The sequence below is a fragment of the Anopheles coustani genome, chromosome 3 (genome assembly GCF_943734705.1).
Source record: "Anopheles coustani chromosome 3, idAnoCousDA_361_x.2, whole genome shotgun sequence".
Classification (NCBI taxonomy): Eukaryota; Metazoa; Arthropoda; class Insecta; order Diptera; family Culicidae; genus Anopheles; species Anopheles coustani.
In genome coordinates, this window is record NC_071288.1 from 33192061 (window position 1) to 34204577 (window position 1012517).

General features: G+C 45.6%; 89 protein-coding genes and 9 non-coding genes across 117 annotated transcripts; 45 read left to right on the forward strand and 53 right to left on the reverse strand.

Moving 5' to 3' along the window:
- Window positions 1-88175: 88175 nt before the first annotated feature.
- LOC131260855 (octopamine receptor beta-2R) lies at window positions 88176-91489 on the forward strand. The gene is made up of 6 exons (XM_058262691.1): window positions 88176-88708; window positions 89013-89111; window positions 89354-89452; window positions 89684-89805; window positions 90591-91023; window positions 91162-91489. The coding sequence occupies exons 1-6, from the start codon at window positions 88176-88178 to the stop codon at window positions 91487-91489; spliced, it is 1614 nt and encodes a 537-aa protein (XP_058118674.1).
- An 11059-nt stretch (window positions 91490-102548) lies between these two features.
- LOC131271456 (uncharacterized) lies at window positions 102549-142286 on the reverse strand. Its single transcript, XM_058272891.1, has 9 exons — window positions 141943-142286; window positions 127619-127717; window positions 126339-126437; window positions 124877-125152; window positions 124569-124800; window positions 117308-118991; window positions 112006-112539; window positions 107358-107469; window positions 102549-102768 (listed from the first exon to the last, which is right to left on the reverse strand). Exons 1-9 carry the CDS (start codon window positions 142185-142187, stop codon window positions 102549-102551), a joined length of 3501 nt encoding a protein of 1166 aa, XP_058128874.1. The 5' UTR covers window positions 142188-142286.
- Window positions 106424-539719, forward strand: LOC131271489 (vesicle transport protein GOT1B). Of its 2 annotated transcripts, none has more exons than XR_009180120.1 (5): window positions 106424-106436; window positions 537825-538135; window positions 538217-538308; window positions 538382-538740; window positions 539549-539719. XR_009180120.1 is itself a non-coding variant. In XM_058272933.1 (5 exons), exons 2-5 carry the CDS (start codon window positions 538111-538113, stop codon window positions 539567-539569), a joined length of 438 nt encoding a protein of 145 aa, XP_058128916.1. In that variant the 5' UTR covers window positions 106424-106436; window positions 537825-538110; the 3' UTR covers window positions 539570-539719. The 2 variants fall into 2 exon arrangements, 1 of the variants encoding a protein (XP_058128916.1); XM_058272933.1 differs by having other exon boundaries at window positions 538382-538681.
- On the forward strand, window positions 164523-164945 carry LOC131259609 (leucine-rich repeat and calponin homology domain-containing protein 2-like). The gene has a single exon (XM_058261151.1). The coding sequence runs from the start codon at window positions 164523-164525 to the stop codon at window positions 164943-164945; it is 423 nt and encodes a 140-aa protein (XP_058117134.1).
- Window positions 217547-218221, reverse strand: LOC131271490 (NADH dehydrogenase [ubiquinone] 1 subunit C2). Its single transcript, XM_058272935.1, has 3 exons — window positions 218030-218221; window positions 217788-217931; window positions 217547-217693 (listed from the first exon to the last, which is right to left on the reverse strand). Exons 1-3 carry the CDS (start codon window positions 218178-218180, stop codon window positions 217644-217646), a joined length of 345 nt encoding a protein of 114 aa, XP_058128918.1. The 5' UTR covers window positions 218181-218221; the 3' UTR covers window positions 217547-217643.
- On the forward strand, window positions 219619-222044 carry LOC131271471 (lipid storage droplets surface-binding protein 1). Of its 2 annotated transcripts, XM_058272913.1 has the most exons (5): window positions 219619-220021; window positions 220094-220298; window positions 220793-221349; window positions 221488-221553; window positions 221721-222044. In XM_058272913.1, the coding sequence occupies exons 1-5, from the start codon at window positions 219656-219658 to the stop codon at window positions 221850-221852; spliced, it is 1326 nt and encodes a 441-aa protein (XP_058128896.1). In that variant the 5' UTR covers window positions 219619-219655; the 3' UTR covers window positions 221853-222044. The 2 variants fall into 2 exon arrangements, with proteins under 2 accessions (XP_058128896.1, XP_058128897.1); XM_058272914.1 differs by lacking the exon at window positions 221488-221553.
- On the reverse strand, window positions 222044-229684 carry LOC131271454 (chloride channel protein 2). The gene is made up of 11 exons (XM_058272889.1): window positions 229450-229684; window positions 229229-229416; window positions 227498-227605; window positions 227115-227280; window positions 226410-227040; window positions 226233-226334; window positions 225932-226166; window positions 224230-225576; window positions 224064-224160; window positions 223152-223986; window positions 222044-222647 (listed from the first exon to the last, which is right to left on the reverse strand). The coding sequence occupies exons 1-10, from the start codon at window positions 229682-229684 to the stop codon at window positions 223712-223714; spliced, it is 3384 nt and encodes a 1127-aa protein (XP_058128872.1). The 3' UTR covers window positions 222044-222647; window positions 223152-223711.
- LOC131271462 (heterogeneous nuclear ribonucleoprotein H3) lies at window positions 249888-255670 on the reverse strand. 3 transcript variants are annotated; one of them, XM_058272903.1, is made up of 6 exons: window positions 255507-255670; window positions 254465-254960; window positions 253712-253856; window positions 252253-252383; window positions 251957-252190; window positions 249888-251818 (listed from the first exon to the last, which is right to left on the reverse strand). In XM_058272903.1, the coding sequence occupies exons 2-6, from the start codon at window positions 254865-254867 to the stop codon at window positions 251028-251030; spliced, it is 1704 nt and encodes a 567-aa protein (XP_058128886.1). In that variant the 5' UTR covers window positions 254868-254960; window positions 255507-255670; the 3' UTR covers window positions 249888-251027. The 3 variants fall into 3 exon arrangements, with proteins under 3 accessions (XP_058128886.1, XP_058128885.1, XP_058128884.1); XM_058272902.1 differs by having other exon boundaries at window positions 249888-251815; window positions 254465-254990; XM_058272901.1 differs by having other exon boundaries at window positions 254465-254990.
- On the reverse strand, window positions 256827-257556 carry LOC131271485 (small ribosomal subunit protein mS23). Its single transcript, XM_058272930.1, has 3 exons — window positions 257440-257556; window positions 257210-257371; window positions 256827-257145 (listed from the first exon to the last, which is right to left on the reverse strand). Exons 1-3 carry the CDS (start codon window positions 257481-257483, stop codon window positions 256863-256865), a joined length of 489 nt encoding a protein of 162 aa, XP_058128913.1. The 5' UTR covers window positions 257484-257556; the 3' UTR covers window positions 256827-256862.
- On the forward strand, window positions 259395-293148 carry LOC131271478 (allatostatin-A receptor-like). The gene is made up of 4 exons (XM_058272922.1): window positions 259395-259955; window positions 283310-283579; window positions 285198-285356; window positions 293047-293148. Exons 1-4 carry the CDS (start codon window positions 259395-259397, stop codon window positions 293146-293148), a joined length of 1092 nt encoding a protein of 363 aa, XP_058128905.1.
- On the forward strand, window positions 346763-347369 carry LOC131271492 (uncharacterized). The gene is made up of 2 exons (XM_058272937.1): window positions 346763-346960; window positions 347025-347369. The coding sequence occupies exons 1-2, from the start codon at window positions 346829-346831 to the stop codon at window positions 347226-347228; spliced, it is 336 nt and encodes a 111-aa protein (XP_058128920.1). The 5' UTR covers window positions 346763-346828; the 3' UTR covers window positions 347229-347369.
- LOC131271457 (protein suppressor of hairy wing-like) lies at window positions 347554-351007 on the reverse strand. Its single transcript, XM_058272892.1, has 5 exons — window positions 350720-351007; window positions 350296-350580; window positions 349169-350222; window positions 348946-349102; window positions 347554-348692 (listed from the first exon to the last, which is right to left on the reverse strand). The coding sequence occupies exons 2-5, from the start codon at window positions 350560-350562 to the stop codon at window positions 347612-347614; spliced, it is 2559 nt and encodes an 852-aa protein (XP_058128875.1). The 5' UTR covers window positions 350563-350580; window positions 350720-351007; the 3' UTR covers window positions 347554-347611.
- Trnai-aau (transfer RNA isoleucine (anticodon AAU)) lies at window positions 365953-366026 on the reverse strand. The gene has a single exon. It is a non-coding gene; the product is annotated as a tRNA-Ile (tRNA).
- Window positions 366167-369001, reverse strand: LOC131259619 (transcriptional adapter 2B). The gene is made up of 4 exons (XM_058261162.1): window positions 368995-369001; window positions 368808-368914; window positions 367745-368605; window positions 366167-367347 (listed from the first exon to the last, which is right to left on the reverse strand). Exons 1-4 carry the CDS (start codon window positions 368999-369001, stop codon window positions 366703-366705), a joined length of 1620 nt encoding a protein of 539 aa, XP_058117145.1. The 3' UTR covers window positions 366167-366702.
- LOC131271455 (fibroblast growth factor receptor homolog 1-like) lies at window positions 369312-397661 on the reverse strand. Its single transcript, XM_058272890.1, has 11 exons — window positions 396769-397661; window positions 388223-388627; window positions 376888-377014; window positions 372880-373922; window positions 372590-372771; window positions 371492-371872; window positions 371172-371412; window positions 370804-371102; window positions 370530-370723; window positions 370326-370466; window positions 369312-370255 (listed from the first exon to the last, which is right to left on the reverse strand). The coding sequence occupies exons 2-11, from the start codon at window positions 388347-388349 to the stop codon at window positions 369985-369987; spliced, it is 3006 nt and encodes a 1001-aa protein (XP_058128873.1). The 5' UTR covers window positions 388350-388627; window positions 396769-397661; the 3' UTR covers window positions 369312-369984.
- On the forward strand, window positions 415953-747837 carry LOC131271470 (adenylosuccinate lyase). Of its 2 annotated transcripts, none has more exons than XM_058272911.1 (3): window positions 415953-415961; window positions 746153-746315; window positions 746384-747837. In XM_058272911.1, the coding sequence occupies exons 2-3, from the start codon at window positions 746169-746171 to the stop codon at window positions 747686-747688; spliced, it is 1452 nt and encodes a 483-aa protein (XP_058128894.1). In that variant the 5' UTR covers window positions 415953-415961; window positions 746153-746168; the 3' UTR covers window positions 747689-747837. The 2 variants fall into 2 exon arrangements, with proteins under 2 accessions (XP_058128894.1, XP_058128893.1); XM_058272910.1 differs by lacking the exon at window positions 415953-415961 and adding an exon at window positions 745977-746040 and having other exon boundaries at window positions 746121-746315.
- Window positions 416677-416748, reverse strand: Trnae-cuc (transfer RNA glutamic acid (anticodon CUC)). Its single transcript has one exon. It is a non-coding gene; the product is annotated as a tRNA-Glu (tRNA).
- LOC131259629 (neprilysin-4) lies at window positions 417898-421464 on the forward strand. Its single transcript, XM_058261172.1, has one exon. It carries the CDS (start codon window positions 417898-417900, stop codon window positions 420754-420756), a length of 2859 nt encoding a protein of 952 aa, XP_058117155.1. The 3' UTR covers window positions 420757-421464.
- Trnam-cau (transfer RNA methionine (anticodon CAU)) lies at window positions 424691-424762 on the reverse strand. Its single transcript has one exon. It is a non-coding gene; the product is annotated as a tRNA-Met (tRNA).
- On the reverse strand, window positions 425290-425362 carry Trnak-cuu (transfer RNA lysine (anticodon CUU)). Its single transcript has one exon. It is a non-coding gene; the product is annotated as a tRNA-Lys (tRNA).
- Trnai-aau (transfer RNA isoleucine (anticodon AAU)) lies at window positions 425870-425943 on the forward strand. Its single transcript has one exon. It is a non-coding gene; the product is annotated as a tRNA-Ile (tRNA).
- Window positions 427507-427580, forward strand: Trnai-aau (transfer RNA isoleucine (anticodon AAU)). The gene has a single exon. It is a non-coding gene; the product is annotated as a tRNA-Ile (tRNA).
- Trnai-aau (transfer RNA isoleucine (anticodon AAU)) lies at window positions 428016-428089 on the forward strand. The gene has a single exon. It is a non-coding gene; the product is annotated as a tRNA-Ile (tRNA).
- LOC131259640 (putative hydroxypyruvate isomerase) lies at window positions 429467-430830 on the forward strand. Its single transcript, XM_058261184.1, has 4 exons — window positions 429467-429668; window positions 429753-429864; window positions 430139-430314; window positions 430382-430830. Exons 1-4 carry the CDS (start codon window positions 429467-429469, stop codon window positions 430693-430695), a joined length of 804 nt encoding a protein of 267 aa, XP_058117167.1. The 3' UTR covers window positions 430696-430830.
- Window positions 430027-430097, forward strand: Trnag-gcc (transfer RNA glycine (anticodon GCC)). The gene has a single exon. It is a non-coding gene; the product is annotated as a tRNA-Gly (tRNA).
- Window positions 430884-432314, forward strand: LOC131259651 (gustatory and odorant receptor 22-like). The gene is made up of 2 exons (XM_058261194.1): window positions 430884-432125; window positions 432198-432314. Exons 1-2 carry the CDS (start codon window positions 430884-430886, stop codon window positions 432312-432314), a joined length of 1359 nt encoding a protein of 452 aa, XP_058117177.1.
- LOC131259659 (L-dopachrome tautomerase yellow-f-like) lies at window positions 432898-433326 on the reverse strand. The gene has a single exon (XM_058261206.1). The coding sequence runs from the start codon at window positions 433324-433326 to the stop codon at window positions 432898-432900; it is 429 nt and encodes a 142-aa protein (XP_058117189.1).
- Window positions 433414-434321, reverse strand: LOC131259666 (L-dopachrome tautomerase yellow-f2-like). The gene is made up of 3 exons (XM_058261217.1): window positions 434195-434321; window positions 433880-434121; window positions 433414-433812 (listed from the first exon to the last, which is right to left on the reverse strand). The coding sequence occupies exons 1-3, from the start codon at window positions 434319-434321 to the stop codon at window positions 433414-433416; spliced, it is 768 nt and encodes a 255-aa protein (XP_058117200.1).
- On the reverse strand, window positions 434843-436917 carry LOC131259671 (L-dopachrome tautomerase yellow-f-like). The gene is made up of 5 exons (XM_058261232.1): window positions 436788-436917; window positions 436473-436726; window positions 435651-436229; window positions 435393-435584; window positions 434843-435301 (listed from the first exon to the last, which is right to left on the reverse strand). The coding sequence occupies exons 1-5, from the start codon at window positions 436915-436917 to the stop codon at window positions 435152-435154; spliced, it is 1305 nt and encodes a 434-aa protein (XP_058117215.1). The 3' UTR covers window positions 434843-435151.
- LOC131259680 (L-dopachrome tautomerase yellow-f2-like) lies at window positions 437160-439891 on the reverse strand. The gene is made up of 4 exons (XM_058261244.1): window positions 439574-439891; window positions 439361-439466; window positions 437627-438285; window positions 437160-437546 (listed from the first exon to the last, which is right to left on the reverse strand). Exons 1-4 carry the CDS (start codon window positions 439889-439891, stop codon window positions 437250-437252), a joined length of 1380 nt encoding a protein of 459 aa, XP_058117227.1. The 3' UTR covers window positions 437160-437249.
- On the forward strand, window positions 442324-454442 carry LOC131259685 (uncharacterized). The gene is made up of 8 exons (XM_058261257.1): window positions 442324-442447; window positions 442530-443307; window positions 443382-444293; window positions 444370-445686; window positions 445766-446738; window positions 447082-451758; window positions 452432-452948; window positions 453033-454442. The coding sequence occupies exons 2-8, from the start codon at window positions 442868-442870 to the stop codon at window positions 453635-453637; spliced, it is 9441 nt and encodes a 3146-aa protein (XP_058117240.1). The 5' UTR covers window positions 442324-442447; window positions 442530-442867; the 3' UTR covers window positions 453638-454442.
- LOC131259706 (uncharacterized) lies at window positions 457648-461682 on the reverse strand. The gene is made up of 5 exons (XM_058261280.1): window positions 461620-461682; window positions 461403-461545; window positions 458573-461132; window positions 458379-458482; window positions 457648-458308 (listed from the first exon to the last, which is right to left on the reverse strand). The coding sequence occupies exons 1-5, from the start codon at window positions 461680-461682 to the stop codon at window positions 457648-457650; spliced, it is 3531 nt and encodes a 1176-aa protein (XP_058117263.1).
- Window positions 464411-465973, forward strand: LOC131259716 (L-dopachrome tautomerase yellow-f2-like). The gene is made up of 4 exons (XM_058261292.1): window positions 464411-464531; window positions 464598-464836; window positions 464968-465744; window positions 465826-465973. The coding sequence occupies exons 1-4, from the start codon at window positions 464411-464413 to the stop codon at window positions 465964-465966; spliced, it is 1278 nt and encodes a 425-aa protein (XP_058117275.1). The 3' UTR covers window positions 465967-465973.
- On the reverse strand, window positions 466046-487575 carry LOC131271453 (uncharacterized). Of its 2 annotated transcripts, XM_058272887.1 has the most exons (8): window positions 487330-487575; window positions 486312-487063; window positions 476806-478108; window positions 473432-473696; window positions 468233-469943; window positions 467992-468150; window positions 467777-467911; window positions 466046-467699 (listed from the first exon to the last, which is right to left on the reverse strand). In XM_058272887.1, the coding sequence occupies exons 2-8, from the start codon at window positions 486558-486560 to the stop codon at window positions 467619-467621; spliced, it is 3903 nt and encodes a 1300-aa protein (XP_058128870.1). In that variant the 5' UTR covers window positions 486561-487063; window positions 487330-487575; the 3' UTR covers window positions 466046-467618. The 2 variants fall into 2 exon arrangements, with proteins under 2 accessions (XP_058128870.1, XP_058128869.1); XM_058272886.1 differs by having other exon boundaries at window positions 486312-487575.
- Window positions 487781-490049, forward strand: LOC131271461 (protein penguin). The gene is made up of 3 exons (XM_058272899.1): window positions 487781-489360; window positions 489422-489624; window positions 489699-490049. Exons 1-3 carry the CDS (start codon window positions 487842-487844, stop codon window positions 490047-490049), a joined length of 2073 nt encoding a protein of 690 aa, XP_058128882.1. The 5' UTR covers window positions 487781-487841.
- Window positions 489610-490942, reverse strand: LOC131271486 (putative peptidyl-prolyl cis-trans isomerase dodo). The gene is made up of 3 exons (XM_058272931.1): window positions 490749-490942; window positions 490593-490675; window positions 489610-490520 (listed from the first exon to the last, which is right to left on the reverse strand). The coding sequence occupies exons 1-3, from the start codon at window positions 490807-490809 to the stop codon at window positions 490179-490181; spliced, it is 486 nt and encodes a 161-aa protein (XP_058128914.1). The 5' UTR covers window positions 490810-490942; the 3' UTR covers window positions 489610-490178.
- LOC131271458 (ecotropic viral integration site 5 ortholog) lies at window positions 516556-524874 on the forward strand. 4 transcript variants are annotated; one of them, XM_058272894.1, is made up of 9 exons: window positions 516556-517339; window positions 517409-517768; window positions 517846-518004; window positions 518092-518328; window positions 518581-518604; window positions 519277-519450; window positions 519517-520107; window positions 520210-520308; window positions 521856-524874. In XM_058272894.1, the coding sequence occupies exons 1-9, from the start codon at window positions 516737-516739 to the stop codon at window positions 522015-522017; spliced, it is 2409 nt and encodes an 802-aa protein (XP_058128877.1). In that variant the 5' UTR covers window positions 516556-516736; the 3' UTR covers window positions 522018-524874. The 4 variants fall into 4 exon arrangements, with proteins under 4 accessions (XP_058128877.1, XP_058128879.1, XP_058128876.1 ...); XM_058272896.1 differs by lacking the exon at window positions 521856-524874 and adding an exon at window positions 520779-520832; XM_058272893.1 differs by lacking the exon at window positions 518581-518604.
- LOC131271474 (glutamine synthetase 2 cytoplasmic) lies at window positions 528470-534980 on the forward strand. 2 transcript variants are annotated; one of them, XM_058272917.1, is made up of 5 exons: window positions 528470-528698; window positions 533146-533327; window positions 533453-533985; window positions 534057-534300; window positions 534394-534980. In XM_058272917.1, exons 2-5 carry the CDS (start codon window positions 533147-533149, stop codon window positions 534540-534542), a joined length of 1107 nt encoding a protein of 368 aa, XP_058128900.1. In that variant the 5' UTR covers window positions 528470-528698; window position 533146; the 3' UTR covers window positions 534543-534980. The 2 variants fall into 2 exon arrangements, with proteins under 2 accessions (XP_058128900.1, XP_058128901.1); XM_058272918.1 differs by lacking the exon at window positions 528470-528698 and adding an exon at window positions 532746-532753.
- LOC131271477 (beta-parvin) lies at window positions 535617-537507 on the reverse strand. The gene is made up of 4 exons (XM_058272921.1): window positions 537353-537507; window positions 536637-536998; window positions 535835-536564; window positions 535617-535761 (listed from the first exon to the last, which is right to left on the reverse strand). Exons 1-3 carry the CDS (start codon window positions 537468-537470, stop codon window positions 535947-535949), a joined length of 1098 nt encoding a protein of 365 aa, XP_058128904.1. The 5' UTR covers window positions 537471-537507; the 3' UTR covers window positions 535617-535761; window positions 535835-535946.
- LOC131271481 (ADP,ATP carrier protein 2) lies at window positions 539843-546779 on the reverse strand. The gene is made up of 6 exons (XM_058272926.1): window positions 546467-546779; window positions 546196-546369; window positions 542765-543179; window positions 541137-541573; window positions 540913-541040; window positions 539843-540843 (listed from the first exon to the last, which is right to left on the reverse strand). The coding sequence occupies exons 4-6, from the start codon at window positions 541559-541561 to the stop codon at window positions 540494-540496; spliced, it is 903 nt and encodes a 300-aa protein (XP_058128909.1). The 5' UTR covers window positions 541562-541573; window positions 542765-543179; window positions 546196-546369; window positions 546467-546779; the 3' UTR covers window positions 539843-540493.
- On the forward strand, window positions 546852-550993 carry LOC131271473 (carbonic anhydrase 13-like). Its single transcript, XM_058272916.1, has 3 exons — window positions 546852-546956; window positions 549627-549704; window positions 549778-550993. The coding sequence occupies exons 2-3, from the start codon at window positions 549629-549631 to the stop codon at window positions 550842-550844; spliced, it is 1143 nt and encodes a 380-aa protein (XP_058128899.1). The 5' UTR covers window positions 546852-546956; window positions 549627-549628; the 3' UTR covers window positions 550845-550993.
- Window positions 552496-553433, forward strand: LOC131259725 (carbonic anhydrase 1-like). The gene is made up of 2 exons (XM_058261304.1): window positions 552496-552538; window positions 552646-553433. The coding sequence occupies exons 1-2, from the start codon at window positions 552496-552498 to the stop codon at window positions 553431-553433; spliced, it is 831 nt and encodes a 276-aa protein (XP_058117287.1).
- On the forward strand, window positions 555274-556298 carry LOC131271479 (carbonic anhydrase 7-like). Its single transcript, XM_058272923.1, has 2 exons — window positions 555274-555331; window positions 555373-556298. The coding sequence occupies exons 1-2, from the start codon at window positions 555274-555276 to the stop codon at window positions 556296-556298; spliced, it is 984 nt and encodes a 327-aa protein (XP_058128906.1).
- On the reverse strand, window positions 558049-572880 carry LOC131271483 (transmembrane protein 235). Its single transcript, XM_058272928.1, has 6 exons — window positions 572755-572880; window positions 567559-567679; window positions 559608-559758; window positions 559326-559524; window positions 558240-558405; window positions 558049-558155 (listed from the first exon to the last, which is right to left on the reverse strand). The coding sequence occupies exons 1-6, from the start codon at window positions 572878-572880 to the stop codon at window positions 558049-558051; spliced, it is 870 nt and encodes a 289-aa protein (XP_058128911.1).
- Window positions 578900-579497, reverse strand: LOC131271488 (transmembrane protein 203). Its single transcript, XM_058272932.1, has one exon. The coding sequence runs from the start codon at window positions 579495-579497 to the stop codon at window positions 579042-579044; it is 456 nt and encodes a 151-aa protein (XP_058128915.1). The 3' UTR covers window positions 578900-579041.
- On the reverse strand, window positions 579560-580289 carry LOC131271484 (ribonuclease P protein subunit p20). Its single transcript, XM_058272929.1, has 2 exons — window positions 579964-580289; window positions 579560-579892 (listed from the first exon to the last, which is right to left on the reverse strand). Exons 1-2 carry the CDS (start codon window positions 580180-580182, stop codon window positions 579560-579562), a joined length of 552 nt encoding a protein of 183 aa, XP_058128912.1. The 5' UTR covers window positions 580183-580289.
- On the reverse strand, window positions 580488-581910 carry LOC131271480 (thioredoxin domain-containing protein). Its single transcript, XM_058272925.1, has 5 exons — window positions 581654-581910; window positions 581269-581593; window positions 581036-581197; window positions 580836-580961; window positions 580488-580761 (listed from the first exon to the last, which is right to left on the reverse strand). Exons 1-5 carry the CDS (start codon window positions 581781-581783, stop codon window positions 580548-580550), a joined length of 957 nt encoding a protein of 318 aa, XP_058128908.1. The 5' UTR covers window positions 581784-581910; the 3' UTR covers window positions 580488-580547.
- LOC131271460 (MICOS complex subunit Mic60) lies at window positions 582080-585842 on the reverse strand. Of its 2 annotated transcripts, XM_058272897.1 has the most exons (6): window positions 585669-585842; window positions 585204-585355; window positions 584903-585102; window positions 583630-584835; window positions 583360-583380; window positions 582080-583217 (listed from the first exon to the last, which is right to left on the reverse strand). In XM_058272897.1, exons 1-6 carry the CDS (start codon window positions 585711-585713, stop codon window positions 582592-582594), a joined length of 2250 nt encoding a protein of 749 aa, XP_058128880.1. In that variant the 5' UTR covers window positions 585714-585842; the 3' UTR covers window positions 582080-582591. The 2 variants fall into 2 exon arrangements, with proteins under 2 accessions (XP_058128880.1, XP_058128881.1); XM_058272898.1 differs by lacking the exon at window positions 583360-583380.
- Window positions 586680-588970, reverse strand: LOC131259736 (uncharacterized). The gene is made up of 3 exons (XM_058261315.1): window positions 588941-588970; window positions 586826-588875; window positions 586680-586762 (listed from the first exon to the last, which is right to left on the reverse strand). Exons 1-3 carry the CDS (start codon window positions 588968-588970, stop codon window positions 586680-586682), a joined length of 2163 nt encoding a protein of 720 aa, XP_058117298.1.
- On the reverse strand, window positions 589210-594827 carry LOC131271482 (uncharacterized). Of its 3 annotated transcripts, none has more exons than XR_009180118.1 (3): window positions 594689-594827; window positions 592610-593919; window positions 589210-592537 (listed from the first exon to the last, which is right to left on the reverse strand). XR_009180118.1 is itself a non-coding variant. In XM_058272927.1 (2 exons), the coding sequence occupies exon 2, from the start codon at window positions 593842-593844 to the stop codon at window positions 592987-592989; it is 858 nt and encodes a 285-aa protein (XP_058128910.1). In that variant the 5' UTR covers window positions 593845-593919; window positions 594689-594827; the 3' UTR covers window positions 589210-592986. The 3 variants fall into 3 exon arrangements, 1 of the variants encoding a protein (XP_058128910.1); XR_009180119.1 differs by having other exon boundaries at window positions 592610-593916; window positions 594689-594818; XM_058272927.1 differs by having other exon boundaries at window positions 589210-593919.
- Window positions 603850-608611, forward strand: LOC131271464 (high-affinity choline transporter 1). Its single transcript, XM_058272905.1, has 9 exons — window positions 603850-604015; window positions 604831-604938; window positions 605009-605463; window positions 605529-605658; window positions 605737-606058; window positions 606635-606677; window positions 607726-607955; window positions 608034-608145; window positions 608381-608611. Exons 1-9 carry the CDS (start codon window positions 603850-603852, stop codon window positions 608609-608611), a joined length of 1797 nt encoding a protein of 598 aa, XP_058128888.1.
- LOC131259747 (pro-resilin) lies at window positions 615426-617243 on the reverse strand. The gene has a single exon (XM_058261327.1). The coding sequence runs from the start codon at window positions 617241-617243 to the stop codon at window positions 615426-615428; it is 1818 nt and encodes a 605-aa protein (XP_058117310.1).
- Trnas-gcu (transfer RNA serine (anticodon GCU)) lies at window positions 628733-628814 on the forward strand. Its single transcript has one exon. It is a non-coding gene; the product is annotated as a tRNA-Ser (tRNA).
- On the forward strand, window positions 644574-675675 carry LOC131271467 (choline O-acetyltransferase). The gene is made up of 9 exons (XM_058272908.1): window positions 644574-644633; window positions 672281-672360; window positions 672494-672852; window positions 672915-673092; window positions 673159-673811; window positions 674044-674166; window positions 674249-674474; window positions 674760-674960; window positions 675288-675675. The coding sequence occupies exons 3-9, from the start codon at window positions 672494-672496 to the stop codon at window positions 675480-675482; spliced, it is 1935 nt and encodes a 644-aa protein (XP_058128891.1). The 5' UTR covers window positions 644574-644633; window positions 672281-672360; the 3' UTR covers window positions 675483-675675.
- On the forward strand, window positions 656911-658671 carry LOC131271463 (vesicular acetylcholine transporter). The gene has a single exon (XM_058272904.1). It carries the CDS (start codon window positions 656911-656913, stop codon window positions 658669-658671), a length of 1761 nt encoding a protein of 586 aa, XP_058128887.1.
- Window positions 679431-688030, reverse strand: LOC131271452 (mitogen-activated protein kinase kinase kinase 4). Of its 2 annotated transcripts, none has more exons than XM_058272884.1 (8): window positions 687684-688030; window positions 685479-685673; window positions 683279-684850; window positions 680873-683123; window positions 680503-680791; window positions 680320-680426; window positions 680072-680251; window positions 679431-679998 (listed from the first exon to the last, which is right to left on the reverse strand). In XM_058272884.1, exons 1-8 carry the CDS (start codon window positions 687779-687781, stop codon window positions 679918-679920), a joined length of 4773 nt encoding a protein of 1590 aa, XP_058128867.1. In that variant the 5' UTR covers window positions 687782-688030; the 3' UTR covers window positions 679431-679917. The 2 variants fall into 2 exon arrangements, with proteins under 2 accessions (XP_058128867.1, XP_058128868.1); XM_058272885.1 differs by lacking the exon at window positions 687684-688030 and adding an exon at window positions 687067-687093.
- LOC131259757 (homeobox protein rough) lies at window positions 689226-695894 on the forward strand. Its single transcript, XM_058261338.1, has 3 exons — window positions 689226-689856; window positions 695276-695510; window positions 695588-695894. The coding sequence occupies exons 1-3, from the start codon at window positions 689226-689228 to the stop codon at window positions 695892-695894; spliced, it is 1173 nt and encodes a 390-aa protein (XP_058117321.1).
- On the reverse strand, window positions 696001-697760 carry LOC131271472 (26S proteasome regulatory subunit 6A-B-like). Its single transcript, XM_058272915.1, has 2 exons — window positions 697725-697760; window positions 696001-697654 (listed from the first exon to the last, which is right to left on the reverse strand). Exon 2 carries the CDS (start codon window positions 697437-697439, stop codon window positions 696153-696155), a length of 1287 nt encoding a protein of 428 aa, XP_058128898.1. The 5' UTR covers window positions 697440-697654; window positions 697725-697760; the 3' UTR covers window positions 696001-696152.
- On the reverse strand, window positions 722489-727999 carry LOC131271475 (heterogeneous nuclear ribonucleoprotein 87F). 2 transcript variants are annotated; one of them, XM_058272920.1, is made up of 6 exons: window positions 727750-727999; window positions 726440-726914; window positions 725838-726338; window positions 725666-725773; window positions 725324-725360; window positions 722489-724669 (listed from the first exon to the last, which is right to left on the reverse strand). In XM_058272920.1, the coding sequence occupies exons 1-4, from the start codon at window positions 727807-727809 to the stop codon at window positions 725712-725714; spliced, it is 1098 nt and encodes a 365-aa protein (XP_058128903.1). In that variant the 5' UTR covers window positions 727810-727999; the 3' UTR covers window positions 722489-724669; window positions 725324-725360; window positions 725666-725711. The 2 variants fall into 2 exon arrangements, with proteins under 2 accessions (XP_058128903.1, XP_058128902.1); XM_058272919.1 differs by having other exon boundaries at window positions 725324-725773.
- On the reverse strand, window positions 728831-729613 carry LOC131271491 (DNA-directed RNA polymerase I subunit RPA12). The gene is made up of 3 exons (XM_058272936.1): window positions 729398-729613; window positions 729117-729333; window positions 728831-729042 (listed from the first exon to the last, which is right to left on the reverse strand). Exons 1-3 carry the CDS (start codon window positions 729498-729500, stop codon window positions 729018-729020), a joined length of 345 nt encoding a protein of 114 aa, XP_058128919.1. The 5' UTR covers window positions 729501-729613; the 3' UTR covers window positions 728831-729017.
- On the reverse strand, window positions 730283-731906 carry LOC131271466 (uncharacterized). Its single transcript, XM_058272907.1, has 2 exons — window positions 730883-731906; window positions 730283-730815 (listed from the first exon to the last, which is right to left on the reverse strand). The coding sequence occupies exons 1-2, from the start codon at window positions 731904-731906 to the stop codon at window positions 730283-730285; spliced, it is 1557 nt and encodes a 518-aa protein (XP_058128890.1).
- Window positions 732312-735779, reverse strand: LOC131271465 (fatty-acid amide hydrolase 2-B-like). The gene is made up of 3 exons (XM_058272906.1): window positions 735044-735779; window positions 732970-733523; window positions 732312-732892 (listed from the first exon to the last, which is right to left on the reverse strand). Exons 1-3 carry the CDS (start codon window positions 735777-735779, stop codon window positions 732620-732622), a joined length of 1563 nt encoding a protein of 520 aa, XP_058128889.1. The 3' UTR covers window positions 732312-732619.
- Window positions 736603-742512, reverse strand: LOC131271469 (fatty-acid amide hydrolase 2-B-like). Its single transcript, XM_058272909.1, has 4 exons — window positions 742339-742512; window positions 738219-738762; window positions 737114-737682; window positions 736603-737051 (listed from the first exon to the last, which is right to left on the reverse strand). The coding sequence occupies exons 1-4, from the start codon at window positions 742510-742512 to the stop codon at window positions 736779-736781; spliced, it is 1560 nt and encodes a 519-aa protein (XP_058128892.1). The 3' UTR covers window positions 736603-736778.
- Window positions 747838-747988: 151 nt separating the features above from the next.
- Window positions 747989-790413, reverse strand: LOC131259767 (uncharacterized). The gene is made up of 4 exons (XM_058261350.1): window positions 790227-790413; window positions 749483-753690; window positions 748690-749414; window positions 747989-748620 (listed from the first exon to the last, which is right to left on the reverse strand). The coding sequence occupies exons 1-4, from the start codon at window positions 790411-790413 to the stop codon at window positions 748434-748436; spliced, it is 5307 nt and encodes a 1768-aa protein (XP_058117333.1). The 3' UTR covers window positions 747989-748433.
- A 756-nt stretch (window positions 790414-791169) lies between these two features.
- LOC131272890 (methionine--tRNA ligase, mitochondrial) lies at window positions 791170-793242 on the reverse strand. Its single transcript, XM_058274763.1, has 4 exons — window positions 793115-793242; window positions 791999-792973; window positions 791742-791936; window positions 791170-791677 (listed from the first exon to the last, which is right to left on the reverse strand). The coding sequence occupies exons 1-4, from the start codon at window positions 793200-793202 to the stop codon at window positions 791256-791258; spliced, it is 1680 nt and encodes a 559-aa protein (XP_058130746.1). The 5' UTR covers window positions 793203-793242; the 3' UTR covers window positions 791170-791255.
- Window positions 793243-793591: 349 nt separating this feature from the next.
- LOC131259774 (ADAM 17-like protease) lies at window positions 793592-796381 on the forward strand. The gene is made up of 6 exons (XM_058261363.1): window positions 793592-793664; window positions 793744-794510; window positions 794575-794769; window positions 794915-795053; window positions 795155-796060; window positions 796126-796381. The coding sequence occupies exons 1-6, from the start codon at window positions 793592-793594 to the stop codon at window positions 796320-796322; spliced, it is 2277 nt and encodes a 758-aa protein (XP_058117346.1). The 3' UTR covers window positions 796323-796381.
- A 136-nt stretch (window positions 796382-796517) lies between these two features.
- LOC131271993 (tRNA (guanine(10)-N2)-methyltransferase homolog) lies at window positions 796518-798316 on the reverse strand. Its single transcript, XM_058273593.1, has 4 exons — window positions 798193-798316; window positions 797274-798135; window positions 797011-797209; window positions 796518-796941 (listed from the first exon to the last, which is right to left on the reverse strand). The coding sequence occupies exons 1-4, from the start codon at window positions 798256-798258 to the stop codon at window positions 796608-796610; spliced, it is 1461 nt and encodes a 486-aa protein (XP_058129576.1). The 5' UTR covers window positions 798259-798316; the 3' UTR covers window positions 796518-796607.
- Window positions 798317-798404: 88 nt separating this feature from the next.
- LOC131258709 (trafficking protein particle complex subunit 6b) lies at window positions 798405-799127 on the reverse strand. Its single transcript, XM_058260079.1, has 3 exons — window positions 799002-799127; window positions 798662-798925; window positions 798405-798589 (listed from the first exon to the last, which is right to left on the reverse strand). Exons 1-3 carry the CDS (start codon window positions 799074-799076, stop codon window positions 798464-798466), a joined length of 465 nt encoding a protein of 154 aa, XP_058116062.1. The 5' UTR covers window positions 799077-799127; the 3' UTR covers window positions 798405-798463.
- A 292-nt stretch (window positions 799128-799419) lies between these two features.
- LOC131261006 (uncharacterized) lies at window positions 799420-804233 on the reverse strand. Its single transcript, XM_058262881.1, has 4 exons — window positions 801156-804233; window positions 800989-801091; window positions 800607-800899; window positions 799420-800542 (listed from the first exon to the last, which is right to left on the reverse strand). The coding sequence occupies exons 1-4, from the start codon at window positions 803969-803971 to the stop codon at window positions 800440-800442; spliced, it is 3315 nt and encodes a 1104-aa protein (XP_058118864.1). The 5' UTR covers window positions 803972-804233; the 3' UTR covers window positions 799420-800439.
- An 877-nt stretch (window positions 804234-805110) lies between these two features.
- LOC131271729 (prostatic acid phosphatase) lies at window positions 805111-807057 on the forward strand. Its single transcript, XM_058273242.1, has 3 exons — window positions 805111-805585; window positions 805655-805753; window positions 805815-807057. Exons 1-3 carry the CDS (start codon window positions 805439-805441, stop codon window positions 806883-806885), a joined length of 1317 nt encoding a protein of 438 aa, XP_058129225.1. The 5' UTR covers window positions 805111-805438; the 3' UTR covers window positions 806886-807057.
- LOC131271728 (endonuclease III-like protein 1) lies at window positions 807047-809432 on the reverse strand. The gene is made up of 4 exons (XM_058273241.1): window positions 809342-809432; window positions 808904-809282; window positions 808375-808838; window positions 807047-807577 (listed from the first exon to the last, which is right to left on the reverse strand). The coding sequence occupies exons 1-4, from the start codon at window positions 809384-809386 to the stop codon at window positions 807134-807136; spliced, it is 1332 nt and encodes a 443-aa protein (XP_058129224.1). The 5' UTR covers window positions 809387-809432; the 3' UTR covers window positions 807047-807133.
- On the forward strand, window positions 807669-808340 carry LOC131271730 (ubiquitin-like protein 4A-B). The gene is made up of 2 exons (XM_058273244.1): window positions 807669-807818; window positions 807884-808340. The coding sequence occupies exons 1-2, from the start codon at window positions 807771-807773 to the stop codon at window positions 808235-808237; spliced, it is 402 nt and encodes a 133-aa protein (XP_058129227.1). The 5' UTR covers window positions 807669-807770; the 3' UTR covers window positions 808238-808340.
- Window positions 809433-810280: 848 nt separating the features above from the next.
- Window positions 810281-812940, forward strand: LOC131271997 (heterogeneous nuclear ribonucleoprotein A3). 3 transcript variants are annotated; one of them, XM_058273599.1, is made up of 5 exons: window positions 810281-810465; window positions 810703-811124; window positions 811218-811496; window positions 811582-811695; window positions 811819-812940. In XM_058273599.1, exons 1-5 carry the CDS (start codon window positions 810457-810459, stop codon window positions 811862-811864), a joined length of 870 nt encoding a protein of 289 aa, XP_058129582.1. In that variant the 5' UTR covers window positions 810281-810456; the 3' UTR covers window positions 811865-812940. The 3 variants fall into 3 exon arrangements, with proteins under 3 accessions (XP_058129582.1, XP_058129580.1, XP_058129581.1); XM_058273597.1 differs by having other exon boundaries at window positions 811780-812939; XM_058273598.1 differs by having other exon boundaries at window positions 811224-811496; window positions 811780-812936.
- Window positions 812941-815196: 2256 nt separating this feature from the next.
- LOC131259974 (esterase B1) lies at window positions 815197-823914 on the forward strand. The gene is made up of 5 exons (XM_058261594.1): window positions 815197-815322; window positions 818127-819258; window positions 819322-819500; window positions 819578-819861; window positions 823725-823914. The coding sequence occupies exons 1-5, from the start codon at window positions 815197-815199 to the stop codon at window positions 823912-823914; spliced, it is 1911 nt and encodes a 636-aa protein (XP_058117577.1).
- Window positions 823915-824744: 830 nt separating this feature from the next.
- On the forward strand, window positions 824745-825997 carry LOC131271403 (TBC1 domain family member 7). The gene is made up of 4 exons (XM_058272819.1): window positions 824745-824951; window positions 825023-825207; window positions 825287-825691; window positions 825756-825997. The coding sequence occupies exons 1-4, from the start codon at window positions 824762-824764 to the stop codon at window positions 825867-825869; spliced, it is 894 nt and encodes a 297-aa protein (XP_058128802.1). The 5' UTR covers window positions 824745-824761; the 3' UTR covers window positions 825870-825997.
- LOC131271402 (GDP-fucose transporter 1) lies at window positions 825877-827260 on the reverse strand. The gene is made up of 2 exons (XM_058272818.1): window positions 827004-827260; window positions 825877-826926 (listed from the first exon to the last, which is right to left on the reverse strand). Exons 1-2 carry the CDS (start codon window positions 827114-827116, stop codon window positions 825999-826001), a joined length of 1041 nt encoding a protein of 346 aa, XP_058128801.1. The 5' UTR covers window positions 827117-827260; the 3' UTR covers window positions 825877-825998.
- An 88-nt stretch (window positions 827261-827348) lies between these two features.
- LOC131271377 (DNA-directed RNA polymerase III subunit RPC3) lies at window positions 827349-828990 on the forward strand. Its single transcript, XM_058272792.1, has 2 exons — window positions 827349-827537; window positions 827594-828990. Exons 1-2 carry the CDS (start codon window positions 827391-827393, stop codon window positions 828971-828973), a joined length of 1527 nt encoding a protein of 508 aa, XP_058128775.1. The 5' UTR covers window positions 827349-827390; the 3' UTR covers window positions 828974-828990.
- LOC131271386 (large ribosomal subunit protein uL16) lies at window positions 828984-829850 on the reverse strand. Its single transcript, XM_058272803.1, has one exon. The coding sequence runs from the start codon at window positions 829787-829789 to the stop codon at window positions 829130-829132; it is 660 nt and encodes a 219-aa protein (XP_058128786.1). The 5' UTR covers window positions 829790-829850; the 3' UTR covers window positions 828984-829129.
- Window positions 829851-830384: 534 nt separating this feature from the next.
- On the forward strand, window positions 830385-834115 carry LOC131272808 (dolichyl-diphosphooligosaccharide--protein glycosyltransferase subunit STT3B). 2 transcript variants are annotated; one of them, XM_058274669.1, is made up of 5 exons: window positions 830385-830921; window positions 831154-832337; window positions 832413-832593; window positions 832728-833198; window positions 833278-834115. In XM_058274669.1, exons 1-5 carry the CDS (start codon window positions 830767-830769, stop codon window positions 833543-833545), a joined length of 2259 nt encoding a protein of 752 aa, XP_058130652.1. In that variant the 5' UTR covers window positions 830385-830766; the 3' UTR covers window positions 833546-834115. The 2 variants fall into 2 exon arrangements, with proteins under 2 accessions (XP_058130652.1, XP_058130651.1); XM_058274668.1 differs by having other exon boundaries at window positions 831154-832593.
- Window positions 834116-837628: 3513 nt separating this feature from the next.
- Window positions 837629-840223, forward strand: LOC131258599 (L-asparaginase-like). Its single transcript, XM_058259952.1, has 4 exons — window positions 837629-837929; window positions 837991-838976; window positions 839047-839232; window positions 839306-840223. Exons 1-4 carry the CDS (start codon window positions 837629-837631, stop codon window positions 839891-839893), a joined length of 2061 nt encoding a protein of 686 aa, XP_058115935.1. The 3' UTR covers window positions 839894-840223.
- Window positions 840224-840829: 606 nt separating this feature from the next.
- Window positions 840830-843601, forward strand: LOC131259783 (uncharacterized). Its single transcript, XM_058261375.1, has 3 exons — window positions 840830-841035; window positions 841095-841838; window positions 841915-843601. The coding sequence occupies exons 1-3, from the start codon at window positions 840830-840832 to the stop codon at window positions 843599-843601; spliced, it is 2637 nt and encodes an 878-aa protein (XP_058117358.1).
- A 3938-nt stretch (window positions 843602-847539) lies between these two features.
- On the forward strand, window positions 847540-848865 carry LOC131259398 (uncharacterized). The gene is made up of 3 exons (XM_058260879.1): window positions 847540-847619; window positions 848187-848633; window positions 848700-848865. Exons 1-3 carry the CDS (start codon window positions 847540-847542, stop codon window positions 848863-848865), a joined length of 693 nt encoding a protein of 230 aa, XP_058116862.1.
- A 4662-nt stretch (window positions 848866-853527) lies between these two features.
- Window positions 853528-873466, forward strand: LOC131261561 (uncharacterized protein CG45076). Its single transcript, XM_058263628.1, has 10 exons — window positions 853528-853739; window positions 860244-860273; window positions 860981-861352; window positions 862228-862343; window positions 862466-862617; window positions 863390-863446; window positions 864348-864509; window positions 871198-871396; window positions 871476-871656; window positions 871763-873466. Exons 1-10 carry the CDS (start codon window positions 853656-853658, stop codon window positions 872426-872428), a joined length of 2019 nt encoding a protein of 672 aa, XP_058119611.1. The 5' UTR covers window positions 853528-853655; the 3' UTR covers window positions 872429-873466.
- A 757-nt stretch (window positions 873467-874223) lies between these two features.
- On the reverse strand, window positions 874224-875879 carry LOC131261562 (uncharacterized). The gene is made up of 4 exons (XM_058263629.1): window positions 875779-875879; window positions 875533-875697; window positions 875245-875399; window positions 874224-875155 (listed from the first exon to the last, which is right to left on the reverse strand). Exons 1-4 carry the CDS (start codon window positions 875877-875879, stop codon window positions 874224-874226), a joined length of 1353 nt encoding a protein of 450 aa, XP_058119612.1.
- Window positions 875880-876396: 517 nt separating this feature from the next.
- Window positions 876397-877923, reverse strand: LOC131272750 (large ribosomal subunit protein mL37). The gene is made up of 3 exons (XM_058274601.1): window positions 877304-877923; window positions 876938-877230; window positions 876397-876864 (listed from the first exon to the last, which is right to left on the reverse strand). The coding sequence occupies exons 1-3, from the start codon at window positions 877825-877827 to the stop codon at window positions 876449-876451; spliced, it is 1233 nt and encodes a 410-aa protein (XP_058130584.1). The 5' UTR covers window positions 877828-877923; the 3' UTR covers window positions 876397-876448.
- Window positions 877924-878527: 604 nt separating this feature from the next.
- On the forward strand, window positions 878528-882399 carry LOC131259991 (uncharacterized). Its single transcript, XM_058261658.1, has 5 exons — window positions 878528-878748; window positions 879113-879276; window positions 879353-880879; window positions 880954-881423; window positions 881507-882399. Exons 1-5 carry the CDS (start codon window positions 878581-878583, stop codon window positions 882085-882087), a joined length of 2910 nt encoding a protein of 969 aa, XP_058117641.1. The 5' UTR covers window positions 878528-878580; the 3' UTR covers window positions 882088-882399.
- Window positions 882400-883180: 781 nt separating this feature from the next.
- LOC131260994 (uncharacterized) lies at window positions 883181-893680 on the forward strand. Its single transcript, XM_058262868.1, has 6 exons — window positions 883181-883835; window positions 883916-885527; window positions 888232-888351; window positions 888610-888690; window positions 892321-892460; window positions 892522-893680. Exons 2-6 carry the CDS (start codon window positions 883983-883985, stop codon window positions 892733-892735), a joined length of 2100 nt encoding a protein of 699 aa, XP_058118851.1. The 5' UTR covers window positions 883181-883835; window positions 883916-883982; the 3' UTR covers window positions 892736-893680.
- An 882-nt stretch (window positions 893681-894562) lies between these two features.
- Window positions 894563-896503, reverse strand: LOC131272033 (cytochrome P450 9b2-like). 2 transcript variants are annotated; one of them, XM_058273643.1, is made up of 3 exons: window positions 896472-896503; window positions 896020-896404; window positions 894563-895957 (listed from the first exon to the last, which is right to left on the reverse strand). In XM_058273643.1, exons 2-3 carry the CDS (start codon window positions 896238-896240, stop codon window positions 894667-894669), a joined length of 1512 nt encoding a protein of 503 aa, XP_058129626.1. In that variant the 5' UTR covers window positions 896241-896404; window positions 896472-896503; the 3' UTR covers window positions 894563-894666. The 2 variants fall into 2 exon arrangements, with proteins under 2 accessions (XP_058129626.1, XP_058129627.1); XM_058273644.1 differs by having other exon boundaries at window positions 896479-896494.
- Window positions 896504-896763: 260 nt separating this feature from the next.
- LOC131259793 (uncharacterized) lies at window positions 896764-900107 on the reverse strand. The gene is made up of 3 exons (XM_058261386.1): window positions 899582-900107; window positions 899326-899515; window positions 896764-899263 (listed from the first exon to the last, which is right to left on the reverse strand). Exons 1-3 carry the CDS (start codon window positions 900105-900107, stop codon window positions 896764-896766), a joined length of 3216 nt encoding a protein of 1071 aa, XP_058117369.1.
- A 1636-nt stretch (window positions 900108-901743) lies between these two features.
- Window positions 901744-903208, forward strand: LOC131272350 (alpha-2-macroglobulin receptor-associated protein). The gene is made up of 2 exons (XM_058274058.1): window positions 901744-902027; window positions 902104-903208. The coding sequence occupies exons 1-2, from the start codon at window positions 901815-901817 to the stop codon at window positions 903013-903015; spliced, it is 1125 nt and encodes a 374-aa protein (XP_058130041.1). The 5' UTR covers window positions 901744-901814; the 3' UTR covers window positions 903016-903208.
- Window positions 903209-906825: 3617 nt separating this feature from the next.
- Window positions 906826-934198, reverse strand: LOC131259982 (ankyrin repeat and KH domain-containing protein mask). The gene is made up of 19 exons (XM_058261601.1): window positions 933050-934198; window positions 925810-925848; window positions 923653-923788; window positions 923468-923557; window positions 923301-923361; window positions 923066-923222; window positions 922695-922994; window positions 921850-922264; window positions 919953-921766; window positions 919807-919880; window positions 919199-919643; window positions 918015-919032; window positions 917803-917933; window positions 917031-917321; window positions 916688-916954; window positions 910332-916589; window positions 908143-909966; window positions 907522-907674; window positions 906826-907407 (listed from the first exon to the last, which is right to left on the reverse strand). Exons 1-19 carry the CDS (start codon window positions 934067-934069, stop codon window positions 907378-907380), a joined length of 14523 nt encoding a protein of 4840 aa, XP_058117584.1. The 5' UTR covers window positions 934070-934198; the 3' UTR covers window positions 906826-907377.
- Window positions 934199-935042: 844 nt separating this feature from the next.
- LOC131271727 (phenylalanine--tRNA ligase beta subunit) lies at window positions 935043-937124 on the forward strand. The gene is made up of 3 exons (XM_058273240.1): window positions 935043-935204; window positions 935297-935510; window positions 935570-937124. The coding sequence occupies exons 1-3, from the start codon at window positions 935147-935149 to the stop codon at window positions 937068-937070; spliced, it is 1773 nt and encodes a 590-aa protein (XP_058129223.1). The 5' UTR covers window positions 935043-935146; the 3' UTR covers window positions 937071-937124.
- Window positions 937125-938029: 905 nt separating this feature from the next.
- On the reverse strand, window positions 938030-939136 carry LOC131272522 (omega-amidase NIT2-like). The gene is made up of 2 exons (XM_058274278.1): window positions 939019-939136; window positions 938030-938944 (listed from the first exon to the last, which is right to left on the reverse strand). Exons 1-2 carry the CDS (start codon window positions 939032-939034, stop codon window positions 938106-938108), a joined length of 855 nt encoding a protein of 284 aa, XP_058130261.1. The 5' UTR covers window positions 939035-939136; the 3' UTR covers window positions 938030-938105.
- A 345-nt stretch (window positions 939137-939481) lies between these two features.
- LOC131272573 (omega-amidase NIT2-like) lies at window positions 939482-940788 on the reverse strand. The gene is made up of 2 exons (XM_058274350.1): window positions 940169-940788; window positions 939482-940081 (listed from the first exon to the last, which is right to left on the reverse strand). Exons 1-2 carry the CDS (start codon window positions 940505-940507, stop codon window positions 939587-939589), a joined length of 834 nt encoding a protein of 277 aa, XP_058130333.1. The 5' UTR covers window positions 940508-940788; the 3' UTR covers window positions 939482-939586.
- Window positions 940789-942176: 1388 nt separating this feature from the next.
- LOC131259195 (omega-amidase NIT2-like) lies at window positions 942177-943284 on the forward strand. The gene has a single exon (XM_058260635.1). The coding sequence runs from the start codon at window positions 942177-942179 to the stop codon at window positions 943005-943007; it is 831 nt and encodes a 276-aa protein (XP_058116618.1). The 3' UTR covers window positions 943008-943284.
- Window positions 943285-943321: 37 nt separating this feature from the next.
- LOC131272854 (phytanoyl-CoA dioxygenase domain-containing protein 1) lies at window positions 943322-947882 on the reverse strand. The gene is made up of 3 exons (XM_058274724.1): window positions 947805-947882; window positions 944207-944763; window positions 943322-944057 (listed from the first exon to the last, which is right to left on the reverse strand). The coding sequence occupies exons 1-3, from the start codon at window positions 947826-947828 to the stop codon at window positions 943775-943777; spliced, it is 864 nt and encodes a 287-aa protein (XP_058130707.1). The 5' UTR covers window positions 947829-947882; the 3' UTR covers window positions 943322-943774.
- A 6318-nt stretch (window positions 947883-954200) lies between these two features.
- Window positions 954201-967532, forward strand: LOC131259803 (protein Skeletor, isoforms B/C). Its single transcript, XM_058261396.1, has 8 exons — window positions 954201-954246; window positions 960578-960733; window positions 960828-961175; window positions 961347-961606; window positions 963911-964010; window positions 964089-964808; window positions 964872-965065; window positions 965202-967532. The coding sequence occupies exons 1-8, from the start codon at window positions 954201-954203 to the stop codon at window positions 967530-967532; spliced, it is 4155 nt and encodes a 1384-aa protein (XP_058117379.1).
- A 572-nt stretch (window positions 967533-968104) lies between these two features.
- On the reverse strand, window positions 968105-969016 carry LOC131259384 (putative ankyrin repeat protein RF_0381). The gene has a single exon (XM_058260865.1). The coding sequence runs from the start codon at window positions 969014-969016 to the stop codon at window positions 968105-968107; it is 912 nt and encodes a 303-aa protein (XP_058116848.1).
- Between the last annotated feature and the right edge of the window lie 43501 nt (window positions 969017-1012517).

Consider the following 1012517-nt stretch of genomic DNA (forward strand, 5'->3'; position numbering starts at 1 on the left):
GTGCCGTTACTCGCCGTTGAGTACACATCTTGAAGTAATTTTCCTTCTCCGCTTTAAATTACATTCGCCCAAGTGGCCAAATGGGGTGGAATTTTCCTTTTACCTCAACCCATCCGGTCAGATGACCCACGGAGTATCCATACATACGGACAGATTAAGATTAAGCTCCAAGGACACAGACATTGAACTGCACGCCATGAAGCAACTAGAGGGGAAAGACTTGGTTTGAAATTGTAATTAGAGTGTCCCAGGAACCTCCTGCATGTAAAGTTATCTTCCTGATGATTCTCTTTACAAAGTCCATGATCACTACACTCGAGGAAAACTGTCGCTGTTCGTGCCGTAATAAACATCGGTAATAATAACGCCGTCTTCCAGTTATCCCGGTGCCAGAGTCTGCGGTGTGGGAATTATCGTTCAAACCCACACAGATACACACTCGCAGTGCCCGAACAGCCGTGTGTTTGTGTGAACAAGGACGAGTGAAACAAGAGTGAAAAAGATAATGCAGAAGAAATAAACCAACTCCCTGCTGTTACGACGATCCGGAGCTTTATTTTCCGCTCATTGCCCGCCAGCTACTCGACGGGGAAAAATATCCTCACATTCTCATTCACCACATCTAGCCCCTATGTTCCCTGGTCTCACCGCCTACCGCCGTTAGTGTGCCCATTTTATGCATTCCTTCGTGCAGTGAAAAAGTGTGCCGTTTCGTACGTGCACCCGTATTGTGTCGTTTGCACCATAATGGAAAGGAAAAACCATATTAAGTCAAGCCAGGGTGCAGTGGCCGTGAAAATGGCAGCTTATTAGTACATCGGCAGGCCACCGTTTCGGCAGGATGAGTGCCGTCGCTCATGGCCGCTTCTTCCTGCGGTTCGGTATCGAAGGCAACCTTACTCGTTGGGAGTGTAAAAAAGCAAAGCGCTTCCAAAGACGAATCGAAGTGAAAATCAACACAAGCCCAAACCATTTGCCGTATCTACCCTTGGTAAACACTTGCGCATTTCAAGGACAAACACCGGGAGCAAGCATCATCCAGTGGTCCACCAATTAGCGGGATGGATTTTCCACTGTGGAGAAAATTGGCACAGCAGGCCGAGAAAAACATCGTTCCATCGGCGTCTTGCTAGCTTTTGCTTCTTGATAAGCTTATGTGCTGCTGATAAGCAACAGTCTCGGCACTCGATGGGGTTGTACGTCGGGTACATACCGGTGCTAGGGTTTGTTTTTCCATCCTCCATGCGAACGCTGCCTCTGTTGACTTTCACACACTAATTTTGTTTGAGCATGTTTTTCCCTTCAGTTTTTCGCATTCGGGTGTGTTTGTGTGCAATGTTGTTGTTTGGTGAAAATAAAATGGTTTGCAATTTAATTTAGATTACAATATTTTCTGCTCAGTTACTTTTCCGGTGTTGGTAGGTTGCTTTGTTTGTAATTTGTTTTCCGCAAGTGCACCAGGTGTATGGAATCCTATTAATAATTTGTTGTTTTTATTATGTCATGTAAACAGCAAAAGCCTGCAGTGTTTTCACCTGATATATAGCGGCCTGAAGATGATAAAGTTTCCTTTTTCCAGAAACTACTACCTGTAATCGATGCAACAATTTAAATATTTGTTCAATGAACGATTGTAAACCATGCCAACAGGATGTAATGAGCGGGATATTTTAATCAAATTATACTTCAACATTGAGCTGGAGGTTTTTCAATATTTCAATTCAATAAATAATTAAAAATACAGCAAACGGAGTATTCCACACCATCGATATAATCATCGCGTTCAGTTCCATTAACCTTTCAACCTTTGCATTTATCCTCCACGTTTTTCGTCGGCTTTCTTTCGACCGGCGGTATCCCCATTGTCCTTAATTTGATTTCAACCACAGTTGAAAGTGTGTCCACACCGAAAGTTTTTCCCTGATGAAATGCATTCGATCGATCTCCACCTCCCCCATCCCCTCTCCTCATCGCCAAATAATGGTCAATTTATTTCCTCTCCGAGTGGATCGTTCGATCCATTCAAAATACGCTCGTTATTCCACCCGAGTGCACTCGAACAAAGGATGGGTGCAATTTTTTCGATCTTCCATCCCGGAATGCAATCGTACTTTGGCTTGAGAGATCGTACTTGACTTTTTCGGTGAGAGGTCCCCCGTACGAGTGGCACGAAATATATCCCAAACCGTTGCTGCGCGGGCATCGGAAAAATTGCACATCAGCGCATTATTATTATTGCCATTTCGAGCAGAATGCATTCGGCGGGGGAAAAACACGGATGGTGAAACAAAGTAGATCTCGAGGGAAGCGTGATAGCGAGGAGCGTCCTGTATATCGCTTCCTACAATGTAGTGCACCGGGTGAATGATTTTAAATAAGCATCCGCACGCCACCGGAAACGAAAACGAAGGCGGAAATCGAGGTGGAAAGCTGGGGCAATGTATCAGTGTACCAGGTTCAAGCGCGAATCGAAATGCAAATTGGAAAACGATAGGCTCAGCATAATAAACAGAAAAATCAAAGCAGAGAATTCGTTCAGCAATTCGTGGAATGTTGCTTGGTTGAAAATACCGAGCTTTTACAAATATATTGAATTCATTTTTGCATTCCGGCGTTGTGGTCATTGTTTTTATCCACATGCGTGCAACGTGCGTGGGAAAATCCACCCCTTGGAATCATTTGCAAAGGGATGAAATATAGATCGATCGTAATTCAGCACCCGTTTCCCCGGCAGGGAAGTATTAACACGCTCTAAATTACACGCTCAGCTGGTGCTTTTTTCGTTTGGCTCCGTTTCGAGCTTTATCTTTTATTCTTTGCTCCCACCAACACGCTTGATGGTTACGGTTTGGTATTTTTCGGGCCGGGTGTTTAACCTTTCAAATTAACCACCGTGACACCAAAGGCCTGGAGTTGGAGGACGCGCGGCCGGGTGAAAGGAAAAACGGTGACATCCTCATCAGCATACGGTCCCCGCGAGGTGGGCTTTTCGGCGCAAATGACTTCATTAAAAAAACCGAAAATAGTACTAAAAGAAATCCTGCGGTGCGACAGAAGCGCCGAGAGCGTTAGAAAGGTGCGAACGGTGGAAGCACACAGAAGGAAGGAAAAATTGGCCTACACTCGGGAAAAATAGGACACCACGTAAAAAACAGCCCACATCCTTGTCGTAAATAGAAGGACGAAAATGTGATGAGTGCGAGCGAAACTCCGGAGTGAATTTGTTTATTAGCTAAGTGGTGGACCGGGCAGCCGTCCGTCGTTTTGGGAAGAGACAGTAAAAAACATCTAGTACTCTCTCTCTCTCTCTCACACACACACTAACACACAGTCTCACAATGTGAAATACAAACCACAAAAAAAACGTCAGTGTGAAAATGATGTTTCCACCCGGGACAGTTAAAATGCGGGAAATTATTTTCGGCTCATCTCTGGTGGAAAATTAGGTGCGTTAATTGAACCTGGTTTCCTGGACGTAGCCGCGCGTCAGGATTCTGGGAAATCCTGTTGACAAAAAAAAAAAAAATCGGATGAAACCCATGGTGATGGTGACGGATAAATAAAAATAATTTATGTGTAAAGTGTTTTCTAATTTAATCATTTAAATTTGTGCCGACGCCATTAAAGCGGAGCTATTTATTTTGGACTGTTGGAATACTAATCAGAACGATTGTTGATCGTGATTAAAGGCACGTGGTAACATTGGGGTATTTTAGTGTCCGTTAATATATATTTGCATGAATATTTACATGCTATTATAAAGTGGATAAGGTTAGAAAACATATAGCTTCATGTCTGCATTACGGTGTCGTATCGATAAAACTAGAATGTAGATTGACTCAATTGATTCGACAAATAAATAAATGCCAATAACAAACATTACATTGCAACTATTTCGGCACATCACCCCATTTAACATTTTATTAATTTCAAACGTGTTAATGCAGTATTTACAAATCTAAAAGTAAAAGTGAGGGAAGTTTTTTTAAATTTGGTTTTCAAAACTAATCCACCAAACAATCCTCCACGATAGTATCATTTTCCTACGAGATGGTAATTTTGTTAGATTAAAAGTGAGTCAATTATCGAAGCCGGGCGGAAAAATATGAACTTCCGTAGCACGCTATCGAAAGTAAAACCGCGCACGCACATGACGGTGTGCGTCATTTACGGGACACTTTTCTCTCTTCCACCCTCATCAACCCTGACTTCACACTACTACCATCTTTCTTGAACGACTTTGTTTTCCTCCAAATCATCACTCCCTCGAGCTGAAAGTCGCCCACCGGAGCGCTGAGTGGTGACAGAAAAGTCCAATTTTCCGGATGATATCATCAAGGAGCAGCATCTTGCACATGGGATGGGGAGGGGCTGCGCGGGGAAGTGATTTTTCCTATCCCCTCCGGGAACGGTATGTGCATGTCTTTAAGAATACCACCGAAGAGGTGGAAAATACCCTGGCGTGGAAACAAGTAAAGTTGTCCTTCCTACCATCGTAGTTTCGGACGCTGGCGGGAAAGCAAACGGCAAGGCGCCGTCCGTTGATTGTGTGGAAAACGGGGAAAAATGTAGGCGAAACCTTGAAACCGAATGCGGCTCTTTAATGCAACACGCAGCCCACTGGCGTGCGTCGTTTGTGTGTCCTTCTCGTTGGGTTTCCTTCGCCTTGGTGACTTTCTATGCTAAAAACATGCCTTTCGAGAGCCGAAAGTGGGACCTTGAGAATTTTCCATTCTGTTTGTGTTCCTCCTCCGTTGGCAGATCGGTACGGGATCGGGTTGAGGTATACTTCTAACGTAGGAGTAGAGATACAGACGCCAAAAGGCTTGCGGCGCTCATCAGCTTCCGTGGCATTGGTGAGTCAACGCTGCAGGGCCTCAGCCGCAAACGCTGGGTCTTGGTTGGGTTAACGGAAAAACCGGTCTTTTGCATCGCTGTGATGCTCAAAAGGCTTTTCACTCATAATTTCAAGCTTCGCGACTTCTTACATTTTTGCTAGCCCTACTGGGAAGCGTGCTTTAGTGCATTCTTTAAGCAGGATAGGCAGGTGTTTTCGACCTCGGGTTGCTTTTTGCACGTTTTCCTCGGAAAAGCAGCGAAGATACAGATGACGATGATGCAGATTTGTTGAAAGCGGGTTGGCGCAGCAATTAAATTTTCCAGGATTAGGATGTGCCACGGAGTGAGAGAAAAGGCAATTTAATCTTTATTGCTATCTTTTACCGACACTTATTCATCAACGATAACGCAGACAATCGTATTTAATTTCTTTTCAAATGGTTTACGGCAGGCGTATGTGCTTAAAGTGCACAACAATGTCATTTTTATACCAGCCCATCTCACGCCCTGTACTGACGTGTCAATCTACCACCTTGCGGGGTACACTTTTCCATTGTCGTGTCGCGAGATGTGAGTAATTTCTTTTCACTTTCACGACAGATTGCACGGTTTCCGGTGCCGCTCCGGAGTGCTGCCTTTCTGCCATTTTGCCGACGCTCTCGATTCGCGCCACGCTTCGACGGGACGAACATCGTGTCACTTTCTTTGATTTGATTGCATTTGTGCTGGGCGTGTTTTATTCATGCCGCGCGTTTGCCCAGCATCGCCGGAGCGGTTTCCACAAACGAAGGTTCAACTCCCGTACGGGAGCTCGGCTGGGGACTGGGAACCGCTGTACCGCGCAGTTCGGATGGGTCGATTCGAGAACCCAACCAAACTTGCCGGCGTACAAGTGTTGAAGTGGCCGGATATCGTACGCCGCACGCATCATACCAGCTGGCATTAGTTTACGAGCATGGAAAGTAGTAAAAGTTTTAGCACGAAGCACGCGCGGTGTGAGTTAGTGGTTCCCGGGTGCCGGATTTGGCAAGCTTTTGCGGGCAGGGCATCGTTGGGAAAAAGTTGCTCGCTTCATCCGGGCCGTTCCGAACCGTTCCGGAATCGGCGTTGCGCCGTGCCGCCTGCCAGTGCCCGTATGGTAGGTTCGGTTCGGTGTGGGAAATTCATCAAAGCGGAGGGTTGACCGGAATGCAGTCCCGATCGTCCCGAACGTGAAACGAACGGTGAGTATCGTAATTAATTAGAAGTGTTTAACTTTCTCCAGAAACCAGCTGCTGCTTCCGCTGCTCGGGTTAGTTATGTGGTAATGTTTGGGGTGTTCGCTTTCGGAAAAGCGTTTAAAGTGAGCAGCGGCAGCACGAAATGCAATCAAACTGATAGCGTCGTAAAGTTTAAAAGATTGTTTCGTATAACAAACAAGCAATTTCAGAAAAATATTAGTTAAACCAAAATGAGAATGAAGAGAAAGTTCACTTAACTTTTTGAGTTATTACAAATAAGTTAAAGAGTCTGTTTTAGAACTCAACAACACGGTTATAATTAAGAGAGACTAAAGTAAGATATTTCTTGCATTGATTGGAGTTCTTCAAGTCACGTTTTGTTTATATCTTAATAGGTTTAAATTCTAAATCAAATTAAAATAATCTTTGTACTCCCACAAGCTGGCTGCAGACAGATAAGTTGACTTCCGGTACTTGCCAGCACTGGCCCCTCGAGAAGTTGTGTGTGTACGGAGTCCCCGCTGGGAAAAGTTTAGCGCCCTGCACTGGCAAGAAGTGCATATTCCAGCGACGTACTGCAGTTGCGGTTCTGAGGTAAAAATTCCAATAGTTTACCGTTCCAGCAGGAAGGTTTCGGGCCGGCTTTTTTACCGTTCCTTCGCAGCTGAAGCGATACCAAGCGAGAGACAACTTTCTCGACGTTTGCCTTCTATCTTCTGGCTGGCGTCGCTGCTAAAGTGCTGACAAGAAACCGAATTAGCACATGATTAAGACGGCAAAAACGGAGGAACCGATGGAAGCATCCACAAAGGATATCCTAGGTTGGTTGCGCGGTGGGTGTGGGGGAGGGGATTTGTTGTTCATCTTGAGCCACGTTGGCTCATTAGTCTTTGCGCGAAGACGGCAATGGCAACGGCACCGATACGTGACACGCTGTGATGTGTATCGAACAATCGAATTTCCTTGCAGCTTCTCGCTAATGAACAGCTTCTGCAGATGCGTTCGTGTGCTTGTATGTGTGGTGTGTGGATAGTGTTGTGCTTCGTCGTACGGTGCCCAAAGTTTTGTACAGAAACAAGAAGTAACCTAATGATGGCTAATTGTTTTTGATACACTTTCGAAGCTCGTATGATGCTGAAGCGTATCTAGGTGTCATTAGTTGGGAGTACTATCACTTATGTGGAACGATGTTAACGTACATACGTGTAAAATATTCAATATTTTTATTTTTAAATAGATAAGGTTTCGTCGAAAGTCATTTAAAATATGAAATATTTATGACACTAACCTCCTGGTTTAGTTTTAATAAAATACAGATCCCACCATTTTATTTAAGGACTACATAGTGACTTATCAAAACGATTTCTTTCGTAATTGAAAAATCTCAAATACTTGACACCAGCGGCCACCAGTTCCAACGCCAAAGGACTCTCCCTCGGTTCCATCCAGGTGAGCTGAACCCAGTGTGGCACTCGGTCAATATGGCTCGCCGATGTCTTGATGGGTTTGTTATTTTTTCCAGCTCCAGGCATTCCTGAGTCCCGGGGTTTTGCTCAAGCCAGAATCCGCGGTGAACTCCTGGGCAGCATATCGTTGCATCGTCCGAGGCTCCCGGAACGGAGACGGCTTCATGACTCGGGACTGGCTCGGTCCCGGGCTTTGGCGATGTAGTACCGTCGACCAAACAGGGATGACCGCCAAAATCAGCTTGACCCGAGCGGTACTCTAGGAGAGAATGCGAGTGACTACACTCCACAAATTTTACTGATGAGAATTTCCAAAGGGCAGCATCCAGTGAGAGAACCGATCTACTAGTCGAAGCTCCCGAAGTATCAGTTGATGGCACCGGAGCAACATAACCAGCTGTTGTAGTGTCCTCTGCAGTTTTGCGTTGGCGTTCGCAGCATCGGTGAGCAAATACAGCTCTCGCTGTGAGTGCCAACAGCGGAGGAGAAGTTCGTGCTCGGTTCCGAGAACCGCGAGAAATCGCGCGTGGACCCGCGAGAGTGAGTGACCGAGTCGCGTCGGATCTCCGGCGACTGCGAGAAGCGGTACGAGACTCGACTCAGCCGATCGTAGTAGACGACCGTCTCGTGCAGTGGCGTGTACTAAATCTCGCCCGTGCCCGCTCCGTGCTCGCGTTCGTTATCGCCAGTTCTAGAGCCGATTTCCCGTTTCACGCGCTGGTCCGCACAGATTTTCCCCCCGTTGGCTTTCGTGCCTTGGCAAGGGGTTGGAAAACGACCCACCGTCCGAGTGTCGCTCAGTCTCGACGAACGGCGCGTTGCTCGTGGACGGGTTTTTCCGTGTAGGTTCTGTCGCTCGTTCGAACCCGGGTACGTGCGCTATCCGTTCTCGGTGCAGTGAAGAAGCGGTCGTGCTGCAAAAACCGTGCTGCCAGCCACGTCCGATCCCAGTGTTTCGGTGTGCTTATGTGTGCTGGTGTGTGTCGGTTGATACCGAAGGGCAGACCAATGTGACCGTCTGGAGCAGCATGTTTTTGAAGTGGGCCTAGCGAGGAAAGGATACTGGGTGGGAGTTGCGGAGAAGAATCCTTTCCCAGCCCTTCCAGCCGGAAGCTGGGAAAACAATCAGATGGTTCCGTGTGACATCGCAGACAGGGCGCACCGAAGTGCCACAGCTGCCCTCGCTATGTGAAGCGGTTTACGACGCTAAGCGCGCCAAATGTTGCTGCTGTAATAGATTTTCGGTTCGCAGTCGAGAAATAATCGTAGAGTTGAAGAGTGTGGAGAAAAACCGTGTGGGAAGGTAGTCAAAATTTCAGTACGGAAAAATTAAAACCTGTTCAGTGTTCTGTCAAAGAAGTTCAAAGGAAATAATACTAATTGAATACGCTAGTATAGAATAGTTCTGCCCAAGAATTTTACTACTAATGCAGCTCGCGAAATCCTAAGGTCAAAGGTCATTCTGCTGGAAGATATTTGTTGCCGCAGTTATCAACCACAGCAGTTGGTGCAGGTCTGTCCTACCAGGTCTCCCATTGCAAGGACACTAGCTAGCAGCCCCATTCGAAGCCTTTGTCGTCGTTGTTGTGGGTGCCATCGAAATACTTTCCAGTTTTGCGCGTTCGTCCGCAAGGCCAGGGATGCAGATAGTGTGGTAAAAATAACGTCGCACGGTGGTACCGATTCGGCGCGGAGGGTAGAAACGTGGTGGCAGGAAAATGTCAAACACGTCGTGTGTGCGCGAAGTCCTTCAGACGTCCACGCTGGTGGGTAACAATTAGAGGTTGACTCGAGTGAAAGGAAAGCCTGCGGCGGGTGGTTCGTGTGGTGGGCGCACATCGTAGTACGCGCGAGGAAAATAGAAGAAAATACAGGCTGGGAAAGTGTACGGTGACGCTAGATTTTTGTCATTTTCGCGCGAATGTGTCAGTTGTGCGCATTGTTAGCTCTTCGGTGCTGATCGATTGGAGGAAGAAGAAAGTTCACTGTTCACTGCACGGTGTAGTGTAAGTATTTGTGTACGTGTTTGTGCGGCTGTGTGCCTACGTGTTTGTGGGCGGTTGAGGCGGTGTCTAAGTGCGGCGCTACCGAAGGCGAAGGTGTTGGTGACGAGTGATTTTTCCTTGGGCCAAAAGATTACACCAGGCCTTTCTCGGGCCGTGCTCTGGTGAAGGAATGGTAAATTGGCATTTTTGGAGCGGGCGGTGCTAGTTATTTTCGGCCGGAAGAAAGCCAAGGAAGGAAGAGTAGGAGAAGAAGCCCCAACGCAAGCGACACCCAGGTTGGCGGTTCGACCAGTGTGCGCCGAGGGAAGCTGCTGTAGCCGAAAACACCCCGAAGGAAGCTTCAAAAATTAAACCGTTAGTATGCATGACCAGCGTATTTGTGTGTATGTGAGTGGGTTTTCGTAGGCGAGGGCTAGGAGAATGTTCACGCGTCCTTGGCAAACTGCTCCACTGCGTCCCCACCAAGGACACAATGTTGGAACATTATCATGTACCGTTAATAGTCACCGCTCGGGGAAGATTTAAAGACTTGGAGCATGCCTGCCTTTGACGTCTCGGATGCCTATTTAGGTTTGTTATGCTAAGGGGTTTGCTTTTCTAATGCTTTCGAGGGGGAGGACCTTTTTTTCCGTCGACCCAAAATGTGACCCACTCCGTTCCGAGCTGCCCGAGTGTTTAGAGTCACGTACCTGGAGCGTATTTCATTCATGGTGTCGGGTGAGGACATTTTAGTTTTATTATTTTCCTCACCGACAGCCGGAATGCATTGGGATGCCATGCGAGAAGACGGGGGGAGGTTGGGGGGGGGGAATGCGAATGGGGTGGCTGCTGGCGGAAATGGATGCCGTTCTCGACGAAGATGTCCTCCCAGAGCGACGGTGTTAGGTGGCGGGCCGATGGACTTGATTTGAATATTTAATGAAACAGATGCCAATAAGCGCTTGGATCGCCCGAAGGGCCATCACGGCCGGATGAGCGAGTTTATGACGGGTTTCATTGCGCTCTACGGCGAGTTTTCCGTGGTGTGACGATTCGATTCGCAAACGAACCGAAATTCGTAAAGTGATTCGACAGTGTGTCACGAACCGAACGAACGGCCAGCGTTTAAATTAATGATGCATTTTCGTGCGATACATCGGTGAACAGTATTGAAGGCAGTCATCGGTCGTTGCTTGCGTACGTTGCTGGCGAAGTTGGGATATCAACAAGTGTTTTATACCTTGTTTTTTTTGTGTGATGAAATAAAGCAAACGGGGGCGTGGAATGTGTTTGCATTCGTAGCCCGGTTGTTCACCCTATTTAAAACTAACGTAAAAATTGAGATCAATATTATTACACAATGCTCGTTTTTGATGTGTTTGTTGATACTTCATTCTTCCTAGGGGTAATGATCTTACAAATGTGCATCACATAGTACATCACTTTAACAATCTCGTGGCCTCATTCATTTATCAAAAACGATAATTTTTTAATCGTTTTGTCATGTTGCATAATCTGTTTTGTCATGTTGTAGGAATTTGTGTCTTAAGATACTAAGTTAATTGCTTCTGGAAAAGTCGGCTGAACAGCATCCTCACTTCTTTTTCTCAGATTTTATTCCATTTCCTTCCGTACGAAAAACGAAAAGATTATTTTTGCGAAATGGAGTTCATTAAGAACTATATAGGTACTTTTTATCATTAAGTACCTGCGTAAGGTTTTCGTTTAGTATTTTCGTGCTTAATTGAAGAAGCATTTCGCAGAAAGATGTGTCTATTCTCACAGTTTTGAACTTTTAAGAACGTGAAGATAGTGTTATGCTTTGTCAAAATGTGGGTTAAAAGTCTTTTAAGGCAAAATATTATAGCACTTTTGTATTTTTTTTACTACACAACAACGTTTTTGACGGACAGTGATGAACTAGTTTTGCGTACGGACTCCGTCAAATTTTATGAGGCACACTTTCTGTTAAAGTATCAGAAAATTAAACATGGGAAAAATACTCAAATTATTTACCCAGACGTCTGCCGGTTGTTTGGTTACAAAAAGGAGCTAATTTTTACTCACTTCAGTCCATGTAAAAGTCGACATTCCAACGCCGTGAACTAATACACCATCGGGCACAACGACTAGTGCTATGCTTGAACAACAATGTAGCATGACGAACACGCAGGCTAAAGCGTGCCCCAGCAGTCGGCCTTAAGCTCAAAGCGACCGTGGCCCGAAATCCGGCTTACATGTCAGCGAGCGACGAGCAACAAATTAGCTAAAGCACTGCTAATATTGACACAATCATAATGACTTTTCGCCTCCCTGCGCCGGTTGCCTGAAATGCGAGTAAAATGAAGGGGCGTCCAGCACGGCTTTCACCAGGGGGGGAAAACACTGGATAAACCTGCGAGAGTGTGCCTTGTTGGGTCGGTCAAACACCGAAGTAACTCCCGGGATCTGGTGGTTGGGAATAATTTTCCCCGTGAAAGCAACTCCAGCTAGCCGGCTGGGACGAGCCAACATCATCACGGACATCATCAGCATCGTCATCAACATGGTCGTTGTGAAGATTTGACACCATTTCCATTCGTTTTTCTTCCCATCGTTTTCCAGTCCGGGTTTCCTATTTCTTCGCGGCTTAAGAACACGAGCCCTTCCGACAAACGGGGAGCTTTTCCGTGCCTTTTTTCCCACCCAAAACGAGACACGAATGAGGGAGAAACAATGGAGCGAAAAATGTGAGCCATCCTGGTGTGTGTCCTAGTTTCGATTCAGTGGTTCCTTCGCCATTTGCGTTCTATCGCTCCGTATTTTTCTTCAAACCCATGGTGTGCTTGCTTCGGAGGCGTGAAGATATCGAGTTCACGGGACGACGAGCTTTACACGTTCACTTTGCTCCTCGTAGTCGTATGTAAAACGGTCTTACGATGGTGCTGGGAAAGAAATAGTGGACGAAAACAGCTTTTCCCTTTATTCAAATTACGTCAATTCATGTCGAGGAGCTCGGTTTGGAAGCGCGGATGTGGAAAAACGGGGAAAAACGGGTGTTCACTTTGTAAATCCATGTGAGAGGTACGCTCTAAAAGATAAATCTAACATCGAAATGAATACGGATCAAAAGAAAAGGCTCCAGAGGAGGCGGCTCCAGCTCTAGCATGTGCTCTATCGGGAGTGTTCAATGGCAGTCTGATGAGATTTGTTCCTTTGGCACCTCGCCGTATCCTCGTCGGTGGCTGTGGTTCGGATTTGAGACTTTCCCACACCCCGATCATTTCCAATTTTCCGCTCCGGTAGCAGCCGATAATCCTTATTGATGGTTTGACGCCACTTACTAGAAGAGACCACGTATCTTCGACTACCCGAGCCGGTGCAAGTTGCACAGTAACGCTCTTGGAACTTCCATCAGCTGGTTACTGGGGTAGGTTCAAGTGCTACCGAGAGTGTCAGAAAAACATTTACTTCAGTTAGGGCAGTGGAGTGGTGTGGCGTTGCTGCCACAAAGTTTCCCCCCCTTCGTCCAGGACGAAAGCCGCTGCAGGTAATTGTGTCTAAGTTGGGGTTCTTTTTTCCAGTCGTTCTTGTCCTTCGACCTGGTGGAAGATAAGAGCAGGATCGATGAAGCTATCGAGCGTGGGTAATAGTTAAGAATTTAATATGCCTCTCCAGCCAGCAAACGATCCCTTTGGGGCGTCAATATTTTATCGGAGGTACCAGATACCCGGCACCTGCTGCCAACGCATTAGCCGAGAGTCGACGGAGCAGTTGACGTAAGCATCGTTCGCAAACCTTACCGGAGCGTCCCGAATGGGGAAAGCAAGGAAAGTGTTGCCGAAGCAGAGAAGAGAAAGCTTGTGAACAGGATCATCTTTAACGGGACACGATAACCATCAAGCGACACCCTGGGGGGGGACGGGTGTACGGACGGACAGTAGCTGCTGGTTGCTCAAGCGTAGAGCTCTCCCGAAGAGAACCTGGTAGCGGCACCATTATTGGCAAGCGCGCTAACGTCGGAGGTATCTTTATGGTCGAAACAATTAATAATGGGAGAAGCCAAGAAATTGCTCCCGGCTATTATGGGATGCAGGTGAATCCTTTCTTCCGTTCTTGCAACCGTGTAGCCTGTACCGCAGAAGTGGACGATCGTTATGGACCGGTGTGGTTGTGGCGAACGTTCCAGATCCCAAGGCTAATCACTGCCTTCTCGACACTGGGGGGTTTTTTTTCCCCCCAGCAGGGATGGCAAAACGATGGCTAATGTGCAAAAGCCCGCAGCTGCTGGAAGCTGGATTTAAACTAAGAAAAGTGAAACCTTGTATCTGACGCATTGGTGGCATCAGGTGACTGGGTGGGAAGGCCATAAGAAAGAAACATCAGTTTCATCAAGCTGACGGCAACCTAAAGTGGCTGGACCAACCCTTCTTAAGCGCCATCCAGCCGAGGAGCTCATTTCGGACAGAGAAAAAACAGAAGGCACTACCGTTCGGTTTTCTAAGTGGACATCTTCTGGGAATCGAGACGTGCCGAGCGGAAAGAGGTGGTTCGATGCTAGGTTAGGAATCGACAGAGCGGTGGCCAGAGTGACACACTAGACTGACACGAGCCCCACGGTGGTGGGAAATTGTGTGGATCCGAGTGGAAAGCGCTGGTGGCCACCCGTATCGGGCCCGGCGTTGCTGTACTAATTAGTTTTAATTGGTTTACGTCTAATTAGCTACGGGCGAACCGTCGAAGACCGTGTCCTGTCGCTCTGGACATCGTTCACCACTGCGGTTGAGTGGTTTGGCCGATGGATGGATGGTTACATTCGGTTTGGCAGTTGATGCAATGGGAACGCCTACACAAAGATTTGGAAGGTGTAAATTATGGAGGCAAACACCGTTGGATCTTCGTTGGTGGAGCACGTGAGGTTGGAGAAAAAGGATCATGTATTGATCGTTTGTGCTAAAAAAGGAATAGAACGACGGTAAGTGAGGCGAACGAACCAAATCGATACACGACGCATCCTCGACCGATTCAGAAGGTGTTGCTTGTCGTTAGAAGTACAACCACCGAGTGAAGTGTGAACGGAATGTTTTCTTAGGATGAACTCGCTCCGGTTGTGAAAGGGAAGTTCTCGATTCGTTGATAAAAGTTGGCTACAAACCACATCGTTCTCGCACCGTGGAATCGAGCTTGTTTTGGAGCTTTTTTCTTCGTTTGTGCCCAGTCCAGCCGCATCAAAACGCAAAAGTGGGACAGCAAACCGATCTAGCCTTGCCCTTCCATCCAAGCCCTCGATTTGCTTCCGGTGGCTACAAAACGAGCTGCAAAATGCACAAAACGAGAACCGATCGATGCGCGGACTATTTTTAACCCAGCGAGCTGCTGAAGGCTGTGCAGAAAGTTGCTTTTCGAGGTCACAAGTTTTTGGACTGAATAGAAACGTTGCTGCTGCTTGTGTGCCAGCTCCGGTATTTTTGGCAAAAGGGTTGATTTTTTTTGGGGAAAAATAGACCACCGAAATCGGTGTCAGTTTTCCGGTTGAAATGAGGCGAAGTTGATGTTTGAAGCCGAACTTAGTTTGATGGATTGCGAAAAGCGAGAGGCGTGGGATTTTTGGATATTATTTTCAATTTATTAAAGAAAGAAATCAAAAGAGAATTACTCAATCATAACATATTATAATAACGAAATGTTATTTTAAAAATTTCATACATCGATCAAGTTTAATCTTTGAAAGCAAATTGGCATCAATTGATATTACATCTGATAAAGATGAATTTAACATACACCAAATTGAATATGATAATGGTGGCCGGTACAGATGAGTCGATGAATAAATTAACACTTGTTTACTCGGCATCGTTTATCGAACCTTATTGCAGCTTTATTTAATTTTGGCACTATCAAACGTTCAATCAAATCGAGAGCTTTAGCGAACGTTCTAGTGTCAAAGTGTTCGACCCCAAACGTGAACTTGTAGCCTCTCTACGAGCTGAGCCTATTGTCGAGCCTTAATTTTCAATCCATTGGCTCCGAGACAACGGGAGGGAAAGCACATCGGTTTGCCGGAAGGGAATCGACTCGAATGGCTCATGATTATTGGATCCGTTCTTCTGTGGTGCGAACCAGGCTCGGCTTTCCTTTCCGTCAGACTGGCGGGTTTGCTAGTGTTGGTTGGAATTCCTGGGGCCACCTGGGAGCGGCCCAAGCGGAGGAGAGACGCGACTCGAGCGTCAACGATCCGTCCGACGTTTGATCCTTCGGCTTGATTACTTCATTCAGTCTGGGAAGAAAAATGGCTTTCGTCAACGCTTGAATGGCAACGAATGATTTACGTTTGTGGAAGGTAGGAAATAAAACCCCTCTCGAGGGAGCGCTTTCCCGGGACCTCGAGGGGAAAGGTGGCTCGTGACGTAAGATTAGCATATTCGATTGATTGGAAAGAATCGTCGGTGAACGTTTCTTCTGTGCTCGGGTTGACTCCTTTGGATTGGGATCTTTTCTTGCTCGCGTGCAAAAGCGGTTTCGATAACGGAAGAAAAGTAGACGCTGGTTTTCCTTTCAAACATGGGAACATGTAAGAGTGAGAGGGAGAGAGCTTTTCCGTTCCCCAAATCGAGCTCGTCATGAGTCAATGAACGAACCGTTCTCAAGTTTTCGTAAGTCGTTGGAGAGTTGGGTTTTCCTGGTGGTAGGGCCAGAGGTTCGGGGTTGCAGCTGGAAAATTAATCGTATGGAAAAACTGTTCAGACAGCGAATGAAAATAGCTGCCCGCTACCAGCCAGCCCATCTGGCATGGAGAAGGCTTTCCCATCGATTTCCTTTCAGGTTGACTCGTTCCGATTGCGTTCCTCTTCAAGGATTTGAATGGTAAATAAATAAATAAATGAATTGGATGAACACGAGCGAATCATGCGTCGCGATGAGTGGCATTTTCATTATTTTCATTCCACACGATTTTCCCAGATCAAGTTATGTTTTTGTTAGCTTTTTTGCTTTCTTTCCGTGATTGTCTGGTTTGGGAAAAGTTTTAATCCACAACTTTTTTAATTCTATTTTTTGTGAATCAAAAAAAAATTGGATTTGAGTAGCTTTTCTGTATAAGCTAGTATCGTTTGAGATAAAGTATTTTTATTTCGGATTTGGATCTGATGTAACAAAATTGTCACATACAATACGAACCATTATTGCCACTTACAATTTCCCTTGCATCATTTTCTGTCGGCGCCACGTTTCCGCCATAAATCTGTCAATTGTCATTTCGCCCATTACCCTTAAAAGGTGCGAAAAAGCGAAAATGGTCAATTTACTCAATAAACATAACCTTTCTGGGATTCGCTACCCGCGCGCGGACGAATCGATTCATCACGTCCCGTTCGGGGTAGCATTTCCTGCGTAATGTTTCACGGTTACCGAAACGACCGGGGCACAGAAAAATCCGGCCCACCTGCTGGTAAGGTGTCGCCCTTTTGTCTCGGTTGGATTTTCCCCGGAATCGAGCTCGCCGGGCGGTCCATTTAGGTGCCGTTCGCACGTCTTCGCAGGTTTTGGCAGCCCGTAATCGATGTGCAGCGTGCGATTAAATTTATCAAACATTCAGTATCCTTCGGGGTACGGCTCAGGGTTACGTTTTTTCCTTCGTTTTTCCACCTGACGTTTTTCCTTTCTTTCAACTTTCTTTTTGCCCTTGCTCCCGAAATGGAATAAATAAGGGTCGCGAGGGCGCGGGATTCATCGCCCCAGGTGGGTGAGGCAGACACGTACCGGGCGGTGGCGGCCCGACGATTAAGCTTAAATGCTGATGGCAGCGTTTTGGCGATTCATAAATTGTTCCACTGACACAAGCGCCAAGTCGGATGGCGTTATGGGAATGGCGGTTTCTGCCTGGAGGCCCACAGGAAGAGGGCACACGGCGTGGGACCCGGTGGTGGGGATTTCATAAATTTTAAATTGAACCTTCTCCGCAACGAGCATAGTGCAAAATCCGCTTCGAGATTTCGTAGCACCGCTGCGTGCCGTCGAAAATTCTGGTCGGACGCTGAGATTTATCCTGCATCATATCTGGATGGAGCACGAATTCTTTTTCCCAGACCCGGCATATCTGTGCCGCTGTATTGACCTTACATTCAGCTGGACCCGTTTTCAGGGCCTGGTTTTGTTTTTCCACTTCGTTGTTTGCGAACGTTCACTTTGGTTCATCATCATCACCAAATGGCGCACGGCGTAAAACACGCCAACCCTCGGGCGATTCGGCCTCCGTTGTCTCGGTCCATTATGATTCGCTTTAATTCAATAACCTCCATCAGCAAAAGTGTACGATAATTTGATAATAAATTCGAGTATGTGATGCGATGGGTTCGCGAGCACCGACAAAACGGCATGCCGGAAGAGAAGGGTATAGCATTGGGAGGTAGCATTTGTTTGATGGGCACGGACATTGACATCGAGACAAGGACATTTGGGTTTTTGGGTTGGGATGGCCAAGCGTGCGATGTTTCATGATGGCTTCCGTGGATGCGCAATACGGTGTGAGTGTGTTTGTGGCCTGAAATGGTGACAAACTTAATAAACAGGATATTGAATAAGGGATTCCATTTTGCTTGATATCGTTCGTTAGTGTGTTTGGAAAACCGGGCGCACTTTAATGGAAAATGCAGAATTGAGCCTGTAATTTTCTTTTAAAATATAAGTCAAACAATACATTTGTTAAACTTCATCAGTGAATCTGTTTATTGGTTAAGATAATCTTTCGAATGATCTGAGATTCACCATAAAAAGATCAAACGATGTTAATGACAAATTGTACCATGTATGCACCGACAATTGAACCCTGTATTCGTTGCAGTCACCTTCACCACTGTGCACCAAAACAGCCACTTGTTTCGACCGCAAACAAGAACAAAGAAGGGCCGTAAAAAAAAGCACACGATAAATGGGAACACGTGCCGCTCGCGGACGTCGATGCACCGAAACAAAGTACAACACACGAGAGATGAAAACACAACCACACCTACGTTAAGGGAACCATTTTCATTATTTAATGCTCAACGAAAGTTAATTAAACAAACTGAAAGCCGTCCCACCGGTCTTGGTCGCTTTTCGTCCGCAATGGTCGCATGCAGGGAACTTTGGAGGAAAAAAATACTTGGACCGATTCGAAAAGTGGCGCGACAATACAAAGAACGTCTGCCATTTTGCGCTAAGCTATAAATTAAAATTGCACAATAATCGCTCGGGACAAACAATGCGACACTGGTGGATGTGGAATTGCTGTGTGGATGTGTGTGTAGCGTCGATTGTGTGCTAATGGCCCGTCGTTATTGCGACACTTGTTGTGTTCGAAAAAGTTTACCAAAAATGGTGTATAAATAAACACATAAAGAAAAAAGGCTTGGTGTGTGGTGCACTACTATTAATCATGTGTTTATTAATTTAATTTGAACAAACTCGCACATGTTTGCTTTGAATGAATATATTGAAACAAAAACTAAATTTGCTCAAAAGAGAAACATTTTAATGGAAGAAAAATGCATCCAAGTAATCTCAGATTTCAAAACGTACAGTTGTGTAACAAGCAGGTGAAGTAATGGTTTCAACGCACCGTTTGATTTCGTAATAAAATAGATTCAAGAGATATTTCAAGTCTTCATTGTGGTGTTTCAGTTTGATTGAAAATTTTTCACATTCCGCCGAGTGCCGGCGACAAATTATGAAATAATGAAAAGTCCTCGCCAGGACTCGGTTGTGATTCGAGCGCATTCCGACGGTAAAATGTGATCAAATTAAGTAAGAAGCTTTTCCAGACGCTGAGCAACGGTTTCGTGAGTCTTTGTTATTTTATTTTACTTCACCTTTTTTTATCTCCCACTCTCCCACCCCATCGGGGCTTCCTCGGAAATGCGCTCTCTCTATTTTAAACATCGCTTGGGTGAAACGGGGGAAACGAAATTTCCACTCGGTGCGATTTTTTTGCTATCTCCTTCGAGGACAGGGGCGGATATCTTTCGCTCCGTTTCACCGGTCCTGCAGCTGAAAGGGACTGCTCTGCGGTGAAGCTCCGATGAAAGGGCTCCCGGGCCGGCGGGTCGGGGGAAACTCTCTTTCCCCACGGACGGCCCTGCAGTGCGCTGAAGTACGCCACCGGGCATCGAAAGATAACGACCAGCGACTAAAATGGGGTTTTCACAAACTTGTAGAAAAAGCTGCTGGTGCTGGCTTTAAATTTTGCTGACATTTATTTTCCAACCCACACTCCACCCCGTCTCCGTGTTGGAGCTGAGCTGTCCCGTGCAGCAAAGGAAACGAAGGCTCAGACGGACCGCAGACCGCCGTGTGGAGCAAAAGTGTGGTGCCAAAGTGCAGAGAAAATAATGTCGGGATTCGTAGCCGTTTTCCATGAAATATTTTGCACTTTGCTTGCGCTTACGATGGATGCTTTCTCTATTTTTCCCGTCACTTGTCTCGCAGTGCATATTTCAAATTTGACGTTTCGTTTTTCCCTGACGCGGCACGTTTGTAATATTGTTGTGGAGTTGAATGATCGAGTAAAAGTTAAATATAGTGTTCAAATCTGTTCTGGAAATATTAAAAAAAAATTATCAAGTTTGATAATGTAATGTTTCGAATTTGACGAAACGTTGACCCTTGTTTAACTGATTGGATCTATTTTTTCCAAATCACATTTAATAAATGCCTAAGAACGGAAAAGATAACCTTGGCAGACCGATATTTGATAACGATTATTTGAAACGATAACGGAAGATTTACTGAGGTAAACGTACCGATACGAAACAGCAATCATGAAACAAATCTTAACAGGGATAGAAAATCGAATGACAGGACGCTTTAGTTCTGCTGTCATAAGATGAATCGGCCAGATGAGAAAAGTTTCCACTCCCGCATTCATTCTGGGCAGTGCGATTGGACATTTATTGGGAAAGTTTCGGGTACAGCTTAGCTGGTCAACCGCTTGCCATTTTCCCACCGGTGAAGCACCAGCAGACGGTTGCCTCGGTAGAAGGATACTAGATTAAGGTGATAGCGTTGCTTTGAGTTGCCGCCAGTCCCGGCCGTTAGCTTTCATTAACGGTCATTGCGGACCAAAAGTTACGACTGGCCGATCGTCCGGGAGGATCCTTTTTCGGGAAGACGAATGACTTGGGCTGACCCCTGGTTGGCCTTGGGTAGGAAAATAATGAGCCATGGATAATCTGTTTGCTCGGAAACAAAATGACCGCCGGTCGGTCTGATGGGGCTTGGAAAACCGGTCCGGCTCGCCATGGATTCCGGGCCGATCCTGCCGAATCATACCGGGTAAGTGTTTTTTGTTTGGTCCTCGTAAGATGTCCTAGGCGGATGAAATAACAATTAGTTTCGCTGCTTAATTGTCTGTTTTACGATAATTTTCAAAAGTTCCATCGTGAAATTGGGAAAAGCTGGAAAAAGATGTTTGCAGGGGAGATGTGTTTCAAACGACTAAAGGATGAAAGCTATAAAAATGATAACTACCTTTATCAAATCATCTCTTTTCATCTTGATGGTTGCATTATAACACATGTTTGGGAGATAATTGGCATGTTTTTGTTATGTTAATCATTCTAATGTCAAGTTTTTATACGGTTGAGCAAATTAATAGCAAGCATTTCCTATTAAAGCTGCGATTTCGGATGTTGTTTGGATATTTTCGTAAGCTAAACACGAAGAAAACTTTTTTGTGCACATTACTTTCACGCCATTTCTGTTTACTTTCTCAAGTTTCCAAAACGTTCGTTAAAAAACCCCAGTTGGAATGTAGCTTTGGTTCGTTCTAAAAAGAAAATTTGCTTTACGTGAATGTGTGTTTGCCATCTACTGCTTGTTTTTTTTATCCAACCGTAGCTTGCGGTTCCGTTACAAATACACTGCCTAAAACCTTATCCTGTGTTCCTCGAAGACTCCTACAGCTAACCGTCAACCCGAGGCCGAGGCGTCGCGAACACAATATTTACTTTGGAAAAAGCCTGTGCCTTACCGCTGGCAAACTTTCCCTCCCCAAACCCTTGACGCTTGGGTTTTTCGGCGAAATTCTGCTCAGCTCCCATGGGTTTGGGTGTGTTTGCCTTTCGGTGGCGAAAGTTTCTAATTCCAAAATCAATAGCCTCGCGATTGTACGATGCGCGATCGATGGACAGCTGGTTTTATATCGACCTTCCGGGAGCGAACTCGCTGGGAACGTAGCCAGCTGCCCACGGATGACATCAATTAAAACCTCCACCCGGTGGGTGGAATAGATTCACGGAAGTTTCAATACTTCTTTGCCAGGTCACGCTAATCGGCTTTTCGGTGAACGCGAGCGCGAAAAGATTGGAGCAGCCAGTTTTTCCCATTTGAGCAACGGTTTCGGTAAAAGTTGCGTGGGTTTGCTGTCGATTGCTGGCGAAATAATTATTCGCTTGCTGTCACGAGCTTTGTGGACATAATTTAAATAAACCTATCCCCATTGGGATGGCGGGGAATATTTGCGCGACTCATAGTGGCGTGGTTGAGTTTCGTTCCCATGACGACGGCTGCGTTATTATTGATATTAAGAAAGTTTTAATTAGGTTTTTCTTCCATAACCGATTCTTCCACAATTTTTTCTTGTCCACTTTACGCTGGATCTCCAGTGTAACGTTCCCTGATATCTTAACCTCCACGACCAAAACCCAGCGAAGCTCTAGAAAAAAAAACCACGGCGGAGGAAAAACATAAATTGCAACTGATAGAGGAAGTAAGTTTTCGTCGTTTAGTGTCTTTAATTCGCTTCCTGTTCGTGCGCAAGAAACTGCGTGGAAAGAAAACCCGCTGCTTATCTCAAAATGCTCCTGCCTTGGGCGGGTCTGAAAGTACGCTTGCACCGACACCAACGATGGGACGTCATACTTGCGCAACGGCAGTGGCCGGAAAACAATGCACGAATAGTTTTCCTGTGCAAGTTTGATGAAATATTTAAGAAAAACTCCAACCCCCGGCTGCTGGTGCAATTTTTCTCGGCAGGCAATATTAGTTGGTCGGGTATATGGAAAGTTTGTACGCCAGTGGCCCGTTCGGTCTGGTTATACGTTTCCTCATTTGCTGGTTTTGCTGCTTCTTTCCGGGGATGAGACGTGGTATGAATGGTTCTGCTGATTTTCTTGTAATTGAAGTGCAGATTTTGTTCGTTCCCTTTGTTTGTAACCCGTATCACCCCGGTCGCTCGTAGCAGAAAAAAGAAAGAGGAAAGTTTTCTCACAAGATCTTTAGAGCTTTCCTTTATGAAACAAGGTTCGCAATGTACCCCAGCACAATATCAATTAGATAAAACCGGTAGTTCGTTCACGGTACTGTTTTTTGGAATTTTTTAATACATATTCTCGAGGTTCCATTGAAACAGGATTCAAGTTCCATTGCAAAACAAAACCAGCATTTATTTATAACTGCTTTTGTTTGCCCAGGAAATCTTATTTTATATTGAATCTCGTTACAAAGCAATTGTACACAACTCAAATGAAAAAGTACCTGTTCGCAACGTAAATGAAACTCAAAACAGTTCAACAGAAGCTGTTAAAAGTGTTTGTTTATCTGTTTTTATAGTGGAATTTTCAACAAAACCGTATCACAAACAGGATAAAAAAAGGAAACCCATTGTTACATTTGTCGCTCGCGCTGACAATAAACACCATCGAAAAATAAATTGGCTTTATGTGAGTATAATTCGTGCAGCTTGTTTGGCGCTAGTTTTACCCACACTTTGCACCCACCCAAACGGCATTATCCTTAATCTCCTACCAAAGACCTACCCACCGGAATGCAAACGTCCTTCGCCCCAACGGTGAAAACCCCGTTAAGCTGGAGGGAAAAACGGTTGAAACCCAAGGGATGGGGCTGAAATTAGTTGCTTGGCGTTTCGGTTTTTCCACCACGAAATGAACACCCTTTTGCAGACGGGGTGAATATGGGGAGAGCTTTTTTTCTGGGTTGTAGGAAGGAGCCTCCCTCACCCTCCTCACCCCTTTGGCCCGAAGTTTTATTTACTTTTTGGGGGTATCAAAAACTTTGCGCACTGTAATTGTCGTCGAAGGCTCATCTCCGGCGGCGTCGACGTTCAATGTCGGCAACTGTTTAATCCAACGCTCTCGTACGCTTAAATGAGTCGCTTTCTGGTAGCGTTCTAGGAAGCTTAGTTGGCTGGTTGGTGTGTTTGTCGGTGGGATTCGTCTCACTTTTCCCGTCAGTCACTTGCACGAGCGAAAAGCCCCACACAAACACACAACTTCCGAACGGAAGCCCAGGGAGGCATCGGAGTAAAAGCAGCAGGCCACAGCAGCCCGTCGCAAGGCAAGGGAGCGGACGCATCCAGCAGCTCAGGGGAGCAAGAGGGAGAGAACTTTTGTGTTTTAAACTTTTTCCAGCTACTCACTTTCCCGGCCCCGGCACGAGATGCACTTGCACGGTTTGATGGAAAAAGGAAACACTTGCCGCACAAACCGGGAAGTGGCACTCCGGCACCTTGATGGAAGCGTGGCAGGCGGGGGAGGGAGGGGAGGGGAGGAGGTCGGTTCTAATGGTGTGGTTATGCTGATAAAAGCTGTACCATATTTTAGTAGGCCACTTATGTGCTGTGGCCGGGGAGCCATTGTTGGAGCCGACATTCGCAGCATGACATTCTCGTGCGCAGTGGAATGTTTTGGAATGTCTTGTTAAAAACTTTTCCCCCCCCGCTCTATTTTCGTGCACGCTTTTCCTTCCGCTCAGTTGCGCTGGGATGGGGTTTGTGGGTGGGAACATTAAAAAATCAATTTGATATGAGTACTTCGAAAGAAAGTGTGTTCGGAGCAACGTCTTGTGCTTAGGAAAACTGTGTTATGCATCTTTTACTGTCTAACAATAATCTTGATTTTACTGAAAAATCGAACGACTGATGAACTACTGATACAGAACGCAATAAATCTGTACGGCACTAAACCATCGGCGAACGATTAATAAATTCGATCAGCTTAACTCAACTTTATCCGGTCCACCCATGGAAAGAAATAGGCCAAACCCGCCAAGGTACGTTTTTTCCCCCATTCGACCTACAAAGTACCGAAAAACGGGACCTTTATGAATATGTCGATACAGTGGGAAGCTTCTTTCCACTGAAAATAATTCCACCGAGCGCAATTGCACTCGGGAAAACACATTTGCCGGCCCCGGACGGGGAACCTGCCTATAACTTAGCGCCTTTAAGCGCTGTTTATGGGGGTTCCGGTTTCGCTAAGCCTTCGCCGCATACACACCCGGGGCACACGTCCGGTTCGGGTTCTGCATCGCGCGTACCGGGCGGATTATGCTATGATATGTTTGCTGGGAGGATTAATATTTTATGCCCCGAACCGTAATACCTGTGCCCCGCGGGATTGGTGTAAGTTATTGGGGTTTTTTTGCTGGGTGCTTGGGATGTTCCTCCCTAAGAGGTCCTTTCGACTCGAAGTATTTATAAACTGGGTTGTGAAATGGAGAAAAAGAACTACCCAAACAAAATGGCGTTACTCAAGTGTGGATGGTTTGGGTTGTTAATTAAAAATAAACGACCGTTGCTGTTTGAATATAAATACTGTAAAAGTAATACTTTGTGATGAGCGACGTTTTAAAATTATAATGAAATCCCCGGTCTAAAACCTAACACATCGATGTCAAAAATGTATAGCTTGTAAATTAAATTGTGTATATTTCAAATCTGCTTCGTGGACGCAGTCCAATTCAATCAGTTTGACCCTAAATTTGGCACACCTCGAAAGTCTCCCTTGGCTCCATATGTTTCTCCATTCCACTCAGGACTGCACTCTACACGGTCGCATATTTTCCGGGAGCAAAATCGTGCGTGCCAGTCGTCTGTCAAGAGGGTCAGAGCAAAAACGAAAAAACAAAAACAAGAAAACAAGTTCCAATCCTAACTGTGCAGCGATTTTCCGGTCGTCCACAAACCAGTAGCACTACAGACGCCCCAGTGTCGGGTTGGAAAGTAATTAAATTTTTAGTACCGTTCGTTCGTGACCACCGCTCGACGGAGTGTTGGCGAAGGACCCGTGGCGGTTGGCGTGTCGTTGGCAAACGCGTAGACTCAACAGCAAACTTGCCTGCGACCACCCCGACTCCGATGATGGCGTGCTTGGGGGAGGGAGAAGGTTTGCTGGTGGAAAAAAGTAATACGTGGAAACGGAAAACCTTGGAGTGAAATAAAAAAGTGGCGAAAATGGCACACAAACGGATGGAACGGTGGGAACGGGAATAAAAGCTACACGAACCAATTTCGCCAAAAATAACACCATAAAACATCGACCCTGTGTCCCCTCCCCCTCGATCGGGGGGAGTTTATAAGACTCAATTACCGATCTGCTCCGACCGAGTTTCCTTCCGGTGGTTGGAGATTTCGGAACGAGAGAAAAAACCTGAAACCCCAACCCTCGGTTGGCCAAAGGTTCTCATAACAAGCCGTCCTGATGGTTCCCGGGGTTTTTATTAAATTAAACAACCATAACAACCGATCATAAAACATCGATTATTTCGTGCTCCCGTGTGCAGCTCCGATGAAGGGACGGGGCATGGTTACCAACCATGAACCCCCGGGTCCGTTGGCCAACTGGTGCCGTAATCATTCTGGAGACATTTTGCCCGGAGCGCAATATCCGCGTGTGCGGGGCGGTCATGGAACAAGTAGTGAATTCGGTGGTCTCACGTCTATGTCACGTTGCGAAGTCCACCCCGGTTCCGGCGGGTTCGCCAGTGACCTGGCGCCTTCCAGATGTCGCGACGTATGGATGGATGGCAGGTTCGTGAGTGGCAGTTATGATGGTGGTTTAATATCAATTGCGACTGACCCGGCATAGTCTCGGTTCGTCTCGTGTCACCAAATGACCTCACATGAACGTGGAAAATATGTCGGTTCAGATCAGTTGAAGTCTTGGGAGCAGTAAATATATCGTTGATTTATTAAAATAAAAATTAAAAAGTATTTTCAAGTTATTCTACAGTGCTGTTTGTATAATCGGTAACTCGGAAAATAAATAAAATCATGATGATCTCAATCAACTTTGTTTCAAAAGAAGGAATAGTGTTTAACACAGAAATTAGTTTTACTATTATTTTTCAGTATCAGCTTCTGCGTTCCTGTTAGTTGAAACTCATATTTTCCAGTAAGATTTCTATGTCAAATAAATATCATTCGTAAATTTGTTCAAAAATATTTAAATATCATTTGTACAAAAATATGCAAATTTATGTTTTTTTATGTTAACAACTGTCCAAAAAAGTTTATCCAAAAACTTTGTTGGAACTGGTGTAGATTTAGAAAATTCCAAATTTAAAAAAGAGTTAGAACATTGCTCTTCTACTTAGCACGGATTGGGTATGATAAATGTTTGTTTTCGGCACAACAATTTTTTAAAAATATTCCATTTGTACTACGCACAATTGTAATTTCTTGGTTGTTTTACAAAACCTGTGGTTTTAACTTGCAGCTGTGTTTTTATAAACTTTCTGACCTAAAGGCAACGAGATTCGCAGACGCTGACCGGCTGTTGTATGGCCTTTACTTATCGCGTATTCTCGTGTCTCGACGCATAGCCTTCCACCTTTCATCACGTTTTACGATGGCAAGTATAGTCACGTACCATCTGTGATGACTTGCTTACGAAATCGTTCGGCAAGTGGCATTCGGTCTCATGCGAACGTATTTCGTCAACGACGTGGTCGTCTTGAGATGAACGTGGACTATGCTTTAAGGCGATATTCCTGGAAGTTGTTCATTTAATGAACAGTAATAATAAAAGAAACAAGATGTTATGTTTCATGCAGGGAAAGGAAATCGAAAAGAGATTCGATTAGTTCTCAGCTGTAATTTTTTTTTCAATGGGCTATGCGTTACAGGTGTTGGTGAAACAGAATGGTTTTATAATGCGTTCCTAAAAGTTTAAAAAGTTCTCAAAAAACATTCATTTTACATTGACTTTAACAAATTAAAGCACTTCCAAATGCCAACACCAGGCTGACCCGTCGTTACTCATATCAGTGTTGCCCTCTCATGCAGAGATCAATGCCACTCGTGTCGCCTTCAACCAGATAAGTGCCGGTTCCGCCTTCTTCCTTCCACCCCTTTCCACCACCACATCTTGCCATGGATCGGGATCGATCTCCATCTCGAAGGCGACAGAAGGAAATTGACTACGGGCACCAATGGAGCATTCGGCGAAGCATAAGTGGACGGAGCTCGTCCGTTGACTAATGCTTCTTCGATGACATCATTGACCGCACACCCTCCGCACCGCTCCCCTTGCCTTCGCCTTTATTTCACCGGCTGGCGGAGAAAGAGGTGGAGATGACAGTGAACGATGAGATCGTGATTATGTTATGCCCTCATGTGCGCTCGATTGACGTCCGCCGTGGAGGTGATTGCGATTGGCCGGGGTCGGCGTTTGCTGGTGGGGAATTTCTCCGACTCCCGCGCGGCGCTAAATGGTGACAGGAAATAACCGTTCATTTGATCATCCGATTGACACACGCCGGGCCTGGCAGATAGTGGTGGGTCGGACGACACGAGTCGGACACCAACCAAGCTGAACCTCGGAGGACATTCGCTTGCCATTTCATTAGCAAATTAGACGGCGTTATCTCTGCCGTCTTGAACCCGTCCGTTTCGGTGGATTGGTTATCGAGTGTGCTGGGGTTATGTTTAGTCTCCACAGAAATTCTACCACATTCGCATGGAAGGTTTAGTGTGAATGTTTTATTATTAATGAAAAGATTGTGTGTAGCAGAAAAGGAATTTCTTGGAGAAACCAAACCAACTGACCTAAGGAACTGACGTTTTAATTTGACATTTGGGGCTTTTCCATAGTTTATCGAGAGATATTATAGTTCGAAATGTTTGCATCAACTGATTGATGCAGCTTAAATAAATCCATCTGATGAGTTTTTTGGCAAGAGCTTGACGGAACGACGAATTTGTTGACGACCGCTCCGAGAGGAGTTCCGTTCTTCAACTCGGCGATTAAAAGTTTCCCCACGACCTCAACGTGGCTTCGGAAGAAGTAGAAAAGGTCTCACAATCTTGACGACAGGCTCTTGGGCGGAAGGTTACCAAGGTCCGTACGTTGCATTCTAAGCCTTCCACTCTTCAATCTTCTCCCATCCACGCTGGCTGCGAAGTCCTGCGTCACTTCGCCTGCACTCGAGCTCGAGGATGTGCAAAGTTAGTTCCATCACGCGTTTGCTTGCATTGCATTCGGTGTACGGCGATCGTTTCAGCACTGTACGGATTCAATTTTCCCCGTAATGCCACTTGGACAAGTTTTCGGAGGACGTTGGGTAGAACTTTCGGTCCCCAATTGGCAACTTTGGTCTAGTGGTGGTGGTGGTGGTGGTGGTGTTGGTGCAACTTGCTTACGCTCTTAGACTTTAAGCCACCCAGCATTCAACTTACTTACTGCGGTGTGTGCAGGAAAAGTTTCATCCCGGGCCGAGGTTTGTTTGTTCCACGCACACGGACACACACACACACACCCAGCAGACTGGGGGATAAATGAAATCCCCTACCGTTCCAGCCCTTGAGTGCCTTTCAGGAAGCCAAGTAGCCAATTGTTCCGAAAAGCTGTAAAATCATCGAAAGTAGCATAAGAATGTAAGTAAAGCTTTTTTCCTTGTTGGTGATGATTTTACGGCCCGGATTGGAGTAATGGAACCTTACTTTGTTGCAAAGTGTGCGTTTTAAGTGGAAAAGTTTCATTTGAAGTGGTGCGTTGATGGAATTGAATTTAAAAACGACTAAAGAAAGTAATGCATTCTTGGTTTCGTCGAAGTTTCAATTTCAAATCAACATCGCTAAGTGAATTTGAACATTTTACGTTCGATTTCTACATCGTTAAATGAAGAATCAATGTCAGAAGATAAACGATTGGATTATTTGGGGGATTGGTTTACAACATTTGTTCAGGTTTCGTTTTTGAATGATGTTGTTTAGGATAACAGCGCTCATTTGGATGGAGCATTTTGTTTATAAACAGACTGATTACATACTTTAAAACTGAATAAATAAAAAGCCATAAACCATGTCCTACTGAAGTGTTTGTCTGTATGTAAATGTAAAGCAACTGGTTTAATTTAAATCTAAGTTCAAGAATTTACATTCATTTCGATTGTCAGGCGTCCTCACTATACCTGTTTGAAAGTATATCTCTATAATGAACGAGAAGTAAATGGAATCTGCCTGCCTAATAATTTCTTAAGTGTATTTCAATTTCCAAATAGTTGTTATACGGGAAAAAATAATAAAAGCTTTGCGGAAACGTGCAAAGCAAAAGATAAACAATGGCAACGACTCATCTGTGGCGCTTTCTTTCAGGATATCATTAATTTTTCCTGTACTATGCGCATTTAGCATGGTTTTGTTTCACTTCCTTTTTTATGGTGACGTGTAGGGTAAAGTATGGGGAAAAAAACTGTCTCCATATCCTTAACACACATCCCAATGCCCTTCAAGAATAGAAGGCATTAACTAACACATGGGGAGACGCATTGTGAGGCGCACTAAATGGATATCGTTTGCATGCGGAGACGAAGTGGAACAAAGTGAAACTCCTTGTAATACCGCAGTTGATTAATGGCCAAAGCGTCCACCCGAAAACCTCCGACCGGCAGCTGGGGTTTCTCCAAAAATGGTGAACTGTGTTGCATGCGAGTGTTCTTCATATGTCCCTCCGGATCCTCTTCGAAGTGATGTCGGCGTCACCTGCAGCAGACACGCAATGGAAAGCGAGAGAGACGGAGGAAAATGTGGACCCCAGAAGCGGGAACATTTGCTTACCCGGTGGAAGGAACTGTCTCTAACCTTGACGGAAATGTCACTTTGTGGTTTTCGTTGGTCGCTTGGTGAGGCGTAGCGTCTGGTCCGGTCTGCCGGTTCCGTCGGGTTGCCGTTCCGCCTGATAGTTGAGCGGAGGGAAGCGCCGTTTGCGAAAACGCGATGGGAAAACGCTTGGAATGGTTCCAAAAATCGCAATCAACGCAGAACCGTTGAACCGCTTTCACTTTACCATGGAATGGGGCCAACATTCTGGCGAATGTATTTGGGGGTATGGGAGGAGATTTGAATCGCTTAGAAATACGGCAGCAACATTGTAATGCGCTAAAGGATGAATTACATCCTGACACAAAGTCAGGATGGAAGTACATGCTTGTGCATGTTGGTAAAAAATGTGATGGCATTTTTCTTACGGTAAAAAATAAGTGTAGGGGCATATTTGTGTTCAAATGTTTGAATCGTTTAGTCAAGATGAAGTGGAAGTAAATCTGTTAAAGAGGATGAAGAAAAACAAAGACGAACTTTTAGTATATTGAGTACAAAACTGCCACAAATTAAGACAATCACAACAAATTTATCATAAAACGGTTCGCACATTGTATGTCACGAATGTCTGAAGTAAATGATTAGTAACATAATCAGCTTCTCGTTAATTATGTGTGGAGAAGGTAATTTGCCAATTGAGCGATTCGCTTCACTTGGCCTGCGGATTTGGGTTTAGCCGCGGTTTATTCAAATCGACATAACACATTACTTTTCTCTCCCAACCTGACAATGTGTCACCCTTGTCGGAGCTCATTAAACGTGTCTTAATTCGTCGCCTTCCCTTCCACCAGCACAATCATCAACACGAGCCTAGCGGAAGTCACCCTCAGCGAAAGAAATGATCAGGATCAGAAAAGTAAATAGGAAAGTGACGAGGGCAGGGTGCTTGGAATTGGCAAAAACAAAACACTAACAAGCGGGTCAACCTATCCCCCGTGTCCGGGGCCTCGCGGGCTGACCTTAGACACGCCGTGACAAGCTGTGATGGGCGTCTCGCCGCTAAGTGAGCGCGAGCTGGCAAGTGGCAAAATCAGCCGAAAATGAGGAACTCACCCGGGGAGGGAGAAAGACGCCCGGACGAGGGGACTATCGCCGCGACTGGTTTGAAGTGGTTGACAATTGGGGCAATTTAGATTTAAGAGACCGAGGCGCACTACCGGTGGGGTATGTGCGTGTGTGTGTGTGTAGATTATAGCCCGTCTCGGATTCGCTGCCCGTTCCATAACAACAACCGACCGCCGCTGGTCTTGAGGAATGAAGATTTATAGCACTCGAAGGATGCTCGTCCGCAGCTCGCGTGGAATTCCTGGCGGATGACAGCTCGCCGTGTAGTTGGCTAGCGATTTGTCGCCCTTAAGGTCGGCCGGCCCGAAGGTCGCGCTTTTGCAGCGCATGTCTGCGTGCGCTGAGGGCGTGAAATCACAGAACCGGAAGAAGCGCTTTCTTATGCTAATGGGTGCGCTGGGACGCTTGAATGTTATGCATCTACCAGCAGATGTAATGCACACCCACACACCTAAACACCGCACGCTTGTCAGTGGCAAAGGACGCCGCCGGAAGATTTATTGCACAATAAGACGACGAAACGGTTTATTGACGAAAAACAATGTGTCAATAAATTAGTGGCAGCCGGCAGGCTGGTGATGAAAAGTGTCATAAATTTTGACCAACGACAACCGTTTTATGCCGGCGGGCGAACTAACCCTCCACCTCGCCCGCCGTGTTCCCGCCCATACCCTCCAATGAAGCTGAACTGCGATGATCAACAGACGATTCCGATGCCGCAATGCGTGAGTGTTGTTCGGATGGGTTCAGTTCCAATCCTCCCGTTTCATTCGCGGGAAGGGAGGTACAGTGGTTTTGCAATAAAATCGCGGCAATGATCGTCAACATAAGGTGCGATTTGTGTTGGGGTTTGGGGAGGAGGTCAGGGGTTGTGGTCGAGCGTCGAGCTCATTATTGGCTCGGCGTAGCGCGAATGGCTAACCGCGACTCTGCGCGAAAGTAATCTACTAAGTATATTTAATAGATTGAATTTTATTCATTGGGACGACGGGTTGTTTTTTTGATGATGGGACTGTTGCTATCAAGTTTTGAGCATGAAGGAGGTGAACCGGCGGGGGAACGGTTTATTTGACGAGATAGTCTAAGCCGAGGAATGATGATGAGTGGTTTTTGGGTCAACACGGTCGGGTGGTCTGTTTAGTGCTTGAAGGCTCATAAATTGAATAATAATACAAACAGCAATCAAACACGTGAGTAGCGGCAGTTTCATGCAATCGGTCTTACAATGACGACATTGTGAAATAATTCCAATGTTGCATAACAAATTAAAATAAAAAAGTACTACCTTCAAATCATTAGAAGTTTGGTTTGGTCAAGTATGATGAATTTGTTTGGTTTGTCGTGGAGATGATGAATTCATATTCTTATAGTTCTGTTAGTTCTGTTAGTTTTTTTTTGCCGTATGCAGAAGCTGGTTTATTGAAGAGTATTAACCTTATTCTGGTATATGCACAACTTTTATCACTTATCATATAGGGTAACGGTACCAACAGTGGTGCACTTAGTAACGTAACTAACTGATGTAATTTATAAATGTTAAGAACACAATATTTTTCATATTTGAACCAATTATGATCGAAACACGACTTTTCTTCTGGAAAACATCTATTAAAAATACACGAAAAAGAGCGTATATTTCTTCCGAGTTGCTTGCTCATATAGTGGTTGCAGTACATGGAAATGACTGAATATATTTTGAATGTGACTTATTTTTAAAGCATATTTCAAACAGAATGGCCAAAATACTCATTGGCCAATGCATTGTATTTGTCATAGACCAATGCATTAGCCTTATTGACCTCTCGCAAACCAATGCATTTTGCAGCGATTTATAGCCTTAAGGAAATCATGGCATACCTGATCAATTCTTCAGAAATCCAGCATATTAGTACAACCTGTTCGGAAAATATTAATGTTGGAGCCTTATTTTATTACGGAATGAGAAGGTTCACCTTTTGGACACTTCGCAGAAGATCAAAGAACATTTCATAGAAGAACACATATTTCCACTGTATTTATTTCGTCGTAGAGCTAGAGTTTTATTACACTACATCCACTATTGGTACTAGCACCACTATAGGAGCATTTACACTAACGATAAAAAAGTTCAACTTGTTTCAAATGATGCCTGCCTTTCTTGAGTTTAGTATTTTGAATCAATTTTATTCATAGCACACACTGTCGCTCGTGATTCCTCTGTAGGCCATTTAAATTATACCAATTGTGCATTAATATTTTTCAAGTGGTGTATTTGTTTGCTATGGGTATTTTAAAGCTAATCTACTAATTCGTAGAAACGACACGACATGTGTAATCTAAAGATGTTCAGTGCGCGAACAACGCTCTAACACTCCCATAAAGAGTCGACAAAGTGCGTCCCATAATGTCAGACGCTCGTTTCGAAAGTAAACCTTGACATGCACGCTTTCACACCTATAAAATTCGTGCTACATCGACGCCGTCTTGAAAGACATTTTCGATCGAGGAGTGGCTGACAGAGAAGTAATGTTCTAACTCACCGCTACGGAGTTCATTGCGTGACCGGCGATGCTTAAAGAAGCACGAAAGCGTTAACCTACCGGTCTCCTAAAACTCCCACCAAATCTCTTTACTCTCTCGCGCTTTCATTTTCCTTCGCTTGTGGATCGTCACTAAGCAGGTTTAGCGGCGACCAGAACATGATCGGTGGTCTTCATTTCGCTAGCTAATAAGGAGAGGACATATACATAATCCTCCGTCGGTGCTCCTCATCATCGGTTTGGGTACCTTTTTCGGGCGAATGAAACACCAGTAAATAATCCCCACCCGGTTACTTTGGAGGAGGCTTGTATCTAATTATTACTGGTGGAATGTTTCGTCGAGGCTCACGAACGGTTGGAGTGGAATGCTTTTTTTCTTGTTGGAAAATTCCTCTCAACAGTGGGGCAAGCCGCGGAAAATGGTAAAAATTTCATTTGGGCCACCTTAATGAAGCCCAACATCGGGCCCGTCGAGTACCGAACCAAATGAATGGTCAGCCAGCCGTGGGGGGAAGTGGGGGGAAGGGTGTGCCACATTGCATTAGATTCAACTTCCGTTTGGTTTTGCCTTCGCGAGCGCGACCTTTCACGAGGCTCTTTGCCGGTGCTATTAAAAATCGTGGGTAAATCTTTTGGTTAGCCTTCACCGGCGGGACTTTCTTAATCCTAACCCCGGGGGGTGGGATGGCAAAAAGAAGTAAAGAGCGAAAGAGAAAGAGGCCAATGCTTTAATCGAAATAATGACCCGAAACTGAGCCGCCCGCAAACGGAGGATTTGTTTCCTGGCTCCGGCTTGAACCTGTGGTGGGCAATTTTTAATTAAAATCATTCCATTGTGCCGTGGCCCGATCGGGGGGTGAAGCTTGAGGGGTGGAACATGCCGGAACGGCATGCGGCTTAATTCGCTTGGCGAAGAAAAGCGTATCGAGGGTTCGGCGAATCGGGCAGCCCTTGGAGCAGGTGGAAATAATTAGCGATCGGCCTCGGCCCATCAGTTTTTGCCCGGTCGCACGAAAGGGCGCCAATGTTTCACTGCACCCACCGCACCTCACCCGTGGTGGTATCGTCCACTGTTTGTCCTTGAGACTGAGTGCCGGAGAAAATGGCGAAGATCGCGTTACTTTCACGCAGCAAAGCCGACTGACGGGGAACGGGGCGTGATCTTCTGCGGTCGATTTCCTCCCACCGTACGGCTGTCAACCGAACCGAAAACGGACCCGCAAGGGTTCGGGATGGCCACGGCGAGATGATGGATTTCCATCAATCACAACCCGTAACATCATCTTTTTCAATTAATAAACGTCAGTCGGCGCTGACTGACATCGGAATCTGGCTCAAATTTGTTTCGTGCCTGCGTAGGAGACATCCGAGAGGGTGGCAAGAGAGTAAAGTGATGGATAGAAAAAAGGAAGAGGGGAGGGGGGGGGGGGGAGTGATACACTGAGACCACTCTATCCATTCCGTGGCGAAAGAGTCGTCCCCGACGCCCCGAAAGACATTCCCTTTCAACATCTCAGTGAGGCGGCCCAGCAAAAACGAAAGGTTTTAATTTCTGAAGGGTTTCATCGATAAGAAACCCTTCTCCCCGGGGATGGTCCTTTGGGGTTTTTGCGGGGTCTTTGTTAGCCGCGCGGGATGTTTCAGATTTTTGTGGACCGAAACCACACGCCCATGGGAATAGAAGGGAACCGCTCCGGTTGACGTTTCAGCCCGAACTGGACGGGAAATGAAAAATGAAGACCATCAAGCAGGATGAAACAATTTGAAGTATTCCTTTTGGGGACCGCTTTTGTGAGGTGGGTGGAGAGAGTGGTGGTGTTTTCAATCCGTTTGGCTTTATTTTCAATGGTAAAGTTAACTCCGGGAATGTCACAGGAGTTGGTTGATTTTGATTTACTTCGTGGAATTCCGAAGCTCAAAGACATAAACTTTAGGAGAAATGTTCTAGGAATATGGTGTTTAATCTCATACTAATATAGATATTCAATCAGTTTGTATTTTTCAATAACACCAGTGAAACTCAATTTCAATCTGGCGAAAAATGTTAGGTACTTATTCTATTTGTGTTCCCTTCCATTAAGGTTAAAGTCCGGTTTGAAAAGCAAAATTAAAAGATTAGCGTTGTTACCAATTTCTTACGGGAACCATTTATTTCAACCACATAAATGGCGCACTTGTTGTGTTTTCATCCGACCAGCTTGTTTTTCTTATCCGATTCGAAGGACTTAGCGGCAAGTGGCCCTTTCGATCAACTTCATCTTGCGTTTCGCGAAAGGAGCTTAAATAACTTCTTTCCATGTTTTTTTGTTCTCGGGCTCGGTGCGGTGTTATTCTCCGTTTCGATTTTTGCTGTGTGAATTTAATACTCTTTATTTATGTTTAAGCTTCCAACAGAAGCAGAAAAGGTTCGGTTTATCTTTAAGGATTTTTTTCAAAGCATTAACATCGAAGCAGAGGGTCGAGTAGAAGCAACCGAAGTCGGTGCGAAAAGAAGATCAGAAAAGAAAAGGTAAAGAGCAGGAAAATAGAAGCCGAGTGTCTGCTAAGTGTCTTGTGGCATCAATGGGCTTTGGAAAACCACGGCATAAGCAACGGAAAAATCTCTTTTAATTAAACCAACCGGAATCTACCGGAAAGGAGGCTCTGGAGGGGTGATGGAAGAGAGGGTAGGTTTCTTTAAGTATTATTTTTTGTTCGCTTTGCGTGCCACCAATAATGAATAACATGCGAGGTCGTAAAAAACGGGAAAAAGAAACAGGCTTTTCACTTGAAAGCGTTTCTAGCGTGAGGGAGGGTAAAACAAAACGGAAATGAAAAACAACGGATATTTTCTTTTGTGTTGCAAGCTTCTTTGCTCCGCGAGTTGTTGAGGGAAACTTTTTGGCTTGATTTTTGGGCTCTCGACCTCAATCTGGACTCGGAACGGAAAAACCCGCATCACTGTGTCAAGGAGAGACGAACACTGATAAAGGTGCGGTTCACCATCGGTCACTTGTAGAGGTTTTTCCTTCCCTAAAAATGTTGAGGATCTATTTGTTTTTTGCCTGAGCTTTTCAATAAAGTAGCTTCCTCAATCAGAGTGTTTATAATAACGAGCAGAAAAAATCCCTCCGATGGCAACTTCCCATCGTTCGCAATCAATGCGAAGGTTTTTGCTAGCAAAACAAAAGCCCAGTAGATGAAGTGGAAAACAGTGCGCGCACACCATGGTTCGATGGTTTTGTTAATTACCCATTTGGCTAATTTAAGTTCATTTACCCTGCCTCTCCTGCCTACCGTCCCCAAACCAGTGGTTTCGCTTGGACAGTTTTGTTGGGAGTTGAAATGGAAAAACCGATGGGTGAAAAAGCTTTTAGAAAACCAATCAATCGCTGAAATCAATCGGCTGAATTTTGCCACCGCACTATGGAGCGAAAAGAGCAAATTGCCGGGATAAAATTCAGAATCAAATGTTTTGCAATTTTTTCATTGTAATATCGTGTAATACTATTATATTACACGAAATTATGATGTTTCGGGACAATCCCGCCAGGTGGCGCTGCAAAAACCTCATATTTTTGGAATTTTCTATGGGTGCATTATTTTTTAATTTTTTTTTTTATACTAACTTAAAGATTTTTTAAAGTTTGATATAAAACAAACTAAATTTACTACAAACTTCCATTCAAAATATTGTCATCTGGAATATAATTGATATTCAAAGCATCTAACGCGGACATAACGTCTCCTAACGAAGAGCTACTATCTGAATATTCTGAACTTGTACCATCATCTTCTTGGGTTTGAATTGGCAAGGGACTGTTACTATTTGAGGAGCTGTAATCTACGAAGAATGTTTTTACTGCGTCTGGGTATGGAATTTGTTTTTTATTTTTCAACGATTTAGCCAGAGATATTGTTGAAATGTATGGATCGGATGATTGTAATGCTCTCATAAAAATGTCTTTAATATTGAATTCTCGTGACATTTTACGGGCGTGTTCTCTTCTATCCCTTCTGTATATTTTATTTCTACCTTCTGCTGCTTCCTCTCCTAAGGATCCCAATGGAGCTGGGGCATTTACAATGATTTCACCTACATGCGCAAGAACTTTATGGACAGTGGAAGGCATTTTGTACCAATTGTAATGATGTATGTAAAACTTGTATGTATCTTTGCAATATAGACTAATAGTTTTTGGATTTAAAGGCTGTGAACAGTTGATGGCTATTAAAATATTTCGAAACCTTTCTATGAGTTCTGTTTCTATTTGCAAAATATCGCTCAATTTTTCTATGTTTGAAAAAGCCCGACGACAAACATTTCCCGTCGTACTATTTCCACCCATTTGCCTTGGTTCATCTACTTTTACACCAAATTCCTTGTACATCTTTTCCAATACAATTTTTTTTCGATCATTGTACATGCTTTTAAAATTTTTAGTAACCTTCCATTTTTTAAATTCAATTCTGTACGAAATGTGAAGCAAGCATTCGAAAAATCTGATCCAACAGTGCAGTGGAGATATTCCATAAGATAAATTCTCAGGAGTTGGAATAAATCCATTTTCTAAGTGCTCTACACTGTTCATTTCGGTTGGTTTTGCACCACATATACAACATGTTTGCATAGATAGAGTGTCGGTTAAATATGCCAAAATTTTTCCATCAATTAAACTCATGTAAAATGAATAGTTTACCGTCACATTACTTGTTTCATTTAGCTGAATTGTATAAGGAACTAACCTGGTTATTTGGCTTTTGATTTCGTCTACTGTTTGTAAAACTTTTTCTTTTGACTCTTTCGCAAACTCGATCACAATTGGCCTGCAAAACCTAACACTTTGAGGCATCAAGTTTATCCAGATGATATCTGAATCGTCACTGATGAACGAAAGACGGATAGGCGTTAATGCCGATACTAATAAATCACTGTCTGATGCAGTATTTTCTCCGGAACCATGAAGCGGTTGATTGTAAATGCTGTGTCCACTAGATCCGTCAATGCCCCACGAGCACAATAATACGACGCTTAGTGAATCACACAAAGAAGATGAAAGGTGTCGCAAGATTTCTGCCTTTTGTATTTCAATTATTCTACACGCAGTGTGATTAACCAACTCTTGTAGATTAACTTCAGCTTTTGTTTCACTAATAGAAATAAAATCTTCACTTGGTGCGCAGGTTTTTTTAAGTTTGTTGATTTGGTAATATGACGGAAAAACTTTTTTTGATACTTTATGCAAATCATTATACTGGGATTTTGAGAAACTATTGTCTATAAAACATGCCAACGCTTCTTCGGCAGATACTAAAACATCACTTTTGGTTGTCATTGGCATAACACTTGAAGGATTTTTCAAAAACATGTCTATCATACTCATCAGCCTTAACTGCTTTTCTTTAAAAGCTAACAACCTCACTGAGTATAATTCCTTTTCGAGATTGCCGTTGATATCTGTCTCTTTGGCCACACTTCGACGTTTATTCCTCACGCAGAGATCATTAAACTCTTTTTTTGGCCGTCCACGACTTTTGTTTTCCGTATAGGCACTAATGTCAAATGGTTTGTTCAACCAGATTTTCGAATCCTTTTGAAAATTCTTCGAGTTTCTAGCACATTTCTTCAATCTAGCCTTGAAACTTTTTTCCAGTATCATCAACTTATTAGTCACTTTCAATTTATCACACGGTTTGATGCTTACTTTACTTTCAATGAACTGTAAAGCATACCCAATGTTTTCCTTGCAAGAAGCATTGTTTTTCAAAACGTTTATGATATCATTGATTATAAAGGAACCCATCGTGAAATTATTAAATCAATCTCAGATAGATTATTTACTTGAAAACTAAAAAAACGTTGTTCGTTCTCCAAGGAGCTTTCTGACAATTGGTGTTTATGCTGTTCAAGGTAAAGCTTGAATGATGTTTTTATAAACGAACGTATGTTATATATGTATCTTTTCAAATGCATACCGCTATGGTATGCCGTTCGAAGGTCAAAATTTTAACATCTACCTTAGCTGTTACTGTATGGTTAGGGTATATTGTTTTCAAAAGCAAATATTATCAAATAGTTGTGTTCACTTCTATGAGTTATCCACCCACAATTAGCGGCGTTTTACCATTAGGGTAGAAAAAGAGTGACAGGTATATCTACCCAAAATTCACGGCTTTTACAGGTAAGGGTACAAACAGAACAAAGTGTTAGTGTAGGGTACATTTATTATTATTTATTATTTTAGTGTAGGGTACATTATTCCGAGGAATTTTGGGTATAAAAAAATGGGTTTGTGAGCTGTAGAACAAGTAAAAGCGACCTGATACATTCAAAGCAAACCAAACCAAGTTTCATTCTTTGCCAGTGACTTGGCTTGTCTTTCCCCTTTTATGTGATGTTCAATCACTACCCTGCTTCACATTTTTCATTGAATGAGAATTTCAAATTTGAATGCATTGAATGAGAATTCATATTTCTTACCACACATGATGCTGCATATGGCATGATGGAGGCGCCTAGTAGCTGATAAACTATAAGCTTCACATCTAAAGTACAGAATAACGTAAAGATGCGCGCGTATGCGCAAAAAAAACTATCATTTATTGTTACAAAACATTCTAGGCTATAAGTGGGTATGCATCATATTACAATCTTTCGCAATCCTTAGCGATGGCATAAGGTTAAAAACAGAAAATTGAAAAATTTTCCGGGAGTTTTGCGAAACAATGCTTAATATTTTGTGACATTCAATTTCAATTAGCTTAAACTGTCAATAATTTTAAAGCTTGATAATAAACCTTTCCAAAACTGTGCTTGGAATCCGATTCCGACCATTATTATAGGAGTTACAGACCTTCAAAGTTGATGGATTTTTTTCAATTTTTCACGCAATATTTTCACAAATCTTGACTTTGAGAGGCTGTTTCTCAGAACCTGGAAGAGCAGAGGCTCTAGTTTTTATGTCATTTCTTAGTTTCATCTTGTAGTTTAAGAAAACATGTCTCTTTTTTCTGAAATCCAAAAATGAATTTTTGATTTTTATCCCGGCTTCGCTCCATCGTGCACCGGTCGGTTGCCGCTCGGTTGATTCGATAAATATGGAATTAAAACTCGATGCCAGCGGGGGGATTTCCGGATTTCCACCGCGATGTGGTACGGATCGTTAGGCGCGAGAGTGACCGGAAAAAGCACCGGCAATGCATGGCTTGTGGTGCTATTTCATTACGAACGTCATGTTCGGATCATTATTGGTATTCCATTGGACTCAACCTTGTGATGACGTTCGTCCCTGGTTCGCATATGTTCGTATGGCTTTGATCCAGACGAGTGTCTATCTTCATGGCTCTCTCTACGTTGGTCGTTGCAAAATTCCAAATAATTAATTCCGCATTCTGGCTTGTCGGATGTCCCGTGGCGTCTGCGGGAAAAACGGGCAGATTCACGGGCAGGAAGGAGTGAAGGGTAATTTCAATGCAAGTGTGCAGTTGCAAATGTCAGCATGACGCTAAGCTCTTGCCTCAAGGCTCTGGGTATGTCCCAAGCAAATGCTTCATGCTGTGGAAAATGGGTGACCTTCGCTAGACCGTAGCTCGATACTGTGAAAATAATCAGTATCGATCCATGCCGACTGGAAGTAGTTGCTTTTCCTTACCACGCTCTGGTGAAGCATTGATCTGTGAAGTTTGTATTTGACGCCTATAGAATATAATAGAAAGACTATTTTTAATTATGTTTTGCGAAGAAAGTTGCGTGTATTTTCAAAGCCGGTCTGAATTTTCTCAAATATCATAGAATCTTACTAATTTTAAAATTGGAAAAATTGGATCGATAATTTTTACCCATCTGGTTTGATTGAATCTTTTAGATAATATGTTCAAACACCGTTTAACTAGTGAGTAATCACCATGACTTGGTCAGTTTGATTTTTCATTTTCGCTTTTTTTTCTGTGAACTACCAGGCGCCTCCATGGCCATCAATAAATAGCGTTTGGTGCAACGATCGACCGGTGATCAACATCAATCCAGCAAAAACGACAAATAAGCTCCTCACCAACTCCGGGATTCGTTCCCGAGGCTTAGCAAAACATATCCAAACGAACTTCCGACTTTGGCCAACGATCGCTGCAAACCCTCGTCCCGCTGGGAAATCAGAGAAAGTTCTCAACGCCGAGTCGGGGGAAAAGCAGTTTATTTTTCTCCCCTTCTCAGGTTGGCGGTATTGTCAGTTTTCGGTGGAGTGTTGAATTCGCGCACCCGAAGGTAAACGTCCCACTGTTTGCCCTTCGATTGTCTGTGGCGCATCCATTATTGGGTTTGCCGGTCGGTTCGGGAGCTAAGATAAAAGCCCGGAGGATAAAATGAAACTGTAAACGATTCGATTCGGCGTGGAGCGAAATATGATAACGTTAACTTGCGAGTGGGCCGCGCTAAGAACGAACTTGTGAAGGTTTATAGGGCACGAGCGCTACACTTCTTGGAAAATGGTTTCATTCTTGCACGCTGTATCATTAGAAGTTCACGGCCGAGTGGTTGGGGGGGTTGTGGGGGCGGGCGCACGGAGGAGTTGGGTGTGCCCATGGGAAGCATTGTATCATGTTGCCACCGGCCCAGCCTGATGCTACCGGCTCACCAGGGTTGGTGCCGTGCTATTATGTAGCAAATTGATGTCGTTACCGGGAACGATGGTTTTGACACTTCAGGCTGAAAATCATTTGTATGATTGAGGGGACATTTATCTCGAAACGATGTTTGACTTGCATGAGCGACGGGCGCTCGGTGGCGGCAGTTAACGTGTCCTCTACGGTTGCCAGCGGAGGTCAATTTGTCGCCTTTTTGATGCTGGCTCACGGAGGGATTCGCCCAAATCGTTTCCATTATTTGAGTGGCTCGTTTTGGGCCACTTTTCTTGGAAGCGGCGCGTAGGATGAAGTGATGAAAATTATGGGGCTATTGTTTTATTCATCGTTCACTATCGTTTGGTATACAAATAACGGGCTTTGATTTATGGCGAACGATTTATGTCAAAATTAATGAAATGTTGTGCTCCACCGAGCGAGAATGACAAGATTAAACGTGAAACTCAACATTAAACACAACGTGCAATAAATTTTTATTTTAAATCATAGCTTGATGTAAATAACCAATTTCTCCTTTTTCTGTTTTCAGGTAACTCTTTGAAGCAAAGGTATGTAGAGATTCAACTCGATTGCTACCTTAAAATTAGTCAGTCCGTTCCAAGAAAGATAACATTTCGTAAAGTGCTCCATTTCACAAACAAATGAATCAATGAACCGTTTTCCAAACCAAGCAAATCATTATATCCGCCCACTGATATTGTAATTGATTCATCTGCATTGCAACGATTTTTCCTACCCTAGAATTCGGATACAGCTATTTTGCATGCTTGCGAGTGAAGACCACCCGGCGAGGTGCGGGATGTAGCGATTTTTAAACCAACGCGGCCATTTTTGGACGCGAGATGTTTGTTTTTGCAAACGAAAAACAAATAAAAATTAGCCATTGAACCATGATTTAAGCCGAATGTAAAGAAACCCACGGTGTATTGTTTGTGGTTTAATCTTGTTTTTGTGTTTTTTACTGTAATGGTCATATTAATGACATTGTCGTTTCCCTTTTGTACGTTGCGAGGAACAACAGTTAATGCACGAGCAGCACGTTTTACGCAAACCAGCGTGATGTTCACGCGAATGGATCGTTGTATTTTTTCGTCAGCTCTGCAGTTTTTTTGCCGTCGACCGAGCGTTGTTAATGAACGGATACTTTTTCGCTTAAATTAATGTGCCGTGAAAGTGTCATCGAATGCAATTATCCATTTCATCCGAACCGCAATAAAATAAACAGTGAAGAGCAATGGCTGGTGCGGTGAAGAAAAGCCGGTAGGAATGAGAATAAATGGGGAAAAGAACAAGTTTTATAAGGCGTTAATCGGATTTGGTTAAATGTTTCACTCACCGAATGCAATTTGTGGTTGACCTCCGACCAATATTGATGGGGATTAATTGAAGTCTAAGAAGCTTAAAGTGATTTGAATGCGAAAGTGGCTCAACATATTCAATTAGTTTTCTAAACCACACTTTTTAAATTGGTAAGCAGACTTTTTGTCCATTCATTAATGTATGGCAACCTTTAGGCAGTAATTCCTCTGGATCAATGAAATAATGACCATCAATATTGCTTTAGAAACCAATTAAATTTGTTCAATTGGGCCCCATTTAAACTTATCTATTGGCATGCCACAGCTGTGTTCTCATTATCATTTTAATAGATCCTATTGGTTATTGCATTAGCATGGACGAAACACGAACTACCATACACTACATGAGGCTTTCATTGTTGCTGCCCATAAGTCTGTTTTTAATGATAGTGCTGGAAATGGTAGCATAACGTGTTTTTGATTTAATTAATCCCACCTCCGCTGGTATTGTACTCAATTGCGCTGTCACTAGCGGCAGGGCGGGAAACGGCGGGAAAGACGAATTATATGGGTCGTAAATCCCTCAGATGTATTTGCATAATTAAACAAAAACAGACTGATTCAATAGCTCCACTTAATATGATTAGCATTGTTAAATGAAATTGATGTTGGCCGCCATTGGGAATGGAAATGAATCCGGCAGAAATGGTTTAGTTTCACGCGGTGGAATAGTGTTACATTAGAATACATTGATGAGGTACTTTGTTTTCGTAGTTAGACTGGTTTTAAGTTTAGAAAAATGAGGATATGCTGTAAAATGATTTCAATTCAAACTTATGAGGCGGAAAATATACGATTGTCAAGTAATCAGGATATCATCATAACTTCGGCCTTACCTACTCTTCAGATTTAAATTTGTTCAAATGAAATAAACGAGACTTTTGCACCGCATCCGAGTTAAATTAGGATTCAATGCGATTAGTTTAAAACTTCTCAGCACATGTTGCTGAACAGCCGAACACCAATCATCGCTCATTAAACACTTTGCGTAACAAATTGGCTTTAGGGTTGCTTCCACTTCCACACCGGAACACCTGCCACAAACAAAGGGGAACAAAAGCATTAGTACGTAACGGGCATAAATCAACACCAGACGCAGTCAAACGAACCGGACGCCAAACCCGTTGCGACAAATGTTTGGTGGCTGTCGTCTAATTTCGGTTCGCCGGAAAATGGCCCAATGACGAATCTCCGGTTCGGTTCCGTTGATCAACCCGCCTTCTGGGTATCATAATGCTACTGAGGTATCCTTAACCATGTTGAGCGGTGTTGGGAAGGAGAGAGAGAAGGAAAGTTCGCACAGGATTCCCCAATCAACGACGGTAAAAGGGGACGAGAATGTAAAACAATAATCCACTTAATGATTTGGCCCGAGGAAGATGCAAGGAGAAGGGCCAAGCGTCGGTTTGGTTTCGTTTCCACATCCGGGCGTAAAACGTTCGACATCTTCCACCGAAGCTACGGTGTACGGTATCCAGTTGCCTTCGTGGAACCGTCTGCTTGGTGTTGGCAGCCAGTTCTCCCTCCAGGTATGCCAGGAGCCTTTGGAGCGTAGCCGGTGTTCGACTTTTGGTGTTCTGTCGGTGTTCCGCTTTTCCCCGACCAACCTCATGGGATAGGCGACCCTTGCCCAAGGCGGCCCTTTTCTGTGCTTAAACCCCCATGCCTGCCTAATGGGGGAAAAACCCTCTCGTGAAAGGTGTCCTTAGCCGATTTCCGGTCGGCGGACGGATGTCTGCTGGAGATGGGACTGCGTCCATCCATCCTGCCTCGAGTGGACGTATCGACCTTTTCTCGGTCCCGTTTTTTTACGACACCCAACGTTCCCTCTCGATTTTCTTTGCATATTCGTTTTGCTGAACCTTTAAAAAAATAGAAGGCATGGGAACACTGGGTGGAACTAATGGGAAATATCGAATATCAACGTATCGATGATGTTTGATCTTTCATCGTACGGAGTGTGTTGGATCTGAGGAATTTATATTTTCCCGTTGTTCATCTGAAGCGACGATAAACGGTGAAATGATGAATCCAGTGAAAGTTTAGTGACCCGAAAACCTGTTTCTGGTTCAAAAAGAGGAAAACTACATAAAACACAGGAAGGGAAAATGGTAAGATAAATAAATTTTTGGCTAATATCGTTGACAAAGAGCGAGAAAATAAGCCATTAATTTATCAGCCTATTAGTTTCTTGCGATTTTTCCAACAATCGATAAAGTAATGTAAGGTAATGCATTATGTCACATGCAAATATGCAGTTGATTGTGAAGCGATAGAATTGCTGTTTTAAAATGCAATCAACAGAACACTCACGGAAATAAATACGTCAAACCAATCCAGACGATCAACCCTCTCGTATGCCTCCGTGAACAAACTGTCATCTATTTATCTGCTAGCAATCAACCGTCGATGGAAATTGGCAAATTGCTACAGATAACACTGGGGCTTTTCCACTTAGCTGGCCAATCGATGTTTCCACGTCGAACCGGTCGATATGGGACCCGAAATCGGCTACGAACCTTACCAATTCAATCGCATTCGTTCACACGGAGCGCCACCAACAAACGATAAATCTGGCTCGCCGCAAACCGGCAAAACCAATGCCGGACGGTCGACGGTGATTTCGACGGTTTGCAAATGTTCGCAAGGTGTAATTGAATTGTGCCGGGTACGTGTACATTTCTCTGCCGGCCACCGTTCGATATGGTCGAACTTTGGCCACTTGCGGATCGGTTGGCCGGGCAAAACGATGCTGCCGATAATATTCTCGGGAAATTCACTACAGCATCTGGTGCAGGTTGTGTTGTTGCGCGTCCCGGGAAGCTTTTTCCAACTTTTCTACACTGGACAAGTAAAATGGCGAAAAAAAATTGAGGTCATGCTTAAAATAACACAAAACTCGATACTGGAATGGTATTATTTTTGCAGTTTGATTTTTTCTGTATCGGTAGGCAATAGAGTTCTGCCAAAGAATATCATTATGCAATTCGATTCATTCGACTGAAAACGTGGCGGAAGGCTTTGAAAATTGTTTTCCTTTTTGCATAGTTCAGTCTAGAAATTGATCACTGCACTGTGAGCTCTTTTGATCTAGTTGCATTTAACAGTAGGAGAGAAATAAGGGATACAAAAATACCATGAACGGTCGATAAAAGTACAGTAGCAAAAGACTTTTTTTGAATTTATCATTTCTACTAGGTTTTTGTGTTTGAATTTTTCAAGTATATTTTAACTTTAATCTTCTTAAAAACATATAGTTTGAATACGTTTTTACTGATATATTAATGAAAACGGAAATCGATGTTGCTGCATGCTGAAGGACTCTAATTTTAATATCATGCCCTACTGACCGCTACAAAGTGCGCTTAATGACGAAGCAGCTGATAAATTCGAAGCAAAATCAAATTGGCAACCGGTTACAGCGGGCGAAAACACGATTCGATAGTGTTAGAACGGAAATGCCAAAACAATCGAAAGAAAGACCTGACAGCCCGTTCCTCAAACAAGCCCCATTTCACCGAGAGAGGGCGCCAACGAGTACAAGGACATTCGCGCCACCAAGGGCAACACCGTCCTCGTCCGTTTTCGTGGAGGCGGGAGGAGGAAAGGTTCACAAAAAGACCGCCCAACAGCGGGGTGGAAAATCATAACCAAACAAACACAATAACAGCCACAGCGAAGCAGTGTGAAGCCGGAAAATCGAAACTCCCAAAGGGCGGGCAACGGCCCGGTGGAGGGGGCGAAAATACGACAACGAACGGCCTTGGGTGGACTGCGACTTGGTTGCGCGGGGAGGAAAAAACAGTTCCCGCTTCCCCCCCTCCGTTTCCCTCCGCTGCTGGGTTGAGTTTTATTTTTATTTCAAATTAATTAAGTAGCTCGTCGCCATGCGGGCTCGCTCGGGAAATGCTGAGAATTCGATGGAGGCGCCCGGTTTTTTCGTTCGGCCAAGCGTTACTTCGTTGACGACCGAACCGAACCGAACGAACTGGTTTGGGATGGAATAAAAGTTTAACGCACGCTTGAGTACGTAGCCATCGTCGTTGAGGGCCGACTTTTGCGGATCCGTTTCGTGCGCTTTGGGTGGTTATGAATTGAATGATTCAAGTATTGCATGAGAAACAAAAGTTTACCGAGGTACTTAAAGAGGTGTTCGTTCGAGGGTAAGAAGAATTCGACTGAAAAAAGAAACGCACTGAGGCACGAAGGATTTTGAGTTCGAAAATAATTAAAAGTTCTCATTTTCGTTCAAGACGCACTGAAATGAATTGATAGCAAATCATTAATATTACATCGAAATAGCGAAATAAAATGCGAAATGGCAACCAAGAAAACGGTGGAAGGAAAAAGGAAATAAAACAAACTTTTTTATCTGGCACGTAAATCCAATCGAAACATGAGCCACATTAAACCACGCACAACGCTCTTCCCACGGTGGGCTTTTTCCATCGGACTAGATTTATTAGACCTTTTTCTCCGTGCCAGTTTCGGAGGAACAGCGTGCGGTTTCATGGTGGATGGCGTTCCCGCATACCTAATGGCAGCAATTAGCAGCCCGAGACGGGGTCCGGTATCGATCGTTTCGACATTAAAAGTCACCCGGATCTTGCCGGAGGTCACGTAACAATGAACTTTCGCCCGAGTTCGGTTTCGTTTGCAATTTTCTCGCTACAACTTGTACCATTTTCCCCGCCACTTTCATTGGTTGCACGCCTTTCCTTTGCCTGCCGGTAGCAGCGGTAGTTAGTAGGGCAGCTGGAAATAGCATCTCGCCTCGTACGAGGTTCCATGGCCTGCCCTGACCTAGCCAGCCTCGTCTGCCTCACACAGCCCTGGGAGAAGGTCTTGCCGAAATCATCAAAGGGTCAAAAGGGGCGCCTAGACGGCCGACGGTAACACATGCGCCGGAGCAATAAAAACAAATCAAAACAGCTTCAGATGTAATCAGTGCCCGGACCGCGGTGCGTTCTGTGTGGTACAAATAATGAAGATTTATTGGTAACGTCATGACCAGGCGGGAGGAGAGATTGAGGGGGAAGAGGGAGCGTCTGGTGAGGTAAGTAAATTCACCGGACCTCGACGTGGTCCGGCAGTGGGACTGGAGTTTGGCTATTTGATTGGTTTATTTTTCGTTGGTTTTGTTCGTCGGTTTTGAGCTGAGGTTAAGGTCGTAAAGGCCACGCTCCGAGGGAAGTTTTAGGAAGTAGCCGGAAAAGTTTGGAAACCATTATTTTGGGAAGGCCGACAATTTATGCACTCGGTCCCGACGGTTGTTTGTTGCTTACTCCTTCGTGTGTATCTTCAGGCAAATTGACGTGGGGTGGATTGACAAGTTTCGTTGAATGTTCTTACATTCAAATGGGACTAGTTTTAGCATTTTCATTTTTAGATATTTAACTATGTCCTGCCAGGAACCAGTAACTGTTTGATTATTTATAGTTTCATTAGTCCATCGTTTAAATTTTGACCCCCAAATTTATGCCTTAGTATTTTTCGAAAATAATTCTATAGGGAATGTAAGAGAAACTCCAAAGTGGTTTCTCAAGATTAAAAAACAAAATACATAGACTCCTACAAAATTAGAACTTTTCCCTTCGGTAAACCAAACGTATCCCATTCCTTGCTTGATGTAAAAGGCGAACAGTTGACGGGTGAGTGAATGATTTACTGGATCCCTGAAAGCAGGAAAACCCGGCGTAGACTAAAAATAAGTTCATCCTTTGTCAAACACAACCGTTCGGCAAGCACCACAACCCGCCGTGGTCTTCATTCGGCTGTTGGGAGAAGAGTGCGAGAAGAAAAGAACATAAAGGTACGCGCTTCTGCCTTCGTCTTGCCGAAAAACCCCGACCTAATCGTTAGCTTGTTGACATAGGAAAAACTTTGCTGGCAGCCGCAACGTCAGAGGCGGCCCGGCCAGCCTGTTTGGAAAAAGGGAAGCATGTGTAAGACGAGTTCGGCCTGCGAGACAACAAACCGTTCGTCAGGGAGGATGCCATCCTTGCCGTCGGTCTTGGCCGGGGTTGCTTCGTTTAAATGGTGACAAATTTTCCATCCCAACGTCGCCGGAAAACGGATATGAAATTCACGACCCAGAAAGCAAACAAATGAATGAATAAAAAAAGTGTGCTGAAGAAAAGCTAGCAAAACCTGAAGCGAACTTTGAAGGGCTGCTTGGAATTTCGGAACCCGGGAGTGGAGTTGCTTGTCTCGGCAAAAGAGCTCATTCTTGTCCCGGAGAAAGTGCGTTCTTTTATTTACGCAGTTTCTTGCAAAGTCGTACGGGTGAGGAATGAACAGTGTTTCCGGTGAGCAAATGTTCGGAACACAGGTTGTACTACAAACAGGTCTAATAATTCATAACCCTTCCGGCGACTGTACAGCGAGATTGGACTCCTGTAAGCAGACTGTACCCTACCAGAATCCCGACCGGAACGTAGCTTATTTACTCTTTCGTTCTTGCTTTGCTTCCAATCCTTAGGGATATGAGTTTGTTCTGTAAGCTTGATGACATCGAGGTATCGAGAAATACGTGTCCGTTTGTGGGTGTGTGTGTGTGTGTGTGTCAAACACGGGTTTCTATGCGGTGGAAGGAAGCCCACGCCCAGCGGAAACTACACGTCCTGGACCGGACCGGATCTTCGCCATCAGTTCGTTCACACCCGTTCGTCGGTTGGGATTAGCGAAGGCGGCGCTGTCTGCTCCTCCGGGATCAATCCTAACGCCTCGAGGAAACATCAGTCCAAACAGCACCCGAAACCGGAAGGACACACCACCCGACGACAACCGGGTCCATCCGATGCGAGATTATCGAAGGCTTTACACTCTCGCCAGTGTCGCTTTTTACTTGGACAAGTCGAGCCATGAGGCGCTGTATTTGCGCTTACCGACGGCTTTGTGTGTAGCTGGTACATTTTTTCATGTTTTTCGACAAGCTTTGTGTTCGTACGAGCGCGCTTCGTGTGTGTGTTTTTTATGCTGCGTTTTCCTTTCACCAACCAAAAGCTATTTTACTGTTTGAAGAGGATTTTTGCGCCGAGGCGTCGACGGTTCGCTGTTCGGAATAGCGGGGTACGGCTATTCGAAGCTGATGTCATCTTTTGTGTGAAGGATTTTTCCTAATCTCTCCAGGACGAGAGTATCACAGTTTGGCAACAAAAAAGGAACATCCCCTCTACCTCGTCAGTGGAACAAAAGAAAAGGAAGGATGTGGTGGTTGTGTTACTTGAGAGGTTTTTTTTTGCCATTTGCTGACGAGAGCCTGTCAAAGGCTCGTCAAGTGTTTGGAACGTCTTGTTGAATGGCGTGTAGTTGGTAGTTGATAATATTGTTTGCTTGGGAGGAAGATTTTTTTTCACTGAACCAACCAATCAAATTGTTACCTAGGTTCAAAAGAACCATCCGAGAAAATTTAAGTTGGATGGTTTTGAATAGTGAAGAAAATTTACTCCTGATATAGGCGGGTATTTTCCTAAATTTAAACCGATTGAAAATAACCTTGGACTTGTGTCATTCACTGAGCATCATGTGTCTTTCCGTCACTTGTAAAAAATGTCATTTAAACTAACGAAATATAGTTGATTCAATACTTTTATTGAAGGGTTTTTGTCTAAGGGTGAAGAATTGTGTTTGTTTGAAATTCGAACTCAGGTTTGACAAGACGTAAAACTTTCTGGCATGACGAAGAAAACAAGAAGATCCGAATAAGAAACAATGTTCTAGTCGTTTTACAACTTTAATGGTCACTCATACAAAAATTGGGTTTATTCTTTATTAAACAAATTATGCTATCTACCTTCATCTCAGCATGGACTAAATAAAGAAAAATGAAACGATACGTGCACGATAAACAAAACGACTAAAGATGCATGCGTTACAACGAATGAATAACGGACATGGTGTGTTTCATAGTTTTGCCAAGGTGCATGATGCTCCCCCCTGCGTTGAGCGTTCAAATGGAGATGCCGTTGAAGTAGAAAACAATATGATAAAAGATAAAAATAATATAAACAGTTCCATGCACACATCACGCCACGCCACGAGCGGCATCCTCTGCAGTGCATTTCAGCTGATGATCGCGAAAAAAGCCGGCGCTCGAGGGAAGCGGTGGGGGCAGTGAGCGTTGCATTTTTTGTTCGGGGGTAACCATTCACTCTCGGCAGCTGCAACGATACATGAAGGTACTCAGTGGAGGGTTTTTTTTAAATTCCACCGTAGGAAACGTGCCTCCACGACCGGTAAAGTAGTCGTGCCACACACTACTCGTGGCGGATTGTTTTACAAATAAACAATAATAAGGGCCCGCGTCATGCGATCGGTGTGTTTGTGTGCACACCCCCTCGCCCGTTTGAATGGAAAGAGGGGTTGGTTTTGTTGTTGCCCATGCGCTGCCACCCATTGTGAAGTGTCTCCAGCAAACACCACCTGGCGCAGTAGTGTTTTGCTTTTCCCGCTGATGATGTGCCTTTTTTTTTATTTTAACCTATGTTGCTTCTTTTTTACACGCTTAGAACCAACAGACCACAAGGCCCGGCTAGTTACGGACAATGTTGCGGACAAATAGAGTCGTTGAATGGCAGTTGATTGCAGCTCGAGCTGGGTTCGAGGGTCCGCGAAGCATCAATTTGACGCACGAGATGCATCGATATGTTTGCTTCCCGCTGTTCGAAATCTGCGCTTTAATGCTCTTTAGCAGAAACAATAAAATAGACCGGGTTGAGTGAAGATCGTTAAGGTAGCATCTCTCCGGGTGATTGATGCAATTAATTAAAAGTAATCCCGTTGACAGAGATGGATGCACTGTGCGCCATCGAAGGCGGTATTTGCTGGATTCTGCTTTGAATGCTCCATCATCTGATGGAGGCACTAGCTTCTCGGAAAGTCCTCTTCCGGCCGAGAACATCTTCCTACGAAAGGGTACGGGTGATGCATTATAATTAAATTATTCCACCGGGCGGATTCCTCGGGAGGTAGCTCAGTGGTCACCAGTCTTGGCACATCCATCACGATGCATTCCGTTGTGACAGTTGGAAGCGGGTAGCCTCACCTTTTCTTGCCCTCACAACGCGATGATTTGACATCTATGGAATGCGATGGGCCTTTCCCTCAAGTCACCCAAGCACCCGCTGGTGCTTTAAGAGGTCTTTTCCTCATGTTATTCCAATGCGAATGGAAATAATTCTTCAAAACAATTTACCTACCGGTCGGAATTCGTTACGGGTTTCTTTCGATGAAGATTTCACCGGAATCGCTTCCGTGCCTAATCCCATTCCTCGAACGATGCTACCTCGGTTTGTCTTTATTGTATCGATATCAATTCCACTTGTACGCAACGACCCCCCTCCAAGCAGGGATGCAAAACATTCGTGCCCTTGGCAGGGCTTGTCGGAATGGAGTAAAAGAAAATAAACCATCCAAAATGGCCGGCACCTCGCATCAATTCGTCAGCTTTCCATCAATCAATCGTCGAGTTGCTCAATGGTACGCCGAGTCAATCATTGATTTATTCTATCCATCATTCACCGCGCTGGTGATTTATTGCAGCCGAAGGAAAAGATAACGGCGATCACATAAAGGGGGCGCCCCCGGTGACCCTTTTTGTGCGTGGGAGATGGAGAGGCAACAATGGGTTCCAGGATTGATGGAATTTAAATCGATTCGATAGAAATGGTAGTCGCGTACAAGAACCCTTTAAAATGTACCGTGCAATGAGTTCCGATGTGGGAGTCTATTCATGTAAATTCCAAGAAATAAAACCATTGAAATTATAATCTTATCGTACGAAAATAAACGAAAAGCTCCGAAGCAATTTGTATTTGTTTTGAAATTTAAAAATTTCATGTTCCAAGAAAGCTTGCCATTCAGTGGAAGGAGTAGGTTTGCGTTGGCTTTAACAACTCACCACAACCGGGATGATTCCAGTGAGCTGGAACTGCTTTTCACCATTTTCGATTTGCTGGTTCGTTGCGCACATTGAAGTTCCCCGACAGCGCTTGTAATGCGAAAGACAAATGTTATTCTTTCTCGATTCGACAAGCGAAAATCGTCACTGTTGTGTCTTTGCGTCGTCGCATTCTCGAGTGCCCCCGAGGCGCTGTTAGGAGTGTTTATTTGTTATTTCTGCATTATCAGCAGACTTAACTCAAACAAAATTGGGAGACATCCTGTACCTACGTTTCGTTTCGATGTGGTTGTTGGAGGGAGGAAGGTTGAAATTAGGGGGGAGGGGGGGGGGTGGTCTTGGGCGAATCGAATCTATCTTAACTTAATTAGCTTCAATCAACGCCGCTCGCGGACAAATTAAAGTGCGATAGAGCACAACAGGAGGGGTTGCGTTTGTGTCACGCACACACACACACATACAGACACACACTTCCGGAATGGCCCGGGGTTGGGGTCGAATTGAATTTATTCATCAGCCGCCCCGTTTTACCGGTTCCGAACGGCACGCGAACGCGAATGGCACCTCGTCCGGTTGTCAATTTGTCCCAATCAATCCCATCGGGGATGTCCCCGCCGGGAAGCATTCCTGGAATGCGGCCGAAAGAATGACGGGGTGTTTAGGGCACACACACACACACCGTTTGGTCCACCCACGTGGAGGGATGGAGTTCGGCGAATTGACAGGCAGCTCACGCCATCCCGGTGTGACGATACGTTCAAGTATCAATTTCAGATCTCGCGCGAACCGGCGCGAAATGTCATCCGGCGATTGATCGGACGACGAATGAAAATGATCGCCAATTAAGCGCGCCGACCGCAGAGTGTGAGTCCCGCGAGCGTGAGTGGTTTCGCGTTTGATCGCGAGCGCACGGTGAGAAAGTGAGTGAGAGAGAGAGAGGGAGAGAACGAGTGCGGCGCGCGTGCAAAGCCTTGAACTTTGTCGCATAAACGGTGCGGGTTGATGGCGCGAACGTGAGACATGCGGTCTGCCGACGGTTGGCGGCAATTAAACGTTTGCTCGTCTAACGCGCTGGCACAAACAAATCGAATTAGTTGGCGTCGGATGAATGCAGTGTTATGGAGTGGTAGGTTTTTTTTTTATTGAAATCACTTGCTTCCCTTCGATAAACAGTTAACATTCCTATGGATCATGGATGAGTCAATTAGTTTTGTAATCAACTCAGACACCCCTACTGAAATAATATTGATATGATTTTCATGAATTTAGTGTTCGATTATTTAAATGTGGTACAATTTCCATCGAACAACGGTGAAAGGTGCTATTTTTCTACCGGAAATCTCAACCGACTGTCATGGTCATCCGCAACGTGGACAATCCGTTTGCAACTTTCCGTCGACGGTGACGAATCGGTTCGGTGTGTGTTTCACGGCATTTCCCGGGGCCCCGGGTCTTACACCTTCTCCAACCTTCACCTTCCCACCCCGGAACGGGATGAGATGGCTGCGGCTCTCGGGTTGGCATTTCGTGTGGCGGTTCATTATCGACTCGTAAGCCACCGGAATCTGCAATGCAAATGTGCCCACCGGTGCCGTTTATCCGTTGCTCCATCTCAACCATGCATGCGTAGGTGTGTGTGTGTGTATGTGCATGCACCGAAGCGACCTGCTGCATATCATGCGCTATAAATAATGTCCATGGAATTATCACCGCCTGGGGTCCAATCAGTTTGCCCACGGATCTCCTTCGGTCCGGAGTGCGGACCAAGAAGAAGGGCGATGAGCATGAAAACGGAAAGCAGCTCCAGAAGGAACGGAACTGAACGGAACCGAACGGAGAGAACGGGGCCTCCATCCGGCACCACTTGGCGACGATTTGACAGACAGACTCGCCGCGGGAAAGTGATTGCTGCAGCCATTTGCATTCGTCGTCGGTGCAATTGTCCTCTCAGCTTTGCTGCAGCTCGTGCACCGTGAGACTGTCGGTGGGGTGTGCGAAACGAGGGGGGGAGACGGTTACTGCTAATCGCATCGAAACGTGGTCTCACGAAACGGTCTCGCCAAACAACCAAGAACATTTTAAAGAGCAGGAAACTGGTCGAGCATTCGACAAGGTTTACCTTTTCATGAAAAGTACAAAAAGTAAACTTATTGATTTTTGAAAATATTATTATTTGCCTTACTTTACCATTTGACCTCATAAAAAACATTTAAACAGTGTTTCTTTTTTTAAATATTAAATTATTTGCGGAAATGTAAAAGGTTTGAATTATTTAGGTGAAATATTATTATTATTTAATATTATATTATTTAACACTTGTTTTACAATGCTTTAGTAATGTTTAGTAAATGTAAAATGTTTTCATATTATTAGAACGTACAGCTGAGTATGTTTTTCATTAATAATGTATCTTTTTTTAAGTTGTTGGACAGTTGTTTTACTCTTCTTAAATTCCATTTTCCGGGAGTTCTCCGTGAATCAAGTGGCGTGGAATTGTTTTTTTTTCTGAGCTCGCACTCGTATATCAAATCCTCCGCTTATCATTATCCCTTTTTTCCAGGACAGTTTGACATTTGTGTCCACTTTTTCCCCGGTTTTCTTTTATCCCCTTGCGCGATTGCCATATGCGCTTCGGAATGGTGAATATATTGTTTTTCCGGGCTGCACCTGCACCGGCACGTCCGATAACGGTGGCAACTAAAGAACCGAAATGAATATCAACCCCAAACCCACCCCCCGCACCCTTTCCGTCCGCGTGCCGTCAGAGGTCAACTGAGTCGTCCGGTGTGTCCGGGTCGCTTATGGGTCATTCGTTCGCCGGCGCGAGTGTAAAATGTTCCGTTACATAATTCTGCGCATAGACAATATTTATCACCAGTGCATAGTTGCAGTGCCTGCCATCCCCCTCCCCCCACTTCCCTCGAAAAGACGACCGTTTTTCTGCTCGTTGTGCAACGGGATATAAATGCAGCTCGGTGTTGCACTCCGGCGGTGTACGGCGAAACAGAGAACTGCATTCAAATCCGCATGGCACACGGGCACGTTTTGTTCTTTTCTGCCTTTGAGACTGCCCAGCATTCATCAAATTTGCTGAACTGGCCGTGGATTAGTTGGGGTAGGTGGTTTTTGTTTAGCTTCGGTGGAATGAAATTAAATTTTGTTTTGCAAGCAATCAATTTCAAATTTCGCTCGTTGGTAGTGTAAAATTGTCCGCGTCAGGTTCGGGCACGTCCACCCCGACACACACACACACACACACACTCCCCCACACTGCAGTTGCATCACGTTCCGGCGGTTGCATGACACCATCGGACTAATGTCAGCGGCGTCCGACATTTACTCATTCATGCCAAAGCGTGTGCTTGCCGTTCGCACTCGCGCCCCATTGACGCTGGAAACGGATGTCATAAATTGATTGAAACTGCCTCGCTACATACTCGCACCGTAAGCCCTTGCCCCCTCACCCGCTCGCTGCAAACCCTCCCATTCGTTCCAGTAAATGTTAACATGCACATGGTTCTAACATTTAGTGCCGGTGTTAGTTATTAGCATGCGATCGGAAACGAACGGACGAAACAAATCCCCTTGGGTGTCGCTCGGTGCGATTCGTTCGATTTTATCAGCAAGCAGCAAAGCCAAGGCGAAGGCGGTGGCCAACAAGAAGAACGAAAAACCCAAAAGGAAACTCTACTTAGCCTTGTCGATTAGCGGGAGGTTTGCCGCCATTAAAGCAAATTGCCTGCAGTTATAGGGTCGTAAAAATGAATCCAATCCTCCCACAGACCGGGACGACGGGGTGGGTGGGGGTGGGAGCAGTGCAAACAAGCCTCACACCGGCGGGAGTGCAACAAAAATGAGGAACTGGAGGATGAAAGGAGCGTTGAATATCTTGAAGACGGGCGAGACGCTGGGAACTCGCCTGTAATCGCTTCATTACGGCGAAACCGTTCCGTTTCCGTTTAGTTGGACACGTGCGAAGTCGTCGAACCAACCACGCGGGGGGGTGGAATGGGAAAGGCTCGTACGAGAATTATGAAGCTCGCCGGTCGTAAAGATTCGTCCGATTTTCGCACCGTCTTACCGTCGTCGCTTGCGTTCCCTCCGGAGCGTCAACCGAACGCTCAAGTGTGGCGAACCATATGTGTTCTGGTCGCTCAACATCACACGTACCGCAACACGCAGCCATACATACATACAGCCACACCTTCTAAATAGGTGGGTGGGAATAAGTAGCGTTTCGATTGACAGCTCGTACCGCACCCGCGTTTGCAGTGCTGCAGCCCCCAAAAGGCACACCATTTTCCCAAGCAACAGGGGAAAATCTTAGCGAGCTCAACATCCTTTTCCCACTGGCTGTGTTGGGAGAGACCGAACGCCACGGGTGTCCACGGGCAAACCATAATTCTCGGTTACGATTTCGTCGGGAAAACCGGGCTGAACTTTGCGTGCGCTGTGGTCCTAGACGGAGGAAAATGGGAGATTTATTTCCCGCAATTTTCCCTTTCCCGGTGGGGAGAGAAGGTGGCCGGGTATGTATGTCAAGACACCGCAACGATCCGTCAAGATAGTGGTTGGCACCTGACATCCGTTTGTGCGTCTTCATTTGTGTCGAAGCAATCGAAACGTAAACATGGCCGAGACACTCTTGCATTTGGACGAGCATTATTTGTGAGTTAGTTTTGTTTATGTTTCGGACTGTCTTTAAATTGTTTACGACCGTAGGAAAGTGCATCAGCGGATGCAGCAACGATGCACCGAGCTGACGAAGTTAATTAGCGTTGCAAACAGTTGGTTCATGGCGAGTAGAAGGTAAATCGAACTGATTGTGTCGGAGTGAGTTGTGCGTATTTGAAAGGAGAAAATAAACACCCGGGGAGTTTTCTATTTGCCATTTGCATCAAATGGTGTTTCACGGCTGGCTTTTATTTAGAAACCGCGAGTTGATGTGCACACAAACCGATGTTTTCTATTCACCGATGTGCGCTCAACATCATTTACGATTGTTTGTTGATTGTAGAGCTTAATTATACAGAACACTAGCGTTGTGTTAAAACAAACTTTATATCATTTTCAAATAGTAGGATCAACAATCTGTACCTTAAAAAATTCAGCTTAAATAGAACCCTTAACGTGAATCGACTCTCACACAACAAGTATTGTATGATATTTTAACATACTTTTCAGTGATAAACCCCATTTAAACATTGTAAAGAAACACTTTAAGTCATATTTCTGTCTTAAAGCACACGGGGGTGTGTGTGAATGAATCATTTTTTTCCCCCTTTGAACAAAGTATCTCGCAATGTCGTAAAATGTACCTCAACGTGTTCGTGTTCTAAGGAAAAACATGGAAAAGCTCGTTTCACATGTGCTACTTCTAATAAAACATTCCTTTCGCTGCCATCGGCTCCAAATCCTTCCAGCTGCTACCAATAAGCGCACCATCGTTTGCAACTTCAGACACATTTTCCAACCAGAACCAGGAGAAAGCAGAACCCATCGGTTGGCTAGCGCTTCCACAAACGGAACTTTGTTTCGTAGCCTTCGAACACGGGCGCAGGATGTTGGAAGATGACAAAAATAACTCCACCGACAAGGAGCGACTCCAAACCCATCGGGCTGACTTTTAGCGGGTCAAGGACGAACCGTTCGGGGTGTTCCAAACGTTGCACTCCGTCCAAGGACAACCCTGGAACGGTGACATTTGCGCTGGGCTCGGGATTGGAGGGCGAATAAAATTTCCTTCACTTTTCCTTAGGCTGCAAATTGTTTTAGGTAGAATTTTTCTTGAAAACTTGTTTCAAAGCAGAAAAGAGAAGGAATGAACACCGTTGAGACATGGAAAAGGTAGAACCAGAGTTCGTGAAGGGTCCGGTCATGCAATCCACGTGCCGCACGAAACTGTCACTCGTCGCGATGACAGGAAAATCGTGCAATCGTGTCAAAAGGAGGTGGAGTTATTCGACTTGCCCTCCTCCAGAGCCCTATTTATAGCTTCCACCATCCGCAGAACGAGACAACGCCATTTCCGAGGGCGAACAAATGACAAAAGTTTTTCAATTAATTACCGATCGATCTCCGGGGAGTGTTTTTTCATTCTGGCGGCAAACAAAGAAGACCAAGAAGAAGAAGGAATGAAAAGGTGATTCTAGACGGTGGCCAAAAATCATCGACTTTCGATCACGTCCTATTGGAATAACCCCCAACAAGGTCATCGCTAATCCAAGCCCTGGTTCTACATTTCCATGAGCGGGAAAAAAGAACCGCTCGCACGGATAATTCGTTGGCCGTCTGCCAAGCCGTCGGGGATCAACCGATTGATCGGGTTCTGCTTAATTAAACCTATTTTCTGCACTCCATTACCTCTAATTAGTTCGGCCCCGTTCGCTGTAGCGCTTGCTGCAGGATAATCCTCGCACAACGGCTTCGATTGGCCAGTGAAAATGGGAAAAATCACTACGTACACATACATACACCCACAGACAAAATCGTCCCGGTGGGAAAATGTGAGCCCCCCAAAAACAATGGCACAATGACGAGCGCGAGTCTCGGAAACATCATCATCATCATCGTCGTCATCATCGACTTCATCGGTTTTCCTTCTCCATTTCCATCTTTACGTCTGCCGCATATTACGACCATCAATATCCTCATCATACGATCGCCGGTTGGCGGAGGGTGTGTGTGGAATGTGGGTGAGAAAAATCGTGGGGTACATTTTCGGCTTTAGGATTCGAAAAGGTAAAAAAAAGAATACGGTGAGAATACAGGCCTCCTTTTCGTCGAATTTGGGGAAAAGAAACCTTCGGTTCTTCTATTTATCAGCGACTCATGGTTGGGCTCTCGGGATCGGGCCTTCCTCTTTTTTCTATTCTGTTTAACCTGTCAAATTGAAGATGTGGGATCATTTCTTTCCGCCTTCCACTCTCCCACTTTAGTATCGGTGGAAAAAAATCACCCTACTAAAAAGTGTGATTTCGACCCTTCGCCGTAACGTTTAAGAACCGCAAAGCAATACCGTAGAACCTTTTTGCCCAAGACCCCGGCAAGGTTTTTCTTTTTTTTGTTTCATAAATTTATGTCTGCTTATTGAATGGAAATCGCTTACACCGCGTTCATGTGCGAAATTGACTGTCGCCCTTACAGTTTTCCCTCTATCCGGGGTGGGTCTTCAATATTTACTTTCGATTTTCCCATCAGTCGCGAGATTCTGGGAAATAGGGGGCTCGTATCGTGGCTAAGATGGTTGTGTTTATTTGTTTATGTTTCTTCGTTTCGGTGGTACGGTGTTTGAATTTCGTTTTGGTTCAATTTTGTTAGTGCTATGTATAACAAAAAAGGGATGTGATATAAGTATAGCAAAAAAAGGGATGTGCAAACATGACAGGCAAGCAATTTTAAACGTAATTTTTACAACAAGGCGTTAATACAAAACCAATATCATTTGAAATTTAAAAAGGATGATTTGAACCAAATGTTTTCTAATTGTAGAAACAAGGACAACTGTTTGTATCTATTTTCACATTTCAAATCCTTCCCGTACATATGAATAGGAAGTTTTGGTTGTGTAAAATATAAAACAAATAGATTCCACATGTTTCAATTCAATTCCGCGAAACATAAATCTCAATAGCTTTAATCTGCAATATTTTGTCCGAGAATCCCAGTGAATCGGAAAAATACCCAAATCTGTTCATCGCTCGAAAAAAGTTGTGTCCAATAGGGGAAAAAAGGTTTACCGTGCTTCAGCTTCACCTAGGCCCTTTCCAATCCGCGTTCGAACATCGACACAATATTTCCTTTTAAATAATGTTTGCACAATTATGGCGGTTTTGTAGTCTTTCGGAAGGAAGTTTACGATCCCCATCGATACCCGGCAAATGTATTTTTCCCTTCGGAGCGCCAGTGGGACGTACGTGGGTGGTACCGGCCAGCCAAGGGAAACGAGGTATGAGGGGTTGCAATTTTGAAATATGATTTTTATGAGTTCTTGCGATCAAACAGCACTGCCCTTCCGCACACCGGGTCAAAGCACACGTTGCTCGACACTTTGATGTTATTTTTCATTACACTTAGCAAACCGATGGAAACATTTGTGTGTGTGTATGTGCGCATGAGTGTTTGTGTGCAAGCAAATGTTTGCATTTGCCCCATGTTCGCTCCTATCAAGAGCATCTGGTTGCTGGACTCGTTGGAACATTCGTGCGGGGATGGAAAAGAATCCGATTCCATCAATACGATACCATTTTGGCAACAAACTTTTACATTTTGCTCCTCACGTGGTTTTATCCGTATGCACCACACAGACCCATGCACATGGGTATTGAAACTTTACCGGGGGTCTTGGCCCAAGTTATGATGATTGAGTTACAGCCCTCCGGTGGCTTTGGTTGCTTAGACCCCGGCGGGCAAAGGAAACCTACACCTGTGCCAAAGTTGAAGGAAATATAAATTGGTTAAAAAAGAATTTGAACCGATATTGATTTGAGTGAATCCTTTTTCCTCCCTTTACTTGCATCCCGTTAGCTGAATTCGAATTGAACAACTGGTCAGCTCTCAAGTCAGTCGCTAAGAGAATGTATTTTGCTGGAAAAAAGGCTTAACTAAAGTAAGAACCATCCACACACACATACACTCGTACAAATATATTTTCCAGCGAACCCTTTGCGTTGAACTTTTGCACTCGGGAAACTTTGTAATCCTATTACAACACACTCCGAGATTGGTTGGAAATGCTCCGGGGAAAAGCGCCCAGGGGCAGGGATATTCCACCCGGGAAAAGGCAGTAGCCGTTGCAAATCAAATTTGGTGTACGATCGTTCACGTCTTACGCGGACGGTCGTACTTTCCGAGTTGCCGAATCCCAACGCAAAAGTCTTATGCCATTGCTTTCGGTCTCGGGAGAAAAATGCGTTACTTTCTCAGTTGAAATAAAGGGGATTTTAATGCCGGAATGGCGTAGCTTAAGGTGAGTGGGCAACGGATGGCGTGTTCTTGAATTTATTTGCATACCATTGCATTTCCCTCTTAAAGTTAATCGTGTGAAAAGAAAAAAAAATCAAATCACGAGATATAGGAATCCCAGTAATATATTTTCTAAATTTGTTTCCATAAGTATGAGACAAGAGAAAGTTATGTTTGATAGGAGTACGAATGATTCAATTGTCCTTTCTATCTGCAGAATATAAGTTAATGACGAAACATCCGAAGAAATAGTAGAAAGTGATCAATTGAAAAACTATAAAAACAAAGTTTGTATTTGTTTTAGCCTTTTTCGGTCTTTCTTTTATAGATTTTAATTATTTTTCCTCCCTACCGAAAGACAATTATTTCTCTGAAAATCATCAAATCTTTCCTCCCTGTACCTAAAAATGACTGCTTCTGTTCCTCTAAACTGAATGAAAATAGACATTTGCGAGGGGTGTGCGATGAAAGAAACTTCCATTTTCTTTTCCCATTAAAATGAGAGGAAACCTCTTAAGGTTAGCTCCCTCATAGATGCCATTGTTGAGAGGTTTTATTTTCATTGCGACGTGTTCTTACATCGCTTGCACCACCGTCGAGAAGAGGAGAAATAGGCCACCTGGAAATATCTGTAAATGAAGTCAATTATGTTTTAATGCTTCCGGCCTCTTTCCACCGAGCAGCATTCGCAAACGCAAGAACCGAGGTTGAATTGAACCGGAAAAAGGTAGAAGGTAGTAAAAGTAGGAGTTTCTTTTTATAGCCGTTCAAAGTTCGTTGCGAAAATGTTTTTTACCTATACGTACAAAGTTTTTCAATTCAACAATATTTAAGAATGGCTCTTCCATTGTTCAAATTAAGGACTTTCGAAACATGACTCGTGTGACAAAAAAACCCAAAAGCGCTAAGAAACGATTTTTCTCGCGGTGTCAATCGTTAAAGGCATCGAAGATGGAGTTCTGTCACTCGTTCTGTGTACTATATTTTTAAAACTCTATTTTATCTCTTCCCCGCCCTGTTCATGCCATAACTGTGCAACAGATATAGCAATTCTTCTTACTCGAATAATGCCACCGGGGACACTTTGAGATTGTGTACTAAAACAGAGCGTTTCATCTCGGCAACCTCGAGCTATTTATTCTTCGTTTTTCTTCCCATCTCTTGAAGAAAAAAATCTCAACCCACGCCCGGGGCGGCTAGGGGTGGAAAAGTTTCGCGCACGAATCCGGAAAACGGCACCAAATCGATCGGGCAACGATTGCTCGATGACGCGAAATCGATTTAAGCTTTCCGTGGGCTTTCGGCGAAGGGGATTTGTAGGGTCTTTTATTTTTCGATTGTTTTATTTGTTGTTGAAAGTGATGTGAAGGGTGGGATGGCTGGTGAGGCCCACGATTTTCCGTCCCCGCCCCCTTGATCACTGCGATTAAATGGATTTGGGCAATGGATTTACCCGGATGAGTTCGTTCCGTGGTCGGAGTAGAATAAATGATCAAATCCTTTCTACTGCCGCCAGCGGAACGATTCATTCGCTTTCCACGGATTTGGAAGGGACGCGTCGAAATAAAGGGATTAGAAAGTGATCAAACTTTATAATACGCTGAGAAAGTTTTCGATTTATTCCGTCCGCTGCGCTGTGGCAGGAGGAAGGATAGTACAATCGCCAGGCTAATGTGCCTTTTCTTCCGCGGATTGGAAAATTCATCCTTCCGTCTGATGCCGTTTCTTTCGTTAGGTCGATTCTTCTTGGCTCGATGGAATTGTGATCGGCTGCGATTGTCTTTTGCTTCAACTTGGATCCTAATTTAACCACAGAGTTAACCATTTAAAGTTAATAATCGTTTTCCAATGCGATTTCGCATCCATTTAGCGCTCGTTAACGGGTTTTGGCGGTTCGAGAATGTAAACGGCTCGTCACGTTTGCAGCGCACCGATTTTGCAGCGCGGTCCCCCCGTCGGAGGTTTTTCCCTTGTTGGCAATCGTGTTCGCTGTCAAATTTAATTTACACGCCAATGTCCGCTTGCGTTTTCGCGACGCGTTGCGCCATAATGGCCGCATTTGCGTCCGTGTCGCTAAGGCGTCGGTTTTCACGGGCTAATTTGATTGTCACGTCGCGTATTAATACAGTAATTAGGCTGACTCACCATTGGCGGAGAGCTGTCTATTCCGTGGCGGGGCGGGGAAGTCCATCGGGGGAAAAATGACTAACCACGCCACCGATTTCCACGATTACGGTCGCATTACGCTTATCATTCCGAGCCCACCCGAGGCTCCAGGGAATGCACGTTGCTATTGTGCTCGTACCTGTGGTGCGAACGTACGGATTGGTGAAGCGATTAAATCTGCTTTAGTCGAAAAGGTTACCGCCGGGGGTTTCCTTTGGGATGAGAGCAGATCACGAAGATTTATTCTGACGCTCGGAGACTAATGTGTTGTGGGAAGTCAACGAGATCTAAAATTGTGAAAGAAGATTAACATGCTAGGTTTGTTTCTTTACAAATAATTACTTTATTTTTAAGGACATTGATTAGAGATGATTTGAGATTATAATAATACTAAAGACAAAGAGATATAGACTCATTTGAATTAGGTTAGTTTTGTAATAATACTTTATATTTTCCTGCTCTATTGTTATTGTATTTAAATAATTACATATGATGCTATTAGCTTCAAAATGTATTACATTAATTTGTAACTTTTTTGTTCGTTAAGATTGATTTAGTTGCTACCTTAACTGTTACAGTTCATACTACACAATAAGTACCGAAAAGATACGGTTGCGTTTTGACAAAAAGTTCAACAATTTTCGTTACCGCAATTTGAAGGTGGACTAGTTTAAGTAGTATTGTATGCATTCAGCAAGAATTGATGAATTCAAGAAATTTTATGATTGTAGGAGAGATTTGTAACCTAAATTCTGTTATGAATTAATACTTTTTTTTTTGCTGTTGTCTCATTTTTTGTTGGGATTCGAATTTCGGCTTAAGATTTAAATATTTGTTGGGATCAGTTACTCATTTTCTGTGTTTAATATCAACAGTTAGTATTTTAATCATCATGATGATTATTAAGGTCGATTTAAATCCCGAAAATGTGTTATGCTTCCCATCTCTGCTTTCAGTAACACCAGGCTGATATATAATACAGTTTTAACTTCTTAGCAGTGCATTGAAAACATACAACGCTACAGTATGTGGGATGTTAAGAAAGAAGCTAGCCGCAAACGTAGTGTTTCAATGGACAAATGGCGACGAAAATAAAACAAATGGCCTACCTAGCCGCGAAACGTGGAATGAAGCTGCAAACGAATACCGACATCAAATGGAGGTTTTTCGCGATACTTTTCCCGGGGAAAATCTTTTCTCGCCCTTCCCCATTCCGCCGCAACAGTGCGAGCGAGTTCGAAACCTTCCAAAGTCACGCTCATCCATCTCGGCGGCTGAAAATTGGACATTTATCTCCGTTCGTGTGATTTTGCACACGAAATGAAGATAAAACGGGTCGACATATTTCTTCAACCCCCTCTCTCGGTGCTGCGGGCTGGGATTGGGGGTTGGATTGTGTAGACCAGGGCACGCGAGGACCATCGAATGTCTCGTCAAACCATTCTACCATTTCTTCGCCACTCCAATGAGTTTACCCAGCGAGGAGTTACCCGGTGGCGATTTTTCATTGGGGGGTTTTTGTTCTACTGCTGCCCTCGTTGGATTTCCCAGCTGCGACGACAATGGCGATGGTGATGACGGTGATGATGATGATGATGTTGTCGATGATGATAGTAGAGGGCCATAAAGTGGCCGAGCCTCCCGCCTTCGGTTTCGTCACGTCGGGAAAGTTGTATCGCCTTTGGGATGGGGGACGATAAATTGTTTCATTACAGCCCTAACGAGTCTCCGTCAACGGTCGGGCGGTGGTCGTGATTTTCATAATAAATTTACACATTTTTTTTTCCGGGCGGATTTCGTTAGGGAGGCAAGTTTTCCGCCTCGAGGATGACCATTTCACTCATCGGCCCGGCGTGCGTTGCGTGTTGTATTGAAGATCATAATTTGTTTGCACTTAATTCCACTCGCATCAATCAAGGTTTCGGAAAAAAAACGCTCCAAGAAGCAATGAGAGAATGTTCTTTTATCTAGTGCTGATTGCTGGTGGTTGTACGAAACTATTCGAATGTTGACACAACTTGCACCTCGAAGCTACCGAAGCACCGGGTGCTTCAGAGGTGTTTCTTTTGGCATTTTCATCATTTTTCTTCTCCTCTTCTTCTCCTCCACAGCATTCTCACGAGGACTGCTTGGATGGAACGCGTCCAGCCATCGATGAGGTAAGTTCACTCCACCGGTTGGCCACTTTTTCGCCGGGCGAGACTCCATCGACCTGACAATGACAAATGGCACTTGGCGCCGAAACCGACGGCTGCCGAATATCCTTCTCGAGCCGTCCCGCCATTGTTCCGTCAAGTGGACGAAGCAGGACGTAATAAGCGCGCACCTCGGGCGCGTCAGGTTGGATCGGGCGGAAATTTGATACGCTCTCCATGGCACGCTCCGGGAGGGAAAATCACGTGCTGCTGGAGTTACCGGGAGGCGGGGAGGAAAATACATAAGCAGGGCAAAAAGGATAGGAAAATCCATAACACAAGATCCTCTTGACGTGCGCTCGCCCGACGTGTCATATGTTGATATTGTGTTTTAGTCCCATCCACGGTCCCCACTACCCCCTCGGTGTTCGGTCCCCGTGGAGGCGGAAAATTGGAAATGTGCTCCCCACGGCACCTTTCTCCAACCGGAGCCGAGGGTCTCATCTGGAGTCGGAACTCGCCCGAACCTTACGTGACACAATCCCATGTCGAAGCACTTCGGGGGACACTCAAGGCACTTTCTTTTCCCTCGGATCCAGCGTTTGTTTTCTCTTTCCCTCCCGTGGGAACCGGTATCGAAAAGAAGTCGACGGTCTACTACGTCTTCAATAGGATGCCGTGGGTAAATGTCTCAAGAGGCGTATTGTAGATAACGGACGGCAAACAGATTAGACCGTGTCCTAGGTTCCGGCCACGGAGACGCGTTCCGTTCTTGGGACCGATTTTTCTTTCTCCTTTTGTTGGTGCCGCAAGGCCGTTGTGCGTGTGTGTGTGTGTATATGAGGCTCCTGCGGGGAAAGATCCAGGCCCATGCCATTGTTTCCTGTGTATTGAGAAAATGAAAAATAACTAAGCTTATTGCCACGAGTTCCGGGCCGGCGCCAGCACAAATTGACTCGAAGTGTGTTGCTCGATGTTTGCGCAGTTACGGCTGAGGAAACATTTTAACAAGAAACTTGGGTCCCGCTCGCTCCACCCACCCGGTCCCGGGAGGACTGGCCTGCGGCCGGATGTTGCGTGGCCGGAAATATATATGTATAAATATGTGTGTGTCTCGTGACATTTGGGCATTCGTGGAAACGGACTGGCACAGGTATTGAATCGCCCGGCAGTGCATCAAATGTCTGTTAGATAGCAGGTTGATGGGCAGCTCGGGGTCTAATGAAATATATTAAATAAATAAGGTCCAATAAAATAAAACACGTGGGTAATGAATTGGATTACAAGTAGGAACCCGAGAAAAATGGCTTGGTGTGATGGATGAGTAACGAATGATAGGGCTTCATGCTTTCCTGCAACATTCCGAATTGAATAGCTTAAGTTACTTGAGGAAGCTTCTTCCTGTAAATATGTTTACCTAGCCGTGTTTAATTTTCCTTCCTTTCGTTCCATTTCTAAATGAACAATATTACAGGTTAATCGTTCTATTTTAGCTACCCCAGTTTACTTGCACGAACGAAACAGAAAGAATCTTAATGCGATCATTCAGTTCCCACCCGAACGAGCATTCGCAGGAAAATCCTGTTTTCAATCCGGCGCATGCTAGAAAAACGGCACATTTGTCACGCGCACAATTATATTAAAAAAGTTCCAAAAGCGGATAAGTAAATCAATGCCGGGTCCGGAAACATCCGAAGCCGGGTGGAAAAGCTTTTCGGGGAATGAGAACAAAAATATAAAGTACCGACTCGTTGGCGACGTTTTCATTTCACGCTGGGAAAACGGTTTGCATTTCGCTGCTCATTTCGGTTGCGGATTTTCTACTCGTTAATTTTCGCTTCTTCGGAAGGCGGCTAGGCTTCCGTTTGCTTTCACCTTCGCCAGAATTCTAGACTTTCCATGCTGCCAGCTCGGGGCTACACTTCAGTGGGAGGGATTTTCGCGATTGCGAGAGGGGAGTCGCGGAGGGACGGGGTCCAAAGGAGCTGCGGGGCATAACATGGTTCGAGGTAATCAGATGTACCGGAAAAGTTTCGTGTCGGCAAACAGGTGCACAGTGTATCCGTAGGTGGAACGAAGGATCATACGTGTGGGCGTGTGTATGTGTGCGTGTGTGTTTGTGTATGTGTGCGAGACAGGTTTCGTGGCCGAACGCGAAACGATAAAGCGGACCCCGGTAATGTGTGGCTTTAAAGTGTAGCTTTATAGCAATTCACTAGCCCACGCACTGCACACAATGGTGTAATCGTCGGAAAAGCGGGTTTTCCAAACGATCCGCCCGACGACCGATTTTGACGCGCGCGGGTGTTTTTATGCGGAAACCCATTACTTAATTAAAAGCCGTTTTTTGTTCCGCTTGTGTGCATTGAAATGGCGTCAAGGATAAAGCAAAAAAAAAACCTAATGCAAAATGGAAAATCCCTAATGAGCTGTATTCAAAGGAACTGTGGTTAACGTTTTTCAGCCCTTTCCTTAGAACCATTAATTGGCATTCATCTTAACAGCGGGAAGTATGTTGTTCGTTTCACACTTTCCTCGCTTTAATTACCTTCAAAGGAAAACTACTTAATATTAGCATTCTCGTTATATATTTTCATTTACACTGCATTCCACTTCTCTTACTTGTTGTGGTGCAGGAATGTTGCAAGTATTAAAACGGGTTTGAAGTTCTTTTTAAATCAACAAACGTTAATAACGTGTTCCACCTTACCGTTTTAAAAACACTTCTATGTTACTCCTATTTGGAAATTTCCCCCTCCAACATTAAGTGTCTGCTATTACTTTGTTCAATATCCCCGTGTGGTTCTATTTATTTTTTAAAACGCTCTCAAAAGTGGGTCCCTACAGGTTACGTACGAAAACCATGGAAACCCGTAATGGCGTCATATTCAATGAGCGTCAAGGACATTCAGGAGCAGCAGCATCCAGAATAAAACAATTGAAATACCACCGGGCTCCTTAAACCCCACTTCAAGCATCCTTAATTCATGCGGAGCTAGCAGGAAACCCTGGCCCCCTTCTCCTTCCTCCTTACGCTGTGAGGTGGCAAAGGAAATTGAATTTCAAACAGGTTTTCCTTCCGTTTCCTGTGTGTATGCCTGTCGCCGGTCGGTTTTTCATAAATAACTAATGAACCACCAAGGGTGAGGGGCGAGTGCCTTACGCGATCCCGAAAAAGGAAAGTTGCTAATGGAACTGGAACTTGTATGGTTGCCCCTCCGGGAAACCCGAACGTAACAACGGAACCGGATCGGAACAAGTTTTACAGCGGGCATCTTAGCTCTCGGTTGTCGGCAGGACAACGGAAGGAAAACCTATCGAAGATAACGGTTGTGCTGCAGGCTCGGGTTTTCTCCGCTCGTTATAATCAGAAAGATCAATAGCAAGTCTGCTGGCCGGTACAGAAATAAGGCCGGAAGCACCATGATGGCATAATTTCGGTCGCCCTATTTTTTGTCATTTTGCTAAAACTATTTGCTTTAAGGCCAGAATGGATAGGTGAAGGATTTTCTCGTGTCCTCGTTCCGTTTTGCTCGCCCTGCTTCTCGATCGAAAGGATGGAATCAACTAATTCAACTCGGTGCTCGTCGCACGTCCCGAGGATGATTTGTACCGAACCTTCCTTACAGGATAAAGTTTCTCCTCAGAACCCTGTTAGACGGCGAAGGTTTTTATCTCATATCCTGTTCGCTTCGTATCGATCCGCGGCAAAATATCGGAAGCTATCCCATTCTGTGGAGGTAGTTAGAAACATGAACCACATGCAGTACGGGTTTGCCACTGGAAAGGCATCACTGAAATGGTCACGAAGCACTGCAAAGGTTTCTTATCAAGAAGGATCTGCCTGAAGGCCCTGTAGTGCACAGGATGAGAAATGGCTAATATTATGAGAAGATAAAACTTAGTCCAGAAAAGTAGTTAAGCTTAATTTCAAAGCCACAAAAATATAACTCTAAAAAAGAAACCTTCGACGTCAAAGTAGTGAAAATTTGAACACATTTTACAAACCCATGAAACCAACCAAAATGGACAACAATAATTACACATCTGTTTGAACTCTTCAACTACAACCGGAGAGTTTCCCTAACGATCCTCTCGAACAGCCACTCATCTTCGGGCGTCCACAAAGATGCAACCACTTCCCAAAAATGTTAGTCATGTGCCCACTAAACTTGCCTTTGCCGCGTTCCATTCGCCCGGTGCCGATTGTTCTTGGTCAGAAAGTTTCTAATCAGTTCCTGTCAGCCATGCCCGAGGCGGTCGGTTTCCTCATTCCGGAGCCCGCCACAAGAAGCCACTTACTTACGAGGAGCCAGAGCCATAAATTAATTTCTCCCAACGGAGCACCGAACCACCGGTCCGTTCCGGGCTGTGGATCCGGTTTGTGGGCCGGGCTGCGTTTTTCCACCACCGCTCAGGTTAGTTTTCTCCACCCTTTCCCCCTCGGGAGGCGGAAAAGAAAACAAACAAAATGGAAAAGCTGCTGCAAAACAATTGTCTGCAAAATCGGAGTTGAAGGAGGGGGAGGGGGAGGCTACGAGGAAGGTATGGGTGAGGCAGGAGGGCGAGAAAATAAGCTGTCATTTTTAGTGCAATGGGAAACGGGCCGGGGAAAACAAACGGCCACGGCTGGCACTCGATGGGCTACCGGGAAAAACCGTCCTGAAGAGCGGTTTGCGCTTCGCTCATCGATGCGTGTTTGTGTCGTTGTGTGTGTGTGTAAGGATGGTTTGAGGCTTGTGAAATATGAAGCTCTCTGCGCGTTTTCCGACACGTGGTGCAGCCTGTGTTTTTCTGTTTTCTCTCCTTCGACCCAGCCTTGCCATGGTTCAATTTTTTTTCTCCCTTCCTTGAGCTTCTGCTTAAGATTTTATTTGCTTTATGACTGCGCCATGGGAAAATTAAGCCCCTAACTGTCGCACAACGGCGGCGGTCTTTCCTTGCTGTGGTTTTTCCTGCGAGAGTCGTGTCTACGGTTGGAAAATCCTCCCACTCAACCACCACCACCACGACCATCCGCTGGAAAGTGTTGAAAGCTCACACTGCGGTCATTCGGAGCGGTCTGGAGGAGGCAAAGCGGACAAGGACGTATAACTTTATTTTAGCTCCGACGACGACAACGACGAGGACAACTGGGCCACGTCAGCGGATGCGATGCGGCGGGTGTGAAAATCTAAAATTCCATTATGAATAATGGGACGATGTAATTATTTCACCGGAGAGTGTTGGAAAAAGGAGAACGCCGGCTGGTGGCGGTCCCGGGGAAAACCGTGGTGCATTCGGTCGGATGGAAGCGGGAAAGTTAAATTAATAAGCTTTGGGTTGTCCACTGCTACCGCCTGAGCCGTTCACGTCAGGGAAGCGTTTTTCTTGCAGTTTACCGGTGCAACCGTTTTTCCGACACTTGAAACTATTCTTCCAGAAGTAGTACTGATGTTGTAGAAAACAGCTTCGGACAATAGTATTGATAATTTATATCTTTGTTTTGGCTTATAACTACGAAAAGGATGTGTTGATATTGATAAGTTTTAATACGATTACGCTAGTCTTAAGAAATAGTAAAATTTCGAAATTGATGAAATTGTCGAAGGTTTAGAGTTCATGGACGTATTCACAACAATCATGTTCAAATTCTGTACAGTTCCATCGGCAAGGATTAAGAACAATTGTTTGATTCAAAAAGAAACGAAAAATTGAATGCTTGTGTTACTTCTCAAGTTCGATACTCTGCAGAAGAGTTTCGGAAACATTATTCAAGTGGCACTCAATATAAACTGTACCCATACAACAACAATAAGAAACTAATTAGCAATAAACTATGCCAAACAGCATCAAGTCGCTTCAACTCACCCCATTCACCATTGTGAAGGTCTTCGGTGCAGACTCTTCTTTCGGGCGAAAAAAAAAGATCATTATCATGCGGATTTTCAGCCAATGGAAATATGTTCCCGCAAGAAAATGGCCAGCAATTCAATAAACCATTATTGTCTCGTTCCAAGCCGGTAAGATTGGCCAGTTCCGGAAGTGAAGTGTTCGAGCCGGCAAGTCGGTACGAGGAAGGATATTATTTTTTATTGTTTTCCGAAGTCGCTTTTCTTTAGCAGACTTTCTTTTCTTTCTCTCTCTTGCTTCCTTGTTCACTTGAGCTCTTATTTGGCAAACCGTTTCGCGTTTCCACACGACTGAATACTTGATTGGTGCGCTGGATCGCAGCATCGTCTACCGCAGCATATTGCTTCCGGGCTTCGGAGCAACCGGTTGGATCCTTCCCGCCGAAGGAAACAGTTCATTACCGGCCATTTAGCATATGCTGCACGCATCCGCCACAATCGAGCCGGCCACGGCGTTGATTGGAAAGATGCAATGGTTTGGTTGAATGTTACGCGCGGTGACCAAAAATCGATGGCGAAACAATGTAGCTTATGAATATAGTAATGGTTAGTTCGTGGAATGTTTTGTTTGATAGATTTAAATGTTTCTTCAATATTTATTTGAACAGATCAGTGTTTCTCAACCCAGGCTAAGTTGGATCTAAGAACTGTGGCAAAATTGTTCAGCATACTTGCTCAACATAAAAAGGAAGAACCATAAAAGTTATAATCGTCAGAATCATACAAGCATTAACAGAACTTATGTACACGTTTGTTGATTTTTTGGAATGTTTTCGTGCACTTTTACGGCTTTTGTTACTTAGTTTTGCCTTTAACTCATCGTGATAAATTGAAATATAAATATAAAACCTTCAATATCGATATAAAACCTACAATATCTATAAAAAAAAACAAACAAATAATTAATGCAATGCATGTAACCTTTTGTTTCTGATTTGGCCTGCTGTGTACTGGCTTCTGTGGTGTAGTGTATATCATCAAGAATAACAACAACTGCCATTTTCCCTTGTCAGAGACAAAGCAGATAACTACGAGGCAAAAGTAGATGCGTTAGAGACAAAAGTTGAAGAGTTATTTCATGTGTATGCCTTGCATAAACATTGTAAAATCAGCGAAAGGAATATTTACTTACAGCATAAAGTTGTTTATGACAAAAAGTAAATTATCATTTTGCTTTCGAGAAATTTAAATGAATCATAATAAAGTTGAAAAAAGATTGTTAATTGTGTCAACCAAATTATCTTGTAATTACGAAACTAGGAACACCATGGCACGTGCAACAAATAATGTCTGATGTATGAAGCCTTCCCGCTGGGAGAAGATATGAGCTAGATACACGAAACAAAGACTAGTGTTTACAAAATCCCTTCGCATCCATGACTAAACGGTATGCATTGTAATAAATTTTAACGGGAAGCAAAATCTCACCTGCTGCAAACTGTCGCAAACGGCCATCACAAGATGATAAAACGCTTTTATCCCCTATCCTGCTCCCCGGACGCTACATCTGTCGCTGTCAGATGTGCGCCAAAATTAATGGATCTAAAACAATCGCACCGCCCGAGGGCCCCCACGGCAACTGGGGGTGCACCCTCGGGTGTGGAAAACTAGGTGACATTTCTTATATCCTCCGACTTGTCTTTTTTTTTTTGTTCATTTGATTGAGTCGGTTTTTTATTAAAGCGGAGTGTATCATGATTTCTATTATTTATTATCGTTTTCATCACGCCACGACCAGACGGGTGAGGTCCGGTCCCGCACAAGACGCTAGAAGGGTCGCCAACTCGAAAAGAAAATGAAAGACACTGCAGATAATTCTGTTGATCCGTTGCCACCGTCGGCTGAGTGGCGCGCTTCTGTTCCGCTACAAAGTGGCGACCTCATTCGGGAAAACGCAAACGGCTGGATGACGTTGTGCCGAGGTTTGTGGCTATGTGTGTTTGTGTGTCTGTGCGCGCGGAGTGGTTGGCGACGGACGGCGGTGACGATATTTGTCGCCGTACACGTTTTTCCGACTCCAAAAATAGATGCCCGCAGTGGCCGAAAATAAAATCGCTTCAAACGCGTCCACCCAAGTTCGCCCCCCTCCCCCTGCGAGGGCGCGCGCGCGCGCGAATGTTGAACATGCAGCAAATTTATCACCTTCGCGCATAACACCCCGCCGCTCACTCCAACCCCCTCGACGACCGTCGCTTTGGGAAGGCGAGTAGTGCGACGTTACCCTTGACGCGGCCACCATCGGCAGCGAAGCGCAATGCGAAGGACCTTATGGCGGCGACCATCGTGGCGGATTATCCTCATAAGTGGATATATATTTCAACGGTAATTACCACCGTCGCCCGCCACCACCACCAGCCGCACCCTGCCCTCCTTGCCCCGCCTTCCGGAATCATCGACGATGCGCGTTGATTTTTCCGGACGAAATAAACATTCGCGTCGAGATCATTTTTTGCTCGTCTTCATTTGCCCGCTTCTCAGTTTGTTTACTTTCCATTTGTTCCCCTCCCCCCGGGGGGACAGGTCGGGAGAGCATGATAAATGGGTGACTTCTGGCCACTTCTCACCGAGGCAACATTGCGCCACGATGCTGCGGGATTCGGTGGCGATTTGTTGTGCGACCGCAACTCATCAGCTTGGCCGCGTGTTTAAGGGCCAACAACTCTGTTCGTAACGTTTCGTTACAACTCTCCGCATGTTGAGGACCCTTGAGGGAAATTGTCGTTTGTTCATTGTCTCCTCTAACGCGCCATGTAAACAATTAACGGCGGCCATGATTCGTTGATATTTATCGCATCAAGATTCCTGCGAAAGGTAACTTTCCAATCAACCCTTTCGCAACATACGATGTAAACGACAAACCACTGAAATATAAGTACTTTTAAATCGTTCGCTATTCGTTTGCCCACTCACTCACAACGGAGTGTTGTGCTATGGACAAGCAGAGGCACTTCCAAGTGAAATTATCAACTCACCATATTTCATCAACTTTTGAAGAGTCCCGCGAGCCTGGAGTTTCCCCTCCAACCACTGCCGCTCGGAAGGTGTAGCTTGAAGGACTTTGCCTGGCGAAAAAAGTTGATGCACGGCTCGTTTACATGTTGATTGCCACAGCGGGTTGCGCGTGTACGCGTACAGCTAGGGATTTAATGCGCCAGCACAGGATGCAGCTGTTGCAGGCGCTGCCAAAGTGGCTGACATTTAGGGTGTAGATTTATTCCCCACTCCACCCCCGGGGGACAACTTGTTCGCGAAACGTGTTCATGCATGGTTAGATTGCGGGTTTCGTTTTTTTTTTCGAGGCGACATTTTCTCGCGCACTTTCTCCCAGCTCGTTGGTTGGATTGGCTTGGGTTGGGGATACAAGTGGGAATTGAAATATGCCATTACACCTGCTAAGCACCATCTCATCGCGTTGGAAGCGGTTTCCAGCAGAGCTCGAAAGCCGGAGTGGGATTCAAGTGACTCGAGGTGAATGATATTTCGGATATATTTTGCATTTAGATTGACTTACTTTTCCTTCCCTTGTTATGCAGAGTTACTTTAAAAGTGGATTGATGCTGTTGGAAATAGTAAACTCGATAAGAAAAGTAAATTTTCGCGTGGTATTCAACGAAAAATGCAGTTTATGTAAATGTTTGCAGATCAATTTGTTGGGAAAAGGTCAGCAGCTTTCTCGTCCCAAAATGATCCAGGAATTAAACTGCAACGCAAAACAAACCAACCGCACGGTCGATCGATCGGTTTGACGATGGATTACGTTTCCTCTCGGGAGCGTGTTCTGCTCGATGTTTTATTGATCCATAAATCTCTCCCGGATGCAGTTCTGGTGCAGCTGCATAGTTTGTATGCACGCAGTCGCTTCAGCCAACACGAGCTGGAATCGAAAAGCGGTTCGGCGCTGGATCATTACGATTCTACTGGACCGTTTTGGATCCTCCAACCGACCCGGGGAGAACCGGTGGGACGAGTGATTAATTGCAAGTTTTTCGACGTTCCAAAAAATCGCTTGGGGTTTTCCTTTGGTGGGTTATTTTTTTTTGCGCCAACCCCACCACTGAATGATGCACCGTTGCACCTGCTGCAAACATCCTTTCAGTTGGTTTTATGGCCATGAAAAAACATGTTCCCTCTCGTTGAGAGGGCGTTACGATGTGGTATTATTATATTCCGCACCATATCCATCAGCTTGTGGTGCAATTGCAAGCGTTGGTAGATATTTTTTTTGCCGGGTTTTTCCTTCCCCCTTGGCGCCTATTTATCGCGCCATAAATCTTCCTCCAGCGGAAGCCTTTTCCCCGGTTTCGGTGAAGCCGAACTCACACGCCCGCGATTTCCCGTGCTATCCGGGTCCGTGACGGTAGATGAATGTATCCGCACATTAACCTTCGCCGAAGATAATCGACTCGCCAACGGCTTTTGATGGCCGGCCGATGATCGATGTTGTTTGATGAAGAATCAATTCAGTGACTCGATCGATTGTGTTGATGAGTATGACACATTTGTTTCGATGAATGTGGGTGGAAAATGAAAATTAATTATGTTTGACACATTTTGCATTTTACTACTATCATTTTTCCTTTTCATTTAGACAGATTCTTCAAATGTATTTATGATGTTGTTGCCATTGGTTGCTTTCAACTTTCAACTGCTTTTATAAAGATTCTTTGGATGCAATTGAATTTGGTTTGCTTAGTTATTCTATTACCTAATTTTGTGGTTGCCAAATCGTTTTTCTCGTATAACGTTGTAGAAAATACATATGAAAAAAGGAAAATGTTTTTAATGTAAATCATCAACAGTTGTTTGCTCGGAAAAGCATCTTAAACAACCCCTATTTAGTTATCTAGGTAGTTTCCTTTTGAGAGAAAAATTAAATAATATCCCAAAACCCCTATTAATTCCATCTGACCTAAAGCACAAGCGGATCCACACCACTTGGGAAAAGAATGGTAAGAAAACCTAATAGCAAACGATTTTCCGTACATTCGATCCGTCGGACGCCGGCTGATCGATTGCTTCGATTCCGGCAATACGCGTGCTTTCCGTACGTGATGGGTCTTTTGCTCGCTTCCTTCCTTTTGCTCCTTTCTTTTCCCCATCGCTTTGGGTCCTTTGGCGGCAAAAAGTCAAACGGGAGCTGTCAAAAGCCAGCTCGATTTCGTCGATAAAAGAGCTTCGGCATGCGATGTGGTTGCCCGCTCAAGTTTTCCAATAAAACTTTCCCTGCCCGGCACTCACGGCTGCATTCAGAAGTCGTTGCACGCGAATGCTAAGTTCCTTGCTTTGCAGGCGCCTCGGGAAAACTGCGGGCTGACGTGGCTATTGATTTATCGAACCTGGATATGTGTGGGTGTGTACGCGTGTGTATGTGAGTCTAAGCCTTTTGAGACCTTACGCAAAGCTAACGGCGGAGGAAAAATCTAGCCAGTTTCAACTGGAGGACGGACAATCGAACACCATCACTTTTCCGGATGGACGAAATCTGCATCTTGTTTGGCTGCCGATAGTTTGTTCAACCATGATCCCTCACCAGCGCCACCTTATCCGACGATTTATGAGTCGTAGTCCAAGCAAAAGGATGGATGCATCTGATGCCCGATGCCAAGATGGCAGGATAAGCTGTGCGTTGCGGCTTTTCCGGGAGCAAAGGCTCGCTAGCGGCAGCGAAACGGAAAGCCGCATGTGGAATGTAGATAGACATTCCTGGACACTCCTCCGTTTGCTTCCCAGCAGCCACGTTTGTGTGCTTGCCTGTGGAAACTGAAGAGCACTCTCGGCCTCATTTACACTCATTCCCACGGCATTTCACTTGGAGGACAAGCCAGCCTCCAAGCAGGTGATTGAGGTCGATTGCGATCGATTTCCATTTCCAATCGAGTTCAATCGGGGAAGGCGTAGTTGATGCCGAGACCATTACCGAAGGCATGCAGCATTGGAATGTAATTATAGCATGACAAGCAACCTGTGGACTCCATAAAGTGTGTGTGTGTGTGTGTGTGTCTGCGAGAATAGGTGAGCTGTAGAGCGAGAGATAATTCTTGTTGAATTGTTCGCACGACATCATTACTTGAGTTTGTTAGAGAGACTCCACCAATTGGAGTGATGATGAAGATGAACATTTTTAATGGGGCCAACTTCTTCAGCATACACTTTCAACATGTATTTGAAGCATCAATCAATTCATCGTTGCACTTTGCTGACTAATGAAGTTTTCTTTGTATAGCCTTTGATTAATTTTGAGGCAACTGAAAAGATTTTTCAATTTTAGATAAACTTCTCACCAAAATCTAAATTCAATTCCTGTTCAACAATATTATGAAACTTTTGACCGTCATTGTTACTTAAAATGTGTGCTTTCCAACAGATTGTGACGTGCCAATTTATTCGTTTCGACTGACGCTCGGTCGACGGAAAACCTTTCGCCCATCACGGAAAACTCACGATTACCATACATGCCGAGGCCACGGCTATCAAGCCGGTGACAGCAATCAATTTCCTTTCCATCTTCGATGCCAAACCGCACCACCAAACGCAGCACCCCTCCCCTCCTTCCTTCCTTTCCCGAAAGGGGGCAGAAAGCGAGCCTTCAATCGAATCGGTCCTGGGAAATAAATTACTTTCAATCATCGTGACAAATAGAATAAAATCATCGTCACCGCAGAAGCAAGTGCTTTCCACCTATGTAGGTCTTTCGGTGCGTTCGGAGGACAGTTTGCTTACTAGAGAGATGTAGTGTTTTCGTTTTCTGGAACCACCTACATATGGCGAGTCCGACGTCAGACATTCGCTGTGAGTGGAAAATGGGTTGGGATTTATTTTTCCATTTTTTTCACTGCAGTCAATTATTACCACTCGCAACAGATGGCCGGGGATCGGGAAAGGCTGTCAGTAACATCGTAATGTAATAATGTTTTGGTTTTTCCTACTTAAGACCGTGCGCCAAACGCTGAAAAACGCCCGTTGAAATGTTTGCCGAATTTTTGCACGCACTTGACTTGAAATGCTTTTTATTTTCGCACAAGCGATGATTGAGGATGACGTCGATCGGGTTCACTCACATTGTGCTCGAGCACCCGGCGAGTGGGTGGTTGTGTTTTCCGCCCGAAAAAAAAAAAAAAACGGAAATCGTCCGACCGAGCGTGAATGCGAATCTTCCGATGCGATGAGTGATCTTGCACTTGAAACGAGGAAAAACCTGAAACCCCATCCCACCGATCGAGTGATGATCGAGTGTCGCCGCGAAAAGGAGGGGGTGGTGGTTGGTTGGCTGGTTGGACTTAAAAATAACCAAACACTTCAAGTTCGATCGGTTCGGTGGTCAATGAGAATAGATCACAGTTGCGAACTGGGGCGACTTTGAGTGCGATTGCGGATTTCGTTCGCTACGTTTTAAGATGGCAAGGGGAAATGGGAGCGTGCGGAGGAATTCTATGCTGCGGAAGGGAAGTTTCCACTCACGTGAGCCGGGCAACGGTGGGAGCAAAAGCTGCCGATGGGGGTGGTGTGGTGGGAGGGGCCGCGGGATCGTATTACCGTCCCATAATGTGTTCGTTTTAATTATGTACTAACGAGATCCACCATTAGTGTCTATTTCAGGGCGTGGTGGAAAAGGATGTTTGTGTCGCAGCGCAGGGAAAACTATTCATTGCGAAAGAGAATATTTGATGAATGGGTTTTAAATGTGCGGCCCCGTGTGAACTATATTTTTGGAAGTATTAGTTTTTGTGGCTTTCTAAAATAGAAATACGGGTTTGTCTTGTTTGATTGATAAGTTATGATTGATATTTTGAAATTTAGTACGTCCGTATTCCTTTACTTTTATACTTCCAAACAAAGTGAAAACTTCTTTCAGCTTGAATGTAAATTTTCCAATCGGGGATACAAATGGGGAAATAGAAAGGTAGCCTAGGTTGATCAAGAGATTTGCATCGTGCAAATCCAATAAGGCCTCAATAAAGCTGCACCTTCATCGGTTCGGTATTCATGCTGTTCATGCCACGGTCGAGCCCTTTTCCAAGTGCCCTTCCATCCATTTTCCCGCCCTATTTCCACTGGACCATCGGAGTGATCAGTGCCGTCCGTCAGGCGCAGTGACTTACACTCGAGGGCCATTCCGGTAGGGAACGGACCAACGCAAACGCTCGAGTGATGCTGCACCTGAAAGCCAATAAAACCCTTGTGGATCACATGCCTCCTGCACACATGCACACATACCAACACAAGCGACCTCCCATTGTCGAGTAGTCGTTTGGAGATCGCCGTTTTTACGGCGACCATTCCATCGCCACTTCGATTGCTTTCGGAGAGGACGTTTTGGGATTGAATTTTCATTCAACAAGCCCTCCATCCGTTTGCCTGTGGGAGGGGTGGGAAAACACCCGTCCCCTACGGGCGTGTGTTGAAAGGGACGTTCCCGTAAAGGGACAGCCAACCGCCCGGTCGAGAGTGTCTGTTTGCCAAATCCACCACTTTATCTACTTTTCGATTATCGAATCGACAAGTTGAAGTGTTCGGGAATCAGGCGATGCTTGTAAACTCAGCAGGTTCCGTTCCATTTCGTGCTCTATTTGGTTCTGTCTGCAGGTTTGTTGTTTGTCGTACTGCCTTTTGCTAGATTCCTATGTGGTCAATATGTTTATTTGAGCGACGGGATCGACAAAAAGAATCGAAAAATGCTAACCACACGTTAACAGGCACTAAAACAATTTAAGCAAGTGTTTTGAGTTAATGACTTCAAGTATCCAATGAAATTTGTTTGATTTATTCAACAATCAACACGTTGGATTTTTATGTGCATACCTGGGAGTTTTTTCGCGCGTTTCAGAAAAGAATTTTGTAACCGTTACACTTAAATTCCTGAAATAGCACCGTTTGCGACAACGAGACATTTTTCGTCACCTTTTGTGTCATCGCTATTCGGTCGAGTTTTTCTGAACGACTTCGATGGAAAATGCGCGAACTGAAATGTGTGTTGTTGTGTTAAGGGGGCACATTATTCGCGTGGCTTTGTTGTTGATTTATTTGTCACATTCGCCGACGGGAATCCCAAAACACACACACACACACGCCACACCCGAACAGGACATTCCGACCCCAAAGGGCGGCCCCCCGACGGTGGCCTCATTGTAAAAACATCCGTTTGCAAACGAGCAAACATCGTCAACAGTTTTGGGATAGTGTGGGCAGGGGCGAAAAGAAAAAAAGAACTCCGACAAGGTGCACGGCGTCTGATGATCTAATCTACCCGCCTTCGGCACCCCTACCCAACCCACCGTCTGCGTTGTCTATGCTCGCCGGGAATGGATGTACGAATTTGCTCGTGCGGTTCCATCCATTTTGTTCTCGGCCGTGTTTTCCATCAGTGTTTTATCTTTTTCCCGCCCTTCCATGTTTTGAAGGCTTACGTGGTTAGGTGGTTCCTTTTCGCCTCCCATGATGGTGTTTTCATGCATGCAGATTGAACGGAGCAACTTGTTTCGACCCAGCAGGAGGATAACCACAACAGCAACTAACAAACCGCAAACCATCGCGATTGGCTGGACTGGACTTTGTTGCATCCTTGAAGAGGAAAAGGGTGGCAAGTGGGAGAGCGCAAAAACATCCCCACCACCCTTTCCTACTTGTCTATGCCCCTTTCCGTAAGGTGGAATGATCGAAACGCGGTGGCAATCCTGTGCTGCACGAGATCGGCATCGATTTTCAGTGCGAACCGAGCTTCCGATATTTTTAGTGTCACTGTCAAACACCAAAGTCGACCAAGCCGCCTCCCCCCCCCTCTAACACCTGTGCCATGCATGTGGGGTGGCAGGGGTGGTTCCGTTTTTCAAATTGGTTTCTAATTTTAAAAACCCAACCACAACGCTTTTGTGTCTAGTTTGTGTTCGACGACTCTCGGCGACGACGTACGGGTTGCGTGTTTTCCATACGGTTGTTCGACCCCTTCCGTACCTACCTCCACCAGTTCATAGGAGTTGGATGGGTTAAGGAGGGGGCAGCATTGTCGCAAAACGGCTCGTTCCTCGGCGCGTCGTCGTTTTTCACTTGCAACACCTGTCTTCTTCTTTTTTCGTTGAGCGTTAAGGAGGGTGGCTATGCTGCACGAATTGAGATCGTTGAACGAAACGTTTCTATTCGATGGGACGACCGAAAGTGTACACAGCTGTGGCCCACTCGATGTAAGGTGGACGTTGCGTTCGATTGAACCGACGGCCAGCTGGTCGAACACCCTTTTGGCCCGCTCGGCACGTGTTGAAGTGTGGTCTTCGTGTGTTCGTGGCCTTTTCTAATTGCGGCTGGAAGACAGTTAACTCGCACCGTTTATTTATGTGATGCTGATTCCACTTTAAGTATGAAAATAAATTACTTTTGCGTAACCGCCCAGAAGGGCTCTCTCATATGGCGCACCATTTGTTATGAGGGTTTTAAATTGCGAATTATAAAACTACTAAAAACTTCTAGTTTATAAGGGCCAAGCTATTCACGCCGAGATCCATACCAATGTGCTGTGAAGTGTCATGATTGAGGATTATCAAAATCAATTTTAAATACTGGAGATGGATTACTTCGAACCATTGTAGGGATTAGTAAAAGTTGTATTGGGTTAACGCGATGGAGATGTGAAAATTACTTCCTTGATATAAAAACATTAGAACTTTGGCAACGAACACATCATGTGTTGTCATTCCCATGAACTAAAGCTTACACGTTAAAACCATTCCCAATTCTCGAGTTTCCTGGAAAACTCTAATAAGTTAAAAGGATAAAGATAATTCGGTACACTTCTTTTTTTAATACCGGTTTAAATGATTGGATGTGTTTAATCTCTTTTGGTTGGGAGAACAACATGATTTCCTAGTGTGGTGTTCAACTAAGTGTATTATGTTTCAGCAAAATTATTGTGATACTCGAAAGTTTTAAATTATTTGAAGGATATGCTTGTAGTAATTTTTCTTAAAAACAGTTTTGATTCTCATTCCTTTTGCTTTGTTTTGTTATCATTTCGTTTGCGAAATCTATTTCGTTGAAATGTGCTGATTTTGCATATAGTGTGATGCTAAATTCTTGTATTTCTAAAAGGCATTTGAATAAGTAAGGTGAAATACCAGTGAAGCACACAAAATGCCGTTGTAATTGTAACTAAAGAACGGTTGAAAATGAAGCCAGCAAAGTCCTGCTTGGAAACGGGACAAGGCTTTATCGCCTCCGATTTATCTCGCTCCGGGAGACACCTGGCCGGTGTCACTGTGCTTGTGCTCCATATTTGACACGTACGAACCCAAGTTCCGGTTTCCACACCGCACCGTGCCCCCGAAAACGAATCCATGGTGTTTCTCTTTCGACGTTTCCGGTGGGTACGAAAGCTTTCACCTTCTGTTTCCCGTTTCGTTTGGCTGTCATTCGAGGTGGAATTGTTTTTTCTTCGAATCTGCACCGTGATTCTCATCGTTCCGTTGCGACAAGAGCTCGGCCAGAAGGTCCTCCACCGTGTGCCTGGAGCACTTTAGGGGAGGTATATTTTAGCGAGCTTGGAAGGCGAAAGCACGTACGAACGCCGGAAGGATGAAAATTGTGGCATCGGTTTCGTTCTTAGGGGAGTTTTTTCTGCACTTCTTTGCCCCTCCCGAGGGTGACGGTGGCACCGGCACCAGCACCAGCTGGTCAAACAGAGTGCGAATGTGACAAGCATTTTTTAAAGGCCGGCACAGGTGCGAAGAAGTCTCGCCCGACCATCGCAGGAATGATCGCCCATTTTTCGTGTACGTGCGAAACGCTGAAAAGTAGATGGAATCGTTGCTTCGCTCGATGAATTTTCCCGCATCCCGCGCAGTCTTTTAAGAAAAATAAAATCAAAGGTAAAATGAAAGTTCAAGAGGCAAAAGAAGCACGTCCTGGCTGTCACACCTACACCGTCGCGGAGCTGAAGGAAAACAGGTTCTGATGTCTCGGAAGTTGAGGCGAGGAAAAGTGCTGAAACTTTGAAAATATATCAGATTTGAAGAAATACGCGAAGGAGGGAAAAGAGTGAGAGATTAATTTTTGTTGATCATCAAAAGATGTTTCAGTGCGAAAAAACATGTTTCTGAACGTTTAAGTTATTCTTTCCAGGCAGAATTTTGTTCAAATCATATTATTTTACTTTCATTTAATTTCTTGTATCAAAGTTAACGATGTGTTTACTGTTGTTGATCTTACTTCTTTAATTAAACTCCTCTGTACCATTAACCATGGAGATGGTGAGTTGTTTTTGACCATTTTCCTGCACGAATTAAACCTCTTTACGCTTGAGCTTGGAAATACATGTAATCTAATGGTTTCCATGGTGGAGGAAAACAAATTGAAAAACTGCCTGCTTTAAGACATAAGCAGCTTTACGTTTTTTTCTCCACAAGAATACTTGTGTAGAAGTAAAATCCGTACGGAAAAAATAGAACAAAATCGCTACCGCTTATATGTCTTGTTTTCGTGTTGCTACGTTTTCTATGGCAACAGCTACTTCTAAAGTCCGCATGATCGGGTCGAATGGATTTCTTTATTAAATTTTCTTCTCCTGCAAACTGCACGTACACACCACACATACTCGTGAAAGGATGCTTTTACGAGCACATTGCAAAACCGTATGCCAACCTTGCCATTTTCCAAAGCGACGCATCCCGTTTACCAGAGCCCGAACCGAGCTCGTCCCAGTGACCGGGGGAGAAATAAAATCGCTAATCCTACACCGCTCGCAAAGCACCCGCGGACGGTGTTTGACCTCGGCTTACCGGAGAGTATCATCATTAGCATGGTGAAGACTTTCCACTTTCCGTCACCACCACCCCGCGGTTCCTTGTTTGCTCCGTTGACACAGATCCAAAACGCCGAGAACATCGACCGTGTCCCCCAGAGGACGCTCGCCATTCCGGCAGGGGGAGGGAAAGGGACCGTGAGCGGCAGGGCACGGGCTAGAGGGTGGGAGATAGTGGCGCAGCTCGCTTAGAATGCTGAAATTATTGCGATTATCTGCATTGCAAATAATACGGTACCCGGGTGCCGCCATCTTGTCCGTGCGATTGCACACCACTCGGATGCTGCGCAGGGGTCGTGAACGCGAGTGGTGAATTATGGCGGCGAGGGTATTCATTATGCCGTCGTATGCTGCCGAGGTGAGCTTGCCGCGCTTGCACCGGAGGTGGAAAACGAGCCAGCAATTTGTTTTCCCCTACTGTGGCTGTATTCCTTTTTTTTCGAGTTGCAACCTGTTTTTTTCCTGCAGCGATGGAAAAAGCACATGTTTTCTTCGTCTCCGGTCTCTGAACGAGTGTATTCTACATGGATGACTTTAAGCTGTTCGTTTGGAACCATTTAAATATGATGGGATATCATGGTTTTAAGCTTTTCCTTTTGCTATGTTGACGTTACCAACCCATCGGAACACACCTTTGGGGGCTTTCCATTGGCCATTGGCAAATCGCTGCAAACGGAACAAGCGTTGACAATCCATCCCTGAAAAAACCACCAGGGATTGGATGTTGATCAGCTCGAATTTCTAGGAATTGTTTATGGTTACTTTTCGAAGGCTCAAGCGTTGAGGAAAGCAATCGAATTTTGCATCGATTTGAAATTCTGTAATGGAAATGGAAGTCGTACTCTGTTGCATTCCCGTTGGGCCAGTTTTTTTATTGGTGCAGAAACCAAACGGTCCAACGATTTGCTCGTTATATATTCACAATTCTTGGGAAGGAAAACGGGACCTGAGTGATGTTATTGAAATTTCTCAAACAGTTTTTTGAGTTCGTGATGATGAAAGTGTATGATTATACAAACTCGTTTGCACAGTTTTCATGCATATCGTTGCGTTTCTTTGAATAAACTTTAATGCACCATGCTCTTCACTCGAAATGCAGCCATGAGCTCTCCGGTTTTTCCGCACGATAAAAGTCCATTTCGTCGGTCAAAGAGGGCTGGTTGTTTTCCCGTTCCATGCGTTCATGTTTTGCAGCATCTTATTGTCCCATCAGCTCGCAACGAACCGTGTGCCGAACCCTTTGACCCAGTTCTGTAGCACCTGATGCCATCTTGGAAAACCCGCTCAACCCACTCCCCTCCGCCGCATCTGCATCCAAGGTTCGTGACCATCCTCTTTTCACTCACACTCAAACACCTGACGGACGTCCGGCGTTTGCGGGGCAGGGTTTTTGATAAAGTGTGTCGCTTCAAAGCGGAAACGTGCCCTGTCCCGGATGCGGATCTTGAAATCTCTCCATCGCACTCTCTCTTTCTCTGTGAAACAACATGAATGCACTTTCCCTCCCAGCAAAGGTGCCCCGGTTAAGAACCTACAGCAAGCAGCATCTGGGGTTCCCTGGTTCCGTTGTGAACGTGAGCGGGGTTCACGGAAGGCATACCAGGAAGTATCATTTTTTTTATGATACGATTTGTTTGACTGTGGTTCTGCAACGCAGTTTGTCATCGTCATTCGCTCGGCCAAGTGTTTCTGACAGCCCGTCAAAGCAAGTGAACCATTTGACTGTGCTTGAATATGTTAAACAAACCCGACCCGAGGGTTTGTGATTTCATTACGCTCGAGTGCTTTTAACGTATAAATGATGCCATAAGCCCTTGAGAGTATTTTCAAGATAAACCCTTGAGTGTATTTTCCAACTCTCGAAAGGTTTTCCCTTTGTACATGATTTTGTCAACTCTAATTTTGAATTTCAACATCCGCCGATAACTTTCACCCATTTTCCTTCGAAGCAGTTGTTAAATTCTGTTTGCTCGAAAGCCTTACACTTATGGATAGTCCTTGTAATTATCTCTAATTATTTCTCACTCTCCTTAATCTCGCTTCCAGATCGAACACGGATATTGCAACCCCGAGCGTCGGCGTCCCGGTTTCCACTGCACTCAATCAACGATGAGTTCGATGAAAGTATGCCGAACTAGCGGAAAATTAATGATCATTAAATCGAAGATGAAGTGTCATTGAAGCGTGTCCATTGGATCGAGTTTTGTGTTGGTGCGAGCGGGAAATAAGGCGAGTTCCTCTTCGGCAGTGTGGTGTCTGGGAAAATCGAAAAAGGAGTGAGGCGTGTGTGGGTGTGTGTGTGTATTGAAGTGTACGATCGTGCCACCGGGATCGCATGTGAGCAGTGCGGAAGCGGGAGTGCAGTGCCGGGAGGGAACCGGAACCGGGACTCCGGAGTGGTTTGCGTCCTGTGCGATGAATCCTCCCAAGGATGACTCGCCGAAGTACATGGTTTCGTCTCCGGCCTCCTCTTCCTCGTCGGCCGCGGCCCACCTCCAGTCGGTGGCGGTCGTGCTGGCGTCCTCGCTCGGGCTCGGTTCGATGGCAAGCGGGGCACCGGCGGGGCGCGGCGCTGGCGGTGGCCTCGGTGCCGGCGGGTTCTTCAACCAGAGCTACCACGAGCGGGACGGGGTCGGTGCGCTGGCGTCGGCCGCGGTGCCATCGATGGGCGGGGAGGCGGCAGCGGGATCGGCGGAAGGTAGCGGGGCCGAGACGCTGTCCATCTTCGACGCGTCCGGGGGCAGCATAATACTGCAGGGCTTCACCTCGACGTCGCCGATCGATGTGGTGGAGGTGGGCGGGACGGATGAGGCGATCGTGGCCGGGGGCGAGTGGATCGACGTGGTGCTGCTCGTGCTGAAGGCCTCCATCATGATGTTCATTATCGTAGCGGCCATCTTCGGCAACCTGCTTGTCATCATCTCCGTCAAGCGCCATCGGAAATTACGGTAACTTCCATCACGCCGGAAAAACTCCCCCCCCCCCAAGAGTGGAGAGGTGGTTGAGGGTGGTGGTCACGAATGGTAGAGGCTGATGAAAACATCATTAAGCAGTCGGAAATCCCCCTTCCCAACCTAGCCGAAACACTTGCACGAGCCTCCGTGACATCGGGCGTGTAAAACGTTTCCTATGTTTCAAAAAGCACACTCATTTTCCACCCGCTGCAATTTAATACCGAAAGCCCACCCCTCGCACCGCCGGCTCGTAATTTCTCACTTTTCTCACACTGGTTTTCTTCTTCCCCTTTCGCAGAGTGATTACGAATTACTTCGTCGTGTCGCTGGCCATGGCCGACATCATGGTGGCGATGATGGCCATGACATTCAACTTTAGCGTACAAATAACGGGAAGGTAAGAATTCGAACCCGGGATCTGCGAGCGATAAGGCACGCACCAACACTTTGATGAAAAAAAAAACCGGGGTGTGAAAATTAAATTGTCATCCCAAACCAATTCGGCTCATCACCACACTGGACACGTCAATCGACTTTGGTCGTGACGTTTGTTCCTTTCTTCCAAACAAAATGTCCAACCTCTTACCGGATGGGAATTGAAGAACGTCCTTTTATGCGTTTTTTTTTTGTTCCTTCCAGCTGGAAGTTTGGGTCGTTCATGTGCGACGTGTGGAACAGCCTAGATGTCTACTTCTCGACCGCCAGTATACTTCATCTTTGCTGTATTTCAGTGGATAGGTAAGTGCAGCTTCTTCCCAGCTCGATCGGCGACCAGGCGCCTCCATCGGGGACCGGTTTGATTTTTCCCTCGGTCCATGAGTCAACCTTTTTTTTTTTTACAATATCACTCTACTTTACTATAACACACTTTTTCCAACCCGATAAGACCCAATAAACTTCTCCTCCGATCAGCGAACGATCACTAACTCAATTCTCCTTCCCGTTCACGTTTCGTTCCAACGATTTCAGATATTATGCCATAGTGAAACCACTTAAGTATCCGATAAGCATGACGAAGCGTGTCGTCGCGATAATGTTATTAAATACTTGGATATCACCAGCGCTGTTGTCATTCGTGCCGATCTTTGCTGGTAAGTTGCGGAAGGCTCGGAACGACGGAGAGAAAAATAGAATAACAGGGTAGGGAAACGTAAAAGGACGAGAGCATGAATTGCATTATGGAAGCAAAAGATTGGAGTGAAAATTGGGCGTAAAGTCGTCATTACAGCAACAAAAGAAGGCCCAAAAGGGAAGCAGAATAATGACCGACCGAGTGTTTGCATTCAGCTCCAAACAGTTTAATAACAGCAATTAAGTTAACTGATTGAGCCGTAAATGTCAATTCTGATATAGCTTGATGGTCGACTCTCGAAGGGGTAATCATGGCACTTGAACATGTCTCAATTAATTGGATTTACAATTTGATGAAGGAAACTATCATGGATATTTTGTATTATAATGAGATTACTAACGATTAAACGTTCAATTCAACCATATAACTTTGGGTATCAAGGGATGGTACAAGGGAACATAAAATGTAAGAAAATTAAGGGTAGAGGAAACAAGTAGAAAATTAAATTACGGTATGTTAAAATGCAAGGAACAAATGGGAGTTTAAACTACAAAAATGAGGTAAAAGAAAAGCTAGAATTTAATAGTGAGAATATTGGCAGTCCAACGTAAACCAGTCAATCTTGAGGTTAGTTTTGTATTGAGAAGTTGTACATGTAAAGGAAAATAGAGAACGTCCGACGTAAAGTGCAACAGCATGTATTGAGAGGAAAATAGACAAAATAGTTGTAATCAAATACTTTTTTTTTAAACTGTAGAGGCTTTTATCATCAGCATTTAATTGAAATTTGATTATCTAACTCAGGTTGGTACACCACGGACAAGCACAAGCGGGACGTGCTGCTCAAGCAGAACAGCTGCCAGTTCATCGTGAACAAGCCGTATGCGGTCATCTCCAGCTCGGTGTCGTTCTTCATCCCGTGCACGATCATGGTGTTCACGTACTTCCAGATATTCCGCGAGGCCAATCGGCAGGAGAAGCAGCTGGCCCTCCGCCAAGGCACCGCCATGCTGATGCACCAGCAGCACGGCGGCGGCGGTGGCCGGGGAGGCACCAACGGGGAGGCACTCAGTGGCAGCGGGTCCTCCCGGACGCTCACCACACACGAGGTGGACGCGGAGCAGACGCCAACGCGCGATCGACATCTGATCAAGATGAAGCGCGAGCATAAGGCGGCCCGGACGCTCGGCATCATCATGGGCACGTTCATCCTCTGCTGGCTGCCCTTCTTCCTGTGGTAAGGATCGTTGGGATTACAGTAGATATATAAGAGGAACTCAACGAGGAGCATAGCAGATTTTCTAATTTCTAACACTTCACTCAAATCGCAGTCTATGTCTCTAGCTCTGATGACTTAACTCTCTCCTCATCGCAGGTACATCATCACGTCGCTCTGCGGCGACGAAGCGTGCCCCTGTCCGGACATCGTCGTCGCCCTGGTCTTCTGGATCGGGTACTTCAACTCGACGCTCAATCCGCTCATCTACGCCTACTTCAACCGAGACTTCCGGGAAGCGTTCCGGAACACGCTCGACTGCATGTTCTGCGCCTGGTGGCGCCGGGAAACGTCCCCGCTGGACATAAACGTGCGGCGGGCTAGTCTACGGTACGACTGCCGCGCCAAGAGCGTCTACTCCGAGAGCTATCTGCGGCCCTCGTCCCAAACGGACCGCTTCAACAGCGAGATCGGCGAGAGTCTGTAACGGCGGCACGCGCCAGAGGTGGTCACCGACGACGAGACCATCACCATCGCCACCACCACCACCACCGAGTGCACCCGGTTCCTCGAGTGAGCGTTCGACCCACTGAGTCCTCGTTCAGTTGCGACTTTCCAAACCAAAGATTAGAAGACTACGTTCCAACAGGCGGCCATCGCGCCCCCGGGAATCGGGGCAGAAGAAGCTCGTCACTAGTTGCTCGTTGCTGTACATTTCTAACTGTTATAGATCCGAACGCCCGGTTTGGGTTCTCTATTTATTCTAGTTCTAGTGCGATAGGTTATCGAAGCGCCCCCCGGTGCGCCCGTAAGTCTGGTTAAGTTCCCTAGAGACTAGCGTAAACGTAGCGGGCAGGTAGTCCGAGTCCGAGACGGTTGTTCCTGTTCGTCCTCTCTTGTTTGTTAAAGTTTTCTACGTATCTGTAGCAGGACGTTTGCTCTCCAGTCACCGACTAGCGATTGGCAGCTCGAAACGGTTCTGTTAGTTTAATGTTTTGCCGATAAGTTCATAGCTACGAATCCCTCATTTCCTCCTCCTTCCTTTGAAGCTCCCGTTTCGGTTCTTCCCCGCCGTTCGCTGGCAGAATCGGAGGATGCCACAAAAACCACCGCCGTGTGTAGAAAAAAAAACGAAGGTACACTTTTATTAATAGCACACACTGGCATACGCGGGGACGTCCTGCCCGGTGGGAAATGCCAGCTCCATCCAAGTGTGGCCAAGCGCTGGCCGAGGTGCATCCAGGCAGAACTAACCAAACGAACCGACTCCGAAACGGCGTTAGGCAACGGCTCCTGGCGCTGACCGTTGGCGTGTGGGTCGAAAGGTGTTGCGTGTGCAACGAATCTTGGTGTAAAACTAGCCATAAAAACATACACACACACTCACACACACATAGACGCGGACCCCACCATGATCGAATGTCGCACAAGGCGTTCCGCTGCAGTTACTGCAGTCCTCCAACGGGAAGTTGCATGAAAGTGGAAACCGAAACATATTACGTATTATTAATCAAATAAATAAGAAAAAAAACAGCATGAAAACACGGAACCAGTCACACACACACAAGAGGAAAACACCGTTCAATGCCATGTATGAAGGCGAAACACGTAACAGAGAAAACAGTCTCACACCACACAAGAAAGAACAACACATAACTATTCAATGCGGGTATTTGTCTGTAAGGAATCACATTGACCGTAAGGGGCAGCATATTGTGTAGCGTAATGAAAGTTCTAGCGAAACCTTTAAAAAACCTAAACAACAAATCAATACAGTAGCGCAAATTAATGAATGTTAATATTTAGCATGGAGTAAGTAGCGAAACTCAAACAAAAATCGAATGAAACAGTAGGTTTGCGTAGTGATATAATGAAAGGAGAGAAAGTATAATAAAAAGGTAGGAGGGAATTAATACGAAACTGTGAGAAACCATTATTCAATGATAAACGATTGCAGCATAATTGTTTACAACATGAACGCAAAGTGAGAAATAAAACGAAGGATTGTGTAGCAAAATGAAACTGTGTGAAACCTGAGACGGGGAAAAAAATCGAAAGAGAACTAAACACTAATTGTCCTGAACAGTGAAATCAAAAGATGAAAAGCTCATATAGAAGATCGTGAAAAGGAGATTGAAATCGGAAAAGTAGTGCGAAGAGAGTCGGATGACTTTCTATCGATACTGAAATGGAGAAATTGGGAAATCAATACCCAGGTGGACGCCGCAGCAAACGCGAACGAACTTAGTTTAATGACTTTCACGCCAAATTATCCAACACGTCACGGTCCGGTTGCGTTTCCCGGGTTGACTTTAGGAAACTCTCGCTCAATTGCCAGCCGGTGGCCGCGTGCCAAGAGGCGGTCTCGTCCGTTTCACCGACCAGCTGTATTTTGTTCAGAAGGATGGGGTGGAGGGGGGGAGCGGTTCCCACACTTCCACCACCCCGTCCGGTGCTCTTACCTAGATCGATGATTGATGATCGAACTGATTACGCCCACACGAGGTTCCCATCCAGTTAGCAGTTGGCTGGCGCTCGATGCACCTGCAGTTTGATGCAACAGATGGCTACACATGCCAAAACCCGCCCCAAACAGCTGCCCGGGCCAGACGGAAAATTGGGAATACGGGCGAGCTCGTGCGATGGAACGATCGACGATGAATTAATCGACAAACACGAAACCTCGGTTGCGAGTCGTGATGGAAACACGTTGTTTTTGTCGGCCGTTTTTGTGTGAAGGTAAGGAAAACTTTCCACGACCCGGAAAACACTCTGGCCTGGTTCCGGAGTGCAATCAATTTTCCATCGAGCTAGCGTACGGTTCACCCGCTTATTGGTTCTTCGTCGAATGAAACGGTAAGGTTTTGGGAATGTTGTTTTTCGACAGTTGATGCATTCCCGGCTGCAGTATACACACATCGAGTTTGTTTATTTTGCTTCCGGCGGAATACGAATCCGATGCCCGGAGTCCAGCGGAAGCAAACCGGATTATTTAGATTTGTGATGAATAGTTTTTAGGTAAATCACTTTTGGTTTGTAACAGTGAGGAAGGGTTGTTTTTCCACTTTGAGAAATTAATTGTTTCTCGTACGTCTTAAATACCAGATAAATGTTTTCCAATGATGGTTTTGTCTAAATGATTTGTTTTATTAAAGAAAACATTTCATACCTTATATTTACCATTGAATGCATATTCTTTAAACAAAATGGATGACATTCTACGATTCCTCGCGCAAAAATACAAAACAACAAAAAGCTACTTTACTGTGAAAGCTTCAGCCAGTGTAATATTTATTTGGTGTTCGATAACAATATCATTTAAATTTCTAATTCCGTTCATGTGGTTTTTTTTTTATTGTGGTAGTCATGTTCTACCTATACTAGAGCACCAAAGTTTTCCATCCCTGCCATTTGCCACTTGGTGCTCGGTTCAAACGGCACACTCTGTTAACCCACTCCTGCAGAAATGCTGCAGCCTTCGGGTTGTCTTTACCGATGGGATGAATTGCCGCGGGAAGATGTATCGTTCGAAAATTATCTGAACAGTGAATCACTCCACCTCTGGCGGGCAATCATTTGTCATTGTACTCATCTGTCCGGAGGTTTGCGTATCAGTTAGTTTTTCGGGGGATAGAACCGTACCGTTTCCGGTTTCCGGTTCGAAGTTGCACTCAACTTTTGTTTGGGCAAAATTGGTTTGGAAGAGTTTGCGAACGAGAAATGCCCACGAAGCAAATGAGCAGGCTGGTAAAGGATGTTGTTTTCTCGCTTTGTATACCGATCTCGTTTCGCAGTTGATGAAATTCACATACACAGAACCGGGTCGAACAGAACGGAGAAATCTGTTTTTCGCTCGAGGCTTCTGATGGTTGATGACATAAAGGGTAGGATGACATAAATCAATGAATATGGACAAGCGCTAAGGTTAAAATGGACATCACAAAAGATCAAAGCAAACGGAACCCTGGACATGAGAAAAAATAGAACTTCTGTTCTCTTGTTCCAAACCCGCAACGTACCGGCCATTGAAAGGAAACTATGATAAGAGAAAAGATGGTAATGAATCAAAAACAACGGAAAGGGAGGTAAAACGAAAGGAAAACAAACCACCGGCTAGAAAGACGATTCAATTCGCCAGCGAAACGAAAACTGCAGAAGGGTGAGGAGAAAGTTCGCCATCGGAGGCAAAAACTGAATAATATTGAAAAGCAATATTTAGCTTAAAAATGGAAAACCAATTGACACGGTCCGGGCCGCAGGTCTGGGCAAGTCTTGTGCGAATACCGTAGTTTCGTAAGGTCGTTAGGATTAGTAGAACCAATCTATCCGTACGTACTGTTCGTAGTATTGTCGTTTTTTCTTTCGGAACCTGCAGTGTAGAAGGAATGGTTCATCTCCAGCGTCCTTTTCATCCGAAACAAAAGCAAACACTCCCGAGACGACTTGCTCTTTGTAGGTTAAGTATTGGGAAAGAAGATCAAACGATATCGAGAGATAAGTGTTAAGGAAAACGAACAATAATTTGAAATTGCATTTGGTTTCTACACATTTTGTTCAGCGTACGAAATTGAGTTTTGTTGACTGTTGAACTGTTTTCCGCCCAGACCTTTTGATTGCGTTGGCAGTTTTGTGTTTTAGTCCATTATTTTTTAACCATCTTCTTCCATGTTCAAAAACTAAACCCATTACTCACTTGATATAGATGTTCGGAAAACATTTCTCCTACCTTCCCTCTGTAGAGCATGAGACTGTCGGGAAATGGCAATTTTTTAGCAATTTTTCGCTAGTATAAGGATGTGGATTGAGAAGAAACGTAAACCATACCAAGTAGTCACCATTTTGATAACGATTTGTAGCATACATACGAGGGAATGACGAGGGTTGTTCGCATCAACACGAGGACACTTTCGTACGATTTCGTTTGGGAGGCTTCCAAAATGTGATGCGTGTATTTTTGGGTTTCTTCATTTTGGTTTGTGATAATCGGTCCCATTTTTCACCAGCTACATTCACCTTTCTTACCGAGGTAGAATCGTCGTACTTCTAGAGTAGTTTAAGCCTAGCTGGAAACTTGTCGTGTTTAACGAAAAAAAAAAACAACAGAGATTAACTCAACCATTCACTCGTCGTTTGTAAATGTTTGGATGCATGTTTAACATAAAGCCGAAAGCCGACGAACTTCAATGCAAATCTTCAAAGTGTGCTGTTAACAGGTCTCCGATGCTTCCGCTATGAAATATGTGTATGTGTGTACGTGTTTGTGAATGTGTATGAAAGCGAATGTGTGCCAGGGTACTATAAGGGACGAGCAGAGGAAAGTGGAACAAGATGCGCATAAGAAAAGTGGTAAAATATGTTTAAAACTCCATGTAAATTTCAGGGGCTCTTCATTAAAATTTAACCAAGGAAAGTGGTTTATTATTCCACACGACAGTATAATCTATAACATGTGTTTAAATGAAATGTTGAAATCAAGTCACAACATTTTTAAATGGCGATTGCTCGCAATAATTATCCTATTGTTAATAATTTGAGAATTTTATCATCGTTTTATTATTTTTTGGTAAGAAAAGAGATGATATAGAAGCGAGGTGTGAACATTTGGGGTAGTTTTCTTGAATGGATAGCTAGAAATTAATGTTTTTTCGATTCAGTGTGCATCTTGGCTCACTTTACCTTACGAGTTTAGATTGATTGTGAATGAGTGGATGCAAATGGATAGGAGTGTATAAAATATATCATTACGAAAGCGGAAGAGCACATCTATAAAAATAATTGTTTAGATGAAATATTTCAATAAATTCTACAAATAACAACTATTGAACACATGTAAAAAACCTCCATCCCGGGGAACAGTCACCGACCTCCGGATTGAAGAACAAGCGGCAAAAACTCAAAACGAGGGTATGGAAAAATAACACAATGTGAGAAGATCACACTAAACGAGCCAACCCCAGATGGTAGTTCAATAAAGATACAATTTTGATAAAAAACCAGACAACTCCACACGCTGGAACAAACCCCGTTTTGCATGACGAAGAGCAAACATTGAAAATACGCAGCGCTGTATGTTATTTACAGCGGGAAGGGAAAATGTTTGCAAGGAACCTGATGGAAGGAACCTAAATCCAGTTTTCCAAGCGGAGAAAATAAACAATATCCACACGAGAGTTGGGGAAGGTAAATTTCCCGACACCACAAGCTGTTTGGCTTGGTGTATGATTGTGCGCGAGTGTGTGTATGTTTGTACGTGTGTGGGGGTGTGTGTGTCTCATGAATGAGTGCGTGAAAACACGGAGGGTAATGATGGACCGAGGGATAGCAGGCAATGCGTTTATTATTAACTTACCGCTCCTCCGTACCGACCATAGACGAATGTAACAAATCTGGCGTTCAACAATCAAAACTGTTTCCCCTTTTCCCATGAGCTAACAAAATGCTAACCAAAATACGATACATAAAGTCGAGCAACCCCCCCCCGAATCCGGCGTGGCGTTGGAGAGTACCCGTGAGGTAATTGGTCGGTTTGAGGAGCGAACGTAGACATTGTTTGTAGAGCATCTTAGGGAAATCATTTATAATACGAAAGAATGCACACGAAACGGGAGTGGTGGGGAAGAGAAAGCGAAGGAACACTGGCGCAGTCCGGAGGCGGAGGACGAAATGGTTGTGGTTGTGGGCGGGCAGCAGCATCGTAGCGAAGGGGGAAGGGAACAGTGAAGCGGAGAATAATTAGTGAAAAAGCAACATATACATATACACGTAAAGCGTTAATGGGTCTAGTTGTAAAATTGATGCTTAACAATAAATAACATTAAATGGTGTAAATGTTGACATTACCAATGTGAAACATACAATTACCGGAGTCCAGGAAAGGAGCCGAAGGAAAAACTAGCCGCGATTCAAAATGCACCGAGATTTAACCCCAAAATGATAAAGTCTATTTATAGTTTTAATTATTGTTCACGTTAGGTTCCTTATGACAGATATTAGTTCCAAACGCGGTGCACAAACGAACAAACGCAGAAGCTAACGTTAAGGAAAACTCGTATCGAAGCAATAAATTCGATGTAAACAGAGAGCAACACGCAAAACAAATCCTAAAAAGCTTTGAAGGTTGAAAATTCCGTGGGAGTTGAAAGTGAAGCTGAACAAAATCACACGATAATTAGCATACAATTCCTGCCGGTACGCAGTGATGGAAGCATTTATGAAGCAAGTATCATCCGAGTGCACAGGAAGAGGTTACCTTCTAGTGATGGCTTCCGGTCAGTGATAGTGAGAAACGATTCGTTGTTAGAGAATCTACAATATCGTCATCGATAGCCCTAGATGATAGTTTCGTTCGGTAGCTTATATTCTGTCCATTGAGGGGGTAGGAGAGTCTTTGTTTATTTATTCCTTGTTATTCTCCTCTCGAACTGATGGTGAATTGAGTCCATTTAAAGAAATAAAATCAAAATGATTGAAATGATGCAAGAAGATCGTTGACTTTCGTTTCATCGTTGTTCTCAATTTGAACTATTCCGAAAAACTGTTCCTTTCCTTTCGAAAATAAATAAAACGCTTTTATATCAAACTTGCATAAAACTGAAACAGAGATTTGACTGCATGCAAGATTCAAGATAGATTTCGAAACGCTACAAACCACCAGGCGCCTCCTTTCAAAAGCTTCCAAAAATAGCTTTTTTTAATGTTCCGACAGTGCTTTCAAAAATATGATGCGCCATCTACCGGAAAACTGCCACAGTGGCAGTGTTACCAACCTGACAGCGTTGCAGATTAACGTCGTTCCCGTTTACAAAACCAAATTCGATATTTTCATGTCTTGCCGTAGGTCAGAACGGTTGGTCTTAAAAGGAATCTGCAAAATTGTGCAAATTGGTATTCAGTTTATGGTTAAGGCTTTACATATCTGTCAATTCTGTTTTGTACATTATTTGTACAAGGCAGAGTTTGTTATAATAATTTCAAAGAGCTTAGACATTCATTTATACCTTCATGTACGATAGTTATGAGCTGGACAGCTTTGTTCTTTGAATTAAAAGGTCTCGGGTTTAAAACTACAAATCAAATATAACGGTAATAGAACATAAACAAGGGGTATTTAACGAGGGGCTCCTGCAAAAGAATTTTCTTTCAAATACAAATGTAATGATCCCTTAGCATGGTTACTTGTTTCTATTTTCGACAGTCTTTATTCAAGTTTTGTTAGTGTTACTGTGAGTGTATGCGTGGGCTTAGGTAGCTGTATTGGCTGGGTCGTTTATGATAAAGATTTCGACTATTTGCTTACTCTCGGTCACCGCCTTCCTAAACAGTAGATTTGGTTTTTTTCTTCATTAACAGCTACAACCCGAGCAGGTTTGTTAAATAGTTTTGTTTTTTGTTCTGCCTAGCGAGCACTCTAAATTACGTATAGCAATGACTTTCACACTGCTTTGATTTTGTTTAGCTTCTATTTGTTCATAGATTAAAGTGTTTCCAAATTGCAGTGAAAATAAATCCAAAAGCCTTCACGCTACGCAAGGGGTGGGGAATCTCTTACGCGTTGAATATCTCGTCCTACACACACTCACACACGAACACATACACCAAACAACGACACAGCATCCTTTCTAGTAAGGGAATCAGCATTCTTTCTCAGCTAGGTCGGCTAACTCTGGCCTCTGGGGATATGATTCTTTGCCGTTGCGCTACATAGTTCTGCCAGCTACTAGTGATTCTGTAATGTTTTCCCGAACATTTTCCTAAACAAAACACCGTCCATACAACGCCCTCTTGTGTTTTCATTTTCTTCGGACAGTAGCTTTTGGTACGGTAGAACAACCATTAGTTTTCATGTGCTTCACCTTTATCTCTACGATAGGTTTTTCTCAGCTATTCACTTACAAAATATTTCATACACTAACGATCAGCGATCCTACTGAATCAAACGCTGACTCTGTCTATTGATCTGTATATACCCGTCTCACTGATTAAGCTTGGATGTTTCTCACTTGAAGGTTTGGTTTAATTTCATTTTTCAATTTGTAGTTCTCTGATGACGATTATTAACTCTAGCCATGTATTTGTCGGCCAGCGTCTCTTCGTGCACCGTACGGTACCTATACTACCGGACTGCGAGATAGTGCCACGTTTTGTGGCAGCAGGAAAACTACTGTTCGTGGCAAAATAGTTTTAGCTAACACAGATTTCTATTTTCTTTACCCTATCGCTCGGCTCATCCCATACACTACGAGCATTTTAATACATTCCTAACACGTTTAAACACACACGTACCTTCGTTTATATCATTTAACAAAACATGTAGTAAGCGAAACGATCTTCAACGAATTACTTCGTTTGCTTTCCAACGCACTGGATTGTCCTTCTTCTATGTACATAGGTATACAAAATAATTTCGACAGAAGCAGTGATGACAATTTATTGGCTTTAAATTGCTTTAATTATTTTCGAACCTAAAGTAAATTAGGAGGTATTGAATAAATTGTGCGATTTCTTTTATTACATAAAACGATGTCTGCGAGCTTACGGGGCTACCTGAAGCTAAAATTAAAGAACAGATTAATTTATACCTTACACAAATGTTGACTCCGCTATTTCAAAGCATTTACCATCAAAATTAAGAATAAAATCGTGCATGAAAAGGAATAAACTAGTAAAGTAAAATCCAAAACACTAGATAACATAAGGACCACGTTATCGTAACGGAATAATGAAATCGTCAATTTTAACTATTACAGTTGTTTCCCAAACGACAAGCGAAATGTTTTGGAATGTTTTACAGAACGCAGGAACGTTGAGTTTATTAGCTATCTGTTGCTTGTCAGAGCTGATTATTTTACTGATGCACTACTACTTCTAGCTGATGAACACCTATTTAGGTTTGATGATGGGCAATACGATGCGGTTTGCTCTTGTGTTATGAACTGTATCGTTCACCACTATTTGATGCAACAGGAAAGCATGCGCTGCGTAAACACAGAAACATCGTTACATTCTTTTTTTAATACTATTCACTCCCACTTTTAACCATTTTTAATCACTCTCGATATAGCCTTTGTGTGTCGAAAAATAAAGCCTGCCATTGTGATGCACCTTTAAAGCAGTTTGCGCTGCTTTATGACCTTAACTGCTCGATGATGATGGGTTTGTGTGTTCCCTTCCAATAACAACTATTATTGCTACCTTTACAAACTATGTTTCCCGCGATCTAGGGACGAGCGTACGGGAGGGGGGGTGGCTACACTATCAGTTCAGTTTCGCTAGTTTCAAGGGTGGCTCTAGTTTCCTTCCGGTCGGTCCGGGTGATCGGACACCAGCGTAATCGCATGTTGTTCGCTCGAACGGAATGTTTATTTTCCGTGAACGAACGGAACGCCGGGGATCGGGTTTGACGAGGGTATGAAAGTAGGAAGGAGAGAAGAGATAAAGCTCCACCGCCCCATTGTTCACTGGAATGGCTTGACATCTTTTTTTTCCAGCACAATGTCAACGGAGTGTTGTGCGTATCGCTGTCGAGGAAGGAAGCAGCTCCATCGATTGTAGCGGGCATTTTGGTTTTTCGGTTTCACTCCCAAATCTGATTATTGCCAAATTTACTCTCACGCCGGCGATGGGGGCAAAGGGTGTCGAAGGTGGGGTTCACGCAAACAGGTAGCCAATTCCCCGCTGGGAAAAGCTGCTGGGTAAATACAGACCATCGCGCACCGGGTAGTCCTCACGGCACAAAATCGACAGTGTGTTTACCCAACACACTGGGGACATATGTGCGTTTGTGTGTGTGTGACGTGTGTCAAAAAGGAGCACCAAGGAAGCTGCTCGCTTCACTGCACCGCCGATGTTTGTCAATATTTGTCTCCGCCGTCGGGAGAGTGTCGCTTGAAAATTGATCAAAGCTGACACAAAGCTGCCGGCAGCAGGCGGTTTGGTGGTGGTGGTGGTGGTGGTTTGCAAACATTCGCACCGTTTTGTCCACTTCCCACCCCTTGGAGCTCCGCCATGCGTGCAGGAAAATATATCGATACCCGGAGACGCTCGGAACGAGTCAACGACGAAGGTGCCATTTGGACGGCCCGGTTCGAATGCGTGCACACACCGCTGTCTAATTCGATTTCGAATCGACCGCAGGCAAAAATGGCAGCCAAAGATTTTTAACACCTCAGCTGGTGGCACCCGAAATTGCTCAATTATGCAGCACAAAGTGTCAGGCACGATCAACAACGGTACCCCGTGGCGTGAAGCGAGGGCCCGCCAAAGGTTTCCCGCGCGGTGGGTGGAAAAAGCGTGATGAATTATTTTTCGGCGGGCGAGCAGCAGGTCGGAAAATACCTTACACCCGAAGAGACAGCGGTGTGATGGAGACATTTTGACGACCCCGGGAGATGTTTGGTGGAGAGATTATGGCCCTCGCTGTACTCTTCCTCCTGCCGTCTTCCTTTGTGCGTCTTCCAAACAAGCGGAAAGTAAACGAACAATCTTGAGGGCGTCGAAATCGAGCGATGGCCACCGTTGTTGGTCTACCGACGAGGGTGCGCTTAATACTACACGTAGTACACGCTGTGGCCGTACGGGCTGCGTCGAACGAAGCAGGGCAGCAGGGACTGGAGCGTGTTCCGGAACGCTTCCCGGAAGTCCCGGTTGAAGTAGGCGTAGATGAGCGGGTTGAGCGTTGAGTTGAAGTAACCGATCCAGAACAGCACCGTGATCACGACGTCCGGGCAGGGGCACGCCTGTTCACCGCAGAGCGTCGTGATGACGTACCTGGGAAGGAGGGGAAATTCGTCCGTTAAGTTATGGTTTACACTCAGAAAACGAATAATAAGAAATCAACCCGGCGCTTTTTTTTGTCAGGCCGTTCAGTCGCTGGAGTTGAAATGTTCCATGAATGAAAATAGAAAGGCTTACGAAAGGATTATGACCCATTTGTCGCATACTTGAAGCATACCAGACGACTTACAGTTGAGCTTAGAATACAATGTATTTATAGGAAAACCATAATCAACGGCTGCCCTGTCCCCAGAGAAAAAGAGAGGCATTTAGTTTCGGAGTGAAACCTTAACGTCACGAGAAATGGTGAATGAAGAAAATGATTGAAACATTCGTTTTTCGTTTTCTATTTGACGTGAAAAATAAAAGTTGTTAATTTTTCACCTAATCAGAATTTTTTGCAATCTCAATGCAATTTTAAGAAATGTTTCTATGCAAACAGCAGCATAAAGTAATGTAGTAGGGTTATTTTTGAAATGAAACCAAACTCTAATATTAATTCATGCAGAATGTGTAGAAGAAAACTTAAAAGGAATTACCTTATTATTGCGAGTATATCAACATTTTTTCAGCACCAAGTATTGTTTCAAAAAGTTTAAAAAGAGATGGTGCTCTATACAGTAATCAGTAATAATGCAATATTTTTACACCAAGTTCGGAATTTAATAAAGATTAAAGGTGGAACGGGATTCAATTTTCCATCTTGACTTTTTACTTTGCGCATTGAAAAAGCAAGAATGGGCTGTAATCCATTTTGAAAAACAAAAAAATCAAACATTGTAAAGTTGAAATTAAATAATCCTTGAAATTGTAGTACTTCTTAAAAATTAAATTTTAACTAAAACTGAAGTTATTTTATTTAATTTTTAGAGAGAAAACCCTTGTTCACAGCAAAACATTGCCTCAAAGGATGCTTACGGTGCTTTACGGTGTACAAAACCGACATAAAATCTTTAAACATCATATAGACTAGAGTTAAAACAACTATTAAACGATATCACAACTTTATTATTCTATCAATAATTAACAGCGTATAGGAAAAAAATGGAATAATTGGACTGTTTTGCCGAAATATTTTCCGTTGGTTCCAATCTATATGTCCAATGTAATCTGAACCATTTTTTGTGACATTTTCTTCGAAGAAATCTATCATAAATCAAAAAGAATGATCAGCAATCAGGATAACAACCTTTCTGTTTTTTGTCTTCTCACCGCGACCCTTATCTGAGAGTAGAAAGAAGCCCTGTGGGAAAAATATATCGCGACACGGGTAAAAGTAGTCCGTATAATTCTTAAAAGAAAATCCAACGATAAAGCAAGATGTATATTATTTTTTATTTCCAATGGAAACTCCTACACTTGAATTCGTTTAAAGTTTGAGTAGGTTTTGCTGTATGTTTCAATTTGCCACTCGTTGCATTCAGAAGCCTCCATTCGGTCAGGGTTGGCTTTATCCGAAGCACTTTATAGCCCGTAGTGGGTTGGCTGAATGTTTCGTTGTATAATCCAAAAATCGGCCACATTCCCACCGCCGGCTATCGACCCTTCCTCCCGTTGGAAAGTGGAGGGGCGAGTTCTGGTTTCTTTCGATGGACCAGAAAAATGGCTCCCGGTTGTAGGTTGTTTCCACGAACGAGTCTGATCATATTTCACGAGACATCGGTTGACGAACGTTGACAGAGTGGCCTGGCACACACACACACACACACACACACGCGCATACGTACACGGATACCCTTAATTTTCAGCACATATCCTTTTAAGGTCCATCATCATCATCATAATTCAGCAGCGTTTTTCATTTCTCCACCCATGCAAAAGTTTCCCTCCCGGGGCAAGGAAAGCCCAACAGAGGGAAGGAGGGTAGGAATGTTGCCATTCTTGGTAATTGTTGAACGATGTTGTGGCCCCTCACTTCTTCCGCTGCATGCTGAACTGACAAGCAGCCGGATAATCCCGGCTCAGTCTTGGTGGAAGTCACCGCCGGAAAACTCGTAAGCGCCTTGTAGCGCCAATCGCCGAGCTAGCACGGGCCCACAAAAATCTGCGATGCGTGTACAAAAGCCAAAATAAAAGCGACGAAAAGAAACAAAAACACGCCATGACAAACTCCCGTCCGGTCGACAGCTCCGATTTCAGCCACTTTTCACTTTTGATTCGCGGCAATCAAGTTCTAGCGGATAACGAGCCCGCTGAGTGGCCTGTTTGCCAATCATGGCCGTGTCGCGAGTGTGCCACTTGAGCAGACCCGAGCAAGCTGATCCGAGGAAAAGAGTGGGAGAAAAAAGGAAAATCTGCACCGGGCGAGTAAAATTTGTGCACTCCTTTGAAGCGCCAGCCTCCGCAAACACCAAGCGATCAGGATGACTGAGTGGGTTTTGCTTTGAATGTGATACCGTTTGGATGAGACAATCTTTAACACAAATATATAAAATACCATTATCTGATGAACAAATGACAAAGTGCACATAACAAAATTTAAGTTGTATCGATCATCTAGATTTACCATGTTTTGGCGATCCATTAGCAAGGATCAAAATAAAAATGTAACCAATTAAATCGAAAAAGGTGGTTGTTAAAAAAATAAACGCGCCTGGCAAAATTAAATGGATTCATAAGATTAAAAATACAATTTTTCCTTCTTCTTTAGACTTAATTTTTGATAATTTCATTAAAACGAACCGTCACACTTTCCAACAAAAGCACTAAACACCTTAATGCCGGTGTGCACTTAACGGAAGTAGGGATTATCTCGACAAATTAAATTTGTCTGTTGCAATTAATTGTTGCCCAAACCGAAACTTTCATCCCTTTCCGCCCCCCATCTGTTAACGGCGCCGAGTCGGAGGTAAAGGCTTGACATGTAAAAACGCGCGATAAAACGTTTAACGAACTCAACAAAATGAGTTTTCCCGCGAGATACGCAATTCGCAGTTGACAGTGAAATGAGTCTGTTATAAAAGATCCCTTTTCTCTCACACTTGATCCCTCTTTTTTTCTCGAAAAAAATGAGGGGTAAGTGTCCATCAACAGGTCACCGGATTCGTCGCGGTGGGTGTTTGTTCGAGTTAAAAGTTTTTCCTCTTCCCAAACCGTTCCACATCCGCGAACCGGTTGCACGTTGATGATGACCTAATTGATGAAATAAATTTCCATAGGCCTATCGGGTTGTGTTTGAAAATCCCCCGAACCGTCGGCACGCGAATGGTGAGGTGAAAGTTTGCGCGCATGGTTTAACGCAACGCATCATGGTTTAATCAGACGGAAAATCAGTCAATCAATTAACGCTCGGTGAGAAAGCGTGCGTGATGATTTGTGCCACCGGGGGAGGGCGATGATGTTTGCGATATTTGATTCCCCTTGCAATCGGACGCCATCAAACGGAATTTGTGGCGGTTTGTTTTCCCATCCACAAAGTCAAATGATAATTTTCATTTCGTTTATTAACGAGTTTTACCGCTTCGGGACGGTGGCTCATCCGTCGAGGGGACCAAAAAAACATACGGACAGTTTTAAACTCATTTGTGTTAATTATGAAAATGCATTGCGCGCGGTATGGTAGCGCTTAAATGATTACGCTTTCGCTCAAATGTAGTGCTAATTGCTAACAACCGGTTCGAGGCAAAGTCAGCGGTTGCCTTAGTGCAGTGTCATCGGTTCGGGTGGACACGTTTGGTGGCCATTGCAGACGAAAGCAATTCTAAACGCTGGTCGATATTAATTGCACCATTCCCAAATGCAGAACCGAACCATGGGGGATTTCAGATGCTACAACGACACTGTAATTGGTCCGAGCTGTTTTATTGCTCGCTTTACGAGGCTATGCGCTGCAGGGAATCGATATGAGTGTATCGTCAAATGAATGAACACTGAATTAAATGTAATTATATATCTGTTGCAAACAGTTTATGCAACACATGCAAGTGGTTGTGTTGGAAACGTTTCGGTCCAACGAAGCTGGCCCAACATAAACGTCGCCGCGACGGCGATGTTTTTAGAAAATATAAAAAAGGAACGAAGGATGCGCCTTTTTCAATACGGAAGACGGAAAAGCCAGACGATTTTTTGACACAACAAAACACAAAACGAAGATTAAGTGTAAAATAAATGTGTTAAAGATAAGGCAAAGAAAGCTGGTTGTCTTTCCTTTGATTTCGTCAATTAGAGCGCTGTTAAAGACCATCCGTCTTGAACAGGTTGATAAAAAGAAAGAGGTTATTAGACAACATGATTCAACTACGTCACATGAAAAGAAAAACAAGATTATCAGAGCAAATAGAGAAAACATAAGCGACGATTGAGAATATTTAAACGATACCAAGAAAGGAAATGATTGACATTTAATTAAATAATTTAAAACCAACGATTAAAAATAACAATAAACCAATGAAGTATCCAAGTGAGTATTGAATTATATCCCATGACACTGCAGCTGGGGGAAAAAATATTGTTCTCTAACGAAATTAGCATTAAACTGCCTTCTTGCTACCGCTCGAATGACTGATCGAAAAGCGAACGAGAATAGTCGATTCAAAACAGAAACATTTAAATGAAAACGAGTCCACTGTTCGTCATATACTCACCAGAGGAAGAACGGAAGCCAGCAAAGCAGAAACACTCCCATGATGATGCCGAGCGTCCTGGCCGCCTTATGCTCCGCTCGCCATCCTTTCGACTGGCGTGTCGAAGTGCCGCCTGCCATTCGGCGCGTCGTCAGCAAAAGAGAAGCGACCGTCGGGACGGGTTGGAGAAGTTTAATTAGGTTTCCACCGATGCCAGGCAACCGATGGGGCAGTTCCGGTGTTGTGCCAGTTTTCCCGAGCGGGACACCATCATTTCCATGCCGGATCGGGTGTCCGATGGCCGACGGTTTGATGTTTAGAAGCCGATGGGACGATGGCCGGTAGTTGATCGAAGAATTCGAATTGCGAAGGATAGGTAGGCACGTTCAGCATCGGCCGGGTAGGAAAACGAAGGGAAGGAAAAGAAACAGATCGAAGGTTGGTAAGTGGTAAGATAATTAAATCACGTATCGAGCACGCCGTACAAGAGCCATACACCGATAGCTGAGAGGCCGCATTGTAACGACACGGTGTAAAAGCTACGAATACACACACCAAAACTCTTCGTTCTACATGGTTCCGCAGTTAGTGCGCATACTTTTCCAATGCTTCTTTCTTTCGTAAACGTAAATTTTGCAACTTTTAAATTCCACCCAATTACCGCCCCAGGCTTAAGCTTCATTTAAGCGCCCGCTGCGTGAAGAACTTAAAGAACTCAACTTTTAATACTAGGAAAAGCCGGAACCGAACTGCTCGAAAGTAGCACCGCAACTTACAGCATCAGTCATTTCTGGAGAGGCGTGTTTTTCGTCCTCTTCTCTTGAACGCTTTTTCAAACTTTGATTTGGGTGTCAGGTTGCCGGAAACGGGCAACTTTCTTCGTCATGTTCCGCTTCGCCGGAGTTGCTAACTTCATTAAGAGCGATGCATTGCTGGCAAACATGCCAGCTTGCTTGCAAACCACGCCGAAAGTTGCTACAATCAAGCTGCACTCAAGTCACGCGTGTTAAAATAAAGAGTCGCAAAAAGCATACACCATACTTAATTGAAGTTGTTTATCGACGCGAGAAATACGGGTTTTCTATTAAAATTTAAATATTTATATAAATATAAATATAGGTAAATTTTAAATAATTAAAGTGTCATCGCCTACTATGAATCAATTACACACGTTACACAACAAATAAAGCAAAGGAACTAACTGCACCGCCATCATGCTGTAAAGTAGATTTATATGAAACAATGTGACGTTTAATTGCCCAACAGCTTCGCCCAATCAAAAGCATAGCGGACAGTTAAAACCTAGACGATTACCGTTTTATCAACCATGCACAAAGAGCAAAAATAATCGACTTAACACAACGGAATGGAAAAGTAAATATTGCCATAGGCTTGATGGTACCAGGTGGCTCTTCTTGGAAGATACAAATCCGATTAGAAAATGTATCGTGTTGGTCAACCTATAGCTTAGTCTTTGTTTCCTCAGGTGGTGGTTATATTGTTGTGGAATTGATGAATTTCTAGGAACCGAGGCAGGTTTTTAACGTTTTACTCCAGCTTTGACAACTAAACGTTTTGTATCAAACGTTTGATTCATATTTAAATAAAGCAAATACGTAAATTCATGTTTAGAACCTTTTTCATTGAAAATGAAGCACATGAACAAAAGAGGCTGAAATTGGCAGCATCTTCATTGAATTGTAAACAAAAATGCAAATTTGTTTCATAGTTCGTTGAACATAATTTCCTCTCTATGTATTTTTCTGTCCAGTTATGCTGTTTGATTCAATTTAAAAATAAGCCAACAGAGCCTGTCAAATGTTTTTTTGTTGCAAATTTTCATCAGAAACAACGCCGGACGAAAATTTTCATCACAAACACATAACGAAATACAACTGCAAACAGGTTTTCAGGTCAATTGATATTTAAAATCTGTGAAGCGAGAAAAGTTGCAATGCACACCTTGTCAACTAATTGCAATTGATTTTAATTCATGGGTGGAAAAAAAGTGTACAGTTTCAAGTACCGACTCAGCAGAAGTGTTTGCTTACAGGAGCTTTGTTCATAAATGCCTGAAAAATGAACAGTTTTATTCAATTTGTATGATGTCCATAAAAAAGGAAACAAGAACTGTATTGAAGCTATTACTCTAATTAAAGCTGAACTTTTTTAAATGTAACCAACTGGACAGAAAAACATGCTTCATTTGGATACATTTAGTGGTCTGTTGCAATTTGTTTTTGTTTTGGTAGCGAATTACTTTAATGAATTAAATTAAATTTCCCATCTAGAAGGACATCGTTTTTGTGCACTTTTTTGCGAACCTTCCCACGTCTAACCACAGCAACCCTGGCCGCAAACGATGCGGGCACAAAGGAAACTCACGCACCACTAGGAAGGGCCCCGCGGGCGATCAAAACGTCGGAACCAGGAAGCTTCGGTTGGCCGCGAAGAAAAACCACACCAAACCGGTCGCGGTTTCCAATGGCATCGGTGTCGGAGGAAAAGGCGTCAGGGGAAAAGCGTCCGGCGGGGCATTTGTTAGCATTCCGGCCGGACGAAGACGCAAATGCTAACGCTCATTCCCTTTTCCGAAAGGCGAACGCCCCGGCTCGAATTTCCCAGTCCACCGTACCGCGAACGTTGACCTTGGCACCGAGCTGAATGCGATGGATGCGGGGATTCTGGGCTCTCTTGTTAGCGATAACAACGGTCGACGAAAGGAAAAACTAGTCGTAATTGTTCGATGTCGCTTTTGACCGGATAGTCCCGGCCTGAAAATGATAGCGCCAGATGACGGCCGAACGCTTTATCCCGCTAAGGCGCTGGAAACCGACTCCCAGCATTCCAAACAGCAGAGGTGCAACACGAGCATCGCTTTAACCGGAATGGGATGGCCATTTTTTCCCTCTCACAGCCATGGAGTTTTCTTTTCCAGCCGCGAGGTTCGTGTGGTACCGTTTTCCGCACTCGAATACCGGAAATAAATTATCGCAAAAGGGAGAACTAGATCATTTATCTTTCTCCGCCTGTTCGCTTCTCGTAATCTCGAGGGGTAGCTGAGGACAACGTAAAAAGGCCAGCTGCGTCCATGGGGTGGTTATTATTGAACAGTTCTCTGCCCGAACTGAAAGCGGGAAGTTTGAGGACAATTTTCTGCATTCCGTTCTTCTCATTTTACGCGGGTGGTGATGGTCTCTGAACTGGATAATTTGCGTAGTTCTTTTATTCGCAAAACGAAGCGTGTTGATTGGTACAATCGATAAAATGAGTCGCACAAGCTTAAGCTGTGAGTAAAGGAAATAATAAAAATAGAACATGCACCATACTTTGTAACGTTAAACTGGTTTACGATCCATATTCTTGGTACACTTATAAATTTTCATTTACAACATTGCCGTTTCATGGAGGCTTCTTTTCCAAAGTTTTCAACTCTTTATCTTCATATTCTTAGACGACTTTAAACAATTATTAAAACTTGTTTGGAGCATCAAGCAAGCAACATAACATAATGCGGGTTCAGCATAGAAGCTTATATGGACTGTTGTAGTAAATATTTTTTTAATGTATTATATATGAATATGTTACATTTAAATTGGAAGTTGCATAACTTCATGTTTCTAATTTAAAACCGTATTTAACCGTATCATAGATTTAATTCCTTTCACATTTCAATTCTTCTGAACCTCTATTCTAATTTGTTTCGAACCTCTTACAACAGGGTATAGTATGCATAATATATTGCACATAAATTAACAACTTCGTTCCACGAAACGCATTAAAACCAATGACGCCACATGCAGGAAACTAGTCGGTAAGGCTGAATGTTGCTGCGAAGGCACGCATTAGCAATTTTAATCCACTGCAAGCCATAAAAGCGTAGCTATTCCAGCGTTGCGTTGAAAATTTCTCTCTAAAAGCTCCCGGCGCAACCCGTTTCGTGCGATCGATTGAAAGCTATGTTATCGCGTCATTAATTACTCATCGAGGTGTTACTCTCGGTGGCCAAGCAAGCCCCTAGGCCACGCATTAGGATGGTGTATTTTTAACAGCTTTCGCCTAGTTTCTGTTCCTTTTTTCCCCGCACTTGGAACTATGTGCTTATTTGGCCGTTGGCGGTCGGTCGAGCAGGTGAGCTAAAACCTAATCAGCCTAATCGAACGCGTCCAGAGTGGAATGAAATCAATTCGATAGACTGAAGCCGTCTAGTTGCGGCCGAAGGTGTCAGGTGCCGAGCTGAAACGGAAACCACTGCAAACGCTCTACACTATTTTAACAGAACGAACGTGTCTACGGTAGGCGGTAGGAAGCGTACGGGATAATGGGCATATCATTGATCCGGCAGCAAACCAGCAACACAAGTGGCAGGATTAAGCGGTTTAAGTGATTGTGAAACAGTTCGTAACAGCTAGCTAAGGGAGTGGTGTTTTGATGGGGGAAAAAAGCAGCTAATAGTGGAACACTTTAGTCTAGGTTCTGGATTGTTGATTATGTACATATATGCAATGTAATAACGTGCGGGGAAAGGGAGAAAAAGCAAGCAAGGAAGCGGAACGAGCAGAACGAACGGCCACTGCTGAAGCAGCGGGAGGCAGGCCTCGGAGGAGCAAGCAAGCGAACTGAACGAAAGCGAGCGAACATGCGCCGGAAAGTAGGCAATCGGACTGACCTTCTCCGCATCCGACGCTGGAGCAACGCGAATGTCGGCAGCCGGCGCCGGGCGGAAGCGGACTGGGCACGGTCAGCCGATTTCCGGTGGCGAAGGTGGCGGGCGCCCTGTTGCCCCCCGGGTCGTCCGCACCGCCACACCCCGCCGGGACACGACGCCACCCGTACCGCTTCAGGTGGTTCCAGAGGCACTTGATCTTGCGGAACTTGTGATGGCGGCAAGAGGCCGCACCGGAACCGTCGTCCTGGTGGCCGCCCGGGTAGCAACAGCTCGGCTGATGCGGATGGTGACCGTGGTGGTGGTGGTTGTGGTACTGTTGGTGCTGCTGTTGTTGCTGGTGGTGGCCGTAGGAGCCTTGGTCCTGGTCGTGTTGCTGGCCGCTGCCGCCGGCGCCATCGCAACCGGGCCAGCCGCACACGCTGCCGCCACACTCCGGCTCGTCCAGCTCCGTGTCGGTGTCGTTGGCGTTCACCACGTTGTCGTTGTTGATCACGATGCAGATGGCGCCACGGCGCTGATACTTCTGGCTCGAGTCTGCCGGCGAACGGCGTCGGTTTATCGTTTCCGTATTTTTGTTTGTTTGCCGTTGTTCGATTTGGTTTTTTTTCCATTTCAATGTTTATGTTTGTCCCACAGTTTGCCGCCAAATGCCGCCATTGCCCGCGGGTAGAAAAACACAGGTTGGTTGGAAAGAAAATTGTTGGAGAAAACTAATAATAAAAACAAAACTTACATACACACATACACACAGAAACACCCACACGTAAGGATTCGGTTTTTTGTTCTTGTTTCTTAAAGATACAATCAGGTAGAGAAACATACAAGGAGCAAACGGAGTAGAAACAAAATGTTTTCAAACAATCCTGTGACCTGCGACACAGAGCAAGGAATTAATGATCAAGAGGGAGTCAAAAAAGACAGAGAAATAAATGGCAAAGTGATAGAGAGTCAAAGAAGGAAATAGAGAGAGAGACAGAGAGAGAGACAGAGAGAGCAATGCAGGTGAAAAGCACAATAGTGAGAGAAGTGGAGGGATACATTTAATTACGAAACAGGATCAAAACCTCATGCCAGTCCCGTTGGCATGGTGTTGGCTTTCGACGCGATTGTCCATTTCCGTGCCGATAGATAGCGAAGTAAAAGCAACCCAGAAAGAAGATAATGGTGTAAGCAAAAGGTGCCGACGAGCCGAAGAGAGAGAGAGAGAGGGAGGAAAATTCCATGGAAAACCAGCGCACGCAAATGGGATCCATGACGCGTGTCAAGCCTCGCTGGCTAATGGCGTTTTCGTCGCTGAGTGTAAATCAATCAAAAGTCGAATCGACCTCCCACCCCCGGAAACCAAACACGCGGATCGATTTGGAAACGCGCAAGTGTTGCTTTTGACCGTGCGTGTGTGCGAGCTGTACAATTTTCTCTTAAAACTTTTCAACTTTTATTTCACCCGGATGACTTTCACCGAAAGGATGGGAAGCTGGATCCGGAAACGATCCATAACAAAGAAATTTGCAGCGCCATCGCGAGTTTCGGTTCAGCGTTGGATGTGTGTATGTGTGAGTGTGTGTTTGTTCTTGACGGATATGAAGATAAATTGTATCTTTGCATGAATAAAACGGGAGCTTTCAACTGCCAATGAATGAAGGATGGGAGCAAATTTCCACGACAACAAAAATATTCTTTCGTTCGACTATTCGAGGATGAACAAAGCGAAGAAGAAAGTACAAGTATCAGAGCAGTAATTAATACAATTTTAGAAAAGGTATTGTTTGTTATTCCAAGATCCTCCTTTATTAAAACCCTATTCTAACCAAACACAAAACAAATGCATGTTCACGTCCAGAAGGTATAAATCCAAAACGTAAACACTTATGGCCCTTGAGTAGGGATCGAAATCAATCAATTTTGTCAACATGTAAAATAAGTTTTGAGTTGCAAAATCGTGTCCGATTGCCGTTGGCTGACCGAGACAGCGCCTTGAAATGAACTTTCACGCCCACTGCCAGCTGCCCGTTTCGGCTCGCCGTTTGTTCATTGAACAAACACATCGTAATGGCGCAATGTTTATTTAACTTTCCAAAACCCACGAACGGGCCGCATTGGATGGCGAGTAAAAGCAGGCGCTCGAAGTTGACGAGGGACCGACAGCACTTAGAGACATTGAAAAGCAACATCATAAATCCATTTTTGCCGCTCGGAAAAGGTTTATGGGAGCCGGGAGCCTGTGTTTGCGCAGTGACACCCGGGGAGAAGTGCTTGAGTGCTCCCGAGAAGCGTAGGCTCTGGGAGGTTCCGGGGGGATGCGTATGGTAGACGAATAAATTAGGGTATGGACATCACACGTTAAACGGTCCATGGTTTCTAAACATAGTCTTTCTAGTGTGTGCGGAGTGTCTAGAGTCGTGCGGCTGAATCAGAGCATTCCGGGAATGTTTAGAATCAGACCAGAAACTGATGTATAGACATAACTTATATCGTGTGCTACAGACAAGATCTGGGTTCCGGAGCAACTGGTTCCTGGGAAATATTTTTAATAACTGCTCGTCACGGCTTGCAAGCGTTACTTGTCAGGATTAATTTTCCCCAAACCAGCAGGCAAAGTTGTTATTAAATTAATTTTTGATTAAAGTTTGCTCCCCACACAGGGAAAGAAAAACTCTTATGTAAACGTTTTCATCAATCGTGCAATCCTTAACCGCATGAACGGGGCGAATGAAAAGAAAATCCATGCTCAATACCCTTTAATTCCATTTAATCACTTTTGACTCATTTCCAACCGCGCTCAGTTCTTCGCCTTTCTCCGGGCGAAACTCCTGCTCGCACTCAGACTTTCTCGTCGAATCGCCAAAAAATGAAACATTGTACACGGGGTACGTGTCAAATGTACCGCACGCCCAGGTACACCGTTGTGGCGAGACGGTTTGGAGTTTGGATAACACCAATAAACTAGGTCCAAAAGTGGGCCAATGGTACACAAACACAGACACACACCCATACCGGTAGCGAACCGACCCCGGGCATGCGGTTCCTGCATAACGAACATCCATTAAATGCCGGCGATGATTTAATCCTCCCCGCCGTGGAGCAACTTTTTAATCAACTTTCTACAACTTCCACGAATGTTGGTGTGCTGACACCCAAACACAAACACACACACACACACACATACATAAACACCGGCGGGAAGGACAAAGGCATGGAAATGTAATGTACATCTTTTGCATAGGGCGAAACTCCGAGCCGGGCATGCTGGAACGATGGTCACTTCAATCAGCGATTTATTGTCGCTTTAAGGTGACGGAACGTCGGCGATGAAGATGAAGGTATAGGAAAACCCGGAGGAGAGGATAAAGTTTATTAAACGGAAAATATTTATCCTAAAAACCACTCCCGCTCCGCCTCCGCCGAACCATAACGACCGAAGTCGATGGAGGCGCCTGGTGATGGACGCGATTTGAAATTAACTCGAGTAAATTGAGTCCCCGGCCAAACGATGGACTTCGCAACTGCTTCGTTGGCATTTTCATCCGAGAAAAAACAACGGTATGAAACATAACGGAACGTTGTTCCAAAAAACAAAAATTCGTTAGTTTTTTACTTTTCATCTTTTCATTTTCCGTTACATGATGTTTCGTCAAAATTTTCAACTGATCTTGCGCTTCTCAGTTCATGTGAAATAATGGGAATTTTCTCCCTCTTATCTTTCCATTCAAACGCGCAGTTCGTAGTAATTTTTTCTCATTAAAATAGCAATATTCATTAATTCCTGCATCACCAAGCAGCCGACGTGCAAGAACGTTTTCCACGGAAATCAGCCGAAAAGAAATATACTTTGCATCCACCTGGTGACCGCCTAACGATGTGTAATTAAATCCTCCCTAACAGCGTTCTTGAGAGGGCAAAACTTGAGCTGCTCTTCCATTTTTTGACGCTCACTCGGAATGGTCGGGATTTGAGTTTTGCTGCTAAGCGTGGTTTTGTTGGCAGTTATTGGTTTTTCTTTTTGCACGTTCCCGAGTGAAGGCACGTCTGGGGAAAACTATCATTCCCACTCGGGATGCGACAATCTGCCAGACGGCACGAGAAGGTCAGCTGGCTTCCGTCGCGCCACTAAGAAACCAAACACCTGCAGGCTAGCTAAAAGGAAACACCAAACAATCACACACACACACGCACGCACACATACACCTGTACAGCCAGTTGGAGTGGAAACTTACGGACAAACAAGGTGACACAGAAGGGGTTAAATCGGTGCGATTTGGGGTTTTGACGGGAACAGGAGTTAAAAGGGGAGCAACGAAAAAGGGGAACGGAAAAACATCACACCGACACTCGCCCTAACAGACACTAAGGAAACCAATTAGAACACGAAGATGTGCGGCAGTGTAGTACAGGACTGAATATGGAATGGGATGGCCAGCAAAGCCCAAAGGGGAGAAAACAAGATTCTCATGTGGGAATGTTGTCTTTAAAAAAAAAAAAACCCCCGTATGGGAAGAGAACAACGACAAACCTTTTAAAAGCGAACAACGGGACAAAAAAGTTTCTAATGGAAGCAGTTTTCCATACTCGGTCTCGCACGAAAAGAGCAAAAGACGCACTTGTACCAATCTTCTTTCTGCCTCGGGAGGTCTCACAACCATGGAACGTACGTCGACTTTTCAACACATTTCTACATCAAACGATTGAATTTGAGGTATGACAAAAAAAGAAGGACACAGCACACACTCAAACCGTCACACACAAGATGAAAGGAATTGTTCATTTCAGAGGCAATAAACGTGACACACACACACACACACATACAGACCAGCTAAAACCAGCTCGCGTTGTGGTTTGCATGTTTCGGTGATGATAATGAAATTCTCGTTCGCACCGCAACATAGACGGTGTTTTAATAATGGTGATGGAATGTCGGCCCGCTAATCCACCGCGTGCGGTAATTTGCTTCAAACGAACAATTTAGAGCTTTCAGAATGTTCACGGACTGCTTGGGTTTTGTGAGGTTTTCAGCCGTCGCGGTTCTAAATGCTTTTGCTGTTGGTTTAGTTTTACTAGAGAAAGTTGTATAACCTTTTGCCAAAATGATTGAAATGCTGTGTTTCTTTCTTTTCCTCTTTAAAGTATTCATTTCTCGATGCCTGAACAACTTCAAAATGCAAACGAATTGGAATGGTTGGTGGAATATCAGAAACAACCTGAACTGAAGAGATCCTCAATCCCTTGATCTAAGATCTAGTGGGATTGACCGACTTTAGATCTACGACACAGACAACAGTTAACCCAATTATGGACTGGTACTCACTCGTTGAGCTGTTGGATCGTCCTCCGGCCGTTGCAGCCCCTCCACCACCAACACCCCCACCACTGCCGTTCCGGTTGTTCAGCTGGAAGCTAGAGTCGTCGTCCGGATTGTCGCCGGTCTGGAAGTTGATCACGTTGATGTTGTACGTCACGGTGGAGGACTGCCGTTTGCGACCGAGCCGGGGATGCTGCGGCGAGGGCGTCATGATGGAGGGCGCCCTCGATGGGGTGACGGTGCGCGAGGTGGGCGAAAGGGAGGCCGCCGTGTGGCTGTTGTCGATCACGATGTCCGGATTGGTGTCGGTCAGCATCAGCATCTCGCTCGCGATGTCGATCGTGGTGACGGTGGCGGGCGCCGACGTCGGTACGCGTGGCAACTTCTCCTTCGGGCTGGTCGCGACCAGATCCAGCGAGATGGTGGACGCCTCGCTGAGCTGGATGTTGACGGGACTGCAGCGTGCGTTCAGGGACGCGTTCAGTGCCGTCGACAGCTGGTTTACCGAGGCGATCTCCCGGTTCGGTACGGATCCCACGGACCGTAGGTCATCCACCGCCGACGGGGTGCTGTTGATCGTCGAGATCAGGTCGATCACGTTCCCCTCTAGAGGGACGTCGACGGTTGGAGGACCCGTTTGGACTGCAACTCCTTTTAGGCTGGAGGCCCGGATGGGCGCTCCTTCGTCCGCAAGCAACTCCTTCACAGTGGGACTGCTCACCGTTGGACGAGATCCGGTGAACCCATGGTCGAAGCATCCGATCAGAATATCCGGAGTGTCCATGGCCGCCGGAACACCCTCTCCCACGTCTCCACCATCGCCAGCCGCGGTGGGTACTTCTCCGCCGACAGTCTGAGCGCCAGATTCACCGTTCAGGACTATCTTGAAGATCGCACCATCCATACCACCCGCCCCCGGCGCACCCTGATCTACTCCCACCAGGTTCTTGAAGCATCGGCGGGCCGCTCCCTCATCCTGCTTCTGGAACGCGGCACCAAAGTCCGAATCGCTGAGCGCGTAAATCAGCTCCTTCTCGTCCTTGTTGCAGTTCTTCAGGCTGTGATTGTTCTTGCCCAGCTTCTGGCGCTGCTTCTCGATCATTGTGAGAAAGTCGGACTCGCTCGCCGCTATCTGGTGGCGCTTGTGCGTGTTCACCTCCTTCTCCGAGTCCTTGTTGAGCGAGGAGGCCACGTTGATCAGGTCGATGATGTTGTTGTTCGAGCGGTTGTCGTTGTTCTTGTTGTTGCGCTCCACCGAGCGGCTGTTGTTCAGGTTGCCGCTCGCCGTCCCCCCGACCGTGCCGCTGCCCTTCATGTACGTTTTGAGCAGCCCGTTGCGTGAGAAGAACGGCTGGAAAAAGTTCATCTGCCGGAAGCTGTCCTTGCGCGACGCTCGGCGCTGCTGCTGCTGCTCGACCTGCTGCTGTTGCTGCTGCTGCTGCTGCTGGAGGGCCAGCTGCTGGGCTTCCTTTATGTGGATCGGCTCCGAGCCCGAGTAGCGCAGGTTATTCTCGTAGTGCAGCGGAAAGATGGACGACACGCTGTCGGAGCCCTTGATTTTGCTCTCGTTCTTGTACTCGAGGTCGCGCAGGTCGATGCTGCTGCGGCTGAGGCGCCGGGGTGGCGAGGACGGAACCAGGAAATCGTCGTCCGTGTTGGCAACGACTGTTGGCACTATGGGCCCCTGCAACTGGTTGGGTGAAGGAGCGGAAAGAGTAAAAACAGAATTTAAGTGAGGTGTGAGAAACATTCCATAAAGTAGTATAATTTTATGGATTTGATATTCTCCAATATTTTCACATTTCATAATATACCGTAGACAAGATTATATTGTTTAACGTACCATAACTTTATAAAGATAAAGCTTGGTAAGAGAAGGGTTCATGTAGACAATTAATAAACTTAACATAGATATAAATAAACTCAATGAAACCAGTTTTACAACTCTTGTCGACCAATAAAAAGGAATGAAAGATTTTACAAATCAACCATTTTTAATACTAAATAAAAGTTAAAAAAAAACAAATTTGCCATTATTTTAGCTACTATTTCTTTGTACTAAATTTTATTCTTTGTGTAAATAATAGTTCCTTAGTGTAACTAACTAAACAAGGCTTATGGCAACTAAAGGGTGTCTATAGCATGCGTTGCTGTTTATTTTACATTTAATGGTTTAAATTGAATTGTTTGTAAAATTGTATGGTTTTCGTTTCTTTTGTATAATTATGGCCTCTTTTTTAAATATTCTTCTGATTAAAACTTTTCTAAGCTTCACAACAGTGTTTTGATACTCACAGTCTTCGAAGGACTAGAGTTTTGATTGATTTGATTGAATCAAAAAACTGTTACGGTTGATGAGGAATCAAATAAACATTATTTCTTCAGGAAAGTACACCAATGGTACCCTCTCAAAACATGTCTTGCCCATAATTAATTTCATTATGAAAACTCTCCCATACTAACGTAAGCACCAGCACACACTGTCACTGCAAAAGTAATTGGAAAAATCATTTTATGTCACCAGAATCGTTAACGGCAGTTTATGACCCTGGTCGCACTTGCGTGGGACGAAGCTTCGATAATGAAAACCACATTACTTATGCACATCCCAACCTACGGTGCCAGTAAAATGGCTTCCCGGTCCCGCATCGTTCACCCGTGGCTCATTGTTTACACCGTAAACATTAAACACACACAATTCTCCAGAGCGAAGAACGAGAAGCTTTCTGCTCCACGTTGAAAGGCGGATTTGCGTAGGTAAGCAAGTGCTGAAACATTTCCAACCGTCTCACGATGGCGCCAATGCTGGGTAGCTAATAATCATTTGGTCCCACGCAACAGGCGGAGCTTGTGATTAAAATAGAAACTGTTTGTGCACCGTTTGTGCTGGATCATCTCACCTTCAACGGCCCGGTTTCTTATAAAATTATTTAAATGCCTAAAGAAAAGCCGGGGCAACGGGATGCGGTGGACTAACACTTGCCCAATGTTTCGATTGCCAGCGTGAAGGTTAAAATTTGATGGAATACAATCGTTACCATCGCTTAGCGAGCTAAATAGACGGACGGAAAAGCAGGATCAAATCAGCCCCAGGGTTTAAAACAAGCAATATGCTTTCCCAAATCATTTCTTCGAGCAAATTGATCCCCCTCCCGCTTTTACCCGCGAGTCATCGGACCGATCGGGAAGCTTATCGAGTTCCCATGAAAAACACACCGTTAAACCCTCGGTCCCAAATGGCGCACTTCCCCCCTCACACGCCTTCCTCCCTCAACGCGCGTTTCACGAACGCTTATTGCCCGTAGCGGTGCTATTACGAAGATTACCCGTTATTGAATGGAAGAAATCGGATCTGCCGTTGCGTTTGGAGTTGTTGCAAAATCCCCGGACGGCGTCCTTTTCCGCTGGCACTGGCTGAGGGTTTCCTTATCCAGTAACCCGGAGGGCTACAAGAAGCAGATTGTTAATCTTTAGTAACGATTATTATCCACTGCGGGAATAATCGCCGGGCCAGAGATTGAGATCGCAGTGCCGATGGTTCGTGGGAAAATGTTCCGTGGAAGGTTGCGAACTATCTGGATGGGATTTTCACTTCATATCAACTGGCTGGAAAAGGGCACACGGTCGCTGGATGAGCTCGGCGGCTTAAGGAGTTACTGTAATGAACCGTTCGATGATCTTACGACCAGGTTGGTCGAGACGAGGGTGTGAAATGTGAGACGTTATTAATGAACGCGCTCGCCATTATCTGCACTGATCGAGGGATACGTTTGACGTGTGGTAGCTTTATGTAGCATTAAGTGATTTATTTTTTCTATTTTCCACATTTGTTTCTGGTTTATTAAATTTAGATTAACTTCTGATTGAACCAAACAAAACCACTACCGCGGTCGGCGAAGGTTTCATCGAAAAGAGATCGTCCATCAACGTCTCATGAATATTCAAACCGTTGCTTATCACACTCCGCAGTTGGCTCCGCCACGAACGGCATGCGAATATGCTTTGATTTAAAAATTTGTCTTCATCCAATAAATGACTCGCTGCCCGAAGCCCGGGCCATCAGCTTCCCACTTCAATCCGTCTACGCCACTGTTCCACGGCCTAGTAGAGATTCATCTTGTGCCGCTTGTCTTCTCCCTTTCGTCCTGCACGTGTCACAGTCATCAGCGGGAAAAACAGTGGCCTAACACACAACACACACACACACACACACACACATACATACATTAATACAACCGAACGGACGGAAGGAGATGGTGCGAGAGTAGTAATTTAAATTTTATCAGCCTCGGAATGATCATCGCTCGGTGAGCACCCGGAACGGCATCGGTGGTGATGGCACAGCAATCGTACGTGATTCTTGTTTATGGCTTCTCATTTATTTCCCCGTTTTCTCCATGCCATAGAGGCCTATCCTTTTCCCTTGCGTTGCGTCTCCCCGCTGGTGGAAGACAATCTCCGTCAGCACTCCGGGACGGCTCACGTTTCCGATCGGGCCACTCAGCGCTTCGCCCGTTGTTTCTTATCGCACGAGCCGCAGGTTTAGTGTTTGGGGTTTTCATTTCTTTCCCCTTCCGACACCAACCTGCTCCAAAACGGGAAATTAATGCGGAGCAAACACAGATTGTAGTGTTTGTGTACACAATTTTATGATTTCCTTATTTATTGCTGGCCTCCATTGGAACGTCTTAGTCAGATATTTCTATTTTATGTTTAACTATTTTTGTTTTATCTTCATCTAGAATGTTTCAACGAAAACGAAACATAGCACCGCCCTGCGGAGATCCCCAACAATCGTTGCATGTGCTGGTCGCAATCGGAAGCTCTATCAAAAGTAGATTAACTAAATTCATGTGACCGCGGCACAAATGACGTTAATGCTACCCTCCGCCGGGGCGATAGCTACTTTCCCCTTTCTGTACCGTTATTTACGGCGGAGCCGGACACAAATCGAGTGGTAATGTACTGCAAATGTGCCACCTATCGGCTTCCGCCTCCAAGAGCTCCCTTTCCCAAGCCGGGAGGCAGTAAACCAATCACAAAACGAAAACAAAAAAATCCCGCGCCACATAAATCAACCACACCGTTTTCTCCCCGCACCCACGCCGTTTTTTCTTGGTGCTAAAAATAGCACACGGGCGTCCAACGGCGGAACCCGGCGTCGTGTCCTTGTCTTGTGGCTAAAACCCGAACTCGGAGCGTTACATTGCGTGTCTTTCGCCTGCTGGAGTTCCATTCCGTTTCCATTCCGATTCCCACCTCCGGCATTGTTTCTCCGCTAGGATATGGTACTCGTTTTGTTTTTTTTTTTTCGGGTGTATTTTTATCAATCCTTCTCCAACCACCCACGAATCGGTCGTCCTTGTTTTCGGTGTTCCATTGCTGGTTGTTTCTTTACAACCCTGCCCAAGGCTACAGGGAATGTCGTCAATCGATTGCCTTCTTAAACGGTTCCCACCACGTGGCTCTCACCGGTCAGCACGGGTCGGAAAGTCAGGAATAGAGTGCCAGAAGCAGGAAACAAGCTACACACACACAAACACCGGGAAAGGAATGGAAATCGAATAAAAGGGAAAACGTCCTGCAAGCATGCAATCTGGTTCACGTCACTACACAGCCCACCCAACCCCCGAGGGCCAGTTTGTAAGGATCCATTTAACCGGAAAACCCGGCCACGTAGCTTCAGAAATAATCTGACCAACGGACCAACCCTCCAACTCGCCACTTTTCCCACCCAAAACCTTGTTCCGGCCAGCCTCGAGCGATACCCTCCGGCGAGACAGCTCGGTGTTGGATTGTTATTTTTCCAACCATCTTCCGCTTCAGCTCCCTCAGCGTTTGCTCGAGGTCAAAAGTTAAGCTTGGGTGGAATGCCCACGATTGAACGACCCGACCGGTCTTATCTATCACCGCCCAATCTCTCGCGCGGTCAGGCCACGATGGAGGCGCCTGGTGATTTGTGTGGCTCATTCAAATCTGTCGTCGGCGTTCTATTTCGGGGAGCACGAATTGCGTGATCGTTCGATTCGACACGGCTTTGGCAGGAAGCTCGCGTTCAGCGAGTGGATCTAATGAATTGGAGTACAAATTGTCGCTGGAGCAAATTACGAGAGTGCTGCGAGAGCTGTTTGATAAGCTTCACAACACGCGACACGCCATTGAAGACACTCAAGCGAAAAAAAACATCATGGCACGAGATCCAACCAGAGTAAAATTGAAGATTACCCTTTTTCCGGATGGACAGAGAACGGATCGAACTGCCATCGACTTCATAGGACAACGATGGTCAGGTATCGTCAACGGAGATCTTAGGAAATGCGTTACGAAAGCAAACAATCGATACCGTCTAAGGTTTCCCCGGGTTTTAAAACGCACAGGCGTTGAGATTCTATGTTAGGATATTGGATATTGCCCAGTTAATTTAATTAAACGACAGGAAATCCGTTCCCATCGTCCATTCCAGGGATGTTTTCCGTCGACAATGCGGCGTGGAGTTAATTCCATTTTCGTCAAAGGGCTCTGCAGGGTAGATATATTGTGTTTCAAGATTTTTCTCTCTAAAGTACGTCATTGTTGTTCTTTTATGGTTCACCACAAAATTATGTGTTGAGAGAGTTTAATTCCCTCGAAAAATAGGCTGATTCACAAGGTCATCCGCGCATCGTTCTCCATTGGGGAAATTAATTAATTGACAGAATGAATCGTTTCTTCCCGCCAATCAAAGTCCAATCTGTACCGTTCGCTCTCCATTGCCGCTTTCACAACTTTCTGAACGCTGATGGACAGCGTTCGCATTTCTCTTAGTCAATGAAGCAGTTTTTCAAACGGAACCGGCATCCCATTCTTTGTTGCGCTCCTACCGGCCCACGTGCTCATCAGCACGTCTAATGCCGTTAATAACGTTCATTTAAGAGCCCATTTGTTTCGTTTCCCTCCCGCCCCGTTCTCGCTGGTCCCTTTCCCCGCCCGGGCGGCTAATGAAACCGGTTGAGCCTTTTCGCATAATTTTCTCGTTATCGATAGCCTCCCGATGCCCGAAAATCTTACCCGACCCGCTCGACGATCAACAGGACGCATCGCCGGCCGGTTTCGATGGTTTCGGTCGGTTAGGGTTTAATTTGGTCATTAATTAGCCTGCCAGTCCCTCCCATCCCGGGGTGCTGCGTGTGGGCGTGCGGCAAAAAGCGCACGGCAGACAAAACAAAACACGAAACACTCCGTTCGCAATGGGATCGAAGGAAATAAACACTCCGTAAGTGACACTCACGTCGAGATCGCTCAGCTCGCTGTGCGTGTCGTGCTGGATGTCCTTCAGGTCGATGCCGAGATCGCAGTCGCTCGCCCGCAGGTGATGGTGCCGGTGGTGCAGATGCTGCTGGTGATGATGGTGGTGATGGTGGTTAGCGTGCAGCGTGTTGGACGCGTTGTTGATCTGCACGCTGTTCAGCAGGATGTTGGAGCTCGTCCGGCTGAGCGCCTTCCGCTGACGAACCGCTTCCCTTTCGGTGGAGGAAATCGAGACGGGACACGTTGAGCGTATGGGATTTAAAGCCCCGGGAGCGCTACCTTACTTACTTGTAGATTCGGTAGTACATCGTCAGCATCACGATGCCCGGTATCCAGAAGCTGATCGAGCTGGACACGATGGCGTACGACTTGTTGACGACGAATATGCACAGGTTCGGGTTCGTCCGCGCCGCCTTCAGGTGCTCGGCCGTCGTGTACCAGCCGAGGAAGATGGGCGTGAAGGAGATGAGTGCCGGCAGCACCCACACGTTCGCCAGCATGAAGAACACCGTGCGGTGCGTCATATACAGCGGGTACTCCAGCGGCCGGACGATGGCGAAGTATCTGTTCGAAACAAGAAATTACGGTGAACATTTTACTCGTAACGAAGCAAAGAATATAGACACTTGGAATTAAATGTAGCGGAAAAGCATTCGTAGAAATAAATTCACATCTTTTTTCCTTTGCTTCTAGTGAACCAAAAGGGAAGGCCTATTGAAAAATACTGTTTATAATTTTTTCGACGGTTTTCAACACCTCAAGTTTCAGTGTAATATGATTTCACGCTAGATTTTAGTACGGCCAAGTGCCATCTGAGTAAATGGAATGAGAAAAGCATACCTAAAACCATGAGACCGTTACCGTCCGTGACTCAGGAAAAATATTCGTAAAAAACTCTAACTAAAACAACCCTCGAATGGAGTACATTGCATTTAATACAGAAGTGAACTTGATGGTTGAAAACCATTTAGTACAGGCTTTCGCGTTTTTGTTGGTTCGTTCGTTTTTAATGTAATAACCTGCAAACGAAAAGAAATACATCGCAACATCAACGCGTTGTGACGACGTCTTTTTTTTCCCGGCTCCACTGGACATAACATAGGACAAACCCCCCCGCAGTGGGCGTACAACTGTCATTGCCTCGTTGGCTCGACAATTCATCATAATTTCCCATCCATCTTCGTTGCTCCGAACAAGTTGGGCATTCAGTTCGAAAATTATTATTTTCTCCATCGGCGCACGGTGCGGCGAGACGGAGCACGGATGTGTGTGTGTGTGTGTGAAGTGATACTCTTTTATTCGCCGTGTCAATGATATGGCACTTCGGCTTCCTCTGCACTTGGCCTCGTAATGTTGGGAATGGGGGAAAAAAATAAAGGTGGTATACACCGAGCAAGGGAAGAGAAGTGAAGGATAGGCGTAGGCAACAAAATTGCTGATACTGCAAGCAAAAAACGGCGAACACGACGAAGCTAATTAATAGTTGAGTCTTATCACCATCGGTCTTTCGACTTGGGGGCGTTTTTTGTGTGTGTCTCTTTTCCCCCCAGTCACATTATCCCCTCGTGTTGTGCACGAGAACAGAGAGCGAGGAAGAAAAATTACTCCCGGGAATGAGAAAACTTTTTCACCATCAACTGCTACCCTCGAGGCGCGAGGGCACGAGGTAGGGAAGAACATTAAGCAGTCGGCAAGAGCGAAGAGGGCAGAGGTTAGAAGCTAAGAGAAACTTAAGCCTGGTGGTACTTACCGGTCGACCGATATGCAGCAGAGGTGAAGTATGCTCGCCGTCGAGAAGTAGACGTCCAAACTGTTCCACACGTCGCACATGAACGATCCAAACAGCCATCTGGAGTTGTTTCGGTAGGAATGGAAAGGGAATTATTTTTCGAAGAAGGCTTTTCTGTTAGCTGAATAAAAGCATGGTTTATGAAATTGTTGAAAGTAATTTAGAATAATTTCTAGCAATTCAAACATATTGTCACCAATTTCTTCTAAGGACGACGTTTTTCTACTAAATGCTGAGCGCGTTTGTTCGTTATTTGTGTTGTTTACATCACGAGGCAATCTTTTTTAATTATTGAAATAAATTTTCTTCAGTGCTGATAATTTTTTAAAACCTTCCAGTAAAATTTAAAATATTGCTTCCCATCTTGTGCCCCATTTCAAGCTTCCGTTTTTCCACTCAAAAACGATAGCTAACGTGGATGGGTTTTTTCCTCTAATCTATGTTACACCGGTAATATATGTCCTCTGTGGTCTGTAAAAAAACCCCAACTCAGGCGACACCCTCACAATGGGTGACAGTTGTTCGCTACTATTTTCCGAATTTGTTTCAGTCACCGAACGGTGGAGTTTGTTTCATTTCACCACCGGCACGGCGAACGCTGAGCGGAAATTGAATTTTCCAACTGGTGAAAGCTTCGACACACCGGCGCTAAGTTGCGCAAGGGCAGCGAAACAGAAGCAAAAAACCAAAAACACCGACAGCGAACTCCAACTTTGACAGTTTTTCCGAACGTTCTGGATTTGGTGGAAGCGGAAAAATAAAAATAAAACACAAACTCCAAACAGAAATCCACTTCAGGGCGCAGCGAACGAAACTTATTCCCTCGAGCAAGGGAACCCAAAGTCGGGAAATGGGTTCGAAAAACGCATTTGGAAACACTGTCGTCCCCGCGTAACGGACCGCGCCAGGTGCTCTTGGGTGCAGTCGGAGGGAGGGAGGCGGCAACTTCGCTTGTAATTTCATTTTGAAAATTTAATGCTGATCGAAAGCATTCGATAATTAGATTGTTTTCGGCAACAAAGCTTTTAGAGAAAGGGCGTAGAGTGGTGGTAGTGAGCGAAAAACGCCGAGTTTATGTCCGTTTAGTGTCGGAAGCCTAAGGAGCTGAGGCCACGGAAATAGTTTCGGTAGTTCAGTATCCTCAGAAATTACTTAATAAATTAAGAAAAACGTAATTAAACACCTTTTGTGTAAAAAATCGTAAAATTAGTTCATGAATTATCAATCAAAATTCAACTTACCTTCCCGACAGCTCCACCGATGCATTAAAAGTCATCGCACAAAGTGCCACCAGCATGTCCGCCATTGCTAAAGATACTACAAAGTAGTTGGTTATTACTCTGCAAAGAGATACAAGAAAGGAAGGTGTCAAAAACAGCCCATTTTTATATAAACCACAAAGTAATGTGCTCACTCGACTGTGAATTAAAAGAATGAGTTTCATTTCAATGCGATCGAATCGACGGATATGATGAGGTGATGGATATGACTAACGCTAGCTGGAATTACATCCGTACGAAGCTCAACAAGTGGGGGACGCTCTTCAGAGCCAGATTCCATTCGCAAACCATTTATTTTCCAAAGAGATGATCTGTGCCGTAACACTTGGTCGCATTTCTTCGATTGCCGTGTAAGGTTCCCTCCGCCCGGAGGACGATGTTGGTTTACGGTAATTTTTTAAAACCCTTTTGCCTTCCCTCTCCCCCACCACCACCGCCTGCTAACGAAGGGCGATAAAGCGGTAATGGAGCGAGCGGTAGAAAATGGTAAAACTTCGTCCTTGATGCACACGCTCGCCGGTGCCGGATGTTGGCGTCTCCCAGCGCAGCAGGAAAATGCTTTCGGAAGGCGCTCGAAATCTAATCAAACAATTCCTATTCTTCAGCCACCCAAGCCACCCAAGTAGTAACGGAACGGGTCGACCAGTTGCTTCGTGCGAGTCCTTTCGCTGGGCAAATACGATCGTGGCATGTGGTACAAAGGTTGGTGGTCGGTTAGAAAGGACAAAAGGGGGAAAAAACACCGACGCTGGTGCATGCGAATGGCAGGGATAACAAGAAATAAGACCACCGACTGGCAGAAATGAGCAGTTTCCTGCGCTGAGAGGCTGCTCGAGGTCCGTACCGTAGAGCACGATGTCATCTTCAATCTGCTCAAGACAGAGCCGGTCGGTGGGGAGGGGAGCGAAAGAAAAACGAAAAATTACAACGTTGTCTGTCCGTCTTCCAACGATGACGTTCCACTGTGTTTCCTGTGCGAGGGAGTGGAAAATGAATGCCCTCCGGTTCAGGATGTCCGGTTCCTCGAACATGATTTCTAGATTGCTTATCGCTAACATTTATGGATTTACTTTAGAACCGTTGAGTCCTGTTGAATCACTCACTGATCAACTAACCGATCGGAAAACCTTGTCTCATTTCTGTTCATTAGCAGTTTATATTATCGAGTATGCGACGTTACTTACATTAGCACCACAGCCCATCACTCAAATGCAGTTTCATTCTTTCTTATGACTTTGTTTCACTCATCCCATGTTTCAGAGTAGGGGAATAAATTGCATTTACACTCCACCTCACAATTACGGTTTGCAAAACCGGCTAAGTGACTGGCAAAGGCTCATCCTCGAAAACTTTGCCACGCTCCGGATTGTGGAAGCTGCAATCTCATTATCCTGTGACGGACAGGCAGGAGAAATTCGCCGCATTAACCGCATTCGTTCGTTCGCTTCCGTCCTGAGTTGCTGAAACTAAGAAGGAGCCGGCACGAGGTGCCGTGTGCGAAGCGTAGCAGAGATTGACGGGAGAGTGTTATGAATAGATTACGAGGGAAGCGTGATTCGTGACCTTCTCACTTGCAAAGCTTTACTCGCCATTATTTAAACACGTCATAATGATGCAAGGATATGTTTCACATTCGTTGAAGTTTCCCTTTACCATATTTTATTCGATTATGAGAATATTGCTATTTTTTTTGGTATTTTATCATTGGCTCATTATGCGAACGCGACGTGAAAAAGTAGTACAAAACTGTTTGTTTATGTTCATCGTTATTCCATTATTCATTTTCAAATGTTTGAGTCAACAAACGACGAAGCTAATTGAAACATCTTTCATGCTTCAACATTAAACGATCAACAAATTTCCCCCGAAGGTGAAACCATTATCTACCGATTCCACCGTCGTCCACGACAAATGGCGTCACACGAAACTCCGTTCGTCGACTTCTATTTCTATTGCTACCCCGGGCTTCCCCGTCGATTTTCTGAGGCTCGTGGAAAAGCTCTGCCGGTTTGCGTAAAAGGATACCGCATCCATTTCCGTTTCCGTCACTGCGGAGAAGGTCTTTCGCCCCAAGCACCCCCACCCCTCTTTCTCTTGGAAGTGTGTTTGTCGCTTTTCATGTTGGATCTATCAGTGAGCCGGTTTTGGATATAGACAACATTCAATTTTCCACCTCCCAAACAAGTGGAAGGGGGTGAGAAATTTCACTCACAAGGGAAGGGACAGGTTGGGCTACATGATAAGACACGCGTTACACCACGAACGTGGTCTTCCTAGGCAAGGCAAGAACCAAGGGAAGCTCCGGACGTATGGAAAGTTTGTCTGCTTGTCCTCCTCCACAAAGCTTGCAGGAGGAAAACTAGACACCATCGAACGGCCGGACCAACCGGCAGGTCAATGAATAAGGCCGACCCGAACCCAACGGCTGGGTGGATGGGGTGAAAAAATAGAAATCACAATAACCTCATTCCATTGTTTACTTCCAGCGCCGAGTACACGAGCAAACATGCGAGGGATCGTTGGAAAGAAAGGACACCGCAGGGACATTTCCGTCGTAGCCTTCGTAGTGTCGCTTTCGGTGTAGCTTTCGTTTTTTTTCCCCCCACCGTGCACGATTTTCCCATCAAGCACACAGTAACCCACACTCCCGCCACAGCCCAACCCACTACCCACCCGGCGAGGCTTAATGTTGTCCCCAAGGAAGCACAACGCCACTTTTCCCGTCCCGATGTTATTGATTTTGCGATTTGATTCAATAAAATAAATATTATCCTCCGAGCGATTCCGATCGAATCAATGCGCTGGCCCATGTGTAAGAGTGTGTGTATGTGTAGCTACGTGTCCAACAGCGTCGGTTCTCTCTTTGTCCTTCCCTTCGGACGTTTCATGCTGGTCCGAGGCGCGGAAGGATTTTTTACAAATAAAAAAACACCCGAGCATCGTTGGCAATTTCAAGTAAAACACGGGCGCGGAAACCGTTTAAGGCAACATCCATCGATGGGTGGATAAATCCCTGCATTGTTGTAAAGAGAAAAACTGTCCTAGCCAACGCTTACTCGGCGGGTGAACAGGGGAGGATAGGCCAGCGAGGCAGAAAAGCAACAACGCTCCCAAATGGAACGATTTAAGGCTTATTCTTCCGGCATTAGTCCGGATATCGAGTCCGAATTCTCGAATCCTCCCCTTGGGAGAGATTTTAATTTTGCTTTAGCTTGTTCGTAGAAAGCTTACGCCGTGCCGGAAAATGGAAATAAATCGATAAACAATGCCAACGAGAAAGTCGAAAATGTGTAGGCTGGTCTGAGAAAATCTCAAACCCATTAAATAATCATTCTGGATGAGAAAAGCAACCAGGCTAGTTACTTAAATAGGCTGCTCAAATTAAAACTCAACCAATTTATTGTTTGGTTGAAGGAGAATAACTTTCAATATTTGTAACTTTAGTATAACTTCTATAAAATGCGTAATTTACTGCTCCAAATTTTCATCCAAACAGGTAAACGTTATTTTGTTTCTTAGATCAACATGTACGTGCAGTCTGCAAGCTTTAATCGTAAGAGTTAATTCATGCAAAGTCCGAAGCAAATAAATGGACCTAGCCACTATATAGTGAACTCAATCACTTATATATCGTTTGATTTTTCTTTCAACTTGTTTTAGTTAGATGAGAACTGAGCCATAACTTAAGTGACAAATAATTCCAATAATATACAAAGTTACTTTCTTTTGAGTAATTAATGATTAGTTAAGAGAAGATCAACAAAACTGGAACAGCCTTTATCCAAGCATGCTGGATTTGCCCTTGCTTATTCACACCAAAGCCAACGTCATCCGATATACACCGTAAGCAAAAATCCATTGTCGAGCGCTGTTTACACGCAATATTTACTCAAACAGAGTGAGCAAAGGATTTCTTGACCGGCAATTACTCAGCCCTCGTGGTCGACATGAGGAAACACTGGCGTGCCAGAAACGTGCCTGCCAACATAACACGGCGTACGTGTCCTGACCTTCGATGTGCGACAAACCGGCAGCCGGAAAACTTTTCCTTTCATTTCAAACCACCACACACCGGAAGGCGCAAAACCCCCCGGTGTAGGGCGACGATTGATGGAAAAATAAATACATCTGATTGGCGCTACCAATTGCCACCCTCCCGGGAGGGGATGGTGGCCGGAGGAGGGGGAAAAAGTCTCAGGGTGTTGAAACAATTGGGCAGCAAATGGGACGCAAGCATGAACGCCAACAAATGGTGCGCCCTTTCCGCCCGGGGTGCGACAAACGCACGCGTTGTATTTTTCATCCCTTCCGGTTGCAGTCGGTTGAGGCGAGTCGTTTTTCTCCGCCCGGGTCCTCCACGGGACGGGGGGTGGTATGTTTTTCTTCGCCTGGCTTGGACAATTTGTCGTGCTCCGTAACGTTAGTTGCACCCCGGAGGGTAACGCGCGTGGTTACGACGGTTTTATGTCGTGCCTGTAGCTTATTCCGTTCGTTGGAAATCTTCTCCGGACCAGGCGAACCGTTCGAGGGTACGAATAATCGTCCCAATGGCGTCGGTAATGACTTCCCCTCAACGGACGACGGAGAAGGCGATCGTGACGATTAACTCCGAGGACCATTCATCACGCTTTGTCGCGCAGAATAAATCCCGCGCGGAAGGTGAAGCAGTAGTTTCATCGCAAGCCGTGTCCTTCGATTCAAGTTTATCGCGGCGTTTTGGTTTTCCAGCAAATGGAATCAATTTACGCGCCCGACGAGGGAAGATGAAGTAAAGGTCACACAGACCGCTGCGACGCTTACGACCACTTGGGAGTTGTACGAGGGGTCCAATTCCACCACTTGCGTTCCCTTTTTTCGCCCAAACCGGAGCTAACTATTTCCATAGTTCAAGGACGTCCGACGGTTCTACTCTTTGCGAATTCACCCTGGGGCGCTTTTCCGAAGCGAATGTGCATGCATGGGTTAAATGGTAGGTGGGGGAAACAAAACCCCGACCAAATGATTACACAAGCCGACATGTTCGAAACAGAACTTGCGGTTTCAGAGTCGGTATGCCGCTTTTTGCGGATCGCTCCTTTCAAAGGGTCCGCTGCAATTAGTGCAAACAACGGTCCACTACCACACACGACCTTAAACGATAAAAAAGAGTGAGGGAGAGAGAGGGAGAGAACACCACCAGACAACAAATAGTACAACCGGGATTCGCCGGGGAAACGGTTGGCCTGGGAAAACCCGCTTTTCGTAACTCGACCGGCCGGACCGAGTGTACATGTATGGTGTAATGCGCGAATATTAATCTGCTCGCTGAGCCGCCTACAAATTGGACGGGATGCTAAACGGTTGCACGGAATGGTAAAACATTTTCCAACGTGTATGACCAGCTTGGGTGTTGTTTTTGTTCAATTCTCGAATCGTTCGTCTGATTAAAGGTAGGCGGGATGTTGGAAAGTGGCAAAAATGAGTGAAATAGCTTGGATTCAAACAAAGCTGAACAAGCTTGTTTCTAGAATGTAAACGATATTCCAATTTCAACAATGATTAAGAATTTTTCCATGTTAATGTGTTTATCACATTGACGTCAAAGGATGATCCTTAAAATTGTGAACACATCACTCAATGTGGAAAACACTTGAAATACGAAAACACGATTTGAAGACGATCAAATAAAGCAAAAGCTTTCTTCACTCAGCTAATCTTTTATTCAGAAAAAGCTACTGATTCAACCTAAATAAACACACAACTGAGCTTTAATCAGATTTAGGATTTTATTTACTTCAAGAGGATTTCGTCGTCACGACAATAAACACCTCAACGGTGTGATCGTTCTGAAACGTTTAAATTTAGTTTTTCTATAAAAATCGATGCTTCTTTCACGAAACTCAAATACTTTTTCCTACCCAATGTAAGTCATCCAAAAGTAAAAGGTAAAGGCCAAACCAGGAGAGAAAGTCAAGCTACTCAAACAGTGCCATAAACGACGCCCCGGCTTGTTTGGATAGGATCTGTTGAACTTTCCGATAACACACCGTTCAGCGTGTGTGTGTGTGAGTGTGTCGCTACGTATGTTTATTCACCTTCTACTGAGTATTTTCCGCTCATTATTTGCTGACGGTTCCACATTTTCCCATCCAAGACTCGAGACGCCGGACGGTGCGTTCTATTTACCCAAACGGGAAGCATATACCCGAGCTCATTTGCACACTCAAGAAGATTCCGGTTACTTCCGACGAACCGGCGTCCAACAATCCGACCTTGTGCCGTACAAGCGATCGATAGCAGAACGACATCCGTCGATCCGGATGAACCTGAAAGTGCTTGGAAATGCGATACTTTGCAAACCGTACGCTGCACTCGATCGCCCCGGAGTCCCGAGGCCGAAGCCGAGGCTCTTATCTGGTCGACTTGCGGTGACTTTTCGAGGGAGAGTGGGGGAATGGCCGGCCGCAGCGGCAGATGTTGTCTGGAACCAGGAATTAATCATCAAAAGCCATCTTCGTACTGCTCCTCCTTGAGAAGTTTGAACCTTCGTCGAACCAATACTGATAGGAAACACAACGGATCTCGTATCTCGTGCAAACAAGAAATCCTTGGCTTCACATGTTCGTCGTTCGAGTGAAGCTTAGTAAACGCGGCCAATGGGAAATCCCCACCGCTTTCCTTCGTCACCACGAGGGCTACGGGCAGTTTCTCGAGCCCAGCAAGTGTACAGCCCGATCGAATTTCATCAGACGTTCGGGTACGAAATTGACTTGAGAAAGCATTCTTAAGTTTTCCTGGATCGGAGGGAGGCTCAGCGGGAGGAATTCTAGAGGTGGAAAATTACCAAACAGCAATTTGATCGACTAACTCTCCCGAATGCCGGGGTTTGCCGAAACATCCACCACAGAGTTGGCTAACGAGCTTAAAGATGCTGGTAAGATGTGTTCAAAATAGAGCCAGCTTTAATGTGAAAAGTTTAGCAAGTTTTGCAAGCAAAACTGAAACAAATTTTTATAATCAAACAACTTACGTAATGATTTTATCTATCTTTTTTATAAACATATACTGGATTCCGTTTTGATCCACTTTTGTAATTTGATAACTTTCGCAATTCCTTATGTCATCTTCCACCATCGGTTATTTCGGGGAAAATCTAATTCTCGATCAATAACAAACCAATCAAATTAGGCTCAAACCTCTCGCAGTACGGTAAAAATATTCGTTTACCATTATGACATCTTCTAAGCCCTTTAGCTTGCTTTCACGGAAATGAATGCTCCTTCATTATCATGCCGAAGGAAAACCGGCGGCACAATCAAACGCCATTACAATTAATTAAAGGATTATTCGGAAAAGTAAGGCAGGTCGGCCCGGTTCAACGGTGCTCGGTGAGCCTTGGCATCGCGTGTGCCCGGTAGTGTGTGTGCGTGCCCCCGGGGGAAAGGCAAATGAAATCAATTTTTTCCACATCTTCATCGATTTCGACCGCTAGGGTGGGCGGGCGTTTTGGCAAACCCGTTCCACCACGCTTTCCACCAGACTTTCCACGTTTTCGTGGCCGGATGAAGCCATCCAGAGCGGAGTGCCAAAGAATCCAATCAACAGTCGAAGCAGGTCGATTTCACGGCCCTCGAAATTGAGTTATCTTTCGCTTTCACCGTAACCAATTTCACGACTTCTAAGCATCGAGAGGGAGGGCAGCTTTTCCTCTCGTCGCACGTAGATCTTTATTTATTTCAGGCCGTGCTGCGACACTGGCCGGCAAATTGCGCGCTATTGCATGGTATAGTCGATGGGACCCTTGGCATCCGCTATCGATCCACTTTACGGCTCAACAGATCGCCAACGTCGAAAGGGATAGGGATGTGTTTCAGAAATCGATGTCTAACTTTTTCAAATGCTTTAATGCGTGAAGCATTAGCAATTTGTTGTCAACAACCTTTTCTGTAGCAGACATACTATTGAAACAATTATTTTAATTGTATTTCAGAAGTTGAAAAAGAAAGTGAAACATTCAACAGAACAACGAAATGAGTCGAAAGAAAGTTATTTCGTCTCTGCGATACGAAAGAAAGTTTATGCGTCAAAACACTCGTTAGGGGCAAACACGAGGTTACGTCGCTTAATTAAATTCAAAATCCTCCTAACATGGAAACACGAACCACTTGAAACACGAGTTCGGGAATGTCTACCGCGTCGAGCACATCAAGGACAGAGAAAACTTATTCGCCGTCATCGACACCGGCTTAAAAAGCGTGGAGTCACATTTCCGAGTACCGGGAACATTCCACGTTCCGCAGAAACCACCACCGAATCCACAACCCTTCAGTCAGTCATCACGGTTCCTATCGACCCCTCGAGGGGGGAGGGGGGAGGGCAACACATAAGGGACGCAAAGATGGCGCACGGTGTTGCCTGTAAATTAATCACAGTTTCGCACACGTCAACGCGAAAGCGCGCTGTTTGTTGGATAACAGTCTTTAAGGCGCGTTCAACAGGCGTGTGCGTGTTTGTGTCTCGCCGTGGCAGAGGGGTATTGGGTGTGCCGAAAAACGAGGAAAATTTCCTTAGGTCTGGCGAACCTCGGAGCTTCCCAATATGCCTTCGTGTCTCTCGAGATGGTTGTCTGCCTCGGTCGATCTGCCTCAGCGGGCATTTTCTTATGTTCACGTTATTGTGTTGTGTACCGGAGATGTTTGCGACCTCATGATGAAGAAAAGTGGAACCACCTGGCGACAACAACTCAGACAAGAACTAATTAGTGTGTACGAACGACGCAAAACAAGCGGTTTTCCAAGACGGACAAGAGATGAGATTCAAGAAAAAAGATTAGAAGGCACCTTTTCCAACGGATCATAAAAACGAACCTTTTTGAGTGTTTGATAAAATTTACACAATCTTTCTGTTTCTTTTAGTCCTGTTTTCAAATTAATATCCAAAATTAGTATTTCACTGTTCAACAACTCGGAATAGATATTCTGTAGCGAGAGGTTGAGCAGGATATTCAATTAAACCTAACTTTCGGATCTTTCCGAGCCTGATTGGATAAGTACAAACAAATATTCAAGGTGTAAGCGTTTGACAAATCGTAATCTATATATACTGATATAGACGTGATAACGCATACAACTCTTCCGGCTAATGTCATAAACCTTTTGATGTATTCACACATCTCGGTCTTCCAATCGAGCGCATGTCGATAGTGGTCGAACTCGATGCCTTCCAACACCTTCCAGACATCGAAGTCCTGGTTGTTCGTTGCTTCCCAATAATCAACGTTTACCACAGGATATCTCGAGTCCAACGCAATCTTGCGGGCTCGACAGGGGCGTGAAGAACTGGTCCTCTTCCTTCTCCGAGTCGGTACAGCTCACATTTTCGTCCTCGCTCTAGTTACTTCGTTCTTCGCTTTTGGGGATCGTCTTCGTCGAGGATTGCAAACCTTGGAAGGCGCGATACGAGCGGAAAGGTGCTTGGAGGTCAGAATAGATCCAGCATCCACCATCAGTTGCTTCAACCCTTGATCACCCATGTTTTTTTTCTATCCGAGCTATGCCAGCTTGAGCGGCAGGTCATCACTCCTGTTTGCCAATTCCCTTTTAGCATCACCATCGGTACCTTCCGGTATCAGTAGCGCAGAGCGTTTCAGGCTTTGTTCCTTTTTCTTGCAGCTCGAAGGCATTCAGTAGAAATTCCTCGAAGAGCTGCAAGCCCTCTGAGCTGGTAAGATTGCAATATTTGCCCAGAAAGTTCCAGTACTCCTTCGGCCTACGGTTTCCAGACTCTGGGTGTATTGCCACAACGGTAACTAAAGTTGGTGTCACCATCAAACAACATCTCGGAGTCGATGAAGCTGTTGTAATGCACTTAACGGAATATTCCCTACCGGCGTCGAGGAGGGATGGTTCCGATTCAGCGAGTCAATCCAAAGTCGTGCCTTTATCAAGTCATCGGTGTAAGTGATTTCATTAGTCTTGCAGTTTGCAAACATCTGATGAGGCTGTATGTTTATCAGGCATAATTTTCCGATACTGTTTGGTTCAATCATCTTTCGAAAAGATATCACCAAGTGTCTGGTCGGTGCTACATGCTTTAATTTTTCCAGCGTGCTAGACGACGATGTTGTTCCGGCTTGAGCTGTATTAATCGTTGGGAACGGTCCTTTGAGGTTAAAATACATCGCATCCTCGTGCGTCAGGAATGCTTTCATCCGAGCTTGCTTGTTTCGCTTCAACACCGCCAATACTATCGTCTTGTCGATGTAGAAACTCATGATGGCAATATCTGGAATTTTCTCCGGGATACAAATGGCGTAGTACCTCATTGACTAGATTGGTTTGTCAGGCGACAGCACACCATATGGGTTCATCTCGATGAATTGCTTTGATTCCCCATTAGGAAATTGAAGGAAATTTTAGGCAATCAATCTTGATTTTTGTTTACGTTCATTGTATGTCAATTTTTATTATTTTCGTTAAAAAGCTGTTTCATTCAAGTGAACTCAAAGCAATTCATCGAGCTGAACTCACCTGATATGTTGAGCAACCTTGAGCTGTCACCCTTACTGAGAATGAACAGCAGACAGTAGTCTATCTAATGTCCGTTGATTGACCACTAAAAGCGGGTGTGAAAATACGGAGTTCAAGAGAGAGATTTTATCTTTCCTAACTGTTGGTGTTTAACCTTCCCAACTGTTGTTGTTTGACGTACGTCACAGAAAAGCATGGTGCGAAGTATCAATATTTGAGGTATTGTGTGCTACAGAGGATGGATTTCCATCCACCCTTCGTCTGATTTCCTTCCGAAAACCGAGAAACTAGTGCTGTTCACATTTTCAACGATGCACACCGAAATGGTTCGCTGGGGGATCGGCGTAATTTGTGCCCGAAATTATCATTTTAATATTCATCACACGCTCAACGTTGACTGCGGTATCCATCGATCCGGTCTAAGCGTTGAGCTGCTCCGATCGATCAAACTTTCAAACGAGCCATGTTTGACGAGTAGCATCACGGCGTACGGAGCCTCATTTTGCGCCGCTAGCAAACCGGTCGATTGCAGGACGTGCCTCCTACTAACAGCCTAGCACATTTCCAGCCGTGCCAGACCTCGCGATAATTCTTCTCCATACATTTTTTAGCATTTCCCTTGCGCAACAAATCGACTCTCACACTGCGCTAGTGCACCGTTTACGTGCTTTTTCCCAGGCTCCCTCGGGGGAGTCACGAAGCAATACACTAATTGAACCACAAGTCCAGCTCTGAGCACATTATTGATTTATGCTTCCACATCATGCTTCTGATGCAACACTTCTTTTGGCGATCGGGCTCAAGATGCTTGTGAAGCAACGATAAACTCGGTTTTGCCCAGCCGGCAACCGTTGGTTGAACCCGAAGGGATTCTGTTCTGATTTGGCTCATCGATTTTCCCTGAAGTTGCGCTGAATATTTGAAAGCCTGCCAGCGAGGAGGAAACACAAACACACAAACGCCCAACGTCGAGAAGGTTGGAGGCATTTTCTTCGTCGGTGAAATCCCGCGAAATTTTCGCCAATCGACGATCGAAACAATCGCAAAACCACAACGGAAGGCGTTCGCGTATTTATTTATTTACATTCCAACGTAGCATAAACACTCGAAATGAACGCATCAGCATACAACAGCCGGGCGGGAGTGGAGCATAATTGAAATGTGTTCCACCTCTTGAAGTTCCTATTTTTAACCGCCATTGCTGGGTGGCGAAAATGGCGCCGGAACTCTCTCCACCGGATTTCTTTGCGGCTCAATCAAGGGCAACAAAAGCGTTTGCGTTTGTGTCGGTTTTCGGGGCAGCACAAATGTCGAAGTCGCAAAATCCAAACCAATCGGTAATAACATATTGTGTGCTTCTTTTTCTTCCAGAAGGTGTGAGAAAAAAGCACTCTTGAAGAAAGTAACTGCGGGCAAGAGGTGGAACCCATAAATCAACGCGCCATTCTGTTTGATGTTTTCCCCATCCCGAGGCCCGTTCCGGGATGGATTGGTGTAACGCAGGTAAACGAAATAGGAAGAAAACTTCCCTTCACGTGCCCCTGAAGGGAAATTGTTTTTTTTTTCTGTTGCCCGTCTCGAAAGCGTATCCTGTCAAATTATTCACGCCTCGCCAAAAGGTGAGCCGGCTTAGGCTTACGCGTGTCAATTACCTGTCAAATGGTATTTGCCTCCAATTTGCGCCAGGTGGCCAACCTTGGTTGGCTCAACTTTGGACCAGTGTCCACTAAATTCACCACCCCCCCAGACGCTAACTCCACTTCATCCAACCCGGGGTCGCGTCGATTGATTTTTGGTTTCGCTCGAATATCAATTAAGCTGGTCGACATCGTTACACAATCTTTAGCCGGCCGTCAATCATGCCGGAGAGCCGCTGATTGTTTTTCCGCGTTATTAGGAGAGGCAGGAGGGGGCAGAGATTCGTTTCAGAACATGACTTCATTTCCCGCCGGGATTGATTTTCCCCCCTGGCGACGCGATGGAGGTCGATTGGGGGGAGACAGAAACAAGCTCACTTCATAGCCTCTAATAGTGACAGTTGGATGGAAAATATCGACATCGGTTACAAGATTGGCGCATAAATCGTGACATTGTATACTAAAACCAAGCGCAACGAATTAAGATCTCAACCTTTTCCCATCGCCGATAAAATGTACGCGTTTTTGACCTCTTTAAGGGTCCAAAGCTGACTCTTGAAACCGACAGGTCCATGCAAGTAAAGTCCATAAAACCGGCTACGTTTAGGAAATTGTTTTAACCCGATTTCCATAGCCCGCAGCCCTTTTCAGCCGTCAGGAAACAGGAGAAAATTAACTACGCTGTCAAGGCCAGCAGGGTTACCTTCGAGTATCCTTTTTATCTTTTTTCCCTCACTCTCTTTATCTCTCTCTCTCTTCAACCGGGTTGGGGTTCGTTGCAGAATGAAGTGCCACACAGTTTCCTGCGTATCGATCGACTTCGGAAAACATAGAAACGGGGTTAGTTTAGAGGGCGCAAAAGAACGCAAACAAGTTCGATGAGGTCCTTTGCGATGCCGCCTTCTCAAACCCGAACCCGCCGGGTTTCGTTTCATGCTAAATAATCGCCCAGCTCGTAAACCTACTCGTAAACCCCGTTGACTGAAGCTGCCACCCTGCTGGATCATGAATAGTAAAACATGTACCTACGTTTCTTTCCACTCTCAACAACCCACGACGCTGCAGAAGCAATCGAATAGCAATGAATGCAAATGAACGCACTGCAAACGAATATGCTTCTTCGCACAAATAAAGTAAATCGGACGCGGGCGTTTCGGAGGGCCATCGATCGCAACACCGGCAGCACACTCGAATGCGAGCCGAATGGAAATGAAACAGAACATTTTCACTTAAAGGACCCTTGGAGGGTGTGCTAACATTTTATTTTACCATAAGTCGATAGGCCCGGTTTCAGCGGGGAAGCCTAAATTTAGTGAGCACTTAAACCGCTGTAAACTAGGATGGCTCAATGAGCCCGCCTCCTCTACCAGACACGACTGCGACTGGGGGGGAAATTATGATAATCTGTCATTGCTCTCCGTTTAATCTTTTGGCTTCATTTTCTCCGACCCGTTGGCCACAAACGACAACAAAAAAAAAAAAACTGCTAAGTAATTTGTTTTCGCTCGCTCACCCGCTTTCCAGCGAATCGAAATCAACGAAACTTTTCGGAAGCTCTCCGTCAAGCAAGTGGGTTCATCAAAAGTGGAATAGCGAAAGGGAAGCGGGTAGAAAAAGAAAGCAGAAGTTTCAATATCAATTAAGCGAAGAGAAATGATGATGGAGAAAGTTTTCTTCGGCAAGTAAAACAAACGACGCTACTTAGCCGTACGTATGGAGCGCGGTTGGAGGATGCATGCATAACGAAGCCCCCCGAACCGGAGGAATGACTTGGGAGAGATTGTCTGCCCCAAAGTGGGAGGAAGCTGTTCTGGAACGTTCATTACTCGCGGGTGAAAGCTCGCGTCGGAGTCGAAATGGATAGTAAAACACAATTGCAAAATTGTGGGTTTTGTGCTCGTTTTCGGATGGTTGAATCCAATTGGGATATAATTTCATTAGATGAGCTAAGAAAACATTGCCCGTTTAGGGGAAGCGATCCTTTTCCAGGGTGTTTTCGTTTAAAAACAAAGTTGAAATGTACGCCATCCAACCAAAATGAGCAATCAAAACGGAGCAGGGATTTTCATTTAGAGACAAATATTTCCTTCCAAAATGAAATGTTGTAAGTAAACATCAACCATTTTTAAAAACATCTTACCTTAATTTCCTATTTTTGTGCACCGAAATGATAACGAGTGCATTGCCTAGCACAGCCCCGATGATGATCGATCCGAAGATGAGACTCTTCAAGCACAGCACCGTCAGCTCGACGAGCCGATCGGCCGGTTCTACGATTGTTGTCGACGCGGTGCGTTCGGTCGCGTTCACCGCCAGCAGCTCGGTGGTTCCGTTCCAGAACCCGAACCCACCGGGCTCCTCGCTGCCACCGGAAGTCGGTGCCATGGTGGGTAGTCCGGCTACGGGCCCGGCGGTGGTGGCGCTGGTGATGGTGGTGGTGATGGTCGGGGCCGCAATCGCCGACGCCACCGTCACGAGCGTTTCGTTGAGCAGGGCCGCGGTGGCGGCGGCCGGGCCGAACGGGGACGGGTATGAGCTCACTTCCGGTTTTTGCGTTGCCAACCGGGCGGCCATGGCTTGTTTTCAGCGAGTCGAGCGAAACCGCACCAGCCTCTAAGTCCTCCGTTCGTCGGCACTCATTTGTGGTACCGATTCACTCACTCACACACACACACACATAGTAACGGCGAAATCCTTTCCGGCACGTTCCCGAAGCGGAACCGTAATGGACGTCGCACAAGCCTCCAGGGTAGAGTGCGCAGGGGGGGGGAGACTTCCGGTGGAAGTCGTTACCGCGCATCACGTTCAGCACCGCCGGAGTTGGACAGGAACCCTTCCATCGTGGTGTGGCTTGTGGCCCGTCCGACTCACCCCTTCTAACACACACACACACACACACGTGCGCACTGCACTTTCACCTCTCTCCGGTTGGAAAAACGCACAGATTCTCGTACCTCGGTTGCTCGCCCTTGGGTGCGTTTATTGTTCGAAATTAATTAAGGTAAGTCTGTTGACCGAAACGCACTGCCGCACCAACACCTCTACGTTCGTTGCTCGGGGAGTGGGGGGATGGTGGTGTCTATTTGTTGGCTCGCAACCTGCAAACCGGTTGGGAAGTTCATTAGATCCTGCAAAGCGTAACGAAGTGAAAGAGAAAGAACGGCACACATGTTAACGACCGCCCGGAAACAATTAAGTGTTGGGGAAAAAAACACAGAATACCATCCACGTGGAACGCTAGGCAAATCGCGCACTTTATGTCCGTTTTCCCAGGGCATTTTCCATTTTGATGGTGAAACGATTAACTGTCAACCGCAAGTGTTACTCCGACCTGGGAGCTTAATTACTTCGCTAATCTATTACAAACCGACAGGGATTCAAAAGAATCAGAAGCCACATAAGGAAAAATGGAAACAAAAAACATTCTGGTAGAATCCACTCCGCATCAAGGGTAATAATTATCGTTTCACCAATCGAACTGCCATTCGTTCCGATCGTCATTCACAATCCGCTGGTTTTTCGAACGGTTTGACGTTAAAACCAATGCGTCCAAATGTATCACGGCTTTCATGTCGAACCGCGGACAACGAACAAACAAGCCGACCCCAAACGGAACCAACCATAGCTCACCGTTCGCATCGGGGAGAAAATTGAACCTCCTTTCCACCTTTTTCCCCATATAAAATGAAAATCCCACCATCATGGCGTTGACAAAGCATTACAAAAAAAAAACCAAACCCGGTCGGTCGTCGAACGGCGGGTGAAAACAAACAGCCCGTTTTTGATGTTTCATTCTGTGGCTTACAAAAACCGCGCTGAAAGTGACATATTTGTGTGGAACGGATGGAAAGTGAACGGAAGAAGGGCAAACAAAACGAGTCGGCCGTATTAAAAACAACACTGTTTGCACCGGAAGGACGGTGGTCGTGCAGTTTTTCACATTGACGGGGTGGGGGGTTTAGGGTTTTTTTAATACTAAAAGCCTTGTAGTGTGGAGGGCGTTGCAAAAGGAGGTGAATGTGTAACTGCGAGGGGAGCCAAAAGGAAACATAAAATACATCCTGCCCGGGAAGATCAAACGGTGCACGGTGGCATTCGTCAAATGTGGAAATCGGTTTACCAAACTCGCCGGTGGAATAGGTTTATGATTAAATCTATCAATTTCATTTCGAAATAATGAAGCGGATATGCAAAATAGAAAGGGATAAAAATGGAAAAACGAATTGAATAAATGCATGGAATATTAAAATCTATTCCACAAACAGTGCATTGTAATCACGAGTCAAATTTCAGTGCAGCGTTTTTATTTTCCTTTGACCTACATTGGTAGAAAAGGATATTGTTGAAGTTCATTTCCATGAAAGTGGAAAATATCACCCCTGTAATGCGAAGTAACACATTGGCAAACTCGCTTTATTCGTTGTAATAATCCTTTCTATTGAAAAATATCCAATCAGCTTCATCGTAGGTTAGTCGTTCCAGAGGGTAATTGAAATTTATTCCTCCGCTCAACACCGTTTTCACACAAATTTTATGAAAAGTAGTCGATTTACATTCTCCTGTCCGCCATCGCTACGAGCTATCATACTTGCACACCGTTCAGTGTGGTGGTTTGTGGCCAGAAACCTCACGGCGCGCACGATGCACCTAATTTAGGAGTGGCGCTTGCATCGAAGCGAACGTCTTCCCACCAAGTGCTCGGTTAAAATAGCTCAATCAATATTTAACATCATTACCGAAGTCACAGGGCGCTGCGCTGGGCCGTCGGTGACTCGCTGTCGACAGCACGTGAGCGCTTCTGCCCTTCCATGATGGCGTGCGCCACCGGAACATGTCACCGGGGTTGCGCGTTTTCCCGAAACAAACCTGCTTTCACCTGGCAGCGCGTTGTGCGGGGAAGCGGAAGGGTGGAAAAATAATACAAGAATGCACACGCGCTCAATGTATGCCGCGTGCTTGCACCGATGCCACTTGCCATCCGCGGTGTAACGTTTCGCTGTGCACTCGAAAGTGTCAGGTGCAGGTTGACGCTTTTCCAGTGCACTTGCCAGAGGGAGCTTCGAGGAAACCCCGGTAATCGGCGGCATTCTATATTTGTGCCTGCTCGGGTCGGCAGAACTAGGTCACCGGGACCCGCTAGAATGACACCACCCCGATCACCTCTTGCCGATGCATACAAACACCACGCCACGTTAGTGGAATGCGCGGAAAAGCCTTCGGGCGGGAATCGAGAGCAAAAATCCCACCACCGAATAGAAGCAATGTTGAAGATGCAAGTGAAAAGCATCTCATTTACTCTCCCTATTCTACTTTCATCCTCTCTATTCCTCTATTTCTCTCTTCCTCTATCCCAATCTTACCATTTGCGAAGGAAGGAAGTTCGTCTCACGTCACGATAGGGAAAAAATGCAAACAATTTAAAGCCTACTGCGTCCAAGTGCAGAAGAGCGACCCGGTTTATTTGGCTTTAGTACGCGAGACGAAAGCGGAAAACGAGTTTTCGGTTGATCCGGCGCGAGGCAACCACTTTCGGGCCACTGGTGTGACCCTGACGCAGCCACATCGACGTAGCGGGTGGCTAGCAATGCGGGAAAAGCCATAACTAAGGCGATAATGACCCGCTTCTTGCGCTGCCAATCCGATTCCGGATCGGTGCCCAATGAAACTCAATGTTGGATGGAACGGTGCCAAGTTCGTTATCGTAAGCGCACCGGACAAAAGAGAGGCACAGAGCGAGAGAGAAAGAGAAAGAGACTGGGGAAGTCCCAGAACGAAGGGGCAAAAAGGGTAAGCAGTGGGCAACCGTCTGCATCTAATGTCGTTTGGCAAGTAAATCATTTGCGAGTCCTTGGACCGCTACTTCTGTGGCCTTTTTTAAGTCCCGGGTTGAGAGGATAGCGGAGATTTCCATGTTGATCGATGCATTTCAACCGAATGGCAAAATGGAAAAAATATAAAAGAAACACTAAATGATCATAAATGATTTTAAGGGTTAAATATGTCGACGATAAACAACTTTAAAAGTTCAGTAGGGGTATAGGGATCCAATATTTGTCTATAACATAAAGCAGTTTTCCTCCGATGTTACGCTGGAGATTGTAAAATGGTGTCACTAACTTCCCAACTAAACTTTCAAGTAGAAATTATTTGAAAAAGATAAATATTTTGACTACGAATAAACATAAGAGTTTAAAACAATGTAGTTAAATGTCTACCAATTCAAAAAAGTCAAAGGAATTTGGTATCCTTTGAAATATAAGAAACGAAAATGTAATGCATCATAAAAGAAGAACTTTGTTAGAGGCTTACGAGAGGTATACGAAGCTTAAAAAATAAGAAAATCGAATGCTATTGAGCCGAAGATAATGAAATTCCGATCATTATAAAACTTAACCCCCCCTGAGAAGAGAAATTGTTACAATTCTCTAGACAAGGCTATAGGATACAAACATTAAAAAACTAATTAAATTTAATTCAATTCATTCTTCGTTGCATGCAACAACCGTCGTTAATGATTTTCGCTTGTTTTACTTTTTGCTTTTCTACCTATTTTTTTTTTAAGCTTCTCCTAACCTTCACCGGTCCTACGATTGATGATCAAGTTTTCCTTTCCATCATACCGCCATGATTACGCTGATCTACGCGCGCAAACCTTCAGCGACAATTTACGGCATAATTTTGACGATAAATAATATTCTTATCCCTTATCACGCGCGCGCCCGAGCAGCGGAATGGAAAACAGTGGCATCTTTTTACCTGCTTTGCGTTGCTAGGTACGAAGGTTTCTTGTTTCGTTTTTTGGTATTTCGCTAAGACAAAATCCTCGCTCGAGTACCACCTTGAAGAAAAATCAATATGCAGCCAGAAAATGGCTCCGGGACCGAAACATACCGGGAGGTACCTATTCAGAAACAAAAAGCAGCGAAAAGCAAAACGATGTCGTTTTACGGTGCGGAAACAAACGTTTCTCCACACGGGTTTGTCACGCTTTAGCAGCGGTTCTGGAGGTTTGTCCTGAGGCTCGGGGAAGAAAGACGCAGCACCTGACGAAGGTTCCGGAAGTCGGCGGGTAGTAATAAAAAGTAAAAGAAACAATCAGCAAGGAAAAGGCTGCCAACGAGGTAGCCGAATGGAAAAGATGGAAAAAAACACACTCACACAGAAGTGGTTGAAGAGAAGAAGGTTAAGTGGCGAAAGGATTTCTCATCCAAGCTTTTGCCCTACATTCAAAACGTATCCCAAGATGGTGGTCGTTTTATTTGATTTTCTTCACCAGCGACCGGTTCGTTCTTTCTTTTCGCACCGGTCTCATTTTCCCTTTGGTTTTCCGCTTGTCGAAAACACGCTCGTCACGCACCTTTTCCGGCGCACGGCAAGGGAAAACGAGTCCCGTTTTGGGATCGTCCGGCCCGGGGTTCCGATGAAGTAATAATAAAAAGGGATGAATCCTCCCAGGAACAAAGATCCTTTTGGCACCTTCGCGGAGACAGGTTGTCGAGTGGGTGGGCGGGCGGAATTTCATTTATTACAAATTAAGTATTGACATCACGGTTACGGATCGGGCTCCAAGTGGCTAACCGGTGGCACGCGAGAAATTTGCTGCAACAGCAGCCTGGAGGAGAAACCAGGCTGCCAGTGAAATTCCCGACGGAGAAGCGCCAGTGAGCGTTTTTCGCTTGGAAAGCGGACAGTTTTCCTTCGTCGCGGAAGCCGCAATATTATGCAAAAGCGGAAGCGCAACTAATACCTTTATACACTTAAAATATGACGATCTTGGGAATAATAATACAGACGTTAAAAATAATCGCACCGGTTAAAAGTAATGCCTCCGCCGACACCGCGTAGATCCTCCAACAGGTGTCACGTTACATTTTAAAGTGAAATGGCGGACGTTTGTAAAGAAACGAGCCTGTATGTGCACTTGTCCGGGGATTTTCCTTATTCATCGCCGCCATTGTATATGATCAACATTTTCAAGATTTATGATCGCACATTAACGGAGCTGATGGTGTGCTGATAAAGACACTCACGGTGGCGAAGGTCACGATGGCGTCTCGAATCGATTCGAAGCATCTTTCTTTATTTATCTTATCCAAGACGCTGCCTGTTTCCCTCCCAGCGTGAGTGGAAAAAGCCAAAGCCGAGCCGCAGTAAAATAAATAAATCCTCACGATCCAGACGAGGACCGATCGAGTGGAAGCCCCACGGAGGAGGATGGTTTTTTAACTTTGGAACGTTACAATGAAAAACGCTGGATAATGATGAATAAATCAGCCGCTTCGGTCTCCGCGGGTAGGGATGGGCGAGCCACGGAAACCATCTTCCGTCGCTGCTGAAGGATAAGAAGGATTATGTTGTGAGATATTCCGCCGCCGCGTCCGGAGCTAAACTATTCCGAAACGCTTTTCCTGCCCTCCTCCTCGAGCCGCCTTTCTGTGTGTGTGTACGTGTACCGCTTTGGCATGACTTGAAGTTTGTCTGCTAACGTTGGCCACATATGTGGAACAAGGGGGTTTTCGAATTTTCTCCACAAAAGAAAACGATAAGAAATACAAGTGAAACGCGCACTGGAAGGTTGGATGGAAATATGGCAAGATGTGCCAACCTATTAACGATAAATCACCACTTAAAGCGGGCCTCGGCTCACGGAGCTATGATTGATGAAACATTCTCTTCCGTTCTTCGACCTCGGAACCACACCGGCCCACACAAGGTCAAGAAGGATTTGGCAAGCAGAAGCTTTCCCCCTTCGATCGGTTTGTCGAGGTTTTCGGATCGATCGAAGCTTTGAAAGGTCGGTGGAAAACGGCTTCAAGCCTATTTTCTGGCAATGCGAAAAGAAATGTTTCCGGTAAAACGTCTCTACCATGAGGGCTGTGAAACGAAACCCAAAACCATCTCGCGCAGATAAAGCTGTGCAAATAAAACATGTATTTGTCCATGTGCGATCTGCCACGTGTTAGAGAAAAAAGCAGAAAGTGGTAACATTATTTTATTTATGAAATTTTTCTCGCGACCTCCGAAACGCGAAAGAAAATTCCGGCAGATGGCAATAACCACTAGTCGGAAAAAAAGAACAACGAAAAATGAACTCTTGTTCCTGATAAAAATAAAACCTACCCCGCTACATAAGCGGCTCCCCGATGGAATTTTCCGACTGAAAAAATTCAAACACAATATGCTCAACAGGGCCGTAGCGATAGCTGTTTGAATATTCCAGGCAAGCAGGTTTTCCGAACCCAACTCTTGTCCGGTATGTGTTCAGCTGTAAAGGCCTAAGGACTTATCCCGGGCCGATAAATACCGAAAGCGGCTCCGGCACAAGCACCCATCTACGCTCACTTGCTTGATTTCTATTCTTATTTTCCCAACGTTTCCCCTTTTTTCGACCTGCTACCGGGCACCGGACAAAGACTAGGAAAATTGCTTGTTGTTAAAAAAATTAAGCCCCAATCTTCCAACTCCACTCCCAATCGTCGAACGAATGTCAACTGGAGATTATCATAAGCTTCCCTTTTACTTGTGGCCAAGCGTGGGCCGCCGGGGGAAAAAAAGGGAAATAATCTTACCCGCTCGCCTTCATTTATTGACCGGAGAACCATAGACCAACGATGAGAGCAGCTCGATTCAGGGAAATTCAATCAACAAATCGATCAGACCAGGTCCGTTCGGAAAGCAGATTTTTCTTTCCGCCCTCGGGGCTTGGGATGAGAATTAGATTACTGCAGCCCTTAATAACGTTGTGCGGCCATTGTTTTGCATCGTTTTGCATGGAATGAGAGATGGAACGCAAGCTTTAGCTGCGCAAGAGGAACTTGGAGAACGGTTCGCAAATGTCGATATGCAAAAATTGATCTAGTTTTAGTGGAAAAGATAATTAATAAACGATCATGGTGCAGGGATTTAAGGATGAAGATCACATAAGCCGCTTATTTTTATCAACAAACTCGCCCTATGCGTATGAAAATCATCATCATTTGAGCGTACTTCACCATTGTCCATGATCTCAGTGAGGAATTATGCATCAGTGAGGAACTAAACAATACCCACTCGGCAAGCACACAGTTTTCCACGCAATCTTCCAGACCCAAGGGGCAGTAGAAACCGCAAAACGATAAAATAACAATCTTGCATCTGGCATTTAGGTCGATTATTGGGAAAATATGCGCTAACCAGTCTCGGGGAAAAATATTTTCCCATGATGCTGCTCCGCTGTTTGTGGAAGTAAATGAAAAAGAGCTTTCATACAATTCCTTCCCGTGCGGACAACAGACATGACACACGCACACACATAATACCGCTTTCCCATGATCCATCATTTCCATCTTGGTATCTAGGGCGGATGGAAATTATTTATCCCTACTTGTGAGCTCCCGCACCATGACAATGTAGTCCAAGGGGCGAACGAAACGTGGTGGAAAAACTGCAGGGAAGAAACAATAATATCGCAACCCCTCCACCGCGTAGCCCTCCGCACGGCAACTCCTTCCTCACGTCAATAATCATATTTACGCTGAGCGACGATCCCGGTGGACGTTGGTGGTGCCCAGGAAAAACTTTTCCCCGTACGTGCGATGATTTTCTTCCTTCGGTCCCGGCCCTGCTGGATCATAACAACACGTCCCATTGTACTATTGAAGTGGATTTGCCTTTTTCTCTCCCAGCGCTGGCTTTCCGTTCCTTGGAGCACAAAAAGCGTTACCGCGCGCGGCCAAGCATGGGAACAGTTTTCCAGCAAAAGCGTCGGCTCGGGCAAGAATGAAATCACATCGACCCGGAACGCGAGCTTTTCCTCACAAGTGCACGCGACCGAAGGGCGCGCTCGAGAGGCGAATTCGAGAAAGGTTCTCCAGAAAGGCCTTGGAGGAACCACTAGAAAGCCCCTTGCTGGCCCTCGGTCTTAAAGTCCAACCGACGGTCACGAAGGTTCCTTGAGATGTACTGGTGTCCTCAGGATCAAACCGGTTGTAAAAAAGTGGGTTGAGGAAAAAAATAAGTTCTGAACGGTGCACTGGGAATATAAAAGATGCAATGCTTTTCATCCAAACCATTTTCGTCAACGATTGATACCCGTGGGGTGTTGTGGAAAAGTTTGGAAGGATAAATGTGTACGAGGCAGGTGTGGTTTATTACGTGATTGGGCCCAATTTAAAACAAGTATTTCATAATTTTCAAAGAAACTAAATCGAAGAGATTTGTATTTCAACACACGCAGATAAAACATTCAACACAAACATGTATAAAGGCTAAAGAAACATATTATTGAAGATACAAAAGATGAAATAAAAGTGCACTTAAATTGATTAACGCTTTCATTTGAGGCTGTTTAAACCATTACTTTGGTTCGAAATACTAATCAGCTCTTCAATGCTGTTGTAGGATTAGTTGTCGATCGGTGTATTCATGCACAAGAACTGAGGGTACTGAGAATTGACCAACTAATCGGACTACCCACAGACTCATCTAATTCTATTCGACACATGAATAGGATCATCCCCGACCGACGCACATTTCTCATTTGGGCATGTTTGCCCGATCGAACGAGGCAAAGCACACTTCACCGCAATATGTCTGGCAGAAGTTTTTCCATTTTGCAAAATACACTTGCGCTGCCACTTCTCGCAAAGCTGGCCCGGCCTCACGGGGACTGGAGTAGAGCAAGTCCTTAAGGAGTACAGGGGAAAAAAGAACGCCCATTCATACACACATACGTATTCCCAAATGAACCGGCTGTCTATGAAGTCGGCTATGAACGTCTCTCGGTACCATGGTCTCGCTGCCAAGTGGAGGGAAGCAATCGACACATATGTGTGTCCGTATGTGCCTGAAGGCAAAAGTTTTATCAGCTCCAGCGCACTATATTTCAGAGGTGGTTTAATAGACTCACATCCAGCTGGACATTTTTCTCTTGTACGCTCTGAGGAGATTTCGTTTAATTTATTTGCTTCAGCACATTGACAATCACGCGTCCGGCTCCTTCCTGTGCCGAATTGAGCCCCGCGTTGTCTTTCGAGCTTAATGAACCGAAAACAAACAGTACGATAAATCTTACCGGAAACGTCCCGATTGCTTCGGGTAAGTGTTCAATTTTCGCTCACTTTCAAGCACCCCGAAAACGTCTCTTTAGGTGGATCACTGGATGTGGTCATATGTTGGAAAGTACTTTACCTCGGGAAAGCAATTCTCTGGAGGGTCTATAAAAAATTGCTCCTCAAGCTCCAATTAGGGTTCCAGCTGGTGTGATGTGATCGTTCCGCCAGCACATTTAATGACCGATTTTCCAGCTCCATCGCTTCAAGCATCCACTCGCTCGGATCGACCTCCCTGTTTAAATAACGATAGCCGAAGGTATTTAAACGAAGGCGTCTGTGAATGGCGCAACTCCTCCCCACTATTTGTGGTTTTGACCCATTTTTATTTCCATTTTCAACCATCCCTCAGGTACCACCGCAGTCGAGTGCATCAGTTTTCTTTTGTGCTGCTGCGGCGGATGCACCCGTAAACATGATCGGTCTATTCTAAAGTGTCTCGCTGGAAGGTTCCTGCCTTTTCCTTGGCGACCGACCGCCAGTCGTCAACAGTGTCCAGGATTTTACGTCCTTATACGAGTGGCGTTTGCTCAGCGAGCTGCCACGGAACAACTTGTTCGTACAACCGAACCCAGCGCCCGGCGCAGCGTTCAGCACACTTTGTCAGTTTTGATTATGTTTTATTATTTCCCTCCGCGACCGGTAAGCATCCCTTCACTCGCGCAAGCTGAGGACTCCCGACGTCGACCATATTCCTGACATGGAGCGCGTTTTCGTCCATGCACAAACAACACACTCGCGCGCACACACACACACCTAGACACAAACAACACACTGGAGCAAAGTGGAATTTGAAAATAGGAATAAAAGAAAACCGCCGCTCCGCTCGAGGCGAAACAAGGACGAAGGCGAAAGATTACGGATAAAAAGTTTACAAAACATTACGAGAGGCGTCCCGTGGTGCAAGGAAAACGTTGCTTGGAGATGTTTATTACTGTAAACTCCTGGCAATCATCCTCGCGCTATACACACACACACAGTTTCTTCTAGCAGTCGTGGATGAAAAGATTTTCCCGAGTCAAATGGTTTATTAAATTATTCTTGATCCGTGGAAGAACAGATTTGCTCAAGGCTAATAGTTTATTTAGCAAAATTTTGCTTCAATCAACGGCGATGTAAATGTTATCATCGTATCAAGAGTAAAGGAAGAAACATAAACTTTCTACTCTTTTGTTTACTCTAAAACAATTATTTAAATTGTTACATTGCAGACATTGAATAGTGTTATGTTTTCAATTCGCAGAGCCTTTCAAATAAAACAATCATTTTTCGACACGAGAAATACTTCCTACGCTTCACATTCGACAAACAAGCATAAAAACATTTTCCTTCAACCAACATAAAACACAACTGTTTAACCAGCGAACCACAAAAAAAAATAGGGATGAAAATACAAAACAATGCCATACAAATGGAATTAAAAGCACAAACGCGTTTCCTACCGGCAAATTTTCCGCGAAAAGCGGTTTATGGTTGTACTGGTTGGTTTTTTGTTTGTTTGCGCTTTTCTTTCGCGAAAGCACCAGCGGGATAGCGATGCTCGTTAAACAATGCGCCGTACGATCATAATTTACATAAACTTGTGTTTATCAAATCGGAGCATATTTCTTTCCTCGTTATGATACGCTGGTCAGTCTCCTGCCCGTAGGATGGACAGTGAGATGAGGTAAAAAGAAGTGTCACAAAACAGTTGGTGGTGCTTTTGATATAACTCTAATTGCGTTCGTTTTTTTTTTGGCGAAAGAGTGGTTTCTAGGACGCATCCTACGGGATAAAGTTTACTTAGAAAGAATTATAATCTATCTTGCGAGGCTATTTTGTTGTTAGAATTCCGAAAAAATATTGTTTTGTATCGTGTATACAATGTAGTTAACAACATGAAAATCGAAGTAAAACGCGTCCCAACAGAATTTAAACGATGTGTTTAACAGTTGTCAGTAAAAATAATTTCAATTGTTAGAGATGTGTCGACAAAAATAATTCCACCGGAAATAAAAATTCTCCACCAGACAAACCCTTCCAATCCACTGGAAACACAGTCTGCCGGCTTACCGAGCTTATCGATCGTGCGATTGGTTGTGATTCGCGTCGATACACGTCTAGAGGGCTTCAGCAGCAGCACAAAGTCCTTCGGTATTTTGCAACGCCAGGGAGTGCAAATTTTGGAACGAATAGAAAACCCGGCGAAAAATAAGCTTCTGCAGGGAAGCGATCGAAGCGGGCGACTTGTAATACGCTATTGAAAAGGTATTTCGAAACAATCTCGACGCCTTAAGCCAGCGAAGGAATCAATTTATGGGTGACAGGATTTTCCGCAAGCGCTAACTTCGGATCGCACCGAAGCCTGAGCCGCTGTGTGCTGGTGCTTCTCGCCTTTTTTTCCCCCAAGGATTGTTGGGTAAATAATATTGTGTTGAAGGAAAACTTGACATTCCAGTCTGGCGGAGTTATCTTCCGTGGCGTAATCAATGGTTCAATTTAAGAGGAATGTTCATGACGCATCCAGTCGTGGGGGGATGGCACGACAGGGAGCTTAGAGAAGCGTCAAAAGTATCTTAACAATCAACAATGGTTGGTTCCTGTGGGGAGATGCCGATAAATCAAGCTGAGGTGACGCAACATACATTGCGCTAACTTGGAAATATTTTCGCCGAAAATCAGGTAGCAAAAGATGGTTTACACCAATGTTTTCTAAGTACTTCAGGCACTGACCGAAATAGTATGACAGCAGCAGTTGATAATATGACCGTTACATAACTTTGAGTTCATCGGAATGTGCAAAATCTTTGAAAGCCAACATAACACAGGAACAAGGGATAAGGTTTTATATGCTACGGAAGTGAAGATAAGATTTTGTACGCTTTACACCTCATCACGTAATCTTCCGTGCATGAAGACAACAAATTGGCTTCTAATCGTACCAAGTGCCTTGCCGTTCTCTGCACATTACATTTTATTGCTCGCTTCAAGAACCTTCTCTGCTACTCCTCTCGCGTACGGTTCTGGTAGCTACAAGATTGGAAAATTGCTTTCGATGCACTCTACTGCACAGATTGCAGCCGAGCGAACCAATTTCAATTCCATTTGCTGACCGTTTCCCTGCCACTTTCCAGTGACCTAGTTAGGTTTGTTTATTTCTCTCACACTCAGCCTCAGTTCATATTCAAAACCATTCCTAGCAGCGATTCTGCATGGTTAGTGCCTACGACCGGAAGGATACTTCGGCAACGATTTCCTCCACTTTATCTACGGTACCATTCAGTTGCATAGAGACAGATACACACAAAACACACATACAGTTATTGACCCTTTAACTGGATCGGATCCTTCCGAGAAGTTTTTGGGTCCGTTTTCGGGTTGAACACAACCTTCGAACTATGGCCATAACCTTAAGAGGCTCTTTGTTTTATTTTACTCGGAGCTATCTTTGATGTTATTCTCGGGAAAAAAAAGAGATTGCTTGTACTTGCTCGGCCAATTTTCGTCCATTTTGTGAACAAAATCCGTTTCTTTCAGGCAATGCTAATGTTCAACAACTTTTCGAATGAACATAAAATACTCTCCCCCTTTTTCCTAGTACACGCTTTACACTTTCAATCAGGCGTTCAGGCAAATCGTCTAATCCGTACCGTTCGGCGCTACACTCGACCTCCGCTCGAAACCCAATCAGTGCCGACGCCATTAATTAGTGGATAGTGAACCGTTTCATCCAATTATTCATGAACAGCAAACGACTGGCGGAAAAACGAGTTGCGATTAACTCCCAGCCTGGGCCGCATTAAAGTTGAACGAGATTCCAAAGGGTCATTTTACAGCCTCCAGGTTCATTGAATGGTTTGTACTTTGTGTTTCCCCTCGCGAGTTGTTCGAAAAAGCCATCCTCTATGGACCCCGAAGGCGCTCAACACAGCATCGCGTCTGGCGTGTGCTTCACGTTGGAGTGTTAGCAGAGCACCCCGTTAATTAGAATAGCTTTTTTGAAAATTTCTCTCCCAACCCCCACCGAGCCGCACCGGAGATCGACGGCGAAGGAAAAGGTTGATCCAAGCAACCTTTGAAGAGCCCTTTACTCGCTGTGAAGGATGTTTTCAAACCGAACCTTCACGAACAGATCGTTCGTATGGATTCAAGATGGTTTGAAACACTCGAACCAAATTAAATACATTTTGGAGATATTTTGCTCTTTGTTTAATTTGACATACTTTCATTGTCGACAACCACCGGGCGTTCGGACGGAGTTCCCCCAAGGCCTTGCAAGGCCAGAAGGTATACGCACAAATAATGGAGGCGCCCAGTGTTTCATACGCAAATGAATAATTTATGAAGTGAAAGCTATCGAAATGGTCCACTTTTTCAACGAAAACCACCCTGACCGATGCGTTAGCATAAATTCGGTCTTCAAAAGGATTAATTATTCGACGAAGAGGATTATTTTCAATGAACTTTGCTGTGAATTTCATAAGTACGCAAAAGTTGGCTTCTTCTACTCGTATCAAGGGTACACTCAAATACAAAGCCGGGGGAACGGGCCGTTCCCCGTTGGCATCATACCATCAGTTATCGATTTTAAACCTACTTATACAAAAATATATTTTTATGTACTTATAAAAGTTAAAGAATAACAAGTTTCAAACACCTATTTATAAAATGTTCCTATCCCCAAAAACATGAGTGTACTAGAGTGTACGGTTTCGGTAAAGCTGTCGTTGTAGAACTAATGCTTGTGTCCCACGTTTACGTAATGCCGAAAAATTGCCTTCGCCTCCAAAACTGCTCGCACAAAAACGCCATTCAAGGCAAACGTGAAGGCGTACCGTTCTCTGCTCAACCAAACCACCTTACCTACCTCACCTGCCCACCGCAGAAGATGCATTCAACGGATGCACGTTGCAACGTTTCGCTGCACGCCCGCTTTCGCCGGCAGGGTCATGTGTTTGCAGTATTGATTTTCTACCCTTTGCGCTTCAGCTCCATTCATCTTCCAACCGCTTCCTGGCTAATGCAGAATTGCTCACTGAAGCATTACGAACTATGAAAAGCCCAATGGATCCACCTTCATAGGCTGTGCCACCCACCAACCTAGGCCTCCAGCCGCAACTGAAACTCCGAAACAAACCCTACCGGAACCGCTTTCCCTTTGCTCCGCAAACCTATGAAGTTTATGCAGATCGATAAGGGTGACTCTTTAGCTTTTTCAACCCTTTGCCGAGTGCACTTTATATGTGTGTCATTGAAGACGTGGTGTTTCTGCTCCGTGTTTGGACAAATCCAATATAATGCGGCAGGTCGAGAGCTGAACATGAAAATAGCTAACGGCAAGATAAAGTTGGACGTACAGTTTTGTAAGCCTAAATAGGGTCATCAATAAAACGCCTATCTTTGTCCGAGCAAGAACTATCCAACGCATGTTTTAGGATAGGACCAACATTTGATTGGAATGACTAGTTAAGTAAACGATGATTTAATAGTTTACAAACAAACAATGTCCAACGAAAGTGTTTATATCAACGTGTTTAAACAATTGTGTTTAACATAAATAAATAAATAAATAAATTGAAAGTTTCTCTATTGCTATTATGGCCTTGTAAATTTCCAACAGTGACTACAATTTCCCGTCACGTGTGCTTCGATTGTTCTAGTATTAAATTGCTCGAATTAAAACTGTACATGCAGTAGATACAAGACCAAGCACTGCATCGATTGACGTAAGTATCAGTGGTGGCAATTGTCGGTTTTGTTGCATATATCATAGCATGACTTGCCGATTGGAGCACGTTTCCCCATTACCATTCTGTTAAAGATGCACGCGGTACGCTTTTCTTGAAAGTACTGGGCGCCTCCATTCGGCCCTTCTGAGTTTAATGATAGGAATTTAATAACAATTTAAAAGATCAATTTTTCTCTATCTATGGCAATTTTAAAAGTAACTTTAGCACAAACACAATTTGAAGAGCATGAAATATTGGTCTTGAAATTGTTCTCTATTTTTTGCGTCAGAGATTCTGCTCCAGGGAAGTTTTCGGGCAACGTTCCTTGAACGCATAGAATTCCGTAGGAAAGGGATTCGCTTTTCGACAAAAGATGATGAAGTTCGTAAGGAGAACTTTATCGTTGGACGAACACGAGTTCTACATCTCCAAACCGGATGACCCGAAAACTAACTCAGTATTACCAAACACGAAGTATTCGTGCTGGTATTCCCTGCGTAGAAACAACCTTTTCCCGCTTTTCATTCACTCCCTCGGGCCACACTTCCCAGAATACCAGGTTTGCGTCGTGCACCAGCAACGCTTGGTGACCGTAATCCTTTTATGCTTCATCAATTTCAATAAACTTCCAAACACCTAGCGGAAAGACTTTCGAAGATCCGAGCGGGGGATGGCAATGGCGTAGGGAGAAGCGACGTCGGTGTTGGGTGAGAAAACACACGTGAGTTGCGTTTGTGTTTTGTCTAACTCCTTCGTCAACCCCAGGTTTCGAGAGCGTTCGTTGAAACCCAAGCCCGTACGGAGGTAGAACGATCCGGACCTTGGTCAGCTCCGAGCCTAGTCGAGTGCATTAACTGGCAACAATGCTTGCGGCTGACCTAAATTACCCCGCGTCAATGCAGGAGTGGTTGCTGCAGGACGAAAAGCACGCGTCGTGTGGGCAGGTGCATTGATGATTGATGGCCACAGCACACATCGGCAAGGGGTTGAAGCACGTGAGCGAAGTACACTCAAGGATACTTCACGTCAAAACCAACGTCAGCCCACAATGGGCATGGGAGATGCGTTGTATTCCCCGAAGTGGCCAATCTTCTTCCCTCGATGGACTAATTAGAAAATTCCTCGAAACATCCTCCTGCCATTGAACTCTCGATCTGAAGGATTGGTTGGAAATCAACAATCCTTCCCAGTTGGTAAAAGCAAGTAACAAACAAATGACGCTTTCACACGCCTTTTTCCTCCAAACCCGAAAGAGGGAAAGAAAAGAAAAATGGCTCTTTCGCAGTTTGTCTTGCTAAAATCAATCAATCGATCGACGGGTTCCAGACGGCGGTTGTTCGAGCTAGGCAAGCTCTATTTTTAGCCTATTGTAACCCATTCGCATGTTGGAGCGACAGGGCGTTACAAATACGACACGAAAACTTTGTTGTTTATGTTCTATTCCATGCACGGAAAACAATTTTTGAAGAAGCGTGAAAGTGTGAACATTTACCTAGCTGGGTTTTGTAGACGAAACTATTCTTAATCAAAATTACTCACAGAATTGGGATTCAAGTTTTATGCGCAATCACAAAGTTACGTTTTAATTCAGTTAAAAATTCAAGCCAACAGCTCCCAACTGGCTTTTTGTTAATGATAATATCTCTCCAAGGTTCATAAAATCCGTATGCAATAAAAATGAAATATCGGAAGTTCAGCGCCAGCATCAAAGTATGCAAAATAATCATAAAAATCGAAAATGTCCCTTCAGCTAAATTACAACGCCATCCCTCAGTTCGCCAGCGTCCGGACGGAACGAGATTATGTTTCCGTATCAAACATCTCGGTAATCAAAGGTCACACGGGAAAACAAGGAGCGAAAAGAGAGGGGAAAAAAGGTCACCCACCTCCCAAAGTCTTCCCATTCTACCTCCCCCCACCCAAATCGTTCATCGTCCCCTAGCTTCCGTTATCAGACAATTGATCAGCTTTGCCGCCGGGAGCAGCGTAAACTGGAACCGCACCGTATCGCCGACCCCAGCTCATCAAACTTTGCTTTTTGCTCCGAAAAGTTCCCCAAAACGGGATGAAATGGTCCCATAAAGTCTAATGAAAACACCCCACACCTCGGCTACACTCTCCGATCCCACCGATTACCTTCTCGTGCTGGCCTCCTCTTCTTCGGGATCCGCTTTTCCCAAAAACAGTATCATCCAGCAAACAAACAATAGGACACACGACCTTAAACAAGACAAATCAGCTAGGGACGTGTTTGGGGTGCCCTTCGAGCATTTTCTATTGCTCCGTTACACTAATGTTTCTTTGTCGAATTACCACCGAAAGAAAGGGAAGGGCACTGGCTCGTTTCGGGGTGATGAAATTTAACAAACGGCGAACAGCAAATGAAACCAAACCCTAGCAACTTACATCGGGCACAAAACGAACACGAACCGGGGCAGCACAGAGCTGTGTGCACAGCGTGTTACATCCCGTGACAGTCCGAAATCATCATAGACCAAATGGCCGACCGCCGACTTTCTTCCGTCACTTCCAAAAACTGTACCCACGTTCGTTTGGTGGTTTTGTTTTTGCCTCCCCTTTGCACGCGGCGGGACGCTAAACTTTGTGGAACTTTGCGGGAGACTCCCGGCCAACGGGACTTTATTGCACAGCATGAAATCACATCCTCATGGTTTATGTTTCGGCCGCGTTTTTGGTCTCGATTATGTTTTTTTTCGCAATGTTCACTTTTATCTGTGGAAAAGAACCCCCGCGTCGTTGCGAGATTTACGGGACAGTTTCTTGCGGTTTGTTTCCTTTCCTAAAAAGGCTCGCAGTGGTAGGTGGTAAAGATTAAAGTTGTTTGAAACAGGGGAAAGAAACACCGTGAAATAATAAATCAAAACCACTCGAGAGCATGCAAAGAAAACTAATTCGGAAAACTGCTGCAATAAATTTTTTTCACGAGCGTCCACATGGTTCACACCCGTTTGCAGTGCAGTGTCGATTGCATAAACAAAGGGGCACGCATGTTTGAACGGGGAACACTTTCTCACCGACGCGATTGGACGTTGCAGTACTATTGCTACTATCACTCGTACTAGCGACTCGCGACACACGCATTTCCACCGTCGGAAAACCGACCCCCTTAATTTTCCCCTCGCTCACCCCTTCGCTACAATCTGGTCCGAGCTGCGGTTGACCTACTGCTGCCAGCAACAGCAGCAACCTGGAACAGGGACTCGGGAAACACACACTGTCCACCTCCGAACTCTAGTTCCCTTCAAATCGTGAAAATTTCGCCCCCTCTCTCTCTCTCGTCTATCTCTATCTGTCTATTTGTATCATTCGATCCTTCCGTTCGCACTTTAAACACTTCCTTCGACTTGCTCCCTCTCTCTCGCATGCGGGACTGCGGGTTTCCCTGTTAAAAGCGTGCGCATCATTTCGGGCAGCCAGTCCGGGAGGCAGAAAAGTGTGCCACTGGTGTCACAGCCGGTGCGAGCCAGCAAATACACAACAGGCCGAACACCGAACACTCACTCGCCACAAAATCCCAGCTGTCTGCTGGTGCTTACTACTACGGCTGCTCCAGGCTACGGAAACCCCGGATGCGAATCGATGAGCAGCGTTTCTGCTCGAAGACGACCGACCTCCGCTCGGTACGCTCGCCACACTACAACTGGAGCACCCGAAGCCCGAGCGGAACCAGCTTTTCCACCCGGCATCCGTCCGGCAAGGATTCGGATTCGGTCCGAAGGCACCCCATTTGGAGTGGTTCATTTTACCGATGAACATACGACTTTGTTCGCCTGAAGCTTACGTTCCAAGTAAATGGAGATAAACATTATCATTTTAAGCATTTTTATTTCAAATTTATATTATTTGTATACACTAAACCTCGCAAGGACCTAATGTAAATATATGATTTTTAGGGCATATCCAATGTTTTTGTTTTTGGAACTAAATAAACATGACACAAATTAGTCCATGAACTAAATACATATTAAAGATTAAAAATTAAAAACCTTTCCAATCCTTGTTACAAATCCGGCTACACAAGCAATGTCTTTTTATCAAATACTTTTATATCTTCATACAAACTCCACTTAAAACCTGTCGAATTTGTAATGAATTCTCACACGACAGTCTAAAATGAACCCAACAGAAACTGATTCATGAATCCGAAGCGATGTTGTTTTCGGGTGCGAGCCTCGATCGCCATTTAGCACGTGTCATCAGTATCCTGATTTCCCGTTCCGTCATGTTTCCGTCCGGATTGAAAAACCTTCCATCTCCAATCCACTGTACACTCCACCGGACTCTTCTACCGCTAGGTTCTCCAAATTTACCGAATCCACACCGAGCGCACTTGCGCACACGTAACCATCCTCGTGTCGGAAGGGAGGATAACATAAAAAACATACTCCAGCTGGACAGATGATTCGACGGGCTCTTGCAGCAGTTCCACGGGATAGGGTTCCTACTACAGCCCTACGAGGTAAGCGACCCCATGTGGGACACACTTCCACGGTGCCTGGGTTCACGATGAATCCAGATTTCACACGGTTGGGGAAATTCATCATATCCTTTGGAAAGCGCCGACTGAGGCCGAGGTGAGACGGAGATGGGAAAACAACTCCATTTCCAGCACGGACGGACCGCGCGGAACTCTGGTAGGTTGATTTTCTTCACGCTCGAGATGTAAATGAGGTTAGAAACGTGATTTTCATTAATCTACCTCCGGTCGGTTCGTGGCACAACTCCCCGGTGCGCCGGAATCCAAACCCATTGATCTCGGAAGGCAACCAGCGCTCTCGCTCGCGGAAGAGGGAGGACATTCGCCCCCTTCAAGGTCGTTGATGTCAACGGTCGGACTTTGACTGTTGACCTGCACGCTTTCGGGCTGCCGTCAGCCAGTCTCGGACGCCCCGTTTGGGAGTTTGCTTCTTTTCTTTCTTTTCTGGTTTGCATTATCAGTGCCGAATAAGTTTCTCGCCTAACGAGGTCAAGGGGTGCAAGGGCTCAATCGATCTTGAACTGAGCTTGGGTATACGCTTAGTTGCATTTAAGGATGTTTTAAATTAAATTAAATGTCAATCACCATATGCTTACGGAATATTAATATTTCATGTTTATTATTTTCTTCAAATATCATGAATATATGTGTAATATACAAAATAAAATGGGCTTCCCTTGGTTAAGTACAACACAATTTTAATTTATTTATTTATTTATTTTTCAGAAGGAACGGCCTGGCCGTATTGCTTATAGTTATATCTTAATTTAAGGTGGATTAGCACGATGTTCTAATGGGACTTGCCATTAGCGGTTGGTGCTCTACTCTTCAACACAATTTCAATTACAACTCAAAAGCTGGTATTGAATATTATATTTTGTATTATGTAAGTTTAAAACATGATTACGAAACATTTTCATGCATAACGAAACATTTTCAATCAGTAAAAACAAACGTTTTCAATTATATATGCTCTATAAAAACAATATTTATAAGAGAAATAAAATACAAAATCAAGAAAGTTCGAGAGCATTTCTCGAGAGCATTCGAGAGCAAGTTCAAAAACGATAAAACGTGGCAAAGATTATAAAACCTAATCGACAGTAATCGTTGTACGACCATCTTTGTGCGTCACTGTAACGTACACGCCATTTTGAATTCATTCGCACAGCGACCTCTTTAGAGAAACATTAAAAGCTTTCTTATGCTATTCCTCAAAGCTCACCGGAAATAGCTTTTCTCGAATAACCGATTCGTTGACCTTGGCGCGAACAAAACCCCGCCTAATGATGTACCAATCCGGATCGCACTAGGTTCGTTCGCAGGTCCGGATCACTTTTCCACAACCCAACGGGATGGATAGAAACACAGAAAATAATAGAATTTGATAATTTTGTATAAAAGTTATATAATTTTGATGATTGAATTCCGAAGTAAAGTTATTTTCTCGTGTATTTCTCTGACATTTTTGCAACAAATAACATAAAAAAGTAAAAGTTCACGCTAGGGAACTTTGAATTCTGTCGCTACATAAAACCATCGCTCGGATCGCTCCGTGAGCTCATTCGCAGCGAGACAGTCGACAGAAGCGCACGTAACCGTGTCGGGGTTCGCCATAGCAGTTCGCGTTCGCGCGTCGTGAGCCACAGCATTTAAAGGGCAGAAGGGCAGAGTTGAAGAAAAAAGGAAGCAAGCGCATGATAAGACACAGGTGGGCGAGCAAATAGTTGTTGTGTGAAACTAGATAAGACACGGTCCGCAAACTGTCGGTCCGAATTGTGAAGGAAGTTCGGCAGTTTCTTGTGGCGTTCTTCTTCAACCAAAGATCGTCTTAATTGAACCGCAGTTGAGTGTTTTTGTGCATGTACGTAGGTGAATTGGTGCCAATCCGCTGATCGAAACCACTGCCCCCGCCCCGTGAGGCCCCGTGAAGCGCTGCCAGTGATCTCCCCGCGCACGTCGAGCCGAGCTGGTTGTGAAAAATTCTCTCCCGTGTGACACTATTCCAGGGGGTTTTTTCGAGCGAAGAAAATCTCTCCCACCGAAGAAATAATCTGTGTGATAGTAGCTGGATGTTGGGGTGAAAATTTTCGGAAAACATAATAGCGAGAGAGAGAGTGAGAGAGAGAGAGAGGCTGAGAAAAAATTGTGCCTTAAAGTGCCTTAGACGACGCATGATTAGAAGTCTCGTGTTGCACCGAGTGCTGTGATTGAGGCGTGTATGTGTGCCTTCCATCCGCTTTTCCACCGACGGCCCGTTCTTGATCTCGACTCGGCTGTGTGAAAGTGTTGGTTAATTAGACGAGAAAAATACCCCCACCGTCGCCTGGCGCGCATTAGAAGAAAACGCTGTGATTGCATCGAAGATCAAGTATTTTTCTAGGTGCTTGTGTGTGTGTGCATTGTCCGTTTCCGTGCACAAACGATGACCGTCGGAAGTGTGAAACACCCGAACATGTTGCCCCCGCCGGCCGCAGCCTCATCCACCCGCGTGCCCTCCTCCTTCGACTACAACGGTTCCGGAGCGGGTGGCAGAGTCGGTGGCGGCGTAGGCGGTGTGGGCGGCGGTGGCGGCGGCGGCGGCGTCGTTGGTGGCAACCTCCAGACGAGCGGTCGGATCAGCCCGAACGCCCCATCCACCATGACCGGCATGACGCGGTCCTCCACCAGGCGCTGCCTGCTCGGCAGGCCCGACCCGACCGAGACGAGGCGGATATACGACCAGAACATCCAGGACGAGCGGCAGCGGAGCATCGCGCGGTACGGGTTCGACACGCACACCAGCAAATTCGTCCCGTCCAGCCCGCCCTCGATTGCGTCCGCCGGGCTGCACCATCGCAACCTCTAACCCCTAAGCTAGGAGGTTCCTCCCATCCACCATCACACCGCACGGAGAGCAGAAAAGACGCGCCACCAAAAGAGTGCAATACCGCCAAACACTGTGGGCTGTGTAAAACAAAAGTAAAAAACAAACTAAGAAAACGAAAACAAAAAACCCCCAGAAACACCATGAGTTGGTAAACAAACGAGCAAAGTTGGTTAAAATTGTGTAAAACCGTCATTCCGTTCTTTCCGCTTGGTCCGGCTCGCAAGGAAACGAGAAAATGTTGGCAGGTTGCAAACGCAACAAGCACTCGGAAAGGAAACCAGAAAACCACCGTCCGACATGTTTCATAAAGGTAAGCAGAGGCGTTCCATTTTATTCCCCATCTGCACGTGAACCTTATCCCGAACAAATGTAAAAAGAAAAAACCTAACTAAACCACGTAGGAAAATCGAACCGGGAAAAAATCGGACCGGATTGATTCGGCGGGTTTGGGGAATTTTTCGCGCCAAAATATGTGTCACCGAGTTTTGGTTGAAACCGCCCTCGCGTATGCGCGCGCGCGCAAACCCAGGATCTGCCAGGTGCGCTTGTATGTTTTTGCGTATATGTGTGTATCTGTTAGTTACACGTACGTACGTACACCTGATGAAGCAGCGCGTGTGCGCCAGCGAAGAGGAAAAGAAAAAGGCGCTCAAATCCCATTTCATCGAGTTTTCCCCGTTGAACATTCCCATCGAAAATGGGAAAAGAGGATGAAGAGCAACGGGACTGTAAATAATAAACTTTCTTTGATCGATATTTTCCAACAAAGTGCCGAAAAGTTCGTGCTTGAGAAGAGTGGAAATTCCAACCCAATCCTTCACGTCTCAATGCGAATTGATCCGTTTTTCCATCTGCATGGCGAGGCACGAACGATGGCAAGCAAAAGGACCATTAAGATCGATCCCGGGCTAACCACCAATTGATGGCGTGGTACGTGTTCAAACGTTCCCGTTGCGCGCGCAAAGAAAAGCGCAGTAGAAAAAGGCGCGCTCGCCGTTTAGCGCAAGATTTGGAGAAACCCGGGAAGAATGTCTTGCCGCATGCGGCCTTCGCTTGACCCAGTGGCACGCCTACTTCTGCACCACCACCACCACCACCACCACCACCGCCATTTCTCCGCATGCTTCTATCGTCATATGGTTTTGCCAAACACGTCATGCCCTTTTTTACTTCCCCCGTTAGGTGTTCCTTTTTCGCATACCGGTCCGCCTGTAGCGTCGTGTGTGCGTGGCTGCAGGTTGCACGCCGACGCGGGTGTGTGCAAGAGACACCCTTCGGGTGGAGAAAGAAAAAAAAGGGCACAAAAATCGCGCCCAAATACTCGAACGGTGCAAGGATTCGCGCCAAAATCTTCCCGCACTTCTTGCGGATCATGTTCGAGATCAGATCGGTGGTGGTGATGGTGGTGGTGGTGGTGGTGCTCATGGTAGTGGCGGCGATCGTCGTCGTACCTGTACACCCTCTCTCTCTCCTTCTCCCTCTCCCTATCCCTAGCGTTAAGGGATGGTTTTTCGGCGCGAAAGGTGCACGCATTTCCCACAACGACAAGTTTCCCGCCAGCGAGACATGCACATGCATGATATCCCGCTATTTCCGCCGCTACCTGCCGGGAAGAGCAAAACGAAACAGAACAGGAGAAAGAGAGCGAAACAGGGAGAGGGATAGTGTGTGTGTGTGTATTTCTTCGCGAGCACGCGCCTTTTCTTGTGCCAAAATTCATCTGAGACCGCGCGCGCTTTTCGACATCCTCCGACATTTCCGCTGGTCATCATCCCCGCTCGCGCTCGCCTCGTTGTGTCCGCGAACTCACAACGCGATGTTTTTCGCGCACAGGTCGAGTGAATGCAGATTTATGCGAGAGTCTGCGTCAGTTTCGCTAGGCGGCAAGTTAGAGTACGGCGATCTTTCATCACACCCAAGAAGATCGACCGATCGTTTGAAGGAAGTTTGGTACAGATTTGCTTATTTTATTCAAGCAATACCACAACTCCAGTGTCTCTCTACCATGCATTGGGTTATGTTTCGAAGCTAATAACCTTTTTTCACCTTTCCTTACTGCCGGTTTTGTGGTGAGAAATATAACCCATTCGCCATGTCATAGTTGACGGGATTCAATTGAATCCATTTTGACAAAGTGGAACATCTCACGGAATTTTCTTTTTTAATAAAATCATTACTTGCTCATTAAATAAATTCCCTGAAGGGATAATGCGAATTGTGTTAGTTTAGCTATTTCATAGTTATAAAATAACAGATAACTATGCCATGAAAATCAAAACCTCTCTGTTTATCAGCACGTAATAATTCTTACTTGTACGTTGCATATTAGGTTTTTCCTGCCAGGTTATGTTACAGAAATTATTAGAAGCAGGAACGTGCAAATATAACAGCTCAAGAATTCAGTAAAAATAATTAAGATCTCGGAGCGTTTACATGAGCTAAATCCATCGAAAACACCTAACGTAACTTTGAAGTTCTCTTAACTTTTCTTCGCACAATCCATTCCATTTAACAACTTTCTTCGTACAACAACAAATGAAATTTGAATCGATGCTATTTAGAAACCGAACAATTTGGAGTGCCCATGTTTGTGGGTGTGTTTATGGTAGACAATATGTCTGCCTGGGCGCAAGTCTAGACGATGGATGGTCGCGTACATTGCACTATCGCTCTTATCTTCTTCATCTCTTCGACGCAGGGAAGCATCTTTTGCGCGCTACACGATCAATCAGAAAACAAAACCCGGTACAGTTTTGTGGCGGGAAAAACTGCCTCCTTTTCACGACAAAAACAGCGTCACCGAAGAACACCACTCTGGTGGCGTTTTCTAGCGTGGAAAGAAACGAACGCAAATATTGACGCAAATGTGCAGCCGGCTCGTAATACTTCCTTGCGCTCGTATTTCTTCACCCGCGCAAACCCCCAACACTCGATCTTCGCCGGGACGCGGAGGAAGTGGAGGATGTAAACAAAAATCGAAAACAATTATTTCCCTCTGTTTGACACTCTTGTCGTCGTTGGCGTTGAAGGTGGGTTGGCGTTTCCCGCCTCGCGTTTTCCCTTTTTTTTATCTTTACCCTCCCGCTCGTATTTGCCAATGGTGGCACCTTTTTCTTTTTTACAACCTCGTTCTTTTCCTCGCCCTCGCTCCCGGTGTCGGCCAAGGTGAAGGTCAGCGTTCGGTTCGGTTGGCCTTCATTGGCGGTTGGTGCGGTGCACATTAAAATGCAAGCAAAATCGTTTAATTTTACCACCAGTGGCCGGCGGGTCGCCGATTTGGTCGTCTGCTAATGGGTTAACGTGCGAGCAAGCGCAGTTTTCAGCTTTTCCAAATCCCCCTTTTTTCCCCCCGGGCGGGATGCAAATGGAGAAGATAATGAGCCACTTTGATGGCAATCAGTGCACACCTTTGCAGCAAAAACTGAACGTGAACTCATTTTGAAGCAGTTAAAATGTGATTTAAAAAATGCATTGTACTTTATTTTGCTCTAATATATTATTTTATTCATGGTTGAGTTGTTTATATCCGATTTCTTTCAATAGAGGAAATAGCAAGAGATCATAAAACATATGCCAAGTTTTTCATTTCAATAATTCATTTCGTTGCTTCTGTATTGTTTTTTTTTATCTTTATCTACACAGTTTAACGTCATCTTCTGCTTTAATCCAAATTGACAAATGTTGCAAACAAATCTTCAATTGAATTCAATGTTTCAACCGTTTCAAGTTAATTTAAAAACGAGTATTTTGATATCCAGTTGACATTTGGCAGCCATCAATTTAACCCAAACCAACCCAAACGCATCCTCTTCCCCTTTTTTTTTGCAATAAATGATTCCTTTTGTTTGCTTCACGGTCAGAAAACGCCTTAAATACAGGGCCTCAAAAAAAAAACAACCGGCACAATAAAAAAACTGCAACCCCTACTGGGGGGCGAGTGCAGTATCGTTTGAAAGGCTAATTGCAAAACCGCGTTCGGCAAACCCGTGACCTTCTCGCTACCTCCCCGGTCAATTCCGTCGAGTGAAAAAAGAAGTCAAACCAACGAAAAAAAAAATAATGCGCGAAACCTCCAAACAACGTTCGTCAAAGACATAAAACGGAATCACTTTTGCTGTGTCTCGATAGGGGTTGAAAATGGCATTTAATGGCCGAACGATTGCAGCTTCAACAGTGAAGCGAATTCGCAACACTGTGCCTTACTGAAGCTGCACACTGGTGGTTTTATTTCGCTGCACTCTGCGCTGCTGCCGGCGGATGGCAAGTTGATGATGACGATCGTAATGGCTTCCGAACGAACGGTTGAATTAAATACGCGAGCGAACCCCTCGAGAGCCCCCAAACACTTTAAGCGGTGGAGCTATAAAATAAATAAAAATAAATTAAAAAGCAATGTTAAAGTGCAGTTTGGAAGCGAAGCGGGTGTAAATGCAGCGCCTCGATCGTGGGGACGGAAAAGCACTTGACTCGAGAGGCAGAGTAAAGTGGAGGGAAACAAGGGGAAACGCCACATCGCGCCACTCGGGGCAGGACACAAAAACTCATCCTTGCGTGGCTGAGCGTTCGAAGGCACGGAACCGATCGTGCATTCCATCCGCACACCGCACAAACCAACCCGCTGCCCCGTCAGGCCGGCGCAATGTGGACAGAATGCGAACGGAATGAAGTCATGAAGTCGTCGGATGTTGGCCGGCCGTCTTCTATTTTTACCGACGCAAAGCAGGCAACGGGGGAAAAAAACCCGTGCCTCTGGCATACGAGATGCACTTCGGCGTTGCACTTAACTCCTCCCCCCCCTCCTCCCCTCTTTCGTTCATACCACCCCCAGGTCGACCGAAAGGTTCCGGGCAAGTGTGAAGTGGGTAAATTAATTTAAGACCGCGTTTCCCGGCGTCCGATCGCCGCCTGTTCGAATTTTGATCAATTATCGGCGCCATACTTGGCACACGGCGGCCGCATGGTTTTCCAAGCCCCGTGACGAACAGGTCCGAACAAAGAAGGGGTGGCGTTCGTCACGTTAGGGGGGCAGGTTTTCTTAACAATCGCTCGACGGGTGAAAGAAAGAAAAATAAAAAACCATCCGTATTGACTTATTTGCTAACTGTAAATATATTCTCCGATCCGGGTCCTACCGTGGCCTATCTTGGGCTGGAATGATGTTTAACTTTTTAACGTCGAAACCTTCATCACAACGGGTCGCGAAACACACAACGCCTGTGCTTTAAAATGTGACTCATGCGAGACAATTGTTCTGCTTATTTAAAGATAATCTAAAGAGAGTGTGCAAAAGTTATCTATCAGGAGGGTAGTTTGAAACTATTCTAAGAAATGTAACTTGATCAACAATATGGTGTTGACACAATGCTAGAAAATATTTTCCTTTGCTACGAAAGACACAAGCTGATATTGTAGTGACTTTCCAGTCGTTTCATCACCTTCCAGTTTGTGATGAAGCGGTTTCCTTTTTCTAAAGCACACGCTCAATTAATTTTAAACATTCCATGCTCCGCGCGCATAAACCTCACACTTTTAACGAAGCATAGATTTTTATGCGAAATTTATGTCCCTCACGCGAGCAAACTAATGAATGGAGCAATTTGTAGTCACCCACAGTCCACGGTTAGGTGAGCATAAAGCCACCTCTTTGGCTGTGCCGGCTACATTTACTAAAATTTCACTTACCGTAAATCTAGCAATAAAATAATCACCACAAATGTTGCTAACGAAGAGGAAGAAAAAGGGCAAAAAGGGTGGAAATTAAAAGCAAAACAGTGAAACAGTGCACCAGCTCCGGGGCAATTAGCTGCTACCGTACTCCGGTTTTTGTTGCCCTTTTCGTCGGGAACATTAATTATTCATTTTGGCAAACGCAAACGCAGCTCCCATTCATGCAGCACTTTTCACGCGGCACTGCTCAAAAAGAAGCATTATGTGGAACGGGCGGTGGAACTGAGTTTTACCCCGCTTTTGGAATTTAATGTTTGAAAGTTGGCGAACGGGAGGTCGAAGTCTACTCAGCAGGGCGTAAATGTGAATAGGACACGGCTTTCTATCCGAAAGATGCCGCCAAAGTATATGAGGAAACGATCGCTTTCGACGGTGAGTTATTGTATGACTTACCTGAACACACATGCGCACACACATTATTCGCGCAAGATTGACAGAGGATGGCAAAAAGGTGGCATCGCGATGAAGGCGAAATTAATGATCCCAACCACGCGAAGGTGTGCGACTTCTTGCATGGCGCGCCGTTTCGTCGCGCGGAACGCATCGTTCGGAGCGATTTGGAAACTGCATAATGCACGCATACAATTAAGGCGGAGGACTTCCGGGGCGAGCGAGTTTGCGAAGCGGAAGGTTAAATAGCGTGACGCAAGAGAAGGAAGTAAAGAAAAAAGAACACGGATCCCCAAATTTACGCCCCGAGTCCGACCGGAGTTTATACTTGCAAATTGTCGATTTTCGCTTACTCGGTTTGCTTGATTTTATTTCTCCACCGTATCTTACTTAAGTGACGCTTGTTGACATGCGGCACATTCCTCGTCCCGTGGCGCTCAAGCGCGCCCGTTATCTTGTTACGGAAATTGGAGGTACCGAATAAATCAACCGAGCATATTGTGATATTTAAATTAGTTCGACTTCCATGGAGGGAGTCATTCCATTCATTGTTTCACGCCCGATTTTAGTACCGTTTTAATGGTTGTTTTTTGGTATGACTTCTTCCGGTAATCAAGATTTGCGCGACCGGGCATCGGAACAGGTACAATCTGCTTTGTGGAAAATTTCCATCCTCGGAGTGCCGAGTGGAACGAACGTTTGGTCTTTCGAGCGTGAAGAAAAAAAGACGGAAAGGAAGATACGTTAAATGCAACCGTTAACCAAAACGGTGGTTCACCGACCCGAAATCCGTCCAGATAATCAACATCGCTCACCTTTTACACCTTGGGAGCAATAAAAATCCCACCTAGAAGAGGATTAGTCGATGAAACGCGTACTTTATACGGGGACCGAGGTTGAAAGCAATCGCAGCGCGAAGGGAACACATTCTTTCGAATTGCATCTGGGCCGTTTTTGTTTACAAGATGTTGCTTCCCGCCGTCTAACGAGCACGTATCTCGGCTCCGTGGAAGAGGTGCCAGTGCGCGCGAAGAAAACTTGAAGAAATCGCCAAACTCGCGCCTTCGCGAAACACAACACGCCCCTTCGCCGGCCGCGAGGAAACATCGATCGGCCTCCCACTGGTGGAAGGGGGGGGGAAGGGGGGGGGGTCCGTGTGGAAGGCCTCCCCTTGGACGAATGGCACGCCTTCTCTCCCCACCAGAACACACACACGCACACACATGCGTTTACAGGCGCACGAGGACATTTAATATACACACATCGTGTGCATCGTAAAAAAAGGCCTCGTCCAACTCCTGCGAGAGATAAAGTTCCGTGCATACAGAACCGCGGAACGGTCTGCCGATTGACTCAGGCCAGTGCCAGTGTTTGTGGGTTCGTATGTACCGCACACACTACCGTGTGCGATGCCGGCTCGAAAAACGCGCGCGCAGCCGACAACGGTGTTCAAGCTACGCAGAGGTTTTCTACTGTCGTTTTATTTATGCAGGTTTTTTTTTTCTTTCATTCGCCTCCATTTATGATAACAGACACCTTCACCATGTTAGGTGGTTATTCATATCCGCTAGACGTCACGAGAGGTAGACGGAGAAAGAGGTACAAACACGACATAAAGGAATGTCGAGAAAGAGAGAGAGGGAGATATAAAAAGGATTTCATTTTCGTTCGATATTCACAAGCAACAGGTATTTCGCTAAACATGCCAGAACGAAGACGCCGTCGGGTGGCTTCCGTTTTGTGTTTTGTTTTGTGAGGCGTTGAAAATGGCGCGAAAAATTGCGCACTTTTTACGCGCGAATTCGCGAAACGGTTGGGTTGAATGTCGATCGTTCGATCGACGCGGATAGACATTCTTTTAGACTCGACATTTGTTTTAACCTTTTACATGTATCTCCTTATGTTTGTTTGTTTGGCAAAATGTGTTCTAATTTGTATATGTTCATATCTTCTTCACAGGTCCTCTTACCAGCGGTCAAATAAAGCGATCAAGTCAGGCGGAAACAACGTAACATCACTTGACGTCGCTGCAAAACAACATCGATTGAAAGGAGCCGCCCGATGGACCAACGTCTCGGTACGAGGGAAGTAAATGTTACGCATTTTCATACACCTTTTTCCCGAGAAGGTTTCGTGAGGATGTTTGCCCGCAGTTCAACATGGAGAGCGTTCGAAGCGACGCATGGACCCGCGGGCCATGATTGGAAGGAAAACGAATGTTATTTAAATAAGTTGAAAGTTTAAAAAAAATAGAGCACCAATAGCAGATGGAAGATGAAAAGGAAACAAAACACAAAAACCGGCGGAATTGTGAGAAAGATGCAAGTGGGGGAAACAAAATAGTGGATGCGTGGAAGCAGTGGATGAGTAAATTACATCCAGAAAACCAGAGCAAGGAGTGCACAAAACAAAAGAAAAACCACAAAAAAAAACTATTAACGACCCCCCTAACTAGATCTCATGTGATATTTTCTAAGCGAGTAATATTGTTTTGTATTCTCGGTCCAAATGGGGAAAATGAGAGGGGAGCTGTGCAACCACAAATGCTTGCGAACGAACCATCACCAAAACTACAGTCCGGCAAAATTAAATCAAACATAAAACAGCAGTAAAACAAAACCCCCCCGACGGCTGACGGCTTTTAGCCGCGTTAGCGCAAAATGGCAGCATAATTTATGTTTTATTTTTGCAATTAACAATATATGTATAGTTTCGCAGCGAAACCCAGCAAACAATATTCTTCCCTTCACGTTTGTAACGCACCGGCGATCGGTAAAAAGCACAGCAAAAGCCAGGACGACGATGGTGGGCGTATCGGTGTTAGTTGTATAGTGAATAGCCTTTTATTTTGCTTAAACATTGTTTGTTAAATTTTCCACCATTTTTTTATCTCTCTCTCCCTCTCTCTCTTCCTCTGTCACTGCAAGTTTATTTTTCACGCATAGCTATATTCAGCTCGGAATCGACTTAGGCTAACCATGCGGCAGTGAAAAGCCGTTCTCAATACCTTTAAATGATAAGTGATTGCATAGTTAGTGTGCTTAGCTGTTCGGTCCGTGCCCGCCCGCCTGCCGCCGCTTCCCGACGGGAAGCCAAGCTTTCCACTGCGGGGGAAGGGAAATGGCCGACGCAATGCCCATTACCCGGCGCGGGCAGGAGGCTGGGCGGGGCACGGGATCCGGCTATCGTTAAATTATATGTTTATTTTGAACTCGTAGCTTGTTTAACACTTTATTGACTAATATTATTATTATTATTTTTTTGTTTGTTGTATCGCTGTAATCTGCACGATCTGAGGTTTTTTGGAGCCAGCCGAGGCGTTCCACACACCGAGGCCAGATTGTACAAAAAAATTGCAGTGAAGTGAAGGAAAAATTTATCAAAGTTGCGATCTCAATTTAATAATATTTTTTTTATGATAGCTTCCTCTCCTCTCCTTGTTACGAAAATAAAAAAAAATAAAAACTAGCTTAAAGTGCGTAGCTGTATAGGATTGCTTCGGTTCACTCTCGATCGGCACGGCGCTTGCGTACACAGTTTTAGCCTTCCCATTCAAATGCGAACCATTTCTTCCAGCTAGCTTCAGCAAACTTATAATGTTCCTTAGGACAAGGATAGATAATGAGGCGATTAGCTTTCGATGGGGGAAAAAAACATCACTTGTTTGAGAACATGTCATCGACACGAAGTAAAGGAAAAACTGTCTGCTGAAAAACTTAACTTAGTCTTCGCAAGAGGATCAGGTCACCCACTTCCTCCCCCCCACACCAAGATCGCGAAAATCGTCACCAGTGCGTGGGCCGTGTACCATATGATTGTGATCGAGCAAGGGTAGCGAGCCGAGGACAGGTGTTTAGTTTTTATTTTATTTGTTTGTTTATTTTCCCTGTGTGTCACAGCGTTGAGATTAGTTAAATTGAGTTATCAAATGCCATAGTGGAAGGCGGGCGATTAGAAAGGGTAAATTCATACATGCTAATTACATCCGCAATCCGCAATAGCAGCGCCAGCGCTGGTTAAGATTCATAATAATTTTTGTAGGATATCCATTTTACGTTCGCTTTTTTCTATAGTTTAACTACACATTTTTCCAGTTGTATCCGTGTGGAGGCTTTGCAGAAAAGATTGGCCTCCGTTGGAAGGAAGAAAACGGTCTTCGGCATGGAATGTCTAACAGACAACCCGTTGAAACCGGTAAATCACGCTCCGTGTAGGACCATTTCTGTGAAGCTCGATGGATTAGTTAATTATTTATCTTTCTACCAAAATGTTATTTCTGCTAGCTCGTAAGTTGATGCGCTGGGTCGTGGCTCACAGCGTAATAGTAGGCGTTGCGGGACCGTAGCGCAGTAGGCCTCTTTTTGTCGAATTTTCTTTACATTTCATTTTCCTTTTCGGTCAAATGCGAAACACTTGCGAAACAGAAGCTTTTGATGCACAAAGGCGAACGGTGAAGCATAGCATTTTCGTATATGCTTCTATAAATTGGTTAAATTCCTACTGTAAGCTAAACTCTAATGATTGTAAGCAGTGGACGGAGGATGCAGAAAATAATTGAAAACATTACCATCACCTTTTCCTTACAAGAAATAAAATATGCTATCGAATCTGATGATTTAAAAACGAAGTGTCGTTACGTAAATTTCTATTTCGGGGGCAATGTTTTGGGATTCGAAAGAAAATCCATTAGCTGCATATTTTTTTCTCCATTTCCAGCGGAGTATCTGTCTTCCAACGCCCGAAAGGGTTGTTCACTCCGTGGTAATATGGGAAGCCCTTTCCGCGATGCGACACGTGGACGCAAGCGCAATGTCATTGACACCGGTTCAATGTGTCTTGGAGCATGTAAGTCGGTCTGTAAGTGCTACCGCCAGCACTTGACAAGGTTAGAAAGCCGAAACCAACCCCATGCTATATACGCGCACGCGTAACTTCGAGTGTCCTCGCCTGTCGTCGTCGTCGTCGTCGCCTTCGGTGGGTCGTCTTATCTATTATTTCCCTCGCCCTTGTCTAGCCATTGCCCCGCCAGAAGCGAGCGGAAGTGACCCAAAGGTACCAGCAAGCGACATGAACCATGCGTAAGTGGTGACAATTGCTTCGATTCTATCTCCAGCAAAGGTCAGCAAAGGTACTTGATTTTCTCATTTAAATTTCCATTACGTAAGCGTCCGTATACGTCGTGGTGCCAGTGTTAGTTGAGGGGAAGGCAAGAGGGTAAGAATCCAAACATGGCAGCGGTGGAGGAGCATAATTTCATGAGCAAACTCCCGCTCCCGGCGGGCGATAACGTGACACACGCAAGTCGTGTTGTTTCGCTGGTGTTGGAGTACGCGCCGTAGAGGCAAGTGATATGCTGCCGGTGTTGAGCAAACACATTACCACACGAAGCGTCGACAATTAAACACATTCGGTGTCGTGATGGAGTCGGAAAACAAGATTTGACGAATCTGAGGACGTTATCTACACAATTATCTATTCGTATGTTACCCTTGGTCTTCGTAATTGTTTGCATACTTCGACATGTGTCTAATCTCCATTCCTACACTTGCCTTTATCGTAACAAATTTCATTAAGGAAAACATGAAACAGGTTGTCTGGCAAAGTGATTGTTTTGTAACATGGGATGGGTAACTCCTAACAATATTTATTGAATAACATAATATATTCTATGTACCACCTTGAGAACGCTCAAAAATTGAATTCGTGCACCTTAAAGACATTGACAATTCTACGAAGGATTTCTGAAATCATTTTACGGGTCAAATTTAACTCAAACCAAGCCGAACTTCTCTCTCAAGGACGCGGTCAGGACTGTTAGAAAAGCAGATAGGAGCCTAAGTTGACAACAAAAACACAAAATATAAAACCTCCACACAAACCGAGAAACAGTAAAAAAATCCTCCTTCAAAACCCGGTGGTGGTGCAAAAGTTTTGGCGCCAAAAATGGCAAAACGGGCCACGGGGCAAGGCCAAATTTGGCTGCCGCGAGCGGAACACCAACGGAACCAAGCAAAACAAGAAAAAAGATAAACACAAATGTAGAAATAAAAAAAAGTGCACACACACTCCCGTCCATTTGCGAGTCAAACGGTGACGACGTACATTAGAAGATGTTGACGATCGTAAACGATCGTATTGGAGGAATAGGGGGGGTTTCTTTTGGGTGGGAGGGCGGACGCCGAACAAACACCACCATGACAACAACATTCTTCTCCCAAGGGTTGAAACGACGGAAAGAAAAAGCAACACAACAACCACAACATTCATACAGTGAAACATTGACAAAAACCAACCGAGCACCGCGTGCTCCACCGCGTTATGGCGCGATAACGTTGGGCGACACACTGTGCGTTTGCAAGGAAGAAAGGGGGGAAGGGGGAAAAAAGGCATCAAGAAGGGCTAGGAGATCACTTGCCATCCCTGTCCGATCTCGATCGGCGTTAGAACCGACGGCGGACGTGACGGGAACGAGCAAACGAGTGCGAAAGTGCGCCGAGTTTGTACTTTGAACAAGACAACCAGGAAGCTGAGAATACGACGCGGAGTTTGAGACGGAGCTCGCCGTTTCGAAAAAGCGCGCGAAACATGCCATCATCGGTTGCGCAGACTCTTCGAGCCGTTGAGGAGGTGTAGTGGCAGGACTCGTAAGAGGCAGGCACGGTGCGGGAGGGGAGGGACCCAAAAAAACGACAAAAATAATTTCAAGGACTTATGCTAAAATAACAAACAAGCAAAAAGTCAAGCAGGTCCGATGGGGTGAATGGTGGGGTTGTGGGGAAAGGGGAACAGAAACGACACATTCCCAACACACGCACGTACACATTGATGGCGTACGCGGCTGTAGGTTGTTATGCAAGCAGCCGCAGCAACAGCATCAAGTGACGATTGACGAAGGAGGATCAACGGTGGCGGTGGTGCTGGAAGGGAAGCGGTTCCGAGCGGGGACCTGTCGATCGACATGGCGTGCACCAATGTTCATCGTCGTTTCTGCTAAGAGGCAGGCATTGTAAAACACACGGCAAAAGATGCATCATTTGGTTTTATCTTGATTGTTCGTAGCATGAAAACAGTTTAGATGATTTATGAACTTATAAACATGTGCAAAAAAAGGTCAATTCTAAAGAGAATAAGCTTAGAACAGGTAAAGTTTATAAAAACTGAACTGAATAATAAACATTTTATCCTTAATGTTTGCCAATTTAATTATACTACGAACGTGACTAACAAAAATGCGCGCCAAAATCGAACTCACGAAAGCAGCAGGTTGAAGGAGGAAAAACCCTGGAAGGCAGTGAAAAGAATTAAACCACTGCTGCAAGAAGTGAATCCAGCAAAAAAAAAACACGCGCAATCCATAGCGTTGGAAGCAAACGAGTGATAAGAAGGCGAAGAAATCCTTGAAAATTGACACTGCCCGAGAGCGGGATTATGTATCGACGACATAAATTAAGACCGGTAACTAAATCACCAAGTTATGCGAGAGGAAAATAGGAAAAGGAAAAGGAAGCGCGGATGATCAGTGAGAGTGAGAGAGCGAATGGTAAATGATTCGTGTCAAGTTCATTGGAAGAAAAATAAAAATCTCAGCACAGACAAACGAAATCGAGAAGCGCGCGTTGATAAGAAACCGCTGATTGCGAAACGCAGACGGAGCGCAGCATGCCATCGCGCTGATTTGTTGGTATTGGTGCGAACCTCTTCCTCTTCCTTTCACCCTGCCCCATTGGCAACCACCCCCGCGGCACTCGGGGGGAAGAAGAAATAAAATCCAGAGCATGGCCCCGCATGCCGATTTTGTTTGTTTCAATTTCAGCAACGTCACCGCCATCATCATCATCTTCATCGCCATCACCTCCTTCCCCATGGGGGGATGGCGTGGGTCTTCATTTTTCAGTCGGCCAACACAACCTTTATCAGACACCCATAAGCACCGCAGAACGAGACCGTGAAGCTGGCGAAGAAAAATGCGTTAAACGAAATCAAACCGACCGGTGGCTCGAGTCGGGGCGAACGCGCGAAACACACTCGCTTATCTTATCGCGGTGTTTAGCGACGTTTTAAAAACGTAATGGCCGCCGGCTGGAGCACATTTGCAGCCGCTGGTGCCTGGCTGTCTTAAGCAACCTCTGAGAAGTAGGGAGAAGGGATGGGATTTTAAACGCTTCCAACCCACGCAACCCTTGAAGTCCTACTTAGAAAGCCGGCAAAGAAGGCGGTGAACGGTGTCACTTGTTGTTTATCCAAAACGCAAGCCCGTCCATCGTCCAACTTCTAATCCAGTTCGCGGACCGAGGCGCGAAACTAATTGGCGCGAAATCGTACTCCATCGTGACGACGCTAATGGTGACGAGCGTTTGCGTTTGCGAAGCAAAGACGGTCCCACCAAGGCGGCCAAACATCCCGCTCTGTCTCGGCCGCGTGGTGGGATGGAGTTGTTGAAAATCCGAAATGGTGACGTGTGCAAACCGCCAGCACGGGGCAATAGACAATCATCTTTAAAGAGCCGTGCTCGACGCAGGGCGCGTTAGTGTGCGCCGAGGCGGGCTGTTATCGCTTCTGTTCGCATCGGAGCGGGAGTAATGCTCACAAATCAACCACCCCCTCGGTGGATGGGGGAGGGGGTGGCAGGGTTGTCGAGATCCACACCCCGCGCCCCATGCTTCCCTCCTTGTGACGGCTTTAGCAACTGGCAACACGGGCAGACAGAAGAAGCCGTAATCGTAGCCGTTTGTTTTGCTCCGATCTTCGGGCGATCTTGTTCCAGAACAGTAGCGATCCGCTCATCGGCGATGGGGTACAGTGTTTGGCGGAAGTAAAGCACCTGTTGAGGTTGAAATGGTGGTGAATTATTTAAATAAAAAGATGATGAACAGTTCCATTTCAAACTCGCAATACTGATCAAAGTTTTACAAATTTTTTGCAACATTTATGCTGCTTAGTCGAAAAAGTTTGCGTCGTATTTGCTCGATAGGTTATTAATATAACAACGAGTTTTGGATATCAACACGACTTTTAACAGTTGGTTTAACTAACAACTTCAAATAGGACATGTGTTACATGTCTTTTGAATAGAAGAAAGTGTAACCAAGGTAAAATTTCCAGTTTCGGCACAGTTTGAGAAGGATCCCCACGAATGAAATCTTTGCATTCATTGTGTCGACCATATAACGATAAATTTGATATGGTAATGTATTAAGTAATCTTTAAAATAATTCAGACACTGCTTTTAGTGAGATTAAATATTTAGTTTTATATTTTTATATCCGTTTTATTGCTCAATGATCGCATTTTCGTCTAGAAAGTTTCTGACATACAGCTGTCAGTGTCAGAATGCATAGAAATTTCGTTTCAGTAAAAATCAGATTTCCATGCCCACTTAAACATCGCAATTAAAATTATTTTTCGTACTCGAAAATTATTTTTCGAACTCAAGTAACGTTTTGACAATTCCAAAACCACTCATAGTCTAAGAAAAACATTACTTCCGATGGTTTTACGCGGTGGTTTCTTATATTTCAATGTGGGCAAACTATCTGCTTACGGCATGATGGGTTGAAGAAGCTGTTTGTACTTTGTAAAAATATTGAGTTTAGACCAGTTGATATAAACTTAGCACCAACCACTAGACACATATTTCGTCCTAGAAATGTATAAATAAGAGCGCAATAAATCAACTCTCTCTCTTGATCCTCGCACTTCGTTGTCACCGTTTGGGTAACTATTTGTCGCGTCCGAAACAGCAGCTCCAGCGAAGTAACAGCTTCGTAGATGTCAACGATTTTCTCGAAAAATACTGCTACAATCGCTTCCAAATTTGGAATTTTACTAGAATAAACAGATATCAACAGTAAAAAAAAAATTTAGGGCGTATTTTATATGAAATCAGTGTGATCATTGAACTCCTTTCTAGTGGACCAAAATGACATAAATGGGCCAAAACTTCCACACTAAATCTAGTTCATAAGCGATAACTTATGGTATACTTTTGGGTTTCGCATCTCTGAGATGATCGTGAAACTTTGCACAATACTGTTCTTTGGACCAACCGTTGCCCGATGCCAAGCGATCATGCGTTTCTTCCTTATTCGTTCCACTAACGTGCTCGTTCCACCTTCCCTCATCTCCACCCGTCTTCCCACTGCATCTCGTTGCTCGTGCTTCCATCAAACCCTTATCTCAACTGCTTTCCCGTAAACCACGCCAGGCTCCACACGTCCCTGCGTAGCCCCCGCGCCTTTGAACACCCTGTTCGTAACGCTCGACTAGCACCCATTTTACGGCTTTTCTCGGATCGTACTTGACCGAACTCATTTGGCTCACTTAAAAACGCTTCCACGTTGTGTGCCTCCAGTCACGCTGCCCTCCTCCATTCATATCTCACTGCCCACGCCCTCCCGATGCAACCGCCATGTTATCAGAAGCGAATCCCACTTCGGTTGCGTCTGCGTTGGGACGAATTATGCTGCCATTATTGTGGCATCCCGATCCCCATGCCACTCGGCAGAACGTCTCTTTCCCAAAAAAAAAAAAACTCTTTCGTCATAGCTTACAGCATCACATTAGGAACCGCAGCCCGAAATGCCACCGTACTGATTGGTAGGCTCTAGTAGTTAGGTTCTAACAAAGAGCTTTAAATTGGAGCAACAGAAAGATGGGTGCTACTTGTGTGTGATCTACAGATAACAATAGTACAAAACTAGTTCTAATCAAATGAATCGACAAATACACACAAATGCTCACACATCATTGTGTTCATCTATAGCATGATCCATTTAACAAAGAACACGTGCCATGATTGACTTTGCTGATTGAATGTTCTGTTTTATGGTGATGCTTTATGGAAACCAAAATATACATATTTATCTGTTGAAACTAACATTATATAACTTTAAAATATTAAAATTATCTAAAAAAATTAAAGTGAAAATTTACAACAAGCTTGAATCATCTTAATTCCGATCAAACACCGTACAACATGAGAAAACATATAAAATAAAAAGATCTCGTCATCATCGGTGGAGGAAAACGAAGATCCTTATAGGATCAATATCTTCCCAAAAAACCACAAAACCAAAACCCAAAACAGAAAAGATGCTACGAGTTACTCTATGGAAGAGAAGCAAGTAAAAAAAAAACCAACCCCTTTTCTCAAAGCTTATTTTTTCTCCCTCCGTTTTCGTTCGATCTAAAATGAACACGTGCATCCCTAAAAAGAAATCAAATATCATGTTTTTAATGCACTGGCCGCTTCTTCTCATCCCGTCGGAAGGGGTTTGTCTTGGGCGTGCTGCAGCTTCTTGCTGCCTACCTGTTTCTTCCGATCCTTTCTTTTCGCCTCTCATTTTCGGACGTGCTCCTTCCCGAATCCTTCACCTTCCGCCTGCCATGCAGGATCCGTTTTCCCCCGTGAGTAAAGTGCACTTGCCAAGTGCGTGTGTTATATCGTTTTTTTTTCATCGTACTTCTTTCGTTCTTCTTCGTTCTACTCAATATTGATCATTCTGTTTTGGTTTGTTCTTTTACAGCGAAGAGATTTAAAAGATGACGTGCTTTAAAGGTTTATTTTTGTATGTTGGTTGGATCTTTTAAAGCGAAGAGATTTAAAGGATGTTGTGTTTTAAATGTTTGTTTTTCGACTTGTACCATGTTTAATGTTTTAACAATTATGTTTAATTTTTACGTTTTTTTCTAAAACATAGAGTAAAAACACCATCATACTAGTAAAAGATATGAAATTGATTAATCGTGTAGGTGTTGTATTAGAATCGGACAGTTGCAAAAAAAAAAAGAAACCCCCAATGACTTCAATCGTCCTAAAGTGAAGGAAAGAAAATGTTAAATCCCAACACATGCACCCCGGACCATGGACACAACACAGTGGCAGAAAAAAAGGAAACCAAATAAGAAAAAAAAAAAAAAAATAACGCTGTCGGAGAAAGGGACGGCTGACAGAGGGACAAAAGGCGAGGATCGGGTGTCCGCGATCGTATCTCGGCTTTACTACGAGCGTAATACAGAGTTCTGCGATCACACCCCTTGTCGCAACCCCTCGAACCCTGCACCCCTGCATCCCGTCCAATCACCCTTTCCCTTTGCTCTCCTACTCTTTCTCTCGATACGCGGACACACTCACACACATCCACCCAAGCCGGCCATATTTACGTTTAACCTAACGCTTGTTTTGTGCCTTCATCGCCACGACGTCGTCGTCCTCCTCCCCTCCCACGGCCAGGAACCCGCTCCCATCGATTGTACAATGTGTACAGATATCCCGAGGATCGACGCGAGCCGCGTGCGGCATCAAGCCGTTCCCGTTTTTCAGCTTCTCAAAGTACCTCCGATTCCTCGCCATCGATGTTCAGCCTGCGCTACCCCGTGCCTGGCCCACAGGCCGTGCATTCATCTGCGCTCTCGCTCACCCCCGTTCGAGCGTCCGTTTGTAACCCGTTTGCTCATGTGTATATTCAAATATCACAACCGCGGGAACACGAAGAGCAATCGAAGAGCGAAAAGAAGATGCAAACGACGTCGACGACGACAACGACAACGTGAAGTCCCGGCTCTTTTTGGCGGTTCTCGCGCGCGCGCGCGCGCGCGGTCTTGCGCTCCTCGAGAAGGTGACCCGATCCGCGACTCGTCGCTCGAGATCGCAAAAAAGCGCGCCAACTTGGAGATCTTGCAAGATCCGTGGTCGTGGTACATTCGAGGAACAGGTTTCGCGTTCGCAACCCATCGACAGTAAGTGTGTGTGTGTCTGTTTACGTGCGAGTGGATGGGGATATGTTTTTCTGTTTGTTATGCTTTTTTTACCCCGTTAGTGGAGCTCTGTTTTTGGGGCCTTCCTTTTATTTTGTTTATTTCCTTCAAGCGTATGTCACGTTGCGTGGCAAGGATTTTATTTCTTCTCTTTTCACTTCTTGTTCGAGTTTTCGTTTGTCCCTCCATCACGCTTCTTAAGTGACTTTACTTCTAATGTTTTTCTTTTTCTATTGCAATATTGCATTTGATGATGGTTTTTAACATGCTCTTTTTTCGGTTCACTTGTTCAATCTCGGTGGTGGATTAATTCTTTTTTCGATCATTCCCTCAAACCCACTGCAAATTTTTCTATCTTTTCTTTCATCAAGTACTGATACTGCGCCATCTATTGAACCACATTGATCGTCCTATTTACCTCTTCAATTTACCAGCCAATCTCTGTATCTTTCCTTGTCGCATGACAATCTTCCTCAAAGACCGGACACCCATTTATTTATTTTTTTCTTGAGTGATCTTGAATTAAAAATTGGTTTTATTTTATTGTTAGCCTCTAACCTTCATTTTTTGTCATCCCCCATGCCCTGATGATCCCTATTATCTCTTACCCTTTTTCTTTATTTATTTTGTTATGCTTGAATGTTGCTCCTTCGACCCGTTCACGGTGCTTTGCCTTTTTTGCGAAAGCAATTTGTTCAGCTTTCGATCGCTGACGTAAAGAGAAACACAGCACTGGAAGAAGAAATGCCCCAAAAGCGACTCCCTCGAGAGATGACGTCCACTCGAGCCGGCAGCCGGGAAGCACACATACACACGCAAGTTTTAACAAAATAAACCACAAACTGCAGCTCGCGAATCCCGGGTGTCCACCGTTCCGCCTGAACTCCCGGGCCGTCCAACCCGCCGCGTCCTTTTCTTATTTGATCGCATATTTTTCAGCATGTCATGATTTGTAGCTGTTCTTTTTCTTTCCCCTCTTCGGGTGTCGTGGCGTCCCCTCCGTAAGGCGCTGTCCTTTCCGGATGATTCTTTTCTGACGCTCCCCCACGTTTCTTCCTCCCGGGCAGGATCCTCCTCACCATCGGCCTTTCCATTGGCCGTAAAGGTAGGTGATTTTGGCGCGCATTCGCGAACGTAGTTTCGGTTTCCTTGCGGTTCCCTTTCCCGCCGTTTGGGGCGAAACCATTTTGGCGCAAAAGTTTTGATTTTTGATTTCGTCTTTCGTGGCGCGCTTTTTGCAAATCCTTCCTTTCGAAGCCGGAGGATGAAGCGGGGTGGAGGAAACGGACACAACATTTCGCGAAAACCGGTTCAGCAGTTGAAATAAGAGAACGTGGCGTTGCTGACAGGCCAAGGCGGCTGTGGCCACGTGGAGGGTGGAGGAGTTGGCGGAGGGGGCCGTATTTCTTCCCTTTTTGATTTCTGCATTTCCAGTTCCTTTTTGCGCCGTGTGGTTGTTTTATTTTGCGGCCACTTTTGGGCCAGCACACGACCAGATGGACCGTCGAGGATGGCGATCGACCGCAGAAGGAAGAAAAACGTGCTCGCGGGTCCCCGGGGGGAGATATTTTTCCTCCCCGAAAACGAGACCCTACTGGCTGGGCGGGGACGCCAACGAGAAGGATGTGGAGCGCCCGATGCGGGGCGGGGAAGAAAGCGCACGAGTCGGTTTCGATCGGGTACGGTGGACGAAAGAGATGTCATGTAAATTGCCCAAATGCACAGCTCGAACACGTGCGCAAACCAACGCCGGCCGGGTGGAGGGAAAAAAGGGGTAGCAGAGCGGTTGGCAGAAAGCTGAAGCTGACCCCCAAAAAAGGCGGGAACGTGCGCAACAGGCTTGATTGTTTGCGCGAGAACGACGATCGGATTGTTATCGGCGGCCCAACGGTACCACCTTCGGACAGCTCGTGGGCTCGAATTGTGGTTCTTTTTTTTTTTGGTTCGTTCCTTTGCTTTTATTGCAACTGAAGACTGTTCCTCATATGTGGCTGTGTTGATATGCGCTGCAGTTGGAAGTTGTAATTTTCTTCATGCACTGCGACTTCTTGTATTTAACACGTCAATTGTACCCAAATCATACCTTTCTCATTTTTTACATCAAACTTTAAGTAAGATTCTACTATTGTAAAACAGAAATCAAAATGATGTTTTTTTTATGATAGATAGTTTAATGTTTTTATAATTGTGTTTATAGATTTTAATGTACAAGAAATTTTTTTCTTTTTTAAATTTGTCAAGCTATTTATTTTTAATTTTTTAGTTCATTTTCTTCCGGGTTATCCTATTTCTTACATACTGTGCTCAGCTTTTAGCTTTTTATCAAAAATTTTCTCCAACATACTTAAAAAAGAAATTCCCACAATGAATTGATTTGATTCCTTTATATCTTTCCCCCCCTTTTTTTACACTAATTCGAATTTAGTTTTATTTTATGCCTGTAACTGCTTACTGCTAATTTTCTAGTATTAATTTAAATGACGAAAAACACTTTTCGAACCCTCTCGCGCTTGAAATGCCCTTTACTTTAGCTATAGCTGAGCTGGATGTGTCTGTCCATATTATTATTTTAGGTATATTTCTGTAATTTCAATCGGCTCGTAGCGGTACGAAATGATTGCGTTTATTCTACATTATTATCCTGCATTAGCGCTAAATCCGTTTCGCTGGCAGCCCGGCTTGGGTTGAACAACCTCCGCAAACGGCCGAGCGAAAATCAGGGGGTTGAGGGAAAACGACCCTTTGGTAATATCATTATAATTGCACACCCCACTCGTTACAGACAAACGTCACAAACAACCTTCCCACCACCTCGAGAGACAATGTGTGCATCTGCAGTTGGGCCGGTGCAGTTTTATTTCCGGGTGTACGTACGGATCGTACGGCGACGTGCAGCGACACCTAAATTTCTCACACAACTGACCCCCCGGCCCGTCACGTCCTAGCACAGGCATGGGAAGGTGCCCAGACCTGGCGAACATCAAGCCACGCTCATAATCCGAGCATTCGGCAACGTTCGGAATTCATCATTTTCCATCGCTCGGCGAAAGGGATGCACCACCTACGATCTCAGCTCGCAGCACACTTCACCTTCGAGCCACCTGTGTGACTTTCAACTGCAATCGTTAAAATCCGTGCATTGTCTTATTTTTCTCCAATCGCACACCAAACGTTCGTCCTGTGGAGTCACGACGAATCAATTGGATGGCAGGCCGTTCGTTCGTACGCCATTTGTGCAACTGGCCTGCCGATGTTAAATCACGCCGTAAAATACTGAAGCACAAAACGCTTCACTTTTCGGTCCGCCCGGCCGCTCTTCAAACTCCTCGGCCAGACCAATCTCGGGATGAGCGACCATCTATATTTTTATGAGTAATAAAATTAACATTCTGGGCACCTCGATGGCGATGAGTTCGCTGCAAGCACAGGCGGGCTGTAAAAAAGCCACAATAAACGTATTATAATTGGCCCTTTAACGTGTAATTTATGGAGGTGTCGGAGTGGGAGCCTAAATGACCCTTTAACATTGTTCGCTGAATCCGAAAAAAAAAATCATACTACGCCTAGCAGTCGTTTGTTTTCCTTTCGCCGTCTGTTTTGAGCAAACACTGTTCGATCCCTAGGTTTTAAGTTAATAAATCATCTTCGGGCTATGAGAAAGAAGATTTCAATTGTAATCAAACAACTTGGCTTCCGTATTAAAAATATGTTTGAGTATTTTTCACAGCGATTTTACAGACGAAGCCAAATGTTACTTCTCCTCCAGATGTGCACCTTTTGGACACTCGCGTGCATGCGTACGGTACAGTCACGCCTTCCTTCGTTCTGGCGACCCGGTTGTACCCTGGCACGATCTCCCGAAATACGCCTCGTTCCTCGTTGGCATCGCGTCCACTTTCCGCAAAGCGTTGCCCGTTTTTGTTTTTTTCAGTGTCATTATTTTTCTCCACGTTTTTTCCCCGCTTCCAACGGCGGTGGAGAGGGGAAAAATCCAGGATACGAACGGACGAGACGTGAGAAAGAAAAAAAAACCCCACCCACCCCACGTTCACGTTCCGCCTTGACATTGCCCCGACTGCGGTCGGGCGTCGATGTCGATCCTCGCGGAGTCGAACGATCACGTGGAACGTCGGACGTTGTGGTGAACGGGCTCGGAACGGGAAGGTGTAATACGGTAAGTTGAATTTTATGATTCATAATGTTGTTATTCTTTGCGAGCATCCTTCTTCGCGTCGGCCACATCCTGACCTTCTCTTGCTGTTCCGTGGTCCGAATGCTCATTTTGGGGCTTTTGTTTTTTTTTTTTTTTGGCGGCCAGCTTTCATTTCCCAGCAGCATCAATCGTGAGCTTGGCGACGGATTTAAGGGAAAAACGGATTTAGCGAAAAGTGTTTTTATATTCAAAAACAAAATGGTACGGTGATGGTTTGGTTGGTTTGGCTAGTGAATAATTAACATAAATGTTGTGTTAATCTTGTGTAAATTAATATTTTTTAACTGTTTGGGATGTGTTTTGCAGGATTTAATCATTTTCATTCTTGTTTTGTTTTTCAACCGAAATTTCTTCTCAGGTTTTTCTGATTTATTTGGCATTCACGTTTCCTCTGCCTATGGTTGGGAGTACGGAAAAGTATGTACTTGAACACCACAACAGGCAGCATTTCCAACTCAAACGTCTTGCGAACAACATACCAGTCAAATTCGAAGAAAAACCTCCCCACCGTCCTCTTCGGGTTGTTTTGGTAGAGTTACGGAAACAATCGCCATTGGAAGACTCAACATTTCAACATCCCATCCATACGTCGAGCGAGCATCCAGTCCGTTGGTCGTGTCTGTTTCGATCTCCATCCGAGCAAAGGCAGCGTCCGCTCGTCTGCACAAGCGTCGCCTTCCCAACGTCTCATTCGAGGATGCACAGGAGTTTGGTGTCTAATGTTGCTGCTGCCTAATATTGACGGCCGTTGCGTTCGGAGGAGTGTGGTTAATGTTTTTTTTTTTTTTCGAAAACGCCCTACGAATTCTCCACCCCTTGCACCTCTGCCGCCAGTGTTTGATTTATAAACAGACCGAATCGAAATGACCCCCCGCTGTCGATTTATGTTAGGATCGTCCTCCGTTTGAGCAGGCGCGCATCCAATTTGCTTACTCGGTTGGAGCGGATGAAAATGCAACGAACAATAAATGGGGAATTGAAAAAAAAACAACCCATCCCAATTTGACTGACCTTTTTTCCCCGATTGCATGCCAACTTTGAGGGTAGCTCCCGCAATCCTCAAACCCGCCCCCGTTACGCTTCGAGTTGCATTTGGATGAGTTTCGTTTTCCCGACCCACGGGGTTCGCATTGCCGAACGTCGTATTTATCGTGCTGTCAACAATAAACTATCATGATTCGGGCCCCATCGACCCCCGTTTTGCATCCTTTTGCAACGCAACATTTGCGCTAAGTTTTATGAAAAAGCGCGCGAGAGCAAGAAATACAGCCCGTACCATCGACACAATCAAATTATAAGCTAACGAACTTGATTGATTGCCTTTGCTGGAAATGCATATTCGATTCGGGCGCATTTCGGTGGTTATTATTTGGTTGGCCGGCGATCGCTGAAGATCGCTGAAGACCAGAGGGTGAGTTTGCAAAACGCGCCGACCGGCCGGATGTCGAACGAGAAGGTTGGAGCTGGGCCGGCTGTCGACGATAGCCGTTCGATGCCGAGGGATGAATGGAGTAAAATGGAAAATCACCAAATCAAATCGATACTTTTGGGCTCTTTTGATGGCTGATGACACCGGTGGTATTTTGAGGCCACAACAGTTTTTTATTTGCTAAGCCATTATTCGCTCCGTTGGCGTAGTTTCATCGATTGATTTCGGGGGTTTTAAAATTGATAATTTTGGAACAAGCCAATATTACAATTTATTTATAAATATTCGTATACTGTTAAGAATTATTTTTCCTGCACATAAAAATAAATCCAAGAAGAAGAAGAATCCCCTAACGTAACACTATTCAATTTACCGTTACTTCTGGAAGAAATCAAAATTCCATCTTAACGTGCGAAAAATCTCGTTCGCTAACTACTTAGTTGCAACCACAAGCAAACGGCGGGTGTTAAAACGCCTTTAATGCTGTTTTCTGTAGCTCTTGCACCATCTCCATGCACGCCCCCTCACAACCTTTCTTCGGGGAAAAAGAGGCCCTTCAACCCCGATCGCTTGATCCCACTCTTCTCCAAGTGCAGCGAAAGGGATGAGATGGGCTTAATTTGTCATTCCCAATCCGGTTCCCGCACGGAGTGGGTCTGAATCTACACAGAACCGTGCGTCTTGTCCCCCGACAGTAACGGCTCTTGCGCTTTCCACGGCCCAGGGCTTTAAAGGTCCCATTATGGATGACATTCCCGGCGTACATTGTATCGTAAATCTCTGCAATCAGAGTTGCTTCAAAACGTTAAATCCATCACTCAATCAAAGCGCTCCCAAAGGAATCGCATGAAGCCGAACCCAAAGGGGGTGGAGGGACTCGCGACGGGAAGGAGGTCCGATGACATGTGGAGGCGCAAGTGGACACGATCACGATCCTCGACTCCGAAGGGGAAGAACATAAAAGGTGACCAGAGCACTTGGGCGAAGAACGCATACGTACGAAACCGTGATCCGCACGGCCTCGGCTAGCGAATGTGTGTCCCTGTGGTGTACGGGAACAATGATTCTTTCCCGTCCCTGCCATCGCCCAACCCGCCCCTTCGATGATGCGACAACGGAGGACTCCGTTCTTTTGCCCAGAACTGACCGAAGGCAAGCCGGGACGCGTCGCTCCGACGTTGATAACAGCAATAATGGCAATAAAAATAATGACAATAATAATAACAATAACGTGAAGCCATCATGTGGGCCGTAAACATTCACACGGATCATTTCCATTGGTCGACGTTTGCGAGGGTAGGACGGCGAGGCGAGGATGATCCTGAGACAAAGAAGGATGATTGTTGACGTCCGCGTCCGTGGACTGGACGCAATCGCGGTCTGTTGCACGACACGCTGCACGATACGTTGCCGGATGCTGTGAGTGAGCCACAACTGTGAGCTCGGTGAGCTGATGCGAGTGAGAAGGAGCAGTGAGCGCGAGTAGAAAGTACGCGGAGAAATGGCACACGATCGTGCTGCGATCGCGATCGATCCGCGAATCCCGTGTGCGGATGAGTTTCGAGTGAGCGTGAGCAGCGAATGGGAAGATGGCAACGAGCAAAACAAAAACAAAGAACAGAACGATCGGAGAGCCCGCGAACGGTCGGGCGCTGCCAGCGGGTGAACGACCGGTCAGGGTGGATGACTCTTTGTCAGGCGACCGCGCAGAACGACGCACCGTTTGAGGTCCCCGGTGCACCCTTCCCTTTCCTCACCCAACCGCTCGCCCTCTTCAACCACTCGATGAGACGATCGCGGAACTGTTGCGTGTCGCGATCGTTACGTTGCGATCATGCTCTACCTCGCGCTTCGTTTATATTTCTTCTGGCTCACCGCACCGCCAGAAGCCGCTATCTGTATGTGCGTGCGTGTGTGTGCATTTATGTGTGTGTATATGTTGGGGTGCAAATATAGATGGCTGCACTGCTTTTACTACCACCCTTTTTTTCCGTCACCCCACCAAGCAGCGGAAGGTTGACGGTTTACGGTGACAGTTTGGTTTCTTTAGGCTGCTCTATGCGATCTTTTGCAAAAAAAAGACAAATTACTTTCCCTCGTTGCCTTGTGTGAGTGTGTGTTTCCTTGAACACCCACACCCCCACTAACCCCCACTTCCCTGCCTTCGCTGCTACCCTTCCAACCACCCTTCGGACAAGGTTGAAGTTTTCTTACTTCGAACCACCACCTTTCGTCTTGTTAAAATGTTTTCTTTTCGTCGCGAACCAGAAGCGAGAAGACAATCAAGCGCGCACGCGTACCGGGCACACGTACAATCGCGTGCACACTACCGACTTTCTTCGTTCGGTTTGTTCTACAGTTGCGTTTGTTGTTTCGTCGACCGGAACGTGTTTACCTTTCTGACGCCGTCCACCGCGAAGCGATCTCATGCTTAGGTCTAAAACCCGCCTGTTGACTTTTCCTATATTTCCCTCCACTGATGAAAATCAAACAATATGCTGGGTTCTTACACTTTTTCTTTCTTTTTAGTGCGTCATTTGAATGTTTCCATCATTGAAACCTTCTACAAAAGTGCGTTCGTAAGATGATATTTTAAAAATTGGAGACCTTTTACAACTTTCTTGTTCAAATTTCTTTCGAGAGTAAAGTAATCGATGTTTGAATTCCGTTCCGTGAGAGTATCCTTTGTTCTGCCCATTTCTTCTACGACAAACACAAAACCTTCCCGTCCATCCATTTACCACTTTCAAGATTGTTGTTGTTCATTTCTCTTCCCCCGGCGGTTTCGCTAAAATCGAAACGCTTCCGATAGGCGGCAACCGTATGTAGGTTACGTTTTATGCAAATGGGCAAAAGACAACGAACCGTCGGCAGCGTCGAAAATTGTGCGTGAGCTTCGGTACTATACGAAGGAAAGTGTGTAAGGAGTGATAGAACAAATAAAAACCTAAAACACGAGAGCCGTCTTAAGATTGTCTTCAAATCAGTGCCGAATGAAAGCCGCAGAAGAAATACGCCACCGACGTCCGGGATAACTCCCGCGATCGTGCCCGAAAGTGGAAACCCATTTATGAGCTTTTATATGAGCAGGAAATTCGCGCGCCCCTAATCGCCGGGACCGACGTTCCCGACACGCAATGCTTAGTCTCGAATCGGGATCACCGGGACCACGGCGCACATGCGTAGTTTGCATAATTTTGTGCGTGCCATTAGTTGTGGCACGTTCGTAGCAATCGACGGCGGGAAGATTCGCAAACCCTCAGCCTTTTGTGGCCAGACGTTGATTAGCGATTCAGGAATGGCGCTGCAAATGATCTGCTTGGGCGTTGCAAATTGGCCAAACGATGGGGGAATACTAATTTCCCGCAAAATCGAATCTGGTTGGGGAATTTAGCGGATGGGATGTTTTGGCAATTAAAAGCATTTTGGGGCAGATTTTAATTTGCACCCGATAGCCAAACAGATTATTATTGCTAATTGATGGAGTGAGTAACTGTTTGTTTTCTGTATAAATGATACGATTCAGATAAAGTAAAACAATTTAACGTGAGAAGGAAGTCTGTTAGAAGAACTAAATTAACGATAATTTTCCCGTGTTTGGAAACCAATAAAATTCTAATCGAAACAACAAGCCCTCTAAGTTGAATTGAAATCTTCTTTCGCCAACGCAACTCTCGTTGTTCTACGCCACGAAACATAAGTCCGACATGAGCATTCGCATTATATTCCACAACATTACAGGCAAACGAACCGCGTCCTACAATCGATGGTACTAGAAGCAAGAGCGAATTATAAATTCATCGCTGAAACAGCAGGACATGTTTGCTTCTCCTGTACTCGGGTGAGGACGCGGGAGGCCCCGGCATCCCAGCACCTTCTAGCGAACCCACGAAGAGTAAGGTTCATTGGCCCTCCGTTCGGTCCGCGAGCGACCGCAAAAGGCGCGAAAGAGCGTTGGCCTACAATCGATGGAGAAATCTCCATCCTAGAAAGCCCTCCGGCGACGACGCCGTGCCGTGGAATTAATGCCGTTCTGCGAAACCTGGCGGCCGCGATGGGTGCGAGCGGAGGACGGGGAGAGGGAAAATTTAAAGCCCATTTTCTAGCCGTCCGCAGAGGGCTCTCCCTTCCTCGCCATCGCAGTCACCGGACAAACCAGCACTCGAGTCGTGAGCCACAGCATCACAGGATTGGATTTTCCTTGGCGTGATTCTGGCACAAAAGGGTTGGCTCTTTTTCTTTGCGACATCTCAGGGCTTCTTGCTGTCTCATTCCGTTGGCGGTTTGTTTTCTTGGAAGCCTACAGTAGACGCCAAGCACGATCGACGCTGGGTAGCTTGAAAAAGAAGCTTATGTTCAATTTAGAAAAATAAACAATGGAGATTATATAATATTTTGAGAACAACTAAGAGGCTAATTTAAGACTTCTTTTGGAAAGGTCGATACATTTTCAGTATATTTTTATATGAAAGCCGAGATTCAGAGGCTTTTACGGCTCTACGGAAGTCTAAAACAATCGAGCATAATTTTCCTCTCCGTTTTATCTCCCGAAATTAACTTCCGTCCATTCGTATATCCTTTCGCAAACCCGCCAAGTAAGAAAGCAAAACTAAAAGATCGTGCACGCGGCGTGCCAGATGTCATCTCGCATCATGATGCTGGAAGGAATTCGATCGCCATCGATACCGATGCGCATCGAATTTTGAAATCCAACCCAAAGTCCCGCGCAAAACCAGGATGGGGAAGTTCCACCCTGTCTTGAAGGAAACTGTACTGTGAAAAAAAAAGTCTAATCTTGCGCGTTATGTTGCCGTTTTTTTTTCCTTTCTCTCGTTTCGATTATCTTCTCTTCTATCGTGTTCCTTCTTTTCCTTCCTCTTCCTGCTACCATCCATTCTTCCATCGCCCCCACCATCCATTTGTGAAAGTTCGTTGACTTTTCTATGCTCGGACGGTGACGGGCACACATCCTTTGCCTAGCGAGATGTTTTATCTCGTCCAAAACGCTTATGCCCGGGAGTCTCGTTAACGTTCTCGCATCCGGACGCCGCCCGAACTCCAGCGTATCATGAAATGAGAAAATTACAGCCGAACGGCACGTCCCATTTTTTTTTTTTTTTGTGGCCGAAGATTTGCGATCTTTGGACTTAGGATTGTGAATTGATTCCAGCGGCCAGAGCCGAGGCAAGCGTGTGCCAATATGGTGACGTAACGCGCCATATTGCGGTTTGTGTTTCGATAGGTGCGCCGTTAGCCGCCTGTTTGTTTATGGGCACGTTACATTCAGGGTGAGTTTTAGTTTGTTTTTTTGTTTTTGCTGCCAAATCCAGACTTTCTATCGACCCAATCGACTCACACTGAACGGTGTTTGTTGAACGTTTGAACCCGTTTGGCAAAACGAGGGAAAAATAAATATCTATTAGCGCCATCCTCGCGCCCGGGAACTTCGCTTTCACCCGACGTAGACTAAATAGAGAGTGTTGGCGGGAGGATTAAAAATATTTTCAGCCCCGAGGACCACTTTCAACTCCAGGTGAGCCTTTGTCGATTATGGAGTGAATAATGTTTTATTTATGAGAGAAGCAAATTTCCAGAATCGATGTGAAATTGATTCAGGTTGTAGTTGAACAGCTCGGGTGGTCTTTTTGAAACCATATATTAAATAAATAAACACTGGGTGGTTACATAAAACGGAATGTGAGAAATGTAACAACAGATCATCAAGAAAAAAAATCCCAAATCCGAAGAATTTAAATTGATTTCGATTCTATGATGGTTTGCTTAAACAGAACCAGAGACCAAAACAGAGATTTTGATTCTACGATGGTTTGCTTAAACAGACCCACACGAAAAGTATAAACAGATTTTCTTTCGACTCAAAAAAGAACTCCCCAGTTGTGGCTTGGTTTGATCGTTTGCACAGTCACGTCTGTATAGACTTTTATTTACTCTATGTCTCCCTTGGCAGGAGCGACTAAAACGGGCGAACAAATCGATAAAACCATAAGCCCACCGAGAACCGTTATTGTGCAAATGTGCATTCTTGACCTTACGCCTTATCTAGCGGCCAACGATGCGCTGTTTGCATACGAACGTACTTTCCCTCGAGCATAAGACGAGTCAACCCTAGGGGGAAGGGTGGACAATCCATACTAAGAAAAAGAATAGATTGTATTCTTTACGCGTACCGTGTCGTACGTCAGCTCGGCAGCTCCTCTGTACTTTATTTTCCCCAAAGAGAGAGGAATGAAGTGATTTCAGCGTGATGCGGTTGCGGAGTTGGTCTATGCTGTGTGTGCAGCATAAAAACAAGACCAAACAAACGAACGCCACACAACGGATGGGAGCGTTTGTTTTTGCGCGCGGACGTCGCATCAATCGTGCACTTTGTGCATACGCAATTGCGCCGCCAGCTTTGTGCCAATTCTTGCCTTTCTAGAGAAGCGGCGCGCGCGCGTGTGTGTGTGCGATTTTTGTCTTACTTCACCACTTTTCCTACCACTTCAGCGAGTTTCTTCCCCGTCGTTCCGCTAAAAGAAAGCATCCAAGCGATGCAATGCAACACGGACGATTACAAACGACCGAAACCGCCAACATCCTTTTCCTTTGGTCGCGAATAAGCCGTGGCGAAACAGGCAAGCAAAAACAAAACTATGTTTCATGACCTTCTCAACCGGAGACTCCATGCACGGTCGTCGTGGCAAATCGCGGTACAACGAACCCGATCCCATCTTCCCCACGTACAGTGGGTTCCATCTTGTGCATCTGATGCCAAGGGTTTGAAAATTCAGCCCCGTAAAGTGCAACCCAACTACGCATGCGGGCTGTAAAACGCCGCAAAGCGTGTCGAAAACAAGACGGTAACGTTTTTATTTCCTTACACCGGTCTTACGCCACGTACGACTGCAGATCGGTATGAAATTATGGACGATACAACGTGTCGAACGTTTACGGTTATTTTCTGCAATTTGGGAACCCATAGAAAATGGTGTTATTATGAATTTTATAGTATGAGAGAGAGTTAGATCCAATATACTTTTCCGAACCTTGAGGAGAAATCCATCCCAAAGGGTCCATCCCATGTAAGCAACATTAAAACCATAGAAATTCGAACAAAATCCTTACTTTAAACTAAAAATTCAATCGAATAAAATTCTCAACTTTCTTTACGAAGATCTTCCTGGATGATCATTCAACCAACATGCACCTCGAAGGGTTGGATTGGTTTTGGTGAAAATATTACCAAATATTAAACAAAAATGTTGCGCAAATATTTGCCCCATCGTCTTGGCGAACACGGAAGACACAAGCAGCCATCAGTCGTTGTCGGATATAAGTGCTTTGACTCGTGCTGGACCGGTGCCATCTAACGGGAATTGCGCAAAGGTTCGAAGGTGCGAAGAGAATAAATGAATGCCGAGTACATTGGAAGCGGTAAAACTAATGAAGAGGTGATTAAATTCTTCATCCAACAAACCGTACGGGGCAGAAGAAACGTTAGTGACACAAACAAGGCGTCGCCGGCCCACTTCGGGCTGTGTTTGACGACGATGGAAAACATGCGCCCTGGAAAGTGTGGCCCCGAAAAAGCAAGAAAACCAACGAAGCAGGTTATTCTAGGAAGGGACGCGAGGCAAAACAAAAAGTGTCACCAAGGAAAAACATCCAAATGATGATGATGGTGGTGGTGGTGAGTCTGGAAGAGGGTGACGTGTGAGAAGCGAAAAAGAAAACTTCTCGTTCGAAAACAAGCTCGCGAAACACAATAATAATACGCATCACGATCGTCAAATCTTTCTCTCACATGCAAATGAAGGGAAAATAGTGGCAAACAAAAGCAAAACATTGGAAGAAAAAAAAAAGAAGGGAGGCAGCAGTTCAACATCCCGCAGGAGGTGTCCTGACACCCGTTGTGTTGTTCTTAGGAGGGCCTTCGGGAGACGCACGAACGAAAGGGCACAAAGGTGGCAAGACGAGGAAGGGAGGGGACCTGGATGATTCTGCTCCTGAAGTGGGGGAAGGGGGGTTTTCCAGATGGAAACATAAAGGACGGCTTCATCCCCCCGGGGTGTGTAAGAGGTGGAGTGGATTGGGTTGTAGTAAAACGCGAACACGCGATCACTTGCGAGCAGAAGAAGAAGAAGAACGCAAACGAAGCCCAAACAATAAACGAACGCTAGATAGAGAGCGAGAGAGACGAAAGAAAAAAAGATGCCAACAAACCGTGCGCAACCGGTCCAACGAAGAAGAGGCGAAAGAAGGAGCAAAACGTAAACATCACCCCAAACGCGTTACCCCCGTTACGAGAAAGGGCCCGGGGGAGTGCGCCCTCCCCCCATACTACGACGGGGCGATGGGGATGAAGAGGAACACTACACAACCGCCCGAGGACAAGATGACGAGCGTGATTGTGAGGATGCGGTTTTTTTTCTTCCTTAGTTTGCTGAAGAAGAAAGCTAAGCAGCCAAAGCAAACGGAGAAGAAAGTAGGCAACTAACGTAGAAAAGACCAACAAAAAGGAGGAATGGACGAACGAGACGAGGAGCAACGCAAAAATACAACCAAAAAAAACATCATTTGACAAGGGCGCAAGGGCGGCGGCGGCGGTAGAAGAAGATGATGCGAGGCGCAGAGAAACGTCAACAAATGCACAAAACGTACGCGGAGCGCAAGATAAGAGCGTACGAAGCAAGCATAGAAGGAGCAACCAACCCAAACGATGCCAACGCGACTCTGGCAGTGAAGTGGGAAGCTAAAGGGCCCATGCAAGAGGAAGATCGCGAGGGATCCGGCGGAGGGTAAGAAAACAAAAATCAAAACAACGCTCCACAAATCCGGGGGGACGGTAGGCAAAAGTTTCGCGGTTCTTTCGCGATCACTCTGGGCAAGGACCGGAGTTGCTGTCGAAGGATTTCAGAGGAGTTGTGAAGAAGGTCTTTGTTCGAGACACTGCAGGACAAGCACAAGATTGTTGGCCATCAAAGGGAACGTTTCAAATAGTTGTTAAAATTCGTAAAAAAAACAAATATAAAATGGGAAGTGTATTTAACTCAATGATTTTTGTTTAACCGTTCATCAAAGGGCTTAAAATAGAGATCAGCATACATCAACTAAGAAGTAAATCTAACATTATCATAAATTGTTCCTTGTCGAGACCATATTTAACTTAAAATGGTACTTAAATACTAATTTGATGCTTAAAATACAGAAAATTCTGCAATTCTATATGATGCAAATCCTTTCCTGAGAAGCATATTTGAATTTAAAAAAAATCATATAGTTTAGCTTAATTTTTAACTTTTTAAAAATTCTTAAATCATAATTCTATTACTTCATGACTCTAATACTATACTCATACTACAGTTAGTAAAATATACTTTGCTTGCCACAAGATTTACATAACGCGGGCAGTAGCGAAGTCGAATGAACATGTCACATTGATTAGTTTGAATAAAATAGAATCTCCCCAGATTCTATAGTATTCGTTTTGTAAAATTCAAAAACAATACATTTGCTTAGATGGGTGAAAACTCTAACAAGACATCATTAATAGCAGAAAATTACGTCCAGTTATGTCGAAAAGGTTAAGTAACAAAAACCCACAAAGTTCCCTCGTGATGCCCACTGTGCGAAGGCTCCAATTTTCGCAGGGGTGAAGAGAACGAATAAACAGGGATGAAACGGAACGCGACGCGAGACCTGCTCTTCCTTCCTTTCCACACACAACCCTTCCCTTCAACGCCACTGTAGGATCCAATCGTATCTCCCTCTCCCCTCAGGCTTCGCTCCCATTCTGAGCCTCGTTCCTGCGATCGTCCTTGCACGACACGTCGCCCGGCCGAGACGCTCCCGGAGAGCAGGTTTGTGTTTGTGCTGGGATTGTGTGGCGATTGGACGCGCGAAACCGACGCCAACCTTTGCTTCGTTTAACGGATAAAATTCAAATCTTCGACCCAAGCGACGCGCGTGCTCTGATGTGGACACAACTGAGTTTTGCGTTACCCGGTTTAGGTTTTCCCTGGCTTTGCTTGAAAGCAGTAGGTATTCGTTTTATACACAATCTGCTTCCGTTTGGAGAGAATTTTATATATTGCTTGGCAAGACTTTTTTTAATTTCATCATAAGATTTATGTTTTCATTCATCTTGTATGAAACCAACTTACTTAAACCTCTGTTACGACTCTCTTGGATGGATTATTTGTCATCCTATGCCCGTTTATTTTCCATCAAATCATCCGTCGGCCTCCACCGCAAAAACAACCGCCTTAGGGCAAGCCGCAAACGCAAACAGTTCCGCGTTGAAATGATCCACGAAAAAGAGGTCAACTCGCGCGAATACTACGCCATGCCTGCGGCAGCACGCCACTCCAGGGCCAAACCACGCCACGCCATCCGTATGGCACGCCATCTTCCACACACCCTCAGCCCCATCCCCACCGCACGGAACCCTTATCGCGTCACACTTCTTACAATCGTACGGTTTTCTCTGTTCCTTCCTTGCTCGCTGCCGTCATTCTTTGCCTCCCCCTTGGCGACATTTGAAGCGTCACATTTGCGCATTTACGCCATGTTCCAGTATGTTGCGCATCGTACACATATATCCCACACCCCCTCCCCCTGCCTTTATCTTTCCCTCCTCCGATACCACCCAATGTTTGTGGCACGCGGACAGAGTCGTCGCCGCCGCCGCCCGTCGGGTGAAGAAAATATTGTCTACATGAAGTTGTAACGCTACTACGCTCCGTACAATATTCTGTTGCAGCTTTACGACTGTTTGTGTCCTAACCACCTCATCATTCTGCTCCTCCTCGCGCCTCTCGTCCTAAACCGCCGGGTGCGAAGAGTGGAGCCAATTGAGGCCCGCTAATTGCACTCGACTGGGTGCATTACCAACCACGCTGCAGTTTCCCTCCCTGCTCGAGCCGGGATGGAGGGATTGTGTGGAGGGGATGAATTTATGATGGAATGATTTATTGTCCTACTTTCGACTTTGGCAGCAAAATAAAAAACCCCCACATGCAAATGGAAGCAAGGAGTGTCGAGCGTCTGATGTGAGCTGAACGGTCGAAAGGTTTCTATGAGCAAATCCACCCAACATGGTCCAAGTGGGATATTTATATTGATAAAATAAAGCACAAGTTGCAAAAAGTTACTTTTATTCTACATGGGATATCAGTAGAAAGGGCGATTATGTTGTCGGTAATCGGGTTTCTTTAAAAAATGTTCTCAACAATCGTGTTTACTTTATGCAAAAGAGGCACAAAACAAACATCATGGTGCAGCTGGGATTTCAATCGTAGAGTATACAATTCAGAGCAACAAAGCAAAACAAAAAAAAACAATGTGCTGCGTTAAGTGTGCTAAACATTGCTTGGAGCTACTTCACGCCTGTTTTGCGCCATAAACTGTGACGAATGATTCATAAGCTCGTTAGAGACATGCAAACAACAGTAGTCAAACGGAGATACCTCAAAGCCGTCTTCGAGCGAGTTCTTGGAATGAGCTCAATGTGATGTTGCTACAGTTGTTTTTCTTCTGATGTCGGGCACTTTTCGCCCGGCTGCAGCATATCTTGACGATGTTATGATTCATTTATATGAATTAAAACAGTTTCATGTTCAAGTTGTCAAGAATGTACAGCACACTTGTACTCCATTTCGTAATTTAATCACGACAACCCAGCTTCGATCAGCAAGATGCAAGACGGCCACGAAACTGTTCTTGACCTTCATCTTTGCAGACGCCTGATAGCGGGGACCACAACGTTAACCTTATCGTTCCGCCGGAGTACACAGCTGCACCGATACGGTTGTGTTTGTAATTGTGGTTGACCGTGCCCTGGCTGCAGCATATCAGCAATGTCCACCATAACAACGATGCCCTAATTTGTTTGTATATTTTCGTCCACCGCTTATCTCGAACAACCGACACGTTTGCATCTCTATTGGATCGATTGGAAGAGACAGTGATCAAGATAATTTTTAACGCTTGCGGGGAAACCTTGCGAACCGAAGCGTATCGGGATTAGAGCCCTGCCATTTAACGATCCTATGATTTGTGGTAAGTCGAAACGACGTTGCTTCTGGTGTTGAGCAGAAGCCTCCCAGACGAGTCGTTAAAACTGAAAGATCATTACTTTGACAGTTCGTTCGAGTAGGAAGAAGGGTTTTAGTGTGGTCCTAAACCTGCGTCTGTCTACCTAAATAACACACGGTGGCATTAAAACGAGGGCAGCTCAAGCCTAGATTCGTTAGACTTGTGGGTTCCTTCACTCCAATCCATCTTTTTCTTCACGTCAGCATCACCGACAGCTCCGGAAGAAATCGAGACAAGAACGGACCATGCAAAAGGAATGGTCGAAAAAGATGGTCGGGTGGTGATAAAAATTAGATACGCCTGATCCCTTTGCTCGCGGCTACCGGAATCCGCGGGAAACCCGGGGGCTTCCACGGGTTTTAACCCTTCCTTCTCCTCCTCCTCCCATAGAAAGAAGAAGGTGCGATCGGGCGAGACAAAAACAACGCAAAACAAATTCGCAACGCGCATCGCGTCGCAATCGGAAGCCGGCAGAGGATCTTTGTCGAGCTCGGAGGAAAGAAGAAGATCGCATCCTGGCGGAGAGGCTTAGGCTTTTTATTTTCCCCAGTCTTGTTCCGCTGCCCGCCTTCGAACAAATCCTTAAAAGGAAAAGCAATAAAGGAGACCTAAGACGGCCGAGAGCCAACCCACACCGTTGGACACGTTCGCGTACGCATTACGGAACTTCGCAGACGGAAAGCGTGTGGCGCGCGCGTCTTCATCGACAGTCGGGTGAGTTTTGGGGTTATGTTTTCCCTGGAGTTTACCCGGCCCTTCCCTTCCATTCCTCCCGAGTTTGCCGATCGGTCGAAAGTCAACATTCGAAACCGTTTCGTGATGTCGGTCCTACGCAAAACCAAACCGCAGACGCCGTTCTACCGGCCCTTCCTCCTCCTCAGTTCTGCACCATCAGTGATTACCGAATTTCAGCCCCTTTGACCCCCAATCCACTCGTGTCCCTCGTGCAGGCGTAACCCGTTTCGCTTAATGTATGAAGTGCTTGACAGTTTGAATGATTAGATTAATATTTAAATTTTTCTTCAACCCCTTCTTCGGTGGGGGGGGTCCTTCCGGCGAAAGGACGTAGGGAAAGGGACCCCGGGGGTAACCGATGTCAAATCACAAAAGGGCTCCAAAGCCGGGGCCGGGTAGTGCTCGGTGCTGAGCCCCAGCAGGAGGGACATCGATGCCGGAGAAGAACACTTTTAGCGGAGAAGTTATGGCCAGCCGTAGGTCGTATGTTGTCCCTTCTTTTCACAGCCGTTCCCGAAACTGAAAAGGAACCTAAGAAAAGACTGTACCTGTATGGTTTTGTTCCGCTGATCTGAGGTTCGGGGATTGGGATGGGATCAACTTTCCACGCGAGTCGATAAAACCCGAATCTTTCGCGCAGTTTGTGATGGATTGTTGTGGTGGACGGAGGATCAGCGATCTCCTGTCCTTTTCTTCCCGTTATTGGACGATTGCCTTCTTCACTAAACATGGCATGGAAAGGTATTGTGCTTGGAATTGTAAAAGTTTAGGTGACTGACAAATATTTGGTTCGAAAACATCCCATAGTAGATTAAACGGAAATAAATAAAAAGCTGCTGCAGGCAAACATATGAAAGGAAGAAAAACCTGTTAAAACAAAACAAATTGTGCAAGAAGTTTTAGGTCGTTTTCTTCGTTCGAGAAAATTATAAGAGAAAAATTGACGCCTGGATATATTGTAACAATTTGAATAAACAAACACCTTCATCCGTTTCGTACCCTTTCTGCACATAAATTAATGCATTAATCATTAATTCGAAACTCATTTTTAGCCTCTCGATCGTCTCGTGCACACCATTCTCACGACAATTTGTTTCTTCGAGGCAATAAACACTTTGCGATATTACATGGTTCGCTGACGATTCGCAAAAAAACCGGGTATTACACGAACGTTTGATAAGGAGCTTCAGCACCAGCAGACAATCTGAGTCGGTTACTGATCGATGGCAACACACGCACATGGCGGTCGTAAAGTTATTCATATTTTTCCACAAGATTAATGTATACGCCACCGCTTTCATGCTGTCGACCTTTCAGCGCACGAGGGGATCAATTTCATACCGGTCGGCAAAACCTTCGTAGCCACAAATAATGCCTGTTTGTACAGCATATTTGCCATTCCCCCCTGGCCCCGTGTTGGAGGAAGTGGCTATTATTTGCTCCGGTAGGCCCGACTTAGGAAGACTCTTTTCCTTTTTCCTACTAGGGCAAGCTTTCCCGACGATCTCCACCTCGTGGCGCATTTAAAAGGCGGCGTACGCAAGCGTGGCGGATCGTCCGGTGAGTTTGTGATGAGCATTAACCCAAAGAAGAAGCAATTCATCATGCAATAAAGCGCCTCCGAGCAAGATAATACCCTCGACCGCGGGTGAGGATAAGCCGGTGTGTGGCATTAGCCGGACGAGACTTTGTGGCCCGCACTCTATCATAAGTGTGAAGCGACGTGGAACGACCGTGTCTGGTGGAAGAAAACGCTTGCCTTTCAGCCTATGTACCTTTAAATGTGCCGAACGTTGGGGGTAGAAAACAAAATCGCATTAAATCCAACACGTGCACCACTTAAAAAAAGGTTAAAATATATATCTGTCCACACCGCAGGCCGGACTTTCACGAAGCCCGGAACGACTTGGCCAATTGCGGAAATGATCGGCAGCGTAACGCTCGGTGGGACACGAAAATTACCCACGATAGACCCAGCCTTATGTTATTAGCCCTCAATTACGGACGTGCTAACCCACCGTTCTGTGTTATTATCGTAAGGTTAAAGCGCTCGACAGACGGAAATACCATCCGAAAACTTCTCAGATTCCAAGAGAACTCGTACCTCTAGGGGATTATGGAGGGATCGGTGAGCTACCAGTGTCTCATGTTACGCGACAGTGTAAGACACAGAAACACACATCATGAACCCTTTGCCAAATCAACTTAGATCTACAGTGCTTTTGGGTGCGGTTTTTGGGTCGATCGGAGTTCCAGGATCTTCAGCATAACCTTTTCTGTTGTGCCTTTACTTGACAACATCAAACTTCCCGGAACATAACCCATAGATTGCCTTCTTTGCCATCGAAGTGTGGAAAGAGATGCAGCCGATTGTCTGCCGAGCAAAACCCTCTGAGTCACAGATGTCTCGACCAATCTCGCAGACTCGCGTGAGTCCGATATTGGATGCGTTGGGTCGTTCCGTTAGTCCACCCCTACGGTCTTCAACCCGCTTGGCCTCAACCCCGCTGGATGCCCGGTCCTGGAGTGTCGACGCAGCAGGAGCATAAATAACTAATGATACTTTGTTTAGCGAAACACCCAATTAATCATTGGGCTGTCGGGTTGCGTTTCGGACTCGGGAAGGGTTTGCTGCTGGCAAACGGCGAGGATATCCCTCGGTCGAGCCGAGTCGGGACTCGGTGACAGCCCAGACCCGATGGGATCCCAACGAGTGCAGACGAAGCCTTTTGCCTTCTTGTTGCCTTCCGTATATCTTAGCATCGGTAATGGTGGCTCTCCGGAGACGCTTTATTGCTCCTTCAAAAACCCACGACACATCCTCCGAACGATCTTGGCCCGTGATGGATCGCGTGGAGTTGGGTAGCGTCGCCTCCGAACGTGTTTCCAGAAGCCTTTTTCAGCGATCGTTATCTTCCGAGCGGAATGACAACATTGTTGCCCCACGTTGGAAGGAAGCAAAAGTGTGCTGAAGACGACAAATCGGGAACGCAAAATTGGCGCGAAACGAGGAGGTCGCGTGAAAAATGGTGAAGGCACATTTATTTGATTTCGGATTTCCATCATGCTGCTCCGCATGCTCCGGGGTTCCTTGGCAGTATATTGCTACTGTTCCGAGAAACAAATACATGGGAACAAAAGGGAAACATCCATTGTGTTCACAGGTGTACACAACTCCCAGGACCTGCGGACTCGGGGCAACAAATTTGTCTGGGATGCGATCGGATTGCGATTCCTTCAGCTCCGTCCTTCCGGGCGTGCCAGACAGCAGGAATTGCATATTGTGCGTTGGCGAGCGAATGCAGCAGCTAACGATCGCTCACCGGGAGAATGCACAAAATGCGTCTGCACTGAACGGCACGACCCAGGATCGTGCCAGCATAATGAGACGGCGATGCTGCCGGTCGGTGCCATTGTGAAGGTTGCATTCGGATGCACGGATTTGACGGATTTGAAAGGGAACTAGTTAGTATTTTAAATTAGGCGTTGGAAAGCAGGGTCAATTGTGAAATGAGTTTTGAAAAGAATATTTAAACGGTTCGTTACTGGACGATTTTTCGTAAGAAAAAGATTGAAGCTGTCAGCATGTTGATTCATTTGTATTATATTCTATATACAATACAAAATAATATGAGTAATATACTGAACTTTTCTTATACAAAATCTGGAAAGAAAAAATTTTAAAATAAATACAACCAAGTGTATAGAAATCTTTTTTTCCAAACATAATACACCTTTTGAAGCACTCTTTCTCGAAAGAAAATGAGGCAATCGAATTGGTTAATCGATGGAAATAGTGGAGGTGCTAAATTCAAATTAAGCTAATCTTTTTTCAGCACTTGAGAAAGGAAGTTTCGCGTTAGTTCAACCGACTAGGTTTCGCCCGGTTCCTCCAAATTTGATCTAGATGCGAAACATCCGGTATTATTACCGCATCATCCCGAGGCGATTTTCGATGCACTTCAAATTTCTATTACCGCACCACCGACCGATAGTTCCCAGAGTCAGGAAAGAGTGTTTTTGACCCCCCCTGAAGTCTAGAAGGTGAAAGAACTGGCCGGGACGGTGGGAGGAAGAAAAAATCTTGCAATTTCGCGCAAATTCGCGGTAGCCTTTCTCGCCGGCGATGCACGGAATTGTAAATTGCTACCCCATTCGGGCTATCGGCGGGAGCTTCTTTGCGGTTGGGTTACCCTCGAACTAATTTATTTTTTCTCGGTTACCCGGTTTCATCCACCCGGTCTTGATCGGCGGATAGTCGCGGACGTGAACGATCCGATCCGTTGGCCTTGGGACCCACCGGGTGACGATAGGAACGGAAGGAACTGCGGACGGTTTAAAACTAAAGAAAATGATTACGAAAATTCCCCAAGGAACAATCAAGCCAGTAAAAAAGAGAACGATTCTTTAGCAGGCGCGCTCGGCCTTGCTTTCTTGAGTCTTCGGTATGGTTTCGTTTAGGTGGGTTGAAGCAGAAAAGTAAAACCACCCAATGGAAAGGAGATCAGCTTCATCAGATTGTAATAAAAAGTTGTGAAGAGAGAAAGAACAATACCAAAACGTCACAAGGGGAGCCTTGAAGTTAGGAACAACAAATCAAACCAAACATTTCAACGAGATTAAAATAAGAAAAAATAACCTAAAACAAAAGTGTAAACACAAAAAAATCGTTCATCAACCGCCCTCCGGGTGAAACTTTCAAGGGTTAGAAGAAAACTAAAAATCATCCAGTGGAATGAAGCAACCTGGCTCTGGAAGATAATTATTTTCTCCCGGCAAGAGTCCCCGGTAAGAAAAACAAAAAAAAACGTAGGCTTTCTAAAGTCTCCCGGCAACTGGACGGCAGCAAACGGTCAGCCTGCCGAGGGAAGGGAAAATAAGAAGCTCGTCCCGAGCCCTCGGAGATAGTACGCGAGCACCCGTTTTTCGCGGCATTTGTGTGGCTGCAATTTTCGCCTGCCCCTATCGCTGAAACCCATTGTAGGGCGTTGATGGCCGGAGGGCAATGATAATCGAAGACGGCGTTTTTTTTTTGCGGCTTGGTTTTCTCCGTCCAGTTCTTCAATGCTGGATCATCTCATGGTCGATCAGTTTGGTCACTTGATCACCGCAGGTTGCCTTAAACTCGGGTGGCATGTTTTGGTTGCTTCCTACTTGGGAGCCACATTGGGTTGATGGAAAAGTTTATCATTTATTATGCTGTTTAAATCAGGTTTAAACTTTTTTTCTTTTTTTTTATTCATTTTGATATTAGAGTTATTCAAGAGTTGCCAATAACGTTAATTGACCAAATTTTACATAGAAACAGTCAAAACAAATGGTTAACGTAAGAAATATGGTTTACAGGTTAAAACAAACTGAAATATTCCTCACTAAACTGTGTTTGCAATAATAAAGATGTCAATAAAAAATGTGTGACAGAACTTATTTCCAAACCAAATCAATCTCCTGCCAGCCAAACCACCAATATGAAAGGTCTCCGCGACGGATTAGCAATTTTCTCTTCGGCAATCGCGTTGCTTCTGGTGTTTCATATTTGGCGTGCGGTTCTGACTTAAGCCACTTCGCCCGAACGCCCCGGATCAGATAATACCATGTAATGCCAACGCAAGAAAAAAAAAATACAGAAAAGAAACATGAAACCCTTTCGAGGGAAAGAAACCGGGGAGGAAAAGACGAAAAATAAACCCTCACGGAAAGGGCTGGAAACAATCGTCCAAGTCCAAGCCGCCGCTAACAACGCCGCTCAGGGTCACTGTACGGCTTGTGGCCTTCGAGATTTTCCTCTCCCGTTTTCCGGGCCCTTCCGAAAGGCTCTCGAAAGAGGGGGGTAGGGTTGCGTGGGGTGCACCGGGATGAAGTCTGCAACCTGTAACTTATGTGTTTCTGTGTTCCGTGGCTTTTTTCTCCCCGACTGCCACAGATAATCGAAGGGAGTGCGAACCCTTTCGAAGGGAGCGTTAGCGGGGTGGGCGAGGGGGAACTGAGGTGAGGGGTGCAAGGGCAGCAAATAATAGGCCGCGTAACGAACCTCGCAGCACCGCACAGCCCTTGAACGGCGGGACGACGCGGGGAAAATTGGGTGGGAAATGAGGTTTCTCAAATTGCCTTTTCGCTTTTCCGCTTTCCGCCTCCCTCCCGGAGGTTCCATCAGGCGGGAGGCAGCGGGCAGTGGTGGGCAAATGGGCAGCGTCGAACCGAAGCCCCAACCGGTGCCCTTCGAAAGCCCTTCCGGTCGCGGTGGAAGCGTGAGTTGCGGAAAGTGGAACCACCGGGCAGGTTCTCGGAGTCGGAGTTGTGGCCATCGCGTTGACAAACCATGCGCAAACCATGGCGTGACCAGGTGGGCAAATGTTTGCGAGTCACCCCAGGAGGAAACGGTGGGATGTTTCCCTCCCGGGGAAGGGAAGCGGAGGGGTTTGAGCTCAAAACCGGTAGCTTAATCGCTACCACCGGCTTAAGAGGCACGAAACGGAACGGAACGCAACGATTCGGCTCGAGCATGGCGTCGAATTTGTGTACAGTTTGTTGTTAATCTCCTTCCCGTTCGGAGCGACGACTCTTTCACGTCGCGTTCGAGTGTTATCCTGAAGGTACGGCAGCGAGAGGCAAGCAAAGTGAAGAGTCAGAAAGACGAGAGACAAAACGAGAGACAGAGGAAGAGAACAAAACCCTCCAAATGGAAGCGGAATCCTCGGCCTTGTCCTCGATGTCCTGTTCGCATCTTTGCATTTACAGTAGCCTTCAAGTTTGAAAACATTTTGGGATCAAACAAATCCAAGCTGTACATAAAATTATAGTTTATTTTTTATTCACTTACATAAAGTAATGATTCGTTCTCTAACTGTTTAGTTTGCCATATTGTTTTAAATCAATATAATATGGCTGATATTTCTTCTCCACTTTTGAACCACACTGTAGGTTCATGCAACGTAACGAATGGGATTTCGTCTCAAGATTTACGTTACTGCCAAACCAGTGCAATCAATGCTGGCTTATTGTAGTGTTGCGTTTCTCTCGCGCTGGCAATTTGAGCAATAAAAGAACGAAAAACATGCACATCGTGAAGGAGATCGGACTGTTACATATCATTCAACGGTGGAATTCGAATTCAAACCAGCGCCGTTGATTTGCAGAGGGAAGAATTGCTTGCGGGGGTTTTTTTTTTTGTTAACTTTTCCTTCTTCAACGCATACGAATTGCACCCTAACGACATAGAAATAAATCCTCGTCACAGGATCTGCCGCTTGCCCGACACGCGGGAAATGATTATGCAAATTCCTAATTTTATTGATTTCCGATCGTATTAGTTTACCCGCAAGTCGGTGGGGATCTACCGGGAGGTGGGGTTGGGGGGGTTGAAAGTTGATCCTCAAGGCTGCGCATATGTCCCATGGCACAAAAATACGTATCATTTAATCGTCCAGTCAAACCAGACAGAGGACTTATGAGGTACCTTTATGATCATGAAACGCCATTTAATGTGTTTGTCGTCTTCTTTGGTCAGATGGAAAACTGTCGGCTTTGGGGAGAAAAACATTTTCGTAAAAAACGGACACTACCAAAGCGAAAACGATATAATTTTAATAATGCTTTATTTATTTGATGATTATTCATGTATGATCGAATTCAATTTTAGACACATTCTTGTTTGAAATAAAAATTGTAATATCTTCGCAGACTTCTTCTACACTTATTTCTGACAAGATTTGAAAACAAACCCAGCTACAGTGACCGGCAGGAAAAAGTGCCCACTTCGAATTTTGTTGATTTTCGCTCAATATTTTTTTCTCAATCCAACTAAATATACTGCAAGTATTTTTAGTATATTGATTTACATATTTCATATAAGATCCACTAATGAGCAAGCGAAAACAAACATATTTTGATTTTGAGAAAAAAATAATAAAAAAAAGTATCTAAAAAAACAGTGACATGAAAAAGTGCCCACTTTGAAATTTCGAGTTTTGCATAAAGTTTTGCATTGAGGGCTAACCAATTTATTGCGTTTTAATATTTTTTAGGTTTGTTAGCACTATTTCTGACATTTATACACGTATGAACACGTTTTTAATTCATGTTTGGTTGTAAATATACAATTTGTTTATATTAGGTTTATCTCATTAATTTGAGTGTTACAAGAAATTAAATAGCATAAAATATGTTTTATGGCACTTATCTACATTAAAGTAACTTATTCAAAGCACGAAATCCACAACGCAGCGGTAGGAAAATTCATAGTTACATTTTAAACGCACCGATCGGTGGAGGATCGCCCTCGTAGAGGAGACAAGCGCAAAACAGATGCGCGCATGGACGCTAAGATCATTCGTGAGGTCAAGAAAAATTCAAAAGTAACTGTCAGGGAGATCTTGGAAATACTTCAGCCATCAGTTTTTGAAAGAATTATCCGTCGCCGGCTTGTTGCATACGAGTTCAAGAGCAGATTTGATAGGAGGCGCCCTTATATCAGCAAGGCCAATAAGGCCAAGCGTCTTAAGCTCGCTGAGGAACATGCTGCTGTGCCTCTAGACTACTGGATAACGGTTCTGTGGTCATACGAATCAAAATTTGAACTTTTTAATCGAAGATGGCATGAACGTATACAGTGCAGATCGAAGGAGGCAATGCTGCAGGTTCGCCACATCCAGGGCACAGTATGCCATGAAGGAGGCAATATGGTGGTGGAGTGGGGAGCCTTGGGAACATTAACGGTGTTAAGCTTACAGATTACAACATAAACATAAACATCCTGCAACAAAATCTGGAGATTTCACTGATCCTGACGGGCCTTGAAGAGAAGTTCGTTCTCCCGGCTGGGGCAAGTTCCACGCAGCCCGGCGGGGCCAAGTTCAACATACTGCCAAGAAGACGAAGTCTTTCTTCCCGTCTTGTCGGACAAAACTGTTGAAATGGTCTCCTCAGAGCCCGGAGATTAAGAATTTGTGGGCAGTTCTCGATGCCAGGGTGGACAAAACTGATGTATCGAATAAAAATGACAATTTTGAAGCTCTAATGCGCGCTTGAGAAGAATAAAGTCCCCAAAAACTAAAAATCCTAGTAGAAAGCATGCCAAAGCGCCTTCAGCAGGTTGTAAAAGCTAAAAGAGAACACATAAAATATCAAATTGCATTTATTATTTCTTATTTTTATGTATAATAATGAATAACTGAAGTGGGCACTTTTCCTTGTCACTGTTTTTTTAGATACTTTTTTTTATTATTTTTTTCTCAAAATCAAAATATGTTTGTTTTCGCTTACTCATTAGTGGATCTTATATGAAATATGTAAATCAATATACGAAAAATACTTGCAGTATATTTAGTTGGATTGAGAAAAAAATATTGAGCGAAAATCAACAAAATTCGAAGTGGGCACTTTTTCCTGCCGCTCACTGTATACCTGCTTTTGCTAAAACAGAGTTTAATAATTTAGCAAACATATTGATACCAAGTAATTTGTTCTACGCGTGATATGCGTGAAACGTATAAGCGTGTGATACGACAGGATGTTTGTTTTGTGATTCGATAATTATCAAGTACTTGGTGACCACATGGCTTAAGCTCCAGCCAACGGGGCCAACAACTAGGTCAAGGAAATTCCGCTCTGCTTTTCTCTCTCACCCCATCCATCTTCTAATCTACACACTCAGTGCAATTGGATTGATTCTGCAAATGATTCTCCTATTCCCCATTTTTCTGCCCCATCCATAGGTCAACAAACAAACACACTCCCTGGAAGCAATTAGCGATATTTCTTACACACATAACAGACACTAAGGAAACCCGAACCAACTTGATGTTTGAAGTTTGTTTATCGACCGCCACACGAAGTGAAAGTAGAACACGCGAACCCCAAAGGCGTCTTTCTTGGAGGTGGTTTTACTTTTACACGTTCGATTTTTTACCCATCCGCCTGCGCTGGCCGGAGGTTCTCATAGATTTTCCTAGGTTCCGACTCGTGCTAATTGGTTGCATACACACCCTGATAAACACATACATACACAGTATCAAGAGACCATGAGTCAATCAGTTGGTTTCCGGCGCATAGCTTGTGGCACACTTTCTCGAAACCCGTCCGTCAGATATACGACCATACATGCTGCCCAACGTAGATGAATGGGAGCGGAAAGGTTTGCACTGATTTGCATGCACGCCTGCTGCACGATTCGTCAAATGCACGAATTAGAATGTCCGTTGGCCTTGATTTGATGTTTCAACTCGTTTCGTTGATTATAAACAAAGGAAGAAAGGGAATAGTTTTGGTTACCAATCTCTTCCCATAACGTTCAAGACTTGGGAACATATTGAATTAATATCCCTGTAATGGGACAAGTTGTGTTAAACAAAAATGTGTTATATATGTAGGTGATTACGATCAGTCATAAACTTCTTAAGAGAAGTGTGATCATGGTGGGTGTTTGGAATTCGGAAACTTAACCAGCTCTAAGACATTACCTTTGGCTCCTATCTTAACATGTGGCAAACGATAGCTAAGTGTTTCTCAAACTATCTTTCTTGTGCTTCCATTGTGGCCATATAACATTTCTTATCTTAAAGTCCTGCCGCAAACGATCGCGCTTCATTTTTATGAAATGCCAAAATATCCGTTTTTATTAAACCTGCCTCACCTTCCCCGCCCGAGAGACACATTAAACGCGTCCTCCCGCGGACGTTACCATGAGGCTTATGTATTTCGGTAGCCAGCGACGTCTTAATGATCACATTCATTAGCACCGAATGGTGGGTCGTGGATCAAACCTGGCCCGTCTGCAACGAGCTGTGAAACCTTCACCCGCCAGACGGGGAATACCGAACGTAGGCGTCCTCTCGGAACCGCAGGAATAACACCACAACGCAGCCCCGAACCCAAAAGGGTACGCTAACGAAGGGGCAAGAAAACCTGTGCCCAGCTGCCAGAAGTCATACAGGCAGCGGAAAGAAAAGACAAAAAAAAAGTTACCAAAATTAAAACCCAGAAGCCAACGCCGAAAGACAGCACAACATCCCTAAGCCTCTTTCGGCGCGACTCGACGCTGAATTCCGGTAGCGTCAATAAATTAGCGGATTTCGCATTTGATCACCCCACGTACCCAACGACTCCACCCATCGTCCAACTCTCGACCCCCTAAATCCTGTTGGTTGCACGATTCGAGGATCCTCGCAATGGCCGTTTGAAAAGTTGTGCCTCATTTAGGTTAATTTGGTTTGGCCACCCGTCCATAGCCGGCATAACTTAAACGAAACACGGGTTTCGTCCAAGGTAGTTGCTAGTTTTGAGAAGATGTATTTAAATTTGGAGCTATCATTTTCGGGAGAAAAATTCGATCGTTAATATGATAAGTCCTGTAAATGATGTTAAAGATATTGGAGAAGTCGAAACCGACCGGTGCGTATATGATCCACTGCCCAACGAGACTGGTGAGTTAGGAAAGCCGCTTCTGAAGGTGTATTTTACAGAAAGTGAACCTCTGTGTTGATTCTCGATAACCTTCTAACCTTTAAAGAAACGGATATCAATTCCCCTTTATAAAACCAACATCAGAACCACGCTGAAATCCATTGTCCGTAGGTTGGTTGCTTCGATCCAGTCACGACGGAATCTGAGCCCCATTCCCTCTCGGCCAACCGTTTTCGAGGTTTCTACGAGGAATTTCTAGCCAACAGAGCCGACCTTTAGCCAGTCGCGAGCTGCAGAACTGACACGAACTCAGCTAGCAAGAGTCGATGATTGCAAAAAAAAACCGCATATGCTAGAAGCAAGACACGCCTGTAACCTTGAAGTTCGCGTTCCATCCACTACCGTGGGTGGTTGGAGGCTGAAAACGCGACGGCGAAGCCGAATGCATTCGTGTTTTATTTTTCCTGCATAAAAAATATGCACGCAAAAATTGCAGATAAACGGAGGGAAGAAACAGTATCATCTTGAGTCTATTTTTAGTTGCACGCGCGTGTGCGCAACAACAGCCCTGGATTCCTCGGGTCCCGACTAGTAGGGGTCAGAAGATGGCTGGAATTCTGCGGAGCGCGTGGGCCTCCCAGAGTTCTGGCGACTCCAGCTGAAGCCATTACCATGCTCGAATGGCTGCAATTGCAAATGGCACACACGTTGGATAGCCGACGGAACCAGAACCCGCGATCGGTGACAGTATTCGGATCATGAATAATGGAATCGTTGTCTCACGATCTCTTCAGCGCACCAGGCAGGCTCGTGTGAATTATGATGGCGTGAGGCCGACACCATAAATTAAGGAATTACTTCCTCGAGATCGGGATTAGACCGGGCCGGAGGGCGTTTGGAGCGTGCGATCGCGATGAAGGCGCCCGGTGCATGTGCACGTCAGCAAGCGTATCCATCAAGGTGCAGTGAAGCGCGGTAGACCCCCGAGCGGCGGCCAACGTAATCCGATACCGAAGTCGGAACCGGATCGAGAGCTGTCCGGCGTGTCGCTAATGATCCGTCAGCGATCGCCTATCGCTTACGTGCCTTCCGCGACCCGGTTTAAGGTTTCAGCGCTCGGAAGGCGACCGTTTGGTGGCGTTGTAATTTACTCCTAATGAACACCGCTTCACCATAACCGCAAGTGAAAATATGCCAGAACAATTTATTCCAGCCAACTAAATCATGTTACCCCCGTTTTTTGTCCGCTAAAACCACATGCAAGAAAATCTAAATCGTCCTTGCTATTCTGGCAGCAATCCATTGGACAATATATTTACGACCAAAGGTCACAACAGCCATAGCAATAAATTGATTAAGTGATGGCTGCATACGGTGCTTCTAAAAATATTCTAAAAATAAACCAGTTCCCTACGTTTCGAACCATTTACACGAGAAAATCAACGAATCCCCGGTTCAGATTCAGAGTCAGCGACATCCTCGCAGCATTTCGCCTGCGTTGCAACTTCTAGTGCCCAAGAAATGTGATGCATTTTTCATCACAACAGTGCCAATTCTCGGAGGGAGTTTCCTTTGGAGTTGGCCAGATCATCTGATGCTCGCTCCAGGGAAAAGATTGAGGGAGGTACTCGACACCCGCTGTGTTGAAGTCTGATGATGAATGCTCTCTAAGAAGAGCAGCGCGTTGAAGTGCGCACTAGGGAGTGTTGCCCTTTATGGCATCGATGCAAAAAGGGAAAAGGGGTTAATGCTGCCCGGGGGGATAGAGGTTGGGGTTTGATTTATTTTTAACCATTAACCCCACCGAGCTCATTTGGAGAGCTTATGTGCCATATCGTGCTCCACACACACACACACACACAGAAGGTTGTCTCGGAAGGGATTGGCAAGCAAAGGATTCGCGGTCTAAGAAGCGATACAGTTGGATGCAGTTGAATCTAGATAAACTGGCTCGTTTCCAGCGAGACCTTCGAACAAACTTCTTATTCGAGAATCCGCAGCTTTAAACGGGTTTATATAACAGCTGAACCAAAACGTAGCTATAGGTGGAACCAGTTCTAACGACGTCATTGTGTATTGATTGATAGTGTTTTTTTAAATAAATTAATTATAACCATATCCCTGTCGAACGAGCATAAATTATCCAAGGTAATTCAGAATTTAAGGTTAAAATTATGAAGTAAATAGTTTATCTGTCCAATAAACGCCACAATTGGTAAGAAGTCTAAATTTATGATAAGATTTAAAATCTAGGTTTATGATAAGTTTAGCAAACTGCTAAAAGCCTTTACTGCCAGAAGATAAGACGGACCAAAGTGGTTCACCTTGAAATTCTCGCTTTCTTCGCAAGATTAAACCCATAACTCCCGCTCGCACGCAACCGGCATCGATCGGTCGGTACGGGATGAAGTAAAAATAAAATAAACGTGCATGCAGCAGCAGCAGCATTTATGAGCCTGTCCAGTAATTCTATTTTATAGCGTTCGCGGAGGTTTTAAATTGTCGATCCACTGTGTACGATTTAATCGCACCGATGGATCCGATGGAGCAAGTAATCTGCTTCGTTTGATGTAAGAAGAGTCGATAATTGTTCCTTACTTCCACGTCCGTTAAATGAGACGGTTTGGCGAATGGATGTGGGGTTTTTAAAAAAGAAAAAATGACGCACATGATAGGTTTTAAATTTCAATTTCAACCAAGGATGTAAAGCTATAATTGTTGTGTGCCGTTCCCGCTAGGACCATCGTTCGTGGCGGCCGCACAATAAAACAGCATCATCTGGGTAGAAGGCAAAGACCGTGGGGGAGGGGGAGGGTTCCGCGGTCAGTAACATCTTTCGCGTTCGCTTCTACCCGCCGGCCGGGTTCATCAACCGGTGAGCGCGTTGGGCGATAAACTGGGAGGCTGGGTGGCGTCCCTGGTCCAGCTGGAACTAATCATGTGTACATCTTGCAAACGGGCTTGTGCGATCCGCGATCCAAACAGAGAGAATATGTTGAAGGAGCAGGAACGCGAAAGCACCTCTAAGCACCCCGAAGCTAAACGCACGTATGGTGGATATTCCAAGCAAACGGGGAAAGACGGGGTGCGAAAAGAGTGGGAGAAGGAACGAAACAAAAATCTGAAACACGCACCCGCGGGCGGTGAATTGTGCGTAGAGATCGCGAGATCGCGCACGCACCCGACGGACACTGGAGTGGGCCGTTGGAACGTGTCTTTTGCTAAGCGAAGACAGAATAAAAGTAACCGCGGATAAGAAGTCCCGTCCGGTCTTGCCAGCCCCTGTTGGTGACCTGATTGATTGGATAGAGTCCCCCGAGGCGAAAGAAAGCATTACGCATTGCGTTCCGCTAACCGAAAACGATCGTTCAAGCATTCCGGCAAAGCACACGACGCGTTCTATCCAATCGCCAGTCGGTGTTAATGATCACGTTTATGGTCCTCGTTATTATTGGTTTCAGGTCATTGCCTCTCACGTTTCTGTTTTTTGTTTGCTCCATGAGAAAAAAAATAAGAAATGCGATTTTTTTTAAACAAAACCGAGAAAAGCGTTCGTACGTTAGCGAATGGGAAGACGCCCTTCCACGAGGGGGGAAGGTTTTTAATTGTGTACTTCAGCAATTAGAACAATCACTTGCTTTCACGCGACCGTAGGCCGGCAAAAGCAATCGTTTGTGCCGTCAATCAAACCGAAAAGTTCTCCCGATCATACCCAGCAAGATCGTTATCGCGCGGTGGCAGCAATTTTTAATTTTTCTTTCCTCGACGGTTCTTTAATACGTAACTTCTACGCGGAGCGCAAAAGACGTTCTGGTCGACTTTACTTTTGATTTTTGTGTATTTTTTATTTACATTCACGCTACACAAAAGCCACCACCAGCACGACGGTGCGGTTCCATCGTTAACGGGCCAATGTAATGAGAAAGTTTACCTAACGAATCGGCTGCCAGTGTTCAAGCACATCAGCGAACTTTTTGCGTTCTGAAACAAACCAAGAAGAGAATAGTGGAAATTAAGTCACCATTTTAATGCGAAGAAAACCTCCTCTTTTTAACCCATAGGCCTCTTCACTAACCGGGCGTCGGGAAATCCTCGGGATGCAGTTGGATGTAGTGGCGGAGAGTAGCATCTTTTTCGGCAAAGTGGGCCTCGCGCCACTTGTCCACCATGGTGGCCGTCGCACCGACCGCTAGCGCGGCAAGAATATGCTTCTGGATACCTGCGGAACGGGGTAAGAATCGATAGTTTGATGCGAACTCTTTTCGAAACCTATGCGTTACATCACAGCCACAACAGCACGGTGTGTAAATACATTACCGCTCAATGGGGGACGACCGGTGCCATAGTTCACGTAGCAGGCGCCAAGGAATCCGAATACACTGCCGACGAGCGGTGCCCACTTATCGTGCAGCCAGGACTTGGAAAACGATCCCGACAGCAGCTCCTGGGGAGTTTTTCCGCCGTACATTTTTGTTTTTCTCGCGAACGATAAGCAATCCGGCGAATGAAAACACACGACTGACAAGCTGCCAAGCGATTGACAGCTGACCAGGCCGTGCTATAAACCGTGTTTAGAATGAAGAGTTGAGGTGTTACACGCAAGCGAAACACGAAAATCACGCGCAACACGTTCAACCCGTTTGAATCGACTGTTGAATTTTTAAGAAAATGTGATTGCCATTTATGAACTAAGATATAAAGAAACTAAATTAGTACTTGAATTTTTCTTTCTCAGACTGAGTTGATGTATTCAAAAAGTAAATATTTGTCAGTTTAATACACGAAAATACCAAACGAAAGTTTTCAATTATAAAATAAACTGAACATTGTCACCCCAGTTAAAAAGCCTTTTCAACAAAACTCTACCTTCGCTAGAAATTCAATACACTTTCTGAAGCCATTTGTTATGAGCTCATACAAAAATCACGGCAATGGTGTTTAAAACAACATATCTCAAACCTACATTATGTATTAAAATCAATCATCACCATCCGTCTTGCTGAATACTCCGTACAATGTTTTAGGTTTTTCATCCTATCAAAAACTCTGGCTGTAAAATGCATCTACTATCGGTCAGTATGTTGAAATAAAAATAAATCAAAACGTTTTACTTTTTTTCACCGACGGGAAAAGGAACTGAGATTGGACCTTGTAACCTCGCAGCTTTTCAGATTCGTTTCACTGCATTCCACTCGCGATGCAATTCCATCGTGTATAGACGGTGCTTATTTCCTATTGGTCACAAACAATCACCTACCAAGATTCCGATTTTCCACTGGAGTCGTAAAAAATAAATTTAAAAAAAAACAAGTGAATATTCTTTATCAACACGATTTGAGGAGATGCGCCGGTCGCTAATCTAGGGAGCGCACTCTACTCTCCACGATGGGGAATATCGTGGCACTTTGGACCCAAGTCAACCGACAAAGTGGTACTGATTCATGCCCAAGATTACCGCCGGCCCCACAGAATCCCCCTTGGATCGGTTCCGGAACTTGACCTTTCGGTACGGTCGCCCTTATAGAGGTTTTGTACATCCGTAAGTGGCCGCCGCTCAAATCGGCGCTTATCAATTTAATTAGGAGTAACTTCTGGAGGCCCGTTGCACGCGATAGTGGATGATCGTTTGCCATTGCTCTGGGATGCCAGTCGTTGTTGTGCATCGGTTACGATCGGTCGATTCTGAGGTTTCGTTTTCGTTTCGTGAAGTCGGCAGCTAGTGGCGCCCCTGAAGTAGTACAACGTTCCGATATTGTGGTGCCCTTCTTTGGGTTTCAAATTATTAGTCCAGTTGACGGGGGAGCAACCTCCTATAGTGTCTAGTGTAGTAGACAAAACATAAAAGCGGCTAGCTGTCAACATCCAGCCTCCGAGAGCGATGGGTCAGTCTGAAGGGTGGGGGGCAACAGCAGGTGCCATTCACGTGCACGTGCCCGTACCGTGATGGTGGTGATACGTAGTACGGTGTTCTTACTGTCGGTCAAATTCATCGTTTCAGTGCACCGTCAGCTGAAGCGGCAACACTCGGGGCTGCCCCAGATGGAGTCCCTGTCGCGGTTCAGCAGCATTCCGATGGTGGAGACCGGCATTAAGACCGCCGGCACGGTCTACAAGCGCGTGAAGACGAGCAACGGGCTGCTGACCTGGGGCTTCGAGACGGCCGAGTCGATCACTTACGCGCTGCTCGATTCACTTCGACCAGCCACCAAAATGATCGAGGGTCCACTGCACCAGCTGGACAGTATCATGTGCAAGAGCCTCGATCTTGTCGAGCAGAAGGTGCCTTCGATGTATCTCCCACCGGAAATGGTACGTACGATCATCGTACGATCATCATCCTACGTCGATCGCTATCATCCTATTCGCTTCACCGTTTTGTAGATGTTTTGGAACACGAAGGAGTACATGAACGATCATCTCATGAAACCGGTGCTTTCGAGGGCCAACTCTATGAAGAACCTGGGCCATGCCGTACTCGAGTCCCGTGTGTCGAACCGTGTGGCCGACCGGATCGACGGAGCTCTGGTCGTGTGCGACAAGTACGTCGAACGGTACCTTCCGACCGAACCGCAGGATCTGCCCGATTGTAAGTATTTTCGATGAACCGAGACTCTTGCTTCACCCATCACGATCCTCGCCTCGTTCGTGGCCCGTATACTTTCTCCCTTATCGCCGGTCTGTTGGCACGTCCCGGCCAGCACGCAATCATTCGATGTGCTGCCAGATCAAAGCACAAGCTTTATACCGGTGACCCTCGTGACCCCTGACGCGATGATTACGGGCACCGTACACCATCAATCAATACTGTGTGTTGATTGTCATGCAATCATTTTGGTCGCCGTGTTTCGACCAAACATTTTCATGACGAGTCTGATTATTAACAGATTTTGTTTGCTGTGTTTTCATTGCTTGTTTTTCCTTTTTTTTGCTGTCCGTTTTATTATTTTTTCTAATAAGTTTATGCATTCCATGCACTGGAACTTATATAATACGACGATCGTAGTCCTTATCTATATCAACATGACCAGAGAGACACTTTCGACTGACCAAACATCTATTTCTATCTGTCGAATATTTCAGCTGCAACCTGCACCCCCGCCCAGCCGAAAGACTCGAACGAAATGCACGTCGTGCAAACCTTCCATCGTGGTCAGCAATTTTCGCGCAAACTTAAACGTCGCCTTACGTTCCGCACACGCCAGGAACTGAGCGCCCTCAAGAAACAGAGTACCGAAGCGGTGCACGTCGTGGCGTACGCGGCCGAGCTGATCGCTACCAATCCCCGGCTCGCGATGCAGAAGGCGATCGAGCTATGGCGTTACCTCAGCAAAGACGAACCCGAAAACCAGGCCCGCCCACAAACGCTCGAACAGGTGGCCGTGCTGTTGACGCGCGAATCCGCCCGCAAGATGGTGCACCTGATCAACTTTGTCACCAACGGCGTGACCCGCGTCCCGAAGGCGGTCCGTGCGCAGACACGTGAGCTGGTGCACCATTTCCTGTTCGCGACGGAGCACCTGATGAAAACGGTCCATCTGGACAAGGCAAAGAACGCAACGCTTTCGGAGACGAGCGGTTTGGTGCATCGGATCCAGCATACGTACGACGATCTACAAAACCAGACGAACCTGGCGCTGGTAAGTGGAACCGATTCGTTTGAACTAACCAATAGTAGGTTCCTTCACTAATGCTTAACGATTTTTCATTCGAAATTTTAAACATACAAATGTTTCCCATCTTTTCTCACTTAAACACGAAACATTTTCCACCTTCAGCACGGTCAGCTTTCGCTGGCAAATATTGATCGGCATGATTTTATCCATTGGCTTTTGTTAAAAGTGGTAAGTAGCTCGAAATTAGCGGCAAAAGTAACAAATCTCTAGAAGTCTTACACTTAATACTAAACGGACTGAAATAAGTATAATTTAAATGAAAATTTATCCCATTACTCGATATGATAACTTTTTTGAAATACTATGTTCTTCCATCCTTTCCTTCTTTCTTCTAGGAACGCCTGGCTGTATTCCTCTCCGGACGTCTGGAGGCGGAAAAGATCACCACCAGCGGAAACCCTCGCCGACGCATACAACCTCGACCGAACAGCAATCCAATGAACTCGAACATAAACGGCGTTTGCTAGCAAACAGCTTGAGTTTGCGTGACTTTTAGTAAACCGAGAAGTTCTCAACTGATGTCACGCCTAGGCTTATAAAAATCCGAGAGCTGATCGGAAGTAGTTTCTTAAGTAAAGTGTTTTGTTTTTCACCCTACTTGTCCTGAATGTTTAAAACCGGCAAACGTACCGATAAAACCGAGTTTCTTTTTGTTTGAATGGTCGTAAAATATGTGTCTTTTATTTTGGTTCTCATTTTACAACTTCCTTATGGTTAATAGAATAAAATTACAATCGTTCACTAGACGACCATCGAATGGCCAACAAGGAAACCCACTTCCTTTTGCTTTTTCCTCATTTTTTGCTTACTAAACGCACAATTCTGCAGTTCTGCCAGATTATGGGAGAAGAGATATAATCAACATTGTTAACAAAAAGCAAACGAGATACGGAAGAACGGAAACTAGAGGAAAATGAATCCCATACAACGGCTTACAACTCTGATCCTGCAGCATCTTGCAATTTGCTCCCCTTTGGGTCACTGATTCTGACTAATTTTTGGCACTAGATTCACCACAACTCTGACTCGTATCGCTTTCGATAGGCTCTCGCTCACTTGGCCACCCGGAGCAATGGGAAAGCTCGATCCATGGCGTTCGATTATTTGATAATCCTGAACAGCACTACTTGTAACACTTAAAATATAATCACAATGAAAGAAATCTTAGCCCGAACTGCGATGCACCGACGACGGACGATCTGGTTGAGGTCACGGTGGATGGTGTTAGTTGGTCCTTTCCAATGCCATCACTAGAATCGATTCTTTTGGGAGGCAAATAAAGAAACAAACAGTTAAAATCAGTGTACGCTCTTTTTACACATAAAAAATACAAAGTGCTTTCAAACGTAAGCTGAAGACAAACGGTAATTTAGCGTTATGTGGGTTAACCAATGAAACACAATTAAAAATGACTATCAACCGTGCATTCGTCATTGTTGGGTACGTTCAAAGTTAAAAAACATACAATTTCGATGAGACTAAAGATAAATTGGTTTGGTGTTTTGGGTTTTCAAAGTTTTTAAAATTATTAATCTCTTTGCTAGTTTGTTCGAAAACAATCTTTCGTTGAGCTTTGAGCTCGCGTATTGCTGTTCCGAAAGGATTTGAATTATTTTTTTCTCTATTTTTTAACTTTGTAGTAACAGACCAGCATACACATTGTTCTACACAACGACAGATAAAAAAATAGATGAAACAAGCAAAACTAAACTCAATTTGCAGAGCTTTTAGAGAAGCGCGAGAGCAAAAACCAAGAAATGACCAACCTTCATATTGGGATTTTCTAATGACGCTGTTCGACATCCGACCCTCTCCGACTGTACTCCCAGTCGGAGTCGATGAAGAGAATTTTGCGTATATCCCCGGGGGTGCCAATTGTTATCCGGTGCTTGCAATAGAGTGCAACGTGGTGGTGGTGTGCGATGAAGGTAAGTGTGCAGTTGTTTAGTGGGACACTAACAAATCTTGCTGTGCAGAACTAGTAGAAAACACGTGCCCACGCGTGTACAAACCCCGATAGTGATGATCATGGTGAACATCCTTAGAGAATCGCACCGCTCGTAGACGTTTCTGTGTGTGTCTATGTGTGTGTATGTGCGCGTGTACATGCCCTATTTGAGCGAAAAGACACGTGACACTCGTTGGACACAAAACATTGCTTCCGGACTTCCCACGCTTTACGGCGTTCGAGCGTTGATAATAAAACAACGACTTATCACTCCAGCTTGGCTCATACTATTGCTACTACTCATACTACTACTGTTGCTACTGCTACTAGTGTTTCTTTTGGCCAATCTCTGTTCCTTATTCACAACCGTATCCGCCACTATTGCTGACGCTTTCCGGGATGATTGTTGCTGTGATGTTGCTTGTTAGTGGCAGTAATACTCGCAGCATTAGCAGTAGTAGTAGTTGTAGTACTAGTATCGCTTCGCTCGTTGTTCATATGGTCTAGTTCGATGTCGGAACAGTTGTCCGAGTTGGACAGTGCCGAGTCCATCGAGGTAATGGTATTATTTACTTTTTTGTCACTAAACGTGTCACCGGTTCGCTTCTGCAGCAGAGGATCTTCCGCCGAAATGCCATTATTGTTTTCCGTCTCTGCAGGGGAAAAATGAAATTTATTGTAGTTAGTTAATCGCCTGGATCGACTTTCATCCTCCTTTCCGATAACTTACCTTTCGCTGCTAGGGCACGTGCTTCTTCCTCCTGCTTAGCTTTCACGCTTTCCGGCGTCAATGTCCCACTGTTAACATTCTCGATTGCTGTACGAAGCTATGGGTATAAGGGTAAAAGTAATTAGTGCAAGTGATCAGTATCCGAACCTACCCTGCATCAACTTACCTCCTTCAGAGCGACCACTCCAACCAACCGGCCAACATTGGTCACGTACGCGTGGTTGATGCCGACCATCGAGAACAGCGAGTGTACCTTCAGGATGGACGTTCGCTCGACCAGCTGGAACGGTGCCGGATCGATATGCAGATGATCGACGTCGATCGACTTAGCCATCTCCTCCATCTCCCATGCCTTCTGGTCCTCCGGGGACATGTCGATCACACGTTCGCGCGGTAACTGAACCTTCTTCGAGATGCCGGGCGTAAGCGGTGGACCCTCGGAACCGACGATGCTCGGCGTTCCGATCGAACCGATCTCCGGGTCGGGCGTGACATCTTGCAGTGTGGCCGACTTGCGGAAGATGATATCGAACGCGGACCGTATGCGACTCTCCGTGCCGGTGATGGTCGTGTACGGTGTGTGCACCGGGCTGTGCGGTGACAGTGGGCTGAAGCCCTTCAGTGTGAACGAGTTCGTCTTCTTGAGGATCGACTTCTTCGGTTGCGTACCACCAAACACTGGTCCAACCGAAACGGACGAGTTCGATTCACGGCGAGCCAACGGTGGCAGCATCTCGTTGTTGGCACGCTCGCGAAGTTTCAGAATGTCCGGCGCGGGTACCACCTCGAAACGGGACGGACGACGCGTCTTCTGCGCCTCCTCTGCTTCGCGCTTCTGACGCTCCTGCTCTTCACGCGCCTTCTCCTCCGCTTCCTTCATCAACTTGGCGGCCACTTCGAGCCGCTTCTCGCGACCAATGTGCCTATCGATCATCTTAATCAGCTCGTAACGCTGCACGCTACCCAGCAGCACCCGATTGTCCGGACTGTCGACGATCGGCAGACTGCGCAGGCCTTTGTTGGCCTTCAGGATTTCCTTCAGCTGCTGGTACGAGATTCCCTTCCAGATGTAGCGCACGTCGCGCACCATAAAGTCCTCGACGTAGATGTTGTACATGCCGGAGCCGGACGGCAGCAGATCGGGCAGGTACGGAAGCTTCTTGATCAGGATGATACTGTCGTACATCGACGGCTGCAGCAAGGCGGCGACGGCGTTCGAGATCAACGCCGCTATCATGACCGGCACGATGTGCGTAATCTGACCCGTCATCTCGAACACGATCACGCCGACGGAGACGGTGTGCGTGACGGCGCCGGAGAACGCGGCCGCCCCGACCACCGAGTAGCCGCCGGGGATGATCGGGGCCAGCATGCCCCCGTAGCGGACGCCGTGCGGGAACGACAGGTGCATCGCTTCGCCGATTATTCGACCGAATGCGGCACCAATTTTGAACACTGGTATAAACATACCGGATGGCACGGGAATGGTTGAGGCAATGATCGACAAGAAGAACTGTGAGTTAAAAAAAGCAATCAAGGATTAGATATTTCATCGGTGAAGATAACAAACTTTGTTTAAAAATATTTCAATACAAAAATTAGGCATAAAAGTGACAAGATCTTGCTTTTTATTAGTTAGAAATGCCGTTCAAATTATTTTAATTTTACTCTTTACATAAAGTGTGTGGGAGTTGCTGCGAGTATGATAAGGAAACTGGTGATGATAACCGATTTCAAAATAATCTTACAGCACGTGCTTCAACGTAACAACCCCGGTATACTTGCAGTAAAGTGAAGTGACCGGAACAAGTACCCGAACCCGATTTAATGGCCCTCTCTCGACGATGTACAAACAGCTTGCCACTCACCGTGTACAGTAAATAAATAGTGAGGTTGGTAAACACGTTCGTGTCTACCGTGCGCCAGTTCGACACGATGGCCGCCTGCTCGACGGTCAGATCCTTCTGCGTCCAGGTGAAGTTCGAGAACAGCTGGTGCACCTGGTCGTGCGTGCTCAGCTCGCCGGCGATGTACTTGCCGAAGCCGTGTGGAAACGACAGCGTGGCCACAATCAGTGCCACAATGCCGGGATACAGGAAGCGGCTAGACGAAATGGAAAGGTGACGCTTTAGTGAATGGAAAAGAGGGATCCGCAAGTACAGTGCTTACTTTTTCTGAAGAAATTTGTTCATCTTTTTGTTGGAACGCATGAAGAGGACATACTTTCGGTGCACCCATACGTACAGCGCGCCACCGAGTCCACAGACGAGCCTGAGGAGCATCAATAAATCATCGGTTAGTAGTGGGATTTGTTTGGGAAAAAGGTTCCAAGCCCTCCGCACCTACCCAATGAGCGCAAACACAAACAGCTCCTGCGGATCGAACGGAAAGTCCGAGGTGAAGTTGGTCGAGAACATGGCGGTGACGGTGTCCGCCTTCTGGAACCAGACGGCCAGCAGCCGGAAGACGGTGGCGCCGCACACGGCCGCAAAGAAGCCGCGCCAGTAGTTGCGCACGGCGAAGTACGTCGTGGTGACCTCGATGCTGAACAGCACGCCACCGATCGGGGCCGCGAAGCAGGCGCCGACACCGACCGCACAGGCCGCCGCCAGCATCTCCGTGTTGCGCGACTCGTTCTCGTAGATCGATTGGAATGATGTTATGATCTTACTAAGCAGCTGCGATACTATACTAGCTATATGTACAAACGGGCCCTCCTTGCCGAGCGGCATGCCACTGCCGAGGGTCGCGGTCAGCCCGATCACCTTCGCGACCAGCGTCTTGAAGGTGAGGTACTCCTTCAGCGCGACGCCGCGCAGAATCGTCTTCATCTCCGGGATACCGGAACCGATGCTCTGCGGCGCGACCAGATGCACGAAGCCGGCCGAAAAGAGGATCAGGCACACCGGGAGCGACACCCAGGCCAGATACTGCGCCACCGGGTGGTTCGTGAGATCACGATACAGCCACACGCGTGCTGGAAGAAAATGGAGGACGTTCTAAATTAGTTTGGACCGGCCGGTATCCATTTGCCACAATTTGAGTACGTACAGTTTGTGCACATCGAGATGCCCTTGTCCATCACGTAGGATAGCAGCGCCATGATGATGCCCAGCAGGGCGAGGAACACCCAGTCCTCGCCGAGCCGGGCGAATGTGTTGCGCCACAGCCAGGATGCCCCCCGGAAGAACTTGTTGTCCCGCACGTCCAGCAGTTCCTGCAACGATTTCCATCTAGTTGTTTTATAATTTTTGAAATATTGTTCCATTCTCTGCCGCGTGTGGCACTGTTAAAGCGCTGGCGGCCATACATTGGCCGGTTCACTACCAGCAAGGTGTCAAAAAAAGGTGGGTGAGATACATTTCGTGCCTATTCGCTTTCTAAATCGCAAATCGGTTCTGTTTGCGACTGGACAGCGAACGGCGCGCAGTTACCTTGTTTCTTGCTTTATCGTCTTTTTTTCTTCGTCGTTCAAGAAGCCGGAGTCTTCGCGCTTCATCTTTGGCGTACTCTCCTAGGTCCTTCGTGTAGCGACCATACATCTGGGGAGCGGAAGTGAAACGGATTAATGTGGAAGCATAAAAAGGAGGACGCACTGATCCATCATGCCAGGCCATCATGCTGCGATACGTTTGGTTTTACTTTTTACAATTTTGTGACAAACAAGACATGCAACGGAAGCGGCAATTCATTACGAAAAAGATAACAAAAGAAGCGAAGAGAAAAACTTATGTACAAAAGAAAAACAGATTTAGTTAGTTTCTTTTCAACGTGAGGAAAATAGACATAAATTATAAAGCAATCGTTTATTTTATTGGTCAAATGAACAAGTAGTCGTGAGTAATGTAATGGACAGGACGCATTAGCGATGTTTCTTAAACTTAAAATAATCGTTCAGCAATCACCTTTCACACCTTACACTGTATTTCCCTTCAGCCTCACAATTACGCGAACCAGACGTGACCCGCATCATCGTCGCGTCTTAAATATCACCAGTAATATGACTGATGGCGGGTATCAGGCACCATTTAAGAATGGTGTCGCGCCTGGGAACTATTCGTCGGGTGGGTCAGTAGGCTAAGAATAGCATTAAAGAGCATCATTACGCCGGTGCTTTCTTTCATCGCGCCAGCATAGGCACATCGGTCGGTTCAGAAAAGGACAACCCAGCCTGACGGAAACCGAACCGATGTCCGTGGCGTAATCTTAGGGTTAGCGAATAATGTCAGACAGACGGGTGTGAACCGACGGCGTCCCTTTTTTCACCGATAATTAATTGTTACACATTGCCCTTGAATGTGTGGTGGTCACTAGTATACCGGCCGGTTTGAGGGACCGGCGAAGAGGTGGCGAGTGCATTCCTTTGGAACGAAGAATTCAAATTTTGTTGCAATTGACGTCAAACGCTGTTGGAGCGAAATTGGCATCGATTTGGTCACATGGTTTGATTTATTGTCTTACGAATATGTATTTAAATGGCCACAAAACAGATTAATTTAGTTTTTATTTGAAAATGTGCTGAGAATCGTGTTACCAAAAAACAGTAACTGTTCTAATAAATAAAAATAAAATGTTCTTAAAAAAATAAAAAATTGGGATGAAAAAGCAAAGAAAAATAACACAACAATTAGCATTTCAAAGAAAACTTATGGAGCAAATATGTAAATTGTACAGTCAATCAACACATGGAAGGCTGTCCGCGTAAGACAATCCCGAAAATTCGTAACCTTTTCCCGATATTGGGCGACAGACGTCACGAGGTCTGCCGTACTACGAAGAAGCATGTGTCGAAACATCGGAAGTCACCGACAGGACAAGGGTATACGAGACGAATGGCACATTTTGTTGTACCGAATGTTTCGGCTGACAAGTGTACGACGGGACAAACAAACATAGGAACGGCAGGGAAAAAGGAATGACGCGCAACGAAACAAGCAGGATAAATATTAGCTAATCGAAGCGAAAATAAACCGCCATTTTAGATTTGTTTCACACTCCATAAAAAGCCGTAAGCGGTCGGAAAGCTACATATGTTGGAAAATAATCTGAACGAAATTCTTGATTTTCATGTTGGAGTTCGCGGTGTGGTTCTTTGGGAAAAACTATTTGTTCGAGTGTATCTGTTTCTTGTGTGCGTGTCGGTTTTGCGATGATCTACGACTTACGTAGTAAAATTCTTCAATTTCGATGTCAACTACGCTACGCCGAATTTCCGCCTTATCCTCCGGACCGAGATCGTCCAGTGCGCTCCCGGGGGAACATTGATCGACCGGCGATCTGACCCACGATCGGGTGCTGAGAGCGATTGGCTCACACTCACCGCCACTTTGGGTCATTGCACCATCACCGCCACCTCCACAATCAACGCGAATACCACTAGTCTCACCTCCCCCGCAGTCCACCACGTCGGAAGAGGATCGCCGATCCTCGAGTGCACCGGAAATGGGCAGCGTTTTCGCCAGCACATGCAGGGTGCTCTGCTTGAGCCGCTTCCGGCGGCTGTTTAGGCGCTTCTTGTGATATTTTTCACGCTGGACGTCCAGCGAGTCCTTGCGACGCAGAATGATTTCCGGCTCGAACGAAAAGTCCCGCACGTACTCATCTTCGATCGGAATATTCATTGACGAGGAAAGGGTGCAGGGGTGGATCGTTCCACGGACGTTCGTTTTAAACTTGCTCGATTTCGTTGATTACTTATTTCTAACAGGGATACCTTGATGGTGAACAATTTTCCAAGATGGAAAAGTTATAATATTATCGATCGATCTGAAGAAACAATCCGTTATTTAAAGTTTGGCTATTTTTTAAATACAATTTCTTTAGCAATCGACGCGTTATAGTTAAAAAATGTCTACGTCACAAAGTGTGACTCACCGTTCATTCAAGTCTAAATCCTTATACCGGTTTCGCTCTCTTAGTCAACAAATGGTTCAAAACGATGCGATGGGTAATTTGAGTCCACCGCTTACACTCCTCCCCATGAAAACCCTTTCCAACCCAGTTTTCTGTAAAGCTTCCTTCAAGGAAAATGCACATTCAAGGACTTTCCTCAATGAAAACCCACGATATAATAACAAGCTGCACACGGATCCCACTCGTAACGCGCTAGTTTTTTAGTTTTCCCGATTGTTGCAAAATATGAAACAAACACGCGAAATACAAAAAGTAAAAACACCGCAGAAAAATGTCTCGCTGTGGAAAAGATGTTGAGCTCGGGCCAAAAACAAAATAAGACAAAACCAGATAAACGTTCTTCCTGTTTAGCTAAATTTTAACCGCACCGCAGCAGCCGCCGGGACTAGAGGTTTCCCGAGGTGACTCACGCGGATTAACGACCCGCGGAGGGCATTTTTATGTCCCAGCAACTGGTGGTGGCGAATGTGGCCAAACAATGCCATCATAAATATCTCAACGCTACAGGAAAGTCTGGATCGAAAAAATTTAAATCGCTACTACGATCTTCAACAAACCGATCAGCTAAAACGAAGCCAAGAAGCGTTTATTCAACAAAATCTATCTACGATGATTAGAGAGAAGAAGAAATCAGCTTCGAAAAAGGAAAATTACAAAAGTAAAATAAAATCTAAAACAAACTAAATAAGAACGCGAAAAAAAACGAATTTCAAATTGGTTAGATACTACATTGAGCAATGTTATTTTACAACTTAGTCAAACTGATGCGCCAACGTCGTGCAACTACTGTTTGTCATTTCCTGCAAGCAAGAAATTCTACGGTAAGTGTACGCGCCGAATAAAAACACGTTTAGGTTAGAAACATTACAGTGCTGTGCGCATTTTTCGCAAACAGCGGATCACAACGATCTGAAAATACAAACACACACAGACACACGCAAGTGCAGTGCGATGTCGTTTAGAGAAATCTAACTAATATGTCACCACGGCAAACACATGACAATTGGGAACACGGCGGACTCACATAAATCAATCGTTCGTCAGTTTGTTTTTTTTTTCGCGTGTTTACGATGGGTTGAGGATTTTTTCTAGATTCTTACACAAATCGTTGGCAAATTTTATTTCCACCAACCGTCGCCACCGCAGTGCGTGGGAACAATTAGGTTCCGTTTTGTTAAAACCTTTGATCTCCGCCCATTGCCATTTTGTTTTCTCACTCGATCACTTTCATTTCCCTAGACCGTTGCTAGAACGCTCTAATTTCCCAAACTAAAACACACACTTTTCCTTCCAATTATCAACTACGGAACCAATTTCGTCGTTTATATTGCACTAATTTTCATTTGGCACCATTTTTTGGTTTCCTATACCTCGTACAACGTGCTCTCGACAATCGCGATCGGTTGCAGTTTCCTGCCAAACAAATCATCCGGTGGATCGCTACCTGAAACAGCTCAATCTAAAAGCGAGAAGGAACACGAACATGAACACCATCACCATTGTGTTTTCACGATCATCTCGCCGTATGTCGTCACCACGGTCGATTATGTTCGTCCGATAGGAAGGGTATTACACTACAATTGTCGAATGGGTTACGGGGGGTTCGAGGGCGGATTATGATGTTCGAACGAAGGTTGCAGCTTTCGCTTTTCCGTCAATTCTTGGCAGACGACACACCTAAGGTGAAACACTGCCCTGTGAAGGGAAGGACTTCGGAGTTCGGTTCCATCAGAGCACCTTCCCCGACTGCCAACATTCTGCACATCACTGTTAACAGAGACACTGTCGATCCGACCATCTGGTGACTCGGGGACCGGTAGGGTACTGGGCAAGAAGCTCATCAACTCGAGTCCCTGAAATGTATGCTTGCTCGCCGGACGCGGTTTATTTTTACAGCGACACCCCGCATCCCCCGCACTCATCCGCTCGGGACACTACTACGGAACTGACCGAATGGCCCCAGGAAAATACTACGCGGTAATGATGTTTCAAGAGCGAGTCAGCGAGAGCCGGGTCTCGGGAAAAATTTCTTCGTACTCGAACGTCTCGAAGACGCTCGTTGGCGTGTATCTCAGTGTCTTGTTCGTACGCTTTTGTTTGCACTGGTTCATGGGCGCACCGTAGTGTCGAATTTCATCAAATTTTCCGCGTCCTTCATTTCCAACGGGCGGAAAAACCACTTCACGGTGCCACCCTGCCCTACGCCAAGATCAAGTTCACGTTCTAGCGGCCGAGGTCGAGACGATCGTTTTACGCTGACACATGGGGTTACTAGTGCATGAGGAGAGGATAAAGATTTCCCTTCCGTGCTATTGACCCTTGGCGAGGGGTTTTATGATGGATCGTGGAAAACTTCTGCTCTCACACCTGGCCATCATTACCTTGTAAGAATTCGCACCGGAAAGAAAGGGCAATCGCATACACACACTCGCACTTTCAAACCCGTTACATATTCGTTGCGAATTTGGCGCCTCGCGACGACGGCAACCGGAAGGGGGACGGGGGGGGTCCCGGGTGGCGTGTCCGACAATAGCGAATAATAGCCCCGGGAGAATCGCGCACAACGTACGTCCGTCGGGCGTACAACAGCAGCCCGGGATGACACTCGCGAACCGACTGACGGGAAAAAGTGTTTGAATTTTCCGACTGACCACAACCGACCGCCAGCGGACCTCCCCATCGGACTTCCGCCGGTACGCGAAACCCGCGCCCATTACAATACATCCGCCCACCGATCTCAGGGGCAAAAGGGGAGGAGGGAGGGGGACGGAAAAACGGTACGATGTTTCGCACCCAAAACAAACGTCCGTCCCCGAACCGGCGGGGTTCCGTCGTGTGTCGATCGTATGGCGTTTATTGCTTCACGAATTTTCACGAGAGCAGTGAAGGAAAAAAAATCCAAGAGGGATGGGAAGGGAAGGCTGAAAAGTCGGCAAGTTCACTGTCACTCACGTGTGGCGCGACGCGGAGGGGCACGACGCCAAAAAGCGAACGTCTCGCGCAACGGCGACACCGGCCATTGTTCGAAGGAACGCCGACGGTGACGACGGTTCTACGGTGAGGCCTGTTTCCCGCGGGTTTTCCTCGCGTGCACAGGTGTGCGCGGTTCGGACGTCATCGCAGGCGCTAGACAATTAGGCGGGAGGGACGGAAAGTGCCTAGGGATCTGTCTTTAAAGTTAAGTCACACCGAAAACTCGGTCTACTTTCTTATACTAACACTTGCACTTTAACTGCACAATTAAGACTTTCTCGGGAGTTTTCCCAATAATTCACATAAAATTACTTACTTAATAACTCACAAATAACCTTAAATAATTTCAAATTGTTTGAGTCGCACAATTGTAAATTATTTGTTAATAATTGGTTGTACTTCTTATGAGATATTTTTTTTTATTTAACTTGATCAAGTTATATGTTTCAAACGGAAAATGAATATTAATTTTAGGAGCAAACAATAACATAGAAAATTTAAACAGACCAAATCTAGGGTTTCATAAACTCAATCTAATACGTGTTTATAAGAGTTGTGTAATTTAGATTCAGATTCATGAATCTGAATGATTCTTTGTGTCTTAGAGATTCTTTCAATGAGAGATTCATGCATCCCAAAAAATCATCAACTGGTAAAAACTGATGAGAAAAAAGGGTAGAGTAACCCCCTGTTTTTTTTTGTCGCATGATCCAGGCCAATGATAGAATCATTGAGATTCGATAAAGATTGAAGCAAGATTCATAAACGTTTGAAGTTTCGAATCCCAAAACATTCATGAATACATCTGAATGAATCTTAGGTGAAAAATTCATATTAATGAATCTCGCCAAAAGATTCATAATTTTTGTTAACTAAAGTTTTTATTATTCTTAAAATTATATGTATCGTTTCTACTTATTTTCAAGTTCCGAATTTGTTCTCTCCGAAATGATATCAAAAAATTTAAATTAAATTTCACTTGGTTTTGAACAACCCCACCTCTTTATGGTTCACCCCCCCAAAAGAGCATGAAATGAGATAGTACGTAGTGACTGAGCAAAAAAACAGCGCAACAAATTACTACTTTTGACTTCAATTTAATTAACCGATACCTTACGGTTATGCACCATCAATACCCACGGTCTCCAACGGTCAATAAACGCCCTACGATCCGGGGGCGAGGGGCGCGGTAGAAGTTCCCATCTCCTCCATCACCACCCGCCCACAAGCAGCACGAACAGTTTACTACTTCCTGCCATTTTTGTGGACCGATTTATGCATCGAAAACCGGCCCGGGGCCGTTCCAACTCAATCCGAGCTCGCGGAATCTATCAATCATCAATCGCACTGCATCTGTTGCAACGCGGCGCAGCCCGGTGCTGGGACGGATGGATGCGATGGCCGGTTGCGGAACGGGAAGAGCACAGCCACACATACACACACATCCCTCCTCGGGGGACGGTGCCACTTTGGCTCATCAATTCGCAAGCATGTGTATATATACCCGCCGGGACCAGCTGATCCGCCCGAGTTTCGTTTTTGTTTATTTTTGTGCCAGCCTACATCCATCCAGACTGTTTACGGTCGATTTAAATGTGTTTGTTGTTCTTGCTCGTTTTTGCTTGTGTTTTGCTAGCTTTGACCAGGAAAATGATTTACGAGAGGACCGTTGGGAGCCGAGATGGGGGTTTTTTCCCCCCACACCGACTTGGAAGTCGGTTTGACATTCTTTATGACGAGTAGAAATAGCTCAGAATGAATTATACATAGCTTATAATTAGAAACGGCGAATAACAAATTGGAGAATGCAAATAAGTGCCGGATTGCATTTGTTATGTATTTAGGAATGAATAAGAAAACAGTATTAAGTAGTGTTTCATATGGAAAATAATTGGTTACAAAGATATTTATAAATAAAAAATATAGAATTTTGTATAAAACCAAATAGCTGAAACAAACACTACGTTCTTTTCTAAAAAGGACTAAAGATCTAGTTTTAGCAGTTAAGAAGATGATTTGTTTCAGACATGTGTATCTACGTCTACTCTTTACGGCATGCAAAAGAACATTCAAAGGTATAGTAACCATCATGCCCCCGGAATAATTGTTCCGCCAACATGGCAGACTTGACAGATGTTACCCCGGACAAACGATCTCGTTGTGATGATAAAAATGAACTATCTAGTGGTTGACAGATTGCAGAAAGCAACCACGCGACATGCTCGCGGTGCACGTGCACATGCAGCACCACTCGGCGGGAGTTCATAAAATGCGCGCTTACGAGTGTTCGAATGTAGCCATCCTCGTCCGTCTCGTACGCCTCGTCGCTGCTGCTGACGGAGCTGCTGTCCTGATCGTCGACCGTGTCGCTCATACTCGGCATCGGCATCGGGTAGAACGCCTGGGCACGCCGTCTGCGCGACGACTTCTTCTGCCGCGGCAGGTTGTCCATCGACGCGTTCAGCAGACGGCGCTGGCGGAACTCCCTTTGTTGTTACCGGACGGAAGAGGAAGCGCATCAAAATTCATCGTGGGATTTATTATGGCACACTTGGATAAGTCGACCCCACATATGGTATCCCGAAATACCAGATGTAACCTAACCCGAAAGTTCCAGGCGCCCAGTATTACCTCAGAACCCGCTCGAAGCTGGCCCATTCTTCGTCGACCAGCTCGACGTTTTCCTCGCCAAACTCTTCGTCGTGGAAGATCCGCTCGGTGTAGTCGGTGCTGTTGGCCCGCAAGCGCTCCAGCCCACCTTGCGTCGACAGGTTAGAGCCGCGGCCCTTACCGGTACGGGTCGTGCCCGCCTTTCGCCACATTTTGTCGTTCAATCTTGCAAACTCACAGACCGGTTCGCAATTCGTTACTTCGTATGACGTGTGAGGCACACAATTTTTCGCACAATATTCATCCACAAAATGATCTCCAGAGAGCGCACCAAACTCCGGAGCCCTGGTTTAAAACGTATCCCGCTGCACAAAGGACTCTGGCACCGGGCGAAGATTGAGTAAGATTAGTGATCGAGTAAACGAGTGACGTCGGTTGGCTATGAAGCCAAAGGCCGGCCCGTAAGCGACCCGTCGCTCGGCGATAAAAAAGCAGGAACTTATTTAATTCGGTACAATTTACTCTCAATTCACTGCGTCGTCTACATGGAGCAGTCACACAAACGGCGCAAGAGTCCAATGTCTTGACAGACTTCGTCTATCTCTCAAACTTCCTAAGTCGTCATCCGGTTAGGAGCTCAGATATAGGTCAACTCGCCAACAGGCGATTGATTCTTTGGTCAATCACAATTTAAAGTGATCTTAATTTTTGTCAAAAAGTTTGGAAACCCGGAACCGCCACTTAATGAAACTTTCTCTTCACAGATTCGATCTAACACACACTCGATTTGAAGATTTTAGGAACTCTTGGTATACAACTTCGTCCCAAAACTATACGAAAAATGCCATCGCCCGGCTGCACCGGAAGTGGCCACTTGCACTTGCTGCAAAAAAACTGCACGACACAGGTCACCGAAACCGTGGCGCATGCGCCCAGATCGCACGAAGTACGGCTCGAAACTGATCTCTCGAGTGTGACTTTCTTTGTCACCGGTTGGCACACTCTGGCAACGGCGGTCGGGGTCCGGTGGTAAGATTTAAATTGATGGATTTTAATGGGAAAATTAGCGGTGTCGGCCACGACGGAGGAACAGACACTTGAGGCCGGCAACGAACGGTGCGCATAAGAGGAAGTGGCTAGCGGGTTCAAGAGTTACCTCAACCGTAGAGTACTGGCTGTCCCAAAGCAGCGGATGGTGGCGTCTGGTGCGCTCTTTGCTGAGCGTTTCCGTGCGACCCATCGTGGCGTGGACTTCCCGGTTCCAGCGATGGTTCGCACCGGAACAGCTCCACGACGAGTGGTGAAAACTTAAATTTTGCAACCAATTCTAACTGCCCCTGCCGGGGGGTTTTTATAGACTTTGGCCACAGCCACGCCGGACGTAAGATGCGATCCACGACTCGATCTTATCGAAGATTCAATATTTGGGCTAAGCCGATTTTAATTAAACTTGCACGCGCACGGCCGGGATGTCCTCGGTCGCGCTAATTGCGTCATCTGAACGCACCGCGTGCGATATTTGGATAGGAAGGAAAGTCCACGATCGCAAAGAACCGTTATCATCTTTGGTCAATAACAGCATGCGTTTTGATTAAACATGGTTTAGAACAGGCAACACCGCTTTTCAATAATACATGGCTTGATTAGTATAGTTTTGTTAAAAAGATCGTAACATCATTTCATTCTATCGAACGATTGAAAGTGTTCAAAATGGACGTTAAAACCAGAAGTCTATCAAAAGTGAGAACTCAAACGAGAATTAATGAGACACAAAACAAGGTGTATGCACAACATTGACGAAACTACCACAAAAACATGTTATTATTTAATAAGGTAATTTAACAAAATGTTTAGTGATATATAACCACCTAGCATTTTATTAAAAATTACATTTTAATGATCTTCCAAAAGGCACAACCATAGACACGAAAACAGAACGATTATATCGTTAGATTGGGACATTGTACCGTATGAGTAATTTGCCCTGCCAGTTGTACAATAACCAAAGCGCGGCATGAGATATGAGTCCATTAAACAATTACAACAGAACCGTGGAAACGGTCACGAATACGAAATCGGGATGATCTCGTCTTGGCTGGCTGCGAGGCACGATCATCGCTTCCCTTCGGTTCGCGGCCTCATGGCCCGTCAACGGTGTTGTGGGTGGGTTTGACATGCAAATAAATTTCCCTTTCGTTCGCCTGCTGACGAACGTGGCCTAGGTCGGGTTCATCGTTTGGATGCACCATTGGGGTGTCCGGGCACGGGACGTATCATGTACTTGGGTACAAACGGATGTGCGATACCGATGTTTGCTAGGCCGGCAGTCTGCGTGGTATAGAGGTTCATTTTTGGCATCAGTTTCGTTGTTGTCGAACACGTCGTCATTGTAGCCGTACGTCTGGGGATTGATTTGGCAAGGCAGTCGAAAAGATCGCTGCATCATTGCGGGGCAATTATTACGAACCACATGACTTTTTAAAAGCAAGGTTTTCCGTTTTTTTTATCACTTTTCGTCGGTTTAAATGAGTCAGCGCAAGCAGTAGCAAATTGCAATTTTGTAATATTTAAAACATTGTCTACTTCAATTTATTTGTTCCGTTCTAAAATGTTGTGTAAATGTGTTATGTTGTACAAATTTCAAAAAAATGTAGACAACATTAACAAGATTCTACCTATCATCTGGTAACATGAGCAAAATTAGAGTTGTTAACGATTTTCACAAACATCGCCAAGCAATCAACTCTCGGACGATCACCACGAGGGCACGCGGAACGGATTTTAATGGTTCGCGAAGGCTAAGAAAAAATAAAAAAAAACCCAACCCCTCTTAATCCACGATAGGTTGGTTTAATTTTTCGCCAAACTGCTGATGAACTCGTAGCGCACGATTGCGAGCATGTGCGTGACCCTCGGGTTCCGTCCCGGTAGCACAAATCAAATCGGATGGATCACCATCTTCTGCCCGGGAAGACCTCCGCGGCAAAGGGGGCCATCCTGATAAGCGACCACCGAGCCCAGGCCACAGTGGGCTCGGTATCAAGACGTTAATACTTTTATTGACTTAATTAGTGAACGGACCTTAATCTCGGGCTTAGCGGGCACCTCTTCTTCGGTCGCGCGGTCAGGTTACCAAAACACACATTTATTGCCATGTTCGTAAATGCTCTGTTTGATATGGAGTCCCAACCTGCTGGACAGGTGTTTCACACACAAAAAGAAAATACATCAAACAAATGCACGAAATAGTAAAAGGAAACATATTTCAAATATTTTGCCACCGATTGATTGTAAGTGGAATGTACCAAGACGATAAAACATTGCAAACAACGGAGTTATTTATTGAACCACAAACAAGTAACTTTTCTTTGCTCGTCACCTGTCTCAGCAGCTTAAGGTGCCACCTGTTTGTCCAACCTTGAAAGGGCCCCATTCAAGAACCTAGATTGTGTACCGAGGGCCAGGGTCTATCATTTTTCAATGGCAATAAAAAACGTTTCACTAGTAAAAATGGATAAAAATAAGTGTAGAATGCAATGTTAAAATGTCTCGTAGGAATAACGTAAAAGGATAAGTAAGTTTTCACTTCTTAAGCAATATACACACTTATGTAAATTTATTGAATGAAACTCAACTTGAATCATATTTCAAAACAAGATTTTTTTTGTAACCCCATGTTATTGAAACTTATTCTTACGCTCAATGTAGACGAGTAAGCTTCCAATTTAGTCAACGTATCTAAATCGGTTTCTTACATCATGTCGTTTTAATTAAACAGCTTGTCGCTTATTTTTAATTCCATGAAGCAACACCTCAACCGAGGACGGCATTACAGGTGCGATATGGATTTGATCAAGGTGTCGTATCAATCGCAAGCCTTCAATCGGTTTTTGCACCGGATTGAGGCCATCAGCGTGAAGGCCATCGGACGGGCGCCGCCTAAACCGAGGACTGCCCGGAACCTTACGCGATACGCAAACGGCAATCGCAATGGCCCGGTGCAGCGCCGATGCACCGCGAGCTGCAGTGTTTGTGCGTGTACGACAAATCGTAAACACCTCCACACCAGCGCACATGGCGTCTTTTGCGGCGATGGTGGTGGTGGTGGCGTAGGAAACCGGTTGCAAAATCGTAACTCCAAGACGGATAGCATTTTTAATTCTTTATGCAACGATGCGACCGGAATGATCGCATGTGACAAACTCGTCCCGGGCGAGGAGGGGGAGGGGTGGGGCTGTTGCATATTTAAACGCGAGAATGCAGTCACGTGCCGGCGCTGGAATAAATCGCTTCCTTCCATGTCGCTATTAACATTTGGGCACTTCCCCGTTTCGTCACTCCAGCAACAAATCTGAACAGTTTCATTACACGCTTCGTTTAACAGAATTGCCGCCTTCCAGACGGTTTTCCCCAAACACACACACACGCAAACACTCTGCCTTACCGTGTTTTCGTTGCTGTCCTCGCCATCCCCGTGGCCCTTGTAGCCGATCTCGTGCAGCAAGGCCGTCGTGTACCGGTTCAGGCGCCTCGGATGATACTCCGGTTTGCCGTCGATTTTCATCGTGGCGTACTGTGTTCGCAAATTTTCCACCACAACCCGCTTTTCACCACCGTTCACAGGGAAACCAAAACCCACTCGGGAGGCAGCATAATTCCACCAGGGCCAGCGCACCGAACGTTACTGTAGTGACCGTGGGGCGAAAGTGAATTTCCATCGATAATTGATACTGGCCCTCGCAGGAGCCCGTAAGACACCGGACCCGCAAAATTTCGATAAAATCTAACCAACGCGCGGGGTAAAAGCTTTTCGATGCCCGCGGATGGGCGTGAGAAAAAAAAATGGAAGGAAAGATATCGCCCCACCGGTTCCGTTCGATAGCACGGGCATGATTTTTTCGGGAGGACTTCGGAGCCGATGACTCGATGCGGCAATCTGGGGCGGAAATCAGCAAAGGTTTCGGTCAGTGGCCACTTTCTTATCGACGGCGGCATCGCGTGTGATGGGAACGATCGTGCGATAGCGCACGAGAGTCGGCGTTATCCTGCCCTTGTCCCGGAGATTCCCGGTACGGGAAGCGATTGAAGTAACAGTCCAGTGTCAAGTTCAAGAGACGATGGCCGTCAGTGAGGAGAGGAACTTCCCAGAAGTGTGAAATAGGTGATTTCATCCTTTTCTGGAGAAGTGAGTTCATTTAAATCAGAATGTCAACAGGTAAGAAATAAAGCTAACTTTTATTTAATTTATATTTGAATAAGTTAATTTACACTACATTATAACGAATTTAAATTACGTACTTTCTTACGTATTAATCGGTGAACATAGAAAAAAATCACGTTAGACAAAGAAAACATGTTCAAACACACCCACGTACTAAGATCCTCGATAAACAAAACGAGGAAGTACAATAAAAATTCGACGTATTTTTTATGATTTCATTGTTAGTTTTCAGCGCTACCGTTTTGTGCGCAACAAGCCAATAAAACGGTGCTATGAACTTAGCCAGATAAGAAGCTTAGCGCGCTTGTCAATTCATTAGCAAAGCTGTGTTTTGACTAATTTCGGAACTGGTTGAAATCAGGACAAAGCGGTGAAGAAATGTGATAAGCGTTATCTTTTGCAAGATAGTCTCATCGCCGTGGTGGGATTATGTTTTATTTTCTTTTCCGCGGAACCGTGGCCATATTTTATCTACGCTTGACAACAGAGCTCACGTTTTTCGTTCCAGAAAGCATGCAGGTTTTGTTTTGCCTGGCCGCGTCTGTTTTGCAACAACACATAAATTTGGCCAGTGCCAAACCATAACAGGTTTTGCCGGTATTCAATTAAATCATACTTCCTATCGGCTTAAAAAAGCTGAAATCCATCCGCGAAGCAGAACGGTATCACAGGTGACCCGATTCGATGGACTGGCGGCGTCGTCGTACCGGTCCTATCGATATTCGCCAAACATCCAGCCAAACAGATAGCGACCCCGCGAGGCAAATATGAACCTGATACCCTTATCGACGATGCATGGCATGCGGCTGCGACGCGGCAGACTAGGGTTTCTATTTTTAAGTAAACCATTTACTCCCCCGTCATGATTGGCCGCGATATGTGACAACCTCAAATTTGGCAAGTCAAGTGCACGGTGAACCGTTTAGGAGCGGCAGGCTGGCGATGCATTTTCGGCCGGCCAAGGTTTGGAGCCAAGGAAAAATATATTACTAAAGGTATTGCCCTTTTTCAACAGAAAAGAAGCTTTTAATTTAATATAATATTTTGCAGCAAGGAATATGTTGTACTTTATGGAATAAGGAGAAAAATTTAAGTGAAGCACCTGCAGTCGAAAATTATGCCACCCAACGAATTAATACCAGTAACGCATATTAATAACTTTATCGAAGACACGGAGGCGCAAACGACGCGTGCGGCCACGTACGTGAAACCTTCGCCCAACACTTCGACCGACGCTGGTGGTTTTGGTTTGCCTCAAGCTTATAGTATTTGCTGGTCGCTGTTTGGTCACCTAAAGCTACCGTCAACAATGGGACAGCTTGTTCAAACGCATGTCGAGCCACTTAACGCATGGCGGGTCGAGCATGTTTGCTTGCGGCAGAAGTTAAAAGGAGCTGCTCCAGAAATTCTCCGCACCACGCGGTCTATCTTTTGTCGAACAAATAGTAAGCTTAAACCAAAAGCCAAATCGGGGACTGCCAAAAATATATCCGTGTCGCAGCATGATGGCATGGAGATGGGGTTACGGTTCGGGGCCGACCGAAGCGTATACTTACCAGCGTGTGTGTATAGCCGAGGCCCGGCTCCTCGTCGTCGATTTGCAGCTCCGCCAGCATTTGCTTGACCGGCGTGATCTTCGTCGGCACCGTCAGCAGATCCATCTCGGCGCCGACGCCCGCCATACCCAATTTCCTGTTCTTCATCATGCTCACAGTCACGATAGTTTACGTTATGGTTATTACTCCACGAATGTAGTGTTTTCGCTGTAAATCATTGAGGCTGGATATTTTTGCTACGGCGAACAATATGAGCACATCTGGCCCGCGACCGGACGACGTCTGCAACGGAATAGAAACAAATAAACAAGATATGAATAAGTAAAGAATGGAGAAGTACAAAAAAAACCGATTCTGTCAATCAGATCGGTCAATAATGAGCAACACGTGATGCAATCCGAATGCTGACGTCGCCTTGTATCAGATGATAACGGGTACATAGTTGGGTGATAATGAAATATTCAAGCCAGTACGTTTAGCGACCAAGTGCAATACATTTTGATATATTCTACCAATTAAACCCTCTGAAGTTATCAGCTATTAACTCACGAATTGCTGAATGCTTTGGAAAAAAAATCTTCCCATTCCATTTCTCGTGGTTCTGACATTTTGATTAATTTGATATCACGATTTTAAGACTCGAGAAAAAGTAATTAAAAATGCGTGATTTGTTAATAGTGTCAAATACAATTAACATAAAATCTACAACTTCCTATTTCAACGATTTCCCAGTTCTAACAAACCGGAACATGGAAGGCAAGAATATAGAATGATAATCGACCTCGATTGAGTGATAATTACCGCAAGATTAAGGACGTTAAAACTAGAGAGGATTCTAATGGCTCACGCAAACATGATTTAAATGTAATCATTTTAGGGAATCTAGTATCGTGATCAAAGCTCACCTCAAGCGTGATCCACGGAGGATTATGAAACCTAAAGCGGGTTTCGTTTCAAATGGCACGCGAGGGGGTTTTAATTTATCTCGGCGTCAGTTGATTGCCATCCGATTGCCGCATGTGAAAGGTTTGCAATTTGCTACCTTACTTAACGGTGGATTTATTTTCCTCCGGGAAAAATTCCCTCCATCTTGCTTAAAGGACTCCCTATTGCCTGCATGTGTCGTTTAGTTAAATGGTGGCGTGATTTTTAGTACGATTAAAAAAAATCACAGAGCGGCATTACAATTTTCCATTGCAAACAACTTTGAGGGAGTTTTGTTAAAATTACAATACGCTTAACATATTTAAGGCAAACTGAATTGAACTCTATGGTTAAGTACTTGTTCTTGTTTTTCTCTAGTTCTGTGTCCTACGGCCCTGTTCGGCCTTTGGCTAAACGTCTAGCGTTGTAGACGATGACAACATTTTGTAAATACCTTACTTAGTATTTAATATGCATCACACCCTTCATTGAATCTCTTCTTCTACAATCGCTTTAAGCATGGAGCCGCCCAGCTGGAGACACTCAGATAAAGTCGTTCGTGTGTGGCCTCCGACAAGGGCAACCATTGATTGCATATACCACCCGGCCGTGCACATCAGACCCGGCAAACACACAGCCTCGCATTCTCCGATAGTGCAACCCTTCACCAGTCCCCTTCGTGGACGCAGTCCACAGCCCAGAAAGGAAGGAAAAGCTTTTCTTCCGCACAATCGTTATGCGCACCCGCGTTCGCGTTCGCGTGCGTGCGTGCGTGCGTGCGCCCATCGTCCCCTCTTTACCCGCCGACCTTTACCCGTGTGTGGGGGCTGTTGGGTGGGCAGGAACAAAAACCCTATCTTCCACACCGCCTTTCCCTCCACGCCCCTCCAAAGTGTGCCACCGGTAGTGTATGGGTTAATTCCTAATAGCCGTGAATGGTCCGGGGCAATCGGTTTGACAGATAAGATACCGGCGTGGTCGGCTCGGAGGTTGTTCTATTGTGTGTCGGGCGTTTAATCTGTCACCCGTGCGTCGCCTACGGGGCGCAATGTGGTTTAACACCAGCCCATTCTTGTGTTTTTATTTATTTCTTATTGCTCTGTATCTGTGTGATTGATTGCACTATTTGACATCTTCCCGGTAGCGGTCCCGCCCAATGATCCCAATCGCCCAATGATAAATGTGCCTTTTTTTTGGTAATTTTACAATCGCATCAAAACACACCTTGAAACCGGTCGATCGCAGTAAGTTCCGGAACAAAATCTACAAAACAGTAGCAAATACCGTCGGGCAACAGTACTACGGTAACCTAGATACCAACGCTGGAACCGGAACACAAACACACACAAACACAAACACACACAAAATAACAATAACAAAAGAAACTTTCCAGCAGGAGCTTCAAAGGCGTCCGAGCGCGATAACAATATCGGGATGCACCGACGAAACTTTCACCCGCGCTCGATCAAACGTAAAGATCACCATCGACGGACGCAAAATAAAAGTAATGCACGCAAAATAAAAGTTCGCAGAAATCAACACAGGACGGTCGAAATAAATAAAACAAAAACACCACCACACCGAGTGGCTCGCGATCGCGGAAGATCGCACACCGGGCGACACACAACACCGGAAACCGCGAAGCCCGCGATGTTCTTCGAGATCTGCTCCACACGCCGTCAGCTGTTGTTGCGCGCTCCACCGACACCGATCGACGACTGACTGAATGCCTTGCCTGAATGCCGCCCGTCTGCCATGACGGATGGGACGGACGGACGAGTGACGAAGTGGCCGATTCCATCTGTTTACATCGTCGCCCTTGCCGCGGCCCCGCTGCGCCTCGAGCCCAAATAGCCCACGCATGGCACCGGGCCGTGACCGTGTGTGTATATTGGCAATTCCGCAAACTTCGGGATCAGCCCTTCGACCGTGCGCGTGCACCGTATCGGAAACCGCTTTCCAGCCGTGCTCACCAACACACGGGTTGGGCGGACGCGATACGCGAAACCCTGCGCGATCGGTCAACCCCAGGGGTGGCGCGGGGTGATACGGCGACGGAGTGTGATTAACACATTCTAATGACACACAGACGCATCATAGACACGGCCGCCCGTCCTTCCCAGCCTGCCCTCTTGTCTGCTCGCAAACAGACCAGAACGTACCACCGGTGAGGCTCACGAGCATCTGTACGGCGAGTTGCCTTTTAGGTTGACACAAGAGTTCATTATTCATGCAAATCATGTTACCGTTTAAATTCTTTAATCACTAAAATTCTGTCAACCCCCTTGATGTACTCGATATTTAAAAATGTGTTAAATAAACCTTCAACTCAGGCATAAATATGCGGGTTTATAAATTTAAACATTTCGCTTTAATTACCCTCGGTTAAACCTTTGTAAATCATTGGGATCGAATGCCTTTTTCGCACTTGTATCGAACGATAATCTGTACTTGGCTTACTTTGCCGGCAACTCAACGATCATCCGGAATCTAGCTAAAACCTTAGCTAGGTCAACACACACACACACTCGACCTCAGATGTGATAAGAAAAGCGAGAGAAATGAGATGAAGCCTTATCTGGCCAAAGGCACCGTAGACCTCTCTCGCTGAAGCAGTAGACAGACATTTAGAGCAGCCGCCGTTACGGTACCGTACCATGGACAAGGACACGTTTGTTTACCCTGAAAGATCCTTAACACTGCCGACATCGGCCTCGAGACCCACTCGGCATCTTCCGCCTAAAGACGTCTGTGGTAATGATCCGAAAAAGCATTGGCGAAGAAGTGTGAATATTCTTCTTCTTTCGGACCATTTCTCCCCGGCGCCAACGAACAGTGATTAGATGTCTTCGTGCGGGAAGGTTGCTGCTATGGGACGGTGGCTTATCTTTCGGCTTCGAGGATCACACATCATGCACATCTTCCAGCAGTAGGTCAGTAGTGGCAGCTCATCAAGACAGTTAAATACAATTACTTAATGTTTTTTTCGCTTCTCCAACAGTGGATTCCTTAGGAAGATCGAAACAAGAGATATCATCATTTTGGTGTTTGATTTCACGATCTTCGGCTTTACAACATTTTTGAGGTTGGGCCCGGCTTCTAACCGGTTTATTTGCCACCGAAAGCCGTTGTCCTTCCGATACGGACCGTCGGTGGACGGCCTGTTGGTATGGGTGAAATTTAATCATATCAACACCGGTTCGTCCTTTACGATGCGACCGCCCGAGCAATGGCCGACATTGGAGAGTGGAAGGACCACTTCTTTCGTCAACACCTACACAGCGTGAGAACTACGATTGACGTCATCGATGCGGTTTACAATACATTATTCGACCGGTATAATCCGGATTCGAGTCAGATTTTTTTGAAATTTTATATCCGCGACAAACCAGATTGGGCTAGATGAATGTGCAAAATACCGGATTGAGGAACGCTGAAGGAAGTATCGAAGAGGAAGGGCAGAGCCCACAGGTAAGGCTGGGTCAATCGTGGGGAATCACGTGATGCAAGCAAGAAGAATCAAAACACATGTAAACAACTGCCGATCCGGGGAAGTCCACTGAAGCTTGTTTTTCAAAAAACCATATCCAAGTGCAGTATCCAAACAGAGGTTTCAGTGGGTTTCACCAACAAGTAGGTAGCATAAAAGAGAAAATAATATAAAAATCCCCTCAAATTAATCCAGGCTATAAAGTTACGCACAAACTGTTCATATTTCATACTAATGATAATAAACAAGGGTGCTCGCTTAAGATACCCTATAACCCTAATGTGTATATAACTCGGAAGCTTCCTCTGTCTCGTTATCAACCTCGCAAAATTAAAGTCGTTAAAAACCAGACCGTTTTTTTCTTTTTGTTGCTTATTTTTCGGTATGAAATCAAGTGAAAATTGCTCGTTACGATTTGAGTAAACAACGCATGATAAGCGCATGTTTGCAAGAAGAGGAAAAAATCAAGCACACTAATTTTATTGCTCGTTACACTAACAAGTAAAACAACAGTTCTAAAGCATCGCACACAAAGTGTTACATCACTGTGGCTCACGTAATGATTACAAACGGGCGAGGTACAAATCGCCAGCCAATTACCGTAATCATCTTAATTTATCCACTATCATCTAAATCGAGCGATAAAATACGGCCAATTATAACGTTGCAAATCAATCGTGCATCAACTCTTTAAGCTACCCCGGCGCGTCTGATCTCACGCTATTTGCTAGATTATTTACTATCGTATACGTACTACATTATCTTGAAAAAGATAACAACGATGCGATCACGTTTATTTCGCGGCATAGAATGGTAGCATTTTTGAATTCCTTTTGCAATTCACATGGTGTTTGTGTAGTTACTAGTATTTTCCTTACAATGATCATATTGTGCAATCCGCCCGGAAGCTCGGCGCAATACTCGTGGGTTGCGAAACGGGGTGCGACCACGACTTATCGCCATCGACCAACCAAGTGCCAAGTAAGTGCTGGCAGATAAAGGCCGCCTTCGGATTGCGTTAGGCGCATTTGAAAACTATCGATATGGAAAGACTTACCTCGGTGGAATTAATAATAATCGCCAGCACGCCACCGCTAGACCCCGGCGGCCAGCGTTGCAAACTGTGACGCAATCCGCAATTCGCCAACAGCTCCAAGTCGACGACACTTCACTTCACGGGCGACGAGAACCGGACACTTTTCAAACCGCTGGCGCGAAAACGTTTTGGAGCGAAATGTAGGACCGACCACCAGTGGCCTCGCCGGCTGGGGGAGGGGGCGGAGATTGACAAGTTCAGTGTCACACGATCGCGCGGGTCGCAGACGGTGTCTAATTGCTCCGCACTCCGTCGAGGTGGAAGGGATGGGAGGGTTTTGAGGGAAGATAGTTAGCGATCCGGTTAACGGATATGCACGTTTGTGTGCCGGGCGCGGATGGGGATCGATGGAGAGGGGGGAAATGAGTGCGATTTTCGCTTATTTGCCAGTGGGATTGTTTCTATGTTTCTTCCTTCACGCCAGCTGACTGAATGTAACGAAGCGATCGTGTTCTGCAGGGCATGCGGTACAAACGGTAGAATTTTATTACCTGTTCCGGTTCACCTTTCCTTACTAACGCTCAAACAAACCCGAATCGTGCGGAACGTTTGATCACTTCACCTTTTTCGACGTTCTGTGTACAATATCCGGAAACGATCGTTTTAAGGAAACGAAAAAAAAACACACTTTTTGTATGATCTTCTACACAACTTCATCCTCCACAAACGACTCTCGCGGTAACGTGACTGGACATTTTCATCTACCCGGCAACGTACGAACCCGGCTACTGCGCGTTTGCACTGAACTACTTTCAGTTTGGCACGTCAGGAAAACTATTATTTGCAGCCGAAAAATTCCTTCACGACCAACGCGAAGAAACTCAAAACACACGAACGATGCGATGCGCACAACGTCACGCTGCAGGCCGTGTGATCGTTGAAAAGATCGAACAGCGTAAATCGCCCGGCTTCCTTCACCACCGAAGGAGACGAGGCGGGCTGCTAGCGGAACTCAGGTGTACCGGCGGCGATCAAGCGCACAAGCGGGACCCGCGCATTTTTGCACCGAAAAATCGGGAACGTTTGAGCAAATGCGATCGAACCGATCGAATCGAGGTGCAGCGGGCGACTGATTCTTGAATGATCGGCGCAAACCGTCTCCGGCACGTCATCGTCTTGAGGACGACTGGTGGTGGTGGAAGCGAGAGTGCGTGAAACCGTCGATCGTCATCGGTTCATGGGGACCCCCGGACAGGCGGTGGCAAACGCGTTAGGGAAACCGGAACGATGAAAGGCAGAAGCGACGTAAAAACGACACGACAAAAGAGACCAACCCATCGCGAGGTAAAAACGGTAGCAACGGTGTTAATATCTTTCTTTTTTTTCTCGACCCGGTGGCGCATCGGCACATCTCAACCGCGCAGACGAAGCGATGATCATTGGCGAAGATGAAAAATAAAAGAGGAACAACGAGATTCGGAAGAGATGATGGAACAAGAATAGCCGGGCTGGAAATCGGTGCTGACCGAATGCGAGGAAAAGGCACGCCCAGCGAGCGCTCCGTGCGGTTCTTCGTTGGCAAAACATGATTACATGTTTGCATGCCATAAAATGAAAGAAGAAAAAAGGTATAATTATGTTAATGAGATGTATAAAAGAATTTTTTAAATTATTCTACCAACTCAATGAAAATTGACAATGCAATTTGAACGTTTTTGATGAAAAATGTTAGTGTTAAAATATAATTGGAGTTGAACAATTTCGTTAGCAGCCCGGCCAAATAATTATATTATGAAACCAACATATAATAGTGATAAAAAATCATTCTCTAAAATGGTCAATACGAAGATCCGACTCAAACAAAAGTCCCTTCAAAAATACAACATTCCCTCGTCCATCAAAAAACGAAATCCAATCCACACCAGCCAACGACGGCAGGTTCAAATTGCAACCGCATGAGATGGACCGCCGGCAAAAACCATCCGACACACCTTGCTAAATAGTTCACACGTGTAGATTTCTTTCCCGGAAGAGGCACCAAAACCACCACCGGACCGTGGCGGAAGGTATTTTGTTTTGGAAAACGGAGACGGTGTTGTGTGTGTTTGTGTTTCAGCATATTTATTTCTGTCGTTTTATGTCAGCTTCATCTCGCCCTTCTCGTAGCTTTACAGAATCGTACCCGAATCTTGCGAAAATTGCGGACCAAACGGCCGAGTGTGGGAGCGTCGGTTGCATCTCATTAATATTATCATTGAACCATCATAAAAGAAAGTGTCTTATGTGGAGCGACGCGCAAAAACCGGAAGCTAGAATCGAACCACTTCTCTTTCGCATAACTTGCTGTGAGAAGGTCTCTTACCAATTAGTAAAAAAATGGTTAGTATATTTGTGTTTTCGTTTAGCTAGATTTTGTTTCGTTCGTCATTAAGTGTTTTATGTTTCTTTTTTCTTGCTTTCTCATTTTCTTTCGCTCTATCTTGTACTTATCCCATATGCTCTCTCTCTCTCTTTCCGATAGTAAATATGAGTTTTATATCGTGCCGTAATAATAATTGAGTTACTTTCTCTTAACCACGCTACTAGCAGCTACTATTACGATGCTCATGCTTCGGAAAAACATCCAGTCATCTCTCGGAGTACGTTGGATTTAAATCTCTCCCACCCACCACCACCACCACTGTTTATCGATTATCATTAGCCTAGCGGCCGCAAATGTTTCGCTTGCTCACCTATTAGTTAGAACAAAATGGGTTGCGAAACACTGCAAACCTAAACCAACCGCTTATCTTCAAATCCGAAAGTCAATATAGGGGTGTGTTTATTATGTTACAATTTTTCTCTGATTATCGCTTCAATATGCTGTGTCATAATGTGTTCATTTAAATTTAAGAAAGGAAAGAAAACGAGTGTTAAGAAAGGAATATGTATAGGAGGGCGCACCGAAAGCGAGATGCGCGTGCGTCAGTTCAGATTAAAAGGCTCAGAGTGAAGGGGTTCCTAACGCTAAATGGGTCCATGTTGTGCCCTTCCGCTAGTTGGCACACGAAGTCCAAAGGAGGGGAAAACATGGTTCAGACGGATCGTGGGCCCGGAAGTGCCCTTGCACGGGACGAAAGTAGCATGTGAGGTATTGTTGATGGATAGTGAACTTCGAAGACGAACTTAAATCTCTTGCTTGCGTGGTGCGTCTCCCTTCCGTGCCCGGGAATGGCCCCGGGAAAAGGGGATCGGCCGAAACTTAGTTGAAGTACTTCTTGGGGAACGAGTTGACGCTTCCACCGATGCTGCCGCCCATTCCGCTGCCACCGCCCCCGACGCCACCCGCCGCGAAGTTGCGCTGGCCGGCGAACAGCTCGATGTAGCGCGTGCCCATCTTCTCCTTGTCCTTGCGCATCGCCTTGATGGCTTCCTCCTTCGTCTCGAAGTACGCGTCACCCTCACCGGACGGGCGCTTGCGGGTGTTCAGCTGGATGACGCACTTGATCGGCCGGAGCGGCATGAAAAAGTCGTAGATATCCTGCTCGTCGCAGCTGAACGGCATACCGCGCAGGTGGACACAGTACAGATTCGGCTCGTCGCTCGAGAAGTCATTGTTGGAGTAGTTGTTCATGGAACCGTACCCACCGCCGCCGCCACCGCCGCCTCCCCCGACGCCGGAACCGTACCCGTAGCTGCTGTTGTACGAGCCCATGCCGGAGCTATTGCCACCCATACCACCGCCGCCCATGCCGCTGCCTCCACCGGACGAGTAGCTGTTGTAGCTGTTCGACATCGGCCCCGACGAACGGTAGCCACCACCACCTCCACCGTTGCCACCTCCACGGTCCATGTTCATCATCATGTCACCACCGCCAACGTTTCCGCCCGAGCTGTATCCGCCTCCGCCGGTGCTGTAACTGTTGATGCCCACGCTTGCACCACCGCTACCAACTCCACCACCACCACCGCCGCCGCCACCGCTGCTCATGCCCCCACCGGAAGGACTATCGCCACGGCCCGATCCATAGTTTGTGCCTCCACCTCGCTCTACTTGAGCAGAACGAAACCATAGCAATGGAAAACAATAAATCATCAACTCAATTTTCTCAAACCTTAGCCTTAAGCATAATCAAACTACTTTGCACGAACGACAAACGGCCAGGAATCGACTGAAATGGAAGTACTTACTTAGCTGATCCTGCAGCAGGCGCAAGATGTCGATGTTGCCCAAATTGTTCGACAGTCCCGAATTGTTCGGGCTGCCATTGTTGTTGGACGAGTACATCGGACCAACGCTGCCGGAACCGTTGTTCGACCCACCGTTGTACCCATTGCCACCATTGCCGTACCCACCGTCGGAGCGGTCGTTCCATCCACCACCCATTCCGCCACCGGATCCTCCCATCGGGCTATCGGAGTAGTCTAGAGAAGAACAGGTAAACATGAATAAACCAAACCTTGGGGCAAATTTATCAATCCCTTACCTTGACCATAGTTCTGCGAGTAGCCACCGCCGCTTGAGCTGCGATCGTTCCGTCCGTACGGGGTCATGCGTCTCATCCGTTTTTCCGCGCGCTTCATCTCGCGCGTGTTGCTGCGGAATATTTCGATGTATCTGCCGATGGAACCCGGCCATACATTGTTCACCACCAGGACGGGGAGGGGAAGGAATGGTCGCAAAAAGGAAACATAAATGTTGTGGGATATCACAACAACACACGGGACGGGTTGGTGAAGGAGAGGGAGAAAAGAGAATACAAATAAAATTAGACGATCCGACCAGTACAGCGTTTTTAAATCGTTTCCATGAGCGATGGGTTTATCATTAAATCCGTACAGATGTACTCCTGTCTTCAATAAAGTGAATCAATTTGTGGCGAAAGTGAACGGCGTTTTGCTGGCCCACGGAAGGAAAATGTTTGTTTCAGGTATCGGATAGCGTAATCTGCTTTACATTGCCTCCAAAATTAAAAGCGCGACTATTAGTGTCGATACGGTACTATATTGGCGGCACTAGACCCTCTGCAGTTTATTGTACCAGTTGCGAAGAGAGGAAAGAAAAGTGACGTTTCTTATAGAAAATTAATGCATGCAAATAAAGCCATTTGTTGATGGTAGTTGATGGAAAATCGCTCATTTTTATCTCGCTCGTACGCTGCGTGATGATTATATTGTGATGTGATATGTAAGTGAATTTTAATTGAAAATCGCACCGTCTAACAAAGCCAACCCGTGTTTCACCAGTGTTATTAATCACAAATTTCCACTCGATCGGTATCGACAGTTCCCTTATTAGGTTTTCCAACAAACAAACAAATCCAACGTTCCACCGACAATTGATGCCCACTTCCGACGAGCGCTAAGTGCGCACCCCGATCAGCAGCCCGATACCCGGTGGAAACCAGCAGCTGCAGCAAGCGAACCTTTTTCCCTCGGAACAGGAGAAATAAAAAAAACACCCGCGACACTGGCGTGTCCGGCATTGTAATGTAAGCAGTAAGTACCGGGAATCAAGGGGGTCGCGCAAGTGGAGCGCCTCAGTAATTATGCAGCGTTAAAATGTCGTTAAAGGGACGAAGGGAAAGAACGAAAATTTTGAGCACATTCGCCAGGGAAAAAACCGATAAATTACTTAAGGGTGTGCCAGGAAATTAGTACTCTCTTCCCAAGATGTTAAAAAAGATGAGAATTTAAAAGGATTCTGTTCTGTAGTAACGTAAAAAATGACCGCTAGTTGGTTAAGGCCGCGTTCGAAATGTAAACCCAGAGGGCACGGTATTTTCTTAATTATAAATTAAAAATTTTCGCAAGGACACTTATTTACTAACTACTTCCTTCAAGGGTTTGCTCAAAAGCCGGTATTGGTATTTGTTGTAACTTCATTTCTTTTCCTGTTGTTGTTTTGTTTCAATTGATAAAAAATAACAAAAACGAACCACCCACCTGTTCCCAATCTTCTCTTTGTGCTTGCCCATGGCCGTTTCAGCATCGGCCTCGGATGCAAACTCAACAATCGCCTCCCCAGATGCCCGTCCCAGGTTGTCCAGTAGTAAAAGTATCCCATTATAGCCATTCTTAATCGTCAACCCTGTTGGAGTGTGGTTAGTTTTTTTTTCACGTTGATTCTGTTTGTTCCATTCATATCTTGATAATTGTGTATATGGGATCTATTTTGGGTTCGGAAAGGATGTGATGATCGGGAGGGGCCAAAATTTCTGATTGTTTTTTTTTCGTTGCAGGAAAAGGGAATGGGATGAGGGACAGATGCTGGAACAGAGGAAGGAATCGTTCGGAAGGAGATGCCCAGATGTCCCTCCGGCAGACGAACCGATGCCCATGACAAAGCTCACGCTCATATGTGTGCGAGTCCACTTCGCAGCCTTATCCCACACCCACGAGCCCATCCACACCCTGGCCGCCGCCGACGCCGCCGAAAGCCGACGAGGCCCAAGAAAGACCCCGCGAATAGCCGGCAGTAGATGGGTGAAGGAGGTGGTAGTGAGAATGTTTTGGGTAGGGTGAGGACAACAGCGGACGACGTGTGTGTCACCTCCAGTCCTACGCCCATTTAATGGGGGGGGGGGAACGTAGTAGAGTGTGAACGGTGCATTTGTTGATGGGTGGAGGAAGGCCTTTGGTTGTCGGAGGGTTTCCGGTCGGTTTCGGGCGACACGCAGAGTGGCCCGCCATACTTACCGCAGAAGAACATCTTGATGTCATCCTTCGTGGCGGACCAGGGCAGGCCGCGCAGCTTCACCACCGGCCCACCGTCTTCGCCATCGTCCACCTCCTGCAGGGACATCTCGAACTGCTCCTCGGTGACGTTGAAGATCTCAATGTACCGGTGGCCAATGTTCTGCTTGTTGCGCGAGAACGTGTTGTTGCGATCCTGGACCGAGGCGACGCGGATGTACGCGTCCCCCGTTTGTCGCTTCGTCTGCGGGTTCACGCTGATGTGCACGTGCAGGATGTTGACACCGTGCAGAAAGCTGCGGATCTCCTCCTCCGTGATGCTCCACGGAAGCCCCCGAAGCCGCAGACAGCACGAACCATCCTCGTTCACGGGCGGGCCTCCTTGGCCTTGGTCGTAGCCGCTCATGTTGCCGACACCTGCTGCACTGCCTGAACCAGCGTCGTCGAGACCAGCACCACCGCCACAGTCACCGGCGTCGAAGCTGCTATTGTCCTGTTGCTGTAGATTAGCGATATCCGTCATTTTGTGCTGTGTGTGTAGATTGTAAACAGAAAACATTCAATCCCAAAATACAACCCCGCGACGACGCGCTTCCCGCGCCGACGACAACCGACGAAAACGGTGAGAAAAACAAAGCGACACTAGCGCCGCCAACGGTGGCCACGGGAAACTCTCGCCAGAGTCCCGCCTGCCGGTACTATGAAGAGGAAAGGAAAGAGAAACGTATACAAGCCGCTCTTTCGCGCTCTTTTTCGCCCACCGCTCGCCTACTAAAACAGGTAACCCTCGAATGGACGCCATATTGGCGCTGGCAAACGGCGAAGCCCATGACCTACGATTGTGAAAATTAAAGTTCTTCACAACAAGAGGAAACCATCGAGTTCAGATATTCTTCCAACATTCACTTTCTGCGCGTTTCGTGATGCTTGCGATCGCCTAAACACAAACCATAAATTCGAGGGGAAAGATGGACAGACAAGCAGGCGTACTTTTCCCTCGTCATGCCAAGCATCCGAAGATTCGGGGCACAATTGCAACACGTACCTTTCGGCGTCAAATCACAGATAACACGACACGTTTTCTTCACGCGGGACGCTTATGCCGTGGGTTAATCGAGTGTTCGTGGATTCGTGACGAAACTTTCACTTCAAACTACACAATAAGCGCACTTTCGCTCGGTCTAACGCGCTCCGACTTTGCAGTGAAGCAGTGAAGAAACCTGTGTGGGAAAGGGATAGCACCAAAGAATGAAGGGATCAGAACCAAGGTGTTATGGGAGAAGGTAAAGCCATCCCGTTACCATGGCAGCCATATTGAAATAAATTTTTGGGTAAAAGAGTAAATGAGGCCCCGGCCGCCATGTTTTCGATCGTGGGTACACCTCTTGTAGACGTTTAAACTGAATGTATGCAATTGGTGATACATTAATTCGTTAAATTCAACCTACGAGTATTTGAATCGTAGTGTGTACCGTTAATTTCGGCTACGCAATCAACCTACGGGTGCGGTATGAGGGGGGCCCACGGGCCCCCCTTATTTCTCAAAACTATAACAAACTCTCTTTTTCGGTAGACCTAGCGCAGTCCGCTCGCTTCGCTCGCTGCGGGCGCGCCGCCGTTTCCAAATCATTTCTTCGGCTAAACTCATTGTTTCATGCTGTCCATCATGTGTGGTATAGTTTAGTTACTAGTAACTTACAGTAACTTAACATGTAAAAGTATATTAACCCGCATTCAACCTCCACTGCGTGATTAGTTTAAACCGTTATGTTCTTTTAAGCGAACCGTTAGCGATCAAATATTTGAAAAGTATGCATGCGTCGTGCTTTGCATAGCTTCAGGCGCTTAATGTGAACCAGTAGGAAGAGGAGAATCTAGCCCGGGGCCTCATTTACTCTTTTACCAATTTTTGACTGTCACTTTTGATATCTTTTTTATTTGACCAAAGGAAGAGAATTGAACGATCTTTTATTTGATTGAATTTTATATTTCTCTAGTATGCATCATGCGTACCACGAAGATGAAACGCGCGATTTTTCATTGTCGATTCAGCATTCTTGATTAAGACTGAATCACTCTACCTCCCATTTAAATGAACTTTGACGAATGCGCATGGTTTTTGGTTTATAAGTTTTGGTTTGAAGTTTCAACTAAATGGCTTCAAACTAGATTGAAGCTGCTTGAGGCAGCTTCTTTAATCCCGCTCAAGCATCCAAAGGCACATTGTAAAATGTGGAACAATAAATCGAGATAGTTTTATCTCTAATTTTAGTAAATAAGAAGTTATTCTGAAATATTTTGATGAATGTAATAGCGTACGAAAGTAAAATGTTTCAGCGACAATAACCCTTTTCAACACAACCTGCCGTGAATAAGATAGAACTACGATTTATTCTTCGATTTAATCTTTAAAAATATCCTGCAATTTTACCGTATTATCCGTATCTGTTGGTGCAGTAGTTACAATAGGGTCTTGAGGTGTATTTTCTGCAGAACGTTTCTCTCTTTGTTGACGCATCTTGTCTTCCAGAAGGTCTAACGCCGTCTCGAACACCTTTTGTTCGTCCAGTGCACCCTGACTGGCCAGGCTTTGATAAATTTCAATGAACTGTTGAGTTGCCGAACGATTATTGTTATCCAACAGGTTTACAGCAAACAAGGCTTTGTTTGTTTTGTGAAACTTCCTACGAGGGGACAGCAAGATGATTAACACGTGAAGAACAATACATTCCTATTCCCAAAACTTACGCTCGGATAGTATCTTCTGCATAGAAAATTGGACGTACAGACACATTTGGAGCCGGACGATCGAACCGGGGTTCGTCTTTCGGAGGAAAAGCCGTCACAACATCATACCACAACGGCCGCTCGTCGAATTTCAATGCACCGGACTTTAGTAGACCCTGTGTTCTGTGGGCAGAAAACAATGATTAAGGTTGGTTTTAGACATCCTGTGTTAATGGAACGTTCATGTTTACCTAGTGATTATTGTTCCGATCTTTTCAAGCCTGCTGTTTGCCATTTTCGTTAATTTCTACACCGATGTTCAGCAGCACTGCTGTTTCAGCTCCCGGCGTATTGTGTTATGAAACCAGAATGACAACAACGTTGTTTTGGTTTTCCATTTGACGGACAATTTGGCTGACAGTTTATATAGTTGAGTTGAAGCGGAATTGAAACTCCAAGCAAGCTTTAATTTCTGACGGTAATTCAAAGTCCACCATCTAAATCAACATAGGGAATGGAGTTTAGTTCAAATTAAGTAAATTAAGTTTCTAAAAGCAAGGCAAAGTTTTGCCTGAAACAACTAACATATTGTTTCCCATTAGCTGAAACATAAATTTGACCAAAAACATCAAATATCCAGATGTTTAGGGTTGTTTCTGTATAATGTGAAAGGAAGTTGCAGCACCGATACATTACCAGCTAGTATTTGTAAAAAATGTTCCTTATATGCAAGTTCAGAAGAAGGAGCTATTGTCCCTGTAATGCTTGTTGTTGTGAGAATGACTATTAGAATTACTCAATAGCTTCCGTTCTGGGAACAGTACCTTAAGTTAAAGCTGCCTGAATGCCATATTTGCCGAGTACAAATGATACAAATCCTCAACTCTGTAGCTCTTTAAAGAAATAGAATGAAACTAAAACAAATACATGATCGTATTTTCATTACCCATACGGTCTGCAAAATGTTTTCCTCCAATTTATATTTTACCAAAACACTCCTTCAAACGATTTACTATTTCACAGAAGCCATCTTTTTTATTCAACAATTTATCTAAAATGACACACGTGGGCGATGGAGGCGCCCAGTACTTGTATCTTGTATGTTTTTATTTTGAGGTTTTTATCCATTCTATGTTCTCTAATGCGTTTTCTCTTTCTTCAGCTTAAATCCTTCAAGGACCTTATTATTATGTACCAAGAAAAAATGTAGCTTTCGGTTACTTTCGGAAATAATAGAAACCTCCTCTAATCACGTTCCCTAGCACGTGCGACCACGGTAACAGCATAAGTCAAACACACGTCCAAATAAGTGCGTGAGCGTTGGCTTCATTCATAACTCGGCCTCAACCATGAACGACAGCTACGCCGACAGGACACCCCCGCATTCTATCGAAGAAAAGAATACAAGCCAAACCAACCAGTTGATCCCTTCGAGCGTGTTTCCGTATTTTCCTCGGTAGAAGGAGCAAAAAAACACAGAAACTTGAACCTTCTCACTCACTGCCGGCCTATTCTCATCGCGCGTGCTCTCCATTTTCATCGTTCGCCTTCGGTTTCTCGATTTTCACTTTCCCATTTTCTCGCCCGAAAGCTGTTGCTTTCCTCCGGTCGGATCGCTGACCGTGCTGTCAGTTTACGTTCGGCATCCATCGAGAGTTGTGGTCGAGTTGAGTGCAAGTCCTATCGTTTAGTGTACCTGGACGCGTTAATTAAAATGGAGTGGTCTTACAGCAGCAGTGCGTACGGATTGGTCGAATCATGATAGTTCCGCGGCCGTTGTGAACCCTGGGCCGTGTGATGATCTATGAAGTGGTTCAGGATTCACGGTGAAAGGAGAAATGCCGACACTCGAGTGGAGTGGCGATATGAAGTTTTGAAGTGCGCACAATTTTCCCCTGTGAAACCTCTATGATGATTTACCTGTTCTGTTCCAACCTGTTGCTTCGGTGAAGAATGTCCCAGTTGTACCGAGGGAAAGGAAAAGCCTACCATAGTGGAATGTTTTTATTGAAACGTGAATAAATTACAAGCTCCCTGTAGAGGGAAAGATTAATTTTACGGCTCAACGATGGCGAACTGTGTAGCGTTAAGTCGTCTTGTGATAAGTGCAGATAAATTTGCTCGATAAATTCCCGAATCCTTGTGACTGGTGGTAGATTTGTGTTTTCCTAGTATCCAAATAATATAGCGTGTTAAAACAGCAGACATGGTTAGTGAACTGCAGAACTACACCCAGCAGCTGGTGGACATGGCGAGCAGGATCAACCTGACCGCGTCCACCACCGTCGCCGGGCCGACCCAATCGCAGGAGGAGGAACTGCAGACGGAGATGATGGTGTCGATCATCGTGGCCGTCTTCTTCGGTTTCATCGGCATCACGGGGCTGCTCGGGAACGCTCTGGTCGTGCTGGTCGTCCTCTCGAACCCGCAGATGCGCTCCACCACCAACCTGCTGATCATCAACCTGGCCGTCGCCGATCTGCTGTTTGTCGTCTTCTGCATCCCGTTCACGGCCACCGACTACGTGCTGGCGTCCTGGCCGTACGGTGACCTCTGGTGTAAGAGCGTGCAGTACCTGATCGTCGTGACGGCTCACGCCAGCATCTACACGCTCGTGCTGATGTCGCTCGATCGCTTCCTGGCGGTGGTGCATCCGATCGCCAGCATGGTCATACGGACGGAGAAAAACACCGTGCTCGCCATCACCATCCTGTGGATACTGATCATCACCACCGCGCTGCCCGTGTCCTTCTCTCACGGTATCAATGTAAGCAGGGGCCCACATAAAGCCATTGGGGAAAATGGGAAACCAATCGGGGGTCATCTGTCATTCGCTCTACTTCTAAATAAATAATTTGTTTGTATTTGGCCTCGGTGTCGAGATAAGGGATCGGAATTTTATTAGCCTGTAATTTCATCGTACCACTCGACGATGGCGATGGTGGAAGATGATAAGAATATCCTCGAAAAAAAACAACATTCACTCACATACATACAAACAATCGGGATAATCTTTCGTTACCATCATCGAAATCCGATCGACATGAATCGATGCCGAGCGCATGCCTTTCTAAGGGCTCTTGTGGCTGGATGTGTACATGTGTATGTGTAAGTTCGTATGTGGGTCGGACGGTTTGTCTGCCTATATTGCGTGTTAGTGCCGCTGTCCGGTCATCGGGCCGCTCCTTCCCGTTTCCTGAGTCCCGGAGGAGACTGGCAGCGCGTTTTGTTTTATTATTTCCTTTTTATTTTCCTAATGGCGCATCACTTCCCTCTACCCCCAGCGTGTCCACAATCATCCAGTCTGCTAATCTGCGGGCGTACAAGTGTTCCGTAACATCGTTTCGATGGCCAACCGTTCGCCCCGATGTTGGTTCGACAACAACAACAGCAAAAAAGGGAAATAAATAAAACCGCGAACATGATGCACGCGGGTGACGGCTATTCGCCATTGTGCCCGCCACCATCTGGCCGTTGTTTTGGGGATGCAATAAACCAACGGACGACGTTGCGGAGGACGCCGGTAGACCAGGAGTGGCAGGATCTTGTCATGGCGTGTATCGCTATCAATTCGCGTTGGAAAAGCGCTGGCATTCAAACCCCTCCGCTTTCGGGGTTTCTGTGGGTTGGGCTTGGTCCCAGTTGTTATTGTGCGCCTTTTGTGTTGCAAGTTTCGTGGAATGTAATCTCTGTGTAAAGCATAAACGAGGCAAGGGAAAAACATTGTACTACAATGCACGAAGCACTCCGCCGCTTGGAGATTGCAAGCTATTGATGATGGTGGCTTTATTTCGCACCTTCTATTGCGCGGAAAGCGACACGGGTGGTTTGGATTTTCCAAGAATTGTAATGGCTTTGTAGTTTTATTTTCAGATATGGCATTTCCATGTAGGGCATTGAAAACATGATATTAATCCAATTAAAACATGTTTTTAAGTTGTGGTGACACAGAATGCACCATGGATCAGATGCAAAACCAATTGTTTTAAGGGTGTTAATTAATCCACTATATCATGTTAGTGACACGAACGGTGTTAATTATTCAAACATCAATTGAATATTGATCAGGGTTCGAATTGCACATAAGTTCATTAGCGATGAACTTGTTTGTTTTAATTAAGGAGGAATAATGACACTCTGTCGATTGATATGGTGATTAAAATTCAATTGGTGCAAACATCAACTATAAATAAGTGAATATCAAATTAAAGTTTGATGTTTGTTTGAGTCTCGTTAACGTTAAAACGAGACAATGCAAATGAACCATCATATGCATGTGCTAATTTCATAACAAAACTGATGAATAAATTGGGACACGTAAACCAAGTATGAGTGTTATGGCAAGAAAATGCAAATTCGAGTTTTACTGATTCGATTAATGCACTTGATTTCCTTTGAATATGCGTTCGATTCAAATGGGAGCACGCATTGTAATTATGTTTAATAATTCGCTTTCATGTCATTCATGTTTTATTTGATACACGCGTTACCCTGTGGTGGTGTAAAAGGGTCGATATTGGGGCCTATAGAAAAATAAAAACAAAAAGAGGATCTCGTCCTCGACACGAAGAAAACTTGATTAACCGAAACAACTCTGATGCATAATATGACATAAAGCTAGCGAAAATGAAATGTAATTGTGACAACAGACACGCCAGGAAGCTCTAATTACGGACGACTCAATTACACTCTGCGTTATATTGAATTTGGTTCGTTACCGTGAGACGAGTCGTCAAGTTAACGCAGGAAATCAGGCTTTGATCTCTTCCACAGATTCACAGTGTTAAAGTTAAAGTACTCACACATGCACACAAATTGTACAATCAAGGGAATGTACTTTGGTAATGGTAAAAAGTTTTGTTTATTAAGGACTTTTTCGATACCCTGTGATAGAAGAGCATTGAAGTGTTGTCTGTGTTGTTCATTTTTGTGCAATTTTCAATGCAATAGGGATGTTGAAATTTCTTTAAATTATTTTTAACATTTTGTTTCAAATCAAAAATAACAAATAAATTTGTTAAGCTTGATTGAATGTGGGAATTATCATTCAAAGTAATGCAATTATTCACGACCGTAAATTACAGTTCGTTCATCAGGTATGTCTTATTTTATTTGCAGTTGTAAACCTATTCAGCCAATTGCAGCGTTTCGTTGAGCGAGGAATAGATAAATCGTGCGATCTGATACTCTGAAAAATCACAAACAGGTCATTAAGTCCCAATTTTTTTTTTTTTTTGTACGGCCACAGCAGGCTGGAAAGGAAAAGCGAATCGTCCAATTGATGCGTACCATTGGGAGAAGTGCGCATGAAAAAAGTCATTTTGATCGCATTAAAACGTTCCAGCGGAGATTCATCGGGCTGTTTAGCATTCTTGGAAAATATCGTACAAAATCCGTAAATAACCGAGAAAATTCAGCGGACGAACGTTTTCCCGCATCATTTACCTTCCGCCAGCTTGGGATTCCTTTTACTTCGAGGTAACCGTGGCCAGCATTTGCAGGCTTCGAAATTCGTTACGAATTTCGCTTTTCGCCCCAGCTTCGCTTTTCAAGGGCAAAGTTTTCCACGGTACGTAGGAAGCTTGTCGGAAGTAAGCGACGGAAAGGAAGCTGATGATAAAAAGTCCGGTTTTGAATTCATTTGACTTTTCCGGCGAGCGCACGGGGGCTGACTTTGTGTCGCTAATGCCAGCATATTCGCGAATTTTTCCTAAGCATCCGGGCGCTCCTTCCGGTTTGGTTCAACTGTGGCGATGTTTCTCTTGATCTCGCTGCCATGGCGTGTGTGTGCGTGCTTGTTTCTATTCCCCAGGGCATCAATCCAAGCTGGATTGGCTCTTAGAAAGAGGTCGGATGCAGAAAATATAAAAATTGTACGAGTACGCCGTACGAATGAAGAATGTTGAACATCTCAAATATGTTAAATGTAGCTAAAAATGTTGTATGCTCCTTTGCCTTATGCACCAACTGATGCCTCAACTAACAGAACTCCAGCAATGAATTAACTAAGGAATATTTGAAATAAATTCACACCACGTAAAATTGTGGTCAGGATTTGATTAAAAGTTCGGATGGACTTTTAAATACAAGACTGAATAATTCCCTCTACAACGGGCATAAATCTCTAAGGGATCCATGGTTGTTGCCATGTAAATGTCCGGTTTTACGTGGGCTAGAACCTGCGAAATGCTTCGATTAATTATCTCGCCATGCACAAGGGAGTTTTTGGGGGGAAGAACATTTTCCATCCATTTCTCTGTTCCACCCCTGGGTGGTATAAAATCTCACGGCTCCTACGAGCGCCGCTGTCGAGGGCAAATTTTTTTTATTCCGCGTCGAAAATTTCGCTCCGACTTGCGTACCGAGCTTCCGATTATAAAAGTTTTGCTGCGTCGCAGAGACAAGCATACAAATGTTGGGTCTTGTGTCCGGTAATTAGATAATTTTTCATTCCGTTTTCCTCCGGTTTTCGGTGCACCATTCTATCGTACCTGTGTGGATATTGCTCCAGAAAAAACGTGCAAACTTTTCGCGGGAAGGCAAACACTACGCCCGACAGGAAACAATTATCTTGAAGCTATTGCCTTTCGGGGGAGGATTTCGTACGAAGTTTGTCCCGTTTGTTGGTGAAAAGTTGGTGCTCGGTGCTTGGGGGTAATATCGCGCCGAACCTGAACTTACTGCAGGGCAATAGGAAATTAATAACATTTTGTACTAGAAATATTTACTCGACTTCATAAATGCTTGTGCTTCCTTAATTTCCACGTTCGACGGAAGCTGTTCTGTTTAAGGTTTCGAAAACCGGAACAAACTTAGCATTATTTTTTCCTTTCAAGGACATACTCGGTTGATGATGGCAAGGTATAAACGAGAGGAAGAATGGTCGAGAGATAAATTGTTGGCTTCTTAGTATTCGACTGGAAATCGATACCAAACACTTCTACCAGATCTCATATGAAGCATCCAAAAGTATGTCATTCATTCTCTTCCTCACCTTCCACTCCGTACAAACACACCTCCATGTTTCGCGAAACCTCCCCAAAACACTTTCGTTACCACCCCCTTCCGGGCTCCCGCGTGGCGGTGTATGTTAGAACAAATAATTTAATCAGCCCGAGCCGGAGCGTAGTGAGTGAGTTACTACTTGCTCCACATCCATAAATCTCCATTATTGCCGACGCTGGTTGTTTCGACGTTCCGCTGTTAGTTTTCCAATCGGTGTGATTTATTTGTTTCGACCAATGCATCTGACATACGGCGTTTCTTCTCAACGATGGAAGAAGGGGCAATAAGCAGAAAGTAATTCTCGTAAATTACAAGACAACGGCAACCGCACCGCTCAGGGGGAGCGAGGGGAGGAGGGGAATGGGTTTAGTCATTACTCGTAAATATTTCAAAATAAATACGATAATAAATTTTATATTAGATCAATCAACAAACAACAATCGAACGTTGAAGGTGTGCGGACAGCCGATGCATAAGTGGGTCAAGGATGGATGTAGAGACTCGATAAGACGAATTGCCGATGAACTTCATCATTCTATTTAATGCAATAAGATGTTAAAAATAGTTTTTCTTTAATGTGTATAAGTCAATCTTAAAAAAAGTGTTTTCGCGGTGTTATTTTCGAAAAGCTGTACAAAACACAGCAAAAACATGAAGAAACAGACCTTGTCAAAAACATTCAATCACAAGATAGAAAACATCACATTGGAATGTAAAACATGCTCGTCCGATGAGAGAAAAACCCAGAACTGCTCGTTTATCAAACCCAAACGACATGCCAGAAGACAGTTTTACGGTATTTCCTAACATTTTAATACATTTCCTACCCTTTTCAGCCAGAAAAAAATGTCAGACAAACAAAAAACCACTACTGAAATGCTTCTTGTCGTCGTGCGTTGCCAAGTGCGATATTGTTGAGCCTTTTCTATTTTATCTTGACGAAAGCTTCGAGACCTTATTTATATTCACTGTTGCCTTATGCCCGCGGCAGGGTTTTTATCTAGAAGCCAATGAACCGTTTCGATGAAGTGATTAACGTTCCCTGATAACGATGTTACTAGTTAACAGACTCTTTTTTAAACATCGACTTCAGTGTTGTCGCGAAGGATGGCACTGAAAAATGTTTATGCGGGCACAAGGAGCACAAGAAGCGCCGGAAAAAAAGCTAAACACCATGTTTTTACTTCCAGACCCCGAGGTGAAATCCAAGTCGAAGTTGTGCGGAATGTTTACAGTTTTTGGTCGAGTTCGAGTTCAGGTTTGCTAAGCCCTTTTCTAATTTCGCTCGCTCGCCGCTGGCACAATGCGCAGAACAGTATACTTAAATTTTAACGCAAATGAAAACGGAACCACCCCAGAAACGAAGCGAAACGCGGCTGGAGAGTAACGTGAAACCGTCGGATTAACCTAATTTTCGGATCGGGCTCTAACGGAGCGCAAAAGGGGTTAGCTTCTGGTTGCAAATTAGCCAACCGGGAACCGTAATCGACCCGAATCCGTGTTCCGCCGGGCTGTACCGGTTTGCGGCTGTGGAAATGCGCTTTTCCCAGCGGGCCTTTGTGTCGGAGCTTAATTCAGTCTGTAGGTTTTTATTTTCTCGCTCCCAACAAATATTAGATCACAACGCGCAGAACTTTGTTCACAGCTTCTACAGGGATCGCCTGGTACGAGTGATATATAATACATTTGCTTTCAACGGCGTGCTAACACCTTCTCGCCGATGTCGATGAAAAATGTTCGGGTGTTTTCTCCCCGCAGGGCGTAACGACGAGGGCTCGAACCCGGTCGAAAAAGGGTCCGCAGCCCGTCCGGCTGTTGACTAACTTTCCGGCTAAATCCCTTTTTTGCTCATGTGCGCCATTTAATTAGCTGCCGTTTGGAACGCTGTTTTCTTTCTCTTTTCATTAAAATTTTGCGTCCACTTGGAGTAGAAAAAAAAACAATTCCTTTCAGCAGAAAATAAGGGGTGAGTAAAAATTCCAGAGCAATTGTACCCGGCAGCAAAACGTGTTGATCTCCACGTGCCCCCCGAAGAGGAGTTGTTGTATGTGCGTGTGTGTGTTTACGATAATGCTTCCGCTTTTATGCTGTACTTTGTATGGCGCAACTCACGGCATGTTCGGCACATGGTGTTTGATGTGGAAACACGCGAACACTTGAGTTTACTTGCCCTGCAGCTAAGTTTGCTAATCACAATTACGGTTACAAAGTGATTCTTAGTTCCCATTGCCGCAACGCGCACTTGGATGGATTTTTCTCAACCCACGGAGAATGGTTTGCGGGCCATAACTTAACCCATGTTGTCAGACATTCTTAAAAGAGTTCTCCGAAGTATAACGCAACCTTTTCAAAAAGGTTCTCCACATCCGAGGGTTGCGGGCGTTGAAAATAAAATGAAACAATGTGGGTCTCTGGGAAGTAGCGTCGGGAGGATGTGTTTTTTTTTCGTTTCACTGTCAGGTTTCCTGCTCATGTTTCATGATTCATGCATCAGTACCCGCCACAAGAAAGAAGCTCTCACTTTAATTAAAATCTACGATCGACAGCACAAAATGAAGAATAAAACTTTGCGCCAATACTTATCGCCAGCGCGTATCATAACTTTACCATAAGTTATTCAGCCACCCGCGTGGTTCTCGCTCGTGCTCGTGGATGGCATAAATCTTTGTCTGCAATTTTAAGAGTGTGTAAAAAAAAGTGAAAACGATGGCTTCCGTGCGACAACACGAGATGTTCCTTCCCGATGGTGCTCGATCGAGCGGGGGTGGTGGATGAATTCGCTTTATTTTTCGCGTTAAACCCTGCCGTAAATCAAACCGGCTATAGAAAAGCGTGATGGTGGTGGCGAGTATAAAAGAATATTCTTTCAAACTTCCCCTCTGGTTTCCACCGGCGACGGAAGGGAGGGAAGTTTATCTGTTGCCGTGGTTTCCAGCTTTGCCACGGGCAAATGATAAATAAGTGGTGAGCTCGGGAAACGAAACGGATCACCATCAATCATGGACGCAAAGCTGAAAGTGATTTTTTAATTAGGCTAAATCATAGCGCTGATGCATGAGCGATTTGCAAACGCGATTTCGAGTGGGCTTCCGGTCAAAGTGGGTGTGATTTATTTTGCTTGCATTGTCACCTCTCCACCAAAGATGTCGACCACGTTTTGGGCGTGCAAAATTTGTTATGGAAATTGGTTCCTACAACACTCCAGACGTCGTCACGGAGCTGTTTCTACATGATGACTACATTTCCACGGCACTTTTTAACCACTGCAGTCCATAAATAAACCACAAGGGTGCTTGTGAACGAATTGCTTCACCACTTTTCAGCTTCGACGTCTAACACACAACGATCGCAACATTGAGTGTGTACTAGCTTGACAAACACTTTCCCATCCGTGTTGGGTCGTATCGACGGGATGTTCGGTAAAGAAACATGTTGATTTATGAAGTGACATTTGTCTGACTGAAGGGAAGCTCGGGAGAAGCCATAGATAGTTGATGGACAGACTTCAGGAGAAGTTTTCATTTACCGTTTGTAGAATTTGTTTACCCACTGGGACTTCAAACAATTTCTTTGAAAAAAGTTTTCAAATTTAATACTGTAAGCTTCTCCGAGCTAACAAATAGTTTGTTTAAATATTCCATGTCATAAATAATTTTCCCATCAAATAAACAAAAGAATATTCACAAAACTGTCCTAATGACGAAAAAGTTCGTGAATGCAAAAATTTGGTTTTATCAAAATGACCGCAAAAAGGAACGTCCATTCTGTCCCGCCACCTGAGAACGAATTGACAAACATCGCATTTTTCCATTATTAATGACTGGTCGGATGGAAAAAGTTTTTTCTCATTTCCGTCAGTATCCTGGACGTCTGGCGGGAAGTTTTGTGGATGGAAATAAATTATGCCCGTTCTGTTTCTGATGGTGTCCACTCCAAAAGTGTGCTTTTTATAGAATGTGGAGAGAGAACTGCAAACACTGAGCCCATCGATATGCCATCAATCATGCAACAAAAGACAACCGCAGTATCGCCTGATCCAAAAAACGCTCGGCGTATATTATTAAACACACGATAATAGCTTAATAGTGAAGCTAATTAATACCATTTCAGCGTGAAAAAAGAGTAAAAAAAGAAAATTAGGGGACCTAATGTAGTTCACAGTATTGTGTTTTTATAAACTGTAGAAAAACAATGCTCGTCCTTGTTCAAACATTTCTATTTTTGAGTATGTAACCACTTTGACATATTTCCATAAACATTACTTCTACTAAAGTTATGTTAACAAAATTTGAAAATATCGTATAAAATTCTCGTTTGTCTAGAAAATAGTGACTGTTTTTTCTTCTAGAAAATTTGATTACTATCCGATCGTTTTCAACATGGCGCCCTCAGTGAACTTGACTTTATTTTTTCTGGACCAAGTTTCATCAGCTAAATAGAATCGCTTTTTCTTTACCTTCCCTATGATGAGGACGTGTTTTGGGTGAAGTGAGCTTCTGTTAACCTTTCCGGTGGAATGGGAAAGCCTGGAGCATAGCAAAAACTCGAACCTTCAATACAACGCTCGATAGTTCAGCGGCAAAGTGGATGAAGCTAGGTTTCTGACCGTTTAATATTTCGTAGCCAATGGCACATGAAAGGGAAATATTTTGAGTGCGTTGGGGTTGAGTATTGCTGCGTTTATTTTGGGTATATTTTCGTAGTGCGTATTCAGAAGCATGGTCAACAGCAAGTTGGTATTCGTAATCGCTCCCGTTCCATCGACAGACGATGTTGTTTTTCTAACGAGTCGAACCAGCCGGCACACCTGAAGGGCAAAGTCAATATTGTTATAGGGCTACATTGACCAAAAGTGTAAGTGAAAGCCATGAAAAACTCTCCACCCGATGGTCTGCCGGACGAAACATAGTTGGCAAACATTAAGTTTCATTGAAATGAATATTCGGACATAGCCAAATGGTCGCAGCTTGGGCGCGTGTGATACAGATGAGCATTGATGAAGCCACCCTCGCGCGGTACATTTTCCAGGTGCGTTTAATTTCCGGGGAACCCACATAAAAACATTGTCGCGAGCCCAACTTCGACCCGCTTTTTATCATTAATGTGGTGTGCTGTGTTTCTCTTTGTTCGCATTTTGTTGCAAAACATTGTTTGAGGGCTTATGCGGTCAAATTTCAAGTCCATTTCACAAGTGAAGTCTTCATCGTTGGAGCTTGGATTGTATTGCTTCCATGGGAGCGATAACAACGCTTACAGTCATTAAACAGGATATGGGATAACTTCCAAGCTTATCACAATGTATCTAAACGATTTATTAAATTGAAATCCTTGAAATTATACTCGTTTTTAATTTCTTCCAGAAAATGAACTGTGTCCACTTTTCAAAATTGACTGCACAGTTCAAACAGATAATGATCAAAGGCATATTACAGGGTCTCTGTAATTGGAATATATGAAAAAAATCCAAGAGAGTGTTCCACTGTGCTTGAGTTGAAGATTTTTGATCGTTTATTTCAAATGCTCCATCATTTGACCAAATTGATTGCTTCCAAGCAAACGAGCTGCTAGCATGATTGCGACGAGTTATTTCAGTATAATGGCAAACAGTCGGGAGAGCCCTTTTGGATGAAATATTGAACGTCAAGTATTCGTGGAAACGAGTGCGTACCGGGCTGGCTCTTTCGTGCAAAAATGTCACAACATGGTAAACATATTTGAAATTCATGAATTGCCCACATCCTACATGAAATGTCAAAAGCCTGCTGAGCCGGCACGATTAAACCGGTGCCCATTGTAAATCGTCGCACAAGCTTCACAATGCGCAATGCGATGATGGAATCTGCAGCACGTGGCGATGGCAACGAAGGCTTCAGCTAGACAGATTTCGATTTAACGGATCAAAAACAAATCCCCTTTTTGAAACGCTTTGCATATAAGCTCGGCAAACATCAAAGCTATCTGATGGGATTCAAAATGAGTTCTGCTCAGGTCGTCCTGTGTGCTGTCAGGTTCATTTTTCGATATGATTTGTTTTCGTTTTTGTACCGGTTTTCCTTGCTTCCATCTCAGCCCACTCAGGAATCGAAATAAAATTCCTTCCTGCTTATCGTCGCAGTTGTTTGATAAAATGATATTTTTTCCAGCGAAACCTTCTATTATTGAACGACCACTTGGGGGTGGATGTTGTCGCTACCGAATAAGTCTTGTCGAAATTGGTTGCTTACATGAGATAAGATGTTTACTTGATGTGCTATCATCGTGGGATGGTTTGAATATGCACGAGTCTGGTTTTGAATATAAGTGAAAATATTCAATTCTCAGAATGTGAAACACGAAAGGGCCTCCACGAGAACATTTCTACCCTTTTTCTCATGTTTATCTTTATAATTAATGTTTATTTAAACCATTGGATCGTATTACATTCTTATGTTATACTGAACCGTGATTCCATGTGTATTAATTGAGACTCATTAAAAACACCGCCAGCAGACAGAGAATCTTCTAATCGCGTGTAATTAACATTAGTTTTATATTTGAAAATCACGCATTGTAAATACTAAAAAATAACAATAACGAAGATCTATTCGAAACACGACCGAACGCAAACAGAACTAAATTAATGTTGAAACTAGTTTAATTGAAACACATTCAAATTTAAATTAAAAAGGATGTTTGATTTGGGTTTGAATTTATATTTTAATATATTACGTGTGGTTGCGTTTTTAACTCTTATTGTCTCTCTCAGTAAAATTTCAGCAAATTTGGCTTGGGTTATTTTACTTAATTGAGCAACATTCATGCTAATATTAAATATGACAAGTACTACACCAATCAAGAAGAGTTGCATAAAAGGTGATCAATTTTGAATTTTGTTCTTATCAGAAATTATACCAACTTTGTAAATCATCAATTCACTGGTTGTGTGCGTGCTTGTGCGTGGTTTTTTTTTTCTTTTTCTTTGCTTCCTAAACGATGTTTCCGATCGTTAAAAAAAGTCGTAACCGTTACAAATCGTCATGCCGTGTGAAAGTAAAACCCATTTTGTTTGATTTATGGCTCGTTCGTTTTTTTTCCCTGTACGAAAAATATATGCAAGTGCGTAAAAGATATTTCCGAAAACATATTTGTCCTCCCTTTTCATACCCTGCATCCTGTTTATTTGCATCTGTAAAACACACACACAAACTCATACTCAAAAAACGTCCTGTACCAGATCGACAATCCCGAAAACAAGTGCTGACAAACAATGGCACCCAATTGGGATGTGATCAGTGTCGGACCGCGTAACCATCCCGTTATTTTCCTCCTACGTCCGGATAACTCATGCAGGAACAAGTTCCTCGAAAATGCCTTTTTCCGGCTCATGTGTCAGTTTACAGCCTCGGGGTGAATAGTTAAGCCTCCAGTATGTGTCTTGTTTTTTTTGCGTAACAGCCTGGAAATTCCCTTCGGCCCAGAGCTTTGCTTATAGAAAGATCTGTGATGTAAGAATAGGGCAATTTCGGTGATTGAAAAATTGAACCTCCGTGGAGAGGGGACGACAAGTGACGAGTGATGATAAATATTGTGTCGATGGTACGAAGGGATTTCCTCGGTTGTTTTGGGTCGACATTCTTTTTGAACTGTGACTTACAAGAATCCTTCAATCGGTCGTACACAGATGGCTAACCGTTGGACGATCTTTTCGTGGCATGCATGGGTGCTCCTTTTGGTGCGAAAAGGTAGTAATAAATGAAAAAAAGATAGCTATCAACCGAAACGGAAGGGATCCTTTTTCACGGGATCCTCTCAGCCGATATTTGCATGGCTCGTATCCGTGTATCTGTGCTCGTCGGTTGAGATAGATTGCAAGATAAAAATCCAAGCTTAGGAAACCCAATTTCTAAGAAGTCCTTCGCTCCACAGTAAATGTTAAAAAGTTTAGTTTGCCTCGTCCATTTACTTTGGGAGACCATTTCTACTAGGATTGAAATTATCTGATCTAAATGTACGCCCGACAAGGACGGTTGAATATAGAGAAAAAGATGCTGCAGATTTACAGAATAAACAACCTTTTGGCATTAAAATGATCTAGCTAGCATGTTTTCCCGTTTGAACAATTTTCTATGCAAAAGTGAAACAAAATTTATTTAAGCTTTTTGTTTCAATTTTTCAATATTATCTGCATCGGTAACGTCGCTTCCTTTCCGCATCGCAAGGCGGGAACGGATGACGGAAAGGTGAACATCACCTTCTGTTCCCACGTTCCGCTTGAGTGGCCGGGTGTTGAACCGCTATGTGGAGCGCGAATTTCATTTTCTGCCGATTTTCCGCTCACGCTCGAATACATTTCAATCGAAATTGATCCAAAGCCCCGGAACGGACACACCCGGCTCGTGTCGCCTGCTGTTTGCTGGGGCTGTTGGTGGAGTGTTTAAGGCGACACGGCAAGAATTGTTTTTTCTTTGCGTTCCCGAATGCGGGGACGAATACTTTAAGTAATCATTTCGAAGTGAAATGGCAAGTAAAGGACCTTCGTTTCTCTCCGTGAAGAGATTCCACGAAAAAACGGGAACTTGGGGGCGTGTGGCGGGTGTTGTTGTGTGTTTATATGTGTGTGTGGGAGCGTGTGTGTGTTGAACCTGTTAATTTTGACAGCTATGATGGCCGTGTTGGGTTTGGCACTGCTCAAGCCACCCCGAACCGTTTGTCCGGGAGGGCGTCGGATGATGATGTTGCAAAAGCCGGTGGCGTTCGAAATAGCAAAAACAAACAACATCAAATGATTTGCTCATCCGGCTGCTTCTGTTTCTGCCAGGACTGACTGTTGATGACCGTTTGTGAGTGTTTTTCCGCATCTTTCGGTGCAAAGCCCCAGCAGGCGGCAGGGATGTTTGCTTTGGCGTGGAAAGTGAGCATTATTTTTTCCATTTTCCGTAGCCATCAACGTCCGTGCAAAAGAAATGTAAATGGACATAATGTCACGCGAAGAGAGCAGAAGGTGGGATGGAAATGGCATGATGTCTGCAATGAAGCGTTTGATTGGAAGGTGGCAGACGGTGCGTTCCGTCGTTATCGGAGAAAGGACCGGGCGAAGGTTCGAAGGTGAACCGGTGATGGAGTGTGATAGAGAAGAATCAATTTGCTCAGCGGACTGGTAGAATAATGATGGTGTTCCGTTGCAGCAGGTCGAGTTTTTCCTCATGCCGATGTAAAAACGCCCCTTGGCACCCCACGGCGTCGGAGAGGTTTCACCAACGTGACTTCGGTACCGCTAACGGCGAAGATTGAGACATGAAGTAAGTCAAAAGATGGATAAGTTAGACAACCGAGGTGGAAAGCTTACGCTTCCTTCATTCCCACCAGCAAAACGTGCCCGAAATGCGATGGTGTGATATTCATAAATTCGTTTGCCCCAAACAGTATAAATATCCGACAGCTCATACTCATACCACCACAGGTCTGTGCCAGAAACTAATCAAAGCGAATCCATCAAAATCAAATTCACCCACTTGCAAACATAATGCACGCACTGGCATGCTGTGGGACGAACGGATCCATGCTCTTCCTCTGGTTTTTTTAATGGGAAAGATTATTTGAATTTGATTACAAACAAATCAGAAAGGAAACATTGATTGCAGAACGTTTCAATTTCAGCCGAGGACTGTAGAACGACTTGCCGAAAACATTTGCTGCTAATGGAATAGACTTCTTTATCTAATGGAATGTTGAATCGTCAATCAGGATCCTTAACTTTGGGCAAACGATGTTTGCAAAAGGTTTGAAGATGTACAAGGGACGATCAGTTGCTGACTCAATTAGGCTAAATAGAGCAAACTCATACATAATCGAATTTGCTGGGGTCCTGATTTTTGTGTTCTAAAGAGTGTTAAATGTGTTAAATTATATTTCAGAATCGTTTAAAATTGTAAAATTTCAATAGTTTCGAGTCGTAATAAGAGGCATATCTTCCGATACGGAATTTAATTTTGTACATTCTCGATTCGTGTGACCCAACGGTCTGTGGGTCTGTCATGTGGTTGCTATAAAAGGTATGTTTAGTGAAATACCAGGCGCCTCCATTAGTCCATGCTGGAGGAAAGAGTTTTAGCCTCGATGGTATTATTTCGTGGGGGCGAGAGTATAATTAAATTATTTAATAAATTTTTTAAAGTTTATTGATAAACATTAAAATAAAATAATCGAAATTTATATTTGTTTACAAAACACCTTACGGCCAATATTTTCCGAAAATGGAGGCGCATGGTACTTTAAACTAAATGAAACACAGTCAAGGTTGAAGACAATTATTTTTGTGTTTTTATCGAAAAGGACTACCTTTTCCAAGAATATGCTTCAAACTAATTCACCAATAAAGAACCATGTCGCCATCAAGCCATTAGTGGACCAAGGTCGTATTACGCACAATCACCACTGATTGATCATATCGCGTTGTACAATATGTAAATTAGACGTGCAGCTCGTTAAACTATTCCAATTTATGGGCACTTTTCATTCTTTACCGTACAGTCACGCCTTTTATGCTTGCGTGTTCGGTCATAGGTCAAAGGCTTAGATTTTAGCTTCTTAGATGCCATGATAATCTGTAACGCATTCCATACTACCTTTGTGAACTTCATAAGCTTGCTTCCCCCGTCCTTTTGCAGGTTGCAATAACTTTACCGGAGGTGCTCTTTTGTGGGATGGAAAATTTCAATAACAGTCAGTGCACGCAGGTAATGAAAGTTCTACTTCACACGGTGTTGCTTCATCTCCAGGAACCGTACGGTGGAAGATAAAAGAAGATACTTTCTAGTTGCTGGTCACACACATTCAGCTGCGGTTCAACTGTTGGCTGCTGTGGGATGATTTGAGCACTCCCATAGATTGTGTAATTTTATGTGGATGCAAAAGAACAAAAGTTGGGTTATGAAAAGTATTCCCCCTTCGGATCTTCCAAAAGGAAGGCAAGCTGTTTCATGTCCGGCCCAATGTGTGGATCGCGTTAATGTGCTCCGTTATACGCCGGCTCGCATGGACGTTTATTATGGAACGATCCAATTTACACCATCTGCCTCTTTTCACCATGACCAAGCAACGTTGGAACCCCTTTTTCCTCGTACGTTCGATAGGAAAAATAAACAACCGTAATACAGGTGCTGTCGTTTGGATTAAATTTGCAAATTTTCCTGCCGCCCAAGCGAACGCTTCTGCACAATCCCCCTCAAACACACACACGCACACGATGTCATGTGTATGAGCTCATGATGTGGACTATCCGATTTCTTGTGCAAGCGCATGCTTCAGCAAACATGCCGTGATTGTTTCGTTAGGAATGTGTACGGTTATGAACCGCTCCCCGGGTTTTCCTTCCCTTTGCTATACCGTTCCTGAGTGCATCGGTTGGGTAGTGGTGTTTGAAAAGTGTTCGGGCTTCTGTGCCTTTTTTGCCTCAAACCCACCATACTCAGAGCTTAAAAATTATGGAAATATTGCCCATACAAACGATTCGACAACGCTTCAGGAGCAGGTTGTGGAGCGTTGTCCGAAAAATGCGGCGTGTCGATAACATTTTCAGGAAAAACTAGTATGGCATGCATGTTGCAATATTTCTTCTTTCGAATATTTGTACAGTTGCGATGGTTTCCACCTGACCTGATGTGCATCGGACTCATGTTTCAAGCAAGCAGAACCTTTGTGTAACCAAACCTAGCACTACTTTTTCAATCTCGAACAGACGCATTTGTTAAAACTTATAAATCAAAGAGCTTAGCGATAAGGAAACGGTATCAGTGAAGAACGAAAAACAATGCTAGCGGTGTAATGGAGTTTTCCCTTTCCCATCTGGTTGAAACCCGTGCTTGTTTTGAGCATTGGAAAAAGTTAATTGCCAAGCTCGCTTTACGATGTCGCAATAAGAAACTGTAAACTGGTTTCCCCGTTAGCAGCAAAAAGGACAATGCATTTCTCCTCGTAAATAGGTCATGCTGAAAGCGTAAACACACACAATTTCCCACTGCTTGCCGTACATTAAAATCCAGCAAATTGAGCAAAACGCTGCAAGCGCTTTGTTTACCTTTGATCCCCGATGCACGATGGCTTGGTTACGTCGGAACTGCGGAAGCAGAGGCGAGCGGGACGAAATGAGGCCACAATGAGGCTAACCACAGGTGGTTTGTATTCCGGTGCATAATTGCAGTTTGTTTTGGGGTCGGATGTTTGCTGTTTTATTTCCGCTGTAATTTTCCGATTGGCATCACCGAGAGATGTAACTGACATTAATCGGGATATTTTACTACAGCTGCTCACATAACGGAAAGTTACGAATGTACCGCACATGCAATAATGTTTTGAACTACCAGAATACGTGTATATGAAAGAAAAATGTTGATTATTGTGAAACTGTTTTGGAAGATATAAAGTGATTGAATTTTATGATGTTTCCCGGATGTATTTCTCTACATTTGAAACCGCTTGGATTAAAAGAGTTACTTGCAGAAAATCCATTCCACAAATCGAACCCAATCATTCGAAGTATGTTTCACGAAGAAAACCAAAACAAATTCTCTCCCGGAAGCAGACAGCGTCGGCTAAGCGCTCACGTCGAGGTTCCAATACGTGTTTGGAATCCATCGGAAACCGAAGCAGAATGGATTTGGGTTGATGACCGTCCGAATGTCTGTAAACGCGTCCTTATGACGTCCGTAAATGCGTCTAATGAAAATCACCATTTTACGATCGTTAGCGATTGGCCACGTCGACAGATGGGGCAATCCGACGGTTCCGGTTTTTCCCACGGTTTGCCGCGATTCGCATCAATGCCGACAACGGCTCCCCGGGGACCGCTCACGATGGGTTTCGACCGATTATTGGCTCCACCGATACGACACCGGCATTAATCTTCCCAATCGGCGGTCCCCGTTTCCGGTTGGTATTCTGGGTCTGCGAGTAAAAAACAGAATTGCTATCTGTTTCTTCGTTCACTCGTTTTCATAAAAAAAAACTTGATCCTTTCCAAACGACCTGGCTAAGACACTGGCATGGCTCCCTTTCACGGCAGCCAAAGAGCACCGACCGTGGCATCGGGTTACCCGTGGGCAATAAAATTATAAATTACCCTACTTTACTTTACCGCGCTTATCCTTTTTTTGCCCTCCGATCCAACGACTCGGTGGGGTTTTTTTGTCTCTCGAACCTCCCTTTTCTATTGGCGCTATTGTTATGCTCCGTTTTCGAAAGTTAAAGTCACCATTTACGCTGCCTTTCAGTTTTTATGTGGCATGCAAATTGGGGCCACTGAGGCGAGCTTTTGAGTTTGGTACAGATTTTAAGCCCAACTTATTTCGCGATACGAAGAATATACCATTCGAATGTTGATCACGTATTTCGCTCCTGATAATAGAACTCTGCCAAGCAGATATGAAGCAAGGTTTGATAGCTTATTTACATGAACCTGTACGTTCATTGACTGTCTTTATATTAGTGAAATTTAAATGAGTTTTTTTTCAAAAGGGGTATACTTGTTCTGTTTCCAAATATATTTCTAAACTATCCCAAAATATGAAATGCTTCAAACAATATTTCTTCGGTCTTCGGTTCGGTTCGCTATTGAAGCTTCTTCTTATGGCTATTTTGGTTCGTAAAAATTATCCAACACTTTTTTCTACTTTTTGCACAACGCAAAACTTTCTCGACGATCCAAACTACCGCCATTTGTCGACAAAAATCGAGCGTGGCAATCGATAGCAAAATGGATGATTTACGATCGTAAATGATTATCACGTCATTCACCAATAATCATTGATTTTCTTTTTCGTTCGATTTGTTGTTTTATGCGGGCCGAAAACAATCGTCTCGAAGAAATTGTTCGAGCTTCCGGTTCATTTGATCCCGGTCTGGCGTGAAACTTTAATCTCGTAATCAGTAAAAAGATACTTACGTGCAGCATTCCGGGAATATAAGCAATTACTTGGTATGATTTGCGCAAAATGAGGTTTCTGTAGTATTTGTTAAAATGTCTAGTCTATTATCTATTGTTTCAAATAAGCTCGGTAGAAAAACCTGCGGAATTTCAAAGCGTGACTAATTACACCAGAAAAGACTTGATGGTTGGCACTTAAAGAGCTTCCCTTATGCGATGACTGAAACAGGACCGATTGTCAGCAGTGAAACAGGCTGGAAACGACATTCCACGCGGTTCCGATTGCGGTCCGCTCATTACAAAGCAATACATAATGAGTTTATCAAAAGGGTGGAGTTGGCAAATGGCGGACAAAACTGGGGTTTCCTTTGTTATCTACATTTGTGTTCCACCGTCTGTCTGTCGGTCTGGATGGCCATTCATCGAACAAGAGTTTGTTTACCGGAAGAGTCGCAAAGAAACGTACCTTGATTGAAATTCCATCCGACATGAAACCAGGGCGCCGTCACCGTTTCGAACGCGAAGATGTAAAACTTAAATGATTTTGATTAAATTAAACCCATTCCTCAATTACGACCGAGACTGCTTGCTGACGGACTGCTTTGGCTGCTGAGCGGCTTGGAAATGTTTTTCCAATCCAAATTATTTTCAATCGCCTTTTCTTATAAATGTAACAAGGTGTGCGAAAGACGAGTAATTTGAACAGATTTTATTAATGAGAGGTTTATTAATCTTCTGTCATTGAATGTGATGGGTTTACAGATTATCAGTATTGCCGTACCTTCAAGGTATTTTTATTTACCAGGACGAATATTTGAGAACGAAAATAACATCAATTTCGCAAAGCAAAAGAGCTTGCGAGTTCCATAGATTTCTACAATCTATAATTCATCAACTGGATTAAAATTGGAGATCACGCCGTAATCATGACCGTTGCTGGGTTTAAATGAAAACTAATGGAGAAAAACAGCACGGCTGCTGTTGGCTTAATGAATAGCCTTAATTTTCCTACACAAAAGGCTCGCTCCACTGGATACCATTGTGGGTCGAAATAAAACCCGCACGAGATAAATTAGGCACCATATAATCAAATTGTAGGTTTCGTTCAAACTTTTCCATTTACTCTTGCGGAAGTTCAGCATGCTGAAAGGAGAGTTGACGGACGGTGGTTTGGCAAAAACCAAACCCAAGAAAAAGGAATCGAAAAGGTTTACCAAGCGAACCGCAGTTCGTTCAGGAAAAATGGGTACGAAAGAGAGGATTAAAGAGGAGCAAGGGTGAAGACAATACACTTTTCCGTGAGTCGAAATGAAAATGGGAAAGCTGGCCCACGGTCGAGGGGTTTCGGTTGAGTAATGGGAGCATTAAACATCCATTTCGGCAGATCGGTTAGGAAAACAGATTAGCAAAACGGATCGGAACCCGAACCGCCGACAGTAAGCATTACTTTTACGAGTTAATTTTTGGGGTTCCGGACCATCTAAACCAGCTAAAGAGAGTCGACAACAGGTGTTTACCTATTGGTGAAAACCCTTCGAGAAGTTCCAAACCCATTATAAGTGGTCGCTGTCAGTGCGGTTTTCTTCCGGAACTGGTGGTTCTGGTTGGGGATAATCTTGAAGTTAATGCTCCACCGACAGGAAAGCACTTAAGGTGTGGCTGACAGGAAAAATTAGTTCGCTTTCTGCGCACTTTAAATTTTCAAATGCTTTCGAGCTTTTAAATTTGAAAAGTTAATTCAGGAAGCTCCTTGCTTAAGGCGTTTGTTGACACTAACGAAACTGAATAGATCAAAAAACAAACACCCGACTGGTTGGGCGCGGATGCTTTCTCACGGAAAGTGGGAAATACTTAAACTATTGCAAAGTGCGTGGGCCTTTATCTTCCGCTGTTCCGGAAATGAAGGGTGTTTGTTTTCCCAGTGCTCTAGCGCCCGAAGGCGCTCCGATGCTACAATGTTAATTCAACTTGAACGGTAGAGCTACTCAAGTCGGCATTGGTTGAATCGCTGATGGCATCGGAAATACCGGCTAGCTTTGCCATTTTGCCACAACTGCCCACGCCTAGCAGCTGCTGCAGAAGGCAATGAATGAAAGTCGTGCCACCGGAAGTAGGAAGCTTCCTGTTTGCTGGAAGGGTGGTCTACTTCCAGGATGTAGGGTGACATTAACAAAACAAGTGAGAGGAAGTGAGAGAGTATCATCTTGGCACTGACTGGAACCAATGACTTTCCCTTCGCAAATTAAACCATGGTGTTCGAGTGGAACGAATCATGTGGCGATGTCGGCTACAGGGAGCAGTTAATTAATTTTCATAAACCATAGAAGAGCTCTCCAAATATTCGCCACGAAACGGAGTGTTCGTACTTGGCTAGAGAGTGTGGACCTTTATCCTGTTCGGCAAGTGTTTGCACAGGCTTCAGCGTGTCCACACATTTCGTTAACGTTAATTAGTATCGATTGCTTTCGTATGGTCGACTAAAGTTTAGCTAACGCATATCGATCGCAGACGGTGAGGTGATTAGTGTCATCCTAGACCATCAATAGGGGTAGTCTAGACGAGTTTTCACAGAAAGCCAGCAGGGAAACTCGTCAAACATGTCCTTTGGTTAATTTCACATGAGCTCTTTCCGTCACCGCTCTCTGTCGTCAATTAGTGTGATAGCAATTTAATGGAAGTTAATAGCACTTCTGCTGTGTAGTGCTTGGAATGAGAAAATTTTTCATGGCTGAGTGTGGCGTGGTGGCAGTAGTACCATTTGTCAAAGAGACCTAAATATGCTAAGATTTTACTTTTTGTAGCAATTAGTGACATACGTGGAGCTTATAGCAGCATTTTACAACACCGTTGGCAAATTTTGCTGATAATTTGAACAAAAACTATTATAAGAACGGAGAAGTTCACATCACGAACTCTTACGATAGTAATTTTTAGTTGAGTTGGTGAAGTTTTGCTCCTTCACTGAAAGGTTCTTAATGTAGGCGTTACCCACGCTCATAAGATTCTATTAAAATATATGTAAGCCTCCAGCAACCCTCTGGTATGTGTGGTATGTGTGGTATGCTTGTTAAAAACACTACAGATGAAGCTTTAGATGATAATATTCTACAAGCCATAGGATTTATTCTTCCCCAAATGTAGTGATGCTAATCTGAATTGCTAATATTGCTACCATGTCTGGTTTTGCTTTTATGCAGTTTTCTTTATCCTTACGGGCACTTCGTATGACTCGAACACAACGAACACCAAGAGACGATAACGTGGAAGAGTTACTTCAGTCTCGTGTTGCGAAAGCGATCCATTGCATTTTCCCCAACATGAAGCCTACTTCATGTATTAGCATTCTCTTACACAATATGAAACCCTCGCTATGCTCATCGTGCCATTCACCCCGTTCACCTTTCCTTCGGTCAAAACCGCTTACTGCTGGATTGCGGAAGAATAGGCTCAGCGCTGAATTTGATAAAGATGCTCCGCATACATTAACCACTCGGAGCAGAAGTGATAGCGTCAAGTGCAGGGCCCTTTAACGTTGGTAAGCTGTTTCATTGAGAACTCTTGACTGCTTCATCTAGACTTCATTGTTAGCGAAATCTTGTCGCACTGGGAGGTTGAATAATTTATAGGTCACATTGATCCTATCATTGACTCTTTTGTGTTCGAATTACCTCTAGTTTGGTTTATTCAAGTTCTTACATTATTAAGAAGTTTATCTAATTTACTGTATTAAAACTTCTTTGCTTTTTAAAGATGAGGGCTGCTTAAAAGATTGGGCTTATTTACTTTATAAAAGCTTTCTGAAATTTGTTATTAAGACTTAACATGTTTTTTAAAGATCTTTCTTTGTGAAGACGTCAACGACATGAACACAATAGAGTGCTTTTTGCTTGAAATGAACTTTATATTCGCCGAACCACATGAGGAAAGCTTGGAGCAAAGAATTAGTTCAATGCGCTCTTCTGATTTCAAACTGATCCTGTTTTCCATGAAAAATGTGTCTAGCTGATGATGAATGGTGGGAAACCTCTCACAAGCATGTCCCTTAAAGTTCGTGACGTATACTTCTACACTGCGGTCGTTGTAGTAGAAACATCTTTTAGCAAATTATTTTACTTTCACTATGGGATTGACATTCAAGATTGTATCCCTTCAATCATGTATCTCGTTTATGAATCATCACTCCTTCGTTGAATTTACTCTGATTATCTTTTTATTTATTTTGTATCCCTGATGGTTTTCTGAAGCTCCATGTTTTGTATGTCTTGTTTCGGATTCGAACTTCTTTCCACTAATTAAATGAAATCTGATCCGGCTTGTTTGTTACATGTACGTTTAAGTTATCTACATACACTCTATCGTTTGCTTGGATATTTCTAAAACAAACTTTTCAACAATATCACATCCATTCATTCCATAAAAAGTTTTATTCTTTCTTTATTTTCTTACGTTAGGTCGCGTAAGTGGATTAAGTAAGAATCAAAGTTTTTACGTTCCCAGTTAAGTTACTCTTTCCGTTGGTGTATATAGACATAGCATGAGATGTTCTGATGAGACAGAAATCCATCATAACGACTCCGCCTGAGCCCCATTATGACCCCCAAAATTCTCACACACACAAACACATCCCTACGCTGAGATTCATGCGCCAGACGTCTTTAACCCCGGGGCTTAAATCAGGTTATTAAATGCAGCGTAAATTTACGACCCTTTTGATTTACGACCGAACGAGGTTCGTGGCATCCTGCAACCTAGCCGACATTCATCTTTCGGTATCAACGCCCGAACCCGAAGCGAAACGATAGCGAAGATGCGTTCAAGCGTTCGTAGGTAACGAAATTATTGCACCCGTAATTAAATATATTAAGTGTTGATTAATTAATTTACGCCCTCGGATGTCCTCGGTGCGAAAGGCGTTGTTGTGTACAAGATATATCGACGCGCACAAGGATGATGATGATGGTGATGATAATGATGATGGGCGAGTATCGCTGAACGGATGAGACTGTCGGTAGTAATATATCTGGTAGTCCGACACATGCGATCCCCTCTTGGATATCCAATTTTGCTTCACAATTTATCAGAACTGAACTAAACGCGGCGAATGGATAGAAATTATGACTACAATTTTGGAGCAATGTATTGTTTACCTTTTTTTTATATTTTACCATACCCAACCCTGAGACTGACGCAAAACGATTTGCATTTCTAATTTGCAGGTTTACAAGTACGGCGAGAGGGAAATCATAACATGCGGCTTCCTGGCGAACACGGACTTCTCCTGGGCAGCCTTCCACATCGCCTTCTTCCTCAGCTCGTACGTCGTGCCGCTGATACTGATCAGTGTCCTGTACATGTGGATGCTGTCGCGGTTGTGGCGAAGCTCGGTCGGCGGTCGCTCGGCCGAGTCGAAAAAGGGTAAGAAGCGTGTAACCCGGCTGGTGGTGATCGTGGTGGCGGCGTTCGCTTCGCTCTGGTTTCCCATACAGGTAGGTTGGACCAAGGGGGGGGGGGTTGGTTGTTTACAATTAGATGCGTAATGTGTGGGTTGACGCTCCAATTCACAACCTTCATTTGTTAAATGCAGTCAATTTAGTATACAGTGCAACAGAAACTGTAAAACAATATTTACAAAAAAGGTGGCTATTCATTACAAATACCGTTATTGTACAGGGTCTTTTTGCCATCGGTTACATTTTCCGGGAAATTTTTTTTAGCGGTCAACTGCACCAGACCGTAAACGCAGCGTTTGAATGCAAACCAAATAATGCCTTCTCTAACCATCAGCTAATGGTTGTTTGCTCAACCAGTGTGGAACGTTTCACTTTCCTCGTGGTCGAACAATTTAATCCGACAACCGTACCGTGTGCAATTTGCTAGCACTAAATTTCTCATTTGTTCCCCTACAGATATGATTAGGATCATTTGCAATTCCCGGGAACTCCCGGTCCTTCCGGGCAGTTGGGCTCAACCACTGGGAGAATTCGTTTGGTTTCACTGCGCAGCCCGTTTGGCCCAGTTTTCATCCCGGATGGTGTGAGGGTGAGGAAAGATTGCCCCTCGGGAGTTTAATAAATTGTAACAAATCAAATCACGGCCCAGATTGGACCGGCTTACATGACGGTGCGAATAGATTGGACGGTGATTGATTGATGGGCTGAAACGTTACGAAGCATTAGTTTCCCAAATGTGGGCGTCATTTCCGCCTTGATTGATATAATAGCCCGCTGTTAAAGCCACCAAGGTTTTTTTGTGTCTGCATTAAAGTGAACGGATATATTGTCTATGTGAAGGAACAATTAGTGGTAGACGAAATCCACTTAACGAATATCTGGATTACCCTGACTTCGCTTCGCATAATCGCTTTTATCATTATGCGTGCAGAGTAATTAATTTAAAATGTTTATTTCTGAGTTTGATGATGCAGTTAATCCTAGAAGCAATAAGCAAAGCAATGTACCAGTATGTTGGCGAAGAATGTTGGTCGTTCGTGCATAAAACGAATTTAGATACTTCCCGAAAAAGCATAAGCACTTTTAGCAGGGTTGCAATTAAACGAATACCCTTTTCCGTGGCTGTAAACCAACATGATAAACACTGCTGCTGTTGGGCAAAAGACCATTTGGGTTATCCTCCTAAAACAACCCACAACTCATGTGTAATCCAACTACCACCCGGTTTGACGAGCAGTTTTCATCAGAAATTCAATTTTATGCTCTAGGAAACTGGAACCTGTAAAACATTTCGCTACATGTTGGCTGTAATGGGGGTCTCATTAAAATGATAATTGCTTTGCTGACCGGCTGCTATATTTGGTTGCCTAAATGCATCAACTCCCTAAGCATGAAAGGATTCGGAGATGATGAAACTATGCTATAAATTGGAGTTTTAGGTGAACAACAAAAACTTTGATATTGGATTATTTCTTATAATTTTCTATGATGCATGAGTTTGGAGTTTTCGAAAATTTATTTATTAAATGTAAAAGCACTATCATTTCCACGCATCTAGATTGCAGATGAAAGTGTGTTTACACGATTTTAATGTATAGAAGAAATGTTAAATCCGATTCACCGATTTTAATCGACTTTGATATATTATTCACAGGTCATCCTGGTGCTGAAAAGTGTCAAAGTCTTCGTGCCGGACACACATTTCAAAATCTCGCTGCAAATAGTCTCCCACGTGCTCGCGTACACGAGCTCCTGCATCAATCCGCTGCTGTACGCGTTTCTTTCGGAAAACTTCCGGAAGGCGTTCCGCAAGGTAAGTTACATGGTAGGGAACTAAGGTACCCCTGGACGGTTCATGTGGACCCTTGTCACCACCCTTCAGAGACCTAATCGAACCAAAAAAGGGCAACTAATCGCCGGATCTCTTTTGGGATAGTTCTTTTCATCTCCGGTTTTTCGAAGTTATTTACGTTCTTTATATTCGCCATTGGAAGTCATTTGTCATTCCATTATGCCACTTGGATAGACTGCGTTGTGCGGGGGTGTGGGTTGTTTTTGTAAATGTGTATATGTAGGGCGAACTTAAAGGCATTTGCTGGAGGCGAGTCAGAAATCAGAGACGATGGTTTTCGACTCACACCATCAACAATACTTTATTCAAGTCAAAATGTTGTGGATTAGTTGTTACAATATTAAGCGTAATTATTTTAAACGAACTTTTGAGTGACTAAACTACATTCCTGCCTGCAAGCCTAGTGAAGAAAATATCTTCTTACTCTTAAAAACGTTATTACGCTTAAAAATCTCATCTTCAAGTCACGTAAGGTAACAGATGATGGTATATTCTTCAGCAGTAAAATGCTTTTAGTGCACCCGAAACGCTGATTTTGCATCATTGAAACGATGCCTTGCAAACGTGACTGATGACGCTTCCGGTTGACGTGAGCCGAAACACGAGTCTTGATGTCGATTCGGTTCGGCTAGCAACGAACTGTCCCTCTACGACGGTTCGATTTCTTTGTCACGTGAAACTCATTTACATTTGCACTTTTAGCACAGGAGTCCTTAGTAAACAGCATCAGGGTTTTGTGATGTGCTTTGTCTCGGAAGCCTATATTGTCGACGTGACCATTCGCTTGATGCCGAGGTGCTGAGACGAGCTCATGGACGCTGGATTAAATTTGTTTCGGAACAGTAAAAGCAGACCTTAGTCTCAGATTAACAAACGAGCAGATGTAGTCGACATGGAACAAAGGCAAATAGTGCTCTTGATGCCTTTATTAGCTTTGCTGGGGTTGCCTGTATCAATGAAAAATATTCCTATCCGAGAAAAGAAACAAAGAAACATCTTTCATCCCGTACAAGGTTTCCCCCGATGAAACATATGGTCACGGTAGCAGGAGCATCATATTGCTTTGAAAAGGTTCCAATTGGAAAGCCTTGTCACCAAATCTTAAGCGTTGCTTCCACAGAAAAATTATACGCCATGGATGTTGGTTGTACGATTGTGGTACGAACAATGGTACACATCGGACTTAGTAATTGTTGGCAAAGCATTATTTCAAACAGTACAAACGAAACCCTAATCCGTACGGACTGGATCCGTTTTGATTGCCATTGCTCAATGGGAAATGCATTACTGAAGAACTTCATTGTCAAACCAAACCTTCATTGCACAATCGAAAGCATTTATCAGCATAAGGTAGAAGCTCGGTGTTTTTCTCTTGAAATCTTGATTTGACTGTATGAATTCATAGACTAGAGTAATATTTTATCGCGTCTATGCAAACAATCGATAATAGACATTGTTATGTATCTGATTGCAGCTGGTGAACATGCTGAAAGTGGCCAGATAGTACATAAAACCAATATACTATGCTCAATCATGAATTTATGAATTTGAATTATAAAAACAAGTCTCACAAGCGGCATAAGCTCTATTCGATCTTCTATCAAACACAATTCCTTGAGCAACGATAAAATCGATGACTATGTAAGTAATTCTATGGAATGCGTCCAATTAATATTTATCTATAGGCAGTGCTTAGGTGGGAGTACAAAACATGCGCCCACGTGATATTGTATTCGTTTGCTTTCAAAACGGCTCCGAACTCGTATGTTCAAAATGTTGAGTAAGCCGGAAGAAGTGTTTAGGCAAAAAACAATCTAATTTTTCCACTCACTACAAAATAATCTGAGGAAAACCAGATTAGGAGCTACCAAAAGCAATCTGGATACTTTAAACTTCCAGTTATGCGATCGCACTGAATTTCAAGAGCTGTTTCATGTCAGTGACATTCCATTTGAAATCTCACTTATATACATCCTGTGGGTAAGCTGTGATTAAAAAAGGGAGAGAAAATCTCATGCTCGCTTTGTTCTAATTATGTGCTTGAAAGTAACCCCGAATAGGTGCATTTGCGAGTGTTTAATCCGTTCTATCAAACGACAGGGCAAACAGCGGATGACGGCTATTTTCCACCAGTTTTTGGCAAAACATTTCTGCTTCTTCATGCTCACTAAGTCATGCAATCTCGCGCATGGGAAAGTGGAATTCCGAGACTGAAGTTGTTTATTTAAAAATCTTCCAAACGACTGACGGCCGCTGGTGATGTGAGACCCGACGTTACCAAGCGCACTCCATCGGTGTTTGTTTACGCAAAACGAGTGCGTAAATAAGGCGGCAAGATCTGAACGTTGGTTTCAGATTAGATAACTTCCCTACATTTCTCAAAGGTAGTGAACACACGTATGGATTCGCATATTCGAGTATCTTTCGGTGTTTATCCGCCAAAAGAGTTTAATGTCTGACACAATGAACATTTATGGTCACATGTGCCATTCGTTGCATACATAGTTTATCGATGGAACATAGTTCTCTCCTTGCTGTGATTGATTGCATTGTACCATCTTATTCCAGCAAGTCGGTTTATACCGGTTGTTTCTGGGTCAGAGAATTCATCAACTGCACTCGTACATCGTACCCAGACAAAGGTGCAGACAAATTGCATTCGTTTTCCTCATTACATTTGCATGTCGACTGCAAGCAGTCCGCGGCGTCGGTGCAGATGTCATCATTACGACGATGGGACGAGTGCTCTGTTTCTGGGAAATGGATCTTGCGAACAGGAAACGAACCGTTCGCGACATCGCGCTGGCGAATCGCAATATATCCATCAACTTCCAAGGGACGATGTTGCATGGAAAGCTGGCGTACCTTGGAAACTGTCTGCATTACCGTACGACTTAATGTAGATACCCATTACAGGTTAATGTACGTGGTGGACAACTTACAGCACATGTTCATCGTATCTTCTTCTGCATTTTAATGAACCAATCTTGTGTAATGATACCCGACTGCAATTGCTGCATCATGTTGGGTGTAAAGGTTGTTCATAATGAGTTGAGTGTCGAGAGAATGGATTCTCCGGTCGGGTGTACATCGATGATCGATGTTGCGGGAATCGCAGGAAGAGTTTGGAAAACTAATCTACAGGTTCAATATTTACAGCCATAGCGTGTTTTCTCATTTGAGAAAACAATAGCAAGAAAATCCACCTCCTGCAAATATTATTGTTGCAATGTCAACGACAACGATGACAAGGATAAGTTATACACAACAGGATGGACTAAAAAAAGATAAACTAAACTTTGAGCGCTAAACTTTGATCAAACGTGTCAAACAAACTTTTGCAGGAAAAACTGCAAGCGGAAAAGCAATTTCAAAACCACCAACATGTTAAGCGCCGCCCTGGTTTGGTACGCTCGGGTTGTGATCGACCGAGAAAGCAAGTTAAATTTGAAGGAGCAATTTTAAACAGGCAGACGAAGGAACCCACAAAGGGACAGCTCGATAATGCCATCGCCAAAAAGGATGCGAAGCAATTGCAGGGACAGCTTAGTGTCGGTTCACCGAAAAAGGATCGTGCTTTTAACTCTTTACCGTAACTGTTGAATAATTTATGCCAAACCAAATCCGTGCACAGAGCTTTGCAGCAACGGAAAACAAAACAGCCTGGTGAATATATTTATGATAGATGGACTTACAAAATATTTTTCTGTTTTGTAACTTGTATGTTACACTGTTTTATGAATTGAATCTTAGTATTTCAGTCTTCCACTTAACACCATGGCTCACATTTGATGACGCACCACAAATTATGACAACAAACGTCGGAATTATTGGACAGTAACATAATTGGATTTGTTTCCGGAAGTCAACCATTTTCTTCCCATCCTGAAGACAAGAGCCGACCAAAGAAATCAGCGTTATTCATGTCTTATGACGTTGACCTACTTTTCCGCGAAGTTATGTCACATTCTCAAGCATCACTACCCTTCCTCCTTTGACGCTACAAAGGTATCTTTGCCATCTATTTCTGAATAAATAGAGGCCTGAGTGTCAAGGACACGCGTTTGGCAAATCCTAGGACACGCTTAACAGCTCCCAGCTCAAGGTAAACTGATGTTTAACGAGATAAATATTTAATACGTGAGCCGTTTTGGCTTCCCTAATGTTCTACCAGCTCTGTCTACTCCAACACAGGATGACAAAAGTGATATGACGTGTTAGAAAAGGAAGACAGGCGAAATAGTCTTAGCTACCGAGAATGAAAGTGACTTTCTAATACGCCTCAACCAAGCGCCGTCGTTAGTATCATCAAAGTCGAGCGCAATGTTTAGTAGCAGCTCGTGCACTGTCAAGAGGACACTTTTCCGCTAACTTTTTAAGATATTCTTTGTGATATCATGCTTTCTCTACAGCTGTTTGGTTAGGATTATTATTCTTAAAAGACTTTATGATTCCAAGAATGTTTGCGAGATATTATTTCCCACTAATTCTCCGATTTTAAAGGGAGGAAGTCATGATTCTCCCGTTATACAGTTTGTTTTTTGACACGGGAACGCTGCTTTGAGATGTTCAAACCAATGGGTCGGTTTATCATATCTTTCGCATCGTTGGAATAAGGAAAGTTGGACAGTTTTTGTTCAATTGGAAGACACAAAAGTGTCATGCCACTGATGTAAAAGCGAATGGCCTGGGCGATCGTCTTGGGAGATGTCATCCGTTGTTTTCTTGTACACTTGTTACAACTTCTGTTGTCACACCAACGCACGTTGCTCGAGAATTGGAGAGATTTTTTGTCCAAAAGTGAGCTGCAATATAGAAATAAAGTAAACAACAAGAAAGCTCGACTGTCAAACATTTCTCCCAGGATATTATGGGATCTTCTCAGCAGCTCGATACTAAAAGACACCAATTTATGGATTGCTTTTCGAAAAAGGTTTTGGTATCGATGGAAAAGTTTGCAAAGTATTAATAGATTTGTTAAAAAGGTAAGGTAAATTATAAACATACAATAAAATCTTTTTCATAGGTTTCATTCGTTTGTGTGATGAGATCTATTTATGGAAAGATCAAAGTTCGAAGTTTGCAAACAAGTTATTTGCGAACGTGGTTATGCAAACGATAGACGCTTTTAACCATCACCACATGTCACTGTAGAACAAGGATGAAGTTGACTCGTTGCTTCGTCACATTTCCGAAGAAAGTCAGGGTTCAGGTTATGGAACGGAATTTTAATCAGCTATGCCAAAGAGAAGAAGAGAGAGAGCGAGCCATAAACATAAAGAAGGACGCCGAGGGTAGTAGGAAACACGCTGATGAAACTACGCTCGTGCTCCAGTGAACTAATTGCAGATGCAGTTGTAATTGCCATCGGCTGGCGCATGCTACACGTGCACCAAGGAGAGAAAATGGAGTTCCTTTGTCACCGCAGTGGAATCTAACTGGAGCAACAACGTTGTTCCTACACGCATTCGCCAGAAGATGACTTTGGAAAACAAACCACCAAACAGTTACCGGAGCTCGGGTGGCATATGGCCACTGGTTGTAGCAAGGATATTTTCGAAGAGAGCTACCGTTTCACACAACGGCGCTTCGAGAAGCAATCGCGAACCAAATCGGGCCACGAGCAACCGAGCCACGATAGCATAATGCTGACATGTATTTAATGTACTTCGTTGCACACTCTTAATTGCACTTGTAGCATTATTGTGGCTTAAATGATATTAAGCGTGACATGGCATGCAATTGAATAAATGCCAGAGCGTAACTTCAAATAAATATAAACAGAGCATTTGTAGTGAACGACAAAGGTATAACTATTCAGCACAACGTGAAGAGCTTTTTAAGTGTTTCGTTGCGTTTTCGTGCTTTACACTATCAAAGAAATAAAGGTAACAAACCGTATGATGAATAAGCGGTAGCCAACCTTTGTAAGAAGCTACCGAATGCACCATACTTCACTATCTGCGTGTAACCTATGAAACAGCAGAAAAGAAATGGTGTGAAATGATTTATTGCATGATTTTCTCTTTCATTGAATCAACACAAGCGAAACTAATTTGAATGATAAATGACGGACTCTCTAGTGCATAAAGTGGATCAATAGATTTTACCGCTACTGCCTTTTTATTTTCCACTCTTAATGGATGGCTATATTTCCTTTTCGTTGTACATCTTCGCGTCCCTTACTCACATTTTACTTTGCTCTCTATAGTTCAGTGTTGAGATCAGCCCTTTCTCTTAACACCATTTTACCACAACAAATTGCATACATTCTGGTGTCACCGAGGGTCTGCGGCTCAACCTTTGGTTGTATGAGGAAAGAAAATTATGTTTTTCAATTCCATTTTTCCTGCTGACGTTCGTCGTGCGCTACCTAGCGAGATCCCAGAGCGGCCAGCATCAACAAGCAGCCAACATAATCTTATTCCGTCATCGTCGCGTCCTCGTCTACCATTGTTCCATTGTGGGGCTTTCGTTGTTTGTACAAAGTGCATAACGCAAGGGAATGGAATTGTGTTGATGGGATTTTTTTATCCACCAGCAAAAAGTCTTTCCTGTTCGCTGGATCGCTGATTGAAGCATCTGCCGGTACGTCCAAGATTAAAGCACAGATGCCCCCACGCCTTTGCTCTTCATCGGTCTCAAAAGGCGTTGACGAATGTGTGAGTGTACTTTGTGGATGCTACCTTCGAGATAAATATGATACTGCAATACCAAGTGAAGGTGTTTGTCGTTAGCCCTTCTGGGCGCTGCTTTTCACATCACGTTCCAAAGGAACAGTAGATGAGTTTATGATTTGCATGAAAAAGACACAGTATACCAATTCAAGGACGTACCATGATGACCTGAAGGGGAATTCGTGCAGTATGAAAAGAAAAACAAACATCAATCCCACCGGGAGGATATGAGCTAGTTTCAATTTTGCGGTGCATCCGGTGAATCGCATTCATCAACCAAACGAATCTGGTTTTTCCCTCACTGTTCAAATGATGGAACGAGTGTACAAAAATGTCAGAGTGTCTCCGGCAGCTACGAAATGTTAAGTTTTATTTGTAGCGATTGCAGCAATGTTAACGTAGAGTGGAGCTAGCGGTTATGCAAACAGAAATGGTGCATTTCAGGTGAATACCAAATGGACATTTTTTATACGTTTGATGAAGCGTTTGATTAAAACAGAATCCAATCATATCCAATATGCATATATCCAATATGTATATCCAATAAGAATTCTACAAGCATAATGATATCTCCCACAGAATAAGTAAAATAAATGTTCATGCTCGAAACGTTAACTACCATGATTTAAGTGCAGCCTGCTTCATTCGTAATTAATCCGTGTAACAACTGTTTATTTATCGTGATGCGCTATCCAATCAATGTTTTGTTCCTCCAAATAAAATAAACTAAATCACCGTCAGCAATTCCACCCTTGCCTGCAAGGTGTTGCTCGTATTTTAAGCTGAGATTATTGTAACAGTAATGAAGCTTCCAAATAAACAGCCTGTACCGAGCAGATTGCAATTCACTAGAGGAAGTTTTCTCCTAGGAAATCTGGTTTATGCACATCATGATTGCCGACAATCCTATCCCGGTTTCTTCTCGCCCATCGCAAAGTCTACAAATCGTTTCTCCATCCCGTTCTCTCTTGCAGATCGTTTACTGTGGTCCCGGAAGTCGCCGACAGGGCAGCCAACGTCACATGCCACTGCCAACGAAAACGACTCGCACCGGTAGCTGTCCGGACATTTTATAACCGGAAGGGGTTGAGGAAACGTCGGTCACATTTCTTTAAACAGCGTTCGTCATTAAGCCCCAAGCCAGGTCGTGTCCACATCATTTGGAATTAAGCAAAAACCAGAATGTACAGTGAATCAGAGTTCTACAAACGCCTATTTTCTCGACTGTTAGACAAATCAAGTGAATGCCCATGAAAGGTAGGATATTTGAACTCACTACATTTTAATCTAAAATCAAAACCGAATCTGGAAAGGTTGGGGAAATGTATTTATATATTTGTAGAGTCAATGCTTTTACTTAAACTAATAACAGAACCCAACGTTAATTGACTTTTGCCTTCTAAGCGCTTTCTCACATTTTTTAATCTTATGAATTGAATTAGTCAATAAGTAAACATTGGCGTCGGCACCAGGTAACAAGGAGAAGTTACAAAAAGTTCATCATAAGCCATTTCTGAAAACGTTAAATCCGATTTGGGTTACACTGTTTACGTTCTTTCAAATAAACCTCGTTTCGTGGAATAGAAATTACGTGGTTAAGGTTCTGTTGGTTTTGTGTCACGGTGATTACCCAAGGGTGAAGTTGTTGGGTACTTTTATGTTGACCATGGGTAAATGAATTTACACAGTTTTGGGTAAATGAAGTGATTGGCTTCGTATTTTAAGTTTCTATCCTGATACCGAAAATACGATTGGTTAGAAGCAACCATTAAAAGTTAAGTTATCCCTTGAGGCAACCAACACATTTGTCAATACGTTGTTTCACTTTGAACTTCATTTTATAACCAACCTTCAGGACATTCCACACCCCAGAAATGGTCCTTACATATCAGAAGAAATGATTCACTCAACCATCACAAACTATAAAGATGGAAAAAATAGCGAAAACATTTAGTCGTCAATTGTTTCCGCAAACCGTAAAGTTTACCGTGTGAAAAATTTCAATTTTGTCCAAATCATCTTGCCACAATCATTCCAAGCGGCTCTTTGATTTTTTGATACGTTTACAATTCGCGACTTCGTAATCGTTTTCCTCAAATATTTAACTTTTCAACCATATTATCCAGTAAAGAATTATTTTGCGATTACAGAATAGTAGATCAAATCTTCATCGGGTTGACATATAAAACACAGCAAACGAACTCCGTATTGGTGACCAGCACTTGCGATGTCTCTATCTTGTCGATTCATTTTCATTTACTTCGATTGCTCGTTGTGAGTTTTACTGCCAACGTATCACGAAACCGGATGCAACCCTCATAAACATCATAACCTGAGAGCAAAAATAAAATGTGTTGTCCGGTGGAAGTGGATAGAAGTTTATAGCAAAATAAAAATGCACAAACCCCATTGCTGGTGTAGACTCTTGCTGTAAGGTGAAGACTATCTATCCGAGTTAAGCTACTCCAAAGAATTCCGTATCCTGCGTGACACCCATGAAGGAACGGGCCTTTTTCAATCTTAGCTGAATCACAGAAAATGGAAGAAAAGTGAAAAAGAAAACATACCGAGTGCCTTTTCGTAATCATTGGCCCTTCGTAAAGGTCCGAACCAGCCTCGCTACGGTTGGTTCCATTTCCGCCCTGGATTAATATGGATGGATAACCTGGAATGGTTCGGACGAGAGCGAGATACTGGCAACATGGCACGTAAGTGAAATTGTGTGTACTTTTATCGAACTTTACGAGTCGACCGTGGATGGAATGATTTCGAAAAAAACTCATCCAACATGCCCCGCATGTAACATGTAATGTTTAGCGAGTCACGCTTTCTTCGGCCATCGTAAGAATTGTCTGTTGATATTTTTTCAACTTCAGAAAATTTTGAGCTTAACTATTGTTTTATTTCATTCGGTGAATCAACGGTCCCAGACTGTTTTGTGTTGTGTGATTCAGAACATTTTGGAAGTTACCAGCGCCATTATGTACAAATTTTCTGAAAAGTGTAAAATTTCAAGGTTCATTTAACATTAGCTGATTTAATCTTAGAGGAAATTGAAAAAGAGTGGAACGATTGATTCAACGATTGAATGGAAAGGAACAGCCTGGACTCTAATGGAGGCAAAAACTCATTAGACTGTGTGCCCTATGGTTTCTCTTCGAACTATTGGCCAGTCCGGATGTCCTCTTTCCGGGACCGGATGCTTTGTTCTTTGACGATTAACGTACGGTTTGTTATGACCACTTCAATCCTGCTGATGGAAAGATTGATCAATCGAGGTCATCACAGCCGAGTCAGGATAAAAACCCAATCAATCGCTGAAAGCTTTCAAAACTAGCCATGATAAAACATATCCTCGGCAAAAAATAAATTGTTTCATTGATGTTGCATCACCATTTCGATATAAAATGAACTGCTCTAGTTTTCATACGCATTACATACTTTAAAGTAGATGCAATGACCGAGTTTTAGTAAATTACTTTACTATGTCAAAGTACAAATATTTTCTATCCATTCTACAGGCAGTCGAACACCTATAAACTAAAACAATTTCCCCGAAAAGGGGTTATCTGGATAGCAGTAACTGAAGCAAATTAGGAATTCTGACGATCAACGAAACGCTCGACGTGGCAACAGTTGCCTGAAGATCATTAATTCCTCGCTTGCGTGACAGTAACCGTGACACAATCCAATCCTTTTACGCTCGACCACGCTTTCTTCGGGCGGTTTGTTAGTTGATTAAGGAAATGATTAATGAGGACCCAGTGGCACCATAACCAGTGAATCTTTATTATACATTCGCCGAATAGTTTTCCGTGCGATTTACAAGCGCTAGTGCTATTGTGCCCTAGTTTATCGGAACAAACAGTAGCTTCAAGTTCATTTGATGTAAATCACTAAACAACTATAATTTCTGGTTCAAGCCCTTGCAATTAATCTGTTTCAAATATCAATCACGCAAACTAAAGCTCGTTTATTTTGGCTTCCAATGCGCTGTGTTGTTTAGTACAGAAACTTGCTATAAAAAGGTATTGAACATTCAAATATCAATTTAAGTTTCTGAAGAATTGTCGTTGTAAATTCCAGGTAGTTTGCTGAATGCGTGTTTTCCATCATTCCCAAGTCTCATTCAAGTATAATAGACATAGAATATTATTGCCTCGCTGAACATCCGCAGTCCTCTCCACAGAGGTGATCTTGAGTATCTGACGCTGAACACCCAATTTCAGTGAAAAGTTTCTTGAAGTTCTAAACCGAAGAAGGAACTTTTACAAGAGGTACTTTCATTCAGTGGGATATGATCAAACAGCACAAATCTTAGTAAAGAGAGATTCTGAGGGCGGGCCGGAACTTGATGTCACTGAGACCGACGGGTTGAAGTATACCAAACTCTACCTTTTTCGTTCTCATCTATTCTGTGATGCTCCACTTGGTTGCCTTTTCCTCAATCGGATGCGGCATAAACTGCAGAAGTAGAAACACTATTTCCCGGGCTTTTGAAAGCTTTCTGCTAAACCCTTATCTGCTCCGTTCCCTTTTACTCGTTCTTTTCCAGTGAACAGAAATCCCGACCCAGAGAAACACCGTGTCCCAGTCTTTGTATCTTTCAATTGTGTCCAATTTTATGTTGCGTCCTTTTTTTCTTAATGCCAATTGCGCGGGATCCAGAGTCGGGTTGGCGTTAGTGAAAGTTAAACATTGCGCAGTAACACCGGGGATAAACTTGTCTTTTTATGCTTTTGAATGCATCGAGTCTCACTAGTTGTCGAGAATGTCGTTACTTTCCCTCGCACCAGGAAGTAAGTCGTTGATGTTATTCACAGTGACGTGCGTTTTAGCCGCGGAACGGCTTTCACTTGGAAAATTAAATCCATCCTGTTCATGCAACAAGAACGAAACTATTTTGGAAGTGTGGGATGAGGTATGTTTTTTGCCTTCCAGGCAGTTTCTTCGTGCCACGTGCCACTTTGTAACCACTGGTACTCCTAACTGGATATTACCTTGGAAAACCATAGATATGAGAGTAAACAATGAATTTCCGTTTTTGAAAATGTGTATGATACGTCATGAATTTAAGTTTGGATTTATTAAAAATACGGGGTTTCTTCGTAACTTGTACAAAATGTTTAGTCACTGACTAATAATCGCAAACAAGTGGCAAATTGAAAAATGTTCAAATATAGATGTATTAAACGCACAAATGTAGTATTTAGAAACGGTGTCAATTTAACATTTCAAGTTATAGTACGATATTTTGCAACCCTTGGTAATAGCAAAACTAATATTAGTGTGAAACTCTACCTGTGGCTTTTATGGTTTAATATTTGACTCATAATTATTTTAAAAAAGCAAATAACGAGATCGACTGTTTTTGAATGATTGACAATCAAAATACAAATTTGTTTTTTTTTTATTTTCTTATACACAGTGTTTATTCATGAAATTTCAACTAGTGGGTTTATTTGAAAATAAGAACAACTTAACGCACTTGCACTAATTAATCTATTTATTTTATGTTCTCCATTCTCGTTACAGTTTTTGCAGTTATGATCTGGAGTTTTATTATTGAATTGTTTTATTATTATTCAACGAATGTCACACTGGTTTAAACAACAATACTTTTTTTTTTAAACTTCCTTAACCACTCCCGAATTTGTTTATGCTTATGAACATCCCCCACTTAAGATCCTGAACTGTATTACGTTTCAGTGTATTCAACGCGCACAACGATTTCAAATTCGAGGATTTGAGTCTTCGAGGGACCCTTTTCCGTGGCTGTTGAAGTGCTGTTTTCGATACGGTAAGCGTCGGGGTGGATTTATTAAGAGTTTGAAATAATAATATAAATAATCATTTGCAGTGGTTCCGAGAGTAAAAAATGATAATAGATGATAATAAGCAGAAAAAGTGTAGAAAAAAAAAACTATGTTTCCTACATTTCCCAAAGCTGTACCTTTCATAAGCGCGAATTCCGGAAGTAGGTTTTTGCGGAAGAGAAACAATTTAATAGATAATTGATAGAGATTGGTTGTACAGAAGAAGTTAAAAAATAAACCTGAAAGGAACTAGAAATAATATAAACCAAGAAAACAATAATGATAATCGTCAACGAGTATCTCTTTGTTATTTAAAATAAATTAGGCAAGATAAGGCTAAACACGTTGGTTTCAAAATGTATTAATGTGCAAAAGAGATATATTGGGGTAATGAACGTTGCTTTTGTTGTGAAAAAGTTAACTTTCTGCGCAGCATAGACAAAATTGAGCCCCTTCGATTTCTCTGGAAGATCCAGCTACGCAACAACGGCCTTTAGTGGTGTTTGAAAAAGTGTTTATGTAACTAGCTTTTCCTTAAGTTATGAGAATGGCTGCGAAAGGAACAAACCCAGTACGTGGCATCAATCATGCCTGTCCTTATGACCTGATCCTTTAACATCTTGTTTCTCGCTTCATCAAACTCCGTCTAGCCTCCAATTCCATCTGCTCCCAGACTTCCTAAAGATCGCTACTGTTACGATAGATACGCTCATTGCATTCTTTATTTCGGGTGCTCTTCAATCTTATAAATTCGCGCTATGTTTTATGTTCTTGTTTACTGTTTGCATTGCGCGCAAACCCCGACAGTTCGCACGCACTGTGGCCAAACTGCCAAAAAACTGTTTCCATCATCATCATCAACACCGTCAGCATTGTCCTCTGCATTGCCATCAAGGGTGTCGTGCATGCGTTGACGGAGTGGATTTTTCACGGCTGCACAAAGTACACCAAAGAATGGCGTCGCGGGTAACGTGGTCGATCTGAGAAAATTTCAAATTTTTCGCATGCCGTCATGTAACGTGAATGTGTTTTATCCCAACTTGCACATAAATCACTCCTCGTTTTTACCACTCTGCTACCTTCTTTCCGCGATGGAAAGACATGGTTGAACGTGACAGAGCGAAGAAAAAGTTACCAACTGGCGTTGCAAAATTCTGCGTACATGTCATCCCGCAAGGATGTTGGTTTAATCCATTCATCACATCAACCAAACATCAGCTGGGCCTTACAAAGCTCGGTTTTATGCCGCTTGGTAATGAAATGTCCTTATTGATGTATTTATGAGTTTGCTTACTTGCTCGTGGAAAATCGCACATAGATAGTTAAACCCTCTATGCATATTTTGAATTTGGTGTTATTTGCCTCAAGCATTTGTCATACACATTTTCTACTGCCGTACTCATCTGCTGGAGAAATCGTCCAATAGTTGCTCAAGAAAGTGATTTTCATGGCAAAAGCAACAGAAGGGAACCAAATTTGAGTGAAAACTTTGAAAATGCAGCTGAACAAGAAAACATGCCTGTTTTTATAGGTAATTTAAAACATTTATCCACATCAAATACACCAGCGCGAAATAGTTGAACAGCAGAAACTGCATAACGTTGTTCATTAGATAGGGATGTGGTATGAAGTGATGGATGTTGGAAAATGCATCCTCTTAGAAGAAAATAATTACATATGTGTGTAACGGGAAAACGTTAGTATTAGAAAAAAAACATTGACAAAAATATCTTTGTTAGTCTAGTCGTACGTCAAAAGAGTTTAAGCAAATCCGATATCGATAAAAGTGATTGGATTAGATTAGAACGAAAAATATAATGGTTTAAGTTGATATCGTGACACAAATAAAGTATTGAAGATTCTAACGCATGGGAGGAACTTAGATCTTGTGCTTCAGAACTGTAACGCAAATAAATGAGCATACAAACTCATCAGTATGAGTGAAGAACTTATTAACGCCGTAAAAGTCTCAAAATTATGTAAGATAAGTAGTTTAAAGGTTGGCTCGGCATAGTTGCGCTCTAAATATATTTTGATCGGTGAAAGTAATATAACAGAGACTGCTGCATTTTGTTCGCTCACCTTTGGTTAAAAAGAGATAAACCGGGTAGGAAAGAAATTGTTTACTAAAGAAGGGTCTACTGCGCAAAGGCTCTAGTTGTTCCGAACAAAGCTGCTTCGGTAGTGTGAGTACCTTTTTCCGCAGGAGTGCCGCAGGAAGTGAGTACAATTCCTTAGCAATTGCAACATGTGGGTCATTGGATAGAAATCGTATCAATTTATCGTACAATTCAAGTGAGTCGAACTGTTTGCTGTTGGTTTCCGCTAGCGATATATTTACCTGAAACACACAGCACTCATTCTAGGTGGGTAGCATAGAAGCAATGTGCAAACAAATGAAACACACAAGAGTGGAAATTTTGCTATATGGTGCGTAAAATCGACCGATGGCTCCTTAAGTCTTGCAAACTGAAGCACAATTCAATGCAATGCATTTTCATCGAAACGTGGTGCCAACAAGAGTGGAAAATCAAATTAATCGTCGGATGATGCGAATAGATAAACAAAATACGTGTGAAAGAAAAGGAAATCCCATGTTGAAGCGTTGTTTCGTAGAATAACGTATTAGCAGGTGACCTACCTGGAGCTAGAAAACACATCAAAGAAGTACGCTGCTTGAAAATTAAGCATCAAAAGATTGAAAATCTCTATTGTTTCCACATCAAAAGAATAACAAATCGAAATTCAATTCATCGAGTAGTAACAAATTTATCCTCCATCAACTACGCCAATGGGTAATAGTGATTGTAAAGAGTTTAAAGAACGATTGTACTGTACAGTTTGTAGCATCATTCACTTTAACAAACGAAAACCACTTTTTTACCTGCAGAATAATCAATAAACGATCCACACACAAATAAACTACTTAAACTAACACGCTACAGTATGCTGTCATGTAAAATCGTAAAATTGACAAACACTGAAAAAAAACCGTTAAAGATGAAGTGGTAAAACAATTTAACAAATGCAACCGAACAGGGTTTTATGGAAAAAATACGTTTCGATAGAAGCACTTTTTAGCAAGTCCATCAAATTATTAGCTCAGCCAACGGCAGACGATTTCTAAACACGCAAATTCGTAGGGTTTTTAAATCTTACAGTTGAAATAAATTCTCCCCCCAAAAGCACACAGGCTCGCGTTTGGTACTTTCATTGAATGCAATCCGAATTTATTTCACCCGAAAACTGTTCACATGAAAGGCTTAATTGTTGCGTAGAGGTAAGTTTTTGCATCTATAATTAAGTAAATGTTATTTTTTCTAAGCATAAAGGTGAATTTGTTTATAAACTATGCAACATGGAGCACTTTGTAGAAAGAGCTTGTGGAAATTTACTTTAAAATTTTTATTTTTGCTTGAAGGTAACCTAATATTATTCTACTCCTACGATTAAGCCTGTACATCACGATGAGGCGAATAAAGAATCAAGGAGGCTTGAAAGAAAGATGAAAATAAAATCTTTCGTTTTCTTCTTTGTGCGCCGTAACAAAAACGAAACGAAAATTGTCTCTCGATCATGAGAAATAGGTCTTCGCGCATGGGTTGATTCAATAAATATTACTTCAATGCACTGCTGGAAAATTATCGCCTTTGCATAGACTATGCAATACAATGGTATTTTTGTGTTTTTGTGTGTTTTGAAGAAAATCGCCTGGACACAATTTTCAACGCTACACCACGAAATGAAGGTATGCTGTATAAAACAGCGCACCATTCATTGCTATACATTGTTGTACAGTGTAATAAAGTGAAATATGAAAAGTTTTGTAAATTACTCACGCTTCACGCTTTGAGTTTCATTGGTAGCAAACAGCATTTCAAAGAATCAAGTCGACCCTTCCTCATCATATCATGCGAACCACCGACGGTGCCTCTTATTTTACTCGCTCAAAGTTGTGCTACACTGCACAAGAAAACTGCAGCGTCAGCTGAATCAATTCAATATGACATCGAACTTTCATCTCGCCGTGAACGATGAAGACGCACGGTACCATGGCCTTGGAAGACATTGAAAACAAACAGACTGAAAAAAACAACGCTCGAAAGACTCTCCTTGCAGCTGTAGGTACGAAGTAAAAGCTGCTGTCAGTAATTTTTAATTAAATTTCTTATCAACCGAAAGCTCCAGTGCGCCGTGCAGAGGCGGAACAAATGGTGAAAGTATAATTCTGCTCAATTCACTACACTAGAAGCGCACCGAACCGGCGTTTCAAGCGAAGATTCGGGGTCGGAAGTATCCTAGGTGGTAGCCAAACATGCCTCACCACTTCAGCATAGATCGTTCCACGGGCCTGATTAAAGCTCAATCTGGCGGAAACAATCTGGGCGAGCAATTACATCGAGAGGGCGAAGACATTTGTTGGTTCTAGGAAACGACAACAATTAATTTGTTTAATTAGCAGCAAGCTCTACAGGCTTGGCGAGCAATGTGCGGTCCCGGCAAGGACTTTCACTTAAGTGACATATTTACCAGCGAGGTATGTCGCGACGGAAAAACCACTTCTAGGATGTGCGAACAAATAATTCGAAGCGGAAGAGGAGACAATTACTGACGGTAAATGTATTTTAACCCCGGCAAACGAAATCAAAAGATACATAAGTGCGCTTTTCTATATTTTTGATAGTAGTATCTTTTCGTTGAAAATAATCACATTTGCTAAAGGAAAACGTAACCCTTGAAACAAAAAATCAACCTCTTGGGAAAGCTTTAAGCGCTAGAACATCTCGTCTGGCTTTTGCTTATCTAGGATTCGTTATTTCTTTCGTTCGTACCCGCAAACTCTGCACTTCCAGTGGGCCCATTTGCTCATTCATGGTATTCTGTCCCGTGGGATCTAATACCGTCTCGGCAGAAACGGTGCGTAATCCGAAGCTCTATCAATTCTTTCCTAGAAGAAGAAAATGATGGAAAAAGATGGCCATAGTCAGCCAATCGCCGGTGGCAGGGAAACCAACTTCCACCGTAGCAGTAAGGCTTGCGGATAATGGAACATTTTCTTCGTTTCACTTCCTCCGCTGTCTTGTTCCATTCCTAGGGCGGCTAGTATTTTGACATGCCAAAAAGTCTTCACCCCCCCGGGGGGGAAAAATTGACCTCGAAAAGCCTCGGCTAGCGCATTCACCGGTCCCGGGTTTTTCCTTCGGAAAAAGTGAAATTCACCCAAATCGCTGCCAGCTGTTTGTCTACTCACCCTGTTACTTATCGTGCAGATAATCTCGCTGTCCCGGCGGACACATTTCCTACGTCTGGCGGAGTCAATTGTGACACTTGTGAATATGTTTGTGTGTGTGTGTGTGTGTGTGTGTTTTACTTCGCATCGTGATAAAAAGTATATTTCCAACCGAAGCAACTTGTTGACGGAAGTTGGTAGGTTAGCTAATTTCAGTTTTAAACTTTGCTGTAGGGAGGAAGGTAACTTTTCTCAAATGTTCAGATTGCTTTCTTTATCATTGGAAAGAGAAGTTAAAACATAAACTTCATATCAAATCTTTTCATTCAAATTTAAGCAATCAATTTGCCTTAGGCATCAAATGATTTGTTTTTATTCTAAAATAAAATAATTGACTGCTAAGAGCAAATGCTTTCAGTTATAAAAGATAGATAGATAGATAGAAAGACAAAATTTTGAAGGAATTTATTATACTGCAAAGGTAATTTTATTCAAAATTTTATCGAAACTACTGAATCATCTCTTTTTTAAACCCTTGACACTGTTTCAGCTCATACATGTTCGAGACGTCATAACTTCTGGGCTCGTCCTTTACGAATCAAATTAGGAATACAAATGTGACCACTTACAAAATTGGAGTTTCGTAATGGCAGACCCAACCACTTGAGGTAATACAGCAATAATGAGAAACAAGTCGTTAATTTAAAATAAGCTGACAAGGTCCCCGGTTCTGCTGTGACTGTCGTGGGAGATAAATGTCAACTATGTTCCGAATCTCCCTTTGAACCGGCCACGACCGAAGGGGCAGGTCAAAGCACCTTGGCCCTCGATGCTACCGGGATCGGGCCAAACTGCAGACCGAGACCCTCATCACTCAAATTAACACATCCAATCAGCTGCCCGCAGCGTGGCCCCATCCCATGAACCCTTTCTCTCGGCCAAACTGCTCGCAGAGGGAAAACTCCGAACGCGGTGAACGACTGGTGACGGGAACGGGGATTGGATTTCCAGGGAAATCCGTTTTCAATCTGCGGTAAACCCCTCGTAAAAGAAACCCCAGTTAGAAGACGCCGCAAACCATCCCTCAATTGCGAATCGGAGGCAATCGATGCGGAGACGATAATGTCGATGCCCGGATTTGATCGACAGTTACGAAATTTCGTCCGGTTTTCGTATCTAATCGGCCCGAGCCGATATGCGTCGACCATAATGCAAACCGTACGTGGGCAGACGTACAAAATCGCGTTTTACCTTCGCGTTAAGCTGTGGATTGGTTTGCGCCAATCCGGCATCTATTCGCTGGAGGCTACGCGAAGTTGGGCGACATATGGCAGAAACGTGACGGCGTTTGGGTTGAAGAGGTTGATACCCTGCTGTACCCAGGTTCCTGGTAACATGGTCGATAATGTTATCGTTGACATTAAATGTGTTCAAAATTCCTACCGTGTTCAAATAATTCCACGTTGTCCACCTTCAAAGTGAACCCGGCTTCACTTCGAGTGGATATGCGTTTGGTTATTTTGACCCTCTTACTGCAAGGATTTATAAAAGAAAATTAATAAGTTTTATTTGGAGAACTAAGTTTATTCCTCAAATTTTTATAATGAACAAAACAAAACTTTTATTACACACAATAAACAATGTATCTCACAAATCAGTTTCTAAAAATCGATCCAGTTTGTCAGAAAAAAAACGTATCCCTTACGTCTTAACGTGAAGTGAGTAAGCAAACAGTCAAACTTACCCCCATACATGAAAACGAAAAACCTACCAGGAACACTCGCGGAAGATTGTTTTCCCAAACAGTGCGTGAAAGTATCGAGAATGGGATCAAAAGTTTGTCTATAACCGCAACATAGGAGGGAGAGAAAAAGAGAAAGAGGAGCAGCATAAGGATTGGTACGTGCGAGTGTGCTTGTTTGAACGTCTTAAGGCAACTCTTGAGCTCGAGGTTAAAGTTTGTCCAAGATACACGATCGATCAGCTGAAGTGTTTACTTTCCAAATGGACACACATCCTCGAGTTGCCCGTATCGATGTTTGACCGGCGTGCGGCGGAACGTTGAATGACCCTCTTCATCGCCTCTATCCTAATCTTTGGCTGTTTTCTTGTCCATGATACTGTGTGATCAAAAACCGATAGGAAAGTTCATAACATGAATCGGTTGTCGATTACTTCATCGTGATGTTGAAAGGATGACATTAGGCACAGACGGTTTGCACATCATAGAGAACCATTTAGATCGACCTGATTAGTATAAAGCGTGAAAGATAATAATATAAAATGATACATTGACGGAATCAAATCTCGAGATCTATTTTGGACTTATCTACTACGTTTAATGGCAATTCTTCAAACGGTTAAAATTTTCTCCTTACTTTGAATTCAATTAAATAATTACTTTTCCCAACAGACACGCCTCAACCCGCGCATGGTGCCTCCGATGACAGTACTCCAATGGAAAAGTTTCCTCTATTAATCGGAGCACATCTGCCCAAGACGGTAACATCTAACAGATCCCGTAAAAGCAAACACAGCTAAAACCAATTTCAATATGCTGACTAACCACAGAATCAAATTGATTCTTCGCACAGACTAGAGAATATGCTTTCGAACGTTTTCCACCGGAAACACAAAACCACTTATTTCAAGCAACGCTTGTGCTTGACGTTGCCAAATGGAAGGCTATTTGGGAGATAATGTTTGTGAAAATTGCTCGCTCTAGCACGAAATTGAATAATACTATATTTTTCAACAATGTAAGAAAATACGCACACATTTGCGCAAGAAACTCCAAAGCACAGACTCAAGGCTTGAGCTAGCTGAGTCTCCAGCTAATTATTCAACCGGAAATCCTCACAGGATGGACTTTCTGCTTCGGCGGCGATGGGCGTTTCCCATCGAAGGCGTCGCCTGCGTTCAAGCGTAGCCAACAATTTCCGGCTAGATTTCCGGTGAGAAATTATCCCGTTAGCTAATGGAGGGATCTAAATTTAATTTCACTTTCATCACACTCACACACCCCCAGTTCTCGTGGATGTAAATGGATCGTCGCAACGAGCCAGCTAACTTTTATTTTTCTTTTCTGAACGTCCAACTGCACTTTACGTTGCATTAAGAAAGCTTTTCTGCAGCGCCACCAAAGTAGTGCAATGCAGCCGTTAGTCCAGAGGGAAGACGCTAGGAAACTGTGGCTATAACAAGCTATCATCCAAGCATCGTAGAGAAGAAGTTAAAATTAATTGCATTAAATGAACAGCAGCCTTACCGATGGAGTTTGCATTGAAGGTAATGGGTGAAAATTTGTTTTATGCCGCACAGTTAAAACTTGTTCAAACAAGACTCAGTATTACGTTGGTTTTAGCGGTTATTTTAGCCATTTCATTAAAGTTGCCTTTTTTAAATTTAATTTTAAGCAAGAACTACATAAATAAACCATGAGATAGATATAGCCCGGACACTAAAGCAGTAAACGGTGAATTCTCTTAAATATTTTTCATTCTTTAAATTCTCTTCACCAAGCTTTTCAGCCTGATGAGAAAAATCGAAAGAAATAGTTTAATTTGTGTGCATTTGAGCATCATGTGGAAGCATGCAATGGGGTTCTTAAATTGTCGTCGGTTTAATGTTTCCCAAACGAAGGAGTGGATTGTTCAGGTTGGTTCATTTTTACGACCGATAACCAGCGACACCTACTCGAACTGGTTTGCAGTGAAGTTGAGTGCACATGGGTAACGAACCGCAAACTGGCTGCAGTTTATCTTTCTCTTTTTTTCTCTCCCAATGGTGTAGAATGTGTCATAGAAGAACGATAATCTGTGTTTAAATTGTAGTCAAAGACGGAATACTCTTTTTATATGTGTTATATACTACGTGCACTCAATTTAACCATCATATGTTGCACTCATTTTTCCTGTTTGATACATTTTTACGATATGCAAAATAAATTCAAAGATCATCAAAAACGAACAACATATGAACACATTTCGATAAATTTGTAAAATAATAATACCCATTTTTTTAATGAGTGAAAATCATACCATTCTATCACGTTAACTGCTTTCGTTACAAGTGAAAAAACACATTGCCAGTTTAATAGCACCCTATCGTTTTTTTACATTTCCCTCCATTGCTGCGAAGTTCATTGTCACTGAGGACATATACCGACGGAAAAACACGTACATGCCCCTCATACCTGTTTGAATGTTTGCTCAATTTCTCCGTACCTGATAATGACACGGTTTATGATCAACATTAAACGAGTTCATTCATTTTCTGACCCGTTGGTCGTTGCGATCCAATCGGTGATTGAAGTGGCACGGTGCGAACGGGAAAATGTAATTAATCTCGTCAACCCGACAAGTGTTCTCGTTATCGCTGTGGTGCAAAAGTAATTTAACAACGCTCGTGAAGAGTAATTTCCGTCATTCAGTCATGATGTATCGAACATTTGCTACATACTGGTAAAGCCCCAGAAACATAACCAATTTTACGTTTTTCGTTCTTTGAATCTTTTTCGTTCATATTCTATTTAAAATAAATGTTTTGATGTTCCCAATCAGTTCGGCACAGATTTTGTTCTTCCATTATTGGACATATGAATCAGTAGCATCACTAAAAACTACATTACACACATCAAAACGACATTAATTAATGCCTTCGTTTCTTCTCTTATCTTTTTCTTCTGCACACGCATTTTTGCCTTGTGATTTCGTATCCCATTGGTCCCGTGTATTTGTTACATGTATTCACACACTGTTTCATACCAGACATTAGTGCAAAGCTTTTAGGTGTTGACAAACATCGGTTTCTAATTTTAGCTTCTTATCTACCTGCCCATTGGCAACACATTTGGATTATATTACGTACGCTATGAGTGTGGTGTTAACTCGGTGATATTGATAACCCGATACGACCGTTTTTCTCCGAATGAGTGCTGAGAACGGGTTGCTAGTGGTAATTCAAAGAAAAATATTGTAATACTTTAACATGGTTGGATGCTTTTCTAAGACAACAGCTATTAAATTAATAGAGGTATTATATTCATCAGAATTACTTCAAAATCAATCATCCATAATACGCTTGATCGTTAGATTAAAATGCCATATGTTTTATTTTAGGAAATTATTTCCGATATAACTAATTTATAGAAATGTTTAAAATTTAGAGATATACAGATGCCACAAGTTCAGGTCCATTATCAATTGCAGATTGAATCATATTCGTAAATCGCACTCACATGTAATTTTTTCGACGAAATTCGACGAATATACAAATGGAGGCGCCCAGTACTTGATGTAAACAATTTTCATATGATTTAGAATTAAAATGGAAAACAAAAACACATTTTACATGAAGTACATACATTTTTCATGAAATACAAGTGATATATTTCTATTTTATATTTGATAAACGTGGGTAAACTTCCTCACCTAATCTGCCGAGCCCAATAATAAATCGCAACCCACAAATACACACACGCCCATAAATACCAATGCGCGTGCATAGAGTTTCATTCATAAATCGCAAACAACCGTGAACGAACGACGTGCTTGGCTCTGGAAACGACATTATCGCTACCATCAACTGGAAGAGCAAGCTCACCACCACCAGTTGATACATTCTGGTAGAGACTTACTCACTACATATTTCTCTCTTATGATAATGCTTCACAGCGAACACATCTCACTTTCCTATTGTTCACTCACACGTTCACTTTCACTCCGGTACGAAACTCCATCAGAGCTCTCGTGAATGCTGTCTGATAAACTCATGTCCAAGTGGTTCGTTTTACGACGATGCTGTCAGTTTTGGTTCGACCTCCACCTGAGACGCAGGTACCTCACAATCCTACCGTAAATCTGGTACGACATCATGTCTCGCAAAAAGTGGTGTGGCTGCACTATACATATGGCATAATGTAAGCTGTTTCACCGAATTGTGTACGAAGGGTTTCTGTGGAACAAACAGACAGAATGAGTGAGCCATTGTATGCTTGGCGGCAATTTCGTTTGCGTGTGCCTCGTTGAATCGGAGACTTTCATGCCTAATCAGATTTAGGAATAATATGGCTAATCACAAACGTAATTATGATTAATTGAGCCTTAAAATGCAATCAAATTCAAATAAACACATCCACCGACACTTAATGCTAAGTTTACACGGAGACGTGATTGAAATTGATTGGTCGATAATAACTATAAAAAAACTTCTGCATTCAATTAATTTTGTGAAACAAAAGTCCTTTTCCTTTTTACATATGGCGCTTTTGTGTTAAACGAAAGTTACTGACGGTAGTTACTTTCCAAAATCAGAGCACAATAAATTACTCTCATTTATGCAAATGAAATCTTAAGTGTTCGCTATCAGAGCAATTGAAAAAGGTTTCCAAACACAGACCAATAACAACCATCCGAATGCTGAAAATAGCACAACAAAAATCATGCGTATAAAACAACTTTAATTTATTCCCCCTTCAAGTGCTTGTTCAGATCGTTCGAAACGAAGAAACGAAACGAACCAGCAAGGAAAAGATGTCGATACCGATCGGAGATTGCATTATCAAAATTGCATTTGTGTTTTGTATTGTTTTTACTATCTTCTTCTTATTGCTAATGCTGTAACTGTCTCGACAGCTTGCTTCATGCTTCCAGAAACACAGCATCGAATGCCAGACCCACCTAAACGGTGGGCGAATAGCACTTTTTGTTCCATCTTGAATGGGAGGGTTTATCGCACAACCATAGCGAAGAATGCACTAAAGCGTATCAATAGATACGGTTGACGAAGGTACAACCATCACAAAGGTGTCTTGAGAACATTTGATACCTCCGCATCAATTCTCTATCTGAATGAAAATGGTCTCGATGTACAGAAATGAGTATGAATCTTATTTTTACTTCACATGCTTGCAAAATCCTGCAGTTGTATATTTCCCAGAATTGAATACTAAACCGCCTTTAATGGAGGGTTTTAAAAATATTGTTGTTAACAGAGTAAGCTACGATTAAAGCCTTCACACAAGAAAAAAAATTGCTTGAAAATGTAAAGGAAATTTGGATCGTTGTTAAGTGGCGAAACAATATTATTATTCCATTGGTTAGTTTCCTGTCAATTTCTAGTCATCGCAAAGTATGATTAAATTACATCGTTATTTTTCTCCTGTCGGTCAATTTTAACTAACATAATCTTTTGTCAATCGCCTAAGCATAGAGACCACTACCAATGCTTCCAAAGTGGATGTTTGCTCTAGGAAATTCCCCGTATTTTGGTCATCGTAAAGGGAAAACATATTTTGTAACGTTTTCGCTGACGAAAAATGTCAATGCAAATGGTCTGTTACTTTTCCCGAAAATGGCTAATGAAAGGTTTTGAACAAGCGACGACGCAAGGCGTCTCACCTAATATTTATTCTAATTAGCTGTCTGTTCAATGAAGCCCTACGGCATCAAACGGCTCAATGGCAAAACAGGACACTCTGAATACTCCTCAGCAAAAGCTCCTTTGACCGATGAAGTATTTGGTACTTATTTTCGTTAATCTGCTAACGAATGTTAATTTATCACCAAAGCCTGTCTGGGCCGAGAAAGCGTGGCGGTATTAAACGGATTTTAATAGCTTTTTCGACGGAATCCAATGAAGATCAAAGCGTATTTCATAAACATTCCGAACCAATGGGCTTGATTGAGGGGAAGTTAATTTCTCCAGAAACCAGGCGGAACCGCGAAAGAATGTACAATGTTAATTAGAGTCACGTGTAAGCAAAGGGCTAGCAAAGAGGTGGACAGATCGGTTGCAAGGCATTTGAGGAAAGCCATTCAAATGAAACCAAGAGACAACACAATATTCGATGAGCAGGAATATAATACTTCTTCACAGCTGAAATGTTCAAAGCAACTTAAGAGCAATTGCATTGAATACTTCCACTATAATACCATTAGTAACAATCACTGCTTTTAATAAGCTCATCACTTCTTTTGTTCAAAACTAAAAATTAATTAGCGAAATGTAAATAACAAGCCTGAAGCTAAAACGAAGAAGAGCGTTATAGAAAGAGCTTTTCAAATGTTAACCAAATATATGACTTAAAGAGAGTAAAGTACTGGCGAATAACAATACTCCCTCTTTATCTAGAGAGTATTACTTAGACTCATTGATGCGTTCATGCATTCGAAGAGCTTTCCAATATTTTGTTTTTTTATTCCACCGGCTTTCGAATTAAACTTCGTTCCTCTGAGTGCGTAAAAGTTCACAAAAATTTTCCCCGAAAGAAGATTTCCCCGAAAAACTGGCCTTTGGCATTCCACTTTTTGAAAATCAATCAATTTCCTTTGCAAGCACGTTCAGAAGCCATGTGGCATACATCCATCCATTCATCTATCCATCTCTCTGATGCTGAGAATCGACTTTATCTTTCGTACGTTTCGTTTCGTACGCAGCTCAAATTATTCGGAAAAATTCAGTGCACGACCGAGAAAACTTTGAAAGTTATAAGAAAGTTGATGAAATGGTAGTAAAGAAATAGCATGCCTACGTCAGCCTAAGGCTGAGGTCATTAGCCTGAGAAGTTTATTTATTCGCAACATTTTCAACCCACACTTTTTCGGTTGTTTCTAGTTCCGCTTTCCCTGACCGTACCGTTTCCGGAATTCCGGATTGATTTACGCCTTTTGCATCATGATTAGGTTCGGCCTTTGTATTTAGTTTGTACTAATTCTTCGGACACCTTTACATTCTGGACGTGTTAGGTCAATCCGGTCAATTTCCTTTTTTCGGTTACTAAAGAATCAACAGATATTTTACCCCGTATGGCATACAGTCTTGAACGGATAAATTAAAAAACTTAAATATACAACTGCCTGATTAGGTACATACCTTCCGTTTGTAGGATTTTTAATATTAGTAGAATAATGAACATCCATCTAATATTCCTTTATTTCATTAACGGCTTTTTATTGCTTTTTTGCGCTAGTAGGAAAATTGTTTCACCACCAACGTAAAAATGTATCTATAAAGTGATATAAAACTGGTCCTTTATTTATGTTGCTATTCGATAAAAAGCAAACCACCGAAAACATAAGCCACTAGGCATCTCCATTGTTTCGGAATCGGCAACGAATTTTGAACCTTTCATTCATATCGCAGGTCTTAAAATTGAATAAATTTCCTATTCTTCCGAATAAACTTGTTTATGTAGCACAAACTTTATCGTACTCAAACGCCAGATGGGTCTGAACGGTTCAGAGTTGTTTTTAACTTGTAACAAATTCGCATGGAAAAGACTGTCAGTGTTCATTATTCTTCGTTTGAGCGAACGCCAGGACAACCAGTAAGCAGTAAACCAACAATGAAACAAGACACAAAAGTCACGGACAAATGAAATTGAAAAGAGACCAAAGTTGGTTATTGCATTTTCCTGTCGTCGCCATCATGCACTTTCTGTTCTGTCCGGTGAGAGTATTTATATTCAATTTTACTTATTTTTTAACGGTTGAAAGACAAAGTAAACATTTTGCGAAACTGTTTGCGTTGAAGCAGAAAGCAAACACAATGGTAAAACAGCATCACCTGATACTAGGAAGCATTCTTCATGAGATTGAAATAGAATGTTGAACTTTCACTTGCACTTGCACTGTTCTACACCTAGATGCAGGATGCAGCTTAACAGGATAACGTGACTAGCTAAGAACATACACTACAGTACCCCACTGAGAAGAGAAAGTCGAATGCAACCATCCATCGTTGGCACTATCACACATTTTTCATGGTTAGTGGGATAAGAATCTGCAAAGAATCTTCAAAGGCGAAAGTGAAAGGCTTATAGCGAGCTTTGAAACGAGCAGGAAAAAAGACACTTCTTAGTAAGATGATGGGTTGAATGCTGGAATAACCTAGAGAAGATACGGCACTCCTAGCAAGAAAAAGGAGGAGTTACGTATACTTCAAACCCTCAGGCTCGTTGAACAGTGGTTCCGGTGTTCTCTATTCGTATGCTACGATCTCTGCAACTGATCCTTGAAAGAGCCACTTAAAGAAAGATGGTATGATGAAACCAGCGGAAGTCTTTGTGGTTCACGTTGGAATGGAGCTGAACTCGTATCTTGAACTCACCGGTCGCCAGATCGGGTCATCCTTGTGTGTGTCTGGAAACTATTTCACTCAAGAGCGAATTGAAGATGTGCAGTGATGCAATAAAAATCATTCACCGAACACTTGGCCGAGAAGTGGAAATGATGAAAAACCGGCAGCTGTGCTTGCTGAACTACTTCAGGCATCGATGGGTGCTGTATGGAATCATTGAAGGTAATTTAAAACAAAAAGCGATCAAACTATACGTGTTCCTTCGGCACACATTTTTCACATGTACAAATGTGTTTTCGTTTTATTTTCATTGATTTATGCAATACTCATCAAAAGAATACAGAAAAATTTATGGGAAGGATAATTGCATATGTTAACAAACCCACATGATATGAATGTTTTCAGTACAATTAGCATAATTCTAGGCAAATTAAATAGTTTTCTGCATTCAAGTTAGAATGCTTAGCTCTGCAAATTTTTATGCCAGAAGGTTTAATGACAACAAATTAAAAGTCAAAAATTGGTTCAAGATCAGACAAACATAAAATAAACAGGAAGTTATTGATGAAGAGAAACAAAACAATTGTATTTATTGAAGATCAAACTATTGTTTACATGGAGCATCCACATGCCATATTGATATGATTTAAGATAAACCCAGATCAATTAACTATAATAAAAAAAAACTGTTTCCATATTGATGTTAGCTATTTCATTCAAATAATGAAAATAAAACACTTTTACTGCAGGTCGGTTCAGCTATCAACCATATTTTGAATTACATCAATTCATTCCATGATCAAACACCTCAACATCATCAAATGAATTAAAATGCATGTGAACCCAGCGACTTATGTTAGAAAATCGACAGTTCTCTCCGGTGGCCAAAGTAAAGATGACTCGCTAAACATTGCATGTTACATGAGGTGCATGTTGGAGGAGTTTTTCTCGCTTTCATTCCTTCCGCGGTTGATTCGTAAAGTTCGATAAAAGAACACACCATTTTACTTACGCACCATGTTGCCAGTACCTCGCTCTCTGCCGTACCATTCCAGGTTATCCATCCATATTAATCCAGGATGGACACAGAACCATCCGTTGCCAGTCTGGCCCAAGCTAAACTAATGGTCAATGATTACGAAATGGTAGCCGGTCCGTTTTCCCACTTTTCTTTCATTTTCTTTAATACAGTCAAGAAAAAGAGCCCTTTCCCGCGGTGTCATGTAAGATGCGAGATTCACTGGAGCTGGTAAAGTCGAACATATAACCTAAAGTTTTTATCTCACGGCATATACCATCAGCAGTGGGTTTGTGCATTTTTATTTTGCTATAAATTTCTATCCACCTCTTCGCCTTGACCACACATTTTATGTCTCGCTTTCAGGTTATGATGTTTATGAGGGTTGCTTCCGGTTTCGTGATACGTCGGAAGTAAAACTCCAAACGAACGGTCGAAGAAAAACAAAATCAACCGCCATGATAGAGGGATTACCTTACTCATCAGAAGCAGCACCTAATATTTAATGTATGATAATGATTTGAACATAACCCTTTCTTCACTTTAGTTTAAGTTACCCCTGGTTTCAAACGCCTTGTGTATAGTTAGTGCGTTTGAACTACAACTTCTTTCAAACATCTTGCGGAATTTGGACAAAGTTGTTTGTTTTTAACATACTTTGCAAAACCTCCTCATTCAAAGTTTGATTTTCAAAGTCGAATCTTCGGCAACAACGAGAAATTCAATTACTAAAAAGATCTCAAACCGCTACCGATTACTTTTGTCAAGTTGGTTCAAACAAAAGCGAGTTGGTATTTTGTGTGGACAGGTGCTGTCATGCCAAACTTAGTAGTCTGCCTAGACTTTCTGGTGGAGAAAATGGTTTGAAAACTTATTTTCTCTTGGTTGAAAGTTGCAACAAAAAGAGCACGTCTCCATTCTCAATGGGAATGGGGTGATGAAATATAAAGTTTTAATTTAATCTTTGCAGATGATGCAATTATATTTATGGTAAATATACTCGTATTTGTTTTTGTTTTTGTATTTTGTATTTTATTTTTATACTCGTTCGTTATGCTTAAAAGGACCCAATAACCATCAAAAAGTATGTCAAAAACTTCTCAACATCTTGCAAAGAACGTCATGCAAACAGCTACATCAAATGTTCTGCCTCAAACCTCACTCGACGATAACATTGCTGCAACCGCTACAAATAAAACTTAACATTTCGTAGCTGCTGGAGACACTCTGACATTTTTGTACACTTGTTGAAAAACATCACTTGAACAGCGAGGGAATGAAATATTTGAAACGAAAAACCAAGTTCGTGTGGTTGATGAATACGATTCACCGGATGCACCGCAAAATTGAAACTAACTCATATCATCCCGGTGGGATTGATGTTTGTTTTTCTTTTCATACCGCACGAATACCCCTTCAGGTCATCATGGTACGTCCTTGAATTGGTGTACTGTGTCTTTTTCATGCAAATCATAAACTCATCTACTGTTCCTTTGGAACGTGATGTGAAAAGCAGCGCCCAGAAGGGCTAACGACAAACACCTTCACTTGGTATTGCAGTATCATATTTATCTCGAAGGTAGCATCCACAAAGTACACTCATACATTCGTCAACGCCTTTTGAGACCGATGAAGAGCAAAGGCGTGGGGGCATCTGTGCTTTAATCTTGGACGTACCGGCAGATGCTTCAATCAGCGATCCAGCGAACAGGAAGGACTTTTTGCGGGTGTATAAAAAAATCCCATCAACACAATTCCATTGCTTTGCGTTATGCACTTTGTACAAACAACGAAAGCCCCACAATGGAACAATGGTAGACGAGGACGCGACGATGACGGAATAAGATTATGCTGGCTGCTTGTTGATGCTGGCCGCTCTGGGATCTCGCTACGTAGTGCACGACGAACGTCAGCAGGAAAAATGGAATTGAAAAACATAATTTTCTTTCCTCATACAACCAAAGGTTGAGCCACACACCCTCGGTGACACCAGAATGTATGCAATTTGTTGTGGTAAAATGGTGTTAAGAGAAAGGGCTGTTCTCAACACTGAACTACAGAAAGCAAAGTAGAATGTGAGTAGGGAACGAGAAGATATACAACGAAAAGGAAATATAGTCATCCATTAAGAGTGGAAAATAAAAAGGCAGTAGCAGCAAAATCTATTGATCCACTTTATGCACTAGAAAGTCCGTCATTTATCATTCAAATTAGTTTCGCTTGCGTTGATTCAATGAAAGAGAAAATCATGCAATAAATCATTTCACACCATTTCTTTTCTGCTGCTCAAAAGATTACACGCATATAGTGAAGTGTGGTGCATTCGGCGTCTTTCAATAGTCATCTTTATAGCATGATTGGCAAATTTGTTACCACTATTTTTTTATGATTTGCCGCCACTATTTCTTTGGTAGAGTAAACCACTTAAAAGCTTTGCTGGAAAACGCTTAAGAAACTCTTCACGTTTTACTAAACATTTATAGTCTTTTTGTTGACTACCAAGTATCTGTTTATATTTATTCGAAGTTACGCTCTGGCATTTATTCAATTGCATGCCATGTCACGCTTAATATCATTTAAGCCACAATAATGCTACAAGTGCAATTAAGAGCGTGCAACGAAGTACATTAAATACATGTCAGCATTATGCTATCGTGGCTCGGTTGCTCGTGGCCCGATTTGGCTCGCGATTGCTTCTCGAAGCGCCGTTGTGTGAAACGGTAGCTCTCTTCGAAAATATCCTTGCTACAACCAGTGGCCATATGCCAACCGAGCTCCGTTAACTGTTTGGTGGTTTGTTTTCCAAAGTCATCTTCTGGCGAATGCGTGCAGGAACAACGTTGTTGCTCCAGTTAGATTCCGCTGCGGTGACAAAGGAACTCCATTTTCCTTGGTGCACGTGTAGCATACGCCAGCCGATGGCAATTGCAGCAGCATCTGCAATTAGTTCACTGGAGCACGAGCGCAGCATCCTCCTTTAAGTTCATCTCTCTCTCTCTCTCTTCTTCTCGTTGGCATATGAGATAAACATTTTGTTCCACAACCTGAACCCTGACTTACTTGTGAAAAGTGACACGACGCGACGAGTCATTTCCAACTTTACCCTTGCGCTACAGTCACATGCGGTGGTGGTTAAAAGCGTCTGCATAAGATAGCATACTGGTTTCGTTTGCATAACCGCCTTCGTAAATAACTTGTTTGCAAACTTCGAAGTACTGCTGCAGTAACACTGGCACATATTGCCATGTGCAGGAAACATCCATTCGCATGGAAATGATTGGGATCTTTTTGCTCACGGTTCAATGAAGATTGATCCCGGAAACTGCTCATAGGCGTCATTGCACGAATCTCGAAGCAGTTTACATCGTTTTGTTTTTTTTTAACTCTCTCCAATGCGTTGTTAGAAATGTATTGCTCCATCACAACGATTTAAGAATCCACATAAGAGTTCCAAGATTGATGTAGCTTTATTTGAATACCCTTAGTCGCGATGAAATAATTTGCTTGAATCTTCAATTTGAGCATGTTTTGATCCTACCAAATCCTTCTGATTTTTCCATTGAACATATGAATGTTATCGCCTTGGGAGAGTGCAGAATGTAAGGTAAAAGGAATTGCTTTGGCTCTGTGCCTTAATCTAGGATTTTGAAGCATTTCGCTCGATGCCTACTGTTTGGGATAGGGCGAAGCATTCAATCATGCATGATATTTTTCAGTTCGTTTAATTTTTGAAACATGAACGATCAGATTTCTATAAACGTATGGAATATGATGATGCTGAAAAGCTTGAGTTTGCATGGATGAATTGATCTGCTTCGCGCAATCAAATACAGCGTAGTCGGTCTCCATTTCTATTCGGAGGTACATTTTCCCGTATTGAATGTGTCACAAATAATGTTGGATTTCAACAAAACATAAAAAAAAATATGAAAAAATCATGGGCACATTCGCTTAAGTGTGTTAAAAATAACCTATTCTGATAATATATTACTATTGACATTTTTTATAACACCATACACAGGCGAATTGAATGCATAATCTTTCCTTTGATGATGATACTGGTTTAATACTAGTGATTACATGCAAATAAAATTCAACAGAATATGTCCTTTTCTGAAGCCTTTGAACTTACCGGTTCAAAATACGTACATTTTTGCACAACGAAATACATTTGCCACTCAGCAACTTGTTACTTTAGTTATTGCAGTTATTAAAAATTCAAAAGACACTTTCCCGGAGAGAGTTTTACTAACTGAATATCCAAAAAGGCAAGAAAAGAGGAAAAACCTTTGATGCTGCGGGCATCCCAAAAGATGCACCGACAACAGGATGCCAGCCCATAAACATGTTTTTGAACAGGACGCCCGAAAATCATCTCCCTGTGCAACGTTGCGGGAAGCACTTTAGAGTTCTCCGCCAGTCCGGAAGAATGCACCCGAGGAAAAGCGATTTAGCAGCGCTTTGCCTTTTTTCATTGTGAGTTCTCTTGCTGGTGCCAACGATGAGTTTCGCTTCGGAAAGACTAGGCGAACTGCACGAAAATGCCTTTTATCATTGACACATTTGAAGTTTAGCTGAGACAGGCTCACTTTTCTCGCCAGAAGAACCTTTCAACCGTCTGCGTGGCTGGGTTTGGGAAAAGTGGCTAGGACATTATGGAAGCAGAAATGACTCCCGTATTAAATATTTATCAGGTTAAACATCATTCCACCGCTTCGGCAGGGTTGCGGGTGGTTGGACGTGCGCTAAGGCACGCTTTCCGAACGTGTGTCCTTGACGCACGGGACGACGTTTCGGCCTGCTTCACGGTGAAACCGCGCGATAGCTTTCGTGAACCAAACGCCAGTGCACAGAAAAGAGGCGTAAATGTGCCTATGAATTTGACATCAGTTAATGAAAAGTAGGTCACAGCCATCAGACGCGATTATCGCCGACTTGGCTCGTTCGTTAAGCTACAGGATATGGCAGAGCCACCGGAGAACAAATTTGATAATATTATTTGAACATATTTGACATTCTTTTCAGAGGCTATTAAAGCATCTTAAGTGCTTGACGAAAGCATACACGAAAATCTCAATCGACTAAATGAACTGTCATATCAATAAAATATTATGTAAAGCAAAAATATGTTTCTCAAATACATTGTAAGCTGAACAAGAAACATACAACAATTGCGAGTGAAGATCAAAACCACATTTTGTTGCATTGACTTCGTTTTGACAAAATAATTTGACTCCGGAAATTTGACTCCGGAAATAATTGACTCCGGAGAATGTTTCAAACAGCCTTCTTGTACGAAACATACATATAGCATAATTCTATCTTCTTGTATATTTTCCATGGAAAATATTCTGTCAATGATAATTCCAATACGATCAACTCCTAAACCTGTTTTGAAAACGAAACCCAGCACATTGACAACACACGTGCAGCTTCAAGGCATAGCGCTGACATTGAATGGATTGGATTTGAAAAGAATTCCTTGAAATAAAGTCAACATAATTGGCAAGGTTAGGTCACATTGTCGTCAACAACACCGCAAACGGTGGGCCGCATGCTCCACGCGTCTGCTTTCAAAGCAGGCAGCACCGGATTTCATGCCGGATGTGCGTTTTATTGGAATGCGACGTACATGAATTCGTTGGAGACGTTTCCAGATGCTGCCAAGCCCGATTTAATGGGGAAAGCCATTGAACACGTGAATAGCTGAGTGAAGTGCTACGACTGTTGTATATGCACCGTAGTCTATTGTGAGGGGTTTTCATTGGCTTGTTCAATTATTTATTATTTGTTCGTAGAATCAACGTCTTTATACTCACGATTCTATGCCAGAATAGACAATCATCATCGGAAAGCGTGGAAATGGAGAGAATTGTACTCCCCTCCCTTTCGATAACGATTTTGCCTATTGAAACACTGGGCATGTATCCATATTGGCCTGGCCTGACCTGAAACGTATGCATCATTCAGCTGATCACTTCCGTTCGACGTCACGTTGTCGAGGCAAATTGTCAAACAAACATCATACACCGGCACTGTTGACTGAGGATTCGGATGCCGAAGGTGCGAATGTTAATGAGCTTCTCGTGACACCTTGGCCGAAGCAATCGGACCGATACGGGACTCTATTTATTGCTGACTGGACCGACCGGGCGATCGAAAACCAATCGTATTTCCAATCACGTCGACCGGAACAGTCATCAGTGTGGAACGACAAATACAACACGCTGGAGTTCTTTGATGAACCTTCTTAGAAGACAAGTTAGGTCAACCTTGATGGCAAGAGGGCTGCTGTATGGAGTGTTGGTGAAGGGTTTTTGTTGCTTTTGACCCAATTTGAAGAAAACATGTCTTTTGAATAAATAAATAGTATCTTTGGCTTGTGTGTCGAAAACACATCCTTATTGACATAGAAAAAGAACGACAGGAATCTAATACAATCTAATAATAAAGTGAAACAAAATGCAAGCTAGCGTCTAACACAGCACGAAAATAAAGTGCAAAGCCAACGCAGAACAAAACACCAAAGTCACATTACGACAGTAACCACGATAAAGCTGAAGAAGATGAAACTAACCGCAAAACCATAAAGCTTTGCATGAAATTCGTTGTGCTCGCGGGCCCGTCGGCAAATGCCCATGCCCAGACAAGCAGAGAAAAAGGAAACATGAAAATCTTACCCAAAATACCACCGTACCGACCATCATAATGGAATGATAAATGATTCCCCATGGCGAGATGACTAACCACGAAATAAATGCGGGAATGAAAGGAACAATCCTTGCGGGATTCGGCCTGTCTCTTTCGACCCCACAATGGTCGATGAAAAGTGTGCCCCTTTTCCGTAACACACACACACCCACATACACCCTCAGAGACCCATACGATGGATAAACCATTTCCCTCGGCGAAACGCCCTTTAGAATACTTCCCAAAAGGGAACGCATCGGTTTGAGACCGGCGCCTTAGGACTCAGGATACAATTCGTAGTCTAAATGTCTTGAAATGTTTGTCCAGTTGGAAATTATTCCAACCCAAACCAGTGGAGTTTGATAACCGGATGGAATCTTTCTTCAAAATGCATGTTGATAATAGAAAAAAAGAACGAACAACCCCTTTAAAAGCATCTCTGTGAGGCTGTACTGGGACCGATAAGGAAAAGGTCTCACAGCGAGCAGCAAAAGTATGCTTTCGTTCCCAAGCTGCCCGTTGCGTTAGTTTTCCTCGCCTTTTACTTCCAACTTCGAAGCCACTTTTGGGGTAAACCAGATAGTGAACACGGACAGCAAAAGCAATTATCATTTTAATGAGACCAAACATACAGTTAACCGGAAAGAAAATACTTTCACGTTCCAGCTTTACGGAGCGTAAAATTGAACAACGAATGTACGAACATGAATCGGTACGCAAAGTAGAGCCAGCAAGGATGAGATATTTATTCAGCAATGTTCTTTTCAAATCAATGCCTTGAGACATTCGGTGCATTCAACAACAGAAAATAATAACTGCAGTCCTGTGTCATTCTCAAAATGTAACTGATCGTGATATCTTTCTACGCAGTCGAGCGAGCAAATCACAGACTACAAAACGATTCACGTGCGAAATGAAAACTTTGACAACAGGAAAAGCGAAATTAGAAACCAGTAAACCATGTTTTGGAGCATTCCTACCCGTTGACGCTAATTAGTAGCACATTCATCCATGGCTAAAATTTCAATGGTAATGTTCTTCCTAAAGAATTCTCGTTATCCATCGTTTCGCCATGCCAACATGTTCCAATGGATACGATGCTGCACATTGAATAATTGCACAGTTTCTATCCCTTTCTCGAACCATTGGAAAGGATTGAAATGCAACTTTTTAATCCATATTCACATTCTGTAGCATGCGATATTGAATTACTTTCTGTTTGTTTAATTTTGGATATTACCATTTTCCGGACTATGTATGACAACTCAGTTCAATTCAAAAAAATGTTTTCTTCACAGTAGCCTAACTGTTTTTTCCTATATCGAACAATTTATTAGCCTTCCTGTTTTCTTTTTCGGTGGCCAACTACCGTTTTCATGTTGAACCATGTGCATTTCCAAAAAGTAAATTCATTGAAGTCACAAATTTGAAACACCAATTTTCCACGAGTACGGCGTTTTGAAAACGATATCGTTGCCCGTGATATGGTTAACAAAAATAGAATGAATGGCGTAGCTTACGTTTCACGTTTGTCAAATGAATGCTCGATAAAGTTTTGGTCCATCAATCAATCAATCACAGCCCATTTATACGTATCGTCATTGCACCAACGTAGTTCAATCGTGGCCATGATTTGATTCGTTACAATTTATTAATCCTCCACAGGGCGCATCCCACGCATTCATGAAGGAAAAAATGGAACAAAAAACGTACCAAACTATGTGAAACTAGCTATATTTTCCCACGGGACAGGCAAACGGACTGGTTACAGGGTTGAGGAATTGAAAACGTTCGTTATCATGAAGTTATCGCAGGTTGGGTCGATGGAGGTGCTGAGAAATTCCAGCCATCCGACTAAATTGTTCTACCTGAAGAAGCTGTTGCGTAATTTTTATAGGAATACCCATTACCTGATGGACGCTAAACTCCTCGAACACAGGTCACGGCCACTTGCACAGGGTTTACCAAGGCTAATAGATTTCATCTGAAGGAATGCAACCGCTACAGGTTAACGAGATATTTACTGGTCAGTATGCGATAAAGTGGCTCTTTACGATCTTGGTTTTTACGATGATGAGTTAGTTTGCATTTACGCAGAAGCTTGCAATTTTACTTTTCGGTGTGTTCGTTTTTGTTTGTGTTTAAACATGTTTGTCAATTTGTATATTCAAATGAAAAGCATCTGAAAATTGTGAGAATTTGTTGTACAGTGTAGGATTTCCATTCCTTTACTTATCTATCGGTTTTATAAATGTTTCCACCCCAAACAAGCAATGTGTAAAGCAGTTCCAATAAAGTCATATCAGTTATGTAACAAAAGTTTGAGATACTTAGATTTTCTAGAAACCAAATTCTACTTGTTTAATGATTAAAACAACCAGCACTACCATAAGCCTTTTTGGCTGTAAAATTACTCCAGATGCAGACACGTTGCATTCGGTGTATGGAGCTTACAGAAACCATTCGATGCTAATGACATACAACCACCGGTAACATAAATCCGTTGATGTAAGCTTTGTTCACGTCCATTTACGCGAAAACCTCTCTGTTTTTGTTTGGGTTTTCCGTATCGTCGCTGATCCTTGCAGTGAAAAATCAAATCAATAGAGTTCGGCACTGATTGGAAACTGAAAGCATGAATAAACTAATTATTCGCCTGGCATCAATTGAAAACTCGTCCGTTTCCGAGTAATTCCGAATGCCATTTTTGCTATTCATGCCAACGTCAAATCCGGTATGATGGCTAAATTAAGTTGCAGGAATTCAATATGATATGAAAGTTTTCTCCGAACTGATAGGCAAACGGATAGCCAATGAACACATTTTCCGATTGGTATGAACAAGTGGTTGTATCATGAATTTTTCATTCTATATTTTTCAAATCTATAGTGCATATAGTTTACAGAATAAAACTAGTGCGTATCTAACAAAATTTATGCAAATAATATTTGGTTTTTTCACTTTTCTTTCAGAAGAAAAAAAGAAAAAGACTTAATATCGCCTCAATATATGACAGTTAAAAAATGGAAAACCTTGCACACACAATATCGTTTGGCTGCGATAATTGAATTTAATATTCATGAGCAGCCTTCGCGCCGTACATTGGCAAGGTTTAAGGTGATTTTTCCGGTATTTCGCAGCAACGTGTCTAGCACCGTACTACTCTCCTGAAAGACCTCCAATTGTCCCCAAGGGTGAATCCGATTTGGGGATTATAAATTACCAATTACGTCTCGATGTTAAAAACCTCCGACGGATATAGGAGAAGCCGAAAATTTAATCAAAATGTTCAACCAATTACCTTTAGTCTTTAAATTCATCTTTGGGGAACGAAACAATTTCCAAATAAATCAACCTTATTTCCGGAAGCCTGAAAGAAAGCAGACGATTGATTGAATCCCAATCGTGTAGCAACTGGCTACATTCCAGCACCGATTTTTCCATTCACCTGACTTTGCGTCCAATCGGGAACGCTTTGACAAAGGAAAACCTGGATGAATCGCTTCGACACCTTTTCGCATCGCTTTTCCTGGAGAAGAATATTGGCATTTCTCACGCCAGAATGGAGACTTTGGTGATGGTTTACCTTGTCAACGCGGGTCGGTACCACCGTTGTTGCCCCGTTGCGAACCGATCGGAATGCTGAGACTTAATCAAACTGACAACTAATAAAGAACCGTCCAGGACGCACCGTGCCCTCACCGAATCAATCCTGTTTCTTCTCCTTCTGGGAACGAAAACATAGAAAACATAGAAAAATGTTTCATCAATTCCATTCTATCAGTATGGCTTTCGTAAGACTTTCGGGAGAATTGACAAGTCAAGCTTTTTTTTCAACCATTGTAAGGTTGTTGTAGTACGAAGATATTGAAAAGAATTGGGGAAACCTATTTAATGTTGATTGATTTTCAATTCACCGGGAAGAAAACAAATGCCGTTTTGCTAAGCTTAGCAAGGAATCCATGAAGTATCAAATCGATTTTCAAGCTAAGTAAGTAGTTAAGATAATAATTAAATCCTCGCTTTCTCATTGAAATAATCCCAAAATTGTATCCTGCTTTAGCGTATTTAAAAGATTACTTAACTGCACGAAAAAAAATAAACTATCACCCTTTAAACATCATCGAACGAATGGGCATGGGCACAAACATAATAAACGACACTCGGTCTTGGACGTTGTGGTGTCGTTATATAAATCGGTATTTTCTACGGTCAACAAGACTCTCTAATCGCTCTAGCCGCTGTTGGTAAATCATTATTTGTGTGAATCATACTACATTTATTTCAATTGCCAAACCACAGAATTCAATATGCTGCCCATTTGAAGTACTGCATCGTACAGAATCATCCTCTATCCATTGCCCTGATGAAATGAACCTGTAGAACTTCTGGATAAAACCTATTGGATAACATATAGCAAAGATAGCAAACAATGGACCTAGTTCTTTGGGTACGTAATCCTGAGACCTCAGACAATTCACATCTTGAAGACTGTTACACAAAGTAGCCAAGACACGTGAATGGCAAGATCATAACGGAAGTTTCATATTGTGCATGGTATTGTGAACACTTCGTTCACTGGTTTTCTGCAGAGAAATGCATAAGGCCTGCTTTCTCAAGGCCCTAAGCTTAAGTAGCACTCCTACGATATCGTACCGAAGACAATGGGGGACTACTCTCACGACGTGCCCGTGCGGATGACGAAAACTGCAGAGTCCGGCCTAGACCAACGTTGTGGTTTCGTATTAGCAATTCAGATTAGCATCGCCCCATTTAAGGAAGCATAAATCCAACGACCATCCTGAAATATCATCCTCTCGAAGGGCGGGAAAACTCGGCGTCCGGCGTAGTGTGCGTTAACAACCGAGGCGGTGTACAACCAGAAGGAAACATGAACCCGATGCTTAGTACAATCTTAATACAATTTACCATAATTTGCTTGTCGAGAACGCCTACCACCGGCGGCCGACCGCTCGGCGTGTGAACGAGCCGAGTGCAACGTCGGAAAGGCTGAAGAGGATGGTTCACTTGAGAGTTTATTCCGACAAATCATATAACATCACGCTAACCGTGCGGAAAATAAGCTCTTTCAGGATGCATTGAGCGTGCAGTGAACAAGAAAAGCCGGTAGGGGTGTTCGTTCTTCGTAATTCAGGCGCAGCATAAGGACGTAAGCTTGTTGCCGATGTTGTAACAGGATTATGTACAATCTAAAAGTGTGTTGCAATTTGTGTTAATTTAATACGTGCAGTGCAGGATTTGAAACAAAACTTTCGTAATTACAAAAAATTATAAATAAAAATTATGTTGCTTTATCGACGTCAAATGTATTTATTTCTGGCAAGTAGTAGCACTGGCCCCATTCCTGAAAATGGTACAAATGGTTATTAAACTTGCATCAGAAGTGCTATTAGCAGCCATTAAATTGCTATCACACTAATGCACGACAGCGAGCGGCGATAGAAAGAGCTCATGTGAAATTAACCAAAGGACATGTTTGACGAGTTTCCCTGCTGGCTTTCTGTGAAAACTCGTCTAGACTACCCCTTTTGATGGTCTAGGATGACACTAATCACCTCGTCCTCCGCGGTCGATATTCGTTAGCTAAACTTTAGTCGACCATACGAAAGCAATCGATACTAATTAACGCTAACGAAATGTGTGGACATGCCTGCCGAACACGAGCACTGTGCAAACACTCACCAAACAGGATAGCCAAACATCGACACTCCGTTTCGTGGAGAGTGTTTGGAGTACTCTTCTACGGTATATGAAAATCAATTAATAGCGCTCTGCAGCCGACGTCATTCGTTCCACACGAACACCATGATTTAATAAGCAAAGGAAAAGGAATTGGTTCCAGTCAGTGCCAAGACGACACATTCTCTTAATGTCACCCTGCATAGTAGCTAACACGAAACTATGCTTTCTCTTTCCGGTGACATAACTTCATTGTTTCCTTGTGTAGAGACTACAGAAGTGTGCGCATTTGTGACGAAGTTACAACAGACTGCCTCTGGATAGTTCATAGCTGAGAAAATATACACTATCCAATTTCCGGAAGGACTAATGGGTAACTGAGGTGTAGTTCCCATGAATCATTTAAAGGATTGCTGTGTATATTACCCTTGGAAACGACACATATTCACCACCAACAGTGTGAACCGGTGATGTTTCTTAGTAAGCTATTTTATGTGTTTACAGTTAAACAACGATAAATGTATTATATGAAGCCAGAGAAACTCGTTTTTCTCATGAGAACCAGTCCGTAAGTGGTTTCTTGGACGGTAATCATTACCTTCAAGACCATCCTTAACCGGAACCATCAGTTTTGAGGACAACCGCACCGACAGCGTCCACTCACCTTGCGCTTCGGAACATTTCGAGGGATTTTCCAATAAGCAAACACCTGTTGTCGACACCCTTAAGCAGTTTCAGATGGTCCGGCACCCAAAATTAACTCGTAAAGTAATGCTCGCTTCTTCGGCTCGGCTCCTACACTTTATGCTACCTTTTCACTAATCTACTTTCCTAACCAAACCGCCCGAAATGGATGTTTAATGCTCCCATTTCTCAACCGAAACCCTTCACGAGTTTACCTGTTTTTTTCTCATTTTTATTCTGCTTTTCAGCACCTATCTTACATTTTCACCAACATGTTTTCTCGGTTTGTATCAACGTCCCGAACCGTTCGTAAGCTCTTCTTTTGGGTTAAATTTCCATACCCTACCCGGAAACATTCACCTTTAAAACCTGGGAGTGGGAGGAGACAAAATGGAAAGGAATGCAAGAAACCTTCAATTTGATTACATGGTGCCTAATTTATCTTGTGCTGGTTTTATTTCGGGTCGAAATGGTCTTTATCGAACCGGACCTTTTGTGTGGAAAATTAATGCTTTTAATTTTGAAAACAGAACCCTCCTGTGCTGTGCTCCCAACTGCTCCGATGTTTATTGGACGCTCATGATTGCACCATGATTAACGATTTAAATCTGGCAGGTGAATTGGATTCGGCCAAAATTATTGACAATGTAACAATTGTAAGGTATTTTCCATACCTTGAACTAATGAAACAGTAACAAGACGGTAATTTTTTTCGTTTTTAATATAAACAGAAATGAGAAATAAATATGAAAGAAACAATCCCATCAACTCCAAAAGTGAGTGGTATAAATGTGGTCCTAAAACATTACGAAAAAGATCCAACAAAATCGAATGCTCCGAAAACAGACAAGCCAAACAATAAAATGTGGCAATTTATAACTTTATTGCACTCCAAAACGGCTCTAAGCACAGCATTCGGTGGCACTCTCAGGTGTCAAATTTTGGCGGGTTTGGATTCAGTTTTACTGCCATGTAGGAAATAAAATATGAAGAACAACTCAACCATTCCTACCAACACCACAAACGGAATGGTCTGGAAAGATTAATATCAGCTACGCGTCATCGGCAGAGCCAATAATCGCTGCAGACCCATCCAAGAAGCATTCCCTTGGGAGCCATTTTTCGCCAGCCAGGCGCACTCTTGTGCAAGCAGTGGAAAAGGAACAACGTACGTGTGTTTCATCTGTCGACGTTGCCAATCGCTAACGATCGTAAAATAGCGATTTTCATTAGGCGTATTTATATCGATGCCGAACTGGGAGGAAGGTTTTTAGCCGAAAATACTTTCCAGCAGTGGGAAACCCGGGAGAGATTCAGGGCACGTACCGCAAGCTCAGCAGAAGCATTGAGACAAAGCCCGGTGCAACCTGTTGGATTTGGAGAGGGTTGCTTTATCGGCTGTCTTGTTATTTATGTTGCAGAACGCTTAAAGAATGATTGCGCCAGTTTTATGAACGGGTGAGAGCTGCCATTCGTTTCGTCCCGCAACAACGTGCGGGACATCTTGAAAAAATTATCGTGTCAGCTTTTCTTCAACTTGATCATCTTAGAATGCCTATGTAATTTTTATAATGTATACGTTTTTTCCGAAACCTAATGGTTTGAAATGAAAGACAATTTTAACGAGATAAAGCGACAACGGTTCCTCATCAAATTATTCAATGTTTGCATAGTTTATGATTTTCTTTAAGACCTTCCTAATGGTTGTATGAAGAATCATTCAATTATCGTCAGCTTCTTCAAATGAATAATAAAATCTAATGGAGACGCATGGTGGTTTGCGTAAATTTAATTAGCCATTAATCGATAAAAGGAAGTCAGCCGGAAGTCATTATTTGAGGATTTGTTTGCTGCGCTACGAAGATTTAAAGCTATCTAGAAGGAGTAATTATCGCTCAACTTGTGCAATCCGATAACTATCCAACCGTAGCGAGATATCTATAAGAATCGTTTGCAGCTAGGCTGCCCAAGATTCCTGATCACTTCCGGCCGGTGTCAGTATTATACTATTCGTTTCCTTTTGCCTTTTGTCTGCAAGCCGTCGGAATGATCATCGCTGCCGGAAACGCAATAGGATCGTCACGTTTTTGCACCAACCGACTGCACAGCAAAAGCGCAAGGAGGAAAAACTACGACGTTGATGACCTGCTGCAACGGAACACCATCATTATTCTGCCAGTCCGCTGAGCAAATTGATTCTTCTCTATCACACTCCATCACCGGTTCGCCTTCGAACCTTCGCCCGGTCCTTTCTCCGATAACGACGGAACGCACCGTCTGCCACCTTCCAATCAAACGCTTCATTGCAGACATCATGCCATTTCCATCCCACCTTCTGCTCTCTTCGCGTGACATTATGTCCATTTACATTTCTTTTGCACGGACGTTGATGGCTACGGAAAATGGAAAAAATAATGCTCACTTTCCACGCCCAAGCAAACTTCCCTAGCGCCTTGTGGGGCTTTGCACCGAAAGAAGCGGAAAAACACTCACAAACGGTCATCAACAGTCAGTCCTGGCAGAAACAGAAGCAGCCGGATGAGCAATTCATTTGATGTTGTTTGTTTTTGCTATTTCGAACGCCACCGGCTTTTGCAACATCATCATCCGACGCCCTCCCGGACGAACGGTTCGAGGTGGCTTGGGAAGTGCCAAACCTAGCGCGGCCATCAAAGCTGTCAAAATTAACAGCTTCAGCAAACAACACACACACACACACACACACACAAACACGCACTGCCGACCACTTCCCTTCTACACCACGCTGGTTTTCGTGGAATTCCAACCTGAACAATATGCTGCAGAATAAATATCCCCCACGCGCCACCCGGTTCGGCCCTACGGAGAGGTCGCGTTAAGTATCCACCCACGGTGTCGGAAAAACATTCCATGCTGGGACTTCTTAAAAATGCCATCATTGCCGATAGATAGCCGGGTGCGTCCGTTCCGGGGCTTTGCAGCAATTTCGATTGAAATGCGCTCGACCGTGAGCGGAAAATCGGTTGAACGCGATATTTTCCATACCGTGCGGCCATCGTGAAATCCGAAAGCTTCCAAAGCGAAACGTGAATGAAGCTGTTTATTTTGCCATGCGCTACTTTGCCGAATATCAGTAGCAACTTGTTGTGGATAAATATAGAAAATACATATTTGCACTGATGCTACATATAATATGCCGCTAAAACAACATGGCAAAGTGGTTTGGACGTGTCATGTTTCTAATTCCAATTTTCCAATGAAATTTAAATAATCTGTTTTTGTTATTTTTATCTGGATTGTGAATATCATTTATTTTTATGCTCTTAGACAGCCTTTTTTAAACGATTATTTTTAACATCCGGATTAAGATTAATAAAAATATCACTAAGCACAATATGTGTGGGACAGAAAACATTAAGTGTACCATCACTTTCGAAAGAATACTTTTCCAATTATACCTTCTTAGAAGCGAACCCACAACAAAAAACTGTACTCCGCTGGTTGCTATACAACTTGCCAAAAGGTCAACCATCTGTTCATCCGTTTGAAAACGGATTGATCGATTCATGGTGGGTCACAGTTCACGGAAAACAAACCCACCCGAAACCCTTTTTTGCCCTTCTGAAGGAAGAGAGGGCAATCCTTGCAAACACTTTCTTGAGCTTCCACTACCGCGTCTGATGTGGGTTCCTTTTTTCAATCACCAATGTTCTCTCTTTTTTGCATCGTGTATTGTTAGCAAGGGTCGGAAAAGATCACTCTATTTCGGGGGGTGAAAACTGTCAAGCTAACGCGATACCCGGGGCGTGCACAGGAAAAAGGTACGGGGTGCATACAGAGATCCACTCAAGTGGGCGTCCTGCATGAATTATCGGGCAGTGGCAGACAAACAACTCAATAAATGCGATATATTGGATACATCACAATTGGATATGGGTTTGTGTTGAAGTATTGGGACGGTTCCGATAGGATTCGGCAAATGTCCACCTTTTCAAACGGTTAGTCTAAGGGCGATCGAAATGTTTACCGAAATCGAAAACTCACTTCTGTTTTATTATGAACCATGAAGTCCTTAACAGGGGTTTCACCACGCATTCATCATAACAAACCATAATATTTTGGATGTAAAGAATACAGATTTTTAGGAGCTGTCAGAAACACAAACCCTTGCTTTAATAAAACCGAATATCAGAAAAATCAAGCCTAACAACACAACATTAGCCTATCTGATTTTCCGTTTGATGTTTACCACATCTGAAAATGCTTCAGAAAGTTAAAATTTGAAACCAAAATTAAAAGCTTCCAAGAATGAAGCACGTAAACAGGTTGTTTATGGTTTACGATATGAACTGCATGAAAAATCTTTTGATGTCGGTGTATGCTTGTTTGCCTAACACATCAGATGGGATGTGAGTTTGTGATCCGTTATATCGAAATTGTAAATTCCCACAAGAACCCATTTGACCTGATTCGTTAATCGAAGGTCAAAATCAGTGCAATCATACGCACAATGGTTATGTTTCCTTTTCAAAAAAAATCTTTTATCGTGATATCCAATTCGATCATAATTTCTTTTTTCGAACTTGAGCGGCACTTGACGTCAAATCATGCGTTGAATTGAAGGATACACTTGCTTTAAAATTATTGTTCAAATATTGAAAGGTTAACATATTTCTTTTCATGTGCAACCACTCATTCTATTCCATCTCCATTTGAAGCTAACCATGCTAGCAGGGTTGTATTTTTATGGCGAATAGTTACATTCTCAGAAGTAAATAAATGCCTAATCAATTTATTTCTAAAAATACCAAAAGTCATACCGTTTCAAAGAAAATATTCTTTTTCAAAGGAAATTCAATTTGGTTTTAGTTCTGAAATGACGCCAAAAAAAAATGACAATTTAATATTGATGAGCAGTGGTAGCATAAACATATTTGAAAACGAGCGCCTCGTGTTGCATCCATTAATAAATATTAGTACCATTTTCGATTCAGAACCGAAGAAAAATGCACACATCCATATTAATGCTGGCCAATTAGCATTTACCTAGAAAATGTTATACAGAGGTTATATTCCTCAGGTCTTGTGCTCTTGATATTGTCTAGCATCATGGCAGGATGAAGAGAAACGAGTAACTCATGCCCCAAGAAGAAAGTAGAATAATCCTTTGAAGAAGTTTATCGTGCAACGGCAAAGTCTTGCAGCTTTGCTCGTCGTATCGAAATACTCTCCATGAAATTTAACGACGGCCAATAATAATGAGGCAAGGTAGCGAACCTGTGCGGAACGAATGATTCTCCATCATATCACCGAATCATTGCAAAACAGCGGAATACTGCTAGTCAAAAAGGGGAAAATAATGTTCACACTATCGCTTGTAGACTACTTTTTCCCTCGTCACTGCCGCCTGTCTTTGTGGGGATGATTGATGGTTAATCGATACACGCTTACCTTTATTCCCATTTTCCCCCGGCGACACGCTTCGGATCACACGGAAAAGCGTTGTAGTTCCCGTCACGTCCATCAATAACGGCAGTGTTTGCTCTTTTGCTATAGTATCGCACTAACCTAACGCTGCATCCATCACCTTGTAGGCTCTTGTTCGCTAGAGAAAAGGGCTAGGTCAAAAGGTCCTCTACCGGCGTATGAATCATTAATGTTTTAGAGTTTGTATGATGGCTGAATTGATGGGAAAACTTCTTCTGCTATAGAAACGCAATCATTAATAATAACATTTATTTTATCGCATTTGCGTTGCGAGCGAATGAACACAGAGGAAAAACCACCACCTTCGCCGAAATGAATATTGCTTTCAAAAATAATTATTTCACTCAAGGTAAAAATAAATGGAAAATGGAAAGCTTTCTGCGTTTTGCTGACAGTGCAGAGTAGTAGCAATAGATCGTTTGTAGTTTATAATTCACTGGACGCATTTCCAATCTAAATAAAGTGATAAATTCATGAAATTACTCATTCTTCCAAATTCAACTCAAGATCTTGACATTCTTGCCAGCTTTAGTAAAACTATATACTCACGACAACAGAATAGAAAATTTCGCGCTTTCAACAAAATCACCCTTGGCGGTAAGCACATCGGTTCGACATTATGTGGTCGATGAAGTAATGGTATTAATTACGGTTTCCACATAAAGGTCAGCTGTTGCTAGCGCCAGTGTAAACTTTGCCCGGCTGCGTCATTCATATCGGATAAACCCCCGATGGGCATGAATGTCATACTTCGCCGCTCGGAGTACCGTTGAGCCGGACCCATTTTCCCAAAACCTTCCCAACTGCGCCATCTCGTTTGCACTGGAAATGCTTTCCCCATTGCTACGCCCATCATGATAGCACACGTTTGGCTAAATTAGAACGGAACTAGCGAAAGGGAAAATGCGTCGCTGAAAGCTGCATAATTCGAAAAAGCACTCAGCAAAGCCCATTTTGCCCTTTTCGCCCCGAAATGCGATCAACAGAGCTCTGTTGTCCAGAAGCAGAAAACTCTGCTAATTGCGTCCCGTAGTGAAAATGTGAAAACTCCCAGTAATATGATTTCCTTCCCGCCGCTCCGGCTTTTCACAGGTGGTAAACCAATGTGAAACGTGGTGCACAACGGTCCGGTTCCATCAGTATCAACAGTACCAAATGGTCCGCTCCGTTCGCATCATAATCATTACCATCATAATCATCATCAGTATGATAAGTAGCCATCCTCAGCATGGTGGGAATGCGGGATACCATTAGTAAGAGAATTTTCTTGTTTTTTTTTTTACTTATCCACCTCCTGTTCCTGATGTGTTCGTGGATTTATCTCGAGAAAGGTAGCGAAAAATAAAACTTTAACAAAAATCTACTCGATATTCAATAAATGTAATTCAAACAATTTGAAGAAACAACCGTAAATCGTTGTGAGTCTCCGAGTCCGAGTGATAAAACTAGAACAAACTTATGCATGCACGAAAGGTGACATCAATCATGACACAGCCTTCCACGCCTCGATGGAGCCTCACGTAAGCACCCAACTGAAAATCCCGCTAATGTTCCATCTTCAGGAGCTCTTACTCCTAAAATTTCTGTACCACCGTCTTATATCATCGTTTGCACGCACTGCCGGGAAATCTGCCTCAAAACTGTTTCCATCATCATCTGCACCATCCGCAGCGTCAACTCAGACTACCAACGCGGAGCCATGCAAGTGTTGACTGAGTGGATTTCGCAGCTGTACAAAGTTCACCAAAGTAGGAAAACTCATATGATTACCATGCCGTCTCGCACAGCGTGTATGTATTTCGCACAAGCTCGCCCATAAATCACTTCCCGTTATCTGTCTGCCATTGTTTCACACCGTTTTGCTCGACATAAAAAGGATAGCATTGTGGAAGTTTGTATCTAAGGAGGAATGAAAAGCGAAGAATAAAGGCCTTCTTTGTGGCTTGGGCGTTTTGGTGATCTATCCATCAAGTTGTCGAAACAAGCCATCCAGGCGCAAGGGGAACAAATGTTCTCAAATACTCTACATTGTACAAATGTCATGTAAGTATTAAAGTTAATTTAATGCACTAAAACTAAACTAGTTAAAACCAAATTGCTATGGAGAAAGTATTCGAATCAAAAAATATATTTGAAATGTTAAATATTGAACATGGAGCAAATTTCTTCAAACTCAACTGGTTGAGGATTCGAATTGAGCTGTTCTTTTCGGTGGAATCGATACGCAGTAAAATGAAAAAGTACGCCACTCAAATGGCAAATCAAATCCGATTGCATATCGACAGCAACGTCCAAGTCAAAGGTCGTTTATCGATCGATTCATGGGAACTGGACCGTTTCCACTGATGATTTCCGCTGCACATAAATTCACCTGTAAAAGGAAAAATTCATTCAACTGAACAACACAGTGCGGTTGCATTTACAAGCACCGACAAAAAATTTAGTTTCAATTGAAAAACATCCAGAGCGCGTAGGATTATTTGCCAAACCCAGCTAGTTTTAAAACGTCCCACCCAGCGAAGTAAGCGCCGGATCACCAATTTTCGGTTCGGTTATTTATTGTCCGTTTGGTCGGCACAATCATCGTCGTACTGAACCATCGCGTTGGTTAACGCGACGGAAAAACAAATGGACGACACAATATTGGTTGTGACCGAAAACGTTTTTCACTGAAACATTCGGACCAACAGAATACGATGAAAAAAGGTAGATAGAGTGGAAACTCAGTAAGGAAAACATTTCCTCTAAAAGAAAATAAACAAAAGTGATTATCTTTGTACCTTGCCTTGTTTCGTTGGCACATTTTGCATTCGTTGCAAACATAACAAGAGAAAAACAAATTGTTGCATTTTAAACCATTCCGACGTCCTCGGTTGATACCGATTTGCTCAGCTGCTGCAGCAACCCTGGGAGTAAAATCAATACACAACGACAATGTGCATGTGGTAGAGTGTGCATCTAGCGCCAGATGCATTTGCGGTTTACTTTCTTTCCGTTGAAACCAGAAGCGGTCGGTTGAAGTTGTGGAATTGTGATCGATACAGCGAGCGATCAAGCTGGAAGCTTTCGCAACAATGCTCATCTGCATCAACTCACCCGTTTGCTGGGAAGTTGGTTGAAATGTGTGTTAGCATTTATCACCATTCGATATGTGTCTGATAGGCACGCTTCAGGGTTTTCTTGATCATTAATTCTTCTCAATGGTGGTGTATTCCGTTATTTAATTGATTCCATTTCGAATGCCGTTTTATGGTGGACTAGGCACGTTTTATTTTGCAATACTAAGCATCTGGTCTGAGGTATTATTTGAAAGCATTGTTTTAGCAGACGAAGAGCAGATTGCATCAAAAATATCTATGCCTCAACTCTTCACTGTTCGGCGGTGGCCGAAACGCCATTTCGCAATAGCTACCAAATTAATTAATCCCAAACTAAAACAAATTTTGCACGGCTCCATACTTTATTTTTGAGAAACACTTTTGTCTTTTTGCCAGTTTAAAAACTATTTTTCGCGTCCAGTGGTCGTTCAACATCACGAATAATTTAAAAACAACCAGGCGCCTCCATCAACGCTTACCACGATCGAACTCGGCAAATTACTGCACAACTTTTTTATCTTAATTTTGAATCCGTTTCCATCGCAACACCCGAAAAAGACTAGTTTGGTTGGAGAATAAAAAATAACCAAGCCCGGCAGTAACTTTATTTATGAGCTTCAACTCTGCCCTTCGCAGTGCGCTTTCGGCATCCGTCATCGTTCGCTTCCGGCTGGGCCAACAACGTGCAACGACGATGCAAAACTTTCCTTATATTGAGTTCAGCTTCGCGGTTTCATTGCACACCAAACACTGCTCTGGTAGTCAGGCGGAAAAAGGCGAAATCCCGTCTGCCAGTTTTCCATGATCATTTCGGTGTTGATCTTTGGGGTTTCGTTTTTCGCATCAAACAAACTTAAATGAAAATAGTTGGATGTAGTGGTTAAAATGAACCACAGCCAATCGATTTGCTGTTCGTTTTCTCTCAGAATTTATTACCCTGCTTAAAAATATGCCACTCCGAAATACAACACATTAAATGCGGTTGCCATTAATTATCCACTGTCCAGTTTTACTTTTTTCTCTAGTTTTACGTACTGTTCGACACGTAAACTGTACCAAAACATGAACAAACCCCAAAAAATGGAGCCTTGCTCTGGCCACACTCTGCGTGTGATGGTGCACTAAACCGCCGGGATAATGCAGTTTTATTGCTCCATCAATTTTTGGTGTAGATCGAAATAAATAATTTATTATCGTTGGCTGGTGAACATTTTGTGTTTCTCTTTCTGTTTTGCAATGGAATGAAAAATAATGAATGGTACATAAAATTTAACTTCTCAAATGTCTTTAAAAGCATCTGAACTAACGATATCCAGATAATCTTACGAGTGAAATGCTATATTTATTAGCTGTGTTTATTTTCGCTTTCCTTTGCCTGTCGGTGAACAGAAATAAATTCGAACAATTTTTGCTGCGGATGTAGAAGCCCGGAGAGCGAAGATATTTGCCAATCTTGCAATCGACACCGGCAATAAAATACATTCAGGATATCCCCCGGAGCCAGCGCGATAGCGATGTGGCCGATATGTTATCCAACTTCTGGCAGCTCGGGGGAAATGTTCGATGCGACTCCTGATTCAGCACCAGGGGACTCCCGCAGCAGTCATGTATCCTTCGTCGACCTCGGTTGGTAGGTGAAATAAAAACTCTCACACGCCACGGGGTGAAACAGCCATGGTTCGGGTGAGAATGGTAGGAAGAGAATTTTTCTCTCAACACGCTTCACCGCTAGCAGAGTTGCAAAAGGTAAATCATAATAAGATGTAAACATTTTCACATATTTCTTTCGCTTTACCCAACGCTTTCGCATGCTTCCTTTGGACGATGAGATACTTTTGCCGGAACGGAAGCCAAACTTCTCACCACCGCCAAGGGGTGGCTTCTTCTCGTTCGCCCGGGGTTGATTTATGTACACTCCGGCACTCCGTGGTGTGCATGATTTATCTTTCCCCATCTACAGTTCTTCTGGCTACCTTGGCGATCATCACCACCACAACATTTGGCTGCGTTTAGCATGTGATTTTCTCATGTTTATGTATTTTTCTTCAGCTTTGCTTTGTACATCTCCCTCGATTTCTTCTTTTGGTTGACTTTTTGCCGCATCCATCACAAGCTGTCCTTGCGGACCATTTTGGAGCTGTCAACGACAAATGATTTGGTCGAGGTTTTAATCGGATGTTGGTTGCGTTTTAGTTACTTTTTTAAAGCCACTTAACGCGTAAACCCATACCATTTAAAGCGTAAACCTTGGTTTCTCTGGAATAAACGGTTCCACCTTCGCCACGGCCAAGATTAGAAGTGGTAACATCTTTTTATGGCAAAGCAAATCTTTTTAGGGCAAACGGTACATAATGTAAGCTCGGCTTTCGCCAACAACAGAATCCAATTTAAAACTTTGCCCAAGTTGGATGTATTTTCTCGAAGCTTCCCTAATCTCACACCAAGTTTGGGCGATACTGGGTATTGTTTCAGTTGCAACTGATCCAAAATCATTTATCAGTTCATCAAAGTGTTCCCACCTGATCCAGGGAGATTGTTGCAGGCACGAGTTGCACGTGTTTTATGCTCACCGAACAAACGATGCGGACTTTTGCGGAAGTGTATCGATTGTATCCTATTGATTGAACGTGCCAAAGCCGAATGTGAAACATACCATACGTTGAACATAAACACTATGGGAGGAGCTAAAAGAATTAAACAATGGAGACAAATGCATAACCAGCTAATAATTTCATAGCAATAATTTCAGAATTGTATAATATTTAGAGATTAAGAAATGATTTAGATAAAGAAATGTTTAGATACACTTTCACATAATTATCCAGTTTTTTGCCAACACACGAATCAAAACCCGTTGTCTTTACCCAATGTTTCACTCGTTTAGATTTGGCAGAAGTTCCGAATCAGTTCACCAGAATCTTCCACCCTTTTGAGCATGAGGATTTCAGGGAAACTTGCTTGTTCGAAAAACCGATGTTGTCAGAACTCGTGTGCTCGTCCAAACCAACAAAACATGGAAAAGTATGCAAACTTGCCATGCTTACCATGGCAAGAGAACATTCGCAAGAAACGAATACGATGGTACTTCTGCTTACCACGAAGTATCGGATGAAAATAGTAGACACGTACTGAATAAAAGCAGAATCGATCGTTCCTCCAGGAAGGAGCAAACACGGATGTGAATGATGAACGTATTCATAGGGTTCAAAGTTTCTTGTTTTTTTGTCGGAAAAAAGTGAAGCAACATCTTGGGAAAGTTTTCGGTGTCGGAAAAACACTTTCACGGTAGTGTTCTCGACGTGGTTTAGTGAATGAAAAGATATGTTCGGAAAACTAGTGAACCATACGGTTGCTAACAGAAGAAATCGAACAGTTCTGTTAACTGACAAGCCAGTCGTTACTTTAGCCGTTGCAGAGTTAGAACTCGTAAAGGTTGAATCAGTGCTTTCTAAATATGAAATTCAGCTTTAAAACATTAGTTTTTAACGCATATAAAACTATGTCAATTCTCCATCCAAGAATTGCGCATGGAATACTCGTAGTAATGTTTGTTTGTCTGACCTACTTCCTTACACCATTTTCTCTCCTCCCATCTCCGCTTCGAGACAGAGCTTTGGTTTGTAATCTTTTAATTAAAACTGTTATCAACGCCAGTCGGGGATGCATGACGAAAATGTTTCCCACCCTCCGAAGACAAACGAATCGTCACTTCCGGTCGTATCGTGGATGTCAACAACAGCGGTCGGCGATTGCACTAGGTTATGCTCTGTTGGAACCGTCTCGCCCGTTTCGTCCATAACTTCCGTAAGCAGAATGCTCGCATGAAAACTTATTCCGCACCAATGAAACCGAAAGCGAACGACCAACCAATGGCAACTGGACATAACGCGGCAAACTACGGCCCACGACAGAAGGCACCAGAGCAATTAATTTGTATAATTAGCAACTAGCATACTCTACTCACCGCTCTATGAACTACGCTGCGGAACTGAATGCCACTTCAGCGATATATTTACTACCAAGGGAAAGCGCTCCCAGGGAAAACTCCACTCAAGCTTTAACCGAGAGTTGGTGGACAATATGACGCCCTCAACAGGCGGACAACGACGGAAGGACAACCAACCGCTGAAGTCCGAGAATTTTAAAATTAAATTAGAAAAAGTGTTCCTGCCCGAAGCGCAACAACGAAACGAACTGGAAGTGCGAAGCGGCATCTGGGCGATTCAGGAAATTTAACACACACAAAATGAATCCATTCTCTCGAAAGGGTAACGAATCTCGACAAAAGCACCTCTAGCGATACATCATCGTATCGAACGTATCCTTTCGTCACGACTCATACGAAAATCCGCTTCGATCAGCCAACGCCATCGTCAAGAACCGACGTTGTGTGACGTTGTGAACATCCATCCATCGAAACGCTGGCGACAAGAGATATTGTACCCGCCGTCCCCTTTTTTTCCTGTTGAAGAATTTTCAATTCTGCCACCGAAAAGATTCCGCACTATGATATGGTCTGATCGGCATTTTTTCTCCACTTCCTGAGCTGGAAGCATACGATCCGTTACGATTGATTACGATTTCGAGAAAGATTGAGTTTTGAGCCGGATGAAGTCAATCTTTGTTTGTCTGGCCAGTTTTCATCAGCCAGTTCGCTTCGTTGATTGATTCTGGAAGAATTTGATTTTCACCAGACTATATCAACAATGTTGGACATATATTTAACATTTGCTAATGAAGTTAAAGTTGTAAGTTGTCGATTTTTATGTTTTAGTTGAAACTTAGTTCTACAAAGATCCACTTTTTTATATTTCATTTTTTATTTTATCGAAAAGATATAAGATAGATGATTTTATAAAGTGAATTATTAGTAATCTAGTTGTATTAGACATATTTTAATAGCTTATATTTTTCGTATCGATCACAATACTAAACAACAACGAAATATGATGCACTAAAATCCTCGTTTTTAATGTTGCTGTGTAAGCTTAATCCCATTTCTTCTCCTGTTTTCTTGAACTGTTTTCCCTCGTTTTGGTAGGGGTATCGTTTAATTGAAGACAAGGCAGGAACGGTAAGTATGTCAGAGCATCGTGTCGCTCCTAGGCCGGTACGAGCTACGATGAAAATCCCCGCTGTCCATCAGCAGACCCCAGGCCGGTGGTCGGAGGACACTTGATATCTTTTCGTCGCCTCGGGACCATCGGCCACACCCGACAAAACGCGCCGACCGACCCTCATCACTCAACCCCAACACATCCCTCGTCTTTAACCGTCTTTACATCCCACGCCCCCGATCGAATCCGCCGTCCGAAACACTTCCCTGTCGCAGTGGGAACGGATTTATCCCGGGAAAATCCGTTTTCGATCTGCGGTAAGCCGCCGTAAAACTAAATTCCAAATCGAAATTCCGTTTGGTATCCTCGCGCCGTTCCGCAATCGGTGCTGGAGACGATAATGTCGATGTGTGGCCCGAGGGTTTGATGGACGACTACAACATTCCAGGCCTTTCGTATCTAATCTATCGGCCGACCATCGTCGCCTAAAGTGCAACCGTGCCGCAGGAAGGTTTCATCGTTATTCAACGTTGGTTCGATCGTTGGCGCCGGTTTGTGGACAACTTTGGGCAATGGCTGACAAAAGAGGGTTTGAAACAAACCAAGCTGGGCGAATTCTTGGAAATCAGTTTCGGCAGCAGAAAGTATCGTTCATCGTGTACCGCATTGGCATTCCGAGGAGCGAAAGGTGCACAAAAGGTTCGGCAACCGTAAGGAATGCCGTAGGATCGTCGAGTTTTGGGATTTTGATGCGTTGGAAGCTCACGAAAAAGTTACAGTCCGTCCCTCTAACAAGGGGCGTCGAAAAGGGAACATAATCGTTCATTCCAAATTATCATAAACCAACAATGTATATCATAAGAATAGTATCACCTTCCTACAGAAGATAAATAATACCGTCGAGAAATCAAAACAAATTAACTTAATACCAACGAGCGCTTTGAAAACGTTAGATAAACGCTGTTCGGTACCGAAAATAGCAAGCAAGCAGTTTCGTTCACTGCAACCATAGCAACCGGGGCCATATCATCGGTAGGGTGGGTTGGAAGGAAAACACAAGAATCCACAAACTGTACGATCCCACCAGTATCATTTTACCCTCCGTTTGCGTATCGACGGGGCACCCTTTCGGTATCGGTGAAAATTGGGTAGAAAACGTAAAAAGAGACCATCACGTTCCTTGTTACCAACTGTACGTGCAAACAACAAACAAACCCACGGATCGGATGCTCCTCTGCTCTAAAAATAACCGATTCAACGGGGATAAAAAATAAAACTCCTGTTGAAATGAGAAGCATTTTTCCCAAAGTGGTAGGATGAAAATCTACGGCATTTTCCAAAAGGGAAAAAAATTAGGGAACAATTGCATGAAAAGGAGACACTGGGAACGGAACACAAATTACACTTATTAGTACATTTAAGAGAAGCAATTATATAAATTCCTCTTGTGTAGGAGGAGAAATTTATGCCCATTACATTTTTCGGTCAAAATCTTTTCTTTACAATATTTGCAACATTAATCCACACAATTATTTCCAGTGAGAAAAAATTAATCTATTAAACTAATCTATTCGTACAAGTTTTCTCAACAGATTTAACCAACAAACGATTGGAAATAGAAAAAGATTGTGACCGTTTTTCGTCGGAACTCCATCCGGATAATTTTCCTGCCCGTTACAGATCTCACAAACCGCTGACAAGTGCTAAAACTTTGAACATAATTTCGAAACAACTGCCATTGACAACGTGAAGATGGTTCCCACCCCAAAATCCCGTGGGAGTAAACCGTGCCCATAATCGTTTTGCGTCGCGATTCGCCTAACGGCACTATTAACTGTTAGCACACTATTTCGATCCAATGGACGATTTTGCGCTATTTCAATGCTGTAAACATGCGGGGTGCGTTGAGAGCGTGGCACGAAAATGGTTAAACATTCCGCAGCTGATAAACTTACTTTATATACGAGGAATGCTGCACGCTTGTCTCCGTCAACGTCAACGGCCGAAGAAAGCCCAAGTGTTCGGAAAGTTTATTACTCAGAACCAACGTCTTTGTGGGATAGTTTTTCGGCTTCGAAACTACCTGTGAATGCGTGGCGAGCAATTTCCGGCAAGTTTTCCTCCAGAACACCATCCGGCCAGCTAATGGAGGGATGCAAATTTAATTTCACTTTCATCACCACTCGCTTCCTGGTGCTGGTGGACTGCAAGTAGCAGCAAATTGGCGTTTGCATCTGGCGAAAGTAATCTTACCGGAGAAGGGTGAAGAAAATTATCTTCCCATCGTAAGCCACGGAGTGCATTTGGTGCCGCCGGGTCCGAAGAAACCGAGAAGATCTGCGGCCTCCATTAAAGCGTTGGTGAGAAGGAGTTGAAATTAATTGGATTAAAACAAAGAGTTTTTGATCATCGTGAAGGACTTGGGCAAGGAAGAAGCTTTATAAAATATAAATTCATCTGGTGTTTAATTTTTAATACAGGTACATCACATGAGAAAAACACTTCCATCGCCATGACAGGCTACTTCAAGGATGCACCAAAGATATTGCAACAAAACTAGAAGAAAAACTATTACCTCAAAGAAAATATTATTCTCCTCCACTTGCAACGTCAACGGCCAATAATTCTAGCCAGCGTCACATTTCGCTCCGGCTTAGCACACAGCTTAAGCGGAAAAGCTTACGGCGAACTGTAAAAATACGTCATCCCATAAAGAATCGATGCTCGTTACCTTCAGCAACACTAGTCGCAAAGTAGACCGATAAAGAAAGTGTTACTTTCTAAGCGCTGGTCGGATATACAAAAAGTAAACAGCTTACAGGTGTATCGGACCGAACCACGGACCGAAATAGCGTGCGGTCTTTTCTCCATTCCAAACCGCAAGCCGAGCGAACGCATCCGCAGCAGTGTGTGCGTTTCAAAGCACGGACCGAACGGAAGAGGAACCGGAGTTGGTAAGCTTTTTTGTGTTTTGTTGTGGCACGAAAGCATAAATGGCCCCGGCACGGTTTTTCATAAATTGTAACCAGTTTAATGGCGCTGGTCGTAGCCGCGGACGGTCGGTTGCGTACGGTGGAAATTTTACGACGACAACCGGCAGGAATCAAACAGTCGAACGGACGACGGGCAGTAAAATTTTGTCCTGCGCTATAACGAACCAGACGCAATGTGGTCTCTATATGGCCTTGGTCGGGATATTGTCGAAGGCTAAAATGGGAACGATCATCTGCCGGTGTAGGTGATGCATTGGTGAGAGATAATCAAATTTATGGCTGAAAAGGACGAGACGGTAAAGGACGTGGTGCATTGGATGCAATTGAATGTAATCTAAACAGGCGGTATGTTTAGTGAGCAGTAAGTTTGGTCTGGTAAATTGAATTAAATAGTATCATTACTTACTCTCAAAGGGAGCACATATATTTGAGAAGCATGAATAAGTCATCTCTCTTAATTGAATTATATTCATCAAGGGAAAATTGTCCACCAAATCACATTTAGACCCATTTGTTAAACACGTTTCTTCAAGAGAGTTGAGCAAACTTGAAAGAGGAAAAATATCAATCATGATGTTTTTAAGCTTATCATTAAATCATTTCACACGCTACTTATGACCACTGCCCCATCAAACCCACGCTCCAAAACAATACTTCAACGGAAAAGTGCAAGAACCAGCTCGTAAAGATCATCCTGACCTGGTTGACAAACTTTTAAATAGGGCCTTTTCGTACGACTTTGGCAGTAAATCTTTCCAGAAGTCCCATACGTGATGTAGTCCTTGCCCTTAACGGTCCTTAATCGGGCAACGTGTGCAGCATGTTTGCTCGCACGGCTGAATTTATCGTACGGCGACGATAAGCCGTACTTCTGGGTGGAGGTAAGCAACAAGCCTTACGAGAACAAATGTGCACAGCCGTGTTTTGTTTCCGTATGTGAGTATATTGCATAACGATTCCATAAATTAAAGCATAATAAAAAATAATATTTTATAAGCCGATCACGTTCAACGTGGTGTACATAAATTAATTTGAACTTTGTTTTTTCTTCAGCATTGGATTTTCATGTAAAAGACTGAGACTTCAATTCGGAACTTAATGAAGGTGCACTTGAAAAGACCACTTGAAAGCTAGCAAACCGAATAGTGGAAAAACGGATCTGTTTGATGTTCGTTTTCATAAATGCTAGATGAGATGGCATAAGTTTCCACTTGAGTTCCACTATACCTGCATTCCCTTGTGTGTTTTATTTTATACCCGTTATCAAAAACAAACTTGAACCATGTCACGTGGTTCTGTTCCTGTGTAACTAGTCACAAAACTTTATGATATACATTTGTTTCCTCACACTATACATACGATCTCACCGCATTCAAGCACCGATTCAAGTGGACAGTAAGACCATACTGTAATAAATCTCTTCACCTCTTTAAGGGTCCTCGTTATTGTCACGCCAACAATCGTTATTTGATACCGCGAAACGGAAGGTAGTCGATGATCGTTGTGTGAAATCTGATAGGTCCTTTTGTCGGAAGTAGCCACAATTGACATGGAAAATAGCAATAAAGCAACAAAATAGCCTCAAAATAGCAGCCACACTGTTTAACATAAATGTTGCCCGTTCTTATCGAGTTATCAGCTGAGGCATGTCGACCTCATAATCTGCGGCAATTAGATCGAATCGAAACCATCGCTGACGCGAACATTCCTCGGACAGGACAGGAAATTAATTAAATCGCAAGTTTTATCACTAATCATTTCCGCCGCAAAGCTCCTCCTCACGGACGCATCCCCCAAGGATGTTATGGCGTTGTTGTTATTCCGCAATATCTGCTTAGCCTAAGTATTTCTTTCCCCGCTTCCTTCTTTCCCCGCCACATGGCGTAGTTATGAAATCAAAGGGGTTCTAGAAGATTTCTGCCCGTTGGCATCCGATGGGTTTGATATGCAGTGAGTTGTAAGATATTGCTTATTGCCTATTAAACACACCGGAGGCGAAGGAAATCGGATTTACACAGTCATGCTATAGCCATTTGATCAGGTAGCAAAACAATTCACCTGGAATCTATATCGGCCTGGGTTTGAGAAGTTATAGCGATAGCTAGCAAGAGCAAGCACAAACGGATGAGATATGAGATAATCTTCATGCGGTGGGTAAACTGTGGCAAACTTTTGCAACGAATTATCGTTTGTTTAGTGTTTTAGTTACAACCCAGAATTATAATTTAGGTTCGGAACAGGAAAGCCGTAGGCGTACGTCAGATGGAACAGGGTCCTTGAACGGCCATGCCACACTTAAAAAAATAGCCCTTCGAGGGAAATGACTATCTGTGTGCAAACGGAAATGTGTGGTGAACCTTTGGGCAGCAATTGACCGAAGACGGTCGTTAATCCACAGAACAATAGATTCAGGAGGAATGTATATCAAAAAAATAATAAAATAAATTATATAAATTTTGTTTAATTAGGATTAGGCTTTTCATTGCGTATAATGACCCTTAATACACCCTTAATTTTCGACAGGTAGTTTATTACCCAGGCATCCGTGACGCGGATTTCATGCTGGATATTTTCGTAGGCGCGATATAGTTGACCTCAAGGCCTGATGCCTTATGGACTCTATTGTTGATATGATAAATCCGATTTCTACATTCAAAATGCCGTAAATTATAAACATGCATATACATGTTTGCATAAAACAATTTGTTGTTTTAAAAAGGTTGAAATAACATGAAATATTTCATTCTACCCGCAATTTTCAAATTAACGTCACTTAACGGTTGTCAAATTGACAAACCGAAAATTCAACAACAACATTTTGTGTCAAAACAACAACAATCAAATCAGAAAAACAAAAACAAAGCAAATTGGTTTTACTCATCACTTAATCGGAATACAAGTTTAATCGCCACAGAATCTTAAAAATGGCTGATTACGACTGGACCGACCATCATCGGCAGCAGGTGCTGCAAGGACGGCAAATATTGGAAAGAACTTCCGCTAGCCTGGCCCGCTCCAATCAAATTGCTATCGAAACCGAACACACTGGTCTTGAGGTTCTTGTTCGAAGCTCAGGTCGTTGTTTACCTATTTTTCACATTAAATTTTTCGTTCTTCTAGGTCATTTCGGAGCTGGAAGTGCAGCGAGAAACTCTGCTCCGCAGCCAGCGTCGGCTGGAAAGTGCCAACGAAGATTTAAGCAAATCTGGTGCCATACTGCGCGCCATGAAGAGGAACGTCCTGTACAATAAGCTCATTCTAATCCTCATAATCGTGATGGAAGTTGTGATTCTGGGCGGAATTATCGCGCTGAAATTCTTGTAATGGTCGGGACATGCTTCCGGCAGCAACTAAAACGATGCCAAAGTGCAATCCAATAATGCCTTCTCGTGACGGAATGCGATTGTTCGTCAATGCGTGATATGTTTTCCCATTCCGCTGTAAAGATCAAAGCTAGATTCGCGTTTCGAATTGAAATGATTCAGTTCGCATTTATTGTCAGATGGATTAAATTTCTTAACATTGTACCCTCATACAATACTATTGGTAAAAGTGAAAAAATATGAATCTGTTCGATAAAAAACAACACCTTACTAATACCGTAAGGACTTTGGAAAGGCCACATTTGTTCGAAATACAAATATTTCCTAACCTGCAATCGATTGCACTGCGATTCGTCGTAGAACCAACTTCGGTTGGCCCAAGACTCATTTACTCTTCAGCACATGCATAATAACCTCATCTACGGTATGATTGTTTAGCAACGGCTTTATATCCTCCTCGTCCATTGTAACGGAGAAAAGGATTTTCGTATTCTCACGCATTCGCGTCGTATTGTCTCCAGCTTCTTCGCCTTTCGTTGGCCGATGACCGCAGCGTAGAATCACCTGGCAGAGCAGATCCTCCACCGGCGTCTCAGGCCAGCCAAACTCTTGCAGCATCTCTTCTCCCACCAACATCAGTAACAGCTCGGCAATTTTCTCCGACAGCATTTCGTCGCTCAAGAAAATCGGAATACTATCATCCGTTTCCGTGCGACTTCTCTTTGCTCCGGTCGCGGTCTTCGGTTCACGTGTTTTCCGACGTTTCACCGGTTCCTTCACGCCATCCACCAATTCCTTTGCGACTTTCGGTGATTTTGGTTTGATTTCCTTTGCCTTCTCTTCAACCGGCGTTGGTTTTGGGGGTTCCGTAGGAAGCTTATCAGATTTATTTGAAGGTGTAGAACGTTTTTCTCTAGCTCTTTCAATTTTAGCTGCCAGTTTAGGCTCTTGTATCGGACTTGGCTCATGTGCCGGACTAGGCTCTTGTGCCAGTTTCGGCTTCAATATTTTAACTGAAGCACTATTCGCTCCATCCACATTCTTTCCACTCGATGAAGCTTCTTTATTTGTCTTCTCGGGATCCGGTTTGGTCTTCGGGGAGCTCTCTTTGATAGTTGGCAATATCTCCACGCCCTCACTATTACCCGGAGATAAGTCGTCAAGCGCCTCCTCCTGGCTATAGATCTCGACTTCCGTTTCCTCAGCAATTGGAACCAGCTCGTATTCCACTGGTTCATCTGGAGACGTTACTGCCTCGGGAACCACTATGGGTGGAAGCTCATACACCTCCATCACTCGGCCAGCGTTTGGATCGGGCAGTACAAACTTAGGTTGTTTGGTAGACTCTCCCATGGTCGTGATTTCGAACACCTCACCGTTGATTTCTACCGTCGCCGGGCTCGGCACTTGCAGTTCTTCCTCTTTACGCTTCTCCGTGCATTGAATAAGTTCTTCGACGGCTTCCCTGTTGAGGAGAATTAAAAGTTCAGGTCAACTGTTGCAAATTCATCATATGAATATTGTGGTTCAAATACAGTCGATAGCCATGAGTTAAGCAATATAACAAATATTAAATAAATTCAACCTAAAAGTAAAAAAAGGCTCAACAGAAAGTCGTTTGTTTTTTAAATTCTCGAAAAAAAATTCTAAGTAGGCGCGTCCTTTCCATCCACTTTCGAATGGTACTTTAAAGCAGAGAAATGTTTTGTTTCACTTACGCGTGTTGTTTCTTCATGTGACGCAACAGGCAATCCGTTCTGATAAATGTTTTCGTGCAAATCTTGCAGGTTACCGGTTCTTCCGAGCTATGCGTTTTCATGTGCGCCTTCAGTGAAGCTTTCCTTGTGTACGAATTACCGCAGTGGCACTGGAACTCTGTAAGGCAAGGAAATCTCAAATATTAAATTCAACGCCCCTCAAAATCACCCCAGACCGACTTACCCTTCTGGGTCATATGCACCGCCATATGCCGATTCAGCTCTGCCCGGTCAAGGAAACGCTTCCCGCACTCGTTACACTCGAACGGTTGCTCGCCTCGATGTTCGTACTTGATGTGCTCGTTAAGCTTACTGCTCCGAGGGAATGCCTGGTCACACTCCTTGCACTTGTACGAGGCGGTCCCGGTGTGAACGAACATATGCGTACGGAGCTGCGTCGCCTGGATGAAACGCTTACCGCACTCCTTGCACTCGTGCGGCTTATCACCGGTGTGCCTCTTCCGGTGGCGGTTGAGCGTTTCCCGCGCGGAAAATGTAGCCGAACAGTCATCGCACTTGTACGGCCGTTCACCCGTGTGCTTGCGCCGATGCTTACGCAGTGCGCCGGACGACGGGAACGATTTCGGGCATAGATCGCACGGGAACGGCTTTTCGCCCGTGTGTGTCCGGATGTGAATGTTCAGCAGCGACGAACCGTAAAAAGACTTTGGACAGTATGGACACTGATAGTCCCGCTTGCGGCCCGTCTGGCCGAGGTGCGTGCGCAGATGTTCGCGCAGATTGTCCACACGGGTGAATTCCTTTCCGCATACCTCGCACGGCAGATGGAACTTCTGGTCGCTGCCACAGTTGGAGTGTTTCGCATGGCGATCCAGATGGTAGCGGCGGGTAAACTCCTTCCCGCAGATGGTGCACGAGTGCGGCTTACCCTCGCTGTGAATCTTCTGGTGCTCCGCCAGAATCTCGGCTGAGGGACACTTGGCGTTGCAGAATTCGCACGGAAAATCGTCCGACTCGGCGTGGACCGAGCTGATGTGCCGATCGAGATACTCGAACGCTTTAAACGATTTCGGGCAAAACTGGCACCGGATGTGGCCAACGTGCGCAGTACTGACGTCCTCGCCGCAACAATAGCAAGGGTTCTCCGGGTTCGGGTTACAGTACTTGCTAAACTCTTCACTAGGATTTGCGTGCTTTGCCGCTTTTTTCTCCTTCAGTATCACCTCGGTCACTTTATCAAGCGTCCCCGGACATTTCGGTCGGTGGGCTGCCAGCTCCTGAAACGGTACGAACGACATCCAGTGTGAGAGCTACAGGACGCTTCGCCCATTGCTTGCCCCAAAAACTTACCGCCGATGTTTTAAGAGGTTTTTTGCATTTGGGACAATTTTTACTGGACCGTGACAGCACCAGCCGACCATCCTTCGTTTGCACGAGTTCCGGGTCCGAGTCAAGACTTTCCGTCGAGTCTCCATCGCTATCCTCATCGTCCAGTACTTTATTTTCTGAAACAATGGCATCAATAGGCACCACATCAATCTCATCATCGGCATTCATGTGGACGTTGACGAGCATTTTGCCCGCTTTCTTCTTGCCGAAAGCCACTCTTTGCGCCATCCCTTGCGTGACGTCAACCTACAACGACGAAAAATATATGCCCCGTAAATTAGATTTCACTCGCTTCCTGCGCCGATCGTGCGGGATTGATCGATGATCGTCTCGCTTGGCGCAAGGAGAAGACAGAAACACACAGAACGGTTACAAATTCACTTACTGCTAATTATTGACGATTTAATGCTACACTGCACTGTCCGAATAATTATCGCAGCACTTTCTTACACCTCAGCAAAGGTTTCCCTTTACGTGACACAAAACAAGTTGCCGCGTAAGCTTGGTCGCTTCTTCGCCCCTAAATAGACACAAGCTCAAGATCACAAATCCGAATACCGTTTGCATATAATTTTCACCAAGCCCGCATCTCTCGCGGATTGTAGTTGATTAAAGCAAAACAAGCTTGTTGAATAACTTTAGTTTTTCGTCACAATAAGATCGTCTCGGTTCTACACACTTTGGCCCCGCGATGCTGTCTATCCATAATAGATGACACTATGACATTCCGTCGCTGAATGCTTAGGCCACGGTCTACCATTGCCGTTATCAAGCAAAACATGGACGGGCAAATATTAATCAGGAAGAAACTCTGAAATGTTCCTATTTCGCTCAAATAATACATGATAACTGTCTAAGGACTTCCTTAACTTTTTGAAAAGCACTTTAGGAACATGTATTTCCAAAGTTTGTCCAGCAGTTGCACATCGATGACCGCATCCTAAGCAAGCTACGTCGACACGTCACCATCGCTTTGCAGCGAATCAGGCGCCTCAGCTAAGCGTCCTCGGTGAGGCAGAATCGGGACTCGGAAGATTCGAAGATTCGATCCCTAGAGGGATTCTAAAGATTCGAATCCCATTTGACGGATTCTAAAGATTTGATTTGTTTTGGACTCGAATCTGTTTTGATTTGTTTGAGATTCGAATCTGATTTGATTTGTTTAGGACTCGAATCTGTTTTGATTTGTTTGGGACTCGATTTGATTCGATTCTGACTTGATCCTAAACTGTTAGAATCGACTCATAATGATTTGAGTCGAATTAGTCACATAACTAGTCGATCTAGAGACAATGTAATTGATTTAAATTTACTCAAATCGAACGCTGGGTAGAATGTCCAATGGACATAGATTGAGTTTTTTGCGCGATTTGCAAGTTAGCCTCTAGAAAAATTCCTAGAACCTATTTTTTACAAAGAAATACAGTAGAATGTCCATTATCCGAGTGCTTGGACCGACTGTTTCTTGGATTGGGATTCGGATTTGGGGATTTGGTTTACCCACCACTAGCATAAAGCTGCGCGCGCCAACAAGCTTCAAAAACCAAGGGTCGCAGCTTGAAATAATAACTGAAATAGCCAAATTGCTAATAACTTTTTAGTGCCTTGGTCAATTTCAGCAACAGACACCTCAAATGAAAGGTCTTTTCAAGGCAAACAACTTGATTCAACAAATATTCTTATTTAATGAAATAAACATTTGAATGGGATTAAGATGCAGATACCTTCAAGGTATTTTCTGCTGAAATAACAAATTTGTAAATAATGTTTGATTCTTTCCACCGATTTGTACATGTAACTCCATAAATGAAAATGATGGACAATCGGAACATTAGGCTGATGTGCATTTTTTCCATACTTACAGGCCTGGCAGCAATGGCAGTTAACATCTAAAGAACGATGACATGCGGCAGCCTCCGGCGAGCATTTTCGGGCCCATAGATTCATCAAATAGATGATATGAAAGATCATCTAGGCGACCATGTAAGTAAAAACAATGTATTGAAGAACAGTGCAATTAGAACAGTGAGCTAATCCTTAATTATTTCTGTATCATGGCATGGCACTTACCGGCATGGCAGCGATGGCAGTTGAACAACACAGTATGACTATGAGGAGCGTGTAGGTAGGAAGGACTTCGCGGGTAGCATGCGGCAGTAACTGGTAAACTTTTAGGGGCAAGAGGATCCATCTATTTTGGGTACAATTCAATCATGAACATGGTGTTAGGATAGTTTGTTTTTTTTCCCCGGTACCCGAACTAGTTAGCAAACACGATTGTAGCGTGTATTCTACGACAGCTAGTTTGATTTTTTTTTTGTTAAAGCCAAGAAAAATGTATTTTACGCACTCCGTGGGCGCCCAAAAAGGCGGGCGGTTTCTAAGAACAGACTCGAAGGGGCCAAAAGAGCATCCCTCACTACTCCCTAAAAAACTCGGCAAAAAGCTGTCCCTTACACCACCAACCTCGCATGTATTCTGTCCTAACTAAGCTATTAGCTACTGGTGATTCTGTTGAAGATAGTTATCTTAATAGATCCTGATACTAACCCTGGCGAAATATATCCTAATCATAATTTTGAGTCGCCTGTCCCTAACCATGAAAAGGAGGTGGTGGTACATTTTTACTATGCCTATCTCCGTATGTTTTATCCACCTTACCAAGGAAAAAATGGTGGTATACCCAAATAGTATCACATAGTATGTGAAACTCTTGAAAGTAACAATAACAGCTTAAAAATGACCGAATCTCCTAACTAACCTATCCCTGACGAAATGCATGCCCTATCCCTGCCTAAGTAGGCACAATCACGCATCTCCTACACTTCAACTTGTGTCGCATCCCTTACTAACTATGCCCTATCAGTATAGGATTGCACGAGGATGGAGTAACAACCGTGTTTCAGCCGTGGGACGCTTCGAAGATGGGCTCAACTATAAACATTTCATAGTGTTGTTTGGGGCATTAAATTATGCAGACATAAAGAAGCCAAATTCTCAAAGGATACTTCAACAGGTCATCTAACAGACAGTCACCACTGTAGCCATGAATACTACTGAACGTGCCAGGACTGAATATCTAAATATGTTTCTTGCAAGAAAAGACACTCCTACAGAAATATTGGCACCTGATTAAAGGAAGAAAGACACCAGAGCAGCGAATGTTCATCAACAAGTCTTCGACAAGTGATGGAAGTCAAGACACCAGATACCGCAGATTGCAAATCATAAAATGGCAATGGAATATTAGTTATAGGAATTAGAGCTTGAAGTTACTGTTACTTTATACTGAACTTATTGAAAGGAAACTACGTTGGATTGAAAATGTTTAACGAATAATTCTCTAACTCTTTCGCCTCGTTGTAGGCGCTCATCTTCGGTGATAATGGGACGCTCATCATCGGGAAAATTAACGTCTTCTAGAGTTGAAATATTATGGTTAAATTCTGTTAACCGGTCTGCGCGGAAGTTGCATTTACCGGCCGCAACTAAAAAGCTATGTAAAACAACACAAGTTGTTACAATGGGAATTTTTTTTTTCTGCTGTTAAATTTTTTCGCTCATTTTTATAATTCGGAATCGGTTGGTGATTTGGCCGAACGTACGCTCCACCACTTGCCGCGCCTGAGAAAGCCTCTTGTTAAACATACGCCGTTCTGGTGTGTCCTTAACTTTAAATGGGACCAGCATTTGTTCTGATCCTTGGAATGCTTTGTCTCCAACAAGAACATACTTAGAAATTCCCTCTGGTCCTGGCACGTTAACGGGTGGCATTCGTTTCACAGCAGTTTCCAAACTACTGGATCGATAGACCCGACCGTCCGCCATCCGACCTGGAGCACCGACATTTGAAAACAGAACTTCACAGTCTGCATTCACTAATGCCAGCCAAACAATACTACGAAATTTTTTATAGTTCTCCAGCATCTTCTCTTCTCCTTTCCGGCCAGCCACTGGTACGTGTATTCCATCGATGGCTCCCACGCAGCATGGAAAGTCCCACTTTTCTTCAAACTTCGCTGCAATTGTGTCCCATTCTTGTTGAGTTTGTGGGAACTGAAAAATGTGTGCATTAATAAATTTGGCATGCAATACAACAGACTCGAAATGAGCACTTACGCGCAGAAATTTGTCCATTAGGGCCGTTTGGATTGCTTTGCAGCAGCTGACGATAACTTGGTGCAGCATGCGTCTTTCAATGAATGTGGACGTCTCCAAGTCCGGTACCGTTCGCCCGGTTATTAGATAACGCAAAGTACCTGCTAATTGTTCCTGTGTGGACAATTGTATTCCACCTGATGTTTTTCGTGGAATATAAGGCGCGCAAAGATTGTACAGCAAGGCGAACACAGATGGCGACATCTTCAGATAGCTTAAAAATGTTTTCGGATAAAGACGAGCCGCCAGCTCCACGTACCGCATGTGGGACAGATGCGGCACTCTCGGGGTAGCTTGGCTTAACGTTATTTTTAGCGGAAGCGCCCGTCAACCAAGCGTTAAGTCATGAACAATTTTGAATATGATAATTGTCGTCGAGGGAAGCGAAACCGTAGACGAGGCGCAGCGCCAATAGGTCGGTCAGTAGGGATCGAAAAAAGCCGCCGACGAAGCGAAGCGGTTACCCGGGCAAAAACCGATAAACAAGTAAGTAACCTAGTTACAGGTTTATAATTTGTAAAAAAGCGTATCGAACGAAAAATAAAGTTAGTAATCTACAAGCGACAACTCGCCTCTTAGCTCCTACGTCGATGGAAGTGCCACCTGGGAGCGCATCGTGCGCAAATTTCTACAATAAATCATTCGCAGTGGCAGATTATCCTATGGGTGGAGTTGGCGGCCGCTAGGGGCCTCGCCGGTCAGAGAACCCCTTTAAACATACTACATAATTGAGAGTTAACCAAGATCGTGTGTGCAAACGACCGATAGAAGTGAAGAGTTCTTGCAATTCTTACTAGAAATTCCATATTACTATATTCAGTTTGGTAATTATTAGCGACATACAAGTTAATTAACCACTATAAAATTACGCAAAACAAGCGACTTAAATGAAGCGGTTTAAAAGTGGAGAAGTAATCCGTTGAAAATTAAAAAAGAAGAAGAATTTATTCATTTTCAAGAAAATTTTTGGTTTGGGTAAATTTATAAGATTTAAAATGGTTCGAACTTGGTTGACAATGAAAATGCAGACTCCTCAACCGTCTCTAGGAGCACCGGAGATCCTGGAGCCAGAAACAACTACCATGTCTTAAAGCCAACAGGAAACTGAAATAATTGTTTCAACTTCAAATTTTGATTTTGAAACTGTTGCAACATGAAAACTAATCTTTTCCGATGTTTTTATTGACCACGTAATAAAAAAAAACTTTTTATGGCAATATCAAGAGTTCTAAAACCTCTTTATAAAGATGAGGATGACGTTTACTGCAGAAAGTTCAATACAGAACATTTTTGACGAAAAAACCAACGGAGCATGAGAAGAAAGCACTTGGTTGTTATTTTCGGAAACTACCAAAGGTGTTAATTATTACCCATGGATCAAAAGAACACATCACATCTATTTGTAACTTGTACAAAAGGTTTAGTATACCGTATTTTATCGAGTATGGTGCGCAGACGAGTATAGTGCGCACCTAAACTAAAACAAAAGTATTGAGAAGTTCATCTTGGTAACTTGCTAATGGGTAACTTCCGAATATAGTGCGCAGATAGTATTTGATCGATCTTTTATTTGAGAAAAAATGCGCACTATATTCGATAAAATACGGTAACCCAAACTAAAGACACAAAGTTAATAAATGAAAGGGGAAAGAAACACAATTATTGGAAAGAAGTACTAAGATCTTATAAAAAACTGAAAAAAAAGAAGTAAAAACACAATAATTATGGATATTTCAAACTGTAGAGCACAGTCATCTGACGTTGCAATATGTCTGCTAAATACTTGAGCCTTCGCGCAAGCATTAACCGGAACAGTGCAGGTGCTATGAGTGGAATATACCATGTGCAAATCACTCATAAAATTCAATTTTTAATTTTACAGCTACAAATTATAAGCAGTGCAAGTTTTTCAGCTAAAACGTTTTTTTACCTCTTCAACCCATCGTTGGAAAATTGTAACAAAAAAAAATGAAAAAGGAAAACAATCATTCAATGACTCGGTGGTCAACTAGAGTCGACGCGGTCTTAGCTTTAAAACCCGGATTTGGAGAAATCAAAAATGCATTGCTTAAAATTTGTAACGCTAAAGATGAAAAAGCAATAACAATAGATGAAACAAACACGCTTCTCCATCAAATGAGTAAATATGAGGTTGTTTAAATGGCCGTAATTTGGAACACGCTGCTTCAGAAAATAAATGCTACATGCAAGACGCCTCAAACAGTTGAATGTGAACTATTGCAAGGATCAGTGTTGTTGCAATCGTTAGTAACATTCATCCAGAGTTTTCCCGCAGATTTTGCAAATGTAGGAATAACAGCTAACGAGTCATCTTATAGTTCAGTTCAGAAGAAAATCGTGTGCGTAAGCGAGACGAACACAAATTTTCTATCAATTAGGAATTTGTAATTAATACATTCTATGTCATTTGTGATAATGTAAAATTTCTAACATTACAAAGGGCTAAGAAATACGAGTCAGTTTTAAAACAATTTAAATATTATATAGAATCTGTCCCCTGATGATAGAAAGAAAATTTTAAAACTTTTGACTTAAATTTATAAAATGTCATTAATCACAGCATGCTTTAATTGCAAAATATAACAATAATATAATCATACAGTAGATATTCAATGCTGGTTAATATAATGTTATATATATAGGTACCTTGTAAATTATACTACAAAGGATGGGCAGCATGAACCAATGAGTTTGGCCGAAAAAATGAGTTTGAAACGGCGGCGCGCCCGCAGCGAGCGCAGCGAGCGGACTGCGCTAGGTCTACCGAAAAAGGGAGTTTGTTATAAATTTGTGAAATAAGGGGGGCCCGTGGGCCCCCCTCATACCGCACCCCTAGGTTGATTACGTTGCCGAACTAATATATCACCAATTGCATAAGTTTAGGTATATCATCGCACAAGAAAACGAAGGGTCTCATTTATTCTTTCATCGATAAAAGTTTGACACGACACCTAATACAAACAATTCACATAACGGTATTTATATCACCCATTGTATACCTTTAGATTGCATTGTATACCCTTCGTCGCAGAATAGGTGTAGCTACAATCTAAACCAAGCCAAATCTGCCAAATGCTCCAAATGCAAAGAAAATTATCTCACCAATTAACTCCAGCATTCAAATGCAGCTTCTGCAAAAACGAGTGTCGCGAGGTTACCACTTGAGCATTCTACCGGGTAAAAAACTCCGGGGAAAATAAAAAATTCCAATACGCTCGGGCTACAAGGAGCATTCACTAGCCAATTCGAGCTCCTGGAAAATAATACTGTTGCCCCCTCACGTATAACACCTTCCTATCACTAGAAAAATTATGTATTGAAACACATACCAACCTTATTTCTAATCCAAAACCGACAAACTAACTGCTACTATCACTCTACTACCATCAAAACAGACAAACTAACTACTACTATATATCTCCCAAAGGACGAACCCCTATATAGGAGTTCGGACAGAGTCGATACTCCTCTGAATACGTGAAAGTGAACATAGTGAATCAACGTAAGAGGATATACCCCGAAATCGCAAAACAGAAGAAGAAGAAGAAGTATATGTGGCAGCCTTACAATTTCGTACAGCACTGCATGATTTAGATAAATGTGCGACACCTCAAATCGAGAGAAATAATATTGAATTTTAATTTTGAAGAACACGTTAAATATATAATTACGTGAGGCACACATGCAGAGGCGGATCATAGGGTAAGCAAACTAAGCAGCTGCTTAGGGCCCCAAGTTATCGAGGGCCCCATCATTCACCCACCTTATTTTTTTTTTAAATTTTAATGTTGAAATAATTTTATTATTTTTCAAATGTGTGATGAATTTGCGAATGAATTGGGCTTTGATTACGAAAAGGTGATCAAACGTCGCATTTTTGTGTTTTTTAAAGTTAACATAAAAAATACTGATGAACTAACATATATAAAAGCGAACAGTGTAAAGATCATTTTGCAAAAGAGGATAATCCTCAGAATAGTTTGAAGATAATGCATATGGGCTAGCAAAAGTAATGCCCTGCCCCAAACATAGTTATAATACTTTGCATTGCACTAAGCTGTTATTTTACGAATTTTTTGATAAAAATATTCGGTATTCAAAAGACTCAATAACTAAGTAGATTAAAATGTAACATTAAATTATTCGTCAATTTTGTTAATAGAAAATACTATTTGTGAAAGATGGTTTGGCGTGAAATATGATTTTGAAAACAAGGCTTTTAGCATTTAAAACATGGGATAGTATTGAGGAAAATGTTAGTTTGTAATGTAGTTGAAATATAAAGTTGAATGTTGAATGCAATGTATGCTTTTGGGACCTTCAACTTGTAGCTGCTTGAGGCCTCTAGAACACTTAATGCGCCTCTGCACACATGCCATATGACACCATCAGACGCCACGTGTACCACCGGAAGGCACCACGCGCAGGTAGAAGACGCCGACTCAGCGGAACCACCGGGACGCGCACCACGGGTTGCCAGGGCCAGTTAGGGAATAATAAAGTCAGTTCAGTTTAAGCAACTCATGAGATAGGACGTAGTCAAGCAAGAAATAAAGATTATTATCTTTTTTTTAATTGAATTCCTCGTTCATAAATCATAATTATATATCTCTCCGAGACCTAACTTTGATACTGCAAAGATCAAAAACGACCTCGAAAATCTTTGTACTAGACTACAAACACCCTTTTATATCTTAGGCGATTTAAACGTCTTAATCATCATGACCTGTGTAATAAGTTCAGACTATCCATGTTCAAAACCGGGGAACATACGAGAACAACATCACCCAGGGTTCCAGGTAGTGCCCTAGGTATATCCCTATGCCCTGGACACTCAATTGAAGGTCATCCAAGACCAATTCGGCAGCGAATTTGGAGGTCATTTAAGATTGCAATGCCGAAGGCTTCCCATCCAACCAATCCGACACTAATGACTCACGACCTAACATAAAACATAGACTGGGTCAAATGCGATAAACTTATGACCGAAAAGTTCAGTATCGCGTCTCCAAACTCCTCCCTAGCGGAAGATTGTAGATCCTTTGGAATAGTTGTAAACGTATGTGCAATTGCATTTCAAACAATTGAACAATCAATTGAACAAACAATTGAACAAAAAATAATTTAACAAAACCGGTAAAATCCCAAATGAAGCCCCCCCCTGCCAAAATCGCTGTCGTGGCTACACCATTTGTGAGCGGATGTACCTAAAAGGTATGCAATGGGTGAAACAAATGCCGTTGTGTGAACCGTTTGAATTGAATGCCTCGTTAAATTAAAGATTATGGTTATACTGAAAAGGATGTACAACATGAACTCCCTCATGCATTACTTGCATGAGGTTATGAAAATTCGGCTACGCAATCAACCTAGGGCTGTGGTATGAGGGGGGCCCACTGGCCCCCCTTATTTCACAAATTTATAACAAACTCCCTTTTTCGGTAGACCTAGCGCAGTCCGCTCGCTGCGCTCGCTGCGGGCGCGCCGCCGTTTCATACTCATTATTTCACTCCAAATCATTGGTTTATGCTGTCCATCTTGCCCAGTTCAACCGATTAATTCAAATCATTACAGCTTCTAACGGAAATTCAACGGTTCAATTATTCAAACTGCATTGATGTGCCACCTATTGCATAACTTGCAGGCAAAAACATCTAAAAAATGATGACGATGCGGCGACTAGGGGGCCTCATTAGGGATTTTACCTTCAATTTAAATGAAATCTAGTATACCACGGTCTGGCAATAGCGCGTTAAGCGTTCTCTTAGTCTCGTTGAACCGACAGAGCCGTTTTTGTAGGGAAACCAGGTCCCAATGGGACCGGCAGTACATTGAGTTTCTTAAAAGAATATGGTCGGTTCGCGTTATTGAAACCTTTTGTTAATGAGGCGTCGGGACATGAACAAAAAATTGACAAAAGGGATTATTTTACCACTTGGTCGATGGTCTATGACGAATTAACGACTTAACGGAAAGTAGTGAAAATGAACGGAGCGCTTAATGTGTTAATTCGAAATGTCCAGTTAGTTCACAACATAGATCGAAAGGCGTTAGAGACAACCTTTGACGAGAAAAACATATCGTTCGATTGCATGAGTCTACCAATGAGATAGCAAAACTTGTGGCCAGACCTCGTTTTAAAGCTCAATCGGCAATTGATCGATTCTTCGTTACAAAAACATTCGACAATAAGCAACGAAAAGGTGGAGCCACGAGCTTTAACCACATAAAAAATGCAATACTGAGATGCAAACAAAGAATCTTATTTCAACGGTGAAATATGGTGAAAGTTCCGACATGGTTTGGAGTTGCATTAGTGCAGCAGGAGTGGGGCAGCTGCACTTCATTGATGGGATAAAGGATCACAAAACCTACGTTCAAATTTTGAAAGACAGTTGTATAAAAAGCTCCGAGAAGTTAGGATTTCAAGTAAGATTCCTATTCCAACAAGATAACGAGCCTAAGCACACAGCCGTAAACAACTCCATTCGCTTCCCACAGAGTCCAGATATGAACCTGGTAAAACACCTATGGAAGATTTTAGATGATTTCCTTCGTAAACGGACAATCTCTAAACACGCATGCAAGATGATTGGAACAGAATACAACCCACCGGCGGCACCGCGAGGCAAATTGTTAATAACTATTGATTCTTTCAACCGATTTTCACGATTGACCCCTTAAATGAAAGGTCTTTTTAAGTTAAAGTTGTTAAAAGCTGATCTATTCGAAAATCCTCCTTTTGGAATTTTAGGTTCCTGTCGTTTTTATTTAAAGTATATTTGTATTGTAAGAGTGTTTTCATTCAGTATCTTGAGTTTTGCAATCTTAAATTTAGCGTTTTGGAGTTAGGGTAACTGTACCAATAGTGGTGCACTTAGTACTGTAAATACCAATTAGGTGTAATTTATGAGTGTTAAGAACACAATATTCTACATATTTGAATCAATTATGATCGAAACATGACTTTTCTTCTGAAAAACATCTATTTTCACCGTAAACTATACAAAATACACGAAAAAAAGCGTATTTTTCTTCCTAGTCGGTTGCTCCTATTATGGTGGTATGGTTCCTATAGTTGTGGTATCGTGTTCCTATAGTGGTGGTAGTACGAAAAACTTGAATATATTTTGCCTATAACTTATTTTTGAAGCATATTTCAAACAAAACGGTAAAATACTCCTTGACCAATGCATTGTCATTGAAAAGACTGTATTGTTTTACCGAAATATGTCCAATTTTAATTCATAAAAAATGCTTTGAATATTACAGCTAATACCATAGTATATGCTTTATAGTGTATCCTTCACCTGCTTTGTCTTTTCTTTCCTCTGCTCTTTCTGCTGAGCCTGTTTTCGCCGTCTAAGTCTTGCTTTTTCGATTCCCTCCAGTTCCGCTTTGTTTATTTTGTAGAAACAGAATAAAATCACTACATTTACCTGATTATATTGACCAAAAACGAAATAAAACTAAAATATACTCGTTCCTTTCTTTTGTGTGTTACTTGTGAAAAAATCTATGGCTACTATAGGAACAACTCTGGTTTTTGTGCCTATAGTGGCTCTATGGTGAAAACTATAAAATTATAATAAAATTATGCTAAAATGCACTAAGTTCATGTAAATCAATTATATTGGAGTATGTAAGTAGCGAAATAATATGGTTTTAATGATTTTGTAGTGATTTATAGCCTTAAGAAAATCATGATATTCGTTATAGATTCTTAAGGAATGTAGCATGTTGTGACAACCTGTTTAAAAAATATGAATTTTGACGCTTCTGTATTACGGAATGGGATGGTTCATCTTTTGAACACTCCGCAGAAGATCAAAGAACATTTCATAGAAGAACAAATAACTTCATTGTATATATATCGGCGTAGAGCTAGGATTTTATTCCACTACAACCACTATTGGTACTAGCTCCACTATGGGTGCACTTACCCTAGTGGTATTTTTTAGTATTACCTTTAGTCGACGAAACCATGTAAATATACATTTTGCATTCGCTATCTTATTGTGCTTCCACCTTGGTTCAACCATTTAAAATTAATCAATTGAAGCAAGTATGAGAAATACCCCAGTAAAACCGTCACCCCACGATATGTACGCTTTTTTTTAAACTCGTCGCTTCCGTAGTAATGTGGCATTATATTGTTTAACTTAATTTCTATCGTTGATAGATAAGATATTCAGATGATCGAAAGATTCAGATGATAGAAAGTTATTGGCAGGAAGGAGGCATAAGAATGTTGGACATTTCACACTTGAAAAAATGTCTTTCTTATGATTATGTTTAGTATAAATTGATTAGACTGATTCAGTGTGATTGAGAATATTTGTTACGTAAGAGAAGATAGAAGAAATCTGGGATGTCTGGGTTCGATTTAGTTCGAGAAAATGAGTTATACTCCAGCCAAGTTTGGCACAGATACACTTAGTAGATTTTGCGTTGCATACTTGTGATAAGAATTAACACTTTTCGTTTTGAGCTATGCTATTGATTTGCTGAAGATGAGGAGTAGGGTAGAGGGAGTTTGGGCTAAGATTGAACATTAATAGTGAGGTCATTGGGGGTCCGTGACAGCCGAGTGGTAGCGCCGGTTAGAAAGTCGGCCCATGAGCGTCGGGGCTCACCACCTCGACGGCGTGGGTTCGAATCCCAACCGAGACCGGACCCTCTCGTGTACGAGAGGACTGACTATCCACGTACAACAGGGAAATAAGTCTCGTAAGCCCTTAACGGGCAGGCATGACCAAGAGGTCGTTACGCCAAGAAGAAGAAGAAGTGAGGTCAAAGATGAAATTTTAAACCATGGTATGTCCCTATGTGAGCAGTATGTGTACTAATTTTTGTGAAAACTCGTTCAATAATTGTTGAACTATAATTGTTTTTCATTAATTTTAGAGGGAGGGTGTTCTGGAGGGGTAGGGATATATATACACAGACAACGGTGACTTTTATATATTAGATTAATGTTTCTATTATGTAATAACGACGTGGGTCAAAAGACACATATGACCACATATTACAGTAAGCAATATAGATTAATTATATACGTTTTCCAAACGTTTTTCATACAAAAAAAACGAAAACTTAAACATTCCACACTTACCACAGGTTCCGAGAATGTGACTGTTGGTGCATCTTGGCACAATATCCCGTCTGGCACACTGCTTTCACTATTGTTACAATTGCATTGCAAAGCATTCACCATTTGAGACATATTTACACCAATTAAACTTCACTTTGCTTTGAAAACGATTTACGTTACGAAACGTTAACGTTCGTCTGCCAGACCACAATGGTTCGATTCTCTTAGAATGGCCTTTCAGGCGACAATTTTACGCTGTCACAGATGGTTTTGCGTTGGCACAACGTGATAAAGTTTGTTGAATGGCCAGGCTGGTGAATCGTCATTGTCGTGAAATTCATTCAAAAATTAAAGATTTCAAATTGAAACAACCAAGCTGCCTTATGAATGGCTGAAATAGCTAATTTGTTAATAACTTTTTAGTGGCTTGACCAATTTTAGCGCCAGACCCCTCAAATGAAAGGTCTTTTAAAGACTGATAACTCTGTGCAACAAAGACTCTTCCGTAGTTCTCAGTTTATGAAATTCTGAGGCGTAGGTGCAGAAACTTTGGTTGGTATTTTCTGCTGAAATAACCAATTTGCTAATAACTTTACAACTGCTGAACCGATTTGCACAAGTGACCCCTTAAATGAAAGGTCTGCTCAAGACACACAATTTTGTGTAACGATAGATCGTTCAATATTGTCTAGTTTTTGAGAAAGTTTATTTTTCGAAAAGCTTCGGAAATCTCCGGAACAACGTACTCAATATTTCGAATAGCCATTTAGGCAAAAACTTGCCAATTTGCTAATAACTTTATAACTGCTGAACCGATTTGTACATGTGACCCCTCAAATGAAAGGTCTGCTCAAGACACACAACTTTAACGATAGTAAGATTTTCCAGGCCACTTAGTTTTTGCAAAATGATTTTGTATGGGAAAATGGCCGTAACAGCCTATTTGCCAATAACTTTTGATTCCGTTCACCGATGTTTACGACAGACCCCTCAAACGAAAGGTCTTTTGCAGACCAACAACTTTGTCGAAGTAAAGACCTATCCATCGTTTCCAGTTTTGGAGAAATTAATACTGCGTTGCAATGTCGACACATTGTCGACATGGCTCGGTCGACCGAAACTCTTCGAAAATATCAAAATGTCATTTTGGGATTATAAATCCCAGGCCGGCAGAGTTCGAAAGGTCCCGATGCGCAATCTCTCTCTTCGAAAGAGAGATTTTGCGATGTTGCGAGAGCATTTTCAATTCTCTTTTCTCTCTCAAATTGTGCGCATAGTGGTGGGTAGTTTCCTCGGAACTGAAATGAAACAGCTCCCCCTTGGAGCGGATAGCGATAGCGATCCAGATGGTCCTGGGGACCATTCAAAAGCTCGATTTAGCCTTCGGATCAATTCAACCATTGATTGTACAATTGTTAAAGTAACAAATAATATGAAAGATCGGTAAATTAGGTAAGCACGCATGATATGACGGATTGGGATTCGGATTCAAAGATCCGAATCTCGGAATGGATTTGAATCGAAAGATTCGAATCTCTGTAGGGATTCAGTTTCCCCATCACTACACCAAAGTATATCAATAGACGAGGTAGATTCATGCCTTGATGTTATTAGAAAAAATAAAAGAAAATTTTTGACAGTCGTTTTGAGTTTTGTTTAAGTTTTCAAAATGTCGGTTTTGTTATTTGGAAAGTTGTGGAAAGTTGTGGAACATGCTGTTCACATCGTGGTCAGCTACTGTTTGCTCAAATAATGCGTAGAATGTAAAAAAATGTGGTCAATTTCTTATCAATGGTAAATGGGTAAAGCAGGCCCCGGCTGAGATCCTTGTCTTCCTACTGGTTCACATTTGCACTTAAAGCTATGCAAAGCGCAACACATGCATTATTTTTGAATATTTGAACGCTAACGGTTCGCTTAAAAGATCAAACGGAACTAATCATGTAGTGGAGGTTGAATGCTGGATAATATACTTTAACACATTAATTGACCTTTTCCAATATACTACACATGATGGAAAGCATGATCCAATGAGTTAGGCGCAATGAGCGAAGAAATGTATTTGAAACGGAGGCACGACGGCGACAAGCGCAGCTAGTGAACTGCACTATGTCTAATGAAAAAGGAAATTTGAATATATTGCGAATATTCACGGTCCATACAACGGTTAAAATACTCGTAGGTCAAAATTATCGCAACGCCCATAACCCATTATATACATTTGGGTATATCATCGCATAAGATCCACGACCGAGAAAAACAATAACCGGGGCTTTATTTACTCAAAAGAGTCCCCAAAACGCAAACCTCAAAAGCAAAACATAACCGAGAAAAAAAATGTAATCTGGCTCCAGAGAGGATCGAACTCACGACCTTCGCGTTATTAGCACGACGCTCTAACCAGCTGAGCTATGGGGCCGCTGTGACAATGAGGTAGTTAGAGCCATATTTAAGTTTTACTACCCATTCAATCAAAGCTCATGGACGTACCTTTGCTGAAGATTTTTAATCTCCTCAACAAACGCTTTTCTTCAACACATTGTCTTGTTATAATCATGAAAGAACTTGTTTATTATTGTTAAATATGATTATCTTTACTAAATGAACCTTAATCTAATGCTACCGCTTACATTATGTACAAATTTTAACCAACATGCATGATCCAGCTATTAAAACTGTGTCTTGGTATGGCGCTTCTGTTTTTCGCACTAGAAACCATTGATACGAGTAAAATTATCATTATCTTATACTATCACGCGCTTGAAGGGGTACGATTCCCACTAAAGCTTACTTTGTCTTTACCTACACATAAGAATAACGTGTGGCTGTGTGAGCGAGCTCCGTGTTTTAAAATGATACAATTTTCTCTGTATTTTGCTGAATTTAAACCACCAGTAATATCAATTTGAATTCCTCTGCGCAAGGGTGCAGAAGAGTGACGGTCACGATTTGTGCGCTTCCCTAGTATAATTGTGCATGAGATCAACAATAACTGACGATTTGCATTTCGTCTGAGGCTGATATTTAGCTGGTGTAGGCAGCAACGCACAAATACCCAAAACGTCCAGAAAACATGTGCGGGGATGGAGGAGGGCTTAGTTTTGTGGACTGGTCTGTAGCCAACCGCTACTGACCAGGTATTTCTTCACGATGTTCTCGGCCACCGAGTGGATGCTGTGATCCAGTGCCGGCCGGCTGAGCAGCACCGTCTTGAGCGTAAGATATCTAGTTACGGGCATGTTGAGCGAACTGCACAGTTGAATTTCGTTAATCGTTAGCAGCTGACCCCCGGGCTGCTGTGCCGGATCGGCTGCCAGGCTTCCGGCCGCGGCGCCGCCGCTCGACGGGTGCTGGGGCTGCAGAAGTTTCTGGCCGCCCACCGCCGCCAGCACCTGGTGCTGTTGATGAGGTTGGCTGCCGGGGGTCGTCGCCGCTTCCCGCTGTAAGCTATCCGAGCAATTTTTGCTGCTGTATAAGTCTTCGGAGCAAACCCGGTCGTCGGTGTGGTGCATGGGCCTTCGGTCGGTGGAACTTGAGCTTCGGGCGTCGCTTTCGCTTCTTCTTGCCATCGGCAGTCCGTGCGGCTGTGCTGCCATCGCCTGTCCCATTGCCGCCGGTGCCGCTGCCGCCGAGGGAACCGAGGTTGCCGGCACCGTTGGGCCCATTGCGCTGGTGCTGGCCGCCGGGACCAAGGATGCCCCTCTGCCGGTCTCTCCAGAGACGCCTTTGTTTCGGTTGTCCTGTCAAAATTTGTCGTATACAGCCGGTGATCGATTGCCCGTTTGGACCAATTATACATGCAAGCTATTTCGGAATTCGGCAACGCGCGCCACAAACGGTTACGAACGGCCAACGGATACAACGGGCCAAACAATAAACAGACACGAGAGACGGGGGGAGAGAGAAAAGAGAAAGAGAGAACATAGAAAGAAAGTGACATCGGTTAACTGATGAACCAACCACAGGGCAGGGTTTTTAGAGGCATTATTATATTCACAAAAATAGCTCCCATGTATAATCGGGCGAGATATGGCCGTTTGTTGGTAATGTAAATGCAATCGACTCCAATGGCGATCCATTTTCATACACCCCTTCACAGCATATCCATTAGAGTAAAAGATAGCAAACAAAACTTACAGTTCGACCGTGTCCATACGGTCCCGTATTGCGGTACTGAGCCGCTGCCACATGCTGCTCAAAGTGGATACATTCGTCGATACGCTGAATACCGTTCCACCGGTAGCGATTCAGTTCGGACAACCGAATCCTTAGCGCTCGTTCTCGCTCGAGCGAAGAGATCAGCCGTTCGAACTCCAGCGACGTGTAAAACTGTGAGTACGTTCGTAGTCTTTCCCGGAATTCACGCTGATCGCGGTTTTGCCGAGCACGTTTTATATTGCCACGAAAGAAATTAGCAATCAGCTGATAATCCCGCACAACGCGTTTCCTTCTGGCACGTTCACGCAGTCTTCTGGTGTAGAAGTCGACCTGCGCCAGCTTCAACAGCATATCGACATCCTCGTCGTCCGGCTGCAACGAAAGTGTCGAAACAAGCTGCTCTGCCGTTGGGTCATATTCTCGCTCAAAATCATCCCGATTCGGCATGTATCCCAGCGCGGCCGCCTCTTCAGGCGTGCAATCCATCGGAGGCAGTTTCTGTATCAACAGCTGGCTCAGCGGACCAGTATCGTCCGTCGTGTGATCGGTCAGGATGGGTCGTTGATCGACCGCCGTCTGCCACGTGTGCCGGCCGATGGTTCCGTTGAGAAACTTCGATACATACTCCTCCTTGGCCTCTTCTGGGAGGCGCGATTCGATATGTTTGCTAATGTCCTCCCAGTTGCCGAAGCCATACTGCTCGATTGCGTCCAGCAGATGTAACTCCTCCCGTCCCGACCAGCCTCCTTTGCCGCGGAAAATCGACAGGATCCCGGAGTCCATGAACTGATACGAATGATCATTGCGATGTGGACCGATTTCGGCTCCAGCGGCAAAGCACTGTATAAACAAAACAAACGCAATGAGAAATAGTAAACAAACGTCCCCAAATCTAGAAGCAAGGGTTATAAACGGAACCACAGTTTGACAACAAGCACGACTTCCAGGCGCTCAGTACAGACCACTCAAACGGTCTTCCAGGCGCTCACCTGACGTCATCCAGCCCGAAGAAATATGGCGTTCATTTTAACAATCAACTTACCGCCAGACACAGCTCAAAATCGGTGCACACGACGCAGTGCACGCGAATCCCGGAAATATCTTCCTGGCAGTTGGTGCATGTGTACTTCGCAAACAGTTCTGTGGAAAAAATTATCACGATTCGTTACAATTTGTCCGCGAAAATCACAAAAATGCTGCAGCACTTTTACATCGACGACCGTACTTACCAGCCATCTTGGAAGTACTGCGATTGGCATACGTAGTACGTAACCTGCGAGTGTAAACGTATATGACAGCCCAAGGTTGTTCAACGTACCAGGTGGGTTCATCATCGCTCAAGCTGATAAACCGTCTTATAATATTTAAAACTGTGCCCCGCGTTACAAAATCAACTGATACTGTTGCAATATCATGTGCAGCAGTTAGAAATAATACTGCTACTGTTATAATTTCATGTGAAAACCTCTGCATTAAAAATGATTTTACCAATTAACTTGTAGCAAATACGTATGATTAGTCCCAACGAATAGTCCGTGTCGTTTGTACTTATGCTTTATTTATTGCTTCGATTTTATAATTGTTCAACAGTTTCCGATCTTTTCTCACCTTATGCCTATTTACAATAATACTCGTTTGCCTCCCATTTTCTTGCTGCCTAATCTTACGTATGTGCTCGTTCGCCTCGATATGCTAAACTAACCGACCTGTACAAAGAAATTGTATTCATCGATACACGCTTCTTTCTGTTTAAATGCTTCTCCAATAAGCTTCAACCGTTGACTCACAAAGGGTACACTCTATCGCGCTTCATCTTAAACTATACATTGCGCTTACAAACACGAATAGGATATGCTTTGGCATTTAGGTGATGGCCTAAGAAGCATTCGTCGACAGAAAAGCTTAGATAAAACTCTATGGCCTCTACGTGGTCACGGTACGCGGCTCTACACGATAAGATTTGGATGTGCTGCTCGAAAGGATCCGAAGTTAGTGACTAGTTTCCCCTCCTTAAAAATAAGGTTTGCTTTACAACTACGGTGCCCTAAGTTACCTCAAATAAATACAGTCTTGTTTTCGATCCTTAAGTCTATATTGATACATTCACGCGGCAGCTCCAGAACCATATGCGTGCCGTTCGATCGATTTATTTTACAACAAACAGGGTTTCAAATTGACCGGTTTACCGATCGTTAAAGTCCCGAAGCCCGGTCTCTGGGCTAGTACATGCAATCGTTGTTGTAGCTTCTGTTGAATCGATACATGTGTACTCGCTCATGTTCCACCCCGGCCTGATCGACACAGTCCTCCTCGTCGTCTTCCTCTTCACTGTCGTCACTGGACGGAGGCGTTTCGAGCTGAGGCAGTCCAAGGTCCAGGTATTCCTCGTTCGACGTTATACTCACTAGCCGATCCAAATGCTGAACGATTTCGCTGAAGGTTGGTCGTTCTTCTGGCCGGTAGTGCCAGCACTCGCGCATAAACAGATATCTGTGAAGATCGAGTGAAATCATCTCTAGCACTCTTTTTTAACAGCCTTCGAGCCAACAGCTTTACTTACATCTCTATAGAACAAAGTGGTGGCTTTTCCATTCGTTTACCCTTCTTCAAATGCTCCAGTAAATTGTCCCACGTAGGTATCGAAGGGTAGGGATTTCCACCCAGTGTCATTATTTCCCAAAGAAGAACGCCAAACGACCAGCTATGGGTAAACGAAACCATTAATATGACTACAAGGACTGGGTAAGCTGAAAAATAAACTTACACATCGCTTTGTGAGTCGTAAAACTTTTCCTCCAACGATTCCGGCGCCATCCAGCGAATCGGTAGCTTTCCTGTTGTCGTTTTGCGATAATACTCCTGATCGTGGATATCTCTTGCCAGTCCAAAGTCGGCAATTTTCATCACATAGTTGTCGCTCACCAAAATGTTACGGGCTGCCAAATCTCGATGGATACACTGTGATGATAGAAGATGAACAGAAACATATTTCGTATAACAAAGCTACTCATACCGTTCCAATCATGTTATAAACGTACCCGTCTCGATGCCAAATGTTCCATGCCGCGTGCAATCTGATAGGCGAACGAGATCAACTCCTTTTGGGTGAGGATTTTCTTCTCCTTTTCCCCTCCGGTTGCCTCGTAGTTCGAACCGAACCGATGGCTTCGCAGGAAGTTCTTAAGGTTACCGTGCGGCGCGTACTCCACGATCACATACAGCGGCCCATCTTTGCAGCAGCATCCCAGCAGGTTGATAATGTTCACGTGCTTGCCGATCATCTTCATCACTTCCATCTCGCAAACGAGATCCTTTACGTCCGCATCCGTATGACCCTCTGTTGAAAGACATCCAGTTTTACCCTTCAGTTTACCTATACCTACGACAGAACTGTGGCAAAACGTACCTTTCAACATCTTCACTGCAACCACGGTTGACGGTTGTCCCTTGACCAGACCATGCGCCTCGGCCATCACCACTTTGCCGAACATGCCTTCACCCAAGCTCTTGCCGAGGTGTAACTTATTTCGGGGAAACTCCCAGTTCAAATCAATCGGGAACTCGTACTCCGAGATCATGGTTGGATCGCAATTGCCACTCTGCACTAGCGTCGAACGTTGCTTTTCTATCCGCACTATTGGCATTTGCTAAAATAAAATGAACGTAATATGAAGTTCTGATGTCCAGACTACTACTCAACATCACCAGTGGGCAAAGAAAACCTACCAATGCTTCGGACATCCCCGGGAGACTGCTCTCGACTACCGCTTGCTTCAACACGATCACCTTCTTCGTCCACTGGTTCACGTGCTCCATGGCTCGATGCTTCATCTTTTCTCGCTTCAGCTTTTTGCATACCACGACGACGACCACGGCAAGCATCAGGAAGCACACGGACAGGACAAACGTCATGACCGTGATGAGTGTGGAGTGTGTACGAACCGGATGTGCGATCGGTACGTCGTCCGGTGGCAGCTCGTCAACCACCTGCAGGTAGGCACTCTCGTTGGCCGCCCCGAGCCCGTTGGCCGCGATGCACGAGTACCAACCAGCATCGGCATGCGTTACGTTTTCCAAAGTCAGCACTTCCGGATTGTCGGGATCGGTCTGTATCGAAAGTGTGCAAAATGCGTGTTACGTTTGGATTTCCAGCTGAGAATATTTCGATTTTAGTGTTAGTAATTAAGAGGTGTTAATAATTAGTTCAATAATTAGTACACGAACTTACATCGAACGGTTAGTGTTTGTCTACAACAGAATTCAGTCGATAGGTCGTTAGCACTCATGCAAGTTGTTTGCTACACCACGATTTTCCGAACCATCACCTGAATTTTTTTCGATAAGTTAGCACACTTGTCGTCACACAAGGCCCACTGGATGTGCTTGGGCTTGACCCACTGGATGTGCGTGGTGAGATCGCTCAGGACCCGGCATTCCATCGTTACGTTTCCACCGACGAGCACCGTCGCGTTCGACGGCGCCTTGGTGAAGATCGGCCTGTGATTTACACGATCTGCAAGAGATATGGAATGTATAGCAACCAACACCAACTACGATAGTAAATTTCTATAACACATCATTTGGAACCAAAGAGAAAACACACCGACACCAATAACAATAGATTTGCAAGAGAAAGAAACAATGTACAAACGATGTTCCACGAAATGCTAAGGACTTGCTAAACGCACATGATGTATTCGAAAAGAGATCTTTGGTTTCATCCATCACCAAAAAGTAGTACCAAAATAATAAAAAACCATGGTCTACAGACCACCTTCACCAGAAAGTTGGGAAATTTGTGGAAACCACCAAAAGCTCCGGTACCTTGAGGTTGGTAACGTTCTGCGGCACGGGAACGTTCTCTTTGTAGACGATTTGGTACCTCACCCACTCGAAATGGGGGGCCAGATCGGACAAGACCGGACAGCGGAAGGTTGCGGTCGAGTTGACCAGCGCGGTCACATTCTTCGGCGTTTCGAGAAAATGTGGACGTGCCGGAAAGCGATCTGTAGTGATTGTGTGCCAACGAAAGATCAATTGATTGTCTATTCAAAATTCCAGCACATCCTGGAGGTAGGATGTCCGGGCGTGTGGTATTGTATATCGCCACTTACCGTTCACCTCCAGCTTGGTGGTAAAGTTGATACAACCAACCCGATTGCAAACGAGACAGTTGTAGAACCCGGAGTCCTGCGGCACCAGGTCCTCTAGTACGATGGCCCAGTTGACCTTCTTCACCTGGCCCATCGTCCGGTCGATCTCGCCGCCATCCTTCGTCCAGGTGATGTTTGGCTTCGGTTGACCATCGGCTGGACACCGCAGGCGGACCATGTTTCCGGACGGTTTCGGTAACAGCTTCGTCATCTGCTCCCATTTGGTGAAGAACGGTGCCTTATCGCTGGTATCATTCATCGCACCGGTGCCATCTTCGGTACCGTGTCCTCCATCCGTAGGTCCCTCATCATCCTCATCACCCTCGGGGTCATCTTCGTCCCCATCCATATCCTCATCCGGCTGAGGCTTGTAAACACCTGGATAGTGCCGACTAATCGGGGCCGGAAACTCCCGACCACTGTCGCCCTGCAGCTGCGAGTGACTCTCCATGTTGTTGTGCTGAATGTAGGCCGGTTCCGGTTCCCCCTGTTCCACCACCTCCAGCACCGTGGTGGAATTCACGCACCCATGGCGGTTGCAAACTTCACACACGTACGTTCCCGCATCGGAAGCCAGCAGCTGCTTGAACACGAGCGTCGACTTGAACGAGTTATCCCGGTACTCCTGGCCATCCTTTAGCCAGCGAATCTGTGGCTTTGGCTGCCCGACGGCATCGCACCGCAGTCGGAACGGTTCACCCACCTCCCGGTGGATCGGTTGAGATTTCTGCTGAGACTGCTCCGACTGGGGAGCTCCGACAAACTTTGGCGGACCCTCCTTCAGCTCGTTGTCCATGATGTCAAGCTGGTCCAGGGATCCGGCCGCAACCGGAGCGGGGGGGTGAAGACTTTTGCGCTCCAGGTTTGCCATACCGGCCCCGTCGCTCTGGTACTGGTCCGTCTCCTGGCTGAACACCGACAGTGTCAGGTTGGACCATTCGTTATACTCGGATCCGCACGAGTAGTAACCGGCATCCGTTTTACGCACCAACTCAAACCGTAACCTGTGGAACGAAGAGGAAAGGAGGAGAGAAATTTGGCGTTAAGCATAATTTATTCAGGCTGGTAAACAAATCATTTATTTTATAATCTCTTAACTATTGCGTCAGTCAAATAGGGTTATCGAAATCAATCTCTCAGGAATAGAGAAATAAAGTAGAAACAATATTCAATTATGTGCGCGTGGATTATTGGGGTTCTGTTTCACCATCTGGCTTCAAATGCAGTAGCATTAACACACTATCGAGCACATGTTCCCGAGCTGTTAAGTACTGATCGGAATAAAGCAGCTCCTAGAACGTCCCGGAACAACGGAGAGTACTTTACCGACGACAGTTGTAATCAAACTTGTGGCCCCCGCGGGGTCTTCGATGCATCGATGGCTCGTAAAACACGACGGGCGATGGGGCTATAAATCCGTCAAACGGCTCTTCCCATCACGGCTGCGTTGGGCCTCGAGGTAGGAACACCTAATTTTAAACCCATGTCAGTCAGCTAGCCACGCTCATTGAGATGGGGTTTAGGCTTTCTTTCCGGTCGCGTCATAAATCGCACGCCTATTTCCCTGCCACTCGTGGGGTCGATCAGTGCGACTAGGAGTTAGTTCATTCAACAGGCGATCGATTGACACCGGGAAGATGAACTCCGGCAAGGGAACCAAATGGCTTACTTTTCCTACGCGCCATACGCAGCTGGATTTTCCGCCTCCGATCGACCGATCGATCGTTCGATTCGCTCGTCAATCGTCACCGGATCACGTACGACACCACGCACCCTCGCTTGCACGGCCGGGCACGTGGCCATCGAGTCGGGCCTGAGATGGGTTTTTCCTCCCTTTTCCATCCCGCCCCCACTCCATCACACCCCTGCCCCGTACCGAGCGGGATTTGTTTATTTTTTCAACAAACTAATAAAGATTTGTCGATCTATAGGAAATTTCCACAGCCGATCGACAGCGGCCTCTCACGCGGAGTGATGCCAAGGTTTTCCCTGGAAAACCCATTTACCGAACAGCACACGCTTTCCACGTGGTTGGAGGTTTAATTGAATTTTTGAGTTTTCAATATTTTCCCGATCTTCATCCCGACCATCGCGTTTTGGCTCGTGGATGTTAATTTTTCCCTCGCCCTCGGTTCTCGCCACTGTCCCGTCCCGCAGCCCACAAACGATCGAGCAGATGTTGGCGCGAGAAAAACGCGTTTCTTGAACGCGGGATGGGTTGTTTTTTTGTCCTCTCGATGCGCGCGAGCTGTACCGAGCCTGTACGCCGAGGAAGAAGATGCAGTCGCGCCGGCGACTGCAACCCGAGGAAGGGTGTATACGCGTGTAAATGTATTTGTAAACAATTTAAAGTTTGACCAAGGAGAGAGGGGAAAAAAACCAACGTACATAAAACTCATAATTTTAATTCCCTTTTTTTCCAGTATTTTTAGACACGAGCACTACGTCGTGGATGCTTGGGGTTGGACTTCCCCCAAGGCCGATCGATTTAGAGCGAGTCCGGAGGTGAAGGAGTTTCTGTTTGGCTTTACGCTCCCGGAGCTGATGGGTGGATTATGTGCCCCAAGAAGCAAACAATCACATTGCATACAGTTGCATCCAACTCCTGGGTTGAAAGTCAAGCGCGTGCTACGACGAACAATGTCGAATTGTTGTAAGAATGCATTTAACGGACTTGCACTTCCCTGCGCCGTCGGTGGATGCATTTATGTGTAGTAGAGTTCTGACTTGTTCTGGATCGGAGACGGAAGACCGCGCCGGTAATTGCTCTTAATGGATTACAAATTGACGATCGACATCGACGTCGTCTTCGATAGGCATTTGCATTTGTGTCCCGAGGAGGGCAGATCGAAACGCTGCGGAAAACAAGATCGATTGCAGACGCGTAGCACTCGGATAGATCACTCGGACTGAGGATGTTTGGGGAGGGGGAAAGTGTGCGTCTGGTCACCACAAGACAGGCGCACATTCTTGCGGGGCCATTTGGAAAATGGCCATCGCGAGTTTGGAGCGGTAGCAAACTCACCCGACTACACCGAAATGTACACACATTAGAGCTGTAATGTAGTACTTAGCAGGTCCGTACAACGAAAAGTCGAACATGGTTTGGTTTGATGGGTTTTGCTATTCCTGGCCGTGTCTGGCTTTTCACCAAGGCGAAGACCATTCGGGCGAGCTGTAACTTACTGACCGTTGAACGGTGAAGTAATAACATTCTGTCCCGGGCACCCGGACCACGAAGACTTTCCCCCCGCAGCCGTGCCTCCCCCTCACCGCTGGTTTCTCTACTGCCAAAATTTCCAAATCTTACTTTTACTGTTTATTTTAAGTTTCTCAATGAAATTTCAAACACACATTACCATGTGGCGATCCGAGTGCACACGGGGCACCTAGCGATGCGCGCTCTAAACATTTTCGCCGGAAAACCTCACTTTCCTTTCATTCGCTACCATCCGCCTCCACCCCAGTGGAAAAGCCGAAGCCCCGTGACTGCAGAAAGGTAAACAATTTCGGGAGCGATCCGATCCAATCACCGACATCTGGTAACTTCTTTTTTTGTTCCTGTTGATCCCGTTGATCTGCGGGAGCAAAATCCCCGGTCCGGATCACAAAAGAAAAGAAGATGCGCCCCTCTTTCTTAGAATCTTGTCGGAGGCTGTCCATCGGTGCGCCATGTGCGCCAGAAGTTCGCTTGGCAGCGACTCACTTCCCCTCCCCCGGATGGGGGTGATGTCTTTTCGTGTGTCAATGTTGTTTGGGGGTGTCACAGGGTCGGAATAAAGATCACCAATAGCTCTACAGCACGGTAAATCGTCCCGTACGACTTAGGGAAGTAGTAAAACAACGATAATCATCACTGGTCCCGCGATGATGACATCTTCCCATCTCGATTAGTTCGGTCCGGATTTGAAGCCTTAGATTAGATTCGTTTATCATCATCAGAGTCCCTCCCCTCCTCAAAATACTTACGATTTCGCTCGCTTGTGGTCGACCGGAACAAGCCTGCCGTTCTTGTACCAGATGGGACTGTCAAAATTGCACTTGATGATCAGCTTCGTGTACAGCGGGACCGTTTCTTTTACGAGTTTTTTATTGCCTGCAATGAAAAATGAGAGATTCCGGTTTGGTAAGTGATGAGTTTTCGAATGTGCGCAGAAAGTGTTGGGTCTGCCGACCGCGCGTGTTAACGTCGATGTATTGGGGGCGTGAGCAGAAACACCATCGGGTGTATGCAGAAATTGGCGAAAGAGTTTAAAGTGAGAAAATTGAACCAAAATAAATGTAAAGTAATGAAAAATGAGGCCCGAAAATAACATCCTAGGATACCGTTGCACACAAATTTGGAAGCATGCACCCCTAGGACCATCCGCGCAGACATTTCCGACGGCTGGATACTTCCTCTGCCAAACCGACGGATCCGCTCCTTCAACTTGAAACGGATCAGTTTCCGAGGGCGTTTTACGTGGCACATGTTTCCGATGTGGTTGCTGTGGATATCCGAGACACTCGGAACCCTTTTCCTATAGCCGATTTTGCTTTCCTCTTTGTGCACGGGGCGACTTTTCGTTAAAAAGTCTTCAAATTTCGCCACCGGAACGAAGGAAACTACCACATTCTTCGAAGACGTTCCTTGGCCGGTAGAACAGATGCGCTACGATCTGTTGCTGTTCTGTGGATTGGTGCCTGCACCGTGCTGAAGAATCCCCGGACTTGATTGTCAGAAATTAAATCTAGCGCAAGATTTTTATTACCTTGCGCCCCCCAAAAAACTCCAACTTGCTGCGCTAAGGCGACCGGGACGGAAATACGGGAGTGTTTAAAATCTGGCACCGTCACAGCAAAACGATCGCATGAAGGATGTCAAACAAATGGGTTGAAAAACACAAAACCTCACGCAACTTCTAAACATCCCGAGCAACGGTGGAAGTGTGTCCGAGGAACCATGGTTCGTGAGGCCTGACTTTGACTGACATTGCCGAAAAGAACATCCACGACACGGCGGCTCCCTAGCTACTTCTTAATTCTGGCTTGCGTCGTCCGTCGGATAGTCGTGCTGGTTACGAGGGGATAATACAACCACTAAACGGTTTTACAATGCGCAACTCAGCCCAGGGTACCTTTGCGGACCTCGAAGGAACGACAAACCCCGGGGGCTACCTTTTCCCCATTCTCGTTCGAGGATTTTTAGAAAATAACTTTTGATGAGTTTACGCATTCGTGATTTTAATTAAAACATGTAATCCACCTCCATTCCCCGGTTCCCTTTAGCCTCAGTTGGACGCAAGCGTTCGTCGTCGTGCACTGTATGGTCTACCACTAGAACGGAGGGTTTAATTAGTGACATGTGCATCGAAACGTTCATTTTTCGTTTATGCCTTCGCCAAGCAAAGCACACGCACGTGCGCGCGATGCTGCTACGGCTTCGGCGAAGGCGACACCATCGAGTGACGCGACTTCCTGACGGCTAGCTGTCAACGCTTCTGTCCAACGGCGGACACGGACACGCCGCCGTTGCTGAATGCCGCGCAAATCGAATCCAAAAGACGCAGCTTGTTCCAGCTGCTCGTGCAAATCCAATAGTTAAGAAGTTTAAATGACACGAACCAAAGCAAGCGGGATCCAATTATGGGAGAAATATGACGCGCCCAAACGATTCCATCTTCATTCATTTTGTCTGTTTGTATTTCAACGTCCTCGACACGGACTAAGAGCGGGAAAGGTAAACTTACAAATGAAAATAGACCTACAGTAAAAACACGCAAAGATGAGTTCTTCAGTTGATCAATACTTTTTGTCGATCTTTTTCATAGTTCTCTACATTCTCATATCTTCGAATTCCTTTGAAGTAGTTTTGATTTTCTTAAAGTAAGATCAGAATGCAACAACACACCAATATTGTTTTTAAAAAACTGCATCTCAAACGCTTCCACCCGATCTTTGTTCTAATGGTTCACCGTCTGGCACTCGGAACCAGAGCCATCGAATGTTGCCTAGTACCGTTACGTGGCGTGCGGCATGTAGAAAGGGTTGGCGAACATGCATATGGTTCACATTTGGGACATCATGCGAGGAAGATGAAGCTACGTTCGCTCACTTCAACGCACTCGAACCCTCAATGCACCGAAGAGTGCACCAGGCAAAGCAATGACCTTCGGTGGGACGCAATCGAAGGTACCCGAAGTCAAGCTCTTGAACCTCTTGAAGCATCCCCAAATATTAATTATAGCCAGACACTCTGGCGTGCAGCAAGTGCATCTAGCGACGGAAACGGGGAAGGTTTTGTCGGGGATTGAAAAACGATCGAGGATCAGTATCGGAGAGCGTGTCTAGGTGTTGCGTTTATCCCCGCAAGTGCATCGGGCATCGGTTCGGAGTTGGAACTGCTCCAAAGCATCGTCGGCACTAGGCCCTCGCTACACCCGGTGCAGACTGCCCTCTTCTGCGGCACATTTGGAGCAGTGTTACAAAGAATCCGAACGAGTTCCGGTTGAAAAGGGGAAACAGTTTCGCCCCGGACAATGCCGGCGAAGACACTGAACCAGCAATACTACAATGTACGGTTGAGCTGGTTTCCAGTTTTTCCTTTTCCGAGCGGTTGAAGTTCTGGACCACATCTGGCACGCATATGCCAACTCCGATGGTGCAGTTCGATCGGTTTATGGATCGTTTCTGGATATAGCTTTTGCAGAGACAAATTGCAGTAGACTGTGTCTATCGACGCTGGTCAGTTGCATCCTTCGCAAAGGATGTTTGGGGGGGAGAACCAGTGAACATCTACAAACGTTCCTCGCACTGGAACCCATCATTCATTGTAGCGTTTAATTAATGATACACGCGCAGCTAAAGGTTGCTGCACCTGTTCTATTTCTGTGCCTCACCGAACTCGATGTCGCATCTGCTCGACTATTTTCAGTCGACGCAAAATTCATTCGCCACTTTCATTCATAAGTTGCCCAGTTCCATGCATGGTCTTTGCATGGTGCGGAGTCGAACCTCGCCCGACTGATCGTGACGATACTTAGAGGAGTTGCAAAGGAATGGGTATCTAAACCGAAGCGCTTACAGTGACACTGCAGAGACGACTCTTGCCGGGTGCAGATCGAAGTGTGGCCAGAAGACCCGCTCTAACCGCGGGTACCAGGCACACTCTGCCATTGACTACGTTAGGGCAGGTTTGGGCCAGCGGAAATGAGCTTCAATTACTATCATCTTCATTCGCCACCGTTCGTTCTCGCTCGTCACAGCAACTGCAACCGAAACGATCTTTCTCTCTCCGAGTTCCACCCTTTTCGACAGCCTCGCACGGTCTTCCTTTTGCGCGCAACGATCAACGCACCAGGATTAAGCCAGTGTGGAGGATTGGGCTGTTTTCTTCCCCAAATCACGCTCTGCACTCATCCGTGGAATAATCCCCCCGCCCGCGGTCGCTTACCCATCCCTCCCTCCACCCAAGGTTTGCGGCCAAGGCCGGATGAGCTCGGTTGGACAGAGATACTCCAAAGAACCGGGTGATGCGGCTTCCATCACTGCACTGCACATGGCAGGGCAGGAATTAAATAATTTATGGCGGTGCTAAATTTGTCCACGCATCTTGTTGCCCGGGGCCTGGTAACCTGCACGCCCAACCTAGCGAGCATCTCGAAAATCCATCCACGGAAACGGATTGGCGGCATTGCTCCGCGGTGAGTTTTCGGTGGCAGGCAGCGGAGTTGAAGTACCGAAAGTGCGGAGACTAACCCCACACAACCGGGAATCTTTCGGCCGGTGTTGGTCGGTTGGTTTGTTTATGCGGAAACTTATCGGTAAACCCACTTCAAAGTGAAATAAACAACTCGTTCCGCGGTTCGCTGAATCCCTGCTTCCCTTCAGCGGGATTTTTCGTACCAAAAATATTCGGTGTACTGACGGAAGTTTGGTTTCCTTGCCGAGGGATACCACACACCGTGCGGTGGCTTTAGTACGGGTTTTTACTGCCTTCGATTGACGGCGAATTCCGGTGTGCGATACGCCGTGGAAGTGGCCCCGGACAACGAGCGTGTGTGCGGCTTAGGTGACGATGGGTCTGTGGATGTCTGGCTGACGCGCTGGAATCCGCTGGCTGACGATATATTGACTGTTCAATTAGCCTCGTATTAACCTCCGTCTGTCGGCTGGCGTTCTGCCGTTAGCATCGCACCATTACTCGTCGTCGGGTTGTTTACAAACAATTTGCACACAACCACAAAGGTCCAATGTCAAGCAGGCAAAGGACATGGAACTGTGCAATCTGGAGCGGTGCAGTGATTACGGGCATGACTCATCTCATCTTCGGTCCCTATCTGGTGAATCTACTCGTTGCGACCATCGTCGCGAGTTTGCGTGCCACACCAACAAACGATCCATTCACGTCCTTTTTAGACGTCATCAAGATGGTAGTAGAGATTCTGCGAATGTCTTATGAGACATGTGCATGATCATTCAGGCCTATTAAGATTCGCTCGGTCTACACCTTGCGGAGCGTATGTTCCATCTCCCTCACACTGATTGTCCCTTTAGCTTCCCTTAGTAGATCGACAATTACGGCCACCGGTGGGCAACCTTGGTGCACAATCGTAGCGTCTCAAGGCACTTGAGATACCCGGCCAAACGTCTCCTCTGGTGGGGTGGGTGAAATAATTTGCCGGAAGTAAGGCACGGAATTGGCTGTATTGCGTCAATTCCAGGGCCCGTGCTACTGGGCAGTTTATTTCCGCCAGCACCACCATCGTGGACCTCCCCGTTTGACGTCGGTTGCGCTATTTTCAACACCTTCCCATAAAGCAAGGTAAATAAACATTCCAACGTGCTTGGTGCTGTGTCCGGAGGCAACAAAGTGTCGGTGTGGCCAGAGGGTGTGGACTTGGAATTTGCAGCTCCGTCGAGTGTCGGGTGCCCGTAGAGGCGTCAGTACTGATCACACACCCATTGCTTGGTCGATTATTTTGGATACCTGCTGAGGGAGTTGTGTCCGGGTTTTTTGGGGAGCCTGGTAATGGAACGCTGGCTGAGCTGCCAAGTGCTTGAAGTACTCTTCAGGCGCACGGTTACTAAGCACAATGTTGTGCGCTTGTTGCAGGTGTGCTCACTACACGCTTAATGGACTTCGGCCCGAATACGGTAGCGTGCCTTTGGTATTCTGCAACCGTCCCGTGGCCACGTTAGGTGCGTGCAGCTCCAAAAGCGGCACAAAATGTTCCGAGTGATTGGAGATTGGGAGGAAAGCAATACACCTCCGGTTGGTGGAAGGGCCTAGTTGGTATGCCACCCGGGTTCGCTGGACAGTCGATATACGAGCTCCCGTTGCCGTGGACAGTTGAGTGGCAGCGAGCTACATTACATTTACGCGACCAAACGCAAGGCCACAGGGCTGAGCACTGCTTTGCTCTTCGCTTTTGACTGATTACCTTTTCGTCTCTCCCATCCCTTAGAGTTACCCCGTTTCCTGGCGGCGTGGTAAGGCTTGTCCCAATCTCCGACCGCGTCCAGATTATGTCACTTTAGTGCCGCTGCCGCGTGACCTTTTTAATCAGCGTGGCGGGATTTATGCTCCACGACCATCCTCAGTAAAAATGATCTAATTTGCGACGACAGCTCGACTGACGGACATGACCGGAGCAGCAGACTTCGTGGCGGGACCGATCCGTGCGGTTGCGGTCACCGGCCTGGAGTAACATTTTGCGACCGTCCGCCAACTTTCGGCCTCATCGGAGACTCGCTACACCACGCCTAAATTAACGTCTCATTGTACCACCACCATTAGTGGCATGACCGAGAGATGGCGAGAAAATTCGCCCAGTGGACGATGTCGGCGCAGGGAGATTTATTTTGCCGCGGGTGACTCAAATGGTGGTCGCGCGAGAGGATAGATAATTATCTGCTGACAAACGTATCATTTGGTTAATTATTTTAAGTGTTCCAAAACTCCTCCGTTTTCTGCCCGCAAAAGTTTTGAAGCGTCTCGTGTGCCACTCGGCCGAGCGTTATACACGCTAGCAAAGTAGATTACCATATGAAGTGGATCCTAGGTTAAATTCACGCAAACCCATACTCGCATACAATGGCGTGTGAAATGCAAACGTTAATTAACTCCTCACCGAACCAAATCTTGCGCTAATCTCATGGCGGCTTTACAAACCCGTTCGCAATTTGGATCATCGTGGAGGAAAAATGTTTTGCTGATGGTTCGCGAAAGATTTGAAGTGAACCACAATCCAGTAAACCGTTAAATTCCTTAAACTGGTTCAAACGAAGGCCAATCAAAATGCTTGCCACGTTCCGTAGAACCCGCGGATGCTCGAGGGTGGAGAACGTGATGACGCGATTGTACTCTGGCCGTACGCCATCCATATCCATACCGTCGCCGACATGGAATGCAATCCCGATTATCTAGATGCAGAGAACAATGCATCCCAAAGGGAGATAAAATGCTGGTGGAAACGATGCAAACGGGACCATCTCCTGCTAAGGATTGTTCCGGTAACCTTGATTCATGGAAATATTTTAACCTGATTAAAGATTAGGACAAGGCAAAATTAAAGGTTTGCAACGTGATGTACAGAGAAATGGGAAGAAATGTTAAGGTACGGCTGGAGTAAGCGATCTGATTGTTGATAAATGCGTGGGACGATTCTTTTGGCTTGTCCTAAATATTCCCAGTAGCATAAGCTCATAGGACACGAAAACACAAATGTACACTCCCACCATTGCTGAATATTTCCATCACAATTCCTCCTCCTCCGGAGGTCCCTTGACTTACTTGACGAATCAATCAAGACCAACTTCAAATCAGTTCAGTTCGTCCTGTCAATCGTCACCCCTTCAGTTCTAATCGGTCTCCCGATCTTTCCGGGCCGTCTCGCCTCGACGGTACTCCAGTGCTGGCGCCATTCTCGCCAGTTTTCCTGGTGTCTGCCATTTCCTTTTTTTCTTCATACCTTGGCGTCCCTTTCGACAGCATCAGTTAGTCAGTGTCGAATCATCGTACGCTTTTCCGTGGAAGTTCCAAGATCAACAGTGGATCTCCGTGTGGCAACCATCCGCGCTCGACACGAACGTGAACTCACAAAACTCTGGGGAAGTGAGTCAGTATCGAGGCGAATAAATGGGATTACAATTTTGCATCTTTCTGCAAACTGCAAATGAAAAGGATGGTTGTCCCCCATTTGCGTACACAGGAGCCGTCTGGTTTGCGATTGTTTGTTGTGGTGTTCCTTCGGTGAGATCTCGTGCAGTTCCAGCTAAAGACTCTGAATCACACCCGGTGCCAAATTTTACCAGCAACATCACCCTCGGACCCGTTAGAGACCTTCAGCGTTAGTCTTCAAGATGTTGAGGCGCATCTTTGCACCCTCCTATTCCATAATCCACACAAACGCACACAGACAGACCGTGTGCGGCGATGTAGAGGAAGCAAAAGATCACATCTAATAAAGTGATGCGATCGTATAAACAAATCATAAAGCAAACGATGTAAACATCGAGTTAACAAATGCAATAAAATGAAATCCCCAAGGCGCTGATAGGGTGCCCGTGCAAAAAAAAAAACGAGAAGCAGGCAAGTCCGGCGCACTGCCATAGTGACGCACCCCGAAGAACCCACGCCATGTTCGGTGAGGTTCGGAAAGGAAGCTAAATGGACCGATCAAAAGGAAAGTCAGTTTAATGAGTAGCAACAAGAGTGAAGAAAAAAACAGGGAACACAGAACCTTCCATAACGGGTGAACGAACGAGAGGCGGGGAAGCTTGTTGGCAGTATCGGCCAGCATTCAATTAATCTCCTATATGCGGCCTGGCGCACAGCATCTTCCGTTTCTTACCCCTTGGAAGGGAAAACAAACTCCACGGGGAAGGAAGTCGGCTACGAGGCGAATGTTTATACAGAACCGTTGAAGGTTTCGGCCTTACGACAGCCACTGTTTGGCCACCGCTGGCTGAGGAAGGATAGGAAGTTGCAACAATCCGCCATCCAAACGTGGCCTAGTGTTTGGCGGAAGTTGGAGAACGAATGCATCATGGGAGGTATTGGCATATGGGTGGCGCTCGAGATCGCAGCATAGAACTGAACATCATAGAATATGGCCGTAGATCGAGTGATTGTTTGGAGACTCGAATCATATGGCTGGGTGGTCCCGGTATCGAGCCAAGCCCCGAGTTTGCTGATGAATCTACCACTTTGAGCCGTTCGATTAGTTGATGAGGCGTAGGGTTAAGGAACTAGCGTCGGTCCAGACGTCGGTTATTCTAGGCTCGAGGCAAAACGGGGAAGCCTGTTGCCAATGCGACACATCCCAGATGTTGCCCAGGTCTAGAGGATGGATCATCCACGATCGCCAGCAGCACACCCGAAAGCCTTTGCGAATGCACTTGCGGCCCTCAGCATAGGATGACATTTTTTCCGACCCGTTTTGATCTCGTTCATTTCTAGTTACTGGTCGTAGTTTTAGTACTTCCTGAGTCTTGAGTCTGCCAAAGGAAGCGGCTAATTTATAGCGCGCCATTACACGCCAGACGCACCGTTGTGCCACAGTTGACTTCTGCAAATGGCGAACCCCAGACGACGCCAGACCTAGCAGAGCAGCCGGTAAAGTGTCCCGCACACTCAAGAGGACACTTCGCTCCGAGATCGGTAGCTACAGCCCGCAGGCACCATCATTCCAGCCCCTCTGGATCTGGATCTGTCTACCGAAGGGTCTTCTTAAAACCGAAGGCACGGCACGCAATCGGCAGACAGCCGCATCGGGCAACAGACTATCATTTTTCACATCTGTACGCGGGGCGAAAAAGGGCCAAAAAATAAAAACCCATAATGAGACACATTGTCGGAATGCCGCGGGGTCCGCGACCACGGTCGATCCTCGCGGATTCCCATTAGAGAACGAAACGCAAAAGAAATGCAAAGATCTTTCAAACAACACCAGAAATCGTCCCTATGCTCTCCTTTGCCGCGGGGAATGACCTTCAGCGAATTTCGTCTCTTTAATTCTCATCTCGGTAACTCTCGACTCTGCTTACGCGATTCTGCCCGGCTGCTTCTAGTCGTTGGGTTTTTATTGGAAAATGGGCTGATAAGGGCCCGGGATGGGTCTGTTTGCAATTAAATCTCGCCAAACCAGAAGCGATCGTTAGTTGGTGTGATTTTTGGTTTCTTGTTTCTTAGCTGACGTGGCTTTTTGGTAGTATTCATTCCCGGTCGGGGACCGGAACCGATCAACCTTAACTAGCTGACAGCTTGAAGACGGATCAACCCTTGGCCCCTAGGGCCGCGCTTTAACATGACACGCACGTCGCTAACACAATAATCACCAGCCGAGGGCACGGTTCCGAACTTACTTTTCGGTCGTTTGTTTATGTTTTTGTTGTTTTCGACTCCTCGCACACAAAACTGCCTGCCCGCGACATTTCACATGCGGGTTAAACTCCCCTTTGCACGGTCCAGTCGATCGAAGTTGGCCGAAAATCTCGGAAAAAGTCAACAAACTCGCTCGCGCTAAATTGACATACGCCAGCGGCGGCCCAGTGGTTTCCTGCAGGAAAGTGTTGCAAGTGTTGGCTCCCGTTCCCGTCGGGTCGGTAAATGTCTAGCCGCTTGATGGATTTCGGTGGAAAAGCGGTGGTAAAAAAGAGGGAAATAAACTGCACCCGGGCGCCATTCGGTGCTTTACGTCAGGCTATTAAAAGGCGGATTCGCGTTTGCCATCCCGTGTTTTTTTTTTTTTTGCGGGAATATGGCAGCGGAAATTGATCTTGCGTACGCAAGTGATGTCTGGCAATGGTGCCAGAACTTCCTGAGGCCAGGGTTTGAACGAGGGTTGGTTCATTTATGGTGCAAAGTAAAAAACCAAATGTTGTGGTTTCAAATCCTACCGAACTTCTTTCTTAATGTGCGTGTAACTTATCCCTGGAAAGTATAGTAGTAATAAAGGAAACATATCACCGTTTACAATCTTTTAATGAGAGATCAGCCGTTTCGGTACCACAACATGCAGCAATGACGTCCATAAATTTCCATTCTAAAGTAAAGTTTGTTAATAAACCCCTTTTTTCCACCTCAATGACGCACTCCAAAATTCGTTAACATTCAGGACATATTTTCCAAACAAGCCTCATTAATTTCGTGCAATACCGGCACGTGCTTCACATGGAGAGGGAAATTACCGGCGAGAGTTTCCATTGCTACAGAGCACAGGAACAGGAAAATCACGTCACTGTATGACGCACACGCAACTCCACTACTAGCAGTCTGCCTCCGATCAGACGATCGACCGACAACATTGTATCCGAAATGTGCTCATTAAGAGCGGAAAAACGTTTCCTTTCGCTGTAAACAATAGGCCCTCGATAGTTGGCCGGGAAAAGCGGGAGAAGAAAAACGTTCTGTAAACATTGGCAGTTTATTGTATGCGGGCCGTGAAAAAGGGGGATGCGAAGTTGATCGTGGAAATTATGCAACTCTCTTGGCGATTGGCAAACCTATTGGTTGTTTTAACTAATAACGCACGTTCAGAATTATTGGTCTTTTCAAATGGTATTATTAAAACCTATGATTTTCCCTTAGCCTCCCCCTAGCTTTGGGAAATTCACGGTCCTTGAACTGCAGCGTAAATGATTTGTTTTTCCTCACGCACGCTCGGCGCACGAACAATTTTCATGCGCGTTTGCTAACCTTTTTGCAACAACACTCACCGCAATCCGAGGCCGGAGTAAAACCTGCCGGACGTATCGAATTTCCCAGCCTCCCATTAGGCGACGGTGTGGCCATTTTGCCTAAGCAAACATCCTCGCGCGCAAAGGATGAGCCAAAGTGCCCTTTCGGCGGGAGCCGGAAAACGTTCGCAAAGAATCACTTTCCTTCCATCACGACTCCCGTTATGATGGAATGTGACGCGCGTCCTCGGTTTGCATCTTTAGAATGTTTTGTTTCCATTTTGTCCCCTCGGAAGTGGCGGCTGCTGAGTGGCGGAGGAGGAAGTACGCCTCTAAACCGTCCTCAAAACTGTTTAAGATGTTTTTTCAACCTTCATTTGAATTTTCCCTATTTTTTCGGCTTCTCAAGTGGGATGTGTCAAGCGCTAAACGGGAAAATAATTATGAGAATTTTGGTGGTTGAAAAACGAAAGCGATGTGTTTGGGGAGTTAACTAATGAGCCACAGTTCTGGCGCCGAAAAACTGTCTGTTTATCGGTGTTATTATTTTCTTAGACATCGACAAGGGAGAGGGAGAGAAAAGTACATTCCGACACTTGTCATTAATCAATACCATGGGGGGATTTATAACTGAACGACTTACCCAAATTGATCCGTATCGTGTCCGGGTCGGACGATGACAGCTTGTACCCAGCAGCCGGCTCCACGGTCCACAACATTCCGAGCAGACCCCAGCAGCAGACCGTCACCAGTGTCACGTGGGTCGCCATCTTTTCTCGTTTGATCCTCGTCGTCACAGAAAACAATCACCACTGTTTCAACAGTTTCTTCAAATATGTTTTACGTTTTTCGCCCGTGCAAAGTACGATAATTTTGAGCTCACTTACACTCTACTTAAACCTTGTTGCGCGTGGATCGTCGTTTGGCGCACTGTTTCACACCTCCACACACACCTTCGGGCCGGTCAACTGCATCGTCGTTTCGTTGGCAAACGTTTGCTTGCGGTTCGCCGTAACCACCGTACCATCGTTCATCCTCGATCGAAAGCCTGCGAAACAAAACGAGCTGGAATTAGCGTTGATGCAACTTCGTCCACATCGAAATCAACCCATTCCCATGCCCAAAACCTTGGCCGAGGGTTTGAAGGCGAACCATTTTCCCGCGAAAACCACCCAGAGCGCGCTGGGTGTTTGTGAGAAAAGTTTACAGTTTTACGATCGTCGCATCCGCCGAGGTTCGGGATCACTTTTTCACTTCGTATTTACACGTTCCCGATGGAAGCGACTGTGTGTGCCGGATCCCACGGGCCCCACCGAAGGCTAGGCGCTCGCGTAATCAAGCCCAAGGTCGGGAGTAAACAGACACACATGTGTGACCGTGGTCCGACGGTCCGTAATCCTTTACCGGCATCCCGAGCATCCCGAGGGTTTGACTCCGACGTGGTGCCGGCGGCATCGTGGTTTGTAATCGGAACGCGCGAACTGGAAACTGATACGCCACGCAGTCGCAGTTGGTTTATGAACTGAAGCGAGCCTTGCCGGGCTGGGCAAGGTTTACCGTCAGCCGGTTCCCTGTTTTTTCTTGTTCGTTTTTCCTTTAATGAACTCCGGCTTTTGGATTCGATTCGTTTACGCTAAGCGCATCCCGCCCGGGATGTACAAAAAAGGATCCATGGTGGGGACTAATTTTGTTTGTGCCGAGAAAACCCCGTGATTTGTTGTGATTTGGGAGTGGCCTAGATTTCGTTCGACCCGGCACATGGTTTCCATTTAGCGGACTGCAAAGGTTCAAGGAAAATGTTGTTCGAGCCACACGTGTTCGCAGGGGAAGGGTTCCTTTTTTACCAAACAATGTTCCATTGCAATGGATTTTAAACAATTTCAGTTGATGTAAATAATAACATTTATGGTGTTTAGAAAAACATTCGGAACTTCGATCAACAACCTTTAATGTGTGAAAAATCCTGGAAAAAGATCTTCTTGTTCCAAGTGTATCCTTTTTTCATTTCTTGTTCAACTTTTCTTTCAATAATTTGTCAGTTTGATTTTAAAATTTTTAAATCCTTTTTTCACTAATTGATTCTTCAAATACGCTACCCATCCGAATATATCCTTTCAATTTCTTCCTTTTCTTTACCTTCCTCTTCAATCTTGCCTCGTCTGTCACAAAACATATGGCCACTCTCTAGAGGCTCGCCTGGCAGCAGGCTCATCTCCATGGGATCTCCGAAACAGGCCCCGAAGTCCTCGAGCCCTCAGCGACTAATGACCGTGGCGAAAGAAGTTTGGGCGGGAGCTAAGAGCCGCTTTCCAGCGGTGCAGAAGGGCCTCACTTTTGGCAGCGTAAAGACAAAACCCAAACCCGAACCAGACGCCCGAATATGCAAAGTAGGGCAAAGCAGTGCCGCATCGGGACGGGACGGCTGTCAAAGATGCAAACGAAACCGGACACACCGTTATCCTATTTCGAACCCAACCCAGCACTCGACGCACAGATTCGACGTTCTTTTTACAAACTCCAAGCGCGACTGTGTGTTTCTTTTTTTATTTCTCGCTCTCCGTCCCGTTCCCTCACGGCCCAGGTTGTTTTTCCAGCCCCGAAATGGGAAATGAAAAATGGCCCAAAAATGCATGGTGCCCATGTGTTTTGCGCCGCATCCCATGGGTTGTCTTTTTTTCTTTATTAAGAGGACAGTAATTGTGGCAAACGACAACAACGCCAACGCCAGCTCGGCAACGGCTCCGGCCCGTGCGAGGGAAAGCGATAGCAGGCAGCCCGCGACCGTCATGCCGACAGCTTCTTCTTGCCACCCGAAGTACCCCTCAAAACTCCCGAAAGGCGAGAGAGGATGCGTTCGATTGCAACTGCACTTTACGAGTGCATCGTCCAAATTTGGAAAACATGGACGAGCAGGAGTGAGAAAGCGAGAGAAAGCGAGTAGGTGGGACAGAAAATGGGTGGTTTTGTGAGGATGAGAAAAAATATGTCAATTGTCCTGTCATTTGATTCGGGGACGCAATCGTACCTACAGTGCCCTCATTGCAGCGAGTGTTATGGCCCGCTTTTTTCTCACGTTTCACGAGCAATACGAGTTTCCATTTGCGATAGCGAAGACAGCGAGTTTTTGGCTGCACGTAAATGGCACACCGTAAATTATTCAGCACCCGCCAGCCTGCAAGTGTTCTTCCAAACCCAAACGAACCGAAAGGCAACTGTCAGATATGCTACAATAATCGACCAAAAAGACAAAATACTTTTCACTTGTCCAGCCCGTTATGAAAACACACAAAATAAGAAACATTCAACGAGCGTGTGTCGATAAATGGGGAAACAGTTTCCAAAACGGTGCAACACAATCCAGCAACATCGACGAACAAAGAGAAAAACTGTCTTGCTGGCTTACACACAATTTTGGCACAAACCCCCCGGACACCATCCCCGGGCACCCTCTTCGGTAGGTCAGCCACCATTTGAATAATTTCTTCGACTCATTTGCCTCAAACATTGGCCTCCATACCAGCACGCGCGCACAGTGAACCTTGGGCAAAGAAAAAGATCTTCACATAAAATTGGATAATATGTCCGCGTTCCTTTCGGTGGACATTAAAATCCCGGCGGAGAGATGGCTGGCCCTTGATTAGGGGACGACGGCAACAAACGTACCGATTGTGCGGGACTCACTTGGCTCGTGTGAGTACTCCGCATCGTTGCGCATCGGATGCCCGAAACGAACACGGACGCTACACCGGGCTTACAAAGTAATAAGGGGCTTTTGTTTCTCAAAAACTGATCTGTAAAAACCGTTCAAGCAGTCAAATTTATGCTGGACACGCATCGAGCCAAACGCGCATGACATTATTTGATATTGTGTTTCGGTATTGAGGGACGTTGTTTTTTGGGGAGTGACGACTACCGGAGAACTGCGCACTACGACTGGCAAGTGGCCCGTAATGGAGGACACCCTGGTGCGCTCCAGTATTCCAGTGTATTGAAGATTTTCGGTTTTCAAGATAATAAATCACACACAGATTTACTGTCAACCAGGGCTGAGGGTTAAAGGGAAAGGGCAGTCAGCGCCAAGGCAGAAGTAGACAAAAATGAGATGGAAAACAATAAACCAGTGCGGTGGCACTCAATCAGCTCAATTCTCAGCCAAGAGTTTGGGACATCTTAATTCGGGCAAAGGTTCAAATTGAGATCAACTGTCGTTGGGAAGCATTCGCGAGTAGACACCAACTCACTGCACACTGCCGTCTTCGAGGAGGACGATATATTCCAGAACTTCAGAACATGGGATTAGAACGCGGAACACGGTCCAGCTTAGCGTGGCCGAGTGTCTGCAATATCTTCCACTACCACGGTCCCCCTTTCGGTTAGGCATCCCGAGTGGCCGAAGATTTGATTTAATTCAATTGACTGGGTTTGTTGTGTGTCTGGTCGAGCCGCACACCGAGCCTGCAGGAATCAGTGTCCTCAAAGGGACCGGGAGGTCTCCGGGTGCGAGCATAATAGCCACACGCCCTGCTAACGGCCATCGCGGTCATCGTTTGAAGCGCCCTGGGAGGATAGCCCCGATAATTTGATTAATAGCATAATTACAACAGCGATACGGACGATTTGATGCGCCCGCGTTCTTCCCGGGAAAGTGATGAGCCAGTGTGGGCCTACGCATGGGGTCGTGGGATATCTCGACTGTGCGTGGTACCTTCGATGACTCGTGGACTTTCAAAATCTCCGTCAATCGGATGGGATTCGGTTCATCATCAATCTTGCAACGTTGGCTACAATTGACTCCAATCGGGTATGCAGCACACTTCGGTGGACGTCTTACCATAGATGTACCACAGCGCCTGTTGCCGCTGGTGTGTGGCGTGCTCTGCCCAGGATGCAGACAATTTGTCGCACCGTGTGTCAGCTGTCCGCCTGCGCAGAAAAATGAACGTGGAACCACGCGAAAACGGCGATGGAGCATTGCACGAATGCAATTTTCTTCATCGAGACACAAACCCCCCCGTTCGGGATGAGGAGTGCGTCGTGCGTAACCTTGTACCAGAGGCCAGCGGTCGAGGACAGCACTGACGCCACCGCAACTCGGATGCACTTGCGCACGGGTCGTGTTTGCGTAAGAAATGGGGAGCGTCATCAGTGCTCCTGCAAAGAAATCGTACAAATATTGGAATTACTCGTGCCGGATCAACACTTTACCAGTTGTCCCTCGCCATGTTCATGTTGTTCATGGCGGTTTATTTTTTCCACCGCACGAGCGCACGCCATCCGTTTGACAGTTTCCACCAGCAGCGCGTCGTCGATCTCTCGTTCGTCTGACAGCTAGCAATATAGGCATTGGGCAGAGGCGACGTGTCGTCGCATAAATTACACTTCGAACCATGCCAACCAGCGGGCAATCGAAGCAATGGACTCCTGTGTGGCTACGGTAGCGACACGCATGATGGCTTGTTCCCATCGAGCCAAAGCAAAACAAATCCACATCAACCACTCTCCACGCCCCTGCGTCAAAGAACTTCTTCCTAGGGACGCCATTTGTTGTCGTCGGCTTCTTTAAGAATTCGCAATGTTTTGATAACAATCCTCTCACGCATCGACGGTTCTCGATGTAGACAGTTCCACAATGGCTTTTGGCATTTTACGGTTTGCCAGAGTAAGTCCCCTTGAAGCCCTTTCCAGTACGATCTGCGATAACCTGTCCCTGCTCCGGAGACGCAGGTTTTAATGTCTGCGAGGCCATCGCACGGAAGGGGGCTTGATCGCGAGGCCAAGGACGCCAATTGAATACCATTAGCGGTGATGATCGTTCCCCAACCGGAGGCACATCCGGAACCGCTCGAAACTCACCGATCCTTTTCGAGAGAGGTCCCTGGTTTTGTCTGAGGCTTATCGTCGGCCATTTCCTGCGTGTGCTTAGCGAGTCTCGGGTCGCTGTGACAGGAAGCCCATTACTAGCCTAACTTCGTCAGTTAGACACGCACTCGAAAGGGCCCTCTATTCGAAAGCCATCAAGGATTTCCAACGGCTCGAATCTCGACGTCTCTCCCAGGTTCCAGGTTTTCGGGATGGGATGGCTCGTGACGAGGATTTCGATTAGAAGCTCCCTCAACTGCGCAACGATCGAAGCAGACGAAATCAATTGACCATATCCCATCGGGTGCGTGTTTACACCAACTTATGCGTAAGGTGTCGAAGCGCTGGCATCTCTGCTGCCTCTGCTCGCTGGAATACGAAATTAATCCAAACCGAACCCTCCAGCGAGCTCTCCAGAAAGGGGCTTTAAGCTCCTTTAATGTCCACCGACAGTGACTGCGTCGCCTACCGTATGTGGTGATCGAGGCGTCGCGTTTCTTGCATTGACTTGGAGATCGACCAACTTGTCCCTCCCGCCTCACCGGAGTATGCGGAGATGGGTGAGCGTATGGTCATGAATTAATTAAATGCCACCGAGTTGGGGCACTGTACACACATCGATTAGATCGTTTTCATTTTTCCTATATCTAAGTCCGCGCGCCGTCGTCTCTGAAGCGACGAGCGTGGTGCGTGATCGATGAGCACTGATTGCGTATAGCACTCGCTACCGCCTGCGTCCCTGCGGACCATTACGATGCGCTCGTGGGTGCATTTGCAGTGTCCAGTGGGTGTAAAAGTGAAATACACAATCGGCACATTGTGCGACATGCGGTCCTACATCGCATTCCACGGGGACTAGACACTGGCACCTACATTCCGGCGTTTGGAACGTGGTCCGATCTAGGCTAAACAAGCGCGAAATATTAAGTGTGAGCAGGGCTAGGAAAAATGAGGGTACATTGTAGACTTCGTGTAGGTAACATTCATCAATCTTTCCCCCGAGAAAAAGATCCAGCGGAAAGTACTGAAACGACCTGGAACATTTAAAACTTAAAAGCATACGCTCCCCAATTTATTATTCTAGATTCGCTTTTTCCAAACATACATCATAGGACAGGATGGTGCGAATTCAACTTAAAAACATACATCAGAGACCATTTTAAATAAATACACCTCCCCCATCCTCAAGGGACGGCATAAAACAAAATATACGAGACATGGGATTAGACGAAATGGGAAACCCCTCGGACAGTTTTCCTCGTGCGCCACTATTTCGCCAATCACAAAATCGAATCACAATCTCCCTTCACTCGGACCGTGCGCGATCCTACAGCTGTAAACGTCAGATTAATGTGGTCCATAACTCTACAGCAATTTCGGTGGCGAGCGCATCCGAACCACCACCGCGATCACGTCGGGCCATAATTAATTGCCTAAATTAAACTTAATCCCAAGGTACATTTTTCACCTCTTCCGCTTGGGTCCTCCTCGTGCAGATAGAATTCGGTAGCGATTTTCCTTCGTTTCACTCTCACAAAACGCTCTCCAAGTCCCGGGTAAACAAGATTTGGTTGTACAAAAGGAGCGTTGGGATCCGTCCGGTCACCGGAGCACCGGACAACATCCCACACCACCTCTCGATTGGACGGAACTGTCCGGAGCGGTTTCCTTCCGACCCGTGGTTTTTCCTCGGCGGCGAGGGAAGTTCATTTATTTTGTACACCGTACAACATGATGTTTACGAAAACATGCGCCAAGCGGGAGAATGAAAAGTGAGGGGAAAATGGATTTCTTCTGGGTTGTTTCTTCTACTCGAACATGTTAGATGTTTGGCTCTGGCGAAGCCGGGGCAGCAAACACACACACGGTGACGACAATCGGCCCGTGAACCGCCGGGTAGGTCAACGGTAACCTGTCGACTAGCAGCGGACACTTAGCAGAAACGGTTGCATGGTTCCGCTGTTCACCTCGACCCATATGAAATATGAACTCGGACTCGAAGAGTCGAAGTAGATTTAGAGGAGCTGCGCGTCAGCGCATCAGTATTGCTCGATGAAGAACAAAAAAAAACAGTGGAAAACAGATCCTGAAAATAGAGCAAAACGAGCTACGGGCAACTCTGACCGCATTTTCACTGCATAATGATCGTCGGTTTGAGGTGAGGCAAGCGTGATGATCGCGACAGGCGATGTGTATTGTAAATCAAGAGTTTCCCTATCGACCGAAGGCATAAATCAACATCAGGGGATTTCTTAAGATTACAAGCCGCTTGGCCAACGATTTGGTGTACAGAATTTCGGCCAAACTGTCTGGGATGTTTTCAGCTTGGTGTTTGCTTTTGTGTACATCGACAGAATTCAAATAATCTAGTGCATTTGGCAACGATTTGTGTGCGAGTAGTTTGAGGTCAATGGGAAAAATAAAACACCACACCGGGCCAAATCCTTTTTTCATTCTTTTCCGCCCCTCGCCCCTGGTTGCACTCGGGTGGAAAATGCTGACCCGAGCCCTAGCGATCGTGTCTGTTTATGCTCCCGGGAAGCGCAAATCGCTTTCGTTTCCCCAGTTTCCCCATTTGCCGAATCGACCGGTGATCGATCGCGCAGAAAAGCTATAAATATTGATGCTGGCTAGCGACGGCGAATCGGCAGCGTTTTTCTATTTGCCCGTGTGCGTTTTTTTTTAGCTTTCCTCGCCTAAGGCCTTGGGGTCGGGGAAACCCCGTTGAGTGAACCGCACGAAATCCTCCGAGTGGCAGAAACGGAAAAGAGCAACATTTCCTTTGGCGCTTCCAAGGGGAATGGCTTGTACGAGTAAACTATCAGCCGGCCGTCTGGCCACAGGCCGCGGGGAAAACTGTGTATGAGGTGTTGATGTGCTTTTCCTCAGAGTTGAGTTTTCTATCTTTATTTTTTTTTATTTTGCAAAACATCATGTCACAGCGTGCGCTGCGTATGCTACGGAAAGGTGTACGGTTGCGGAACGGTTGATCTTGCACTGGTTTATCTCGGCGCTGATCGATCGCACCCGAAGCGATACGGTGGGAAAACCCTATTTTTAACCTCCCCGAACGTACCGAATGCGATCGATTGATCCATTCAACATGGGATTCGCGAACGAACGATTTGGGCATCGAGTTCGGATGGTAGCGACTTTTGTCTGAGCGATCGATAAAGGTTTAATATGAAAAGTAACCTGACAATTGTGGCTTAGCTTTTCTAGCTCTTTTCATTGACAAATTTTCAAGGGAGTAGAATTTCACGTTTACCTTAGAAGACAAAATCCCATAAAGAGATCCCGTTTAACGGTAGTTCCCCTTTTATTGTTTACCTTGATCGTGTTCGATGATATCCTTCCGTCACTTCGCGTTCGCGTAATCCAATTTGCGGATGGTGGTTTTGATTCGATTGATTTAGCTGCGTCTTTTTTCTTCTGTCATTTTCTTTTTCTTCTGATTTGTTCTTGTTATTTTTTCACCGTTCAATTCAGCTCACGTTCAGCAAAGGTAACAGGGTCCACAGTGATACCGAACACGCGGAAGGACAAATATCGCAGATCGAATGACAACCGATCCGATATTCCCCTGTTTCGTTCGATTCGTTGCACTTTTGTTATATCTTGGTTTTTTCAACTTTTTTCACTATTTTTTTGGTTTTATTTTCTTCCACTTTGCGTAGTTATTTTTCACTTTCTTCCACTGAACAGCACCGATGTTTCTGAGTTTTGTGCAATCTTTGTTAATTAACTTATTTTTGCACAATTTCAAATTGATTTTTCGTTTTTGTTTGCCACTGGAATCCAATTTCACTTTTGATGGTTATTGCATGTACTGTTTTTCGTACTGCCATTAGTTCACCGCAGAACAGCGTCAAAGAATGTCAACTCTTATCGCTGCAGACTTTTGGCCGTTTCACTCCAATCTTAACTCGTGTATGGTTTTTGCTTGTTTTTATATCATCCACTCGAACCCAACACATGGAGCTCACTCGTTGTTACTGGTGGAAAGATTTACCGTTTCCAAAAAACGCAATGAGACATGACACAACGGGAGAAAAAAAATTATCTACCAACTCGGTGCACACCATCCAGATGGATGCACACTGCACCTGCACCGGTTGCGCTAGGGACACATACACAAGACACACACACCAAATCACTTACAATCAGCAAACACTGGAGAGAACTTTTCCGCCAGCGAGTGGAAGCCAAACTCCGCACGTCCATCCGATCGGGAAGTCAGTAACGCACTGAAGATGCGCGTCGTCGTTCGTCCGGGATCGAGCGACGCCACCGGAACCGCGTTCGATGCAAGACGAGCGTGATCTGCTCCGGGAGAGGAGAGAGCGTCTGGCGCGCGCGCGCATTTTCCTGTCAACGTGGAAAATGCATGCAGCATACAGGGGTTTTCCGTTCGCAACAAAAGAGAGAGAGAGTATAAAACTGACAGCATACTGACAGCATGCATTACCACCCGAACGTGAGCCGATCGTTGTGATCGTCCGCTCTCTCGATTTCATAGCGCGAAGGATGCGGAGAACGTTGTTTGAGCGTGCACATCTGCATCTGTTGGTTCGGCGTGTGCGCATCTTTTCCTATTTAGATGCCGCATCCTTTTTTATGTTTCTTAAGGACGCTGATTCAATATCTCTCAACGATCCGGTTTGGGTTGCATCTTTTATCGTTTTATCGGGCTTCGAAGGCAAACCCGGAGTCTTTTTCTACGTCCGCCAGCACCTTGAAGCGAAGTAAAGGGGAACAACGTACAATAGAAGATTGGACGAAATGGTGTCAAAATGGTTGAACAAGAGAAGATTAGAAGAATTAGGAAGCGACCATGATTTGCTTCCCGGTTTTTGTGCTTCCTGTTGGTGTGGGTTCAATCAGCATCACTTTGACATCCCGCATATGAACTATTTTTCCCTTTTTTGTAACTCATCAGATGCCGGATGATGCACGCGCCGTTCGCAACTTCCGCACCGGGTCGCCAGATTTTCCTCCCAAGCGACCGGAAAACCGGAATTATAACTACTGTCTAGTCGGAAAAAGAGAAGAAAGGGGGAGGGGGAAAAAACGTTTCCGCAGAATCATGTTCACCCAAACAACAGTCAGAAGCGATTTGTTGTTTTCTCCGGTCAAATCTCCGACTGCCGCACTCCTTCGCACGCACTTCCGCCCACCAACGGCCGCAAAACCCACATCCGGAAAACTCATCCGGCATCCGATCAGCCTCACGTGATCGACAGCGAACGGTGCTGCCACCCAACCTCGTTGCTTCCAGCTCAGTTTTCCACACCTTGTTGTGCTGCACTGCACTTCCGATGCACCGGATACGTCATCGTCATCGCATGTCAACGAAGCGTTCGATTTCATCACCCACATCATGATTCCGCCCCGCGCCGCTCGTTTCGGTTCGGCTTTGATCGATGGGATGAGGTGGGAAAACTACTAAACTTCCTGCGCGATGGAGCACGTTTTCCTTGGGGTCGAAGGCGGACGGCGGAATAGTAAAAAATAAAACGCGCCAAGCGATGTAGCGTATGTGCACTACGGCCGGATCGGCTTGTGGTGTTGGGGTTCGAGAAAGCTGTGTGTTCTTCGTTTCTCCGTGCATCTTTTGTCCAACGGTGTGTCTCGGGTGACAAACCGTTGTAAACATGACAGCTTAATCACGTGAGACCGTTTGTGACGTGTGCCGCTGGATGCCCCCGATGGGCTTTGTTGTGAAGGGAGTCAAAAAGGGAAAAAGAACTCTGCTCCTTCACGGATAGAACGTGGTGCCGAACATGGCCGCATCCGGGCAGGAAAGGTAGAACCGGCAGAACTAAAGTCGAGACGGACCGACATCCACCATTTTACATCGACTGGTGTTTTGACGAATTCTTAAAACTCGTTGTCTTTTCCGTGGAGAACCACCCTCCATTCAACCCTCTGAACGGTGAAGTGTATCGGGTTCTCAGAAGAAACGTCATCCAACCAACGAACAGTTAGAAACGTCGCAGACTGCACCATGGCGTGGGAAGAGAAAGTGTTCCCACCCACCACGCGTGGTCATCTCGAAGGGAAAACTCTTTGCAAATTCCCCCAGCTGGTCGGTTGTCCCGAGGCAGTTAGGAAGGAAATTTATTCTCGGGCAAACAAGGTGGCGTTTTAGTATACTCATTCTAACAAGACGACCCGTGCCCTAGTGGAGTTTGCTCGTTCGGTTTGCTATAAACGAGGGTGAGTGTATTGCAACAGCGTGTTTTAACGGCACGAGGATGCACGTTAGTTCGGTTTAACATTTTAGTTACAGTTCGTATGATTAAAAACTTTGTGATATGGAAAATGCAACAATAAAAAAAGGTGAACTCGGTGAATTCTAAAAGCGAGTTACCTACTTAGTAATTAATTAAATAACCCTTTTTGGTTTTCTTCCAATAAATGTTCTTTTCAACTGTCGTATTTTCATTAAGTATCTTGATTAAGTATGACGAACAGATGAACGTTATAAAATCAAATTCACTGGCAGTAAAACTTTTTCCGAAAGTACAACAAAGAACATACATTATTACAATTATTATGTTAAAAGTATACATTTGGTAGATGATCCTCGGATTTATATACGTTAAATCCGTAGTTATGTCATAATTGGAAGTCTTCTGTGTTAGTATAACACATTCAACAAATCATAATAACTTTTTAAATTGAACTCCTTCTAGATATTTTTTTTTCTTAAATTTACAAACAAAATTTCACCGTTCCTATGGATGTAATGTTTCTATGTTCGACTATGTTCCTGCCGAAGAAATCATCAAACATTCGTTAGCACTACAGCAATATTCTTCGGAAAGCTTTCTTTTTCACCAACAAAAAGATAATAAATTTAGCTGCCTTCGCTGCAAATAAGCCGAATTTGGAGCAACCCATCCCACACAGCCGCTTGCTGATCCATCGTCCATTTGTTTATAAGTAATTATTTACTCGATTATTATACGTTTATTTTTCATCGGTCCGGTAATTTACTTCCCGGTCTCCTGGGTTTGGTCAACTTCACTCAACACCTTCCGGGCAATAATCTCCACTGACCACTTGGGGTTCTCCCGCCCGTTTGCTGCTCGTTGGACCGAGCCGGCGAGTTCAGTGGTCAGTTTATAGACCCATCATTACAGGCACCGGCAAAGCAGTGAACATGTACGTTGGTGTACACGATGGGGTTGAACGAATTAACCGTTGTCTTGGCACTTTATTATGAACTGCAAACTGCTACAGCTGCTGATATTTACGTTGGAGCATCAGCGATCCGAGAGAGTGTGGGAGTTTTAGAACGAAATACCTTAAGTTAAATTTAGGTCAATTTATGGCTCTGTTTTGCACAGAAAAGATGCAAGATGCAAAAGTGATGGAATTCGTTGCCAGCGTTTGTCACTAGCTACGATTTTTGTAGCACAACAACAGGCAAATAATAGAAGCAACTTGTCTATTTTTAAATCTGATTTGAGTAACCGGATAGAGGAATCGATCCCGAACGACTTCGACACTTTGAGTCCCGCTATCAGCATCGCCATTTGCAGACAAAATCCACCCTCCGTCGAACGATAAATTAAAAATAGTTCGAAGATCGTCTTTCTGCGCTCGCTTTCTAGCTTATCCATCGCGTTTCGCTTATCCCCGGGGATAGAGTTTCCTAGCCCATGTTTCACTATCGCCACCATGTCGCCTCTTCCGCTTTGCCAGCCAGAGCGCCATCGCACGAGCCATTTTTTTCTTATTTATTAGGATCTCCTCCTCCTGTGTATCTCCCGCCTGTTCGGATGTATGTTTGTTTCTTTTTATCATCGGTACGATTATTACCTTTCGAGTAGATCGTTTTAGTGGTTGTTTTTCATTTTGCTTCCACTCCTCCCACTCCAAGACAAGATGAACGGTGAAGCTGCTGGCAAATGCGGCGGAACGGAAAGCAGACTGCGTGGGACGCGGGCGAGAGTATGCTGAATGTGTACGCATGGACATTGATTCATGTTGTCCAGCACAAGCAAACGGGTGGAACGCGTGTAGGTCAACAAGCAAATCGAAAAAGAAAAAATAAACCACACTCAGAGAAATACGCACCCGCACGCGTAGAAATGCGCCGGTTCGAACGAACGAAGAAAACGATCACAAATGAAGCTGGAAGCCAGAACGAACATCAAGAAATCTCGTAGTAGCAAATCGTAGTACCGGCGAGCGTAGGATCAAAGCGATGGATTGTTCGTGCTTAATGTACCTCTAATAAAATCTTATTGACATGTGCGTACGGTTCGGTGCGTAATTATAGTTCATCCATTGAATTATGGTTGAAGGAATTTTATCAAATGTAATACAATGTAATTACCATCGTGTCAGAGTTCTGAGAATTCCTATGCGTTGTGGAAAAATAATTATTAATTTGGAACGTTTTGTGGATGACGGAAAGGTCTGAATCAGTTTTTTGTTTGTGGGTTAAAAAGAATTTAATGAACAAACAGTAATCAAACGGCTTAAACAAGTTTGTTTTATGTTTTAGGCATTCTTTTCCAAAATGATTTATCAAACCTAACATTAAAAAATAAAAAACATAGGAATTCACTATTAAATTTTAAATTAAAATACTATAACGGCATTGAATAAAAAAGCTGTTCAAGGAAGTATTATTATACTTCTTTACTACATTGGACACATACCAGAAAGCAATGTACAATAAACGATAATAATATCTAAATCGTTTAAATGCATTTATGAAGTACAAAGTCAAATAAACAATTAACGTTAAAAGGCTGTAATGAAGGTTTATGCCGAAGATTTAGCCATTAGTAAGGACCTTCTGATAACAAATTCATGTCCTACTAGATATTCTTGTTTTTGTTGGTTCGATCGAACGATCTCGGGCATGCATTTGGGATCGTCTTCTCGCTGCACTTGCGGACCAGCATGAATTAAATGGTGGTAAATATGTTTCTTTCCCGTTCCTAGCACATGAAATCAATCCACCTCGCGTGCAGGCAACACATCCTTGATGCTCCAAGGCAGCTGCAGCATGCAGTTTATCATTGCATCGTGCGTGTAACCGCGTTCTAATCGTGTGGATGGAAGGAAAGCGTGGAAATTGTTTGTTTTTGGTTCTCTTCTCCTTTCCGATGCTCGTGCCAACTGCATCGACGACTGGTGCAGCAGAGGAGGATGCTGATAGCTTTTTTTGTCTCTTTTTGTTATCCATAACTTGTCTCTCATTTCCAAGCAAACCGTGTGCACATCTGGAACCTGATCGTAGGCATGTACATCGCTACCATATTCCTTTTCGTTCGGCAACAGATGAAAAATCCCTCCGCAAACGTAAATACCCACTAGCGGAAGGAACAAGCGCACACACAGAAGATGCATACGGAAAACACATCGCCCCACCTTGCTCAGTCGAATTCGGTTGTTCTAGCGATGGAGATGGATTTCCTTACCCGCTACCGAGTGTCTTTCAAGCTGCCAGATTTTTGGCAGCTCCACTACTGGCGCTCGCCTGATGGTTCCCCGAAACGTCGACATAAATTTCGCACTTAACCACCACCAACACGCGCCCGGTTCAACACACATGTCACCCGAGGGCAGCTGGCCCAAAAACCTGCATCTAAGCAGGGCCGTTGTTAGTTTACTCCTGCCAAAAATGGTACCGCATCCCTGGCTCCCTCGCGCAACTGGTTGGGCCCGGGAACCGAGGATGTACCAATTAACCGAAAGGTTGGAAAAATGTACCCCATGAGGGAAAAATCCATTCCAGATGTTCGCACCCGAACAACCAACGCGGTCATGGTGACCCGTTACGTTTCTTTTTTCGGGGGCTAAATTAGTGTTGTTTTTCTTTCACGTGGTAATTTGATTCACTGCCCGATAGTTCCCGTTGCGCGATCGCCCGACGGAGTTTGGGGTGCACTATCTGCCCGCGACGGTTAGTTGGTTGGGACTTGCACTGGCAAGTTATCAAAACATATTTGCCATTCAATCGAGAGGAAGGAGGAGACCACTTATACTACGCGGAATATACAAGCAATAAATAAAGCCAGAAAGATGGCGGAGCGAGGTAAAGTTGCCGGAAAATTATGTTATTTATGGCACCTTGGCTGGCGAGTTGATAAATGTGATGTTGTTTTTACAACACCCAAACAGGAGTTTGTTTTACCGAATAATTGATTAACGACGGTTATTAAAAGTGGACCGTTCTAGTGGTAAGGAACAGAATCAAATGTTATTTATTCGTTTATTTGTAGGTCAACTGTGAGCGAGAAAACACTTAACCTGAAAACTTTGTAGGATAATACAAAAATTGTCCAAATTTTCAAATCAAACCAACGTCAAATAAAACTTGCGCTAAAGTAAATATACATTTTCGAGATTTCTTTTTTCGCTTGGTATTCTTTTAGCGCCTGCCACTCGGAAGGTGAAATTCATTTTTCTCACCTTCACATTCAATTTCCGGCCAACGGGTTGAATCCATTTAGACGTGACACAAACTGCGATAATGGGTCGATAGTTTCTTGCCACGAAGCAACAATCCATAATGACGGTCCCGCCAACTAGCCGCGTCCGAAAAGGTGACAAACGGCTTAGCGGAATCATGGGTGACAGAAATGACAGCGCCGATGGAATTTGGGTGTTTGTTTCTATTTTTCCCCTACGTGTCCGAAGCGAAAAGAAAATATAGTAGGAGGAAAAACAAACTCCCCTGGCCGGATATGCAGCTAGCGAAGGTGAGGCACCCACCCCGGCGCATCCGACGCCGGAATTGAGGTCAACCGTTAGACTGCACTCGGCGACCGGACCTAAGGGGTCTAAGACGTCTTGCGGCGACGGACCGACAACACGAGCGCACCTGCACCGTAGGATTTAATATTTTGTTTACATTTCGCATTGTTCTACCGAAATGGTACCGGGGCACGGATATGGGATTATCCATCAAACCGACTGCGGTCCCTTTGGTAGGTTTGTGGATTCCGCGCTCGGGAAACGGATGGGCAAAGGCGTGCGTGTGGGATTGAAGAGATTGCGCTGGCATGCAGAGGAAATAGCTCAGCGAGGAAGCAAACAAACCGTCATGACACCTACTTTCTTTGCTGGCTTGAATGTCTATACCTGCAACATTTTCAAACAATATTTGGTGGAAATGAAAATTGATAGGGTAACTGTACCAATAGTGGTGCACTTAGTACTGTAAATACCAAATAGGTGGAATTTATGAGTGTTAAGAACACAATATTCTACATATTTGAATCAATTATGATCGAAACATGACTTTTCTTCTGGAAAACATCTATTTTCACCGTAAACCATACAAAATACACCGGTTGCTCCTATTATGGTGGTATGGTTCCTATAGTTGTGGTATCGTGTTCCTATAGTGGTGGTAGTACGACAAACTTCAATATATTTTGACTATTACTTATTTTTGAAGCATATTTCAAACAGAACGGTAAAATACTCCTTGACCAATGCGTTGTCATTGAAAAGACTGTATTGTTTTACCGAAATATGTCCAATTTTAATTCATAAAAAATGCTCTGAATATTACAGCTAAAACTATAGTATATGCTTTATAGCGTATCCTTCGCCCGCTTTCTTTTTTCTTTCCTCTGCTTCTTCTGCTGAGCCTTCTCTCCAGTTCTATTTTGTTTATTTTGTAGAAACAGAATAATATCACTAAATTTACCTGATTATATTGGCCAAAACCGGAATAAAACTGAAATATACTTGTGAAAAAATCTATGGCTACTATAGGAACAACTTGGGCTTTTGTGCCTATAGTAGCATTATAGTAAAAACTTAGTAATAAAAAGTAATAAAATTATGCTAAAATGCACTAAGTTCGTATAAATCAATCATATTGGAGTATGTATGTAGCGAAATCATATGGTTTTAATGATTTTGTAGTGATTTATAGCCTTAAGAAAATCATGATATCCGTTATAGATTCTTTTACAACCTGTTTAGAAAATATGAATTTTTTAGCTTATATATTACGGAATGAGATGGTTCATCTTTTTAACACTCCGCAGAAGATCAAAGAACATTTCATACAAGAACAAATAACTCCATTGTATATATATCGGCGTAGAGCTAGGATTTTATTCCACTACAACCACTATTGGTACTAGCTCCACTATAGGTGCACTTACCCTATTGGAAGTTAAAAAATTCATGAAGTTTTTGAAAAAAATCTAAAATAAGTTAGATGAAACATAAATTCACCAAAACATATGCAAAAAGCAAACAATAAATAGAATGCTTTGTGAAATTAGAAAAATTTTCATTGCAAAAACTTACCAAAACGTAACTTCCATAAAACATAAAAAATAGTAAAAAATACCCTAGGCATGTAGTGTACTAAGCCCATGGTTGAAATGTGGCTCATTTATGACAGCTAGTGTGCAGCTACATACAAACATAAACACAAAGCACAAAAAAGGGAGACGTTCAGGCCCAACTTATAACTAGGGGAAAAGAGGGCTCCGCGTGCTTCAAGTGTGGGTGAACATTTATAATTATAACTCTGCCGCTCCGGCAAAGACACTCGAGAGGGATTTTCAATTTGTCAAACGATTATCTTTCCGGCCGTTAGAAAGCGGTAGATTTCCGGTGGTCGATCGTCAACGGCGGGGATAGTGGGTTCCACAAAGTTGAGGGTACTGGCAGCATACGCGCTGAACGGAAACCTATAGGGTTTGCTCCGTACGCTGCTATGGCAAATGCGAACGGTGGCAGTAGGCGGACAAGTAATGTCTCAAACCTATTGCCCAGAGATGACAGGTGAAGCTGTTTCGGTCGAAGTCGAACGGATGAACAGATGATGGATGGTAAGTGTACACTTCTGTGGAGCGTAGAGTGTCAAAAACGGTGGCTTCCATAATCATTAACGGATCGTTATGGCTGAGATTTAGGGATATGATGATTTGGAACAAGGAAATACCCCGTTCTTTTTTAATTTATTGATGTAATCCTATAGCTGGTGTTTTGTTTGTGATCGTGTCTTTTGTTTTAGGACTAAAAATTTAATTTTCTTTTGCAAAGAACCTACGAAAACATTTAATATAATTATTAAAAATAAGCAGCAAGAGAAAAAAATAGTTAATGATGCATGCTTCCAGCAAAGGTCATTGCCAGATCTGCTCGAATGAAGACAAGACCAAAATAATCGGATCGTATCGTTTAATCTCATACGCGAACAAACGACATCATTTGTTACAAAACATTACAATGCATGCTGTTGAGTTTAATTTTGCGCCGGATTCACAGTACGGGCAACACATATTGATAAGAGGCTTACGGGCATTTGGCTTTGGGGTCTCCTCTATTTTTGTTTATTTTTATTTAAATTACCAACGCACAGAAAAAAGGTGTCTAACACAACCAGCTCATTTCACCACCAGCGAAACTCAACGTCACTGCCATCGTGCCATGGGGCGAAATATTCGGCATATCTGATGCGTGAATTCTCGTATTTCACATCGCGGCAGGTCGTTATCAACGTTGTCACCACGTGAAGCCGCGGGTGATAGGAAATTTACGAATTGAAATTCGACAAAATGATAAAGACAAGGGGTTTAGCTATGGTACGATGGCCTAAACATACCACACCAACTTCGGTGGCCGCTTATGCCCATTTAATAGACAATAGTTCGATGAATTGTTCAACTAGTGAACCTAAGTCCTTCAACATTTAAGGGTTGACTGAAAATGTTGCGTGTGATACTTAGAGGGAAGGCAAGTATTAATCGTCTAAGGCTAGTCTAGTTCAGATTAATTGATATTGAAGACTGTTGAAATATGCTACCTATTTTTTAAATATTGAACCCGTAGAGAGAAGCTGCCCTCATTATTAATTCAAACGGTTGTTTGTCATTACGCACATCGAGTGTAAAATCAAAAGTATGCAGTATTTAACGCCAGCTCTAATCGAAATTAAATTTCCAGATTTAACGTTGATTAAATCTAATATTTAGTTTCACCGTTTCCATGACACATGGAATACTTTGAGTTCATAAATGCCTACAACCGTACCGCAGTGGAGTTCTTCATCTGACGAAAGATGGATCCCAGCTGCATGCACGGCTCACATAATATTTCCGAAGAAAATAACCGCACCGCTTTGATCTTCCTATCTTCAAAGAATGAAAAAAGATATCTAGCTTCTCAGAAAATAAAAACTAGTCCCACTGCGGTTCGAAATACGATCACTTAAATAATTTTATTTCCTCTGCAATTCGGAGGAACATCCATCACTTCCGCGACTCGCTGTGGTCGCCATTGGCGTCAGGTGAAGAGATCCGGTGGAAGCTACCTATCGGCGGAGGAGCGTTGTTTACAATCAACTCCGTGTTCCAGCGCCGAAATCGTCGAAATAAACATCACCGGGCGTACCGGAGAAGATGACGCACGATACGACTGTTGTTTACCGTCCACCACCCCTGTGCGAGTGTTTAAAGACCTCAACGGGGGAAGACGAGGATTGTTTTCAAATGGCCCGTACCCACACGCACGGTTCTGGTGAACCACGGGAGTCGTGAAGTGACTCAGCTGGATGTAAGCGACACGCCTGGAAGACTCAGATGATCTCCCACGACAACCGCACGTAGCCAGGTCTTGAAAAGTTCATTCAAATCTGCAACCCGTTTTCTTATTTTGGGAAACATCGACCCATATTCACCACCGAGTAAAAGGTAAGAGAAGTTTGTAGCGGCCGTTTCCTTATTGGAAAAAAAATGGCGCCCACACACTAGAACCCCCGATCACAATGAAACTCCTTTCCCGTTCATCTGCTAAGTGATCTCATTGCACAGGAGGACGCCATCGTTAACAGTACAACGGTATATTAAACTATTTTATAGGCCACCTCCATGTCATTCAACGCCAATAACGATTCAAGATGGCCCACGTAAGGTAACACTACCTTACGATCGCGATCTTCATACAATTTAATGGCGTGAAATTTGATCAAGACGGTGCATAGCAGCTATTACCTGCCCGAAAGCGCTGTACGTGGATCGATGCTCTTCTTCCTTAAATTTCTTGAGAGCCCTTGTAACGCTTAGATTAAGTCACATTTTTAGTTATATTTGAAAGACATTGGTACACCAGAGTACAATCCCAAGTAACATTTCCAAGACCTAATGAACTTTAACAAGTTTTATCAATGTTTTAACATGGGTGTACCAAGTCCAATTGGTTTTATAAAGGTTTCTCAGCAGGCAAAATAGTTTTAATAATTTTGACATCCTTAAAACCTTTTGAGGATAGCTATAAAACCGCTCATTAAGTCTAAAATCTTAGTAGACTTGAAGAGTCTGTAAATACGCTGTTAAGTCCTTCTTAAAACCTTCTCTTAAAACCAATCAGTGATTTTTGGTCTAGAAAAGGTTTTAAGGGATGGTTTTGACAACGTTCTGTAGAGTGGGCCCTCTTACACTTAAAACGGGTTTATGAAGGTTTTATCACAGCCTTTAAGATATTTTACTCTTCAGATGAGACTTAATGATGAGCATGAACAACATCGTTAGAACCATGATAAAACTTAAAATGTTACTTGGGAATGTTAGAAGGATACGATAATCAAAAGTTTGAGAAGACATTAGAATGCCTGGTACGCTTCCACTAGAGTCGGCGGTGGCGTCAAGAAACTATCCAAGGTTAGACGAAACCAAATTCCACCTGTCATCGAAAGGCAATCCTTCCTGTGGCCGCTCCCCCGAAATCTCCACTGCAAACACCCGGGACGCTCGACTCCGGGCACACAGCTCCTCGCCCCAAACGAAGAGTTGCAGTAGACATTAACATTTCACGGACGTGTTTCCTTTCATTTTCGTCGCTCACGTTGATTAATAATTCATGTTTATGATTATTTGATGAACAATATTTGAATGTCCACCGGCGGCGTCTGTGTATTTTTTTTTGTCTTTTCGGATAGGATCAGATTTTTGGAGAGAATTTTATATTTTTCGGAAAGCCTCATGTAGCATACTAATTACAGTTCTGGAATAAGAAGGGCCCAATGCGGACATACTGTTGATGGTGGAAAAGGAAATGCACTTGTTCGATGAACCCAGCACCGCCAGGCAGGTTCGTTGCATCGAGAAATTCGGGGAACTTTGGAGTCTAATCCCAGACGGCCCATCAGGCCGCAAACTTCGATGGACGGTAACCGGAGTCAAAGCAACTCCACTGGCGGCCGAACAGGAAGATTTGCTATCACAAAGAATCGTCCCGACCCGATCCAGAAATGGTCAAGATTCTACGAAAACTAACCGCGAAACTAACACGTCTCCATCGTATCGTACGCAGCAATCGACGCGATGTAAGTTTTATGGCGATGCCTTCATTGGCACGCGCTCCCTTGAATTGTGCGACATGAAAGGATGCGTATTGTTGATGGACGTACTGCGTGCGCGTGAGTTCGTATTTTTATTAAAAACTTCTGTCCCTCAACATCATACTTCAGTTGAACGGGGGGAGATATGAAGTTGTCCATCGGAAAGGAAGATGAAACGAATGGTTGTTGTTTTCTTAATCCGCGCACAAGCAAACCACCGACCGGCAATCGAGCTCGGTTTGGGCACCACCCCGGTTGGCGCATCGGCAAAGGTCGTTGGGAGGATGAGGGGGCAGTGGAGTGTGGCACGTGGCCCATCCAAACATCCGAGAGATGGAAGTACTAAGAGATCAAAGCAAAAGATGATGCTCGTGAGCATCGTCACGCATCAACCCGGCGGTAATGTTTCGCCAAGTTGGTGGTTATTACGTGGAAAGCGTATACATCCTTCCAGGCTAAAATTATTACTCGCCGGTAATTTAGATGCTGTTGAGATTCTCTAAACCAATTTGAAATTTGCTAAAAAAATACTCCTAATTTAAAAAAAATACCCAATTTATTTTTTATAGGAATCTTCAATCGAAAATTAAATTAAAGAAAAGTCCTAATCTGAACCTGGAAGAACCTAAGTTTGGGCGTCATATCCCATATTAAGTAGGACATTTGCAGCTTTTAGGAGCATCGTTCCGCCCTTTATCTGTCTTCTTGCACGAAATTCCTCCTTCCGGACACTTTTTCCTCTTGTCCGGCCTTACAAACAGAGCAAAATTTAATGCACACAAGCCTTGAACGAGGGCAGCTAAACAGTTTGTTCCGTAAAGCCGTTTCCTTCCGCCCTTTGCTGCTCGTTCCATCCCGTGCTGGGTGTGTTTGTACACTGCTGCATGTTTGTTTGCATAGGTACATCGTCGGCGCGGCCAACCACGAGATTTTCCACCGTAGCGTTCGCCTGTGGAGAAGTGTGTATTCTATTTCCCGACGTTCCCGTGGCCAACCGCTCACCGGAAGTGGGGCCACTCCGGAACCTCTCCATAATTTCGGGAGAGGCAGTAGAATGCGCGGACAAGCAATCAAAACCCCCGCCCTCCAGCCTGCAGCCGAGCATTAAATTTGTCCTCGTAATATCCGAAAGAAATAAATCCAGCCGGGACTCGCGGGAATCCGGGGGATGATCGAATATCATCGACCGCCCGCGTTTGATGAACGCGATCGCGTAACGCTATCGCTACCGGTTCCCCGGTATCGGTGGACCATAAATCCTTAAATGTGACGGATTTTACGAGCCTCTCAGCTGCGGACTTTTTTCCCCCTTCTTCTTCCTCTTTTTTGGTGCCCGGTGAGCATCAACCGAAGAGTAAGGCAGTTAAACTCACGGAACCACGCAGGCGGGAAGCGATCGCTGGTCGCAGGAAAGAATGAAGCACGATCGAAGAAAACGAGCCCGTGTGGAACAAACGCAGTGATGCAACCGACAGCGTGTCGACCCCGGGCGCGGTACGCCGGATAGTGGATTCCTTAAGACAACAAGGGGGCACAAGGCGCACGGTAGCTTCTTACGTTACGCTTTAAATAAACGCGTTTATTAGATTGCCCGAATGTTTTGATTACCGGATTTCTTTTTTAACGATCAGTTCAAATGTTTGACATTCAAACATACATCTTAGCATGGCAACCAAACATCGGCTCGGGGAGATAACTAGACCGACGGGGGGAAAGGGAGTAAAATTAAAAACCAGAGCAACTGGGTTTAATTCAGTTCTATTGTTTGGGGATTTATACCTCTAGTGATAGGACAACTTTGCAATCTCTTTAAGATATGTTCATCATAGAAACGACCTTTCAACTTTTCTTGCGAGCATAATGCGGTTATGGACATACATTCACGGGCACGGTGTGCAGCCCCGCCAGGTCGGAGGGCAATTTTCCAGTTAAAACGAGTTCCTTGCCGAACCTTCTTGGCCATTCAAATCAATTGGCTCCAATTGTCTCCCGAGGGGAAACCTAGCATCGGTGTAGATTTAGTTTAATACCATTAAGCATGCAATCGGGTGGCATAAACGGGACGGCCAAGGAGAAAACAAACAAATCGCAACTATATTTGTACGTTCACGCGCGCGCTCCTCGCGAAAGATGTCACGTATCGTTCGAAGGCGGTAGAAAATCTTACACCCGATTTAGGCCGCCATTGCTGCGGAGGTCTCTTTACTCGGCACGCTTGCAACGGAATCATCATCAAGGGCTCAAAACCATCGACCGACCGACCGACCGACCGACCGACGTGGTTTGACACGGGAATTGCAATTGACTTTGATTGGAGCTGACCGGAGCTTCCTAGACAAACGCAACGCCGAGCTTGTTCTACTTGGAAGCGAATTGGAAAATGTCCTCTCGACTTTGCGATGGTGCTTCAGCTCCGAATGCTCGAAAACGTAGCGCTGGAAACAAACAAACAGCCCACTCCTCCGAGATAAACAACGCCTCAAGGACCTCCAGAGGTTCTACCCAAATTGTACAGCCCTTAATTGAGCACACTCGAGCACACGTGCCAAGAGCCAGCTGATGCTGGGTAAAGCATTTCGAGGCACACACAGCATTCCTCCAGGTTGCGAGCTAAGGTCGAAGAAAAGGGACTCGATAATAATCTACCCAGCAAAGAATTATTTTTCGGGCGCTTCTGGTTATTTCGGTGAGAGGTAAGAGGGCGCCCAATTGTTGTCCGGCAATATATTAACAGCCTCCAGAAATTGGATGCCAGTGCTCCCGGGTTTTCCTTTCCGTCCCATGCAGGTATCAAGGGTCTGCTGGTCTTGTTAGGCCGGACGGGACTTCTTGGGTGGTGAATGATGAGCATAAACAATCCTCACGATCAGGCCATTAAAGGGTACAGGTTATACCGCAGCGTATCTAACATGGGGAGATGACATATTGGGAGAAAGTTTATTTCAAAGAAGATAATCTACTTACAAGCAGCTGACTTATAGAATTAAATTAATGGCAAGCTACTTGAGTTCATATATCTTGATTAAATATTGAAGAACTACACGTAAGCAATGAGGTTAGGGAAGAACTTTTTAAATCAAACCTTTGAACCTTTGGATGTCCTCGAAAAACCTCCCAGAGATCCGGAAAATGGTAGATTTAGGCTTCAACTCACAAAAATAACTCACAGTTGAAACTAAAAACTTATTTAGTCAATACTTTTTTTCTAACACTTTAAACTCTCCCATGAATTGTGGATTAAAATAATAAACCACCAACATCTTATGTTTAGTCAGCGGCTCGTTTTCACGTGCCCCACACAAGGATCGCCAACAATCAAAACATCCGACCTATCCCCTCCATTCGCGAGACATAAAGAAAGTGTGTGTTCAAGGTGACACTTTTTACGACCTCTCAATTGCATCCGGATGAAAGATTACACCCATGGCGGAAGTGCCGCCTGAGGGGACCAAAACGGGCTTGTCGAGCCGACGGATTGACACGTAATTCAATGGCTCGGTGTCAGATCTAAGGAATCAACGCAGGGGAGTCCACCCACAAAAAAGAGAGGCAAGGACTGACATTCTGCAAGCTGTTGCTTGAGCTTCCTGCTCTTCCCGTGAACGAGAATCCGCCAGGTGTCGGACGTCAAATGCAAACGCTTGAGCACTTCATCGCTGCACCATGATCGCCCGCTCGACATTGTGATCGACATGATCGTATTTTCCGTTTCTTTATCCCTCGCCGACCGCCAACGAAGAAAGTGAAAACCGGAGGCGAAAGCAGAAACCCTCCCACGTTCCGAGCGATAAATGCATCGCGTCTCAGCCGCACTTCCGTCACCAGCCTTCGCGCATGCTGAGCGGCCGGCATTCGAAGGGCTCACGTGTACGATGCACACCGATGCCGGATGCTGACAAGTAATGCCGTCGGAATGCAGTTGCAAAACAGCACGAATCGGCATACGGTACGCTATTCCGGTTGTGACGACCTTGCCCGGAACGAAAATCCAACCCAACGGAAGCACGAGAGCATGGCATGCTAATCGCTAATCGGAAAATAGGAATTACTCACATCACGTCGTAGTGTTTGTTAGTGAATTGTCACACGGCGTACTTTGGGTCAAGGATATCAGAGTCTACTCGTAACCAAAATGGCACGTGTCTGAGCGATCTGTACCATAGCAGATTATTGGACTTATGTTATGTTGGCATATTTCGGTTACATCAAAATATACTCTACACAAAATAATGTGCTCCTTCGTAACTTTCGCTCGAAAAAATCAATCAGACATTCAGTTCACTCGTCGAAACAACTCAAAACGTTCAAGTTAACCCCTGTTTTAAGAACAAACATTAAAAAAAGCTTAAATTCTCAGATAACCGTGATTGAGGACTAAGACAAACAAATCAGGTTACAATTCAATTGCAATATTCGTTTTACTTTATGCTCGCTTCAGCCATGTTCGCTGCATATCGACTTGTCAACATAACCGCAAATTATCGATCGTCCATCACGAAAGCGCAGTAACAACTCCTTCCGATCGAACAGTCCAAGCACGAGGCACGATCCGGCCCCTCTCGAAAGGACATCCCTTTGCTCGATGGAACCACAGACCACCAATCTCACGCCATCACAAACGACCCAACTCCAACGCCAACGCTGCCCATTTGGTAAGTTTCAAAACAAAAATAACTTATTATTTATACCATCGCCCGGCGGACGGAAAGATAGGCCCTCCGTCCCACAACCGTCTGCTTCTTGTTCCGTGCCCTTCTCTGAAAATCAAACAATAAATAATCGGTTAAACCTGTCACCGCGCGGCTCGCACGCCGTCCGTGTCCGAGGACATCTTCACTATCTTTCGATTTTATTTCTCTTCGCCCGCCTTCGCTTGCGGGATCTTCATTTTGTAGGTGTGCATTTTTAATCCGGCCCTCTACCCGGGGTCCCGGGCCAGCTCTGCAACATTTGTTAGGTTCCTGTGTTTGCATCATTATCATATTTACTTATTCATTCTAGCTATGTTTTCGCACCGATGCGCTCGGTCTTTTATCGGTGCTTATCGATTTATTTATTTTCCGCGAGCGTCTTCCCGAGGACCGCTGCTTCTTAGCGTTGGGTTGCTTGCTTTCTTTCCCTTAGAGATTCGCTGTTCCCAAGCTGGTCGCCGGGGTCTTCCGGGACTACCACAGATATCGGTCCAGATAAGCAGGAACCGATCAGGATACGGTCGAGGCATGATCGTGGGTGTGAAAAACAAACCAGACATCCCTCGCCATCCCTCATCGGGGGTAGAATTTTCCTCAAAGGGTACAACACAAGAAGGACCAGAACGGTCTTCCGATAAATGTGATCGACAGGACTGCGTGTTTAATGATAAATCCGAGCAGAAGATTCAAATCAGCAACACCAAAATCGCTTAACAAACGTTTTTGTTTTGATCATTGCGTATGTGTAATTGCCGTCCAACAAGAATCTATAAGTAATAACAAATATTCTCATGCCACAAATTATTATTAACGCTTCGAGTTACAAAATTGTCGTAACGGACAGCTCAAACGCAAATCATATGTTTCTAGCACGCAAGGAAACGCCAGGACAGCAAGACCTCGGCTGTAAAACATCTCTTCGCTTCATTTACGGAAGATAATGCACGACAATTCAAGCTGATTTTGCTCTGAATTGGGTAATTGTGACTAATACTCGTTTGTGGTCTATCGGCCGTTCTTGGGTATACGAAGATGCCCGCCGGCGGTGGTCGACTTGATGGCCACACTCGACGGGAAGATCATCGAGCAAGACAAATGGTTAAAGAAACGATACAGAGATTTAAATAAGAGAAAAAGTGAGGAACTGTTTGAGTACGAATGTGAGTTTTTAAAATTTGGTATAAGGAAATAAGGAGTTATAACAGAGTCATTTTGTTTGTTACTGCGTTTCTCTATCACTATTAAAAACTTCAACATTTGATTAATAAAAACTTAAGTATCCAAAATGACATATAGTTATTGACTTAAATAAAAGTAGAATAACGTTCTAACATTCAAATCCTGTAAAAGAGAAAGATTAAAGCAAGTAAACCCATCTATGAACAAATATTTATTAAAACTCTAACGAACTCTGCTGCATAGGAAGTGAATGCAAAAAGAGCACTGTTCGAAGGCGATCCCAAACTAAATGATTTAGCCGACAAAGTGCCACCGTAAATCTTAAATGGTCATCATAAAACTTTGTCTATGGATATAAAACAATTCAAAGCGCGTTGCTGACTCCATATTGCTTCGTTTTTCCATTACTTCCTATATCTTACTTGCCAAGTACCGACCGTTTTCAATCACAATTTGCGTCCATGCTTGACTGCATCGGTACCTAGGAAGCACACATCCACCGGCCGATTGGCGACAATTTACGATATCTGCCAAGCAAATTGGTACCAACCTTTGGCGCAGGTTATTTTTACGAGCAAAGCGCGATACTACTAGCTTCCCTCCTAGAAGCACGCATTTATTGCATAAATAAACGACGAGGCAGGAAAAGGATGTAGAAGCAGATCGTTTTGTTTCTGTTGACGCCGTTTCTTTTTCTGCCCAATCCCTGTATACTCTATTAATGTGATGCAAACTATTGTCTTTACGTAATCGCGGATCGTGACTGTGGAGCTTGACGAGCCCTTAGACGCCAACATGCTGAGGGCCGTTGTGAAATAATAATCGCGATGGAAACGTTAGATGCATTTTAAGCCCCCACTGCATAGAGGCTGCGCAATTGCTGGTGTTTGTGTCATAAACTCCGTTTTACACAATAAAGCCGGAATAAACATCGTTTCTTATCAGCGCTATCATGTTCAAGTAAAATTTGTAAACAGTGTTAAAGCAAAAAAAAGGAAAAAAACGATCCGTATGTAAAAACAAGTCGCTTTCCCATACCGGGAATCGAACCCGGGCCTTCCGGGTGAGAGCCGGATATCCTAACCACTAGACAATATGGGATTGTTATGTCAGGGGCAACTATACGCATACAGTAGAAACAGTAAAGCTATAATGCTATTTTAAATGTGGTGTTTAACATTTCGTCTTTTTGTGAAAACCGTGTAGTAAGTGACTTAGTCAAGTCACTTCTAAATACTTTCAGCATTAAAATCATAACCGGAGCTAAGGCCAAGAAATTAAATAATTACGCGAAAAAAATCCCTTCAAAACATCTTTAACTATCCCATCCAATTGCGGTTCTTTCTCTCGTGGCATTGTTCCTTAGAAGGTATCACATATGGTCACCGACGAGGATTTGGTTTGGCTACAATACGGAGGCCCGAACCACAGACACTGAGATGCACTGTGCGAGAGTAGTGTTTTCGTTGGATGTTGGATTCTGAATTGATTTAAATTAGTCTCAATGAGCATGAATGGCAGCGTGCGCGGGAAATGGGAATGGTCCGTTTGCAGGCTTCCATTCAGTAGTGGTGAAGCGACAGCGCGTCAAACCTCGTAAATCCTCCCCAGCAAGCCCAGCTTTAGCATAGCTTTGACCGTAGATTGGCCCTTTGTGATAGTTCGTTTCGCGCCTTTACTGCCCTACGCCACCGTGTTTTCTTCCACCGCAACAAGTGTATCCCGGCGTTGACCGTCCTTTCCCCTCCGTGGAATCCCCACGGCGTGGATTTGTTATTGTTCAACGGCTGCTGACGTACCACCCTGTGGTTCTACGCGGATCACACGGACGCAGATCACGAACACACATCGCCAGAGATTCGGCATCTGTCTCGAGATCGCATTCATCTGGAAGGAACTCAGCCCGCCTCGGAAAGTGCTACTAGCATGTGTTGAATCGGTCGCGGTGCTACAACCACCACGGCAGTATCAAGCAGTATCAATCCACCCGAGACGGCACAGGTACAGCTAATCGGCGTCAATTGCAGCGAGATAGCGAGTGAGTGCTGACACACTGCGGAGAATCGTGCGAATCTGCGTGGCTCCAGAGAACGGCTCCAACCTGCCTGGTGAAGGTGTCCCTGTTTGGCGGCGATATCCTGCTGTGCGAGGGCGGCAAGAAAGAAAGGCGCAAAGTGAAAGTGCATGCCGTGCTGCAATGTGCTGCTAGCGGCAGGTGAGATGCGGTGTAACGGGAACGTCCGAGGCCCGATGGAGTCTGTGTGCAAAGTCGCGAGCAAGTACGATAAGCGGCAGGAGTCGGAGCAGCAACAACAACCTCCCGACTCCGTCACCACTTCCAGTGGCGGCTGTGGACTGGGAATCGATGAACGCACCGGACGGCTTCAATGGTGTCCCGGGTACCGGTTCGTGAAGATCCTGTTCGTCATTCCGGCCGCGATGCTTCCGATCGGTTTGCTGTTTCTGCTGTTGTCTCGGTTTCAGGTCGTCGGTTCGGTCGAGCTAGGATGCGGTGAGATTGGCTCCTATGCGGAAGAATCCGGTATGGGTGATAACTACCTCACCGATGGAGAAGCTTCCGAGTGGCCGGACCTGACCACAGCTAGCACCGAACGGCAGTGCCAACCGATACCGAAGCTCCTAAGCGAAACCATCGACACCGAGGATCGTGGACTTTTGCGTGACATCATCCGGACGTCGTTCATTCCGACGGAAAAGCGCGTCCTACCAGCGGACTGTTTACCGGGGGACCCTTTGTCGCCCCAGGAAGTGAAACAAGGACGTCAACGGCGACGTGTGAGAAAGTCTCTCTCCTGGTTAGACGACAGCCGGAGCAGTCCGGAGAGCATACGGGCAGCGCAGGTACAGATTATGCGGCAGTACATGGACCTCGGGGCGGACCCGTGTGACGACTTCTACCAGTACGCCTGCGGGAACTGGGACCGGGTGAATCCGATACCGAAGGATAAAGCCGCACTGGACACGTTCGAGCTGCTGCGCGAAAGTCTCGATCTGGTGCTGAAAAACCTACTCTTGGGTGACGATAGTGTGCCGTCTTCCCCCGGCGCGGAAGAAAGTCTGCCCGAGGTGGGCAATGCGCTCTCAACCGTCCGTTCGACAACGGCACCGAGTTCTCAACACAACCAACCCGTTGATGACGTACCGTTGCGTCGTGTGCGAAAGCGAGTTGGCCGTGGTTGGCGACGGCGAAGGCGACGTCGTGCGGTTCAGAACAAACTCATCATCCGGACGACGCAGGTGAAGCGCGTTAGAAGAAGGGAACTCAAGTCGGATGACGATGCGGAAACGAAAGCACGCCATCTGTTTGTGTCCTGCATGAACTATGAGCTGATCAAGCAGAGAGGACTGGAACCGTTGAAGCGATTGCTGGATAGCCTCGGTGGATGGCCCCTGCTCGATCCGAACTGGGATGAAACCGGCTTCGACTGGCTGAACCTGACGGCGTACATTCGCCGTTACAACAACGATGTGCTGATAGTCGAGTGGGTTGGTCCGGACATTAAGAATTCGGATGAAAATATCGTGCAGTTTGACCAGACGACACTCGGGTTGCCGACGCGCGAGTACTACCTACAGGCCGCCAACCGGAAGTACCTGGATGCGTACCGTCTGTTTATGGTGGAGGTAATCGAGCTGCTCGACGTGCCACCGGCGACGGCCCAGCGAGCCACGGACGAGATGATTGAGTTCGAGGTGCAGCTAGCGAACATTACTAACCCACCGGAGGAGCGCAACAACGTGTCGACCCTGTATAGGAAGATCATCCTGGAGAACCTGCACGATGAAGTACCGGAGATTGATTGGACGAGGTACCTGGAGATCGTTACCGAGCGCAAGGTGAATACGTCCGACTTTGTGGTGATGTTTGCTATGAATTACATGCAGGACCTGGTGGAGTTGATCGGCCAAACGGAGCCACGTATCGTGGCCAACTATCTACTGTGGCGATTCGTTCGTCACCGGATCAACAATCTGGACGATCGGTTTCTCGGTGCCAAGCAGCGCTTCTCGAATGCGTTATTCGGGCGGGAGAAGAATCCACCACGGTGGAAGAACTGTGTGACGCAGGTTAACGCCAACATGGGAATGGCGGTTGGGGCGATGTTCGTGAGGCGATACTTTGACGAGAACAGCAAGAAGGACACGCTCAAGATGACCCACGAGCTGCAGGAGGCCTTCCGTGAGATACTGAACCAGACCGATTGGATCGATGGGTTGACCAAGCGGCTTGCCGAGAAAAAGGTGAACGCGATGTCGCTCCGGATCGGTTACCCCAACTTTATTCTGTCCCAAGAAGAGCTGAACGCCCGCTACGCCAGTCTCACCGTTCACCCGGAGCGATACTTCGAAAACACGCTCAACGTGCTCAGTCACATACGGCGAACGGATCAGGAGAAGCTTGGCCAGGTGGTGAACAAAACGGCCTGGCATACGGCACCGGCTGTGGTGAACGCGTACTATAGCCGCAACAAGAACCAGATCATGTTCCCCGCTGGGATCCTGCAGCCACCGTTCTACCACCGTCACTTCCCAAAGTCGATCAACTACGGTGGCATTGGCGTGGTGATCGGGCACGAGCTGACACACGGTTTCGACGACAAGGGTCGGCTGTTCGATCGCGACGGTAACCTGTACCGCTGGTGGAGCGACAACGCCATCGAGGCGTTCCACGAGCGGGCAGCTTGTTTGGTGCAGCAGTACAGCAAGTACACGATCGACGAGATCGGCGTCCAGCTCGATGGGGAAAACACACAGGGCGAGAACATCGCCGACAACGGTGGCATCAAGCAGGCGTTCCTCGCCTACACCAAATGGCTTTCCGCGCAGACCGACCCACGCGTTCTGGCCCTCGAGACCCTTCCGGGGCTGAACGTCACCAACACGCAGCTGTTCTTCCTGAACTTTGCACAGATCTGGTGCGGTGCGATGCGCCCGGAAGCGACCCGGAACAAGCTCAAGACGGCCGTACACAGTCCCGGGCGGTTCCGGGTGATCGGTACGCTGTCCAACTCGGAGGACTTTGCCCGCGAGTTCCGGTGCCCGGTTGGGAGCGTTATGAACCCGGCCGAAAAGTGTAGCGTGTGGTAGTGAAGGGGAACTACACGTGCCCGGTACGGACTCTGTAAATAAAACAACCGGCGAATTGGATAGCAATAAAGTGTCCTGCCATGTTAACATGTGAGACTACATGTGCTCCGCGAAGGTATGATGAAATCCCGGCTACCGATTACACGCTGCGGTTTCGCGGAGAAACACAACACCACCGTACGAGCTCGTCTCGTTTGTGGCAAAAGAATTTAATTGAATCCACTCTATCATTCTCGGTCACAACGTGTTCCTCAGGTTCCGAAAATCTTCCCTTCCAACCGTAGCCACTGTTATCCAATTTATGCGTCGTGGATCAAATTTCGTCGAGGTCGAAACGCTTTCCTGGTTCCGCCGTTAATACCGTTAGTCGTCGTGGTTAAGCGATGTGATTACCCACACTTGCTTAATCTTCCTTCTGCGTGCAGGTTCGGGTAGTAAAGTAGTTGATACTACTGTATATCGTTTAGAATGGCTAGTTAGTACATCTAGGACGAGAACATTTATGAGAAAATAGGATTGTGAAACAGTTAGATAGGCTTATAGTCAAAGAACTATATAATGTTATTGTTGATGTTTATTGAGTATTGTGTTGAATATTTCAAAGTGGAAAAGATTTGAAACGCATGTTTCACTTAGCAGAAACGTTCTAGACGTCGTTCCTACTTCCTCCTCTTGATCGAGAGCTCGTTACTATGGTAACCCGATGACGTAACGAGATTATCCAACTAGAATTGGATCAATTTCGGACAAGACACACGCGTACCAAGCAAATGATTTGTAAGACCAAACTTTAAAAATAAACTGTTTTAATGATACACCTATGATCAATATTTTATTAAAAGTACCCTCAAAAGAGGTCAATAGCTTACACTGGAGGATGCATAAATGGTAAGATCGTTTACACCACACATGCCGGCCCGACGGAGATGATCGTGAACAGCTGATGCAGGAAGTAGTACCACTTCCATGACCACCGGACACTCCAATCCCTCCTCCCACAGTAGGACCAACTCTTGGTCAACCCAAACGACGATGGCGACGACGACGACGACGACGTGTTCCGGTGGTGAGAACGCACATTCCCCAACACTGCAAGTGTCGGTGGACGGTGTTCGGTTTTTCGAAACCATTCCAGAAATAACCGCGTCCTCCACCTTTTGGCGAAATCGACTGTGGCCGAGCTGAAAGTCGTTCCCCTGTGGACCGATGGTATCCGGATATGTGGACGATGGTATTTCTTGCATGGCACGGAAAGTGTTTCAAACCACGATTTCCAGCAGCACAACCAGCCTGTGCGATCCTCTTGGGAAATGTGTAATGGTTGGTGTAACGACCACATCGTATCATGCCTCAGTACGGATACTCCTTCACCCTCCTCATGGCCAACCGTGACTCTCCTTCCCTCCGCAAAGAAGTGCTAGTTGCGTGGTGTTACAAAATAGTTTAAACTCGATGGCAGCAAACCGATTACGGAAGCAACGAACCAAGCGGTTGGCCAAACCGGTGCCGTCGACGCGCTGTACACCCACCGTTGCGCATCTGCCGTGTAGCGTCGGCCTGCATTTAACAGAAGGATCCCATCGGATGACATCGGATGCGACAACGAAAAAGTTGTGCATGCTAAATTTAGGATACGGTCATCTTCACGGATGCGCACGCTCACACATACATCCCGGGTTGGTTGGCCGGCGGTGCAACTACGGTACTACTGATCAGCCCGGTGCAGTTGGGCGGAACGAAACGGAAGTGTTTTGGCCAACACCGGTGCAACAGCGCGCACCGAAATGCCGAAAGGCAATTGCCTCCGATCGGAAATCGCCCCAAAAAACTTCCCTTACATTTAACTGGGTCGCAATTGGTTTGATGGATAGAGATATCGGAATAACTGCGGAACCGAGCGTAAAACTTAAATGTCACAAATAATTTCCAGACGAGGCCGTAACCAACTGGGACGTCTAGACATCCGTGTTCTAATGGACATGACATAGGAGCAGTGTTTCATGTCTTTAAGGTATAGAAAGATATGCTTTCGAAAGCTGTTAGTAACCTTCAAGTACATTTATTATTTGTTACATAAGAGAAAATGTAGGTTTGATTTTATCATCTCAACTCTACATGCTGTTGGCTTAATTTGTTTTAGTCAAAAATAAATAGCGGTATCCAATTTAAAATCAATTACTTTTATCTTTTTTCCGACTTCAATATGCTACTCTGAAAGGTTTGGGGTTTTACTGAGATTTTCCTTACAGAGAGGCAATAAAATTCGCTCCATTTTTGGAGCCTGCTTCTGCTCGATTCTGTGCATGGATATTCAAATTTCACCTTTGAAAATTCTATTACGGAACCGTCAAGCAGCGAAACCTGTACGGAGTCGTAATTCCCGCAAAATAGCAGTCTCCACCTGTTGGTGCAATTAGGGATGCAAATCACTGCGAACAGAAGTTGCATCGATACCAACCAATGCGCAGTCAGAGAGTTTTCTTTTTGTCGGCATCAGTCATTAGCAAAAACACCAGGCCCCAAGCAAGTGCCAGCTGGTACGAGCTAAGACTTCTTAGCTCCACCGTTCTTTTTATGTTCAGAGTGGGGTCAACGTACGTTGTTCAAATAAAATAAACTGTCAGCTATCGAGGGGGGGAAAAGAGTAGTACCTCGGAAGCAACTAGAAGAGAACAAAGTTAAATAAATCAGTAAGTATGCATACTAAACACCGATCGTTTCCATCATCGCTCGGAGGTGAGGAAACATAGATAATATATTGAAAGAAAAATAGGGAAACAGCGATGGAAACACAATAGGGTTAGGAAGTGGAAGTTGACGCGCGATAAAAATGGCGGCCAAGCGCGCGCGCGCAACAAAACTGAGGAGAGAACTCCGTATAAATGGAGCGCGGGTGGAAGGAGGAAGTGCAAACAGGAAACAAACGCCGATGGTTCTGGAATTAGAATACTAAACAGGGCCTGCTGCTGGTGGGTCCGAACCGGTCAAGTTGGAAGTCGGTAGCACTTGTCAAACGAACATGTCGTGCGTGCGCACCAACCAAGGTATATGGGTTCAGCGGAAGCGACCTGCTGGTGCGGAAGACAATGGCCACCAAGGGCCACGCGACACCACATCCCCCGCCGGGGATGTGCTCCCCCTTTTGCTGCCCGCTCCTTGTACGGTGGTGGCCCATCAGCCTTAGATGGGAAACGTTTTGGTTGGGGCGGGGTTAGGCTGGTTTCGTAACCCCGGTGGCTACTTTTACCGACGGAACCAGGCGGGAAAGGTGCCCCATCGCCTGCACTCCCCAGGCACACAGTTCCGCTCTGTTTTATGGCTTTGGAAGCAAAACGCTGCCGGTGGCCATTGCAGGCATCGCCCGGAACGTCCCGTTAGGTCCCCAATTCAAGAGCCGTTTTTCGTGGCAAGCCTTCCTTCCGCGGCAAATCACAAACATCACAATCTCATTTGATAGCAGATACTTTAGCTTGGGAGCAATTCCCCAATCAAGCAGCGTGTGAAGTCGTAAAAGGATGCCCCGCAATTTGCAGAACACAGCTGTCAAAGGATATTATTGCTTTCTCACGAGTTCCTCTGCTTTGGCAGTGTTCCTGTTCTAGCTCTGGCGGTGTAGAACGTCATAAATCTTCATTAACACCTACTGGTCGGGTCCATCTGCTTTGGCAAACGCTGATTTGTGAATGGTTGGCCGGAATCTTAGGCAGCGGGGTTTGTACAAGGATTTAGCTGCAAACTGCATGTCAAATCGTAGAAGATTAATGGATCACTACCGAATTATTGACCAGGCGTGGCCGGGAAGCAGAGGTAATTTATTTAAATGAACACAGCAATGAACAGAAATGCAAAAAAAATGATACCAAAAACAACAGTAGAGGTCTGTGTAAGCGATGTCCTTATGCCACATGCCGGAAGCGACAAAAAAGTTTCGGGATAGCAGAACGTAGTTTCGATCTACGGACCTCTGGGTTATGGGCCCAGCACGCTTCCACTGCGCCACTCTGCTCTTCATGCATGGAGGGTGCTTAATGCTTAATATAATGTGTGTGTTATTTTTACTATACCATTACTTCGGCTGAGTATGTTGTGCAAACGCTGTGGAATTGGCTAGGCGCTTTACACCTCCCATTTGCTATGCAGCTCGAACGAAACATGCGCTACCTTCTGCAGCACTGCACGCCTGTTCTCCAGGCAAAATGTCGCCCTCAATGGAGGTTGCGAATGGAGTGAACGAACTCAAATGCCACCTCTCGAACGGGTCGACTTTACTGTGCTGACTAACAGTTTGAATATAAAAAGAAAATAACTTGCACACACGTCTTGCAGTCAAACACATACGGTTTGTTTCTCAATATGGCTCGCGGTTAACGGGCTAGACTTGCTGTAGGTTTGGAAATACCAAAATGAGACAGAGACAGAATTTTTTAGACAATGATTACATTTGATCTCATTATCGTTACATTTCATTGGAAATATAATTATGAGTAACATAAAGTAAAATGTCTCTCGCGTTCGGGTAAAAAGGAAATTCAGCGCCCAACGTGGGGCTCGAACCCACGACCCTGAGATTAAGAGTCTCATGCTCTACCGACTGAGCTAGCCGGGCTGCATGACTGCTCCAAGATTAGATACTAATATAAACTCACGCATCAAACATGACTATGTAATGTATCAAAGAGTTTGTTTTTCACCAGTGACTTCTAAGCCCTTATCATAAATAAACTTTCGAAAGAAACTTTGTACAGATCATGTATGTAATTTCATTTTTATTCTCATTGCCGTTACGGTTACGGTTACGGTCAAATTATGTACACCTTTTTTTTGATCATATGGAACTAGCAGATAAGAACAATCGATCGAAACAGAAACCCCGTTACCGATAGCTATTTCGAGTAGATTTAGATATCGATCGACTAATTCTTTTGATCGAAATCGTGTCGATCGATTCGTTCGCGATACCCGCCAATGTGCACTTCATTGCTTAAGCCATATACATCGCAAACTTATAGTTATGCTACTAACAAATGGGACGAAATAAACGTAATCATTTGTTGTAATCGTTTGTGTGGTGTTTATCAATTTAAATTATTAATGAAACCCCGTTTATCTCGACGGCCCCATAGCTCAGCTGGTTAGAGCGTCGTGCTAATAACGCGAAGGTCGTGAGTTCGATCCTCTCTGGAGCCATTGCATTTTTTGCTTTTATAGTTTTTCTCCAAATGATTTTCCTTTTTCCTAGAAAAGGGTTACCTTTATTACAGCACTTGTTTATGTTTCGTCTGTGGTGTTTTATATATTTTTCCTTGCATGAAATTTTCCCATCTTTTTTCAAGTACATTTTAAATTAGATGGTTTGCCAATTTCACCAGATTTGATATGCCCAGCGTTCCAAGGGCAACTATTTCTCATTGAGACGTCAATGTTGCTGCTTGCGAGCGTTCTATATTTAACGCATCATGGTTGCTTCTAGTTTACTTCGACTCCCTTGAACTGATTCAGCTGCAAGTCGTAGAAAGCGCAAGAAAACATGCCGCAAGCAACATGCTTTTCGCTTCCGCTGCATCCGGTTGACGATTTCTTGTCTGCCGGAAGGCGAGTGCAACCGTTGCCATTGTCCGCTGCCGCCAATAGCGGGTCCTGGCCGTTCACATTTTCACTTCGCTTTTCCACTTCATACATGTACATCCTCGCGATTGTTTGTTTCTCGATTGTAGCTGGCAGCTCGTTTTCCGCCGCCGGCGCAAGTGGAAAGCCGGAAACACTTCGTCAAAACATAACCGGCCCGAGCATAGGCGACACGGCATAAATGACACGATCGCTTCCGCTGAGCATAAATTGTTCACCACAAACTTGCTGGAAAATGGTAATAAACCTTCGCTAGAGGAGAGACTGAAACAAACGGCACAAAACAAGCCGTCAACAAAATTTCTAATTGATTTCTTGTCATGCTTTCTTCGCTTACGGTCTCCGCCTTTCCTCCTGCGGCAACGAGGGTTAGATTTTCCACGTCTGTACGTGCATTGCTTAATGTTTTGTCACAGTTCTGCTACCTTTGCACCGCGGTCTACCTGCGTTTCCTCAACGGGCTTTATTTTGTGACCGTTGCGCAAGATGTTGTCATGTTTTTTGAAAACATTGTCATGAACGCCTTTTCCGTTCGCGCATCGTTTCAAGTCAATAGGCCACCTTCCTCCCTACAACTTCCTTACACCTTTACCGTCTTACTCGGGTCTTTTGTCTCCCTCCATTATTTATGGTTTGATGAATGAAACATGAAATCATTACTACTGCCTGTTCAGTAATGCCTTTTTCTCTATCCATCTTCTTCCGTTCGGTTTGGGTTATTTGGGAATATGGTCAAAATTAAATTAAAAAAGCACCTCGTGTGAAGAACGGTTTACAATATCCCAAAGATGGATAGAAGTTAATAAATTTCCAAAAACCTCGAAAAGTACAGGTGTAGAAAAAGTTCCCAAAGAGTTCCGGGCAATAATATCGAACGTGTTGACAGGGTTGATGAATTAATTTAAACCCTGCCGATGCCAGATTTATGTTTGTGGAAGGAAACGTTCACTACTTTCTTCGACTTTAATGGTTAAGGCAAGCGTGAGAAGCAAAATTGACGTGTCTGCTATTGAGACGCGGGTTTTAATTATCTGGTTTCCGGTTATATACACACGCACACACTTTCTAGTATCATTAGTCAATGGTGCAGTATCGAATTTTTTCCCACCCACCACCCAACACGGCGGCCCCATAGCTCAGCTGGTTAGAGCGTCGTGCTAATAACGCGAAGGTCGTGAGTTCGATCCTCTCTGGAGCCAATCAGATAATATTTTTTAGCATGAAAATATTTTACAGTAACTGGAACCGAAGTCTTGCATTCGAGCGGCACTATTAAAAATATCTCTCACCATCTTATGTTAAAGTCAGGCGTAAATACAAAAGTAAGGCAAAGTGGAAAATATGCATGCAGGAATCTCATCGGCTACGGATTAGCAATATTGTAGAAAACAACACAATGAAAATTACAATCTTCACTGCCCAGGGAGAACTGGAGCCGCTCGCAGCTTTGCATAACTATTTGCTACGTCAGCTGGAACGAATGGGCTGCACGAATAAGCACAACAGCGTAAAACAAGTTAACCCGTCCACAGTTGTTAAACATTCGCGCCTGGTAGCGGAGGATTGATCATTTAAAGTTAAAGCCAAACGTAGTTAACGGAAACCAAAACCATACAGCAACTCGGCAACATCGAGGCCCCATAGCTCAGCTGGTTAGAGCGTCGTGCTAATAACGCGAAGGTCGTGAGTTCGATCCTCTCTGGAGCCAAATATACTTTTTGGACATCGATGCAATAGTTTGTGGTCAGACACTAATTTCAACTATTTTTTTCGCTTGGGCTCGCGTTGAAATAAACCATTCTGTAGCAAAGGAACAAGTCCTTTGGCGGTTTGGCAAAGGAAAACAAAAATAAATGTAGTTGAAACACGTGCGTTTTGTTACAAACCTGGAACACGTTCCACAGTCTATCCATACGCTAAACTTAGCATGTCTTGGACCATTATCCCGGTGGCAGACACTCCGCCAGCCGTTCGCGCACCTTCATTCGTCAAGTTAATGTCAAATTTTAATAACCCTTTGCTAATTGCTTAACGCGTCACCGACGTCTCTCTCGCGCCCGAGTCCACCAAAAGTCAAAATTTAAATGAACGAAACCGTATTATGTCTATTTACGAACTATGCACGCTTCCTTCTTCGCTGCTGGGCCGTGGCAAGCTGATGCGTGTCGTGCATGGGCCGCATGGCAAACCCACCCCCGACACCTGATCTTTTCTTCCACCCGAATTGCATCTTTCAAATCCACCATCGCGGCCACCGAATCGCATCTGCAATTTTTCATCTTGAGTGCGTCTGGTCTGATGTCTTGTTAGTTGCCCGTGAAATTAATGTGTCATCGACGTACCCATCGTTACCATGGAGATGTGTGTAAACAAAATTACAATGTTGAAAATGGGCAATATACACTTTGCGAAAAACAACAGGCATTTTTAAAAACTTGTTCAAAATTAACAGAGAAGTAAAATGTCGGATCGTACGTAAAAAATGTTAGCGACATTTTTTTAATTTAGTGACATAGTATCACTTTAAATTCGGTAGCACATTAGAACAACCACGCTTCGCGAAAAGTAGATAGCTCCCTATAGTTTGAAATGTACAGGAATAACAGAATGAACGTTACTTCCCCTAACGTCCATTCTTTGCTAAAGTAAACAAGATAAACGTTTGTGAGGGTTCGCGGGTTGAATGGCGTCTTGAAGGGGGTGGTTTCTTACCATTCACCATTACATGGAATCGCGAGATGATGAACTAACAAAGAAGGGGAGCCCTTATAGCACCAACATCATCACACAACCGTTTCGTTCGCGGGGACATGCCATGCACTTCGCCAACACCATTATATCCATTCATTCTTCTGTCAAACCCAGCTGTGTTCGCTGGTCGAAAGCATAAAACCTCAAATACCGAAAACAGATCCCCACGATATCACACTTGCTCCCTTTAAGTTCGCGGTTTCGCGGTTGTGAAAGGTACATTCCATTTATCAGGCCTCGGTGCACCCGTGATTGACGTGTGTGAGAAGCTGCTCAGTTCGAATAGCCCCGAATAATCGCCCCCGAGATAACGGAGACAAATTGGCCAGCAAGCATGGTGGCGTTACGGTTTTGTGCGAATTTAAACTTTATGTTCCTGGAGGCGGGACCCTTCCTGGAGCGGTACCGAGCGGCCAAGCTGGCGGGATTCTCCGGAGTCGAAGGGCCCTTCCCACCCGAGGACGTTAGCTTGCCAGCGCTGCTGGAGGTGCAGAAGGAAACTGGTTTGAAGCAAATCCTCATGAACATTGCCTTGGGTAGGATTTGTTAAAGGGGGAATTTAAAACAAGGGTTAATTTTTTAAAACGAATGAATGATTGACTTTTACAACCCGCCCTTAGGGAATGCTCCGGATGGCCAGTTCGGATGTGCTGCATTACCGGGGCGGCAAAAGGAGTTCCTGGCTAACTTGGAGCGCACGGTCGAGTATGCCAAGGCGCTTGGTTGTGGAAAGTAAGTGGTGTTTGCGAGTGAGACGAAGTAGTTTGCTATTTGATTTCAACCGTTTGTTGACACTGCAACGGATGATAAGAAGGGTGACATTGCCTTGCGCTAATAGGCAAGATGTTTGTTTGTTTTTATTTGTTCGGTAACAATCATCAACACATCACCGAAGCATCGGTGGTTCAGTGGTAGAATACTCGCCTGCCACGCGGGCGGCCCGGGTTCGATTCCCGGCCGATGCATCCTAATCTTTTTTGTAAAAACTGGTTTTACTTTTTTACAGGATTCACATAATGGCTGGAAAATTGAACGGTCCTGCTACAGATGACCACGACACCACGTACCTTGCAAACCTGCAAGTGGCCGCTCCCATTCTGGAACGGAACAACATCATCGGTGTCATCGAGCCGATCAATAAGTACGCCATTCCCGGGTACTATCTTTCTTGCTACGATAAGGGTAAGGCTCTCTAGATCCTTTCAAAAGTTATTCCCTTACTGAAACTACGACTTCCATTGTAAACCAGCCATCCAAATGATCACCGCCGTTGCCAGTCCCAACGTGAAGCTGATGTACGACATCTATCACGCGCAACACATCCGGGGTGATATCACAAACAGCATCCGGGCACTGGCGACACATATCGGGCACGTCCAGCTAGCACAGGTCCCCGGACGTAACGAACCGAACAGCGACGGTGAGCTGAACTTCCGCAACATCCTGCAAACGCTGGCCACCGACGGTCGGTACGCGGATGGATGGGTCGGGTGTGAGTACCGCCCAGTGGCCGGCACCACCGAAGGACTCGGCTGGTTGCGTGACTACGGCTACTGGCAGTGACATTGGAGTCGCACGTCTGCATAATGGATGTGAGCAAATACAGAAAGGCCACAAGTCGGGGGGAAACTTTCGGGCCAAGCGTTTCATTATTAAACCATTAGCATCCTGGTTGTTTATATAAAATAGCCTGTCTTATTGGTAGCTCAAGCCTAAGTCCATCGACACTCGAAAGAACGAAACAAAGGAAGATGGTCATCAAAGAGAGCGAGTTCGACGATTCTCTTGCCTACGCGCTACTCCGTGGCGACATGGGAACCGTCTGGGATACGTCCAAGGACGAGCGGATGGTGAACGGTACGATGGACCCGGAATTGATCCAGCGTGCCAAGGAACGGGCCATCCGGGCCCAACTCAACTCCGCCGACGGTGACACCTGCGAAACGCACGACCAGTTCTACCGAGACCACAAGCTGCTACTTGTGCTGTTCCGAGGCCTGGCGGTCATGCCGATCACACGGTCCGTGCCCGGTCGGATCACCTTCAGCTGGCGGTCGGCCGCATCCCTGTACGCCTTTTGCTTCTACACGGTGTCCACCGTGATCGTCCTGATCGTGGGCTACGAGCGCATCAAGGTGTTCCAGACCACGACCCAGTTCGACGAGTACATCTACGGCATTCTATTCGTCATCTTTCTGGTGCCGCACTTCTGGATCCCGTTCGTCGGCTGGGGCGTCGCCAAGCAGGTCGCCATCTACAAGACGATGTGGGGCGCGTTCCAGGTGCGGTACTATCGTGTCACCGGCACCTCGCTGCAGTTTCCCCACCTGAAGGTGCTGATCGTGTTCCTCTCGATCGGGTGTCTGGTGTGCGCGATTGTGTTCCTGCTTTCGCTCAGCTTTTTGCTGGAAGGGTTCGCCCTGTGGCATACGTCCGCCTACTACCACATCATCACGATGCTCAACATGAACAGCGCCCTCTGGTACATCAACAGCCGTGGCATTCGGGTCGCCTCGTCTAGCCTCTCCCGGTGCTTCCGGAAGGATGTCGCCATCGAGTGCACCGCCGCCATGATCTCGCAGTACCGGTTCCTCTGGTTGAACCTCAGCGAGCTGCTGCAGTCCCTGGGGAATGCGTACGCCCGGACCTACTCCACCTACTGCCTGTTCATGTTCGTCAACATCACCGTCGCCATCTACGGTGCCCTGTCGGAGATCATCGACCATGGGTTTGGGTTTTCCTTCAAAGAGATCGGCCTCATCGTAGACACCGTGTACTGTTCGACGCTGCTGTTCATCTTCTGCGATTGCTCGCATAACGCCACGCTTCAGGTGGCGCAGGGCGTGCAGGACACATTGCTTTCCATCAACCTGCTCAAGGTGGACCAACCAACGCAGAAGGAAATCGATCTGTTTATCCAAGCGATCGAGATGAACCCGGCCATCGTCAGTCTGAAGGGTTACGCCGAGGTCAACCGGGAGCTGCTTACATCGGTAAGCAAAAGTTGGCCTTATATGTCTTAGGCTCGTTTACTCATCCTTATCTTTAATTAATTTCATTCGCAGAGTATCGCTACCATCGCGATCTACCTGATCGTGCTGCTGCAATTTAAGCTCTCACTTATCTCCCAGCAGATCCCCGCGGAAATTATTGAAAATGTCCGACAGTTGCAAAAGTCATGAACATGCACTTGTGTCTGTGTGAGGTTTCGTGGAAAACATTATTCAAATCAGCATAATCAATTATTCGTTTCGAAGTGTAGAGTATAGCGTTAAGAGATTCAAGGTTCTATTTTCAAGCCTACACAGTGATCACGCCTTATAGGTACTTTTATGCATCGATGAAATTATTATAGCAATTGTCGCGAAAAATGCAACGTAATGTAGAATGCCATAATTACACTAATGATCAAGCCGTCATTAAAAGCAATTTTTCGTAAAAAGTTAAGAAAAAGAAAGAACCATTGATATGTCAGTTAAGGAGCAAGTTTACTAACACATCAATGCATGGATCAAAGATCTTCTTTCATGGAGCTCGTGACAGAGTCGGTATGCCTCTGAATACGAGTAAGGGAACAAACGTTCGACTTAACGTAGGAGGATATACCCCGACTCGCATAGTGAAAGAAGAAAGGATCAAAGATCACCTAAATAATTAATTAAACTAGAAAATGTTACTATGCACAAATTTGCAAACATATACTCATTTAAAGTGAAATAAAAAAAGCAAAGTATGAATTTTCAGAGATATATCCGAAACTGTCCATTATAAGTTATCACACTTGGTGCCCCGGATAGCCACAGCCGGATCCTGACGCCATACGCGGAAGTTAAAGTCACTCTCGTTCAGCCGCGAGTAGATCCAGTTTGGCAAGTTGTTGGTCAGCACCCAAAGGGTCCCGTCGTGGTCGCTGGTGAGGTCACTAGGGTAGATCAGCTCCCGATTGTCCAGATGTACCACGGCGTGGTTGTCAGCCCCGTACACCTGATTAGTGTTCCAGCAGCCGATCGAATTGCGGTTCACCTCGGCGTAGAAGAGTACTCCCGTCTTGGCGTCGTAATGGTGCATGGTGGACTGTGTGGACGCACCGCGATCCCCCAGCGCCTCGAACAGTCCCTCGTAGTTGCCGGACATGGCGATCGGTTTGTTCTGCAGTACGCTGGTGTACGTGCCGAACTCGGTCGTACTCACCATCGGATGGTAGTAAACCAACCGCGAGTCCACCTCCGGATCCCGCTGGCCAACCGCCACCGAGAAGACACCGTCATCCCAGCGGAACCGCTAGCCGGCCACGTTGAACTCAGCGCGGGTTGGATCGTGCCGGAACGAGGAGTGATTGCCAAACGCCCACATTTCGTCCGCCCGCATACTGTACACGTAGATGGCGTTCGCAACCAGATCCGGCACGTACGCGAACGCTCCGTCACAGTTCTCCGGCTCAACGTCCACCGTGATGCTAGCCATGCCGACCCCTTCCGCGACGATCGACTCCGGGATGGCGAAGCGACGCACGAGATGGTCCCGTTCCAGGTCCACGATCCAGATCTGCGGACGCTGCACCTGCCGGCGGTTGTCCGGATACTCTAGCATCCCGGTGTCTACGAACCAGAGGCGCCCACAGGCGTCCACCTGCGTGCGATACACCGAAACCAGCCGCCGCAGGTCTGGTTCATACTGAGGCTGTGGAAAACAACCAGGGAACTCATTACCCCAAAGTACACTAGAATCGTCAACGCAAAACCATCACCCTTAGCTCGTTGATCGGATAGGTTGGGTAGGCCGTCAAGGGAGGACTTCTGTCACCGGGTACCACCTGGCGCAGGTCGATCACATTCAGCGTAGCTGGCACACCCGGGCGTCGTCGAGGAATGGTAATGAAAAGTCGGTCCTTGTAGTGTGTCGCTCCCATCGGGATGTTGTTGTACGGTTGGAACGACTCGTTCTCGGCATCTCCCTGCACCCGTGGAAAAAGAATCGCAGAGCCCTTCCCTGGAACCCCAAAACACTATAGTAATTGTTGCTCGCAACCTAAACAGTAGTGTTTATGTTATGGCCATTTTACCATTTCTCTCGTTCGGAAGATCGGCATAGGAGATCTGCTTCCATTCGAACACTTTCTCAAACTCCGTGGTCTGCACACGGGACACAGCAAGCAGCAACAAACATTCGCATAATATGAGGAGGCTCATTTTTGTTGCACAGTTCCGCGTTTGTGGCGATAATCCAACGAGACTTCCCTTGATCAGATAACGATTGCACGTTGCACGTGCCTACCGATTAGAACTTAAATATTAGCATGGTTTATGTTTGCCACTTGTAATTTTATAGACTCGAACGTGATGGTCCTGTACTCCTGATCTTCAATGTAGCCGGATCGAAGGTTTCTTTTCAAGGAAATTTACTTTTTGATTCTTCGACAGGTTGGTTTGTAAATACACCTCTTGAGTACTATTACATTTAGCTATTTACAGTATTTTTGCTGGCTTTATAGGGAAACACTTTGCTGTAAAAAATAATAACTCATGGTTTACTTCAACTTTCTGGTATTGGACTACAGATACAGCAGGAACCGGTAGAAAATGGGAGGGAGTACCCAGATTATATTCGGATCCACCACAGCCAAGCTGTTCTTAAACAATCTCTTACAGAAAAGCTGTTTCACAATCTTTCAATTTACCACGTTTTTATTAATGCACACCTTTTGCAACTTACTCGTACAAAAAAGTTGGGAAACTGTTCAAAGCGGTTGTTGCAATTTACAGGTACCTATGGGCAAGTGCAGTGGATTACTTGAATCCTTGGCGATTTGATCGCGACTGAGAGTGCATCTATCATAATCCGCGATCTTCAATCACTCGAATCGATGACCGGGGCTACCCCATTACATTAATTACATCGATTTCATAAACACACACACACACATACACACGCACCAAAACCCGTCGTACAGAAAAGTTTGCAAATGAACTTTAATCACCTTCTGACACTAACAAGTGCAAAAGGGGGTAGAGAGAGCGTCTTATGCACCCGGTGCGCAGATGGTTCCCGCGATCGCTTTAGCCGGTTGCTGCCGCCAGATGCGGAAATTATAGTCCTCGATGTCGAGCTTCGCGTACGCATACCGCGGCAGTGTGTTCGTCATCACCCACAGTTCACCGTCACTGTCGAGCTGGAATAGAATTAAAGAGTGAGAGAGGAGGGAGGGAATTCGTGATCGTTTCTTCGTACGTGAAAGATTACTTTTAACCCAGGGAACTTACCGTCATATCGGACGGATAGATGAAGTTTCGATTGTCGAGATGGACGATACCATGGTTCTCCGGATCGAACCGTTGGGCCGAGTTCCAGCAGCCGATCGAATTACGGTTGACCTCGGCGTAGAAGAGCACGCCCGTCGCGGGGTCGTACTGGTGAATTGTGCACTGTGTCTTTAATCCTCGTTCGCCAAGGTGCTGTGTAGAGAATCGATGAGACTATTTTATTTGGAGCCCAGGATTAAGCTCCAGGATGATACCTACCGTAAACAGATGATCATAGCCACCGACCTTGGCCAGCGTTTCGTTCTGGAGTACCGGTGTGGTCGTCTGGTACTCGGAGGTACTGGCCATCGCGTGGAAGAAGACTTTCCGCCCATCGGCAGCGTTAGCCCCTGCCAGCGGGCCCAGCGCCACCGAGAATATGCCATCATTCCAGCGGAACCGCACGCCGGCTACCCCGAATCCGGTCATGCGCGGATCGAACGATAGAAACTCGTGCTGGAACTTCCACATGCGGTTCTCCTTGAAGCTATACACGTACAGCCGATAGAAGGCAAGATCGGGGATGTACGCGAACGCAGCCTCACAATCGTCGGCGGACGAGTCGACGGTGACACTCGCCATACCGTGCCCCTCGGCCACGATGGACTCCGGTATCTCGAACTGGCGCACCTTACGATCCTGCAGCAGGTCGATGATCCACAGAGCGGGCCGCTGTACCTGCTTGCGGTGGCCTGGGTACTCTAGAAAGCCCGTATCGACGAACCACAAGCGATCGCAGCGATCGACACGGGTTCGATAGACAGACACCAATCGCTTCGGGTCGGGTTCATACGATTTCTGCTCGAGCGCGGAAAAAAAAGCAAAAGTAAATTAGTTCTTGCTCCGTGTAGTTGAAACACATCGAGAGCGATCTAAGAAGAACCGTCTAACAAAACAAATCAACGATCGATTTTAAAAACCAGTTTTGATTCTGATCACCAACCGGAAAGAGTGCAACGAATGGATCGTTAAGAAGAGTACATTTATGTTCTGCAGTCGTTCACAGTGCAAAGAAGAATATTTAAAACGGCAAAAACTTACCCGCAGCTTGTTCGTGATCAAATCCGGATAGGCCGTCAACCGAGGCGACTTCTCACCGGCCGGAACCTGGTCCAGCACAATGACGTTCAGCGTCGAGGGTATGCCCGTGCGGCGCCGCGGTATGGTCACGAACAGCCGGCCCTTATGGTGGGTCACTCCCATTGGCAGATTGTGGTAGCGCGTGAAACTCTCGTTCAGACCGTTGGTCGTGGGTTCGTCCACCTCCTCCGGGAAGAAAATTCCCGGTGCACCTTCTGGAAGTGGCAAAAACGGGTCCTTTATAATTCCCGAGCGTACGAGCGTCTTTTTACAGACCTTCAGCATCGGTAAGGTTATTAAAATCGAGCAATTTCCACCGAAACACCTCCTCGAACTCGTCACACCGGATGGGCACCACCAACGCCAAGCAACACAACACGATCACCACCGGTTCCTTCCAGCACATCTTGTCGCGAAAACAGCTCGATAAGCTCTGATGCGAAACGCACGTCATAAGGCTTCATTTAATACGCTTCGGTTCAATCGACCACTAACCGGTTCTCCGGTGAACGCTTTCTGTCGATCATTTACCTTCTTCCGTACTAGACGCCGTCCAGTTGTTGCTCATGGCAGGACTGCAGCATGTTTCGAATGTTTGTCTTGCGCACACAAAGAATTAAATCACACATTGTTGTTTTTTTACGAACTTTGCGAAGCGCCTTTTACATTTGGGGCACACTTTTATTTGCCGCTCTCATGCCCAATTGCGGTCAATCCCGCACAATTCCCGTGAAACACTTAATGGTAACGTCCACCGTGTCCCTTGCCATGTCCCCAGCCGCCGTGCGGGCCACCACCCGGACCGGGCCTATCCTTGAATTCGTAGAAAGTCACGCGGTCGTTGTTGTTCGAGTCGCCGAAGCGCTGCGTGGTTTGGGTGTTTGGTGGCGAAGCCGGATCGCAAACCGTTCCCTTGATGATCTCCTTAATGTTGGCGCGCCACACGAAGAAGTTGAACTCGTCCAGCTTCAGCTCGGAGTATAGTAGCTTGATGATCGAGTTGGTCATAAACCACACGTAGCCATCCTGGTCGATCTGCAAACGTGAGCCAATGCAAAGGGTAGTGTAAAAGAAAGCCAGCCCACTCGGTACGCCTCGAAGTGCCAGAGACTTACCGAAAGATCGTTGGGGTAAACGATGTCCTTGTCGTTCTTGTACACGATGGCCATGTTTTGCGGAGCGAACGGCTTGTTCGAGTCCCAACAGCTGACTGCATTTTGTTGGATCAACGCGAAGAAGATGACGCCCGTTTCCGGATCGAACGCGTGGATGCTCGATTGCGTGCGGGCACCGCGGTACCCGAGCAGCTGGAAGTCCGCGCCGTGCCAGGAGCGCTGGGATGCCGTTTCGTTACGCAGCACACGCGTCGACACGGTGAACTCGGAGTTACTCGACAGGGCGTGGAAGTACGCCGTGCGGAACTTGGTAGCCGGATCGGGGTTACCGAGGGCAATCGAGAAGATGCCATCGTCCCAGGCGAAGTTGATACCCTGGATGGTGTAGTCGCCCTCCAGCGGGTTCAGGAAGAAATAGTTGTGCAGGAAGCGCCACGCCCGGCGATTCTGGTAGTCGTACACCACCATGCGGTACGTTTGCAGATCGGAGATGTAGACGAACACCTTCTCGCAGTCGGTGGGGTCCACGTCGAGGGTGATCGACGTCAGCCCGTACCCGGTCTCGACAGCCTCCTTGGGGATTTCAAAACGATGGATCGGCTCGTTCGTTTTAAGATCGATCGACCACACCGACGGACGCTGGACAACGGTGAAATTTCCTATAAAACAGCAAAATAATATTGATTAGTTTTTAAAACTTAATTTAGCAAAGATTTTTTTGAATCCCAAAGACACGAACGGAAGGAAACGATCTCAAATATGAATGATCATCGGGTGCGCCTAAAAGTAGGCAAAGTGTATAACATGGGTTTCTCCTGCGTTCAGTCTCTTACGGTATATTTAATTAACTGATCTCTGTGAATTAGTGAATCATTTATTAGTGAGCTCAAAGCCTTCAAAAAGACCCATTTGAAGAAAGCTATGTTGTCATATAAATCTTGTTGTGGGCGGCAAACATTTCCAACGTAATCTTCGGTTTTAGTTGAGATGATGATGTCCAATTGAACAGTTCGTGTAAATGTTTAATCAAAAAAGTAAATTATTCCCAAAAAGAAAGAACAGGTGCATTCCGCATAACATATTGCCATCCAGCCAACGGAAACAGTAACAAAAGAACCTGTTAAGATGATATCTGCAGCAGACGAGTGACAAACTCTCAGTCTGCCACAGTAAAAACCCCCAAAACCCTGAGGATAGCTGAAACCTTGACCAAAATCTGTTTGTTTTTCATCTTGAATGACAATAAACATCTTTCAGGTCAGCAGACGACGGGAAAAATAAAATAAAATAAAAACCTGCTCGTTCACACTTCCAACCGGTTCGGTTCCCCCCGGTCGGAAACCGAACGCCGGGCGATAAAGTAACCAAAGACCGGTTTACTCGCAAAATAAAACGGGAAACGCTGAGCCACAGTCCTCGAGAAGGGAATCGACAAATAAAACAGATAATACAATACCGAACCAGAGAAAGGGAAGGTTTGATGAAAGCATTAATAGCACCAGGAACAAGGCAATTTAGACATCATTCTAAAGCTACTAGCGTGGTACGCCATCAACGCCCTTTCAAGCATAGATTATGCGACCTCTACTGAGAGTCAGATGACCCACGAAGCTAAACAACGCGATAACGAACGTATTTTACCGTATTTGGGACATTTCTCTTTTTTTTTGACCAAGGCAAACTGGACGGCTTATTCGCTGACTGACGATTGTTATTGATACGCTTGGAACTTACCGGGGATTTCCATCATTCCAGTGTCGACAAACCATAGACGATCGCAGCGATCAACACGTGGCCGATAGACGGTGACAATTCTGTTAGCATCTGGTTGCAGATCCGCCTGCGTTATGGAACATGAATGCGATGGAAATAAAAGAAAAATGTAGCAAAGAATTAGGAAATGCTTTCAACCTGGCAAAACGGATACATTAAATCTAATCCACTCACCCGAAGCTCGTTGAGAGCAAAGTTGGGGTACGGTTTCAGGACAACGTTGTCGTTGGGGAACGGAGGCGAAATGTCCACCACGTTCAATGTTGACGGAATACCCCATCGACGACGGGCCACCGCAACAAACACTCGGTTCTTGTAGTGCACGGCTCCCATCGGAATGTTGCCGATCGGGATGTAGCCATTTGGACGCTGCAGTACTTCGGCCGGCACATCGTACTCGACCTTCTGCCACTTAAGGACCTCATCTACCTGGCCACTGGCATACGCTACCAGCGCCGTCAGGAGTAGGAATACTCCGTATGATCGCGGCATCACTATTACTGTCCACTTACAACACTTGATCACCAGAACTAGCAGCTCGTTATCAGCTCTGCGTCCGATCGACTTCGATCGTGCAGTCCAAATGATGCTGAACGCTTTCGGACACGAGTAGTTATACGAATCCTCTTTCGGCGTAATCCCTTTCGTCAAGCTGCTTCCCTCGCAACCGGTTCAAGCCGACTTTCATATATGTTTCTCTCTTCCTCTACTCTGTCTATTTCATCCTCCCGTCCTGTATGTTTCATTTCACCATTGGAAAAAAAAGAACATGCCTATTCTTATGTTCTTTTATTGAATATTGGGAATCATTAGCATAATGTGACCTGAGATGACTGGAAATCCAGAGGTAGACATTTTCGACAAACATACATGGACGTGGGCACCTGCTGTTTTTTTGTAAAAAAAAGGAAAGATCGTGCGACCGTAACGCTAATAAAGTGGAAATGAAATGTTCGGTCGTAGGTTAGAGGTTTCAAGCAGATTACCGATGAGACGTGTGCGTGGGCTAGCAGAGAATCTGAATGAGATTCTAACGTAAAGCTTTGAACTTTGGCAATCCATCTTTATAATTTATGGATGACAACCAAACGTGCAAGATATGTCGGGTCGATAAAAAAATTGAAACTACCGAAACGAAATCTCTATAGAATTTCATTCTGTCATTAAAAAATGGGTTTGAAAGAGAAACCGCCTGCTTTCTGTTCAAAATTGCAAGATGCAGATTCTCTAATGGTGAAGACAACCTGGACCAGCGACAACCTATGCTTGTTTCTAGTGTCTACAGGTCTGCAATATGTAATTATTCTAGATGAATAAACATTATAAGCAAGCTCGCTAAGGTGCTTTTATTTTAATCATTCTCATATGCACCATCTAATACGTACAAAGTTCTTGCCTGAGGATCATTGGAATGCTACGCTTCTCAAACACTATACAGTCTCAAACCTTGTTCTCTACTATTCAGCTAAAATTAAACTCTCATCTCTTGACGGGGGAATAATAAAGCTTATTGCAAAACGAGGAATAATGATTATGGGTATCAAATTGAACAAAGTACAGAGACAATTGCAACGAATATCTTGTAAATCACAACTATGTGAGTTTGTTTAATTATTATAAAAATAAAGATTGCGGTTATTACTCACCAAAGCCATTTCGTCACATTAATCTGGTGTTGATCCCCGACGGTTTTTCGATATGAATTTGCTTTGTACCAGCTTGCAATGGTTTTAACTAGTAGCCCCTTTAAGTAAGTCTTCGTGAAAATGATGAATGAAAATATGGAAACGGGAATGGTCTTTCTGGGCAAGTTGTTTCTGAAAAGAGAAAAATACATCAACAAGGAATATTTTGAAATAGGCAAGAAGCTTGCGAGAGTGTCGGAACACAAATTACTTGGTGCGGTTGATAGAAAGAACGCCAAATTAGTCAATCAAGGAAAACACAACAGCGCGAAACGTTTTTACAAGAATAAAAACAAATTGTTCAATAACCGGAAGGCAATAAAAAGAATCAAATGCTGTGCTGAAAAGCAAGATATCATATATCTGACATTCCAATAATGAATTAGTATTCTCCTTCTCCAAATTTCAAGTCTTTTAGAGATTAGTTAATAAAAACCAAGGTTCTAATTTTTGTCTAAATTAAACCTCAAGTGCTAAAGAACTGGTTCAGTCGTTTCCCTAGAGCAAAACAAAACTAATAAAGCTCAAAACATACCATTTTCTGGGATTCTGATGTTTTCGATACTGCTACTAAGGCAAGCTGTTTAGAGTCACACGTCCTCAGGATACGAAATTTTTCACTTCTGCTAACTTTTCTTGACAAGTTGTCCAAATCTTTATCATTGAGAAGAGTGTTGAATAATGTTGAACACTATATTTTGCATTGCACTGAGAAGTTCACTTTCAACCGTCTCAACGCAATTTTCCGTGCTTTTGAACTGCGTATTGGCAAGATGGCCGATTGTTGTCAAAAGCTGTCATTTCGGACGTTCAAGGCGTATACAGACCTCTTAGAGGTAGAATTTTATTGTTGAAGTACTATTTTTCTCAAAATGGCGTCAATGTGGTATCTAATTTATAATCTTATCATCGAAAAGTAGGTTTGACAACAAAAAAAACGTAAAAAAACATTAAACAGAAACAATTCAAAGCTCAAAGTTTGTTGTTGCGTATTGACTAATTTCTTATTGGTAAAACTTGTTAACTGATTGTCGCTGTCAAAATGCTCTACTTTGCTCTACCTTTTTCAGTGTTATACATACTTTGGACGTATCTTTCATTCTAGCTGCGTGCTGAGAACAGTCTGTACAAGTACACATATCACGTTCACAAAAACCTTCTGACGGCAATCTTTGAGAATCGTGCGTTTGCCGATCGTGGTATTACAGTACCATTTTTCCGTTTGCAGCAATCTGCACCGTGTAATATGTGCTGGCCGCGTTAGCGCGACACGTTTACTGCGTTTACGATCGGGGGTCAGCGGTCCCCGGAAGACAATTTTTATTCATCGCAAGAAAGACGTGTGTGCTATACAGCATAGTCGGTAAGTGGCACAGTTGGAGCCCGGGAAAGCCGCCGCTGTACTGCCGGAAAGAGTCTTGATGTGGGGTTTTACTCGTTTTCAGATCAACCTTTGCGCTACAATCATCCTTGAAAGCGGGCCGCAGAGCAGCGGAACACAAACAGTATAGTAGCAGTGCAATTGACACAAAGCGAAAGGGACGGCACATCCTGTTCCGTTCCTTCCATACACATCCTGTTTGTGTACGGCAGCGCGGCGTAGTAGGTGCGTACCGTTTTCCAATGTAAGCCAGTGTTGTGCGACTACGGCGGAGGGTTTTTTCGGGTAAAGAAGAGAAACTACATTTGTGTCGTGTACCCCCGGTGGGCAACCGCAATACCGGGGCGGAAGGAGTAGAAAGCAAAAGCAAACCTGGGAGCATATACTACAAACTTGCAAGCAATGTCAATTTTGCTGCACGAGACCGCGGGCAGCGGCGGTGGTGGAGGACCAACAGCGGCTGCCGCAGCAACATCGTCCATGGACGGCGGCAATGACTCAACACTAGCCATCGAGGAACCGCCGTCAAAAGATGGCCGCACTGGCAAATGCAAACTGCACTGTCTCAGCTGGAAGTTAGATATGCTTATCCAGAAAACAGTGATTGATGTTGACGAAGAGAATGGCGTTCCGGTCGCGGAGAATGGTTCCGACCTGACGCCAACGCCTGACCAGCAGCAGCAACAGCACGCCGAAAATTTGTTTCCGCTCAAGTGCTGTTGTCGTTCGTGCAACAATTCCCGAGAAATGGTGGTGCAGCTGTACGCCGAGGATTGCCAGTACAACTCGCTCTGGGACCGATTGCAGCTGCTGATGAAACAATACTACGATTTGATACCAGAGTAAGTATTGCTGCTTACGGTGGCATAGCAACCATTCGCTAACTAAGCTGTTTTTGCATTTAACCCATCCGCAGATCCGAAGATAATGCACTTTACAATCAGTACATGGAGCTAATGAGCAAATCGTCGCGCAAGTGGTTCTCGGATGCACGTTTCAAAACGAACAACATGAACCAGGTGTCGCTCGCGTCGAATTTGCCGCTGTCCAACGAAATGGCGTTTGTGATGCTTTCGAACGTGCTGACCTCGCGCGATCCGCACCAGCTGTTCGAGCTGCTCTGTCTGCAGCTACGCTCCATCGTGCAGGTGTACTGTATCGGGTTCGAGAATCTGTTCACCGAGAGCGCGGAAGCGGGCGTCGGCAGGGAGTACAGTCCGCCGGACGTGTTCGACTACATTCTGACCGGGTACCGGAAGCTGTGCCAGTCGGCGACCAATGTCACGCCGCTGCTGCAGATGCTGGAGCAGCGGCATCTCTTCAAGTTCGGGCTGAACTGGCAGATGATCAATCAGCGCATCTACCAGCGGTACTTTTACTACGAGGTGCAGAAGATCGTACCGGAGTGTATGGCCCGGATGATGCAGCTGTCCGGTCGCGAGTACCAAGAGACGGTGGCACGGTTTTTCAAGTTCGATAAGGAAATGTGCGGGATCTCGCTCGAGTGGGTCGATGTGTGGTCGCTGCTGTACAACTACCATCGAGGGCCGGAGGATAGCGAACGGCGAGCGCGCATCAAAACGGTACACGCACTGCTGAAGTCGATCCGGGACGCTCGATACGCACCCGACGCCGTCACGGAGCTGCATGGGAAACCGGGACGACCGATAACCGAGTGGCTGGAGCTCGAAGATCGGCAGCTTGTCTGGGAGTACGTGGTGCATTGTCTGAAAACCAAGTGGATTCCGGGCAGCAGCGAACGACTGACAACGTTTACAAACTTGATGAAATGCTCTACCTGTAACTTAGCGCTTGATCCGCACAATATGTAAGTAGCAGTACCCGGTTTGGTTTGTGTAAATCAACGAATTTCCTGCATGTATATGTTTGCCTCTTTTTTTTAGTCTATGCAAGTGTCAAACGTGCATCATAGCAGGCGGTTTCTTTACCACCAGCTCGAAAAAAAAAGTACACGAGCGATGCTTGATGTGTATGTGCATAAGATCCAACGACACGCTGCTGGAAAAGGAGGGCCCGCTGAATCTGTTTGGTGGTGACGATGGTGGCAGTACGCCGACGGCAAACGGGCACCAACGGTCGGGCGGATTTCTTCTCAATGGGCGAGCGTTGGCGGCCAAGCTGAACGGCACAGCGATGGAGACCGGGTACGGCGAACTTGAAGCGGAATGGAAAGCGGCGGACGATGCGGATGAGCTGTATCACATTGCCTGGGCAACGTTCAAGCACCTGTCGGGGCGCCAGAAGTACAAGTGGGCCACACTGGAACCGTCGCGCTTTTGCACCTTTCAGACGAAGCCCTGCCAGCAGGTACCGTGCATCGTGGCGCTCAACATCGTCGCGATGCTGTACCCACCCAATCACTCCCGGGTGCTGCTCCGCTCGTACAAGCCGGTTTGCGACGAGCTACGCATCCGGTTGGCGGGCAGCTGGAACATGAAGGCGTGCGGCGTTGTGCGCCACGTCTGCGAGGGCCTCGACCGCCGGTGGCTGGGGGACGTGGAGAACAAGATGCACCCGTTGCAGTGCATCGATATGTTTTGGGCGCCGCAGAACTCATCCTTCGACATGTCACCCAGCCGGGCGGCGGAACTGGCCGAGTATTTCATGCACGAGATGCACGTGCCGCCGCGCGCCGTGCTCTATCAGTATTTTAGCAAGTTTTTTGTCGTGAAGAACAACGACATCACGATCGATTTGACGAGCTACGATAAGGAGTGCGAAAATGAGAAAGAACGGGAGCACGAGCTCGATCGACAGCGAACGTTGCAGATACGAGCGATGCAGCGATCCCGGCTCGAGACGAATGCTGCCGCCATGTTAGCCCCTTGCCCATCGACCCTCTCGTCCTCGGCCTCATCGTCCTCTTCGTCGTCCTCGTCCTCCTCATCATCTTCATCGTCATCTTGTTCGTCGCTTTCGGTCGGCCTTACGACGGATACTACAGCGGCTGCCGTCGCGGCCGCTGCTGCTGCTGCTGCGGCCGCCGCTGCCGCCGCCGCCGATTCACCGACAAGCGACACGTTGGCGAGTGAGAGCGCCAGCAGCATCCTTGCCTGCGAGGGTTGTAAGCGATGTCAGTACGATGGTATGATCAGCGCGGTTAAAGTGCTTGCGAAAAGGCAAGAAACGCCCGGAGCCGTGGATTCGCGGACATTGGCCAGCGGCAGCAGTAGCAGTCACACCACAACAGGCAATAGCAAGTAAGTACTATTAGGTATATAATGTTCGTTTTGCAGTAATTGATGTTTAATTTCTTCTTTTTTTTTTTTACTACCCCAGGAACTTACAGGAACGGAATATAGCACAAAATTTGATGCAGGAGATGAGTGAACAACCCCATACTTGCAACGGTCCAGCGGGGGAGACACCGGGGAAAGAAAAGGTCGAGCCGCCGAAAGGTGAAACGGATCACGACTCGAAAGTTTCCAATTCCATCCCGAAACCATCCGCCGCCGGAGTTGCTTCCAGTGGTGAAGTGTCATCGAAGGTTGTGAAGAAGGAGCAGGAAGTACAAAAAACTGCCCGTATCTCGACGCAGCCGGAAAATGCGTCGTCTGATGCAAAACGAGTCCACCCGGACAATGCACTACAAGCGTGCACCACCTCTGCGCCCGAGGCCCGTCTGGAAGAAGGGAATCCTCCCCTTCCTCCACCAAAGGCGCAAACAGTTTCAGCAACCCCACCGCCATCGAAATCCTCCCTGAACGAGGGCAAATGCATGGGAGCACCGGGCAAAGAGTCGGACCAGCAGAATACGCCCGCAAAGTTGTCCGCTTTCGCGAAGTTGGCCGCAAATAAAATACCGTCGAAACACGCGCCGGTAGCATCTGTGGCACCTGGCGGTAGCGGGACGCCTCTGTCAAAACCACCCAACGCTCCGGTGGGTAACGGAACTGCTGCTGTTGCTGCACCGACACCGACGAAAGCGTTAACGAAACCGGCTCCCCACGGAGCGCAATGTAGTAGCGGTGGACATCAACGTGTACCGGGTGCTTCCGCTGCCTCCAAACCGACACCACCGACCGCGACCCCAGCTGCGTCATCCCATACGCACTGCGGGAAGCCTTGCCCGTGTGTCGTCCCTTCCGGTTCCTCTAAGGCGAAGGCAGCCACGGCCCATTCGAAAGACGAGCACAAAAAGTCGTGTCATCGTGGCGGTGCCAACTCGTCCGTTGCCGCTTCACCAGCTGGAGGAGGGGACAAGGTGGACGGAACTTGCGTCTGCTACTATTGCACCTTGTTTGGCCAGAATGTACGTACCGATTCTCTACAAATCTGAGCACCTGGGAGCCGCCAGTGTGGTGTCACCATTCATTCGAGTTCCAAATCTATTTTTTTTATTAGTATTGGGTAATTGAGATTCTGATTCATGGATCTGAATGACTTTTTACTACTATGTTGAGATTTATCAATCTTTGCAAGAAAGATTCATGAATACCAAAAATTCACGATTCTTTGAATAACGGATTAATAAAGTAAAAGAATGGGAAGACTCTCCCATCTGCATTTAAATTTCCTCAACATTACCGTAACATATCATTTGATTTGTGATTCGTTGTTAATTTATTTTCTTTCACTTCCACATCCGTTTTCAGGAGTGCAATCATAATCAACGGACGAACGAAACACGCGAACGCCTTCGAAAGCGCGTAAATGAGCGAAAAAATCAATCGGGAGCGACGGCAGGTACAAAAAGCAAAACCCAGGCACCAAACGTCGTTCGGAAGACGGTTCCCGAGAAGGCGGTTCGCAAAGGGGCGCGCAAATCGGTGTCACCGGAGGCAAGCGCGAGCTACGAGCAATCGATTGAGGATCTCATCCGTTACATCGAGGGAGATGACGCGATGGGTAAAGATGCTGACGCTACTAAACCCGGCGGTAGCAAACCAACCCGATCGGATTCAAAGCAACCACCGTCGTCGTCGTCGTCGTCGTCGGCGTTTGCCCCGGCACCGTCCGTGACCGCCGTGTCACCGTCGCTGATGGCAACGCTCTCGCCGACGATGGCGGAAGCCGTAGCGGCGGAGAAGCACAAGGCGACCAAAAAGTTGCTTAAGAAGAGTGGCCAGAAAATGGTCCGCCAGCTGCACGAGCTGCAGGAACTGTTCCACGACTGCAAGCGGGAAGAACAACTGGCGCACGAGCATTTGCAGAAGCGCACCGGGTTAAGCGAGCGCGAACGGGCCGAAATCCAAGGCGCACTGAAGGCATTCCGTGAGCGGAAGAACCATCTCGAGCAGGAGATAGTAACGCTGGTGGCCAGCATTAGAACTATCATGCCGGAATTTCCCTTCCAACTGGATGCCTTTATAACCGACCCGGTCCCGCGGGCTGCTCGTTCCGGCTGGCCACAACAGCAAGGTATTCCTACCGCACAGCAGCAGCATAATCCTATGCCTCCGCCACCAAACGCCAATTTGACCTCGGCCAATGCCGCATACGCTCACGTTCAGTTACGTGGACACCAGCAGGTTCCACTACCACCGGCGGCACCACAAAGCGATCTGGAAGATCCGCCCGGTACCACGCGGCAGATAGTGACGATCAAACGGACTCTGTTGCCGCATGCCACCTCTCAGGTAACGGTGACCGCAAAGGGTGACTCGCCCGACCAGGACGAGGTGCTGTACACGTTCGTTAACGGGCAGCTCGTTCGACGCGGTCCAGCCAAAGACGGGAACACCGTTCGAGAGCCGCCGAAACCAGCCACAACCGCCTCGGTCACCGTAGAGCATGTCAAGAAGCAGGTCAACCAAAAAGGCACGAAGCAGCAGCAGCAGCAATTGCCGCTGGGCAATCCATTTGCCGAACTGAGCCAGCACAATCAACATCTCGTTCAACACAACGTTGAGCTGATCGAAGAACCAGACGATGCTAACCTGGGCAAGCGGTCGTCTCGATCGAAGAAAAAGGGTGCTAACCAACAACAACAGCAACAACAGCAGCAGCAGCAGCAGTTGCTGCCACTGTCCACTACCGAATTCCTGCGCGACCGAATGTTGCGCCAGAGCGTCGAGATGATACACAACCTGCAGGCGGACCAAAAAGGCATCCCGGAAATGCTTCTTCTGGCGAACAAAGTCAAGAAGAATCTGTTCCAGTTGCAAATGTCGCCGGATCAGCAGCAGCAGCAGACGCCGCCTGCAAGCAACGTACCGGTGGCGAAGAAGGAGACGGCTCGATCCGAGGCAGCACCTCCGGCCCCAGCGAGTGAAGCGAACGCTAAGGGTAAGAAGAAAAAGGAACGCAAAAAGGACAAACTCATCGATGAGATTGAGGAAATTGTGGCCCGGCTGAACCTGCTGGACAGCGACGAGGAGGAAGCCAAACCGGCGAAGGGATCGAAAAAGGGTTCCGACGTTGTGAAGACGCTTAATCGAAAGCAAAGTAAGGATTCAATCGTTTCTGGGGGTAGTGGTGGTGGTGGTGGAGGTGGAGGTGCTGTCAAACAGCAACAAAAGCAACCGACCAACCAACCACTACCCAAGCAACAACCGAAACGGAACCAATCGCATGACTCGCTGCAAGCGAAGGCAAAAGAAAATGTTGTCCCGAACGCCGTACCGCCGGCCCCGCAACCGGCCAAGGGGAAACCGACCAAAGAGAGCAAAGCCAACAAGCAACAGCCCGCTGCTGAAGTGAAGGAAAAGAGTAAGGAAAAAGAAAAGCAAAAGCCGGCGTCAACCAAGCAGGAGCAGGAGCAAAAGGAGAAGGAACCACCGGTAAAGCAAACCACTGCCAATGTCAACCCGACGACTACGACCACGACCACGACGGGGGATGAAAAGGTTGGTCGCAAGCGGGTTACGAAAACGTTCATCGATCCAGAGTTTGATAACAACGCCTTCCGGTTGCTCAACCTCGATGAGTCCGAATCGGATGTGGAGGAAGAAGGAGAAGAGGAGAAGCAGGAGGAAGAGAAAAAGGTGCCACCGGAACAACCGCCGGTGCCGTTCAAAAAGGAGCAGACGGAAGTGAAGCCGCCCTCCAAGCCGCTGCCAGAGGAACAGCAAAAGGATGGAAAAGGGAAGCAGAAATCGTCCACCGATTCTTCGACGAGTTGCGCGCCCGCGAAGAGTAAATCGGATGGCGCGATTAATGGTGCCCCGTCCTCGTCGAAGGTGAAGGTGACCGGTGAGAAGGAGAAAAAGTCGGCACAAAAGAAAGCCGCCGCGAAGGATCCGACGGTGCAATCGAAGGCTGCCCATGCCGAGAAGGACAAGGAAAAATCCACCGGCACGACGGAGGGCAACGATTTAGGAGCGCGCCCGAAGAAACTTACGCCCGCTCAGTCGATGGTGGAGAAAATCAGTGCCATGCTGGACAGCCCGGGGCTGTCGAACCGGCAGCGCAAGCAAATGATACGCCAGCTCGAGCAGGCGCAGGCCACGATCCAATCGCAGCTGCTACAAAACTCGGCCAAGGTAGCGAAGGCGAAAACGCAGGCGCAAGCGCAGCTAGAGAAGTCCGCTATTCAGGCCAAGGCCCAGGGCGGCAAGCAGCAGCAGCAGCAGCAGCAGCAGCAGCAGCCAGCTAAGGAGGGTAAGGAGCCGAAGGGAAAGCAATTGCAGCAGCAGCAGCAGCAGCAGCAGCAAACACAAGGCTTTGGTGCGGGGAATGGTGGCTCCGGCAGTTCCAGCTGCTCCAGTAGTAGCAGCCTGATGGATCAGCTGAGTCGCGGAGTGCGCGTGGAAGGGTTAAACCTACCGCCGGGCATTACGTTGACGCGGGTCGACGCGTCCCAGGCGGAGGCGCTCAAGTTCAAGCGTGACTCGATCCGCAAGATCTGCGAACCGATGAAACCGATCGTACCGAACCCGCTCGAGCAGCCGGCAGTCATTCCGGGTGTCGTTGGTGGAAGCGCCGGGATGAACCCCCCGGGTATGTTCGTCGTAAATCCGATGTCGTCACTGCCGCTGGCGGCTGGTGGTGGCCCACCCATAATGGCCGGGCAGGACGCGGTCATAATGGTGAACACGGCAAAGCTGAAGGGCAAGGAGCAAGGCTTTGGGCAACAACAACCTACCGCCCAGGACGCGACCGGGCAGGCTAGCAAGAAGCGCAACAAGCGGCGCAACAAGAACAAACTGAAGGATCCGGACGTGACTGGTGTGCCCGGAACAGCGGCCGGACACCCCGGAGGACTAATGTCGGCAACGCGCCGTCCTGATGGCAGCAAAATAGTAACCCTGCGCAATCCCATGTTCCAGGGGCAGGCTGGCCACCCGATGGGCGGTGGTGCTGGCCCAATGCGCCCCGGTGTCGGCGGTCCGCCGGGAATGATGCCACCGGACGTGCAAGGTGCCCGGGCAACACTAGGCTACGATCAGCCGGCAACGATTTTTAAGAACGACAACGGCATGTTCACGATTCGCAACCCGGCCCTACATCACGCCCTTTCCGGTGGTGCCCCACCGGAGGCGTCCGGTTTTCGTCCGTTCAACGCGGCCTATCTGGTCGAGAACGGGATCCTTCCGTCGGCCTCGAACGCTCATCCCGGAATGGGGGGCCCGGGCGCACCGCTCGTGACGGCGGCCGTATCGCCCGGTGTCGTCGGCCACAACTGTGGCATTCCGCCGGGCTATATGCAACGATTTGCTCCACCACCACCACCACCCCCACCGCCACTGGACGGCGGAATGGATCCGGCCGGTGGGATGGAACCACGGAAGTGTAAATCCGTCATCGGCAGCGAGATGAAGAACGCGCAGAAGCAAAAGCAACACCAACAGTACCAACAGCAGCAGGGTGGCGTTCCTCCCTCGGCCGTCGGTTGGCAGCACGCGAATGGTGGCCCATCCGGGGTCGGCAACGATCTCTTCAGCACGCCACCTCCCACCTCGACGATCGGCGGCGGTCCTGCTGGTGGTCAGCGGTCGTCCGTTTATTCGTCGTACGATCGGTACAACCTTGGCGGCGGGCAGGATCTGATGAATCCAACCATGGGAGGAGGGTACGCCGCCGGCGGTAACATGATGGGCCCCTCGTCCGGCTACTATCGTCCCGGGGTGGGTCCAACGGGCACGGCCGGTGTAAGTGCGATCGGTTCGGAACGTTCGCATGGGCACCACTATCTGGGCGGACCGGAAGCGGCGGCGGCGGCGGCTGCAGCGGCTCGTGGTCAGATGGGTGCACACCACTGCTGTGACGACGACGGACCTCCGAACCCGTACTATAAAGGTGGCAGCTTGGGTGGAATTGGTTCGCTGAACCGGTACGACGATCTGTCGTTCCTGCAGAGTCTACAGCCAGGTCAAAGATTGAACAGTGAGGTGAGTAATAATGGTAGTAAACTTTGTTTACTGTCGCAAACACGACCACCCCTAGCTGTTAGTTGTGAGTCACTGTATCCGTTTTAATCTTTTGCTTACCTGTTTGGCCAATTGAAGCAATCTTCAAGTCCAAAGAACGACATGATTCAGCCGTTTGCTCTCTATCTGGTGCTTCGGCATATGTTGCTCTTTGGGGTTCCGCAGGCCGAGCCGTGGCCTTAATCAGGATTCTATATGCATTTCCAATCTTTCTTCATAAATGGCAGTTAATAAATTTCCGCGAACACGTCAGACAACATCAAACTCGTTTGATCCGCGATAAAGTTGGACGTGCGAACAAATAATCAAACGTAGTTGGTTTATTCTTTTGCCTGCAAAAAAGCTCAATTTGAATGATATCGATATCAAATTGGTTCCAAACACAAAATAAATGCTACTCGCGATGATGCTTTCAAAAGAATGTTGCTAGCGGTTATCGTTTTTACTTGAAAAATCGCTGAACTTTGTCCATTTTGTTATGCAAACAACATAATGATCTGTTATATTACAATGGATAAAAAGTAAAGCCTCTTGTTAAAATTTCATTGCTTTTTCTAGTTTTTGTACACTTCAATGCACATGCCTAAATGTAGATGCTGAATTAATATGCCTACTCCGTACCATTTCGTTTTAGGTTACCATCCACAGTATCAACGAGTCGAAGCTTCTCCGCCAGCAAGCGCAAAGCTTGACGAACGATATCGAGATCACCAGGATACCGGCACCGTCTCCTTCTGCCGGTGCTAGAGCCGATCGGGTAGCCGGCGGAAGTGTCGCGGGCAGCATGTCGCTGCAGCAGATGATGCAAAGTACTGCCCAACATCACCACCGGCCGCAACAATACCCGCCGGAAAGTATCCAGCAAACCCATCAACAACAGCAGCAGCAGGTACTCCTTTCCGATCTAAGTCCCGGCTCCGGTTCGGTAGGCTCAGGCAGTGGTTCCGGCCCCCGTACCACCCGCGTTTCGTTGAACGATTTCATGGACAGTCGTGTGCCGGTCAGCTCGGCCGATTTAATCGCTCCTTCGCTCGAGCTGGACGCGAAGCGGTTCTTGCGCGAGTACCAAATGGGCCAGTTGCAGCAGCAGATGCAGGAGATGCAGATACAACAGCAGCAGCAACAGCATCATCGACCCGGGGAGTATGGTGGTAAGTTTCCAGAAGTGGGTGGATAGCAAAGAGAGAAAATGAAACGCAAACTAACGGCTTAATTTGTTTATTTGACTTCATTAGATAACATGTTCGGTGCGAAGCAACAGAAGGTGGTCGATTCGGACGAGCGGGATCTGGACGCGCTCAAGCAATACAACTACTTCTTAAACCCATCGACCGACACACCGGTTAGCAGCTGTGGCACCAACAGCAGCAGTAGCAAACCGAATGCGTTGTCAACAGCTGGCACCAAGTATTCCGCCGGCACCGATGGACTGCTGGAGGATGGAAACCCGGGCGGGGTTAGCATCGGTGGAGATGATCTGCAACGGCCGCAACAACCACCGATCGGGACACCCTCATCCAAGCATCGGTTACAGCAGAACGGTACACCCGTCTCGTCCGCTTCCGGTTGCCCAGTTCTCTATCCGGCCACCGCCGACAGTCCGGCATCGTCCGTTTCCGTACCCTTCGATGGCATTTCCTCTTCCCTGAGCAGCCAGGCGCACTCGTTCGACGATCTTTACACGGAACTGTTAACTGGCTCTCCACCAGCCGCCCTCAGCTTCCACCACCCGCCACCGACGACAAGCTCGCTTGTGAACGGACTTCCGGATTCGGATTCTTCGAGTCTGGACATGGGTCACCCCCGCGGGGCCAGTCCGGCATCGATAAGCAATAAGTAAAAAAACAAAATCGCGCATCAACAAAGCAGTAGCGAAAAGTAAAACGTGTGCGACGCAACTGCGCAAAACAGTTTGGTGCCATAATGCCACCACCCCCACGTACACACATACACACAAACACAGAAATACGTGTCCTGATCGATGTACGATCATGACGCACTGACGACTGCCATCGCGTAATATTTTTCCTTTTTTAATATTTTTCGCTATCGCCTTCGCTGCACACCACACGATGCTCTCAAAGAGCGAAAAGCACGAAGACGACTCATGGATCGACGATTACCCGCCAAGGCCGTTGGTTGGGCTCGCGCAGTCAGTGTAACCGTAAGCATTTCAACACAAAAACGGCGGCAGCTGGCCCCGCGATATACCACGATCCTCCAAGACGAAGAGTCTGACGCGGAGAGCACACAAGAGGCGAGATATCGAAACTCGCTTCATCTCGCCTCGGTTTTGTTCCAGCGCGCATTGGGCACGGTGTTGCATTTTGTTCAATTCGATTTGTTCAATAATTTCTACACACATCCCAGGTGGCTGCGAACCGGATGACGAAAAAATGAAACAAATGACATGTACATAGATGCTTCCTATACAGCATGGAAATGCGGAAACATTTTCTCCAGCTGACGAATCGGTATCGGTCAAACGCGCCTAGCGGCAGTGAAGAGAACAACACATTCAACCAGGTTTTTGGGCACGACATAAAGTGCGCATTCGGAGAACTACCGTACTTTTCGAGGGTTGACGAAATGATAGAAATGGCACACACACACATGGATGCGAAATACAGCAAGAAAGTGTAAGAAACGTTATCAGAACATCTGCGCGGCTCATTTATAAAGAAACATTCCGAAGATCGACAGAAACCGCCTCCGGGTATGGTAAGTACCTGCTTGATAATGATTTTTTTAGTTTAATTTTTTTTACATTTTTTGTTCTTATGACTGCTTTTGTGCGTACGCTACAGCTTATTAGATCTTTCCCTTTACGGGCATTTAAATAATCAACCCTGTTCTTGAACCCCGCATTATCCCTTCACTATTTCGAAGGATTTTATTTATACTGCCCCATTCATCCATAAAAGTCTGCGTCCGTAAGTCTTCCAACAGTCAGTAACCTGACGAACACGATTGGGGGATGTAGGTTTATCCATTATCGGTACTGACAAAATCAAGCCATCAACGCACATGTTTTTCCTCAACAGACTATACGAAGACTGAGTTTATAAAATGCACATTTAATACGATACCTTTATCCTTTACCCACTTCAGATGATTGTTCGCAAAAATAAATGGAAAAATTCTGTTGATTATTATATCGAACATAAAGTATAGTTCATTTCAGTTTGGTCATACTTCCTCATTAAGGACATAGAGTAATAGATAAAAATATGCTACTATCATTTAGCTACCCTGCTGATATCCCTGCTTTTATTGCTAGTGTACTGTGGCCTATGGTATTAGAACTGGCGGTTTTAAAAAATTATTGAGTTCTTGAGAGTGACTCAACCAACCAACCGGCTGTTACTGTCCATACACCTTAAAGACAACAGATGGGATCTTTTATCACGCAAGAACTTTATTTTCGAGTAGGTCATTCTACTTAAATACCAACCACTTCAACTTTCATTAAACCAGAATTCACGGTATGCAAGTAGATTAAAGCTCCAATATCGTTTTGTTAAAACCGAATGCATCGTCACCGATAAGAAACTCGCCAAAAAACGTGTTGAAAGGTGCAGTTCCGCGTTGTACTGCTATAGACGGTGGATTTGTGCGACAAACACCGCTTCCAGCACTTTAGTTCTTCGCCAACCGCCTAGCCATGAACGTGCGAAAGCTATTGATTCTGTCGCTCTTAGTTCAGCGTTTGATAGTGTCCAGGCAGGCTATCATACCGACACGCTCCTGGTGCACGCACAAGCCCCGACTACAACGCGTATGGCGACGAGGTCCATTTCGCTTCGACATTGCCCAGTACGAGCCAACCCGGTGGGAATGGGACGAGCGAATGCTGCGAGATTCCGGGCGTGACACTTTGGAAACGCGACCGGAACCAGTTCATGTAAGAAAACATCATTTGCCGAACGAAAACCGTCCGAAGCTACTGTGGAAATCGGAACACCGGCATGAGGACTACGATTCGCTAATGGAATCGGATGATGCGGTTGCTGTCTGGCCAGAACCATTTGCAGGTGATAGGTCGATGATGGTGGGAAACCACGACAATGTTGGTACCCGGCTTGTGAAAACACCACGAAATACGGACAGTGGTGTTCAGAGTGGAAAAAGGTGCGAAGAGAAGTCTGCCAACGTTGTGGAGCACCGTTGTTGTGTAGAAGAAACTGTAAGAAGCAGTGAAAACCTACCCGGCGCTAACATATGTGAGCTTTGTGGAGGGCTTATAACCAGCACCACCGAAGTGCCTTCGATACTGACGACAACTTTAAATCCCTCCATCATCGAATCGCACGATACGGTAATACTGCTTCCACCGTTTCAAGAAGCACAATCCAGCAATCAGATTTTGTCCATTCAACCACATCCTAATGCAAACGACACGATGGCTATTTTGGATGTAGAGATAAATCGTGAAGCACATGGTAAGAACTACCTAAGTGATGTTGCTTACATCTCGAGCAAACTAGCCACAGACAATGACCATATGATGCTGTCGTCATCAAATGTCCCTAGTGTAGAAATAATCAACAGTACTCCTCCGAAATCATTGGATCCTTCTGTAGATGAAGTTACAACAAGGATGCCTCCCCAAACTACCACACCTATTTACAATGATCGCTTCAATGGATCTCAAGTTATAGATTCGAGGAATTCTACTGTTCCTACAAAAGCGTCTGAGATTGAAGGTCAAGTTTCATTACCGGTGGATGTTCCCGGCAATTTGTCTGATGTTTTTCATGTTCGAACATCAACGTTATCAACGGTTTCCACCATCATACCACCGCGCATACGTCAACGGCATGCCAACTCCTTTTCCACGCCTATGCCACTCCAGACATCCAGCCAGAATGTCCACGACTCTATGAGTGTCGATGATCTAATGTCTACAGAACGATGCCCAACAACGGTAGCGACCAGACAGTGGCAGACTTCTCAATCCTTGAACGTTACACTTTCGACTATAAAGACTACAACAAGCGCATATACCCCAACCTCAACCATTCGGGTTACAGAAGGACCTTCCCACGGAAACAGCTTCTTATGTGATACGACACATGAAGTGTACGAAGCGTCCACAGAATCAACTACATTCGATGGTCATAGCGTCACTAGTGTAACAGTGCCGGTAGTTGGATCATCTACCATTAGGTACACTGAGTTACGGAAAACAGTCACTCCTAGTACCATGTGCAGAATTGAGACTGAAAATGCCGTCACCGAGCCCCCCGGAAGCAGCACAACAGGGGTGGATTTTTTCCTGCCCGAAATGCTACCACCGCTTCCTCCCTCTGACCTATCGCCTGATGATGACTTTGGTGAAAGCGGTGGAATTTTGTCGCAAATGCTTAAAGCTATCCTTTCATTAATCGAATCGATATTTGAACTGTTCTCCGATTCGGGGTCGAGTTTTGATGAGAATACCCCAACGCTGGTAGATTTTGGTTTTGATTTTAGCGAGGAAACAAGTGCATAGTTGGGACCGTCAGGATATGATATCGAGCATACGTATGGGTGGTGCATGTTTTTAAACATAAAATTGTAAATTTTATATATATTTTTTAAATTTATTGATAAATTGTATACTGAACGAACATGTGTTTTAATCATGACATTGCATTTTTATATACTAACTAAACTAACATCACAAAAGTGGCACCTTCACGCGGTGGCGTATAGATGAGGGGAACCATTTCCTCGCGGTGGATGAGACCTTCGCCTCGGTCAGCAAACACACACAAACACACACACACACAGGTAAAGCATCAAACGGAGACCGATTCAGTAGAGAAGTGAGGAAATGGGCAAGAAACAGCATTTCGCACTTCCCAGTTAGATCGTTAGTACATCCGAAATGGTCGAGACGTTATCGCCGGTCATGTTGTGTTCGTCCTGAAATCGCGCGTACCTCACATGTGGCGATTGCGTTCGTGCCCGATTCGGCACGGTGTGTAGCTCGTCTGCCAGGCGCAATACAACCCGCCGGCGGCGATAGGCAACGGTTAGCACCGCCATCAGCAACGTGCTGATACCGAGGGCCCCCAGTATTGTGTACGCGATGGACGACGTTGCCATCGGTCGATTATGCAATGGTTCGCCGGTAGGTGCCAGTGCCTTTCCACTGCCGGAAATGTCGCCAGCTTGCAACGGACTGGGACCGTGCTCGGTAAGAGAGGTTCCATTTGTCGATGGTGGCTCAAGGGTCACGTGCTCGGTGACGCTCTGAGGGGTGGTGGACGCGTCAGCTCTAGAGGGAAGTGTTACCATGTCACTTTCCGTAGTGCTTGCAACACCCGGCGTGCTGGTGCGCACTAGGTTTGTGGTTATTGCTGGTGTTGATGATGTTTCTATAACTGCCGAATTTGAAGTGCTTTCCATTCTGGATGCCGCTGTAGATTCTGGCACAGTCTCTGCAGTCGTAACTGCTTCCGTCGAAAACATATCTGTGGTGGACCAAGAGGTATCTAACTCCGGCTCAGTTTCATTAGATAGCCTACCGAAAGAAAGTGAAATGTGTAGACATAAATCTTGCAGGTCTCATATGTAAAGATCAATCTAATTACCTCAAGTAACCCATCTTGGTACAGTTGCATAGGACTTCATCGGTGGGTGTCTCCGTCGTTATACAATGTTTTCCAGTCCACACATCATCCTCTCGCAATTGGCACTGCGAAAAAAAGAATAGATAGACAGCAACATCGTGTAAAAAATGGTACCAGTTAACCATGTCGAGGTCGAGGTAATCGAGGAAACTTACCGTAACGTTCGGCAGCTGACGCCCATCCAGCGACCAGAGGAAATAATCACTCCTCCAGCTTATCAGCGTCCACATGCCACCCTTCTCGATCGACAGGAGAAAGGTTTCGTAGAATCCTAAATCCAGCTCGTGTACCGCTCGCTCCACGAAAATATCCCGTGCGTAGTAAACGCGCCCGACGCAGAAGTATTCCGTCTCCGGGAAGGCATCCCTGAATTCGGACCGGCGAGGGGGAACGCGAAGCAGAACCTTGTTGGTAATTTCAAACTGTTGAAAGTTAACCTCCGACAAACTCCGATGTCGGTTCACCGTCAGCGTGATCAACTGTCCAACGTATTCGTGATAGGACACGCTCATGCAGTACTCCTTGGCCGCCTGATGGACGTAGTTCAGCAGCGCCGTACGGGACTCTCGAGCAACGGACACGTTACTCGAAGCGGTCATGCCTTCCATCAGATATAGTTTGTTGCTGATTTTGGCCACACTAGCCGATGCTTGCACTGGGGCCGTTGATCGTTTGCGTCTGCGAGGGACCGACTCTGCCACGCCCGGTGGTTCCATAAGTTCCAACAGCTGTTGAAAGAGCTCATGGTTGGACGCTTCCTCTAGATCGAGGATGGGTTTCGCCTGCATGATAAATTGTTGAATCGTGGCCTCCGAAAGGAACGTCGTTTCAGTGTACATTTTCCCGACCCGAACTACCGCTTGCCGGAAGATATCCACAAACCGTTGGTATGTGCCAGCGTAGCGGGGAGAATTTTGATTGCGCAGAGTGACCAGCAACTCGAAGGCAACCTTCAGCGCCTCCCTGAGGTTCAGTCTGTCGAAGAAACCATCGATGGACCCGAGAGCAAATGAAATCTCCTCATCCGAAGGTTCCTTCCCCAAGACAATGTGCACCTCTGGACCATCCGCTTTGGTGCATGCCTCCCGGGAATCACAAACCACAACGTACGTGCGGACGGTTCCGTTCCTGGTGTACGGAAGGACCGTCTCGGCAGACGTAATTTCGTAAAACGAACCCACGTTTATGTCCACACCATCCGCAACATACCAGAAACTGTATCGCAACGGGTAGTCCTGCTTGGAGTCCTTCGCTAAACCAGAAATAATTTGAAACACCGTTTCCAGCGCTGTTCCATTCCCTACCGGAGTCACTTCGACCGCTGGTGCTTGGGGGGCACCGTTTGTTTCCAGTACAAAGGTCCAGTGGCTTTCGACCAACTTTCGTTCCTGTTGCGCTGTGATGGATTGATCATAATCGATTGGTTCAGGGCACTTCGTTTCCAGACGGAATTTGTAACGTACATCCGGTTCCAGTCCTTTCCAAGAGCGGTCCACACCAGTGTCGGCTCCTGGTATGGAGAGGACAATGTCCTTTACCACCGTGTCATTGCCGTAGTCGACGAGCTCTGAGAGAAAGTTCTCTTCAATGTCGCGTATGTAGAAATTCCCCAGCGATCCTTTTTCAACGTCGGCTTCTGCTGGAATCTCCGAGGGGTCAAAGTACGCAAAACCATCCTCACGCAATACGGTCCAGTTGGATTGACACTTGGGTACGAGACCGGAAACACTGACGAGCATTCGAAAGGGTGCACCGGACACAGCCGGATATTGGGACCACTCCAGTAACCTTACCGAAGGAAGAACTTTCGAGTTAACTGAAAGGAGGGTGTTACTTGCCACATCCGTTCCGATCCCGCTGGTTGATGCCGTGATGGAGTAATTGCCTACCTTAAAGAAGGTGGCGGTGGTTGCTGCGTCACCAATTTCCATCATGTCTTCACATTCCTTCGTGTCACCCTCTTCACGGAGACACGTCCACTTGGTCTCGAGATCTGGTCGTCCACCGGTTATATGAGCTTTGATCTGAGTTGGTTGATTGATACCCACGACCGCCTCGGAGGGAACCAGTACCAACGTTGTTTGCCTCTGCAGAATCGTCACCTTCATGCGAGTCATCGTTAGGATGCCCTGTTCGCCGGATGATGTGTGCACCTCCACGTGGATACCGTAGGTGTGACCGGGAGTAAAACTATCCGCCGGTACCCGAAGCGTCTCGGAGCGTTCCATGCTGACATGCACGGAAGGCTCGTCCAACCCTTCGATAGACCATCGGAAGAAGTAGTCCGTTCGGCGACGGCAGAAGATAAGCTGTGCCGTCACGCTGTACTCCATATCTGCGTAGGCGGTTTCGGAACCAAGCAGCAACAGCGACACATCATCGTTGCTGGACGCCGCACCGTCAAAGGATTCGAACGATGCGCCCTGCTCTTGACTGCGGTAGGTCATGGTGAAATTCTGCTCGTCGCTCACCGTCCCATCGTCCGTCACGCCAACTACGCCGAATACGTACACGGCACCCGGGACCAGCTCGTCGGTGTTCATCGCCAGCTGACCGCTGTCGGCGATCAGGTCCCGATCGCGCCGAATTCTCTGCTCCAGAAGGCGCACGGCCCGCCATAGACCCAGCGTGTGCCGCTGGCTGACGAATCCATCCAGGAGCTTGAAGTACGTCGTCACGCGGTAGTGTAATCGTTGGCCTCCTTTCGTTTGAAAGCTGGCGATATCGATCAAATACCATCGGTTTATTTCCATGCGATTTAACAGGATCGATATAGCATGTTAAAAAAAGAAGATAGCAAAATTAAATTACTGATAATAGTCTAATGGTAATGCATTAGTCGCGAGGTTCCAGCAGTCCGAGCAAGGCATGGAATGACATCGAAAGGACACGGAGAAATCGATAATTTATGCGCCTTTGCGCTCCATCCAGAACAGTGTTCGTGTACGGGTTCTTGTGTATGAATAAATCTATGCGTTTCGTTACCCGATCGTAAGCTGCCTTGGGTTCGCCACTGGTTCCGACGAGTTCCGCTGGATACTGTCCGTGGTATTGCTGACCGAATTTCCCCGGGATCGTTCCGGGTGACAGATGAACTCCGGGGCGATGATACGAAAGGATGGGTTTTCCTGTGAGCGATTGACGAAATATTTTGTACAATTGTCTTCAACAAGTGAAGGCCATAGGTTCACGATTGACTTACCGCCGTCGAGAGTCTCAGGACCGCCAAAAAAGTTAGGCAAAAGACCAGCACATTCAGTCCCATCGTGTGGCCGTTGGCAGTAGTTCTGAAGTGGACGATGGTACACACTGTAACATTCCGTCCGAACGGACTAGAGGCCACTGGAGTGGTAAAAGTTAATACCGTCCTTTCCAGGCCAGCCTTTTTGTTTTTTTCTTTCTTTCTCTTTCCTTCACGTTGTACGTTGTTTCGTTTGAATTATTTTACATCCACGAAGCTGGAGCCGAAAGGCTTCCAATCACGAACGGTGCGCTGACACGCAAGGGAAAATAAACACTTGACCGTTGCCGGACTGCGCGTAAGGACCTGTTGGTGGGTTCGCAACCGGTCGTCCTTTTACCTGCGCCCACAGAACCTTCCACAGAACACACGCCAGTTTGACTCACTCACTCGCTGTTGCCCCTGATCGATTCTGCTCAACCGCTCGGCTACAAGGACGAAGCGTAATGACTGACCGACTGACCAACCGCGAGGCTACTATGCACAAGCACTGTTCACAAACATGTCACTATGCAAAGGCGCCTACTCTGTTCGATTTAAAATGTATCATAGCACCTGACGACATGCTTTATGGCACGCTCGGCGAGATTTTAATCGCGCTCCGGATATCAGTTTTCCAACACGCGATTTTATTTCCTCCTAACGTCCAACGGAAAGCCCTCTATACACTACAACCTGATAGCTATATCCGAACTGCAGTCCTGGCACCGTTAAGATGCACCGTTTCTCGGCAACTGGACCGAACACCCAAAGCTAGCGGGCTCTGGAGTCCCCCGCGCAGGCAAAGATAAATGGGCGCACGGTTTTGATTTTCTTTTTGTGTTTTGCATTTTCCTTCCCACACCCGTTACCGTTCTCTATACGCCGCTCCTGTACCGTTGTCAGTATGTGTGTGTGGCGCGAGGGTATCGGATCCCTTTTTTCATCTTCTCTTTCAATGTGTTTTGCTTTCCTTTCCTTTTTCCTACCTCGAAATCCGTCGGTGCTGCACGTGTGTATCCTTTCGGTGGTCCAAAGGATGTGTCCATATCCTTTCGGTTCTTTTTTGCTTTGTTGTCGTTCGTTCGTTGATCGACGTTGATACGCACGTTGGAGTTTAAACCCGCACGAACACACAGCCTGCTGCGGACCAGATGTAATCAGAGACACGAGAAGGTCCTGTGCGTGCATTTGGGTTCACTCTCCGGCTCCACGACACTCTGTTTTCCCCAGTTCCTCTGCTTCGGTGCACCCTTGGCTATGTGTAGGAGCGTGCTTAAAAGCACTCGTTCGAAACGGTCCTTTCGTTGTTTGCACTCTTCTCTACCTTCCCTTCGACGGGCAAGCTCTCGGTCGCCCGGTTTCGCCAACGCCAACTGGGATTATGTGGCGAGTAAACAAAAACATGCACGAGACGGTTGGCCGGGAAAGGAAAGCAGCTCAAAATCTCTGTACGTTACGATGGTTAAGAAAAATGGAGGAGAAAAAAAAGCATAACAAAAACAGACGATGGAATGGATGGTTGAAGGAAACAAAACGGAAACGGGACGAGAAAGGACACGCTAGCCGTACCAGCTGCCTGCGGGTCGAAAGAGGTACCCGATATGGTGTCTTTTTCTGAGGGTTTGGACTCGTGCTTCGCATTGGTGGAGAAGATACATCATCTCGGGCACGTCTGCTTCCAACAAGGAAGATGAAGATGAGATCTTACCAACTAAGCAGCAGGCAGAAGAAGCTCTTATTGGAAAAGGATACAACACAAGTATGCTGCACGTTTTCCACTAACCTGGGTTCGTGGAAAAACCCAAAGTCCTTACAATATTGGGACGAGTTTATCGGTCAATCATGATCCCTTTCCTCTTGGTGTCGTTCGAGGAAAAATTTAAATGCTTCAATCAATGGGTTGATTTAATGGGCCGATTAAATTTTACTTGCAAACTGCTTAAGGCAACCTGAGAGAACCCGATAAAATAAAAAGGCGTATAGGAAGGGTTGTATTTGAATCGTTTGAAAATATAAATGAAAAAAGGGGTAATTTTTCTTTGGTTGATTTTATAAATGCGATCCTCGATTAAATAAATCAATTTGCTAACCTTTTAACATTAGAGCAATAATTTGTAAGAGTACTCCTTAAATTAATTAACTACAATCAATTAATTGTAGATGAAGCCTGCCTTGGATGGAACAAGGTAGACACTAGAATCTACAAAAAACAATAAGTATTTAAAGCTAGACTAAATGTAGGTTACGATAAGAAACCTTATCTTTGTATATTTAATGTTTTTCCCCCTAATGTGATGTTTACCTCAGTGATGGATTATATTTGATCAAGACCGTCTCAAGATCATCTGAAACAACTGTCTGTTGTAAATAAAAACTAATCATGTGGAATTTACCTACGTAAAATATAAGCATAAGGAAATAGTTTTTCTCAACATAAAACTTTCCAATCGGTGGCAATTCCAAGGTATGAACGGTGCTATTACCCCGGATGCGTCGGGGTTTTCCAGCCTATTTACATCTTCCCCCCTCGGTGTGCCCGTGTGTATGTTTAAGCTTCATAATCTCTCAAAGGTCACGAACTGGGTTTTCGAATTTTCGTAGCGCTACGACCGCCGTAAACCTTCTCCGCCGGCTAAGAGCAAGATAAGGCCGGCATGGAGTCTACGTGTGACCTTTAAAAGATGCAATCGTAACACTTCCCAGCAGTCCTGCGACCACAGCGGACGTGAAAGTAAGTGCGCAACCAGCGGAAGTACAAAGAATGGCCAAGATGTTGCTGCTGGGGCTGGTGGCCCTCGTGTGTGGTTTGTTTACCGTCGGGCCGGCAACGGCCGAGAAACTGCAGCTCGTGTACCAGTGGTCACAGATGCGGTCCACCGCCAACCGATCGGGTAAGTCACAAATCTCCATTTGTTTAACTGTCCATCGTGAACATAATTTGGTTTACTTCCGGGCAGGGTCGGAGATCGTAATGTTCACGGGGAATACCGTACCGACGGAGGCAAGAGATGAATACAACGCGTACGGAAATCTACCGATGGGAGTGACGCACTATAAGGGATTCCTGTACGTTACCATTCCACGCCGCCGAACGGGTATTCCTGCTACGCTGAACCGGATAGATTTGGCCCGCAATCCGTCCGTGAGCGGGCCCGCGCTGGAACCATATCCGAATCTGCTGGCCAACTCGCTACGGGTAAGACGTCGATCCTCGTTCTCGAACGACTCGCAAACACTGCTGTGACGTGATAATCAGTCAAGTGCTGAACTTTTGACCCCGGTGCAATCACATACTTTCTTCGCGTTTTCCGTCCTTCCGGTGTTTAGACTGACTTTGCCGCCGATCCGAAGCGAATCGTGTCCGTGTACCGTACCCAGGTGGATCGGTGCGGTCGGTTATGGTTTGTGGACACGGGCCACCTCGAGTATCCGGGCGGTGCGGCCCGCCAGGTACAACGGCCCGCCCTCTGGGTCATCAATCTGGCCAGCCAGTCGAGTGTGCGACGGTTCGAGATCCCGCCGGAGATGGTCGAATTCGGGTACGGCATCCCGAACATCGAGGTGGACGTAAGCGCAACCGACTGCGATCGGGCGTACGCGTACATTCCCGACTACGAGTGGCAACGGCTGTATGTGTACGGGCTGACCGAGAACCGGATGTGGCGGTTCGAGCACAACTACTTCTCGTTCGAGCCACGGTACGGCGATTTCAACGTGGCGGGCAGTCGCTTCGTGTGGCGCGATGGCATCTTCTCGGTGGCCGTCGGTGGCCGGTGGCAGCAGAGTGACACCGAGCGGGCCGTCTATCTGCACTCGATGGCGTCGACGAGCGAGATCGTCGTCTCGAACCGGGTGCTGCAGAACGAAACGCTGGCCGGCCTGGGCAATGGGGTATACGCGAGCGCCTTCCTCCACCTGGGATCGCGTGGTCCGAATACGCAGAGCACGAGCCACGCGTACGATCCGACCACTGGGGTGCTGTTCTACGCCGAGGTCAACCGCAATTCGATCGGTTGCTGGAACACGAACCGTCCCTTCACTCCGGACAACCATGGTATCGTACATCTGGACAACGAGGAGATGATCTATCCGGCGGATTTGAAGGTAATTCCCCCAATTCCCCCATTGCTTGGGGGGTGAATTGGCGCAAAGGCTTATCTTTCTTGCTTTCTTTTCCTTTCGCAGATTGACACCGAGGGCACCCTGTGGGTCATTTCAAACCGCCTGCCGATCTGGATCTACTCCCGGTTAAACACAACCGATATAAACTATCGCATCTGGCGTCAGTCGGCATTCAAAGCGGCCGCCGGCACGATTTGTGAATAACGTTAAGCACCTCGAAGGGAACATCTTTTTCTCAAAAAACCTCTACTCTACGAATGAACAATAAACAAAAGCCATCACGCATGGTTTATTTTATTATATTTCCTATATATCTTTTTCTTTTCCTACCGTTTGAGCCAAAGTGTGAAGAATCGCGACACACCATGTGCCCGACACACGACATAAGAAACGGACCTAGTTCAAAGGAATTGTATACAATCACTTTCCCTACGAACGGTTTCGTTAGTGTATCTAAGTCACAAAACAAATCCCTATTTTAATTGTTCTCTTATTTGATCGTTCATTAGTTTTGTCTGTGTTTGTTCCATTTGCAATACTCTCGGCCAGCCAGCCACTACCATAATATTCAATATCAAAACTATCGCAAAATTTGCGCAAGCATTGGATCACCCAATTTCAGACTTTTGTAAGAAAATACGGTATGGATAGTAAAGAGAGTGCCGTCGGCCAATAATGCAGCTACCAGTGACGTGTGACGAGCCTTGTGTTTTGAGACTCGAGTACGAGTTTGTCACCACCGAAGGATTCTCGAGTTGAGCTTGTGCTTCCCCGCGTTTCCGCGCCATAATCCGCCGGTTTAGTTGCCTCACAGTGAATTGGTTTCATCGGTTTTGCACTTTCTTGCACACACTTGCGTTGCACAAACGCACAGGTAAGGAGTTCGGCACAGTTCCGCCAAGAATTGTGCCAGTATTACAGCCTTTTTTGTTTACCACTTTGTTACGATTGAGTTAATGTTTAGTTGTAGTTGCAAAGGTACGATTCCCAAACGAACGTTTTTTTTCTTAAGTTTACCTTTTGGGATAACGAAAAACACTTTCACAAAGCATAACCGTTTATTCGAAGAATTTTGATACGAAAATAGCAGCATCAATTTAACTAATTTTTTCTATGACATTTTCCGCCCCCTTTTCTTCGTTCTGGGAAACCGTACATCAAATTTTAAGAACGCTACCGAAAAACAAACAAAAAAACAAAACAAAACTACAAAAAATATATAAACCACATATATCACCGTTCCAAGTATACGTCCGTCGAATCAATTTGGCGTAAGTTTTTAGTAATGCTTTGTATTAAACGTTTCGCTAGGTCGAAAATTTGCACTAATCGTTCACCGGGAGTGTTCCTGCCATTCGCCTTTTGCCTTTGTTTTTGTTTTTCTCTCCTTTCCACTCGGAGCTTCCGTCCGCGTACGATATTAATTCTACAACGCTAATATGCTGTCACAACGTGTTTCGTTTGCTAAAGAAGTAGTAGTATTAGTTTCCAATTATATAGTAGTTATATAGTAAAAGTAGTACGCGGTTCTCTTACAGTCTAGTTTTTTTATCAATAGTAACACATTTTGACCGTACCCTCCACGTCAGTGCAGCACTCAGTTGGTTGGCTAAAACATGGATTCCCATTGAACCGGCGATCGCTTAAACCTTGGGTCCCAACGTCCTTAAAACAGCGATGATCGCTTAAGTGGTCGCCTTGATAATCCTTTAATTTACCATCTCTCGTAGCAAATTCTTCCGTGCAAGTACTATTGTCGTACAAAGTAAGATTCCTGTACGTTCTATTTGCTTGCGCTCCCTGTGTCTACCAAGCGTGGCGGCTGCAGCTTGTTGCTGCTGTTCCCTCTAGTTTCCCTATTGCACAATAAAATCCTTGTGGCCGCGTAGTGATTTCAACTGTTTTTTCAGCTTCGTCACCAAATCTGCTGGTTGGACCTGTGAATAGGTAAAGAGAAGATATTAATCATTGGCAATGGGTTAAGATCCGTTGATCCGTGAACAAATCTACGTACCAGTATCGAAATTTCTCGTCCGACCGCATTCAACCGGTCGCGTATTTCGTGCTCCTTGAAGAAAAGATTCAACGGACGACCGTTAATTTCCGTCAGTACCCAGAACGTCAGCGACAATCCATCACATGATTTTGCCTGTGAGAAAACGGGAGCAAAATGGTTGAACATTGGCATGTTTGTTGGTGATTTGATAGTATTTCCAATTTGCTACGTACCTTCGGCGGTAGTCCGTGTCGGGCGGCGAGACTGTTTGGCACAACGTCCACAATGGTAGCGGTGTTGCCATCGCGAATCAACCCCAGACACTGCCCATCCATTTCCCGACGAATGGCGTATACCCGGCCGAACGGGACCCGGCGGATAATAAGCTCGACCTACGGACAAGAGAAAAATTCAAAGGAATTAATACAGAGCAAATAATAGGAAACATGTCTAAAAGTCAACGATCAAACTTACAAACAACCCCGGTGCGGCTCGTATCGTCTTGTGGGCATCGGCGGACGAAGCGATCGCTACACCGGCTACACTGATCAGCTGATCGCCAATGTGTAATGCGTTGTAGAGAACGGGATGCTCCTTCTGCTTCCAGCCGGCCACCCAAACCGCTCCGAACGCATCGACCAGCCCGATCGAGTTGATGCAGTCCTTGCGGCGCAACTGAAGCCGAACGCCACCCGGGTGCATCATTTCACGGCGTAACTGGAACACCTGCTGCTCCCGGAGCGTTAGCTTACGATTTGGGCCACCTCCACCGATTTGGGCGGGTGTCATCCCAACGCCAACGCCACCGTTCGCCATCTGGCCCTCGGGGACGTTTATCAGCTGGTGATGGGGTCGAAACGGTTGGGGAGGGGATTGCAAGCGTCCAACCACACCACCACCACCAGCTGTGGGCACTCCCGGCTGTGTTCCATTGGTCCTCGCTGGGTGCTCTTGTCGCGCGTCCGACGTTGAGGAACTGCGACGCCGTTGTTCCGGCGGGAGCGGTTCATTGCGGATCATTTTGCTCTCCACTGGCGGACGTCGACTGCGCCCTCCGTTCAGTGCCGGGTGTTCCGGGCCTGCCGTGGCCGACGGGGATGCGCGCGTGCTTAGCACTAGCTCGGTTAATCCGCGCTGCAAAAGAGGCGCCCTCTGCGGATGCGGTGTGTAGATGTTCCGATCGACCGCGGGCCGTTTCGAAGGACTCCCGCCAGTTAGATGCAATGGCACGGCGGGACTGCTGGCCGAAGGTTGTACACCGCCCAGCTGCTTCGATGTCGACGCCGTGCTGCTAGGGTGATGCTGGACATGGTTCTCCTTATCACTACCACCTTTGGTTGGCGCCCGACCGGGTAGAGCGATCTCGGAATGACTAGACGAACGTGGCTGCTTGCTCAGGAGCAACACCTTGCTGCTCCTATTGCCTGCCGCCGGTTTCACGCCGACCGGAGTCACTGATACTAGCTGGTCCGTCGCTCCATCGATACCACGTCCACCTCCCAACGACGTCGTCACCTGGACGGATGGGGGCGTGAGGGTCGTTGAGAGAAAAACCTGCTCGTAATGCTGCTGGTTAGGGCTGGAATTTACGGCGATCTGTGTTACCGTGCCGAAATTGTTTTCCGGTCCCTTGATCGGAGTCGACGAAGTGGCGACGGCCACCTGGACCGTCGCGGCGACACTTGTGACCGGTGCCTTAAGGGATGGTGGTGGTGCCGCTGCTGCCTTCACCGCCGGCATCGGTACGGATTTGGACACGTTCGGCACCGTAACGGTGGTGATCTGCTGCTCATTGATCGAAGCGATGATCGATGGTTGCATCAGATGATGATCCTCCGTACTGGCGACGGGCTGCTGCCGCTCGTACTCGACATTGGACGGAATGATTTGCACATTGCTACGGTAGTTATGATCGGACGCAAGACTGTCGCCGTTGCTGCCGGTTCCACTGTCCTTTACGATGACGGCCGGGGTCGTCATTGTCATCGGTTTGGCCTTCGTGAAGATGAACCGAGACACCGGCTTCGGGGAGGTCGTCACAGTCGGCGAGGGGGTCGTCGTGACGCTGCTGTTCGAAACTTGAATGATGGTGACGTTCGATGGCGGTTCCTCGTTCGACGTCGACGGCGAGAGGGATTGCATGGCCAAAGGGGAGATTTTTCGTCGCGTACGTTTCGCTTCCGCTCTGTTAGACGAGGAAAGACATCATAAGTTAATGTTAATTAAGTTGTTCGCCTTGTGAAATCTCTATTATGAGGCTTATCCTAGAAGACGCTAATGAGACATAGGAATAGTTCTGGTTCTACGAAATAAAAAAGAACATTTACTGCTAACACCTTTCACTAGGATTGGTCGGAGCTATAGAAGTTGTATCCACTTGCTACAAATATCTCAGTTGGCTTTTTTCACACTCGCATCACAGTTGGCTTTGATAGAGCTTCGTCATACAAAGCAACCCACCACATCGTTTCTATTTTGATATCTATCTACCGCAAAACTTCTTTCCATTCCTGGACAATCAGAACTCATGGATACCTCCGAAAACCAAGGACCGAATAGTCTCGCACTCGATCAGGAGTACCATCAGTGCCTACGGATAGTGCGTGATCTGATTCCCACCCTGGAGGATCCTACCGACATCCGCCACACCGCTCACTGGATCGAACGATTCAATCGAACACTTCCGGAAGAGAAGGCGCTCCGGAATCGATGCGCGAAACTACTCCTACAACAACTGGCCGATGATAACCTAACGCATCCCTTCATCTTCCCGCGGTTCCTCAATGAACCAATCGAGGTACTGATGAGGGAATTTCAGGACCCGGTTGGTGATGGTCCACTGTTGGCTCCGCTGCAGGCGCTCGCCGAGGAGGCGGAAATAATTAACCAGCGCACGGAGGAGGACATCTCGGAACTGCAGCAGGCAGTCGCTTGCGCCAAGTTGAAGCCGAACGAAGAACCCGACGACGGGAGCTACTGTTGTGCCCATTTTCACAATGCGCTTCGGTCGGCCTTACTATTCCGAGTGAACGAAATTCTAGAGAACCCTGATGCGGCCATTCAAACCCCGCCGGACACCCTTCGGGCCGTAGATCGCGAATGGCTAACGGTGGTCCTGGAGGGAATTAGAGCGAAGGCGCTCGAACGGCGACGAATGGAGCAACCCCCCGAACCGGTTCGCCGCTCGATCGAGTCCCAAACGCACGAACCGCCCGCTCCGGTGAAGGAGACCGCCGTAGATCGAAACGAAATCGAAAGCTACCTCGAGCGGAAGTTTGCCAAACTGTACGCCAGCTTTCGGGTGCGCGAAAAGGCACTCGAAATTCGGACCCAGTCCGCCGGTGGCATGCATCTGATCGATATTTCCCAACGACTTCTGCAGCAGTATCGGCGGGCTCCACTTCCAGCGGGGCTTCAACGCCGAGCGACAGCTTCGACGACGGACCGGAATCGACGGCGATCGGCTAATTGATGTGTCTTAGCGGCGGAGACGTCGGTTCTGGATGATGAATAAAGCGAAACGTACGACACAAACACTAACGCGCACGCGAATAAAGTGGCCTTGATAGTGAGTTAACTCCGCCATTCCCGCCCGCGTCCGCTCTGTTCTGTTCCATTAACGAATCTCAACCAAGAGCTGGTGTCCAAGAAGAAGTGAACACCGATAAAGGGACAAGCTGAGCACACGTCGCAAAGCGGTCAAATGCAGTACACTTGTGTTAAAACAACGAACAATATTTCTCGTTTCGATCCATTCGATCTTTAAATTATGAAAAAGTTAAATTTCTATCTTGGTTATGTATTTTTCACGATATTTTTCTATTTTTCAAAAAATAAAATAGTTCTACACACTAATTGCCCTCAGTGATCAGTAAAAAAGAACACACAAATGATATGTTTAGGATCATGGACAGAATATAAAAATCAAAAGAAACATCAACAAAGGGAAGTGAAAAATTGTGTAGTACCACTGTAGTAGTATCGGCACTCGCAGCAGCCAAGGGAAGGAGAGAGCAGGAACCGCGAACAACAAACAGTCACTCGAGCAACAGTCAAGAGGTAAAAGTTAACACTTTAAAACGCCGCTCGTATTCTGCTGGATTACCTTTTCGGAGCACGGACGAATGGAGCGGTCGGTGATGGGTGGCCAGGTGGCACGAGTTAGTTGAACCGAGAAGCATGATTGTCCACACCTGTCCACCCCGCCCTCTGCATCTTCTGTGACCCATGGTCACGCCACCCTTCCTACGCAAGAGCGGTAGACGACGGATGGATGGCCATGCGGGGCGCTGTACACGTATGCTAATAAATCCATTCGAAATCTAATTTCGCTTGGTCCTTTTCCGATTGCTTTGACCGTTGCCTGATGTTCTACGGCCAATCAGTGTCGACCGAGGGCGTAGGCCCGCCGGCGAACAGCTTCATCGGCGAGAGCGAGGACGATAAAATCGGCAAAAGATAAATACGGCGATGTTGCAAAAAAATACCGACTGGTTGTGTCTAGATCAGGGCTTCTCAAAGAAGCTATAATTCTGTAATGTTTGCATGGTGAAACACGTATTTAACAAAGTTATTGGTAACCTCTACTTCAGGCTCTATTATGGACTTTGATGACTTGATTGATTATTTTGGTACTTCGAAGACACGCTCTTTAATAATTAGTTTACATCAGAGGTCGGCAAAGTCAGACTCGCGGGCCCAATCCGGCGCGAAAACTGATATTATCCAGTCCGTAGTGAAATTGTAGTGCTTCATACAAAAAACCCATCTCAATTCTTACCGAATTTGTTCACGATGTCAGATTTGTTTGTTCTCAAAATGAAGATTGATATTGTTGAACGAGTTGTTCAACATTGAGTTGTTCAACGACTTGTCCAACGAGTTGTGTCAGGTGGCATCCTCAAATTTATTTTAAGACTTTTTTTATCTAATTTGTATTATTGATCGTTCTTAAATCTCCTTAAAGTCCAAAATCCAACGGCAATAACTCGTTTACTTTGCATCCAAAACAGCTACATTCATGGGTTACACATAACCATTACGAACTAAAATGAGGCTCGCAATAATGAAAATTTATCGAAGCTCAGTTATTTTAGTTATTTTGAGAGTACGCCAGTACGCTCAGATATTTTAAAGTAATTTGGGTATAAGAATAATTTAGAGTTTATATTTAAATATTTTACCTTATATCACTTTTTATGTAACTTTAGTTTCATCTGGCCCTTTCTGGAAAACGTGTGCCAACCCCTGGATTACATGTAACGCAAAGCAACCATTGCAAATGGTAAAATGCTGTCAGTTGGTCAGTCAACTGTCAAAATGTGCGAAATTGTGTTCTAGTAAAATGTGAAATATGATTCAAATAAACTTGCAAAGAATGGTTTGGGTTCACTATTTTATACTAAAAAAAAATGTGTTAAAATATACTTTAGGAATCACTGCCATGGCCAAGTTTCTGATCCGGCAAAATATGTTCTGATACAATGTTTAATACTTTTTTTCGTGTTTTTAACAACCATTCGAATAGATTGGTTGCAAAGCGGAGTTGGACAGACACCCACCATCGTTTGAGGCAGGTTAACCTATCCACATTTTATCCACGGCAAACCAACAAGCTCCCAAACCCCCACACACACACACACACACACACGTTCCGTGATGGTGGTAACCTACCTTGCCCCGTTCGCTGAAGATGATCCTACCGGCAGGATGCCACTGCACGAGGCGGCGGCCGCTTTCGGTGTCGATTGCATTCCTCCAATGGCATCGGCCAATGATGTAGTGGTCGCCGCCGATGACGTGCATTCGCCACCGTAGCCATTGCTGGCCACTCCGGTTTGGGCGTTTTCCGACGCGTGCTGCAGATGCTGCCGCTGGACGGGCGTTGGCCGTGCCTCAGCGACGCCGTCCCCGTTGTTCTCCGCTTTTCGGCGACCAACTGGAGATGGAAAACCAACAATTAAAAAGGGAAAAAGAAAAACGGTTACGAAAAAGGGAAACACGAATCAACACCAAATTAGCAAAGGGGAAGGGGATATGCGCAGATACCGGGGGGGGGGGGGGGGGGGGGAAAGGTCGAAAATTGAAAGGAAATGAGAAATGCTAGATTTAATTAACTTTTTTCCACACTCTACAGGGTTTTCGCTCGAGGATGATGATGGAGGCTGCTTCCCCACACGGGGAAGCATGTTGAAGTGGACACACAAACGCACAAATACACAGCCAGCCAGGAATTACACATATGTTTCTGCCACACACCGGCGAACCGGTGAACAACTTCCGTTTGGCCGAGAGGAAAAAGGAAAAGGTGGCACATCCGAAGATGGTTCGAACTTCGAAGTTGCTCGTGTCGGTGTGTTTGTGCTTGGTAACCTCCAAACAGACACGGCGCCCAAGGGCTAGGAACTGTACGATGGGGAATGATTTAGGTGTGACCTGTTGGCACCGGTTGGCCAACATTTGCCACATAAATTGCATATTCCAGACCGGACACAAGTGGACAAGAGATACCAAAACAAGCCCTTGTGGAATGGATGAAAATGAATACCTCTTTGGGAGGGAGGAGTGGTAGAAAACGCCCGGTCTTTCAGAATGGTACACACAAAACGAATGCTGTAGGTAATGAAAAATTTAATCTATTTTCGTTCTACAACTTTCTTCACGTTAAAACCAAGCGGAAAAGGCCTAGCAAAACACTAAAGGAAAATATGCGTATTACTTTCTTCTAAGTTTTTTCCCCTTCCTTTGGATGTTTCTTTGGAAACCCGAAACATGAAGCTTCAGCCCGCGGGGTTTGATTTTTCTCATTCAAAGGTCAAGCCCAATTTTCATTTTCTAATTTCCTACTTGCAAAAAGGCTGGCCGAGAAAAATCAAATAATCAAACAGTACCACCAGACCTCTAAATTTGATTTTAAATTAAAACATTTCAAACCACGGGCTGACGTCGGCAACCTTCTTTTCCCTCTCCTGCCAACGGTAAACGGTTCTTTTAGGTTCCCTAAGCTTCCCTTCCTGTCCATGCCATTTGAAGCGCGCCGAAGAACGCCACTATCTCACCGGGAAACGGCAGAGAGCGATGCCGAGTAAACGCTGGAGGTAAACGACGGGGTTCGAAATATTATGCAAATATTTGCCACCACCGTTCACACACCCGACCCGCCTAGCAGTAGTGGTGTGCCGCCGTTCGACTCGTACGGGTCCTCGTTCCCGTCGACGCTGATGACGGGCATTGCCATTTCCGGTGCGGAATCGGAATCTGAACGCGCCACGCCAGCCATTACGGGGGGGGAATACTCAGCGGATGATGCCACGGCTAAGCCGTGTCTCGTCCAGTCGCTGTAGGATGCATCCATGTGTTTTTTCCTCCCCCCCCTGGTAGAACATTCCGGCACGACCAAATCCTTCCCTGGAGAGCAAACGAACGACGTTAGGGCGGACATGAAAGTTCATGACCGACCCCCTTCTCCGCGTTGGTGGTACGATCGTTTTGTTTTTCCAACGAATTCGCTCAATCAAAAGGCGCACACCATATTTCGGAGCCCGAGTTTGGACTAATGATGGACGATTATGTCGCCGAAACCACTGGCCGACCGTCACAAGTGTCCCTCCGCCCCCGGCCGGGGGTACAGAGGAGTGGGCCCAGTGGAATGTAAATTGTGGGCGTATTCTAATAAAGGCCCGGCGTGACCCGGCGGAAGAAATAAATGTGCCCCGAAAGACAAAAATCGTACGGCAGTGAATGGAACAATTTCAAAAGTTCTTGCATAATTTACATCAAACACTTAATGAATTACATTACAATACTGAATTCATCACAAGTAGGAGGAAAAATGAGTCTTTCACGAACATGGAAATATTAAACTCAGTCACTGTTCTGAATTTTGCGTATAAACTGACTTGTCTTTATAAAGATTTAACATTTGGATAAACCTTTCACGTGTTTTATTTATATTTTTGGTAAGTACAGAACATAACGTGCTTGAATAAAATTCAATAATATTTAGTCCAAAAATTCAAGATAAATAGTCGTGCCTTTGAACAACTGTTAGTAAAAATTTATCTATTTTGGATTGATTTAGAATGTTTGCATCAATTTGTATATTGTGTTCACAATTTCTGTCCAAGAAAATAAAAAAAAAGTAGCGTTCATTTGCTCAACATAACGTTTCTCTGAATTGAAACCTGGTTCTCTCAATATTGAGCTTGTGACTAACGTATTTGTATAACATTTAACACGCGCAAAATTGCTTCGAAAATGATACATTTGAAACGTTTGCCTTCCAAACACAGCGCCACATTTACATTTCTCTTCCCTCTTATCTTAAACGACCCAGGGAAAGGGCATCTGTCCGTGTAGAAAACCCTATCCGTACGGCACCATCAAGGCGGTTCCGTCGTTCGCGTATTGAATACACATCATAGGTGTCGTTGTCCCTGGGTGGTGTGATTTACGGCCAACGGGGTCGGTATCGATGAACGGTACGCGAACGTGCGCGTCATCAATTGAACACCCAGCCGTTGAAGGGAAGGCCCGAGGCCAGCGAGAAATTTGCACAGCCCCAACCACCGGATGGGGAATGACCATCGTGGACTCTGTACGACAGTGACTGACGGTTACGCGCGTTTGAGGGTTGAGTCATACGAGCGAGTCCGTTTTTTTACCGTTCGTTCGGCGCAAAAAAGGACAGAAAGGTGAGTGACGGTATGTGGCTTCTATTTGGGAAGCACAAGCTCGTTGGAAATACTGACGACCCCCGCCGCTTCTGCCTTTTCCCCTTGCCAATGGTTCCGGGGTGCAATTTGCAAACATGGACATCGCCCGATGGACCATTCATGGTCCCTTGTGGTTTAATCATGGTCATTTGTTTACTTCAACTCGCATTGAAACGAGGGGGGACAACGATGGCGCGGTGGTGCCGTTTCAACTGGGTGGGTGGATGGGTTGAAAAATCTTTAATCTAACGCGACCTCCTTCCATCATTCTCCGACCGGCCGTTAATTGAGAACAATTAAGCGGACGCCCACCGGCGACAGCAGCTTCCTTACCATCGGCGGCGTCTTTCTTCGCATCGCGCTCGTTTCCATCGTCATCGTCACCACCGCCGGTTCGGTCACAGGGGCCACCTCGGACGTCAAGCAGCAGCTTATCGGCGGCAGCTCCGGACCGCTTCACCGACGCACCGGCCGTTCCGGACGGATCCGCCAGCACGTTGTTCACGAAGGTGGTCGCCAGGGAGGAGGTGACGGGCGGGGACGATCCGGAAGCCAACGTCACCACCGGATGATGATGAGGATGGGTGGCGTTGACCGCAGTGCCGCTCAGTGACGACGCACTGTGGGCATGTCCATTTTCCCGGGTGATTATTTTTTGCGGTTTCGGTAAATTCAATGAGCTCGGCGTTGCGACGGTGTTCGGGTTGATGATGCGCTTGTGCAGATCCTCGGACAGCTCCTCGAGCCCGCCTCCTGCTGCCTCGGAGGCCGCCGAGGAAGATCCGGAGGAGGAGCAGGACACGAGCGACACGTTATCCGGCGGCTGTGGTGCTGGTCCGCTTTTGCTCTGGGCGCTAATACTGCTGACCGCCTGCAGTGGGTTCGACAGGAGGTTCATGAGATTCTGCGTGGAGGTGTTGGACATGGCGGGCGGACCGCCATTGACGCAGGACGATATGGACGTGAGCGTCGATGAGTAGCTGCCTGATGACGACGATGATGACGACGATGACGACGATGACGAAGACGATGATGATGAGGAGGACGATGAAGATGATGTTGAGCTGGTGGTACCAGTGTTGGAGGCGCTACCGTTGTTCGCCAGCAGGGGCGGCAGTGAGGCGGTTTGTGGCGCGACCGAACTGGAAGCCAATCCGACCGGGCCCAAGGAACTATGACCGGACGGGCCCGCTGCCGCCGTCTGGTTGATATGGTGATGCTGAACCCGCTCGATGCCCGGCACGAGGGCGGCCGGGACGGGCGGGGTGGCCGGGAGCGGGGAGGTCGGGTCGCGCGTCGGCGCCAGCGGCGGTCGCGCTTCCGGTAGGCGCGAGTAGAGGTTCTCCTTCGGCGACAGCAGCTTCATCTCGCGCAGCTTCGCCCGCAGACACTCCACCCACTCCTGCATGCACTCCCAGGTGTTGGCATTGAAGCGGGCCACCTCGCTGCCGAGCGTTATCACAAATTCGAACTCCTGCTCCACCGACACCAGCGCGTGCGAGATATGCTGCACCGTTTGCAGCGACAGGGACCACTCGGGGGCGTGCGAGGGCGCCTGCCGCGGGTCACTGTAGCCTTCCAGCAGCGCCTCGCAGTCGTCGTGGACGCAAAACACCACCCAATACCGGTCCGGTTTCTGCGTGATAACGAGAAGCATAAAGAGGCACCGGAATTAGTCATATTGTGTTGGGGTAGATTTTGTATTTTAAACAAGCACAGATAAGAAAGGCCGAGAGCATTACATAAGAGGTTAGCATGTGAATCAAATTCTGAACAAAACCTGAATTTTTAACAATAAAGTTTATAGAAATATGCCCCGATTTCATACTTGAAATACTTAGCTATAAAGGAAGTATGAAGCTATAAAGGAAGTAAATTCTATTTTTAAACTAAGCCACATCTGTAAATTTTGTTTAAAGAACTGGTACAACAACTATTGGAACTGTTGTGATTAAACTAGGGGTAGAATATTTATATACCAATGACCCATAAGCGATGACCCATCGATGTTCTTTCCAATATTTACTTTTAAGTTGTATCTTCACTTCATTGACAATAAAAGCATTGCTTCATGAATTGGAATGTACGAATGTAAGATATTGGCAGGCACTTTGTAACTCGCTGTGACATATTTAGATAATTAAATAAAAACTGTTCCCATTCGCTTCAAGTAAAGAAAAAACCAAGTCAAGGTTAGAGGAAAGAAAATATACAGCACCAGATCATCAGCGGTAAAGGATGGCATGAAAATTACAGACAGGACAATTCTACGGATAATCTGCAAAAATTTTAAGAGATCAACAAACTTAAACAAATTAACAAGTAGCAAAAAGGTTAATTAGAAGTACTGTAAACATAACAAAGGCAAGCATACGAGCTTAGAGAAGTGAGACGTTATGACCCACACGAACTACTAGGAGATAATTCAACAACCGACACGTTTATTCCGTTGCCTTCTGGTAAATAATTCAACTTGGTCGGTACATTGTATGGAAAAATTTGAAGAAAAAAAAAACTTTCCGTAGATGACCTTTTTCTTAATCGCGAAAATTAAGTGAACATAAGACAGTAAAAAAAAAAAAAGCACTAACATAAACTGGAAAGACCTCCGACCCTCGATTATGAACGCCCCCGGATAATCGTGACTCTACAGTATGTTTAAGAATGTATGTCAAAAACAAAGTTTTTATAGATGAAAATAAAACATATTTCACGCTTTCTAAATTTTGTTTGTTTTATTTCAAGTACAAAAAAAATGTATTTGCTTTGGAAGCACCTACATGGTGTTTTCCTAAAAAGTAGACTAAAGAGATTCTTTAGTTACACATGTATCCAGTGTTTTTAAACGAGATTAAATTATGCCCCGTAAAAAGTTTAATGCATTATTTTGATTTATTTCCAGGGTCCCCCAGCACCCGAAACAACGGTTCGAAAATAAATTCCAAACGAAACCATAGTTGAGTTGAGTGCGTGAACCTAAACATGCAATTTCATGCCCCCGTTGGGTGCGCGGAGCGCGGAGCAAAGAAGTGTGATCTGGGCATCTGGATTCCATAACTCAGCGTTGATAATTATGCGTGACGAAGAAAAGCGGAATGTAAACTTTCTTTTCTGCTTCCCCGCCATCAAACAACACCGAGGGCAACCGAGCAAATAATAATAGCGATAATGTCCATAAATTGTAAATTGCTCGACGCACACATTTATCACATCGGGAGCGAGGGGAACCCCATGATTTGGGGCCGGCGGCGGCGGCGGCGCTAAAAGGGAGCAATCGGTTCCAAGGGCTCCCGAAAAACCCGGGAAAGAGTTAACTTAGCCTGCCCACCGTTTTCTTGGGCGACCGTTTCTTTGACTCGGGTCTTTCGGAAAGGGAACCATGTTTTAATTCGACTCGAGCTTCGCGTCGCCTCGTGCCGTTTTATGGCACCGCGCTCTAATTGCGATTCGTTTAGGACGATCCGCTACGGGGACCAACGATCTCCGGCGGGTATCTTATTCCCACTTTTCGTGGTCCACACCTTGTCCCGTACGGCGTCCCGTCTGGCGGCCCAAAAGGAGTGAGAGTTAAACCCGGTGAGTTTTGTGCATTCAGGTGCTGCCCATGCCCACGATCAGCAACCACGAACCCTTTCCTTTCAGCTGAGCAAGCAGATGTTTCCTTAACGCCGTGTTTTTGTTTTACCTTCCCAGTTCCCTCTCAGAAGACGGTATAGTGCTTTTCTTTTCGTTTCTTCTTAAAAGATCACCGAAAAACAACGGACCCATCAGGTGAGCGCCATCTGGGTGGATTTTTTTTCTTTCGCTTTCCTAAGCCATAAAACACCACAAACCAGATGCCAACAGACTATATGAGGGCCACATGGGGCATTTGACGCCTTTTTGTACGTGTATGCGCATGGCATTTCCCATACCTCAACGTGGTTCCTTCTCTCGTTTTCTTTTACCGTAAGCTGCTCGCGATCAGCTGAAGCTTAAAGCAAGTTTTTCGGTGCTGCAAGACTTGGCGCGATCGAGATCACCGAAGAGATGTGCGTGATAATGGATGCATTCGAGGCGTTTCAACATCGATTGCAGCAAGTCGAAGGCGCTTTAGCGATCATTTTCGGTATTTTGATGATCTACTTCTAGACAAATTGCGCTCAGCGAACTTTGCTTGTGCATGATGGCGATCGGTGGTTATGAAATTCGAAACAATTAAAACACCTAAAACAACGGGTTGCATATCCAACGAAAACAAAAATAGCGGCCAAAGCAAAGATGCTTCACACTTGCGTCAATTGTCCAAACACCAGACCAGACCATGGTGGAGGAAAATGCATTTGCATTCCACCAAAGTTAAGCCATTTTCCAAGCGGACGGAGTTACGCTTCACCGCAAGCGAATAGATCATCATCATGTTGATATTTTTAACACTCTCTGCACGCCGCACACTCAACCGAGGCTCCAGCGAACTGGGCTTTAATGGTTTAATGTTGGGGCAATTTGTTGCATTTTTCTACCCGCACAAAACCTTGCAGCAGCGTAGGGGAAAACCGAGATTTTTGGGGAAGGAACCCGTGCGCAAAGTCACATCCGCTACCCCGCGGAATAATAAGCATAGTGTCAAGGAGCTCGCAAACCCGTGGCCCCGTGGAAAAGACAAAGGAATGACTTTAAATTTATTGTGTCGCTTTTTCCACCGCTGTTTTTCGCTTTTCTTAGCCTCGCATTACCGCGCGCGACTTACAAATGCTCCTTTTCCTCGCCGGCCGGGGACACGCTGCATTATATACGGTCGGTAAGCACTTGTGTTTGGCGGTGGTTATTGTTTCAGTTGGCGTTTCAAATTTGTTTAGCCACTACACCAACTAACCAAGCGTGCTGGTCAAGGATGAAGGTTTTTGGGCAAAATAAATTATGCAAAATGCGCTGCGCTGGCAAAACAATTAGCCATAGCTGAAGCGAACATGCATAAAAGGGCTAATCGTACTTGTGATGTTTGCGAGATTTGGGAAAATGTATAGCGCTGAAGTAAATAGCAACAATTCAAAAACAGTAGACATAAATATCACTTTAAAACCATCATTTTGATTTGTTTTCAGCCGATAGGTTTGTGACAGTTGTATTATTACCGATTATATTTGATCTTGCAAAGGTTTTTGGCATTGTGCATTAATTTCTGCCTCGAATGTAACCAAGGTCGCTTTGTAGTTTGCTGTTGCTTTCTAGCCAGCCAAACATTTATTTATATTCACACTAGAACTACCGGACCAGTCATTTTGACTGATCAGATACTTTTTCAATCACATTTATTTTTTAAGGATGAACAATTCCACCAAATGTTAACACATCCAATGGAATGTGAATTTTTATGTATTCAAAAAAAAATTCTTTTAAAATTGAAATTAAATCGCGATAAAGTTTCAAGCGAAAACTGAATTGAAACAACGATCTTCGTGTATTATAGAAAATAACCAAATGTTTAGCTAGGTAAAAAAATGAAGTTATTTAAAAAGTTTAGCGACAAAAATAGACATAATAAGCAGTAATTATTGTACATTCATGATTCACAAAGCCTTTGACGAGCAGCTGTGGTTAAATCTACAAATATAATAAAATGTTCAATTGGCGATAAAAAAAGGACCAAAGCTTCCATCCCAAACGCTCGAAGCTATAATTTTATTCACATTGGAAAACTACAATCAATCAGACGGGAACCAATAAAGGGGCTACTTCCCAGCGGTGGTAATCAAATTACTCAACGACCCTATTAAACCATACTGATTAAACAATGGCATCACCACGCAAATCCTTAAACGGAAGCAGGGTATAAACGCACTCTGGAGCCCGAAGGGTGGAGGGTGGTGATGTTCGTACCAGAAAACTTGAAAACCGCCCCATGCCTAATTCGACGATCAGTTCATTCATGATGATCCTTATCAAAATCCGCACGCAGAACGTAACGATTTCAAACGGGGCCCCCGGTGGATTGGTTGGTCGCATTTATTAATCCGCTTCCGTGACTAACCTTGACAGGAAATCAAGTCGCCCCGAAAAGCGCGAGGCACGGCCGTGCGATCAAGTTGAATAAAAATTAAAAGCCAAAAGAGAAAGATTAATAAAGAAAAATAAAACCCTCCCTCCCAAACGGATGCCATCTCTTTTCAACTGCCGGAGGAGGCGATCGTGAATGGGGGGGACCGCCAAAAACCTCCCAAGTCTTGTGGGTTTATGTGTGGGAACAACTTTTAAATCGTGTGCCTTTGACGCAAACTTGCTCCAAAACCCGGGCAACGATTCCCTTTCGATGGAAGCCGTGTCTCGGTTCGCTACGCACGTAAGGAAAGAGACGAAAAAAGAGTTCGTTTCTTGAATCAATCAATTTCTTGTCTTTGCATGAGGTTCTTAAAGACTCCTGGAAAGAAGTTTGAGGAGCACTTGACTTCAAATGTGTCAAGAGTATCCGGATGGTAAGCTTTTATTTCTTTACCATTTTAGCAAATAACAATGTACAATTTAACAATAAAACGAGACAATTTTTCTAACGTTCTTTCTTAACGACCGGTTTGCATAAATCCTTTTCTACCAATCAACATTATTTATGTGCCCAATTTGTCGAAATCGGAAGCCAACTGTCTGCATGATAACTCCACATAATGTTCTCCCTCGCCATGGGATACGTTTCGTGTATGGCTCCAGGACACCCCAAACGAATCGAGCACGTCAGTTCCATCCACCGACAACGACCCCAAAAACGATGATTTTTATGTAGCACACGCAGCCCAATCGAGGGCACGGCGCGAGACGGGCGACACGTGCCAGCCAGAAATACAAAAAAAATAATAATTGCAAACCGCCCATTTTCCATCGACGTTGGTCGAAAGCGAAATTATCCATTTCCACGGAAAACTCGTGTTGCGCACACTTCATCGCACGGATGTGGAGTGGAAAATGAATTGATCGAACTTGATTGCTATGTCATAAGCGAAAATGGACTTCAACATCCATCGATCCGGGGTTGGCGGGTGGTCGGAGAAGGTCAGGCAAACGGAGTAGGCAGGAAAATAGACCCTTTGGCGCCACCCAGTCTGGCTCGGGGGGGGGGGGCTGAAATGTGGTACCCATTATCGATACCATTCCTAGCGGGAAAAAAGGGCTCAACGCGCGTGCAATTCTACAAGGTGAGTTTCCATGCTTTTCATGTTGTGTCCCATTGTGGCACCTTGTTTTCCCATTCGGTCTGTCCTTTCGAACTGGAACAAAGATGTAAGAAAAACATACGACGAAGGCTAAATACATTGTGTTTGTTGTTTGTCTTTTTTTTTCTTTTTTTTTTTTGGGCAAGTCTATTCATAATCTGTCCCGCGATAGGGTCGCGCCACGATCGCTAACTATGGGGTTTGATGAGGAAAATAACCCTCTCAAATTAAGCTACCAACTTCTCGTGGGAAAATGTAAATGCTACTAATACATGGTTAAAACTCACCGATCGCATTCGGTTTCTTCGTGCAAAGAAGCAGATCACGTTTGGAAGGCTGTGATCGGCTATTATGATCTCAAGTTGGACTTCCATAAACAGCTTGGTAGAGAAAAAAATGTTTTAAAAAAATATTGGTGATGTCACTCATTTTTAAGAAATGACATAGTGTAAGATGGTTTCGGAATTAAAAATGCCAGTGTTTCAATGTGTGTTATTTTCTACCAATCTACTCCGTCTTCAGCGATCCAATGTGGTGGGTGGAGATAAAGAAAGGGTTTTACATTAATAACTACCACAATCGTCGGATAATGGGAAGGTTGGTAATCTCGCAATGTATGATATGTACTTGAGCAGTGTAGGATTTTTTCTTCAAGCCAAACTGTGCAAAATGTACAACTTTCTTCACCCCCACCATTTTATTCAACACAACCGACGACTTCTGCTGGTGTCCTGCAGACAATGGCAACTTTCTCACATATTCCACCACCTACCGGGGGAGGGGTGGTGAAGGGAGTACCGGATCGTCTCACAACAAAAGCACTCCGAAAACCCCGACCTACAAATGGGGTATGTGTGGAATAATGCGTGGCCCAGTCCTTCGGGTCGACGGTGGTCGTGCGATGGTGGGGGCAGGGGATGCGCTGGCCGAGGCCAACAGGGGTGGGAACTTGAGCTGGAATGTACAGTGACAAATGTGTTGTGGGGATTTATGTTTCACTTTTCTTCATCTGCTCAACGTTTCGTGGCAACAATACTCGGACAGATTGGAAGGACAGACAGTTGACGGCTTGGCTTGACCAGCATATTTTAGCCATTCTTTCCTTCTTTTTATCTCATTCGTTTTCTTTGGGACATTTTTCTGCAAATCTTAGATCACATAGATCAGTAGCATCTGGAACGTAAATGAGCCGATTAGGATTTTATGTCACATTGTTTATACTTTTTTGGCTCATGGCAGACGATGGTAAACGAAAGCAAGGCGCGAAGGTAAGCCTTTTTTATATGAATAGTTAGAAGACATGGAAAATAAAGATCAGTTTACATAATTCGTTATTGGGAAAAATCAAACATAGAAATGCCATCCAAGAAAAGGTCTTACTGAACATGAAACGTAAGTTCGTCTAAATTTTTTTTTATGTTTATCTAGAAATTATAGACATTGCGCAGCACTTTCTTATCTTAGTTTAAGCGTCTGCCACCGAGTTTGCGCTTAAAAATCCGTCACAACAATATTATTCTTGGAAATACGCGTTCAAACAAAAATCACCTGGATTATTCACAGTGTGAATCATGATCGCATACCGATTGGTAAATCCGGTATCAGATAGTGGCTGCTGATTCGATGAATGAAAAATGCATGAAACGTGACAAATAAATTACAAATGTTAATAGCCCACAGTAGAGAAAGTGTAAATGAACCCCACAAGAACTAGAACAGTCAACTCAGTGTTTTCTATCAATGAAGAATGGTATAAAATGAAACGTTTGACTGTTTAGTGAAAGATACAGGGGTTTTCAGATGATATTATAAACATGATCGCGTTATAAAATCAACTGATGCAGTTGGAATATCATGTGCTTAATGTAGAAATAATGCTGCTGCTGTAATGATATGATCTGAAAATCCCTGTAGGAATAACACTTTCAAGAAAGTTGGCCCTTAACTGTCTATTAAATTGAACCTTTTTTGTGAAAAGTAATCAACTCGAAAGCTTGATGCCGATCAAATGTTAATCCGACATACTTTGCACTGTCGATGGATCGTTTCAAATAAACAAATTGTCCCATTTACATACGTTTGGGATATGTCATCAAAATAATTGCATGGAATACTAATTCATGTATTGTTGGTGCGATTTCTTTTCCTTTACCAGGTTTTAATTTTTAACAGACTGAAATGATTGCACAAGTACATACTTCAGCATTGTTATAACAATATTAAACAAGGCATATATAAAAAGGTTAGGTAATTAATTTTAACTGAATGCAACCAGAGCTTTATATAATCTTACTTTGTAAGAAAGGCTGGTGTAGAAGAACATACGAAACATTGATTGATAATGAAAACTAGCTTTCTATTACTTAACGAAAAAGAAACCTACACCCCTAGTAGTCAATTGAATGTGATTTAAACGACTGTTTTGGTGTTCGCTCGCGCTTACTGCATGGCCTTTTATTGCATGTCTACTTGTTGACGGAATGATAACACCAAACAAAAACACACTGCAGTCAGACGGTGCGCCAGGCGTTTGGTTACACATTCTTAGCCATAACAATAACATACACCTCCCGCCCCAGGGGAGGAGGGTGGTGTCTTACATTGACCACCCATGTTCCCGCTACCCATGCCCTTTCCTCCCTTCCTTACGATACGCACCTTGTTCAAGACGGACGGTCGCCTACTATCGCCGCTCAGTCGCCGAAGCCAGGTATTTTTGTGTATTTCGCGAAACAATGCCGTAATCGGTGGTCGCGTTACTACACCCGCACCTGTCCCACCTACCCCACCAACTATAGGGCCTCCAGCACCACTGCCGCCACTAAGTGCTCCAACTACACCTCCACTGCCACTACCGCCCGCTCCGACGGGGGCGGTGGAAGTACTTCCCGGGGGACCCGGTTCCATTTCGGGGCTAAACACCTCACCCCTCGAATCGCACACCCACGACGCGCACGATCACCGCTTATCACCACCGATACTGCAGACGACGCACAGGCGATTCACGACACTATACATCCACTGACCGGAATCGGTATCACATATCATTGCACCGCACTGGCCACCTGGTGGGGTTCCCTTTGCAACACTTTCCCGTGGGGAATGTATTCGAACACGACCTTCTTAAAACGCTAGATGTTGCTTTTCCTCTGCGGTAAATATTGCCACTACTATTTGGCGTATTCAATGCCTTCTCGTTGACCACCGAGATGGCCTGAATTCATCCTTTCGTACCACCGACCCGGGGGTGTTCCACTAACGCCACTCGCGGAAGCGATGAACCACGGAAGATAATTGACATCTGCTGGACCGTCGGGTGGATTCTGGTGCTTCGCATTCCGATGTTTACCACTGGCAAATGTCAGCGCTACGTCTGCAAGCGAGACGCACAGCTTCAGGCGAGGCGACCTCTAAAATGGATACGAATTTTTAAGCCTGCCATTTACGACCGGGCTACCTTTGGTGCGCCGTTTGCGATGCTGTCGCAATGGCAACCCTAGAGAGGTTGCTTTGTTTGGCACTGCTCTGGTACTGTTGTGCGTTTTATCCACCCGCTCGACGGGAGGGGGAGGGCGAAGAGTTTGAACACCTTTCTCCTACAACACTTGCTGGTTAAAAATGGCAATTGTTGGCGTTTGGACGGACTGGAGACAAATTGCGACACCACTTCGCGTACCTGGTAGCGCCCGCCCAGAGGACACGGAAAGGTTGCCGTTTTACACGGCGCTGGCGTACGGCTCTTTCACCTTTTTTGCAATCGCGTTGGTCGCTTGTGTGTGGGGTTTGGAGGAAGGAGAATGGCGACACCAGGCTTTACCGAAGAAAAGAACCACCAAGAAGCGAAGAACACAAAACGCGAACACGACGCACGTCCGAGCGCACGGAGCGCGGACGGGAAAAAAGCGAAGGAATAACGCGACCGAACGCCTGGCGATTTGACGAAAGACTAAAGAATCGTTCAAGCGAGCTTGGTTGTTGAATACCTTTTTACAAGGTTGGGCATTTTGTTCGCAACTGTCAAGCGAAGTTGTCAAAATAACACCGATAATTGCACCTGCGGATCGTTCGACAACTGTCAGTTGAGCATTGTCAAAGTGCCTCGCTAGAAAACGTGTTTTTGTTGATAAACTACAGATCGTTGAAAAGTGTGTTCGAATTCGTTAAAGTTTTCTCAAGAATAACTGCAAAATGATACAGACTAAGAAACGGTCCGTTTCAGAAAACTCCGTTTCCGAATCAGGCAAACCGGTAAAGAAGCTGAAGAACGGAGACGCTGTGAAAAAGGTCGTTGTGAAACCAGACGGTAAAGTAAAGAAAGACGGAGTGACCGGCAAACCTAAATTCCAAAAGAATGATGGCACTAAATCAATCGCCGGCAAGGCGGGCGGAAAGTTTGAAAAGAAACATTCTCCTGGTGGAAAATCGGGTACACTACCGGTCAAGAACAAGTTCGTAGCAAATACGCCCGAGTCGAAGAAAGAGTACTGGAACAGTATGAAGGCGAAACAGAAGGAACTGCGACAGGCACGCCGGCAGAACAAAGCGAAGGAGCTGTACGAGCTAAGCGTTAGTGCGAAAAAAATCTACGACAAGCTGAATCGTAGAAATGCCGAAAACAAGGAGGAGCTCGTCCAGAAGTTGCACGAGCTGCTTGGGAAGGAAAATGCATATTCTAAGATCGCGACAACGCACGATACGGCTCGAGTCATTCAATGCATGGTAAAGAATGCTTCTGAAAGCATTCGTGATGAGATTGCCACGAGTCTGCTGCCTTCGCTGTGCGAACTGGCGACGTCCAAATACGGGCATCACTGCATTACGAGCTTGTTTAAGCATGGAACGAAACAGCTGTGGATGCGTGTGGTGGACGAGATCATAAAGCACGTTATAAAGTTGGTAAATCAAGCATTTGCTGGAGCCATTGTCGATGCCGCCTATAACGAGTACGCTACGAACGACCAGCGATCGCTGATGCGGCAACCGTTCTATTCGGATCTATACCAACTGGAGAAGGATCGCAGCATACAGACGATAAAGGACTGCTGGAAGACGAACGGGTACATGAAGAAGAGCGTACTGATGACAGTAAAAGGCCATCTCGTGCAAGCGGCCAACAAAAAGTGCACCGACAATAGTCTCATTCATGCACTGCTGGCCGAATTCCTCCCGGAAGCGGGAGAACAAGAGCGCGCGGAAGTAATCGAGCTCTATCTGCCCCTATTGGCGTCGATTTCCAGCACACGAGAAGGTACCGGTGCGGCCATTTTCTGCTTCCTACGCTCAGTGGTCAAAGAACGCCGTGCGGCACTGAAAGCCATGAAACCGTACATAGAAAAAATGACAATCCATGAGCACGGACATCGGTTGGTCTTGTGTGTGTTGAACTGTTATGATGACACAGTCATCCTAGGGAAACAGGTGGTCACCCCCATCATGCAGCAGCTAGAAACGATCGTCGGAACGGGCGAGTGGGGTCGAAAAGTAGTTGGATGGATTTTCTCACCCGCAGATAAGGATCTGCTGCATCCGGCCCAGATCGAGATGCTCGATGGCTACCTCGAGCACAGCAAAAAGGATAAGGACATTCGGCGCAAGGAGTTATTTGCATCGGCTGAGGCAGCATTTTGTCAGCAGGTGGAAAATAATCCCAACTTTTGGCTCCGTGGTGGCCACACTGCACTTCTAACAGCCGCTATATTAAAGAACTGTAAGTGACATTTAATCAAATTGAAGCTGTCAGCGATTATAAAGCAACGCTTTTCTTACAGATTCTGGAGAACACCTGGCACGTTTGCACCGGGCTCTGGCGAAGGTGGTGTGCGATCCGGAATGGAAAGTGCACGAGAACGAAATTAACCTTGACGGCTCGATCCTGTCCGTGGAGGCCGTGAAAAAGCCGAAGGAGAATGAAAAACCTGCCGGCGAACGGAAGATCAAGAAGTTCAAGAAAAGTCCATTCGAGGAGGAGAAAGTAAGTAGTTTATTGCTTGTGCTTGTGTTGACCAAATTTTACACGTACATCGTTTCTATTGCTCCGAACTTTAGGCTGCTTCACGCGAAAAACAATTGGCCGCCAATCCGCTGGTTAACGGTGTAGAACATGCTGGCATACACATTGCGCTAAAGAAAATGCTTAAATTGGACCAAGAGAAGCGACAGCAGGACGGTGAAGACGTTTCGCAGTTTGGACAAGCGCTTGTCGAAGCCCTGACCGACGAGCGGTTGAGCACGTGGATTGCCCAAAATAGGCCGTCTTTCCTGCTACTGCTTACATTCGAAAATTCTACCGTGGCCGTACAGAAAATGCTGCGTGAGAAGTTGCTGCCATTGAAGAAGCAACTAAAGGCGCAGACACATACGGGAGGAAAACTGTTGGTCGAAAAACTGAAATTTTAGGGACCTTTCGTTCGGCCGTTTATAAAGTGCGAGGGTAGGGCAACGAAAACGAGAAGTATGATTCAATAAAACAAAACTTTTGCTCCTAATATCATGCCTTGTTTAGAAGTTGATTGTTGCACAATCTTTCTACTTTAACCGAAGAATTAAATGAACGCCTGAGTCGGTGTCGACTATATCGGACATCTCCCCAACTTTCAGAGCAAAGGCGGCATCCTCGAACGGTTTCTGCATCATTCCCCGTTTGAACATCCCCAGGTCGCCGCCACGTTTGGCGGAGCTACAGTCCGAGTACCGCTGCGCAAGCTCCTGCAGTGTGGTTTCGTTGGATTGAATTTTCTTGCGATACGACTCGAGAATCTCGATCGCTTCCTCCTTGCTTCGAGTGATGTTATCTTCCCGCCACGAGCTGGCCCGTCGCGACTTGTTGTGTTTCACGAGCAAATGTGCACACTGCACCTCAGAGGGCTCCTGGGGGGAGGGAAGGAGGAAAAAGGATCTCAATCCCTCCGCATGATGCTATTCCGCTGAAGCTAAACTTACGTTGGTGTTGGCCGGTTCGGCCGGGGCCGTCGGAAGATCCCACTGTGACTCTTTGGTGTAAATATTGAGATAGTAAGTCATACCTAGGCGTAAAACAATCTATTTTAAAGAAAACAGAAACCAAACAAAGCACTTTTTGGGCAACCCCATGCATACCAGTCGAGCGACTCGTGCGCTTCTCCCAACCATCGGGAACCGTCTCTTGGTTATCCGACATGTTTTACTACACACTGATGTTGGCTGTTAGTAGTGGAACACGTTATTGCCTTGTACGATCGGTACTTCAGTAAGAATTTAGAAGAAATGCAAATTTTATTTTATCACGGCTTATGTTTTGAGAAGAGTGTAATTTTCGCTTGCTTGCGACAACTGTCACCTTTCGTCGACTGTCATAATTCAGATCAACTGTGGTATATTTAATCGTGTTTTGACGTAAATTTAAAATTACAAATTTAATTTACAAAATCCATAATTCAAATCATTTTCATAATGTTCATCATTTGCTTAAATGTAGAGCACGAAGAAGTTTAGAATTCATATGCAAACTCAAAACTAAATTTTAAACATTTTATTGTAATCCCAAATTCAGGGCTGCTTGAATTTATGCTCCCAGATCTTTCGTATGAACTTACCTCTATATTAACAGACCTTGTGCCACAAGCAACAGACTAGTGGTGGGGAAATTGAACCCCTTCAGATATTCATTTCTTTCGATTATAATTCGGGTCTTCAATGCTCTACTCAAAAAGCTTAAATCTTGAAAGAAATGACCATGCTAATTTAGTGAAGATTTCCTCGGCTAAGCCGCTGATAACGTGAAACCTCTACGACCGCGACCGCTATTGCATTTAGGATTAAAAGCACCTACAGACTACGCCAATATTGGCGCCAAGTACTTACCGCCAATGCGCTACTCGCTAGCGATTCTACACTAGCGACTACTAGTGATAGCTAGCGCAACCAAAAGTTGCTCGTCGAGAAAATGTTGTCGCCAACACTTGACAACTTGTTAACGAAACAATCAAAGCAAACTGTTTTCTATGCGTGTGCATCAGAAATGGATGTGTCTACGAAAATAGTGCAGTGCTTTGTGTTGTGAAACGCTGTTTGTAGTGTAATTGTGTGTTATTTTGTGTCCTGGAACAGATTAGGCACTAAAGTCGTTCAACTATGAACGAATGAAAATGAATCAAATCGACTGTTCCGAAATCACCAACGGTTTCTCAGCAATTTCAAATCCAATGATTGCTGAGTATTACCGAGGGCTTTCACACACGGGCAAGACCAAGGCAAGATTTTTTGGCACTTGCTAGTAGCTTGTCAAGTGTTGCCTTGGTCTTGTCTTGGCAGGCCTTGGCGACAGTCTGTAGGTACTTTAAGACTTTTTCATACGGCATAAACGACCCATATGAAAAACTTATTATTAACAAATTTTAAAAGTAACAAAATAACAATTGCACAAATATATTAAGTTCACAAGTGGCAAATTAAAGTCTTGAATTGATGCAAAGAGCTCCGATGGGCAGCTCCGAGAGTTGTTTCATTTAGTTTACAATTCCGGCTGGAATTACACATCACAAGCACCAGTTTTTTCAAATCCTCTCCCAAAATCTAACCGGGAATTTAACCTTGCCAAATGATCAGGGTTGTTGGCGAGAAGGTCATTGGACCGGTAATTGTATCGGTAATAAAATTACCGGTTAAATAACAACCGAACCTCAGCTGTCAAGCAGCAAACTCGAACCGTCAAATGGGATTCGAATCTTTGGAATCCGTCTAGGGATCGAATCTTCGAATCTTCCGAATCCCGATTCTGCCAACACCACTCGACAGTCGCTGACGAGGAACGAGAAGCAGCAGACACGGATTTTGTTGTCGTCGCGGCAGTGGAAAAGTGAAAAAAGTATCTTCTGCGAACAAGTGCCGTTTTTTAAAGAATTTCGGTAAATTGTGTTCCGTTGTGCGGTTTTCTTGCACGAAACCAACGTAATTTGAGATGAAAAGTGACGATTTAACCTACCTCAGTTCGTAACGCAGAGGAAATGCCACCGTTTGTGCTCCAGCACTAAACTTGGGTGGAGGAGGTGCAAGCGCAGAAAATCGGCAATTTTCATTTTCCCTTTGGGTTGGAAAAAGAGAAAAAGCAGAAATAGAGCGAGAGAGATGGGAGAGCGTGAACAAGTGCGTCCGATTCTGCAAGTGAGAGCAAGTGTACTATGATGGAAAAAACAACGGACGCAAATGTTCCGATGCAAATCTGATGCTGATGCTCCCCCCCGTTGTGGAGCATTGTTGAAAAATACATCTCTTTTCCTTCCGTAATGCCTTGGGGCTTGGTAGCGTCGTGTTGTGGGACGTCCGTGGGGTCGCCGAGGAAACTGGCTCCTTTGTAGTAGCATATTTTCAACAACAATTTTGTTGTGGAAGGTGTTTTGTGTTTTGTTTTCCTACCAACGGGGTGGGGGGGAACCACAACCCCCAGCATTTTCGTCGTGTTGGCCATTCCGGCGTGACACGCTACTTGCGTGTGTGCAGTGTTGATCCCCATTTTGTCTAGCTGTACTTGCACGGATTCGCACATTTTCCCAGAGTTTCACCTCACGATCGAATGCTCCATCAATGATGATGGGGCGGCGTGTGAGTGCTTTCTTTTGCGTGTGCAAGATGGTGCATCTTGCGCTCTTGCCTTTTATGGTCAATGTGTACTATCACACTGCAGTGGAATAATCTGATTCCTTCAAGGTAAATCGAGACACTGCTAAGAAACAAACTTGGGGAGGTCCCCATCATGCAGAACCTATTGGTAACAATGCAATGCTTTTTGACGCCCTCTGTCAAAGCTTCACACTCCTCTGAAGTGAAGTGGTTGGGGGATGATGCATGTGCAATGGAAGTGAAACGCGACCCCCCAACCCCCAGGGGAAAAGGTGCGCCGGAGTAACGGTGGAAACTATCCTCCAACTGTGACTCCAGCCAATACTCACCCCTCTTCTTAATCGACCTCGATGCTGGAAACAAAGTGATTTGGGGTGCAATCGTTTACCTTTTCCCTAGCCTTTTTTTCTGCCTGCATCAATCACAACAACGCGCTGCAGCTTTTCGGCCGTGCATCAACCGTTAAATCGTTTTTCTTTTGGTATTTCAGGGAATCGTGAAAAAATTACGTGAAAGCAACACCCCCGAGCGAATGTGGGAGAAAACAAATCGCGGTGCATTCCATCCCATTCGAGTGTCCGTTCGCGCGTCCTGTGTGTATGTGTGTGTGCATCTGGAGGGTGAAAAATATATCACAAAAATCAGCTGTGCTGTGTGATCATCGCGCACCCCTCGAACCGACCCCCGAGCCACCCCCGAGGCGCTGCCCCCACCAACCGCCTGTCCTTCGCGAGATCTTTCGTGGTGTTTGTGGCGTGCGGTGTGCTTGCTGGAGCGAGTAGCGGATTATGTGTTAGTCATCGATCGCGAGACGGGGACCGCTCGATCGAAAAGATTCATCCCCTCTTGGAAGGCGGAGAGCGAGTGGGGCTGAAGAAGGGAGAGGAGCAAAGGTGTGAGTGATGATCGACGGGGCGCACCAGTTGTTCCCAAACGTGGCTCGCTGGTGATCGCGCGATCTTGTAGGGAGAAGGGGGAGGAAAAACGGGGGCGAGTGAGCAGTGGGCGAACGGAAACGGAACGCGGTGCGGTGTGTGTATCCAAAAAGAGAGAGTAAGCCAGCGCAGCCACTCCGGCGAAGAGGTGGATACCAGGGCGCGCGTTATCGCTGCTGTCTGGTGTTGTGAGGTGTTGCAGGAAGAGCATAAGACGCGTGAGAAGGAGGAGGAGGAGGAAGGGCAGGAGTAGAGGAAGCAGCGGACGTGGCGCTCGCCCTCGTGGCACCAACGAGGTGGCGTTTCACTTGCACGAACCACGCAACGGTGGAAACAAACAATAATAACCTATCGAAGGATCGGTGATGCAGTTTGGCGATTTTGAAGCAAAATAGACGAGGTAAGTGTCGGCGGGAGGTTACAACATACAGCGACACATTGATGTTTGGTAAAAGTTTGAAAGTTGAAAAAAATTAATAAACATCATCTATTTCCTATCGGAATAAATCGTAGATAAACTTAAACAAAATTGCAGCGATGATGGGAAAACTGAAACATTGATTTAAATTAAATTGTTTAAAAAAATAACATCTAAAAATTATCCAAAAATAGCTTGTTTAAAATTAGAATAGCAATGAGCAAATCGACCCATAGTTAAAATATGGGCGTTGTATTGTCGAAAAAGGAGAAGACAAAAAGATATCAAATCAATCCATCAAGATGCATACAAATATACAAGAGAATTTGAATCTCATCTTTTAAATTGAGCTTTTTAAACACGATAAGCAAAATTTAATTTCAAAAAGCACAAAACTGGATTCAATATTTGGGGGGAAAATTGGCAATATCCTTGAATATGCTAGGTTTCCTTCATTTGATCAAACGTAATTGGCTGTTAAAATGGGGGTTCTTTTTCACAAAAGTGATACCTTTTTGAGCTTCGTTTCTCAAACGAAACCTGATAGTTGCGAAACTAAGAAGAAAAACCCTCAACTTTACGAAAGTCGTGTCGTGTCGATTGATGGTCGATGAAGGACTCCAATGTAGCGTGTCGAGTGGCATCGCAATGAGCTCCTCACAACCGTTCGAGTTGCAGCTGAGCTGGAAATCCGGCCGGACGGAAAACGAAACAGAAAAGTTGCTTATGACCGTCAGGGCTTGCTGAATTTCGTTTTGCTAAGGTTAAACGGCTTTTTAAAGTTTCGTCAAATTTCAAAAGGATGCCCGAATTGTTTTCCTAAACTTTTAAAAAGGATTCGTTCCCGTTAGATCCGTAGGTAAACGAATAATTCAGCCCTAAGAAAACAAAACAAAGAGTTCGATTTCTTCATAGCTTCTCTGAGCCGGGTTTACGATCGAACCAGTCTTTACGACTTCAGCGAAACATAGTGTGGTAAATATACACGCTGCGGCTATTTCCAGAACGATCGAACATATGTAATGTACCTGCAGTGTTGCTCCTTTCTGGGGCATACCTTTGGCTAAAACACTAACAAGCACGTCTGAGACCCCGGCCTCCATCCTTTTGAGCATATCGAAAGAGATCATGTTTTATGTATGTAACAAGTAGAGATGGACAGAGCAAGGTGTTTTTTTTTTGGGTATCCAGACGATGAAATTGAGCACATAACAACCATCACATTTTAGTCACCATTTTTGCTACTCCTTATTGTCATCGTTCGCTGTCGCTCCGGGAAAAAACAATTTCATGAACACGCCCCATGGAAGAGAGTTGACGCGACGAACTCGATGTCTTTGGAAAATTTATGTCGAATCGTCTTGGTTTGGAGGTTATGAGCCGTTTTCAATTTTCTCGTGTGCCCCCGTTGCATCCGGCCGCTGGGTTGCAGAAAAATGGCACAAATCCTCCGTCCGGTTCGTGTGTTCGTACATTTCCACCCCGACGACGGCGGCGGCCGGGAGAAACTTAATGAATAAAATATTCCCATCTATTTCCGACCGATTTGCGAACAACTTTGAGAGGAGCAAATGTAAAAGGAGCTTTACTAAAAGGCGGCAAATTTCCGCCTCCCATCACCAGCGAGTTTACTTGCCGGCTGCAGATAGTCGTTGTTCGATTGCTGCGTAATTAAACACGACAGAAGGGAAAATGTGTGCCATCCGGCGGACACGGGATGATTTTTCCGCGATTGATCGCGCGAGTGTTGTTTTAAACATTTTTCATCCCTCCTTCCTTCATTCCTCCCAGCATTTACCCATTTTAATATCGTTTAGAGATAAGAAGGAAAGTAAATGGGTAAATTATGAACCTCCGGAGAGACGACGTGTGCGTTTTTAGTGTTCCACAAAAAACCTCGTGCGATTTATCGTTGTTTCTGTTTTGCCGTAAAGTCTGCCGCCTCGTTTTTCACTTCTCAATCAACTAAATACTGGGTGCCCCAGTGTTGGGTGGGATAGTTATTTGTTTGTTTTGGAGCGAAAAAAGAACAAAACTGGCCCAACTCGTTAGCAAGAATTATGTCGATAGTAAATAACGACCATTTACCGGTCTGTTTATGTTGGGAAAGTCGATTAGCAGACGACCCGCGTTTGTCGGAAATAGAACGCTTACTTACCACCGGGTTTTCCTCCCAACATCGTCACCGCCCACCGTCATAAGGACGCGATCTTATACGGTGTAGTGTGTATTCGGCTTTACTTATTTACGTGCCATCACCCGGCCCACCTTTCCGTCCGTTTGTTAAAACTTTTCCCCGTAGTGCTCTGATGGCTCGCTTATCGTGCGGGACTCAATAAATCGATCCGGTATAAATAAATTTGTACTCCCAACACACATCCTTCCCGTCCAAAGAGTCGTGTACCGTCCGCCAGCACAAGTAGTCGGTAGAAGAACGCGGTTTCCATCCGTCCTCGTTGCTGCTGCAGCATTACTCCTCTTCTGTTTTTTTTTCTCTCTTTCCATTTCCGAACCCGTTGTTTCAGTTCGTTAGTTTTTGATTTTCTTTTCAAACGATCTTTTCACTTTTCGTGATTTTAGAAAGGTTTTCCTCTGGCTTCGTGGGTCGATGAACCATTTTTTCCTGTTTTTTTTTTGCTTGTTGTTGTTCAGTGTCGTTTGAAGATGTTTTGGATGGCCGATCGAACATCGTTACCATCGAACTATCTATCGCGGGATGTGCATCTGGTTTTTATCAAAGGCACGTGCTGTCGATTTGAGGGTTCCTCTTCTTGATCGTTCCGTGTTGGTTGCTTTCCGATGGCAATGGGGACTTTTCCAGTGAATCTCGCTAGTTTCTCGATAGGTTAAAAAAATCTTTTCCAGAGTGTTTTTAAGTTGTTTGAAGAACAGCTGCTTGACTCCTGTTAAGATAAGCTCCTGCTCTTTATCGTTGGTCTAAGATAAGTTCTTTCCATTTTTAGGTGCATAAATCAATCATTTTCTAATACAGAATTCTTTTCTTTTCAATTGTTGGATCAATAACGAGTCGACCTATGGAGCACACTGGTAAACACATAACGGTGAAACATGAAACCGCAGCAAAACCGTTTTGGTTGCCTTTTCTCTTCGCGTATTTTACGGGCAACCTTGGGTTACTGCTGCTGCTGCTGCCAGGACACCGGCCGGGTTATGCACTCCCAAAAGCCTCGAGTGGCGGCTCGTCCGTCATCAGCCTTATCACCACTCCCTCCACCTTGCAAAAGGAACCGGTGCGGCATGAAAAGTCATTATTTGGGTCAATATTTGCCTGCCGGAATTCTATTAACGGAAGCGGCCCGGCCTTCGCCACCGCGCGGACGTAGGCATTCGAAGCCACTCCCGGCATGCTCTCGGGGACCGCGATTGACGACGACGGCGCATGTCATTCCGGGCGAGAGACCCCACACACACACCCCGTTTTGTCGGAACTGGATGATGTTGGAGGCGGCGGTTTTTGACGCATGTACCGCAGCGAGCTCCGTAAGGCGTTGCACTTTAGGGAGTCAGCTTTTCAAGTGGCTGGAGAGAATGGGCTTTTTCTAGAACAAACGGCCAACGTAAAGCCGGGATGGTGGTACAGCTTGTTTTCTTCCGATGCCTCTGGAATGCCACAAGAAGTCAACAATGGCTTCCGTCTGGCAAAGGGTTTCCAATCCCAGTTCTAGTTGGTGTTTAAAGAAAACAACCGGGAAACATACAAATAAATCCATACGCCACACCGCTAATGAGTCGATCGATCGATCTAAAGTGCTTTTTCGAGTGGTTTTAGTACTTTTGATTGCCTTCCCCGGCACCGTAGCTGCTGGAACCTCTAACTCGAAGATGTACCGATCCGTGCACGGAATGAGGTTACTGTCGGCGTATCTTGCCGGAGTCTTTGGCTCCCATCAGAATTGCATGGAGGGAGGGAGACTTTAAAAAAAACAACTCCCGAGAGAAGGGTCTCGTGGTTAGGATAATGATATGGGACGTGCACATGTGCGTCTGATAATAGTTATCGGGAACTGGGGGGGTACCATAGACTCGCCGGTGACGACGATCGTTGGAAGTTGTCTTCCCACTTCCACGAACGACGTCGTACATCTTCGGCCAGCGAGAGGAAGAGGCGAACAAGCGAACGGGACGGCGAAGGCGAGACGTCTGCAGCCCTACTTTAGTGATTTCCTCCATTCCGTTCAATCTTGAAATTACTCATCCGCTTTCTATTCCTCCCCCTTTGCCATGGCCGCGCAACGCCTTCACGCTACATCTTCATCTATCATTCCCGCTTCCATCTTCCATATTCTTCCGACCGATTTCGCCTTCTCCCCCGCCTCTTTTTCATCTGGGACGATTTGGGGCGTATGGTAAATTAGTTTACCCCCTCCCCCGCTCTTCCTCCTGTCCCCTTCCCTTTTTTCTGGCTCTGGAAAGAAGGCCTTGAACGTTCAGTACGGTACACTCGGTGAGTGAAGTTCGCCTTCGGGGAAGATGGGATGCATCCACCGTTGCAAATTCTTCCTAAAACATCATGTTGTACCGCCCGGCCCGTCGGTAGCGGCACGAAGAAGCTTTCATTAGGGGCATCCGTTGTCGTGTTTCATTAACGGCACAAGCATCGCTAGTGTGCGTACGGGTGCTCAACTTACCTTCCGATTGTCACGATATTTAGGTCAAAACTTCGGTGAAATTTAGGCCCTTTCTTGGTTGCGCCGGAAGGGTCCAGAATTGGTCCAGCCGTCTAATGGAAAAATAATGAGGATATAAGATTGAATTTAAATACACGCTGCCTAGAGCAATAGAGATTCTGAAAGCGTAAACTGCCTCGTGTTAACTTGTGTTTGTTTTTAAAATTATGATTGCTTTGGTTGGAGATATAGCGCAGTTTGAAAGCATTTAAAGTTTCTCTCTTCAACTGACAAACCTGTCATGTTGACATGATTTTGCACACATTTCTCCACCCCCGATTCCTCCTTTTTTGTTAAAATTTTTTTGACAGTTACATCTATTCATTAAATTGCTTTCGTTATTTTAATTCCGTGCCGTTTTTCGGGAGAGTCATAATTGAGAAAAAATTGACAATGATTAATGATTTTAATGCGCATTTTTATGATAGCATAACCGGTAAAAAGTAAGGTAGATGTTGACAAGTCTTAGGAATAGATTGCATTGCAGTTGTCAAGATCGAACACATTCAAACGTTTTCCCTAAATGTAATAAAATACAGACGGAACTATTTTTATTTAACACATAATAAAACCATGCGCATTGTTTGTATTCCCTTATCATTTATCATTTGGTTATGGTTCTTGTCAAATTTGTGGGTGCATTTGAATTTTGTTCGCATGACACCCTTTTCTAGTTTTAATCCTATGTTTTCCATGTTTATTTGCTCACTTGTTCTATTTTTCCTCTGCTTTATCCTTTTCCGTTAAAGTGATTGATCTAATAAAAATCTTACGTTTTGTTGGTTGTTTTAAGTACGTTTCCCAATGTGTGGCCATTATCAAATCGAACATGTGTGTTGCGTACACCTTTTTTTATGTCGTGTATTGCAATGTAGCTCGCTTGTTGTACCCAATAAATATGACCACGAAACTTTATCGATGGCGTAACATTGGTAACATATCATCTGAAACAACCCTCCCTCCACCCAAGCAGCTCCAATCGGGAGTTTGACCCAAATAAGAGCCCCCAAAAAAAAGTTACGTCGCCATCGACACTCGGACGATGAGTGTGTGGCACATTGTTCGGGCCCTCTATTGATCGCGACACGTTCGCAGCGGCGGGGTCGTTGACATCATCCACCAGTGCATCTCTCTCCACGTGCCGCATCGTCATGTCGTGTTGTTTGCTACGCATTACGCGGGACTTTTCTTCGCCCGGGTGGGGAGGGGGGGTTTTTCTCTTCCATCGCGAGGAGATCGCGAAAATAAAAAGATAATCACTTGCGCCACGAAACAAGAAAGCGCAAAGATTGCGCGCGTATGTCTTTCTCCTCACCCTCCTTCCCCGTTCCCCAGCGCGGTCATTCGTTTCTTCGTCTGGTTTGGTTTTGCTTCTCTTTTGCCACCGGGCTTCAGCCCGCCGTTACGGTTTGACGGAACGGTATCCGAAACGTTGCCACTACTTGCGTACGCGGCGCATTAGGTTTTGCTGTTTTGGGAGGGTTGTTTCCCTCTTTTGCTTTTTTTTTTGCATTGATTTGCTACCGATGACGCTGGATATGATAATTACTTCGGGCACAAACAGCGGGGTGGCAAGCGTTTTGCTTTTCCTAGCCAAGCAAACAGGGCTAAATAAGATGTCCGCTCGCGAGTGATTGGTCGCGATGAGCTGTGAGATCATTTCTTTGATTTGTGAAGAATAGCAAAGAAAATAAATCTCTCGTTCTTTTCCTTTGCGATAAATCATTCAAAAATGCTGCAAAAATACGATATGCGTCATTTTTTAAATTCATCTCATTTGAAACGCTTCTTCTCAAAACGCTTGCCGTTTCAACATAGAATTATTTTCTGCCTCTCGTAGCGAATCGAGATATTGTCGACCATAATTCCCGCACTTTAACGTTTTCCTCTGGCCACAGAACTGGTTCCGGATCACTTTCCTTTGTTGGTCATCGACCAACGTCTTCGATGCGAACGTGTTCTAGCTTCTTCACGTGGAAGGCTTGCGCAAGCCATTGGCAACCAGACAGGTGGTGGTGGGTTGCTGTTGCTGGCCAGAAATCTTGCGTTTTCTTCCCGGTCACACAGTAAGGTTGACAGCGGTTTTGGTGGGCGTTGAATGGCCACGATAGTAGTATGGTGTCGCGTGGGAGCTGTGTAGAGCGGTTGTGTTTGTTGCTGCTGGAGGATGCCGTGAAAGAGATCGATTCTGTTCTTCGAGCACTTTTCCGCCTTGTTTTTTCCCCCTGCCCAGTTCCGGAGAATGGGGAGTATGTATAGATGTGTGCCTTCGAATGGCATCCCAAACAACGATACGATTCTTTCCTCCCCATATATATGTATGTCCGCGATGTGCTACAAGAAACGAGGCTACTATTCTCGATATAACGATCTATTATCTTTTCCGTTTTATGTTTGCTTCATGTAGTTTTCCACGCCGCTACTGCATTCGGTTGCAGATGCGGGATGCGCGCAAGCGGCCAACATCCGTGTTCGTGTCTCACAATGGCCCCGGGAGGATGATTACTAGCCATCGGGGAAGTAGACCGTCCCCGACCGTTCTTGACTCGTTCGAAAATTGCTTCCCAAGCCATGTAGGAGGGAAGGCGTGTCGTCTCACGAATTTACTTCCACGTGAACTCGCGGATGGGGGAGGCTTTGTATACTCCGCAAGCCACCAGTTGGTCATCTGCTTCGAAGTTCAATTTTTGGACTTCCTCGTGGCAGGGGTACTTCCGACTCGATTTATTTGACCACCCGCCTGTATTGGCCATAACAAAATGAGAAAAAACGATTTTTGAGACGTGCGACCGGTTGAAAGAAAAGATGACTTTTTTCCACTCCTGTGTGGGAATTTGTTTATTCAGTTGATGCTGTGACCTTCGTCATTGGTTTCGGGGAATTATTTTTGCCCTGCAAAATTGATGATGAATTGCAAGCAACTGAAATTGGCGAAAAATAACATTACTGCACTGTTTCGGTAAGTAGTGGACACTAAAAATATACTAGCCACTTCTTCGCGTGCATTTTGCTAAGGTGTACATCCACTTTCATTGCTTCGAAAAGAAGGGACATTAAAAGCTACTGTTATTTTTTTTACCAACTTTTGTTTGTCTTTAGAATGAATGTTGTGGAAAATTAAAATGTCAACTTTATTCAGCATGGGAAAGATTTTTTGAAAGCGATATTAATTGTGTGTCGTTCTTGTTTTAATATGACGATGGTGTTGATGATTATTAGAGAACTGTAAGCTTAACTAGTGTAAAGATTCATGACAAAACACTTGTTTTAAACACAACGCGTGAATTCATCCGGCTTGTAAGAAAATTTTAGTGATTCATACAAAAAACCCATCTCAATTTTTATCGGATTTGACGATTCACGATTTCCGTTTTTTTTCTTCCCACAAATAAAGAATAAAATTGTTGAATGAGGTGTTTCTGTTATATGTTGAAAAAAGAAATTCACCGGAAATAAGTATTAACATGTTTGAACAAGTTTAACGATAAAGTTTCAAATATTTTATCAATACCCACTTTTTATGTAATTTTACTATTTGACAAGTTGATACTCCATTCAAAAGGGTACTACTTTGAAAACATAATGGTATAAGGAATCAGGCCCGCGTTTTCGGTGTTCTTTTAATCATCTCTGGCCCTTTTTTAGGAAATGTATGCCGACCGTTGATGTAAAGTGTTTCTTCTGCAGCGAATTTTTTCGCTTTCTTCTCAGGGTACATTTCTTTCTGGATCGTACGATTTGTTTTCAAGGCCCTTAACCACAAGGTGTTTCTGTTTTCCTGTACCAGTTTTTGAGTGACATCGATAGGTTTGTTGTTGTTTGATCACGCTTACCATAAAACAATACCATGTGCTCGATATAACCTCTTCAATGGCGTCGTTGTAAGTGAGCAGCCTTTCGAGCTAGGGCTTCCGAATTGAAACGCATCAATGAACCACGTTCCCCTCGTGATCACGGCGCAACGGCTGGTGCAATCCGGTCCAAGAAACATCGGAAATCATCCCTATCAGCAGCCCTTCGAGTGGCTCACCCGCTCGTTCCGTTTGTGCTTGCGACACACGGCCGGCAGCAGCGTGTGTTGCAACTCACCCTCTGTACGTTTCTCCTGCCGAACAACAACTGATAGCACCACAAGTGGAAGCCTCTTATCGGCGTCCCACCGACGATCGAGAACGAACCCGTTCCGCCCGCAGAACGAGGACATTCATTGGAACATTGGAAAATGGCGCACGTGCCGCCCAGCAAGCTGGCTTGGCTGAGGTGGAACACCGACAACATCCGCTCCGTGTCCGCGACCTAGGGCTGCGAATTGGGGAGTCAACCGGACGACCTGCCCCGACGCAGAGGGTCAAGTACGGTGCCATTTTTATGGTCTTAGAATGTTTATGGCATCGAATTACAACACACCGACGCCGAACGACGACGACACCCCAAGGAGACCCGTGGTCGCTCCGTACTTGGGACGGTTCTGCGCCACCAAAGAGAACCTAACCTTGCCTAACAAGGTGTCAAGGTGGCCGAAAAGAAAGAATCGTACCGCCTTTGAATGGCAAGGGCAGGAGGATGCGACGGTGGTGGTGGGCAATGCATCAACAACTAAACCCGTTTGGAACACGCCAACGTGTGCGCTTCGGCATACACACGCGGAGAGGAGTAGCATGTCTTCAGTGACATCATTCTGTGTGGCGGCTCTCAAGGTACTTTTTATTTGCTTGTTTCATTTTTTTACGCCCCTTTTCAAGATCGATATCGCGGGGAAGAGAAAGCCCGAGCGGGGAGTGGGGCCGACCCCGTAGTTGGTGGTTGGTTAATTTTTATTATTTGACTACCATTAGACCATGACCGCCCCCTGCTGTTTCAGTCCGAAGGGGGTTAGGTGGGACTTGTACACATATCGAAACGAAGACTACAACCCACTGGCACAAGGACCTATCCACTTTCGTTCTCCCCAGGGAGCAGTTGGGTTTAGTGGTCGAATTTTATTACCTTTTCGTATATGTGACATAGATTAATCATACCGATATTTCGTTCGTTCGTTTGTCGTTCGGTGTTTCGGGTGCGTTACAATGTTGATGGCTTCCAAAAGCTCGATCATGTTTTTTTTGTACATGGTTGAATCTCATTTTTCCTTATTTATTTGTATATTGAAAAATTGTGTTTTCGATTGGCAATGAATAATGCAGCACTGTGGAAATAAGGGCTGTTTTCATTTGGGTGGTGGATTTATTTATTTATTTGTCTTTTATGTAAAATAAATAAGTAACTCAGTCATCTAAGTTAAACTAATATAAATTGTATACTGCAAGTAATTATTTGTAGTTTCTGGCAGTTTTAAAAGTAGATTGAGGAGTTAGAATTACACTTTAAACATTTATCATTTATTTATTCTTTTCGAATATTATTGAGTTATCTTGTATTGGCGAAAGAACGTTACATTCTATTGTTTCTAAAATGTTTCTACAGTTCTAAATGTCCTCTGTCTGTCTTTTTATCTTTTGTACATTCGCTTCAAGCTTTGAAAACAAAATATGAGAAAATAATTCGACGGTGCCTTTTTCCAAATTATAATCAAATCACAGCCGTTCCATCTTGGGATTGGGGGATTGCTTTTAAACATTGATGAGAAAGAATCACCCTTTATGTGTTCCCAACTCCTCGAGAAAAGTTATGTATTATTATCCGTTTCGAAAAAAAAAACAACAAATGTTAACCCTACGAACGGATTTCGCAACCGGAGAACGGTTTATCGGAGCCTATGCGAATTACGATAAAAGGGTTAGAAGAGAAGTTAAAAAAAAAGTTGAACGTGTTTCAGACGTGAAAATGTGTTTTTCTTCTTCCTTGGGATGCGAGGTGACAAAAATAATAAATAAATAAACGTATAGCAATCTGATAGCAGAACAACAACCGATTCGCCATCACCGACCGACTGGGGGTTGGATAACTTTTTCCGGAACATACACACACACACATATCAAAGACCCACTTCTGGTCAAACACACCCCTACTTTCTAGCGCAGACGAACCACCCCGAGAGCCCGTTGTGTACGTGAATTGGGGCCCTGTGGGATTTGACCCCGTTTCGGGCCCCAAGAAAGAGACACCCATTTATTTTACTTTTTCGTTCGGGTTTGTTCTTTCTCTTTATATTTTCCAACATGATGGGGGGTGAAATGGGCAAGACCGAGGGTGCTCATTAGATAGAGGGCTGGTTCCGTTTGGTGTGGAAATGGAAAACACAGGAAAGGAATGTTCCGAACGAATCGATTGGGAGTCGGATTTCCCGGCCGGGGTTGATGTTGTTGGTGGCGGCTTCGGATCAGACGGAGGCGTTTGTCTCTTCAGCACCGCACAGGTTTGCCGTTTTGGGACAGCCTCTAACATTTGATTGATGCCCATTGCCGGAGGTAATGTACGTGAACGTGAGCTGAATGGATGAGTCTTTCGGTCGGTTTGAGGGTTTGGTTGGCGCAATAACACGCTTTTGGGCATTGGCACTCTTAGCTGCAGAGCACGATTTAGAAGCTAGAATCTTTCTTCCGGAATGTTGGAAGATAAATGCTTGGAGTATTTTTAACCTATCTGTAGAATAACTTATTTTAAAGTTGATATTGTTCTCGTCGATCAATAATTTCGTGAGCGCATCATGCCAAAATGTGACAAATGAAAAATAATAAAAACGGTTTTAGGAACAAAAGTATAAGAAGAAAGTAAAAACCTTATAAAATGAAAGCCCTGTTAAATAATAACTCACAAAACTCACAAAAAGATTCTTGTTCATAGCAAGAACAACAAAGGGTTGGGTTTGAATTTGGTCGGCAGAACCAAACCACATCCCACAGCTAATTCAATTTGTTCGTTAGGTCTGATGGGGGTTTTTCACTTGTTTCATGCCGTTCCCAGAGTGAGCTGGACGCCACAACAAACGTTCGCGTGACCGGACTCAAACGTACTCGCACTGATGGCATCCGAAATGTCAAATCCCCCTTTCCAAAGGATGTGCATAACTTTGTGGCAAGAGGAGGAAAAAAAAGTTATCAACAATGCGCGAATATGTGTTTAGTTTTCCCTCTCGATGTCGTCCCACCATGGCAGGGTTTGGCACTGGCCTTTAGCGATCCTAAACACCAGTACACGAGGGCTTTGGCGACCCTTGAGAGGTCCACCACCTGGGGTTGGATCGCATTGGAACGTTTCATAAAACCGTTTTCCAAACATCGTCAACCGGAGGGGCACGTTCTGTGGGGAGGGTTGTTCCACACGCCCTTTAGAATGGACATCACCCGTTTGGTGGTGGTGGGGGAGAGGACACCGACCGACTGGTCGACCGCTGTTCCGTGGCACGCTGTGGCCTTCACGTAACGCTTTTCCACATTACGTGAGCTTCGGTGGATCCGAGGAGGAAAAAACAAAACCAGAACGCACCTGGCCCGGTGGTCGGTTGCGCCCTTCAATATCCCATCCGCAATATTAAAAGGAGTTGCCAGCAGGCTGGGTGGAAGGGTGGGGTGGATGGGTGGTAATGGTTGATGATTTGCAAAAGTGCACACACACGCGCGCCGTCCCGCAGACAGCGCGTGCCAGCGAGCAACACATTGCACATAAGAACGATGAACGATGAAACAAATGGAAGGAAAAACTAACTCTAAACCGACCACCCCGCCGCACCCGCAGATGAAAACAAAAAATGCTGACATGGAAATGTTTTTTTCTCCTCCCCCTTCTCTGTTCCCCGTGGAGGATTCGTATGCGGGGCTTATTGCAAAACAATAATACTAATGTAAGCACGTACACGGAATGTTGCTAAAGGATGATTGATAATGCTCAGCAGTAAAAAATCCTGTTTTGTTGCAGGGCAGGGCAGCACATTGAGAGTTATAAAACATTTTTTTGTCCTTATGATATTCCTTCTCTTCATAACTCCATTGTTGCATCACCATCGATTAAACCGTGCTTAAATTTTAATGCATTGATCTAATACAACTAGTTTTGATAGTTTGTCACTGTGTTTTCGGTCATAATATCCATTGTTGCAAAATCCAAGATTTCTATAATTTCGAGGCAAGGATACTACGGGTATTTTATTTTGTTTGAACCTGTTCAACATTTCAAACATTTAATTCCAACGTCTAAGACAGTTTTGCTTTAGTTTAATTGGCAATTTGTTAGAAGATATAGTACTTACATATGTTTTCCACCAAGCTGTTCGCTCAAGCCGTACTGGCCAAAGTTTCTACCCGTTAATTTGCCTGGGACGAACAAAATACGTAGAAACTAAATCAGAAGCAAAAAGGGTGGTTGCAAGTGGCCTTTGTTTCCACCGCATTAATCCGGATTCAATCGGATCCGTCCGGATTCAACCGGATCCATCACGATTCAACTGGATTCATCCTGGTTCAAACGGATCCATCAGGATTCAACCGGAGCCATCCGGATTCAACCGGATCCATCCGGATTAAACCGGATCCATCAGGATTCAACCGGATCCATCAGGATTCAACCGGATCCATCAGGATTCAACCGGAGCATTCTGGAATCAACCGGAGCATTCTGGAATCAACCGGAACATTCTGGATTCAACGGATTTAAAAGGACTCATCGGAGCATCCGGAGTCGAATCCAGTATTCTTTCGGATTCGTATGCGGTTTTAGTAAGATGTAATCGGAGTAGATTCGCGAATCCATTCGGAGGTTCTCATCACTACATCCATGGTTCGGAAGCAAATCAGAATAGAAGATCATGTGGCTGTCTTTCCAGCTCCCTCCTCCCCTAAGACCTGTGAAAATGGGGAGGAAAAATAAGAATGAACATGCACATACTTGCATTCGGTACACGTATGCACCGCATACCACATTGAATACCGTTGGTGCGATGCCGGCCGGTCACAACAACATCATCATCAACATCATCCAAGGGGCGGCCCTAACAAGGAAAATGTGAAAATTCAATGAAGGAAGACGTTGCGCTTGCGATCATTAATGTGTTTTTCTTTACTCTTTTTACTGCTAATGACTTTGCACGCGATTCTCATGTGCAGCGCTGGCTTTTGGCACGTTCTTGGTCGGCGCACGGGGAAGGCACGTCGGACGCTTGGGGGTGGTGCGGTTAAGACACATCAAGTGGATGTGAAGAAGCGTGCCGGTTATTTTTTCTCCACAATGCATTCTTGCTCCTGCTTGCATATTTTATGCAACCCGAGCGAAACTTTCCTCCCGTAATGGACAGTTTTTGTTTTTGTCGTTGTCTTCTTTTAGGCTGGGTGAGCGAAACCACGAAATAATCTCAAACATTGGTGGGTTACATTATTTTGCCGGCCGACGGCAGTGTCACGTAACGAAGGGAAAGTTCTCCGGTTGTTGTGGTGTGTGCCACCTCACTCCGGTGGGGCCGGTTCACTTCTGTTTTCATTTTACGGGACCATATTTTATCCTGTTTCATGGTGGTACGTCGTTGGTCAGCTTCCGGCCAGAATGTGGTACGTGATGTATGCTTAACGTTTTTGTTCACGTCACAGGGATCCTGAAATGGGGAAAGGCTATGGGAAATAGTACCATTGTTTAGCATGGAAAAGTATGTTCTACATTTGCAAGTATTTTTTTGTGAAAATACAGGTAAAGTAATGGCATTCCATTGCCTCCTGATTTGTTGTTTAATTATTTTAAGTTGTCTTACTTGGCATAGCATCATTCTCATTCAAGCACCACATAACCGCAAAGTTTCTTAATCAAAATGCGCATTTCAGTTTCTTTTAAGCACGTAAATACCGTAACCGGCACGCAGTCAGCCGAGTGATTCATTAATTTACGTTCCCGTGGGGTCTAATTGGTTCTCCAACGACCGTCACCGTGTCTGTCTACGTGGGCAACGTCTGACTTTAGCATTCGCGCTAAGAACCACCCCAAGTTCCATCGTTGCAAGGTGGAAAGGCAGGAACAAATTTCACTTTCGGTTCGGTTAACCTCAAGTTAATTTAATTTCTTTACTATCATTTACATCCGACACTGTACCAGACGTGCAAGTGAGGAAAAGCTCTTACAAGAAATCATGCTGGCCGCGAAAACGTTGTGGAAAATATGCTCGGAAAAGAAAAAAACTAAACAGGGAAGGGGTGGGTGTGATGTGTGCAAACCAGGTGTCATTCGAGATGATGATAAATTTGCAATCGCTCACCCTCGAGCCACGACCATCGTTGACGCATTGCAAATAAAAATGAAAAAAAAATGTATATACACTCCACACAGACGCAAACAAATGGCGAGGTTAAAGCTCGTGATGTAAATTTGAAAAAAAGGAAAAAATGGATAATCCCTTTCACTGTCGCACGAAAGAAAGGAGTTTGCGTCTGAAGTTCGTGCCTCCATTAGGGAGTGGAGCTCGAAAATGTGTATGCTGGTTGTACCTGGAAGGTGTGGCTGTCTGTGGTTTTGTGATTCGATTAATTAACCTGTATTTCCATGGCAATTTGTGTCAAAATTAAAGTAATCAAATGAATATCTTAATGCAATATGTTGATCAACAGTTCATCCTAGATAAGGTGAACGCTTATATCAGAATATGTATAGTTTGGTTAGTAGAAGAAACACATAGTTTAAATATTGTGAACATTTGAATCTCAATTAAGCATAACAATGAAAATATGTTATATCTATTTTGCTTATGGAATGAACTAGTTCTACGATAATGAATATTTATACCAGGATAATTCCTTATCTAATTTGTGAAATAAAAATGATCAATCGTCACGGATTTGTCCTAATTCATGCAGTCATTTTTTTTTTTTTTTAATGTGGCACGACATCCCCTAGTGGGACAAGGCCTCTCTCCGAAGAGAGTTTGTGTGACCGAAAGACGGTATATTATAGATCGGTGGTCAGCCGTTCGTAATACCGGAGGGTGCCAGACTCGAGATTCGATCCCACACCTGTGGTGTGGTGTTTCCTCGCGCTACCGCTGCGCCATGGGCACCCCCAATGGCGTCATTTTCAGCTGTATTATTTTCCGTAATTTACACTGTTTTTAGGGCCAATTCGTCGGCATCAAGCTGCTCTTTGTTGGTAGTAGGCAGTGAATTGCACGCGCAAGGTTTTTGTTTGGCATCGTTAGGAACCAGTTTGGGCTTATTAAGTTTAACTTTGCCATTATCGGTAGCAACATTGGCGCGACGAGAAAATGTCGCGTTGTTGTCGCGCCAATGTTGTTACCGATAATGGCAAAGTTAAACTTAACAAACCCAAAGTGCTTTCTAACGAAACCAAACAAAAACCGTGCGCGTGCAATTCACTGCCTACTACCAACAAAGAGCAGCTTGATGCCGACGAATTGGCCCTGAAAACAGTGTAAATCAACATAGTGTAGCAATAATTAATCAATTTTGCCCAAGCATAATAGACTCGAATAACTATTATTAAATTTAAGTCCATTGTCATTCAGGATCGACAAAAGAATTAATTATTTGAAGTGGTAATTATCTTTTTGCATTTTTTTCATTATTTGAGTTTTTAACGAGGTGTAATTTTTTTTAAAACTTTTTAATACTTAAAAATGTAAAAAGTATTACCTTGTGTTGCCATCACACTCTATTAAATCATATCATATATTTAACTTCATCCCACAATGACATTGCCATCATCATCGTCCGCTTGCGCCATCGAGTACCATAAAACTAGCGTCCGCTTTTCCTCCTGAGTGCTTTTCGATTGCGTCGCGCCGGAAAATGTAACGAAACGTGGCGCATTTTTCGCTCGCATCGCTATGTGGTGAGGAATAGAAAAAACACACACCCATTTGAAAAACGAGCAGAAAAAAACGCAGCAGAACGCAAACAACGAGCAAAATGATCATAAAGTCCTAACGCATGAGTAAGCACCACAGCAAGAGCCACAGCACATGCGGTCGGCCGGGAGTTGATGGTTGGTCATCTCTTGGATGGCCATCGCTGCTGTGCTCGACTCAACAATGCAGCAACTGGGCCCCATGGGGGGAAGTGTTGGCGGTGATGGTTGCCACCAGGTAATGCGTGTCGCGCCTCTTCCCCCCCTTGCGATCGCGACTCGATGGTTTTCCGTGGTTTGCGCAGCTCCGTGAGGTGTAATTGGCGTTAATTAATCCGTCGCGATTACCAACACCATCTCCCGTCAGGCGCGCATGCTGGCAGAGGTCGTGGGTGGATGACTGCTGTTTCGTTGAGTCAATTTGTGTTTCTAACAAACATAAAGCCGAGCGATAGGTCAAAAGAAAATTTGCTAGTTACTTTTTAAGTGACATATGGCAAAAAAATTGAAAAAGACATTAAAAATACAAAGATTCGATCATATGATCCTGATTAATGCGCAGTTTGCAGGATAAATATCATTTAGATATTGTAACGGTTTACAACAGGAGTCGGCAAAGTGCGGCCCGCGGGCCAAATCCGGCCCGCCAAATGATTGGCTCGTAAGAATATTTAGGTGCTTCATACTAAAAACCCATTCCAATTTTTATAGGATTTGTTCACGATGTCAGGTTTGACTGACAAAATGAAGATGATAATTGTTTAACGAGGTGTTCCTGTTATATGTTTATTGATAACATTTTAAATGTGTTATCTTTTATCACTTTTTATGGAACTTTGCTTTTTAGAAAGTTCCACTCTCCATTACAAAGGGTATTACTTTGAAAACATTGATGCATCGTTTAAAGTATCCGGCCCGCGCTTTCGGTTTCTCTTCAATCATCTGGCCCTTTTTGAAAAACGTGTGCCAATCCCTGGTTTACAAACTCGATAGAAACACTCCGCCCACCAAGGAAATCGGCCATTACCAAGCCTCTTGCGCTGAATCCGTAGTCCGACGGATCGATCGCGGATCGTTTGAAGAAGTACACGCAAAACGCACAGGCAGGAAACGTGCGAGAATGTGAATGAAGGCGGAAAGCGAAACCATCTGCCCGAGGGGATTCTGACTCGTTTCGGGCAATGATTTACTGCGCGAAAGGAAATGCAACGGCAGAATTGATACTTCCTATCGCTAAAGGGAACGCTATTAGAGGACAATTTCCCCGTCCCGGCCTCTAAAGGGCCACTGTGGCGTCTACGGTGGTGCCTCTGGTGTATTTTAAATAGCATCAGATCAGCACTTGTAGTACAGTCGCTTGTTGTGTGTTTGGATGTTGTGGTGACTCGCGAAACTCGAGTGGTAGGAGGTAACGCAAATAAATACCATGGTGAATGGAAAACACCAAGCACGCTGTTTTTTTTTCGATGACCATCGCGAACCGGAAGCACGGTCCCGTACAAAGTGAATGGAGTGTCCGTTTAAAGCGATGAGCTGTTTGGGCGCTGTTTTAAAATCGCATTTAGCCTGCCGGCTTTCGCGGTTGCTTTCTGCCGGCGCTGTGGTTCCCAATTTCCCTTCCTACAAACATTTTTATCCTGGTGGGTGTGGACCGTTCTTGGGCGTTGTTAAATGCTAGCAAGTGAGTAAAACAACGAAATAAATTCTATATCACACATAGATCGTTGTTTGAAGTGTTTGAATTGACATGCCATGGAAACTGTTTAACAGAAACCAAATCAATGATATTAGACTTCAAATGTACCCTCTTTTTTATTTTAAACATGCCTTTGATACTGTTTTAATCGGTTCATTTTCCAATTTTTCCTACCATTGCATAGAATATTTGTGTATCTTCATATAATTGCTTACACGTTTTAAACTTTTTTACCTTCAATTTCTCCTATGTTTACGAGTATTAACGGAAACTTAATATGCATACAAATACACATTGAGTGTTATTGAGTTTAGTAAAGAAATAGTAGAAGCTTTATTTGAACCTATCTTTCTTATTTCATAATTGTTCTGATTACCATACGAACATCGAGGATGGGAACACTATCGAATAAACTGTTACATCGCTTCTGTAGAGGCATCTGTAACTGCATCTGTTGCCGTCAATTGGTATCGACGCAAAAAAGAAACACCAAGCTTTGTTAGCACAGTTACACAATCCCTACTGGACGATTATTGCGAGCTGCAAAAAGCGGAACGAGTAACTGTCAAGTGGACATCGATGAGAAAAAAAAGGCATCCATGAAGTAAAAAACCCGCCAAAGGATGGCCCGAGGATGTGGATCATCTCGCGCTTCGCTGTTGTGATTTGAGTGTATTTTCTCACTTTTATTGCCACCGTGGTTGCTACAATGCACAAATGCTGTTTGCCATTGCACCTTTCTCCCGTCGAGTTTTCCTTCTTCCTTTCTCTCTGCCTCCATCCATTTTCCACCGATCGCTTTGGATATAGTTTCTTTTATGTTTGTTTGTCTGTGTTGTGTTGCCTTTCTTTCACGCGTATCTGTTACATACCATCATCTGGGTTGATTCATTGCACTTGCAAGGCATTGCACTACAATCGCAATGGTGCCGATTACGGCGAAGAAGATGCACGAATGATGATGATGATGATGATGGCGATGATGATGCCACGGAGCAATGAAGATACATTTTCACTCCAACGCACACACGGCACACAATCGGAAGGGAGGAAGTTTTTTCCAGAAGTGAGCTACATTTTGGCCTGGTTAGGTTTTTTGCTTTCCAAATCGTAATTCTATGTCGGCAAGTCTCTGTTTGTCAGCTACAAAAGTGTCCGGGAAACATTGGGGCCGCAGGAAAAAAAGCTTCTTGATCTGGTGTTTCCGTTAAACGGTACAGATAACTCATGAGAAATGCATTTTCCAGGCCTTTCTTTATAGATGTGCTTTACTTCGCTGTGAACGAGCGATGTACAATCCAAAAGCTTTCCCGCTTTGATATCGCCTTGTGGAGCCTCCCATGGTTTATAGTTCCAGCGTTGACAGCTAAAGAACTATTCATCCAAACCATCGATGTTATGGCGTTGGTCCTGCGGGACACATGCTTCGCCTACCAAATGGTGGCGATAGTTTTTATGCCCACCACAATCAAGGAAGTCCTTTCACTACATTGTTGCGATCACCCATCGCCAGAGGGTGTAGACGGGACATGGAGGACACTGCAAAAAAGGACTTTCAAAGGATGAGTACTTTTGAACTAGGAGCCACTTCCGCCATCGCTGGCCATCTGTGTCCGTGTTTGCTGACGTATCTGTCAATAGAGAAACAGATAGGCCATACGGATAATGGGTTTCATTCAGTGGCCGCTCTTCTGTTTGATCATTTTAGCGATTCAATGGTACGATTCATACGCTCGTTATTTTTCACAGCGACTTTATTTCATTTACTTGTTTTTGGTATCAGTTTAAAAAATGTAACAAATACAATTTCAAATGGAAATTTTTCTTTTTGGCAAACTTGGTTTTATATGCCTTAACAAATAATGTGGGAATCTGGATGTTGTAGAATTTTAATAAAACTGATTATTTTTTTTTAAATAAAAGCTTTTTGACTAATTGTATCATTTTATTTATCTCTTTCCAGAACTCGCGCCACCCCAAGACGTACACGCACGTTCAGTTCATCCTAAACCAATCGAGAAAAACAAAACACATCCTTTCGTCGCTTGGTGCTCCACAGAAACTAGTAAGAAGCTCCAACTGCGCAAGCACACACTCTCCAACCTTCATCGACGACAACACATCGAATTCACTTGGCCAAACAAAAAAAAAAAACAAACGATATCTTTTTCGAAAGAAAAAGGGAAATAATCATTCGGATCGAAACCCATCGACCAACCGACCGGCGAGCATTATACAGAACACGGCGCAAAATTCATCGAGAACCGGCGCGGATCGGCAGCTCCTGCACCACCAATCAGTACCTACCACCAACAACCCACCACCACATCACAACCACCGTGACCACCACCACGCGGCCACACCGGCTCGTTACAGTACACCACGTTCTACACAGACGACCGACGACCGACCCAACCCGTGTGTACACTTTCAAACCATTTGCTTTTTTCGTTGTTGCCAAAACTCAACGTTCCAAAATTGAATCCGCGTACCTTTTCCGCCAGCCAAAAACGGATACGCCGTATCCCCGTAGTAGTCGCAAACCGTAGGCAAAAGGGCAGAACGAGCGGAACGGCCAAACCACCATCTCCACCACCACGTGCTAGTAGCTGTAGCCTCCGGGAAGTGGTCTAGAGTTTTCCTATCCCATCATCCCCTTCTCGACGCCACTTGCATCCGCCTACGATAGTTCGTAACAGCCTTTTTTTTCCTTTTTGCTGTGGACGTTCGTGTAGTATTTTTCTAAAGTATTAAAGCTTTCCGTTCCTTTCCCGTGCTTCGTTATTTTTTGTTTTCGGCCTGTACACGTGTTTGCTTTTTTTCTGTGACTGTAAAGTATTATCCTAAGTTAAGTGAGCTTTTTTGGCCAACGATCATCATCTCTCTCACTTCGTCGGCCAAGTACGCTTTAGTGTAAATCCATCCATCTAGCTGATATTATTTTGTATGTTTTTTAGTTTCCTTTCCTCCGGAGGAAATTTTTGTCTTCAATTCTCCCCTTCGGGATTTTGCAATTTCTGCCGGAAATTCAAAACGACTGGGACAAACACGCTTTAAGCAACAATAATAAAGTATTAGGTCTATTGTGTTACTTCGATTTCGGTGGTTTTGTAGATGCTTTTGGAAGGTTTTAGCGGTACATAGTGTAAGAAAGTGAAAGAGATTTATTTATTCATTGCAAGCACATACCTGCCAGTTTAAGACGACGTAAAGGTTTTATTTATTAAAAAAAAGCTACTCTTATAAATTATCATACATTTAAGTTGAGATTCTGCGAGGCGTTTAGTTTGTCCCTAAAGTGTTACCAAACTGTTCGCCAAGCGTAGGTTTCGGCCGAAGGAAGGGGAAGGTGGAAACAGTAGAACTCGCTTTCTGCGTTGGCGTGGTGTGAAGGTGGAGGTGTTTTGTTTGTGCCGCTCCGCTGCAACTCCGCTTCCGCTTGCGCTTTCGCTGTGTGATTATGTCCTGTGATCCTGTCGGGTCGGGTTGAGAGCAGCACACAACCATTTTACTTTTCTTTGGCGTTAAGAAAACATTCCGTGCTTCCCTCAAAAGCCCGGCTCGAACGAATGAACTGAATACCGCGGGGCGTGTATGAGGAAGTAGTTCATAGTCGGTATCGTACGCTTGTGAGAACGCGACGGATGCAACGATAGCAGAAATACCCCCCAACCAAAGCATCACTTATATATACTCAAATCGTAAAGCTTCCAAAAAGAAAACCGAAAACACATACACACACACACACACACGCATACAAAATACACACTCAGCCATCCCACACCGAACGACTGAACATCATCCTGTTCACCAAAAACGCCACAACACAAGCCACCAGCTCGCACCGACCACCATCTCGCGGCGGCCGTCCTCACCGGCCGTCTCCTAGTTCTCATCCTGCCGTGTGTCGTGTTGCGTCGTAGCCCTCTTCTCGTCCATCGAAAACCCAACCCAACACTCTCCTTCCTCCCTACGCTAGTATGACCCTCACGGTGTCGGAGTCGGACAGCAATAGCCTAAGGAACCCGGACATGACCGAAACTCTACCAAGCTCTGAACTATCCCTACTAGCCAAACTGGAGGCCGCCAACAAGCTGATCGAGAGCGACTCGAAGAGTCTGAACTCTCTCCAGAGCTCGGCGCACAGCCGGAAAAGCTCCGACACGAGCCAGATCAGCCTCAACTCGGGCGCATCGTCCGTCGGCGAGGAGGATGTGTGGTCCACCTGGGCCAGCATCGTCACCGACTGGGAGGCGAGCCAGCGGCGCAAGGGTCCGACGGTGAAGGAGCTGGTGCGCAAGGGCATACCGCATCACTTCCGCGCGATCGTCTGGCAGCTGCTGTGCGGTGCGTCCGATGCGGACAAGAAGCAGTACGCCGAGTACATCAAGGCGACGAGCGCGTGCGAGAAGGTGATCCGGCGGGACATTGCCCGCACCTACCCGGAGCATGACTTCTTCAAGGAGAAGGACGGGCTCGGCCAGGAGGCACTGTTTAACGTGATGAAGGCGTACTCGCTGCACGATCGCGAGGTCGGCTACTGTCAGGGGTCCGGTTTTATCGTCGGTTTGCTCCTCATGCAGGTAAGCCAAAGTGCGCGCAAAGTAAAAATGCTATCCAAGCTCATGTGTACCCAATTCTTTTCCGTGCAGATGCCCGAGGAGGAAGCGTTCGCAGTTTTGGTGCAGATCATGCAGCAGTACCGGATGCGCGACATGTTCAAACCATCGATGGCCGAGCTCGGACTGTGCATGTACCAGCTGGAGAACATCGTGCAGGAGCAGATACCGGAACTGCACCTGCACTTCCAGTCGCAAAGCTTCCAAACGTCCATGTACGCCTCGAGCTGGTTCCTGACGCTCTACACAACCGCCCTCAACCTGACGCTCAGCTGCCGCATCATGGACGTGTTTCTATCGGAGGGAATGGAGTTCATATTTAAGGTTGCCATCGCGCTGCTTACCATCGGCAAAGACACACTCCTTTCGCTCGACATGGAAGCGATGCTAAAGGTAGACTGGAAGCAGTTGTTACTTGTGTCTTTCCGCAGTGACTATCAATGGTTTGTTTCTCTTTCACACGTCCACAGTACTTCCAAAAGGAACTGCCGCAGAAGGTGGAGAACGACGCGGATGGTCTCTTCAATCTAGCCTTCCAGGTGAAGATCAACACGAAAAAGATGAAAAAGATGGAAAAGGAGTATGCCGATCTGCGGAAGAAGGAGCAAGAGGAAATGGTCGAGCTGAGGGTAAGGCAAATACTTCTCTCTTCCCTTTGGAGGAACTTGATCCGCATGGTAATTCCACATTTAATCGTCACTTTCTAATCTGTCTAGCGATTGCGAAACGATAATCGGCTGCTCAAGAAACGCAACGAACTGCTCGAGGCGGAAAGTGCCGAGCTGGCCGATCGGCTCGTCCGGGGTCAGGTGTCGCGTGCCGAGGAAGAAGAGACGAGCTACGCGATCCAGTCGGAACTATTGGCGCTACGGCGGGCCCACCTGGAAGTATCACACCAGCTGGAGACGGCGAATGAGGAGATCCGTGCGCTCAGTTTACGACTACAGGAAAATGTAAGTGAATTGGCAAAACTCAAAAACCCTGTACGGACGGTGGACTAACGTACTGGTTTTGTTATCACTGTTCCCGGTGGATGGCATACACAATAGATTACACGGGTGGTGGGAAGGGTTGGGAAAACGATCACACCCCAAGAACAATTACATAGGCTATTTTCTTGTTTCTATATTTCTCTTTCCTATCTGTCTCCTATTGCTTTGCGTCCCATTTTTTGTCGCAATGAAACGAAATTTCGGGCAACGTAGAATCCGGACCACTCGCTCGAATCCGTAAGTGTTGATGAGCACGCTGCTGCCATCCGTTAGTTCTGTTTAGAATGCAAAGCGTTCAGTTGCGGCACTTTGTAATGATTTGGATTTTTTTTTCGAATTTTTGCTTATATCTCATAGAATTTTAGCTCATTTTTATTACAAGTCGGTACGCTTAAGTTTGTCATTCGTTTATTTTTTATTGCTCATAGCTAACAGAATGTAACATGATCATCAAATGAACTCATCAAATCATTTCGTCGATTTCAAAGTAATTTTTCTAAAAGAAAGCTTCTATAGCTTGCTTTCGCAGTAATTTTACTTCATTGAAACACAATCATTTTGTACCATTGAATAATCCACACAAGAGTATTTCATTTAAAAATTATAAAAGGCACATGATCAACTGTTGATTCATTCCATCTGCTGTTTAATTAGAGCTTTGCATCGTTTTACTTTCATTATATTTGCGACATCCAACAAACATATATATTAAGATACTTTTGATTGCACGAAGCTTGGGTTTTTAAAGTTTATCATTCACATTAATTTTAAAATGATAGTGAATAGTTTTTTTTAGCTTGATTACCATATCACATCATATTAAATGCATGACGTAGCGAATGTCGAGAGTTCTTTTCTGCTTCGATCGTGTTTTATATTTTATGTTTTTTTCCTATTTGCCCTTCATAGAACAACTCCCGCCAGAACTCGTTCGATGAGCTGATTATGAAGGAAGAGGCACTTAAACAGCGCGACGAAATGGTCTCCTGTCTGCTAGAGGAACTGGTCAAGGTGCGACAAGGACTTGCCGAAAGCGAAGATGTGATTCGCAATCTGAAGACCAAAATTCAGGAACTGGAAGAGGTAATGTCTTTTTGCTATGGTTTATTGCTCCTCTAACAAAGCGTCTTTTTGTGTGTCATTTGACAGGATAAGAAACGACTGCGAGAAACGACCACAGACAACTCGGTGGCTCATCTACAGGACGAGCTGATTGCGAGTAAGTTACGCGAGGCGGAGGCAAGTCTATCGCTGAAGGACCTAAAGCAGCGCGTCCAGGAGCTCAGCACGCAGTGGCAACGGCAGCTGTCCGAACAGCGCAACGATCCGGCCCAGAGCAACGATTCCGGTGCGAAGAAACTGCTCTTCTGGGAATCGGGTCGATCGCAGGATCTGCAGAAGCTCGAAGAGGAGCTCATGACCACCCGGATACGGGAGATGGAAACGCTAACCGAGCTGAAGGAGCTGCGGCTGAAGGTGATGGAGCTGGAAACGCAGGTGCAGGTGTCTACCAATCAGCTCCGCCGCCAGGATGAGGAGAGCAAGAAGGTGAAGGAAGAACTGGAGGAAGCGCTGGTGCGCGAGCGGGAGCTGGCCAACAAGGCGCGCGAGCAGCAGCACCGTTACTCAGATCTCGAATCTCGCATGAAAGACGAGTTGATGAATGTGAAGATTAAGTTTACCGAGCAAAGTCAAACGGTGGCTGAGCTGAAACAGGAAATTTCAAGACTGGAAACGAAGGTACGTCACAAACAGCTAATCCTTCTGTTGTCCAGAAGGACACACTGGAAGGACTGTTAGATTGACTAACAACATGCATTTTGTTTTCCTTTAAATGCACAGAATTCGGAAATGCTTGCCGAGGGTGAGCTGCGTTCCAATTTGGACGAATCGGACCGTGTCCGTGATCTGCAGGACAAGGTGGCAGAGCTGAAGGCTGAGGTAAGTGATGCGGTTGTGGGTGATCGTGCCAAAGACGATGGCAAAGGCTCTTGTAAATACACAACCGCCGTGCTTCGATGCTACTGGCGCACTATTTGAACATTTTCAAATCAGCTAACACGGGAATCCGTTTTGATAATTGACACATTTAAAACCATTCCAAAACATTCCACACTTTCAACACACATCGTTGCGCAAGCTTAACAGCTTAGAGCTATCGTAATGTGACATATTAATCCATGACAATACAACCGACACCAAGATAGCTTATCGGTGTCCATATGGCTCACTTTTTCACCAAACTAACACTACGTCGGTACATGTTCACTTTTCAATTGCCAATTTAACAATTGAACACACTGTAAATACATTAACCCGAAAGGTATAAAATGGCCTTTTCTTTTTGGGTGTTTTTTTTCTTTCTTATCACATCGTTCCGCTGGCGATTTGCGTTTTTGTGCGTTCTGCAGTTTCCAACACCGATCACCAGTCCGGAGACTGAACCGTGGAAGTGGATATCATAAGAACCGTATCTTCTCAGTATTACCTAGCCAATAAGTCACAATGCATAAAATGAAGGAAAAATGACACATGCACAGCATGAGAATCGTCCCCGGAACAAGCAAACAAAATTTCCGCTAGACGGGGAATTAGAAGGATTTTTTAATCGGGCCAAGAGCAGCAAGCGATTACAACAGGACGTCATCGAGAAAAGCAAGCAACGTCACCGACGTCACATCAAGGAGCATCAACCGACCGCATAAACGAGAGCAAGCAAGCACTTTTCGCATTCGCTCGTATTCACCATCCCGCCCTGGGATGTGTAGAAGTAGATGTTAGACGTCGAAGATGCAGCAACTGAATGATACCATACAATACTCAACCTTTACTATTCATTATGCTTAATCATAAAGGAAAATGGAAGTGGCAGAACATATGTATCAACCATAAAAAGAATCATCGTAGATGTATGCATTTGTTTCCCGTTCGAATAAGTATTAATTGGCCGTTCGATAGCATCAAACTTCGAAGCAGAAGTTCGAGGAAAGAATCTCACTAAGCGCCACCAACTGGAAGAGGAAACAGTTAGCTCATAGTATCATCGCACCTGCCATCATACGCTACACTGCTTTCCGAACTATTTGCAATTTCCAAAGTGCTCCAACTGCCCAGTCGAACGAAAACGGGACCGTCGTTGTGGAAAGCTAAAGGTTAACATGCAAACTAACGTTCAACTAATGTTCCCTTGTAACTCCCATCAACATTATTGTAGTTTATTGTTTTGTTTTGTTCGTTCCTCATGGCTTTCTATGTGCATGCCGTTTTAATTATTGAGCCAAAAATTGAGACTATGTGTGTGTGTGTTTTTTCGTGGTTGGCTTTGATTTCCTTCTTTTTGTAGGTTTACATTGTTACCGTTCACAACTAACTCGCACCGTTTGCATGCCATTGACTCCGGAAACCCTCCCTTAGTACTATTTCCTCGTAGCATACATGATCGCTGGAAATCTAACGTTCCTGTTTTCTTTCCTCCCTTATGGACGCAGCTGACGGCCATCAAGAGCCGCGGGATGGCGTTGAACCTGCGAAAGATCAAAAGCACGTCGATACAATCGATCGATTCGAACGAGATCGACTTCGCCGAGATACAGCTATCGTCGAAGATGAACATTCCCGGTCCGGCTGCGAGTTCCGGTTCACCATCGTGAGGGCACACCTTCTGCGTTATGTTGGTTCCACGGTCGCCAGCGTGGACCGTCCCTGCAGCATCATACAGCTACTTCTAATCTACACACAGTCGTCATTCCGGGCAGCGGATATTTTCCTGCTGGTATTAGTTCGAGTGATCGGCGCCTACTTCAATTACTGCTGCTTACTGAAGAGACTAAACAAAACGAAAGGAGTACTATTATTATTAGCACTACTACTTTCTACTACTGCAACTATCACCACTATGACTACTTCTAATGCTACTACTACTACCACCCACTGTCCTAACCCGAGAGGTTAAGAAAGTGGCCGAAAGTGTGTACTGACTTGAATAATGTAATTCCTGAAAAAAGGAAAAATGATCGTTCCTCAAAGTATGTTTTGTAAGTAAGCGAAAACGAAGGAGCCTAACTCAGCAGTAGTAGTGGCCGTCCCAGAGGAATAGTAAAATCGGACTATAAAGAATTAGGGCCCGTGCGGAGTCGGTGGTAAGCCACAAACTTATATGCATAAGTTGTAGTATTCATCAATGTTTATACTTTATGGCGCTTCCTTTTTTTCATTGAAAAAATAACCTGAAAAGGGCGATAGGAGTCCGAGTTCTCGTTGAAAATGGTTCCCATTTTCATTCCCCAGCAATACGGCAACACACAAGCCTCTAGTGTGGTGGCATTGTAAATGTCTCTTTATATCATTTATATGAATGTTATGTTACTTTTCCTAAACCCTCACTTCCTTACTCGATAAGCGACTGTTAAACGCAACAGTATTTTGTGTTATTATACGTTCTGAACAGTGTGAGTGCAATTTGGCTGTATTCGTTAATGGTTTTTGTTCGCGGATCGTTTCCTTCCTATGTTTCAGGCCAGAGGCGGTCCTACATGCTTTCATGTAGGCACTTTCTTGGCTAAATAAGGCGATAGCGAAAGGCGCACAATATACGATACGCACGAGCAGGCTTATTTGTTTTATTTTTAGTTAGAGTATATATGTTTGTTACACACTGTACATGTTTATACATATATGTTTTCTTTTTCTCCTAGTTTCGATTGTACCGCTTTTTTTAGGACAGAATCTTCCTTCAAAGCAACTAATACATTCTGATAAAGAAATGGTAACAGACAAAAATGCGTTCATTTACACGATTGATCCTGCTTTCTGCTACGCAATACATTTCCGTTTACTCACCCCGAACCTTACGCGAAACGCTAATGTGTGGACTTTGGATGTTCCGGTCTCTTATTTTTAATGATTCTTGAAAATTTTGAATAATAAACACAACCACGTACCGAGGCAAATAGCGTAAATGCTGGCTGCGCGTGTAACATTCAGTGTTGTCTTTTCCATTGATCGAAGCGTAAGGTTAAACTTTAGAGCTAATGCAAACCGATACAGTTTAGTGATAGTAGTTTGTAATTATGAGCGAGGAGGCGAGCCAGACCGTACGAGATAAAAATCTCCATTGAACGATTTACTTAACACAGGCGCGAAACAGATCATGCACAGATTTGCGCGCGGATTGCGGTGCCGAAAGAAGGGACAGAAAGACACATGAAGCAAAACACAGGTAAAAGGGTGCCAAACACAGAACAGAGAGTAAATAAATATTTAACGCAGAAGCATACACAAAACAATAATTTACCAAACGAAGGATGGAAATTACTGCTGTGGTCGTGTTCCAAAACTGGAAACTGGAAGGTTGTTAGCGATACGGTTACTGGTAGTCATTTTTTGATGTAGTGTAATTTCTGTAATCCAGCTGCAATCTTGAGGCAATATCTTGCATTTTCAAGATGTAAAATCTGTAGCAAAATGAAATAATTATCGTACTTGATACACCCTCTCTTTTGCGATACTAGATTATTAGCTAACCCACTACAGGAGGTATTGTTATGCAAACTTGTGTCAGTAGCGTTGTCTGTTTCGATTTTGACTTATTGAAAAAATTAAATAAACACACACGCATAAAAACAAATACATTCTCAACTAAAATGCATGTACTTAAGACACTAGCTCCGCACAAATTTGGTTTTAGTATTCAAGAGTAATACATTGTGACGGAATCGGTTACGATTGTTTTCGGGGCAATGATAAAAATGTCCCAAAAATTTGGCATTCTTTAAACGTTAGTATTTTAGCAAACAAAAACCAGAAAATTAATTCATGAAATCATCATACAACCGGTGTCAATGTTAAGAGAACACGAAAGAGGAATGCTATCTGATGACCACCTTTTGTCTCTCCATGTTCAACGCACATACGAAACAAACAAACACGTACGGTACACATCAATGAACACTAAACACAGGGTATCAGTAACTGGATCACTGTAGAATGATGAAACTGAGCTAGCAACGTGTAACGCGGAATGTGTTAGTCGGATAATTATTGGCAGGAGGTACGCCAGTTTCCATTATTGTGGAGATCATGAAATCACGGTATCAGTTTGGAAACGTAGCGTGTATTAGACGACATAGCGACATTATATCAATTTTATACGACAAAAACATACACACAAACACATTATCGTAAAATATTCCACGGTCAGAGTAAGGGATGGTCTCAGCAGGAAGGCATAATATTGTGTTTGAAGGATTGGTTTGGGTTTTTTAAGGAGAGTGTCATAAAAATTGTTTCCTTCTTCACCGAGCCTTTGGCTGCGGGGTCGCTATGAAATTTAATCATACTTGTTTCTATAACATTCTGTAGGTAATGAATATAGTTCACAACTTGCAGTGGAGATTGACAACAAACAAACGAAAAACCAAGTAAACCGTGTGTTAAAATAATAGAGAGTGAAAATACATGATTCAAAAAAAATTGGAAAATTTATAAGTCTTCATCTGTCACTTGTTTAGCTGATGCTGAGCGGAATGTCTTCTGAAATTGTTGTTTGTTTTCGTCCGATACCGACAAGATCGACTGATCGCAGATCGTGCCTGGTTAACCGATACTTTTATCTGTACGTTCGTATCTTTTGCGTTTTGTTTCACTCCCTTCACCCATTGATTGGATCGTTCCTCGTTTGTAATTCGCCCATAACACGTGTCCATCGTTGGATGCCGCGATAATTAACACCCTTGGCCGTGTCGGATGAATATCACAATCATCAATGAACTGAGTTTGAACGTGTGGGGTGTTGTGTACGGTGTACAGTCTCTTCCAGCCAACTTGAACGTAACCTGTCCACGGACCGCTGGAAAACTCCCAAGCGAAGGTCTTGCCCTCCTCCATAGGTGCGCGCGGTACGTCGCGTGATCGACACCGCAAATTGCACCGTCCTCCCTCTGTCTCTTTACCCAATCGCTAGATCATCGAACGACAACGTTTTCAGTATATCAACCCGCCTGAACAGAAAAACATCCCAACCCGAGTGGACACGAACCTGCCCCCCCACCTCGTGGCTACCCGTTTGATGGCGTGCGTTTGATTATTTCCGGCAGCGCGCTGTGACGCACCCGGCGGTACACGAAACCCGCGCCGAATTGGTTCCAATTTTAAGCAATTGCGTTGTTCTCGGGTCATCCAACAGCCCACTGGGTTCCCGTGTTCCTGGTCGGCCATCGTCAAGGGGCCATCGTTAATCGCCTCCACTACACTAGCCTCTGCTCAAACAGAGAAAGCGAGAGCGAGGGCATTGTCCGGGAAAATAGGCGGATTACGTGCCCGTCCCGATCCCGGCGAAGGAAACCCAAGGCCCGTGTGCGGGTGAAAGGCCTTGAAAGTGACATTTTCCAACCCTGAAACCCGCGCTCCCAAAACCCAAACCCCTTAACGAAGCCTATAAAAAATCACAATCACGCACCGTTCGGGTCAATGTGAACGATCCCATAAATAATGCACTTGTCAGCTTCGCTCGGCGACACGGAGCGAATAATTTCCCAGATCGCTTTCGAATCTCCTCCGTAGCGTATGGGGATCCTCGCACACTAAAAGGGGAGTGCATACATTATGCAGTGCTCTTCAACACGTGGTTCGACGGGACGAACTTAAGTGCAAGCCTTTTTATGGGGGATTTAGATATCTGGAGTCACCTTGATGGAAAATAATATCATCATTATACTGTAGGAGAGTAACGTATCTAATAATGTTCATGAATGTAAACCTAAATTTTCTAGTTCTTTTTAACGTATTCATATAATTGAAGGGGAATCGGGAGTTTAAGAACCCTGCCTTAAACATAATCAAGCAACAAATCGCGCATCATCCCACTGCGACGAACGCCTGGGGGGAAGTGTATAATTTTCCAATTGTTTATATGCACCAACGGGCGGAGGAAACGGTGGGTGCTGAGTGTTTTGCTGCTGTCCCTAGTTGACGTTGTGCGACGGTTCCCATAGACATTGCGATCGTAAAAAAGAATAACAAACAAATCATACAAAATTTGTCCCTCCTCCACAATTTGCGCATTGCTTAGACGCTATAAAATAAAAGTTTGCCTAAGGACCTCAATTTAAACCAAAATTTGCGCCTCCTTGGATTTAATCATCTTGGAACGAACAACCATGTGGCAAACTGGTCGTGTCGGTTGGAGAAGAGACCTGTTAGAGAAGATGATAACCTTGTTGCTGGTAGTGCATTCTATCTTTGGCGGGATTCTATTAAATGCATTAGTGTTGGAACGAAACTTCAGTTACACGTGTCTCTCAGAAAAAATAAAAGTTATTGTCCATTTACATCTTATAAATCGATGTCGAGACTATTTCAAAGAAAAATTTATAGTTGAAGAACAAATGTCTTTAGCTTCTATTCTCATTCAATTTTTTACCATCGAAATCACAACCATCATCATAACGCCTTATTACTCTCCCAGCGTGATTTTGTTGCTGAGTTGCGCCTAATATTCATTGCTACTTTTAATGGGGATAAATGATAAGCATGGTAACAAACAAACATGGGAAGTAAGCTATTATGCTTAAGGGTTACATCGTAACTTGCGAACATGATCAGGTTCCACTGCAGTCACAACACGATTTCGGAAGTCTTGTCAAAGTTCGGGGTCGCCCGATTCGCGCGGGCTTCAAACAGGTGTGCAAACGTCCGTCCAGCACCGTGAAGACGATAACGAAGAGAACGGCAGAACGTCGCTTTTAGCGTCCGGCGACGCGTGACCAAGAACTCCGCCCGAGGAGCATTAAAGGGCCTCGAAACTTACAAAACGACGAGAATGTGGTTGATCTTGAGGTAAGCCGCTGGCCGGGAGGCCGGTTTGTAGCATTCAGTAAACGTACTGCTAGAAAAGGATGGTGTTGATTTGATTAGTCAAATGAGTAATATATGTGGAAGTTGGTCTGAAGGAGATTTGTTTGTTGTTTATTTCGCTTATTAGTAATACGGCTTAGTAGCGAGTAAGGTGTTTAATTTATTACATATTTTTCTATGCCTTTTTTGTATTCGTGTAATTAGTTATTGAAATGTCTGATGACCGACGAGGTTCCTTGACCGGGCAACGTGTGACGACATTGCCGGGATCATTGAAAAAATTATGCGCCAAATCGGGAGAAGGATCTTCCGGGCTTCTTTTAAATTCTATAAAATCATTCACTTCTTTTATGATCGTTAGAATCACGTAATAACAAACAACCGTACCTAAACAGAACTCTAGAAGTACGTCTAATTGTCAAGTGCGTCTCTCGTTTATTATGTTTCCTCGGTTCATCTGATAGCCGTCTTCATGCTTAGCGACATGCTTGGCCCAGGGTCACACTTCCCTGTTGGTTAATGTCTTTTTTTGGCAACAGGTTAATTTGCAAAACAATTACTCATCGGTCATTTTCGGCCAATCTCGGTCGCACGTGTCCTGCCTGGCGTACATTCATGCGTCGTGGTGCTTATGGGAATTTAATTGCTCTTGCGAATTCGCACTGCCGTTTTGTTCATCCAGTTTTAGTTTGATACTGAATTCTGCCCGCGGAAACATAGTGCACGGTCGTATCACGTCTATCCTTTCTCGGCAGCACGTGTGAACTTGAGCGGAGTGTAATGGCGGCCCACATAGCGGGGTAAAATACGATCTACGGTAGGGAAATAGATGCCACAAAATGGCAAACTCGTAAAAGCACGCGAAACGCACGGACATTTTAATGCTTCAAGATCCACGCGAGATATTAGTATTTGCGCGATCCGAACGCAAGTAGCGGACACTTTGTGGAGCTACAAAGAATTTTCGTACTCCGTGAAGACGCGATCTGCAACGCCGTTTTGCAGCTGCATGCAATTGCATCCCCGGTTGGAATTCTTGAGGAAAAAACAAAGCATGCCGTTCAGTGCAACTGCAGGCAAGTGCAAAACCCGTCTGCTGCTGCTTGTGTTCCGTGTTTTGGTTTCGCTGTCGCGCCATCGGTCCGATCGGTGGCCATGACGTCAGACGACGATGACGCTTCCGAGTAAAGGTATAAAGGAACCGATCCGACCCGGTCCGACCATCAGTCAACTGTTCGTTTGCCTAGCGTGCGCACGTGTTCCTAGTGGTTTTCCATTTTTTTTATTCCCACTGCTGTCCGGTCGGTGCTCGTTCGGGGTCAGTTCCGGATCCGTCGTGAAATTTTCGTGTGACTACCTGCGGTGCATCCATCCATTGGCACAAATAATCCCGTGATCTTTAGAACCCTCGAGTCTAGAGTGCGTGTGTGACGCGATCGGAAGTTTGTTCGGAAACCGGTGCATCAGGAGAAACTAGAGTGAGTTGTTTGTTTCGGAACGAGGGGGTTTCAGATATTCAATCATTTCCGGGCTTGACGGGACACTTATTGCCGCTGTCTATTCTCTCGTATGTTGTGTCTATCGATAATTATATCAATTGCACAGAAATGACTCATTGGAGTTGAAGGCAAAACATCGGAGGAGGGACAAACCTATCCCTACCAGATACGCAACCGTCGATATCATCGGTATCGGTATTGTATTTGCTCAGGCATGTGCATATATCTTGCCGATAAGGATGTGTACTAGTTTATCACGAGGATGTGTTTACCGTCACGGAATCCAGTGATTAAGGAGATTGCTTCGTTGTTTGTGGAAATCTTGTTTGAAAATGATAGACAGATGCCTACCCCGAGAGTCATGATAAGCAAATGGGAATAGGAAATCCCCTTCGAGTGCTCATAGATCTCACCGAAGGCCGTATTGTCATCGTTTTTACCTGCGGCTCTTTATGAAACTCATATCTCAAAAGACAAAGCAGTGTAGCCGAGGGGTTTTTCCTTCGTTTACTGATTGTATGTATTTTTCTTGAAGTCCCTGCCAATTCTTGGGAACTGCCGATAGTTTTACGTCTTTGATTTCCGTTTGGTTTATTTGTCACCGGCAAATCAGCTGTTGCCAAAAGTAACGCCGTTGGAGGTTAACGCTTCGGGGCGATCAACTGAACGCATGGGTTCGCAACGTGCGCCGTCCAGACGCTGCGTACTTCTTACACCGGATGTGCATCACGGAGCCGACGGAAGGGGCAGTGCATTGCGGATTGAGCTATACACATGATACTAACGGGGCAATGGGTAGCGAAACTAGCGCTGAATGAACCGTGTAAACTCAAAACATGCGATGGGAAATGAAAATCCCCCGCGCGGTTTTAAATAGACTGCAAGAGTGAAACTAAATTTGTCAACGTTCGATCGGCCACCTTGTCGAGAAGGTAAACATGGGCAACAGGATGTACTAGCAAACTAGTTGCTGCATCGCTCAGAGATGATTTTCAACGCCGTGTCAACGTTTCTTTATTCAAATAGTCGGTGGAAACCAACTCACTTATATATTAAATCGCATAAAAATAAATAAAAATAAGAAATTTACCAACTTCAAATATGGTCTGGGAAGTATTTTGGAAAGTTTCTCTCTGTTTTGTTAATATTCATAACTAAATCAGATGATAATGAATGTAATCATCAATAAGCAAGAAATTTAAAAATATAGCAATAGTTTCTGATCCTCGATTGTTCTACCAAAACGCTATTCATATCGATTATTTTCTTCTTGAGATCTGATCCCCCCCCCCCCTCGTCCCTTCGACCCAACCCTCGCCCCCTCCAACCCTCCCTTCATACACATTAGTTACTTATTCAATGTATTATTTGTAATACGCCGCTGTTAAACAGTTCATTTAACGCTTCATTGAGGATTTCTCGGGCCATCCGATTGAGGCATTCTGCTCGGGACAGAAGTACAAAAGGGAAATACATTTATAGCACCCCTCTTTTAAAAAAAATTATGCGAGGGTCAGTTTGTCACCCAGCATTGGAAATAAGCTGTTCTGCATAATAGTTGCACGCACCCCGCCAAGGGTACTTATCCAATTGAAACGAATCTGCCGAAACGGGAGCGAATGTTTGCGAATGTGACGTGCCTTTATCACTGGTGGAGGCGCGTGGTGTTTGATTCAGTTATGCGAAGCGTTGGATGGTGACTTAATTTTAATGTTATTCTTTTCGGTTTTACTTCTCTGGGGGGGAGTTTTCTCTTCCAATGGAATGGATTTATATCTGGTTGATGCCGAGTAAAACCAGTATTAAAAAGAGTGTAGATACTCTGAACTGAACAACGATTTATTCAGCGTTGACTGGTTAAATAAATTACAGCATGAAAACGTCTCACATAATTGTAAAAACTGGTTTGGAAAAAAAACAATCGTTCAACATAGTACATAGGAAAAAACATGAACTACGCAAATTGCAGATTAGCTGAAACGAACTCATTTAAGTTGACACGAAACAAGCAAATTGACAACCATCCCTCGCTTCGCTCCGCTCGCAAACCGGAAACATTCAATAGGGCACAACTGGTTGGTGAAGGTCAGGTTCACCCCAAGCTGTGGGCTGGAAAATGAGCGCCAAAGTGGGCCCACTCCCGATCGTACCGTATCGTATCGTAGCCGTCTCACTGGCCGGTTTCACCCCAACCATCGTGGCGTGATAGATAAACGCGGTCGTATCGTACCGTCGCTCACAACAGATCTAATGAACGAAATGGTGCACAAGTGCATCGGTGCTGTTGCAAACGTTTGTGTATGTGTTCGAGGGGTATTTTTCTATTATTTACAACGACCGGTGCATCGTTGGGCATCAGCTGTGACGGTGACTGGACCGGACTCTCGGTATTTATTTTCCCTTCCACTGTTCCCCTGCACTATGTTGCCTTTTCGAACCGGTATCATTTGATGGATTGCATTGGTTGCTGATGCACCCGGCTGTCATCGTAAGTCTCGTAATTTCTCGCGTCTACCGGGTCATTTAATCGCGCACCGGGCATCGCCTTCGGTTGAAGGTAGCTGCCACAACTGGACGTCCATTTGTCGGAATTTGGAATAAAACCTCCAACGTCTCGAATGGACAGGGCAGGTGGCCGATGGAGCTGATGGATAAGTTAGAGCAAATTATCGTCTCGTAGCGGCACAATAAATCGTGATGTGCTACCGAGCCGGGTGGGGGAGGGTGCTAGATTTTGTTATTACTTTTTCTATATTTTTAGTTAATGTTTTAGAAGCTTTTCCAGAAACTATGATTACATGTTTTAAATTAAATACATTATTTTTTTGCAAGTTCTTGATGGGCTTTTAAAAAGTTTCTCACATTAAAATTATATAAGGTCTGGTGTAATGTTCAAAATAAATATCCAGTATAAAAAATTAAAGGGTGGTATTGATTAAATTTGATGCATCGGATTTTGCAGTTTGTAAGTGTTTGATTTTGAAACACCATAATTAATACTACTTTTCTAGCGCAAGAGTTCGAGCAGCGACAATTAACACAATTAATTGAAAAAAGATATATTTCTCAAACTTAACCGAATTAAAAGAAATCAACAGTAATCACAGTGTAGGCTTACTGACAGACTTATGACGTCCTTATCAAGAGAAAAGAACCCGTAGACAATTAATAGAGTTTTAAAAGCTTCAAAAAGTGAAAATAATTGAACATATGATCATATTTTGGTATGATCGCGTCGTATGCGAATTGATTAAACGAGATTCAGACTACATCACAACACAAATGTTTCTCTATGCTACTGCCCTCCTTTATGCTACCCGCTAACATACATATGGGACAATGAAAGTATACTACACTATGTTGACTTACGATGTATGCTAACGTCGGTTCATCCCGGCAATGAAATAGTTACGACGCAATACTACTTGATGCCGGTTCGATTTCGCCAGTTTGAAGCCGACAAAGAAGTCACGCTTGGAGCTAGGGGCGGTGGGGTGTCGCGATCGTGGCCAGTTAATCATACTAATCGCATTTGACCGGTGAAGCAGACAAGCCCCGGTGCGAAACTTCTCTTGTCCTGGGCGTCGTGTTGTGCGCCATCCTGCGCCATCCATGCTCCAATCGCACCGAACTGGATGGTTTTGGCGCAAACCTTCCGCAAAAGTCCGCCCGTCTAGGAACACCGTCGTAATGGAACACCAATTAGCGAGACCACGGCTGGGCGGGTTTTCTCTCCCCTGTGGAGGTGGCGTTCAGCAGCTGATATCCTGGACGGGTGACGGGTTTTTGACACCTTCCGGTCGATGATGCCACTCCGATAGGCCATAAAAGGTGGAGCAGCTGTGGTCGAGCCCGTCAGTTCTCGGTTCGGGTGTGGCCGGTTCAGTTGCAGTTCCAGGTGGTTCACGTTATTATCACCGCACGTTCACGTGTTGTTCTATTTTAGAAGTGAAAATCCAAGGTCACGTTGGTTGCAAATTATTTCCACACTTTGCTGAAGCGTTAGTTTTGAGAAACTTCATCAAGATGGTTGGGTGAGTTGCAAATGCAAAATACCATGGAAGAGGGAAACTATTCACACCACTCAGTGATCGAAGCAGGCTTCACATTTTTTAAAAGAGAAATCGCCATCTTGAAAACTCATTTTGCGTCACGTGTGTGCTCGCTATCGTTATGCTGGGAGATAATGACTCTCATATAAGAATACGTGGCGTTGTTGTGTGCTCAATGATTCAAATAAAGAAATGACCTCCGAACCAAACCAGGATCACTGACCGGAGGTATAGGTTATTCACCGGAGAATCCAACCGATGGAAAAGTGATTCACTAAAAAAAACGGGTTGTGGATAAAGAAGGCAATGTTGGAGGATACACCGATTTCTGGTAAATATAACCCACTCCCGATTCTCTTTGTCCCCTCCGACAGAATGTCTCGAACGCTGGAGCTGTCGCCGAACGCGCAACTCAACAAGACGCTGCTCGACAAGTACATGTCCTTGCCGATGCCGGATGGCAAGATACAGGCGACGTACATCTGGATCGACGGTACCGGCGAGCACGTGCGCTGCAAGGACCGTACGCTCGACTTTATTCCCCAGTCCCCGAGCGGTAAGTCGGCGAGTTGGCAGGAACCTAAATAAATCACCCCCTCCCTCACCTTTCTTCCGGAGAGATTGATTGATTGATGGATGGGTTGGGATGGGACCGACCGTCTTGTTTCCTTGCGTTTGCAGAGCTCCCAGTCTGGAATTACGATGGCAGCTCGACCTACCAGGCGGAGGGTTCCAACTCGGACGTCTACCTGCACCCGGTCACCATCTACCGGGATCCGTTCCGTCGCGGCAACAACATTCTGGTGCTGTGCGAAACGTACCGCTACGATGGTACGCCGACCGAGTCGAACAAGCGCAAGTCGTGCCTGGAGGTGTGCAAGTTGGCCGCTGACGAGCGCCCGTGGTTTGGCATCGAGCAGGAGTACACGCTGCTGGACGTGGACGGACGTCCGCTCGGTTGGCCCAAGAATGGATTCCCGGGTCCGCAGGGTCCGTACTACTGTGGAGTGGGAGCGGACAAGGTGTACGCACGTGACATCGTCGATGCACACTACCGTGCCTGCTTGTACGCGGGGGTGAAGCTGTGCGGCACCAACGCCGAGGTGATGCCGGCCCAGTGGGAGTACCAGGTGGGACCGTGCGAGGGCATCTCGATCGGGGACGACCTGTGGATGTCCCGTTTCCTGTTGCACCGCGTTGCGGAAGAGTTTGGCGTAAGTCGTCGACACCGGATGTGACGGTGGTTTGCAAAAGACGGCTAACGATTGCTTGATTTCCTTTGTAGATTGTGGCCACGCTGGACCCGAAACCGATGCAGGGCGACTGGAACGGTGCCGGTGCGCACACGAACGTGTCGACGAAGGCGATGCGCGAACCGGGCGGCATTGCCGAGATTGAAAAGGCCATTGGCAAGCTGTCGAAGCACCACGAGCGCCACATCCGCGCCTACGACCCGCACGAGGGAAAGGACAACGAGCGCCGCCTGACGGGAAAGCACGAAACCAGCTCGATCCACGACTTCAATGCCGGTAAGGCCCAAACACAGCGACCGGAGTGGAGATCATTCGTCACAAACTCACTTCATTGCGCCTCCATTGCGTTTACCTCTATATATGTTTCAGGTGTTGCTAACCGTGGATGCTCCATTCGTATTCCCCGTGGCGTGTCCGATCAAGGCTTTGGCTACTTCGAGGATCGTCGCCCGAGCTCCAACTGCGATCCGTACAGCGTGGCCGAGGCAATCCTGCGTACGATCTGCCTGGACGAATAAATCTTCGACGCCGGCTTTCACAGTTGCGTTTGTACGACATTCCAAGGATTAGCTTAGCACAGCCTTTTTTTACTTCCAACACGTATTGCATTCGCTCTCAGCGGTATCATTTCTAGAGTGCCTTAGTGAACGATGTTGCACTTGAGGATCGTCCTTACGATCAAGTGTTTTTTTTTTTGTGTTAGTTAGTTTTTTTGTTCTCCGTTTTAACTAGCTACTATCTGTTACTTGTGAGGAAAAGAAAGAGAAAGAGAGAGCGCACGCGAATGTATTATACCGATCACATTATCATAATCGAATCGATCATCTTAACGATCGGTTTACAAGATTCCTTTTACCTCAGTATGCAAACCTGCACAGCCCAAGGTAGCTGCGGCATTGAAGAGACACTTGTAGCAATTTTACTTGTAACGAAACATACAATAAAAGCATAAACGACCTAAACACGTGAGCTTAAATTGGAAAGAAAAATGTTCCCTCCTCAGCAATTATCTGGAAGATATCTCATATGTGCGTTGTTTTTGTTTTAACTGAGTATCGTTAACTTTTTTTTTAATAAAATAATTACATTGTTCAGCCGACGAACAACGGCATCCGCACAAGTTTCAGTGCGCAGTTTCCGATGCAATCCCGCTACAAGCGGTAAAAGACAAAGCGACACTGCCAATAGTAAGACGTCAGCGGGTAATTGGTTTGGTGGACAGAGAGTCACGCAATAAAAATAACACACCACACCGTGGTGCGTTAACACACCGAGAAGCAACTAACAACGCCGGTACGACACATGAACTTGAACTTGAACGAGAGGCCGGTCGCCATTCAATGGCGCACTGCGTGCTAGAAGGAGCTTTCCGTTCGGGTAGACCGCATAGTTAGTACCTTGTAGTGGGTTGTGGCTGAGACGCTTATGCAATAAGGGGGGGCACTGTTTCGAGAAATATGTATGTTAAAAATTAACAATTTTACTAGTGATTCAGTAATTCCAAAACATTACGGCGGGTTTGTTCGCTTTTGGGTAACCCTCACAGTTCTTTCGAAAGTTATATTTAAAAAATAAAGAGTAGTATATTTAGGTTAGTTTCGCAACGTTTTATTTTACCAACGTTAGCAACATCGATTGTTATGTATTAGATCACTAGAAAAACTGTAATATTCAAACGTGGATGTAGACACTCTCCGACAATGTAAATAGAAGGCCATAAATAACATTAGTTGTCCTCTGAAATGAACCAAGAATAAGGTATAAAATAGAACCAGTCGCTCCCGGTTTGCTTTGGAATTGGGAAACTTACATGTTAATACTCTATAACTGTTTTTGTTTTTTTTTGTATATTAAACAAAGGCACATTGGTTAGCTGTCCAAGGGAGACTTCACAATATGGAGTAAGTACACCACAGGGTGGCTCAGGGATTGTTCCGATACTTTGTGAACAGCGTATAGAGCACCCGGAGGGTAGATTTTAAATCCATATTGACGATATCCTCGGGCCGAGCCTTCGGTTTAAGCCCTTCGTCCATCATCAGCTCAAAAGCGAATGCCACATTGTGCGTCATTTGGTCGGCATCCTTGGGCGTTAGATGGAAATCGTGCAGTGGAACAAAAAATCCTCCGAGTAGCCCCATCAGCAGGCACAGGAACACACCATCCTTGAAATCGGTATTCAAATCTGCCGCCTCAAAGTTTAGCTTATTCAGATGTTTGTTGACAAACGATATCAGCGACCGTTGTACCACTTTCAGCTTATCCGGGGCGTGATCGAACAGCGTGTCGAACGCGTCCGGTTCGCAGCGCATGCCCACGTCGTCGTACGACTGAGTAATCTGTTCCTGGAACCGCTGGCTGGTGAGTTTTCCGTTGAGCTTCTGCACCATCACCACCGTTACGGCGACGTTTTCCGGAAGGCGAATCGGTGCCCGATAGTGGCGTACGAGTGACACTAGCAAATGCAGAATCGAAACGATGTTCTTCGTGTGAACGCTTTCCACCGTCCATTTCGGGATGTTGTGGTGATAACCGAGCGTCTGCAAATGGAGTGAAATTTAAAAATTAAATTAATTGCCTCAGCCCTCTATAGCGGGGTTTCTGCCTCTTACATGATTCACGGCATTCAACACAACGGACAGTTTCTGGCGTTGACCCTCGGCGGACTGAGTCACTTCTGGTACATTTAGCTTATTATTCGACAGCTTCTCCCACAGCTTCTGCAGCACTTGTCCATCGTACAGATCTTCCTCGATGTTGCTCACAATGATTCGTTCCTCCACCAGCTCGTCGTTGATCCAGTCGATAAGCACCTGAAGTAGTTCCCTTACCTTGGGACTTTGGAGCGACGCAGGCTGAATAATCGACCGTGACTCATTGTCCTCCAAGTTGTAGTCCTCCGGTGGGATGATCGGGGCGTTTGGACTGCCAGGCGAATCGATCGCAATTTTTCCTTCCTCCTGAATTTCCTGCACTGCAGCGACGGAAATAGAAATATAAACAGATGTTTTGTTTACTTTTTTTAACCCTCATTCGTGTCTACTGATGTGTTTACGTCATTGATTGTTTGGGCGTACCTCCCACCCACAAGCAACAGATATTGAGCTGCGAGGCTTCCAACTGTTGGTTTGATAGCGAAAAACGCACAGCAAATTGTGGGATTGCGAATAGTTTTCCTCGGAAGTGAATCATCACGGCAAGAACACATCTCATCAGCTGTGCTCGTTCCGTTTTCACAAGAGGTTTATCGCCCATAAAAGGAAATGTACTTCACGCTATATGCAGGAGCACCCTCCGTAGAATTCACTTTCGCCGTAGTATTTCTTACCTTCCTTGATGCGCTTCTTCCTTCCCAGGGTTCCGATCTTATCCCAAATGCTTTCCTCCTTATCCGATCGGCCGGATGTTGGAGTTCTTGGGGATTTTGGACGAGTTAAAGTAGACATTCTTGCGAAGAAAGCTACACTTTCAATATTTCTGCAAAGATACTGAACACTGTATTATATTTACCTTGACACAAAACTTATTTTGACATTAAGACAGGTACGGCGAAATAAGACGGGGCTCGTTGAAATAATTTAAATTCCTATTTTTACAATTCAAAGAATGTAGTGATAGAACTGAAATCTGTACAATTAACTTAATGAGAATATGATTCCGTATTATAATACAAGTTTTAGTGAAATCTGTAGTCCTTAAATAATTGATCCCTTTCGTACCCACCGTTCGTTTCTGAAGGGCTTTGACAGGTTTCGCCAACAAAAACACAGAAACATTGAACTGTCATCGGTTGGTTAAAGCAACTGGTGCAAGTTTTGCAGGAAAATCTTCCTATAATAAATACGATTTCTTAGTTATTGTAATTGGCAATGTGTGTTCATACTTACTGAAACATTCTGCACAGTTCTTACTGAAGTTTTCGATGGATGATCGTTACTATCGCGCCATTTGAAAGCAGTAGTGGGTAGTACGATCGGTTGCCCGCCGAATGACGTGGAGAAAAACAGCAGGGTCAATAAACAAGTGCTTTTCAAACTAGTGTATTGAAGATTTGGACACGGGTGTTACTTGAATTAAGTGGTAAAAATGTTTGAAATAACAGACACACAGAGTACGTTATGTTCCAATTACCGTCACGTTTACTTACTATCGTAGCAGCATAACCTAACCCTTTTCGATTGCTTCCTTTCAGAAATCGGAGTCGGCTTGGCTGGCTTTGGCATAGCGTTTCTATTCCTTGGGATGCTTTTATTGTTCGATAAAGGTTTACTGGCGATAGGAAATGTACGTAACCAGCTCGGGGGCCGATCACTCTCTTCTATGTTGCTTCATGGAAGCTTTCTTCTCTCCCCCACAGATTCTTTTCGTGTGCGGCCTAGCCTGCGTGATAGGATTGGAACGAACGTTTCGTTTCTTCTTCCAAAAGCATAAAGTGAAAGCATCGATTGCGTTTTTCGGTGGCATTGCCATCGTGCTGTTCGGGTATCCGTTGATCGGGATGCTTATCGAAATGTACGGCTTCATACTGCTCTTCAGTGGATTCTTCCCGGTAGCCATCAACTTCCTGCGGCGGGTACCGGTGTTAGGCAACTTCCTCAATATGCCCGGCATCAGTAGGACCGTCGATTGGTTAGCTGGCGAATCGGACCGAACAACGGTATGATAGGATTAAGGCAAGGTTCCCGTTCGATCGTTGATCACCGGTAGCGGGTGGAGGTAGTTAATTTTATTTTTCTCTTACTGTGTCAACCTGTCGGCTGCAAAGCATCATTGCGTGAAACGAAGCTACTTTTGCATCGAAAGAAGCTATTACACAAATTACATTTTTTGGTAGACACTGGGCATACTGCTGCATTGTTTGTTCATCAATTAATTTGATTAAAGTATTTGTGCTCGTATAGTCAGTAGGTACTAGGAACGAATTTTTTGTTAAGTTATGATCGGTTCCATCGTGGTTATTCGAAACAGTTTTCCAACAAAAGGCACTAATCAATAAACAGTAACTCGTAGCTGTAGTTTATGATGCCACAGCTGATCTTCTTTTTGTTTCTATGAAAAAGACGCAGTTTTACTTACCTAAACACTGATGCAGCAATATTCTTCTTTAAGTTAATTAACGAACAAAAGACAAATTTGAAATACCAATTTATAATTACGCGTTTCGAAGCCATAACACGATTGTAATAATCCTCAATAATCTGTACATATACCAATAAATTTTGTATGTTTTAAAGGCGTTGTTTTGGGCAAACATGCATGCAATATATATTCTTCAAGCACTTCGAGAATCGAGGATGCTTACGAGGGAGTGAACCTGCTTTGAACGGTTTCTTCTAACTTCGTCTATCATTAATAATATCATTTTGCTTCGCAAACATAATCAAACCAGTACTAAGCTTGAACTTGAATTATAACGATGACGATGACCCCAAAGAACTTCACGCTACCCACCAATTTCTGAGATTCCCAAACAACCGCTAGCAGGAGTTGAGTTTCCCATTAAACTGGTCCAATTTCTTTCCAGGGAAACGCTTACACCAACTGAAAAACGAAGCGCACTAACCGGAGCAGGCAAGGGTGGAACTAATGAATGATCATGCGTGTCTAATTAATGTCCGGTCATTTCTAGCACCTCTCAAAGTTGGAAATAAAGATCGTTCGCTAATGATTAAGTCCCGAAAATAAAAATCCATTGTTCGTCATGAGAATAATGTGGGTTATTGTAACGTTTTTTGTTAGTTTAAGTTATGGTCTCACTAAGCTAATTAAGATTTTTTGTAATTTTTATTTTTCGTTTTTTGTTTCTTTGTTGCTACTCCCCTCGCAAATGTTTCGATAATTAACGTCTAATGTCGAGTTAAACAAACCCTCTCTACCTAAAACAAATGAATGATCATAAAATAAAATCATGATCGTGTGCTTCTCGTTGGTAGGATGGTGTTGTATACTGCGTGATTTGTGGCATACCCAGAAATTATTCACCTCCATCAATGATCGGCGCTAAAATGGTTCCACCCAGTATGGAAGAACACGCATGGTATTCGGTTGTAGCTCGATCATCGTTTGGTGCATTGCGTTTCAGGGCGAACACAATTAAATACATTCAGTTTTGGATCTCCATGGGCACTATTGGCTCGATAGAACAGTTTACTTGTCGGATTCTTTTTGTAGTCGTAGGTATCCCTTTTCTCGCCCAACTCTTGGAGTTAGGCTGAGGAAAGTTACAAAAATCTGTTTCACGAGCTTCGTTACATGTACATACAGTTCGAACACCTAGTTCCGAGTCGTTGGTGGTTGTTGTGTTGGAATAGGACGCGTGTACCGAACACGACTTAGAAAAAAGAAGGGAGTTTTTGGAAATGGAGGATTGGGTTGGCAAAGGCAAAGGGAGCACCTTTACCCAGGGACAGTGGAAGGGAAGCGAGGATGGGTTGGGTAAAGGAGCGAGGGTAAAGGGTAGTGGAGGGGATTACAGAACTTTCTTGATTTCATCGTACAGCACCAGCACAAACGCACCGCCAGTACCACGCAGCACGTTGGAGAAGGCACCCTTGAAGAAGGCACCGGTACCTTCCTGCTTGGCGATGGTGGCCCAGCAGTGCAGCGTACCCTTGTAGACGATCTCGGACTTGGCGCGACCGGACTGCATCATCATGCGACGGCGGACGGTGTCGAAGGGATAGGACACGATACCGGCGACGGTGGTGACGACCTGGGCGATAGCCCAGCTGACGTAGAACGGCGTGGTCTTCGGGTTCGGCAGCATACCGCGAGCAGTGTCGTAGAAGCCAAAGTAGGCAGCACGGTAGATAATGATACCTGATGGATTGGGGAAATGAGCACAGTGATTAGCTCCGGGAGGATGCAGAAAACCACCTTGTCACTTACCCTGGACAGATACACCGAATCCACGGTACAGACCAGTGAGACCGTCAGACTTGAAGATCTTGGTCAGACAGTCGCCCAGACCCTTGAACTCACGGGCTTCACTACCCTTGCCGACATCAGCGGCCAGACTGTGTGGAGGAACAAGTGAAATATAAAAAGAGATCCATGCATGCGATGAGTACCATGGTGATTGACTGTTACCCCCTCACCATAACCCCACTTACCGGGTACGGGCGAAGTCAAGCGGGTAGACGAAGCACAGCGAGGTGGCACCGGCCATACCGCCCGAGGCCAGGTTACCGACGAAGTAGCGCATGAACTGCGTGTTCTTGTCCACGCCACCGAGGAACACCTGCTTGTACTTGTCCTTGAAGGCGAAGTTGAGGGCCTGCGTTGGGAAGTACCGGATGACGTTGGCGAGGTTACCGCGCCAGAACGCACCGAAGCCCTGCTCGCGCGGGATGCGGACGAAGCAGTCGACCATACCCTTGTAGCGGTCCGCCTCGGCGATCTGCTTCGAGATGTGCTGGACCTGCAGCAGCAGCTTGACGCGCTCAATGGGGGCGACGGCCGTCTTGGAGATTGCGGCCGAGATGCCACCGGCGGCGAAGTCCTTAATGAACGCGACTGGATCCGAAAGTCCCGGCATTGTGGATGGTTACTAGAATCAAATGGGATGTGATCGTATTAATGGTTAATTTTAATCCTACGGCTGATTTGATTTCGTAACGCATAGCCTCCTAAGCCCATAGATGAGGATATTTTACTTAGCCTTTCTACTTGATTAAGAAGGAAATTTGCTTCAAAAAGATTCTCGTCAAGTGATTGTTTCATGAAACCAGCAAAATAAATGATCTTTAATTTAATTTTTCTCTTTCAAACCAAATTTAAAGTAGCGATTTTTAAATTGAATATTCCTACAATGAAATCCTCGGTTCGACACGTGTTATCGATTTCTTAGTTTGCTAACGGTTCACTCCACCTTTCACCGGTAGTTCACCATGATTTCGTTTATTTTTAGATACAGCTGTGTTGTTATTGATTCAATTTCTTTGAACTTCATGGCACTAGAGAAGTGTTATTTGTTTAATAACAAAAAAAGAAAAACATCTTTCCGTTCGTACTCAAATAAAAAAAATCACCCAACGATTCTGTTTACCTTGCAGCGTTACCTAGCGGAAACACTTGACTGCATAAGGATTTGCTAAAAAAAGATTTCAACTGGTGCGCCAGACACGTGTCTATTGGGATCGAAGATGATAGAGAAGGAAAAACTGAGATACGAAAAAGAATAAAAACAAATCGTATCCTTCACCCTGATACGACGACTGCATAACCATTGGCCCTGTTGTTGCATCACCGGGTCGATACATTTGCACACTGATAGATTGCATGCACGATCGATGACGCGTCTGCACGGTGTCGCTCCTAACGGCTTCGTGTAGTAGATAAAATACTATTCTATTTTCATCGGTGCGCTAAGCCGAAATCTTCCGTTGAAGTCCAAGAAGACCTTGTAAATTTTTCTTTGATTTTCGTCTTGCTGATCGGGTTTCGGTTGGGAAGCACGGGAAACCGTTAAATAAAACGGTTTGCAAATTGATTCTAAACACCTCTGGCAGTGTAATAGAATTGCACCAGTGATTATCTAACCGCACATCATCTTTTTTGCACCAGCTGCCCTGTAATGTCGCTGCACAAATTCGACAAACTTTCGTTACATAACTGCATCTTCACTTCGGAAACGATTTTTTCGATGGGCATCACTCTTTCGCGTTAGAAACCAGCTGTTTGTGATTCACTTTTTAACCTTTTGTGTCCTTTCGATTCCACGACCGTGCGCAATACGTACTTGCTGTATCAGGAAGGCTGAAGTAGGGATTATCCTTGTTCGATTGGTGGGCCGGATTGGGCTGCTGTTGCTGGTTCGCACGAGATCGCGTCTGTGTTGCGGTTTGGGATCCTTACTAAAAGACCGCAGGACAGCGAGTGACGTCCGGTGCTCAATTTATGAACCTATACCCAAGCCGATATCGGGGCCCTTCCGATTCGCGATCGCCGTGCCGTGCCCTGCTGGGAATGGTGCGCGCGCAGCTCGCGACTCCTCCCGAGGTTGCACCCGAGGATTCGGTGCGGATTCGGCACACTGTGCGCGGACGCCCTTCCAATGCACCGTCCGAGGCGGGAGATCATATGATCGGTGAGAACAGGTTCATGCCTGGCGCTTCTTTGTTTGTTGTTTGGGAACTTGTCTGGATACCTGCTTGCTGAAGGACAAACAAACAAGAAGTATTGGGGAAGGTTTTTTTTAAAATTTCTTCGAAATGGCGCTTGTCAAAGTTCAAACAAACGGGAGACGGAAATGGAAAAGAAGTGATTGTACATTAAGTTAAACAGTAGAGAAAATAAAATGAAAAATAATTTGACTGCCCCTCGTTCAACAAAATTGCGTCATAATGTTTATTGACTTTTTAAAAACATTTAAATTTTGAAAGCCAAACAATCTTCCTAGCAGCTCCCTGTACAAGATGCCTATAAAATACGATATTAAAATACTATTTCCACTGGACGCATCCATCCCATTTTGCGCCACATGCACAACCGCCCCTGGTTACGCCGCTTCCCACGAAAACCGGTATCCCGCGCGCGCGTGCATCGTTGAGAGATGATGCGGTACCGTACCGGTGCGAAAATAGTTACGCCTGCCCTTGATCTACAGCGGCCACACGGACACCCTGCCACGGGGTGGCAGCCGATCGTCACTGTGCAATGTCGTTTGGCGGTAGTTCAACGTTTGACCAAGAACGACTTGCCGAACAACGGAACCACGGGCGCGCACAAACACACACACATACATGCACTTGCTGTGCCAATTTTAATGCCATACGATCGATCGATGCGAATGCAGCGCAGCGAAGGGCACAGCGGAGTGCATCCGTCCTGACCGTGCACCAACGGCAGCATCGTCTGCGAAGGGAAATGGGTGGGAAAATTTGAGCTATTTACGGATCCGCCAAGCGATCGAGAGTGCAAGTGATCTTCGTCGAGGCGGTGTGCGGGAAAAGATGGCTCTAAGCGTGTCGCTGGGTCAATGATTTCTTCCGATTTTCGACATGCATTTCGAGTGTTTCGGTTGGATTCTGTTGTGCGCTAGCTTTGGTTTTACGGCGACACTTCATTATTAAATACGACATTGTAGAATGGCGCCGCACATGCATAATTGGAAAGGAGCAGGTTCGAACGTAAAAATGTATAACCGGTCAGCATGAACTAACAACAGTAATAAAATTTTACTAGCAAAAGGTTTAAACGAAACAGAAAATATAAGAAGTAACATTTTTAAGGGCATATTTGTTTGAGCTAACATCATCCTACCAATGTGTTCAATTCAGGGAAACAATTCTGGGAAACACGCTGAGTAGTTGAAGTTCCAATGAACAAAATATATTGTTTTGAAATGTCACGATATTCCCTAGAATGAGTAGGCCTTTCTCCAGGGAAAGTTACTGTGACCGATCAACTCAAGAATCAAGAATCTAACAAAATATTAACCTGAAATATGTCACTTAGTAGATGCGGTAGAGTAGATTATATATTTTGTTTTATTTTTTTTTATATATATTATATATTTATTAAGGAATAATATATATTTTTGTATTATTCCTTAAAACGAGAGTGTTGTTTAAGTTTTTTTTCAAAGTAGAGTAGCTCAATTACTTTTATCAATATTTAATCGATGACGCAACTGCGTCAGTTGTACATAGTTGAGCAAGTATTTTTATATGCTTTACGATAGCAGATTTTTAAATAACTATGCAGATATTGGTTATATCACAATTTATCTATTTGAACTTTTGAAATTCGGTTGTTTTAGCTTGTCAACCTCTTTCACACTTCCCTTAGACAGACACGTGGTACACCGCGGAAGAAAATACACGCAGATACTTCGATTCAAATGAGGGACGTCATAAATCAAACTGTCTTCTTGCTTCAGAACGCTAACATCAACCTTTGTTGCAAAGCTGCCATTTGGAGTTACTTCCTACGGAAAGGATATAACAGGTGAATGCGGATTGATTTCTAACCAACAGTTAAGCAGACAGCTTGCCGTTTTCCGTGTTACGGTTGTCCGGAGTTCAAATTCAACCGCTTGCTTGCATGGAAATGCATCGCAAGGTGTTGCCAAACGCGTTTCGTGCTAATGCACTTATAATGCATTAAATCGTTTTATCGGCGTGTAGACACCACAGGGAGTGGATTATTAGATTCGGGATCATATTTTCAAGGTGCGGTGACCAGGTGGCTTCATTCCAGTGTAAGCTGATAAGTAGGCTTGCTACCGGTGGCGGTTTGGCAAAAACAGGTTCCAAACGTACCTGATTTGAGCCATGATGAGGATGAGAAGGAGATTGATCTGTTTCAAAAAGATAAGAAGGTAGGAAATGAAGTTGTTTTACGTCCAAAAAAGTTTCCTTTCTCTTGATCATTTGTGGATTTCTTGCTTTCCAGGGACTCGCACGTATTCCCCCCGAGGGGATTTCAATCCAGGGCGAACTTCCTGCGCCTGACATCTTGAGATGAGTCAGTGCGATAATTAATCAACGATCTTGCCGTCAAACGGTTTATGAAAATCCCCAACATACTGTTTCATTTTGAGGGGTTTTAATGATGTGCCACCGGCCAGCGACGTCGGACGGATGACGCAACGCTATCACTTTTAACCATAGTACGCGTGAGGAATAAAATATCTATCCCGCAAAAGGCCCTACAGTGAGTCACTTATCTCTGGCCAATCAACGCAACGAGGGAACGTTGTCGCAGGGAATTTTAATAGTGTATCTAAAATCACTCGTGCCCTTTTCCCAAACACTTTGTTCCTTGAATCGTCATACGTGAATCATGTTGGCCCCCTTGATGCAGAACTTCTTGTTTCGGGAGGTGTGTTATTTGGTAGGTGTTTTCAAAATATTTAAAACGCATCACGCCCGATACTCATCAGTATGTTGCCTATTTTTTTATGCAAACTAGTTACAGGAACATATGCTGAACATTGTGTTCCGCGATCGAACCACGCTTCGTGGTCGTAAACTTCACTGTGTCAACGCATGGCACTTATGCGACCTTTATCGGCGTAGAGCGTGCAATTTTTCCGCGCAAGCGGGTCTATGTTCCACCGCACAGGTGAAAAACAACCGGTTTACATTGTACATGCTTGGAGGCGTGCACATTCCCACCCTTTTTCGATAAGATGCGATTTGTAGAGACAAATGTTAATTTAATTACACTTTTCCCGTGTCGGCATGTTCGATGGTTCGGTCTTATCGTACCGTGGGGTGCTAATAGCTTACTAATTCCCCATCCTGTTGACAGCAGTGTCCATCGTTCCACTTGGTGCCAATGCTTTTATTAAGGGGCTCGTGTCGTGCCGTCGTCCCTTATTCTCCATCAATGTCCGCACTGGAAAGAGGAAAAAACGGATTTGTTACACTATCATTGTTTACATGGTTCTACTGGCGGGATGGTTCCCGAAATCGTTGCGGCCGCAGCAACGTACCTTCCAGTGTAAACTCGTCCACCCCGCACTGCGTGACGTGCCCCCGCACACCAGCCACTAACGCTGGTAAAGCCGGTTGTAAAACCGGGAAGCCTCCGACAACTGGAGAACCCAATGTACACACCGTGTACCGAGGCCCGACACCACTTGTGTGTCAACTATTTAAGTGTCGCCGGTCGTTGCAATTGCAGTTCAATCGTGCACTAGCCTCCAGCGGGGGCACTTGTTCTACTCAACTAACGGCATCACTACCTTAGGTCGGGACCCTCCTCCCAAGCGTACCCAAACACCGGCAATTCCCGAGACGCACGATCAACAACAAACGGTGTGACAGGTTCGCGCCAGGCGCCAACTGCTGACAAGTTTACAAACAAGTGCGCCTTCCGTGCTGGTGCCAGTGCGTCTGAGTGCAAGTGACGCGTTATCAGCGACTGTGTTCCCTCTACCTTCCACAGACCACAGGAAGGCGGTTCCTTCGTTCCATCAGCCGGTAAGTGAGCAGCGTGTGTACACGCGTGGAGACGAGAATTTCCCAGCGTCACACAACACGCTGGTGACGCCTACTCGATATGGTCGGTGGGGTTTATGAATGAACCACGGTACCATGTGTAGACGGGTGCCGCTGTAAAATCGCGTGCCGCTTCGATGCATCAGGACGATCACCACTGCGAAGACGGACTTCCCGTTGTTGGAAGCGTTCCGAAAATGGGCCCTGCATCGTTTATACTATTTGTGAGTGTGTGTTTCAAACGGACAAAAATTAAACTGGACCATATGGAGCCGTTGATCGTTACGCAATGGCTCAGTGTACAACCCGGCCGATATTGCGGCACGCCGGGTAGATGAAGTTTGCACCACAGCAACACCCGGCCAGCGTGAACCTTTCGCGGGCCATTGTTCATCAAAGTCGGTCAGATTGGATTATGACGACCGTGGAGTCTTGCCGTTGCTGCCACGGCAATGATGATGGAGCCTATGATCATCGATTAGTCTCGCGTCGTCTTGGCCACATGGTGGGTACAGCTGGCCGCATTCGATTACCGTCCGCACCCTGAGGAAAGTGTCCCTACGTGCCAATGGGCCACTGCACGTGTATTACTTCATCCTGGCGGGTGAACGTCGTGGAGTTCAAGATCCTCCCTGCCCGCATCGGTGAACCGCGGCGCAAACCTTGAGAGGTTGCGGCTTTTGGATTGCGCGAATTTGAATTCTTTCGACCACCGGCTATTCACGCACTTTCGGTTGCTGGCGTGCGCTGGCATAGTGTGGTGGCTCAGGGTGATGGGTTTGCGATTCTTGCTTGGAAGGCGTAAGTAAACGCTCTACCAGCATGACCCGTCGGATCTGTTTGCGTAGCGACCCGACGGCGTTTGGGGAGGGATTAATTTAATTGAACAAAACCCCCCGCTCAAAACGGTGAGTACGTTCCCTTGCGTGCATGGTGGCATGGTTTCTTGGTGGAAATTTTTCTTTCCGTTTCGGCATTACCGTTTTGGCGGCGCTGGTTTCGGGTACGACGGCAGCAGCGCAGAAAAGTTCTTCTCCACACCGTTCTATTCCGGCGGACCGTTGCACGATTTGAATGGTAAAACTAGTTTAATATCGATTGTGTGCACGTGCCGGTAGTGATATTTTCAGATCTTTAGAAGAGAAAAAATGTTTTCCAATTTTTCGGATTCGTTGGTGGAAGTGAACAAATAGGCATAATCAGTGCAGTTTGAGATTTAGTGTTAATTTTAGTTTCAAAACTAGTGCCAAGTGGGAAACATAATTTTTAAAACAGTGGTGTGTGTTTTGTAACAAGATAATTTATAACCGAAAAGTGAATCAGTCCATGCAACTGATACAAAATTTATCTGCGGATTATCTTTTATAAATAATAATCAGCTATACTGTAAGCTATTACTGTCTAACCTAATAAAAATCGATCTGTCTGGCATTAAAACTGTGGAACCCTATTAGCATTGTTGATCAAACGGTGGATAGGCTGTTGGTTTAAATGGTTCCGTTGACCTTCTAGTAACGAAAGTGTCTATTTTGTCACTCGTTCAATATTTCAAAGCATAGTCTAGTAATTCAAAATGAACACTTTTAGATTTATTATCAGTTTCGCTTTATATTCTTGATGTCCCAATGGTTGTTTTTTAAACGATCAAATCGGTAATTCTTTAGGCCTAGTTTATTTTTTTTAAATTTAAATGTGAATTTTCTTGTCCCTGCAAACTTTAAAATGCACTACTGAGAGGAAAACAAGTAGGAATGTTTCAATTCTAAAAAAATGGTGAACGCGTACAATAAAGCACTATGGTTTTCTAGTTTACCTTTTTGTGCTATCGGATTAAAGCAATTAGAATCGTTCGTTGAACTTTCGATTTGATTTTCCGTTTCTTTTTGCTTAAGAATTCATTCTCTTCGGTTGAAAAGTCGTTGTACAGAAGAAATAGTTATGTTTATTTTATGTAAATGGAAAATAAGAATTTTAAATTCTATTCCATTTGATTGTCGTTCATGCTTTGCTGCCACCAACACGTTTTTTCTGTTGCTTGATAATCTTTTTTTCTCCTACGATCCGACATAGACAGACACTGGTTGTCTCGTTCATTTCTGTCCGGCGTCTTTAGACTTACAAATGTTTCTCATATCTTCCAAGTGTATTGATGCACGGCGAAGTGTTCAGTTCAGGCAGCTCAAGATAAGCTTTGATGAAGAAAGCAAAGTCCTTGAACTTGGACGAACCAGATGTATGCAATGGAACCGCGGTACGGCGCTGTGCTTTACCATGGCAAGGTCGAACGACCTCCAGCTGGCGTAGAATGGCTAGCTGCAAATCAAACAGAATGGCTAACCATTGTACCAGAAAAAAGAGGCCATTGGCGCGGTCCAGTTCGCACGGAACCCGCAGCTCACGGCGTGCGCCTCTTGCCTCTGGTGGCTTGGGTTTCTTGAGACCCGCACATGAGTAATGTTGATTTTTGCAACCGACAGCGGGGTATGGAAAGATTAAGCTTCTAGTTCTCATTACCGGTAATTCTGCTCGCCAGCACCGTGCTGGTTGCTTTTTCGGATAGAGATCGTCTCAAACGGTTGTGGTAGAACGTGGCGGTGTGTGAGAAGCCGTGCTCTATTGTTCTAATTATTGTCGCAATGTTTCACTTTACAGAGATGCATCTGTTTCACTGGCAAGGGCAGCTGGTTCTGCTCAACTTCCTGATGTTTATGTCCTGGCGACCATGTCGAGGTAAGTTGCTTGCGCTTCGTTAATGAAGATAATCGAGATCGCTTAGTGCTTTAATTTTTGTTTTATTTTAAAGGCCTTAATGTGCCCAACTATGCATCAAGCTTTCGCGCCAATCCAACCAGAAGGACGGAATCGTTCGCCGGTCGCCGGGAACCGGTCTACTACGATGACGACTACGAAGCAGCCGCTACCCGTGCCGCCTCGCAGGAAGTGCGCCGTGGGAAGCTGTCCGCTATTTCGAACCCTGACTTTTACTTTCCTCCCGATCCCGAGGCGGATCTGGCCGAGGCTAACATTCCGGTGCCGGTCATCGAGAAGCAAAAGTCTCGTCAAGCACCGGCTGGCGGGGCGGGTTTCTCCTACAACCCGAAGGACAAAAACGGACCATCGCACTGGTATCGAGTAGATGCACGTTGCGGTGGCCGCTACCAGAGTCCGATCCTGCTCAACACCAGCAGCGCTCAGCTGGTGAGCCGCAAGCGCCCGCTCCGACTCGACGGACAGACCAACCTACCGGATACGATCCTGCTGCAGAACGATGGTCACTCGGCAAAGTTTACCTACAACTGGCGCATCGGCGCCGATCGGCCGGTGCTGCGCGGAGGCCCACTAAAGACGAAGTACCTTTTCGATCAGTTCCACTTCCACTGGGGCTCGAACAGCTCGATCGGTTCGGAACACGTCTACGACTACCAGCGCTACCCGATGGAGATTCATCTGGTGTTCTACAACGGACTGTACGACTCGTTCCAGCAGGCACGGGAACAGGTGGACGGCATCGCAGTGGTGGGTCTGTTCTACGAGATCTATCAGCATTCGGTCGACGAGCCGCTGAACACTTGGACACGCTTTCTGCGCAACGTGATCGAGCCGAACAGTGAGTTTACGATTCCGTTTATCGACACCTTCCCGCTGTACGAGGTGATCGGGGATGTCGAGTGGCCGTTCTTTTCGTACGAGGGTAGCCTAACGACGCCGCCGTGTCTTGAGACGGTCACGTGGATCGTTGCCGCCAAGCCGCTGCTGGTGACGGAGAAGGAAATGCGCCAATTCCGCCGGTTGGAGTCACCGAGTGGTCCGATGGTGAACAACTTCCGGCCCGTGCAGAAACTTAACCATCGACGCGTTTTCTTGTACTAGATGCCGGAAGTACGCTACAACAGAAGGACCTCAACTGAGGATGTCATGTCGAGAGTCCACCTGTATTGATTGACTGATCATTGTTGTTCAATTATTTTTAAGACACACCAAAGGAACATTATATTAGTCTTAAGTACATTTTAAACCATCACTTTGCCAATCCCAGCGAGTGAAGTATTAAGTTTTTATGTCAATAAATATATTTTAAACCAGTATTAAAATGGCAACCATTGAATATATGCATTTATTTTTACTAATAAGGATTCACTATTTTGCTAATATTATCAATTAAAACGATTTTTAAGATATGAATTGTTAGCTACGAAGCGTGTCAACTAGCTCAAATACGGAAGATAATGGCAGTTCTTCTTTGACTTTACTTTTTCGTTTTAGTCGTCAAGACCTGTCAAAAGTTTACTTCATTTGGTTTTCCAGTTTTTTCTTGATCTTCATCTTCAGACTCAGATTAATCTGTTTCATTGTAGTATAATTGTTTCTTGTTGTAGGAAAGTTTGCTTTTCATGGAAAGGTCAACTTCCTTGGGTTCTATGTAATCTAATTTTTGTATGGAATTTTTTGCTCAGAACCAACTCCTTGGGAGTTGTTATGGCTCTCGTTAGAATATTTTGCAACATGTGGTTTGCCGGTTGAAGTATTTGTTTTTAAAATACTTACATTCTGTTCCGTGGATTTGAGCTTGTAAAGGTAGGCGTAGATATATCTACTTAATTGGATTGCAATGCGTACGGTAATTTACGAATTGCTTTTTATTTTTAAATGTTTTAAATGAATGATTACAATGTTATAACGAAGTTCAATCAGACGCGAGCATCCAGAGTTCGTAAGCGGGAGGCAGCTCGGGGCAACAAAGTAGCACGTGTGTTATGGCGGGTGTGATGTTAAACAACTAAAAAATCTGTTCTCCCACAGCCAAGGGGTGATAATTTCTTACTTGACTACGTGAGGGCCGTGGTTTGGAAAGAGTAAGAAAACGGGGTTTCAAAGAACAACAACAGATATCTGTTACCCCTTTGTACTACGATTGTTGTTAATGTGTCACTCGGTAACATGCATGTTTGCAATAATCTGTTTTGTCTTATGAAAAGGTTTAATACGATCAACTATATGAACCACTCAAACAATTTTACATAACAAACTGGACTTTTAAAAAACTCTTAGAGGTGTTACATGTACGTTTAATGAAAATGAAGAGATAAAATTAGAGTACCGGATGGCAGCTATCGATGATATAGCACGATATCGCAAATTCCTTATCGATGTGCTGTGTTAAAACGTGTGCATTTTAATCTGTAAAGTATGGTAGTTTTCAAAAGGGGCCTAAACACTATGTTTAAAACGCGGTACGAACAAATCAATTTCCGTCATCACGCCAATTTGCGCCATCTAGCGTAAATGGAGCATTTAGTAGGAAAAAAAAGCTACATACAAACCTGTCTTTTGCTCATATAAAAATGATGTGCTCATCGCACAGCATGTACTATTCGGTGGCGAAAAAGTGCAGCGCGAGCCAGTTTTAACCGGGAGTTTTAGAAGCGTGTCGAATCGTTTACCCGACAAAGGGTTGTTTTTTTTACATCAGCTCTTAACTTTTTTGTCTCTCTCCAATGGGTCAATTGCGATTCACTGGGACATGCCAATGTCTGATGCTTTTAGCGGTCCTTCCGCTGGCCGTGGTAAATGGTGAGTAAAATGAGTCGATCGAGTGTTTTTGCTGCGGAATAAGAGTAAGAATTGTGTGATAATGTATGTCAATTTCGGGGTAACCTTTGTCCGTTGGTAGCCGACTTTTCCTACGACGATCCGGATCGCTGGGCCGAGACCGACCCGGACTGCGGTGGATCCCGCCAGAGTCCCATCGATATCCAGCTGCAGTCGACGAAGCCTGCGTTGGGTGGTGAAGCAGCCCTCCAGCTCGATGGAGGCGCCCGGAAGCCGGTATCGATTACCGTGACGAACAACGGGCACACGGCGCAGTACACGTTCGACTGGAGCAAGGACAGCGAGCGACCCCGCCTCACCGGCGGACCGCTCGGCCAGGATCCGTACGTGTTCGAGCAGCTGCACTTCCACTGGGGCGCCGAGAACGATCGCGGCTCGGAGCACACGTTCAACGGCTTGAAGTTCCCGCTGGAGGCCCACTTCGTGTTCTTCAAGCAGGAGTACGGCTCGTTCGAGCAGGCCGTCAACCAGCCGGACGGGTTGGCCGTGCTGGGCGCCCTGTACGTAGTCGGCGGGATAAAGATTAAGCCGGGGGCGAAGTGGGCGCGCCCATTGCCGAAGGTGCGCGAGGCGGGCAGCTCGATCACGCTCGAGGGCCGGGAGCTGTTCAGCCTGGACTCGGTGGCGGGCGCCGAGTGGGACCGGTACTACTCCTACCCGGGCAGCCTTACCACGCCACCGTGCGCCGAAAGTGTCACCTGGCTCGTACGGGAAACCCCGGCCCTGGTGGCCCAAAAGGATCTGGACCTTCTGCGCGCCCTCCTCGACTCCGACGGGAAGCCGCTGGTCGACAACTTCCGACCGGTTCAGCCTCTCAACGACCGCACGGTGGTACGCTATGGGTTCTAGGGCGTTCTCCTCCGTCACGAAGCCACCCTTTCCCTCCCACTCCCTGCCCGAAAACCTCGTTTGGTGCGAATTGGAATTCCTCAGCGCTGGAACTGGTGCAGCGTGCACGATTGCGGATGTTAATGCGGCCAGAAGGGGAAACTGGTTATGCCCGACCTAACCGACACCCAACGAACAAACGGGTCACACACGAGTATGAGAGCGAGAGGGTTGAGGTATAGCCGGGAGGGTGGGGGCTTTCATTTCACGGTCAACTATTAATCAAAACCATTTTCGGACTCCATATGATGTGGGTGCGGGACAAGGCGTGGTAGAGAAAAAAAAGTCAATGGACCAGCGGCTCCACGAAGGGTTTCCAGTGGTTAAATATATTTTGCATGCTTAATCTGCTTGCGTTCACGGTGCTTTCTTTCTAATTGCGACAATTCCCAGGCCACATGAATGAAACTTTCCGATTGCTAAGGAAACGATCAACGGATAGCTGGGTCGGCTAGGACAAAGTTATGTGTTGGAATGCTAATCAAATCTATCGGTTGCATAGAAGAACCAGAAGATAACTGCTAATTGCTCTCTAGGTATACGACTACGTTTGCTTTAGATGAAATCAGATAAGAGAGAGATGCCAATCAACGAACTTATTAGATTTGATTAGAGAAACTATTTTTGAAGTATGTTCCTCACGATTTTGTACTCCAGTTTCCCTTTTTTGTTCTTCGACAATTCGTTCTCAGAGGGGTAGATCTAAATCATATCCGGAAGTCTTTGAGGTCCCCCAGAACTTTGGCGATCAGCAAATGAACTTTCGTTAGGTAATAATTAAAGTTCATTCGCTAAGAGTTTGAAAATAACAGTGAGATTAAAAAGGTACCTTTTATCCTATTATTTGTTCCGATATTCTGGGTATTCCTAGTTTGACTTACACTGTGATGGTATCCTCTTAGACCTAGCATCAACACATACAAAGCATATGGAAGGCAATTTTAATACGAACCGAAAGTGAAAAACTTTCAAAAACAATCAAAACATGTTCTTGGTGGTGACCTTAGTGGCTTGTTAATGCTTTTAATTAAGGTGTATTCACAACAGATTGGCCACTGAGTTTTTCAGTGACCACTCCCATATTACCAAGGTCGGTCTATTTTTTTTAGTTCCCCATTATTTTCTCCAGATGGGGGATCACTTTCGTCAGGTTCCACTTTCCCAAAGCGACCACGTGTTTGCCCGTGTCAGCATTAACTTCCTCCAGCTGGCAACTGTAGCTTGTGTACTTCTTGCCCAAAATGTGCTCACCACGGAAGACAGCGTTGCCAAAGCTCCGATGGCGAGTGGCCGCAGCAACCGTCGCGCTAAAGCGCTAGAGAAAGAATAACAGGGGTGGTCGAGCGTAAACAAACGCGGTGGCAGAGCAAATGGAGAAAAAAGCAAACTCATATAAAATAGCTCACAGGGCACCGACGGGGTCGAAAGGGAGGGTCGCTAAGAACGCTCTTTAAAAACAGGCTTCCGGAGGTCGACAGCAGTCAGAATTTGTGCAGCTCTCGGGCAGTGTGGGACCGGGCCGCCAAGCTACAGGACACAGGCCGCGCGCGAATAGGGCCGTCGGGAACCCGGATCTCGGGAAATAGGGCAGTGGTGGCGAGATTTCCTTTCTTCGGAATTCTAGTGCGCAGAGGCGTGGCAGTCGCCTGGTGGACAGCTTGAAGTTCTAAGTGATACGTTCTTAGCCTGAGGTGGGTGTTAGAGGTTTCGAGCGCGCAGTAGGTTTAACTCTGCATATGGTGTTCGCGATTCCCAGGGTGTAGTGTTCTGGTGTTGATTGGAAGCAAAACAAGACCCGACAATGAGTGCGCTTTGTATGTCGCTGCTTTTGGCCTGCCAACCGGTTGTTTTTGGAGCAGGTAACCCCGATTTGCTTGTAAATAGTGGCGATGGTGCTGAGATGCGTTTTCTCCCCTCATTCCAGTCACCTCCCCGGACTCCTTCGAATTTTGGGGTCGTAAGACGCATCCACATCCGAACGACATCGACTACGAACCTGCGTACGGCGAGAAGACACGCGCCTCGAGCGGGGCACCACAGTGGAGCCACTCGATCAACGATGCCGTTGGACCTCCGAACTGGAGTATCGTTGCGCCTGCCTGCGCTGGACTGTACCAGAGCCCTATCAACATCGTGCGCGAGAGCACACTGTTCGTAAAGAAGAAGGTCCCGCTCGATCTGCAGGGATTGCGTAACATTCCCCGCTCGATACTGGTCGAAAACGAGGGCTACTCGGTGAAGTTCACTCCACGCTGGAACGGTCGCACGCGCCCCGTGCTGCGCGGTGGCCCACTGAAGACACCGTACGTGTTCGAGCAGCTACACTTTCACTGGGGTCCAACGAATGACGAAGGCTCGGAGCACACGCTCGATGGCAAGCAGTTTCCCCTCGAGGTGCATCTCGTGTTCTACAACGGGCTGTATGGTTCGTTCGACGAGGCGAAGGGTGAGGTGGACGGGCTGGCGGTGCTAGGGTTCGTCTACGCGGACGCTCCGAACTCGGCCGGATACCTGCTGAATCGCTGGACGCAGTTTTTACCGCTCGTGCGGAAACCGAAGGCAGAGTTCGAGCTGCCCTACAGCAAGTCGTTCTCGCTGCACAGCGTCATCGGTGACATGGGCTGGCCGTACTACTCGTACGAGGGCAGCCTGACGACGCCACCGTGCCTCGAGACGGTCACGTGGATCGTGTCGGCCAAGCGCCTGGCCGTTACGCAACGCGAAATGAGTATGCTCCGGACACTGCTCGGCTTCGATGGTGCACCGATATTACAAAATTATCGTCCCGTGCAGCCCGTGAACAATCGACGTGTTTTTCGCTACTAGCAGCATGGTTCCGGTGCATCCGGCCCGCATCGAAACAGCGATTCGCACGATGTGCATCAGGTGAACTTCGCGTTGTCTGCCGATTATATGCACAATCGGTTTGACAAGCCGCTGGTCAAGCAAGCTAACAGACATAAGTGTTGCATACCGTTAGGCGCAATCGACTCCACAGATTTGAATTTATCATTAGCAGGACTCCAACGCATTTTCGCATTGAACAATCTGCTGTACAAACTATGTTTATAGCTTTGTTGAGTTTAAGATTATATGTTTACGTTAAATTTTGTATAGTTTCTCAAAAACAATGTGTTCAAGCCAATAAAGTTCCTTTTAAGTAATATAATAATCCGATGGTTTGTAAAATCGATCGATATTTAAATACTGAAACCTTAAGCGTTACGGTGGTGCTATTCAGCTAAATGTTTTCGGTTTGCACGTGTACAAAATCGTATTTATCATAGCCAACATTCAGCTCTTATTGGAATTCGTGAACACAAAACAGGGAAGTTGTTGAACATTCTTTTTATTTGTTTCATGAGGATGATAGATGACATGCGGGTGCCAAAAACCAAAATAGCTTTTGAAATTCATTTTTATTCAAAATAAATGCCACAATTCTGCTTGTTTCCAACGAACAAATTCGTCAGTTGCTTTAGTGTGATATTGCTTTTCACCGATACCATAATATTGAATGAACAACGGCAGGTTTCATTAAAAATAATTACTTTATTTTCTATTTGCTCTCTAATGCGCAACGTCTTTCAATAGAATTCTCCTTCACTTCTAATGCGTTATTTTTTCGTTTGCGTCTATCATTTTAAACTCTCGAGACTGTTTGTGTCAACGTCGCTTGTCCACTATTGCTGGCTACTACTTAGCACGAACAGAATGAATACTACGACTAAACTTAACGCTACATATCATCATAATACATAAAGAAATTTGGCCAGTCCCGACCCCCTTGGGTTGAGCACCAAACGGGGGAACTTCGGCCACCTTTCGTCACTAACGCTAACTGAATGAAAACGGTAAAGAACATGAGCGGAAGAACAAGTTACGGAGGGAAAGAGCCTTATGGGACGCTCGTTTGATAAATGTACCATTTATCTCGAGGAGTTTCAGTTTTTTTTGCACTCAATCGATGAGTCTTTAAAAACAACGAATATATATGTTTGAGGATTTTAAGTTGCGTTAAAACATGAAAACGGTGCACGCGTGCTGCCTTGTACCGAATCTAATGTAAAAATCCTTCCCCTTTTTTGTTAGTTTTCGCCCCCTGAGGGTGTTTTCCGGATCCTAGCCGACACATGGCAGCACGCTCTAGCGAAAGGATGTTATGGTTGCAGGAATGTGAGTGAGTTCGTTCGGAAAATCGAACCTAACATGGCTGTCACCAAATACCTGTTTCCCCGAGGGGAGGGTGGAAGACATGGTAGAGCGGGGGCGGAGTACAGAGTGTTAAGCGGAGGGTGGGAGTATTGAGTAAAATTTTTCGCACAACACACACGATCGCACGCGCGCTGATTCGTGGTGGAACGCATTTTCGTTTGCATGCCGAACACATGCTAGTCTTTCATTTGTGATGTTTTGTTTTCTTTTAGTCACGAATCGAATCATGATTTCGCAAAATACGCCTCGCGGCATATCGCTGAGTCCGAAAAGAGCGGAACATTGGCGTTTTTTTTTTCTCTCTCCTCTTTTTCTGATGGAGGTGCCGTCAGCGTCACCAACGACGGTGGAAAAGTTTTACTCAATAGTTGTACGGTCCGTACTGCGATCCGTGGTAGTATGGCTGCGGATAGAGCTGTGGCTGGGGGAAACCGCCGTAGGGGTAGGGGGGCTGCTTTTGGGGGTACACTGAAACGGGAGAGAGCAGGTTAGCGATGTGAGCGAGGGGTAGGTGGGCACGGTCGGCGAGGGTGGTGGCCGCCGGCACCTTACCGGGCATCAGATACTGCAGGTTGAGCTGCTCTTCCCGCTCGCGCTCGCCCCGCAGGCAGACGGCCGCACCGGACAGCAGGATCGAGGCCAGCAGGCTGCAGGCCACACCGGCCCAGGCCACAATGTACGACCAGTCGTACGACAGACGAGTGTTGTCCCGGAGGGCCTATACGGTGGGGGGCATAAAAGGAAGGGTATTAGTGCGTGAGTTCCATAAAGGTTATGAAAAGCATGTATGCTTAACACGTTGACTGCCAAGCGTTTTTAGCACAGTTTCTTAGTACAATCTTTTCTAATAAAATTTGTCCATAACATTTGTTAAACCGATGGTTTTCAAAGGTTAAGCAAAAAATTAGCTTCCCAAAGAAATTATATTAAATAATACTATGATTTTCATCTTGCATTTTCATTCATTTATGGGGCAAACACTTTTTAGAACTAATGACAGCTGGCTATCAAAAATGATAGCCATGGCAGTCAACGTGTTAACACGTTGCGTACCAAGCGTTTTAGCACAATTTTTAGTACAATTTTTTTAATTGCAATTTGATTATAATATTTGTTAAACCGATTGTTTTCGAAGGCCAAGCAAAAACTTAGCTTTCCAAATTATTCATTTTTAATATAACTATAAACTTTATGTTGCATTTTCATTTATTTATGGGTCAGAAACTTTTTAGAACTAGAACTGCCGTCACCCATATTTGGGTGACGCGGTACGGAACGTGTTAATTAGGTTATTTTACAGTAAGATCTTAACACATTGACTTCCTTTGCTATCGCTTTTTTATAGCCAGCTGTCAGTAGCTTTAATAAACTTTTGCTCATAAATAAATGAAAATGCAACATAAAAACTAATCTAAACTAAAAAAAAGTGGACTAAAAAAGCCTTGACTACCGTGTTAAGATAATTTAAATCCGGAGTAAGTACCAAAGCAAAACAGAATTCCCTTTTCGAGCAACATTAATTGATAATATAGGCATTACGTCATAGTAACGTGTTCTTGATCAAGAAGCGTTTCAAAGCCATCTTTTCGATTAATGCTCCTCAGGTTGGCTTTCAAACACCCGCACATCCATACTCACGTTATTCCACTGTTGATAGTAGTCCTCGCCGACGACCTTCTCCTTTTCGAAGAACTCCACCGTGTGCCAGAGTCCCATGGCGCCGGCAGCGAGCAGGCAGGCGGTGAGCATCAGGATGGCGGTCGCGGTGATGGCACCGGCCGAGCGTTTCCAGCATCCGGACAGTCCGGTCCAGAAGGCGCAGAAGATGACAACGAAGCTAAGGAGGGAAACGGGGAAGCACACATTAGAATTCATTTCGAGCGGAAAGATTTTGAAAAGGGCACGATCTACGGCACTCACCTCAGAATGAAGGCGGCAATGACGGAGCGTGCCAGATGGAGGCGCGTCATGATGTCATCGGTGAAGGAGTCCGACTCCTTCTGCTCCTCGGCCGCCGGGAAGTAGTCGATGTTCGAGCAGTGCGTTTCCACCGGGGAAAGATAGATTTGAACTGCAAAAGGGTAAAAGGAGGAAGGCAATGTTAGAAGACATCGTTGGCCGATACAATTAAATTTAAGTAACATTAAGTCTCTGTAGAGTGTGTGCTAGCTCTATAAAGAACGTGTGCTTCTAAAGCTTCGGCAAAAGTGAATGTTGCAATCTCCATTTAAACAAAAGTAAGCGAGAAACCCTTCCGAGCTGTACGTTCAAAGAAAAGAATTGAAATTGGGAGCAATTAAAATATGTGTTACAAACAAAATGGGTCGAAAACAGGCATACAACAATAGGTGGCATTCAAAAATAAGGAAAATTGCGTGCCCAATCCGAGCCGCTCCAAAGCTCCGATGCGTGAACGAGCGGAATGAATTTGGAGCACGAGACTGCACGCGGTCGTTCCCAATATGTCCAAAATGCAGCCGGCATAGCATCGCCGAGGCAGACCGCGTTCAACCGGTGCATCCCTTAAGACCTTGTGACGCAGCCGCCCATTTCACACCCGCCTGGCGCGATTGATTGCAGGCGGCGCTGCACTTTCCGATGCCGGTTTCCTTTCACCGGGTTTCCTTCGCAGCGGTGCACATTTTGTTTTCTAATTTTTATAACGACTACGAGATGAGTGATTTTTTCCGAAAAGAGCCCTGATCATTTCTCCACCCACATGGAAAGGGTTGGGAGAAAAATATGCCAATAGGATGGGCGCGTGCATCGGATGGCATACTCGAAAATCCGCGCCCAGCGAAGATGAATACGTGGAAAGCCGAGACTTGCTAGAGCGCTGGCTGGAAAGACGTCTTGAAAGTTTATAGGGATGGGGGATGGAGCAGAGGTGTCGCCAGGGGAGATGTTTTCACTTCCCACCCCAAAAACCGTAGGTCCAAAGCACACGTGGAGCCTTCGTCTTGTGGGGAGAAGGGTCCATACCCATTTCACTTGATTTGCGAAAACTGGGCTCTCGCTCTCTCTCTCTATTTCTTTCTTTTCTCCCTCTCTCTTTGTTTTTCTCTTTCTCTCCCTTATTGTCTTGGTGGTATACTGTGCTGAATACAAAATGGGCGCCATCGTGCGTGCATTGATCTCCGGCAAAATGTCGATCGCGTCTCGCAAACTCCACTTTGCGATCGCGTTGATATGGCGATTTACGTTTCGGTGAAGGAATCGACTTTTCTTTCGTACCCTTCGCGCTTATGTCTGTCGGTAAAGGCTTTAGGGAAATTTTTGATTTTTTTTTTTGTTTTCCCCATTTTCCCATTTCGCGAATAATTTAGCGCCAATTGAGGCGAAGATGGAGATCGAGGCCCATTCCAGCACCCCTTTTTTTGCATCGTGCCTTTCGGGTGCAATTTATCACGACTCACCCAAGACCCTCTCTTTCGGTCCCTTTATCGCTTTCTGATGGTGGCCGATCCCTTCTCCTTGCTCCCCGGATCGATGGGTGGCAATAAATCAAATGGCATAATAAAGTAAATCACTGCACTTAACGTGTGGCGATGCTTTACGTACACTTGCCCGGGCCTGGCGTGGATTTCGGCTTTTCTTGTTTGATAAACCGAGGCTAACGACCGAAGAAAGCGAAAGCTGCCTAAGGAGAAACTGGCCATCTTTACCTAGGCTTTAAAAAAAAACTTGTTTGCACGGTTAACGCACGTCGGATGATTCAATTGCGGCAGTGCAGTAATGAAACGGAAACTCTATGTTTTGAAGATGTTTGCAGAAAAAAAAATGTGTTTGCCGTCGTCCATTAACCAAAAACAGGGTTTTTGTGGCCCATGAGGTTTACGTTGGAACGCGAACACATGATTCATAAGCATTCAGCTTAAGGTGTAAGGGGCGGTTGTTGAACTGGCTATCAAAACGCATTATTTTAATAATTGTAAATCACTGCAATTGAAAGTTAAAATCAACATACGATATTTTATGTGAAATTGTAATTCTTTTAAAAATAATTTAGTTACATTCCGTGCGAACAATATTTTTCCTTTTCACATTTCTTTTTTCTTAGATTGACTCCAAACGCAACCTTACAGGTCGATGCTTATCTTCCTAACGAAACTGTTTTCGAAACCATCGAAGAAATCGGTCAACCGAACACGACTCGTCATAAATATGCTGTCACCGTTTCAAACAACCAACGCACAAACAATCCGCAACGGTACCACCGCGGGTCGGAGGTGCCTCATCAAATCGCAAACCACGCGTCCGGCTGCCCAATAGCCGAACAATGACACAATCCACGCTGGCCACCGAACTGAACCTAACCTTCAAAATAATAACGGCGAGTCGGGCGAGATATGCCGGTGCCACGTCACAGTACGCCATGGATTTGAGGTGCTTTTTTTTAACACAAGCTACCCGGTTCGTTTGGGTGAGGTTCGGCGGTTCATACGCCGTGGTTACGCAAGCGGATTATTTTAAGACACTTCTTTTGCCATCACTTACGCATCGCCAATGTGTGGTCGGTGGCGCAATTTTCTCGCACGAGGTACCAGATGATGGGATGCAACGTACGTTTGTTGTTTTATTTATTCTCTCCAGGTGGTAACTTAGTGAAGCATGTTGTTTACACACGCATTCAGAACACTTTTCAGTTGAATTTGTTTGGTTTCAATATTGTTTTAATATTGGGAAGTTATTAATAACCCAATAGAGACTTGACGGAATTGAAACCCGATTTTTAAAATACAGGCAATCTGACAAGGACACCGAATTTATCGTGTTTTCCTCGAAAGTACCGCAATCGGATTGCAAACATTTCCCTCCCTAGCGAATCTTTTCCGTGCTCCGCCGGTAAACACACGCGAACGCCGAAGGACGTTCGACGGATGGGCGATCGTAAACTACGTGGCTGCTCCATTTTCCGGCATTACATCATGGTCGGTTTTGTTCGGAGATTCACCATCGCACCGAGACGGTACAATCGAGGTCACCACGAGGGCGTCGGTGAACTTTGGATGGAACAGTGTTTTGGCTCGAGTCGCGAGTCACTCGATGAGCCGAAAGTGAACGCCATTTTTAGCCGTTTTTGACAGACGACTCGATGAGATGATAGCTACCAACATGAAGTCCATTTGGTATCCATTTTTATCTACAGTAATCTTCCTTCATCGATGTTTGTTGTCCTTGTTAATTTTTTCCAACGCCCAGTTTGATCGATTAGTCTTTGGTCAGTAAATTCTTGCCATCCCGTTCGACTTGCAGACCGCACGCGTAGACTCGCCAAAAGAATTACCGTGTGTAATTAACCAAGGCAGAACTCGGGGGAGTGAAATTAGCCGCTCCGATTTTACCGTACTTCCGTTTTCCGCTTGGCCAAACGAGAGTAAAAGGTGTGTAAGGAAAAGCTCCACACTCGACCGTTCAGCGGGCAGAAGGTATTGCTCCGGAAAGAAAACAATTTAGCAGAGTAAACACGATCTCAAAGGCGAGGGCTGTTACAAGCTGCCACTTTTCTAAGGGCGTCCGATAACGTCCATGTGGTTCCAGATGGTTGAGAATTTTTACATGTGAGCATTATTTTTTCCTTCGTTGCTTACCGTTTCACAGCGTTTATGTGAGACAGGGGGTGATTCGACACCCTCGTAAACCCCTTCGCGGCACGTTCATGTAATAACGGATCCCGGTTCTGGCCGATGCTCATTCGTTTGCGAAAAGAATCGTACCCGATAATGCCGTTGATTATGAGCGCAATCTCACAAGCAAAGCTCGATCAAGATCGGTAGCAGTGTTTTGAGGTCAACATTTGGGGAGGAAAAATCGGGAATGGTGCTGACCCAAATCTGAAACAGACCGCTTTTTGAACGGCGTGATGGAAGCATGGCCGAGTGTTTGCGGGAAAGACAAAGTCGTGAATGAAAAATGAAAAACGCGACGATCACTTGTGAGTGTACCGTTAGGAGATTCGAGCTGTGGCAAATCATTGATGCAAGATAGATTGGCTTCGGCGAGTGTCCCACCCGAAGCACACGGTCATCAATCATTTTTAAAGTGTCTCACCGACGAGGGAAGCACCAAAAGTGAATGTAATATTGAGAAAAATCTTAAAATAGATACCTTAAAAGCCCAATCATAGAAAATGACTTGATTTGATAAATGCTCTGAAAATTTCCATACAAATTGTTCATTTTAATGTTTTTATTTTTACAATTACAAATGAAATTTTACTTTTTTTGAAGTTGGAAGAAGAATATTTTTCGTTCGTTGCATTCTCATATTTTACATAAATTCAATAAATTTCATTCGACTTAAAAAAAGGTTTAGCCCATTTTATTTCAATTTCCCAAGAACCAACAACAGGTTCAACGTCCAATTAGTTTAATTTTTCCACAACATGCTCCCCATACGCGTAAAGGAGGCGAATAAAAACTAAATAAAAACCAACACGTTCTGGTCCAAAATCAGAGCGAAAAAAAAACTTTCCCCTTACGCTGCGATTAAGGGAAGCATGTGAAACAACGGAAATTAGCCGGCTCGCGATCCATCGTGGTCATGGGCAAGTGCGTTCTGTTTTCCCATACCGTGCGGGATACCCGGATTCGTCTTCCCTCTTTACGTGAGTGGCGTAGAAGCAGCAGCAAATTATCCTCTCCACCTAAAACACCATCGCGGTGCGGTTATCGTTCTTGAAACGCGAATCTAATCGAAAATAGTTCATCTAGTTTCGGTGTTTCTCTTTTCTTCGCGTTCGGAAAGAATCAGCAACGCACGAGGAGTTTTTCACCGCGGTAAAACGGGAAGAAAATGTCCGGTCAAGAAATGAAAGCCAACCGGAGAGATGGTGCTAGTGAAAATGGAGCTTCAAATTCAATTAATACTTTGGTCGGTGGTGGTGGTGGTGGTGGGTGCCGGAGATTCTAGACCGCTCGAGCGGACACGAGCCGCCGGTGAAGGAAACTCATTAATGGTGTATAAAATCAGTACAAGAGTGATGGGTTTCCGAAACGGAACACCGTTGGGACGGATTGGAAGAAGTAATTCCACTCAGGCCGCCTTCTTTCCGCCACTTCCTTAGTTTTGATTGTTGATGCTTTAGCCGTTTTCTTTTGCTGCAGATTGCATTTTCTTCCTTTCGCTGGCTCTATACTTCTTCCAGCCGAAAGTTATTGTACGAAACGTTTTTCCATCGGTTCTCTTCCTTCTCGTTACGTAATCGCATGTCTTGTCTACATATTTACCAATTTATTATCCCTGCATCACTGGTTACGGCTTTCCTCTTCTCTGTTTTATCTGTCCAGTGGGAAAGCATATTTTTATACGTGCCGATTCCCGCTTGCACTCACAAACACTACGAAATAAAATCAATTTTTTAATGACCCACTACGGCAGGGTTGGCGGGTGCATTTAGGGTAAATTACTTTCGCCGGGATAACACCGCCACCGAGGGTGGGGAGTGGGAGGTACCACGGGGTATGACCTAACCCGTGAGGCGATTGCACGAAAGAGCATCCAAGCGGGGAGTCGAAAGAAAGCGCAAAAAATCCACCCCGTCCGCATATGGATGAAGAAATATGGACTGACGGTATTTATGGCGCAGCGCGAAGACCGCGAGAAAAATCTCTCCCATGTTTGGGCGCGACGAGCGAATCGTTGCCAAACAAGTGGTCGTTAAGGGGCGGGGGGTAGAGGGCAACGCAAGGCATGCGGGCAAAACAGAATCCATCCCGGGGAGTCACGGATAATTACCGCTTTCGGTCGACTCCTGCCTGGCGGCGGCATCTTTTAGCGGTACAAGTGTGCGTGGCAAGTGGGGAGAAAAATCTGCACGCTCTGCAATGCAAAAGGTGACCGATTATCATCGTCCCTACTCCGCCGACCGACTGGATTTTGTTTTTAATGGCAATTTTCACTTTATGCTGCTCCCTCATGTGACAAACAACAGCGCGCGCTCCAATGCTGCCCTGAAACCGGTTCCAGCAGGAGGCGGCGGTGCAGAAGGGAGAGGGGGTTTTCCTATGCTCAATTTATCACCACCGAAAGCATCCGCACTGGCACCGACGTCGCATTTCGCCGAGGGAATGAAGACGGAACGTTAAATTTTCACGAGAAGCCAACTTTCATTTCAACATCGCGAGCCATGAAGACGTCGGGGGCTTATGTTGTAGAGTCGCACCTAACCTTATGCGGTCGGGTGGTGGTGGTAGTGACATAAAACGCCATTGCGCCTCACCTATTTTTGGTTTATGCATATTCCGATTCGAGACATTCCTTGGGAATGAATTCTTTCACTATCTAAGGGTGCTTTTGAAGTTGGTCTCGAGCTTTGGGAGGTTCGCTTTTGGCGAAGCCTTTCGTATTTAAAACACATACGCGATAAGCAACGAGCAATCGAATTAGAAGGAAATTTATTTACGTTAAGAGTAGGAATAAATTTACCCTACACCAATCCGTACTCTATCGTTTTTAATGTTTCTTTTTAATGATTCTAATAAATTATATCTATGTCTTCCTTTGGGTAGTGAGTATGACCACAGGAAAAGCAAAATGACATCTTTACATAAAAAATCGGCCCATGAGCGCCGGGGCTCACCACCTCGACGGCGTGGGTTCGAATCCCAACCGAGACCGGACCCTCATCTGTACGAGAGGACTGACTATCCACGTACGTACAACAGGGAAACAAGTCTCGTAAGCCCTTAACGGGTAGGCATGACCAAGAGGTCGTTACGCCAAGAAGAAGAAGAAGAAGACATAGATTATGGTGTATACAATAGTTAAAATACAATGTGAAAATAGTTAAAATCTTACATAAATTTCAAAATCCTTGGAAAAAGCTTTGCTGTCTATAAGAAAAATAGTTGTAGTTTATCATCTCTAGGAGATGTTTTATTGTGAAAACTTTCGTGTGATGTTCAAACCCGAAGCTGAAACTAACTTTCAAACATCAGGCTTCAAAAACAATACAACACACCAAACGTTAGAAACCCTCCACGAGAGGGAAAGGTCAAAGAAAGGTTTAATGTTGATGTGCATGGAAGCATAAAAGCCAGCATCACTTAACCCTCTGAGCCGCGGATCCCCGGAAAACTACGATTAATCGATATCCTGAATCATTTCCAGGGAAATTGCATACCACTCGCCCGAATCGTCGATTAGCGAGGGTTTAGAGGGAAAAAAATCCCCGAAATAAAACCTCCTTCCATCCAAAACAATTAATTCGCATCTTCAGGAAACGCTCAGTGGAACGACCCCTTCCATCAACAGGTAGTGCTGTTTGAAGTTGTGGTTTTTTTTTTTGTTGGTGTTGTGAACCATAGGACGGAAAAAGGTTACGGAGGGGTAAAAAAGGCATGAGCGACGCCAAATGTGAGAACGTGCAAAAGTGGCGAATCGGCAGAAAGAAGACATGAAACCAACACAATGCAACATCAGCATCCGCCGTGTGCCGAATAAGTTGAAACTGCTTCCCTCCCCCACCGTGGACCACGATTCACACAAGACGACCGCGTTCCGTGTGCCGCCGTATCGGTGAGAATCAACTCGAAAGACTTGAAGGCCGACCGAGCGGCATCAAGCGACGAACCTGGCGAAGATTTCAATTTGTTGTTCGCTTTTCGTTCCACCGCCTTCCCGCCGATCGGCGATGAAGATCTATCTATCTATCTGCTAGAATTAATTTGCCACTCAACGAACATCACCGGGAAGTTCTCGGTAGCTGCCATCGCTGCTTCTTCCGGCTTCAACAAAATCCAACAATCTAATATTTGTATCTCATCGCAAAAAGAGGGTTTCGTTCTTGCACGGATTGGTGATTCTTCTTTTAACTCTAAGTCTTCCTAGTGTTTCAGCTCCATCGCGTCCGCAGTTCTATCACACTTACCGGACGATGCTGGGGGTCGCTCCTTCGGGTAGCAGTACCGGAACAGTCCGCGCGTCCGCGTGTAGTAGATGAGCCGATTGTTGAAGCTATCCGTCAGCTCGGGATGTTTGGCAATGAATGGCTGCAAAAAAAAAGAGAGCAATTGAGAAGGCGATCGATAAACATGGGGATGAATTGACCGGAACCACCGGACAAATAAACCATCGGAGATAAGAAATGAAAATGAAAGTTTTGATCAATGGGTTTCTTTTCTTCCCATTTTTGTGCCTTCTGATGCCATTTGATTGAACGAAACTAAGGAATGATGGCGGCCGGGGTACGTAACAGCGGGAGGAGAAAAATAAATACTCGTGCAATCAACTTTTTTCGCGATATGTTTCTTTCGCTCCCCTCCGCACTCCATCGACGCCACTGATGGTTATGTCTTTTTCATCGTTTCCGTTTACGGATGAGAAAAAGCGGACCAACCACCGGCCAAAGTGGCGACGGTGGGTCTTGGCTGTGAAAGTGGTCGACTTTCAGTGCTGGCTGCCTGACGCACGCACAGTTCCACAGAGCTGGCCGGTTTTGCCGCCTAAAATATCCATCAATCAAACGCCTTCGTCTTCGAAGACGAGAAAATGAAACGCATCGCACGCAAGCAAGCAACGTAAGGAATGATGGCGGCATCGTTTGGTGATTGGTGATGAAAAATTATCGCGAAAAAAAAAACACCCCTTCTCCCACAAGCAGTAAAAGCTCGCATCGCAAAACGGCTGCTGGCGAAATGGGGGAGAAGAAAAATAAACCAACCCAATCCGGTGGAGCTCGTGTAAATAAATAGATCAGACGGTGAATGCACATGCACCAAAAGGTAACTGAACTGCGAAGTCCGCCGCCGCCGCCACCGCCGCCACCGCCACCAGTCTCAGCCCGCGTGGAAAACAGGGAGTTAATGTAGCTTGATGCTCGCCCTCGGATCGAGATGGTGTTGGGATGATGTGTGTGTGTTTCGCTCTTATCAGAGCTGCAGTCTGGCACTTGCACATCCGATGCACGTGGCAGAAAAGAGCAAGAACGGCACGGCCACCATAATAATTGCACCACTGGGAAAACACACATCACCCCCAGTCCGGTGGAAAACACACTGACGCTGTCTGGAGCGAGAATCTGCGTCCCCCTGGCGTAATCGAGCAACGGTCAATCCCTGTGTAATAACCGGTGCTAACATTTTCACGGCTACAACCGGGCTGCCGTTCCAGACCGAAGGCGCTAATTATGCCCTTCCTTCCAACCCCTCCACCTTTTGATGCGGGTGCGACGGATGAAGTTCTTTTCAATTGTCCGCGATACTGTTGGTTTTTTCCCCAGTTAATGGGTACGTGTCGCCATTTTTTTGTTGTCTTCGCACAGTTCGATTTAATTTACCACCCATTAAACGAGTGACCTCCACCGTGGTCTGGCGAGCAAGGTGGCGCTAGAAGGGTGCAATTGAAATTGAAAACCTAAAAAAAAACAACATAACGCAAAACTACAAATAGACTCCAAAAGTAGTCTATTTTTGGGCCAAAGCGTGACCTTCGGTGGGCAGTTTCATGTACTTGACTTTGGCGAGTATGGAAGGTTTTGGGTTTTTCGGTTTCATAATTTTACGTCCTCCAAACCTTGCAGAACGTCAGAAGGACTGACTGTGAACGAGCGAACATTGACGAATGAAAATGAGTAATAGCTTCCATGCCTCATATGGACACGATTTGATTGGGTTCATAACAGGTTTTGCAGCAAGGGTTGGTGAGCGTGCTTGCCGGTATGATTTAAATAATCAAGCAGGAAGTGCCAACAGCAAGATCGTATCATGTTAGCAGGCAAAATGTTCTTAACAAGTGGCGAGCAAAACAACGTCATACGATCATTTAATCCAATTATGAAGAGATATAAGTGAAACTTCACGACAAGACGTTTAAAAACTACATTTTCAAGTCCAAATTTTCGGCGTGAATGCTATCATCGGGCACGATTCTCGTCGTTGTCCCCGGCAAGTGTGAACGGGAAGTTTACTTTTACACCTTCGTGCCAAAAATGGGGCCGCGTTTAACCCATTAGCTCGTGAAGGAAAAGGCTTCAGGCCTTGCTTCAGGGTTTTTCAATGAATTTTGAAGATTTTTTATCACTTCTATCTTTCACTTCTTCGAATGGGGATTTCAATAATACAGAAATGTTTCAATTAAATAAATCATTTAAACATGCCCGAGTTGAGACTGAAAGATGGAGTTGCTTCAAATGTGATTGTTGTTTTGAGTTTCGGTTTGCTTCAAGCATGCCCAATCCAGCATTCCCACCCAAACTATCCCATCCCACACAAACCAGCGTGTGTGTGGGGGTGAAAAGTGGTTCTATCGAGCAGGAGAAGAAAGAAAAAAATGGATCAACCCTAACGACAGCAAAGTCTTATGCAGAACCTGAATCGAACGAATTATTCCGACTCGATCGGTGCGACAATCGGTTTCCAACTTTTCTGCAGCTGCGAAAACCTGCAGGGGTTTTGAGCCGTCTACGTCTTGCTACATGTAGCTTTACCCCGTTAATGCGTGTGTGAGCCAACGGTCCTGGGCCGGACCTGGCCCCGCTTGCTCTTATTTGCCTAACCGATTAGCGACCCGGCGAAACCTTCACGTGTCACACGTTCCGGCATTGCTGTTCGAGCTTTCGGGGTGTTCAAATATCGCCTCATTCTTTCCCCAGCCGAGTTGTGCGTTTTCTTCTCGGGCTTCTTGGCAGTGTTTGTGGCTCGATCGACTCGATCACGTCATTTACAAACCGGGGGGCCACATGTGTGTTACTTCACTGCCAAAGCTCACAACCGGCTGGACGACAAACGAGTCCGTTCGGAAAAAAAGGTATGTCGGAGCCAAGCAGAAAACCGTTCACCAGTGGAACCTAAGGGAACTTGGACACCCTGCACCGTCCTACCTAGCGCCCTGTTGAAGGGAGTGCCGTCGCCTGCAGTCGAGTTGCGGTGGAGAGAAATTGAGCAACGAGAGAACGCTCAAGAAAACAGGTACCATTCGGTAGGTCCGGAAGAATGGCAGCTTCTCGCAAGGAAGGACGCGGAGAACGCGGAGGGAAAGTGGAATAACCACTTCTGGGCTACATATCCGCTGGCTGACTCGTTGTTTACTCGTCTCGTCAAAGGCAGGCAAATGTGTATCTGTGTTTGAGTGTGGCAGGACGAAGGAAGAACCCAAGAATATTGGCTCAGGCAATCGGCCTGAGGGCAGACGGAGGTCTGCACAGCAGGTTCTCGGGCGAAGGCCAACAAACACACACACACACACACACACACGCCTCGAGAATCGACCAACCCAGATGTTGTAGAATGCAGAATGTGTCGCTGCCTGTAAGAACTGTGTCCCTTCGGTTGCGTCGAGTGTAACACTCGAGAGCCGGTTTTGGCATGCGCACGCACGTACGGTTGTTATGTGCCAATCGAACGAACAAACGTGAACGTGGCAAAACGGTCCTCCACTAAGCCGTGTAACGCAAGAGACCGAATTCTTTCGCTTCGACCACCGAAAACCGCTGCGACTGGAACACAATCTGTGACCGTCTTTCTTTCCGATTTCCCCCACAAAATCCCAAGGAATGTCTGCCTGCTATGCGCTTTCTAGAGAGTGTGACATCTTTTTTCCCTCACGTTTTCGAGCATCGCGTCCCGTACGCTTATGTTTATTACTTCGTCCAAGCCCACACATTCCAAGTGGGCTCGTTTGTATGCAAATTGGCGGTCGTGCTGCACGGACCCAGGCGGTTAGGGCAGGGGAAGAAGCCGAAGAGTGGTAAACATGCGCACACGGCCCGACACATTCGACAATTGTCTGCTTTTGAGGCGTTTCGTTTCTTTGACACACAAAAATATTGTCCAAACTGTACCATCGTGGCAGCGATATACAACATAAAAAGGCGATAACAAATGCTTCTAAACAAACCCCTTCGAAGCCAGATACGAGATTTATATTTCGTGCGTTTTCTTACCGCATTTTCATGAACAAGCTGACTTAAAGCGGATTCGTTATGCTTTCCTAGCGAAGGCCTCGTTATTATGTTGTGACCGCAAAGTTTGGCCAGCGTCATGAATATTTGGGGCCCCCGGCGTCAAGGGCAAGCTCGGGGTGGTGATCGTGAAAAATTTGGATTGTTTTTTATTTTTATTTGTTTTTCAAACTTGCATGTTTCCCATCGCTGGCCGGTGATCCCCGCTCGGTTTGTATAATAATCTGCCACGATTGTATAACGTGAGCCGGACGGTTCAGGTAGCGACCGCCAAGAGTCAAGGAAACCGCGATGAAGACATAATTGGACGCAGATGCTGGCGCATTAGGGATGGAGCCTGTCGGACAAAATCCGTACACCTTCATGCTATTGGGGTTTTTTTTTAGAGTTTGCGCCCCCCAAAAGAATTCGACCGCGTCAAGAAAAGACGCAACACTAATTGAAACCAAATACCATCATCTCGGCTGGCTTTTGAGGTGAGTGGAAAACTAATGAGGTTAGAGAAACCCTTGAAACCGTTTGAAAAGATTTTTCGAAGATAAAGGGAGATCTTTGTACCGATGTGCGACCGTGCCATTCACTGACTGCGTACAATGTCGTAAAATGTAAAGCCAGAAGATTGATACGTCGGCAATTTGCTTGCACAAAAGCATCATCGTTCCCGGCTTGGACAAAGCGCCCACCGGATAACAAAGGCCCTTTCTGTTTGGGGGCATATCGCGCCCAGCAGAGCCCAACCAATTTGGAAGGATGGCGCAGGGTTAACGCAAGTGGTGGCCGACGGTAATAGAATAGAAAGTTTGTTCGTTGCACTTTCCCGAACCACAAGGCGATGCGCAAAGGGTTCGTCGCTTGTTGCCAGTGAGTTGATGTCACTCTCAACGAAGCTTCCGTTTTCGTGTAATCATATTGGAATCAAGGAGATAAGTTGCTAAATTGAAATCAAGTGCCATGAAACATATTCATTTAACATTAAAACTTCCTCAGGCAAAGTAATCTTCGTGGCATTAATTGTCTTTCAATTATCTACGTGTATGTTTCATTTGCAAATTATTTAAAAATAAACCGAATACATAAAGACCCCTATGGTGGTTGCTAAGCAATTCAGAGTAACGATTCTTCGGATGATTGCAGTGACTTCAATGCGTCATAAGGAAACGAACGTACCTGTATGTTGGTGCGCTTCACCTCGTAGCTCTGCCAGTTGTCTGTCGAGAAGGCGATTGCCAACAGGGCAACGGCGATGATGGCGGATATCGTCGCCAGCGACAGCGTTACGGCACTGCAGGGCATCTTGGTGCTGATCTTCTCTGATCGGAGCGAGCAACAACAGAAGGGTCCGGGATGACGATGACGACGACGCTGAAGATGATGATGTTTCCCTGCTGCTGTGTGAGATGCTGCGGCACAAGCACACAAACACACGCGGAATATCGTTTGGCACACACTCTCTCTCAGTGCTGGCCCGCTTACGGGAGGCAGGGAAAAAAGCTTTCCTCCGTTAGATGTCGCTCACATTGGCCGCACGCGGCACACACAAGATCACACCGCGGACAGGAACGCACACAACTGGCACTTCCGATCTTTCCGATCGCGAAGATGACGAAGACGAGTCTCGACGCGCGAGACGTTCCACGATCACGACACACTGGGAAAAGAGGCTGGCTGCAAAAAAGGGTCACTGTAAGCGCGGGGTTGTGTTTCGTTGTTTCGTTCGCACACTACTTCGCTCTAACTGCAACTGGAAGAACACGATTAGAATTATCCTCGGTGTGAACCCCCTGTCGGCGATCGGATGGACGGGGAGATCACATTCCTCTTCTAGCGGGGGAAAAGCACATACACACAAACAAACACACACAAACACACAGGTGGGCCCACAAAAGCGTGCCACCAAACGACGTTCGTTGACGCCTGGAACTGTTTTCCTTCCTACACAACTCTCGAAATCCGCCTCGATTCTACCTCGCCTCCGTTTGCAACTTCCGTTTGGAAGCGGAAAGGAAGAGGAACCGATTGGCCGGATGTTGTGTGCTTATCGCCAATCGAACCGATGGTTGTTCAGCTCGGAAAACACATTCAGCACACACATGAACTAGATCACCAACGGAAACAAACCCCAAAAGTGGAGGAGAAAAGCTGAAAACCCGATTTAAAACGATTTGGAAGCCTACGGTAGATAAGCGAAAAAAACCGCGGTGGAAACCCACACACTCACACACACACAACTCGAACGAAAGCACACACCAAAGAGGAAACTAACAAATAAAAAAAAACGGGGAAACCCAAACGGACCTTTAGCGCTCGTCTGAATCTTCAGTCCGACATCTTCGGCCACTGCTGCTCGACTGAGCCGCGGACTCGAGTTTCTCCGTTCGCATCTCTCCCGGCGAAGCTCGCGAGCTTGCCTTCCTTCCCTTGCCCTCCTCCGGGCCCCCTGTGCTTTGTGTGGTCTACCCCGGGGGTGGCACCAATACACCCGCATCGGTACGCGCAGGTTCAACGTCTCAAGACACTCGTCGACGGCTCGCGGGAGATCGTGAGCGAAAATCACCACTCGGCTGCCAAAACTCACCACTAAGGTGCGCGAACCCTGCTGCTCGGAGGCGGACACGCAAGTGCACACCGTACGGCACACCTACACACCTAGGTAACGTTGTCTTTCGGTGTGTGCGACCCCGCGGAAAAACCCGTTTTCTGCCGTCGTTCGAGTGAAACTATCGCACGATGAAGTGAAGTGAGTAACTGTTGCCGGAATGTGGCTGTTGGCCGATCCCGTTTCTCGTGTCCCGTGTCCCCTTTCAAGCACGCACACCCCTCCGGGAGGGTGGTGTTTGAAGGATTCCTTCTCTCTTGCCTCAATAGTCCCGCCGCGGGAAAACAGAACTCTCCATCTCTCGGGAAGAGAGTCGGGCGTATTGTGGCAGGTTTCTCGCTTCAGTTTTATGCACGCACATACAGCTGATGCTGCGGACAGTGCGGCAAGGATCGGCCGCAGCGCCAGGGCAAGGTGCGGCTTATGGAAATCGGGTCCGCCGGGAGTAACATTTTTCAACAAGAACACCAACACTGATAACGCGGATCAGCACACCGAACAGGTAGCTTCGGACAGGTTTCCCACGTATCGAAAAAAGGGGCCATCGATTAGTTTCGCTAGATTTTTCCATCGAACTGCTTCCTTTTGGGCGATCAAGGGACGAAGGCATAGTCAACATCGTCATCATCGACAGGTACCGAAACTGATGATTTCCTTTTTTCCCGTACCGACAGGCTCAGGTATGTTAGGGTAAATGAATTACTTTGAAATAATTATTGCTGGAAGAGAATTATACCTGTTATCGACTATTTGTTTTAACATCATAAAATTAGGTTTGACGAAAATCTGTACGTGATTTATATTAATCACGTGACAAATATTAAAAGATATTATTTATTTATTTTTCAGAAAGAACGGCCTGGCCGTATTGCATATACGAATATTAAAAAATATAATGTAAATAAAAAGGTTTAAATAATATTCCAATAATATTTTAATGTAAAAGAATCATAATAAAACGGAACAAACAACAATAACAAACGGTACAAACAATAACGGAACATTCTCTTATGGTAAAGAAACATTTGGTATGATTTATCAAGCCTGTCCAGCGATAACTGATCGCAGAAAAAAAGGAAGCATCCCTTGATTACTCTTTTCACAATTCGAGTATGAATCGAGAATGTGATATTTGAAGCTATAAATGTTTTGGATACCATGAAACCTTTAAAAAACTTACAAGTTGTCACTATCTACTTTCTCACGTCAGAAAATGGGGGACTTTGGTTTAATGCTATTAGGTTTAGATTATATCTGTAAACACAGTGAAATCAAACTTATCCAAAACAAACCAAAACTCCTTGCCAGCTCAAAAAATTGTCGCTGAATAGCAATATCCAAACAAAACCTCGAGTTGTTGATGTCTAAGGAGGCTCCCTACACCCTGTTTGGTTAGGTGTCGTATTATGTTTGGGAGGAAAAAGTGGTGTAATAAAATGCATCCATCTTAACACCATACCCAAACACTCATCACGCGCCCACCGGAGTGTCATTTGTCGATCCGCGGAAGGCCCGCAAACGATGGCAGTCCTTCGTTCCCGCGGGGGGTCTGGAAACTTTCTACTTCGACCGCATCCTGGCCCTGGAGTGTAGCCCTCGGAGGAGCGAGCCACTGGCCGTGATTGAACCAACCAACATCGTCTGCTCGCTCTTCCCGATTGCCGAAGGCGGTGAAGATCTCTTACCGCACAGTTTATGCCCCCCCTCCGAGGGGGGAATCATATCACCGTAAATGCATTCAGTTGCACACACTACGCTCTGGCCTGACGATAGTGCCATTCATCACGACCGAGCGGTAAAGGTTGCGGCTAGTAGGAGTTGGCTGACCAGGGCGCCAATTCCGAGCCCCAGCAAGACGTCACAACGTGCTGGTATGCGGCCGATCGGACGCACCTCGTTCCCGCGGCAGCATAAAGCCATAACGCCTGAGCATGGACCAAAAAAAAAACATCAAACAAAACTAAAAAACCACACATGCCCGCGTCGGACGCCATTCAAGACGAACGGTGGTTTTGAAATCGCGAAAGAGAAAGGTGAAACATTAAATACGGGTGGCTTTCTTTGCTGCAGCGGGATACACACATGGGGTCGATGGGCGATATATGCTCAAGGCGGGGTGGTAGGTACGTTCGCCTCATGTTTGGTGCTTCATTTGCTTGGATGGCCGGTTGAATTAAGCGTTTCCCGCTGCGTTTGAATCTTTTGTTCGGTTCATTTTGTGTCTCCACTTTTGCATTCGATAGTTTTGTGCAATCCGACTTTAAGCGTCGTTGTGATTATATGAAAGACTTTTACTATCCGACTTTCTGCTTCGGTTTGGTTATTTGACTTTTATTTTGCACTTATTTAAAAATGAAATTTTAAGCCCATTTAAATGTTATAACAATAGTTTTGCAAATATTGTTTTCTTTTTTTTATGTTATTCACCTATTTATTTTGTTTATCGTTATCATTGCCACCAAAAGTATAATTTTTCAACATTTTGTTAATTGTCTGTACATACAAAAACATTTGAAAATTTTTTTAATTTATTTTTGATGGTCGGACTTTTGTGTCGGGCAAATAAATAAAAAATGACGAATCCATTCACCTTTCATAATCCTTTTCATCAAAATGCCATTTCTTTTTCTTGGGCCAGCTTTGGTTATGCTGATGGTGATGGTGATGATGATGATGATGACAATAAGATTGATGTTTTCCTAGGGGATTCGCTCCAGACACGAAAAACGTGGGGATCGTTGTATGTACGGCACGAAAATATGCATCCGCCCGATCGGGCATCGGGCAAGCTCCAATCGGCCGCCAGTATATGCCCGGAAGCAACGATGAGAAATTTCATTTCACTTTCAATTTCACGAACCACTTGCGGCCAAAGTGGTGAAAATTAGTCGCAGACCCACACGGCAGCGCAGCGCCCATATTCGGGGTTCGCATTTGACGGGCGGGCTGCTTGCAGGCTTGGTACGTGCAGGAAGGGATTAAATAGTGAAATGGAAATCGGCCACCACACCTCACCCACCGTGCCCACCCCGTGCGCAACATTGGTAGCAATACATTCCGACGTCCGGTGACGACTTTGTGGCGCGATTTTATCGAACGGACCGAATCCGAAAGCCAAACTTTTTCTCCCATCGAATCGGAACGGAACACGATCGAATTTCGTTTGGCTTTCGATTTCTATTGGTCCAGATGTGCAAAAAAAAAAAGGCAAAACGTGTTGGTCAACCGCGCCTAGGAACTAACCGTCCATCCCCAATAGAAAGACCGCCGGCCAGGTGTGGGGGCATGCCAAAAACCCGAAGTGGAGGAAGTGACATCGGTGCTCATTTCACCACGTGTTGGAATGCGGACCACGGGGCGGCAACTCCCAAAGTGGTCGTACGTTGCCTTTTTTTTTGCATATACATTGCGATTCGATTCGAATTGGCCCAAATCGGACCGGAACACACGAAGTGGAATTTGTATGGTAATTTAGAACGGCTCATTAGCTTTCCATGAGCTTTCCGATGAGATTGTTCCGGGAACAGCAGACGCGCTCGAGTGTGTCCATATGTTCTAAGCAAAATTATGTTCCAGCTTTCCTGACGCGTTGGTTTCTAAATTCCTTCTGCATTATTATTACAAATAAGTTTTTAGTATCAGGAATTGGTAGAACATGAATATTCTTCCAAGCTCGAAGCGTGTAGAAAAGGAGCAACGGAATACATAAACAAAATTAAATTTGCTACCACAGCTCGCCTACTTGTGTCCCGATTGCATCAGGAGTTTTAAATACGTGCACATTCCTGGATCACCTGTACAAATATGTGGCCCCACCGTGCCATTTCATTAGCCACCAGCTCTACCCAACGCACCCAACCCTCTCGACCGACGGTAAGCGTTTGCTCAGAGTGGAGAAATTTATCCACCCTGTGCGACAGCGGCACAGACGAAAGATGCGCTAGATAAGAAACCAGCATGATCCACCAGAGATCCAATGGGACCTGTGTGTTCGGCTGACCACTTCTGAAGATGCCATTCGACGCAAGCCTTTCGTTGACTGAAAAGGTTTTCACTTGCGCCCACCATGTGCAACGCAAACGAAGGAGAGAGTCCATCCAGATGGACACGGGTCCAGAAACGGGTTTCTAATGGTTGGCGGTGGTTTACTTTTTGCTCGCCGCTTACAATGTTGGCTTCGGTTGGCACCGTCGTGCCTTTGCGCCGCTCATCGCCGAATGGGACAAAATCGAGGAATAATTTGCCATGAAAACTGTTTGAAATTATCCCTGTTTTGAGAAAGTCGGTAATCAATACCCGTCGGATGTGGCTGAGCAAAGATTGTTCGTAATTGATTTAATTTTTTGCAATGATATTATTTCTGTAATGTGCCAATTTGCTGCGTGTTTATTTATTTTATTGATTTGAAAATTAAACTTTTTCTAGAGTTCCACTAGACTAAAACTAGGTCAAACTTCTAAAATTTAACATCGGTTTAATATCGGCTAAAAGAAATATATTCTAATGACTGTTGAAAAATAATGAGAAAGCTTATTAAAAACTAAATATTTCCAACAAAAAAAGAGTATATGTAAGTGTTGTCCTACACTTTATGTAAAAAATTATTCAACTATGAATTTGTTAATACATCCCCAACCATAATGAATTGATCTAAGAAATCTTGAATCATTTTCTTTCAAAGTGTAAAATATTTTATGCTTACCACATTTAATAAATTTGATGCTCAATTTATTCGTGTTCAGTCCGATACGGGTCACAAGCGTACGTGAAAGCGTGTTCCTTACTGCATAGCTATCGTTCCGAGAACGACATCATTACCAAACGACAGCAGCTCCCGGCGGGGCTGTGGGGCGTCTGATCAGGATTGTTGGTTGTACTGGCACGCCTTCACCGCAATCATCTGCAGCAGCACAAAAATCGGCGAAAACACTTCGCTGTACTCGAGCTGAATCTGCCCGGATAGCTTCATGCAAACCAAATACTTAAACCCGGACGTCATCAGCAGGAACGGAATGCTCCAAACAAGCCGGTGCATGGCCTGCCGATGCTTGGTGTGCAGGTACATCCGAATGCCGACGATGATACAGAAGTAAGCATTACAGAAGTCACCACAGAACAGGGGCGAGAACAGGAGCAGCCACTCGTTGGCCGTCAGCGGTCCGGCGAGCTCGCCGCTGGAGGCTTTCAACGACAGCATTATCGTGAACACCAAAAAAGCCAGCAAGTTGACCAATATTTCGAACTGAGTTATGCCAATCCATTTCACAACGTCGACCAGCTTAAAGTATGTCTTAATTTCTACCTCCTCCGACATGATGTATGAATGCTGTGCTTTACTTTCGTATCGTTCTGGGACAGTACGGGATGGGGTTTGGTTTACCGCTCTGCCTTATCCTCGGATTTCTCGCTAGCCGGAACGGATGTCTCGCTCGTCGGTGCGTGTTTTAGCATAGCAGTACGGTATATCCGTATATGTAGGCAGGAGTTCATGCGTCGCTGCACCGCGAAATCGTCCTCGTCGTACAGTGGATGCAAATCGTCGGTGATGGCCACCTGCGAGGTGTTCACCTCGTACTCGAACGCATCCGGGTATTCCGACTTCACTCGGAGGGCAAGATTTATGCCACGATTAATCGCACGTCCGGTACAGTGCAGGAACACTTCGCCGATTTGGGAGTTGAGGATGTCAAGACAGGATTTGAACTGATACTGCAAAACAGAAGAAGGACAGAAAGTTGACTCAAAACCGACTCCGTGGGATGGCAAGGTTCGTGCCCTACCGTAAAGTCCGAATTGAACGTAACGTAGATATCGTTCTCCCTGGTGTAATACTTGGGTAGGACACGCTTGTGTAGGCTGTGCCGATCGGATGGTTTGCGGCTAAAGCTGCCGTTTCCGGAACCGCCACCTTGCGTAGGATTCCTTGGCTTACGTTGAGACTTTCCTTCAGACTTTTTCACTGACGGTGCTCCATCGCCACTAGCTACCGCGTTGGACATTCTATTCCGAAAGAGATCCTTCACTAAACGGGGCCAGTTACGTCCATTGGCAATAATAGGACGGCCAAAGAAATTCGTGCAACGAGCACCGAAAACTGAATGTTTTGATCCAACACGCTGTTTAGTTTGTTTACTTCGTTGACAGGTCTGTCATGCCACATTGGCGGCGCGTTCACAAAGGGAGAGAATACTTGATTCAAATGGACAAAAACGATCGCGTTTGTGTTCCATTTATTCAACCGGCGAACCAGAAGTGATAAGAATAATTCAACTCAAGATATTTTATTTAAAATGGTTTTATGAGATGAATGTATTTGTTTCATTGTGAAATTTGAATTAATGTATTTAGCAAGGATATTGTACATTTACTTTGCCTTCTTGATCGTCTCTTTCTTCACTCGCGATGCAGCTTTGCAACGTGTGATAATAGCCAGAATAATGGCCAGAGCAAAGCCACCAACGATGAACAGCAATCCAGCGGCACACGCGTATACTACATATGGATAGTTGTTGTACAGTCTGGTGTAATGGGCAGGCAACTGTTTGAGATGTTGTACCGCCAATTCCACAAGGTTATCGCTGTAAAAGAATTTAAAAAAATAAATAATGATATTATATACGTACAATCATATCTTTGAAAGGTATCAACGTACAATGGCGATAATGGTACCGGTACCCTCTCAGCCTTGGCGTTCTTGTACCAATCCTGAGCAAATGTTACAAACGATTTGATATCGTACTTGGTGATTTCATAACGGTAGTATTTCCCTTGTCTTAGGCTGAAAGAAGCAGACACAAACATAATGTTAATTTTTTTTTAACATGTTTCAGTCATAGGATCGCAGCAACTTACAAAATAAATTCGGGAGCCTTCTTGACATGGAACCGTGCAGCCGTTTCCCTGCCTTTCCCGTCCTTGTCGACACGGGCCACGTTCATACGTGTTTTCAGATCCGCTGCCACCGCTTCCCAGACCGCCGTTAGACGTTGGCAATCCACACATTTCGTAGTGTAGCTAAATGAATAAAAATCATTATAAAAAAAAAACAATCCAGAATGCATCAAACGCTGCTCTGGAATACTTACAACATCAGAAACCAATCGCCAGTTGTGGCACCGCTGGAAGCTTGGGTGAGATGCTCGAAAGTTTCGTCCGAAAGTTCCTTCACGTTGGGGTCTTTGTTCTGCACCAACTTGCCGATCAGAGCGTCTGCCTCTACCGGCCCATCGTACAAGAGTGGGACGCCATGGCGGAAGAAAACCACCGCCGGTTCCTTGCTTGGGCTGTACAATCGCACCATCGAGCTGCTGACCGCCTTGATGGCATGTGCTTCCAAATTGTCTTCCAGTTCCTGCTTCAAGTTGGTCAGTATTTCCTCATATTTATCACAATCCCCACAGTTCGGTTTGGCTGAAGACGGGTGAGTCAATTAATAACAGATTAAACGGTTTCACGACGATATCTACTTACAAAAGAGCACAATGAAGTTGTTGTGGCTGTGAAACTTCTTCACAAGTTCATCGTCGGTAACAGTCTCCAAGTTTGACCCACGGCAAATGCCGGCGAGGGCGAACAACGTAAGTAGCGTAAATCGAAGCATTTTTATGCGGACGAAAGTGTCGCGAAAGGTTTTCCGACAGTAACAAGATATATTATCACTGGTAAGTTAAGAACATTTGTGCAAATATCACAGAATTAACGATGGATGTGTCGATCACCACGATCAACAAGTTTCTGGCGAAGAAATGTTGCTATTTACGATATGTTTGACACGAATCAAAGATCTGTCAAATCTCCACGGAACAGGCATTGTGGGAAAAAGTACAGTTAGAAGGGAACATAAAAAATCGGTTTCTCTAAATTACCTCCCTGTTTGAAAAAAAAATGTACGCGAACATTAATCCATGTGAAATGACTGGTTTTATTAAATAATCAATTTTTTCTGCCTACATTAAATTTTGCCAAATTATTCCATTGCGAATATTGTTGATGCACTCCCACAAGCAAGCACTGCAGTCGCATTATTCCAATCCCTCTTTCAATAATTACAATCCCTCCTGTTTTTATTTGCTTAAAATCACCAAATAGTACGCACCAATAGTAAGAACAAAGTTTGTTTCCAGGACATTAGTTTTAATGGCAAAACCAACGGGGGGAAAACAAACGGTAAAATACTTTTGCTCTTGTTCTAAGTTATTTGATACCCGAATGGCGTTTGTAATTTTCCGTCGCCTTACCGGCAAAGCAAACCTAAATCGAATCAGACAACACAAACAACAAAGTCTGGCGCACGCGTTCTCTGCCCCCGGGGGATGGCAGCATCAATTCGTCCGCACCAAAGGAGGCTGGGGTTTCTTTCCTTTCTCAGCTGGCGGAAAAAAGGTGACAAATAATGCAAACCAGTCGGCTTACAGGAAACGGACTCCGCTGGCGGCTGCATGGGCCATCAGTGTGCTGGCAGCTTGTTGGGTTTCCAATAGCAAACGTGCCTCGTTCAGCCAGTCCAGGGCCGCCTTTCTCGGGGCACCCTGGAGCAGATTAACGTACTGGACAGTTTTCACCAGATCGCCCCGTTCCAGCCAATACCGCGCCCGGTTCAGCACGTCGTACGTGTCCAGCTTGCTGTAGTCGAATGGTTTGTTCTCCAGCTCGTCCTGCGAGATCGGAACATCTGGGCGAGCGATCAGGGCGGATTGCAGATACGACAGGAAGTACATCGGCAGACGGGCACCTTCGGCGGGAATGAGTGCCAAGCGACGGGCCACCTGTTCGACCTTGATGAACCGTTCGCGCAGAGCGTCCTCGGGGTACACGCCACGATTTCTGGCTCGCTCCGGGAGCCCCTTCAGAACGACGTCCACCAACTCGTCACCCTCGGCCGCCCGACCGACGGCGGCAATTTCGTCCTTCAGCGGGCGCAGCTGATCGCGCCACGATTTACCCGGCTGACCACTGCGAATCGATGACCACAGGGATTGGCAGGCTCCCCAGAGGGCTTGCGCCTGATGGGCACTCTTTTCGGCGTCGGCATGAGCTAGCGCGAGGACAGAGATCGTCAATAACAGATTAATAAAGGTCACGTGTATTTAACTTCACCGGTAGGCAACATGTTTGAGGTTACATTAGTTATAAACATGCATCTTTTCTTGTATAATAAGGGAGAAGATCATATATACCTTTCATTTCAGTATCGATCTCTACGCTCGTTAGCACACGCATGTTTTAGCATTAAACGGAGCGGCACAAATGAATGAAAAACGTGTAATGGGAAATGGTTTACGCATCCGCAAAAGGCGATGAGTGGTGCAGTGCGTTTCGCGGGAGAAAAAGAGCAAGAGAACACGGAAATCTGTTAGCGACGAAAAAACACACACTCACACACGAACACGAAAATCTGTCATTGGACATAATTCGAAATCGATTAAAAAACGTTCGCAAACACTTACCAACGAGAGCATTATTGATTCCCTTCAACTTTCCTAGCATGGCGGCCAATTGCAGCTTGTACGCGGCCTGTTCCGTCGTGATCTTCTCGTCCAGCTCGCGATGGAACTTGCGCTTCATTTCCGCCTCCTTCTGGGTAAGCGCATCCTTCAGATGGTCGATGTGTGCCTCGGTTTGTCGCTTCATCTGATCCCGAATCTGCTGCTCCAGTTCGGCCCGATCGAACAGTCGCTTCTTCTGGTTTTGCAGGCTAAGCTGGCGTTTCTCCTTGGCAATTTCGTATTCCAGGCGTGCCTTAACCTCCTCGCTCTGGTCCGAACCTCGGACCGCCTCTAGCGCCCGACGCAGGCTCTGGTCGCCCTCGATCTGCAGCTTCTGCAGTTCCTTCTGGTGCGCAATCACCTGCGTGTACGCGTGCAGGATGAACAGATCGAGCTCGTCCTGCGGAAGGTTCAACTTCTTCTCGGCCAAATTGATGCCCGGGAACAGCGACTCCATCTCGTCGACGAAGTAGTTACGTGCCGTTTCGACCCGCTTCCAGTACTTTTCGCCGAGTGCCGCCAAATCACGTGCGACGTACACTTCGTCCTTTGCCTTCTTCAGATGCTCCAGATAGGCGGCAATGTTCTGCTTCGCCTTATCCTTCAGCTCGTCCGAACACTTGATATCCCGGCTGTTCAGCAGCGTGTGCAACTTTTCAATCTTAGCCTTCGCCTGTTCGGCTGCATCTTCGGCGGCCTGGAGCGCCGTGTCACGGGCACTGGTGCGGTTGCGTAGGGTTGTCCAGCTCGATCCGTCCAGCTTCTCTACCGACGCATCAACAACCTTGCGCACCTCCTCGGTGTAGGACTTCAGCACCTCCACCGCACGGCCGTACTCTTTGATGGCGATCGTTGCCGCCACATCGACCTGCTGTTCAAGATCACTGATCGATTTGGGTACCTCCTCGGTACCGGATGTCAGTGGTACCGGTTTCGCTGGTGCCGCCTTTGTTGCGGCGACCGCAGCAGAAGCAGCAGCAGCTGGTGCCGGGCTGGCTTTAGTGGCGGACACCGGCGGGGTGGGCGCCTTGACGGGCGTTTCCTTTTTCTTCGGTGCCTCAGGTACTTTCTCTGCGAGGTTAGTTGTTGGTTCAGGCTTCGCCAATGGAGGTGCAGGTACGGGAACATGAACCGACTTGGATCTCGTGATTGGCGGTAGATCGGGATCTGCAGAATAGGATAAACATGTTTAATAACAACTATTCCCAACAGCCCTTGCTGCATGTTGGCTCACTTTTTTCCGGCTTCTTTTCCTCCTCGCCACCTCCGAAAAAGCCGGTCACGGTGGAAGTGTATCCGCTGATGGTCTTGCTGATTTCATCCATCTTTTTCGTGACATCATCCAGCGGGTTCGTTTCTTGCAGCAGCACCTTCAAAACCGGCTCGAGTGCCGGTGCGTTTGAAATAAGCGTCTTGCGGAATTCATTATCGTACCTGAAATGCGGGAAGCAAGCAACATTACGAACGGAGTCTTCACTGATCGTGATTTTTGTGTTTATCTTATCATCGTGCATCTGACTATAGCGAACACTCACTTTGCGTATGTAACGACGCCTCCACCGATCAGCAGGGGAGAAAGTACAACTAGAACTTTACCGAAGCCGGCCTCCTGAAACGGTGGCAGATGGGGTCCTCGCGCGCTCCCACTGTACGATCGGCTAGCGGCGAACAGTTGGGCGGACGGTCGCTGAAAGAAATATATACACACACGATTCCGACCGATTAGATCACTGTTTAACTAAACAAAAATAAACACTCCTCCATCGTCACACGCAAATGCCGTAACTGGGAGGGTAGGAAGGATACTTCAGCTACGGCAAAGGGCGGCATTAATCACTTGGAAGCAGGGGATAAAGGTAGCCCAAGTGCATCTTCAGCTGCACCGAACACCGCTGCACCAGTATTACACGATTGCCGTGATAACAATCTGTATCACCCGTGCATCCGCTGTGTACTATGACATAACACGCTCTTTTGCATCCTTCTCGGATCCTACGTACTTTCGAATTGTTCGCGAGCGCCTTCTGCACCAGCAAACGATACATTCTGCGGCGTCGGTCCTGGGCTTGTCGAAGAGTTCTGCTTATCCACTAGCTCGTTGGCCTGGGGATTCCTCTGGTATTTTGTGGCCTTTAGTCGGGTGGCAGAAAATACCACACAGCTCAGCACGTACACCTGATCCGGCAACTAACGTAGAGCACCGTACCAAGATTACTAGAACTAGAGGTGGGGTCATCACAGCTTTTCATGTCTCTTTACCTTGTTGGTACGGACGTATTTTCTGCTGAAATAACAAATTTGTTAGTAACTTTACAATTGCTGAACCGATTTGTACATGTGACCCCTCAAATGAAAAGTCCTTTCAAAACACACAACCTAGGCAAGCTTGCTCTACAATAGATCTTTTCATATTTTCTAGTTTTTGAGAAAACTAATTGTGTGGAAAAGAGCTAGTCGGGTGAATCAGTTAGTCTGCATATTCCCAAAAAGGACTAAATTGTTCGTGTTGTTTGAATACAATTAGAAGAATGATGTCAACTATACTGATATTCTTATGTAAATCATTCATTGAATTAAAAACATCATATGAAAAATCGGCATTAGATGAGCATGTATGATATGACGGATTGGGATTCGGATTCTAAAATCCGGATCTCAGAATGGATTTGAATCGAAAGATTCGAATCACTGTAGGGATTCAGTTTCCCCACCACTACACCGTACGAAAAAAGGGCTCGCGCTAGTGTTGGCAAGACTCGGATTGAATCCGACCGTAGCTGTCAATGGACTGATAGCTCTTGAAAAGTTTTGTTTATTTAATTCAAAAACTGGCTAAAAGTCGGGTAAAATTATACGAACAATTAAAATGAAAATTTAAAATAGTCCACAAAAATAAGTTTCAATAAACAATAAAACTACCAGTTTACGGATGCGATTGACAAACGATTTAATTTGTTTGTATATTTCTAACAAATTTCTTTGTTTTCTTGTCCTAAATAATAAAAATCCTCCTAAAATGGATGAATGAATCGGTTCGCGTACAAATAGTCCAAGGCATGCAACAAGGCGCGATAGTTGACTTCCTGCCGACATCCTAGAAATGACCAAATGCTCCAATTATTTAAAAGAAAAGAAATTGGTTTCGTTGTACTCTTACCAACTTCGACCGCAAAATACTTGCACAACACCTCAAACTCACGGCTAGATATCCTCGTATGAAGATCACGTGTGGCTAGTGCTCGCAATAGACGGTTCCGGTTGACGTGGCCCACGTTTTGGGGATCGAAATCCTTCAAAACAGAACCAAGGTTAGACACGATGTCTGCATGGCGGGCAAGCTTCTGCAAAACTTTCGACGCAATGGTTCGTTCTTCAAAATTGAGCACATCTTTTGCCGACTCATGTGGAGGCAAATGGCGGCACGGTACCAAGAGGGGTGCCTTCTCGAGGAACGGTTGAAAATCAACCTCGGCGATCGTGTCGCAGAAGCGTTTATAATCGATTGTTTCGCAAAGCGGAGTTTTGAAGAACTCGCACAGTAGCTGCATTTCATTCGGTGTCAATCGCAGTCCGGCTGTAGAAAGCCCACGGCAGAACTGGACATCGGTGATGCGATGGTGATTGAGGGGATCAAATCCTTGCATGAAGTTCACCAGCCGAAGGCAGCGATGCACAACTTGAGCTTTCACTTTGGCCAGCACACAGACGATATCCTTTTCGCTAGACGCTGGTTCCGGTGCTACGGATTCCAGGTTGATAGTTTCCTTCAGTTTTCGATACAATTGCTCTTGTTCTCCGGACGATATTGCAGTTAAGCCAATATCTTTAAAAAACTGTCCATAATGGAATCCAAACGAATCACCGTAAACCTTTTCCAGAAGGAACATTTCCTGTTCCTTCAGTGTTATCGCGCACATGGAGAAAGCTTTCCTTGCCTGGCTGAAACTCACATGGCCATTACGATGGGAGTCGAAGTCTTTAAATACTGGTTCGATCAGAACTCGCTCGCGTTCAATTTTTTCCTTCAAATTATCTACCAACTTCTCTGCTTGCTTCAGCACATCTGCGGCTAACTCCCGCTTTCCAGGAGGAACTAAGGCTGCCATCGCTGTGAGTGGGCGTTCAACTTGTTTAAAAGATCCCTTTTCGAGCGATTCCTCTGTAAATGTACGATTCACTTCATCCACAAACAGTGTCCAGCAAATTTTCTGCTGGTCCTTCGGGTCGCAATAACGTTCACAAAGCTTTTTAATTTCCCTCTCACTCAACGGTAGACGATGCAGTGGAGACAGTCCAATCATGTCCAGGCAGCGTATGAACGTACTTTTAGGGATCCAGCCGCAACGCAAGAGGTCATACTGCTGAAAGTAATTCCTTACCTCAATCCTGCCTTCCCACAGATGTCGCTGGATGCGAAGAATAAGCTCCTGCATGTCGTACTCCTGCCGGGAACGTTCCAAGCAGGGATGGAATGCCGATCTTGCACCGATAATTTCATCTAGGGAAACAGTTCCAACCTCAGGCCGATGAGTCTGAGTCATGTGTGTTTGAATGATTTTTGCTGGAACCGCACTATCATCGTTTACCCGATCGAGTGCTCCATCATGCCGGTCGAGGTAACGGAACAGCTGGTCGATTTCTGCCACAAACGCCCCATAGTCGAACGTATGGCCATCGGATGTAAAACGTTTTGCAAGTAATTCTTTGTCGCCTCTGGCCAGCGTCACGCCCAGATACGATAGAACACGGATGGCATAAGCGAATGTGCATTCCGTTCCGGAGTTTGTGACGATCGCGTAGTCTTCGAAGTATGGTAGTAGCACGTGATCCCGGTATCGCAAAGCACGAGCGATAGACATCAGGAGGAGGGAAAGTTTCCGGTGTTCGAACACGGAAAGAAGGTCCGAACTCGTGTTTCCTGGGGCACTGGTGCATGATTCAGTTTCCTTGGCGTCCGGAAATAGAACGTCGCAAAACTGATCATAGGAAGTCCTTCCGTTCGTAGCACAGAAGTAATGTGCCAGTTTGCAAATTTCTTCCTTGCTCAACGGCTCCGCAGCAAAACACTGGAGAATATTCGCAAATTTGTACAAGGGAATCGTTCCGGAGTGGCACACATCCTCTCGCTGAAACTGTAACCGAAGGTCCTTCGGAACCACTGAGCGCACTTTTTCGCAAATCTTCCACACGGCCAATAATTGATCATGCTGTTTCGCAAGGATGAACCAATTCGGATGAATTATTTATCTAACTTCAATTCAATTTAACTTACATTTGAACGTGATTCACAGGGTAATTGCATTTTCACGGCTTTGCGGACGTAACAATTTTCGTGCTGCGTTGTTTAAACTGTCTAAAGATGTAAACTATACCAAATGATCTTCCAAAATAACTAAACTAAAAACAGTGTCACGATTGCTTGGATTTGAACTTAAAAATCTTCATTATTTTGAATAATATATGACGAATAAAAAAATTGTATTCAAGTGTGTTTTTCAAAAGAAAACTGTTGTTATGTAAGGGGATTGTTTTATTAATTGAAATTCATTCGAGAAAAGTTGTTGCACATTAAATAGAATACGTTTTGTGTGGATCTGTATGGAGTGTGTCCGTGGGCTTCCGTGATATTTATAAATTATTTTATTTCACCTCATTGCCCCAGCTCTCGCGCACCTAACCTATTGTGTCATCGGAACACGGCTTCAATCATTCCAATTTCCCAACCACGGCCGTCGCCATTATATCTTTATTTATTGATTTGCTTATCTTTGCTGTATAATATTCTTACTGCTTACCGGCCCTAATGTACTATATATATATTTATTTTCCAAAATCCTCATTACATCTTCAACAATATCTCATAAATTCCCGCAACTAATCCGAGCCATTTCCACGTTTCCCTTGTTCACATTCCTGTGTTCTTCCATTTTTCAACTCCACGTTTGACTACCACGCATACACTCACGCACACACAAAATGGATCCTGAACTCACCATTTTATTTATTTTATTTCATTAAATCCTCTAAATATATTCACGCCCACATTTTTCGAAAGCCACTATATATTTTTGATTCTGCATCCTAGGTGGCTTCGGCTTACTAGCTAAACACACATACGCGTACACGCACATCCAACTGAATTTGTTAAAAAAAAATTGAGTTGGAAAATGCGTCCTTGGTAGAACAGAACACTAGAGTTGAAGGGCAAAAAGAAGTTCACCTTTGCACAACTATGCTTCAAAGCAATTACAGAAAAAAACAATAAAATTATGAGTGAAACAACTTAGATATTTTTTGCGAAGGGCATGGCATAAAACATATTTTTAAATGAATTTTCAAAATAAGTTTAGAACCAGTGCAATGAAGGGATGGTTTTAAACACAACCGGTTAGTACAATATTTAGTGGACAACTTTTACTTTTATGTTTTTTTTTTCTTTGGCCTTTAGAGTTGCTGCTGATTGTTTTATCAGTTATCAGTTGCCTGACACTTTTGTTCTACGAAGACGCCAAAAATGTGTTTCTGTTTTATCCTACCAAATGTGTGCCACAAAAACTTGATGATATAGCTTTGCAAGCTTCGAAAGGATATAAACTGAGATCTAGTGCAGACCGACTCGTATACAAATAAGAATAGATAGATTGCGAATACTGTAGTTGATGCAATATTTGCATTCTATGCAAACACGTAGACATCCATTAACTTGCACACATAAGAACCATGCAACAAGGCATCAGTGAGGATGCGCTCCCGATGGCATTTTCTTTTTCTAAGAAGAAAGAAGTTCATCACAACATGCACGATAACACCAGTTATCCAGTTTTGTTGCAGTTGCTTTTTTTCCAGTTTTTGTACCCCCACGCCACAACTCGTTTCATGTCCTGATGCATTCATGCCTTTTATTCTTGCCTATAAGTTCGTTCGATCCGTTTTTGATGCAGTTTTATTTTAAATGGTTATCGAATTATTTTGCTTCCTTTTATTACAAACATTTGAAATTACTCACTACGAACGACAAGTCTTTTGTTTGTTTGATAGTTTCTGCTCCTATATTGTTCAGCATGTTGCCTTTCATTGATTGATATTTTTATCTCACACAGCATTGATATCGCATAGAGGGGGGAAAAAGGGGGATTAACGGTATAGTACTATAATTATATTATTGTATAGTCATACATAATTCAGCTCCTTCATGCATCCCACGCTACACATTCGAATGGTTTCAGAGTCGGTTCCTACTGCCATTTGTTTGCATGGACATTTGCTCGAGCCCTTAGGGTTCGAAAAGTCTAGCAGTCAACGATTGTTTCTTTTCCTGCCATAAAAGTTCTAGGCTCCTGATTCTCGTCACAATTTTTGCAATACAAATGGACATCGAAGGAGCCCTCCTTCTTTGCCCGGGAAGTACCTTGTCGTTCCAAATCACTTTATTCGATGCATTTCTGATCTTTTATTCGAGCTTACACAACAGATTCCTCGACTATGCTGTGGTAATGCACCCAGGAAGAATTGTAAAGTAGATAAGATGCTGATTATGTTGTCTGCTGTCCATCGATGCTTATAAGTGCTTTTATTTGTGTGTGTTTTCCTTTATCATCTTCTCCGTTTCTCAATTCGCTTCCGTTCGACTAGTACCAACTGGGAATTCACGATAGCTACCTACATGTATTGTTTCTGTCTGTCGAAACGATTTTTCTCGCTGGCATACGATGAGCTTTCTTCGTGTTTGTTAATTATTCTTGTTTGTTTGCATTGTTTTCGTTAGGAGGATTCTGAGACGATTATACGCTATACGCTCGCTAGATAGATTGATTATGGTTATGGAAAGCTTGGTTTTGCTTGTGGATTTATATTTCTCATAAAATACCGATTGCGAAAAACTAACACATCAAAAAAAGCTTTGTTCGGGATTGTTTACTGAACAATGAACTTAAACATCCAAATCAGCTAGTGGGATTTTGTGCTTAGAGAGTGTGGAAACCTGACCTGACGACAAGGGAAAATTCGAAAAGCACCAAATTGTTGTGGATAAACTAGGAACTAGAAATGTACTACCACACTTTAAAATATACGCTAACGTTTGCTGACAACACGTCGGTTCAACTAGGCCCTGAGCTTGGCATCTATGGCGTATTGGGTGAAAACGAAACAATAATTTTACCGGTCGAAACTGCATTCTTTAACAACAAAGAAAAATACAAAATTCCAATGCCTGTAGATGATTTGAAATTCATGAATGCAAGCGAGGCGAATGATGTGGAAAAATCGAAGCGGTAAGATGCCATTTGTTGGACAATGAGAAGACCGAGATTGGTCTTTTCCAAGAATACTTATCGACGCGCACTCATGCTAGAAGCAGCTGGCTAACATTTCAATCCCAAAAAAGGTATCGCAATTTTGTATACACTCATCGAGGGATATATAATAATAACTATATACAAAAGATGGTATGTATGTCAGAGTAGATAGGAAATGTAATTAATTGTATGTGGCAAGTATCACAATGCTTGACATTTAAATAATGATTACAATAATGTTTGCTTTAACTTTTTTGTGTTTCGCGTGTATGTGTGCCTGTATCCATCGACACAATCGGGACCTTGAAGGGTGTTGTGAGAATGTAATAAAAATAAGTTATACTTGTTGCAACAGATTACTCATCTTCCGTCACCATGAAGTGGAAACGTTATCGACGACGATTTGTTGTGCTCGTTTTGGCATGACTTTCCCCTCGTTACGGGTGGGACACGGACGGACATCAGGATGTAAATCCCATGCCCATCGTTGGTTTGTTGATGCCGCTTGGTTGCATTATGACTCAAATTCATTCCTCTGCGCATCGTTTTTGGCTGCAGTTGCGCGGCACAAACTAAAAACGTATTAAAAAATGAATGCAATGTGCTCCAATGATGTTGTAACATTTTAAAGGTGAAATACTAACTGTTGATTTTTTTCCGCCGTCAGCGTTTTTACGATGTGAAAGAGAAACTGTAGAATAATTTAATAGAGTCCTGATAGCGCCCCATAGTTGTCCTCGTTTCTCACGCAGACTGATTCACAGCAAAAACGGGTCGCCCTTTTTGGACAAGCCCACATAACTAAGGAACACGATGATACCATGTTGTACGTTAGTTCTCCGGGAAGCTAAACCACACGCACGCACATACACACGCACAAAAATACACACGAGCGCGCACACACACCGCACACGCACACACACACACATACAGGACCTAGCATTTCTTGGTGCACAGGGATATAACACCTTTATGGTTCCACGATGTCCGCGAAGTCGTGTTTTACCCGGGAACTTGGGCTCTACGAGCATTTCTGAAAGAGTCCTCCGGCACCGGGCGAGGTAGGCGATTCATCCGAGCTGCCCGTGCCGGCCCCACCTCCACCTCCGCCGCCACCCCCATTGCCACCCTTGGTTGTTCGCTCGTCGAAGTGCACCACCTGATTGCGTTCCCGCCGTTCGTTCGCCCAACGTTCGTCACTGTCCGAGCACGCGTCCGGATCGAACACGAGCGACCGGGGTGAGGTAGGTTCACGGAACTTGCCCCCGCTCTTCATGCTGCTCTTGTTGCTCCTCTCGCTGACCGCGGCCTCGTACTCGCTGCCTCCGAGTATCCGCCCGTCGCCCGTATTGCTCATGTCCAGCAGCAGCTTCGATACCTTCTTGCACTTCGTCATGTGCTTCTCGGCCCGCGCCTTCTCTGTGTAGGTCTTGAAGCACTTGTGACATTTGAACTTCTTCTCCACGATCTTCTTCTCCTTCATCGGTTTCAGATTTTTCATGTGCTCGAACAGGTGCTTCTTGAGTTCCTTTTTCAGCTGGAACGGTTTCTTGCAGAACAGACAGATCGTGTAGCGCACGGTAACGTCGAGGGCAGGGTCGGCGTGCCCAGCACCGGCGCGGTCAGCCACTTCGATGTTTTCACACTCGTCCAGCTCTTCTAGCGATTCCGAGTCCGAGTCACTGTACTGTGCGAGATCGGCCAGCTGGCGCTCGATATCCTCCGTGCTGCCCTCGTGCTGGAGACCTCCGCTCATTCCACCGGCACCAGCACCGCCCCCTGGCATCAGATGGGCACTGCTACCTCCGGCCGCGCCCGTACCACCCTTTGCTCCACCGTCGGTCGATACCGGATTCCTTGAGGCCATGTTCTCACTCATCTTGCGTTAACGGACGTGACGACACTCGTCCTATTTCGGTTGAGTCTCGGGCGATCCGCGCTATTTCCTCGTCTGCTGGTGGGGAGAGAGAAACCGAAGTGAACCAATTACTAATTAATGTTTGCTATTTTAAAAGCATTCCCCCATTCGTTATCGCCCAAATAAACGACAATACCGCCTCCGGTCGGCATGGGTTTCTTATCATCAACCGATCGTCAATCCGGTCACTGCACAGACATCAGATATATTGTTTTCCTTATCGATTCTCGGTACACGAGAACTTGAACGGCGGTTTTCGGAAGCGAGACGGACTTGACACATTTTTCGCAAACCTCCGCAGACGCAGCAAGAACGCATGAAGAAGTCAACAACAACGCAGTAGCTATCCACCGATACATACGAACCACTTTTTCCGGTCACAAGACCGAATTACTATGAGGTGGGGGCTGCTGCTGCTGCGTGGAAACTTTTGCAGATGATTAAATTGATGCAAATCAATAAACAATAAAAAAGATGCTGCGACATTCTCCGCACGAATGTCATCGTGAGTCACAAGTGGTACACACATATCGCAGCGGGACATGGCTTTCAGGATCAAGGGGTGTGTCAACACGGACGACATTATTACCATACGGTTGAGACAAAAAAAAAAGAAAAACCAACAGGATGCCCAGGACTCCGAGGAGGTCCATAGAAAAGATTAACGCGGATGGTGTACGCGAAGCAAATGCAACTGGTCGCAAAAGTTTGGTAAGGGGCTCCCTGTTTACCGCTATGTTACAGGGCAATTAGGCAATCACAATGGAATGGGATGATGATCCTTAACCAAATGAACAATACTTACTTGATGCCCTACAACTATTGGAGTTCTAAGTGGGTTAGACACGCGTTTGTCTGCACCTTTTCGTTTCGGGGATAATGTGTAGAAATTTCGTTCGGTTCGCGTTGTTTTTTTACATAAACTATTTTGCACTCCGGTAGAGTGAAGCACACTCCGCACTAGTGATGAGAAGAAGGAATAGCTTCTTATGATCCGATCTGCTCTCTAGTTTATATGATCTGATCTGATCCGAAAATGTGGGAGCAATTGCTCCATTATGATCCTAGTGGTGCCTTTACCTGTAGCGATATGGCGATGTTTTGTAATCTGTTTCAATATGTTTTTTGCCTGTAGACCTATGATCCGTTCTTTAGCACAAAGCAAATGATCTAATCTGCTCCAGAAGTTTTGGAGTTTTCGCCTGCCGAAAAGGTAAAGCAACCATGGTTTCTAATTTAGGATAACAAAGAGATTGTTAAATATGCTGATTTTCTTGCGAAAATCATTCAATGAATTCAACAAATGATTTGAAAAATGGGCATGTTCCGGATCTTTGATTGGATTTGAATCGAAAAATTTAGTTTTCCCATCACTACAAACAGTCCGCTGACGTTTTATTACAAGGTTGTTCTATCCAAGCTTCATTTAAACGTACCGCTTTGTTTGAAAAACTTTGGTCGCAAGTTTGAATCATAGTAAAGATAATCGGTTGATATGAATCTATGAGCGTAAGTGTGTAACCTATAGAATAGTTTTGAAATTGAAGGGAAAGCAGGAAATTGAACAGTAATTTCAGTTTCCCACGAGGTACTAAAATATACTGAGAAAATTAGTGAGTTGCCGTTATGGCGCAATATAGTTCTAGATTAGTTGTTTTGAATGGAAAAATCACAAATATCAAAATTAAAAAAAAAAAATAGAAACATGTGTACAACATTGATGATGTATGAAAATCTAAAATTTGGTGGGAGTTTTTGTCTTTTTGAATTTTATTGAATTTTCTGTTGAAATTAAGTTATTATTAAGTTGGAATTTTAGTGAAAATAATCGATTATAACAAATCAGTAAGGAGTAGTTCTATTGTTTTAAACCATTGTGACATCTGATCTGATCGCCATCAATAACTTTCCCTGTTGACCCAAGTTACCCTCAAAGCGGTAGATCATTCCATTGCTTTCCTCTTTGACGTCATCGGTCAGAAAGCTCGCGCTTCTCAAAGCTGGAATTCTTGTTTTGCCGGTGTCGTGACTATGGTGGTGTGTGGTTTACTGAGAACTAATGGCAATACGGTAGTAAAAAAAAATCCCGCGGATGCTCTTTTGTTCCTCTACGCAATTGCAATATTGTAGACGTCACGTTTTACTCTACCATCCATTTGCTCCAAGCTCAGTTTCATTAGCAGCGTGGGAAAACAGTGTCATTCTGCGTTGCCTCTGTGGTAGGTCGGGTTGGTTCTTCTATACGCCACCGGAATAGATCGCCGTGAAAGATTTGAATTCATAGCACAACATGTCCGACATTGACGTTAATTTCTTGAATTAATATTTAGGGGAACTAACAATTTCAATATATCAATCACCATTCTTTTGCATTCAAGACCGTGCATTACGGCTCCTTCACAATCTATCAACGATGCACTAACGGAAGGAAGTACGTTATATAACCGAAATTCGCTAGGTAAATTTGAGGTGAACATCGTTTGTTTGTTTGTTTGTGGGCTTTTTCGTAGGGAACCGTGTTCAGTTGTGGTGTACCCAACATCGAATCTGAGAACACTGTCGTGTTTTTGGGACCTTCAGCTTCATTCCCCCCGCTTCACGCATGTGTTTACGCCCCCACAACATAAAAGGTGGAGGAATGTCGTGGTTTTCCCGCATGTGCACCCTTGTGCGAGTGTGCGAGAAAATTTCGGCGATAGTGTTGGGCACGCCGTGAAACGGACTGCCCATTCATACAAATCACGTCGTCTGGAGAACATTCGGAATATGTACGATTTTTGAAGAGATGTTGGTGTGAAAGAGAAATATACGCGAAGGTATGAGGGAGACCATGGCATGTAGGATGGAAAAGCTCCGCATAAATTGTTAGTGGTGTCGTTTGGGACTCCAAAGGAAGAATGTGAGTAAGGAAAAGCCGAACTAGTGAGAGCGTGAAAAGTCGGAGAGCAAACGAAATAAGGACACGCAGCTCCGGTCGGACAAGTTCTTGACCCGAGCGGAGAGTTCCATTCCGGATGGTGACTGGATCGGTTCGTTTTCGGTGGCGTTGGTTCCGCGCTCTAGCATAGCTGTAGCTCCGGCAGGCATCCAAGGTGCATCCAAACGGTGGTGGGCACATGTGCGGGCTACGCTTCAGAACAAGAAACTCTCCGTCTCAGAAGACATCCTTGCGGTGGGGCGACAGCTGTCCAGGCAGCCATTAAGGAATTCGCCCGTATCCCTCCATTCTATCGCGCCGAGCCGGACGTGCGGGGTAGCGAAGGAAAACACAACCCTACATACACACAAACACATACACGCAGGAAAAGCGCACACGCATTTTCGACCTCAGCACCGTCGGCGGCGGCAGGAGGACGTTTCCGTTGTTTTTCTTCGTCTGCCTGTCGGTTTGCGGCAACAATAGTGGAAGCGCCCACCCAACTCACAAAAAGCGAAGAGAAACAATCGTAGATCATTAAAATTAGTTCGCACAAATCGTTGCAGTCGCAGCCCCATTTCCCGACGGTGATCAGTGTTCCAAAGGAAGCAGCAAGTGTTTAAACATTTCCAGCGTTCCGAACTCACGGCCAACATGGATTTCCTTCGACGGAGCTCAAGCTTCGGCTGAAGCAGGATTTCAATCAGAAAGTAAAGGTTGTGTGTCCCGGATACCACCACCACTTAATTGAGTGAGATTTTCTGGCTCGCATCGGGACAGCGGGTGATCTGTAGCGTGCAGAAGTGCCACCCGGAAGTGTGTTGTGGAGTGACGTGAATCGAAGAAAGAAATAAGTCCTCTTCCGATCCGGAGCATCGCACAACCATCTGATAGGCTTATCCACATCTCGCGCACACCTGCCCTGCCGGGAAAGCTGCAGCCTACTGTTCCCCGTGCCGTGACCTCTTCTACAAGCTTGTAAACACTCGAAATAGAACGACCGATCCGAGCGCAGGAAACGGCGGAACGCCTAAGGTAAGTCGGAGCAGAAAAATAAAAAGGCTTTCCAAGCTGCACCGTGCGTGTGGTCGCGATGGTGTTCGTGTGCAGGAGGTTACATAACGGTTACTTTTACACTGCTCTCCTCAGGCTCGCACCGTTTGGCCATTCATTCTCATGCCGCGCCAGAGCAGCTTTGGTGTGCCACACTTTGGTGGCCGTGAGGCGTGTTGAAGCTTCTTTCTTTTCGTCCCAAACCAAATTTACTCGATAACATGTTGGAAATCCAAATCCGTAGAGAAACACTGAAATGTAAGGATTTCCTACAGCACGCTCATTTTCCGACGAAAACAAATAAAATGAAACACGCAAGTTAGGTGGTAAAATCGATTGATTAGTAGATGGGGTTTAATGGGGTTGGAAAATAGACAAGGGTTCTCTTCATTACTCTATAAGAAACTAGACTGTACAAGCAATTAGGTACAACTATTTTGATGTTGTAATACCTTTTTAAGCCTTCCAATACCTGCTATCTGCTTGCAAAGTGAAAAAAACGCGTCATTATTGAGTCTCTTGCACATGACACCATTTATTTACATCTTATGTCATCGCTCCTGTGCAATAAAATAGTGAACCAAAAAAAACCCCCAATGGCTCGTTCGTGGATCGTAGTAGATTTGCATAGGTTTCAATTAAGTCCATCAAAGCCGTATTTGCTCAAGCTTGATTGGAGCTTGCTCTGTAACGACGTAAGACAATCTCGTGACGAAATGGAGGAAACCCTTCTTACCTTCCCACCATAGAATGATTTCGTGTGCAAGTGTGTGTGTGTGAGGGTATGTGTGTTTGCTTTATCGATTGTGAGGGAAATGTGGCGTAAGGAATTCGGCACTTTTCGGCTCACTTGCGCGCTCGCGTTGTCGCTCGTGGAAACAAATATGCCGGCCTCGCGAAGAAACTCTGCTTGCCATCGCTTTCCTTCGGTTGTGGAGTCCTTTCAGTCACGCACACGGCAAAGCATACGACGTGAGCGTGCGAAGTCCTGCAAAAAGCTCCAACAGTTTTCACTGACCGCCCTCACAGTTCACCATTTTTTCACATAATCTCACACACATCTACGATGGCGCCTCCATCAGCCATGGACGAAGGACGCTTTCAAACTCATACAAGAACACACACTCACACACACCGGTGGCTCTGTATTAAGCCGCCCTCATTCTCTCTCTCGCGAGGAAAAATCCTATGCTATGGCTTGGACAAGCAGAAAGAGATGATGAGGAGAGCTTTTCGAAAATTTTAAGGCCCCCGCACTCACACACCAGCCTGCTTTAGGCAGTTGTTGTTATCGCCTAGCCTCCGTGGCCGCCATTGCCGTCACAAATGTGGCTCGATGCTGGCGTTGTTTTGTTTGTATACGATAGGACACACGGCGCAAGTGGTTCCTTCTTTTCTTGGCTTCCTTTCGGCCTCCCCCTTTTTGATTCCCCCACCATCCATAAATAGGGGGCAATAAAATTTAATTATTGGTTGGCCATTTTCGGATGCAGCTGAGGCGATGAACCGTACCGAAATACACCTACCCCGCACGGTCAACGGAACGACACCCGGTCTCTGGGGACATTGACGTGGGTGTAGTGGAAATAGTCGGTTGACCGATGGTTCTGTTACGTAGCACGTACGTGGGTGTTCTGTTTTTTCCACGTTAGACTACCGAATCAGGGTGACGATGACTATAGTTCGCGGTGAAAATCGCAATTTAATGGATCATTCCGGGTAATGGTGGAGGCGCCCGGTTGTTTGTAGGAATGCTTTTCCGGCGCGAAATTAAGTCATTCGAGCGGTGTTATACAACGTGTTAATGAAGCGTATTACAAATTGTTTAATTTCTCCTTTCTAAAATGAGACAATGAACGCTAATGAGTATTTCTATAATAATTTACCGCTGAAATATTTTGACTGAAAATATATAAGTTGACGCTTTTTATTTCTCCACTTTGGTTTTAGAACTTTATTTTAGCAATGTCAAGCCAATAATATCATATGTTTCTTTTGAGTGCTTTTATGAAACAAATTTTTAATCCAGGTTGCAAGTGGCTTCCAATGAAAATCTAAGCTAAAGTTTGATTTATTACTTTTTCCAATTTTTCTCACTCAACATTCGTCTTGACGAAAGGGGTTTTAAAGGGGATTTACATAAAAGTAACTAACTTGGATCTTTATTTTTGTACCAATGAGTAAAAGCTAGGTTCCTATTTGTAAGCAAACGTGTTTGTTGAACAAATTGTATTTCTTTTATGGTTTTTTTTGGAGTAGTGTCTGTTAAGAATGCAGATGAAACGCAAAAGCATATGCTCGTAAAAACTGTATTTATCTAAAATTGTATTTATCTCTCTATCTTTTCGACTCGATCCTTTCGATAATCGTAAAATCATTTAAATTTTATAAAGCTCCACTAACGTACCGTACATGTGTGCATGGGTATATTTTTCTTTTTTTTTTTTATTATTAACCGATTTATCGGACAAACGTAGCGAGCAGAACAGCTCATCCATCAGTAAGTGCCAATCAAACTGAATTCATTATTCAACATGATCTGATAGCAACACGCGGCGCTTAGCGGTGCATTTTAACCGGACAACATAATTCGTTTGGCGTTCATATTTCAGACCGAATCAATCACGCAAACGAACCCACACTGGTGCTCTGACGCAGGAAGGGTGGATGAACGAACCTTTGCCTAAATTGAGTGAGCTTAAGCGGGATTTAATCCTCAGCAATCGGTGTTCGAATGGCGAAGACATTGCAAGTTTTGACTCCATTTCATTCAATTGAATTGGAAGTTAATTTTTTTTCAACTTCTTCTGCTAATCCATCGAACTCGTTTCAAGTGACTTGTAACGCTAGCTAAACCGATAGGTACCGTGAGTGGGGGCATTAAAATTGAATAATCATCGATTACGGCGAAGTAATCCTCATCGCGAAGCGTGTGACGGAGTCGACGACGCGCCTTTTGTTTCTTGACGCTCAACACCCTCAACAAGAATGTATGGAACCGGGGAAACCGTTGATTGGCAGTGTATGAGTCTGTTGTATGCACCTTTTTCCGGTCCGGAAAGTACTTGTGGTGCGAGGGAGCCGTTGGGCGTTGATAACTAAATTGCTACCAAACCATGGCGATGGTGCACGGAAATGGCGGCCTTTTATTCTAGTGCTACCGAAACTCCCTGAAGAAAAAATGGGAAGGAAAACATTACAAGTTTGAAGCTACCCAAAGGGCGAGAGAGGAAAGGCACTGTGCACATAATATCACAGGATTTGTTCATTTAAATTTCAAATGATTCTTGTTCGAATGATAAAAAGATTAGTATGATAAGCAAGGACACGAAACGAACGTAGAAACCGCTCAACGTTGAAAGTCATTTTTCAGATTTTCTCAAGAAACGAATTCCTATAATCTACCGGTTTTCTACTCTATTTTACGCTGTAGGTTATGAATTGATTATGCCTTTCAGATAAAGTAACGTACAACTTGAAAATGCTTCACGCGCCCTGTTTTATTTGCTTACACTCCGTGATTCGACTTCAGAACTAGAGAAAACCATCGGTATAATTTTCCCCAATCATTTCATGTCGTTGTGGGGAAATAGGGAAACGTCCTTGAGATGACCTTGCGAGGTCGGCTTCTACAGTTCATTGGGAATTGTAGCTATTTATCGATAGAAACACAGTTTGGGGATGGAAAGGAATTGAATCTTTAAAAGACCTTAAACTTTAATCCCTTTCAATTGGCAAGGAATAATATGTCCTCGGTGGATAAAGACATTAAACCCGCCCACCGGTAGCACTTGGCAATGCATCAAAACTGTTTAATTTGATTGTTCGCTTTCCATCAACGATACACCCTTACGCTGTGGTAATTGAATGGCGACATTCTTCTGCTACGGTTGAACGAGATGGTTGAAGTTTGGAGTCCTTAAATATTAAACAAAATCGGGCACCCTGCCAACAGGATTGTTTCGTTGGATGTGCGGAATTATTTCTTCGAGATCACAATCCCTAAGGAATTCGGTGTTTGGTCACACAAAAATCTACGAATTTACAATGCAACTAGCGCGGGTTTTTATTCGATCCCTCCGAAACCGATCCAGACATGTGATGTGTTGTAAAATGATTTTTCTCCATCGCCCATAAAGTAGCTAGTAAAGCACAAAAGCATGACGGGGAAAACTATTTTATTATTCCACTCGGTGCGCACGAAAAATCCACACCGTGCCCTAAAGGGAATCCACTCACTTCCAGCGTGAAGCCGAAGGTTCGCTGGTGGATAAAACAAGTTTCGAAAATTGTGCCATAAATCAAACAAAAACCCCTTTGGCAGCGGTGGTGGCGTCGTTGTGGTTTTGCGGTGGGAAAGTATGCAACCGTTGAGTTTGAGAAAAATAAAGCAAGAACCAAACTGAAATCGCTTCAACCACAATCCGCTATTTTTATCAATGTGACGGAGCGGTTACTTTAACCTGCCACAAGACAACCGCGCCACGGATGACGAGCGGCGATGACGTTTCGAAATACTTCAGCAACGTTCAACGCCGTTCAATCGATATGCCTTACAAGGCCGGCCGATGTGGAAAAGGCTTTCCCACCCGTCGGAACCAAACTGCAAGCCGCAGTAAAAAGTGCCAATTAGACCAGGTGACGTCTGCTGGTACCACCGTAGGTGTGTGTTTTCCGTAATCCGGAAAATAGCCCCCGTCATTAAGCGCACCTTTGCATGAGCTACGTGCCTTAACTCGAACGCCGGCCTTCGTTCGAGGAGCTGCTTGACGCCTTGATAGCTATTGGGGACATTTTTCCAGAACTTGCCCACGTTACGCAAGCTGCAATCGGAAGGAACTGACCGTAGGTACGGCAGCACATCAGCTGGCTTACACCCGGTTCCCTTCGGGTTCATTAGACATTAGATGCTTTGCTTCGAGCAACAAGCCGTACATGCAACCGTAACGACATTTTTCACAGCCCCTTTTTCCGATTCCTCGCCGCTTTACATGCCGTTACAAATTTACGGACGGCGAAACGGGAGTGATTGAATATTTAACGGTTATTGATTGCTCTGTTACGAGCTGCGATTCATGCCGGGGAGTCTCGCAATCTTACAGCGTCACTTTTCATTTGTTCTCCGAGGCGTTTTGGATCCGGCGAACCCGGCAAAGGTTGCACGTATTCGGACAGTTCTGTCGAAGCGAAAAATTAGATGTAATGGTACGAATACGTGAGGGGTTTTGTTGAGTTTACAAATTCATGATCCAGCGTAGGACAATATTCAGTCCTGAATTAATTATTTATTATTATCATTTTTAATGTTTTTATTTTTGCAACTTCAACAATGAACTGAATTTTAAAAATATATTATTTTCTTCCGTTTTCTTGATATACCTTTTAAAAAGCCTTTAAAATGCTTTGCCAGCCCTGATGTAAGGTAGTTCTAATTGATTGTCTAATCCCACTTACATTGGCTACGTGCTGAAGAACTTTCTCACTTAAATTTTTCTCCCATTTTTCCTTTCTTGCAGGAACTCATTCGCTGCTCAATTGAATCCCACCGACGGAGAAAATAAAACCGAAGTCTGGCCCACGTGTCCGGAAAACCCGCTTACATAAAACAGAGATAAACCGTCATCCTCTTCACAACTTCGGACGGAAGAGGGATAAGCGGGTGCACTACCTGGAGTAAAAAAAACGTGACGTAGAAGGTGATGTGGTGAACTTCCCCTCCTTCACCCCGGCGTAGTGTCAAGGACGTGCGTGACACTGTGTCAGTGTGTGTGTGTCTGTGCGCGTGTGATCGATCCGTTATCCATTCCGGCGGGTGAGCAAATCTGGTCAACGCTTTCGTAGTGTTTGCTGATTCCGGTTGATAAACGGTCCCGAAATCGGCGCTGGGTCCACCGAAGTGAACCGAAAGGGTCATTATCCGAGTGAATAGCTGGTGCCCGTTTCCCGCCCGTGTCCTACCCTTTTGAGCGAACCGTGTGAAGCAGAAGGACGTCAAAATGATTAATATTGCCGGCGTTGTCAGCATCGTGCTGTTCTACATCTTGATCCTTGCGGTCGGCATATGGGCGGGCCGGAAGAAGGAGGCCGGAAATGACTCGGAGGAGGAGGTGATGCTGGCCGGTCGGTCGATCGGTCTGTTCGTCGGTATTTTCACCATGACCGGTAAGCTTACGATTGCGTCGCTATCTGCCGCAGTAAAGACAGTAACCTTCGGGTTCGGAAGCAATGTTACGTAAGGTGAAAGTGTTTTATTAGTTTTGGGATTAGTTTCAATCAATTCTGCCAGAGAAATGATGATCGCATATTCTTCATGGTCATAAACTTTTTTTGATTTGCCTGGAACGATTCAAACGTGTTTGAATATTTGATCATAAAACGATCAGATTTTTGCCTTTGACCTACTAAAATGTTAACGCTTTGAGCAACGTTTTAAGCTCCGGTTTCTTGCATGGTATTTTATTTTAATATTGTGAAGGTTTATCCACCTTTTGTTGTTTCCTTCAGAATCAAGTTAATTTATAAAATGTATACCAATTTTCATTATTATTCTATTATTCTTATTCAAATGAAACCATTTGTAACATTTTTATTAAATCCTGAATAAGTTTTCAACCGGTTCCTACAAGATTTTGCAAGCAAACGGTCTTGAAATAATATCGTTCAGCTTGCTCTTCTTTAACCATTGTTGATGGGATTTAAATCGACCAAAAACCCTTTGAGCTAAAAATAAACCGGAGTTTTCCTGGTGGAACAAAAACCACGCGTTAATGGTTTCCCTTGGTTTGCTTTGATGAATCCCAAAATGGTTTGGGGACGCAGAATCCCATGTGCTCGTAAAATATTGTTACGCAAAAAAAAACTACAACATCGAGTTTAAGTGTTTTCAGACAGTGTGCGTTTAGAACGTGTGATTTATTGCTCGCATGCCAACCTTCACCTTTGTCGTATTTTCTTCCTACCCATTTTTCTTCCCGCAGCCACGTGGGTTGGTGGTGGCTACATCAACGGAACGGCCGAGGCGATCTACACCTCCGGGCTGGTCTGGTGTCAGGCTCCGTTCGGTTACGCGCTGAGTTTGGTATTCGGTAGGTTTATCCAGCTTTTTTCACCTTTAATGGAGAGTGTGATGTATTTTTTGTTATACTCTTCCCAAAGGTGGCATCTTCTTCGCCAATCCGATGCGCAAGCAGGGTTACATCACCATGCTGGATCCGCTGCAGGATAGCTTCGGGGAGCGAATGGGAGGCCTCCTGTTCCTGCCGGCCCTGTGCGGGGAGGTGTTCTGGGCGGCGGGCATCCTGGCCGCCCTCGGCGCCACCCTGTCGGTCATCATCGACATGGAGCAGGAGACCTCGGTCATCCTGTCGGCGTGCATCGCCGTGTTCTACACGCTGTTCGGCGGCCTGTATTCGGTGGCGTACACCGACGTGATACAGCTGTTCTGTATCTTCATCGGGCTGTGGATGTGCATCCCGTTCGCGTGGACCAACGACCACGTGAAGAGTCTGTCGTCGATGGACGTCGACTGGATCGGCGAGATCGGCGAGGGCTACCACTGGTTCTACGCGGACTACGGGTTGCTGCTCATCTTCGGTGGCATTCCCTGGCAGGTGGGTTCGTGGCAGCGAATGGCAGCGCTATCAGGAGCTTTGAACACCTGATTTCCCTTCCGCAGGTGTACTTCCAACGGGTGCTATCCAGCAAAACGGCTGGCCGAGCGCAGGTCCTCTCGTACGTCGCCGCTTTCGGGTGCATCCTGATGGCCATCCCACCGGTGCTGATCGGTGCCATCGCAAAAGCAACGCGTAAGCCAACACCACCACCTTCGATGGGTGGCAGTTTCCCTTGCGTTCTCTCCATTTTCACCCCTCCTCTTCCCGCAGCCTGGAACGAAACCGACTACAAGGGTCCGTGGCCGCTGACGTCGCAGGAAACGAGCATGATTCTGCCGATGGTGCTGCAGTATCTGACGCCCGACTTCGTGTCCTTCTTCGGGCTGGGTGCCGTGTCCGCCGCCGTCATGTCCTCGGCCGACTCGTCCGTCCTGTCCGCCTCGTCCATGTTCGCGCGCAACGTGTACCGACTGATCTTCCGGCAGCGTGCCTCCGAGATGGAGATTATCTGGGTCATGCGTGTATCCATCCTGGTCGTCGGCGTGCTGTCCACCATCATGGCCCTCACCATACCGTCGATCTACGGACTTTGGTAAGTGAGCGGGGCGACGAGATGAGAGCTGGCGTGTTCAGGCGCTTCATTAACACTTGCTTCCTCGTGGCAACCAAGGGCACAGAAGTGGGTAATAGAAACAATCTTGTTCGAGCTTCTGTTTCAGCACGTGCTGCTTCACTTTTGCTCGTTTCGCGATTCCTTAGAGGGCCGGTTTTTTTTTTCACCTCGACCCATCTTTAGTGTGGTAAGTGATACGTGACCTCAATAACGAGTGCATGAGCTCAAATGAAAGAGTCACTTTCCTGAACCGTGAGCTAACGGGAGCGACTCTAGCATCAAATTGTGAAAGCTTTCTTTCCCCGACTTGAAGTACCACCAACTAATAGCGCACGGTAAACGATCGATTTTCTCGAGTGGAGTGTTTTTCGAGAAACTGGAAAACATACTGGAAGGTACATCAAGGGCAGAAGAGTTTCTTGCTGGTGTTGGTGCACCGCTTTCTATTTTCTTTCCAAACTCTACGCTCTACGCCGCGGGGAAGCAACTGAACCATTTATCAAAATTATCCTTCTTTTTTCTCTATTTTCAATCCATTGCGCCACCGCTCCTCAGGTCGATGTGCTCCGATCTGGTGTACTGCATACTGTTCCCGCAGGTAAGTGACCGCCAACATCAGTGTGTCGTAACGTTGAAACCTCCACTCAAGGAGCACCGTTTTGGGGTTGATTTTCGGAGCTCGCAGACGGTCGTCTTGCCGCTCCAACGAGCTTTTGGCAAGATGTGCTGGTGGCGTGTGCAATCAGAGTCGGGATTTGTGCAGTGATTACCATCGTTTATGTTTATGAGAGCAGCAGTTGTGTAGGGCACATGAATATGCTGTACGCGGCTGGTTGTGGCCCCAGATTTTCATTATCAGCTTGTCTTTCTGATTCTGGTACAATTTAGCATTTTCTCCATGGCAGTCGTTGAATAAACAACGTGTGCTGTGAAATAGTATGCTTTTCGGTTGTTGCATAGTAATTTTGAACGATTCTAATTAGATTTGTGTAATTCAGATTCAGATTCATGAAACTGAATGATTCTTTGTGTTTTATAGATTGATGAATCCCACAGATTTATCATCTGATAAAAATTGGAGCGCAAAAAATGGGTAAAGGGATTTCTTTTTTTTTGTCTCATGATCCATGCCAATGAAAGAATTATGGAGATACGTGAATGATATTCATGAAGATTCATGAAGGTTCCGAAAGATAGAATAACATTTCCAGATTCGAATCCCGAAAGATTCATGAACCCATCTAAATAAATCTTAAGTGAAAGATTCATATGAACGAATCCCGCCAAAAGATTCATAAGGCACAACACTAGTTTTTATTCAATTCATTCTTTAGTTTCAAATGAACTTCAAAGAATGAAGGAAAATATTTAAGAAAGGGTATTCAACTCTTGAATGAAAGAGTCTCGTACAACATGTCCTCGGAATCAACTTGTATATTATCAGTCAAAAATCTGAAGCTTTCATTTTTTTAATAGAAGAACATTCACATTTTTCAACAACAATATTCATAATGCCTTATGTCATGTGAATAATGTTAGTGGAATACTTCATTGAAAAACATCCCCAAACTCATGTTGTTGCAAAAGCTATGAAAGGCATTTCCACGAATCGTTCATAATCCTCTCTCTTTCTCTCTCGCCCTTAGCTGTTGATGGTGGTTCACTTTAAGCATCACTGCAATACGTACGGCAGCTTAGCGGCGTACATAATCGCGTTTATGGTACGGCTTTCCGGTGGCGAAACGATGCTCGGTCTGCCCGCACTGATCCACTATCCGGGCTACAACGAAGAAACCGAAACACAAATGTTCCCCTTCCGCACGATGGCCATGATCATGAGTCTGGTCACGCTGGTAGGAGTGTCCTGGTGGACGAAGTAAGTATCGGGTTCTGTATGGGACCGAACGAAACATGTCGGACGTTGGTTATCCCTCTTTTGTGAAACCTCTTTTAGGTGGGTCTTTGAAACGGGCCGACTAGCGCCGCACTACGACTACTTCCGCTGCGTGGTCAACATTCCGGAGGAGCTGCATCGGGTCGGTGAACCGTCCGATTCGGGCGAACAGGTGAGTGTTTAGTATACTTTAGTTATTTTGTAGCTCATCAGAGTGTATTAGAATAAGTTTCATCTGAAAGTAAAGGCAATGATATTAAGGGAAACGGTTGTTGGAAATTCAGTTTTGAATAACGCCTGCAAGTATGCAGTATGCAGATCGTATAAATGCAGAAAGACGTTGGACAAACTTTTCCCCGTTTTGAATATCATATTTCTTTTCCCTCTCTCTCTTCACTTCGCGAAAGCTTTCGGTGATGGCCGGTGGCATGACGCGCATGTACGGTGCGGCCACGATGGTCGGCAAGGACGAACGGAACGGGCGAATAAATCCTGCCCTCGAGCCCGACGATGATCTGCCGGTGGCGGAAGCCCAACGCCAGATACAGCAGTCCGTGGGCGGAGGCGGTGGGTTCGCGGGCGGTCAGGGCAGTGTCGTACCTGGCAGTGGTCCCGCCCAGGCCCATACGGCATTTTGAAACGCACCACCCACCGGCAGCGGTGTTCAGTTTTACACGATGGATCCGGTAGCGACGGATCGCACCGCAAACCGCTGAACGAGTCACCCTCTCACATGCAGTATTTTGGGCCGAGAAACGGAGCCGACTAAGAACGCCCAGCAGCTACACATATCAAGGATACGTTACAGAGAAGTTTAGAAGTTTAGTATTATCCAACACTCTCAATAGGAACGTAGGGCGGGATAAGTGAACGACAGGAGTACGGATTATTCTAGAGGCATCCTTTTTGCAACAAATTCCCCTCCAAACACACCCCCGGTTGCGACTGCTGCTGCAAGTAGCCGAATGCAATTTCGAGCGTGTGCGTAACGGATACATATCAAATCAAATCAACTGAAAGACAAACAATGAATAACCGTAAATGACGCATTAAACACAAGTAAAGCAGATACATATCAACTATGTTAAGACAACATTAGAGGGGAAGAGTTTAGAAAAAAAAACCAAAGTACTATTAATGACTATAAAATACCTATCGTTGTTAGTTGTTGGAGCGTGATATCCTAAGACGGAAAGGAAGGGGCTTTTGAGCGCTGGGTCATGTGTTGAACCTTTACATATTTTACTGTCGCCGTTTGAAATGCATTGAGAAGATCAAGGCTCTTGTATAAAATGTTTGTGAAGCTTCGTTTGTTTTGTTTTGAAACAGTTTATTGAGAACGTAGGTAGGTACAGTACAAAAAAGGGCTTAAAATGGAAAAGGGTGAATATGAAGAATGTTAATTTTTATATTGCACTATTTCGCAAAATTCCTTTGAACTTGATATTGTAAAGCATGATGGATGAATTATTTAATCCGACGGAGAAAGATAATGGGAACCAATCAGTTTAGCTAAATTTCACTTTCATTAAACAACTTGTTTTGCCTTCGGAAACTCCAAACAAGCTTTAAAATGTCAGGATGAGTTCTTGGAACAGGAAAAACAAAAGAATGGTACAGAGAGATCACAACTCAAAGGTGCTAGCCAGTAGTGATGAATGGCAATATAGAGAACTCCTAAGGAAACTTCACTCCAGGGGCTTTTAGAGGCGTAGAGTTTTTTAATCATTCAACAAGAAAATAACATTCGTATGATCTCGTTAGTTTTCCGTGCTTTGTTACAGGTTGCTTTACAAATCAATTTATATAATGTTCTTGAATTTATCATTGTTAAAGTATATTGATTGTTTCTATAAATCGTGGCAGTGTGAGATCGCAGGGGAAATGCAAGCTAGAGGGCCCTAAAATAAGAAGACAACAACATAATAGAACCAAATGGTAAGTGAAAAAGTGGCGTAAAAAATAAAATTAAATGGCATATGTTCAAAACATGTTACAGCTACCCTTGAAAAAAAGGCAAAAAGAACATCTTCAGAGGAATGGATAAAGAAAATGTGAATCGCGGGATTAAAACAACTTATAGAACTGATACTTTAGCCTCTCCACCACCTGCAGGCGGGAGTTAGAAACATATCGAGAAGTAGGAGAGTGTAGCACCAGAGTATGATATTACTAGGCAGATATATACATCTATATATACATATAATTATATATACATACAAAACCTACGTAGCGTACATGAAAGTCTAGGTGCGTAGCTGTAAAAACAATGCACTAGCGACACGCGAACCGACCCTGCTTCTAATGCTAGTAAAAAGTAACGTAAGGGTTTCTGCTAACTGATCGCATGCAGTGTAGCCCGAGGAGCACCCATTCCATCTCCCGCAGGAGCAACGAACGAAAAACATATCAATTGTGACCTTCCAGCGTGTAAGCAGAATGACTAATCTAACGATTTTCATCCCCCAACTAGACGATCGTACGAGCAAAGCAATCCATGGTCGCGTTTGTAACTATCACCATTGTTGATCCATTCTATTGATGTGCCTCCTCCCCCAGTGGACCTTCAGCTAAGGACAACTAAAATTGGGCCTTCACCCCGAACAAATCTTTCGGACCGGGTTGACGCATGTTGTGTTGTGAGGGTTGTACTTAGGCAGAGTTCGGAAGAAACACGAATCATCATTAAATAAAAACGTCTCACGAAAGAAGGCCGTTTCCCCTGGACGCCATTAACGTTGTTTGTGCGAATTTGTTTTTCGCTAACATCTTTACCGATATCTATGCGTATTTGCTGTTCAATGGTCTGTGGCTTAACTCAACTGCCCTCCGATCGATGGTTGCTACTGTCTGGTGAAAAATGCTCTTGTGTCATGGCGATGGAGTTCCCTTCCACGGTCCATTTGTTGCGCCGTTCAGTTACATGCCACGCACCCATGTTTAACCACCACTTTCATATTATTAAAAAGAAATAAAAACTACACACTCCGGAAATTAAACTTTTCCTCCCACAAGAACACTTGTTAGATTGTTGAAAGCCTGGACATTTTACGCAATAAACCTTTAAACAAAACAAAAAACATTCTTAGCTGTGCTTCTTGAACGACATTGTGCATTTTATTGGAGATATACAATCGAAAATGGGACGGCAAAGTGAGACCCGCCCACGGACGAATTGTGTTTTGCAAACGAAAACTATTACTCGTTACTCTATCATTGTTGATCTGAATGGTGAATTCTAAAAGCAAAACCAGAACAAAAATAAAAACTATTGAAAGTTGCGGAAATAAAGTAGGGCGCAATATATTTAATATAGAAATCTGAAAAGCAAAAACCAAACGGAAACCAAAACATATCGCATTTGTTGTTAACTGTAAGAACTAACGTCTGACGATGCAAATCCATACATATCGTACATAGTAATGCATATATAAATATATACATACACTCGTTTAAAAGGTTAAAAAATTGCTAAACAAAATTACATAACTTAGCAAAGAACGGTAGTCTCTTTCAGATGTTGCACATTTTCCGATCCTGATCCCATCAGAGGCTAAAAAGTAACATGGATCTACGATTCATCGGGAAAAGGATCTAAAAAAATGTCAAAAATAAGAAAGGAAACCCCTTTTTTCCATCGAAAGCTAGTTGAATCAATTTAAAACAGAAAGGATTTCCCGGCATTTAATAAACTAGCCATACATCTGATGTCATCCGAGAGCTTCATAGAAGAGAGAAAGGAAATATAATTGATGGAACGCTGATGGAGGTGTGGAAGAAAATGGGAAACATATCCTTGCGGTAGGAAAAACACACATGTTTGAACAAACGTTGACGACATACGATTGATGCAGGATGGTACCATTATTTATCTAATGGACTTATAGAGGTGCTCGTGCGCATGTGTGTGTATGTGTGCACGTGTACCGCATTTCATTTTCCATGCAAGAAAACACGAACGACTCGAACTTCCTATACCGACTCGAAGGCGCAAACTTTTGGTGAAGTTTTTTAAAATAAACCCCAGGCTATAATTGTAAGCTACAACAGCGATTTAAGGCAATACATCCGTTTGCCGCGAGGAGAACATAAGGCTCTTTTACTCAACAAGGATACTGGGGGGAAACGAACGCACACATACGCACACATAATGCCGTGCGCCGCATCCATAATACAATACACACACAGTTCCCCAGCGTTGCAGCGTTCAGGATTATCCAAACAGTGGAACAGTTTTGTTCACAACAGCAGTGTCAGCAATTAAACACCTGCGAAATGGGCCACACGGGAGAGTGAAGCAGGTGGGGACTGCGGTTAAATAATAATAATTATAACGATAAAAATCCCAAAACCAATAGATGTACATGTATTTTTAGCAACTAAGAAAATTATATACACACACATCTAGAAACAAATAAAACCAGAAAACCCTAGACAGGATAGTGAATAGACAGGTGAAAAACGAGGCCGATTGTGACTGTATGACAACCGGTTGCAGTGAGAATCACACGAATCGAGATCGAGATCGGCCCTGGGCGGCTAGAAATTGCATATTGAAAATCTGTAAAGTAAAATAAATGTGTTGGACAGTTCATCTGAATTATTGAACAGACGTCAGAGTCGAGTGTTTTGTTAATTCGCTTTCAGCAAAGTAAAAGGAAGGGGTTTTATTCCAATTTGCTGCAACCATTTGCTCGGCCGGCCGGAGTGTTGTGACCTGAAAGCAGCAAAATTGTTTACCGATGTACAAAAGGTTAATACTTTCTTGCGAGTGAATCTTTTTTTTCTCTGTTTTTGGCTGCTCAAATTACTCGCCTAAATTGACAAATTAAAACATCTACACCGTGGTGAAACGGTTTCGGCACATGTAATGCCCTCTAAGTGCAATAGAAATTAAGTTCATTTGAAGAGAGGCAGAATAAGAGAAGCATTTGAATATTGAACGAATATTTCACATCTCTAAGTTCTTGAAGTAAATCGGTACCGGATACCTAACAAAATTACTATATGTGTCCCTATTTTAAAAATAATCTGCTGATTAATATGGTTTTTGGATTATTTTGACTGCTTTAGATTTCAATTACTTTAAAATTGTTAAATTTATTGAATGGGAGGAAACGTTAAACAAAACAAACAATTTTCACCATCCCGGGATAAGTATCATCGCATAATAAAAAAAAAACAGAGACCTACTTCCTCCTCCAAGCTCACACGATCATATTTATGATTGCGTGCCATCTTCCACACGAGCAAATCGCAAACAGTTCACGGTCAATAGCACGCTTAAAATGAACGCGAGCGCGCGCGCGATCGAGACTCAAGTTTACCATTCACTTTGGCAAAGTCTTTCGTCGTTCCAGCGGCATCGAAGTCCATTCACCGAGGAGCCAACCAAACATCCACGGCTTTCAGAGGCTTCCCGTGCGAACGCGGGTGGCAACTTATGAACGAGGGCGAACGTTGGAGACTAGGAAGGGTGGAGGTAACAAGCGACCCGCATGTGAGTTACATGAACACAAACGAAACCACCACCACACCTTGGGCTGGGAGTGTGGGAGAGTTTATTTTTAACCCATTGCACGTTTGAAGCCTTTCACTCGAGCATAAGCTGAAGATGCGCTGGCATGAGATACCATGCTGCGATTTCAGGCCGACCACGTGCGAATCGCAACGACGCAACATCGCCTCATTAGCATGTGGCGTGCTTGTTTCTTGCCGAAGAAAGTTCCCAACGGGGAGTTGGTTAGTTTTTCCTCCCTTTTCGGTGAACTCAAATGGCAAGTGACTCAATTTTGGGCTTTGGGAGAATGTTGGGGAAAATGTGAACGCAAAGTGTTTTCCCGGGGGTACACGGGAGATTTGGTTTGTTTGTGTAAGTACACCCGATCGTAATTGTATGTTATCAAATTTCAAATCGGTTGTTTTTTTCCATTGATAAAACACGCCGATTAGGTTCCATTGTGGTTGGTTTTTCCACTTTGATTCGAAATCTCTAAAGTGTGGAAAAAGCGTTGTTTTTTATACAATTCACATTTTTCCCTGACGAAACACTCCACCACGAGACATTAGAACTCGGCGCTTGTAACATCATTCGATCGGGCCATTACGACACCGACCATATGCGACCCCTTTTACGTTCAATTGGAGGCAATTAGACGCTCCGAAAAGTAGTACCTCCCTGGCGGGCAAATATTTAACAAGCCCTCGATGAAGACCACAAAACCCTAATGTCTGTCCGTAACGCCGCGGAATGTGATGTGTTTCGTCACCGGGTCGGGACTGTGACGACTTTAGGCCGCTGCTTTTTCTCCCCAATTAGCCGGGGCGGTGAACGCCGCGGTTCGCTTTCTTTGACCTTTCCCACTTGGCACGGCGCGATCGTGGCGCGATCATCGTACTTACCCGCGAGTGATAGAGCACCCCCTTACGTCAGCGCTTCCGGCGTGCTGAAGCGACGGAAGGAAAGGTGGAGAGGACAGAAACGCCACCATACTCGCTTTCGGATGTTCTTTGAGCATCGGCGCACTTTGGAGAAGTGCTCCGGTGGTTTAATGTTTACCGTGTCTTTTTCTCTTTACAACCGGTTGCCATAAAGTGCCGCACTTCCGTAATAACGGAGCGCGCACATAACTCACCGCTGAATTTCCTATAGTGCACCCAAAGGGCCACAGCTCCATTCCGGTGGGCGAACGTAAGGTTATGTAATGTGCGGTGGCGGCGATGCTGCCGATTCCGACGGAGAAGCAATGGTTACTTACCTTCCCCAAGCGGAGTTGAATTCGGACAGAAGTTCTTATTACCGAAAGATGCACTGGCAAACGGCCGAAAGATTATGAGGAAAAAAATCAAACGATGATTACGCTTTATTTCGTACGCCGCGGCCTACTATTATTGCCGCCGCCTGCTTCGGGTTCAACACATTTGATTTTCCTAGCTAAAACTGGCTGCGATTGCAAAACCGAACGCTGCTCTGAGACAGAAACTTCGTACACCTTTCCCAAGGGATGTCGCTGCTGGAGCCTGTTCCACAATTTTGGTTGACAAAAATTTTGGACAAACCGTTACTAACATCCGATGGATTGGATTGGTAACAAGCAGTTTTTCACCGGTGCGATTTATAAAGTAAATAATGAAAAATAAAAAAAAACATATGAAGACAACATTGAACGGATGAAATAATTTAAATAATTGACACGCTTAGACACACTTTTGTCCAAGTATAGTGCGATCGTAGGGTTTTGCATCGATGTCAGGCGCAAACCTGAACATGGTGTTTGCTCGCAACAGCAAAGAGGAGAGAACACATTACGGAGGGTAACACTATAATTTATCTTAAATAAGGCACGTGTTTGCTGTATGTTTCATGAAAGTTCCAGATCGTAGGTCCAATTCCGGAGCTAGTGGTTACAAGATGGTCCGAAGACATTGGGGATTGTGGTTTCGGGGTCCTACCTAGTAGTTGTAGCCTCCGTTCGACGAGTACGACTGGGGGAGGGTGGCCGGAACCTGGGCGGGTCCACCGGAGCTGTAGCCACCGGCCGAGTGCGACGGACCACCGGAGCTGTAGCCACCGGCGGACTGGGACGTACGTCCGTTCGACGAGAAGCTACTGGCGGAGAAGGAAGCCTGCGAGAATCCGTTACCGTTCGAGGTTGCCTGGTAGCTGCCACCGACGGAACCGTTACCGCCGAAGGAGGAACTACCGGACGAACCGAAGCTTGGCGCACCGTATTGGCTGGAGGGAGTCTGAGCCGGTGCTCCGTACTGGCTCGAGGGAGTCTGAGCCGGGGCACCATACTGGCTCGAGGGAGTTTGAGCTGGAGCTCCGTATTGGCTCGAGGGAGTCTGAGCGGGGGCACCATACTGGCTAGAGGGAGCTTGAGCTGGAGCTCCGTATTGGCTGGAAGGAGTCTGGGCTGGGGCTCCATACTGGGGAGATGGCTGACGGGCTGGGGCACCGTATTGGCTGGATGGGGTCTGGGCCGGAGCGCCGTACTGCGACGAGGGACGCGATGGAGCTGGAGCTCCGTACTGGCTGGAAGGAGTCTGAGCGGGGGCTCCATATTGGCTAGAGGGCGTCTGAGCTGGGGCACCGTACTGGGATGAGGGCTGACGTGCTGGGGCACCATACTGGCTGGAGGGAGTCTGAGCCGGAGCTCCATACTGGGAGGAGGGTTGACGAGCTGGGGCTCCGTACTGGCTGGAAGGAGCCTGAGCCGGAGGTCCGTACTGCGAAGATGGGCGCGAGGGAGCTGGAGCTCCATACTGGCTGGAAGGAGCCTGAGCCGGAGGTCCGTACTGCGACGAGGGACGCGATGGAGCTGGAGCTCCATATTGGCTGGAAGGAGCCTGAGCCGGAGGTCCATACTGGCTGGAAGGAGCCTGAGCCGGAGGTCCATACTGGTTCGAAGGAGCCTGAGCCGGAGGTCCATACTGCGACGATGGCTGACGCGCTGGTCCACGCGAGTAACCGTTGCCATTGCCATTGCCATTGCTATGTCCATTGCCGTTGCCGTTGCTGTAGCTACGTCCGTTACCGTTTCCAGAATAGCCATTGCCGTTACCGGAATATCCATTGCCATTTCCATTGGAAGGAGCTCCGTACTGGGACGATGGACGGCTAGGGGCACCATAGCTGGACGAAGGGGCTGACGGACGTCCGCTAGAGTAGCCATTGTTGGACTGCTGAGACGGAGCACCGTACGATTGGGATGGAGCAGCCGGAACTCCGTAGCTAGTCGCTGGTGGACGGAACGATTGCTGCTGCTGCTGCTGCTGAGGAGCTCCATACTGGCTAGAGGGACGTCCGCTGGAGTATCCATTGCCGTTACCACTTTGACCTCCGAATCCTCCCGAGCTGTGACCTCCGTTTCCACCGAAACTAGGTGCACCGTACGACTGCGACGGAGCTGACGGAGCTCCATAGGACTGCGATGGGGCCGACGGAGCACCGTAGGACTGCGAGGGGGCCGACGGAGCACCATAGGACTGCGACGGGGCCGAGCCACCACCGTTGGAGTAGCCGTTTCCGTTGCCACTACCACCCCAGCCTCCAGCGTTACCACCGCCCGGCGCACCGTAGCTGGAGGAAGGAGCCTGAGCGGATGGATATCCACCAGCACCACCACCACCACCGGCCGACGGTGGCAGGTAGCTGCCACCCGGTGGAAGTGGGGCTTCCCGCTTCGCCAGACTGGTCACATCCCGTGCGGGAACAAGCACAGCACAGCACAGCACCACCAGTGCCGTCAGGTTGAGACGGTACGCCATCATTCTTCCGCTGGCAATATGTCGCTACGCTGCAAGTAGGAAGCAAGCAGAACGTTTTTGAGGTTAGGGAAGGCACTATCAGCAGCGCGTAGCTGCAGCCGTGGCGTGTTGACATATCACGACGATCTCGACGGCAGGTGCTGGTCGACGATTGCAATCTGCGTCGCTACATTGTTGACCATCGGCCGACAGCACGCAATCGGCCAGCCGGAGTCGGATCGGCTGTCAAAACCCGATGCCGGTAGCCATGATGCGTCGATATTTACGATCGCCAAGCGTCACACCGCGGAACCGAGACCGATTGTGGTGCTTTATGGCAAATGGTTTGCGCTTTACATAACCATTGTGCGCCCCTTTGACGCCGAGATCACGACGGACAGGCACAGGGTATGGCCAGTCGCTTCCGTTCGCTTCGGACACGCTATTGCGCGCGTGGAAGAATCGAAATCGGAGGCATAAACCATAGGCCCCCAAGTCAGATGCATGCGGAGCGGTAGCAGTGCAGTAGCAGCAAGGTGCAGAAAGTTATTACCGAGCAGAGAGATGCGCTTATGCAAGTGAGACGGTACGTCTGTGGGGATGCTCCAAGCTCCGGCGCATCAATCCGATGCACGCCTTCAATCTGCACAATGCATGTTCGTGGGGAGGCGAGCAGTGAACAACAAAAAACCGGCCACCCACAACAAGAAGCTGAGACAAAACGGCAATTCGAAGAATGCAATTATGCTGTCAAATTGAGTTATCTTTCGCTTCGGACCCGATCCGAAGCCGAGCTCCAGCGTTGTCCAACCGGTTGGGCTTGGTGATGCCCCGTTTCCGTGCGACGTGTCGATGTGCCGCGAGGGTGAAATAATTAGATTGTGGTTTTATTAGCGAACGTCCCGGGACGGGGTTCCGCGATGTCGGCCGTCGAGGTCCGACACCGACATCACACTTAACGGTGAGGGGTTAATCATGCTGACGACATCAAACCAATTAGGCAAAATGGCCAAAGGATGAGGATGAGGTACGCCGGGTTGGCCGGGTATTATGTACCGTGATGGAGGGAATTATAAGAAATTATCTTCGCGAATAGCAAACCCGACACCTTCCGTCATGCCCGTGCAGGTGACATAAGAGCATCTTGCAATACAAAACCAAAAAAGCCAAACGAATCCCTCCATTCGCGGAAAACTTAGTTGAATTTAAACGTTCACGTTCGTGACCTTTGCTGGATTTCCAGAACTTCATTTACGCATCGATCAATCAATCGTCAGTTTGGAACGTTTTTTCGGGCCCTCCATCACGATCGCAGACGCAGCTTTCGATCACGAACTCCAAACGGACGGAGCGATATTGTCGAAAGTAAAACAAAACCTTCGAAAGTTATGCTACATCTGTTAAGGTCAACCCGCGGTAGCAACAAAAGCAGTACCGAGAACAGTGAAATGACCGAAAGGTCGAGAAGAGGTACGATTGGGAAACGTTTCTGACAGAGGCACATTTGCGATGCCAGCCAGATTTTTAATTAAGATAGTCTAATGAGGATCATTTGTCCGGTGTATGCCCCACGCGGTTGATTCCGCTTTTCCAACCGAATGGTAATTATGTATGCGAACATGAATTTTTATCCAATCTGGCACCATTGCGATTTGGCAGATTGAGCGTCAGAAAACGTGGCGGATATTAAATCAAAGCAAACAAGTTTGATAATAATCAAAGTCCCATTCGAAAGTTTAATAATACAAACTCTTGTACAAATTTTGGAGGATAGACGGATTGAATATATCACAAGTATCTGATTGAACTACGATCCGAAAAATTTCAGTTTTTCTAAGCTTCATACTATTTATCTTCAAATAACATGTTGAGGCTAATTATTTTGTTTGAAGTGTGTGTTTGCTAAATATTTCTTTTACAAGTTAATCTACAAACTCTCAATGTTATTGAAAATCCCTAAATTATCAATAAAATTATTCATCAATACCAACTACCAATAAGTTATATTTAGTTATACAACATAGTTTCGATTTAAGAATTAAAAATTCTAACAAAACTCTGGATGGTACATTAAAAAAAAAAAATATGGATCATAAATCATTATATAACAAATAAAAAGAAAGAATGATGAGAATACTCCTGCCTAAAACATTCAGATCGTTTGAATTTTATTCAATTGACCTTTGAACACCAAATTTTAGCCTTTCCAACGCATTTGAATACATCAGAAAATTAAATATTCCAATCACTATCACAAATGTTATGACAAAGGTACACATTTTCACGTCACTCAACAAAACAAAGTTTCTGCAAATATGAGTCCTTTTGATTGAACACTTGTTTATATTATTCACACCAAAACTATTCGAAAACTAGCGCAGGATACACCGCAAACATTAAGGACGAAACGGACTATCATTTGGGCGTTTAGGCACTAACCTTCACTGGATAATTTCAGACGGACGCTGAACAACGGAGGGAAAACCCCTGGGGATGGTTCACAAACTACGGATGCGGTGTTTTTCTCTGTTTGAAAAACCACCTTCTTAGCGTACCGAACCGTGCTTCTGAGCGGAATGATATTCAAATCGTAGCACGGCTTCACTTTTATACCGAAAATGTCGAGCCCGGGGATCGCACTTGGGTCGGCGGCGGCAATTTTCGTGTGAGCACCGAGCCTTTGGCCTCAGTACGAGCCGAGGGTGGGCGATGGAGGGGCTGGCAGGGGGGGGCTGGCTTGCTGGATGGCCGGGCCAGACCTCTTGCGCCCCTTCCGAAACAACGAAACCAGCGCCAACGAACCCCAAGTCACCGATCAAAAAGCGACGAACCGACGCACACCAGCGCAGGCACTCCGGATGGGGTCACATTTTCCCGCCAAGAGGGTTGATTTTTTGTGCCTCCACCTGGTGGTCTGTTGGAGGGGCTCGTGTTCGGTGGCTAGCGAGAACACGACCCGATGAAGACGATTCCACCACCGCCGGCGAGCATAGCGACCACGGCGTCGGCTCATCGTGCTCAGCGTGCCATTATCACGGCAGCATCGGCGGCGCCGGATGAAGATTCACGATGATGCTGCGTCGAGGCTCACTCGCGGGACCGATCGCCAAGCCACCCCCACCCAGAGTCGCCCGAGCGCGGTGGGAAAGGGTGGCCCGGGTGATCGCCTTCTTCATGACTCACATGATGACTCGATGCGGTCGGTGCAATCAGCTGCAAGCATTGTTACGATGCTGCTCGGTGCATCCTCCTGCGTGGAACCCATGGACCATGGGAACGGCGGCCGTTAAGTGACGAGCGCTTCGTGATCCTTTCTCTCACGTGTGCTGTGAGTTGCTGTGACACCAACGATAATCGAGGAAAAAAGACACTACATTCTCCAGGGAACAGCGTGCAACCTCTAGCGAAACCTAATCAACGTAATTTTTGCCGCTTATTTGAAATAAGCTGCGGGAGGTCATTGATTGTTTAACGAAAACGACTAGAAAGAACAAGGTGGCTGTCTTTTGAATAAAAACAATGAATAAAATTCACCACACAAACCACATTAATGATGCATTAGAGAGAGTTGTAAACTTTTTGTTCTTTCATCTTTAATTAAAAGAATTAAAAACATGCATAATTTGTTTTTTTGTTTATTAAATCCTTGACCTACTTTATGTACGTTTTCTAGACAGCACATAATTTATTTGCATTGCTCCTATTTCATGTAAATTTATTGATTTTGATACTTGAATTTACAAGCAAACTATCAATTTAATGTTTTGTTAAAAAGTGTGTTTGCTGCGCCATCCAGTAATAAAATCAGGTTAGTATTTGACATGACTTCCACATGCTCTTTTTCCAAATTATTTGCATCAACATAATAGCGCCTACTCTTGTAAAACCGAACTCTTGTATAACCCATCGTAGAAGCTTCTGTGATGCAATTTTACTAATCGAACAAGCACGTTTACTGGTGTGCCCGAAACATGAACCATTAGTAACGCATAATTGAATCCGAAGAACCGTCCGAAAACATGTTGTTCCACGTTCAATGTTGCCCTTCATATTCTCCCCTGTTCTACCCCACCGTACGCCACCCTGCCAGGCTGTAGTCAAATTGTCTCTAATGGGCATCGGAAATCGGAAGACCTCAAAATTGCGCCCCTTCGAGGGCGTTTAGCTGGAGGGACAGAAACAAAAAGACGGGCTTAAAACAAACCCCAATGTACAGAGTGCGCACAAAAAAACGCGTATCCATCGATCGTCTCGTCCACGTCACAAATCACGTTGATGTAGGGCAGCGGTTCTTCTCTGCAGGTCTGTGGACCACCGGATTTTCAGGGTCACGGTCCCGTACTTAAGCGGTGTTGCCAACTGAGGCGCTATGTCTGGAAGACTTCGCGCGATAGTCCTCATCATATGTTAGGATGCTTGAGCTGTCTTTCACAGGTGAAACCAGTACAAGTTTGATTGATCCTGACTGGTTTATTTTAGGAAGCGAAGGATCAGGTAGATTTGACCTTTTAGTTAATGTATATCAAATCCGAAACGAATCTCCACAGGACTCCATCATATCATTTAGAAAACTCTTTTAATTACTATCGTCTACAAAATACACTTCCGCGTTGGTGATGGACATCCCTTAGTGCCTAAGGTCAAATGTCGAAGCATATCGGACTGGAGACCACGAGCTCTTCTACTTGCACATTCAGTCCAGTACGAAAAGTCTCTCTAAGAAGATGACTAATGGCCGAGCTGATTCCATTGTGCATGAAGCTTGAAACCGGAGTCACAATCCTCATGTCTTGAGGCGGTATGGAACAACTACAACCGACAGAAGTGCAGCGTTTAATGAGATCAATTGTTGGCGATAGGATGTGCGGCATTAGTCGTCTTCAGCCGGGGACACCGTTCTAGAGCGTCCTTTCATTTCGCGCCGGCGCAAACCATCATACTGCCATCATCGATCGTCTGCACATCTCGCCGAGGAGACGAATGCTTCAATTGTTCCACTCCAGTGTCGCTTTGTTTCGGTGCAGAGTTCTTGCGCGCGTGGCTTTTTTTTGCATTTATAGAGTGAGAGGCAGGACCTTCGGCAAAGTTTGTCATGCGCCGCTCGCGCATCCTCAAGTTGTGACATCCGAAAGGACCATCGTCATCGAACGCAGCCTTCTAATCCCAGCCGAGGCGCACTATTAAAGGCAGTTCCTGGTCGGGACCCCGGTCCGTGGGGCCTTGGCAGCGTTGAAGAATTAGGTGCGCACGCTTTCCGAAGGGCCCTCACCGGGGTTTGCACGGTACGTGACATGGCAAAACCGAAACGAGCCACGTGGGCCCACGCGCCATCTGTAGGATGCGCCGTTTTACGGTGGAAAAGGTTCCTTTCGGTGAAGGGAACTCCCGAGCCGGTGACGGGTTTTCTACCGTGACGGTTTAGATGGCGTCAGAAGCAATGTTGTTACGCCGATGATTGCTACATATTACGGGCTGCGACGTTCCGCCACCTCGCGCTGTGAAGCGTTCTAATTAATTCTAATTCTACAATTTGTCACTTCTTTAACCCGTGACGATACGGTACGTTAGGTATGTTAAAATGTAGTTTAAATAATGACTATCGGAGCATTACTTGTGCTTATACCGTAATAAAACCATATGACCTAACAACCACACTTTATGAAATTGTCATAAACCTTGTGTGCCGATCATTAAATCTTTCAAAAATTTCTTGATTATGTTATAAATTCAGATTTAAAAACTTCGAACAGTTATACTTCACACTCTTGCATTTTTTGTTAACAATATTAATCCTAAGCCCTCAAGCTATGTTGGTCAACAATTTTGCTTGAATAACCTGTTTAAAGATTTGGGCGTTTTGAAGTTTTGAAATAAAGGATTTTTACTTTTATAGATTGTATTTTTATTTTTATTAGTTTTTGTATTGTTTTAATCATTCAAGTTGAATCTTCCCATTTAATCTGCCTCTGAAAAAAATACTTCATGTTATCAGCACTCAAAATTATTTCTTTAAAAAATTGCTATACTCAAAAGCGATAAAATAAAACACTATTAAAAGTTTAAGAATCAATGAAACGTATAAAATTACTTGCTCAGCTTGAAATGCCACAAAACGGTAGCAAGAAATTATTCAAACAATGGTTTATTCAATGCAAATCAAATGATTTCATCCCATCATTTAGGATAGCACGTTTTTCTTGTGAATAGTTCATCAAATCGTTCGTATGAATGATTTACCTGGGCTTTTTTTACATTGCAAATGTAAGACAAAGTGATCTTCCGTTTGAAATAATAAAATCGACGATGTTTTCGATTGGAAAAAAACATTCAAATTTTCATCGATGGAGTTGAGTACAGCGGATCTGGTCAATATTGAGGGGGAAATTAAACCCCTGAACATTTCTCTGAAAAGGCCGAGTGGTTCGTGCAGCGTCTCCCACAATGAAGAGCAGTTCCACAATTACCGAGGGTATTTAAACCTACAATTAACTCGTTCCATCTTTCGCCTTCCGGACTATGTAACTGTCCGCACTGTTCGAACATTGTATTAACATTTTAGCAACTGCAACCGTGCCTCCGGGAGTCCATCCAGCGTGCATGCACACTTCCCTTCCCTTTGCATGCACTTACACTTCGGTCCGCCCGAGTTCGAAAGTTCAGCCGTTAGATAACGGTGGGCCGTTGTCATCCGGCCAGGAACAACCAATCGATCGGTTGTTGCCAAATGTTAATTTTTCCTGCCAATACGAGGAAAATGATGCACGACACGCCGACCCGATGGTTCGGCCCTTATTACACGGGCTTTCGTCCGGCATTTCCAATGGCGAGCCTTCGACACCTTTCCTTCCCAGCCCGCGTGCACCTTCCACCGATCACGTGCACTGCATGGAATTGTTAAATGCACCGCAAACACATCGCTGCAAACCGTCACACGCCCCCGTTGAGACTTGAGACATTACGCTACTTCATTCGGGTTGGAAAAGTTGGAGGCTGAGAGAATGAACCCGCAACGTTTGCGATACGCGAGCCAGATGGAGCTCAACCTGATAACTTTGTTGCAGTGGGCCATTCTGTTTTTCGGTCATTTTTTGTCGCTTGAGAAAAAAAACGCATCTGTATCGGCGCACGCTGGGACACGTTTCGTACCGAAAGCGATTTAATGCAATTTTGTGTCCGGACTTGGCGCATCGCAAAAAGCGAAAGGACCCCCAGGTCCAAGGCAACGGCGGGCGCCGAGCGACCGGTATGACGTCTGCCAACTCTAACGCTAACGTCGGACCCTCAAGGTGGTACGCATTGGACGAGTTGCATTTTTGCGGCGCGTTCGAAAAAGGCGCATCTTTGGACTAGTTTTTTGCGGTCAAGTGCTCGCCGAAGTGTGCTCGCCGGCGTTTCCCATGGCACCGCCGAAGATGCGCTTCCATTCTGGTGAACGGCGCCGGCCAGGTTGCCTGTCGGTGGCGTCCGTAACCTCCGCACGTTCGCCCGCACAAAACGCGCCAAGAATTCAATTACTGTCCAGGCAATCGGGCTGAAGAGGCTCGCTCTAGCTGCGCTTATCTGAATGGAACCGTTAATGATAATTGCAATGCTGTCCCTGTGGATGCAAAAGTTCGGCGACGTGACGTTGGTTACGCCGTGGATAATCGAGAGTAAATTAAAAGAGGTTTAATGACAGTTTTTCAGACGCATTGGGCGCATGTTTGGAGCATGTGAAACATGGTCATCAAATCGAATGTCAACGACACGAGTCGCTTGCAAATTGAGCGTTTGTTCGTAACCGCACTTTTAATTTATACGTTGCCCTCGACACTATGCGTAGTCAACCGGCATAAGGTCGTTCTATTCATAAAAATAGACTACCGATGTGACAGATGGATAAGAAATGAGGGATAATTTAATCCACGAGATTACTTTAATCTACATTACCGTCCCCCTTTCTACACGAGAGGTCCATGGTGGATCTGTTTTTCTACTTGCAAGATTACGTAATAAAATTAACAGTAGCAACAGCTGACCATCCGAGATTGACCATATTCACTTTCTCCTTTTTGTTTCTGCAACCACCTTCCATGCTGGCGAAAAGTGACAGTGGTCAGACGGAGAAATATACAACGTGCGGCCGAAACCGTAGGCCCTCCTCCTGTGGCTTATCGCTCCCGTGGGGATAGAAAAGAGGGAAATTAAAAGAAGATGCACCATCAGATATGACCACTGCACGACGAATTGGCGCCACCAGAATATCTAGGGAAAAGGCAATCAATCGAGCCTGTCGCGGTGCAGGTGGTTTGCTGGATGGTTTTCGAAGGTTTTTGCTGCTGGTAATTATGCAAACACGGCCAATCGGGTATCTTTTATCAAACTAATCGGCTACTTTCGCGGAATGCACAGTGCAGTAGGAATATTTCGGATGAAAAATGTTTCTACCATTAGCAAATGATTGGACCTTTATGCTATCGAAGGTAAAAGATGGTTTTTATAAACCGTTCTTTGAGATTTTGTAAAATGTTAACTCCGGAATTAATGACTTATAGATGCGCGAGCTATGGTTATGAAACTCGATTTGCTTACCGAGAAATACAGATTTACAGAGTTTAAAGTTATCCAAATAAGAAACTGAGATTGCCAAATTTAGTTTAGAAAGGCCCACGCTTTCTGCTTATTGAACCCAGCAAAAAAGAGAAGAAAATAGCAAATCTGTACAGAAATTTTTAACAGAGGAGATAACGGTACATTTTATTGATGAAAAATATTGTTTAGAATTAAACAACAAGTGTAAAAAACATAAACAACCAAAATACGGATGGAAAATGCGAATACGGCAAACATTAAATGTATAAGTAAAAACAAATTTTAAATCTAGGAACCAGTTTTTCAATAAAAAGCGATGCCTTTTCAATAAAAAGCGATGGCATATCCATAGAATTAGATAAGTTAATTCGAATAGTACATCCCACTCGATCGTACGGAATCCCCTTCGTATGAGTTACGAAAGGCTCTCAAACTATGAACGTTTTAAATATTTAATGTATTAACCTGTTTTAAAGGAATCATATTCAGATACCCTTTAAAAAATGTGATATACGTAATCTAACAGTAAAGTCTGGTCACAAATATAGCCCCTCAAGTCAACACAAGTTCAACGAGGAAACCACATCAACAAAATCGCGTAATACTTTCGCGATGTCGTGTAGTAAACGCAAAGCTTTCCGAGCTGAATTAAATACCCCTCGGACGAACGGATGGATTAACCGCCAAGTGCGTAACGCTACGTGACACTGGCAGAAGGTCAGCGGAACCGAGTACTACTGACCTATTGGAACAGCGTCTACGTGTAGGCCGTGCACGGGAGGCGCACGGAGTTGAGAGTCCCCGGTACTTGTGAAGACGAACCCTCCCCGAAAGATGCAGACTGAAGAGGCGAAGACGGGGGGGCTGTCGTTAATTGTTTGCAAACATGCTCTGCCACAACTGCGTCACCGGAGTTCGCATATTCGAGCATGAACAACATAACCAATGCGCTTCCCTCACAGGCCATCTTCTTCCGCCCTCCCCGTCCACCATCAAAAGCGTTCGTTAATGGTTCGCAATTAATCATTGATCTCTATTTCAATTTTTTGTAGCCAGTTTTACCTCCCCACTCCCGACACCTTTCCTTACCTCCTCCGACGCCTTTGTTGTCCTCACCGTGAACCGTTTTGTAATCGCAGATATGTAGAGAGAGACAGCAAAACAGCAAGGCTCAGAGCATCTTCCCTTGGCGATGGCTTGCCCGTATCGTATTACAAAGTGTTTCGAAAGAAAAGCACGTCGGCGAAAAGCTGCCCACAGACACGCTTGATCGTCTGAAGCTAAAGACGGTGAGGTTTGGGAGATGTTTTTCCCTTTTTTCTTATTTTCCTACGACCGTAGGTGGTTGTTGGGTTTGCTCGCACGAGGCAGACGGTAGCGATTAAAGCACCGGGTCATAGCATCATAGCATTAACCACGAACCCCATATTATAAAGTTCTGTTTGAGAAGCAAGGTGGAAAGCTTTTGCAGCTCAAACCCCATTTTTCCCCCATTTTCTAAGTTTAACCCTTAAAGCCGGAGGAGCGAAACTGGGCGAACATCTTCGCTCATTAAATTAAGCTTAAAATGATCCCCCGAGGGTCGCAGCATTCAAAGGGTGACGCCCTGGGCGCCGATGGTTACGTTTCCGCATTACGGCGAGACAAAGTGACGTTCCATGGCCTACTCCGACCGTTGCATCATGGCATCATCCTGCGAACTGCAGCCAGTGCAGAACCATTAAGCACGTGATGCACCGTGGAGTCACACCGAGGGTGAAGGTGGCCGAACGGCCGATTGTAATAGTAATAATTAAATCGTTAAAGCCTACCCCTGCACCCCACCGGAGGCACATCGAAATGGACGCAGGTCATGGCGGAAGGCCGATTCGAGAATTGGGTGGCAGCTTGGAGCAGCTTTCTTCGGTACGCTTCAGCGTGTTGTTTTCTCTCACCTCGTTATGGACGGGGCTCGTTTATTTTATTCACCCTCCGTGGCCCGCACACGGTGGGTCGTATGAATGAATTCGGTCGTTGCATAAAACGTTGCTCGTTCCCCAATGTATGTGGCGTGGCGTGGCGTTCGTACGCAACCAATCACGCCGGTCCCGACGCTTCTCCGCGTCCGGTAGGGATATAAAATAAATACGAACGCTTACGCGCGTCAACGTAATGAAAACGGTGCGGTTCCTTTCCGGCAAATGACGGAAGCCGTGGCCAAATGTTCATCCACCGTTTCCCACGGGTTCCTTCCCGCCCTACACCACCCAACGGTTTCCCATCGGGCGCTTCCACACGCTTGTTTCGCTTTTCACTTCATTTCTTCGGCAGTGCTCGCACGTTTTGACGCGTTTCACCAGACGCTCAAAATAATCGTTTAGCTCGGAGGGAACATCACTCTGTATCAACGACCATGGTTGGTGTTCTTTGTGCCGTCTTGCAAGCAGACGTGACGTGTTGTTGGCGTGGGTTTGCTCAATCTGCTCTCCGGTGCACATCGTCCTCACGGCGACAGGTGAATGATAAGTGCATTTATCATCGAAAATGTGTCACTTGCAGCGCCGAACAATGGAAGTGAACGGCATTCCGAGCGGGAACCGTCGCCTCCAACAGGCTCATAAATTCTCCAAGAGCACGACCATTTTGGTACTTAGTGGCCTCCGTTGTATGACGAACTCGTTATCACGAGTATTCTCACGTCGTTGAACAGAATCATTTGAAATATTCTTCTGCTTTGAGTATTGCGTAGTAAATTTTTTACCTCTAAAAATCATTTATCTTTTTCTTGGATTAAACAAATGTTTGTGCGGTAATTGGAAAGATTGTGGATACAAGACTGTGAATACAAGTTTTCTTTTTCTATCAAATCGAAAGCTAACAAGCTGTTGTCTTATCAAACGAAACAATCAAAGCTGGCACAAACTTACCCGGTCCATTTCGGAGCACCCGGCCTACCAACAGACGAGGTGGCCGAGAGGTTAAGGCGTTGGACTGCTAATCCAATGTGCTCTGCACGCGTGGGTTCGAATCCCATCCTCGTCGGTTTATAAAAGTATTTTTTGATATTTATACTGAAGCTTCCTATTAAGGAAAAAATAAAGTACAGGTTTGAGATTGCAATTTCACAACTAGAAATGATTCGTTTTCCATTTGAAGTACAGCTGAAGGTTCAAAAGAAATGAATATCATGGGAACCTTCACATCTATCATCATCATCATCGCCGGTGGATCATGCATGTTTGTTTCGATTGAATGTGATTGTGTTTTAATAGGCTGGTTACTAATCATCATCAAGCGAGTACGGGATCGGTAAAAGAGAAAGAATCGAATTTATTTTCAACCAGAAGTGTCCAACACAAATTTAAATCGTTTACAACAATTTATCAATCGTTTATCAATCGTTTATCAATCAATCAATCGTTTATCAATTTATGTAAGTACTATTACTATAAATGGGATCGGTAAACGACAACGAATCAAATTTATTCTAGCTAGAAGTACCCCACACACATCAGAAGGAACTTGTCGGTTTAACACGGTGTCGATAGTTCGTTAACACCGTTCGAAGACTTTAACCATGGTTTTCTGGGTGGTTTTTGTTCATTTCAATAATAGTTGACAACCGTAGAGGGTTCGACACTCCAGCAGCAGGTCAAACAGATCACATATCACATAAAGACCATGTGCAATCACGCCATGTGCAATTGTGATGGCACCGGCGAAGCAAATCCGTTTCAACACCAACCAATAGACCGATGTCAATCGAACCGGTCAGTTCATTTGTTCCACTCTCCACTGCCGATCCCGAGTCCCGGGGAAGGACGGGAATGCTGGTGTTGGTGGTGGCAGGAGGACACAGAGGACTACTACGTCTTTTCCTAAACGTATTCACCATTAGCTAATCGTAAAGCGTTTGTACGACATCGGTTCGGTGGATGGTTGGAAGGATGCCTCATCTGCCGTTGGTTCTCTCGTTCTCGGTCGATTGCTTTACACAACGCAACGACAACACCACGCCAACCCAACGTAGGATGATGTGCCAGCAGCATACCAGAAAACCCGCCACGGGGCCCGATGAGCGGCGCACGATTAGAGGCGAGATAAAATAAGCCATAATTAGGGGGCTAACACGATTTTGCGACAAATCTTGCCTCTCACATTTTCCGGCCTTTACCCCCGGAGGAGTAGCGGGAGGGGGGGAGGGATGACGCTCACTTTGCGTGGCATTGTCGCACTGCCAGTGCGGCCGTTTTTCCTCCCCGCCGCGTACAATCTTCTCGCGATCTCGCCAAAACTCCAAGTGGCAGAATCAAGATGTCATATGCACAATTGTGCACGTTCCGTCGGTTCATTTGGTTGGGAAAATGGGTGGAAAAACTTCACGGCTTAGGCCTCCCTTCTTCTCGGCAGGGTTGGTCTTTCCATGGGTGGATTGTTGTCCGTCTACGTGTTGTGGTTTTCAGATTTAGTTTGTTTCTTTCATTGAATGAAAATGTTACCTTTTTCGTCTCACCTCACCCCAAATTACAGCGGTAACATATGAATTTTACGTTTTGGTCAGTGGATCAAGAATGACATAAATGTTTAATGTTATTATTTACTTCAATAAATTTACCAGCTATTATTTTCTAAAATAAATCTCATCACCAAAATTATCTAAACTACATCTAAATAATATTCTGAACTACTTCACTTAGAAGCGTTCTCCACACGTCAACTTTGACGGATGAAACTGGAACTGGTTTTAAATGGTCCCGGCTAAAATTGTGGCCTACTGAGAACGGCACACACCAATCATCCCTCTACACCCACACACGTAGCACCAGCACCCGGCGGTTTCCTTGGCACCGGCTGGCCGAGGGTTAAAAGTGAATGTAAAATCTTCAGACATGTGTAGTTCGCTTCCTTGGGATCGTTTGCCTGCGCCCAGCCGCCTTTCGCTCCGGCGCACTTTCGTGCGAACCGTTTCGCGCATCATAATCGCGATGAGGACCGCGACACCGTTTCAAGTTCACGTGGTAAAAGGCATCGGCACAACAACAATCCATCCGATTGAACGATCTGAACATGCAGATGTGATGATGAGGTAGATTAGTGGCCGAAGGAAGGGTGCCAGGTGCTTAGATTTGAATGCCTTTGAAGATGTTCGGCGGGCAGTGACAAATTCAGTGATGGATTGGTTTTGCCGATGCAGGAAGTGAGGGACAATTTTTCAACCATCTGTCAAACGCTAGACAGGTGAATAATTTGTTGCGTCCATCTTTGTGCATGGTTTTCCGCAAGGCGGTGGAGAAACTTCTTCTTTTCCCAATTTGGTTCCAAATGGGTGAACTCTGAAGCAATAAATTTGTTTAAGCTATTGATTTAGCTTCCAGTTATAATTGCATCGAGGGAATTATGCCGTTAAAAAGGTATAAACAATAAATCAATATAAAGTTATTTTTGTATAATTCTTAATAAAAACTGAACAGAATTAACATGTGTACAAAGTGATATAATTATGTAATAAGGAACTGATTATCATATACATTTGTTTTTTCATTCATTTATAATTAGTTTGCTCAGACAGATTTTTTTAATGAAATAATGACGATTTTTTGATGACATTAAATGTAAGAATGTCCCTTGGAGCAGTCTTTCCATGAAAGGTCCCCAGAGAGTGGGATTTCGTATGGGGATGTCGTTTTTTAGTCCGGAACCCATAATAATAAATAAATAAATGTAAGAATAAATTTTCGTAATTTTTAACACATCCTTTCTATGTTTTGTATTTGATATTGACTGAAAAATTTAATTTCTCAAATAATTAACAAATCCGTTTCAGAAAAAGAAAACGCAAGGTCAGCAGGAAACGAATCAAACAATCATGTAGCCATTATGCGACGCTTGACATAAAACATGTCTCCCAGGTGTACCGTTTAGGCTGGCAGGTTTTTACTGCATTTGGCCTGGTGAATAAACGACCGCTATCGATGCTAATGTCGATGGCGATATGACGGCGATGACTGAAACAACGGGTACATGCCCGCTGGCTTAGGCTAGAGATTATGTTTTGCTAATCGGTTGCGCCCACCGTATGCATACGTTTTAACACAAACACACTAAAAGCATGTTGTTTCCGAAACGTCCCCTTCACACGTCTCTAAAGCAACTCGCTTGAGGCATGGGAAAAGAAGCCTGCGGTGGAAGGGTGTTGGCGGGGTGGTCGGAATAGAAGATAATCTGTTCAATTATTTAAATTTCAATTGTTGCTTTTCTTTAGCTTCAGCCGCTTGTTCTACGGAAGGTTGCTGGATGGTTCAGCATCGCAAACATTGTGGCCATGCAAAATAAGCCATATCGCAAAACCGGAGGAGAGTGGATGCAGCGAATAAAAACAGCAACCGAAAACAGCAAACCACCCGCCGGCGGCCATCTCGCGCCTCTTGCGACATTCTTTTCGGTTTCGGTCTCCACCAAACAGCTCGTTCTTTGCGCAAGATGCTCTGCACCGCACGCCCCGACGAGATTCTGCCGAGATTTCGGACGAATCGGTTTGATTTTTCGCAGCTCACTGGGCACCGCAGTGCATTGTTGACCCGGGGAAAATTCTGCTACCAGTCCAATGGCCGGGCACTAACCTGAAACTATCTGATTAAATATAAATATAACACTGATGAAACGTGTGCACCACTTTGCCCAACTCCGCCGCTTTTCTCCGCTTCCACAACAATCCAATTCTCTGCCAGTCGAAGCGATGTTGCAGATAACAGTTGTTGGGTGGGTTTTGATGGCTGGCACCCCCCTCTCGAACCGCCTTGCGTTGGCATGCCATTTTTGTAACGGCTTTTCGACACTTTCGTTCCAGTTCGATGCTATCGACGGCGGGAAACGTTTGTTCGCAGCCGGTTGAAGGTGTGGAGTTTTTGCACGTTTGGCGAAAAAATTTGTATTTCAACAAGTTCCCAGCCGGGAAGAGGAACAAGCCCGGGTACGGCTTGTGGTGAGATAAATTTAGTAATCGGATTAGATTAGAATAGGAAACGATGCTTTGCTTAAGGAACATGCAACAATGTGATTTGCAAACAAAGATTCAGAAGATCTCTTGTGACTAAACGTTTAAAACATAAAGAAGCACAAAAATATATTTTATAATTTTTTTCCTTCCAAATTGTTCAGCTGTTGGAATGTGCGAAAATTATAATTCCTAGAACTTCGCCCCAAACTCCAACCCTTTCACCTCACATTTTATGTAGCCCCTTATCACCTCCATAAATGTCGATGGCAGCACGTGCCACAAAATGCACAAAACTTGAATGCATTCGCATGCAGCACGCAGGCCAATAAGAGAATATCGAGCTTTTTCTTCAACGTACCTCAGCGGCAGTTACCTCAGTCACGCAAATTAAGTGATTTTATAGCACCATCCGCTGTTCGCGCTAAGTGGTACACAATTTATGGACCCGCCAAACGGTCATTAGGTGCCTAACGATGGCTCAGATTTTCGTTTTTCTTTTCATCTTCAATTAACCGACTGCACGTGCAACGTCGGGCCAACGTCTTTGGAAGTAGTTCATGCATTTACTTTTGATTTTATTGCATCCTCTTTGTACTGAGAACGATCCACGAAGGTTACTACACAACATTTAAAAAAGATTGAACGATGCATAAATAAATCAATGACTTATGCGAATTATCCTTTCAACAGTTCATTTAATTTTTCCAAAACTCAAGTACAATCGCTTTGTAGAAAAAAAAGGAATGTAATAAGAGTATCCTCTCACAACCTACTCCGTATTGCATAGCTAATGCTAGTGAAAGGAATCCAAATGTGTTCGATCCAGCACCGGATGGACATCGAATCTTCTGTGCAGCATATTTTATTGCCCCAACTTAGTTCTGCTATATTTGCTCGACACACCTCCAGCCACCTTTCACTTAAAGGCATGCCGAAACATTACAACTGATGCTACGATGAAAAGCAAATTGATTCGAGCACCGATAATTATTTGCATCCCAAACACGACCCGCTCCGGTGGCAATTCGTAATGACCGGGTTGCCCGGGGATCGGGGCTGGTCATCCGATCGGAATGGCCAAACCATCCATTTACGATATTTCGATGACCAATTGCGAACGGCGGCTCGAAATTGTGAGCAAGGTTTACTCCTTCGCAGACGTGTTTCATAACGTGTTCGAGCTTTGACGAGTCTTTTGAAGTACGCTTCGGGAAACGCAAATATGTATAGCAAAGGAAGGGGTTTCGTCTGTGTAGGAACTGAACAACTGTATTGTCTTAGATAATATTTCATTTGGTGACACAAAATAAGTTGTCTAAGTTCTGTAGTACAGAACTCACTTCCACAAGCAAACCAAATCGTCATAAAAAATCATGATGAGTCATAGATATTCTGCATGGCGGAGGCACACTAACTAACCGCACTTCGAGCACTCAAAGGTATCTAAACACCCCTTGCGGCGAAAGGTGCTTGACGCTTGGATACAATAAAACGGTTAGCAATCCGCCCTTAATGACGCCAGCACGATCTGCATCGATCAATGACAGAGCCTGGCAATTTGGACTCCGAATTGGTCTGCCAGAAGCCATTCTCCAGTCAGAATATCACAGGAAGCCATCCTTCCCAACATGCTTTGGATGGGGTTGAGCATCGCCCTCAAGCCTGAAGGCTTAAGAATTAAGAAGACAAGAAACAGGCGGTACGAAACAACCTGCAAAACCTACAACCGGCAGCTATCGTTAGTGTACCATCTGATCATCATTATCGAGGAGATACCAGAAGATCGGCGCGATGCGATCAACATTAATCATCTGCACGAAATCGGGCATCCTCGAGGGGGAATGGATTCGCCAGTTTTCTGCATACACTCTGCTCGGTGCATCGATTATCTAACCTCCGGCTGGCGCATCGTCCTATGCAGGTGGCCTCGGTGAAAAAAATGAGGCATTTCGGGGGAAAAAGTGTGGCTCGACATTACAGCTAATGCTGCCATAAACACGACTCCAATCGATGGGAGAATTGAACTGTCACGCAGTACCAACTAGATAATCTCGGCAACATGAGACGCCCATTGACCTCTGCCATTGCTGTTCCTCCGGGCCGTACTTGCGGGAAGAGATTAGCGATTGGTATCATAAAAAGCCATCACTTGAAAGGCGACGATCGATGAGCCGGCGATCCCAATCCTTCCCGCCGCAATAACCTTGACCGCAAAGCCGATCGTGCAAAACAACGGACCGGGGACGGGTCAACAGCGAAAGTGGCTCGGCCTTGCGGCATGGACCCGACGAGATGGATAAAACGATAATTCCTTGTGTCATTGCTCAGGGACGGCACGTGCTTGAACTCGTTGAGACGTCCGAATATTCCATTTGTATATTGAACGAGTGACCATTGGACCATATGGAACTCAGTAGTGGTCTGCAGACCTCCAAGTACTCGTCCAAGTTGTTGTTTGACGGGTCGCATAATCGATTATCGATCGCCTCCTCGAAACGTTGGTGTTTTTCGAGCACCACTCACGAGCCTTTTTTTGACAACGGCGATCAGCTGCTCGAGAGTGTTGTAAAACAATGTGAACCCAAACAACCAAAATGTCCAACGGTAAAGAGGCAAGCTTGCCCAAAAATAGCAATGACGCACTCGTGGTTCGATGAATTAATGAGCCGAGAATGTGCAAATCTTGACGTTGCTCGACTTATTCCCCGGCGTGACCTCACACGATGGGAGTCGTAAGAAAATTCACCAGCAACGAATGAAAGTGCACTGTTCGCTGTGTGCAGTGAGGATTTATGTTCACCAAAGGTGTTGGCCATATTTGGGAAAAGATGACGCTTCATGGAGGCGCCTGAAGCAAGTGAAGTGTACTTAGTGAACACACCGCTAGCGACGCTGAAACGGTGCACGTGAAGCCGTTTCGAACGGGGCTAATAAATTCTGAATTATGTTTTAAAAATGAAAGTAAATGAAGGCTGCGGCGGGATTGCTGCCGGTGGAACATCAGAAGAAATCAGGTACGGGTACCGATTGCCACCAGAACCGTTCACTGACTACAGTAACGTATTCATTAGTGGCTGATGTTAACCAAAGTAAATAAGGGCAACTTTTATCAAGTGATATCTTTGAACCATCTACGATGCATTGCATTTAAAGTTTCTTGACATGCAAAGGAATAGCAAGGATTTGCTTCAATGCTTCAAACTACACACTAGATTATAATCAAATTTCATCAAATCTTTCAAAAAACCGTCAAAAATCACGAAATAACAGTAGAACAATTGGTTGTAAAGAAAATAACAAATAAATTAGAGCTGCCAATTTCAGAGCAATAACGCAATAATTAACAAAGCGAATGTGTTAATTTCAATACAATGACCACTAATAAATCATTTGTTTCCAAAAAGGCTCGAAAGTAAACGAAAATTGAAGGTTATAGCTGTTCAACACGGCTTTTAAATTCCTTCAATTGTTGATGCAGTTATAGTTCACATTCTAATACAAATTTGTTGAAAACCTCTACGTCGATATTGGTTACTTTATTTACGTGCATTTTAAATTTGTGTACAGTTTAGTGTTGCACAATTGTTGAAATGAATCCGTCTTAAATGAATGAGTACGAAACGTACAAAATTAACTCAAGAACATACGATAAATTGCTAATATAATACTTTCTCGATAAACCTCCATTACTCAACAGCAAATGCTGGGACAACCACTGTAAGCTCATCTCTATCATCTCTGGTGATAGTCGCACTGTAAGCCAACGGCTGTACCTGTGTTCGTTGGTCGGCCGGTACAAAGATTTAAACCTTCCTACCAAACACCGTTGCCAAGCACCATTTACCGTTCTGTGGCCCTTGTCTAGCTGGTCGTCCTCATTAGAGTGCCACGATTTGGTTTCATTTCGTGCTCCTTTCTCATCGGAGCATTATGAATGTATGCACTCCGACAAGAATCCTTCAGCCTCCCCCCCCACCCTTTGCCAGCGTCAGCCAGTTTGCCGTAGTGTCGTCATTGCTAACGCCGCATCGGGCGAAGGTACGTGCCATCATTTCATCACCTTGGCGAAACCTCCGCTGCAGCTGTCGGTTTATCCAAAATATCTCATCTCAAAGCGGTAGATGGAAGATCCAGCAGTTCGTTCACAGCTACAGCTAATCGCCGTCAAACTTCCAATTGCTTTGAAACGGGTTCGAGGGTATTTGTCGTACTTGGGCACACATATCTGCCCGTGTGGATCAATAATAAGCTTGATGATGTGGCTCCAATTTGGTCAAGCGACGAGCGGACGGGTGGATTAGCACCATCACCCGATACGGCACCGCGATCTGGGTGCTCCGTTTTGGTTTGAAAATCGAATTAGAAAACCCAATCATGCAATGATGACAACGTGGACTACGGAGGACAAGTAATTCAGAGATGCAGAGTCACCCGCCGACTCTAAAGAAAACAGTGTTAATATTAACAGACATAAGAAAAAGACCATATAGAATTTCAGCAACCGACCCTGAAGTGTTTAAGCGAACTGGATTTCTACATCAATCTGACCTGCGGATCTAACCCGCACGGAGCAGCTGACCTTTAACCGTGAGTTGGCTTCACCTCACCAAAGCCGCAACCAAAAATAAAGCATTTCGCACAGATCGGATCAAGTTTCGTCGCGACCGACACCGACCAAGCCAAGCACCGGCGCGAGGTGGAGGCGTCCGAAAGAGGCCTTCACCCGGGGGATATAAATGGCAAAACTGAAACAGATTACATTTGCGAGATACGGCACGAGAAAACCCGTCCACCCGCCGAGGAGGAAGACTAATTTTCTCACCCGATCGAGCTGGGTGTTCGCAGTTTTGATCATCATCCGTCAAGCCGAAGGGCAGCCGAAGGAGTTTATGAACAACATACAGCTTCACCTTTCCTAGGTAGCCGGGGCGTCACACGATACCTTAACGGGGGGAGGAGGATGACTGTCACCATTCCTATGACAGTGAAGTGTTGCACATAGCGGGATAAACGGTACACTTTAGCGTAAAGGATAAGATTCTTGGTGGCTGGTGAATAATAAATGCCGTTGACCTAGTTTTGCCTATGTGGAAATAGTTTTAATCTCTGTTAGTGTGGAACATACCGTTGTTCCCGTAGAGCAGAAGGTTCCTAACTAGAACGCTAGAAGAAGCTACTACGCTGTCCATGAACAGGATTTTCCTTTTGTAAAAAATCTGACTACTCGGTGTCGTAGACACATGTCAAACAAAAAAAACCCAATCGCCTCACACAATCATGGCGCGCCAAACCGAAAGACGGTGTCATGATAAATCGTGTGTGAAATAAAATCTGGCCGGACCGCGCATCTAAACCCCGTGCTTTCTAAACGTCGCAAGAATTGGATAATCATCCTGATCGATTTTTGCTCCGGATTCACACATGTTTTTTCCCCAGTTTTGCGTTCCCGGAAAGGGACGATACGCCATTCGCAAGGGTCGACGTGTGTGGCGTTTCGGTCTCTTGGGAAAACGCCACGCCTTTTCCACGGAAGTTACACACCACTTTACCATCGCCTGGGGTGGTGCGGAAGGGTAGAAGATGGTGGAGGGGGAACAATTGGAACTCCACCTCCACCAGCTTGGACAGATTCGGTCTGAGAAGAGCTCCGGGTTTGGCAACGGCTCGGGAAACTGCTTGTCTGCTTTTTTCATTGTGAACTCCTGGACATTCCTCTACAGAAGGATTGGAATAAGTGCTTGAGGATTACGCCACACCACACACACACACATACACGCGCGTACGCTCAGAACCAAAAGAATCACAAACACATGCGTTTACTTAGGAAACACGTGTCGGTGTGGGAACGTGTGAGTAGCGGGCCCTTGCTAGGTGGATTAGAGCTTTTCCTCGTGGAGGTCAACGAAAAGTCACCGACTTGTGAGAGCATTGGATTCGATGCGCCTTCAAATTCCGTTACATAAGTAAGAGCCCTCCGAAACCGGACGCAGGAGATTACCGTTACGATATTTCCTTTTCGACGCAACCACTACCAACGAAGCCTCAGCAGGACACCCACACACAAATGGGATCATGAATGGTAGTAATAACATTTTGAGAAGAAAATCCTCCACTGGCGAGAGCGTAAGGATGCTCTCCACGAAACGGCCGCCTGTGGCGTGGTGAGTTTCGTACGTTCTAACCAGAATTCACCACACGTTCCCGGTGTAGAGTATGGAAAAATGTGCGACTGAAAGAAAAGCACACATGGCATGGCACAGAAATGCGAACATGAATGAAAATCATGGCCGACTTGAACGGAACATTCGAATCTTCGGGAAAAAGAAACCGAAGAAAAGAAAAGTGTTTTCGATGTGAGAAGACAAGGCAGAAAAAGAAAACGAAAATAAAATAAAATAATAAACAACTTTACGACGATGGAAAGGATTTTCGGAGCTCCCGTGGGGAAAGTGTGTGAGTGTGTGTTTGTTTTTTTTTTAGTACTCTAACGCACCCGAAAGCTTTACGACGGGATGGAAAATTAAATTTACAGCCAACACTTCTGCACTTGCTCGTTTGGGCAGAAGACGGCTGAGTTGGGGTCAAAGAGCGCCGCCATTTTTCGGCTGGGATAATTTATGACCAAAGTTTTTCCTACCCCTCCCCCCTCCCCCCCCCACTCTCCCAACACCCCTCCTCACTCTCCTGCTTCCGGATGGGAATCCTTCGTGTGGGTGGTTGAAAAATGTGGTTCACTGGTTGGTTGGCCGCCGGAAAACTCTGACTCGAATGTTCGGAGCTGGCTTGGGAGTGGAGGAAAAGGACCCGGTTGGCCAACCTTTGACGTGCCTTTCGTCGAGCGAGCGTGATGAATACTTTCCTGTTCCGTTGCGGTGGTTGCCCCAATTCAATCGTAGGAGGAGAGGGGCGGTCCATCTTCCGTGGATAAGAAGTTGCACCAAAAACAGGCGCTTCAACAACACGATAAGCAAAGCACACAACAACTTTTTATCGTTTTCGGCATCATTTTTCCTTCCTTTTTTCGATGTTGTATGACGTAATGGTGACGCAAAAACATAAAAAGGCCGACATTGACAACAGAATTTTGCTCTTTGGTCTACAACCAACTTCCTATGATGCGACGACAAAAGCGAGGAAACCTTACAAACGGTCACACCTGATGTACATACGCACTTTACGATGTCGTGATGAATTTTTCTACACGCATTTCCACACACTTCCGTTCCATGGCCAAGAATCGATCGCATAGACGCTTTCCCGGACGGGAAAATTGGAGTATACCTGGGGGGGACAGAGCCTTACCTTACCTAACCTTACCTGTGGTGATGATGCGTGTCAGCACGTTGCGAACGTCTATCGGTCACATGGCACGGTTTCGGACAATTTTCCTCCCCAGCTGGAGTCCATTTCCGATAAGCCTATTTCGGTTTTTGGCTTGGCAGATCACCGTGGGTTTTTCCTGTTCGTTGTTTTATTTGTTTTTTTTTCGCTTCGTTTGCTCGCCAGGCTCGGTGAAGGTCATAACTCGAGGGAAAAGAGATAGTGCGAGTGTGTCGAAACAGATGAAAAGTAAAAAGCAGCGCCATAATGTTACGCCATCAAAACCGTGCGGTGCGTGTCTGCGTGCCTCTCGCGGGAATGTTCTGCCCGAAGCGTGGAAAGGCGAACTGTTGCTAGCATCTATCGCCGTCGGCTTATTTGAAGTCGTTCGGATGAAGCATGAAAGAATGCTTAAAAATAGAATGAAAGGAAAAAGTGAAAGTAAAACATATAAAACAAACTGAAGGAAACGATATTGTGCGAAATTTCGCAAACCCGGGACGTCCCGGGACGATGATGAAATATTTCATGAGTTCAGACTCTCGGATGAAAGTCGTAAATTGTAGAGATTATTTTTATTATCAATGTCGCAATAGAGCTCCGTTCACCGAAGCGTGCACTATAGTATACATTATATTTATTAAAATTACAACCTTTCATGCATCATCATTGCTTTTGCAACCTTGAATAGCAGACCATAAATCTACCAATGAGGCCATATGGAAAATTTAGCCCAACAACACCACTAAAATTCGGAAAGACAGTGCAGCTTCATATTTGATGAATGTTCACCAATCAAATGGTAAATGATACCATTTTCAGCATCATATTCTCAACGTAGCAAAACCGAAAAAAGAAGAAGAAGAAGTAGTAAGTAAGAAAAAAAAGTAGAGATATATCTTCCGTTCGTGGTCTTCCCGTTGTTTGCCCGGCTTGGGATTGATAAATGAAGGCAGGAAAGAATTTTCCCCCCGAGAAGCCAATTTTCGCCCCAACGACGTGATCGTTTTTAGCAATGGACCAAATAAAAATAATAAGAAACTTATCACAGAACGAGTACCCAAAATAAACTCGAAGGATCCGGCACTCTCGAGGGATCGGATCACAGTTCCTAAACATTTTCGATGCTTTCTTAGGAAACTTTTCTAAATTATCTATTGCCACTGGGAGTGGTTTTTCCGAAATAAAAGCTCCCGATGCTGGTTGACAAATGAATCCAGACAGCCTTATCTGTGGTGTCCCGTGCCGGAACAAACACACCAACCGCACAACCGACAGTGACAGTTCCTGAACACACGGTTGCTTCGAGGGATCTCTCTGGGGGAATCCGTTTCTGCATCACCGCATCCGGATGCAACGATGCAGCGTCAAGAGGGCTACCGGCTGGAGTGCACTTCACTTGCAGTGCCATCACACGGGTACACCGCGGCTTGGGTGATAGAAAAATGTCACCGAGTCACCGTATGTGCCGGCGGAGCGTGAGCAAATGAAAATGTCCGTACTGTTTTTCCATCCACTATTTATTTCCTTACTTAGCAACGGAACATTGGACCTTGGCATAAATGAAGAGATAAACTCCTGTAACATGTAAGCAAATAAAGATAAATTGGTTCATCAGATAAAATGAAACAATTGTTCGAAGTTGTTTGGCGTTGAACATTGTTTAATGTTCTTGTAAACATTTGCTTTCAAAAACAAATATCAATCTAATGAGGTTGAAGGAGATGTTATTGTTTTACACCTTTTCCAAACAAATGTATTGTTCAAATAGTCTAATGGATCTATTTGGTTTGATGATTCATTACTGATTGATTTGTTAAAAATCGTTTTTAACATTTATTTATTCAATTTCCTTTCATTTTCAAATCTTTTTCAAATTACAATCAATCGGTACAATTTTTTAAACTACTACTTTTAAACTAGTTTTGCTTGATGTGCTCATTTACTTGATGTGATCATTTACAATTTAAAGCTAGAAACAGTTTTGGAAAAAAATTAACACATCTCGTTCCATGTCATGGGAACGAATGGGAATTCCCGACCACGAGGAAAATTTTTCCTCGGGACAAAACTAGATGGAATGGTGTTTTGTTTTTAGACAAATTCTCATTAAACACGTGGTAGCCGCGGTTGCCGCTAGTCGATCAAATTGAAAAATGGAAGCGAAAACAATTCAAACCCAACAAGCAAACAATTAAGCATGGCAGAAACGAGTGTAATTTAGGGTTTACCAGTCTGTCGATTCCGTCCGTCGGGAATGACAGCGCGCTGGTTTGGCGCAAATTACGGTTTTCACCGGAGGTCGAAATAAATCGAAATCGATCGCTGTGACGAAGTTTCATTTCGTGTAACGATTTATAGTCTATCGCTGTTGGTAGGAGAAACACTGCACGGCATGCTATCAAATGTACATATACTGTCGTCCTACCAGAGCGCGCTAGAAGCCATTACAACGGACGACGTGGAATTTCACAGCACGATTAACAAATAGTCAAAGCAATCGGGTGGAGGTTGCAGAGAGCAGTGCAGCATTCCTTGGAAAAAGTGTTTTGAATAACTTAGAAAAATGGCCAAGTCATTGGAAATGTTTAACTCCGGGATCGATATCCACCGAAAGGGGTAGCAGACACTCTAAACCGCGGTAAATCGTATCGGAAAAGATTGCTTCGGGAGTCAACGTTCGTGTCTTGAGACAACTTTGGTTATGCTTCCATTTTTTATGTTTAAGATCCGACAGTTCTGAATGACGTGACATTTGCATGCTTTGTGTTCCAATGCCTGAAAAAACAAACTATTGCTCGAGGAAACCCGAAAGCTCCCAACGTCACGCGGTGATAAACGTGACAAACTCTTACGTCGCAAAGGGGGCTAAAGTTAAACCAGTACCAAATGTGAATATCCAAAGTCGGCAATTTATTGGCGTTCTGGAGTTTCCTTCAGTCGGTCCCGACTTTCGGTTCTCATTCCAGCGTTAAAGGATAAATCATGGACACAAGTTGAGCAAACATGCACACCCATACACGCACACACACAAACACTAAACTGTATGTCCTTCTAAGGCTCTGGGGTAGAACCGGACCGGTGTGGCGGAATGTGGGCACCCACATTTATGGGTTTGTCGATACGGGATTGTGACGTCAGTCGAAAGGAGGTCGGACCAATCAGCGCGCCAGCGCCTGGTGAAAAGCGATAACCGGACATGCGCAACGACGTGCAGGAAAAGGACTACACAAAAAAATCACTTGCTCACACACAACGACATTCGGAGCGTGAATCCGATGTCCTGTTGGAAACACACCAGCACTGTGGAGCATGAAGGTGGTGAGTTTAAATCCGGCCGTAAGGATACTGGAGCGATTTTGCGCTGGCTCTCCGAACTTTCCGTCAGTGTGCGTGTGTGGTGAATTTCAGCTCGGCTGGGGGTTTTCGTAGGTTCCACGGCCCAAGAATCGGCCGCACCGGGCTAGAATGTACTAACGTTCGCTGCGGACCAGATCGAACGCGGTGGTGGTCAGTCCTTTACCGAATAGTTCAGAATTTTATGTTGTGTGTTGTGTGTGTGATTTTTTTTCCCTTTTTATTCCACACACTGGCAAGGGCTCCTTAGGAATTCCAGTGTCATCGCGAAAGTTTTTCTGCTAGGGATTGGTGGTTTTTCTTTTATTTTCGTATAGTTCTGGTTTTGTTATCACTTTGCTTAGATTTTCTTCTTCCCACATCGGTTGAAAGAAATTCTACACGAATGTGTGGTGTGATTGGAGGACCTGTGCGGACAGTGTGTGCGTGTGTGTTCAGAGGAGAATTGTTTTATTATCTTGTCCTGTCTTTATATTTTATTCCTTTCGGTGACTTATTTGGCCAGTGGAAAAACAGATTGAAATACCTTTCGTGAACATGCATGCTTTGAACTGTTGTTTTCCCTTGTGACCCATTTTATGTAATACTCATTTTCCTAATTCTTCCACCACACCAAACCCTCGTTTCCGGTGCAGGAATAGCAGTGTGCGCGGCGTTCCCTGGGGGAGCAGAATTGGAAAACCCCGCGCTAAGCTCGAGCAGCCGGTCGGGAAGAGAACGGGAGCCGAATATTGATCGCGCAACTAATTCACGAGGATCACACGGCCGAAAAGCGGGGAGGGGGTGTGCGTGGGTGCGTGATCGTGCGTGCGCGTGTGTTGGTGTAGAGGGAAATTTTAAAAGCAAATTCCAGCGGTGTGAAGTGATTTCGTAGCGAAAGCCAAACGAAAGTGAAAGCCTTTACAGGTGTGTTGTTAGCACATTCGCAAAAAAAGGAAGAAAGAAGGCACCTCTGCCACACGCATCCACCCACCCTTCCTTTCACCCCGACACACCCGGCACCACCCCAGTGACAGTGGCGGCTTCCGGTGAAAACACTAGCGCCGCCGCTTCGGGTGAATCGAACGCGCTGCTCTCGAAACTCGGCAGCTCGCTGTTCGGGGCCACCGGGTCACCCCAGAAGGTGGTCACCAACATCCGTGGATTCCTCTCGAACCGGCTGAACAGCGTTTCCATCCCCGACACAGGTAGGTGTGCGACGTTTTCCCCCCCACCCAGACCACCACCCAGTCCTTGGCCATCCAATCAAACGAACCATCCCAGAGGGCTGAGACTTGCTAGCCGATAGCCACCTTCCCATTCCTTTTAAGTAGTGTTCGGGCAGGATAACAGCATAAAATCAAATAACACCAGTGATCCTTAGAATCGTCTTCGTTCTTATGTTTTTTACTTTCATTTCTTCAGTTACTGTTTCCGTTTATTTCAAACATCATCACTCAAAGGACGACTAACGAATCATACGGGACACCAAATCCCTCCAGACCGAACGCGCTCATCCTCTTCGTTTGTGAAACTGACCACAAAGGCGTGCTATTAAATGGGAGACAATGTGAAACAATTACATAATTTGATTACGGTTGAACTCCGACCCTTTCGTGCCGAGAAGCGTTTTGAAGTGGAACGCTAAAACACGAGGAATTCTTAATAAAATTGCCGTCCTCTGTCTCGTTCTGTCTTTTCGCGGTACGGACGGAGAAGAAAATTGCTTTTAATTCCATTAAACCATCGCCAAGGAGTGCTCCTTCTCCTGAGTCTTTCTATTTACGTTTTTACTAAAAGGGGTTTTTCTAACGAAGGAATTTATTGGAACAATGGACGCTGGAAACAGTTTATCTCGTTCACTTTGAGAAAATAATTTTCCGCGAATGGGGGATGGTAAAATTAAATCATTTAATAACGTGCCTAATTGTGCCTGTTCCAAAATCGGGAAAATCGACGAAAATTTCGGTCACAACCTTTTGATCATGGAAAATGATAAACTTTGCCCGGATCCGTTTAACTTTTCCTGCCGTACCAAATGGACCATGTTCGCAAAAGCAAAATGGCGGCCACATACTTCGTGCTCCGCATTTTCCGGCACGGGCCACCAGGTTTTTCCGGTCATAGCACCAAAAAGCTCTCGTTCTCATTCTCATTGTGGAAAGCTCTCGCTGGTTTGCACCTGTAGTGGTTGTGCCTACTCCTACGCGGGTCCTGCCGAAAGGTATGTTCTTAACTGGGAAGAGCCAGAGAGAAAGAGAGAAAGCGAGATCCTGAGCGAGCAGAATTCCTTCTATATGTGTGTGTGTGTGTGTGTGCATGTTGGTGGAGGTGTTTCGCCACCGAAAGCCGTTCACCACAATCACGTTCCGTTTTGGACACGAGGGGGAATAAAAGGGATGAAATGTGGAAATTTACACCTGCCCTTTTCACAGGATGAAAATTCTCCCTTAAACACCTAGCGAACCTTTCGTTGCACGAAAAATGGATGAGAATTTCACCGCGTGCGAGTTCTGAATGAGGCAGAAACTCGGAAACGATTACGTAACGAAACCATTTTCCAAAATTATAATGGTATATTGTTCGAGCTTTCTTTCAGAGTGGTTACTAATTTCATAGAAAGTTTTTGAAATATATTACAATAGCACATTTTCATACATAAATTCCGTGAAATTGAAAATAATTAAATGCTACGAACTAGGATGAATGAATGGATAAAATAGTTCATAAATCATTCATATAATAAGTGTATAAGCTAAGTCTCCAAGACAAACACAAAGGCATATCTAGACACTAGTAAAACATTCAGTACGACATACTTCATACAATTCAATAAAACTTATGTATTCGATTGAAACCCAAGCAGAAACCCTAAAATATAACTAATCTAATATAACATATTTAAAAAAAAACTAACTTCCATAAACTACATCTGTCTCCAAACATAAATTGAAAAGATTAAACCTATGGCAGCACGGTTGTAACAGCTCTTAGTTGTGCAACAAGTTATCGAAAGCATTGAACGAATCACCTCTTTATCTCCTGTCTCAAAACTAATTCGCGCAGACGATCAAAATTTTCGTACTGTTTTAACCTAAAACCAAAGAAAAAAAGGGGCCTTTCCATTTGGTGTTTGGCGTAAAATGATTCTCCAAACAACACGCCACTTGTAACGGATTAAAGAAGTAAAACACATCAAATAAAACTACTTCAACGAAACAAACCAGACGACACGAAATTGCCTTTCGTTCCTTTCGTTCCCCCGGCGCGGGATAACGCGGCGTTGAAAATTGGAAAACCCAACGTAACCACATTCCCTAAGCTGGCGGGATCAAAGTTCGTGTAGCGGCATCATCTGGCGGTACGAGAAACTTTGGCCATGCTGGAAAAGCTGGAAACTCGGGCAGAGTTTTCCCCGGTGTGACAATGATTAGGGACAATCGCCTGTTGGTCCTCGGATGGCGTTGGCTTAAATTGGGCATCGTTCGAGAGCTGGCTTGGAAAATTCTGTGTGAAGGTGGGGAGAGTGTATAAAATCCCTCCCCTCCTCTCCCATTCCTTCCTCTTTCAGATCATTCCCTACATTTTATCGGTGTTGTTATTTTAAATCCCTACTAAAGGACGAAAAAAGTCCATACTCACCCTCGGTTCGAAAACTCATTTTCCGTGCCGGAGATGAGCCAGGCCAGTGGGGTGAAGGTTCGAAAAATGCGCCTACCAAAAGACGCCGAAACGTTGCCAGGGGCTCGACACTTAACTGCACCCATCCCAACAATCTTCTGGGTGGTGGGGAGGTGTGCGATACGATATTTCATCATTATAATTCCTTTATTATACTTTGTTTTGACATCACAATTCGTCTTGCGTTTATCACACCCACAGCGAGACAGTCGAGGTCGCTTTTCCACAAGCCCGGTTGTAGGTTCATGAAGGCCGGGAATAGAGACACAACAGACAACCCGAAAGCGAAATGAAAGCAATCAAGGAAGGCTGGGCAAAGGTCTACTGCGATGTCAACGAAAACCTTCGCCGAGCTCCCATTGGTATCGTTACGGAAAGCGGCTGAGGATTTTCCCCCGCAAAACAGGCAACCGAGCAAGATGGATGCTGGCTTACGCTTCCCATCCGCTTTTGGGGTGCACTTATGATTGTATCAACCGGATGTCTTATCTAAACAACTAGGGTTGTTTTACAAGTTTGTCCAACTGCTTCCATCCTCACGGTGTGTGTGTGTGTGTTTCGCTTGGTTTGTCTGCGGTTTTCTACCGTGGCTGGGAAGCGTGGAAAGCGTACCAGATGACACCCGCTCGATAATGGAGCGGAGGAAAAATCATCTCGATAGCGCACGGGGAGCAAAACGATCGTTTCGGGGAAAATGGATTTAGCTCTAAGAGCATCCTCGGTTTGATGTTGCAGCATCGAGCCTTCCCAGCAGCAGTAGCCTGTCGTCGTGTGCCACGGAAAATGGCAATAAAAATCATAATTCACTCCACCTCTCCGCTAGCGGTTCGGGTGACAATGGAGGCGATAATGGATAAGGATACGCCGGGATGCGACAAAATTGACAGGGATGGTCCACCTTTTCGTAACACTGGACGAGTGTAACGTGGTGTGTAAAATTATTCACGCTATCGTGCTACGTTTTCTGCCTTGCGAAAACGGGAGGAAAAAACCTTGTGAAAATGTATCTCCAGTGTGGGCATGGGAAAAGGCTAAATGAATGCGATTGTATTACTGGCACCGGACACCGAAGGCCAGCAGGGCACTCCATTTATTTTACCGGAGTGAAATAAAAGTCCGGAAAAACAGTGAATGAAATTTTAAATTGTATTTCAGAGAGGTTCCCTGCAGCAGTTCCATCGTTAGCGTCTTATTTACGCTTCAAATACTAATGACGCAATACTTCATCCGCGAATATGTTTAATGAAAAATGAAATGACCCTCGAGGCCGTGTTAGAGCAGCATCATTAAAATTTGAATCTGATTAACATTGTCCTTTAAGCCCTTTCTTTTTTACATCGAGAACAGTTTCTTTATAACGTAGAGAATATAGGAGAATTTGTTAAAATCATTCTTAAAAAAGTATTTGAGATGAAAATCTAACCAGCTCTCAATTAAATATTCTGCAAAAAGTCAATCTGATCGTTTTTCAACGAAAACAACATTTCGTCAATTTTTCAAAGCATACCCTTAACCGCGCCACTTCAAGCACCTGACCTCCCGGCACTCACCATTTCCCAGGAGCTGTTTGTCGCTGTCCAACCTAATGTAACACGGTTGCTTGAAAATTTCCCTGGCAATAGAACTGACGGGAATACACACAAAAAAGTGGAAAATTAGAAACGAACCCCATCGCGTTCCGTTCGCTCACGCCCGTGTGCGATTCCCGTCTTCGGGCCAGGTTTTTCCGGCGGACATAATCGGGCCCGTTCCAGGGGTTCTCTGTCTGCTACATTTTCACTCCCGCAAAACATCACCGGTACCATTCCGTCTGCCTGAGTGAGTGCGCCGTGTCAGTCACAATTGCAGATGGAAATTGTATTACAGTTTTATACATTCCGTGCGCACTTGAATTGGAAAACGTACCCCCGGGGGGATTATGCTGTACGGCCGTTGATCGAGGACCCGAAAGTGTGTGTGTGTAAGAGGGAGAGATATGCAGAGGGAAAAAGAGAGATGGATAGCAAAAAGGGAGAGTGAGTGAGAAAATAAAGCAACAAACCCCCGACCACGACGACAAACGAGCTACCAACAACGAGGGTTGATTTTTCCGTTTGGTGGAAAAATCTTCATTCCCTCCGGACAAGGATCCTCCGGCTCTCCTGTCCTTCCAACCACTCCTACGCACTCCCATGTTCCCCCAGCGTTCATCTTTTACCCTCCGCTCGAGGGTAGCACATCCATCGCTGGGCCCTTTTCGGCGGCTTATTTTCCCCGTATTTACCTTATGTTTTGCTCATAAAATATTCACACGAATGTTGTTAAATAATTCACAACCATAACTTCCCCTTACCTTCGGTGGAGGAAGGAAAAAAGTTCTTAGCAAACTCGAAGCCAACCGGGGTGCAAGGGGGTAATTCGAAGGGAAAAGAACCCTCCGGCGGGACGCTTGTGCCGGAGGTTGGATTTTCCTTTCGTGTGTCCTGCTTGCTTTTCTTCGGACTGCTTCCCGCGAAATCATTCACCAACAACCTGGGCTGCCTGTTCCTTCGGTTCTCCGTTCTTCGAATGAGGTTAGCAATCGATTTTTCTTACACGTCGGTTCTCTTTCCATGTGGAAAATGTGCCCAACACCGGGAGCCTTCAAACCGGTTTCCTTCTCGAGCTGGTCGTGTATGTTTGGTGGGCGGTCGTGACGAGGACTCGTTTAGTGATTTTTCGTTCAAATTCAATTTCAAAAAACGAGCACGTTAAATGATCACATCCAATATCTGGTCCGTGAGTGCGGAAAGTGGAAAGTGCAAAGTAGATTCCCACTTGACAGAGATTTGTTACCTCGGGAGATGTTTCCAAGAATTTTTCTAGTTTAAAGTGGGTAAGCAAATTCTAAAAGCCCCTGGATAGAATGGCACAGAACAACTATGATTATGGCGGCTAAAAAGTTTTTCCGAATCGGCAAACAAAATGCTCAAACTTTTTCCACACTCATTCGAGGTAATTTGTGAGTCCTTAGTTGCGAAACCTTTCCTTTCCTTCGCCTCCTTCGGCGACTATTGACGACTCATTCTGAACTGCACTTAACCTCACTCATGCGTTCGACTAATGACGTCCGACGGTGCACCGCCGGCGTCATCGTTTTTCCTCACTCATACGCCCATTAGGCACTCGAGTGTGTGGAGCAGTGAAATTATTCCTTTCGTATTTCACGAGAAAAAAAAAACCGACGCACAAGTGGTGCGCTTGTGAAAACAGAAAACCGAGGGTTTTACTGACGTTCCGTGTGGTTAGTTTTTCGTTTCGGGCCTTTGCTTAATGACGTCCCGGCACGCAACACACAAGAAAGTACTCATTTATGCCCGCGCCCTTCGACCGAGCGATAGAAAAACGGGTGGTGGAAAACACCGAAGAAAAACTGCTGACTACCACCGGTTCGGCCCACGACGGGGCGGTTGGTTGGTGTTCTTTTACACGATAGCAGCGAGTCTTTCAGGCAGTAGTCGGACCGGTGCACGGCCCGGGAATGAGTCCTTTCACCGGAGACCGAATTATCCTGGGCGTAGCGGGAAAGGAAACAAAAAAAGATTTACGAGGTCACTGCGGCTCGGTAGTGCCTGCACGCCGGAGGGTATTTTCTTGGGGTTCCACAGTTTTTCTGCACGTCTAGCACACACCTTGTTGGCACGGGCGTGGTACCGGGAAGGGAATGGCATGGTAGGAAAAATCGATTTTTCTATCAGTATACACTCTCACCAGGCTCAGGTTCGGTTTGCTCACTGCCATTACATTAAGAAAATTGTTATTCGTGGCAGAATTCGAGCTAAGGAAGAAAGTATCGGCCAGTTTATTACATGCTGCACTATCATTCGTTGCATTTTATTACCCTAAGGCTGCGCTTGTCGATGAGGTATGTTTCTTCAACCACTGTGATCAATTTTTCAAAAGCATCTTGACTTTTACGACGAAGGTCGGATAACAAAACTACCATTTTGAAGGAGGGCTCCTTCAAGATTAATACCTTTTTGGAAAATACGGAAACCAGTACCAAATGCTTGCCACTTGCCTATTACACTTTAAACGACTGTACTTCCCCGTGGGCTCAGTGTTTTGGTTTAAATAATAATAATGATTCATTTGAACATTAATTTCGGATTCGATGATGGTTGTCTCTTATAAACCTTTTGGTAGAAGATTCATTCACATGAATCATTACCCCAAGGCTTTCCAAATTCCCAAACCAACACAACTTGCTAATCTTTGAAGACTTGAATATCAAAACATTAATATTTGGAAACTTTAATGAATATTGATGAAACTTTAATGAACTTTCATGACTCTTTTATTTACATGGGTCCACCAACCAAAACAAATGAATGTTTTATAAGTAATCTCCATGAATCTCGATTCAAAGAGTAATTGATGACCAGGAATATAAATTACCACTCTACTGGAAATCAATGAATTTAAACATATTTTTGTATGAGTGTTTTTATTTTGCCTGGCAATCTATTATAAATTATTGGAAGGGTTTAATGGTAACTCTACTAAAAATTAGAGAAAAGAATTTTCAATTTGAGAAAAGAACTTTAACCAAGGATCAATCTATACTTAAATTGAATTCAGGTACTCTTGCCAGGGAATTCTTAAAGTTGCCACACGCCGGCAACACAGCACGCTGTCCCTTTTTTGTGTGGAACGTAGCAAAGCGTTGCCGTACCACCTCATTATCCTAATTGGGTCCAGCGTTACCGCCTCCTTCGGGGCACGGAGAACGCGTAGCTGCGTATCGATCCGTCCGCCGTTGGTTCTCGCCCAGGAATCTCTGGTAGTTTATCGGAGTGCTGGCGCACCTTTCCAATCTCCCGTGTTGTACCATTCGCATACAGTGCGTCGCGTTTCGAATACCGGAGGGTCACGTCCTACTGCCGACTGTCTATTTTCAATTGGATTAAACCACCACCCGAAACTCGACCTGCGACGGGGCGTACGACAACGACCGGTTACCAACGGCCTCCCGCTCCAGCCAGCGTGGATTTAATTCTGAGCAAATATTTTCACTAGAATCACTCCACTTGAGCCTTCCGTGCGCCCTGCGTGCGTTCCAGGGATGTCGCCGGGGGTTGTCAGTTTTGTTTGTCAACCGTCGTCAACGCGCTCATGCTTCATGCTCGTCGTCATAGCTGTCGTCCATATCGGAGGCTGGTCCGGAAGCAACGGGAGCAATACGAGAGCACAATAAAACATTTCAAGTACCATCCATCCTCCAAGTCTCTTCAAGCCGTACGGCGGAGTAGACTGCAACGAAGGTGCGTCACAGATCAAAGACTAGACCATCCCCTGCGGGAGAACTGGAGCTTGTTGGTAACCGGCCACCAGACGCACTTAAACCTTACCCCCTTTTTTCTCGCAGAAGGTCTGATGAATGACTCGCTCGACCGTGTTGGGATTACAGCATTAAAAATAAAAAGGCAGGTTGTTGAAATTGAACTCCTGAACTGGTAGTTGAGCAGCTCATCGGGGGAGGGTTTTAGTACCGGGACAACACTGAAGTTCACCCAGTATTGAACGGTGTTTTGAAGGGATGTAACTAGAGTCGCGCAAAAAAGGGAAGGATTACAATAGACGCCTATAATACGCCACTTGTAGCAATTGTTCAACAGTTCCTAATGACCTTACGGGGTCTGACGACTTAGTCACGTATCAGGTTTGGCGAGGTGACGAAAAAATTTGCGAACCACAGGAACAGCTAGGGACTAGGGCTAGGATACCCTACAACCATGAGCTGATTAGTGACCGGTTCAGGTTGCTTTCCAATATGTCAGTTCCTTCAGTTCCGGTTGTTCTTTATTTCTTTGGACTAAATAATTACTGCCCGTTGTAAGGAACATTCATTTTTCTTTTCTCGGTTCGGTATTAGGTGCGGAAATTTCCAATTAATCACACCACCCACACTTCTCACTTCCCAGCGTTCGGAGTCTCGTGTTTGCACAATGTTACACGTAAGGAAACATGAACCTTGCGTCCTTTTGCCGCGAGCCCTGCCGTAATCCGACCGCAAACTGTCCAATCGGAACCGTTTTGCTGCGGTAGCCACTAATTCCTCGATCGATATCGATCCGAACACCAGCCAAGGACAAGACCGAAATGGTCAGGATTAGCTGTCGGTTCGCCTTGTCCGACCGTTTATTAGCGCATCCAGCAACGGTCGCCCAAAACGTGTTGCCAATGATGGTTACATGGCAAATGATTTAATGAGCTTCCCTTCGAACAATCGCCCAGTGCGATCGGGACGAGGGTTTTCTTCGCGAGGAAAAACGGCTCGCTCGATAAAGATATTAGGGGAGGATACACGGATGGGTAGCGTTTCTGGTCCGATGGTGCTGGAGATACCAGCCGTCACCCTCCGGTTCGTGCGGTTTGTTGCGATAGGAGGGTTGATATTCTGAGTTTATTATTAGTCACATACACAGGGGTCTATGAATAAAACATCCCACATTCCACATTCTTCGCATTTCGTGGCAGATACCTAATGCAAGGACGGCTTCGGGGTTTCGGAACCGACGTGACACTGGTTCCTTAGGAAACATGCCAAGAATTTGACCCAGATTGATTGCCAGCTATCCTTGGCAGCATCGTAAATTGGAAGAGAGTAGATGCTCACCCCGTTTGGTACGTTGGACAATTTTATCCGTTCTATTTATGGCAGAATTCTCATTCAGTTTTTATTTTTAAATGCGCCAAGCCTCCTGGGATGTTTAAATTCACAGTTTTTTAAAGGAATTACAGCGAACCGGTTTTTGCAAAACTTATCTGAATGGAGTGGTTATTTATTTATTTATGCTTTTTGGCGAGACGGCGTAGGACCAGATGTTGAAAATTCCCCAAAGTGTTGCGCGCGCGACAAGGTTTTCGTTTTTATCTGCCCCTTGACGGTCTGATCCCGGGCACAAAGCTGCCATCATCCCTTAACGACCGTAGAACGCGGGTGGAAAACGTGCACAAAACCGACCTGCCGGCAAGAAAACCCGGTAAACAGTGGCAGGAGATGATGCCGGTACTGTAAGCTGGTTGCCTTTCGCAAATACGCACCGGTTTCGGGCACTTGTCCCAACGGGGAATTGAGCGAAACGGAAGCGAACACAATAGGGGTGGAAAATGTGCGGATAGGTACACACCAACACGCACACCGAGTAAGGCATAAAGTCATTATGTGTGTTTTGTCAATAGAGGAAACAGGTCGTCCTTCGTTGTACTTTGTTACTTCTTCCCCGGACAGAAGACGCAGGAAGCTGCCGGAAATAGATGTGCTACCCTCCTCCCACTGCTAACGTTTGCCTTTTTCCCCCAGCAATAACATACAAAAAAAAAAGAAACCGGATGAAGTTGTCCCTGCCGAGCCATTTTCCCCCATCATTTTCCAACCCCCGGAGCAGAAGGAAGCGACACAACAGCAACAAAAAAATCACACAAAAGCCAACCCGGAAACAATGATAGGCTTTGCTTGCATTACATTACGCTGACGCTGACGGCCGGTTGCGGAGTCGATCGAATCGGGTTTCCATTTCTGTTTCTTTCCTTCCTTCCTGGGCGGCCTCTTTTTCTCGTCTCCACGCCATCCAATCACCCCGATTTGCAAACGATAATGAATAATGAGGGGAAATTTCAAATTAGATTCCGTGATTGAGACGACGTTTGATGGTAATCAATTATTTGGCACAACATACACACAACTCGGGAGGAAAACCCACCACGAAGTCGTCTGCCTCCTAACGAAGCTAATCGTGTCCCGGGTTTGGTGGTTGGCTCGGGTTAGGGAGAAGGGTTCTCGAAACGACCGGTTGATTGGCGAAGGACACGGCGTGAGTCCTTGACCACGAGATGGTCCGGCGATCGAACGGAACGATTCGAGAAGGCTCAATTAGGGTAACTCGTTCTCTAGGCTTGCGTTTGGACCGCAAGGTTCGATCTTTATTTTGATGATGGGTTTATTTTTGTGCCCTTCGAAGGGAGGAAAAGCCACGCGTTAGAAGATCTTTTCCAAAATCTTGGCAGCATTTTAACAACTTCTTTAGTGCTCTGTCTTTAATTGTTTCAGTTTGTCGCCGAATTGTTACATTCTATAAACTTGTCTGTTAAAAAGATGAGGTGCATTTATTAATTCAAAAACAGAGTGTCAAATGGACCAGCTTACTTTTCTGTTAATTGGTAGATTGGATTGCCCTGAAAAGTGTCTAAAATATACTCATTTTAATTTCCCTTAATTAAATCTCCAACCTTAGATGCTCCTTTCCAGGTGTTTTCTGTTACAGTTTATATGTTTCATAAACTTTTCATTTTATCATCACGCTCATGTTTATTGTTTCTGATGCGTTTCCATGTTTCCGGTTTTGTATGTGCTTGGTCCCGATCTTAATTTACATGCGCTTTACCATCGGCAGCATATCGATTCGATCGATTGAGGTTACGCGGTCGATGACGCGAACCGATCAAAGATCCAACGGTTTTGGGGCTTTGAATGGGAGGGAAGTGGGCTGGAGGGAGGAAGTAACGCCACACGCGCGCGCTCTAATGGGATGATTGACGAATCATTACCATCGCTTACTAGAAACCAACAACATTAAACCCAAAAGCCCCCCATTTTCTCATTACACGAGTTCTCAGCCCAAAGCTGACCGTCAACCGGGGAAACCCCGGTCATGAACTCGGGACTCGATCGAACGCTGAGCTAGAAGTAATTTCATTAGCGTCGATCCATTAGCGAGAGATAGAGTCGTGGAAAAACGGAAATCCATAACCAATATCGAACTCGCAGACTGAGTGCAGCAATGGCTGATTTGGGCTAGGGGCATGTGGAACAGGGCAGGCTGGGGATCTAGACTTCCGCAAGACTTCCTCTTCGCATGGCGCATCCTTGAGAAGCACAGAAACAACATTCCGGTCGAATACCTCAACGCGGTACACAGCACAATATAAACAGATGGCGTCAACTACGCGGGCAGGAAAAATCTCTGTGAGACCGGACGGAAACGAGTAATGACGAATTACAGCACCACACAAACGCACTAGAATAAATGGCCGCCGAACGGCCTTCAGGAGGCCAACACAAAACCGATCAATGTCTCATTGCGTTGTTTACATTGATTCTTTGACGATTTAAATCCTAAACTCGGGTTTGAACAAGCATTCGTGTACTTGATTCGTTTCCAAAGCGTATAGTTATATTTTCAAACGAAGGCGACTTTTACTGCTTTCTTCTTTTCTTTTATTTACGAGGTTTACGTTTTTCTACGTTGTTTTGTTTGTGGTATCCAATTTCCCGCTGCACACCTCCAACACCGCCACACCGATTAACTCCCGTCCAACAAGCAAACAACCAAACACGAGCAGAATCCCCCAACAAAACAAACCGACTAAAATATTGTTTCTGTGTTCTCAAGGTTGCCGCCATCTTGGACGCCACCGGTCGTAAACGTCATCGATCCTGTCGTGTAGGCCCCCCTTGTTGTGTCCATAGCCTTCCCGGTGTGTCAGGCTTGTGTCTGTCCGTGTGCGTATGAGTTTCTGTAAGCAAAACGATTCCATCGATCTGACCTGATCGGGATCTAGTGCACACACGACATGCCTATCGCCTGCACCTGAATGCAGCAATGCCCCACAGTGTTTAGAGAAGAATTGCCACCGAAAGGAAGGAAGGTCACCACAGCGACCACAGCCTAGTAAAGCAGGGCATAAAAGGCATCAAACATAGACACACTCACACACAAAGACTCAACGCAGTCATCGAAGTGTCGATCTTGTGAAGAGCGCTAGAAATCGACGCAATACAAGATGGCGCCACTACCCGTGATCAACCTCGAGCCAAGCGAGGTGAAGGAGATCTTCTGGACGAAGGTGAAGGAACCGCAGTCACAGCGAAAACTGATCCTGGTGATCGTCTCCATCGCGCTCCTGCTAGACAACATGCTGTACATGGTGATCGTGCCGATCATTCCGGATTACCTACGATACATAGGCACCTGGGGTCCGGAGGAGCCGTACAACACTAGCGCACCAACGACAGTCTTCACACCACACACACACGCCCATCACGGCCAGGATACGGCCACCGGTATCCTGTTCGCGTCGAAGGCGATCGTGCAGCTGATGGTGAACCCGTTCTCAGGTGCGCTGATCGATCGAATCGGCTATGATCTCCCGATGATGGTTGGACTGATCATCATGTTCCTTTCGACCATGGTGTTCGCGTGCGGTCGAAGCTACAGCATGCTCTTCTTCGCCCGATCTCTGCAGGGTGTCGGATCAGCATTCGCCGATACTTCCGGGCTGGCTATGATCGCTGATCGTTTCACCGAGGAAGCGGAGCGTACCAAGGCACTCGGCATTGCGTTGGCGTTTATCAGCTTCGGCTGCCTGGTGGCGCCACCGTTCGGCGGGGCGCTGTACCAGTTCGCCGGCAAGGAGGTCCCGTTCGTTATCCTGGCATTGATTTCCCTTATGGACGGTTTCATGTTGCTACTGGTGATGAAACCGATCAAGGAAACGTTGGCCGAACGGCATGAAGTGAAACCACCGTCCGTTCCCATCTGGCGCCTGCTCATGGATCCGTACATCGCTGTGTGCGCTGGTGCGCTGATGATGTCCAACGTCGCACTGGCGTTCCTTGAACCGACGATCTCACTCTGGATGGAGGACAACCTCACTACCGACAACTGGAAGATCGGTATGGTGTGGTTACCGGCGTTCTTCCCACACGTTCTCGGTGTCGTCATCACGGTCAAGATGGCCCGCCAGTACCCGGAGAAGCAGTGGGTGATGGCGGCCGGTGGACTTGCCCTCGAAGGTCTCTGCTGCTTCATCATCCCCTTCAGCTCGTCCTACATCATGCTCATGATCCCTATCTGCGGCATTTGCTTCGGCATTGCGCTGATCGACACCGCGCTTCTACCAACGCTCGGTTACCTGGTGGACATCCGGTACGTGTCTGTGTATGGTAGTATTTACGCCATCGCCGACATCTCCTACTCGATGGCATATGCCGTTGGGCCGATCATTGCCGGAGGCGTCGTCGAGGCGATTGGGTTCACCGCACTCAACTTCCTGATCGCCTTCTCGAACCTGCTGTACGCGCCGGTGTTATACTACTTGCGCAACATCTACGACTTCAAGCACTTCGAGAACGAGGCCAACATTTTGATGGGTGATCCACCGACGAAAGAGTATCAGACGTACACCATGCACGACCAGCAGGTCGTCGGCGAGGAGTACAAGAACCACCTAGAGTATGGCCGCCAGACCGACGAGGGTAGCTATCAGCAGGAAACCAACATCGATCAAGGCTACTCGCAGAATGGCAGCTATCAGCAGCAACAGGGTGGATATCAAAACTATCAACCTGGATATCAGGAACAGGGTGGTGGTGCCTATCAGCAGCAGCAACAGCAGCAACAAGGGCCACGACATCTTCCTCAGCAACCTCCACCGGTGGCTAATCCATTCCGCCACGGAGAGTCGTCGGGGCAGCAACAGCAGCAGCAACAGCCTGCGCCATCGCAGCCAAGGATCTCGAATCCTTTCCGACAAGGCTTTTAAGTCAATCACTGCGATGAACCATATCTTAGTGTATTGCATACGGTATGTGGCTGAAGCGAGCTGTCACTAGAGTGTCCTCCAGGCGGAGAACCTTGGCAGCTCGCTTGTTGTTGTGTTTTGCTTCGGTGACGGAGATCGTGCTAGTGGGTAAGGTAAGATAAGCTAAGTAAGTGTCGTGGACACTATCAACTGTCCACCTTCCGGGACAAAAAACGACGCTGGCCGCTGGAGGACTGACGGTGTAGAGTTAAGGAACCTAGGATTAGAGCAAGTTGTCCCCTTGTCTGGAACTCGGGCGTTCAGCTCGGCGCACACTTACGTCACCCGGGAGGACTTTGTTCGTCCCGCATCAATATCGTAGACATATCAAACCAAGCGTATCCGTTCTATTCGGGTGCGGGACGACGGATGCATCTCCCCGACGCAGGTTGGTGACGAACTGCGATGCCCGAAACCGGTGGGGACACGGTTTTAGTTGTTTACGCAAAAACTTTTTCGTTTCAAAACCATTCTCACTAACATAAGACACAACCAAGGTAACGATACATATCAGAGCCCCGTGCTCGCCTGAATTTACCAAAAAGTGATATTATATTGTGGAGGAGTTATATATCCCTAAGTAGGCGTAGGCTGTCCACACGCAGCTCCCCAGGCATGCGTCCGATCCGTTGAAACAGGGAACACCTCTCTTACGGAGGGGTCGTACCTTCCTGGGGACGTAGACGCACGTGGTGAAATATCATCATCATATAGAGTACATTATATAACTAGTTCTTACGATTTAGCCATAAGAAGCAGTATTTCTACACGCCGCTCCCAATTTCCTTATATTGTACATTTTAGTTCGCTCGTATATCGTGTTGCAAGTATTCACAAAACACACATCAGAACAACACTGCGTTGCGTTACGTTGGTCAGAAACAATGATGCGCCGAGGGAATCCAAGTAGGACTTCAATCGAGAAGACCGAACGCATCTCGAAGGCGCTTCACGTTCTCTGACCCAAAAGTCTCTAATGGTATCAATTAAAATAGTGCACAGTTTTCGGAGCTCATCAATGGGGGTTAAGTAGCAAACTTCCCTCGCTCCTGAACTGCTTTGTAACATAAAAATGGACCGAAGAGTCTTTCTATCGTAATCATAGCGATTATTTATACTTTAAATTAATGCCCAGCAGCACAACACGTGCCGTCACGGAGGGGCTGCCTTTATTATGTACTAACAGATGTACTAACTTATCCCAGATTCATATACACGATCGCTATCGTTCTTTCTCTCACAAACGACAGGGGCCGCAGTCAATACTGCAGTGGATGTGTATGTATGGAGGTATAACAACCTCGGCGCACCTTTTAACGAAGTCGATTAGATTTTGGATGTATTATACACGTACTTTCACGCTTTACGTCTGCGAAGATAGATGCGATATATAGCTATTTACTGTTTTACCTACATCACAATCATATCACACGACTAAGGGATCCGAGCCCAGTATTGAACAAGGAGCTAAGGCATATCCAGCATCAGCGATACAGACAGAGAGAGAGAAAGAGACTCGAGTCGTCGAGTCCTAACCTTAAACGATAAACTTTATCCTGTAAGACTGGAGCGTATGCAACAAAGTACCCAAGAGATGTTCTATCATTTCCAATAGGTTTAGTGAGGTTGTTTTTAAGTTAAAAAAAAGAATTTCGTACTTTCACGAGGAACTGTGGAATTAAAATTCTTCAGACGACTTGTGAGGAGTTAGCTTCTGCAGCAAGTTTGTGTTAAATTTGTCTCATTTAAAGCATCCCCCTCCAGCCTGTTGTTTATTAATCAAAAACACAAGAAGCTCGTGAACAGCCTAGAAGAGCATTATGCAAAGTATTACCTAGACGAGCGAGATCCGGTCGGAGAGGAATCTAATTTATTTTGTATATATTACACCAGTACTGCTTCCGGGGTGTTGCTGCATAGGCATCACGGAAACATGCACACTGGGACTCACACTAATCAACACAATTAATGCTAGTTTTTTAAGTCAACATCAAGTGGGCCGCGGTGGGCGAAGCGGTCACTGTAGCAACGCGACAGTAGCAGCATCGCGACTCCACACCGCGGAGGATGTATGTATGTGTGTGCGTGTGTGCATGTGTGCGCGTGTGTATGTGAGAGAGAGACTGTATGTGAGTGGGGCTAGAAAAACCGAAGATAAGGCTTCCCATGGGGGGTGTAATGCACTGACCGTCACGGTGTTTTCCCGGATGTTTTTCTTAGAGCTGGTTTCCATCCAGGAGTAAAAATGTTTTAATTTCCCTATCAAAAGATTAAGGAACAGCAAGCCTTTTCAGCGTACTGCATACATTTCTTCGATGGAGGACAACCAGCCTTTGTACAAACGCTGCGCATGACGCTGTGACAGAAATGCAAACCCATGAGCCATGTATAATAGTAGCGAAAGGAAAGAATGAGGATGATAAAACAACTAAAAAGAATCCAAACAGGATAACAAAGGAAAGCAAGCAAATTTCAATTTTTGTTATCGCGTAGTAGAATGTTCACCGAATTTAAGTGTAGGCACCAAACACAAAAAGGGACGGTGGCGTTTCAAGATCAAGAAGTACCGGAAACGTCCCGGAAACGTCGCGGAATCGAGTTTTCGTTTCACGCAGAAAAAAATGTCCAAACCATCTCTTCACTCTTTCTCTTATTACCTACTCTCTTCCTATTCCACTGTATGTAAAGCAACCCCTATACTAACAAAACAGTTTAAAAACGCACAAAAATGTTACAAACTGTCTTCACTAACTTGCATCGTGTATCGACGACTATAGCTACTGTAAACGCCTTCTCTTCGCGACCTATCGCTATATAAATATATACGCTATTTATTGATGCTCTAAATCGAACAAAAACACACACGAACTCTTCACCCTACACTCCTGCTCTATCCGTAATCGGCTACGAACGTGTCCGTGCATCGAACGAGACGTTTCCGGCCGTAAGATAAAAGAAAAAAATTAATCACTATAGATAGATGGAAAATTCAAATTTTAACTGTTGCACTAGAATGGGTTGAATAGAAAGCGTGTATTTAGGCAGACAGGCAATAAGTTGGAAGTGTTGAACGAGCAAACAAGCAATAAATCCGGGGGTGACGAATGAAAACTCCACGTTATTTTTCATTCATTTGAACAATTGGAAAATGAAATAACGACGTGTTGTAAGCAAATCAACACGATTAAAACTTTACAACTACACTGTGCCTAGCTACCTACTAGACATACAAAATTTAACTCAACCGCTTGTTTCCACGTGTCAACCCGGGTGGACTTTATTGGCTTTAAATTCCAATCCAATTAGAGCCGTTATCTTTATTTCCAAAGAACTCTACTACAAGAAACTTCTAGTTTTAAACACATTAGCAAACTAAAACCCCATGCTACAGTTGTAGGAAAGTGAGTAAAAACAGCTTTCTAAATTCTATTTAGCAACGACAAACCGAATTCTTGGAATAAAAACATAATGGAGAAAAGAGGCTTAAATGTTCTTTGAAAATTATCGTTAAAACAAACTCCTATTGCCGATGAAGAAAGTGTGTAGCGGCTAAAAAATCTCCATTGTTGAATGTGTAACTATTACCGAACAAGAAACGTGAAGCTATATACTACTATAGAATAATAAAGCAACAAAACTTACACAATTCATCGTCTCATTCAAGCAGGACGGAAAAGTATTAAAAATAACTTTACGCAGGCAGTAAGCAACCAAAGAGAGAAGCATTAGATGAGGAAACCAGGAAAGGGAAAAAGGAAAGCACCCGACTTGACTCAACCCCATGTACCCCCAGGCATTAAACTGTAGTTTGTAGTTGCAAAAAAAAAATATTATCACCAAAAAACGACACTTGTTAGTATGCAAAATTCTAGTTAATACACTCGAGCGAACAGTCGCTGATCTTCGAGTTCGAGCCACTCGATCGACCATTACGGCATAAGTCGACCTTAAACTGTCTTTGGGAGCAGTCTTAGTGTTGTCTTTTGCGAAATCGTTTTCGTTTTGTTGCTATGTGCGAAATTAAAAATCAAACGAATGTTTATTTCAAAAGCAACCAACCTCCATTGGTTCTTGTTTAAAAATGTTAAGTATTTCCTTTCAATCAGCATCAGAAATGTAAGCCATTTAGCCGACAGTATTACAAAACCATTAGTTAATGTTTTTAAAACAAATTGTTTTGGCCAGTGACATTCGTGAAAAGGTTAGTTAATTCTCATTAAAAGCTATTCGCGTGGTATATAAGCGTGACGGATCCAACCCAACATTCGAATCGGTGTACAACGATGGGTCATTAACCGTTTAAGTACGGATATATGCGCCGGGTTATGTGTAATATTCATCTTCTAACCGCAACAGCAACGTGTATAGCAAAAGAACAAACAGAAGATTTTTTGTGCCCTACTAGTGCTTCAGGTTCGACATTATCGTTTATCTAGGATAATGCGAAAATACTCGTAAAATAAAACATAATAAGATACAATTTACAAAACAAGAAACATTATGTATAGAAACAAGAAAGTTCTCAACCAAAGGCTCGGAAGAGGACGAAAAGAATTCCTTTCAATGTTATACATTCAAGTACGAAAACCGGCATTAAGGGACTGCGGACGGAGCTTTCGTTGGGAGTTCTCTTAATCGCATCCCTAGTTAAAAGTTAAATAATCGATAGCGCGTTTAATCTATGACAAGCCCGTTGCGTTCTAACTAGTAGACACATTCCGTTATTTTCGCTAAAAAAACGAGGCAAATACAAGAACTCACATGTTGTGTTTAGTTGATTTCGGTAAGCTTGAGAGTAATGTTACTGAATTTTTGTTTTAAAGTATAGTTTGTACACAGGTAGATCAACCAAACCCAAATGAGCAGAAACCAATGAGTAAATATCGGACACTGTATCGACCCACCATTCGCTCGCTCCCAAGTTTAGCAATTATCGACTGTAAGCAAACGTATAACATTATCAAAGTGAGAGACACTGGCAGACGTGTGAAACCAATGGCATATATATACAAAATATTACCTATAAACAAATAAATAAATATATATATACACCACTACCATGGAAGGGGCCGAGGCGTTGGAATGGACAACCCAGAACATACATAGAAGGTAACTAACGTTTAAAGCTAGCATATGGAGGACATTATCATTAGGACCGAAGAAAGAATCCAGCAAGAAAGCTGAGCAGAAAACGATACCGGTTTTTTCTTTGAAGCGACAAAAAGCGTCCAATGGTTTGCGTTTGCTTGACACGTAGTAACACAGGTCAAATGAAAATATTCGCTCCCTACTAACCGGCACATCCACCAGCGAAAAATGTAGATCTTGTGTTTGCATCACATTAAACAAAACTGAAGTAAAACAAACACTATGTATGACGCGGAACAGAGTCAAAACGAAACGAGAAGACGTGAAAAAATTATCAAATAAAAACAAACAACACGCCTATTGCGAACTAGCATACAACAAAAGAAGGGGTAACAACAAGTGCACACTAAAAACAAAAACATATCAGAGCAAATCCGTTTCAAAAAACACATCAAACATTTTACCGAACCTTAACGATTAGAGATATCAGTCAAACTAACAAGGTAATAACAAACCGAACAAAACAAAACCAAAAAAAAGCATACAAAACCCACAAATGAAATCCTTCTAATGGTAATAGTTGTATTTTAATGGTTAAATCGATTACAAAACTGGAATGGTTTACATGTGCAACATGAGCAAAGAAGACGTCACGATGGGGCAGGGTAGTGGAAAAGTAGAAGAATATAAGAAAAAAACCCTCGAACGAACGAATCGAATGGGAAGGGTGAGTATGTTGGTGGGAATAAAAATGTAACACGATGAAGGTAATAAACTGAAATAAACATATTTAGTTCGAAATGAAAAAATGCACATCATGTCGGTTGTTATTTCCCTCACGCTTGGATGCATACTGCAAGTTTTTATTTAATTCTTATTTACATTTAGAAAGAATTTTATGCAAGCAAGCAAGTTCGTCAAATAATGTGCCTGCATTATGAAGTCATTAACGATCTCATCGGCGCTTCAACAAAGGTTTCCACGGAACTTCACAGCAAAACTTTATTCCTGGTCTGTCGGGTGCAGAAATGGTGAGATTTCAGTTTTCCATCCGGAAACAGCAGCTAATTAACCTGCTGAATCCTTTTGTTGGCGAAAAGCCGAACCGGTCATGGAAAATTCCCCCATCTGTGATGCTCAGTCGTACCTCCTCAGTCGTAAAGGCCTGCAGCTTCTCGTGAAAACAACATTTCATAAACATTATTTTTCCCCCAACGCGCCGGGAAAGCTAACAGCGGTTACCCTGCGTGGAAAATACGCTGAACCGCATGGAAAGCGAGACAAACATGGTATCCGAGCAAACACAAGCCGATGGCGATGGTCTAGAGATCCAGGTTATGCCTTTTTCCGCCCGACGATGGCAAAGAATAAATTGGGAAACCCCGAACGGTTGCTAGTATATGGGAAAAAAAGGACTTTTCGCTCCCCCAAACATCAAGGGAAAGGACAGCTAAATAAAGATAAATAATTATAAATTGGAGTTTAATTAGAGCCGCCTGGCATTTCCACCGACAACGTTACCGCGTCGACCTTTTCGCCTTCCGTCCCAAACCAAATTATGGCTGGTAATTTCGGACCATTCCAGCTCGATCGATCATTTGCGTTTGCATATCGGTACAATTGGTGGCACGTGCCACCGGGCGCATTTTCCTCTGGCTCCGTGGAAAATGCCCTCTCTCCGCAGCGCAAGGCATCTGGACGCCCTTTTTCCGGTAGCCGATTCGATTCGAATGCTTTCCTCCAACCAAACAACTGCACCGACGGGCGGATACTTAACCCCTTTAAGAGGATGGAACAAATCCGATTGTGTCACGCCATTAGCAGTGTTCCCCGGTCTTTTCTGTTTTCTTTTTTCTTCCGAACACAATACAGAGCACAATAGAAAAGTTGTCGGCGACACGTGAACACCCGGACGATAAGGAGCTTGCTAACGCGAGACGAATTTCCTTGTTTTCCTGCCAGTGTTGGGTGGGGTGGTGTTGGACCGACACCGATAGGCCGATGTTCTAGTTATGTCGTTGGCCCATGCCAAGGAGAGAATCAAGTGGGCCTTCGTGGCATTTGTGCTAACAATTGCTTCAGATGGCTAAATATAAATCTGACACGGATAATAAAACATAACCTTGGCGCAACTTTGACGGGCAATCCATGTTCAACCAGATAATTACGGTGAGGTGGGTTTTATCCCGGAAAGGCTGCCAAAAGGTTGAGTCGTGGTCACATTCATTAATTTTAAGGGTGTGTGAGACTTTTCTATATAAGAAGAGAAAAGGCATTAAGTAGATTTATTATTACAACAAGAAGTTTATATGGTTACACACGTATTACACACGGTATAGATGAAATTGGAAATACATTATTTTACTTCATTTTCAAATTGTGATTGTGATTTTGTTGTCATATTGATACTGTGTCATTAAGAATTTTATTTTGAAAATATTGCCTGAACGAGTTAAAAATTTACTTTAAATCTATTTATTTTATATGCTTAGTTTTTCTTGTCTTTACAAACAGCTTAGCTTCTTAGTGAAATAAATTTGGTACAATAATACAAGTTGTTCACGACAATTCATAAATACAGCAAACAGTTCCAATTCTGCAGAGCTATTTTATCTGTCGTTTAAATTGTTTCAAATGGCTTGATTTAAGAGTAGCTACACATACACCTTTATTACTACGTGTGTGCATTACATCCTTCTAATTGGGTCTTTAAAGAGCAACAATTACGGGAAATACATAAAGTTACAAACCGCAGGACTTGCTCCGATCTTCTTCTTTAAAGTAGCTCATATTTATTACAGACTATCTGATATCGCTATCCCCGTTTTCATCATGTTCACATGTAAGTTATCCTCGACAGGTATCATCTCTAGAGCTTCTTCATCATCCTGTGCCTCGGGGACGGACTGTACATGCGTAAATTGAATTACATTACACACGGCTCGGTTCCAACGCCATTAGGATGCACTCCTGGATAAAGGGAGCGTTGGTGTTTCGGTGGAGTGTCTCGAGTTTTTCAAGCTAACGGTGGCTACGGAGAGGGGGTTTTAATAGGCTTGCATCAACTAATTGGATCCACCGCCATGCGTGATTTTTAATTGGACACGGCAAATTGAGTTGTTCTTTTCAATTTACCCCAGCTGTACCCTTGGCAAAAAGGTTAGCAAAATATTCGTTGAAAATTTAAAACTTAAAAACGGAGACTTTTCGGAAAAAATAGTCTTTCTTTGTAGTTTTTAGAAGACGGTCGTAAAGCTAGCAGCTTTAATAATACTTGTAGCTGAAAAGGGCTTGTTTTATGCACCGTGAAAAGAAATGTTCTTACCGAATAGTTAATACCTAATGGCAATCCCTAATGGGTTCTCAGAGTCGAGCTATGGTTCATTACAATGTTCTTAGCTAATTATCTTCGGCGTAAATGAGTTAACAGCACCATTCCCCGGTAAAACCACAAAGTGAAACAATCAATTTTATCACAACACTTCCCCTTGACCAACCAACAGCCAACGAACGCCACCAGTTTGATTAACGATCAAACAAGGTCTGTCGGTGGCAACAAAAGGGAGCCGGAGCCCGGAAAGCCTGTCGAGCAGCGGCTCATTACATTCATGCCATTTGCAACGCTGAAATGAGCTGAAACGAAAGGTGAAACATCAAAAGATCCCTTTCCGAATCCATTCGGTACGGAACCGGGCGCGTCTCGTTCGTCTTGATCAAAGCCCGCCAGCATCGCGAAAAATCAATAATTTACATCTACCCGTTTCCACCGGGCAGGGAGCAAGAAGAAGAAAAATACTGCAGCACGGAAATGTGTCCGGTTTGGGCGGCCTTCCGGCCACAGGAAAAGCCGTTCCCTAAGCCAAACCCCAGCGGTAATATTGGTCGGAAACTGAAGCTAAAGTCGATCGACACAGCCAAGGAGGCTATGGAATCAAATGAAGATGCTGGCTGATGAACACGTGTACGTGTAAAAGTATGTGCACGCCTTGAATGGCGTAATGTGTGCGCGGGGAAGCAACCCGAAATCTTCCCTTTTTGTAGCCAACGAAAGGCAAAATGCTGGCAACAATATCTTAATTAACTCTAATGGAATCCTTACTTCGCTCCGTGCACGTCTTTCATTTACGCTCGGGAAAATCATTGCAGGAAAAAAATAGGGATCAACTTCGGAGGCAACAGACGCCAAACGGGTGCAAGGTAACTTTCGTCTTGCTTTGCCATTCCAACGTACAACTCAATGTGACTTCACGGCAGGGAAAAGTTTCCCCAGTTTCACACCGTCGGCCGGAAAACGGGAAACTAGCAATTGCTTCATTTTCCTAGCTGCCTTTTCGGTAGAAGAAACCATCCCGCGCCATCCGCTAAGTAACCTTTAGGGATGTTTATCCATTATGAAGCTGCTGGAAATTCTTTTCCTGAGAAATTCCCCGAAATGGTGCCGCGGAAGAATACCTCACAATCACAAAGTAAGAAAAAAGAAGCCTATTTGTTGGATATAGGATAAAAGTTACTTTACAACTTTTCCGAAGGTCCTGTTTTAAACTTTTTACTTCAGTATTATCTTTCAAGAGGACGAGAATGTTTAACTGAGAACTAACTTTTGTTTGCTTCAAGCGACCTCAGTGTTTACAAGAAAACTTTTTCATTATCAAACCTCCATACGTATTCTCGTGTTCAGCGAAACCGCGTAAAAGTTGAGCGTGCTTCCAAACGGTGCACATTAAAACAATCAACATTCGTGGGAACATAAAACATCAGCAAAAACCTCAATCAAACTTTCCCTTTCCTGTGTAAGGAGGTAACAACTTCAAGAAAACATACACATAATTGAACAACATCGTCATTGGTCGTATTTTTCAAAATACATATTGACCCAAACGAGTTCTTCCTCGAGGTTTGTTTTCAAATTCTTCAACACCGACCGATCGATTTCTACAAACCTCACGGTTTTTCCCCGTCAGGCTGAGGTTCGCGAAACGAGTTAACGAAAATAATGGCCAACAAGACACGAAAACAAAACCGACACCGCACAACACGGGAAAACAAGCAAAACAAGGTCGAGGGAAGGAAATTTGCTGGAAAAGCGTCGTGTTTCTGCCGGCAGCCATCGTCGTTGGCTTTATCAACGGCACGGAACAGGCAGCTACATCAAGGGCAGTGTCTCAGGAGGAGCGCATTGAAACGAGCTGAACGCGAGGGATGGAAAAGTGTATTCACCCCACCGACGAAATGAAAACCGAGAAAATCTAAAGGCGTACGACGGCGCCCTTTTAACTGCTCCTTTTAACGACGCACCGGTAAGCGTGACGCACAAAGGTTATCTTTTCATGATTACCCCTCTAGGAAGGTTCGCTCATCTTCGTGAGTTTTCCATTAATAAAAAATAAAACGAAAGATAATTTAAATTTGTACCATATTTTGCGAAAAAAGGTAGCTACTAATGGTAGTTTTAATAATTTATTCGTTAAGATCATTCTTTTGCCAAGTGTTGCCAAAAATAGCATCCACCTGTATTTACGGGTGAAGCTGGCTCGTAGGAGGCCGTGTTCAATCAAATTTGGTGTACTCCATTTAAAAGAAGGGCGCTTAGGGAAGCAAAACGAAGAAGAAATCGTTCCGTCTCGGGTTACTCGGATGGTTTAATTCGGTACCTGCCGGGACACGTGTCGGGGGTACCGGAGGTGGAGAGGAAAAAAGGACCGTCGGGAGGACGCGAGTTTGCGCGAATGTACCTACATGACGTCCCACATCATTCGTTACGGTTCTTGGTTGAGGCGGACGTGATGGGAATTCATTTGAACGAAGATGGTATCGATAGAGCCATAAACTTCTTTGCCATGGCAACCTTACGAAAATGTTATCGAATTTCAAATTTACCGAAAGTAAGTAAATAACATGCATCGCTAGTTTGCTAAACAAAAAGAATGTTGAAGTGATTCATCAACGCGAAGAACTGTGGTTTACTAGAAAAAAATAAATCCCAAATAAAATTTACAATTTTTCCGAATAATACAACAAATAAAAAATATGTAAACAGCGATACACAACAGATCGCTTTTTATTATGTAATGAAACCATCGGCCAATTAACTTATCCGCATGAACGGTTTTCGGAAAATAGAATGCACCAAATGGTGCAGTTTTATTTTCTTTGTCGTGCGAAAGTAAATCGATCGTACTAATTTTCCGTTACACATCTTTCCTGTCCCACCCGGATCGTGCCTTGGTCTGAAATGACAACAATTCTTTTACTTCGTTGAACAAATCGAAACGCAATCCAGGCAAAAGGAGAAGGAAAAAATACCAACTCAAACAAACTCCTTTTCTTGTGCCCTTCCCAATTTTGAAGAAATTGGTCAATTGGACAACAGAGCACCCAGCAGTCCGTCGGGGTGGATCAGTGAGAAGCAATTTTCCGAACCGCTCGTGGAAGCGGACAAAAGACCGACCGGACCTGCAATAAATCCTGCCGGGATGGATGGCATGCGATTCGAGGAAATTGTAAATACAGAAAAAAAGAAAAAAGAACTTGATACCTTCCGGCTTCAGTTCCGGCCTATTCTTTTGAGGTTTTGCTTGCCCATTCTTGCTCAAGCACCATTGATTTTCTCCTCGAGGGCGAACCGAAGCTGCAGCCGGTTTCCTACTTCACACAAAGAACTCGACCCGCTTTGGCCGCGAGCACTTTCAAGGGGGCTCTCCATTTCGCTAGGGGCGCAGAGGGCAGGATTAGATTAAAGCTGATAGTACACGCGTTACGCTGAAAGCCACGCCAAGGACAAAGAATTTTCACGTGCGACGAAACCGGGTTTAAATGGCTTCCGACACGTCCATTCGTTCGGCTGGTGGAAACTTTTGCAGTGTTTTCTCCACAAAATCCATTCGGAAGACACACTCACACACATGGTGGGAGGGAGGCCAAAGATGAACATGAGATGAAAATACACCCCCCAGCGGTGGAAAAAATACCGTCCTGTGACGAGGAAAAATTCAATCACCCTCAATCTCACCACAACTGAGGAAGACTGACACTGACTGCAGTTTCAAACGATCCTGGCCGTTGCAGAGGATGCTGCTGGTGAAGAGAAAGTTTTTGAAAGCAGGGCAAAATGGAGAAAAAACCGGATATAAAATATCTAAAACCCTTACCACAGCAGGGTTATGGCACGAGGTAGCAAGAAAGTTGAAGCTGTTGAACGGAAACACTTCACACTAACTTTAGATCAACCGGATTTTGTTTCATTAATCGTTCCGGTGCAGTTAGTCGTGGGGAAGTTTTCAAAAACGGAAACCAGCTTGTGTGTCAAATTGAAATAGTTTAAGAAATTTAAATTTTCAAATAAATTAAAAAATTGTACAAGTTTGCGATACAGAATTAAATTAATCTGGCAATTGACACTGAAGATAAACCATTTTCAAAAAGCAACATAGTACAATAAAGCAAAAGAATTATTATAAAGAATTCAGGAGAATAATCAAAGAAAGCACCAAAATACAAAAAGATCAAGGTGTGAAATACAGTTATTGTTGTGATTTTTCCGGGTTTTTCACACAATGCTTCATGCACCGTCGCATCCCTGCAGGTAACCACGAATATGGCCTCCTTTTATACCAGGCGGGCAATAGACACAACCGCCATGGCGCGACGTTTCGCAGCGGGACCAAACCCCCTTCAAAGCGGCTGCTAAATCCCCGCCGTTGGTAAGGCGCGTTACCAGACAGGAGGAAAAAAAACAGAATCAGGCAAAAACGCTTATTACAGCATCCTCCCCTTCCCGGCTTACAACGATTCCCTGTGCGGAAAGGCGAGCAAAGGGGACAAAACAGGAAAATAAATGCCCGCCACCCCAGTTGTGCTTCACAAAGCAAACAATTTCAGGCTGATGTCACCTGCAACGTTGTTTCGGCCGTCAGCGTGATGCTCCCAGCGGGACCTGTTTCGTCCTGCTGCGACCGGAGCCCGCGGGACGCACTCCCCCACGGAAGGGGAGATTCGATTCCACGCACAATGGACGGGATATCCGCTGCAATCGAAACAGTCCCGCTGCGAGCTGCATCATTCCGTGTGGGCCCGAACTGAAGCGGAGGAGGCGATTGCAGTGGAAAGTTTGATGACATTTTGATTGCATCTGTATGACTTTTCCCATTTATGTTTCTTCCGTCGGGCTTTAATTTAGTTTGTGATTAAACTTTTCTTGTTGACGAAACCTACTGGGATTGCAGCAGGTTTAGAACAGAAGAACATAGCATTCAAGGATAACGTTTATCAAAGCTTTGTTATATGCGATTCCAATGGTCACTTTAAGTATATTTCAGTCTGGAATGTTCAATCCTTGTCAACTTTCTCGCTAACTTTAATGACCAATCTCTATTTCCATAAATCCGTCCATTGCCTGCGCCTACTACCATCAACTCATGAAATTCATCCGGTTCGTTCGTCGTGTGCCATCGTCGCCTACTCATCCACATCCACCTCACTCCAGGATGGAAAGATTCCATTCTGCAGTTGCCAAAGAAATGGCTCTCGACCGCCGAGGCTACGGACGAGTTTGGATTCCCCCAGGTAAGCGCAGAATCCTTGGAAGCTGGATTTGGTATTATTCCAGACAGGAAAACCATTTATTCTATTGAGAAACAATCCTTCCATGCACATCCACAATCGGTACTCACTCGCTTTGCGCCACTTTCCGTTCCAGATGCTGCCCAAGGTACCCTTGCCCACGCTGGAGCAGACGACGACGGAGTATCTTCGGATCCTGCAGCCGATCGTAACTCCGCAGCAGCTCGAGCGCACCCGGGCGATCATTAGACAGTTCAGCGCAACCATCGGACCGGCACTGCAGGACCATCTGCAGCAGAAGCGGGACGCCGAGGACAACTGGGCGTACCACTACTGGCTGAACGACATGTACATGGACAATCCGCTGCCACTGCCGATCAACTCCAACCCGGGCATGGTGATGCCACCGCGCCGGTTCACCACCGTGCACGATCTGGCCCAGTTCGCAGCCCAGCTCATCGATCAGCTGATGGACCACAAGGAGATGCTGGAAAGGTAACGGGAATGACAAGTCCTTCCTATGGTAGCGTAAACGTACAACCTTCTCGAATTTCCAGCGGTGCGTTAAAGCAGGAGCGAGCGACATCGCGCGAGAAGGGACAACCGCTGTGTATGGCGCAGTACTATCGGCTCCTTGGGTCGTGTCGACGTCCGGGAGATCCCCGCGATAGCCAGTACCTGCCGCCGTCCGGTGAGCAGCCTGATGCACATGTGATCGTTTGCTGCCGGAAGCACGTAAGCACCTCTGGGTCTTAACTACCACACAAGGTATATACAACGTACTTTCAACTTTCCACATAGATGTACTGCCTACCAGTAAAGGCGGGTGATCGTGGACGGCTGAACGAACAAGAGCTGACGGCGCAGTTGCTGCACGTGCTCAACGAGGCGCCTTGTTTGCCGGAGTTAGATTCGTCCGTGGGCATCCTGACGACCGAACCACGTCCCCAATGGGCTGCCGACCGCGAGATGCTTCTGATGGACGAGTCCAACGCACGTAACATCGAGCTGATCGAGACGGCCCTGGTGGTAGTCTGCGTCGACGAGCCACTCCCGCTGACGTACAACGCGCGCGGCTTCAACGGATCGCCGGCCGGGGCACACTACGCCGGCGGGCGCGACGAAAGCAACATGGCACACGAGATGGTACATGGTGGGGGCAGCGGGTGCAACACTGCCAACCGCTGGTTCGATAAGACAATGCAGCTGATCATCTGCAGCGATGGTACCTGGGGCTTATGCTACGAACACTCGCCCTCGGAGGGTATCGCCGTGGTTCAGCTGCTCGAGGGTATCCTGAAGAAGATCGACGAAGGACCGGCAGCACGGGACGGAGCTGAGGAGCAGCTGGCGATGCCGCAATCGTCCCATCTGCCTCCACCGGAGCGGTTGGAGTGGGTTGTGCGGCCAGAGATTGAGATGCGTCTGCGGGAGGCGGCTCGATCCATCGACAGGTAACATTAGAACAGCAAGCATTTGCAAAACTAAGGAATACCAGTTGGTTAAGGATAGATGGTAATATAACCAAGAACCAAGGCAAAAGTTCTCATTCGTTGAACCCTTGTCGAAGTAATGAATAACTTCTAGTTGATTTAGCTATCTTGCCATTCCCGATAGTTCTACTCTGGAGATCCTTAGAACTATCCACAACATTTCATGCCTTTAATTTTGCCTCAAACTTTCTAGACGCATCGAGGATCTCGATTTCTACGTGTATCGCTACAAACCGTACGGAAAGAACTTCATCAAGGCCTGCCAGGTCAGTCCGGATGTGTTCATCCAATTGGCCCTTCAGCTGGCGTACTACAAGTAGGTCCACATACTTCCGACTTTAGGGATCAGGATTTTCATTCTAACACTCCTACCTACTCTTCCTACTCCCTTACCAAAGGCTGTACGGTCACCTGGTGAGCACGTACGAAAGTGCATCCACGAGGCGTTTCCTGCTCGGGCGCGTCGACTGCATCCGGTCGGCCAGCATGGAGGCACTCGAGTGGGCCAAAGCGATGTGCCAGGGCGAGGGTCCCAACGTGACGCTCGAGAGCGACAAGGAGGACGACTACAGCGCCGAGGCCGCCGGAGTGGACGTTAAAAAAGTAACTTTCAGTATTTACAGTGTATGTAAAAAGGCCAATGCAACTATTCGCTGTCCCACCTTCCCTTTTCGCTGCTAGACAAACACACACACGGCACACCCCGGAGGACTATCTACTATTCTGCTTTCTCCTTGTCCCCAAAACCTTCCCCTCCACCCCCAGTTCATCCCAGTAAAACAAGGATGAAGCGCGCCTTCGAAAGTGTTTCAAAGCCGAACAAATGCTTCGTCTACGGAAAACCCAAATCACACGAGAGACTAATTCGATCGACCTCTTTCGATCTCAACCATTTCTTATCGTCACCAGAGGGACCACCTGCGGGAGCTGTTCCGGTGTGCCGCCGCCCGCCAGACGGAGGTGATGGTACAGAACATTCTCGGCTACGGGATCGACATACATCTGCTCGGGCTGCGGGAAGCGTGCCGCGAACGGGAAGGCACCATGCACGAGCTGTTCACCGACGAGTGCTATAAAATTGCTAACTGTTTCCTTCTTTCCACCAGCCAGGTATAGGGGGTTTGCGGAGGCTCACAAGGTGGCCCCATCGGCCATGTCTGTGTTCTATGTGTTTCTATCACTTATTCTGTACCCTGGCACTCTCTGGCACAACATCAGCACCACATTTGTTAAGAAGCAACCGAATGCACCATAAGGGAAAAGGACGCACCTCAACGGCACCGGCACACGAATGCACCGATGAATGCAACCCATTAGTTCCACCCTAATTTAAAACGATTTCAGATGCAGCTATTTTGATGTCTTCCGACTTACCGTGACCTCCATTTTGGTGGATACCAAGTTAACTTTCTTCCACACGCATTTCTCCCTTTCAAGGTGGCCTGCACGACGAACAGCTTCATGGGCTACGGTCCGGTGACGCCGCACGGCTACGGAGCGTCGTACAATCCGCACCCGAACGAGATCATCTTCTGCATATCGGCCTTCTTCACGTCGGACAAGACGAGCGCGTCCCGGTTTGCCCGCTCGCTGCAGGATTCACTCGATGCCATGCGGGACTTGCTGTCCTAAATGCTTTCTCCTCTTTTTCACAGGAACCAACAAATTAAAGAATCTGCACATCCAGCACGGCAAGAAGAGGCACACTCTATAATCTTTTTCTTTTTATCTCCGGTGGCCTTAAACGAAAGAGAACAAGCGTACGCAAAACCAACAAGCTTAAAAATGGTTCAACAAATCAGAAAATAATTCTTAGCATGTCTTGCATAGAGTCGAAGGCACAAAGGCACCTATCGAAGAGACGACAGTTAAGGAAGGAGAAAAAAAAACACTAAACATATCAAGTATCGAAACATATCAGTTTTATCGAACAGTCTGCGTATCGTTCCCGATCCCGCCGAGGAAAACCCAAAACCAAACCCCTGCGAAGATCGTGCGTCCGATCGGGACAACCAAAGAAACGGATACATATCATTAGTCGGTAAGGAAAACTGCAACCAAATGCAACCGTATACATATCAGAGATGTTAAACCAGTAGCGCTGGAGAGTGAACTAATACTAAGCTAAGTCTAATGTAGAACCGAGAACAGGAATTGGGTTGTTGTACACCCTCTGTTACGTTTTTTTGTTAACATTATGGCGGCGAAAAGTGGGAGTTCATCACGGTATTATAAGATCCTTCCACTGTTCGCCCAATATTAACAATTAGTTCAAACTGATCGTGTAACAGCAATATCTTTATCGATCATCTTTCTACAACAGGGAGGGAAGAAAGTTATATTTGGGGGTAGACTTTTGGAGGTTGCCATTTAGTTCGAATTTGTAATAGCTCATGTAATACAAAAAGCTGTAACGTTGGCTCCCCATTTCTCTGTTGATGGTGTTATTGTTGTTAAAAATGAATATCTATTTAGCTTTTGCATGCAAAGCATTGATTTGAAAAATCTTATACCAAAGACAAGTTGATTTATAGAATAATTATCAAATATTTAGTATTTGCTGTTGTGTTTCTGTTGAAAGCATATAACTGTGTATTGAAGTTGAAAACAAGAATTTGGCATAACTTAACAGTGATAGACAGACATTTGAAATACCAAAGTGGTTAAATATAAACAATTACATCCAGAACCTGTTGCCTCCACAAGAGGCCTCCTCTATTCTGCAACCTACAGAAAGTATAACTAGGTTGAATTTGCCTTTTTCCACCACATTTAGTATTGTTCTTGGTGCTGTTATGCTGTATAATGGATACCTCTGAGCTATAATTACAATTCACACACTATCGATGAGTTGAAGTTGCTAATGAAAACGTATGAAACATACATTATAGAAATTTGTTAAACAATATCTACTTAAGGACTGTAACGAAGCTAAGCTACCTATTCATGAAAAGTACATAAAGTTGTAATATACAAAAAGGCAATTTAGAATCAGCATTTATCATAGCATTAAACCAGCATTCAAACGCATAGTGCACCACTTTCGGGAGCCAAGGCAAAGGATACAAAGAACTGTGAGTAGGAGTTCGGATGATTCTTGCTGGCCGCTCTCGTGGAGTTATATGCCCGCACAGTATATCTTGTCCATTCATCAGTAAGGGAGTAGACGAATAGTTAAATCGTCGATCGCCGACAAGCAAAGTTACTAGCATAGAGACGTAGCACTTTGGATGTGTGCCATCGTTAGAGGACGTATTGAACGATCCGGTTCCGGAGCTCGGGGAAAAAGATTAATCATTTGTGTTAGAGAGGATGTGCTTGCCACGACATATCACTGAAGGATTAGCAACAAAAGGAGAAACAAAAGAAAAATTGTGTAAAACTTAACCAAAGGCAGGTGTGCATGAAACAATATAATATATCGTAGTGTAATCATAACTTCAACGGAGGATATTTGTTGTGAAGAGGAACCGGAACGTGGCCGGAAGGAAAACGATGCCTGATGTGGAGGACAAACAAAACTCCAGGCAATCCTCAACGTACATATCAAAGCTAGAAAATCATTTACATATCGAAAAACCACCTTATATGAACCACTTCATACACTGAAGTGGTGTATCTCTACACAAGTCACATTTTCGAAGAAGTCTACCGTCCGTCGACGGCGCAACGATCGATTCGTTTAATCTCAACGGAATCCACAACCCGAGATTAAGGAACGTATTTGCGACGTACGGCGAAACGGCGTGAAGGGCGAGACACTCCGGTGGAGTGGGATGTTTAAGAAAATCGTACAATGATGTGTTATGTATCTTACGGCGGCCCGACGTGGCCTACATACTAGAGGTTGTTAGTTTAACGCGTTTCCGTTACACTTGTGACTCAACAATCGAGTGCCGCTTCTAGCCACTAGGCAAATGTTTAAAGTGTTCAGGCAAACCCTAACCACTTATCAGGATGTATTACGCGTTACTTACTCATGCCTAGTTTGGTGGACGGACGGATTAACCAAACCAATCGGTCGGGGTTTCGAGCCAATCGAGGCAGAAAAGCATCATACACAAAACCAATATTCGTTAGTGAACGCTTTGCTTAGCAAACGGAACTATTTAACGGAAAAATTACACAAGCAAACAAATCATTGACGCCATCACAAGCCACTGTGCCAGTCACTGCTTGCGATAACTGTCGGAGCTATCACACGCTTCGAGCATGTAACAGTCGACGACGTGGCACAGATAGCGTGTAGAGGGTCGTGACTAACCGAGTTAATAAAAGCATAACCCAATAGAAGTTTTCAACTACCCGTACCTAAAGCTGATTGTGTATCCTTACTTAACGCAGAATTAGTTGGAAAGAAATTTATCATTTGTTCGTTGATATTTTTTTTTCATATTTAAGATCTTTCCAGCATGCAGTATATGAACGTTTTAAATTGAAAGATAAATGGCATTACGAGTACCGTATGGTAACTAAACGTATTCTGCTTTACAAGTTGCCTGTAATTGCGATAGCAATGATTGCTATAATTGCGGCGCCTACTATGTTCGCCAAGCTTTATCAAAAAGGAAATAATGAGTAATTCATACTTCCAAAAGCCTTACTGAAAAACGAACAATCGTTTACAGCGTTTTACATCTCAGCTAGCAAACCCGGCAGTGTACGTAGAACATCAAACAATGCTAGCCTAGTGTAAAGTATTTGATGTTGAACCATCAAACCTCCAAATGGCAACACAAACGGGTCAAGTAGACAATTCGTCGCTTTTTAGGATCTACCGCAATGATAGCTAGCGGTTGAATGTTTGTAGTAGACACGACCAGTCGAGGGATACAGGATAAGGTAGGCTATGATCGCTTTTTCGCATTTTTCGGAAACGAGCGCGAACCACAACAATCCTCGCAATAGTATTTTTTTCAACCGGAAAGCGATTTTTCCCTACTTTGGCCTGCACCCCTCGACTGGTTATGTCTACTACAAACATCTGTAGCGGGCCGGGTTTCGGAGGGAGTCGTGTGGAGGGCGTCTTTACGAGAACTTCCTTTATATAACTGCGCTAAACTAACTGATTTGGCGGTGCGCTCCAAGGTCCATTGGGGCCTTGGATCACACCGTCCAACTTAAGGCTAGTTCGGTTGGGCTCATTCCCTCCCGTGCCCAACCGTCTTACTCTAACAAGCCACAGGGCAATGCGTGCGTGGAACTCGACACCGATCAACGGTGATCGATGGGCTGCGCTGTTGCTAACACCAGGTTCCCCGCGTACACTGACCCGTGGCCGAAATGCGATGTACGCAAGATTGCATCGCATCACATCCATGCGACAACTATCATTGATTGTCTGCTTGACCCGTTTGTGTTGCCATTTGGAGGTTTGATGGTTCAACATCAAATACTTTACAGTAGGCTAGCATTGTTTGATGTTCTACGTATACTGTCGGGTTTGCTAACTGAGATGTAAAATGCTGTATATTTTCTAAACATTTCGAAAGAATGATTTTGCACTCATTTGTTACGGAATTAATGGGACTTTCGGAGTTACTTAATAACTTATACATTAATCTAGAACCAAAACCCATCCACATGAACATACGTGTATTAAGGTACATCATACAAACGGTCAGTGTCTACCGACGCCGCTTGGAAGGAGTACGGAGAATGCTAAAATAGTACGGTACACAACAGTCACAGACACAGGCACCCGACCCGTTGTCACGATAATAAGTGGCTCACTTAAGTTGGCATTAAATAACCCGTATACTGTAAACACAACATTTAAAACATCGTCAAATGGGCTGTGATAGATAACAGCCCTACTAGCAGTAGGTACTTTGTGTGTGGATTGGTGGTGGTTGTAGTAGAAGTAGATGCTCCATGTGTCTGGTATTCTAGCTCTAATCACGCTTAGCGTATACTGTCTTCGTTTCTCACGACCGGTATAGAACTATGTAGAAATAAACTCTCTTTACAAACCACCCGTTCGTCCACAGCGAACCTTTAAGCACTGGCCTGAATTTTTCTTTGCATCCATTTCACTGGTTCTATTTCTTTCTCGCTCTCACTTCCCCTACGATGAACTCGACTTAAGATTTCGACGGAATGATCCAAGTAACTTTTCGTCGATCGCTTCTCTGTCAAAGAATGTAACCTGAAAGGAGGAAAAAAGGGGAGCGTTGAAAACGAGTTTCAATATGAAAGAATCTCCCGTTAGCAGAACTCACCTTGCAGAAGATGTGCTGCAGCAGTTCGTCTGCTTTTTGGCGATCTTTCGGATCGTGCTGCAGACAAATGCCGGCGAAATCCTTGCCCTCTTCGGAGAGATTCTCCGGTATCTCGGGTGATTCACCCATGCCCACCTTGAACATGATCTGGAAGTTGGAATCAAACTGGTGCCATGGACGCTGAAAAAAGAGAAGAAACAGAAATTATGACGATCGGTTACTGCAGTTCCCCTAGGTGGCTTTCTTACCCTTCCCGAGCACATTTCCAACACGACGCAGCCAACGGACCAAATGTCCGCCGCTCGCCCATGACCTTCGCTGTTGGTTCTCGTGAACACTTCCGGTGCCATGTAAGCTAGAGGAGGAGGTAGGGAAATAAATTCAATCAATCCAACTGTGCCAGTGGAAGTAACCCTGTAAAAACGACCTACCTTGCGTTCCCACGTAACCCCTCAGTTCGCCGGCCATCGTGGTGTGCTTCTGGATCTTTACGGCGGACCCAAAATCACCCAGCTTCAGGCAGTTACCGTCCTTATGTAGGAAAATGTTGGCCGTCTTGATGTCCCGGTGCACGACACCGTTGCGGTGCAGCTCGGCCACTGCCGAAAGCAGCTGGTGTGTGTAACGGCGAGTTTGCGCCTCCGGCAGGCCTCCGTTCAGCTCGACCAAACTCTCCAGGGTACCCTCCGGACAAAGTTCCATGAAGATTATCAACTCTTCCTGAAAAACAATATTAACAAAACATATTCGTCAACAATTAATATAATATTCAAGTATCGGCTCGAACATTTATATACTTACTCGATGCACCTCGACTCCATAATACTTCACCAGATGCCGATGGCTAATGCCCTCGAATATCTTCAACTCTTCCGCCACCTTGCGGATGGCGGCCGTCTCTCCGGGCTGGATGGCGATTTCCTTCATAGCCAACAGCTCCCCGGTCGAGTTGTTGACCGCCGTGTACACCTTCCCGAACCGGCCCTGCCCAATCTTGATACCCCGGTGCCAGCTAAAGTTGACGCTTCGTGCCCGGTTGAACGTTTTACTGCAGTAACTAATCTCCTTCACGTAACCGATGAGGTTTCTGTCGCGCAGCCGATCGTCAAGCTTGCAGTCCAACGTGTTCACTGCATCCCGGACACGAAGCTGTCGTAGTGGACGAGTACCGTGCACGGAACCATCCACCGACATGGTCGAGCTGGCGGCCGCCGGAACACGCAGTTTCACTTCGTTCACGCTATCGTACGACGTCTGCTTGCGGAACATATCACTTGGGTCGATGGTGGGACTGTGCGCCCGTAGCATTACACCGTCCTCTCGCAAGCTGAGCTGATTTTGATACATCTTTCCCGGCAGGTGTATCATCGGAATCGATGCGCGTCCCGTCATTGCGGCCGCATTACCCGCCACCGAACTGGCCGTTGCTGTAGCTGCCACGGCCGCCGCTACCGCCGCTGCCGATGGCGATGGGGACGATTTGCGGGAACGCGGTGACTTCCGGATACGCTCCGGCTCGCGGATGTTTCCGATCACATGTGAAATGCACGCGTCCATCTTCAGCTTCAAATCCTCAAACTCCCCATCGGTTAGGTGGCTCGTGCAGAGCGGATCACAGGCCGCAATAAGAAACTCCAGTCCCTGGTTTGCCCATCGGGGTCGCAAGCCACGCCCCCGTTCACACCTTTCCATGACAAAGTTCATCCACAGTTTCGCAAACTGTATGATCGCCTTCGCGAGCATCAGCTCCGACTCGCAGTCACGACAGTTGTCCAGCTTCGTTTCGTACAGTCGAGCCACGTCCTTGTGATACTCGAAGCCGAACTTGTAGCCCTGGTGGAGAATTTCGCGCACCCGCGTTAGAGCCTGAATACGATCCGCATCATCGTACTCCTCCAGATTTGCGTCGGAACAGAGCAATTGCAGCTCCTCGATAACGGCCGCCAGCTTGTTACGCAGGAGTAGTGCATTCCGCTTTAGCATCTGCAAACATTCCACCACTTCCGCACAGACGGGACTGCTTGATGCGCCGGGCCGAGAACAGCGCCGACGGTAGCTACTTCCTCCACGCAGCACCACACCCTCCTCCAGCTCGAGATCGTCCGCCTCGTACGCACCTTCCCCCTCGGAGTCCTCCTCACAGTGGTCCCGGTGAAAGTCCGCATGCTCCAGATCCCGGAACAGCGTCTTCGCAAACGCCATCGTTTTCAGTGCCTTCTCGCGCGACGACGTAAACATGCGCTGCGTCTCCCGGCAGAGAGCAAAGAACTGCCACTTCTTCTCGTTCGTCTGCTCAATGCTCTGACTCTTCTCAAGCAGCTCTTTCAGCTGGTGCATCATCCCACTGCCGGTTCGCTCGAGAATCCGCTCGACAATGCTACAGTATCGCTTCGCCGCCGGCCCATGCTGGTGCGGGATCATCGGGCTGATGAGCTTCGTGAAGCGCCACTCCTCATCGAGCGCCGCCTTCTGGTGGCTCTCCGGGACCGTGTCGAGGATCCACTGTTCGCCCAGATCGAGGTAAAGCTCGAAAATCTTACGCACCGTCTCGTCGAACAGTTCCATCTGGTGCATGTACTTATCGAGCTCCAGCTCGCGCTCGAACAAGGCCGTGTTGACGTGCTTCTGGAAGCGCTCCCGGTGTATCATGGCCAGCGTAAGGCCTTCCTTCAGCTCCTTGATGTGCTGCTCTAGGCTGAGTGGATTCGGTTGTGTGGGGCGCGTTTCGAGCCGCATCTTCAAGAACTCGTGTATCACCTCCAGCGGAATAAGCGAGAGAAACAGGAAGGCGGACACGTACGAGGGAAGGTTCAGCTCTTTCGCCTCAACGCTCCAGGCGCCAAAACTTCGTAGTTCGAGCTCATGTTCACGCTCGAGCGGAGGCTCAATGCACGGTGCGTCCTCTTCGTCGAACAGGCTTTCTTCTTCCTGTCGCCGTCCAGGCTTTTCCAGTGTCAGCTGTGCCTTCCGTAGGACCACATTGTGTAGCCGATGGAGAAACGTTAGCGACTTGCCCAAACCACGGGTTTTGAGTACGTTTTCGATGTACTTTCTAAAACAAGAACAAAAAAAAGCAAGTTTACGATGAGTTAGAGATCGAAAGATTCATGAATCTCTAAAACGCAAAGAACCATTCAGATTCAAGAATCTGGATCTGAATTATGCAACTCCAAAAGATGGTATTTACAACATAAACGACTTCCTTACCTGTACAACGTATTGCCCATACTTTGCGGCGTTTGTAGCGTTAGCTCGGACAATGTCTGAACGTTGTAAAAATTCAAATTGTTCATATAACGTCCGTACTCCGTATCGCCGGGGAACGTATGCTGCCGCTTGTACGAAAGATCCGAAAAATCCGTCTCATCGCTGTTCACGCTCTCGGAGGTACTTCCACCATCTGTTGCACTACCACAACCATTCTCGGCGAATTGAACTCGCTTCGAACAGCCACCTCCAGCGTTCGATTCGGTCGAACCAATAGATGAAGTGGTAGCCGCACCGTTGACGCTACTGTCCTGAGCTCCTTCCACGGTGCTACTGGCCTCATCGTGTACCGACGATGAGGACGAACTTTCCGCATTCTGCTCCATGATGGGCCACCGGATGGTTGATTCTTTCTTCGATGGGCCCTGCAGGCGCACTAGCAGCTTCCCAAGTATCACCAGCGTCATCCGGTGCTGACGGGTCATGTTGTACCACAAACACATGGCCTTGACCCGGTTCACGAACGATTCACTCTGGTACACGGGAAACGCCAGACCCATCGCCCTGGAGGAAGGGAAAAGGCACTCTTTCGACTCGAGACGCAGCAGCAAGTCCTCGACCTGCTTCAGTGCGGCCGACTGCACCTCGAGGCAGTCTTTGCAGTACATCGAAAGGCAGCCGAAGCAGAACCGGTTCGTTTCACCGGTACCGGCCGTGGTCGCGCTGGACGTACCGAGACCACTGTCGGCGGTCGTTGTGCTCACCTCGCTCATGGCCCGCGAAACCGACGCCCGGTGAAAGCGGAAGTGCATGATCTCATCCAGCAGGTCGCCGATTTCCTGACGCGCTTGACACAACAGTCGATCCTGTTGCTCGATCGAGCGATCCGCATGCCATGCCTGCAACTCAAGCCAGATCAGATCGTTCACATGCGTCTGCCAGAGACGCTCCTCCGTGGATAATACGCCCGAACGCGCAGCTCGCTCCTTATCCAAGCTGCCCAGCTTGATAAGATCGGAGAACGTTTCGTGAAATTTGATCCGATTCTGCGGTATCGAACTTTCACCAACCGCGGTCCCTCCTCCGATGACCGGTTGATTGGAGAAAATACAATCACGATACGACGATGGTGGAGCGGAAATCCGACAACCGACTGGCCGAGATGTGACGCTCATGAAACGATTGCACGATTCGATCAGGGTCGGTGGTGCACCACCCCCAGCTCCAGCCGTAGTGTTCACCAACGAGATGGGCATACTGTCCGCTCGTTCTTCCAGCACAAAGTGACCGGACATTGTCTGCTGCGCTCCGGTTAGAATTTGCCCACTCGTCGGTTGCGTTCCGAAGTTAGCGGACGAACGCATCGGAACGATCGTGGCGGCGGCGGCCATTTTAATCTCGCGTTCCGATTCCCGGAGCAGCTGCGTGGAGCGTTTATCACTGCGCACCTTCTCCTCGCTGTTGGCCGGTTCCATTATCATCTGGTTCAACAGTGCACAGTCCACGGTGTTCCGACGGTCGGCACGCGGCCGTGGCAACCGGCCACCGGTTCGTAGCTTTACGCCTCCTTCCCTACGGGGTGGAATAATCAAACGGGAACCAGGTGAGATGACTTATCTTATTTTGATGCAGTTGAAAACATTCCTTACACAAGCTTCTTTTTATAATGGGATCAAACAAAAATCTGACTTACTACAAACACATCTCTATCGGCTGCTTCGATCATATTTTTAAACTTTCAAAAAGTAAAAGAATCAAAACAAGCTACTCATGACATATGTTTTGACTACGGCCTACACGCCAAATCTTCTTAACTTAAATAATCTCAACACCTCTCCTTATCAATTGACAAACTGCTTTGTTATCGCCAGGAAAGATGGCAATGGCAATAACCCAGCGGATTTTATCTAATCAGCCCTATACAGGAATCCATATTCAACGACTTTTTTCGCTCTACTTGTACAGAGTCATCTTTAAAAACTCATCTTCGACGTCGCGTCTTTTCGCGAGTGGAAAACGGTTTCCGGTAGCACTGGCAGCACTGGTTACTTAGAGAAGATGGGGAGGAAAATTACGAGAAACCCTCTCCCCATTGAAACGCGACACGCGACGGTCTTCAACCTTTTTGCATACGCGGACACGTGGAAGGGAAGCCTACTTCGATACCGCGCTCCCATACTTTTGTGACGCGTGTACTTACATCCTTTGCTTGCTGCTTCGATTTTTAATCTTTATTCGTGTCCGGGGCGGCGTACTCCCATACTGGTCCCACTGACTCAGCACCTCGTCGATGGACGATGCGCGAAGCGCCTCCTCGAGCTCCTGCGATTCGGCCGAGTCCGTGCAATCGTCGCCGCGGAACTGCAGTGGGATACCGTCGTTATGGATACTGCTGCTGCAATAAAGAGTGTACGAGGATTTTAGTGTCACTAAATTGACCGACTGAAATAAATTGTTGTCCTTTTCTAACTGTATTCCTAAGCTGGACAACCAACCCCAATTGCAACGGGGTACGGAATTGAACTAAAACGCTCTCAAACCCGACCCGATCCGTACCGATTGAAGACGTTTCTTATCTTATCATCGCACAACACGGCGGAGTGCTGCCCACTCCGGAACACCGGTTCCCCGGCGGTGTTAGCTGCTTCTCTCGCACGGCTCTCCATTGTATTTTACGAGCAACAACAACAAAAATTAATCGAGAGGAAGATGAGAAGGAGGAAACGGAACCGCCGTTTTTGCCAACCTCTTCGACCGAGCAAAACCGTATTTTACCTCCTTCCTTGTAAGCGCAAAGGATAACCTTTACGTCTGCCAAGGGGAGGAGAAGGCTGACCCTATGTTATCTATGCTAAATTCGTATTTTCCCGCAGCAAAATCAAAAGTGTTTCGGGGAAGAGTTTACTTTCTTCCAGCCAAACAGAATGATGAATAATTGTATTACTTTGCCGGTTTAAGGAAAACAGAAATACCTTGACCTTGTCTAAACACTGTGACTAATTCGTATCAATTTTCGGTACCATTTTATCTTCCGGTCCGCCGGAGTGGTAAAATAAATAACTCACACCGAGGAAAAAAAACCCCTGTACACCGGGTTTTCTTATCAACGGAGAGGCATCAGCACTTCGTCGTCAGATGCATGAGAACTTATGACGTCACTACCGGGAATGCACGGTTCTTTTAGCGCTGATAGTGCTTTCGTGTTCAATTATGTATATAACTAGCGATGCACGCATGATATGGCTTCGTTTGGTCTGGACATTTGGTCAAAGCGTCAATCACTCTTATCTAACTGGAGTGGAAAAACTATTGGCAGCGGCCTTGATTTTTTGTTCGCTTCTCGCGAAGCGTACATAAGACATATCGTTTGAATAACTCCCCACCATTTACCGGAGAACTGAGCAAAAAGAAAGTTCTACATCTGGTTTTCCGCAACTAAACGCCACCCATCGACACGTGTTCGCAAGTTAATCTGTACCGCACACCAAAGGGAAGAGTACATAATACACTTAGTATAAATACCAGCCCCGAGTCCATCCCGGTGACTCTTATCATTAGTTATACAACACACGATACTATACTAGTAACTTCCCCTCCTCCCCACATCCGTTTTTTTTTTTTGACAATGAATCGCGGAACAGATTGCGATTGGCATGTTGTTGATGGGTGCATCCCGGTGAGGGTTTCCTGAGGGTGGATTGGCCAATGGCTGATAGCGAGACCTGGACGGGGCAGCCGACTCGATGGATATTGTCACTGACCCTTCGTTTGATAACAAATACACACACCTGACGGTCAATTAGCTTCCCGAGCCCATAGCACAGCACACCCGGTCGCGACTAGGATGACACTAATTTTCGAATCCGATTTTTCCCCCGTTCAAGAATCCGCTAATTGCCGGCGTAAATAATTTCCACACGATGCAACACACGACACTAACACACCGTGGCCGTACGATTCCATGAAGGTTGCTGACCAACATGGATTTTTTTTAAAGTAGACCATTGTCCGCACGCAAGTTGCTGGCCCCCCAGAGGGTGGTCGGGCTGGGGCTACTGATATAGGATCCGATTACTGGTTAATTATGCTAACTGTAGCGCTAAATTCTACGAAGCGCGGCTCTGTTCTACCCTTTAAGCTACATTTTAATTCAATTCACATTCCACTGGCGTGATTTTCTACCACCGTTGCGCGCACGGTGGTGCGGTGGGCGCGTCAGAAATTGTTTGTTCAACAATTATCTCTGTAAATTCGACCCACCAGGCGACACCTTGGCGTTCGCAAACGACTTGCCGTATGTTTTCATACGCGCACAGTACGCGAACGGGCAGAGGTTGCTGCGAAGGGAAAACTGTGGTGGCGCGAGAGCTTGAAAATAACATTATCATGTAGAAGATACACTTACCCGCAAACCGTATCGGCCCCATCGCTGGTGTCGTCGTCTTCGTCGGAGCTGAAGTTAATATCGATACCGACCCGCCGCTTCCAGTCCGCATCGGCCATCGTGCGGCAGCAATGTTTTTCCCCCAAGACGGAGACTGTTTTGACGACGCAATCGATGCACGTCTCGCTTCCCACGTTTTGTTCTTGTCGTTTTATTTTCTTCCCCCTTCAATCGATCCGGTTCCGTCGAAGATGCCACCGAGTAAACATTGTAGCGCGCGGCCTACTTTGATTTGCATCCGACGCAATGTGCACCATCTATTGCAGTGCCAAGGGGGGAAGCGGGGACGAACGAATTAAACACACGATTTGCACGAATCGAAACCTCGGACGGGAATTGGGAATACAAACTAAACCATTCTTCAAGCACCAGGAAGAGAAGCGCAAGTATCGGAAAAGCCGAACACCGAACAACAACACATACCAGCTGGAGAGGTGACAGTGAACTGACATCGAAAACAGTTTGTTTTCCGATTGCTCTCGAAAGTTTGTTTACTCGAGCGAAGAGGCAAAAAGCTCCCAAGGAGACGCACATTTACAGGTGGGAAGTTGTCGTTTCACATCTTGTCTGGTGATTTGAGATGGAAAAGGAAAAGTATTTGAATAGATAATGCTCCATAATAGTAACAAAATTTTATTGAATTTTCCAGTCCGATCTTTATGTTTTATAAAAGCTCTTGGGCTTTTAAGTGTCTAAATGGAGCAACCTCTTTTCAACTGATGGCTAAAACGAACTGTCATGCCTTTACAGTGTTTTGTAGGACAAATCAACAAACCTGGGAAACATTTTGTAAAAAGTGCAAAATGCGTATTTCTTATTCATTCGCGAATTACTTTTCACACAATTTTCAATAATGCCTCAATTGCCATTAATGCAAGAACAAATTAGGCTCTTACACCAGTTTTACTGGTATCAGATCTGCAGAAATCAGATTAAAACGTAGAACGTTCAATTTTCAAAAAAATTCTTAGCGGAATTTGTAATCGTTTCATTTACTACATTTTTACAATTTTATATTTGTCGTTCCGTAAACTCAGCTCAATGCAAACAATAATCTTGAATGTGCGCAGAACGCCTGTGTAACAAACCACGCCTTGCGTAATAAAATGGCGAACCAACGGAACTCTACCGGTCTTTCTCGCTCTCTCTATCTCTCTCTCTCCTTAGATCCTTAGGATTTTTAAAACTAATAAATTTGATGTTGCCGCTAAACTGTTGATTACTATTTTCTTAGAATTTAACTTAATAGAAAAGCGCTTCTCGCAACAATGTTATCCTTGCCAAGAAGATTTTTTTTAACAGTCGTTGGTAAAACATATTGAAGGTTCAAACTTTCCAGGCTTTCTCGTCGCAAGGATCCAACTGGTTCAGTGCGGCTTGGAAGCATAAAACCTTCGGTCTCGTCTGCTCGGGCGCCAGTATGCATTAGTTCGCGGAACAAGCGTGTCAGTTGGACTCATCTCGTCCAGTAGTTTTCGTGACGTGCCAGAACCGCCCGTTAGTATGTTGTCGGAAAACGGACCCATTTCTACCGTGCGCCTGGTACCGTACTCTCGTGATTCCGTGTCGTGTACCTCGACGATTGCCGTTACCGAGACCACCGAACCGCCTCCACCGATAGCGAGCCGTCCACTTTCGCCAAGGAAGTTTTTTGAACGCCTTTACGGCCACCTCGAGGCCAAGAAGGATGTTAGTGGGGAGACCCTCGTGTCTCCTTCCGGCGATCTGATCCCAAATGAAGCGTGCACCGTCCAAACCGACCAAATCCATTCCAGTGATTCCCAGCGATCAGTGTCGGTGAACAGTTCCATCAATTCCAGCCTACGATCGTCGCCGGCGTTGGACATCGAGGAGGATTCGTCGCGTGATGCTAGTGTTTCGCCTCAGTGCCGTGATCCTCGCTATGACACGCGCTATCAGGAGACCTCGGTTAGTGGAACACAGTATGGATTTCTTGGTGGGGCTCCGCAGATAAACCAGGAGCCACACCAGCCTACGGCCAACTTGCAACAGCAGGGGATGGCCGTTTCGTCCTTCTTCTCCACCACCGGCAGCTACGGGGCGGCATCGTTTCGGCCGTTTTTTGGTGTTCCTCACGAGGGCACACAACTACCGGCGGGATTGTCCGCATTTTGTAAGTCCCGTTACGATTGTTTATGTAGCTTATAGAAACAGTTGTAAAACGGAAAACAATTTGAGAGTGCATATTGAGCGTTGAGAGACGATTTTTTTATTCGATTTACTTTCAAGGATTAATTCATAACTGAATGCGTAAATTTGAAATTTGAGTTTCTTTTTTGCGTTTTTAACAATAATAGAGTTTCTACACGAAATAGTGTGGCTAACGGCATTTTAAAAGTTTGTGATATACAACTTGAATCTAGTATAAAATTTATTTCAGATTTTCCTCTAAGTTTTGTTCATTTATTTATCTTTAAACTTTAGAATTATGTGGTAAATATAAATAATGTATGTTGCACAGAATGTCCAACACATAGTCAAATCCAATTTAAAACACAATTGAATGTATTAAAGCCGTTAGTAATTTCGATTGTAAATGTTATTTGATTAGTGAAAATCAAAAATCAGGAAAAAGCACCAAACATGATATTGATGTTTAACTATGTGTTTTTTTAAAGAATTTTTCGTACCTTACGTACCTTTAAGTATTCTTCGTACCTTACGAGAAAGCTCAATCGCAAATCAGAGGAAATTAGAAAACTATGCATGAGGATTCTTATCAATTGCAATTAATGTATGGAAAAAATGTCTAATAATAATTACACAACTTTGTTTTATTTTATTAAATTTTTGCTAAACCATACCAACATCGTAGTAACAAAACAGCCGCTCTATGGCATACTTTCTGTGATTATAAAACAATCCTATTGCATTAATAAATTTGCAGGAAGAAACTTTGACGTCAGATTTATGTGAAAAACAAGTTCTTTTAGATTCCATTTAAAAGTTTGTACACATTTTTCAATAACGACATATGCAAGCGGCTCCGGATTTTGCAAATCCATATTAAAAGCGTTTTTAAGCCGTGAGACCGATCGATATTGACCTCCCCAATGCAACGTCAACTGATCGGACTTCCTTCTTAAACTGCACAAATTGCACTCCCATTCAAGGGATCTGTTTGCGCAAACAGATTTCACATCGATACGATGCGATCACATTTCAATCACCTTCCATTTTACACGAAAGATCTCCCTTCTGGCACTGGAGGATAAGTAACCAAATTCCAGACATATCCTGGTCTCGGGACTAATCGCTTCTACCGCAGCCTACGCAAGCATCGCAAGCCGTACAGGAATCACTTCCTTTCTTTTCTCCCCTTCTCGACAGAAATTGAGAGCTTCCGAAACATATGGTTTGTGGACCGTCTGTGTCCGTTACAAGGAAACAAGTGCAAAACCCAGCGGTGCATTTAGACGGCGTAACAGTGTGGGGTACCGTAATTTTTATGGCTTATTAAAAGATTACACAAAACGGACCGAACGACCCCTTTTTTCTGCCTGTGAGTAGAGTTCCTTCTGCTTCTCACTTTCCCGCCGCTTCGAAAAGGTGATGAACTGTCTTCCCTAGAGTCTAAGAAGTCAATGAGCCTTGGCCTGCGGTCGACCAAAGGAGCGGTGGACAGAAACCTTACATGGCAAAAACGAAGCTAATTCGCTACCACAAAGTAACCGCTGACCTCCTCCCCTTCGGACAGGCTTCGTTTATGCGTTTGTGGGCGCATCGATCATTCTTGGACACTCTTCACGATCAATCGGTCGGAGGAAGAGGATCATCAAAGGCTCCTGGTATCCCATTCCATCTCAGGTTACACAAAACTGATTTTACCTCAATCGCACACCTTCGGAAGCACTCAGGGAAGCATGTGCAGTATGAGAATTTTGCAATCCTCAAGGATTGTCTGTCCGGACAAATCCAACGGCTATCGGAAATCCGTGCGACAGGAAACGGATAGCTATTTCGGTTCATCCGACACCTTGTAATATGTCACGGAGTTGATAGGAAAGGAGTAGCTAAGAAATCCACGTGTTAAGCTCGTTTTTTTTTTTTTTTGGAGCGGCCAGCGAAACAAATTTGTGCAAAGCTGAGCTGAATGAAATGGGAAATTGAATTTTGAAATTTTCTTTTGAAACACAGTTGTTTAACAAATTATTGTATGTTATGGTAACATAATAACACTCTACCAGGAGCTGTTTTGACCTTTTACCATTTGAACTTGAATGTGGATAAATATTTGAATCAGTTAATTAATGTTTGCTCATGTTCATTAAAGATTAAAAATAACTAAAAATACCTAAGCAATAATTTAAGGAATATCAAAAGTGTGTGTTCGTATGTGTTAAAACTACTCTGTTCTATTTTATTTTCATTATAATTTAAGGCCTTTCTTTGTTCGTTAAATCATTTCTATTAATTTTGTTATAACTTGAACCGAAACTTGTTATAACTTGAATCAAAAACTTGTTTGAGTCTATATCTGATCTTATTTTGAACCGAATTTAAGAAACTTAATGATTATAATTATGTATGTTGCTGTAAAACTCTTCTAAAAAATTTCAAAAAAAATAATTCATAGGCTAGTAAAAATCCGCCAAACCAAACCACTCTTACCCATTTCGGATGGATTTTCCGACCGGCTCTATTGTTTCATAACTTGAATTACAAAATTATTTTAGGATGTATTTGATCTTATTTTGAACCGAATTTAAGAAACTTAATGGTTATTGTTTATATGTTTGTTGCTGTCTCTTCTAAAAAAAATAAAATAAAGAGGATAATTCATAAGCTAGTAGAAATCCGTCAAACCAAACCACTCTTACCCGACATATCATGGATGGATTTTCCCACCGGCTCTATTGTTTCTTTTATCACTAAAGAAAATCGTATCGGTCCGTGAAATATGTCGTCGGCAGTAAACAAATTACCACAACCGTTCTATGGCCAACAATGGAAGTAAATTCACATACATGCTTGCGCAGTGGGAAAATTTCCAGGCCTCCCCTTCCTGAAGGTCCTACGAGTCCCCATAGACTCCTCCTACAATTTGGCTGCTGTTTTCCCGGTACTATTGTCCCGTTTTCCACACGGGAGTTTTCCATACCGGAACGCGGATGCGACAGACAAACAGACGCTCCACCGTTTTCTCCCCTCGCAAAAGTATCAACTCGTGGGCCAACCATATGGCCAGGGAGTGATGAGAGTTAGGATACTTTTTTCCGCACCAACGCCTCGGCGTGTGAAGGGACAAACCGCAGACACAGAACAAAGTGAAAAACAAGAAACCGTCTCGGAGCCACAAACGATGAATTCTACCACGGGGATGTTTTTTTTCCTAGGGAAAGGAAAAGTTAGTTTTCATTTCCCGCATCGCCGTCCACCTGCAGGAGTATCTTTTCCAAACCGCTTTCCTCCCTCCGCTTTTCCACTCAGCCGTGAGACACCGGAGTCACAACTGCGACAGATTATCTTCGCCCGTGGACTTTCCCGGGCACAAATAAATATTATATCTACAGAACCGCGCGCGTGCGATGGTGCTGGGAAAAACATGCCGCACACGTCGGCCCCGTCACCGATCGGGAAATTTCCTCCCCCCAGCGATGGTTGTTGTACGCTTCCGGAGGTACGTTTCCGCATCGTTTCCGGCGAACAATAGTCGTTCCTGCAATCCTAAGCCTTCGCCACTCGAATATCAGCGCACGGTTTCGGTCTGTTTTCCACTTGTTCCACCACGCCGGACAAACCGCCGGCGTTCGGATGGTGTGGGTGTTTTGTGATTGCGGGAATTATCATCATCGTACGCCGGGGCGGCATGGTTGTGCCGCCCGTGCGGGCCCCGAGATTGAGTGTGAAAAATCGTCCCCGAACAACAGATGATAATTTTTACGCCTTCCTAAACATGAATCGCAACGTACCGATGATTGTTATTGGCCGGGATCCGTTTTTCACTGCGCCGCGCGAGGGACCCTTTCCACCGGTGGAAAGGGGAATCTCTGTGGTTACGGAAAATGATGTTTAGGGATGTTTTTTTTTCCACCCATCGCAAACGGATAGTTTTAACGTGTTGTCCAGTCAATCCAGTCACGCACCGTTTCGGATGGGAATATTGGGACCGGAAAGGGAAAGGGACTTTATGGACAAATAATAGGCGGACTGAACAACGGATTACGAATATTTGTTGTTTTTTTTTCAGAGGATGGTTTAAAAAGTACATGTTGAAATATGGTTGGGTATTTTTTTTTGGTCCTGTTTTTTTATCATGTTACTAAACATGGCATTAATTTTATTTCATTTATACAAATACCAAATTTAACTAACAACCATTTTTCTGGTACTTTTCAGCTTTGTTTATTCAAATAATATTTTGCTACACAAGGAACTCGAAAAGAAAATACAATTTTCTTGCGCAAAAGTATCAACCAACGGTTCAAATTAACCGGTAAAGGAAAAATTTATCTTAATTGGTTGTATTTTAGAAGTTTTAATTTTTAGGAAAACTATTTGCCAACTTTTTTTTTTAATTAAGCAGTTTGCACAAAGTGTACCAAACAAATAAACACTACTTAAGATCCAATGGAAACGTGTGGAAATGATGATCAATCATGTGGTAACTTTAAAAGGAAAGAAAAATCTGATAAGGTCACAAAACCAGACTAGTGTATTGTCGCTGAAACTACTGCCCATGGATGCAGAAGAAAAAATTTAGAGTCTTTAAACGAACAAATTAACCGACTGAGTGAAAATCAGTTGAGAAATAAGCTGAGTGAGAAATGTTTGTGATAACAATGAAAATGTGGATTTATATTATGGCTTGGCCAACGATTTCCACTTGAATGTCTTTATTCGTCGGTCATTTCTTCAAGATAAAACAAACATACGAAAGGAGCCATTTTCCATTTCCTTTTCCTCATCCTTTTTGGTAATCAGAAATATCTCTTTTCTAAAGAAATCTTCCTCCGGCGTTGGAAACCTTCCATAGTAGCTGGCAAGCTAATCAACAGGCTGTTTTGAGTGAAAAGAAAATCATCCTGGCAACACACTCCCCAACTTAACCTGCTCTCCGTCGAGCCATCCGTTCCCTTTTCCAGACCGAAAAACACAATACAAATAAAATTCATATTTCACCATCATTACGATTCTCCCACGATCGTTTCGATAATCTCCATGGCGGGGGCGGTGTGGACAGGCGCCGGCAAGTGAAGGGTCGAATAGATTGGCTAAGATTTGGTGCAACGGGGTGGAAGTTGTTTCTTAAGATTGTACCATTCAGCTCGACCGTGGTCATCTTCATCATCATTACCATCGAGGATGTTTTCGAGCGGATTGTATACCGCGAACCATTTACGGGGGTTGTAATAAACATTACGGAAATAAAGATTTTACCGCAGTAAAGGTTCGTCCTACAAGGGATGGAAATTCTCACATGAATTTTGAATTTAAGTTTTGGGTTGTGCATCTATTTAAAACACATGTCCATTATTCATTTAATCACACTAACGTTCCATTAAAATTTCTGTTTTTTTTTTTCCTAAAAGTGGCAAGACGCCGCAAAAAGGAAGGACGACCCAGGCGCCAACGTACGACTTTTAGCAGCGAACAGACGTTGCGGCTGGAGGTGGAGTTCCACCGGAACGAGTACATCTCGCGCGGCAGACGATTCGAGCTGGCGGAAGTTTTGAAGCTGTCCGAAACACAAATCAAAATCTGGTTCCAGAATCGCCGCGCAAAGGACAAACGCATTGAGAAGGCTCAGATCGATCAACAGTACAGGTGAGACGGGAACTGAAGGACGCAACGGGTTCAATTGTGGATGGTTATTTTGAATGGATTTCTCTTGCGCTTCACAGAACATTTGCTGCCGTCAACGGACTACTGACACCGTTCAGCCCACAGTTTCCCGCGTTGCATATGGCCACAGCATCGCAACAACAGCAACCGCACAATCAGCAGCAACCGCACATACCGCACCATCATCATCATCATCATCATCAACCACACCATCCGGTTCCGCTTCCTCCGGGTGCGGCCATTCGCATGCCGGACATACTGTCTCCGGATCGAGCAAACACTGAACACTCAACATTACTGGATGGAGCGGTGAACGCAAACAGATCCCCTGAAGCGTCGGTGGACGTCGGTGACTATCGGCGATAAAACGGAATGCCCCACGTTAGGACCGACAAATGCTGTTAGAACGAATGCTTTTCAAAACCCCATGACATGCGAGACAAATAAATAGAAAGAGGCTATTTTATTTATTAATCCATTCGGTTTGCATTTTTTTTATTATTATTTATAGAAACAGGTGGCATGTTCTCCTGTGCTACTTAGAATCTTTAACGTATTGATCAGTCCCATCCGCTCAAAAACGCCGAAAATATACCCTCTGACCCTTGTGGTGCGAACCGCCGACTAAGCGAAGTAGTTCAGATTGGCCTTCTTTTTCGATTGCACCTCCATGATTGCATCCATAAAGTCCTCGTGCGTGACGGAGGCAGCCGAGCGGCGGAGGGCAATCATACCCGCCTCGACGCAGACCGCCTTACACTGTGCGCCGTTGAAGTCATCGGTCGAGCGAGCCAGCTCCTCAAAGTTTACGTCCGGGCTAACGTTCATCCGGCGGGAGTGAATTTGCATGATACGAGCACGGGCCTCCTCGTTCGGGTGCGGGAACTCGATCTTCCGATCCAGGCGACCCGAGCGCAGCAGTGCCGGATCGAGAATGTCCACTCGGTTGGTCGCCGCAATCACTTTGATGTCGGCAGTGGAACTGAATCCGTCGAGTTGGTTGAGAAGTTCCAACATTGTCCGCTGCACCTCACGATCACCGGCCTTTTCCGAGTCGAATCGCTTTGTACCGATAGCGTCCAGCTCGTCGATGAAGATAATGGCGGGCGATTTTTCCTTCGCCAGCGCAAACGCATCCCGCACCAGCTTAGCGCCATCGCCGATGAACATCTGCACGAGCTGCGGTCCGGCCAGCTTCAGGAAGGTGGACTTAGTTTGGGCCGCACAGGCACGAGCGAGCAGTGTTTTTCCCGTTCCGGGAGGTCCGTACAGCAGGACACCTTTGGGCGGATGGATACCGAGGTTCTTGAATTTGTCCTTGTGCGTCATCGGCAGCACGACCGCTTCAATCAGCTCCTGGATCTGCTTGTCCAAACCACCGATGTCGGAATACTGCTCCGTCGGTCGCTCGTCCACCTCCATTGCCTTCACGCGCGCATCATACTCGGCCGGCAGGGTGTCGAGGATTAGGTACGAGTCTTTGTTCACTCCGACGAGATCTCCGGGCTTCAGCGTTTCGGAATCGACGAGCCCAATCACGGGCAGGAAGTACGTCTGCCGGGTGGACGTCTTAATGACGGCACATTTGCCCTTCCGCTGCGTATCGAGCACCATCACCGCACCATCGTCTTCCTCCTCCTGCGGATCCACGTCCAGCAGCTCGATGACGTTCGACACCAGGTAGGGCAGCGTTTTGTTCACCTTTATCTTCGCCGTGTTATCCTTAATCTTCTCGTTCTGTGTCTGCAGCTCATGATTGTTGCGGACGACCTCACTTTTCATAATTTTTATCTCATTGTCCATCAGCCGGGTACGGTTGATCAGCTCCTCCGTGGGCATCCGCAGTACCTCCTCGCCCAGCGGTGCCTCCGATTCGTCCCAGATGGAACTGTCCTCCAGTGTTTCAACCATGGCTGCCGTATGGAATTAGCTTTTCGTTTACCGATGTACACAATCCGAAACACAAACGGTGACTACGCTGCTTCCAAGGGTGTGCGAGTTTCGAACACCAGCGCAAGATGACTGTGCAATTTAACAAGCGCTGTCAACTGCAAATGTTTTTCCAACTCGTCAGGCGTTGGAGCACTTCTGCTTAGTTGGTTCTACCGGTGTATGTTGTTCACCTTCTATAACGGAATAGTTGTGTTAATCATACGTAACATGAATAGAAGCCAGAAATTAGATAAATGCACTTACAAACTTGGTAAACAAAGAGTGAAATCGTCCCGGTTTCGTTGAAAATGTGAAACCAAATGAATGTGACAGCTAGTGTTGGCAGAATCGGGACTCGGAAGATTCGAAGATTCGAATCCCTTTTGACGGATTCTAAAGATTTGATTCGATTGGGACTCGAATCAGATTTGATTTGTTTGGGATTCGAATCTGTTTTGATTTGTTTGGGATTCGAATCTGATTTGATTTGTTAAGGACTCGAATCTGTTTTGATTTGTTTGGGACTCGATTTGATTCGATTCTGACTTGATCCTAAACTGTTTGAATCGACTCACAATTATTTGAGTCGAATTAGTCACATAATTAGTCGATCTAGAGACAATGTAATTGATTTAAATTTACTCAAATCGAACGCTGGGTAGAATGTCCATTGGACATAGATTGAGTTTTTTGCCCGATTTGCAAGTTTAGCTCTAGAAAAATTCCTAGAACCTATTTTTTACGAAGAAATACAGTAGAATGTCCATTATCCGAGTGCTTGGACCGACTGTTTCTTGGATTGGGATTCGGATTTGGGGATTTGGTTTACCCACCACTAGCATAAAGCTGCAGCGCGCAAACAAGCTTCAAAAATTTGGTCACAGCTTGAAATAATAACTGAAATAGCCAAATTGCTAATAACTTTTTAGTGTCTAGGTCAATTTCAGCAACATACACCTCAAATGAAAGGTCTTTTGAAGGCAAACAACTTGATACAACAAATATTTTACCTCGATTCTTATTTAAAGAAATAAACATTTGAATGGGAATTAGATACAGATACCTTCAAGGTATTTTCTGCTGAAATAACACATTTGTAAATAAGTTTTTGATTCTTTCCACCGATTTGTACATGTAACCCCATAAATGAAAAGGATGAACAATCGGAACATTAGGCTGATATGCATTTTTTTCTATACTTACAGGCCTGGCAGCAATGGCAGTTAACATCTAAAGAACGATGACATGCGGCAGCCTCCGGCGAGCATTTTCGGGCCCATAGATTCATCAAATAGATGATATGAAAGATCATCTAGGCGACCATGTAAGTAAAAACAATGTATTGAAGAACAGTGCAATTAGAACAGTAAGCTAATCCTTAATTATTTCTGTATCATACTTACCGGCATGGCAGCGATGGCAGTTGAAAAACACAGTACGACTATGAGGAGCGTGTAGGTAGGAAGGACTTTGCGGGTAGCATGCGGCAGTAACTGGTATACTTTTACGCAAAAGAGGATCCATCTATTTTGGGTACAATTCAATCATGAACATGGTGTTAGTGTTGACATATGTATGTTGGCATGAATGTACTGTTCATAGAAGCGTCAAATGACAGGAGAAATGTCAAACCGCGATGGTGACAAGGGTGCACCTCTATATGTATGAACTTTGACCATCTGAATAAAAGCACGGCGAACGCTCGGCTCAGTGTCAGTCGTTTGTGTATCAGCCATAAAGGATAACACGCTGGTGTATTTCGTTCAAAGTTCAACAGGTTATGGGCCCAGGTGAAATGGCGGATACGCAACGGTTTATGGTGCCTAAGTTGACCAATCAAAACTACCAAACGTGGAAGTTTAAAATGCAAATGCTCCTCGAGCGTGATGAGCATTGGTGCACAATTGGCGAAGCAAAGCCGGAACCAGAGACGCCGGTATGGAAGCAGAAAGATTCGAGAGCACGTGCAACGATTGGGCTGTGTGTCGACGATAGCCAAGTTGGGCTAGTGCGTGACGCAACGTCTGCAAAAGACGCGTGGGATGCCATAAAAGGGTACCATGAAGCGGGATCAGAAGTGTACCTGCTAAAGCGGCTGACGCGCTTAGAATTAGCAGAAGGCGGGGACATAGAGAATCATTTACAAACGTTCTCTAACTTGGTCCAACAAATCGCTGATTTAGGAGAGCCAATACCCAGAAAATGGCAAATAGCGATGTTGCTATGTTCGTTACCGGAATCATACGATCCGTTAACTACCGCATTGGAACAGATTTCCACCAATAATTTATCCCTAGAGTTGGTGAAGAGCAAACTTCTAGCCGAAGGAGAAAAACGACGTGAACGTTCGGGAACAAGTTCGGCAGAAGGCAAAGTGTTTCAAGTGACGACGAAGAACAAAGTGAACAGGAACAAACCAAGTGTAGTGTGCTTTCATTGTGGCAAAGCCGGCCACATGAAAAGAAACTGTCGTTTGCTTAACAGAACAATGCAGGAAGCAAAACACAATTCCGCGAAAGTGACGGTGAGTGACGAAGGACCGGTGGCTTGGACTGCAAGCAAAGGCCTACCAGGAAACTGGTATATAGACAGTGGTGCGTCGCGGCATATGACGAATGATCCAACATTCTTTGAAATTAAAGTGAATTGTGCGGAAAGTAGTGTCACACTGGCCGATGGAAGCAAGGCGAAAATTGAAGGTGTTGGGTCAGGAACCCTAGTATGCGTGACAAAAGATGGCGAACAATTGGCCATAAAAGTTAGCGATGTACTTTATGTGCCCACACTGGAAAGTGGCTTAATATCGGTGAGCTGCCTAGTGAAGAAGGGCATGCGAGTAATTTTCGAAGAAAATCATTGTCTTATCGAACAAGGAAGGCGAGTTATAGCTGTGGCAAATAAACTCGGAAGTCTTTATCACCTGTGTATCATCGGCGAAAATGCGTTGGTGAGTAGAACATCACCAAATCATTGTCTACATTTATGGCATAGACGGCTTGGTCATCGAGACCCACAAGTAATAAAGACATTATTCGGCGATAGGGCGAAGTTGGAAGAACTGAACATGACAAATGTCTGCACGAGTTGTATAGAAGGGAAGATGGCCCGATCCCCATACAGAAGAACAAACAAAAGAAGTGAAAACAAGCTGGACATTGTTCACACGGACGTGTGTGGTCCGTTTCCTCACACACCGAGTGGTCACCGTTACTTCATCACATTTATAGATGATCATTCGAGAATGGCGTTCGTTTACCTTATGCGACAGAAGTCAGATGCTAGTGAAATTATTCAGAATTTCGTGGCCTTCTGCAAGACACAATTCGGGAAAACACCCAAGGCCATACGATCAGACAATGGTGGTGAGTACACCGGAAAGGCGCTGCAAAAGTTCTTCAAAGAGCAAGGTATTATGAGTCAACTAACAGTGCCATACTCGCCTCAGCAAAATGGCGTCGCTGAGAGGAAAAACAGATCACTTCAAGAAATGGCATTGTGTATGTTACAAGATGCACGTTTAGAAAGTAAATATTGGGGAGAAGCAGTACTTACTGCAGCATATACCCAGAATCGACTACCATCGAAAATAATCGGAATGTCACCTTTTGAAAAATGGTTCGGTAGAAAGCCATCCTACAACCATTTCAAAGTGTTTGGATGCGAAGCATGGGTTCAAATACCTAAAGAAAAGCGTGGAAAAATGGAACCCAAGGCAAAGCAACTAAGATTCGTCGGATATTCCATCCAAGAAAAGGCATACAGGCTTGTAGATACTAGCACGGACCGCATTGTGATTAGTCGTGACGTCGTATTCAACGAAGCATCGTGCGAGCAAGGTGAAAGTGTTCCTGTTGATGAAATTATACTCGACGTTGATCCTGATCGATACAAACATGATGATGTCGATGAAGAAAGCAACCCGATCAACGTGCAGGAGGAGAATTTTGATACAGCGGAAGAAAACGAGCATTACTCATCGGGCTCAGAAGACCTAGACCAGCCGGTTGCCGATCCATTAACACAGCGATCGACAAGAGGTAAACCACCAGCTAAATTTACCGACTATTTTTTAGGTTTGGTAAGAACAAGTGTGGATGAGCCAGCGTCGTACAACGAAGCCATAACATCCGTGGAAAAGGACAGGTGGATGGAGGCTATCGAAGATGAGTTCCGATCCCTGGAAGCCAACAACACGTGGGAGCTAACGTATCCACCCGAGAACAGCAACATTATCGGATGTAAATGGGTTTTTAAGAAAAAGTTGGACGCGAATGGAAATGTTGATCGATATAAGGCAAGACTTGTAGCGCAAGGTTTCGGGCAAAGGAAAGGATTTGATTACGAAGAAGTTACTGCACCTGTAGCAAATCAGTGCACATTAAGACTCTTGTTGACAATAGCAGGGCACAAGAAGTTTTACGTTAAACATCTAGACGTCAAGACTGCGTATTTGTACGGTGTGTTAGATGAAACCATTTATATGCGACAACCACAGGGATACTCAAAGAAAGGCAAGGAAGGTTTAGTGTGTCGCCTGAACAAGAGCATGTATGGACTAAAACAGGCCGCAAGGGTCTGGTACCAAACAATATTGGGAATACTTGAACAGAACGGATTCAAACAATGTAAAGCGGACACATGTCTCTTCAAGATGGAACGTAAGCATGATATACTCTATTTGTTAATATATGTAGACGACATGATCATCGCAGGAAGTAGTGAAGAATTAATCGAGAGCGTGGTTAAAATTATCAGTAAAACACTACAAGTCTCATCCTTAGGAGACATAAATTGGTTTCTGGGGATGCGAGTGATCAAAAATAAGGACGGATTTTATAGCTTGATACAAGATAGTTTCATACGAACAGTTGCAAAACGTTTCGGTTTGGATCAAGCAAAGGTTTCCAAGTACCCTATGGATCCAGATCATTTCAATAATAGGCTGAAGAGTGAGGGTATGAAAAACAATGATGATTACCAAAGGCTTGTAGGAAGTCTACTTTATTTAGCAACACATACACGCCCGGATATAGCAGTAGCTACGAACATATTAAGCAGATATGTAAGCAACCCTACAGAATCCGATTGGTTGGAAGCGAAAAGAGTAGTGCGTTATTTACTATTTACAATCGACAATGCGTTGAAATTAGGAAGCCAGAATGAAAAACTTGTGCTTGTAGGATATAGCGACGCTGACTGGGCTGGAGATACCAGTGACAGAAAATCTTGTAGCGGATACCTATACCGCTTAGGAGGAGGCACAGTCAGTTGGTCGAGTAGAAAACAGACTTGCGTTTCGATGTCCACAATGGAAGCCGAATACGTAGCTCTATCTGAGGCAGGACAGCAAGCGGTTTGGTTGCGTAGGCTATTGGAGGAAATGGATGTAAAACAAAGAGAAGCAACCATTATTAACGAAGATAATCGTGCGTGCATTGAATTTACTTTGTCAGGTCATGAAAAGAGAAAGTCAAAGCACATAGATATGAAATATCATTATACTAGAGATCTTTGTAACACGAAAGTTATCGAATTAAAGTATTGTGCTTCTGAAGCAATGCTAGCCGACATATTAACCAAACCACTAGGGGCACAAAAGATTAAAGAACTCTCGATAGGACTCGGTATTAGCAAGTTAGTAACGGAATGAACATTAGATTCATGAGGAGGAGTGTTGACATATGTATGTTGGCATGAATGTACTGTTCATAGAAGCGTCAAATGACAGGAGAAATGTCAAACCGCGATGGTGACAAGGGTGCACCTCTATATGTATGAACTTTGACCATCTGAATAAAAGCACGGCGAACGCTCGGCTCAGTGTCAGTCGTTTGTGTATCAGCCATAAAGGATAACACGCTGGTGTATTTCGTTCAAAGTTCAACAGTTAGGATAGCTTGTTTTTTTTCCCCGGTACCCGAACTAGTTAGCAAACACGATTGTAGTATGTATTCTACGACAGCTAGTATGATTTTTTTTTGTTAAAGCCAAGAAAAATGCATTTGACGCACTCCGTGGGCGCCCAAAAAGGCGGGCGGTTCCTAAGAACAGACTCGAAGGGGCCAAAAGAGCATCCTTCACTACTCCCTAAAAAACTCGGCAAAAAGCTGTCCCTTACACCACCAACCTCGCATGTATCCTGTCCTAACTAAGCTATTACCGAGGAGCCACACGTAAGCGAACGAACGCGTATAACGAATTTTTTGGCCCGAGCTTTTTGCGGCAATCGCTGTATACCATATTTATAACAGTTGGTCTGTTTTTTTTACCCGTACATGGAAGGGGAAGAATGCCCAAAAAATTCGCTCGACTTTTTCTGTGCGCTAGCGAACGTTCGCTCGAATTCTGAGCACCGAACGTGAACCGAAGGAAGGAAAGAGAAATCTATCATTAGAGCGAGAGGCATTGCTGACACACGGTAAGCTCCAGCCGCTCGAAAAAACGTTCGTTCGGTGTAAAAAGCTTCACGTGTGGCTCCTCGGTTAGCCACGCAACAGCTACTGGTGATTCTGTTGAAGATAGTTGTCTTAATAGATCCTGATACTAACCCTGGCGAAATATACCCTCATCATAATGTTGAGTCGCCTGCCCCTGACCACGGTGGTGGTACATTTTTACTATGCCTATCTCCGTATGTTTTATCCACCTTACCAAGGAAAAAATGGTGGTATACCCAAATAGTATCACATAGTATGTGAAACTCTTAAAAAACAAAAACAGCTCGAATCTCCTAACTAACCTATCCCTAACGAAATGCATGGTACACTATCCCTGCCTAAGTAGCCATAATCAAGCATCTCCTACACTTCATCTTGTGTCGCATCCCTGACTAACTATGCCCTATCAGTAATTTGATTGAAACGAGTCCTAACTAACCTAACCCTAACGAAATACATGGTACTCTGATTAAAGGAAGAAAGACACCAGAGCAGCGAATGTTCATCAACAAGCCTTCGACAAGTGATGGAAGTCAAGACACCAGATACCGCAGATTGCAAATCATAAAATGGCAATGGAGTATTAGTTATAGGAATTAGAGCTTGAAGTTACTGTTACTTTATACTGAACTTATTGAAAAGAAACTACGTTGGATTGAAAATGTTTAACGAATAATTCTCTAACTCTTTCGCCTCGTTGTAGGCGCTCATCTTCGGTGATAATGGGGCGCTCATCATCGAGAAAATTAACGTCTTCTAGAGTTGAAATATTATGGATAAATTCTGTTAATCGGTCTGCGCGGAAATTTCATTTACTGGCCGCAATTTAAAAGTTATGTAAAACAACACAAGTTGTTACAATGGGAATTTTTTTTTCTGCTGTTAAATTTTTGTCGCTCATTTTTATAATTCGGAATCGGTTGGTGATTTGGCCGAACGTACGCTCCACCACTTGCCGCGCCCGAGAAAGCCTCTTGTTAAACATACGCCGTTCTGGTGTGTCCTCAACTTGAAATGGGACCAGCATTTGTTCTGATCCTTGGAATGCTTTGTCTCCAACAAGAACATACTTAGAAATTCCCTCTGGTCCTGGCACGTTAACGGGTGGCATTCGTTTCACAGCAGTTTCCAAACTACTGGATCGATAGACCCGACCGTCCGCCATCCGACCTGGAGCACCGACATTTGAAAACAGAACTTCACAGTCTGCATTCACTAATGCCAGCCAAACAATACTACGAAATTTTTTATAGTTCTCCAGCATCTTCTCTTCTCCTTTCCGGCCAGCCACTGCTACGTGTATTCCATCGATGACTCCCACGCAGCATGGAAAGTCCCACTTTTCTTCAAACTTCGCTGCAATTGTGTCCCATTCTTGTTGAGTTTTTGGGAACTGAAAAATGTGTGCATTAATAAATTTGGCATGCAATACAACAGACTCGAAATGAGCACTTACGCGCAGAAATTTGTCCATTAGGGCCGTTTGGATTGCTTTGCAGCAGCTGGCGATAACTTGGTGCAGCATGCGTCCTTCAATGAATGTGGACGTCTCCAAGTCCGGTACCGTTCGCCCGGTTATTAGATAACGCAAAGTAGCTGCTAATTGTTCATGTGTGGACAATTGTATTCCACCTGATGTTTTTCGTGGAATATAAGGCGCGCAAAGATTGCACAGCAAGCCGAACACAGATGGCGACATCTTCAGATAGCTTAAAAACGTTTTCGGATAAAGACGAGCCGCCAGCTCCACGAACCGCATGTGGGACAGATGCGGCCGATGTTGAAATACCGTGGATTGTCCATTAACCTGAATGACACAAACGATATTATAATATTAAAAACAACGTAAGCCAAGTTATAGGCCTTAACACTTTGGTGACGGGGCCCGTGCACTCTCGGGGTAGCTTGGCTTAACGTTGTTTTTAGCGGAAAGCGCCCGTCAACCAAGCGTTAATTCATGAACAATTTTGAATATGATAATTGTCGTCGAGGGAAGCGAAACCGTAGACGAGGCGCTGCGCCTGTAGGTCCGTCAGTAGGGATCGAAAAAAGCCGCCGACGAAGCGAAGCGGTTACCCGGGCAAAAACCGATAAACAAGTAAGTAAACTAGTTACAGGTTTATAATTTGTAAAAAAGCGTATCGAACGAAAAATAAAGTTAGTAATCTACAAGCGACAACTCGCCTCTTAGCTCCTACGTCGATGGAAGTGCCACCTGGGAGCGCATCGTGCGCAAATTTCTACAATAAATCATTCGCAGTGGCAGATTATCCTATGGGTGGAGTTGGCGGCCGCTAGGGGCCTCGCTGGTCAGAGAACCCCTTTAAACATACTACATAATTGAGACTTAACCAAGATCGTGTGTGCAAACGACCGATAGAAAAGAAGAGTTCTTGCAATTCTTACTAGACATTCCATATTACTATGTTCAGTTTGGTAATTATTAGCGACATAAGTTAATAAACCACTATAAAATTACGCAAAGCAAGCGACTTAAATGAAGTGGTTTGAAAGTGGAGCAGTAAACCGTTGAAAATTAAAAAAGAAGAAGAATTTATTCATTTTCAAGAAAATGGTTTGGGTAAATTTATAAGATTTAAAATGGTTCGAACTTGGTTGACAATGAAAATGCAGATTCCTCAACCGTCTCTAGGAGCACCGGAGATCCTGGAGCCAGAAACAACTACCATGTCTTAAAGCCAACAAGAAACTGAAATAATTGTTTCAACTTCAAATTTTGATTTTGAAACTGTTGCAACATGAAAACTAATCTTTTTCGATGTTTTCATTGACCACATAATGAAAAAAAAACCTGCAGATTATGGCAATATCGAGAGTTCTAAAACATCTTTATAAAGATGAGGATGACGTTTACTGCAGAAAATTAAAAAAAATGCGCACTATATTCGATAAAATACGGTAACCCAAATTAAAGACACAAAGTTAATAAATGAAAAGGGAAAGAAACACAATTATTGGAGAGAAGTACTAAGATCTTATAAAAGACTGAAAACAAGAAGTAAAAACACAATAATTATGGATATTGCAAACTGTAGAGCACAGTCATCTGACGTTGCAATATGTCTGCTAAATACTTGAGCCTTCGCAAGCATTAAGCGGAACTGTGCAAGTGCTATGAGTGGAATATACCATGTGCAAATCACTCATAAAATTCAATTTTTAATTTTACAGCTACAAATTAAAAGGCAGCAGTGCAATTTTTTCAGCTAAAACGCATTTTGACCTCTTCAACCCATCGTTGGAAAATTGTAACAAAAAAAAATGAAAAAGGAAAACAATCATTCAATGACTCGGTGGTCAACTAGAGTCGACGCGATCTTAGCTTTAAAACCCAGGTTTGGAGAAATCAAAAATGCATTGCAAAAAAATTGTAACGGAAATATGAAAAAGCAATAACAATAGATGAGACAAACACGCTTCTCCATGAAATGAGTAAATATGAGGTTGTTTTAATGGCTGTAATTTGGAACACGCTGCTTCAGAAAATAAATGCTACAAGCAAAACGCCTCAAACAGTTGAATGTGAACTATTGCAAGGATCAGTGATGTTGCAATCGTTAGTAACATTCATCCAGAGTTTTTCCGCAGATTTTGCAAATGTAGGAGTAACAGCTAACGAGTCATCTTATAGTTCAGTTATTTCAGAAGAAAATCGTGTGCGTAAGCGAGACGAACACAAATTTTCTATCAATTAGGAATTTGTAATTAATACATTCTATGTAAAATCTCTAACATTACAAAGGGCTAAAAAATACGAGTCAGTTTTAAAACCATTTAAATATTATATAGAATCTGTCCCGTGATGATAGAAAGAAAATTTTAAAATTTTTGACTTAAATTTATAAAATGTCATTAATCACAGCATGCTTTAATTGCAAAATATAACAATAATATAATCATACAGTAGATATTTAATGCTGGATAATATAATGTTATATACTAAGGTACCTTGTAAATTATACTACACAGGATGAGCAGCATGAACCAATGAGTTTGGCCGAAAAAATGAGTTTGAAACGGCGGCGCGCCCGCAGCGAGCGCAGCGAGCGGACTGCGCTAGGTCTACCGAAAAAGGGAGTTTGTTATAAATTTGTGAAATAAGGGGGGCCCGTGGGCCCCCCTCATACCGCACCCCTAGGTTGATTACGTTGCCGAACTAATATATCACCAATTGCATAAGTTTAGGTATATCATCGCACAAGAAAACGAAGGGTCTCATTTATTCTTTCATCGATAAAAGTTTGACACGACACCTAATACAAACAATTCACATAACGGTATTTATATCACCCATTGTATACCTTTAGATTGCATTGTATACCCTTCGTCGCAGAATAGGTGTAGCTACAATCTAAACCAAGCCAAATCTGCCAAATGCTCCAAATGCAAAGAAAATTATCTCACCAATTAACTCCAGCATTCAAATGCAGCTTCTGCAAAAACGAGTGTCGCGAGGTTACCACTTGAGCATTCTACCGGGTAAAAAACTCCGGGGAAAATAAAAAATTCCAATACGCTCTAGCTACAAGGAGGCAGAGCATATCTCCCAAAGGACGAACCCCTATATAGGAGTTCGGACAGAGTCGGTACGCCTCTGAATACGTGAAAGTGAACATAGTGTTCGAATCAACGTAAGAGGATATACCCCGAAATCGCAAAACAGAAGAAGAAGAAGAAGTATGTGTGGTTACAATTTCGTACAGCACTGTACGATTTAGATAAATGTGCGTCACCTCAAATCGAGAGAAATAATATTGAATTTTAACTTTGAAGAACACGTTAAATATATAATTACGTGAGGCACACATGCAGAGGCGGATCATAGGGTAAGCAAACTAAGCAGCTGCTTAGGGCCCCGAGTTATCGAGGGCCCCATCATTCACCCACCTTTTTTTTTAATTTTAATGTTGAAATAATTTTATTATTTTTTAAAAAAAGTTGCATGTCTTATCAAATGTGTGATGAATTTGCGAATGAATTGGGCTTTGATTACGAAAAGGTGATCAAACGTCGCATTTTTGAGTTTTTTAAAGTTAACATAAAAAATACTGATGAACTAACATGTATAAAAGCGAACAGTGTAAAGATCATTTTGCAAAAGAGGGTAATCCTCAGAATAGTTTGAAGATAATGCACATGGGCTAGCAAAAGTAATGCCCTGCCCCAAACATAGTTATAATACTTTGCATTGCACTAAGCTGTTATTTTACGAATTTTTTGATAAAAATATTGGGTATTCAAAAGACTCAATAACTAATTAGATTAAAATGTAACACATTAAATTATTCGTCAATTTTGTTAATAGAAAATACTATTTGTGAAAAATGATTCTCTTGGATAGTTCGCAAAGATGGTTTGGCGTGAAATATGATTTTGAAAACAAGGCTTTTAGCATTTAAAACATGGGATAATATTGAGGAAAATGTTAGTTTGTAATGTAGTTGAAATATAATGTTGAATGTTGAATGCAATGTATGCTTTTGGGTCCTTCAACTTGTAGCTGCTTGAGGCCTCTAGAACACTTAATCCGCCTCTGCACACACGCCATATGACACCATCAGACGCCACGTGTACCACCGGCAGGCACCACGCGCAGGTAGAAGACGCCGACTAAACCCCTGGTCACAGCTTTGCGCAACCGCGTGCGGTTGCATTTTTTCCCATGGGAGAGATAGGAGCTGTCATGGGCTGTCACCGCAGACGCAAGACCTTGCGGTTTCTGTACTAAAAAATCAAACGAGTTTGATTCTTGCCGCAGACTCTTGCGTTTTGATATGTCAACAGTAAATATTGTTCCTAGTAGACTTTAATGAGATTGTATGCTCATATAAGTGGTATATTCAAACATTAAAGTATTATTTTTGGTAAAAAGCTGTGCTCGTTTGACAGATCAAAAACGCAACCGCATGCGGTTGCGGAAAGCTGTGACCACAGGTTAAGCGGAACCACCGGGACGCGCACCACGGGTTGCCAGGGCCAGTTAGCGAATAATAAAGTCAGTTCAGTTTAAGCAACTCATGAGATAGGACGTAGTCAAGCAAGAAATAAAGATTATTATCTTTTTTTTAATTGAATTCCTCGTTCATAAATCATAATTATATATCTCTCCGAGACCTAACTTTGATACTGCAAAGATCAAAAACGACCTCGAAAATCTTTGTACTAGACTACAAACACCCTTTTATATCTTAGGCGATTTAAACGTCTTAATCATCATGACCTGTGTAATAAGTTCAGACTATCCATGTTCAAAACCGGGGAACATACGAGAACAACATCACCCAGGGTTCCAGGTAGTGCCCTAGGTATATCCCTATGCCCTGGACACTCAATTGAAGGTCATCCAAGACCAATTCGGCAGCGAATTTGGAGGTCATTTAAGATTGCAATGCCGAAGGCTTCCCATCCAACCAATCCGACACTAATGACTCACGACCTAACATAAAACATAGACTGGGTCAAATGCGATAAACTTATGACCGAAAAGTTCAGTATCGCGTCTCCAAACTCCTCCCTAGCGGAAGATTGTAGATCCTTTGGAATAGTTGTAAACGTATGTGCAATTGCATTTCAAACAATTGAACAATCAATTGAACAAACAATTGAACAAAAAATAATTTAACAAAACCGGTAAAATCCCAAATGAAGCCCCCCCCTGCCAAAATCGCTGTCGTGGCTACACCATTTGTGAGCGGATGTACCTAAAAGGTATGCAATGGGTGAAACAAATGCCGTTGTGTGAACCGTTTGAATTGAATGCCTCGTTAAATTAAAGATTATGGTTATACTGAAAAGGATGTACAACATGAACTCCCTCATGCATTACTTGCATGAGGTTATGAAAATTCGGCTACGCAATCAACCTAGGGCTGTGGTATGAGGGGGGCCCACTGGCCCCCCTTATTTCACAAATTTATAACAAACTCCCTTTTTCGGTAGACCTAGCGCAGTCCGCTCGCTGCGCTCGCTGCGGGCGCGCCGCCGTTTCATACTCATTATTTCACTCCAAATCATTGGTTTATGCTGTCCATCTTGCCCAGTTCAACCGATTAATTCAAATCATTACAGCTTCTAACGGAAATTCAACGGTTCAATTATTCAAACTGCATTGATGTGCCACCTATTGCATAACTTGCAGGCAAAAACATCTAAAAAATGATGACGATGCGGCGACTAGGGGGCCTCATTTGGGATTTTACCTTCAATTTAAATGAAATCTAGTATACCACGGTCTGGCAATAGCGCGTTAAGCGTTCTCTTAGTCTCGTTGAACCGACAGAGCCGTTTTTGTAGGGAAACCAGGTCCCAATGGGACCGGCAGGAAATTCATAAGGAATGTTTGAACATGCAAGCACTGCTCACTACCTACCGTCGATGGTCTATGACGAATTAACGACTTAACGGAAAGTAGTGAAAATGAACGGAGCGCTTAATGTGTTAATTCGGAATGTCCAGTTAGTTCACAACATAGATCGAAAGGCGTTAGAGTCAACCTTTGACGAGAAAAACGAATCGTTCGATTACATGAGTCTACCAATGAGATAGCAAAACTTGTGGCCATACCTTGTTTTAAAGCTCAATCGGCAATTGATCGATTCTTCGTTACAAAAACATTAGACAATAAGCAACGAAAAGGTGGAGCCACGAGCTTTAACCACATAAAAAATGCAATACTGAGATGCAAACAAATAATCTTATTTCAACGGTGAAATATGGTGAAAGTTCCGACATGGTTTGGAGTTGCATTAGTGCAGCAGGCAGCTGCACTTCATTCATGGGATAAAGGATCACAAAACCTACGTTCAAATTTTGAAAGACAGTTGTATAAAAAGTGCCGAGAAGTTAGGATTTCAAGTAAGATTCCTGTTCCAACAAGATAACGAGCCTAAGCACACAGCCGTAAACAACTCCATTCGCTTCCCACAGAGTCCAGATATGAACCTGGTAAAACACCTATGGAAGATTTTAGATGATTTCCTTCGTAAACGGACAATCTCTAAACACGCATGCAAGATGATTGGAACAGAATACAACCCACCGGCGGCACCGCGTGGCAAATTGTTAATAACTATTGATTCTTTCAACCGATTTTCACGATTGACCCCTTAAATGAAAGGTCTTTTCAAGTTAAAGTTGTTAAAAGCTGATCTATTCGAAAATCCTCCTTTTGGAATTTTAGGTTCCTGTCTTTTTTATTTAAAGTATATTTGTGCCTATCGCGCTTCAATTGTAGCCTTTTTTCGTAGGAGGGCAGTTTTTTTTATACAAATACTAGCTGCCCAAGTAACATTTCCAAGACCTATTAGACTTCAACAAGTTTTATCAATGTTTTAACATGGGTGTACCAAGTCCAATTGGTTTTATAGAGGTTTCTAAGCAGGCAAAATAGTTTTAATAATTTTGACATCCTTAAAACCTTTTGAGGATAGCTATAAAACCGCTCATTAAGTCTAAAATCTTAGTAGACTTGAAGAGTCTGTAAATACGCTGTTAAGTCCTTCTTAAAACCTTCTCTTAAAACCAATCAGTGATTTTAGGTCTAGAAAAGGTTTTAAGGGATGGTTTTGACAACGTTCTGTAGAGTGGGCCCTCTTACACTTAAAACGGGTTTATGAATGTTTTATCACAGTCTTTAAGATATTTTACTCTTGAGATGAGACTCAATGATGAGCATGAACAACATCGTTAGAACCATGATAAAACTTAAAATGTTACTTGGGTGATTAACCCGATTTCATCCGGGTGGAAAGAAATTCCAAACGAAAGAATGTTTTCATTCAGAATCTTGAGTTTTGTAATCTTAAATTTAGCGTTTTGGGGATAGTGGTATTTTTTAGTATTACCTTTAGCCGACGAAACCATGTTAATATACATTTTGCATTCGCTATCTTATTGTGCTTCCACCTTGGTTCAACCATTTAAAATTAATCAATTGAAGCAAGTATGAGAAATACCCCAGTAAAACCGTCACCCCACGATATGTACGCTTTTTTTCAATCCGTCGCTTCCGTAGTAATGTGGCATTATATTGTTTTACTGAATTTCTGTCGTCCAGATGATAGAAAGTTATAGGCAGGAAGGAGGCATAAGAATGTTGGACATTTCACACTTGAAAAATTGTCTTTCTTATGATTATGTTTAGTATAAATTGATTAGACCGATTTAGTGTGATTGAGAATATTTGTTACGTAAGAGAAGATAGAAGAAATCTGGGATGTCTGGGTTCGATTTAGTTCGAGAAAATGAGTTATACTCCAGCCAAGTTTGGCACAGATACACTTAGTAGATTTTGCGTTGCATACTTGTGATAAGAATTAACACTTTTCGTTTTGAGCTATGCTATTGATTTGCTGAAGATGAGGAGGAGGGTAGAGGTAGTTTGGGCTAAGATTGAACATTAATAGTGAGGTCATTTGATTTAGAAACCATAAATACTGCGAATTTTGAGGGGTCCGCGACAGCCGAGCGGTAGCACCGGTTAGAAAATCGGCCCATGAGCGCCGGGGCTCACCACCTCGACGGCGTGGGTTCGAATCCCATCCGAGACCGGACCCTCCCCTGTACGAGAGGACTGACTATCCACGTACAACAGGGAAACAAGTCTCGTAAGCCCTTAACGGGGCAGGCATGACCAAGAGGTCGTTACGCCAAGAAGAAGAAGAAGAAGAAATACTGCGAAATTGATACCCATATTGCATTTTAACCATTTTTAAGGTAGGGGGTAGTATGGGAGCCCCCCTTTCCCTTTCCCCTAGAAAGATGAAATTTTAAACCATGGTATGTCCCTATGTGAGCAGTATGTGTACTAATTTTTGTGAAAACTCGTTCAATAATTGTTGAACTATAATTGTTTTTCATTAATTTTAGAGGGGAGGTGTTCGGGAGGGTTAGGGATATAATACACAGACAACGGTGACTTTTATATATTAGATTAATGTTTCTATTATGTAATAACGACGTGGGTCAAAAGACACATATGACCACATATTACAGTAAGCAATTGTAGAAACTGGACTTTATTTCTACTTTTCACACGGCACACGGAAGACTTCAGTTTCACAAGGCACACGGTATGTCCGACGTCTATGGCGGATCCACTCGAAGTGACGTTTATTTCTGACATTTCTGACAACTTCTTTTACAAGGTGAGTATAGACAAGGTATGCTTACATTCTAAACTACGCGTCTACAGCTCGGCCAATCCTGACTACCTTAAATTGACCACAATTTACTGGCCCCGAAACATGATTTTACTCTAATATATCATCCGGATTTATCCATCTCTTCAGTTTGTCTACCTCTAGGACTCCATCGTATGGTATTTGAGTTATTTGACATCCCGGTACATCTCTGATGACATAGCGATCATTAGGGAGTTTCTTATGGATTATGTAGGGTCCCCTGTATTTGGCTGCTAATTTCGTTTTCAGTCCCGAACTAGTATCTACGTGCCGTATTGCTACATAATCGCCTTCTTCGAATTCAGGAGCTGGTTTATGATTCTTATAAAAGTATTTCTCATTGGTAAGCTGCGATTGCGCGATGTTCTCGGAAGCCACAGATCGGATAGACTTCAAGTCCCTACTGTTGTCGCCGTTTTTCTCGTCTAAGAACTCAGTCAGCTCGTCAACACATGGTCCACGTTGTTCAATCCCATACAGAAGGACGGAAGGAGGGAACCCGGTTGTTGCATGTACCGTATTGTTTAGGGCATACTCAGCGGAACGTAGGTGCGTAAACCAATCGGCTTGATCGATTGGGTCGGAAAGTTTGCCCAACATTGGGCACAAAACGCGATTAACCCTCTCGACTTGTCCATTTGCTTGGGGAGATGCAGTAGCGTTAAGAACATGAATAATACCGTTATTTTTCAAAAAAAATTCAAAATCGTTAGACGTAAAACATGGGCCTCGATCACTAATAATTCTTCTGGGCCGGCTGTAGTAAGCCATATACTGGTTTAGGAAGGCGCATGCTTCGGCAGAATTGGTAGAAGAAGTTGGATACAACTTCGTAAACTTAGTGAAGGCGTCTATGACTACCAGAATGTGCTTCTTTTTGGAACGAAGTGAGGGCAAAGGGCCCAAGTGGTCAATGTGTAACGTATGAAATGGCAATGCTACCTTAGGGATACTGAACAAATTACGATTAATTTTTCGACTTGGTGCCGAATGTACGATACACTTGAGGCAGTTTTTAATGTAGTCCTCAATGGTCTGCCGCATGTGAGGGAACCAATAGTGCTCCCTGATTTTATCAAAGGTTTTGTCGACTGCCAAATGTCCTATTTTTTCGTGTGTATGTCGGACAATATTATTTACCATCTCGCGTGGGACATATAGTTGAAGCCGGTCAGGAGTAACCCTTCTATATACCAGATTATCCTGTAGTTTGTAATCACTAACCTCCTCCGACTCTAGTTTGTTCTTTAAGGCTTCAACAACAGGGTCACGCATTTGGGCTACGTGCAGTTGAAAGTCTATATCAACTTCGCTTATGGCTGCCACAGCCTCCGTCCGACTCAGGGCATCAACATGGGCCATGGCGGCACCCGGCCGATATTGTATCTCATAGTCGTAATTCTCCAAAAACAACGACCAACGCGCAATTTTGGCCGAAGTGTTACTGTTCTTAAGTGTTGCGACTAATGAGTTGCAGTCCGTAACTATTTTTATCGGAATGCCATGTACATAAACATGGAACCGCTTTAAAGCATATATGACTGCCAAGGTTTCAAGTTCATAACTATGCAACTTAGCTTCGTCTTTAGATGTGGTTTTGGAAAAAAAGGCTATAGGGTGCAGTTTCCCATCATCTTGCCTTTGCAATAGGACCGCACCAAATCCGGTGGAACTTGCATCACAATGCAAGATCGTCTCGCGTTTAGGATCGAAAAGGCATAGGACCGGGGACTGTGTTAGCTTTTCACGCAATGTCTCCAATGCCTCCTCACAAGCAGCGTCAAAAATAAAGGGACTATCGTTCTTAAGAAGATCTGTAAGTGGCTTCGCTATGCACGAGAACGAGGGAACGAACCGTCGAAAATATGAGAAGAGGCCTAAGCACCTTCGCAGCTGTTTTGTGCTTTTAGGAATCGGATAATTTTGTATGGCTTTTACGTGTTTATCGCTTGGACGGATACCGGAAGAATTTGCTTTATACCCAAGGTAGTCTAGTTCTTGGTAGGCAAATCTACATTTGTCAAGGCGAAGTTCGAGTCCGCTTTGACGTAGTTTCTTTAAAACAGCGCTTAAAATTTCCAGGTGCGCGTCAAAGTCGGCGGTTGCTATAATTATATCGTCCAAATATACTACCAACTTTTCAGCCTCAATAAATTCTCGCAATATGGCATTCATAAATCGTTGGAACTCGGAAGGGGCATTCTTGAGCCCAAAGGGCATCTTGAGATATTCATATTGGCCATCGGGTGTTACGAAAGATGTATATGGAACTGAATCTTCATGCATTTGGACTTGATGGAATCCACTTTTCAGGTCGAGTAATGTGAAAAATCGTTTGTTGCTCAGATGTTCAAGGCACGTTTCGATAAGCGGCAGTGGATAGTTGTCCCTAATTGAGATCTTATTCAGTGGCCTATAGTCTACGCACATTCTAATTTCCCCGTTTTTCTTCCTAACTAGAACGAGAGCCGACGCATAAGGTGAATTGCTTGGTCGTATTATGCCTTTTGCCAGAAGGTCATTAACAATTTCGCGTACTTGGTTTCGCTCCCCGTAAGATAACCGCCGGGGCTTTGTGAACAAGGGGGCGTCGTGAGTAAGACGAATCTTCATTTGGTGGTTCGGCGGGTCGATGTCCTCGAGTGGGAACTCTAGATAATTGTTATTAATTGCTGATAAGACAGCGCTATGCTCAGTTCCTGAAAGACTTTCTCCTAAGCACAACTCCAATTCATCGTCATAAGCATTAATCGCACAAATTTCGCTAAAGGCTTCTTCCTGTATACCTTGGTCGCTTAATAACGTATTACTTTCAGCAGTGGTGTTAACTGGACGAGGAGCCTTACTCAGATATATGTTAAATTTTGTTAATAAGTCACGACCGGCAACGATAGGCCAAGCGATACTTTCCTTGGGCAAGATAGTGAACGTATGTTCTTCAGTATCGTTACAAAATCTAATTCTACATTTAATTTGCCCGAGTGAAGATAATAAGGTGTTTCCGAGGCCCCGGAATCCGGATGGAGTCGGTGGCGCTAAGAATTTTTTTGGAACCATATCTGCGGCTATAAAGCTGACTGGGCTTCCTGTATCGAAGAGGGCGCACATAAAAACCGGTGGGTCACTGGGCCGTCCATCGATCAAAAAGTTCACACTTACGTCTTGCCTTTCGTTGACAATCCATCCATCTGGTTCTTTGAAGTGACGATCGGTTGCAGCTGATGTTACGACGGCTTTGTTTCGGCATTGCTTATATTGGTGACCCGTCTGATGGCAGTTGAAGCAGCCTCCGGTTGGGCGTAGCGGGAATGGGCAGGCTGGTTGGTGATGCCCAAACTGCCTACAGTTATAGCAGCGCAGGGAATCATTGTTGGCGCTGCGTTCTTTTGTTCCGGATGAGGTCGGTCGGGCAGAGATGGTTGACGTTACGGGTGCACGAGTAACGTCGGGGCGTAGTTTTTCGTAATCCTTCAGGAGGGCTTTCAGCTGTACGACCGATTTTGCTGCAAAGCGCATTGCAGCGGTGTTAATTGGATCTCCAATTCCGTCTAATATTATGATCACGAGTTCCTCCTCTGCGATTGAGTTGCCGGCGATGTGGAGCATATCCAGCAGATAGCGCGTGGTAGTCTCGCTTCTCTTCAGTCGCCGAGCTCGCAACTTCCTGTAGATCTCCTCAATGTAGATGGTGACCTTAAAGGTTTCTACTAATTCGGCCTTTAGGTCGTTGTAGCATGCAGCATTAGTAGATTTGGCGAGTAGAGCGGCTGTGCCGGTTAGCAGCCGACGCATACAGAATAGTTTCCCTATGTCGTCTAATTGGTGTAGCAAGAACGTATTCTCTAGGTCTCTCACCCATCGTTCAACGTCCTCACCGTCATCACCACTGAAGGAACCAACAAATTCCTCCAGGTTGGGTGCTCTGGACGAAGGCGGCGATGAGGCTGGTTGCGGCGGCAGCAGTGCAGGTGGCGATTGTAGCAACGGCAATGGAGGTGGCAGCGACGACGGCGGTGGTGGTGGTTGCGACAATGGAAGCGGAGGTGAATGCGACGACGACGGCAACGAAAATGCACCAAGTTTGGCCTCTAGGTTGGCGATTTTCTGCCGTAACTCGAGAGACTCTAATTTGTGTCGCAGTACCGCTAGATCTTCTTCCGATGCGGGGACAGTACTTCCTTCGCTCGATGGGCTCACGTCATCAGGAACACGTGTTTGATCCGGCGTTTTAACCTCACTTTTTAACACAGCATGTTCGTAAAGCCGCTTAATTTGGCTAATGGTGGCGGTAGGGGGAACCTCGACTTGTGCATGTTCCAACGCACATACCATTTCTTCTTTTGTTGGCATCTTTGAGGGCGTTTTTGTGGTAAATCCCACTTCTGAGATGTAGAAACTGGACTTTATTTCTACTTTTCACACGGCACACGGAAGACTTCAGTTTCACAAGGCACACGGTATGTCCGACGTCTATGGCGGCCCGCTAGGCAATTTCGAGCAAATCGTCCTCAAAAACGTCCTCCATGACACAAACATCGAGCAGTTTTGTATGGTGAGGAGGACAAGGAGGACGATTGCTCGAAAAACGTCCTCCTTTTGTTTCATCCCCATACAAAAATGGAGGACGTTTGTTCGCGCGGAGGACGTTTTGAGAACGATATTTCGAGCTGCCTAGCGGGGGATCCACTCGAAGTGACGTTTATTTCTGACATTTCTGACAACTTCTTTTACAAGGTGAGTATAGACAAGGTATGCTTACATTCTAAACTACGCGTCTACACAATATAGATTAATTATATACGTTTTCCAAACGTTTTTCATACAAAAAAAAAAAAACGAAAACTTAAACATTCCACACTTACCACAGGTTCCGAGAATGTGACTGTTGGTACATCTTGGCACAATATCCCGTCTGGCACACTGCTTTCACTATTGTTACAATTGCATTGCACAGCATTCACCATTTGAGACATATTTACACCAATTAAACTTCACTTTGCTTTGAAAACGATTTACGTTACGAAACGTTAACGTTCGTCTGGCTACTACAATGGTTCGATTCTAAGAATGGCCTTTCAGGCGACAATTTTACGCTGTGACTGATGGTTTTGCGTTGTGCCAACGTGATAAAGTTTGTTGAATGGCCAGGCTGGTGAATCGTCATTGTCGTGAAATTCATTCAAAAATTAAAGATTTCAAATTGAAACAACCAAGCTGCCTTATGAATGGCTGAAATAGCTAATTTGTTAATAACTTTTTAGTGGCTTGACCAATTTTAGCGCCAGACCCCTCAAATAAAAGGTCTTTTAAAGACTGATAACTCTGTGCAACAAAGACTCTTCCGTAATTCTTAGTTTATGAAATTCTGAGGCGTTGATGCAGAAACCTTGGTTGGTATTTTCTGCTGAAATAACAAATTTGTCAATAACTTTATAACTGCTGAACCGATTTGTACATGTGACCCCTTAAATGAAAGGTCTGCTCAAGACACACAATTTTGTGTAACGATAGATCGTTCAATATTGTCTAGTTTTTGAGAAAGTTTATTTTTCGAAAAGCTTTGGAAATCTCCGGAACAACGTACTCAATATTTCGAATAGCCATTTAGGCAAAAAATTGCCAATTTGTTAATAACTTTTTTTTCTTTGAACCGATTTTCACGATTGACCCCTCAAATGAAAGGTCTGCTCAAGACACACAACATTAACGATAGTAAGATTTTCCAGGCCATTTAGTTTTTGCAAAATGATTTTGTATGGGAAAAGGGCCGAAACAGCCTATTTGCCAATAACTTTTGATTCCGTTCACCGATTTTTACGACAGACCCCTCAAACGAAAGGTCTTTTGCAGACCAACAACTTTGTGGAAGAAAAGGCTTATCCATCGTTTTCAGTTTTGGAGAAATTAATACTGCGACACATTGTAAACATGGCCCGGTCGACCGAAACTCTTCGAAAACCTCCAAATGTCATTTTCATATAATCCCAGGAAAACCCAGTTCGAAAGGTCCCGATGCGCAATCTCTCTCTTCGAAAGAGAGATTTTGCGATGTTGCGAGAGCATTTTCAATGCTCTTTTCTCTCTCAAATTGTGCGCATAGTGGTGGGTAGTTTCCTCGGAACTGAAATGAAACAGCTCCCCCTGGGAGCGGATAGCGATAGCGATCCAGATGGTCCTGGGGACCATTCAAAGCTCGATTTAGCCTATGGATCAATTCAACCATTGATTGTACAATTGTTAAAGTCACAAATAATATGAAAGATCGGTAAATTAGGTAAGCACGCATGATATGACGGATTGGGACTCGGATTCGAAGATCCGGATCTCAGAAAGGATTTGAATCGAAAGATTCGAATCCCTGTAGGGATTCAGTTTTCCCATCACTAGTGACAGCTGTCGTATTCTGACAGATGATGCTGCAGCTTTTCGCAGCTGTCACTTTGCGCAAAGCGACTGAAGGCATGTTTAGACAACGTGTTTTTAAAACTTTCTTTTCTGAAAATTCGTTAATTTCAATATGTTGATTATAAATCCAATCCGACAACATTTGAATACCCATTGACCCATACAGCAATCAGAAGTTTTATTTTTATCGAACAGGTACACAAATTTAAGCCCAGTTTATGGTAAATAAAATTGTATCGCTCTGGTTTGTGAAGATTAAAAAAAAATGTTTCTTCGAATGGTTTCACCGGCTAGAAAATCGGGCCACGTGCACCGAGCCACTCCCTCGACAGCGTAGGTTCGAATCCCAGCCGAGACGAAACCATGCCCATTACAAGAGGATTGGCAACTACACAAAAAGAAACCGCTATTCAGGACAGGCATAATGGAGGCGGATGATACACCAAAGGAGAAAATTATTGTTTGTGGATGCATTCTATCAATAGTTCTGTAGTACGAGAGTCATATGCTCAAAATCTACTTTTACCATTCATTGCAGAAATATGAACAGTGCATAATTTGTTCGGCAAATAGGTTTTACAAATTAGCTACTATTAAATAATATAAAAGCAATACAGGATATTTTCTCTTTTCAGAACTCAACTTCGGATGTCTTTAGTTTAAATTAAAAAACGTTCGTTTCTCATTTGTATTGATGCATTTCACCTTTATTGCCCAAATAAAATTTCAATACACATATTTGTTAATAAAATGATCCAACATAAACTACACATATCTGCAGATTAGTAACATAAATAAAACAACAAAACACTTACCGACAGTGGTCCACGCTTGAAGTACGAATGCCTTACCTGCATTGTACCGGCTTTCGACTGAATTCACTGATGACTCCATGAGAACCTAGCTTAGCAATCTCTCTGTCCCAACAGAGTCAGCAAATGGCAATTCAACATAAAAATAGAAACCAAAAATAAATCATAATTACAGCAGCATAAAATAAAGTTGTTTAGAAAAATGAATCTACCAGTATCACACCAATGTATAGCATTTATAGGATGCAGTCGACAAGAAAAAAAAGAAATTTTAGGGACCGATGTTAGGATGAACATGAAAAGAAATTTACAAAATTTCTTCTGCAAAATCCCTTGCCAAATTCAAAAATATATAAAAGGTAAATTGAGTTGACGAGATCTTGCAATCTCTCGGTTGGATTTGTACGGACCAGTGTGGGAGATCCTTATTATGTTCCGAGCTACGAATGACCCCTATCGCTGGTGGCTTTTAGTTTCTTTCTGTTGCTTGCACCTACAACGACGATTGGGTACGTAGGGGCACAATTCTTCGTTTCTCTGACTGGACGCGCTGCTAAAGCTATATTATCGAAAGACCAAAAATTAAACCAACTAAATGAAACAAATGAGATGCTTCTAAAGAAATTATTCAACGTCTGTATCTCTAAGGATCATCTTACCCTGAAATTATCGTCGTATGTCGTCCAATAAAAGCTTCCCTGATGCCTGTACACAGCAAAGCAACGACTAAGATGAGCTTTCCCCTAGCATGTCAGCTTCTTTTACAAACCTGTCCAAAGCTGTGATGGTTGCCGCAGTTGCGAACAAGTTTGGGAAAAACTTTCTGTCTTCCTGCTGGTCAGATACGAGATACGCACGATACTATATATACAGAGATCCTCAAAGCGAATCTGCACCTACACGACGACGTGATTGACGACACATGATTGTAGAACCTCTCCCTCGAGGATGCCACCGAACCTGTACTGCGGTACAAGAAGAATCTGATCACTGACTCAGCCTCTGTCCAGTCTATCTGCTGTCCGTCTGATTTGGTAAAATGATTGCGCGTTCACGTAATGGCTTCCTGAAAAACCATCTCTACGACAAATTGACCGACAAACAAGCACTGTACAATTGACCGACCTGTTGTGTTAGACTACCTGTGATGAATGCAATTAATACAAACGGTACTCTCTTGGCTTTTCTGTTTATTTGTTTTCTGGTTGCTTCTGCGACAAGAACTTACTCTCGAATATGTATGCGCGATCCGTCAGATAATATTACTGTATTCTCTAGTTTCTCATATTCCTGCCTTAAGTGGATGAACTTGCAACGACCTCTTTCTCATCTTTTAAAGAACGCTACTACAGTCTGTCGGAAAATTAACAAATCAATCAGTGCGTAATTTAAGTGGAACTGTAAGTAGGGTTTGGTTTGGTTACTGAACGAAACTTTGATTGGGTTCTACTGTTTTTTTTTCTGGGTCGCACATGCTCTTCCTATCGTGTTGTTATTGCAGCTTTATTCAAAAGAAACGAACATCCTTAATCACTCCATAGAGTGAGATAAATTTTAGAGTAAACCCTCTCTATTTTGTAGATCTAACGATCGCCCTTCAGCAGTTACATAAAAGTCAGTTTAAACCTTACAGAAAAAAAGCATAATTATAGTACTATTTATATACACAAATGAAAAGTTGAGAGACTACTAATTTTCAGTACAGTTTTTGCCATTCTTGTCTTCTCTTTCCTGCAGGACACCTAAATCCTGGTCATGTTCTATGTTCCCTGGACGATTTCTTCTTGCTTTCTTTAAGGTATATGATCTTCCTTATCGAAATTGGTACTTAAACACTGTTTTGCACTACACAATGTACGTTAGTCCCTTTTGCTTCTGCTCTAATGTTGGTTTTATACTGCTTCACTAGATATGCCCTTCTTCAATCGTGTTACTCTTCCCCCCCGCGACGTTAATTTCTACCCTTATGTGTGGAAAGTTTCCCTTCATGGATGGATAGTACACTTTATCCAATTATCTGAACATGGTTTCCTTTTTACGAATAAGGTAAGGGGGGGGGTTGGTATGTGTTTGTGTGTATAAAACTTGTTCAAAATGTGTGACAAATAAAACGTGTTTAAACCCAAAATCTCTACACCTGCTGGCGGCTCGTTTTCTTACGCGCTAAGCTGTTTCTTTTTTTTCCATAAACCTACACATTAATAGTTAATAAATATGTTATTACTTGCTGGTTGTTTCGCAGATCGAACTGCAACATTCAAAGGTGGCGTGCACACGCGTAGTTGTTTTGGTGCGCATTAATTGCATGCGGTCAAAAGTAGCAAACGGCGGAATAAACCTTTCGCTTTTTTTCACTTCCTGTTTGCTCAACGAGATCGTAAGTGCTTAGGATGCACACCCGGTGGTTTCGATTGGGTGCGATTCTCTTATTGTTGCTTCACCGTGTATTGGGCATAGGTTTCTACTCCATGAACGTGTATTTTTGCAGGATTGTCGTCTATTTGTCGTTCGAAGAAGCCTTATTAAACTTACAAAAGCACGAGCAGATTTGCTTCGTAAATTGTTGCTATGCTCTTGATGTGCAGACATATTATGCTGGCATTTTGCTACGTCAGCCAACAATACCAATCAGAAGAGAGGTGCAAGCGATGGAGTAAGGAAACCGGACGACCGTAACGATGCCTTCTGAACGAGAAGCACCTCAAAGTGGATGAAAGCTTGCTATCTCCTAAAGCCGTAGAGTGGAAAGGGGGGAGTTGAGAAGCAAATCCTGTGGTCTCTTCTGTAAGGACTCGCTACCATTGCGCTATTTTATCCTCTTTTGTCCTCTTAAGGTGATCGAGAATTCCCATCGACTGTGAGGGGACGCGCGATGATCCTGTGTGTGGATTTCTGTTGCACTTTCTCAAACTTATGTGACCAACGACTCCTCCTCTCTTCTCCTCCTGTGCTGTATTGTGTGTAGAAGCATGGCCACCCAAAACTGACGATAAGGCTCTCTTCTGCTCTGCTTTGCTGCTGCACCTGCCGCGATGCTGACTTCGGTTCTTTTTTGATTTGTTGTCTATCGATTGGTGAGATACTATTTAGCTCCACTATTCAATATCTCAAACCGTTTCCGCACCTTCGCGTCTCTTCTGGCCCCTGGAGATCGAGAATTCCTGTGCTGCTGCGTGGCCTATCCGATCGTACCATCGTTTGTCCTGTCTCCCACACCGAGCCCTTTTCTTTTCTCTTTGTTTACTGCCATTAACACTGAGCCTCCCTTCTCATTTACGCTTTTCTCACGACTGTGTGTTTTGGTTTGCAATGACTCTGTGTTTTAGCTAGCTGTTTCTAAAACTGATTTGTACCTAATAAGAATGAAGAAAAATACATATGATGTTGGCATTAGAGATGGGAGGTCAAGGCACTGGAAACTCGTACAATCAAGCTACCTTCTTGAAAATCGCAGACACTGGCTAACGTTTAAAGAAACACAATACTGACTTGCTTAGTGGAGAAGATACGGGAAGGTAAACTGGGGAATAATTGGAGGAAATAAAGCCTTACACAAACAAATAACCATAGCACACCCCAAACAGCTTGGCACGCCCGGCGTGTGCTTGTTGAGGGAATGTGCACAACAGGCGTCCAAATGAAGAAGCATCAACATGATGAAAGAGAATTGCAGCCGAGAGACACATTTTCTCAGCAATTGAAACCCCCCACCAACAAAGGAATAATAGATAATTAAATATCCCCAGAACTTGGTCTCGCTACATCTTTGCACTCGCTGTTTAAATACCTCGGTGGGTAATTGCTATGCAGGCGCCAGCAATAGGAAACCTTGCGCTGAATGCAAAACTCTGGAGCGAAATAATAACTTCCCTTTCAAGGGAACGGTAGGAAATGTAACTGATAAGAGGAAACCAAATATAGGAGTATGTGGGGTAACGGATATCACACCAGAAGTGAAAAACAAATGAAAATGGAAAAAGGATTAAAATGAAATTTGTCATATTTACCTTCGGTCTGCGCGTTTATGTGCGGTAGAGGGTCCATCTGGATTGAGCGGGGCAAAGGTGCAACGGAATAATTACGGTTAGCAACACGGGCGCGTGGCGTGTGGTCGGCGGTGAGGCAACAACAAGAACAGTAGAGGTATTTTAGTGGTGGCGATGAGTGGAGCAACATCAACATCAAGTTGGTGAGAAAGGCGTAACACGATCGGCAGAGTTTCGTTTCGATGGTGGTGGTGAGGAGGCGCGCGCAACAACAACAACAAATAGCAAAAACGTGGTAAGAGCGATTTGAATTTAGTGTGAAAACATGGGTTGGTAGTAGAGCGAATGGCAAAGTTTGCTTACTTTCAATCTCTTTTAATCCGTTCCTCTTCATCTTCCTTTCTTCTTATCAATATCTACGGCTATTCCCGTATCTCCCGTTGCCACCGTAACCGCCGCCACCTTGATTGCCTGGAAACGCAAGTTAATCGGTTAGCCTTCGACTAGTACCCGCCATAATAGCTACCGTCGGTACCGTAGGGCGCCGCTCGCTGATTAAAATTGCCTCCGGCTCGCACCGGGCCAGCGTTGTAGCCCTGCTGGTAGTTGTTCCCGAACTCATTGCCACCCCAACCACCTCCACCTCCACTGTTGCCTCCCCAGTTGCCGCCATTGTTGCCCCAGCCGCCCTGGCCCTGCGAGCCGCAGCCATTGTCCCACGGATTGCCACCGCCGTTGTTCCAGTTGCTGCCGGCGTTGTTAAAGCCGCCGTTGTTAAAACCACCACCGTTATTGAACCCACCGCTGTTCCAGTCGTTGGCACCGCCACCACGCTGGTTGCCCCAGCCGCCACCGCCTCCACCACCACGCTGGCTGTTCCAGCCACCGCCGCCACTACCGCGCTGGTTGCCCCAGGCGCCACCACCGCCGCCCCCGCTACCACGACCCATATCGTTTTTGTAGCGGTCCATGTCTTGCTTCGGCAGAGCCTTTTTCACATCGAGCAGCTTATTCTGAATCGTGTGACTTTTTTGTACTGCAAAAGATGAAAACAATAAATTAGGCACAGCTCCAATTCAGAAAATTCATGCGAGAAAGTGCGCTAAGAATACTAAAAACACTGTATAGTATACTTACGGATAATCTTGTCGACGGGATCGTAATCGTCGAACTCCACAAACCCGAAGCCGCGCTTCTTGCCATTATCCTTGTCCGTCACGATGCAGGCGGAAATTACGTTACCATACTTCGAGAAGTAATCGCGCAGATGCTCCTCATCGAAGTCATCGCGCAGTCCGCCGACGAACAGTTTCTTCACCGACGAGCCTGCCTCCGGCCGGTTGATGTCCTGACGCGGAACGGCGCGCTTCGGCTCCACCACGCGACCATCAATCTTATGCGGGCGACTCGCCTGGGCCTCGTCAATCATGTACGACTTAGAATAGGTAATGAAGCCGAAGCCACGGCTGCGCTTCGTCTTCGGGTCCTTCATGACGACCACGTCCACCACCTTGCCCCATTTCTCGAAGTACGCCTTCAGCGTATCGTCGGTGGTGCGGTAATCGAGTCCGCCGATGAACAGCTTGCGAAGGTGTTCCGGCTCGCGAATCTCCTGGGAAGATAAGAATTGTGTTTCATTTACTTGCAACCCATTGGAGCATAACATGATTTTATTTTTTGTTTCTGCCCATCCAGCCCACCCAATTGCACTGTTCTTACAACAAGCCTCCACATCTAAAAGTTCATACATGCGCAGAGAATTAAATTACATAGCTTCACGACGCCGAAAAAAGAGAATACGATAATCGTGTAGCTCCCGTACTGTTTTACTTGGTAGCAATTACTCATTACTTAATGCATCCAGACTTTATGATCCAGAAGCGGAATTAATTCAAATGGTTAGAAAACTAATGGATGATAATGAGGACGGAATAATCGGGATCATTTATTATACATTAATAATGCGAAGTAAAGATTCACTATAAAAGTACAATGGTTGGTAGTGATTTGTTTGTTTACCTCAAACGTTGTGCGATAATAAACAAAAATAGTTATCTTTTATGTTTTCAAAATGCCGGGAATTTAATTTATCGATCGTGCCAACCAACCATTTTCTAAACGATGTAATACCCGGCTTCCTTTTTTTATTTCAAACTTTACCCCGCAGGTGCGAGCGAGCCAGCGCTCTTTCCACCTGCAATGGTGACCCTAGCGACAAAAAGAGACAAGCACATACACTGCATTCAACGTCGGAAGCATCTTTTTCGATTAAATCCAACATGGCGCCCAGAGTAAAATTTACTACATTCATCATTTCCGAATCGTACAAGACAGTTTAAATGCAAATTCACTTGTTAAAACGTTCTACCTGACTAGAAGATTCAACATATAGTGCATGTCTATGGTTTTAAGCTCGAAAAGCCAGCAAAGTTAGCAGCTTTACTTACATCATCTTCGTTGCGGCCGTTCTGGTGATCGCCATTTTGTGGATCCTGTTTTTCACTCATCGTTGTCGACAGATTAGCTACCCAAACCTCCCTGAATATACACAGCACAGCACTGTGATGTTACTTCACGTTTTGCGAAGAATAAAACGGCAAACAACGGAACGTAATATTAAAATCGGCACTCTTGCTGCTTTCACTGCTTTTTTCACTGAAATTAATCCGCGGCACACCGCTCGACTGCACACCTCGAACGACACGACTGGAATGTTTAGTGTTGCGAGTTCCGTGAAGCACCTAGCTGGAACGATCCGTTCCAATGAGAGATGATGCACCCAGTTCCGCAGAATGTAGGAGACTACAGGTTCTTTGGAACGCGACGAAAAGCGACGGGTAGGTGCACCGTCCGGATCTTTTCATATTTTATACGCGCAAGAGGTGAAAGAAGCCACCCGGCTCAAAGCCTCTATAAAATATTTATACTACTACTTGTACACGCAGTGAACTGGGCCGGACCGTCCGGCCTGTTCTTTACGTGGATATACGACGGGTAGGTGCACCGTCCGCCTGTTTGAGTAATCAAGCGGATCACGGGTTTCGTGCGATCTCACAAACGGAAGGAAATATTCCTTTCGTGACGGCGGGTGAACAGCCACATTTTGACTGCGCACTAGCGTGGTTGGCTAGCAGTGCTCCTGGCTGCATGGTGGCAGTCAAAATGTGACGCCTACAGAAAATCAGAACAACCACAGAAAATCAGGACATATGGCCTTTAGTAGCCAGTCCTTAATCAATAGAGATCTATGTCTCCAGGTTAGCTTGCGAAGGCCCAGGAAGTTGGATTCAATAGCCGTACTGGAGTAAATCCGCGCCGAAGAAGAAGAAGAAGACCTGCCTGTTTTTTATACACGCAGTCACCATTACAGGTTCTTTGCACCCAGTTACGCGGACTTGCTCCGAAGGTTGTTGATCCCAGTTCCAATCCGTTCCAAAACATTTCAAAGAATCCCATCTCTAGAAAACTTATATTTATTATACAATTATAATAGAAACAGAAATGCGAATCAAATACATTGAATTAATGTTTTCTGAAACATGTTTTGGATTTATTTTACCTGAAATTCGTATGACCGTTTGTATCATTCTCTTATTTATGCCACGACTTAACGTATTGTTATGATCGTTCGGATTAAACAACGAAATCTGCACACATAATGTGTTAGGAGTATAACTATATATAATTTTTCAACAAAGCTCTAGGACACAGTGCATTACGAGTTCTCGGACATTTTGAACCTGCAAATGGGTAATTACGAATTAGTACATGTTTCAGCATCTCCTCTACACGCCACGATAGTAGTTATACTCACTTGCACTTGGTACAGGTAAAAAATACGGTTTGTCCTTCGTCCGCCGAACGTAGCTGCAGTGTGGCGTAGGACATTTGATCGTTGCTGCATTTGGGACATTGTCTGTTTACGATCGGCCCATCAGCCTCTTCCGGTTCCGCTCGGTCAGCTTGATCAGATTTTTTGTTTTCGTACGAGTTGAAATGGATTGTGTATTCCGCTTCCATCGTTCCGAAAGCTACAAAACAGTAAAGAAAAACTTAATAAACAGCAGGCAAATTGTTAAAGGTACCGGTATTTACCAGAAGCATCAAACTCGCTTTGACAAGAGTAGCACGTAACTTTTTGCGTTGTTTTAAGAATTGGTAGAATCGTGCCACAATCTGGACAAAATCCAGGATCCATTTCCGCTTAAGTTATTATACAACTCTGTTTGACTCCAAAAAATAATGGTCTTTCGACAGTATTTTACGGTTTTGCAAAGTTAATCTAGACCTCGTGTTGATAATGTTGACGTTAGTTTTGTTTACTTTTTCAATATGCGGCGAAATGGCGAATTTGCCATTCCGTACTGTCGGCGAGTTTACACTAGTCGTACCAACGTTGACAAAATGTATTTTTCATGCTTTCGTTTAATTTACAAAATGTAGGATTAATTTACAAATTGTATTCCTTTTTTATTGATGAATAAGAATAGTATCACACGAATGACATATTCTCACAACCATACCGAATTGGGTTAATAATTTATTTGCGTTTATATTATACATGACAAATATTAAACAATACTCGATATGAAACTAAGGACTTTAACTTTACTCGGGGTCCACACTACAGCGCGACGTCGCCTGACAGGAGCTGAACTCCATATAAAAAAAAACTTGCGCGATGTGGCGCGAATCGCGCGAGGTTTTTTTTGCATGGAGTTCTGCGCCTGTCAGGCGACGTCGCGTTACGCGACGATGCAGTCTGGAAAGCGTGTTAGAAAAATGCCGGTAAAATTTTCGCAATTTTGTTTTTTCTGTTCCTCGTACCCAAGCTTGCCCATGTGTTTATAATTTAGTACTACTAACTTAGATCAAAGTCCCATAAAACACAAAAGCTCTTTATTGCCTCGACTAACTATGTTTTGACTATCACGATTTTTGTAAGCATACGTTTGAATAGATACATGAAGCTCTGTGCGATCATCGGCGCCATCCACTAAGGCACGAAAACCAGAGCTGAGACTCCCGGACATCGAATACGTTGTAGTACGTCGAGGCCAGAGTTGCTGCGATGCCGAACACAATCACCGACCCGGCGAGGATGCAATCGCTGTACATAAACTGCCCAACCTGTCGCAGGCGCGAACCAGCCGTTTCCAACCACAGATCAATGGATGTTCGCAGCCTCGCGAATGACTGCGATCCCATCGACCCGATAGTACCGTACCAGGCGTGCCGAACGGATAGCTCGGATTCGTTATCCGTATCGTCGAGGCGCGCTTCCGAAAACTCTGACGACCCGGTAGAGTAGGAGCGTTTCAGCTCTTGGCTGTAAATTTTTTCCAACTCCAACATACGCTGATAGAAAAGGGGTGGTAGTATGAAGATCAACGGCCCGGTCAGGGTACCACCGATGATGCCCATTACCAAATCGAACCGGGGTAATATTTCGGCAATCAAAACGGCAAGCCACACCAGTGTCGATCGTATGATGCATCGTTTAATGGTAAAATCTGTAACGAAATTTAATGGCACATTTAGATGGCGCATTCAGGTAGCATTCGTTGAGTCTGAGTTTACCTCTAGAGGCACCGAGCACATCTTCGATATGTTGAAAGAGAGCAGAACTCCCAACGGCGCTGGATAGGCAGAGTTGTAACGTTACCAGCAGGATCGTAAGGTACAAGGACCAACTCCGGGGTAAGATCTGCAGTACATTATTGGTGGCATCCATCCCGTAGCGGTACGCCGTCAGCAGGGTAGTTACGGCAGAAAGCGTGCACGTGGTTACGATGCCATACAGTACCGCCTTACCGATATGCCTTTTATGCTGCATATCGACCTGGATCGTCAAGAGCATCGGGTGGATGTCGAACTGAAACGCAATTATGCCGTACGCTTTGAGCAGCTGTACTAACGGTGGTAATCCGAGTGTGATTCCACTGAACGGCACAAATCCGGTAGCATCTTGGGAACGATCTTCCGCGATCGATATCCACGTCAATATAGCCACACTGCTGCAAACGACCACCGAAATGCTCGCTAGTGTGCGCATATTTTTCGGACTTCCAAGCCACATAATGGGACAGAGGAACAGTCCGATGATAATTAGCCAGTAGCAAAACGATACCTCGAAGGTGCTACCACTGATGCGCGATCCGAGCAGCTGTAGGTTCTGGGCCGCCACAAGAAGATTCGGAATGCCACCTCCAAACACGGTCAGATCAAGCAGCACCGTCACGAAAACACTCATTCGTCGACCATACGTAAACTCGGCGATGGCTGCGTACGGGTACCGATTCTTGGCCACTATCGATGGGTCCAGCTTCTCGGCGATGGTCCAACAGCGGCCCAGCACGACGGCGGTATAGATTTGCAGCGTGATGACAAACAGAACCAACGGGAATCCGTACAGCCCGCAGGAGATGATCGATTTCGGCAGCGTCACGATCGGAAACACACCGAAAAGATCGACCACGCAAAGTGTGGCGAAGAATAGGGACAACTTCCGGGACCCATCGCCACTCGGTTCGGGCGCGCCAAACAGACCTTCCCGTTGACTTCCCAGCAGTCGATCGAAAGACCTGCTAAACCGAAAGGCCATAATTACGACGCTCAAGCGATACACGGGTCCATAACTTTAAACTTCTATGAATTTATTTCCGCAGAGAAGGATTAAAACTATTTTACAGTAACACAGGCTTGAAAAGTCCCGGAAGGACTAGCACTGGCGACCGGTTTGGTGCTGCAACCTCGAACGACTGTGCCGTGCGCTTCACGTCGGAGGGGTCGCTGTACGCTAACTTTGTAAGCGGAGCCCCAGTAATGCATCAATGGAAGGAATCCTTACAAATTTTCATTTCCCCACTTTGGTTCGTCCGCGGTAAAACCATTGCGTTATTGGGGCAGGTTGTTACAGAGCGAGTGCAGTATTTCGGAACCGGTTCACACTTCAAACGAAACTATGGAATGTCCACATTGGTGCCATACTGGTACTGAAAACGCATATATTTCCATCAGCTGTGACACCAAAAAGGTATCTATAAATTCATTATTAAATGCAATTAACAATCAACAACCTATATTCTTACAAACTAGATATTTATTTTGGTAAATAACATGACTGTTCTTACTTGCACGTGCACTTCTCGAAGGTTTAGATTATTCCGGATTCATGCAAGAAAATCGTATCGTATGTCAGACACCGGGTAAGTGTCGGTATCTCCCCTCCGCGGGGCAGGTGTGCTCTATGACACAATGATATTGGTTCTTTGTTGAAGACGTAACGATGGACACGTGTGTCTGGGTGTGATCGGCCTATTTTGGCGCCTGCCAGCCACCAAACGCCTTCTCCAACTCCTGCGCAACGGCAAGGCACAGTCGATCCTGGTTAGGGCCGCCAACCACCTGAATGCCGACCGGTAGTCCGTGACGGTTAAACCCGAGAGGCACCTGAGTGGACGGCAGACCGAGTGCATTGAAAATCATCGTGTACATAAATCCGGTGACGTGTCCAAACGATTCGTAATGGCGCAGGGCGGGCTTCGGGAACGATGGCATCAGGAACACTCCGTCAGTTCCTAGTTTATTCTGAGAGAAGCAAAACGAGAGCGTTACCAATTAATTTCCACCCGTTTCGTTGATAAGTGAAATTTGTTATGCCTTACCGTGAAATCCTGCTTGAGCTCTTCGCCCATCTTCAGGTACTTCTTATGCTGTTCCGTGCTCACCGTTGCCTTTGTCGCCGACAGCAAGTACATGAAGATGGTGGCAAACGTATGCTCGGACTGACGCGACACCACCTTCGCCAGCTCCCACAGGAGGCTCGGATTCTTCGACTCGAACACATTGGGCAACTTGTTCAAAGTCTGCAGCAAGGCCGATGCAATCTGCATACTGTCGCAGAAATAGCGGAAATTCAGAGGTTCCGAGTAGTTGCCCTTGTCCTGGAAGTGCTTGACGGCGGTACGTTGTGATTCGCGAATTTCCGGCGATATCGGAACGGCATTCACGGTGAGGTTTAACCGTTGTGGGTAGTAGATTTTCACCTTCGACACATCGACCGGTTCGGCAAGGCGCAGCTTACTGGCGTTCGGTCCACTCATGACCTCCAGCAGCAGGGGAAGATCCTTCGCGTACCGACACATTGGTCCGAGCGATAGAAACTGATCAAAGTGGGCGTCTTCACAGACGGGCAGGTGTCCTTTGATTGAAACAATTCCTGAAGCGATAAAGAAGGATAAAGGTTGTTTATTTAACGTTTCTAGGGATGATTTAGGTTTTGAATAACATTGACAGACACAAACACATTCTATTTAAATTTAAGGTAATTCGGAATATTTGCAATTTCTGTAACTTCTGTAACTAATTCGTCCGGCATCTTTGTGTGAGCACTAAAGAAGAATGGGAAGGAAATGCGTGTATCTTCAAGTGTTCTAAACAATGTTCTAACAAAGCTGATTTATTAGGCACCTCTAGTGACCTGCATATAATAAAAAGCTTAAACGGATATTTTATAATGCAACTCACTAACCATGTTAAACCCCAATACCCATAACTATTCGTAGGAGTCCGCTCATCTAACGTTTGTGTCTATCGAAATTCCAAGTTTGTCGTGCTCGATAGTAACCCAGTTCCTGTTGATGAATCGTTCTGTCAATAAGGTGTGACACTGGCCAAAGTAAACCAAGTGCGCGAATCCTCCACCCCATATGGCGATGCTGGCCCCGGTACGGTTCGATCTTAACCGCAACCGCAAACTACCACCGGCGTGTATCGGCACGCCACGGATGGAATACACAATCAGACCAATTATGGAACCAGTCTCTTGAACAAGTAGTACGTGTCCTCGTCCGTTGTGCTTACTTTCTTCCACTACCGTACAGGGGAAAAGAGGCGAAGGACGGGTGTATTTTGCCTGACTAATGAATGGTTTCGATGGATGCGTCATGCGAGTGCCTAGATAACACTTATCAGCTGAGGCATCCAGCGATAGGTAACGGTTACTTATCGCCAAACCAGGCGTCCACCAATTATTGCTCATTTTGAATCTCGGTGAAAGAAAATGATTCATTCCTACTGAATCATTTTTCCCTTCTCACATGTGCATGGACTAAACTCCGGTAAACCGGAGGATCGCGTAGTGTTATTACATCTAATTAGGAAATTAAGTAACCTAAACGGTGGTGCCTCTAGCAAACCTACCACTTTCTTGCCTACTTCCCTTTTCTACCTCGGCAAAACCGAACACAGACTCGCGAATGCAACAGAAATCGTAATAAAGCTGCCTTCATTAGCATAGTGCATTTCCGAGTTCATTTTTCTTCTCAATGACTCCGATTAGAATGCGGCAAACTGATTTCTGCGAGCAACAAGTTCTCGATACTTCCTGCCTGCACCAACGAACGATTTGACCGTTCGGTGTAGATTTATTGGCGTTGTTTTAGACTGCGAGTGGCAAGATTGCCTGACAACATGCACGATCCCTTGGTTGTTCGTGAGGTTAAAGAGCATCGCTGGCGTACATCCGGATGCGCAGGCTGCAGTTCGGAGGCTAATGATTGCTCGCGTGTATGAGAATTTATTTTTGTCGAGATTAAACATTACGAGAGTACGCAGACATAACAATGTCCCATGCTTTACGCAATGTTTTCTTATCGGAAATGACTAATCTTTAAGACTCGGGAGGGAAAAGTCAGATAAGTAAAATTGGAAAGAGAAAAACATTGGCGCGACCCTTACCTGCCGATGGTTTGTGTCCAAACACTCCACAGAACAGCGCTGGAATGCGGATCGATCCGCCCAGGTCACTGCCGATACCGCACAGCGATGCACCGGCTCCAAGCAGGGCACCTTCGCCACCGGAAGAACCGGCCGCAGTTCGCTGCGGATCGTACGGGTTGAGCGTCTTTCCGGTGACGTAGTTGTACGACTCGAACGCCATACAGTATTCGGGCGTGTTGGAGACAAGAAGCGGAATCGCACCGGCCGCCCGAAGCCTTCCTACCGCCTCACCATCCTCGGAAGCGGTCAGATTTTGTCTGCGCACAACACCACCTCCAAGGGACATACCCTTCAGCGAGCAGCTTTCTTTCACCGTCAGTGGCACTCCGAGCAGTGGTACCTGGCGGGCCAGTTCCGCAAGCTGGCTCTCGTCTCCAAGGCATGCTGCCACACGCTCATCCGCAGCTACCGCTTCAGCGATGGCCGCCTCGAATCGCTCCTCGACGACGGCGTTGATCAGAGGGTTTACCTCACGGATTCGCAGCACGTACGTACGCACAACGTCCACCGAGCTGACCGTACGCCGGCGTATCATTTCCGCCAACTCGGTGGCCGGTACGCGCAGCAGCTCGTCACGGATCGGTGGGAACGGTTCGGACCTCGGTTGCTCACCGCCGAGCCAAGCCAGGATGGGTTCGAGTAGGACGTTTAGCACGCGCAGTATCAGCGCAACCACCTTCAGTAACAGCTCCATTTCGACTGACGCGTCGCGGTTTAGTAGTTGACGAACCAGCCTCAAATACTAGTAGTAGATGAAATGGCAAAACCACGCGAGAGGTACAATTAGTCTAGCGTTGCGGACCAGTTCTCCCACCACTAGGGGAATCTCTGAACTAGAACTCACTAGAACGGAACCGGATAGATTTCACACGATCTACCCTATCCCGGCGCGACTACTAACACTCCCTACGGTTAGGGATTTACTTTGATTTGCTATAACCGTTAGCGAGACAGGTGCAGGAAGCGAATGGCGACGCCGTGTTCCCAGCGACTTGCAATTCTAATGAGTGAGTTCTCAAAGCGCGCAATCAAAGGTCGACCGTGTGGCGCACGATGATGTTTACCGCGAGAAAGGGAACTAAAATTAATGGAAACAACGGAAGAACACACCTTTCTTCAATGGACTACCGACTTCGACTGGAACTTCCCCAGCCTTCTGTGTTGGAACGAAATATAAACTACATCAAATCCACACCGACCGATCCAAGCCTTATCGCACTTGGTCGATAGGGAACGAAACCACACACTGCACCGCTATCACCGTCGGTAGACACTAAAGGGCATCCGGGTGCCAGTGTTGGTGGTTGTTCCGTTTCGGATTTTCGACGGACTTCGGACACTTATCAGCGCGAGCGCACCGATAAAACTCTCCCCCGGAGGATCAGGGCCTATCGGTGTAGCGTGTCGGTGCCTCAAATGTCATCGAGAAATGGGCCAAAACGGCACAACGAGTACGAATAATGCATATAAAAAACAAACGGTCACAACCGTCGAACTTAAATTTATTCGTCATCAGCGAAACAAACGCAACATTCAGCGCGTATTGCTCTACGGCGCAAGGAACGAATGGCTTCAATCGATGCAAGTAGTTAAGTAGACTAACCTAGAACCCAACAGTGATGGCGGCGATAGGGATAGACACTGGAGCTAAAGAAAACCGATGCGGTTGTTTGTGTAATCCCCCCTACCGGTTTCATTTTGGTGCCTGCCAACCACCAAAGGCCGCTTCCAGCTCACGCGCTATGCACAGTCCCAGTCGATCTTGGTAGGGAGCTGCCACGATCTGAATGCCGATCGGAAGCCCATTCCGGTCGAAACCGAGTGGAACGTGCGTCGCCGGAAGTCCGAGTGCGTTGAAAAGCATCGTGTACCCGACGCCCATGATGTGCCCGAAGGACTCGTAGTGACGCAGGGCGGCTGTGGGGTAGGTCGGGAAGAACAGCACACCGTCTGTGCCGAGTGTCTCCTGTGAAATGTGAAAGTAAAAGTTATGAAAAGCGGTTCGACGTGAGTGCGAATTACACTTACGATCATCTGTTCGCGCAGTTTGGACGCCCGGTCGAGGTACGTGTCGAGACGGTCGGCGGAGAAGAAGTGCCTCAGTGCGAATATCACATAGAACATGACACCGGCGAGGCTGTACCGGGACTGACCGAGGGCACATCGAAGCAGCTCCAGGGGCAAACTGGGTGTCGCCTTCGGGTTGTCCGGATGGTGGAAGATGCTCGGAACGTCCTCGAGTGACTGCAGGACACTGAACGCCAGCTCCATTCCCTCCGGTAGGTACTCAAAATCGGCTCGCTCCGTTGCGAGACCGTGACCCTTGAAGTACTGCACCGCTCGGTACAGGGCCATCTTGATGTCGTCGTCGACGGGCACATGGCCCGGGTTGAAGCCCATATCGTCGGCGTAGTAAATCCGGATGTCTTTCGTGCAGACGACCTCGTCTAGGCGCAGTCGGGAAGCATTTTGACCAGCCATGATGTGCAGCAGAGTCGGCAGATCCTTGGCGTACCGCGACATCGGACCGACTGTCAGCAAACGGGCGAACTTTTCGTCCGTCGACATCGGAAAGTGACCGTGGATCGAGATGGCGCCTGGAAATGACCATCACAGAAACGATAAAACAGAGAGAATGACTCATTTATCAAAAAATTCTTTTAAATGATTCGATTATTGAATAAATCAAAGTTATTTTTCAAAATTTATCAAAATTACTTGACCTTGAGAATTTGAAATTTATACAAAAAAGAAATGCGTCTGATAAACATGTTTTTGAGCAATACTATTGGCCACTTTTACTTTATTTTATAATTAAAATAGAAGAACAAAATTATACTTTCACTAATTTAAAAAATCGATTTCTTGTTTAAACAAATCCGTTTAACTTTACATCATGTTCTTGCTAAACATAATTGTGTTTTTAATTTTTTTTTTGTGAATTCTGCTAAATTTTTACCAACCCTAAATAGACAATTTTAAACATACATCGTTTCCTAACAGAAATAAACAGTTTTTGAGTATTTTTTTTCAGCACTTTTGTAAAAAAGAAAAATAAAGAAGTTTGTTTCCATAATTAAGGAATTTGTTTCCATAAATATTTTGATTCCCTTAAGTAAGTGTCTCTTCTCACCTGCCGTTGGCTTGTGGCCGAAGATCCCGTTGAAGTGTGCCGGCACCCGGATCGATCCGGCCACATCACTGCCCACGCCGAACAGGGATGCACCGGCCCCGATAAGGGCACCCTCGCCCCCCGACGACCCGCCAGCCGTGCGCCGCGAGTCGTACGGATTGAGCGTCCTTCCGGTGATGTGGTTGTATGACTCCCAGTTCAGACAGTACTCGGGCGTGTTGGAGACGAGCAGCGGGATGCACCCGGCCGTCCGCAGCAGTGCCACCGCCTCTCCGTCCGCCGTCGCCCGCCGATCCTTGCGAGCCAACGAGCCGCCGGTGATGGGGGCGCCCCGTAGTCCACAGGATTCCTTCACCGTGAACGGTACGCCCAGCAGGGGATAGTTCTTGATCAGCCAGAGTGGCTGCGTGTCGCCGATCAGTACGTCCGCCTTGCGGGCCTCCTCGATGGCCGCCTCGAAGCGTTCCTCCACCACGGCATTGATCAGTGGGTTAACCTCGCGAATCCGCTCGATGTACGCCCGTACCACATCCTCCGAACGGAGCTGCGCGGGAAGGAAAATGAAACGGGAGAAGTGAGGAATGGACCACCGGCTCAAAAATATGTCGATAAACTCAATCACGTTAGGACAGTTAAAGACAAAACACGGACCACTCATTTGAATGTTAAACGGTACACAGTGTCTGCGTTGCTTTTATTGCGTTTTTGTGCAAATTCATCATACCTGTACGATCACGCTAATCGCCAATGATTAGAGGACAAATTCAAGACCTTGTTGGCATTGGTACAATGGAATTGTGTGCACGTGGGGGCAAAGAATTGAACCCGTGAGAAAACTTTAGTGCAACTTACGAATATACAGTTTGACTGTCAACCTGCATGAGTACATGTTTTTAGCAAACTTTTGATAAAACTTATTCATTAAGCAAATGACACCCAAGGCTTATTTTTAAACATTTTATAAATAGACTAAGCTACCCAAAGAACACAATTTTGTAATTACTATATTACAACTTCCTTCCTTCCTACTTTGTTACAACATCCAAATTTTCTTCGATCTTCATTTGTGAAAGATTTGCAGTCAAATTATTAAATATCGTTTCGATTCTTGAAACATCAACTTTATTTTACAACGATTTATATCAGATTATCGAAAAATATTTAACTATCGTTTGGGGTAATTTCGATCTGTACATAATTATGAATGAAAAGTAAATCAAATATGTTGATCGTATTATGCTTCAAGATCATGCTTGATTTGATCAAATCCATACAGGACAGCTACAACGATAGCGAATCAATTTTAATCATATTACAACAGTTACAGTAGATTGTTCGATCGATCGAAAGTACAGTTGAAGGATCAACTCCGGCCACACTTTTCGATCAACCCAACGCCGCTAAACTTTACCCACGTACACATGTTACCACGATCAACAGCACGGTGAGGCGATAGTGACACGATTTCAAACGCAACACGATCACCACGTGCACGAAAGACCATATCTGCAACGGTGAAGCCATGCCACGACCTGCCAACCGCAGGTGGCATGTTTAGGCTATAAAATTTATTGACTTTCGTACCCACGACCACCCGAACGCGGTGCAGTACGACGGGCATGCAAAAACAGCTGTGCAAACCTGTTGAAAAACCTGTCCAGCGCTTCAAATGCAGTACGCACATACTTTTTGGCAAGTACGTTTGTTTGTACGTTTGTCCGTTCGTTCGTTTGTTTGTTTTCTTTATTTATCCCCACCAACTATCAATATCCCGCTGCGGGATAATTGACCGTACCGGTCCCGGTTCACACGCTGTTTATTTCCATCGGTTTGCTCTCCAACGGAACTTTTCGCGGCTTCCGCTTTCAAAGTTTACCGACCATTTTCGCGATCAAGGTAACAACCGAGCGCGATTCGGTTTCATTATCACATTTATGTATATAAATTGGAACTGGCCACAAAAGGCTGCATTTCCGGGGTTTTAGTTTTGAAGCTTACGCCATCTCAACAAAGAAAGCAAATTTTGGTGGCGTATTAAGAATTCCAAGATGTTCTTGCTGTTTTCAAAACCCCCCTACACGATAATGGTGCACGGCAGAATCTCCTTTTTATAAACCTACGTCTTTTTGGGAAGGAAACTGGTTTTCCGATTCAGAACGACAAGACTTCATTTAATTTCTTTCATTCACAAAAAACGTGTCTAACCATCGATACCTTAGACTTGGATGACACCCAAAGTTTTGAGGTTAATCCTAAAGAGGAACACACATGGTGCGTGCCGCGAAAAACCGGTTCCGATCCGATGTTCTAACGGCGGGCGAAATGGCAAAGGCTGTGTGCGTGTATTCCCTAGCCAAAGCGACCGAATGCTAGAATTTGACCGATAGAATAATTGCTGCCGTGCCTCTGTAGGGCAGGGACATGCCAAACATGTGCATGTGGGCAAGGATGAGGTCAATGCTATATCCACATGAGACAGTGGCTACTCCCGATTGCCCCAGCCCGTGACCAAGTGGCCCGACCGTATCCGGCTAATTGCGCCGTGATGGTACGGTCTGGCCCAGACTGGCCCCTCGACGCGTTTCAACGCTCTTGGCCACCGCGAGTGTGGAGCAAACAACGCACACACAACGCCGATAGGAGTGAAGCATCCTCGAGACGGCTTCGTGTTTATTACTATTACTCACAGCCACAGCGTAGCATCGAGCGGTATGTTCTCTACGGGCTTCCGTGCCTCAAGAACCGCAGAACCAATTCCAGGTATGACAGGCCCACTGGTTTTAAGGAATGCTTCCCTTTTTTGTTGTCGCTCAGCAGTATCGTTAAGAGGTTTGGTAACGCATAAAAAACGCTTGGTAGCATCCGGAGCCATCCCGTATCGGTGAAACAATGAATGGATTGTTTTTACCCACTTCCAACGTTCGGGCGGGATGATGAGGAGTTTTTAAGAGTGTCATAATTCAATCGGGTTTCGCTCACGGATTCCGCATAAGGAACATCATCAGGGCGAATGTATGTCATGCATGTTTTCTTCTTTTTTTTTTTAATTTAACATTTGGTCATGGTTTGCCTTTTGTTTTGTAGACCTTAAAAATAGCATTAAAAAATTAGAGTAAAAGACATGTAGAAATCTTTAAGAAAATGAAGTACCAAACAAGGTTACAATATCAAAATTATATCATCCACATTTTTGTAAAACTTGCTGTATTGTATAGGAAAATCCTGAAGAATATAATAACCTAAAACATATATAAATATTTTGCCTCACATTCGGCTTTACAAAAAGCTACTGAAGTTATAAACGTTACATGAATTCGGTGGAATAAAATGTAGCTCACCACAAACTGTGCCAGCTTTCTGACTAATTAACGCCAGTTCCATGCGGAAGCGCAGCCGCACATCGTCACGCTTCTTTTTACGTTCTAATCGTATTTTAATGATCACGCTTTTAAACAAATTAACACAGTCTGGGACACACAAAAACAATCGTGTTTTATCATCCATCCCTTCCCACGTTACAGCAATCAGACTCGCAGCGTTTATCGGACATCATCAAAATAGACATCGGGTGCGAATAAAGTCAAATTGCGATGTACTATTATGCACGATCAAATAAGGAAAAACCAACCACTGGCAGACAATACAATGCAAACATAGTTGAAAAGTTATCATCCACGCACAAAGTGCCGGCATCGATCGCGATCAGGCGAACCGTTGGATGAAGTGCTGTGCTGCCGGTTCAAGTGCGATGTAAGATGATAGGTAAACTATCGAGACGTACCCAACCCATTCTCGTGGGGCCTCTTTGTTTGGCTGTTTGTTTTGGTCACTATCACATGTGGGAACTACTACTTCCCACTGGCAGGGCGAAATATAGAGATATACAGAGTGCGAGCAATAAAGATGAAGATCGATCGGAGGGGTTGCTGTACCGCGTGAAGCACTTCCGTGTTGAGCCTCAAAATGCTGAACGATCGCGAACGCGAACACTGAGGTCAGCAGGGGCATTAGTATCCGGTGGTTACACTTGATCGCACAGGTACGGCCGGTTGAGTGCACTGAAGAAACCGGTCGTAAGGAGTTCTAGTAGGCTCACAGAATTTCCAGCTCAAGTTCTTACCTCCTTGTTGCGTATCCGCTCGGCCAGGTCAACCGCCGGAATGTTCAGCATATCGTTACGGATCTCCGGGAACGGGGTGGTCCGTTTGGTGCCACCGACAAACGCGACGATCGGCTTCAACAGCACGTTCACCAGCCGTAGGAAAAGCCCCAAACATATTAGCCACAGTTCCATGTTGGCGCCAACCAGCTAGGGAGATATCTCAACAGCAAATACCGATTGAAGTGACTTGCAGTTGTTTAGTTCCTGCACGTGAGCACGCGCCACCATTAAAAGTCGACGACAGTCTACCGCACGAACGGCGGTCGAGGTCCTATTCCAAGTCGCCGAACCGAACCACGGCCCAAGCGGACTTCGCTCGGGTTAGTGCGCTTAGTGGTAGAAAGTTTTATGCAAACGATTCAATTAAACCAATTACGGCGAAACATTGGAGAGCCCCGTAAGACACGTCCTGTCCCCGTACCGGCGGGCTTGGCGAGCTTCGCCCGGTTGTATTATAATCGCGGAGAACCACAGAGGTAGTACACACGGACACTAGCTTACGTAAGTGGCTAGGGAATAGTCGCTGGTGAGTCTCTTTAAGCTACACGCCCCGGTCGTAACAACTCTATCGATTAGGTACTCTCTTTCTCCGGGCCGGGTTTCCTTCAGGCACGGGGGCTGGTTATCAGCTCGGTGATTGCGTCACCGCCGAGTGATTGCTCCAGGCGTTCCTCCTGGCACCATGCACTTCCTGTCCAGGCAACAGGCGGCTTCGAGAACAGTCGTATATTCTGGCCCGTGGTGGTTGATCCTCACTCGCAGCGGGACGATGTGGACCACTCTTTTTTACGGGTTTCTCGGTTGGGGGCTAATCGGTTGCAATTGAATGCAGTGCACAACTGCAATGTCCCCTAACTGCAACAGTATCTGCCTTAGGGGGGAGGGGGGCAAAGTGTAAACGTATCCTGTGTTGTGAGATGTTCGCGAATATCCAGAGCAACACGGTTTGCTCACGAACTTGCACCACCGCGACGAAGCGTTCCGAACCGTTCGCAAGCCACCGTTCGACTGTCGCGGTGTTTGTGCTCCTCCATCGTACATTACATCGCGCGAATGATTTCGCGTTCGCTGTTTCAGGCCCCTCACCACCCCCAACGCTCCCGGGCGCGATCCCTGCTCGATCGCGACACAAAGACGCAGAGGACGGGAATCAGCAAGACCCGCCTGTACACGTTCTACACAGATCGCGGAGGCTTATCAACGTGGAGCGAAGCGTATGTTCGGGTCCGCAAGAGGAGTTTCTCGATCATCGCTCTAGCCACCGTCACTCGTACTTAGCGGCGGTACTTAGACGAAGCGTACCTGAAGTGGTAACGCAGGGCACGACCTTGGTGACACCACGCGACCTTACGCGCCACATCGTTGGAGCGATAAATTTTGATGAAATAAACCCTCCCGGCGCGTGGTTCAGCGAAGGAGAAAATAATGTAGTAAACTGCCCCTCCCCCATCCACCAAAACCAACAACGTTGTACGGCTCAGCTAGTAACTCCTTTCGCACATGCAGGTAGAATTCGACAGTGGCAGCATCCAGCGATACCGCTGTTGACCTATAAGGCGACCGCGTGCCACGTTCTCTCGATGTACTAGCAGGCCCGGCAATAGACTCATCGCGATGGCCATCATGGCCGCGTAATTGTACCAAACACGATCACCGCCGACGACTTTAGCCACCATGTGTGTGTGTGTGTATGTTTGTTTGTGCATCTTGCTTGAAAGAAAGCGAAAGCATGCCAACGGAGCCACGGAGCGGAGGGCGAAGGAACATGCGGAAGGTGGCGACCTCGGGCGGAAGACAGCCGTCTCGGGCAAGGACAAGTTCAAGACGAACCCACCGCAAACGGAATCGAGTTGGAAGCACAGGCGAGTAAAATGACTGGTTGTTTTATTACTTGTGTTCGCGCACAATTCCTCATGATCGCAGAGTGATCGTAGCGTATGTGGATCAGGAAGTGATTTTACCATTTTTCATCTTTGTTTATTGCGTTAAATATTAGTTAAAATGTATTTTTCTTTTGTGAATAAAGCATTGTATGCTGTTGAATAAATTCAATAGCCCTTATTAATTTCGTCCGATCGTCCCTTTTCAGGGTGATAACATCAGTCCGTAAAATTATTGTTGGCACTTTAAATTAAATAATAAACGCACCGGAAACAGAAAACATAGGTCTTCGGAACTTTTTTATTTTTTCCTCTCATAAAGATCTCTCTTTACGCACCTTATGTTTCACTTAACGCCCAAACCGGTCGTAGCATAGATCATTGACCGTAATGCGTCAACCTTCCCGCCACACAGCAGCAACGTACCGTCGCTCCGATCGTGTCAGTGCGGAAGTGAACGCATAAAAAATATGGTGCTTCAGCAAGAAACTCCTCCATGCATGCCTTAAGACGCTCGATGTGCAACCAACGATAACATTATGCGCCTCTTGCGGGTCGGATCCAACTATGCAGAGGATCACAATTCGATATCACGACCTTGACTTAGTGTTGGCCGTGATCGGTTACGATTGGTTACAATTTATTCGTGCGTTACAACCGCTTCGTGCGATCGTCGAGACACCAATGTTCTGGAACCGCCGACGGGCACGGTCAGCACTATGCGCAACCTTCACTGAAATTTCTCTTGCACATTCCAATTCCGTAAATGGGGGTTTTTTCGAACAAAGATATTCTGCCTGTCAACCATGAAACCCATTTTCTTGTGGAGAACGTATCATGTTTCTTTTGGGCGTATCCATTTATTCTGATGGTACTTCCTTTTTACCTTGGCAAGGGTCAAGATCGACTACAATTTATCCTGCCCTTGTTTAAGGTTACCCTTTTGCAACATGAGGGTACTACCGGTACAAGATCACACCAGGCACATGTTGTAAGGAACTTTGGAGGCTGTGACCTAACTTCAAATTACATTCATACAATAACTATTTTGTTTCACAAGTAAACGAAATTAAAAATTAACGTTATCCTAACGCACGGTGTTATGCTTGGTTGGAGGTAACGCTATTCTTAAACTATTGTGCTGAGTAATTATAACATTTCGAAAAGTCGGAACGATATGTATCATAAAAGCATACGTATGTGAACAATGTTTTAGCATTTACCTCCTTTAGGAGGTTTTAGCCACTCTTTGTACGTTGATAGAATTTAATTTTTCCTTAAATTTTAAGCAACATTATTTGTTTTTACGATGTGGACAATAGTTAAAGACTATTATTTAATTTTCACATAAAACCGGCTTTGCGCTAGCACCACGTGGGGTATCGTAAAAGGAAGTACCACGTGGAACAGATATAGACAACGTAAAATTATCACTTATCAATCGAATTTGCGTTTTACATTAACTGATTTAAATATTGAGGAGTATGAAAAAAAAAAATCCAACTCCGTGCATAATCACATATCGTTTTCCAAAATACAAATGGTGAATTTTCCGTTACAACAATATTTAAATCAAATCGGAACTAGCTACTTCGATGCTCCACCATGGATCTAGTTAGGTGCACGTTGAAGGCCCCATCTCTACTGCCAGCTGTCAAGAAGAGATGTTGTATTGGTGAATCAAAACGCACATCCATCGGCTCTTATCAGTGACGAGTGGTAAACAACAAACAACAGTGTAAAAAACCGAAACCTCGTGGGATTATCAGATTGATTGCAAGTAGGACGATCTTGTTACCAACAGTGCCCCAACGTAAATCGAACGACACGGTTGCTTACCGAAGATCCCTTTCGTTTTATGAACAGTTTGTTTCCCATCGACAGAGCACAAGCACTCCAAACACGAGGATGGCCGAATTGAATGCAGAGTTTCGTGGATACCGGTCTCCGCTGAGCACCCGCTATGCCAGCAAGGAAATGCAGTACCTGTTCAGTGATCAGCACAAGTTTTCCACCTGGCGCAAACTATGGATCCTTCTAGCAAAGGCCGAAAAGGTAGGTACTTACGTTATGTTGTCCTTGTCACGGTAATTGTATCATCGGATTTCCTACCGTTCCACTAGTCACTCGGGCTGGACATTACGGATGAGCAAATCCGGGAGATGGAGCGCCACGTCGAGGACATCGACTTCCAAGCGGCTGCAAAGGAGGAAGCCCTCACCCGGCACGACGTGATGGCACACGTGCACGTGTTTGCCAAGCAATGTCCACTCGCTGCCCCGATCATTCACCTCGGTGCGACCTCGTGCTTCGTCGGCGACAACACGGATTTGCTTATCCTGAAGGAGGCGCTCGAGCAGCTGCTCCCGAAGCTGGTCGGTGTGATAAAGCAGCTGTCCCAGTTCGCTGTGCAGCATCGCGATTTGCCCACGCTCGGCTTCACTCACCTCCAGCCGGCTCAGCTAACCACGGTTGGCAAACGCTGTTCGCTATGGGTCCAGGACTTACTGATGGACGAACGAGCGCTCCGCGCTTGTCGGGATAATTTGCGTTTCCGTGGCGTCAAGGGAACGACCGGAACGCAAGCTTCCTTCCTGCAGTTGTTCGCTGGCGATGGTGATAAGGTCCGCCAGTTGGACGCGACCGTCACGAAACTGGCCGGTTTCGAGCGCTACTACGCCGTCACGGGGCAAACGTACTCGCGCAAGGTCGATCTCGAGATTGTATCGGCACTGGCCAGCCTCGGTGCGACGGTGCATAAAATGTGCTCCGATTTGCGCCTGCTAGCGTCGCGCAAGGAGCTCGAGGAACCGTTCGAGCAGACACAGATCGGTAGCTCCGCCATGCCGTACAAGCGGAATCCGATGCGCTCGGAACGCTGCTGCGCACTGGCCCGCCACCTCATCACGCTGCAAGCCAACGCGGCCAACACACTGGCCGTCCAGTGGCTCGAGCGTACGCTAGACGATTCGGCCAACCGTCGGTTGACCCTTTCGGAGGCATTCCTGTCGGCGGATGCGTGCCTGCTGACGCTGCTGAATATCTCGCAAGGTTTGGTCGTCTACCCGAAGGTGATCGAGCGAAACATTGCCCAGGAGTTGCCTTTCATGTCCACCGAGAACGTCATCATGGCGATGGTGAAGGCGGGTGGCGATCGCCAAGTGTGCCACGAGAAGATTCGCGTCCTGTCTCACGAAGCGGGTGCCCAGGTCAAGCAGCACGGTCGGGACAACGACCTGGTCGATCGCATCAAGGCGGACGCATACTTTGCACCCATCTTGGGGCAGCTCGACAGCATCCTCGACCCGAAAACGTTCACCGGACGGGCCGCGGACCAAGTGTTGGAGTTTGTCAAGGAGGAGGTCGATCCGATAGTGGCGCTTTACGGGGACAAGGTTGTTACAAAGTCGGCACAATTGAAAATTTAATGCAAGCTGAAACACGCTTTGCGGATGTTCACTAGAGCGATCATCTCGCCTATCAACCTTGTCACCCCGTTTGTGTGTATGTGGCCTTCATCATTTCATGTAATGAGATAACAATGATGTTTGTACCAAGCGGACCGGGCGGTTGTTGTCCAGTTTGTAGAGAATAAATTGACTCAAATTTGACAAATTGGCCTATTCCTTCTTCGTGTTTTCCCGCGACAAAATCATTCTTTCAATCGCCTGGTGGATAATATTGAGAAGTTTAACTACAGATTAACTAAATCAATTTTATTGGTTTCGCTAAAGCTTGTTATCTTATTCTAACTTCTAAGGTGTCAAATTGTAAGCTGTTTATATTTACTCACAAACAAGCCTTTCTTTCTTATATACCGCATGCGATCGTGTACTTTAATGTGCGTTGGTTTGTAAATATATTTTTTTAAACTTGTATTATACATCTCAAAACTGATAACAGGGCATGTGTCATGCCCGGTACTAAGGACGTGTAGTGTAATGGAAACTAGATTCGTTTAAGAAACCAGGCACATCAAAGCGGAGCACAACTAACTAAACAAACACGGATCAACACTGCGTCACGTAACTTCAAACTTAGCGCCTAGAAACTATTTAAAACTCAGTAAGATCGGCAGGCAGCCAGTAGAAGTAGGCGTTAATAGTACACGACCAAAAACAGAATAAAAACCGCTCCTTCCTGACAAACACCGGGGCACTAGGCGATTCCGCACTATCGATTGTTGGCTTGTGGGAAGAGATTAAAGTTGCTATTAATGGAACAGCTCGAGGCAACCGGGCTGGTGCCGGCAAGCGGTCGCTCGATTGTCATCGATTGCTGTGGCACCTGATGGTCCGTCTGCACACCGAGACTACTGTAGATCTCCTTCATCACGAAGAGCATCGTATCCTCCGAGTCCCTGGAAAGCAAAAAGGATACCCGTTACCTTGCGTTTAACTTAGCCCATTTTCGTTCGCTTCGTCCTCACCAGTAACACACGTGACTAGTTAAGGCAAAAAGATACTCGTTGATAAACTCGAACGGTGCCTCCTGCAGGACGTAGTCGACACGCCGCGTCTGATTCAATCGTCCGAGGGGTAAACTTGTCTCGCCACTGTCCACATCGCTGGTGCCCGCCACATCCGAGCCCGTTTCGAACTTCAGCTGATCCTCCAACACCTTGTCGACCTCCTTCTGTATCGCCTTCGGATCCGGCCGGGAGCTCATGGTCGTCAGCGCCCACACCGTGCCGAGTGTATTGCGGAACACGTCCGAAACGCGCTGCTTCAGATCGTTGCTGACACGCACCATTGTCTCCTTCAGCTCCAGATGCATCCGCTTCCGTCCCTTGTGATGCGGAATGAGCACGGGCCGGAGGCCGCTCAGCTCCGGGTTGATCAGTGCCTCGATGCGGTACGCGACCGGATCGTACGGGTGGAAGATGTTAAAGAACCCATCGCACGTTGGCAACTTGAAGTCGAGCCCGAGCGCATCGATGCCCCGGATGGTGACAAACATGCCGATCGGTGAACCGAGAGCGAAGAACATCTTCGGCTCGAACAGTAGCTGCGGGTAGGTGATGTATGGTTGCCCGGTGCCGGCCGGACCAACCTCGTAGTTGATCTGCTGCGAGCACTTGCGCACCAGTGGCCGATGGTGCACGTGGGCGTGATGATGCGGTAGTGGAGATACCGAATCTCCATCTGGATTTTCCTAAAATAAACACAAATAAACAAATGAATTAGTTCTGCCTTTGCATGGGTTTCCCGCGCGCTACTTACCGAATTCTCCGGCTCGGTGGAGGGTTTTGGTTCTGCCTTCTTCTGATGGCACAGCAAATCGAACAGGATGAGGGAGCCGAGCGAATGGCCCGCCAGCGACACGCGTCCATCAAAGGTTGGGTTACGCTGGCAGAATAGTGTGTAGAGGCGATTGAGCGAGTTCCCCACGGAATCGATGATGCTCTGGCAGAACATGGGACTGGTGTAGAAGAGGACATCCAGCAGCGTGTCGTTGGTAAAGTGGCGTAGCTTCGGGATTGAATCGAGCGTGATCGACTTTAGTTTCTCATCCACACCAGATTCGAGCGAGTGTAGATCGTCGTGCCAGGAGATTGGTAGAATCTCGACGCGTCCAACGTCTCCCCGGTCAAACGACGATCGGTAGTGGCTCTGTACGAGCTGGGCCGAGATGCTACGGAACTCGTCGACCACTTCCTCCACGCGCCGGAAGCGAAGATCGCACGCCTCGCCAATACCGTGCACCATGAACAGTAGGTGATCTATCTTTTCCGGCTCGTCGTCGTCGATGTTGAATTCATCGATGCCGCGTTTTACCACCCGCGGCCGATTGGTCGTCGATGGTACGGGTGAGCTGCCACTACCCCACGTGTCCGGGTTCTGTGTCTGCAGGAAGTGTACGATCACCGAGGGTCCGTGAAACACAACCGTCTCCCCGTTCGGGATGGTCACACGCCGATGCCACTCGCCGGAAGTGGAAGCCTCCTTGTACTCACGCTCCAGCATGTCGGCAACATCCTCCTCGTAAGGCACGAACCGTGAGTCGACGTTCTTGTAGAACCACGAGCATCGACGCACCTCATTCGACGGACCGTTCCAATAGACCGGCGTCCGCAAGCGCTCCCGAATCGACACATCATACCGGCCACCGTCGGTGTGCACGATCACCGGTGCCGGTGGGTCACGGTCTTCTCCTTCTCCCACTTCCACCTGCGGGGTAGCATTGGCGAGCACCCAGCCATCTTCCAGTGCCATCGAATCTGCCATCGTAAACGGCGACCACATTACCTTTCCCTCAATTTCCCGTCGGTAGAACCAGTGATTGTACGTCGGCCGGTAGGCGATATTGGTGCTGCCCGATTCAGCTATCGACGTTCCGCCGGCCGTGGTGTTGGTCGTATCCGGTGCACCGACACTCGTCGTGGCCATCGCCGCCATGCTGCTGTTACCGTCGTTCGCGTCGAGCCCGTGCTGTCCGGCGTTAAGCGAGTAAAATCCACCGTCCTGATAGGCGGACGCTTTGAAGTTGAACAGATTGTCGCTACTAAAGATCGGCACCGGGGTTGCCGGTGGGTCTAACTCACCACCTTCACCGTCGTACTCCGAAAACCGATCGTTTACGTTACTAAAACTACTAACGTTCGATATGGTAGATGGTGCTCCGGGCGGTTGAATACCCGTGTCGGTCTCTTCCTTTACCTCGTTCACGTGGTTCTTCGGTTCCTGGGTCGACTGGCTGGCTGGAGCAGCAGTTCCCGTCTCGGCGGGCGGGCCACCGAAAAAGCTAAAAAGCGGCACAGAAGAAACGTTCTGCCCCGTTTTGATGGTGCTTTCGGTAACGACGGTGTTGCTGTTGAAGAAATCGGTTGGATTTATAGCTGGCGCTGGTTCCGGTGTTTTGTGCGACGCGACTTGCTGCTGGGTGGACGGTAAAAATAAATTCGCGTTCTTTTGTGACTCCTCCAGCTGTGTCCCCGTAAGGCTAGGGGCTAGCGACAAACCGGTGCCGGTGAAAAAGTCGGCCGGATTCCGGTTTCCGTTACTGTCCTGTGCGCTAGGTACACTCTGAGCTTCTTGTCCCTGGGGAGGGTGATGCTGGGTGGCTACGAGCTGCTGGAACACGTCCGTCACACCCCCGGTCGTCGATGAGTCCGTATGGGATCGGAAAATATCCGCCGGTGGAACAAACCCGGGAAAAATGGTGGACGGTTCACTCAAGTTCGAGTTGGGTCTGGGTGGAGGCGAGAGTACGTTCTCGCTCGACCGTGATCGACTATCGACGATAGGTTTGGAGCCACCGGATGGTGCGTCCGTATCGAGGAACTGCGTGAAACCACCGCTACCGTTCGTAGACGCGTTCGATTGTGGGAAATCTACGCGCACCGGTGCGGTTGTGCTGTGTTGCGCGGCTTGGGAAGCACCTGCGCTGCTCGGGATGTTGAACGAGTTGTACTGCGCCTGCCAAGGATTATCAGCCGGTGCCGGTGCAGGAGCTGCAGCTGATACTTGCTGACTCTGTGATGGAGCTGCAACCGTTTCCTGTAGATTCGATTGGGTCGAAATCGGAGTCGGATCACCTTCAGCAACCAACGATGCGTTCACATCCACATTCGATGAACCTTGATCGCTTTGAGCTGAAGCTGCCGGGTTGAAGATCGACACAGGGGGAGGAGCAAACGATTGGTTATTCGATCCGGCTGGAGCAAACGATCCACCAAACGTTGGTACAAACGGTGACGGAAGGGGGTTCTGCTGGACAGGTACGAGATTGTCAACCGGAGCACTTTCGGTACTCCCAGTCGGTTGTAGAATCGAAGTGCCTACCGTCGATTCAAGTGGATTAAAAATCGTTACCGGTGGCTGTTGCGCTGGCGTAAAAATGCTCGGAGGAGCTGTAGGAAGCTCCTGGGCAACGCTGGTTCCGAAGGGTTCGGATGAATTTGCCTTTAGCTGTTGCGTTTGCGACGCGGTTGGAGGTAACTGATTCGGTAGGAAAACCGGTCCAGCCGTCGGTGCTGGCAACGGTGCAAGTGGATTCTTGTACCGACCACCCGGTGCTCGCCTAGCCGCACTGTATGGGTTACCCTTGGATGCGCTAGTGCCCGTAGGTGGCGCGTTCGGAACGGTCGGTATTTGCCCTGGCGAGTAGAATGTTGGTGGTGATTGCGATGCTTGTTGAACGGGACTAGAGGCGAATGGTTGCACCGGCTGCTCTACGGCAACACTCGGCTCTGGGACGCTCGGTGTAAACAGCGAACTTGCCGACTGTGGCGGGGATACCGCTAAAGGCGGTGGACCTCCTACGAATGGTGTAGTGAACGACGGTGTGGTGACTCCGAGTGGTGGTCCCGAAGTGACGTTTAGTTCTGCAAACTGATCAACGATCGATGGTGCTCCTTGGGGCGGGAACTGAGGTACTTCTTCTTTCTTCACGTCACTTCCAAAACTAGGTTTCGGAAGTTTGTCAAATATGTTCGTCGGAATATATCCGAAAAGCGAGGACTTTCCCTTCGAATCAGCGGATGATGACGATGGTTGTGGTGGTTCCTCTCGACCAAAGCCCGGTTGTTGGGCAACGGGAAAAAGGTTGTTATGGTCCGTTGGAAACGAAAACGCTGACCCTTGGTTTGCCTGTGGTGCGTCAGCTGGTGGCAATGGTGGCGCAAACGGATGCGGCACTACGGGCGCGTTCTGTGGTGTGACTGGTGGCAAAAATCCACCCACGGGCTGACTCGCCGTGGTACTCAAACCGGGTATGTGCGCGTACGTTTTCTTCTTGCTTCCACCCAACCGATAGCTGTTCGCAAGTCCTCCACCTGTCGACGGAGGAGGCGGTACGGTGGATGCTACGGCCGATGGTACCTGTTCCGGGTTGTAGAATGTCGGTGGTGGGGCCGCCGGTAGCGATTCGGCCTGCAGCTGCTGATCCGCACCGGAATGGGCGAACGAGGAAGACGATGGTCCGAATGCGGATGTATTGATTAAAGATGCCGCGGACGGAGGTGCCGGTCCACCGTACGGATGGTGGGGTGTATTAAGGAATTCGTGCTGCGAATCGTACGCACCACCGTACGACGGCTGATGCTGATGATGCTCGCTCGAAGCGGTCGGCGGTGCCGGTGAGTTGCCCTTGATGACCCGGCTGAAGGTCGAAAATACCGTTGACGCGACGTTCGGCAGCTGAGCGGCGAACTGGGCGGTCAGTACGGACGTCTGCTGAAGGTAGGACGTGGCAGCGGCGCTGGACGCGGGATCGCCAGTACCGTCCAGTCCTCCGGACGCCTCTCTTCCGTCAGACTCCTCCAAGTCCTGCAGCGGATTGTACTCGATCGGTTGCGAGCGCGACGGCGTCTGCGTTTCGCTCGTGGCGTTCAGGTCGATCTCGCTAAAGTTGTCCGTATCCTGGGGCAGCTCCGGCACGGTACCCGATCCAGCCGTCTGGGCGCTAAAGATGGCCGGCTTGCCGGGACCTGTTGGGAGTAGGTTAAAATAGAGAAAATACGGGCCAATTAGAACCTATTGCATCACACGCGAGCTATTGTTGCCTGAAGGTCGTTTGGCTTGAAATTACTGCGGTGCATTATAATGATGTCCCAGTTTCACTGTGCCATCAAGGTAATACATCACGAACATGGCAAGGCGTTTCCAAGAGATTTGTTTTTCTCACCACCAGCAATTATTCAAATATGCTAATAGACTTTCTTCTCCCCCGATGCCCCACTTAACGTTCTACCCGAAGGCCTTTTCGCCAGAATTACGCTATCGATTCGCCCAGATCGGCCGACCGTTCGAGTTACACAATGTTGTCGACGCACCTCTAGCACATATTGTTCAGTGCATTGGGGGAATAGAAAACGAAAGACTCATTCCTAACGCCTCTCCCGTTTACCCATGACCATGATGATTGATCATCGGTTTCACACCTCTCTCAGGCCTAAGGAAAAGGAATTTAAACACCTCGCGAAGGGCAAACGCACAGACACTACTTAGTAGCAAATGTTAAGGTGGTCAAAGGAACGTCTCAAGCAACTCACTTCTAAGCCGCTCCATACGACGAGCGGAGCATAGCCCTTGAGCTACCCAACAACGGTAACGGGGGGTTTCACCCTGTACGCAATGTTTAAACACTCTGCACACCTACTAAACGACTTCCTTCCGTTCGGACGGAACTTGGACAAACCCTTGCCTTGCTCATAAAAACAAATTAAACCCGCCCATAAAGTGGCTATGGCCAGCGAGGACCCTTGGAACTGGACGCGTGTCCAAGGTTGTACTATTATTCACGAATTATAGTGAGCTCAAACAACACGTTTGCGTCATAGTTGTCCTAGCATTGGCAGAGTAATGATGTATATACTTCTGTATAATTTTGAAAGATATACTTGCGATGAAATTTTCATCTGGTCCACTATTGAGTTGTAGATTATATGTTTTGATTCTTTAACTGATATACATGTATTTCTCACTTTCAAAGTCCCGTCATGAATCATGCTTTTATTTATCAAGTGACTCTAAGTTGAAATGGGACGTGAACCAAGGTATACCAAGAACTTAGTCTTTGCCTTGCCGAGGTTTTACAGAACAAGTTGGATGATGGTTGGAAATTACGCTGCATGAAAGGCGGTGAACATTGATTTTACAGAAAAATTGTGTTATACCCATTTGATGAAACGGGTGAGTGTTGAATAGAAAAATGTACGAGCAATAAGGAGTTACTTTATTTCCACATCACATTACAAGTCATCTTGTTCCTGAAGCTGTTTGATTGTCTGTTTTATATTGATTGTATACAAACACATGAAAACCAAGCAATGTTTTCTGAATAAAAATAAAAAAAATTATATAAAAAGTGCACTTTGAAAAACTGAAACCACTTTCTCATTCTCTTTTCAATGTTTTACAATCTTGTTGCATTTTCGTGGGTATTGACTGGAGAAACATTTTTGGCACAAAACCCCCGGTCATATAATACGTTCCTCAATGTTGCATCTTGCGGTCAGAATAAAAATGTCAATCGCCATCACCGAACACCGTTTTCCCAGCCACTAATTGGCTCCGATAGATCGTCCCGCGCATCGGGACGAGCCAATTTTGACAAAACTCGCAGCCGGAAATGGCATCGAAACCGTTCGTTGACTCCGGTACGAACGATCGAGACGAGTAGATCACCTTCGGCACCACGGCGTGTGGTAATATTGTGTTTATGTCCGAAAAACCAGCACACCGCACACAGCTCCGTCTCCGAACGTGCCGTCGTAAAACCGAGACGTCCCGGCGAGTTGGATATTTTTTGATTGCCTCTGGAACGCTCTGCGGTCGATTTGCATTGAATCAATGCCGCGTGGTTCTCATCACTTGGAAGATGGTTGACGATGCGCCGATGTCAACAACTTTGCGGAAAGGGGAGCAACCGGTGGTTCGCCCGGTGCTAGTGGATGAAAACTTGTGCCTTAGAGCACCACTTGGTGGTGTGGCATGGAGTAGAAAGGGGAATCGAGGAGACAAACAAGAAAGAATGTCCGTGCACTGCATTTGCGATTGCACTCGCCGAATGCACACTCCCACACAAACGGTTGGCTGGCTGCTGCTGTTGGCCGCCAAATTGGCCGACCTTAATGTGCCCCCGAAATGGTCCGTGTGTGACAAAACAATTCGCACCTTCGCTCGCACGACGGTTGCATATAGTATATCTGCCATTTAGCTGCACTTTTGGTGCAATGGCACGCACGGATGCGACGTGCATCAATGTGGCATCGGTAAAAACGAATTCGTCTGCACTCTGAAAACGATACGATCATCTTAAGCGCTTTGCCGACACGCTGGTACGCGACTTTTAAAACACAAACAAAAATTCATGAAACAGTCTACTAAGTGCGGGAAGATTCCTTTGCCTGGTTTTTGGCTGTCGCCATTAATTTCGGGAAGGTGAGTCACGCTTCCCAGGTAAACAACCACGACACCCGATACCGATCGGGCGTACACCACGGCTGGAATGTTTGCGGGCCGACATAAAATTCTTTACGAGCAACTTTTCGGTCATGCTCCTATTTTTGGACTCCTGTACGCGAAAATGATGTCATTTTTCGTGCAGTTTTAACACACACACAAATATCAAAGCAAGGTTGGGTCTTAAAACGTTCTTTTATCTATTCTAACGAGCTAAACTCGTCCCTATCTGCTTGCAGGTTTTGCTAACAATTTTTTGTGTTAACTGTATTTTTTTGTTCTTCATGTTTTTTTTCCACCAAATCAAAACGAAAGCTCCTTGCTTTACGGTTGTTGGACTCTTCAAGATCGCTGATAACGCAGACTGACCCTCAAAAGCCCCAAACCAAAACAAAAGCCGTGATACCCAAATACAAACACACACACACACATACACGAGCGATATAGTGGACAAGCATTTGCAGACGCTGCATAACGCTTCGCATACTAAGTGAGTATATTTTAATTTATTTTATTTTATTTGGCCACGGAGGACTCGTGACCGGCCGCGACTGTAGGTGGATTTTTCGGTGTAGTCTGGAGTTCACCACCACGCTCGACAAAATGCCACAAACACGGGGTCAAGATCATGCGGAAATTATCCATATTTTTGACTAAAGGTTCTCCAAAAAAACTGAAATGCAGCAAATATAGGGTTGTTATTTCTTCTTTAGTAAAAACCTAGAATATCGATTGCTAGAGATTAAAAAAAATGAACTGAATAAACCCCTTGAAATCAGAGATGGCTATCATGCAAAATTGTACGACGTGGTAATCTGAAACCCAAACACCGCAAAATGATCCACAACAACAAACAGATGATGGCAGTTTAAAAAGAAAGATCCTGTCTTCGCGATTGCTTTGTTCTTTATGGGGGATGAGCTGAAGGCTTCTGTTCCCCACCCGAAGCCGCCCAGCCCATGGTGGTGACGACGGGATGGTTGGATATTTATGTCACTGTGCTGGTCGGTGAAGATACTACCTCCTTTTGCTGGGACGTGGGGACGACTCATAAATATGAAACAAACAATCCGCGTTTGGGCGTAGCTTTTGGCGAAAGGGAAAAACGAACAAATGAACCCAAAAGAATCGTCTTGCTCGATGATGGCCGTGTGTTTGGGTTGATCTCGGTGTGCACCTTCCTTCTTTCGCTGGCTTCGGCGACACCAGATGTGGCCAGGTGGACCGAAAACCCGTCTTTGCTCGCTCGGGGAGGAGCTCGGCCCCGGACAGGACTTTACGTTTTTGTCTTTCGTTTTGAATCTCCACCACGGACACGAAGACGACAATAAACGCGCTGAGGCGCGAATTGGTAAGCAGGAGATTCCCGGAATGTCGTTTATTAGCAGGCCCGGGCGGGGTAGGCAGGGGATGGTAAAAAAGGACTACTGCCTGCATCCTCCAACCCCAATCCCTTCCCCTCAGCACGACACCCATCAGCACCAGAGAACCAGAAATGAAATCCGGAATGGATGAAATTTTGGTTTTGTGTTTTTGTTTTGCTTTCGATTCGATTTCTGGTTCCCCGCGAATACCGAATTCCACGCGCTCAATCCTTTTGCCCCAGCAGCCTCGTCCGTCCACAATACTTCGGTTAATTTGTTCTTCTTTCCCGACGGCGGGGTTAGCTTTCCGTTCTGTTTTCTTCCGCTCGGCCGACAAACCTGGTGGAAAGTTGCAGGACGAGATCTCCGAAGCGTAGAACGCCGGGCGAACCAGAACCAACGGTGGCGACGACGACGACGACGAACGGTGAAGAATGCTGCCCCTGGCCGTGGATGGCACGCGATAAAGCGAAATGGCGAAAAACAAAGGGGGAGCTGCCCAAAAATCCATTTTAAGCCCACATTTTTCACCACAACCTGTCAAGTTTGACAGCAGGGAGGGAGGGAGGGAGGCAGGGAGACCGGGAAAAGAACCTGCGATCGGGTGGAGAAGATTTTAATGTTGTCCGGTTCTTGTGCCCGGCTTGTTGGTCCACTATCATTTTAATGCAAATTTAATGATTTCTGAGGATACGATGAAGAAAACCAAAAACAAAACATAAGTGCCAAAGCCCGGCAGCCAAGCGAACGGTAACAAAAAAAAAAAACGCAAAACGAAAGCACACCAAACACCTTAAATGCCCGAAAGGGAAACAACATAATCATACATTAGCGAACCGCATTAGCATACACGCATGGCTCGCGAACAATCTGTTGCTGGTCCCTCGGGCTTTGGATGCAATCAGGGCAGAAACGAAAAAAAGGTGCATTCTACCGTTGACCAAATCCAAACCACGGGGGCACGAGCTACCGATCGAGCTAACTGTCAGGACTTAGAACGTGCGGAAAATCACAAAGAAAACACAATTTAAGGTGCACAACATCTTGCTTGCAGCGTATTTGATTACGATCTGCAAGGTTTTGCTTCAAAAAACATATAGAAAAGGAAGGAATGCTCGATCGCTCGGCTTTTGGTTCGTCTTTATACGGGTTTCATGTGTCGGTACGTAAAAAAATCATGATTTGCAGGACTAAACACCAAAGAAAAGGCTCAATTCGGTAGCCAAAATATGTTCTCCATTTGCCATCGCTTACAGGAAAAAAAGGGGAGATCACACACCCTAGTGGTAAGAAGATAGTCTCCGTCCACGAGGGAAGCACACCACCTTCTGCATTGTCCGCGTGTGTAAGCCGGTTTCGATTACGATTTGATTTGATGGAAACATAACGTTTGGAAACTTTGAGAAACGATTTCTCCGGCCGGCCGGCGAAAACCGACGTGCGCGAGCGCGACCGCCTCGAAACCAAATTTCGCCCAACCCGAGTAGGGTTTATTCGAACTGGGGGAAGCAACGAAGGAAACACACAAAACCGCGACCGATCGATTCGAAAAACGGCGTGTCTCCGGCATAGCCAAAAGGATCATTAGCTGCAGAAAGAATTCGGAGGGTTTTTTTTTTGGGTGTAAAATTTTGTTTTTGTTTATGCTGTTCTTTTGTTTGCGGTTGCCCTCGCGAGGCAGAACCGATTGGATCTGGATCTAGAGGTAGTTAATGGGACTATATTCTTCGTATGTTTTTTTTTATTCGTCGATGTTTAATTCATCTCGGATCGATTCTATCTTCCTCTAGGCAGACACAGAAATACAGACACACAGAGACGCACGGTATTCTCATTAGTCGTCCAAGGACACCTGGTCACACACACACACAAGTTGCACGCGAGCAAAACCATCGGAACACGAGCGTGAGCGCGCGCGCACGGGGGAATCACTAATTTTGTCCCAAAAAATATAAATGCCATCCGTGAAGCCTTCCTTCCCTGATTTTTGCATTCTATTTTTTGTTTGGTTAATGATCCTACCGTGTACTGCTGGCTAATTACTTCAGCTACCTTCGCCCGCTAGCCTCCGGGGCTTAGGTTTATTTATTCCTTCGGAACTCTCGCGCACGCAACCGCCGGACGCTAAAGGTGACGTCAACGCGATCCGCTAACTCTTGAGACTCGGAGAGCACTTGACTCGAATAATCCAAAACCCGCCCCAAAAACACCATCCATCATACTTACGGCGCTGCTGTTCCCTTTCGGTAACCCTTAGCCCCTTTAACCTCATTCGCGCTTTTATTTCATTTTTGGAGCTACAACGTGTGTTGACCGTGGCCGACCGTGAAGCTGATCGACAGCAGCGCGGAGTTATTGACGGACAGGTACCACACCACGTGATACCCGCCGAACTGACGGAGAAATTCACTCTTAAGGACACTCGATCTTACTCGATCTTACTCGATCTTTGCTTGCAAGGGTGGTGCCTTGTAATTGTTTCCCTTTTCCAACACACGACTGACTGGTATTGAGACGAAAAGTTTTTAAATTTTCTTTCGCAAAAAGGAACCTCTTTGATATTTTTCTCTCGACAAATATACTTCCTGATACTTTTACAATTTATCGACAAACGATGTCCATAACCGAAACCGTGTACTTCACGGTTCCGAACCATCAACGTTTTATTGCCTTTCCCTAAACGGACGGCTCAATATTACGCAAGACATACACCTATTTACGCCACAAGCCCCAAGGATCCAGTTAGCACCGGTCCCTCCGGTCGACGTTCGGCATCGAAGGGCAATGGGTTACCTTGAAGATAACTTATCCACACATAGTACAAATCCCCGCTCGAAGCCTTTTCCACAGGGAGTGTTCAAGAGGTATCGAGATATATTGACTCATAGCCTGAGCGTTTGGTTAGACGAACTATCCCAATTGCGCCACTTCCTTTAAGGTGAAGGAGATAAACGCCTCGCCAACGTTATCAACTATTTCCGCCACCCACCTACGACATTAAAAATAGTTTTCCGCACCCTCTCGGTTCAAACCGTTGTGGGGCAATTGCGCAACATTCCTTCAGGGATTGACAATCGCCCAGTGTATGTAGGTGGTTTTTCAATGTTAAATTTGTTATCAGTTTGTTCGCTCGAGGGGGGAAAAGAGAAAAACAAACAGCTTCTTTGAGTCACGCTGTGACGCTTTGTCAGCGTTTTTTCCAGCGAGAAAAGAATGACAACCCACCGTGTGGGCCTTGCACATCCCTCTCTGGTCTGGCTGCACACCCAGGTAATTTGCTACCTCTTTGTGCACACACTTATATTTAGCTCGGTTTCGTTTGCTTTAGGACCTCTGCGGCTCTCTTCCTCCCGCTCTGGGCGGATGTCTGATTTTTCGCCGACGCTAACTGTTGACGTTTGTTGGCCCGGCTTCGTTTCTGGGCCGAAAACCGTCACACACGTTACATACCGGCCGATCCCCGTTCTGTCACTTCTCGGCGGAGGGGGTGGGGCCCTAGCTAGTAAAAGGTTTTCAGTATATCTCTCGAGGCCCTTTTTTTTGCTTTTCATTTGCTTGTCGAACTCCACGACCGGAATCCACCCGGAACCGTCCGGCACGTTACACAGGGACCCGGGCACGGATCACCGAACCGAGCCAGTCAGTTTATGATCGATCGTTGTCCCGACCGGACATACAGGTTATTTTTTTTAATTTCAAGCGGAAAAGTTTGGAACAATTAACGTTAAGTGATTTTATTCGTTTCATTTTATCGTACTGCTCGGATCATTTCTGGATACGTGCGTGTGTGTGTGTGTGTGTATATGTACGATGAAGTGGAATACTGTGAATCTGTTGTGAACTGTGATTTTAACGACCCAGCTACCGCGCTTTTAAACGCTACTATCGAAAGACTCACTCACGTAAACAAGCGACGAACCCAAGTCCGGGCTCCGGGCTGGAAACCGGCATTGCGCGGGCAAGGTGAGGAAACTGGCTCTGTGTAAGTACCTTTTTATGTCATAAAATTTTATTGCACCTTCGGATGGGTGGTGCGGTGGGTAACGGGAGGATTTGCTCGACCCATTAGTTCTAGCTCTTTAGAATAGAGCACAGGCTTTTCTCGGAGGCCACCCATCGGGAGCCCTTCACGAGAGCAGTTACATAAGAGATAAGTATGTTAGAAACAAAAAACAACTAAAAAAAGGTTTCTACTAAAAAGAACATACATCACGCTACCGTGCGCCTCCATTGCCCCCGGCCGGTGAGGTTCGTCGTCTAGGGCCAGCTCTCCAGTGAAACACTTGGAGATGACGGGATGTTCGCTCGTATCAAAGAAAAAAACGGTACCTACTCATCCTTATCGTGACAAACCCGATTGAACAAACGATTAGCGCCGTCGAAGCAAGACAAATGACCACGTTCTACTTCAATAATGAACAAACTACGCTACGCAAATGCGCCCGAGTCGGCAAACTAACGCTTCGCTTGGTCGGCGAGAGGTTTTGTTGTGCTGTGAAGTAATTAGTCAGTTGCGAGTAGCAGGTTGTGCTAGTGCTTTTTTCTAAATTTACATACAAGTGCAACCAGTCCGGGCTTGGTGGATGAAATGCGAAAAATCTTCCCTGCATCCGAGGAAACAACTCCCCACTGTATTCATTTTTCAAATGATTTCCATTAACTTCCAGCCAAACGTTGTACATAAGGGTTGAACGATTTATAAAGCATTCCCATAAAATTGTTATGGGATTTGCTTTTCATATAGTAACTACGCTCACTAATTGGCCAAACTTAGCGCCCGTGTTTTGTTTCGTCAATTACCGGTTCGCTTAGTAAGTTCCGGCTGCTAGTAATCGACGACTAATCGTACAACTTATCAGTACTGCCCGCCCATTGTGTTTATTATCATCGTGCTGTTACCGGCCATTGTTTGACATATTTTACGTGTGGGCCACGGATGTTAAACGGTAGTCGTTAGTAATCAGTAGAGATGGGCTAGGGTACGATAACTCATCTAGATGTGTCTCCAAAGAAAGCAAACGACATACGGAAATGTGACAATTACGTTGCGGTTCTGATCCGAATTCGTAAAATTTGCTACATGCGCCGACGACTTCGCAAATGCATACAAACGCAGAGGTTTAGTTGAAAATTATTTAACATACACAAACAACAAAGTAAAAGCTGAACTGATGAAATCATAATCATCACAAAAGATTAATTGATGAATGCCACAAAACATGTATTCCCACGTCCTAGAGCTCAAGTACCGCTTTCTATAATCCTACAAAACCAACCCGATCCGGTGTGTAATGTGTTCATAAATCATACCCATTTACCCCCAATGATCACACTAATTGCACGTGCGATGTGAATCAATTAAACGATCTCTCGATCATCAATAGCGAAGGAAGAGAGAGAGAGAGAGATAGCTAGCATTGACGGGGAGAGCCTCGAGATTGCTATGCTGCTATGCACAACTGCCCTCCATAAGATGCCCTTTCGCATCGAAGCACCATATCGCTGCGAGGTGGAATTCGCGGGCGCAAACTGAAATCAAACCGATGATCGCGACCGCGGAAAAAGATAGCCTCATCATATGGTGATGTTGCGAGGGCAAAGGCAATGCAAGGATGAACCTCATGGGATATCGTGGGTAAGGTAATGGAGAGGTTGTTGAGTAATTAAATCGTTCGCCTTTGAACGCCCCTCGCAGGAGGGCAGGTGGAACGGTGCTCCAAACGGTCTTGATCTTGATGCAAGCATACGAAACAATCTCCCGCAGCGTCTCTATTTCGATCGGCGAAGATATTTGAACACAGCGCCACCGCATTAGCATAATTCGGAGGACTTATGACCAGGGAGCGTAGGGCGAACGGTGTGATTCTCGAGCGATGAACCGGTTCGAGGGTTGGTAAGCATATCTGGAGCGGTTTTTACCGATCGGCCAACACCTGTCTGCAGATACTCGGCCCGAGCAGCGAAAAAGGGTGGATTCAGCAGGGGAAGGAAGGTTTTTGCCGCTTAATTACCCGCCCGAAAGTAACATCGCTCGTTTCTAAAAAAAGGGTGAAGACCGGTCAGGCAAGGAACCAAGCGTGCCCGGTAGTCAAGCCATCGAAGCCAAAGGACGCCGTTAAATGTCACGATCGTAAGCAACGACGGCGTGTTTACAGATACACTCCGGGGAGTGTCTTTCGAGAGGAACTTTGGAGAACAAAAACAAAAAGGGGAAACACCGCACCGTGTTTCGCAAAATGAAGGTTCGGGGGCAAGTTTTTTTTCCGCCCCAAAACGCACCTAATAAACAGCGCACCAAGGAAGTGATGAGTAATTGGATATACTTGAAATGTTTTTTTTTATCTTCTGTCAACAGCACTTGCATCATCGGGCGGGCACTTTTGGTAACACGACGTTATCGGTGTTTCCGGATGGAAATGGAAATCGTACCAACGTAAGACTTAACATGTCCATCGAACAACAACATGGGGCGAAATAACTCGCCCCGGGCCTGGCGGAGCCGTTTTGGTGTTAACGAGCGATCAATTTGTAGATAAACTAAGCAAATGCTTTTAAATTACCTCTTCGGGCTCGTTAATGATGTAATAATTGACGACATATTCATTGGGGAGGGGGGACTTTAGCGGTACTCTCAGCCCGACGTCGGGACGGTGAACAACATAAAACAAATGGATAACACGAGAAGGCAAAAAAAAATACACGTGTGCTAAACTAGTGTTTTACGCAAATTCGTAAATTTCTCCGATAACCGCAAAAAAAGACCGGTCCTAACTCTAGACCCCAGCTTGCAGGAGTAAAGTCCCAACGTAACCATCCCAGAAAAGCCCATCGGTACGTGAAAGTGGCATACAAATGACGCACTAAATGGCTATTAAAAGCAGACATACAAAGCCGTGAAGGTTAAAAATAAATCCTTTTGGCAAAGAAATGCCCTCTTGCTCGGACCTTTCCGTGACATCTAGGTTCCCGGTTCGTTTGTGCAAGTGGTGGAAATTTTATTTTAAAACTGCGGACCGCTCCAAAAATTTGGCGACCAAGATGCTGGTGCGTGAGACTACACGGAGAGTGTGGACGCACCAGGCACGAACCGGTACAGAGAATGAACACACGACGCTGAACGAATGAATACCAACCAACCCCGCGGTGTGGAAGGCTCCAACCGAAGCTCCAACGGTTACCTCCGTGGTGGGGCCGAAGGTAACTTACAAGAGGCGAAGGCTCCAACCAAAAGCCCAGCGGAGTAGTGTGAGGGAAGCAGCGGTGGCGGCTTCGAATACCGTGTCCGGGGGCAGAGAGAAAGAGAGAGAGACCGCGAGAAGCCTACAGCGCAACGGCTGTGGAGCGGGAGTCTGCGGGTGGCGAAGTGGGGACGCCACAAAACAACAGAACAACATTCCCGCTGAATATCGTTCGCTTTCAGTTTCATTTTAGCGCTCGGTCGAAACGGAGGTACTTTTCGTCCGCTCGGTTCGGTTTTGGGAGGATACTCTTGCTGTGGCGAGTGGTACACTCTTCGTTTTTTGTTGATTCCAACGAGAACCATCCAAAAATACTACTTCCTAACCTAAGAGGTGTACTACAGAGTCACTCACAGAGAGCTTTGGTAGTTCATCATCGTTTTATCCGAAACCAGTGTTCAACAGGCAACGAAGAACAGCAGCTCTCTTATAGAGAAAGGATCTGCGAATGTGATTTTCGCTTCTAATTGAAGCCATACTGGTAGTGTACGGGTGTTAGTCGGGCGAATGAGTGCGTTACGCCCCAGCACTGAAGCGTTACATGCTGACTGGGGGAATTGGTTGTGAACTGGGATGTGATAAGAAACGTCACGAAAATACGCCAGTGTATTTCAGAGGTGCAAAAGTGATGGAGAAAGAATAAAACCTTAAATCAAAGTTACAAAAAATGATGATGAGAAAAAAGCAAGTGTAAAGAAGACAAATTGTTTTCCAAACCAAGTCAATAAACAAGTTAAGTTGCTGGCTTGAAGGTTCCCGAGGTTTCACTCGGAGTTGATGGTTGATTATTGAATGTAATTTAAGTCTGCCTTCGCTATTACCAGAGAGTTCCACCTGTTTCAAATGCATCGCAAATGAGTGCTGATGTGTTTTTGTGGTTAGTGGATCCATTGATCAGTAGAGGCGTGTACTGGTAGTGTCGACACTAGGTGCGTACGTGCAAATTATCTGGCGATAAGAGTAAGGAGCAAAATAATATGATACCGATCAAATGATACTGAAGTTACTCTTCTGATCACACAGGAGGTGTATGTGTGTGTGTGTATCTGTGTTAATGTGTGGACGTGTGCCCCTGTAGTAAACCTTAACGACGGCAAAATCACACGGGATTCGTTCGCACCCGATCGCGGCACGCAGACCGCGACAACCGCGGAATGCGATCGATCTAATGTCGCGCCCGGTTGCCATTGCTTGCTTGCCAAACGCATATCTGCCAGCGCTAAGTACAACGTAGCAGCAACAATAACAACGACAACAGCGGCAGGAGGGGCAGGATCGGCTCAACGCCACGACCGGTTGTTACTCGATTCGGGCCCGTGTACTCGAGCCGTGTCCACGTGGGCGTACGTTGGTGCTGACGAAAGCATTCCGACAACTGTTAGTGCACGCAGGTTGGTGCTGGTCCGCAGCTCCTCCGGGGGGGTTGGAAGTTTGATCCGATCGGAGACAATGTGCACCGCCATGCAAAAAAAAGGTGGAATTCGTGAGTGCAGTTTGTTTAGTCGGCGTTGCGGAGGACGCACTTTGCGATCCACAAGATAACTCTTCCGACACGCGCAACAACAAAAAATGCCGATGGTGATCTTTGGTGATTCCCCCTGTTGTTTACAGAGTATGCGTTATGTTCAACAGCAGGCGCTAAATATGAGCCAATCTCGGGATCATCATCCTCAGTCAGTCGCGAAATTTCTTCCAAAAATCCTGCACATTTGCACACCCTTTTCGAAATTCTTTCGAATCCCCGAGCCCATCCAATGGGTTGCTTTCCCCGAACTCGAACACCGCTCGAACCAACAAAGTCTGTAGTCAACCGAAGAGAACAGACAAATAGCAAGGAAAAAAACAACGATGACGATCTTTTTCCACCAGTAAAAAAAAAACCCCAAAAATACAGACCCTCCTCCCCCGGGAGAGGCTTGACTTCCAAATCTCGCAGGCTTATTCCACCGCATCGCGGGTTCCGCGACCGGTTTTCTGCTCGGTGGCTGACGATTTCGGGCTAAAGACGATCGCGAAAAAAAGGCTTGTCCCTCCCCCTCCCCTCCACTCCCCCTATCGATCACTCCACACTGGCCAGTGGAGAGAGGCGCGTCGCTTGGGTCCCGAAAAACGCCGCTCGAAAAAGAAAGAAAACCCACCAGCACCGGCGCAGCACGATTGCGTCGAGAAAAAAGAGAAATGATCATGCAACCGCGTCCGCAAAACCGGCATGGAAACTGCCGAGAGAACAGCCTTAGCTACCAGTCGGAGACGAGGGATGGATGGGTGGCTGGAACGGCCAAGAATTGGTGCCGCTTCCGACGGGAAGCAAGCAACTGGAAGCCCCCCGGAATAGGCGTGGAGGATCGACGGAAAAAGCAAACAAAAATACCAGAACGAGGCAAGAGTTGGAAATCATTTTAAAAATGTTGTCCACCTGGGAATGCCGTGCTGGCAATGGCGGGAGCCCCCCTTCGAGCTGACGGGAGTGGCCGGAAGGATTTGTTTTGCAGGCAAGGAGTCCCTTCAGCGGTACGGGAACGCCCTGGTGCAGTACACGAACAGGGATGGAATGTGACTGCGGGGCAGCCGCGGTTTACGGTACATTCCACCTTTTTTTCCCCCAAATAACATGTTTTTATTATTGCCCACACCCATCCATTATCAGCCGAGGCCGGGGCGGGAATTGTGTCCGCAATTTGGGAAATGTTGAAAGTTGAACTCTTCACGAGTATGTCAGTGTGTGCATTCCCTTTGGGCCGAAGGAAGGGTAGCTGCCCTCGTGCATCCACGTATGGCATCAATTATCGTGTGCCAAAACCCATATGGCGTTTCTGGGCGCACGCAAACACACACATAGCAGAATCAGGAATCTTGGTCCAGCAGAAAACAAAAAAAAATTAATAGTACACAAAATGGCCAGTTTCTGGTCCTCTGCCCACCAACCGGTTCGTCTTGGAAGGTAAAAAAGGACGATTCGGACACCGATGACGCACGACTCAAGTATGCACACCGTCCGTTATAATACCCTGGATGTACCCTGAGCACTCTCCCGAAAATCTGCTGCAGAGATGCGTTCAAAAGAGCCAACAAATGAAACGCTTTAGGAAAGTAACTAATTCCCGATCAAATGTTACACGTTTTAGTACGCAAAACCGGAGAAGTCTAGGGTAAGGCATTAAACTGGTAAACCGTTCCAATCTGTCTGACCTTCGACCTTTGACAAGTATTTGGACTTCAAATGCGCGTGTTTAAAACCGATGCCGATGGGATCACAGTCGTACACAACACTGACCCCAAACGCAACCGCGTTGACGGAATGTGAAACCCGTACTCCCAAACCTGATGACCTTTTCGCTTAAGCCCTCCGGGTCGGCGAAACCACAGGATGGATCTTATCGGCCTTTTTTCTATGGAGTCTCAAAGCAGTGGACTCTCTGGACTTGGAAGTTGACTGTGGACACCGGTGGTGGATGTTACAAAATATCATAAATTATCCCACCGAGAGCAAACACAAACAACCAAACCATCACTCACGGGGAGGTTGCACATAAGGGGGAACACATAAAAGGCTAATGGTTTTGCTCCCTTCGAAAGCCGGAGAAGCTGTTCCGCCGGCGGGAGGAGACTGGCGGTTGGGTGAAGGGAGATCTGGTCCCAAACAAATTCCCTCTTGGTCAGCGTGTACCAAGCCCAAGCCATCGTAGGTCACACCGACGACGCTGCGTCTAGATTGATTTCATAATTAAGGTCAGGTCTCGATTGATACCGGACCGAGCCGGAAACCTCGAAAAAGGCTCGTTGCGACGTGTTCAAGTCCAGCTTTTCAAATCCCCCAACGAAACGCCAGCCACACAAGATATGTGCGCACAGTGTGTTGCGTTTCCAAAACTGCATTCGAAGGGGCGCGCCTCGATTGCGATTGTGCGACGTTTTGCCCGTCGTGTGTGTGTGTGTATGCTCACGTACACTGTGAAACACACCGCGAGTATGTCGCCCTCTGACTGACCAACCACTCCTAGGGAGACCGGTTTTCCGTGGTCCAACCTGTGGTGTGCGGCGTGTCAGATAATCTCGTGTCGCCAAGACACCTGTCATCGCCAAGCCTGTAAGTCAACTGTCGTGTTTATTTTTCGTCTTAGCCAAAATGAACCAAGAGGAAACCTGAACCTTTTACTCTTCGGGGACCTTCTTAAGAGTTTTTGGGAATTAGAGTACTGAAAAATCTTGCAAAACTGTTCATCAACTGTTCATCTGTGTTTGGATAAACATAATATTTATCGTTCTTGCATGCAAGCCTGTAGTAAACTTGTAAAAAAAAATAGGTAAAAAATGGTAAAATGGGACCAAGAAAGTAAAACAAAAAAAGTCAAAAGTAGGTGAGCTTCTCAGCATCTTTACTCTACGCAAGGGGCTATACAAACGGGTTTCTTTTGCCACTGCTTAAACCTTTTTCGATCGGATACTTTGGCGCAGTAAGTGTGTCCAGTGCCCGCATAAGTACACCCATAAGCTACCTTAGATACTTGACCACAAATTTCTCTTCCCACGAGCGATTCTTCATTGTTTTCTTTACGCTCGTGCACAGAAGACATTCATACGCACACTCAGGCCGTCTGTAGCCGGTGTGGTTTCATCTTGCACAGACGAGAAAGCTTCATAAGTGAACGATTGAGTGCGGTGAATTTATTTCACCTCCCTCAAGGACATCCTGAGATGGTGCGCGCGCGCGTGTGTGTGTGTGTGTGGCTGAAGAGGATTTTTTGGTTTTTGCTATACGTTTGTTTTTCCAACGGATGGAAATCGACACCGCGCCCGCCAGAAGCCTCCCCACAAACGCCATTATGATTGCAATGAAAAGCGGCCGCAAGTACATATTTTGTGTGTACATTCTTTTCAACACCTCTTCACCATACACCATACACCCACACACACGTTTCCCATCGTAGAACGGCCCGGGGCGAGGGTTCCGGTGGTTCGGGCCGGGCGGGTTAAATTCACTTGTCCTTACGTAACACACGTCTAGCAGAGCATTATTATCGCACTTGTCTTTTCTTTTCTGCTTTTATTATCTTGCGTTTCATCTCTTTTTCATTCCACCGAAAGCAAAAGATCAATTACATGCTCTCCTCAGCATACGCGCGACGTCGTGCGAACTAACCCCTCCCAGGCTCCACCTGCTCCTCCAGCATTCAGCATCCCAAAATAATCCACCGACCTGCCGCCTACCACCTCCCGCAATCGCCGCCCACCCTCAACCTCAACAGGGGGTCTGTCTCTGTGGGAGAAAAGTAACCCCGGGGGCATGTGTGAATGTGTGTGGAAGTACACGTGGAACGGAGAGATTGAGAGCCCGGCCAGAGATGCCGCGAATGCCAAAGTTAACAGTTGGTGGAAAACCCCCGGCGGGTTGTGCGTTGGCCCGCTTCCACCGGCGGCCGGCAGCAGCAGGCATCGGCAGCATAAACATTGAACGGGCCACACAAAATGTTGTGCACGCTATGCTAGACGCGCTCGCCGTTCGTGTGAGAATTAAACTTTGTGATTTTGCTTCCCTCACCACGTTTTTGTAAGGAATGTTTGTGCCAAAGCGGCTGAGAACCGAAGGTGGTCGATGGGCAAACCTTTGAAATGAAGTACCGGCATAAAGGAATGGTAAGGTGGTGATGAGGGGGCGGGGGGGGGGGGGGTGAGGGGAAGCCAAGTGAACCTATAGTGAGTAACGGGAAGCCAGCCGCCGAGTGTAAACGCTGCCGAATGGCAAATGGCAACAAAGTTCACCCCAACAAGTCATCTTTACAACCTCCAACCACCGAAACGAGCCTGCCGAGAAGGGGGAGGGGGGACCATTAGGCTGGAGGAGGATGCTAAGATAGGAGGGGGAGGGAGGCTTTAACATTCATCGCCGGCGAGAGGTCAGCCTATCTGAGACCGGCAGAAGCACAGCTGCTTCTGGTGCGCCTTCACAAACATGCCTTATACACGCGCTGTCGATGGGAATGATGCCTTCGGAGGCATTAGGATTAGGGCGCCGGAGGGGGAATCCTGCGTGAGGGTCGGGTGTTGGCGTGTAGCGATTGAGCAACCGAACGGACCTAGGGGTCAGTCCAAGCCACCTGGAGTCGCGTTGCAGCATAATGAGGATGGCTTGATGGCTATCGTATGCGAATTATGCCTATGATACTTTGAGTCCGAATCGCGCCCCAGGAATCTCTAGATTTTTTGACGATCTTCCACCAAGGGATTTCTGATTTCTTCGTTGAGGGCTTTCCGGAGGATTTGCCTGATCTCACCGTCAATTGATGATCGCTCACATACATTGGAGATATCCTTAGCCCTTCCATACAACAACAAACTGAAAGTGTGGAATAAGGTCAAAAGCCGGCGTAGAAATGTTGTAGGCATTGGCTTCAGGGCGCATCATAAGGCCTTGTTGACCTAGTGTCTACAGGGGTATTCATAAAACAGTATGAAGCAACCTTACTAACGCTTTCGATGCAGCAACATTGTCTTCTGCCGATGATCCTCGTACTCTATGGGTCCGTACTCTATGAATTCTCTATGCAAAAACCTATGTTTTGTTAAAGATCGATGTGTAGAAACACATCAGAGATCGTTTCTACAAGTTCTCAACTAAAGATGGACGAAACATTTGTACATTTGAGGTCTGTTCCATACACCTTTACCGGTATCTTAAAATAGTCACCTGAGTCACAGCACAACAGTTCCAACAGACCAGCCTTCACCTCCCGGCATGAACCACCCCCACCATGCCGCACACTGCAGAAGGTGGCTCCGGAGGATAGGCTTGCTGGTCATAACCACCACCACACAACTATCACCAGCGGGCTGATGCTGCTTTGCATTTAAATGCCATTTAGCACCGAACCCATCGATCCATCGAGCCATCGACGGAAGGCTTAGGGTTAGTTGGACGAAACCATACAACAGTCTGCCGGGGCAGAGGCAAACCCCGTGCAGAGCCTGCACAAAGGCCAAAGGGTTCCATCTTCATCTCGCGTGTCCGAGAGCCCCCACATGTCCCTTTCTCACGAAGATGGGCACCGGAGATTACGAAAAATGCCTCTAAAACATTGTGCTCGGTCCAGATGCGTATGTTGCGCACGATTCGAACAGAGGTGAAACAGATGTTCAAGGATGGTGTAACGATAAGTTTGAAGAGCCCGCAGCTTAGCTGTGATTGTTGACTCGTAGGTACAATGTTTCAAACTCGAAACGGGTTAGCTTTGGTTATCGATGCGTCTCCATGCGGTTTGGAAACATTCTAGAACGTGTCTGTAAACCGGAACTTTGTCTGTCGATCCTCAACACGTTTGCCAAACACCTGCTGATAGCGTCTGATACTCTCAGACATAAGAAGGGAGATAGCGAACTTTGCACATTTATTTCCCCCCAAAAACGACACACCGCGACAGCAACTTCCATCTCCGGAATCCTGCTGCCGGCTTGCCACTGACCCATCATCACCACCGCCAGCTTTGGACCGGTTTTTTGGGGACTTTTTTTTCTCTTCAAATTAATATTTATCCTCTGCGTCACTGTTGCTCCCAGCCAGCTCTCAGGACTGATTGTTTAGTTCTCCCGACGCCGACGGTTTTCGGACCGGAGCGCGTTCAGGCGTTTGTCGTACGCACGTAGCGAAAACCCGTTTCACGAGCCGGCGTGGCCACCAGTAACACAACAACAACCGCCGACCGACCGGGCTGGCAGGTGATGATTGCCGGTTGGTTTTCCACTCCAAATTGAGCTTTGTGCCGTCTGATCGATCGGAGCGCAAAACTGGACGAAAAAAAGCCCCCTCAAGCGGCCTAATGGTGTGAATGTTTGCATAAACACTTCCCAGCATCTCACCATCCGAAAGGGGGGGTTTTTGGGCGAGTTTTTGATGTACCTTTCCTTACATCGTTTCGCACCTGCGGTTCACCCACCGAGGGAACGTCGTTTACGAAACGAGCTTTCATGGGGTACGAAATTCCGAAAAATTCACACATCCTCCTGAAATCACCCCCGAAAGGATGCGAAAGATGTCACGCAATGGTTGTGGAAGAACATCATACCCTTTGCCACCGGATTTCCTGTGCGGCATGAGAGAGAGAGAGGACACGATGGAGATGGTGACGGGAGAAACGTGAATTATATCACCCCGGTTTCCTTCCGTCAAAACGATCGTTGGCGGAAACACACCGGCACCGAAACAAGCAGCAGGAAGGAATACATTTCTCAATGTGTTATGTTTTTTCGTTTACCCTCCCGTTTTCTGTCCTTTTTTGCTCCTTAAGGAGTCACGAGGAGCACCTCTCGGCCCAGGGTCACACGGGGGGACTACTCGGTGGGTGAGATTTTTATTTAGCAAAAATGGGTTACGAAATATGGTAATGTTAGCGGAAAGGGAGGGTAGCATACACACAAAAAACCAAGTGTGTTCATGGAAATACTTAAGCTCCCTTGTGTGACATCTATTTCCTTTGATGGTTTTCTACTTTGCAAATGAAACAGAAATATTAAAGTAAATAACAGTTGCTCAATAATCCACGGAATCTATTCACCCACCAAGAAACGCAAAATAAATAGAACATTTTATTTGTAGTCCTTCTTAACCTTGCTTGATGTTTACCATATTTTGCCGACATGGTGAGGGGCAGCAGAATTTTGCACCGAACTTTTAACCCAACCCAACACGTCGCGTATGTCGGTTGATTGGGGTTTGCTTGGGACTCGGGAGGAAGGCGAACATCAAAAGCACATTCTAAACATTAGCATCACACTGGTCACTTGGTCAGCGCTAAACGAAACCCAACCCGGGCGGGAAAATAAATATCTCCGTTGTGCTGGTCAGGTCTTCCACTTGCCTTCCTTTTTATTCAAACCACGACAATGGACCGGCGGCCTGTCGCCTCAGCATGGAGTCCTCCCGAAGACCGGTGCGAGAAAAAATACGACACACATAAAGTGTTACCGGCGCGAGCGTCTGGTTTCGGAAGGCGGATGGAATGGTTCAAAAGTTACCGCATCCGGTCGCGTTCGTGGCATGTCCGTTCGCGTGCTGCGACACACACACACACGCGGGTGGTGTGGTTGAATGTGGCCGGGTAGGTTGGCAAGAACTAATGTGACAACCGCAAGGGCAATCCCCGTTCCGTTGCCTATATTGATCTGGTCAAGGTGGTTTATTTTTGCTTCGATTTGTTTTCGTTTGTCGGAGCCCGGGTACGGGGAACGGCGGTGTGATGAGGTATGGTTAAACACCGCCATTTACCGGTAGCTAAATAAATACATGTTCCGTTTGACCCGTTAGTAGGTGAGTTCTCTAAACATTGTTTATTTTTTTAATTCAGTTCCATTTAGAATGGATTCAGTGTTGTTTCTACAGAAGTGACCAACAGAGTTTCTGCTAACGAGACAAGTCATGATAAAAACACCACATCAACATGGCTTGCAATGTTAGAAATACTTCCCTATTTATTTAAAATAATGTAGGCAACTTTAGTTGAATTATCTCCGAACACACTCAAGTTCGTTTTATATCAAACCGATGATTAATTTATTATGCAAAACAAGGAAAAAAACAGACACCCTTTTTATTCTTCTTGGTGTAACTCTATAACTCCATCTCGGGTAAGAGAAACAAGTCACGAGGAGCTCCAAAGTGGACCGAGATATAGTTTACGTAATAAATCTCCTGTCACACCGTTCATGTGACACATGCCGGCAGACCAGGCCTCCAGGAGTGCATGTATTGCCATGACAATATGTGTGCACGCACGTACAATCCATCGATCGTAAATCCCAATAATTGGAGAATGTTTACTTTACGTTCAATAAACAACACTTAGGCCCTACTTCATCAATTGCATCCCTTGGAGGGCGTCTCGTTCTAGAAACGGGCCACAGATAAGCTGAGACCTGTCACTTAGTTGCAATACAACCACAGGACGTAAAGGGAAAGGGGGAAGAAATTGTCAATTATTTCACCCCGCCAGTGCATGACGGTTTGGGCGCGTGATTGTCTGATTACAGGATTTCGCCCGTGTAACACAACATTCGCCACCATCACCATTAAGCAATATGCCGCCGGACACGCGAAAGGGGGTGAAAATAAAGAGAAGAAAAAAAAACAGAGCCGAGGAGAAACCGCACCCCAGTTGAAGGTCACACCTTTCACTGGCCGGGCGCTGGTCAGGCGACAATCAGACAAGACACTCCGATCACCGCTCACCACGCTCGCGGACACGTCAACGCCGTCACCGCCGATGTAGGTCGGTTTTCTGGAAAAAAAATGGCAGCAAACGTTAGGGCTTAAGCTGTTGGAGCAGCCGTATAGAATCGTTTCGATTGGGATGACGCATCGGTTTTGGGGTCGTTACATATCGAAGATCCTTAAGCGGCATTCACTAACGATATGATTACGGTGGAGAACATGATTAAAGGCTTTAAACGCAGCTAAGATGTGAGAGATCTGACCTCTCGCGGAAGGTTCTTCACGCCTTAAATGTAGTTTAAGGACCACTACAACTTTAAGCACCTCTATAAACGCATAGGCAGGATTCCTCTTGTTTGATGAGTAGAGTTCCAACATCGTCCGGTTGGAAAGGACATTTGAATTCTTGCGACTTATACACTTCGCACCTGTTTCAACTGCGTTATGTCGCCGCAAATCTGCCACAGGTCGCCCTGCAGGTATGAAATATAGCCATGCTGGAACCGAGAACGAGACGCTGCAGTTCCCCGCACAATGCGCAATAAAATGGTGAAACATAATAAGAAGGGCACCACGAAGCCGAGACCCAATGGGCCAACACCTTCGGACGCGGCGGCATTCTTGTGCCGGGCCGTCCTATTGAAATTCGGGATCAATAATATGTACAGCAATTTACTTGACACACGCTGGCGAACCTAGGCGGCACGCAATCTGCATCATTTCCATCGCAAATGAACAAAACACTGGTGATGGCCGGGCTGGTGGTCATGGTGGTGATGGCGCTTCATATGTTATCCCCGTTTGCCGCTGCCGGGAGTCTCTGTGGGGCGGCGACATAAGGTGTCACACTTTCCATAGTTCAACAAATCAACAACGGCGCGTTTGAATGCCGCCCCGGGGCGTTTAAGGTGGCCTGGAGGTGTACCGGCTTTTTCGAACTTGTCCACCACGAGGAAAGGCCGCACAGTTGGAGGTCCCAGTCCGTCTGTCTCTTTCCCTCTCCATTGCTTCCCATCCCATGTGGCACGTTCTTGTGCAGACGTGCATCGCCAACGAACAAGTGCGAAACGGCATATGCAGATGAAGCACCTATGCAACTGCAACGGACCAAACATTAAAGACACCAAAGGTGAGATGGGAGTACGAGTGGAAAAAGCTGGTCCATAAACCACGCACCCGCGACGCTGTGACTCCCAACCAGCCCCGGTTGTTGTGTTCTTCTCACAATAATATAACGATACTAATACGCGGCGTAACGTGAGGTGCGCGAAACTGAGCCGAAGCAATAATGGTAATGCCAGCCATTCTGCCGCACATTCAGTCCAACACCCTGGAGTCCCGGGTTTCGTTCGGATAATAAATTTCCTCCACCGGGGTGGTCCAACCATAGGCCGCGTAGTCGCACGCCACGCAATGGGGAGCCAGAGGGGCAGGTGTGCTGGGTCACAACCACTGCACAAACGCCGGGTAGCAATTTCTTAGCGAAAGAACTGTTGCGAAAAACCTGGGCGCCACGCCGAGCGCTTTGTGATCAATAGCATTCCCCCGCCCGTCGCCCATAGAGGAACCGTGAGAGCTGGAGAACAAAAATCTAAACATCGATACGTTCGTGAACATGTTGTTGGTGAACTGGCGCCGAATGATGGATTACAATGCAACAGTGAAACGTAGTGTGTGGTGCCGACCAGGGATGAAGAAAGTTAATGATTCGATCGAACAGTAACAACTGTAACATCAAGCGATTAGACGCCCACCCTCCGCTCCAGGTCGGATCAGTTTTGCACGAGAATTTCAACATTTTGTGCTTGGAACCATTTTCCCATCGTCAATCATAATGCGTCTCCATCACATCAAAGCAATGAAGAAATGATTTTCGATTACGAAGAATGAGATCCATTTTGTAACAAATGAAGAACCCACAAGGGGAAAAGGAAATTTCAAGCTCGCTAGATTTTTTTTAATTGTGCAGCTTTTCTTTTTCGTGTCTTTTGGAACCTTCAACTGCATCTATCGTTCCAGCCATGCTTTATTCAAGATAAGGTACCCGCAGTGGAGGATTTACACTCATGACGGCCCTAAAAAAATGAACACGGCCCCTAAGCAATACCGTAAAAAAATATTTGAATTTTCGTCTAAGTTGTTAGCTATTATCTTAGCTTTTCCTTTAATACAGCAATCAACAAAACTCCTCGAAGTTTGATTTCATCAATTTTGTCTAACAACTCTTATTCAATAAATAAATCAGATTCAATATACAATTTTACTTCCCCCATTAGGCTCCGCATAAAGTTTTAGAGGGAACAGCGATTTTTATTTAGAATGATAAGCTACCTTTAAAATGTACGGCAACATCTAACAGGATATGTCAAAATCGCATTGCTTGAAATTAGTTAGATGAAACTGTGATATTTTTCAACGCATTATTTTCATGATTTTGTTATGGTCCTTAGCATTCATTTTTATAGGATACAGTAAAATCATCCTTATTGAAAGATTGACCACGTTTCAATTTATTACCTATCGACCACCATGGAAGATTGATCAATTTTATAAAATATTTGTTTAAGTATAAATCTTAAGAATTTGGCCCTTGGAGGTACGGGCCCCCCGCGGTCGCTCAGTCCGTGCATCGTTAAATTCGCCACTGGGCATCCGTTTAAGCAAATTCGGTATACCTTACAGGAACCCCATATTGTTAAGACAATTTAATGGGATAGGATGTTTCGCGTACGATGCGTAACGAAACATCATAACAGCGAAAAGTTGGATCAAAAGTAATTAAAAATATTATGTGCCAAGGTTAGTTCGAAAATATCCTTCACTCCTGATATGCCCCTTCGCTCCAAAAATTTTACTATTTCCAAACAACACTGTGAGACTTGATACAAAGCGGTCGAGCTTCGGCCAACCCGGTGTGTGCGTGAAATGTGTGAATTATTAGTTTGTGTGTTCCGTGATTCCCCTTGAATTTCGGGGATAAACTATCCGCCGATCTTCTTTCGCAATATGAAAATTAGCGTGCTTTGGTGTATCAAAGAGAAGCTACAAAAAAAAGGCTCGATCGTTGATCGTGGTTGATAAATTATCATCTCTTCTCCTCCAAGCAACAGCCCATTCATGCATGCAATTGTGACCGACTGTGTACGTGCTCGTAAGTCTGCATTTGGTGTCGAAAATATCTAACCTATGATTAAAACCGGTGGGTCACAACAAAACAACATAAAACCGGTGTTTGTGGTAAGAAAAATCGCAAGAAAACCTCCGTCCCTCTTTCTCTGTGTAACTCTGTGTGTGCGGTAATGTTTACAACATACGCCCGAACAACAGCACGAAACCGCGAGGTGGTTCGTACCGACGGTTCACGAAAGTGTACGGACTTCCACGGCGGGAGCCACGTTCAAGGTGTTCAACAACTTGGCAGTACCTGGACGGACCGGCCACCGATGGGGTGACCATTTTGTGCCTCAGAAAAAGCCGCTCAACTCAGCTGTTTAGTTTGCCACCCGACTGTCCACAAGGGCCAGGTGTAAAGTGTGGTACAACTCAATTTTCAATTGCTGCGATACAAACCGGTTGCACTGAGGAAATAAGTGAAAAGGGCATCGGAAGAGACCAAGAGTTTTAGAACCATTTTCATTTGTTTTGAAAGTGCGTCTTATCGATTTTCGTTCTTCTCCTTCAGATTGGCGAGCTACAAACGCAGGCGGGTCAGTGTTACAAGTGCAGTGTTGAGACGAGGTGCAAGCGGCGGAAACTAGTTTAAGGTGCAATTTTTAATGAGTAACCCAAGTGTGCCATCCTTGACGAACCAAGCGGCCATCGAAGACATTCTGCTGACGTGCCGATCGCGGTAAACACCGGCAGCAACCGAACCGAAGCGACCGAAGCGTGCAACATGTATCCACCGATATTAGTGTTAGTGCTAGCGTTAGTGTCCATCTCCCGCCAGACGTCGGCGCTGGAGCTGCAGGAGGATGACGTCCGCGAGGGCGACAGCTACTCTAGTCCGTACGTGGTCAGCACGGTCGGCAGTTCGGCCACCGGGAACCTGCTGGCATACGGCAGCACCGGTCTGGTGCTGGACGAGCCGGCTACCGTACCCGGCGATACGGTCACGGGAATCGGAGCGTCCTCGGAGATGCAACCGCCGAGCGAGGCGATGGAAAGTGTCTACTATCAACCGCACCTTCACGTGGAGAAACCGTCGAGCAGCGAGGAAGAAGGACGGGGAAGTTATGGTGGTGAAACCGGGGGCTATAACAGCTCGGAGGTCAGCGGAGGGAGCAGCGTGGAGCAGTATCTAACCACCAGCGCCATGGCGATGGACTACGGCACTGGGTCACTGGCGCCCTCGTCAGTGGAACGGAACGATAGTTCCGAGCAGCAGGCGAACGTGTTCACCGACAACGAGGCACGGGCAAGCGTCCCACAAGCGTTCGTGAGTGAACAGGAGGAGGACGGCGAGGTGGGCGAGGAGAACCGGATGCCACCGTACCATCGGGTGGTGCACCCTGGCCGAGAGGAACCACCGGCTATTGGCAGCCGTGCGCTCGAGCGTCACCACAACCACGGGCAGCCGGATCTACCCTCGGACACCACTAACCTACTCTACAACGGAGCCGACAACGGTGACACGGGGAACGTCTCAAACGACAGCTCCGAACATCCCGCACCTGCGGTATCCCGATCCGGCGTGGAGAACAGCGTCGAGGACACGCAGGAGGATGACATTCTGCAGCTCGCGACAACAACCAGTGTGTCGCCGGCATCGGCCCCGTTTGCCGGAACCAGTCCCGACCAGGAAGGGAACGTGGACCTTCCGCCCGGGGTAAACCCAGCCCACCGTCCCACCAAACCATCCACCACAGGGGTTGGCATTGACGAGAGCAAGTTGTCGAAGCCGGAACTTCTGGCGCAGCTTATCGCGGACAAGAACCTCCGTATGCCGATCGCATTCCTGGTGGACACGCTGAATGACTCGCTCGCGCTCACCAAGAAGGTACTGGAGGCATCGCTGGCACCAAAATCGCCCCTGGACGCGATTCTGCTACGCTACAACAGCACCGGTAAGTTACTCTCCCTCATGAAATACTCTTCTCCTCGCTGTCGAGAATTCAACTCCAAACCACGGTAGGTCGTCCGTCACGTACCTCTAGAGACAGAAGATTGGAGACGCATTTGGTAAGGCTCACGTACCAAGACTGGCATCGCGGCACGATAGCATAACAACGCTGCCACACACAGAAACACGGGTTTTGTTTGCAAATTACCTCACGAACCTGCAGCGAAGTTTATATTCCAAAAAACGTGCTGCCCCAAACCGCTCTGGATGTTGTGACTGGAGACCTTGACGTTTGGAGTTCCGCGTAGGAGTTCACCTTCAAAGAACAAGAAGTAGAAGAGAAGGAAAAGGGAAATGGTGTTCAACGTGTTTTTTTTTTTGCCCTTCCCTTTTCGAACCCTTTTCGGCAGGGATCTCCAAGTCGGTTAGCTTCCGCAACACGAAAAGCCTGATGGAAGCGATCAACTTGCTGCAGCCGAGCTACGACCGAGGCGGAAGCGAGTACTACAACATCATGCGCACCTCCCAGGAGATACCGTACGACAGTGCCATCTTTCTGGCCACGAGCAGGGCAACCACCGACGCGAACCTATCCCGCATGACGGCCCTAACGTTGCTCAAGAAAAGGATTCGGGTAAGAGCGCACCGAACTTAATCGTGAGGGAAGTACGTTAATCATCCCATCCTCCCCGTAGCTTTATGTAATCTGGTTCGGCGAGGAGCTGATGGATAGTAAGCAACAGTTGGACCAACCGGCAACCAACCAAACAGCCCTACACGACCTCGCGCACAAGACCGGTGGAAGGGTAATACACTTCGAGGTCGATCGGTACTTTGGCAGCAACCCGCTCCTGGTAAGTCCGATCACAAGCTTCCAAATCCTTTAGCATATTACAATGGACCACTCTTCTCTCATCTGCAGACGACGCTCATAGCCGAGCACGAACTTCACGGTTCCCAGAACATTCCGATCGGTGTCGGAGAAGGCGTGAACAGTTTGTACTTCAAACTACAGGGCCACGTGGACCAGGCCACCTTAGAGACTCCCAACGGTGACTAAATACACATACACACTTCTCATGCACTTCCGAAATGAAGCGAACCCGTTTCATTCGTCCCGCCAGTCCTTCCATTTGTTATAAGTCGCTCATTCTTGTCTACCTAAGATGACCATCATTTACACACACACACAAACACAGAAACTCATACACCCGTTGCCTCCTGGCGACACTCTCCATCATGCTCCTCATTCGTGGGCCTCTTGCGTGCTGATGGTGACCCTACTGCTTATGGTTGACTGTTCCGTGGCTGTTGTGAACCATTGGGTATAACTTTTCCCACTATTAATACAAGGCAACATAAAAGAGAAACTTCTCAGATCCCTCCTCCCTCACCCCGTGTTTTTCGCAGTCTTATGATTTATGTTCTTCGGCAATAAGATGAATAGATACAACCGTGAGACGAACCCGTATAGCACCAGAAAGAATGGACCACAAGCAGATACTACGAGCGAGTGATCAACGTATCTGATCTGCGTGCAGAACACCTCAGCAAGAAAATATCCTTGAAGGAGATCGTTCTCTTTGCCGAGATCGCCGAACCAACCGATTCAGTCGAATCGGTTTCGTTTGGCACCGTGGTGAGATTGGGGAAATCGTATGCAAGTTGTACCGTACTTGCACGCAACTAGCTCACCCTTTTCGCCGCTCGTGTTTGGGGCGAAAAGGCGAATTCGTATCGAGAAATTTTTTGAAAAATTGAATACGGGGCCATTTACTTTTTATTCCGTGTATAACGACCTCCCAAAAAGAAAAGTTCAATGTTTATGAAAAACTAGAAATTTTTTTTAATAACTTTCATCACTTGTAAACAATGTTATATCTGTTTTAACCTCCACTCTATGATCGAATCGAAAAGTTACTACCCGTGTATAAAGGCCCCCTTAATTGGACTTTCATCATTTTTGAACTAAAAGGGAATCGTAATACACGGAAAAATACGGTATATGAAGATCTTTCTTTGGAGGTCATTGAATCGGTTCGTGGCCATACACGGGTCCCTGTTCGTGTCTGTACACGTCGGATGCGGGTGTGTTGGTGCACAGAATGCAAATGTATTCGTCACCCGGTTCGTTCGCTAGTAGAAAAACTAGAAAACACTCCACGAGTTTGAAAACATCGCATGGAACGTTTGGAGCTGCATCATTTGCGTTTCTGTCCTCGGGACGCGATTTCCAATTCGGTTTTAAGTACAAATTCTTTATTCGTTAAGGCAACCGTATGGAAGTAAATCAAACGTGCCCGTTACTAGTGCAGTTATGAAGAGGAAAAGAGCAGCGATGTTTTTTTTTGTTGATCAGCCAATTCGATGATTGGCATAATTCGACATAAGTAAGGATTCAGTTAACGAAACGAAACTTGGTTCAATTTTCCCTTTTCTATCGATCTATCTGCTGCAGTGTGCTGTAGACTTTTTAAATCAATTTTCAAAGGAAACAATAAAACAGGCTAGACACTTTTCTCCCTTCATCTTGATCATTACCACCGACGATTACCGAGAAGAACAAACGACCTACAAACGAAGAACAACAACAAATCCTTTAGAATTAAGCCAACTACTTTACGTGTTAACATTATTGATTGAATATGTTGTTGTATATAATTGATATGAAAAGAATAAGAAACAATCTCATCCCTACTATATATCATGAATTTCATTCTGGTTTTATGTTTATGTATATTATACATCTTTGTGTGTGTGTGTGTCCACTTTGTTCAACCTACAACCGTCGATGTCCTTTCGCTAACACAATGCAAAACTCTAATGATGCTTTACCTTGTCCTTTCGGGAAGGTGTTCCTGGGCCACTATCGTTATCTTTTAATTCATGGTGAGTTGTTACAGCATAATGTTTCCGAAACAAAAATCATATGTCATTATCTTCTGCCTTCCCTATCATCAGCGTTTTGCTACTTGTAATTCATTTCTGTCGTTGCCAAAAAATTCATACTTATCCCAACCTTGAACTTGAATGGTAGGGGTAAATACGTAATTGTTTTAAATATATAATTCTGCTTTAGACATAATCGAGTGCCATGAATTGCACTATGTTCGCTATGAGGTAAGTAAAGCCGGTTCGGTTACGTACTCGGTAGACGCGCCGGCAGTCCAAAATAGTTCAGATTTCTGCCGGCATCCCCGCTACGATGTCCGCTGTCTTAGTGTTCCGCGTCGTCCGTAACCTTGAGGGCCATATGACGCGGCGATTGCGCACTTGCGAACAAAACAGGTTCTACACGTGTTAGGATCGCTCAAGGAACAAACACACCTTTACTCCAAAACGCAGAATAATGCCAATCGGTGCCGTTTATTGGTGGAAAAATTTGTTTCCAAAACTCACTCAAGAAAACCATTCAAACCCACAGCCTTTCGATTGGAGAACGTCACACACAATTTCATCGAACATGAATAATCAACCCCGTTGCTATCATGGCATCGCCGAGAATCAAAACACACATTTCTCGTGCATTCTCATGCCGAGAGTCAACGACAAAGTTGGCGCAGGGGACGTCTTCCCCGCCGAAACATTCAACGCCAATAACTTGCAAATTTCCACGTCAGATGGTTTTTGTTGACTCTCTCGCACCCTTCACACTCACACTGCGGTTAGTTTTTCACGTCGATTTCACTAACTGGCGGAGAAAAGTCGCTTCTTCTTACGTTGCTTAGCTACGCAACATTCAAATGCGATGACTAACAAATAATGCGTCTCCACTCGAAACCCAATCGGGGTTTTCTTTTGGTGGCCACGGAACAGTTGACCACTAATTTACACAGTTCCAAAGTTCAACTTCAATGCACCGGGAAACGGGATATAACGAGCAATATAAATAAACCACACTATGCTTACCGTTGTTATTTGCGGAGAATTTTCTATCTATGATAAACTGCAATGCTGCTTCGAATCGTTTAATTACTTCTGTTTGATCGCCAAACCGTTCCCGCTACACTTTCCTAAGCACAGGATTAAAACCAAATGAACTAGTAATGTAACTAATTTCGCTTGCCGTTTCGATGAAAATGACGGAAGGATTTTTCCAACCTTCTAGCACTCTCACACTACAAAGGCCACTGAGATGTTTGCCGTCGCGTGTACGATTTGGACCGTTTCACGCGATAGAGAGCGCGCGAGAGAAGAGATGACGTCACCCTTAGCCACGGTGCCGTATAATGGGGAACCAAAACAAAAATCGCACCATCTGCGCAGGTGCCGGCATGCACAACCTGATCGAAATCACTAGCACTTTACTTCGATAGTGGGGAGATAAAGTAGTAGCAAGCCAATGTCATCGACCGTACAAAAAATAGTGGATTTTATCGTACAGCATAGTTTTGCAACAATTTTGTCTTGGTCGGTCGATGGCCTGCGAAATTTCAACTGTTTCGGGCAGACGCGCCTCACTCACAAGCCACTAAAAAGCACGGAACCGTGACTGGGACGATGGTTTCAACTCAGGCTAACGGAATGAATGCACGCAGTAGTAACGTCCGAAGCCGTTCAACAGCGGCGGTGCAATCGCGTTGGAAACATTTTTCGACGGCATGGAAAGTGAAATTTCCGATGGGTCGTCGCCGTGGATACCGTTTGCTAGTCGAGGTGGTGGGGTAACGCTAATTCACTTTCCCTTTCTCCCACGCATTGATACTCCACTCTATTTGGATAAGTTACGTTTTTGGCGAGAAGATTAAAGACTATAGAAGGAAACGAAAAGAAATTAAAATATGCATTTTAACGACAATTTTGAATCATTGAAGCAATTTTGAATAAGGACGCAAATTCGGTTTATTTTTGTCAAAAAGTGCTCACTGTAGCTTTTTTCGAAACAGGATACCAAACCAAAAAGGGCACAGGTTGCTTTAATTTCCTGGAAGATCTAACCACAACATCCGGTAACACAATCCCACGGAAGTAAAAAGATAATCTGTTCCCTCTCATTTGTTCCCAGTTCGCCATCAACTAGCAACTTGGTATAATTAGAGGGTATCTCTCTTGTATCCAAACATTGTATTCGCTGGAGATTGACTTGGACCATAATTAGGTCAGAAGAGTGGACCGTGCATGTAAAAGAAAGAACGTAGAAAACGAACAACGGGAGGGAGCGAAAGAGATCGTAATGGTTTCTTTGTATCTTAATTTAATTGAATTCGTAGGATACATGCACTTTATATAATGATTTATCGCAGGTTCTTCACTATCAAGTTAACAGCTGGTGCTGTTGGAAGAGTTTTCCCTTCTAATCAACAAACCACCAACAAACACCACAACGCCCTTTAAAACCCCCGATGTAAACAGAACTCTCGATTCTTTCTCCCTCTGTTCATATTTCTCTCGTCTCTCATTTCTTTCTCTTCAAAGAAAAAGCCAACCCCTAAAACATGTTAGTTTTCTCTCGCACCTCATTATGCTCCCCTAACACGCAGCATAATGCTCCCCTCTAAAGCATAACATTCTCTGCTCACACATAAACATGCGCACACGCATCGTGTGTATTCCGCAGATCCAGATCATTCCACCCGTTTCCCTCATTTCCCCACGGGTTCCTCACCCTGAAGTTACAGGGAAGCCGTAAACAAAACCAGCTGTTTTATCCCAAAGCTAAGTTGCTAGCACAAACGGACGAAAGGAACTGGACGGCTCGGACGTAAATAAACAGTCCCCTCGCCCCACCACCGGACCCTTGGGATACCCACTGGGTTGGAAAAGCTTCACCATAAATTACTTTCCCTCTTCCATTCTTGTCTTTTCCACACCTCCCTTTTATTACGCATTTTGTTTTGTAAAGGTTTTCGTTTCGCCGTTTGTTTTGTGTCTGTTTACGTCTGGAGCAACCGAAAGGGAGCCAAAGAAGCGCACCACTTCGAAGGAGGCCGTCAAAGGGAATCACGGATATGCATGCTTTAGAGTTAAAATGTGTATAATCTCATTGCTATGATCACTTGCAAACAGATAACGATACATAAATCACGTTGCTTCACTGGAGTTTACTGTGTACTGTTTACTAAACCAATTTTATTTTAATCAATTTAACAAAATACCAACTGTAGCCAACGTATTATAGAACTTAATGCATGGCTTTTCTTTTTGACTTGAAATTTGCAAATAGGCTCCCTTATAGATTTGCTAGACGGTGCCGAGAGTCAGCAGAAACCCCCCTCCGCCGAAGGGCCTGCCGGCCGGAAAATCCAACGACCTCTCGACATCGCGACGATGCCACCGCTGTCGTGGTACACGCTGAACCGGACGCAACCCGGACCGTATCGATTGCGCCTGTATACGTCCAACCCCTCCACGCCGTACGGAGTCACCGTCAAATCTTCGCCACTCTTTTGGCACGGGAACCAACACGGTACGTACAGACGGCGTCAATACGAGTGTTCGAACCGCGTAATCCAACACAAATACCACCCGGACAAACAATCAGCCAGCTATCATCCCTCCAATCCACGCGGGGACGACGGCGCCATGCGGCGAACGAAGGTCATCCTGCATGCGTCATAATTCGTATTCACGCTGACAGGCGAAGGGCCGGAATGACGTGGTTCAAGGGGGGGACACAAACACACGCTGAACATGAATCTGTGTTGCTAGCATCTGGAAGCGAATTTGTACGATCCACCACCGGTTTGACGTGTGAACCCTTCAATCTTTCCGTCCGTGGATCGTTGATAAGGCGAAAAAATGCGCGACTTTTCCACCCGAATCGATCGTTCCGCCCCGGGGGTCAGATAGGACGACCGTACCGAGGAAAATGCGAAATAACACACCGCAGCAACAATGTTACAACATTTTCACCCGTGTCCATGCTTCAGTGCCTTCCCAGGGCAGGCAGGGAGGAAGGCGGGGTGGCCACAAGCGAACACAACAGAGAGTAAACAATCTCTGATTAGGTCAGATCACACCGCATCAATAAACACCCCATCGATTAGGGGTGAAGGTGTTTTTGCTGATGTTTTGCACTCTTGCGGGTTGGACAACATGTTTGGTTTTGTGAGTCATGGCGATGCTATTACTGGGCTATCATTCATCAATTTGTGACAACCTGATGCGCACGTTGGGAAAATGGCCACCTCAAATTAACCTACAATCTTAGAAAACTCCAGCGAAAACCGTCATCACGCGAATAACACTTTTCATTTCGATTCTTCTACGTTTTGGGTAACAGCAACTAACCTTCTCTAACACTCCACAGGCAGACACAAAGGACGCGGTTAGGTTATCACCCCAGTGGAAACCCTACGAATGCGCAACCGAATAACGACTTTATACGACCCGCGGAAGAGCGATGCGCGCTTGACAAGATCCGTTTCGTTACGTTCCGTTCCGTCCCGTTACTTTCGAACGACTGACGAAAGATCGAGCGCGCGATCCGGTCGGCGGGCTTTTTTTGTTTTTTGCTCCGCTGTCCTATGCTGCTATACACCCGGACCAAGCCCCCGGGGGCGCGGATCATCGCCACAGCCACCAAACAGTGGTGGAGGCAAACGGCGGCGTTAGAGTGTGTGAACGGTAGGCGCATGGCGGTTGTATGTGTACGATGCCATGTGCTGCATACGTCGTGTGTAGGATTGGAAGTTTGCTGGGTGAAATTGATAGGCGGTTGATTTGGAACCCCGGAAGGGGCTGGCAGTATGGGCGGCCAAAGGGCGGATAAAGAACTATAAACCTGGTAGCCATGGTTTGACCTCAATAGAATTATGGTTACGCATCATATTCAAATGTTTATGCGCCATTGAGGAAGCATTTTGTAAACAGCCATGTGTTTGCAATGGTAAAGTGTTTATTAAATTTGAACATCGACACCGGCGCGATGAAACCACATCTTGCACGTGCCATGTAATGAAATAACAAAGAGTGGAATAATAACGAACGCTTTTGCTTTTCCTCAAAAAACAATAACAAATAAAAATTCTAGAAAATAATATTATAAATTTCATAAATCAACTAAATCCAAAGTAAGATGCTTATGTTGCTCACTCAACCAACTCATTTGAAAAGTCATCGTTAATGTTACGGGTTCCAATCGTCGAGAAATAAGTTACACTTCGAGGCGGAATAGTTTTTGGACAAAAATTTGCAATTAAATCGCATAAAGTGTGATAAAGGTCAAAGCAAGTTGGTTGCGAAATGATACGGAAAATTGAGTATGAATTTAGTTCCTTATATTTGAGTTCCTATTCACGCTCCTTGTTCATTTCCCTGGCACATAGTGGAAATAAACTATTGGAAACAAATACAAACGTTTTCTGCGCACCACATAATTACTATTGCATCAGATCTGTGGAACAGCCTCTCTGTTCCTACTCCATTTAATGCTGTCCGATCTCCACTTTTACGGGTAAATGAGAATGACCAATACAGTCGGAAGTGAGTCAACAGAAGGACAAAGGGATTGTGGACAATCAAAAAGAAGGCAAGCATAGAAACAACAATCATACGCCACCGGTCCGCAGCTGCTTTCCCTTGTTGGAAAGAGTGACCTTTGCCCCGGTTAAGATTGTGTTGGGGAAGAAATTGGCATTGGCAGCCGGTGAATCATCCGGGAAGGGAGTTTAATTCTGAGAAGCAACTGTATAGCACTTGTATTTATACTTTAATTATCTCCATTTCATTCAATCTTCCCCGAAGATGGAGCGTATCCAGCCTCTACCCAGGAACGATGGGAAGAAGACGATGTCGAGCTGCTAAGTAATAATCTCGGAGGAGATTCAAAGTTTGCTTCAACAGGCAGGTAAATAAAACTTAAATTATATTGTGTTCATGGGGATACATTTTTACATACTTTCATGTTTCACCCAACAACAAAAGCTCCAAACTACCGAGGGCTAGCGGTAACGGCGAGGAGCATAGGTTCGCTCGCCAAACCGAGCTGACCGACGAGGACAGTGGGATCATCAGTGGCCGCGCCTCGATCCAGGCCATCACCAAGGTGGACGTCGGCGTAAACTCACAGCTGATCGGTTCCCGTGGACAGACGTTGCAACTGTACTTCGAAGTGACCAACTATCGGCAGACGCCTATAACGTACTTTTTCCGCGTGACCGATGAGCTGGCCTTCCTGCGTTCGCTTAACCCGGGACAGTAAGTGTCATAAGGGAATGTCCGTTTAATACAATTGTGGTAGCATCATCCATTCATTTGGTTCGTTCTCTCGCCATTTCCCGTAGGGCCACATTAAACCCCGGCCAGTCGGTAAACGTGGTCGTGACACTGATTGTGGCACCAACGGCCGAGGTCGGCAGCCGGGATAAGGTGACCTTCTCGACGACCGGCGTTGACCAAGTGGCGCAGGCCGCTTGGGTGACGGTATCCGATTCGGCGGGGCTGGCTGACACCACCCGGCCCTCCCTGTGGTACACCTACTCGAGCCGCTGCGAGGGTCGCTCGACACCGGCCACCTGCACCGGTGCCTTCTGGACACTCGAGGTGACGGCACGCGACTACGAAACGGGCCTGATGCGCATCTCCTCGAGTCCAGTTGGGTTGATCTACAAAACGCCGTTCACGGCCGGTACCAGGGACGAGGTGCGGGCCAGCTACACCGCCTCCTGCTGCCAACCACGTGTCACCGTCACCGCGTACGACGTTAGCCGAAACGTGCGCAGCCTCAACCTGGACGTGACGGACATTTGGCTGAACGAGGCAGGTATTGCGGCCGTTGTGCTCGGAGTACTGCTGTTCATTGCGCTTATCATACTGCTGATCCTGCTCATCCGGTACTGCATCCGAAAACGGCGGCAATCCAAGGATTTGCCAATCTACCGGGGTGGTGAACCGCTCGGCACGCGGCGGACAAAATGATCCGCTCTGGGGCGGAAATGCATCAGAAAATATTTCATCTTCGTTTGTAAGCCTTCCTCGCGCCATAGTTTTTAAGACAACTAACCATCTAAGTCCTCTTTAATATGGATAGTCATACCAAAAGCGCCCTCTAATATCGCGAGCAAAATAAATATCGTTTACCTTTTAAAGGATTGAGTTTTAAAAAAGTGTTTCTCTATCTTAAAACTTTTTACATGCGAGAAGGTTTTCCATAATATTGCGCTGGATTGCTGTGTTCTGTTTTCAACAATTCGACGGAGAAAGTAAAAGTATTCACTTTCCGTTCTTGCCATTTCCCGCTACCATGCGCTACACTAACCTGTTGATTCCGCCAAAGGATCCTTGGTAAAAGCGGGCAGTGGGGCCGCCGGCTGGAGTACGGCCACCGGTGCAAAGTCGTCCAGTGTCAACCCGGTTACCTGGGAGCTCAACAGTGGATTCTTTATCACCGGGAGTTTCCGTGACGTGTCACTTTTTGCATTATCGCCAGGCACATGGGAAGCCATTGTACTACCGCTGCCGACACGTACACACAACAACGAGCTCGAGCCACAAAAATGCACCTGTTTACTGTAGTTCCACTATCAGAATTCCTTGCGCTCTTTATGAACTTCAATATATTGGTTTGGTGGTTTTGAGAAACGGAGTTGGAAAGTTTGTTCGCAAACAATACGAAACTCTTTTCCGTCGCGGTTCTTTTTTTAAGGATGTTCACGTTCAACACAACGACAATGCACACACAACACACTAGGAGGGAACGGTCCACTTGGGAGTGGTGACCCCAAAACACTTTCTCCAAACTTGGCACAACCGGATTGATTAGATGATGAGGTGTTTTTAGGATGCTGGTTGATATCAATCGGCGGATACAGTAGCGCTACACAGCAAACGATTTGTACAAATTGATCGAGCAGAGAAAAACTAAAGGAAAACACATCTAGCTGCCTAGGAAAAACTAGTCAAAGGGTTCTGTTACACAGAAAAACAATAGGAAACGAGCACGAATGGTACGCTATTTGTTAATTCCAATCGTTTTCGGACGGGTTGGCAAAAATCCCACGAAATCGTATTTCTAGTCGTCAACACCGTGGACTGATATGTCAAACATTTGTTTGACGCACGTCAACTGGATGGCTGCGTACATTCTATCAGAGGAAAACCCAGAGTACGCAGCGATATTTAAAAAAAAAATTATGAAAAATACAACCCAGAGTACGCAGCGATATTTTAAAAAAAATTATGAAAAATACAAGTCAACTTCGTATCCCAGAAGGAAACCCCGATAAACGGAGAATAAATAATGATAAGTGTTGTATTCGAATTCTATCTTCAATCCCTAATAAAAAAATTAAGTAACATGCTTTCGTTTTTTGGCTGGACGTTTTTCCTGATGATTCGTTGCCGTCTGTTCCGGAAGTAGGATTCGCCGGAAGAGAACACTTTCCGCTTCGCTTAATGGCGCATCCAGCGTACGGAAAGAAACTTGTAGATTGCTCCAGCATCGTTCCGAGGCAGGTATGCGCAGCTTATCCAGTAGTTGTTTCGATAGCATCGGTACAATGGGCTGTAAACTGATGCCGGTCTGGCGAAGCACTTCCATCGTGATGGACAGAATGCTGTTCAACATGGCACGATCTGCAGTGCTATCACTCTTGCGTAGCTTCCACGGGGCGGTTGTTTCGAAGAAATTATTGGTAGTGTGTAGAAGATGAATGATGGTATCCACCGCAAGATAGAAATTGAACTGGTCGTAATGTTGATGCGTTTTTCCTGCAAGCAAATTTTCAAACACAATTATTCAATCTTTCCTCGTAATGAAAAAGGGTTTTCCTACCTGGCATTTCATTTAAGGCTTCCAGCAGACGACATGTGACATCGATTTTTTTCAAACGATCAAACGCTTCCTCATCAACCGCTGGAAAAATGGAACCCGGATTCAACGCTTTCCCACAGCATCGCGAAAGTAAGTTTCCCAAAGTGTCAGCCAACTCTGAATTCAGTATCCGTAAGATTTTGGTGTCACTATAATCTTTAAAAAACAAATTTTCTATAAGCTCAATAATCCATACTCAGCCCACAATTAATACTTACTGCCATCACTATGGGCCACACCTTCTCGTAGCAAAAAGTATCGTAATCCTTCGTGGGTGTATAGTTCCGCTCGTTCGTTAGGGTCAACAACGTTCATCTTACTTTTGGACATTTTCTGATTATCGACCGTCCAGTGCGAATGGACCAGCAGTTGGCGTGGGGGTTCCAAATTGGCGGCAATCAAAAACGCAGGCCAGTAGATACCATGAAATTTAAGTATATCTTTCCCGAGCACTTGCACACTTGGAGGCCAACGTGCACGGAAAGATTCCTTCGGGTAACCCGCCACAGTGAGATAGTTAACCAACGCATCCAGCCAAACGTACACGGACTGAGTTGTATCAGATGGAACCGTTATACCCCAGGAGACCCGGTTGACCGGTCGCGAAATAGAAATATCAGGTAATGGTTCATCTAAATAGTCTAGAAGAACACGGCGGAACTTTTCCGGTTGTACGCGACCCTCGAGACTATTCACCCACTGCCGCACGTCGTCCTGGTAGCGACTCAAGCGGAACATATAGTTTTGCTCTTCCGTCCACTCTACCGGGTGGCCCGACTCGGAGGAACATTTTTCCCCACGTTCGTTCTCTTTAAGCTGACTATCTGTTAAAAAAGTTTCATCGGGCACACAGTACCACCCAGCATAGCTTGCCCGATAAATACTGTCGGAGTCCGCGAGGGACCGCCAAAATGTTTGCACGGCAGTCCGATGATCAGAATCCGTTGTCCGGATGAATCGCGAATAATCAATGTGAAATCTTCCAAACATTTGCCGGTACTTTGAAGAAATGGCACTACAATAATCTTCGGTAGATGTAGAATGTTGGATTGCAGCCTGTTGTATTTTTAATCCATGTTCGTCCGTTCCCGTGCTTAAAAAACAATCCTCTGACGATGTTGGCCTTCGAAGTCGATTAAACCGGTGAATAGCATCAGCAATAACCGCCGAATAAAGATGTCCAATATGCGGTGCTGTATAAAAAGGAATGAATATAATAGTTAAGTAAACTGGTAATAGTTGAATGCAAAATATAATTTACGACATGCACTATCAAGGTTTAGCATAGTACACTTGCTTATCATGAGAAAGGATTAGTTGTTAAGTGCACCTACCTGCATTAACGTAGAATATAGGGGTGGTAACAAACGAATGATGCACTTGCGACGATAACGATCTAGAGAAAATCCACTTTGTTATCATTTTAATTGCATGTAGTTGAACTTTTAAGCAACGACGTAGAGTAGTGCAATAATGGCCTATTCGAAAAAATAACCTTGAACTTGTTTCAATTATCACATACGTCTCAATAGCTTCATCAACTAAAACGAGTCAGAAAAACCGCCTGTTTGCTAGTGCAGCCGATTGTGATCTGGTAGCAAAACAAACTACAGCTGATCGGAGTGACACACTCCACAAAGCGAGATAGAACATTTGACAGTTTATGTTCTTTCTCCTTTCGTCTAGGAAAAACAAAACTGACAACTGAAAAAATATTAAATGGTGGAAAAGATTTGTTTTCATGCGAAATTTTAGAAACACTCATTGCCTGTAGCGCAAAGATTCTGCAATCGGTGGCTTCCGGAGGAAACATGTCCCACCAGGGCATCTTTTTGATCGTGGTGTTGGCAGCTTCATTGTCGGTGCTGGTAAATCCTGCGGAAGGTAAGTTTATATGAGGCCTATTCTTTGCCACCCCATGTTTGTTGGTAGAAATGAGATTAATTTGCTTTCCCGTAAACAGGCCAATTGCATAAAAATCTCAAGTACTACGAGACATTACACGCCAAAGACCTTTCGCATCGCATCGAAAAGCGCGGAGCAAAGCACAGCAATCACCCATTCAACACCATCAAGGAGGTGGAGTTCAAGGTGCTTGGTAGGAAGTTCCGTCTGATTCTGCACCCCCATGCGTCCGTGCTGCACAGCAACTTCCGTGCCTACACCGTCGATGGGAACGGCAGTGAATCGATCGTACACCTCGATCGCGGTAACTTCTTCAAGGGGCGCGTCTTTGGCGAAATGGAATCGCACGTGAATGCGCACATCGATGACGGTGTTATGACTGCGTCCGTCGTACTGCCGGATGAAACGTATCACATTGAACCTTCCTGGCGGCACTTGCCTCATCTGAGTGATAAGCATATGATAGCGTACCGTACGTCGGACATAAAGTTCAGCTGGGACGACGTCGAAGCGATTGGTGGCGAACTGGGGGTACCAAGAACCTGCGGTTACGTTAAGGAAGGATTGGAGCTCGAGCAAGGTGATGATGAGGAGGGAGATGCGAAGGAAAACGAAAATGTATACGGTGAGGAAAGTGATCCGACGCCGGAAACCGTCTGGCACGTGGATGACGCACAGGAGAGCAGACACAATCGACGCAAAAGGCAGGCGGACCAGTATGAATACACGCCGACCAAAACGCGATGCCCATTGCTACTGGTGGCGGATTATCGATTCTTTCAGGAAATGGGAGGAAGCAATACCAAGACCACCATCAACTACTTGGTATGTTGGCGTTAACAAACATATAATACTCCTGTGGTATAACGGAATGCTCTTCTTTTTGCAGATAAGCCTCATCGATCGTGTTCATAAGATCTACAACGATACTATCTGGCAAGACCGTTCCGATCAGGAGGGATTCAAGGGCATGGGTTTCGTAATTAAAAAGATCGTGGTCCATTCCGAACCGACAAGGGTGCGTGGCGGTGAAGCTCACTATAACATGGTTCGGGAAAAGTGGGACGTACGCAACCTACTTGAGGTAAGTGTTTAGTGTAAAAATTAGTTACATTCAATCTAACACTGCTAACACATTTGCGAATATATTTTTCCTCCTTATGCTGCGTCACGTGATACGGATTGGGGTGTTTGGGGTATATGTGCATATAAATTATCCAAACTAATAGGTTTTCTCTCGTGAGTACAGCCACAAAGATTTCTGTTTGGCTCATCTGTTTACGGATCTGAAATTTGAAGGAGGTATTCTCGGGCTGGCTTACGTTGGTTCTCCGCGTCGTAACTCTGTCGGTGGCATCTGCACTCCAGGTGTTAATTTATGACCATGTTTAAATATTATTTCTGTTTGCTGCGCTGGTTCTTACTTATAAGTGTGCGTTTACTTATATTTGCTTCTTTCTTCCTTCCAGAATACTTTAAAAATGGCTACACACTGTATTTGAACTCTGGTCTAAGTAGTTCCCGCAATCACTACGGGCAACGGGTGATTACACGCGAAGCCGATCTTGTTACGGCACACGAGTTCGGACACAACTGGGGCTCGGAGCATGATCCGGATATTCCAGAGTGCTCTCCCAGCGCCTCCCAAGGAGGAAGCTTCCTGATGTACACCTACTCTGTGAGCGGGTACGATGTGAACAATAAGAAATTTTCACCCTGCTCGCTGCGCTCCATCCGGAAGGTGCTGCAGGCCAAATCGGGGCGCTGCTTTTCGGAACCGGAGGAATCGTTCTGCGGCAATCTGCGCGTGGAAGGTGATGAGCAGTGTGATGCCGGGCTGCTCGGAACGGAGGACAACGATGCGTGCTGCGATAAGAATTGTAAACTGCGCCGCAATCAGGGTGCGGTTTGTAGTGACAAAAATTCACCCTGTTGCCAGAATTGTCAGTACATGATGGCGGGTGTGAAGTGTCGGGAGGCGCAGTACGCGACATGCGAACAGGAGGCGCGCTGCACCGGTAACCACGCCGAGTGCCCCAAGAGCCCTCCGATGAGCGATGGTACCATGTGTCAGGAGCGCGGCCAGTGCCGAAATGGCAAATGTATACCGTACTGCGAAACTCAGGGACTTCAGAGCTGCATGTGCGATATTATTGCGGATGCATGCAAACGGTGCTGCCGGCAGAGTATCAACGAAACGTGCTTCCCGGTGGAACCGCCGGACGTACTGCCGGACGGTACACCGTGTATACAGGGCTTCTGCAATAAGGGGATGTGTGAAAAGACGATCCAGGATGTAGTTGAACGCTTTTGGGACATCATTGAAGAGATTAACATCAACAAAGTGTTGCGATTCCTGCGCGACAACATCGTCAGTAAGTATCATAGAAACAAAATATCATTGAGTTACACTGTTTTAAAATTTCATCTCGTTTTTTAGTGGCTGTAGTAATGCTAACGGCGCTCTTCTGGATACCGGTCAGTTGCGTCATCTCATACTTTGATCGAAAGAAAAGGAAAGAGGACTGGAAGGAGTACGAATGGAGTCAAAAGCTGGACCTCATCCACCCGAGCGACCGGCGTCGGGTTATACACATTAGGGTACCACGGCAAAAGATAACCGTTGCCAGAATGTAAATTATCGTCCTGACCGATCGAATATGTCTGGCACAGTCTACTACAATAATTTAATTGATTCGTCAGCGGTATGATCAATAGGTAATCTTAAAAAAGCAACATAGTGTTTCCATATCCTTCTTCATTTAAGGACATTTTAAGCCATATAAGCACAACTAGGCATAACACAACCCGAAAACTGACCTTCAATAAAAATCACTCAAGTAATCCTAGTAACCCTAATCATGTTCAAGTGTATGTATGTGTGGGCATTTTATTGTTTGCATGACTTTCCACCAGACTCTCTCACGCATCCGGTTGCTCCTTCGGGAAACGCCACTTTCCATCCGGCTGCTGCTGTTTCCCACGCTCCATTGCTGCCTTGCGAATAACCTCACGCATCGCCAACCGCCGCTCTTTTCGTGTGCCATTGTCTACCGCTAGTTCGGTATAATATCGCTGGCGGTAGTTTTCCACCACGGTGGTCGGCATCTCGAACCCATCGTCATCGTCAACGTTACCGGAAATTTTCTCATACGTCAAAAGTCTTCGGGAACTGTACCCGGAGAGGGGTTGTTCGGAATTTGCGATAAGTTGGAGGCACTTGTGACGAGGCAGAATGTTAGAATTGTAGTCTTTCCTAAAACGGCGGTGAGAAACATACAGTTGTATTTGATGTAAACGCTTGCATATATCTAGAGTATATTACTTTAACACGGGAAACCAGCACACCAAGCGTCCACCAAGCTTGAGATGGCGGGCTGAAAACTGCAGCAAATCCTTGTACATCTGGCACAGTTTGTAGGGCGATGTGGACGGGTAATGGACAGCGTCCTCCGTCATCACCGTAGTTTTTCGGTAATTTTTGAATTCAATTCTTTCCGTTGCCTCACGAATTCCGTAAGGAGCTAAAAAAGTTTATAACTAGAACCACGACAACATCCAATCCGATTATGAAATGTGATAACTTACGATCAGTGATGATACTGTCGAGGACAATATTGTCCGACCAAATGCTTCTGGAAAAATCTGCTATCAGTACGTCTACGAACAACCTTTCGCATCCGTACTGCTTTAAGTTCGCGTAGATACTTTCATCCTTCTCCCGGACCTTCTGATTGACACGCGTCGGTTTCGACTTCCCGTGCACGATCATGTAGTCGATGTCGGCACCGAACACGTACGCTCCGAACTTCGCGGCGGCTACTAGCAACGAGCCGGAGCCAACAAACGGATCGAATACCAGATCACCATTGCGTACCAGCGCCTGATTGGCCATCAGCAACGACAGCTGAGGGTCCATCGAAGTGTTGCCTATGAATTTTCTCTTTTTGAGAGAAATCTCATTGATCATGTCGCGCTTTCCTTCGGCCACCCGCCGGCCGAACAGCACCTCGTGCGGTTCCTCGGGCACCTGCATCGGATCCATGCCCCAAAACTCTATGTAGTAGAAGTGCACGTCGGGGTTCTTGAGATTTACTGGCCCATTCATGGGGAGGTACTGCATGGTTTCGATTTTTTCCACCTTTTCCTTCTGGCTGAAGTGTTTGTTGTAAGTTTCTACGGTGATTTTGAACGATTTGTCCGCCTGGAAGTGAACTGCTAGTGATTGGTTCGATTCAACGTGTCGTCGAAGCTCCTGGTGGAAGCACTGCAATCCCTGGCCCGAATGAGCCCAAAGCTCAAAGACGCACCGTAAAGACATGGAACGTGATGCAAGCTTGCGTGCTGCCTCGTCATTTTGCATTTCCACCACCCAAAACGGTCGCTCCGGGTTGTGATTAGCTGGGGTGTTCATTTGAATGTTCCATAGCCGCATGAGTGAGGCTATTTCCTAAAATCAAGACCCGCACAGTTTAATTGATTTCCACAATTGTTATATATTACTTACAGCTTGACGAAAGTCCACATGCTCCTGGGCAAACCAGAGGACGTACTTTTTCCAGGATCCACTCATTTTTGCAGCTTACAAATTGTGATCTACAAAAACATGCGTCTTTAACCGCCAACTGACGTTTCTCACAATTGTAAACAAAACAAACCGCCCACCTCCCGTTTCCGTTGGAAGACACGTAGCAAACAAAAGACTGGGTTTTAGTCGTAATCAATTTTTAAATTTATTCATGTTTCATGCTGATGCCCCGTCTAAAATTCCTAGCCCGTTATGATCGATTAACTTGTATATGAAACTTACACGACGGCATCGTCTGCACTTCTGCCGTGACGGTGCTAGTGATACCAAGATTTGCCAGTCCACCTCGAACTAGTCCGCAGGTAAACGCTACGAACTGTAAACGAAATTTAAAAACGTTCGATTTGGTTAGACGCAAGTTTGCGTAGCGCGAAACGGAACATCCTACCTTTGGTGCATGTTCTAAATACTGTGAGCCTGACGACAGCCGGGTTAAGAAGCGGAATGCATTGTCCTGCAGCACATACACACCCTGATGATTCGTCCGTAGATTGTCGATCTGCTTGCGGTAGATTGAGCTCCAGAAATCGGTACAGATGAACTTCATCGTATCCAGTTCATCCTTGAACCGTGGCCACTCTCTGGTCAAACGCTCGATGATTCTGTAGCCCGTGGTGAATCCGATGTATTCCAACGTAGAGAGATCATTTTCCTGAAAGTTCTAGGCCAACGTGAATCTCGGTCGAAGCAACCAATCGTAAAGACTGCTCCCTTTAAACTCTTTTTACCTTACTATTATCCTTGGTTAGTGTGTAGTTTACAATTTCTGAATGCAAAAACTCGAAAATAGCTTCCTCGGCCATTGGGAACCGTACTTCTTTAATCCTGGGCAGTCGGAAAACTGCAAAAATATTTTCTTGTTGAACTGTCACACTATCAAAACAAATAAATCGTTGCCCATGTAGCATAACTCGATTAAATGCATCTACAGTAAATTACAAAAAAGGCCGCACAAGTTTTTTAAAAAACCGTTGGGAAGAATACAATTTTGGAGATTCTACATTCACGATTACCCTCTTATCTACGGTGTGCCATTAGTTTGTTTTAAAATACATGATAAGCACGAGAAGGGAATATGTTTCGCAACAATGTCATCAATGCCAGCCTGACTATTTTTATCGTTCCGGCCATAAAAACCCATTTTGCATACACGACACATTTATTCAATCGTTTGTTTTGAATTACAATACCGGCGCTGGCTCTGGTTGGTTGATAATTTTAATCTATTGGTTATATGTCTATACTATGCGTTACCTGCATAAGAAGAACTACTACGTGAAATTATCTCGCTTTATCATGAATAAACACACTCTAACCATGCGTTGGCGCTGAGGGGAGGGACGATCGGATTCAATTACCGTTCGCCTAGACATTCATATTGCAAAAGCTAAGCATTCATCGCGCTGCGATAAACGCCGATGAATCATCCTCCTCCGAAGTGGTAGTTTTCGATAAGAGATTTTTTGTTTTTCATGTTGAATAAATCACTTTAAAAAGTGCTAACGCGATCAACATATATGTATATATATATAGATCTCATACTGAATGACTCGTACTGACTGCCGTCGTCGTGGCGCTGGCTTTCGGTAAGTTTTTGTACTGATTTTTTTTCCACATTTCTAATCTCACGAATCCGGGCGCCATCGCTTATCTTATTTTGTAGGGACGTGTAGAGGCAATTTGAAGGATCAATTGAACGAACGAAAAGAAATACGATAAAACGGGATACATCTACTATTGGCGCTGATTTTAACCAATGGATTGGAAGGGTAGAACTTCATTCACTCGTACAGAACGCGTTTGGCTCGTTTTAATCGGTTGGAATCGAAAATGGAAATAAAACAATAAAATAAGGCTCTTACAAGGTGAGATACACTATAGAATCGACGGAGGTTGAGAAAATCTGGCTAGCAATCAGAAAGAGCTAACGAAGGGGATTTAAAGTGGATAATGTGTTACTATCGCGCGGTACTGGCTTGGTTTAGTCACTAAACAAGATGACCTAATAATCGACAGAATAACCGAATATCATGACCGGGAGGACGCTACTAAGCCGTAACGAATGTATTTGTAAAGTGAGAAAGGAAGCTTTTATGATGTCTGCATGCTCTGCCGAAGTCGACGCTGTTCAGATCAAATCGTATAACCGGGACACTTGCTCAGATTCTAGTTTCTACGATAGCGCCGTCGGGAGGAAGCGTTCTGAGATGCTGCTTGCTGGTTCTGGCCGGCGTAAATATTGTTCAGAAAATCGTCCAGATTCGGTTCGCTGAGAAAGAAAATTCAAAATTATAAAGCATGCCACACTGGTGAGTAAAAAGCGGTGTTCTCACTTTGATGCTGGTTCCTTTCGCGATCGTCCAATCGATTCTTTCTCTTGCTGCTGACCTTGTTGCTGATGTTGCTGCTGTTGTTGTGCCTGTTGGTGTTGCTGCTGCTGTTGCTGCTGCTGGGAGCTACTACCGAGCACGATGCGATACTGTACGATGTGCGAATTTGGTTGCAGGTGCGAAAGGGCACCCTTCTGGCAGTTGGCCCATTCCGTGATGTCGTACACGTTGCCTTCCATCATCGCGAGGTACTTCCAGCGGAAACCGAGGAAAGTCGTTTCAGCCCATATATCACCCTAAAATAGAAATGACAGCACAAACGAACATTTTAGTTAGCATTTAAATTGCAATCCATTGCACACGACGATCGCCTACAAAACCTTACCTCCCGAGCAGGATGACGAATTTTGCACGAACTGCATTCTCTGGCGGCGTAGTGTGCCCGTCCGGTCGGTTTGCGCGGATGGCGAAGGCAGCAGCTGCTGCATCTGTAGGAGCAATAATCGATGGAGTAAATCACTTGAATGTCGAACAAGGGTATAGTTCTCCTACCTAATGGTATTTGCGGCCTCGGATATTTTCGTGTGCAGTTGGGTTAGTAGATCATTAATCTCCGACCAGGCCTTCTCCGCGTTCAGTGCCTCCGCGAGGCTCTGGTCATACTCTTTGCGGCTTTCTTGTTCTCCGATCAGCTCAAACGACCGCTGAAGTACCTTGAACGCTTCCTCCGCTCCCGGCTGCTTGTTCTTGTCCGGGTGTACTAGCACCGCAATCTTCTTGTAGTGCTTCCGTATCTGTTCCTGGGTGCACTCCGGACTGACGCCGAGAATACTGTACGCGTCCTTGCCTTTGCAGTTTAGCAAAGATGACATCGCTTCATCCGCCGTCGACGGTAGCCGTCCATCCTTGTAGTGCTGCGTTCCGGTGCCCGTCTTTCCGGCCGTAGTCTCCAGCGTTGGTTTCTGCCGGCGGCATCTACGCCAAAACGCCCACCGCGAATCCTTCTCGAAGCGGTTATCGAACGCGAGGCACACACCACGAAACCAAGCGCCAGGACGTGCCGAGTTTTTGCTAAAATCTTGCCGAAGGGTGTGCGCATGTTGCCAACAATACTGATAGCCGGACAGTACGTAGTCCCAGGCCAAGCGCAAGCTGAGGTACACGACATCGCTCACCAGGGACCACAGCCAGAGAATCGCGAGGACCGTGTACTCGAGCCATTTCAAAAGAAGTTTCTCCAAAAACGCATATTTTTGATTTTTGCGCGACCGGCTCGACCTTTTGCCACCGTTTGAGGACAGTCCGGCCAGCTTGTCTTGCTGCTGCTGCTGTTTGCTGGATGTGCGGGACCCTGCACCTGCTCCGCGACCCGATGAACCTCCTCCCTTCCTGTACGTTCCCATGCGGGGTGGGTTTATTTTTTCGATATGTGTATCATTCGATCCGTTTGTGTTTTTCTTCACGTTGTACACAAACTGAGTAGACTGCTGCTGCTGTCCATTCGCGTTTCCTCGGTTACCTAGCTGAGCTCCTGCTTCCGATTCTACGCTATCCTGATCGTACTCCTCGGAATCATCTTCATAAAATTCATCCGCACGTTCCTCCTCGGTTTCATCGTTCGGCAGTGCCACGTCGTCTCCGTTCTGGAGTCCATTTAGTTCGGACTCGTCATTCCGGCGTGCACGACGTGCCTTACCCAACAAGCCGGAATCGGTTCCCTCAATGCCAATGGGACGTGTAGTTCCTTTGTCCTTTCTGTAGGTAGACTTCTCGTTCTTTTTTCCTTTCTCTTGACCCTGTCTCGAAACGGTGGTACTATCTGTTTTACCATTTCCTCCATCGCTTGTTAAAACAGCACTGGAGCCCACTGCACTCGTGCCTCCACCGTTCATACGATCGCTCTTTTTCGAAGATCCCTCGTTGCTACGATCCTTTTGATTGATCACGTTTGCAGCGCCAAACTTACGCTCGCTACCGTTAGTTGTAGATCCCTTCTTTGATTCGCGTTTCCCGGAAGTTTTCGCCACCGTGTTAACGTTCCCATTAACACCGTTGATCAACGTCTGCTTTGCTCCACTGCCCGCCATTCCCGTAGGAGCATTCATACCATCGCCGTTGACAACAGCTGATGACCCGTTACCGTTCCCGGCAAAAGCGCTCATCGAGACTCCAGCAGCCCCTATTACTCCCGCTCCACCACCTCCTGAGGATACGTTCTTGCTCAGTACATCAGAGTATGACATACGCATCGGTTTTACTTCCGCCACAATGCGTTGCTTTTTGTTCACGTTCTGATCCAGTTTGGCGGAATTATCATCGTTCTGTTGGTTGTACACCGCTGCCGCCGATGTTGTTGTGGCGGCCGCATTCGCTCGAGATACCTTCGGTGGGCACGGTTGCGAGGAAGCAGAAGACACAGGCAAAGAACCCGTCGTGCCGGTAATGGTAGGAGGAACCGGATTTACGGCAGGTTTCAGTACGCCTGCCTTGGTCGGTGAAGCGGTCCCTTTATTGCCCTCTGGATCGTGATTCGCGTTCAGCAGCACGGGTGAAGCGGTGCCGGGTGTTTCGTTGATAAGGGAAGGTCCATTACCGTACGTACCGGAGATCGTTGGTGCCCAATTGCCGACCAGTTGACTGATCAGTTCACTGGTATTGTTATTCGCATTGTCCACTGAGAGCGGAGACGTGGATTGTACGGAGGGTGTTTGCAGCACAGGTTGACTGACTGCTCCATGCGCCTGGGAAGCGAACTGGGCCGCTAAGCCGACCGATGACTGGTGCGATGTTTGCTGCAGATGTTGGTGCTCTGTAGTGGGCGGTGGTGGTGGTGGTGGCTGAGGTTGCTGTTGCTGTTGTTGTGGGTTGTGTAGAGTGAACCCAAAACCGGGTGCGGCCAACATAAAACTACTGTTGTTCGAAAACAACTCATAGCCTTGTTTGTTTGATCCGGGATGGTTCTGAGTGGCCTCATCCTGCGGACGTGCCATTAACCCGGGCCCGGACGCAGGCTGGTGCGAGGGATTGTAGACCACTTTTATCAATTGCCCATACGCATCCGTATACTCATCCCCAAGCTGCTGAGAGCCGTGAGGGTGCGGGTACACAGCGGGGTTGGCAGTAAAAGTGTCCACCATACCGGGAACATTTTGATAAAAACCCGCAACAGAAGACGGAACCACGGGCGCCGTTGGAACTGCGTATGGATGTGGATGTTGCTGCATATGTTGTGTTAACAGCTGCGGCACCGGTTGTGGCAGCGGATGCTGCAGCTGTTGATGCTGTGCGTGCGTGTAATGATGCGCTGGTGGCTGCTGACTATTAGCTGGCCAATAGTTCTCATTACTACCATTCGGGTTATTTGACATTTTCTGACGGCAAATTTGGGCTCGCTAAGCACGAGCGTCCTCCGTATTACTCACAAACTTCATGCATGAAAATCGGTGGCACCAGAAGCCAGTTGATTCACACTTGCCAGCGACAACGTTGATGTGGAACTTGTACTGCACACATGGGATACGCCACAGACCAACCATACGCTACTTGATCCACGCGATATGGTGCCGGACGCTATCCGGAAGCATCCGGCGGGTACGTCCACTGATCTATTTCGCCGATAATATGCCCGTGAAAACACTTAAATACACTAAAGCCGACGCGTGAATAGAAAAACCCACTAGCAAAAATCTTTTCGCTACACGAAGACGACGGTGAGTATTCTGCCTTTTTTACGCAGGCAATGTCAAACTGACAAGGATGCACTTTGACAGCTCACCATTCGCTTTCAACGTTGTTCAAGAGAAAAGGTTGTTTCGTAATTATAAAAATGCAAATTTTGCAAGTGCATAAATTAATTTAAAAAATGTTCATATCGCTTTTTTATATGCAATTGAATACTGAAATCTTCGAACAAAATAGTTCATCGTAGTGAAAATTGAGGAAATATTGCAAGACAAGGTGGCATCGAGTTTGACACATTGGTTTTCTTTTTGGCGGTTTGTTCGCCCCTGTGCAAATTATGTTTTTGAGATCATTCGTCAGTTTCAGTTCGGCAGTGAATCAGAGCGGAGGTTAGCAGTGCAGTTCCTGAAAGGGTTAGCGGAAAAGTAAGGTTACGGCACGACCGCGTGGTCACGCCGAGCTGGAGCTCAGGTCAGAAAAATCCTAGCTGCCGCACATCTCGTTCTGTTTGAGTCAATCAAGCGGACCACGAGTTCTTGTGTCCTGACAACGGAAGGAATTATCCCTCCCGTGGCCGGCGGGTGGACATATGGCTATTATTAGCCGGTCCTAAAGGACGAGCCCCTTCATAGGAGTTCGGACAGAGTCGGTACGCCTCTGATTACGAGTAAGGGAACAAACGTTCGACTTAGCGTAGGAGGATATACCCCGACTCGCATAGCGAAAGAAGAAGAAGAAGAGATCATTCGTACATTTCGCGACCGGGCAGTTTGCGGTACAGACGTGCACTTGTTGAAGCGCGGAACAAAGCGCTAACTTTTTTCTCGTTTTCTCGAGCGAATGATAAAGAGACTCTTCTTATCAAAGACAGAGTGAAAACGGTGTTTGTCCCGATCAGGGAATATTTTTACGCCCTTTGCTAAAACGGCAGGACTGACGAAAACAACCAGATCCAGAAATAGATAGCAGGGACTACGGGTCCCATATGGAACGTGTAGCCAAAGTGTCGATTCGTTTCGAAATTAAGCAGCTTTTATCACTAAGTAGTTAATTTCAAGTTTTCGTCAATCGTGAAAATATTTATTCATAAGTGTCGTGGGCACTACTGCAGCTTTTCGCATCCTTTTTTGTGCCAAAAAGCTAGCCATCACAAAATGGTGTCTACCATTACCGCAGGTTCTCGTTTGCGGTCATTGACTTCGTTGCTTTTGTTAGTAACAACATTAGCTGGTTCACAATGCAGTAGCGCCGGCGAAGAACTGGCCGGGGAAAAGGCTGGCAAGCTTATTTTCGCCCATGTTGTAAGTACAAGTAGGGCCACATTTGCTAACAAACGGTATGAGATAAAAAAAAATGTCTTCTCTTTGCAGCTGTTTCGTCATGGCGATCGTACCCCGATCGACCCATATCCTAATGACCCCTGGAAGGACCCTAGCCATTGGACCACGGGCTGGGGACAGCTGACGAATGTAAGATAAATCCTGTGATAAACATAAGAATAGTTGATATAAAAAATTGTTCTCAATGCAGGCTGGCAAGATTCATCATTTATTGCTGGGAAAGTGGCTGCGTCAACGGTATTCAAACCTGCTGAAGGAAACTTACGCTAGTGATGAGATTTACGTTCGCTCCACGGATGTCGACCGTACCCTTATGAGCGCTGAATCAAACCTTGCCGGACTGTACCCTCCAAAGGGGGCGGACGTGTGGGATTCCGGCATTACGTGGCAACCGATACCGGTACACACGGTTACGGAGGAGTTAGATAGCGTGCTGGCGACAAAGAAGCGCTGTCCAGCTTTCGATCACGCTCTTAAGGTGTACCGTCAGTCAGAACCATACCATTCGTACAACAGTTCGTTGGAGCCCGTTTATCGGTACATTACGGAAAAGACCGGTCGGCGATATGATTCCCTCTCGAGCGCGCAGAACCTTTACAGCTGTCTGCTAATAGAGGAACTGAATAATTTTACCCTACCCGAATGGACGAAGTCAGTTTACCCGGAGCCGCTGCGCACTATTTCGGCAATGGGGTTCGCAGTGAAAACGAATAATACCCAACTCGCCCGCTTGAAGATGGGACCACTGGTGAAGGAGATTCTGAACCGATTTCGCTCAAAGGCAAACGGAAGTCTCAAACCAAATCGTTCGGTGTGGATTTACAGTGCGCACGATGTAACGGTTGGAAGTTTGCTGAACGCGTTGCGAATTTTCGAACTGCATAATCCACCGTTCGCGGCGTGCGTTCTTCTAGAACTGCGCCAACCAGCTAACGGAACAGGCGAACCGTACGTGCAGGTTTTCTACAAAAACACCACTGCCGACGTACCATTTAGTCTGCCCATTCCTGGCTGTGGCGAGCGATGCCCGCTGGCAAAGATGTTTGAAATCTACGACGAAATTATTCCTAAGGACTGGGAAAGCGAATGTCAGCTGTCGATGCTCTCAATGAGCTACGTTGAAGCGGATCTAAACTCCACCAGCAGTCTGATCGGAATTGTGCTCCTAGCAACCACATCAATGCTGGTCTTTCTGGCCGTGGTGGCGATTGTACGACGACGCAATAGTAGTGAACGGTGGTACCTGCGTATTGATGGTTAATTACCAGAAAAGCTTTTGTTTCTATTCGTCTAAAGTTATCCCATGTTTGTCAAGACATTTTATAAGGCTGATTTTTAACTGTTTCTCGTTGGAGATTGTCATTCAGGGGTTTTTACTGCACTGGTTATTATTAAAATAAATGACTTGCGTATGAATATATTAGCAAAATTAACGTAATGTGTTTTATTTCGGACGAAAAAACAAATATTAACTGTAGTTGTACTGAGCGGTGACTTCACTCCACTTGCTTAGAACTCAAGTTTTTCCGGCTTGATTGCTTTCTTCATCGGAGTCTTGCGTATTGGACGCATACCACGTGCCGGACATATCGGTGCGTTCAAACAATCATTACAGCGAGGAAAATTTGGGGTGCAGATGGTTTGCCCGAATCCCACCAGCAGATGATTAAATTCATCCCATATTTCAAACGGTAGCCACTTCTCCAGCGCTATGCGAGTCGCCTCCGGTTGCTTCGTTTCCTCCGGGATCAACTGGAGCCAGTTGGAAATACGGTGCACGTGCGTGTCAACTCCGATCCCGGTTACAACGTTCCAGGCCGAACGCATGCAGAGGTGGGCCATCTTTTTTCCGACACCAGGCAGCTTAAGCAACTCCTTGATGTTGTTCGGTATATCTCCATCGTACTGGTCAATTAAAATTTGGGACATCTGTTTGATAAACTTTGTTTTATTCTGAAAAAGAAAAATCGTGGCAACACTGTTATTTGCGAGCTTCACCATCTAGGATTCATTGCATGTCATGTCATATAGCGATGACAGTTCTCTCGTTTAGTAAAAAATTGCAAAACAAAACAGGCTACGAAACAGGAGTGTAGGCTAAGTTCTACAAGTATTTGGACGGTACAGTAGTGAAAATATAACAAACATGAAGTTGTTAGTAAAAATACTTAAAGGAGAGGAATACACAATCGAGGTAAATGTACACCTACACCCTGCTGCCTACTCCACTTGTTGACGCAATTGTTCACATTCTTGCAGACCACCGAAGATTCCTCGATTCAACAGATAAAGGAAGAGATCGAAAAGAAAAGCAGCATTCCGGTCGAGCATCAGAAGCTACTACTCGTTGGAAAGGCCCTGGCGGACGAGAAAACTGTTTCTTCGTACAGTAATATCTCCGAGGGCACCAAGCTCACCTTAGTCGTAAAGAAACCAGATCCGCTACGGGACGTTATTTATCGACACTTTAAACGGTACCTGCAGGAGGAGCAATCGCAACGACTTACAGACAAATTTATGGATGACTTTGAGCAAAAACTATACCAACTTAGCTTGGACGATCTGGAGAAGATAGCTACCGAAATGTTGGCAAAAAAGGGTCAAAATGTGTAAATGTCTTAGCATTGTGTAAAGTATAAGTTAATGGCGCGTGGGAAGCTGTTTTACATTTAACTGGAATTGTTTCGCACTTCTACCGTAATAAAGATCCAGGAAAAAAAATCTATTTTAGAGTACTGATATACACTTACCCTGTAAAAACTGATGGGATATATCAGTTTTTCCAACACAGCATCATCAGTCGACACAATCGATTCTGGAGTGAGTCCATGCTTCTTCAGCCGCACCATGCACTCGTGGTTTGCTTGATCTCTTGTTTGGCTCGAGAGGATGAGTGATACGAGACAGTGGTACCGCTTGTGACGATCGGGGATCATTGTTTCGGCATCTGATGTAAACTGATCGCAACCCATCGTATCAACCGGGGCTAAAATTGCTTGACGCATTTGGCGAATGTTTTCGATTAGTTGACGCCAGTTTTTAGGCTCCCACTTAACTTCCTTGCTGGGATGACCGTCGAGCGAATCGTCATTTAGTTCGCGTTTAATTGAGGAACGAGAGTCTGATGTTTCTTGTTTGCATGGTGTTTTTTCGTTCAATTCTTGGTACTCATCGGCTGGTTCCACTTTAATCTTGATTTCCACTGTTGAAGAATCTAGGAAACAAATGTTACAGAACTTGTAGGACATGCAAACGAGTCTTGTGTATGTGTATCCTTACCCTCCTCCAATCCAATGTTCTGTGATTCCAGTTTCTCCATCTTTATGCCAATTTCCGTTGGTGTCTTTTCCCTCGGAGGATCCTTTTTTGTAGGAGTGTTTTCGTTCGATTGCTGTGGTTCACAGATTTGATTCACAGCAACGGCATCGCATCGAATATTTTTTTTATTGCCCTTAACTGACTTTGTAGACGGCGCTGTTGAAGTGTTTTTGGTACTATAAGCTGTACTTGGATTGGCCTTGGGAGTTTTATTTGAATAAGGTTCTTTCTGTTCCAGAGCCACCTTACTCGAATTGGTGATCTTTTGCAGAAGAGTGCTACCATGCTTTCTTGTAAAGTTTCTAGTTTTCTTCGGAGAAAAGTACGGCGATTTGGTTTCCTGGAAAAAATAACCTTGTAAGTGAGATACCTTTTGAGGTCAATTTAAACCAGATCTACCATTGTCTTGAATAAAAAACGAACACCCAACGACAGGATTATCATGAAAATAGAAAATGTACACCGCTTTCAAATGCTTTTCACAAGTGTTCAACAACAAAGCCCGCGATTTCGACAAATATCAACAATTACGAGAATGTCAAACGAAATGACATTTTTCCGGTATTGTTTAATGAACCGTTTTAGGTATTTATAGGAATAATAGGAATAAAATCTATGTTAAGTCAACATCTTTTCTCAAGTTATTTCCAAATTTACAGAATTGATACTGACTATTAAAACATGTTCGCACAATATGTAGTATTGTTCAGAAGTTTTATTCGGTTGGTACTCCAAATGTTCATACGATTTAACTCCCAGTAGGAGCACGGATAAAAATTGTAAAGATTTATTTAACTGTTTATTGGTTTTATTGGTAAATAATTTTATCTTGTTTGCTGAATTGTTTCTGTAAATATTTCAAGCTGTCTCTCCGTCGTTTGCCACAATTTTCGAAAAGTTAAAAGCTGTCAAAAGCGGCATTTTAACATTAGTGGTGGGAAAATCAAATGCCTGTAGGGATTCGTATTAAATCTTAGATCTAGATCTACCAAACCGAATCCTACTCCGTTAACCGGCGAGAGACTATAAGAACATAAAACTATGTTTTGCGCATATTTCTTCCAAAAAAGTTAGTTTTTTAAATAAGTTGATAAACAACCAAGGCAATATTATTAAATTACATTTTTCGAGCGTTCGAAGCGAGTAAATTGAATTCAATCACATCGAATTTACATCGACTCATATAGTGTTCGAATCGAATTAAATCGAGTCTTAGACGAATCGAATCAATCCTGAATCTGAATCGAATCTGTCAAATGGGATCCAATCCGATCCGCGCTGAGATCGGGCCTTCAATTCTTCCGAATCCTTAATTCTGCCAACACTAGTGAAATCCATTCGGCCCGCTGCAGACGCCATTGAACGTTGGCGCAACCCTGGAAGGAGAAGGCAAAATATTTTTGTTTTTTCCCATCATCCTGGTTCTGTTTAGTTATCATTTTGTTTAAGTTTACCATCGTAAGCCTTAGCTTAGCAGTAGCAGTAAGCCACAGACGTAGCAAAAGACGTATGAGATGATTCCGGTAAGTGTTTTGTTTGTGTTGTCTGCGCGGCGGCGGTGAGGTGTATCATTTCCGGTGCCGTCGTCCGACCGTGTACCGTCCGCCGACGATGACGAGAGCGCTGCAATAACACATTCCGTTTTCCATCTTGCATCCATTTTGTGCGTTTCTACCCGCCCTGCTTCACAAACGCGTCCGCCATCCCCGTACGCTGTGTGCCGCACCGAACAACCAACCGGGCCGACGATGGACGCGCAGAGAACTAAAGTGTTTGTAGGCAGCCTACCGCCAGCGACCAAGCCGGAGGAGGTACGCCGGTTGTTCGAAAACTATGGCGTGGTGACCGAATGCGACGTAATGAACAGGTGCGCGTTCGTGCACATGCAAAATCAGGACATGGCGGAGAGTGCCATCCAGGCGCTGCACAACACGACCTTCAAGGGTGTGACGATCGTGGTGGAGCGCGGTCGCGTCCGCGAGAGACCGCCGGGTGGTGTGGGCGGTGTGGGCATGGATAGCTCGCGCGGTCGCCCCGGCGCTGGACCGATGCGTGGTTCTCGCGGCGGTATGAGGAGCCAGCCATACGGTACTGCCGCTGGTTACGGGGCTGGACGTGCTCCGGGAGGTTATGGGCCTCGTGCAAGCTATGGCACTGGAAGCCGCTACGATGGCGGCTATAGGTAAAAATAAGCGTGAATTGAATGTTTATTGCTGATGCTTACCTAAGCAACGACATTTATCCTTTTTTGCTTCTTTGTATCTTCCTACTTGAGCTATAGGAGTGACGTCGGGTACAGTTCCTCGAGCAGTCCGTACGGATACGGGTACAGCAGCAATGGAGGCGGGTATGGCAGTACGCGCCATGCAAGCAGCGAAGATCGGCGTGGCTTCACACTGCCATCCTATCCGGCCGATCAGAGCAGGGGATCATACGGCAGCAGTTATGATGGATATTCAAGCTACGATAGCTACAGCAGCTACGGTTACGATACCTCACAGGGTGCGTCCAGCTACCAGCGGTGGCCCTCTTCGGCAAATTCGGCTGATAGCTAGTAAGTAGATGGTTCTCTGCTAATTTTATCTACCCATAATATATGTCCTCATATTCACCCTGCATTCTTTATGCTTCTTCTGCAGCTCGTATGCCAGCGGATACTCCCAAGGGCCATCGGATGGAAGTGCTGTTGCCCAGAGCACAGATTACAGTCAGGGTTATCCGCCATTGAGCGGTGGTAGCTCATCCGGATACCGGTAAGTTTCTTCCCCATTTGTCTTCCTAATTTTAAGTGAAAAAAAGTCGATGATTGAACGTTGACCCGTTTCACACTATTCTAGTGCATCTACAACCGCATCGGCACCGCAATCCTATCGTAGCTCCGTCTCCGGGTACGGACCACCATCGTCCGGCAGAAGGTTTTGAGAAGATGCCAAGGGAATACTAGTGGCCCCGGAGGAGAAGAGGAGTGCTGTTGTGCATCGTACTGCAGCGTGGCAGCGATGTTCAGTTTAATTCGTGAGACCAACTCACGATTGCCACAGTTCTTCAATCGGTTCCGGATGTGATGATGTCGCCATCATTGAGGCCAATCTAAGTGTACTCCTGTCGCCCCCTCATCATGCAAGCAAAAATAGCACTGCACTCAACGTCGTCATAATCATCATCATCATCGTCGTCGTCAGCTACAATTATCACAAAAACGAAATCTGTTTTAGCAAGACAAAGTTTTTTGGAAACTAATTAATAATGAACGAGATACTACCAACAACAGGTCACACACTCAGTTTTAACGCAAGTGTAGGAAACGTTTCACACTATTCGTACTATTAAGTGTTCTGAAATCAATTGCAGAATAACATTCAATGCGCCAATAGTTTCGTTCAGAACCAACAATAGCCCGATATCAGTTTCAGAGGCAGACATCTGTGCAAAAGCTCGTGCAAATACCGTATTAAAGTGCAGGGCAGGAGAGTAGAGGATAGCGTAGTGCAAACAAGAACGAAAATGATGAATATTGTAGTAATTAATGACAGGCGACGGCGACAGGAGCTGGAAGAAAGTTTAGAATTCGCGACCGGACACTCCTCCAGAGCGAGATGTTTTTTTTCTTCTTCTTTCTTTCTTCGGATGAGAACTTTCTGAAGATTATTCTCTATTATATTTATATATATACATATATACATAACAAACGAACTTTCTTATATTTACGAAATCTGAATGCAGAAGGCTGGAACCAAAGCACATTGCAATCCGTGCGATGGTAAGGCTCAGTCTGCAACAAACATCCACAAACAAACACACACCCCTCCTTCACATACAAAACTCACTCGAACACGTTGTCCTACACAAACTACTTTTTTGATATAGTGTAATAAAATCGAAATCAATCAACTGATCAACTTACTGTTCATCTGGCAAAAGAGATAATCTGTTGTTTTTTTAAGTAATATATTTTCATGTAGTTTTACTGTTTAACCTTCTCGTAGTCCCTTGTTCGAGCGGTAAGGGAACAGTAACCCACATAAGAATTAGGTTGTCAGAGTAGATTTCGATACATTCAAATCTAATGCTATCTAGCCTAGAAAACGGGGGATCGAATGGATGTCTTACTCTACTTCGTAATAAGCACTATTAATCAAATTCATCAAAATGTATGCTACCAAAAAATTGTTATCGAAATTTGGACTACTAGGAAAACATTGTTGTAAAATGGTTGTAGAACGGAAACACTTCAGCTGTTCCACAGTTTTCTGCAACCTTCACAGTTGGGATTTTATGTTCCTTATTCCTTTAATTTCATGCTTTTACATTGCGAAAGTGACATGGTGAAATATTATTGAAGTTTTTTCGCTGCACCTGCAAACCCGGACCAGTCACGCAAACCTTCCTCCCGGTACATCGTCAAAAGAGTGGATCGTACACGACGCATTCGGTTCCCATTCCCATCGCCCGAAGTTCTTCTTACGCCACTTCGCTCCCTGCCACCCCCACGTTCGATGGATGTTTTACCCAGATAAAACGGAATTTTCAATGGACCCGAAAACAACAAAACCAGTTCTATCGACACTCGGCCATCGAGCCGCTCGAAACCGGCTTACAAGTCGCTCGTTGTTGGCCGCTGGCCTTTTGGCCTACTCGATGATCGGCGGCACGGTTTTGGGATAGGGACTCACGATGCACGATTCGAACGAACCAGCTGATAAAAGATATTTTCAGATACAGCATGCCATGCTCTCATTTGCTCCAGCACCTACGATGTCAGGTCGTGAAATTAAATGCGCCAGACAACAACGAGGAGGATCTCCGACGAAAACGAGAGACGCGATCGCAACGAATTGCAGTGTGAGATTACAACCGAATGATTCAGAGACATGGTAGTTGTACCCCACACGTTGGCGGATCTTGTATGCTCGCGGTACCGTCGTTGTTGATACTACCCCTTCCCACAGCCATGCTCCATTATGCAATGGCATCATCGGGGGAGTTTCGCGAAGCGCGCACTCTCTTCGCCGTAGCAGCAGCAATATGAGCCAGCACGCGCTGAGCTTTCGGTTTCAGTCGAGCCCCAGCATCAGCCCCATTCGGACGGCTGCGGTTACCTCGGGTTTGTCGAACACGTGGAGCAGTGCCTTTGTTGGTTAGTAAAAGCGGATGGAAAGCATTTTGTAAGCATAGAAGCAGTGTTTAGCCGCTAGGTCGATGTGTTCAAAAATTATGATCAAATTGTGCGCCTGGTGAAGATCATCACAGACACCTTATTGTTGTGTCTGCCTGTGTTTCGAAATTTATTTAAATTATTCCACTGACTCCACAGGGAAAAAAAGAAGTGGCACACGGAACAGTTTTCGAAGGGGTTTTTGCGAACCATTTTGTGCAAACGCACGCCCCACAGCCGGTGTTAAGTAATACCAGTTTCCGTCCCAGCTGAGAAAAGCATGTGTATGCGTTTGGGCCCGAGTGTCTCCTTCCCAATCCCGCACAGGTTCGCGAACGTATACGCGCGTGAAAACCTCGATTTGTTTGCAAGCAGCGATTGCAGATTCGTGGATCGCGATCGTGTATTTCAAGTGGGTCGAACCATGATAAAATCAGGCTGGGTTGACGAAGACAGGTGCCTTTTCGTGCATTTGAAGATCCTGTCCCAATCGGATATATATTTCGGTCATGCTGATTGCGTTTATCACGTGCGTGTTCGAACTACATTCTCCAAACGCTATCGGAGGTGGTATCGTAACGATGCTCGATCGTGCACCGGTTCTCCGGTACACTGGACCAACACTGGGTGTGGGAAAGTGCACGCGAAGGTTGCCACTCGGCGGGGGAAAAAGTGTACGCGTGCCGGGTGTCAAAATCGCGCCATGTTTATCTTCAAGGAAGTCAAGGGTTCGGAACGAAAGGCAACACGAAATCGCGGTTGTCTTCAAGGTTCCCTACTGTGTTTGGCAAGATGCTGCTGGATAGACTGTTTCTATGTGATGTTCCTCATTGTGGCCAATTATTTCCGTGGTGTCGTGCTTCGTTCGTTTGAATTTAGATGCCCTTTGAGTAACGGGAATTAACATATTAAACCACCTTTTGTTTTGTTTCTTCCGTTCACAGTGATCGCTAAGCGGGTAAGATAAAGTGAGCCTCCCCAACGGTGGGGACAACATTTTGGAACCCCTTCTAAATTACCCTTCGCGTGCCGCCGTGAAGAAAGTGGTCTAGTTTTGTTGAACCCCGTTAATAAGATCGCCGTTGCGCCAGCCTCCATCATGCTCGCCATCCGGGTGCTGATCCTGTCGCTGGTTGCCATTGGCGTGCACTCCAGCTATGCCCTGCCACCGTCCACGTTTGGGGAAGCTTTGGCCAGCGCGGGTCAACTGTCGAATAAGCTGAAGGTAAGCAAACAAAAAATCTAAACTCCGAATGAAGGTTATGCTACCGTTTTCGAGGCAGGTTCGTCGCTTATCGTTGCGTTGCTTTCTTTTGTTTGGGGAAAAAGTTTGCTGCATTTGTGGGTCGTGCTAGAGAATTTTAATGGAACCTTTTTTATGTTTCGCATAAATTAACTCCGTACATTTGTTTAACAAGCTCATAGATATGACTGTTAATTTGAACTATTTTGATGAACCTTTACGATGGTAAAACAAAGACACATAAATAGTTTAAACTAATGCGTGTTGCATTTATTATAATATAAATAATCTTATCTCTTCCATTTGTAATTTTATTTCTGCGCATTACTGAAATTTATTTCAGAGGGAAATTGATGTGGTGCAATAATTTTTCATCTTTTTAATGTTTTTGAGTTAAGACCGCAAGAGTTCGTAAAATATTTATTTATTTTTATTTATTTTCAAAAGTTTAAAAATTTTATTATTGACAAAGACATTGTTCAGGTAGCCCATTTGGGAGTCTTTGCTCTCTTTAGTGTATCTTGTTGTTTAATCCAGATCGGGCAAGAAAGCAAATTTAAATTGGAATAAATATGTCGTCTAGCATCGTAGCCAACAGACCTCAGCTATGGCCGAGGTTGAGGGGATTGTTCGATGAAAGCAAGCTGCGCGTGACGGTGCGAAGGCTTTCACCGGTTGACCCCGGACCGAGTGCTCTAGCATTCATTTTTTACTTCAAACTCACTGTACATCTTGCTGATCAGCTTTGAGGGTCTATTCACACGGTGGTGACAGAAAAATAATTTATGACCTAGACGAACCTGACACACAATGGTGTGATTGAAAAGAACAATGCCCTTTTTTCGGGACACTTGTCCTTGGCGGGTAAGTATCAAAGAAAATTAGACCACGGTTGTGCTCACCCGCAACCTTGCCCTTTGGAATCACTAAGACGCTAAATGGATGGCCCAAGCGCAAGGGACAACATCAAACAAAAAAAATAATCCGTTACAAAACGGACGACCGTATGGATGGGTTTCACGTTCAACCTCCTAAGTTATGGCTCATCAATTTCAATTTTCAATGTGGAAAATTTTCTTGACTAAAACCGCCTAAACCGCTTCGTGCGACATGGACTCCTAATGGAGGGAGGTTGTGCACATTAGTGGTAAATTGAGTCACTAACATGAAAGGCACATTAGCGTCGGATCGGTTGGTTTGTTTCCCGTTCCTCGACGTCCTCCAGTTTTCGAAGCATGATTGGACCCGCGGAGTGTGCTTTAAAAATTGACACACGAAATGGCACACTCGACACTCTTACCCGAAGGTGACCCCGACCCAAGTACCAACAATTACCCCATCATACATCATCATCTTCATCATCATCCGCGTCACGACCGCCGACGGTTCTTCTTTCTCCAAAGGAAACGCTTAACTGCGGACGTCGGCCTCCCCAGAGCAAATGAAAGGGAAGGGCAGCGCTAGAAGCAGTGAAATTCTGCCGTGTTTACCTTCGTCCCCCAGAGGGGCCTGGGTAGGGTGAAAAGAAGAAAAAGTAAACGGCAACCCCTCCCCCTCCCTTGGGTAACCTCAGTCAATGGCAAGGTTAAGACGCTCGGTGCCGGTTACGATTGTGGATGGGTACCGTCGCGCGGGGCGGAATTCGTGTTCGCAAATGAGCATGGAGCATGAGCATTGACTGCTAATTGAGGTGCGCTTCGGTGCGCGAATGTCGCAGGTGCATCGTGCTTCACAGGCTGCGTATGCTCAACTTAACTCATTGCCATGTAGAAAGTAGTGAAACGCAAATATTCCGAGAAGAAGTAAGAAATAATTGAAGTTACTATTTGTAACATTTTGGATTTAAAGTACATTCTGGCCCGCTTCGTAGTTATTTGAAAATCTATCGAGAGTTTTGTTTTACAATCCAGTGTAGGCCTGTCAACTATTTACTTCTTCATTATTTTTATAACCATCAGTTCCGTATAAATTGTATACTGTAGCAAATTTATACAAAATATCGCCCAACACTTTGTTGTTTAAAAAACAAACATTATGAATTTAAAAAAAATCTAGCACAATTACACCATAACGGAACAAATGCAGAATTTTCTGGAACAAACATGATCACATACAAATGATCAGTAAATGATAGTTTCTAACTGAGCATAAGGCCCCCCCCCCCCACCCCCACCCCCCTCCCTCATCGCGCCGTTCATAGGAATTATAGGGTACTATTGTAATCAGATCACAGGGTTATTGCACTTTGGCTCTAGGTAATTTAAATTGTATGCATTTACACTGTTTAAACTGCATATTTACATTTTTTTTACTTAAATCGACAAAGATGGTTTTGTTTAATAAACAATATATTGGCAAAACATCTAGCGTTGGATATTTATTGTTAAAAATTGAATATTCATTGTTCATTGTTAAGTGATCAGCTGAAACAATATGAGTTTAAATTTGATAGACTTTGAATGGAAAATTGTTGTGCGCTGCATCGGATCTATAATTATTCTAGTTAGAGAGCTTTCCCTTTTCCAGAATATCAACCGTATGACTCATAGAACTGTACAGTTAAAGTTTCTTCCTGTGGAAAGATACTCATTTTACCCATTGCGCACCGCATACGATCGTAATCGAATCTCGATGTTCAAATAGCGCGCAAAAACAGGAAGTGGCACGAAATGGCTGTTGCCAATGGAACTTTGATCGTCGATCATTTGTTGCGCGGCCCACCCGCTAACTGGTGGTGTGTTGCGGAGGTAGTAAAAGTTTCCATTTTTCATCCTCCTACTCTGCAGGAAACGGCGGCATGGAAAACGTTCACCGGAATCGCACGCGACTCCGACTCGCTCAACTCGCTCGTCCGGATCATTCCCCGCACAACGATGGGTTTCGTGCGGGACGTGGTGAGCTCGTTCAAGCGGGAATCCCGTGCCATCATCCTCACCAAGAACGGTGCCCTCGAGGGTCGACTGCAGCAGGTGAAGGGCGGCGGGTCCGGGTTCTTCTACGCGTTCAAGGGCATCCGGTACGGGCAGGCACCGATCGGTGAGCTGCGCTTCCGGGCGCCAGTTCCGGAGAAGCCCTGGACGGGCATTCGGTCGGCGAATCGCGAGGGTTCGGTCTGCCCGCACCGCAACATGATACTGGACAACTTCAAGGGCGGCGAGGACTGCCTTTTCCTGAACGTCTACTCACCCGAGCTGCCCATCGGCGAGGACAATCCACGGCTCCCGGTGATGGTTTGGATCCATGGAGGAGCGTTCTCGTTCGGCTCGGGCAACGCGTTCCTCTACGGCCCGGACTACCTCGTACCGAATGGGGTCGTGCTGGTGACGTTCAACTACCGACTCGGGCCTCTCGGGTTCCTTGCCGTCGGTAAGGACGCTCCGGGTAACGCAGGCCTCAAGGATCAGGTGTTGGCGTTACGCTGGGTTCAGGAGAACATTGCCGCGTTCGGTGGTAACCCGGATGACGTGACGATTTTCGGCCAATCGGCCGGATCGGTTTCGGTGCAGCTACTTACCTTGTCCCCGCTTGCCAAGGGGCTGTTCCACAAAGCGATCGCCCAGAGTGGCTCCGTATTGAACCCGTGGGCAATTGCACGGGACACCCAGGACCGCGCGTTCAAGCTCGGCCAACTTCTGGGCGTTCGGACCAATGACACGGAGGACCTCCTGCTGCAGCTACGGCGTGCCTCACCTCAACGAATTGTCGACGCGGCCCTGAAGACACTCACAGCGGAGGACGTACGCCGTAGCATCGGGTTACCGTTCGTGCCATCGCTCGAGAACTGGACCGGGCAGGATGCATCGACAGAGGAACCTCTGCTAACGGAGGAACCGCTCGAGTTGCTAAAGAGTGGCCGCTATAGCCACGTGCCCGTTATGGTCGGGTTTAACTCCCACGAGGCTATGCTCTTCATGCGACGTAAGTAGCGGAACCGCACACCCTCTTGAGTAGTCTCAATGTTCACAAGGTACATCCTGACAGGAGTTCGCAAGGATCCCAATCTCCTCCAAACGATCGACGAAGACTTTGAGCGGCTGATACCGCTCAACCTGCATCTAGACCGTGAGACGGATGAGGGACGCGAGTTTGCCGCCAAGATGAAGCAATTCTACATGGGCGATCGACACGTCTCGAACGAAACCATTCAGGAGATGATGAACGTAAGTATTGCAAGGACCTTCTTCGTCCGCATTTTCAAGCAACTATTCTTCCTTTTCCATTTGTTTCTCCTCTTCAGCTTATGTCGGATGTGATGTTCCTCCACGGTATCACCGACTATGCCCGGCTGCATGCGTCCCACAATGGACTCAATTCAACTTGGGTGTACCGGTTCGCGTACGACGGTGCGCTCGGCATCTACAAGCGGATACTGGGCATCGATTGGCCCGGGTCTTGCCACGGTGATGAGCTCGGTTACCTGTTCCACTTCGGTTTCCTGAATCTGCGATTGGACAGTAGCTCACCCGAGCTACAAATTATGCAAAAGATGACCCGCATGTGGTCTAACTTTGCCAAATATGGGTAAGTAATCATTGGTTTGCCTAATTTTTAGGCTACATCGTGGTCCAGCTTTCTGTGTCCCTCTTCTTTAGCCCAACTACGCCCTAGTTAAGGAGATTTTGGCTCACCGACGTGAAGTGTTGTAAAAGGATGGTGATTCTCGCCCTTTCCAAGTTGATTGGTCTTCTCCCGGGATCGGAGCTGCGAAAGATGTGTGTGTGGAAAGTTGCCAAAATGTCAGTTCTCATGAACGGTCGGCTGGTTCCAAGAAGACTCCGTGTCCACTCCGAAGGGGACGGGTGAAAGGATTCCAATGGGGAGTTTTTTTTTCCTACTTGCTTAACTGTGTTCACCTAGGCAGACGGGTCGCCGCATCACGCTGTTGCGATACCGTTTTATTTTTATGACAGTATGATAAAACTCGCTGATGGTAGCTGATTATTCAACGTTTCGAAACCCACCGGGGCTTTTTTTTGTCTCTTTGTTTGTTTTTTTTTTTTGTTTTTTGTTGCTGTCCACAAGAGATTCCGCGACATCCGTGGCCTACCCGCGATGGGAGGATCGCTTTTGGAGACCCGCTAGGTAGCGGTTTTTCGCATACTAATCAGTCGGGCCGGACACCGTTAGGTAGGTGCACAAGGTCATGGTTGTCATTGGGCTGCGGATGGATGAATGGATGGGACGGTTTGCACCACCAAGGTTACCGAGGCCCGATTGCGTCTTCTATTATGATAACTCTACCGAGATGGGAAAACACCTATGATTCCTTGGCATCACGATCTTGGAAGCATTTGTCAGCGCTCGTAAAACAGCCGATAGCTAATCGACCAAAAAACGACCAACGTCAATTGATATCTTCCACTCAACATCGATCACGAAAGTGGCGAGTTTTCCTCCGGCCGATCGGAGGAAAATCCGTACTCCAGGCCGACGACAGGCGTTGCCATCAGTTTAATGAGCCGTGCGTACATATACGTAACCGATTGGCTCCGCTCATTACCGTCGGTAAATTATCCCTTCAGCATTGCGCGCCGTAATCAACTGCTGCCGGTGCACGCGCGAAAGGGTGACCTCATTTTCCCCGAAAAATATAGGTACACTTACCTACCGGGCGCAACGGTTCGCCCACGGACCGAAGATCGGCCTCGACTGCGTCCTTGGTCGATAGGAGCTTGTGTGGCCGTAGAATGGTGGGATCTCCAGGAGAGAAAAGTTGATCGTTTGGTTTCCGAATTCCCCTCCTCCCCACGGGGTTGGTGTTGATTTTAGAAAGGGAATAGCTTTTCGGGACGGTTGCAGTTGAGAGTGTAAAATTGTGTCAAAATCTAAAAAAATACTCACTTGCTGTAAACGTAGGTTATTCGATGTGCAATGCGCTTTTGGTTATTCAACTAGCGGTTCGTTCACGTCTTCTATTTGGTATTTCGAAATTGTTTTTGTTTTTCATTTTTTTCGTTCATGAAACAAATGTCCTGGAAAGCAAATTTAAATTTGCAAACACATAATTTAAATTCATCTGATTGATAAATTTTAAATTATGAGAGTTTTCTTTAGAAGAAAGTTTTCCTTTTAATAGAAAGTTTTTCCTTTTTTTTAAATGTGATATAAACACCTCAAAACTTTCAACCATCATGAAAACAGCTTGCAAAAATGTAATTACTTATGGATGAAGAATATGAAAGGAAACTGTGATTTCAACACTTCGAAATATGTTAAATCTTATTATAACGGTATTTTAAAACGGTTCACTTTTATGGATGATTAATCTTTAGTATAGGAATATGAGGTATAATATTGGGGTAATATTGGGGTCCACAACAGCCGAGCGGTAGCGCCGGTTAGAAAATCGGCCCATGAGCGCCGGGACTCCTCCACCTCGACGGCGTGAGTTCGAATCCCAACCGAGACCGTACCCCAAGAGGTCCTTACGCCAAGAAGAAGAAGAAGAAGTAATATGAAATAACATTCCTGTCTTTGATGGAAATTGTTCTAGATTTTACGAGAAAAAATAGAGTCTTCAAAAATGAAATAGCTTTTCATGAGAGAAGGTGCGATGAACGCACAAGTGTATGTGGGATTTAAAATTAACTTTTCTAACCTTTTTCAAAATGGTGCAACATATAAAATAACCGACTTAAGAAATGTATTGATCAGCTTCCGATCAGCAAAAGTTTGATTTTCCCACGTGCCAAATTCTATTTGATAGGAACGAAAACGAAATCATGTTGTTGCTGTTACATGTTTTGCTTCCGAAACATTGGACCATAAGAAAACATAAGAGCTCTTGTGGATCGCTGCTTCAAGGGGTGGTTATGCAAAAAACAGCCCCAATTCACACAATGCGAGTTAGTTAGGCGATAACACCTGCCCGTGTCGGTCTTGGAGAAGACTTGAACATTATATTGAACAACCTGCCGAGAAAAGCCAGGGGCCCGAAGGCGTCCTACCGCAGCCCGTCCAAGTGGCGCTGCACGCACCCCAAAAACGGCCGGTGGCCGGATTTTGCCATGCTGCTTGCCTCACACACCCATCAACGTATCGGTCGGTCGGTCGGTCTGTCGGTCGGTGCAGCGTGTCCAAGATCCGCGTGTGCTTGCGTGAGTATGTGGCTATCGGTTGTGGCTCCTCTGTGTGTGCAGAAACGCGATGGACCGCGTGGTGGATGTTTGGTTTGTTTCGCCTCCTTTTACGTAACATACTCAGCACAGCCTCGCTGATCGGTGTTGGAGCCGCACGGAGCGTCTTTTAGGCATGATTCGCGAAAACTGTATGCACACGCTGCCCGTCGCCCGTCGATCGGATTGGTGCTAGTGGTGGAAACCTTAGCCACGACTTTCCTGGCGTTTAGTCGCCCTCGAACTGTTCGCCTATGGGCCGGAGCAACTCGACTCTTGGCGATGGCTCCTAAAAGTGGCCCTACTCTGCTGATAGCCTTTTCGAAACACCCCTTTTGTACGCCCTACGTAAGCCCTTTCCGGTTGTTCGAATGGAGTGGTGGCACGTGGTGTTAGCTGAAAATTTTCGGATAGCTTCATTTCCACACCGAAAAAACCGACACCAGGCACCAGTGCTGCACCTACAGCAGGATTGCGCTATCCTCGAGCTGGGGTGCGCTGCGCTTAACAGTTTTCCACGCCGGACAGACGCGAAATCGTTAATAGAGTAATGCCAGCTAATTTAAGTAGGTTCCTCGCTGCGAGGGGAGTTACCATGGGCGATAAATAATGTCAAAAACCACATGAAGCAATTTACAGACAAAAACACATGGCGTTGAAAAAGAACATTAAAAAACGCAAATGGTGTGGAGCCACGGGGTATAGTTTTCTGCTTGTACCAGCGTGCAATTGAAAAACGCCATGGTGAGGCAGCCAGTAATTTGTCGGTGCAGGATAGAAGCAGTAGGGAATCTAGCGAACCTGTGGAGTTGCCAGTGGAGCCAACTCTCGCCAAATGGAACGGTTAGTCCCCTTCTCCACGTGGAGCAACAAGGGCATGATTGATGGCTGGTAACGAGGTGAAGCACGTGTTAATTTGATACGGTGCACATAGACATCGTAGCGCGGGAATGTGTAAGATTTAACAATTATGGATCCAACGATGGGCATCTGTAGGTAATATTCTGCACCACTGTACAGAAAAGACTCATCAAATAACTCTGCAAAAAAGGGATGTTGCCGGGTGTCCTATCGGTGCCACAGGTGCAACACTTGTCGCCCATTGAGTGAAACTAACCCAATACAAATCATCAGCTGCTGCGATCGTAGAAAAACTCATTAAACTTTAGCACTTTGCCAAGCTTGATGATCCCGCGACCTTTTGTAATGTAATTTTTATCAGCATCCATTCCATGTATCTTTCCCCATTCTTCTTTGTATCTTGTACAGCAACCCGACACCGTTCGGTGAGGACGAGCTGCTGTTGGGACTTACCTGGCCCTCGGTCATACCGAACACGATGACGGAGCTGCCGTACCTGGACATCACCGAGACACTCGAGCCCAAAACCAACCCAGAAGCGGTGAGGTTACAGTTCTGGGACGAAGCTTTTACAAAGTACAATGGAAATCTATTGTAAGCAAAGGATATATGTTTCGTAGAGAAAAATCACTTTTAAAACTTGGTTAACTGTTTACAATTACACCTATTAGAAGGAATACGAAAATACAGACTATAGAAGTCGTTACAATACGGTTTGAGAGGATTGATAGCCATAAACATGCATACATCATATTACATCATTAATCGCGGAATTTCACGGTCCCAATTCACTTACTAATTCACCCGCAGTGTGGTATAGTTTTCACAAAAACCAGTATACACTTAATAGAAGATGTAATGTGTAGCTTTTAGCACTAGACAAATTTGCTACGTTATTAGAATTTTGTTGAAGGTCCCATAGGTTATGTGAAATAGGAAAGGTAAGACTTGATATAAGACGCTCATATTTCGACATTGATACTGTGGACTGAATTTTTAAAATAAAAATACTTTAAATAAAACGTATTTCAGTTATTTTACTTTATGATAACTCCAAAATGGCAGAGGAAAGAATTTTCTTAATATTAAATTATCATGTGGTTAACGGCAAGCGTGGTAGGAATCATTCAGCAGATCGAATCCAACGACTCCCTCACGTGTTTACCGTAGAGTGATCATATGGAACCAGGGTAGTCAAACTATCTCGTCAGCTGACACTTTTTTTTCACAAAACGCAGTCGAAGGGGAGCAGCAATTGTAGGGAATGGAAAAACGGATGAAATACTAAAAAGTTATTTAAACAATTTGAGAAATTCAGCAAATATTTAAAGTTGATGCTAGAAGCTTTGTTCAAGTTACCTTTGTCATGAGGTAAATATTTTGCTTGTCAAGCTGGCAGTCTTCGACAGCGGAACATCACACCATCGGCTTATCAGCGACGAAAGATGGCCCGCGACGAACGTAATTTTCGTTCTACATATTACGAAAAGGTCGGCTGCCGTGGAGTGGAGGAACGTAAATCTCTAGAAATTCTGCTCAAAGAGAAGCCCCTGAATCTGACCAAGTTGACACAGTTCTGCATACGGTTCACAGTGCCCAAGATTCATCGCACCGTGCTATGGAATTCCCTGCTCGGTAACTATTGTGCATTTACATCTCCTCCGATCTGTTTCCGGGGCGGTAAATAATGGCTCCACTCTTTCTAGGAGTTACACCAGTTTACGATAAATCGCGGGAGTATGTAATGGAGCAACGAGTAGCAGTGTATAATGATTTACTTAAGGCACTTAAAACCATGCGCATTGTGGATGAGAATACCCCAACGTCCAGGGTGCTCTACGCGATGTGGTTGTTGGAGAAGAAACAATTGTACCTGGGGCGAGACATAACTGTAAGCATCCGTGAGGTTTTTGTACAGCAATCCCTTTCAACCTAACTCCTGTTTCTCAATGTTCCTCTTTCTACCGCAGCAAGAAAGCCACTTTTGCAACATTACCAAAGTGTTGTTGGAAATATTCGATAACGACATCGAAACGTACTGGATGGCGAAAAGTCTCTACGATTACTCCGAGGAAGTGACCCTGGAAATGGGTAAGCTTTCCGATCTGACGTACACAATCCTCGAGAAGGAGGATAACGGGTTGTACATCCACTTGAAGTCCTGTGATATGCTTACCGCACTGCCATTGTCCGAATGGTACCGGTCTTTCTTTGCCGGCGTACTTTCGGAACCGGCGCTGATACGAATATGGGACAAAATTTGCGGAGGTGCCATTAAAATAGTCGTTTTTGTTATGATCGAAATACTGCGCATGCTGCGGCGCCGAGTGCTGCGATGTGTTGATCAAAAGAGTCTCTTCGAATGTATTGATAGCGTAAGTAGAAATTGTTTGCGTTTAGTTTGGCCAACACGAGCTAATCAGCATTGCGTTTCCACAGATAAAAAACGAACAGGAAACGGCCGATGTGATAGTCAACGCGGCGATTGAACTGTGGCAGCAGAACAAAGGACACGAGTATATTCCCCAATCAAAGGTGAAGTCATTAAGCTAATGGAGAATCACACAGAACACATTTATGGAATTGTTCTGCTACGTTAATGTTTTATTTTAAGTTGATCTTGTTTTGTTTAACTTAGTCCTGTACTTTTGTATAAGAAAAACCTAAAATATACCCTGTTACTCAAACCTTCTGACTGCTCATTTGTTCGCGATGCGTTTGGTCCATTTCGACCTGCTTGACGCGCGTATAGAAGGCGGAACCAAGCAGTACGACAACGTTCGAGGTCCACCAGAGGAACGATTTGGATTCCTGATACCAGGACGACGCAATCACCGTCTGAGCGCAAGCTTTCGCCGTACCGGATATGTTGTGTGTCAGGGGCGAGGTAACCTTAATCTGTAGGGTCGTCACAAAGCCAATGGCAAATCCACACACCCCGCCGATCGTCATAACACCCCAAAACCAAGGTTCAAGCAGATGTTTGTAGTTCAACACTTCCTGCACCTCACCGTTTACGATCATCAGCGGGATGAACAGAACCGCGGAGTAGACGTTGTTGTAGTAGCTCAGCAGCCAAACTTGCTGATTCACGTGTGGAAGGGTCCGCTTGGTATAGATGGAATACAGTGAAAGACTTAGCGAACCTAGCACTCCAAAAACGGTTCCGATAAGCGAGAACGATTCGGTTAAGCTTTCCTGGTCCACGCCGATCCAAAATCCGGCAATGATTAGCACACAGCATAGGCATGCTTTGGAGCTGGTCTTCTGGCCCAGCAGAAGATAGGTCAATATCACATTGAAAACGGTCGTCAAAGAGCGGCCAACGTAGTAGAAGGCTACTCCGACGTACTTGAGGCAGAGATTGTTGGTGGCTATCATGGCAGTGAAAAGGATAGACAGCGGAACCACTTTGCGAAACGTGTCCCTATCGAAGGGATTTCCCTCGGGGAAGGTAATCACCTGCGGATACCGCTTGCCCAGGCAACTCATAATAAAACATATTGATGACGATGTGAGCACCTGGAACCACGTCACGAATAGTGGAGCATCGAGCTGCAGTCCGCTGAGCAGTGCCTTGTTCACGAAGACGGTCAAAATAGATATAACCCTAAAAAAAAAGGAAGTACAGGGTATTGCCAATGGTGTCACGAGGGAATATTTTCTGGGCCGCGTTCCATTACTTACCAATAGGCGGCAACAACGCCGGCTATCCGACTGTATTTGGTGAACAGGTTTTCTTTGTTCAGTGGTTGATACATCGTGGTGTGTTGAAAAGATCTACTTTGACTGGAGAACATCTAACATCGCTGGTACAACCTCATTTGCTCTTATCAGCAATTAACCGGTATTTGATCAATGGCTCTGCTTCGACCATGGAAACTTGTTCTTGAAGCTAGGAAATATCGATTTGTTTGTTGAACAATCGGTGTGAGTCAACGATACCTGTTTACATTCACGAATGAACACGTGCTGTCAAAAATGTACCGGTCGGAAAATGAATGAAAACAAACGAAACAAAACAACGTGCCGCCAGTTTTCCGGGAGAATCCTTCGGATGCAGTTGCAGCCAAAATGTCCATCCAGTTGGGTAAATTATGTTCCCGGATCATCGAACAGCACTTCGGGGAGGTTGTCCGTATCGTGGCGGATGATCTTTTCGCATCGATCGCAAGACCCCTGTCGCAAATAGTGCGATCGACTGGCCTTACTAAATCGGAGGTGGGATGTATTAATTCGCACGATTCGGCTGTGTTGTAACTTTACTTCCGTTGTAGGTCTGTAAATCATTGGCCATTTTACTAAAGTTTGGTCTGGCTGTATTCAACCCGAACAAAGCTCAAACTGGCTACGAGTACCGGTTAAATCACGATCGCGTTGTGATGATTCTACGCTACCCTCGGTACATGCATTTAATACAGACCAAATTCGATCATGAATCGGCCGTGCTGATGGAAGAATTGCTGCGCTGCGGATCACAATCTGCGTCGTACATCATCGTTAAATCGATGTCCAATGTGGACACCAAAAACCGTAACACGTTATCGTTGCTGCGTGATAAATTCACTATACTTGCTCAGGAACATTACATTATCCGGGCACCGGAACCGAAGGCATGCGCGGAAAACGCTGAGCTGATGGAGCTCTGCTACGATAATTCCAATCCTTTTGCCATGCCCGAGCTAGATTTGCGCATTCTGACCGATCTGCACGAGGGAAAAGCCGGTGTAAAGGCGCCCGACGAGGACATCATCTGGCTGGTGAATGTGGAGCGATTTCACGTCGACTTCCGGGATACCATCATGATAAGCGCGATTGAGCGCATGATTGACGCGAATGCGGCCGAGGCCATGAAATACCTGCTGCAGTTGATGGACGAACGAACCAAATCTTGGGAAGCCGTTTCGAATCCGATCGCGCTCGCTGACCTCCGGCAAAGGTGTGAGAAAAAGTCGGCGAACGTTGAAATGCTGCGCTATCTGGATCAGTACTTTTCCGTGATGGAATCGTATGAGTTCCTCTCCAAGTGTGATAGCAAAGGAGGTGGGCAATTTACGGTGAACATAAAGAAGATTTACGAGCAACTAACCTGGGCGTGTATTGAGAACATCATCGTCGAGAAGTACGGCTCGAAAGCGGCCCGCATCTTCCGGGTCATTCGTATGAAGCGCTACGTTGAACAGGAGGATATACAGAAAGAAGCGATGGTACCGGCCAAGGAAGCGAAACAACTTACCTACAAGCTGATGGAGGAGAACTTTCTGCAGATTCAAACGTTCCGCAAGCCAGGCGGTGGCAATGCTGGTGCCCCAAAGTCGTTTTTCTTGTTCTACATTAACCAGTCGCAAATTGTGGCGATGCTGTTGGAGATCTGCTACAAAGCGCTATACAATTCCATGACCCGCTCCACACACGACAAGACTGTTAACAAACGGCTGATCGAAAAGAGCCAACGTTTGGATAGTATCGTTGAGACAATGAAGGAGCGCGGGGAATCGGAGGCCTACATTAATGAAATCCTCGAAACACTGACCCCACCGGAGCAAGAGATCCTGCAAAAGGTCAAACTACGAGTGAAAAGCCTTTACAGTGCCGAGATAGGCATAGACGAAACCATTTTCATTCTCAAATTGTACCAAGAGTATCAAAATAAATAGTTAAACTCTATTTGAAATGCAAATCAAACTTTTCTTTTATTTTTTGTTGTTGCAAAGAATACAATGAAGTTCACGCAATGGAAACTCCACTTCCCGGTTGGGATGGCTGCAGCGATGTCCGATGCTGCACCGATCCTTTATCAACGCGCAGGTTGTTTAGGCATTGAGGCGCCACAGCTGGTGCTGCTCCCATTTGGCCAGCGGACCATGATCGTTGCGGAACTGCACGCCACATCCGTCCGGTACGAGGCGACCCTCATCCTGGTGCTGCTGGTAGACGTCACGGTCGTACTTGGTGAAGCCCCACTTCTTCGAGACGAAGATCTTCTGACGACCCGGGAACTTGAACTTGGCACGACGCAGGGCCTCGATGACCTGAGCCTTGAAGCGATCGCTCGAGCGCACCGACATGATCGGCTGGCCGATGTTGACGCGCGCCACGGTTCCTTGTGGCTTACCGAAGGCACCACGCATTCCAGTCTGGAGCCTATCAGCTCCGGCACAGGACAACATCTTGTTGATGCGGATTACGTGGAATGGATGCAGCCGCATGCGGATATGGAACTGGTCCTTGCCGCAGTACTTGACCAGGTACTTGTTGCAGCAAATACGTCCCGCTTCCAGCGCCTCGGAGCTGAGCTGTTCGTACTCATCCGACACCAGGTGCACGCACAACGGGAAGTCTTCCACCACGGCCTTCTTACGGCCCAGATCGAAGATACGGATCTTCGGGTCCGGCACACCGCGACAGAAACGCGACTTGGGGTACGGCTTGTTTTTGCAGTAGCGATAACATCTTGCTGGACGGCGACCCATTTTCTTGAACTTACGGAACACCGCGTGTTCCTTGCAATGGCTACTGTCAGAAAGAATCCAAAATTGCTTTCGATTGGAGTAGCCACTTTGACAACGATGGTCAAGGTTGATGGATACGAAGCTGTACGGGCTGGAAACTGCAATAAAAAGCTGTCGTGGCAGTTCAAAAATCGATGGCAAAAATGCAAATTATGCATTATTTTCACAATTTGAGATGTATTGTTCAAATGGGGAAAACAAATTCAGTCACAATTAATATTACAATCGCAAAGCAGGGGCATACATTTGTGATATCATGATTGCAATAAATTAAGTTGTATGAATCTTGGGTTTAGAAAAATTATCAGAATTTGAATAAAAAAACCTAATACGTGTGTTTAACAAAAAAATTAAACCTTCTAACGGTTCACAGTCAAACAACTAGTAAAAATCTGCCAATATCCAGCATAAATACTCATACAGAAATTAGGATCGGATTGAACAGCTCCTTATGGGGTTGGATCAAACCATTCGCTCCAGCTCCTTCCTCGCAGTTTTCAGTTCTGTCACTTCTACATTACGTGTCAGTTTGCTGGCGGTGGTTTGTTGAACCACACAGTGTTGCGTTCATTTCCCCGGTCTTTGGTTCAGCACCGTGGTTTTCACGGCTGTATCAAAATGCCCTGTTAACGGCAACTGGTACCGATTGTGGGAAGACCAGCTTGTTTCACCGTTCTTGTCCAGTTCCGCCACGGACCAGATATTGAACATATTTAGTTGCGGGGCTTTTGGTTTTGATTTGCGGGCCGTACCGCGTACGTAAGTGTGTGTACGAGAGCCTCTGCGCTGCAGTGTCGAGTTGAACCCTTCTTCTCCACCGTAACCCCAAACGTGATCCGGCGACGCGAAAAACGGTGACAATCACCGATAAAAAAACAAGTTGCTCCTCGGAGAAACGAAGTTTAGCGCGTCATAGCGAATAAGAAGAATCTTCAACGATGGAACGGTCCACCAAGAGCACGCTTCGAAAGACGGCCGGCTACTCGAGTCTGATAACGTTCGCCGTCCTTCTGCTGGCCTGGTTGTGTGGCTTCTCCAGCCGGCTCTTCGCTGTAATCCGTTTCGAGAGCATCATCCATGAGTTTGATCCTTGGTAAGTGCGTTTGGAAACTTTCTTTTGCATCGACACTAAGGTTCTTACGGTTGAAAATTGCAAAAAAGAGGCAAACCGCTGTTGATTACGTGTCGCTGTACGATTGTTTTGGTTTCGTACGTGGCCGATCGTCACTGGCACCGAGCACACATACATACACGCACACAATGCTTATCATGCAACTTCTAATTTATGCCATTTTCTCTGCGCCGGTTCTTTTCCTTTTCCCTAGGTTTAACTACCGTGCCACGGCTCATATGGTGGAAAAAGGATTCTACAAGTTCCTTAACTGGTTCGACGAATCGGCCTGGTATCCGCTGGGACGCATCGTCGGTGGTACCGTGTATCCGGGGTTGATGATTACCTCCGGCGGAATCCATTGGTTGCTGCATACGCTCAACATTCCGGTGCACATTCGGGACATTTGCGTTTTCCTGGCACCGATCTTCAGCGGTCTCACGGCCATCTCGACCTACCTGCTGACGAAGGAGCTCTGGTCGGCCGGCGCTGGACTGTTTGCGGCCAGCTTCATCGCGATCGTGCCCGGGTACATTAGCCGCTCGGTGGCCGGATCGTACGATAACGAAGGTATTGCGATCTTTGCCCTCCAGTTTACCTACTACCTGTGGGTGAAGTCGGTCAAGACCGGCAGCGTGTACTGGGCCGCCTGCACCGCCCTATCCTACTTCTACATGGTGTCCGCCTGGGGTGGCTACGTGTTCATCATTAATCTGATCCCGCTGCACGTGTTCGTGCTGCTGATCATGGGCCGTTACTCGCCCCGGCTTTTCACCTCCTACACGACGTTCTACATTCTCGGGCTGATCCTGTCGATGCAGATCCCGTTCGTTGGGTTCCAGCCGATCCGCACCAGTGAACACATGGCCGCGTCCGGTGTGTTCCTTCTGCTCTTCGCCGTTGCCGTGTTGAAGCATCTGCAGACGGTGCTATCGAAGCAGGAGTTCAAACGTCTATTCCTGGTCGGTGGTCTGCTGGCGGCCGGTGTTGTGTTTGCCGGTGTCGTTCTCCTTACGATGCTGGGCGTTATCGCCCCTTGGAGTGGACGTTTCTACTCGCTTTGGGACACAGGCTACGCGAAGATTCACATCCCAATCATCGCATCCGTCTCCGAGCATCAGCCAACGACCTGGTTTTCGTTCTTCTTCGATCTGCACATCCTCGTGTGCACGTTCCCCGTCGGACTGTGGTACTGCATCAAGAAGATCAACGATGAGCGCGTATTCGTGGTACTGTACGCGATCAGTGCAGTCTACTTCGCCGGTGTCATGGTGCGTCTGATGCTAACCCTCACGCCAGTGGTTTGCATCTTGGCCGGCGTAGCGTTCTCTGGGTTGCTGGAAGTTTTCCTAAAGGAAGACAATTCGGCGGGTGGCGCAAAGGAAAGTGGGGCGGACGATGAGCAGGAAGATGCGAGTGGCGAAAAGAAGCAAATGTACGATAAAGCTGGGAAGATGAAGCATCGTCCCAAACACGATTCGTCGCACGGATCGCATGGTGAGCAGAATACGGGACTTGGCTCGAACGTGAAGAACATGGTGATTGTGGTCATATTGATGCTGCTGATGATGTTTGCCGTCCATTGTACCTGGGTTACGTCGAATGCGTACAGCAGTCCCTCGATTGTGCTGGCGTTCTACAACAGCAATGACGGGTAAGTTCATTAATAGCCTTTAAGGTGACTATGGTCATATTTCAACTGTTGTGCAAGACTGAATGCATGAGTACCAATGAAGTTACAATCAACTAACTGGAAGATGTTGTTAATTCCTGCTGCAATCATTCTAGTACCCGCAATATTCTGGACGATTTCCGTGAGGCATACTACTGGCTGTGGCAAAATACGGCACCCGATGCGCGCGTCATGTCTTGGTGGGATTACGGGTATCAGATAGCAGGTATGGCCAATCGGACGACACTGGTGGACAATAATACGTGGAACAACAGCCACATCGCGCTGGTCGGTAAAGCGATGTCTTCGCCGGAGGATAAGGCGTATGAAATCATGACCTCGCTCGACGTCGACTACGTGTTGGTGATCTTCGGGGGCGTGATCGGTTACTCCGGGGACGACATCAACAAGTTCCTCTGGATGGTGCGCATCGCCGAGGGTGAGCATCCGAAGGATATCCGCGAGAGCGATTACTTTACCGACCGGGGCGAGTTCCGTATCGATTCGGAGGGTGCGCCGGCCTTGCTGAACTGCTTGATGTACAAGCTGAGCTATTACAAGTTTGGTGAGCTGAAGTTGGACTTCAGGTGAGTGACGACTCGATGAGGGAGGGTTGTGCTTTAGCAGTATCATTATCATGTTTTGTTATTATTACTCCCTAAACAGAGGACCAGCTGGGTACGATCGCACGCGTAATGCCGTAATCGGAAACAAAGATTTCGATCTGACCTACCTAGAGGAGGCGTACACGAGCGAGCACTGGCTGGTGCGCATCTATCGCGTGAAGAAACCGCACGAATTCAACCGGCCAGCTCTTAAGCCGGAAGAGCGCGTACTGCCGGCCGGCGAGTTCGTCTCACGCAAGACGTCCAAGCGAAGGAAGGGCTTGATCAAAAACCGTCCCGTGGTGGTTAAGGGCAAGAGGAACAAGTGAGCGACACTTTGGTAGACGCCCGTACCATTCCCTCCTTCCTTGAAAGGGCGTGCAGAACCAGGAAGGAGATTCGTTTATCCTCTCCCTCTCTCTCTCTCATTTGCACTGAACCATCCACCTCCCCGTGAGGAGAAGAAGTCAAGAGAAACCAATCCGATACAGTGGATGCTCATGTCGTTTATTTTAGTTCATCTTAAGTGCATTTGCTACTTCCCGTTGGGAGCTACTGGACAGGAATGAAGCAGAAGCAGAAAACAAAGTGTGTCAAAGTATAGAACAGAGAACAGGGTAACATGTTACGACCAAAACGATACAATACAGATTAATGACTTGTTTGCACCGCATTTATTAATGAAGGGTTACGAAAAAGAAAAGCGACGGTAGTGCAGTTGCATCCCAGAGTGGAGAAGTGGATCAACACAAACGTTTTGATTTCGATTGGCGACCACAATAATGTATGATGATCACTGGGCGTTCGGAGCTGATTCTCCGCCGTTTCGGAGCGTTGTTTTTTGCACTGATTATTTGTAGACTTATTCCATATATATAAAAAAATTGAACACAAAATGACCCACTTTTCTCATCGCTACGTTCGCCGGTAAACTGACGCGTTGTGCTTTGTTTCTCTTCGGTCGTTTTTCCTGCCGTTAATTCCCCCAAACGTAAGTCCGTTAACTAACCACAACAACACACCTGGTCGGCGCACATGATGAGCAAAGTAGCAAACCTAGACTCTGGTAGGCCTTTTTTGCAACGTAGGAGTGAAATAGGGTTCCCTACTGCTGAAAATGTGAACAAAACGATTAGGACTAAGGATTAAAATAAAAGCCTGGAATAGAAAAGGCAATGAAGATATTCGAGTGCAAGCGACCGGAAAGGTGCGAGATCGATAAAAATGGTGTGTGTCTGATTGTCGATCGATCGACCAATGTTACCATGGTGACTCGAACGATTCGAGGAGGCTGCTTAAAGCCTATGGTGGATACGGATAGGAGTTTTTCTCATCGAAACACGAGACCAGTCATGCGGAGCCGAATGTGCGCGAGCGTCGTGTCTGTTTGTTCACTAATTCTAACGCGCTCCAATCTGAGGGAGTGCACTTCTGAGTACGAGTTATGTATAGGAAGGTAGTTGGTAGTAGACACAAGTTAAAAAAACCATTCAAAAAAACCCATGAGAAACAGACTACAGCCGACGAACAACGCTGAATACAACCTAGGCGGAAACGACGGGGGCAGATCACGGAATAAAATCAAATTATTCGTTCTAAAAATCCCAATGTAAGTTTGTTCAACTGTTTGAGAAAAGGGATCAGGGGATGGCCAACAAAAGGGAACGAATGTAGCTTTCCCTCACTCTTCAGGTCAAGAATCTTAAAGGTTTGAGGGTTGTAAATCGTTATGATGGGAAAATCTACAAAAATCCCACAGAAAACCCATGCTCAAAGCAGAGGCCTGTTTAGAAACGTTTCACGAAAGAAGGATAAACGAACGTATATAGGCGTTTGGAAACCAACAACGAACTTGGTACCCACCTGACCTGTTTACTCTGGAGTAAACATTTTTAAACATTCCTCCCTTGTTATCGTTTTCTTCCCCTCTGCAGCATAGGACAGACACTGCTTCAGCGGAGTAGCACACCGCCGGTCCAGATTTCCCCGAGCCCCTCACACAACCAGTAGTGGGTGTTTTTTGAATCCAGTCAAAACGATGATCATTCGCATCGCCGCGCTAATTTTGAGCCATCAAAACTGTGTTAACAGTGTCGTTAGGAGAACGCGTCCGCCCTTATCTCTAGGTGTACCCCACATCAGCACGCGCGTGGAAAACGGAAGGCACGGAAGCTTGGGCACGAGAGTGTTTGCCGATTCTGTTGACAGTCAGTTGCGCGACCAAGAAGGCAGCGAATCCCGCTGATATAAAGAACGAAGCATCTTGCTACGTCTGGGGCGATTGATCGGTTGTCTGCTGCTGCTGCCTTCCTTCAACTTGTCCGACTCGTGCGCCGCGGCTCAGTCGAAACGTGTTCGTGCGTCTTGGCGGACGGTTCTTTAAGAGTTGGTTTTCTCTCTAGAAGTGCGTACCGGAGTCGTGAAAAGAAACTTTTCCGTGAGTTAAAAATATCGCAAACCGCTGGCACCAGGAACACACGTTCCTCGGATGCCTTTCACTCTCCAGTACTCTGGATTTGTGGCGTTAACGATAGACATGAAACTATAGTGCGAAGGTAGCTTAGAACAAATCGTGTTTTCAAGTTCTATACAAATAACATCGAAGGTTAATCTGTCCGATTTATTGCATCACAACGTTTGTCAACAAATTGTTTTTAGTTCCTGGACGTGATAACGTGAACCAGTGATCGGCAGCAACACGTGGACGAGTGTAAGTGTGTACAGTGGAAGAGTAAAGTGGGTCATGAAAATTTGAAGCAATTTCCCGGGTTAATAAAATTAGTTAATTAAACTAAACAAAAGTCACCACACGTCCCTTCTTTATTATCAATTTTTGAGGAGTATTCTGTGGCATAAAAAGTGTGCTCTGGCATGAAACACAATTCCATCCAGGGGAAGGAAGTATCATATGTTCCGTGGTTGACCTATATTTGTTTCCTCCACCTTCATGCCTCATGGTTCAATTTATCTACACCGGTGAAGGAGGCGCGAAAGGAAGCATGGTGTTTGCAGAGTGATGTAATTATGTTGCCGCTGCGTGCGCATAAAATTCGTGTTCCGTGTGTTTGAACAAACCCAACAGCATAGCAAAAGAGCAAGATGCAAGAACTCGCAAAAGAACGTCGGAACGTGGAAATGAAAATTTGGGCACAAACCAGTCCAAAACCAGTGTTACACCAGTCAGTGCCGGGCAGTGTTCTCGGAGTCATTGAGTGAAATCTCGCCTTGTGCCGGCGCACGAGGCCGGTTGAGTGAAGTTTCTTGACACTCGGGTTTTACATCGTTCGTTGCACTTCCTTTTCACTTTTCTTGCGAAGTGTATGTACTGCCGAATGCCCTTCAAAACGGTATGCAGTTCATGAGCCCAAGTACCTGTTTTACCTTTGGTATAGTTTTAACACCATAAGAAAGTATGCAATGATGACGTAAAATTGGCGCGGTACAGTGAGAGGTGTTAAGACGTGGGGAGGGAAATTTTGCGCGTGTCCACCGAAGAAGGTTACGACCCTACGGAAGGTCGCGTCCGGTAGCCCTTCACTTAGAGTAAGCGGCAGCTCGAACTACTCGTAATAGGCATTTACCTCGTTAAACACGCGACCGTAGCGTCGTGAGCCGTTGGAAAGTGGATGCCCTTATTTCTACACACACCCCAATCAGCAGCGTGGGATCACATTAGTACCCAATTTACACCGTTTTGCTCGTTGAATTGCTAAATATAAACAACAGGAAAACCAACTAAAGGATTAGTGTCCCTTGTAAGGATAAACAATAAGCAGAACTACCAAAGGATTTCGTTCCTGTATGCCGATTTATCTAGCAGTGGTTTTAAATATGTGATTTTTTAATTTTGTATAGAATTTGTGAGCTGTAAAAAGTAATAGCTATTGAAATTGTGATGAAATCTTCCACTGCAGACGAGTCGTTCTCTCTTGTAACTTCTTAACAGTATAACATCACCTTTGTTTCACTTATGAGTTATTTTAAAATTGATTAATTTAATTTTATTTATTTTGATTTAAAAGGATTTTTGTAATGTTTTGTACAAAGTATACTTTCGTGATCATTAATATTTAGTAAATTTTTAATTTTTAATACAAAGTGGTTTACAGATTATAGTACCAGCCCGTTTCGTGCAACCAACACTTCTGGGTGAAAAAGGTGATGTTATACATGTAAAAAAGGGTAAAACCTACAAAGATGGTAATATAAATTGTAAAAGAGAAGATTTTCTTAATCTTTCAGAAAAAATCTGTTGCTGAGATAAATGGAATTAAAAATTCTAAAAGTCACGTTAATTTTAGCCATTTTTTTTTTAATTACAAACAAATATTAAAATATTATTTTTTCGACCTCTTTCTCGATAGAACACTTTTAGGCCGTCGAATTAAAGGCAAGCAAGTTGCGCGATCAAAATGGACGAGGTTGACCAGAAGCAGCCCCATACCCCGAACCCCTCGCCGGACAGTGATGACGAGTCGCCTCCCCTCGCCATGAAGCTTGCGGCGCAAAACGGCAAGCCTCCGATATCCTCCGGATCGCCCTGGAAGCGCAAGCAAATGATTGACGTAAATGCGCACGGCAGTCTCGACTTGAGCAAGCTGTCGATGCGACGCAATTCGAGCTACGGCAAGCTGCCCCCCGAGGCACCGGAGGCGAAGGTGTTGGTCGTTTACACCGGTGGCACCATCGGGATGATGCGGAACGAGAAAAATGGTTCGTATTTGCGGTAAATTAGCACTCCCATGATGGTGTACAATTGGTGTTTTCCTTTTAGCTCTGGAGCCGCGGCCGTATGAGTTCGTACGTAAGATCCGCCAGTACCCGAATATGCACGATGACGCGTACGCAACGAAGAGGTACGGGCCGGCGAAGAATATGGCACCGCTGGTGCTCCCGTACGTGGAAGGCCAGCACCGACGCATCCTGTACCAGATTTCCGAGTACGAGCCGCTGCTCGATTCCTCCAACATGGGCATCGCCGATTGGGTGCGGATTGCAACCGACATCCGACAGTCGTACGAGTTCTTCGACGGGTTCGTTATCCTACACGGCACGGATACGCTGTCGTACACTGCGTCCGCCCTGTCGTTCATGTTCGAGAATCTGGGCAAGACGATCATTATCACCGGCTCGCAGATACCGATCTTTGAGACGCGCACCGACGGGAAGGACAACTTCACGTCCGCACTCATCCTCGCCGGGAACTACGTCATCCCGGAGGTTTGCGTGTTCTTCAACAGTCGCCTGTTCCGAGGCAATCGGACGGTGAAGGTGAGCAGCGAGTCGCTGGACGCATTCAACTCACCGAATTCGGCTCCGCTCGCCAAGATGGGCATCAACGTGGAGGTGGATTATCGCGTCATCTTCCGGCCGTGCACGGTGGACAAGTTTACCGTGCATCTTGAGATGGATGAAAACGTTGGTCTGTTGCGGCTGTTTCCGAGCATTTCCGTCGCAACGGTACACGCGTTTCTGCAGGCACCTATGCGGGGTGTAGTGCTGCAAACGTACGGTGCTGGTAACTTCCCGACGAACCGGGCGGACATGATCGAGGCACTGAAGGAGGCCAGTGCACGCCAGGTGCTCATCGTCAACTGCACCCAGTGTAGCGAGGGCTCCGTGTGTGACCTGTACGAGACGGGTCGACAGTTGCAAGACATTGGTATCATTCCCGGGTACGACATGACACCCGAGGCGGCCCTTGCCAAGATGTCCTACGTGCTAAGCAAAGAGGAATGGGATTGGGAAATGAAGAAAAAGGTACGGTAGGAAACAAATAGAATTAAGACGGCAGAAGAAAGTTGTTGCACTTATGCCTCTTTTTTGGTAGATGATGAAGAGCAATCTTCGGGGTGAGCTGACCTGTGAAAAGCCACCGGAAATGCAGGAGTACGATCTCATCGATGCCGTGGCCCGTACGCTGCATCTGACGTCAACCAAGGAGCTGAGCCAATTGAAATCGTCCCTATTTCCGGCGATGGTCAACACGGCGGTGTTAGCAGGAGACATTGCCAAGGTAATAAAGTGTTGCTGGAAACGAGCTGCCAGTTGAATTCACTTACTCTTATCTTTCCTTTTCCTTTTGCTAGCTGACGAATTTGAAGGGTTACGGAGCGAACATGTCGGCAGAGAACTACGACCGCCGGACGGCCCTGCACGTCGCTTGCTGCGAGGGCAACATCGAGATGGTACAGTATCTGCTGCAGCATGGTGCAGCCGTGCACATACGCGACCGTTACGATCGAACTCCGCTAATGGACGCGATCATGCACGATCATCACCAAGCGATCCGGCTGCTGATCAAATGTGGGGCCCATCTGACCGGTTCGATACGGGCGATCGGTGATGGGCTGTGTGCGGCTGCCGCACGTAACCAACTGACGCGCCTCGAATCGTACCGGGTGGCCGGTGCCGACCTGTCGCAAGAGGATTCGTGTGGTCGCACCGCCCTACACCTTGCTGCCCTGTATGGACATGTGGAGGTGGTACAGTATCTGCTGAAGAACTACGCCGAAGTGAACGTGCCCGACTATCTCGGTCTGACACCGTTGGACTATGCGATGAAGGTGAATGCCGTGCCGGTGGTAGAAGTGCTTGAGGCTCGCGATGCCGTGCGGGGGGACCAGTTGTCTTTCGATGTTGACAAACGTCCAGCAATGGAGGATTCGTTCGATTAAGGCGAACCGCGGACAGACTTCTGTAGGAATATGATTGTGATAATTCGGATAACGGAACATACGGAATGAAATGCCATGAGCAGACTCCATTATATGTATATTGAATGAACAACTTTTTTTTATCGAATCGTTGATGAGCGGATGTGTTGTACTCTCGGGAATAAGGCCATGAGCAGACTTCATTGTATATTGAATGAACAACTTTTTTAATCGAATCGTCGATGAGCCGATGCGTGGTAAAGCCGGGAATAAGGCAAATGATTATCCCACGTTGTGCTTAACAGTGCAGCCGAAGAGATTTAGAACATGTAGGGCCCAATCAATAAATGTTTTCGATCACACATCGGTATGTTACAGTTTTATTGCAGTATTTCTACAGGTGGTAAAATCTATGAGTTGTTTGTAAGATCCATCTACCAAATTGTGTACACCTTAAACTATCCCATCTAACTACCACTACAAGTTACCTCTTTCTCACCAACCGAACGATTGTCTCCACGAAGTTCGTTATTGCACAGTCCGGAAAGGATTGTTCGCAGCTTGTCTGTTGTCTGCCCGCTTGAATCGCTGGCTCGATGACTGTCCCGGCCGTGAACCTTCCCATCCAGTCGGCCCTCGAAAGTCCTTCCACGATGGTATCGACAGACCCGGCCCGACCTTCACTCACTGCTACCGTGGCTTCCTTCACGTACCAGCAGATGGTGCGTTGTGCGCAGGCAACGGTATCGATGTCATACCGTCCCATCGTCTGATCTAGTGAGCCAAGTAGTTTCCATACCAAACTCGCCTCCTGTGGGTCTTTTCGGATGACAAAATGGTGCGTTAGTACGTTTCCTATCGATCGCATCTAAGTAACCATCGAGTTATGGAGAGGATTTGTTTAGCCGTCGTGGTTCGTTACATACGCTTGTTCGCTGAACACATTTTTGCACACAAATGGCGTTCGATAGTGAGGCAAACGGTTGGTCAGAATTGAATAATTTTTCACTGACTATATATATCAATTTGCTGGAGTTAACGGATCCGAAAACTGGTGACGAGGCGACCCGTTTCAAGCTGTTCTTGAACTGTGGCAAAACCAGCGTAGATGCCTCCGGAACATTGGAGTCTTTGAACGAAGAAAAATTGGCAAATATCATCGGGTAGGTTGTGTAAGGAGCGATGCGAAGGGTATGTGATAACAATCCAACTTTGTTCACAGCCTTCATACAAACGCTGAACAATTCGTACGCTTTTTGAATGAAAGTAGTGTCGAAGTAACGCTTATGCGAGACAACTCCACGGTTGGTAGAGGTCAGTTACGTTTGAAAGACACTGGAGCTGTCCACTTCGACCCAAAGCGTGTGATAGGCGATCCTGTGCTGGAAAAATTTGCACTCCTTAATGGAAACGACGAGCCAATTGGGATGGTAACGATGGTACTACGTGCGGAACGTAGTGCAGTCCCATCGGCCGAATCGGGTTCAGAAGTCAAGATCGATACGAACGACCTCTTGTATGTCGTTAATGAGGATAGACGACGCACGTCAGAGCAGCAGGAAAATTTACAGCGGCAACTCCTTGTGTGCAACAAATGTAACATCCTACGATCTTCGGATGACTTTAGCTGCCAATATGAGTTGATACATGGGATTCTGCATAGCAAAGCCGTTAACAGCACGCAAAAGGAGATCGAACGAATTAAGCAGAAGCTGAATGACGTTAAATTGGATGAAACCATCGGGCACAGGGAGTCGGTTTCTACAAACGGCGATGTTTCCGGTGGAAAGATATGCGGCCTCTGTCGAGGGATAACGATTACTGGAGTCACTTGTGGACTGACGGAACCAAGTGTGGCCGAGAGTAAACCATCCACTGGCAACAAGCGACATGTGCATCGACGGTCCAGCCAAAGAAATTTTGGTGAATGTATGAAAGCCAAACAAAATTCAAAACCATCTGCTCGGTAAGAGTCGTACCGGAAAGTACATTTTGAAATCATACGTTTTGATTTTTCAAAGACAATTTACATTCTCTGGCAGGTGTTGTGTGCGATGTAAGACGAGCTTAAATTGGATGCCGGAAGTTTGTCGATGCCCAAAGTGTGGTCACAAAGCTCTGAAAACTGAATATGCAGATCTTGACACTAACAAACGAAGAAAGGAGTTCCCTAACTTCCCTTTCGACGAAGGAATCGTTTCAAATAAAACGAATTCACCAATGATGAGTGGCACGAATACGCTGGTGGCTTCATCGAACTCCTGTTCGATCTGCCATATTCGTCGGTGCCGGTGTGTTGATTGTGCCTATCGGACACATCACTCAGAGCCGTGTAGTTCTTTGACCGGCACTTCAGAAATCCTAAATCCTGGGTATGACACACCAGTAAGACCCATTACGCGACACTCCACGAACCTTCACGAACGCCAGAAGGGACTGCAAGAAGGGAAAGTATTGCCGGTCCGACCTCCATCACCGAGACGGTCCGAGCAGTTGCGCCGAGTGTATACGGCCAGGCAGGGTCCAAAGGCAGAACCACAACCTACCAATGGAAAGATCCGCCTCAGTGGTCCACAAATTCGGCGGAACTACAACGCTTTCATGCGCAAGGTGAGGCAACAGAATAAGAACCTCTACTCCTACCGCTTTGGCCGACGACACCCGGGGATATCGGTAGGCCATAAGTCGTGCATGAAGCAGGACCCACTAGTACCCGCCCACATGGGTTGGCGGTGGAACACCTGTATCGAGGGTATCGGCAAACGACGTCCCGGTTGGCGCCCAGGAGCAGTCCGAAAGCCTATCATGCAGCTGATGCAACACTTCCTCACGTGCTACCCAATGGACAATGTGCCGGTTTCGGGACCGAGGGGGACTCACCACCGTTCACCAGCTACCGGTGACCATCTGGCGGAACAGAAGCCTACGCTGCACATAACAAAGCAGCATGGGGAATATTCAATTACTATGAACCCGCTGAAGGACTCGGAGACGCTCAAGACTACCACTGACCCATACCTGCCCTGCAAGCCGATCAAGTTCCGTCTCTCCAAAGACCCCCGACTGACCAAACTGTACATGCTGCGCGATGAGCTGAAGAAGAAAGGTCTGACGCTGTGTGGCTGCCGGGAGCTGGAGAATTGCGAGCATCGAAGTGAACGCGAGAAGCGCATCCTGGTGGAAGAGATACGACGGACGGGTAAACGTCTCGGATTGCCCCTGGACACAACCGCCGCCGACATGCCTAGCCGGAGTGAGAGTGAGCTGGACGTCGAGTTTACGCCACCGTCAGCCATTATCCGGCCGGATGCGAGACAGCCCGACGTGATCTTTGCGGAGACGCAATACTGCGAGGATGACTTCAAGCTCAAGCCCTCCAAGAAACAAGATCCACAAAAGGCGGTCGGTAATTCCAAAGTACAAGGTTCTCGCGGGAGTAAAACCACCGGAAGTCGTACACCAGGCGTTGGTTCTGGTCACGGTAAAGGCGACGGAGTGATGCGTGCACCGACGGAAACCAATGCTAAACAACCTAAAGGTGACGGTGCAAATCGGGCACCAAAAGAGACCATTGACAAACTAACTCCCGGAAGTACCGGTCAGGTGCGTAAAAGTATTCCGCCAAAGGGAGGTGATGCTGCTAAGAAGGGAAAGCCAACAGTATCCGAAGCAAAGAGCACCGGTGTAAGAATCTCCGTAGCAAAAGCGAAAGTCGCGGCGAAGAAGTAATATCCTCTAACAATCCAATTGGTTGGCCTAGTTGGGAATGCTGGCATACTTCTGTTTCGTTTTGAACCATCAATCGGTTGAAAATGGAACGCAAGGATGCGAGCTCGTCGTAGAACACAAACTTTTCTTTGTAAATGCTACTCTTAGTGCCTTTTAGGTTCTCTTGCGATCAAAAATAGAAATTCACGTACTCTGTAGCTATTCATGGGAGTTCCTTTCACCTCATTTTCCACCTCACTGTTTTTTTTCGTTCATTGGTCACGTCACCAAGCGTTATCACATGCAATGTCCAACTGTTGCCGACTTCGGAGGCCCTCTATTTTCACACCAATCGACGTCACAACTAATTTTACCCATTGTCGGTATCAAAACGAGACAGGTGTGTGTATGGCGCTGTCAACGCTCGCTCCCGGTAGACGATGGCGCATAACTTACCACGCTCAACCTGGCTTTGGCTACTTTCAGATCGCTGGTCGCGGGTGAGGGGCAAGGTCCAGCCCGGCAGGAGCGAACTGTTGGAGAAGGTTCGCGCGGCCGCTCCGACCAGCGCTCCGCCGGCGGTCAACACGCCGGCCAGCACGACGGCCCCAAGGTTGACGTTCAGCAGCGGCGTTCCCTGCGGATGAAGACGGCCAAAGGTTCAGAACGTCCAGAACGATCGTTAGTGTATCGCCGCCCCGAGCTGACGCAGTGTGCTAGAGTCTGCGTGTATCCTCCAACTCGGTGTGGATTGGTGAGGGTTTGTTGCCCCGTTTGCGTGACACGCTGTTGTTGTCAGGCCCTTTGCTTACCTGAAGCACCGAGTTCATCACTCCGTTCATAGACTTCTGGATCGGAATCGACAGAAATGGGATGGCGAAATCGATCTCAACCTGTATCCGGACGCGAGTGGATGAACGAAAACAAGCGCAATCTTTAAGATAGCTAAATTTGTAGTATACTATTCGAACGGCGAAGGAAACCGTCCAATTACCTCAATGCTGTTGTCCTTCGTTTCGAATGAGATAAACCTGGGCTCGCGGCGTAACTTGGTCGACTTCTTAGGCGACCGGGCCCGTGGCCTAAAGGTGGTCGCCCGGGGGGAACCGTCGTCTAGCGTGTAGAACCGTTGGTCTTCCTCCGCCAGAGCACCGTAGGGCCGGACCCAGACACCACTCGTCCTGGTCGTGTCATTCGACGACACGCCATTGCTGTCGGACGTCGGACTGCAGAATGCCCATGGAGCCCGCTCGGATAGGAGCACGACCAGCGGTAGAATCGACACGGTGAACATCATCGTCGTCCTCACGGTTCCAGTGCAATTGCTAAACTGGCTGCATTGCGCAAATTGTCTTTCACTCGGCGGCCCTGACGATGTTCTCGGCCAATCTGCAACTGCAGTGGGACACGGCACAGTCGCCCTACAAACATTACGCGATCGTTGGCGAACGCTTTTCGATTGACGCACTTTTCTCGCTCCAGCTAGCACTCGGTGGCCATGGCGATATGCGAACGATTCGTCTTCACTTTCCGGGTTGTTTTGTTTCGTTCGGGGTTCAGGTGCAAAAGCCTCTCCGGGATGCCCAGGATCGCAATCGGGGTATTGTATTGGGTAAAGTAGAGCAAAACGTTGTGGGAAGACACCGAAAAGCTTCGAGGCAAACAGATGGCGTAATCGCATATCGGTTTATGCTTACGCTTACGCTGCACGGTGCCTTTCATTGGAACGTGCCAGTACAATTGTGGGGTGGATTCCTTCAAACTTTGTGTCACGCTGCAATTACGTTGTAGGCCAAAGCTGGGTTTTAGCGTTGACTGGGTAGACGTTCACTATAAGTTGCAACTTAACTAAATTAAACTATTGATGGCAAACTATTCCAAACATTTTCGTTTGAATTCATAATAAATTGGTCATGTGCAGTTCCAAGACATGTTAAAATGTGTACTAACATTTTGATTTCAGAATTCAATCTAGAATAAAAACATGGTTATAAAAATTTTGAACCCCACTTTTTACAATCCATTATGAAGACGTGAATTAAGGATAACCTATAGCATTTTTCTAAGGTATTACCTTATTTGTAAAATGAAGATTGAAATCAACTAAATACCTCATAAATCGTTACTCACTATTTTCTTTTACTCATGTTAAAAGGTGAAATATAGATAGTTGGTATTAAAGTTTGTTAATACAACTTCAATCTACATGGAATTATTATTCTATTCCCATTGCATTTTTGAAATATGATGGTTTCTTTGAAAAAAAATTTAAATTATTTTTCTTAACTGATTTGTACGTATGTATCGGATTATAGTTTCCTCTATGCCTTATCTGTGTTTCCGTCCTCCAGTTTTCATAATACCATTTATGCAATGCAGCTGCAGCCAATGTCACCTGCAACGGAAGCTTGTTCGATGTCGGCATGAGGCCTCGTGGTTTGAATTCTCTTGAGCTACGAAAGTGTTTTCCATGGAGGATGGATAATTTGGCGTGGAAAATTAAAATCACTCCATCTGCTAGTGCACGTGACACACATTTTACCGGCACTAGCAATTATGACATCGTTTCGCTCATCAGCAACTAAATGACGCAACTCATGTCTGGTATTGTGTTTCTCGTTGGAAGTCGTGATCTGTTAACAAAAAACCCTTTTGGATATATTTCCTTGGGATGGTAAATTATTTTCATTAATCATTGTATATTTTGGTCAATAAAGTATAACAAACATGAGGCTAATAAATGAGACTCGTAAGCAAAATTTTCGTATAACCATGTAAAATGTAGCGGGTTATCGTAATGATGATTTGAATAAAAGGATAGTGCGAATAGATTTCAGGGAAATACGCACATAAAAATACAATAACGAATATATTTTAAAACCTCCCCAAATGGAACCCAAACCAAACCAAACCCCGCTAGCTGCTCCAGTGAAAGAGAAAGGAAAACACTTGCGCACGTGCGCGGAAAGTGAAAAATGTTTTCCGATTGTCACGCAGCCAAACATGGAAGCGACCGGAGTTGTATCTTCCCTTGCGCAACAAAAAGAGGGAAAAAGAAAACAAAAAGTATCGGCATGCTCCACGGCCGTTGCGTACGAGAAAACCAGGAAAATCTAGCAACCCCACTGTCACAACAAACCGCGTACCCGTTCCACCCGCGATCGGCCCACCAGAGGAAACAAAATGTCGCCCATCTGCGGCACATCGTGTCCCCGGTCGGTCGCCGTAATCGCGCCATAATGACGACCATAATTCCGCATTAAACGTTCACGGCTTCTTGCCTGCCGTACCGTTCCTGTGTCCTCCCGCCTGGCCCGGGCCGGGTATGGTTCCATCTCGGTCGGGCAGATCGTTGGCGGGTCTGTTCGGCCCATTAAGTGGCCTCATGGCGCTGCTCAAACGGTGCGTTACCTGGTTCGCGGCATGTTCGCGGCGGTCCCAACAATCGCGCCGAATGAATGAAAGAAAAATTTCACGCAACAGGGCACATCTTTTGTATACCGCTGCTGGTACCCCCAACCCGCCAGGTTGGCCAGGAAACGCGATGTGTGATGTCTTTGGATGCTTTAATTTGTGGAAGAGATGTTAGTGCGGAGGGTTGTTTTTTTTCTCATTTCCTTCCAAAGGTCGTGAACCACCACGGTTGTCACGAGTCATGATTTTCCTGAGGCTCGAGACGATTTCAATGGAGGAAGGGATCCAACTAGACGAAGACGTGAAGACGACACTTGCCACTAATTCTATTATCCATTGTGTTTGCGCTGATTTGCGTGCGAGGGCAGGATTAACGTGAGGTTTAGTATAAATTATGACTCTCCAAAGCAGAAGGATTCATTGCAGTGCAAACGCTCCGTTCAGTGACAGCTCTTGTAGGAACAAACGCAAACGGTTAAAACAGTGTCCGCAGTCACTTCAAGTAGGAAGAAATCCCAGGGACTACCAGCCTATAAATCGAAATTATGAAGTCCAGTGTAGCATATCTCGTTGCAACGGTTTTGGTGCTAGCCACCATCGGTTGGCAGTGTGCGGCCGCGCAAAGGTAAGAGTGTTCGGAAGTTCAGCGCATAAAATTAATTCTTCCAAGAAGACTTCCTTCAAAGTGATAAGTGCGTCGAATGCTAGTTAGAATTATTCCGTGTATTCAGTGGTATTAGATTATGCGTGTTCCAAAAGTGCACGCACCTAAGAAATCTCATAGCACCGTAGTAGAAAGTGTTGGATAAAGAGCTGGATTGTTTCCTAGAACCAGGGAGTCCTAACGGAACAAGAGGATATAAAGGAGGCTCTGCCCATTTAATAGAAGAATTTAAAAAGAAGCTGAACTCTCCTTGCCACATTGTGGTTTGACTTCGCAAACCGATTTCTCATGGAGAGTTTTATGATTTTCGTTTCTTTTCAAAAACCCAAAATTGACCTCTATGTTTCGTACCTATACTTCTTTAGGATACACATCCAATTATGAAATCCATATAATTTATGACTTATGAATCTTTATGAAAGACGTTTGTCCAGTTTGTTCAATTCGGTTACACTCTCGCCTGTATCGTCAACTCAAGAACAAAATTCCTGGATGACCTCAAATTTTTAATCCATCGTATTTCTATAGCAACCCTTGGAGACGACAAAACGACAGCTTCGCAACGGAGTCTGCCAGTGATCGTAGCCAGAGGCTTGGTCTGACCACCGGGTACGGCGGTGTCAACGGATACGGCTACTCCAGCTCTGGACTTGGCTCCTACACTCCGCTGAAGATTGATCTCGGTGGTGTCGTGCTGGGAACGTTGGTCGGCATTGGCGCTCTACTTCTCCTACCGAAGTTGGTGAACGTGATCGGAGGCGGTTATGGGGGCACTGGCCACTACCGTAGCGCCGATAGCGACCCGACCGGTCTGTCTGAGCTGATGAACAAGGTTGACGACTATCTGGCGCAGAACAACATCGACTCAGGAGCTTGCATGCAGAAGGCCGTCTGCAGCTACATCCGGTCGTCCGATTACCACGCGCAGGTCGGCACAGCTGATCAGGTTGAGCACATGATCCTGGCCATCTCGGAGTAAGTTCTAACATAAAGCTTTGCGATGAATTCCTCTGTATAATTATGTCCAACCCTTACTTCCAGGAACTCCATCGTCGACTACATGCTGGACGGAACGGCGATCAAGGAGGCGATCAAGAATGGAAAAATGCAGACAGCCCGCTCGTGTGACGACATGTACTCGACCTGCCCGCTCGATCGTCAGTCCACGCTGCAGCTGTTCAAGAAAATGTTCCCGATCGGTAACTAAAGTACCGAGGTATTGCGTCTCCGGATTTTCTCTTCTTGTAGGAGTGTTCGATGTGTCACACACTTGACTGATTTTATACCAGGTGTACGTCTTCCTAATGGTGGCATTTTTAGCTGGAGGATAGACGAAATGGGAAGGACTTAGTCCACTTGGGTTAAATTTAGATAAATTTCCTGGCTACACGAAACGCACCTTGAAGGAAGTTAAATGTGGGACACATCCAACATCCACCAGGAGGGGCAACAACAGTGGGACACCTACACATAAACACAATCACGCGATGGAGCTCGTGACCCTGGCACGGAATAACGATGATTTGTTTAGAATTAGTTTATAAAAAAAACGTAACGTCCAGTGTGCAAGCATACGAAAAGAAAGGAACACGTTTACCTTAAGACAACACGAACGGGGATCAATTTTGTTTTTAAGTCTAGCGATACAACGAACCACAATAAGAAACCTACAACATACCTATAATGAAACCTATTTTACTCTTGCAACTCATCTTGGCTCCGTGCGGCCATTCTTCCGCCGGACCGTTTCGTTTACATGTAAATAATTGTTTGGCATTGAAAGGCGAGAATGTTCAATAAAGAAGTAAAAAAAAAAACACGAAAACCCACCCAGTCCTAAAACACACATGTTCCGCCGCGCCAGACCATGTTGTTGGCTTTGGGTCCAATTTAACACCCACAAATGATGTCTTGTTTATGCTCTAGGTCGAGTCGGGAAGAAAGATGTAGCGATGTAATTTAATTTGTTGTTGCTGTAGTTTTTTCGTCGCTACTTTGAGCTGTCGAAGGTCAACCCTTGGCTGTGCTTGTGTGGGAGTTGTCTAAAACAATAAATCAAAAGGTTTTCCCTTTGTGAAAGTCAACCGCATGGCCCGCGTTGAAAATTAGTTTTTTTTTATGTAATGCTGGAATGCAAAGGAAAGTGGAAAGCTTGACAAAAACAACTAGTTTTTGACCCTGGCCTGATTTTGAAAAGTTATTTATATCTATAGTTATTAAGGTCAAATATGTCCGAAAGTTGGGAATGCAAAGTTGTTTGAAAAAGTCATGCGATACAATGATAAAATATCATGTTTTATAGTAAATTTTGGACTAAGCCTTACAAAGGCTTTATAAAAAGCAAATATATAAAGCAATCAACAAAGCAATTATATTAACTTTCTGATTGAGGGATTCCCAACTTCAGTATGGGAAATATTGAGCACCACGGATAGCATTTTTCCAATCGCTTGCCATCTGCTATGGCGCACAATGTTTAGCACGAACCGTGGGTAGAGACTTTCGCCGCTTTCGAACAACAAAATCGCACCAGATCCGAATCGCAAAAATGCCAAAAGTACACATACCGTGTGGGCGCTTAAAAATAAATCAACTCTCAACACCAACCACCGATCGATCGATCGATCGATCGATTGTATCATCGCGGTTGTTTATCGCGACGTCCACGGGGAGGAAGTGAAAAAGAGCCATGACACGAGTCGAGGGAAAGCGAACATCGATCCGGCCGATGGCCATGAGGACGAGAAGGCCCTGACAGTGACAGTGAGCCTCAGTTGAAAAGGTTAAAAAGAAACAAAGGGTGAATAAGTTTCTAGTCAAACTTTTTCCGTGCATGATAGTACGCGTAAGAAATGACGATCTCGAAAACATTGTCAACAAACCTCGCATATTTCCGAAGTGATTAATCACACATGTTTCAACTCAAACGCAGGAACAACATCTATCGTAGTGGCTGAATCATCGTGCCTTTCAAACACACAGGTGTGCCTACTTTGATTGTGATCGGCTGCGCTTGATCTTGCGCACCGAACGTGCCGAACTCGTGAGCTAGTATGTCCGGCGTTGGTGTAAGAATATCGCAGGTGTTGCGTTGTCTTCGTCACCGTTAATCTTGGCATTGTCAAGTGGGGCTGACTGCAAGAGACCAAATTAAATCGTGTGCCTCATACCACAATCGTTTTTCTTTAGACACTTCCTGGCTGTTCAGTCCCATGGTTCGATGTTCAGTAGGTGAAAGTGACATTGAATTGAATTTGATGGTGAACGTATTCATTTGATGCAATCTTATTTTCCTTTAAAAAAACAATATTTTATAGTCGGTAAACGTTCCATTTATTTTTTGTCACCATTTTTTTTGTTCTAAATAACTTAAAGCTAATATAGATCCAATCGATTACATCGGTTAGAAAATCGGCACATAAGTGTTGAGGAAATCGAATCCCAACTGAGAGCGGATAAACAAAATAAGTCTTTAGGCATTTTAAAATTTTTTTTTTGGTTCCAATATTTTTAATTAAATTTTTCATGGAATTATTATGGATGAATTTATTCTTTTATGCACCTTCGCGCTTCGTTTAAATCACAAGATACCATGCGCCTCCATCAAGGCACGCTGTAAACAAATGTTCGGCGTGTGCCGTCGTATGCACCATGCGCCTCCATCGTGCTCAAATGGAGTGTAAAAATAATAACAACCACAAATTAACACAACCAAAAGTTTGCACTCATCCACAATCGAAGCTATTTCGTCCGTCGGTATGCAAACCCTTTGCGTATTGGCGATATTTTAAGGCGTATGATTCAAATCTGTCGTAAGGCAAATGCGCAACTCATCCGAAACGGAGGTTAAATGTGACGGGATTGGAGTGGAATAATATCGTTAAAAACACACTTTAAAAGATGTGGCAAATTCACACCAAACAAAGTAAATCGGTGGTGGAGGATTTGGAGGCATGGAAAAACAAATACGGCCAATGCCGTTCGGTTGTGAAAAACAACATCCTTCACTCTGCAGCGGACCACAAGGATGAATCATATGGAAAGATTTGGAATGAACCAGGCGGCCACAATACACCCTCTCCCGCTCGTCCGTTGTGTATGAGTTTTTTGGCCATGCTATCGCGAAGGTTTTTTTTTGCGATACTGCTCCAATTCCATTGGCGCTAGAACGGACGCTAAAAATAGAACGCTTAGCTGAGGCACACAAAACCGACGAGTTGTACCGTCCGAACGTGAGAGCGTCGTGTGGCCACTTTTGCGTCGCGATGAGGTCGTTTTTCGATGGAATTCTCTCGGCGACCTCCATGCCAAGGAAAAACGACTGGTTGCGAGGAAGGATAACGGGAGGTGGATGAACAACAAATCATTTCGAAAAGTAGGAATGCAAAACTAACACAACGCCCTCATGGCAACGAAGAGATAGTTTTTTCTTCAAACATGTGTGATTTTGTTCTGTCCGTTTAAACACAATTGTTTCTTTTTAAGGAGAGTAGCTCTTCTTCTTTGGCATAACAACTGTCTTCGGTCATGCCTGTCCCATTAAGGACTTACTAAACTGTTTTACCTTTGCATACGTGAATAATCAGTCTTCTCATATGAAATATATAAAACTTGACACATGATACGATTGAAACTCCATACGATTCGGTCCGAAAGGGACATTGATTTCCGAAAATACACACATGTCAACAATGCACAACTCGAGCAGATTCGCTTTGGCACACCAGCTCCGTGCGTTTGTTTATCTTTTCACTTCTCCACATGAATCCGCCGAAGGAAAAACATTAACCGTCGAACGCAACGATGGGAAGACCGAGCGATATATGTATATTTTACTACTACCGCCGGCTGGGTTATCTGCCAGAACATCCGCCATACCGTTGCAACTCCCGCAAACGTTTACGACCGCATTGCAGGAAAATCGGCTCAAGGCAAGGAAACAGAAGAAAAACAAAAGTGAGCAGCAGCTTTTCTTCCCACCGCTTTCTTTTTCGCTCGTGTCGGCATTATCACACCACCAGGGGTTTACGTTGGCGATCGTGTGCAAAATTTGTCCCCACTCTCATTTTTCCTCCTTTCATCCTCGTCATTCCTCGGCTGACGCAATCTCGGCCTGTGGGAAAACAGTTGCGTTCGTGCGGTTTGGAATGCGTTTTACTTTTTTGGAGAATGGATAATTTCGCCCGCGGGTGTACCGGGTTTGAGTAACAATGAACAGGTGATTGTGACAATGAATGAAAGACTTTTTTCTGATGGTTGTAAAAACAACCCCGTTGCTTCGACCCGCGGTTTCTCGTACCGTCGTCGAAAAACGTGCTGTTCTCGGTTTCCCGTTTACTTTCGCTTCCCGTTTGCAAAAGAAAAAAGAAAAGCTATCCCCAAAAAAGCGACATGTCCTTCCGCTGAGATTTTTGGGTCTACGCGTCGTTTTTTTTAGATAGTGGTTTTCGTGCCATGGTTCGTCGCGAACGTCGGATTGTCCCAACCCGTGATGTGAATGACATTCACATACGCGGGATGAGATTCCGTACGTAGATACATTTGTTAGGAAAAGAAAAATAGGTAAATCGAAAGAGGGGCATGATCGCCCACACGAAATGCTAGAGCTCCTGCGACACAATCGCACACACACACATACAGGTACCATGCGGGCATGACGCCATGCGCGGAGGCTGCGTGCGCAACTCCTGAACTGTCGCGATCCAGTCGACACTCACCCGATGTACTAGCCGATTCTGGCAGCTGGCCAGGATGCACTCACGACGGTGAGCGCCGACCGACACACGACTGGTGCGCTTGATTTCAACAACTTCACCACCGAACGGCGACGGACGGATCAGAACCATTTCGACCAGCAACGCAAGTGCACACCCAGAGGGCACCAGTAGTGAGCTGAGAGCTAATCGGAATCGAACCCAGCAAGCAGCGGCAGCAGCAGCAACGGTAGGAGCTTAACATCCGAACGGAAACAGTGCTAAGCGACAGAGAGGCGCCAAGATGGTTTACGAAAGCGACTTCTACAGCACCCGCCGGGTTGGGTCGTCCTACACCCGCCCCACGATTTCCTCGTACACCGTGACGGTAAGAGTCCCAGAAAAGCCCACCCCCGGCTCCTCCTAAAAAGAAAATCGTGCCCGGTTTCTTTTTCCCCTCTCTTTGCTCTTTCTGTGCGGATGGTTTAATTTTTCCTTTCCCTAATCCAACTTTCCCCGAAACAATACAACTTACCGCAACAAAACACACGCGCGCCTGTATCCCATCCTTTTGTCCTGAATTTCCAACTTCTGTAAAAACCCTGTTTCTACCGCAAACGCACCGAAAACCTCGCAACCGAACCGAAATCCATTCAAAACTGGAGTGTGCGTTTCCGAAAGTCCGTAACCGTCTTTTCCTTCGCTTCCTTCCTTTCTTGGATCCTTCTTCTTCCCTGAAATTAAAAAAAAAGTTAGTGCCTGTGAGTTGTGTAACGTTCACGAAATTTACGCAAGTGATGGCTGCGTTGGTGTTCAAAAATGGTAACAGTGAAGTGGAAAATCAACATCAAAACTCTTTTTCAAAATTTCTATTACGAACTTTACACGTGTGTTCATAAGATGATCGGAAAATTGAGTGTGAGATTTGGAAAGTTTAGAATACTGATGGACTCTTCTTGAAAATGATTTCAATTATCGCTAGTGGACAAGTTTTCTGCCAATGGACAGTTTAATTGTGAATACGAACATAACTCAAAAGAAAGCAAAGTGGCCATTCACGTGTGCAGAAATAGAGAACGAAAATAGAAATCATGATGTGGTGAAGTTTCTTGAACGTTACACACAAACACAGTGCACCGAACAAGTTTACTTTTTGTTTAAATTAAATAAGTTTAAAAGCTAAGTGCAACCCGGTTAACGGCCATCCAGAGAACCGACCCCTTTCCAGCCTTATCCTTTCATTCCATTCCCGTTCCTACCGTATCATTTCTCATCTGCTGTTTCTAACTGCGTCAAACCAAACAAAAATTCAGGACATAAATTCACCAAAAGCAAAATCCCCTGAAATACAAAACAAAAAAAAAATACACGAACCCTGTCCTGAAGGGCAGCAAAATTACACGCATCTACAAATGTGAAACAAAAAAAAACTATAGCCAGCCCGGTCAGGGTGGTGTGTACTGTGTGCATGCACTTGTCCAGTGTTACCGTACTACTACTCGGTTCCACAATACCATTTACGCACTAGCGCTGGCTGCGACTCAAAGCGGTGTAAGTAGCCACGCCCGCAGCCAGTTGTACAGTTGAGGTTGTGTACGTTTGAAATTTTCTTTTATTTGGCCATCGTAATGTGCTTACAATCTGTGTCGGTTCGCCCACCGTTTCCATTGGTGTACATTTTGTCTTGTTAATTAATGTTGTTTTTAAAAACGTCATCGAGAGAGATTGTCTTAACGTTACTGTTTCTTTTCTGTATGAAAACCATAAATGAATTGCAACGATGTGTGGCGTCTATTAGAAAAAATCTTGTAAAGCTTTGTATAAACGGTAGACTACACGAAAACTCGAAAACACCTTTCACAACCCAACGACCCATGACCCATTTTTGATTCACATTTTAAGTGTATTTATTATAAAAACACAGGAAAATCTTTATGCCAATGACAGAACAATATTTTGAATTCAATTATTCGAATACCAGACCTAGTGATGCGCGCTAAATGGAAGAAATTGAGACACGTTTGAGCCGTTTCATCCCGAATGGGGGTTGCTCCGTATGCTATGTTGGCAATCACCGAGTAAACTAGTTTAAATATAGGTTTACATATACAATCATATCGCATTCAACTTCGTCTTCTGTGTGATAATTCGTCTCGTTCGAAAGGGTACTGCCAAGTTGATCGCAACCATCGTATCGAATTTTGCTGACCAGTTGAGAGGTTTATGAACCAATCCAACCGAATATCTGTCGAAACAGGTTGTTGGCAATATAGGAGGGGAGATATGCGAGATGGTTAAGCGACCCCCTTTTATGATCGCCAGACCGCGGCTCGGACGACACGGAAAATGTCGCCTTCGGTCGTAAATTACCACCCAATGATGCAAAGAGGTAAGATGGACGGGTGTCGATGGGGCTCCTACACGCACGAATAAACCACTCGCCCGTGGCGTTCTAGCCGTATTACACAACCGTCTTCCGCTTAGTGCGTTGCAATGGTGATCCGGATTTTTCTCATTTTCCCCCTCGCGGTCGAAAGCTGATCGCAAAGTAAAAGTAATGCCGGAAACTGGCGAAGGTTGATTACGGCCAGAAATCACTTCGCCGTCGTTGGGAATCCTTTCCCCACCCAAGGTGGCAGAGTTTGTGCGGGCGATAGAGCAACGCAACAAGCGACAAGAGAGGCAGCGAAGAGTCTAAATTTAACGCCAATCCGTTCACCGATCGTGAAATGGCTGAATGGCCGGCTGTGTCTGCTTGTTGACAGAGGGTTTTAGGGGCGTAAGAAAGTGGTAAAGAATTTACCCACGACCATCCGATTAACACCTGCGCCATGAGAATCGGGGTAAATTAGCTAATTTCTCTAGAGGCGCCTCCTCGTTTGACAGAAGAAATCGCGAGATGGCGTGCGTGACGGATCGTAGTAGACGATGGTTGCATGCAACGCTAAGGCAGGGTCAGGTTCAATGGCTGCTAAGTAGCCGTGCAATAATAATGGTGGCAGCACCGACACCATTACGCAAGTACGCACAGGTAGCTAAATATACGTGCATAGTGGATCCAAATACCATAAATCTTTAAATATGACATAAGAAGGCGCCAACTTTAGGGCGCCCATCAATGGAAAGTTGAAATACTTACGCAAGATGGTTTTTTGCAGCTCTTTTTTGATGCAGTAGGTGTGGAATTTTTATGATGTACTCCTTGTGTTGGCGACCATTATGGCGTTATGCATTAAATATTTTTGAAAGCATTCCAAAGGACAGCTAACCAGCTGCAGTGTAAATTTTGCACGGGAAAAGCGAATGTGGAACACATTAGAGGTTTACGATTATTTCACTGGGATGAAAATGGAAGGGAAAAATTCGGACGGTCGATCCAAAAATAGCAACTCTCAGTTGCCGAATGCGGCAAGGGCACCGCACACTTGGAGACGGCGCATGTTGTGGGGCAGAACGTGTGTGTGGGTTTGTGTGCCATATAGACGAGACGCACAACTCATCAACCTACCGCCGGTGGTTGTTCACATTCTGCGTCCCGAGGATCGCACCAATGTATTTGAGAAAACGAAAGAAGAGGAAAAAAAACACCGACCAGGACGATGTTGTTTTCGATTCCATTCCGAAGTGGAACGGGCTACAGTGCTAGTCCCCGTGGTGGTTTTGGTAGACTTTAGACTTGAGCAAATCCTAATTTTAGCTCGCCGTCGGTGCCGTGTGCGCTCACGGGACGCGCCAAAAAGACACCAGCTCATGGTCGACTGTCGAAAATAAGTCTTCCACCCAAACCCTAGGCCAGCCACCGACTGGTTGCTGTTTGGCTCGACATTTGGCCCTGGTGGGACGATGGACGTATCGTGTTCCATCCTGTTTTCTTCTTTCTCTATGTTATCCACTGGCAAGTGTTCGCCAAAGGGGACCACAAAGAAGGGTCAAATTCGATGGATGTTATCCCATCCTTTGTGTTGGCTACTGACGAGGATTATGCCAACTAAGGACCAAGGACTAAGATCGGTTGAAGAACCTTTAAATGAAATCGTATTCCGCAGTTTCGTACTATGTTTTAATGGCCGCCGTATTGAATATACATTACGTTTGTGAGGTTAGATTTTGAAGGCATTTGTTGATTCCATAGGAATCCTTCCCCGTTTGAGATGCAGGAAACAGCAGTCGTTCCTTTTTGTTCTGGTTTGCAACTTGCTCCATTCTGACACCGAGTTTTGGGTTGTTGGTGTGTCAGAGAACGAGCAGCCAGAACCCCGATCACAGCCATTGCCAGCCTAACCATCCGGAACCTACTCCACTAATCCCCCGCCGTGCCGGGCAGTGTGTCAAAATCAGATATCAACAACAACAACACCACCACACCACACCACCATTATTTGCACCATCTCTTCTTGCAGAGACGTGGGGTCGACTGGGACAAGGTACCGTTTGTGCCACGCCCCAGCCTGATACCGGATCCGGTGACCGCGTTCGGCAAGCGGCAGCCACGCAAGCAGGAGCGCGTCTCCATTCTGGACGCGATCCACCGCGAGGGCATCGAGCCGGACCCGCGCATTCTGCCCCGCCCGATCGACCAGTACCGATCGCCCCGCGACCTAAACCGCGACCGTATCGCGAACGAACTCCACCGCCGGGAGTACAACCGGGCAACCGGCCACACGACCGATGCCGACAACGTCGACACGCTGTTGCGCCGCGTGCACGGCACGGCCCCGCTCAAAGAGGGTCGCCGGCACGTGATCTTTTTCGAGCCCGGCTATGCCCGCACGTACTACCGTCACTGATCGGGGTTGTCGTTTACATGCGTGGCTCGAACGCTCCCACGCTGTCAGAGCGAAGGAAGGGAAGCACATTACTAGTTGTAGTCAAAGTACCAAGGCGCTTGCTAGAGAGCTTTTTCGATCCCTTCTCCATGCGTGTTTTGTTTTTGTTTTGTAGGCCCAAAAGCCCCGGTGGGCAATTAGTGAACAGTATTAACTCCGAATTCGACCGAACAAACGACCGCCATGAAAAGACACACTAACGAACGCAACGAGCATACACCGGGTGGATGTTTCAAACATGTTTCAATTTCTGCGCAAGCTCGCTGGAAGAGCAACGACGATCTAAGGTGGCCCAATTGTTTTTGACGGCATTTTAATCCGATCGCTTACTCCCAAATACACACACACACATGCTTAAGAGAAAGACTACGTATTACCCATGTCCACTACCACATCCACCACCATCACCACAGCGACAGTAAGAGAGTCAAGTGTATGCCGGGTCGGGAACGAAAGCCCCCTTCAGCAAACTGAAAACTCACCCGCAAACGCAATTTCTGCAGACCCCACGTTACACGACCGTCGAGACGTCGACCCCGCGCCGTGATGACTCCTACACGTACTCAAAGACCTACAAGACCGTCACCGAGTCCAGCTCGTCCGATCCGTACTCGCGTCCGTCCACCTCCTCGTCCTCGTACACGTCGACCTCGGAGCGTAACAGCCGCGGTGGACCGGGAGGCTACTCGTACAGTACGGAGCGCACCTCGACCACTGGCAGCGGCCCGGGCGGCTACAGCTACAGCTCGACCACTTCCGGACGCTTGCCGCACGGTACCACCTACCGCCACTACTCGTACCGCGTCTAAGCGCGGTACCAGCGCACAAGCCTCCGTTTTTGTTCTGCGTTTACCGTTTTATCATGCCTTTCGATGTTACAATACTAACCCTACAACCCTCCTAACACTCTAGAACTCATTTTCTCGTAGGAAAAAATCAGTCAATCAGGGTTTGATTGTTTGTCAAAAATATTCTAACATCCCCTTCCTGCTACAATCTGGACACAGTAGACGCACCTCCTCCGGGGTGTACAGCTGTAAAATAATGTAACACCTTCGATGAACGTTATACTAAACTAGCAGGAGGAAATCAAACAAGCACCACTATCAGATCAGATCACCGGTTTTGGTGGTGGTACTTCTACTAACCCTCTTTTCCCATTTTGTATACTCTGAATGTGTTTCAACAGCCATATAAAAACTATACTCTGTGTTACATTTGTGAAAAAGAATGCGATATACAACCAACTTGATAAATACCAAACATTGAATAAAATGGGCCAATGAAGAAGCAATTCTTGTGCCGTCGGAAAACAAGATGTTGTTGTTTTGTCATCCTTTCCACGGACTGGACACGGCACACAACGCACAAACACACGCATTATACACGCATACAATCGAAGCGAGGACAAAGGGCAGAAATGTGCAGTGGAATGCGATATTGATTTGGTTTTGGAGTGAGGGATGCACAGAAGAATATGCGAAGAAGAAAAAACAACGAAGAATTGTAGATCATCAAGCTTTCTCATAGTTATCATACCAACAATCCTTTGAACTCTCATCCAAACTGTCCCTTTAATCACCAGTAGCTTTTCATTAACACACCAAATACCGAGTACGCATCCACCAACCAATGCTGTCACAATTCCACTGTACTAACTGTCAACTACAACCTCGCTTCAACAACACAAACAACAAACTCTCTACACCTTTTTGAAAATCCTTCTTTTCGTTCTGTGTTCTATCTTTTATGACACGGCGTGTGTTTGTGTTTGTTTGCTTTTTTGTCGTCCGTTTTTAATTTGTCATTATATGTTTTTATGTGTTTGTTTCCTATTCTGTGTTATTCAAAACCCTTCCGAGAAATTAGTAAATCACAATAAATTTTCCCTGTCTTTCTTGTTCTGTGTTCACCTATGACACTTCTTCACCTTGCACCATCGTAGGTGTGTGTTTGTGTTTCCTTCTATTTTCTTTTCTCCATTTTTGGGCTTATGATTAGACGAATCGTTCCGAATATTTATTGTTTGTTCTTTTGTTTTACCCTTCCCTTTTTTCCTCTCACAGACTCCACTGCGATACTCAGGAGTGCCACGAGTAAGTATTGTGCACAAGCACTTAATCTGCGTTTTATGAAAATCGGAATACTTCACTTGTAAGTTTGTACCATTCCGAAACTCATTTGTAAGTGTACCTTTTATCAACTTCTACTCCGAAAATCGAGAAATTCAATTTATTTCATTGAACTATAAATAATTGGAGCATGGACATGTGATGACGGAAGCATAGCTTTTGGAACGTGATGACCACTTTATGTATTTCCTCTACAGCAGCGTTATTCTCTAACTTAATTCAATTTTGTGAAGTTACCAATATCTTTCTGATTAATGATTGCATTAGCAGAAATCATTCACGTCTACCTTAGCTACGTCGTGTAAATAACTATGGCTCATGTCTCTAATTTGTACTTTGTATTTTCTTGCCTCATTTTTTCCTCTCGATCACCCCACCACCACCACCGCCCCCGTGTCTTTTTCTATGCACGTTACGCGCACCATTTTTGATTGCCGTCCAACCACGACGACGGCATATCGCGTGTGTAATTTATTTGCAATTTTTGTGTTTCAAATCTGTGATCCATCAATTCGTACTGATGATGGTGGACAAAACAAAATATAAATAAACCGAAAACATCCACCTCATACCTCCAATGCACGACGCACCCAATTGCACTTCATGAAAAATAAATATTTTTGAAATCGAACCCGGGCCGGACATCAACACCACCGACTTGCACCATCCAGTTTAACACGATCACGACCACCACCACCACGTACCGCACACCAATGCCCTACGTGGCGCACAAGCGGCTCGTTCCAGTGACTCGAGTCGTCTCGTCGCCCCCGAGGATCCTTGTTTCCCCGCTGCGGGTGCTCGGATCGCCGGTCCGTGTGATCCACTCGCCGGTGCGCGTGTACGGTACGCCGGTCCGCACCGTCCGTGCGGTCCGCTCGCCGGCCCGCGTCATCGTGTCGCCGGCCCGGATCGTCACGATCCGCTCGCCGTACCTGCGCCCGTCGATCATCAACAAAGAATTCGATCGCATTGAACGTAAATATCGCGCTAGCCCTGTAAGTAGTGCCCTAGAGCAGTATTACAACTCGCCCTCGTACTTGGTAAGAGTCACACCGACAGCAACAACAACAGCCACAGTCACAAGCAAGCAAACGATAAGATATAAAAAAAAACAACCACTGAACAGTAAATACTACCACAACACAACGGTACCACGCCTTTGCTTTAAGAAAGCCTTTCTGTTTCTGCATTAAAGAAAGCGCCAACTTGAAATCCCGCGCGTTCTCGCAATAACGAACCATTGGGTTGGCGATTAAGGAAACAAAACAAACAAAACGCGACTCGAACCCCATAATACACTAGGCTTACACTGTGTAGACAAAACTCACATGACCTTGACCCACTTCCTTCGCAGCAGCTAGTGTTCCTTCTTTAGGACACATTCAAATTTATGTTAGCAAACCCCACCTTCGCTCCGCCATCGTACCATTGAGTAATTGTTTCCATTCATTTGAAATGTCAAACTATGCAAAGTACGCAGCCACATTGTACGGCATGGGGCACCAGGCGCCTCCATTGGCTTCAGGTCAAAATTGAATCTTTTTCATTTGCTCATTCAAGCGGGATTAATGGAACCCATACCAACCGCCAGGTTGTAGGCAAAATTTGTGCCGCACTAACACTAACCTGCTACCTGGTTTCGAATGTTACGGCGAATGTGAATGTTTTGAATGAAACACGTGCTAAAATTCCCATCAACCTTTCGGTGGCCGTAGGTCATTGGCAGCTTGCCCCCAATGCTTGTAGAACTGCTGAGCTAAAATTCTCAATTCCAAAGATAAAATGTACCGAATAGCTAGCTAGCCTTAACCGTAGCTGGTTGTACCGTGGTAGTACCCACCCACTGTCCCGAAAGTTGCGATACTAATGAACGCTTTTCCTTCCGTGTCTCCGGTACGAACGCATCGCCTCGCAGGAGTTTGAGGACGAGAAGCGTGATATCCGCAACTCGACCGCTCTACTGCTGCGCCAGCTGAACGATCCCGTTCCGCGCATGCTGGCTCCGGTCGCGCAGGCTGCTCCGGAACCGAAGTATGTATGAACCAGAAAATTGGAGCTGGAGCGTTTAACGCCTCCCTCTCCTTATTCGGCAATCGTTTACTAATCCTAACTCGTACCAAAAAAAAAAAAAAACTCATTCCCCTACCGACCAGCCCGAAGAAGTGGGTGTACGATCCGTTCTCGACTCACAACCGTCTCAACAGTGACACCTACGTGAAGAGCCACATCACCGATCCGATCCGCAGCGTGCGCAACGACATCGAGGCCATGGCCAGATACCACTCGCCAGCATCGCGCTATGTCGGTAAGTGGCCTCGTGATCCTCTTGCTCGCGTCTTCTCAATCCGCCCGAACTGCTAGGTGGGGAGGGATATTTGACCCCTCTCCCATTTATTTTCAAAACGCCATCCAAATTCTCCATCGCCTACCGAAATCTTTCCCTGATGCTTCCAAACAATCTTTCATAAGCCTACCGGCTGTAAGCGCCTTCTTTTGAAGTCGTAGATTAGAGGCCTCTTTCTTTTCTCGATAAATGATTCATTAGTTGTCCTTCTGATAGCCATCAACATAATAAATGCTTACGCAGCCCATTTAAAATTTTAAGATTATATTCCTCTCAAGAAACAGTCTCTTTATTATTAAAATTTTATGCAGATTCTTTACATTTGAAAACCCATTTAGCTTAAACTGCACCTCATTTTTTGTTAGCTGCACCTCTCTTGGGCACCCTCCGAACCATTCCCTTTTGCATTCTTTGGTGTGAAATCTTCTTTCCGCAGTTTTAGCTGGTTTTAGTTCTTTTGGGAATGATGTTTTCATTGGACCTTTAATTTTACTCTTTCGCTTCTTTCACGCTTCTTCTACTCAACACTAACACTGCTGCTTCCCGCAACGGCAACTGCCTGCCGCATCTGTAACCGTTTACCGATTGTGTGCGAGTGTGTGTTTGGCTTTGTGCCGCTTTTTGTTTGCCTGCTAATGGCTGCAAATATGATTGGCTGCTCCTTCCGGTACCTTCCGGTTTTCGGTGGAACTCTCCAAAAACTACAAAAAAAAAAAAAAAAATGCAACTTCAGAATATGTGCTGTTGGATGACATCCTGTGGCGTTATACGTATTATGTCGATGAGGATGGTTAGTATTTGTTGGTCTGTTGTGGATAGAAACTTGTTATGTCTCAATGTATATGAAGTATATTACAGATGTTCATTACTTGTGACCCATGTGAATCATCGAACACGTTTTTGCGAGCAATGGAAAATTTTAACGAGTTTGATTTTAAAATTTAAATTTGTCTATAAAATATTTTTTGTGTTCCAGAGTTCTACGAGATTTCGTTGTATTTTTGTTTCGATCGTACTATTGCTAATAATCCCATGTCAAACTGTGTTCTTCTAGATTGTATTAAGTTTGTTCGGGGAAATGGGTCAACAATTTACAAAAAATGTTTCTTTCAAAGATCGATACTATGTTCCTTGAACTCGCCCCATCCATCCATCCATCCCGTTCTTCAAAGAGTCTTAAGGCTTTACTGGTTTCGTTATGTGTTAACCTTTGAATGCGTATTGGTTGTTACCTTTTCATTATGGTTTGTTCGTTTGGACCTTCATGGTGCTTATAGTTTCTGTTCGTTATTTTCACACGATCTTTTGTTGTTTTCCTTTTTCGTTATTATTTCTACTTATCTGTTAATGCGCGGAGCTTTGTTCATTAAGTTATATCTTAATCAAGGGAAAACACCATATGTCCTGTTTTCCCTAATTCGGCTGACACACGTGTATCACAATCGTGTTTGTTTTGTATTTGACCAAGAATCCTCATTGGCAACCTCAAGCGGAATCAATTGTTTCAATTTGTTTTGCTCTGTTCTCTCTATCGGCTATCTGCTCTTTCTCTCTTTCTCTTTCTTTCTCTCTCTTTCTCTCTCTCTTTCTCTCTTCGAATTGACTTGTGCGAAAATCCGGTGCCGGTTGCGACGTTGTTGTGTTATGCGAACAAATAATAACCGATTAAAAACAAAACAAACCCATACCAGGCAAGAACCACTTGGCCAGTACGCGCATTATTGGATCGCAGGCCTACCCGAAAACCAAGCCCAGAATCTATAACTACGATACCGCCAAGGTCGGCAAGGATGTGAACGTCATGTCGTACTATAAGTCCAACCGCACGCAGGCCAAGGCCGATGTCGAGGAAGGTAAGAGGGACCGGGTCCAGCGCAAGCAGGACAAACAGAGTAAGGCCCGCAGTAAGGCGCGGGCGGACGCTCGGAAGCAGCAAACACCATCACCGCCACCAACAACACCACCTCCATCGACACTCCCACAACCATCCTCACCCACGTCCACCTCGTCACCATTGACCGAAACGAGTCCGGTGGTGGACAGCAATGGCGTCCCGACGTTCACGACTCACGAACAAATGTCACCCGATCGGGAGTCTCCGGAGGCATCCTTTCCTTAGATGTCTTAGTTGACCACAAAGGGGGGACGGAGCATAAGAACAAAGGACACGTTGCACGATGCGTGTATGTGTGTGTGTGTGTATGTAAAGACACATCTTCCTCAAAGAACAACTTCCACCAGAAATTTCTATCCCGAAGAAAACGACGAAACTCGTTCACGATCACAAACCCCAAAACAAAACCGGATGATTTTCAACTGACTTCTAGTGATTGTACTGTCACGTATGACTATCCATATATTATGCGACACAAACCCCTTTTGAGCACTGCTACAGAGAGAATACGAGATATTTTAGTTAAATGTCAAAGTTTGCACGGTTTACCTTGAAGCAAATTGCCTCCAACTAATAGCGAGATAATAGTTTGCGGGAACAGGCGGCCATGTTCGCTTGCTTTGATCAACACCTTCCAACTGTTTGATGCCGCATTAATGCATAGTTAATCCGTCCGCGTAGCACTTAATGTCCGCAGCTTCCATTCTTCCGTTTTGTCCCACAACGAAGGTTTGCTTTACTTTTAGTTTTACCTTTTTCATTTTTCTGGCTGTTGTTTTCGTTGACGCGGCTGCTCCTGTCCTAATTCCGATTGGTTGGACTATTCTTCAATTGCTTCAACAAAAGTTCCGCTGGACGCAAGTGCGTGGATGTGGTCGAATGTTATCATATGTTCTCTGTTTATTTTTCTTCCCTTTTTTCTCTTTCTCTCTCTCTCTCTCTCTTTCTCTCTACATATATTTGTTTCTTTCTGTTCTATTCTATTTGTCTTTTTCATTGTTTTATTCTTGTGAAACGGACCTCAGATCGCTACAATTACAGTTATAACATTGGGCCTTCGATTGTAGTTAGGTACTTTGCCTATCCGATCACCCGTTACTACTCGTACCGTATCTATTAGAAGTCCTGAAACCTCTACCGAACCGTATCGAACTTGTAGCTGACTCTCTCGAGAAAGCGACTTTCTACTATGACGAATTACGCCATCGAACGTTCTCTCATTTCTACGGATCACATTTCCGATTAAAGTTTTTCATTTCGCTCGCAGTCTTTTGGGTGGTAGTGTCAGTTACCACAGATTGGTGGCTTTGTATGATCGTTATTCTTTTCTTTTCTTTTTTCCAACTCCGCTCCCAGTCAACACAAAAATTAAGAAATATCTCGAAAAGTACTATCTGAAGCATGCATACAAGGTGCCAGACGAGTTCAAAGAATTCGTCCACGAGTATCCTTAAGCTCGAGCGCATCTTTCCCACACTACACCATCTCCAGTATCGCTAGGCATATCGGTAAAAAATTGTAACCGTGTTTATTTATATAAAGTATTAGAATGTTTCGTGTGTTTATGTGATCAGTCATCATAAAGAAACGTTTAAACAAAAAAAGCATACTAATCACTAGAAGTTATAGTTTGAATATCGGGTTATGGTTTGAATCATCATAAACCGGAAACATTAATCAACCATTCGAAAGTAAACCAAACAATAAAACTCCACGTGCTCCAAACCATCGCGTCCATGTATTGACTCAGTTATTCACACTCGATTCACTCACACACGCACACACGCACCCACACACACACGCACCCATGCACACACGCTCACACATGATCTCGATAGATCGTTTGTCGGAAATTAAATGCCAATCTTATGTTGTTTGCCTTACCGACTTGTGCGATGACGTTAAACAACCCCCAATGCAACCACCTCCAACAACACAACACCCACTACCACCTCCAACTACTAATAGTTCTTGCGAAGGTGCAACGGAAACTCCACGCACGGGTCCAGAGATCGATGATGAGGGTCGCCAAAGAGGCACTAGAAGATTACAAGTAAATTGAAGAGGGAAAATGGAATGCAAAGGGAATCAATTAAAGTTCGCATGCGTTTCCGGCTTTCCACCACATCCGGAAGTGGAAATTCGAGCAGCAACTGGCTGACCGCTGACACGCTACTGACACGCTACTGACAGGTGTTTGTTTTATTTTTCGTTTTCTTTCTCTCTCTACTTTTCCCTTACGTTTGTTCCCTTTAACCCCCGGTTTGAACCCCGAAATCCCAACGTCCGCGTTCAAAATACGATCCACTGTTTTTCCGCTCGATCTAGGTATAGCAAGCTACCGAAGAAAACTTCTGATCTCAAGGCTCATAAGAAACGCAAAGCGTACGCTGATGCTCTATCAGAGCCGGAACAGGAGACGACACTGACAGGACAATGCGTGGCCGGTGGTGAATGTTGCCAGACTGAGGCAAACGCACACGAATAGTGAGACACAAAAACACACATGTACCACAGGCAAAGCAATGTAGGCGGCTTCATGGAAGCATACAATTCTTATACATGATCAAGTAGCTTCATCTATTACACCTGCTCATTATAAGCGTGATCTGGCCAAACATAAGCATTCATTCCTTTCTGTTATATTGTTTTCAGCATCGTTTAACCATGTTTGGTTGCGTGAAATTAAAACTTAGTTTCTTCTTTTCTCTTCTTTATCTTAAAAATATTCTTAACATTGAGATATAAAATTTAAAATGTTTATTTTGCCGAAAAAAGTTCAAAGATGCTGAAAAAATATTAATAGAGGAATTAAAATGGCTTCTAATTGTTCGGCCAATTATTCTCCTGTTGAATTAACTGTAGTTTTTTTTCCTCAAAAGTTGGTTATCTTGCCGATATTTGTAGCGGTCATTCTAACATGTTATCAGGCACGCAAAACAACATTAGTTTCCCTTTTTGAATAACTTCTACAAACAATACATTACTTGAGCGCATGTTATCTGAAAGTAAAATCAAACAAACTACAGTCTACAATACTGTCTAATACAAACAGTTCACATCTACATCGTAATACAGTCATGTAAGACTTCACAAAAATTTTCGCCAATCGCAAAACAATATTGTCCTGTCTGTTCTGTCGTGTTTGGTTCTGTACGCTGCATTTGCGCATACCGCTGCGCCTTACGCAAAACGCTGTCTAATCTTTGTCCTATCTTTTTTCCCCCACGTCACTTTATCTCTCTCGTCTCTGGATCTATTCGGTTACACTCGGGTAGTTAAAATTAAGAACAACCTCTACCGTCAGCAGCTCTATCCCACGCACACCCGCACCTACCACAACATGCTGAACCCGAACCAGCAGCGAATGTACAACGGCAAGTTTGTTTGGTTGAACTACCGCAGCATCTGAGGTACCCGCGACGCGTTTCCCAATCCCTTTTCTCGTCGAACTACCCCCATTGGCTTTTCCAGCCTTTTCGTAAGTTGGCTCCAGGCCATTGCAGATATTTTTCTTTTCTGTCGAATCCTCGTGTCCTCATCTTGTGAGTAACGTCTTTCGAAAAGCGAAACACTGTGTCATTGGAGGCTGTGTCCATTTTAAATAACCATGTGGTCAACACCTGTCGCAGATTTTTCATCTTTTTCGTGGGCAAAAAATGCCGGTTTCTTTTTTTATCCCTTGTGTGTGTGTATGTGTCTTCAAAAATAGACCATTACTGCCGCATTTCACCTTCGTCATTGGTCTCAGGGAGAACGTTGCAACGCCCGCGCAAAACGGATCCATATCCTCATGATTTTCGTTGGATCACATCATCCAACTCGCGAATATTATGATTCATTCAACAACACCTACACCGATTTTCACCATTTTCCAAGTGACTCAGTGACACATACCTCTATACCGCCATCAGTAAACATCTACCTACAGCACATTCTTGGTACATCGAAATGTTTGCCACGCCGTGTCCATCCGTCCTTCTCTGTGTGTGTCCGTGGAGTTGTGTAATGGGAAATTTGTGTGGGGGAAAATGTGCACGATCGCGCCCTGGAAAATACCGCGCACGATCTTGCAGATTTTTATCCCTCCTATTAATCCTACTGACTCGTTGTTCTTTTTCTTGTCTTTTTCCAACCATTTTATCTTTCTCTTTCTCTCTCTTTCTGTTTCTTTATCTCTTTATAATTATCTTCCTTTATTTTTGAATAACCACCGCCCTACAATATCTAACATTGCCGGCGATGCATTTGCAAACAAAATTACAGTAAAGAAAACCGAATCGAGAACTGAGACTCGCACTTCGAAACTCGGGGACAAAAAGGGCATCTATAGCAGTGACGTGAATCTAGCCGCTTAAGCGTCAAAGCATTAAGCACCAACCCTGCCTGCGTTTGCTGCACGCTTAAATGCAGGAGGCGCATGTTCAATAGCTCAGGTCTTTTTTCTCAATTGTTTTCTTTTTTCTTCCATACCAATTTAAAGCGTAAAGTTGTCAATGCTAGGAAATCATAAAGTTCGACCACGTAAGGGAAATGCTTTTTACATCTGGATTGGTTTTTCTTAGAGTTCAACTTCAGTCTAGCATTACCATGTGGCCAAATGCTTATGGGCAGAGTTCGGATATAATTTGCCGTTTGTTAATGCTTGCTTACGGGCTGCTAAAGGACCAGGAATTATTTTTCTTCTCTGTGCCCAAATCGAAGATTTCTCTAGGATTCTAGTAGTTCTCAGTGACTTTCTTGAACGAAAAGAAAATCCCTTCGCGAGAAAAACAATTGCTTACCAAACTTCCCTATAAAATTAACGTTGGGAGAGATTAAACCCAACATTTGCTCACTGTGACGATTAGTGTTTACTTTTAGTTTCAGTCACTTCATGTTCCATGCTAAAGACGAGAGGATATATCTATTCACATACACATATATATTTACAGATATATATTCATATTTACATCTTAAATTTAGATCGTTACTTTATTTACTGGTCGCACGTTTAGTTGAAACCTTCGCGTAAAATCCCACCGCTTACCGGAAGCGAATGGAGGAAGGGAACCTTCGTTACAAGCACGATAAATAATTTAACACTCACACAATGGTAATAAATGCAGTTCCAAGAGTAAATTGATAGCTGGGTGGGAAAATTAAATCAAATCGTTCCGAAATAATTTATTAATTTTTCTAAACACCTCTTTTTTGCTCTGTGGCTCTTCTTTTATGTAACGGTTTCTACCTTGTCGTGTGTACATACGGTAGTTTGATGTTTTGTTCTTACTTTCTAATAGCTCAGCGAACTACAACCGTCTTTTCCGAACATGTTCTTTCTCTATCTGGTATTTTATACTACAAGGTGCAAAAGGGTTTAGATAATGCTGCTACCACCTTTTCCTAAAGCGTCGTGATTTTCTACCTTTTCATTTGCTGTTTGCTCCAACTATACTCTTCAGATTTAATATAATTTATATTCTTAATTTCTGCCAAACCCGACAAACACAAATTGCTCTTTCGTCACTATTTTTTTCCTCCACTTCTTTATCAACCGTTTGGCCAACTTGTCCTTCTACGATACGCTAAAACCAATATAAAATCACATTTTTACAAAAAAAAAACAACATCCACATTCTTCGGCGGTGAGAGAACCCTTCCCAACTAAGCGCCATCGCTGCGATCTCCCAATGTCCCAGGCCTTGTTCTAACAGCTAATCAAAGTAAGTAGCACAGAACCTTCCTACCAGTAGTTGGTTGGGTTTTACGAAAAAAAACACATATACATAGAAATACACATACACAAAAAATGCACGATGAAACGCTGTATTACTTTCGGGGTCTTTTTAGAGCCCGGATTGTACTCTGTGTACTTGTTGGGCATGTTTGCTTGGGTTTGCTTTCGAAATTGGCTTCACTAACGCATAACCATGTTGGCCCCGGGAAACGCTGGGGCAGGACTACGGAGAGGACAGATAGCCTTTTAAAACTTGTACCATTTCCTGTACCTTTACATCTTTGCGCGCTCCCGACTTTGAGAGTAGTTTGTGACATCGTCGGGTGCTACTAACAAAGTGCTTTCTTACTTTCTTCTCTATCTATGATCAACTATTGGCATGTTGTTCCATTCTGTCTTGTTATTCCTAGCACTCGGTCATGTCTTTCCACTCGTTGTTGCGTCTTTGGCTTGATTGACAACCAAAAAACCAAACTGCATGACTGAATTATATCGCATCCTTCAGATGTAAGTCCTACTTCATCGAGTAAAAGATGAAAAGAGTATGATCACACTATTGCTCCCGCTACTCCTTCCGCCATATCGCCACGCTGCTTCTGCTGACCCGATGGAAATAAATCGTTGAAAGATAGATTGTTCAAAGCGAGAAAAAAGCCAACCACCCACCAAACAGAAATAAAAATAAAACCATGCAACTGCAGCTCATGTAGCTATCATACGTAGAACCATTACCCTGACTTTCGATATCTCTTCTTCTCTCATCACTCGTTTCAACCGATTCTGCACACGCGCTCCTGCAAACTTCTGTCCATGCTGTCCAAACCTTTTAAAACCCATCATCGGCTGCCTGGTGCTCCTGCCTTTCCAAACCCTGCCAACCAAACTCCAACCAACTGGGGGACCAATTCTACGGCGATACACTACTCAGTGGGAAAATTAAATCCAGTTCGCCCGACGCGCAAGTTCAACAACCCAAAGCTGTACGATGACCCAACCGATCCGAAGCTGAAGGACAAGCAGGAGAAGATCGCGGCCGTCACCGAGCTGAACAAGGTGCGCTACGAGCCGATCAATCTGGAGAAGGAGCGGTTGAAGCTGCTGGAGGAGGCCAAGAAGAAGGAGGAAGCGTGAGTGTTAACCAAAATGACGAATGACATTGCGCTAAATTCCTAGAGGATTATTAATGATGATGTTAACATTTCTCAGTGCTGCCGAACGTGAGAAGCTGCGCCAGGAGGAGCAGGCACGTAAGGAAGAAGAGGCTCGTTTGGCCGCCGAAGAGGCAGAACGTCGCCGCATCGAAGAGGAGCGTCTGGCAGAGGAGGCCCGAATTGCCGAAGAAGCGCGTCTAGCGGAGGAGGCGCGTTTGGCGGAGGAGGCCCGACTGGCCGAGGAGGCTCGCCTTGCCGAGGAATCTAAGAAGGTGCAGATCGACCCCTTTCTACCCGATTCATAGATGTACGCTAATGTGGCCACCTTTTTTCCTTTTCCAGGCTGAAGACAAGAAGAAGAAGGCCGCCGAAAAGAAGAAGAAGGAGGAGGAGGAGAAGAAGAAGAAGGAGGCCGAAGAGAAGAAGCGCAAGGAGGAGGAAGAGAAGAAGCGCAAGGAGGAGGAAGAAAAGAAGCGCAAGGAGGAGGAGGAGCGCAAGCGCAAGGAAGCGGAGGAGGCCGCCCGTAAGGCCGCCGAGGAGGAAGCCGCCCGTAAGGCGGCCGAGGAGGAGGCCGCCCGTAAGGCCGCCGAGGAGGAAGCTGCCCGGGTGGCGGCCGAGGAGGCTCGCAAGGTGTCGGAGGAGGAATCTCGCAAGGCGGCCGAGGAGGAGCAGAGCCGCATCACCGAGGCGCAGAAGGTGCGCGAGGACGAGCTGGCGCGGCTGAACGAGCTGGAGAAGCAGGCGATCGAGGAGAACAACGAGGAGCTGGCGAAGGAGATCGCCGAGCTGAAGGCGATCGCGCAGTCGGACGAGGAGCTGCTGAAGCGTCAGGCGGCCAAGCTGGAGGAGACCGGTGCGCCGGCCGAGGGTGAAGCGGCCGAAGCAGCGGCTCCGGTGGCGGCCGAGGGTGAGGCGGCTGAGGCGGCCCCGGCGGAAGCGACCCCGGCCCCCGAAGAACCGGCCACCGAGGAGAGCAAGACTGAGGAGAGTCCTGCCGCTGCCGAGTGAACACTAGTTCCGCAACAGCCAGCTCGTGCACTAACCAACTAGAACCTAAGACTAGGGCTTTCTCTCTTGCGAAATAATTGTTAGTATTTTAGCTAGGCACTAGCCGTCAGCCAAAACAATCGAGCCATCATTCGAGACAACAAGGTATAAGGAACTCTACTAATTTCCCACGCACTTATGCACTTAGCGTCCCTGCTTTTAGAGGAAGTAGTGGCAAAGTTAGAATCGAACGAAAACGCCCAAAAGTTTTTAAGTTAAATCAACGAAAATTTCTTTCATTATCCCCCTTCTTTTCGCTACCCAGAAGCTAGACTAGAGCCTCGAGCTGCGCACTGCATTTGAAGTCAACGAAACCCATTGCATTGCCAATCCCGTGCGACACTGTTTGCTCCCGCAAAGGAGACTGCACTTTCTTACATTCAACACAGACTACAGATGTAGAACTTGCCACGCAAGGGGGTCGTCGCTAGCACGTCACGCTAGAAGCCAACGCACATTGAACTGAATCGATTCGAATCGATATAGCGAGTGGTAACCGGAAGCCTATATCGCGAAGAACTCGGTCAGCTTCGCAGAGCCGTGGCAGCGACCGTTTTTAACCGGCACCGAACATTTCGAAGTTATGCATTTTTTACAGTCACTTCTGCACGTCTTATCCGGAAATACTTAGAGTTTGTGCTTGCTTATCCCTTATCTTTCTTCTTTCGCCTCTAATTATTAGTCCCACAACCGGAAAGCGTACGAAACTGGTTGGTTGTTCTGAAAAACTGTGGCACTTATGAAGCTTCTAAACGCTACAGTTCAATTGTTGAAGTTTTTTATTTCTACCTTTAATTCTCCACCCTTCCTATTTTCCAATCGTTTAGTTGAAAGGGGAACAAAGTTGTTCATTGTTTATTTCTTCCCGAATGTGTTTTGTTTTACGTTTACGTTATGTTATCTTTACTTACTTGTTCTCGTTGTCTGTTACTTTTACACCGATCGATTGAGTTCGATAAGACAATAAAAATCGTGTAAATAAGATTAGAAGAAAAACAAAACTATACAACGACGAGGTTGAGTTTCTTTTTTCTCTCCCTCATTGCTTCGGTAACATTGACTTACTTAAGCTTCCGATAAAGAATAGGCGCACGCGGGTGGCATTTCGCCAAGTTTGTTCTCGGTTCTGTCTTCCGTTTGCCATGGGATTAAGATAAGTATCCGCTATCGGTTCCGTGCAGGTTTAGAGTGGCTTTCAGGGCAATCGTTTCTGATAATTGCCTCGCATCGACCTAACCTATCGGACAGTTGTCTACAGGCGCTACTCACAAGTGAACATGGCGAACGGAAAGAGCTTCAACTCTCTTGCCAGTACGTTACTGGTTGCCGTAGCGCTGATCGGACCGTCAAATGGTTTGCAATGTTACTCCTGCGCCACCGACACCAGTGATCTGGACTGCGACGATCTTAGCGTTTTGTCGAAGGTTGATTGTACCCCTTTCAGCGCAAGCCATCCAGTTCAACCGGTCTGTGGATATCAGCGGCTGACAGCGACCACGGGAGAGGAATCGGAACGCATCTGGCGTGGTTGTGCCATCGGAGGACAGTGTGCCCTGCTCAGCGGTCAGGGAGATACAGCGTACAACTCGGTGTTCACCTTGTCCGTTTGCGAAGAGTGTAGTACAGATAATTGTAATGGTCAAAGCAGCGGCGGAGTCATCATTGGAACCGCAAGTGCACCATGGATGATCGCAGTGCTGATCGTTGCCACTTTGAACACTCTAAATTAATAAAATAAACTCTTACCAAACAGTGTTTAAATGTTTTCCGGTCCTACATCACACAGGCGAGCCGGGGCGCAGGAGGGTACCGGTTTCGCCGCGTCCAAAGGGTAGCTTCTCTCCAGATCGTCCAGCGTTAGGTGCTGCACTTGGGCAAGTTTTTCCTCAAGCAAATCGCACGATTTGGTCAACAGTGGTTCCCACTTTGGCGGCGGTAGGCTAAACTCCTGCTGGGGTGGTAGCTTGTGAAGCTTAATGTCCGGCCCGAGCAGCAACGAAACATGATCGAACATATCCACCAGGGCGGACGCTTCGTTGAGCAGCTTGGAAACGGCCCGATGCTGCCTATCGCTCCACGTGACAGTCTTCTGGTTTGGGCGCCTTGGTCTCCTGGGTGGAACGGGCGATAGGCGCATGTTGGCCACCCGAGACCCAATCACGAGATCCTTAAACTCTGCCCACGGACGATCGCCTTCCCCGACCGAGCGGCGTGGAAGCTCCCTCGGCACGTAACTCTCGGAGTCCTCGTCGGAAAAGTCCAGGTTTTGCCAGGCGGCAAACGTTGGCGTTTCAAGGAAGTTGGATGTTCGATGCGGTGATGGATCTCCCTCGACGGTGGCGCTGATAAGATCAGGTGTATTTGGTTCCTTCATGCTATCACTTCCACTTTGAGAAGAAGGGGGCTCATCGGGTTCCTGGGCGTGGGACCCTTCCGAATCGTCGGCGTTTGGTATTTTCAGTTTTGGATTCAATTGTTCCTCGATATCGGCCCAACCCAAATCCTGCAGCGGTTCCTCAACGAACAGTTTCGGTTGTCCGGAAGTGGTCGACGGTTGATCCTGTGCATCGGGTAAGGGTTCTAGAAATTTACGAAACGAAATGCCACTTCGAGGGATGGCGGTTTGGGTGCCGCTGTCGCAAGTTGACACACCCTCTGTCATTTGCGCCACCGAATGGGTCAGTATTACTGAAATATACCAGAGAATAAAACAAGTTAGTAAAGAAAAAGATTGTTCAATAATCATTTAAACACGATGGATGAAGATTTCTACGTACAGTTACCAACTTCACGAACCACCAGATTTCCATCGGTAAGAATCTCCTCGTCCACCATCGTAATCAAATCGGTTTGCTCGTCTGTGGATGCTTCCTTCATCAATTTCGTATGCACTGGGTCCGTCTGCACCACTGCATTAACTCGACGCATTCGTCTGAAAAGATGCAATGATTTCCAAAGTGAGAGGGTGAGAAGTGAGAGAAAACAAGATCGAAAAAATCTATTTTCGGATTCCATGCCGTAAATAGCACCGGGCGAGAACATCTCAAATATGGTACACTACTCACTTTGAGGCCTCAAGCAAACGTGCCTTTATGTCCGGCTTCGGTGGCGTAGGGACCACGGCAATACTTGCCGGCCGCCACGGAGGCCTTTCCTTAGCCGCGGCAGATGTTGTAGATGGGTCATCCCTGGAAACCTTCCTTGCTGGCGGTTTTACTACTCCGATCGATCTGTGTACGAGGAGGAGGACAGGAGTCTTGTTAACGATTGTATCAAATACGAAAGTTTTCTTCCTGTTTTCCAGTTATTACTTAAGGGATGTTTGTGAATTTGCAGCCGAAATTACTAGCGATTCTTCACTAGCACTATGAGTTTCATCGGACGAAACTACACTGCCCGGAGATTTGCTCATTTTTGGGCCTAGCACTGCACCACTTTTGGATCGGCTATGTTTGCTTCTGGTGCAATTCCAACCGAGAGTGTTAAATCGATCACACCAAGTCCACGCCCTGCGACAAGAACACGCGTTGGATTCGGATTGCTATCGCTTCCGATGCACATCCCAGGCATAGCGCAACGTGACCGCGACGACAACGTCAGTCTTAGAATGGAAGCGAAGAATTACGATACCCTAAACCGCAGCGGCGTATTTCATGGAGGGAAACGCGGGAAAATACGATGTTCATTGTAACCTAGTGCGCTAGTCACGAGGCGCGGTGTGTTGACTATATCGATTTTTTTACGGTATTTCAATTGAACTTTGTAACCGAGGTGCTCGTGGTCGAACGCAGCACGTGCGTGAAAATGTTTTTCTTCTTTTCCATTTTTTTTGTTAGCGGCGTGTAAGGTTTTTTCTTTCTTTCTTGTTTTTATTCTTTTCTATAATGTGTAAAATTATAGACGGCATTACAAACAGCTTACGATTGATTTAGTGACTTTACTTTTATTTATTTTCAACTATGCACAATAACGTCTACTACCTTAGCTCGAATAGAAAACGGTAAAATGTCTCAAAACATCCTTGTTGTAGTTCTCTAGCGTCGGTTTACCAACCACATATCCACACTCGCTGTACAGGTCCAATGGTGCTTTACGGAACCACATGTTCCGTTCGGTGCTTGAGCTTAAATCCAGCGTATTAAGTTGATACACACTGAAGTGGAACGATTTACTGTCCGTCTGCACTGCCTGGACCGTGATGGGCTGGGGCAACGTCTTCACATCGTCTCCGTACAGCTGTCTTGCGCGAGCCGCCGCTACCGAAAATGCCTTAACCATCGTTCGCCCTTCGATCTGGTCGCGCGTAACGGGCAATTCGGTGGCATTTTTCACATCACCCGACGAACAGTGAATCAGAACGGTATGAGGATGAGAAAGCGGGTAGTTACGGTTGATGGCTGTAAAATAAGTTAAATATTTTTTCTGATTTCTTCACCCTAAAAGACAAATTGCAAAAAAAATTTCGCTTACGATATTCGTTCCTCCAATCATAAATATTATGCTGTGGAATTGATACGGTCTCCTTTAAGGGGAACAATGCTGGTAGGTCCTGGTCCATTGGGCGATAAACGGCCGTATCCAGAGGGTGTATTGGAGCGTTCGATATGATCATGGAATCGGCTTTTAAATTAAGCAAAGTTCTTTCGCCGTCTTTAGTTATTGGTACAAGAAATTGAGCGTTATAGACCACTTTCCTGTTTGCATTAACTGATGGACCAGCAAAACGCTCGCAGTGAGTTACTAGTTTCGATAAAATCAGTAAGCTGAAAAAGACAAAAATCACATGAAACTATACGTGCATATGCACATTGCACTGGCTATTTACTCTTTACTTACTTCCGGCGCCCCTCAGAGATTCCGTACGCGCGGGGTAGCTTGAAAGCAGGTCGTTCCGGTACCTTAATGATGGTCGTTTTTACTTGCTCCGTATCGAAAACCAGTGCCGAAAGGACAGATTGTTGCATCGATCGGTCCAACTGATTAGGAAGCTTTGTTTGGTCCAGCTTTTCCTCGATCTTTAGAGGAAGATCATCAAACACGACCGTGTTTAGCAAACACTGTGCCTGCCGAACTCCTTCGAGCAAAACGTTCGAATCACGGAACACATACGCTTGTTCCTGCTGCCACAAAGGATGCGTTTCATCGAAGGCTACCGGTGGCGGTACCATGCCGGGAATGTGGAAATGTTCGCGTGGTCGCTGTTCCTTTAGCACCTCCTCTGGGTCCACCACCCTGATACCACGCGCAGCGAGCTCTTCTTCCGCCCCGGTGCTATTGGGCACCCGTTTGCCCTGCTGCAGCCAGTGCTTCTTGAAAAAGAATCCTATGTGCTGCCGCAGAAGAGTATTCGTTAATCGCATGATGAATGAATAGCACCGATCGAATAGAAATAAACAACGATTGGATAACCGGTACGCGGCGAACGAACTGCACGAGACACGGTTTTCTTGTGAAGAATGTTTCTGACGTTTTGCTTTTACGGCAATTCGTAACAAGCAGAAGTCGGACAAAGTTTGTTTGTGAACCACCTTGTAACTGGTTTGTTTGAAAGTAATTTTTCTTTCTGAATAAGAATTTCCAGCCCCATAATATGAAAATAAATTTTGTAGACAGTCTGTATATAATAATTAAGCACGAATAATTTATTAAAAGGAATATCACATGAAATAGTTTTCATTTACTTTTTGCTACAGCTGGCAGCACTGGTCGTTACTACGGGCCAAAGTTAATGGAGCGAAGGAATGCTCGATTCATCTTCATTTTGACACCATTTTTGACAGCTACAGCCGTTCGAATCTTCGATTACTAAATTTATTGGAATAGGAACCTTCCTCACACTAATTTATGTTTGTCCACTAATATGTCACGTTTCTAGAGGTATTAATCATGAATAATATATGTTCTGCATGTTTCAACTATTTCAATCACGAAAAATTGTATTAAAACTTTTTCTACAAATGATTGTTGTGGTGTCACTAGTTCCAAGATGGTGCTGTGTTTATATGTCAAGTCGCCCTACTTGACCCATCCTTGAGAGCAACTTTGGTCTAGCCGCGTTTTGGATTTGTGGTGTGCGGTTCGTGACGAATGGGGGAATACAGTGCTTCAGAAAGATGGCTGATGCGAAAAGATCAACAATAACTACCAACAGCACCAGCGGCAGCGGCGGAGGTAGTGGCAGCAGCAGTAGTAACAGCGGCAGCACTAGCAGATCCCGCAGATCGAAGAATGATCTGATACGAAGCCTCGTAGGGAGCTATCTGAAAGCGCGCAACTACACTGTGAGTATAGTGCCGGATTCCGCGAGGGGTATCGCGTTTTGTTCCTGCCTCTTCTCCCGCCACACAAACCGGTCGTTGGCAAAAGCACCCCGGGTACTCCTCGTGTAGAGATGGTCGATGCGCTCCGACGGGGTCATTGTTACCATATTCCCTTACCATGAAAAAGGATGTATAAACTAACCTAACAACGAACCAACGCAAGGACCAACGCCGGATGGACTCATATTTCATGTTTCTGCAGCCGGCTTACAGTGACAAACACGAGTTTCAAATCTGTTATTAAGTAGAAGTCTTCAGCTAGTTTACATTCCAAAGGAACATTGCCACAGAATCTGCATGTCCCTCCTTTGTTTCTCGTTCCCAGGTTACCGATCGTTATCGAAAGTCGGATCTCATCCTAACACAATCAACTGAGCAAATCGTGATGAATACTGCCATCAAGAACGAAACATCGAAAGTGAACAGTTTTCTCTTCTCCAACATCTGCCTAAACACAAATATGGCCCAGGTGGATCAACATTTTGCCAAGTAAGTAAACACGTCGATTTTCCCCCGGTTCTACCCTGGTTTCCAGTGTGCTGATGACTTGTTATTATTGTTTTAGGTTTGTGAAGTTTGCGCGAAATCAACCGGAAGCCATACGTTCGGAATTGAGCGAAATCATTCCACCGTTGCTATGTCATCTGTACATCGAGATGCTGAAAGGACGCGATTGGCGTCCGGCAATCGATTTTTTGCGTAAACACGCTCCACTAGTGGGCAAAGTGGAGCCGCCGACAACGGCACAGCCCAGTTCATCGCCGTTGCTGCTGTTGAATCAACAAAAAATCAATGGAACCATCGATGGTTCCCAACTACCTGGGGGTGATCTTGGATCAGTGTCACCGGCTGCACATGCCATCGTACAAAACTCGGCGATCGTCTTCGTACCGGGAAGACCATCCACAGATGTGTCCCGTCGCACGGAATCGTACAAGCAGTTGATACAGAAGCTTTCCCAAATCACCCGCATCCAGGACTGTGAGTGTGAGCCACTGGTGGTGCAGTTTCGCTCCTGCCGATCTCAGCTCCGGCTGAAGCTGGTCTCAATCGCTGCCATGCGTCAATATTTGGCCAAGCACGGCCATTCACTCATCCTGCAAACACTGCGCACATGGTTTTACTTTGACACCGCGGATGATAAGAATTTTGTAGACCTCAGTCCTGACGCAACGGCAGACAGCAGTGGAGCGCGGCCCAATGCAAATGGCCGAGGCCCGCTCGCAGTCGTCCCGGTAGCGTCCACCAATGGACAGCTGAACGGAAGCTGTAGCAGTACTCCCATGGAGGTGGATGATAGCGGAGGCGACACATTGGTGTCGGCGGAGCGTAATGAGCATGAGTACGACTTTACCGAGCATTCAGAGCAGGAAAATGAGCGGTACCTTTTACAGAACGGTTTTACCACGCATTACGTACGGTACAAAATGGGTGAGGCCGAAAATGGGCTTCCCCGTCTCGGTTCCAGCTACTTCGATGAGAGACCGGGGGACGAAGATGAGGAGTGCATGATGGAAGTGAAACCAGAGACACTACCGCAGCACACGATGGAAGACAGTGGGTTGGATGGTATGTTCCCGCGGATCAGCAGCGAGGAACGGTTGCGGCGGTTGAAGGAAAGCGCCACAAAACTCTCCCTCTACCAGCGACCGTTGTGTGTGTACAGCTTGGACAACGTCGGCCATCTGCTGACGAGCGTAGCGATCGATCCCGGATGCTGTCACGTGGCGAGCGGTTTCGAGGATTCCACCATCATGTTGTGGTCGACGAGCCGAAGCACCCAGCTTGGCCGCAAACCGTACGCATGCGTTCGGGATCGGCAATGCAGCTGGAATGTGACATCCTGTGATAGTAGATTTAGTGAATCGGAGGATTCGGACGATGAGGAGGGTGATGAGAGTCGAAGGGCGAGTGGGAGCGGTTACAGGGACGGTACTTCGCTACTGGATGATGGATTCGACAGCATGTTTGATCTGAAGACACCGGCTGATAGGGAACGGATAAATAAGTTGCTTCCTTCGTACAAGCGGCGCCAGACGAAACGAGAACGGTGGAAGCAATTTCTCGAAGGACGCTGTGTGGATAATACTTTGTAAGTTCAATTTCTAGCCACTGGCAAATGCTGATTTTTTCCGCAATTGTATTCCATCTCGTTCTTCCTTTTAGTACCCCAACCGGTGGTGTGGCCCTTCGTGGCCACAGCCAGGCCGTAACGGATCTACTCTTCTCCGAGCAAAACCCATTGCTAATGAGCGTTTCGCGAGACTGCACAATGCGGGCGTGGACGGGACGTGACTATACCTGCCGGGCGATCTACCGGGGCCACAATCATCCCATCTGGTGTGTTACGGAAAGCTCGACCGGGCTTTACCTAGCAACCGGGTCGCGTGATACGACCGCACGACTTTGGTCCACCGATCGCCGGTTTCCGCTGCAGATGTACGTGGGCCATACGCAGGATGTGGACACGGTTGCGTTTCACCCGAACGGCAACTATCTGGCAACCGGTTCGACCGATCTCTCTGTACGTCTGTGGTGCGTGACCAGTGGTAAGCTGTTTCGCATTTTCACCGATTGCCGCCAGCCGGTGCATAGGATTTGTTTCAGCCCCGATGGAAAGTATTTGGCCGCAGGAGGTGAGTCCGTTTGTACATAGAACCTTCTTGAGTAACTAACCCCAAATCACGGTTGTTAACGAATGTACTTTCATTATTTTAAGGGGATGAAAACCGTGTACGTATCTTTGACCTGGCGGCCGGTTCACAACTAACAGAACTGAAGGATCACACGGCGGCCGTCACTTGTGTCACTTGGAGCACCGACAGTCGTCATTTCGTGTCTTCGTGCGCAGACGGCACGATACGCATTTGGGATGCGAAGCGAATGCTTCTGACATCTGCGTCATCCTCGATGCCCACTGCCCAAGCAACGGTACCGCGTGACCAGGCCCCCAGTTCGTCGCTGTCCGCCAGCGTAACGTCGACCAGCCGGAGTGGAGTTAGCCCAGGGGGAGCAGCGAATGCGCTCAACAATGGCACCACCACGGCTTCCATGTCCAATCCAAAGATGAACATCACAACTCACTCCCCACAGCAGCCCGGTTCGAGGGCACATCTGTCCGTTGCCAACGATCCTTCCGGCGGCTCGTCGGCTAGCCCCTCGACGTCGTCGCCCACTTGTGGCTCCACTGGAGTCAATAGCAATAATCTCCTGCTCGCATACTCAACCGGTTGTCGGAGAATTTATCGACTGCACTACAATAAGCTTAACGGTGGCTTATCGTGTATAGGAAGTAGCTAAAAACAAGGAAAGCGAGGGTTAAGGAAAGAAAGTGTAAAGTTAAAGAAACACCTGTAATAAGTATTATTTATTGAAACTCAGTCCTCCAGCAGACAGGCATTGGATCGGGAAGGAAAAAGTGTGTAAAATTTGCTACCATATGAAACCTAGTAAATGTTCGAATCGGAGGGAAGAGAGAAACGTTACAAACTGAAAAGGTGTGCACCTTTCAGCTAATTAGAACGCACGTTGTGCCGTGCTTAAGGATTCTTCAAAAGTGTACGAAAAATTAAGTAAATAATAGCTCTAAGAAGGATCTTCAAACGTACCACATTTGTGTGTGTTTTCTTTCATTCGTATTGCTGAAGAAAAGGTGTTGAATTGTCCTTTGATGACTTTAGAATTAAAAACTTTTGCTCCGACAGGCTCCGATAAGCCCATTCTGGTCGAAAATTAATTCGATAAAGTCGCATGAACCGAAAAGCGGTTTAACAAACCGTAAAACTGCTTTAAAAAACGGTGGTCGAAGTTGATGGAACCGAAAAGCGGTTTAACAAATAAAACTGCTTTAAAAAACGGTGGTCGAAGTTGATGGAAACGCTAACGTAATCGCGTTACCGTAACGCTGCTAGGCGTAAAAGGGTGTATTTCGAAATGTCAAACTTTGACAATAGTGATGAGAATAACAACTCTTTTTAGAGATTTGAATCAGAGTGAATAATCATAACGATGATTCGAATCTTTAAGTCACTCTTTTGTGATTTAAAACGTGTAAAATGATTTATTAACCTTCGAATCCCAAGTTGTGATTCGAATACCCAGTTTGGGAATCACTATATGGGATTCGAAACCCAAAAGAATGAACGAGTTGGTAAAAGAGTCGCTAGTTGCCCATGTAGTGATCCCAAACTGGGATTCGAATCACAACTTGGGATTCGAATCCCAGTTAAGGATTCAAATCAAAGGGAGTCACAAAAACTATCTGTTAGGATTTAAATCGTTCATTCAATATTAAGATTCGAATCACTCACTCATTCTCACTCAGAGCGCACATCACTATTTGACAAGTCGTTCCGAAGGAACGGAATCCTCGCAACAGTGCTGCGATGATATTGGAGAAAAATAATAAGCTCAAGAGCAGCTCATCTTGTAACGAAGTGAAAAAACACAGTGCTTGATCGAGTGTGAAGAAAAAGTGCCTATCATAGCCGCAATATCGGCCGTGTTCGGAAGATGAAAATCCCCTGATAAGCGGTTGTTTTCCTCCTTATCCTCCTCCTCCTCTTCATCCGGGGAATGACACAAAAAGTAGGAACGCAGTACTAAAAACACCCTCGGCTAAAAGTGTCTGTTTGTAATGTGCACGGCGGAGGGCGGATAGGGAGGCGCTAAATATGCACGGTCAAAAAGTGGAATGAGCAAGCAATAGGCACGGTATTTCGCAAGGTCGTTGTCGGTCAAGCGCGGAGGAATATCCCATATCGTACGGCAAATCGGTGTGTTGTGTTGTTAGGACAGCGGCAGGAGGTAACGTATCGGTCGGTGCAACAGGAGCAGCGAAAACTCAGACAGATTGGGCAACAACCGCTGGTCAGCAAGTGCGTTCCGGCTCCTCCTTTTTTGGTCTGGGCGGTCAAGAAGCGAAGCTGCGGAGGAAGAGATGTGATGAGAAATGTCAAACGAGGCCTTCTTGGATTGCTCGGCTACTGAAACAAACATTGCGAAAACAATCCATTTTAGAAGCCGCTTTTGGCCTCGCTAACCGTGTGGTAAGTAGAAGAAACGGTGGAAATTTGCCCGTCAACAGCACGGAAATCATTTCGAATTCTTTGGATTGGATTGATTGCAGTGCGTGGTCTAAGTAGCTGGCTGCTCTGGTGTCTGGTGCGGGCGCGCGTGTGTATCGTTCCGTGGCTATGGACAGTAGTTGCCAGGGCGGGTTGGAAGGAGGACAGCAGAATACATCCGTCGGCGCAGCGGTCATGGGCGACGGTGGCCCTCGGTTTGGCAACTACATGCAATCGAGTCAGCAAACGACGCCAATAATGGTTGTGCAGCAGCATCGCCACTTTCAGCACCAGTGTCGAATTTGCGGGGTTACGGAGGGCCTACGCCGTTGCAGTCGCTGTCAGATTGCATACTACTGTTCGGTCGACCATCAGCGGATCGATTGGAAGGTGCACAAGATCGAGTGCCGTTCGATACACCAGCTGCCACCAACGCAGTCCGTTGCTGCCGGAGAAGTGCATCAGCAGCAACTGGCCTACAGTGGTGCAATTTATCCCAACGGTGAAGTGAGTCAAGCCCAGGATCAGAGACAGCTGGGTAGTAGCGTTAATACGCAAGTCCTTCCAGTGGTAGCCCTTCCGAACGGAGGCAACTTTTGTGTACGTGCTGAAATGCTACCTCCCTCCGGCGGCACCCCCGTCATCACCACCACCAACGGTGCGTTCGTTCCGAATGTAAACATCGGCTCGGAAGCGTCACTACCACAACCACGCGCCAATCCCTTTACGACGGCAGAAGAAACAACAACAACAGCAACGCAGCAGCCGTCGTTAGTGATACCGTCCGAGGACGGCAGCGACAGTGGCGACGAGTTTCTCAACGAGCTGGCAGTCGCAAAGTTATTCCCGATCGATGCACTCGCTTCCGCCGAGGAGCTCGCCGATCTCGACCAGATCGATGTCGATCACATACTAAACGAAAACAATTTCCTCAACAACATCAACAATCTGAACGTGTTCGACGGTACCGAACGACAGCAGCAAGAGGCGCAATTTGCAGTCGCTCGTGTGGATAATAACAATCAGGGTTTCCCCATCGACGATACCACCGTGCTGAACAATAATAATAATAACACTTTCGTGAACAGTGCTCTGTTAGTGGACGGTTTCGATAGCACCAACGTGCAGCAAGTAGTGTACGATCCAAGCAGTTCGTTTGCCTCAGAAACAATGCAGTCCGGTAGCGTAATGTTGCTACAGCAACCTCAGCAACAACAACAGCAGCAGCAGCAGCAGCAGCAGCAACAACAACAATCGCCACAGCATGAACAGCGACCGTCAAAAACCCAGCAGCATCTGGCCGCTTTGCTGCGGCAGGCGGGCGAAGAGATGGCTGCCGTCGATAGGCCACTCCTGTCGAAGATGGTACCCCCGGGGGACAGTGCCAGTGCAGTGAACGCCCTGCTGGGTGCAAAGATGGACAGTATGAAAGGGTTGTCGTCTGGGTCCACGCGGATGAGTGTAGATTTGACCGGTGCCGGTGTGACCACTCCAGCATCCACCGACGGCACCGGGGCCGATTTGGACAGTGAAAGTTTGGACGAAGCCTGTCGCAGCTTAATACGAGACATGAACGAGTACGGGGTTTGCGTGTTGGACAATTTTCTAGGCCAGGAACTAGGCCAGCAGGTGCTGGAGGAAGTGACTGGCATGTACTCTTCGGGAGTTTTTCGGGTAAGAATTAAGTATGATCGATCAGAGAATTCTAAAAGAAGTAAGGCTCCAAACATCGTCTTCGTTAATGCCAGACAATCCACTCACGACTCTTATATATTTACATTTAAAGTTTACTCTAATTAGTTGTCTCTGTCACAATATTTATAATTTCAATCATAAACAACAATCTTACAACGGTTTGCTTAATGTCGAACTTTCTCGACAAACTACCGTGACTCATATCTACGGCAATGTCCGTCGCGTTGAATATGTGTTGGGATTGATCTTCTCCGGTCAGCTCATTCCATCCATTTAAATTAACATCCATTCATTCTTATCAGTCCGTTACACGAGCTTCCCTTTTTTTTTTGTCGTGTGTAATTGGAATTCCCCCGTCCTGCAAAATGGATGTAACTTGTCCCCGTTTCTTTTGATGTCTTGCCATCGATTTTTTCTTCTGCTTCTTTCACCAAGGAAAGGAATTTATTTTTGCACCCCTTTATCTTTTTTCGCAACATTTCTTCGCGGGCTTATTTATTCTCGCCTTACTATAGAGATAACAACTCATATCCCGCACACCTTATCTTATCATCGATTCTATGCCACTACACAGTTCACCTCAAAGAAAACATTCTGGTGGTTTACGATGACGACGGTGTATGTGAAATGGTTAAAATTTTCATATTTTAATCGACCGCAAGTAGCGCCACATCTTTGTCGGAGTGTCCTTATCTCTACTGCTACAAACGATGTCAATCTGTATCGGGCACGCCACACACACCGCGGTTGCCGCAGCATCTCAAGCTCTACCGCTCCAGAGCTTTTTAAACCGCGTCAAGTATTCAACCCAGAAATGGTGGGTTTTTCGTTTTGTACGGGAATGACAACGCAGCGCGTTGTCAAAAAATTTAGATCGAGCACTTTTTTGAACGCCAGAAATGTCTTCAATTTCAAAAAAAGGGACGTTACAATTTTTGATACGAAGTTAATTTTTCAATAAACGATACCATGTTATTATTTATTGTTCGTGTTAAGATGGTATTCGTTATTCGCGATATTTTTAGTAGTTTATTATTCCAAAACTTCATGTGAATAATAAATGTTTCTTATTTTGATTTTACTTTCCCGTGTTGGCAATGGTGAAAAGGATGGAAGGAATACTTCTAGAACAATTTAACTCTCTCGATGCGTTTTCTGGTTTGGTGGTACTTTAACATCCGGCATCCGGCGCGGTTCCTCCCGCATTTCCCATTCCATGTCTCTCACCGCAGAGACCGCTTTCTCTCCTCAAGGCTTCTGTAAACTTTTCGCCTCGCACTTTCCAAGCGTTTTCGTTGGCCAGGCTCAGTCGGCGGCCCCTGGCTCTACGGGCCTTGCTCATACCCCCCGTGACATCCTCACTTGCAACCTGCTGGAGATCAGCGAGGGTGTTTGGTGTGGTGCCTAATAACGGGCACTTGCTGTATGCTAACCATGTAAAATTATTCCTTCCCGTATCCTCTCCTTCCATCTTCTTACTCCTTCAAGAATCCCTCAATCGCTTTGCACATTTAATTGTTCTGTTATATCCTTCAGACGATCCGCTAGGGTGACCCACCACGACTACTGTATTGGTAGCGCAGCTTTGTCGCGGGTATCGGCTATCAAGGACCTTGGGGTGTGGCTGGACATCACCTTGTCCTTCTGCGTGCAGATTGATGATGTGGTATTCAAGGCCATCCGTACTCTGCGGCTTATTTATCCCCTAGTGTCGGAGGTACGGGACCCACGCTGCTTGCTGGCGCTTTACTGTTGCTGTTGTTGCGTATGCTTTCGTGGTATGGACCCCAACTGGTGTCATTGCCTTGGGACGGTTAGAGGGGGTGCAAAGACGCTTCACGCGTCTGGCCGTAAGGTGTCTTCTCGGCTACAATGCCTGCTCCCTTCTGGCTCACGAGTCGCGATGTCTATTGTTGGGGCTATCCACGAGTCAGACTCGCCACCGGTACACTCAAGCTACTTTCTTCGCCCAACTTCTCCTGCACTCCACTGACGCTCCGGAACTCCTGTCCCATATTCCTCCCTATGTCCCTTCCTATATCCTTCAGGAAAGGTCATCTCTCTGTATTCCCACAATCCGTACACATTTCTCCCAGAATGATCCATTTTGTCTGCGCCATGTCTTCCTTCAATAGCTCTAGTCACCTGTTTGATTACAACGTCTCCATCCCTTCCTTTCGCTCACGTCTTACCAATATAATAAATTCCACAATCAGAAAACGTTATAGAATGTCTTCATAGAATGGAAAATATAGCGTCGCATACATAAGTGTAAATTTATAACGACCTAATACAGTTTCCCTATCATTGAAACGAGAGTATTAGAACACTCGTTTAGTTGTCCGTTATAGTTAACGTTGATTATTTGAATTGTTTTGAAAAGACAAATCAGAGCTTTCGGTAGAACGGGACATCTTTGGGAAAGAGCGAGAGGCTTCGCGGCTACGCAAAACGCGCTAGGATCAAGCAAATCGAGTAGTTTCTGCGTTGTCAAATTTGACAACGCGCTGCGGAACGCGGTCTGTGTGGCAGCGGCGTATCATATTTTTTGTCTAGAAGGATTTTTCAAAATGCCAGAGTTTCCGGCAAATAGTGGAATGAAGTTGATTTAAGTGGTTTCTGTGTTATAGCACTGTGTTATAGTACATTACTTAATTTGTCTTTTCACTTGGCATTTCAATAGGACGGTCAGCTGGTATCCAACCGTGGTGGTAAAAATTTGCGCCATATTCGGGGTGATAAAATCACCTGGATCGGGGGAAAGGAACCCGGCTGCAGCAGCATTGGCCATCTCATCAATCGGGTAAGTGCGACAAAAAAAAAGCTTAACGAGAAGCATAAAGACACGCTCTTTCTTGTTTTTGAAAAACATAATATGCATAATGAACGAATCAATTGTCAAACAACATTGAAAGTTATCCATGAGTAAATATATTCTTAAAAAGATATCAAATTATCCAAAAAAAGATATAGACAACTATCGGAACTTCTCTGTCTCTGTGGGAATACGTCGCTTTGCTGGCATAGTTTTAATCTTCATTTCTCTTCCGGTTCTTCTTAGGTTGATGCTGTCATTACCAACTGCAAGAGGATGAAAAACAATGGCAAACTTGGCCGGTACAATATCAAGGAGCGGACGAAGGTAGGATTGTTTTCGCTTCTTTTGTTTCTTAACCCAAGAAAGCCGCTTCTTATGTGCTCTATCCCGTGTTGGAGGAGGCAAGCACGTGCGGGCGAACGCACACCACAAGGTCGAACCGATCGGGTGCAACAATCCCGCGTGTTTCGTTCCTCGCCAGCCCGTGACTTCAGGCTGCGTCGCGCGACTTCGCTTCCGATGCGTACGTGAGCTCGCACGTGCACGCACAAATTCTCTCCCGCCGAAGATCGCCGGAACGAACGGAAGGAAAGAGGGCGCGATAGCAACGGGATGTAATCGATGTAACCGTCGTTGGGCCGTACGATATACTCGCTCTTTCCTTCTGCCCAAGCGCACCATTGGTCGAGGTTATGGGTCGGCTCTCCCTTTTGCGCACCGTCCGACCCTTTTCGGGTGGCTTACGTGCATTTCCCAATTTTCCCCTCGTTCGCGGTAGACACGCGGTCTGTGGTGAATGGGCGCCTGCGTGCATTTTTCAGACCATCTCAAGATGTTTCGTTCTTGTTTGCTTTCAGCGAAAGACGCTTTTATTCGTTCCTTGCTTTGCTCATTTTCTTGCATCTTCCAGAGCAAACATACCCAATTGTACACCGGCAGATGGCAGTCTTATTACCCGCACCCGCAGACTCTCCCAGTGGGAGTGTGCGTATGGCCGGATGGTCACGTAGCCCAAAGGCTGACCGTGTTCAGGGCCACCAAGGAAGGGCTCGACGAACTTTTGCGCAGCTCTTCGCGAGGCTCAATCACGGATCCAAGCAGGGCGGGGGACGGAAGGGTAACAGACACCCTTTCTACCTAGGTAGCCAGAAGTAGGGGGATGAGTCTTATCGATGCACGTTTCCCAAGAATAACCGTCACCCCTCGAGTTCTACTTGATGACATTGATGAAGCTTTGTGCGCGACACATTTTATACCCATTCATACCATTTGATAATTACCCGGTTGGTCGTCACCGGCGATTGACATACGCTGGTGTCATCCTGTTTGAGTTTGGTAAACAGAGGACGAACCAAGGACCAACCGGTAGGTGGACGGTACAGATTAGCCACCGTCCTCCTCGTGAGCGGCGGTTTGTTTAAGGTGCAAACATTAATGCATCGCCTTCGTGGTGACACTATCCTGCATTCTGTGCGAAAAAACTGCAGTTGTATCATTGTCGGAATGTAGACCCCTGAAGTCATCATCAGCTCAGTTTGTTTGGAAAGGGGATTTTGTCCCCCTCCCCATTCGCCCCATCATCGACAATCGACGAAACGTGATTGATGACACACGCGATCTGCGCGGTTGATGGTTTTGATGGTGGTTTTTGTTTTGGTCTAGCGGATGGTTTTCGCGGACACATCTGGTCCACACGCGGTCCCTGGCGTTTCGTGGTTTTGTCATTTTGTGTTCATCTAGCGATACGAAGATGATACTAGCGGGTGATTGACGGGGAAAAAATTGGGGGGAGGCGGAAGGGAAAGTATGGCAACGTGCATCCGATAAGCTCCCGAAGTTTACCTCTCCACCAAGACGCCATCCATCAGTCTACGTGATGAAGGATTAAGATCGGGGATTATAGATTAATGGGGCGCTGACTTGGGCCTTGAGGAAGTGGAAGATGGTGGGTTATCGGAAGAGAAAGTGGTGTAGGAAGAGAGGGAATGTACGCTACCAGAGTGTACTCCACTCGTAATCGTCACTGAGTGGTGTAGATGGAGGTTCAAGGCCGGTCAGTTCCTAAATTGCGTATATTAACTTTCCAAAAATTTCAACTCCGGAAATGCCGCGATGTCGCACTGTAATCGAAAGCCCATGAAAACAGTTTTCAGGATTAGCGAAATTGTTTTACATTGTTTGGCACAAAATTATGCGACCTCAATTAGAATAGAACGTTTAAAATTTTTGCTCTGGTACGGAGTACTGCATTTTTGGCAAGATGTAGTATAAGGTTTGGTAAAATATGGTTTGGATTTGGCATAAGTAAGACGGAGGTTCGTATTTTTTTTTTAACAACAAACCAGTTCATCAAACTTTAAGGTTTTAAAGACCAACCCAAAACACGATGATTGCACGCTAATTACGAAAAAATATTTATTATACACTTCAAAGGGACTTTTAAGTGCTTCTACCGTCTAATTTAGATAACATCAACTCTAAATTATTGAACACACTAATATTGTTCCCCGTGCGGCGGCTATAATGCGTCATTCATTCACAAATCCGTCGGATGGACACCACCTTTAACCATCGAACGATTCCTTCCCAAGTGGTTTGCGATATGTTATCGAGATTATTGTAACAGTAAAATGATTGAAATGTGGACACAATCAAACGGATGTGATTCATTGATTCGGGGAATCGATTATAACGAATAAAAATTAACTATTTTTTTGTTGATGGTACAGTGTGTGGAATGTAAGATTGTATAGTTTTCGTTGTCGTCAGACGGTAAACTACGAGCAAATGTTACAATCGACTTCTTTAATTTTATTACTTAAAACTTTCCTTATGTCCTCCTTTACCACCTAGCCGATGAACTACGATTTGTAACGTCAGGCGATAGGATTTGCAAAATTAATCCCATTTTATCGCGATAAGCCACGCGGGACATTATCAGCCAAAGTCTTTTGAAACTGATTGTCTATGTTCTGTTTGAGATTTAGTGCTCTCCATTCAAGTACGATCTTCTTCTCCCCACCCGTGGGCTTTTTCCACCGGTAGATAGCGATCCATCTAACCTTCCACTGCCACTGATGATAATACCACATGCTTCCAAACTCACTCCTTCGAGGTCCAACGCAGGCACCGAAGGTTTCCGGCACACCGGAGAACAACACACACACATCACCACACCGACGAGCACAATGATGTCGCCTTGTGGGAAGCGCTGCGCACACGGTAACAATATTTGCGCAACGGGTGTGTAAACGCTACCCAACCCCCTTCCCCGCCCCATGGGGAGTGTGGCAAATGGGTGCGCTCGTTCCAATGGACGCCCGAGGAGAATGTCACGTACGCCACCATCGGTCAAAAATTCGACCGATATCCCAACTTAAGTGTGTGTGTGTGTGTGTAAACGTTTAATTTTACACTACCCCAGGACGGATGCACAAAGTCCTGTTTCCAGGGAGAGGCGGGTCCTGCACTCGCTACCTATCCGGATCTAAAAATATATATTCTCAGGCCATTAGTCTGGTCCTCAGGTGATCTTGTGGTTTGAAAAGCTTTTTTAACCGATTGAGTTAAATATTGTTTCCAGTGTCAAGAAATGTATACCTGACTAGAACGAAAGGAACCACTCAGTTAGAGTTGTGGACAATTTGAAAAAAATCGTTCGAAGTCACTTTCCATCGAAGGCAACGTGCCTTAGATTGGTCCCTTGTTTGTTGCTAATGTCCGCTTCTTTTCGCTGGTTGTATATGTTGGCCCTACAAATTTGTTGCCGCCGATTGATAAAGAGTTTGTTTGCGCGAAACAAAGCCTCATAAATGCCAGCGATATGCATGGTTCGGGTTTTCGTTTGGGGGAAAGAAAGGTGTAAAATAAGGTCGAGAGAAGTGAGATACAGTGTTTGCATCGCTAATGGATTCTGAATACTACAATGATCAGCATCTTTCGTTTTACCTCCAGGCCATGGTAGCGTGCTATCCCGGTTCCGGGTCGCATTACGTGAAGCACGTCGACAATCCCAACCGCGACGGACGCTGCATTACGGCCATCTACTACCTGAACCTCGACTGGGACGTCCGGAAAAGCGGTGGCCTTTTAAGGTTAGTGCCAGAGTCAATGAGTATGCCATACGTTCTTTATAACAATGATCGTTCTTTAAAGGATCTTCCCGGAAGGATGCAATGATCGTGTCGCCGACATCGAGCCCGTCTTCGATCGTATCCTGTTCTTCTGGTCGGATCGGCGTAACCCGCACGAGGTTCAACCGGCCCACCGTACCCGGTACGCCATCACGCTGTGGTATCTGGATGCGGAAGAGCGCGAATCGGCTCGGCTCCGCTATCAGCGAGATTGCGAGAACCGGTTTAAGGCCTAGAAAGGACTAGTGAACCTGCAGGAGGGCGAGGGCAAAGGAGTGATCTTCTCTTGAAGGACCGCTCGAAAAAGACCGGATGCGTCCGCACGCGGCGGTCATACCAAATCGAATAATTTATTAGAGAAATTGTTATTCAAATGTGATACAACTGTACATGTATAAACATTAGTCATTAAGTTGTTTAACTAGGATTACAGTCTAGCCGCTCCCGCTAGTAGTGAAGATCAGTGACTAGCTGATCCGAATGCTAGAACCAGCGATCGCAGAGGAAAAACGGACCCTTTTCGTTGGCCTGAGAATGTGTGATTTGGGAGGGAGTGAAAGATTACCGAATGATCACAACATGCGAAGATCTTTGTACATAGGAATGGTATTGCACTCAGCGGACAGAAACAAATGTTACAAACACAATATCAACACAAGCAGATTGAGTTATGGTAGGAATGGCAGAAACATGGTTATTAACAGACGTAAAATGTAAACTGATCGGTTTCATTAGTTAGCAAATGGTGGATGCTGCTTTGCATTGCGCCCTGAGAACCGGGGTACATCAACCTAATCCCGAAATAGTGTGCGTTACTGGGTATTGGGTTTGATGATAGGAAACATTGTGTCGAAATCAAAAATCAAAAACAAATAAACACTTACATGAATTGGAATGTGAGGTTGATAGTAATTGCATCGCGAAAATGTAAAACAAAGATGGACCAGGAATCAGAGTACTGCTCTCGGAAAAGCCTATTAGAACGTTTGTGCACCATAGTAACGGAACGAATGAAAGAATTGCAAGTGAATCTTGGACCAACAGCGGCCAGAATAGGACGCCATCGAAAAAAGAGCAAGGAAAAATGGCGAACAACAATTTGTGAAGTGATTTGTATTCTACTCAATATTAGATAGACAATTAAAAAAATAAATGTGAACTGTTTTTTTTTATTTAGAATAGCAAAACTCGTAGATTCTTATTTTTCTCTATACAAACTTTGTTTTTGATCGTTTGTTTTAACCTATCCTATTTTATCAAAGTAGCCTCGTACGTTGCAATTTTTGCTTTTAGCTTGTATTTCCATTGGGCCAACCACCATTCGACTGGTTGCAATTGATTTGAAGATCCACTTGAGATTTTAGCACTTTACTGTATATCGTCAAATTATCCACACGTGCTTCAAACAGCGTTACGTATTGTCCAAAGACAGGGAAGGGATCATCTTCATCGTAAATGTTATGTTCCGAAACCTAGGTGCCTGTGATGGAGACCCAAAGTCTGATTGGAAACCCGAACGAATATATAGTTCAGAAAATCGACCAAATTGTAGTTCCAGAGAAATAATCTGATAACTTTCTACCGCTCGCGCATGTCGATTGTTATACCTTGTACTGTTCCTTGCGATGCGTTGTACGAACTTTTTAACCAACCGGCCTCGTTCATTACATTGTACTTTTCCCCCAGAGCAGCACGGGTATATTTCTCCCGTTTGGGATTTTTGTTGTTTGGTAAGTTGATATGCCTCGAACACGGGCAACTTCTAACAAACCTGGGCGGGTGGCTACGATGAAATCCGATCGTATATTTTCATCAACATCTACGTTTCTTTGTGGCTCTGAATTGCTGCTAGGTACATTATAATATTTAAAAAAAACTACAAAAATGAATATATACGTTGACGGAACCTTTGGTTATGGTGGAGTTACCTGGATTGTTACATGCGAGTGTTACACTTGAGGATAAATATGACGAACAGATGGCGCTGTGCTTAAACAATCGATCATGTTTAATTTAAAATTAAAATATGTGAATATCGATGTCCAAGTAGACCAGGTTTTGGGTTCGTAAATCAACTTTAATTGCCGTTCTATGCGATACCCTTTCGGAGTGTTCAAAATACAATTTAATTCTATTTATTGCTACATAGTGTTCACAACAGCTAAGATCATTTGTGCCGCGGTTCCAATCGTATCCACAAACCATCCCTAGCCTCCACCGAAGAGCCTGTTTCGATCAATTTCAACGGTTCCGACGTCCTTTCGCCGGGCGTCAGTTTGAATCGCTGCACGATCGATACTAAACTGGCCATTACCACCATTTTCACAAACTCCTGCCCCAAACAACCGCGTCCAATACCGAATGGGATGAAGGTGTTCGCAGGCGCGTTCGTTCCGTCCCCTCCAAAACATCGTTCCGGACGGAATTGTTCCGGTTCGGGGTAGTACTCTTCGTTCCGGTGCAGGGCCCAAACAGACACGTACACCTTATCGCCTACCTTCAGTGGAATGGCCGCTCGGTCACCGTTCTCCGAGGCTGGGATGGTAAACGGTTTGGTACACTCGCGTACCAGCAGTGGATGCGGAGGCCATTTGCGTAGGGTTTCTTTAACGATCGCCTCGAGGTAGGGAAGTGACCGAATGCAATCGATGGATGTGTCACCAGAAGATGCTTTACTTTTGATTTCATCGTAGAGCTTTGATTGAACTTGTTGATTTTGAGCCAACTCGTAGATGGCAAATGAGAGTAAGTTTAGTGTCGGCTCGAATCCTTTCGTAAAGAACGTTGCACAGTGCGCCGTCAGCTGTTCATCGTTGAGCTGTTCCTGGGGATTCGCTAACTTCTCGTTTGCCTTGCTTAGCACACGCGGCATGGAATGACTATTCGCCTCCGAAGCAGCAGTTTGGAATTGTTTCACAAGATATTCAATCTCTTGACTATCCGAAAATTGAACGTTCATGTTACGCATCAGACCCGGTGCCACATAGAACGCGATCGTTTTAAGCACCTGCACCGGATTTGTGCCGTACGCCAGTCCGCTCGCAATCGTACAGAAACGATCGGAATCATCTTCGAACGCGTTTATCTCCTTGCCAAAAGAGCATCCGGCGAACACGTTCAGAAGGTGTTTGAGACAGATGGCCTTTATCTCAAGCTCCAAATCGGCCCGTGAAGAGATAAATTTAACCAACGCCGAGCAATTCTTCTGCATCATTCCTTTCATTCCGCCGAGTGTGGTCGAGCATTTGAAAAGGGGTAACAGGAAGTATGACATTTGGGTAGCCTTTTCGGTATCCTTCACGAGATGCAGCTGAGTGCCGAGAAAACGATCTTTATTCTCGTCCAAAAAATATCCGTGACTCCCAAAGTGGTCCATGTTCTGCTGTAGTACTTGTCGTATAAGCTTCGGGTCGCGCACGTACAAAGCCGGCGTCATGTAGTTAAAGAATCCAAAAAATCTAAAAAAAAAGGATTGTAATCAATCTTTTTTTCACATAAAATCACAACGGCGAATAGCTACCCATGGGTGGAAAATTTCTGATAATACTGTTCGAGCTTTTCCATCGTTGTCAGCTTTCCACTGAGTACATCGCTTAGATTTCCGTACATGAAATGAGGCTTTTCATGAGGTACTCGTAGCACGCGGAAGTACGAGCGATTACGGGTGAGCAGCTTGTAGGTGTAGAAACCAAGTAAGGTCACGAGAATGAACGTGAACCAGTAGAGATCTTCTTGGTTCATGGTTTCCGTTGATATTTCTTGCCGGTTTGTCAGTCAAGGTGCGGCTCTAGAAACTGGATGCGGGTTGCCCTTTGGATAAGCAGAGTTTCGTTCGATAAGGTATTGGTCTGCTGCTTCTAAAATTAACCACCTAAAATAAGATATTAATACTGGTGCGTACGTTGCTAAAGCAACTCAACAAACAAGTTGAATATTAGTAATTATTTTGAATAAATTACAAACTGCACATACAACTTACAACACAAAGTTCTACGTTGGTCAGCTGACGTTGGGCTGTTTGATGTTTTTGAGCAATAATCAGATTGTGATAGTAAACAATAACAGTGTTGCCAAGAGCTCTCATTACTGTCATGCCATGAGAGTGGTGAATTTCGATCTTGGTTGATAAGTTGCTGGTATTTGTGTTCCGTCTCCATATTTTTCCTTTCATAACATATTGAACAATACGTTTTACCCATTCTTTTACTTTATTTCACTTATAATAAAACTATTTTACACTCTCCCGGTTCTACCGCGGCACCGTTCAGGTTGTTTTCTTAAACCACCCGGAAAACAGTTGATGGAATTCGCTCGTCGCCCTTCTCATAAAGTTGACCACCGATCGTAGCACATACGCACCAGGCTTACCCTCGTCACTGCCCAGCAGTGGCCGGTTCGGCTGGTCGTCCACCGGTGGCTGCTCGGTGCCAGTTGCCTCTGGATCGGCCCGTTCGTTTCGTACCACCTCGATTTGATTCTCTTTCGATTCGCTCGATTCCTGCTGACGCTGGATCATGTTGGATCGTTCCCGCGACTCCCACGATTGCGGATGCAACAGCGCATTCCGCTTGATGCGCCTATGCGTGTCGTTCTCGCTTGTCTCATCTTCATCGTCGTCCGTGTCCTCTTTTGCGTCATTTTCTTCCGACTCCTCTAGCTCCTCGATTGCCTCCAGCAGCAGGTCGAACATTTCGGCAAACTTTTGCTGCAGTTTCGCGTTCGTACGGAAAAAGTCCTCCAACCGTTCTACCTCGTGGGACTCGACCGATTCAAGCGCCTGCCCGCCGGACCGCTTATACCGTCGGTGCAGCACCTCGGCCACCTCGGCGGAAGTAGACTCCAGCGACCACTGCGGAGGATTGTCCAGCCAGGGCACAATCGATCGTTCTGCGCTGGTGCGAGGAGCGGGAGTGAAAAGCTGCATTTCTTCCGGTTCAGCGCGGTTCGATTCAGGTTCATCGAAGCCATCCGATTCCAGGTCCTCCGAAGGGCCGTTCGGAGAGCTTCCTTCTGTCAGCTCCTCGTTGTTGCCATCGTTTTCCTTTTCGTTTGTTGAGTGAGCAATTGTGAAACCTTCCCGACTGTCTTCTGCTCCGTGACCCGGGGGCATGGTTGTACCCTCGGCAGATTTCTCCTGACGCTGATCCACTCGTTCTATTTCGATCGGAATGTACCGATCGACACGCTTCGTTTCTCTTGTCTCCATGTCCTGTTCCTTCCGTCGCGGAACGCTGCGATGGTACTTGCAATCGACCTTCTCTTCACTGTCCACCGGCATCCGTTCCCGTCCTAGTCCGAACCGATGAAAGTCCCGCTGGCTGATGGTGATCCTCCGTCGCACTCCCGGACGATGCCTTGGTGTACGTCGGTCCGGCCTCCGATACTCAACCGATTCCGATCCCTCGCTGTCCATGGAAACGTAGTCCAACCCTCCATCGGTGCTGCCTGCAGTTTTCGAGATCACCAGATGCACGTCACCGAGCGGGAAATCAGATCGGTTGCCCTGCTGCTCCTCCTCGTCGCTGGTTGTAAAACTGGGCGGTTCGTTGACGGCCTCCGCCAAGGAGGATCGTTTCGTCTTGCGGCTAGCCAATTTAGCTGACATCCGCTTCAGCAATCGCTGGTGGACGCGGTGATTCGGGTGTTTTGAAGTCGCCCGGTGCATCAGCAGCTGGTGGCCACCGCGTTTGGCTCGTTCCCGGTACGACTCCCGCAGGGGGTGCTTCATCTTGCGGAGGTTACGCTTCTCGACACGCTTTTCCTTCTGCCGAACGCGTCTCTGTTGGCGCTTATAGGCCTGCGTCTGACGGGGGCCACGGACGGACCGTTCCGTCGGTGAAGGTTCCGGTTGCGCTCCCGAAAGTGCCTGTGCGAGACTCTCCGCAAGGTCGCCATCTTGTGCCGCACCAGAGAAACGAGAGAGAAATCGTTTACGTTTTTCCGTCACCGCCGAACGACGCCTCCGTTGTAACGGTTCCAGGGGGGCGTGCTCGAGCAGGGCACCAATCAACTCCTGCAGTAGCACATCGGTCGAGGTAGGATCGTTGATAAGATCGCGAGACAACACCGATTTCCGCAAGGTTGGAAGGTGGATGTTACGACACTCGCGCACCTGCACATCCGGCACGGTGGCGAACAGGATCGTCTGCGCCGGGACATAGAAGCTAACCCCGTTCGAGAGGGTCGTCACGGCCGTCACGGGCTCTAGCTCCGGTACGGTGCTGCCATCCGTAAAGGCTCGATTATTCACCATCGGTAGACCATTTTGAACGCTGACAAGAAATAGTTCTACCGAAGACGAGAGTGCCCGGGTTGTCAACCTTATCGTTGCATTGATTGCGTCGGTTTCCTCTTCGTTGACCACCACCAGAGTTACGGAGCCGCTCACATTTCGTGTACAGTAAGCGTAAATCGATGTCCTGCTGACATCCGGTTGTTGTTGCTGCACGGAGAACACCTTATTGCCAACGGTTCGCTTATAGAGGAGAGCCGTTAGATAGTCCAGCGTGTACTGCTGGATGGAGCTGCGGTGAACGGGCTTAAACACCGTACTAACGCCACCACGGGCAGCTTCCCCTAGGGTTCGCGCGTACTCCAGACCTTCCTTAAGACATCGGTCATCGCAGGGAATTTTTTGCTGAGGTTCTTCTTTCCTCTGGTCTACCAGATCGAGCCACAGCGGAAGGCGCTGACGGTAGAGACCCCGTAGATGAGCCTCTCGCTGGAGACTACTAGAATTCCAAGTACTTTCGCCATAAAGAGGTCTGCACGAAAAAAAACAACGTATTAACATCATTGAGAAAAATTATCCAATCTGGAACCTTACCTCGATATAGTGATGGCATCCACAAGTGTGTCAATGTTGGCGTGGAAGTATTGAATCTCTTCCAGGGGTACAGCTCCGTTTGGCTTTAGCTCACAGGCTACCACTCCCCACCGTTGCTTGGGGAAGGCCTTTAGCATGGTTCGGAATGTTTTCAAATCTTCTCCATACTTCGATCCATCGAGCACATTGCCTAGAGGATAGAGATTTTTTCCGTATACTTGAGCCAAATTTAATTAACTTTCTTTCTTTGACCTACCGTTTCCTAGCTGCCATTGGCATTCTTCGATGCCTAATCCACTAGCGGCGGATAGAACCTGAAGTGCCTTTTTCGGATCCCACAAGCCACCATCGGTGGGATAGTCTAGCACAAACACCGGTACCACTCCAGCCCGGTTTGCCCATTCGTAGAACGCCTGCCAGGCGCTCGCCTTGATCTGCACCAAACCAGCATCGTCCGGTCCGCCAATCACGCTCTGGCCACCGGTCGTTTGAAGATGCAGCTGGGACGAGTCGGCCACTACCTTCAGATACGTTCGGCCGAGGCTCTGTGCCATTAGGAAGCTCGTTTCGCAGATTGGATTACCCTGACCATCGAAGATATCCTGCGGTTTGGTGGAGAAGCTGACAAACTCATCGCCTACCACGTTCGCTAGTCTTCGCGTATTAACACTGGCTGTCAGCTGGTGGACCGTTTCGGGAATTTCATTTTCCGTTGCCCGTAGCATCGGCGTACAGACAACTAACAACACCAGCGCACCAAGTATCCCGGTAGTCGGGGCCATCGCGTTCGATCAAGAACTGGTTCTCTCTACTCCGGTACAGTTCTTCACCGAGAAACACCCACTGCTTACTAACCGTTACCGTACGGTGGCAGTAATCCGTTTACCTTGTTCTAGAATGGACACTGCACGGATATAATTTGTAGCCCGGTTTCACCAGAAAAGCCTCCGATCGTCCGGAGGTGATGCGGGCGCGACAACTAACTGGCGGCTCGGATGAGGTGACTTTGTTATATTGTGTGGAAACCCACTCCATCGCCTACTGTTAGTTTGCCTGCGGTGTTGGTAGTTTTCTTTCAACCCTCGGCGCATATGCTTCTCTTGCAAGAAAAGTGCCCCTTCTTGGGGATTTGTTTTCCATTTCCAACTGTACGACGCGCGTTCCCTTGTGCGCCTTCCGCAAGAACGCCACCGGGCAAAAATCATGCATCAGCGAAAGCAAGCCTCCACGCTGGCGGCTTTTACCGTTGGGTTGTTGCCGCCGACCTGTCGGCATTTCGATGATTCGACATGAAACATCAGAACGGACTAGAAATAAACAATCGTTTTGGGGTGTTTGGATTTGGGTGCTTTCCCCCGTTTTCACCGAAATAGTCTTGAGTTGAGGTTTTTTTTGGCTGTTAGGAAGAGTGTAATAGAGATACTTCAGCATGTTCCACTGTAAGCGAAAGTTATTATGTAGTCAATGCAATTTCAAGGAAATGTTTTTTTTAAGTGTCCTTTAACGATAGACAATTACTTAACACAGCGAATTTATTGCTAGTTCCATCAACAGACCGTATATCATGAAGACTGCTTAAGATAGTTCCCTGGGATTCCTTCCATAACGATTACGCCATCGGTTATGTTGTTCCCTTCTTGACATCCGAATTGGACGATATTTCCTTATACGCCTGCGAGCTCTACCGTGCCTTCTTGTCCTATGACTTTCTCCCGGTTGTCCTGAGTCTCCTCTCGAACTATTCAAATAACGATTAAAATTTGGGCGATATCTGTTGCGATCTCTTTGGCGGTCCTGTAGAGCACTGTAGGAACAAGGATATGTTGGTTCATACTGAACTCTTGAAGATGTATCCCTGCCTGTGGGGTCTATTGGTTCGATTAATCGCTCCAATACCACGCCTAGTCTTCGTCCATAAAATGCATCATTTAAAGAACGTTCAACCGAATTCGAAGCCTGGGATGGTTCAACTTGCCCACGTTCGTCATGATCATCGGTCTGTTGATCTGTCTCCGTGATCTCTCGCTCAAAGGTTTCATCGTCGATGCAATCCTCGGGACATTCGAACCAATCGGGAGAAATCTATTGAATTATAATTTTAAAATGAAAAATTATGGAAATAAGAAATACTTGATAGTATACCTTTTCTTTCATCCAGCGCGGCATGTTGAAATCATCTACCGAGATGGAACAAATTTGAGTAGACTATCCAGGAAAACTTGGTATTTTTATCCAGCCTACTGTGAAAAATGCTTTACAACTATTTTCGCCACGTTTGCTGTTTGTATAAATTGATTTAAAATCTTTAAATTTAAAATTCCAACCCGTGGTGAGTATACCAACTGTCAAAGCTGTTTTCACCACGTTCCGTACTGTCACCCATCTGATGACAACATACATAATTCCAAACACCAATTCCAGCACCTCAAGAACTGGGTCTTCCATTAAGAAGTTTAATTAGGCATAATAAGTACAGCAAGCAGTGTAGAATGAGTCGAATAATACCACTTCATCGGCTTCTGGTTGTAGTTTTACTAACAACGATATGTCACCATTATGTGCAGTCTGAGAAAGCTCACGATAAATATACCAAACACGCCAACGCACTGCCGGACTCGGAAATATACGACCCGGAGTTTCGTAATATTCAGCGTCCGTTTCGGATGTCGAAGTTGAACCTAGTCTGGACGAAGGCACAGCACGTAAGTAGACCACACGTCGAGGGTAGCAGAAGGCGTAGCGTTAACATTGTTGAATCTTCTGGCCACCCCCGTCTAGCGGTTGACCGAACCGAAGCTAAAGTCTCTCTACACGGAGCTAAAGATTCATGATAAAGAAGAAATCACCTACAAGCAGCTGAAGGAAAAGGATAAGGATGGGCTGAAGGAAGCGGAGCTGCGCAATAAGCTGGTCAGTATCATGAGCACGTACGGTTTGCTGGAGCACTTCGATGATTCGCAGGACCCGGAAAAGTACCAAGTGCACAAGTCAACCGACGGCACGGCGAAGAAAGATACGTACAAAAACAAAACCCTGTTTAAGGACAAGAAGTTGAACAGGCTGTGGGAAAAGGCGGAATCAGCTGGCTTCTCCAAGGAAGAACTGGACGCTCTGCGCGAAGAGTTCGATCATCATCAAACAAAGATCGATGTGTATTACAACCTGCTGGAGCGGCTGGGGGATGAAGAAGATAAACCTGATACGGATGCCCACCGGAATGCCGTAAACGAGGACGAGCAGGATCGGTACAACGAGGTCGACCGGGGCGAGGAACAGGCCCCGGCTGCCAAGCAGCACGCCTACTTGCATAAATCGAACCAGTTGCGGGAGAAGCATCGTGAGATCAGAGATAACTTCGATCGGTTGGATCGCATTTCCTCTAAGGGCCCGAATAGTCAGGACTTTGTCGAACCGAAGGTGCAGGGACTGTGGCGAGTGGCCCTGGCTAGCGATTTTAGTGCGGACGAACTGGCTTCGTTGAAGGTGGAGCTACTCCACTACGAGAGCCGTCTGTTGAAGCTGCGCCACATGCATGCGGAACATGCGCTCAGTTTGGAAAAACACAAGCAGAGCGATGCCAAGGCAGACACGCACAAGCAGATGGAGGATAACATCAAGAAGCAAACGCGTAAGGTAGAGAAATTTCAGGAGGAGATTGAGCGAAGAATTTTCAAGCACTCTGAGCTGTAAAAGAATGATCACCCTTATCACCAATTAGGTTCATCTATGATTCATTGTCATGCCATTGTCGTGATAGTTCTAATCGATGCCTCTCGAAAAGCACCTTACGATATTATTCAATTTATTTCTTTATAAGAACGGATCAAATATCTATTTTCATCATGCCAAAAGCATTGCGCGAATAAAGGAAAATTTTGTACGAAAAAGATTCTCTGCCTTTTTCATTGGGTAGAATTGATGATGCCTGTTTTGAGGTCTAAACTTTTATAATCAGCGACGGGTTCGTGAACGGTTGATGCTAACTACTCAGCTGAATGCTGGCCAAAATGGAACGAAAGTAAATATATGAACTCTGAAGCATAAGTAGGTCGTAACAGGAGCTCGGAATGGATAACACGTTTGGTAAGAGTAGAAGAATCGAAACGAAAAGGTTCGTCACCACAGGTGGACAGAGGAATTGAATCCTAACACCTTCCCTAATCTATGGATCTATGGACAGGACATTGTCATCAGCATTATATTCTGCAGTTCCTCCGCGGCCACATCATCCGCCCCCGCGCGGTTAAAGCATGACAATCGATGCAGATATTTTTTACCTGTTTCATTACTTATAATTTTCCGTTTTCAGTTTTTATATTGGTTACTTTCCAAATATAATATATAATTTATAGAATAATATATAATAATAATCATTAATTATTCAATAATCCATCAGTAATCATTAATCTGTAAGTGTGTTGTTTTTCATTCAAGTTTCTGCTTTTTTTTCTTTTCCTTATACCATTGTTTTTTTTCTTTTACCGATAACGTATCAGGTTCACACCGTTAATGTGTTTTATTTTCATTTTCTGTTTTTATTACTTTTCCTCAGCCGGGGGTTGTGTCTCGTATCTCTACCGTAGCACTGTTATCATAGCTTTTTCATAATTTTTTTTTTACTTACTTCCCCACTTCCCTTCCGCCGTTTTCGACACACTTTCGTGTGTCTCGTCGTCCAATAGGTAAATGGTTGTGGTTTGCTTCTGCCTGCTCATATAGAATTGATAGTATGTTCATTCATATATTTTTTCATACTTCTCAGCTCAGAGGATTCGGCTTCTCTTAACATCGTATCCTTGTGTTTCGTATGTGTGTGTGTGTGTGAGTGAGAGATAGATAGAGTGTGCGAAACTGAGCGATTCCAGGATCGCGTTTCTTCAAATACCCCCTATACTACTCCACCTTCCCCTCCTCGTGCACGGGGTAAACTTCTGCTCGGGTGGTAATTCCGGTCCTAAACCTTAACCCTTCGCTCGTGCATTTCGTGTCTACAGCGGCTGTGCTTGGTCTTGTCCTATATAGCGGCAAGTTGCTGCACGTGTGGTATTGTTGGTTGTTTGTTTCTTCTTCGCTCTATGTTTTAGCTTGTTTGTTTTATTAGCGGCGTAACGGTACGAATTATGGGTGCGGTTGTATATCTTGTGTAAGGGACATCGTTTTGCGCAACCCACCCCCGTTTATCATCACTATTTTATTTTAGAGAAATACGTAAGCTGTTCGTCATTTTCTTCCCGGTACGGGGGAGGGCAGGGCAGCAAGTATTGATTAACGTGTAGCGCCCCCTTCGTGACGTTCGATTATATCGTTGCGCGGCGCGCGGCAGAGTTTTCTGCCTTTGGCGATCTGGTGAAGAAGTACGAGTAAAAGCACCTTCGTTGTGGCCATAATTTGGCTATCCCTCGGTGATTGTGTTGACTTCCCTCAAGGCCCAATTTGAGGTTAATCAAACACAGCCGGAGAAACCAACGGCGGCACAGCAGAAAGCACTCTCTTTCAAGCAAACCAACTGCCGGTGGCATAATGGCTAGTTGTTTTGTGAAGCATTTCTCTCTATCTCGTGGTAGCATAATTATTCATACAACTGTAAGCATTATCATACCACCGCCTGTCTGCGGCGGAACTATGCAAACAATTATCTGAACTCTTTAAAAAAAAAATACACGCCAACATATTTCTAGCATCACTTGCAACTTTGTCCCAGATCTGCCTCCCCCTCTCCGAGAATTCATGTTCAAATCAAAATCTGATGTCTAGCTTCCGTCTTACCCACGCACTGAGTATAAGCATGTTTAATATGTTCGCCAATCGCTACGTTCTCAAGCGGCTATGCACTTAATAGCTTATTTTTAAATGTGTGCCGCGCTGGAAAAGAATCGTTTCTAAAAGAATTTCCAGCGGTCTCTCTACCAGTGTTGTGGACTATTTTCTGTCTACGGTGGTTCTCGATGGACTTCTTCTGAATGGTCTTCTACATTAACCTCCCCATTAACTGCCCTTTGACTTCTCGCTATGCTGCGCGCACCACCATTATATAGTCTTACGATCGTGTTGTGTTGGCCTCAAGAGCTACTTGTTTTCCGCCGTTACACCTCCAACTGACCCAACACACGCTCCCCCTCCCCTCCCGTGTGTTGGTGTCCGCTGACTAGGATATTAATTTCCCATAGTTTGTTCTTGCTGTGGCTTTGCTCCTACTCCTACTGCTTGGCTGGCGTCGCCATGAAAATCGCGCTACGCTATTGGAACTGATAAGTAGATGAGAGTTGGTTGATCTACGACCCTATCCTCTATATCTCGCTGTTTCGTCGTTTCTGTGTGCTTGTGTGTATTTTTCCAGTAAATTTTGGTTTAGCTTCATAATATTACTAATGTATGCACGCACGTGTTTTTTTTTTGCTTGCCCCTATAAATGTTGCCTATTTTTTCATCTACTCTACCCCCGCCGCTATCGTCATGTGTGGCCGTCCGGACCTTCGATCGGGTTTCGATGCAAACGATGCGCGAACACTACTCTCATACACACAACAACACGTTCCTTTTCCCATTACCCCTCCGCCCGAGAGGGTGGTTCGTCGATCGTCGTGTGCCTTGCATCGCTATCAATTCAATTTTAGCTAAGTAATGCCAAAGGGGAATTTTTCGCTATGGTTCGAGTAGAGGCATTGGCGTTGTAGCTTTTATCTAAATGTCTATGTAGTAAGTGTCCCTAAAATCCCAAAAAGATACGCCTATCGTCGCGAAAGTACGTGCTTAGACGCGGGAATGAGCATGAATTCGAAACCCAAAAACACGGCGGCACCGGCTGATCCGTGTGAGTTAGAGAGTTCACGCTCATTTAAGGATTTTTGATAATGTATACCTCTAATTTCGAAATTTCACATCATCATCAGCATCATAATCATCATAGCGCAGGCAATAATTCTAATTAAGCTTGGATATTTTTGTTGTTGTTTTGAGTTCATAATCACTATTACTTTTATGTTTGAGCGTGTGTTTGTGTGTATGGGTGCCATTTTGATTGTGTTTGTGAGTTTGTGTGTGTAAAGTGTAGCTGTAGCTTTCAAGAGTAGATTTCTTTAAATGGTAGTAGTGGGTAGTACGTTCTAGTAGTTGTTATAGTAGTAATAAGGTCTTCTCTTTCTTGGTATAGTGTGGTTTTTATGCTGACATTTTTCTTTTTCCTGGTTTTTTTTATCATCCTATGAGTAATCTCTCAGACATGTTTCGGACCTGTTTGCCTTCCATCGGTTGCAACATTTTATGCAGCAGCTGATCGTCCGTGGAACATCTCGGAGTCGTTCTCAGTTCGAAAGATGGTTGAAAAGGTTCAACAAAACAGTTGTAAGCGGAAAAGCTGCCCAAGCGAGTTTCTCTTGAAAGGATAATAGCAAAAGTGTACCAAAAAAAAACCAACAGAGAGAACATTGTGCTCTTGATAGAAAACCATGTACGTATGAGCTTTTTCAGCCTCATGATAATTAGGACAGCACAAACGAGGCACTAGAGCATGGATTGGAACGGCTTTAGCCAAAGTGAGCGAAGTAGTTGTTAATGTGACCATTGTGGTTTTTTTATTCTGTATAAGTATTCAATAGCGAAGCGAGCGAAATTGAGCGAAAACGATTCTCACGTTATCATGCAATTGCTATTTACGCGGTAGCCTTTTATCGGATACGTCACTATCCATCGTTCCCTCCAACAAACAAGGGGGGAATCACAAAACATAGACGCCTCTGATCGTTCCTTAGCGATGAACGCTCAAACACTGGGAAGTAGCTGAAGTAGTGCCCAAGGCTTTCTACACTTAAATCGCTAGACAAACTTATGGTTGCGGGTTTTTCTCTACATGAAATAGATAGCAGATTGATCTGATTGCAAGCTAAAGAGCCGGCCCCCTTTTCTCTCAATGTGTCACACCACCGTTTTTTTCATCGTCTCCTGTGTCCTGGTATCACAATACCTTTTCACCTGTGTGTCCTGTGACGCTGGGCGGGGAAACCGAATCCCACCTGCCGTGCTGTGGGGCGACGACTAGTGACTACTCCTTTCCTTTTAGTGGCCAGTCCACTTTTGTGACCAACCCTTAAAAAATTGAGAACAAAAAAGGACGAGGAAAAAATGGGATTAGTTAATGATGATTGTATTTGCGTACTGGATGATGATTTGTTTTCTGTTGTGCTCTTTGCAATAACTTACATGTTTTTCGTGTTCCCACGGCGGGCGCAATTCAGCCGAGCCCACCATGTCGTTCGATGGTGTGAACGGATACTGCATGAAATTCATGTTCGGTTGGTTCGGACCATTCGCACCAACACCACCGATGTTGCCATGGTAATCCATTTGTAGTTGCTAGATTTTGGGAAATTGGGGAGAAGTGCAAAACACATTAAAATGGCGAAAAGATAACCGTCTATACTTTGTAGTACGCACTCACAGCAATGAAAGGGATAAATAGAATCGAAATTATAAGTTCCTCTTGGTTTCTCTGGCAAGTAATGATTGAATTCTAATAATCTCTTGAAAAATTTCGACGAAATTGTTAAACAATCGTAGTTTTGTAAAATATTAGTTGGAATCGGAAAATCTGCCAGCTGTTGGAATCGTTAAAATCAGAACAAATGATCGTTACGCACCCAGATCAATGGAAATTGAGAATCGTTTATTTATAACCATTGTTAAACTCAAACGATTCCGAATGCGCTTTCATCTTTTTAATAAACTAAAGAAAATTTTAAGAAACCAGATTGCATTTAATATCCACTAAATTTATTTTAGAGTTTTATAAAACTTGTTTATGAAAAATCCATTAGTACTAACCTGGAAATGGTCCGGTAGGTGAATGTCATCCATGTACTGTCGACCCATCGAAGTCGGAAGTGGACCTGGATTCAGCCAGGGCATTTGTTGCTGCTGCTGCTGTTGTTGGTGCTGTTGCTGCTGCTGCTGTTGTTGTTGCGAACCTCCGCCCATGAGCTGACTCTTGTCCATGATCCACGGTTGGTTGCCGGACGCAGCCGCCGCAGCCGCTGCTGCCAGTGCAGCTGGCGGTGCTCCACCGTTCATCAGATCGGGCCCATCCAACCCCCCGACGTACGCAATAAGGCCGGCGTTGTACATGCTGCCACCTCCGTTACCTCCACTGCCTCCTACTCCTCCGCCAGAACCTCCTCCAGCACCGCCAATACCTATGCCCACATTGCCGTTCCCGGCGAACTTCCAGGCCCGTTCCGTGCCAATGGCGCGCGGTAGTTTCCGAGCATCTTCCATCGCCGACTGTTGCTGCTGCTGGGAAAGACCACCACCCCCGGCGACGCCTCCGTTGGCCGTAGGCTGCGTGTTATTGTTGGGAGAAATGGTAGGCGATGCGCCACTGAGAGCCATCGCTAGACCGTTGTCCATGCCCATCAAATTCTCACGCTGTAGGTGGCTCAGCTCGGAAGCGAACCAATTGTTTCCGCCGCCACTGCCACCACCCGACACACCGCCCGGTCCGCCGCCTCGATGCATGACGCTTCCCGGTGGCGGTGGTCCTCCTCCACCACCATGCTGCTGCTGGCTGTTATTTGGCCGACCGGGCGCAAGGCTGTACGACGACATGGACGAATACTTGCCTCCACCCAACCCGATGGGCGGTGGTGGGTGGAACATACCTGCCCCGCCACCATTACCACCGTATGAGGGCGGCTGCTGGTGCTGGCTATTGGACTGGTTCATCTTGCCTACACCTGGATGGTGTTGCTGCTGACCCGACGACGGACCACCGGAAAAGGCCGATGCCTTTGGGTTGAGGCGCGAAATGGGCGCCAGCCCCGCATTACCTCCCAAACCGAGGTGCGACTGGTAGGACTGGAGTGAATCGGGTGGACCACCACCACCACCGAGGTTGACGACTGTATCGAACATCAACGGGGGCGGCCGAGAGCTTCCGACCGGTTGCTGCTGCTGCTGCTGCGGCCCAAGTCCTGAGTGATCACGACCACCACCGAGGTAGTCGTGAGGCCCATTGCCACCGTGCGATCCACCGCCCGTCGGAGGACCACGCATTTGCGAGGAAAGATTCATCATGGGGCGCATCATGCCACTGTTGCCACTGTTGCCGACGCCCATCATTGAGGGAGGCGGGTTCGATTTCATCACCACGTTGGCGGCATCGTTGGGCGAAGGGTACGGTGGTTGCTGCTGCTGTTGCTGTTGCTGCTGTTGACCACCCGACGTCACCGACGATACCGATGGTACACTGCCACCCGACGACGATACCACCGAGTGTCCACCGACCATGTTGTTCATGCCAGCCCCCGATTGGGACACCGTGGTGGTTGCCATGGGGGAGGTAGTACTGCCACTACTGAGCATGTGCCCGAGTCCCAACGACTGCTGACTCGTGAGCGAATGCTGCTGGGACTGATGGTGGAGCATCGATGGATGGGGACCGTGGGACTGCTGTTGTTGCTGATGGTGCTGCTGTTGCTGTTGCTGTTGCAGCACCTGGTGTGGTGGTTGTTGGTGATGCTGCTGTTGCTGCTGGTGCTGATGCGAGGACATACTCGACGACGGAGGCGTCGTGGTGTTGCTTGATGCCTTCGAGCTGACCGGAGACGATATGGCATTTCCACGGTACCCGGGAGCCTTCGACGCATCAACCTGAATGGTAGCAAGTAAAACGTAAATCGATTGACGACGAATCCAAGTTTATGATAACGTAACATACATTTTAATATTACTAAATAAAAAGACCGTTACGTCGAACGTTGCCACTAATTGATAAAATCAACAATCACTAGCAAATGTCATTGAAAATTCATCAGTTCTTCTTAAGTGGTGCATAGTATCCCTGGAAACTCGTAGATTATTTTCTTAATTTTAGAGACTTTGATCTTATTGGTCATTCGTCTCTTCTCGTAGATATAAATTTAAAGAAATATTGTGACCGACACAGTTTTGTCTGTTAGAAAAGAGTTTAGCCCATTCCATTTTTTTTTCAGAGTATGGTAACAGCTAAAACTAACCTGCAATGTAGGTGGGTTCTCCATGAATGGCGGCAACGATCCGCTTCCACCGCCAACAACGTGCCCCTGCTGGTGCTGGGAATGATGTGGCGGTCCGCTCGGATGCTGCTGATGCTGGTGATGCGGATGATGGTGATGCTGGTGATGATGATGATGATGCCCACCGTACAGAGGCGGTTTGCCAACATCCACCACCACACCACCGACGCCTGATCCTGGGGCTGTGACACCGCCACCGGCTGCACCACCACCGCTGCCCCACTGACTGTTGCTGAACGGATCGTTAAAGAGCGAGTACTCGTTCTGCGATGGAGGCGGCATCGATTGAAGGTGCTGCTGCTGTTGCTGCTGTGAAGGCGCTTGATGTTGCTGCTGCTGCTGACCGCCACCGATCGGTTGGATCTTCGTACCGATAGCGGCGGCGTTCATGGGGGGCGACGAACCCTGTTGCTGATGCTGCTGTTGCGATTGAAGCAGAGGCGACGGAGTGGTAACACTGCGGCTACCGATCGGACCGGTCACCGAGGTGGATGATACCGACGAGGAGGAAATGGTCGACGATGCCGACGAGGACGACATGATGACTGGCTGCTGGCCGATCGGTGTGATCGAGCGCCCGGAGCCTGGAGCTGCCAGTGGATTGGCCGTCATTGGTACACTGATCGGCGGAATGGCGTTGGACGCCTCGGCAATCGTGGGACCGGGCGGACCGCTTGTCGCGATCGGAGGAATAAATGATGATATCTTCGACTGTTGCTGCAAGTGCTGTTGCTGCTGCTGCTGCTGCTGTTGTTGGTTTGAGGAATTCATTTGACCTGGCGCAGAAGACGCACCAACAACGGCGTTGCTGTTGGTATTGCCGAACGGTGCCGGTGGCACTCCAGTGCCTGCTCCTCCCTTTGCTGGCGATTGCTGCATTTGCATTGGCGAGCGATTGCCTGGAGCTCCCGGTTGTTGTTGTTGTTGTTGTTGCTGCTGTCCAGCGACATTCGAACCCGGGACCTTCTTTTGGTTACTATTCACAATAACGGTGCCTGTGTTCGGTGGTGCAGGCGGTACACCACCATCCGTGGCGACCAACTTGGCGAACGTTCCTCCTGCAGCTGTGGCCGCTTTTGCCGGTTGAACGTTACTTCCTGCGATGTTCGTACCACCGCCCTGTGGTACAGCGGACTTGTTGCTATTGTTGCTGGCAGGAACGTTCTTCTTCATCGACGACTGCATGCCGCCGAACGCAGATGGAACACCGACGCCACCACCCTTGGCACTCGAGGAGCCCGAAGCGGATGCGGAGGACGTCTGTCGTTTCGACGATTCCTTTCCTTGTCCCGCCATCATGTTGGGCCCTCCAGAGACCGCGTTGTTATATGGCACGGTGCCGATGGTGGTGCTGTTGACAGGAGCCGCCGTTGTTGTTGCTCCACTGTTGTTGATGGAGTTGGCCACACGAGACTGGGACTGCGGTTGCTGATGGGTCGACGAAGTCGACGATAGGAACAGGTTTTTGGTGGTCGTTGTGCGACCACCGTTCAACGGTACGGAACCGGCCGCAGACGACGATGATGCTGCCGCCTTGGACTGTCCACCACCACCGCTGGGGACGGTGTTGTTGGCATTATTGGCGGACCCGCCTGCTGCAGACAGAGGGCCACCGCCGGAGGCGACAATGCTAGCTATGCTACCAGTGCCAACCGCCGACGGTTTGGTTCCAGCGCTGTTTGACGACGAGGACGATACCATAAAGGCGGCATTCTTGGCGCCCTTGACAACTCCTGAAGAGGAGTTGTTGTTGTTGTTGGCGGCGGCAGCGGCTGCAGCAGCGGCTGCGGCGGCGGCAGCTGCAGCTGCGGCTACACCACCCGAGGCCACGACCGCCGACATGGTCGGTGCCGCACCATTCGTTGGTACGATCGCTGCCGGGATAATGGGTGGCGGAGGTTGCTGCTGGTTCGCGGTGGAAGAGGACGCACTGGATGAAACGGCGGCCACCGACGAAGAAGACGACGTCGACGACGAAGAGGAGTTCGCTTTCTGCGCGGCAGAAGAGGAGGCCGCTCCTGTGTTGTGCTTCGGCAGCATCAGCAAAATGTCCACGTCCGGATCTTTGATCAACGTAACGATCAGCGAATATGCCTGCTTGGTCGCCTCCTGCGAGCCTTTTATCGTGATCGCCCGATCGCCCAGGCTCTTGCCCTGCTTCTCCACCTCGATGTGGGCCCCGGTGGCTGCCCGGATTGCGTTGATGTTGCTTCCGGCGCGACCGATGACGCGCGATATGGCATGCATCGGTACCTGCACCTTGCGACACTCCATCGGCGAGGAGGAGGATGACGATTGGCCACCTCCACCACCGCCGCCGCCGCCACCACCACCGCCCTGCTGGACGGAGCTCTTGCGGATAACCTCCTTCCATCCTTCCTCACGCTTCGCTCCCATACCACCACCCGAGCTCGACGACAGCGTACCACTTCCTCCTTGGTGCTGATGTGAGCCCATGTTCGACTGCTGCTGCTGTTGTTGCTTCATCGGGCTTGCCGAAGAGCCTCCTCCTCCTCCTCCCTTACCGCCGTGATGGTGTTCGTCGTTCGTGTTGTAGAACGTCTTATTGCCGTGCGTTTTCTTAGCTCCACCACCCGAACCCGAACCCGCGTTGTAGTAGTTTCCTCCTCCGCCGTCATCGTGATCCAGCGTCGCAGCGTGTCGATTCGAACCGAACACGATAATCGACTTACGATTGCCGCCGGCCGCCGATGCATTTTGATGCTGTTGCTGATGCATCATTGCCCCGGAGGATAGGTTGTTACTACCGGCCACGCCACCACCCTGATGGTGATGGTGATGGTTGTGATGGTTGTGGTGGGCAGCATGATCACCCGCCGAAGACGATTTTTTATCCGGACCGCCACCACCGCCACCCTTCGCACCTGACGATGTCGAGGACGTTCGATGGTCATCGCCGCGTGGGGCAACGTTCTCCTTTTCGACTGTCTTTTCACGCTTCTCCCGGCTGTACGAGGAAACCTGCTGTTGTTCCTGCTGTTGCTGACGTCGGCCTTGCTTTTCTTTCGAGTTTTTATCCTGCACTACAGCACCAGCACTATTGCTGTTGTTCGACGTCGAGGCACTACTCTCCGGGCTCTTCGATTGACGGTTGCCGGTCGTGGCAGTAGAGGACTGCTGGTGGCCGTTATTGATTGGCGCCTGGCCAGCACTTGTTTTGCCACCGGAGGAGGCTGCGGCGGCCGTTGCCTTCGCATTGGCTGCCCTAGCCGCACCAGCAGCGTTAGTGGACGCGATAGCACCACGCGCCGTTTGCGCTTGCTGCTGCTGCTGTTGTTGTTGCTGCTTGCGCTTCTTGTTGTTCTTTTTCTGCTCAAGCGGGTTGTTTGCCGGCGACGCTGCCGGCACCTTCACGTCCGAGCTGGAACACGAGCCGAGACTGTTGGCGTCGATGCCGGAGTCTCCCTCCTCCTGAATCTGGTACGGGATCGAAATCGGACGATAGTTGTACAGCTGCTGCCCACCACCATTGTTGCCTTGCTGCACACGCTGGTTGCTCTGGGAGGAGGAGGAAGAGGACGAAGCAGTGGCGGCCGCCGTTGTCGGCTGGTTCGATTCCTTCCCATCCTTGCCACCTTTTTCCTTCTCCTTTCCCTTACTAGCATCCTTTTCCTTTTCCTTCTCCTTCTCGCGAAGGTTGTTCTGTGGCTGCTGTTGCTTGTTGTGAGAGGTGGCCGTCGCATTGGCCGCAGTGCCGGCGTTGGTACCGGCACGGGTGTTGCTCTTGTTGCCAGTGGCAGCGGCGTTCGTCATGGCCGCCGTCAACAGCAGCTCGTCCTCGTCGTGCTCGCTATCGTTGTCTTCCTCCTCATCCTTGTCATCGTCCGCGTCGTCATCGTCGTCGTCGTTGTTGCCTTCACCTCCGTCGGCCGAGTTGAGCTTGCGCTGCTGCTCGCGTTTCTCCGCCTTGCGGCGCTTCTTACGCTCCCGCCGCTTGGCTGCGGCCGCCTTCCTGCTTTCCTCGCGGGTCCGCTCCAGATCGAGCTCCTTCAGCAGGATCGACGCGTTGATGTTCGCCTTCGTCGCCTGCTGATCCTTCGCCACCCGTATGATCTTCACGCAGTCATGACACTTCTCCAGTAGCTCCTGCTCGCTAATCGTATTGATGTAGCGCGTCATCTCCTGGTCCGAGGGGAACTGCGTCACGTGCCCGACCATCCACTTGACCACCTTGGTGTGGCCTTTGCGGAAGGCCGCCATCAGGCAGGACACCTTGCGGTTGTCCTGCGAGTCGATGTCACCGCCGGCGCTGCACAGCAGCTCTACCACCCCCAGGTGGCCTCCGTTGGCCGCCAGCCAGAGCGGTGAGTTGCCCTTTTTATTCTTAACCTCCACAGCGGCGCCCCGCGAAAGCAACAGCTCGACGAACTTCAGGTGACCCTTGTCGGCGGCGATCGTTAAGGCGGTGTCGCGCGAGGACGGCACCGGGGCGGCGTTCACGTCCGCACCCTTGTCCAGCAGCACGCGCCCTACGTCGATGTAGCCGCCCGAGGCGGCCTCCATCAGCGGCGTCAGGCCGGTCTTTGCCCGATGCTCCACGTTGGCCTTGCGGTCGAGCAGCAGACTGACGACCTCGTGCCGACCCTGGAAGCAGGCGAGCGTCAGCGCCGTGTTGCGATTCGTCTCGATCTGCGCATTTATGTCGGAGCCCATGTCGAGCAGCAGCTTCACTGCCGCCACATGCCCGTTCATGGCGGCCAGCATGAGCGGCGAGATGCCGAGCTTGCTGCCGGTGCGCGAGTTAATTTCCGCGTTCTTCGTTAGCAGCAGCTTGATGATGTTCACGTAACCGCCGCTCGCCGCCAGACTAAGGGGCGTGTAGTCCGACACGTTTCGGTGTTCCTTGTTGGCGTTCATGCTGAGCAGCAGCTCTACCACCTCGTAGCGACCACCGGAACACGCCAACGACAGCGGGGTGTCCTTGGTGCGCTCCGACTGTGCCTCAATGTCGGCGCCATTGCGCAGCAGCGTGTCGACCACCTTCTCGTGGCCTGCCGTCGCTGCCAGGATGAGCGGCGTGAAGCCCTTCTTATCCTTGTGCTCGATGTTGGCGCCCCGATTGATCAGTAGCTCCACCATGTCCTCGTGGCCGCCGGCACAGGCGAGCGTCAGAGCGGTGTCATGGTTCGAGTCCGTCTCAGAATCTACGTCAATCGTGCGCTCCGGTGCGGGCGCAGCGCCGGCTCCTACAGGCGCCATCACATTGCCTCCGGCACCCGGGAACGAGGTCATATGGACGGCACCGCCGGGAGGAGGTACGTCCACGAGTGCACCACCCACCGTCTGTCTTCCGTTCGCATCGAACTGATAGTTTTGGACGGGGCCAGCACCAACGCCACCACTCTGCTGCCCTGCCGGCGCTTGGCGCACGGCCGGTACGGTAACGCGGTTCTTCTCTTTGCGATTTTTCTCGCCCTTCTTCCCGGCACCACCGGTGACTCCACCAACCATCTTACCACCACCACCACCACCACCACCAATAGGAATAGGTGCCACTGGAACCAGCTGCTGTTGCTGTTGCTGCTGTTGGGTAGCAGCATCCATCATCTGCGCGAACTGACGGGGAATCAGTTGCGGTATATCTTCTTCCCTCATCTGCACCGGAACACCACCGGCGGTTTGCTGCTGCTGGGCCGTTTGTGTCGCAACCTGCATTTGGGCGTGCTGCAGACAGTGCTGTTGTTGCTGCTGCTGCTGTCCCTGGGCCTGAGACTGCAGATGCTGCAACTGGTGCTGTTGTTGCTGACGCTGCTGATGCTGTTGCTGCTGGAGACTCACCGCTCCCGAATGAGCGACCATGTTTTGCGCGTGGAACTGCTGCTGCAACTGGGCGTGCTGCAGGGCCGCAGCGGCTGCAGCGGCCGCGGCGTGCGACTGCATCGTCACATTGCACTGCTGTTGCTGCTGAGCGACGTTCACTTGCTGCGAAAGTTGTAACTGCTGCTGCTGCTGTTGCGTTTGTTGCAACTGCTGCTGCGACTGATTGACCATCATACTGGGATCGTGCTGCTGCTGCTGCTGGTCTTGTTGGGACTGCTGCTGCTGCTGCGACTGTACGGTAGGCAGTTGAAATAGCAAATGCACTTGCGAGGCTTTATCGGCATCGACATTGAAGACGAGCTTAGGCTGCTGCCCTGATCCATCGGCGCCACTGCCACCACTAGCCGGATGATGCAGAACGGAGCCGGAAGCGGATGCCTTCAGAAAATAAAAAAACAGCAGAAAAGACGAACATCAAATCATCATCTACCCCCTCCTCCACACATGGCAGCTTCACCAAACCTCGACCGACTTACCTGTAGCTGACTAAGCAACTGCAGCTGATCCAACGACAATGGTTGCTGTGGATCGAACGTCAGTAGCTGGCTGGCGGCCGCCTGTCCCTGGCGAAAAGCGCACTGCTCATCGCCCAGAGACATGGTGCCATCTTCTTCGACAGGCGACGACGTACCGGATGTCAGCTGGTTCTGGTTTCCGGCCCAGCGTGTCTTGCAGAACGAGTTCATTCCGACGAGGTTAGCGTACGCGTCCATATCATGGCAGCTGAGATTCGCCGCCATTTCCTACATAAAAAAACCCACATTGAAGCTATCGGTTCCAGATCGGATTTCGAAAGCAGTCCCAGTTTACTGCCGGTACTCTTACCTGTAACGCAACCGGAATATCACTGCAGTTGTGCAGTGCTTGCAACACTTCATCGATGCACTCGACCCACTCGTAGCCGTACATTTCGCGACCACCGTGCGGTTGCGTGACCGAACCGTCCTCCGCGTGGAATGGTTCGAGCGTTCCGTCCAGCGAAGGGTACATACCACCGACACAATCGGTGATACCGTCCACCTCCGCCTCCTCGATGTTGAACATGGGCATATGCTCGTCACCTTCCTCAACATACTGGTGGCCATCGGAACCATCTCCAAGCTTGATTGGCTGCAAAACGATTAGAGGGTATTTGTTTATTTGTTGATTAGTACATGGGACATTGTTGACTGAATGATGATACAAATGGTTTGGAACCTTTAACGATTTTAAATCGAGCGCATAACATTATTTTTTTGACAAAAAGTAGGGCAAAATATATGACACGATAGTCAGTGTTGAATTGTCTACTAATGCGTAAGATTGGATTATTATATGCATAAACAGACGCTGTCTTAAAGAAAGCCGTGGAACAAAAATAGATAATTGATCAAGAATTTGGGGAGCATCAGTATAACCACGGAGAAGATTAGTTATAAACATAGTCTAGTCTAGTCTAATAGCTGCATAAATTAAGTTAACACCAGCAAGAAAACGGAGTTAGAATCGATTGGAGGGATCATCACTGTCACTATTGTTGCGGACAATTCCAATTAAACAGCTGTATGTTTCATTCTTTAAGACTACATCTGTAATTAGGAACATTACTTACATTGCTTCCACCCTTATGCTGGATGATGTTCGAAACGTGCTGGTGCACTTGCACGAACTCCGATGTCGGTGGCAGTAGATCTGGTCGACTGAAGCTGCACAGTATACGCGACAGTTCCGGGTATTCTAGTTCTGAAGAAAACAGCAAACGTGTTAAACAATATTACATCCATAGCGTTTGATAGGTTAATTTTATCCGGGCTAATACTTTACCAGCATTCATCGATGACGACGATGGTGGTGATGAGGGAAGCTCCATGCTCGAGCCCGCCGGGCAGCTGAGCGGTGGCGTTTCCGACGGTGATTTCGGTGGATCGCCGAGCAAACGTTGCGCAATCTTGCGCATCATCTTCCGGTCGACCAGCGCAAACAGATTGAACTGGTTGTCTTGCTCGCTGGCCGATACCAGCTCGCCACCTCCGCCGATAACATCATGCTCCTCTTCCTCCACACCGTCGACCCCTTCCACCTCAGCTTCGCCTTCCCCTTCCGGGTCCGCATCGCCCGTACCGGCAGCGCCGGCAGTGCTGTTATTGTGGCAACTTCCCGTCGTGCTACCATCGCTGCTGGCACTGCTACTGCTGCTACTGCTGCTGCTGCTACTGCTGCCCGCACTGACACTACCACTGCTGGTCGTACTACCACCATCCCCTTCACCCCCGCTACTACCGGTGGTGGTCGTGCTGGCGGTAGAGTCGTTGCTACTGGCCGCGCCGCTACTTCCGTTGCTGCTTGCCGCACTGCTGCCGGCGCTGCCACTGCCACTGCTGCTGCTGCTACTGCTGGCACAATCGTTAACACCATCCCCAACAACAACAGGGGCGGCACCCGCTTCCACAGTAGGCCCGCCGGCTGGCACAGGACCAACGGCAGGTTCATCTTTTCCGTCGGATGCCAACAGCTGTCGGGCTTCCGGGTCAGCATCAGAAACGGCGGCACCGATTCGCTTCGTTGACGTAATGACCGACGTAGGAACATTGGTGTTGCTACCGCCGGGCGAAGACGCCGACGACGAGAGCGTGGTGGCTGCCGACTTTGTCGTGCTCTCGTCGCTGGTGTCGGTTTTGCTGCTGCTGCTGCAGTCAACGGTTGCGTCCGCTCCGGACTGGATCTTATCGTTGGAAGCCTTGCTTCCCGACAGTACCGAAGACGGTTGCGATTGCAGGTTCAGATTCGACATCGACTGCTGAAGCATATGAACGTTCGGCTCGGAGCTCTGAATCATGACACCCTGTTGTGGGGATGGGATGAAGAAGAAATGGAATAGATTAAATTCATCTTCTCTCAAACTTTCGCCGTTTTTAAAGATGTTTCGAATCCATGAGCTACTTTTAAGTTTTTTTTTATTGACTATCCTTCAGCATTTTTGGTAAAGGAAAAAAAAGCATCGTACTTACCAAGTTGTTATAAATTGACACCATTGGTTTTTGCTGCAGTATGCCACTCGCACCAACACCACTGGGCGCATTGTTCGTCGCCGGTGGCCACAGCGGTTGTTGCTGCTGCTGCTGTTGAACAGTCGCCGAGGCGGTAGCCACTGCTGCTGCTGCCGCCGCCGCCGCAGCTGCCGCCGTTTTGCGATTGTTCTTGGCATCCTTCTTCGAGACTGGCTTCACCTTCGGACGATCGCTGATGGCGGTACTCTGTGACACTTCCGAGGGCGCGGTCAATGGCGTCCCTCCACCACCGCCACCACCACCACTACCAATGGTAACCATTCCTCCGCTCCCAGCGGTGGTGTTGGTGCCGCCGCCTCCGGCATTCGCAGCATTCGCGACCATGGCGAGCTGTTGCGACTGAGGCAAATTGCTGGTTGGCAATGGTGAGGCAAACAGGAGTGCACTGTTGTTGCCGACGGCCGCAGTGCTGTCCGAGAATTTTCCGACTAAAGAAGCGAGTGCAGCATATAAGTAATCGGTTATGAATGATGTCGAATCGATATTGTTTACTATTTAAATAGTTTTTGTTTTTCCTACCTGATAAAGGTGCATTTATATCGAGATACGTCGTCCCCGTTGGTGGTGGTAATAGTGTTGATGGTGGTCCATTCGCATCGCAGATGAATTGAATGTTTGCCTTCTATATCAACGACAAAAAAAAAGAAAGAATATAAATACCTACGCCTCATGGAATAGTCGTTTTAAAACACACCTTCTGATACATTTCACGCATCTGCTTCTGGTACTGCTCGTAGTCGGAACGCATCGCCACGTTGCTCGCACGGGACTGCAGCAGCTGCTGCTCTCGCAACTGAGGTGTACTCGCCGAGCCACCGGCATTGTCCTCGCCAATGGGTTCACTGCGCACCTGCTGCACTTCCGAGCTGGTGAGGTTTGCCTCAAACGGCGAAGGCAGTTGTGTGGTTGGTAGCTGCTGCTGCTGCTGCTGCTGTTGCTGCTTGCGCAGCAAACTTCGCTGCTGCTTGTTCCCAGCAACGGCGCCAGGAACCGCATTTCCCACTCCCACCGCAGTAGCTACCAGCTGTTGCTGCTGCGGCTGTAAATGTTGCTGCGGATGGGTAACCACATTGCTGCCATGCAGAATGATCGCCTGCTGCTGCTGCTGGGCGTGCTGTTGTTGTTGCTGCTGCTGCTGTTGCTGCGACAACTGGTGGAGATATTGGGTGAGTTGTTGTTGGGCGACGGCAGCCTGTTCGTGTTGCTGCTGCTGCTGCTGCTGCTCCTGGATGGGTGGCGTGGTTGAGGTCGTTCCTTTCGCTCCGGGATTGATGTGGCGTGCGGCGGCCCGCGAAGCCAAACCCATCGCCAAGCCCTCCAAGAAGGTTTCCTTCAGCGACGGCTCGAGCGAGGGTTGAATTTCGAGGAGGTGCTGCGTCAGGATCGATGACTCGTTGCCGGTCCGGTCCAGCAGCATGCTCGCCTTGTTCAGCAGCTGATGACTGTTGGCAAGCAGCTGCTGGTGTTGATGTAGTTGCTGCTGCTGCTGCTGCTGAAGATGGTCGAGCGATTGTTGTGATAGGGGAGACACTTGGGCATGCTGCTGCTGCTGTTGTTGCTCAAGCACCTCCTTGGTTGGCAGTTGGAAAATTTGCTTATTGCTGACACGGATCGCCTCCGGAACCTCGCGCAAACCGGGTGGGCCGGCCAGCATTTGCTGTTGCTGGTGCTGCAGTGTTTGCTGCTGGGCATGATGATGGTGATGCTGCTGCTGCTGTTGCTGTTGCTGCTGCTGCTGTTGGTGGTGCTGGTTTTGGGAAATAATCAGTTGCTGGACCTGTTGCTGCTGCTGCTGCTGATGTTGCTGCAGTTGCTGCTGGACCTGCTGCTGCTGTTGCTGCTGGACTTGCTGTTGTTGCCCATTGTTGAGCACGTTGTTCTGCTGCTGGGCAGCGGTAGCGCTCATCAGCGAGTGGGGAAAATCAAGCAACAGCTGCACCACCCCGATGTGGCCGCCCTTGGCAGCCTCGATCAGCATGGTGCTGTTGTCCTTCAGCTTGTGGAACGGATCGGCACCATTCTTAAGCAATAGCTCGACCACGTTCTGATGGCCACCGGTGCAGGCAAGCGAGAGCGGCGTATGGTCGTTGTTCGTCGTGTGACGATTCACGTCCGCACCCTTCTCGATCAGGAACTTCACGATGCACCAGTGGCCGGCTCGGCACGCCTTCATCAGCGGTGTCCGGCCGCCCTCCGATTCGTGCTCCAGCTCGGCTCCATAGTACAGCAGATGGTCCGCTACCTCCGTGTGGCCGTTCTCGCACGCGTACGTCAACGCCGTATCGCCAGTCTGCGTCTGGGCGTGCACATTGGCGCCCGCCTTTAGCAGAAAACGAACCAGATCGATGTGACCCTCCTGGGCAGCTTCCATCAGCGGCGTCGAGGCGCCCAGCTCGATGTCGGCACCGTGTTTGATGAGATAGTTGGCAACCTCGACGAAACCTCCGCAGCACGCTAGCGTTAGGGCAGTCTCCTGAGTTTCTTCAGTTTGAGCATTTATCTGCGCATCTGAAATGTTGTCAACACGGTTAATAATGACGGTTGATAAAAAAGGAAGTTGGAAGTGTCCCGCCATTTTTATCTATACTTACTCTGTTGTAGCAATAATACCACCATTTCCTCATGACCTTCCCGTGCCGCTTCCATGAGCGGAGTGTAACCCTCGTCGTTGACCTCCTCGATGTTGGCGCCCCGGTCAAGCAGCAGCATGGCCAGATCGACGTGGCCACCGCAAGCTGCAAGCGTGAGCGGAGACTCGAACGAATCGGTCGGCATGTTGACCTGCGCTCCGGAGTCGAGCAGGAGGCGGGCGACTTCCACGTGCCCATCCATCGACGCCTCCATCAGCGCCGTATGCATCTCGTCCGTCTTATGCTCCTGGTCCGCGCCGGCCTCCAGCAGGTATCGCACCATATCGAGGTGGCCCTTGTAGCAGGCGAGCGTCAGTGCGCTCTCCTTGAACTCGTTCGAGTGCGTATTGATGCCGGCGCCATGCTCCAGGAGAATCTACGAGAGAAAACATAAAAATAACATCATAGAACCAAGTTATACATTGAACTCGCACTTCAAGAGAGGGATACAAAGTTACGTTTATCAATTTAGAAGCCATCAGATAAGATCAAATAAAAATCATTACTCGACCGTGGGGGCAAGTCGTTCCTACAACGTTCGTTATGATTCCGGAGGAATTGAGTCCGGGGATTGATGCCTATTTGAACGGTATTAGAATCCTTTTCCTCTATGAATGATACACAGATGGGTGGACTCAATAAAATCGTCCAAATTGGCACACCGGACTGGGATTCCAACGAAAACGGAATGTAGTCAGAAGACATGTTTCTTTTTGTACACCACTTCGAGTTCCGTTCTCGGGTTTAATCATGTGGAAGATGTCAAAGGATGGTTTTGAATAGAAGGAGAGTGATATCTACAGTACCTTCGCCACTCCAACATGACCAGCCGATGCGGCTTCCATCAAGGGCGTATGACCGTTTTCGTTGTGATCCTCTACGTTGGCGCCGAAATCTAGCAGCATCTGCACCGCTTTCTCGTGCCCACCGGCACAGGCGTACATGAGCGGTGTGTTCCCGGTGGAGGACTGTGCGTTTACGTCAGCACCGTGCTTGAACAGTAGCCCGATGATATCGACATGGCCGGCCGACGCTGCCTCCATTAGCGGCGTACAGTCATTCTTCTGGCCACGGTCGTCCACCTGAGCCGACATCGCCAGCAGTACCTGCAGTATGTAAGGAATAATGATTGTAGCTCCTGCTTTACTTCTCGCGCTCCATTCTCAACCGGATATACCTGAGCTAGCTCATAGTAGCCGGCGGAACACGCCAACGATAGCAGCGAATCGCCTTCCTCTGTTGCTTCGTTCAGCGAGTTGCCCTCGACTAGCAGCTTCCGGACGGTGTTCACATCGTTGTCGGTGCAGGCCGCAATCAGCGAGCGTGATAGCAAACTGAAATATGAGAAGGAAATAGTTGAGCAAACGGGTTCGCTTCAAATGGGCAACAATGTAAACTTATTAGCAACTCACTTCTTGTCCCTCGGACTGCCGTCACTGGATTTCATTCGCGTCAAAGCATGCGCTGCCTCATCTGTTTGGGTGGATGCAGAGTTGCAAACATTACCATTAGCACCATATCTTGTGATCGAAAGCGACTGTTTGCTCTACGACAACTATCCCAATTTTAATCCGCTTACCTCGCTCATGGTCGGTATCGTCGTCATTCTCTAGGAGAAATTTGCCGGGCACCGTACTATGAACCATATCTTCGTCATCTTCATCGTCTTCTGTGGAGAGTAAGCACACACACACACACATATTCAACGAACGACGTTAACGTTTAACTCCGAATGTTTTGTGGATAGATGAAGTAACAACATACCCTCGGAATCATCATTGTCGTCGGCATCGTTGTCGCAACTGTCCGACTCATCCATGTCGACGTCATTCTCGCAGCTGTCCGAGCACTCCGCCTCATGCATCTCCTCCATTTGGTGATCTTCGGTAATAGATTCGACCTGTGACAGAAAAAGCAAAATTGTGCGTGATTAAACAAAATACAAATAGAACTGTGAACGGTAGGTTCCTTTACAAGGTTATGGCAAACAAAGAACTCGCAAAGCTTAGGCCCCCCATATGTAGCATATGAAAAGGCCCGATGGTAGAAAGCTGCGGTCAAATGGTATGCGACGCACAATGTTGAACATGAAAAATGTTTGAAAATTTGAATAACAAAGTTGATGCAGTGTTTCACTATATTTTTAAACTTTTTGAACATTCAGTGATCACGTACGACGTGTACGACCTTAGTGACGGATCATCTAGTTCCTTATTAACGAAAGCTATCACACAAAGTGTATCCTCGAATGGTAAGACTTGGTTACGCAGTTATACAAATTCAGTTTGTGATGTATTGTATGTTGATCAATCAGTGTATCATTCTATCTATCGACGCCGCACAAGTAAGCATATATCAGTGAATTGTACAGATCAAAAGTATATTATTATTAAGTAAATTATCACAACAGTCGAAATGATTCAAAACTTATCAAGGAATACGCAACTAAGCATATAACCATTACTTTCAATAGTTTATGGGGTGGTAATACTAAAAAAAACTATAACTATGTTTCCTATTTTTGATGAAAAGTTCATAATTCAAATAATGGGTTTGGTTGGTTTGAAACTCGCAATTGTCGATATTAAGCGATTTTCACAACTGCCCCGGCATCCGATTGATTGCGGATGCTATTGGGGACTCTTTTATTGTTTCATTTGTTTCAACCAATTACAATTTCTCTATCCAGAGGTTAAGTGGTTGATGTGATCCACTGTGATCTGATAATCTTTCAGCGGCGTCTTTACTCTGGCCGGAGGATAGTAGGAATCGATCTATTTTTCGCACATACCACACTTTGTAGTTAGTCATCTCATCGACCTGTAAAACAAATATCATAAAACCAGTCTCCGATGGAACACACGTATCCAGAATATTTGTCTTATAGAAATTTTATTAACTCTAATACAAGTTGTGTTTAAGCAACATGTTTGTAGGAGCAAGCAACAAAAGAAAATTGCCTGGAGCAGTTTGACAAGCCACTCTGCATTGCACTATGACAAACTATTTTATTGCCTCTTTTCAGTGACTAGAATTGCACTTAGAGTTCTCTTTGGAAAGACATAGTTGAAGGGAAAATCAAGGAATTTAGTGATGATTCCGCAGAGGGGAAAAACTAAAAAGTAGTCCTTTATACGCGATTTGTTTCCCACTGATCGTGCCCGCTACATTCATCTACATGTACACATGTACACATATATTTTTGACCATATGCATTTACCAAGCAAATGTCTAGAATTGAAATCAGAACTAAGAATGTATAATATTTATTTTTCGATATTTTGTTAACGAGACTCAATACTTCAAGGAAAGTTAGTGGATGGATCTTTGTATCCATTGCAGATTCTTCGACCTCCCCTTGTAGAGTATAAAATAAAGAGAAGATTTTGCTTGCTTTGCTAAAGATATACTGGTCCAAACATCTGAAGGCACAAGATCGGCTGGCTGTGTTCATCGGTTATATTTGAACCACGTGCATGATTTGAAAAGAAGTGGGGATATTAATTCGGTACAACCATCCATAGCTACTAAAGTGGATAAAAGCATAATTTACTCATTCAGATGATAACAGGACGAAATGCCCTTTAGCAAGAGTTAAAGTTTTTTTTGTTAGTAAAGCATAAACGGGTGGTTGTTTACGGGAACACAGTTTTATTACTTTAAAACAACATTCCAAACGCCAAAAAAGATTGGTAATGTTTACCATTCGGCTAAATATAGAAGGATTTTACCATGAAGGGGCGGATTTGAAACATGTTCTTGAACTAGAAGCTGCAAGAAGTCAAGCAAAAAAAAATCACACAAGCACAATACAGTTAAAGTAGCAAAAACAACTGATTTCACATCACGCTCAAATATGCAAAAACATATACAGACAAACGAGGCCCGCGAACGGACAATGTTTTCACTAACAACACTTACCAGCAGATCTGGCCTTAGACATAGGCAAGCCAGCAAAATCTACAAGATGAAACGGAAGGAGAAGTGGAAGAAAATGCAACAAAAAGAAATGAAAAAGGATCAATAAATGAAAAGTGACCGACTAGCAGCACAAGATCTGTTCGTGCATTATTATGTCAAAAAATCAACTTGAAGAACAACTAACCATTAGGTATTGAAAGCATCAACCTCAACTCAAGCGCACGTGACGAGAGAGGAAATGTGTCTCGGACAATCAAGAGATGGCATATCAAAGTGTAGGGAAAGTGTTAAATATTCATTACGATCAAGGACGACATCAGTTTAGTATATGCCCTTTACAGGTTTGTATATCTGATGAAGTTGCTTCGGTCTTGAGGGTCGACCAAATTCAACGAACCGCTGCTAGCTGATGCTTAAATTATGCAATATGTTTCATTCGTTCAAATTCTGGGAACAGGCAGGATTCGGGGGTAGTGGAATTGCCCAAATCATGGAGGAAGCGGGAAAGTCTGGGGACTGTTTTTGCGACTTTTAGCGTCCCTGCTTGACAGGTTTGTTGCTCTAAATTTAAACCTAGAGAAACCACTCGAAATAGTAATCACTTGTAGACGGGAAGAGATCTTCGCGCTAGGTGAACTTTGTTCCGGGTTTGTCATGTTCTACTCTGCAATGGCTCCCTCCTTCTTGCCTCTGACGGATAGCGCAAGAGATGCATCCATCGATAAACTTAGTCGATCGTAAATGCTAAAAATCTACTTCCACAAAAGATAATAATGCATGCCTAATACTTCTTCGTACTTTATCCACGCTTCAGGAGCGCGTTTAGTAAATTTCTTTTCTATGGAGGCTGGTGGTCATCCATCGGTTCTTAGATCGTTTTCGCAAACTCAATGAAAAACTACTTCTAGCTGGCAGTTGTTTATATTGCTTTAAGAGTGAGACTTGGACTCTGCCCATTTGGTTGTTCCATCATCTACAATGAATCGAAAAATTGATAAATTAATTGGTGGGGATAAAAGCCGATTATACTTAATCGAAAGGCGCTGATCGCGATCATCCGATTTATATTTACCCGATGGGACACCCGATTACCCGCATACCATATTTACCCAATGAAATAACTACCATTGGGACTGAGTTAAGTTAAAACTCAAGCAAACAAAAAACCCCTGTAACACCGATGTTGAGACGCTCAGGTGAACGGAACCAATATCCAGCCGTCAACCGTCCTGTCCGCAGTTCAGCGGGTTTTAATCATAATTGCAAATGTTCTCCGTTCGTTTGGACGGGAAGTGTTGTGTTGCACACAAAGACGATAGCCATTCATAATCCAAAGTGGTTTCTGTTATATGCATTATATTCTCTTTACAGTCACGGCAATGACAACGTTCTAACGTTCTTTAAAGTCGTGTGATAAACTTTTCTTCCAGACTACGATTAATTTCTTCAACCAGCTATAATTAGCACTGACGATCGACTTCTCAAACATAGAGTATCCTGACTCTGAAAAAAAAACTGGTAAATAAACAAGGTACACAAACGTTATCCGAGCGCCTAATCCACGATAAAACGGACTCGTTCTAAAGACATTTGAAAATTATCGATAACATGCACTTGTGTGGAAGCGGAAAAGGAGAATTTGAGATCTAGATAGAAATGTATACCTAAATTGAGCATTACAAAACAAATCAATCCTTTCCCTGCGTCATTCGTGGATTAATTTTGTACTTGTCTACAACCATAATATTCCTAGTTCAATGACTCTTTTTTATGCTTTAAGACAAACCAATAAATGATAAGCACAACAACTTGATAGCACACTGATACGGTCAGGATAAATAAATTACATAAATTACACACACAATCACAGACAAACGGGCTCAACACACCGTCAACGCCCTGCAGAGGCGTGCTATCTATCAACTAAGTGTCCAACTTTGAACAACACGAGCAAGACACATGGCCTAAGGTTGCCGGTGGGCGAGGGCAGAGATATCGGAGGCTACGCGCTAGCCCCTAGTTCCATCGATAGCGCGCACATGTGATTATCCATCAAGCGCACCGGATGCCACGAGCGGACCCTTGGAGGGCTGCACCATGTGTTTCCGGGGCCGACGGTCATCCATCTCCGTTACCAGGCGTTCGAGAGATGGTGCTGCATCCGATATTTTTTAGCGTGTAGTTCACAATTGCTCCGCACAATGGAGCCATCTATTGGATGGTATTTGTACCGACAAAACGTCATCTGCACCGGGACTGTCAGTTTCAATGTGGGAAAAGGTTAGATTGCTGAAGGGGGGACCATGTGGGGTTTGGGAAACTAATCATCGTCATACTTTCTGCCTTTAGTGCTGCTAAAAACAATCGTTCACACTTTATAACGGGGAAACATAAACATCTGCAAAATCCATAAACCGTACGAAGGGACCTTTCTATAATGGATCATTTCCATTCAGTCCGTATAACTTGATTCAATCTACGTCTGCACTTCCTTTACTTTCATGTTCAATAAGAAACTTAGTTGTAGCACAAATGCTTCGAAAGATCATTTCCTCGGTTCGTAAACGTTGTGCTATGTGGGAATAGTGAAAATTTAAACATTGATTGTTTCTATGACATCATTTTCAATCCGTGCTATACGAGTTGCACTCAACAATCACAGTTACCCAGTCAATAAAAACTTCATTTGTCAAAGGCTCCAAAAAAGGTATACATTGAGCGGATTTAGATACCATCCACAGAGGAATCCTTTTGTCTCTGGTATCCACATTTCACCTTCAAAACTTCATTGCATAAAGTAACTGGAGAAATCGATCCATACGACAAATGAAGAAGGGCAGACAGTTTTGTTGAAAATCCCGCTGCCGCATACGATTGCGTGAGAAGAGATGACGACGAAAAGTATGCTGCCTTGGAGGAACGTCGTCCTGATATGCAGCAGCAGCAAACGTCAAGGTAGTCTCATTCAGGTACCGTAATTTGAACTATTCGCAACTGAACACATCTGTAGTAGCAATATTCCACAAAAATATGATAATTCCTGCACCGTACGTACTCGCATGCGAAATAGTAAACTAGTAAACTGACATTATGCCCATGAAAATGGCGAACGCGAAAAGCGATAGTAATACACCTCGTTATACGTGCACCTTGGTCGACATGCTGGCATTCACCAACACATACACGCGCACATGGTTGCGGATTTGCCGTTGGTACAAGCGGCTTATTGGATGGAGGTAGTGTTGGTGTACCTATACATGCACATGCCGCATCACGAATGACTTTGCGGAATGTGAAACGTACACTACGGTGCATTTTCGTTACCCATTTTACCAATTAGCTTTCGATTGCAAGACTAACCTTTTCAACGGGATCTGGTAGATGCAGTTTTGTTCACTATTTCATTATCCGAAGTTCAGGCATGTACTTTTTCCAATCAACCATGCCAAACAAACTGAATGCAACTAAGAATCGATTCGCAATTTGCATCTCCAATCAGTTTCATCGTCCTGACTAAAAATCGACGCATTTTAGTTATCCTGAAACGAGCTGTTGTGCTTCATAATAAATCTTTTGGGAAAGGGAAGGATCAGTGATTCGAATAACGAATTGCTTCTCTTTGACATTGCTAAAGCCCTACAGAAGTTTTAATTTCGACGGGATGATGGATTCTGTTGGCTTTGCCCAAAGTTTTGAATCATTAGAAATCAATCAATCTTTTCAGCATACATTATTCTTTAACGCATAGCTCTTTAGAGGTTTGAATCTTTAGATTTAAATTCTAAAATTTGATTCAGCTTTACACAACACATCGCTTCAAACGATGCGTATAAAAAATCTGGAAGCACTTTCACGTTTTCTCTTCCATTCCGTTCACCACTGACGGAAGAATAGTAATGTTGGTCGCTCTTCCCACACCGCCGAGGACTGTTGGTCGGTGTAGTTGTGCGATCATGCCTTGAAGGCACGTCTTTGATGGAACACACCAGACCGTGTGGTGCAGAGGACTAGAGAGGAGTAATGTCATGTCATGACTGCTTTATGCAGGGTACTTCCTTTCGCCTTCGACAATACCGCTTGCTGGGCCGGGGGAAAAATCTAAGGATCACGTAACTCCTCTCCCTCGCTGTTTCACTGCATTGTCTTCATACAACTATCCGATCGTAGACTCAACTGGACAGGAATCCTTCTTCAGTCCACGATACTGGTACACACGTTCTCGTTCCGACAAATTCCCAATCCTTCCGAAAAAATGAATTCACGGTTCAGTTGATCGAAGTAGCATTGGAAACACACCAGGCAAAAAATCCACTCTATGAAATCACTAACACCACACTTCAGCTCACTCCAGTGTGCCCGACGGTCATGTCGCAGTATTGGTGCACGTTGAACCTTTTTTCGATTTGACAACTCCTCCCTATCTCGGGCAGCCTTTACACACATAATCCACATGCTTCTTGCAATTACCTATTTCACATTCGAGCCGCTTTTACTCGACTTTCCTACATTTATTTTCACATTTTTCAACACCTCGCCATAGGCAAAATGATGCTGGCACTTACACGCATTCTTACTTCCACTGCACGACTACGGTCGCCGCTTTGCTGCTGCTCCTGATGCCCCCCTTCTTCATCGGCCAGGGCACATTCTTCTTGCAGCCGCCTCATCGCTTCTTCACTGCTCATGGACATCAGGCTTTCTTCACACATGGCATTGCTATTGCAACCATCTTCCGTAGTCGCACCGACCACGTACCACACCATATAAGCATAGACACACCAGCGCCCGCACTTGCTGCCAACTAATTTTCGGGCTAGCACACTGCTTTTTTACTAGTTAACCGCAACCTATTCGTGGAACGGCAGTCGTTCGCGACTGTTCCTTTTCGCTGCCGTGACACACTCTGCTGCTGCTGCTGCTGCTGCTGCTCTACACGGTGCCCGTAGTGTATCTGTGTTGGTACACCTCCCTTGTGCCCGTCACACGCACGCACACTGTTCAACACACTGCCGCAGCGGAGATCTGCGATTCTCGTTCGTCGTACGGTTCGCTTTCCAAACGCGGCTCTCGGCGGCAGCACAATTGCATGGCTACTCCATGGTGAGCCGTTCTCGAGTGCTGATCATTTTCTTGCTGCTTTTCCCCATCTTCAGCATACCGGTGGGGTCCGAACAACTAAAACAGTCAGCATTTTATGCTCCAAACACTGCGCCTCCCCGGATGACAGAACGAAGTACACTGGATATGCTGGTGCAACTGCCGTTGCTAGAAAACTACCAATTTTGTCTTGGAAAAATCGCTCAAGTGCAACATGGATCCATGGTGGAAAATTTTCTTAAAGAATTGCAAAATCCCTGTCGATTGTTAAGATAATTGATAGCTGTTTTTCGAGTTTTAACATTAACCCTTTCGCATTGTTACAGCCAGCATCCAGTGCAATTTTTGTATGAATAGTTTCTTTTGCGAATTATAAGTGAGCAGGCAGGGTTTGGCTACAAACTTGACTAACATAGGCAAATATTAACAAAAACTGAAGTAACTTTAATCCAAGCTATTGAAATTACATCTTTGGAACTTTTCATCAAAACATTTCTAAATGTTATAGATTATGTTCACTTTCTTAGCTCGTTTAAATGAACTTCTTCGCTTATTGCGTTGCCATGATTAAAACTTTTCTTTTTAGACTACTTCTACCGTGGGTTGGTGCCTACGTAAGAGTAGGGTTTCGTTCTTGGTATACATTGTTACGAGTCGCAATTCATAGCACCTTAGAAGAACACTTCATCAAACGATTTTTTTAAATAATTAGTTTTTGAGGCTTCTTTAGCAAAGAAATTTGCGGGATAAAGTTTCATAACCAATTTCATGCTAAATGGCACAGCAAAGTTTCCATTCATCAATGGCTACACTGAAAGCTGTGACATTTCAAAAGAAGAAGTTTAGAATCCTGCTAAGTAATTCCCTAACGAATCAGTAGGGAGTCGGAAAAAGTTTTGAATAACTACACGCTTAACTTCAACCTTTCTCTCGAAACAAGGGCCTGGAGGGTTATTTTTCTGTGGCGCAATAAACACGTTAAACAAAAGACAATGCTCTTCCTCATAAATGCATACGCAAGCTGATGGAAAGGATGCTGTATGCAAGTATTGCTTCATCTGTTTTTTATGCCTTCACCCTATTTCTTCGGGTGACCATGAGCCTCGCAAAGCCATGCGCTGCACATTCCTACATTTATAGTTCAGATTGCACATTTATGATAGTGCGGTATATCCCTGAACAGAAACTTGTATTCATTTAAAAGCCACCTATAGAGTCACTCAATATATGTTACAAAAATGATCAAGAATACTAACTATCGTTCGTTTAAAATACACGACAAGCCCAATTGTGAGCGTAACACGATGCGTCTCTGCTGATAAGATAACTACACCTTGCAACATACGCACAAAAAGATTACGGCCACCCGAAATGAATGGACCTTCGTGTGAATTAATTCAAACATTTAATCCTCGATTGCTCGCTATGTTTTAGTCTTATGTCGCTATGTTTAGTCTTAACCCTTCTTTGCATGATTTTTGCTATTTTTTTAAAATAAATCAGGGTGATGTAATTAATGCTCTGTAATTAATGCCTGGTAATTGACAGTGATGTTTTCTATTTTTTGACAACTGCGTTTTGTTATACGCAATAGTCGCTTAAAATGTTTCTAGCAACAACAAATTTACAGTACAAGGGTTTTGAGTACCTTTTTTTGTTGACTAGATATTATGATTGAAACTTCCCTCACCATGCAAATAAGGGTTAAACAACAATAGTGGTTGCGTTTTAGATGTCGGAAAACCTCGTTCCAGATAAAATGCGCATCCGAGACACTGACTAATTGCTTACGAAGGCAATTGAATACTAGGCATGTCGTTTCATATTCAAGATATTAATTGTTGCATACAGTGTATACAACAAATCATTTCGTACTGGAACTGACCACAATTAATTATTTGAATTGAAAATGAAATAACTATTTTTAAGAAATACATCATTAAGAGAAATTGATGTAACCACATGAAGTGAAATTTAACCACATAACTTGAATAAAGAAATTATTTATAATGGGAAAATTAGTGTCGTCGAATTATAGTAGTGTTTCCCCTGTTAAACAACTTCTCGACAATATTTTTAAGCATACCATCCATTTTGGCGTTAAAGAGGAAAGATGTATCTGAAAAGAAAAGCTATGAATTACCTCCGATACAGACTCTTCGTCCGATTCCGAAGAGTCCGACACGCGGGGCTGGAACTCGGAAAAGGTCTCCGTATCCGATTTGACCGGGGACGAATTGGTGCTGGGAAGTTTGTTATTACTAGACGGCGGCTTGTTGATGCTAGCGGGACCAACCGTAGAGGCGCCGGCGGGCTGCCCGAGTCCACTCGCCGACTTCGGCGCAGTGGTGGCGCTTCCGGTTCCTCCACCCTCGGTGCACTTTGCACTTGCACCACCGCCTCCCCCTCCGGCACTACCGATACTGTTGTTATTGTTCCTGCCTCCGGCACACGCGCCATCTCCGTGGGCGGTAGATGCGGTGGCAGTCGGTGGCACGGCGGGTGGTGGAGGCGGCTTAGTTGCGGTTGTGGAACTCTTTGTCGACGACATTGTTTTATCATTATTTTTAGAATTGTTTTTACAAATTACGCTGGTGGTGGTGATCGCTTGGGATCGATTTTTTCCAGCCACTCCTGCGTCGTCCGAACCCGAAGCAGAGGACCCGGATGCGGTTGTTGCACCCGAAGCAGCGCCCGGATCAGCATTCGCCCCGGCGTATCCTACCGATTCTCCGGCGGCCGGAGGTAGCGGTGTTTGCTCACGCTGGCCAGCACCTGCTGGTGCAGTCGAGGCCTGCTTTGATGCTTTTACGACCGTCCCCACATCATCACCATCGAGCTTTCCTGTACTCAATGGTGACGACGTCGAACCAGCGGCAGCGGTAGTAGTGGCGGTACTACCACTACCGACAATGCTACCTTTGCTGCTGCCTTTATTCGAGGGTGTCGATGACGAAGACTTTGGAGCCCCTGTTCCTGCGAAAGAGGAAGCTGCCAATGATGCTGATGTTGCTGCTACTTCTCCTTCCGACGTTGTTGATGAGGAGGAAGACAACGACGACGATGAAGGCTGCTGGTGCAGCTGCGATTTCGACGATGTCTGAATCACTGACTTGACAATTTTCTCCCGGTTTTTCACTCCGGATTGTTCGGCATTCTGCATTTTTCTTCACGCGTCCAGCAATCGAGGCGCATTCACCTTGCGGTTGCAACACTTTTTGCACGCGAACAATCACTTTTTAGCACACAATTTCAGTTTTTAAAACAGAGCTCCCGAGTTTCGATCGCCAGTAGAATTTTTCGCCATATTTTATTTTCTCTGACAAGTGAGGTGTGACAGAGACAACTAGAGCCCTGCTCCTTCCCGGTTTTGCTGACCTCCGATTACCGGTTGAACGACCGTCTCCCGGGAGTTTGACAACATTTGTCAAATATGCTCCGAATCCGAATCCCCATCCTCATGCGTACTATTGCTGAATATTTCAATCATTTGATTAATAAATTGAATGATTCACGCAAGAAAATCAAAATTCATATAATCTTTTCACAGAAAACTTCATTCGTAGTACAACAAAACTTATCTTATTAACTTAAAACGGCCAGGCCATGTTGGGAGCTGTTTCAATCAGTTGATGGTTCAGGTTTGAATTACCCATCACTAGCTCGATATTTGAGCGAGGATCGAACCGGCATTTGACCTCTAGACGCGTGGGGTTTGATTCCGTCAAGGTCTTCGGACCGGTAATTTCCGGTTCGTCACATCCGGTTTCCAATTGACATTTGTCATGTGATGCAAGCAAATTCTATGCATATAATGCACTATCAAGCGAGTAGCGCCAACGGCAAACATGAAACCGACAGTTACAGAGGACTTTTGAATGAAGTTGATCTGCCTTAGGTTTTGATGATGCAATTTTTTACATTCTTCCATAACAGTCACATTTTAATTCATGAAATTTGGTGATTACAAATAGAAAATTATTTAAAAAATGGCTAAAATCATTCGAATGTGAACTTGTTGAGTTTTTAACCCGGCAATATAAATACCGGGACAGATTGATTTGCCCAAAATGTCCAAATTCATTCGATTGTCATTTGACGACAACTGTTCATTTGACAAAAACAAATCGAACCGTCGTCGTGGAATAAAGTGTTGGAAGTTTTCGGATTCACGGTGTCCGCACTCTCATTTACCAGTGTCCACAGATCCAGAGCTCTAATTGAAGACATTTAATCCAAAATGCCGACCGTTGGTGTAAAGCGTGACTTGTTATTCAAAGCGCTGGGCAAAACATACAGTAAGTTGGCGATTGCAGCCGGCAGAGGTTCATGCCGGGAGGAAGGTTATGTGCATAATCGCATCTTGCAAAACCCAACTCCTTTCTTGCAGCTGACGATGAGTTTCAAAAGCTCTGCTTCGAGTTTGGTCTCGAGCTGGACGAGGTTACGACGGAAAAGCAAATGATCACCAAGGAGCAGGGCCAAGTGGAAGCAGCAAAAGATGCGTCGGAGGAAGTTATCTACCGAATTGATATACCGGCGAACCGCTATGATTTGCTCTGCCTGGAGGGTTTAGTGCTGGGCCTTCAGGTGTTCTTGGGAAAGTATGTGTTTCTACTGATTTCCGGTGGCAGAAGCAGTTTTTAATTTTCCGCCTTTTTAGAATACCGTTTCCGCGGTTCACCAAGGTTGCCCCATCGGGGAAGGGCGTTGCATCGCAAAAGATGATCATAACGAAGTCGACGGCTCAAATTCGGCCGTTTGCGGTGGCGGCTGTGCTGCGCAACATCACGTTCACCAAGGATTCGTACGATAGCTTCATCGATTTGCAGGACAAGCTGCATCAGAACATTTGCCGCAAACGTACTCTCGTGGCCATCGGAACGCACGATCTGGATACGCTCCAGGGACCGTTCACGTACGATGCGAAGCCACCGAAGGAGATAAACTTTGTTCCGTTGAACCAGGACAAAGCGATGACGGCGGAAGAGCTAATGGAGTTCTACTCAACGCACGCCCAGCTCAAGGCTTATCTTCCGATCGTGCGGGACTCCCCGGTCTATCCGGTGATTTACGATGCGAACGGTGTGGTCCTTTCCCTGCCACCGATCATTAACGGTGACCATTCCAAGATTACGCTTAACACGAAGAATGTGTTCATCGAGTGTACGGCGACGGATCTTACCAAGGCCCGTATTGTGCTCGACACGCTGGTTTGCATGTTTTCCACGCACTGCGCCAAACAGTTCTCCGTGGAATACTGCGACGTGGTGACGGCAGAGGGTGAAACGAAACAATATCCGGATCTCGCCTTCCGCAAGGAAACCATTTCGGTAGCGAAAACGAACGCATACATCGGCATCAACGAGTCGGCCGAGCAGATGAGCAAAATGTTGAATCGATTGCTACCGACGAAGCTTACCGAAGCGGACACACTGGAGGTAGAAATTCCACCTACTCGCCACGACATGCTGCACACGTGCGACATCTACGAGGATGTGGCCATCGCGTACGGCTACAATCGCATCCCGAAGACGCTGCCCGCGAAAATGCACATCGCGAAGCAGTACCCGTTGAACAAGCTGACCGAACAACTGCGTGAACAGATCGCCCAAGCCGGCTTCACCGAGGGGCTAACCTTTACCCTCTGCTCGCGGGACGACATTGCGAACAAGATGAATGCCAAGATTGAGCAGATTCCGGCGGTGCACATTGCGAACCCGAAGACGCTCGAGTTTCAGGTGGTCCGGACGACGCTCATACCCGGTCTGCTGAAAACACTGGCGGCCAATCGTAAAATGCCGCTTCCGTTGAAGCTGTTCGAAGTGTCCGACGTCGTGTTGGCAGACAGCAAGGCGGAGGTGGGTGCGAAAAATGAACGTCGAGTTTGTGCGGTCAACTGCAATAAAACAGCCGGTTTCGAGGTGGTGCACGGTCTATTGGATCGGGTGATGCAGCTGCTCGAGGTGCCTTGGGACAAAGCAACTGGCTACTATCTGCAAGCCTGTGACGATCCGGCATACTTCCCGGGCCGTTGCGCATCCGTGCTGTACAAGGGAACCGACATCGGACGCATCGGTGTGCTACACCCGACCGTGCTGCAAGCATTCGAGTTGACCACCCCGTGTTCCGTCGTGGAATTCAACATGGAATATTTCGTCTAAAGCGTTCGTGAGTTTAATAATCTGTGGGCAAATAAAGGTCCCTTTAAATTTAATTTAAAATTTGCTCGATTATTTCCTTTATTCTCTTCAATCGTTTGACATCGGTTTATCAATCACACCCGTACGATTCCGTACACAGAAAGGGTAATTGAAAAATCTATCAACTCACTAACGCTGCTCACGGTTCCGAGGAAGTGCTTCTTTTGGTCGACGCTATTACTTATCATTGCTGAGCAACCCCTATCGGTCCCGACTAACTGCACCAAGGTAATTTCCTCGTGGACCAAAGGGTTCGCTGTGTAGTCGACCTCAAATTCGATTCGTTGGGCATTTTCCAACGGTCCCTTGGACAATTTGATCGTATGCATCAGTTGATCGCCTTCGTTGAGAGAGTATTGCCAAGCTAAAGTTATTATGATAATTTTGTTAGCCACTTTGAGCTGTATTACCATTGACACGTGCACCGAATCCTATGTTACACTGTGCATTTCCAGCGTTAAACCATCCGATGGTGACCACAAGGAAAAGGACAAGTTTACACCGCACCGCCATTAAAGATTGTACTCATCGGTCAGAAACAAAATGGAAACTGAGCTGGCATCGAAATTGCAGCCGAGTGTCTGGTTGCGGTAATCAATTTCTTATCGTAACACGTCATATCATATCTATTAGCCATTTTTGGGATTATGCTTCAATGCATTAGCTTATGGTTGTAACATGTAATCGCACAATCGACATGTTGAACGATTAGGCTATTATTTTTTTCAAAGGGATACGAAAACATATAGGAGAAACTAGAGATTTTTTATCAACAAATGATAACCAAGCCCCGGCAATTCATATCTGTTAACCACAAGTATGCGGTTGAGAGAATGGTAAATAATCAGTTCAGAAGTTTAACTGTGTGGTGAAATTCTTCGATTCTACAATTTCCGACGTAATATTGAATCAAAGAAAATAGTTAAAATGGAATTGGTTCTGTATATTTCAATATACTTGGTTAACAAAGTGATAACAAGTTGAATTGTATGGCCACTATTTCCCCACAGCATCCGTCGTATACAGATCCGTTCTGCGCTGGCTGAATATAGGAATCTGTGCCCGAACTTCGTCCACCGTCTGGAGATTCACATCGGCAACAACCGTTTCTTCGGCTTCGGCTGCTTGGGACACCACTTTGGCCCACGGATCCACCACCATCGAGTGGCCCCAGGCCACGTAACCGGCCGACTTGTCCCGGGCCGGAGAAATGGTAGCCACGTACGATTGTGTATCGTTCGCGCGTCCCCGCGCCAGCAGTTCCCAATGCAGCGGCCCCGTTTTCATGTTAAACGCTCCGGGATAGATTAACATATCGCATCCCTGATTGCGATACAATCGGGCAAGTTCGTCGAAGCGAATGTCGTAGCAAATGCCGAGACCAATCTTTGCCCCATCGATAGCGACCGTGGCAAGGCCGCTACCTCCGGTAAGGACGTCCGATTCACGGAACGTTATACCGCCCGGTATGTTGATGTCAAAAAGATGGATTTTTCGGTACGTTGCAAGCAGCGACCCTTCCGGTGACCACACGGTACACGTGTTGTACAGTTTGCTGTCCGTGGGACTCTTTTCAGGGATCGTTCCACCAATCAGATAAATGCCAAGCTCCTTCGCAATCGCCGCTAGGCTGCGGCTCGTTTCGCCCGATGGGATCTCTTCGGCATATTCCGGAAAGTGCTGCGTACCGTACGGTGAGTTGAAACATTCCGGCAGAGCGACCACACGGGCGCCCTTATCAGTGACAGCTGATCGGATTTTTGTCAGGGCATTTTCGATGTTTTGCGTTTTATTGGCACCGACTTTTAACTGCACCAGCGCAATACGAAATCCAGCTGGCGGAAGAGATTGTACAATTATTTACTCGTAGAATGATAAAACTGTGGTTTATTCTTATTAACTAGCTCACCGCGAACAGCACTCATCCTGCTGGTTGTAGCTGCAAAATGCTCGCTCGTTGTTATCAAATCCGAATAAATTATCAGCTGCACTTATCACACAGTTTTATTTGTTTTGATGTGCTCCCCAGTTAGTGATGGTTGGTCGGGATCGGACTCGATTATTAGGTGCAACTCTTTCCCGGAGTATTTGAACGAGAGAATCAGAATCAACAGCGAATCGGAATAACTTCACTCTAAATTTTCTTTTCAAAGTTCTCCTTAGTTTTTTTTTCTGGGGTTTTGTTTATCTCTCGCGGTAAATTACGGAAGGAATCAAAGGAATATTCGGATTGCTAGGTTAAAATTCGATAGGTCTTCGTTAAAAGATCAAATGTTGCTAACGTTTGAATGAACAGCGTGGTTTAAAATATTTGTGTAAAATTGTGTGGTTCATTTATTTTGTTGATAATGAATTCAAAAAACAAAAACAGATTAAAAACGCCCTTTGAAGCGTGTACAAATTTAATTATCCATAAACAAGTGTTACACACGTTATTCTCACATATATCGCCGAGAAGAATCGAAATTTGGTATAATTCACGAGTAGCCAACCTTGAGTTCATATAGATCCGAGCGTTTCTGTTCGAACACCGGTATCCGTTGGCGAACCTCGGTCAGCTCCTTCAGCACAAGATCCGCAACGACAATCTCCTGAAATTCGGTCGCTCGTTGAATAACCTGACCCCACGGGTCTACCACGAGCGAGTGACCGTACGGGATCAGCTTGGCGTGTGTATCGCGTGCCGGTGAGCAGAACGCCACGAATGTCTGATTGTCCAGGGCACGTGCCTTTGCCAGCAGCTCCCAGTGCTGCTCACCGGTCGGAACATCGCACACGGCCGGATAGATTAGCAGATCGCAGCCCATCGCGCGATAGGCGGTGGCAAACTCGGCGAACCGCATATCCCAGCAAATGCCCAACCCGATCCGGGTATCACCGACGGTGAAGGTCGCGTACTGGCTGCCAGCGGTGAAGAGTTTTGTTTCCGCCACCGTTGTCTTTCCACTGAGGCTTGAATCACAAAGATGGACCTACAGTAAGGAGTAGGTTTGGAGTGGAAAAAAGACAATCCTTGTTAGAGCATTTTGCAACATACACTGTCCCTTCCGTTTCACAACCTTCCGATACGTTGCCACCAGATCCCCTTCCGGGCCCCAAACGGTGCAGGTGTTGTACAACCGGCCTCCACACGATTCCACGATCGAACCACCAACCACGTATACACCAAAGTCTCGGGCCGCATTAGACAACGCCCGGCTGGTCTGCCCGTCAGGTATTTCCTCTGCCTCGTCCCGCAGCGTATCGACCGAGTACGGCGCATTGAAGCACTCGGGAAGTACGACCACATTCGCCTCCTTTTCCTTCTTAGCGATGCGTATCAGATCACACGCGTTCTTGAGGTTTTTCTCCTTCGACTCCACCACACGCAGCTGTATGAGAGCGATCCTGATCGTCATCCTTGAAGATTGTCCACGAATAAAAAAAAACGGATCCCAAAGTCGCTGACAGCGCAACTACTCGCGCTGATTGAAGCTCACGAACTAAACTCTTCGCCACTGCACTTTGCACGTCCCTGTCGGGACACCATCTGCATCGGGCAAAACCTCGATTACTTCACTCTATCAGTCTGCCCTCGCTGACCCCCGGAAACCATTCAGCGATCGGGTGACCGCGGCCAGGAAGAGAGTTGTTTTGACGTTCCCCCGGTACGTGGCCGAACTGTGCCGGCGGTATCGCCTCATCGTAAGATAATGGCCGCTGATACGAGAAGTCATCAGGGGGGAAGGGAGAGACAGAGCAACTCGACACATACAATGGCCGTACTGGATGCTGGTCGTATCTGCTTTCAATAATAATACAAACCTTTCAGCACATAGGAGATCGCAAAGATGCGAGATTGTTTGCATGATGAAAACGCAGAATGATGAGAAAATGCCGAATGTCGTTCTAATTAAGCCAATGATCGACACATCAGTAAACATGTTTGCTGCAGGGCACTCCGATTGAATCTATGCATTAGATGGATTAGATGAGGGGTTCGAGTTTTCAGGGTGTTTATAGCACAAGGAAGGCCCAATAAATTCTAGTGTCGAATTCAAATTTCCAATGGATGATTCGACTATTTGGTAAACCATTTTAAGATTGCTGTGCGCCTACGATCATACCATTTAGAAAAAAGTATACAGTCCCAAAATTAACCGTTAATTTTCTATTGTTTTTAACTAAGGATGGGTGCGCCTTTCCCGAGAAGGATCAGATCGTATAAAGAAATCGCTATCGAGAGGATTTTGTTCGTTTTAACAATATGTTAAGTTGGCTTTGAAGGCTCTACACACAATTTCTGGGGGGTTGGATTTTGCCAACGTAACTACTGTACTGTGAATACAGAGTACGGATCAGAAATAGTGATGTAGCCAATGCTTCAAATAATAATATTTTGTTATTTTGATTTCCTACCGATCAGGTGACTAGGGGAGTTATTCCACTTCACACGGGTTTAGTACATTCGGTAACGTGTTGAGAAAAATGTCTTTTTCAATCCACCTAGTTCATGAAAAAAATGTGAAAAATTTTCAATCCACCTAATTCTTCAAATGACAATTTCATATTAAAACATAAGAAAAAAAGAGTGTTACATAATGCATTTATACGATTACAATACGAACGCTCAACAAATAACAAAATAAACAACAAAATTCAGAATCATTTGACAAATTTTGAATGTTTAATCATACAGTCGTGAGTGATATTATGATGTATAATTCAGCGGAATATGGTGTAATACGTAAAATTTTCCCTATGGTGTTTGAATATCAAGCGCCTTTAAGGGTTGAGGCACCCTTGCTTGGAAACCGGATCCTTCTTTAGCTTATTCTCCGACGATCGACTGGTACAGTCTGTTATCAAAATGTGCAGCAGCACCAGCTTCAGGATGATACTTTTCCTTAATGGCTGCTGACCTGCCCTACCTTTTGCCACTGGTCTATCGATAAGCCGTCATAGTGGCTTGCCTGTGGCTCTATATAAAGGGCTACGGATTTCGTAGGGACTGGCTAAGAACGATCGTATGCTGTAGTGACGAGTGGTTTCCTTGCGACGTGATATCACCCTTCAAACAGAGTTAAAATGTCTACGTTAAGAGTGGCGCTGGTGCAGTTAAAAGGACAGCCGACAAAGAAGGAATGCATTGCCAACGCGGCGGCGCAAGTTCGACTGGCGAAGGACAAGGGTGCCCGGTTGATCATTCTACCAGAGTGTTTTAATTCGCCCTACAGCACGGCGGAGTTTGCCCACCATGCGGAAGAAATCCCGTCCGGTGTCACTAGCCAGGCATTGGCCAAGCTGGCGGCCGACCTGGGCATCTATCTGGTCGGTGGAACGTATCCGGAGCGCGAAGGAACCAAGCTGTACAACACCTGTCCCGTGTTTGGTCCGAAGGGTGAGCTGCTGTGTCGGTATCGTAAGATGCACCTGTTCGATATGGACATTCCGGGCCAGTGTACGTTTCGCGAGTCGGACGCATTGACCGCCGGCGACCAACTGGCGACGTTTACCATCGGGACGCTCAATATTGGCCTGGGCATATGCTACGACAAACGGTTCCCGGAGTTGACGGCCTGCTACCGCCAGCTCGGGTGCGATATGATGATCTTCCCATCCGCCTTCGACCCTTACACCGGCCCGCTGCACTGGGATCTACTCGGCCGATCCAGGGCCCTCGACAATCAGATGTTTGTGGCATTGGTGTCTCCGGCTCGGGATCCAACAACGGAATACGTTGCCTACGGTTACTCGCTCCTGTGTGATCCCTGGGGAAGAGTCCTCTGTCGAGCGAAGGAATCGCAGGAAACGATCATCACAGACATTGATTTGAAAGTCTGCGAACAGATCAAACGTCAGATTCCGATTTTGAATCAGAAACGCAACGACATTTACCAGCTGCTCACGAAGAAGTAATTAGCCACCGCCATCGCATAACCTTCGAGCGGCGCCTTCAAAAATAAAAGCGTCCGATACACACCACAATGTTTAGCGTTCGAACCAACCAACCGTCCGCCCTGTCTGGAAGGGCAAAAGTGTTTCCTGCACCGTTGTTTATGGCGCTTCTTTTCGTTCGGATCCGTTCGGATGACTTTTCCACTTCACTGGGCACCTTGGTCATACGACCTGGTAAATGTGGCCACGAATAAGCGATCGCTGGACCACTCGGTATCTGCAGAGGTACAAAGACGTGGCATGAAATAAACACATACTTTACACAGGTCGTTACTGTTACAGAAATCGTTTGGTTTTTGTTTTATTACACCTATTATCTTTGTATTTAATATGCTGATGCAATTCCATCCTGGTTGCATTAGCGATCCACATAAAGGCGGCGCAAACGGAGGGCAGCGAACACAGAACGTTCGTACACGTTGTGGCGCAACGCCCCGAGAAGTGTAAATAAACATCTATGGCACGGGGGAGTGGGGGAGGAAAACAGGGAAAACCATACAACAAAACCAAGCAAAACTACATTCAGTATCCATCCCCATGAGGGGGGTTTTTTTTTGTTACAATTCTCTTTGGATTATCTCGCGTACCCTATATTGCCAACGCCTCCTAGGCACTCCCCGCCTTGCTACAGGAATGAAGCAAATGAACTAAACACAGGAAAGAAATATTACACATCTTCACCAACGGCTTCCGCAAAACCTGCCAATAGGGCGGCTCTCCCTGGCACCCTAATCTCGCTCGTACAGCACCGGGAACGGGCGATCCTCCGGCGGTTGGAGCCAGTTCTCTTTGGAATATTCACAGTCTTGTGTTTCGATCACGTGGAAGGTGTACGCGTGCCGGCTGCGGTCGGACTTGTTCGCGTCACTCCGGTGCACCACCTGGCTGTCGATGAGGACGCACGAGCCCGCCTTTACCGGGACGGCCACGAAGTTGGACTGCGGGTAGAGGGGGGCCGGTCGGTCGTAAACTAGCAGCTCGTCGGAGGTTTTGTCTGAGTTACGAATCCACCTGGAAATTAGGACAGAATTTAGGTTTATTTGCAGACTACAAGCATTTGGAACTTAATGTTTGGAAGATCTCAATTCATAGTCCAGACTGAAGAATCTGCACTGGAGGATCATCTGGACTATTGTTATTAAGACCTCATTGGTACCTACCGACGGTGAACACCGCTTTTGTGCGATCCTTTGATGAAGTGAAGGCATCCGTTCTGGAGCGTGGCATCCTCGAGCGGAATCCAGAAGCCGACCGTCGTGCTCGGCTCGGTGTGCAGGTACGTGGCATCCTGGTGTGGCTTCACCTCGCCGCCAATGCCCGGGTTCTTGAAGATGTACATACTCTGGGCGACGGCCGGTCGGCGGAAGCCGAGCTGCCAGCAAACCTCCTTCACGCGGTTCGAGAACGTGACCTCTTGGAACGCCGGATGTTCGGTGTGCAGCGCGTGACCCACCTTGTTCAGCGAGAAGGCCGGGTCGACCAGCAGCTCCCCATTCTCCCCGATGGCGCCCTCCTCGAAGAAGTAGCGTACCTTGTCCGCGCTCTCGAGAAAGTATCGCTCGCGGCCCTGCGCAGACTGTGCGCCGGCATTCGCGTTGAACACCTTGCGCTCCTCCTTCGGGGCATCCTGGTGCAGGTTGCGTCCCACCTGCAGCAGCTCCTGCACCTCTTCCGGCGTGAGGAAATCATCGATCACCGCGAACCCGTCCTCGCGGACCTAGTAGAGCGGGGAGAAAATCCGATAGGACACGCATTACATGAGGCACATTCCTTACATTCCGACCGACCGGCGAAATTACTCATCGGGTCGCGTGAGTTTGGGTCAACGGATAAAGTACCCCACACAGATTTATGACGCACCACAGCCGCCCACCCCTCACGTACACAACGCCACTTGGTGAGGCAATTAAAAACACTCGAGACAAGTCGTCGAGAAGGAGTGCAAGAGAAAAGCAAACCATCTACAAAATCACACGACTAAGGCCAAAGCCAACGACGCTTCTTTGCTCTTCCGAACCGGGGCTAAATATATAACGCAGAAGCGAGTCCGCTGACTCGACACCCCGGTCGCCCACTTGGTGGGGCCAAGGAAGATGCACGGTTTTGCGTCGTTGCAACACCGACCGATGGGTGGTGGTGGGTTTTTTGTCTCTTCCCTCGCACATTTTGCTCCACTTGAACCAAATTTTGCTTCTGCCTCTTGCCTTCCTACGAACTCTTCTTCAGTCCGGCTGCATCAACCGGATTTTCGTCGCGTTGCATCAGTGCTGCCCCGCTGGGTACAGCGAACTGCATTCATCGGCAGAAATATTTGTGCATATGTGTGGGGTTAGTGTTGTGTTTTTTTTTGCTCTGTCCTGTGTGTGTCTTAGTCGTTTTGCCGGTTATAATTAAAAACGTGAAATAAATTAAAAACACCGGACGGGCATCGCCGAAATTCGGCCACCCCGTGGAGTGGGGAGAGGCGTTCGGTTCGGTTTTCTGTTTGCCATTTATGTCTATGCGCCGATGGCGTGCTTCAATATGTGGTCGCCGGGATTCGTTGTTCAGCTTCCTCGCTTCGATGTAGTAATCCTTGAGAAATGGATGAGTCACAGAAGCTGACGAACGTGGTTTCGGTAATTCGACCAAGTACGAAACCGCACGTCGAATGTCACGATCTGTAAATACAGTGATCATTCATCGAGCCATTTGCGTCGTGTGAAAAATCGCTTGAAAAGGTACATATGTTTTCAATATATTTTCAATGTGAGTCACCTCTTTGAAGACGGTTTTAAATATTTTCGACGGGTTTAAGTATTTACCGGATGTGGTTCGTGGATAACTTTTCCTCAAATTAATTTCACCTTGCATGATTTCACGTTCCAAAAAATATTTTTAAATTTACCTTGCTTATTTCGGGTGACTCTATTTAATTGGAATTCTCTTCTACTATTCAAAACAAATAAAGATGAAGCGTTCATAATTCTGCACACATGATTTTTAGTGTCAAAAAAGGCATTCCTAATATCTGCCCTTATTGAGTAAATTAGAAGATATCGAGCATCATTGATTCAAACTATTTACCTTGTCAAATGACTATCCAAACCGTAAACAAAGCGTTTATTTGAACAAGTTAAATTAATAATACACTATCACATATCCCTTTAACGTTTTTTTCGTACGAACTAACTTGAACACTGTTTCCTGTTTGGTAGTAAATATAAATATCAAACACATGTTGGCCCATACGATCGCGCCACCCTCAACAGCCCCCCTTTGCAGCTAGTTTTAATCAAGATCAAGTAAACAGAGCGCTAAGGAGGCGAAGAGGCCGCCACTCGCGCCACTCCGGAAGCTGCCAATTGGCTTAACGATGGGCGGCTACATAGTTGGAGCATAAAAAAAATCCTTCTGCCTACTCGTGCGTGTGGAGTAGATGCGTGCGCATAAAACCGATACGATTTTGCTGACGCGGATGACGCACAGGAAGGAAGAGGTGCACAGTGGAAGAGGCGACCGCATAAAAACAATCACAACGTTGCGTGGCGTCCGGGACGGTACTTGCATAAGATAACACATTTTCACCTGCATCAGATCAAGTGCGCCACGCCTGTACCTTCCGGCTTTCCACGGCGGTGGAAAAACCCGTACCTGCCGGTCATTGATGGACGCGTGCGTGAATGGGGGCTTTCCACACGTATGTAGAGGCCCAGTTTTCACAAATGCTTTCATTGTTTTCCGAAGCGGCGTGCAAAAGAAAAGAGCTATCGATTGCATCGAGAAAAGAGAGACAGCCGCACCGGGAAAACGATACAGTGCCAACAAACCAAACGGAAAACGGTTCGCGCTTCTCGAAACGAACGGCGAAAGCGCAGGAACCGTTAATGGAACGGGCGCGACAGTGTGACCGCGGCCCCCGGGTAGATTCATTAAAATTCAATTATTATTACCCCCGGCTGGTTAGCGGACGCGGGGCGGGGACGCCGGAGTACCCGACGCACGGGTACGATTCGGCGCGGGTGTCGGCTTTTCCTTCTACGGTCATCGGGTGAGATGGCGCGGGTGCGCGCGGCTTCGAGCAAAGTGGTTCGGTCATCCGAAAAAGGAAATCCACTTTGGTGTGATTGTGTAGTTTGGCTCTGTTGTGGTTTTGCTTTGCTTTATGTGCTCTTTCCCAATCGACACCGGTTGCCGCCCGGGGTTTCGTGGTTATGTCACTGGAAATTGAGACAGATTGACCGATTTCGGAGTTCGTTTCCCTTGCGTCCGGAACGCACCGGGCTGGCCGCGGAAAGGTGTGGCGCAATTTGCGATGCGCAAAACCACCCGTCAAACGGTTCCGTCGCAAACGTTAACACCTAATTTTAGCACGTTACCAAAGCAGAGGCACCGATCATTTTCCGGCTGAGTGGAAACCTTTACCCTCTCTACCACGCTCGGTTGGAAGTTTGGAGGTGACGAAAGGTAAATATCTTATTCATTTTCATCCGAAATACACCTCCCAAACGGTGTGTGAGCGGTGGGTGGAAGACGATCGGCCCAGGAGCGCGTTCCGGTGTGCCGGTGTGTGTACGCGCTTCGCGTTCCGAACGGAGAAGAACCGACTGTTACGAACGCTACAAATATTCTCCACATTCTTGGACCCCGCCGGTTGCGGGTGGACTGCGGGCGCACAAATTGCACACGGGTTTTTCTAATTTTAACACCACGTTACCAGCGGGATCCCCTTGTTCGCTGGCAAGCATTTCCACCGGGTGCGGACCGTGGTTAGCTCACCTGATCGATCAGAAGGTTCCGCATCGCAGTTCAAGACGTAGTTGTTCTCGAAGGATCTGTCCTTTCTCCGGTAGCGGTTGGAAGCGATAAGCTACGGAATTCAAACGTATCGCTCGAAGACACAATCAGCCGTTCCACTGTTTGCTTCAAGTTCGATCGCCAGCGAATTGGTTCGGATTGTCTTTATCTTATCACAATGTTTACAGCGTCAGCGTACGGCGATACTCCGGCCGTCTGTGCACACCACACCAAAATCCCTATCTCGACGGTACGGTACGCGGTACGCGGAAAATCCTATGCTCAAAACGGTACGATCCCGCTGGGTCAAGACGCCGGACAGCACTACGGGGAACCGCGAATCGTACGCACGGTTTTATGTTGTTGTCTCGACGTCGACGATGCAAGTCACTCATTCTCTTTCGAAAACTCGCGATCGTACTCACTCTCAAACTTACAGCCGCACGCTCAGCTGTTGTCTGCACGATCTTCTCGTTGCCCCGCGGTACAAAATGAGTGCTTGCACACAATTTCCACCCGTTTCACTGACTGTTTTACCCACCCTACCCTAAAAACTGCTGCTTGCACACAACCGCTAGCTACTCTTCACCCACCGCCTTCCTGCTTCACCCCCTATGGGGTCCATGGATCAAATATCTCTCACTCTCCTCGAAACCTAACTACATTTCCCACAGTAGGAAGGTTTGATTTACATCTGGTCAAAGTTTTATTCCGGATATTTTTCTACAATGTTACTGCCGATTTTTAGTGCGATTGATTAATATATACAACCGGACGCACTTACAAATAAATAGTATCCAATCAAACATATTTTTTTTATGGTTTATTTCTTCGCAAACACGTTTTTTGCTCACCAATTAGATTTATTTTTGACCATCGTATTTTTCCATAGTAGCCGTCAGCATTCCTGCTGTCTAAAGACAAATCAGTGTAGTGATGGGATAGCTCCAGAAAAGAACGACATCTTCGCATCCGATCCAGCAAAGGAGCGAGTCCTTTCGCAGAAAAAAAAATAAGGTATTATAACACCATAATCTTTATTCATTTATTCATTATTTTATGCTACTGATTAAGTCACGGACAAAACGAATATTAGAATTATATTCGCTGCTCGATCAAATACTGCTTTTTATAGTTGACTCGTGCGTCGAAAAGATAACTTGATTGCTCAGGCAAGTACGCAGTAAAGCCTGAAATTGGCAAGTGGTTAATGCTAGTCTACCTGTCCCGTGTGAGCAAGGAGCTGGTATTCAGGTGGCTATATGATTTCACAGCTTATGTAATTACAAGCTTTCAAACAATTTGTTACCGGTAAATGATTGCTCCGGAGCGAACAGCTTTCGTCAAATTGTCTGCATGCTAGTCATTTGCCACTTACCAACGAGTGGGTCAATCTTTAAGCACAATGAATCTTCATAATGCAATATGAGGAGCCAATAAAACTTAATTTACGGTTGGAATGAAAAATGTCTTATATGGAGCAAATGAATACATACGATCCAGCTCCAACGTTCCAACTCTAGTTCAGTGTTGATAGCTGCCAGCAGCACTTGGAGTGCGTCGTGTGCAGTAAAAATATAAGTGTGAAAAATAGTTGTGTTTTCAATCTAACCAAGCTCGTTAATAGATAAGATTGGTTAATAAAGTGTTTGCTTTCATTTAAACATGTAAAGCAGATGAAAATCGATCGTGCTTCAGTATTGTCAACGCTCTTCCACTTGATGCTGGCAATGGAAAGAAGATAAGTATTCCATCTTTATATTGTGCATAATTGTACATAATAAGTGATATAGTCTTTCTTCTTTTGCAGGTTTTGCCAGAAGTAGACCTAGGAGTAGTGCCAGTGAAGTGTAAAAAGAGAAATTAAATTAATAAAACGGTAACATAACCTAAAGGTAAATTCCAAAATAGTTGTTGTTTACATTTTCGGATGACATTTCCCTCGTGGGCATTGGTAGACCCGGAGGGTATGGGGAAAAATTTGTGAAGGGAGGAACGAGGAGGGGTAACCCATAACAGAAGGGGAGTGAGTTCCTTCCCCTCATTTTTCGAATTACTGAACGCCATATATCAAAAAGACTCCTATTGCTTGGCGTTCAGTGATTCAAGTATATGGCGTTCAGTAATTCTAATGTATGGCGTTCAGTGATTGCACGCAAGTTTTTGTACACCGGGGTGAAGATCGCATCCCGCGGGCGACTGCATGAAAACAAACAGTTTGCTCATCTTTGGCGGTGAGTGTCCATTTGTTTACGTTTCGATGCCCTTACAGCGTTTGGTTTTTTTTGGTGTAATTTTCCTCCCAACACCAGAAAAACTTTCCTTACACGCGTAATTAAACCTGGAGCTTACGACCGTGGTATTTAGAATGTAGATCGTCCGATGCGGAATTTAAATGTACGTGCAATTAGATATATCATCATGCAAATTGGCAAAAACAGCGCGCAATCGTGCGTCGAATGCGTTCAAACTGCGCGAAGGCGGTGTAACAATTTACAAATGAGTGAATAAATGATGTTCGATTGCGTTGTTACCGTTACAGGAACATGCAATCTGTCCATCGAACGGATGATAATTCCATATCACTTCTCCTCAGGCACATTTAGTTCATAACGCACTTAAAGCGTGCAGTGATAGAGGAACAGTTTCCACGAGAGAAAAACTCAACCTTTTTACGATTGAGTAAATTTGTGAGATTTTGAGTTCCGTCGAGAATGAGAGAAGATCTCAATCGATAGGGTTACCAAACGCACACACGTAGGTCGGGCGCGTTGAAATTTGCATTCAAGGTGTCGTACTGCTGCACTATCTTCCGAAGATGGGGCTCTAATTGTATTAAATATTTAAACGTTCGGATATCAGTTTTCACCTTTTAGTTTAAACGCCTCCATCGAATTATTCAATTTTCCGTAAATTTATTTTCCCGTAATCAATTAGCATTGCGACCTTCGGTCGGTAATGAACTGCTTTAGTTTCGCCTGTGAACCTCACCCAGACTCGCCGCGTGTTAATTGATGCACTTTTCCCATTCAATTTTTCCATCATCAATAATGAAGGAAGATTTGCTTTCTTCTGGGCGAAATTTGTTTCGTCAAATATTTACCTCAATGCTTAATGAATAAAGCTGTGAATTGAATTCGGTCCGCTACACTGATGCGCGTTTTCGGAGTAAAGCACTTTCACGTTTCAAATTTGTCGTTGATTATTTTTTTTTGTTTTTCTGGCTAAGCGGCGGCTAGGGTTCCATTTATTTCAAACAAAGTTTTCTCTCTAACATTTCAAAGACAATTTCAATTTCGTTCACAATCAATGGAGCTGGGAGGACGTTGCTGCTGGTCGGCGGGCACAACTCTATAGCCGTTTAATGGCGAACCAACCGAAGCGGATGATATGTTCATCAACGGTTTGTGGATCGATTCAATCATCGATTTTCTGCCCACCGGTTTCGATAGTAAAAGCGTATCCATCGTCAGATCACTCGATGCTAAACCGTGCCGACGATCCCGGGTCCCCCCATCCCATCCTGGAGGCGGGGGTTGAGAAGGTAACATGATCGCATGATCGTGTGCAGCTTTGTCCCGCCCTCCCCCCCTCCCCACCACCAAAACAATACGAGTCTGTCCTACATTTCGAGCAACAAACCACCCAAGGGTTGATAGACAGTGAATGGGAAGGAAAAGAAGCAGTGGAGGAACAGAGGGGGAAGAAGTGAGATGGAGGAGAAAAAAGGTGCAAAAAGGTATTCGATCCAGGCAGGGGTGAGGGGACTCGACCGGATGAGACTAATTTTAGACAACGGTTTCCGTTTTTCCATCGACTTAGGCAAGATAGTCACCATGCGAGCGCGAAATGACGTAGATGTTCAGAAGAAAAGGAAAGATATGTATAAATATTAGCTAATGGAAGAATATTGAATAGAATAAATATATTGAAAGAATGTTAAAGTGGGTAAGGGCATTCATTTTTGTTACTATTATGTAATGTTGATAGTGTACGCACAAAGAGGATTGAGCAGATCAATTTCTCTTATTTTACTGTATGTATAAATGAGTTGAGTAACGTGTATAAATTAAACTGTTACAGAATCATCTATAATAATTATCAATTAAAAATAATCTTATCTTATTCAAGCAACCGCATCATTGTCTCGAGGAGCTTCACGTTGTTTTTGCCACATAGCACCATTCACCAGGCTGGCCAATGATGTTGGAAGAACCGGTTGGCTCCAACAAACTGCAAACAATAACAGCACCAGCAACAACAGCTAGCAGCATAAATTATGCAGAACGCCACCGCAAGATTGCAGGGCTCGCTTTAGACAGACTCCACATTCCGAAAGACGCGCTGATGGCGCACGTCTTGCAACCGGTCGAAGGGTTCTTACCCAGCTAGAAGAATAGCCTTCCAAAGCGAACAGAGATCTGGTGGTGTCTGGTGCCATCGTTTTGCACTAAACTCTCTTTGGTACAGCAAAACAATGAACTTTTCACCCAACGTACGAAGGGGGTTTTTTTATATTTGCATTGAATGCAGTTTGTGCGGAGCTGGTCGTGGTCGAGAAGATCTCTAGAGTTCTAACGGACGGATCCGAAGCTCAACTTCCATCAACTTCCCCGGTGATGCCGAGACATCTTCGGAGCCGCTCCATTGTGGCGATTGTCGGATGGTTCCTGGTACTGCTCCGCCTTTCAACACCAGCCATCAGATTGAATGATCCACCGTTGTCGGCCCTAGAGATTGTGCATTCCGGTCCCCCACCCCCCGTCCGGACGGTTCTAACGGTTGCCCAAAAGGTTACGTTATCGTCGGCGGCCTATCACGATTTGCGAAGGTCCGTGCGGGAGCCCCATATGGGTGCACCAGGTGGCTGGTCCAGTTCACGGTCGATGTGCAACAGCCAATCCCCAAAGTAGCAGTATCTCGTATCCGTGACATTTAGGACCGGATCGACGGATGGGAAGGCGTTTCAAGGCATGGAGGCTGTAGATATGATTGGTTGATCGGTCGATCGGTCGGGTGTTAAAGCGGTAGGTTTTTTCCTCTCTCCCTCTTCATCCCTCTATCTCTCGCTCTCGCCGCATCTTCTTCCGTCCGTCCTAAGCGCTGCTCGAAATGCAAATGGATGCACGATAGAATTCTAATTAATTTTTCTAGCGAAAAACCGGCACGAACGCTACATCGCTCAAGGCTAGAGGTTGTCTCAGGCGCAGGGCCAGGAGAAGCAGCCACCATCAGCGCGGTGAGGGTTGTTCACACTTCCTCTTCCTTTATTGACACTGCCGTGCGCAAGGAAGCAGCATCGGGGGCCCGATTACCGATTTTTCTGCATGCTCATTGTTGTCCTCCTTATGACCGCACGTGTCAGCGTACCAGCGTGTTGTTTTTTTCGGTTGGCGGTTGGCTGTTTTCAGATGCTGCTGGCAAACATCGCCGCCATCAGCGCAAGGTTATTTGCCACGAGAAGAGGGCACCACGGCGAATACTCTCCCCCCTCCAGGGGGCAGAAAGGTGTTTTTGGGAATCCGCAACAAATCCGTCCGATCATCCGTAGCGAGCGTGATCCGAGCTGGGGGGCCGATCCCAACAGCACCCGGAATGGGACAGCCGTTCAGCCGGACTATTTTCACAGCTTCCTCCGCGGCCCGCAGAGACCGCACCGTCTCAAGAAGCCGCGCGAGACGAACGAACAGCAAAAAGCTTAAAGCTGTAATCGAGCACCGAGGCGACGACGGGGGGGGAAACGACGGAGAACAGGGCGCGCCAGAGGCTCCTCATGCATCGAACGCGAGGCCCCGAGACACACACACTCTCCGGTACATACTTATGGTCGTGCGCCGGCGCGACGGGCTTCAGTTGGGCTCGAGCTTTTGCCCAGAGCAGTCCACCATTTCACTCCTGGAGTAGCAGCCTCTCGGAAACCTCGAAGAAACCACTGGGTTCCTTCAGAAACCTGGATACCTTTGGTGCCTTGCGGGAAGAAGTCTGTACGTGAACGCGTGTTGGTGTGTTATTGTGCTTATGTATGTGGGCTGATGTGGGTTATGTGTCTGTGCGCGGAGAAAAACGGGACTCTTGGACTGGACAGGCCGCGATTGAACGTCTCGTGTTGAGGCCAGAACAGAAAGTGAAGTAGTGCAAAGACAACGGGACTTGGTGTTTCCGCGGTGAATCTCCGTGTCGTTCACAACCCAACATCCGAAACTGGAGAGCTGGGAAAAACTGAAGGAAATAACTTTATCCAAAAACAGTGCAGTGATCTAAGGTTTAGTGACGCCTCATTGTCGTATTTCTTGGACGAGCGTGTCTCAAATCGCAAGGAAAGAACCTTGTTTCGGGAGTTGCTCCCGAATCGGAGGACAAACCCAATCATCGAGAAAAATGGCTACATCAACGTCTATAGCCATTGCCGTGCTGCCTGTGATCTGTAAGTTCTTGTGCGAGTTCCTGTGTCCTACCAACAAATATAATGGTGTGAGGATTATGGCAGTGGGCCAGCCCACCGAGTCCACGATCACGGCGATCATGACGATGACGATCATTATCGGTTGTTCGCGTTTCAGAGAGTTCCCCGCGCGGTCCGGGAAGATATTTGGGTCAATTGTCCAAGACGCTCTGGACGGTGGATGGTGGTGACCTACACGCTGTGCCACAAATCGGCCTCTCAGCTCCCATTTCTCAACATCCAGTGCTATCATCGGCGGGATTAAAGTGGGCTTGGCATGATGGAGGAAGCAAACCAAAAAGGAGCGCAAGAAACCCCGAACGGACATTTGAAGTATGAAACGTTGAAATCAATTGCAATCATAGTCATCAACGGCGGGATCTTATCGAGCATTTCGAGAAGTTTGTCTATTTTTTCTTCCACCTTTTTTTTGGCCACTGCTTCTCGAGAGCAGTTTATCCGGAGACCAATTGCCCGCTGTGTGTGCCGCTTCCCTACATTACAACCCATGGCCGGTTGGTGGCCAGGCTGGACGCCTTTCTATTTACGCTGCAGCTACTGGTGCGGCCCCGACCGACTTCATAACTAATGATCGGAGATGATGAGTGAATGAAAATCCATCCACATACACACACACGCACACCGAATGGCAAGACCCAAATTCCCGTGGTGCGTTCCAAGTTTTTCTTTACTTCCTTCCGCCACTCGGTACCGCGGCCCCGTGGCCAACTTTTGACTGCCTCTCCTTCCCCCTCCCCGTACCTATTGCCACCGTCAACCGCTTTCCGGGGATCAGACACTCGGAAACCAGTTGCTCCAAGCTCCCGAGGAGCCGTGTTACCTCCTTTTTCCCGGTTTGCTTTCACGAGACCACTCTCCCTATTTATCGCACTTTTCATTCCCCTGTACCCCCTCCCCCAAACGCCCCGCGAGTGCGCCGATCATTCGCCGGATCTCGGTCAGCCCGTTCGATCATCGTCGATCGTCGTCGGCTCCTTGGTGGGTCGGGCGGGCTTATCAATTCGAGCCTCCGGATTCGGATACGGTGAAGTCCAGTTAATTCGCTACGAAGTACGATTGCCAGCCATTGGCTGGCAAATGGTGTTCGGGCTGACAAAACCCGAAACGCAAGGCAAACCCAACTTCCGGCACGCTTGCTTGGCCGTGAAGCGATTTGAATAATCATATACGCTACCAGAGGTATTTATTTTCGGGAAACCCTCGTGCTTGGAGCACCGAAAAGGGAAATTTTGACCCACATTTGTGTGTGTGTGTGTTTTTTTTCGGCGCTAGCGCTCGAAAACCTCCGAGTGAGATTTTTGCAATTAATATCCGGCAATGCTCCGGTGGCTCCGCGCGTCTTCCACGGAGCCGACGGAAATGGAGCGTAAACAGGCGAGCGGCCGCGCGCTATGTCGTTAACGATCGTGGCGGCGACAATTTGTGTGTTGTTTTGTCTAGTTATCATTGTCGTAAACAAAGCATAGGAAAGAAAATTTCTATCCCTTTCGCCGGCCTCCGCGAGCCAAACCACGGAAATCGTTAGCCGGAGCTTTTCTCTTTCGCGGAGAAACCGTTTTCCTACGACACAAACACGGTGCCGGACGGTTGTCGTACGGTGTTGTACTAGCGGAACACATGTTTGTTTTTAAATGTTTATTTGCCCACTAAAAAACCTGCGAATGTTATTTCTAAGGAGGGTATAAACCTTGAGATACATACAAGATATTTGATGATGATGATGAGTTCCACAGTACACAGTTGCAAAAACAAAGCAGAGAAAAATTATTGAAAGAGCCTCTACCTAATTTTTCATCTAAATTAAAAAAAGTTTTGTGGAATTGGATTAAAAGAAGAACCAGAAAGGTGGAGTATCTTGCTCTGATTGTTTTAAAAAGAGATTATGCTTAATATTCAATTCGTTACAATGAATAATTTTCAAACACACTTTTTTTGGGTCAAAACATTAAAACAAACAAAACAAACAAAAAGAAAAATCACAAAAAAACAAAGCTACCATTGGTCTACTATGTTGGAAGTTAAAGTTCAGTTTAAAATCATGATGATACTTCAAACGAGGTGTTATAATGCGACCACCAACGGGAAATAGGTGCCGTTGATGTGTGGGATTAAAAAAATACGGTGTCAAGAACGGCTCCGATCACACCGAGCGGGCTGGAAAACGGTTCCAACCCAGGAAAGGGGGTGGTCGGGAAGGGAAAAAAAGGAAACCACAAACAATTAGCCAAGAAAACGCAAAACCAGTCAAACCGACCGGTTGTTGTGTTGTGGCCGATGGCGCTGAACCCGGTTCGTGCCGGTGCTGACGCTGGCAAACGTTTCGAAGGTAAATGAATTGTGCATCTCCAACCTTCCAACCCAACCTCCACAAAGCGTTCGGGCAAGATGCTGCTTCGATTCGCAACGACGACGACGACGACGACGATGGCTGCGATCGCACCTAGCGGGCGGCCGGGCCAACTGTTATTTATCAAAGGTTAAAACGATTATGCAAATGTTGCTTCTATGCTCGTTTTGTTTCTCGCCACCCTGGGGTTGCCTTCTGTTTCAATGCGCTCTTTCCTTCCCTCCTTCGGTATCCAATTATTGTACAACTTTTCCACTCCCGGCCGGGCAGCGCCTTATAATGCGATCAAGCTTCATCCCCCCAGAAAAGCTCCACCAGTGCGTGTGTGCTAACGTGCGAAGATGTTCTTTTCCCGTGCAATCAAACGATCCGAGGGGTGATTGTGTTGCGTTATTTGTTTCTTTCCTTCCTTCGTTCGTTCCGAGCGCGTAGAATTATCTTCGCCCGCTGAGAAAACGGAAAGGCCAGCGGCCTTTTGGGGTCGTTGTCGAGCCCGCGAGTAGTTATCTTTACCGTTGGCAAACGATAGCGATCGCTGTTTGATAGAACTGATTGAGGGAAAATAATTTGAAATTAATTTGATAAAAGAACTCCCATTCATTGTTTGATAGAATCAATATTTTACAATTTTAATGAAGTTTAATTAATGAATGCAGGAAAAATTGAACCCCATGCTTCAATGCACAATCACAATTTTTTGTATCAATGAAACACATTTTTTACAGCCAACATATAATTTTTCTTTGGCACTTCAAGCATCCAGGATTAATTCCCTTTCCCTTTTTGCGACTGATAAATATACGATTGGGATTCCTTTTGCGGGTATATTTACTTTCTTCAGTAATCTTTATCGAAGGCAAATTGGCGGAAAAAAGGCTCTTCTTAAGCCATCCGTTCCCTTTCGCTTTTGGCCGTGGCGATCGCATGAGCGCATCTTTGCGACATATTTATTCGGGCCTCTTTTACATTTACATCTGCATCGTTCGACCAGTGGGACGGGGATGAAAATACTCGATCGGGATGTGTTTTCGGATCCGCAGGAGCGCGAACCGCGGTCGGAAGGGGACCGTAAAGTGGTGCTCTTTATTGTACGTGGTGCTGCCGTGCCATAACTCTCGGGGCCACGCTGTCAATCACGCAAGTTTATCCTGTGCCGATCGACAGGTTTAGCATGGGACATGAAAAGCGCAAGCAACGGGTTTCAGTGTGGTTGTCCGTGCGGAAGAAGTAGATTATCTTGCGTAAGTTTAGACGCCATTTTTTGCGTTCATCATGAAGCAGATAGTAGACGAGGGCAACGAACGGGGAACGATGGATATCTAGGTAAATTATTTACAGTTGCTCAAATGCAGTGTGAGGAAAACCGTAGTGTATACTGGAATGGTTTTGTGTTTCTGCAAAATTATGGGAATCAGGTTCTTTTAGATCTCTTTCACGTTAAAAAGAGTATTCTCATCAAGAGTAAGTATATTTATAATCAAAATATGTGAAAATGCAATAGAAAGATTCAAATATGTCGATCTGTTAAATTCCTTGCATAATGACGGAGTCTCTCCATGAAATCGTACTGGTTTTTTTTGCAAGACGTAGAATTCCATTTTGCAAACAACCATTTATTTCCATTGATAAACAGATAGAAATAGCCTTATAATCTTTTATATTAATTATATAATCTTTTATATTAATTTTTAGAATATAGCGGCCATAGGAAATATCTTTGATTTTGATAGTGTTTTGTAATGTTGTTGCAAAGTTCAGTTTCGTTTCATTCTTTTGTGATGATTAAAATTTAATTAGCCACATAATTGTTTTTCTCACCAGCGAAACCATTCTTTCCGACGATCTGCCTTTCTCAGGTTGACGATTTGTTTGTCAGCGATCAGCTGTTGACTGCTGGCAGAAACTCGATTACATCACATGCCACCGTTCTCTTGGACCGGCCTCTCTTATGCCGGCTGCTCCGGTGCAGAACTGGCCACTGCGCTAACGGCTAACGATATGGTAATTTACCACCCTGTTTCGTCTGAGACGCCCATGGGGCAGCATCCGGGCACCGTTTGTAGCCATCCGGTGTCGTCCCGCGAGGCCGCAGGATACCAGCTCCCCCGAGGGGGGGGCTGAAGTTCGCGTCCGTTGCGTAACTTTATGGCCCATGGCGCAATACAAATATGTAGGTTTTATTTTTTTCCCCCCTCTCTCCCTCTCCCTCCAATCCTCTCTCTTTCTCTCTCGCCCTCACCGTTTTGAGATTTTGCGACCCGATCCGCGATCCCCGACCCGGTGAGGTAAGCATTTCAATCGTGTCACTTGCCCGTCGATATGCCGTCGTTTTGGTGTTATTTAAATGTTTTATTTTTCTTCTCCTTTCATTCGCGCCCCAAAGATGTCTCCTTCCTTCAAGTTTTGGGCAGTGAAATAAAAAATGTGGTGGGCTACGGTTCACCTTACGGTGGAGAATATGGCCGGCCTTGAAAGTACCGCCCTCTGCTGCTCCTTCTTCTCGGAGTGAAGAAATAAAAAAAAAAATGGCGAAGGGGAAACCTGATTTGTTCGGGCATCATAGAGCATCGTAGCCTACGCCTGCGTGCGTTCTCCGCTGCACTCGGATAAGGTCAATGGACCATTTTTCGGTGCCTGGTACCACACTTTCACTAGCCGCGGTGTTGAAAGGGAAACGGCACGCTAAAATCGTCGGCAAATAAAGGACGCTTTGGCTGACGTCAACACCAATCCGACAAAGAATTCGATAGCTGATGCGGGAAAATTTGCTTTTGTTTTCGATTGATTTTCCCGGCCAGCCACGTCAAATCGTCATGTGCCAAAAGCATTCCATGATCAGGTTTTTTCCCACCACGTTTGCATTCCAGCTACCCGCCGCGAGGCTGCTCTAATTGTCCACCGTTGTGACGTTTCTTCCTTTCTATCGGATTTTCGGAATTGTATCCCCAATGAGTGGGACTCTGCCAGGGTGCTTGGAGCAAACCGGTGCAGGAACCATTAGAGCAATCAATCAACACCGCAAACCGTTAGAAACTCCTCCGGGCGGGCGGAAGGGAAACGGAGGTCTCTTGGGAGAGTGGAGTAGTGGGGTTCGTTTTCTGGCGCGCATGCGATACGATTCCAATTTCCGTTCGAAGACCGACCGCCTTGTTGGGTCTTCAATCAAATCAAACACTCCGCGGACGGATCCGGGAACAACAATGGCAATGGAGCCTCGGGGCGTTTAAATCTCCACCTCGAGAGGCTCGAGATCACGGGCACGAGAAAGTCAACGAAAGTGACATGCTTTCTTTCCGCCGGCATTCCCGGGCGGCGAGGGGGGGGAGAAGAAAGAATTCACTCATGTTTTATGTCGCCACGCCGGCCATTAAAGCTTCTTGCTGCAGGAGAGTTCCAAATGGCGATGGGAGGGAGTAGGGATGGGGTGGTGTGTAAGGGCACAAAAAGGAGAGCCATTGGAAGTGAAATTCCAATCGGTCGCCTCAAGCGCATGTGCTTTTCGGTGTTCGGCGGCCAGTGCACTCCAGCGCGGCCGGGAGAGGAGGGTGAAAATGAAAGGGAAATCCAATTAATTTGAGAGTTAACGTGTAGGTACGTGCGGTGTTTTCCGCGCGGCGCCTCGGGGACCGGTTTCGGGGATGGATTCCGGTGCCAGTGCAGACGATCGCGTTACAACGCGCAAACCTTCTAGCTGGGGTCGATTCCATGGACACTTTAATGGCGCACTCGCTAGGTGGGCCCCTTGCGGGTTACGGCACATCTTTTCCCACTGCGAACGTCAACAGTTTTAGACGGGGTCCCTTTTGCCCAGCCAGTGTGGTCATTTGTCATCACGTACGAGCCTTCGCTCTGTCTCATTCTTATTAAAAAATTTCCCTTTCTCTTTTTTTAATGGTTTCTGTACGGGACGTTTTTTTTTTTATATTCCGTTGTCGTTTCCCTTAGGCCTCCTGGTGGCGCAAGCTAATGGTCTGCAGGGGTACTACGGTACTAAAATCGGCGATTTGACCGAGCTGCACCACGGTGTGTCCGGGTCGGTGTACGCCGTTGACGCACGAACACTCTTCCTGAAGAACTTCAATTACGACGGCGAAGGTCCGGGTAAGTCATACGGAGGGTTTAAGCGAAGTAATTAAGGTTAGCTTGGTAAGCTTAATGCAACCATCTCCAAATGCTCACTAAACGTCTGTTTTAGCGGCCTACTTCTATGTCGGGAATACGCGAGCACCGAGCAACAAGGGCGCCCATCGGCTGCGGGATGAGCGGGGCCGTGCCGGGGTGCTGCGAAGGTACCGGAACGAGGACATCACGCTGTCGCTGCCGGAGGGCAAAACGCTGCGCGACCTCCGCTGGTTCTCGATATGGTGCGACGACTTCTCGGTGAACTTTGGCGATGTGCAGATCCGGAACGATCTGGACTTTCCGCGCCCGACCAAGATTGCCGGTCTGAGCGGAGTGCATGACGTTAGTTCGGACAATATCGTTATCGTTGACGCGCAGACGCTCCTGGTACCGAACTTCAGCTACGACGGAGAGGCACCCGGTAAGTGGAGCATACAAACTATCTAGAATACCTGCTGGAGTTAGTTTGATGCCGATAAAATGTATCATATCGTTTGAAATGGGTATTGACGCCTGTAGTCCCTAAGCACGAGGGTGTTGATCCAAAATAATACATGTCACCATGTGTCTTCTAACACCTTACTGTTACCAGATGCCAAATTTTGGGTTGGCCGTGGAGCCGCACCGACATCGCAGGGTATTCGCATCCCGGACGAAAACGGCAAGGAGACCCCGTTGCGGCGCTACGACAAGAAGACGATCGTGCTGACGCTCCCGGGCGATCTGACCGTGTTTGACATCGGCCACTTTGGCGTGTGGTGTGAGGCGTTCACCGTCGACTTTGGGCACGTGCGCATCCCGGACCAGATCAACGTGCCGCCGTCGCTGAAGATGCTCGGCATCAGTCCGCAGGTAAATAAGGGCAGCCAGCGTCGCAAGCCAGCATCGGCCGGAAGTGGCAGCTCCGGCGGGCTGCTCGACTACGTCGGTTCACTGCTGTTCTAAACGGATCGTCAATGTACAGCAACACACACACCCACTATACCCCCACACACAACCACACGGGTCACCTCATCCACTCTCCCTAACGCCACCAGCACCGGGAACCGGGCCACAAACTGCACTCCGCTACCAATTAATGTCATCCACTCATGTGTTCGTGTCGCTTACCGCTACCTCAGAGGAACATTAATCACCTGCCAGGAACGAGCACATGGCACCTAGGCATAGAAGGGAACACTACACCTGATGCACCTACTCACCATACTCACTCATAATAAGGGATAATACATGTTATTCTTCTACCAAGCAAATGCTATGTACATACATAGGGTACATAAGAAACTATGACATCTTGACTGAATTATTGAACCCCATAGCGTTTTAAACATGAAACATCGCTCTTGGATTTCCATTGGAGTACATACCAACTTCCTCTACCAACCAACTACACTCTGAGGGATCATTCTGTCCATCCCTCGAGATCCCCGGGTGTGCAACCGTGCATCGTCTTAAACCGGTTATTTTCTACCTTCTTTTTACTCCCTTTTTCAGCAATCACGAAACGTGTAAAGTCACACGTTATCACTGGCGAAGAATGCTGGATATGCTATGATTGTATCTATTTAATATGATATTTTTATTCGTTTAATGTAATGATCAGCAGTCATAACACTACGGTTATCAGACAAACAGATTGAATTTCGTTATTTAAATGATCCATTATCGATACTTTCAATTGTCTTTTATGATGAGTTTGAATGTTATTAAAACAGATCCCATGTGATTCACATTTCAAAAATAATAGTTTCCGGTACAGGTTCCTGTACATACAGTTTGGATACGAAGGCAAACACAATCGAAATCGGTTATATAACGACTGTTGCGTGCACGATGCGTCAAAAGACAATCGGAAGGACTAACACGTGTAACTAAATATGAACATAAGACTAGTTTCTGGTGAATGATGATGAAATTGTGTACAATATGAACGGATTAGGCAGGTATCTAAATGTAGGAAGTACCCGATCGTTGTCCCCTGCAACACCCCGGTAAGCGCTATGGAGTAGCTTTTCCTTCATCCATCCTGGTGCTGACATTGTAGCTGAAACTGCGTGGCGTAAAGATAAGTAATGATAATAAAAGTAAATGTGTGTCTTTTCTGCAAAAAGAAAAACAAAACCAAGCTAAGTATTGCGTAGTTGTGTGTCTGGAACGAGAAGAATGTGCACGGCAGGTTTTACTTTGTTCAGGAAGAAAACAAGGACCGGAAGCCGCCCCTCGAGTCGATTTTCTATCATTTTCCAATTTTCCTTTGCTAACGGAAACCTAATGTTGCAGGTCGTTGACTGCCGTTCGTCTTCCTCCCGGAGGTGTATATAGATAATTAAAACCGGTAGTTAGATCCCCCTTCAACTTAGCCCCCCCTACCATGACCAACAATTTGTCACCTGCTCTTTATAGCGATGCCGACGACGCTGCCAAAGATGGATGGTCTTAGGATGGTTAGCTGGTTAGCGAGTTAGCAATTAACTAATCCCTTTCTTTCCTCGCTAAGTGGTTTTAAAAAGCGGTGCAAGCATGACGCTTCACGGTGCCGTTATAATGTACTGCCATTGGATCGTTGAGAGCGTGCGTCGTCGAGAGGCATCGGCATGAGCGTGTTGGGATAATTGGCCAAGTCTAGCGGTGGTCGCATTGTTTTGTAAATAATTGTGGTTTTCCGTGGCGCTGTGAGAGTGTTTTGTGATGAGATTGTTCATGCTTCCATGGCTGGTTCCAATTGGCATTGCTGGTCCCGGAGCTGCCTTACTTTTTTACAGCCCGAATCAAATCGACAGAAAAATCTCGGGCAACGCGGTGCGTAAGTATGCATAAGCTTACGGATAAGAGATCTAACCCTCGCTGGGCGGAATGTTTGTGGGAACTGCTAGAACGAGCGAGAACTGTGATAAGCAACTTGTAAATAGTACTCTAGTGTGGTCGTTAGTGTCAGCTGTAAAGTTTTGTACATTCAAAGTTGTGTAACACAATGGAGTAACCGCTTTTTGCTTTATAACTGCATAAGTTTTGATACCGGGTGTTAAATAGGTTGGTTTTTGGAGTGACGGCAACATAAAGGACACAACTTATAGCATAAAGGGTAACGTTCCCTGGAATACTAATGCTATTCTCTTTTGCTGGTTCTTTCGTCGATCGTAATTAAACTACTTATAGTCTAAGCTGAACTGCGAAGTCCTTCTCGATGATCTGGCCTTCGAAGTTCGCTGGGCTGTTGCAGGAGAGAGTGTGGTCGTGCAGCTGGTCGCCAAGCTTGGTAGGTATTTTGGCAAGGCATTTCACGTAGTACCGAGAACAAAATATAAATTATCTTTTCCTCACCATCTGCCTTTAGATGATGGTGAGTATATGTCGTTTGGTGTTTCACCAAACCCGCAGCAAAGCCAAATGATCGGTGCGGACGTCGCTGTCGTGTGGGTGGATAAGGCCACCGGGAAAGGGTACGCCCAGGACTACTACTTGGACGCCAAATCGCAGTGCTCTGGCGGACGGGGTAGTTGCCCTGATACGCGCATCACCGAGAGTAGCAACTCCATTCGGCTACTAAACGCGGCCATGGTGAATGGATACTCGATCGTGACCTACCAGCGTCCGCTGCGCGCCTCCGATCATCTCGATCTGCCGATCTTTACCAATGCCTCGCAAGCCATTATCTGGGCGGTCGGTCCATTGAACCAGCGGTACGAGGTATCGTACCACTCGCACTACCTGAAGGGCACCAAGATGGTTGACTTTGGTCGTCAGCCGTACTGGAACTGCCCGACACCTGAGTCGGATCAGAACCGCGGTACACCGGAACCGGCCTATGGAGGTCCGCAGGCCCCACAGAAGTTGGCATCCTCGTCGAACTACGGTGGTGGCAATAGGCGTGAGGATGCGGCGAACAGTGTGCAGCAGCAGCAGCAGAGACCACAGGCCCCGGCCACGGCACGTCCTCCGGCAAAGGCTGGTGCATGGGACATCCCACCGATACAGTGCTACGAACCGGAGGATGGTGTGTTCTACGCTCAGCTCGGTCCGACCGGTGGCAAGCAGGGATACCCAGCTATCACGGGTAAGGCGATGCCTCATTGCATCTTATGGAAAAGTATTGATAATGATTGTACTTCCGTTTTAGGACACGTTGGGTGGGGCATTTCTTGGTACATTAATGGGCTGCTCATTCCGGAAATCAACGTGGTACGAGGAAAGACATACACTTTCGTTGTGGAAGGAGGACTTGATCCGAACGTACCGGCTAAGTATCATCCGTTCTACATTACGGATGATTCCGTCGGTGGATATGAGCATCAATCGGAGGAGGATCGGAAAGTAAGTTCAGCTTCTGGTTTAGAATAGGTGTGGACTATTGATGTGGAAAAAGATCCTTAAATTAACAGAGAGCCTTTAATGACGATTTTGTAGACTTTACATTAATTTGTGAATTACATTTCTCAAATCTTTCTAGAACATCCGTATATTTGCTGGAGTGCATCGCAGCCGCAGTGGAAAGCTTGTTCCGACCGGTGTCGGCCGCCTCTGTAACTGGACGCCGAACCCTGACGGACCACCGGCGGACGAGTATCCATCTTTCGGTGCGTATCAGCGCAGTCTCTCTCTTAAGTGCGACGCAGGCGAGCCCGGTATTATCACCTGGACGCCAGATGCGGACACCCCGGATACGGTTTACTATCAGTGCTACACGCACCGCTACATTGGTTGGCGCATCAACGTGCACGACGCTTGCGACGTCGCCCAACCGAGCGAGCTAGATGAGGTGTATGTCGATCCAAACGAGGGCATTTCAGTGGAGGAATCGATTCGGCACGAGTCGAAAGTACTACCGGACAACTTCCTGCAGCAGCATGAGAACTTCTTGCAGAAGCACGAACTGGATCTGATCAAGCACCACAAGATGAACCCCGATGCGCCAAAACCGGATCAGGCGGGATTATTCGATGTTAATCTTGAGGAACATCCCGAGATGACACGCATCATCGAGGATGGTATTCGTGCGGCGGAAGAGTTGGAAGAGAAACTGCGGGCAAATCAGACCACCGGTTTTGAAGGTGGCGTTAATCAGACCATTGCTCATCAGCATGTACATCACCATCATACACATCATCATGGACCACCTCCACCACCGGGACATCGATATCCACCGGGAGCGCCACATCACCACGGGGGTTCAGTGAAACCGATTCTTTCGTCTTCCGGACTTCCGGTTTATCTTCGTCCACCGAACGGAGGACCGATGTTCCGTCCAGTGAAGCTACCCGTGCGGCGTCCAATCGGAATGGAACGACGTCCAGTAGCTGGGAGTCGTCCAACGCGTCCGTTTGTTATCCCCCAACCTTCGATGATCGTTAGCCATTATCAGAAACCGGTAGCTCCACTTATGCGTCCTTTCGTGAACAAGAACAAGCTACCGATGAAGGCCATCGCACCGATCCTCTTGCTGGGCGAACCGACCGAGATTAAGCCACCCTACCGTAAGGGCCCAGCAGTGGAGATGATGGTGGCCAAGCCACCGAAGCAGGTTGGTGGAATTGAGCAACAGCGTCCACCTAATGGGCAGCAGTCACCAGGTGGACCACCGTTCGCCCTACCGGACATGCCACCGCACCTAACCATGAGTCTGAAGAAGAACGAACCTGTACCGATTACACTTCCCATTCGGCACACGAAACCGGTAAAGGACACTCACAAACCAAATATCAAACCAATATTCAAGACAGCGGCCTATGAGAGTGTGCCTCACGGTGAGTCTAAGGGAGCGTACGAAGGATTAGCGGCTAACCATGGTTTTGAACCAAGCTCGGTCGTGGTAGAGAGCGGTTTTCGGCCGATCTACCGCCGTAAGGATGACTACGATCTGGAGTTTGAGGATAATCGGGCACACGAGCATGGATTCCAGCGGCGCCAGGATGACGACATCGATGAAGCGATCGAGAGCGACGCTCTAATGATCCACGATCAGGACGAACCTATTCGGCAGACTTTCGAACCGATGTTCATCCCATCCCCACTGGATAGTATGGCGATGGCTCACGTGAAAACATCCGCCTCGCCATCCTCTGGAGCATCGCGAGAGTCAGCGACCAAGCGTAATGTAGAGATCCTTCCCGATGAAACGGCCGACGTAGTGGAGGCAGATGAGGACTCGCTTGGAGCCGCTGCAAACGAGCGTGTCGATCCGTACTACCTTCCACCGATCGCCGGATCTGAGGGTTCGGTTGTCGCTTTTGACGGCAAAGCGGTACTAGACGTGTCCCTTTTGGGAAGTGCACCGGGTGACGCCGCGGATCCACTACCACCAGTAGGTTCTCCGGGAAGCTCGAAAACGGAGCAACTCGTCCGAGACACACCACAGTTTGGACCGTTCCGTGGTGAGATACCACCGATCGCGGCTTACCTCGCGCCGGACACGGTCGCCATCTATGGTACACGAGGATCCAACGCCGTTCAACCACCGGTTTCTGAGTACGCTAACCCACTGCTGCCGGGTGGAATCAATGCACAGGCGGATGGAGGTGCCAGTGGTGAGCAGCTTGGCTCTCTAGCATCCGCTAAGCCCATCTCGACGAAACTGTCCATCGTGAAGCCAATGGGTGCGCAAGAGTCCGCGGAAGAATCGAGTAGTGGACGGGCGCGTAGTAAACGTTCACCGCATCACCACCCGGACCATCATGGGGATAGCCACAATGATGGATGGCAACCACCGCAGACCAGTGCGGCTCGTCGTAGCTGGAGTAGTAGCCTACTGCTCTTCGTAGCTCCGGCGATCCTACTCCGATGAACCTTCGACCTGTAGTGGGACATGAGAGCCTCTGAGGGCGCTGCAGTATTAGAGTTAGAGGAATGTGTTAGAATAACGATTTTATTTAATATAACGACCGACTCGTTCAATGATGCTCGACTCCAGACGACTTCTGCAATGGTCGAGTAGATCAATCAGTAGTATTGTAAGGTAGGCGGGACGGTTGTAGATCATAGTGGTCTAGGACATGGGCTCTCTAGGAGTTGTGAGGGTCGGAAAAAGTACACGTTGGAACCATCCGTTGTGGGTTGTAAATAAAGATGAAGATCCTTCACAAATAAACATAAACAAGTATTTAATACTAAGTACACCCTATGTAGGGTAACCGTTTTTTGCAAAGTTTTTATAAGATTCAATATTTATCATATGAAGGTACCAAAATCAAAAGTTTTTAATATTTAGTAGAACTTGGTCTCCCATGGTTACGCACAAGATTGTTTTTTATTATTCTCCGTATATACTATATCAGTCAAGGACAAACTGTCTCTTTCTTTGTCATTTAAAATCTTTAATGTGTTTTTCTTGTTTGAAGTATAATGAATCGTTTTGTATTAAATCTTCAAGCGTCGGCGCAGCAACCTCAGAATACCTTCTCGGCCGTCCATCTGCGCGTAATAGAGGGGCGTTAGGCGCAAACGGTCCTTCACCTTCAGCCGACACTTGCGCTCGAGTAGGTGGCGCACAATTTCGATCGAGGCGCGCATATATATCGCACGGAAGATCAACGTCCACTGGCATCGATCACGCGCCTCCTGACTGATACCCTGCGCAAGTACGTACTTCACCATCGCCAGGTCGTCCGTGTCGATCGCATAATGGCCGATGGTCATTCCGACGCAGTTCTGTGCCTGCACGTTCGCACCTTTTTCGATCAAGTGTCGCACCAGAGCCAGATTGCGTCGGTATACCGCCAGGTGAAGTGGAGTGACGCTCGTATCCGGTACGCCCTGATCGATGTTAGCACCTCCATCCAGCAGTACGTTCACTAGGTCCAGGTTTCCGCTGCGCACGGCCAGGTAGAGGAACGTTTCCCCATGTACGGGCACGTTGACCAACTCGGGGCGAGCATGCAGAAGCCGTCGTACTAGTCCCGGTTGGCTCTTCTTCACCGCCCGGTAGAGTCCCATCGTGGATGGTACGTTCGGGAGTGTGCAAGCCTTGAAGATGGGTGACTGGTAGGCGTACTGGAAGTCGGCACCATCAGTCGGCTGATGTAGGATACTTGCACGGAACGAGTAGCAAAGGTTCTGCTCTAGACAACGCACGGTCAACGTCGTCCCGGTACCCCAGTACACCATCTCCCACTGATCGCGCTTGACACTGTAGCACTTTTCCACCTTGAACAGATCGTACGGCACATCGAGAGGATTGCGGAAGGTCCACTGGAAACTGATGGATGCCGTAGTTTGCTTTACCAGCGCGATTTCGAACCAATCGTCTGAGGAGAGCACTTTAAGCGGCATCGTTTTAGTTGGTCCATTAACTCTTTCAAGCACTGCCGTTTAATCAATAACCGTGACTTCGGTGTGACGGGTTCCTAAGGCGACAAGGCGCGGACCTGCGCTTTGAGTATTAGGTCTGTTAACTGTGTGTTTGAAGCGGTTTGTTTGATGTCATCTACGAGAACATAGCAAGAGATTAGGATTAATTTCTTTAAAGAAATTGCATTGACCACCATCTCTCGCTATTCCAATAACTTTCCAAATAGTTCAAAGATTTCAGTTATTTTAAATGAAGTCCAACGAGAACATATCGCATAGCGTCATCTGTGGGTCGATAGGCTCAAGCTCAAGCTCCAAACTTGGTAGCTTTCAGGATAAAACTTTCGATTCAACTGCTTCTCGTTCGATTCATCGACGTAACCAGAGTTACAGTAAACACCACAGGGAGCCATTTGGTGCGATGATTTATCGTTGTCCTGCCGGTGGCCACCGGAGACTAGCCGAATGATCCCCCGTCCTATCGAGCGCCTCAACCCAACCGTGGGTTTTTGCTGGCAAATGGAGTGTAAATTATTTACCACACCCTGGAATCAATATTCTTCCGCATGGCAGCCTTTTTCCGATAGCGCTATCGAGAACCTCCCCCGGTTTGGGCTTCCCGATGTCAAGTGGATGAGTCGTTCGTCATTTCTCAGTCCGTCCGTCCCCAACCACCTCCACCACTTGGCCGTGGGGCACGTCATTAAATGCAATCCCCTCAACTGAGGATTTCGCGCATCGACGGAGCGTGAAGGTAAAAAATAAAAAGGGCGGGAAAGAAGGACCAACCCGCTTGTGTGTGTACATTTTTTCCTCCTTGGCGTTGTTGTTGTTGTGGCTGGGGGTGTTGGTGAGTTTGTGTGACCACGGGTGACCGACTTTGGGTGACGAAGTATGGGATGGAAAAGGATTGATTTAAGTCGAGCAAACGAAGCACTAAGCACCACGATAAGCTCGAACTCGGGGTTCTCCAGCTTTTCCGAGCATCGTTTTCGTTTTTTCATCTTCTTTTGTTTGTTGTTCATCTCATCCTTGGTGCTTCCGAAAACGGGGGCGCTAACGGGGAAAAATAGTTCTAATCAATCTTCATTATCATCGCTCCGTTTAAGGGCTGGCCTCGATTGAAGAGTTCGGGTCAGCACGCTAGCGAAAGCGAGCTTTCTCGGGTGATGGAGCGGTAGCGAAATATTTGCTGCATAATTACTTCCCCGAAACGCATTACATGGTCAACACAACAGCTGTAATTGAAACTAATATTAAACAGCTTTCCCGAGAACTGAACCTTCTATTAAGTCGGCTGGAACTAATATTGATCTATTAACACTTGGCGGGTTGAGTTTCTCGAGGAGCAGAAGAAGACGACCAATTTCCGTTTCAAAGAGAAGGTTATGCTATCGGTTTCTTTGATCCTAGCATATGTCCTTTAATAGTCTGCAGATGAATGATAAATTTCCGCCCAAGAAATGCTGTGTTTTCCTTGTTTTTCGATCACAATTGCTGCCTTTCGATTCCGGTTCCGTTTGATTTCTTCCTTGCTTTCTCTCTTTCTCTTCATTGAAGTTTAGCTTAATTTTCCGCAGCATCCGATGGATCAGCCTGTTTTAGACGATTCTGTGTGATATGGGTTTCCTATGTTTCCCGCATTTCCGAGTCATGTGCTTCTCCACAAACGACAAGTGTAGATTCAGGAAGGAGTAAACATTACAACTTATAAAACGTGCTCATGATTGATAAGAAATTGTATAAATGCTTACAAAATGGAAGGTTAAGATAAGGAAAAACAAAAGTGTCTATAACAAAACAGCTGTTTATAAATTAAAAAGGAAAACAAAATTCCTCGACGTTTGATCTAACCTGTTCGGCCACTTCCAGGAAGAAAGTAGCAAAGTTTTTATTTACCCGACGTCTAACTTCCATTTCCATTTCCATTTCAACGGACCATGTTTCACTTGGGAGGTAGTTCTTCTCGACAGTATCGGTTTAACGATAGAACAAGCTTTATTTAAAGACTAATATTTCACAGAAATACACCCATCCCAGCCGCCTGCCCGTCCGTCCGCCCCCCTGTTCAAACCGAAATCAAAGTTTTCCTTCGTGGTTGTGTATTAATTTTTCCCAGGAATTCACCACACTTGTCCTAGGATGCGCCTGCTCAAGGCGCTCGCTTCGCTTTACCAGTATCGGAAATGATTTACGGCCGCACAACGAACTGACATCTCAAATTTAGTGGAAAATAGAGAAAATTTTATTCCGGTCTCCAGCGCCTTCCCGCGTCCCAGAAGCCGGTGGGTGGCTGGGTTGCTGGCGCTTTCGTGTGATTCGAGATTGTCCGGCGCTCGAACGTTGCCGGGGTTATGCTGGTATTTCACGAGTTCGACTCGAAAGGAATCTGACGGAATGGAGGAGGAGAGGGAGGAGGGGGGTTGATAAGGCCCGTTTCCGGACCTTATACTTTCAAATTAAACTGTCTCCGCTCTCCTCCTCAAAACCACTCGTGGATGATCACACAAGCTGCGCCCCCGATAAGGCAGCTCCCGGGGGTTGGGGAACCTTTTTCGAAAATTGATTTCCCGCTCGGTGGGCAACGGTTTTTTTTCCCCGGGAAGCTGGGAAACGTCCAGCATGGTGTTGACCATTTTCCCGGCATCGAAAGTCACATCCAAGTCCAGCGTTTGAAAAGGCGCACGGTTTAGGGACGGCTTTTTCTCGACGGAGCGCTGATAAGCACCGGCAAAGTGTGGCATTAAATTTCGCCCGTTGAGCGCTCTTTTCAGCCATCTTCAAACCGGTGCGCTTCCACAAAGAATTGTCGTTGGTGCCGTCGTAAATATGGCATTAAACTAGGATGTGTTTATATCGTTCCGCCCGCAAAACGTTCGCGGGTCGCAGAGTGGAGTGGTTTTGCCGCTGCCAAACTTTTTACCTACCACGGCGAAGGGGGTTTGTCGCTTGCCCCGTTGCCGGCAGTTCGTCGTCATTCCATTCAGCCCTAAGTGCAAAGTTTCGCGCTCGCCGACCCACGCCGTTACCTGGATGGATGCCACAATGGATGACCATCCGGGATGGTGCCTTTCTCCGCTGTCCACCGCCATCACGGCTGGCGGGACATTCCGGGAGGATACTTGGAGGGTAAAAAGATACGAAAAAGACCGAGAAGAAAGAGACATATACTCTTTATTTTAGGCACTTCCGGGGGACACCGACGGACGGGGGCTCGCGAGGAATTTTATATTTTGAGACCATTTACTTCCACCCCGTGTTTCTAGCGGCATCCTCTAGCCGGGCCCGGTCCCGAGCAGGGTGTTTTCCCATTTTCACATTTCGCCAAACGGTGGCGTCCTACCTAACCTAACTTTTATTTATGCGCATTTACTGGTGGTAGCGTTTTTGTTTTTCTTTTCCGGCTTTTCTCTTGTTCCAGTTCTTTGCCGTTGTCTATGTGTTAGAAATTTTCTCTATTCCTTCCCTCCCTGTCACCCATTCATTAGGTGTCCCGTGACTTTCCCGTGGTTCTTCTCCAACGGCGGGGGATTTACAGTTGACCCCGGTGCAAAGTTAAATATCATTAACCGGTAGGTTTGATGGTCGCGGTGCAATATTTATGTCCAAGTCGGTAGACCGTTTCCTCTACCTCGCATTCATTCGGAAAGGGCACGGAAGGTCAATGCGGTGCTTTGTTTTATTAGCAACATTCGATTTTGTTATTTCCTCTTAGGAAAAAGCCATCTTCCACATCCCTCAGCATCAATCGTTTTATAGCTCTTACCTATGGGAGATTTTTGTCGAATAACATTAGAAACACCATTTCTCTTGCTCAGTATTCAAGCTCTTGCTAGATCCTTTTTTCCGCACAACTTCCAAAGTCCGGCTCCGGTTCCTTCAGGTGGAAAAATGCGCTTCCAAAACAGATTGAAAAGCACATCCCTTTTGCAGATGGCACACGCCCTTCGTTTTCATACCCTTTACTGCATAAAATACACCTGCTTTAGCAAAAGAAGGTCCCCCTGCTTCATAGGCGCACCGTTGCCGGGCAAGCGGAAAAGGATTCGGTTCCAAAAATATGCCTTTTGCAGTTGCCAACCCTTTCCGAGCAAACCAAGCGGGCGAAGGGTTTTGTGGGCCACACGAGCGATTTGTCGGTTAGTGATTATGTTAAAAGGAGTATATTTTTTTCTCCATTGGGAAACAGACCCCAATTGACCTTCAATTTTGAAGATGTGTGCGTCTCCATTTGGCAGATAATAAATGAATTCATTCATAATGCGATCTAGGTGAGGTGAGCAGGGGACGAGGAGCGTATGAAATGGTTTGGACATAATCGGCAAATTCCATCGTGCTCGGTTCTTTGGAAGGGTGAAAAGGATCGACAAATTACATTAAGTGATAGGCCTGAGGAATGAGATGAAAGGATGAGGGAGGGATAGTGTGGAAGAGAATATTAAATAGATTGCGTATAAATAGCTCTATTGCATTGGAGTGAGATTGGGTGAATTTTAATAAACGACTCTTTTTTATGTCGATTACAGAACATAATACACATCCAATTTTCTATGTGGAGGCTTATCAAGAGATTAAAATTTGCCTCTACCCATATTTAATGTGCTGATTTTTACTATACCTGAATAAACAACAAAACTGTTCATGACCAATCGTTAAATCTTACACGAACAGCATATTTAGGTTTTAATCTTGTGTATTTATAGTATTTTATCTGATTTGAAAAGTGCGTTATTTTTGCAGGTATAATAAATATTGAAATATGGAACAGTTCCCTTCCGGTGGTGTAGTTTCCACCTCGTTATGGAAGGAATTGTTCCATTCTTTTGCTCCACAACATCGCATTTTTGTTTCATCATAAAAGGCGCATCGTTTCCTATTGCCAGACATCAAACCGGAAGTGCGTTGCGAGGAATAATTCTTCCGACACCCGCACAGGCACTAACACACTCCCGCCCAATATACCACCACTAGCGATCCCGATCGGTGCGTTCGCGTGAAGCGCAAGGATCAAAGCGAAAGTACTGCGACAGCACTTTCCGCTTGTGCCTGTGAACTGTGGGGAAACATTCCGCTGCGTACCGGAACCCGTACCACCGGCAATGGCCGAATGGCACCGATGGCGAACGGTTCTGCCACATTCCCGGCACAATTTCCTGCATCGCGCGGTATGCTGGAAAAACCTTCCAGCACGGGCTGGAAGAGTAGGACAACCATTGTGCCTTGCAGTGAAACTTTATTATTTCCACTTATTTACATACCCCGCTTTTCCGTGCTGCCCGGAACAACGTCTAGCTGGAGGATACGCGCTAAAAACTGTCAACCCTTGTGATGCCCCGTGGAGTACTAGCAGCACTAGGTGGATGAGGATGAAACCGCCAGAAACATCCAGAGCGGGTGCGGGAGTGGAGCAATAGAGCTATAAACTAGAGAACAGGAAGCGAGGCACCAAGTGCGGGAGGGATGCAGATGGCAGTAAGGAAATGGTGCCCAGCGATATTAAGAAAAATTCTGCAGCCAACGCGGGTTAACGGGTGGTTCGAGGGATGGGGCAACTGGAGCGTGAATTGGTTGGGGTTTTGGTAACACAAGTATCCGAATTTGCTGATCTAAGGCGAAAGGGTATCTAGGAGAATTTTTGGTTACATAGTGAACATACTGTCTTTTACGGGAATGAAACAAAAAATGTATCAAGAAGGTTCGTTTTAAGTAACCATTCTCAGGTTTCGTTCTACAACGTCACAATGGGATGCTTCAATAGGAGAAATAGAAGAAAAATATTAAAACGCTTTGAGAAATAGTGATGCTTCTGTGTTGAAACACAACAATTTTTGGGAATTTATATTAAATGGTTAGTTAAGTGTATTTTTGTTATAAAATCTATTATAACACACATAAGATTGCAAAGTTGAAGAGAAAAGCTAATTTTATGTTTTAAGAGCATAGACAAAACATTGTGATGGCTAGAAACAAGGACTAGTTAGCCCTTTTTTAATTTTGAACATAAATTTAGCTACATTTCTACAATCTATACGCCAATTTAACAAGTTTAACCTGTAGTGGAATAATGGTTCATCCAATATCGATGGATCATATAAACACTAGGTAAGGAAAAACTTTAGAGAAACACAGTGTATACGTGTTCGATGGTGTACAAAATATTTAGTATGATAGTTTTGTACATTTCTTTCTCGAAGCTTTTTATTTTTATTAATTTTATAAGGTATGTATTTACATTCTTAGCGTGCGTCTAATCTAATTTTTGGGGTTTCAACATTGTGCTTTGAGTGAAACAGGTGTTTCATTTATTTATATTTGAAAACTCTTTACATTTCTAACCGTAGCTTTTTCAACCTATTCCAGTAGATACTTTAACATTACACACATTTTTCTTGGAAGCAAAGTTGCCTCTTTTTCACGCACCACTCTTCGGCTGAGCGTGCCTTTAAAGATACGTCCTTCGGTTCATTTCAATACCGAATGTCACCACATGCTGCGTTGCGGCTGAGCGTGGGCTGGCCATCATGCCGCTCGATGGAGCGGCATTTTCACCGGGGAAAAGACGTACGCTGAAGTGGAATGACTTTCCGTTCCTTAATGACCCCATGGGGAGCATGGAGAGGCTTAATGTGGTGGAGGCTTTTTTTTTTGCTCTCCGGTCGTTCATACCTCTCCCCCTCCCCGGGGGGTTCCGAGCGAAAGGAAGCGCGGCGGGGACGTACTTGATGTGCGAGATTTTGTCAATCATTTGTCAATCAGCAGCGGCGTCACCTAGCGCTTCCCGTCCACCGTCGGCGAGTGAAAATCGAACGATCGATAAAGAAAGTGAGTGTGAATCGAGTGCAAACGAGCGAAATAAAGAATGTGGTCGGCCGGGGGTTGGCAGCACCAAGTAGGTTGTGGTGGTGGAGATGGACCCGCTTGGGTTGCTAATGCGACCGGAAGTACAACCCCGGTAGTGTATCGCGAGCGTTGAGAGCTTTTCGTCACAAACATGATGATGACGTGCGTTTGACGGACGCGAATGAAGACGGCCAGAGTGACACAAATCAATTTTCCATCACTTCATCCGAATGTTGGAATGTAAAGTGGAACTTGGCGATATCGTCCGACCGCACAGATGTGGATCGAGCGAGTGTGTTGGCTGGAAACGGTGCCGCAGGTGCCGGCGGGAGGGTAGTAAATTAAAACTTTACTCCTTGCAACGAGCGACAGATGGGAAACTTTAATCGAACGTCTCCCGGACCGGTTTCCCAGCTCCCCGTATCAGGCTGGTGCCAGCTGGCCATTCCGCTGACGGGCGGCGGGATTCATATTTAATGAACCAATCAAATATTATAATAGCCAGTGACATCGAGCCGGGCGAGCTTGAAGCTTTGCGTCAGCAGTGTCTGTTTTCCAGTTCCGCCAGAACAACGATGTGCAGAAAAGGATTAATCCGTCCACTCTTGATCGGAGAAAAAATGGTATCTGGCAGCGTATGGCCCAGGGGTGGCGGTCCGTGACGGCTTGAGACACTCCGGCGAGAGCTTAAGAACCCGCCATCCGGTACCGAGTCGCTGTAGGAATGTCCTTCGAGTGGGGCGAATGTCCTTGGCGGTTTGTCTCGTCGAGCAGAAGCTGGCGGAATGCTATTTATAAACTCATTTATGCAGCCCTTCCCACAATCGATGCTGCTGGGGGATTAGTTGCCCCGTTCGACCCGGCCCGCGCCTTGTGGACAGACCACGTCCCTGGAGTCGTGGCTACGCTTTCATCGGCTTAACTTCTCGGCGTCATCGGCGCGCGAAAAAGGCGATTTCAGCCGAGCGCGAATGAATTATTCAGTGGGGCTAAGAAAAGAGGGTGGAAAATGACGATGGAAGCAAAACAGCAAGTCGATCGGAATCATTAATTATTGTGGTTCGAACGAGGTGACTAGAAAAGTTGATGATATTTGCAAGTATTCATTCCTCCATTAGTAAATTATTAAAGTGTTCAATATCGATCATTGGTTTCGGGGTATCTGAAAAAAGTTTGCGCAAAATGTAGACAGCCTTTACTTTGATATTATTTTCATTTTACTTTTTATTTAATTATATTCTAAGATTTCGATGTGAACTTATTTTAGGAATTCAATTGCAAGTTGTTTTTATTGGTTTATAGTATGCAGGAATATCACTTTCTACTTTATTAAATGAATTATCTTGAAGTAGCCAAAAAAATCAACCTGTTCGATTGGAATTAAAAAATTATTTTAATTTTATAAAAAATGAAAGAACAGTTCTTGTTTTCAAATTATTTTACTTTGAGGTTTTTGTTATTTTAAGTTTTCCAATCTTTGATTTGAACCTTTGAAGCTCTTTTCAAGCAGTTTTTTCCTTAATGGCTTTTACTTTTTTGTTTGTTCAATCAACCCACCTGAAGTTGCCAAATAAACACTGAGCTGTTTGCCATTTTTCTCCACGTTAAAACCTTCCAATCTCTCAATCCTTCCACTCAATTGCAATGACGATGCAATCGGGTCGATTTAAACGCGCTTGCCAAAAGCTGAGTTCAGTGTAAACTCTATTATCATCTTTCCGACGTAAACCGTCTCAAGACGTGCGCTCTAAGACGCGAAAGCTACGATCAATGAAAGATCTTGCAATGGAGTTGGTAGAATCGGTTTCGAAAAATGGCTCGCAATGGCTGCAGCGTGAATAACAAATTGTTTGCTCTTCCACCGGCAACAACAGGAACCCCATGGTTTTTCTATTTTGCTTCCGAGTCGCTGGTCCGGACGGCGTTAGTTTTGCGATAGATGACGTACCGCCCTTCCAACTTACGCTCTTTACCTTCTAGGGAAGTTTTGCGAGCGGAATGATTTCCTTCGCCGGTCGAAAGTGGAACGATGCGACCGAATGCTTCAATCGGGGTTTTTCGTCTGGAGAACAACGATAAAAGACTGCTTTGAAGCAAGAATCGGTGAAAAAGTGAACACTGTCAGGGCCACAATCAATCAATTGGAAACCGGGGCGCCGTTCCGTTTGCAACTGACGATGGCGCTGGGGAAAAGGAGCCGTTTACGGAAGCACCGACGGACTTTACAATGAAACTTTTCTACATTGTCGGAGAAAATTGCTGTTCCAGTGTTCATGGCCCGACACAGCTAAACGATTTTGAAAAACGGGCCCCACCGGACATGCCTTCACCGGAGCGAATCCTTCCGATCGACATCCTGCGATCCGACGGACAATCGTTTTGCAAGCAATTCAATGAACAAAAAAGAGTGAAAATAGCATTGGCCTAGAAGGTTACCCTTCGTTCTACCGGCAGGCCGGTTGTTATGCGCTCGTTTGTGTGTGTGTGTGTATGTTCTGCAGCGTAAGGAAGAACGGCCGTCATAGTCCGAGCCTGCACTTTCCTGCTGCAAGCGTCGGTCAACGAAGGGAAGTAATTACATCGGCCAACAGTTTGGCTTTATAATCCATTCTGCCAACAGGAAGGCTGGTCCGGAGGGAAAAGGAAAATCTTTTCGCAACATAATCTTACCGACGTTAGATAAACTTCTCCCCGGGGCGCTAAGGGGTTTTGGGTAGCGTCAGTCCGGACGGAACACGTCCGTTCCTTGGTCCGTTTAATCTCTGTTTGCCATTTCATTGTGTGCTTGGGTACACACATGCGTAACTTCTACGTTGAGGGCTGATGGTTCTGAAAGGGTTTGAGGAAAGTAAATTGTTTTCAAACCACGGTACGATTACTGTTCACTCAAAGCTGTGCCGGAAATGGCAAGCTTGGACGATAATTCAGGCAAGGCCAGTTGTGTTTGTTTCATGCAGAGTTGTGTTTGATTTTATTTCTTTTGTTTGCTGAATTTCGGATTGAGTAAATCCTGATTAATAATGTTTCCACTTTTTGCTTGCTGCAAAGGATAAAACAGCCAAATAGCAAATGATGTTTCAAATCAGGAATGTCTTTTCCTCCTACATTAATTTACATTTTCCCAGCAGTTCAATCCTAGTTAAACCCAACATTTGCAACCAATTTGCACCACACGCGGTCGTAATTTGTTTTACTCGGAAAAACATCCGCTTCGAGCCACGAAATGCGGAAATGCGTTCCGTGTGCTCGTAAAAGCCCACCAGGCAGATTGAGTTTTCAATTTGTCTGGTTAAGGCAATATAGAAAATAGATAAAAAAAAATGGGGTTCGGAAAAGCTTACCTACCATTGCATCGGTGCCGGTGGGGTGGAAAATCGAACGGTAATTCAGCTAAATTCTATTTGCACACAAATTTACCTCGTCGTAATCAGTTCGGAAATATTTGATCCAAACGCCAGCCGGATTGGTGAACCTTTTGGAGTTTGGAGGCTTTTTTCCGTTTCCACTGGCGGGGATGGAAGCGAAGTGCATTTGTGTAATGTGCGCGTGTGTGATCGAATCGATATGGAATGTAAATGTAAAATTAATTAACATACTGCAAAATCGGCCGACAGAGTTGTGTTCCCGCCGGTGGCGGATGGAAATGGCATGTAGCAGTTTTATTGACAGCATTTTCCGACTAACAAGAATTTTCGTGAGCCCCCCCGCTCCCCCCCAAACTCCCCCCAGTTTGGAAAATTGTGTTATAATGATGATCGGCGCAGGTGTTGTGCCTGTCGATGAGGCCCATCCCTTTAGCGCTTGTGGCGGTTTGTTTTGGTACATGTAATTTGTAACATCAGGTTATGTATTTTTTGTTCTGTTTTCGAAGCTTGTAACAGGTTTGCTACATATTTGCGTACTAAACAGTACGTACGTGTCTCATCATAATCTACGCTTGATTTTCTCGTAAATAAACAAAGCCCAGTACTCATGAACAATAAAACTTCTAAAACAGGCAACTTTATGCATGTTAAACGTTGGCAAACAATTTGGGTAAACAACTGTGAGCGAACATGTAAACAGCACCAATCAACTCATTTGTTGACACGTTGACACTCGAGCCGGTACAGAAATTCATATTTTATTAGCTGTGACAACATGTGTTTATTGGCACAAAACATCAGACAATCCTGCATCTCAATTATTTTCTGCCGTAATTAACCCTATTCAATAAATCCATCGAGCCAGTTTTGAACTCGAAAAATTAAAGGGAAACATATTCAAACCAACAGTCGATGAGTGGGTAAAATAAATCTCTGCAAAATGGGTGACACTCTAAACACCAACCCCGACTACAGGAGGATGATGAATTTTCGTCAATTCATTCCGGAAAGCGATAAATCTTGGTCGTACCGTGTTAAGTGACGCCGTCAGCGTGTCCTGCCGCGCCTCGCTTGTGACGGATTAGGCCACCGACGAGTTGCGCAACACGCCTAGGCCTAGGGGTAGTAGTTTAGTATTTTCGGCGAAGGCAAGTGTCGTCGTTCAATCATCCCATTTACTGTGGTCGCCCATCGGCTGGCGTCCCCGAAACGCGTGGCGAGTGTCCGATAAAAGGAACCGTACCGAGATCGGTGGTTGCTCGCTCAAAGACGAGACTGGGAGGGGGTGGTGGTGCATGGAGGGGCGTTTCATTTTTCCTCGGCGTGTCGGATGGACAGCTGGCGTCACCGGGCGTGCGTAGCCGTCGCCGGATAGATACATTATCGGCATGATTAATCTTAATCTTTTTTATTGAATTTTGACAGATTTTCCACTCCGTTAGGAAGACGAGCGATCATCAACATGGGGGGAGTGGTTTGCGGTGGGTAATTCGGCGGGGATGCTGCGCGGGGCCGGTATGGTTGGAGCAACTATTCGAAGATAAGGACTTTACGTGGCTACAGCCGATGCCTTTCCGTTCCGTACGCCGGGGGAATGGATGGAAAATGTCATCCTCCGAAAATGCCATCGATAAAGCCGGTCTCGGAAGTGTGTGTGTGCGTGCGTACGTGCGTGCGTGCGAATAGCGGTTCTCCCGGGGCATTCCGATTCGCTTCAATCCATTGCTGGAATGTGCTACGGATGTGTTCCCCCACAAGAGGAAACCTTCGTTCGTGCACCGTCGCTGGCATAAATAACTCACCGTAAAGAATGCCACGCCAGAAAGGGGTTGGGATCCGCTCCGATACAAAGGACCTCTTCACCAATGGTGGACCGAAACATTCCATTATGGTGAGCCGTCTCCGCATTCGCTCAGACATTCAGGCCGGGAGCGCGTGCGGCAGTTCGCCATGGCGTCTTCGGGGACAGTTTCCTTCGTTCGCACATTCGAATCCATTAGAAACTACACTTTTCTTGCACTGCTTCCTTTACGGCTGGGCGCAACGGGCCGCGATCCATAATCCCACCGAACCACGATGGGAAACTGTCGTAATGCCTGCGGAGTGGCGCAGCCGTTGAAGTTCCTCTTTGGAAAATATCTGCCCGAAAACGAACGGAAAAAGCGAAAAACGCATTCGTGCTATTCGTCCTCGTTTTTCGGCGTCCATTTCGCAGGACGGGGGTTTCTTTGTGGTGCGTGCGAGCTGCTGTCATATCACGTCCACCATTACACGTCCCCCGGCTTGGACGCGACGCATCTCCATCGCATCCCTCCTTTAGCTTCTCGTATCAGAGCCCTCATAACGGACGAGGTATTAATGCGACGTGCACGAGTTATGTAATCGCACTTTGCGGGAGGATTTTGGCATTTCGGTGAAGAACGGCGTACTTTCTTGGCCTCCGGAAAGGGTGGTGCACTCGGTTGGGTTGGGTGTTGTGAGCGAAGTTGACCCCCTTCTTTCTGCGTGGGCGAGTTTGAGCATGATTTAGTGTACGACGGATTTGGTGGCATGGCCGAAACGAATGAGTGCGATGAATTAGCTGACAAGTCTTACCGGCCCGTTGCCAGAGGTCATCTTAATGTCTATTTTTCTTGCTTCTCCATCCTAAAACGTCCGAATGGTTGAAGATGCCAGATTTCTTGGAAACTCTTTGGTATGCATCAGCAGACGGAGCTTAGGAGAGCTTAAGCCGATCCAAGTGCTTTGTATGAGAGCAAGTTTTCTTTAATTAATATTCACATACGATTTCAATGTTGATGAGCGATAGGTGATGACGTTAAGAGAAGGTTGAATCATAGGTTTGTTTTACTGGGATGATGAACCTGTTGCCATAACTTATTAAAAACTAATAAGTTCAATTAGCAATTCAATTTTAATTTGCATAGATTATACATTTTACACCACTCATTTCTACATTCAATGCCATTAAGGAAAAGTAACATTATTGCTCTAAGAATCTGTGTTTTATGAAGCCACTTATACAGGTTCAACTGTATTCGTAATCTTTGAGTTAAAAAAAATTAAATCAAAGTTAAAAATGTGTGAATAGCTCATTTTTGTATAATCAGTTCTACTTGAATACCATACTATAAGCATTGCATTATCCTTCATCGAGGTAAGTAGTTCGGACATCAGTTGGTATGTTATTCATCTTTTCATCTTGTACAGCATGCTTTAAAATATTTTTTACAAAGTTCGCCTACACTTTTGTTTCACCCAACGATTGTTTCCATTAGGGACTGGATTTTATGTTTGATAATAAATTTCCAAAAAATCAAAACTACCACGACCCACCCACTTGCTGGTCATTGTTGATACCCTCGGAAATGGAAACATAAAACATAATCTAACGCAAAATCCCAACCCAACCCAGCTTCTTAGATGCAACCCGTCGGCAGAAGTTGGGTGCTAATTTATGACGGACACGGAAAAGGTTACTAATAAGCCGAATGACAATCCTTCCGGCCGGTTTTTCTTCCGTCGTCGTTTTTTTTTTTCGTTCGTTTTGTGGGACACCCTTTCACGGCTTTGCGGCCGCATTGTGAGCCTGTTTTTGCTTCGTATTATTATTTATTTCCGTATCGTCCGTATCGCCTGGGCCGCGAAGGTAAGGCTCAAGCGAAAGCTCGAATCACATCGCAATTGCGCCGACGATGGGTTTTCGCGCGTGGGCTTGGGAGAAAGCGGGAAATGTTAAGAAATATGGATCAACAACGGAAATGTTTATACTCTTTTTGTGGATACGAGGGAAGTTCGGGGGAAAAAACAATCCAATGAGAGAATAAAAAAATCGGATCCTTTAAGAAACCCCACCCAGCCTAACAGGATGAGATGACATTGTTCCACATTCTTCGGGAGTGACTGAAGGAAAGCGAAGAAAAGAATGAATAAAGGAACCTAATCTGCCTGGCGGTACCTTTTGGGGGTTTCGGTTTTGCTGGGAGGGATATATTTTCTTGGACTTTTCCATCGGTTGGATGTAATCTTTCCATCATTAGAGGACTCATTTTTGTTAAGCTCTTTCAGAGACAGGACACCCGCCTTCCTGTGAGTTGGGAAAAAAAACACCTCCAAGATTTGCATGTAATCTATTATTAACATTCGGTGGGCCGCCGTTGGATTGTTTGTACTTTTCATCAGCGAGTGAGCTTTGTGTCTATTTTTTGTGCTTTATTTCGTTCCTACTTAGCTTTTTTTTCCAGGGGGAGATAAAAACGCAAGCACCTGCGGCTCATCATCGGTCGGTAGTTAGCCACATCCGGTACCATCACTTACTTGTTTGACTAAAATTTCGGGTTTCGTTGTCACCGTGCCGGGATGCATCATCTTTAGATCTCGGGGGAAAGCTGGATAAGGTTTTCCTACCCCCTCGTAGGCGTAAGAAATTCTTCTTTCATACGCAAGAGCAGCAAATGTACGTCCGGGACCGAAGCAGGGCGATTAATCTCCACCCAGGCTCTTACACGTCCTCAGGTCCGAATGGTCCGAAAATATCCCGGGGAACAGTGGTGTGTGAGATGGCGAAAAAAGAATGCCGTTCGCAATGGCAACCGACGCAATTGTCCGACAAGCCGTAACGAGCCGACGACAGGCCGGATGATGAAATGGTTCCATTTCGGTGAACCAAAGCTGGAAGCAAAAAAGGGCGGGAGGTTCGGCATGCCGGTGCGCTCGAAAGGAATCTCCGCGTCTCCCGGGGCCGATATGGATGTAATGTTGAAAGTGGTTTTCCACCCCGACTGCCATCGCTTTCCATTTCTTTTTTTTCCTCTCTCCTGCGTTATGACAAATTACCACCGATAATTCGTGGTTCGCAATCAACCGGCTCGGCCGGGTTGGATTGCTTCCGACTTTCCGGCCTGCATTAGTTGGATTAACAGCACGGGAGCGGGCTTTGGATGGGTGGGGGAGGGTTTTCCACTGGAGCACTAGCGCTGATTTCCGGCGGGGACGGATTGATGGGTGGCAGATGCCGACGGTGCGTACGATCCGGGATGATTACTTGCAACCCATTACTAAAAATCAACAGTTTGGTATGTCTGCAAACGAGCCACTTTTATTCTGATAGGTTCGAAGCAGAGCCAAGAACCCTCAGGTAGGATAGATGCTAATTGTACCGAGGTTCTTTTTTTTTGTAGCCGAATGGAAAGCCACGAATAATACAAGGTACACGGAAATGTCGAGATTCATTTTGAATTTACATTGATAGAAACAGCCAGCAGAAGAGTGTATTCCCGTTTTTTAATTGCTTTTATGTTTCGATCTTTTATAGTTTTGCAGTATGGTTTGAAAAAACAAAATTTTTAAACGAGGTTTTATGTAATCATTAGAAAATTTATTACGAAATGCAACGCCAAAACTTTTACATCTTAACCTTTCTTTCTGATTGGTAAACGATGGAACGAACTGCGATTAAGCAATAAGATGATTAGAATAAACTAAATATTTACTCGTCCTTTATGAACATATCTTCACCACGCTTATAAGAATATAAACCGGCAAGTATGTACCAAAAGGATTAAATATACAAAATAGTAAACAGTTATTAAAAACAATATCAAATATTATTTAAACATCGATTGAGTTCCAATAGAACAACCATTTGGAGATTTGAAGTGGAAAAAGAGAAATTTTATTAACTTACCAACTGTTGCCTAATCGGTCAGGTTTACTTTAATGTTATTGTTTATTAATTAAATTATTTAGATGTGATTAGCATAATCTAATTTAATTTACATTTTCTTGTTTCTGCTTGATTCGTAAGTTTTTGCAAAATAATCGTTTTCAAAGTTTTGCATTAATCAACAAACTACAATTTAACTCAATTATAAAAATGATATGGAAAACGCAAAACAAATTGCGACTTTTGGAAGAAAACTTTCGTATATTTGACTTTTTAGGCAAGAGAGTGAGAAAATGAAACCCCCGATTGGGGTTACTGTGCGAACCTTCCGGTTCATGATGATCCACCATTGTTTGGTTTGCAAATGGTATGCACTTGCGTTGCTGCCGTTGGGTTGCGCAAGCGGTTTTCTCTTCCCCGACCGGTCGTCTAAAAATTGTCCCTCGCCGGCCACGCAACGGTTCCATGGCTCGGTGATAATTCGAAACGCCTCAGCTTACCGAGGATCGGTTCCGGGTGTGAAAATGATAGCCTCCCGCCAGGTCGGCACTCGCCCATCCCTGCCCCCAGCCAGTGGAAGTGCTGCGAAAATTACGAAAGAAACCATCTCCGGGCGTATTTGTTCAATGATTCTATCGCACGGATCTACGCAAAGACAATAGTTTCAATTAGGATAAAGTTTCAGCGCTGGTAGGCGAAGGCAACCCGGGCGCCGAGGGGTGAACGGGTAGGTGAGGTCGTTAACTCTTTTCAGCATCCTGGGCTCGATCTGGAAATCCGGTCCCTCGGGATCAACCCGTGGTTGTGCCGTCCCGTTGCGAGTCGGTTGACGATAAAGTTGAACCATTTTGATTGGTTGACAACATCTTTGCCTACTTCCTGGATGTCGGGTGGAAGCCGGGCGGAAGGGGTGGTGAGGAGTGTCCTTTCACCGCTTCCGTGTCTTTCCGGGTTGGTTGAGCTTTTCACAACACGGAGAGAAGTGTGGAAAGGGAGGTCGTATGGGCGCATCCTGCCGGATAGATGGATTCGAAAGGAACGGTCTTTCAAACGGCCGACGGTAGTAGAAATTTCCGGTAGATTGGAGAGAAGGAGAGGGTGTGAGAGGGAGGGCCGCATTCGGTATCAAATCCATGTGCCGATGCGTCCGTTTTGACGCCAAGCCGAGGAGCTATCCCACCCGGTAGCGGATGCGGGTGTGCGGGTTCGGGTGAAAACTATCTTTTCATCAGCTCAGTTTGGGCGGAAAAGTTTTGGGACCGGAGTTGAAGAGTGAAATAATTAGCTCACACCCTCCCACCCTGGCCAGACCGTCACGTGCTGGTGCTGCACAATGGCGGAAATGAGCCCGGTGGAAGGGGGGGGGGGGGGAGAGAAAGAAGGGAAGAAGAGAAGGGCCGGTTCTGGTGCAAAATTGTGTTCCAATGCTATCGCACAATTGTCAATCATGGGCAGCAATGGAAAGTGTGTTTGTGCCCCCAGGCATCCTTTTGAACTGCGATCGCGTAAATACAAAGCAATACTCTTTTTTGCAGTTTCCATGGACGGGAAATTTCAGCTTTGTAAACATCAAAGGGGCTTGGGTATATGCAATTGAAAGTTTAGGGCTATTAACCTTTGAAGCAATATCAAAAAGGATTAAACATGATTTTCAATTGTGGAAGAGAAACTTTGGTCTGAAGCCGGTGTGATATGAAGGAAGGACAAATCCTAAAAGTAAAATATATTTCGAAAAATTATTTAAAAATGTTTCCGAATGTCAGTGTTTTAGAGTGTTCTTGTCTTCCATTCTAAATCGTTTTCACCCTATTAATCTTGTTTGTGTATTATTTTGTTGCTCGATCTAGTGAATTGCATAAGATGGTCATCCCTCAAAGGACTGCTAGGAAATGCTTTCCCTTTGCCTTCGTGATTCCACGAAAGTGACCTCCGGGGGGTGCACAATTTATTCATGTTCCCTTTTTCCCGCAGTGCTGATTTTATCGACATCAATTGAACGGCGCTTTGATGCACGCCCGCGCCGCCCTAACGGGGGACGAGACCCATTCCTCACTATTTTTCATTAAATTAATGAATTTTCCATAAAAGTGAGATTTATCTTCCTTCCGAGATTCGTACCTCGGTGTACCGTTTTTTTTCTTGCTCTCCAAACGAAAGTTCCACGGGTGAGTTTTCTCCCGCTTGCCTTCGGTGCACTGGCCATTTGCTTGAAAGTCGCCCGGCTATTAGAGGCTATTTCTGTGCCACCATTTTCCCGCCCCCGGGACGAGCGATGTCGGCTATCCCCTTACATCCCGACGCCCCGCTGCGCTTGATGGTGGGAGGAATCTAATAAAAACGGACGCTTTCTTTCACACCGCACCACCTTGGAGGGTGGCATGGCAAATGGTGTTGACCGTACGCGCGCCCGGAATTTGGCAGCCCGGGCTGGGGGGACGCCCCATTGAGACAAATGAAGTACGCGTGAAAAAATGGCCTCTCGGCTTCAATTTCCGGCAATTGATTTTTATAGAGGTGTCCGTTTCGGCCATTGTCGTCTTGCATTACTTGCTCGCTAGTTGATTAGGTTCGCGGGCGAGGAACCGACGGGCTTCGGAAAAGGGTACTCTTTTGGAAATTTGACACAATTAGGAAAAATAATCTGTAAATTGGGTACCCTCTAAGAAGTATCGGTAATTAACTTTTCACAGACAAAAGTAAGGTCAAATGGAAATTAAAATAAATTATTTAAAAGTAACAAATTTTTACCATGAAAAGAAAAGTTTAAACTATTCTACTCTACATAATTTTCAGCAGCTAATATGTATTATTCTAATATCCTAATATTATTAATGGCTCATACTATAATTTAGGGACTGCTAAATAAAATGCGTAAAACCTCGTTCATAACAGCAGAACATGATTACAATTTGACATTAGATTTACCATAAATATATGTCATTTGTTTCTGCGTGGCGATGATTTTCGGGTGCGTCACTTTTGGTCGAACCCAACCATAAATTTCCACCCCATTTACTTTCGGCACCGCTTTCGGCCGCTGGAAATTTGCTTACAGCACTCACTTTGAAGAGGGTGCCAGTAATGTGGCAGCTAGGAAATGAAATACGCATAAATTTGGTGCTCTTTTGCTCTTACCCACTATTCCGCCCGTCTGGGGCCGATCGGGCGAAACGCATGTGGAAGATGAGGGAAGCAATGTTGTTTCGCCGTTTTTATTCATTCTGTTTGAAATAAATTATAAAACTTTAGCTTACAGGCGTCCGGCGGTGTGTGTGTGTGTGTTTTCGCTCCGAAAATTGTGGTAATAGGTTTATAAAAGGACGAGAAAAGTAGCCAATAAACTCGCCATTTCTCCCCATTTCCGACCACCGCTGCGGAAGTTGTATGATTTTAAATTAAATTTAAATTTATCAATTGCACTTTTCGAACGGTGGAGAAGGAACGCGCCCGGGGGGCCGAGCGTGGTTCATTAATGTGCACGATACATGTGTACATATTGATTCCTTGATTCCTTGATGCCCATTCTGATCGGCCATTTGTGCTCGTAAGCCCCGGCACGGCCGATAACGGGTTCCCCCGCCCCCTTCTTCTCCCTCGCTGTTAAACCCGTGCTGTGCCATTATTCCTCGGTGTTATTGCCGCCAGCCATGACGGCACAGCGAACGCCATAAACGGCGAGCGCGTCCGGATAAATGGCTTCCATGGCGGGGATCAAAGGCCAAAGCTCGGGAGCTCGGGATCGTGGAGCAGCCGGTATTGTTTAACGCCGACATGCGACGTGTGCGCGCGCGTGTGTGTGTGTGTACTTTTCCTCTGAATGTGAACCCTCCCACCTCAAAGGTCGAAGGTCGTACTGTTTGTGCGGGGGAAGATTTGTTTGTCTTCTTGTTATCCGGCCGATGGCAACGGGGGCGAACCCTGGACCAGCATCGCCCATCCGGGTGTTGACTTCCTGCCGATCCTGGCCATCGCAATCGATTATTTCCCATTTGTTACGGCTGTCTACCGCGCCGGGATTTCCGGTGGCTCCCATGTGGCGCACGATGCGGGCCAATCAAATGGGATGATATTTATCAATTTACATCGAAGCTGGTTTAAATACGCGTTTGCCGCTTCGTTGCTACCGGGAAGCCAATCCTCGCCAACGCGCTCCGTTTTATTGTGCCATCGATCGTTCGGTAAATCCGATCCCGGCGGCCCGAAGCCGTAAGACGTTCCGCAGCCGGAGCGTCGTAGTGTTTTGCAAATTATGTTCAATATAAATGCGGAAGCATCGTATTTTTTTGTTTTGCTGGTGTTGTTGTTGTTGTTTGTTGGCCGGCTGCCGTGCTGGGAATGAAAATGAATGAACACGATAAACGGACATTTCGACGTTGAGCCTGATTTGCAGACAATGGCAGGGACCGACATCAATTTAAAGGGCGCAAGCGAGCGTAAAAAGATTCGCTGCAATAAAAGCAACATTAGTTTAAAGTGGTCGGAATAAAATCAATAAACATTTGTGATAATTTCCATGAATCAACATGCATAATAGATAGGTTGAAGCATCGTAAGAACAGATCAGCGTCGGTATTTTATTTTTGGAAAATATTTTCATCATTTTCATCTATCTGAAAATTTATCAAGCTTATCGTGTAAAAGACCATGTGTACTTTTTAAATGTATGTTATGCAAATTTCGAAAAATTTCATACTGTCTTCAGTGAAGGCCATTTTATGGAATTTGACCCTGTCTGGCATTCGAACCGGAAAGCAAATATCTTCGGCAGCGAAAATGCGAAATAATTTCTCATAAAATGCGGGCGTTCCTTCGTTTCCGTCGAGGTCCATGGAGCGGAACATTTCACGAAACCGAAACGCCGCTCGGGGAAACCATTTTCAATTTAATAAAAGTTTATTATCACAAGCGATCCGAAACCGGGCAAACCGAACGCTTGCCTGAATTTAGCCGCGTTTTGCCCGGCATCCTTTTAAACACGGCCGGTGGGCCTAGGACGCTCCCCTCCGGAAAAATCTGCGAGGAGGGCACTTTCGGCTTTCGATTAGTGTTCGTGCACTTGAAGCTCATCGTTTCCTCGTTCACAGTTTTTGGCAAAACCCACAGCCTGGCGAGATAATCGGCAGTGAGTGGGTTCTGTGTTTAGTCTAATTTTAATAGCACCAAAGAGTGAACTTGAAATGAGCCGTTTTGAGGTATTCAGAAGGGGAAGAGTTTTGCCCCCCGAAAAGGAAACGCTTAGCGCACGCTTTTCTTTTCCTTGCGATCTTTCATACGGTCGGGCATCGATGTTCGATCGAACCTTTTGCAGAAGTTGTTCAATCCAGTCGAATGGTGAAAAATTACGAAGGATCGGAGAAAAGCTTCGGAAATTATGGCTGGTGATTTTAAATTGTTTTCTCCACTGATAAGTCGTGCAATCATTCGGCGGGAAAAAAGGAGTGTATGGTGCGCCGACACTCACTCCACCGCGCGGAAAATGCATCCGTTTCGCTTCTCGCCGTGAAAAGCGCCGACCAGTATTAAGTGAGATAAAAATCATATTTGTATCGGTGCGGGTGAGTCCGAACGACGGACCGAAGGGAGGACCGTCATAAATTATCCGTGCCACGATACAAATCCGTTATAAATTGCGCGTCCGGTTCGGGACTGTCTGCCGGAAGCAGCAAGCGTGCGGTTGACAGCGCTGGCATCCATTTTCACTACGCCCTGGGAAGGGGGGAGGAAGAGTGTGCCAGCACCGGGACAGTCGACCTTTAAATTAGTGGACGTAATCCTTCATTTTTCCTTTCCCCCTTTTTTCCGAACGGGTGTCTTTATGATTTTGTATTTTATCTCGCTTTCCTTTTCCCAACATTCTCCGGTTGAAAATGTGTCCCCGTTGCCACACATACACGTACAGTGACATGGGTACGGATGAAATTATACGGTCACTACGGGCCACAACGGTCACATTTGGAGGGTGCTGCGAGAGTAAAAAATAAAAACGTATTAAACCCTGGTAAGCTGGCACTACACGATTCCAGTATTATTCCACCGTGCTTATGAGATTCGTTCCTTCTCGACGCGCTTCTCGCTCGTGAGCTTATCATTCATCTCACCGACCTTTTTTTGCCTCCATGTGTATGTGCAGTCACTGGGGTGCCCTTTTCGCGAAAATCCGGAAGTTGAAGCGAAGGTGGATTTTCCCAGTCCGTTTTTCTTCGGCACCACCACCCCGCGGAGCCGTTCGGTTTTCTTCCCGGCCGTACGCGCGGTACATTTCGAATGCAGCATCCGTGTGTTGGCACGTTCGGAGAAAATCAGAAATGGCTTTCACGGCCATGGAAGAAGGCTACGGCCCTGCAGATAGATGGTGGTAGCCATATGGGTTGGGAGAAAGGTTTTCTTCCTATTCGTACTATTATTATGGTAAGTTTTGGGTATAACTCCTCCCTCATTCCTCAAGTCCGATTTCGGGGCTGTTTTTACATAGAAAGGGGTGGAAAATCGTGGCCCGGCTTCTCCAGGGAGAGGAGAGAAGAGCTGAGCTGCATAAAATATCGATTTTGATTATAACATTATCGTAAATCCTTGCCCCAGGAAAGCATTCCCCTATGGAGGGAATCGGAGGCGAGTGCACGACTTCGGCAATCGAATTGTGCAATTGGAATACATATTTCCTCACGCCATGCATCGGCAAAAGGATGGGTTGGCATGGCTCGTAACCCACGTCCCTCACTCCACACTCCCACAAGTGTAAGTTTTCGCGCGATGGATGGACGAATATTAGCCTACGGGACCGGGGTAGCGACGGGACTGGGTACGCTCTCATCAAATGGAAGAAATTTATCGCCAATTGGAGGCAAAGTTTTTGAAATACAATCCACATGGTGCCGTACAGCATAAAACCGTTCCATAAAGCATCGAAAGGGGGTGCAGGTGCCGAGTTCCGTTTCGCGAAATCGATGATACTGGTGTCGAATCGTTGGCCCTGATGCAACTCATCGTCGGGCGTTTCTCAAGTGATTATTTTCCCAGGTGAGTCGGTTGGTCGTTTGTTAGAGTTCAGGATTGGAAGGTTGATATTAAATCATTTTTAGTTTCCTTCAAAGCAACGGTGAGAGTAGTCATCACATTGGAATAATAGGACAAGTATTTGCTGAAGTAATGTTTAAAATATAAAAACTCTGTATTTTTCAAGATGATTGTTTTAAATATTTTTCTCTCTCTCATTTTGATTTTTCCTGTTGGTGAGGTATTTTACTGATTGTTTATTTTTAAAAAATGATCAAAATAAAGTATCGAAATATTTAAACAGTTTATCAGTTGGTTTACGCTGTAATTTTATATTCATAAATAATTCATTTCATAACTCTATTTTAGTATTTATTTGGAATTTTAAATGCTAGAAATTTATCATTTTCATAACGTCCACAATATAAAAGCATTTTTGAGGATTCAACTAAATGTATTTCCTGGTTTATAAAATATTTTCGTAAAATAAACAAACTGATAAGAGTGAAAAGTAGAACTTCGAATAGAAAAAAATGTAGGTGTAAAAGTGCCCAATCAATACAATACAAGATCAATAAGATACAATAATTTGCATGAAGTCAGTTTGTTACATGCAATTTAACAACATACACTTGTTCTATTCTTTCGAGCAGACATTTTCTCTACCGAATGGAAAAAAATCTACGTAATAAAAACAGAACACCGAATATTTTGGCTTTGACAGTTATATAATTTCAGCAGACGTAAGGATACCATTAGAAAGCGCCCAGGAAGAAGAGAAGTAGAACTATTTGGATCCATCCTCCATTGGTGTGATCCAGTTTTTCCAAACGCTCTACTTTTCAAAGCAGCCAAAACAACGTACAACTTCAAACAAGAAAAATGCCAAAAGTACGAAAGGTAAAAATGGGAACATTTCCCGTTGGCAGCGAAGAAAACTTCATCCACCTGCTTCCCCATAATTCGTAAGCCGTGATTAATCATGAGCAAGTAAGCTCGTAGTTTATAGCTAGAAAAGTTCGTCCAATGAGAGCCCCTTCATCTTGAGGAAGAGTGTTTTTTTTCTTTTTCCCGCGTTGCCTAGCACGGTTGCCTTCCGGTTGGGTTTTCTTGTTCGGACTATGTCACACTTTCGCCCCACACATATGGGACGGATGGCGAGGGCGAAAGAAAAATGTATCTCGCATCAGGTAATTTGACCACGCAGGACAACGGGATCACCGCTCCACTGGAGCGTATAAAAGGATAACGAGAAATGAGTGTGGGAGTTGTTGGCCGTGGTGGGAAGTTTTCCTCCGTAGCGTAGCAACTGCCAGCTGAGGTAGTTGCTTTCAAGAAGCTGCCTTTTGGCGTTACGGGGCGGAACGTCAAGGCATGCCAGGATGGATGGATGGATGCGGGCTGAAACACTCGGACGTAAAGCTAGTTACTTACGCGGGCAGTAAATGGCAGAGAAGTGCTAAAATATTCACCATCCACCAAAGCCACGAGTTTTAGCCTCGCGTCCGGGGGGAAACCCCGGGACCACATCCCAGGATATCACTCTGTGTGATCGAGGATATTTTATTCTCGCCGATAACTTCCAGCCCTACTTATGTTGCAGGTCGTTGTTTATATTACCCGGGCGCGTATATTGTTGTACACTGACCGAAGCGTGCGGGTATTTATGTTGTGTGCATTCGATGGCCATTGTTGGCAAACTGTTTAAGAGTATGTGTGTGTGTGTGTATCCGCATGAACAATACGAAACATCCTTTCGCTGAGGCCACCGGGGGGAAAACCCCAGAACACAATGGGATGCCAGCGTTGGAAGGATTCCCTGATGTATTCTCTCCTTTTTTATGTTGCTATTGCCCTCCCTCCCCTTACTCTTCAGGTTTGGTCATACTTCCGCACCCACTCGAATGGGATGCCATCAAAGGGATCGCTCAAGTGGAACGGTGTGATGACCAAGCAGTGCCATTTACGAACCACGTGCCCGGTTGTTTCGTTAGCAACTCGCCGGAAACCGCCCTGTGTGTACTTGGTCAGTGCGCAGTGCTCGGTTCGAACATTACCACGTGGTTTTACTCCCGTTGTCGAACGAAAGGCGCTTCGTTCCGGGATGAGCGCAGCAAGATAGGGGTTCCAACTGGCCACAGTACAGTGTTTATCGAGCCAGAAGCAGCTGAAAGTATGTAATTAAAAGAAAATAAAACAATTACTGAAAGAAATTTCTCTACGGTTTGATTTAATCGGATACGGGATTCGTTGAAGAGAAGTAGAGAAATATATTTCTTTTACTTAGAAAATTACGTTTTTCACCTAAAACATGCACATCGTGCGAAATGGAGACGCCTGGTACCTCATGCTTATCCAGTTCCGTTCCAGATTTTATGATATTCTATCCACAAAATCAACCATTCCCAACCACACCATTGTGCTTCGGCTTTCCCTCACGCGGTCATGTAAAGAAAATCAACGTTTATCTACACCCCGGGCACGGCGTTGAAGGATCATGGCAGGTCCGGTCGTTCGAGGAACCGGCATCGGCCAGCCTGTAATTTATGTGTAATGAAATGTACTCCTTTGCGGATGGCCATCACAAGTGCCAAGCCTCTCTCTCTCTCTCATTCTTCCCACGGACACGGCTGTTCATGAGTCGAGTGTGATAATGCTTGCTTTATTACGCAATTTTTCTCCAAAGTCCCCAACCCGTCTCCACTTGTGCCGAGTCACGTGCGGAGGTTTTGGTAAATGCGTTTACGTTACATCCACGCCATCGCCTTTGGGCGCGAGCCTGTTTCAAGGCAAACGTCGTGGTCGGTTTGTTCCTCGTCATCCTTTTTTGCTGTTTGTTGATGTTACCGTGAGACACAACCACGATCCTCTGTGGTGGGTAGATATATTATTTGAATTTTAGATTAGCCAACCCACCTCCGGAGAAAAACAGGAAAACTGTGTGTCCGTTCTTGTGTATGCGCCCTTATTTGAGGGACACACACACACACACGAGAAGCAGATCGGACTGAATCGATACCGGCCACTAACGGAACGGTCCACGTCGGGTCGCCACTAAATAATGCCGGTTCCGCGGGGGTGTAAAGGGCACCCGGGTGGAAACTCGGATGGTGCCGCCATGAAACGGCACTTTGTGTTTTCGGTGTGATGTGGCGGGTGTAAATTTCTTATAAATTAGTGCAATTACTTATCTCAACGTCGTTTCAGGCTCCACCCTAGTTGCTTCGAAGACGATAGGAAAGTGGATGAGTTTTCGAACTCCATGGACTCGCTCGTCTTCTGCGCCAATGGACACTGGTGAAAAATCGGCCCCTTTCGAAGATACTTTAGCCCTGCGATTTAATAGATGCGGTTCCGTACAGCTAAGACAATAAAACACTGTTCCTTTTTTGATTATTTTAATGTAGCTAAAGATTCTGTGGACAGGGTAAAAGCAACGTTCTTTGTATTGTATTCATGATTTGTTTTGTTTCGTTACGTAATTTCATCTTCATGTGCAACTCTGCTTTATAACAAATCACATCTCGCGTTGCTAAGTAATTCCGTTGCAACTTTTGCTTTTGACAGCTCCACCAAGTAATCCATGGCATGTAATTCATTTGTTATTTTCCTTTTTCTCTGGTGTTTTTTTTTCTTTTTTTCTGGATTAAATTTGATAACATTATAGTGAGTGTGAGTTCAAAAAACACGAAAATAGGGAAGTAAGCGGTTACCATGGTTTAAAAAGTTTCTTCCGTGTAATGAGAAATAGTGTTAAGAAACTTTAAGACAAGTGCATCTAGGAAATCGATGAAAGTTGCAATCATTTATTTTCGGCTTGAGGTAAGCTACCAAGTTATTAAAATTGATACATCATAGAACATCGTGGTACATGACGAATACAAACCTGTTTTGTTTTGACAAGTTTTTACAAATGTTCAATCCAAAGTTTAATCCTTCGCGTTTCAGCGGGGAACAGGGTATTTTTCTTCTTCGTAGTGAAACAGATTTGCACCCATCATTAGTTTCTAACAAAAATATGAACCGACTCACAGCTTCCGTCAAGTTGTACGCACTGCGTCTATCGCACATTAAACTCACCTTTCCACGCTTTACCGACACTTGTTCGCGTTGCCCGGTTGATGAGTTGGTGGCCGCTTTTACCACCCCGTCCTGATGATGATAATGTTGGCAGGACGGCGGTAAAAAGGCACAAACGCTCGGCAGCGTTGATGGTGCTCGACGGCTGATGGTTTTCTTGGAAGGCAGGCTTCGCCACATTACAGCGTTTTCTTCGCGTCCCCCCCACAACTCGGCCCGCGGCAACGAGGACCAGCTGGAAAAGACCGCCTCTCCGAAACTAAGTGCTTCACGCCATCCGGCGTGCGAAGGGCGTAGAATTGCGTACCCACTCGCCCGAGCCAGCAGTCGGTTACCAGCCACCTCTAGCGCCATCCTGATGGGTTGTACTTTGTAATTGGAACGCGAACTGAAGCACTCTCGCCCTCAATCTCGAAGATAGTGTTGAAAGCTGCGTTCCCTAGGAACGGGCCCGATGTGCGACGGCGGTACGATGTTTATTATCTTCTTGACGCCTGATGACGCCCAACGCCGTAGCACTAAAGCGCAGCACTAAAGATTGTGCACCGAAAGGCTGGAAACTGGTTGAACTTTTCTCAGTGCACTCTACGAATGCACACTGATGGTCCTGGGAGCTGCAGCATGCATTTACACTTTCCTGACGGCGTCGACCTCGAGCGCCAACTTCTCCAAACCCTCCCCCGTCAAACCCGCGAGTCTTGATAGCGCGAAACTTTTGGGGGTAATAAATTTAAGCTCCATTCAAAAAGTCTTCTCCCGTCGTGGTCTTTTTCGACGGCGGAGAAAAAGGTTATAATTTGGTTAGCTCAAATCTACGCGCTTGGTTCGGTGGGAAAATGTGAGGCAATGCTTTGCACTTTCTACTTTGCCAATTTACTTAGCGCCGTAACTTCTTAGCTGATTTCAGTTTCAGTTTCCCGAAGGATTTTCTTTGTAATTAAACTCCTATCGAGCGGAGAGGTGTAGGATTTTAACAATGAAATTAATTTTTTTGCTATCTTAGTCGAAGGACTAGAAGCAATATTACAAGCTCAACCGAACTCTTGAAACTGTGGATACAAAATAAAATGTTATTCATTATTCAAATAAAAAGTTGTATGAATACCAAACACGTAAGCGAAACAATCAAAATATGTTTATGAAACATTCGACACTTTGGCTACAGAATTGCAGAGTAATTTTATGTTTGTTTTCAAGCCTTAATCAGATGTCCTCGACAAAATGCACTTTAACAAATGATAATCGTTCTTAACATTATGATTAGCCTTACTGATTGTGTAAGATGGATTTGGTTTAAATAGTATAGTGCTTTCATTTGTTCATTTGTACAAAGAATAATCACTGAAGTATTTTGTTGTTCTCTATCGAACTTTAGAAGTCTTTATTATAAATTTTGTTATCCGAGTTTTGATAGAGGTTTGTCTGCATGAAACAAAGCAAAGTAAATATTCGCAAGAGAATTAATCGATTGATTGCATTTAAACCGTCAATAGTTTGCAATATTGCCATTACTATTTCAAATCTCTTTTATAATACATTTTTCACGGCATTTTTAAAACATTTGTTGTTTTTCTTGAATACTTTAAATATGACTTGAATTATGAAAATAGCTATACAAAAAGAAAATAATATTACATGATACTGGGTAAGTGTTCCTATAGTGGTGCTGGTACCAATAGTGGATATAAAGATTTTTGTTCTTTTGATTGGTACTAAATATGTCAAATATTGTGTTCTTAACACTTATAAATTACATCATATTGTTAGTTACATTACTAAGTGCACCACAATTGGTACCGTTACCCTAGAGTAGTTTTGTCAGTCGATAGGAAATCGTTTACCAGTCAAATTATATTTCGGCTCTTAAAATTCCACTAATAACTCTAACAGCACTTGCGGTCGATTGAGGAATATTACAAACCACAACAAAAATTGTATCCCTCGAGAAATGGATAAAATCGAAAAGATTTATACCGGAAGAAAATAGAGTTGTCCCCCATCAAAAGGCAAGTGGCTTGCGGAACAATTGCACCGCAAATGGAGTGAGAAACCGCAACCACAATCGACGGCTCGGTATACTTGAGCGGGGGCTGGAAAAGAAATGCAAAATTATCCCCTTCCCCTCCACGACAATACGTCTTACACAAAGCCCTTCTGGGTGCAAAAATATCCAGTCCTGAGTGCAATTTCCCAGAGGAAGGAAGGAAGGAAAGAAGGAAAGGAATGGAATGAATGGGTACATGTCTTAGCGTCAACACAATGGGGCGCGTTCGACGTTCCCGGTAGGATTTCATATTCAATTGCCCGATAGCGACGATTTATTTTTCCCATCACTAGGGGACACGAGCGAAGGGTAAATCGGGGTATGTGGAAAGGGTGGCTATTTTCATCGGAACCATTTGAAAGCATTCTTCGCATTGGCGTTGGTTTCAACTAGTCTTTCGCTTGGCCAGCTTTCCGCCTCCCTTCAGAAGTCCGTATCCACTTGAGATCTCTTTTCGTCCTTCATTTCCTCCCCTTCCCCATTGTGAATCAGACCAGAAGTCCTGAGCACCAATTTCCAATCATTATCACTGTGCACCCCTCAAAGGTCCTATTCCATTTTTCCAATGGAAAGATGCTTATGTCGGACGGTTTTGTATCGGGACGCCATCATCTTCCACGCACCGGATCATCTTGCGAAGCGCTTGCGCTTGAGTGCACCAATTCCATCAGGAGGCTCCAAGGAAACTCTGGAACTGCCACGAGCGCGCTGCTCAAGAGGCTAGCAAAATGGCCAAATGGAATAGAAATCTCATTATGCTCGCCTGAGCGGGCAAAATCAATCGCGATGCCTTTGAACGGTGAAAGGGATGAAAAGGAGCCCGGGCACCCTTGTGGAAATTGGTTGCGGTCAGCTCCGAACGCTGTTTGGCGGCTGATTGTGAGCCTTATCACACGCACTCACTGTTTAGCGCAAACGAACCGCGTTCGTGGAGCTTAATACATTTTCGAAGTGGTTTTTCTTTTTATTTAGCTGTAGTGCCTGAGTGCCTCCGCCATGGTTTTCCGTTTTTCCGGGCCAGCGTTCGGTTAATTTCAAACCGTGTTTTTTTGCGGGTGCTTGAATTTCCTCGTCAAAAGCGCGTTGTAACTCGGGACGGGGTATGGGGCATGAAGATAGAAAATTAATTAGCCCACTGTCGAATGCCGGGTGGCGTTGGCATCGAAGAGGCGCGCTGGTTTTGGTGCAAAGAACGGGTGCTTTGGGAAAAACATAAACCACGGCAAGCCATCGGGGAGGGTTTTTCCTCGTCGCTTGCCGGATGCCAGATGTGAGCTGCACAGTTTTCCTCGCCTTGTCGACGACTCATTGAGTTTAATTGATTTTCAAACACCAGCCATCAATTTCTACACGCCGCTTTTCCTCATGTTTTGCCTCGGCAAGTGAGAGGAAAACAAAATCGCCACACTTTCCCCCAGGACGAGAAGGGGTTTTTTCGGGCATGAGAAACGTGGTTGGTTGGTTGGCGCGAATTTAATACTCATTTACTGATTACGGCGACGTTTACCAGAGCTCTTCCTTTTCCTTTCGCTCGTGAAAGCTACCAATCTGCCGGGCCTGTGCCACAATCGCCTTACGATAATTGCCATAATTTTCCTGCCAGTCGCACTGCATAAATACACATAATTCTCGCCCATTAATGAGTCACGTGAGAGTGTGCGGAAATTCACTAACAGTGGCCAACGAGGGTGGAGGGAGTTGGTGGAAGGCAGTAAGGGATGTGAACCATTTCCACCGGAAACGTGTCGTGTGGTTCCGGATTTTCCATCATGCGTATGTCGCTACACGTGCACCGGGGACGTTTGTTCGTTCGCTTAAGCACCTCCCGTACCGAGCTTTGCTATTTATAACCGGCCCAGAGGTTGGTTCTCCGCGGAGTTTTTGGGTTATTTGCATATTTAATGTACAATTTAACATCATCTCTTTGGAAAACAGGCGTTTTTTTGCTTCCCTCATTCGGGGCCACAGCCATTTCGTCCATGGGATGCCGCCTTCGTGGGTATATCTCAACGTCGGGCACGAAGTAAGGGCACATTTCGGCAGGTGGACCAGTTTTTCTTCCTTTCACCCCAGTTTCCACGTTCCTAAGTCGTCGTGTAGTAAACTTTAACTCCCCTGCGCTCCGTACATCATGTTGCCCAACGGCTGCCCCGGCCTACGGAGTGTATTAAGCACCTACGCCACTTGGGCCGGGTGGTCGGAATGTGCTACGAGGGGCACCGGCGGGACCTTCTTTACTACCACAAGTAACCGAGCGAGCTTTTCCCCGGGTGGCTGTACGGCCGAAAATGCGTGCGGATACAGGTAAACATAATGAATTAGATTTTTATTCTACTAATTTTAATCATCATTAGTTGAGGCTACGCTTTTGGAGCCAGTTTGTTGGTTTCTATGGCGAAAGGGAGGATCTGTGTTTGGAGATTGGGGGAAAGTTTGTGCACACTATGGGAGGAAGTTTGGCATCATTCGGGTCCCGGTGTCTTCGGGTATGAATATTTCAAGTAAGTGTAGAGGTTGTTTGTCTTGATGGGGTGTTTTCTTGTACATGTTTTTTGAAAACACTTGTTGTGACATACTTTCTGAACTAGTTAAGATTCCTAATGTGTTCTGTTTGAATTTCTTTGTGTTTTTCTATCTTTTTTAAAAAAGCAATAAAATATCTGATTTAAACCACACCAACTGTTTATTTCAATAGCAAGCTTTTTGTTGCATTTTTATGCAACGAGTTTTCCAAACGAATTCGAAATTAATATGTCCGTAATACAAATGAAACTCCTGGCATTCAGTTAAGCTTTTTATTGCTCTGAATTAGTTCTGCAAACTTTTGTAAATCAGAAAAATCTCTGGCTGTGGTAACAATCCAAAAATAGACAAGTAAAATATGTTGTCTAGATATTGTTAAAAGACAGGAATTCATAAAATAATATTTAAGAAGAAAGAGTGCTGTAAAGATGGGATGGTAGATGAAACGGCACAATGATTTGTTTAAGCAGTAAAAACAAAAAATGTTCAAAGAATAATATGATAAACTATTGTACAATGTTAGCATATTCCAATAAAAGGTTCTGATAAGAATGAAAGAGCTGAAAATAGTTAATTTTAGAGACGAGTTGCAAATAAACCAGCAGAATCTCTGACACTAGAATAAAGTTTGCTACAACGGTTTGTCATTAAGAAGAAGGTTACGGTTCTAAAGCTTACACTTGCCTATTTGCTTGTTGGCTATTTTTGAGGAAGCTTATAAGGCACATATTACACAAAAATGGTGACTAAAACACACCGAACATACATAAACCTATTCGAAGCAAGTCAGACTCCAGCTAACCAGAATCAAAAATACTTTCCCTTGAAAATTTGAAGCACCTTTTGAGTGCTGGTGCTTCGTTAGCATAAGAAAAAGGAACCTGTCTCAATCTAGATGTAAAATTCCTGCTGAACCCTTCGTTTTTCTGTTTTTTTTTTTTGTGAACCCGGTTTATTTCTTCTTCGCCGCTGGCGGTAGGACATTACCGTACTTATCTATGCGCCCGACGTTTCCATTTTTTGGGAAAGCATACCGATCATTTTCGTTTTTCCTAGTACCACCGGCATACATTACCCGGACTCGTTAAGGAATGTAAGCCGATCGATGCAGGATATTATTGAATTTCCGACGAAAGATGCCCCAACCCAAACACGCCATAGTTGGAATCCTGTTGCGAGTGGGGGTGAAGTGTAAAAAAGGACGGTTCCTTAAGAGTTTGTCCGTCGAAATATTGAAAATAACTAATCCTGTTTGAACTCGGATTCGATTTAACATGTTAGCCGTTTTGTAATGAAGGATCACGATTGGAATGAAATTGGATATAAACAAGAAATGCTGAAAAAAAACAAAACAACACGGTTCTGTACCAAATAAACCTCACATTCGTAAGTTTGATTGTTTGAAATGTTGTTGTTTGCCAGTTGGAGCTTGGAAAACCTTTTCGGTCACCGGTAAGTCCCGGGCGGAAGGAACGGTGCACAGACACGCGATGGGTACCACGTGGGCAGTGAAAATATGCTACCGAGCAGCATACTTTCACGAGAGGGGGAGGCTTTCGGCACCCGCATTCAAATTCAATACACACGTATACACACACACACACAAAGCGGAATTCTCCGGTTCGGCTCGGAAGCGTTTGAAAAATCTACGCCCGGGCAACAAAGACCGTACGCAAGGAATGTTGGCAGGGGTCGGAAAGGGGATCGGGGCCCCCGAAAGGGGCACGCTTGAAAATATGTTTCGGACAGAGAGTACTGATATTTGCATGGAAATTTTATCTGTGGCTCGTATCTCCCGCAGGAAGTAGTTTTTTTTCCGAAGGTGGGAAGGGCGTCCCAGGCTGGAAGGTAGTGGGAAAAATTTTGGGTGAAAGTTGTTGTTTTTCTTTTTTCTATTTTCACTCATACCCGCTCTATATGTTTTTCTTTGCCCTCCGACGACGGCTCCGGGTGGGTTTAGAATACTCCTTGCCTTCTGGCTGAGCGTCTTTTTTTTCTCTGACAGCCAAAGGTTCATGCGGGCGGGGGACCCGAGAACGAACCGGGAATGTACCCGGAATGGTTGAAATTCTATCGTAAAGCGTTGTTGCACGCTACGACGCCGTTGGTCCTACTCCCGCCCTTCCCGTTCCCCCAAGGTCCGGCGTTTGATTCTGTTTTCTGGCCGATAAAGCTTAAGCGGGCGATCGAAGCCATCTGGCGAAGCACGAGTACGGTTAGTGTGGGCCACTTAAAATAATTGGATGCACTGATTGCACATGCACTCGCACACGTGCAGCGCCGTACCGGTGTCACTTGCGCCGTGCACGTCGCCACATCCGACGGATTTGGGGCCTGGGGCGGGTGACACAACGCAGAGCAGATCGGGCCGAAGTTGCTAACACAATTAGGCTGACGTTAAATTTTCGCTGACAAATTGCGTTTTCCATTCGTTGGCATCTTTTATCCACGGCGTTTATACTGGCTACCGAACATAACCTGAACGCTTAGGTTGCACCTACACCGATGCACTTGATTTATAAAATATGGCTGAATTGATTTGGTCTTATTAGTTCAAAATCACCAAAATTGTACCTTTTCTGCAAATTTTTAAAATTTTACAATAGTATTTTATATTGAAAAAATCCACCCTAGTTTGGTCCGGAGTAACGTGTAAACACTCCTTCAGTTTGCTTCCCTTTAAACAAGCAAGATGTTTCCCTTTGGTACCATATGGCATACATTGGTGGATCAGCAGTTTAGGCTATTGGTTGTGATAGCTCCGATTGAGGTCAGTTTCAACAGGAATGGAAAAGAAACTTTCATTGAGACGCTTGATCACCTTTTGTTTGTTTTGAAATAGGATTTCGAATGAATAACTTTGCTAATATTAAAAAGGTAATTATTCGAATATTCAATAGTTGACGAAGTGCAATCAATATGGAGATCATGTTTTTCAAACGAGTGGTTGGCATGACTGTGTCGATGATGAAGGATAGGAGTAGGAGTTTGCTCAAGGTTGATTTTATATTGACATGCAGATTGCCATTCGATCCATAACTAATTCTTTTCACCTACGGTTGAACAGTCATGAAACTTCAGAGAACGGAAATAATGCTTTAATAATGCAGGTTTTGTTGTGATACAGAAGGGTATTTTGCATGGTGCATACTTTAAAACTACGTTTTGTAACCAACCGATTTTCATTTAATTTTACCTTAAAAACAGAATCCTAGTGCATACTAAAATCCGTTGAATTGTTACCGTTAAAGTTTTCTGCTAGAAGTGAACCAGTAGCAAACTGACCCGATTCCTTTATGTTTGTTCATTTCACCCTGGCCATTGCTCACATAACCAACTTGCTCCACAAAGCCAGAACTTGTGGCGCCTTGTCATCCATTATTTCGGTTACATATTTTATTTGCCTTCGCTCGTTGTATATTCCACTGTGGTCGGTTGAATGATTTCGAACATGTTCCATCCCTCAGTGGAGGTGAGATGGGAAATTTGCCTTCCCTCTATCGCCTCTACAGCTCCACGGGACAATATCGATGGACGGAAAGGCAATAGGAAAATTTATCGAATTGGGATCTATCTGATTTCGGGCTAGGGTGAACCCGAACATGACAAAACTCCCCTATTTTGCTCTTTTGCGCTGTTGTCCGCAAGAAATCGCATGAAGTCAGTCGACACTCCCTTCCCTCGTAAGGATAATTGAGGACCAGGCACAAAGCGGGGAACCGCCGGCCTAGAGGGCGTCCGGAATCGAATGTTGTTGTCACCGGATGCGACGTGGTGAGGTGCCACCCCGCAACGGGCAATTGTTTCAGTGGTGTGCGATGTTTCCTTTCGGTTTCCAAAAAAAAAAAATAAAAGGAAAAAAGGAACAAGGAAAACCAATGCCAGAAAAACAAGGATGGAGGCGATTCGGTGCGCCCGAAATGGAACTAAATCAAATTTCCGTAACAGCAAAGCCGCTTTCGGTGGTAACCCGGTACTTCCTTCCGATAGACATAGCACCCACACACACACATACACAAGAGAACCACCCAGCAAAAGGGATTTTTCACCAGAGCAGTATCGACTTCCTTTGTCACAATTTTGCGAAGAACCGGGAAAACCATCATCGCAGAAACAACCGCATCAACAACATTCGGTGTACTTTTGAATTTATTGAACTGATTGTGGGATTGCGGAGCTTAAGCCGGTGCTCACTGGTGCAGTAAGAAGGCTCCCGTACTACTAACATACTTTTGGAAATAATTGGTTTTAGCTTTTAATACTTACAATCTTTCATTGACTTACTCTTATTTGAAATTTGGTTCAATTTAAGGATTACAGTAATCGACGATAGCATTTCAAATGCTTCGCTAATGTTATGAAAATCATGATGAAAATATAATAAAACATAAGGAAAGCATTTCCTCTGATTCTCGCGAATCAAGCATGGGAATGGTTTTTACCGTATGCCAACATTTTACACAAAAACTTGTTTTACGCTGCTAGCAAAGCCCGGTACTGAAACGTATGTTACACTTTTCTATTCCCTTTTTGGCAAACATGCATAAACTCTACCAAAAGAATTCGAGGATAGAGAACCAAAATTGGAAACCAAGTCAATAAAAGGAGCACACTTCGTACGGGAAAACTTATCCTTTTGCTCGCGCCCGGAGTGGGGATACTTTCCGTTCCGATTTATTTCATACTCATCAAATATTTTATTTTATTGGTTCAATTCGAAAGATCAGGTCTCCGGGTGACGCTGCCGGTATCTCCTTATTCACTGTATGGGAATCCACCCCCCCTTTCCATCGAGTTCCCCGTCCAACTTTCGGTGGTGTGCTATTGATTTGTCATTTTGCAACAGCTGTCGAAAACCGGAACACTACACAACCAGACAAAAAAAGCTAAACCCCGGGTGAACTGGTGAAGCACGGATATCGGTTTCAAAAACCCCCGGTCAAATTACTGCTTGTTCCGAATTTTACCGGTCGTGTCGTGGATCGGCAGTAGTGGCACAGCCAAGGTACAGCCTCGTTGCTCCCGAGCACCGGATCGGCTTTCGATTGGTTCGGGTGTCCTGCGTTACATGAAGTTCTGCGAGAGATGCTGACGTCCACGGAGACACGGTGCGCACGGTTTCAGTGTTGCGATTTTAGCAATTTTCTCGCCTCGAAGGATCCTGTTTGCCCAACGAAGATAGAGTGGGGGAGTTTTGGTTGGTTGGCCCCCCACTTTAACCAACTTACGTAACGTACCCTCGGCGGGGTCGTTGCTGATCTTTCCCAAGGCAATACAAACGAGAGTTCCGGCGCTCATCAAACCGTTATTTCACTTACGAAAAATGTCAAAAAAATCCTTTTGATATAAAACGCTCCTACAAATTGATTGTCCCATGTGCTGGTACGGGAAAATTGTTCGCGTTACGTGATAAGTTTTCCTGTTTCCGTTTTTAATGCTTACCTTCCAAACGCGACGGAAAAATTGTGCTGGTTTTATCAGAATTGTACATCCTTCCACGTTTCAAAGCTTCTCGATTGCAAAAAAAAAAGGCAACTCACAGGATGTTACTGAACAGAGCACCACTACAAACGACTCAGCGCCGCCATTATTATCATCATCACCACCGACGGTGCAGCCAATTGCATCGTCTTCGATTTGATGGTGCCCTTTCAATGTGGTCATATTGTTGCTCGGTTCAAAAAAAGGGGGTTTTCAAGCGGAAACGTTGGCCGATACGTCGGTGGGGAGGACGTTGGAAGCAGGGTTGCTTTTTTCCCTCGTGCACCACAAAGCCCGAAGCTGAAATGTGATATTTCGTTTGATGGCTCTCCGCCGCCATTTTTACAACCGCCCCTAAAGGCTGAGAGCGGTAGCCCCGAACCTAAACCGGATGCATTATGAGCGCAGTGGCAATTGAAAGGTCCCTTTGCCCTTTATCGCTGCCCAAGCCCCTTGCAACCGGCTCTCTCTCAAAACGGCTGGTGCACCATTGTCAGCACACCGTCTGCAGTTGAACGCTGACAAAGTGTCTCACTATTTACCTTCGTTTTTTTTTGTGAAACGAATTGCAACGTTTCAGTGCGCTTTGATTCGCGGTCGGGTCGTCGTCGTCGCCGTCGTCGCGAAAATGCAGCTCAAACGAGTGGACCAATTTCCAATTGTCCCTCCGTCAGCGGGGCTTATTGTGGGAATTAATTTCAACGGTGCTGCACTTGTTTTGGACGCGCTGCAATTGGACGGTTTATGTTGATTTTCTCGCTCCGTGGGAATGCTTTATGAAAGCACAAAGGGTGATTGGGTATTTTATTTCTTGATGGTTACGCTTAATACAACAGCTCTTGTCACAAGAGTTCTTAGTCTGTTCGATTGACCCATTTTTTAAAATACAGTTGAACTCCTACATTGGAGTAGAATTGGAAGACTTTTCATCGTGTTGTTCTGTTTTAGGATTTAAATTTGGAATGTCTTGGTTTTATATTTTAATACTTGTGTATCTTATATTATATCACTTTCTTAATTAAATCAATGATTTACTGTTTCTTACATTGTTTTTGGTTTTCTGTGGAGTAAATTTGAAATTTATCTTTTTCCCTTATGCATCATTTTGATCCATAAAAATACTTAAAATTGAAAAAATTTTATTAGGTTAAAAAAAATCATTTTAAATGAAAAACAAACCCCTAGTTTTTCAATCATGCATTCATCGATATCGAAGTTCATATTTGACTGTATATTTTTACGTACTTCATATTATTGTAGATACTTTTGTGGGATTTCAATCATTTCATATGTTAAATTTGAAGAAAATTTATGAGCAACGGAAAGTTTGTGGCTCAACAAATTTAATAGAATTAAGTTGCTTAAATCGGTAAAATTTCGTAGAATATCGTAATATAATGGCTTATCAGGAACCTTAGTCTTGTTGTCAATAAGCCTAATATATTTGAAGCACTGTAGGTGAAGATGAACAATTCTATGATACGCTATCTAGAAGTAGAGTAGAAAATAAACTGGAAAAATTAACCTGAAGTAATTTTGTTATGCCATATTTCATTGATGTTGTTTCCTAGTGCTTCCCACAGAGTTTCATCAAACAGATCCCCAGCGGCTTTGCGCATTGCGAAGAACAATTCGTCCTATGATATAATATTTAAAACTTTTTAAGCCTCCCTTTATCATCCTCCGTACCAGCTCTCGGTAAACGTTTCCGAACAATAACTCTTTCCCCTGGAGAAGCAAATGAGCCGTAAAAACCACGGTGTGATTTTGTGCCTATGCTCGCTCTTTGGTCGAATGATCCAACCGGACAACAGACACCCTTCCCGCCCCACGAAGGGCGTGTGATATCGGGGGCATAATTTGCACCGGAAGTCGATCCCGAAACCACCACCGGCAGCATCATCCATGCGTAGAGACTCTCGTGGAAATCCCCGACGCGACAAACACGCTGGCCGAACCTTTCGGATTTCGGTTTGTCAAGTTGACCATGAATGTCGTGGTATCGGTACAACCCTGGCAGGGAAGGAATCTGGTCATGGAGGACGGGGAGGAGAGGAGGAAAAAAGGTCACATTTCGATGTTGGCTTAACGAAGCGAACGAATTGAGTGCAAATCCAGGTGAGCCAAGGGTTGGGAATGCCCTTGGGATGGGCTCCACCGGGCTGGGGACATGTGCGTCGGCACGACAAGGCACATCCGTTTTCCTGCTTGTTTTTTTTCTACTGTTTTTCTACTGTACTGCTAGACACATGGTGACGGTGGTGGGGGTCATCGGAACACCGGACATGAACATTGCTGCGTCTACAAATATTTCATTGTATCATCGACCGTTTCTACCGCAATGGCCATCGTGGCAGCAGGGGAGTCAATGTGAGGATGTGCGTGTTTTTTTTTGCTGTCGAGGTGGTCTGTTTTCGTCTGTTCCGACATCCCGGTGTCCTTCCGGGTGAGGTTGCATATTACGTAGTGACATATTTTGGATACAAAAAACAAAAACTGGGAAAATCTGGATAAAGCAGGATATCGTGCTAGCGCAGAATAAGGCAATCGAAGCGCTTTATTTATTGTGAACTCACATACACAATTCTGACCAGGACTCGGCATGAATGAAACGAGAACGTGTGTTTTACTTCCTTCTTTCCTCTGGCAAACAAAAAGAAAGAAAAGACGATGCACATTGGTGTGATCGTAACATAGCAAAACGCTCGAAAAAACCTGTGTCAACGTTCGGAGCTCAGGTGGGAAAAGATTTTTCTTCCCTCATTCATGTACACATACGGAAAATAAACCAGAAAGCTATTGAGAAGGTAAGGTAAGGTATCGTCTTGTTCATGTTTTGTGTTTGCTTTCTATATGTGGTGGAGTATGACTCGTTATTTATGTTCTGCGGACATACAACAAGCACGATCTCTTTATGTTGCGTATCGAAAAAGAATTAAACTCAATTTAAAAATTTATGAAAGATTTATTACTATTGTTACAAAGCGATCGGAACAATTTTAGAATCCTTGGAAGTTGCGAGAAACATAATTTTAGTTTTTAATTTCCTTGATTTTCTTGTAACAAAAAGAAGCTGTTTTCCACTTTCCGTGTCTATTTGTACACCATTTTTAATAATTCCCTATTCCTTTGACAGGTGCTATTAGATGGAGTCCGGACTCACAGTTCCGGATTTTCGTTGATAATAATAAAAAAGCAGCGAAATAGCAGACCCGATTTAAATGTAAATATTGCTCCCTCTTATAATTTTACGTCAAAAACATTTGATATGACAAAAGAGGAAACAGGCATTGTGTGTGTGTTTGTGTTTCTGAATGTACTTTATCTTTTTCCGATGCCAAAAGTCCCACTTTATCCCACCTCAAAGTGAACGCCTTTCCGGAGCACAAACAGATTCGTCCGCCCATGGTCGGCCCACATTAATGCAAATCATCACTTATCACCGCTCAAAGTGCTATCTGGTTGGAAAATCTTTAATTAGCAAAAACAAATTAAACTGCCCTCCTGCTGGACCAGCCCCGACAAACGTTCGACCACGGGGGCCCGCATAAACAAGCGAACAGACGACACACAACGGTAGACAGTAGGAAACGTGTTTGACTTTATGATTAAGTGCGCCACAAAGTTAAGGTCTGGAGAGGGCGCTGGGCCGGCGTTGGTCGGGAAACTTCTTAATCTCGTTCGCTTTCGCACCATTGCGCATACATACACCTTGACCGGTGGGTGACCGAAAGTGAACAAATTTAGCTTTGCGCTTATGCTCATTTGCAAACACAAAAGGGCCCCGGAAAGGGGCCGCTCTGTTTTGCCGGTTTAATTGTGTTTACCCTCCGACCGAATAGACCAGCGAAAACAATGGTCAAAAGGGAGGCCCTTTCGAAAGCTAAGTGCCGCCGGATAATGGAAGGCACTAATCCATTCTTGACCTGCTTACCCGGGCTTTTCCCGGGCACACGTGGGTGAGCTGAGGCCACCCTATTTCCTCGCCGCGGCCAAATTCGGCTGGTGCCCTTCTGGAGGTTGTTCCTTTGTGTGCCACGCTTTCGGTGGATTAGTGGTGGATGCGCGGCAAAATGCTAATTAATGGCCGCGTTTATTCATTCGAACGATCCAATCGTTCGCCACCGGACAAAGCGAGCATTTTCCGAGCATCATCGAGCCGGAACAAAGCGTCGCCAAGCAGTTAATCGTTCGTTTTTTAAGATACTTGAGTTGATCGGGTAATGAAAGGGGGCAGGGGAGAAGGGCGTCAAGTGGGTGGCTGGAACTTTAAACGGTACGGCGAATGTTATCGATACAGCCGAGACTGGATCTTGGAACCACTAGAACCGTGGGCCGTAGATAGTAGGAAGCTTTTACGCTTACACAGCGGAATGAACCAGAATGAAAGTTGGTGTGTTGGTGTGCAATTTAGTGGTAAATGTTGAATTCTAAGATTTTCCAAGTCAAAAGGATCCATATTGAACAAAATTTATATTCACTAGCTTATTTGCCCGGTTACTCGGGTACTATGATTTTTTCAAGTGAAAGCTATCTTCTAGGAGGTGGAATATGAAATTTTAGTCAAATATAACATTCAACGTTTTATTCCTAGTCCAGTTATCACTTGTTCACTTGTCGTCCAAGTCACTTGTCGAACCATTTAAATCGGTGTTGTACGACTTCATATTAATCTTAGAAAGCTTTGAAATATTTATTGCTAAGAAATGTGGATCAATTACATCCTTCAGTTTCCTCGCGTTTGTCCATCGGAGTGAGCTCTGGATTTCGTTCTGGCTGAATTGTACATCATGGCGATATTTTTGTTTTGTGTGTGACTGTATTTTATATGAATTTGTGTTTTGTATGTGTTTCGAAGCACTTGAAGAATCGTGTATTGGAGAAAACTGTCTAAGGAAAGTCGCCATCACTTCTGTTGGTGGTGCATTTTGTTTTTATTTTTTTATTTTTGTTAAATTTTACGAAGACCATTGTTAGTTACTCGGTGTCGAGTTTTTTTTTCCACTTGACTCTATTGAACGTATTTTATAAAGCCCGGGCCCGGTTGAAATAATTCAAAATTGGTAAGTAAATAAAGTTTTATGGAATGTTCAATTGTCATATAAAACATAAACCTCACGCTATTTGGAACCAACTCAATATACGAAAAAAATGTGACTTATTCACCACACTTTTACAATAAGTGTTCTTTTATTTCAATTATTTCAAATATAATGGTTCTCGCATGTTGTACATACACCTTTGTGTAAAAATTTTATTGTTTTTCAGCAACATATCTGAAATGTTCCAATAATTTCAATAATTTACCAGAGCTAAACATTATAATAAACCAATTAGTATCTGCAATAACGCATTGAATATTTATCCTGCTATTATAAATAAGCATCATACAATGATCAAAATAATTCCATTACTTTCTAATTATATAAAAAACGGTAGAGACATGGTTTACAAACGTTTGTTTGCATTGTGTTGTGTGGGCTTTGAAAAAATAATTGCTGGTGGATGTAAATTGGTTTTTGTCATTTCTGCCCATTAATTTATTTTATTCAAATTGGATTAAACAGCGAACGGTAAAAAAATAGCCCAGGATTTTTTCATTACTAAACAATTTGTTACACAATGGGGCACATGCAATATGATGGAAGCATTAAAACAGGCCGATCCTTTTATCATAATGAACACGAAGGGAAACAAAACAAAACTCTTTTCATATCAACCGATGCAGGGAAAAAAGGATCGCTTTTCCCGTACGAATGTGAAAATCACTGATAACCACGTATAATTGCGATTGCGATGCTACCGCTACGCCAATCTGCACCCGGGAAAATGAAAACTCGTACTCCCGGTTCGCATTTCTGGTCGGGCGCGGTACAAAGCGAGCGAAAGGAAAAACCCACAGACAAACACGTATCTTCTCGTCCCAACGGGCCCTACCGCTCTTCCTACTCAATCCTTCAGTGACGTTTCTTTTGTGAAGTTTTCTAGTCTGCTCTAGCTGAAAATTTCACCCATCCGATAAGGGGGTCCAACTCCTCCTTCCAGTGCCATGCCGAGGCCGTACTCTTATCTTGATAGTGATGATGTCGGTGGTTTTTTCTTTTCCCTCCCGACGCTTTCCACGCGCCTTGGGAATCCCTTGTCTGCGTTTCCCGGGCGGGTTTTTTGAGGCAAAGTTTCCATCAACGCTTCTCGATTAACAACGCTGTTCGGTAGTTCGGTGGCGTGTAGTATTTGCCTCCTCTGGGAACCACCGTTATCCTTTCGTATCTCTACCCTCGCACCCCCTCCCTTCTGGACAGTTTCCTTGCGCAACAAAATGACTTTTTCTCTGGATCGAACTAGGACGACGAATGAAAAATGGAAATCAAAAGCAAAAAGGAAAGAACGGACAGAAAATACCCAACAAACTTGGAAACACGGCGATGGTCCAAAACTTTACTTCATTGGAGTTTTTCCACCCTCCCAGTGGGGAGAGGAAGGGGCGGCTTG

Coding starts and splice junctions, on each gene's coding strand:
- LOC131260855 (XM_058262691.1), top strand. CDS start 88,176: ATGAATCCTCCCAAGGATGACTCGCCGAAGTACATGGTTTCGTCTCCG. Junction 88,709..89,012: donor AAGCGCCATCGGAAATTACG/GTAACTTCCATC, acceptor CCCCTTTCGCAG/AGTGATTACGAATTACTTCG. Junction 91,024..91,161: donor TGGCTGCCCTTCTTCCTGTG/GTAAGGATCGTT, acceptor TCCTCATCGCAG/GTACATCATCACGTCGCTCT.
- LOC131271456 (XM_058272891.1), bottom strand. CDS start 142,187: ATGGCACCGACTTCCGGTGGCAGCGAGGAGCCCGGTGGGTTCGGGTTC. Junction 126,438..127,618: donor TCGGTGGAGCTGTCGGGAAG/GTAAGTTGAATT, acceptor AAACAACTCCAG/ATGGCTGTTTGGATCGTTCA. Junction 124,801..124,876: donor ATGTACTACCGAATCTACAA/GTAAGTAAGGTA, acceptor CTCCACCGAAAG/GGAAGCGGTTCGTCAGCGGA.
- LOC131259609 (XM_058261151.1), top strand. CDS start 164,523: ATGACCGTCGGAAGTGTGAAACACCCGAACATGTTGCCCCCGCCGGCC.
- LOC131271490 (XM_058272935.1), bottom strand. CDS start 218,180: ATGTACGGCGGAAAAACTCCCCAGGAGCTGCTGTCGGGATCGTTTTCC. Junction 217,932..218,029: donor CGGTCGTCCCCCATTGAGCG/GTAATGTATTTA, acceptor CCCGTTCCGCAG/GTATCCAGAAGCATATTCTT. Junction 217,694..217,787: donor CGAGGATTTCCCGACGCCCG/GTTAGTGAAGAG, acceptor GGTTTGTTTCAG/AACGCAAAAAGTTCGCTGAT.
- LOC131271471 (XM_058272913.1), top strand. CDS start 219,656: ATGGTGGTGATACGTAGTACGGTGTTCTTACTGTCGGTCAAATTCATC. Junction 220,299..220,792: donor ACCGCAGGATCTGCCCGATT/GTAAGTATTTTC, acceptor CGAATATTTCAG/CTGCAACCTGCACCCCCGCC. Junction 221,554..221,720: donor ATTGGCTTTTGTTAAAAGTG/GTAAGTAGCTCG, acceptor TCTTTCTTCTAG/GAACGCCTGGCTGTATTCCT.
- LOC131271454 (XM_058272889.1), bottom strand. CDS start 229,684: ATGAATATTCCGATCGAAGATGAGTACGTGCGGGACTTTTCGTTCGAG. Junction 227,041..227,114: donor CATCTCGATGTGCACAAACT/GTACGTACTCAA, acceptor ATTTTCTTCCAG/CACGCGTGTGGCTGTATCGT. Junction 225,577..225,931: donor CTATTTATTTACTGTACACG/GTGAGTGGCAAG, acceptor TTTAACTCACAG/TTCTTCTTGTCGATCATTGC.
- LOC131271462 (XM_058272901.1), bottom strand. CDS start 254,984: ATGACGGATATCGCTAATCTACAGCAACAGGACAATAGCAGCTTCGAC. Junction 253,857..254,464: donor CATCAAGATGTTCTTCTGCG/GTAAGTATGGCG, acceptor ACACTCCAACAG/GGTTGACGATTAAGAATGGC. Junction 252,191..252,252: donor CTCGCAGAACTATGGTCAAG/GTAAGGGATTGA, acceptor GTTCTTCTCTAG/ACTACTCCGATAGCCCGATG.
- LOC131271485 (XM_058272930.1), bottom strand. CDS start 257,483: ATGGCAAACAGCAGGCTTGAAAAGATCGGAACAATAATCACTAG. Junction 257,372..257,439: donor ATCGGAACAATAATCACTAG/GTAAACATGAAC, acceptor TTCTGCCCACAG/AACACAGGGTCTACTAAAGT. Junction 257,146..257,209: donor GCAGAAGATACTATCCGAGC/GTAAGTTTTGGG, acceptor GTCCCCTCGTAG/GAAGTTTCACAAAACAAACA.
- LOC131271478 (XM_058272922.1), top strand. CDS start 259,395: ATGGTTAGTGAACTGCAGAACTACACCCAGCAGCTGGTGGACATGGCG. Junction 283,580..285,197: donor CGCTCTGGTTTCCCATACAG/GTAGGTTGGACC, acceptor TATTATTCACAG/GTCATCCTGGTGCTGAAAAG. Junction 285,357..293,046: donor TCCGGAAGGCGTTCCGCAAG/GTAAGTTACATG, acceptor TCTCTCTTGCAG/ATCGTTTACTGTGGTCCCGG.
- LOC131271492 (XM_058272937.1), top strand. CDS start 346,829: ATGGCTGATTACGACTGGACCGACCATCATCGGCAGCAGGTGCTGCAA. Junction 346,961..347,024: donor CCGAACACACTGGTCTTGAG/GTTCTTGTTCGA, acceptor TCGTTCTTCTAG/GTCATTTCGGAGCTGGAAGT.
- LOC131271457 (XM_058272892.1), bottom strand. CDS start 350,562: ATGGCGCAAAGAGTGGCTTTCGGCAAGAAGAAAGCGGGCAAAATGCTC. Junction 349,103..349,168: donor GGTGCATATGACCCAGAAGG/GTAAGTCGGTCT, acceptor CTTGCCTTACAG/AGTTCCAGTGCCACTGCGGT. Junction 348,693..348,945: donor CACATGAAGAAACAACACGC/GTAAGTGAAACA, acceptor TCTCCTCAACAG/GGAAGCCGTCGAAGAACTTA.
- LOC131259619 (XM_058261162.1), bottom strand. Junction 368,606..368,807: donor ATTTTGAGCTGTGTCTGGCG/GTAAGTTGATTG, acceptor TTGTTTATACAG/TGCTTTGCCGCTGGAGCCGA. Junction 367,348..367,744: donor CGTATGGACACGGTCGAACT/GTAAGTTTTGTT, acceptor AAATTTTGACAG/GACAACCGAAACAAAGGCGT.
- LOC131271455 (XM_058272890.1), bottom strand. CDS start 388,349: ATGGCGACCCACGTGACACTGGTGACGGTCTGCTGCTGGGGTCTGCTC. Junction 370,724..370,803: donor AACATTTGGCATCGAGACGG/GTACGTTTATAA, acceptor CTATCATCACAG/TGTATCCATCGAGATTTGGC. Junction 370,467..370,529: donor TACGACTCACAAAGCGATGT/GTAAGTTTATTT, acceptor GTTTACCCATAG/CTGGTCGTTTGGCGTTCTTC.
- LOC131259629 (XM_058261172.1), top strand. CDS start 417,898: ATGGAGTCTGTGTGCAAAGTCGCGAGCAAGTACGATAAGCGGCAGGAG.
- LOC131259640 (XM_058261184.1), top strand. CDS start 429,467: ATGGTGGCGTTACGGTTTTGTGCGAATTTAAACTTTATGTTCCTGGAG. Junction 429,865..430,138: donor AAGGCGCTTGGTTGTGGAAA/GTAAGTGGTGTT, acceptor ACTTTTTTACAG/GATTCACATAATGGCTGGAA. Junction 430,315..430,381: donor TCTTTCTTGCTACGATAAGG/GTAAGGCTCTCT, acceptor ATTGTAAACCAG/CCATCCAAATGATCACCGCC.
- LOC131259651 (XM_058261194.1), top strand. CDS start 430,884: ATGGTCATCAAAGAGAGCGAGTTCGACGATTCTCTTGCCTACGCGCTA. Junction 432,126..432,197: donor ACCGGGAGCTGCTTACATCG/GTAAGCAAAAGT, acceptor TTTCATTCGCAG/AGTATCGCTACCATCGCGAT.
- LOC131259659 (XM_058261206.1), bottom strand. CDS start 433,326: ATGGTGAGTACGACCGAGTTCGGCACGTACACCAGCGTACTGCAGAAC.
- LOC131259666 (XM_058261217.1), bottom strand. CDS start 434,321: ATGAGCCTCCTCATATTATGCGAATGTTTGTTGCTGCTTGCTGTGTCC. Junction 434,122..434,194: donor TCTTCCGAACGAGAGAAATG/GTAAAATGGCCA, acceptor TTGGGGTTCCAG/GGAAGGGCTCTGCGATTCTT. Junction 433,813..433,879: donor ATCCGATCAACGAGCTAAGG/GTGATGGTTTTG, acceptor TGTTTTCCACAG/CCTCAGTATGAACCAGACCT.
- LOC131259671 (XM_058261232.1), bottom strand. CDS start 436,917: ATGTGCTGGAAGGAACCGGTGGTGATCGTGTTGTGTTGCTTGGCGTTG. Junction 435,585..435,650: donor GCTATGATCATCTGTTTACG/GTAGGTATCATC, acceptor TTCTCTACACAG/CACCTTGGCGAACGAGGATT. Junction 435,302..435,392: donor TCTATCCGTCCGATATGACG/GTAAGTTCCCTG, acceptor ATTCTATTCCAG/CTCGACAGTGACGGTGAACT.
- LOC131259680 (XM_058261244.1), bottom strand. CDS start 439,891: ATGCCGCGATCATACGGAGTATTCCTACTCCTGACGGCGCTGGTAGCG. Junction 439,467..439,573: donor TTGCTCTCAACGAGCTTCGG/GTGAGTGGATTA, acceptor TCCATAACGCAG/GCGGATCTGCAACCAGATGC. Junction 438,286..439,360: donor TGGAATGATGGAAATCCCCG/GTAAGTTCCAAG, acceptor GCTGTTTTATAG/GAAATTTCACCGTTGTCCAG.
- LOC131259685 (XM_058261257.1), top strand. CDS start 442,868: ATGTCAATTTTGCTGCACGAGACCGCGGGCAGCGGCGGTGGTGGAGGA. Junction 444,294..444,369: donor GCGCTTGATCCGCACAATAT/GTAAGTAGCAGT, acceptor TCTTTTTTTTAG/TCTATGCAAGTGTCAAACGT. Junction 445,687..445,765: donor ACCACAACAGGCAATAGCAA/GTAAGTACTATT, acceptor TTACTACCCCAG/GAACTTACAGGAACGGAATA.
- LOC131259706 (XM_058261280.1), bottom strand. CDS start 461,682: ATGGGACTGAATGTGCTGGTCTTTTGCCTAACTTTTTTGGCGGTCCTG. Junction 461,546..461,619: donor TCCTGAGACTCTCGACGGCG/GTAAGTCAATCG, acceptor AATCGCTCACAG/GAAAACCCATCCTTTCGTAT. Junction 458,309..458,378: donor ACCAAGATGGGTTACTTGAG/GTAATTAGATTG, acceptor TTCTTTCGGTAG/GCTATCTAATGAAACTGAGC.
- LOC131259716 (XM_058261292.1), top strand. CDS start 464,411: ATGTTGCTGCTGGGGCTGGTGGCCCTCGTGTGTGGTTTGTTTACCGTC. Junction 464,532..464,597: donor GTCCACCGCCAACCGATCGG/GTAAGTCACAAA, acceptor ACTTCCGGGCAG/GGTCGGAGATCGTAATGTTC. Junction 464,837..464,967: donor TGCTGGCCAACTCGCTACGG/GTAAGACGTCGA, acceptor TCCGGTGTTTAG/ACTGACTTTGCCGCCGATCC.
- LOC131271453 (XM_058272887.1), bottom strand. CDS start 486,560: ATGGAACCGGGTCCCCCGGGAAGTACTTCCACCGCCCCCGTCGGAGCG. Junction 473,697..476,805: donor GAAGAAAGACGCCGCCGATG/GTAAGGAAGCTG, acceptor TTCCATCTCCAG/TTGGTCGCCGAAAAGCGGAG. Junction 467,912..467,991: donor GACACGGACTACCGCCGAAG/GTACGTAGCAAA, acceptor GTTTTCTCACAG/GCAAAATCATGTGATGGATT.
- LOC131271461 (XM_058272899.1), top strand. CDS start 487,842: ATGATACAGACTAAGAAACGGTCCGTTTCAGAAAACTCCGTTTCCGAA. Junction 489,361..489,421: donor AGCCGCTATATTAAAGAACT/GTAAGTGACATT, acceptor CTTTTCTTACAG/ATTCTGGAGAACACCTGGCA. Junction 489,625..489,698: donor GTCCATTCGAGGAGGAGAAA/GTAAGTAGTTTA, acceptor TCCGAACTTTAG/GCTGCTTCACGCGAAAAACA.
- LOC131271486 (XM_058272931.1), bottom strand. CDS start 490,809: ATGTCGGATAACCAAGAGACGGTTCCCGATGGTTGGGAGAAGCGCACG. Junction 490,676..490,748: donor GCGCACGAGTCGCTCGACTG/GTATGCATGGGG, acceptor TTTTACGCCTAG/GTATGACTTACTATCTCAAT. Junction 490,521..490,592: donor CCGAACCGGCCAACACCAAC/GTAAGTTTAGCT, acceptor CCCTCCCCCCAG/GAGCCCTCTGAGGTGCAGTG.
- LOC131271458 (XM_058272894.1), top strand. CDS start 516,737: ATGACCCTCACGGTGTCGGAGTCGGACAGCAATAGCCTAAGGAACCCG. Junction 517,340..517,408: donor TCGGTTTGCTCCTCATGCAG/GTAAGCCAAAGT, acceptor TTTTCCGTGCAG/ATGCCCGAGGAGGAAGCGTT. Junction 520,309..521,855: donor TGGCAGAGCTGAAGGCTGAG/GTAAGTGATGCG, acceptor TTATGGACGCAG/CTGACGGCCATCAAGAGCCG.
- LOC131271474 (XM_058272918.1), top strand. Junction 533,328..533,452: donor TATTCCCCAGTCCCCGAGCG/GTAAGTCGGCGA, acceptor TTGCGTTTGCAG/AGCTCCCAGTCTGGAATTAC. Junction 533,986..534,056: donor GCGTTGCGGAAGAGTTTGGC/GTAAGTCGTCGA, acceptor TTTCCTTTGTAG/ATTGTGGCCACGCTGGACCC.
- LOC131271477 (XM_058272921.1), bottom strand. CDS start 537,470: ATGTCTACTTTAACTCGTCCAAAATCCCCAAGAACTCCAACATCCGGC. Junction 536,999..537,352: donor GAAGAAGCGCATCAAGGAAG/GTAAGAAATACT, acceptor CCGTCGCTGCAG/TGCAGGAAATTCAGGAGGAA. Junction 536,565..536,636: donor TGTTGAATGCCGTGAATCAT/GTAAGAGGCAGA, acceptor CTCCATTTGCAG/ACGCTCGGTTATCACCACAA.
- LOC131271489 (XM_058272933.1), top strand. CDS start 538,111: ATGTTTGAAATAACAGACACACAGA. Junction 538,136..538,216: donor TGAAATAACAGACACACAGA/GTACGTTATGTT, acceptor GCTTCCTTTCAG/AAATCGGAGTCGGCTTGGCT. Junction 538,309..538,381: donor GTTTACTGGCGATAGGAAAT/GTACGTAACCAG, acceptor TCTCCCCCACAG/ATTCTTTTCGTGTGCGGCCT.
- LOC131271481 (XM_058272926.1), bottom strand. CDS start 541,561: ATGCCGGGACTTTCGGATCCAGTCGCGTTCATTAAGGACTTCGCCGCC. Junction 541,041..541,136: donor CTTGACTTCGCCCGTACCCG/GTAAGTGGGGTT, acceptor TCCTCCACACAG/TCTGGCCGCTGATGTCGGCA. Junction 540,844..540,912: donor ATTCGGTGTATCTGTCCAGG/GTAAGTGACAAG, acceptor CCAATCCATCAG/GTATCATTATCTACCGTGCT.
- LOC131271473 (XM_058272916.1), top strand. CDS start 549,629: ATGCATCTGTTTCACTGGCAAGGGCAGCTGGTTCTGCTCAACTTCCTG. Junction 549,705..549,777: donor GTCCTGGCGACCATGTCGAG/GTAAGTTGCTTG, acceptor TTTATTTTAAAG/GCCTTAATGTGCCCAACTAT.
- LOC131259725 (XM_058261304.1), top strand. CDS start 552,496: ATGCCAATGTCTGATGCTTTTAGCGGTCCTTCCGCTGGCCGTG. Junction 552,539..552,645: donor CGGTCCTTCCGCTGGCCGTG/GTAAATGGTGAG, acceptor GTCCGTTGGTAG/CCGACTTTTCCTACGACGAT.
- LOC131271479 (XM_058272923.1), top strand. CDS start 555,274: ATGAGTGCGCTTTGTATGTCGCTGCTTTTGGCCTGCCAACCGGTTGTT. Junction 555,332..555,372: donor ACCGGTTGTTTTTGGAGCAG/GTAACCCCGATT, acceptor GATGGTGCTGAG/ATGCGTTTTCTCCCCTCATT.
- LOC131271483 (XM_058272928.1), bottom strand. CDS start 572,880: ATGCCCTGCAGTGCCGTAACGCTGTCGCTGGCGACGATATCCGCCATC. Junction 567,680..572,754: donor TGAAGCGCACCAACATACAG/GTACGTTCGTTT, acceptor TTTTTTTTGCAG/CCATTCATTGCCAAACATCC. Junction 559,759..567,558: donor GCGACCCCCAGCATCGTCCG/GTAAGTGTGATA, acceptor ACCCTTTTGCAG/TTCAAATCTATCTTTCCCCG.
- LOC131271488 (XM_058272932.1), bottom strand. CDS start 579,497: ATGTCGGAGGAGGTAGAAATTAAGACATACTTTAAGCTGGTCGACGTT.
- LOC131271484 (XM_058272929.1), bottom strand. CDS start 580,182: ATGTCCAACGCGGTAGCTAGTGGCGATGGAGCACCGTCAGTGAAAAAG. Junction 579,893..579,963: donor CGTTCAATTCGGACTTTACG/GTAGGGCACGAA, acceptor TCTGTTTTGCAG/TATCAGTTCAAATCCTGTCT.
- LOC131271480 (XM_058272925.1), bottom strand. CDS start 581,783: ATGCTTCGATTTACGCTACTTACGTTGTTCGCCCTCGCCGGCATTTGC. Junction 581,594..581,653: donor CAACTTCATTGTGCTCTTTT/GTAAGTAGATAT, acceptor ACCCGTCTTCAG/CCAAACCGAACTGTGGGGAT. Junction 581,198..581,268: donor GGCGATTGGTTTCTGATGTT/GTAAGTATTCCA, acceptor TTATTCATTTAG/CTACACTACGAAATGTGTGG.
- LOC131271460 (XM_058272897.1), bottom strand. CDS start 585,713: ATGTATCGTTTGCTGGTGCAGAAGGCGCTCGCGAACAATTCGAAA. Junction 584,836..584,902: donor GGAAAAGAAGCCGGAAAAAA/GTGAGCCAACAT, acceptor CCTATTCTGCAG/ATCCCGATCTACCGCCAATC. Junction 583,381..583,629: donor AATCAATAATGCTCTCGTTG/GTAAGTGTTTGC, acceptor TAACGAGCGTAG/AGATCGATACTGAAATGAAA.
- LOC131259736 (XM_058261315.1), bottom strand. CDS start 588,970: ATGCAATTACCCTGTGAATCACGTTCAAAT. Junction 588,876..588,940: donor CCTGTGAATCACGTTCAAAT/GTAAGTTAAATT, acceptor CTTGCGAAACAG/CATGATCAATTATTGGCCGT. Junction 586,763..586,825: donor GTATTTTGCGGTCGAAGTTG/GTAAGAGTACAA, acceptor GGTCATTTCTAG/GATGTCGGCAGGAAGTCAAC.
- LOC131271482 (XM_058272927.1), bottom strand. CDS start 593,844: ATGAGTGAGAACATGGCCTCAAGGAATCCGGTATCGACCGACGGTGGA.
- LOC131271464 (XM_058272905.1), top strand. CDS start 603,850: ATGATTAATATTGCCGGCGTTGTCAGCATCGTGCTGTTCTACATCTTG. Junction 605,659..605,736: donor TGCCATCGCAAAAGCAACGC/GTAAGCCAACAC, acceptor CTCTTCCCGCAG/CCTGGAACGAAACCGACTAC. Junction 607,956..608,033: donor GGAGTGTCCTGGTGGACGAA/GTAAGTATCGGG, acceptor AACCTCTTTTAG/GTGGGTCTTTGAAACGGGCC.
- LOC131259747 (XM_058261327.1), bottom strand. CDS start 617,243: ATGGCGTACCGTCTCAACCTGACGGCACTGGTGGTGCTGTGCTGTGCT.
- LOC131271463 (XM_058272904.1), top strand. CDS start 656,911: ATGGCGCCACTACCCGTGATCAACCTCGAGCCAAGCGAGGTGAAGGAG.
- LOC131271467 (XM_058272908.1), top strand. CDS start 672,494: ATGCTGCCCAAGGTACCCTTGCCCACGCTGGAGCAGACGACGACGGAG. Junction 672,853..672,914: donor CACAAGGAGATGCTGGAAAG/GTAACGGGAATG, acceptor TCGAATTTCCAG/CGGTGCGTTAAAGCAGGAGC. Junction 674,961..675,287: donor TCCTTCTTTCCACCAGCCAG/GTATAGGGGGTT, acceptor CTCCCTTTCAAG/GTGGCCTGCACGACGAACAG.
- LOC131271452 (XM_058272884.1), bottom strand. CDS start 687,781: ATGGCCGATGCGGACTGGAAGCGGCGGGTCGGTATCGATATTAACTTC. Junction 684,851..685,478: donor CGAAGCAGCAAGCAAAGGAT/GTAAGTACACGC, acceptor TCCACCCCGTAG/GGAAGGAGGCGTAAAGCTAC. Junction 680,792..680,872: donor ATGGAGTCGAGGTGCATCGA/GTAAGTATATAA, acceptor ATTGTTTTTCAG/GAAGAGTTGATAATCTTCAT.
- LOC131259757 (XM_058261338.1), top strand. CDS start 689,226: ATGTTGTCGGAAAACGGACCCATTTCTACCGTGCGCCTGGTACCGTAC. Junction 689,857..695,275: donor GGCGGGATTGTCCGCATTTT/GTAAGTCCCGTT, acceptor TTTTCCTAAAAG/TGGCAAGACGCCGCAAAAAG. Junction 695,511..695,587: donor CAGATCGATCAACAGTACAG/GTGAGACGGGAA, acceptor TGCGCTTCACAG/AACATTTGCTGCCGTCAACG.
- LOC131271472 (XM_058272915.1), bottom strand. CDS start 697,439: ATGGTTGAAACACTGGAGGACAGTTCCATCTGGGACGAATCGGAGGCA.
- LOC131271475 (XM_058272920.1), bottom strand. CDS start 727,809: ATGAGTGAAAAACAGGATCCACAAAATGGCGATCACCAGAACGGCCGC. Junction 726,339..726,439: donor TCCCGTCGACAAGATTATCC/GTAAGTATACTA, acceptor CATCTTTTGCAG/TACAAAAAAGTCACACGATT. Junction 725,774..725,837: donor TCAGCGAGCGGCGCCCTACG/GTACCGACGGTA, acceptor TTGCGTTTCCAG/GCAATCAAGGTGGCGGCGGT.
- LOC131271491 (XM_058272936.1), bottom strand. CDS start 729,500: ATGGATCCTGGATTTTGTCCAGATTGTGGCACGATTCTACCAATTCTT. Junction 729,334..729,397: donor AAGCGAGTTTGATGCTTCTG/GTAAATACCGGT, acceptor ACTGTTTTGTAG/CTTTCGGAACGATGGAAGCG. Junction 729,043..729,116: donor TTTACCTGTACCAAGTGCAA/GTGAGTATAACT, acceptor ACCCATTTGCAG/GTTCAAAATGTCCGAGAACT.
- LOC131271466 (XM_058272907.1), bottom strand. CDS start 731,906: ATGGCCTTTCGGTTTAGCAGGTCTTTCGATCGACTGCTGGGAAGTCAA. Junction 730,816..730,882: donor TGTGCTCGGTGCCTCTAGAG/GTAAACTCAGAC, acceptor ATTTCGTTACAG/ATTTTACCATTAAACGATGC.
- LOC131271465 (XM_058272906.1), bottom strand. CDS start 735,779: ATGGAGCTGTTACTGAAGGTGGTTGCGCTGATACTGCGCGTGCTAAAC. Junction 733,524..735,043: donor TGGACACAAACCATCGGCAG/GTAAGGGTCGCG, acceptor TTATCGCTTCAG/GAATTGTTTCAATCAAAGGA. Junction 732,893..732,969: donor AGCTCAAGCAGGATTTCACG/GTAAGGCATAAC, acceptor TGCTTCTCTCAG/AATAAACTAGGAACTGACGG.
- LOC131271469 (XM_058272909.1), bottom strand. CDS start 742,512: ATGGAACTGTGGCTAATATGTTTGGGGCTTTTCCTACGGCTGGTGAAC. Junction 737,683..738,218: donor CGGCCACAAGCCAACGGCAG/GTGAGAAGAGAC, acceptor GGTCATTTCCAG/GCGCCATCTCGATCCACGGT. Junction 737,052..737,113: donor AACTGCGCGAACAGATGATC/GTAAGTGTAATT, acceptor CACATTTCACAG/GAGACACTCGGCACAGACGG.
- LOC131271470 (XM_058272911.1), top strand. CDS start 746,169: ATGGCCGAATTGAATGCAGAGTTTCGTGGATACCGGTCTCCGCTGAGC. Junction 746,316..746,383: donor TTCTAGCAAAGGCCGAAAAG/GTAGGTACTTAC, acceptor CCGTTCCACTAG/TCACTCGGGCTGGACATTAC.
- LOC131259767 (XM_058261350.1), bottom strand. CDS start 790,413: ATGGCTTCCCATGTGCCTGGCGATAATGCAAAAAGTGACACGTCACGG. Junction 749,415..749,482: donor CCACCGAGCCGGAGAATTCG/GTAAGTAGCGCG, acceptor TGTTTATTTTAG/GAAAATCCAGATGGAGATTC. Junction 748,621..748,689: donor ACTAGTCACGTGTGTTACTG/GTGAGGACGAAG, acceptor TTTGCTTTCCAG/GGACTCGGAGGATACGATGC.
- LOC131272890 (XM_058274763.1), bottom strand. CDS start 793,202: ATGATAACAAAGTGGATTTTCTCTAGATCGTTATCGTCGCAAGTGCAT. Junction 792,974..793,114: donor TATATTCTACGTTAATGCAG/GTAGGTGCACTT, acceptor CTTTTTATACAG/CACCGCATATTGGACATCTT. Junction 791,678..791,741: donor AGCCTTAAATGAAATGCCAG/GTAGGAAAACCC, acceptor ATTTGCTTGCAG/GAAAAACGCATCAACATTAC.
- LOC131259774 (XM_058261363.1), top strand. CDS start 793,592: ATGTCCCACCAGGGCATCTTTTTGATCGTGGTGTTGGCAGCTTCATTG. Junction 793,665..793,743: donor GCTGGTAAATCCTGCGGAAG/GTAAGTTTATAT, acceptor TCCCGTAAACAG/GCCAATTGCATAAAAATCTC. Junction 794,511..794,574: donor AGACCACCATCAACTACTTG/GTATGTTGGCGT, acceptor TTCTTTTTGCAG/ATAAGCCTCATCGATCGTGT.
- LOC131271993 (XM_058273593.1), bottom strand. CDS start 798,258: ATGAGTGGATCCTGGAAAAAGTACGTCCTCTGGTTTGCCCAGGAGCAT. Junction 798,136..798,192: donor ATGTGGACTTTCGTCAAGCT/GTAAGTAATATA, acceptor TCTTGATTTTAG/GAAATAGCCTCACTCATGCG. Junction 797,210..797,273: donor CGACAGTATCATCACTGATC/GTAAGTTATCAC, acceptor AAACTTTTTTAG/CTCCTTACGGAATTCGTGAG.
- LOC131258709 (XM_058260079.1), bottom strand. CDS start 799,076: ATGGCCGAGGAAGCTATTTTCGAGTTTTTGCATTCAGAAATTGTAAAC. Junction 798,926..799,001: donor TAACCAAGGATAATAGTAAG/GTAAAAAGAGTT, acceptor TAGAACTTTCAG/GAAAATGATCTCTCTACGTT. Junction 798,590..798,661: donor ATTTAGAACATGCACCAAAG/GTAGGATGTTCC, acceptor TTTCGTTTACAG/TTCGTAGCGTTTACCTGCGG.
- LOC131261006 (XM_058262881.1), bottom strand. CDS start 803,971: ATGTCAAATAACCCGAATGGTAGTAATGAGAACTATTGGCCAGCTAAT. Junction 801,092..801,155: donor GAGGCCGCAAATACCATTAG/GTAGGAGAACTA, acceptor TTGCTCCTACAG/ATGCAGCAGCTGCTGCCTTC. Junction 800,543..800,606: donor CGAAAGGAACCAGCATCAAA/GTGAGAACACCG, acceptor TTTCTTTCTCAG/CGAACCGAATCTGGACGATT.
- LOC131271729 (XM_058273242.1), top strand. CDS start 805,439: ATGGTGTCTACCATTACCGCAGGTTCTCGTTTGCGGTCATTGACTTCG. Junction 805,586..805,654: donor AGCTTATTTTCGCCCATGTT/GTAAGTACAAGT, acceptor TTCTCTTTGCAG/CTGTTTCGTCATGGCGATCG. Junction 805,754..805,814: donor GCTGGGGACAGCTGACGAAT/GTAAGATAAATC, acceptor TTCTCAATGCAG/GCTGGCAAGATTCATCATTT.
- LOC131271730 (XM_058273244.1), top strand. CDS start 807,771: ATGAAGTTGTTAGTAAAAATACTTAAAGGAGAGGAATACACAATCGAG. Junction 807,819..807,883: donor GAGAGGAATACACAATCGAG/GTAAATGTACAC, acceptor ACATTCTTGCAG/ACCACCGAAGATTCCTCGAT.
- LOC131271728 (XM_058273241.1), bottom strand. CDS start 809,386: ATGATAATCCTGTCGTTGGGTGTTCGTTTTTTATTCAAGACAATG. Junction 809,283..809,341: donor GTTTTTTATTCAAGACAATG/GTAGATCTGGTT, acceptor TATTTTTTCCAG/GAAACCAAATCGCCGTACTT. Junction 807,578..808,374: donor ATCCCATCAGTTTTTACAGG/GTAAGTGTATAT, acceptor TTTCTTTTTCAG/AATAAAACAAAGTTTATCAA.
- LOC131271997 (XM_058273597.1), top strand. Junction 811,125..811,217: donor CGCTACGATGGCGGCTATAG/GTAAAAATAAGC, acceptor TTCCTACTTGAG/CTATAGGAGTGACGTCGGGT. Junction 811,497..811,581: donor GCAAATTCGGCTGATAGCTA/GTAAGTAGATGG, acceptor CTTCTTCTGCAG/CTCGTATGCCAGCGGATACT.
- LOC131259974 (XM_058261594.1), top strand. CDS start 815,197: ATGCTCGCCATCCGGGTGCTGATCCTGTCGCTGGTTGCCATTGGCGTG. Junction 819,259..819,321: donor GGCTATGCTCTTCATGCGAC/GTAAGTAGCGGA, acceptor ACATCCTGACAG/GAGTTCGCAAGGATCCCAAT. Junction 819,862..823,724: donor TCTAACTTTGCCAAATATGG/GTAAGTAATCAT, acceptor TATCTTGTACAG/CAACCCGACACCGTTCGGTG.
- LOC131271403 (XM_058272819.1), top strand. CDS start 824,762: ATGGCCCGCGACGAACGTAATTTTCGTTCTACATATTACGAAAAGGTC. Junction 824,952..825,022: donor GCTATGGAATTCCCTGCTCG/GTAACTATTGTG, acceptor CACTCTTTCTAG/GAGTTACACCAGTTTACGAT. Junction 825,208..825,286: donor ACCTGGGGCGAGACATAACT/GTAAGCATCCGT, acceptor TTTCTACCGCAG/CAAGAAAGCCACTTTTGCAA.
- LOC131271402 (XM_058272818.1), bottom strand. CDS start 827,116: ATGTTCTCCAGTCAAAGTAGATCTTTTCAACACACCACGATGTATCAA. Junction 826,927..827,003: donor GGCGTTGTTGCCGCCTATTG/GTAAGTAATGGA, acceptor CTTTTTTTTTAG/GGTTATATCTATTTTGACCG.
- LOC131271377 (XM_058272792.1), top strand. CDS start 827,391: ATGTCCATCCAGTTGGGTAAATTATGTTCCCGGATCATCGAACAGCAC. Junction 827,538..827,593: donor CTGGCCTTACTAAATCGGAG/GTGGGATGTATT, acceptor CTTCCGTTGTAG/GTCTGTAAATCATTGGCCAT.
- LOC131271386 (XM_058272803.1), bottom strand. CDS start 829,789: ATGGGTCGCCGTCCAGCAAGATGTTATCGCTACTGCAAAAACAAGCCG.
- LOC131272808 (XM_058274668.1), top strand. CDS start 830,767: ATGGAACGGTCCACCAAGAGCACGCTTCGAAAGACGGCCGGCTACTCG. Junction 832,594..832,727: donor TTCTACAACAGCAATGACGG/GTAAGTTCATTA, acceptor CAATCATTCTAG/TACCCGCAATATTCTGGACG. Junction 833,199..833,277: donor GAGCTGAAGTTGGACTTCAG/GTGAGTGACGAC, acceptor CTCCCTAAACAG/AGGACCAGCTGGGTACGATC.
- LOC131258599 (XM_058259952.1), top strand. CDS start 837,629: ATGGACGAGGTTGACCAGAAGCAGCCCCATACCCCGAACCCCTCGCCG. Junction 837,930..837,990: donor GATGCGGAACGAGAAAAATG/GTTCGTATTTGC, acceptor TTTTCCTTTTAG/CTCTGGAGCCGCGGCCGTAT. Junction 839,233..839,305: donor TAGCAGGAGACATTGCCAAG/GTAATAAAGTGT, acceptor TCCTTTTGCTAG/CTGACGAATTTGAAGGGTTA.
- LOC131259783 (XM_058261375.1), top strand. CDS start 840,830: ATGGCGTTCGATAGTGAGGCAAACGGTTGGTCAGAATTGAATAATTTT. Junction 841,036..841,094: donor AAATTGGCAAATATCATCGG/GTAGGTTGTGTA, acceptor CTTTGTTCACAG/CCTTCATACAAACGCTGAAC. Junction 841,839..841,914: donor AATTCAAAACCATCTGCTCG/GTAAGAGTCGTA, acceptor ATTCTCTGGCAG/GTGTTGTGTGCGATGTAAGA.
- LOC131259398 (XM_058260879.1), top strand. CDS start 847,540: ATGAAGTCCAGTGTAGCATATCTCGTTGCAACGGTTTTGGTGCTAGCC. Junction 847,620..848,186: donor CAGTGTGCGGCCGCGCAAAG/GTAAGAGTGTTC, acceptor GTATTTCTATAG/CAACCCTTGGAGACGACAAA. Junction 848,634..848,699: donor ATGATCCTGGCCATCTCGGA/GTAAGTTCTAAC, acceptor CCTTACTTCCAG/GAACTCCATCGTCGACTACA.
- LOC131261561 (XM_058263628.1), top strand. CDS start 853,656: ATGGTTTACGAAAGCGACTTCTACAGCACCCGCCGGGTTGGGTCGTCC. Junction 861,353..862,227: donor ACAACTCGCCCTCGTACTTG/GTAAGAGTCACA, acceptor ATCGCCTCGCAG/GAGTTTGAGGACGAGAAGCG. Junction 862,618..863,389: donor GCCAGCATCGCGCTATGTCG/GTAAGTGGCCTC, acceptor ATGCAACTTCAG/AATATGTGCTGTTGGATGAC.
- LOC131261562 (XM_058263629.1), bottom strand. CDS start 875,879: ATGAGCAAATCTCCGGGCAGTGTAGTTTCGTCCGATGAAACTCATAGT. Junction 875,400..875,532: donor CGTTTGCTTGAGGCCTCAAA/GTGAGTAGTGTA, acceptor GCATCTTTTCAG/ACGAATGCGTCGAGTTAATG. Junction 875,156..875,244: donor GGTTCGTGAAGTTGGTAACT/GTACGTAGAAAT, acceptor GGTATATTTCAG/TAATACTGACCCATTCGGTG.
- LOC131272750 (XM_058274601.1), bottom strand. CDS start 877,827: ATGCGATTAACGAATACTCTTCTGCGGCAGCACATAGGATTCTTTTTC. Junction 877,231..877,303: donor ATCTCTGAGGGGCGCCGGAA/GTAAGTAAAGAG, acceptor TGTCTTTTTCAG/CTTACTGATTTTATCGAAAC. Junction 876,865..876,937: donor TGATTGGAGGAACGAATATC/GTAAGCGAAATT, acceptor CTTATTTTACAG/CCATCAACCGTAACTACCCG.
- LOC131259991 (XM_058261658.1), top strand. CDS start 878,581: ATGGCTGATGCGAAAAGATCAACAATAACTACCAACAGCACCAGCGGC. Junction 879,277..879,352: donor GTGGATCAACATTTTGCCAA/GTAAGTAAACAC, acceptor TTATTGTTTTAG/GTTTGTGAAGTTTGCGCGAA. Junction 881,424..881,506: donor AAAGTATTTGGCCGCAGGAG/GTGAGTCCGTTT, acceptor CATTATTTTAAG/GGGATGAAAACCGTGTACGT.
- LOC131260994 (XM_058262868.1), top strand. CDS start 883,983: ATGGACAGTAGTTGCCAGGGCGGGTTGGAAGGAGGACAGCAGAATACA. Junction 888,691..892,320: donor ATATCAAGGAGCGGACGAAG/GTAGGATTGTTT, acceptor TTTTACCTCCAG/GCCATGGTAGCGTGCTATCC. Junction 892,461..892,521: donor AAAAGCGGTGGCCTTTTAAG/GTTAGTGCCAGA, acceptor CGTTCTTTAAAG/GATCTTCCCGGAAGGATGCA.
- LOC131272033 (XM_058273643.1), bottom strand. CDS start 896,240: ATGAACCAAGAAGATCTCTACTGGTTCACGTTCATTCTCGTGACCTTA. Junction 895,958..896,019: donor CAGAAATTTTCCACCCATGG/GTAGCTATTCGC, acceptor CTTTTTTTTTAG/ATTTTTTGGATTCTTTAACT.
- LOC131259793 (XM_058261386.1), bottom strand. CDS start 900,107: ATGGCCCCGACTACCGGGATACTTGGTGCGCTGGTGTTGTTAGTTGTC. Junction 899,516..899,581: donor CCAATGGCAGCTAGGAAACG/GTAGGTCAAAGA, acceptor TCTATCCTCTAG/GCAATGTGCTCGATGGATCG. Junction 899,264..899,325: donor GATGCCATCACTATATCGAG/GTAAGGTTCCAG, acceptor TTTTTCGTGCAG/ACCTCTTTATGGCGAAAGTA.
- LOC131272350 (XM_058274058.1), top strand. CDS start 901,815: ATGAGTCGAATAATACCACTTCATCGGCTTCTGGTTGTAGTTTTACTA. Junction 902,028..902,103: donor TCTGGACGAAGGCACAGCAC/GTAAGTAGACCA, acceptor ACCCCCGTCTAG/CGGTTGACCGAACCGAAGCT.
- LOC131259982 (XM_058261601.1), bottom strand. CDS start 934,069: ATGCAGAATGCCGAACAATCCGGAGTGAAAAACCGGGAGAAAATTGTC. Junction 917,934..918,014: donor GTCGTCATCGATGAATGCTG/GTAAAGTATTAG, acceptor TGTTTTCTTCAG/AACTAGAATACCCGGAACTG. Junction 917,322..917,802: donor AGCATAAGGGTGGAAGCAAT/GTAAGTAATGTT, acceptor ATCGTTTTGCAG/CCAATCAAGCTTGGAGATGG.
- LOC131271727 (XM_058273240.1), top strand. CDS start 935,147: ATGCCGACCGTTGGTGTAAAGCGTGACTTGTTATTCAAAGCGCTGGGC. Junction 935,205..935,296: donor AGCGCTGGGCAAAACATACA/GTAAGTTGGCGA, acceptor CCTTTCTTGCAG/CTGACGATGAGTTTCAAAAG. Junction 935,511..935,569: donor CTTCAGGTGTTCTTGGGAAA/GTATGTGTTTCT, acceptor CCGCCTTTTTAG/AATACCGTTTCCGCGGTTCA.
- LOC131272573 (XM_058274350.1), bottom strand. CDS start 940,507: ATGACGATCAGGATCGCTCTCATACAGCTGCGTGTGGTGGAGTCGAAG. Junction 940,082..940,168: donor TGGTGGCAACGTATCGGAAG/GTTGTGAAACGG, acceptor TCCTTACTGTAG/GTCCATCTTTGTGATTCAAG.
- LOC131259195 (XM_058260635.1), top strand. CDS start 942,177: ATGTCTACGTTAAGAGTGGCGCTGGTGCAGTTAAAAGGACAGCCGACA.
- LOC131272854 (XM_058274724.1), bottom strand. CDS start 947,828: ATGCGGAACCTTCTGATCGATCAG. Junction 944,764..947,804: donor GGAACCTTCTGATCGATCAG/GTGAGCTAACCA, acceptor CCGCTCTACTAG/GTCCGCGAGGACGGGTTCGC. Junction 944,058..944,206: donor AAAAGCGGTGTTCACCGTCG/GTAGGTACCAAT, acceptor CCTAATTTCCAG/GTGGATTCGTAACTCAGACA.
- LOC131259803 (XM_058261396.1), top strand. CDS start 954,201: ATGGCTACATCAACGTCTATAGCCATTGCCGTGCTGCCTGTGATCT. Junction 964,011..964,088: donor GCAGCTGGTCGCCAAGCTTG/GTAGGTATTTTG, acceptor ATCTGCCTTTAG/ATGATGGTGAGTATATGTCG. Junction 964,809..964,871: donor GGGATACCCAGCTATCACGG/GTAAGGCGATGC, acceptor CTTCCGTTTTAG/GACACGTTGGGTGGGGCATT.
- LOC131259384 (XM_058260865.1), bottom strand. CDS start 969,016: ATGCCGCTTAAAGTGCTCTCCTCAGACGATTGGTTCGAAATCGCGCTG.